The 1,146,544-nt window shown below is 42.4% G+C and overlaps 2 protein-coding genes and 1 long non-coding RNA gene across 17 annotated transcripts; 2 read left to right on the top strand and 1 right to left on the bottom strand.

The window, feature by feature from the left end:
- Positions 1-205,025: 205,025 nt before the first annotated feature.
- Positions 205,026-208,875, top strand: LOC123479497 (uncharacterized). Its single transcript, XR_006655137.2, has 3 exons — positions 205,026-205,324; positions 205,564-205,624; positions 208,826-208,875. It is a non-coding gene; the product is annotated as an uncharacterized lncRNA (long non-coding RNA).
- Positions 208,876-229,235: 20,360 nt separating this feature from the next.
- On the bottom strand, positions 229,236-668,352 carry SUPT3H (SPT3 homolog, SAGA and STAGA complex component). 9 transcript variants are annotated; one of them, XM_045192985.3, is made up of 14 exons: positions 668,075-668,352; positions 666,107-666,222; positions 665,928-666,000; positions 652,766-652,866; positions 462,633-462,717; positions 378,720-378,806; positions 375,505-375,595; positions 368,482-368,621; positions 331,268-331,343; positions 325,995-326,107; positions 325,093-325,200; positions 321,030-321,197; positions 311,904-312,014; positions 229,237-232,081 (listed from the first exon to the last, which is right to left on the bottom strand). In XM_045192985.3, exons 4-14 carry the CDS (start codon positions 652,864-652,866, stop codon positions 232,040-232,042), a joined length of 1,122 nt encoding a protein of 373 aa, XP_045048920.1. In that variant the 5' UTR covers positions 665,928-666,000; positions 666,107-666,222; positions 668,075-668,352; the 3' UTR covers positions 229,237-232,039. The 9 variants fall into 9 exon arrangements, with proteins under 9 accessions (XP_045048918.1, XP_045048920.1, XP_045048919.1 ...); XM_045192984.3 differs by lacking the exon at positions 665,928-666,000; XM_045192987.3 differs by lacking the exons at positions 665,928-666,000; positions 668,075-668,352 and adding an exon at positions 667,907-667,922.
- Positions 619,944-935,297, top strand: RUNX2 (RUNX family transcription factor 2). Of its 7 annotated transcripts, XM_053913595.2 has the most exons (9): positions 619,944-620,074; positions 620,276-620,398; positions 707,545-707,882; positions 716,780-716,936; positions 722,730-722,834; positions 774,810-774,983; positions 793,800-793,961; positions 823,589-823,654; positions 825,244-829,529. In XM_053913595.2, exons 2-9 carry the CDS (start codon positions 620,341-620,343, stop codon positions 825,720-825,722), a joined length of 1,539 nt encoding a protein of 512 aa, XP_053769570.1. In that variant the 5' UTR covers positions 619,944-620,074; positions 620,276-620,340; the 3' UTR covers positions 825,723-829,529. The 7 variants fall into 7 exon arrangements, with proteins under 7 accessions (XP_053769570.1, XP_071075769.1, XP_053769572.1 ...); XM_071219668.1 differs by lacking the exon at positions 823,589-823,654; XM_053913597.1 differs by lacking the exons at positions 823,589-823,654; positions 825,244-829,529 and adding an exon at positions 934,109-935,297 and having other exon boundaries at positions 619,986-620,074.
- The last annotated feature ends 211,247 nt before the right edge of the window (positions 935,298-1,146,544 follow it).

Here is a 1,146,544-nt window from a genome sequence, read left to right on the forward strand (position 1 = left end):
TATGGCTTGCTTTTTTCATTTAATAATTTATTTTCAACGTTTCCCCCGAATTCCTGTTTTTTGTTGAGTACACTTAACAGCTGGGGAATTCCTTCGGTCTCCTGCTCATGTGGGTATCTCCTTCAAAGCTCGGTCACACTGCAAAGCCAGACCATTTGTAACTCGCTGGTAGAAGTAACCAGAGCTCTAACAGACGATGCTCTTTCTAAAGCTTCCCTGGGGCATGCGCTGTCCCTCTGCCAGCCTCTGCTCTCTCCAGGTAAGGGGAAGCTGTTCGAGTTAAAGACACACAGGGCAAGCAACAGCACGTCCCCAGACACTGTCACATCCCACTACGTGTTAGGCGCTTGCTGGGGAAATGTGTTACCTTTCCTTGTGTTTTTGTCTTCTTACCCTCTCTGCTGCTTTTGCCTCACCCACATCTCAAACACGGCCCTGAATGAAAGTCGTGGCAGGTATAACCTCACAACCTACTTCAAAAATTCACATGTGTTTGGAAGCATACATCGTTAATTTTTTCCTGGTTATAAAAATTATTTATGTTCCCAGGAGATAACTTAGGAAATACAGAGAAATAAAATTCACCTATTTTTCCACCAGCCAGAACCAGACTGCTGCTTATGGGTTAGTCTTTGGAAGAAAAGTTCTCATTTTAACGGTCCCTCTGCCTGAAGGCGAAGTGTTCACACCAAAACTCTTCTACTTGTTCAGTTTCTCCCGTACGCCTGCGCGTCCACGGCCCAGATAAAATTAACACCAGTGCCGTAAGGCCCACCGCTTTTCATCCATGCGGTAGCTGTAACAAGAAGTCTTCCCAGTCATCATTAAGATATGATTTAATACGTCGTCAAGTGTATAAAAGGCTCCTCCACGCAGAATAGCAAACAGCTGTTCGCCATCTCCGGCGAGCCCGGAGCCAGCGGAAGGAGACTAAGTGGTGGGAACTCTGGGTGACTTCTGGTCGTACCTGGGGCAGACAGGCAGTTCCTGGACGGTTCTGGCCGAAGCCCACTCCCTGCGTCACCTGGACTGTCCACTTACCCGAGGTGTGGATAATTGGGCTTGAAACCATAGAATAATTTCTCTGTCTCTCGCTCTCTCTCTGTCTCTGACTTTTCAGGACAGCACAGTGGGAGGGCCGGGGGTTGTCTGGTTCTTTGTTGGTCTTTAAAAGTACCCTGTGTTCTCATCTGAAGTGTGGTGGTATTAAGTGGGATGGATTTTGTGACCTGTGGGGGTTCTGTCTACACAGATCTGACGTCGCCATTTCTGCCGTCACCTTTCTTCCCCGTCTTGCCCAATAGCCCCCTCCAGCTCTCTGGGAGGAGGGCGGGGTCTCTTGCTCCACCCGCTGGAGGAGGGGACAGAGTCTCTGGCATGGAGCAGTGTGCGTTTGTGTAGCCCACTAGCCTTCGGGAATGTCTGCCACGTGCCCTACTGGCTCCAGGGGCTTGGGATGGTGGTGTGCAACATAGAAGTCACAGAGCGGGGACTCTGAGGCCGGCATAGCAACCTGCTGGTATTATAGATGAAGACGGCAAGGCTACAGAGGGCGGGCACATCACTAGCCCAAAGTCACAGTGAAAGAGACACGGACAAAAAGTTGCGGCCCTAAAGGATTCTCTCATCTGCGTGTGTATCACGCGTATCTCAGTAGGTCAGTCACATACTCAGCTGGAGCTGAAAGATTCTAGAAGACTCGGAGGAAATATAGGTAGGAACTGCATGGAAACAGGCCCAGAGCCACCCCAACCCAAGCTAAAATAACTGTGATGAGAAGGAATTCCATGTAAGGGGTATACACATGCCACTAGTGCCCCATCCGTGCCCTTTGGTTCTCACTTCTGTGTGTGCCAAGAGCATTCCACTGCTTTCCGCGACAAGCACCTACCACTCAGGTCCCGAAGGCTCTTTCTTAGCCTGCTGGAGCAGCCGATTGGGAATTCCTAGAAGTTCCCTGGCTCAGGAGCATCCCCCAGCCAAAGATCGTCACCTTCTGGTACGCGACTAAGGTGTTCTACAGTCTCCCCAAATCCCGCTGTGGGACTGAGCCCCCAGTTGTCCAGCTGCCCCCTGGGTAACATGCATATCCACACTCCCTTCATGGGCTTCCTTCCCTGCCCTGCCCTTGTTTACTAGGACCACCTCCCAAATAAACTCTGCATGCTTGGCTCCTCCCTGCAGGTCAGCCCCTGAGGGGATCCGAACTCACTCAGCAGGTCTCATCACTCACTTGTTCCATCGAGTGTTTGCCCGAGACTGTGCCACCGCGGGAGAAGTGGTTGCTAATCACACAGGACTCAACGTGAGAACCTCCTGAAATGGTTTTGGTGTCTTCTCTGAGCCAAAACTCCCCCCAAAAAACAAAAACAAAAAAACAAACTAAAAACAAAAACAAAAATAACACATCTTGATTAAGTGCACACTCTTCTGTGTGTACATGGCCTCATCCAGCGGTCCTTGCCAAGGGGCATGAGGGGGTGGGTGAGGAAACACCCACTGAGCACCCACTCTCTACCAGGCCGTGTTAAGCAAGCACCTGTGAGGTAGATACGCATTGCCAACTCCATTTAACAGATGGGAGAAGTGAGGCTAAGCTCCTTGCCGAACACTGTCAGAAACTTACAGGACTCAGATGCGAATCCAGCGCTATGTCGCCCCACTCTGGTGCGCTTTCACCCTCTCCTGCTGCAGCCGGGGCCGACAAAAGTGCCTACCAACCGTGACCCTGGACTGGGGGTGCCTGCTGCTGGCCGTGGTGTTCTCTTTCAAAATTTTATTGTTCAATCACACTGTACATTCTATATTATTTTGTATCAGTTTCAGGTCTATAGCACAGTGGCTAGATAATAATATACTTTACAAAGTGTCCCCCCGATATTTTCAGTGCCCACCTGGCACCATGCATAGTAATTACAATATTATTGACGATGTTCCTTATGCTGTGCTCTACATCCCTGTGACTATTTTGTTCCTCCCAATTTGTACTTAATCCCTTCACCTTTCTCACCCAGTCCCCGAACCCTCTCCCTCAGGCAACCCTCAGTCTGTTCTCTGTATCTATGAGTCTGTTTCTGTTTCGTTTGTTCGTGTATTTTGTTCTTTAGATTCCACAGCTGAGTGAAATCATGGGGTATTGGTCTTTCTCTGACTGGCTTATTTCACTTAGCGTAGTACCCTCTAGGTCCATCCATGCCTTTGCAAACGCCAGTGGCATTCTTAACCATAAACACTCTTTCCCACCCCTTTCCAACACAAGCCCCCTCAGCAGTGACCCTGCACTTTCTCTTCCACACGCATGTGCCCCAGGCTGCCCTTTGGGGGCTTATTTTCCTCCTTGTTTCACTTAAGCCTCAAGGATCGTGTGTGTAAATATCCCACAGCAGGAAATGAGGAGCGGTGGAGGCGAGAGCTCCCAAGCTCTCCTCGGGGGCGCCCTGGTCGTTACCCAGCCTTCGGTCACCTCCATGCATGCCTGTGATGTGGCTGTGTGTGCAGGGGGTCTGTCTTGGCCATGCTGCTTGGGGCACGGGGTCAGTGGCTGCTCCTGGGCTGACCCAGCTCTTCACACACCTCCTTTGCAGTCACGTCTGTCTTGCTTTGTGGCACTGTCACTTGAGTCTCATTTCCCCTCGATTTTCTTGAGGACAGGGCCTGGGTCTACTCACCATAGAATCAGGAACATTTCCTTAGCGACAATAGACATCTCCTGAAAAGAATGATGTGCCTGTTTTTCTAGAATCAAGCTTCATGAGCATGTGCCTTTTTTTAAAAAATAAGCTCTAGAGTGCTGTTAAAATTTTGACTGTTTTTTATAAAAATGCTCAAACTCACCGAAAAGTATAACAGACAATTTGAATATAATGAAGAGGGTAATGAATGCCCTTACACCCACTGCCTGGATTTAACAAATAGCATTTGCCATGTTTGATGTGGCTCCCAGAACATAGGCTTCTTACCCGCCGTGATTGCAGTAATGGTCGTGTCTTGCACAGGGACGTCTTGTCCAGCCTGTCACAGAGGTTGCATATGCAGGAGCCAGGCCTCAGCACCTCCAAAGTTGACTATTCACCCAATTCCGCACAACTTACCACTGGCGCATTACGTATCGGGCCATGTGGAGGGCACCCAGTGACCCCATCTTTTTATGAGGAAGTCATGGTCCCCCTCCCTGAGACCTCCTCCTCCAGCCGAGAGTGGGGCCAGACGTGCGAATAGACGATGGCGTTAGGACGTGTTAAAGCCAGTGCTCCGGGCTACAGATTGACAAACCGAGAACCTGACAGGCCCACAGTCTCATCCCCAGCGAGCATCACTAGCTCAAAGTCTGGAAACTCTGGCCAGGACCTGGGCCCTGACTTCCAGCTTTGTTGTGACTTAACTGTGTGGCACTCAATAAGTCCCTATCCAACTCCAGACCGCAGTTTTCTCATCTGTAAATTAAGGGGTCAGGTTGGAATATTTCAAAGGTCCCCTTCAGCTTCGAGTTTCTGGAGCTTTTCACGGTAAAGTATGTACCCAGCCTCCTTCCCCGCTCTTATGTCTCCTGTCCCCTGAGCTAGGGCCTGTAGGAACTTCCAGCTCAGCCAGGATTCCATGATGGGTTCTAATTCCACTCCCCAGTTACCCGTGCCAGGGATAATTCTCTCGGTCGGGAATTCCTCTCGTGGAGCTAATTTGTGTGCCTATTGCTGCAGTTTCCATTAATTTCCTTTGACCTGTCCTTGGGGGAAGCTCATGATTACTGATAATTCTAGTTAATCCTTTAACTAGAAAGAGGAAACTAACCATCTAATAGGCAGAATGAGGGAACGACTTGGCACACCATCTGCCAAACACAAACCTAAAATATCCCAGAGTGTTCTCTGGGAGGCCACAGCCATTAACACCCGATTGCTCGCTACTGCGAGGCCTTGTCTCCTAGCGGTGGGCATACCTCTCAGCTGAGCCAGCCAAGGGCACAGGCGTCGGCAGCCCCCGCTCTCTCCCCTCTGTGCGTGTCTGTGGCATAATCATTTTCCTCGCTAAGGCAGAACAAGTCCAACCCTGTAAAGGGCTTCCTGACATCTCTCTGAGCAGCTGGCCTTCCCCCATTTCAGAAGATGTCATGGTTTATTAATTCTTTGCAGAAGCAATAAGAACTGGGTATTGGCTTAATTTGGGGGCAATTTACTGTTATGGTAGAAAAATTGGCTCTGTCTCCTTTTATTCAATACAAGGGTCTATGGTTCTTAACCCCTCCTGTGCGGGCTCTTCCCCTGCCACTGTTAACTCTGTGACCTTGGGCCAATTGCCTAACCTTTCTGTGCCTCAATTTTCTCAGTATAAAATCAGGGGAACCATAGTATATATTTCATAGGATTCTTTCAGGTGAATATTAAGTTATTGGGATTTTTTAGGATCTCTATCTACCAAAGGCTTTACATTCATACACTATTTTTAATAACCGTAAATTTCACATAAAATTACAGATTTTCTGCTTCTCATGTAGTAGGCCCCTCTACAAACAACTGGTGACTTATAGCGCCTCTCTGCCCCTCTCAGGGCCTCAGGCTCTTCTCTGACACGTTGGGGAGGCCCCTGAACCCCCAATCCTCCCAGCAGCAATCTCCAAGGCCCTTCCGAGCCTGACTGCTGGGTTGAACAGGACAGAACCCTGAAGCTGAGGCTGGCTCTGGTGGCACAGCTTCCCGAAGCCGTGTCACCCTGTGCCCACTTTCTCTGCAGAAGAACTGTCTGGAGCCGAGTACAGATGACTCCTTTAAAAACGATGTCCTGTACCTGCCCAGGTCTCGGGGCCACCCTGTCCCATCATGCGTGGGACTGGGGCCTTTTTTCATGTCCTGTCTGGCCCTGAGCGCTTGAGTCTGTGGTCTGGCTTCCTCAGGCTGGGTTGCAAATTAACATGAATCTAGTTATATAGATTCATATAATCAAGTTCTGTTCAACCTGAAAGCTGCTGAGAGGTGTAGTGTGAGTGTCCCCCTGCCCAGAGGGCCTACAGAGCAGTCGCTCTCATCCCAGAGTGACTTGCCCTCCCTGTCCCCCCGCCCCCTGGGCACATTTGGCGATGCCTGGAGACATTTTTGTTGTCACAGCTGGGTTTGGGTTTGGGGGGCGTGTTATGGCCCCTCAACAAAGAATCATCAGTACAAAATTTCAGTAGTGCTGAGGCTGAGAAAGCCTTCCCTAAAGCCAACTCAAGGTTTAGAGTCTGATTCTAAGATGGATTTGAGGGTCAGCAGGAGCCCTGGAATATTGTCTGTACTCGTCTTGTCATGTCTGAGCCCCGAGGCCCCCACGAAATGTGGACGTTATCTGGAGCAGGATTGATGAGCAAACAGAGAAAGTCACTCTTGGGAGGGGCTTATTAAAGAGCATCTGAGCAAACCCCTCAGTGGTACCGATGAGGAAACTGAGGCCGGAGGAGAAAGTGTCTTGCTAACATTACGGTTAGCTCTGCTCACCAGCTAACAGGGCTGAGACCTTACTTCAGAGGGACTGGAGCGCAGGCAGTCAGACACGATCCAGGCAAGGTGCGGGCATCATTCCATGGCCGTTCAGGGCACAGTGTCCCCTCTACTGGCTCTCAGCTTCTCCGCCTGTAGCAGGAAGCGGAGGAAGGACAGGCCTGGGGAATTTCTAGGTCAGCCTGAACACCTTCCAGGGCAGAGGTTCCTACTCTCCAGCAGGTATCAACATCCCCCAGGGGGGCTGGTTAAAACGCGGATTGCTGGCCACGCCCCTGCAGGCCCAGTCTGGTGGGCCTGAGTGGCGCCTGAGGCCCTGCCTGTCTAACAGGTTCCCTGGGGATGCTGACGCTGCTGACTGGGGACTGCACTTTGAGAGCCGCTGCTCTGGAGGACGGGTAAATTTGAGAGATCCCCATCACCGGGAAGAGTATGAAACTTTGCCTCAGATCAGGCAGCTGCAAATTAGACGGGGGATGTCAGGAGACCCTAACCCTACAGGACTCCACATCTTGGCCTGGAGGGGGTCTGTGCCCCTAAGCCTGGTGTAGTGAGATCCCAACTTTGTTCTCGGGAAGGCCACTCTGTCTCATGGGTAGAGTCACCGTATATTTATCTTCCAAACAGGTCACACTTGAGCATGAAAGGGGGCAATGCTAAAACTATGTGGGGGACAAAAGGCATATTCTGGGCCTGTCTATGGAAAACTGAGCCATGGGAGGTCAGCCGGGCAGCTGGGCCTCTGGGAAAATGGCTAGGCCCCCGTCGAGTCTTAACTCTCCCTCAAAAGCCTTTTGATGTGGCCACATTGTTTCCACTGGAATCGTAGGAAGGGAGGGGGCAATGTTGTCCACCCCAAAGGTTTTCGGGAGGCTTCCAAAATACGCTGAGGAGAAGCCAGCAGAGCCTTGACCATGAGTGCAACCCAGTGGCGGGCTGCTTAGCACCTGGGAGGCCAGCTGGGGCCACGGACGGCTATTGTGTTGGCTGTTGTCATTTTTTGTATTTGACAGTCTAAGGGAAGAGAGGGAAGAAAGGTCAGTGCCCCTGACTAAATAGTTAGGTAGTGCGTGTTTGAAAAGTTCTTGCGGCGCACCGGTTAAAAATCGCTGCCTTACTCCTCTCCGTGTCACCACGAGATGGCGCGATGCCTGCCACATGCTAGGTGGGCAGTTCGCGTTTGCCAATCAGCCACGTGGCCGCAATGCTTCCAAAAGCATCTGAACAAACTGTTCATAGTTCACTATCCCTTGTAATGCACTAGGGAATGGGGGTCTGTGTGCCCTAAATGCAAATCTTCCAAAACCATTTTATTATTTCATGTATTATATAAGTAATGAATATTTATTGCATAAAAAACCAAATAAGCCCCAAAAGTTAACGTTTCAATAATGATGTGATGGAACCGCGGACACAGGCAGAGCGTGCTCTGTGCTGGGACATCCGGGACTCTCAGGGCTCTCCTGTGGTGCCCGGCCTTGCGTCTGTGTTCTGATCCCTCATTCTCTGGGTCCTGGGCATTAGTGTCTCTGAAGGAAGGAGCCCCCTGACCAAACCTGGCCCCGCATTTAATCTTGTTTCTGCAACAAGTACAGCTCAAGGTAAGACTGCGGCGTGACAGTTGTTGAGCTCAAATGCACGTTCCCATTTTCTGGACGATGAGATGAATACGTCATGGGAGACTACTCCACGCTTGGCATGCTCACAGACATCGCCTAATCTGATCCCCTGAGCACTCTCCACCGAGTAGCATCTGGGGCTACTCGGAACCTAGCAGGTCAGCTGGGAGTGGAGAGCGCACCCAAAGCCTGCCAGACACTGGCAGTCGCTGCCCGGGGTCCGTCCTATGTCAAGGGCATTGCAGCCACAGAAGTCGGAGCAGCTTGCATGCATTTGTCACATTGATGAGCAACACTGACATGGGGGACAAGACATCAGCCAGCCCCTGTAAGGGATGCTGGCTGGGCCAGCGTGATGAGAGCCTGGCACAAGTGGGTCCAAGGGCTCTATTTTCCAAAATCTGGCGGTGTCCAGGTCGCATGACAGGCCCCTTTCCCTTTCCCAGCTGAGTTCCCCTCTGCGACACGGGGCAGTAACTTGGCCTTACCTGTCTGTTCTCTGGACGTGGTGGGAACCAAGACCGTGGGAGTCGAAGGGGCTATGGAATGCCACCTAAGAGGGTGTCCTTTCCATGTGAGCAAAAAGCTGCCTTAGCTCGTGTTGTTTCAGGACAGACTGCTTTTTCTTTCCTTTCTTGCCCCTTGGGTCTTGCTTGGTTTCTCCCCACAGTGCTGGCATCGCTGGCTCTTTAGGAGCTCCCCCCACGGCTCCCCAAGTGCTAACGTTCACTTCTGTGGAAAATGATAAGTGACAAGTTGCTCCCTGAGATACCCACCATCAGATAAGCCAGGAGGGAAAGCGGGTTTTTGGGGAAGAGGAACAGACTGTACTTTGGAAATCAAATATTCCTCAGAGGAGAGCAGGAAACTTAAGAACGCAGCCATGGGTTTCCGACGAAGGCTCACCCGAGTGGGCGCGCCATTCCCGGGGTGAGGGCTGCGAGGGTGGAGGCTTTGCTCCTGACATCTGCAACTGTCATCTGGGGTCTGGGCTGCGGGGCCAAGTCCCCTCCCTCTGTGGGCACCCCACCCCCTTCCCCTCACCAAACACAGAGTGCCTGGCGCTTTCCTGCTTAAGAGTCTTGGTGTTTACTGCAAGCAGGGATGTGAGAGGCACATTACTGCCAGTCCCACTGTGGGGAAACTGAGGCACAAAAGAGTGAGCGGTTGTGTGATGCCACTCTGAACAGAGCTCCAAATGCGCCCTTTTTTCGTGCGCACTCACACTCACCCCTCCAACACACACACGCTGAGTTTTACAGCTCTCTAAAATTTATGAGGAAAGTTGAGTACCCTAGATCTCTTAATTAAGCGGCCTTCCCCTAGGAGAAAGGAAATGGGCTTCCACCGTCTTAGCACCGACATCGGATTGCATGATTTACTACCCAAGGCCTCCGTTTCTCCCCAAATCAACTCCTCTACAGTACAAACATCTATCACTTTGAAGGCTGTTCAAACCCCACCTTCCCCTCCTCCTCCCCCTTTCCCGGTCGGTGCCCTCCAGGCCTCAGCATTTCCTCTGGTCTGCCCCCTTACCCCAGAGGTTCAGGGTCAGGCCAGAGCTTCGGACATACACCGCACTGTAGCTGGGCTGGCACCAAGGGGCTGCCCTCACTCGTGTGGGAACAGGGGGGCCGCTGCCCGGTCCTTCCTCACAGCCCACTGTGGCTGCTGATGGCTGCCATGAAGATATATGAGTTTAATCAGACCCCTGACAGGTAAAGACCCTAACAACGAGGACAGTTTGTTCTCCCAAACTGTTGAGTATCTAAGCCCCATGTTTACTTTGGAATTGAATGAATAACATTGTTCTGGGAAAGGAAATTTAAAAAAGCAGCCTTGTAATTTACAGTAGAGAGAACAGATCTGGAGGTCTTGTCACCCTCCTCCCCCAGGCCCAGGCCCCCTCCTGCAAACCCTCGCTCTGTCTTTTTGCTGTTTTAAACTTCTAAACACACCACGACCAACCAGCTCATCTTCTTAGCCCTGCCAGGAAAGGCCTCAACATTGCCAGGCTCCCCGAGCTGCCAAGAGAAATCATTGCTTCGAGGCGAAGGTTTTTTTTTTCCCCTCCTTTTAAAAATCAAAACCAAATGCCACTGAATTTCCAAATGCTGTGCGACCCATTCAAAACGTGGAGTGAAGGGAGGTGGTGGGCGTGGGCCGGGGGTTCGCCTGCCCCAACCACCATCAGGTCAGGAGTGACTTCTTATCAGAAATAAGGTGTTGGTGGGGGGAGCCCTGCAAGCCAAACCTCAAACCCCACTTCTGGGGTTGAGGAATCCCTCCACTAAGGGAGGTTGATTTATTTTTAAATTCTCAGGGTGGGAGCAAGGGATAGTTCCTTTCTACCCCCACATCTAGAAAACTCCCAGAGACTCTCTTGAAGAGAGGCCAGTGCAGGCAACTCTTGCCTTTGCTGAGGCCGGAGTGGTGGTCGTCAGCAGTGGGCGTCCGGGTCAGCCAGGGGGTGCTCGAGACCAGCCTGTTTCCAACCAACAGAAGTCTCGTTTCCAAAGGCAGCCCTCCTCTTCAGTCCCGATCATAGCCCCAAGAATTCCAAAAGCTCCTCACTCACCTCCTGCTCTGGAGGTACCCTCAAATGTAAGTCAGGAGGAATGGGCTTGTGAATACAGAGTGCTAGCTGGGGCAGGGGCTCTGGCCACTCTGGGTCTGGCCATAGGCTGGAGCAGAGAACCTCAAAATCCCAGCCTGGCCCTGGGCAGGGACACCGGCCTCTCCTGTCCTCCTCCAGAAGCCAGACCTTGCTGTCTGCCTGCCCACCGACCTACCTCAGCCCCCTCGGATTAACTAATTGGTGGTGGTGGTGGTAGTGGTGGTGGGGTGGGGGGGAGGGGAGACCACTTTGAACACTTCAAGGCCTGGTCAGAGGCCAAGTCTCATTACTTAGCTTCAAAGTCAGAAACTTCATAAAAAGTTCATTGGTGGGGCTGATTGTTCCAGATTGTCCCAGCGGAACTGAACCCACCAGGCACCCCCGGCCTCGCGTTTTAATGTGGGGCGAGGACGCGTGTGTGGCGCTGAGCCGCGGGCGGGGCAGGAGCCCCAGCGCGGTTTGCGTTTTCTTTTCTCTCACCAACCACTTAAAAATTACAAAAGAACTATAACCCCACTATGCAAAATTTGGAAAACAGAGAAGAGTAAAAGAAAATATTCCAAGAGCCCATACTTTAACACAACGGTATTTCTTTCTAAGCATTTTCCTTATATACAATTTTTATATACTGCTAGCCAGTGTATGTGTACAAAAATAGCCATTTTGGCCTTTTTTATCCCTCTAAGCATTAAATTATAAGCATTTCCCCACCTCTTCAAAACTAGCATTTTAAGTAGCTATGTGATGTTCTACCCTGGTAATGTAGAATAATTGTTATTCTACATTAAGGGTGCTTATGCATTTAGGTTTTTATAAATAGCATGAGCATATCTATATTCCCCCATAATTGGTTCTTGAATTTTCTTTTTAAAAGAAGTAACATTTTTCTGATTATAAAAGTTACTCCTATATATATTTTAAAAAGTGTGGAAAATCTGGGAAAGTATGAAAAAGTTAATAAAAATCACCCATAATTGTTCTGTCCAGAGAGAATCGCTGTTAACCCGCAGGCATAGTTCCTCCATGTATATATGTTTATATATGAAACAGGACCACGCTGCACAGAAGTTTTGTAGGTCCCTGGGGCAGGAGAATAAAATTGACAGAGGAAATATTATTTCCAGGAGAGATTCAACATGTGATATGTGTGGATTTGGAATTGGATGACATTTTCATTTAGGACGCTCATGCTGCCGCAGACCTGTGTCCAGCCCTGAGGGCGGCCAACAGGGAGGCTGTGCCCGGCACCGTGGCCTCGCTCAGCTGTGGGGTCAACGGCAAGGCCACGGCGGGCGTGAGCAAATGCACTTTCCTCGTTTCTTCTGACAAGCGCCGTGGAGCCCCTGATTTATGGCCACACTGCATGGGACACTAGTAAATGTCCCATAGTATGTTTTGTAAGAGTAATGAAGTCTCAGTAACCCCAGCCCTCCTGACAACCTCTGCTAATAAATTTCTCTCTGGCAGAGGGGTGAGCCTGCCAGGCGCTTGGCAAGAGCGCCTGGGCTGTGGAGCAGCAGAGGGGCACCAGGGCTCCCCAGGGCTGCCACTCTCCAATCTTTCAGGGAGGAAGAGGAGGGCTTGGCTGTGCCCCCCCCCACCTCCAGGCACCCCTAGGATGCAGGCCTGTTTTGCTCAATGCCGAACTCTCAAAAGGCAGGAGAAAGATGAAAAGTGAGTCAAGAAGCTGGAAGAGGAGGGGGGAGAAACCCCAAACCATAATTGCCCCTTTCCTTCTGCAGCTCAGATTACTGGCCGGGGGCTGAGGGGCAGGGAGGACTGTTTCTGTTTTGACTACTGTTTCCCTTGAGTTTGAAGATGAACTGTGGGATGAGAGAAGATGTCGGGGCGTTTGTGTTGGGCTGAGTTGGGGGTGGGGGTGTGCAGGGCCACCACAGACCAGGACTCACGGGGACCAACTTTTCCTCAGGTTTCAGAGTGGGGTTGGGGTGGGGGTGAGAGGGGCTGGGGACATTACATTCCACTGCCACCCTATGCCAACATAGGCACTTCAAAAGGCTGGGGACAGGGAATATATCTGCCACTTCAAAGAACAGCTGCCCCCACGAACCTCCCTTTCCAGGCATTTGGTTCAGAGCTATACCTTTTTTATTTTTCTCATCATTCTACTTCAACCCACTTTTTCTGCCAGCACCTGCCAGGTCCCACACCAGGTGCCAAGGGTACAAAGACGAGTGAAGACACAGCCCTGTGGGCGTGACCGAAGTGCGAGCCGACGCTCAGTGAGTGCTTACCTCGGGCCACATCATTCTAAGCATTGTGTGTGTGTGTTAATTCATGTACTCCTGCCCAAACCCAAGGAACTAGGCATTTGATTACCACCAGTTTCTTGTTACTCAGGCAGCAAGAGGTTAAGTGGCTCGGCCAAGGTCTCTCTTGTTCCTCAGCCCAGGACCTCAGAGCCGCTGCAGTCTTAGACACCCTGGGCAGGAAAGCCACCGAGACTTCAACTCCAACGAGCAGGTGACTCTGCAAACTAGGAAATTGGGGTCCAGAGAGGAGAAGTAACCTGCCCAGTTTGTCCAGCGCTCTTCCCACGACTGCCCAGCTGCCCTTCAGCTGCCCGGAGCCCCCTCGCACGCACTCTAAGAATACTGTGATGTGAGAACCCTTTTCTGACCTCGGGAAACTTCCTGTGTGTGATGAACTACTCCAAGGACCCACCCCACAGACCTAGAAGGAAGCATGGGGAGGATTGTGGAAAGAAAAGGAACCCCAAACCAGCCAGTGTCATTCTAGTATCAGTGGGTGGGCATGAGTTTCTCCAAGGTAAAGATGTTTTGGTAACTAGAAATTTCCCGTGGACATCATGTGGAACTTACCACTTCTCCCACCTGGGAACAGCCCGGAACAGGGCACCCCAGAGGAGTGTCCGGGACAAGCAGACGCTCTGGCGCGTGTGTGAGAATAGCCTGAGAGCCATTGGCTGGGTGTCAGAGCCCAGAGTGCTGGGCACACATGAGGACTCAGCCATGAGGTTTCTCTGGGGCCCCAGCAGGAATTCCCAAACCCTAAAAGTAATTGCAAATGCCTGGGACACACCACATGGAGGAGCAAACCTCACAGATAGAATCTGGGGTTTGAAAGTAAAATGCCAGCCTAATTCGACGGTGGTTGCTTTCCAAGTTGTCTGTGTGAGGGCAGTGGGGGGACACTGGGGCACCGGGGCATTGGGGCATGGGAGCTCTGCTTCTCACTAGAATTGCCCTGTGCTCTCACACAGGGAAACCCACTCACTGCAAGCTGGTCCCACGGCAGCACAGGGGAAGGGCCCTCAGCTGGTAGTCGGAGACTTCTGTGTCACCAAGTAGCAGTGGCACGTCATACCTCTGTGATTTGGCTGCAGAATAAGGGCAAGGAGATGTCTCGCAGCCTGGAAGTGGAGGTGGGTGTTGTAAGACCCTGATGTCACGGGTCCTCACAGTAGCCCTGGGCAGCAGGTGAGGTGATGGCCATTTACAAACGAGGAGAAAGAGACATCGAGGGTTAGGAGAGTCACAGAGCTTGGAGGGCGGTGTGAAATGACTCGCAGATAGGAAAGTGCAGAGGAATGTGGTTATAAACCATCCTTAATAAATGACCTAGCACATTGCTGGCATAACCTGTGTTAGTTCCTCTCTTAGGGCAGGGGACACATGAAGGGTCTGTGTGGTGTGGTGATGGAGCACTGGATTCTGAATATTTGGGGACCTGGGGTCCAGCCTTGACTCTAGCATTAGCTGGGTGACAGAGACCAACTCCTTTTCCTCTCGGGGCCTCATTTCTTCATCTGGGAAATGAGAGGTCTCCCGAATGCCTCCAGACCCACAGGTAGAAGTCATTTAACCTTTATGAGCCAGCTTCCTTGTGTGTTGAGTGTGGTGCCCTGCTCACGGTATCCGCCAATGAGTATTGCTGAGTTAAGCTGGACTCCTGCCGGGCTCACGGAGATAGTACAAGGATCACATAAAACGAGGAGGATGGAAGTCATTCCCTAATTCAGCTGGAGGACTCTGCCACCTCTGCAAGGGGACTGTGAGGAAAGGAAACCCCATCTCGCCCTTCCTGCAAGGGCATGTGGGAGTGGGGAGCGTGTCCCCAGCAGAAGCAGACACAGATGTGGGATTTCTCAGCCTTTCACGCTTGGACCCTGTCATCACGAGCATTAAAAAACCTTGTGCTCACTCTTGGCGTTTTTTGAAATTTCAAAATAAATGAAATAGTGATTTCAAAAAAAAAAATCAACGGTCAATTTAGATCATGCTTTTTCCAACCTTCTCACATGCCTGGGAGAGTCTGATAAACACGAGGCAGGCACTGAAAAGATGCTATTTTTCATTCAAGGCAGGTGTACAAATTGAGTCTGTGGGGCATTGCTTGGGCCCTAGGAAAGACAGAAGGTTCCTCTCCTCGTGACGCCCTCACAGTGAGCTCCGGGGCTGGGCCAGTGGGTAAGCGTGGCCATGACCTGCCCGGACCAGCGGTCCCCGGCCGGGAGGAGAGGCTCTGTGACAGAACAGTGTGCCCTGAAACCTGTGTCTCTTGCTACTGTCACTAACATGACTGTAATTACTTATGGCTGTGCTTTTCCACTAGACCACACTGCTTTTTAATTTTGGCTTTGACCTCTCAGCAGGAGGGAGTGTAGGCAACTGCAGTAGTGTCTCTTCGCTCATCATTCGTTCTCTTCATTGTTTGGGCCGTCCTTTCCCCCTCTGTTCACCATATTTGAGTCAGCACTTCCTGGGTGTCCGTGCCGCAGAGGATCTCAGAAATGGTCTGCGGGGAAGGAATTTAGGATTGCCGCAAGGAAAACAGATGGAGACCAATCATAGGTAAATGATTAGGTGCCATTATATGGTTGAGTGCCTTAAAATGAGGGCTCTCTGTCCAAGGTAATTATTTTTTCAACTTTCTCTTCCATTCTCTACGGCCAGAACAAATCTGGCTTAATGACCAACACGGGCACTGCATGCAACCTCTTTGAGCATCAGCTGACTTGGAACCAAGGTTGGGTGAGATGGTGTTTAAAGGGTGAGGGTCTGGGGGATGCCTGTCAGCACAGGAGTGGGGCCTACCACCCCTGAGGTCTGAAGGTCCTTGTCCCCAAAGTCCTCTACCTGCACCCTGTCTGGCTTCTCCCAAAGGCACCTCCCTGCTTACTACCTGGCTCCTTTGCTTTTCCAGCTCCTCGTCTTTTTTTCCTTCTGTCTTTAGGGAAAAAGTGAAAAGAGAGGACCTGGCATTTCTAGGACATTGCGGGTGGCCTGTAAGGGGGGTAATGAGGCAGAGGGCTGGGGGGAGGGGCACACTTGACTCACCAAATCATTCCACATCGCCACAGCCCTGCCCACTGCCAAAAGACGATCACCATATTTGCCACGCACTCATTGCCAGCTGGCTGGGTCCAGCGCCCCACAGGAGGCCTCCCAGAGAGAGTGGCAGGAGGGTGGGTGACTCTGAGGAGGCTGCAGAGGCTCTTCATTGGGTAGATGATGAAGAGCTCTGTGGGGCTGGAGCTCTTATTAGGTCCAGGCAACTAGCCCAGAAAGCCCTCCTTTCTCCAGTTCCATTTCCCCCGGCCCCGCAGACTGAGAAGCCCCCTGGGCCATGCCCTGGCACATACTAGGCACACAGAGTAAATAGCTGCTACTTAGCGAGGCGCCTGGCCACATGGTTGGTAGGTGGCCAGCGAAGGTCAACTTAATGAATGACTGTGTCAAACCCACAACACATTAAGCTAAAATAGTTATTAAATGAATAGCAATCAACAAAGCACTTTTTTACATGTCATTCATTTTCTTATTAAGATTTATATATTTTTTCCTGTCCAGCACTCATTGTTTCAAAGGCCCAAGGATGATGAGGTACACTTGAACTGGGACCAAGAAAGCCCGGAACAAGTCCCTCCACCTCCCCGTGTCTCCATCACTCGACGGCGCAGGCAGTGATGAGAACAGCACCTGCAGCCTGGCTGGGGATCAAGCCCACGGCGGAGGGGAAGGGGCAATTAAAGCGGCTGTGACAGGGGGTGAGGGGTCATTGCTGAGATGGTCCACCTGGGCAGTGACCTCCAGGACAGTGTTCCCCATTCTCTCTGGTTGTCCTTTAGTCTGGCATCAACCAGCCAAGATTTTGTCCCACCTAATGCTGCTAATTCTGCTGCAGATGATGGATTCCAAAGGGAGGAGGCCAGTCTCCCTGAGCTATCCAAGGCAGCATGTTCCACGGTTTGTTTTTAGGAGCCCAGCTCAAATGCCTCCTCACCAGGAAGCCTTTTCTGAAAAGACTAAGGGGCAAACAGCATGTCTGCAGGAAGAGTATTCCAGACAGAAGGTTAGCAAGGGATATTTGGCTGGGGCTGAGTGAGCCGGGAGAATGGGCAGATGGCTCAGTGAGTGGCTGGAGGCTGGTCGCTCAGGGCCTCACGGACCACAGGAGGACTTTGGATTTTACTCTAAGTGCAGGTGGAAGTCACTGGTGAGTTCTGAGCAGGGAAGTGGTGTGGTCTGGCTGATGTGTGGAGAGCAGTCCTTGGGGAGGAGGAGGGGAGAAGACAGAATATCCTGCTGGATTGAGTGTGAGGATGGGAGAAAAGGAGAGATCAATGACAAGTTCAAGGCTCTTGGCCTGAGTAAGCAGATGAATGGTCAGTCTGGACTCTTGGAAACCAAGTCCTGCCAACGGAACCTTGCAGATCTCTCATTCATTCCTTTGGGCTCCCTCTGCTGCTGCCTTGTTCAGACCCCCATCACTCCCCACTGGGCTTCCTGCAGAGAGAGGCCCTCACTGCCAATCAACTCAACTGTTAAAGGGTAGGCTCAGTTGTTTCACTTTCCAGTTGGAAAACTCTGAGGGCCACCTGTGCTGGTTATCTGCTGCTGTGTAACAAATTGCCCAGCAGCTTAAATGACAAGTATTCATTGTTTCACGGTTTCTGTAGATCAGACATCTGGGTAAACTTAGCTGGGCTCTCCCTCTCAGGGTCACAGAAGGCCGCAGTCAAGGTGGCAGCCAGGCTGTGGTCTCATCTGAAGGCTCAGTGGGAGAAGGACCCACTTCCAAGCTCCCTCCTGTGATTGTGGGCAGGATTCAGCTCCTCACAGGCTGTTGGACTGAGGGCCTCAGGTCCTCGCTGGCTATCGGCCAGAGACATCAGTTCCTCACCACGCAGGTCTCTCCATAGAGCAGAGTGAGACAGAGAGACAGCAAGAGCGAGCACCCAAAAACGAAGTCATAGTCTTTTTTGCAGCCTAATCTTGGCAGTGACATCTCGTCACTTTTGCTGTGTTCTACAGGTTAGAAGTGAGTTACTAGGACCAGTCCACATTCAGGGAGGGGGGATTACACAAAAGCAAAATAGCAGGAGGCAGAAGTCACTGGGCACCACCTTCAAGGCTACTTACCATGCCTGCCCCTTTGCGGCATCTTCCACACCTACTCCTCACTCTGCTCCCGTCACTTGACTTGCTGGTGCTAGAAGAGCTATTTTCTTTCCCTATTTTCTGTCTATTGTTTGTCTGGCTATTGTGAACCTTCTGCCTTGAACTCTTGGAGGTTTCTTCTGCTCAACACTTCAGGCCTGGAAGCAAAGTTGTGGCCATAACCCTCCCTCCCACTTGCTTATGTCTGCATTCTCAGTCCACGTGTTTGTTCTCCCCCCGGCTCAAATTTGTGCTCTGTGACAGTCAGGACTGTGTGCTATTCATTTGTGGGTTCCCATTGCCAAATACACTGTATGGCACCCAGCAGGCTCTTACTGGCTCTTGGTTCAGTGTGAATGAGCGAGTTTTAGTTAAAGCAAAAGAAAAATTCAGGAAGGTAAACCCACTCACAGGTTGGATTTTAAGGGCGAACGAAGTATTAAGATGCTTTGTTTTGGATCATCTGTGTCTAGCTTCCCTTCTGGGAACTCCCACCACTGGGAATTCCTCGAGGAACCTTGCAGCTGCTCCTGCAATGTACGACATGCCCCACTTTGGGCCTCTCACAGACCCTTCCTGAAGCAGGAAGGGCAGCGATCATTGTACCCATTTTACAGATGCAGACTGAGGCCCAGGGAGGTGACGTGTGATGACCGCAGCCAGTATCCGGCTAGTATCCGGTGGAACCAGGCTTAGCTTAGTGCATTTCAGGACGTATTTACCAATACTTTTTATGTTTCAGAGCCCTAGTTTTCAGACAGAAAAGTAAGACACAGTCCCTGCCCTTGGGGGGCTCACTGTCTCATAGTGGAGACTGGTACTTGAACAAAGATCATTGAATCTCGGGGGAGAGCTGCTGATACACCTCCCTACTACACGAGCTGCCTCTCAAATGATCCAGGCAGTGAGAACATAACAGTGTAAGGCCAGAGCAGTGGACCCCAAATCTGATGGGTCTTTGAAACAATCTGGAGAGCTTTAAAAACACAGGTTCTGATGTATGGGTCCAGAGGGGGGCCAGGAAGCTGTATTATTAAAAACCATGTAATACTGATGGGAAACCAGGTTTGAGATGCTCTGGTCTAGTGGGCTTGGTCTTAGGAGAACAATGACCAGCCCTGGAAGTATTCCAAGTGGGAAGCAGGGAGATTTCCCACAGGTTCAGCTTGCTATACCTTCCTAGGTATTTCTCTTCCCTGATCTGCTCCAGCCTTGAATGGGCCTCTGCCACGCTATTTCCTCTGGATGTCCCTACTCTGCCCTCCTGAGCCCTCGTTGTACCCTGTCCTGTATTTCGGGTCACACTGCAGCTCAATGCCACCTGTCTTAGGCACCTCACCCAAGTTTCAAGCAGTGAAGTGGAAAGATTCCAAGGGTGGAGAGCTCTCCTCCTTGGGTTACAGCGGGTTCTAATAGTTTTCTCCTCTGAATTCCCCCCACTCTCAGTCTGGTATCGCACGAGGCATCTGCTGTTCCCGGTCTATGAACAGGTCCGCTCTCCCTAAGAGCTGGTAAACTCCTGGAAGGCAGATAAGCCTAGGGTTTAGATTTTGACCCTTCACCTCCTTCAAATCTTGATTCAAATGCTACCTTCTCAGTGAGATCTTCCCTGACCACCCATGTAAACCTCACTCCTGCCTCCTATACACCCAATCTCCCTGACTCTTTTCAACGTCCCCCATGGCACTTATTACCTTCTACGCACACAATCACTCGTTTATTCTGTTTCTCATCTCTCTCTTGACAATAGAGTATAAGCTCCCGAAGGGCAGGGCTTTTGGTTTCCTCTATCCATGGAGTATCCCCAGCACCTAGCACAGTGCCTGACACACAGTAGGTGCTGCGGAAAGATGTGTTGAATGAATGAATGTTGAGTAATGCCCTTGCATTCAGTGGTGCTCTCTTAATGCTGTTTGTTTGGTTGGTTGGTTAATCGATAAAGCCTGCCAAATTAGAGCAAACCCATCTCCTTCTCTTCTAGAAGAGTCTCTGAGTAGACAGCTGAGGCTTGGAAACTCTGGTTTCTTAAGAGCGAGGCTTGTTGAGATTGTCACAGCCTTCCTAGCCGGGCTGAAAAGTGCCTTTGGAATCAGATGTCGGGAGGGGATGGGCCAGCTCCAAGACTTCCCAAGGAGCCGGAGTCAGGGCTGGCTCCACATCCCGTTCATCAGCTCCAGCATGCAGAGTGGAGGCCTTCGGCTGCCAAAGACTTTGTTTTATTGTCACTGCAGTTGGCTTCCCTCTGGGTGGAGCTGCCAGGGCAGCAGCCCTCAAGCCCTGGACATCAAGCTGGGGTAATAATAGCAATTCCATAATTCTCACCGGAGCCACACTGAAAGGAGGAACTGCTGGAGGTGGCTGAGAGAACAGGAGCCCAGCAGCAGCAGCCACAGGGGGAGGAGGAGCGGGCTCTGGCTGTTCTCTCTCACTTCCTCACAGACCTGGCCTTGGGACGTGGCTCATGGACCTTCTTCCAGCCCAGTCTCAGTCCAGTTTTTCCAAAGCTTGTCACAGAAAAGAGAACCAGGATGCTATTTGTAAGTCTTGGGGACTAGCAGAGGACTCTCGGGTAGGAAATTCTGATACCATTTTGTAGATCCTGCCGCAGGCAACCTGCATCACAGGTGAGAGGGACTGCTGCTTAGGGTGATTTGAACTGCTGCTTCCGTTATATGTGCCTCTGGTCACTAGAAGTAGGTGTCACCAGATTGAGAAATCACCCCAGAACTGTTCTCACTGCCCCTGGGCTGTGAGGCCCCCACAGGTATGGGACAGTGAACCTTTGCACCTACCTGTACTGAGAGCCCTGGCTTCTGGCCCTGGAGTGGGCAGGCCTGTTACACTGCATGGTAGTCTGGGAATTGCTGAGCCATGGCAGTCACTCCTGTTCCTCATTCTGGAAGAGGAAACAACTGGTGTCTTAAAATCGGCCTTGTCAAAGAGCCTTCCTGTGGCACCGGAGGGTAAAGCCAGAATTGAGAGCCCAGAAGATTCTCCACCCCAAGTATCCATCCCAGGCACTGGGCAGGGAGGCAAAGGTGAATGAACACAAGTTCCCAGAGAACAAAGCCGGTAGCTCATGTGCACATTAGATATTTGATTGCACACACTCCTTTCCTCCAGGCCCATATTTAAGGCTAAGTAGCATTCCAGCCCCTGACTCTGGCATCAGCCAGACCACCTTTCCCAGAAAACCATTCTCTGGCACATGAGGTCTGCAAGATGCTTCATGAAAAAGGGGTCTTAGACCAAAATACGTGGGAAACACCGCCCATCTTCTTGAGATTGACAACACATATTAACCGATTCAATACTCTGTGTTCTGCAATGAACTAATCTGTTTCATTCTACTTAATCCAATGTTTCCCACACTTAAACTCTTTCCCTTTATCACTTTTTGATATTTCTTAGTACTGGGGTTCCTCATATATGTAGCTTACTGGGAAACATAGGTTTTGAGAATGAGCTTCTAGAAATGCTAAAGGTTGGTTGGACCTACTTGGCACCATTCACTAGAAGGCCCTTGTGATTTTCATTCATGGCTATGCAGCTTCCCAGCGAAGCCCACTGGTCTGGGTGAAGAGCACCAGCTGGCTCCAGTGTACTGTGAGGCCCAGCAGCACAGATGTGGTGTCTGGAAAATTGATCCTCTCTCCTAGCTGTTTTCACCATCCACTCAGTCACACAGACCCTAGCAAAGTTGAAATGTAGATGGGTTTGGCTTTAGGAAACCTCTATCCCTTCCCTTTTCAGCACTTTCTCTGGCCCTGCTCTCTGGTCCCGCCATCTGTTTACCTTACCAAGGCAAATCCACGGCCCAAATTATGGGCTCTGTTTCCCCTTTGTCCATCAAAATGTCTCCTGAATCTGAAAGGCAACAAATTGTCAAATCATCCAGTCTTAATGATATGACATTTTCCCCTTAGTGTTCTAATCCTATAGTTCAATAAAGACAACAAATAACTACAATAATTCACATTTGTGATCTTACCTTAATCCTTGCAGACTCCCTGAGTTACCTGAACAGCCCTCATGCATTGATGCTGCCTTTGGAGGTAATGAGTCACTGACAGGGTAGTGCCAGGGCTGCTTCTGAGAGAAGAGATGTTTGTACAAGGGAGAGGGAAGTAAAATCATAGCCTCTCTACCCTAGGACAGGCTTGAATGTAGCCTGTTGGGCACGAAGGTACTGTGTTAACACTTGTGACACAGAAGGGAATAACTCTAAGATCTCAGAGGAAGGACTGATAGAAATCATCACAGATCTGAAACTCCAGTCTCACCATTTGCTGAATCCATCTGACTGTATGTTCATTCATACGTGCCTTGGGCAGAGAACACTAGGTCCTATTTAGGAGGTGACCAGAGGATGTCTGCTAGCTTAGGCAGCATCTTCTCTTCATGGAATTGTTGTCCTTTCTCCTTGAAAAAATTTCATTTTTCAGATATTTACTAAGACCTCACCTTCTTTCCAATGGTGTGTTTCAGTCTTCAGGGGTCAGATGTTCAGGGGTCATACTCTGGATTTGGTCTTATCTGTTGTCTCTAGGTTTTCTGTTGCCTGTAGATTTTCAGACATCTGATGATTGAAGTTCAGGACAGGCTAGTGTTTTAGGTTACTGCTTGTTTCAGCTGTTTTGGGTAACACACACACACACACACAGAGGCATTCATCCCCCAAAAGCTTTTAAGACAGGCAGTTAGTTCAGTGTGGCAATCATGAGAGGCCTCTGGAATGCAAAAACTATTCAATGGAGAAGGAATAGTCTTTTCAACAAATGGTGCTGGGACACCGACTATCCACGTACAAAAAAAATAAAGGTAGACTTCTACCCCACACCATATCAAGACCTAAATATAAAACTTAAAACTTTAAAACTCATAGTATAAAACATAGGAGCAAATTTTCATGAACTTGAGTGGGGAAAGCCTTCCTAAATATGATACCAAAGGCACAAGGAACAAAAGGGAACAACAGATAGATAAATTGGACCTCATGAAAATTAAAAATTTGTGCTTCAAAGCACATCATCGAGAAAGTGAAAAGGTAACCCACGTAATGGGAGAAAATATTTGCAAATTACTTATGTGATAAGAGAATTGTATCCAGAATATATAAAGAAATCTTACAACTCAACAATAAAGAGACAAGTGACCATACTTATAGGTAAAACATTTGAACAGACATTTCTCCAAAGAAAACCGTATGTATAAAAATGGCCAAAAAGATACCCAACATCATTAATCACTAGGGAAATGCATATCAAAACCACACTGAGACACCACTTCACAGCCACTATGATGACTTATCAAAACTGTGAAAAATAATGTGTTGCTGAAGATACAGAGAAGTTTGACCTCAAACATAGCAGGTAAGAATGTAAAATGGTATACTGTTTTCCAAATGGAACTTTGGAAAACAGCTTTGCAGCTCATCAAAAAGTTCAACATATAAACTTCCGGCCCAAATGGAAGTGTAGGTAGATACACTTTGCCTCATTACACAAATAAAAGAAGAAAAACAACAAGTTAAAAAAACTAAAAATAATCAGAACTGCCAGAAAATCGAACTGTATGGAAGTCTGATGACCAAGGAGTTAAAGAAGAAACATTCATCCAGACCAGTAGGAGGGTCAGACACAGGCAGTCGGGGCAGAGAGGACACACTGCAAGGTGCCAGCTTGCAGAGTGGGCAGCCGAGGAGGCAGCTGGTGGACTGGGCATTGCCACATTTGTGTGCAGATAAACCAGGAGGAAAAACTGGAGAGCGAGACAGACCACACAACCCAGGGTCTAATGTGGGGAAATACAGCCTCAAAACCTCTGACTGAAAAAACCTGTGAGGGTTGCAGTGGTAGGAGAAACTGTTAGCCTCAAAGGGGAGCTCGTTGGAGAGACCCACAGGGTCCTAGAACATACATAGACCCACCCACCTGAAAATCAGCACGAGAAGGACCCAATTTACTTGTGGGTAGTGGAGGAAATGACTGAAAGCCAGCTGAGAGCCCCAAAAGCATTATTGTTCCCTTTCTGACTCCTCCCCCACATACAGTGCCACAACACAGCCAGGTGGGTTGCCACACCCTGGTGAATACCTGAGATTCCACTCCTTACAACATACCAGGCATGCAGAGACAAAAAAATATGGCCCAAATGAAAGAACGGATCAAAGCTCCAAAAATACAAATAATCAATGAAGAGATAGCCAACCTATCAGATGCAGAGTTCAAAACACTGGTAATCAGGATGCTCACAGAAATGGTTGAGTATGGTCACAAAATACAAGAAAAAGTGAAGGCTGTGCAAAGTGAAATAAAGGAAAATGTACAGGGAACCAACAGTGAAGAGAAGGAAACCAGGACTCAAATCAAAGGTTTGGACCAGAAGGGAGAAATAAACATTCATCCAGAACAGAATGAAGAAACAAGAATTCAAAAAAAGGAGGAGAGGCGTAGGAACCTCCAGGACAACTTTAAATGTTCCAACATCTGAATCATAGGGGTGCCAGAAGGAGGGGAAGAGGAAGAGCAAGAAATTGAAAACTTACTTGAAAAATAATGAAGGAGAACTTCCCCAATCTGGCAAAGGAAATAGACTTCCAGGAAGTCCAGCAAGCTCAAAGAGTCCTAAAGAACTTGGACTCAAGGAAGCACATGCCAAGGCACATCATAATTACATTACCCAAGATTAAAGAGAAGGAGAGAATCTTAAAAGCAGCAAGAAACAAGGAGACAGTTACCTACAAAGGAGTTCCCATAAGACTATCAGCTGATCTCTCAAAAGAAACCTTGCTGGCAAGAAGGGGCTGGAAAGAAGTATTCAAAGTCATGAAAGGCAAGGACCTACATCCAAGATTACTCAATCCAGCAAAGCTCTCATTTAGAATGGAAGGGCAGATAAAGTGCTTCCCAGATAAGGTCAAGTTGAAGGAGTTCATCATCACCAAGCCCTTACTATATGAAATGTTAAAGAGACTTATCTAAGAAAAAGAAGAAGAAAAAGAAGAAAAGTATAAACAGTAAAATGACAACAACATCACAACTGTAACAACCGAACCTAAAACAACAAAAACAAACTAAGCAAACAACTAGAACAGGTACAGAATCATACAAATGGAGATCACATGGAGGGTTATCAGTGGGGAGTGGGATGGGGAGAGAGGGGGAAAAGGTACAGGGAATAAGAAGCATAATTGGTAGGTACAAAATAGACAGGGGGAGGTTAAGAATAGTATAGGAAATGGAGAAGCCAAAGAACTTATTCGTACGACCCATGGACATGAACTAAGGGGGGGAAATGCTGGTTCCAGGGGGGTGCAGTGTGGAGGGGGATAATGGGGAGAAAAAAATGGGACAACTGTAATAGTATAATCAATAAAACATACTTGAAAAAAAGTTCAACATGTTAACTAACATGTGACTCAGCAATTTCATTCCTGGGAGTATAGAAAATATAGACCCATACAAAAACCTGTACACAAATGGTCATAGCAACACTGTTCATAATAGCTCCAAAGTGGAAACAATCCAATGTCCATCAACTGTCAACTGATGAAGGAATCAACACAAGTGGGGCAGCTACACGATGGGATGTTATTCTTCACAAAAATAAATGATGTACTGATAGATGCTGCAACATGGATGAATCCTGAAAACAGTATGTTAGGTGAAAAATCCAGTCACAATAGGTCATGTATTACTTGCTTGCATTTAGAGGAAATGTTCAGAATAGGTGAATCTTGAAAGTAGACAGAAAGTAGATTAGTGACTGCCAGGGGCTGGAAGAATGGAGGAATTGGGAGTGTCTGCTAATGAATACAGGGTTTCTTTTGGGGGAGATAAAGATGTTCTGGGATTAGATAATGATGATAATTGCACAACTCCACGCATATTTGAAAAACTACTGAATTGCACTTCTTAAGGGGGTTGATTTAATGGTATGTAAATTATATTTATTTCTATAAAGCTGTTTAAAAAAGAGAAAGAAAGAGGTCTCTGGAGCCAGATTGCTTGGGTTCAAACTCCAGCTCTTTTAATAACTGTATAACTACATAACCTTGTGCTAGTCATTGGCCTACTCTACCTCAGTTTCCTCATGTGTAAAATGAAGATGATAGTACTATCTTCTTCGTAGAGCCATAAAGATCACATACATTAATGAAACTGTTCTGGTACAGAACACGCATTGCATAAGAATCAGCTGTTATTTTAATTATTAATAGACTTACATCATGAGGTACAAAGATACCAGTCATTTGTACATAAATCGAGGGCCAAAGACAACTTGCCAACAGGGAGGGCTTGGTCCAGGGTGATGTCCACCAGCCGGACCGTGTCTTGGAGGTCTGGGTAGCTCCCACGTTGAAAGAACCACTCATGAAACTTGTAGAGCACTTAGTACATCCAAACATACATAAATACAGAGCTTGGCTCAAGGTTTTTGGCTGGAGTCCACTGAGAGTTATGAATTCCTCTTTGAACAATGGCAGCTATTATTAAAATCTAGAGACTTTGAGTTGGATGCTTTCTCCAGCCCAGACACTGATTCAGAGCTGCAACTTTCTAAATAGCAAGGCTAGAAATTGATGCTGTTTTGGAGCTGATTTATTGAGAGGTTTCTTGATTTGGGTCAGGTTCCTGCAACATTTGGAAAGTGACGACTATAGCATCACTATTTCCCCCAAATGACCAAAATTATAGCCGGTAACTTGAGGCCAGTAAATTTCCCTGCAGCAGATGTTAAACTCTTTTAAAAAATGATTAACAATGGGAGACTTAGGCTCTATGGCAGAGCAACCAATCGGGTGGTGTTGCTCAAGTCAACGTGTGAGGTAAGGGGTACATCTAGGCCCCCAGAGCATGACGGGGAGCCCAGGCTGGGGACTGTAAGAACCCACAGGTTGTGGTATAAATCAAGTCTGTGGTCCTGGGTGGCTGGACATGAGGTACTGTGACAAGAGACCTAGACTGGGCGTTTGGAGACCGGGGCTTGAAGCTTGGTTCTGCCAGCAGCATGACCCAGGGCAAACTATTTCCCTTCTCTGGGATACAGTTTCCCCATTCTTTAAAATAAGAAGGGACCGCATTTGGTGGTCTCTAAGGTATTTTGTGAGTTTTAGACTGATTTGTTCTATTACTTAAGAAGAATGCAAATAAATCATTTGTTAACCTCCAAAGAATCTGAGATTCTTAGAGGAAGCGACCACAAAAGAACCAAGATGGGTTATACAATTATGGTGATGCTTGCTTCACAACACCCCTGCCAAAAAGTGTGGGAAAAGGCATGAAGATGGATCTAGAGAGGCCACTCCTGGGATACCCAAAGCAGATCTCTGAGTCCGAATGCAAACGTTTGCTGGTTGAAAATAAGGCTCCATCAAAATCCTCTTGAGAAATACTATGCAGTTTTTACTCATCGTTCCAGCAGTTAAGTTCTCCACCTATTCATTCCTTCTCCTCCTTCCTGAAGGTTTGCCATTCACTCATGAGATTTGTGGATCAGCTACTCAATGTGTATATTTATACATGTTCACACGCACACATGTGTGTACAATTGTTGGGTAGATTTGAATGGTGTTCTAATAAACTTCTCCAATGAGGGTGTCTTGGGATCCATTCTCCATCAGTTCCAACCTTTCAAACCTTGAGCTCCCAGCTCAAGGTCACCAGAGAGTATAAAGGAACCATTGAGATCCTTTAGAGAAGTCTTTGACTTTTGCATTCCTCCATCTCTTCCCTCAGCTCTAAGGGGAAATGGCCTAGAATGTGCACCTCATAACACTTCAGTTATGGGACTCTGGGAAGTAGAACTTGAGTTTTTCCAAACTCCTTCTGCCATGTTGTAAGACAACACAGCAAGTCCCTCTGAGGAACCATCCATCCATCCATTCAATAAATAGTCATTGAGCCCTTACTTACTAAGTGTCAAGTTTGGTGCTAGTCCTGGAGATGCAAAGCTGAGCCAATAGACTCAAAAGAGCTTGGGATGTACTGGGATATGAAAGAAGACCAATATGAGAAGTGCCCTAGTCCATTCGTTCAGGCTGTTATAACAAAATACCACAGATGGGGCGGCTTCTGAACAAGAAACACCATATTTTGCCGTGTATAATATGCACCCACATTTTTGTGCACATTATACATGGGATTATTATATCCATTATTATAGCCATAGTATGTAATCATTATACCCATGTATAATGCACATCCTTATTTTCCCCTCAAGGATTTGGGCAGGCCCTGGCTGGTGTGGCTCAGTGGATTGAGTGACAGCCTGTGAACCATAGGGTCACCAGTTCAATTCCCAGTCAGGGCACATGCCTGGGTTGCGGGCCAGGTCAGGCCCCTAGTAGGGGATGCTCAAGAGGCAACCACACATTGATGTTTCTCTCCCTCTGTTTCTCCTTCCCTTCCCCTCTCTCTTTAAATAATTTTAAAAAAATGTGGGCAAAATGTGTGCATTATATGGCACAATACAGTAATTCTCAGAGTTCTAGAGGTTGGAAGTCCAAGATCTGTGTGTGAGCATGGTCTGGTGAGGGCCATAGACTCCTTACTGTGTAACTTGCCTGGCGGAAGGGCAAAGGAGCTGTGTCTTTTTTTATAAGAGCACAGTCCCACTTTCTGAGGCTGCCACTCTCCTAAGCACCTCCCAAAGGCCCCACTTGCTAATACCATCCCATTGGGCATGAGGATTTGGGGATACACCAGCATTCAGACCACAGCCTGGAGCAAGGTAACTGTGTGTCGGGGCTGTAATATAGAGCAAGTCTGGAAAGGTAGGTATGGCTCAGGCCACACAGGGTTTAGGTGACCCGAGAGGTCAGTTTACACATCTACACTTGTGAGGGAAGTGAACATGGAGGAAAACAGCTGAGGAAACCACATGGCATTGGGGAAACCCATGGTCTTTCTTGGATCCAGTAGATTGAATTCTTAAGTCGTTTTAAACACAATAAAACTTACCTTTTTAATAAAGTGAGTTATCAAACTTATGTGAGAAATATCAAGCAGAAGACTGCATAAGCTTTATTAATTTATTTATTAAATATATTTTATTGATTATGCTATTACAGTTGTCTGATTTCCCCCCTTTATTCCCTCCTCCCTGCACCCCCTCCCACCCCGTTACCCCCCACCTTTAGTTCATGTCATGTCCAAGGGTCGTACATATAAATTCTTTGGCTTCTGCATTTCCTATATTATTCTTAACCACCCCCTGTCTATTTTGTACCATTTATGCTTCTTATTCCCTGTACTTTTCCCCAATCACTCCCCCACTGATAACCCTCCATGTGATCTCCATTTGTATGATTCTGTACCTGTTCTAGTTGTTTGCTTAGTTTGTTTTTGTTGTTTTAGGTTCGGTTGTTACAGTTGTGATGTTGTTGTCATTTTACTGTTTATACTTTTCTTCTTTTTCTTCTTCTTTTTCTTAGATAAGTTGCCTTAACATTTCATATAGTAAGGGCTTGGTGATGATGAACTCCTTTAACTTGACCTTATCTGGGAAGCACTTTATCTGCCCTTCCATTCTAAATGAGAGCTTTGCTGGATAGAGTAATCTTGGATGTAGGTCCTTGCCTTTCATGACTTTGAATACTTCTTTCCAGCCCCTTCTTGCCAGCAAGGTTTCTTTTGAGAGATCAGCTGATAGTCTTATGGGAACTCCTTTGTAGGTAACTGTCTCCTTGTTTCTTGCTGCTTTTAAGATTCTCTCCTTCTCTTTAATCTTGGGTAATGTAATTATGATGTGCCTTGGCATGTGCTTCCTTGAGTCCAAGTTCTTTAGGACTCTTTGAGCTTGCTGGACTTCCTGGAAGTCTATTTCCTTTGCCAGATTGGGGAAGTTCTCCTTCATTATTTTTCAAGTAAGTTTTCAATTTCTTGCTCTTCCTCTTCTCCTCCTTCTGGCACCCCTATGATTCAGATGTTGGAACATTTAAAGTTGTCCTGGAGGTTCCTAAGCCTCTCTTCCTTTTTTTGAATTCTTGTTTCTTCATTCTGTTCTGGATGAATGTTTATTTCTCCCTTCTGGTCCAAACCTTTGATTTGAGTCCTGGTTTCCTTTCCTTCACTGTTGGTTCCCTGTACATTTTTCTTTATTCCACTTTGCACAGCCTTCACTTTTTCTTGTATTTTGCGACCATACTCAACCATTTCTGTGAGCATCCTGATTACCAGTGTTTTGAACTCTGCATCTGATAGGTTGGCTATCTCTTCATTGATTATTTGTATTTTTGGATCTTTGATCTGTTCTTTCATTTGGGCTTTTTTTTTTTTGTCTCCACATGCCTGTTATGTTGTAAGGAGTGGAATCTTAGGTATTCACCAGGGTGGGGCAACCCACATGGCTGTGTTGTAGCACGTATGGGGGGGAGGAATCAGAGAGGGAACAATGCTGCTGTTTGGGCTCTCAGCTGGCTTTCAGTCACTTCCTCCACTACCTACAAGCAAATTGGGTCCTTCTGGTGCTGATTCCCAGGTGGGTGGGTCTGTGTATGTTCTAGGACCCTGTGGGTCTCTCCAGCCAACTCTCCTTTGAGGCTGGCAGTTTATCCTGCTGCTGCAACCCTCACAGGTTTTTTCAGTCAGAGGTTTTGAGGCTTTATTTCCCCTGCACTGGAACCCTGGGTTGTGTGGTCTGTCTCGCTCCCCAGGTGTTCCTCCTGGTTTATCCACACACAAATGTGGGACCACCTAGTCCGCCTGCTGCCGCCTGAAAGCCCAAGTCCTCCAGCTGCCACCGTGTGCACATCCTCTCCACCCTGGATGCCCATCTCCGCTCCTCTTACCATTCTGGATGAATGTTTCTTTAACTCCTCGGTTGTCAGACTTCCATACAGCTCATTTTTCTGGCAGTTCTGGTTCTTTGTTTTTAAATTTGTTGTTGTCCCTCTTTTGCAAGGAGGCACAGTGTATATACCTACACCTCCATCTTGGCAGTAAGTCCTGCATAAGCTTTAGATTCAGAGTTGAATTTGAATCTGAGCTCTTCCAATTGCTGGGTAACTTTGTGCAGGCTACCTAACTTCTCTGACCTGAGTTTCTGTCATCTGTACAGTGAAGGCAGCAATATGTATCTCATGGGCTTCTTGGGAGATGATACACACGGTTATATCTGCATTATCTATAGTTCTTGGCACGTAGTATCCCCTTTCCACCAAGCTCCATTCTATCACGTGGACAGCTACATATGACGGTTCTTGGTAGCAACAGAATCTACTTTGGCAAGTTTGAGCAGGAAAGGATTGTAATAAGAGATGGTGACTAACTGTCTTGTTGGAAGACTAGTGACTAACAGATGTTGGGAGAGCTGGAGAAACACACTCAGGACCGAGCTTTCAGGCCAGTCCCAGGACAATGCTGCAGAGCTGACCCTGAAAGCTGCTTCCCTCACAGATGACCTAGAATCACTCCACCTCTGCCATTACCCACGCCAGTCAGAATGTAAATCCCTGATCTACAGAAGTTTCTGGCCTTTACTGGTGACCCATTTATTCTAGACAACATTTTGTTCACCAAGTAATAAATGCCTAGAGGCCCCCTGCTATTTCTGGCCACACAAACTTGAGCTACCACTGTTGGCTCTTCTCAAGCTGGGTCATTTGATTCTCCACAAGCTTAGTTTGGGGTGGCACATTCTCTAACCCAAAATTTTATTTTTCTATACAATTTATTGATATCAGTATGTCTTAGAACTCCTAATAATCTTCTCACTTTTTCAAAGGTGAATTGTGCCATTTGGACTGTTTTTCAAGCAGCTGTTGCCTCCCCTCCCCTCCCCTCCCCTCCCCTCCTGTCTTCTCCTCTTCTGTTCACCTCCCTCCCCTGCCTCTCTCTCTCTTTCCCTACACACATACACACACATACACAACACATACCTTCCATCTCCCACTCTTTATTTTTCTTTACCCATCTTTATTGTTTTAAAACCAAACAAAATCATTGACTTTTTTCTTGAGAAACATTTGAGATCATGGAATCCAACTCTATCTAGCCCAGAGGGGGGCTGTGGCTTGTCTGAGATCACTCAGCAGGTTGAAGGCCCCTATGACCCACAGAGATGGAATCAGAGGCTCTGGATTCTTGTTTCAACCCAATCACAAGAATCTGAACCCTTGACAGGGCACTTCTATACTAGTCAGTACTCCAGGCTATAAGTGAAAGAAACCCAGCTGGAACTAACAGTGGCCGAAAGGGACTTTAATCACTCATGAACCCTGGAAAGGCAGGGGAGAGGCTGGGAAAGGTAGCTACCAGGGGCTTGGAGTCACCAGAAGTCTCCTGTGGCTTTGCTCTACTTTGTCCTGCCTCAGGTAAGATTTCTCCACCCACTGGGGCCATGGCTGCTGCCTGATCTTGCTGCACATTTCCCGGATTTATCAGTGAAAAGAAAAGGGCTTTCTTCAGTTCCAGGTTTAAAAGTTCCAGGAAGGGTCTTTGGTCATGTGATTGACCCTTTGGGCCCTCCTGGACTCCTCAGGTCCTCAAGTCAATTTTGTCTTATATTGAGTTTGCATTCCCAGCCTTCTTTTTTTAGTGTTTAACTGTTGTATGTTTTTCTGTCCTTTTATTTACTTTTTTAACCTTTGTGTCCTTATGTTTTGGGTTTGTCTTTTATAAGCAGCATATAGTTTATTTTTTAAAAATCTGATCATTCCAATCTGATAATTTCTGTCTTTCAAATGATGAGTTTAATCTTTTTACATTTAATGTTATTGCAGGCATATTTGGACTTGTTTCAGTCATTATACTTTGAACTTTCTATTTATCCTGCCTTTTCCTATGATTCTTTGTTCTCCCTTCTTTCTCCTCTTTTTGGATTAAGTTTGTTTTCTTATTCCATCCTGCCCTTCCCCCCATGGATTTGGTGGTTGTACATGTCTTCTATTATTTCACTGAAATTTTATAATGATATTAAATAATTCTAAGTTAATCAATATTTTAACCCCCTTCACAAATAACACAAAAACCTTATAAGTCATTGACTTTTCCTGTATTCCTTCCAGACTCACATGCTTTTAGGTCAGTATTCAGTTCTGTCTTTTTCTGAGCCTCCCAAATTGATAGTATTATAATTTCTGTATAGAAAATTTTGCTTGGATTCATGTACATGATTATTAATCTCATAGTCCATCAATCCTTCTTTCATCTTAGACCTTCTGTCTGGAATCATTTTTCTTCTTCCTAAAGTATGCTCTTTAGAGGTTTGTAAAAAACTAATGGCTTGTTGAGTTTGCTATTTCTATGTAAGAAAATATCTTTATTTCACCCCAGTTCTAAAAGATAACTTTTTCAAGTACACAAATTTAAGTAGATAATGATTTTCTCTAAGCATTTTGAAGATGATTTCCATATTTCCTCTTGAGAATTTCTCTAGTTTTTATGCCTTTCTTTTTTTGATAATCAGTCTTCTCTTTAGCTTCTATCTTTGTTGTTGATGTTCTGTGCTTCACTATTATATATCCAGGTGTGTGTTTGAATCCTGCTAGATATATTTTGTGCTTCTCGTATCTGTGGATTGAGACATTTTATCAGTTCTAGGAAAAGTAAGGCCATTATCATTGCCTCTTCTCCATCTTTTTTTTTTTCTTCTTCTTTCTAGAACTAATGAGACATGTTAGTCCTCTTCTTTCTTCCTTGTCCTTTCACTACTTCTGGTCCCTATTGGTCTCCCTTTGCTCTATATTCCTGCACAAGTTGTAATTTATGCTATGAAACTGAATACAGACATTACTTCCTCTGCCGTTCCCTGTTTTAGTCTTGTCTTCCTGACTAGACTGGAAGCCCCTTGGGGACAGTGTACGTGTCTTATGTGTCATTTGTATTGCCATGGCACTTGGCCCAGTGCTTGATATAGTAAGTGCTCAATAAATACTTTATCACTACATGCCCATTCATTCATGCTCCTAAATTGCACCCTGGCCTGAGTCTTACACATGTGAGCTCTCAGGAGCCAAAAGAGTGCATATACCTTTGGAGGGTATAGTGCTTTGCTCCACGGGCCTCAGCTGACTTTCTTGGATTGCTTCTTTTACCTTTGTGATCCTTCTAGCCTCTGTGTCATTGGAACTCACCCCTTGTCTTCTCTGCCTTGCCTTTTCAAGCTAGACCTGTTTGGCTGCCACCCACAGTCCAGAAATACAATTCCAAGGGCAGACCTTGGAACTATTTCAGAGTGAGCACTGCTTCTGAAGAGCAGTTTGAGTTTGAAGTCTGTCAGGGCTATGTGGCCTTGGGCTCCGAGCCTCAGTTTCTTTTTTGGAAAATGGGAATGATGTGGTGGTGAAAAATAATTGAAATAATGAATGTGAAAGTGCTTACCAAATGCTGGGTACAGTTATCGCCTGCAAAACGGCATTGAACGATAACTCTAACCATTAGACACAGGAACCACAGAAAAGAGTCTGTACATTAGCTTTGGGAAAAACTTAAATTATATTATTTAACCTGGTTTTTAAAAGATTACTTTAGGAAACTCTATCAATCCTACTTTAATCAAAAAGTGCTGAAAGGGTTGCAAAATAAAAATTAAAAAAAGAGAGAATTGAGTGGTTTATTTAAAACTCTGAGCCCCTTGAAACTATTTGAAATCCTGTGTCCCCTTTAAATCATGTTGCTCCTTAGTTAATAGGTAAGATTACAGTCAGGAAGAATAGGGTAACAGGAAATAAGGGAGAGGATTTAAAACATAAAAAGTGTCAGGCTTCAGAACCTTAAGAATGTTGAACGTCTGCTCAAGTCCCGGCATCCTGCCCCTTAAGCCTTTGGAGAGGCCACCCTGCATTTGCAAGGATCATCTTCTCTTCTGCAAACTATGAAATCAAAGCCACATGCAGGTCTCGCTGCTCCACTCTGGTGACCTCTCTCCAGTGCTGTGCACCAGTTCCTGCCCTCTTTGGGGTCTGATGACCCTGGAATCTTGAAGCCTTTGTAAGAAGCAGTTTCATCCTTGGACTCTCTCATGGCAGCAGAGAGAAAAAGCAGTGATGTCATTACCATGGGTGTTCCTTGTCTTTTTTGTTTTTTTTTAATAAATCATTGTTACAGTCATGGGGTCATTTCTTCTCGACCACCCAATGTTCTGTGAGGTAAAGAGGAGAGATTAAATTCCCATTTCACAGATGGGAAAGTGGAGACTTGCTCAAAGTCACGTGGCTTGCAAGTGGCTGTTACAATGGCAGTTCAGGTTTCCATCTCTGTTATTCTCCCAGGACTGTGCAGGGCTGGGGTAGTCATAGCAGCACCATCCATGAAAGCAACCTCAACATCATGGGCCTCCCGGACACTAAAAAAAATGCCTGTACGAGAAGCCAGCTGTAAGTCCTATTTCTTCAGCAAGAACACAGATGGAGGCCCAGGTGCTTACCCCAGACCTACCCACAGGGGTCATTTCCAAACCTGGGTTTTGTGACTCTTATTCTACATTCAAAATGAATTCAGTGTTGCAGATTCTGATTCTTTTGAAAAATACAACATGCAGATGATGTATTGTAGAATTTTATACCTGAAACATATAATTTTATTAACTAATGTCACCCCAATAAATTCAATAATTTTTTTTTAAAAAGCGGAAGTCCATATTTGGTGTTTCTGTTACGTAGAGGATTTAATTAGTAATGGAAACTATATGTTCAGTCACTGACCTGTCCCTATTCTACAAAGCATTTTCCATCCTTTGTCTTACTCGGTCCAGACAGCCCAGTGTGAAGTGTGCCGACCATCCCGGATGTCGCCACCTCGTGGAAGCTGGTGTTCCATGGGTGTTACTACAAGCACTCTCATTTCACAGATGGAGAAATCGAGTCATAGGAAGCAGCTTTCCTTAATAGTGTTGACCCGGAAGTAGAGTTTCTGTTTTCTCACTTCAAATCACTACCCATGTATTTGTGCGATTGCATTCTCCTGGGGGAAAAGAAACATAGCACAGGAAAAGACCCCTGCTTTGGGATCCAGGAGACGTGGGTTCAAGTCCTGCTGTTGATGCTTGCTGAGTGACTTTCCCTGCCTGAGCCAACTGCTGTTTTCATCTATACAAACTCTACCTGCTCAAAGAGTTCTTGAGAAAACATGTGATTGTGTTAACTTCAGTGCCTGTCATGGAGAGTGTGCTCGATAAACATTAGCTAAATTTGAATCTTTCTAGGGCTTAATTATCTTGTCAGTAAAAGAGGGATAGTAATTCCTCCCTGCCTTCTTCATACAGTTGTTAGTCACCTCAGATGAGATGGTGCATGTAGGAAAACTTTGAGAAATAATGCTAAAGTGCTTTGCAATTATGAGAGCTTTATTAGTTAAAACTGCGTGGAAGTTGCTGACATTCCTTTACAAGTGAGATCCTGGGCACATATTGGGTTTTGCTCATGTCCCTCTCAAACCAGAAGATGTAAGATTAGCCCCGTTTTGCAGACAGAGCCATTGAGGAGTGATTTGCTGGTATTGGCACAGAAGGTAGGCGGGGGACCTGCCCTGGAAGGCTGGCATCTTCCATAAGTGCCCACAGAGAGGCGGGAGGAGGAAAAGGTGTCCACATTCTTCCTGTCAGGGAGGGTTCGAAGAAGGGCAGTGTCTGTGTTGGGTCTTGACAGGTGGGTAAGACTGGGATACATGGACATAGTGGGGGGCAACTTTGGGCTCGGGAAGTGCTGCAGGCGTAGGCGAGGAGACAGGAAAGCACAGGGAACTCGGGAGAGACAGCAAGTCTTCTTATTGGGCTGGAGCAAAGGAATGCAGAAAGTAAAATGTATCAGTAAGTGACCAGCCCAAAAGTCTAGCCTCTAGACCATCAAGAGAATGTGCTAGAAGGTTCTGTGAATGCAATGGGAAGAAAGATTCTATTCACTCCCTAGTTGGTGCAGGGAGGGAGCCTAGCTTAAAGTTTTGATCTGAAAAGAATGTAATTTCAAAGCTGTAGGAAGCATCTTTATATCACTAAAGATGAAACCTGGGAGAAAGACCCTTTGGTTACTAAAACAGGCGGGTGCATTTTCCCTCCTGCAATTATTACTTTTAATGAAAAATTAGGTTGAGATAATAATTAGGTCCAATAATAGTTAAGTGCAATAATAATCACTGCAAACATTTATTGAACATTTTCTACATGGCAGGCACTGTTTGAGTAGCTGTACTAATTTTCTAGGGCTACTATAGCAACTGCCACAGACTAGATGGCTTAAAATGACAGAAATGTGTTCTCTCACGGTTCTGGAGGCCGGGAGTCCAAGCTCACAGAGCGTTAGCTCCAAGGAGAGAGTCCCTTCTTGCTTCTCCAGCTCCCGTGGCTTCGTGTGTCCCTTGGCTTGTAGGTGCATCACTCCAGTCTCTGCCTCTGTCTTCACATGACTTCTCTGTGTGTGTCTTACAAGGACACATGTCATTGGATTTGGGGTCCATTCATGTAATCCAGGATGAAATCATCTCAAGAGCCTTAACTTAACTTCATGGGCAGGGACCTGTTTTCCCAGTAAATTCATGTTCACAGATTCTAGGGATTTATATGCAGACATCTCTTTTGGGGAGCTAACATTCAGTGGTCTACATGTATTATATAATTTAATCCCCAAAGGGTGATTCTGCTACAAGGTAAGTAATATCATTACCCTGGTTTCATACATGAGGAGTCTGAGGCTCAGGGAGGTTAAATAACGTGCTGAATGTCAGTGGCAGAGCTGGGATACGGAGCCCAGTGGTCTGCTCTGTGTACTTCTGACCACCAGCTCATTCTGCCTCTTTGTGATGTTGAAGGGAGAAATCAGTCTGGGTGATAAAGAAACCAGGAATTTGGAACCTTTCCTTGGTGGATGGCGGGATGGTGGGTCCAGGAAAGGAGAGAAGATGTGACCGCGGCAACAGGGTTCTGACAAAGGCAAGAACAGATGCAGCCAGGCCTAAGGAGCAGGGCAGCCCACAAGAGACTGGCTGTGTGTGTCTGTGCATGTGTGTGCGTGTGTGCACATGTTGGGTGTCTGGGTGGCCATGGAGGCCCTCTGGAGCAGTGAGGGCTTGTGCTAGTTAATGTGTTAGCTCCCGGATACCCTCTTCCCTTTCTCCCATCACACACAGAGTGTGTGGATCGGTGGTACCTTGAGGTGACAAAGTTGCTGTCCCACATTCATAGGGGAGGAGACTGAAGCCACTCTGTGGGCGGTTAGAGGAAGGTCAGGGTGACCCAGGCTACAAGAGATCAGAGAGGGAGGATGCCCTGGGATGTGGGGAGAGGGTGTAGCCCCCCACATGGCTAACAGAAGGCCCCGCTCTCCCCGGAAGTGTGGTGGCAAGAACGTGCCCACAGGAGAGGAAGCAGCCCCTCACAGCTGGCCATCCTGGGGGCAGCGAGCAGCTGCAGGGAGCCTGGGGAGGCGAGGAAGACACCCATCTCCACCCATTTTTTTCCTCTTCCCCAAGGCTATTCTGAGACGGAGGGGTGGGGTGAGGACTGGAGCAGGGTGGGCGGACAGAATTTGCTTGGTTTTCTCCATTTCCCCCTACGTGGTGTTTGCCTGTTTTCCCCGCTCACTGCCATGGGGGCCTCCAAATGGAAAAGTGACCTTCCCCGAGAAAGGCAGGGCACCCTAAAGAAAGACTCTCTTCTCCCAAACCTCTCCTGGGTCCTCTGGCTGGTTTCTCACTGCAGGCTGCAGGAGACCACACCTAACGGGATGAGGTATGTGACAACCCCTCGTGGACCACACAGTCCTACACGAATGCCAAGTGTCAAGGTAACTCCAACAGCTGGATGCTGGAGGCAGTCACCCGGAAGCTAGGGTAGACTGTGGCCCCAGAAGTCAGAGGTCAAAGGGGATCAGCTGCTCCATCTCCCTCTGGTCCCCACAGTGTTGTCCCTGCTGATGTGGTTCTAGGTGCCCCACACCTGTCCACTTGGCCCTCTTCCCCAGCAGTGCCTTACCCCAGCCGGAGAAAACGAAGGGGCTCGCCCAGCGCCCACGCGAGAGCATGAGTCTTTGCTGCTGCCCCTCTGTCCCTGCCCCACTAAGGCTGCCCTGGCTTCTTCGTGGGGGGTGTGGATGGAAATTAGGTGATGAGTTGATGTCCTGAGGGTCAGCAAATGGGGCTAGGATGAGTGTTCTGTGGACTTTCCTTTTTTGTGTGTGTATGATCTATATTTATTATTATTTTTTATGGTTGTTCTATTACAGTTGTCCCAACTTTCCTCCATTGCTCTCCCCTGCCCTGTCCAATTAGCACTGTATTTTCTCATGACTGCTGGCTAGGACTCGGGAAGAAAAGTTAAGTAGGGGTTTGCTGGATGGCAAGGTACAAGGCCGAGGGGTGATAGGGTGAGGAGGTGGTGAAAGCCCAGGGCAGAGACAGAGCCCTCCAAATCCTCCACAGGCTCCCTCACATCCCCAGCCTCTGCTGTGGTGGAGCAGCATTCAGGGAACTAGGAGCAGAATGGGGGGTGTAGCTTCTGGGCTGAGGCAGGTGAAAGTCAGGCACTTTTACCACCCTTCTCTTCCTTGCTCGAGTGCCCTGAAGACCCCATGGTCCAGGTGGCCTAACTGCAAGATGGGCAAAGGCTGTGCAACCTGCAGGGGACTTTTCCCGAGTGAGAAATAAGCCTTTATTGTGCTAAGCCACCGAGATTTGGAGGCTGTTAGAACATTGCTTAATACAACCCCTTACGTCAACACAGCACCTTCAATTACATATTATCACTTACTCTGCATAACAACCCTAGGAAATACTTTTCACTCTTCTCATTTTACAGAAGAGCAAACTGTGGCGGTGACTTACCCAAGGTCACGCAGCTAGAAAATAAGCAGATGGGACTGTTGAAAGTTAAGGGGACATACAGAGGGGGCAGTACGTGTGAAAGAAGGAAGCGCTTCGAGGAGAATCTTGGCTCCTTCTCCCCTCCATGCCCTCAATGTCACGGCCTGTGCAGGACCCTTTCGAAGCAAGGGTGCTCTGTGTGAGGCCCCCAGCACCAGGGAGGTAGAAGCAGAGAAACATGACCTTGGGGCTCCTATGCCTGTTCTGAGTGTGCTCCAGGTAGCAGGGCAAGTGGCAATAAGACCATTGAGACTTTGCACAAAACCAGACATGGCAGAATAGCGATCCGAGGAAGGCTGTGCCGCAAGGCTGCCCGGCGTTCTAACCAGGCTTCTGTTCGGTGCGTGCCTGTTTGCTAGCCACACCTGTTACGGTTAGGCCGCTCAAGTGCTGGTTCTGTTTTTCTCTTTCTATGCTGTTTTCAATGTATTTTTGAATAGATAATTTATGTAGGTGTATGTGCAGACATTTAAAAATATTTACAGGTATGTAGTAAAAATGTGCTCTCCCACTGTTGTCTCCTTTTTGCTCAGCTCCCATTCCATCTGACAGGTAACCACGGGGCTGGTTCATTATATTGGTTCAGACTTTATTTTGTAAATTTGCAAGAAGACTGAGCTACACATTCTTTTTATCCTTGCTTTTCTCCTGAATAGTGTCACACTAGGCAACATCCTGCATTTTTTTTTTTGACTTAATACATCTTGGAAGTATTTCTACACAGTAATGATGAGTATAAAGATTGCTCTCTCTTTCTTTTCAAGAGATATACAGTATTCCGTGGTAAGAAAGTGCCCCCATTTATTGAACCAGTTCCCCATCGATAGACATTAGGTTGTTTCCAACCTTGCGCAACATCACATAATACGATGCAATGAATGTCTTTCACACACATGCCGTTTTGCGTATTTTCGAGTATACCTGCAGGGTAACTTTCTACCGGTGGAATTGCTGCGTCAAAGGGTGTATGCATTTACGCTTTGACAGGTACCAAATTGCCCTCTCCAGGGCTTTGATGTGACAATTTTATTCCTATCACAGTGTATGCCAGTGACATTTTCTGCACAGTTTTACCCACAGAACAATGTGTGTTCAAATCTTCAGACTTCATTATTCTCATAGGAGAAAAGTAGAATACTTTTAATTCACATTCTACTTACCATGGTGAGGTTGTACATATTTTTAAATGCTTATGGAAGATTTGTAGTTCTTTTTAAAAAGTTACTTGTTCCACTCATTTGCTGATGGGCACTTAGGTTGCTTCCAGTACTTGGCTATTATAAATTGTGCTGCTATGAACATTGGGGTGCATAGGTTCTTTTGGATTGGTGTTTCAGGGTTCTTAGGGTTCAGCTGGGGTGGGGTGGAGGGATGGGGAGAAAAGGCAGACAACTGTAATTGAATAACAATAAAAATTTTAAAAATATATTAAAAAAAGTTATTTGTTCCTCCCTTTGCCAATTTTTATACTGTCATTGGTCTATTAATTTATAGGAGCTCTTTGTTTATTGTATAGATCAGCTTATTTTCAATGAGATAAGTTGCAAATGTTTCTTCCCAGTTTGATATTTGAAGAAAGTCGTTGCCTAGGTTTGTTGTTGTCTTTGTTTGCTTTGTTTTGTTGCCATGCAGAATCTTGATTTTCATGTCATCAAAGCAGCCTTTCCTTTTGTGAGACGAATATTCTGTTGTAGTTAGAAAGTCCTTCTGTACTCTAAGGTTTTAAAAATAATTCTTCCAAGCCTTTTTCTAGCACTTTTATAATTTTATTATCTTTTATTTAAGTCTTTGATTAACTTTGAATTATCTAACATACACCTAATTTACTCTTGTCTACTTGCTAGTAAGATATTCCAATACCACTTATTGAACAGTCTATTTTCCCCCAATTATTTGAGACGCCCAAATTCGGTATTATTTGAACTCATTTCTGGTTTTCCTATTCAGTTCCATCAGCTTATCTATTCACATGCCAATATCACAGCTCTTTAAACTATTGTACGTGGTTTATATCTAGTAGAGTAGGGCCTTCTCATTTCTCTTCTTTTTCAGAGTTGTCAGGATTATTTTTGTTTGTTTATTTCTCCATGTGGAGCTTAGAATCAGATCATCTAGTTCAAAAAATGTTAGCCTTTTATTGGAATTCCATTACATTAAAATAGTGACTGAGGAAAGATTGACATTTTATTTTGACTTTGAGTCTTCCATTCAAGATTGTGGTGTCACTTGACATTGTCTGAGTCTTCTTTCTGCCTCTCCTTCCGTTCTAGTCCTGCTAATAACCAGAAAGCCTTTGGGAGATAGAAACATTTCCAAATCTGTGGGTGAGCTTTAGCTGTTCATAATGGCAGCAGTAACTAAGGGCCTGCTTGGTCTTCACTCACGTCCCTCTGGGCCGCAGCTACCGGCTTGTCCCGTATTTGGTGTTGGGTTGGAAGTTGGTGGTGGGGAGAGGGGAGAGTCTGTCACCAACAGATAGAAAGAGATAAGGGAGGGACTTGGATCTGTGGAGAGAGAGGCACCATCTGGATATCCAGAACTGAAAGTCAGCAATCTCGGACAAAGATAGAAAGAAAGAGGCAGGCGTGGAACACTGCGGGTTACCGGTGAGTTCTGCAGGAAGGTGGGGAGGAAGAGAAACCAGAAGGGCGAGCAAGAAGAGCAAATGTGGGTTTGGAGGAGGAGGGGGGAGAGGAGGAGGAAGGGAGGGAAACATCTTGGTAGAAGTACGTTCTAGCAAAACCCTAAAGAGACTGCAACCTCTTCAAGGGCTGGGGCAATGTCTTCTGTGTCCACACCTTTTATTTTTTTATGGAATACTTAACACACATAAAATGTATAAAATATATATGTGCTGCATACTAAGTGGTTGTGAAGTCAGCTCCCTTTCAGCCACCACCAGGCTAAGAAGGGAAAGGTTTCCAGCACCCTGGGAGCTCCCTCTCCTGTGTCTTCTAGAGATAACCATCGTCCTGATTTAACTATCAGGAGGCAATTGCTATTATAACAAAGAAAAAAAGGTGTTGAAAAATGCAAGACCAGGGCGGAAACGTGCTAGAAAAAGGATGGGAACCTAGGCCAAGAAAGGAGACCTGGAAGGCAAATAAGGAAACTGAGGCACATGTGTAGCCCTGCAGACAAGGCCGCCGGAACAGGGGTCCAGAAGCAAGCCACAGCTCCATGGGGATGCGGGCTCGTGGCGCCCCCTGAAGGATCTCCAACTGCCTGGCTTGGAGTATGCAGCCCAGGCCAGCTTGACAGCTGGGAGCAGCAGCCTGTGCACAAACATTCAGGGCCTGGGTGGGGCCACAGTGCAGGATTACCCTAGTTTCAAGGAGTAGAAAGAACCCCACTGAAACTAGCCCAAGTAAGGGCAGGTGGGCTTGGGTGCCTCTCAGCTCTGAGGCCAGCCAGTGAAGCCCAGCTGGTCCCAACACTCCAAGGGGGAAATCAAGAATGTGAATTTCTAGAACTGTCTGTGAGCTGTTGGTCTCCTATTTCTGTAGGCTTCGTTCCTCTCTTGCTTTCTTGGGGTACTTTGTCCTCTTGCCCGAGACTCAAGAGAACCCTTCTTTATATACCAAGACATTTTTCAGCTCCTGACCCCTAATGCCCTTTCCACCAGTCCCGCCCAGTGTAAGTGGGTTCTTTCTGTTCCTTGAAACTAAGATAATCTTGCACTGTGGCCCCACCCAGGCCCTGAATGTTTATGCACCAGGGAGTGGGACCCGATTCCTGGTGAGAGGAGCAGGAGTAGGACTTTTGGCAAATTATCCGTTGTGAGTGTGCAAGGAAGACGCCTCTGTGAGGTTGGCACCTTGGTGTCTGTGGACAGAGCCTCTGTGGTTTTGAAGTTTGATTCCTCCCCAGGCCAGTAACCAGGAGGTTTGCTGAGGCTGCAAATCTGCTGTGGGGTAACATGGGGGGAAAGGTGGTGTGAACAGCCAGCACCCCCTGCTCTTCCCCAGTGGGTGCATCTCAGGACTGTGTTTCTTGGTGAAAAGAGACTTTCAAAAGAGAAAGTGTTTCTGGTAGTCGAAAAGGTGACACCATGGAGTTGAAACATAGATTCAGAAAACTCATGATTCTTAATGCCTGGGGCCTGGAGTTTGAATATTTGTGAAGGTCAAGGGCATCTGTGCTTGACCAGCAGGAGTAAAAAAAGGCACGGCCCATGTTAGGCTCAGTCAGGGGGAGCATGAAGCCAGGAAGTGGTATCCGGGCAGGTCAGAACTCAAGGCAATGAAGGCTGAGGTTGCAGGGCAGGTAGTTCCAGAGCAAGAGTGTGCCTGGGGCGGGTGCAGCCTGCTCACGATTGGCTGGCTCCGTGGTGAGGCGTCCAGCCTCTGGGCCTAAAGAAACCACGAGGGTTTAGGTGAGGCCTGTGCTCTGCCACACAGGGTGTTTAGGAGGGAATTCTAGTTTATTTTTTACGAAATGTTAGGACAAAAGCCACTCGGTACCTTCATGTTTCCATGCGGCGAGGCACCACAGACAGACAGCGCCTATGTGGTAGTCTGTAAGGAGTCCCGCGAGCTGCTAAAAGCCCCTAGGTACCCTAGCATCTCTCCCATCACTCTTTTAACATCTGGAAATGCCCACCCAGCGTGAAGTCTGTGGCTTGAGAATGTCGCTAGAAAGCCTCTAATAAACAGTTCCCACACTCACAGCTGTATCTCAATGAGGTTCGCCCTGATCAACTGCAGTTCCACACCTGAAGTCTCCCGTCCCCTTATCCTGTCACATTTTACTTTTTATGGCACTTTTAACCTAACACACAATACCTTTTGCCTATTTTATTATTTTCTGTCACCTCCTACCAGGTTGGACAGCGGCCCCCCATCCACAGTCTCACTTTCCATGGTTTTAGTTACCTGCATCATCACAAGAAGAAGGGGGAGCACAGGACAATAAAATATTTTGAGAGACAGATAGGAGAGGCGAGAGAGAGAGAGAGAGAGAGACCAGATTCATATAACTTTGATTACTGCATATTATTATAATTATTCTATTTTATTATTAGTTATGTTGTTAATCTCTGCTGTGCCTAATTTGTACATTAGACTTTATCACAAGCAATGTGTGCATAGGAAAAAACATAGTGTGTACAGGGTTCAGTTTTATCTGTGGTTTCAGGCATCCACTGGGGGTCTTGGGATGTATTCCCCCACGGATAAGGGGGCTACTGTATGCCACAGGAGGACAGAGGTAGACAGACAGAGGGTCTGTCTGTCCATCACTTTCATCGCTACAGCTCTGTCACCTAGAAAAGGGTCTGGCATGTGGCGGGCACCCAGCAAACATCTGTTGAATGAAACGAAGGTCTATGAGCTGGGGATGCTGAGATTGGGACGGGGGCTACGGAACATTTCAATTCAGGATTCCCGTCCTTTTTCAGTAGGGAGGCCTCTTTAAAGCTAAAAACATTTCATAAATGTGTCTATGATAATAGTGCTTTTAAATGAATTTGTAGTCATTAGTCCACATACATTGAAAACAGCACGTGATACTCCCCATGCACACCCATCTGCGCATGGTAGCGGTGCTGCCTGACACTCGTGTGGATCCAAAGCTCTGAGGACACGAAGGGCCCGTAGCCCGCAGGTCAGACACCAGTTTAAAGCCGTAACTAAGGGCCAGCTTGGTCTCTGCCCATCTCCCTCTGGGCCAAGGCTCACTGGCCTCTCCCTCACATGGTGCTGAGTAGGGGTTTGGGGGGAGAGGGAGGGTCTGTCGCCCACATATAGGAAGGGTGGTAAGGGTGCCCGAGTGGGAGGTGTGGAGCTGTGGAGAGAGGCGCCATCTGGGTGTCCAGAACAGAAAGTCAGCAACCCCAGACAGAGAAAGAAAGGCGCAGGCATTTCAACCTTTTCAAACCATTAGCAACTGCGAATGATTGAGCACTTATTCGTTTATTGACTTTTTAGTTATCAGAGAGCTAGACTCAAAGGTTTCGGAAAGGCTGACAGTTAAGTTTTGACGGGGAGCAAGAAGGGAAGAAGGCACTTAAGGAGCGTAGGCTGTGGAACCACAGAGATTATTCCAAAGTTTTGCTCTGACAGGGCCCATCTAGGTGAGCAGAAAGTTACTTCTCTCTTTGCATTTGGGCCGTGGAGATGAAATGAGGTGGTGAGTGCTGGGTGCTTAGCAGAGCACCTGGGACACCTGGATGTTCAACCAAGGTTGCTTCTCCCTGCGTGGTCAGAGGAAGAGGCCGGTGTCCAGGAAGGTCCTGGGCATCTGGGGAACGGCCCTGACTCAGGAATGAGGAGGCGCTGACAGGCTGAGGCTGCCTTGTGCTGGGCGACACGGCGCTCTTCAATGGCTTGGGGAATTAGGAGACAGTTATTTCCTGGCCCCTGGAAGCATCACCTTTGGGCAGAGAGGTGGAGGCCCTGGACACATTTGCAATGGGTGAGGGACACTGCAGTCCCTGCAAGTGGTGACCATGTGTTCCAGTCGAGTGGCTGATGAGAGGCTGTCCCCTAATGAGAGCGCGAGAGAGTGCTGTCTGTAGCCCCAAACTGAGACTCTAATTCTAATCAGCATTTTAATTCCAGTACATTTGGCAAAATAAAACCATCTGTGAAGAGAGCCAGTGAGAAAGACAAGTGAGCCCTCACCCTTGACTTTCAACCCACAGCTTTTAGAGACACTTGGCCATTTCAGCTGCCATTCCTCTCCCCACTTTTCTTTCAGACTTGCCAGGGAGCATGATACCTGCCGACAGGCGAGTGCTCCCATCCTCTGACCCCCCTTCCCCCCACCAAAAAACCTCTCCAGGTTTCTGGTGGGGCCCATCCTCTTGCATTGCTGTGTACACGTGTCTGTCACTCCACATGGGCTCTGTGGCAGAACACTCACACGGACGTGAGCCCCAAGGATGATAGCAAGTCTATTTTTGAGACGCTGGGCTGCAAGCAAGTCACAAACAAAACCAAAGAACACAGCCCATTGCCCCAGATGCCACTTTCCAGCCACTGATGGGTTTGGCCTCAGTCCTTTCTTTGTGGGTCAGCTGGGAAGTGTCCACTTACACAGGATGTAATTTTAACGAGCTCTAAGATGTTCTGAAATAGAAATTCTCCTCCTAAGAGACATGCCTTTCAGGTCAAGAAGGCTCCTGTTGAAAAGAAATAGCTAACCAGAGAGGAGCAGCCTGATTTGCCCATTAGCAGACCTCAGTACCGAGTAGAGTTTTCTTTTGGAGGAGGGCGAAGGCCCATGGTAAATGGCTTGCACATAGGACAGGCACCTTTTGATCTGGGGGCAGGTACAGGAAAGTGTACGTGGCCAGGGGAGAAATTTTCTAGCAGGAGGAGCCGCGTGGGGGCCTGGCATCTGGAGGAGTTGTAGTGAGAAGGGCAGAGGCAAGAAGCCCTGGCTTCAGTGGCTTCACTGTCTTGGCCCACTGACTGTGGATTCAGGGCCATGCATTGGTCCAAAAGGTCATGGAGCTAATCACTCGTTTATGATTCTACCAGTGCTCTCCTATTTTCTGCTGTGTTCTACAAGGGCAGTAAAATCCTGTGTAGCTTCCCCATTCATCAGGAATGAGGCCTAACAATCCTGTAGCTAGGCTCCAAGTTGGAGAGCAGGGCCGTGACTTTGCTCCTTCGAACACCCCTGGGGGGCGGGGCTGAGTCGGATGCGTGCCCTTTTCTTAGATTCTGGTTGCTGAAGGTCCTTGCAATCTGCTTTTGCTCGGTCTACCAGGGAAACTAATTCAATCCAGAGAGCTGAGGAGGCTATTTCTTCTTTGTTGCTGTAAAGTGAGAGACTCTCAAAATGAAGAATGTTTCTGAACTTGGTTCAGTTGATAAGAGGGAAGCAAACCCCACAAGCAACAAAATACTTAATATTCTCAATATTTTTGATGTGCAAAGTTCTGTGCTGGGCACTGAGGAGGACAGAGCAGGGACGGAAGCTGAGGGATTGTACTCCAGGGCAGTTCGGGCTTGTCGTGGTGTAATTCTTATTCACTCCTCTCTCAACCTCAGGGGCACCCTCGACTGGACAAGGCATTGTATGTTTGTCCTTAGAATACAAACTCTGCTGGAGAGCTCACAATCTAGTTAGAAAAAATAACTAACTCATGTTTTGGAATGAGTGACGTGAGATAAAGCTGGACTGCAGTTAAGGAGTGGCTTCTTGGAATCCACGCATGTCCAGAGAGCGAGCTGACGTTTGGCTTTCATCTGCTGCTTGGGTGTCTGCAGTAGCATGGCCGTGGGACATCATGGGCACCGCGTTCCACATTGGAAACATCCTCCGGGGACATTCCTGAGGTCTACAGTGTGAAGGGTGCCCCCTAGAGTCATGCATCGCAGTACTCTGGGTCCTGGGGTTGGAAGGGGCTGACAGGTGATTGTCTTTTTCTCAGCTGGGTGCTTGCCCGCACCCTGAGGGCCATGGTTTCACCTTGTTTGTCTTCACACAAGTTGACACAATGGAACAATTCTCCAATACATATAGGCTGAACTGAGCCAGAGTTAACCATCAGCCCCCAGCACAAGCCCCTCAAAGACCTGCGTGAAGATGGTCTGACCCAGTGGTTCCCAACCATGGCTGGGGAGACATTAAGATGACTTGCGTGTCTGAGCGCCTCACAGGTGTATGGCATTGGCCTCTCGGCGGGGGGACCTGGAATGTGTGGGGTTCTGATGTGTGGGGTGGGATTGGATCCTCTGGTCTCTCCTCTCCTTGGCCTGTAGACTGTGATGATGGGAGGTCAGGACCTCCTACAGGGCCAGCTAGTTCCATGCTGGGTGGCTCTCACAGCCTGCGGTTTTATGGTGTCTGTTGGCTGGGTTCTCTTCAGAGGTGCTGATTTTGGTATCAAGAGTAAATCCAGGCCATGGGGCTTCTTCTGGAAGCAGATTACATTTCTGGGAACTGCTATGAGAGGGGAGGGGCCTCTGGTCAGAAGAAGAGGTAGTTGGGGGCACGACGGTTTGGGATGTGGCTATAGCATTCCCTTTGAGCCCTCACTAAAAGGCCACCATCATCTGATTAAAATGTCCCCATCATGGACCTCTGCAGCAGGGCTGAGGGCAGGCAAGAGAGAAGAGGTCAGGGAGTACACGTCCCCAGACTTGGCCTCACAACAGGCCTTCTGTGGGTTGGTTGCAGAGTGCCAACCTTGGGATTGGCCAGGGTCTTTAATCGGTTTAGAAAGAGAAGTGTGTAGCAGGAGGCAGGGTTGGTGGAAGAAGGGGAAACAGATACGAGAATATTCCACCCCAAGAAGGGTCATGGGTACACTACTGAATGGAGGCCCCTCATACAAGGACAAGTGGTATTTGATAAAGTGGCCCCACATCCCCAGCCTTCTGCCCAAGATGAGTCACAGGATGCATAGGGTGGGAGTGGAGCTGGACAGGGAACCCCAGAGGAGACGTGGGGCATCTCCTTAGACAGCGCAAAGGTGCTACGTGGTCGGCCCTGTGCCCTGCCAATGGCACAGCTGTGTCTAGGACGCCGGGGCTCTCCTCCGGCTGCTGGGAGCATGCGGCTCTCAGGGAGCCCCAGTGTGGGGCCAGAATGAGATTCTGGGAACCAGTTCTGATGTTTCTATCAGCTTTCGAAAAACGTACTGTTCTAATTCCCAAAGTGCTCTGGGAGTTCTTTCTGTTTGCTCTGTATCATTTTTCAGGTGAGGAGGCGAGAAATAGATGGTGAAAACAGATGAACTTGGACAGAGGGATTTCGGTTCCCCATAACCTGACTCCCAAAGTGGCCGTAAAATCTTGTGCCCTGGCTTCTGCTCTCGAGCCAGACAACTGGGGGTCGGATCCCAGCGCAGTCACTTTCTACCTGGAAGGCCCTGGCTACTCGTCCCTTTTCTCTGAGCCTTGCTCTTCTTGGTGATCACGTGGTGGGCCGTGCGAGAATCGAAGACAAGGGATGTGGCCTGGCTCTGTGCCAGCCGTGTTATCGTTGCTCAGGCAATGGTGGCTGTTAATGTTGGTTTGAGTAATGATAGGAAGCAGTCTCCCAGTGCTCCCAGGTGTCAGGAGTCCCACTAAGCAATTTTCACGAGACAGCCTGGCAATGCCCTTAGCCCATTTGGCAGATGAGGAAACTGACATACAGAGCGGCTCAACAGGGTACAGAGAAGTCCCATATCTTGCTAGTGCGTGGAGAGCTGGGATTTGAACCCAGGTAGGCAGGCTCCAGAGTTCACACTTGTCCTGCTGCCTCTGTCCACTGGCAGCTTATATCAAGGCTAGAAATGAACCCTACTCTTCCTGCCCTAATGAAACTTGTGGCATCAACACAATTTGCCACAGAACCCCCAGTCCTCTCTGCCTAGGCCGTCCCTTTCTTTTAGCGGTGGCCCAGGCATCTAGAACCCTTCAGCTTCTCGGTGTTTCTGCCCCTGGCTCCTGTGTGCCGCGTGCGGTCTGAGGCACTCTGACTGCCTCTTTTCATCACACCCTCCCCGCAGCTCTGGCAGGGTGATCCCGCTCCCCCAACTTGCAGATGGGAAGCAGCACTCTTTGGGTCACCTAAGATGGTCCCCCTTCCTCAAGGGTCCTGTTTCCTGGGGGAGACCATTCCAGCTAAGGGAACAACGAGGGAGGCAGCTCTGAGGCACCGTGGCCCTTTCGGGAACTTACAAGTGTCTATGCAGTTGGCACATGATGAGGGAAGGACTCGGAGAGATGAGGCCAGGACTGTCTTCTCTTTGCTGAGCCCAAGCACAGGGGTCTGTGGTGACCCTGTTGGCCTCCACACCGCCCTCTTAACAGAACCTCACACATCTGCCCTGGTAACAATGTCTTTTCATTTGCTTTCATGCCTGCATTTGGGGGGGGGAGGCGCTCAGGGCTCCCACGAGTGGGGGTGCGGGAAGTCTAGAACTTACTTTCCAGCTCCTCTACTAGCTATAGTGGATGTCACTTGATCGATCCCTAGTGACACTGTGTCCTCAGTTATAAAATAGCTATAGGTGTAAGGACGATGTCCCTCTTTGATGAGGAGGGCAGCTGAGATCATAGGAAGGGGCTCTTTGGAGAGAGGCGTTGTGTGTAGTAGCTTCTGGGAGGAGGCTGGGCTCCTTTGGGGTAACATGAAGGCAGCCCAGCATCATGAGGGGGCACCAGAGGACTTGTCTCTTAAGGGCAGGTGGGTGACACTGGCAGCGTCATCCCCTCTCCCTCTCACCCCTGCTTCTGGGATCACCAGGCTGAGTGAGTTGAAGCCAGCCAGTCCCCGCTAGCTGCTGTCTGTACTCACCTCTGCGGGCTTCCTTCTTGGCTTTGCAGCGAGAACCTGAGTGGGCATGGTGATGCTCTCCCTTCTAGTTTTCCGGGCATCTTAGCCTCAGTGAAGCAGAGCCACGCACATACTCCGGAGTTACGGTTCACAGACCAAATTTCCAGATTCCTGACTACCAGTCCTGCTCAGAGGCAGAAAGATCTAGAGGTTCCGTTATTTCCAAAATGTCCACAGCTACCTTCCATCTTCTCAGCCCTGAATGAACACAAGGGTCAGAGTCAGTGACCTTGGTCCTCGAGTCTTAGCTGGATGAAGCCTTCATTCCCAATTGAGAGGGACCTCAGGGTAGCAACTCCGTGTCCCAGAATTTCCAAGAAAGTCTTGATTTCAAGCAGCCTGCTGTGTTGGGAGACCATGTGTCAGGCCAGTGCCAGATGAATGTGTCCTGATTTTTGTTTCAGAAACTATGGTCAGCATAACTGGGGAGAAAGAAATTGGAAAGGACAGTAATTGGAGCCTTGTCCTGGGCACGAGGTGGAAACCGCAGAAAGGCTCCGTTTCAGTTTGCTTAAGCCACAGTAGCTATCACAGCCTATCAGGGTGGAGGCGCCCGTCAATGTCAAGGTCGTCTGGTTCAGCCTCAGTCTTTCCATAAACATATCTTGGTGGCTTTGAGCGCTGGCTCAAAGTCAGATATATATGTAGGTTTGAATCCTGGCTGTGCTGCTTCCTAATTGTGATCTTGGGCAAGATGCATAACTTTGGTCTCCACCGTGTATAAACCTGGAAGAATAATAGTACCTATGCTACAGCGTTGTGTTTAGGGTTAAACAGACAAATGAATGGAAAGTGATTAGCCCAGCCCCTGGCTCCATCGTTGTTACCATCCTCCTCTTCTTCCTCATCGTGTGCCCGGCACTGAGCCGGGTGTGGGGACACCAGAGTGAACAAGTGCTGGCCTGTGGTAGACACTGCGCCTTGCCTGCTCTTGACCCCTGCTGTCTGCCACCCTGCCCTCCTCTCTCTTTCCCCTCCCCCTTCCTTCCATGACGAACCCTGCTTTATTCAGAGTGGGACGGTATCCCTCCACAATCCACCCCATTCCATTTTTTTTCTGATGGAGGTGGTCGTGTGATATGGGTTGGGCCAACAAGATGTAGGTGGGAGAGATTGGGTGACATCTAGCAAGATATTTTAAAAGGAGATGATGGTAGAGGTGGAGTAGCCACCTCTGGCAATGATGGGACAAGCATAATGACAAAAGCCTCATGCTAAGGCAGAGCAGGAAGAGAGAGAAAGAGTTGAATCCTTCATGGCAGAGTCAGCCAAACAGGATGCACAGGCCAAACCCAGCCTGCTGTCTGTGTTTGGCAATAAAGCTTTATTGGAACACAGACACGTCCATTCCTTTATGTATTATCGGTGGCTGCTTCCACATTACAATGCAGAATGGAACAGTTGTGTCAGAGACTGAATTACTTATGATCTGGCCTTAGAGAAGAAAAGGAAAGAAAAGAAAAGAAAAGAAAATAAGTGAAAAGAAAAGAAAAGAGAAAAAGTTTGCCAACCCCTGCTTAATGGGATCGATGTGTCTTGTACCAGCTCTGTTTGCTCATCCTGAGTGCCTCAGTGAGGGCAATACAAACCCTTGCGTAAATCATTTCATTTAGTGGGTGTCATGCTTTCTGGCTCTCCGATGTAAGATTAGAACGTGGGCTGCCCTGCAACGGGATTGCTTCTGGTTCTGCCAAGATGTTGCAAGCTTCTGCTGGAAGACTCAGGGACGGTGCATCTGTGAGGGGTCATGGGCTACCAGCAACAGAAGCTATCCTCTGACTGATCCTAATGGAAAGGAAATTATCGGAATGACAAGGAAAGGTTTGAGAACTGGTATGAGAAAGGGCAGGCACTAGGCATTTTGAGGGGTAATAGGAATTGGTCTTTCCCTGAGGCTGGAGGTAGAATGAATGATGGAGCTCTTGGCTATGGGAGAGCGGCACCTCCATTAATAGTTCCTGGGAGAGAGGTCCATTCCTGAAAAGGAGACCAGGGTGCTATTGCAGTGCCAAAACCATGAGGGTCCGTCACAGAGAGGAGAATCCCTGGGTCCAAAATCACCAGTCGTCACTGCGCAGTGCCTGCTGGTTGCCCCCTCCCCCAGTACCAGTTTTCCCCTCCTCTCCCATAGTAATAGAACCTCCAATTTTTTAGCAGGTCACATAGCCACCCAGAATAAGGATGAATCTCCCAGTTTCCTTTGCTGCCAGGTAAGGGCCTATCCCTATGTTGTGATTGGACTAGAGCAAAAGTGATGTTCGTTCTGGGATGAGAACTTAAAGGCTATGCCTTTCCCCTTCCCATTTCCCAGAATGTGGGTGTGGTGTCCTCTGTCTTGGGCCATGGGGGCAGGAGCCTCAAGCCGGGGAGGCAGTGTGCCAAGGGAGAAGGAGCCTGGGACCATGACATCATAAAGGCATCAAACCAACCCTGGACTGCTCACCTCCAGAAGGCACTTACCATGAGAGAAGAGACGCTTCTCTCATTTAAACCATTGTTTGTTCTGGTCTCTGTTATTTCTAATTGATATAATCACCGACTTCCAGGAAGGAATTATTCACGCTGAGCTGAGTGCTGAGTTCCAGTAGCTTTTACCCAGTAGATTCCCCCCCTTGGGACTGTACGCGACACTTCTAAGTTCTCTTCCAAAAGACAGCCCTTCAGATATTTCCCAACAACCCCATCCAGTCCCCACACGGCAACGGCCTTTTCAGCTCCAGTTCTCCACTGTTGTCTGCGGGATGTGTCTCCTTTGAACTGCCCCGTCTTCCTTCTCCACGGGCCTCTCACCAGCGATGCTCAGGCCAAGCAGGGGGTGGGCAGAGGGGAACTATCACTTTCTCCCTTTTAGATTTTACACTTCACAGTTTTTCAATTAGCTTTTATGCATGATTGGTGAATTGATAAATTTTAACCTTTTTTTTTTGTTCCAATAACCTAGACAATATATTGTATTTGTTTTCTATGGATGTTGTAACAAATCACGATAAACACAGTGGCCTGAAACAACACAGATTATTTTTCAGCTCTGGAGGTCAGAAGTCTGAAATGGGTCTCACTGGGCTGAAGTCAGGGTGACAACAAGGGCTGGGTTTTTTTGTTGTTTTTTTTTTTCTGGAGACTCTAGGGGAAAATCTATTTCTTGCCCCATCCAGCTTGGCCACATTCCTTGCCACCCACATTCCTTGGCTCTTGGTCCTCTTCTTCCATTGTCAAAGCCAGCCATGCTGGGCCAAGTCTTTTCATCCTGCCATTTCTCTGGTTCTAAATCTTTTCCTTCCCTCTTCCACCTTGAAGGGCTCTTATGAGTATATAAAGAGCTGATTCATGATAATCTCCCTATTTTACAGCCAGCTGACCCCATCTACAGCCTTCAATCACTCTGCCATGTGGCATAAGATATTTACAGGTTCCAGGGATATCTGCAAGGGCCATTATTCTGCCTGTCACACACTATGACGTCCACATATGGAGGTTTCTGTGGGCCGTGTGCAGCAGCAGTGTCTTATTTAATCCCACAGCCCTGGGGCAGGCAGGCCCCCAAGAGTTCTGCCCCCTGGAATACACGTCCTACATAATCTCTTCCTCTTGAGTGCTGGCAGGACCTGTGGATATGATAGACCGCCACTCTCGTGCTTAGGTTATGCAATAAGGCAAAGACGATGGGATTGTTAACCCTGTGATTAGGTTATATAAAACGTCATCTTTTGCAGAGAGGGAGAGCTGCTGCTGTTGACCTTGAAGAAGTGAGCTGCCTTGCTGTGGACTGCCGATGGAGGGGGCCGCATGGCGAGGAGCTCAGGGCAGCCTCGGGAGCCAAGAGCAGTCCCATGCAGCAGCCAGCAAGCAAAGGGGGACCTCAATCGTATACAGCAAGGAGCTGCATTCTGCCAACCTCTGAATGAGCTTGGAAGCAGATTCTTTTCTAGAGTCTCCAGATGAGAATGCAGGCTGGCCAGCACCTCGATTTCAGCCTTGTGAATCCCTGGGCAGAGGGGACCCCCATCTGGATGCTGACCTATAGAAACTATGAGATGATGAATGGGTTTGTTTGTGGCAATTTGTTAGGCAGCAACAGAAAACAAATACTTTGCAATTTGAGAGAACTGAAGCTCAGAGAATCTGAGAAACCTGCCAAGGTTGGAGAGCTAACAAGCAGCAGAGCTGGTCTTCAAATGAAGGTCTATTTCCAAATCTGAATTTTTAACTACCACTGTTTCCCATCTGACAAGCATGAATCACAAATTTGGTGCCTAGCTGAAAAAAACTTTTTTTTTTTTTTTTGCTTTTGGAAATGAAATTGCATCTTTTATCTGCAATGAGACATTGTTCTGTATCATTTGGGCATTTCGGAGCTTCTGCTGGGCTTCGTGTTATAAAGTGATGTTCTGCTTTTGAACATAATGGCACCGACATTTAAATTCTGAAACGAGCTGGATGTGTGGCCAGATTTAAGGTGGAAACTTTCACCCTTTCAACTAAACTTCAGGTTGACATAAGCTACAGGGCAGTACCAGTGAGTTCACCAAATGAGTCCAAGCCAGCATTGTGATTTAGATTAGAGAAGTATCGATGCTGCACAGGCGTACTCGACACACACGAGTCCTATTGTGAGGAGCCGAATGCAAATCCATTGAAAAATGTCACTGAAGTTTTAGTGGATTTTTTTATCTTTAGGAATTTTCTGTACCACGGATGTGAGAACATAACTACTACCAACAACTTCTACATTAAAAAACAGACCCTCCTACTTGAAAGCTGGGGGCCTCTACTTCTCAGGGGGTCATACGAGCTCACGTCTGCCCTATAGCCCGTAGCTGTAGAGAAAAGTACCGATTTTCTGCTTTTCCTGGGTTCTTTGCTCTGTGGCATGTGCCTTTCTTCCTTGTAGAGTGATCCCATAAGCCCTTCTGATACCAACACAACCTCAGTTTTCCAGAAGAGATGCTCGAATGAAGTTATTGGGTTATACTGACTGATACGCAGCTTACTTGTTGAGCTGGTTAAGAGGCTAGCTGGGGGCAAAGCTCCTCAGCTGTTGGCTGTTAGGTTCTGTTGCTTAAATTAGTAGTTTCCCACTAATTCGCCTGGGCATGAAGAGAGTACGGCCTTTGGACCAGAGGCAGTTTAGGTGGGTCTTCTGTTCTCAGGGTATAGCAGGCAAAACACCACAGCTAAGGTCCCCTGCCTGCCAGGTAACCATTCCTTGATCAGATAATCCCAGAAGCCTTAGCAGAGAGATGGACTCGCAGCACCCCAGGCAGGGAGCTCCTTCCAGTGCTCTTAAATTCTTTGAGGAAGAAGGCAGGAAGGGTGGATCCTCATCCTGGCTTTGAGCAAGTCATTCTGCCTCATGAGCCCAGTTTTCTGGTGCACAATGTGGGTAATATCTTCCTCAAGACTCTGTAGGGAGGGTCTTGTAGAGCTAAACGGTTTAGTTTGCTATTACTGCGAAACAAATCACCACACTGGGCTTAGCCAAACAGATGCTTTATCCCAGTGTCTGTGGGTCAGGAGCCTGGGAGTGGCTTAGCTGGGTCCTCTGCATGCGGTCTCATGTGGTGGCAATCCAGCTGTCAGCCAGGGCTAGGAGGAAGCTCCTGGACGCTGTAGGACCGAAGGCCTCACTTCCATTGTGGCTCCCAGCTGGAGTCCACCCTCGGCGCCCAGTGGCTGCCCTCTGTTCCTCGCCCCAGTGGGCCTTCCCACAAAGGCAGCCCCAGCATGGCAGCTTGCTTCTTCAAAGCCAGTGAGGGAGAGAGCCCACTAGGACAGGTGTTGTAGTTTTATGTAATGTAAACCCGCCATCACATACCTGTAATCTCATACAACCTGTCATTGTCTACTGGGTAGAAGCAAGTCACAGGTCCCACAATAAGGGGTGGGGATCACACAAGGACGTGAACACCAGGAGGTCGGAATCATGTAAGCCACCTTAAGAGTCTGTCTGCCGCAACCCTGAAGTTTGCTCCAACACTGAACACCTTTCTTCCTGTTGCAATCAAAGCCTGACCCTTGGCATCATCGGGCCCTCTAGGGACACAGTCGATAGTTACCACAGGCCGTTCATTTGTTCATTCTCTCACTCAGCACCCAGCTGAGCTCTTACCATGTGCCAGGCAATGAGGTAAGGCACTGGCCTCAAGCCCCCGTTTTCCTACCTCCTTCTTCCTCAAGTAAATGTCAGTCAGAATTGAGGGGCCTTAGGCCCACAAATTTGGGGACGAGGTGAGAAAATGTATCTTTGAGAAATGTAAACTAGAATAACATATCCGTGACTGCCCATCTTGAGAATAACCTACCATGAGATGTAAATTGGGGATTGGGGCAACCTTAGAACATTGCAGGAGTACACAATCTAAAGTGTGATTAGTGTGAGATAAACTGTAATTGATCTCATATCAATCAAATAGACTCAAATGAAATGATGAATTTCTAGGAAATTATTAAAGACTACTATGGTAGATGATCTTACTGTTTCTGCTTATTTGCTCACCTATGAGAGGACCACACATCCCTGCCTGCTGCTAGGTGATTCACAGTGCCCCCTTTGGGAGGAGTGTACCTCCTGGTGCCCTTGTTGTTGGGTATGACTGTGTGACTCGCTTTGGCCAATGGAATGTGAGTAGGAAGTGGTGTACACCACATCTGATTGGAAGCTTTAAAGGCCATTGAGATTTTCCCTCTGCCACAAGAGTGGCACGTTCCAGGTAGGGACTGCTCCTTCAGCCTGGGCCCTGGAATAAAGACATGTGGAACAGAGCCACACCTGCAGGTACATGAAATGTGAGTGAGAAGTGAACCTTGTTGTTTGAAGCCACTGAGATGTGGGGCTGTTTAATACCACACATAACTTAGCGAAAAGTGGCAAAACACAATGCTGAACCAATCGTACCTTCCGTATACGTAAGAGGGGGCTAGATGTTGCCGTCCCTGTTGTCTTGGGTTTCTGCTGAGGCCCCAGAGCAGAGGGGAGGGAGGACAGAAGTCTGAATTGATAAGAGGTGGAAGTTTTAATTTAGATTGCACTGGACTTTATAATACTTGAAAATCATACTGTTACACTTTCTAAAGGGGACAAGAAAAGCTGTCATCCAGGGTTGGAGAAGTCAAACCAAAGAGACTGTGACTAAAGGCACTGGTGGTGACAGAAATGGAGCTTTTTCTTGATGGTGCCTTGCCACAGCTGGCTGGTCTTAGAGACCTGTAACTTTATACAGATCTCTCTCTCTCTTTACAGAGAAGTTTGAGGAGCTATTAAGGCAGCTGTGGTGCCCAATGAATAAGGTACCTGGTTCTAGAGAAAGGCACTGACTTTCTTAGAACAGGAATTTGGGGATGGGAAAGACTCTACAAGCCATTGAAATCTGATCCCTGTATTTTCCAGGTGAGAAAATCGGGATCCAGAGTAGAGGCCATTGATTTATTTTTCTTTACTCTCTGCTCGCTCAGAGGCTTGGGGTTTGATTTCCAGAGTGGACCTACCAGTTACTCCACCATATAAAGGGCACATTTGTTCCCTCACATCCTCCTGTGAGTTAGGGGGCCCATGTGCCCCTGAGTGAACTGAAAAATCAAGGTGTGAACCTGACTGTACACCTTGGGGTGAACCAGACCGAACTCGGGGCTCGCCTAGGAAGCAGCCTGCAGCACACCAGAGGGGATGGGTCATGAGCCTTCAGTCTATTTCCAAATTCCAAATCCATTTGGCTCCATGGTGTCTGACCTTCTAGCGTCATCTGTTTTACTTCCCTTGAATGCTTGGTGTGCCCCTCTCAGGACGCTGGGGTGGGAGCAGCACCGCTGACTCCCATGGCAGCCTCAGTGGGGCTTCTGGGGGTCAACTGGGGACCCCACCCAGTTGACTTCCTTTGACTTTTGGTTCCTCTGTTTAGAAATGTCACATTTGTGGCTTCAAATATATCCAGAAATTGAACCTGAAAGATAGGCCATTTGGCCAGGTTTCAAAACCACTTAAAACTCTGGCTCCAAATTTAGATGTGATCTGGCAACCTAAGTTTCAAGTTCCCCTTGACTTGGGCAAAGCCTGAATTTCAAGCTATTGCACGTTCTAATGTATCCGTTCTCATCTTGTTATACCCAAACTTCTCCTCCCTTTTCCAGACTCATTGCTCTGGTTGACACGGCTTTCATCTGGCCACGGCCCGCGCTTCTCTCACATTATTTTTTACCATCATACAGACCTCATGCGGTGCGTCTCCCTTAAATTTCGTTTCCTCTGCTAAACTGTGGTCTCCTTGTGGGTCAGTTCCCAGACCTTTCCTTCCCCATCAGTGAGGCTTGCCCAGGGTCCAGCACGCCATGGGTCACAGTTAAGGCTTGAAGGTCACTCAGTTGTAAAGCTGGAAACCGGGAAAAGATGCATTCCAACCCAATTTCCAGAGCTTTGGCTTTCTGATGTCGTTAATTATTTACCAAAAGTAAACGAACAAATAAGCAATACAGACATCTAGAGAACAGTGGTTTGAATTAAGAAAAAATTGACACAATTCAAGAAAAGTTTGATGAGAACCAAACCGTGATGCTGGGGAAAATTCGATCAGTTCAGAACAGCTTTCCCTCCCCGCTGCCGTGCGGGTCCTGCCTGCCTGTTCATCTCCACATTGTGGGAAGACCAAAGGAATAAAGGGTTAGACTTTAGCACACGGGGCAGAACTAGAGTTCACATCTCAAGCACCTTTTCTCACCTTCACTCTTCTTTTGGCGCAAGTAGCGGGGTATTAGTTTCCTAGGATTGCTTTAACAAAGTGCTACAAAGCAGGAGGCTTCAACTATAGAAATTTATTGTGTCAGTTCTGGAGGACAAAGTTCTGATCAAGGCGTTGGCAGGGTTGGTTCCTTCAGAGGCTGTAAGGGAAAGCCTGCTTCAGGCCTCTTGCCTACCTGCTGGGGGATTGCTGGTGATCTCTGGTGTTCCTTGGCTTCTAGAGCTCTGTCTTCATCTTCACATGGCACTCTCCTGGGGTGTGTCTGCACCCAAGTTTCCCCTTTTTATAAGAACAGCAGTCATCAATATGATAGTAGACAGAGTCCTACTCTGCTCTGGTATGACCTCATCTTAACTGGTCATGTCTGAAGTGACGCCATTTCCAAATAAGGTCACGTTTAGAGGTAGGGGTGGGGGTGGTGAGGCTAGGACTTCACATATGAATTTTTCTTGTTTGGGGGCAGAAGATTCAATTCAACTCATAACAGAACACATAGTCTTTTTGTTTGAATGTATTGTTCTTCAAATCAGGGAGGAAAATTTATGCATCAATTTGATTCAGTCTGTGCCATGACTATCAGTTTGAATGATAACCATCTGGAAGTACCTAAAGGTGGGTCTTCTTTCCCCCTCCACCCAGTAACCTAGCCATTCATCCATCCATCCATCCATCCGACTCTTGTTACACACACATGTGCACATGCATCCAAACACACATTTTATACAGCTGGGACTTTGGGAGTTCCTAATTGGAGGTCCCTCCTGCCTTGCCAGGGGCACCACATGGAGCCCTGTCTACATGTGTCCCATGAGCCACATCAGGGGGGTAATGTGGGGTTCAGAACCCAGTCTGTACTTACCGCCTTGGTGAACTCAATGACCTCTTCCTCTTGGAGCCTTGGTTTCTTCATTTGCAATGCAGCAAACATTAGAACAAAGCCGGGGGCCTAATAGGTGCTGGAAAAACCAGTGGCACTTATTAACATTATTACTGTTGAGTGAGGTGTGGAAAGACAGAGAGTGGAAGTGTGGCCCATGTGCCAGCTTCCAGGAGCTCAACACAATACATTCCTTTGGACAGCATTCCCAGCTCTCTCATAGACCTTGTTTGGTCCTACATCTTTACCATCCGTACAATCATCCTGGAGCTGTGGTTCTTAACTGTTCTGGGAACTGGACTCCTCTGAGAATCTATGCACTCTCTTTCCCAAACAGCACATGTGTGTGGCTGTTCACACAGATCTGTGTGTGATTTCAGAGGGCTCCTGGCTCCTCTTCAGCCTATCCGTGGAGGCTAAGCACCCTTCCTTGGGAAGTAGCAACCTCAGAAATTAATTTGTTCACTCAATAAGCATTTACTGTGTGGCTGTCACATGCTAGGTGCTGCGAGGAAGGCTGGGGAGTCAGAGAAGTCAGGCAGGAGACCTTTCCCCACGTTGCTCACAGGCATCAAGAATTATAATCAGAAGTACATTAAAAAAATAAATCTTTGCCTAAGAAATTAAGAGTTATTTGATTTGCCTTTTTAAAGATGTACCATACCCAGAAATCAAATCAAAAGATGTATTAAAAAAAAGAAACAAATTACAATGAATATGGAAGTGTGCATAGGTATAAAAGTGAGAAATCAGTATTTTTTGCTGGTCATTTTCTTCTTTTTTATCCTTGAAAATTAGAATTTCTTTTGTTGCAAGTGCAAAAATAAAACAATTAACAAATTAAAAAAAAAAGAAGTACAGATGATTCAGTCTTTCAGGAGAAGTACAGCTCCACTTCCGTAAGAGTTCAGAGGAGGGAACAGTTTCCGCCATGGGACTGTGCAGATAGTAGGTGGGTTTAGTGGAGGGGAGGGCATCTGAGTTGGAAAAGGAAAGATGAATGGGAGTTTGGCCTCAGACGACTTGTTGGCATTCCCAAGGACACTCTCCAACAGTTCGCACAAACGCACATGTCGATCTGCTGGCGTTTGCCTTCACCAGGATGGAACTAGTCGGAAGATTCCTAAAATGCTGATGAGAAGTCAGGTGTAATTTCATGTCGTGTTCTTCAGATACAGTCTTCCTAACTCAGCACACCTCTACAACACAAACCATAGAACCATTTCCACGAAACGCACGAGACGTGGAGGTCCTGCCTGTCTTCGATCTTCACCTTTGTCGCGAGGACTCCTGAGGTCGCTGGCCCTCGAGGGGCCATAGCTCAGCTTTCCGTTCTGCCCCTTAAACAGGAGTCTCAGACGCCCTAGGGCTTGGAACAGGAAGCCCACATTGTTGGTAGTTGACCTCTAACTTCTACTTTCTCTTTACCAGGAGTTTTATTTCTACCCCGACTCCCTCCCTTTATCCCCATCCCTTTAACAACCAAGAGCTGAAACTCCTCGGGGTCAGACAGCATCCTGACCTGACCAGTTCTGTTCTGCTTCGGCTGCATTGAAAGCGCATCCACTCAGTTCTGGTTCATCATGCTTCACTAGGAATTTTTCTGAGAGACTTTAATTTCTTTTGCGGTTCAGTGAAGATACAGCTGTTTGGGCTGAATGCAGGTTAGGGTTAGGCCAGGGGTGAGGCTTGTTCTGGTTTGGGTTTTACAGGGTGATCATTTGGAAGACCCTTATCTCAAGCCAGCCCAGGTGGCAAGGGCAGGGAGATGTGGCCTGGAAACGCACTTGACGAGAATTTTCAATAGCTGCGTTGAGAACACAGTGTCTCTCCTGCACAGCAACAGCTGCAGCCTTTGAAGGGGCACTGGGCCTCGTTCTCTGCAGTATAGCCTTAGGTTCCCCATGTCAAAATGCGTTTGATGCAGCAAGAAGTTGGGAAAGTGATTTCTGGTTCAGGCTTGGGCACAGACTTGCAGTGGGGCCCCAGGTAAATCAATTCCCCTCTCTGGGACTCGGTTTCCTTATGTGCAAAGCAAGGAAATTGGACTAGAAACTAGATGATGGTCAAGGTACCTTTCAGAGCTAAAATGTTATGACGTTATGAAAACAACTTTATTTTAAATTAACTACACCTCTAAGGAAAAGAAAGTCTCCTTTCCCCAGTTGGACACCCAGTTCCTCCTTCATCAAAATTTATCCCTCCCGTGTTTCACTCCCTTAACACTATGCTCATTAGAGAGCTAACTTAATAGCTTAAGCAGCCTTCCTGGTTACCATTTATATTTTAACAGAGACCTTGGTTGTCATTACCTGAGGCTCCCTCAGTCACTGGGGTGGTGTAATAAGAATTGTGGGCCCACAACTCACAGAAACTTCCTCCCTCCCTCCTTCCACTCTCCCCCTCCACCCCAGCCCTATTTTCCTTTCTTTTTCTTCTTGTTTTTTTAAAGTATATTTTATTGATTATGCTATTAAAGTTGTCCTATTTTTTTTCTCCCCTTTATCCTCATCTGCCCTGCACCCCCTCCCTCCAGCATTCCCCTCATCCCTGCCTTAGTTCATGTCTGGGTCGTACCTATAAGTTCTTTGGCTTCTCCATTTCCTATACTATTCTTAAACTCCTCCTGTCTATTTTGTGCCTACTAAATATGTTTCTTATTCCTTGTACCTTTTTTTCCCATCCTCTCCTCTTCCCCTCCCTGCTGATAACCCTCCATGTGATCTCCATTTCTGTGATTATCTTTCTGTTCTAGTTGTTTGCTTAGTTTGTTTTTGTTTTTTAGGTTTGGTAGTTGATAGTTGTGAGGTTGTTGTCATTTTACTGTTCATACTTTTGATCTTCTTTTTCTTAGATAAGTCCCTCTAACATTTCATATAGTAAGGGCTTGGTGATGATGAACTCCTTTAACTTGACCTTATCTGGGAAGCACTTTATCTGCCCTTCCATTCTAAATGAGAACTTTGCTGGATAGAGTAATCTTGGATGTAGGTCCTTGCCTTTCATGACTTTGAATACTTCTTTCCAGCCCCTTCTTGCCAGCAAGGTTTCTTTTGAGAGATCAGCTGATAGTCTTATGGGAACTCCTTTGTAGGTAACTGTCTCCTTGTTTCTTGCTGCTTTTAAGATTCTCTCCTTCTCTTTAATCTTGGGTAATGTAATTATGATGTGCCTTGGCATGTGCTTCCTTGAGTCCAAGTTCTTTAGGACTCTTTGAGCTTGCTGGACTTCCTGGAAGTCTATTTCCTTTGCCAGATTGGGGAAGTTCTCCTTCATTATTTGTTCAAGTAAGTTTTCAATTTCTTGCTCCTCCTCTTCTCCTTCTGGCACCCCTATGATTCAGATATTGGAAATTTAAAGTTGTCCTGGAGGTTCCTAAGCCTCTCCTCCTTTTTTGAATTCTTGTTTCTTCATTCTGTTCTGGGTGAATGTTTATTTTTTCCTTCTGGTACAAATCGTTGATTTGAGTCCTGGTTTCCTTCCCTTCACTGTTGATTCCCTGTATACATATTTTTTATTTCACTTAGCATAGCCTTCACTTCTTCCTCTATCTTTGGGGCCATACTTAACTATTTTTATGAGCATTCTGATTACCAGTGTTTTGAACTCTGCATCTGATAGGTTGGCTATCCCCTTGTTGTTTAGTTCTTTTTCTGTAGTTTTTATCTGTTCTTTCATTTGGGCCATATTTCTCTGTCTTGGCACACCTGTTACGTTGTAAGGGGTGGAACCTTAGGTATTTGCCAGGGCAGGGCAACCCACTTCCCTGTGTTGTGGTGCCATGTGTGGGGGAGGGGTCAGAAAGGGAACAATGTCACTTGCTTGGCTCTTGCCCAGCTTTCAGTCACTTCCCTCGCTTCCCACAAGTGGATTGTGCTCTTTCAGGTGCTGATTCCCAGACTTGTGTACATTCTAGGATCCTGTGGGTCCCTTGAATGACTCTCCCGTGGGACTGGGAGTTTCTCCCACCACCACAACCCTCACAGGTTTTTATAGTCAGAGGTTTTGAGGCTTTATTTCCCCGCACTGGAACCCTGGGTTGTGCAGTCTGTCTCGCTCCACAGTTGTTTCTCCCGGCTTATCTGCTCTCAGATATCCTGGTCCTCCAGTTGTGCCTTGTCGTGTGTTCTCGGCACCCCGGCTTCCCATCTCGTCCCTCCTACCAGCCTGGATGAATGTTTCTTTAACTCTTTGTTTGTCAGACTTCCATACAGTGTGATTTTCTGGCAGTTCTGGTTGTTTTTTTGTTTTTAAATTGGTTGTTGTCTTTCTTTTGGTTGTGCAAGGAAGCTAAGCATGTCCACCTATGCCTCCATCTTGGCCAGAAGCTCCCCTCTTCTTTCTTCATAATAAACCTTGTGTTGAGTGGTTTTTTTTTGCATATAGCTCTGTTTTAGGGCAATATTACTATGATCCATGAAGAAAGGAATGCACTGCTTCAAGGTGCTAGAAGATTCTCTAGCAGGAAAGGCAGAGCTCTACCCCAGTACTACAAGGTGTTTCACACCTGAATCTCCCCCTTTAAATAACAAAATAGTCTCATCCCTTTTAATATTTTAAATGGGAATATGTCTACTTTTGGGTTCTTGTCTCTCGTTTTAGCTGGATATCATGAACGGACTCGAACCTTCACCCTAAGAAATAGCAATTGTCATGCTTCAGGTTTTCATGGGTAAATTGAGGAAAAGCATACCTCCCTCACATGGGCCATTTGAAGTCTAGTGATTTTATAACTAAAGTACTTGCCTACGGAGATGTAAGTGCTTACTTAATAGTAATTATTGTTCTAATTGCCGGTTGATTATATAGTGATATATTCGAGGTGATTGATTTATGTAGAGCTATTTGCCCTTCTAGGAAGTGGCTCCTAGACTGTCAGGCATTTTGAATTTTTGAATGTGAACTAAAGAGTTTCTCTTCCTTTCCTTCACTGCCCGTTAACATGGCTTGCACCTGCCTAACCTAACCTCCCTTTTCTTTCTCTCTCCCTTCCTCTTTCTTGATTTCTCTTTTTAAAAGTTCATTGGGAGTTCTTCATTATAAAAATTCTACACACTCATTACAGAAAATTTGAAAACAGAAAAAACCACAGAAAAGTAGAAAAAAAAATCACCCTTGGCATCCACAGAAAACCACATCTTGGTATATTCCTACTTTATCTCTTTTTTCATAGTTTTGAGTTTTGTTTGCTTGTTTTACATGTTGAAGCCATACTGCAGATATAATTTTGCATCCTGATTGTTTTTAGTTATAATCATCATATAAGCATTTTCCTGTGTTAACTTGAATTCATCACTAACATCATCTATACTGACTGCAAGTACGGCTGGACCGATGCTGTGGTTCGACTTACACCTCCCTGAGAGGCTGATGTTAACTTCCTTCTCATCTGTTGTTTCTAATGGACTGTGGCTGGGAAACCACCCACCAAGCCTGTTAGAACTGCCTGTAAAATAAGAGTTAATCTGTTTTGGGGATCTTTTGGGAAGGCCTGAGGGGTTTTCCTTAGGAGTCTTTGGATTTGAATTTTGTGATACATTTTTTAGTCTCTCAAAGGCCCCCTTTACTTACATTTTCAGTTCTTGACTGAGGCCCAAATGGTTGAGACTATCAAATAATTGACTTTTAATAAGTGAAATACTACTGTACTAGTAAAAGTTATAAAAATCTGTTTTTTTTTCCCCATAACAGAAAATTTCTCATTGGAGAGATAGAATAATGCAATTGTCAGAGCTGTATGTGTTCAAATCCCAGCCCTCCCACATCCTGGCTGGGTAACCTCAGGCAAGTCTCAGCCTCTCTGTGCCTCAGTGGGATGATAATAGTGTTCTCCTCGTGGGCTGGTTGTGAGTAGTAAAGGAATTAATCTGTATAAGGTGCCTGGCACTTGGTGAACTCTAGTGAATGTTTGCTATTATTATGGCCTACCATATAGAGAGCATTTTAAAGTTTCTTTTAAAGATTATGACCTGCTCTTTAGGCTTTTTGTCTTTTAAAAAGGCTCAGGAATGAAGGAGGGCAAGGCCTGAAAAGAGGAGGAGAGGGAGGAGAGCAGGGCAGTGAGGGAGCCAGACAGAACCCTGGACACCTCCATCCTGCACCCTGGGCAGTGGGTACTGGTCTCGGGGCCCCTGACACTGTCCAAGCCGGGCAGGGAAGTAAGAGTTAAGGCCCAGCAAGGGGTGGGGGCCTGAACTATAAACTAGAACATGAAGGAGGAAGGGGCTGGGGTCCGCCCTCCCCCCAGGACCACAGCCTAGGCGGAGGGCAGTACAGGGTGTGCAAACAAAGCCTGGAGTTGGGGGCAGGGCAGGTGAGGGGAGTCTAACTATAGAATTTGCAGTTTTCCTTACACAAGGTATAGCACAGTTACATTCTGGTAACGGAAGTGAAATTAAAAATATGAGCAGGAAATAAAATTAATTTAAAAATATCTGAAAACATGTATTCTGTGGCTCGTCCAACTGGCCGAGCTTGGCTGGCTTGTTTTTCCTCAGACTGACAGAAATGAGGAGGTGTGAATTTATTTTGGACCTGGGTGGGGAGCCAGGGGGGTTGGCATTGGCTCACTTAGGCTAAATCTGTGTTTTAAAGTCGAGGAGGGGTGCCCACCCACTGGGTATCCTGAGGGGTGGGGGACTTGGAAGGGAAGCACTTGGGCCTGAACTCCTTCTCAGCAAGCTTCTAGAAGCAGTTTGTTTTCCTCTCCTTTGAAAATACAGTCAGGCAGGCCCAGAGGCAGCCCTGTGACTAGTGGACACCGGGGGCCTTTTCTTGGCCAGGCTGAGGACACAGAGCGGCCCCCGGAGGGCAGAGCCGGGCACATTTTCCAGCCTGAAATGCTCCCTGGGACGAGGTGGAGGACAAGCCAGGACTCAGGGAAATAAAATAAAATCCTACTGGGCTGTTTTCTTTTCAGAGCATGGAGAATCATTTAGCAGCATGAAAGGTGGTTAAGAAGCAATAAATAATCTTCAAATGCGGAAAGGCCTAGTTTCACTTTTTTTGCACTTATCTGTCCAATTTTCCCAATACTATTTATGAAAGAGACGGTCTTTATTCCATTGTATGTTTTTGCCTCCTTTGTCAAACACTACTTGACTGTAAAGGCATAGGTTTATTTCTTGGCCCTTTATTCTGTTCCATTGACTACATAACTGTTTTTATGCCAGTACCATGCTGTTTTGATTACTATGGCCTTACAGTATAATTTGATATCAGTTCCTCCAACTTCGTTCTTCTTTCTCAAGATTGCTGTGGGTTTTTGGGTCTTTTGTGGTTCCATATAAATTTTGGGAATATTTGTTCTAGTTCTGTGAAATATGCCAGTGGTCTCTTCATAAGAATTGTGTTGAATCTATAGATTGCTTTGGGCATTATGGACATTTTAATTATTTTAATTCTTCCTGTTCATGAACATGGTATACATTTCTACTTCTTTGTATCTTCTTCAATTTCTTTCTCGAGTGTCTTATAATTTTCTGAGTATAGGTCTTTTACATTCTTGGTTAAATTTATTCCTAGGGTTTTTTCTTTTTTATGCAATTGTAAGTGGGATTGTTTTCTTAGTTTTCCTTTCTGGAGTTCATTATTGGTGCGTAAAAATGCAACTGATTTCTTAATATTTATTTTGTATTCTGCTACTTTATTGAATTCATTTGTCAGTTCTAGTAAATTTTTGGTGGAATCTTTAGGGTTTTCTATAAACAGTATCATATCATCTGCAAATAATGACAGTTTTACTTCTTTCTTTCTAATTTGGATGCTTTTATTTCTTCTTCTCTGATTCCTGTGTATAGGACTTCCAATAGTGTGTTGAATACATGTGTGAAGGCAGAAATCTCTGTCTTGTTCTAGATCTCAAGGGAAACACCTTTAGTTTTTGCCCATTAGTATGATGTGGGCTGTGGGTTTGTCATATATGGTCTTTATTATGTTCAGGTATGTTCTCATTATTCCTACTTTGCTGAGACAAGCAATTCTACTCCTGGGAATATATCCAAAGAAACCTGAAACGCTGATTTGGAAGAATATACGCAACCCTATGTTCACTGTAGTGTTATTTACAATCGCCAAGATTTGGAAGCAGTCCAAGTGTCCATCAGTAGATGAGTGGATAAAAAAGCTGTGGTACGTTTATATATGGAATACTATGCAGCTGTAAAAAAGAAGGAAATCTTACCTTTTGTGACAGCATGGATGGACCTGGAGATTTTTATGCTAAGTGAAATAAACCAATCAGAGAAAGACAAGTACTATATGATTTCACTCATATGTGGAATCTAATGAACAAAATAAACTAACAAATAAAATAGAAACGGACTCATAGATACAGAGAACAAGCTAACAGCTGTCAGAAGGGAGTGGTTTAGGGGATGGGTGAAAAAAGTGAAGAGAGTAAGCCCTTGCTGGTGTGGCTCAGTGGATTGAATGCTGGCCTATGAACCAAAAGGTGGCTGGTTCAATTCCCAGTAGGGCACATGCCTGGGTTGTGGGCCAGGTCCCCAGTGGGGGATGTGTGAGAGGCAACCACACATTGATGTTTGTCTACCCCTCTTTCTCCCTCCCTTCCCCTCTGTCTAAAAATAAATAAATGAAATCTTTTTTAAAAACTGAAGGGATTAAGCAAAGAAAAAAAACTGATTGACACGGACAACAGAGTGGTGATTACCAGAGAGAAAGGAGGAGGTGGGGGGAGGTAGAAGAGGGTAAAGGGGATAAATGTTGACAGAAGGAGACTTAATTAGGGGTGGTGAGTACCCAATACAATATACAGGTGGTGTATTATAGAATTAATTGTACACCTGAAACCTATATAATTTTATTAACCAATGTCACCTCAATAAATTCAGTAAAAATTAAAAAATAAAAATTTAAAAAATGAAAGAAAATAAGTAGGGAAAGGCTGCTGTCTAGGAGGTAGAGAGAAGGCTGCAACGCAGAGCACTGTATCTGAGTTTAAACTCCAGAGACAGTCTGATTTTGCTGTGGTTCAAGATTCAGATAATTAAGAACAAAGACATCTTTAAGACAGGTCTAAGTCGGCCTCCCTGTCCTGCCCCTTCACACTGCAAATACCCAACATCCCACTCCCACCCTCCTCCTTTTCCCAGAAAAGGCTGGGAACACCCTCAGGAGTAAAATCATCCTAACGAGACAAGGCATGTTCTTGAAGAAATTTTGACTTATAGTTTACAGCTTTATAAGCATTTCAGTAGAAAGATGTTCCACACTCAGGCACTAAGTCAAGGGCACATAGTTTCAATGCTAGTGAGGTCTTCTGTGTGATTATTTTTACAACATTTACAATTAAATGCAGATTTTCTGTTGCCTGACTTTGACTGGACAAGGGACTCTGGTGCTCCTTGGCCTCTCCGCACGCACTCACACACACAGAGCCTCCCAAGGACACACACTCACAGCATGCACAAAAGCGGAACCCACCGAACACACACATGCCCTCAGGAAAGCTGCCTGTCCCCAAACCTTTTTCACCAGAAACAGATCTGCTCTGCTTCCCCGTTGCTTCATTTTGATGATTGAAATTTTTCTCAAGCAAAAGTGTAGGGACAATGACCTTTTTTTTAATATTCCAGAAATCTAGAAGAAAATATAATTAATAAGCTCTTATATTGTGGTCTCAAGAGGAACTCATTTTTGTGTGTGTGCACACGCAGGCGTACGTGTGGGCATGTGTCTCAGGAGGGTGGGGATCCTGAGAAGCAGAGGCCGAGGCAGATTCTGCAGAGATGAGGAGGAACACGGTGGGTCTGACAGGAGGCTTGAGGAAGTAGAGATTGCTACTCTAGAAGAGAAACGATGACAGGTGACGAAGTGTGGAAATCTGGCATACTCTAATGAGCCCCTGTAAACTTGAGGACTTAGTGGACTTATGTAAAGTTCCATGTTGTCTTTTCTTCTGGGATGGCCCAGGCTACACGGCATTGATTGGGAGCAACTTGCAGGAAGAGGGCAAGTTGATTTTAGGCCTGCAATTCCCAGCCCCTGCCTAATCCTGCATACTGGGGACTCCACCAGGGGAGTTGTTATTTGCTTCCCAAGGTCAGTTTAAGAGGCACTAAGAAAGGTCAGAACCCACCTCACCTAAGTAGGCAGGCAGAGTAGGTAGTAGAATAAGCCAGGCCTCAAGTGGCAGAAAGACCTAGAGTTGAATCCTGGTGGCCACTTCATTAGCAGTGTAACTTTGGGAAAATTCCTTGACTCTCTCAACCTCAGTTTTCTCATCCGTCAATTGGGGCCAATGAGCTCCATAACATGCACTTTTTGTGGGGCTGCAAGGAGATAGTGCAAACATAGTGGCTAGTACGGAGTGAGCACTCAAGGGATAGAGGCCCCATGCTCTCCTCTCCCACCAAGGCCTCTAGTCTGCTACTGGAAGTGGATTTGGCTGAAGGAGGCTTTATTCCCTTTTGGAAGGCTCCCACCCTCTTCCTACACCCTGGCCACCTCCCTGGGCTTACCCTCAGCCCTTGGAGCTGGAGTCTGCCACTCAGGTCCAGGAAAGATCTGGAGCATATTTCAGCAAGGGGAAGAGGAAGAGTGAAAGGCAGACACTAAGGCAGGAGGGGTGGGCCAGGCATGGGACACAGACTTCTGCCTGCTCCCCAGTTTTGTTTAGAGCTAGCCCTGGGTAAATGGGATTCACCCATCTCCAAAATAGCTAATTCACATACCTTTGGCCCTCACCACCCCCATGTGCAGACTCCCTCTTTCCTTTGGACCACCCTGAGCAGCCCCAACAGGAATTGTGACGCTGTCCCTTACCAGTCGGCATTTTTGGATGCCATCATTAGTTGTTCTGGGGACTACCTCTTTGCATCTCATCTGATTTCTCCGGCACCCCTGGGCATCTACAGCCATGCATGGCTGTGCTAGCCCTGCGAGAAGGAAGCCAGAAGTAAGGACCATTAGTCAGTGCCAAGGGCAGAAAGTCACCCTCAGGTGCTCAGGCAAGGTCTGTAGGGTGCATGGCACTGATTCAGAAGTTGAAAGCTGGACTTTTGGACATTGAAATTTAATCTATTGTCAAGTATTTTCAACCCAACTTTTTTTTTTTCACAGAAAAATAACTGGATGGCCCTGGCCAGGTGGCTCAGTCGGTTGGAACCTCGTCGCATACACCAAAACATTGTGGGTTCAGTTCCCAGTCAGGGCACATACCTAGGATACCTAGGTTGCAGGTTTGATCACTAGTAGGGGCATGTATGAGGGCAATCGATTGATGTTTCTCCCTCACATAATGTTTCTCCTTCTCTCTCTCTCTCTGCCTGTCTCTCTTGCTCTCTCTTTGTCTCTTTCTCCCTTCCTCTCTAAAATCAATAAACATATCCTTGGGTAAGGATAAAAATAATAATTGGATGGAAAACATCCTAACCACCCCTCACCCAGATTTCTCTGAAGTTGGGCTTTTGACATGGATTTTCCCAGCTCAGAATCAAGCACAGCATCACTGAAGATCATCAAACTGCTATTTAGACATTTTAAAGATGCAATTTGAGTCCCAGGCAGGGGAAAGGGGTGGATAAAAGAGATTATATGATAATGATATGGCTGTGGAAGCCCGTCAAATAAAGTGCCTTTTCTCTGGCGGGCAGGCTATTTCTGGAGCTGTGTATGGCTTGCCTCACTGAGGGATGTGTTTATCCTAATGGGAAGCAGGACTGAAGTAGGCCGCAGATCCCTGCACAGCTTTTAAAGCCTTAAGATACCACAGAGACATTTGTGGTGCCCAGAGACACATTTAGTACGCCCTGGCCCTCTCAATGTGCGCTGACTTGGCTCTGAGAGGGGGCCAGAGGAAGGAGAGGAGAAGCCTAACAGTGGAATTGGGGAAAGCATGTCCATCCAGAGGTGCCCACTAGGTTGCTTGTGGATACAAGGAAGCAAAAAGTCAATGCAAATTGACTTAAACAATAAAGAGTTTGCTATATGATCCAACAAGCAGACCAGAACCAGGCTTTCAGGTAAAGTATGATCAGGAAGCTAACTGTGTTTTCCTATAATTCTCCCTGCTCTGGCTTCTTCCAGTTCTGTTCCTTTGGCTGACTTCCCTCGTGGCTGCAATGTGGCCGCCTGTACCAACTCCGATACTTGCTCCTTTGGTCATGTCCAGGCAGACAGAGAGGAAACCTTTTCCCCTTCAGTCTAAACTGGTCAATTTAAGCCAATATCTAGATTAATAGCAATCACTAGGTTAACCTCCTCAGCTGATTGGCCTAAATTGGGGTTATGAACCAAACACAAGCAAAGAGATTTGAGTCACCCTAACTGCTGGGATTGATTTCCCCCCAGGACATAAGTATTACATGGGGGAGGGGAGGTTTTACTTGGCCCTTGTAAGGGAAGCAACGACAAAATGAGTTGGCAATGAAAGCTGCTAAGCAGCCAACAGTGTTCCCAGCCAGAAATGCAGAAACGGTGCTCTGGAAGAGCTATGTGATGGTCTGAGAGACTATCAGTCTGTCTTGCAGAGCTATTGGGCATCAAGAAAGATGACAGGAAAGTAAAAACGGGAAATGGATGTAATAGCATTACACATATATAGTAAATTATATGTACATAAATAATGTTAACACTGAAGCCACAAACTTCACAAAAGAACCTCATATCTTAGTTTTCCCTCCTGTAAAATGGTCACAGTAATACTGACTTATCATTCTTGGCAGAGGGTTATTAACTCCAGTGCTCCCGGAGACCTGCTAGGTACGAGAAAGGTGGGCTTTCCTACACAGTGAAATGGTGACACCTCCAGTCCCTTGATACTCTCTCCCTGCCACCCCATTCAACTGAACCCATGCTGGTTTTGGCAACATTCTCTGTGGCAAGTACGAAAATTGAACTTCCCCACAGTTGTCAGTCACTGCCCTACTCAACACACAGTGGGGCTCAGCCTTCTGGAGCTTAAACAACCTCGGCACAAGACTCAGGAGGAACCCACCTCTTCCCAGGAGCTCTAGAGTGGCAGATCAGAGACGGTCACAGAGATAACGCTTGGTTGTAAGCATGAAGTCATGGGCTGGTTCAGAGACAGAGCCTGCTGGCTAGGTTCCAGGACAAAGCAGCACTCCAGAATGGTGACAGAGAGAGGGAGATTAGTCTAGAGTGGTGACAGAGGGAGTGAGGGGGGTGGTCTAGAGTGGTGACAGAGGGAGTGTGGAGGGTCTTCTAGAGTGGTGACAGAGGCAGTGAGGGGGTGGTCTAGAATGGTGACAGAGGGAGTGTGGAAGGTAGTCTAGAGTGGTGACAGAGGGAGTGAGGAAGGTAGTCTAGAGTGGTGACAGAGGGAGTGAGGGGGGTGGTCTAGAGTGGTGACAGAGGGAGTGAGGGGGGTGGTCTAGAGTGGTGACAGAGGGAGCGAGGGGGTGGTCTAGAGTGGTGACAGAGGGAGTGAGGGGGGTCATCTAGAGTGGTGACAGAGGGAGTGTGGAGGGTAGTCTAGAGTGGTGACAGAGGAAGTGAGGGGGGTAGTCTAGAGTGGTGACAGAGGGAGTGAGGGGGGTGGTCTAGAGTGGTGACAGAGGGAGTGAGGGGGGTGGTCTAGAGTGGTGACAGTGGCAGTGAGAGCAGCAGAGTGTGCTGGACAGCCCAGAAGACACTGGTGGGCTTCTACATCCCCCTGTTGGACACTTGCTACTTTTGTCATAGGCAGCATAAATCCACCGAGAATTATAAGAAGGACTCTGAAGGCTGTGTCATCCAGGCCTGACCCAGTCTCTGAGAAGTGGACTTGAGTGTTTCCCAGGCCCAGTCTTGAGTTTCAGGAGAAGCAGCCAGTACTTGTTTCCCCAGATGCCGGTGGGCCAGGACCGCTCTGTACCTTCCCTCCTTCTCTCGGCCTTGAGTCTCCTCATATGGGATGGGACCATGAAATAGGCATATGCAGGAGCACGCACCCAGGCACAGGCGCACGCACACACAGGCACGCACACTTCCTCCACACCTTTTCCCAGGTCTGTCCCCCAGGTCTGGCCAGCAGACAGAGAGAGGCTGTATTCCATGTTTCGGCAGGAAGGGAAAGCACAGAAAAAGACACTTTCTTTTTCCTTACCTACTAAAAGGGACTGACTGTGGGGAATTCTGAAAGGAAGAGCAGCTGAGGTCCTTACCACCTCAGGCCTGTGCATGGCGCGGTCTCTCAGCAACCCCAACACGACGCTAAGTGCTTTGAGGGGAGAAGTGGCTCCTGCAGGTCTCTGGGTGCCCAGCGGCGCCTTGCACTGAACAGCGGTGGTACAAACAGCATGTAAGAGCTGGAAGGGACTTTAACAGGCTTGCAAAGCCAGAACAGGTTTACAGAGGAGGGGTGGGCCCAGAACAGAGTCCCCTCCAACCACACAGTTGGTCTCTGGGGGCGCCTGGTCCAGGTCCTGGTGTCAGAGGAGGTGTTGGGCAGCCAAAGCCCTAGGGAAGGGCTGCGTTTCCAGGAACATGTGTAGGTCCCTGGGGAGCTTGTTACTTGAGAAGAGCCTGGAGAAGTCAGGGAGATCTCTGAGGCCCACCTCTGCTCACCACAAGATGGCAACAGAGCTTTAGATGGTGTGAGCCCTGGCTGCGGGGGTGGGGGTGTCTAGTATTCTCTGGGGACTAGATCTCACGCACATCCCCAAACCTGATGGCCTAAGTATTCCTTCCATATCTCTAGGCCAGGCTGAGAGTTGATTTTATGTGGGCCTGGGTATGTCTCTCCATCCTGTTTTGTGCCTTGAACTCTATTATGACGTGCACCTTTAACTGGTTCTGATCACTGTCCCTTAGTTCTTCCATAAGCTCTGTGGCAGCGTGGGTGGCGGGAGGACACAGTTTTACTCACATGACTTTAATAGGCCCTTGGGAAGACAAGTGAAAGATTGAAAACCCATTAGACAATCGACAACTAGATATAATTTAGTACCATGTGCGGTGTGAATTTACATTTTCCATTTAGAAGAAGAGATTTAAAGTGGCTTTTCCAGCTGGAAGCAATATTGCTTAAAGTGTGCGCCTCTCTCCTACAGCCCCTGAGTGCCCCTTAGTTCTCCTTCCCATAGGGCCACATCCGGCTGTGGTGGGCCCACTGGGCGGCAGCTCTGGGAGGCAGTTAGGAAGCTGGAGTGGGAGGGTGGGGGGCTCACAACATCCGACCCAGGAACCCACTCAACTACTCCCTTCACTGCTAGGGGATTCTTGTGAGCTGGCCAGCCAGGGGTCCCTTGAGGAATTCATTCCCATCACGCTGGTCAAATAGTATTTATTATTCCGACTTGGCCCTGGGAGGCTGGGTGACAAGTGGGGAGAGGACAAAACAGAACAAGATACTTTGCCCAAGGTAAAGGTTTATGAAGTGGATGCAAGGAGCGCATGAATGCGCCAGCTGCATGAATGAAAGCCGTGAATAAATGAATGGTGTGAATAAATGAGTGAATGAGGAAAGAGAAGTGCTGGTGAGGAGAGACTACTTCCCCACCTGCCTCTGGCTGGCCCATCTCTGTGTATTACCAGTGTCCCCAGGCCTTGGAGGTGGCATAGGTCTTCACTGGTCCCCAAGAAGTGGCTGTTCATAGATACCCAAGAAGTCAGTCCTTCCACGACAGGAAACAGCCATGAAGAAGTTTGACACTTTCTCTGCTTTGAGTCATCTCTGCCTTATTGGGGGTCCCAGGGAAAGACTGGCTCCTTTATGTGAAAATGCACATCTCTGCCCATCAGAGGCGTGGTTAGAGACCCTCTGCGTGCTGCAGAAAAGAGCCTTTGGGGGCAGCCCTGTGGTCAAGGGCAAACATTAAACATATTTTTTATTGATTGTTTAAGTAGAAAAACAATGCTTGTGTGTATTTGATTCTCATTATTCACCAATTTCATATTTGCAAATTTGCCTACTAACTAAACTTGTTTGTAACCTGCAAATCAATCAATACACGTGGTGCTTCTGTGCCCGTCTGTGCACTGGGCAGAATGGCACCAAATCCACCCAATGGGCAGGTTCCCAGCTGCGGTCAGACAAGGCGACGCTTGTCTCAGCTTTCGTGCTCTACATGTCTATCAGTGTCCCAATCGACAGGGTCTGGAACAGGTAACACCCCCTTTTTATTACAAGCTCCTTTATTACAAAATCATAATCATGGAATTCTGTAACATAACAATACCACACTCAAGCATGCCATATGCCGTTTTAGGTGAAATGTTCAAATTGAAACTATAAATTATTACACCCATATCATTACCCTACCAACCACACTCAAGCAGATGTTACTTCTGCCGGACCCTGTGTGTGTATGTGTGTGTGTGTGTGTGTGTGTGTGTGTGTAGGTCACCTCACTGTGTTAATGGCTGCCCAGTATTCCATTGCGTGGATTTACCTCAATTTACATAAGCATTTCCTTGTTGATGACATGTGGATGTTAGAGAATGTCCCTGTACACACATCCTGTGGCATGTATCTGAGTACTTTAATGGAGTAGAAGTCTAGAACTGGACTTACTGGGTGAGAGGGTTGCAGGGTTTGACCCTGAACACTGATGCATTCAGAGAAGGCAAACGGATAAGGAGGACTTCTGGAGAAGGCTGGGGTTCTTTTTCTAGGTTTACCTTCCATTGAGTTGGGCTGCCAGGTGAGTGAGAAGTGGTCTTTGCCCTGCTCCAGAGTGGAGCATTAACACCTAAGATACCCTAAATAAGGCGCATGGAAGTCCCTCTCATGGTCTGCTCTGTGGACGCCCTATCACAGAAGTAGGCCAGTAGCACGGCCCACAGCATCAGTCCCATGGTGATGCGGAGTGAGAGGTGGCCTGGAAATGGGCCTGCTCTGCTGAGGTGAGGGTGGCCTTGGGGCTGAGCTCCTGGGGCCTACACTCAGGGTTGGGCAGCCCCCAGGAGCCTACTATGGGGCCACAGCAAACAGATCAGCCTCACATGGGGTGCATGTTACCCAAGGGCATGAGAGGACACAGGAAGACTGAGCACCAGAAATGCCTGGCCAGGCTCCAGGGTCAGGTGAGGCCCTAAAGGGAGACAGCAGAGGGAGAATCGGGTGTAAACTGGGAGGTCAGGACCAAGGCTGAGCCCCAAGGGAGGATAGGGAAGCCCCGTCCAACCCAAGCTCGAGGGCAGGGACTCTGATGAGCCGTTAAGAGAAGCACACAGTAAGCACACGGGCATCCCCGTGAGGATTAGCACAGATAGGCCCGTTACTATACAGGATATTAGAGCAAGAGCAGATTTCTTTTAACTTCTATCTAGGCTGAAGGGAATAAAGCACCAGAGATGAACAACCTAAACATTCAGAAGGGAGGGGAAGGTGTTGAATACATAGTAGTTAATCATAAACCCTGACTCATCCCAAAAACATTCCATTGCCGGGAGCCAAAATGTGCTTTGGGCTCCGGGGACACAGAAGTGACTCTGCCGTGACCCTCACTCTGTGTGCTCCTCGGGGAGGGAGGCAAAGAGGCCTGGAGCCTGGGTGGTTTCACACAGCACTGCCAAGTCTTCACAGATGAGCACAGGAGTGGGTGGAGGAACCAGACAAGAGCCGGGCCAGTTCTATCAGAGCGAGTGGGCAGATGTGTGGAGCAGGTGGTTTTGGGGTTTTTGGGGTTTTTTTAATCTTTTTTAAAAAATAGACTTCATTTTCAAGAGTACTTTTTGGTTCACAGTAAAATGGGGCAGAAGATACAGAGGTTTCCCATATACTCACTGCCTGCTCACACGCACAGCCTCCCCCATTATCAGCATCCCCCACCCCCCGCACTGGAGGGGCACATATGATATAATCGATGAACCTGCACTGACACATCATAATCACCCGAAGTCCACGTTCACACTGGGGTTCGCTCTCGGTGTTGTACATTCTGTGGCTGTGACAAATGATTGATGACATGTATCCACCAGTGTAGCACCACACAGGGTAGTTTCCTGCCCTAAAAATCTTCTATGCTGCCCCTACTCATCCCTCCCCGCAACCTCCAACGCTGATGGATCTCGCTGTCTCCATATTTTACCCTTTGCAGAATGCCACGTGGTTAGAATCATGCCGATGCAGCCTTTTCAGATTGGCTTCTTTCACTTAGTAATATACATTTACATTTCCTCCACGTCTTTTCACGGCTTGAGAGTTCATTTCTTTTTAGCGCTCAATAAAGTTCTGTTGTCTGGATGTACCAATTTATTGATTCCTTCACCTACTGAAGGCCATCTTTGGTTACTCCTGAGTTCTGGCAGCTACGAACAAAGCTGCCAGAACCACCTGTGTGTGGGTTTTTGGCGCACATGGGTTTTCAACTCCTTCGGGTAGAGAAAGGTCTGCTCAGGAGCTGCACCTGAACCAGGAGCACTGTGTGCGCTGGTCAGGGGGATGAGAGGGACGAAACGCCTTCTGGGCCGAGGGAACAGCATGAGCGAAGGTGCAGGTGGAGGGGCCGTGGGCACCTGTGGGGAGTGCACACAGGGAGTCCAGGGTGGGCAGGGTGCGGGAGAGCAGCGAGCTCTGCTCTGTGGCTGGAGGCTGGGGCTGCCGGGCGCAGGTGTGGAAAGCCTTGCTAAGGAATTTGGACTCTGTCTTTATCTGATGAGGAGCTGTTTCAGGGTTTAGGATGGCCCACCATCAGAAATCCCCTCCACCCTGGGCAGACTGGGATGGTTGGTCAACCTAGTCTTAAGTAGAAGAATGATGTGACCAGAGTTGCTTTTCTAAAATTTTTAAATAGCTTTTTGTTGTGAGAATAATTTTAGGTTCAGAGAAAAGTTGCAAAGATCCTATAGAGTTCAGTGTACCCTTCCCTCAGTTTTCTCTGTCCTTTGCATCTTACGTTCATATGGTACATTTTTTAACACCACGAGATTAGCATCGGCACATGACTATTAACAGACTCTACTTGGATTTCCCCAGTTTTTCTACTAATGCCTTTTCTGTGCCAGCATCCAAGCCAGGATCCCACATTTAGCAGGTTTGTTAGTAGAAAGATACATGAGGCTGTGGTGTGCAGAGTGGACGGGAGAGGCCTGTGTCTGAAGGCGGGGGGGACCCGAGAGGAAGCTCGGGTGGGAGCCTGGCGGGAGAGGTTCAGGGCAGGAATTCCAGTTGTTGCAAAAGAGAAGGGAGGAGGGGTGATGTGGACCTAGACTCCGTGGGACTCCTAGATCGACACTTGCTGATGCATCGGTCTGATAAAGTGCAGTCGAAATGTTCCCGTGCGTTGCGTGCTCCTCCATGTTACCCAGGAGGCTACGCAGCAGGTAATCATGGAGCACCTGCCAGGTGGCGGGCACTGGTGTTCTCCGGACACGCGGCTGTGTTTCCACCTGCCAGTCTCCCACATCTCCAGGTCTCTCCTGTTTCTTCCCTTTGCACAGCCCCCACTCACGGCCACTGCCTGTGAGCATGCTAAAACCAAACCCCACTCCTTAAAAGAAGTTCAACACTAAAAGAATTTTCTCAGCCTGTCCTTACTGCTGCCAAGAATATATATTACCAATTTCCAGTGGAAGCTCAAATGTCCCTTTGTAATAACCCGGCCTCGAGCGCTGAGTTGGAGGGGTCGCCACAAGTTGGGACTACACCTAGGGGACCGGCTGCCATGCTGCCCAGCGAGAGGTGTGGAGGCGGTGGCAGGCCTTACGTGGTGATGGGGCCTGAGACCCGCAGGGTCTGGATGCACACTCCCTTGGGTTGCGGCCCAGAGCTAAGAAAAAAATTCGGAGAAATCCTGGTTGGCAGGTTTCTAGCCCAGATGGAAGAGAAAAAGGACACTTTGATCAGTGGTTCCAAAACCAACACGGAGAAGAGCCTGCTGCCAGCCCATTCCAGGTATGTTGGCACGTGCCGCAGAAGAGAAACGTATTCACCCTGCTGGAAAGGGGAAGACGAGAAGACGGACGGCCGTTGAGAGAACACGGGGTGCTCCTTGCCAACTGCAGGACTGATGTGAGCCAGGAGGAAGGGGCTCAGACAGCCCGGCGACAAGCACCTTGAGATGAGGGGCTTGTGGCTTGTCAGCCTGACTCCCCGCCCCTGTGCCCTGAGCCACCCAGCCTTACTTTCTGCACCAGTTAGGGGAGGGGTAGTGTCCCCACATTCTTTCTTGCCCCTCCTTCACGCTGCTACCTTCTGATGGGGCTCCTCTTCCTCCATCCTCTGCCTATTCCCACTCTACCCATCTTTGGGGGGCATCTGTCGCCTCTCTGCATACTGTCCCTGCATTTTAGGTATCTCCTTCATTCCAAACACCACACGACGAGGGGAGAAGGTAGAAAACTCGCATCTCCGGACTCTTGTGCTGTGTACTGTGGGTGAGGTGTCCACATGAGATTTGGGTTGGAGGCGGTGTCCCCCTTGGGAACCCACAAAGAGGAGGACGCAGAGACACTTGGTTCCCGAAGATGTAGAATGATTGAGCTTCTGGTTTCCAGTGCAAAGGGTCCTGGGTGCTGAGGGCCTGTGGATTCTTCTCAAACCCCCCTTTGTGAGGTTGGGCACCTTATGGCTAATGGCTTCAGAGTTCGGCTCCCCTGGACATTTTGTGGTCTTGCTTATAGTCTTGATTACATTATCTTTTTTTTTTCTTAAATGAAGAAGAGTGGCTGCTGTTGTTTGCAAGTAAGAACTGTGACTATTACACTGTCTTAGTGATTTCGGGCTGCTATAACAAGACATCATAGACTGGGGGGCTTAAACAACAGACAGGTATTTCCTGAAGTTCTGGGAAGTCCCAAGTTGGGGTGCTGGTAGGTCCCTGCTGGGGAGGGCTATCTTCCTGATTTGCAAATGGCCGTCTTCTCCTTCTATCCTCACTCGGTGGAGAGAGATAACCTCGCATTTTATATGGGCACTAATCCCGTCCATGAGGGCTCCACCCTATGACCCAGTCACCCACCAGAGCCCCTACCTCCTAACACCAACGCCTTGGGGCTTAGCTTCAGCATATGCATTTTGGGTGGACACAAACAGTAAGGCCATAGCGCCATCCTTCAAGAGCAGCTGAAGAAGTGACTCTCCTACTACTGTCTGGGCCTTAGATTCTGGGGACGTGCATGTCTTCAAATGCGCCACCTCGTTTAACACCGAGTCGCCTGTTGTAGTCTAGTGTTTGCCGTGGTTGGCTCTGCCTCTTCACTGGGTTGGGAACATCTGGAGGCAGGGAGTCTGTCTCTTCTTTTTGTTTTGTTAGCAGCATCCCACATCTGGAAAGGGATCGGCAGCATGTTGGCCAATCCACTTGTTTTATAGGCAAGGTGGGGCTCAGAGCAGTGACTAGGGAGGTACCTGGCCAAGAGCTGGAAAGGGCAGGAGAAGCACAGCCAGGCCTTCCTCCCATTGCCTTCTGGGAGAGCGCTGAACCCACATAGGGTGTTAATGGGGAAGGTGTGTTGTGATAGTTCTTGAATTTAAACAGGGCCTTCTGCAGAATTCAAAGTGCTTTTATCAACCTGCAAGCTCCAGATTGTATAATTTATACACCTAGAAAGTACAAAAGAAGAGAAAAGCTCTTCTATTTATAGTAGGTAAGACTGAGGTCCCAAGGAACTGAAGTGATTCGCCCAAGATCTGTATCAAAGTTAGTAGTCTCTTGCTCTTTAGATTCCCATATCTGTTTAAGGAAAACCATAAGCTGTGGGTTCTAGTAATGGGAACTCTCCCCAAGATGCATTCAGGGTTGCCACCTGAGAGCGCCCTGAATAACGCTCAGTCTTCAGGTGATCCTTGGAGAACAGAGGATAGAAAGGCCCTGGATTAGGTATCTATTACTGCTTAACGTACTGCTCCAAAGCTTAGTGGCCTACACGGCACTGGTCATTTATTATATCTCAGATTCCGTGTGTCAGGACTTTGGCAGAGGCTGCCTGGGGGTCCGGATCTCAGTGCCTCCCATGCGGTTGCAGTGCAGGATGCCTGGGGCCGGGGTCGCCTCGAAGGCTCCTCACTACGAAGTCTGGTACCTGGCTGGGATGCTGGAACAGCCGGGGCCCCAGACATCTCTCCCTGTCTCTGCCTCTATGTGGTCTCTCCAGCAAGGTGGCTTCCAGGTGGCTCAGAGCTCCAAAGGTGTGTGTCTTGAGAAAGAGCACCAGGCCTCCCCTTGGACGTCATACAATGTCACCTCCATTGCACTTGTACTTCAATGCGTTAGAAGTGAATTATTTGAATTACTGTATCCATCGGGAGAGAAATTAGGCATCATCTCTTTATGGGAAGAGTGTAAAGAATTTGTGGACATGTTTTAAAACCACTGCCGGCCCCACATTTCGGAGTGAAGTGATTTTCCCCAAGCTCCATGGCGAACGGGTTAGCAGGACCACGGCTGGAACGGCAGACCCCGCAGCTCCTTGTCTGTTAATGACCAGCATTTAAACGTTGAGTCAGAGAGAGGGATCTGGTTTGGGCGGTTTTCTTCAGCAGTTACCGTACTTGGTTTTTAAGCTGTTGTAAATCCTTTGGGGAACAAGATACCTGCGGGTAGCTAAACACAAACCAACAAGCCTACAGACAAACGTGCCTTCAGGAATTGCTGCTACTACCAGCTGTAGCGCTGCCCTTTATGTTTGTCCAACACTGAGTCCAGACACACAGCGAAGGATAACCTACTACTTCATGAGAGTATTCTCATTCCCTCTTTCCCTGAAATAGCAGCTATGGTACCGTTATTGACTTCAGGGCCACTGGGCTGTGGCTGCTGTGGGGCCAGGCGAGGCTGCGTTCCATTGGGGGAACTGCAGGGAGCTCCCTGCTCTCACAGACTGGAAAGCAGGGTTGGGTAGGTCGCTGGGATATTGCTGACACCCTTTGATGTAAAATCTAGTGTGCCCTCTCCCTCTGCCACCTCGGATTCTTGTGTTCCTGAGGTGGAAAACAACCTGCTTTGATAAAATTGGCTTGAATTTAATCATCCATAAGATTGGTCCCTGCAGAGACCCCCCGAGGAGTGATTGCTATTGCTTTGGGTGACTTACCAAATACATCAGTCCATGGGCAACTATGGAGCACTCTCTGTTGACCTGGCATTGTACTTGATGTGGATGATACCGAGTGTAAAGTCCGGGTTCATACGCAGTTTATGGTGATGGTCCCAGGCGTCAAATCACTTTGCGAACCAACCCCCATGGAACATGCTATTAACCGAGTCTCGATCACATGCATGGCACAAAGTGGTCTAATTGTGCAGAAATCACACTTTAACCAGTACTTTCTAGGAAAAACAAATAATTAATAGTAGCGTGCTTTTATAAAAAAACACATGTACATGAGGGCAGTGAACTTAAGTGCTATCGGAAAATCTGAGATGTGTGGCAGCTTTTTGATTAAAAAGATTATTTCCTGCAAACTCACATGGAATATCCTCTCCCTGCTTCTATTTTTTTCCCCTATAAAACAAGCTTTCTGCAAGAAATGCAAAATTTATTATGAGAGGGAACATGCTAACTTTCCAAACATCGCAGCGGTCTGTCTGAGGGAAGGAGGCGATGAAGGCTGGGAAAACACCTCCCTTCGCGCACACAGCCATTCCCCCCGAGCCCGGGCGCCGCCCATCACCACTGCCTGCGTCCGCCCCGCAGCTGGGTCTGACCGCGGGGGCAGGCCAGGTGAATCAGAGCCCTGCAGATTCGAACCACCTAGTGGGTCTCCTGCTGCCCCCACCAGACTACTCCAATCTCCAGCTTTGTCTGTCGTAGATCCTCTGCGACTTTTCTCAGCCAGGGCTTAAATGACTCAAGTTCCACCATGTTCCCTGGAGGGCTTACACGGCAGCCAAACAGAGCAAACTCACCATTTGGAACTTTTTCCCTTGTATTGAATCTAGTGTTTCCTTTCCCACTGTCATGTTCTTGCTGGAGCCCTTCGGACCACCCACCGTGCCTGCCCATCAAATGTGTGGAACGGAATTTCCCAGTTTGGTCTATGACACGCTTTTGAATTGTTAGCCATTGTGGCTGTGGCACCGGGGTCCCAGCCCTTAGAGCCAGGGGCAGGCGAGGTCCAGCCATCTAGCCACACAGCTGACCCTCTAACACGCCCACATGAAAACACCACTGCTTTGTGCCCGGGTCCCATCATCTCTACTCTCAACCTCCCGAGCCAAGTTAGTGCAGTGGAGTAAGAAAGTGGCAAAACAGGAAGGATGTTTTTGAAACCCATAAAAAGGTTGGTCTGCCCAGCTGAGAATCACCATTGAAGGTGAATCTAAAGAGAGTAATTTATTGGTGATTGTACAAGGAGATAGACGGTGTCATTTAATCCTGACGGGCAGTGCGGAGCCCATTGTCTGGGTGCCAAAGCTGAGGCCGAGGGATGCTAAGTAGCTCGTGATGGTCAGGCCTGGAACGGGAGCTGAGATGAGCTGCAGAACGTAACCACGGTCGACTCTTTCTCCTGCTCTTTCAACGAAATCCTCTTGGAATGACCAAGGAGAAGGTACAGACGGAAACCAGACTGACCAAGGAGAAGGTACAGACGGAAACCAGCCGCACCCACGCCACTCCGCTCTGCTGAGCTTCTGCTTCCTCTCCCTGCACGCAGGACAACGTGTGTCAGACCCACTTTCAGTTCCCAGTGACAGCTGCTGGGCCCAGATTTACTCCCGGGCACGTCACTCACACAGACGCCACAGCACTGCGTTGGCCTGGTCTAAGTCATCGGGTGGACACGGTCACGGGCAATCAGGACTTGGCTTGTGAGGGGAGGCATCCGGACCCGTCCCGAGGAGAGCCTGAGGCTCAACAATGTCCTTTGGTGGTTTAGTTCTACTTTTGAAAGTCTCAGCAAGGCTCCGTCCATCACTGTGGCTGAGGCGCCATGCACAGTGAACCAGAGTACCTGCGTTAGTTACCTAGGGGTGCCTGCCCTGGGGAGCCCCAGAAAGTGTCCGGATCCCGGGGTGCCACTTACCCTCTTCGTAGAGCTCTGTTCTCTGTGCTTCAACCCCCTAATCCAGGCAGTGGTCACACTCCGTCTCTTCTCTCCCTTTCTCAGAAAGATGTTGCCTACAAGTGACGGAACAGAACCACCCTGCTGTTGGGTGCCATTTCACCAGGAGCAGGCCCTGTTTTCCCACTGATGGCCACCAGGGCGGAGGGGGGTGTGGCAGCTCCTGCTTCACATTCTCCTCAAAGCCTCCCCAAGGCTCCAACCTTCTGCCAGTTCACAGACGGCAAGTTCCCAGGGTACTGGCCCCACCAGCGTACTCTGAGGCCTCACTTCAGAGCATCCAAATTCCACGCTTTGTCTCTTTGCAGCTCAGCTCAAGTTCTGAATCCGTGGATGGGTGTCAGCCATGAGGTGTGGGGCATTCTCAGCTAGCATGCCTTCACATCACCTCATCTCCATTCCCCCCCCCCACCTTTTTTTTTTCACCCTTTGAAAAGCCAGTTAGATGGATCTCAAAACTTTTCATTCTGTCCTCTCTGGCTCATAATCTCTTACATTTTCTACCTCTTTATTTTTCTGAGCTGTATTCTGGATAATTCCTCCAGGTCTCAAAGTGTCTCTTCATGTGGTATGTGGTCTGCTATTAAATATATCCATTGAGTTTTTAATTTCTATTTTATATCCAGACTTTTATTTTCTAGAAGTTCTGTTTTATTCTTTCACAAATCTGCTTATACTCTGTTTGGTAATTTCAAAACCAGAAGTCGTTGCAGGTCCATTCTGATGTTTGCAACTCTGCTGGCTCTCGCTCTCGGTGCCTTGTTTCCTTATATTTGTGGTGATTTTTAGCTGTGAGCTTCCAGCGTAATTAGAAATCCCTGCAAATTCTTGAGGCCTAGGGAGAAGTAAATTCCTTCAGAAAAGATTTCTGTCTGCTTCTTTGGGTGTATGTTAATAGTTTAGTCTGAGATCTCTTTAATCTAAATTTTCTGCCTATTATTTTCAGATGACCCTTGTAGAGTGAATTCAGGCTACAATTTTATAAGAAGTCTGGCTTGTTCTTCTCAGGAAAGTTATTTCCACTTTCTACTCCAGTGCCAAGATTCCAGATAAGCAATTTTCCTTGCAGGTGTTACCTGCTCCCCCAAATCCAAAATGGAAATTGGGTTTATTTCTAGTTCTTTCTTACATGGAGGGTATGGCCCTTGGAGATTCTAATTTTATGAGACATCTTTTATTAGACTGTCCACCTCGGGCAGACCTGGGTTTGGTCTCCTGTCTGCAAAACCTGGTCAGACTCCAAACGTATTAATTCTCAAGTTTCCTAGATCCAGAAAATTCCTTCAATGCCAACTTCAGCGCTCTTCTCACCTTCCGCATTCTGCTTTCATTTATTTCTTTGGTCAGAGTATCCCATACTTTTTTGCTAATTCATGGAGGCATTTAATGATGAAAACACCTTTCCCTGCATTTTTAGTTGTTTTGAGTAGGAGAGCTAGTCTGCACACCTAGCCTATCACATTGCTAGTGGCAGAAATCTCAGTTAAATTCTGCCGTTTCTAGGAAGCATTCCACAACCAACCTCTTCATCTTATGGAGTTTCAGTTAGGAAAATGTAAGAGGCCTTCCCTAAAATCTTTCCAAGATAGTCGACATTTATTTATTTAAAAAAATTCATTGAGCATGCCAGGCACTGTGCTAGTCGGTGTCCAGTGGCAAACACAAGAGACCTGGCCTTTGCCCATCAGGGTGCGCAGTGTGTGTGCGTGAGGTGAGGGCTGGAACACGAGGCTGGACCAGGGTTAGCTGTGTGGACGAGGCATCAGCAAGACAGCAGGGAGCCAATGCTTTCTCCATCATACCTGTACCAGGCCCCACTTGCAGGGAGTGGGTATGGCCTGAACACGGGTACTCGTTAAAGGTCTCCAGATGATCCTAATGATGACCCAAAGTTGGAAACTGGTGATTTAGTCAACAACTTAAAACAGAATTTCCAAAAAGAGGTTCTGGGAATGAGTCCCAGAGTGTGCAAGCCTTGATCCATTCATCCCTCACTGCTGAGCCAGATGGGGGGCTTCCTGAGCCCCTGGGCACCACCTCCATGTGCATCTGTGTGCTGCCCTGGGCCGTACAGGTGTGATGCGCCCTGTGAGTGCCATGGAACGGGCGGTCCTGTGACTGAGTATCTGTCTGCAGGATTTGGTTGGCAGTGTGATTTAGTGAAAAAGTAAAGTATTTGGGGTCAGATAGGCTTAAGTTTATATCCCTTCTCAGCCACCAACTTACCGTGTGACCTTAAGCAAGTTTGAAAGCTTCTTTTGCCCTTAATTTCCACATCTGTAAAATGAGACCATCACTAACTTTGCATGGTTCTTGTAAGGATTAGGAATAATGCCTGCAAAGCAGTTAGCCCAGGAGCTGGTTTGCATAGACAGGTGCTTCACAGGTAGTAGCCATTATCACCGCCTCACATAGCGGTTACTGTTAGAGAACTTCCCGAACTTCCACCAGGGTCAGAGCCAAAAAAGTAAAACTGAAAGACAAAAACATAAAGTTGGGCAGGAGCTTGGGAAATGGTTGTCCTTGGACATCTCAAGCTATGGATTGTCCATGGAGCTCCTTGTAGGGCCTTTGTGGTTTCCAAGATGGGTGTGGCAACATCAAATTAAACCCACCGAGAAGTATTTGTGGGAACATTGCAGCCAAAGCGCGCTGCTCCTGGCTCCTCCTGGGGCCGCCAGGGCTTCCTGCACATTCCTGTTTGAAAGACACTGGAGGAATCTCAAAGGTCCTTCTCTTCTCTGGGCTGAGTCCTGGGGCTGTGGGTCTGTCCTGGAGTCACCTTGGGTCTTCCAAGCCAGGTGTCCTGGGGCCAGGAGGTGGTGGGTGAGAAGCTGGGCGGGAGCCGCAGAACCGATGCAGGGCCCGGTTCTCCTCCCTGGGGCAGGAGAGGAGAAGGAGACACAGCAGAACTCCAGCTCCATGCCTGCCACTGAGGCTGCGGGGTCTGTGAGGAGTGACAGCTCCGAGACTGCAGGCCTCCTGCCCAGACATGGACTGGAGGTGTCTTTAGGTGACGAGGGCCTGAAAAGTAGAAAAGTAGAGGTAACCTGCCCTAAGGCAGAAGGGACTATTGGGTGTGTCCCAAGCGAGTGATGGCTGCCTACCTGCAGAAGGAGTTGTTCATATTACAGCCAGATGTGTGTCAATGGGGAGCTGACCCTCTGCAGTCCATTTAGAAGCTCATTTGTGGCCTCGTCCTCTTTCCATTCCTCACGTCCCACCAATCTCTGAGAAGCTCGGTTATTCTCTGGACATGTCGTCTGTATCTCTCTTGGTCAGTTAATCTGTATCCTGAGGAAGATAATACTGACTCCACCTACAGACATGCTAACACTCCCCCTCCCCCATAAATGGCCCCTCTGAGGCTCCAATCCACACTGTTGGGCCCCACCCCACACCCCGCCCCAGCCTGTGCTATTTCCCAGACAAGACTAATCTCTTAAAGACGGCAGTCAACTCCTGCCCAGCAGGGACTGTGTCTTCCACATTCTGTGCAGCCCTGGTGTAAACTCCTGTCAGAAAGAGAATCAGCCGTGAGGATTCCCTGCGTCCCTGCTCATGCCGACCTGCCAGAGAGGACGGCCTGTAGTCTCTCTCACCTTCACAGGAACCTAAGGCTCCCCCTTGCTCTTCTCTCAATAAGGCTGCTAGGCAGAGGAAGCCCCTTTGGCTGGGGTTGGGCAGGTGGGGTTCCATCCCGTGGGGAACTGGTCAGGAGGGGCAGCCACACCTGGCCAAGCCAAGTGCTCAGGAGTGGCCTTCCATTTACATGTCACCATCTCAGTGGTTTCCGGGGGTTGATCTGTGGACACGGCATTTGCATCTCATCTCTTTCCCCTTCTGCTCCAATAGTCTGAGTCCCAGGATCCACATATGGTTCATTCTGGTGTTTAAAAAAAATTTCCTGGCCGGAGGGCTCAGCTTCCAGGAAGGCTCTCCCGTGGCACGTGGGAGTTGGACGGCGCCCTGGGGGGCCTTGCCTGTGGTCAGGCCGTCTGCTCTCCCTCCTTCTGGAGGCTGCTCTCTTTGACTCACCTCTTCTTCCAGTGAGTTATTCCTGCCTTGACCAGCCAAACCACATGGGAAGAAGTCTTAGAGAAGCCCTTGGCTCCCAGCTAGCTGGGAGGACTTTGGTGTGCCCTTGGCCAAGCCTCCCTCCATGCCAGACCTGTCCCCTCAGCTGCCCAAAGCCATGGTGGGACTAGGCCTGAGCTTCCATACTCTATTTGTAACCCACTTCACCTTCTGGTCAGTATGAAAATCATGGGGCTTCTCCTTCTGCCACCAAAGGATACTCTGAACAGCTTCAACTGAGAATAATTATTTGAGCCCTGGCTGGTGTGGCTCAGTGGATTGTGTGCCCGCCTGCAAACCAAAGGGTTGCCAGTGCGGTTCCCAGTCAGGGCACATGCCTGGGTTGTGGGCAGGTCCCCAGTAGGAAGCACGTGAGAGGCAACCACACATCAATGTTTGTCTCCCTCCTTTCCCCTCTCTAAAAATAAATAAGTAAAATCTTAAAAAATTATTTGACATACATTGACCCTGTAGATAGATTCTATCTAGGCATATGCCCACTAGCCAAGAAGATTTTGTACAACTGTCTTTTCTGTCCCTCAATTTGTGAAAACAACAGAGTCTTTCCCTCTTCCCACAAGGTGTCTAACAAGTGTTTGCAAAGAACAGGTGTTCTCTCCTCACCCTCTGCCCCATCTTCCTGGAGAAATACACTTATGGAGGCCAGGAAAACGGGGCACTGGGAGTTGCCCCTCTAGACAGAGAGGAAACCCAGAACATTATGCCCCTGGGGGCAGTACCAGGGGGGTGCCAGCTTGGCTGGGAGAGACCAGGCAGTCAAAGGAGGTCTCTTCCCAGGATCCAGACCCCGCTTGCCTCCTCTCACCTCCCCACCCCTGCTCTCAGACCAGTGAGCGGGGCCAGCATGAACAGAAAGCTTGAGACCCCACATGGGAGGCCAAGAGAAGGAGAGGCAGGATCCTGGGTGAAGGAGTAAAGGGCCAAAAGCTCCATGAAGCCACAGAGGGAGAAAAGAAGGCCTCCCACACCCTTGTGGACTCCTTACAGGACTGAAGATAAGACTCAGCCTTGAAGTCAGTACTTGTGGCTACATCTGGGGATTCCCTGTTCAAGCCTGGCTGACTTGATACCACCCCCAGGCCCCATTAACGTCAGAAGCTGTGACTACACATTTTTACACCACATTTTACTCTCCACCCTACACCCAGGGGATTTCAACATGTTTGCCTCTGCCTCCCCCTGAATAACCCAGAGCTCACAGCTCTGGGAGTCTTTCTTCTTTGGTCCTTGAGAAAGTCTTGGGTCGTCACAGTGTCACCTTCTCAACCTCATTATAACCTTGGTTTCCCAGGATTTTGCAGACCAGAAGCACCTTGAAATCACACGTCTAGATCACTTTGTCTACATCCTTCACCCTTGGAGCTCCTCCTTCTTCCCCCTTCAGGGCAGTGGCTTTGCCACAAATGACACAGACTCTGTTCTTTTTGCTTCCCGCTGGTCATGCCCTTCACAGAGACCAGCCCAAACCAAAGACCCCAAGCCGTGTCTATATCTCGTGATCCGTGTCCCTGTCGGAGCCCCCGATCCACAAATGAGTCCCCACCTCCTGATCCAGGGCCTCCCTACTGTGAAAATGAAGTGGGTAAAATAAATGACACACACTATTAGATCATGCGGCAAAGTTGCAAATAAATATCCACGTGTCTGTACTTGTGGAAATAAATGACTGAATAGGTAAATAAGTGGGGGAATAGAGACAAGTCTTCCTGTAGCAGAACTCCAAATACGTGTTCATACCCCCTCCTCTGGCAGGAGGGGCTTAATCTCTCCCCTCTTGGAATCTGAGCTGCATGTAGTGACTCGCTTCCAAAGAATAGAGTGTGGAAGGGGGTCACTTTATGTGGACCCTGGCAAACCCCACCTTGGCCAGGCGATCAAGGTTGACATCACCCGCAACGGGCCATTTTGACAGCACTGCCCCCTGTGAGAGGCACTGAAAGAGCACTTTACCGCTGTGGTTTTCTCCCACACTCATAGGCCCAGTCCAGTCGTGGGAAAACATCAGACAAGCCCAGGTGAAGGGGCTTTCTGCGGAATGCCTGCCCAGGGCTCTCTGACAGCGGGAAGGTCGTGACAAACACAGACAGACCGAGGAACTGCTACAGCCAGCAGGAGCCCAGGCAGACATGATGACTAAACGCAGCGTGGAGTCTTGGACGGGATTCTGGAAGAGAACAAGGACTTTAGTAGAAAGGAATCCAGTGAAATCCCAATGAAGTCTGGAGTTCAGTTAGTGCTAACGCGCTGGTGTTTCTTAGTGCTGACAATTGCACGACCAAAACGAAGAGTGGCCAGATTAGTGGAAACTGAACCTGGGCGGGAGGTGCGAGGGAACGTGCCATACTACTTTGCAATGTTTTAGGGTAAATCTAAAATTATTCCAAAATAATTTTGCATGTTATTATACAATTAATATGTATGTACGTGGTGTCCCATTATGCAGGTTTTCAGCAAATAGAAGTTTACAGAACAAAACCTGAAAGTCTCCCTTCTGACCTATATCCTGCCTTCCACTCACCTCCTCAGAGCGAATAATGTCAATTATGGCTCAAACCCGGGAACTGCTGACCACGTGCCAGGCTTTGCCAGAAATGCTTTATCTCTACGGGAGATAGAACTTAATCTTCAGAAACATCCATTGAGGTGGTCCTGTTTTTCAGAGGAACTGAGGCACATGGAGATCAGAGATGTGGGCCAGGGTAGGTAATGAGTGGAGGAGCTGGGGTCGGAGCCCAGTAACTGAATGCCAACACCCTCCTTTAACCACTTAGGAGGAGATACCACTTCCACTGTTTGCACACAACCCTCATAAACACACACACGCTTTTTTATTGGCGTGAACATCCATGTTGTTGGCAACGTACTTTTCATTCTTAACAACACGTGCCAGGGTACAGGCTTAGCGCCACTTTCCTTCATTGCTCTATGCCAGTGGTTTTCCACAGGGGTGCCTTTGTCCCCAGGGAACAGTGGGCAAAGTCTGGAGACATTTTTGGTTGTCACAGCTGGGGGTGGCTGATATTGGCATACGGTGGGTAGAGGCCAGGGATGTAGCTAAATATCCTACAATGCACAGGACAGCCCCCCAATTATTATTATTTTGGTGCTGAGATTGGAAAATCCTGTTGTGTGGTATTCTGTGGAAAAAAACAGAAGATTCCCCAGATCCTTCCAGCTCTAACAAGTCACACAGAGCCTGCTCTCTGAGATCTGGCACTTCCCATCTCTCCGCTGGGTCCTGTCCCATTCCTTCCTCCCTCAACCCTCCTCGAAGCCCACAGGCCCTTCTCAGAACCGCACTGTGCAGCCCCTGTTGCTGCGTGGCTCACCCTTTCCTCAACTGCATGGCAAGCTCTTGGGAGAGCCGGCATGGTGCCCATTTCTCTGTCCTCTGTGAGGCCTGGCATGCTGAGCCTGGTGCATGAGCCGAAAAACAATATCACGCCCAATGCTAACCAAGTCCATTTACGGTGCTGATGTTTTACGCCAGAAGACCCAGCGATGACTTCACAGAACAACCTGGGATAAGTAGATACAAGTATCAGAGCCCCTTCCCAGACACCCGCTGAATCACAGTCTCTTGGGTTGGTCCCGCACATTCACATTTTTAAAAGTTTCCCTGGGTGATTCTAATGCACAGCCAGGAAAGCTGCCCACTGGGCTAGGGAGTTACCACTGCAGAGTTATCACAAACATCTGAACCGAATTCTTGCAGTTCTTAAGATAATGCCTGGTGATAAATTTGTGTCAAATAAGGGGTCACGTCCAGTTTCTGTTCTCTAATCCAGGGCTTCTCAAATTGTAATGTGCGCATAAATCACCCGGGATCGTGTTAGCATGCAGTTTGGATTCAGTAGGTCGGAGTGGGGCCTGAGACCCTGCTTTTCTAGCCCGTTCTCAGGGGATGCTGGTGCTGCTGGTCCAGGGACCACATTTTGAGTAGCAAGCAAGGTTGCTCCCCAAACTTCGGCTCTAAATTGTTTGCTTGTTCCCTAGCCGAGCACCCAGGCACCTTCTTGGAAAACTCAGCTCAAGCACAGTTGAACTAAAACAAAAGCTCCAAGGAGATATGGCAAATGTTTTCTGGGAGTTAGAAAATAAAACCAAGGAATAAAGCAAGAAATGGACAACTTCTAAAGCTTCAGAAAACCCAAAGCAACCCAACCAGGAACTTCAGGGCTCCTTCCAGTTTTAACAATCTTGATTTGATGTCCATTAGAATGTCAGCTAAGATCCATCATGAGCGCAATTTCCTCCCGCGGATCGGGGACCTCGTCGGTGCAGCTCCAGCTGCACTCTGTTCTCCATCAGCGGGATTTACGCATATGGAACCAAGTGTGGAATTGGGCCCATTACATTTAACTTCCTTTATCTGACATATTTAATACCTCCTTTTCAAATAAATGAAATCCCTGTTTAGCGCCAGCCTGGAAAGGTGCAGTTGGTTAAGAGATTTTTTGCGGGCGGGTCTGTCAGATGCAGCAGCTTCACGAAGAGTCTCCTGAAAACCAGGGGACAAGGTTATAGAATAATGCAACAACTTTTATAACAAATGGGCAAGTGCATTTTTTCAAAGTCTCACTAAAAGAAGAGCTGCTTTGTGTCAGAATTACCATCACACTTAGGAATGTATGTGTCTCAGACTTGGAGTGGGGGATGCTTCCAGAAGGCGCTGAGTCTATGCGCTTCCTTCAGGAGGTGCCATCCAGAGGGATGGACCCACGGGTCTTGAGTTTGTTCAGTGGAGCAGCACAGTTACAAGTGGGTCCAGCTGTGGTTGATCCTCTGGGTCCTCACGAATGTTCTGTGCTGATCAGCAGGGATGGCTCGGGAGATCCGGGCTGGTAAGTGGGTGGCTGAGACGAGAGGTCCACACCCACGCACACTCCACTCCGGTGATACCAACCGGCTGTCTGGCCGGCAGGTGCTGAGGTGGATGCACCACTGGGTAGCGGGGCTGGGCGTCTGGGGAGAAGAATGAGGCAAGCCCCACCCTGTCCTCCACCCCACTGGCCCACCGGCAATAGCTCATTTGCATAGGGTCTCTTGGTTCAGGGCTGATAGGGAAGTGGTATGTGTGCAAGTGAAGGAGCATCTAGTAGGAAAGAAAAATAAAGACAATGGAGGGGATATTATGTGTTTCCTCGTCTTGATGGAGAGATGGGAGAGCTGAGAAGTTCTTTTTCAGACCTGCTCTGTGAGCTCCCACGGTGACAGGTTGGTAGGGGCCAGGGTCAGCCACTGTCCCCTTTCACTCACAAAACCCAGACCCTCCGCCACAGTTGTGGTCCTGCCATGGGAGGGGCTGTGTCACGACAAAGCCTCTCTTCAAACCCAGCCTCCGGGATTTGGGTTTGGGCCCTGGAATCGGCCAAGGGAAAGTGCGGTGAGGGTGAGGGCCGCCCGAGCGTGCAGGAGGAAAGATGTGTGAAGAATTTGGTTCTCTGCTTTATAAGTCTTCCCTTTTGACCACTCACCTCAGCTTAGCTGACCACGCACCAGAGCTCCTAAGAGCAAAATACTTGAGAAAAGTGAAAAAGAGAAGCTGGAGAAAAAGTCGTAATTGTGATGTTTTTGTTGCTGTAAATATCCTCAAATCCTCAGTTCAAGGTCAGGACTCAGCTCACCTGTCATCCAAGTTGGTTCTCTCTCCTTCCTGCAAGGCTCTGTCACTCTTTGACCCCCTGGACGTCAGTGTCTAGACCGGGGTGGGGGGGGGCGGGAAGTGGGGGGCCCTTCCTTGCTCCTTCTGCTGTTGGAGGTGCCCGAGCCACGTGAGCCGCTGGGGGCTGAGAGACGGGGGTGATGGAGAGACTGGACGGGCCCCTCTCCGCGCCCAGCCCCGCCCCCATCCCAGCCCCGACACAATAACAAACAGCCCTGTAAAAAGCACTTACATTTATGAACTGTTTATAAATTTACCGACATTGATTTATGACCCTTGGCTGGACTTGACATTAGACTCTTTAGGGGTATTTCGTTCTCGCTCTCTCTCTCTTTTTTTTTTTCTGGATTTTTTAAAAGTGTTAATGTTACGGTTCACATTCTTAATATAGCCACACGCCGGGAACTGCGCGGAAGACAGCTGGGAGCCCAACCAGTGACCCGTGGGCAGGCACCCAGACGTGATTTATGCCGGGGCTGGGCTGGTGGGGAAAGCTGCTTCTGGTTGCTTCAGGGACAGGCCCCTAAGAGGCTGGCTGGGCTCTGAAGGGCAGTGGGGAGAAGCGGGAGGGAGCAAACCGGATCTGGAGCTGCGTGGGCCTCGCTGTTTGCTAGATGCGTGCCTCTAGGCAAGGGATCCGATGGCCCTGCGCCCCGACTTCCTCATCTGTGTCAGAGGGACAGTAATACCGGCTCCCGATGGTTGTTGCGAGAGTAAAGGAGGTGGTATGTATAAAACACCCGACCGTGCCTCCCCTAGACAGGTGCTCCGTAGAAGGTGGCCGGCGTGATGAGGGGGAAGCCGGTCTGTGCCGAGCACACAGGCCTGGAGAACTTTTCCCACGGCCACCCGCCTTGTTACTCACTAACCAGTCCCAGTGTCAGGGTGGGACTGGAAGTGAGCCCTTAGCTTCTCCGACAGGGGGAGGTGTCGTGAAGGTGGCCACGTGGAGTCCAGACGCCCTTCCGGGACGTGCAAAGATGGGGGGCGCCCCACTGCTGTCGGTTTCCACGTGCTTCGCTTGTTTCGTTTGTCCATGTGTTACTTTCAGTTTTGTGATGGATCCTACTTGAAACCTATTTCATTTTATGAACCAATGTCACCCCCAGTACATTTAATTAAAATTAAAAAAAGACTCGGGAAGATGTCGGAAGGAAGGGAGAATGAAGCTCCCTGCACCCCCAGCTGCTCTGCCCACCCCTCCACGCACCAGGAGAAACAAGCATCACTTCCACGGTGTCACGAAGCCTTTGTCACTACCGCATTTTTAGTTATGTCTCCGGCGCCTGCTAAGAAAAGAAGAAAAGTCACATCTATTGAGAAAGAACAAGTTGTCAAGAACTTGGGAGAACTTCTCTCGTTTTAAATCTCACGAAGCCCTCTGAAGTGGGTATTGTTCTCCCAGTTTTACAGATGAAGCAAGCGCCGGCTCTGAGACAGTCGAATAATTTGCCCAAGATCACACACCTTGTAAGTGGCTGAGATAGGCAGAAGCGCAGCCGACGCCTGACCAATCCATTGGCCTGAAATCTCCTCTCTCTCTTTCTGCGTGGTAAAAACAAAACAAATCTCTAAAATACTGAGGGTCTCTGAAACACTAAGGGTCTCTGAGAGCTCCTTGTGAAACCGGGCCCAAACCACGGCAAGTCCTGTAAAGCAGGAAATGTCCCAAGTTAGCTTGTGCCTGCTCAGCTGCTGGAATCGAGACAGACCCCACCTCTCACCACGGAGCCTTTCTGGGCCTGAAAGAAGAGCAGGAAAAACAAAGACAAAAGCAAAAACCACTCACCCTCTTTCCCTTAGGCCAGAACCCACCAGCAGTGACCATCTTGGACACCAGGTGGCGCCCGAGTAAGGCCAAATGGGGAGTTTCGTGGCAAGCTGACTTCTGAAGGGAATCTGTGTTAAGGTGAGGGCCAGCGAAAGAGAGGGCTCCCGGCTCTCGCTGGGGGGCATTTTGGTGCGAGACTATGTGAGGGCACCCGATCTCAACACTGAGCCACCGTGGCTGTGTGACGGGGATTGGATTGGAAGGTCCTGCCAGGGGCGTGGCAGGGACAGACGATGGGAGGTATGAGGTGGGGAGGGCTCCTTATGTTTATCTCAGAGAACCGCCCTTGGCTCTGGGTGGCTCTGGGTGGCCCTAGATGGCGACTTGGGTGGACAGCCCCAGATGTATGTGGTTATACTGAGGAATCCTTAGACCCCCCATGTTCTGATGGCTGCGAGGGGAAGGAGAGGACTCTCTGACGTTGGAGCTGCCTCTTGGAGGCCAGGTCCTTTTATCCATGGCCGTGGACCCTCTCCCATTGTCCATGGAGCCTTCGGTCTTGATTTCAGTGTGGTACAACATTTCAGTGAAAACACGGGCGTCTGGGGAAGCTGCACAGGCCCCAAACCCTAGGGTCATGGCTCAAGTGGGGAAAGGGTAACGGGTGTTTCAGTACCCCAGTACCCCTGCCCCTACCTCCTCCTTACTGGCACTGTCTCAGTCTTTCAGGACGTGTCAACTTCAGACATCCCAGTTTTTCTCGCAAATCATTGAAAATAGTCTAGGAAGCCCAAGAGGCACAGAACTTTGTTGGAGGCGAGATGATCCAGGTTTGGTCTAGGTGATAAGGTACATCTTATCTCCCTAGGGCTGGGGGTTGTTGGGAAGGGCCGATGGCTCTCTCCTGCACGAGGACAGGCCCCCTGCCACCTGAGCTCTCAGCCTGGAGACCCTGGAGTCTGCTGTGGGTCCCAGACTGGAAGAGCCAGCCTCTTCCAGTCTTACAGACAGAGCTCAAGTTCATTGAGAGACTCCTTAATTACATGGCTAAGGGAAGGAACAGGGGGAAAAAAAACCTCATGAAAATGTTCATTTAAAGTTCATTGCTGCCCATACTCTTACTAATTGAAGTAGTTCAGTTGGTTTTCACTCATGTACCTGTGTGTTTAAATGGGATATTGCACAATATAAACTAAGCCACATCACAACCTAACGATCTGGAAAATCTCAGTTTAATAAACAAAGCTGGCTTTGAGTTGCTCGGGAGAAATGTGGAGACACACACACACACGCACACGCACGCATGCACACAGGGCCCCCCCCCCCCCGAAGCACCAGGCCTGTCTTTTCCTCCGCAGTTCAAATTAAACACAGTCTCAGCCTCTTGCTCTCTCTCTTCCTCTCTCTTTTCTTATTAAATTTATTTTTAACAGCACCTTAAAATAAATAAACACACCCCTCTGTGCCACTCCTATGCCAGGTGCAGCCAGGGGCAAATTTTTACAGCTGAATTACATGACCTGAAAAATACGAAGCACATAATGAGGACATTGAGAGTTACCCATCTATAGCGCCGGCCAACGGCTGGTGTAATAACATTCCTGGAGAGAGCAGTAGCCCGAGCAGCACCGGAGTCAGGCCTGGAGCCCTTACTCAGCATGAGGAATTATATATATCTTGGAACCCGTTCCCGAACCTAAACATTATTGCTAAGAAAAGGATAACAGTGTGAGCGGCCATCGCTCCCCAGCGGGGCTCACACAGTGCTGTGTATGTGAGTTTCCACACGAGGCCGAAGGGAAACCTGCCAGACGAGCTCTGCCCAGCACGGGGCCAGGACGAGCTGACGACCCGGGAAGTCTTCAGTGCTGGCAGCCCAGTGTCATCACCCAAGGACCCCTAGAAGGTGTCTTGGACTTCTCAAAAGTCTTGTGAGCCCATTCGGTGTACTAGCTGACTGGGCATCTTCCTGGGACCCCAGTTACCTGGAGCTTGGAGCCGAGCTTCCTTGACCTCAGCATCTGTGCCCGGAGCAAGAACCAGGAGGGAAGGCAAAGCTGTCAAGCTACAAGAACTACAGCAACAAAGACAGTGTTTTAAACGGTGGCCCATCCTACATAACATTTTTTTAGAGGTAAAATTCACATAGCATAAAATTAACCATTAACCATTTTAAAGTGAACAATTCAGGCATTTGGTACATCTACAATGTTGTGTAACTACCACCTCTGCTTAGTTCCAAGACATTTCATCACCCCAAAAGGAAACCTTCTATCCATTAAGCAGTCACTCCTCACCCTTCCTAACCCCTGGCAACTTTCAGTTTGCTGTCTGTCTCTTTGGATTTACCCAGTCTGGGTGTTTGATACATTGTGTAACTTTTAATGTCAGGTACAGATTTAAAGAATCTCTATTGATGTGCGATGTGCATAAAGTACACAGGTCCTAATCTTGCAGCTTGACAAATGTTCATGAACAAGCCACACCTAAGCAGCCCGCACCCAAATCAAGAAACAGATCCTTACCAGCCCCCAGAAGCCCCTCATACCACCTCCCAGCCCCCCCTCCCCCAGAGAGAGCCACCCTCTGGACTTCTGTGTCACAGGTCACACTTTTACCTGTTTTCATACTGTTGTGTGTGGTTTTGGCTTGCTCATCTTCATTGCTGTATAGTATTCCACTGTGTGACTATATCACAATTTATGTACCCATTCGGTGACTATATCACAATTTATGTACCCATTCGACTCATTTTGGTAGCTTCCAGTTTCTAAGCTATGTTATTTTAATTGACATTGAAGCCCAACAAAGCTGTTGAATGAGTCTCTCAGACAATAGCAGATAAAAGCGTCAGCATAGAAGGAACGGGACATGTTGGGGGCAGGGGTTGCATTAAAGGTCCCTGAGGTGTTCAATGGTTCAGACACACTATGATTTGGGGTACAGTGAGGGAAAGCAGAGCAGAAGGAAAGCACTTCTACGCATTCCCTCCCTGGATAAGCTGGAGGCCTTCATGGGTAAAAGGTCATGAAGTCAGAAAGACCAGACCAGCTTCCAAGGTTCAGAGTTACCTGTCTTCCAGCCCCTATTTTGGAAGCCAAATGGACAGCTCCTTCCTCTGCCCATAAGGGATACCTCAAGGCCCATCTGACCATCCGTCTGCAATCTGTGTCATGTAGAAGAAGTACAGAGAGCTGGGCATGCATCAGGGAGAAGGTCGAACTGGACAAAAATGGTCTGGGGGCTGCTGGAGGCAGTTTGCTCTGAGTCTGGGCTTGCCCAGGACTTGGTGAGTTCTGGCCTGCCTCCAAACCTGGCCACTGCCTTGAATCTGACCTGAGGCCAGACCCAGGAGAGAGACACAGGAGACCTCCAATACATCCCTGTACAGTTTGGCTGAGGCGCATTCCCAGACTATGCCTCTTTGGAAATCAGTAACAGATCAAAATATATTTCCCTTTGCACATATGTTGAATTGTGCTTTTTCCTGTTACATTGTCAGTCCTGCTAAGCAGAACTTTTTCACCTGCAGATTCTGCTCTGCTTCTGAAACGAAGGTTTGGGCAGCCTCTTTGACCACAGACAAAAGATTCAGGTAAAAGAAATGCAGCCTGCAGACGCCCAGACTTCGTCCTTCCTGTGTGTATGCAGTCAAAACCAGGGGACAGCCCGACCCTCTCATTTCCGTCCTCTGCTAAGCACGACCTATGCGGGGGAGTGGAGAAAATGCTCACCCACCAGTACGCTTCTTCCAGGTATTGCCTTTGTGGGGAGAAAAGATGCTTTTGAATGCAGATGTCTCAAGCTTAGTTTCTTTGCCCATCATGGATGCTGTTAGGAGAACTTACCGCCTAACAACCCCACGGACATTACATCACTGGGGAAATGGGCTAGGAATGGAGCTCTCTGCAAAGAAAACAGAGCTGAGGAGGAGAAGGGGCTTGCTTATCACTCCTGACGGCACAGTGAAGCCCAGAGCAGGGGCCCGATTTCTGGGTGACCTGGGCTCTTCTTGCTGTTTTGTCTACTCTGCTTATCGTTTGAGGTTCCACTTGAGTCTCCACTTCCTGGGAAACCTGTTCCAACTGCCCCCTGCCCCCGTCACCTCTGCCTGCGGCAGCCTGGCTGTCCGCACTGACTCCCCTGGCCCTTGCTGTTGAACGGTGGTTTGTCTTCCCTCCCTAATTTCCGCCTCCCTACCCAGATCACCACCCTTAAGCTGTGGGAGGAGGAGGTGGGCGGGCCGTGTATTCTGTTGGTATCTCAGCTCCCGTCACCACACTCAGGGAGCCTCAGTGTCCCCAGGACTTCTTGGTTGTTATGTCAGCGGTGTGAACTCACTGTCTGCTTGGCTTGACTTTGTCGAGGTATTCTTCATCGGGGCATTATGACTCAGAATCCTGGGGAATCAAAGGCCAGAAATGATAAATAGCTTTGAGGCAAGCATCAGTTCCCGCTGATGGGTCGTGGGTGCCCTGAGTTCTCTGCTGAGTACGCCCACCTGGCTGGACTCGGTGGCGAAAGGCGCTTCGATCAATTAGCAACGTCTGTCGTGGGCTCGGAGCACTCAGGGGTAGCACGCGTGGCACAGATTTGCCATGCTTGATCTCATCCAACTGCTTCATCTTACAGTAGAAAAGACTGAGGTTCAGAGAGGGGAAGTGACTTTATCCAAGGAAAATCAATTTCCTAAAAGGCCTTTGCGCTCCGGGCGATGAGCTCACGCGTTGGCACCACTCACACGCGGCCGTCGCGAGCTCGGCCTCCATTGGGCCATCTTCCGCTTCCCTTTGTGGTGGTGGATTTTGACACGGGGAGACATTTAGGAAAAGGCATGACTCAGATCTTCTGAAGCCGCTAAAGAGCATATTAAGCCATCAACAGCTTTTTCTGATTTTCGGTTTTCTTGCAGTAATTGAACTGATTTTTTCTTTTTAATGTAAACAGACTTTTCCCCTCTGTAGCCAGCCAAGTTCCCCTGGTGAATCTATTGGAGTATGGTGGCTTTTAGGACTTCACAACTCAAAGAGTTGAAAAAAGCAACCAATGTCATAAGAATTTGTGCTGCTTTTTCTGAGATCAATCCCCAAGGTTTTAGCTGGGACTTTGCTCTCTTAATTCCTCGAAATTGGCCAGGCCCGGTCGCACAGCTTCTACGTAGCATTGATTTCATTCTGAAATATTTCCACAACGGTCATTTAAACATCTCCAGCCCCAGTAGACAGTGAACTTCTCAAGGGCAGGGGCCGTGACTTATTTGTTACTATGTCTTTGCCGCAGCCCAGCAGACTACCTTGAACTCAGCCGGTTCACACGTAGTCCATTCACACTCAAACCCACACACAAACCATCAGTGGAGTGCCTGCCTTGCACCGCAAGCACTTGCTACGGGAAGAGCTGCTTGGGCAAGACAGGTCCTGCGGGTGCCACGGACTATTAAAATTCTCACGGGGCAAGGACCCAGCCGAGTGTGGCTTTTCGGTGCACAGCCTGGTGCCTTGCAGGGTGGTGAGCCCGTGGACAGCAGGTTCCACGGGGATCAGATTGCAGGGTGATTGGAAAAACTGGGGGCCAGGTGATGGTGGCTCTTTGAGGAGGAAAAATTTCCTCAGCTTCAGAATCCTGGCTACCATTTTCCCTTCTTTAACTCTTTTTTTAACTTTCCATATTTTTATGTGAACATTGTCACATGCCCCAAAGTGAAGAGGATAACGAACTCCAGGACCCCATCACGTGGCTGTTACCTTTAACCCGAGACCAGGGTTGTTTCACCTTTGTCCCACTCTCTGCTCCCAGCTCTGGATTGCTGTGAAGCAAGGCCCAGATGCCATGTCCTTTATGTTTCAATATACAATGCTAAATAAATGATTTTAAGAAGATAGGCAATGCCATTAACCATGTAAAAATCAGTAATTTCTTAGTTACATCAAATAGACAGTTCTGTGATTGTCTCATGAATGTTTCTTTTTATTTTTAAACAGTTAAATTTTTACTTGTTTGATTCAGTATCCAAATAAAGTCCATTGTGGCTGGTCGACATGCTCCTTAAGCCTCTTTTAATTTTCCGTGGCAGTTCTGAGCTAGGGGCAGCTCTGCTCCCAAGGGGCCCTTGGCAACACCTGGAGACACTTTTATTTGTTGCACCTGGGTTGGGGGGTGTGACTGGTGTCTAGTGGGTGGAGGCCAGGGGTGTCCCCAACATCCTACCTTGGCCGGGACGGCCACCATGACAAGGATTATCTGCCCCAGCATCAAGTGTTGTCACTGAGAGGCCCTGACCCAGAGGCTCCGCTTGGCTCTCTTCTTCTTTGTCGGGGAAACCAGAGTTTGAGGATGCCCTGATGCACTCCCTGCTCCGCACTGCGCTCCTCACACCTCTGTGGTGCCCTTCCAGTTTCCGAGTTTCCTGTAACCTGGTGGCTGCATCTCCACACACGTTCTCAAGGCAGATCCTGTGCCTGGCTTCTCTCGCACACGGCATTTTCCTCAGTGGGTGCACCCCCTGCCTTTAGCTGGGTCCCTCACAGGCGGGGCACGGCTGTGGGAAACGCTGCGTGAGACCTGCCGTCCCCGGGAGAGGCACTTTGCAAGGGCGCGGACTGTCTGGGGGGGGGGGGGCGTTGGCTCTCTGCGCATCCCTCTCTCAAGAGGGCCAGTCACCCTCCAGCTTAAGCAAAACATCTATCCTTTTGTGGTTTCGAATTTGACACCAAGAAACTTGACATTCACACAGATGCAAGCTCTCAAAGCAGGTTCCAGGAATTAAAGTTATTCTTAATCAAATTAGCCCTTGAAGCAATCCGGAAGCTCTGGCTTCTGCAGTTGGCACGCTGTCCGTCCACATTCCCCAGATCTGCGCGAGCTGAGGTATTGCACACGCTCCCACACAGCATCCCCACCACTTGTCCACAAGCCAGATGCCTGCCACCCCAAGGGCTGCAGACAAAGCAGAGGCAATGGTAGGGAACAAGACCCCTCCCTGCGTGGTGAGGAAGACGGCTCAAGGCCCTGCAGCTTAATCTTTAAAACAGGCAATGCCCTCACCCAATCATTGTGCAGAAAGTAAGACCTGACCCACTGTCAGCAGCCAGAGGCAAGAATCGACAGTGAAAAATGAACAGGACTGTTTAAAACCCCAGTGGTCTGGGCCTGTTTAGGATGGAGATAAAGAACTTTATCCAAGTAGCCCTCAGGTTGTAATTACCACCACCATACTCAGCCTTGAGGACACTGTCTAAGGCATAAGAGCAAGAAAGGAAGCAAGATGGACCCCAATTGGGCTGACTGTCCACCACCCACTCTGCCGGCACTGGGAGCACAGAGGGAGAGGACAGCCGGGCTCTTGAGTGATCCATGTGGGTGCACAGGCAGGCTTTTAGTGGGATGGGATGAAGTCCAGGAGTGAGGGAGCTCCATACAGGTGGGCCTAACATGGTCTGAGAAAGCTTCCAGGAGGAGCTTTCAAGAGGGGCCAAGTAGAAGGGGGTAAACAGACATGGATGCTCTGACCTTCAAGGAGCATGGTCTGGAGTGCAGTGCATGGGGATGGGGGGGCACAGAGGGGAGGGCGGAGGCTGGGCTAGCGTGCTCTGTGCAGCACACCAGGGGCACTAACAGTTCTCAGAGCTGTAGCGGTGTGTCTGACCCAGAGACTCATGGGAAGGTGAAAGGCCTTTGAGACAGGAGGATGGTGTGCGTAGCCTTCATGGGGAGTGCAGGCCCCGGACCTGCTGCTGAGAGCAGGGGGCTTGCCAGGCAAAAGTTGGCAATGGCAGAGTCGTGCCACCAACCAAGCGGCTCTCGCTGAAAAGTGTGGTGGTCTCCATGGCTGGAGGAGAATGGGGTATTTCAGTCTCTCTCCCTCTCTTCCCCTCCCTCCCTCCCTCCCTCTCTCTCTTTCTCTTCCCCTCCCTTTCCCCCTCCCTCTCTTCCCCTCCCTCACTCCCTCTCTCTCTCTTTCCCTTTCTCCTTCTCTCTCTCTTTCTCCCTCCCTCCCTCCCTCCCCTTCTCTCTCATAGACACACACAGTTTTTTAAAATGTAAAGAGCAAGGGGAAAAACGTCTATTTGCACCATCTGGCTTGTTCTTTAAATAGCTCATTCCAAGAAATATGTTCTCCTTGCCTTAATTTATGTTTCTCCCTTTTTCCTCCAACAGCCCTGTAGAAGGAAACGGGGGTGGGGTGGGAGCAGGTCTTCGCCTTGCAAGGATTCGGCAATGGCTTTGGTATGCTGCTGCCTACACAGCAGTATTTAACCCAATTACAGGATAATAAGGGCTCAGACAAATTATCTGCAAATAGATACGTCTATATGTAAACCCTCGTATTTGGAACATGCGTCTGGAGCCAAAGAAAAGTTAAGTGCTTAGCCAGAGAGGGACTGAGCTCACAGCCTTTTATGTCCCCAGCCCTGTGTGTGCGGAGGCTCCTGAGTACGACAAGTAAGAAATCCCAGGTACAGACTAGATGGTCCTGCCGTGACGCTGTGCAAACGAACGCTTTGGCTCCGGGGTCCTCTGCCTCTGAAGTCTGTGCCTGCCCAGTGACCCTGGGGGACTCTGAGGGGCTCTGCTGGGTTGGCCCAGCGTGGTCCTCCCTCAGACTGTGGGCCCTCGGGCCTGCGAGGCTGCCCGGCCCCCTCCCCCCAGCACTACCCTGAGCAGCAGGGACAGACCTCCCTAGAGAAGTGCCTTGGCCTGGCCCAGAGGGCATGGCTTCAAGCTCAATAAGCAAAGGCAGTGGGCAGGGCTGGGAGGGCAAGGGGGCAAAGGGGTAAATTGCAAAGGAACTGAAGTTTGCATTTTATGGTTCTAAACCATCAACCCATGCTATAAGTGCTAAAAATTTCACTTTCCAGCTGAGCAGGAAACTGAGGTCCAGGGAGAAGGGACTTGTGAGGCCACCCAGCTGGCTCGTGGGGAAGCCAAGACAGAACCGGGCAACGGCCCCAGCACGGGGTAAGGCCGGGGGCATGGAGGACAATTCGTCAACGTGACTCCTCTCTGAGAACAGCACAGTTTAAAAGAGAAAGTGGAATTCATTTTCCTTTTTTCCTTAATAACTGGAAAAATTTAAATACAATACGCAATATGTACAATAAAAGTATAGCTCGCATGAGGCAGAATTTCCTTGCTGCCATGTGGGCGTATATTGGCACACATGTGTGCACAGGAGCGTGATGGGGCCGGCTGTGTGTGTGGGTGTGTGTGTCTGTAGGCGGTGCCCCCCTTCAACCCAGCAGCCTGACATGCTAGCTGTCCTGTGGGCTCCACAGTTCACACGTGGGGCACTTTTCTCCATCTGCCCCGCTGCTGCTTGCCTGTCCACCGCGTTCTCCACTGGGAAGAGCACTGTTGCACCTTAAACACTGTTTGCGGCCCAGTCTGGGGGAGGCTGTAGGAGGTGATGGGGGTGAGGAGGAAGGAGGGGTTGGGAATAAGCCCCGAGGCCCAGACTCAAAAGTCCCCTGTCTCAACTCTTGCATGGTGTCCCCCATCTGTTCAGGCCCCCTCCTGCCTGCTTCTACCACCTGTGTTTGGTACCTGGGTTTTTCAGTTTGTAAAGATCTGGGAGGGGCAGCTGAGCAGGGAGCAGGGCCGGGAGCAGGGGAAGAGCGGGGTGTTGTTTTTGTAGCTGGGAGGCCTGCTTTTCCTCCGTGAGAGGAGGTACCCAGGTGTTTTAATGCAGCCCCCTGTGCGGGCCTGGCCCGTTGGAGTGGATTTTGAATCTCATCTGCCAAACTACACTTTCAAGAGGTGTCAGATATCGAAAACCTCTGCCCCAAGCCAAAGCAAGCATCTGGGGGAGGAAAGGTCCAGAAGGGGCTAGGGACGGTAGGAGAAGATGCTAGTTGAAAAAAGGAAAAAGCAGAAGCAAGAAGAAAAGTTCTTTCACATAGTGTTCCAAGTTGGCTGTTTCTTTTTAAAATAATTGGTTAAGCTGTGCTTAAAGCCAGGTAAGTCTGTTCTGCATTGCAAAGGAGGCTGGGCAGAGCTTCTTGGCACAGGTGCGAAACTGGGAACCAAGGCTTTGTAGGACAAGGGAAGGGGCTGTGTCCGGTGACCCAAGGTGACCTGTCCCTTCAGGGAAACCAGAGGGAGAGAAGTGGCAAGAAAAGGTGTGAGGGAAGTATTAGGGGGAAGGCAGGAAGAGATAGATGGAGGAGGAGGGGACAGGAAGGGAGGGGAGGGGAGGGGAAGGTAAAGGAGGAGGGAGTTGAAGGCAGGAGTGGGGGCAGGTCTCCTAAGTGCCTGGTGTCAGGCCCCTTGCTTGTGAGCTGGGGACAGGTGGCAGGACCCCCAGGGACCCCACTTGGGTGTTCTCCCACTTGGGTCTCCCTGCCTCAGTCCTTAAGTGTCAATAACTGTGCCGTCTGCCGCCCCTTCTGCAGGGTTCAGAATTCTTCTCTCTAATTACTCATGAAAGCATAAAATTAAGACATTCTGGGAAGCCAAAGGAATCTGGTTTAAAATGTGCATTTGGGGAATGGAAGGCATTAGAAGAATGCTCGTGTCTGGACCCTGTTGTTGTTTTCTTCCCGGTTTCTCTTCAAATTAATGAATGAGTCATGGTCCTCGCTGGGCCTGGAAAACGCTCCAGAACGGGGAATCGGGACGGCTGGGGGCCGGGGGCCTGACAACCTCATTTTCTCTGGCTTTTCGGATGGTTCAGACCTGTTGCTGGTTTTCTCTTCTTTTTTCTATCTGTCTCCAGAGAAAGTCTCCTTCCCATTAGTAAGCAACACAACTTGAGCACCTTTCTCTTCCCTCCTCCCGCTCCCGGGACAAGACTGCCAACCTTGAATAAAATCCAGTCACGCTGCAGGGATATGCCTGGGGTTCTCCCAGAATCTGGCAGGCCAGGCTGACCTCGTAGGAGCCTCAGCTTCTCACCATGAACCTCTGATTCCTCCCCAAGTGTCTGCCTTCTGTCAGCTCCCCAAAGCAAGGGCACCTCCTCAGGAGGAGTAGAACTAGTCCAACCATCAGAGGGTTAAAGAATAATCCTGTAGCTTCTAGAAAGCACAGAGGACCTCCATTTTGCCTCGAGCGCCTTCCCCGACTCCCTCCTGTACCTCGATGACCCAGCCCACCCAGGTCCCACGGTCCAGGGCCCTCTCCCCGGCGGCCAAGCCTGCCTCGCTGCCTTCAGGCATCACGTACCCATAGGACACTTCAGAAGTAGCCCATGTCCTATACTTACTTCTTGAGGGGGCCGCTTCTGTCCTCTATTCCAACAAAAACACCTCTTCCCTTAATGCCAGCATTAGGAATCACTCTGATAACAGAAGGAGGGGGAGGATGATGGTCTCGTATTTGAACAGCTTTATAGAGGACCCCTCACTGGAGTGTCCCCAAAGCCCCGGACAGTTGTTGCTGACATATGGAGAAAGGACGTCCTGGACATGTCTCCTTGTGCACTGCTTATGGGCTTCTGTGTCCTCTCAGCTTCCTTGAGCAGAGAGGAGAGAGGGGACCACAGGCTTATCTCATGGTGCACCTATTGTGCACCCAGAGTTCTACACTTACACCCCACAGAACCTGAGACTGAATGAAGGAGGCTAGACCTTCAGAGGTTAATAAGCAGCCGAAGGTCACGTGCCCAGCTCACAGCTAGACTCTCCAGTCTACAGGGCAGGAGCTGCTCATCTCCTGGGAGCTCCAGCGTCTTCCCAACTGCTGACTCTTTTTTTCTTCCAGGAGACAGAACCGGCAGCATCCATAGCCCCCTGTCCTCAGAGGCCCAGACCGCAGGCTCAGTGTTGGGAGTGCATCTTAGCTAAGGGCTGGGCTGCCCCCAGTGCCCAGATCAGACCTGGTGAGGAGCTAGTGAGAGGGAAGAGGGCCAGCGGGCCCCGCCCTCCCTTATTCCTCCCTCCTCCCCGTTCCAGCCGATGTCCAAAATGCTTGCAGTTGGTGTGACCAAATTAGGTGAAGAACATCTAAGCCTTATAAGCAAGCCACACGGCAGTGACCATGTCAGACACTAACTATGTATCAGAATGACTTCACTGTGCGTTTGACTCAATCGCAACACTAAAACTCTGCATTTCTGTATTCCGTTTGGTAGGTTCTTGCTTGTTGAGTACGGCCATTTGCTCAAAATAAATTGAGGGAATACTGTTTATATATGCCGGTTTCAGAGCCAGGAGAGCAAAGCTGATGTTTACGCAAGATGTGATTATAAAATAATGACTGTGTTTTCTCAGCAAACAGAGGAGGACTCCAAAGACATTCCGCTGGAAAGCTCCATCCTGTTCCGGAGAGGTTGCCATCGCTCGAGCCCTCGTGGCATCTCTTTTTGGAACTACCTTCGGAGTCCATTTGCTGTGGGCCATGTGGAAAAAAAAAAAATAAACCGCTCCACCCCACCTCGTTGTTGACCGAAAGATTCTATCACCCAGTTTGATTACTCACCTAATTCCCTGGGATTGGCCTCAAACGGCTTTCAATTATGTCTAAATATCAGATCAACCCTCAAATGATGAGAACGAGCAACTTTAGAAGGACATTCCCAAGAAATGCTGAGCAGGCTCTGGGAGCCTTTCCAAAAGAGTTGGGAGAGACCCAGGCAGGGTGGGAGGGTGAGGCTGGTGTTGAGCTGAGCCTCGAAGGACAGGAAAGCTCTGGGTACTGTTATGAACACTCTGCAATGTACCAAGTGCTTTACCCACTGATTCCTTCTTTGGAGTCTCACCCCAGGAGCGGGCACAGCGATGATCACCAGACTGTAAGTGTGGAATTTGAAGCCCAGAGGAAATCATGTGTCCTAGTCACACGGCAAGCAAATGAATCACAGGGTTGGGACTTGGAATCAAGGCTTTGTGGGCCTGAATGCACAGTGCCCACAGTTCCCCTCTGTCCCCACGGTATCTCAGGAGACAGAGACCAGTAGGCTGGGCTGCCTGGAGGAAAGGACTTCTGTAGAGAAGAGGTGAAAGGCAAGGTCCAAGGAGTAGGTTGGGCTTGCTTCTGGGAGGCCCTTGGAGCAGGTCAACAGTATGGCAGAGACTGAGGCTGTCGGGGACAGTGAGGGGCCCGCAGCATGGTCCCTCTCACCTGGACCTGGACGCCGACCCTGCAGGCTGGCTCACTGAACGTCTGCCCCAGCCAGCCCTCCCGAATTCGAGGGGCTGACCCCTCGTGGCCAGAGTGCTGCCGATGGCCCAGGTATTCCAAGTAGTGGTCCCACGTGAGGCATGGAGGCAGCAATGAGCAATGAGCAGTGGCTGCCGGTTGTGGGGACATCAGATCCTCTGGGGCCCCTAACGTCGCAGGTGTGGAGTTTCTGCTGAAGTTGTCCCACGGTGTGGTTGAGTGTTTCTCCAGTGTACGTGTTGCTAGCTTGGCTCTTCGGCCTTCCAAGAAATTTTACAAGTTCCCCAATACTCTCTAATAAATCCCCTGCATCGATATAGACTTTTCCTCAAACAATTTATTCAGCATCCACCATGGGTCAGAATGTGTGCTTTGAATGTGTGCATTTTTTTCATTTAATATGACAACGGCTGCTTAGAAGAATAAACCAAAGCTCAGAGAGGTTAAGAACCATAACTCAGGCCACATGGATAGATTTGGAGAAGACTTACAATTTGCCCACCACTGCATGACCTAAGGGTTTCAGGGTGGACGGAAGGGTGTAGGGATGAAAGCATGTGTGTCTTTTTTTTTTTTTTTTTTGAGAGAGAGAGATACATCAGTCGGTTGCCTCTCACATGTACCCCAATCAGGGACTGAACCCACAACCTAGGTATGAACCCTGACCAGGGATCGAACCCGCAATATTTTGGTGTCTGGGACAGCACTCCAACCAGCTGAGCCTCTGGCCAGGGCAAGAACATCTTTAAAGAGAGGTCCAGCATGCCAGCCTGCGGGCACTGTGCAGGCCCTGGCTGAACAACCTGGAGAAGGATTAGACCTGGGGTGCTACAGAAGGGACTGGAGAGAAGGCTAATGTATTGGGTCATTGTCCTGGGGAAGTCACGAGGTGTCCCTGCATTTGGGGGTGCCTTGCTTTCCAACAGTGATGGGTTCTGCAGAATGGGGACCAGCTTTCTGTACATTGAGACTTATTTTAAAAACATACGATTGGCTCACTATTCACAGGACTACTATAGAACCTGTTTTTGTCACAAGAAAAAGCCTTTTGTAATCATGCTGGATCTTCAGCTCTCCTTTGTCATCCAAGATTTTCATATATGGAATTTACAAACAATGGGGCCACTTCTGGCCTCTGGAGTCTTGCCCAAGCTCTTCCCCAGTGCTCTCTGGACAAGGGGCTGAGGCAAGAGAGGTGGGAGCATTTTAATTCCAAAACTTTCCCTCTCCTTGAAGCAGGAATTCTTATGTTTAGTGCTCTATAGCAAGGACCTTAAAACAGGATTTGCTTCCTCTAATTAAGTGATAAAGACCTGAAAACACAGAAGGCAAAGATTTGCATCAACAGGCTCCCAGTTCTCACTTCAGGTCTGACCCCCAGTCCCCCAGATAGGCGGCCCCCTCCTTCCCAGCAGGTGGGGGATTGGCCAGCAGCTAGAGGGGTGCTTCTGGCCGCTGGCTGTCCTGGGACAGTCCTGGGTTCCTTCTCATCTCTGAACAAATCACCATGGCAAGGAGGATGAGACTATGTCGATTGTCTTAAGAATCTGGGAACATGTTAATCCCCCCAAACAGGCATGCTGCCCCACTGTGAGAAGGGGCTGGGGTGGGACTGAAAGGCTGTCCTATCATCTGCCTCCCCTGGGAGCTGGTCTTTGGTCTTAGATACAATCTGAGCCCCAGAGCATCCTGGTAAGAACACGGCTTTTGGTCCTGCAGACCCAGTTTGGAGCTTAAAACATTGGAGCTCAAAAAATTTGGTCAGTCACTTTCAGGTTAAGGAACATTTCATATGTAACTTAACCTCACTGAGCCTGTTTTCCAGCTGTAAAGTGGGCATAATTCTGCCTGCCTTCCAGAGAAGTAATATATGCAGAAGCGTCTGGATGATGTCTGCACACCGTGGGCACCTGATAGGTGGTAGCGATAATTATGATGTGAGAAGTTTTAAATCCCTGAGTTCAGGAGCATGCTCTGTCTGTCCCCTGCCCACTCATCGCTTCCCCTTGTTGGGAGGAAGAAGCTGTTTTGGTTACATCTGAGCCAGAGGCCCATACAAAAGCCTCAGGTGGCCAAAGAGCCTCCTCTCTGTCCCTGGCCATCTGTGAGTCTGGACCCAAGGAGATGCACCTGGTCTCCTCACCCACTGACTGCCTCAGGGCACCCCGGAGAGGTTTTTCCAGGTGATGCACTCAGAACTGGCAGGCCCAAGGCTTTGAAAAACTTCTTTTCTGCTTCCAAAGTACCAAGCAAGATTCTGGGAAGGGATAAATGACAACCTTGGCCTTGGACATTGGTGTCAGGCCTTAGGGGATGAGATAGGGATCCTCCAAACAAGAGCAGCAATCCTCTTGCCCACGGGTGACAGCAAACCCAGCATTTGAATTCCCCAAAGGAAGGCGTCTGTATGAAAGCTGCCTGGGGCCCTGGGAAGATGAGTCAACCCTAGGCACCAGAAGTCTGGGTGGATTGAACCAGCCTCAGAGGTTTACCTGTTGGAAAGCCTATTATTAGACTTTCAAACTGCCTTAATCTAACCTGCAGAAGCACACCCTGCCTGTATGCAAGTCTCCTTCCCGCCCTTCAGATTGGAGCCATTAGTCACCCATGACTCCTGGCTCCTCAGGGTGGAGTTGGCACCTCGGGGGCAAGGGTTCCCCACACACTGACTGCTCCTCTTCTCCACCACAAGGTTTGACAACCAGCCAGACAGGCCACCTTCTCCTGGAGGATGACTGGGCCTCTGAGCACCTCTCTCCCCAAAGCGAGGCTGTGGAGACGCAGACCCAGCATGAGAGCCGGGCTCGGGGCTGAGGGACCTTCTGGATTCTAAGCAGCCCAGATGGATAATATTTTCACGATGGCTTGCACTCTGGCACCTCTGGGAAAAAGAGCTCCAACAAATCAGAATCGAGCTCTACCAACAGGTTCAATCTCTCAAAACAAATGGCAGAAAGAAGTAGGCTTTTCATTGAAAGATTGCAAAGCACTTGGCTTTTGTTGTGCGCTGTTTCTCCATTTGTTGGTTCATTCATTCATTCATTCATTCATAAAATGTGAACTGAGCATCAGATTCATACTGAGGAGGCCCAACTGCAGAGCCTGTCCCTGACCATGGTACCACACTTTACCTCTCGTGAGAGCTTCCTGGAGGGTAGCTGACACACTAGGGGCAACTACACCGGTGCATCCCTGTTACTTTCCTCGGCCAGGTTCCAGGACGAGAACCACAGTAGGGATTGTGTTTCTGAACAAGACCGAGGACCTGCCTATGTGCAGATACAATTAGGTAGGAGAGTAACTGGTTGAACAACTGCCTTCAAGGGGTGCAGGCCGGGCGGGTGTCGCTCCAGCGTCTAGAGGAGAACCACATTCTAGAATGCCGGAGCCAAACATTCGAACAAAGCTGCCTTCAGCTCTGTCCTGTGGAGCATTTTCACCGGTGACTTGGAGGAAAGGTGAGTGGCGGGGCCAGGAGGCTGCGGAGGCGGGATGGGGGGCCGGCGAGAGTGGGGAGAGCCTGCAGAGCTCTGTCTTTCCAGCTGGTGGTATTCCTGGGGGGGAGCGGTGACTCGAGGCTTTGATGAGACAGCTTCCGGGAGACAAAGCAATGACCACTCAGCATAAGGAGGCATTTACTGGCAGGTAGGCCCTGGCTGGATCCAGTGGGGATACTGGTTTTGTGGTCTCCTGTCCCAGTCCTAGACACCTTGGAGCCTTGGGTTCAAATCCCATAAGACCGAAGGTGACTCAGGCTGAAAGGGCTCCTCACTCAGCCTGCAGGCAATTTCCTGTGCCTGGATCCCTCAGAAGTGATGTCAGCAGTGAGATTTGTAAGCAGAATTGGAGTCAGCTCTGTTGGCTTGGCTTGCACTGTCCTCCCGACTCCTGTGAATGCCTGGACTGGACGTCTCCTATTCAAGCCACTCCACAGCCTCAGCCAGGAGACATCCACGTCACTGCCTTTTGCAGGTCAGCGGGAGTTAATGTCTTGGTTCCCAGGCCAGGGACCAGGAAGTGCAGCATGGAGGGCAGGCAGCATTTTTTTTCCTAGTGGGGAGGAATGAGGACCCAGCCAGGACATAGGCTGCCATCCAAGGGCCTGTGAGGGCAGGTGGGTGGATGTATCAGTTCCCACTGCTGCAGGAACAAGTCACCACAAACTTAATTTATTATCTCCAGTCCTATAGGTCAGAAGTCCAACATGGCGTGGCTCAGTCTAGCGTCTCACAAGGCCACACAAAGTGTCCACTCTTCTAGGCTCTTATCTGGATGCTCTGGAGGATGTTTGCCTCCAAGTCATTTGGGTTGTTGGCAGAACCCAGCTCCTTGCTGGGCATCAGGCAGGAGCCTTTCTCAGCTCCTTACAGGCACCCACGCTCCTCACCTCCATGTCCCTCCCCCTTTAACAGCAAGAGCAGGTGGAGTTCTTTTCCTGCTTCAGATGTCTCTGCCTTCCCTCCAAAGCCCCACCTGTGCCATAGCTGGCCCCTGGGCCTGCACTGCCGAGTGTCACAGTCCAGACCAGTGACATCATGTGTCACGAACACATGGTTCCCTTTTGTCAGTGGGAATTGTTCAAATAAATTGCCGTCTCCACTTCAAATAATATATAAGGTCTGTCCAGAAGGTATCCAGCCAAGTACTAAGAAAAGCAGAGACATTTACTGAAGAACATACAAGCAACATTGTACATAGGACAATGACGTCTCGGTTCCCTTCAAAGCTATGACCTTCTTGAGGAAGTCTGGTTCATCGGTAGCGGCTTGAGTCAAAGCCATCAGCCACTGCAGCACGATGTTCCATCCGTTCTGGTAGCAGGAGCTGCGGAACAAATTTTGCCACGACATGTGTGGTGCCAAGATCCTGCATCAAAATCTCGGACGCTAGTTTTTGGAATCCCCAGATCGGCCCCTGGTTCTCACACTGTCAGTCGCCGATCTTTGTTGATTGCAGCCCGTACACGTTCATCATTCTCAGGGGTTCTGCTGGTTGCAGGTCTTCCAGAACGTGGGTCACTTTCCACAGATTCTTGACCATCCTGGAAGTCTTTGTGCCACTTTCATTTGCACTGCACCCATTGCATCGTCCCCCAAATCCTTCTGAATCATCCAAATAGTTTCTGCAGAAGAATGTTCAAGCTTAATGCAAAATTTGATGCAGATTCATTGCTCTCCTTGCTCAGTCATTTTAAATGCAATGACCACACGGGACACATGATCACTCGATGGCGTCTATCGCCCCCGCTGACCAGGACAGTGAAGTCATCATTGTTCACACTTGTGCATTCCAGTCCGCTCTCCTTGGCTGCCAGGTTACATGATGCAAACCATTCTTGTTATATTAACAATGGCTGGACTTCTTCCAGACAGACCTCGTATGTGGCAGAGATACATTGACTCACCCACACACAGGTTAACACAAAGGACTGACTCCACCATTGGAAAATGTAAATGTCAGTGTGTTTTCATGTAATCAGTGGCAAGTGGGAGTATTGACGCTGCAGAAATTGGCGACTGCTACAAACCAGGGCTTCTTTCCCTGGAAAGCCAGGAACATTTGCCAGCATGCCATTGAGCAAAGGGGTGACTTCTGAGCATGTGCAAGGACCAGGTGCCCATAGTTATTATTTAAAATCATTTCTTCACAAGGTTCCACAGGCTTGTGCAGACGAGATACAGATCCTCTCCTGTCAGAGGCATCGCTGAACACAGATCTGAACCACTCCACATCAAGGGCCGTGGGGCTGAGAGCACTGAGGTCTGATGAGAAAGAGTGAGTGGGCACCCAATGCTGACTGGCGTAAAAACCCATCAGAGGACAGTCTTTAACCCACAGGGTGCTCTCCTGGTTGCCTCGAGACTCACAGCTTTCCTCCAAGTGCAACTGCCATCTCTCCAATCCTGTTCCTGGTTACTCTCTTCTGCAGATCATCTGCTCAAAGTAAAACAAAACAAATTCCTTCCTACTCAACCTCTCCCCTGGCCCCGCTCCCCAGACCCTTCCTTCTGTGATTACTTCACACTTTCTCAGAATGCAGGCTTCTTACGTCTCCAATAATTGGGTATATTATAGCTTCTAAAATTCCCTTTAAAACCCACCTCCCCCAGGAAGCCTTCCCTGATTGCAACTCCACCTTGCTGTTCTATTATTTGGTTTCCCTTAGCAGATATGCTTTTCATTTTTCATCCATGGGTTTGGTTGCTTTGTAACCAGCCTCAGGTTAATGCACAGGTGTGCGATCAGACTTTCCAATAGAGTATAAGCTCCTCCAGGTCAGAGAGTACATCTCAATATTACTATGATTGCTATTATCGGTAACTCCTAAAAAAAAAAAAAGACTAAAATGAGGCTGGGTGCTTGTAGACAAGTCCCAAATGCTTAGTCACTTATTGTCTAGGGGTAACAGAGAGCTCAGGAAGTAGACGAGAAGGCTGAAGAGGGGTGGTGTGAGCCTCCCTGTGCAAAGTGAGATGGGACGCTGAAGATGGACTTGCTAAACTAAGGTCAAGCCCGGGCCTGGCCTTCCAGCCCCTGCAGTGACCAGCTGTGTAAGCTTGGGCACGTTATTTTAATCTGTCTCTCTGTCTGAGCCTCTCATCTCTCATGCCCCAAATGAGGACAACAAACTCCCCTCAGCGGCAGGGGTGGCAGTTAAGTCAGAGAGTGCCTGTGAGTGGCACAGGGCAGGGTGCAGAGCACCACGGCATTGTGACTTTGGCCATGATGGACGGGTTGGAAGGGGTCTATTTCCTTGCACCCACAGGGCATTACGTTGTTTATTCCTGGACTTGGTCTGTTTTGCTCCTTGTTGTTCCCCCAGCATCTAGAGCCGGCCCTGCACATAGTAGGTGTTCACTATTTGTGGAATGGAGAGGCCAGTTGTGGTGTTCCCGGCCGTCAGAGAGCAGTTGTTTACTCTCACAGGAACGGGGAGGTTTTCTGGGAGCTTTCCCACCCCTCCCTCTGCCTGCAGCCGCGTATTCAGCTGGGTCCCATTACTCACTCTCTGCCTTCCACTCCCCAGGAGCTCCTGGCGCCCTCAGCCTCCATTTAAGCCCCGCCGCCTGCCCTGCCTGACTCCCCGCAAGCAATACTCTTTGTGACAGGCTGCTCTTTCAAGTACTACGCACATTCTGTGACCCATCTCGTTCCTGCTCTCCAATCCCAGCCCTGTGGTCACTGGGTCACCCTGTGGTTTGTGGAAGGTCAACCCTGGATGAGTCTAAATTTTCTTAATCAGAATCCAAGTGCTTCCAGCTGAGGGGGCTCTGACGAGTGCTGAGTGGTGGCTCCCCCATCCCAAGCTCTGACTCCTTCCTCCAACAGGGACCCACTGCCACCCACCCACATGTCTAGGAGGCACCCAGTGTGGAAGGGGTCCTCTCCTTTTATTTTTTTATGCTTCAGCTCAACTATGTGTCAGCCAAAGTTTTGACTTGGGAGAGGCATTCTAGGCCAGAAGACGTGGGTCCATTTCAGGCCCCCACGCTTTTCCAGGAAGAGTCCCAATGGGCCCAGTTCCCCAGAAGGGATAGGTAGGCCAGTAGAGCAGGCCCTTTGCTCACAAACTCCATGGCAACAGTCTTGGCTGTGCTGCCAGCTCATGTCCAGCTCTGCCCTGGAGACATGACTGCCAGAAGCTCATTGGCCAGAAGTCAGCGACCCCTGACCCACAGCCTCCGGATTCCCTGTGGACCTGGGCTGTCCTCTCCATGGGCCGTGGTCACTCCTCTATGCCCCTCAACAGCTGGCTTCAGGAATGGGAGCCGGGACAACCGTCCCAGGCTCCTGCGGGTCACTTCCTGAGTCTCTTGTGCTTTCCTGTCTTCCCCCACTCCTACTCCCTGGCTCTGTAAGTGGAAGAAGCTGAGGCTGCTCCCCAGCCAGCACTCAAAACTGTGACCAGATGACCTTGTAACTGAGGTGAACTCCACCTGTGACATCACCCTTGTTCTAAAAACGTCCATTTTGGCTCCTCTGATGCATTTACATCCACTTTAGGGTTTGGCTCCAAAGCTGCTGGCCGGTCTTCCTTTGTATTACCTAAAAGAGTTACTTATGCCCTGCAAGCCTCCCTGGACACTGAGGTCAACTGCAGCTCATAGAGACCATTCCAGTGTTCTGAGGGGAAGGACCGAGGCCCTGACGCTTTTGGCTCCTTGGAGTCCTTCTGCGGAAATCCTGGCAACCACCAGCTAACGATTCCTTAGATCCTATGTTCATGTTTTCAAAACACAGAAAGCAACAGTGAAGGGAAGCTGCTCGCGGGCCATGTTGGGGGAACAGAGGCAGAACCCATCCCTTACCACTTCTACCATCCCGTTTCTGCCGGGAGACTGGATCTCGTGGACTAGATCCTGGTTCGTGTAGTGCGTTTCATATGGTCAGGTCCTTGGATGGTGAGGTGTGATTTTTGTCTTTGGGGAGGGGACCCCGAAGGCCACAGAAATAGCAACAAAACAGCATTTCTGTAGCTCAGAACTGGGACAATCGCAGGCCTGCTGGCTACTCCCTGGCGTCTTCTTGGCGGTGTAGGTCTCCGGCTCCAAGGTCGCTGCTCCAGACGGAGCCTGGGGTGACTCAAGGGCTCTTTTTCTAAGGCCCCTTCTCCTCCTGACATTGGCCGGTGGCGCCCAGATCGCTGCAGAGAGTCCAATACGCTCTCAACCCTGCCTTGGAGCTCAGTGCCGCAGGCCTAAAGCAAGCGAACCATCCCCCACTCCCTCAGCAGCCCCTGGGTGATCAGCCTCGACCCCGTGGCTCAATCCTGTCTCTCTCTGCAGTCCAGGCTTTGGACTCTGGTGAGGTCCAGGTCACTTGCGGTGGAGGGCGCTGGGTGAAGGAGCACAGGGGAAGAGAGAGGACCTCAGTGGCACAGGTGCAGACTGTTTCAGAACTCCCGTCTCCTCTGGAAATGACCCCATTGTCCTTGCATCAAGCGGACACATTGGTCCCTCTCTTCCCTGAGAGAAGTGACTCTCAAAGGTGGCCCGCTAGTGGGAGCACCCAGGGGGACTCCAAGCCTCACACACACACAGCTCCTGGTGTCTCCGCTCTGCATGTGGGCAGCAATCAGGCCCCTACCCCCTCTGTAACGCAGGGGCTGGCTGCCTCTCACCTGCACTCCCTGGAATCGCCTACCCGCAGGCTTCTGACCCAGACTCCCTGGTGAGAGGAACTCCTGTGAGAACTGGAAGGCAGAAGGGAATCTCAGGCTATGTTTTTCCTCTGGCAGTGGGGGTCAGGCACACTGGTTTTGGCACATGTGGGGTTTTGCAGCCAATTCTGGTTCTTCTGCTGTGGGTCCCCTGCCTCACTGCTACAGGCAGTTCTAGCAGCTCGCAGCTCTGGAATTAGCAGTGGCAGCTGTGGGAGTAACTTCCCGATGTCCTCAAATCTGGCAGGGAACCTTCGAGCTAGCCCCAGCCTTCCCTCCTTCAGCCCTTTCAGCAGGCTGTGAGCATATGATTCCCTGTATCAACACCCTTTCTGCTTGAACTACATAAATTGGGTTTGTGTTTCTGACAGACACACATACTTTCTTCCTTATGAACAGAATCCTGATTTTAACAGGGCAGTCATTCACCCTGCTACAATGTCCATATGTGGTGGTTCTGACGGATAAAGCCCAGCAAAAGTCAACTGGGCATTTGGGGAAAATATTTTGCTTTTCTGAAACAGGTATTGCACCTTTTTTCTTTGCTCTTTATTCCTATTCTCTACTTCCTGGCTAGAATTTGGAGTCGGTGGCTGGAATTCAGCAGCCATACTGTGACCATGAGGAAAAGGCCAAGGACACTGCAGAGGTCTCAGGCTGGGAGTCCTAAACCCCTAACTAACACCAGGTGCTGCTGCTTCTGGACTTCTTGCTTTATGAGGGAAAAAATTCTTAATTCATGCTAGCTGCTGTTTAGCAGTGACTTCCGTTCCTTCTAGCCAAGGGTACTCCTAACTAACTTGGCAGAGGTGGCCCCCCCCTTCACCCCTGGGGTCCTTGTCACACTGGGCCACACTATTTCAGGTGTGCGGAGAGAGAGCACGGGTTGCAGACATCTTGTGTGTGCAGAACTCCTTCCAGAACTCCTTCCTTGCCCTCTCGTGCAAACACCGTGCTCTCGCGCTGCTTCAGTGGCCTCCTAACACGTCCAGGCCTGTCTGCGTCCACTGGGTACTGGAGACCAACCTCCTAGCATTAAAGCATATGTGGGGTTCATCCAGAATCTCTTAATCCAACAGACTCAACTCTAAAATATAACGTGTTTCTTTTGCCTTTGTGAGGCCTACTTAACAATCACAATGATTATTGTTACCTGTTCCATGTAAACCAGGGTCACAAATTCACACACACACACACACACACACACGCACACACAGAACCTTCCAGGTGTATCCGCAGAACAGAACCGTCTACTTTGGAAAAAGTTGTAATTAACACGGGTTATTGAGATTATACCACAAGTAATAGCGACAGAGAAGTACGGGTTTTTTCCAAGGTAGTGAGTGGTGTTTTCCTAATGAAGAGGACAAAGTACTTGTGTCCGAAGATAACGAGTTTGATTGTTCTGGAATGCGAAGAGCATGGTGAGAGATAAAACCTCTATGAATATAAGAAGAAATAGAACATTGCAAAAAGAGAATTTTATTTGCCTTAAATTATGATGCCTACAAATAATGAGTCTCAAAAAAGGCAATGAAATGTAAAGTGCAAAATTTTGCCAAAGCTGACTAAGGTTTTATGGGTTTATTAATAAGATTACTTTTTAAAAAGGAAACTTGTTGAACATTTATGCCAAATATTGTATTAATGCAAAAGTCAGAATTTTGTTTTCTCTTTACTAAAGTAACAAATTAGTTAGTCTGCCCTTAACAACTGGTAGTAAGGGACGTTCCTTTCCCCAGATAGCAGAGATTCCATACTTCAGAATGGCTTGCTGTGCTTTATGTTATTTTTTATGCTTTTGATTGTTATTATTTCATTAAAGTACAGCTGACATGCGACATTGTATTAGTTGCAGGTATACAACACAGTGAGTTGACATTTGTACCCCTGCGATGTGATCCCCCCAGTAGGTCTGGTCACCATCTGTCACCTACAGTGTTACTGACTCTGTCCCTCGGGCTGCAGGTCTCCTCCCCGTGACTCCCTGCTTGTGTAACGGGAAGTTAGCACAGCACACTGCAGTGCTTTCTTCCTTTTGAAAGAGCTGAGTTTCATTAAAAGATTTGTTTCAGGAGTCTCAAGAGCATCTTTAGGTTTGCTGATTCGCTAGAAGAATTCTCAATAATAGCAGGTTATACTCCTAGCTAAGGTTTATTACAGAAAAAGGATACAGAGCAAGCCAACAGGAAAAAGTCTACTTACTATTGCTATAGGGCATTTTATGGATCCCGAAAGGCAAGTGTTAACTTGTAGAAAACTGAGAATGATGTCAATGAATCTTGCCCAAATAGCAATGTATTTTGTTTAAAGGACTTGCAACTATTTTTGTCTGGTAGAAAAGATACTCTAAAGGTTACAGTGTTAGTAATTGTCCTGTGGAATAATAACCACTTATGTATCTGACTTAGCAAAGATATTCCAACATTCTTTCCTTCAGTCAGTATGGTCCGCTCACTCCACTTCCCTTTGAATCAATCTTAGCACCTTGATGGTTCCACTAATGGATGACCTGCTCACTTAAAAACAAACAAAACCCTGACCACTCAGAGTGAAGAAACATTAAAACTGAGATAAGTTTCTTAATGTCCCTTTTAATATCATAAATGTTAAATCTTTTGACTCTGCAGGGAAATAAAGAAGATAGGATGTTACTTGTCAGTGGTAGCCCAGAGCACCTCCCAGCACCAGGCAATACTCAAGCAGCGCGTCCGTGGTAGCGTAGAGGTACCGGCACCAAATAAACAAGAACAAGTCACATTTCCAGAATGAAAAACAACTCACAACTTGATTATTTCAACAAAAACGTAAATAGCTTCCTTTGCTAGTAATGGAAATGTGGGATGCAAATTATGGTCAAAATTACATCATTAAAAATTGAAAGTCCAACACGCTTAAATACATTATCAGAATGTCAGTGCTATTCCGGTGAAGCCCATGGTCCAAAATCACCAGTGAAGAAAAAACTACCATGAGTCAATTTTACATAAAATGGCATTTGAAATCATTAAACTTCCTGGAAAAAAGTTTGGCAATGACTGGCAATAAAGGAAGAACAAACATTTATAAAGTACGACTAAATTTTGTAACAATGTTAAGTGGTTAGTTAAAAATAACTGAGTATTTTCAGATACAAAATAGTTAATAAACTTCAAAAAATGATCATTTTAATATGGGCGTATCCTGGCAGTCTAGACTCAGGGCCCTGCTGGCTACAACAGCCGTGACCACTAAAGCAAGAGACCTGCTTTCCGGAAAACTCACACGTGTCACGGCGAGGAGATGCCAGCCGTCACTGCCAAAGCCTCCACTCCGTCACCCTGAAACCTTGCTCATAATGTACTTACACGTGAAATGTAAGGCTGTGACGCTACTGTAATAGATTTTACGTGTACAAATGGAAGTAGTAACTTTTAAGGTAATATATCTAAGTTTATCAACAGCGCTTGAGAAAAATAACTTTTCACTGAATTATATTTACATGAAAATCTCATGGGATTTTGTAGAGTACCAGGGTAATGTTAGGAAGAATGTCTGAGATTTCAACCACAATTTTACGTCATTTTTATTAAAAAAATACATACATTAAATATTTATTTACTTCTTAGAGAGGGGAAGGGAGGGAGAGAGAGAGGGAGAGAAACATCGATCATTTGCCTCTTGTATGCGCCCTGAATGGGGACCAGATTTGAAACCCAGACCTGTGCCCTGACGGGGAATCAAACCGGCAACACCCACCTTTGTGGGACGATGCCCAACCAACCTAGCCACACTGGTCAGGGCTCAATCAAAATTTTAGAAAACTTTCTAGATGTTTTAATTTGTGTAAGTCATTGTGATCAGTTGTCTTTGAAAGACGCAATGGAAGGTAAAATAAAGTAAATCTCTTTAAATGCCTCTTCCATAAACTTTATTGTATATTTGCCATCATTCTTCAAATAAAACATTGTTAGGAGTTGAACCATGCATTTGAATAACTTAGAGTTTAAGTGATAAAAACTGGAAAAATATTGAGACCTCGAGAGGCAGCCCGCAGTGTAAAATTACAAAAGCAGTTTGGAAATTCTGTCGATGTTTGGATATTTGTTTTAACAGAAATTATGAATAGCAATAGTTGGACATTTTGAAAATACTTTTCATAGGTGCAACTTTAATAAATGATATCCTAACAAAAATATCAATTCTTTTCTGAGCTTCATAAGAAAAAAACATTTTCTGTGATGGTGAACTGGGGGGCCATGAAGCCAGAAGTGGGAGATGTCCCAGAGACACACAACAGGACGCCTCGTCCATCCGCCCTCTCTCCTGCCACACAGGACCCTCTCTCCTGCCCTGTGTGCCCTGCTCCCCGTGCTGTCCAGGTGGCCAGGATGGGCTTGGCAAACTGGAGGATTGGCAGGCGGTCTGAGAAAGGAAGGAGTCGGAGGCAGCGTGATGATAGCCAGGCTTGCTCCCTAACTGCATTCTAACCAATGGCCCCAGGCTGCCTTTTGCCCGGTCCTCCCTCTGAAATTGGGAGTGGCTCACTCCAGCCATGCCTGGGCTGAGCAAGGACTCCCTGCTGCTGCTAGCCCTTGGGGGCTGCACTGTCCCTGGCCACCCTTACTGAGAGTCCCTTGCTCAAACTCTCCTCAAATTACCCAATTTGACTGATTTATACCCCATTTGAGAGAACAAAAAAAAGAGTATCCATTCCATGAAAAAAAACTATTGTATTAATTTTTTTTATTGATTGTAGAGAGAAAGGAAAGTAGGGAGAAAGGGAGAAAGAAACATCAACGTGCAAGAGAAACATTGATCGGTTGCCTCTCGCATGCCCCCAACTGGAGACCTGGCCCACAACCCAGGCATCTGCCAGGACAGGGAATCGAACCAGCGACCTTCTGGTTTGCAGGATGATGCTCAACCAACTAAGCCACACCAGTCAGGGCTAGATGTTTTTTTAAAAAGAAAAATATTTATTGTTTGACAACAAAAAATAAAAAATATAACAAATGTTTATGTTTCTTTCAATTTATTGACTCCTAAAGTATGACTAAATGAAATGTGGGTTAAATATAAACAAAATTAATAAAGTTAGGCCAATCAATTAAATATGACATTCCAATAAATGATTTGTATGATTCCTTCAATAATGGAGGCATGGAACATATGAAAGTCGGTATTTTAATTTATGGTGTACAGTGAGTGGTTTATGTTTTCAATAGTGGCCCTGCCATCTGTCATAACGGAGAGCGCTCCTGATATAAATAATGAACAATAGATGGTAGAAACCAGTTTAAGTAAGGGAGAACTTCAAATAATACAATCCAGGCCTTGTTTGTTTATTTTTAACAAAGCAATATTCCGATTTGTTTTGGTCATTGGCTGGGGTTGAATCATAACCAAGGTTTTTGCATAAAAGTTAGAAAATAGTCACGGGAACAGGTCCATCATTTTTTCCCAGCTGTCGCCTTCCCTGGCCATAATTCAGAGGAGAGAGAAGGAGATTCCACACCTTAGCTGGGACATGGGGACAGACCCCTGACCTCAGGCCCAGAGTGCCGGGCACAGTTGTAAGGACAGCAGGCGTCACAGAATGGCAGAGAGGACCCCAGAAGAGCACCCGTAGCCTGCTCTGGGTCTCTGAGAAAGACAAACCAGTGATAATCCTCGTCACCACCTCATTCCTCCTGAGAGACCCAGGCCACACATCTGGGAGGGTGCAGGCTCTTCCTGAGGAGTTCCTCCGCCAGTGACGTGGTGTCATCCAGCCATGGGGATGTGCCCTGCTCTCCTCAGACAGGAGTCTCCCTCCAGCTTCAGAGCTCTTGTTGGCAGCCCCGCCAGACTCACAGAGGGGCCCCACCATCCTGGAGTGAGACCGATACTGATGCGACCCCCACAAACCCTCCTGGAGACAGCACCTACCCAGGGGCTCACTGGCAGGACTGCACGAGGCTCAGCCAGACCTGCCAGGTCTGAGGGAGTTCCTGCATGGGAGAGGGCCTCCGCCACAGAGAAGCTTCCCACACACCTCCAGCGAGGGAGGCATGGGCTGTGGAGAGGGAATGGGCAGGACGGGTGGCATCCGAGGTATGCGTGGACAGGACGGGAGGCGGGCACACTGCTGCCTGCATGGCCCAGCTGTGCTGGCCTTCGGGCCGGGCGTGCCTGTGAGGCTGACCTCCAGATGTGCCTTTCCCAATGGCCCCTCTTGGACCATGGGATTCCCTTCATGCTGGGGGTTGGGGGCAGGGGATTTTGAGAAAGAAAAAGCCTACCATGGCCAGGCCCAAGAAGTGGACAGTACGACTAAGGAGATTTCATTCATTGCTTCAACCTTTCTTCCCACCTCCTGAAAATCCGCCCCAGGAGGCAGGACAGATATATTAGCTATATTCTGTCTGTCTGTCTGTCTGTCTGTCTCTCTCTCTCTCACACACACACACACACTTTCATACACACACATCAGTCATGCTCCAGCTTGGAAAATGTCACTTATGAATGTTTTTAATGTGGCTGCGATGATGACATCCTTACGCACTAGAAAGCACTCCCTGGGGGCAGCGGCAGCTGGGGGGGTAAGAGGATGGGGCGGATGGTTATAATCCCCCGTGACTCTCCGGAGCGCACAGAGGAATCTGTCAGCCGTGGAGGAACCACAGTGTCGGGCTGTGGCTGCCCCAAGAGGAGGCTCAGAGACAGTTCACACCACAGCGGCTGAAGCCGCGGTTTGGAGACGTGTCTCAGCTAAGCCGGCTGTCGGCGCCCAGCCCTGTGTGTCAAACCGCCTGGAAGGTGGGTCAGGGCTACTTGGGTTCTTCTTCTCAGGTTGCTAATTCCTACGTCAGGGAAGAAAGACAGGCGCGCAGGGCCCGAGCAGGGTGGCAAGAGTAGCGGGTTCCTGGGTGGGGCTCTGCTGGGCTGGCTGTGACATGTCTCTCTCAGGGGAGGGAGGCTGAGAGGGAGACAAGGCGGGCAGCTGCCTCCACTTTGGGTGATGACCATGCATGTGGATATGGGTGCCTTGCCCAGTGGGCATACAACACAGGCCTGGAGCAGAGAAACACAGCTGCCTTCCCTCCCCACGTCCCCCCCGGCTAGGAAGAATGGCCTTCTTCTCGGTGGCTGTGGTATGTCACCCCTGTGTTCTTCCCCAGGACCACAGTAATCTTTTGCAGTCTAAGCCGCCACAGTAGTGATGACCACAGTTTCCATCCACGGCACAATGGGCCACCCGTTCACATTTCTCTCCTCTGCCTGGTCTAATTTCATTCTGCCCATTCACTTACTCAACGTGTTTACTGAGCATCAACTACATACCAGGCCCAGTGCTAAGCTGAGGAAGCTCATGCATGAATTCAGACAGACCTAGGTCCAGATTCCAGTTTAGCCACTTACATGACTTAACCTTCCTGAGCCTCAGATTTTGTAAATGGGGGGTCAACTCATATGCCCTTAAAACGTAGTTGTAAGAAATTAAATGGCATAATATTTGTAAAGAGCTTAGCATAATAGGCAACAACTCTAACACTTCCTTCTAATTCTCTTTAACTTTGAAGATGGTAGTGGCCTGGCTTTGTGCTTCCCCCAGGCTCCAGCATCTCCTAGCACTCAAGGAGCACCCCACAAAGACTGGGGGGAGACTCCAGACCTTGCCTGGTGACAAGCTGGCTCACAGGTTTCACCCATGTGCCTTGTGCTGGGGGACCTCACTTGTGTCTTGCTATCCCGGCTCCACTCTTACAGCTGCAGATCCCTTGCAGACACTGTCACTGTTTCATTTTGTTTTATTTTTTCTCTTTTGTTAGCAAATGAGCAAACCAAGAGCTGAGGAGTGGCACCTTGCCAGGAGGGAAGCCGAGCTGAAGAGTGGGGAGCACGCTGGATGGACCAGGAGATCTGGTTCAAATCACGGATACGTCATGAAACACATGTGTGCTGGCGCTGAGGCTTTGAGGCACTCAGCATCCAATGCGGCCATGAGGCTCATCCTCGCCCCCTCTGCTCCGTGAGCTGGCTGGCAAGGACTGGGGCCGCACATCGGCAGGACTGGAATGACACAGTTAACAGAGCTCTGGCCATAGGGGCTGGAACTGTTAACGTTATTGCTCGTTAAACCACATGCACCTTTGCACTAAGCAAGGTCACTGTCGTGTTGCAAAGAACAGGGGCAGGGGGTGGGATATTGGAGTCTCCAGTTCAAATTTGGACACAGCTAGTAAGATATTGTGTGACCTTGGGCACCTCCTTGCCCACTCTGCAAACCCAGAGTCTGTGCTAGGTAATTTGTCACACTCCTCCGGGATTCGAAGGTTAAAGACTGTGAACAGACACTAATGACTTTGAAACGCAGCAAGCTCGCTCCAGCTCTGGATGCTTTGGAGAGTGACAATCTGTTGACAAAGCTCTGGTTGGCTGCGTTAGGCCAGGCGCTCTTGACAGTTACCCTGGGGGTGCCTGGAAGGACTGGGGGACTGCCCGAGACATCGCTGCAGCCCACGTGCAAGGCAGCTGTGGCTCTGCAAGCACATATTTGAGAGGGAAAATCATTTTCCTTCAACAATAAATCTGGCAGCTGCAGGAGATGTGGATCCCTGGCCCTGGGGTTTTCCAAGCCCTGTCAGACTTCTGGCTCCAACCCAGGGTGCTTTTGTGCCAGAGACACAGGAGCGGAAACCTGATTCACCCGCTCCCAGGCCTGATGGGTCTCGACTGGGACTCCCCACACACTGCCACGCCACGCGCATCTTTTGGAGCGCTCCCTGCTGTGTTATGCGGTTTCTCCTCCCAGCGGTCCTGCGTTGGGTCCCAACCCCACGAGGAGTCACAGAGAATCGGGGAGCTACAGAACCTCTGCACTGGAAGAGCTGGAGAAACTTGATTCCACTGGTCTTCCAATCTTTCCAGTTTTATTAAAAGAAAATGAAATCACCAAAAATGGTAACGTTAAAAATTCAACTTTACAACATTGGCTTATTGTAGAGCCAATAAGAGAACAGAGTCATGTGGTATAGATAGACCTTAAAATGGGAAATCCAAGGCCAGGGGTGAGAATTAGAATCACATTAACATCGGCATTCGATTTATTTCTGCATGTGTTGTTGCTGCAGACCATGAAGAAGATAAGTAGCTGACAATGGTAATAGTTTTTAATTAGCTTGTAATCTTAGGATACCCTTCAATTAAACAGAGGTGGCTAAGAAGCATCATTTGAAGTCTGTTTAAAAACAAGTTCACCTGTCTCTCTCTGGGAGTCAGGGTGGATTGGCGGGCTCAGAAAGCACAGGTGAAGTTACTCAGAGTCCCGGAACGTGCTTTCCACATCTGTGTATCTCAGCGCTCCGTGCTAGCACAGCACCTGGCTCATAACAGGGACTTGATAAATGTTTGTTGACTGAATGAATCAATGGGCAGTTTACTTGATGTTTTAATCTTGAGTCTATCTCCCTGCCAAACTTTCCACCATATTCTCAGTGAAGACAGATGGATGGATGGATGGATGGATGGATAGACAGACAGGGATCTAGGAGTGTCTCCGAGTCATCATTCAAAGAATGAATTCTCATTGCATACTGCTCTAAATGGAATGCCCACATTTATATATATATTTTTAATTTTATGTATTTATTTTTAGAGAGACGGCAATGGAAGGAGAAAGAGAGGAAGAGAAACATCGATGTATGAGAGAAACATCAATCAGTTGCTTCTTGTATGCGCCCCAACCTGGGACCAGGCCTGCAACCCAGGCATGTGCCCTGACTGGGAACTGAACCAGTGACCTTCCAGTTTATGGGGTGATGCTCCAACTGAGCCACACCGGTCAGGGCCCACATTTATATTCCCACACACAACCTTAACTCCTTGGTGGCAGACATTCACCTTGCTGGAACTACATTGCCTCGTCTCCCTAGCAGCTGTGTTTGGCTATTTAACTAAGTTCTCATGGGTGGAACAGGAGCAGAACCGAGGTATGTAACTTCTGCATCACTCGCTTATGGGAAAATGTGTCGCCCTCCATTCTTGCTCTACCTCACTCCCTCTGAGCAGGATGCAGACATGGTGGTGACGCAGCTCTGACCACGAGGTTAAGGACAGCTCAGCAACAAGACAGAAGAAGCCTGGGTGCCGAGTGACCGTGTGGAGCACAGCTTCCCTGCCTGCCTGGGCCATCCACCTCCAGCCAGTCACGCGACAGAGAAATATCCTTCAGTCTGATTAGGGTCTCTGTCCTAACTACCACGTCAGTCCAGGGTTTACCCACAATTACACTCACGTTTTGCAGAGGGTGATTTTACTAAAACTATAAAAGGTCAGGGTAAGGTATATGGTATGTGGAAACCTAAAGAGGGAGATGAGAACCCTGTCCTCCAGCACCCAACCACACAGGCACACAGGTAGAAAGGGCCAGCATGGGGAGACACTGGCAGAAGAGGGACCAGTTAGCAGTGATGTTGAGGAAAGACACCCAGGGGTCTCACAGGCCTTCCGTGATCCAGAGCTCTGCCCACCTGCCTCGGTCCCAAGTTCTGACCTCAGAAGGGCAGGAACAGCCATTCAAAGAAGCAGTGGCTTTAGGTCCTCATTGCCCCAGGACTCCCCTCTGACCCAGATTTCCAAGTCTTCCTTCTTCATGAAGATTGTGCCTGTATGTGTGCATGTACGTGCACACATACATGTCTGTGCATGTGTGTATGTGTGGGTACATGGATGCATGTGTGTGTGGTGCCGTGAGGGCCAGACAGAGGGGCAGAGGCTTCGAATTCAAACAAGGCCCAGTCCGGAAGGCACGCTCTGACTCCCATCCTGTCCGCGGTGCTGATCACCCGGCCATGGTGGACCGTGGCTGTCACACCAGACTTGGCTTTCCCCGCAGACCTCAGAACGCAGCTGTCACTGGGGTGTGCCCCCAGGGTGCAGGGGCCCCTGCTCAGCCTAAGCCTTCCATCTCAGACTCCAACACAGAGCCCGCAGAGCCGGCATCCCTGCTCGCTCGCCGTTTCTTATGTGGCTGCTCACTTCCACGGGGCTCGTCTCTCTCCCTTTTGATCTTTCTGAAGCTGGCACAAACCCCAGCGGGACTTTGATCCGAGTAATAGAATCAGGCAGAGGGAGGCAGTAACACATGCTGAAAACCCCTTTCGGCTGGCTTTGGGCTTGGATGTTTAATGAGGGCAACTTCTGGAAAACCCTGGAAATAAAAACTGAAAGATGTGAATGGGGAGAGATTATCACTGACTTCTTCTAAGCGCCTTACAAGCCCCTGTGGAGGGGCAGACAGTGACTAAGAAGGGACGCTGCTGTGGGTGACGGTTACGGCTTGGCAGGCAGAGGTGTGGTTTATACTTGTTCCTGAATGAAGCTAAATGTTCCAATCTGGTTATTTTCTATCATTGGTTCTGTCCATTTCCCGCCTCCTGCCCCCACCCTGCAGGGCTTGTTAGGTATGAGTCAGGGAGAGGATGCTGGTTCCCGAGGATCTAGGGGAGTGGGCTGCTGCCGTCCCAGTTAGCGGATGCCTACTTGAAAGGGGGCTGGCTCGGTCCCAGCTCTGCCTTAACCAGTCCCATGAAAGGACCAAGCTTTCCTTCCTTCCACTTCTGCAGGCCTCTGTCTCCTCATGGGAAATGTGTTTCCATTCAGCTCTCGCCATCTCTGAGGGCTTGTCCCTCCCTTTACCTGGGTGCGTGCCTCCTGTGCTGGACCTCGGCGGTGGGGCCCAGGGAAGGGCGACCTCAGGAGACCAGGGGTCCAGCGGAGGCAGTGGGGCTGAAAGTTGCAGGGGCCCACTCAGACAGAGAATGGCAAATACTGCATGGTATTACTTGTCTATGGAATTAAAAAAAAAATCAAGCTTGTAGGAATGGAGAGGCGGAAAGTGGTTACCAGGGGCTGGGGGTGGGGCAAACAGGGAGAGGTTGGAAAAAAGCGCACGCTTTCAGCTACAAGAGGAATGAAGCCTGAGGGTCTAACGCAAAACTTGGTGGCTGCAGTCGATGGCACGGTGTTGTGTGACTGAAGGTAGCTAAGGAAGTAGGACGTAAATGTCATCCAGCTTATGTGCGTATCATTTTATTTGCATCAAATCATCATGAGGGACACTTTAAATAACTTACAATTCTATTTGTCAGTTATACCTCAATAAAGCTGAAAATGGGAGGTGGGAAGATTACATAAAATGTTCCATGTAAAATGCTTGACACAAGTGAGCACTAAGTCCGTATTTATTACTCCTATTGTTTTCCGACTGCCTCTCCCGCCAAGCTGCCCTGCCTCAAACTAGCCCTGGCCTCTGGATTCTTCAGCGTCTCCTCGGCCTCTGACTCTGAAGTTCAACCTTGATCTTGGTGGCGATGGTGAGACTCGCCATCCACGGTGAAGGAAGCATGTCTTTAAAAGACTTCCCTTCAGTCGGCAGCTACCAGGAGCTGCAATAGCCATTTTGCATACTTAGTTCCGATTCTCTTGGCACTCCTACAGGAAAGGCATTCTTTTCTTCATTTGACAGAAAAGGAGGCTGAGTCTCAGTGAATGTAAGAATTGACCCAGCCCACACACCCAGAAAGTTCTGGAGCCAGAATTTGTACCAGCTGGGTCTGGCGCCAAAGCCCATAGAATACAACGCTCCCGTGGGCATCAGTTGGGCCCTTCCAACCTCACCTCACCCTCCGAGACTGAGTGCACAGTGGCTGGCTTGGGCCACGTGCACAGGACCAGGCCTGTGGGTGTGACTGGGCGTGGCAGCCCAAACACCTGGTTCTAGCCACAGGGCATGATGCTCCAGGCAATGGCGTCCTCCTGGGAACACTTGCGGAAGAAGTAAAGACCAATGGGAAACATCCAGCCATAGACTCATGAGAAGGTGGAATTTTGAATTTGGACAGTGGCTGAAAATGAGTTGTCTTAGAGCTATTTAGAAAGAATGAACTTGCCAAGCAAATTAATAATGTAAAGAGGATTTTCCAGAATTGTTAATCCATACAACCTGTTCAGTTCAATCAACCTTTCATAAGGGTGCCAGCAATATGGAACTGAACGAATCAGTCCTTTCAAAGGAGCTCACAGGCTGGCCCTGAAGCAAGCATCTAAGTGTTCATACACACACACAATGAATTTTTAAAATTTAATTAAAAAAAATGAAGTTCTGCATGAGCCCCATGACAAGAGGCACGAACAGAGTTTGGTGAGGTCCAAGAAGACTAAGACTCAACCAATGATTTCAGAAACCCATTCTGTCCAGAAGTACTTTTAATATGAAATGGTCACTTAGTGATTAAAATTGTTCTCATCAAGTTATTACCGCAGGATATCAAAGGGCTGATACCACCTCAACAGCGGTAAGCCTAGTGGAGCAAACAGTTACAGGAGCTCTAAAACACTGAGATGTCGCCCTTTCTAGAGACATTGTATTGCAGAATTTAGATGTACGTTTAGTTCAGATGCACGTTCCTCTCCGTCCAAGTCAGTCCGGCTTCTCCGCAGGCCATATGTTGCAGATTCCACGTTCCACTTCTCAGGGGGGTCCCAGAGCATTTTGCAATGACCTTCGCCATGAAACTGTGGAGAATATGGTACAGAGGGCTGGGGGGTTAGGGGGAAATGAAGAGTATATGGGCTGATACCAAAGGGAGGGAAGCCCGGTCCATGCACTGGGCATTTAACCAGATGTCCTGGAGAGATGGGAGAGGAGGAACCTGGGGTGGAGATGTTAGTCAAAGAATGGCAACATTCAAAGGCAGAACTGACAAAAGGCAAAAATAAAATAAAATAAAATAAAAGATGGAGCAAGAAGAGGCTTTGGCCTGGAAGGCTCTACATTGGAAGGTGGCTGGGAGGCCAGGAACCCACCGTGACAGAGGGTTGGGGCCATGGGAGGTCAGCAACAACCAGTGGGCACTAGGCGGTTACCTCCCTGGGCTGTAGAGCCTGAGCTGGCTTGTTCCATATGCCCCCCTCTCTCAAAAACCAACATCCCTCCTTGCAAGCTCACCCAATCCCAGCTACACTGACTCAGGAGGCCCGGGAAGCACCAAGAAACACTTTGGGGGAAATCCAAAGCCCAGATCTTCTTATTCTGAGAACCTCCCACCACCGGAAGGAAGACAAGATCATGAAAGTCAGCACTTTCCAGCTCACCATCCTCTCTACCGTGGTGGTGCCAGCCAGGGCTTGGTGGCTCTGTAGCTATTTTTACCCTTAGATTTCCGGAATTGCCGACCAATCTTGGTTACAGGACACCACAGTTAACTCAGCTCTGTCCGCAGCAATCACAAGGAGGCTAAGCCACAATGCGCAGCTGTGCACGGCCACACTCATCCTTACCCCGGACACACGAGCCCCAACTGCAGAGTCAACCTCCAGCGCCCACACTGGAGAAGCGAGGAGGCGGCTCCCTCGCGCCGCCCCAGGGATCCTGGTGATGCGCTGCAGCCAGCGGCTCTGCCTGTCGGAGGAGGACGCCGAAGGTTCCTGTTTGCATCCTCCAAGGAGCCTCTAAGCTGAGTGTTCCCGTGGTTTGTGGCGGGACCAGTCCAGAAGAGTTCTTCACGGCCACAAAGAGCGACGTTGTCCGGAGCTGTCTTGCTCCAACCCTATTTTAAGGGTTCAGCACCTCAACCAGAGTTTCCTTCCTCCCCGTCTAGCCTCTCACCTGTGAGCCTCCTGGCAGACTTGCCTTCTGTCTCCCACGTGTCTTCCACGTGTTTTCCATCTCCCACGTGTCTTCCACGTGTTTTCCATCTCCCACGTGTCTTTCGGTCTACAGACTTCTCTCGGAGGTTCCAGATGCTGCTATATTTTGAGAAGGAGACACTTCTTCATAATGTGGATAGATAAGCAATGTTAATGCCAGACAGGGATTTTAAACCTAGGTGGGATGTGTCCCCGGCCTAAGAATATATGTGGAAGTCCCACCCACGTGAGGAGAGTGTTGAAGGATAATGAAATGGTCCTCACGGTCTCTTCTCCGAAGACAGCCAAGGGCTTTGGGTTTCTCTGGGGTGATAGCTAGAAAACAGGGGGAGAATGATGCGTGATCATTGTTGTTAATAGTGGCAGTTAGTAGTGTTGTGGCCGGGAGAATCCTGCCTGCAGGCCGCAGGCCGGCCCGCTGCGCTCTCAGACCTCTCCCGGGAAGAGGGCCTGGCACAGAGCGTTTCTAACTCCTGGTGATTGAAATGTTGTCAACTGAAAGCGGCGGAATACCCAAACTACCATTTTCTCCTTCTGTTATGGGCCCATGTTTTTACGCCTCAAAACACCGCTAAATTAGGAGGCCTTTCCCCATCAGATTTCCTTCAGAAAATTAACTTGGATCAAGAAGGATTCAGTGTGGGTCGGACTCTAAATCTGCCCAGCTCAGGGAGCTCAAGTGTCGGCCAACAGCCCCTCCTTCGCAGGTCCGCTTCCGGCGACCATTCATCAGGGGATTTGCGGCAGCAGTATTTTCCATTTCAGTCTCTGAGCTGTGACTCACCGGCTGCAGAGCCACCCGCCCACCGGCAAGGGCACCCCAGGGTTTAGAAGGCCGGGCTGAGGGTGGGAGAGGGGTGAGCTGAGGTGCGAGAGAAAAGAAAGTTACAAAAATAACAGACTCGATAGGCCCACTATTTCATCATGCAGGATTCAAATATTAGACCCGGGCCCAAAATAGCTGCTCACTCACTGCCTTTTCCCTTTGTGTTCGATCCAAGAACCACGAAGCGAGAGGGAGCTGAACAAAATGCCTCATTCATGAGAATCTGGTGGATGCAAGCGAGTTCACGACTGGATAATCCCGGACTGCCCTCCTTAGATCAGGGAGCGGCAGGTGTGAAGGCCACTGGGAGTGGGGGCTGTAACCCGGCCAGAGGCCGGGGGCTCTGTCAGTGGAGGGACCTTGTCAGGACAGGGCAGCTTTTCGAGTTGACAGGGGAATGGTGCCAATTCAGCATGAACGCTGAGGCAGAGGTCTCTGTTCATGGCAAAAACTCAGAGACTGTACTTTAATTTCATGTGCATGTATAAATGCTTCATTTCTTAGAAAAAACTGAGCTCCAGGTACCCCAACACTGGCAAAAGGGGGGAAATCTCTGTCTTGTCTCTCATCCCTCAAAGCTTACCTTCCTCCTGGGGATCAATCCTAACACCTGACAGCTGTTCCCTGCAGACCAACTTCAGCAGCTGGAGCAGACCGACCCAGATCCACCCCGCCCCTCCCCAACCCCAGTGCCACGGTGCAACCGGTTCCGGTTTGGCCACGGAGGCAGCGGGCTGTCCCCGGAGAGCCCTCCCTCCTCATCATCTCAGAGTTTTATTAGGGGAGTGAGTGCACCTCAGGGCATGTCTGACTGACAAAGGAACAGGTTTATGTCCAGAGCAGGATTAGCTGCCACATTGTAGTGTGATTTTAGGAGTGCCTTTAGGAAAGTTTGAGGTCCAAAAAATTTCTCCCATATTGCCTTTTTGGTCTCTGATCCCCGAAATCCCTCCGCTGAGGATCTTGTTCATTTTGGCGAACATCTCATTCAATTGCAAGTACGCAGGAGCGTCACCACGCACTCTGCTGTTTCTAATGTCACAGGCCCAAGAGAGGACGCTGAGCAGTGAAAGGACCCACGTCTTGCTGCCAGTGACCCCGCCCCCAAACTCTGGATTGGCTAGGCCCAGTCACAGAGGAGAACCGACCTACACGGGCAGCTTTGGGGATGATGATAACAACAGCAGCACCTAACACCGGAGGATTGTTAAGAAATCTGTGTGAGCACAACATAATTATAAAAATAGTCAAATGGAAACTTCCAAAATGTAGCATTTGCCAGAAGGTGGGATCCAGGGAAGTGCAACTCCGTTAGAGGCTTCCAGGCGGTTTTGGTTATTGACCCAGGAGAGGACTCGCTCCCCAGGATGGAGACCACGGTAGGCGCCCCAAGCTTTGGCTCCTTGGGAGTCTCAGAGTCAATGCCACCGAGGAAGTGCTGGCCGCTGGGTCTCTTGGTGCACAAGTTGTCTGGCATCTATGGGAACATCTGTTTTCAACTTCAATATACACGTTTCCACCTATACTTGGTGAGAATACCTATTACTAATTGACTCATTCCCCTGGTCACCTAGATAGCAACCAGTATTTGAGGAATCAGGAACAAAAACACAGAAGTCATTCAAAACCATCCAAGCCATTGAAATTCAACCACCGTGTCAACACACTTCACAAGCAGAGGAGAAAAATGTAAAACTGAAGCTATTTCAATGGCTTCAGCTAAACAAAATAAACCTAGAGGGGAAAATAAAATTATTTCTTCCAACTGGAGTTTTTATAAGGGGAGAAAAATCAAACGCTTTCCTTAAACTCTACAAAGCAAACACGACCTTTCAGAAGTCCATGAGAAATGGTAGGTATTTGGGTGATTAAGTTTGAGGGGACATGCAAGAACTGCTTCTGGAAAACGGCGGGGCGACCGGCTGAGACGGCACTCGTCAGAATCATCCCGACTTGACAGCCCTGGAAACTGAATCCATTTCTGACGCCCCGCTCCCCCCACTCCCCAGCAGAATAAAACCCTAATGTCTTCAGAAAACTGTAGTTTGAGAAATCACAGGTGGAATATTTGAAATCGTTAACATTTACTGGGCCTTCCTTCTCTGTTTTTTTTTTTTTTTTTCTTCTCTGTTTTTCTAATTGACCTTTCTTTGTGCTTTGCTTGGGCCGCCATAACAACACCACAGGCTGGGTGGCTTAAACAATAGGAACTTATTTTCCCGCAGTCCTGGAGGCTGAAATCCAAGGTCAAGGTGCTGGCAGGTCTGCTTTCTTTGTGTATCCAAATCTCCTCCTCTTCTAACGACACCAGTCAGCTCTGCCCGGGCAGCTCGGTTGGTCAGAGTGCCGTCCCCATGGGCCAAGGTCGTGGCTTTGATCCCCGCTCAGGGCTCATACTGGAAGAAACCAGTGAGTGCATGAATGAGTGGAACAACAAACCGATGTTTCCCTCTATCCCTTCTTCTCTTTTTCTCTCACGTCAATAAATAAAAATTAAAACAATATAATGACAGCTTGGGTTAGGGTCCACCCTAACTCATTTTAACTTAATTACTTCTTTAAAGGCCCTAGCTTCCAATACAGTCAGATTCTGAGGTACTGGGGGTTCGGACTTGAACATATGGATGTTGGAGGGGCCACAATTCAGCCTGTAGCACTCTGTTCTTACTCTCTCCACATCTTCGCACTGGCACAATTCTGCTTCTAGCTCTCTTGTGTGTTGTCTAGCCGGCCTGTCTTTTCTTCTATCCTTATATCTCTTTCCTTCCTGATTCTCTCTCCTAGCCTCGGTTCCTCTGTGAGTGTGCTTCTTTGTCCAACTCCCACCCTCGCCCCTCGTCCTCTCACCTACCTCATTCTATTAGTCTGTATTCAAGTATCTGAAAGGAATTCCTATGTGCCTGTTATGATTGACAGCAACAGAAAAAATGCTGTCTCTGCTCTCAAGGAATTTTTATTCTGGAGCTTGAGAGGGTATTCAGCCTCAAATAACCATAACGTAAAAGTGGCCTGTGATGAGCACCATAAGAGACTAGAGCAGAGGTTGACAAACTACAGCCATAAAGTTTTTATAAAGTTACTTGAAGCACATCCATGCCCATTTATTTCCGGTTTATTTACGGCTGTTTTTGCAGAGTTGTATGATTGTGACAAAGACTGTATGGCCCCCAAAGCCAAAGATATTTACTAGCTGGCCCTTTGTAGAAAAAAACTTCTGACCCCTGGACTAAAGACAAATTACATCGGAAGAAACCCATCCGACTCTTGTCTTCTGGGGTATGTCACTGAGAACAGGTGATTTAAGTGGGGCTTTTAGGGATGAATAGGAGTTCAAGAGCAACATGAGGTGCCAATGGGGTTCTAAGCAACATCCATATTGTGAGCAAGTGAGTGAGGTGGTAGCAATTCAAGGCACGGTTGGGCTCTGAGTGAAGACCCTCAGACAGGGAGCCAGGAGCCTGGACCTCCACCAGAGGTCCAGGAGCATTTGGAGGCTCAGGACGGCGGGGGTTGACACAGTTAGCAGATTCCGTCTGAGAGGCCTGCAGGGGATGCATGGGTGAATTACACCCAATTCCTGCCGCCAAGCAGCTTCTGACTCTGCTAAAGGGAATAAGACAAGTACCCAAACAATTACAGCACAGGGCAGAATAATGCTTCCATGAGGGAGACCTAAACCAGGAAAGTGATCAAAGAGGAGTTCGACCAAAGTCCAAGTCGATGACCAGGTGGAGGATGGATTGCTGATAATAACAGTGATCATTCAGATTCACTCAGCCCATGATGAGTCTCTACTGCTAAGTGCTGTACTCACACCTCTCATTTAAGCTCGGAACACTCCTATGAGCAAATGTTCATTCCCAATTACCTAGTGAGGAAATGGTAGCATGTTTGAGTAGGGATTCAAACCTAAGCTAGATTCCCAAGTTACCAAAACAGTATCTTAGATTCTCTGATATTCCAAGCATCCAAGTTAGATTGTCCTGTTGCAGATGGGGACAGAGACCCAAATCAGGAGGCCTCCCTTCCCGCCTCGGTTCTTGTCTCACTCGCAAGAGAATAGTTTAATGAGAGACAAACACGTGTGGCGGAAATGAGATAGCAAGTCCGTTTGCGAAGCACATGCAAGCACAAAGCTGCCAGTAGGCCCCCAGCTGGTCTGAATGCCCTGCACACAGAGGAAAGAGAGTTGTAGTAACTTTGTTAGCAAGTTTGTTCTATGCACTTGAGCCGAGGCTACAAGTGGGTACTTAGTGACTCTAAGTATGCCAATTGTTGGGGTTCAGGGATTCTATACCTCAGTCAGCTTCTAGGTTCCCCCTCCTTCTCTCTTGGGAATAATGTAAGCTACAAAGACTTTCTTTCTCATTTAGTAAAGTCTCTTTGTCTTAGAGAAGTTGGTACAGAGGCCCCTTTCCCAGCACAGACTCTCAAACACTGTCCGTCCCTCCTTCCTGCACGATTCCTGCGTGTGACGTTCAGAACACCCTGCAGTCTTAATAAGGTCGTTACAGAGGCCCCCTTCTCAGTACAGTCTCAAGGACTCGCCCCTGCTCCTGTGCTGTTTTGTTTGTTAAGACTCAGGACACCAGCCATCTTATCAAACTGAGCTCAGGACTGCTGAGTCAGTGGGTGAGACGTGTCTTTCTCCTGCTTCTAGGCTCCTGTGTTAAGTTCTTGTTGGATTGGAATGGTGCGGGCCCTGCCTTTATTTCCCCTCTGGCCGCTCATTCCTAGCCGCTACCTGACACTCCTGTCCGTGGTCTCTGCCAGTATGGTGACAGGTGAGGCCGAGAGGCCTAGAAAAAGGGTTTTGGAGCCCTGGCCAGCGTGGTTCAGTTTGTGGGGGCATCATCCTGCGAAGCGAAAGGTCGCCGTTTCGATTCCTGGTCAGGGCACACATCTAGGTGGCTGCTTCAGGCCAGAGGCAACCCAGCAAAGTTCCGCTCTCACATCGATGTTTCTCTCCCTCTCTTTCTCCCTCCCACCACCCGCCCCTCAAAAACAAAACAAAACAAAACAAAACAGAAACTTTTGCAAAAGTCTGTCATTTGGAGAGAAGCGAACGACAGGATTTAAGATTCATAGTTTACCGTTAGTATTTGAGTAGGTTCCAACTTTTGAAAACAATGTCAAAGTGCAGAAGAATGACTGATATGCCTCAGTACATGTACTTGGCTCTGATGTGTGGCTTACGAAGGACCAGATTCCCTGCAGCTCCTGAGTGCGATGTGTGCCCCAACCCACGGCCCGCAGGCCCCAGTGCGCCCCTGAGGGTCGGGGCGGGAGGCAGTTTGTCCTTCCAGGAGGGGATCTAGAGAGGTGCTGTTGTCAATGCCAGGCCAGTAGGGTGTGCTTACGCCATAGCATGTTTTGCTTACATTCAAATGCACCATAAAAATACTCAAAGAAGTCCCTCTGACACCCCCCCGCCCGCCATCCTCCCAGGGGGTCACGCCGGGTGTTGCAACAGCGCTGACATGGCTCCCAGAGACGCCCCGAGAGGCCGGTGCCACCAGAACCAGGACAGAGCAGGGGCCCAGTGCATCCGCAGGAGATATCCTCTGGGCAGCGACTCCAACCGGTGGTAAATAGATGCCCTGTGCATCAGCAGGAAGACAGAAGTCTTCTTGCCTACACGGGGGTCCTAGGGAGAAACATTGGGAGCTACCCTGGGGTCCGAGGAAACACAGGATGGATTCAGCTCGGGAACTCAGTAGCTCTTGGGTGCCAATGCCCGCCCCGCCCCCACCGCCGCCTCCTGGGTTCCCCGCATACCACTGGGCCCTAAATGACAAGCTGCAATTACAGTAAAGTGCTAAAGTTACAAGTTGTTCTAAACACCCTTCGACAAAGGATATTCAGTGAAAAGGAACCCCAGGCGGTTACAAAACCTTTTGCTGTGTAGAAACCATAAGGTTTGCATCCAAGAATGTGTTGTCTGTTTGAGCCTGGCCTTTATTCTCTTTCAGTCGGGTGCCAGTGGCATGCATTTCAAATGAGCAGTTGTCTGTGGCCCCAGAGTCTGTGGCTGAGGCATATCTAATCAGGTTAAGCAGCCGTTCATCCCGGCTGTCAGCTTGCTGGAAATCAGAACATTATCCACAGCCACACGCAATTCCGATAGAAGGTTGGTGTTCTGAGCCCTGAGTCTCCAGCTCCCTCCTGACCTTACTGTGGTGGCCCCTGGTTTTTTCTCTTCCTATGCGACTGCATACAGTGACTGCATACAACAGTAGCGAAGCTATTTCAGGGATTAGAGCAGTTAATTGCAGATTTCCATCATGGCCAGCCACTCAGAACACAGGTTTGGAGAGCACGTTGGTGGTCTTCGACTGCGGGGAGGGTTTTGGCTTGTTTGCCCCACGTAGTCGTTTGTCCACACCCCGGACCCACAAAGCTGTTGTTTGGAGGCTCTTCCATGTGGGCCACTTGGTTCTGGGTGTGAGGCATTTGGTGGAATTAATAACATGCAATGTTTTCTTGGCCCTAAAAGCGTGGCTAGAAGGGCCTTTAAAAGTCATCTCTGTCTGCTTACTGGACAGATGAAGAAACTGTGTTTCAGGAAGCCTAATAGCCAGCTGGGGGTGGAGATGGGGTGAGACTCTGGGTTTCCAGACTTGCCTTCTGGTGCTGTCTTTTCTGAGACGTCTGGACAACTCCATCATGTTGTCGAAAAGCTTCAAGGAGGCAGTAAAACAGGCTTACAGCCAGGTTCAAATCCAGACTCCACCACACACAGAGTTATGACCTTGGGTGAGTTTTTTTTTGTGTGTTTTTTTAAAAAATATATTTATTGATTATGCTGTTACGGTTGTCCCATTCCCCCCCTTCACTCCACTCCATCCTGCCTACCCCTTCCCTTCCACATTCCCCCCCTGTAGTTCATGTCCATGGGTCATACATATAAGTTCTTTGGCTTCTACATTTCCTATACTATTCTTACCCTCCCCCTGTCTCTTTTCTACCTATTGGGTGAGTTTTTTAACCTTGCTGAGCTATATAGTTGCACTGTCTATAAAATGGGGATCATCAGGCCTGCCTATCAGGTTGTTAGGGCAAGGGTTTCAAGGTCTGGGCCATTCTTACTAAACACTATTCTTGCTAAACGTTAAAATGTAGCACAGTATTTTGCATACCAGCTGTAAGCAGGATAAGCTTGACAGAGACTCCACTGGATAAATGTAGCCACCTGCAAAGAAGACATCAACATGTAACTGACCAAATAGTGTATATAAACACTAGCTAAGCCCAAGATCAGGGAGATAGAACTTTGGATATGAATCCCGTCTCCTTTACTTGCTACAAGCAAATAAAAATACCTTGCCTTTTTTGAACAGAGCATCCCAAGTGGTGAACCCCTTGATTTGGGTAACAAGGTCAGTGAGTTAATTAAATGAGATCATGCCTTGATCACAACAGGGAGGTGACTGTCTTGCAGCGGCCCCTCCAGCTTCCTAAGCGCTTCCTGTCATTTCTAAGAAACCTGTTTGTGGACAATTGCAATTTCTTGACAATCTTGCCATATCTTTGAGGAAGATTTAAAAAAATGAAGCATTCACCCTGGCCGGGTGGCTCTGTTGTTGGAGATTCGTCTTATGCACCAAACGGCTATGGTTTCCATCCCCGGTCAGGGTGCATGCCTAGGTGGCGGGTTCAATCCCTGGTCGGGGCACGTGAGGGCACATGGAACCAACCAATCGATGTTTCCCTCTCTTTCTCTCTCTGTCCCTCTTCCTTCTTCTCTCTCTAAAATCAATAAAAAAAATCCTCAGGTGAGGATTAAAAATAATTTTTAATGAATCTCTAAATGAAAAAAAAGGAAGTTTCCTAGAAAACCATGAGACTGATTATTTAAAGTCATAGTTGGAAAAAGAAAATGCGATGACTTCAGAGATTAGCGGGGAAGAAATAGCTGTCCTTCCCTGCAAATAGGAAAAAAAAATAGAAATCAGCAAAGTCACAAGACTGGCAGGGATATATAGCAAGTTTGCTAGATATACATTTAACTTACACAAAACCTCCACTAACAGCATTTTTTCCTAGACTGGCAATAAACAACTAAAAATATAAAATAAAATACTATTGTTAATAACAAAAAAACTGAAGTACCCAGAATTTATTCTAAAAGGCTACCCCATGGAAGAAAGTTAAAATTCTTCTAAGGGATACAAAAGAAAATCTAAATAAGGTACTGGGAAAGATACTCCACACACTTCGATGGGATGGCATAAATTATAAAGTTGAAATATCCCCAAATAATCTACAAATTCAGTACAATCCTAATATAGAAATCCATTGCATTTTTTGAGAAACTCGGTAGGTTTATTCTAAAATATTTATGGAGGGGACTAAATGGTAATGGAAAAAATACAATAAAAAATAAAATAAAATATTTATGGAAACATAGAAGTCTACATATAATTATGTCAATAAAATAGGAGCAAAAAGGAACAATTTACAGAAAAGGGAGACCCATCTAGCTAAAGAAGCCTGTGGAGAGATGCCAGATTCATGAGAAATGAGAGAAATTCAAAGTGAACCAACGATTATGCATCTCTTGACACATAGCGGGATGCCAAATTGACAAGTCGGATAGAGCCAAGGTTGCCTGGGTCTGCAGAAACAGGAAATTAGCGTACTTCCGGTAGAAGTAGGCTGGGGCACTCGCACTGAAAAGCCACCTGGTCACACTCGAGTCAGCAAAGTGTTTGTCTCCCGTCTCCAAAGTGCCTCTCCTGTGTGTGTAGCTCCATGAATTCATCCTCCAGATTTAAAAGGGAATGTGTATGAGCACGTTGACCACAGATTTTTGTTTTTGGTGGAAATGGGAGGTGGAGGAAACCTTGGTGTGGCTAAGCACAATGGGGTGAACGCATGCTGTGAAGCAGAGAAGCATAGTACAACATGCATGTATCCTAAGAATATGGTGTGTAGTGGGGGGGGGGACTAAGAAACAGAATGAGGCTGGTAGGACCATATCATTTATACAAAGTAAATATTTGCACACTTAATTACCATACTAAGTACTCAGAAGTATGTATACAATTTCAAGGAAACATACGAAACGCATTAGAGTGGTAGCCTATGGGGAGAGAGGAATGAGTGCAAGAAATGGGAAATCAACAGAACAGGGGCTAGACCTTGCAGACTGACAGGTGCTATGAGCTGAGTGTGATGCTCTGCACCTGCGGTCCATATAAAGGTAAGAGGGGAAGAGAAATTCATGGTGTGCAAAAGAAAGTTCCGTGGGTGGCATTTATTTTGAGATTACACAAAAGCCAATTTGGAGTGATTTATCTTCTAAAAGATTTTGGTGCGTCTAGTGGGATTTTAGATCTGAGGGATCTATGATGAACTATGCCTTAGGTGTCTTACCCATTTTCGTTATGTCTTAGAAAGCTGGGGCCTAAGGTAGTTTTAGAGTTGGTAGTTGGAAAACAATGCTGCTAAGCGTGATTTTTTAGCAAGAGTGGTCATTTTGAGCGATTTTGGTACCAAACAGGTAAATTGGAGAAACTTGAAGGCCTCACTTTAAAGACTGCTAAAAAAGGTCAGAGAGAGAAAAGAACAACAACAACAACAACAAAAAGAAATACAATTTAAGATTGATGGAAATCTGTATTTTTAAAGTTTTATTCATGTTAAAATCCTGCCCTGGAGAAATATTATCTGAACGTTTCTCTCTAAGTCCTGTTAAAGTCCTTTTCTGTGAAATGAATGATCCAAACACTGATTGGTTTCATTTTCTAACAAACTTTCAGTGAGATGAGGAAACTTCACGAGGCTCTGACAGGATGAGTTACTTTCCCCAGACCAGGAGAGCAGGAGGTGGGGGGGATTTTACTCAGATATGCCCAGCTAGCTCCAAAGCACCTGCTCTTTCTTTTGCTATACACTAAAAAGTATTTCAGCTTAATTATGCTTGTAAAGAGGCCTATCTTTGACATTATTATGCAGTAGGCAGTGCAGAAAGACAGAAACCACGCTGTATTTTAAGTGGGGTGACTTTTCATACCATGAAGTAGTTGCTTATAAAATCATTGGGAAGGTTGGAGGGGCAGGTTCCCAGTGGAGCTACCATAAGACACAGAAATGCCCAGCCAGGCAGGAGGGTGGGGAAGGTAGGAGATCAGGGAGAGATCGGGAGATCGGGAACCACCTCAGTAACTAAACCAGGAATCAGGAAACCAGACCAAGAAGCTGTCATCCTGACCAATATTGCCCCCAAGCCCCCAAGAAGCTGGTGACTGGACGCTGGAAAGCTGTGTTCAACTGGCACAGTGCTGTATGCTTTTCCAAAGCCGTGGAGATGGAATGGACCCCGTGTCTTCATGACCTGGCTTGCTCGCAGGAGAAAAAGCCAAAAGCTTCTGGAAAGAAGGAGATTTCTGACTCATTTCCGCACCCACCCGGCAAAACTTAACTGCCATCTAGAACTCTGGGAAGTGTAGTTTTTAGCCTCCCAGACTGTGTAGTGTGGGGACGCACACTAGAAAGGTATGGTTATGGTCAGTGAGTCTCCAGGTGTAAGTTTATTTGAAACTCTGAGGTCATACCACTAAATGTAAAAGAGTCAGTGAACTAACCTCTTAAACTGAAGAATATCACAGTCCCTGCCTGAATCCTGCATGACGATTATCATCTATTACTACCTGCTAGCAACATATCAAAATACAAGGACTGTCTGGAAAAAGTCCAGCCATTATTAATATAATGAGAACGGTTTGCATGGCATGGATGTAACCTGGCAGCCAAGGAGAGTTGGCTGGAATGCACATGTGTGAACAATGACGACTTCACTGTACTGGTCAGCAGGGGCGGTAGATGCCATTGAGTAAGCGTGTGTACTGTGTGGCCATTGCATTCAAAATGACTGAGCAAGCAGAGCAATGAACCTGCATCAAATTTTGCATTAAGCTTGAACATTCCTCCACGGAAACTATTCAAATGATTCAGAAGGCTGCAGCTATGGGCAGCTGGCGATTGGCAGCTTTTCCATGACAGCACGCCTGATCATGCATCATGTCTGGTGCAGAGTTTTTTGGCAAAGCATCAGGTGACTCAGCCCCTCTACAGCCCATATTTGGTGCCCTGCATCTTCTGGCTTTTCCCAAAACTAAAATCACCTTTGAAAGGGAAGAAATTTCAGAGCATCGATGAGATTCAGAAAAATACACTGGGGCAGCTGATGGTGAATAGGAGAATTGTGAGATCCCAAACCACCTAATTTGAAGGGGACTGAGGTGTCATTGTCCTATGTACAGTGTTTCTTGTATCTTATATCTTCTTCAATAAATGTCTCTATTTTTCATATTACATGGCCACACACTTTCTGGACAGACCTTGTATAAGACAGTCACTAAGGAAAAAAATCACCTTCAGTGTTGATCCAAGTGAAACTTCTAGAAATAAAATAAACATTAAAAACAAATCCAAAAACCTCAGCTGGCAGGTAAAATGGTAGATTAGATACAGTTGAAGAGAGAATTGGTGAACTGGAAACTCAGATTGAGGCAGAGAGACACCAGGAGACGGCAAATAGGAAAAGGAATGAAGAGTCTTGGGAGATAGAGGCCATATGTATAATAGGAGCTGCAGAGACAATTAACTCAGAGAATGGAAGAAAATATTTAGGGGGGATGGTTAAAGCATAATATTTCTAGAAGTTATTAAAGACATTCTTATTCAGACTTCCAAGCAGGCTAGATAAAAATAAATCCACCCATCAGAACACCAAAGACAAAGAAAATTTAATAAAAATGAAAAGAAGGAAACATAGGTCGCCTGTAAAGAAGCAACAGACTGGTGGGAGACTCACCAGCAACAATGGAGGCCATGAAATAAGTAGTAGCGTCCTCAGCGCGCTTAGGGTAACTACTCCACCTAAAAGTCTATGCATGAACTATCATTCAAGGAAGTAAAATATAGACTTTTCCAGTAATGCAGAGACCAAGAGAATGTATGACTCGCAGGCCCTCACTCAAAGATCTAAAAGACAAATGCCAGGAAACAGGAATTTGAATCTATAAAGAAAGAAGGAGATGCAAGGAAAAATGGTGAGCAAAGAAACTGGTAAATATTGACTAATTCTAAATAATAATAGATTCTTTAAAGTAATAATAACAATTAATTTTAAGCCAGGGGAATTAAAAACAAAAACGTACTAGAAAATAATAACAGAGAAGATGAGGGTCATTGTCAGAGTTAAAGCCTTTCAAGGCCCTTGTTTCATCTGGAAGGAGGGAAGGGATACTGATTAGACCTTGTTTGGTCAGGATGTGCTCATTGCGTGTTTAGAGTAGCTATTCAAAGGCTAGAAATAGAATGTATAACAGGAAAGCTAAGGGCTCCTCCCCATTTGCCTCCAAGAGAAGAGGAAGGGTTCTAGCTGCAGTGTACATTTCAGCGTGGAGGACAAGTAGTACAGTTTAAAAACACTTTCCTCTTTCAGTCCCACATAAATAGGAGACACAAGGAAAAAAAATGGATGTATTTCCTTGCTGGAGATTTGCTAACTCAGCCTTTGCTCGATGTCACCCAGAAACTGGAAAGAATCACATAGCAAGGGGGGCTTGGAACCCTGCCCTCAGCCTGGCCTTCTCCTTCGCTGGGCCCTGGCTGCTAGCTCACCTATAGCTCCTGTCCATCCCCTGGGCTGAGACTGTGTCTCCCACACCCCCCGCCCAGCTTCATCCCAGCTTGGCACCTGACTTGTTCTTTCCAAGCCCTTCGTTAGTCCCAGAACTCGGAGCTCATCCCTGCCTCTTGCTCAGCATCAAATGCAAGGCCTGCCCCTGCCTGTCACATGCTGCCTGCCATGTCCAGACAACAGTTTTGCATGGTAAGAGGTGCCACCTAACTGAGTGTTTGTGAGCCATCCTCATGCCAGGCACCTTCAGGCAAGCTCCTGAGCCCCTCAGACCTCCGTGTTCTCAGCTGTAAGTGGGGACAAGGAGAGCGCCTACCTCATAGTGCTGAGTCTCTGTATGTAGAGCATGTTGGATGGCACCTGCTTTCAGTAAGTACAGGGTGTGCATTGTTCTTTCAGCCCCATGTTACCGGGGAAGAAACCGAGGCCTGGAGAAGCTCAGTAACTTGTTTGTGCCCAAACGCTGTCATGCTCGCAGAGGCCAAAGCCAACTCCAGTACCCGTAAATGGAGCAGTGGCCCCTACAGGTAGCTTTGTCCCAGCCCAGAAGTGGGTCTTGTTCCAGGCCCTCAGCTATGTATCATGTCCCTGTAACTGACCAGACCATGCTTGGCCTTGGGAACAAGTGTGGGACGAGCCATCGTAAGGCAGTGGGCTCAAAACTGGAGAGACGTGCGCAGGTCAGACTAGAATGCTCTCTCTGTTTGAGCGATAGGAAGATGAAACTTAAAATTCAGCAGCAAGTGATGAGCCAGGTGACCAGCAGCAGCCAGCCTAGCAATGCGGCCATGGGTTTGGCTGGAGTTGCGGAGACCCAGAGAGGGGGTCGTGCCCACCACCCTGAGTGGCCCCAGGGCATGGAGGCACCTCTGTGGATCTCCTTCAGACCGTGGGGCACACGGCTCATTCCACTGGAGCTCAATTACTGCCAAAGGGAGCTTGACAAAATGAGCAAAGTAGTTGTAAAGTCACAGCTAAGACTCGGCATGCTGGGTGGGTGCAAGGACGAAGCTTCCGTGAGGGAATTGAGAACTAGGGCCATGGGAGCCCCTCATTTAAATTGCCCTGTGCAGAAGAGTCCTCTGACAAGACCCTTTGGTACCTTTGGAATTGGACCCTGGGCCTCTTGGGTGCTGCTTAGGGTTGGTCATCCTCAGTCTTCAATAATCTGGGTGAGACATTTTTCATCCACACCTCCCTATTGGGCATGGTGGTTGGAATGTTCACTCGGGCTTGCTGCTCACATTCAAGTCCTGGGCCCACCCCTTCCCGGGAGCCACCCTCAAGGGCATCGTGAATGCAAAGGGCAAAGGGCCCTCAGCCACATAAGCCACGTAGAAAGGCGCAAGTGCTCAGGAAATGCTTGCACGTGTTCCTGGGAGGAGGGCAGGGAAGACAGCGGTGGTTAGGAGCACTTGCTTTAGAATCAGCGAATCTGGGTTTGAATCCCAGGGTTTAATTCTCAGAAACCAATCTAGTCTCCCCAGCCTCAGTTTCTTCATTTGTAAAATAGGGATAAACACGCCCACCCCTTGAGTCGTTACAAGGAGAACGAGTGAGGTAAGGTGAGTTGAGAGCTGCGTGCGGGGACAGCCTCCAAACGCACAAGGTACCATGGTAACGATGATGATGATGTTCCTTAAGGCAGCTGGAGCTTTGGGAGGTAAAGTGTCCTGTCCACGGTCGCCCAGCTGGTAAGGCAGGACTGGGTCCCAAACCAGGTGTGCTGAATCTCTCCTGGAGCTCTTGTGCCAGCTCTTGGTACCTGCCCCGGAAGCCACTGTGTCCCTCACTCCCCAGCGTCCTGGAGTTCTGGTTTTGTGATGGAGTAAATGCAGGACCTGTTTTGAGCCCTGAAAACCCTATGCTTTCACTTTTCCAGCTCAGGAGGCAGTGTTTTGAGCTGATTTCAGAAGCGTACATTTCCAGTCCAGGGCAAGGCAGGAGGGAGAAGCGGGTCTTTTTTTTTTTTTTGGTGGGGGGGCTATTCTTTAGGAAAGAAATTTGACTAGACACTGAAAGAGAAGGCCGTGTGAGGGGGAAAGAAACCAAGCCGGCCTTTGGGCAAGGGGCTTGACTAGGGAGCCCAGGGGTGGGGGTAAGCTGCATTGCAGAAGAGGCCCCTGGGCCTGGGGCGGGGGCTGGGAGGGGCTGGCCAGGCCCCCCTCGCAGAGGTTGTCTCCTTGCTCTGGGAAGCCGGTGAAAGCTCTACCTGGTTTGTGCTCCTTGAATTTTTTCCAATCGCCATGTGGAGCTGCCAACATTTTCCACATTAAGAACAAATCAAAAGAGATTTTTCACTAAGCATGAGTTAGTGCAAGGGAATGAGAGCAAATCAAATTCATGCAAAAATAGAGGAAATTAATTTTTAAAAAGTCCAACTGAACACCCTGTAATTTTCAGTGATTTCCTTTCAGGGAAACTGACCACTGTCACTATAAACAAAGAAGAGAATAAATAAATAAAAAGGGAAAGAAGCTTGTGTTTTTTTTCTCCTTGCCTCCCTGATGGATGGTTTATAGAGGCCTCGGGATAAAAGTCAGCCTCTAATTGTTCCCAGATGGTGCCCGCCTCTGCCCGTGCTTTGGTGTTTCCCCATGCCTCAGCCCGGCCTGCCAGACAGGCTGGTGGTGACGGGCACTGGACACTCCTCCCCTTGGCTCTGGCTGCAGCCAGATGGAGAGGGGCGGCAGAAGGTCAGGGCCCTTGGTGGGAGGGCAGATGGCCATGGAAACCCCATCGCCACCATGGAAATGACAATTGGCCTGAGCCAGCACCAACACCCACCCCCTTCCCTTCAGCGCGGCTGGGCTCCTGCATCTGGTCCACCGAGGGGCTCCTGTGTCTCCTTTCTCTCGGGGTCACCTTCCTCAACTTGCTCACTCCATCTTCTTGGGGCCCACCGAAATCCTGTCACTAAGAAGGGGTCCCAGCTGGGCAAAGATCCTCTCCTAACTCAGGAGGACTTTGCCCTTCCGGTGCACGGCCAGTATCCTGGCACCTGGACGGGTTATTTCTCATGAGCAGCCTCAACCCATTTCTGGAAGGAGGCAGGTGTTCTTGTGGGTTTGGGGTAAGGGTCTCTATGGACTGCCCCCAGGTGGCCTCACCGTCCCATCCGCTAGTCCCCTCACCTCATGTTGCCGTCCCCATCGCCTCTGCTGGGTCTCTGCTCCCTTCGGCGTGGGACTCCTGGTTGACCGCATGGGAAGTGCCTGCTGTCTTCTTGTCCCTCCCCCACCCTGCCTCCCAGAAGTGAAGCCTGAAATGCCATCTGGACGGTCCCGTCCTGGCTCCTCCGCACCTGGGATTAGGTGGGGAGGGCGGACATGCAGCCAGACCCAGAGCCTCTGTTCTCCCCTCCTTGGCTTCTCTGTTGACTGTGTTTCAGAGACTCTCATGCTTTTCTGGGACCAGACATTCTCTTTGTACATGAGAAGACAGAAGGCTTTCTCTGTGAAGAACTTGGAAATGACTTTTGGTTGTTGAGTATGTCTTACAAAACAAATATCATGATGAGTTGGGGTAAATGAATCAGAAACAGATGGATAAAATTTATCTGAAACACAGAATTTCAACCCAGAGGGAGGGCTGGGAGAAGCGCTCAGGGTTTCCATGAGCCCAACATACGAGGAAGGGGCTGGGGTCCCTTGCCCGATTCCAACCAGCTAGTCTGGGAGCACCCAGCATCAGCATCAGCCCACGGAGGCCAGTTATCAGGAACACAGCCGCTATCAAGTTTCTGAAACGTGGCTTCTGAAAACGAGCTGTTCTAATTTACAGCGTACCTTCTAACTACTCCCCTGGAGCACAGGCTCCCTGGAAGATGGAAATTATTTTGGAGATAACCAGTTGCTGGGTTTGGCTTCCATTCTGCAACAGTTACATGTGTGGAAAGAGGCCCTGATTGGTGGGGTGGGAGTGTGCTGGGAGGGGGGGGCGCGGGGGGCAGACACATCAGTGGTTTCAACAAGAATGCGAAAATACTGTATTTTGTGACAAAGTTGCTCCAGGGCAGGCAGATTACTCACAAATCGGTTACAGATTTCCTTGAAATATGCAGGGACTTCCATGCAGAAGAAAGGGAGTTTGGGGCCCAAATGCATTTGGAGTTGTGCTGACCTCCGAAACTGGGAACAGAGTTGGAGAAGATGACCGGCCGCAGCAGAGGCTCCTGGGCAAGTCCTCGCCCTTCCCACGCGTGTGGCCGCAGGGCGGCTCTGCAGGAGTCTCAAGACAACTTGCTACCCGCTCGGCTCTCCAGTCTGCTTGTTTTGGTGTCAGTCTCTCCAAAACTGACCCGAGCCTGCCATTCTTACTACCACGCAGCGATCTTCCTTCAGAGAAGGGGAAGTCTTGCTTTCCAGTTGGGGACAACGTGATGTTTGACACCAAAATGAAAAGCAGTTGGGGATCTGTTCCGAATTTAATGTTCTACTGAAAAATTCATACACTCCATCACACGCGCGGCTGTGGCCCTTCCTAGGAAACCCAAAGCATTGGTGAATGTTAGCTCACACTTGCATCTACGGTGGGATGCTTTGTGCCTGCTCCCCTCTAGATGCTCCTACTTCATCCGGGGCAATGGCATCTGCACAAGCTGGAAATCTCAGGGTCACCCTTGAGCATTCCCTCCTGTTCACCCTCAGATCCAGTCTGTTGGCCAGCCCTGGACGTGTCCTCCTGAGCCCAAGATGTTCTTGAATCCACACAATGCCACTGTTCCCCTCAAGGCCACCAGCATCTTCGGCCTGGACAACCTCGATCACTGTTCCTCTAGCCTTTCTGCCAGTGCATCCCCCACACGGCTGCTGCAGGAGCTGTTTCTCTTCTCAAAGCGTAATTCAGATCATGATGCAGTTTATACATTTCTCTGCAGAAGCTGCGCTGTGGCTTCTTGTTGTGGTTAGATTAAATCCAACCTTCTCACAGAGACCTTGAAGGCCTTGCATGATCCAACCCCCGCTTCCTTCAGCTCCGTCTTATTTTCCACTCTGCCCTGCACACCGCCTTCCCTGGAACCCAGCTACCCCTGCCCCACCCAGACCCCACACCCACCTGAAGCCCTTCACAGACACGTGTCACTAGTTCCTTCTCCTGCTTCTAGTCTCCGCTTAAGTGTCTTCTCCAGTTTGTCCGTAGACAACACTATAATGATCCAAAGCTCCAAGACCTTAAAGCAAGTCAGCCACTGATTAGAATAGAAAATGGAAAAGTTTCCTGGCTGCAGATCTTAATTTCTGTTTAGTTTTTGACACTCGTTAGCATAAAAACATACTTTTGCACGTGTGTATGCATGCGTTAACACGAAACATTAGCACAGAACACACACATCATCACTGAGAAGAGGGCCGAGAAGAGCAGTGCTGGGGCTCGTGAGCAATCCTCGCGATGAAAAAACCACCGTAACCGTGGGCCCTGCCGGTCCAGGGAGCCCTGCGCAGGTGGTTCTGAGAGCAAGGGCATTCCTTATGGTTCCTGGCCGCGGAGGAGGACACCTGCTGGGTCCGGGTGAGTGAGCGGGGTAAGCGGGAGCACTCCACTGCCCCTGGGGAGACAGGCAGAGGGCGGGAAGGGGAGAAAGGAAGTGCAGGAGGAAGGTCTGGTTTAGGACAGACAAGGTAAGGGAGGGTCTTAGGGCACTTGATTCTATTTGATTCTCTCTTCTCTAATTACACCCGTTACAAAACAACGCCTACTCTCTTGGAAACTATTAAACACTACGCAATATCAAGATCTAGGGGGAACAAGTCTCCTAACGCTCCCTTATCCAAAGACAAATATTGCTATTATTCTGATGCATTTATTCCTGCCTTTTCCTGCGCAGGTATTTTTTCACTCTGGTTGTTTTTTATTTATTTTTTTATGTTATTCAGCAGTCATTGTACTGTACATACGACTCTCTGCCCTCCTTTTTCTATTAACCTAAGTGGTTTTTTATTTGGATTATTACTTACTCGCTGAGAATTTCATTTTTAAAGGGATAAATACACCCAAGGTTCAGTTTATCTTTTCCTTATGAATGAGAATTTATCTATAGTAGTCAGTTTTACACATAAAGCAGGGATCAACAATTTTTGCATGAAAAATTTAGAATGACTTTCTCAGGATAGATTAGATGGATTCTTTAAGTCATTTTAACCTGTAACTTCAGATTTATTTGGTGCCTTGAGGTCAGTAGACATTTTCAAACCTCTTTCTCTTTCGATCTCCTTTTGTTTTCCCTTAGATTCCTTACAAAGTAACTTCGAAATGGGTGCGGCAGGCCACACCCAGCCATGGGTGAGATGGCTCATCAGCAAAGCCCCTCTGCCCTTCTCCCTGGGCACACAGCTAGATGCACTTCCAGCTTCTCTCGCTGGGAAGATGTGTCACAAGGTTGAGTTTATCTGATGGAACGCAAGAAGAAGTGAGCCGTCTAGCTTCTCTGCCTTGTCCAAAAGTCTCCCGCGTGGGATCCAGCCGCAGTGTCGTTCTTCCATCGACTGGGTGCACAACGCCCAGCAGAGTGCCAGGGCCGTGAGGTAAACAGAAGGAGCCCGGTCCCCGAGTGATGTGGAAGAGAATCACCGTGCCTTTCTGAACAGTTGTCCAGAGCGATCTCTGTGAGCACCTTGGATCCTGTTGAGATGGTACAGTTTGGTCCGTTTGTTACAACAGTTTAGCCTACACTCATAAATATAGGGTGCAGATAAAGCCCCACCAACATTAATATCCAACTTTTGATGGCTTTGGGTCCCTACTAGCATGCAGGCAGCACTTCCTCCCCTCCCCCAGGCGTTTGTGGAGGTTCTGGATTTCTGGGCACACGGGAAGAGTTTGTTTACCCTCATCCCTCTGACTCACCAAGCAATCCCCTCTCCTTCCCCAGGTGAATACAGCGCAGCTGCTGTCCACCCCCCAGAGGAGTGGCCTTGGAGTCCACCGAGTCAGGGGCATGCTTTGGGTTCTTCAAGGATAGGGACTACATGAGGCTCCACCTGGCCAAAGGGTTTAGGCCCCTCCCCTGAGCTGTCCCGTGGGAGGGGCTCCATGGGTCCCGGTAGAACACATAGGCTGCTGGATGGAATTGGGGGAAGTTCTGAATGGCACTGCCCAAGGCAAAGGCAAAGGCAAGGATAACCAAGGTTGGGGGAGGCAGCGGGCAGCCGGCGACAGATGCAGCGGGAGCAGGCTGGAGCAGAGGAGCACCCCGCCCTGGAGGTTCCTGGGAGCTCCAGAGCAGGGCCTGTGGCCTTGCTCACGGGAGCTGAGGGGTCTTCCAAGGTGCCAAATCTGTTTAAGCATGTGGCACAAAATTATAAGGCGCTATTTCCTGAGCTGCCTAATTTAAAAGCCCACATCAATGACTCAGAAATAAAAATATTTCATATTCCACATACGATGAAAGCTTCCTCAGTGCCAGGGTTTCCACTAAGGAGCCTCTTGCTCTTGAGATGGTCCCCCTTGCACAGTTTCAGAGTCCACTCTGTCACAAGGAGGGGTACAGTGAAGTTGTCAAGTCCCAGCCCCAACGGCTCAGCCAGTCAAGGGCAAGTTCCTCACCGCCCTGTGCCTGGTTTCCTCGTCTGTAAGCTAGGGACAGAAGTGGAACCTGTCTCACAGGTATTGGGTCACACAACTGTCCAGAAGGCAGTGATTATTATGAGAAACAGGCTTTCTCTGGCTGCATGCTCCAGCTTAGCACAGAGTCTGACCTCTCATCTACCGGACACCTGAACTGAGTAAAATAACTCTCCAGTTTGCAGAGCACGTTCATGCTTTTTTTTAAAATTTCAATTCAGGTCTTTATTTTCATTTTTAAAAACTTATACAGGTCTAATTATTTTTTTGGACTAGGTTTGCCGGGCTTTTGGAAAAATCTCTGTCTTGGTTAGCGGCAAACTTTAAACACTAGCATTTGGGTTTAGTTTGGCCTTCATTGAAGAGAGCTGCTTGAACTGGCGTGGGGGGCACCGTTTGGCTCAGCTCCAAGTCTGACCAGGGGATTTTGATCGTCTCTCTTTGTCGCTCTCCGGGGCATGCACAAATAGAGGCAGTCGTGCCACAGAGGTCAGTGTGTCTGCACACTCTGCAAGGTGCTGGGCTGTAGGCACTTCATTAAAAAATTTCTTGAAAAGAGTGGTTCTTGAGCATCTTGAAACATGGCTGTTGAGAGGTCTCAGAACCACACCGATCACATTGCGGGACTATGGTGGAGACAGGTGTTTTTGTTTTAAAGATTTTATTTATTTATTTTTAGAGAGAGAAGGAGGGAGGGAGAAAGAGAGGGAGAGAAACATCAATACATGGTTGTCTCTTGCCATGCCCCCTACTGGGGACCTGGCCCACAACGCAACCCAGGCATGTGTCCTGACTGAGAATCGAACTGGCGACCCTTTGGTTCGCAGGCCAGCACTCAATCCACTGAGCCATACCAGCCAGGGTGTTTTTGCTTTTTAATACGTGGCATAACAGCCTTACCTAAAAGCCCACAGGCACTTGGAAGAGACTATAGCAGAACCAAGTCTTCCTAGAATGAAAGTTCAGTAGGTTTTTGCACTAAGTTCATGTCCACTGGTGAATTTTAACTTCCAGCCTCACACTCCTTGAGAACCACTAAATTTGTAGGAAATGCGGGAGTTATCACTGGAAAATTGCTTTTGGGTACGTTCCCCAACTACATTGAGCCAGAAAGGTGAAGTGAGTTTCCAAGTCACTGCCAGCACATGAGGGTATGAGGGACACCAGTGGGGCCTGATGTCTGATGTCCGCTCCGACCCCTGGAACTTCCTTGTCTTCAGAAGGCAGGTCCATGTCTTAATGGGATCCCTGAGTTCACTGGTTAGTCCGTGGTGACCCATCACTCAAGTGAAGTTTGTTTTCTCACTTTCCTTTTGGGTATCTCAAAACCTGAACAGAGACTTAGGTCCACGACACAGAACAACAATTACCAAATGAATATGCCGTGACTTTATTTGCATAGCTTTTCCAGGGATAATCATTCCCCCTGGGATCCCAGTAGCCCCAGGCGGTAAGCCTATTAACAACAAGAACCCATGTCTGGATGGCCCTCACTGCTCACGGAGGAGTATTTCTGGGGTCATCCCCATAGACACAGCTCGTGGTCAGTGGGGAAGCAGCCCCTCTTGTTTGGGACAGTCACAGGCTGTCCCCTCTTCCAGATCTTGTTAGTGCAACAGCCTGTTTGCCTTCAGCCTTCTGTCTTCTTAGGTCTCAGAACTGAATCCACGTGCATTTTAGAGAAGACAAACCAGAGCTCAGATTTCAAGCTCAAACTCTCTCCAGAATCATGGCTTCCCTCTGTCCCTGATGGGTGATGGGTGTTTTGTTAACTTGGTCAAGTGGGTCTCATGTGGTTGCCTCATCTCCTGGGCTCTGTTCTGCCAGGTGTTGCTTGTTCTTTTGGTCGCACCTGCTTCTAGTGGTCTGCCCATGAGCTTCCCAGACACACCCAGAGAGTCCAGTTTCCAACAGAGACCTTCTCTGCTTGTCTTGGGATAAATAGCAGCTGTGGGTAAATGAAAATATCCTGGACTTAGAGTTTGAGCTATCAGTTTATGAGATGGATTTAAATCGGCCACATTAAATAAGTAATGGGGAAGCATATTGTAAACTCTAAGTGCTCTGCAGATAACACACTGATTTGCCAAAACCCTGCTTGCTGGTGTTTCCCATTTCCCTGCAGTCCTCCCTTGGAAGCGGTGGGCCGATCCGTGGCCCACTCCTGCCTTTGATCAGGCTGAATTACCTACTAACCAAAATCGTGTTTCTATTAACTACTTAAAATGTTGACAGTAATTCACACTGCATGAAATGGTTTCCACGGCCTTTGAGGGTTTTTTCTCGTTTTCAGTTCTCGTTTTGCTGAGGCTTTCTAAGGCCTTGTGGGAGAGGGGCTGAGCATGTCCTGGAGAGAGGTTGCAGGGGTCCCGTCTTTCAGACCAACAGTGGTGCCCTCACTGCACCCACTGCCCCACAGTTGCCCCTGTGTCCTTCCCTCAGAAACACGTGGGAGCACGCCCGCGACGCCTCCCCTCACACCATCACAGAAACTGCCCGTTCACAGTGCAATGGCCATTTCTGGAAAATTGTCCAGGGGTGAGACTTATTCCAACTGAGGAAGACTGTCTGCAAATACAACCAGTAGCCATTCTTCCCTTCCCTTCCAGGCAGTGCAAGGCGGGCAGGGTGCACTCCCTCTCCCCTTGAATCTGCGCTGACCTTGCAGAAGCAACATTCTGAAATGCCTGAGCCCAGGCTGTAAGAGGCCCGACAGCTTCTGCAGCCCGAACACTCTGAGCTGCTCCGCGTGAGCCAGACCACCCTCTGGAGACAAAGGTTCCACCCGCTCTGGGCGGTTCCAGCCACAGCAGCTGAGGGACCAGGCCCGTGAGTGCAGCCTCAAGACTGCAGTATCGTGAGCAGATCAGTGGTGGTTGTTTTAGGCCATTAACTGATGGGGTGCTTGTTACCTAGCAAAAGATAACTGACCCGCCATCTGCAGCAAGCTGATCACTCTGCAAGCTCGCTTATAACTGATGTGAGACTTATTGGGAAGATTTGAGCAGGTTTGCATAGGGAACTCGGGCCTTCTGGGAGAAACCAGCATGAAACCTCTGTCTATCCTCCTAGAGATTTCAAGTTGTGAGCATGAGTCAGGACGAACTTAAAGCCTGAACTAAAAACCCGAAATAAAACTGGTGGAATGGCAGTGGTCAGGGCTCAGGACCCTCATTAACAGCCACGGTGTTCCCCATACTAAGGCAGCAGCCGCAGGCGGAGGGGCGCTCTCGTCCCCTGCGTGGCTGGGTTCCACTGAGGACAGCTGACATATTGGAGGCTCTTTAAGAAGGGGAGGTGAAGGGAAGGGGGCGATGGAAGGAGGGTGTGAGGGGGAGACGGAGACTCAACACTGGAGCCTCAAGCGCTGCCCTTTGAGACAATATTGGAGGATTATATTTTCGCTCCCAAACAGTAAAGTCATAGACCCCAGGTATATTACTATTATACTTTTCAGCCTAATTTTCCATCTTGAGGAAGGAAAAAATCGTTGAAAAAAACCCCTAGTAACAGAAGTTGTAAAGAAATGTCCTCCTGTTCACGAGAAGTGTGACTCTTTCCTCTCAAATACATGCTGTGTGTAGCAGAACACAAAGAAATAATTTTTAGCATATGAAGAAAATTGTTCATAACATTCCCACAACCTCGCATTTGAAAATAGCTCTTACTCTCACTGAATATATGAATGGTTAAAATATTGATTTTTTTAAACAAAGGCTCCAAAAGATGACTGATCTGTTTTTTTTTTTCTATTCTTTCCCCCTCAAATCAACAAATCAGAACACACCTCCACCTCACTGAACTTGAACTCCAAATGTGTGCTTAAGAGAGACAGGGCTGACAGCCCAGGGACTTGGGGGTCCCATTAGCAGTCATCCACACCCATTACCCTGTCTCTCTGGATTTCCTTTCACGCCATGGTTCCAACACTCTTTGCAAAGGGAACCGGCAGACAGATTATGAAATTTGCATGCAGATCCTTCTTGATAGTAAAAATGCTTCAAGATGTGGCTGTGAGGGCTGGGTGGTTGACTTGTGGGGCTTTGAAAGGCCCTCCTGGTTTCAGCCTCGTGGACAGAGGCGCCCTCTGGACAGAGCAACGCCTCGCCTCCTCTCTGTGACCCGGAGGGGGACGTTCTCATTCTGCAGAGCGCTCGGGGGTCAGGTGCAGAGTGGTGGGGACGGCGGCCAGGGGCTGTAGAGGGCAGAGTGTGCGCGCAGTGGGCTTACGCACCCTGCTCAGTGACTCTCGGCTCACTTGAGTTCCTACAGTGGCCGTGGGTAAAGGGGAGGGCGTTTACCCGCCAGTCACTCCACACGTCACCACGGTGGTTGGAAGGGGAGCCCAGCAATCTATCAGGTCCTGTCCTTTAGCTTTAAGCTGTCAGGTCTAGGATCCCCCTCCCCCACCCAGGGGTGTTTCTCTAACATGAGTTTTCTTAACCTGTGGTTAGGATTGGAAGGGGTCCGCCGATTTGGAAGAGAAAAGTACATTTTTATTTTTACTCACTTCAATTTGAAGTTCAGCACTCCTTTTTTAAAACAAGGAGATATAATAGACATTCAGCATTATATTAGTTACAGGTGTACCACATAATGACTGGATATTTGTACATAGAGCAAAATGATCACAATAAGACTAGTGAACAGCCGTCACCAGTTAAAATAGGTTCCTTATGATAACAACTTCTAAGATCTGCTCTTTTAGCAACTGTCAGATACGCAGTACAGTGTTTCTGTCCAGAGTCGCCACGCTGGACGCGACCTCCCCAGGACTCACCATCTCCTAACCGGAAGTCTGTGCCCTTTGACCCCCTTCCCTTACGGTTCTTTCTACACGCAGGCTTGGTCGGCAAAACCCACGGGGACCTTTATATTGCAGCTGTGCGTGTCGGGAAGCAGATTTGCGCCCGGCGCTACTTCAGCATTACGGCAGTCATTAGACCCACCAGTGAAGCTTGCTATTTAAGGGTAATGAGAGAGCTTGAACAAAATTCTGTGTCACATGCCTCACGCCTGTTAGGATGGCTACTGTCAAACCACTGCCCATGGACACAGCACGGGTTCCTGGACCAATGAGGACGGCCCCTGGGGAATCAATTCCATTCAAGTGTTACATGTGTATTTAAGAGGGAATGCGATGTGCTATGGGGCAGAAGGCACACCTACAGGAATTTCGGGGGTAGCACATGAAATGCTAAATGCATTTTGTGGGCGGCTGGTTGTTTGGATGCACCTGCACACCTTCAGAGGCTCGCAATCAGTCTCCTCCCCCGTGTGAGGGGCAGATGTGTGCCTTGAAATTCTGAGATGTGCTGACCCAATTTGGAGATGACCCTGCTCCACCCTGAACAAGCCAGCTAAGCACTGCTATGGAGGAAGGCCTCAGGTCTCTCCTTAGCTCACGGCCCTTTAAATTAGGGAGGCTGTACAGAGTGGTGGAAAGAGCAAATGTTTTTGCAGGAGAGGAACCCGGGTCCAACTCGGAGCTCGGCCAGGTCCCAGCTGTGTGGCTGTGGGCAGCTGACTTGCCCACCAGGTTTCCCCATCTGTAAATAGAGACAGCAGCGTCTTCCTCCTCGGGACGCGAAACACCTGGTCCCGCAGTGGGGCTCAATACATTCGGGTTTCAAAAAGGCAAGACCAAGTTCTTTGCTGTCTGTGGACCCACTTTTCTCGGGATTTCATGGCCTGGGTGCCAATTTTCATCTTACCTGCTGCACCCAACCCCAGTCCCAGGGACAGATCCAGGATGGCGGTTCTGGTGAAGGAGCCCGAATTGTGTTTCCATCTCCCTCAGTCTGCACTTGGGGTCCTCACTTTTTTCTGGCTGCCTGCTCTCAAGTGCTTCCAACTGGATCACAAAACTGTAGGGCTGTTGGAGACTAGCAGTGTGGAGCCATGGGAAGGTGGCAGAGCTTAGGCACGGCCACCCCATCGGTGAGAGACCCACGAGCCTGTGGCTTTTATCTGGACACAATGTCAGCACCGTAAATGCGTCAGCCGTGGCAATGAGGCCTTAACCAAGGCCAGAGAAGTGGCCTCCAGACAAGCATAAAGCACCTTGCTCAAGAGGCAGCAGGTGCCCCACCCTGCTCTTCCCCACCACCCCCTCCCTGCAGGTGGCAGCCCCAGGGCGGCCAGGGGCCCAGGGGAGCCCAGGGAGGAAGATCAGGGTGGGGAGCAGGGAGGGTGAGTGGAAGGGAAACCAGCAGCCTGGGCTGGGTCTTGAGCCAGCTGCATGCCTGGGGCAATGAGCAAATTAAACAGGGAGTCTCCCTTTTTCCCTTTGGGCTCTCAAGCCCTGCACTATCTAGTCCCAGCTTGCCTCTTCAGCCTCGTTTCTCTCTGTCCCTGTCCCGCTCTCAGCTCTAGTCATCTCCCCTGCACTGGGGACAGCTCCTCTTCGGTAAATGTTCGTGAGACTGAATGTCCCAAGCCTGGCCCTGCCCTCTGGAAGGGTGAAGCCACCTTGACCAACTGCTAGCAGCTGTCAGGCCACCCGGCAGCATCCACTGGGACTCCCACTTTACTGTCAGCTGCGACCCGCAGTCATGGCAATAGTCCAGCATTTTCCGGGTGAAGCTTTGTGCTTCAGGGCAGAGAAATCACCGGACAGGGCGTCAGGCCTGGGTTGTCTCCTGGCTTTGCATCTTTCTTGGGGGGAGGGGTCATACATCATTTAACAGCTCAGTTTCCTTCCCAGTAAAATGGGTCCAATTTTTTTATCTGCCTGCCTCCCTTCAAGACTGTTGTGAAAACTGAAAGAGGAAATAGAATCAAAAGCCTTGTACCCTGCAAAGTTGTATAAAAGCCATTGTCATTGTTTGGTGTTCGGTTACCAGCTTCCCCTTCTGTTGGCAGCCCACCCAGGTCCCACAGGTGGGGGGCCTCCCCCACCCAGGCACGCACCCCTGCGCAGGAGTGGAGCACACAGCAGGCCGGACCGTGGGGGGCTTGGCTCTTTCCCCTGAGGCCAAACGACGCACTGCTGTCAGCACGCTGGATGTTTTCTCAGATGGCTGAGAATACTGCAAAATAAAAGAGTACTAACACCTTAAATTTGTTTATTTTAATTTTTCAATTACAGTTGACATTCAGTATTATTTTAGAATAGTTTCAGGTGTACAGCATAGTTGCTAGACATTTATACAATGTACGAAGTGATCCCCCTGATAGGTCCGGTACCCGCCTGGCACCATCCAAAGTCATTATAATGTTACTGACTTGACATTCCTGAGACTATCTTGTAACTGCCAGTTTGTACTTCTCAGTCCCTTCACCTTTCTCACCCAGCCCCCAACCCTCCTCCTAGCGAGCAGCCATCAGTCTGCTCTGTGTCTATGAGTCCGTTTCTGCTTTGTTTGTTCATGTTGTTTGTTAGGTTCCACATTTGTCTTTCTCTGTCTGACTTATTTCACTTAGCATAACACCCTCTAGGTCCATCCATGCTGTCGCAGATGGTAAGTTTTCACTCTTTTTATGGCCGAGTAATGTTCCATAGTGTATATGTGCACATCTCCTTTATCCATTCGTCTCTCGGAGGGCACTTACGCTACTTCCAGATCGTGGCTGTCGTAAATAGCTCTGTGATGGACATAGGGGTGCAACGGCCCACACTGGTGCTTTCAATTAGAAAAGGCTTTTGTCAATAATATTATACAATTTAATTCTCACAGCAATCTTATAAGGCTAGTAGTATCCCTATAATATTATTTCTATTTATCGATGAGGAAAGTGAAGCACAGAATTGCTAAGCCACTTGCTCGGGTCATGGGATCTTTTATTTATTTATTTATTTATTTTCAGTTCAGGTTCCTGATTCTAAGAGCCTCTGTGGTCAGACTGTGTGTGAGGGTTAAAGAACAGTCACTGAAAATATCCCACGCAGATACTGTCTGGTCCAAAGGGGAGGGTGTTGGGTTTCTCCTGAAAGCATCCCATACAAGAGAAGGCCACTGCCGAGCCCTCAGGGATGCCACCAGCCTGGCGTACAAATGGTCCCACAGCTAAATGAGATCTGAGATGGAGGGGCTGGTGGCCCAGGACCGCATGTCAGACGAAGCTGGGAGGTGGGGGCTGGTCAGGGGACGTCCTCGGTGATCCAACCCAGGTGCCACCACGTCTGCTGCAGCATGCCAGAGTGACGTCCTGGCAATCCTATGGGTCCTTACCCTGTGATGCCCAGGCAGGGTGTCTCAGCCTCTTGCCTTCAGACGGCACAGAGGAGATTCCAACTCAGTCATTCTGAGCAGGGTGGTGCCACCAGCTGAGGGCCACAGCGGTGTTTAGGAGGGGGGCAAAGCATGCCTGACACCCTGCCATTCCTGAGACTGTCCTGTGCCATGAATTACTCCAGAGCCTGCACAGCTGGTGGTGTCCAGCTTGGACAGTCGTTCCTGGAGGAGAAAAGCCTGCTTTTCTCATCTTATACCGGCGCCCGATGAAACCATTTTCGCATGGAGGTACAGTGCCCTGAACTGTCCCAGGAATGCATGGGGGGCCACTCTCGGGGGCAGCTGCGCCTTGTCAGGGCTTCCAGAGTTTATCATCATAGCCTTCTTCCCACTAGTCATGATGCTGACCTTTTACAATTTTGGGTACAGATACATCTCAGCTTTTCCTTCCATTTCAGGATGATAAAGGAGCATTATGAAATATTTGTAATAGAAAAGAGGCATCGCATTTGAGAAGATTGAGAATTCCTGCTCTGAGCAAATGTCAGTTTCCTTCTTTTCCTAAAACCATGGAATTTCGGGTTTGGGAGAGACTTTTAAGATCACCCTCACCTCCATCCAGTGCGCAAACTGTGCAGCTGGAGTGAGGACTAAGGGACTTCACACCCCCACCCCCGCTCCCTTCCTCCTATGATGTGACCCTGTGACGTCTCAGGACAAGGCAGAACAGGAGCTGGGCTTCATGGGTCTAGACTGGAGGTGTTGTGGGTGCCGGGGGCCTGAGAGCCACTTAGGTTGTCCAATTAAAGCTCTGGGCACCAGCTCAGTGGGAAAACCTGGACCTGCATTCCAAGTAGGAGGAGTCTCCTCTCAAAGGCTCAGTCCATATCATGGACCCCAGAAATGCCAGGCTGGTGGGTGAGCACATCACGTCTCAGAACACTTGCTGGTGCCGAGTCATCTGATTCTCGTGAAGCACAGGCTCCTTGGAAACGAGTGAGGTGATGGCTGAGATCAGCACAGAACTAGAGAGCAGTATGGCAAAGGTAAAGGTGTCCGCTCTTGGTCGGTTATTCCGGAGTCAAGCATCTATGACTCCGTATTTCTAGGGTAAAGGACTGTGTTGGAGGTGGGCTTCAGCCAGGGCCAGCCCCAGGGTTTCTGCTGACCGCTTGTGCCTCAAGCTGCTTCAACAGGAGAAAGACCCAAAGAGTGGAGTGCTGGGATAAACCGACGCCTTCGGCGTCCTGACTGAGTCGCTGTGCCGCACACTGCCCCCACACTCCATCCTGCCCCTGATCCTTCCCTCTACCCCACGGGGTTGCAACCTGTACACTGGGGGGCTGGACAGCCTTACTCCGCCTACTGCCGCTGCCCCTTTGGGCTGACACAGAGCCTCTGTCTCCCTGTGGAATGCAGTAGCAGCTCTGAGCGTGGTGTTGGACCGGGAGCCCGGCTCCCCTATAAACTTTTTATAGCTTAGGAAAACAAGCATGCGGTTTAAGGTCTTTGCATAGGCAGTGCTTCCCGAGTTTGGGCTTGCTTTACAGATCTACGAAAGAAAATATTCGGAGAGCTAATAAATTTCCGAGCCAGCCAAGGGACAGTAGTCCAGAATCTCAGGGAGGGTTTGATGGTGCCGGAGATAGAGAGGAGTTACTGCACAGCTGTCCCTTCACGCCCCTCCCACTCAGAGTCTGCATGTCTGAGTTACTTGGCCAGGCGCCTGAGTTCCCTGAGGCAGGGAACCAGCGAAGGGATGGGGGAATCGCAGCGTTCCTGTACTGTGAGGGCCCTTGGAGATGACTTTACAGGTGAGGACGCAGGGTCCAGCCAGAGAAAGTGGAGGAAGTGACCTGCGGGGTCACACAGCTCATTAGAGCTGGAACCAGCGTACCTTTCACTCAGGCATGTGCTGTGTGCTGATGGGGAAGGGGGTGCAGGGAGCCCACTCAGGGCGTGTGTGCATGGGCAGGGGGAGGGCTTCAAGGGCCACTTCCAGGTTTACTTTCTGGGTTTGTGAAGGAGCAGAGAGCCTGGGAGGAGAGAGAATGACTAAGGGGTTTCCCATTGGAGCACTGGGTAGTAACAATAAAAAATAATAATAAACATCACTCTTGTTCCCATTTATTAAGCATTTACTCCATGCTATGGTCCGAAGCCACCTCATTGAATCCTCATAGCCCCAAGAGGCCAGGACTGCAACCCCCAGTCTGCAGGTGGGAAAACTGCAAGTCACTTGTCCACAGTCACCCGGCTGGAAAGTGGCAGAGCCAGGAGTCAAACCCAGGCTGCCCGACTCCCAAAGCCCGCACACCTGCTCCCACAGCTGGCAGGAGCAGGTGCCGGGAAAAGCAAGGAGTTGATTCAGGCCAGATGAGTGGGAGGACCTGGTGGGACAGTCGGGCAGACACCCAGGCCCAGGTCAGAGATGGACTTCAGAGAGGGGCAAGTGGCTTTGGGGTCACCAGCTGGAGAGTCAATATCGAAGCCAGGGGTGTCCCGTGTGTAGAGAGGGGTGCTGGAGGGTCAGGTGGAGACCTGAGCACACCAGTGGTCGTGGGCAGACGGGAGGCTCCTGGGCCCTGAGGGTGGCTCCGGCCAGCTCGCTGCCACCGGGAGGCCACAGCACAGCAGGATGCCTCTGCTCAGGGCATCATGGCCCTAGAGGCTGGCATTATTGCTCTCCAGTGAGACAAAGGCGAAGCCCGTGGCCAACAAAGACACAGAAGGACATGCACGTGTTCCTCGGCTGCGGTGCCTTCCAGGGAGGGCCGCTCGTTCTTCCCAGGCCAGTCCAGCAGGGTGTGAACCCAACCAGCCCTAAGCAGGACATGCCCTTTGGACCCAGCGCCTCCTCCTCTAGGAATTTATTCTGAGGACGTAATCAGGGACAGATATGAGGATATTGATCACAGCATGGTTTACATTTCATGTCTCCCAATAAGTGATTGGTCAGACAATGGAATACAAGCAGCCAGCAAGATCAAATTGTAGAATATTATTTATGGCCAATGTTTCTGACATATTGTTAGGTTTTAATTGACAGGCTACAAACAGTAGGCGTAGCTTGAGACAACTTTTTGTGTAAAGGCAAGAATGGCTGTGTGTGCACACTCATGTTTCAGCACACACGCCGTGCAATTGGCAGACTTTTCTTTGAATGGTGGGACTGTGGGGGTGAATTCTCTCTTCTTCGCTTTTCCATACATCACAAGGTTGGTTTGTTTCTTTCTACACTGAATAGACAGAGTGGGCAAAAGGAGGTTCCCAGTTGTTACATGGAAAGACATGCAGTTGATGATTATTACAGTAGCTTTATTAGCTGTGTTTTGCATACTCAAACTGTAAACCTACTTTTGCCCCCCCCAGAGGTCATTTTTTAAAATTGGAACAAAGCACTTTCTGGAAGGATTAATCGTGAATATTAGCAAATACTTGCCTGGTGCTTATTTCATGCCAGGCATTTGAGAATTGAATCCTCAAGAGAACTTAGACGAGGGAACCCTGCCTCGGGAAGGTCAGGCAGGTTGCCCCAGTTCACAGAGCTTGTGTGAGGCGGAACCGGAACCTGAAGCCCAGCCCTCTGCCAGCAGGGTCCACGCTCTGAACCACTGCATGACACGATTGCCCCCAGAGAGAGAAAGGTGGTCCCTCTGGTCCACAAGGGTGCAGGATGGCACACATGTGCTCCCGTTGGTAGCCAGGGTTGCCTGGACACACCTTGACCTGCTGAGTGTCCCAAAACGGCAGTGCTCAGGCACTGAGCTCAGAGAAGGAAAGAAGGAAGGAAGGAAGGAAGGGAGGGAGGAAGGAAGAAAGGAAGGAAAGAAGGAAGGAAGGAAGGAAGGAAGGAAGGAAGGAAGGAAGGAAGGGAGGAAGGGAGGAAGGAAGGAAAGTGATAGCCACCACTCATACCCCAGCAAGGAGGAGGATGGCTCAGGGTAGAATGGCTCTGTCTCCAGCAGGAGAGATTCACCAGCTGTGGCGGATTATGGCATTGGTAGCCTTCCAGTGGAGCCTGTCTTCCAGAATTCACATTTTTGTGTGGTCTCATCCACACTGACTCTGTGGTTGGTCATGTGGTTTGCTTTGGCCAATGGGACAGTAGCAAGTTGGAGGCAAGCAAAGGCTTGATACAGTGCTCCTATGGTGGGCTTGTCTTCTCAGAATGGTCCCTCTTGGAGCCCAGCCACCATGCTGTCAGGAAGTCCTGGTTAGACCACTGAGTAAGGCGAGGCCATGGAGGGAGGCTCTGTGGAGTTAGAGGCCGTCTTGGACATTCCAGGTGCAACCAGGTGCTACCCAGTGAGCACAGCTGCTGAGGGAGCCCTGCTAAACCATCCAGGTAAGCCCATGAGAAAAAATAAATCATTATTGTTTTAAGCCACTACATTGTGGGTGGTTTGTATTGTAGCCACAGGTAAGTGAAATACTGGTCTTCCTTTCCTGGACAGCCCTTGGAAAGAAATTCAGACACATGTATTAAGCACCTACTCTGCACCCAGCACTATGCGTGAGTAAGAAAGGGCTCTGATTAAGACAGCTGATTTCCCCAGCACTTCCCCACACAGCAAAGCTGTTGTAGTTGGTATATTTGGTGAACAGTGATGAAATTCTTAGATGCATTGACCTTTTACTTCATTACAGCCATAGTCTTATTGCCAGTCCTGGATCCCTACTTTGCTAAATGACTTCAGATGGCTGGACAGTTGCTCCCTCAAGCACTTAGAAGGGGCCCACAGAACACAGAGGAGAGATGACATGGGGAACTTAGAGGTCTGCTCAGCTGTGTGTGGACCACGGCACCGTCATTGCTGTATAGCGGGTGGGAAGGGGACTCGCTTGTGCTTCTTCTCTGGCTGGGACTGGCCTGCCTGGAGCTTCATGAATATGCAGCTGCTCCATGAAGCCACATAACCCAGAACGTCGAAGCTGGGGAGACTCAGAGACCACCCGGTCTGAGGTCCTCGTTGTAGACAGGAGGAAACTGAGGCTCAGAGATGAGGGCACACAGGGTTTCTTCTCTTCTACCACCAGCCTTCCTGCTAGCCAGAGCTCAGCCACAGCCCACGGGCCTCTTGGGCCTCCGCTCCCAGGCTCTCTTTCCTCCTGACCCACCTGCCTCCTGCTCAGGGTTTGCTTTGGTTGCCAAGCCAAGCTGGGTGGCAGGGGACAGTTTCAAACAAGGACCGAGAAAGTCCGTCTACTAAGCAAAGCTGTGAACGTTAGCCTCCACTGCAGGCAATACACGAGAAACGGCACAAGTGTGTGGGGCCAGAGTCCCACTTGCAACACAGCAAGAGAGGGCTTCGAGGGGAGTCCTTTTAGAAAACTGCCAGCCAGCCCATCGTTTTGCTCTCCCTCTTTGTTGGACTTTTAATCTGGGTGTTGCTTCCAGGGAGCCATGTTCCGCAGTGCACATCTGAGGGCATGCTGGTTGTGCCTGGAATCCTGCGTTCCCAGCACCCTCGTTTCCTGCCTGGCCCGGCCTAGAACGGCAGGGACAGCGGGACACCTGGCATCAGGAAACTCGCTGCAGATGTTGGACCCACACATTCTGCCTGTAGGGCCTCACCGAGCTGGTCACTTCTTTTCTGTTTCCCAATTTCCTGCCCAGGGACCGAGTGAGGAGAGCCGGGACTGCGGGGAAATTCTGTGAATCAAACATACATCTGGAATGAGCCCGAGAGCCTGGGAGGCTAGTCAAGCCAAGGCGTCGTTATTTCGCAAACCTGGGAAGTGCAGGCGTGGAGGGGCAAGGGCCTTCTCAAGGCCTGGGGCTGGCGGGCTTGGTGCCAGGAGGAGACAGGGGGGTGACGCTCCCGGGCTGAGGACAGGATGAGTCAGGCCCCGAGGTGTTTTCCTCACATGGTTTCAGTTCTCAGGTCGGGATCTTGGCACCCATGGGGAAAGCCTGGTCCAGGCCTCGGGGAAGTCCTGAGCGGCTGCAGCATCACGCTGGGATCAGGCGTGGCTGGGAGGCGAGCGGGCTGCCAATAAGTGATTTACAGCATGTTTCCTCATGCTTTACATTCTCATCATGTCCTGCGGCAGCCCGATCTCCAGCAATGGGATCTGCAGAGGGGTCCTCGCCCAGACTGCTGCCCTCAGGAGGAGCTGAGCCGGGAAGACCGCCCAGTCTCGGGCACTTGGCCTTCATTGTCTCTGTGTCTCTGTCACGTCTCAGAGCTCTGTGTCTCAGAACCTTTATGAGGACCACCTTCGTAGCGCCCCATCCCCCCTCATTTTTCAGACCTGAGACTCTGAGGGCCTTCTCTGAGTCCACACTGTTCTGGGTGCTGGGAACTTGAGTTCCGGGGAACACCAGGTAGGAGCCCCCAACTAGCGTAGCCTCCCCCACAAAACATGAAACCCGCAGATGACCCCTCTACCACTTGCTGTCTGTCCGAGGAGTCTCAGAACCTTTCCACCTGTAGGAATGTAAATGACGCAGCCCCCGTGGGAAACAGGCAGTTCCTCAAAAAGTCAAGCATAGAATTATTATATGACCCAGTAACTCCACTCTTGGGTATATAAGAATTGAAAGCAGGGACTCAAACAAATGCTTGCAAATGCATGTTCATAGTAGCATTATTCACAATAGGCAAAGGCGGAAAAATATGTCCCGCACCAGATGAATGGATAAATGAAACGTGGTACGTGCCTACAACCGAATATTACTCAGCCGTAGGAAGGCAGTACTGATGCAGGCTAAACCATGGGCGACCCTCGAGAGCATTGCTAAGCCAAGTGAAAGAAGCCAGACACTGAAAGTCACCTGTGGTATGACTCTGGAACAATGAATAAAGGATACGTCGTTGAAAGTGGAGTCGGGAGCACTGCAGGGGGAGCTCACACTACCGCTTACTGTGCCCTGAAGACTCCGCTAGGAAAAAGCCTCTACAGGACTCCAGCAGGGGACAAGAAGACTTTTTACTTGTGTAGCAACAGACTCAGCCAATGAGAAAAAGGCCATGACTCAGCCAATGGGAAGCCTCTACACTTTGAACTCTGGTTGCCTCCAATGGACATTAGTTTATAACAGCCCCGCCCAACTCTCCTTTTTCTCCATAAAGTGATGGTTCCTCTTCTTTGTTCTCTGACTCGCCTTTGACCTGCCACCCTTTGCGTGTCTCACACTGCAATTCCTGTTCAATTCCTCTGCCATTCCCGAATACAGCCGTTTTGCTGGTAAAATAACTGGCTATTTTATTTTTAAGTTTCACAACTACACTTAAATGAAATGTCCAGAATTGGTACATCCACAGAGACAGAAACAGATTGGTAATTGCCAGGGGCTAGGGGAGGGAATGAGGACTGACTGCTTACTGGCTGTGGGTTTGCTTTTGGGGTGATAAAAGTGTTTGGAAATAGATGGAAGGACGAGAACAACACTGTCAGCATGCTAAGTGCCACTGAATTGTACACTTAAAATGGTTAATTTTATGTTAGGTAAATTGCGCCTTTGAATTTTTTTAAATATATATATATATATTTTTAGTAAAACATTTTCCCACGGTGTACAAACCACACAGGACCCTGGCATACATGTACGTCATTCATACCTCCAGCTGCTCACCCAGACCTCCAGGTCCCTGGAGTGAGCCGGTTGGTGAGCTTGTCAGGGCAGGAGTTTGCACCTGGCCTGTACTGGGGCCGGGGGTGGGGGGCCACAGGACTGCTCTTGGCCAGTGGGTGCCCCAGAGGCTGGCCCAGGGCAGACACTGCCCTTTCGGCTTCTCTTCTCCTTGTGCCCAGGCACACTGTAACTACATCTTGAGGTAGGAGGTAACATGTGTAATGGTGGCTGAAAATTCGGGGAACAGAGAAAGCCTAACGACACATATTTTCAGCTAACTGGGACCATTGTGAGGCCCAGATCTTTGTCTTGGGCTCCTGAGCTCAAATGCTGGCCCCATGACTCCCTAACATCACCGCTGCTCCTCCTGGAGGAGAACACGCTACCCCTCTGCTTGTCACTCTCTCGAACTCTCTGGGACAGTGACTACGTCCACACCCATACCCCTACGCTCCCCGCTGCAGGCCCTTTCCTCTGCTCTCCTATAGCCCAGGACCGCATCTTCCTCAGACAACCCCAACTCCAAGCTCCAGGGCCCTTCCCTCCTCTGAACTCCTGAAGTAACCGGCCCTCTTCCTTGGAGTTCACTCTGTCCAGGTGTGGATGTAGGTTCGTCACATGAGACTGGTGTTTGGTAGTTCAAAAAATCCAGTGTCAACCACACTTTTGCATTCGCTCTTTGAGAAAGTAACTGCATCTTCTGCATTTATTTTATCTTTTGCACTTGGTCAGTTTTCCGTAAATAGTAGTTGCTGTTTCAATGCAGACCTGCTGCATGTGGCTCCTTCAAATTTGACACCAAGGGCTTGTCAAAGGGGCGAATCAACCCCGGCTTGTCCCTGCACTGATGGAGGAAAGCATTTGCCTGCAGGGCCGGGAAGACAAGCAAGGCAGAGAAAGAAGCTCTGTGGGGTTCGGGAGGTGGACAAGGGCGGATGCCAGAGGCACCCCAATCCTACCCCAGGGTCAGCCCTTCTGGGCGGGGCTCCCAGTCTTCCCAGACCAGCTCCCAAAAGAAGCACCCCCGCTCCCCCCTCCGCCCCCCCAGTACTGTCTTCCAGGAGGCTGAGAGCTAAGGGCCCTGTCCTGGCATCTCCCAAGCATCTATAAAAGGCCCCCATGGTTCTCTCTTTATATTTCTACTTGTGCTTCCCGTAGCTTTAGGCTTTGAGTTTGGAGAAATAAGGTCTCAGTGTGAAAATGAACAGAAATGCAGATGGGGCCTGCAGAAGGTGGTACATCCAGAGCATCCAGAGCGTTGGAATGGGTATTTTCTCTCTTGCAGTGGTTTTGAAATTGCTTTTCCATTTAAAAGGAAAGCCCTTTGGCTCCATTTGAAAACAATGCTGAGGGTTCATCTTTTTAGGAGAAGGGTTAAGATAGGGAACTCTGTCCCTCTTTGGCTCCAATGTTGGGGGGTGGCAGGTCTGGGCCTGGGGAGGAGATAACAGGCAGGCAGAAGGGACAGAGCATGTCTACCCAGATATGTCAGCTGTCACTGAGGTGAGGGGTTACCTACCCCTGGAGGAGAAGATCCTAGGGGTGCAGAGCCCAAGGAGGTGGGTTGGCTCAAGGGGAGGGACAGAGAACAAAGAAAGTGAATACCCACTTGGAGAGAAAAGGGAAAAGGAGGGGGGGTGGAGAACACAGAGGGGGCCTCCCCTTTCCCCTCCCCTGCCCCTCCAGACACTGTCGTTTTCTGGGCTTCCCGCTCACATATGGGCCTAATTCAGGTAGAGTGAAATCTCGCATTGCTCTGGTTAAAAATTATTGCTTCGGATAATGAAATCTTTGTCATTGGAAACTCCAAAAGAAAAAAAGATCCTTCAAGCCGTGACTTATGGGCAGTGTGGTGATGGAAATGAATTCATCATCCCATTTTCCTGCATCGTAACAGGAGGACAAGCTTGATTCATAACTGGGCCATGTGCAGAGGGCCCCTGTGGGCAGGGTGGTGGCTGGGCCTGTGGAGGAGCCAGCGGGGGAAGCTCCTGGGATGCCCGAGGGGGGTGTGGGAAGTGAGTGATAAGCATCTCATTGGCACGCTCTGGCCTCAGGTTTTCCTGAGGATTTGCCTGAGCTGTCAAAACATTTCAGGTCTGTGCCGAGACTGGGCCTCTACAGGGAAAACCCCATTAAACAGCTCCGTGAAATGAGCTGTGTTTTTTTTTCTTCAAACTCTAACTTCACACCCACATAAAAATCTCCCAGACAAAGCAGTTTATGGCCATGAATCTCTCTCCGACTCTGGCACTTTTCATCTGAGAAGCACAATGTGCTTCCGATTCCATATTTCATGGATTCCCGGCCTCCCTGCGAGGCAGTTAAAGGGAACAAGTGACCGCATCTGTTTGGTAGAAGGAGCATGTAACAGTGGCCCAGGGGTGGCAAATGTGTTGCACTCAGAACCGGGAGCCTCAGGGCCCAGGTCCGGGTCTGGACCTCCTCCTCAGGCCTCCGAGTGGTGGCTCTGACCCTAGGCCCTGCATCCCCTTCCCTGTCATAGCAAGGGGCTGGCCACCTGGAACCAGGTTCCTGGCGCTGTTACGGATCAGAGCTATTTTTGTTTCCCTGAAGCCTCAAGGTGAGTGAGCGGAGGAAGAGATGGCAGGGCTGGCAGGGGTTCTGGGCAGAGCTGGTGGGAAGGGCTTCACAGGGTGGGGTCAGAACCTGGTCAGCCAGGTGGAGGACACCAGGGAGGACTTGGGTTCCTGCTGGGTGACTTCTGGTTAAGTTGTGATTTCTCCCACAGCTATTTTTCATGGGGAAACAGGGCAGAAAAGTGTTCACTGAGGTGGTTGTGGCCACAGAGGGAGGGATGTTGGGATGGACAAAGGCGGCCTTGGCTGGCGCTCAGCGTCTGCCCCCTTCATTCAGTCCTTCATTCAGTCCTTCCCTGGATGTTTGGTGAGTGCCTGTCGCGCCAGCCATGACCCAGGTGCTGAGGATTCTGGGAGAGCAGCCCACTCTCTCATGCTGGGGGAGGGGCAGGCAATAAAGAATAAAAGAATGGAGAAGTGTCAGGCCAGTGCCTTGAAGAAAATATGGTTGGTTGAGGAGGTCGAGAGGGTGGGGAAGCTTCTTTGGATTGGGAGGTCGGGACTATCCTAGGAAGACCCACCGACCCAAGTGGAGCCCCAGAAACGAGATGGGGGCTGCCATGTGGGAATCCGGGGAGGAGTCTTCCAGAATGGGGCAGAGTCCCTGAGGCTAGAATGGACAGACCCAATTTTCCAACCACCTCTGGCAGCTGAATTTTCCCAGAACCAGCGTGGCAGTCACCCACCCCAGGGGGGCGTCAGGTGTCAAGAGAAGACTTGGTCTCTCCCAGACCCAAGACCCGGGCCCGTGCTGAACTCAAGCCCCTCTCCTTGTTCGGCTCAGGCTGTGTGGACAAGAGGAACTGTGGTAGAACTTGGGGACGGACATGCCTGACGTGAGCCCAGGCTGGCTGCTCACTAGCCTGGCCTCTGAACAAATCACTCACCCACGGCAAACCTCAGTTTCCCTGTCTGTTAACTGGGGGGATAACTACCTCTCAGGCTTGCTGTGCGGATTAGCATGGCTCTGGGAGCCTGGGGATTGGCAGCTCCATTTCAGAGCTAAGGCCTTCCCCACTAACCCTCCCAGGCCTGCCAGCCTTTCTCCCTCCAGTTTCCCTGAATCCCGGTGCCTGGGGACCAAGGTCCTGCCTTCTGTGCCAGCCCCTCACCCTGCACCCTGGCCTGGTCTCAGCCTGGCTGTCTCCTGTAGGGGGGCTCTCGATCTCAGCATGGCCTGCTCTCTCGCGACTCCATGCTCCGCTGCCTCTGGAACTGTAAATAGTCCGTGGCACCTCTACTTCCTGCCTGGGTCATGCAGACCCTCTCTCAGAACCACCTGCTGCCCCTTCCGAAGGCCCCTCCTGCAGGCCCAGGCCTCGGCCAAGCCCACCCCCACGCCCACGGGTAGCCCAGGAGGAAATGCCCCTTTGAACGAAGACAGATCCAAGTGCCATCCCTGCCCTGGTTCTTACCTGCTGTGTGACCTTGACTAGGTTGCTTAGCCTGTCTGAGCCCGGGTGTCCTCATCCCTGAGGAATGGGACACTCAGAGCAGGAAAGGTGCTACTTCTCTACAACCTACTTCAGTGTCACTTAGAAAAGGAACGATCCCAGTTTAGGAAAAAGCACAGATAGTCACTTGCAGGGTAGAAGGAGGAATGGGAAAGCATCCCAGTCTGCAAAGAGACCAGGGGTTGGCAGTGGGCGTAGGGCTAGGGGACTAGGGGAGACAGGGCTGGAGCGACTGGACCTGCAGTGGAGGTGGGGGGAATAGCCCAGGACCTTCTTAAGGACTTCAAAGTCCACAGTTTATTTTCTCTGCAGCTTGGAGTAAGATGCGTTCTTCTTGCTGTTGCCCATGAAGCTTCAGACAAATCTCTACACTCATCTTCCACACCTGATTGTACACAGAGGGAAAAGGGTCATCCACGTCTGAGTCACCACTGGGGAGGAGTCCTAGGAACAGTGACAAAACCCAGAGAGGACAATTCAGCAGAAGTCCGGAACCAGAGCCAGAATAAAATCAACTCTCTGAGAAGTCCCAGAAGTCTGGGGACAGGCACCAAACATGCCATGGGAGGGGGTTCAAGGCTATCAGGTCTGCATCTTAAGGGGCAGGTGGCCCTAGGCACGCTGGGGTTATGCCACCTTGCAAATCTTGGGGGAGATTCAATGGCATCATAAAGATTTGTGTCTGAGGGCTCCCATACAGGATACCTTCACCACCATTGTCCCGCTGGCATTCTGGGGGCCAAGCCCTGTCCAGTTTCCCTCACCCGGCCGGCCCGGTGGTAGGGCTCCAGGGATTGCTGTGAAGAAGAACTGGGTGGGCAGATCCCCCAGAGCTGGGGATGCTTGATGCTGTCTGACATCCCAGAGCCCCTGCTGCCAGCTGCGGGAGCCAGACTCAGAAAACAGTGCACGCTGGAGTGATTTCTGCCTGTTCCTGCTCTGAGCCCGGGTGGACTGGCTACCCGCCTGAGTGAGCCAGACCTGCCGAGGACTTCCCTCCCTTCTGAGTGCTGTGAGGTGGGGCCCCTGGGGGTGGAGATGCCCCCAGCCCCTGAGAGAACTTGAGTCCCCCAGCCCCTAACTGCCCTGAGGCTCCCCAGCTTCCTCAGTGACCACGGGGAGGGGAGGTTGGAGGGCCGCACCTCTTTGACACAAAAGTCCAGGTTTTAGGTGTGGGAGCCAGAGGCCCAGGCCTATCCTTGGGTGTCCTGGTGGCTGCCGAGCCATCAGGACGTCCCATTTGGTCTAATGTGGGCACGGGGTGGGGGACGGAGGGGAGGGAAGAGATAGGCAGACAGCTCTCAGCAGAGAAGAAACATCAAACTGCATTGTTTGCTTAAATTGAATTAAGTCCGACCTTGGATCCCCATTGCCACTTGGGGGCCCTGTCCTGGGACGGCCCAAGAATCAGGAAGTCGATGGGGCAGAAAACCGGGCAGGTCCACTTTCAGCTCCTGTTGGTCGTGGCTCAGAGCAGGGGATCTCACGCTGGGTCTGCTGGGACCTCTGCCCCACTAGCGTGACCAACCTGTCCTGCTTTGCTCAAGGCTTTCCCAGTGGTAGCACTGGGAGTCCTTTGTTTGGGGAACCCCTTCAGTTCTGGGCAACTGGGGTGGTAGGCACACCTCGCATCACTCAGGGACATCAGGTGGCCATTCCGGGGGGGGGGGGGTCCCATCACCTCCTTGGGGTGGGGCTGCAGGTCCCCCTGACTAGGGCACTCTACGGGCTCCTCTGTGTGGGTCCCCGCCCCCTCTCTCGTTGCCCTTTCACCCACTGCATGATCCACGTAAGCTTCTCCAGCTTCTGGAAGGCAAAGGGCTGGAGATGGATGGTCCCCAGGCATCCTTCACCTGGCCTCCACGCCTCCATGTGAATCACTCCCAATGGCCTAGACCAGGGGACTGCTGCAAGCTGGTGTTGCCACGAGCAGGCTTTTCCTGGGAGTTTGGGAGCACAGCTCCTGGGATCTAGGGCTTAGAGAAGGATCTTAGGCTGCAAGAATGAGACCCCAGGCGACCGCAGCCGCGTCCCTCAGCACCTTCATCTGCAGCTGGGCTGGCCCCTCCAGGAGTGCTTTCCCCATGGGAAGGCTTGCCTCCACGCGGACACAACGCTTTAAATTTGCTGAAAATCAAGACCGGGAGCTGCACACATCTGTGTTTGCTGCTGATTACAAAAGTGATGTACGATTTAAGACAGTTCTGGGCAAGGTACAAAAGCTGGAGAAAATGATGCTCATTAGCCGGGTGACAGCAGGGCTGCTGGGAGCCACGGGCAGGGGAGCGGGATAATGGGCCCTGGCCGGGCAGAGCCTGTCTGTCTCACTGGCTGCAGAAAGAAATGCAAAAAAAAAAAAAAAAAAAAAAAAGACAGAAGGGAGATGTTTAACTCACTTAAAGAGAACAAATAGCTTTTAAGCACTTTGGATGTGCGTTCACATGCAACCAATTGATGTGCTAAGTCCACTTCATTCCTCATTGTTGCACCAGAGGAAGCTCCCAGAAGCCCTTGCCAATAGCCCACGTCAGGCTATTTTCTGTCCCCAGAAGGAACAAACGGTATTTATTAAGACAGTGTTGGATTTCTGTAAGAACAGTCTGTAGTTGGGAGTGTTAACACGTTCTGTTAATCTCCAGTCAGCGCACGTGCATTCGGCTCAGAGGAACTGCCACCCAGGTGCCGCTCTGATTCCCGGTGCCAAGGGCAGGGTCAAGGGCACATGGCTGGGAGGTGAAGTGACCTCACCCTCGGAGGTTAGGGCCATTTCTAAACACCTATAGCTTCCTCACTCACAGGCCCTGTTAAATCAGCTGAGAAAGGCTGTGGGTCCTCTGTGAGTTCTTCAGCTGGAGAACACTCTGTGATTCCCCTTGGAGGAGATGGCCTTCAGTTCATCTTCCAGAACTCGTGGCTGCAGCCTCCTGTAGCAGAACCTCTCATGCGAGACTCTGTGGGGAGTGCGGGCATGTGCCAGGGACCCAGGCCCTGGGCCACTCTCCCTTCTCAGCCCTCTATCCTGTGGCCTGGGGCGCGGGCCCCCGGTTCAGGCTTCCTTTTTCTCTTCTCCCGCTTCCTCTTGCTTAAAGCTGCCCTTCTCCTCACTTTCTCTAAATTAACCAAATGTCATTTTTTTGGAGGGCTGGCCTGACTTCCAGAGCCAGTGAAACACACTCAACACAAATGTCACTCACCCAGATTTTCAATCCTCTGTCCATGCAGGATTATATTTCTCTGCCCCTTGGAGCCAGACCTGGCTATGTGACATGCTCTGGCCAAATCAACGTGAATGGAAGAGGCACACGTCACTGACTTCTGGGTAGATACATTAAGAGCCAGCGTGCGATTTTCCATTTCCTGAGCTTTCCTTCTGCCAGGGGGTGGTGGGGGGAATCGGGGGAATGGCCACGCTGCTGGAGAGTGGAGGCTCCAGGAAAGCCACTGAGCCCACACGGGGGCGTGGTCTCCAAAGCTCACTTCTGACTTGGTCTAAGAGGATAATGAAAACCAAAGAATATTCTGGAGGGTTGACCCAGAGGTCACAGAGAACAACAGACCATGCGAGCTTCTCCCAGAGAGTGAAATCGGGGCCTGACGAGGAAGCAATCCCACCCAAGGCAGGTGCCCCAAGGTGGGACTTCTTATCCACTTCAGTTCTCTTTGTTTCCCCATTCAGGATTGGAGCCATTCTGCCCCTGTGTCCCCTGTACCTTTGGGGTGTGGGACAGATAACTTGTCATGGGCCTCCAGATCAGGAAAAGCCACTAACAGACCTGGGGATGAGACGCTAGGTGTGCATCACTGGAGGCGCTAGACCTCCGCCGCCTGTCTGCAGGGGACCTTCCGGTTGTCTCCTCGGGGAGGAAGGGGCTTGGTTTTTTGTGGGATGAGGACAGTAAATAAAATCCACTGCGAGCAGTAGGGCAGACTGTGGTAGACAACAGTGTTACTCAACAATCAGTATTTCCCGTCTCTTTCTGAACACGCAGGTGAGGCAGTTGTTCTCTTCCTCCCTGGAGTGCAGCCTCGTGACCTGCTGCGGCCAATGGGGCGTGCCTGGAGGTGATGTGGGTACTCCTGGGCGGTCCATGCACACTAGCCGTGCTCCACCTCCCCCTCTGCCAGGCGCTCTCTCAGATGGTGGCTGCTGCCTCGGCCTGAGTCCAGCATGGTGACCACTCAGAGCTCCCAGTCAAGGGAAGGACATGTTTCATGAGCAAGAAATCAAGCTTTTGTTTGTTTTAAAGTCACTGAGATTTTGGGTTTACAATTATCATGGCATCATCTAACAAACACCCACACCCATTTTTTTATTGAACAAATGTTGACTTACTCTGTGTTATTCCTAAGCCCCAAGGATACAGAAATTAATAAAAGTCAGCCTTGACCAGGGGGCTCAATTAGCTGGGTATCATCCTGTGCACCAGAGGGTTGTGGGTTCAATCCCCAGTCAGGGCATGTATCTAGGTTGTGGATTTGATCCTCAGTCAGGACGTTTACGAGAGGCAACCGATTGATACATCTCTTTCACATCAATGTTTCTCTCTCTAAAATCAATAACTATCTTTGGGTGAGGATTTAAAAATAAATAAATAAAGCTCAGTTCACTGCTTTTGTGAGTTCATTGTTTAGTGAGGGAGGCACACAGGTCAACAGGAAGACATTTTCCATCCCCCCAGGCCTAACATATCTGTGTTGGATATTAGCACTCCTGGGCACTTTTCTGACCGTAGTCTAGTGGTCTCTGCCCATCCCACCTCCGCACGGACTCCAGACTCCCAGGGGACAGGGACTGGCTGGAGGGTGGACAGATAGGTGATGGATGGGTAGAGTGAGGGAGGGATGGGTAAGTGGAATCAGGCACGCCTGGTCTGGCTGAAGAGGCACTTTCTTAGGGCCCATCCCGTACCCTTCCTCTACAGCATATCCAGCTCCACAGCAATAGGGGCAGCGGCGTGGTCCTTCTCTGACTCTCAGGTGTTGGCAAGCTTTATATTATTGATTCTAGAAATTTACCTGAGTGATAGCACTACTTCCATCACTACTCATTTGACAAATCTCTATTAGGCATTGACTATAGGCACCTTGTCTCAAAGGTCCAGATATGATTCTTGAACAGATGGACCTCAGTTTTGGCCCCTGAACATCTCTTTGCCGGAACCCCCACCACCCAAACCCTGATACTCCACATTTCTCTTTTCCATTTCATGCTGATTTATTAGGAATTTGAGGCAATACCAGGAAGCCTTAAATCTGTCTTCTCCCCACAGTTGCTTGTAATAGGATATCAGTATGCATTCTTAAATGTTTTGTTTGCTTCTGAATGTAATTCGAGGGAGTTTCTGTAAGAGCATGCTCTGCAGTAGACGTTACAGTGAGAACAAAATGTTGAGAGCTCCTTGGGAGGCTGCTGGGATAATCTCAGGCAGGGCTGGTTCTAGGCTAAATTGTGGAGTCAAAATCATGGCCTTCGTCTCAGTTTTCAACATCCTTATCTCACTTACATCTCATGGTCTTCCCTGATCCAGACTGGCTATGGGAGAGAACGCTGGACCGGAAGTCTGGGTTCATCTAGGATCCACCAGTAACTGGCTGGGTTTGTCGTTGACCTTGGTCTCCTCCTCTGTAAGAACCCAGGGCCATAACTGATGCCCTCTAATACCCTTGCCAGGCCCAGAACTCTAAAGTTTTGTAACTCACATACAAGAATCACATTTCTTATTTCAAATGAAATGCTATTTATGATTGAGTAGATCACACAATCATGTGGTTCAAACCATAATAATATGAAACGATACACAATAAGAAGTCTCCTTCCACTCCATTCCCATATATCTCATCGCCCTCCTTTCCCACTGAGAACTGTGAGGGTTTAAGATTCTACCCTACTTGCAAGCTAACAAGTACGCCTGCTGCTTTCTCATGGATACCGCAGAAGACGTGTGACGATCGGGTAAGAGACAAAGGGCCTTGCTACTCCTGGCGCAGCAGGCAGCGCGAGCCGGGTGTTCGCGGTGGATCTCCATGCCTCTCGAGTCCACGTGGCACAGCCCTGCTGGGTGCTGCACACACGGTGGGTTTGCCTCCCAGCCGAGCAGTCCCCACATTGGGAACCCTGGTGCTTTATAATAACAGGGCTGAGGACAAACCCGCCCCAGCTTTGCCCTGAACAGAGACGTTATCTTAATGTTACTGGAGAGCAAACTTGTTTTCTGCTCTGGAGGGGCACGCGATCTCTGTCCTCTAAGGTGGATTCTACACAAACATCCTTGAAGAGGTCACTTACAACGAATGCCATCAGCCTCTGCTCCGAACAGGTGCAGAAATAGTCTCCCAGCACTGCCTCGAACCACCCAGGAACAGCGGCTCTTGCTAGTTGCTTGGGTGCCCTCCCAGAGTTCCTATCTGCAATTGGCTGCAAACGTAAATATATGTTCTTACCCTATCCTGTTTGTTGCATAAAAGCAGAACGCTACGTTCGTCATTATGCGCTTTTGTTTTTAAACTTAACAATGTAAGTTTTTCTCATTCATTTTCTCATGTGCAGAGTATCCACTACATGCGTATACGATTTTATCTAGCCAGTTCCTTACAGATGAACACTTTTTCTATTTCAAACAATGCTGCAATAGGTGGTCGTGAACACGTGCCATTTAGAATGATTGCTGGGCCGATTAGAAATGGACCTTGCAATTTAGTTTGATATTATTAAATTGCTGTACATCGTGGTGGTACCGTTTCGTGCTTTCACCAGCTTTACTAATTTTATCAGTCAAGGGCTAGAGAAATCCTCGCAAGAACAGTGCGTACACGGGAAGCAGACAGGAGGCAAAATCGGAAGGAGGGAGTTGGTAACTTCTCCCTCTTTCAACCCGCAGTCTCCTTCTAGCGCCCCCTAATGGCAAAGCCTCGGGGGGGGGGAAGGGGGGGCAAACAGAGAGGTGGTTTGTCAGTAAACCCAGCCAAAGCGTCACAAAGCAGTAGAGAGAAGAGTGAGTTTAGAGCTGAGAGTGAACAACATAACTGGAACAGCTCAAAGTGTGTTGTCAAATATTCGCAGTTTTGCCGATTTGATAGGGGAAAAGTGGAATCTCAATGGAGTTTAAACATGCATTTCTCTTATTCTGAGTGCTGTTGACCATTTCTTCATAAATTTGGGGTCTATTCATGTTATTTCTCTGTGAACTTGCTATTCATTCCCTTGGGCCATTTTCTTTTTCAGTTGAGTTGTTGATCTTTTCCAGCAACATCTTAGGGCGAGTGCGCACAGTCAGCGGGGTGATCCCCTACCCAGAGCGTGCTCATATTTAGAGAGGGAGAGGAACCCGGGGGGGTGAGGCTTTCTGGGGGAATTTTGGACATAGCGAAACCCAGCCTGGGTGACCATTAGGCCTCCCAGTGACCCCTCACAGCACACAATCTCAGCTCAAACTTGTCTTCCCTGTGTCTCTGAGACCCTGATCTTGGAAGCCACCTGTGACTGCCCCCCCCCACCCCCGCCCCCGGCGTGGTCCTCGGCCACCTTGCACAGTGACTTAAATGGTTGTTTGGACATCTGTGGCCTTCTGGGTGAGCCCTCAGCATGCTGGGTCCTCATCTGTGCCCGAAATACAGGTGGTCGCTGCCAACGCCACTTCCTCAACTGACTCATCCAAGGTGGGAAATTCTGTCACAGAGCAATTTCTTCAAAACCTGGAAAGTACTGGAGAGTTTTACTCCAATTCAGGGTATGTGACATTGGATAGGAAACACACTTCCCACAGGGGAACAGAAACCTGCATAAAATGGTTCAATCATGCCACCAGTCGGGAAGCCCCTCGGCTGCTCTCCTCTGAGAAACAAGAAGGAAGTAGAAAATCTGTGAGCCTCTGGGAGGCATGGGCTTCATCCCCCCAGTCTTGAGCCCCTCGGCCTCCTCGTGCAGCCTGCTCACCCTCCGCAGACAGGCAGAGTGGTCTGCACAGGAAAACGGGTTTGGCTTTGACTCATGATGGCTACTGTTTACCGAGGGGCTGGTATTAGTGGTATCTGCTTTGCGGGTTCTATTTCAAATGCCTGCAACAATGGGCAAGTCATGTGATTACCCCCATTTTACAGATGAGAAATGGAGGCCCAGAAAGATCAGGTAACTTACTGTTGGGCACACGTATGCTAAGCCTGGAGCCAGGTTTATAGGGATGAAGGCCGAGGAGTTGGAGAGTGTTCTAAGGGAGGGGTGGGGGTGCTTAGCCAGCTCAGCAGGGCTGGAAGGACACAGTGGGGGAAGAATCTGGAGTCTAAGGCAGCCTGAGGAGATGTCCCAGAGGTGGTGAGGCTTGAGCTGGGCCTGGAAGACTGAGGCAGATTAGGGCAGTGGGGAGAGATGAAGGACAGGGTCATTCCAGGGGGTGCGAGCTCACTGGGGTGAAGGAAGGTGAAGGTCCTGGCATGGTGGGCACCTTCTGGCTCAGGCTAGCACTTCCCATTGCTCCCTCTGCAGTGACAGATGCGTCCCCAGCCCACAGGTCCTCTGGTAGGAAGAGGTCCTGCGCTGTACCCACTATTGCTGTGTGGAAGGGACTGGGCCCCAGGCATTTACAGAATCAGAGAGGGAACTGAGGGGACGTGGTGTTTTGACCAAGTTACAGCTAGTGGCACCGTGTCCTTTGGGGTGTCTGTGTTTTCTGTTTGAAATGAATGGCGGTGACACCCAGATCCCTCCCAAGACCAGCAGGAGACCCTGAGGCACCCCCCCCCACCAAATCCCCCAAGGAAACTCTTCCCTAATTGACCCTAAGTGAAACCAGTGTTGCTTTCTCCTTCAGAGGATTCCCCCTCCTGCTGCCTTTAATATGAGATAAAGCATATTCACTGTTTGTTTTGAGGCTTAGTTACAAATTTCACTAGGTATATAAAACATCCATTACATATTTTCCTATAAAATAAGGGAAAGAAAAGAAAGAGTAAAAGGAAACCATTTCAGTCCCTGGAACTGTGCAGGGATTTTCAAGCAAGGACAAAGTGAATGGGGACCAGTTGGAAACAGGGTCCCTTCCTCCCCAGGGCAGCCACTTGGAATTGTCCTCCCTTCCCCACAAGCTGGAAAGAGACTTAGGAAGTGAGGGTGGAAATTGAGTCAGAGAAGGAAGGGAAGTCCAAGTTGTCCTTAAAGGAATCCAAGCTATAGAAAGTGCTGAACTCCGCCTCCCCCGGCAGTCCAGATGTGGACAGCTGCAGAAGTGACTGTCCCAGGGGCCCTGGCAGAATGTTTCAGCTCCTGTCCTTGGCATCTTCTAGGGCAAAGCCGGTTTGCATTACAGAGCTGGCCCTGGGGGTGAATTCCTAAAGTGGTGCCAACATCCTCCAGCTGGAAAGCAGGCAGCCTGGCGGCACTCGGGGGACAGGTTTCCCCTGACCTTCGCCTTCTCTCTGGGACGTTCGGTGCAGCTTTGGAAGCTTCTACGTCAGTACGATTCACATCCAGCACTGGATCCTGACCAGGTCCCAGGGTAGCGGGGCACAGGCAGCAAACACAGTGTCCCCGTGCATGTTAACGTAGGGGTGAATCCCCATCTGTGCCCCTTTCCTTGCTGCTGAACCAGCCATCTGGAAGCAACATAGGCATCTGCCAGCTGCTTTCAGTGAAGTATGTTGACAAGTGATTCCATCTAGTAATATTCCTGGCTCAGCGAACAATAGTGTACAGTAGTTAAGAGCCAGCTACATCACTTACTACCAGAGAGACTTTTGGCAAGTGACTTAAATGCTCCAATCTCGCTTTGCTCACTGGTAAAATATGGATGATAAAGAATCCTGAGTTAGACGGAGGGTGGCCATCTCTGCGAGTGGTGATTTCATGCCTCCACTTTACTTAGATCAAAACCTCGTTGATCTTCTTGACCCTGTTCTCACACTCCGTATTCAATCTGTCAGCAAATCTTATCAGCTTTGCCTGCAAGATATCAAAATACGAGGTCTGTCCAGGAAATATCCAGCCATGTGCTATAAAAAAATAGAGACATTTATTGAAGAATATACAAGATACAAGAAACATTGTACATAGGACAATGATGCCTCAGTCCCCTTCAGAGTTGGCTCCTTGGGACCTCACACAGTTCTCTCAATTGCTATCAGCTGCTCCATCATATTTTCCTAGATCTCATCGACGGTCTGAAATCTCTTCCCTTTCAAAGGTGATTTTAGTCTGGGAAAAATCAGAAGTCCCAGGGTACCAAATCTGGACTGTAGGGGGGCTGAGTCACCTGAGCAATTTGATGTTTCACCAAGAAATTCGCACAAGATGTGATGCATGAGCAGGCGTGTTGTTGTGATGAAGCTGCCAATCACCAGCTGCCCATAGCTGCAGTCTTCTGCATCATCCAAATAGTTTCTGTGGAGGAATGTTCAAGCTTAATGCAAAATTTGATGCATATTCGTTGGTCTACTCACTCAGTCATTTTGAACATGACGGCCACACAGGACACATGCTCACTCAATGGCATCTACCACTGACCAGTACAGTGAAGCTGCCGTTGTTCACACATGTGCATTCCAGTCCACAATCCTTGGCTGCCAGGTTACACTGATGTCATACAGACCATTCTCATTATATTAACAGTGGCCGTACTTTGTCCAGACAGACCTTGTATATCCAGGATCTGAGCATTCCTCACCTTCTCCACTGGTTCTTTTCTGGTCGAGGCCATCATCATCTTGCATATTTTTATTAGTGTCTTTATAAGTTCCCCACTTCTTCCCTTGGCACCCTGCAGTCTATGCCCCACAGCCAATGAGGAGAGCCATGGGGTGAGGAACTGAGGGCTCCTGCCAACACCTATGTGAGTGAGTCATCTTGGAAACTGGTCCTCCAGTCCCAGGAAAGCCCTCTAATGGCTTCAACTTCTGCTAATATTCTACATGAGAAGCCCTAAGCCAGAGCCCCTCAACTAAACTGTTCCCGAATTCTTGAACCCCAGAAACTGTGTGATTATAAATGTTTGGAGGTAATTTGTTCCACAGCGATCAATAACTAATACATGTTTTTGGTCCTTAGAAGAGGGGGGCTGCCATAACAAATACCTACAAAGCCAGCTGTGGCTTTGGAACCAGGAAGCAAGTAGAAGCTAGAATGGCATTGATGGGATTATCAATAAAAGCCTAAAGTGCCTTGAACAGTGTGGATGGGAAGGAGGCTGCTGGTGTGGGCTTAGAAGGAAATTAGGAAGATGTTATTAGAAACTGGATAAAGGGGAATCCCTGGAATGTAATGGCTGAAAGGCTAGCAACAGTGTCACCTGTAGCTATGTGGAAATAAAAAAGGCACCCAATAAAATGGGCGATCTGGCTAAGATATTTCCAACCAGAGTGTTAACAGTTTCCCTGGTTCTTTCTACTTGTACTGAAATGCAAGGAGGGAGTAAGCTAAAGGAAACACTACTAAACAAAAAGGAACCAAGACTTGCCGATTTAGAAGCTTTCCAGAAACTCCAGTGGCCAAATGATGTTAAAATTAAACATCTTTCAACTAAAGCTGGGATATGGCCGTAGAATCCTTTGCTAAGACACCAGAACGATTGAAGCAGGTACCTTAGAGAATCATTTAGCTGTTTAAAAAGGGTCCTAAAGTGTTTGCCAATACGTCTCACAGATTCTCTTAGACAATAGAGTTTCTAAGGAGCTTATGGGTAAGCTTAGCCATTGCAATGGAAGCCCAAAGTTGCGAAGGTCTCATCTCCATAAGATTTGTGTATGGCTTTTGTCTAATGGAGAAAACCCCAAGAACATTCATAAGAAACCCACACATTTTTAAAGATAATTAAATTCACAAAAAATATCTCCAGATTGGACTAAAAGGGACAGATGCAATACAAAGTAAATAGAGGTTTGGGCCTCCAAAATTCTGTTGGCAGGAAGAAGATGAAGGGGAAAAAAGAAGTAAAGGATGACTCAGAGGATGAAAACAAGAGACCCAGAGGGTAAAACTAAGAGTCCAGAAGGTAGAGTGAAAAGCCAGAAAATTATTTCCTGGTAGGAACAGGACTAAGTTTTTATCAAGGAACTTACACTTTCTCCACTGGATTTCAGAACTGCTATGGGCCGGTACCTCCTTTGTACCTCCCACTTCTCATTTTTTAACATAAATGCAGTCATCCTATCCATGCTCCAAGAGCATGTGTAGGAGGGGATAACTCGTCTGTCTTGTTTGAAGGTCTTAAAAAAAGGACCTTTGTGCAAGGAACTTACCTAAAGAACTACACTTGAGGAGTCTCATTTGCCCCTGATTTAAATGATGAGATTCTGGACTTACAGCTGATGCTATAATGGGGTGAGACTTTGGGTAGCCTTGGGGAGGGGTGTGTTTTGCATGTGGGGGGATGTAAATGGGGGAGGGCAGATGGAAGGCTGTGGTAGCCAGTCTCAAAGATGTGCCCCTGTTAGAAGCTACTTTGTTGGGAAATGCCGGGGAGTTTATATCCACCCCTGGGTATGACATGCAGCACTCCTGACTGATACTGGGGTACCTAAGGATGGTCTCTCTGCCTGCACGAGGCATAACTTTAGGTATCACCCATATTCCAGAGCTCCCACAGGATTTGAGAGAGGCCCGACTTCAGATGAACTCACGTCTTTGCCTAGCTTCTCCCACTGGCCTATCGTGCCTTCTTCTTAGTCCCTCAGTAAAACACTCAGAATCCTCATCTCGTGTTCTGCTTCTAGGAAACTCAATCTAAAACACCTAATAAATATAAAGTGGTGTTTATTCAAGATATGCCATTTTATAATGGGGGCGTTTTGTGAAGTTATCATGGATACCAGGAACAAGAAGCGTGAACAGCCTTGACCGTCAAACTCAGGGATTCCTCCTGGGGGACCACTGGCAGCGTTTGTTTGCTTTGCTTTCCCAGTTGGACTTCAGACGCAGACTAGAGATAATCATACGCACCAGTTCATAGAGCACTACCTCCAGCAGCCTGAGCAAGATCCTTCTCTCGCTCTGTTTTATTCCATTTCCCCTCCTCTCTGACTCACAGTCTCATAGATACCCACTCTAATGGGTTAGATGAATATCTTCAGTTTGTTCGTATCCTTGTAAAACAAGTAGTATTTTGTGTATATGTTTTTAATTTGCATAAGTAGAAATGCACTGTAAATCTCTTTTGTTCCATATTTTTCAGTTCAGTGCTTTGCTTTAAGAGTTACCCTTGCGTGCGCATCTAGTCCCTGACCCCTGCTGCCGTGTAATGTCAGCCCTGATTTTGACGCGGTGAGTTTGCCAGTGTCATCCTTCACAGTTTGCGCTCACACGTCTTGTTGAGAAACTCCTTTCCTATTCCGAGATCATAGAGATACTCTCCCTCATTATGTTCTAAAGGATGTAAACATTTGCTTTTCCTATGTTTTTGATCCATCTGAAATTTTTTTATTTTTGTGTAGGATGTGAGGTAAGGACCTACTTTCATTTTTGTCCCAAATAAACAACAGATTGTCTCAGTTACACTGAGGAGTCCACCATGCAATGCTTGTTTGGTCCCGGGCTCCTAATGGTCTCTTTCTCTCTTCTTGTGCCAATACCACATTATCTTAATTTTCATAGGTTTATTATTATACGTTTATATTTGGAAGAACAAGTCCCCCCACCTTCAGATTATTTTTGACCCTTATGTCCTACGTATGAGTTTTAGAGTCAGCTTGTTCAGTTCTCCCCCCGCCCCCTCCCACCAGTGCTACCACCTATGATGTGCACGCACCTAATGGAATTCTACTTGGAGCTGCTTTGACTCTGTGTATAAACTTGGAAGCAAATTAACATCTTTAGAATACCGGATATCTTCATATATAAATATATATATATATATATGCCTATAATGTAAGTCTTTGTATCTCAATACATATTTATATCTTTATCTATAAAGTACTTGCAAATGTTTGGAAGGTTTATTTCTGCATATTTTATTATTTTTTTTGTTGCTCTTGTAAATGCCGTTTTTATTACATCGTCTGTTGCTAGTATATCATAAGGAAATTATATATCACCTTAAAATCTATTTGATTAATTGTAACAGTGTAGCTCTAGATCAACTTTGGTTTTCTATATGGAAAGCCAAATAACCTGCAAACGATGATAATTCAGTCTTGGTCCGACCCTGGCCCTTTATGTGCTTCCTTGTTCTCCAGAGACGCTGTGGCCGGGCTGACCACACGGTGAGAGTGGGCAGCCTCATGGTTTCTGGTCTGAGAGGGAGGGCTGCTGGGGTTGCAGAGGCCGTCTGGGATTCTGCAGGTTCACCATAGATTTTTAAAAAATAACATTTAAAAAGAGTCCGCCTATTTCTAGTTTGCAAAGAGTTGTTTTCCCATTGTGAATTTTTAAATTTTACCTAATGCTTTATCAGGAATTCATTGTGGCCACAGGCATTGAGGTGACGAAGGGTTTTTCTCCTTTACTTTGGTAATATAATTATATAATTAATAGCTTCTAACTTGGTCAAGATACACTATGTTTTAAAATATATTTTTGGACTCGATCACAAATTAATTTTTCTTCAAGATCTGTGTTCAGGAGTGAGAATGTCTTGGAATTGCTCTTTCCAAGACATTTCCTATCTGGCTTTGCTCTCTGTCCTCTTAGTCTCCTCATTAAATTGGAGAAGAAAGAATAAATTCTTCTTCTTTCGTTCCCCAGTTTATATTGGAATTACTGATTTTTTTTATTCTCTTTTTGGAATTACTGATTTTTTAAGTGACTTGTAGGACTCACTGTAAAGCCTTCTGGACTGATGTTTTCTTCTTAAAATGATTTTAAACTAGTGATTTAATTTCATTAAATAGTCATAGGATTACCCAGATTCTTTATTTGCACTTAAGTCATGTGAAGTTGTATTTTTCTGAGAATTTATCTATTTCATTTAGATTTTTAAATTCACTGACATAAGGTCGTTCACAATACCCTCTTATCCGTTCGATCCCCACAGCTCCGCAGAGGCTGGCCTCCTCTGGTTCTCATTCCTAAACGGGACCAGTGGAGCCTCCAGGTGGCACCGAGCGCCTTCACACGCTTGTGACGCTGCCCCGGGGTGGGGGGGGCGCATCTCAGAGCACCCACCCCGACTGCCAGCCCCCGGCAAAGGCTGTGATGGGCAGAGGGCAAGCAGCTTGAGCGTGGCCAGTTTCCAAGTCTTGCATCTTTGTGGAGGGCCTGATGCCCGAGGGTGGAGAGGGCTCTGTCAGGGACAGAAAGGGAGCTCAGGCCCTGGCCAATTTTGTCTGATGCCACCTAGGACCTTGTTAGGGGCCACATCTTTCCCCTCAGGGTCTCCCTCACATGGCACGGACTCTAAACTCTCTCCTGTCTCACCCCCTCGCCCCGCCCCTCAGGTCCCTCCAACTCCGCCTATCACCCATGACTTCGCACAGGCCCCGATGCCCATGGTAGGGCGGCTGGAGGCCCAGCTCGAGCTGAGGAACCGGGAAGATGACGGGACTGCCCCAGGGGCAGCTTCCTGGAAGATGTTTTAAAGACAGAGCTTGACTCCCAGGCCCAGTCTCTTGTGATCCTAATTTGTGGCTTTGTCTGATGGGATTTGCTTCCCTCTGCAGAGTCCTCTGGCTGTTTATTTGGGTAAAGGATAGTCTTCTCCCTTTCATGTCTGGGCGGCTTCCTCCTGCGTTTGTTCCCTGTGAGGTCCTCTGTGAGCCTGGCCCGAGGGAGGGAGAGTGGGGCTTCTGCTGAGGAGGGGAGCCCTCGGTGGGGAGGCCAGACAGGGCTGTCCCTCGGGGCTGCCTGGTGGGGGGCCACCTCTGCCCTGTGGGCGATCCCTGCGGATGGGACTGCAGCTCTCGGCAGATTTCCTTGGACTCAGGGTAATAAGGTTTTTCCTTTAAAAGGAACTTTCCATTGTTTGTTTTAAAAGTGAAATGAGCATTTTTTCCAACCACGGAGGCGATGCTGAGGAGCCTGTAATTTCTAGGATCCAAGACTGGGACTTAAAGACAAGAAGAAGAAAAGGAAAATTGAAAAAAGCCTTCCAATTAAAACGGGTCTCTCGCTTCCCCCCTGAGGCATTCTCTCATCTCCCGCTCCACTCTGGGCATTGGTGGGGCTTTGACTTTCTCCTTCTACCCCAAACTCTGATGAGCCAATTCTTCCATTCTCTCTGCAACAATATGGAGGTACCGGCAGTGAGTTAGACACGAGGGGCTGGGTCCGATCTGACACCGAAATGTCAGTGCCTCCCAGCTCAATGTGCACCTACCAGTGCCATTGGGTCCCCAACGAGCACTTGCCCACAGCACGGGCCCTGCTCTCAGGGGACACACAGCCCAGTAGGGAAAACGCGACTATCTTTTTTTATTTGCTACAAAAACTGTATCCAATAACCGTGATATGGAGTGATGGGAACCACAGCTCATGATAGGAAGGAATGGAAGGACCACAAAAAAGGGCCTGATTAACTGGTATTTGGTGTTTTTGTCTTTCTTTTTCTTTTCCTTCCCGGAGCGAACCAGTGGGTGAAGGTACCAGGCTGAGGAAGACTTAATCTTGCTTTCAGGGGACCGCAGGCTTTGGGGACAATAGATGCCGGCTCACTAAGTACCAAGTACCATGACACAGTGACAAGTGCTGTCCACTGAGGCTGAGAGAGGGAGCCGTGAGTCTAGCCTGGGGGGGAGGAGGATTCAGAGGAGACGAGAAGACCCAGGAATCCTACATCCTTTGTAGGCAGTGCATTCCTTCCAGATGAACCCCCAGGGCAAGAGGGTGCCCTGCCTGGGGCAGCGCGGCGGCATCTGTGACATTGCTGAGGGCCGTCAGTGGGGCCCGGCGCTGTGGGGGAGGGCATGGGAGGGAGGCACGAGGTCCTTCCCCAGCAGTGAGGGGGCTGCTGCCAGTTGCTGTTCAAAAGAGCTCAGAGATGGCCTGGCCTGAGCACTCAAGTTCATTACCCGTCTGGATTCTACCTTCCAGAGTTTGCAGCATTTGGCTGGAAAGTTTATGAGAACTGGCTTATTCTCTGGTGTCTTGGCACTTTCCCTTCATGTCCTGATTGGAACCAGGGAGGCTGTAAGTGCAAACGTTTTTGTACCTTAGAGTAAATTATCTCTGCGTTCCTGGAGAAGGCCGTGGTGAAAGTGTCTCTTGTTTCCAGTGGCCCCATGCTCCCCCTCAGGAGACCTGAATTCCGAGCCGGCGCTACTATAAAGTTGATGAATGCGTGCCAGGCCCTAATCCAATATGCAATTGCCCTTCTTTTCTCCTCTCCTTTCTGCAGGGAAAGGAAGCTGGACTTTTTAATAAGGTAATAGCACCTCTTTTATATTTTCCTTTCATAAATTATAAGGAATTGAAAGCAGAATAAGGCAGCAGCTTGGCATAATGGAAAGAGTACTGAACTGGGTGGGAGTGTAAATTGGTACAACCACTTTTGGAGAGCAAATTGGCACTGCCTAGTAGCGCCGAGGCCGTGCCTGCCCCACGGCACAGCCCTTCCTCCTCGGTGATGTCCCTGGAGAAACTTGGGGCCACGGGTCTAGGAGATCTTGCAGCAGCATTGGGGATACGGCACACAGGGGAGAAAAGGGCGCTTCAACTGGAGAATGAAAAAATTGTGTCCCTAAAATGCTTATCGCACCGTTATTGGCAACAGCAAAAAGAAAAGAAAGAGCTTACCTGTCCATCAGTGAAAAGGTAAGTAAAGTATGGTATCTGAGAGGCTCACACGGATGAACCGCCTCCATTTATCATCCTGGTTAAGTCTCAAGAACACAATAGCAAGTTGCAGGACTTACCCAGTGAAGTGCTGTTTATATCAAGTTTAAAAATGTACAAAATGATCCTATGCCATGTTTATAGATATGTACAGGGTGGGGCAAAAGTAGTTGTGAGTACTCGAAACACAGAGTTTATCCTTGTAGTGTTAGTGATCAGGCGTTGTGCTGTTTTCTGCACAAACAACCGCAGGCGGACTCTGGCCCACCCCGTGCACACACGTGAGACTGACGGACGGGGAAGCAGGGCGGCCGCAGCCTCTGCGGGGAGGAGAGAAGAGTCCAACTGGGGTCAGCCTCCAGGGAACTGCAGCTCTGTCATGATGTTATTTAAAAACAAAAACTATTTTGCAAACTATGAAAACTGGACAGAGCTGGCATGTGGGTACATTATTCAGTGCACTTCACCATATGCAGAAGGCCTGGCTGTAGAGCCCGGCTCTGCCACTAGTTCCCCGGGTGTCTCCTCTGGGCCTCAGTTGCCTCATTTGTGGAGCGAAAGGTTTGGACCAGGTCCTTGAATGTCCCTGTTGTGGCTCACGGATCTGACAGGAAGTTTGGATAACGGAGCAATGAGATCCTGAGCGGGTGACCCCTGAGACTGAGGGAAGTCGGTGTGGAAGGCCTGTCGTGGCCCCTCCCTAAGCCTGCTTGTCCCCAAACTGGGGATCCACCGAGAGTCAGGGGCACCGCTCAGGTGCTTCCCTGCTCAGCTCTCCCAGGCGCCTGAGAGTAGGGCTGCGTGTAGAGCATGGTCACAAAGGAGCACTGAGTGGAGAGTCTGGAGGTTTGGGCCCCACACCTGACCCTACTCGTTGGCTGTGTGACCTTGGGAAACCATGCCACCCCGCCTGATCCCCTCACTGGTGAGAGAGAGACAGAGAGATGAGGGATTACTCTGCTATTTTTGTCATTTCTCCCAGATCCTCAGATTTGATTTTTCTTTTATAAACAGCCACCCAGACCAAAGACTCTCTCTGTGCTCTGCCCACCCTGGTTTTCTACTCACAAACCACGTTTTCTTTCAAAACAGAAAACGTGACCCCCAACTGCACATAAGTTTGTGGATTCATTATTTCAATGAGTAGTTATTGAATGCCTGGTATTGTGCAAGGTGCTGGGGACACGAGGCCCCTGCTATTGTAGAATTTATATTCCGGTGAGAGGAGGCAAAATAATCATGTGAATTAATAAGCTAATGTTGAATTACATAAAGAAAGTGAAATAATGTGGTTGGCAGAGATGGAGTGCATCAGTGAGGGGCAGCTACCTGAAGTCAGGGAGGGACTCCCTGAGGAGGTGACACTGAGCTGAGATATAAATGACAGGAGGGGCCAGCCATGCTCTCTCTTAGTGAGAAGAACCCAGGAGCTCAGTTCAGAAGTGATGGGGTCTTGGAAGAGGGTGGTTGCTACGGAGATGGTGAGGCGTGGATGAAGAATGGGACATAACTTGGCTTGATGTGTGGGACATGGGGTCTGGGGGAGAGAGGGTGATAGAGGAGGACTCCTTCACATTCTGAGTTCAAGCACCCGGTGGTGTTCGGGCCATTTACTGAACTTGGGAAGAACATGTGTCTGGCATACATTGGATAGCTTTGGTAAAGAGTTCTCTTTTGACCACGTGGAGTTTGAATTAGATGGGCAAATGAAGGTGCCGTGCAAGCAGCTGGGTGTATTCAGTTGGTGCTCATTGGAGAAGAGAGGGCTAGGGACCCACATGTGGCTGTCCCTGTTGAAGAGATGGTGTTCAAAGCTCGAGAATAGATGTGATTTTCAAGGGAGAGACTGTGGGTAGAAAAGACTGGGGCCACTCTGGGCATCTCAGCATTAAATATGTGATCAGAGGTGGAAGAGCCATCGAAGGAGACCAGGGAGGAACAGCAGCTGAGCTGGGCAGTGGGGACTAGATGACGATTGTGTCATCAACATCAAGATGCACGAGCAAGAGAAAGGAGGGACTGATCGACTGTGCCACAAACTCCTGAGAGGCTGAGAAAGAGGGTGAAGCGACACACTGGGCATGGCAGGGTCCCCGATGACCTCAGTGACGGGCCGGGGGACTTGGAGCAGAGCAGGGTTTGAAGCGGGCAGGAATCAGAGTGCGTGTCCCTGTGACCTTCAAGCAGAAGGCTGCAGACCATGTGACTCCAGCTGCTGGCCCCAGTGAGAGGCACAGCGGTGGACTCTTTACCCAGGTTGAGCCGATCTGATCCACTGATGCCCTGAGATGTGGGGCCTCCAGTTGATTGATCAGTGCCTCTGGGTCTGGAGTGGCTGTTTCTGTGCTAAGTGTAAGAGGGCAGCCTTTCACCATGGTCCTTGCTTAGCCACAGATCCTAGGCCATTCAGTCCCATGCAAAGAAAGGTGCAGGGAGGGGACCTTCACTTCCACAGCAGACCCTCTTCTGTGTGTGGCTTCTGTTTGGGGAGCTTACATGTGTCCCGTGCCACTACAGCCGATGCAGTTAGAATGGGACGTAGCAGTGTCTTTGGGGCACTGCATGTGCCGGAACAATCACCGGGCCGAGTGCAAGCCGCCACCGACGGGAGATACACGTTGACTCACAGTGAGACTCCCTACTGTGCTTCCGCGCTGGGTGGTGCAGGGCGCCCAGGAGCCTGCGCTGCCGACTTGGCCATCTCAGGCACCAGGGCTCCTATCCCCTCATCCTGGATGCTGCCAGTATCCCTTTGCCATGTTCCCTTTGCTTGTCCCACCCACTTCCCCGCTTGTGGAGCCGTGGGTCTCTGGGGTCTGGTGGTCTCTTTCCTCTCCTCCTCATTGAGCCCATCAATCTATGGCTTGTGGCATCCGAGCTCTCCGGGATTTTGCCTTCCACAATCTGGTCCTTAGAGCTCAACAGACTCTTCTGCTCCCACAACAGCCTGGCTCCTGCCAGTCAAAAGCCCTGGCTTTCAAAACGAATGATTTTGCTGTTAATGTCAGGAGTCTGTTTTTCGACAATGGGCATTGACGGTTTCTGTCTGCTTCCCTTCCTTTAGGTTAAGAGCCCCAGTACTCCCTGAGACAATGGGTGCCATGACTAAATAACATCAGTCCAACGAAAGCAAATTGTCAAGATGTTATCCCACCACGTAAGGGAGAGAGTGCTGGTGGCTGGAACTGGCAGAGGGAGACGTGCCCGGGTTTCTTGTCGTTGGCCAGGTTCCAGCTGCAGTCTCATTAGACCTGCCCTGTTTACCGAGCTCCCTCCTCACACCAAACCCCCTTTTCCTTCAGGCGGTTGAGAGCATGTTTACTGCCTGCCACCCCCACCCCCGCCCCCGGAGGAAGTGTGAAGGGCTCAGGGAGCTCATTTGGCTGGAATGTGTGCCAAGGAAGCCGGTGGCCGCACAAATACTCTTCATGGGGTTCGTGTGCGGCAAGTGCCGGAGGGACGCAGGTTATTCTCACCTTCAGACACAAGTCAGACCTCACTGTTCCGTCCACCACCAAAGAACTGTGTGGTTTCAATGACCAGGCGTTGCATTCTTCCATCTTCCCATTTTTCTTTCCTGTTGCTTTGGTAGAGGCCAAGCTCTCAGAGTACGAGGGCTGCATCCAGTGATCAATGAAATGCCATAACAGGTGCTCAAATAATGTCCAGGAGATGAATGACATACTATGTTTTTCCGGAAGGAGCCCTTTACTTTTGGTTCAGTCCACATAGGGAGCATTCAGCATCACACCGGTGACTGGGGGCCCCTCTCTAGTCCATAAAATGTGTCACTCTTGGTGGTCTTTGGCCCGAGCCCTCCAATCTCATGTTGCACCACAAAGCCACACTTCCACCCGGTCTCTCAAATCCTCTCCTTCTCCCCTTGCCCACTCTCCCCCCCGCTGTTATTTTTTTAAATCCTCACCTGAGGTTTTAGAGAGGGCGGGGGGAGAGAGAGAGAAAGAGAAACATGGACGTGAGAAGAAACAGGGAGCAGTTGTCTCCCGTTGGTGCCCCAAGCAGATATTGAAACCGCAACCTAGGCCTGTGTCCTGATTGGGGATCAAACCCACAACCTTTTGGTGTATGGGATGATGCTCCAACCAACTGAGCCACCCAGCCAGAGCCACCCCCAGTAATTTTTAAAAACCCCTTTACTGGGGAAAATTTCAAACATAAGAGTAGACAGAATAGTATAATGAATCTCAAAGTACCCATCTCCCAGTTTTCACATATTCCATCTATTCTCCACCACTTTTTTTCTAAAGCATTTCAAAACAGATCCCATATATTAGTTTTCTATAACCCCTGTAACAAATTACCAGAGCCTTAGTGACTTAAAAGAGTATGAATTGGTTATTTGAGGGGTGTTGGCAGGGCTGGGTTCCTTTCTGGAGGCTCTGAGGGAATGTCTGTTCCCTCGCCTTTTCCAGCCCCTAGAAGCGGCCCACATTCTCTGGGTCCTGGCCTCCTTCCTCCGTCACTTATGTGATTGGATTGGGCCCACCTGTACGGCCCAGGCTACCTTTCCACCTGGAGATCCTTAATTTAATCATAGCTGCGAAGTATCTTTTGCCAAGTAAACTAACATTTACAGGCTCCAGGGACTACGGTGTAGATATTTGGGGGGGGGGGCACTATTCTGTCCGTCACACAAGGGCCACATTTAATTTCACCTTAAATAATTCTTTAACTATTAACGAATATCTCCATGACATTATCATACCTTAAAAACTTAAAATTAATTCTTTCATATCAGTAATAGGCGGTTTGCATTCAAAGTTCCCTGATTTTGTTTTCCTGGTTTGTTACCATTGGTTCCTTCAAATGCAAGCAAGATCTACACGTTGCATTTGGTCGTTATCTCTTCCGAGTACTTTTTATTCTTTAAGACCTCCCCTACTCGCCACCCCCACCTTTTTATTTTTATTTTATTTGGTTTATTTTATAATTATGAGTGGGACTTCACTCATAATAATGTGAGCCTATTCCCATTGTAGATCTCTTTTTTATATCTCTATGAATCGTATTAATTTTGTTGTTCTGGAGAACTGTAATAATGCACATATGATATACCTGGGCACAGATTTTTGGTTTCTACCCCTCATTGTATTTGCCGAGCTTCTTGGATCTGTGGGTCGGTGCCATCGTTGATTTTTGCGAAGGTTTTGGCCGTTACTCAAACACTTGTCTGCTCTGTTCTCTCTTGAGTTTCTTTCTGTTCCAACACGTGCTTTACACCTTCGGACTCGCCCCGCCAAGCATTGATGTTCTCGTCGTCTCTTTGTTTTTCACTTTGTTTTTGTTTTAATTCAATTTGTTTAAATTGAAAGAAAAATAAGAACAGTTTACCCATTTCTCCCATCCTCTCTTCCTCCCTTGGGAAACGGCCAATCTTTTTTTTTTTTTTTTTTTTAATATATTTATTGATTATGCTATTACAGTTGTCCCATTTCCCCCCCCACTCCACTCCATCCTGCCCAACCCCCTCCCTCCCACATTCCCCCCCCATAGTTCATGTCCATGGGTCATACTTATAAGTTCTTTGGCTTCTACATTTCCTACACTATTTTTACCCTCCCCCTGTCTATTTTCCACCTATCATCTATGCTACTTATTCTCTGTACCTTTACCCCCCTCTCCCCCTCCCACTCCCTTATTGACAACCCTCATGTTCTAGTTGTTTGCCTAGTTTGCTCTCGTTTTTGTTTTATGTGTGGTCGTTAATAACTGTGAGTTTGCTGTCATTTTTACTGTTCCTATTTTTGATCTTTTTCTTAGGTAACTCCCTTTAACATTTCATATAATAAGGGCTTGGTGATGATGAGCCTCTTCAACTTGACCTTATCTGAGAAGCACTTTATCCTCCCTTCCATTCTAAATGATAGCTTTGCTGGATACAGTAATCTTGGACGTAGGTCCTTGCGTTTAATCTTGGGTAATGTAATTATGATGTGTCTTGTTGTGTTCCTCCTTGGGTCCAGCTTCTTTGGGACTCTCTGAGCTTCCTGGACTTCCCGGAAGTCTATTTCCTTTGCCAGATCGGGGAAGTTCTCCATTATTTGTTCAAATAAGTTTTCAATTTTTTGTTCTTCCTCTTCTCCTTCTGGCACCCCTATAATTCGGATGTTGGAACGTTTCAAGGTGTCCTGGAGGTTCCTAAGCCTCTCCTCATTTTTCCAAGTTCTTGTTTCTTCATTCTTTTCTGGTTGAATGTTTGTTTCTTCCTTCTGGTCCATACCATTGATTTGAGTCCCAGTTTCCTTCTCATCACTATTGGTTCCCTGTACATTTTCCTTTGTTTCTCTTAGCATAGGCTTCATTTTTTCATCTGTTTTTCGAATAGATTCAACTAAGTCTGTGAGCATATTGATAACCAGTGCTTTGAACTGTGCATCCGATAGGTTGGCTATCTCTTCGTCGCTTAGTTGTATTTTTTCTGGAGCTTTGAAGTGTTCTGTCATTTGGGCCATTTTTTTTGTTTGTCTTGGCGCGTCTGTTACTTTAAGGGGCGGAGCCTTAGGTGTTCACCAGGGCGGGGTAATGCTGGTCGCTGCGCTGTGATGCTGTACGTGGGGGCGGGGCCGAGAGGGAGCAATGGCGCCCGCTTCACTCTCCTCCGGATTTCAGTCTTTCACTCCGCTACCCACAATCAAACTGGGCCCCTCTGGTGCTGGTTCCCGAGTAAGTGGGCCTGTGCACACTCTAGGCCCCTGTGGGTCTCTCCAACAACCTCTCCTGTGAGGCTGGGAGTCTCTCCTGCCGCCCCAACCCCCAGGGGTGCTTTCAATCAGAGGTTTGAGGCTTTATTTCCCCGAGCTGGAGCCCTGGGTTGTGCAGCGGTCTGCTTCTCTGCCCGCTGTTCGTCCGGTTTATCTGTGGGCGAATGTGGTGCCGCAATGTGCTATCCGCCACTCTGCCTGCCCCGCTCTCCGCCACTCTGAGTCCGGCCCTCTGGGTTTATCTGTGCAAATGTGGGACCACAGGGTCTGCTAGTGCTCGGACTGCCTGCGCCATTTGTCCCACACTCCGCCAGTCTCAGTCCCGCCACAGCCACGCGAGTCCTCTCCACCCCAGTGCCGTCTCCGCCCCTCCTACCAGTCTGGATGAATGATTATTTTTTGTTTCCTTGGTGTTGGTCCCCCTTGCTGTTCGATTCTCTGTCAGTTCTGGTTGTGCGAGGAGGCGCAGTATGTCTACCTACGCCGCCATCTCAAACGGCCAATCTTATCTCTGTGTCCATGACCTTGGCTTGCTTTGTTTGTTTATTTATTTATTTCCACATGAAAAAGCATCTGTCTTTCTCTGACTTGTTTCACTTAGTATAACGTCCTCGAGGTCCATCCATGTGCTCACAAATGACAAGATTTTATTATTTTTACGGGCTAAATAGTATTCATATACTCATATATATGAATATATATTTATATATTCAGATTTATATATTCATATATAAATTATATTCATTTATATTCATATATACACACACATATGTGTATATATATATATATAGGACTGTGTGTATATATATCACAGTCTTTTTTACTCCTCATTTGAGGACATTTTTTCACTGCTTTTTTTTTAAAGGGGGGGCGAGAGAGAAAGAGAGAGAGAAACATCGATTGGCTGCCTTCTCATACGCGCCCTGACTGGGGATCGAACCCGAAACCTATGTATGTGCCCAGACTGGGAATGGAACCTGTGCCTTTGAAGTCTACAGGATGATGCTCCCACCAACTGAGCCACACTGGCCAGGGCTACCCCACAATTTTTTTATCCGTTCATCCGTTGGTGCACACTTAGAATGTTTCCCCTCTCCCCACCATTTTAGTGCCATTGATTTGGTGGAGAAATCAGACTATTTGACCTGCAGGATGTCCCACAGTTTTAACTTGACCAATTGCTCTCTCATGGTGCTTGGTTTCTTCCTCTGGTCCCTGGGCTCCCTGAACTTTGGTAGTTAGAAGCTATAGGCTCAGTGAGTATCAGATTCAAGTTTGTTTGACAATCCTTAGTAGGAGTACATCACATCGTGAAACCCAAGGCTTAGCTGTCCCACCTTTAGTGATGTGAAGAGTGCCTGGGGGCTCAGGCAGTGCCACCCTGGCCCTTCCGTGATAAAGTTCCCCATCGACCTTTCCCCTGGTGACTCGGGCAACCTTCGGTGATTGCTGCTACGTACACCATTTCATTAGGAGTGGCAAGTGGTGATTTTATACTGCTATAGTCTTCCTTGCATTTGTTGCCTAGAATTCTTCTACAAAGGAAAACTTTCCCCTAACAACGATTTGGCCATTCAAAAATACAGCTCATACAGCAAAGATGTTTAATTCCTCCCAATTTTTAAAATCAATTTTCAGAACAATGAATTGGTGGCTCAGTAACCTGCAAAAAAGGTAATGTGAATTTTTATTTTAGAATTGTTTTGAGCTCATGGGTATATATATATATGTATATGTATATGTATGTATATGAATATATATGATGTGTTTTGATCTTTCTGAGGTTCAAATTATCCTTAGGCCAACAGGAGCCCCTTCAACTAGTCTCTATGTCTTATGTCTATTGAGCAGACTCATTATAACTAGTATTTGATAGTTTCCTTGCTTTCTTGTACAAGATATCCAACACTCATCTTGTATACCTCTTGCCCTAGACCTGGAATCAACCTTTTCTTCATGCATTGTGGGTTCCTTTGATAGAAAATCACATTTAAAACCATGAAACTAGGAGTTTATTGCTACTAGGATGTCAGCTTCTGAGCTTTTTAAAATAAAGTATTTATTTATTTTTTAGAGGTATGGGAAGGGAGGGAGAATAAGAGGGAGAGAAACACCAATGTGAGAGAGAAACATTGACTAGTCGCCTCTCACATATGTCCCAACCAGGGACCGAACCTGCAGCCCACACATGTGCCCTGAATGGGAATCGGACCTGTGACCTGGTCCAGTGCCCAGTCAGATGAGCTACACCAGCCAGAGCTTGTCAGCTTCTAAGACTTCTCAATGGATAGAGCTAGGAAATGCCACTTTTTAAGAAAAAAAAGAATTATAAACTCTTAGTAACTTTCCAAGGAGAATTAAAAATTACAACGTCTGCTGAACGAAATGTAAGATTTCTTTGTTGTTCTTTTTCTCCAGGGAATACATCTTACTAGCAATGTATAATAAAAATACTGTGGTTTTAAAATGACCTGAAGTAATTCTTTTCTCTGTGTGGCTGTATTGCCAACTTTAGATACAATTAAAATTATTTTCTTTCAGTTTGAATGATTTTTTAAAACATTTTTCTGTTTGACCATGTTCCCCCACAGCAGTCATTGCCCTTGGGAACTTGTTCACTATCATATCGTTTATTATCGACCTTCCCCCGTTAGCGGGTGAGCTCCATGAGAAGGTAAGCTCCCCTTCTGTCTCATTCACAGCCCGGCCCTGGCATCTAGTACAATTCCCAGCATACACTACACCCTATACAGTGCCCGTAATGTGGAAGTGCAGATGTATGAGAATACGTTGTCCCAACAGTGAGCAGGCATTAACCCCAGTTAATAGATGAGGAGACTAGGCTTCAAACAGGACAATCACTCACCCAAGCCTTTACACGCAGAGACAAATGGAGACTTGAGTGAGGCTGGCTGGTAGAGAGATCCTGGACTTGGCGGTGATTCCCGATTTGGACCAATTCCACCACTCAGTACAGAAGCAGAGGCCCTAACTCTGTGTTCCTGAAAAAGGAAGTTGCAGCAAGAGCCAGCAAATGCAGGAAGCAAGACAGGCCTGGGTCACTCTGACCCCCCAGTCCCATGCCCTCCAGGGGTGTCCAACCTGCAGCCCCCGGCCGCATGCGGCCCAGGGTGGCTGTGAATGCAGCCCAGCACAAAATCACAAATTTACGTAAAATATTATGCGATTGTTTTGTGATTACGTGTCGAGATGTATTTAATGTGTGGCCCAAGACAACTCTTCTTCCAGTGTGGCCCAGACACGCCAAAAGGCAGGGCACTCCTGAGCCTAGACTGTAATGAAAAACCCTTGATATGCAACCAGAAAACAAGAGTTCTTCCAGAGCTGTTCCTGCTGGTGGAAGAGGCCTGCTTTGGAGAGCCAGCTCCACCTATCAGCTGTGCGCCCCAGGCAAACCACCCAACCTCTGTGAGCCTCGGCGTCCTCGTTTGTAAAGCGGGCTGCCCGCCTAGGCTCTGACCACGTCTCAGGGTCGCTGCGGAATGAACTCAGGCAGCGGGTGAGGAAGCACTCGTGTCTGTAAACGGCTTTCTAGAAGAAGCTGTATTACTACTGTTCCTCCCTCCACTCTTTCTGGTGGCATTTTAGTAGAAGTGTGCTCCTCTCTGCCAAAGGCTTTCAAAGGAGTTGGCCAGAAATATACTCATCCAGGAGACAGGCAAAATACTTTTCTGGAGGAAATCACCGGAGGAAAAACAAAAAACAGGGAGTAGATGGAACACTTGGCTTTTGGTGACTACTTAGGGTGGTAGGAGAAAAATCTTCAGAATAAACAAGAGAGTAAGAGATACGGTGCTGAAAGCCGAAGGTGCAACAATGGAGCCCATTCACGGACCGCGGGCTCCCTGCCGGTTGCATTTCTGGCACTACCTCAAATCCTGCCAGGTAGGAATTATCGCTTCCACTTTATGCATGAGGAAACTCAAGCCCAAAGAGGTCTAGTGACACATGTCCAAGAGCAGAGAGCTGACCGGCACCAGAACCAGAACTCCTTTAAAGACCAGGAGGGTCCCACTAGGTCGGGAGGTTCAGCAAGCTTCCCTGGTGGCAGCGGTGAGAGAATCACACAGTTGGTTGTGGATCCACACGAGGTCAAGCTCCGCCCTCCTCGACTGGGGAAGCATGAAGAAGCTGCCCCTCCCTGAGCTGCGGCTGCTGCGTGGCACCCTGAGGGCTCGAGGAAGGAAAGAAAAAGGCCATTTCAGAGGGTCTGGGATGCTCTGCAGGAAGACTGAGCGACGGCCACATTTGTGGACACTGGCAACAGGCGCAGGAGCAGTGCCGGGGCCAGCGGCATCACGGCTCCGGGACAGGGAGCGGTTCAGGGTTGCAAGGAAAGGGAAGAAGCCACACGGGAGGTACAGCGCCAGGGCCGCCAGTCGCTGCTCCGTCCCAGCACCAGGTGAAAGTGCTGGTGCTCCTCCCGGCTCCCTCACATCTGGCTTCACCACAGCTGGTGCCGCAGGAGGTGCCACAGGCCTGCTCGGGTTTGGTTTCGGCACAGACTTGTGCCACGTGCTCAGGCAGAGCTATGTTGCAAGGCCTCTGTTTTCTTGACTCTAACTGGACAGAGATGAAAGATCACCTCTGAGCCCGTCCTAACCCCCTCAGGGAAGGTCTAGAACCTTGGCCAGGTTCTATTATGTGCTGGCCTTTTGGCCATCTGAAAGTGGAGAGGTTTGCTGCTGTTACTGCGATTAACCTCCAGCTTTGCCTCCCTAACTGCTCTGAGCCCCCTTTCTGTCTAGAACCACCTGGGGATTTCCAGTTCACCCATGGTCCAGTCTGGGCACCCTTAAATGCCCTGCACCCAAAATTCTCATCTGTAAACCAGTCCCAGTTCCTACCTCATAGGACTGGCATAAAGATTAAATGAGGTAGAAATAAATAGATGTGTCTATGTGTGTGTATGTTAGATAGTATTATGTGTAATATTTTAAGTACTTTGAGACAGCCTTTTCTCTTTTCACTACAGAAAGTTCTGCCCCCGTCTCTGCTTTCCTCTCCCTCCCCACCGCGGGAACACAGATGACAGGACCCATGGAAGCTGGGGCCTTCCCTAATTCCGAAATCTTAACTTGCATCTGCAGCAGGGAGAAACGTTTTCCTCTGGGTTGAAAGAAAGTTGGGAAAGAATTATGACTGCAAGTTGCTGGAGTTTAATTCTTACATATTGTTATATATTTATCATATATAAATGCTTTTGTTACCTTTATTTTTCCCTAGGGGGGAATGAAAGACTTAATTCTCTTTCCATTCTTTTCCTGATTGGAATTTTTGCTCGTTGACTTCCCTGCCTGTTTCTCTCTTATAAAACATATCTCAGGTGATGAAACCTGGAGCAGAACGAACAACCTGAGGAAACCTGGGGCTTCTGCGGAGAGCAACACGTCGTTGCTAGGGAGGGCTAGGGAGAGTGTATTTGTTTAACATCCTTATTCCTGCCTTGTCGAGTCCAATGGCGTGTTATTTCCACTGGGTGGGAGCCAATGCTGAGTTCCTCCCTGTTGTGTCCAACCTTGAACATTTCTCCGCGATTATGTTTCATCCAGGGATTAGCAAAATGCAGAGGGGAAAAACCTGAGAAGGTGTTTGGCACGGGGGCTTGGTGCTGCGTTAGCACATCTGCGGGCATTCTCGGCTAATTGGAGAACGGCATCAAACAGAAGGGGCTCAGAAGCTGGCTGCGTCTGGGGTTACTGCAAATGGTTTATTTATTGAGTGTCGAGCTTTTTGTGTGTTTTTGTTTGTTTGTTTTTTATAGCCCCCAAGGACATTCCAAACACACAAGCAGTTCCCGCTCCCAGTGTCCCTGTCTGCTCTGTTACTGAGCTATCAGAAGATCTAAGAGTGGTGAGTGAGAATCTCAGAACTCTTTTTCAGACTTGCCCAGTGTTCTCATTCTTTTTATTTTGTTTTATTTTATTTTATTATTATTATATTTGCTTTTATTTTTTATTTATTTATTTTTATTCAGTTACAATTGTCTGCATTTTCTCCCCTTCCCTCCACCCCACTCCAGCCAGTCCCACTTCCCTCCCCCACCTCTACCCTCCCCTCTGATCTCCAACAGTCACTTTTCCTTTTATAAGGGAACACCACTCAGCTGTTAAAAGCAGAAGACGTCGCGATTCCCAAAGACACTCCTGAAAGGTAACGTTCTGCTCCCCCAAATCTGCTTTTGCACAAAAGAAGTGCAGAGCGGGCATTTCTGAGTCTGCGCGTGGCCAGCCCTTCGAATGTCCAGAGCGGGGCTGGGGGCTGGGTAGAGTGTGCGTGAGGTGTGCTCTGTTCTCCTGCCACCTCCACCCTCCCTCCGGACCTGGGCGCCCTTTGGTGCCGCTGCTGGTCATGAGTGAAGGAGGCAGCGGGAGCACAGACACATGACAGGGGAGGGGCAGGGGGGGAAGCAAGCTGGCTTGAGAACGGCAGGCAGTCCTCTCTGGGCCCAGGAGCCGGTGTGAAAAGCCTCTGTCCAAACACTCAGAACCCTAACCTTTTACAATCCTTCTGCGGGGCCAGGGGGAAGCAACACTTTAGCAGGTACTGAACTGCCACCAAGCTGCTACAGAACCAGAAGCTCCGGGTCAAGTTTCTTAATAAAACTCTGAGGCCGGTGGTTGCATTTAAATAGTTCGCAGCACAGCTGAGGACTGTGCAAGGTCACCAGCTGGTCCCATAAAACCTGGATGAGGGTTATAGTCCTGGGTGGGTGGGGGAAACCCCCCAACAACCCTGAGATGGGAAGAAGAAATCAAGAGGAGGAGGAAAACCTGTTTGAGGTGCAAGTGGCAGGTCGGAGGGGGGCTGTGCAGCCGGAATGGCAGTGTGGCCGTGGGGACTCACAGAAGTTCTAGGGCAGGGCTGGCTGGGACACCCAGATTTAACAAGAACTGAGAAAATTAAAGTGAGCAAGGGTCACGAAGTCACTTATTCCGGAGTGAAGTGTCAAACAGCACATGGCTGGGATCATTTGGCTCAGAGGGTCCCAACACTGTCCCGAGGAGAGACTGAGAGCACAGCCTGGGTCAGGGCCGTTCCACGTGGCCACAGATGCTCTCTCCTCTGGAGGAACCCTTTTTTAAACAAGCGCCATTAGGTGGAAGGGGACCGTCTCAGTGGAACACTGGAAATGACGCCGGTCGTGCTGTCGGAAGACCTGGCTTCTATTCCCGTGCAGCACTTAACTAGACCTCCGCACGCAACTTAACCCCTTAGAGCCTCTGGTTTGCTTAGCCAACGCAGTGTGTGCGATCATGCAGGACAGAGAGCTTCGACATTGGGAAGACACTGAGTTAGCCACTTAGATTTAGAGTGATGGAAGTAAAAGCTATTCACAGAGCCTTGGTAGATCGACTGCCCAGTGGCCACACATTGTCACTCTTCCCTGTCTGCAGCCTTCGTGGTGACGCTTTGCAGTTCCTCTCAGAAAGAGGCCGAGCCTACTTTCCCACCCCTCACGTCCGGGCAGGCCTTCTGATCTGTTTTGGCCAATAGAACGTGGCAGAAACGACACTGGCCAGGCCTGAGCCCTGGTGCGCTTCCTTGAACTCCCGGAGCCTCGCCGGCATGTCTCAGTGATTGACCTTGGGCTGGAGGGGGAGACCACGCAGAGAACAGCCCAGCTGTCTTAGCCATGGCCATTCTAAACCAGACACAGTCTCTTGTGCCCCAGTGTCCCACCAAAAACAGTGGAACGGTCTACCAACCCCCAGCAGGCTGTTGGTACTCTGGCAGAGACCGGAAGACCTCTGAACTCATCAGCAATAGCGAGCACTGATTGGTTTAAGGCACTAAGTTTTGGAGTGTTTATGGGGAAAGAGCTAACTGATTCAGAGCTTGTGGGGAAGTTTGCCAAAAATAAATTGGTCAGAACTAATCATCAAGGTTGAGGTACGCACCTCCGACAACGGCAGTGTGCTGGCAACGGGTCACAGAGAGGGGCAGTCGGCAGGGGCTGTCCCGGGCCATGCTCGTGGGCTGGAGCATGGAATGGCACGTCAGACGTTGTGTCGTTCAGGTCTAGGTGGGCTTGCGGTAGTACAAGAATAACGTAATATTGGTTGGTGAGAGGCAATCTCTGAAAGGGAAACCAATGTTTATTTGAGGCTTATAAAAATATTGTTGTACCAAGTGAATTCTTTCTGTGGAATCTGTTAAACTAATATGCAGCATTGTAAATATAATAGTTTGAAGTCAGAATCCCCATTCTTGATATACAGATTTACCAAATTAACATCCTTCTTGCAAAGACAAAGAAACTTCCGAGAGTGGGTTCAAATGTCACGTGTCACCGCCAGTGCAGCCTTGGCTGTGGGGCACCCGGGACCTCAGTGGGGGCTGACGCACAGAAAGAAGAAACCCACAAATGCGTGGTGTTGGAGTTAGCATCAGTACAGAGAGCACAGGGCTGTTCCCATGGAAGATGGGCACTGAAGTCACAGGGCTCCAAGGGGGTCCAGGGGGACACAGGGCTCTCGTCTGGGGTGTCTGCACACAGGTCCAAGCTGCTGAGCGGAACCTAGCAGGAGCCTCTGCAGAGGCCACGGTCAGGAAGCTGGCTCTGTGGGATGGGCCCTCCCCCACCACACTGAAGCTGTGTCTCAATCAGGGAGCAAAGGGGGAGGAAGCAAGCGAGAGCGGCCTGGAGGAAGTGGGAGGTAGGTGTGAAAGGCTGGGCCCTTATGTCATGCCAGTGGACTGAAAAGGACACCCAGGAAGCCAAGGCAGCAGGTGGAGTCCTTTAGCACTGATGGGGATGGGTGCCATGCCAGGCTTGGTGGGGCCTGGGCCAGGGCTGGGCGATGACCATAGGTTGGTGGCTCTGCGTGCCTTTAGAAGCCTGCGGTGACCATGGATGGTCAACAGAGAGGATTTGAGCCATCACATCCTTCCGTGCAAGTGGTGGATGTTGCCGTGGCCTTTCCAAAACATGGAGCACCAGGGGGTCAATGCCCAAGAACTGGAATCCCCTCCCCCAAAGACCTAGAGCACTGGGATGGTGGAGAATGTGTGTGGAGGGAGAAGCAGGCTCCTGTGGCTGAGAGGACACCGCCTCCGGGGCATCTTGGAAAGTGCTGATGGGCTCTTACTGTGTCTAAGGCTCCCTCCTGCTCTAAACTTCAGCGATCCTGTGATTTCATGACAGATTCAAAGAGACCAGTTAGGTCGCCCCTCATGTTCATTTTCCCCAGTACAGAACCAAACTGGCCCTTAATTTAAATGAAACACAGTTCTCTCTGAAGATACTGGTTCTGCAGGTTTTGGGCTGAAGTTATGGCTGATTCTGGAACTGAAAGGCTCCAGACTTGCCGTCCAGGGGAAGTAACTTGTCCTGCGGTGCTTTTTCCACAGGAGGGAGGACAGCGTTTGTACTCATTGCTGACTCAGCGGCACCGTTCCACCCCCTCGGCATGCCAGGCTCCGATTCCTCCAGGGATGCGGTGACTTTGTGCGAACCAGAGACAGGTAACCTCTCAGGGCAGAAGGATTACAAAGAAGTGCCTCCTCCAGGCAGAGAAGTGAGAAACAGTGCTCCCTCTGAGTGGACCTTGCTCTTGGCTGACACAGCACGCAGGCTTGGCGAGTGCAGCCCCGGCTGGAAGAAGGCCCCCACGTGTGTGCCCTGGCCCCGTGCCTGTGTGCAGGGGCAGGCTGTGCAGGTCACTAGAGCTAAACAGCCTGACACCTTGTTCCAAGGGGCCTGTGCCCACTTAGGACAGGACAGTAGGGGTCAGACTGGATGGCAAGGAGCTCTGAAGAGATTGGCAGTGGGGGGCAGGGGATGGAATGTGAAGACACCAGGAAAGGCCTCCTTCAAAGGCAGCCATTCTCCTGTCCTGCTGGACCTCTTTGAACTTCTTGCCCCTCGCTCATTAAGTGCCTGGGGGGACCCAGGTGAGCTGTAGGAAACCCTTGTCTTTTGCCACCAGCTGGACCAAGGTGGTTATTTTCTGTAGGACAATTGTGGGCAATGAACAGAAACAAGGCCAGTGGGCGAGTCAGGTTCTATAAAAACACATGTGAGCAGTGCACACTTCCATGACGCAGGCTCACGGAGGTGACAAACCAAGTGTGTGTGACGCGTCCCGTGCAGGCGTGTGTGCGTCCCTCCGAGACGTGGGGGCGGCGCGGGTCAGCACAGACTAGTCAAGACAAGTTTCGCTTCCCTCTGGCCTGTCTCCGGAGCCTGCTGGCGCGTGAGTGATTCTACTGTTTCTTGCTTCTCAGCAGCAGTGACATCACCACTTAATAAGTCAGGGAATCACAACCACATTTCAAAGAATCATTCAGTTTTCTCATTAAGATTCTATAGGAATTTTTCCCCCCACAGCATCGGCCTTGCCAAAACAATGTTAAAAATAGACCTGGTAATACTTTTCACATTTGTAGGCAGTCGTGAATGTTTAACGGCGTGTACGTCCGTCCAGCAGACGCACACAGCTTTCGAATTAGGCACTGAAATTCACAGAGTAACATAGAGGACATGTATTTGCCAGAAGGATTTTTTTTTTTTTTTAATGAAGCAAAAAACAATACTTCGGCACGATTTATTTAGGGGAAGCAAATCCTGTTTGCCCCTTCATTTTCTCATCGGAAAGTATTCAATGCATAGAATATTTGGGGGTAAAAATACGTGCATGAAAAAATTGAAAATTGGTTAAGTCTGGGTATTTCGACTCAGTCAGCTCCTATGGTGAATCTCCCCAACTCAAGGGCCTGAATTCTAAGTTTGGAGTTAACTCTGCCATGGGTGGCCGTCCCCACTTGCCTGGGCCTGCAGTGGTGGGCTCCGCAGGGAAGTGCTCGGGGGCACAAGCCTCTCTGCTGAGAAAATGCACTGGGTCTCACAGCCTGGCCTTTCTCAGGCAGCTCAGATAAGGCCTCCAGAGGCTGATACGCTACCTAAAAAGAGGTAAAACTTAATTATGGTGATTAAAAAACGTAAGTACCACACATTAGTAACTTTATTTGGGGAGTGTCTGTAGTGCATTCCAAATAAACCACTGGCTGCCAGCTAAAAATCCCTGCCCTGATCGGCCTGTGACGAGCCTTCTACTGTCAGGCCCAAGTGACACGTCGGACATGTAGAGAATGCGCCTTGTGCATTTGGAGGATGGCCGTGTGGCTGTGAACTAATCAATAGATGATAAAGAATTGATGGGTTCGTAAATTCAGTTCTTAAATGTAACTGTAACTTTCTAATTAGGCTTGGCTGGAACTTTTTAATCGCCAGAAATGCATCTACAAATGGAATTTTTCTTGCTCTTTTGGGCGCTCATGTAGGTGGAGATTAACCCTCTTCTTCCTCCCGGCCCTAAACATTATTTTGACCAAAATGTTTAAGTCAGGGGTTTCATGTAGACACAGCCTAAATGAGTCATTAAGAATTTTATTGGTTAAAGTAGGCATATTTTTTTCCTAGTAGACATAATGACATAACAGTAATAAAAATGTAATATTCAAGTAATTGCTGTAATGTAATTACAGTTTGGTCATAAAGTAAGATTAGAGGTCTGGGATGGCTGTTTTGTGGGTGTGTATTTTAACGTCTGAATGGAGTCTCTGAGGTGCCTGTCCTGTCTCCCCGGCTGCTGGTGCTGTTCGTCCCTCACGTACACAGGTGGCCAGGAGCCCAGCTGAGCCAGCGATACCTAGGCGTCCTGTTTACCCCGTCTGCCCTCTCTGGACACTGGCGTCCTGCCTGCCTCAGATACCGCACCATCGCAGCAGTGAAAACAGCGGCTCTGCTCTTCCATAGACAACGAAAGGGGGAGTAAGGAAGGCCAGAATCCTCACTAGGGAAGAGACCAGATGGAGTTCGGGTGCCAGCGGGAGCAGCGACCTCTGCCCACAGGTGCTCGGAGCTCTGCCCCAGAGCACTGGCTGTGCCGCAGGGGTCTGGCTTTGGGAGGGGACAACAGTTTCCAGATTGAGTCTGAACGAAAATAGCTGGATTAGGCATTTCCCCAAAGTATATTTTATCAAAGGCTGTGTCACCCGTGGAAGTCTTTTTTGGACTATTATAAACGTCTATCTGCGTTTTAAAAGTGAATATGGAACTTAAGCAGAAGAAGTGCTTAAGCAGTTGTGAACCAAAACAACAAAAACATTTTAATTAACAATATTTACAGTGAATAATTCTAAGAGGACTTTTTCTGTTACTAGTTTTCCTTTGTAATTAATAAGTAATTTGTGGGGATATAATTTGAGAGTAAATATCCACTCCTTATCAGTCTTTCTCCTGTTGGTGACCTTTTAATACCACGATTTGTTACCATCCATATTTATTAGCTGTCATTCTATGGCAAAGAAGAACTATCACTTTCTCCTCTGTTTATTCCCTTATTCATGTTGTGTGGACTGAAGGATGTGTGTTTCATTCTGTGGGTGAAATGAAATACATTACCCATTACCATCATGATTTATACTCACACTGCCCCGTTGGGATCTGGCCCGTTGGGAGCCTCTTCGGCCTTCCATTTTTGATATGTCCCCATGATTCTTTGATCAATTTCTTATTTCCTGGTGAAATAAGATGTTCCAGGCTCATTTTTCCAGGCGTTTTTCCCTGCCCCAGTCCTAGAACCAGCCATTTATCCAAGGAGCCCGAATGCCAGTGGAAAATGCTTAGAAGCTGAGATCTGGGTACTAGGTTTGAAAGAGCATCAGTGTTTCAATGTGTAAAATTTGTTTCCAGAGTGACTGGTCAGTTTTGGAAGAATTCAGAGGGTCTTAGCAAGAGCTGGGCATGTGCCAGAGGTGAAGGATTCCGAAAGAGGTGGAAATTTAAGAAGCTGGCCCCCTCGCTTTCAATAACACACATCTGTCTCACGGTTTCAGCTCATTGAGAAGACCCTTAGGCTTTTCTCTCTCTAAGCAAATACTGTTCTCGAAGCCCCTGATAGCTCTTGATGTCTGCTAACCCATGAATCAATCACACATCAACAATGTAAACTGTTCCACAAACTTAACTTCTTGCAAATACCTGTGACTTTAAATATCCATGGTCTCTGAATGCCCTTCGTAGGCGTGTAAGTCACACACCTACAAAGGCCAGTTATGAACACAAGTAGCCACCTGCAGCGTGCCTGTGCCTCATCGTTCCTTCTTGCACGCACCTCTGCAGACAGTGTGCAGAGTCTCATTCCAGACCTCGAGTCTGTGGTCTTGTTTTCCACAAGGGTGACAGCTGAGCCGAGGCCTCAGGGAGCTGGGAGAACCAACTACACTGAGCCAGAGGTGGCAGCAGCGGCCAGAGCCAAGGCCAGTCGGGTAGCATTTCTTCTTTTCCTTCACTCCTGAGTGAAGTCAAGGGAAAGCAAAGCTCGGGATTTGACAGATTCAGGAAAGTTGTCGGCTTTTACTTGGCATCTGCATTCCTACTGCTTGAGAAATGTTATTTTCCCCCCCCCTAAACTTCTTTCTCATTAATCTTGTGTTAAGAGTGGTCTAACCCTGTTAGTTGGGTAGGCTGCTTCTGTTCCAATTAGCATATATTTCCATAAGTGTTGAGTGGAGAAGGGGATGGAAGAGGCAGAATTTCTAAACTATTGACCTGGCGGGACTTGTAGGAAGGTGTGCCTGACATGAGTGTAATACAACAACTGAGAAAGCTCTAGTAGACAGTAAGTTATGGCTGGCTCTGATGATTTACGCCAAGCAGAATAGACTCTGATGGAAACATAAAATATTTCTAAGCTTACACTTTAGTCACTCAATACACATAAAGCTCAATTTTCTTCCTTAAAAATAGATTTTTAGAGCACTGAGAATCTCCCAAGGAAACCAGGCTATTTCCTTTGTGTTCACCCACGCTACACATTTCAAGTTGAAGAGTTGAACATGCAATGGTATTCTCAAGTGAAAGGTCCTGTGTGATGCCCCATTTAAATATAAATCCTGGCCCTGGCTGGGTAGCTCAGTTGGTTAGTGCATCATCCCCAAGGTTGCAGGTTTGATCCTCGGGGCACTTTTAAGGAATCAACCAATGAATGCTTAAATTAGTGGAACCACAAATCGATTTCTCTCTCCCTCACATCAATAAATATAAAAAATTAAGTTTTGGAAGCAGACATCACAGTGAATATAAATCCTACTATTATATTATTAAGTGACTTTCCACCAACAAGTTATAGGGGGAAGGTCAGAACAAGGCATCAATAGCCAAATTGTTTCATTGTTCAAGTATTGGCAAGCTGGCTGCCTAACCAGAAAATGCAGGATTAAACCAAGGAAGCTTATTCCGAGAGCAGGTCTGACCCATCTATGATATGTATGACCAGGAGGTAAACAGGAAGTGCTGAGTTGGCTTGGTTTACTCCTACAGGCGCAGAGAGAAATAAAATCAGTGTTTACCAAATGGAAAAGCACAAGGTTGGTACAGAGAGGAACCTATTTTCATGCTTCTAAAAAGGTATTACAAATAATAAAGTTTCAAACCTATAATTAAAAACTATTTTAAAAATGCTTTGATTAGGTTCCCTTAAAAAAAATAGACACTCTAGGCTGAAATAAATTTCTTAAAGGTCTGACTTCCACTTCCACTTGTTTCTCTAATCCATACCCTACAAATGCCCCTCTTAAATAAGACTTCAAAGGTAAACAGTGTGCCTTAGGGTCACTTAGCAGAAGTGCAACGTAATAGGTGGGGAATCCAAGGCCCCAAAGTTAAAGCAATTTCTCGAATGCCACACAGCCAGTTGGGGCGGGAGAATTCATGACCCAAGTTACTCATGAGGCCGAAGTTACAGACAGACTGAATTCTTAGCGCCAGACCTAAGGACACGAACCTTGTTGTGAGGGGGTTAAATGCATGATTGGGCTAGTTTTGATCAGAAGCCAATATACTGGTCCTATGGGCCCGAAGTGAGTAGACTTGTCCCCTTGAGAAAGGCCAAGACCCTTTGCTCTTTTGATGTCAATTGAACTTAAACGTGGGGTGATCTGCAGTTCTACTATTGTGAACCTGAGAAAGGAAAGGACTGAAAATGGTGATATGATCTAGGGAAGTAAGGAATAAATGAATAGAAATGAGGATAGATTGTTTTGGGCAAGAGTAATTCATAATATTTAAACCTAGTAGGGTTGTCTGAGGTCAATTAAACTTTAATAACCTAGATTTCAGACCAACATCAACACTCCAACCAGGAATAGCCCAAGAGAATGGGCAGAGTACAAGATCAGGTGACTCAAAAAGAACAGCTACACGAGGCCAATAAACACACGAACTCTGCTTAGCATCAGTGGTATCCAAAAATGCAAATGAACGCGATAGTCAGGCTTTTCTTTAAACTGGAAAAAACAAAAAGGGGTGGTGTTACCCAGTGCCGGGGAAGGCAGAGGACCTGGCGTTCAAACACCGCTGACGAGCATGCAGAACAGCGGAGCCTGAGCAGAGGGCCATCGGATGTGTGTCAGGTTTTTAAAATGAGAAATGACTTCGATGCAGCAATTCCAATTCTAGGAATTTACACTAAAGGAAATAAACGGAGATTCCGTGACCAGTTTGGTGGTTTACAAATGGGCACAAATTCTCTGCTGCTCCTCTTATCAAGGAGTAGAGCCCACTTCCCTCCCCTCTGAATCTGGACGGCCTTGTGGCTGTCTTGGCTGCGTGGTAGAGCAGAGACGGTGCTGTGGGGCTCTGGGCCTGGCCTTGAGAGAATCGGCAGTTTCTGTTTCATCCCTGGTGGAAGTCAGGTGCCTTTTAGGTTCAACTACTCTGAAACCACTATGCTGGGAGGAAGCCAAAGCTTGTCACAAGCAAAAGCAGAGGTGCAGAGCACCGAGGCTCCAAATCTCCAACTTGATGAGCAGAGCCTGTGGATCCTTCCGGTCCAGCTCAGATGTGGTTGAGTAACTACCGGGTGTTGCCCGGTGGAGTCCAGTTCTGCTGAAATCCCTGACCCCAGAACCACAAGAAGTTACACATCATTGTTTTAAGCCGCTAAGTTTTGGGATGGTTTGTTCTACAGCAAACGAAATGGCAGACTCACCCCATCAGGAAAGGGACCACACCAGCCAAGCTGTTTACTGGGTGCAAAGGGAATATGGAATGGCGAGTGGCAGATGACATTGTAAATGCCAGCCACGCCAGTTGCAGAAGTGACAACAGAAGTGGTTATGAGTATTTTTTCCCTTACGTTAATGTACAGCACATTTATTTAGATAGTAAACAATTCCTTATTTCTCCCCTCCTCCATTCTCCTGTTATCTAACATACAAGGTATTAACAGCGGCTAGCCATGCATCTCAGTATATAAGTTACAGGGTACCAAAGGGGGAGTACAACTCAGAGAAAAGAACAAACACCCCACCGAAATGGATAATATCATACTTTATATCTTCAGTTTTACACTTATAGAAAACTCAAAAATAAGGCAAAGTTCCCATATACCCTACCCAGTTTCTCCTATTAATAATTTACATTAGCATGCAAATTACTACATTAGAATGTAAATAATTTACACTAGTATGAGGTACTGGCATTAGTATGGTACATTTGTCACAATGAATGAACCAATTTTAATACATTATTATTCACTGAAGTCCATACTTTATTCAGATTTCCTTAGTTTTTACCCGATGTCCTTCTTCTGTTCCCGAACCCCATCGAGGACCCACATTACACTTATGTCACATCTCCGCGGGCTCCTCTGGGCTGTGATGGTCCCTCAGACTCCCCTTCCCAAGGTTTTTCATGACCTTGGCAGTTTTGAGGAGACCTGCTCAGGTAGTTTGTAGAATGTCTCATGACTGAGATCTGTTTGATGCCTTTCTCATGGGTGACCTCACCCATGGGAAATGGGTGTTGGTGAGGAAGACCACAAAGACATTTATCTCCTCTCTGGAGGGTAGGGTTAGCGTGCCTCAAGTGAGGTGGGAGCATTTTGCTGTTGTCTTCCTTTGGAGGCATCTTAAATGCAGTTAAAAGAGGATGCATGGGTGCCAAGCTGACAAAGGGCAGGCAGACTGTGATTGCGGGTGCTTTGTCAACTGGTGAAATGGAAATTGCCCCTCCAGCATCCCCTTCCCTATACGGTTGGGCAAGAGAAGAATATATGCCAGATTTGGAAGATGGGAGTGAAGCAGCTACTGGTTCATCGTGGTTGGGTGTCGTTACACGCACAGGTGTGCTGGCAGTTCTAGCTCGTCCTCACTTTCTGCTACGTCTTCCTGGCTGAAGACCCTGCTCACCAACAGTGGCTCCAGCTGACCACCAGATGCGTAGTAAGAGACTACAGAGGTGGTGGTTGTGGCACAGAGCATGGCTTCCCTCCCCTGCAGCCTCTCTTGGCAGGTGGTCGTGCTTGGCTTCTCAAATTGATGGGTTGATGACTTTTTCTTGGATTCTTCAACCTTCCCAGCCCCTCCCATAACTAGGTAAGGTCTGACTCCTATAATAAAATCTTTATCCCACGAAGTACAGTGGTTCTGACTCTGTGATTGAACTCTGACTGATACATCAAACTGTGAGAGACTAATCTTTGACCCGAGAACAGCTATGACAGCTGGAGGAGATACGAAACCATTGTGGAACAGTCTATTGTACTGCTGTAACAAGTCACACAGATTCAGCAGCTTACACAACGCAAACACATCATCTTGCAGTGCTGATCGCCGGAGCCTGGTGTGGGTCTCACAGACTAAGGGCAAGGTGCTGGCCGGCTGTCTTCTTTTCCCAAGGTTGTAGGAGAGAACTGGTCTCCTGCTCGTTCAGATGGCGAGGAGTGTTCAGTTCCTTGTGGCTGTACAACCAAGGTCCCTGTTTTCTTGCTGGCTCTGAACTAAGAGCCATTTCAGAGGCCACCAAATTCCTTGGCTCATGGCCCCCTTACCCCATCTGCAAAACCAACAATGTCAACTCCTTGCCAGGTCACATCTCTTGCCCACTTTTCTGCTTCCGTTTTCTGTTTTTAAAAGCTCGTGTGATTAGAAGGGGGCCTACCTGAATAATCGAGGGTAACCTCCCTATTTCACAGTCAGTTGATTAGTGACCTAAATCCATCTGCAACTTTAATCCCCTGTTGTTATATAACGGAACATGGTCAGAGGCCCTCAGGATTTGGAGGTGGACATCTTTGGGAGGCACGTTGAATCTGAGGCATCAGAAAAAAAGCCAGCGTGGTCAGGAGTTGAGAGACCAAGAAATTGAAGAGAAGAAATTCATTCCCCACCCTCAGGGAATTTGCCAATAAGTTGTGAGAGGAAGAGAAGCCCGGCGGAAAACAGTGCTCTGCAGCTCACGCTGTCAGACTGGGCTGGGGCAGTGGAGGCTGGAGCTCGGGGCGCCCTGGGCAGCCGAGGGACCAGCGCTCAGAGCAGAGTGAACTGCGGGGCAGCGAGCCTGTAATTCTGCATGCAGTCTCATTCCCCCTCGAGTATATGTCAGCTCCAAAGCTGCACACGTGTGGGGTGAGAGCGGCATCCGGGAGGTTAAAGAGGGAGAAGAAATTTCATCAATCTCGAGTGGGTAGGGGAGTCGGAGGCTAGATTTCAGGGATCACTGAGATGAAAGGGGTTTGGTAAGCACCATGGGATCTCAGCTAAAACCCTAAGGATACTTTCTAGGAATAAGGGCAAAGCAGAAATAAATATATCAACCTTTATCTGACTATACGCCCCTCTGTCTGTCAGAAAATTAAATCCTCTTTGGAAATCATCATCCAGAGCTTCTATATTTTTTCATAAACAATGTCTGGCATTCAATCAAAAACTCCCAGGCATGGCAAAATACAGAACTAAGTGACTGAAAACCGAGGGGACAAAACCCCCAGGTAATAGCAACAGATCCGCAAGCAACCCAGACATTAGGGACAGAATGGGACTTGAACTGGATTTTTAAAAAATAGCTGTGATTGTACAGCTGCAAAAAAACCCTGAAATGAAGAATTCAATAGACAGGCTTAATACAGTTTTAGATGCAGCAAAAGAAATAAAGACAAAATGACAAAATGAATAAAGACAAAATGAATCAGTAGAAAATATCCAGATTGAAGCAGAGAAAAAAAAATAGATAGGAAATATAGAGAAAAGCCCAGGAGACATAGTTCATGTGGTGAAAAAAGACAGAAGTCTGACATACATGTAATTAAACTCCTAGAAGACGAGAAGGAAGATTTCAAGAAAGTGGCTGAGAATGCTGGAAAATTGTTGAAAGTAATCAAGCCACAGATGCAAGTTCTGCAAACTCCAAGAAAGGTAAATCCGAAGAAAAATGCATGTTGGCATATCATACTACAACCGCTGAAAAAAAGAAAAGAGCTTCTCCAAAGCAGCCAGAGAAAAGCGGACACTTTACTTTCATGGGGAGCAGCAATAATGCTGAGCCAAAAGACAGAGAAAATAATCTGGCATATACAGAAAATAATCTATATTGTATCCAATAATAGAGTACAATTAATTTCCTGCATTTTGTAAGGCCAGCATTATCTGATCTGAAAAACAGAAAAAAAAGACATCACAACAAAACTCTAGATTAATATCTTTCATGAACACAGATGCAAAAATACTTAACAAATATTAACAAATCAGGTCCAGCAAGGTATAATGAGATTAATACATCATGGCCAAGTGGCATTTATCCCATTAATGGAAGGTTGGTTCAACATTCAAAACTCAATGTAGTGTACTATGGAAAAAAGAAAAACTACATGATTATCTGCAAGGATACAGAAAAACCATCAGATGAAATTCAACATCCATTTATTATAAAAACACCCAGCAAACTAAGAAGAGAAAGGAACCTCCCTCAACGTGGTAAAGAGCGTCTAAAAAAATCTTACAGCTAATTTAATGGTGAAAGACTAAACACTTACCCATAAAATCAGGAAAAAGGAAAGGGAACTGCCAAAACTTTTCCCAAAGTGGCTAATATCATATTCAATGATGAAAGACAATATTTTCCCCATAAAATCAGGGAAAAGGCAAGGATATCTGTTCTCACCACTCCTATTAAACAGTGCTATACAGTGAATCTCACTTAACCTCATCCGCAAGTTCTGTGACTTTGAGCAAAACAACGTATACCAAAACCAGTTTCACCATAGGCTACCTGATAACAACCAAGATTTAAGTTCCTACAGCATCTCACCAACACTACAACAAAATAATGCTGAACAAAATGACCTTATCTGAGGACACACTTCACTGGAAACCCTAGTCACTGCACTGGAGCAAGAAGAAATAAAAAGCACATAAGTTAGAAAGACAGACATTACACTGTCTTCATTAGCAAGTAACACGATCACCTCTGCAGAAAAGCCCAAAGAATATACAAAACACAGCAACAAAACAGGCCATTAAAGCTGGTAAGTGAGACTGGCAAGATTGCAGGATAAAAGTTTTCTGTACAAATATCATTTTTTCTATATCTTAGCAATGAATTGGAAATTGAAAAAAAAAAATTCAAATTGTTATAGCATCAAACATAAGATATCCGTGGATAAATCCAACAAAATATGTACTAGATTTATATTCTGAAAACTGTAACATTGATGAGGGAGATTAGAAAAGACTTAAATAAAGAACTATACCGTATCACACTTCTGGCCAAGATGGAGGCATAGGTAGACACACTGTGCCTCCTCGCACAACCAAAAGGAGGACAACAACAATTTAAAAATAAAAAAACAACCAGAACTGACAGAAAATCAAACTTTCCGACAACCAAGGAAATAAAGAAGAAACATTCATCCAGACCGGTAGGAGGGGCAGAGATGGGTAGCCAGGGAGGAGAGGACTCGCAGCAAGGTGGTGGCTGGTGGACCCAGAGAAATGGCAGATTGTTGAACGAACAGGGGCAGGCAGTGCGACAGCTGGCAGACCCCAAGGCCCCACATTCACGCATAGATAAACCGGGAGGAACCGTGGGGGAGTGAAACAGACGGAGCAACCCAGGGCTCCAGCTCCAGGAAATAAAGGCCCAAACCTCTGATTGAAAACACCTGTGGGAGTTGAGGCAGCAGCGGGAGAAACTCCCAGCCTCACAGGAGAGTTCTGTGGAGAGACCCACAGGGGCCTAGAGTGTGCATGAGCCCACCCACTTGGGAATCAGCACCAGAAAGGCCCACTTCACTAGTGGGTAGTGGGGGAAGTGACTGAAAACTGGCAGAGTGGAGAAAGCACCATTGCTCCCTCTGGGCCCCTCCCCCACGTACAGCGTCACAGCACAGTGTCGAGTGTTACCCCGCCCCTGTGAATACCTAAGGCTCCGCCCCTTTATGTAACAGGTGTGCCAAGACAAAAAAAAAAAAAATGGCCCAAAAGAAAGAACAGATCAAAGCTCCAGAAAAAACACAACTAAGCGACAAAGAGATAGCCAACTTATCAGATGCACAGTTCAAAACACTGGTAATCAGGAAGCTCACAGAAGCTCACAGACTTTGGTCTCAAATTAGATGAAAAAATGAAGGCTATGCTAAGTGAAATAAAGGAAAATGCCCAGGGAACCAATAGTGATGGGAAGGAAACTGGGACTCAAATCAATGGTGTGGACCAGAAGGAAGAAAGAAACATCCAACCAGAAAAGAATGAAGCAACAAGAATTCAAAAAAATGAGGAGAGGCTTAGGGACCTCCAGGACATCTTTAAATGTCCCAACATCCGAATCATAGGGGTGCCAGAAAGAGAAGAGGAAGAGCAAGAAATGGAAAATTTATTTGAACAAATAATGAAGGAGAACTCCCCCAGTCTGGCAAAGGAAATAGACTTTCAGGAAGTCCAGGAAGCCCAGACAGTCCAAAGAAGCTGGACCCAAGGAGGAACACACCAAGACACATCATAATTACATTACCCAAGATTAAAAAAATAAAGAGAGAATCTTAGAAACAGCAAGAGAAAAGGAGACAATTACCTACAAAGGAGTGCACATAAGACTGTCAGCTGATTTTTCAAAAGGTACCTTATAGGCAAGAAGGGGCTGGAAAGTATTCCAAGTTATGAAAGGCAAGGACCTCCATCCAAGATTACTGTATCCAGCAAAGCTATCATTTAGAATGGAAAGGCACATAAAGTGCTTCCCAGAAAAGGTCAAGTTAAAGGAGTTCATCATCACCAAGCCCTTATTATATGAAATGTTAAAGGGATTTATCTAAGAAAAAGAGGATAAAAAATATGAACAGTAAAATGACAGCAAACTCACAATTATTAACAACCACGCCTAAAACAAAAACAAAAGCAAACTAAGCAAACAACTAGAACAGGAACAGAATCACAGAAATGGAGATCACATGGAGGGTTATCAACAGGGGAGTGGGAGGAGGAGAGGGGGAAAAGGTACAGAGAATAAGTAGCATAAATGGTAGGTACAAAATAGACAGGGGAAGGGTAAGAATAGTATAGGAAATGTAGAAGCCAGAGACTTATATGTATGACCCATGGACATGAACTAAAAGGGGGGAATGTGGGTGGGAGGGGGTATGCAGGGCGGAGGGGAGTGAAGGGGGGAAAAAGGAACAACTGTAATAGCATAATCAATAAGATATATATTAAAAAAAAGAACTATACCATATCATTGATTAGAAGGCTTACTATAGCTAAGGTGTCAATTCTCCCCAAATTGAGCCATAGATTCAAAACATTTCACATTGAAATCCCAGCAAGTGACTTTCAGCAATATAGAGAAGGAAAGAATCCAGTATAAAAAATAATTTTGAAAAAGAAAAGTTGAAGGATTCATTAGACTGATTTCATGATTTAGTAATGAAGACAGTGAGGTGCTGGCAAAAGGATAAACATATACGTCAGTGGAACAAAACAGAATCCAAAACAGACCTGCAAAAATATGGTTGATTAGTGATTTGAGACTAAGGTGTCCAAGTGATTCAATGAAGAGAGAAGACAGTCTTTTCAACAAGTAATGTTGGAACACTCAGACAACCCATATGCAGAAGAACAAAAAAAGCCTCTGCTCTTACTTTGTACCATATAAAAGAGATAAACGCAGAATAAATCAAAGACTTAAAAGTTAACATTTAAAATAGCAAGAAAAAAACATTGGAGAAAACCTTTGGGAGCTTGGGTTAGATCAAGATTTCTTAGATAAGATGCAAAAAGTATGAGCCATGAAAGAATAAAAATGGATAAATTGGACTTCTTCAAAATCAAAAACTTCAGCTCTTCCAAAGCCACTTTAAGAAAGGTCAAACCTCAGACTTAAAGAAAATATGTGAAAAACACATTTCTGTCTCTAGAAAATATATATAGAACTCTTATATTGTAATAAAAACAAACAACCAATTAAAAAAATGGACAAAAGAATCAAACACACACTTCAACAAAGAAAAGATACAGATAGCAAATGAGCACATGAGAAATGCTTAATGTCATTAGTCATCAGTGGAAAGCAGAGCACACCACAGTGAGATGCCACTACCCACCTACTGGCATCACTAAAATCAAAACAAAACCATCCAACCGACTGACCAAACCAACAGCCGGGTCATACAAGTTGCTGGCAAAGATATGGAACAACTAGAAATCTCATATTTCTGGTGGGTACCAAATGGTACAGTCACTTGGGCAAACACTTTGGCCGTTTCTTATGAAATTAAATATTCACTTACCATATGACCCAGTAATCCCACACTTAGACACTTACCCAATACTAAGGAACATGTAAGCCCACAGAAAGCTCTGTCCATCCATGTACGTAGCAGCTTTACTCTTTACAGCCAGTACATCCAATGGGAAGGTCCGTTCAGAAGTGAATGGAAAGGCAAACGGTGGGGCATCCGTACCAGGGAATACTCAGCAATGAGAGGGAAGGAACTGCTGATACACACAACTTGGACGGATCTCAAAAGCATCATGCTACGTGAAAGAGGTCAGACACAAAAAAGCTTGAAATACAAATTCACGTACAATTATTCCATTTCATAAGCTATTCTGGAAAAGGTGCAATTAATTAAAGAGAAGGAAACCCAACCGGCGGTTGCCAGGAATGAGTGACGCCATGGTGGGGGATCCGTGACTAAGGAACAGGAGACACCTTTTCGGTGTCCATGTAGCTTGATTGTGGCAGTGGTCAGTCAAATGTGTTTATTTGTCAGAAGTCAATGAACTGTACTGTACGTCTTATTATTGTATATAAACTACTATACCACATTAAACTATCTAAAAAGAGAGAGATATTCTGTGTGTCCTGTCTAAAAACACTACCGCAATATATGAATTCATAAATATATGCACTAAAAACTATTAACATGAAGTTGTGGTAAAAGGAACATTTGCATAAGTAGTGAAATAGATATATTGCCAAATTTGCCATATGACTGATAAAAACGTCACTAAATCCTAACTCTTGCTTGTGGTGGCCAAATTCCCTATTCCGTTGAAGATGCATTGTGATTTAGGAAGCACTAAAGTGTAAAAACGCTTAAACATAGACTTATGTCCAGGAACACAGTTGGAGTTCAGAGGAACTCGGAAGGTCAAGGGGAAGCTTACAGTTGAGCTGTGGAATAAAATGACAAGCCAGGACAGAAGGGAGAGGAGACAAAAGACCGGGCGGGGGTGGGGGGGGGGCGGGGAAGGGGGAGCCAGAGGGCACAGTGACAGGGCGAAAGTGTTGCAAAACGCTGCAGGATGGAGTAAGAACTGACCAGCCATTCATTTAGGAAAACATTGACTGGAGACGCGCTATGTGTCAGGCACTGTTCTAGGTGTGGAGATGCCGCAGCAGACAAAATACAGCATCATCCTTGATTTCAGACGGTCTAAATTCTAGGAGGAGACAATAAGCAAAATAAGTAGGTCTATGAAATAGTACGTGTTCAAGTGAACAAAAATAAAAGCAGGGAAGGGGGACCACGGTGTGCTAGGGCAGAGGCCGGGTTTCAGTATTTAAAAGGTGGCTAGAGAAGGCCTCGCTGAAAAGGCGTGGAGAGGGAGGGAGCCCTGAGGACAGGTATCCCAAGGTGGGCGCCTTCCAACAGTCGGCAATCATGGCGTCGTCGCTAGCCTCTTCTATGTTGTTGGGACTCATTTTGCTTCCATAACAATCTCATAAAAAGATACCATTTAATGCAGTAACTGGCTATGACAGTTTATAAAAATGATTTATAGAATAAATATAATCTTCATTTCAACTGAACAAGAAACATTTGAAATCCAACTGAAAGGAAACCACACACCTCAATTTATTTTTAACTACTACTAACCCTCCTCTCTCTAACCTGCCCACTTTCAATTTTCATTATACATGGTTCCGGAAAAGCTGAATGGCACAGTTTAATATTAATAAATTTTTGACCATTATTAGTTGGGAAAGGGGTTTAGAAAAAAACAGAAGGAAATAACCTATCCATATGAAAACAATAATCACATAATATTTATTGTCTGGGATTGAAATGTTTCAAATACGCAAAGCAATAAAATGTCAGGAAAAGCAAAACTTCCTAACGTTAAAAAGATCATAAATTTCTCCTAAACTAAGATGTATGAAAAAGGTTCAGGTGATACGTTGTGTCGAAGGGAAAAAACCCTTCATTCTAAGCTGAAGCCGCCCAAACCCTCAGAAGGCGCAATCCACTCACGCTGAGGAACTGGGGAGACCACGGCACTTACCACGGAGCACGGAAAGCAATGGCTGTCTCTTCCTCTGAGCTTGAGAATCACTTTTCAACATAAACAATATTCACTGACTCATGCACTCTGTACCTTGTATTCTGGCTACCTCTCGAATGAAAAAAATATGTAATATCAAAAAGCTACCAGGATTCTATTATACTTTTAAACGAATTTATATTTTATAAATCACAATGGTGCATATATTTAATACATATTATATATTTATTATAAATATTTAAAAGAGTGGCACTTATGTGGGAAAAAACATGTTTAGTTAATCTAAGTGGCCTCATGGGCCCCTTTGAAAAAGCCCACAGTGCCCACACAGGCTGTTTTTTTTTAAAGTAATTTATTTTTTAAGAGAGAGTTAGGGAGGGAGACAGAGAGGGAGAGAAACGTGATGTGAGAGAGAACCATGGATTGGTTGCCTGCTGTGTGCACCCAGACCGTGGCCTGAACCAGCAACTCGGGCATGCGCCCTCACCGGGAATTGAAAGGCGACCTTTTAGTCCCACGGATGACGCCCAATCACCTGAGCCGCACTGGCCTGGCACCACACACCCCTGACTCGCTGTTTGGGAATTTGTAGACTCCGTGGGGATTGCTTGGCTTTCATAGGTGCTAAATTTTTTTTTTAATGACATAGATAAGAAAGTAGACATTTTCATTGCATCCTATTCTTAGGCGATAAACTGTTGCTTCCAGTTCACAAAAATCTCATTATTTTCAGCCTAAATAAATCATTGTTAAAATTGGTGGGCATGTTATTTCCAGTACCTTTAAGAAAATTTCATCCTAAAGGGGTTCGTTGTCTTTCCAGTACACAATGGGAGAACAATAGGTTTTTGGATTGTACTATATACAAAAGGAGCGAGTGAGACTAAAGTTTTTTACGTTAGTACAGATTCAGGTGGGACACAGCTTCTTAGGTCTGTATCGGGACAAAGGAGATCGGGTAGCTCTCTTTAAAGCCCTCCAACAGGCGGAAGCCACAGTGGCTGGCTCAGAACAGCCAGGAAACCTGACACATGGGGAGCTCTGAATGGGTTTGTCTGAGACATTGCATCTGTGTTTAAGAAAAAGATTGTGATCACCTGCAGCTTATGAGAATGGCAACCAAATAAGTGAAATAAGCATCAGTAAGAGATTACAGAGATTTAACAACAACGAAAAGATTCTGTGTTTCTGCTTAAATGAATTTTTCTATTAACCAACTTAGCAGATGTTTATTGAATTCCGAGTGTGTCTGTGATACAAAGATGTACTCGTCCAAGACTTGCCCTCAAGAGAGACTTAACCTGGTGCACATGGAGAGTTGATTAGGGACATTTGATTGGAAGGATGGAGACCAACAGGGACACAAAGTGTTCAGGGGAAGCAGAAGGTGCTCAGCACTGAGGCAGTTGGGAAGGTGAGAGGGAAGGAGCTGGGGAAGGAGGCCACCATGGAAGCCTAAGAAAGCGGCAGTAGATTGGTTTTTCATGCTGTTAACAGGAGCACATGACCCCACATGTTTGGGGAGAGGCACCCCAGTGACTTTGCCTATCTCCACAGAGGCCACGGAGGTTGGGTGGCATGGCTGGCTGTGATCACCGCAGGGATGTGGTGTGACAGCGAGTCTTGGGAGGAGCTGCCACAAGGTCGTTTCCCACCTGCATCCCGGTTCTGGTGAGGCATGGAACTCTCCCTCTCCTTCTCCTTTGGGGATGGAGGCAAGCTGAAGCACCACTTGGCTGTAGTTCGGAGCTGGAGCCTCCCTGGCTCATGCCTTCAGTCATGGGCCCCTGGGGTTTGGTACCTTCCTGGGGGACCAGGAACACCGGATGTGGACTCCGTGCTGCTCTTGCTTCTGCTGCTGTGTAGTGATGAACCGCCCACACCTGTGGGCTCGTGGCCTCTCCACGACCCCAACCTACGAAGTGCCACTGTTGCTTAGGGTCTGCCAGATTGGCTGGCACGCAGAGGTCCAGGGGAGAGATGCGAAGTGGCCAGCGCACTGTTGGTGCATTAACTCCTCCCGAGGAAGGGGCTGGATGGAGTCCATCAGCGGCCATCAGAAATGCACGCAGCACCACAGGCTGGTCTTAAAGGCCGTGAATCAGAAAACGACCTGTCCCAAGTCGGGACGGGCCCAGGCTTGAATGAAAAAGGAAGGGAGAACGACCATTGCTAACCCAAATACACCCAGCAGCTTCCTTCACCTCTGCTCTCCACTCCCCCCAGGCATGCCCACAAACGCCCTGGGCTTGGAGAACTGAGGACCAGGTCGGAGTCAAGGAGCACACACCTAAAAGGGGCGTCTGCACAGAGTTCCAAGACTTGCCGGATGCATTTCTGTATCTGCCACGGCAAAGACACATAATCAAGATGGAGGTTATTTTATAATATGAGATGAACACCTTGCATGAAAGTATAAAATAGTGGCCTAATTAGAGCTTTCTAGAGAAATCTCGTCTTCACAAAGGAGAGGTTTGTACACATGATCTCTGAGGAAGTTTTTCTCATAATTTGTATAATGATTCTTAGTATGTGCATTGATCATATTTATTTATGTTAAGGCTTAAGACATAGAGGACTTGGCATTTTTCTATATAATTATATTCTATTACACATGATATGATATTCTATCACATACACAATACTTGGCCTCAGAGAAGGAATGTGAGGTTAAGATGAAATTTTCTTGTAATCAAGTGTTTGGTACTGAGAAGGGCTCCTAGGTTCAGGGAAGCAGTTCTCTGTAACACTAACATGTTCCTAGAAGTCTTTCCCCGCGAGTGCCCCGCGCTGTGGAGCGGCGGTCCGGAGCGTGGGCTCTGGGGTGGGTCGGGGTGCCGGGCGCAGAGGCGGGCCCCACAGGGACCTCTGCACCAGGCGCTGCGTCCTGGTTCCCCCACTGCCCCGCCAACGAGACAGCCCGCCCAGGGCGCCCAGCACACAGGGCGACCGTGGGGGGCTGGGGTGACGACGTCAAACTTTCTGTGTAAGCACTGGCACAGTGGGTCCGCACTTGTAACAAGGAGTAAAGCGCTACTGGGCCTAAGTAAAATTATGTGGGTGACCCTCTTGAGTCTTTAGTTTTCCTGTATCTTTTTCTATTTTTATTTTCCTTTGAAAAAATGAGAACAGTGACTAATGGGTGGCGATGAACGGAAAAGGGAAAATGAATATAATGCTCTAAACAGAATTACCGTGGTTTCCAACAATATAATGCTGTATGTGGGTTTCTGTGACTTGGTAGGAATTGTTTTAAAATCCGCTTCAATTGCCAAGATTCCCATGACTTATGACAGCTCGAATATTTGCTATTTGTTTCCAAAAAACAAATGTAAGCCTCTTTGTTCCTTTTTTTAAGTGCTATGGTATCACTGTCCTACTCACAACATTACAGACCTGCTTTAAGAGATATGACTTTTTAATATCTGAGTGTTCAGCGGCATCTGGCCCTTGTTTAACCATCACATTCACATCCAACCCCTGCAGGCCCGGTTTTGTGTCTGAGCTTGGCTCCTCGCCCTCTGCGCAGAGCCTCGCTCGGAGGAACACTGCTCCACCACCGCGGCCAGAGCCCCGCCCCCGGCCGCTGCACAATAGGAGCACACAGTGTCCTCCTGGCTTTCAAAGAAGATGGAAATAAGAAAATAAATTGCTGGACAGTCAGCGTTATGTGGGGGCCCCTGCGAGGACATATTCCACTTGATGCCCTTATATTATTTGCAGAAGTGTTTATGTTCTATGAAATGTTCAGCCAGAGCATACAGGAAACTGTAAAGTGTTTTATGAGATGTGTACATGGGTGATGGTAAAATTTTAAATGCAACCTGGGAAGGTTCTATCTAAATTCCAGGAGGGCAGATGAGGGAACACTTTCCCCGCAGTGATTCAGTTTTGCACAAGGGGTTACATGAACTGGAAAGAAATATCTGATTTGGGAACTATATAAATTGTTTTTCATAAAATTAAACTTTGTCATTTCTAGACAAGTAAATATATATTTTCTTACAGACCAAGAATCACCAGTTATGTTTATTTGTTTTCTACATGGTAAAAGCATTAAATATAGATTGTTTATTATTTTATGGAAACAAAGAACAAACAGGAATAAATAAAGAATTCCTCCCAGATAGAGAAATTATACACACCATTTAAAAAAATATTTGTGCTTCAAGTAAAAACTCTTGGTTCTAAAACTGGAACATTATTTTTGCATTGCAACTATTGCAACATGTAAAGACAGGAAGGTTAAAGGCAGACCCTTAAAATGGCATGTCCAGAAAGTCACATTTCCAAATTTAGGTGATGGGAGAAATATTTCTATTTCCTTTCCTCTCAGATCTATGAGGCAGTGTCAATTTCCCATGAGAGAAGCTGTTTATTTACTTGTTGGTTTTATTTATTTTTCAAATTCGGCCTCCAAAACAAGCCTACAAAAACAGAAACTATACTGCATATTCATATTTTAGAGCATCATTTTTGTGTTTTTTTAATAGCATCTGCCTCATAAAGTCACTCTGAAGATACATAAAATAGCAGAAGTATACCCCTGACACAAAGTAGGTGCTCCAGGTGTGTTATTCCCCGCTCCCCTGCGTGCAGGCCTCTTTTGAAAACATTGATATGTAACAGAGATTATGTAATTACTATCAGTCCCTTTGAAGAGAAATTTAAAAGAACACGTGCTTTAGGCTGTGTCCATAACTGGTGTCATTGCTGACACATTCGGGTTCCTGTCTCGGGTAAACATGCCGCAGCACCAGGCATGTCTTGGCAACGTCCGACGCAAACCCAGCATGAAGTACACAACCAGACCGAGAACCGGGGACTGAGGATCTCACAGCCGTGAGTGAGTGGTCTTGGGAAAGTCAGTTTCCCACTCTAGGCCATGTGCTTTTATCTGTAACTGAGTGGTTGTTGTCAATGGTCTTTAAGACCATCTTCTGCTCTAACATTTTATGATTCTATATAACACTTTAATCTTCAGAGAGAAATTTACTGAAGTCACATTTTCTGAAACTTTCCTTTGTTTTTTCTATATTCACTGCTTAAGGAAATTTTATTTCACTTCCAATTTAGTGTTGTGGAAAGAGTCAGAGAAAGAACCTAAGGGTAGAAAAGAAAAAAGGAATTAAAAATATTAATATTGAGCAATTATGGGGACATCTAGGCTGGTGGTTCAGGAGACATAAATGACCTTGTTTTATTCTAAATTCAGCTCATTGGCTTATGATGAAAAGTGAAAGGTTATTATATGGACTTACTGGGCAAAACCAGATTTTATAAATAATTACCTGTCAGACTGTTCAAGATAGACAAACATACGCCAGACCAACAAAAACACAGACCTGTCATATTTCTGAGAGAAATGTACACTGAGTCTTCCTTCTCTGGGACTATAAGGAGATCAGGTAGAATGAAGTGAAGGGAAAAAAACCTAAATCCTATATTTTCTGCCTTGTGCGTACTTTCAAATGTATAATGTGGGAGAGAAGGAATTTTGATGTGAAAAATAGCCCCTGAAAATTTTATACATCAATAAGGCTGGCAGATCAAAACCAAATACAATAAATGCTGTCCTTTTAAAAGTTGGTATGTTTACTGCAAGCTTATAATTTTCCATGATCAGGGACCCCAAGAAAAATAAGAATGATGATAAAAGAAAAGTTTAATCATACATTTCAATAAGCACAGATGGAACATCAAAACCCTTTGGCAATTTTTTGATATTATATATCTGCATTTTTTGTTCTTGACATAAAGATTTTTTCCAGAAGGAGTAACAGAACAGGTAAATGATAGTTAACAAATGTGAATAATATGGCCCAATCATATCAGCTGGGCTTCACAATGATTTTGGCCAGCAGACGAAAATCTTTCATGCTTCTCATTTCTGTTTTTATTAATTCTTTACAAAGGCTGTTACAGTGTGAGTAAAAATCATGATAAAAGTAAAATTACACAAAACTCCTATAAAATTAAAAGAATAACTTCTTGTTTTTTTTTTTTGTTTTGTTTTTTTTTTGCAATGCAAGTTTAATCAGGAACTGCACAATTACAATTACATCTGCTATATTTTGACTTGTTCCCGAGGGTTACAGTTCCTCACTCACTGGAGAAAGCACAGATGCCAGAAGGGCAGCTCGGGGCCACCGGCCAGAAACTCCCCGGGCCGCAGTCGCAGTCCCAGTGTGGCGGCAGGTAGGCACTGGAGGGAGAAAGCGCGTCGCTCGCCTCCCCTCCTGTGGGTCTCATTACCGTGCTTCCAAATGGGTGCAGTGTGTGTGAGGGCTCTTGGCCTGCGGCCTGGAGGGCAGGGAGAGGAGAGAACCGGAGCGGGGAAGAGGGTCTGGAGGAGGAAGGGCACCGAGGCAGGCGGGCGTGCAGGAAGCTGGGCGGGAGGCGTGGAAAGGACAGACATCCCGTGAGTGGGTGAAGGGAAGAGGAGATGGGACCAGACAGTTCCTCAGGTCAACTGGTTTTCGATCAGTGTGAGTTTATAAAGTAAGTATTTGTTTCTAAACACATGTAGATGTGGTCAACAAACGTTGAAAAGTAAAGTTGGTGGGACAATGTGAGGAGAAAGCTGACTGTCCTTTTAATTTTGTTTCCTTTGCCCCAAACTTGGATTACAAAATGCATCATGTAAAACATAGACTAAACACTGAAAAAAAGGCACTGCTTTTAAGATATGTGAGCTGAGGGCAGCGAATCATTCCAAATTAGAATTTCAAAACTGTGTGATCTGCATTCTTGTCCACCTACACACTATCCCCAACATCCTGCCATTAATTAGCTAAGCGGCCCATCCAGTAAACAGGCCTGAGCGCTGAGGGGGCTGGAGAGGAGCTGCAGCCAGCCAGTTGAGAGTCACCACAAACCAACCCACTCCCGAGGACACAGAGAAGGTGAGCTTGTGTTTTACTTTGTCCAAAGAGGGGCACAGAAATCACCTACTCTAACCCCGTCTTTCCTGTTGTCGCGGTCGCGGTCCCGGTCCCGTCAGCAGGCCAGAAAAGCCATTCCAGTGCGGCGGTAGGCACTCTGTCGGAGAAAGAGAAACCTGCAATGAATTATCACAAGTCGAACGAGGAAAGGAGGCCAAAAGCGAGGAGAGCTCTCTTCCTGTTCTGTGGACTGCTGGCTACAGCCTAACGGGGCGCTTCACCCGAGCATCTCCGGTGGGGAAACTATAGCAACCGCCTCGTCTATTAAAAAGGCGATGTGGTTAACAAGTGGTTAGCAATTCTATTTGGGGCGAGTGGGAGACATGCAGAACGAGACATCCCGGCTTGTTAATTGACTGGGCTCGGTCAGGCCGAAGACATGTCGTGTTGAGGATGTTTGTCCTTTACAAACATGTGTTCTCTATCGGACATGCTCAAGCATCACTTCTAACTAAGTATCTTAATAGTCTATAAATTACTGACTCATTACAGCCTTCCCGGGCCTAATTTATAGTCTCGGAGAGAAGCTCTGGGAACAGACACTGACAGAGGCTTTCCCTCCCCCCTAAAATATGGTGGTCTCCAAGGAGTTCTGTACATTATAGACATGATAGAAAACGCAAATCTCACACAACTTTATACACATACACATACATACAGATGCACATATGGGAACCCATGGTGGGATTAGAATAGTCCCATGAAAGAAAATGGGAAAGTGGATACTAATTACAATAGTATAATACATTCCAGTAAAAAAAGGAAAACTGCGTGGTTTTTCCCCACAGGAGACGCACGCTGCAGGTCAGGGCCGGGAGAGCCGGGCCGCATGGAGCCCTGTGCCTGGTCCAGAGTCTCGTAATGAGCCCCAGCGTGAAGCAGAACTGAAGTCCATGACTCCAGAATCAAATTACCCCTCTCACCACCCTCATTTTCATTATTCAAACTATGAAGTCACATTCAGAGGATTTATAACCCTCAATTAGATGAAATGTTTCTATAGTTTTCAGAAAAATGGAAAAAATGACAAAATCTTATATCAGGGATTTTTTTTCCCTTTAAGTTAATAACTTGGGTTATTCAAGAGTCTATAACTTTCAGTCCAATAAATTTACCTTCAACAGCCATATTACAGGAAATATGGAATCGACTTTTCTGATTAAGATAATGCTATGGACGTACCATAGAGTTGAAGTCTAAAAAAAACCCCCCAAAACTGAAACACATTTTTAATTCACTGAAAAAAAGGGAAGTGATCCCCAAACTTTTAAAAAAGACTTCTACCAACATGAGGTGTATCAAAAATGCTTTTTTCCCCCCAATAACTTTCGGTTAATCATAAAATGCAGCGAACTTCGGAAGCACCCCTTGCCAATACCCTGCTTCCACAGGGTTCGCTACTGGCTGCCAGGCTTCGGAGCCCTGGCTGAGACTCCAGCGGCGGCCAGGCTGCTGCACTGCACCGCAGAACAGGTCAAGGCGGGGAAAACAGTGGCTCGTTCCCGGTTTCCTTCCTCAGGCTCTCTCTGTGAGCTCACGCCTCACATCAGCCTTTCTGTGCTCTGGATTGAAGCAGACAGCCTGACAAGAACTAGAAAATTCCAGCTCTGCCTCCCGAGCTCGTGCCCTGCAGGAGAGTGTCGAGTGGGTTCCTCAGGGAGCCACAAATAACTCGCAGCAGAGGATGGAGCGTCTTCCCACGACCGCAGGCAGGGCCGCCTCGGGCCCTGAAACGGCCCTGCCACCAACGCTGCCTCAGAGAAGCTCCTGCCAGAGGAGTACTTTGTTTCTTGACCTGGGTATTTTAAACTTTACAACCACAGTGACGACCTTTAACATAACACAGTATTTAAAACACAGGGACGGTTTACGTGGAGATACATGGACCTGGGAGTAAAGCGGGATTTGTCTCGCAGGGAAATGGCTGAAGGAGGCCCTGCTTGCAAAGGAAGTTTTGGCTCGGGAGGGGAGTCTTGGCTGAACCCACCTAGGGATTCCCCAGTTTAATTTTTCCGGGGTGGGCGATATGAAATGGTTCTCCCTAGCACTGAAAAGGTCACTTTTAAAATATCAACTCAGCTTTGCAAACAGTTAAAAGATTACATCCAGGCTTATTTAATAACAGATCCTCAAGTAGCCGAGTTTAATGAGGACCACCAAATTTTAGAACTGACCCAGATTTCCGGCGTAAGTGTGTGGAATAAGGTCCACAAGCTTCCCATTCTAACCCTAAAATAAAGACGGAACAAAGACGCACATGTAGTTAGTGAAGAGCAACCTCAGCACACCAGTCCCAGCCCTTCGCCTCGCGCCCCGCTTTTCCCCTGACGGACAAAGGGGGTGTGCTGTCTGCGAGGGCGGCTGTGGGAACGTCGCACGTTCGGCGACTTTTCCAGAGTAAGCAGCTTTAAAGGAAGATGGATGGAGACAACTCATCTTTGTGTCAACTGTGAATTTCTCTTTATTTGCATTGCGAATGTTGAAACTAAATTTCAACATGGCTTGGTGTGAGGGCCTTCCAGAGGCCACATTCTCAGGAAACACTTTGTATCCCACTTACTGTCTACGGTCAGATCCCACGAATGATGCCCAGTTCTGTGTCTTCACAGCCACTCTCTGGGCCTTGACCAGAACCAGGGCCGCACCCCACTACTGAAAAGTACAAACTGATCAACAACACAGCCAGACTTCTCCAATAAACCAGCTTCTTCCTATGTACCACTCAAGATTTACTGTTGACTTAATAATAGCGCTAGGTGAATTTGTTGAATAGCTCAGACATTTTAGCATCTCTCAGCTCCCAGCAGAGATAATATTTAGGTTGTTTTAAAGGACCCATCAAAGTTCCTGGGCCTTTTTATTTTTTTGAATTGGGGATCAAGCCAGCTCCCAATTTCTGTCTCATGTATTCATTCAGCCCCAAATTATGACTTGTTACCAAAACCTCAATATACTTGGATAAGCAGATGCAGATTCTATGTACTGCAAAGGCATTGGTGGGGAAATGATATCGTAACCGTGCACTTTCAAAATATGTTTTTTTTTTGTTTATTTTAATATGGATAAGCTGGAGAAAACATTTAAATTCCAAATTGGTTTACTTCTGCCTTTTTTAATGGGTCATCATAAATTGTATGTTTTAAAGAATGCAAACTACTAATACAAAGCAAAAGAAGATAAATATTCTACAAAATATATCCTGTTGTTCCAAGTTGAATATGCTTATGTGTACGTGGGTTATTTATGTCGTAGCCTAATTAATAAAGTTTAAACTTTAGATAAAACCTGTCTTCCACCCAGTTCAGACTTACATTATATTCTCACTACTACCTTTCCTGATTCTTTTCTGCCTTTACAAACTTGAAATAAACCAAAAATTGTATTGTAGGGACTGACATCAGCAAGATGGCAGGCCAGAAGGTCCCAAAGCTCATCTCCCCACAGAAAGTAAATAAACCACTACAAACATGCAAAAACAGTTCTGGGAAAGCTCTGAGCTGCAACAAAGAAGCAGAACGCGGTGGAGCTCAGAACACAAGCATGGCCACCCAGAAGTGTGGGGAGCGTTTCACCTGCATCCTCACCCCCGGCTCAGAGCAGCTCAGGGCAGAGGGAGTCCTTCGGGTGCATTTTACCCCATGGGAAGAGAAGAGCAGGAGAGCCTCAGAAAAGTCTCATCATTGCCATGGTCATTTGTAGCCTTCGCCACTGAGGACCCCCCCAGTCTTCACCACAGTGACCCCAGCTATGGAGCTGCAGGGAATCCCCACTGCTGCGTCTCCTTGTGGGAGCTGGGGCCTGTTGCTGCTGTGAGGCCTGCCCCTGGGGGCCCCAATGGATGCGTGCCCACTCTCTGGGCCTGGCCTCTGGGATTCTAAGTCGCAGCTTTGATCCACCGTCACGGGGCTGTGCTGCTGCCGCTGCCGCTATCTGGCCTGCCCTGTGAGTCCTAAGTGGTGGCACTGACTTGCCGTCACTGGGCAGTGCTGGTGCAGCTCCATGTCCCATCCGTTGGGTCCAGCGTCACGGAGCCTGAGCTGCTGCTGCTCTGGCCACTGCCCCCTGGGGCCAGAGTCAGGACTTTGACCCACCATCCCCAGGGCCTGCTGCTGTTGCACCCTAGCCCCTGCTGCACCTTGTCATTCCACGGCCAGTGCCACTGCTGGGTCACCCTCCACCCCTGCCGCCAGGATGCGAACAGTCTGGCAAGTCCCAGAGGTATGCACATGCCTGCATGTTAAGACACCAGCACTACCATTGCAGCAAGTGCGCCTGTGCCCCAGGACCCAGGTGCTGTGGTCATCTCCCACGTGTACCTGACCCCAGGACCCAGCTTTACTGCTGCCCTGAGTGCCAGTGCACCAGAGCTGGAGCCAGGAGGGGTACCCTGGTCTAGAACTTCCTTCCACAGGTGGAAGAGGAGAACAGGGAAATCCCAGTGTCCTCTGCCACCGAGGACCCTCAAGAGCCCTAGGCACTACTGCTACTTGCAGAACATCCACAGTCTTGGTCAGCAAAGACCGTGCAATCTTTGCCAATGCTGACCTCAGCTGATGGAGATGTGCAGAAACTACACCACTGTGCCCGCCCTCCCTGGAATTAGAGATGCTGAAGCCACCCAGCCAAACTCACAGTCACCTTCAGGAAAACGTCTTTCCCAACCAAAGTCAGTATAAAAAACCCAGAAGAGCTAGCTGCTCCCTCAGATGCACAGACATCAACGTAAAGCCATGAGAAACATGAAAATGCAAGAAAACACGATGAGACCAAAGACGCTCAACAGTGCTCTGGCATCCCCCCCCCCCCCCACCAAGACACAGATATGTGAGTCACCTGAAGGCTCCGGATTGCCCCCCGCCCTGCTCCCCGCCAAAGAAACACATCTGTGAGTCACCTGCAGGAGGTATAAAAATAATTATTTTAGCGTTGTGCAGTAAGATTCAAGAGACCACAGACAACTCGATGAACTCAGGAAAACAATGCATGAACAAAACGAGAAGTTCAACAGAGACAGAAATCATAATAAAGAACCAAACAGAAATTCTGGAGCTGAAAGATACAATAAGTAGAATTTAAAAATGCAATAGAGAGCTTCAAAAATAGGCTTAATGAAGTAGAAGAATGAATCTGAGAACATGAAGAGAGATCTCCAGATTATCCATTCAGAGAAGGAGAACAATAAGAATGAAAAGGAGTGAAAAAAGTCTGTGTGAATTGTGGGGCAACATTATGCATTATGGGAGTCCTAGAAGAGAGAGAGAGAGTCTGAAAACTTGTTTAAAAAAAAATAATGGCTGAAAACTTGCAAAATCTGGGGAGAGAAAAGGCCATTCAGATACTCAAAGGTCAAAGGGCCACAAACAGATTTAATCCAGAGAAATCTTCACTGAGACAGATTATAATCAACCTCTTAAAAATTAAAGATAGAATTTTGAAAGAATCAAGAGTTTTGCCCTGGCTGGTATAGCTCAGTGGATTGAGCATGGGGTGCAAACCAAAGGGTCTCCGGTTTGATTTCCAGTCAGGGCACATGCCTGGGTTGCAGGCCAGGTCCCCAGTGGAGGCCACGTGAGAGTCAACCACACACTGATGTTTCTCTTCCTCTCTTTTTCCCTCCCTTCCCCAATCTCTAAATAAATAAATTAATTAAAAAAACCAAAAAAAAAGTTTAAAGAGTCATCACATAGAAGCAAACCAAGGTAACATTCTCAGCAGGTTTTTCAGAAGAAACCCTGTAGGCCAGGAGGGAGTGGGATGACATATTCCAAGAGCTCAAGACAAAACCCCGCCAATCTAGAATACTTTCTCTAGGAAAGTAGTTCCTAGGTAGACAGACACACAGACCTTCCCGACAAACAAAACCTGAGGGAATTTATCACCGCTGGGTCTGTCTTAGAAGAAATGTGAAAGGGAGTTCTTCATGATGTAACAAGGAATGCTCATTAATAACATGCAAACATGAAAAGTATAAAATCCACTGATAAAGTAAATATAAAAATTCTAATTAATACTGCAATGATGGTATGTAAATCACTGGACTCTAGTGTATAGGTTGAAAGACGAAAGTGTTAAAAATAACTAAAGCTAAAATATTTTGTTAGTGGTGACATTAACAATACAAAGCGTGTGTGTGGGAGCAAGTAAATGTGTAGGGCTCTTTATGCAACTGAAGTTGTTATTAGCTTAACATACAGTGATATAAGATGCCTTATAAAAGCCTCATTGTAAACACAAATTAAAAACCTATTGTTAGGTACACAAATCATAAGAAAAAAGAATCAAAGCATACCCAAACCAAAATATACCATCAATTCTCAAAGAAAAACAGCAACAGAAGAAGAAAGGAATGAGAAAGTACAAAAACAATCAGAAAACATTCACAAAATGACAACAGTAAGTCCTGACACATCATAACCACTCTAAATATAAATGTTTTTTAAAATTTCCAATTTAAAGACATAGAGTGCCTGGATGGGTAGAAGAAGAGAAAAAGACCCGAGTATATGCTGCCTCCAAGAGACTCACTTAAGCTTTCAAGACACCCGGAGGCTGAAAGTGATGGTACAGGAAAAGACAGTCCATGTTAATGGGAAAGAAAAGGGAAGATAGGGAGCTATACTTATATCAGAAAATGCAGACTTTAACACTCAAAAACCATAATGAGGTAAAGAAGGCATTATATAACATAAAGAAGTCAATTTACCAAGAGGCCATTACAATGATAAATATACGCACCCAATACCAGAGCACCTAAATGTAGCAACAATTAATACATCTGGAAGCAGATATAGACACTGATGTAATAATACTAGGGGACCTCAATACTTCACTTTTAACAATTGATAGATCATTCAGACAGAATATCAATATGGAAATAACGGACTTGACCTACACTTTATACCAAATGGCACTAACAGCAAATCCAGAACCTTCCATCCAACCAACAGCAGAGTACACGTTCTTCTTAAGTGCACATAAAACATTCTCCGGAATAGATCATATGTTAAGCCATTAAAAAAACACTAACAAATTTTAAAAGATCGAAATCTTATCAAGCATCTTTTCTGAACATGGTATGAAACTAGAAATCAGGAGGAAAGCTGGAAAATTCACAAATATGTAGAAATTAAGTAACGCACTTCTGAACCACAAATGGGTCAAAGAAGAAATCAAGAGGGAAACAAAAATATATCTCGAGGTAACAAAACTATGGGATGTAAGTAGTTCTAAGATAATAGCAGTTCTAAGAGGGAAGCTTATTGTGATAAACACCCACATTAGAAAAAAAGAAATATTTCAAATAAACAACCTAAACTGATACCTCAAGGAACTGGAGAAAAAGAACGAATTAACCCAAAGTTAGCAGAAAGAAAAAAAAAAAAGAATTTAGAGCAAAAATAAATTTAATAGAACTTAGAAAGACCATAGAAAAGATTAAGAAAACTAAGAGCTGGTTTTCTGAAAGATAAAATTGACAAACCTTGAGCTAGACTAAGAGAAAAAGGGAGGTGACTCAAATAAAATTGTAGATGAAAGAAGAGATATTACAACTGGTTCCAAAGAAATACAAAGGATTGTAAGAGACGACAATGAACAACTGCATGCCAACCAATCAGATGACTTAGAAAATATAGACAAGTTCCTAGAAACGTGTAACTTACCAAAACTGAACCAGAAAGTAATAGAAAGTCTTAACAGACCAACAACAGACCAAATCAAATCAGTAATCAAAAATCTTCCAACAAATGCAAGCCGAGGAAAGATGGCTTCACTGGGGAATTTTAACAAATATTTAAAGAGACTTAATACCAATCATACTCAAACTCTCCCCCAAAATTGAAGAGGTGGGAACACATCCAACGTCATTTTATGAGATCAACATTACCCTGATAGAAAAGCCAAACAAAGACACTACAAGAACAAAAAATTATAGACTGAGGTGTTCTCCCCCCACTGCAGCCACGAGCAATTTTTGCACACCAGCTGGACATCCTATAATTCAACTCAATTCTGACCTTATCTACCCGGAGAGAGCATTAGATCCCACAGTTTAAGGGCTCAGCCCAACAAGACTGTCCCCTGGCCATCCCCTACCCCTCCCACACTCCAGATGCCAATCACAAGTTTAGTATCATCTGTGCTTCTGACTGACCAACTATAGCTGGTGAAGGCACCAATGATCCCCTCTTTGGGGTCAATTAACTTGTTAAAGCTACTCATAAAACTCAGAAACATGTTACTTACTAGATCACTGGCTTGTTACAAAAGGACATAACACAGGAAGGGCCAGATGGAAGAGACGCACAGGGCAAGGTATGAGAGGGCAGAGCTTCCGTGCCTCTCCCCATGTGCCACTCTCCTGAATCTCTGGGTGTTTGCCAACCCAGAAGCTCTCTAAACCCTGTCCTTTTGGGTTTTTACGGTGGCTTCATTACATAGACACAATTGGTTAAATCACTGGCCACTGGTGAGTGAACTCAATCTTCAGCCCTCTTGCGTCCCAGGACGGCAGTTCCAACCTTCTAATCACATGGTCAGCTCCACTGGCAACTACCTTCCACCCTTAAGTGCATCCAGCAATCACCTCAACAAGAGACACCTTTATAGCTCTCATCCCAAGAAGTTCCAGGGATTTTAGGAACTCTGTAGAACAGAGGGACAGAGGCCAAATACAGGGATGGGCCAAAGTAGGTTTACAGTTGTGAGTTTATTCTTGTATTACTTATTATTTTATTACCTATTTGTATGATTTCCATACAAACAACTGTAAACCTACTTTTGCCCACTTCTGTATGTACTTTTTATTATAAATCACAGTATCACACAAGCCGATATTCCTAATGAAATTAGATACAAAAATCCTCGGCAAACCAAATTCAACAGCGTATTAAAAGAATCAGACAACATGATGAAGTAGGATTTATCTCTGAGATGCAAGGATGATTCAACATAAGCAAATCAATAAATGCAGTATATCACATTAACAGAATGAAAGATAAAAACCATATGACCATTTCAATAGATGCAAAAAAAAGCATCTGACAAAAGTCAACAAATTCTGAGGTACAGAAGGAATGTACCTCAGCATAGTAAATGCCAGGGGTCGCCAACCCCCAGGCTGCGGATTAGTACCAGGCCACAGCCTGTCAGGAACCAGGCTGCAAGCAAAACCTGCCTGAGCTCTGCCTCCTGTCTCCTTCCTGCCCCTTCCACAGCAGGTGAGCCAGCGAAGCTCACCTGAGCTCTGCCTTGCCTCCTGTTGCCCCCACTCCCATCCCACCCCTGCCTTCCACAGTGGGTTAGAGTGAGCAAAGCTGAGCCCTAAGCTCTGCCTCCTGTGTCATCCCCCAACTTGCCCCCCCAACTCTGCCCCATCTTCCATGAAACCAGTCCCTGATGCCAAAAAGGCTGGGGACTGCTGCCACATATGACAATCCCATAGCTAACATAATACTTAATGGTGAAAAGTTACACGTCTTTCCTCTAAGATCAGGAACAAGACAAGGATGTCCACTCTTTCCACTTCTATTCTACATAGTATTAGAGATCCTAGCCACAACAATTAGGCAAGAAAAAGAAATAAAAGGCATCCAAATCAGAAAGGAACAGTAAAATTATCTCTGCTTGCAGATGACATGACCTCATACATAGAAAGCCCTACATACTCTATCAAAACGCTATGAGAACTAGACTTCCAGTCAAGATGGAGGCACAGGCAAGTGCGACTTGTCTCCTCCCACGACCACAGCAAAATTACAGCTAAACTACAGGACAGATAGCACTCAGAACCATCAGAAAGTGGAGCTGTATGGAACTTTGACAACTAAGAAAGTAAAGGAACCACGCTCATTGAGACGGGTAGGAAGGATGGAGGGGTGGAGAGGTGGAATGAGCTGGTCCCAAACCCAAGTGTGGTGGATATAAAATGGAGGGATTATCTTGGGAGTGAGGGATCCTAGCCTCACACCAGAACACCCAGCCCAGGGTTTCAGGGCCAAGAAGATAAGTCCCCATAACTTCTGGTTACAAAAACCAGTGGGGGTTGGGTTGGTGGAAGAAACGGATTCTCAGGACTCTCCTCTTAAAGGGCCTTGCATTGCACACAGACTTACTCAGACTCACTCCCTCTGGGCTCCAGCACAGGGGCAGTAGCTTGAAGGGCACCAGCGGCATACGGGGAGGAACTGCAGTGTCTGGTATCAGGGCAAGAGCAGGGGACAGCTTCCTCCCAGACAGAACTGCAGATAGCGGCCACTGTACCTTTTCTGAGTCCTCCCAAACACAGAGTCACAGTGCTGCGGCTCCACTGTCTGAGTCTCCATCAACCTGGCTCACACGGGGAGCCCCACGCGGGTGATTACCTAAGAGTCCGCCCCAGCCCTCCTTGGTGGACACAAAGAGAAGTAACACAGTCCCTGCATCAGTAAACTTCTGATTTAGTGTTGCTGGTTTAACTACCCCAAGTGAGATGCGGTGAGAGGTCATTCTCAAGGGTGGGAGGAGGCAGAAAACAAGGCCGCCCTTTTGTTCACTTTTAATCAAAATGTTTAACTTAGAATAACATTTAAAAGGGCATGAGATCTGTAGATTTCTGAAAGCAAAGAGGGGCACAGATTAAAAAAATGTTACATGGTTTTATGGTTTATAAGTACTTTCATGCCCGTATCTAATTTAGCCTTAGCACAATTAGTAAAAAGGGCCTTATTATTCTCCTTTTTAAAGTGACACGTCCAGGGAATGGTAGAGTTAGTATGAAAATGCAGGGCCTGCCCTGACCAGTGTGGCTTAGTTGGCTGGCCACTGTCCTGTGGGTTCAGTCCCCACTTGGGGTGTCTATGAGAGGCAGCCGGTCCATGTCTCTCTCTCTCACACTGATGTTTCTCTAATTCTCCCTCCCTTTCCCTCTCTCTAAAAATAAATAAATAAAATCTTTAAAAAAACCCAGGGCCTGTATTCTTTTAATTATACCACACTGTCTCACATTAAACAAACAAAAAACCTCTGAAATCTGGCTAATTTATTCCACAGGATTACTCAAAACACACATATTCTCCTACTCCTGACAAACTCAATTCTTGCTAACTCAACGTCACGTAAAGGCCAAATCAAAATTTTACTTCAAATTTAAACTGAATCAGCCTGGTACAACACTTCGGAGTGCAGAGGTGGGACTTGAATCTAAATCATCTTTGGCTTGAAGGCATCTTAACTAGTGCTTATTTCCCAGACTAATTTTTAAAAAAGATTTTCTTTATTTTTTAGAGAGAGGGGAAGGGAGGGAGAAAGGAAGGGAGAGAAACACTGATGATGTGTGAGAAACAATGATCAGCTGCCTCTTGCACGCACCCAACTGGGGAACTGGACTGCAACTCAGGCATGTGCCCTGACTGGGAATTGAACCGGCGACCTTTCAGTCAGCAGGCCCACTGAGCCACACCAGCCAAGGCCAGACTAATTTTAAGAATGGTATATAGCATATAGTAAAAAGCACTGTGCGACCAAACCTCTTAGGGAGCTTTGACAAGTAACAGATACTCTGGCCCTACTTGTTCGTTCAGGCTTTGGAATGTTTCCAAAGCCGTGCACGTGACTGGGTGCACGGTGACGGTGGAGGATGGTGGCAGAGAGGACGAGTATGGCACTAATGGGACCGAAGGATGGTTTTGTCAGTAAAGGGGGCCATTTCAGAATCTCACAATTATACACTAAGCAACATTTCTTAACGGAAATCTTAATATTGGCATTTAATTTAATACACAAGAAATAAAAATTAAGGTTTTCACATCATGCCTTCTACCCAGACAGGAGTGGGTTCCCTGTGTCTCTCCCATGTCTCACCTCAAGCCCACCTGTAGGGCAGTCCTTGGTTTCCCCCCCCAGACCCTGGATGCCATTCTCTGGAGCAGTCCTCCAGACTGCCATACCACAGGTAATTCCGTAGGAGGAAGGAATTTGGAAAGTGAGCCTGTTAAACCAAGCTGAGCAAACCCTTTGCATATATATAGAATCAATGAACAACAAACTTTTGGAATCGGCAAGTATCTTTGAGAGCTCCTCTAGTCCAATTCCAAATTTAGCGGAGAAAACTAATGCCCAGAGAGAGGGATCTGTCCGCGGGCACGTGGGGAGAGCCCGGATTCCTGCCTCCGTCCAGGGCTCCTTATGGATAGTTCTCATTCTCTCCGAAGCTATGTGCTTAGCTTCTCTGGCCTTAATGGGGAAAGCAGATGCAGGGAAGAAATTGTTTTTCCGGATTAAGAGCCCTTGGGAGCAGAACAAAAGTGAAGTGGCTGGGGAAGGAAGAGGCTTAATGACGTCCGAAACGGCACAGCTGAGGAGTTAGAACAAGGCAGGCCATTATGAGCTTTTAGTTCTACTCCGGGCTCTTCTGCTGTATGATTAGCTCTTCCTTGGAGAATCACTAATTTCCCCAAGTGCCCAAAATAATAATTTTGATAAATGGACGAAATATCAAAATAATTAAGATAAACCTGGTGGAAAGTTCCATGGCAAAAGTACACATCTTTAGGACCTCTGCGGGGGTGACACGCCATGTGTTCCCCTCCGCGTCTCGCTGAGGCTGTGCTCAGTGTCTGATTTAGGGCTGAACAAATAATGTGGCCTGCCTGGATGTGTGTGGAGTTGGCCATCTGGGTTAAATCCAGTTAAAAAAAAAAAAAGGGACAATAAAAAGATTTGGAGCTTTCCCAAACTACCCTTAACTCCCAATTAACTAAGTGTAGGGCAGACTTTCTGCACAGGAGGACTTGTGGGCCACAGGGGCCACCCCAGTCCCCAAGGGCCTGGTGGTTTCCCAGACGGTCTCCGCTCCATGGGGGCATGGAGGACAGAGGCCTTGCACAGACACGGGCCTGGCTTTGCTGGGAGAAAAGGCAGGAAGGTCGCAGAGTAAGCCGAATGCAACTGACTTTCACTAGTCCTTACTGATTAAGTTAATCACAGTGTTTGATTTATTGTAATGCTCAGTTGAGTTGGGGTTGGGAAGGTAAACACATCCTCAAATTTCATGTCCAAATGCTGTTTCACAAGGCAGCTACGTTGGTGCTCTTTGCCCCATCTCACTCCAAAGTTCTATAGTAAAAGCCAGTTGTTCTTATATCTGGTCATCTTCTCCTTCTCTTCTGGCAACCACACTGAGACTACATCGAGTTGTCCTGAAACTCCACTGCCCCCGTTTGCCCCAAAGGCAGCCCTGCCCTCCATGGAGCGACTGGATTCAGAGTCCAAGCTCAGAGTCCAAGCTCTCTCCTGGTCCCTTCCTTTGCTTAGGGAGGTATCCATGTCCTGAGAGACATACTGCTTTGCTTTAACACTACAAACCTTAGAAGCTCTGGATCTTCGTATCAAAGCTATGTTACAGCTTTTTAAAAGATAAAATATGCTCCCCTCCTTTGCTGCCCTTGTGTCTGCGTGTGGGCAAGAGATTTAATTATAATGAGTGAAGCTGAATGGTGGTCTAAGACTCTTAGAATCAAAGTGGGAATCATGGCTGAATTTCATTAGCAAACATAAGTACAAATAGGCACATCTTGTTTGTACCAAAGCCATGTGACTTCCCCTTGTGATAATTTTATTCTGACTCGGATATTTCAGAGGATCTAAATTGAACCATATGATGTATCCAGCAACAGGCAAAGCTCTTCCTTAAACATTTTCCTTTTTGTCTACTTCCCAATGTTATAAACATCCCGGGAAAATCATGGGGGGCGCTTGGTCAGACAGCAGATCCTTGATTTAAGAAGAGTGGAGGGAACTCTGCTCTTGAACAGAGGTCTTCCATGGCCGGAGGAATAGGAAAAAAATACATGGCATTAACTCTCATTCTATCCCAAGTAACTGGGAGCCTATAAATCTTGAGGAACTTGTCATTTTATGCACGTTTTTCTGTATGTCTGAGTCATATTCTGATCACCAAGTTATTTTAGCATTCTGAATACAAAAATCTCTAACTTCGAAATTAGTTATTAAAAATGGCCATTTCTAATTGTCCAAGTCATCTTAATCAAATTATATGAGATATGTTAATTTTGTTAAACAAAATAATTAGGTGGCTGATAAAAACAACATTGTTCTTTATTAAAAAAGGGTTTTTGTGAATGTTATTTTTAGCAATTTTATACGAGACTACAAGTATATACCATTTCTATGTATAAATTATTCTTTCCATGATATTGAACATACTTAAATACGACTATAGTTAATAATTTAATGCCAGTTAAACTTTTCTTCAGTTACCTTATATTATGAACAATCAAAACACAGATGTTTGAAATTATTCCAAGCTGCAAATACAAGTAAGTATATGTGTAAATAATGCCAAATTGGCAGAGTTATTAACTGAAACCTCCATTTTTGAGGGGGGCCCGGGTCCAAGTACAGTTAATTCTCATTTCTCTTGATTGACCTATCACCTTTCACAGGCAGGGAACTTGCTATTTTATCTGTGTACATCCAGAGTATAACCCAGTGCGCAGCAAAGGAGTAGGTGCTCAATAAACAGTCATCTAGTGAACGAATGGATTTGATTAGTGGATAGTGAGCAAATGGATTTGAACTCAGGTCTCTGCTGACCTGTGTTCACTGGAGAACAGGAGCTGGTCTTGCGCTCCTCGTAATTAGGCTCAGACTGCACACTTACCATTCACAAGACAACCGTCAGCAGCAGTGGTTAAAAATAAATTAGTGACCTTAATTCAACCGTAAACAATGCTCAAAACAAGTTCCTCTGCTGTTAATTCTCAGTTCCCACTGGGAACATTTCTGGGCTTCTCCTTATTGTTATCTGCCAGGAGCAAAAAAATTGGCTCTCAACTGTCCTGTCTGCCAGAAAAAGAGAATCCAAGTTATCTACAACAACACTGTTAACTTATTTGTTGAATCTAAACATTTTAAGTTCAGATATACTGCTACTGAAAATTATAATTAATAGCGAGTGTATAAAATATTTTTTTTTACAATCTTGGTTGTGTGGCAATGTTACTCAATTGTAATTTCAGTCTTCGACAATGACACAAGATACAAATAAAAAGAATATTGCCTGTGCCACGTCAGAAATACACCAAAAATAAGAACATGGATAGCAACACCTGTCTGCCCACGGTCAACACACCAATTTAGGATAGTAAATGAATTATGATTAAACTTCTTAAGAATTCTTTTAAGATAAAAAATGTGAAAAATCATGGTACAGGACAGTCAGGACGTAGTAGTTAACAACTACTATGGGAGCACTGGAGAAGGTATATTTCGGTGTGAATTTACTGTCATTCACTCAACAATACAGAATACAAGGCACAGTGGATACAGCAGTGATCACAGCTGCGGTTCCTGCCCTTCGTTTTGAATAGTCTCATGGAGCAGGCAGATGAAGAAGAAATGACGAAAGGGACACAAGGTAAAAAAAATCTAGCATATTATGGGACCACATAAGAGGGCAGTAGAGGTGGATGTTGGTGATCGAGAACATCCTTCTTGAAGGAAAAGGCACTCACCTGAGACCTGAGTAGGGGATGAGAGAAAAATGGTTAGCAGGACAGAAGAGTGTTTTAGGAAGGGCCCCGGGGAGGCAGAGCTTGACTGAGCTCATTTCTAATTGCAGTCTGCAGGTGAGGCTATGCTTGTCACCATACACATTAAACCTAAGACACCAATCCACACTGCCTACCGCTGGAGGGTTTATCAAAATTCGGGTAAGAAATGCTTGTGTAATAGAAGCATTCAACTAGTTCTTTTGAATCACTGCTTTCGGGGATGATATAAACTCTTTACATTACATCTGAATAACCTGAGGGCTTCTGGTCTGGCATGTAAGCAGTGTAGCAGCTGCCACTGTTCTAACAAAAATTAAAAAGCTGACCAAACTGAAAAATCAGCAACTCTTCATAGATCCAAAAAGATGTGAGGTCACAGGGCAAACCACTGCCCCTAAAATCGGAGAGGCAGATGAATAAAGACAGTCACAATGTACTGGGGCATAATCCACAAGCAGGCACCGGTGCCGGGGTAGGGGAGCCTGAACTGTAACTCACAGATTGCTACAAGCTCAGTGCGGACAAATCTGAGAGAGAAAACTTCAGGGGGACTCTGTCATGGGGGGCAGTTCGGGGAGTCTGTACTTTTGTGAGTTTTACCTCCTGGAGCTCTACCAGGTTCTCACAGTGAAAAAGTAGATCATCTTCTTTTGTTCCAGGAAGATAGAGAGAAAACCATGATGAAATACTCCAGAGCATTCTGTTCTTAACAGGGTCTGTCCTCAGGAGAAACTGTTTAGCCAGAGCTTAACCTGCTGGGGTTTCATCAGAGCCCGACGGACTGGAAAAAGGGAAATACTCAACTTCAGCCAACTGCAGCCATGTCTTCCCAGCTTTCAGGGGGTGGTCGTGGAGAGCAGGGGGCACTAAGAAGCACTTTGTGAAGTTCCCAGTCTAGAGGCACGGGCTCACTAAAAGTCTGAGGCTTAATCACACGACTGTAAAATGCCCCCACCCACCTTACCACAACATTAATACACTCCTATTTATAGCAGTTCCAATCACCCAGTATGTTGTGTCTGGTTATCGAGACAAAATGACAAAGCATGCTAAAAGGTAAAAAAAAAAAAAAAAAAGTCTGAAGATACAGAACAAGCATTAGAATCAGACACAATTAATGACAGGGATGTTGGAAATAAGACTGGAAATTTAAGACAACTATGGATTAAGATGCTAAGGGCTCTCTATTGGATGAAGTAGACAGTATGCAAGAACAGATGGGCAATATAAGCAAAATTAGGGAAATTCTAAGAAAAAATAAAAAAGGAATGCTACGGATAAAAATCACAGTAGCAGAAATGAAGAAAGTCTTTGATGGGCTTATTAGCAGACTGGTATAGCTGAAGAGAGAAACTGAGCTGGAGGACGTCTCAGTTGAAACCTCCCAAACGGCAAACCAAAGAGTAAAGACTGGAAAACAAACAGAACAGAATATCCGAGAACTGCGGGATAGCCACAAGTGTTGTAACATACGCATAATGGGCATACCAGCAGGAGAGAGAAAAAGAGAAAGGAACAGAACAAATAAGGATCAGAAAAGGAACAGAAAAAAGAATGACTCAGAATTTCCCCAAATTAATGTCAGACACCAAATCACAAACCCAGGAAGCTCAGAGAATTCCAAGCGGGATAAATGCAGAAAACCTAAAACAAATCAACAACAACCACCTACACATAGGTATATCATAATAAAAATACAGAAAGTCAAAGATAAAATTTGAAAGATGATCCTGTAGAAATAAGAACAAAGGTAAGAATTATATCTGAGTTCTCCTCAGAAACCATGTAAGCAAGAAAAGAGTGGAGAGAAACATTTAAAGTGTTGAGAGAAAAATCCCATCAACCTATAATTCTGAACCCAGTGATATAATCCTTTCAGAGTGAAGAAATACTTTCTCACACAAACAAAAATTGAGGTATTCCACCCCTCTCTTCTCCGTAGCCCTGCCTTGTGGAAAATGTTAAAAAACATTAAGAGAGAAGGAAAATAATGAATTTAAGAAATGTGGATCTATGTAAAGAACTGAAGAGAGTTTTCTGGTTGTTTTACAATTTTTTATTGAATATATTGGGGTGACACTGGTTAAAAAAGAACTTTGAAGAATAAGTGATGGTAAAATTAAAAATTACTTTTATTCTTAATTGATCTAACTAGCAGATAACACTTTGTTCAAATGATAGTAACGATGTATTCAATCATGTTGCATACATACTACCTATGTGTTATGTATGCTTACGTACACATGAAACGAATGACAGCAAAGATACAAGGGACAGGAGAGAGAACTTAGGCTTATTTGGTTCTTAAGGTACTCACACTGTCTGTGGGGGTGGTGTTATTGGACAGTGGACTTGGATTGGCTGTGAATGTATGAAGGCATATCTCAGACATATTGCAGGTTCAGTTCCAGACCACTGCAATAAAGCTAATATTGAATTAAAGCAAGTTGCACATTTTTTTGGTTCCTCAGCGCATATAAAAGTTATGTTTACATCATACTGTAGCCTGCTACAATAGCTATATGTCTAAAAAATGTACATACCTTAATTAAAAATACTGTATTGCTAAAAAATGCTACCCTCTGAGCCTCCAGCAAGTCATCATCTATTTGCTGGTGGAGTGTCTTGCCTCGATGTTGAGGGCTGCTGCTGGATCAGGGTGGTGGCTACCGAAAGTTAAGGTGGCTGTGGCAATTTCTGAAAATAAGACAGTGATGAAGTTTGCTGTGTCAATGAATGCAGTGAATTTTCAGAAATGAATTCTCTGTCAGCCACGTGAGAGCACTTTACACACAGAACTCCTTTCAAAACTGGAGTTGATCTTCTTCAACCCTCATGCTGCTTTATCAAAAAAGTTTATGTAATATTCTAAATTCTTTTTTGGGGGCATTTCTATAACCTTCACAGCATCTTCACCAGGAATAGATTCCATGTGAAGAAACCATTTTCTTTGCTCGTCCATTAGAAGCAACTCCTCATCTGTTGAAGTGTTATCATGAGATTTCGGTAGTTTACTCATATCTTCAGGCTCCACTTGTAATTCTAGTTCTGTTACTCTTTCTGCCACATCTAGTTACTTCCTCCAATGAAGTCCTGAACTCTTCAAAGTCACCCATGAGTGTTGGAATCATCTTCCAAACTCCTGTTACTGTTGATAGTTTGATAGCTTCCCACTAATCAAAGTGTTCTTAATGGCATCTGAAGTGAATCCTTTCCAGAAGGTTTTCAATTTACTTTGTCCATCCAGATCAAGGTTTTCAATTTACTTTGTCCATATCCAACAGAGGAATCACTATCTATGGCAGCTATAGCCTTATAAAATGTACTTTTTAAATAATAAGACTTGAAATTTGAAATTACTCCTTGATCCATGGGCTGCAGAATGGATGTTAGCAGGCATGAGAACATTAATCTCATGTACATCTCCATCAGAGCTTTTGAGTCACCAGGTTCATTGTTAATAAGCAGTATATATTTTTAAGAAAGAAATTTTTTTTTTTACTGACCAGTGAGCTTAAAATATTCAGTAAACCATGTGCTCTTATCCAGGCTTTGTTGTTCCATTTATAGAGCACAGACTATTTTAGCATCATTCTTAAGGGTCCTAGGATTTTCAGAATGGCAAATGAACACTGGCTTCAACTTAAAGTGACCAGCTGCATTAGCCCCAAGCAAGTGAGTCAGCCTGTCCTTGAAGCTTTAAAGCCAGACACTGACTTCTCCTCTAGCTATGAAAGCCCTAGATGGCATCTTCTTCTAATACAAAGCTGTTTCATCTACATTGCAAATACAGTGTTTCGTGTAACCACCTTCATTAATTATCTTAGCTAGATCTTCTGGCAAACTTGCTGCAGCTTCTACACCAGCACCTGGTGCTTCACCTTGTACTTCGATGTTATAGAGATGGCTTCTTTCCTTAAGCCTCATGAACCAATCTCTGCTAGCTCCAGATTTTTCTTCTTTAGCTTCTTTACTTCTTTCAGCCTTCATAGAATTGGAGATATTAGGGCCTTGCTCTGGATTAGGCTTAGGCTTAGGCTTAGGCTTTGGTTTAAGGGAATGTTGTAGCTGGTTTGATCTTCTCTCCAGACCACTAAAACTTTCTCCATATCAGCAATAAAGGCTATTTTGCTTTTTTATCATTTGTGTGTTCACTGGAGTAGCACTTTTAATTTCCTTCAAGAACTTTTCCTTTACATTCACAACTTGGCTAACTGGCACAGGGCCCAGCTTTTGTCCTAGCTCAGCTTTCGACATACCTTCCTCATTAATCTTAATAATGTTTACCTTTTAATATAAAGTGAGAGACATGTGACTCTTCCTTTCACTTGAACACTTAGAGTGCATGGCAGAGTTGTTAATTGGCCTAATTTAAATATGGTGTTTCAGGGAACAGGGAGGCCCGAGGAGCAGGAGACAGGGGAACAACTGGTTGGCAAAGCATTCAGAACACACACAACATTTACCGACTAAGTTCACTATCGTGTATGGGTTTTGCTTGCCGTGACCCAAATGATAACACCAAAGATTACTGATCACAGATCAATAAAACAAATATAGCAATAATAAAAAAGGTTTGAAATTTTGTGAGACTTTATCAAAATGTGACACAGACACAAAGTGAGCAAATGCTTGTGGGGAAATGGTGCTGAAGACTTGCTCAATGCAGGGTTGCCACAAGTCTTCGATGTGTGAGAGATGCAGCATCTGCAAAGTGCAACACAATAAAGCGCAGTAAAGCCCGGCAGGCCTGTATTGCAAACTCTAGGGCACCCACTAGAAAAAGAAAGGACTATAATCAATATGTTAAAAAAAGAAGAGAAGATGGAATCATACAAAATGTACAATTAAAACCACAAGAGGCAGGAAAAGAGTTCAAGACAAAAATGGGAACAAAGAACAAGGGCAACAGGATATGCTTTGCCTCCTTGCACAAACAAAAAAAGGACAACAACCAATTTAAAAACAAAGAACAATTAGAACTGCCAGAAAATTGAACCGTATGGCAGTCTGACAACCAAGGAGTTAAAGAAGAAACATTCATCTAGTCTGGTAGGAGGGGCAGAGATGGGCAGCCGGGGTGGAGAGGATGCACGGCAAGGCGGCAGGCTGGGTGAGCAAGGTGGCGGATGGTAGAGCAGGAGGTACCACATTTGCGTGGGGACAAACCAGGAAGAACAACTGGGGAGCGAGACAGACCTCGCAACCCAGGGTTCTGGCGCAAGGAAATAAAGCCTCAAAACCTCTGGCTGTAAAAACCTGTGGGGATTGAAGCAGTGAGAGAAACTTCCAACCTCACAGGAGAGTTCGTTGGAGAGACCCACAGGGTCCTAGAATGTACACAAACCAACCCACCTGGGAATCAACCCTTCTGGGAGCACCATAAGGGCCCCATTTGCTGTGGGTAGCAAGAGAAGTGACAGAAAGTGGGGCAAGAGCTGAGCAAGTGGCATTGTTCCCTCTCTGACGCCTCCCCCACATACAGCACCACAACACAATGAAGCAGGTTGCCCTGCCCTGATCAACATTTGAGGCTCCACCTCTTACACCATAACAAGTGTGCTGAGACAAAGAAATGTGGCCCAAATGAAAGAACAGATCAAAGCTCCAGAAAAAGAACTAAATGACATGGAGACAGCCAACCTATCAGATGCAGAGTTCAAAACATTGGTAATCACAATGCTCACAGAAATGGTTGAGTATGGATGCAAAATAGAGGAAGAAGTGAAGGCTGTGCAAAGTGAAATAAAGCAAAATATAAAGGGAAGCAACAGTGAAGGGAAGGAAACTGGAACTCAAATCAATGATTGGAACAGAAGGAAGAAATAAACACTCAACAAGAATAGAATGAAGAAACAAGAATTCAAAAAAATGAGGAGAGGCTTAGGAATCTCCTGGACAACTTCAAATGTTCCAACATTTGAATCATAGGGGTGCCAGAAGGAGAAGACGAAGAGCAAGAAATGGAAAACTTATTTGAAAAAATAATGAAGGAGAACTTCCCCAAACTGGTGAAGGAAATAGACTTCCAGGAAGTCCAGGAAGCCCAGAGAGTCCCAAAGAAGTTGGACCCAAGGAGGAACACACCAAGACACATCATCATTATATTACCCAAGATTAAAGATAAGGAGAGAATCTTAAAAGTAGTAAGAGAAAAAGACACAGTTACCTACAAAGGAATTCCCATAAGACTATCAGCTGATTTCTCAAAAAGGGACCTTATAGGCAAGAAGGGGCTGGAAAGCAGTATTCCAAGTCATGAAAGGCAAGGACCTACAACCAAGATTACCCTATCCAGCAAAGCTATCATTAAGAATGGAAGGGCAGATAAAGTGTTTCCCAGATAAGGAAAAGCTAAAGGAATTCATCATCACCAAGGCCTTATTATATGAAATGTTAAAGGGACTTACCTAAGAAAAAGAAGATCAAAACTATGAACAGTAAAATGACAACAAACTCACAACTATCAATAACTAAATCTAAAAAGTAAAAACAAAACCAAAAACTAAGCAAACAAACAACAGGGACAGAATAGTAGGTATGGGGATCATTTGGAGGGTTATCAGCTGGGAGGGGAAGGGTAGAAAGGGGGAAATGCTGCAGGGATTAAGAAGCATAATTGATAGAACAAAATAGACAGGCAGATGCTAAGAACAGTAGAGGAAAGGAAGAAGCCAAAGAACTTACACGCACGACCCATGGACGTGAACTAAGGGCGGGGTATTGCTTGAGAGAAGTGGGGTACTGGGCAGAGGGGCAAAGGGAAGAAAATTGGGACAATTGCAATAGCATAATCAATAAAATATACTTAAATAAAGAACAAGGGCAACAAATAGAAAACAGTAACAAATATGGTAGATATTAATCCAACTATATCAATAATCACTTTCAATGTCAATGGTCTAAATGCAGCAATCAAAATACAGAGATTATCAGCGTGGATCAAAAAACAAGACCTAATTGTATGTTGTCTACAAGAAACTCATTTTAAATATAAATATTATATATAGATATATAATTTATACATCTAGATCAAAGATACATATCTTTATGTAAATATATAAAGTATCTTTATATATCTAATTATCTAAAGTATCTTCACCTATATATCTAAATATAAAGATACATATAGATTAAAATGGATGAAGAAAGATATAGCATAGTAACATTACTCCAAAGAAAGTAGTAGCTATTTCAGCAGAGCAAACTTTACAGAAAGAAAGTTATTAGGGATAAAGAGAGACTTTACAGAATAGTAAACAACCAGTTTCCCAAGAAGACATAACAATCCTTGGCAGATATATGTCTAACAACAAAGCTTCAAAATACATGAGGCAAAACCTCCAAGGAGAAATAGATAAATCCACTATCATAGTTGGAGACTTCAACACCCCTCTATTAGAGATGAACAGATACAGAAGACAGAAAAGTAGTAAGGATATAGGGGAATTCAACACCACCACCAATCAACTGGACGTAATGGATACCTATAGACTATTTCACCCAATAAGATTACAGGAGATTACACACTAACCGAGATAGAACACATCAGGGGCCTTAAAATGCAGCCTGACAGACTTAAAAGAAATCATACAATGTCTGCTCTCAGACCACACTGGAATTAAATTAGAAATCAGCATCAAAAGAATAACTGGAAAATTCCAAACTTCTTATAAATTAAACAACATTTCCAAATAACACATGGGTCAAAGAGGAAATCTCAAGAGAAATGTACAATATTTTGAATTAAATAAAAACAAAACTTGTCAAAATTCGTGAAATACAAAGAAAGCAGTGCTTAGAGGGAAATTTATAGCATTGAGAACATATATTAAAAATTAAGAAATATCCAAAATCATTCATCTAAGTTTCCACATTAGGAAACTAGAAGAAGAGCAAATTAAATTGAAAGTAAGCCAGATGAATAAATAACAATTAGAGCAGAAATCAATATACTGAAAATAGGTAATTAATAGGAAAATCAACAACCCAAAACTTGTTTTTTTGATAAGATCAAAAAATTATAATCCTCTAGCCAGACTATGAGAATAAAGGACATAAATTATTAATATCAGAAGTGAAAGAGAAGTCGTCAAGATTCAATGGGGGTTAAAAATATAATAAAGAAATACTTTGAAAAACTTAAATAACCTAGATGAAATGGACCAAATTCCTTGAAAGACACAATCTGGCATAATTCACACAAGAAGACATAGACAATCTGAGTAAGGCCTCCCTATATCTATTAAAGAAGTTGAATCAATAATTAATACCCTTCTAAAATAGAAAGCACCAGGCCCAGATGGGTTCACTAGTAAATTCTACCAAACATTTAAGAAGAAATTACACCAATTCTTTACATTCTCTTTCACTTATTTATTCATTCATTGTTTGTTTCTTGTATGTGCCCTACCCAGGGATCAAACCCACAACACCTTGGTGTATCGGGATGATGCTCTAACCAACTGAGCTACTTGGCCAGGGCTCTATAATTTCAAAAGATAGAAGCAGAGGGAATATGTCTTAACTCATTCTGTGAGGTCAGCATTATCCTAATACCAAAATGATATAAACATACTACAAGAAAACAATAGACCAGTATCTCTCATAAACATAGATGCAAAAATCCTCAGCAAAAATTTAGCAAAGTGAATCCAAGTGAGATTGATTCCAAGTATGCAAGCTGGTCCAACATTTGAAAATCAATTATGTAACCCATTACATCAACAGACTAAGGAAGAAAAGCCACATGATCATATCAACAGATGAAGAAATACCATTTGAAAAACTCCACCATTCATTTGTGATAAAACCCTCAGTAAACCGGGAATAGAGGGAGTTTCCTCCACTTGATAACGAATATCTACAGAAACCCTAGAGTTAACATCACAATTAATGATAAAAAAGTAAAAGATTCCCCACTAAAATAAAAAACAATGCAAGGATGTTCCCTCTTACCACTGCTTTTCAACATTGTGCTGGTAGTCCTAGCTAATGCAATAGGACAAGAAAAGGAAATAAAAAGGTATATAGATTGGGAAGGAAGAAATAAAACTGTTTTTGTTTGCAGATGACATGGTCATTATATATAGAATATCTAAAAAAATGACAAATGCATTCCTGGAACTAAGTGAATGCAGCAAGGTTGCAGGATGCAAGGGAAATACACAAAGCAAATCATTTTCCTATATGCCAGCAATGAAGAAGTGAAATTTGAAATTAAAACACATTGCCATTTGCATTAGCAGCTCCCAAAATAAAATACGTAGGTATAAAGTTAACAAAATACCTATAAGATATATATGAGGAGAACTAAAACCCTCTGATGAAAGAAATCAAAGAACTAAATAAATGGAGACATAATCCATGGTCATGGATAGGAAGATTTAATATTGTCAAGATACCAGTTTTTTCTAACTGGATCTATAGAGTCAATGCAATTCCAATCAAAATCCTAGCAAGTTATTTTGTGGATATTGACAAAATGATTCTAAAGTTTAAACGGAAGGACAAAAGACCCAGGATAGCTAATATAATATTAGAAGGACAAAGTCAGAGCATCAACACCACCCAACTCCAAGACTTATTATAATCAAGACAGTGTGGTGCTGGCAAAAAATAGGCAATAGATCAGTGGGACAGAATAGAGAGTCCAGAAATAGACTCACACAAAGGCAGTGCCCTGATCTTTGACAAAGAGCAAAGGGAATAAAATGCAGCAAAGATTTTCTCGTCAAGGCATGGTGCTGGGACCACTGGACATGCACATGCAAAAATGAATCTAGTCACAGACGTTAAACCCTTCACACAACATAATCCGAAAATGGATCAGAGGCCTAAATGTAAAATGAAAAACCATGAAACTCCTGAAAGATAACAGGAGCTAAGCTAGGTAGCCGAGGGCTTGGTGATGACTTCTCAGATACAAACACTAATGTCACAATCCATGAAAGAAAAACTTGCTAAGCTGGACTTCACTAAAATTTATGCTCTGTGATAGACACTGTCAAGAGTATGGAAAAGACAAGATACAGACCGGGAGAACATATTTGTAAAACATTAGGATGATTAAACAAAATGAACAAAAAACTCTTTAAAACTCAACAGTAAAACAATCTGATTAAAAAATGAGCCAAAGACCTTAACAGGCACCTCACCAAAGAAGGTACAAAGATGACAAATAAGTATGATCCACCTCATATGTCACTGGGAAAATGCAAATTAAAATGAGATATCATACCTATCAGAATGGCTGAAATACAGAAAACCGACAGCACCAAATGCTAACGACGATGTGGAACAGTACGAACTCTCATTCACTGCTGGTGGGGATGCAAAATGGTGCAGCCACTGTGGAAGGCAGTTTGACAGTTGCTCATAAAACCAAACATGCTGTTACCATATGATCCAACATTTGCACTGCCTGGTATTTACCTAAAGGAGCTGAAAATTTATGTCCACATGAATACCTGCATATGGATATTTATAGCAGCTTTATTCATACTTGTCAAAACTTGGAAGCGACCGAGATGTCCTTCAGTTAGTGAGTGGATAAATAAACTATGGTAACATTCAGACAGTGGATTATTCAGGGCTAAGAAGAAACGAGAGATTAAGCCATGCAAAGACATGGAGGAAACTTAAATGCTTATTATTCAGTGAAATAAGGCAATCTGAGGAGGGTACATAACGAAGGTCTCCAAGTACATGCCAACCTGGAAAAGGCAAAACTGTGAAGACAGTAAAGATCAGTGGTTTCGAGTGTAGGGGTGAGGAGGGATGAACAGGCTGAACAGAAGATTTTTAGGGCAGTAAAACTTCTCTGTGATACAATAGTGGTGAATTCATACCATCGTGTATTTTTCCAAATCCATAGAACATTCAACGCCAAGAGCGAACCCTAATGTAAACTATGGACTTTGGGTGATGCCGGTGTGCCATTGTAGGTTCACCAATTGTAACAAAAGCATGATTCTGATGGGTGATGCAAATAGCAGGGGAGGCATATACGCGTGGGGTGCATGGGCAATATCTGTACCTTCCACTCAATTTTGCCGTGAACCTGAAACTATTTTAAAAATGAAGTGGTATTTAAAGTCTGCAACACTCTCTCGCGGCATTTATTTTGAGATTGAGCTGCTACGTACTGACAACGACAGGGGCGCCTCTTCATGCTTTGGGTCTCCTTCCCTAATAAGGTGTTCCCGGGGTGATACAAACATATTCCTTCACCTTGTACGCATTACACGCCTGTATTTCTGTAACAGAGTTGTGTCGACGGAATTTGCCACAGACCTTTACCATCTGCCTTAACCATTTAGAAAATCTACTTCCGCAAGAGAATACCAAAAAGTGTGTTCTCCAGTGTGAAAGATTGACTTGAACAGAATTATCGTATTAAAAGACGAAATCTCCTGAGTTATTGAACTATGTGAAGTCAGATATATTATTTATATAGCAGTGACACCGCTCATTTTATTGGGTATTATTCTAACTAATGCTAACAGGCGGGCTGTTTGGGCCGCAGTAACAAGGACACTGAAGTGGCCCTGATCATCCCACCACTCTGCCGTTCAAGTCCACTGCTTCCTGGTCATATTGTCCCTCAAAAACAGTGAGGTTTAGGCTGAGCACATTACAAAGAAGTGTTCTTTATTTCACTTCTAACAGAAGTTATTACTATTCAAAATACTTAAAAAATATTTTATTATTCACCAACCAAATTTAAAAGATAGATCTTTAGAAGGCCTACGAAATGTTTAGCACCAATTCTAGACTGAAGAGTTACAAAAGAAGGTGGCTATTGTATTTCAGTAACTCTTATCACGATTTTCTGAGAAAGGGCTGAATGAATTCTGCCTTTATGTATTCTATTCATGTAGCGCTCAAATGTAAGTAGGCATTCTAGCCTCAGGATGTACAATCTCTGTGCTGAAATTAATTCTGTGAATCATTTCAACTAGCTTTGAAGAGAGGGGAAGGAAAGCTATTTTGCAAATAAAACTTTCTCTGCCTGCCCAGTCCGTGGGGTGGTGGTGGCGGGCGAGGAGGCTGGTCCCATCGCTCTCAGGGGCCAGGGGCCCTGTGCCTGCAGCCAGTCTCTGTTCAGCCCCAGCCCTGGGAGGGGAGACAGAAGGTAAGCTAATGCACGAGTAGCTGCCAGGAGAAAAGATGGCAGGAAAAAAGCTAAAGAAATATACTATTTCAATCAAAGTCAGAAATTTGTAGAAGTGGTTTTGGTCTCCATATAGTAAAAATATTTATCCAAGAAACTCCTACTCGGGTGTGAACATCCTACTTCTAGTGGGATTTTGTTTGGCAAAGGGCTGTGAAAGAGTGGAAGCTAATACAGAACATGTCTATAAACAAATTTATTTAGTTAGTACAGATTGACACATTCGCTAGAGGATTTCAGCAATTACATGTGTAAAACTATTTCCTACAGTGGTTTCCTTTTGTGATTTTGCTAATTCATTCAATCTAGCCATTTTCATGCCCGGACTGCTCCAGGCCATTCGGCCACCCGGCTGAAATGAACACATGGAGGCTCCATGCCTTCTTCCCAGTTCTTCACGTAAACATACTGATATGGGGCCATTAAAGAGCCAAACTTTTAGTGAAAGAAAGTCAAGTAAGTTGAACACCTTAAGACATGATGGTGTAATCTAACTTTGGAGAAAGGGGATTTGGGGATGTTGGCTGTGTTAATATAATAATGTACATGAAAGTATTTGGTAAAAAATGCAAAGCCCTATATAAGTGTAAGGTGTTTATGTTTGAATTCACTATGTATTTGTAACAACACACACTCAGGTCAAATGTGTGGAGAATTTGAACTTTTACCAAATGTATGTTCATTGAAACGCATATTCTAAACCCTGAAAACACTCTGATTATAATTCTCTAGTAACATACTTCTATTTGTAAATGTTAGTATAATTCATTATATTAATAACTGCTACCTCTTCAACTTTATTTAAGCCATTATTATAGCTCCTATAAATGCCTTACTTTTAGATGCTCAATAAATATTTGATACATGGGTAAAGACCAATTCAAGTTTGGATAGTCTGCATGTAAAGAAAACCAATATATATGAACACATACTTTCAAAATAATATCGAACTACGTGAAGCGTGATATTTCGTCAATTGAGCATTTTTATTTCTGAGAGCATGTCCTATTTTCAACTATAGTAGTGATTAGTAAAAATGAAAGGCAGAGCAGCTTTGCTCAGACAAAGGCTCGTCTAACTGCTGTCCCGAGGGAGGGGGGACAGGCATCCGGAGAAGTGCTTCTGTGGAATGGAGCCCTCATCCGCAGAACCGCCGGGAATCACTGGCCTTGCCCCAGAGCATGGTGGGTGGACCATCCAGGCAGGGTGTGGCAGGGAACGGCAGGGTCCTGGCATTCAACGGCAGAGGGCACTTGAAAGAGCTGGTCCCTCGAGGAGGCTGAGTGACAAGCTTGTAGAATCTCCCACATGGAGTCTCCGATCACTAGGCCACTGAGAGCCTTCTATGCTGGGTGCAGGGAAATAAAATGAGCAGGTGTCGAAGACCAACCTCTACTGTGACGGAGAAAGTGGAGGGAAGGTATCCCATCCCTTCATTGTCCTAGAGTTAGGTAGTGATTATGTTCTCTAAAAATGTTGAAAGTCCTTATCAATAATGGAGAGGCAGTAATGGCACGTTTGCTTACCCCTCACTTTGATGTGTCCTACTGAATTTCTTTTCTTTTTCTTTTTTGGTTACTTGTTTCACCTGAAATCAGCAGGTCCATTTCTATGGGGCTTTTGCTGGGGCTCACTTCATTTACAGTTACCATCTTGATACAATAATAAGATGGTGTTGTTGGTTAGACTGTGTCCTCCAAAGAGACAAGTTGAAGTCCTAACTCCCTGAAGAGGTGACTGTGCCTGACTTGGAAGCAGGGTCTTTGCAGATGGGATCAGGTTAAGGGGAGGGTGTTAGGTGGAGATAAGCAACGCGCAGAAGCAGAGACTGGAGTGATGCGTCTACACACGGAGAATGGCCAGTCTCCGTCAAAAGCTAGGACAGACGTAAAACAGGCAGGTGCTCCCTGGACCCTCACAAGGACCAGCCCTGCTGACACCTTAATTTCAAACTTCTGGCCTCTAGACCTGTGAGACTAGAAGTTTCTGTTTCAAGCTCCCCAGTTGGTAGCACTTTGTTAACAGCAGCCTTAGCTTTCGAAAGCGACACGGGTGGTAACAGACCTATTTTGGCGTACGGATCTGCTTTAACCACATCGTCTGGAAACTGAGGCCACTGCTGAAGTCTCCTGAAACCTCGGTCCATCTGTGAGGTAGACGCAGCTGACCTTGTGATGGTGCAGCCGCTGATTTTCTGCGCTGAGAGTGTCGAATGAGACCGGTTCTGTTCCCACGGGCACAGGAAATTTTCCCTCTACGCTCTTCCAGTAGGTACAGGGGTGCCACGGTCGCTTGAAACAAAGACTGCCCCCCAAAGGTACTGTGACATAAGGCTTTCCTAAATGATAACTCTAGAGGGGAAAAAACTAAAGCATACTCTCAAGACTGTGGCCTTTTCATCTCGAATACTGTGCGAAAGTGTAAGAAAAAATCAAGTACAGTCAGCTTTCCATGTCCACAGATTACGCATCTGCGGAATGAACCAACTGCAAATAGAAAACACACACAAAAGTTATGTAATTGCTAACATGTACTATGTAGTTAGGCCTAAGATGGTTGTGTCTGTACCGAACATTTACAAAGTTTTTTTGGTTGTTATTCCCTAAACTGTTTACAGAGCATTTTACATGGTATTAGGTATTATAAGTAATCTAGAGATGATTTAAAGTAAATGAGGATATGCATGGGCCATGTGCAAATACTCCGTGTCATTCTGTAAGAGACTTGAGCATCCTCGGATCTCGGCATCCCTGAGGGCTCTGGAACCGATGCCCCAGCAGATGCCAAGGGAAGACTGCATCGGCCTTCTCAGGAAGGAGTCTGAGCTACTTTAAAAGCTAAGTTCTTGATAATACCTATTACACCAAAGGCAAACCTAAGTAACTGAGATTAAGTTACTTTATATTTGCTCTGGTAAACCCTAAAATCAGTAATTTCCATCTTTATAACATATAAGGGGCTCTTGAAGATATACATTATGGTGGAAAAAATGGAGTATGAGGAAATATTGAAGTAATTTGAAAACACGTGGGAGGGACCTGTACTTCTGGAGGGCACTGAGGAAATATGTAACGACCAAAAATCCTTCAATGCTGTGTCTAAATGAATTTTATTAATCACAACAGCATCTACATAAAGTTGAAATGTATCAAGACATATCAGTTATCTTCCCTACAGACAACGCTTGATGCGTCTTTGGTTCTGGGCATGACCCACGGTAACCAGAAGGCTCTCGGGGAGCTCAGGTTCGCAGGTTTGGAAACGGCCCCCTGCCTTGCATTTGTTATTCACTCACACGCAAGTGTTTCCACAAGTGCCCGCGATGCACGGTTGGAAGTGTGGGGATGCATCGTGAATGCATTGAATCTGACTTCTTGGTGAGGTGGCCACAGACACACAGCAGCGTGGTGACGGCTGGAGGGAATGGACAAGTAGCTGGGTGGAGGCGGGCAGAGGAGGGGGAAAGTGGGGACATCAGTAATAGTGTCAACAATAAAAATAAAGAAAAAGAAAAGAAAAGAAATCATCATTAAGTGGAAGAGAACTGTTACCTGAGAACATTGAGACCACCTAGACGACAAGATGGATAAAATAAGAAAGTACCCAAAATTGCTAGAAATTTTAGAAATATTAAAAAATAAAAGTTTAGTTGCAGGACAGATAAACTCTGGCGTGCTAACAAAAGACCTTGGTGGTAGAAATTATTATAGGTTGTTTTATATTAGCACCCTAGTGATACAGATGAAAAGCATTCGAAATTCAAAAATGAGGCAGAAAAAGGCAGACTAAAACCAATGGTGTTCCTCAATCTGATAAAGGACATCGATGAGAAGCCCACAGCTAACGGTAACCGTGAAAGTCTGCACACTGTCCCCATAAGATCAGAAATAACGTGAGATGCCCACACTCACCATTCCTATACACCACCGACGCCAGTGAAATGAGTCAAGAAAACAGAAATAAGAGGCCTACAAACTGCAAATGCGGACAGAAAGCTGCTTCTAGTCCCAGGAAACACAGCTATCTACATAGAACACAACAAAGAATCTAAAAACATTTCTAAAACTGAATTTAGCAAGGTGTCCACATATGAAGTCAACATAAAAATGAATTTTACTTAAATATTCTAACAATGAACAAGCAGAAATTACAAAAACATGCAAAATATAATATACTTAGGAAAAATTTTTAACAAAATATGTGTAAGGAAAATTACCAAATACTGATGAGAAAAATTTAAAAGGTCTTAAGGAGGGATACAGTGTGTTCATGGATTAGAAGACAATATTGTTAAGATATTCTCCACAAACTTATCTATAGATTCAGTGCAATTACTTCTAAATCCCACCAGGCTTTTCTGTAGAAAGAGCCAAAAAGAAAATGCAAAGGACCTTGAAGAGCCAAGAAACGGAAAAGGAATGAAGTTGGAGGAACACACTCCCTGACTTCAAAACCTAGTACAAAGCTGAAGTCATCAAGTCGGTGTGGTTACAGCGCACAGGGAGAGATGCAGATCAGCGCAGCAGAGGCGAGGTCCCCCAAAGAGACCCACACGTTTGTGGTGTATTCATTTTCGGCAAAGGTGCCAAGATCATTCAGTGGAGGAAAGAACGGTCTTGACGGTCTTCTCAACAGATGAAGCTGGAACAACTGAACCTCCATACGCGGAAAGGAAAGAAAAAGAACCTTCATCCTTATCGCACGCCGTACACTAACATTAACTAGAAATGAGTGATGGACCTAAGCATTAGAAACTACAAAACTTCCAGAACAAATAGGAGACAATCTTTGTGACCTTGTGATAAACAAAGATGCTTAGCTAACACATTTACACACACAAAAATGAACTGACAGATGGAACTTTTTCAAAATCACAAACTAAAGAGAAATGAAAACATGCCTGTATAAAGATTTACATGTGAATGTTTATATATTCTACTTTAATGTAAGCTTAATTCATAATTGCTCCAAACTGGAAGTGACGTAAAATGTGTATTAACACAGATAAGGACTGAGCTATTGACACGGCATGGATAAATTTCAAATGCATTATGCTAAGTGAAGGAGGTTAGACTGAGAAGGGTACATAGGTATGATTTCCGCTTACATGACATTGTACAGGCAAAACTATAAGGTCAGAAAATAGGCCAGTGGTTCACAGGGTTGGGAATGGAAGAAAAAGATTGATTATAAAGGGACAAGAGATTTTTCCGCAGCAATGGAAATGCCATATTTTAATGGTGATGCTAATTACATGACCATATACATCTGTCAAAATACATAAAACTATATATTTTAAAAGAGTAAACTTTATTGTATGTAAATTATAGTTCAGCAGATCAAAACAAAAAACAATTATGTTTTTCTGGGGATCGTTGGGATTTGTACATCACAGGCAGGAAGAGTATTTGGAATTGAACAGTGCTAGGAAATAAAAAACAACGCTTAGCAAATTTCCAAAGTGTTGGCTTTCAACATAGCAGAAAGTCCCAGTTGAATAAAAATATTATGGCTAGGATTATTTTGTTAAAACCAAAGTTAAAAGTGCACATGTTTATAAAATCATTTTAATTTGGCAAACATTTGTTGAATGCCTTCTACGTATCAGGCACTAGGCTAGGCACCATGTGGGAGGGAAGCAGATACGTGAGACATAAAAGTGTGTTCAGGGACCCGCAGTGCGGTAGGTCTGGGCCATCCACGCATTCCCTATCGCTCGTGATCAGCAATCAGTCAACAGCTTTAAAGTCTCTTTGCTCTGTGGAGTGCCTGACACCGAACTCGGGGGCGCTGTCCTGTGATAAGGGCGTATGAAGTAGCAGGCTTTGAAAAACTGTTCTGAGACCATCTCTGACCCTTGCTTGGTGCCTTTCATCACTTCGCTCCTTTTCTGCCCTGTAACTTCAGACTCAACAATCGCGAACTTCCCTCCAAGTCGCTGCAAAAGGCGAGTTAAGGATCTAAGCAGTTGGGTTCACTGATCTCTTCAAGAGCTAACCCTCTAACTACCCCAGCAAGCTAACCATGGAGAGTGACCGGAGGTTCTCAAGACTAGTACAGACCCCAGAAAGCCTTGGGGAGGAACTGCAGAGCCCTTCAACAGACCATGTGGAACAGGCGACAAAAAAAGGGCGCTTTTAGAGGGGCGGAGTGGGGAAAGGAGGCAAGGCTGAGGCAGACGTGTATATTGAAGGGAAACTGAGAAGGGTCTTTGGAGCGAACATGGAGGTCTGACCTTTCTGAACATTTTTGTCTTTTCCAAATTGAAAATAATTTTTGAAGAGTAAAGAATAACTTTCCACATGAGGAATGAAGTTTTTAGCATTACAGTGTCTTCAACTTTCTCGGCTTTTTCTGTGTTTAAAAACAACACTTGAAAACGCACGCACGGGACTTTTTCTTGGGATCTGACTCTCCGACCGGGTGGAGCCCGTGGGCAGATCCCAGGACGGGCCTGTGCGCCGCAGCGGGGCCGTGCTAACTACTGCATACTTCCCAACTGCTGATACCGCTATTTTGCTAAGCAGAAAATGCCACTGTTTTTCTCGCAGGAAGGTTTTTTTGGCATTTGTGTAAATGACCTGAGACTACGAGCCTGGTCACAATCAAAGTGTCTGCACATTGAAGGGAACCAGCCATGATTAGTTGCAACAACTCAGATTAGCCGTTATATAAATATTTACCACAGGGAACACGAATTGTGAAAATAACACTTAATGCTCATGTTTATGTATACCTATTGCCACTCGACTCGCTCTGTAGCTCTCACATTACTGGTTGGAAACTTCTTTTCAAATGGAAACTTTAACAATTATGGAAAGATTTTTGTAACTCTGTCTTTTGTGCTGTGTTTCACCTGGTGAGATGTCAGCCTAGGCTACTATACATGGGACTGTCACTGGAGGCCCATGGGTCCCACTGATATCCCCCATCATTCATCAGACACCCATGTTCTTCGACTGTTGACCGTTATCTCTCTGGCCTTAAATTCTGTCGTTACAACCAGACTTCTGGAGGTCCTTCTGTGGTCTCTCTAGCAGAGTGATTTTTCTCTACACCGGCTGACTGTACACTAGAACCACCTGGGAAGCTTAAAATACCTTGTGGGCCCGACAGCGCCCCCAGACCAATTTATTTCTGGAAGTAGAGCTCAGGCATGAATTCCAACATTCAGTCAGGGTGGAGAGACACTCGTAGAGGAAAAAAAAGAAAATTGAACCTTCATTTGTCTTTCAGGTTCATTCTGAGTTTTAATTCCCTGCTGCCTCCACCCCTGTGGTAGAGAAGCATTACAGTTATATTCTGTGCACATACGTTGTGTGGATCTTTGTGGTTGGCCCTTCCTAATCAGGGGTTCTCCTGTCATCTCATTTCTAAGCGAATCTTTTCTGTTAGAGACTGATGGATATTGAAGAAGTCGAAACTGTTTGCTTGAGACATTTTCCTGGATTTGTCTTCCTCATTCAGTTTCAGATGGCGTCAGTAACAATACATTTCATGTGCGTGTTTGCACACTGGTTTAGGTTGCCAAGAGAATGCAGGTGAGTGGAAGGCGGCTTTCTTGGTACTTTGTAACTAATTTCAATTCAGGTGTGATAGTAGAGGCTAACTTAGAGCTGAAGCACTGGGCACCATATATGGACTCAGTTCAACACAATTTAATGAGGTGCCTGGATTACAGTATATGATCAACAAATGTTTGTTGAATGAATAAATGTACAAAATCCTACTTATTTGTGGCAACATATGTGACCTTTCCATAGAGAATAATATATAGATAAGCACTGCAAATGAATCCCAATTTTTATCCTGGTTTGATCTGCCTATAGTCATAATGACCTGGAGGAAGAGTCCAAAGCAGTAATTCAGCTTTCAGGCTGAATTAGTCTTGGAGGGAGACAGAGGCAGACTGACGGACAGTAAGACTCACAAACACAGTCCTCTATTCTTTCTGTCTGGAAGAACAAGCTCAGGAAGTAACTAAATATGTGCAGGAGAAAATATTAACTGACAACAGCTTATTAAGACCCACATATTAAATGAACATCACTCTGCAGGAAGAAGCAAGCTTAGCTCTTCCAGTAGATCAGCCAGATGTCTGACCTGAAGTACAACTATGAGGCTGCGTACTTACCCATTTACAAAAGCTAATTCATAGTGTTGGTGATGTATTTAGCTGGGGGAAGACAGTTATTATGTACTTGTAATAACGCCCCCAACCCACCTGGCCCGAGGACCACCGCTGGCTGACATTCGGATTAATGCATAGACACCACTTCCTCCGTAGCTGTTCAAGTCTGAGAGTTGCAAAGTGGATCCAAGAATTGGCCAGAGATGACGACCAAAATCTTAGAGAGAAAATGCTAGTAAATGTGAGGACAACTTCCAAGAAACAGAATCAGCAATTCTTAAAAATCACTGAAGTAGGAATGTATTAATAATGTGCAGATTAGATTTTGACAAAACAAAACAAAAAGAAAGGCTTAAAGAGGCCTAAGGGATAATCTCATTACTGAAAAATACAAACTTAAATAAAATAAACAGAAAATTGTTTGACTCATAGTCTCCTCACTTCGGCTTCCTTTTTTCTTGCTTCTGCTCAGTCTCTCAGAAAGTCCCTGGTGGGGCCTTGAAGGGACACACACTTCTTGACATATATTAAGCAGGTCAAATCCAGATGTATGTTTTTTGAATTAAGATGGCTTATTTAGAGCAATAAGAAGCTGCCACAGAATAGCCAAAATTATAGATATTAAGAATGGAAAAGACCTATTAGATCATCAAGTCTGTCCCTCAGGGCCAGTGCTGGAGAAGCGATTGAAAAAAAAAAAATGGTCTACTCCCTCCAACTGTTCTCTGTGGTTAGCAAGACAAAACACTCACACAGAAATGAGCCTTGGAAATTTATGACTAAAATGCTGAACTCTCTTTTTTTTCAATTACTTTGCTCTTTGTCAGAGTGTGGGGAAGCGGGGTTTATGGTGTTACTGTTTTTACATACTTTCTTCCTGTTGATATTTACCTATCCGTTCATCTAAATGTAGCTGCATTTGTGTGTGTGTGCAAATCACACACATGTGCTGTGCAGCCACCACTTAATGTTTTTCAGTTGCTTCTCGCGCAGCCACATTCACCTTCGTAACACTGTACACCAGATACAGCCGGAGGTCTAGGTTCGGACTGTATTCCAGATCTGCTGGTGTAGGAACCGCATGCACAGATCACGCCTTCCCTTTCCCGGGAGTTCAGGATCTCCCGACAAGTCCGTGAGCGCGGACGGATGGCGAACTGAGTCCATGAGACAGAAAGAAGGGAATAATAGCTTTTCGCTTTCCTCATGGGAATGGTGTCAATAATTTAAAATAACACCTTCCATGAGACTTTTTAGATAGATTTTTGAAGCATTTGCATATAAAATTTCCCGTAGTGCAAGAGTAGAATAAAGCCACATCTACGTCTAAGAAATAAGAAAGGGAAGCCCAAACTGGCCGGGGCGAGTAGGATGCAGAGATACAAGAGGTCCTCCTCCTTCCCAGGTGAACAGGCAGTCTCGGAGGTGCACAGGCGTGACCACGGCAACCAGCCTGCTTGTGCTTGGTGTCCCCCTCAGTGGGGGTTGGCGGCACAGACCGACCGAGAAGGCAGTTAAGAGCAAATGAATCCAAACACAAATTGGTCAACCCAAATCCTCATTCTCTAAAACGTGTGCTGGCTCTTAGTGAAATTAGCAAGGAGAAAGTGTGTGATTTCTTCAACAAAGAGTCATCATTGAGTGGCTGTGTGTTTTCTCAAAGAAACTTGTTAAAGTGTTCCCCAAACAGCCTTTTAAATTTCTATACTAATGTAGACACGTTGTCACCTTCTAGTTTCCTTAAAAATGTGATAGAAATTTTTTAAAAAAGACTCCGTACGGTTTACTACGACCTGTATTAAAAACACACACAAGTCTCACGCCGGGAAACACGGGAGAACCTTCTTTAATTGATTCAGTTGATGAAATCTTGGTGTCTGGAGTTCTTTCTATAAAAAGCTGGGCATCAAGCCCTTGGTCAGGAACATAAACTCCTGCTGAAGACTGTTTCTATGGGAAAACCGAACACTGACTCACACCATTTTGTCAGCCTTTTCCAGGAACCTGACCTGCCAAAGGGACGAAGATTGACTCCTTGTTTAGAGAAGAGGGGCCCCCAAGGCAAAGCCTATAAATTTGGGTGCCAAAGGAAATGGAAAATCCATCATCCCCAGACATTTGAAGATCAATTCACGGTAATGATACCAATATCTTCTGTTTTCCAGCCTTGGGGAAACTTAGAAGACTTTGTTTCTGATTTTTACTGTATTCTAGTGAGGAAGGAAGAGAGAGGCTTAGAATCAACGATTTTAAAAGTATTTAAGCCAGAATTAGGAAAATGGGCACCTGAGGGAAAGTAATTATAGGTGACACCAGACAAACTCCCCACTGTAGTTACCTTTTCCGTTTGGCTTTCTTTACCTCTCAACTCACTCCACTCTTCCACTTTTCCCCCAATTATGCGCTGTGCTTGCCTGTGACGTGCTTGGACCTCGCTCAGCTGCATTAACGACACCGAAAGCTACACTGGGGAGCTGTGGACATATTAACATGGCATCCACCTCAAGATGGTTCGAGAGGTCAGATTTCCACAGGCTTCAGTTTTACATTCTTACTTCACTTCTGATTGTAAGGCTATCGAAGGACTTACTCCTTTGAAAAGCTGGAAGGAGAAGGAGCTCTCTCTTCTCCCGTGCCTCTGCTTCCTCTCCCTGCCCTCCTTTCAACCTCCCGCCCCCAACAAGAAACGGTGCTCATGAACATTAGGAGAAAGTGAAAACATTAAACATACTTCTGTTATCTCTATCCACTCTTAATTTGGAGGACAGATTATTTTACAGAAGAACAACTATGGTAAATTCTCGATATTTTTTGCCTTTTAGTGTTTTACTAATCAAGCAGACCATTAGCTCACACACAGTCTTGTTGTCTCACAAAACTAGTAGTTAATTTGCATAAAATGAATGCTAGTTCTTACTTGTCCTTCTAAGCTAACCTTGGGCAAGGCAGAAGGAAGGTGTGTTCAGGCATAATCTCACTAGGCAACAATTTGATTTCACATGTTGTCTTGGGAGGTTTCATTCCCCTACCTAGTTCAAAACAATTCTGAACTAAAAGTTTTAAATCCACACCTTAACATTTCTAAATAATGTCCCAGTGCCTGTAGAAAGTATTGTATCTAATGGCTGACTTTCTTTTCTGGGGATTAAAGAGAAATAGGCCTTTGTTTTCTTTATGACAGTTACAAAGGCTAACATACTGTGACTACACTGTGCCAGGCACTGTTCTGCGCACTACACATGTGTTAATACATCCACAGTTCTGTGAGGCGGGTGCTAGCAGGAGGTCACAACTCTACTCAGTGGTGGAGTCATGATGTGAGCCCAGGCAGTGGCTCCAGAGCCCATGTTCTCAAACTCTACTTGGAATCACCGACACCCTCGGGAAGTTCTGAGTCATCCCAGGAAACGTGCACTCAACAAATGGATGTGCGTGATAAATACATGCTGCGTGCCTACTCTTACTTCCTCTACACCCAACCTCGCGCTGTGCACCGGAGGGAGAACACTGAACAAGACACAGACATCACTGGTGTGGCATGCAGTCATTTAAACAAATGAACAGTTATACTGCGCTCAGGGCTCAGAAACGCACAGAGAGCAAATTACACAAGTGAAAACAGAGGTGGCCCCCAAACCGGGGGATAAAAAGGAATTCAGGAATGGTGATAACAGGCAAAAAAGAACTGGCTGAAATCAACTTTCCCGAAGCAAAATACTCTGCACCAGCATTTCTCAGTGACCTCTGGTAATAACCACCTCCCTGGTCTCCCCGCTCCTCTTCCTGCCTATTGGACACTCTCTTCCCAGCAGTCAGAGTGGGGCCTTTACCAGCCTCTTTGAAAAGAAGCCAAATCTAATCCCAAAAGGTAGATACCGTGAGTCATTCTGCTCCTCTGTTGAGCTCGGTTCTCAAGTGGGTAGGTCAGCGGGGTCAATGTCACGGAACAGCCTCCCTCTGTGGAGGTTCCCCTCCCTGACTTCCTTTGCTACCTCCCCTGCCAGTCCTCTTTTCTTTGCTTAAACCTCTTGTAGACCCAGCTCCGATCAGCTTCCACCAGCCTCTTTCTGCGTGATCTTCCAGTTGCTGCTCATCACCAAAACCAAACTGCAGTGAAATGCAAACGTTTAATATATCTTTAATGTGATTTAAAAATATTATTCATATAAAAATAAACAGAAACTTATTTACCATTCAGATAATTCTTTTTTCTTTTAAAGATTTTCTAACAGGATCTGGAAACATAATAGCTGAAAATACCTGAAGGTCTATCTTACGAAATAGGATTAGCTCTACCCAGTAAGTTCCAAGAAAAACCCCAGAGATAAAACACAGTATTTCCTTATCTAAAAGATAAAAATGAAAAGGAGGAAGCACAAAATATATTCTCGATGAGGTACAAGTTAAAATGAAAACAACCACTGAGCTCACTTTCTTCCCATTCAGTTCTGCAACTTGAAGTTCCTGGGTTATCAAAGAACACTCAGATCTGAACGAGGAACTTATGTTTTCTGATTTTAAAGCTTGGACTTTTCCCATCACAAGGAATTGTATGTAAACATGTTGCAGTGTCTAAAGAGGATCATGTAACACAGTGTCCTTAACTTCGCCCTGCTCTGCCTGGGTCTCTTTGCCATGGAGGAGGGAGGTGCTAATGGGCCGGAGCTCCGTTTTTGGGGCTGGCCAGCTTTGATTGGCAGATGCTTCTCCTGAGGCAGCAGTTTTTCATCTCCCAGGCTTTATGGCCCACACTGTAACAGATAAGGGGTAGCAGACATCCTGTCTCTGGTGCACTCAGAAACAAATGCAAACTAATGCAAACCAGAATCAGAAGGCACAGTTTTTCTTATTTTGTTCTCCTAATGAAACTGTCATCTTTACTTGTAGAATGGTGTCTTCATATCGATTGTTCCACTCTTCCTGCTGTGCCGCCGCAGGTACTGACCTGAGATGTGCTGTATTTGGCCCCTGGTCAGTGCCAGTTTCTCAAATATTATAGGGAATCAAAAGTTAATATACAGCAGAAACTACTCGGACAGATGATACGAGCATGTGCGTACAATGCAGACAAACATCAGATATGTTCTTGCACTATACACACCCATTACATGTGTGTTCACATCTTTTCCGCCTCTTTTGGTTCAAGGACCAAAGCCTGTAGGTTTTCCCTCCGCTTCCTCCGACCAGGAACATTTTCTGTCTAAAAGGCAGCCAAGCAGTCACACTCTCATTACTCTTATTTAATAACAAGCCTCATAACTGCCTGCCACTATGCCTATGCAAGCTGATTGTCTTTTAATAGTTTCAATGAAAGTTGTGCAAGAAAGTAATATTCTACAATTCTGGGTCTCCCGGGACTATGGTCATTCGCAGAGGTGAGCGAGCCTTTGCTGAATCCGCTACTTTATGAGTAAAACAGGAAGGTCAGTACTCTTTTACTGTACCTTTCTCATTTTTGAGAAGCTGCCCAAATAGTTCTAAGTAGAGTTAAAGCAAAGTTATTAATGTCAAGAAGCCAAGATCTTTCTCCATGGTTTGCTGAATGAGGAAGGAAGAAAACTGTTTGTACTCAGCTGTCCTTTGCTTCTTTTACTTGAGCCAAAGAAGCAGGAAGGAGAGGGAATGAATAAGTGAAAAGAGATGTGTTTATCTTTTGACAATATCGCAATGTTCGGCCTGCACTCGGCTCCGGGGGCCTAAGGTGGCCATTGCGTCCTCAAGACAGTCTCTTCTCTGGGACGACACACTAATTGCAGTGCTTCTGCCAGGGGGAACTCACACATGCAAAACGTTATGTAAAATATACTTTCTTGTTCTTAAGAACATTCAAGATCATTAGACATGGGTTCTTCACGGCTACAAAGTCAGCCCCAAAGTGGAAACGAACGGCTTCAAGTATTCGCGATGTAGGTCCTGCATCCGTTCATGAAAATGCAGCAAAAAGCGCCCTAAAATGTGGCGTGACGTTTCATGCTGCGCTGTTTTCCTGTTTTTCCAACTCTCTAGCATGTGTCCTCTTGCCCTATATCACTTTAGTTTCACTGTATTTCACATAGTCACACAGCAATAGCCACAGCTATTACTGAAGAGTTGGGCTTTGAGGGAGCTAATGAATAACAGGAAGCAGCCCAGGAGCTTGTTGTAAATTAAACAAACTCCTTATAAATTAAACATGGTAACATATGAACGCAAATGTAGGGCATGACAACATGATATAACTTTTAAAAACAGCAATTAAATGTATGGCACTGCTCTCCCTAACGATGTGCTGTGCTAATTTAAGGCTAAGGTGATGATTCCGTTGATTTAACAGTTTAACATGGAACTCATAAATGAGAATAAAGTCTGTAATAAAGAAATCATGGGTTCTTTAGCATTTATGAGTAGAGAATTATGTATGTTATTAGATGGGAGAAAGATACACATTTCAATTCAATCAATTTTCTAGATCATAAACTAACCCAAACATTTAGGCTGAAGAGTAAGCAGTCTTTGTAGGTTCACAGAAATACATCCCTTTATTAAATATTCAGGTTCTCAATGGAACATTAACCGGTAAACTATCGTTTTAATTTTTGTCTACGTTTTGCTTCTTTCACACTGTTTACCATTTTAATCTGATTTTTTGCAGATAATTTGAAAATATAACAGAATGTGTGGCACCACTTACAGCACCCCCATCGAACATAGAGCACCAGAATGGGCCCGTGAGCTCCGTTACTGAGCAAAGGTGGAAGACACACGTCTCCTCTGGCCGCATCTGTCTGATGAAGGAAAGCGATGTTCTGTTTGGGGAACAGCTTTGCTGGAAGGGATCTGACTGCTGTAATCGGTTGCCCTCACTGACTTCCTCTGCTTTAGAGAAAAAAATCCAGATCAACAGGTCGATTTTTAATATCCATGCTTGGCTCAATGTTCACTGGCTTTATTATTTTTAAACTGCACGCTTTTCAGATAAATAGGTAATCTAGCTCCTACAATCACATTACTATTGCTATTATGTGGTACTATGAACAGATTTGTCTAAAAATACTTTTTTACTCTAGAGGCCACATTGTTTTAGTCCATTTTCCCTATCGAGGGGCTTGGATATACAACAAGGCCTATATAAGACAGCCGCTTCCACACAGACAAAAATATTATTGTTAGGATCCCTTGGTAAGCAACTCTCAAGCTATTCAAAGTGGCAACTGGCAATACGGTCTTCATCGCATTGGTAGAGTGATCAAGTACATTTCTGTGTTAGTGGCAACAGGTGAATTGCTGATGTACGGTGTTAGCAAGTGCAAATCGGGAGGAAAGTGGGGACTTCACTTTTTGTCCCCTGCGCCTGTCACACTGAACTGAATGCAGATCTTGGAACAGTCAAATCATGCTCTCTTCCCCAGGCTCTACCCTTAATACTCAGGCTGACGAGACTGACCTTTCCGGTTCATTTGCTTAACTGACTTCCACCAGTCCTTCAGGCGTCAGTGAAGCAATACTTCCTGCAAGGAGCCTTCCTGATTGTTACGCCAAAGTTGGGCTTTACGTACGGGTGTCCACAGCGCCTGCTGACCTTACTGCAGCACTCACTACGTCACAGTTGCCATATACTTGCTTGCACGCTCCTTAGGGCAGGGAATTCAGCCTGTTTGGAAATTTGGTCCCCGAGCCTGACACTTTGCCTACCGTGCAGTCAGATGCCAATAAACGTTTGTTGAAGAAACTACGACGCTCACAGTAATAACAACGCCAACAACGGCTACATTTACCGAGAGTGTATTATGTGCGGTGTACTATGCTAAGCCCTTTACATTTAATCTTCACAATAATCCTACGAGGCAGTACCATTCCCACCCTATTTTATAGGCGGAGAAACTGAGACACAGGGGACTTCTGTTTCTTTTTGAGTCGATTTGTTTTAGGAATGGCTTGATAGGTGAATTTAGTTTATGCTGGGAGCAAAGGTGAACTGAAGGGTAATTGCTAATTGGTAACAGATTAAAATAATTATTAGGTTGAATCACATGAAATTATTGACATTCAATTGGTTTTGACTTACAGATATGGCAACTTCATATGGTTCAACCTCGTATATTGAGTTCAGATATAGCTTAGTCTTAGTCTTTAAGCACGTCCCACCCCATTCACCCACAGCTGGGAAAAACACCACACTCCTACATGTTATTGTGCTACAGAGTGGTAGGTACGTGCACAGGGACCAGAGAAAGCATTTATGCACAAAGTTCTTCCTAACTATGTCAACGGAGCCTCGTTTCTATGGTTTTCTGAGGCTGAATGATCTCTTTGCCACATGTAACTTTTTGTGAACAGTGACACTGGAAGTAAGGTATTCTGCTCATGTAGAGCAAGTCAAGGGTCCCAAAGAGGTAAAATCAGTAATAACATATTTTTCCATAGTTTTAACTCATACACGATGACATAATGCCAAAGGTAAAAGAAGAGAAGAATCTGGAGTTGAAACTGACTTAAACGTGCCGGTCCCCAGCACTTTGGGAACGCTGCCGGCTCACCTCGATTGGGCTGTTCGGAGTCCGTGGTGCTCCGGCCTGATGCAGGCTAACGAACGGACTTGATATACAGAGGCAAAAAAGCACGCCTAACTCAACACATGACAGTCTGTTCTCCAGGTGCCCTGCACCAGAATGTTTTATTTGTCTCACTCCAGAAGAGTGTGACACTGTGTCTCTTAGTGAAAGGCATTTGTGATGAAAATAACTTATAGGCTAATCCAAAGCTATGTAAGGCAAATGCTCACAGGAGGGAATAGGGCTTGTTTTCAAGGTGGAAACATTTTTAGAGTTCGCCGCACATTTTTATTTCGAAATCTCCAAATTCAACAATTCTTCAGCCTCTGTAAACTTTCAAATGGAAAGCTCCAATGTTTAGAGTAAATAATGTCTCAGCTTCCCCTTCATAGCAAGTTTTCTTTTTCTCCCCTGTCATAGGAGTGTTATATCCTGGCAAGTGAAATACAGAACCCCTTTGTAGTAAAGCTATCACACTCTACCAGTCAGAACGTGTTGCTAATGAGGTTATTGCTTAAGAGAACCATAGACGACACTGCAAAAGAAAATACCCTGACAAATGTGTTGACCAAAGGGTGCCAACAACTCTCCCAGGGTCCTGTCCGAAATTCAGGGATTTTCAAAAAAAGTAAAAATGAACTTTAGTGTATGTGAAAAATCATAACATTGAAACATAAGTCCATTTATCTTTTAACTATTTTTCTAGTTCTCTTCCAAAATTTTCCTGGTTATTAAAACACTGCTGTGTAAATAAAAATGTTCTGCTTTATAACTTACCCCCTATTTCTTGTCCTTACAGTATAATAATGTCATTGTTTTTTATATCACACTTATTCTCAGAGTAATAGGGCTTGGTGTGAAGGACTTTAAATAGCACACTGAGGAAGGCCTTCTGCAGAGGAATGAGATTAGGGAATCAAATATAGAATGGGGAGTTCAGAAAAGGACTCTGAAGGACTTCCACAGTTCTCAGAGCCCTTAAAGAGCTCAGAGGGCACGATTTTCACGGAGAGAAGCAGAGCCCTTCATAAACACCCCCCTGTCTGCTAAGTGGGCTGTCCAAGGCTGAGCCGTCACGGATAAGGTCACGGAGAGCGTATCTCCAGAACTGCAGTGAAGCCATTCAAATGCCCAGGTTGGGAATATAGTTGCCAAAAAAAAAAAAATAAAATAACATGTTCCTTTAGCATATATCCTTTGCCCTGATGTGTCACACATAAGTGACTACTTCTCTTTTGAGATATTCACGATTAATGTCCCCAACTCTCTTGGGTCATCAGGACCACCAAAAACGAGAGTTTATGACGGTCCATAAAACGGCGACACTTCCAAAGATAAAACACAGCAGATGCTGGAATTAGAATCACAGACTGGGGAGCTGGAATGGGCATTTGAGGTTATTTAGTTTAACCTTTGCATTGTACAGCTGAGCCTGAGAGACTTTTCCAAATGTTATTCAGCCAGCTAATGGCTGGACTGGGAGTAGAACCGGGTCTCCTGACTCTTATTCTACTGCTTTTGCCATTTTAGCAGGATTTGGCCACGATATGCTACTTAGACAGTATCAGTAAACCCGGGCACTATCAAGACTTAATGGGGAGGTATGCCATGACCAAGAGACCTTAACAGAAAACTCTAATTACTAAGAATTTAAGTTGAGAGAGAACTTTGTACTCTCTCAGCACGAAAAGGAGAAGGGACTGTATGAACTAGGACACAATTCTAAAAGAATCTAGTGTGTTTAAAAAAAATACATAAAGATTAAAAAACATGCACTAAAAGTAGAACATTTACTCTAACTTGGACAATTTTTTTTCTTTGTCTCATACGTTGTGCCTGCAAGGAACAAGAAATTTCTGTTATATGAAAGAGTAAATTTGTCTTCAATGATAGCATTTTATACTTAAAAAAGTACTAGACTGGGAATCAAGAGGCCTGGTTCTATTCTGGACTCTTCATCAGTTCACTGAGATACTCTAACTTTCTGAGTCACAGCTTTCTAGCTTGAATTGAAAGGGCTGCTGTGTGACTTCAAGTGTGCTCGGAGAGGCCGGGAGGTTCTGCAAAGGGTCCCAGAGCTGACACGGGGCTGGGAGCAGAGTGCGGGGAGGCCAAGCTCGGAGTGCTGAGTTCCCCACCCCAACCTCAGCTGGGCAGGCCCGCTTTGATCTAATTTTGATATTCAGCTAATATGTAAGAGTTTGTTTGAAGAACAAGTTATGTGGTAAAGTTTCAAAACCACCAAGAACTTGAAAGCACTACAATATTCCCTCTAATTCAGATGTTTGCTTTCCAGCTTTAAGGCCCTCCAATGACACCCATCAAGGACGAAGGCCAAGCTCCTAAATACGGCATCTGCGTGCCTGAGCCCCACCTCTCCTTTCCCGCTCATCGCCAGCCCCTCCCCACCAAGTACTCCATGCTTTAGTGATTTCAGGTTCTCGGCAATTTTCTGGCCATGCCACGCTGCTTCACGCCTCCCCGGAACTCTACTTTTCTCATGCTCCCTCCGCGTCTCCTCCTTCTCTGCTTGGCTAAACTCTTCTTATCCTTCAAAATTCAGCTCAGGCAACCCTTCCTCTAGGAAGTCTTCTTCGAACCCTAGGACGAGGTGAAGTACCCTCCTTTTGCTCCCATTTCATCCTGTGAAGGATTATCAAAGTAATTAGGTATTATAATAAAACAATACTACACTGTGTCTTTCAACTGGGCTGTAAATGTCTAATAGGCAAGGCCGTTCTCTCTTACATTTGTATGTTAAATTATTGGTGCCTAAAAGTTCTCTGAAGACTTAGTGAAAGAGGGAATTAAATAGGAAAGAAAACCTTGAACTTGATCAAAAAATTTAATCAAAAAAATCCTGAAGAAGCCCTGACACATAGCTTATCTCTATGAAGGCTTATTCTCTTATTGTGAAAGTTAATTCCAAGCTAAATGAAGAAAGGAGCGTCAACAAGGATTTGACTGCATGTGATGTGAAATGTGTTTGCTACGAAGCAATAAGGTAGAGCCAGAGAGAGCAGCACTCAATTTAAAACTTTTAACAACTTCCCTCAAAGCAAACCATTAATTAAAAACAAACAAACAAGTAAACCAGAGAAAGGGTATGTATGTATAGGATATTTATATATACCTAGGGTATATCTTCCTTGCCACCATTCGTTAGTCATTTACCGAGTACCCACTACTTTTAACAGTCACTCTTACAGGTGCTGAGGATGCACTGTGAGCAAAACAGGCAAAGCCCATACCCTCAGGCAACATATTATCGTGGGAGAAAGAGACAACAGACAGACAAATAAACAGGGGCGACAAGTGCTGAGGGAAAAGGTACACTGGGAAAGAGCAATGGGGACCCATCAGAGGCCATGAAGCTAGGATTGGCCCGGGAGCTGAGGAAACACTTGATCAGAGACTGAGGGGCAACGAGGGGCTGGCCGCGCAGACAGATGACAACAGGGTGAGCTAGGTGCTGAGAACCCCAGGTGGCAGGGCTCTGAGCTGAGAGCCCAAGGGGGTATTTGAGACACAGGAGAGGGGCCAGTGTGGCTGCAGCAGAATGAGCAACAGGGTGCGGGGTGGGAGATGTGTTTGGAGAGACTGCCAGGGGCAAGGTCATGCAGGGCATCGGAGGTAAAGACTTGGAGTGCACCACATGCATGGGGTCGAATGTTCTCCAACCTTCTAAGGAATTCTGTTGTGAAAGGGCAGGGATAGTAAGAGAGAACTGAACTGTCAAGGACAGGACTCAAGATGGGGGCCTGAATCTGCTCAGACAGAGAGGAGGAAGAGAGCGCAGGGAGGGAACTTGGGCTGAAGAAGAACAGGTCCGGCAACCCGCTCGACAAAGCTGTGAGTACTCCTTCCTCAGAAACAGGCCCAAGGCAGAAAAAAGGAGCGAGGAAAATAATTCAGAAAGCCTTCCCTGGACTTGGATTTTTTTTTTTCTTAGCAAAGCAGATTGCTGCCTGAGCCCTGGGGGCGAAAGTGGGGCCGGGGGCTGAGGGAAGCATTTTGGGACCATTCCTGTGCGGGTGCTAACCGACAGACCCCTCCCGTTTCCTTGCCCCACCCGACTTGGTGAGGAGTCGGCACCCCAGGTCTACCTGAACCGCGCTTTGCTGTCTGACTGGGCGACTGGGAAGAGAGAAAAGATGCAAAGGATGAAATCAGAAGGCTCTAGCGGGAGTCAAATAAGGTTGAGTCTTTTTCTGCACGGGCTGTGGGGTGACTGGTCCAGGGGCAGGCAGCACAACAAGATCTGAAACCGCTGTTCGACTTCGGGAGAAAGTTCTGGCTACACATCTTCATCACTCCCCACAGCCTCAAAGGCTGCCTGAGTGGAGGTTCTAAGACATTCTCCAGCTGATGAAACATCGGCTCACAGTAGGGCAAGTAGGAAGGGACGGCTGAAATCAGCACCAACACAAATCACTACCAGGGGCTCTGCTTAAGTCAGAGCACATGTACTTAATGGCTATTCCTCAGTACTAAAGAATATCCAAACTCTAGGTATTCCTAGATGTTATGGAGAGGAAAGTGAAAGGAAGTATCACTTCTGTGCTTGATTTAATTTTTAGTTTTTTAATATTAATTTTTTTTACTTTATTGTTTAATTAAATTTATCGGGGTGACTGATAATAAGATTATATAGGTTTCAAGTGCACAGTTCTATGATACATTATCTGTCTACTGCATTGTGTGCCCGCCACCCAAAGTGAAATCATCTTCCATCACCATATATTTGACCACCTTTACCCTTCATGGTCCTTACACCCCCGTTCCCGCTGGTTAACCACCACACTGCTGCCTGTGTCTCTGAGTTTCAGTTTTATATCCCACATATTAGTGACATCATATGGTCACCACCGAACTTGAACTGCAATTGTTAAAATGGTAACAACTGGAATAAAGTATTCTATTTCTCAAACAAAAGGATTTAAAGCAGTCACTGTAATTACTAAAATTTGGGCCATACATAATGAAATCTTCAAATAACTTTTTAGACAGTTACTTACAAAGGAAGACGCAACTTTTATTTTTAATGTAATTCATGTCACAATAAAGGGCTACTAGTCAATCTTCAATTCACAATAGTTTAAATTATGTATCTCCTCCTACAGGATGATCCACTAACATCTAAGGAAGATTCAGCTAGCCAGAATTCCAGCTTCCCTTGCTGTTTCTTCTAGCAAGTTCCTGGTTGTTTTATTTTTTGTTTGTTTTTAAAAAGCAGTAATAAGCGATCCCATCCTCAATGCTTATTTACAATCACAGCCTGTAATGTTCAAGCCCATAGCAAACGTGTATGACACATGGTAGAATCTCATTGGTTCACACCCCTGCAAAAACCACAACCCCCCCAACTTTCAATAAAGCAAAGGCCTCTTTACCTAAGTGCACATTAGCTGCTGGCTCAGGCAGGCTGCGTGACATGGCTGCTTCCCCAGCGGACAGGCGCCCCACAGCAAGGCACTCATTAAGCTATTGAGTTTCATTCCAGTAACCGTTCAAATTCATTCTGCATTGTACCAGAAAGTATGTTTGTTTGATGCTGGAACTTTGATTTCCCCCCTCCAACTCTCCCTTCATGCCCCTCACCCCTGTTTTGGTATTTGTTCCCATGCTGACATGCTCACAAATACTCGGTAATTCTCAATGGGTCTCTTGGTCATTAGTGCAAATTAGTGAGGTTTTACTGAATATGGTCAGATTTGATTTGCCAAGTTCTTTTCCCGTTAAGGTTTTAAACCCATGTGTATTTCAAGGGAAATCTAATTTGCAGGTTTCGGATTCATTTACACTCAACTCACAAACGTGGTTCTGTGAGTGCCCCCATAGCTGGCGTACAAGCAGCCACAGGAGCTGGTTTCCCTTCCTCTTAACAAGTTCTTGTTAGAATGTTTGCTTTGAAGTAGGCATTTGGACCGTGCTGGAAGCAAATAGAACTTAAACCCCAGGAAAATGTAAAGTAAAATTTAAAAACCAAGTTCAGAGCAGTTTTTCTTGCTCCAATGATTATGCTTTCTAAAGAAAAAACTCTAAACATGGGACCATCCGCTTCAGCCTTTAAGGGTGATGTCACCACCGGCCTGCCTAGATGTGGCTGTGCCTCGCACTGCTTCTGCCTCATGAAGTGACAAGAAAATCGCCTGAGAGTAGGTGGCTCTCTCTGCTTACACCCTGCCCTGCCCACTTGTCATTTCACTGACTCGGTTAGCTGCCCTCCGACCCCCATGCCCACTTGGATGCTGTTGCTGGGATTCCTTCAGGGGTCGTTTCTGCCCATGCGGGTTCCCATCCCTGCTGACGCCTGCCGTCCCACCTTCTTTGGCGCTCCTTGCTGCCTGTGCTCCTGCACCCCACCACAGCAACCGCTTCCTACATTTCCTGATGTTTGCCCCGACCTCCTGACCGGATGGACTGATTCCCTGTCAGGAGTCGCAGATTCCCAGTGCTACTTTGTGGCTGAGGTCCCCAACTGCAGTGACTATTGCAGTGCAATCCATGACCCTTAAGCTTTTGCCTCCAGGCTGGGCTTCTTGTGATAATGACTTATTTGGTATCTATCCTGCCCCAGGTGGTAGACCTGCTGCTGATCCTGGGTCCTCTTTGTCACTCCGGATTGCTCTGAATAAATGGGCCAACTCTCAGTGCCGTGTCTACTGCCCATTTCCGCAGGGAGAGACCATCGGCAGCAGTATGGGAGTGGAGACCTCGTGTCCTTGTGGGCAGCATGAGCAGGGCTTAAAAAGACAGGCCGCCTGTAGCAGTGTCAGCTCTTGTCCAAGTATCGAAAGTAAGTAATTTTCGATCTGGAGAATATGTTGGTTTGCCTTTCTTTTTTCCTTTAAGAGGACCTGCCTGGAAAGACAAACAGCGTATCACAGCCCAAGGACTGTGGCAATACCGAAAAAGCCCTTGTCACCTGCACAAACAACCCCTTCCAGTGCCAGGGAGTTCATTTCAAGTGACGCTGGAGAAAAACGGCCACGGATGCTGCTAAACGCTGGGATAACTCATCAAGACAGTGGTGAACTCTGAATGGTGAACAAAGAAAGGGCTGAGATGTAAACCACAAAGAGCAATCAGACTCCCGTGGATTCAGACAGACTTTAAATTGCAACTGTTCTGAGAAATGTGCAACATATTCAGGGACTAGCAAAAGAAGGTTGTTGACAAATATTCCTAAGATGCTCAGACAAAGTCAGTGTGTTTGTAGATGTAAATACAAGCCTACACGTAACTATAGTTGTACATTATTATACATGCAAGTGCAAATAAATCTAAATCAATTTTGCATTCCTGTGAGCCCCTTTCTAACCTGACTGGAATCCCCTCCTCTAACAACCTGGAGAGCGCAGCGCACCGTCCTTTATGGATCTACCATAACTGTCTCCTAACCACCAGTTACGGAGCCCGTAGAGAGGACCCTCTGACCTCCAGGATGGTCAGGTCATTCATTTTAACTCATTCACTAGCTCACCTAGCAGTCTTCAACAAGGTAACAACCATGTGTCAGGAGCCAGCAGAGAGGAGAAGCATGTTTTTGCCTATTTCTCTGACCTCAAATTTACAAAGCAAAGCAAACGCAGAAAGCAAATTTCTCACACACACATACAGCACATGAATCATGAATGCCTACAAACGGACTTCTCCTACTCACCTGTGAAACTCCTGTTTTTTAAAAAGAGTTTTGACATTTTTCTTCATGCTCCCACTTCTGAGCTCTGTCCCTTTTAGTGACTTAAATGGTGGTGCTTTCAACAACTTGCATACAGTATGAACAGCTTCTACCCATCTGGAACAGTATCTCTTTTTCTCACAACAAAACTCTCTCAGTTAGCATGCATTAGAACCCAGCAAGATTGAAAATGATGATCTAAAAGGATTTCATCAGAATAACACACTTAACATTTGTGCATTTCATTGTATGAAAATTTTATCTTAAAAGAAAAAAATGAACTGTAGTTAATATGCATGCTAAGTATTGGTGTCTGCAACTTACTTTGAAATAGATTTAAAAAATATGGATGGATGGAGTAGATTGTGACAAGAAGAAAATAATACTTGTGGATACAGGTGGTGGTATGTGGGTGTGCACTGTGAACTTCTATCAACTTTCCTGTAAACCTGTGTGTTTTATGTGACAAAGTTTCCAAAATAAAATGCTGAAGAAAAATTTCACCAAAATGCCATTTCCACTTCTATTTCTTTTACACATGTGTTGATAGTATATTTATCATTTCTCTAATTTTGGAAGCTCATAATATTTTAGATCTTTTGTTCTTATCTTAAAAAGGAGGAGACTGAATACGAACCACGTGGAATAAAGAGAGGGCCGAGAGTGAAATACCAAGGGGGAACTGCTATGGTTTAGACTTTGTCCCCCAAAGTTCTTACATTGAAGCCCGAATGTCAATGTGGCTGTATTTGGACACAGACCTTTAAGGAGGCAATTAAAGTTAAATGAGGCCATAAGGGTGGGTCCTAATCTGACAGGACTGGTGGCTTTAGGAAAGGAAGAGAAAGATCTTCCTCTCTATGCTCTCCCACTGAAGAAAGACCAAGATAGGAGACAGCAAGAAAGTGGACGTTTGTAGCCAGAAAGAGAGTGCTCACCAGAAACCAAGTTGGCCAGCACCTTGACCTTGGACTCCCAGCCTCCAGAACTGTGAAAAAATAAAGGTCTGTTGTTTAAGCCACCCAGTTCATGGTGTTTTGTTATGGAGCCTGAGCTGACTAACATAAATTCTCAAAGTTAAACATTTGTGGATATTCAGGTAGTCAGCATGCAAATAATACAGAGGAAAAAGATCTGAATCCGTACATTCGGAATTGAAATGACGGCTGGAAGGGGTTTTAGCAACCAAATCATTCAAAGTCTCATTTTATGGGTAAGGAAACAGAAGCTCACAGAGGTCACGTGATTTGTCTGCAGCCCTTCAGAGAGATGGGGGCAGAGCCAAGGATTTTTAAGCCCGAGCCTCCTGACTTTTGCCCTGTTCACCGCACCACACGGCTGCACTGAGACAAACCCCTGAGCCAAGTGTTGGCAGCCAAAAGTCTAGTTCCTTTCCTTCTATTGCTATCTCTTTTAAGAATTCAGCTCCATTTTTCTGACTTTGAGCCCTTCTCTCTACTAATACTACCACTACTATTATTATTATTAGTCACAAATCAACGTACGCACACAGGATAACAGCCAAAGAGAAATCTTCCTGGACAAATACAAATGCGCAGAAGTATATGAAAGGAAAGTCCAAACACAAAAGCCAGCACCTCCTCTCGGACAGATGCGGGCTCAATCACACATTCACAGCAGAGGCCTGCTGCCCGAAGACAGCACATGCGCGTGGGAAGGCATCTCACTTCCTAACAGGCGCCTATTACAGCACACACAGGCATTCTAGAGAAATAATAAAAATGCATTTGTTTTCCACATTATAATTTATAGTCTAATTTAGCACAGCTTTACATCTTTATAACATTGAAAATATCCATTTTGATAAAACATTCTTATAAATAGACCACGAAAATGAAGTTAATAAGCTTGTGTGTTTTATGGGGCAATAAAATAATGCATTTTTATAACATTTAAAAATAATATAAAATATAAAAATTGAACAATATAATAATTGAACATTATTTTGTTTAAAAAGTTCTTGCAGAACTTTTTATTTAACTTTTCCACTAGGTAAACTTAGAGTATATGACGATAAATACTCGTAATGAAAATTCACAATGAAATTCACAATGAAAATGTGTCAATGACATCCAGAAATGATTATTTATTATTACCAGTCAATACTTAAATTTTTTCTTTAACATTTCTTTAACTTTCTGCATTAATTTAATTTCATTATACTTAGCCACTGAATTGAACCACAAGACACATTCCATAATTTTTCTTTTTATATTTATGTCAGCAGTAGTTTGAATCTACAACTATCTGGTGTGTTAATAAAATAATGTGATTGATTTGTCACCATTTAGTCTTCAAAAGAATGTGTTGCAAGTTCTGAAGATAATTTCTAGAGAGTAAGTTCAAAAATATTTTCAGTAAAGGAAGCACTATTTGGAATTGTAGAGATATTCAAGGACATTTTGTTTTCAAAGACACCTCTGAGCAATAATAGTCTGGTTATATTTGAAAAGAAAACAGACAACAAGAACAAAAAAACCGGTCAAATTTTCTTCTAGTTCCACCTATCTTTTTAAAATGGCATCTGCATGGTCTGGGGCCAGGGCCCACCCTGAGGCAGTAACTGCACTGGAGACGGTGAGACTGACTTTTTGTGCATTTGCCCAAGGCAGACTCACGATTAGTGGGAAAGACGCAAGAATTGGTGAGCAAAAAGTCTATTTTAAAGTCCAAGCATTCCTTACTGATACACAGTGTGAAATAAAATTCATTATCCTTATCCACAGAGGTGAGAACCGCGGAGATACAGCTAAGGCTGGGTGAACGAACAGTCACTTTACAGGCAGCGTCAGCAGAACGGAGACGGCCACCGATTGCCCTAGGGAACCAAGCAGAATTCCCTTTCACCTTCTTAGGTGGTGGTGACCTGGTGGGATTTCTTAGTTTTGAAGGAAGCACTGCAGTTCTTTAGAACTTCTAAAGGTAAAAAAAATTCTCATTTTTTACCTTTATCTGTAAAACAACCTTGGCAGAGGGTGACTGATGGTCTAGCCATTTCAACGTTGTGTTGATCAATCACATATTTCAAAAACAGATAAACAAGTTTTGAAAAATATATGTGCAAATAATATGTCTTAACAGAGGACCAAAATTCAAGTTCTAGCTCTACTACTGTGTGAGCTCAGAAAACAGAATTCACTTTCAGGCATCATGGCTTCTTCGTCTGAAAAATCGTCACCACCATGGTCACTGCTAACACAGCATGCTCACTATGTTCCAGGCAGGCAGTGTTCTAAGGGGCTTGCATATTTTAACTCATGAAATCCGTAAGAAGCCCATGAGAAGGCACTCTTATTAGTCACATTTTCTACAGGAGGAAACGAAGTCACAGAGAGGTTAAAAAACTGGCCCAAAGATAACACTCCATTGGGTTGTGAGGAAAATACAGAATGATTAGTTATAGAAGGAATCTTTGAGGTCACCAAGCCTTTCTTTAAAAAATTGATTTAAGAGAGAGAGAGAGACAGAGAAACATCGATTTTTTGTTTCCCTTATTTATGCATTCACTGCTTGATTCTTGTCTGTGCCCTGACCCGGGACCGAACCGGCAATCTTGGCGTATCAGGACGATGTTCTAACACACTGAGCCACCTGGCCAGGGCTAAGATCATCTAGTCTTCGAACGTAAATGTGAGGCATCTGAAGTTCACAGAAGAGCTGGTTCCTGAAGACTTTGACTCTCTTCTAGATCTTACTCTGTGAGTGGCCTTTTAAAAGCACTTCTTTCCCATTTTGCTTTTTTCTAAGTAATTTCCACATTTTATCCTACTTATAAAATTCCTCTAGGTTAGAAAAGTGGGAATAAATTGTCTTTCTCATTTTTTTAAAAACAGTTTAGAAAACTCAGGATACTTCAAGGTTAGTGTGTAGTACAGCTGGGCAGAAGGTCAAGGTCAACCGCACAATATTGATGATGGCGGCACGGTTAGGCTGGCTGTGATGCCACCTCGTTTACTGCTCCTGATTCTCTTTAGGGCACTGTGCCAAAGCATCTTACACACATTATCTCATCTAATGTCAGATCCACCTCTGTGTATATAACTTAAAATGTGTTAGTTTTAAAGTCAGGGAATAGCTAAGCCTGAGGTTTAAAAAAATGCAGACTCTCTGTGGAGTCCAGATTCCAAATCCCAGTTGTGTTGACATAAACCGAGGTCCTACTAAGCAGCCAAACTGAAGGCCAGGCAGATGAGTTAGTCAGGTTTGGGCTGGACATGGAGAATGGAGGCCTTCTCTCCACAGAGAGGACACACATAGGCCCCTCAGTACTTTTTGGTAGAGCAGGGGGTAGCCTCAACTCTTTCAGCAGAATCTCAGGTTTATTTGCCAAATGGATTTTTAAAAACAATGGCTGAATTGCCCTATGGTCCATTAGTCATCCTACAGAAATCTAATGTTAGAAAAATGTTCACTTAAGAGTTAGTGGGGGGAAAAAATCTGAAGTATGCAAAGCAGTTCTTGACTGTGGTCCTTTATTCAATAGAAATTTCCTCCTTTAAATTCCCCAGTTATTGGCTGTAATATAACCTAATCTTTAGCATTTCTACTTATGGAGAAGAGATGAAGCTCTTGACTCTGCATTTTTTTTTTTAAATTGAGCCCAAATTGCTCTTTTCCTAAAGACTAGATCCTGCTTGGCTGCTGCAGTAGCCAGCTCCCAAGATGGTCCCCACCGATCCTTGCCTCCTGGCACCCTCAACCTTGTGTGGTTCCCTCCCACGCTGACTTGGGGTTGGTGACAGCAGCACGTGACCTTTGGGGCTACGTCACTGAGGGCCCCACCTTGGTCTGCTGCATTGCTTGCTCTGGAAGAAAGCCAGCTGCCCTGCACGATGAACACTTAAGCAGTCCCACGGAGAACTGAGGTCCCCAGGCAATTGCCAGTGCTAATCCTTTTAGTCATGCAATGAGACACTTCAGAAGTGTATCATCTAGCCAAAGCCAAAACCTGCCTGACTTTTGACTCTAACCGTGTGGGAAACTATATAGCCAGAACTTCTCTACTACGCTCCTCCCAAATTCCTATCCTATAGATATCATGATTACTGTTGATCATAGGACTTACTGGTTTAAGACACGAAGTTTTGGGGTTATTTGTTACAGACATAGCAGATATGAGACAATGATAATGAATGCTGCTGCTAACACAGAGCACGCGAAAGCGTACTGTGGTTCTCTTGTAGTTCACAAACCACTACCAGCCACCAGCTGCTAGACTGGGCTATTATTAGTGACCATAGTGGGCCGAATGTCAGCAGTTAGGTTGTATTCTGATTTGTATTTGGTTGGTATGGGCATTATTGTTTTGGGAGATGATTTTTTAAAGATAATCATATACTATATGGCTGTTCCCACTGTGTGCGATGCTGGCTTCACAGGCTTGGAAAATTACTGATTTGATAAAATTATTGGTAAGATATGTTTATATTTTCTTCAATGTTATGTTTGTCAGAGAGAAAACTTGCTTAGTTTACTTTGTGAAGATAAGTTTTGATGTCGTGTCTTGGGCTGTGATGGAATGAGGAACTGCGGAGGCTCAAAACAAGGCGAGTGTGAAAGAGCAAGCGAGAAACAAATCTCTCTGCTGAAAGCCACTGCAATGACTTTCCAAGAAAAGAAATTTTAACGACTCTTCAGTGTCCAACGGGATTCATTTCAACCAGTGCAAAAATGTAGCAAGATTTCAGAAAGAAATTTTAAAAAGCTAGGCACTGGGCATTGGATCTCAATTCTAAACAGAAAAGAAACGCTACCCATGAACTCATGAAACTTGCCTGGCTGCCAAAAGTTTGACATCTCACGCTGGTACCACAGGGAAAGTGTTCAGAGGGCTGCCAACCATGCAGTCCTGCGTCCTAAATTAGACCCATTCCATAGTAAAGGAAAGCTACCTTCGCACTCCAGAAAGCCTGCTCTGTACCCGGGACTATGCAAAGAATTGCAGAAAGGTAGGTTTATGCAACTCCTGATATATCAGATACTGAAACACTACGTTACTCGTGTGAACAGTTAAAAAAAAATCCCTGACATACTTGGTTTGTAGAACTTCCTCCTGGCTCTGCCTTACCCTCAGCTAATATTTTCTTTAAACTATTTAAAAATAGGCTATTTGAAACTGGTTAAGAGCTCCAAAGTATAGCAAAGGTAATGTTAAATAGCAAGCTTTTCTCTCATCTCTGAACACAACAATCAACAATCACTCTTCTCAGTTTCATGTGTCCTTCCAGAAAGTTCTATGCATATGCAAGCACATACATAAATGTATGTTTAGACACAGACTCTAGACAGGTATTTTCCCCAATTACCCTCTCAATATAAATAACACAAAATGCCTTTCTTTTGTTCTATGTGTGTGTGGGTTTTGTTTTTTTTTTTTTGGTTACCAACATATTTTAGAGACTACTTGTCATATGTTCAATTCACCATCCATATACGGGTATATTTCTGGTCTTTCTTGGCTGTTCAGTTAATCTACTTGTGCATCAACATGAGACTTTGCATTATTAGACAATTGTAATATGTTTTAATATTTGACTGGCTAATTAATATTCCCTCCCCTGATTATACTTTTTGACAATTTTCCTATCAGTTCTTATATATTTGATTTTCTATATGGATTTTAGGATTTTTTTCCATCTTCCACCTCAAATTTCAATTTTTAAAACCTGGAGTCAGAAGTGATGTGTCTTCATTTAAGTCTCACGCAGTCCTATGAAGTAGGTACTCAGATTATGTCTTAGTCTCTGCTATACTAATATAACATACCAATTATCTTAAACTTTACATTTCTCTGGAATTTTACTACTTATGAATGTTCATTTTTGGCATCTCCTTTAATCTTAAGCTCTTTGGGACTAAGCAGGCATACATGATGACTACACCGCAGATGGAGAGAAGCTCACGGGCTTGTCCTTACCACTGGGAGGCTCCTCCCCCCACACCAAAGGTGCAGAGCACTGTGAGCCTCTAAGAAACATTAAAAAAAAAAATTATTGTTGTTCAAGTACAGTTTTCTGCCTTTTCCCCTCTCCCCAGCCCAACTCCCAACCCTCCCCACCTCCCTCCCGTTTCCAACCCCCCGTCCCCCGTTATTGTCCATGTGTCCTTTATAATTGTTCCTACAAACCCTTCACCCTTAAACATTTTAAAAGCAGAGATGGTTTTAGTTTTATTGCAATGCTGTATTTTAGAAATGTTGGCACACTATCAAATTATTAAACTTTTAATGAAGTTTAAAACTTACAATAATACTGGCATAAACAGTGAAATTTGAGCTTTCACGCTGGTGGAAGCGTAAACTGGCACAGCCCTTTTGGAAAGCGTTTGGGCAAAACACACCCCCCAAAGGGTATCAGAGGAAGAAGAAAGGTGCTACCGGGATTTCCGGGTGCAGCCCACAGTTACTTTCCTGCATTGCTCCAGTGTTTCCGCACTGTCTCCGGAGTGCCTCTGAACAGGCTCACCTCTCTGCCCGCCTGCATGACGCCCCGCCCCCTCTGTGCTCTTTCTGTCCCCTGTCCCCTAGACCCTGAGTCTCAGGGCTGATGAGGCCACACTGCAGCCCTACCTCTCCTGTTTCTCAGCTTTTCCCGTTAGCTTCTAACTCTCACTCCTCCCTTCCCAGTCTGATCTGTTCTCCCAAAGTTGCACTGCGCAGCAAGTCCTGATGGGGACAACTGTTTACTTCCCATAGCTGACAATTTCACAACTAATAAATGTTGTTCTCATTTTCCAAATTAAAATTAAATGATAAAAGGTAACCTTTTTCAAACAATGCATATCCCCTCACTCACCCCATAAAGTTTAAGTAACTTTTCCAGAAATATCAACAAAACAAAGAAAAGAGATTCATTGAAATGTTTTTCTTAGAATAATACACCTTGATCAGAAAATATTCTCTAAAGAAATTAGTTGTAAGATTATTTGTTTGTGAAATTTCTCCTTCAATGTTTTCATTTCCTTGTCTGAATTTTTGTTTCATTTAGAAAAACCTTTTTCCCTTAAATTAAACGATGGTTCTTTCTTTTATAAATGAAATAACAAAACTTAGATATAATTTTTTGTAAGCTTTTGCTAACATTACTTGTAACAAGCAATAGTTTATATCAAATAGTTGGGTAGCACAATTTAACACTGATTTCATTTTCCTTCACAGACTCTAGTTTATTCTTTATTTGAGAAATTTCTGTGGTTCTCTTTTTTTGTTCATCTTGTACCTTCTCAAAGTTCAATGTAATAACTTCAACAGTTTTCAGTCAGTAGCACTTCCACCCCATGTTTCAGAATTGCTGCAAGGTCAAATCTGATCTCTATTTATCAAGGTGCTCTTTCTTTGGGCGGGTCCAGAAAATATCATAAATAACCTCCAAATTATTTCAAAGAATGTCATTGTCATTGGAAGAGCTGTGACCACAACTTCTAGTAACAAATTCAAAAGACGCACAAATGCAAAAGATGCATTGCTCAAAGCCCAAAAAATACTTCTGGAAGTTTTGCCAAAATTCTAGATTGTGTACCTTTTCCTGTGCCAGCTGCGCTAATGCCATCGTGATGGTCTTGCCCTTCAGATGCTTCATAATTATTAAATAAAGCTAAAATATTTATTTTAATTTTTTGAAAATTTAATGGATTGTTAAACATTTATCCAAAATATAATTGCAATTCTAATCTTTAATGCCCACCTAGCTGTCACTGTAACGAGTGACTGTTAAACTTCACGCACCTCACATCTGGACCTGCGTATACACACATTCCAGAGAAATACGAGAGTCGTTGCTGTTTGTCAGCCCCCATGTGCGACTGCCGATACTGTGTTAATTTAGAAGTACACATGGGTCCTTGATTTAAAAGCTTCTGCAGCCCAGATCCTCCCCTTACTCTTACGTCAGCAGTGTCCACTTACGACTTTGGCGGCAGACCTTCACAGGATTTGGCAGTGGCTGCCTTTTGTGGGGGGGTGGGGAGAGTGTAAAATATATATAGCATAAAATTTGCCTTTTAGCCATTTTTAAACGTACAACTCAATGGCATTAAGTACAGTCACAATATTGAGCAACTACCAGTATCTATTTCCAAACATTTTTCATGACTCCAAACAGAAACTCTGTACCCATTAAGCAGTAATTCCACCTTTCCTCCCACCTCCGGAAACTTCTCATCTGCTTTCTGTCTCTATGGATTTACCTAGTCCAGACATGCCACATCAAGGATTCCTAAAGCACGTGCAATCAGTGAAGTAAAGCACAGCGTTTATCTACGGAGTGAGTTCCTGCTGCCCTCACCACAGTGAACCTTCGTGCTCCCTTTTCTGTTCCCAGGTGTTGGTGCTGGTAGTTCATGGAGATGCAGAGGAACTCTGGTTCTCCAGTGTTCATCACAGATGAATCACAGATGAATCGCTGTGGCAGGCAGTGGAGCCCAGGAGATGCTCACTGTTCTCTTCTCTCCTCCAGGGTCTAACATGGTACCAATCACACATCAAAAATTCAAAACTATTGCCGACTGATTGGAAATGAATTCTTCCTTACAAAATATGACCTTTATTCTTCCTTGCCCATCAGGGGAGCTGAGTTCCCTGGTCAGTCAGTAAGGAGAAGCAAACCAATCATAATCTCAGGCAAGGGATAGAGGCCTCAGAGAACTGGGTCTCCTAATTATACATGGGAGAGGTGATTTCTTCTCCTTTCCTTCCCAAGTCTTGTCTCCATGTGCCTACGGAGCAGAATCTCCATCCTTCCAGCTGACAGTGTACATCAGGAGACCCTCCCCTTTGTCTCCTTTGTTACAGTCCTGAGAATTCTTCTATTCTTCCCAAGGACAGTGGAATCACAGCATCCCTGTACATGTCTGCTTTTCTTTGGCATAAAAAGAAAGATGAGTTCTCCTACAGCAAGGAGACATATGAAGCTGTCTAGTGATTTTATTTAGTTATATAACACAAAATATTACATGCTGGGAATTTTTCTCGGTTGGGCAAGAGAAAAGCTCCTCATTATGAGTACAGACAACTACAGTCTGTGTGGGAACCTGACATATTTCATGGCAGCACGTGGGTTGTTATCCAGAAAAAAAGCAGTTCTTCCAAATTTGAAAACAAGATGTCTAGACTCTTTTCCTAATTGATGGCCGTGCATAAAAATGTATCATAAGAATGTGGCTGAAACTCTGCAGAACCACGGCCTTAACAAAGACACTTTTATTATACAAATCTGGTTGTGTCTATGAGAATACATAATCATCTAACAAAGAGATGTGTCTTCATAGCCAAATAATTGTTATTTTGGGTTTTTAAAATCTTGTTTTTCCAGTGGTTGTTTCTGGTGTCTAAAATTTTACAGACAAAAGCTTCCTGAATGGACACTAATGATTCAGTGCTATCTCTAGGCTCAGACTTATAATTATTGTCATTTCAAAAACAACTGGTTATTAACTATCAACTTTAGGCCTCATTAAATGTTTTCAGTTTAATAGCTAATAAAATAGCCATCCTCATATGAGTAAAATCACATTTGACTTCATTAAGTACCATTACAGAGGATCATTTTCTATAACAAGGCTAGTTCCAGAGCACGATGCTTGGACATTGCTCTCTTGGATATAATTAATATAATAAATATAATATAATATAATATAATATAATATAATATAATGTAAATATAACTTGCCATCAAGAGCAATAATGTAAACAAGATTGGTTTCTGTAATAAAATAACTGTAAGGATTGGATGTTTTATACGCATTATCTAACTTGCTAAATAGCATTCTGCAAAACAATTGAAGAATAATGTTAAAAGATGATCCCTGAAGCCTTACAACTGCTAGCAAAGTTCCTTCTTATTGGCTGAGTATATGAACCTTTGCTCCTCAGTGCTGACTGAGATGCTGAGTACAAAGGTCAACCAATTAGGCAGATACATGTCAGCTCCAATTGTGGTTCCAGCATGATGCTAAGAGCTGAACTTCCTACTTTTCCCAATATGCTAAGGATACTTCAATATGTTTGGTAGACAACTACCTAGTGAAAACATTCATTTTAAAACAGACAGTGCTCATGAGGTAACTTGGGCATTATTTTGCCTTAGATTCCAGAGGAATCAGTGATTAATGCTGGATAGTAAAAATGAAACAACCACATTCTTTTTGCTGTCCTGCAGTGGTATATAAACTAGCCATAGGTAGTGGAGAGTCCATTTGTATAGGGCATACCAAGTTCAGGGGGCCTAAAACTGATCAAGGAGATTGGGCTGTGTCCACTGGAAGGTTGTTCTCTCTGCAGACCATCATTCTGTCCATCTGTCCATCCGTTCATCCATCATTTATGTTGGGCTCCAAATAAGCAAAAAACGTTGTATTTTGCTGAGGGGAGATACCAGATGATTAAAGCATGGTCCCTTGGTATACTTAAGGCCACATCCTCTTAAGGTTTGGATCAGACCAGGAAATACAGAGTACCTTGGTGGAAGTGGGTCCAAGTTTAGGACTTCACTCAAAGGGAGAAAAAGATTGAGAGGAAGTTAAGGAAATAAGAAAGAGATGGGATCCTCCATCACCAGGAACTCCCAGGGCCTGGATCTAGCTGAGCCTGAAAAGGATTCTTTCTCTAGGCCCCGACCACTAACAGAAGTATTGGTGCTCAGAAGCTGTCTTGAGGTTAAAGTGGAGACGTGACAAAATTCTCCTGAGTAGGTATCTGAGAACTACTGTAACCAAATTTAGGAAGAACCTCAGAGGGTTTGTTCATATAACATTATAGTATTTTTCTTTCCACTGAGGAGAAATAAAGTCAAAATTTCAATTTAGGTTGGAAGAAAAGTGTATAACTATTGGATGCTGAGAACTTGGGAGTAGAGATTTCACAGTTAAATCCTTAGGAGATTTTTGGAAACACTATAAATTCTCATTTGTCTTGAGTAACTTCAGTAAAATCTTGCTGAAATGGACCAAAGATCGTACTAATCACCAACGTAGAGTATCATCACCAAACAATTTTGTGGAATTATGGGCCCTCTCATTTCGATATTGAAACACTGAATTCCCACATACGTACTACAGAATATACTTTAGGAGAGGACGATGACTCTCTCTCCACTAGTAGAAGTTTAGGAATCAGTGAGAGCAGGAGTAGGGAACTTTCCTGAGTAAGGGTCCCGCCCTGATCCTCAAGTTTGAAACTTTTAATTAAAGCCAGTTTGCAATGGAATACATGTTTCATTCTTTCCTTTTAATCTAAAGCTTCCAACTTCTCTAAGCTCTCATTCCTGGAAAAGCTTTTGGCAGTCAGTTGTTGCAACCCACAATTTCTGTAGCTTTTCATCATACTCTTTCTGCATCTAAGCCTCGCTTCCCATGTGTGGTCAGTAACGCCACCACCGCCGGAAGTAAAATGGTCCTCAGCCTGGGCCGGTTTGCCCACACCAGGGCAGAAGTGTGGGGCAGGAAAGGAGTTCGGTGTCCGTGGATCTTAAGATATGCCGAAACTAACAGGAACAAATTCTTGCTCATTTCATACATGTGAAAATGGACACAGAAACATTAGGAAATTCTCTGAAGGTACAAAGAAAGCCAATCGGTGGGCCTGGGCCTCCCTCCCACACGCACACGGCATGCTGGGCCTCCCTTTCAGTCATCAGAGGGGGCTGCTGGCCGACTAGCACTGTGCTCTCTACTTCTGAATTCTATTAGGGTGATAATGATTTTAAAATAAAGCATTCCACTTGCATTTTTTGGAGCATGTTTCATATTTTAGGCACTCTGCTAGAAGCTTCCAAGTGATATTACTAAATGTTTACTAAAAATTGCTAATTTTTACAAGTAATTAAACTGAGGCTTAGGCCAGTCAGCTGACTCAGGAGGCGTCAACGGCCAACTAGCCTTATCATCTCTGCCTGTGAATTCTATTAGGGCGATAATGGTTACATGAAACAGCACCGGTGACATTTCGGGTTCGTGTAAGACAAGCTCCCTCCCTCTCTCCTCCCTCCCTCCTTTCCTGGTACTCATTATCATATTACTTTCTAGGTTGTTGTAAATCATACTTTTAAAACCCTGAGCAGACAATCTTTTTAAATGAGACTATACACACAAACACACACACACTTATGCTTATCTGAAAGATTATATATATATTATTATTTTAAAACTGAAAGTGGCACATCAATGGAAATACAGTGCTCACATCTCTGCTGATTTTTAACAGCAGCAGCCCTAGCATGACGCTTGTCTGGCAGGCATGCCAGTACCATGACTGACCGCGCCACGTGAATATGACTGGCACACTCCTCAGACATATTTCATCTCGGCAGAACACAGGGAGTTGCACAGAAAAGCTTTAGAAGCCTGCCCTGAGTGGGTGGGGCCCTGTCCCGCAACCCTAAAGGACACTGGTTCGATTCTGGGTCAGGGCACAGGCCTGGGTGGCAGGCCAGGTCCCCAGTTGGGGGTGTGCGAGAGGCAACCCATCAGTGTTTTTCTCCCTCTCTTTCTTCCTCATTTTTCCTCTCTCTAAAAGTAAATAAGTAAATAAAATCTTTTTAAAAAGTAAAATAAAATTTTTAGAAGTATAAGCGAAGCCTTCTGAGTCTTCTGGAGTAAATACCTCCAGGCTTAGTGGGACCACAGCCAAGCAGCCTAGTTGTATCCTTTGCTTACAATAGTTTGTGAACTATGATACTGAGACTGTGTAACCCAAGTATTTTAAATGCTTCCACACCATTTCAAGTACAATCATAAAATTTAACAATCCTCCTCTACCATGATACAGAACAGAAAAACAGCAGTTCTTTGCAAAGGTTGTTTAAGTGAGATAATTGAGTATCTAAAAGCTACTTTTAAAATCACATCATTAATGCCATGATCCAGCAGCGCAACACTGGCTCCCTCGTTAGCCAATTCACGTTCAGTATTAAGGTTACCGCAGTGGTGAGAGCTGGTGACCTGCAACACCGCGTGAACTGGCGTGCTCGGGGACCACCGAACTCCTGGAAAACCAGTTAAGCTGATGCATCACTGTGTCAGACACTTTTAAGAATTAGGTCTTTAGGATCTCTCTTTAGAAGTATGAAACCCCTAGAAACCACTACCACAAATAGCCGACATTTTAAACAACTGCTGAGCCACCTGCTTTTCTCTAGGAAACATCAGAAAATTGTCGTCAGTGAAGCCACATAAAGCCTCCAAAGTCTCTATCTCTCTGATGAAGCTCACTTATTTTGTTTGAGATAATTTATTTCCCTTTTCTGAGAAATATAAAGTCCCCACATCAGATTCAGTTCGAGGAACATACTTAATTGCAAAAGAAGATCTCGTAACAGAAGTGGGTGCCAGCGAACATTTCTCTGTCGCTTTAGTCTCGGCTTGGCATAGCACTTCAAATGGTGTTCATTTGGAACAAGGAGACTGATGACATAACATGTCCAACCCTCCTAAGTGGCTTTGCTGGAAGTGGGTGAGGGCAGGAAAACACATATTCATCTGTCTATAGGCAACCGAAACCATACCAGCTCATCTTGGAGTGATTTACCCAGTAAGATGATTTAGAGGACAGTTCAGTGGCACCATTTTTGGAAGGTAAAAGCTTAGCAGAAGGAACATAAATCAAAGGTGACTGGCAGGTAAAGGATATATGCAGCAATCAGCCAGACCATGTGCACACTGGCACAGATTCAATGAGATCATTTATAAAATTTTTAAGGCAGGAGTACACAAAAGGGGGTCTGGTGCTAACTAAATCCACAGATAGCTTACATGCCACTGAAATAAACACTTCCAGATGCGGGTGCACAAAAACCGTTCACAGAAAGAAATGTTTTCTTTCATAAACCTGAAGGAGGAACTCTTAGCAGGGAAGGGTGAAAAGTCTGGAACCGAGACGGAGTTTCGCACGGGCTTGTTCAGACGGAGTGATTGTGTGGGCGGCGATGAGCTGACTGCCGCCTCCACGGGCAGCATCGCTGCAGTCAGGGAGACTGGGTTTCTGTTAAGGCAAGGAAGGCGTACTGACCACACATCGGCAGGTCAGTCCTCTCAACTCTGCTGTCTGGGTCCCTGCTGCTCTCGGCAGTTTCCTCCGAGTTTCTCTCCCTGGGGAGGTATGTGTGGTGCTGGAGATAGCAGATTCACACAGAGATGAAAACCTCTAATCAAAGCTTAGAAAAACGATGCTTTGGAACTTACACTAGGACAAAGCTATTGCAGGCGTGGCTTTTATGATGAAACAATTTTTCGAAATCTGGTTAGGTTATAAGTCATCTTTCAGGAATGCATGGCCAAATTCATTAATGGCTTAGAAAGTAAATTTTTTCATCAACACGGACTAAGAATATGTGGGACTTTCTGGTCATATATATAAACACTCCCAGAAGTTCAAACAGAAAGCTAGAATGTCTTTTTTTTAAGTTCAGGTGATCTATGCACTGAGCTTCCCCCACCCCCTGCCCCCCTGGAAATCCCCTTGAAATTAGTTTCCTTGTTGAATCTTTAAGTTTTGTGCAAATTCTTTGTAAACATTTGAACACTAAATTTAGTTTTGAGAATATTTTTAAGTGTTCTTTTAGACATTGACCCAAATCATAAAGTGGTCATCTTTTATTCTTCTTTCATTCCGAGTCTTATTCTATGTATTCGTCATGCCAAATGCCTCTTGAGTACATTCCGTCTTCTGTTCTCAGCGTTGTTGCCTCGGCAGAGCCCTTCCTGGTCTCGTGCCTGCAGCATTTGTGGCGGCCACACAATGGGTCTCTCTGCTTGTTACGTCCCCTAACTGCAGTTCCTCCTCTACACCATCATCTGAGTTAATTTCCTACAACACAGATTTGTTCGTGTCAACCCCATGCTTAAAAACTCTGAAACAGCTCCATGATGACCGCATCAGTTGCCCAAAAAGAAATTTTCCGAATGATTTGGAAAATTATGTCTAACTGAAAACCCAGTATATATCGGAGATAAAAATTTATCTGTATTATTTAGAGAAAACCCTTTATTATTTGCAGAATACCTATAAAGCACTTGGGGGCTTCTGCAGAACAGCTAGACAAGCACGGGTCTGCACCATAAAGTCTAGGTAAACTGGCTTGCAATCAAACCTTTTCAAAATGTCAGCTCCCTACCTTCGATGCTTCTTCCTTCATCTCCCCGCAGTGCAGTCTGGGTTCAGTTCCTCACCCTGGCCTGACAGCCACACCGCTTTCATATATTTATCCCCCGCCCCATCTTATTCTTGCTCTTCTTTCTGCCTGACTTATCTTCTAGAGTTCTTCCTCAGTTCCCTCACCTCTCATCAACTCAGTCCAAATGTTAATGACCTTACAAAGCGTCCTTGGCTTCCTCAGCAAACTGTGCCCTTCTTCTCAGTACCCGACGCACTGTCCAGCCTCAGTTACGACACCTGTCACAGGGCACTGCTTACAGGCGCGTCTCCTTTGTTATACCGGACCATCCAGCTGCTCGTCTCCATATACCACACCTCCACTTCAACACATTCCTGGCACAATGTTTGGCAAACGTATCCTGAACTAGTAAATGCAGGTATCAGAGCTGTAAGGATCACAGGACACGTTAGGGATGTTATCACTGGCCCCACCACTTATGAATCATTTGTAATTCAATTGTACGGATACGGATTCTGCCGCACGGATGGTTATTACCTAGTCCGAACTCAGAAAGCCAGTGCGGTCCTTTGCACGTGAAGTGTGCTTCATCCTACCAGGAAGGCACGGCCTTCGAATGGTTTCGCCAGCAGTGGTGGGCGACAGAATGACTTGCAGCAGGACACAGTCCTGCCTGGCCTTCTTCATTTTGTATTTTAACCATTTGTGAGCTGATTGTGTGGGTGAGATGCTGCTTGCCCCTTAAAGCTGAAGGGAAGTTAGTTTTACCCACACAAGGGTCAATCCCTGAGAGTGTCATCTTTCGAAAGCAGAAGACAAGCACAGTGCAGAGCCCAGGCTGGTTTTCTCTCTCTTCTCCCCACTCCTCTCTGCTCTCTCTTTGAAAAACACCAACAGCTTGCTTGGATGAGGAATGCTTATCAACTCTAACTTACTTATTAGGCTCTTACCTAATTAGTCTAGAATCTGGGAATGGGTGTTTTAGGTTAGATCAGGAATGTAGAATTAAATCGGAGCCAGAAATGTCGTCTCTAAGTTCCCTACTGGAAACTATAAAATCTGCACAAGTGTTTAGATTGGAACTGACAGGAACTTGCAGGCCAGGCTGCGAACTTCTGGGGCCAGAGAGTCAACTCAAATCCTCTGTCCCTGGTATTTCCACCAGGGGTACAGCGGCCCAACTGTCACCTTGAGTGCACCTGGGCACGTTCAGAGCCTGACACTGAGCTCAGCCCTCATGACCTCTGCCACCTGATCAACCAAAATATATCCAGATCTAGAGAGCCTACTTCACTGTTTGGGTACCTGCCCAGAATGGCAAGTGAACCCCATTCAGGTGGGAGAGCTGGTCCAGGTGCCAGGGCAAGCATTAACATCTGACTGACATCTGGGCTATGAATTCTTTCTTCTCACAGCTTGAGGTCATACACAGGCAGTGTGTAGGGGCGGAATATTCGATCTGTGCACACACAGGCAGGGGTTTTTGGTTTAAATCAAATCTAACTAAAACACCAGTCAGAAAAACAATGCATAATTATTTTTTTTCCTGCATATTTTTTCTACCTTGGATATAGCCTAAAATACACACTGGGCACAGTAAGAGTAAGGTATCAGTTTCATTTTTGGAAGGTGTAAATTTTCCCCTTAAAACAATCCACTTATTATATTGTGGGATTAACTCTGCAACTATATCTGTAAATTAAATGACAACTGAATAATTATATTTGTGTGAGTATATAACCCTATTTAAGAAATTATCAAAAAGTAAATCATCACCAGTTTAACAGGCTCGCATCATGGCTGTTTGGAGGGGATTTTTCTGGTCACACTATCAGTAAAACAGTACACAGATGTTTCACTTAAATAAACCCCGTTGCCCTGGCCAGGTGGCTGAACTGGTTATAGTGCTGTCCTGACAGGCCAAGGTTGCAGGTTTGATCCTGAGTCAGGACACATACAAAAACCAACCAGTGAGGGCCCAAGTAAGTGGAACAACAAATCGATGTTTCTCTCTCTCTGTCTCTTTCCCTTGCTCTCTCTTTCTCTTAAAAAAAAAAACCCACAAAACCCTGACAAATGTTCACTTAAATAAAAAATCCACGCATACAAATGCTAGATGTTCCTGGCAATGGTAAATAAAAAATTTATTTCAATAAAACTAATTAATTCTTTTCTAATATTCTTAATTGAAACATTTAAATCGTATTTTTGCTAGGTGAACCTGAGCAATTTAATATACTGACTAATGTCTAATTCAGCAATTTTCTTTCTTTTTAAATTTTTTTTTAGGATTTGTGTTTTTTTTAAAAAACGATTTTATTTACTTATTTTTAGAGAAAGGGAGGGAGAGAAACATCAATGTGTGGTTGCAACAGGGGACCTGGCCTGCAAACCCAGGCATGTGCCCTGGCTGGGAACTGAACTGGCAATCCTTTGGTTCGCAGCTGGTAGAATTTGTTTACTGATTTTTAGAGAGAGAGGAAGTGGGAAAAGAGTGAAAGACAGCAGTGAAAGAAAGGGAGAGAGAGAAATGTCGATTTGTTGTTCCACTTAGTCTATGCGCTCATTTGTTGATTTTTTTATGCGCCCTGGCCCAGGATCAAACCCGAAACCGCAGAGCATCAGGACGACACTTCAACCAGCTGAGCCGCCTGGCCAGGGCTCAGCAATTTTTGACCGCTTGCATCTCCCGGCACACATAAACTAGTTACTAAGGTCCTGTGGCACGCCCAAAAATACATTTTTTGCTGATCTGACAAAAAATAGCTATAATTTTGATTCATTCACACTGGATGGATGGCTATTGTTATGTTGGCTGTTGTCATTTTTTTAAATTTGGCAATCTAAAGGAAAAGAGGCCCCTGACTAAGTAGTCAGGTATTGAATGTTTTAAAAATTCTGTGGCACACTGGTTGAAAACCGCTGGTCTAATTCAATACTTAACATCTTCTTGTTTATTCAAACTTAAAAAAGTTTGTTGACATTTTTTTTAGAAACTAATACTTAAATTTCCAGATACCTCAGCTTAGTTTAGTTTCTCCCAACTAAATTCTTTTGCTACTTTCATGAATTTATGAGTTAAAAGAATTCTGTGATTTTTTTTTCGAAGAAAAAATAATTTCATTTTAGGAGTCACACAAAATATTTTTTCCATTCTGTCCCTATTCCTTCAGAAGATTGCCAAAACCTAGAAACTAAAATAATACATTCAAATCTCAAGATTTAGCCCTTTTAGAGTATTCTGCCCCAAAAGTTCCTCTTTGTTGTCAATTAATTTTTTTTTGCTTGCTCTCATGTTCAAATTCTTCCTCTGTGCTACAAGATACAGCCTGCCTTTTACAATGAATGGTGATTCACTAACTTCTTTACTTCAAATTAAAGAAGTCTTTTAATGATACAAGCTTAGAGAAATTACACAGGGCTGATAAGGGCTATCAGCTTTTATTTCTATTCTGACCATCTTCCTGTTAGAAAAGAGTGCTTTTCTCCTTTTCAAAAAAGAACCTGAAAATTCTAGGATTCCTTGCAAGACTTCTAGGGGCCTAACAGATCTTTGATTTGAAAGTTCATCTATAATTTTTGTGCTACTCAAAATAAAAGCTCTGTCATATCATGTTTTATATTTAAATTTCTTATAAATGTGTAGATGATTAGGAAGTTATGTCTTAGAACTTTGGTTTATTAGTTTTTTGGGGTTTTTTTTTTTTTGATAATTAAAGCTGTCCAAATAAAAGCTCTACATAAAACTGTGCAAGTGAGTACATCACCTTTGTATGTAACACCCATGGTGAAGTAAATGTGAGGCGTTGACTGCTGATATAAAAATGAAGGCAGAAGAAAGCACAATGTGTTTGCATAGTTACTGTCTACTCTAGAAACAAACCAGATAATGTACTGGAATTTTTCAAAATGGAACTTGATAATTCCTTATACATAAATAACTGGCTATGAATTTAAGATACTGCTGCAGAGTTTTCAAATGAGAGACGATCTCTCTTCACTTCTCCCCCAATTTTGCCTGATAATTAAAAACAGTTTTACAATGAACATGGGGGTGTATGTATCTTTTCAAATCAGTGTTTTCATTTTCCTTGAATACCCAGAGCGAGACTGCTGAGTCATAGGGTGTATCTATTGTTAGAGTAATCTCCACCCTGATTTCCACGGGGCTGCCTCAGTCTGCAGTCTCACCAACAACGCACAAGGGTCCCCCTTTCCTCCCATCCTCGCCAACACGCCACTGGTCTACTTTATGATAACGGCCGTTCTGAGCGGTGCGAGGTGGCATCTCATGGTTTCGCTTTGCAGCAACCCAGGTTCCATCGACAGATAAGTGGATAAGTAAGATATGTGTATGTGAACGAAATATTATGCAGCAATAAAAAAGAATGCGATCTTGTCATTTGCGACAACATGGATGAATTTAGAGGGTATGATGCTAAGTGAAATAAGTCAGGGGGAGAAAGAAAAACGCTATATGGTTTTACTTACATGTGAATTCTAAAAAAAACCGAAACCAAACAAAACTAGACTCATAGAAACAGAGACTAAAGTGATTTTTACCAGAAGGGGAAGGGTAGGGGAATGGATAAAAAGGAGAAGAGAATACAATCAATATTACCACAGTAAACTTATACGGTGACAGATGATTACTGGAATTAGTGGGGTGATCACACTGTGAGGAATAAAAATACTGAATCACTATACTGTATACCTGAACTAAGGAGATTGTATAGCAGCTATATGTAAATAAAATAAAAAAAAACCCCAAAAAGTTTTAACTATAATACGATTGTGCCACCTCTATTTGGCAATATAGATTCACGATGCTCTGCTTACAACCGCGGTGCCAGTGTGCTGTTTAACAAATCTGAATTCAATAAAGAAAGCAAAGGAAGTTTGGCTATGAAACTTAGAGCAAGTATTTGTCAGAGAAGGCTTTGCAGGTGACTGAGATTTTCTTCATGACATCTTTGAGTAGCTTACAGTATTTTAAGATACCTTAAAAATATTTTCCAGAAAACCATGGAGAGTTATTCTGGATAAGCAATCCACACATTGATTCCCGGTAAGTAGTACCACTTTGAAATTGTGTTTGTTAGATACTTTTAGTGAAACAACTTTTAAACAAAAATTTCTGTTTTGAGCCACAATTGCAGCTTGTGTAGAATGTTATTAAGTACTGCTATATTTGTGAGTCAAACTTCTCGATGCTGTGTAAATAAAATAAGACAGAAATGAGGTGGACACTGTGATGGTTACAGTGTTACAACCATCACCCACAACTTTGTGAGACACTTTCACTTTCCTACTGAGTGAGATTTTAAGAGTGGACCTTGTGGATATAATATACAGATAGTCTGAAATATTTGATAAAAAAACACTTTTCTTGTGGAACATCTTTTTTTTTTTTTTAAATTCTCACCCAAGGATGTATTTATTGATTGTAGAGAGAGAGGAAGGGGCAGAGGGAGAGAGGAGTAGGGAGGAGGGAGGAAGACAGAGAGATCAGTATGTTAGTTCCCATTTGTGCCCCAGCCTGGGACTGAACCCGCAACCTTCTGGTGTATGGGATGATGCTCCAGCCAATGGACCCACCCAGCCAGGGCATGGAAGATCTTTTAATCCATCCTAAAACACTTGTCTTCTGTACAATGTAGTTTAGAAAATGCTACCTCACATCTTCAGGAAAAGAACACTTAAAGAGTTAAAAACAGAGGTCAGTCTGCAAAGAGGAAGTTTAATGAGTAGGATTAGTGAGAGTTTATTGGAGCTCACGGTCCAAGTGAACCAGAGTATTTAGCTCCTGTCCATTGAGCTCTGGTACTCACTATGCAACCTTAAACTGGTTACTTAATTTTTCTGTCAATCTTAGTTTTCTCATCTATAAGTGGTGATGATACTCATCTTGCTCTGGTGGGAGAATAACTAATATAATTATGGGGAAAGCTTTCTGTTAGAGTATTATATTGTTATTATTTTATCAACCAACACTTATCTCAGATTCTTATGATTTTCTTTCCCAAGCGCTTCCAACTTCTTTATTTCCACATTTCAAACATTCTCTCCCTAACTGGTCCTAAGTCGAACGCTGTGCTAAGTTGAAGCATGTAAAACTTCTGACATTCAACTGTTTTGACCTACAGAAACTGCAATTTCATATAATCTGACATAGTGAATTTTATAACCACACCCCACCCTATTTGAAAATTAAAAACAGCTAAAATTTTCACATTTTTTCCTACAGAACACTCACTTTTAGGTTGTTCTTATAAATATGCCATATGTTAACTATTTTTCCTGAGAATCAGTAGCCTACAACTATAAAAAGGTACTTGGGTTCAATCTATAATGGTAGATTCAGTACTTCCAAAAAATTTATTGAGAAAATTTTTACATTCAGTAAAAATACAAATATTTAAGAATCCCTACCCTATTTCCACTTGGCATTTACATTTGAAATGTATTATAATGTTTTGTGATATTACATTTTCCAGGTTGAACACATAAGACACACACAAATCTAGTATGCCCATGACATAAGAATTATTCACTAATGTGAAATTTTAAATCAAAATATCCAAAGCAATCTGCTATGCCACTTTTGTTTTTAAACGTTTCATGTGAGAAATTCTTAAATGAAATTTCATGGTTTTGACCCTACCTGTCCATTGTGAACAGCTGAGGAAGGAATGATGCGTGAGCATCCTGTGTAACAGCCAGGTACCCCTCAGGGGGAACGGCCTCAGAGGAAGAGCAGTGACTGAGAGTCGGGGGCTGGATCCCAGGACAGCGCTGTCATCCCTCTGCAGTGTGCCTTCGGGTGCACTGCAAAGCTGCTCTGAACCCAACTAACTGGCTTTCTTAAGCCTTCACCAGCTTAAAATACTATGATTCCGCCTCAGAATTTAAGATAGCTTAGTGGACACTGAAGCGACTTACTTCTAGGGATGCGCTTAAGGATGCTTTAGGTTAATGACCACGCTCCCAGGAGCAATTTTATTGTCTCACTACCCTGGTCCAATCGAAAGCCACCTGATAACGTGTAAGCTCGGGGGTTAACATATTTTTCTACTCTGAGTATCATTCAGGAGAAACTGAAATAGACGTAGGCATTACACAAGGGATTATGTCGTCTCGCTCAGTGAACCTGGTTTCCTTTCTCTGGCTTTTGGATCAGCTACTCACAGCACTTCCCATTGAGAGCTGGGATGCAGCGTCAGAGGAGGTACCATGGGCAGGCAGCACCCACTGCTCGTAAACTGCAAGGATCTGGATAAAACACACGTCTCACCACCTTCTGTGTGACCAACAACCAATAGGCTGGGTTACTCTTTGGGGCATTTTCTCTGAGAGAGAAGACAAAATGCTCTAACTATAAAACTCCACTTCCTTCACAAAATTTTCAAATGTCTTTTCCGCTAAACGTGCGCAAGTAAACTCTAAGAAGATAATTTTTTAAAAACAATTACCAAAAGATTTGAAGTTCTAGGTTGCGAAAGAGAATACTCTTCAAACAAACTGATTTTCACGGACAACAGCACAGTGATTGCGGGGAGGGGAGGGGAGGTGGAGGTGGAAGAGGAAATGAGGAGGACAGACGGTAGAGGAAAAAATACAATAAAAAATGAACAAATATTAATTTTCTAACGGGGCAATCCATTTAAAGCTTTGGCTACACCTTGTTCAGTGAGTCCTGATGCACTTGTTACTGTAAGTTTTCTTCCTTTACTTTTCCATATTTTCTCAATTTTCTAACATACTAACACTACTTTCATAAACAATAAAATGAAGAAATTTTAAAAACTGAGGAAATAGAGGCTAGCAGTAATTTGTTTTAAAAAGTTATCACCAACTCTGATAAAGTCATCAGTCCCTGAAAACTTCTTAAATTACACAAATTATAAACTCATAAAAACTGAACTTGATGAAGCTTTATAAATCTGAGGCCATGACATTTGCTCTTTAGATGTCTGTTGTGTAAGGGCTAGTGTACAAACTCCAGCTAGTAGGCAAACACCTATTGGTAACTGTGCATTCAGTTACCGAGACCTTAGTTTTTAAGGTGATAATGATGATTAAGAAAAATTAACTTCCTTCAACCATTATTAATCCCCAAAGTAAAAACGAGTATCTATTTATTCTCAGGAACAATAATCTTTAAATGGTACTTAACTTTTAATGGTATAAAGTTTATACCTATTAGTCTGTTTATAGACTAATAGCCTATATACTATTAGTCTGTAAAAAAAATTGTATTATTCAGATTGTAGTTTCTTCTGTGATTGCAAAGTGAGGCCTGTGTGTGTGTGGGTGATTGAATGGTGTAAGAAACGGCTTCTACTTTAACCTGCATACTTATACATTTTAGAAACTATACTACAGCTACTACTGCTACTTCTACTATTATTAATACAATTTATTAAGAGCTTACCACGTTATCAAGTTCATAGTACTCCATCCCCATTCAGCCAACAGTAACAGTGCAGGCACGCCCCATTTTACTGGCCTTCGCTTTGTTGCACGTCACAGATGTTGTCCTTTTTGCATATTGAAGGCGAGACCCTCCACCAGCACGAGCATTGATTACATCCGGCTGTTTGTGACACTCTCTACTGTGGTGGTCCGGGGCCAAACCCACAACACCCCAAGGCCTGCCTGCACTGTTTTGGCACATTGGCTTTAATTGGTGAGTTCTTCCTTTTCTACATTCTCAATCCTTTGCAGAAGATCTGAGAAAGTATCATACCCAGAAGGTTTAAGTAATTTTTCTGAGGCCAAGCTATGGATCAGACTAAGTGATGGAACCAAGGCTAAAATTCAGGGCTTCCAACTCCCAGCTCCAAACTCCTTCTCCTAAAACACACATGTTTGCAGCTGTCCGCCCTCACCCGCATGTGCCCGATCTTCTGTAAACACATGCTAGAGAACATTTAAAGAAACTCATTTTATTTTGTTTATCTTTTATTTTGGTGAATAATCCTGAAAATCACTTCAGAGTCTGTGATTTGTAGTAGTTATGTTAGAGTACTTATGCAACCTAGAATGTCCTAAGTGATTTTGATGCCCGGCATCTTGTATTGTCCTTTTACTTGTAGTAATTGATATTCTGTGAGGTTATATTGTGTGGTGATTGACTTGATCCTAGAACCAAATGACCAGGATTCAGGTCCTAGCTCTGCCACCACGCAGCCTTAAGAAAGTTCTTAACCTCTCTACGGCTCAGTTTCCTCATCTGTACAGCAGATATAATAATAGAACGTGCCTCACGATAGAATTTACAGGTGTCTCCACGACACTCACACACGGCACAGGTAAGTGATATTTACACTGTAACCCCTTTCCTTTCTTACGCCAGCAGCTCCGCAGAGCAAAGCGTTGTTTGTACTTTTTCCCGTCCTCCAAACAACAGGGTTTTAATCATTCATTTCTTCTATTATTTCAACTAGTTTCCGAGGTGAAGAACTCACAGTTCTCTATACAGTGAATTGTATTCTCAAAACTCATAATGTTGTGATTTCGTACAAACTATTTCAAAAGTGATATAGTACAAGTCAGAATGATGCCTCACTAAAAGCATTTTATGAGTTTATTGACTGATGTTGGAATTCAGTTTCTCATCAAATCACCCAGGTGACTCAGCCCCCTAAATCTCAGATTTGGCACCCTGCAACTTCTGGCTTTTCCCAAAACTAAAATCACCTTTGAAAGAGAAGAGATTTCAGACCAGTGATGAGATTCAGGAAAAATACGATGGAGCAGCTGGTGGCGATTGGGAGAACTGTGTGAGGTCCCAAGGTGCCTACTTTGAAGGGGACTGAGGTGTCATTGTCCTATGTACAAAAGTTGCTGTGTAATCTTTTGGTTATTTTACCTCTTCAAATGAATTTCAAATTATTGGCTACATATGAATCAAGTTATAGATGCTATACACTAGACATCTTATTTAAAAATACATCAGACAAGCATCCTAGATTCAGAATGACATGTTGCAAAGACAAGATCTCTATGTTCCATAAATATAAACTATTTCCTCATGGGCATTTTAGTTTACAAAGGAAACTTTACATTGGAGGTTACTCCAGCCTTTCTGTATGAAAATTTAGGTCTCAATCTATGGTAACTATAGAGGTAGCCCCTGTGCCTCCTTTCCTCCTAGGAGCTACAGCTCAAAGCTTAGGAGCAAAGTGTCCCTAAGGCCACATAAAGCATCATCTCAGGGAGCGGGCATCAGGGAACTGAGCATCAGCACCCCCCAACATCAGGAGCACCTCCATTTAGCAGTTGAAGGTATACAAAAGCCAGGGCAGGGTGGCCACATTGTTAGCACAAACAGGCTGCAAATCCACCCCACTTTAAAGAGCATTTTCAACTTAGGTAGGCAGGTACATGTGCATAGACATTCACACACACACACACACACACACACACACACACAGAAACTCTGTCTTCCCGATCCCATTACTCGTGATATAAAATGCAATATGCGTATTTAGTCTTGGAGGCTGGGAAAATTCTTATAGCTCTAGGAAATGAAGCAAGACTTTCAAGGTGGGCCCCTCTAGGAGTGATACAAACTGGGGTGCCCCTCTGTGGGGGAGTTCGTTACCATTTACTGTTGATTTTGCCATCCGCTCTGGCAGTGGCTAAGTGACCCTTCTAGGTCATGGCTTATTTGTTCTATCTTCCAGATCTACTTAAATTAAGCATTTTAAAATTGCATCATTCATTTCAAAGGCATATTGGTTGTATATTTATTAGATAAATATTAAAGTATACAGGGCGGGGCAAAAGTAGGTTTACAGTTGTTCATATAGAAAAAATACCGTAACTATTAAATAATAATAAAGCAAGAATGAACTGTTCCGTGTACTCACAACGGTAAACCTACTCATGCCCCACCCTGTATATGTTTTACTGATGTGTGTGTATAATGTTTGACAGAGACGTTCTGCTTCAGTGTATGAAAGCAGAAGTAAATAAAAAAAGAGAAACAAATGGGAAATTCTCTGTCCCTCAGTCACAAATCAAACCTCACTTTCTGAAAACCCAATCAATTCCTTATAAACAGAGAAGGACTTGGAGGTAGTTCAATTAACATGAATAAAGTACTTTTTAAAAAGGGCCACAAGATGAGCATTTAATTAACACGTACACATACACTTTCTTCAAGCTATTGAAATATAGTCTTTAATTCTCTATTTTTTTAAAAAAACAACAACAAACCCTGATTATAAGCTTTAAAAGCATTTGAAGATGGGAAAGACCGTCTGCGTCTCAGCCTACTTCAAAGCCAGTAAAGAAATCATTTCTTCTCCGTCCAAGTCGGAGCGTGTTCGGAAGCAGGGCATCTGATAGGGCGGCACTGCCAATCTGACCAATTTTAAAATATAAAGTGCTTCCAGCAATATTTGGACACATATAATTTGACAAAAAAGTTTTATAAACCTAAGCTTTGAAAAATAGAAAATATAAGCTCCAACAAGAAAGCATAATTTGTAATTGAAAGAAAATAATATTTTGTAGAAAAAAACTGTCCTTCCAAAAAGAGACAAAAATGACTAACTTTTATTTCCCAAGAGCATTATGCCACTTTTATACAACAAAATTACAGTCACCACAAACTGCTTTCAACAATTCCACTGCTTCTTCATTTGACCACTTGAAAATCAAAATTCCTTCAGGTTATAAATATAACTTTTTATAACTCTGTTATTACGCACTGTGAATGGGGAAAGGGGGCCGATCCTGTGGCCGTAGCGTCGGATGGCCTCTCTGATGTGGCAGGGCTGGATGGCATCACTGTGAGCTTCCACACCACAGGCCGCAGTGCTCTGCGACAGAAAAACACATAAACTGTTACTAAATCAAAAACACGCAACAGCACTGCAGGGTACAAAATATGGAAATAAACTTGCATAAATGGACGGTTTTTCCTTTAGGGTGCACAGCGCTGCTGCCGTAAATGCTACATCTGAAAAGAAGTCCACTGACAAGTCCAAGGCGACTTTTACGTGACTCCTTCCTAGCAGACCTACCCAAAGCAATTTTTATCTCACGGTACTTCACCGAGGCTCACGTCGCGGTGCAGGAGAATATAGCAGCTTGCATGCGCTTGAGGTGTCGGGGGCTTGCTGGAAGAACCACAGGAGTTATTTTTAAACAATCTAACATTTATTATTATAAATGTTTCTTTGGAGCTTGTTGGACATATTTCTGACATAACTCAAGGGTCATCCATTTTAAAATGAAAAATGTAAAATTGCTATACATTTATTTATAATAGGGGGGATGGTCATAAAAGATCATTTTGATGTAGTGCTAGTTTCTGGGTGTCCTCAGGACAAAACTGAAATAAAATAAAACCTTTCTTTGTTAATCTGCTTCATTTGTGAAAGGTAGGTTTTAGAGGACAGAAAGATATAAGAAAGAGAAAAATTACTTGTAATGAGAGTAGGGGTACTAACTTAAGAAATGCATGTAACATGATTCGGCAGTTTTTTAAAAGCACCACAGGAGCGCCGTAGACCCCCGGCTCAGGTGCAGGCTCTAGCTCCCCAACTACCGGGGTCCGTGTCCTGTCAGTTGCCCACTCTTTCAAGTCATACAGTACTTCTGCACTTCGGTTTCCTCACCTGTGAAACTGAGGTAATAGCTATAATTGCAGGGATACCAGATGTCAGAACGACAACGTTAAAGAATCAAGAGAAAGGAATAGGAGCTTTTACATTCCTGTAACTGTGGTCCAGAAGTCATTCATAGTCACGAAATGAAGATTATCTGTTTTTCCGATAATTACGACAGTTACCACTCTCGTAATTCCTTGTAGGGGTATAATTAGTACAACCTCAATGGATAGCAATTTGGCAAAATCTTATCAAAATGAGAAAGCACAATCATTTTTGATCCAGTAATTACACAGATAAGAATTTATCCTACAGGTATGTTACACAGGTATAAAATAATATACATATAAGGATAGTCACTGGATTGGTGAACTAAATCTTCTTAACGAGGGAACAATGAAGTAAGTTATAACACATCTATTCAATGTAACGGAAACCACCAAAAGGGATGACGCAGTTGCATGCACACTCCTACTGAGCTCTATATACCCTGTCTCTCACTTGCACACCGTGTGAAATAACACAAGGATACAACAGGGTGGCCCTCTGTTGCCACTTGTTTAAAAAAGGGGGCACTGACTGTTACATACTCGTCTGAACATCAGAGTATTTCTGCAAGGGCACACCAAACCTCAGGGACAGGGCTTAACTCCTGGGGTATAAATAGGTGGCTGGAGGACAGGGGCTTAGAAGAGACATTTTTCACTGTATATTCTGCACTTTTAAAATATACTTTTTTTCCCATTTTGTGCACACTTTTCCTATTGCAAACTAGTAAAATAATTTAAAAATTCTTACAAAACGAGAGCATCTTCTAATTATCCAAGCTGAACCTAAAATAAGATTTAAAATTTCAAACAAAATAGACCTTATTTTTACTATTTTAACAAGATTGAAATAAGCCAAATAGGAATGTACTCTAGGGTATCTTTCTCAATTTCATTCCAACAACACCCTAAATAACATATCTGCTATGCCCACAATAACACGGATTAAGTTATGTAACAACACAGGTCAAACCCGCACTTTGGCACTGATATGAAAGCCCACAGGGTTTTTTTCTTGATTCTTATTCCACGTTCTTTGTTTCAGTTGGAATACCCTAGAACAAATGCAATTATCTGGTGCCTGACTAAGGTGAAGACACTTCTGTGAGTCCGTGTGGCTCCAAAATGTGAACATGACTAATGTATCTACATACATTCGACTCATCAACCCGCTAAGTGTAACAAATGCTGATGAAGGAAGTCGAGGCATTCCATCCACGTGCAGAAATGAACGTAAATAATTAGCTACATCTGGAATCTAAAGTAACTTTTCTAGTGGAAACTCAAGTGGAAACAAAAAGAGAGAGGCATGGAGAGGGTCAGTGCCCTGCACACTAAGCGGGGCGGGAATCCCATCTGGTGCGTTCCTCTAGGGCATCTCCGTTCTCCTGGCACAGTGAATTTATGTTTCATTTTTCTTCATGGCCAGTGCAGGTTCTCCTCTTCCTCCTCCACTTTCCCAGATAAATCTGGTTTTGCTACAGAGCATCTGGTGAAAACCTTAGAACCTCTGCGTGGCAATTGGATGGGATCGAGGAAACTGAAGCAGGAAGCAGGAGTTAGAAACTGCCTGTGATTGCTCTTTGTGCGACATCAGGACAAGGACGCCAGCCTGGCTGAATCACGTATCCTGTGCCCAAAAGATGAGTTAACTTGTATAAAAGGAAACATACTCAATTTTGTGGAAACGTCTTTAGATTTGCCACTGTGCTCTGCGTGAATGACGGCAAACGTCAGCGTGAAGTCGCCGCGGGCACTTCTGCGCTTGCTGGTTTGCCCACGGGGCCCTTCGGAAGGGCGCCTTTGAATCTAAAACGTGTTCCCGGTGCTGTGTCCATCCCAACAAATATCTTCACGTTTCTGTCCACATCCCGTCCCTCACAAAAGTACTTGTAATCTGTTCAAATTCACAGTTCATACCAAGTTTAAAACTTTTAATTTAGCAGTGACCTTAACATTTTTGTAATATTCTTTATAATTGTCTCGAAGAATTGGCATTAAATTTATATATTTGTTACCTAATATTAAAAGTAATATATTTGCTATAGACACATGTGAAAGGTATTCAATTTATGCATCAAATCAACTTTCCTATCCTGACTGTGTCCACATTTTAGGACATTCTTTACATTTCCCAAACTGTAGTCCATATATTTGACAAAATACTGATTCCTGTTGGCTATAGTTGCCGAAATCTCTGTGGGGACTGAACTCTTTATTTACTTCAGTAAAATACAAGCTACGTGGTAAAGTTCTTAGTAAGTCAGGTCCCCTTCCTCTTGGCTGCATTCATACTCCATTCTTGTCTCCGTCCATTCTATCTTTATTTACGCCTCTTCATCCAGAAGTCGGTGCTGGGTACTGGAAGCCGAAGTCCTACGTGTTTCCTGGATTTGAGTATGGCCCCTGTACTTGTCCTTGCTGGCTTGCACCGAAGAGAAGCTCCTGCAGTTCGAACTCTCACCCATGGTACAGTAAGTTACACTGACATTTCTGTTGCCCCTGGATCTTCACAAACGTGTATGGCCTGACTCTTTTCTTTCCCACTTAGAAGTTGTTGGCGAGGTAAAATCATCCTATTCTTGCTCAGCCTTTCCCTTGCCAGCTAATCCGATGTTTAAGAAGGATGTGAAATCTCAGATGATCGCCTCTTTTTCTTTCCCCATCCATATGGTAGACTACATCTTTTGTTACTCTTGAAATATTAAGTCTTACAAAGGAGCAACACGTATCTCAGTTTCGAGCGAATGGAAGGCTAGTACTACTGTTACTAATACTCCTGTCACTCGCTGACCACCAAGGTTGGTACATAATCCGACTGACCAGGCAAGCGTCTTTCTTCTCCTTGTTTTATATATTGCGCTCCCAGATCTTTGCAATTAGAGAGGATTTCTTTTCAGATGAAAGCGGGCCATTCTTTGGCCAAAGGGTACAGTATATAATGCGATTAATTTTTTCAGCTTAAAGCTTAATTGAGATGTTAATGATTAAAATTGCAGTTCTATATAACTAGGAAAAATTTTCCTTTAAAGAAAGTAAAAGTAGAAATAGTATTTAAAGATTAGACAAAAGAGAATCACTGAACTTTCAAGGATTCATACATTCTTAATTCTGGAAGGAACACAACATATCACCTATTCCAACCTTCCCCTATCCTACCCCCTCTTATAGATGAGGGAGTAAAGCCAAGGGACGTGCTCAAGGTCGCCATGATAGAGTCAGAACACGCTGCACATCCAATCTCCTGGCTCTTCGCACACACAGCTGGTATGTACTACAGGTTGTATTATTTTACGTAGAATGAATTGTACCATGTTACCATCACAGATGAAGTTCCCAGTAAGAATAAAAATACAGCAAAACTACAAATGTAGAAAGATGTGTATGCGTAAATAGAGAAATAAAGAATACTTTTGAAGTGAGACATTATTAATTTTGATGCCAGTAACTTCGATTTCTGGGAAATTCAGATACGCACGGTGCTAACACTTCCCTGTCTCAGGAAACCTCCGCTGCAAAATGACTCTGATTTAATAGCTGCAACAAGATCAGGACAGAACTGTTTAAACATTTACGAGAAAGAAATGTCAAGAATATCCAAACTCATAAAGAATTATTTTATGTAGGTACAAGTACCAAGTTAATTACAATTTCTTACATACTTTGTAAAGCAAGTCCAATGGAGAAGTTTTTCAGGTAACGTTTTGTTACCTTATTTGTAGTTACTGAATGAGTTAGCACCGCAGCTGAACTTCTCTGCAACTACTTTATAACACAGAAATTCCTTACAGTTGGGATTTTCCCTTCATAAATAAGCAGCAAGCTGTGTCATTTTGTAAATGAAGGGGGAAACCAGATGAAGCCGAAAATTAAATCTGCTCACTCTCCATGATGAAATTACATCTTGGCCTGGTTCCACCGTTTGCAATGGCGAATGGTTCTTATTGTACCAACTCAGTTGTAGATGAAGGTGTAAACTTTAGACAAATTGTAAAAAAATGGGTACCTGAAAGCAAGAGCGACTGATCAAAACTAGGTGGAAACTGGAAGTGGTGTGTGAAAGAAGAGTGTGAAGGCAACGAGGTCAGTTTCCTGTTTTCGCTATTTTAACCTAAGGGCAGGCAGGCTCTGGTCACTACAGGGGCACACAAACACAGAGGCTTGGAGACCTGCATAAAACGAGGAAGGAAATCCCACAAAGGACAGCATCAAGAATCAGTGCATAAATCACCCAAGTCTTTGACTAACTCCTGAACCATTCCTGTGTGATGCCGAATCCAAGAAAACACTTCGGGGCTAAATGAAGCAAAGGGAGAGTCTAGCGGCTGCCACCGACGAGGAGTCTGAAGTTCATATGTGAGCCCAGAAAACTAAGCTGCTTGTTTAGCACACACATACACGCCACTACCAATTCTCTCTTTATAGGAATAAGAATTCTCTCTTTATAGGAACATAACAGGATCTGAAATCTTCACAATCTACTACTCACAATGTCCAGAATACAATTCAAAATTACTAGGCATGCAACAACCTGAGAGAGGGTGACTTATACTCGCTGGAGACTAAAGTAATTCAGATATTTAACCTATCATACAAGATTTTTAAAGCAGCTATTATAACTTTGCTTAAGGACATAAAAGAAAATAAGCTTGTAATAAATGACAAGTAAAAAACAATGGTAGATAGAAACGGTGAAGAGAATTCACATGGAAAATACAAAACTATTAGAAATAAAGCATTACTGGATCGATATAACAGTAAATTGGCACTGACAGAAGAGTCAGGAACATAGCGAGAGAGCAATAGAATTGGCCCAACCTGATGAAAATAGAGAAAAGATTAAAAGAGAAATTAAACAGAGCCTCAGGTACCGGTGGCACAATATCAAAGTAACACATATGTACTTAGAGTTTCAAAAGTGGACAACAGAAAGAATGATGCAGAAAAAATATCTGAAGAAATAAATGCTGAAAATTCCCCCAAATTCATTAAACACATTAACCAATATTCAAGAAGTGAAGTGAACTCTAAGCAGAATAAATACAAAGCAAACCATACATATGTATATCATGGTCAAACTGCTGAAAATAAAACTTAAAAAAAATATCCTGAAAGCATCCAGAGAAAAATAACACGTTATCCACACAGAAACAATAGTATGACATCTATAGACATATGGTTAAACATAACAAATGCCAGAAAATAGTGGAATGATGTCATTAAAGTACTGAAAATAAAACCGTCAATCCAGGCTTCTATATCCAGTGAAAACATCTTCCAGGAATAAGGGGGAAGTAAAGATATTTTCAGAAATATGAAAACTAAGAGAAACCATCACCAGCCAACCTGGATTATTACAAATGCTAAATAAAGTCCAGCAGAACAAAAAAGAAAAACGATACCAGAATTCTGATAAACCAAAAGAAATGAAAAACACTGGAAATGGTAGATGTTAGCGTCTATTTTTTCCTCTTAGTTTCACTAAAATACATGTGATTGTTTAAGGCAAAGAACAGTGTTATGGGTTATAACATATGTAGATGTAGATTGCTGGACAATTACATCATGAAGAGCAGAAGTGGAGTGGAGGGAGTAAACAAATACAATAGTCTTATGTTTAATGTGAGTGAAGCTGCACAATAACAACTCTAAGTATACTAAAAATTTAAGGATGCATATTGTAATTCTTAGCATAACCAATGGAAAAAAATGATGAGAAGAGATAGCACTAAGACACCAGTAGATAAAGCAGATTTCTAAAAGAGCACATAATTAACCCAAAAGAAGGCAGGAAAAAAAGAGAGGAACAAAAATAGAACAAGCAGAAAACAGAGCAAAAGAGCTGACTTATATCCAACCATTTGAATGAATAACATTAAATATCAGGGACTTAAAGACTGCAATTAAAAGGTACACACAGAAAGAAAGGGAAAAGATGCAAGACCCAATTGTTTGTTGTCTACAAGAGACGTATTTTACATATTAAAGATACAGATATAATGAAAGAAAATAGAAAAATGTGTATCATATAAACGGCACAAGGAGGCTGCAATGGCTATATCAGTCACATAAAATACAGTTTCGGATACACAGTATTCCCAGTGATAAACAGAGAGATTTTATAAATATAAATAAGTGGAGAGATACGCCATGTTCGTGGATTGTAATACTTGGTAATGTTAAGACATCCATACCCCAAACTGACATAAGCATTCAATCGAATCCCTTTCAAAATCCCACTAGGCTTTTCTTTCTTCTTCCCTTTGCTGCCTTCCTCTCTCTCTCACTCTCCCCTGCCTCATTCTTTTTTGATAGAAACTAACAAGTTGATTCGCAGTTTACATACATGCAAAGGACACAGCAAATCCGTCTTAAACCTGAAAAATGAAGTTTGAGGACTTACCTGACTTTAAAACTTAATATAAAGCTACAATAATAAAGAAAGATATACTGATAAAAGGACTGACAAATAGTCAATGAAACAAAACTGAAATTCCAGAAGTAAATCAACACAGACAGGTTGTCATTTGATTATAAGAGAGCCACCAAAGCAATCCAGTGGGAGGTAAGTCTCCGACAAATGGTTCTGCAAGAACTAGAGGTACAGATGTGAAGAAGTGCACTTGGCCTCAATTCATGTAATACACAGAAGTTGATCTGACTTTGATTACCAGAACTATATATAGAAGTTAAGCTTCCAGAAGACAACGTAGGAGAACATCATCATGACTTAATAGGAAATCATTATAGTTTGAGTCTGCATTGCCCTGGTGACTAATGATGTTGAGCATTTTTTTTTTTTTCATGTGCTGATGGCTATTCGTATATCTTCCTCAGGGAAGAGTCTTCTCAAATCCTTTACACAGTATTTCTGAGGATGGGTTAGATGTCTTTCCTTCGTAACTTGTAGGAGTTCTTTATGTACCCTGTGTAACAATCCTATGTCAGATGAATGTTTTGTACATACTTTCTCCCACTCTCTGGCTTAACGGTGTGTTTGATGAGCACAAGTTTTGAATCTCTGAAGTCCGATTTATCCAATTTTTTCTTTTGTCTATTGCTTTCTGTGTCCTAAGGAGTCTTTGTATGGTGTAAAAACAATGACGACACCAAATGTCGATGAGCACATGGAGCTCCTGAAACTCTCCTATGTTGCTGGTGGAGGTAAATGTGATAGAACCATTTTGGGAAAAAAATTCTTGCAGTTTCTTTAAAAACCAAACATCTATCTACTCTATGACCCAGTCATTTCATTCTAAGCTCCTTACCTAAGACAAGCAAAAGCATTTTCCCGTGAAGACTTGCACAATAATGGTCATAATAGGTTTATTCATAATACCTCAAAAACTGGCAACAGCTCAGGTGTCCACCAAAATGAGAAGGAATAAACTGATATATTCACACAAGGGATCAATACTTGGCAATAAAAAGAAATACATTACCTTTCTACTAAAAACATAAATTTCAAAAATATCCCAAATGAAGTTCTAGAACAGAACAAACTAATCTATGATGGAAAGAAATCAGAACACCTTCCTAAGAAAGGTGGCAAAAATTGACTGGGAGGCGGCATGAAGAAACTTTCTGAGCTGAGAGGGGTTTAGAAAACAACAGGTTTATATATTTGTCGAAATTCATCAAGTGGTATACTTAAGAATTCAATGGTTCACTGTGCAGTATAAATTTCACCTTCAAAAACCCCCCATAAACAAATTACACATAATGAAGCATTTAGGCCTGAAGTACACTGGTGTCTGCAGCTTTCCTTGCGATGCATCAGAACCCCCTGAACGGACGGATGGAGAAACAACATGACGCACAGAGAGAGTAAATGTAAACACACAGTTACACGGTGCATACAGGACAATGTTAACTGCAGAACCTACAAGTCTTTCAGCTTTCGTGTGTTTGAAAATTAAAAATAAAATGTTAAAAAATTCAATATCTTCCTGTATCCATTAGAAAGCTGTTAAAGTTTGAGAAGTCATTAAGTATGGTTAAGTAAAAATTGGCTGCTTCCAAAAATTTGAATTATGAGAAAAACAGAGTACATTTCCCCTATCTCTAAAAGAACACAATACTTTCTTTACTCTGAGAGAGAGAGAGAGAGAGAGAGAGAGAGAGAGAGAGAGAGAGAGCGCGCGCGAGGGAGAGAGAGAAGGGAAAAATCACTGACCTTTTTTCTTTTCCTTTGCTTGGTTTTTGCTGAGTCTTGCCCGGCATTCCCATTCCCTAGGGAGGCGGAGGTGGCTTTCCCGGAGTGCTGTGACCCAGATGACGGAGCCGTCGGTGTGGGAGGAGGGGTATTCTCAGGAGAGTCTGGGTAAGACCTCATGCAAGACCCCTGCTCAAAGAGACGTGGCTTTGAAATCAGGTGACCAGAACTTCTACTAACATTTGACTCTATTTAGTATCTCATGAACTTAATACTATTTCAAGCTTTCAAATATAAAAACAATTCATTATTGTCCCATTGACAGAAATGATGCCCCCACCTTGCCTCTAAGGGTCTAAATATATTAATTTTTATTTTATCTTTTGAACGATTTTTATTTATTTATTTTTTAGAGAGGGGGAAGGGAAGGAGAAAGAGAGGGAGATAAACATCAACGTGAGGCTGCCTCTTCAGCATCCTAATGGGGACCTGGTCTGCAACCCAGGTATGTGCCCTGACTGGGAATCGAACTTGCAACCCTTTGGTTTGCAGGCCAGCACTCAATCCACTGAACCACACCAGCAAGGGCTAAATATGTTAACTTTTAATCCGTCTAATCATTTAGATATAATCAGGAATCCTCAGATACAGCTTCCAAAATTTCTGTAGATTTTGTCAGGTACAGACATTTCTACTTAGAAGTTTTATTGGCATTTCAAACTTACATGTTTCAAAAAGAACCTCTAAATTGCACCCCTAGACTGGACGCCTCCAGGTATTTTTATATCCATGATGACCAGCCTTCTCCTGGTAACAAAAAACCTATGTCTTAGGGTCCCTGTAGATGCCGCTAGCTCCCCCCACATTTAATTCCCTCCTTCCTTCATCAAATCCCTCACAACTATCTGGTTTCTTTGGCTATGACTATAAGTCTATTCTCTTTTCATTGCAGAAGCACTTCAAATGTTTGAGGATTGTCGTATTCACACCTTTTCTACAAGTCAAACCCCTCAGTTCCTTGAGCCACTGATACATGTTTTCAGACTCCTTCCCCCCTGTTCACTCCCCTTCACACATCCTCCACTGCATCAACCTCCATCCTGTAAGAGCGTGCCTCGCCACTACAACGACGAAGTTTCCTTATTGTAACATCACGATATCAGCGCCTAGGAAATTGACAGGCAGATAAAAGTCTTTTTCACAGAACGATACTAATAATCTGTGTCATCCCATCACATCCTAACCATACTATCTATGTACTTGCCTACGCTTCTCTGTAATTTTTTAAAAACGATTATGCCAAACTTTGTAAAATGTTTTGCTGAAATTCAGATACTGCTTTCAGGAGTATTTCTTTGATCTACTTGCAAAGAAACATTATCAAACAGGAAGGAAACAGCTAATCTGGCACGAGTTGTTCTTAGGAAAAACAAGAGAGCTCCTAAAGATCATTCCTTTCTGTGCATAAATCACGTTAGAAAAAAAATCTAGAACGTTAACTTGAATTAATATTAAACTTGCTAACTTAATATGAGAACCCAAGCTGAACTAGCTCAGTTCTTTACATACTTAACACTTAGAAATGATAATCATTAAAACAGAATGCATGTTGTATTAACTCCATGCCTTATGTTTCCAATTCCAATCCATTGACCACAGCACCTCCACTTGGATCTTAAAAACACTTTTGAACTCATTGCCCTTTAGCCATGAAAGCTTCCACACTTCCTTAGTAACTAAGTGCCCAAGGCCTTAATTTTCTAATGTAACTTTCTACTAGCTGTCCTCAGTGCATCCTTTGCTTGAATATTTTAATCAGAGTTTTTTTTTTTCCTTGTACAGTTATACTGATGGTGCCTCTGATGTCTAGAGCATTCTCCTCACTTTTACTGTCTCATCCAAGTCCTACCTCTCCTTCGACACCCTGCTTCCTCTTTGAAGTCTTCTTTGATTGTAATTAGGAAGTGTTTTTTACCTTTGCATTCCGTTCATGCCACTCATTTGGAAATTAGTAAATGCTATTTTGAACTGTTTGCTTGCTTGCTTGCTCCTGTACTTCCTTGTTTGTTTTGCCTCCCTGAAGAGAGCTCTTATCCGCCTCCAGAGTTCCCCTTTGCACCCAAGTTGGTAAAGTTCTTAAAGAAGGCCCTTGATGCTGGTTGATTACCATTACCTTGATTGGTAATGGTGACGAGTAAGACTCCTACTTTAGAATGGCCATTCCCCTCGTGTTTAGCAGGTAATAAAGGGCAGGAACACTTCCAGTCCCTCGGAAAGTTCATTTTGACCACCAGTCACATAGGAGGAGTGGTGCCTGGCAGCCAAGGAATAGCCTGAGGCTTGCACTAACATATCTAGTCAGGGTGCTTTCTGACACTCGTGCTCCCACCTCCCAGAGGGCCCAGGAAACCCAGCACACATAGACAGACCATTTTTCTTAACTGCTGGGTAGCTGGGAGCAGCGGCTGTGGTCGCTGAGCAGTTGCCCAGGGCAGCTTGGCCACCTTGGGAGCCAAGAAAGGGGGGAGGGAAATAAGGAGTCTTCCTAGCCATGCAAGCAATGCCTTGAATGTTAAGAGAAAACTAGGCTTGTTATGTTTACTTACATTTCTTCAATTAGAAATGTTACAACAAATTTGTCTGATGTCAATGAAAAGCATACTCATATACACATTCATAAAGTGAACATGTGCCAAAGACATTTTAAAGGGTGTTCTTTGACATCATAATTGGGGTTCGTAACATAAACAAATAGTGTTTAATAACTGAGTAATCTTTAGGGACTTATAAAGTATGCTGACTGATAATGATGTATGACCTTTTCCAAGAAAAAATGGATTTTTAATAGGCATAAACATATTAATTTCTACTTGGATTCCAAACCAATCTGATTCTTTAAGGGGCATAAAAAGATGTCAGATTTTTGGCTTGTAATAACTTGCTACCCAGGCATGTATCTTTATAGAGTTACTGAGTGTCCCAGAGTAGGGTCACTTAAACCTGGAGTTCCTGGGGTTCCCAGGTCCCTTAGATCCCCAGAATGATCCAGAGGGTCTTTGAACACCCTGAAATTGTGTGCAAATCTGCAAATGTGTTTATGGGGAAAGGGTTTATAGTTTTCATCAAATTTTCAAAGGGCCTTGTCCATTTTTAGGTCATACGATTCACCCAACTTGATCTATAGCTCACTTCACAATTTTACATGTAGATATTAACCTCAGCTCCCTGCTGCCTTCTCTACGATATCAGGCTGAATTATGTGAAACTGTTTGTTAGTAAAAAAGGTCTAATACTGGCAAACTAATTCAATAGATGATATCACATTTCTGGTTTTTCGGCACATGTGGTTTCCAGAGAATATTTTTTATACTGAAATTATGTAAGGCCTTAAGGTTAGCGAGAAGATTCTGCAGTCCCCACAGAGGGGGTCTCAGCAACACGAACGGGGTCAGGAGAGGGGTGATCTTGGATGGCAGGGCCGAGGCACACAAAGGACGAATGGGGCCGCGCTTCTCCAAATCATGTTTAGAGATGGATCAGTAACTAAAGTGTAAATTTATCCATAAATATCAGGAATTATTACATGAACAACAATCCTCTCATCTTTGAGGGGCAAGGAAATAAATAACTTTTCTCATTGTTATTCAATGACCCAAACCAGTTGTTCATCTCCCATGGAAATGAGAAGTGCCCTTTTCACTGAAAGACTAGAAAAGCTAAATAAGGCAAACAAAAGATGAAAAAAAAAGTCATTTTATTGAGTGGACAGTTAGGGCCCGGCACATAGTAGGTTCTCAATAAATATACGAATGTTGACTGCAGTAAGATTTTTTTGGCCAAAGGCCACCCCGTATTTTGCCGTGTGTAATGCGCACCCACGCTTCCGTGTGCGTTATACACAGGGTTATCATACCCATTATAATGCACATCCTTGTTTTTCCCTCAGAAATTTGGGTAAAAAAGTATGCGTTATACATGGCGAAAATACGGTAAATTCCTACATAATCTTTTCCAAAGCAGCGTGAATGTAAATACTGGACATGAGAAAAAAATCCACAGATGGGCCAGACCTTTTGCTACTTACCTCAGCAGAGCTGTGGTACTGGATGAAGGCTGCCGAAATGGCGTGGCTGAATGGGTCTCCTGCCTTGGTTGCCATGTCCTGCCTCACAAGAAGAGCCAGATCCACTAACTAGGAGAGGAGAGCAATGAAAATAAAGTCACATAGCTGGAAACGATCATCGATGCCACTGAAGTGGCAAAACTAAAAGCAATACATTCCGAAAGTCATTGATAATGCTGTCTGCCTAAAAATCTGAATTGTGGACAGGGGCGTATGCTTTCATTGACCGGGAAACAGACCGACCCAAGAGGAGAAATGATATATTACGACCTTCCAGCAGAGGGATTCTCAAACCTTATTTCAAAACCACTAAAGAATCATTTTAAAATACAGATTTCTGGCCTCCAAGCCCTAATATCCTAATTCAGTACATCTGCTCTGGAATGTACTCCAGGAATTTACATTTTAAACAAGAACCAAGGGGATGCTGATGCTTGTGGCCTAAGGACCATGCTTTGAGAAACTGTTGGAGGGCATGTATTCTAGACTCGGATTTCTGTGTCCACTGAAGTAGGCTGAACATCTCTGGAAAAGCATTATGAGAAGATCAAAAATCTCTAAACAAGGCAGATAGACGTATACCTAGAATTCAAAGTTGAGAAAAAATATGTAGGGTTTCATTTCTGGTTAGAATAAAGTTGCAAAAACCAGTCACTTTTACCCTAAAACCCACCAGAGCTGAGGATGCAAAGAAACATAACTGAATTAAATCTCAGAAAACTGCAAGACTGTCTTGGGGGAGAAGTGATGGCTGCTCTCAGTCCTGGGAGCGAGGCAGGTGGTGTGAGGACTGGTCGTGGATGGAGAGCGTGTAAGCAGAGAACAGCCACGTATGGACTGACGTGACAGATCTGAACTCTTACCTGTGCCACAGTTTCAGACGCTAAATACGCTAAAATTTCCATAGCAACAACATTGGGTTTTATCTCCATACTGCTGCAGTCCAACCAGTCTCGAAATTTGGAGGCTTTTTTTGCTAGTCATTAAAAAGAACAGGTACAGAAAATTTAATCTTTGAAGTATTTTGATAACACAAATTACTATCACAAAAGAAAAGTATGTCTGTTAAAAACTGCAAATGAAAGATAATGCATACAAAAGGCAATGTTTTTGAAGTTTTATTAGTCTAGGTATTCTAGCCCCAAGAAATCCCTTACGCATTTGCGTCCTTTATTTTGTGTCCATGCTACATGACGAAGTATACTAAGCCACTTAATGATTAGTACTTTTCCCACTGTGTCAGAATAAGTTTTAAATAAACACTGACTATAGCTTATGTTATAACAATAGCCAGAAGAATTACTTGCTTGCCATAACTTTAATTTATTCTTGTGGGAAAAAAAAACCCCTGCAAGATAAAAACCTGTGATGAAAAAAGGAACATACAGAAATTATACTTGTAATACCTTACGAAATGTGTCTCTTGGTGGAATAGGTTCAAGGTTGAGAATTTAGAGTTAAATAGAATAAACTGATATCTGGCCCGCTCTAATACTGTGGTGACATCTTCCTTGTTACAAAGATGTCCAAATTCTTAAGCCTGACTCTCAAAACCATCCAGACTAATTCCAACCTGCCTTTCTATTACTCCCTATTAAAATGTCACCTGGTTTTATGTATCATCCTCTCTGTGTTCACCCCTGTTCTTCTCCCTCTGTGGAACGCACCTGCCCCCTGCCCCCCGCCCACCGCCCATCACTCTTCATTCATATGAATTCTGCTCATATGGGCCAAAGCTATACTTCCCTACTCTAGACATTCACTGAACACCTGCATCATCAGCTATCCTTTCAGGTTTGCTTACAACCTCTCAAATCATATTGTAAGCTCTCCGTGGGCAAACATCACGCATCATGTCTCTGTGTACCTAACAAGTACACAGGGAAGCTTCAGAGTCGAACTAGCTATAGGGCCTTCATTGGAGATCACTAATGTAAGTGGTAACCTAGAGGGAAAAGATTGGCAGTGAAGATTTTATCATGTCTAGAACATGATCATCTTTAAAAAAACCCCACTGATTATTCTTTTGATTAATCTGGTCCCGCAGGTCTATAAAACACTTAACAGTAACTCAAAGCATGATGTTTTGATCCTCATAGATAGAGTCTTCATGGATTCCACATACAGAAGAGTTTCCTTCTAAATAAATCACAGAGGACCTTAAGTCCTGCTATTGAAGCACACATCCAAAGTTGTCAACTATGGCAGAATTATGATGATTCCCCTGAAAGCCATCTCCCTAAAGTAACCAGTCTTCCAAATACTCTCTGACATGCAACATTCCATCTAACTAGTAAGCTGCAGTCGCTCACAAACACTTGTTTAACATCTGTGGAATACTTCTGAAGTTCAAGTTAACAGGCAGCAATTTGGCAAGATCAATAAAACGTACCTTACTCATTTCTCCCTTTGACAGATTGTTAGGAACACAGAAACAGATACTTTGTGACTATGCTCTAAACAATTTATTTTAAAAGTGAGAGCAAGGCTGGCTCTTAGTACCCCATCAGACCTGCTCACTTAAGCAACTGTCTCAGTAGATTTCAAGCACTGAGGACACAGGGACAAGACTCCTGTGTCCACCACTGTATCCCCACCACTGGGAACAGTGCCTGGCATTAGCAGACTCGCAACAAATATTTCTGGAAGAAATGAATGACAGAATGAACAAACAAACAAATGAAAGAGATTTCTTTAATAGAAGGGTAGGCTCCAAACTTTTTTATGCATCAAGAAGAGGCACAGAGGTCCCATTAACCTGCCTGGGCTACTGCTATTCCAGCACCAGGCGAAGACTGCCCGAGCTAAAGTCCCTCCCTGCCACCGGCAGCAGGACTGCTTCAGAGGTGGAACCTTCCAGGGTACTGTTGGTTCTAGAGAAGGAGGCACAGATACCCTGAGTCGTGGTAGTTTGTCCATCAAGAAGTGAGGGGGCATCAGGATGAAGGAGTTCCTTCTCCTTCACCCCCTTCTCAAAACAACAGGAGAGAAGGTAAGCGCGGACACTGATCAACAATTTAAACAGAATGCTGAAGAGAGGTCAAAGTTCTTAGGATTAGCAGCTTTCTCATACTACCCAGGTTTTCAGCCCATGGTGGAATTAAAACAACTTGACATAATAATTTCACATAAAAATTTCAAGTCCGTTAATTCTCATACATTTTTAAATCTTTCTCATCAACAATCACTAGCAGAATTCAAGTTTCTCCCAATTTTCCATTCTGCCCTCCCTGAATAATACCCTATTACTCTAGCTCACCCCCTTCTCATCAGCCTTTCCATTCCTGATCCTTCCCTCAGAGCCGCTGTAGTGCTTAGTCCACTCTGGGGAAGTTCTTGTGCGACTTCAACCTCTTCAAAATCATTGCTCTTCGAGTTATGTGAGAACAGCCTTCCTTGGAAGGCACGGTTTTCCCTGGGGCCTCTCATAGCAGAGGTTTGTTCTCCCCTTCTATACCTATCCTTTGACCAGCTACTGATCGCCAGCCTGTTCATTTCCCCATTCACCAGAGGGCCTGGAGGCCATATATATTCATTCTCTGAGTTCTTCCCACAGGGGAAATATAGAACAAGTAGATAGCAGAACTCTTACCAACAACAGAGCCTAAAAGACAATGGAATCATGTTTTAACAAATAACTAGTAGTCAGTAATTCAGTACCCAAATAAACTAACATTTAAATATGAGGGCAAAATAAAGGCATTTTTAAGACCCCAAAAATGAATGCTTTAACTACTACAGAACTTTGGGAAAAACACAATTAGGCTGAGAAGAAGGCAAGTTTACATACTTATCAACTTAAAAAATCTAAGTCAGGGATGTATATTAAAACATTATGGATAGCAACCACAATAATAGAAATAGAATACATAATACACAAACTGGTTGAGGAAAAGGGAATGAAGAAGATCAATCCAATAGAAAAGGAAGAAGAGCAAACAAAAAAGCGCAGTAAATTTAGAACACAAAATAAGACAGTGTATATAAACCCAGATACATAATTAAATACATATAAAGTAAAATCATCAATTAAATATAAAGAGACTTTCAGGTTGACTAAAAAGAAAACTTAGACATTTGTTTACGAAGTTCACATGTTAAAGAAAAGGTTGAAAGGAAAGGACTGGAAAAAGATTTACCAAATTATAACTAAATTACATGTTTGCAGTTAATACTATTATCAGATTTTAAAAGACTTTCAGGGAAACGACTATCGGACACATAAATATAAAAACAAAAGCCTGGCGAGTCTGACCAGTGTCTGGATTCTACAACTTACCCTCAGCCTATCAGGCTGTAGACCTGGTGTTTTACACGCACCAGTAATCCCAGCGTGTGAGTGCTGTGGTCAACTGTTTAAGAAGGCGTGTCTGTCACAGTTGCTGCGTGCGGGTAGTTTATGGAAGGGGAGGAACGAGGAGCCTACCGCTCTGCCCAGGGCAGGTGTCAGTCCTGAGTGTGCTCACCCACTGGAACCCAGCATTCCCACCCACAGCATTTGGCAGATAAGCAAATTCCCCCACTGCGGCTTTATAATGGAGCACCCATGGGTGCCATACAAAGAAATATTTTTAAACGCCCTACTGACTCTTCTTTAAACAAAAAAAATTAAGCATAGCCTACTATTCATACCACTATTATTTTATAAAAAGGGGGAAATATTAATTTTTAATCTGCTATAGTTTATTACTGAGTTACAAACAAATGGAGTTATTAAAAATCTGACTTTCAAACAAAAGGTGTATTAGAACACTTCAATGACTGTGAAAGAGCGCTTCTGTTCCTTTAAGTGAATTAAATTCAAAATATGATTTTAAAAAATAGTTCAATAACACTAAATGTTACCTTATAAACTGGAGATTTTTCCTTATAAAAGACCTGAATGCCATTTTTAAACCTAAAATTTACAATACAAAAACCTCTCATTTGCTGAAATTGCCATGATCTGAAGTGTCATTTACTTAATGCTTCACAGATGTACGATGCCAAATTGTTAGTCAGACTGCAAAGTATATTTAGTTAGGAAAAAATCTTCCAAAACATGTTTTCCTATATTTTACTGACATTTACATGTGGCGCTATTTGAAATGTGTCATTTATTTGCACTTTATGATCTCTAAATGAAGCTCTCATTTTCTTTTTCCAAATCAAATACATTGTTGTTGCGACCACATAACAGCTTTTCGTTTAAAGACACCATTGTGTGCACAATCCCTCAGACGGGGTCATGTGCCGCTCTGTCAGGTCTTTAACTGGGCTTTTCCTCACACTCACTCTTTGACCTTTCCCCCGAGAGCCTTAGTCATCAGCGAACTGGTGCTGGGAGAGTGTTTCGCTACACAATCGGGCCCACTATTTATCGTGAGCCCTACTGTACTTTTAGCAAGCCCGCGATGCCACGGCGGGGCAGCACGAATTTCACCACTGGTGTTCCAGGAGCACGCGCTAGTGAGTTTGGCTAACAGGCAGAGAACAAAGACGGAAGAGATTCTTCGTATGTATCTCTGCGGTAATGCCAGCATGCACAAATAAAAGAAAAATTTGGTACTTATTACGAATACGTACTAGGGGCTTTTCAATGTCATGACTATACCGAGAGAGTCCATTCCAGGTCAAGTACAATCTGCAACACTAGTGTAAATATGACTAAGCAACTAGAAATTAAAATGGGAGTATTAAGGAAAATGGGATTTTTCTAACTAAAAGTTATGTGATTAATTAACGTGGCTGTCTGTGTATTACTTAACATCCTTTAAAACCCTCACTACTATGAAGTGCAAAACAGGAGAGTGGGGGAAAATCTTTTACAGGCTCCCCAACAAGGCAGAGACTGTTTCTGTAGCAGTTCTAACTACGCATATATTAAACTCACCTAAAGTACTAAACTCACTTAAAGTACAGTAGGGCTCACGATAAATAGTGGGCCCAATTGTGTAGCGAAACACCCTCCCAGCACCAGTTCGCTGATGACTAAGGCTCTCGGGGGAAAGGTCAAAGAGTGAGTGTGAGGAAAAGCCCAGTTAAAGACCTGACAGAGCGGTCTTAAATTTCTAAGGAACAGCGATGTGTCATACTTCACTATTCTGTACACATAATCTCCTAAACACACAACGGGGCAAGTAGAATGCTTACTTACAGAAACTTAATTGTCGGCTTTCACAGAATTCTGCATACTGAGCTGAATCCATAATTCGAGTCTGTCTTTCGGCTCTCTAATAGATAAAAATAAAAAGGCACAAAAATATTTTTAAGGCAAGTAGACTATTACATGTTTTCACAGCCAAAACTGACAATTGAAGTTCCATTCTCCTTTCCTTACTCCAGGTGAACCGACTGGTACTACCCAAAGTACCATGATATATAAAGTTGGAAGTAACTGTAGTTTTGGAGGTTGTTGCTTTTGGAAATAAAGTTTAAAACACCATTTCCACTCCTCTATTACTGTCATTATCGCAGAACAACTAAGGGGTCTCACTTCCCAGATTGCGCACTCCGACGTTTTCTTAACTGTACCATCCTTTTTTTAAAAAAAGAAAACTGTGAGGAGACAATAACAAATTAAACAGAAAAATTGCTACTAACAATTACTGTCCATCTGCCCCAAAGCTGGGATTTTAAAATATTAAACAGGAGTCAACAAATGTGTTCCATACATTTCCCTTCAGTTAGAACATGGAGCCAGAGCTAACAAATCCATATTTTAAATTGCAAAGAAAATAAAGGCAAAGGTAAACACAACACAAATCCTTTAATCTGGGTCCAGGTATGATTCACAGTTTGGTATAGCTTCATTCGTGGGCTTTGGATTCCGTATAGCAGATGTTTGCTGCTTCATTGTCCCACACGAGGTAGGGTAATTATAATTCACCCACAGTTTGGTGGGAAAGAGTGCAACCGCTTCCGCTTCCTTGGCAAGGGAAGCATTTTGAAATGAGACAGGCTGGTACTTCTTGGAATGAGTTTCTGGCCAGTAAAGGAAAAAATTCCCTGAGATGTTAAATTTTTTTCTGCTTGGGAAGAACTTTCAGCAAATTTTCTTTATCACAGTTGTTGGAGGACATAAGTACCACTTATAACATCTGTGGATATTTTTTAAACTAAAATTACTGTTTTTCATTTTGTTTGATTTGGGGGAGTGATCAACTTAATTCCAATGAGTAATGGTACACTAGTTTCAGCTCAATACAGAAAAGTTGTAGAAGGGGTAGTGGGAGGTAAGTTAAAATTTACAAACTACTGTGGTTCCTTCTAAGACCACTGAGTATTTTTCCCTTCTTTCTCTTCCTTGTCTCCCCGCCTCTCTCCCTTCTTTCCCTCCTGATCTCCCCCCTACACTCACAAACACATACATGCACTGACACAACCCTGAAATTCTGTTCGTTTACCCCACGGTTCAGGTATCCTTTTTGAGCATATACGAGTAAATGTTACACACACGTGTACGTTATGTGTGTATATATAGCCTCTTGCGTGTAGATAAGAAACATCATGGTCCTTAAGGATACATTACTGGGTGGATTTTCACGCATTTGGAAGTATTTTCTGATATGTGATTGCATAATGTAGTTCTGTCCTTTTTAAATGTATCCAACACACCCTTTTCTTTTTTTTTGGTTAATAGAAAACATGAAGGATGGGAGAATTTAGTGTTTTGAACATAACAAATTAGTTACTAATATGTTTATTAAAACTTCTTATACTGATAACACTCTGTGATGTATAATTTGTCTGTCTGTCTGAGTTTGACTATAGCAGGAACCTCTCAGGCTTGAATTTCCAGCTTCCAGAAAGTGTCTGACATGGGTAAATAAATAATAAAGCACTCACGAACGAAGAGACGCTCCCATTTTAGTCTACAGTCGGGGCAAACGACTGTCACCATAATGCAGCCAGCCCTCGGTTACCCAGCATCACCGCTGGCCGTCTTTACTGCTCTCCAGCTAGGCGACCTCACCCACCCAACGCGTACCAGACAGAAAGGGCGTAGACAACTACCACAAAGGACAGGAAGTTCCTAACGGGATTCTTAGGACTAACTTTTCCTCTACCAAGTTGAATAATCAAGATTTGACTTATATATATATATGCTTAGATAGTTGATGTTCCCGCACCAAGTATTTCTAGAAATGCAAGTTCGAATCACTTACCCTAAGGTGTTAAGGTTGTGAAGTTGCCAACTTTAACCGAGGTGTGCAGCTACTTGGAAGATTCCGAACTGCAAAGCCTGCCATCTGAGTACATTTAAAAGACACTGAAGGCCTTTAACTTATTACAGCTCGCTTCATTCCTTTCAGACATTCTCTTCAGTGTCTATTCTCTTTTCTTTATCAAGCATCTTGTTTGATTTCAATTCCTCTATCACCTAAGCAGTAACTTTAGACCTCAGAGCTCCATGGAGCTGGCCCTAGGGTGTGCAGGAACCCATTTACTAAGTGCCTCGCACACGGCAAACAGTGCAAAGCAGGTCACACAACAGCAAAGACTGACAGGCGGTACAAAATGATAGCGCACTAGAGCTAGAGGGGAGCTTAAAGTTCTTCATCTTGCTCCAGCCCTCATTTTGAAGGTAAGGAAATAGAAGTTCAGAGAGAACTGATTTTCCAAACACGAGCAAGTCAGAAGTTGAGGACTACTAATTCCTGAGCCAGCCTATTTTCATTATAAAAAGCTGTTTCCAACCTGTAGTACCTTTTACCTCCGATAATTTTCTTTGGAATGCCGCAAACTCCATATATTCTCTTAGTAAAACAAATCATGTAGGCCCTCTAATTAACGTGGTCAAACTGGTCACGAAAGGAAAATGGGGGGGCCTGCTTCGGCAAATCAGGCACAACCTGGGGTTGGTGCTGCGCGGTCTGCGGGTCGCAGCGCATCGGACAGTGCACCGGTGTGCCACAGACAAATCGCAGGCGTGGAGCCCCTTGCTTCTCAACTTCCTGGATGCCACCCAAGGTGGGGTGCAGAACCCTGGGGGCTGGTATCTGGCTACGCGTTGCCTTGTCCATTTACCTTGCGGTGGCATAAAAATATTATCATTTCCTACGTGAGCCACAACCTGAAAAAGCATCCACACTCCTCAGAGTGCGGTCAAGGAAGCTCAGCGTGAAATCAGAGACACAGCCTGGCATGTGAGGATGAGGATGATGCCTCTCTCCCCCCCATGAATTGTTTCACATAACCAAAAGAAAGAGACAAATTCGACCTTATAAAAGGATCAAAATCGTTCAGTATCTGATTGTGTCCTTACACTGTCACCTTAAATCCTGGGAAAGGGAGCAAATACCTAACCTACTAATCTAAAAGCACTAGTCTGATTCGAGATCGGAGCGGTGATCTTGAATGCTGAACAAACGTAGAAACCACACCCCCAACTCACTGTAAATGAGGAAACTGAGGCCCAGGAAGGTGAAAGGGTTTACTTAGGTTGTTGCAGAGGCCACCTGGTAGCCAGGTGGGCACTTGTTTTGCTGGCTGGGACAGTTTGTAATTTAGAGGTTCCCCTACACAAGAGTCAGGTGAGCCTCCCTCCCAACATCCAGCAGACTTTCCCTGACTTTGGACCATTGCACAGCTGTGTTCTTTAGAAACAGTAACTATGTTTTGCTTCTATAATCTCAGTACTGGCCAATGTTTACCTTGGATTTACCTGGGCCTCAGGAAATGTTTGCTGGCTAGCTGAGTGACTGAGCAGATGGACTGATGGATTGAGGCAAAAGAAATGCATATAAATTCTTGTTGTCTGATCTAAAATCAGAAACTGTAATGTCTTCAATCATATCGTATGAATTCCAGAGAGTGTAGGCAGTGTTTTTAAGTCAAAGACCCATAAAAACCAAGACACTGGCCAACTATTAAATAAATTTGGCTTTTATTTCTGTGTTGCCCTAATACCACTTTCCCTTCTGCTCTATTTCAGATGACCCATTCCAATCCACACGAAAATGCACATTGGTTGTCTTTCCTATTCCCGCTACAGTAAAAAAAAGGATCTCTGGAAAGAGATGCCAGGGGTAAAAATCATAACCCTAGTAAGACAGCATAATCGGAACAACAATGCCTACTCTTTACATACAGCAACATTATAAACTTTAAGACAAAGTTTCTAAAACCATAAAAGAATTCTGAGAGCATACAGTTCATAATGTAGAACTTGAGCCCTAAAGATCTAGTCTGAGGTGTGTCACTGAATAATCAAATGACAGCAGGTTCCTCACAGCTTTTATTCACACCGAACACTCAAATCACAAATGTTCCTCTGACCTCAGACAGCCACATGAATAATGTAAGGGTCATCTCGGGATGAGTCACGCTCTTGTATCTGCAGGTCCAGTTCGTCTTCTGCTTCCTCTGCCAGCCCTACCGACCCCTTGGCTTCCTCGGCTATCAGCAGTGCCTGTGAGCACTCACAAAAGCATGCCACGTACTCAGAGGCTTTTCTGAAACGGAATCTCACTATGTTACCACACAGCAAAGTATTACTACCATATAGGGGCATGTGTGGAAAAATTACTTTTGAAAGAATTAGTCCTAAAACTTACCAAACACTCAACAATATTTTAAAAATTAATTGGAATGGCTCTTAAAAATGTAAAGGAGAATAGTAATACTTAAATGTCACTCATCTCACTACCAAGAAGTTACAGCTTTTTCTAGTTACTATGGAACAAACGTAGAAGGCAGAATTCCATGCCAGATGAACTCATCTTTGGGCTTTATGTAAATGAAAACAGGGAAGCAAGTATCTCTACAGATGCAGTACCTGGTATAATTTGCGTGTTTGTTTAATCTTGAACACAGCAGACTCTCAGTATGTATTTGTTAATTTAAATTTTCAGTGAAAAGTTTTGATTTCAATTAATGTGAAGTTGGTTGTGTCTTTGAAAAATAACCTCAGCAGTGACAGTGCCCACTTGCCCCTACATACCCCAGCTTGCGGTGAGAGGCCGGGTCACTTAGGCAGTGTGAGGCTTCGCTCATGCTCCCCACATGCTCTCACTGAAGCAGGTGTAAAGGTTACAGAAGCTAAGTGCTGGCATGTCTCTTGGCAGCTTCTCGAGACATATGACATTTTTCTTCAGCAATACAGAATCACAAAACTTTTAAACCAAGATGAAAGTTTATCTTCTCTCACTTCCACCTCCAATTTTTTTTAAAATCTTATTTTGATTACTCTTAGAAGTCTTACCTTTGAAATGCGAAGTCCTTTCTGCATGGACAAGGCAAAATGGCAATGGTAACCTCCCAACTTTCATGTTAGACAGAAACTGGTTTCTGACCTTGAAAACTCCAGATGGAGTGGTGGGCAGCAGCACCCAGCAACCGGCAGCACGTGAACTGTGGGATGGCATGCGTGTTCGTGTATGCTGTGGTCCCCTGGCAGAAGGGTACTAACAGATCGGCGATCTTGAATGCTGAACGAACTTAGAACACTCAATGTAAATGAGGAAACTGAGGCCCAGAAAGGTGAAAGGGTTTACTTAGGTTGTTGCAGAGGCCACCTGGTAGCCAGGTGGGCACTTGTTTTGCTGGCTGGGTCAGTGTGTAATTTAGAGGTTGCCCTACGCAAGAGTCAGGTGAGCCTCCCTCCCAACATCCAGCAGCCTTTCCCTGACTTTGTGACCACTGCACAGCTCCCCGTTTTGAGGCCTGGGGTACTGCAACAGGTTCCTAGCTGGCTTTTCCCAAATTTGTAACTCTCCCTACCCATCTGGGTACAACTTCAAATAAAAACAGAGAAAAGGCCTTGGCACACAGCAAGGCCCTCTTCCGTCCCCACGCCACTCTACTCTCTGCATCATAAACTGACGTGAATGGCTCTCAGCTAATCACTGCATCAACCTCCAGCTCCACTGCCTGGTTTGCAAATGCAGACACCAGCTGGCCCATTCTGTGTAGGCAGACATTATTCTCACTAAAATGTGACATATTCTTGCTGTCTTCATGTCCTCCTTTGTCACATCCCTCATTGCTGCCCGCTGCCCCACCTTCATTAGTGAGCTGGCCATTCCCTCCCCCATCCGCAGGGCAATCTACGGGATTCCCTTTCAGGGTAAGTGCCACATCCTCTAGAAAGTTCTCCCTGAAGATCCCATGGGTGCCATTATTTCTCCTGTCTGGAACATATTTGTCCTTCTGGACAGTATTACTCTCCTGCACGTTTCTGCGTGTGCTACTTTTGTCTCTCCTAAAAAAATGACAGCTGTGAGAACTATAAACCGAAAAAGAAATGTGTGAATTAGAATGTATGTACTTCGATCCCATTTCTGTTTAAACAGACACACCACACGTGAATGTGCAAACGTCGAGAAGCACATACATTGTACTTTTAACAGTATTCATCTCTGGGGGTAGCACTCTAGGAAACTTACTTTTGCAGAACAAATCAAGAGGCAGAAAATCACCAGAAAAGCATAGGCTTGGGTAGATGTTCACAGAGAGAAAAAATATAAATAATGATTATGTTACCGCAATATTTAGGGAGTCCGCTCAGAGTCTTGATTGATGTGATCTTCAAACCAAAAGTTTAAGTTTGATCCAGAATTTTCTCTGAATTATTTAATTGAATAAAAATACAGTATATTGTCTATTTTGTAGCCTAAACAGTAAAGGTTCTCATTAGTGCTAATTTGTTCTCCCAGAGTGATTTTCATGATACACCGATTTTATGTGTCTAAGGCACTGAGAATGCGTTAGAGTGGTCGGTCACTGTGTGTCTAAGGCACTGAGCATGCATTAGAGTGGTCGGTCACTGTGTGTCTAAGGCACTGAGAATGCGTTAGAGTGGTCGGTCACTGTGTGTCTAAGGCACTGAGCATGCATTAGAGTGGTCGGTCACTGTGTGTCTAAGGCACTGAGAATGCATTAGAGTGGTCGTCACTGTGTGTCTAAGGCACTGAGCATGCATTAGAGTGGTCGGTCACTGTATGTCTAAGGCACTGAGCATGCATTAGAGTGGTCGGTCACTGTGTGTCCAAGGTACTGAGAATGCATTAGAGTGGTCGGTCATTGTGTGTCTAAGGCACTGAGAATGCATTAGAGTGGTCGGTCACTGTGTGTCTAAGGCACTGAGAATGCATTAGAGTGGTCGGTCACTGTGTGTCCAAGGTACTGAGAATGCATTAGAGTGGTCGGTCACTGTGTGTCTAAGGCACTGAGCATGCATTAGAGTGGTCGTCACTGTGTGTCTAAGGCACTGAGCATGCATTAGAGTGGTCGTCACTGTGTGTCTAAGGCACTGAGCATGCATTAGAGTGGTCGTCACTGTGTGTCTAAGGCACTGAGCATGCATTAGAGTGGTCGTCACTGTGTGTCTAAGGCACTGAGCATGCATTAGAGTGGTCGTCACTGTGTGTCTAAGGCACTGAGCATGCATTAGAGTGGTCGTCACTGTGTGTCTAAGGCACTGAGAATGCATTAGAGTGGTCGGCCACTGTGTGTCTAAGGTACTGAGAATGCATTAGAGTGGTCGGTCACATGAAGTTTCCTAAAGAAACAGCTGTAGAGTCTAGGAGAACATTCAAGGGATTTAAAAGGTATTTTGTGCTAAAAATAAGTGAGTAATTCTCAGCAAGTACAAAGCATCAGTGATTAAGAAATACACAAAAGGGTATCTGTGAAATTAGTTCATAACAGAGGTGTTTCAAACTATTGGATTTTTTGGTCTATATTAATCAAATGTGACTATGGAAGTTTTTGTCTTTTAAATTATCAAGAATGAGCATAAATTGGTTGTGTAGGGAAAACAGTAGTGATTAAAATAAAAATAGTACATTTAAAATTGGATTAATATCTGTTTAAAATTTAAAATATGAATTTACTAAGCTAGCAGTGGGGAAAACTACATGCAATAAGATGTTTCCTGTCCTGGGATAAAATGTGTGCTCAGAAAAGTATCATTGTTTTCAATGACCTGGTGTCATACCATCTAATGCAATGTTCAGTCATAAACCCTCAGGTGGCGTCAGCACTAATTTTTATTAACACTTACCTGACACTGTAAACATGCTCCGCAATAATCAAGCAGGTAAATAATATAAAAAGCAACGTAAGTTTCTGCCCAAACTAGTTCTTTAATGCAACAGAAGGCTGACATCTTTTTTATTTTCCTAATTGAGGATGCTGTAACCCTTTTTTTGTGGTTTTGATTTGGCTGTATATCTGAAAGTGAACATCTTAGGTCAGTATGTGTAAGCTCTTTAGGTATTTGAATAACATTCCTAAAAATTCTCCTAAGGTTATGTAATACCCAGATGAGCTCAGATGGCTTGAGAGTCTAGCAAATAATCAAAGGGTACAGTTAAATTAGGGTAAAACTTCACAACACTGCCTGAAACATATGTATATAAAGCCACTATTACACAAAATTCACTTTATACTTCCTTTTTACTTTTGAATTAGACCTGCAGACCTTTCCATTTTGTTTTAGCCAAGACCAAATTCCATATCCAATGGAGGCTGGCTTCACTTAGATAGTGGGAAGGTCCGGCACCTTTAAAACAGAATTCTGTAAAAGGGGGGCCTGTGGGTGCAGCCTGGACGGCCCGGACCACCCTCTTGAAGGATGTGTGGCCTCTGCACAGGACAAGGCAGGGCCCCACCTGGAATCCCTCTGTGTTGCTACCATGTGGTCCATCAGGATTTTTTCAATACGGATTTTTTTCCTTTGAAAATACATTTTTTATCTTAGATTACTTCAGCAATTAATTCCCTTAAGCCAGTTCCATCAGCTCTACTTCTAAAATACATCTGGAATAAGCCACTTTCGGCACCTTCCCCCTCCACTGCTACCACTCTGGTCCGAGCCATCATTACCACCACTGCCCTGGACTTCTGAAATGACCTCCTAGGGGTCTTCCTGCCCCCGCTCTTCCTCTTCTGCTACCCGACTCCTGCCAGTCTGTTCACCACACTCCGGCTACCACGTCTTTTAAAAGATGAAGATTGAATCATAGCATTCAGGATCAAAACTTCCAATAGTGTCTCCTCACATGTATGACAAAGCCCCCAATCCTCAGAATGGCCCACGAAGCCCCACGTAATCTATGATCTGGTGCCCAGTTATCAATCTGAGCTCATCTTTCTCCCCCTCTCTCACTCACTCCACTCCAGCTGCACTGGTCTATCCTTACGTTTCTTGAAAATGTCGAATGCTTTCCTACCCCAGGGCCTTTGCATTTGCCATACCTCTGTCCAGAATATCTTGATCCCACATCACTGTCTGGCTTGTTCCCCCACTTCCTTCAGGGCTCTGTTCAAAGGTCACTTTTTCAGAGGAGCTTTTTATGATTACTTTATATAAAATAGCAACTCCCCCCAAATCACTCTCCATCCATGCCCTGCTTCATTTTTCTTCACAGCTCTACTATCTGCCACAATAACATTATGTGTTTATCCGTTCATTGTCTATTTCTGTCCGAGTCGAATCTGGGCTCCTCGAAGGCAGAGACTATGTCCACGCTACTTACTGCTAAGTCCCCAAAGCCTTTACAGAGCTTCTCACACAGCGTGCATTTCGTAAGTACTGGTGGCACGAGCCCACTGACTTTCCCTACATCCTATCCACAGAAAAGTGAACGCCTCTAAGGCGGGGTTCCGAAATCCTGACAGCACTGACGTTCTGGGCTGAAGGATTCTTGTGGTGGGACTGTCCTGAGCACTGCGCTGAAATGCGGAGCAGCACAGCATCCCTGAGCTCTACCCATGGGATGCCGACGGCCTCTGCCCACTAGTCCCTGTGTTGTGAAAACCAAAAATGTCTCCAATGTCCCCTGGCGGGGGTGCATGGGGTGTAAAATCATGCCCAAAGGAGAACCATGAATCTAAGGGGAAGGGGACCCACACTGGGTGGCTCCATGCTATGTGCCAGGTGCCGTGCCTTGTCCTTCACATTCTCTCTTTTAATTCTTCCAGATAAGATCCAGTTGAAGGAAAATAATGCAGATATGATTTCTGTTTTTAAAATGAAGCAGCTATGGCTCAGATATATTAGGTAACTTGTCTCAGGCTGCTAACAAGTAAGGTGTGCTGTGACATGACACCAGGCATGTCTGGCTGCAAAGTCTATGCTCTTTTTACTCTGAACCCTCATAAATGAAAGTGTCAAAAGCAGAGACAATTAGATAGAGGCCAGGGAAGGGGACTCAGAGCCCCTCAACTTTACTTCTCCTTTGAAAGGTATTTCTCAATGAAACACCAAAAAACTCCAGGACAAACTTGGAAAACCACGGGGCTATCCATGCTGCCTGCCCTTGAAGGACAAGCACTGTGCCTCTCTTTCCATCTGGTTTCCAAACAGAGGCCATTTCACAGGAGACTCACAGTATAACCGCGATACTGAAGGAACAACTAATCCCCACACATTAGTCAGAGTGACCTTTAAAAATGCAATCACGGCGTGCCATTTCTATCAAATCCTCCCTTGGTTCCGATAGCACGGTCTGTTGCAAAAAATGACAGGCTTATCTGTGGAGCACGTATGAAAGAGTGCTCCTGACTCGTGGCCCGCAACAGATGCTGCTACTTCCAACCCTCCTGAGCCAGTATCATAAAACTTGCCCTCACCTCTCATCGGAACCCTACCCCCATCTGAAAGCTGTGCCATTGCTGCCAGAAATGCTTAGGGTGTAGAGATAACTGGCTCCAGGGTGGATCAGAATGACCAGTTTACAGCCTTCATTACCTATAATTTATGTTGATGGTTTCAACCTCTCAGTTTATAAAATATTAAAAAAATTGGCTTTTCATATATTGAACCTTAAGTATTCTAAGAAGGTATCCTAGTAAGATGGCTATATTATTCATTTAGAAATGTTCAACTGAAGGAAAATACAGCTGTATACAAACTCTGAAAAAGATGGGGATGTCAAAAAAATGTTTAACAGTAAATCTGAATCACACATGCTTTAAAAATCTCAAAGGAAGAAAGACGAAATTATGAAAAGATGAACAATGAAGACTATTACATTACGCACCGCTGAAGAAATGAAGTCACCAGTCTAGAAAAAATTCTCAAGGGAATATATTAGAAAGGAAAAAATAGGCTTTTACAACTGGACACCATCTGAGTTAAGATTAGAAACAAAACAAACCAAATTAAATTGTTTATTCCCCTAAAGAGAATGTTCTTAATCATTTTAAAGCTGACGTTTCTTTTCTCATAATTGGCTGAGTTGTTTTCATGAGTCAGAAATGAGCAAGTTCATCAATAGAAATCTGCACAGAGACTGATCTGGCTGGAAGCACGAGTTAGCACAAAACAAAAGGAAGAAAAGCACTTTCTGAGCATGCCAGCATTTAATCACTGGGGAAAAATCCCCAGAAACAGATCTGACCAAATATGACCATGGTGAGAATACAATAGAGAATAATGAGACACAATTGCTACTCTAATTGCTTTGTTTCAAATATAATAAACACCAATTCCTGCTTAACAGAGGAAAGCCGAAATGTCTGCACATTCAGAAATTCAATGTCTATTTTCAGTTCTTATCTGTAAAAGTCTACCTAATTTAAAGATAAACAAAAACAGAAATCATCTTTAAAATAACTGTGGGTTCAGAATCTTTGCAAGATAAAGACCTGCAGAAACTTATCTCCTAAAGAACCCTGGCTCTACTTAAATTTAGTATTTCAAAGTAGCCTGAATACTGTGGACAGCCTCTTGGGCTTCAAAGAATGTGGAATAGTGAAATCCCCTGGAATCATAAATGCAAAACCTATAATTATGGTTATTTAACAAAATGGTTTCTGTTAAGATATTTGATGATGAAACTCCCATCCTCAGATGTCAGTGCCCAAATTTTAATCGGCCTTTACACATGAGTAAATGCATTATAACTGTTATTTGATTAAATGTCAGTGGCCATTAGGCCCAGTTCTTAAGAAAGAAGGCTTAATGAAGGCATGCCACAGAGGGTGTGGAATGGATTACAAAGAAAGATGAAGAGAAGAGAACTGTTTTAATAACGTGGTGATGTGAGGCAGTGTTTCACCTCAAGCACAGTGACCACAAAAACTTTAAAGAAGCAAAGAACAACTTTGGCAGCAGGAAGAAGGGAAGATCAGAGGTGGTAAAATGGGTGAAGTCAGGTAAGGAGCAATCATAGGCTAGGACGGCGGCATTTTTGAGTTTTAGGTATATTGCCTTGTTGTTCTTCTCGACAACTCTGTATGATCGGAAGATCAGCTATTATCGTCATCTCCATTTAACAGATGAAGACACTGGAGCTCACTGACTCTCTGTGGTTTTTAAAGAAATCTTATTTGAAGATAATTTAGATTTATAGAAAATGTGCAAAAATAGCACAGAGAGTTCCTATATACTGTTCCCCCAGCCTCAGCACCTCAAACGCTCCTTATCCCTTCTGATCTCAGGAGCCAAGCAGGTCAGGCGTGTTTAGTACTGTCCTTGGATGAGACTTTCTGCGGCTTTTCTTCAAGGTAAGACATACTGCTAGAAAGATTTAAGATTGTTACTCCAAAACCAATGCCCTTTCTACTATTTCACTGACTCCTGTAACAAAACTCCTTACTCAAATACAAACTTCTCTATGTGGATATAGCTAGAATAACCCAAGTAAACTTTATCTGAGAAAAATTAACCAGAGTGCACCTAGACATTACTGATTTGTGCTACAACTCCAGAGACCTCGGAGTCTTGCTGTACTCTAACAAAGTTCTATCTGAAATGAGTTTCAGTGGCTCTGAGAAGAAATAGGCTTCCTCTTTAAAGAACTCAAAGCTCTAAGAATTGAGCTATATGTAGTTTTAATAAGATCTAGAAATGCATCCTAACACGATTAAGTTATTTAATAAGACATAAGTGGACACATGTTACAGAATCATCCTACATAGTGCCTTCTGAAGATACACACCACATTTTCTGAGTTTTTTAAAAAAACTGGGGATAGCAGTCAATGTTAGATATTTCCTAACTTGATCTCTCATATATGCTGTCGTTTCTTTGACTGGTTCTGATTGTAATCATTACGATAGGATTGAATCTAAATTAAATTCCGTTTGTATGTATATCTATAGGAATTTGGTCATGCTGTACATTTTATAAAGAATAGTTTTTCAAGGATAGCTACTATTTTTTTTGAAGATTTTATTTATTTATTTTTAGAGAGGGGAAGGGAGGGAGAAAGAGAGGGAGAGAAACATCAATGTGTGGTTGCCTCTCACGTGGCCGCCACTGAGGACTTGGCCTGCAACCCAGGCATGTACCCTGACTGGGAATCGAACCAGCGACCTTTTGGTTCGCAGGCCAGCACTCAATCCACTGAGCCACACCAGCCAGGGCAGATAGCTACTATTTCTTAAAGACACATGTGCTGGTCATGGAGCTAGGCACATTACATGCCATCACAAATCCTTCCCAACAGTTCTAAGTTCTAAGGTACTGGTCCATGAAGCATTGTGAGATTCAAAAATGTCAAGTAACTTGTCTAAGGTAACAAGGATGCCGTGGACAAGATAAGGGATCGAACTGTGATTTACTGTCTGCCTGTCTGATCCCAAAGCTGATGCTCTGTCATAATATCGTGCAGACTAAAGAGAATATCAGAAAGAAGACAGGCATACCCCAGTTTGGTAGCAGATTTAAGAAAAAAGGTCTTTCTATAATGAAGACTTTATAATCTTTTGTGATGACTGACATCCATGATTAGAAAAATGATGCCAAGGGAACATATGTTGTTCATTGGCTAAACACTCGGAGAATACGGACAATGTGCATGTTGTTAGTGTGTAGCTTTTAAATGACAGCACATTATTGTGACAAGCATGGTCTCATATATCTGAGCAGGTCATCCCCTTCCAAAGAAGGCCCCACTGGAGAGGAGCAGGGCGAGGGGGCAAGTGGGAACAGCTGAGGCTAGCTGGCCAGTCGGACCAGTCCAGGACCACTGATGATCACTGGGCAACAGGCTTTGAAACCAGACTGCCCAAAAGTTGCTGGTGCACTAAGCAATTCTAAGATGAATGATGAAAACCTACATAATGAAAATATGACCTTGTCAAAATAATGAATTAAGATTCTTTATAGCACCGAAGCAATCCTCTTAGAATTCTTTATGTTGATGCTTTACTGGTACATTTACACTATAATGAAATAAACTACAATTTGATTATACAACTTTTAAGACTACTCCTACTGTACCACATCAGGTATTCCATAAGCAGAGTTAAATGAAGCATGTCCTATTACTTTGCATACCCTCCTTTGCATGGTGTTCTTTAGCGGGCATAGGAAAAACACACTACCCAGATGGTACTTATTTGCTATAGCACAGCATTTTAATTTCTTAAGCAGCAGGGTTGATATTTTGATTAAAAAAAATCTCAAATCTCAAATCAAATCCTTTCTCTTATTTTCCTCTGGAATTTAAGGGACAGGAAACATACTCATAGATGCTGAATGATTTCTTCAACCTTTTGATGTTTATTAAGTTTTGATAAACAAAACTCTTTAAATAATGAGACTTAGGCTGAAACATATTAAGACGTTAAGGCTCGTCCTGTGGCTATGATAGTCCTTTGAAAATCATAGGCTGCATGACAAAATACTCCTTCAATATTAAAAAACAAAGCCTTAACTTATCAACTACCTGACAAAGAATTAACAAGGGAGACGTACCAGTGTGCTCCATTAAAGGGCTTAGCCTCGTGAACACGGGGCTTTGGAACTGGCAGTGAGGATCCACACAGAAGCTTGTGCTGGGGGCTGGCACGAGCCATCTCTACAGCTTCCTTGACATACTAAACACGATGAGTTCACACGACGGATAATAATCATCTACTCATGATGTGGCACAAAGAAAGTTTGTTTCACAACTTATGAGTTCATTTTACTGGCATAAACTAAAGACAGGCTTATGAGAGAACCTAGATTCTACCAGCACCGGGCAAAGCAGAATCCAATCCCTGCCGAGTAGAGTGGAGCTACCAAACGCCTTCCACTCGTGACTGCTGACTGAAACAACTTTTATATCAGACCAGACTACTCTAAGGCACTAATTACTTTCCAGAAGTACATTATTCTCAATTTTATCAACCTAGGGGGCTCATTTACAGACTTTACTAGTTAAAATATTTTGGCTGCATACAACATTACCCCAGATTATAGTTGCTTGGGCAAGATATGTTTATCTTTCCCTCATACAAATGAATTCTGGAGACAAGTAAGTCAGGCTTGCCATAACTGCGTGACGAAGCCAGGCAGCCTCAGTCTCCTCCAGCTTCTACTCTGGTATCTAAGCTGTTGCTACCCTCCCATTCAAAAAAGTTGGTTACTTCCTATCACACCCCCTCGTTTGATTGAGATATATTGACATATAAAGTTGTGTAGGCTTTGCCTTTGACCTCATGATTCCGAATGGCTTCTAGACCTCCAGATATCACAGCTAAAGAAAGCAATCAAATATAAGAAAATAGATGTACCCTTTTATTTAATAAAAGTAATAGGAAGTCCAACTGAATATCTATGCTTACATTTCTTTGGCCACAACTCAGTCATATGACCAAACCGAGCTGCAAGGTAAGAAGAGGAATGTGGCATTTTGTCTGGATGGCAAATTATGCAGCTAAACGTCAGAGTTTCATCACTAAGGAGGAAGAAGAGGATGGATGTTGGGTGGGAAGTAGCTGTTTCTGTCGTGTTGGTGTGTGGATGAAGTCATTATATTTATGTGATCCATCATACTGACTTCCAGACCTGATTTTCATCTGTCACGGGAGCCTCAAATGAGCTCAAGAGAACACCCTGCCATCACACTCAACAACGTTTTAAAAAATGCAATTTATTTTATATGTCTTTTAACTTCATGGCATGCTTTCAGGGCATAAGGAGACGACAACATCAAGTCAAACACATAACTAATAATATTATCTTAACTCCAGAAAGATTGAGACGCCCTAGTCTAGGAAGAAATAGGTTTAGTTGCATTCGATTTACTGACATTAGGTAAGAGTATCAGGTTAGAATAACCACACCTCAACAAAGGTGAGTGACATGAAAAGGGCTTGACAAATGATTCTCTCCAACGTGTGCTTAAACGCTTTGCCATCTTAAATCTACACATTTTGCAAAAACGCTGCCTGGCCGGATGGCGACATTGCTTTTGACCTGTTTTAACCCTTTCCTGGAATCCTAGATATAGCCAATGTAAAGCCATCGATCTCAAACTTCACTACAGACAAAAAAGATGACTGAAGCAGAGTTGGCGTGGTGAGGGCTGAAGTACTCCTGAGAACAATGAACTTGAAAGTAATGCACAGTATCTTCCAGGCTGGATACAAATACGTGCAGCATGAATTTGAATGAAGAGGCACGCCATAATGTGTGAAAAACATAGCTTCAGTTTTTTTAAAATATTGCAAAATATGTAAACATTGCGTACTTCTCAAGAGGTCCTGATTTATGCTCTGTTTTATTTTGATGAGAAAGATACAAACAAAAAGCAAATGATGGTATTCAAGATACTTTTGAAAAGGAATAGATGTGGTACATTACAGGGTTAATACCATTTCAACCAACTGCCATGTATTCTAAGTCAACAGGGCTGGACAGTAATGACCGAGTTTTAACCACAATCCAGAGCTCTGCAGTATTCTTACAGCATACTGAGACACGTGCTATTCCACCGGCAGAAGAATGGAGTGGTTAGAGAAGCGAGTGCCGATCTGGAATCAGAAGACCTGCACTTTAGGGCTTGTCTTGCCTCTAACATCAGGTGGGAATCTCTAGAGGTTAAGTTGCTCATCTCATGGTGACTGAGCCCTCTCTTCTTTAATACAACTCTTATGTTCTGTGGTTCTGTGTGTATCCTGATCTTCAGGAAGTCCTGAAATCTTCAGAAATGTTTCAGAGTCGTGGGTCATAAGGTTTAAGAGATCAGACAATCTATTCAATTTCACACTGGAATACACTCTTAGTCTATTTGCAATGATTCTTATACAGAAGAAATATCACTGGGAGAAGCCATCGGTTCCTAAATTCTGGGAAACAGATATTTCAAGACTGTAAAAGTGTGTGTGAACCACTTCCCTTGTAGCGATGGTACAGCTATTCAACCTACTGCATCAACTTTCCTCGTGCCTCCCACGCCTCACACAGAAGGGCACTGGATTTAGGAAGTCAGGAGGCCTTGCGATACTGATAGTGAAAGAGAGACTGTGGCAATTATAAGAATCTGCACTTTTGTAATAGATGGAGAAAGGAAAGAGAATTCTAGGTATTATCTTTCAGGCCAGTTAAAGGTGAGGAAGAGCACCACCACTGTGGCTTCAGTAAATCAAATCTGGTGCAGGAAGCCCACGAAGAGGTACTACTGACCTTCACAAAAAGAACCAACTACTATGCAATTCATGCAAATGCTAAATATGAAATCTGTCTTTTAAAAATGAATAATATACACTGTAAAAGGCACTAGCAAGCAGTTTTTTTAGAAAAGTACATCTAAGAGGCTGTAATAGTCAAAGGCATGTAAATGTTCTTTGAAAACGCAGACAAAAATGTTTGGGTCACACAAACATACATGAGCAGAAGATAAGGGAAACCTCATAAACAAATAGTACCAGTTATTGGTAAATCACCGTAGCTAGTACTTTTTCATCGTCCTAGTCTACACAGAGTCACTTGTCAGGTAAAACTAGATACTCTACAGTACAAGGAAAGTCTTGGTATTTTGATTATAAGGAAATAACAGTGAGGCTTAAACAGCGTAGGTACATTTAGCACACACGTTTCAAACCTCCTTTAGGAATGATAGTATGTGTTTTCCAACAGCTAACAAAGGTAGCCGCCGCTGTCAGCAGGTGGGGATTGTAGATGCGCCTTTACATATTCCTGAAGAGAAGCCTGCTACCCTATACCACTAACAGAAGAAAGAAAGAAAGAAAGAAAGAAAGAAAGCCCCTAGCATGTCCCCAATGCAAAGAAACCAGATTTGGTATGCCTGTGATACTTCAAAGGATGCATTATGTGGAAAAACAAAATAAACATTTAACCTGGCAAATGCAAGTGGATTTGGAGCTTCAACCTATTTGGCAGACAGGCAGAGTTAAATTCAAGTAAAGTATGCAGAGAGACTAATATAGCATTTAAATATTTGCTTAAGTGATACAGTATTTAAAATAACATATTTGAAGAAATGTTTTTGTTGAAATGTTTTACGGTTTTAGTAGGATAGTTTTAACAGAAAAGGCTTAACTAATGAGCATTTTACTTTCTTGTCATTCTGTGAACTTTAGTGTGTTTTTTTTTAATATTTACCCTTTCAATAGCCATTCTCCTTTAAGTCAAAGGTAACTGCATAGTAGCCTCTGTATCTTGTGGAAGGAAATTACTTTTAGATTATGAAAATCACTTTTGAAGTAGAATGTTTTGAAGCAGAGAGTCTCAAAATCAACTCTAGTGGGCATGTGTGCGTGCTATAAATGATGGCTGCCTGGATGCCTGTCTGAGGGAGCAGGCAGCTACGGCACTGCCTGCCTTCGCCCACTCTCCCTGCAGAGTCACCCCACAACCTCCTCCCTGGAGTGGCACAGCACAGCCCTGCCTTCCAGCCACACTACCAGGCCCAGCCCTGGATACCCGCTACAAGCCGGGTCAGAGGCCCTGTTCTGAGATTTAAGGTTGGTAATGCAGGGAGTGGAGTCTGCCTCTCTCCAGGTGATGAGGCTAAATTTGGGAGCACCTGCGGATGGCATGTTCTCCACCAAGTAAAAAACATAGCTCAACAGGGAGAGAAAAATGAGCCCACGTAGAGAGAGAAGCACAGATCAGAAACAGTGATCAAATCATTGAGTTCACTGGTGTCTGAGCTGCAGTTTCAGAGGCCGAGCTGAAGCTCCGTTCTTGGGCTGCTTGGCAGATACACGTACTTACATGAGAAATTTGTCTGTGAGTAAAGTATCTTTCAAACAATGTATCAAATAGATTATAAGTGAATTTATAAATTTAGCTTATCAGTCATCCCTAGTCTCTGAATGAATCCACGATTTTCATGCAGTCTGTGTACCAATCACAGAAAGAACAGTGGTAACTCCTATTGAAGTGTAACTCCTGTGACAACTTTGTATCATCATCCTAGGGGGCTGGGCTGACCTCTTTCCTATATGTAAGCAACACTTTTATTTAATGGCACATTGAGTTAACATATATCTTTAATTTACCACCAGGATATTGCCAATAGCTGGACATAAATTATATAAAAGCCTGAACACGATAATCATTAAGTCCGTTACTCAGTAGGAAACATGACCATCCTAAATAACCATATTAGAAATCAGGCAGAGATGCCAAATTTTTATTAATACTAGTCTCTAATACCAGTTCTTTGCTTCCAGAGAAAATAAGCTTGATAAAAGAGTTTCTAGAGGTGACAAGCAGTTCTGCCTCACTGAAAATTTGTTGATGTATAAAAAGTCACATTTAAAACTAAAATATAGCCCTGGCTGGTTGGCTCGGTGGACTGAGTGCTGGCCTGAGAACCAAAGGGTCACAGGTTCGATTCCCAGTCAGGGCACATGCCTGGCTTATGGGCCAGGCCCCCAGAAGAGGGTGTGTGAGAGGCAACCACACATTGATGTTTCTCTGCCCCTCTTTCTCCTTCCCTTCCCCTTTCTCTAAAAGTAAATAAATACAATCTTTTTTAAAAAATAAAAATTTAAAAAATAAAACTAAAATATAGAATCCTCCAACTTATAAATATACTATATTTTAAAAGCCTGTCTTAAATTCAGAATGCATCTTTTCATAGAAATACTATCTTAAGTGTTGGTTAGGGTCCCAAGTATTCTATAAAAACCTCTTTAAGCCATATGCAGCTGGACTATGCTCAGTTTATTTGGACGTTAGAAAGGGTGTAATTAATTAAGAGAATTTTATGCTCTTTCCACATGGACCAGTATTATGTAAAATTACAAAAACACAAAGTTGGTGTTGGACATCTTCTCACGGAAGTCTCAGCTTCCTAGTACCTCTCTGTTGAATTTTCTTTCCCACGAGCACACAATAGAACACAGCACTTAATGTAGTCTACTCTTCAAATTTCTCTAAGGTTTAAAACCATTCTTCTTCTACTCCTTGCTGGTCAAAATTCTTAAACAAAGTTCCTTTTGCCTAATGACTAAAAGGTAAGCAATCTGTAAATAACTGAGTGTCCTTGGCCCTTCAAGTGTTTTGTAAAAATTTTGAAAGACACAGTAATCTCTTATCGACTATGGTTTTGAAAACTGTGGATTTACAATCACGAGATTTCACATTTGTAAAACAAATACGATAAAGCTGTTATCTTTTTAAATGTGTGATTCAGTTCACAAATGACCTGAAATGGCCAAAGAAAGCAAAAATAAGGCAAAATGTCTCCATCAGCCTTGAAATAAGGGAGGCTCATAACCATATACAAGAAAACTCATGAAATTTCTTCAAGATAAAGGCCAGATTGAAAGAAATATGAAGCGTTCCCACTGCTTTCCTTTTCAAGAGAGTGCTGGGTCCCAGGAGCTTTCTTCCCAGTACTCTCCCAGTACAAAAACCGGTGGCCCTCGGCAAGTCACCTACTCTCTGCGACTCAGGGTCCTTGTCTGCAAAGGAGGGACCCATCCCCACGGTGGACTGTAACAGGAGTTAATACTGATGTCAGGGTTTGATTATTATTTTTTTATTATTATTTGGCTTTTTGTTCATATTTTCAACGTTAGGGTGTAGAACAGTGTCTGGCATGTAGTAAGTCAGCCTGGACTCTGCTGTATTACCATTATATCTATTTCTCTGGTGCATTGCGATCTCTGGGGAGGAGGCAACTACCGCGAGCACTCCTCCATACCCCCGGGCTGTTACTGAAGCTGGCCTCCAGTGTGTGCTCAAAGCACCTTCACCGAATAGAAAAAACAATACTAACGCATTTCTAAAGTTGACAAATCGAAGTAAAATAAAGTGGACAAATTGAGACACAGAGTAATTTAAGTTTCCTAAGAATTTGAAAATAAACACTGAAAGATTTAAATTCAGGTAGACACTGAAATCACAAATAAAAGAAAATGGGCAGGGAAGCATAAACAACAGAAGAATAAGTAAGATAAAAATATATCTGCTATGTATGTCAATAAAGGTAAATAGGGTAATCTAATCAATTGAAAGAAATGAAAGAAAAAATCTTAAAATTTGGGGCAAAACACAAACTTCCACTATATGCGCTTTTAACCGGCTAAGAAAGATTAAAGGTAAAGGCAGATAATGCTGGGTGTTGGCAAGCCTGGCCACTGATTGGAACAAGGGAGTCCGTGTCTACTGAGGAAGGGTCCATCAGTGATGCGAAAACTTGCCGACTTCTCCTTCCTAATGCAGGGCGGCTCGGTTGTGTACAGGAGGTATTTCCAGTAGCATCGCAGCACTGGAAGACTTCCTTTTAACGTACCTCTTGGTTTCCATTTGATTAAGTAGGAAAAAATGGGGGGTGTCCTACATGACCTATTAGGCTATAAAATAGTGAAACACCTATTTATAATTATTTTAATTTAAAAATCCATACATTTTCAGGGACTGACCCTGGTACCCCAATCAGCCCGGACGTCCCACAACCGTGCGTGGTGAGTGAGAAGCGGGGCGGCAGAGCAGTCCTCCCACGGACAGTGGGCTGGCCGAGATGAAGTCGCGTGTTTGTTCAGTTTGGGGGTGTTGCAACTGCTTTCACCTGACTTGGAATAGGAGGGTGTCTTCTTTGTGCCAGTGTATAAAAAAAGACCACCAATAGTAGCATCTTTGCAGAACTTTAAATAGAGATGTAAAATGAGCATAAAAACCCTTTATACTGCCCGAAGATTCATAGGTTATCTCCAAGCAAAGTAATTAAAAGTGATATAGTCCTTAAAGACAAATGAATGGTTTCCTTGCTTGAAAATCCAGTGTTATAAATTTGCTGAACTTTTCTGTGATGATCACTGGATGTTGCTAATAGAGACTTTTAAAAAAATAAGCACAATTTATGTACCCCTTTACAGGTAAAAGTAGTAAGAAAATAAGTGCTTTCCAAATGATGAAGCATCTATGGTTTCCCGATGTTCGGGAACATTTTCCATATTGTGAAGCTGTTTGTTTACATAACACACACTTATTGGGCACCTGCAATGTAGCTACACCCTGTTCTGGGTACTGCAGACACCGCAGTACACGACACAAAGCTCTCGCCCTCCTGAAGCTTACATTCCAGTGGAAGAAGACAGGCCGTAGACAAACATAAAAGACTGAAACGTTAATGCTATGAACGAAAGACAGTGGAGTAACAAACAGAGGAGGGGTGGGTAGGAGAGGTACCCCTTTTGTCGCAGTCTGTTCAGGCTGCCCTAACAAGATACCACAGACGGGGTCGTTTAACAAACAATAGAAATTTATTTCTCACAGTCCTCGAGGCTGTAACTAGCAAGGTCAGGTTCTGGTAAGGGCTCTCTTCCTGGGTTGCGGACAGCTGGCTGCCTTCTCATTTGTAAGAGGCTCTGGCATTTCTTCCTCTTCTTACAAAGCTAATTCCATCATGACAGCCTCACCCTTATGAACTCATCTAAACCTAAGTATCTCCCAAAGGCCCCAACCCCCAAATACCAATACATCAGAGGTTAGGGCTTCAACTTAGGTGTTTGCGAGGGGACATGATTCAGTCCATAGCACCCTTGTATTACATGCTTGGGGCCGGCCTCTCTGATGATGTGGAATCTGAGCAGAGATTGGAGGGAAATCAGAGGGCTGGAGAACAGCACTTGAAGAAGTCTGCAAGTGGCAAGGTGCCTGTCCAGTCAGAGCTATTACTGAGAGCAGGTATCTGCGGAAAGATGGAAAACTGACCGATGCACAGTTGGGCAAAAGTAGGTTTACAGTTACTCATATGGAAAATAATATAATTATTAATAACTAATAATGAGAATAAACTCTGTTGCATGTACTCACCGCTGTAAACTTGCTTTTGCCCCAGCATCTATTTGCAACAATAAAGGTTACTAGTGCCCTTAACAAGAGCAATTTCTGCAGGGTGACGGGGATGAAAAAGTGCTTCACGTGGGTTCGATATGATGGGAGGAGAGCAAACACAATCTTTTTCAAGAAGCTCTACTCTGAAGGCCAGTAGCGGCAAGTGTTTGTTTCAAGGCGGGGAAATTGTGTAGGGGATCCCAGCAAGTATCAGGCGCTGTGGTAGGGACTTGAGGAAGTGCTCTTTGGACGGCTTCTCTTTTCTCAGAGCCACAGGAAGCAAGGTGTCGGCAGAGCAAGCGTCAGAGAAGTGCAGGAGATCTGATGAGAACGGAGGTTTAAATGACTGTCAAGGTCAGGGGGACAATCAACGCACTAGGGTTGTTCTCAAACTGCTGGGCAGCCCTAAGGGCTACTTGAGGTCCTTAAGTTATAAAGCTGAAGGGAGACGAGCCAGCTCGACTGTGTTTTTGTCTAGTCATGTTCCACTACCCGGGTGTAGATATAATGTAGTTATGAAATAAGCAACAAATTGGATTCAGTCAGAATTGGGATTTTGCTAGGGCAGCTGTATAAGTGTGAGCTCCCAAATTTTTTACTGATAAGGGTCTGTAATAAAAAAAAAACTATAGAAAGTGAATAATATTAATAATGATGAGTTAAAGTATATATAAAAATCTCCCTACCTTGTCCATGAATCATTTATAAAAAGTCACCAAATATTAGGACACTAAGTAAATTCTAATAAATCCCTAACACTAGAAACAATATCTAACAATATGATTACTATGCAATAAAGCAACTAAAACATATGATAGCGGCAGAAACAAAGAAAACATCCAGACACTTGGAAAATATATATCTCCCTATTTTAAATATTCTCCTATATAAATCAGGCCAAAGGGAAACTCAAAATTGCAATTAAACAATAGTTAAAAAATAGAATTGTTACATATTTTTCAAACTTTGGGCTATATCCAACCCTAGCAAAGAAGAAACTCTAAAACTTGAATATTCCCATTGTTAAAGAAAACTTTTGCTATTAAAAATGAATACATTGAGTTCTGGCCAAGATAAAGGCATAGGTAGAAACCTTTAGCTTCCTTGCACAACCAAAAGGAGGGTAACAACCAATCTAAAATCAATAAACAACCAAAAGTGCCAGAAAATCAAACTGCATGGAACTTTGATGACCAAGGAATTAAAGAAAAATCAACCAGAACAGCCAGACCTATAAGGCAGCAGATGCACGGGGCCAACTCAGAAAAATCTCAGCGAGGTGGTGGCATGGGGGCAGGGCTGGCTGCCGAGCTTGGCGGGCTGCGAGGTAGGGTCTAAGTTAAGGGGAAAACTGAGACTCAGAGGTGGCTGTGGGCTATGGTGGTTGAGGAGGTAGGAGAAACTCCCAGTCTCACACGGGAGTCTGCTGGAAAGTGAGCTAGAGAAGACCAGGAGAGCTGCAATGTTCCCTCTCTGGCCCCTCCCCAAAGGCAACGCCACAGCACAGCAAAGAGGGCTGCTCTGCCCTAGTGAATACCTAAGGCCCCGCCCCCTTATAACCTGTCAGCTGTGCCAAGACAAAGAAATATGGACCAAATGAAAGAACAGAGCAAAACCTTAGAACTAAGTGATGAGGAGATTGCCAACCTATCTGATGGAGAATTTAAAGCCCTGGTAATGAAAATGCTCACAGAACTGATTGAGCTGGGTCAGAAAATGAAAAAAAACAAATGAAAGATACCCAAAGTGAAATAAAGCAGAAAGTTCAGGGAGACAACAGTGACAGGAAGGAAACCATGACTCAAAGCAACGATTTGCAATGAAAGGAAAAAATAAACATCCAACAGAAACAAAATGAAGAAACAAGAATTCAAAAAAGTGAAGAGACTCTTACAAACCTCTGGGACAGCCTGAAACGTTCCAACATCCGAATCCTAGGGGTGCCAGAAGGAGAAGGGGAAGAGCAAGAAATTGAAAACTTATTTGAACAAATAATGAAGGAAAACTTCCCCAATCTGGCAAAGGAAATAGACTGCCAGGAAGTCCAGGAAGCTCACTGAGTCCCAAAGAAGCTGGACCCAAGGAGGAATACACCAAGGCACATCATCATTAAGTTACCCAAGATTAAATATAAAGAAAGAATCCCAAAAGAAGCAAGAGGAAAGAAAAGAGTTACCTACAAAGGAGTGCCCATAAGACTGTCAGCTGATTTCTCAAAAGAAACCTTGCAGGCAAGACGGGGCTGGAAAGAAGTATTTGAAGTCATGAAAGGCAAGGACCTACATCCGAGATTACTCTATCCAGCTAAGCTATCATTTAGAATGGAAGGCCAGATAAAGTGCTTCCCAGATAAGGTCCAGTTAAAGGAGTTCATCATCACCAAGCCATCATCATATGAAATATTAATATCCTCTGCAGTAAACCATTGAATAATAGGAACTTCACACAGAGCTTTTGTCTAGGATAAAGGGTTTCAATCTTACTCTTTCTTTTTCCCTTTCCTCTCCCTCTTCTTCCCCCCTCTACCTTTCTCCCTTCCAGTCTCTCCCTCACTTGGAAAATATCTCCACAGTCAGTAAAGAAATACAGTAGTATATTTGGAGATATTTGTGTATGTACCAAATTTTGGTAAATAAAGACTAATTTTAAATTATTTAAAAGCTCTGGCAGAACTTTTATATAATAAAGTATTTGTATTTTTCCCAAAGGTGGTCATTCTTGAGAGCAGGACTATAAACTCATTATTAACGACTGTCTTGTATTTGAGGTGCAGAATAACTACAAGAAATGGCAAAGCATTATCCTTTGTATATGCATATAAGAGCCACAGTAGTGACTGAAACGATCAATGATTAATGTAATTTACCTCTCAATATTAATTCAATTCCAGAGGTTATCAAATATAGTATAAGGGGCAGATAAATACAAAAGTAACTTTTGTGAATCTGGTGAATCATTCCTTAGTGTTACAAGGACTGAGTGAAACAACAGTTTGCTACTGTATCAAGTAGAATGAGTAGGATGCAAAATTTCCATGCCAGAAAAAATTCTATAGTAACTTAAGGCACATGCAAAGTCCAACTATTTTCAAAGTATAAATCAGCCACTAATGATAAGAATCATCCAGAAGAGGTGTTTAATGGATCTGAGAGTTGAATAAGTATGTTATTTGAAGATGCTAAATTATAAAACCTTATAATAGCAAAAAATGAGAAAAAGTAGGTAATATTTATTGTCAAATGTTCTGAATTGGCAACTAAATAGAATGAACCAGTGGTCACAGATGGTATTGGTCCACTTGAAAAAAAAATCTTCTATTTGAAACTGGAATTGATGCTTAGTATCGTCTTGCAGACAAATTTGGAACACTGCCAGTCAATACTGAAGCAGTGTGGTTAGAAGAACTTCTATAGCTAGAACTGTGGAAAAGCCACAGCTATAATTTGAACAGGAAGTTATTCAAGCAATGAAAACCATTAGCAAGTGGCAAACACCTATACAAGATTAGCTGAGGAACTCCTGATACAAAAGCTCAGAAAGGTACATAACTAATTACGCTATCCTTTTCACGTTTCTACGTGAGTCAGAAGAAATGACTGATCTTATATACTACCTGGAAACTGCACTCTTTAAGCAAAAGAGAAAAAATTTCAAATCATCTAAAGGGTAGATTAATAATATTTGCACATATCAGCTATAAAATTATACCTATTCTATTCACCTTATTTGGACAAATATTTGATGAGAGTTTATGATTTCAAGCAACTGTGCTAGGTTCAGAAGATATGAAAGTAAAGAAATAAGTCCATGATACCAGGAGCTTATTTAGTAAGTTAAACTAAGCAAACACATCCAGTTATAACTTATCACACACTAAAATATTTCAACTGTGATGCTGCCAAACAGAGAAGGCTCGGAAGAGTGAATGCCCATTTCGGAAACCACAAGCACCAGAGGGCTCCTTAGGCAGGGTGTGCATGTGTATGCATGTAAGCACGCGTGTGCGTGCGTGTTTTTGAGGATGGGGAGCAGGAATGGCAGAAGATGGGGATAAAAAGTCTGGCTGGGGTCGGATTACAAAAGCTGTATTAATGCCACGCTAAGGAGGTGAGACTCTTGTGTAGCAAAGGGGAGCGTCATGAAAAGCAGAAGCTGGGACTGATGCTTTATGAAAAAGAGTCCCCAACAGAGATCCAAACGCAATGGATTACACCAATCACTACATGTTAGAGCTTAACCTAGAATTCTTGTTTCTGCATGAAAAATACAATGATTGAGGAATAAGTCTAAGTGGATTAAACAGCTTGCTTTTCATGAATTACCATTAAGTGGTAGCAACAAGAAGAAATGAACTGAAGGTACCTCCTTAGCATGGATGAAAACAAAGGAATAGAGGGAAATTATCTATACCAAACAAGCAATGATGTATTAATTCCACTAAGTAAACGAGAGCATTACAAAGACAAAAATCTTGCCACAGAATACATTTATTTTCGTATTTAGAAGCACTAACTTATTGAGATTAAACCAATAAAAGATAAATAAAAGCCAGACTATGTAACAACAATCTGCCCACCTACTGGGGGGAATGTGGGTGAAGGAGAAAGAATAGAGAAATATAATCCACAAAATATTTAAGGCAAAAATATTTTCGTTATTACAACAACCACAATTTGAGAACTATAAACATTAAATGTAAATTAGTGGTAAATCTTGTGGTGTCCTTAAATTCAATGGCATTTTAAAACTCTTCCCTGCCAAGGTGTTTTATAAACAAGTTTGGTATACTGGTCTCTAAGAAAAACCTTGAAATGTATCTGTTAAAAGAGAAAGACTTCATTTTAAAAAGAACAAATTGAAATTATTTGAGAAAGAAGCTACTGATTCTATAACAAACTTAATTGAACAGTGTAATCAGATGTGTTAGTGAAATACCCACTCGTGCAAGACTAGACGCAGCGGCCCAGGAAGGCCTGCACCCGGGTGTCACCACGGCTAGGCCCAGATGTTTAGTCTGTAGTGCCTGTTCGTGTCGCGAAATGATTACCCCACGACATGCTTCTCTGCTTTACTAAGGTGGAAACTCCTTGATGTGAGGAAGGCGGAAATAAACGGCAATCATTGCTCCTGTATTTTCTGACCAGGTCCTGATTTAAAATATTCTGCCCCCATCACACTGAAAGTCCTGCTTTGGGTGAGGGGAAATATGACTGGTGTGACCACTGCTTCAAAGCTGTCACCATGTATTTTGCTCCCCAGGAGACCAGTGTCGGGGCAGGAAAAGGAAATCACTTAAATCTCACCCGGAGACTGAAAGGAAGACATTCTAAATAGAGTTGAGGCTGGAAGACAGACTGGGAGTGATGCAAAGTTTATCATAAAGATGGCAGTCATTGGACTTATCTTGCTCTGAAATTTTTCTATAGCAAAGCATAACCCAAGAGATTAAACGCTGTATAATGTTAGAGAATGATTAAGCCAAAAACCCCAACCACTTCTAGTTTCACAACTGGTAAGTGAGCAGTTCTAGTTAAAGCAGAAGTTTGCCTCTACCCTCATGGTTATGAAAAGTCTAAAAGAATCCCTTAAGAGCCACCTGTCAAATATGTTATATTAAGCTACAGAATGATAGGGACCTGAGTAAGAATTACTGAATGTTCTATTTTTGTAAGATCTGCAACTTCTTTTTATGAAAAAATGTCTTTTCTGGGACAATTTTCCTAAGTTTAGTAACCCTAAGTAAACCCTACATAATTACATTACCCAAGATTAAAAATAAGGGGAGAATCTTAGAAGCAGCAAGAGAAAAGGGCACAGATACCTACAAAGGAGTTCCCATAAGACTGTGAGCTGATTCTCACAAGAGACCTTACAGGCAAGAAGGGGCTACAAAGAAGTATTCCAAGTCATGAAAGGCAAGGACCTACATCCGAGATTGCTCTATCCAGCAAAGCTATCATTTAGAATGGAAGGGCAGATAAAGTGCTTCTCAGATAAAGTCAAGTTAAAGGAGTTCATCATCACCAAGACCTTATTATATGAAATGTTAAAGGGATTCATCTATGAAAAAGAAGATAAAAAATATGAACAGTAAAAATGACAGCAAACTCCCAGTTATTAACAACCACACCTAAAACAAAAACAAAAGCAAACTAAGCAAACAACTAGAACAGGAACAGAATCACAGAAATGGAGATCACATGGAGGGTTATCAACAGGGGAGGGGGAGGGAATGGGGAAGGTACAGAGAATAAGGAGCATAAATGGTAGGTAGAAAATAGACAGGGAGAGGGTAAGAATAGTATAGGAAATGTAGAAGCCAAAGAACTTATATGTATGACCCATGGACATGAACTATAGAGGGGGAATGTGGGAGGGAGGGGGTGTGCAGGATGGAGTGGTGTGAAGGGAGGGAAATGGGACAACTGTAATAGCATAATCAATAAAATATATTAAAAAAATAAAAATAAAAATTCAAGTTAATAAATAAGACAAACTAAAAACTTGAACAAAGGAAATCCATTGAGGATGAAGAGAAACATAAATATGCAAAATCAAAACATAAATTTACATATGCTATTCACTTGTAATCTCATCATCTAGTGACAAGCACTGTTATTTAACATGTTGGTGTATTTGCTTCCAGTCTGAATTTCTGTGTGGGGGGAACATAAACACTGCCTTACCTTTGGGTGACTAGGGTTCTCGTGTTCCATTTCCACTATTATAAAGAACACTGTGATGGGCAGCCTCGTGCATATGAAAGTGCATAAGAACAAAATTTCTGATTATATTTTTAAAGAAAAATGACCACATACAGGTTTAGTTGGTTGAAATACATGATTGCTTTTAATGCTTTTAATTTGATATTTTAAAATAGTTTCTGCTTTTCATTAATCTTTATCTCCCCTAAAAGTTGAAGTGGACCCAATCATACCCTACTCCTGACCATTCTATAAACAAAAATGGTTCTGGTTCATTACAGGTAAGCAGGTATTTTGTAGTTTATTTTTATTTCTTCTGTGATTTGTTCATTCATATCTTTTCCCAATTTTTCTCCTGAAATGTTATATTATTATTTCTACATGAGGAAACATGTAGAAAAGTTCTACATGAGGAAACATAGTATGTCATATTTTTACATTTTTTTGCCTTTTAATTGTCCTTTTCTTATTGACATACAAAAACTATGTGTTTTTTACGTGATCAAATTTGTCTTTCCTTTTTGATTCTCCCTGCCCTCCATACAAAACTGGGCTCTGAGTGTTCTTCCAGAAAATTTTAATAGATTTGATTTCCTCTTTTGAAAAATTCACAATATTTACATGCAAAAACCTCTGAAAAGTCCTAAAATGATCCTCTTAAGTTTCTTAATTCAGGATTTCACACGTCTATTTGAAAACAGGTCACTGACCTGCACCCCTGGCCCACGGTGCACCTGTTAACCTCTTGAGCAGGAGTTTTAGAAAGGCTTGCTTAGAAAAGACCAGAAATGCCTTCCAAGTCCCCAGATAGATTATTTACTTGTGTTAATTTCTGTTTCTGGAAATGGTATTAGTTTATACCTAATTATTTAATTCATCAGGAATCTATTTTTGTGCAAGTATAAGGTTAGGAGCAGTCTTTATTTTTTTCTTTCCAAATAGTTACCCAACTATTTCACCTTTCTCCCACTGATCTGTAATTCTACCTCTACTGTTACTAAATTCTTGTCTGTAATTAATGATGTCATTTACTCTATTCATTAAGATGCTTGTTGGATTTTATACCAGTCCCAGACTATTTTTATATTAGTAGTTTTATGGAATGTTATACATGGTAGCTAAATTAAACTCTGTCCTCCACTCTTAGTTAATAAAAATTTCTTGGTTATCCTTATCATTTTATAATTTCACATAAATTCTAACATCATTTTATAGTTTTTTAAATCCTGAGATTTTAGTTAAAATTATATTAAACTAATAAATGATTTTGGGAACTGAGACATTTACAATATTTAATCTCTATATCCAGGAATATAATGTTTCTTTATTTATACACCCCTCTCAGTACATTATTAAATATTATTTCTGTATATCTCTTACAATTCTTGTTAATACAAAGTTTACCTCCAAATAAATTTTTCTTGGATTTATTTGATTGAATTGTCTTTCTCCTTATTTTTGTTTACTATTACTGAAATATGAGGGACACTACTGCTTTTTAAGTATCTATATGACTTAATGAACTTTAATTGGTTCTAATAGTTTATAGATTGATTCTCAATAATTATCTAATAAAAAGTATATTATCTGTACATAATAATTTTCATTTCTTACGTATAGTTATCTATGTCTGTTATTTTACTGGCTAGTGTAACTTGAACTCTGGCAAATAACAGTGGTAACAGTGAATATTCTAGAATTTAATGAAACTCTTAATATTATTATTTTTTGCTTAAAGAAAATCCTCACCTGAGGATATGTTTATTGATTTTAGAGAGAGATGAAGGGGAAAGAGAGAGGAAAGGAAGCGGGGAGGGAGGGGTAAATAGAGATAGAGACAAATAGACAGGCGGAGAGAGAGACAGCGACAGGGAGACAGATAGATGGAAGAGAGGGGAGGAGACGGGAGGGGAAGGAAGGAAAGGGAAGCATTGATGTGAGACAAATACTGACTGGCTGCCTCCCATTAAGTGCCCTGACTGGGAACAGAACGTGCAACCTAGATATGTGCCGGAACTAGGGATCAAACCCAAAACTTTTTGGGGTACAGGATGATGGTCCAACCAATGGAGTACCCGGCCAGGGCAACTCTATTAATATTTTTAAACTATAATGATGTATGTTCATTTGAGTGAGATATTCTTTATCACAATGTGGAGCAACTTTTCTATTTCTAGTTTATTGAAAATTTCTAAAAATAGGAAGTGAATTTTGTCAAATGTCTTTTAATCATCTACTAAAAAAATCACAGATTTTGACCTAGTTATTTGGTATATAACAATAATGTATTTTCTAATATTGAAGCACACTTGAACTCATGAAAAAAAAATCTTACCAGTTTGTGGTATATCACTCATATATATGGCCAAATTAAAATTGCTAATATTTTAAGATTTCTGAATCTATATTCACAAGCAAGATTGTATTGTTACTTTGTAAAATTTAATGAGTTTCCCTTTTCTTCTATGTTCTGAGATGGTTTATATAGCATATTTGATTGTTTTACGAAGGTTTATTTATTTATTTATTTATTTATTTAATTTTTATTTTACGAAGGTTTAAAAGAGCTCTTCCATAAACTGCTTTGGATTCAGAAACTTCTGAAGATATAATAATACTTTAAAAACATTTAGCATTTCTTCCCAGGCTGCTGATGTTTCCAGATTTTCTAGCTCCCATTGAGTAAAACTAATCATTTGTATTTTCTTAGGAAAAAACCCCATTCTATTAAGATTTACACTATATTATGAAATAATTATATGAGAATTGATTTCTCATATAGTCTACGGCTGCATCCTTACTCATTGCTAATTTTTAGAAGCTATTCTTTCTTGTTTTTCTTATTTAGACTTGTCATAAATTCATTCCACCTTTGTTGTTATTTTCACAAAGAATTTCTTAAACTGGTAAATTCGATGATTTGTTTTTAACTTAATTTATGTGTTTTTCTTTTTTTCTGTTTATTTGGATATAAAATTTCTAATTTTAGTTGAATGCTTATTTTATTTTCATTTTCTAAATTTAATAATGAAATGCTTAAAAGCTAAAAAGTTGCCTCTTTTAAATAACACTTTGTCCATACATACTTATTAAATTTTATATATACTAGTCTCATTACTGTTATTACCTAAATAGTTTGTGGTAGTAATTTTTAATTTATTTGTTATTGGTCCATTAGCTGTTTTTATGCTTTTTAAATTTTCAATTAATTAGGATTTTGTTTGTTTAATCTCTGTCATTCCTTTTCAGGTTTTATTTTTTCGATCTGATAAGGTAATATGCTTAGAAATTTATGCATTTTTGGAATCTGTTTGTGTGAGGAAGACTTACCATGGGCAGTTAAATCATTGGGTTTTGCAATGCACTTCAATTGAGAAAATAATGAAACCCTTTCTTTACTGATGATATACAAATCTGTTATGTAAAACCGAAGTTCTTCTGGCTAAAGAAGATGTGCATGTGTGTGTGGGGGAGTCGGGGGGTGGGGGGGGTAGAGAGGCTTGTACCCCACCAAGCCTCTCCTCACCTTCCCCAAAGAGCACCATGTAATCTTTGGAGTTACCTGGGTAAGATTTTAAAACTACTGCTCATTGCTAAAGTGTTTTATATGCATCTATTAAACTTAAATTGTTATTATTAAAACATTTTCCCCCAAATCAATCTGTTAAATATTGAGAATGGTATGGTCAGTCTCTACAGCAAATGCATTTCTCTGACCTCTTCTGGCACTAATAGAAGCTTTTGCTTGGAATGTTTCGATTCTCTGGAGTTTGATGATTAAGGCAGCATTTTTTAGTAACATAAATTACTGACTTTGTTTCATTTTAAAGATTTCCCCTTGAATTCTCTTTTCTCTGAACCAATATTGCTACCATTGGTATTTGAGTTTGATATCTTCTGATTGTTCTTTTACTCTTACATTTAAAAAATCTAATAAAATTATATTTCTGTTCTTACAGATGTAGGATAAATACACATATATGGACATAGCATATGTATATAAATATATGCATATTTTTGTATATAATGTGTATAATTAACTATAGCTTTGTAGTATTTAAATTCTGTATTTTTTTAACCTTACAAACATTTAAATAAAAAACTTTTCCAGGTTTAAGTTTTTATAGCTCAAGCTTTCAATTTTTTTGGTATTTGTAAACACATCTTACTGGGATTAGCCTTTTTTTTCTTTTATGATAAATCTAAGATAATATTTTTGAACTCTCAGTCTTAAGGGCATTTCATTTTACTTTATTTTATAATTTTATAAAATCATGAAAGGTAGAAAAAAGGAACAGCAAAAAGAACACACACTTTAAGAGAACTTCTACGGCCATCTACCTCCCTGGCTTTTTCAACAAGTTTTCTGTCTCCTGAACTCTGAAAGCTGTAACACTGGGATTCCAAACCGCCCAGGATCACAGCCTCATCCTACTTGGGGCATAACAGTGGTATGCCTGATTTCTCTGGCCATTCAACCTGTATGAGAAAAATCTGTGTTTTTAAATCTGTGGTCAGCCAGCCACTTCAGGTTAAATTCAGGTGGCCACCTGGGATCTTATTCAATTTTAAGCCAATTAAAAAAAATTGCCCTAAATTTTATGTTTTCCATTTTGCTTTTTCTCTAGATTCCAGTATTAGGCTTCTGACTTAAAAACACAAGATAAACAGTCACTTGGGATTTTTGGCAACAAAATCTGTTCAAAGGCTGCACTCTGGTGAGTTCCAGTCTTTGCTCTCTCATTTACTTGCTTTGCTTACTTTTATTGATTTGAGGATCAGTCACAGGTAGAGTTCACCCAATTTTTTTAAGCACTTATTTTTATATCTCCTTCACAAACCAAATGGCTTATTAGATCAGATACTTTACTTGATTAATGATAAATGTGAGCTTCTCAGGTTCTTTCACAGCAGAACAGCCAGGTCTTAAGCAAGGCTCTTCTGTGAGTGACCCCAGTTCCTCTGTTACGAAAATCCAAATAAATCTTTTAGTGACGTTTCCTAGCCTTTGGTTGGCACTGCCACACTTAGTTGATGAGACCTCACAAATTTACAATGTAACAAACAGAACAACACACCTGTGTTATTCCGACGTGGGGTTAGGGGGGGATGAGAGGTATTGTAGGGGGATGAGAGGTATTGTAGGGGACTTGTACGTATCTGAATTATGATGTTTACTGTTTTCCTGCTCCTCCTTCCCAGTCTCTCAAATACACTAAAGCAAGTCTGAATATTATTGAATCTTTATTGGATTATTTAGAAGGGTATTCAGAGATCGTGGCTCATAGCTCTCTACCATACATAGATACCTAAGTATTAAAAATTTATTGCTGGAGGAAAAAAAATAAGATTTAGCTATCATGAGGATGGACTAGCAAAGAGAAAGGGATATACAAGTTTAGACATTTTTATATTTAAAAATCACATAATCCTTAAGATTAATAATTAAATTATGAGTGGAATACAAAGCCAGGCACACAGAAAAATCAGCTGAAAAAAAATAGGAAAAAAATCTCAGTGGTTTTTTTTTTTTTTATGGATCCTCAATGTTTTGAGAAAAAGTTAGGGTCCCAAGTGAGTTTTTATGTCTATAAATTGTTTTCTCTTCCAAATTACACTTAAGTGAAAAAAGAAGAAGAAGGAAAGCAACAATAAGCTTTGCTGGTAGGTCTTTTCCATTTTCATAAATTCTAGGAGAGAAGGTAGTAAACAAAGTTTCTGCAACTGTGCGTGATGCTTAGAGGAAAATTAAATCATTGCGTGATGCCAGGACTGATTATTCTACTGCACTCTAAAAGCAAGAGATTGCAGCCTGTGAGTCCAAAGTGGTTTCATATGGACTGCCCCAGTTGTGGTTTACGCTTGAAACTATAACCTGTCAAATTAGAAGCAGGCAAGGCCTATCTCTTAACGGTTCCACTTTCTACTGTCTGCAGTTATGTCTACAAGGTCAGCACTTTTTATTCAGTTCAACTATGTTATTTGAAGGGGTAGAATCTCAAAACTACTTTTTTAAAATCTTACTTAGAGAAGATTTTAATTATGATATAAAAACTTAGATAAACCTCCAATCTAATTTTTATTGTATATTTGCAGCTGACTTTCATTGCAACTATTTTTATCAACCATTGATATTTTATTATCCCAGTTACCACTAAGTAATATATAATATAACTACAGCGAAGAGGTATATACACTGCTTAAGTTCCCAGGAAATGCATCTCTACCCTGCATTTCCAGGTATTTTATTGCCTTTAACTCGTACCTTACTGACTCATCATTCTTCCAGGCTTACAGTAGCCTGCTATTATGAGCTTAGTGTTACAACACACCCCACTTCTCTTCTCCTTGATTGCGGAATGCCCTTCTGGGCAAATGTTTTCTCATCAAAATTGACGAGCTATGTGTTCAATTTTACTAATGTTTTATGTGGAGTCCTTCCTTAATGAATCGTTCTTCATGCCCATTTGTATAATATAAAGATGTTTTCAAAATAAAGCATAAACAATATTTGCTCTTTGTCATAAGTGAAACCATGCCACTAAACAATCATATCCTGTTTAGGCCATGATGACATCAGAAATATATGTTTATCAACTGCATTGGACAACTTAGCATGTTTTTGGCCCAAGGCAAAGTTGAACTAAAATCATTTGCAGTTGCCCCAAACCAAGATAACTGCGCATTTCTACGGTAACTGATACCTAAGAAGCACATTGCCTCCAGATCGCAGTTCACCATCTAAGCGTACTAATTCTTTAAAGAAGGCTGTTATTAAAGCTTATAAACCATGTATGCCTACTGGGCTTCTTCCAAAATTTAACATGAAATAATTACATTCTTAGCATGTGTATAGAGACTAAGATAAAGGAGGTACTTAGCATGATCTTTCAGAGTTCTGAATTGACCTCTCTTGCCTAATTAAAAAAAAAAGGGAAAAGAGAGATTTTTCTTTTCCATATAGAAGTATAATAATAAGAAGAATGATAATAATAATACCTTGTATTTTGGAAGGCACTCAAATAAAATCAATCATTACTTTTATTTTTCCAAAGTATTTAAGGAAACAATTTTATGAATAGAGAAGCTAAGGTAAATAGAAGGCATACGATTTTCATATTCATTGTTAAAATATATCCAGGAAATCCAAACACATGTCACTAACTTTGTATTGCAGTGATATAAAGCATGTAATTGCCCTAGATCCTACCTCAGCTAGTGAGTACAACCACAGCCTGCAACTACAGACTGAAAAACTACACTTCTTCATGCTATATGCCAACACAAGTGCAGTTAGAATTACCTTTGCCCACAAAGCTAACTGGATCAGTTGGAACAAAACATAAAGAAATATTTACTCATGAATTAGCTTTAAGGAATAAAACAGTATCAGTAAAAGTACGATGTAGGAAAGAAGAAGGAAGCAGAGGGAAGTCTACTGATACTCAAAGGAGGAAGGAGAGCAACAGAAAACCAAAGTCATCTCTCCACGTCAACTCTGAAGGCAGAATTTAACACCCTCTCCTGGCTGCTCCAATGTACAATGCTGCCTCCCGACAGGAAACCACTGGTTTGGGCATTTCAAGCAACATTTCAAGAACATATTAATAGAACCAAATGATACAGGCACTGCAAACTGCTATGGTTATTCTTTTCCTATAAAAAGGGAAGAATGAACTATACCTCCATTCTTTCTTGTTTAACTTCATCAATTTCATCATCTTCAAACATTGCCAAGAGTTCTCCCGTCTGGTCAATAGAGTTGAGAAAGTCTTGAGCAATTTTTTGTCTTTTGTTTGCATTATTACTGCCACTCAATTTGTCTTCATGGAGATAAAGGAAAGACAAAAGAAATTTATTAATAAGGTTACATCAGCACCAATCATTTCATGCATTAAATAGTATGAAATTCATAAATAGAATTCTCTCAAAATAATTTTTAAGAGGAGAATCTTTGCATCTAAAATAAAAGTGTAACTAACTGGGTAGCTCAGTTGGTTAGAGTGTTGTCCTGATACAACACGGTTATGGGTTTGATCCCTGGTCAGGGCACCTATAATAATCAACCAATGAATGCATAAGTAAGTGGAACAACAAATTGATGTGTGTCTCTCTCCTTTCCTCTTTCTTTTTTATAAATCAATTCAAAAACACAAAAGGTTCTAAGTCTTTCAGAATTAAATCAGTTATTCATTTCATAAGATTGTGAGAGTAAAACTAAATTATCAATTACCACAGTAAGCGTGAATGGTCTGATTAAAATTCTTTACTAAAAAAACAGAGGAAAGGCTCTTAGATTTGAAAAAAGAATCTCGCCATGGCAGGCCTAATTAGGAAAATACACACAAAGACATAAAAAAATCAGAATTGTGACATGAAATTAAAAGGAGGGAACACTATGTGCACTGTGGTGGCACTGCCTTTGAACTCGAAAGGGATGAGATCTTATCCCTTTTCTTTTAAGAGATAAAACGATCACACTTATTTAAAGGCAAAACCTAATTATGAGAAAGTTGTTGCAAAAGATCAGAAAGGACTGTCACATTGCAATAGGTAATTAATATAGTTTAATGTGTGAAAGTATCAGTGAGAAAGAACTAGATTATTTTTTAATGTCATAAAGATCTTTCTATCAAATAAAGAGAACCCAGACATCTTAGAGTGAAAGCATACGTTTTTTCACCCTTAAGTATGATGTCAGCTGTGAGTTTTTCATACATGGCTGTCGTGGTCGGTTTGGGCTGCAACAATAAATATACCATAGCCTGGATGGCTGAAAAAAACAAATACTTATTTCTCATAGTTCTAGAGGCTGGGAAGGCCAAGATCAGGTGCTGGTAGACCTGGTGTCTGATGAGGGTCTGGTTCCTGCTTTGCAGGTGGCAGTCTTCTCATAGCCTCACATGGCAGAGACCAGAGGGTGAATCAAGCAAGCTCTTGTGTGTCTCTTCTTAGAAGGGCGCTAATCACATTTATGCAGGCTCCTCCCTCATGACTTAATTAATGAAAGCCAAGTTTTTCATGAGAGGAACACTGAACAAATTAGGCAGAGAAGGAAACTTTCTCAACCTGAATGAGTGTCCCCCTTTATAACTCATATGTTGAAACCAAATCCCCAGTGTGATAGTATTGTGAAGTAAAGACTATGGAAGGTAATTAAGTCATGAGGGAGGAGCCTTCATGAATGGAATTAGTGCTCTTCTAAAAAGAGACACAAGAGAGCTTTGAAAAAGGTGAAGGGATTGAGAAATACAGACGGGCAGTTACAGTCATGTGGACGTAAAGTACAGCATATGGAATATGTGTGGAGCCAGCTGGGCACTGGGAATGTCAGGGGGAACCCTTGGCAAAGTATGTGGTTATCTAACCACTGTGCTGTACACCTGAGACTAATACAAATAATACTGAATGTAAACCGTAATTGAAAAAATTGGAAAAAAATTTTAAAATTAAAGAAACAAAAACAAAAGACTTTCATATTTTTCTCAAATAATTTTTCTATGCTTAGTGAGATGATCGTGTGGTTTTTGCTCTTAATGCTACTAATATGATGAATTACACTAATTGTTTTATAAGTTTAAACCAATCTTCCACTTCTAGGATAAATCCCACTTGGTCATGGTGTATAATACTTTTTAGATGTTGCTGGATTTCATTTACTAGTATTCTGTTGAGAATTCTTGCATCTATAGTCAAAAAGGCATTGGTCATTGTTTTTTTTTCTTATGACGTCTTTGCTTGATTTCCTATCAGGGTAACACTGCCCTTGTACAGTTTGGAAAGTATTAGTATTAATTGTTCTTTAAACATTTGGTAAAATTCATCAGTGAAATCATCTGGGCATGAGTTTTTCTTTGGGGGAAAGTATTTTTTAAAAGATTTTATTTATTTATTTTTAGAGAGAGGGGAAGGCAGGGAGAGAGGGAGAGAAACATCGATGTGAGAGAGAAACATGTATGGGTTGCTTCTTGCGTGTGCCCCGACTGGGGACCAAACCCTCGACCCAGGCATGTGCCTGGACAGGGAGTCAAACCGGCTGCCTTTCCCTTTGCAGGATGACACCCAGCCAACCGCGCCACACTGGTCAGGGTTCTTTGGGGAAAGTTTTTAAGTTACTAATTTAAACTCTTTACTTATCATAGGTCCACATAGATTTGCTATTTCTTCTGCATGCAGTTTCAGCCTTTATAGGACAGAAAGTAAAAACAGAATTGGTTATATTAACCATCTTATTTACCAATTCTGTTTCTTCCCTTGTTTTGCCACTCTTTACTCCAATACGGCTTTGTCACCACCCCCTTCGCTTACGCTGTTAGTGTCAAATACATGGCCTAGCTACATGTTATAGACCCGACACTACAAACGCAGACATTGTGTTATACCATTGTTTTTAAATCAGTTAAGAGAAGAAAAATAAATAGGGAATTATGTTGTCTCGTATAGACCTACATAATTACTTTTACAGGTGCTCTTTTCTCGTGTGTGGAGGTGTGGATTCAAATCGTTATCTGGTGCGACTTGCTTTCAGCTCAAAGAACTTCCTTCAGCAGTTTTTATATGAGTGCCAGCAAGACACTATCTCAATTTTTGTGTATCTGAAAATATCCTTATTGCTTCATTGTTCAGAGATAATTTTGCTGAATATGTTTCTTGGCTGACATTTTTTCTTTCAGTACTTTCAATATGTAATCCTACTACTATCTGGTCTACATTGTCAATGAGAAGTCAGCTGTTAAAGTACTGTCACGGTTCCATCTTTTGGATTCGGATAATTAAGTTGTATGTGATGAGTTGCTTTTCTCTTGCGGTTTTCGTGGTTTTCTCATTGTTTTTCAACATTTCTACTAGAATGTGCCTGATTGTGGGTATCTATATCTTTGGACCTTATTCAACTGTTTGGATGCATTAACAGTTTTCATCAAATTTGGGAAGTTTCCAATCATTACTTCTTTGTATATTTTTTTCTGCTCTTTCTTCTCTTTTCTTACCTGCCCGTAGCCCCATTATGCCTGTATTGGCTCACTCAGGGCGTCTCATATTTCTCAGAGGCTCTTTTAGTTTTCTTCCATTCTGTTTTCTTTTTCCTTCAGATTGTACAATCTTTAGCAATCTAATGTCAAGTTCACTGATTTTTTTCTTCTGTTAAAGTTACCATTGAGTCCCTCTATTGAATTTTTCATTTCAGTTATTGTACTTTTCAACGCCAGAATTTCCATTACTTTCTTTTTACAATTTCTATCTTTTAACAGATATTCTGTACTTTGTGATACACTGTAATTATACCTCCTTCTGTTCTTTAAACATGGTCTCCTTTACTTTGAACATATTTATAATAGGTATTTTGAAATTTTTGTGGCCTAAGCCCAACAGTGGGGGCATTTGTGTTACCTGCCCCCCACTCCCTGCCCCCGCTCAGGGATCACGCATACCTGTGTCTTTGCACATGTAGTATTCTGTTGTTGCTGCTGTTGAAAAGGGACATTTTAGATAGCATACTGCAGCAACTTAGATAATAATTCTGCCCCTTCCTGGGGCTTGTTGTCATTGTCCGTGTATTTATTTGTTTAGTGACTTGGCGGGACTAGTTCACTGAAATCTCTTTCCCTCACAGCGTGGAGCCTCAGCAGTTGCTCTTCAGAGGGCACAGCCTTGAGTGTGCAAACGTCTTCTCAGTTGCAGGGATGACGGATGTCAGTCAGTTTTTCTTCGGCTTTTACTTTTCCTGATCTCTCTCATTCAGTTCCTCCTGGCTGGCCTGACTCCATTATCACATACAACTGTTGTCTTCCACCAATTCTTGGTTGACTTCTCACTCTATCTCTTTTGTTAATGCTCCTGAGCAAAAACTGCTCCACAGAATGATCCGAACAACATTGGGCCTGTTTGCAGAGTCATGGTGACGCCAGCTTTTAAGTTTTGCTCTGACCCCAGGAGGACTCCTGTCCCTTTCCTTTGTTTCCCCTGTCGGACTTTTAGCCTGTGCACTGATTTTGCTTGTTGTAGCTAGTATCACAAAGCTCCCAGCTCCCTTTTTCACATGCTCTGTTCCAAACAGTCAGTCCCCTTAGGGAAGGCTGCAGAGCCATCTTAAGCCCTGCCTTTCCCTCTGGGCTGAACCTTCGGTCAAGGTACTGAAGCTCAGGGTGGAAACAGCAATCAGCTCCTCCTGGAAAGACTCTCCTGGATCCAAGAGGTGAGTTAGTCAAGGATGTCATCCCTTTGTCTTTTAGGCTTGTCCCTTCAGCTGTGGGCCTTTACTCCCTGTGAGAAAGCTAGGGTGGGAGCGACTGGGTGCAGTATTCTCAGCCGGCTGTGTCCGGGGTAGAACTTTCCAATGAAAAGAGGATGAGAGAAAGCTCCAGTGCGTTCAGTTATGCCTGCCTACAATGGAGCTTCTGCAACGTGGAGCCAGAGAAGATGAGACATGCTGACCTCCTGCCCCTCCTGGGGTGAAACTGCTGCCCCAGACTGGGAGCTGGAAAAGTAGGAGCCCAGTGTTCTCGGTCACACTTGCCTGGAGTAAAGCTCCTTTCATATATTCAGATGGGGGGGGTGGTGTGGGAGGGGAGGGGAGGGATGATGGGAGAAGGTCATGTCTCAAAAGCAAGAGACTCTCATTGTTCTTAACGAGATTTAGTAGATTTCCTTGAATATGTGTTTCTCCATTTGCTGTATGCCCTTAGGACAATGTCCTAAAACTTAAGCTATTATTTGAAAAATTTTCACCAGGTAAACGTGTTTCTCATGGGGAAGTGTCTGCCACACTCCCCACATGGCCACTCCACATGTTGCACTTCAATGATAGATGTGTTTTACTTGAGTAAGTAGTTTATCTTACAAATTCTATCAACTATTCAAAAATTGTATAGAAGACACATAAAATTAGAAAATTTAGATGAGATAAAGAGGAGAAATTTGAAATAAGGAAGAGAGGACAGCAAACTGGTCTAATGATGTTAGTGCAACTGAATACCATCCTCACCACTCTGAGCCTCTCGATGTTCAAAACACGGTGTCAGTGACTACCGTTTATTCAGGGGCAGGAATGTGTCAGGCGCTTTCCATAAATGATGTCGAAATCTCGTAATAATTCCACGTGGGAAGTGGTGTAATTTCTGACTTATAAGCGAGAAAACTGACCCTTGATTGTAGTTCAAGTCTATTTTCTAAGTCTGTATTCTTTGTGCTCTCCGTAAAGAAGAGCATTTACATTCATTGGAAGAACTATTTTCCGGAAATTAAATTCTATGAGAATTTCAGGAATAGGAAATAGGTCACAATGATTAAACATTTGATCAGAATTTTTTTTTTGGCATGGCTATATTATACTTGCTGATTTGTTGAGGGTGAATGAAAGTAGTTCTCTTTCAAAGTCTATTAACTCTTCAGGTGGTTTTAAGTAGTTTTCTGGAATTCTTCTTAATCCAGAAGAGGTTGTTTAGCTATTTTATCTATATTTATATGTATACATATATACACACATGCACATATGTATATCAGCAATAAATAACACTATGCAGTGACTGTGTCCAATCTATAGTATATGAGTTATTTCTAAAACACAACATACATTGACCCATGAACAATGGAAGGGAGAGGAGTGCCAAACATGATTCAGTCAAAAATCAACATGTGACTTTTAATTCCCCCAAAACTTAACTTCTTAAAATTTTTTATTCTTGTTTATTCTGTTACAGTTGGCCCCATATTTCCCCCTTTGCCCTCCTCTGCCCAGCCCAGCCACCCGCCCCCGCTCCCACAGTCCATCCTCACTGCACTGTCCATGTCCATGGGTCATTCATACATGTTCTTTGACTGGTCCCTTCCCCTTCTTTCCAAAACTTAACTATTAATAGCCTTACTATTAACTGGAAGCCTCACTGATAACATAGTTAGTTAACACATATTTTGTATATCATATGTATTATATACTGTATTCTTACAATAGAGTAAGCCAGAGAAAGAAAATGTTAAGAAAAATCCTAAGTAAAAAAAAAACCCCATTTATAGTATTTATTGAAAAAATCTGCATGTATGTGGACTTGCAATTCAAATCTATGGTGTTCAAGGGTCAACTGTATTTATTTTGATTCAATAAGCATTGTTTAGTAATTATCTATTTTCAGCTTAGTACTGTTAGATTCTGCAACATTAATATTTTTTTCTAAATATTCCAGAATGGGGAACTGACCTGGAAAATCAGGTAAGGACACTTTTCTATTCTGTGTTAGGCTTCTTGTTAGATTTCAAACAGCACAGACACACACATCAAAATGAGGTGACTTTGTATCATAAAACCTTTTTATGTCATAGTTTTTATACCATAGAAAGTATAATAAATTAACAAGACCCCATATGTACCCATTTCAAAGACATAACAGTTCTGGTTCTCTACATCCACAAAAGAAAAATTATGCTGGCTGAAATAATGCTTTCAATCAACACAGTTTCCTTAGTTTCATGATCTTCTGAAGCAAAGCAGGTTGTATTGTTAAAAGAAAGAGTTGAAATAAAAAGCAGATTACTATTAAGTCACATAAGCAGAAAATCATAAGATTTAGCTGCCAGCTAAATAAACGTTTGGTTACCTTCTAAACTACATTATTTAACAGAAGTACATGTACCCTACTCTGAACAGAGCATCCACACTGACATGTCATAAGTGTCAGGTCCGGCATCCACGCGTCGTGGTTTTGATTAGATTACCTTCGAGAAGATCATCCTCGTCTATGCCTTTGACGATCTTTGATTTGTAGTCTCGGAAAAACATGTATTTTAGCAGTCTTCTAAGTTTTTTCTATTAAAAACATAAAATCATTCAATAAGAAACGTTGTACATATCCTTGTACATATATTCACTTTACTGAGTAAAGACTACGATACCTAAATTTAATAATAGAGTACCCCAGAATGACTGGAGAAAACAGACCCATTTCAGCATGCTACTATTTAATAAAAAATTTATTCATCATATTAAACATAAAAACTGAAGCACATGCATTTTTAAAAGCACTTTTCACTTACAAGTATCCAGATGCTACATCATCACAATAATTACCTTTCTATTTGTGCCTTATAAAAAGTTTAAAATTCTTTCTGAAGTGTGACATCCTAAGTTATTTTATTTTTTAAAATGATTTATAGACAGAGAGTAGGTTGATAGTTCTGGGGGATGGGACTGGGAAAGATGGAAGGATCGAGCAAAAAAGAAAAAAAGAGAAAGGACTCATGGACATGGACAGCAGTGTGGTGATTGTGTGGGGGAGGGGGATGGAGGTGGAGGAGGGTATAGTGGGATAAATGGTAATGGAAAAATACAGTGAAAAATCATGTAAAAATGATTTATAAACAATCTTAACAAGGAGTTTATAACAACCACTTTAAAAGATGCATTCTCCTTTTTATTCTTTTTTATTCTCTGAGAATCATGTATTTTATTTGGAAAAGCTGGTTTATGGTTTATATTTCTGGAAAATATTCAGTAATAGAGAAACATTTTTATGAAACTCAAAGCTGATTAATGATAGTTGGGTCTTAATGATGGCTCCCCTTAGGTTTACTAGAATACCATAATATTGCTTGACTATGAAAGTAACTGCTAATACTTTGTAATTTGTCGTGTACTTACACTTAAAATGTATTATTACTGCTCCTTGACCTTTAGGTTTAAGATTCCTAGTAACAGCTGAAACTTACTGCACTTTACAAAGCTCTTTTACATGCATTTTATTTGATGTTTTCAATAGCCCTGAGATATAAACAACTATTATCATCTCCTTTATATACACAGGAAAACTGAAGTTAATATTAGTCTTACACTTATAGCTTAGCAAGGTCAGAGGTAGAATATAACCTTTGAACCTCAGTTTCTTTATTTACAAAGTAAGTAAAGTACCTACCTTACAGGACTATTATGAGGAATAAATAAGCTGCCTAGTGTAATATGTAAAACACAGCAGGCAGTCAACAAATATTGCTCTAATATAAATTGAAATTATTAAGAGAAAAAATAGGTCTTTTGCTATCCTCCTTTTCTCTTTGCTAAATTCATTCTGAACTTTAGATCTTATTTTGTCTTACATTACAGCCGTGTAAACTACTGTAAATTCTGTTTGGTACACATCATTGTAAAAATAAAACTATCACTTTGAGGAGAAAGACGAGAACAACGGCAACTGTCATAGTGCAGCTGTGATCTCAGGTGCCAGGAAGATTCCGGTTGAGAGCCCTTCTGGACAGTAAAGGACACTGGCAATTGGCCTGTGCTCCAGAAATTTCAACGTGACTTTAAATTTTACCTTCCCCAAAATGAAGTGTCAGTGTGGGATAGTTTTTTGTGCTAGCCTCTGTGTATCTGTCAATGAAAAAGAAAAATTGACAGACCTGTTCTGCTTACTCCATTGTAGTGCCGGTGACTTCATAAAGAATCTTGGCTCAAACCCTCATTTCTGCCAACAGCACCTTTTCGGCTCCTTCCTCACACCACTACTACGCAGTAGCTACTTCTCCTTAGTCCTCCAAGTTTAGTGAAGTCACCAAATCCTTCATACTTTTACTCTTCACTATCTCTCTGAGGTCTTCCTTCTTATCCACTTCCACAGCCATCACAGGAACCCTATTTCGTCTTGATTACTCAACCAGCATCCCGGTCAGTTCTTTTGCATTTGGTCCATTCTCTATGTAACTGCATGAGTCTTACCTCAGGTAGAAACCCCCGCTTCGAAAAATCCTACAGCCTCTACATCTAACCACACAATCTTACAATTCTGTGAGTCTTAAAATGCTTCTTTCAACTAAATCATACAGGTTTTGTAAACTAGATTATAGCTTCTTGAAAGTGAAGACATTTTTTTCTTTTCCTTTATAGTTCTTACACTTCCTAAGAGTTAATGATAGAAAAGGTTATCCAAAAAGTCAAATGGGAAGCCTTTTGATAGAAAACAGAGCCACAAGCATATAAAAACGGTGGAGAGGAATGGGTAAGTGTACTTAAAAAGCCAGGAAAAACCAGTGGAGAAATGGAAGCTGGAACATTAGGAACTAGGTTTTGCTTGCTCACTTGTGATAGTATCTGTCATAACACACCGTGATTTTTCAGTTAGTTTAAAAAAAAAGATTTAATTTATTTATTTTTAGAGAGAGGGGAAGGGAGAGAAAAAGAAAGGGAGGAAAACATCAGTGTGTGGTTGCCTTTTGTGCGCCCCCTACTGGGGACCTGGCCAGCAACCCAGGCATGTGTCCTGGCTGGGAATCCAACTGGTGACCCTTTTTTCAGTTAGTTTTTTACATGTAACTTTTAGATAAAACTTACTAAAACATGTAATATTTTATAAAATATTTTCAACTTGCTACTCATGGAAGACAAAAATTAGCCATGTTAGTGATAGCTTAGATATTTTAATAATACCATTGTTAGAAGAATAAGAATAAGAAAGGTATAAAAAAACCCTAGACATTATGGTATATGTTTATGCTACTAGAATATACATCTTGATTGATTTTCTATTCCCTATAAACTAGGGTCATAATAAACTTTATATTCCAAGTTTAAAAATTACTCTCTGAAAGCCTGTAATACTGTATGAAATTAGATAAAAATAAATGTCACTCAGCTATATCTCTCTTATCAGAACAGTGAATATTTAATGAATATTATGTAGCAATGAACATGCCTGAATAGCTATGTTTGGATAAGTAAGAATTAGTTATCAGCATAGTTTTACATATGTGCCCTTGCCCATGTTAAAAAGAAATTGTTTTTCTTAAATCATTTTGTCACGTAAGTTATGAAGATTAAAACATCAGTTCAATAGTTATGGTTCCAATTTGAAAACTATAAACAAGGATATTTAGTTTCCTTACCTACGTGTACTTAAGCACCAAACATGGCATTTTAATTCAGTAAACAATTTTTATATTACCTTATCTTTGCGCATCAAAAACAGAAGATCTTCAGCAGATATCACCCTTGCTCCCCGAAGCTGAGAAACTTCAGCAGCTTGCTGTAACTAGCAACAAAAAAATTAGGAATTTTTCTCAGTGATCTAAATTCAATATATGACAGTTATGATGGGAAGACACAAATATACTAAGAGTTAATAATTTGGGGGGGACAATCCAGCAATCACATTACTCTTCTTAAAAGTAAAATGTCTTATGTTTTAAGGTATAAAAAATGCAATTAAATTAACTTATAAGCCCACCTGTAACTGATACAATAAACACAAATCCTTGATTTCTTTCGTGCAGAAGAAAAATCATGTGCAGCTTCCAGAAATGCATTAATGCACCTGAAAATAATTTTATGAAATTGTATCCTCATATCCTTGTGAGCAATGGTTTCACTCAGTATCACTAGTTGAATAAGTATATTATTAATCTGAGCTCCCATGCTGGTATGATTTGAAATAGGCCCATTCAGACCTTTAAAAGATCAACAAAAACAGTAGCTGTTTCTAATATCCAAAGGAAAAAAAATAGTTTTAGTTTTGGCAAGTCTTCAGTGGGCAAAGGATTCAGTCCATAAATCATAATACGGGACTGCATTAATTTCTTTCCACACTAATCACATGCACACAAAAAGTTAACTGTACCTGGAACGCACAACACAAAACATACTGCATGAAAAGTTAGATTCCCCCTGAAATGTTCCTGTGGGCCCTTATATCTACAAAGTTGAGAGTTCTCTGGAATTTAGAAGTCCTAGAAACACAATCTTACTTGAAAATGACCTGGAAAATAAAAGAATGTGAAAAATGATAGTTCTAGTTTTTGGCACAGGCAAAATCAGTTTCTTATTTTGATTAGTTGGAAGGAACACAAAATACATCCAGCTGAAAAAAATAAAGATGCTGGAGAAAACACTACAAAAAAGTGCTTGTAACAACTTTCAAACTTGATCAAACCACGGTGATTGCACCAAACCATTTCTACCCAATATTATAAAAATATTTACATATAAAAGCTGTTCTGAATGTATCATTCTTTGAAAGGAATAAATCTAACACATATTACTGAGAACTAATCTTTAAAAAGTGACACACTGTTATCTTAACAATTATAAGAAATCAAATATTGCATTTGTACTAAAGAAATTCTGCTTGAATGTTTAAGCGACTTTGCTAAGTAAGCTTCAAACCTTGTCCAAATACACAGACTACAAAATAGACTATAAACTCCCTATGTGTCAGCCTTACCACTGAATTTCCTGGATACTGGTGGTTGGTATATAAACATAATTCTACCTAAATATAGAAATTTAAATTTAACTGTGAACCATTCAAAAAGAAATCTTGGGGGAAAGGTTTTTCAAAAAGATGATGTATCTACCCAGAAAGAAACTAGAAGTTTTCAGCAGGAAAATTTTAAACATATTTTTCTAAAAACTGGAAGAGTACCAGGGAAATATGTATACACAGCTTCCCCCCCCCCCCAATAAAACATTTCTATCACAGTCTAAAATATTGAGCTGGTCAAAAAAATTTTTTTTTCCTGTAAGATGGCTCTAGTATCACTTAGTTGTCTTTCACTTTATTCCAAACAATTTTGTTAGATTGTATTGTGACAGCTGTCATATCAGTGTGTATTTAAAAAAAACTTATCAAAATTGGTGAATTTTTATGTAACCATTTTAAAATTGAAGATGGAAAAAATAAGCAACATTTTTGACATATTATGCCTTATTATTTCAAGAAAGGTAAAAATGCAACTGAAACACAAAAGAAGATTTGTGCAGTGTATGGAGAAGGTGCTGTGACTGATCAAACGTGTCAAAAGTGGTTTCCGAAGTTTTGTGCTGGCGATTTCTCACTGGACAATGCTCCACGGGTGGGAACTCCAGTTGAAGTTGGTAGTGATGAAATAGAGACATTAACTGAGAACAATCAACATTATACCACGCATGCAGGAGATAGCTGACATACTCAAAATATCCAAATCAATGAAGTTATTGCTGAAAATGAATAACGTGTCTTTTATTTTACGGAAAAAACGAAACGGACTTTTTGGCCAACCCGACACACGTAGTCATGGTGGAGAAGAATGTGAGCTCAATCCCCACGTGCCTGCACACCCAGAGAACCAGGAGGCAGCACTGTCAAAGTGCTGTGCGAGTATCAGAGATTTTACTCATGCTCATGAAGGGTCAGGATGAGTGTATGTCCCTAACAGCTTTCCCCATTAGTCAACTGTTCAGCCACACTAATCTAAGCAATCTGTATTTACAAGTCTCAAACATGTCAGTTTACAAACACATTAACTAGGGAAAAAGAGAAAATGAAAAATAAAGACATAGAAGAGTTAAACATTTTAAAACACCTTTTCAAAAACAATACACAACTATGGCATGCATCTGGAATTTATATTGTGGCTGTGTTGTCATAATTAGGAGGAAATCTTTATTTTTGGTTTTCGTCAACCTGATCTGCTCATCTCCATACTGGTAAGTAGTGTCCTCGTTAGCTCTCGCACTGCTAGCCCTCGCTAAATCGCCTTGGACTCCGGGCAGTGAGTCCTCGGGACCGAGAGCTGTCCTTGTGTTACCTCACTGAGCCTACCTGGCCCCCACGCATCCCATGTTCCAAATTTACCTCTCCCTAACTCGGACCTACTCCTATTTACTGAGCCAAAGAGCAATTTAATTAGCCAATTACAGTGATCACACTAAAGTGGGTATTCACTATTAGCTTACTTCTAGAATTATTTCCACATCTGCAAGAAAGAGTGACGAAACCTCTCTTTAACAACATGAGCTTCAAAAACAGGTGAGCAGCTTGGCAGTCCAGTGACACAGGATGCTGAGCTCAGGATTGGTGCGTTTAATGTGAAAAAATACTAGAACCAGGAAACTCAAATAAAATAAAAATTACTAATACCTTCAGGGCTTAAAAAAAGTTGATTCTTTATTCTTAAAAAAAATTCCTCAATTTCTTAATCCTTGAAAATAAATGAAAGTTACACTTCATTTTTCACTGTAGCAAGTCATAATTAAAATAACATGAAACTGTACATTTTATAATTTTTCATTACAAAACAATATACATTTGATTGCATAATAAAATATGCAAGAAATGATAGAATAGAGAAATACTCTAAGACCAATTGCTAGCTAAAGGAGTGTACAAAGTTAGTTTTCTTATCTATGTGAATAAAGGCCTGGTAGCACCAGTTTCCCTCGGCATCACCGCAAACATGGAATGTGCTATGCTGTGATGTCAGAATGTCACTAAGTGACACTAATTTTTCAGTTTCATTATAATCTACGCGGCCACGGTCATTGACGGTTGGTCATGGGCCAAAAAAATGTCATTATGTGTTGTTACATGACTACAGAACAAAAAGCTAAGTAGAAGGGAACTCCTTCTGCCTGTTTTGAACTGGGACACTGTTATCTATTTTCCAGCTTCTGACTTGGAATAAAACATCGAGTTCTCAGGCCTTTGGACTGGATTTGGCACTACACCTCACCTCTCCAGCTTGGCCTCTACAGAAGTTGGGCCCTCACCATCCCTATGATCATATAAGTGAACTCCTTCATCCACCCACCCACCCACCCACCCACCCATCCACCCATCCATCCATCCATCCATCCATCCATCCATCCATCCATCCATCCACATACATATACTGGCTTTTTTTTTCCTGGAGGACCCGTAATAACAGAGTACTTTACTTAAATTATGAGAAATTCTTGATTCTTTGTTAAGATGCACTTTCTTCTTTAAAATATAGGCTTCACTTACGGTCAAGATGGAGGTGAAGGTAAACATGGCTCATCTCCTTGCACAACCACATCAAAATTCAACTAAACTACACAACCACCATCACGCAGAATCATCAGAAATTGAGTTGAATGGAAGTCTGAATGCTACGGAATTAAAGAAACCACATCCATGTGTGGTGGATAAAAACTCGGCAGGGATGTCTCAGGAGTCAGGGGTCCCAGCCCCACACCAGGCCCTTCAACCCACGGTTCCAGTGCCAGGAATATAAGCCCCCATGACTTCTGGCTGTACAAACCAGCAGGGTTTGAGTTTCTAAAAGGAGCTACTGAATTCCCAAGAGGTGCCCCTTAAAGGGCCTGCACACAGACTTAGATTCACTCCCTCTTAGCTCCAGCTCAGGGTAGCAGCTTGAAAGGCACCAGTGGCATACCAGGAGGAACTGAAGTATCTGGCATCAGGGCAAGAACTGGGGGACAGTGTTCTCTCAGACAGAAAGGCAGGCAGAGGCTATTTCTCCTTTTCTGAACCCTTCCCCCACAGAGCCACAGAGCTAGCAGGTGAGGGCCATATCTGAGACTCCATCAACCTGGCTCATGTGGCTTGCTCCACCCTGGGGAATCCCTGAGGTTCTGTTCCACCCTGGGGAATCCCTGAGGTTTTGCCCTACCTAACTTACAGCCCACCAAAGCTGTTAAGCGTGGCTTTTCCATATGAATGGCTGGTCTCAGCCAAGGTTTCACATCTTCCTTAATCCTCTCAAGCAGCAACAACCTAGCCCCTATACCTCTGGCTAAGCCGCCCCAGGCCCAGTACTACCAGCAGCCAGCTTTGGATGACAGTTTGGGTTTGCCTGGGAACCTCCAAGCACTGCAAAGTAGCAGTCATCTGCAGATTGCTTTGTAGCTCATGCTGGGCGGCCCCAGGTGAACACAGGTGGTGGCTGACCCTTGCCCACACCAGCCAGGAAACCCCAGAGCCTGTGTACCCAGTAGACAGCTATAGTCCACACTGGACCACCACTACCCTGCCCCTGCACAACTGATCCTCCCTGGAGGGCAGAAGTTGACAGTCAGTGGTCACAACCAGTCTTTGCAGCTGACTGGCCTGTGTAAAATCCCTCCCATTGATCTGCCAGCAGCAATCAAGGCTTGACTACAAGAGGAGGGTGCACCCACACGAAGGGTGCACCTCAAGTAGCAGCTTGGGTGGTAGGGAGGCTGTGCCAATGGACCCTATAGGACACCTACTATATTAGGCCATGCCACCAAGACAGGGAGTCATAGCAGCTCTACCTAATATTTCATAGAAACAAACATAGGAAGGCTGCCAAAATGAGGAGACAAAGAAACACGGCCCAAATGACAGAACAGATTAAAACTCCAGAAAAAGAGCTAAACAAAATGGAGATAAGCAATCTATTAGATGCAGAGTTCAAAACACTGGACGTAAGGATGCTCGAGGAATTTAGCACCTCAACAGCATAAAAAAGATCCAGTCAGAAACAAAGGATACACTAGTTAAAATAAAGAACAATTTACAGGGAAAGAATAGTGGAGTGGATGAAGCCAAGGATCAAATCAATGGTTTGGAACATAAGTGAGCAAAAAACAACCAATCACAAAAACAAGAAGAGAAGAGATTAAAAAAAAAAAAAAAAAAAGAGGATAATATAAGCAGCCTCTGGGACAACTTTAAGTGTTCCAACATTCGCATCATAGGGGTACCAGAAGGAGAAGAGAAAAAGAAATTGGAAATCTATTTGAAAATATAATGAAAGAAAAATTCCCTAATTTGGTGAAGGAAATAGACATGTAAGTCCAGGAAGCACAGAAAGTCCCAAACAAGAAGGATGCAAGGAGGCCCACTCCAAAATGATTAAAATGCAAAAGGTTAAAGATAAAGAGAATCTGAAAAGCAGCAAGAAAAAAATCTGTTACCTATAGGGGAGTTCCCATAAGACTGTCAGCTGATTTCTCAAAAAAATTTTTTTTGCAGGCTAGAAGGGATTGGCAGGAAATATTCAAAGTCATGAAAAGCAGGGATCTACAGCCAAGATTGCTTTACCCAGCAAAGCTATCATTTAGAATCAAAGGACAGATAAAGAGCTTCCCAGACAAAAAAAAACTAAAGGAGTTCATATCACCAAACCATTACAGAAAAATGCTAAAGGGGCTTATTTAAGAAAAAGAAGATCAAAACTATGAACAATAAAATGGCAATAAACACATGCCAATCAACAATATTATCTAAAAAACAAAATGAGCAAACAAGAAGAACAGAGATGGCTGCCAGATGGGAGGGATGTTTGGGAGAACGGGTGAAGAGGTGAGGGGATTAAGAAGTACGAACAGGTAGTTGCAGAACAGCCATGGGGATGTATAGTACAGTACGGGAAATGGAGTAGCCACAGAACTCATGTGCATGACCCATGGACATGAACAGAGGGGTGGTGGTTGACTGAGGGACTGGGCGGTGCTGGGCTGGGGGTGCACAAAGAGGAAAAATTGGGACAACTATAATAGCATAATAAATAAAACAATTAAAAAATAAAATATAACTTCAAAATAATTTTCTCAAAGAAAAAATATCTATAATTATCTTCAGATACTGTAATGTTTATTTCCTAACCTAGGCATGGAAATTATATGCTCAGTTCATAATATCTTAATTGTATTGTCAAGCATTTTTTTTCTGTATCTTCTTCAACCAGTAACCCAACATTCTCACCTCCCAACTTCCTTTTGAATAACATCTGAAGGTCCAAGACCACCACTCCCAATAGGTAGTTTATAAACCTTAAATGCTGACTTTCTATTTCCTCTCAATGATTTTCAGTTTTACCACCTCTAATAAAAATGAATTGGGCTAAATGAAGTCAATAACCCATGCATTTGGCCTTGTCCCACATAAATTCAGCAGAAAGATTTCTCTAAAGTTCCAAAGGTTTTAAAAGTACAGCAAGATTAATTTGATGATTTCGTAATCATTAACATCCTGAAAGTATTCCCTTTAAAACCCTCACGTTGCACTTCTCTCCTTTGGTTCGTGGCTAACTCCTTGGATCTTTAATTTTGGATGATAAAATTATTAAGTACATGCGTACATACATACATGCATACTAAGGGGCAGGAGTTGTTGAAAGCTATGTGATGAAGAGGCAAAATCTAGGGTAGGTAGTCACACTGTTTACAAGGTCAGATTCAAGTTTCTTTTCCATTTGAAATGGATAAAAATGTTTTCATTGACTGGTATAAGAGTTAATAACCTTAGTAGTAATAGCTACCATTTACTGAGACCTAATTGGTACCAGGCACTTTCCCATTGTGTTATAAATACTTAATTCTAATTTTTAAATTTTTTCTTTAAGTTAAAAGGTATGTAACATTGAAAGTCAAGTAATACTCTCAATTTTATAATGCTAGACAGCAATACCTGCCACACTATTTTCCAATCTACAATTCTGCTTCCAGAGGCAAGTGCTTTCAATTTTTTTCTTCTTCTTCTGTTCTTTATATCCATACCTGGAATATGCTTATAATACTTATTTTATTTATATTTCAGCTTTTAATACTATCAATAGACTTCTTACTATAGAAGATGAAAATTTAGTGTTCTCATATACCTAATATTTAACCATCTTCCTTCTCCCCTTTTGATCTTCTTAAATTTTAAATTGTTAAATTAATATCCATAATAATATTACATTATTATGACTGGTATAGCTTGGTCACTATAATCAAATTTCTTTTTACAAATAAAAACTTAGGTAGTAATTTCTCTGGTTTGATTTTTGCTCTATTTTTTGTGAACATTATTTCATTCCAAATTCTCTGAAAGATTTGAAATATAAGACTTCCTTCCAGTTTCACTGTTTTTGTTTTTCTCAGAGACATGTCTACTGGTGCTCTCCAGGCTCTCTTTAGCAATTCCATTTGAGTATTTTTTTTATCTCATTGCTTGTTCTTTCTCAATTAACTTCCTAATTTTGGTAAACCACATTCCCAAGTTTCATTTTTCACTCTTATACATAGGTATAATAACTGCTTCAAAAATTCCTGTCTGCTAATTTCAACATCTGGGTCATCTTGTTGTAACTTCCATTTTGCCTTTTCTCTTGGGAATGGGTCATATTTTTCTGTTACTTCGCATTTTAAGGAACCTGGGATTTTTATCTGAGATATGATGAATGATACAATAAGGAGTCTGGATTCTGTTATGTTCCTCTAAAGAATACTGATTATTTTTTAAACACACTGTTTACTAGACTGTATTTGCTTCCTCCAGTGGTAGCTTGCAGCTAAAAAAACACCTATGATAGTTTTTTGAGAAAAGATGAATGGGAAATAAAAATTTTTAGCTTCTGTATGTCTGACAATTTATTTATACTACCCCTCTACTCAAGAGATAATCTGGTTGGGTATAGAATCTGAAATTAAGTCATTTTGCCTCCAAATTTTAAAACATTGCTCCATTGCCCTGTAGCCTATTTTTTTTTGGTGGGGCGGCGGGGGGAGGTGAATTACTAAGCCTTAATGAGATTTATTTCCCCTCTAAGGAACTTTTACTATTGTTCTCTTTGAACTTGAAATTAAGAAATTTCATGGTGCTATGCCTTGCTGAGGGTTTTTCTTAATATATTTGACTGATACTGTAATGTATATACTCTTGTCCTCTACACCAGGGAAATTTTCCTAGATCACTCTGAAAATTTCTCGTATTTTCTGGGTTCTTCCTAAAATGTCTATTAACTGAATGTTGATGATCGTTGTGCCTGGGACTTTTCACACCACAGTCCTTTTCACTCAGTCTTTCCAGAGAATAAACCTACACAATTTTGTCAGAATGACAACGGGGTAGTCGATACCTATGTGGTTTTGACAGGGCTCTGGGATGAACCTGCTCCTTCACTTTCTACCAATCCTGTTTCTCATCTACCCAAGACGTCCTCCTTCTTTCAATCCTGATGTTTGCCAGGTTCCAAGGTTTCATTGCTCTCAGATCTGGTAAACCTTTAGCATTTCTATCCACTTTTAAACTTCGATAATTTTTTGAAATTGCTCATCTGGTATTTTATGCTCTCCCATTTTTGTCGTTGTAGGTTTATGCCATTTAAACTGGTTATGTTGGCATTTAGTGGGGATTTGAGGAAGTCTGAGCATACGGACTTGTATCACCCATGTTTACACAGAAGCTGATATTCCTTTTATGCGAACATTTACTGAATGTACTATCCGTTCCTTCTATATGTTACATCATCTAACCTTCACAGCAAATCTATGAGCGATGTCTAGGTACAGAACACTGGAACTAAATTATAACGCCTATAATCAAGTCATTTGTCTTTCTCTGAGAGGTTTCTCATTCAGAATACAGAAAAGTACGATCACTAAATTGAGTCTTACAGCGCACAGAATAGTCTAACCCTGAAACATTTATTTGCCTTTTTCATTGTTGGCAAATAAATGGTTGCCAAAAAGAAGGTTTGGATCAAAACACCCAAGCCAACTGCTTCATGCAGACACAGCTTAAGGATTGAGAACTAAACGTGTGTTTGAAAGAAAACAAATTTGTAACTAAATGTAATTAACATTTAGAATACTGTCTAATTTTTCATATGATAATCTGATTTGATTTAATCTAAATATAGATATTTGACTTAGTATTTTCCTATCATATGATCTCCTTATTCTTTATTGGTGACTGGTCTTCTACTGTCTTAGACATTTGAAACATAAACAAGTATATAAATTGATAAAAGATGTGCCTAACTTTTTAGAATTTCATCTTAATTCTTAACACAGTTAAGTCAAGTTTAAAAAATATGTATAAGGTATTATCAGTATCTCATAGCTCAAAAAAATATATATATGAATTACCAACCCATAATCAATATAAGCCTGCACAGCTTAAAAACTTCCCATATACAATGACTGTATTTATTGTATTAGAACAGCAACTTTGACAAGGAGCTAATTCTTTGCTTACTCTTATTTAAATGTAAAATTAAGAGAATAGCAACCATTTGAAAGTTTTAAACTATTCTACATATAAATTATTCATAAGCAACTTTCAAGTCTAAATACACCAAGTTGTGAAAGCAAGCAAAAGGATATTTTGTAAATTTTTAAAAGTTGAAATTAAAGTGATAGATGAGATTATAGTTAAAATATTTTCTATCTTAAATTCTATACCATACTAAACTATATTACAGTTTAAATACATTCTATTAACTAATAGTAATATTATTAAACTTTATTACTTAACTATTAAAATTAAAATACCATTTAACTATTTTAGCTGAAATAGAATTAAAACTGTAGAAGGTGGCAGCATATCTTGAATTTGTTCAACATTATACACAGCTACCCTTCTGTTACTCAATAACTGAAGACTGATACATTTTAAAAGTCCAAAGATGTATATTTCAGTTGCATTTCTTAAAATTTTAGAGTATAAAAATGTTTAATAGACTATAAAATGCATACTTTCCTTGTCTACATTCAATAATATCTTTTTTCCTTTTCTTATTTCTTGGCATCTTTGTGCCTCCCTCCACATTCCCTTCTGTTCACATTTCTAAAAGGCTTCTACCAAGAGGTGCAGCCCCACTATTTATTGGGTTGGCCAAAAAGTTCCATTTAGTTTTTTCTGTACAATGGCTCTAGTAGTGCTTAGTTGTCTTTAAGTTCATTTGAAACAATTTTGTTAGATTGTATTGTGACATCTGTTGTATCAGCATGCATTTAAAAAGACTTATCAAAATTGGTGCATTTTTGTGCAGCCATTTTAATATTGAAGATGAAAGAAAATAAGCAATGTTTTTGGAATATTATGCTTTATTATTTTAAGAAAGGTAAAACAACTGAAACGCAAAAAAGGATTTATACAGTGTATTGAGAAGGTGCTGTGACAGACTGAATGTGTCGAAGTGGTTTGCAAAGTTTCTTGGTACTATTGACACTTTGGCCCAATAACTCTTTGCTGTGGGGCTATCTTACGCATTGCAAGATGCCAATAGCGGGAGATAGCCAACATACTCAAAATATCCAGATCAATAAAGCCATTGGTGAAAATGAAAGATGTGTTTTTTTATTTTATGGAAAAAAACTAAACGGACTTTTTGGCCAACGAAAGGAATAAAATCTAACACGTAAAAGACTGCGTTAATTACTGTTCTCTGGAACTCTTGTCTAACTTTTCATAAGGTAATCTCATTTCAATTCATCCTAAAACGTTTAGGAATGAATAGGTCTTGTACTGAATCTTCATGGTCAGACAGGACATCACAAGCACTGAATTATAGCAGACCACACACAGACCAATGTAATGATTTAAAAAGTTATCAAATGGAAAGAATAAAGTAATGCTAAGGAACAATCACGAGGAACAAGGAAAACTGATTTCTAATTTTATCTCTATTACCATCATCCTTGTTTTGGCAAAAGCAATTTTATAAACGTCTTGTTGAGAAAATACAAGGAGAAAGTACCAACTTTAGAATTTTAGAATTGCAGCCTCTGACTCGGGCCTTCAGAACCTGGTCTGTGCACAAAGAGGCAAAGGCTCTGCTACGATATTCAGCTCAGGTGCATTTGCTTTGGTCAATACTGTGTATCCTGCAGACTGTTCCAGGGCATTTAGATTATTACGTCCACTTACGGTCTAACTCTGCAGATTACCTCCACATACAGCGCTGTACAAATTGATTTCACAAGTAGTTTAACCAAGAAACTTTAAAAAATCATTACTTTAATGTTCACAAAGAACAAAGGCTATTATTGAACTATTACTTACCACTAATCACTTATTTCACCATAAGAAATTTAGGATATAAATAATTTGCCTGGATGTATACACACAAATGTGTATCTGCGTCTATATATACACTCATACACTTGTGTATGTATCACTACAATCACTTCCTTACAAGTTTGAAGAAAGTAACTCTCATCTAAAGTTAAAGGGAAACACTACATGAGCTACTTTTGATAAAGAACTAATAGCTTCTCTGACAGTTTCTCATGTGGAATCACCTCAACATGAAATACAATGCATGTATTAGTGTGAATATATTTTTTTAGACATAGATTTGAACAGAACAGTATAGCTGATTTTTCTGGTCCTCGGTTTCTTCAAGTGGGAACTGAAGAGGTAGGGCATCAAATGAGCTCCAAAGATCCTTTTGGTGTTTACATTATGATTCCACTACTTAACCCTAGGTATAACTTATTTTTGGCTCCATAATTAATCACTTACATCATTGAGAGAAGAAATAGGAAAGTAGAGTCACAAGAAGAAATAGTACAACTTAGTAAGGTGCAGATGGGAGTCAATTTTCAAAGGAAAATCCACTCAGTTATAGCACTGAAAACAGCAACCAATCCAATTTAGCATTAATAAGTTATTTTACCATGTTTGCCATGGTACACAAATCAGCAGGTGATATAGTTAATTATTCCAGTATCCTACCAAATAGTTCCAATTAAATTTGAAAGCCAAAGATGCTTGCAAAATGGGATTAAAGCAATGCAATCACTAATGCACAAAAGAGATAGGTGCCTATCCGTTTCCAGTTTGCCCTTTGCTTTTATCATGTGATGAACAGAGATAATTTGTATATCCTTCCCCCTCAGTTGTCAGAGAAAGTTGCCCTTATTCAAATTTTGTATCCAAATCAAGGTTGTATATAGTATTTGTCAAATTAGATGTAGTGTATGTAAAGTCAAATGAAAAGTCAGGTTTCCGAGGCTCAGATGTCAGTCCTATGTGGCACTCAAGAACTCAAAAGGTTAGGAAAAGGGGTTCAAAAGATGATAACGCAGAAACCTTGCCACGCTGGCAGGCCACTGCCCAGATCAGACGAGACAATGCCGTGCAGGCAGTCGGGGAGCCATGGAACCCTGTAAGAGCACACAGTATCACCTAGGGAAGACTTGTTCTTGGTCAGGAACAAGGTGAGATGGCAATCTATGTAAGAGAAGGGTAAAGAGCCCACTGATACTTGGGTGAACAGAGAAAATGTTTTAGACTTGTCACTAACACCAAAACCAGGACATTCTTGATTCATTCACATCCGGATAAAAAGGCACAACCATGCAACCACACTGACAGTCCCGTTCTGAGCAAGTGGACGGCAGGAAGACAGAACCTACGTCCTCCTAACGCGGGAGGCACCACAGCCTCTCTGGGGTCTCCTCTAACTTCAGCACTGACCCAATATCGCCTGCTTTCTGTTGTGCTTCCTGGGACTTCATGTAACTTCAGCCAGTTTACCATCACCACCCTGTTTTGTAAAGACATCTTTATAGTACGGCTTCCCGTCCAGAATGCAAACTCGCCATTATGTGTGTTAGAATGAAGTGAAATGGTAGTTAAGCCATTTGGCAGAAGCCGTGTAAGACAAGAAGCTGTGTGACTGGGTTATGGAAATCGGCACAGGACTAGAAGAAGAAGGCGGAGGACTGTCGGATCCCAGCAGAGGCTCTGTGTGACTGTGGCCAGGAACTAAGCATCACTGAGACTGTGCTAACTAAAGCAAGTAAAGAAATAGAGGAATTATAGCAGTTATCACGCAGGGACATTAAAAAAACAACTGAGGAAGAAAAAAATAAACATAGAAAAGGTCATGCCCAAAACATAGTATCTGCCCAAGAAATACTGGTTTTTTATTTCTTTGTGTGGACTCTCAGGGAAGTGATATTACTGAAGGAGAGACCGCAAAAGGGCAAGTCTTCAAACTATAGCCTTGTAGAGGAGGCGAACATGAGATAAGCAAGCATGGAGGCTAAAAATTCACTATTTTTAATTGAACGCTGGACCCTGGTCTGTTCAGTATTTATTTATTGAACACCCGGCAGAGGCCAATCACTGGCTCAGACTGGAAATTATGCTAATCAGAAGCACGGCAAAGCAGGCAAGCAAACAAGAGGGGAAAAAGATCAAAACATAATTCCTAATCTCACAGACTTTATAGACTGTGCTTATTTTTTAGTTAGGATGTGCAATAAATGACAGTAGATGTTATGATTATTATAAAAATTTTATTTTAAACAAGTTAAACAAGTTTATGCTAGAAATCAAAATGGGACATAAGTCGTTAAGTATTTATAAGTACGTAACTTATAAACTATGTTGAAGAATATATTAAGCTAACACCTTCGCAAATGTTCCACAAGGAAGCCACAGACTACATTACAGTTACTGATCTGAACAGAGTCTCAAAGACGTTGCTAGATTATCTAAAATGTCTAGAGAAAATACGCTGGCTCACCTGGTGACAGTATAACTACATTTAGCCGTGATGAATTTCCAGCATAAAGGCAAATCAAATTGTGCCTCCTGGTCTCGAATCAGGATTTGGAAAAAGCCCTCAAGTTTTAGAATTTATCTGGTTGAACCTCAGCTGATACATGGTATCTGGGGCATCGTTGGGCATGACCCATGTGGGATCGTTGATATTTATTTGAATATATGTTTACCAGTCAGGGGCTTGGAAGGAAAAAAAATAGCATAGTTAAATTAGGTAACTGAAGAAGAGTTTAACCATAAACTATTCACAAAGATTTGAGGAGGGTTCAGGGAAACTACAAGGGATAATGTGGTATCCTCCCTGATCTCACAACAACCAGCTTAGGGCAGCGGTTCTCAACCGCTGCGCCACAGGAATTGTTAAAACACGCACTACCTGACCATTTTAGTCAGGGGCACTGGTCTCTTTCCCCTTAGACTGTCAAATAAAAAAGTGACAATGGCCAACACAACAACAGTTGTCCAATGTGAATGCCCTGTCTTACACCATAAATATACAGGTCATGTAACAGAGTTGCTTCTTGCTGATCACACTCATAATGAGGTTGTGTCTGTCTGGTTAATTCTTGGTACCAGAAACCCTTATTATATTACATAAGTATAGGCACCTGACTTTTTAGAGAGTCACTTGTAGCAAAAAGGGTAGGTAATTACTATTATATTTGTAAATTAATCGAAATTCTATCTATTTTTTGTCAGATCGGCAAAAATGATATTTTTTTGGTGTGCCACAGAATTTTAGTAATTGGTTTACATGTGCCACAGATGAAAAAGGTTGAAAATCACTGGCTTAGAGAGTTAAGTGGAAGGCAGTTGTCACCTAACCCGGAAAGCCGTAGAAGTCCACCTGACGGGGATACAACCATCTTTGGCCTTATATTCATCCCACTGGCAGCTCTGCTGCAGGTGCCTCCCAGAGGCCAAATGCACCAGAAGTCAGAGGGCAAGGGAGAGATCTAAGAAGATGAGCCTCCCAGGCTACAGAAAAAGAGGAAGGGTGAGAAGTGAATCTGAAGGTACAAACACTGAATATCCATTATCACAGGATTCTTCAAACTTATCAAGGATCCCCTTACTGGGGCCACTTGCCCCCTGAACGCCTACAGTAGAGTGTTCTTCGTCCCTTTTAAAAAATATTCTCGTTCAGATAATTTAAAATAGAAATGGGTGGAAGGTGTCCTTCTCCAAGTAAACAACGTGATCCAGTCATGGAAATTTTAACTCTAGATGCCAAGACTTAATTTAAGAAAGGGTAACAGCAATAATAAGAGTAACAAGAACATAAACTAGCATTTACTGAATATAGTACACGGTGTCTGAAATATTTTACATGTTTAAGAAATTGTTAGTTCTTCTAATCTTTGCAATACTCCTGTGGATTAAATTATATTAGTATTTTATAGATGGTTAGTAGATAGGAAAACAGGAGTTCAGAGCATTTAAATGAGCGGGGCGGGCCCAGAACGGGTCTGTCAGACAGTACCTCCCGTTTCCACGGTGTCCCATGACCAGTGCACTGCTAACTTTGACATTTTCCTCATGTAAACTAGTATTTTACAGTTTCCCCACATAAACTAATATTTAAGTTTGTAAAGTTCAGTAGCCTGGCCAATAAACATTTAGCAGTTTACAGGACTTAAACAGAATTAGCCGTTTAATGCAGTTTTATGTAGTTTTAACAATCTGATAAATTTCTGTTTATATCCTTATGTAAGCAAGTTTTGTTCTTCGGAGTAGGGGAGGGATTTTTCATGTGGTCCGTAACAGATCTACTCTTAGACACAGAGCAATTATTTTAGTGTCTTAACATGCTATGAAGACTTCAATTAAAATCAAAGTTATCAGTTGACGTCTCAGATCTGACGCAGGCTGTGTGAACTTGTGCTAAGGAATTAATGTGTCTCACCGTCAATCCACTTTTAACAGAGATATGACGGCACTTGTATTTCAGGGTTGTGAAAGGACCATATTGGATTGTATATACAAAGTGTCTGGCATATCAGATTCTCAAGAAAAATGCATTCCTGTTGTGCCCTTCTCATTTTCTGTCCAAAAGGACGCAGGTAGGCGCTAACGTGGAAGGCATTAGCCTGGAGCCCAAGAAGCCCCTGCTCTCTGCCTCCTTACAGGTGACAGTGGAAGCAGAAAGGGGAATTCTCACCACCGAGCTGGATTCAGATGTCACATATCTATAGATTCTGGTGTTTCCCCTGCCCTCGTAAATATTTACACCATGTATTTATTTAAGTAATTTGTTTAGCTATGTATCACCATAGGCATAGCTACGAATTAGAACTGAAAAACTACCAAAAGCGATTTACTTTTGTGGCACTGCCAAGCTGTAAATAAATGTAAACAATTGCTACAGATTCACAACAACCTACAGGTAGAGAATTTACCTCGCATTTTTTACTTCCCCAAACCACTTAAACTTAGCATATAGCATAAGTAATTAACTGAGACAAGAAATAAAAAATAAAAAGGGATAAGTTGGAGAATTGATCCAGCTTTAACATCACAAAATACAACTTCTGGAAAAGAAAAAGGAGGCAAGAAGTTATTAAAAAAAATAATTCAAGAAAATTTCCCAGAACTGAAGACCACAAGATACAAAACTGAACCATGGATGAAAAAGGGCATATTGAGTCACACTCACTTGTTTATTCACAAATATTTATTGAGAGCCAGGCACCATTCTCAATGACCGGGATACGACACCAAACAAAATAAGCAAAGTCCATGATGCCATGGGGCTTAAACGTCAAGGGTCAGGGGACAAACAGTAGACAAATCAGTATATTGTAATTATCCCTACGCCAAAATACAAAGAGTGCGCAGGATGAGGCGTGCGACTGGGTGGTTGTACGTACAGGGCGATCAGGGAAGCGCTCGTCATTAAGTTATCATTTGAGCAGGAGCCAGAAGTAAAAGGGGGCAATGGGTACCCCGGAGAACGGGAAGAGGGAGCACAAAGGCTCGGAGCAAGACCGCACTGAGGGAGATGGAGCAAAGGAAAGGAGGCTCACCTGCTGTAGGAGGCAGCATGGTTAGTGGTAAGATCAGAACAACAGCCAAGGTGGGGTAGTGTCACTTAGAAACATCCTAGATGTAACACTGTAAAACCTCAGAATGCTGGGGACAGAATAATGAAAATAATAATAATAATGCCATCTCAGCAATAACTTTTAACACCAGAAAGTAATTGCGAAATAACTTCAAAATCCTGAGGTAAAAGAGTTTCTAACCTAAACATTTTAACACATAGGTGAAGTTGTCAAAAATCTGTGAAGGCAGAATAGGGTAATTTAAGACATGCAAATGATACAAAACTTCACCTCCCATGGACTCTTTCTGAGAAGGCTAAATGGACAATGTGTTTCAGCAAAAAAAAATGGAATAAACCAAAAAAAGAGGGAGACTTTTTGTTGGTTTACTCCCTTGTAGGAAGCAATGTAAGACACAGAGACCCCATAGAGAATGAAGGAAGTCCCCAAAATGTGAAGGTAGATCTCCCCAGGATGCTGGATGTGCAGAAAGCCTAAAGAGAAGCAAGTGAACAGAGAAATCTGGGAGAGGTATCCCCCCAAAAGATGACATTATGAGAAATACCCTTATATTGAGAGAAGACTGGCACTTGTGAGAGCTGGGTATGAATTACTGGTAGATACATATAAAGTTGTTCAAAGGAAAACGAAATAAAAATTGCAAGTAAGAAAGTGCAAACATGGTATATTGCAGAACTCAGTCATAAATTCTGGGTGATCTCAGAGTCAAAACAATGTAAATAATGACTTAAAAAACTAACTGAAAATTATGATACAAACTGTAGTAGGAGGCTGGAGCAGGGGTGGCTTCAGTGAAAGAGGAGTGTGGATGGAGAGAGAAAAGGAAGAATAAAGGAATAGAGAGGAAGGAAGAGATTGCATATGAAAGTTGATGACTAGAATGAGAAATAGATGAGAATTTAAGATATTTTTCAGTGGGGAAGCAGAATCGTTCACTCAACGGTTTGACAGTTAACTACCTAAAGAGAAAAATGTAGGATTTAATCTTATACTACGTGTCGAAATAAATTCCAGATGAATTCAAAACTTACAATGTAAAAGACAAAATGATAAAAAGCCACGAAAGAAGATACAAGGAACTATCTCTACAATTCCAGGGCGGGAAGACATTTTTATACGTGGCTACGAGCCCACAAAGAAAATGCAGACATTGTGGTACTAGCCTCCAAAGAGTCCCCCAAGAAACAGCACCTCCCTTAGGCAGTTCTCTCCCACACTGAACCCGGCCAGGCCTTGACAGGTTCTAACCAACAGAATGTGGGGGAGGTGAAGTTCCAAGAATTACCTGCCCAGACAATAAAAACCTGCTGCAGCTTCTACTTTTGTGCTTTTGGGAGTTCAGTGCCATCATGTAAGACTCTGCTGGCCAGACCATTATTAAGAGACCGAATGGAAAGGAGGGGCCCAGCCGTCCTAAGAATCCAGGTCAAGACTCTAGATGGCTGAGCTCCAGGGGTCATCTGACTACATCCATGTCACTGAGCCACAAGAAATAATAATAAAATGACTTTTGATTTTTAATCCCACTATAATCTAGGACACAGTGTATATAATTCTAAGTATTGGAGAGATGTCCTTATTAAAAGTCGGAAGTTCAAAAAAGGAATGTAAACTCTAATACGATTCTATAAAATTTTAAAATGTTTTCATGACATATTTGAAAAATTATGCAATGCAAATTTAAATGATGTAATATCTATAAAAAACAAATGTGTTTAGAAATTTCAAAGAAAACAATACAATGAAAATGGACAAAGAAGAGAAGCAGACAATTCAAAGAGGAGCAAACCCAAATGTTAACCCGCATAAAGATGCTCAAAGTTACTAGCAGTTGGGTCAGAAGTTAGAGAGTGAGGTATTTCTTCACAGCTGATATTTGGGCAAAAGTTAAAAGGAACTACAACTTCTCTTGCTATCAGGAAGATGAAAAAATATTTGACAAAACACATTAAGATTAATCCAATAAACATGCTTTTACGAACAGAATGCTTACTGGTAGAGGGAAGGTAAGTAAACTACGGCGCACTTGTACCACGGTATATTCTGCAGCCGTTAAAACCAGTGAAGAGTTTCAGTACTTGACTTAGAGAAATTTCTCTGAAGTGCTTTTTATCAAGATTCAGAGAGGTATGGATAACATAATCCCATTTTTATAAAACAAGTAAAAATGAGAGAAACACTATATATGTTGATGTTTCTATATATGTATACATATATGTGTATATAAATATTAAAACAGAAAAACATGGAAGGATAACAAAATGATTAAAATCAGTTAAAATTATTTATAAATATGTGTGGATATAGAGACATAAAGTTAAATCTTTTTTCATTCTATATATCCAAATCAATTACAACTGTACATTTTAAAATATAATAATATAGTTTAAGTTAACACATGTGAATATTAATCTGTTCTTAAGAAGAACTTTCTAATCACAAAAGCATTAGTACTGAAGGAGGAGAATCAGTAAATTCGATTATATTTATGACAAAAACATCTGGCATAAAGAATGCACCTAATTAAATGGTATACACCGAAAAAACATTTCTGAAGTAGTGCATAAAATGTTACTATCCTAGATACAAAAAGAGTTCATGGACATTGAAGAGAGAAATATTCAAACCCTTAAGAAAAAAAAAGGGCAAATAATATGAATAAAAAGTTCACATAAGAATATAAGTGGCCTGCCCTGGCTGGTGTGGCTCAGTGGACTGAACACCGGACTGAACCAAGGAGTTGCTGGTTTGATTCCCAGTCAGGGCACAGGCCAGGTCCCCCGATGGGGGGTGCTCAAGAGGCAACCACACACTGATGTTTCTCTTCCTCTCTTTCTCCCTCCCTTCCCCTCTCTAAAAATAAATAAATAAAATCTTAAAAAAAACACACTGTAAGTGGCTAATGTGATCATAAGTAAAAATTTAAAAAACTGTAAATTATCACTTTACACCTCTTAAATTAACAGATTTTAAAATGCTACTAATACTCCTGGCAAGGTGGAATTCAAATAGCAGTAATTCATTACTAGAGAGACATAAAACTTGGAGGGAGATTTCAAATTATGCACTAAAATGTCCTCTGACCCCTTAATTCTATTTCTAGGCACCTTAGAAAATCAGATATTAATGATAATTTATGAACATGGATGCTATTTTGTACATTATTTGAAACAGTAAAATACTGGAAAGGCATTAACTTCCACTGATTGAGAGATGACTCATTCACAGTGGAACTTGCATTGCCTTTAAGGAACATGTTTTCAAAGCTATTCCAAATCAAGCATTTTAATGATGGAATGTTAGATTTAAACAGCTGAATACAAATTGAATGTACAGTAACAAGGAAAATATCACAGTAAAATTTTATCTATAGAAAAAGACAGTAAGAAAATACACAACACTGAGTAGTTTTATCTAGATGGTAAAATCATAGGTGATTTTCATTTTATTTTCTATATTTTTCTATAGCTTTTCAAAATCTCTACAATTAACTTTCATCACTTATAAACTAACATAGTTACTGTTTTTAAACCATCTCTTAAAATTGAAAAAATAAGTGACTGTTTAATAACAAAATATTTCTCCACTGAGGAAATTTACCCTGGAGCTCATATTTGTGAATTTAATGAGATTGTAATGTAAAATGCTGTGTGGAGGGAAGGAAAGCCCCAGTAATTCCATTAGATTCTCAGAGATATCCATGACCAACCACTGACAAATAAAATTTAAAAATATACACACGTACATATATTTTCATTAAAAAAATGCAAGTTATTTCACAAAAACTACTCAAGTTTTACTTATAATGTGAACAGTCCAAAATCTGACTTCCTGGGCTTGACAGAGAAACTGTTAGTTGTCTTGTTCAGAAGGTTCTCTAATTACTCAAGTCACCCTCCTCCCAATCTAAGTACTTCCTTCTTTGTACAGGTTTTACTAGCATTAAAAACCATATGATAAGTTGTAAAACCAAGCGAAAGAGCTGTAAGCATAATGCTCACCAATACATCATACATAGATGGATATGGGAACTGTTAGTGAAAATAAAATGCCCAGTGATTAGAGTAGCTATTTATATTATGAGACTGCATTTTATTTTTACATAATTTTTCATAATAATAATTCATAATAATCAGAATTGAAATATTTCACCAGAATAAAAAAGTCAAAATCTATTAATTCCTACTTCATTACTTAGAAAATCACTGAATAAAATTGGTTGGGAAAGTGCCTGGGTTTACTTTTGGCTTTAAAATACACGGAAATAGCTATCACATTCTACACAAATATAGAAGAATCCCCTGGTGGTTGTTCTGTCTGAGGCATCGGGACTTCTTTATTCTAAATCTGCAATTACTTCTTATGATGCGAAGAGAAAATTATTTCTCAAGATGAACAAGGTAAGTACATATGGCATATAAGATATACAAATACAATCTGAAGAGAAAGCATGATTTTTAAAAGGTTTAAACATTTCTCATGGTACAAAAACCAAAACTTAATCTGATGAGGACTAAATTGTCAACTAGTTAAATTCCACTTCCCTGTATGTATATATATGTTATAGCGCTGATTTCTTTCTTTTTAGGTGATTGAATAGCTATAAAAAAACAAACCTTAGTATATTTTCAAAGTAACATCTAATTTAGATTTAACCATCAGATATTTCCAGGGAAAAGTTATGTTTCTGTTCTTTAAAATATATTTTTAATTAACATTTATTTCCCAAGAACATTGATTTGAAAGGGCTATTTCACTTCCCTTAGTGCAGAAAGGATCTCATTTAAACTTTAGAAGGGCCTGGAAAAAAATAAACAAGTCGGCTGAACATAATTTCCCCTTCATTCCTTATGAAAAGTTATGAAATAAAATCTATTATTTAATTACATTGGATCAAGAAACAGGAAGAAAGAGATGCATTTAAGTCACAATACCACTAAAGGGACAAATTGTGTACTTCCTCTGAAAAGAAGTGTTTTAATATGTGGATGGGCATTATCTAAACATTTCAAATCTACTTGTCTAAAGGTGTGAAAGGCTTGAAACAAAAATCAACATTACAACACCAAATGTCAAAATTGAGGGCAGAAATAAAAAAGCTACTTCTAGGATATTTTTATGAGTATTTCTGTAATATTAAAACACTGAGTTTCTGCTCCAAAATGTTTTCATCAGTTAAAAAAACAAAAACACCAAAACTCTGATATGCATAGCTAAGAAAATTTTATTAGACAAGCAGGATTTATCTTTCCTATGCTTGAATAAAATTTACGAGATGTTCCAAATTTCGTACAATGGTTATGGCAATAAAAATAAAGGCTTTCAGCGTTTTTGACCTGCGGTAGGATTTTGGGTGGGTAAGATTCCGTCAGGGCACCAAGAGGATGAACGGTGATAAGCGGATCAGGCACAGTCACTAACTCTTACAGTCTGCATCAGAGGTCCGCAAACTTTTTGTGTAAAGAGCTAAATAGTACACATTTCAGCTTTGAAGGCTATACACCCTCTGTAGCATCTACTCAGCTCTGTCACTGTAGCATGAAAGTAGCTATATGCAACATGTAAGTGAATGAGCATGGCTGTGTTCCAGTAAAACTCCAATTACAATAATAGGCAAAGGGCCAAATTTGGCCCGTGGGCCCATTTGCTGGCCCCTGGCCTACAGTATCATGGGGAAAATATGACTATATTGTGTCAGGAAAATGTGCTATGCTATAAAGTAAAACAAAACAAAACAAAAAGCAGCCTCAAAACTCAACATAAATTTGAGAGTTTAAATATGGAATCCATAAATATGCAGATAAAAATATTTGGAAAATACATTGTTAGTTATATTAACTATTCAAGTTTTGATATGACTTTATCAACTTTTATTCAAACAGCATTCAGAACTTTGACAGTTATTTGCGAAGTATATACTTGCAAAGTCCTATTTTCTTCAAATGCTTTTTATCCTTACAGACACAGACTAGAAGCTCCTAAAAAATTCTTGAATAGAAATTTATACCCTTGAGTAAACACACTAACACTGTATTTTTAGTATGTTCGCACGTGCTCTCAAATAATGGACTAGCTGACAGGGAATCCCAACCATCCTGCTGAATGGCAGAGAAGCCCCCCAACTTGGAGATGTGTGAATAATTAAGTGTGCTGATAGTGATAAGGAAGTCCAGAATACAAATTCACAATAAGCTACAAACTTTGAGTTTGTTATGTTTACGTTAAGTATTCTCCCTCTCCTCTCCTGAGATTTTCCCCTACTTTATAGGCGTGGTCAAAAAATTGGGTGTAAAATTCTTCATATGCAATTCAATTTTTCCATTTCAAAAGAGGGTTAGCATTGATTTTAGCAAAGAAATCTCAACAGAGAACAGGTAGCTATTTTGATTCTTGTCCTACATTAGCAAGGCTAAAGCAAGCTTTGGTTTTCAATTTGTCTTCATTCATTCATTTATTCAATAAATATTCCCTGAGTGCCTACTATATGAAGGGGGAGCACCCCCCCAAAAAACCCCCCAGAATTATCTTGTGGAGGGCAGGCTACAAGCAGTACAGGGTTCCCCTGCTAGGTGAGTGTCCTAAGAACCCATCTGCATTAGTGTATCAGCTGGCATTGTTGTGAGAGGTTGCATTCTGCTTCAGTGAATTCTTTTTGAAGACTCAACGCATTTGCCCATTTCACAATGAGTGATTTACAAGTGCACCTGCCCACACTGCACTGAGTGTTCAGCAGTTTTTGAGCAAAAATGGCATGACCCCCACGCCCAACCTCCCTATTCACCTGATCTCACCCTGAGTGACTTTTTTTGTTTCCTTAGATGGAAAAAGTCCTCAAAGGGAAACCTTTTGCCAATGTAGAAGAGGTGGAAAAACAAAACAAAACAAAACAAACCCAAACAACGGCAGAAATATTAAAAGGCATCAAAATTGATAAGTTCAAAAACTGCTCTGAGCAGAGGAAAAAATGTCTCAATATGTGCATCAAATGCAGAGTTTGCTGAAGATGACTGAAGTTTAAATACACAATTTTTTATAAATAAATTCTGGGTTTTTTGTGTGCCCCCCCCTACACTATGCACTGTGCTAGGAGCTAATTATCATATTGAAAAATAAAAAAGCCATGGTCTCTGCCTTCAAGGAACTTCCTTTATAATAGAGAATAAAAAATCAATAAATAAAAAATTTACAAGTCAAAATAAATGACAGAAAGAAAAAAGTGGGGATTCAGAAGATGGCAGCCAGGTAGGTGGAAGCTGAGCCCACGTGCTTGTGCCTCCGCACGGACTATGGGCTGATCTTTCGACAAGTGACCTGAACAATCAACAGAATCTTAACTGATATGAATTTTTGAAGCCAAGGAGTACAGAGGGTGCTTCGCACCATCCAGTAGGAGATTTTATAAGTTGAGGAGAGAATACCCTGGGCAAGGTGCCTGTAGAAAGGAGAACAGAGAGAAAATGCTGCTTAGTGGCTCCCTCCCCTTCTGGAGCGGGACCCTGGTCCCACACAGGGAAACCACCAACCGTAAACAGGAGAGACTTGGAAGGATATAAGAAGTCTGAGAGGCTCAGGCTGCACACAGAGTGAGCACGTATGTCCAAAGCTGCAGCACCAACTGGGAGAGTTCAAGAGAGAAACTCTACCTTCTAAAACTGTTGCGGGCACCAGCAGGCTGTGGACAGACCTGACTGAGAGAGACTTTGTGCTTTTTGGAGAGGGAGAATGTGCAGAGGACTGGCCCAGGGCTCAGTGCTACAATGTGAGGGTTGCATAGAGACTCTTTTAAAAGAGGAGCTAAGGTGAGACTCATCAGGGACTCTGAGCCTATGCGTGCGTACACATGCAGCAGCTCAGCCAACAAAGAAAGCAGAGTGAAAGCACAGTTTGATCCCACTGAGTCCAGATGCACAGGAAGAACAGAAAGGGTCATGCTGAAGGGACTGTGGGACCAGACCCAGCATGGCTGACGAGCAGGGGACACTGCAGAGCGAAGAGTTCAAGCCAGAGTCTCCTGTGACAGCAGCAGGCTAGGGACTGGATGGCCAGAAGCTAACTACCTGAGAATTGTTGTAGCCAGGCAGGTCCCCTCACAAGGAGGCTTGCCCAAACCCCACCTGTGGAATTGCAGGCTCTGCAGATCAGTGAGGCCAAGCTCAGGAGCTCCCTGCTCGGTGCATATCCGCAGGGGAAAGAAGAAGAAAGAAAGAATTTACTATGGACAACTATATGCCAAGAAATTGGACAACCTGAATGAAATGGATAAATTTCTAGGAACATACAATCTTCCAAATCTGAATCAAGAAGTAGAAAGCCTGATTAGACCGACAACAACCAGTGAAAGTGAAGCAGTAATCACAAAACTCCAGGCACACAAAAGCCCTGGACCAGATGGCTTCACAAGTGAATTTTACCAAATATTTAAAAGAGAACTAACTTCTATCCTTCTCAAACTATTCCAGAAAATTTAAGACCCAAAAAGACTCCCAAACTCTTTTTATGAGACCAGTATCATCCTAATCCTAAAACCAGGTAAAAAAAACAAAGAAAGAAATCTATAGGCCAATATCACTGATGTGCATGGATACTAAAATCCTCAATAAAATACTGGCAATCCAGATCCAGCAATATGTTAAAAAGATCACATACCATGATCAAGTGGGATTCATCCCAGGGATACAAGGACCATACAATAACAGCAAATCAGTAAATGTAATAAACCACATAAACAAAATGAAAAACAAAAATCACATGACCATATCAATAGATGCTTAAAAAGTATTTGATAAAATTCAGCACTCATTTACAATAAAAGCACTCAGCAAAGTGGGAATGGAGGGAGTATACCTCAATATAATGAAGGCCATATATGAAAAACTTACAGCCAACATCACACTCAACAGAAAAAAACTTTCTCCTGAAGATCAAGAACAAAACAAGGGTGTACTTGAAGTTCTAGCCACAGTATTCAGACAACAAAAAGAAATAAAAAGAGGAAGTGAAACTGCCATTATTCGCAGAGTAATGGCATGCGAATGACATGACAGTGTACATAGAAAACCCTCTAGTATCTACCAAAACACTACTCAACATAATGATTGAATTTGGCAAAATAGCAGGATAAAAGGCAATATTCAGAAATCAAGGGCACTTCTATACACCAACAATGAAATACCAGAAACTAGGGGGAAAAAATCCCATTTACTATAGCAACAAGAAAAATAAAGTACCTAGGAATAAATTTAACCAAGGGGGTAAAAGACCTGTACTCAGAAAACTATAGCACATTGAGGAAAGAAATTGAGGAAGATACAAATAAATGGAAGCATATACCATGCTCATGGATTGGAAGAATTAAATCAAAGCAATCTATATATTCAATGCAATTACTATCAAGATTCCAAAGGCATATTCCACAGATCTACAACGAGCATTTCAAAAATTTATATGAAACCAAAAACAGACCCCAAATAGCCTCAGCAGTCCTGAGAAGAACAAAGTAACAGTAATCACAATACCTGATATCAAACCATACTAAAAGGCCACTCTAATGAAAACAGTCTGGTACTGGCATAAGAACAGACATATAGATCAGTGGAATAGAATAGAGAGCCCAGAAATAAACCCAAGTCTCTATGGTCAATTAATATTTGACAAATGGGGCATGATTATTGAAGAGTTGGGAGAACTGGATGGTACATGCAAAAAAATGAAATTAAGACCACCAACTTACACTATACACCAGAATAAACTCAAAATGGATAAAAGACTTAAATATAAGTTGTGACATCATAAAAGTCCTAGAGGAAAACATAGGCAATAAAATCTCAGATATACCACATAGCAATATTTTTGCTTATATATCTCCTAGGGCAAGGGACATAAAGAAAAAATAAACAAATGGGACTGCATCAAATTAAAAAGTTCTGTATGGCCAAAGAAACCATCATAAAATGAAGAGGGAACTGACCACATGAGAGAACATATCTGCCAACGATACATCGAACAAGGGGTTTGATCCCCAAAATATACAAAGAACTCATCTGACTCAACAACAGGGAAACAAATGATCCAATTAAAAACAGGTAAAGGGCCTGAATAGACACTTCTCCAAGGAGGACAATACACATAGACATATGAAAAGATGCTCAGCATCACTAGCCATCAGAGAGATGCAAATTAAAACCACAATGAGATACCACCTCACACTGGTCAGGATGGCCATCATTAATAAATCAACGAACATCAAGTGTTGGAGAGGATGTGGAGAAAAGGGAACCCTAGTGCACTGTTGGTGGGAATGCAGACTGGTGCAGCCACTGTGGAAAACAGTGTGGAATTTCCTCAAAAAACTAAAAATGGAACTGCCTTTTTACCTGGCAATTCCACTGCCGGGAATATACGCTAAGAATCCCAAAACACCAATTCAAAAGAACCTATGCACCCCTAAGTTCATAGCAGCATTATTTACAATAGGCAAGATTTGGAAACAGTCTAAGTGCCCATCGATAATGAGTGGATGAAAAACTGTGGTACATTTACACAGTGGAATGCTACACAACAGGAAGAAAGAAGGAACTCCTTCCTTTTAAGACAGCATGGATGGAACTGGAGAATATCATGCTAAGTGAAACCAGCCAGTTGGTGAAATACAAATACCACATGATCTCACCTATAAGAGGAGTCTAATGAACAAGATAAACTAATGAGAAAAACAGAACAGGCACGGAAACATGAAACAGACTGAGAGCAACCAGAGGGGGAGGGGAGAGGAATAATGGCTGAAGGAAGAGGAAGGGACTAGTCAAAGAACATGTATGACTGACCCATGGGCATGGACAACAGTGTGGGGATTGCCTGTGGAAGCAAGGGGTGGGCTAGGTGGAGGAGGGAAAAGGGGGAAGAATTGGGAAAACTGTAATATGATAACAATAAAAGAAATTTTCAAAATGGGTTGCTCAAATAAAGTCTAGGATGAGAGAGGCATCTACATTTGACATGGGTGCCGAGAAACGCCTCTCTTACGTGGTGACATTTTAGTTGAGAGTTGGGACTTCAAGAATTACAGGGCTCCAGCCCCTCAAACACACACACTGATTGGGAAACAGTGGTGGAAGGATGGATATGTGCAAAGACCCTTACATAGCACAGAACTTGACCTGACCTGAATTATTGTCATTAGATGGCAATAATGTGTTAATGAAAAATAAGAACGAACAAATGAGTACAGAGAAAATGGCAGAAGTCGACTCGTGTGGCGCAGAACTGGCCATTGTAAGAAGTTTGAGTTTACTCCATACGCAAGGAAACTACTCAAGTTTTCCAGCTGGCTGCCCACGTGATTGATCCGCAGTAGGACTTTTCTTGTGAGTGTGAAAGAGGCACTATTAATAATTACACCTGGATAACTTGTTTAAACCAGACCGTCCTGGGTAAACAGAGACCTAATCAAAAAAGTGAAGAGGTCCAACTGCACTTTAAAAACTCTTTTGCTTGAGGACAATAAACTGAAATAGGGTGAGAGTGGAGGCAGAAGTCCAGAAAGGGGTAGTGCTTGATGACTCTGGTGACTTAGTGCTTGAGAAGCTACAAATGTATTTGAGATATACTTCGGAAGCAGACTCAACAGAAAGAACTTCGTGATATTTGGTCAGTAAGTTTATTCAAGGATAAAAGTGGTAATACGGAAAGTAAAGTACTATTAATGGGGATGAAGTATATGGGGTATACTGATTTAGTGTATACCATTTTAGAACTTCTTAAGATATTATCACTTGTATAATCAACAGATAGGTTTTAACAGAGTTGGAATATTCCATTAATTTACAAGTCTATAAATTCAAAGTTTAAGAGGCATTTCTTTTAAACCTTCAAAATTAATGAATAGTAAATGTTAAATTTTCAAAGGCAGAAAAAGTTGCTTATAAAGTGGAAGTTTCCAAGAGCACAAAATGCAAAGAGAAAATACGTCCTTATTCTTATCCCGCATCTCTTTTAAAAACTAAACATTTCTTCCTTACTAGTCACAGATCCAGAAATCAGGTAAAATTATGTTGTGCCAATACGACATTACAAAGATATTGGTATATTCTCAGGACTCAGTTACTTTCTTTTTGGGACCCAGTTTCCTGTTTAAAATGTGAGATAATAATAACTTCTTCTCCTTAGGGTTATTGTAAGATTATTATAGGGTTCTCCTACAAGGGTAAAACAATACCGCAGTATGCAGACCTATTCATTAGGGTATGAAAAGCTAAAGAATAAATGTGCAGCACATCTTCCAGAAATGCTGATTGTATTTGATAGAAAGTAGTTTGTATTTGTATTAAAATATCCAAGATACATGCCCTGGCTGGTAGCTCAGTGGATTGAGTGTGGGCTGCAAACCAAAGGGTCGCAGGTTCGATTCCCAGTCAGGACACATGCCTGGGTTGTAGGCCAGGTTCCTAGTAGGGGGCCAAGTGAGAGGCAACCACACACTGATGTTTCTCTCCCTCTCTTTCTCCCTCCCTTCCCCTCTCTCTAAAAATAAGTAAATAAAATCTTTAAAAAAATATACAAGATACATTATGGTATAGAATACAAAATTTGAATTAAATTTTCTTAAGAGACTTTTTAAAAAGTCAAACTTACTCAAAAAACCATTTGGCTAATCCCTCCTATTGCAAATGCATGCAAAGTGTGTAGAACGCGGAGCAGCTGCTTGTGTAAGTCTGAACAGGGCAGGCACCGCACACACGGCGTTACACGGGAAAACCAGCTTAGTGTGTGAGAAACTACCAATACCACGTTCTGGATATACCATTATTTTTACTAAAGAATTATCTCTTTCTCAACATTCTGCTCAAATAAGGAATTTATGCCCTGGCTGGTGTGGCTCAGTGGATTGAGCATCAGACTGCAAAGTGAAGGGTTGCTGGTTTGATTCCCAGACAGGGCACATGCCTGTGTTGCAGGCCAGGTCCCCAGCAGGGGGGCATATGAGAGGCAACCATACACAGATGTTTCTCTCCCTCTCTTTCTCCCTCCCTTCCCCTCTCTTTAAAAATAAATAAATAAACCTTTTTAAAAAAAGGACTTTACCAAATTGTCATTGTCATTTTTTCTAAATATTTAAAACAGTGTGGTATACAGCCCATGTAAAAATAATCTTTCTTGTCTCACTGGTTATTTGGATTGTCTCATTGAATGCACACTCTTCTGTGAGCCTTAAATTTAAAAATAAACACACACACACACAATCAAAGGCAGGTTACAAAGAGAATGCAGAATCTCAGACTGTCCAGGCTCTTAAATAAATGGCACCAAACCAGAAGGTTTCTTTTCCTATCCTCACCACTTAAGTGCAAAATTACTTGAAGTCAGAAATCACATCTTATCCTATTATGTATCCAAAGCACCCAGCGTGAGAGTAGACACTCGAAATATTTTTTGTTGAATGTTCAATGAATGAATGTGTCAGGCAGTGTTCTAGGAATTTAAATGTGATATATGAGTACTTGAACATTTTACCGATTAGTTTCCAAGATGGGAAATAACTTAATCAAGGTCTCACAGTTTCTAGTGAGTCAGGTGACGAAGTCAGGAATAGATCCAGTCCTGTCGGGCTTCAGGCCAGGTGACCCTATGCTGTCAACTGAAAAAGTGTTATCTTAGAGGTTCTTAGGTCTCAGGTTCTTGAACATAATCTCTTTCATTATAAAAACAGAACTAGTCACCACCCTTTGGCCAAATAAAGAGTCACTTTAAAGCATGCAAACTGAGGTTTCGAATTAAAAGAAATAATTTAGTGTTTCAAACTACCAGTGAAAGAATTCTCAAAACTTTAATAATCATATAAACAGTTGATATCTTTCTTTAAGGTAAGAGTTTTCAATTTCATATTGTGGATTATTGTATGAGAGGAGAAAAGAATGAGTGACCACCAACTCCACCTATACCTACTAGCCACTGAAAAGCAACTGCATCATCACTCATGGAAAGAATGGCCCATGAGAAAATACTTTAGACATGTCATTAAATTATTAATCCATGTCATAAACAGACTACAGGCAGCGTCACATTATAATAAACCTTAGAAGAAAAGAGCTAGCAGACCACCCAGCGATGCCTAGGAGCTGTCAGTGGCTGGTGGGGACCACACTTTGAGAACTGCTGTTATAAGAAATGAAACTGCTTCCTCCTCAGTAATTCAGGACTCATTTTTGTTGTTATTGTCATCGAGGGAACGCATTGTCCTTGTAAGCCAAAAACATCAAGTGTAAAGACATCTAAATTCTTCTAAATTACCATCATAACTCCACACTATCTTACAGGATGTAGAAATGCAGTTGTACTTAATAAGGTGGTGAACTTCTAACATGTGTATATATATATGTAATAGTATATATACACAGAGCTCACACTTATCTTCTTTTTCCTTCTTTTGAACAATAAAACTATCAGTTGTTTGGAGGAAAAAAACTTGCTGCATTCCTTCTTTAAGATTTTACTTTAAATAAATGAATTCAGAGATACCTAGTATCAGCCTCTAAACTAAACCAAACCAAACCAAACCAAACCACTACGGCTTTTCAAACTGGCTGGCTGGATGGCTAAATTCTCACAGCTATCATGCTATCATCGCTGAGAGCGATTTGTAACTGCCTTCTCAATCAGGTCACGAGCCACAGAAGAGAGTAGTCTTGATACTTTGCAGTAAGAACCCAGATATCTATTGGTCACGGGTTATGTGCCAGGAAGCATTAGATGAACTGAGGATACAGCAGTGGAAGAGAAGAAAAGTGTTAACTATGTAAAATTGTCTTTATCACCTTAGAACTTATATTCCAGTTAGGAGGAGATAAACAAATAAAAGACAGGTGATCAAAGAAGTGCCGATAGGAAGGAGGAGGGACACCGATACTTTATTGATAGAAAATTCATTGAGAAGGTGATCTGTAGGAAGAGAGCGGGCAAGACAAGTGGCTGTCTGGGAAAGAATATTTTAGGCAAACACAAAAGCCCGGAGGTAAAAGCTTCCCAGAGTGTTCAAGGAACCTCAGGGAGGCCCACAAGCAGGAAGAGTCAGCATGATAACAGATAAGGTGGAAATGTGCCGGGAGACTAGACCCTGTAGGGCCTAACAGGTGACTGCGAGGATTCTGGCTTTTACAGGGATGTGAGAAAACACTGGAGGGTTTTGAGCAGAGGAGGGACATTATCTGCCTTCTATCTAAAAGGATCATTCTGTCTGTTCTGTTGAGATTAAACTCTAGTGAGGACACGGGAGAAGCAGAGACACTAGTTATCAAAGGCTACTGTAAATTGATTGTAAGTGTAGGCAGGCTAGAGATATAAATTTGGGACTTATCAGCATATATGTAGAATTTAAAGCCAGAGCCTAGCAAAGAACACCCAGGAGGAAGTAGGGAAAAAGCAAAAGAGCACTAGGGACTAATATCTGGGGAACTCCAGACAGAGAACGGCCAGCAAAGGAGGCTGAAGAAAGTGAGGCCAAGGGAAATACACTGTGGCGCCCCAGAAACCATTTGAAAAAAGCATTTCACCAAAAAGAGGATGGATAACTGTATCGAATACTACTGATAAGCAAACTGAGGTGAAGCACCACCTCTTGCTGCATCCATAAGGACAGTCGCTGAGGAGTGGAGAGCGTGAAATCTGACCGAAATGGTCCAATGAAAATTGGGTTCAAACAACAGAATCATTTAAAATAAAGTAGCACAAATACATAAAGTTAAAAGGCAAAAATCAACAGCTTTTCAATTCACAAACAATAACTGAAAAGATAATGGAAGAAAATACCCCTTTTCAATGAAATAAAGAAAATACTTTAGGAATAAATACCACAAAAATTTATAAAACTTACATATGAAAAAAACTTCAAAAAACTCTTGGAAACGATTATGGATTTGAATATGTGAAAAAGACATCCTTTATTCTTTTTTTTTCAATTGCAGTTTACATTCAGTATTATTTTACATTAGTTTCAGGTGCAGAGTACAGAGTTTAGACAATCATACACGTTACAAAGTGGCCCCGGCAACCATCAGTCTGTTCTATTTATCTACGTCTGTTTCAGTTTTGTTTGTTCGTTTATATTGTTCATCAGATTCCCCATATAAATGAAACTTTCTTGTGTCTGTCTTTCTCTGTCTGACTTATCTTACTCACCATAATGCCCTCTGTGTCCATCCATACTGTTGCATATGGTAAGATTTTGTTCTTTTTTTCTGGCTGTGTATTTATATATGTACTGCTGCTTTTTTTATGCATTCTATTAATGGGCACTTGGGTTGCTTCCATATCCTGGCTATTGCAAATGATGCTGAACTGAATATGGGGGTGCATATATTATTTAAGATTAGTTTTTTGAAATTCTTCAAATATATACCCAGAGGTGGAATCACTGGGTCATATGATAGTTCTATTTTTAGTTTTTTGAGGACCTCCATACTGTTTTCCATGGTGGCTGTACCAGTCTGCATCCCCATCAATAGTGCATGAGGGTCCCCTTTCTCCACATCCTCACCAATACTTGTTTGTTGATTTAATGATGACAGCCATTCTGACAGGTATGAGGTGGTATCTCATTGTGGTTTTAATTTGCATCTCTCTGATGATTAGTGACATTGGGCATCTTTTCCTAAAACATCCTTATCTTAAATGGGAAGACACAATAGCATAAAGATGCCAATTTACTTCACATAATTTATCAAATCAAGGAGATCCCGATAAAAACACCAACATATTTTATCTGGAGCCAGACGAGTTTATTCTTACCTCATGCAAAAAAAAAAATAAACATGCAAAAATAGCAACAAAAATTCTGAAAGAGAGGAACAATGGAAGTGGCTAGCCCTACCTAGATTATTACACTATAAAGTCTCTACAACTAAGAGTGCGGTACTAGCATATGAAGAGCCAAAAGGCACAACAACATAGAAAAGTCCAGAAATGGATCCAAACATGTATAGAAATTCAGTGTTATTTTTCAAATGAAATTTCAAATCACGAGGAGAAAGGTGGAAATTATTAAATTCTATTTAATAAATGGAATTGGGACAGACAGACAGCCATTTGGAGAAAGTTAAACTGGATTAGTATTTCACATCACACACAAGAATAAATCCCAAATGGATCAGGGATTTCAGTGTACAAAAAATAAAACCATGCAATACTGAAGAAAATGTAGTGAATTTTTTACAATGTGGATATGGAGAAATGCTTCCAAACTGTGATTTTAAAATAAGGTGCAATTAAGGAAAAGACACATTTAACTATAAAGGAAAAAAAATCTTTTGCATGGAAAAATTACTGTAAGCAATAGTAAAAGGCAAATGGCAAACTGGGAAAGATATCTGTAACAGGTAATACAAAAATGTGTCTAATTTATAAAGAACTATTAAAAATTAAGGGAAAAAACAAAGAAACTACTGGAAAAACAGGCAGAGGACACTGACAGTTAAAAAAATACACAAAAACGCATTAAACATTGATCTTGATATTACTTGAAGTCAGAGAAAAACAAATTAAAACTACACTTGCTACCTGTAAGATAAACAAAAATTCAAAAGCTTAGCTTTATTATTCATGACAGGGAAACAGGCACGGGGACATGCTGGTAGGACAGTGTACTGCCACAAGCCCTGCGGGGGGAAACTTGGAGACACCCAACGAGACTAACCCACTGGTGTAGCCAGCAAACCCGCTTTGAAAACTGACTTTGAAGATACAACTCCAAGAATATGCAAAAAGCTTAGGCCCAAAGTTATTCACTGTAGCTTATTTTATATACAAAATATTGCAGATACCAAAATAATGTAAATGACCTAATGCCTGTCCAGTAGAGACTGGCTGAATAAACTACGGTGGTGCTCTGTGGGAAAAAGAACAAAGAATATGTCTATGAAACGGATAAGGAGTCATTTGCAGGACATGTAAGTATAAAAAAGAGAGGCAAAAGAGTATATGAAGAATACTATCTCTATGAAGATACCCAGATCATTTACATAATATACGTGTGTGCATGTATTCATAAATATGAAAAAAGATGGGCCTTTCCTGAAAAAACTCTGTAATATATTTTTGACTTCTGAGTCATTTTAATGTTTTCTATATTTAAAAATATCTTATTGACTCAATGAGAATATGTGTGGTTGGGTGATGGACGGAAATGAACTGAACTAGATATTCAATGATATGAATGTTCAGAAGGAAAAAAACCACCCAAACACTTTTTGAAAAATACCGATTTTACTAAGGCATAATTTACATATAATGAAATGCCCCCGTTTAAGTGTAAAACCTGATGAGCGTGGACAAACGTACAGGACCTGCCCTTGCACTCAGCACCACAAACAGGATCTAGGACATTTCCATAACCCCCAAGCCCCATATGCCCTTTGTAGTCAATCAGTTCCACACCCTGTGTCTTCTGTTACTATAGGGATCAGGTTTCTCTGGTGTACAGATTCCTATGAATGAACTTAAACACTGTGTATTCTTGAATGAAGTCTTTCATTCAGCATGTTCATCAAGATTTATCCATGTTATTTGTGGTACTTTTATTTTTTTATCCTTTAGTAATATTCCATTGTATAAATAATCCACAACTTGTTTATTCATTCCACTTTTGATAAATATCTGAGTTGTTTCTAATTTGAGGCAATTATGAATCAAGCTGTTTGGAAACATCATGTTAAAGTAATTCTGTAGGCATTTTCTTTTCTCTTGGCTTTCCATTTCCCTTGGGTAAATTTATAACAGACTCACAGGGTCCTATGGTAACAATATATTTATCAGAAAATTCAAAGCCGATTTCCAAACCGTTTGTACCATTTTACATTCCTATCAGCACTTCATCCTCAACAGCAATAGGCATCTTCACCTTTATTTCTTGCCACTGTAAGAGACAGCAGACTGACACTTGTAGCTTCAATTTGCACTTCCCCACTGACTAACGATTCTGGGCATTCTTGCCTGTGCTTACTGGCCATTCGCTGAAGTTCTTTTGTGAAAAAAGTGTATGATTTTTTGGTCCATTTTTCATTGGACTGTTACATTATTACTGATTGATATGAATACCTTACATATTTTAAATATGAATTCTTTGTCAGATATCTATCTATATCTAACAAGTATTTTTGTAACTTGCTTTTTCATTTTCTTAATGGTATCTTTCAAAGAGTAGTGTTTAATGTTGGCGAAGATCAATTTATCATTTTTTCTCTTACTGTTCTTGCTTTATGTGTTCTACCTAAGAAATTTCTGTCTACCATGAGGTTATGAAGATTTTCTGATAGTGTTTTCTAGGATTTTTATATTAGATTGTATGTTTATACAAGGCATAAAAGATAGGTTGACATTCGTTTTTATACATGGGTATCTGCTTGTTTCAGCACAGTATGTTGAAAACACTGTCCTTTCCACATTAGACTACCTGCCCCGTGTACTTGATGAAACCCAATGGAACATATACGTGGTTCCGTATCTGCGTTTCTTATTCTGTTCCATTGATTTATGTCTATCCTCAAGCTAAGACCACACTGTTTTGATTATTAATTCTTGAAACAAAGTAAATCACCTAACTTGTTCCTCTTTTTCAAAGGCGTTATGGCTATTCTAAGTCTCCCCCATTTCCATATAAATTTCACAATCAGCTGGGCAATCTCTAAAAGCCTGCCGGGTTTTTGACTGGGGTTGCAACAAATCTGTAGCTCAATGGGGAGAAATGATGCCTGACAATTTGATTCTTGCTACACACAAACAATTACCTCTCTAAATGTACCTAGGTCTTCTTTAACTTGGCAAAATGTTTTGTAGTTTTGGGTATTCAGGTCTTTAATTTACCCATAGGTACTCTATGTTTTTGATGCTATTTTAAAAGTGTTTTTAAAATTCTAATTTAATTGTCATTATATAAAAAATATGACTGATTTTTATAAGTTGACATTGTGTCCTTGAGGTTGCTAAATTCACTTAATTCTAGAAACTCTCAAAAATAAATGCTTTAGAACTTTTTTATGTACATAATTATGTTGTCTGCAAATAAAGATAGCTTGACGTTTTTCTTTTTATCTGCTATGTCTTTTATTTTTTGTCTTACTTTATTGCATTGGCTAAGGCATCCAAAACATCATAGCTAAGATACATGGTGGAAGAAGTACCTTGGTCCCATTCTTAAGGACAGAGCATTCAGTCTTGAATGCTACTCAGCGGGTTTTTGGTAGAGTTACTGGTATAGCAAATCTGCAACCATTTTTCTTTTAATGTATTCGAGGACTGAACAAATAAGTAACTACATTGAGGTTGTTGGTAAACCAGTTCTTACTATGAAAGAAAGGAGAATAAAATGTGAAATAAAAGAGTAAGAACTGGACTGTTAGAAAGAGAACCAGGATGCAGGAACTGGAGATGGCCTATAGAAATAACTCTCCTCAGCAGTTTGCTACTAAGGAAAGCAGTTAGAGACGGGGTAAGAAAAAGGGGGAGTTTTCAGAGAGGAGAAATAAGAACATGTTTTTCTGCTGACCTGCATAAACCATAAGATTATAATCCACAAAATAAGAGTGAGAAAGTGATGGTGCAGAAGAAAGAAGGGCTGGTGATCTTGTGTGTGTGTGTGAGGGGGGGGGCACTGAAATGTAACGCCCCAGTGCTGAGGTTGCCTTTAGACTAGAGAATAGCTAATTTAGCCATAGAACAGGACAGAAGCCATATGTGGATAACGTGCAGGGAAAAGTGCAGATGTGGCAGAAGAATGGCTCTGATCTATTTACTTCAACTTTCTCAAAAAAGGAGGCAACATGCTGTAAGTTATGAGTAAGGAATGGAAAGAAGTTGTTAGAGATTTGAAGAAAAAGAAAAATGTATCATATGTCATCCAGGAGCCTGGGAGGGTGAGCGAAATAGGAAAAAGTACATATAATAATAATGTGAGACCAACTGGCACAGTTGCACATTTTTCTCCAGTGATATTGAGCTGCATGGGTCCAGACTCGTTGCTGGTGAAAAGCATTGCGTTTGTCAGGTGAACAAGACGAAGGGGAAAAGGCTAAGGGAAATAAGCATGTAAGCAAGGGAATAATTATAATTATTGACCATGAAATATGAAATTCTTACGGATAAGCGGAGGTGGTGACTAGAGGGAATACTTTCATTTGAAGTTGTGGAGGGGTGGCAGTTATTGCCAACCAGGTCTTGGATAATACCCTGGGAATTAATGGACGAAACTGGAAGATGGGATCACTGGAGGGCAGAAAGAGAAGACAATGAAAGACCAAGGCATTGGGAGGCTCATGTATGTAACTATTGAAATGACCAAGAATGGTAACAAGAGTCTGATGAACAAAAGAAAAATGAACCAGATGATAAGATCTTTTGATAAATTAGACAAAGTGACCTAGCCATTGTCTGATGGAACAATGTTTGTAGTTATCATAGGGAAGAGAACAAACAGCTCTTTTGAAATGAATTTATTGATAGAAGATTTGAAATGTATCTTCTGAAATGGGATCATTAATAGGGTGGGAGGATTATGACATTAGGGAGTTGTGAGTTTGAAAAAAGCATACTTAAAATAAGATTGCTATGATTTGATTTGTCATATTTAATTCAATCTGAAATTTAATATTTAAAAAGATCATGAGATTTTTGTTTATCAGAGGTGACAGGAGCTAACACTCCTAACAAGTTTCACTGAAAGGCTCTCTAGGAATGTGCTGAATATAATTTCCAAATTACGGCATGGATAACTTTCAGAAACTTTGCAAAAAACCCATTTATACCAATGGCAGAATTTTGTACAGACTGCATTTCTCAGTAGATGACGATGTCAATATAATTAAACACTTTTGGTGCAGACACTCTAACCAAATTTAAATAGCAAAAAACAAAACAAAACAAAACAAAAACCAAACCAAACCAAACCAAAACAACCCCCCCCCCAAACCACTACATAAATATAGGTCTTAGAAAATGCCCATTATTATTACAAACAGACATTACCTTAGTTCTACGGTCAGGAGAGACAAATCCACAGACTTATGCCTCACCTCAAACTCCTGAGAGAGCGTCCAGAGTCCGAACACCTCACCAGAGTCTGGGAGTACGAAGATGACTAAAATGTGGTCCTCACCCTCAAGCAGGTCATATTTAATAGGCAACTCAGGCTAGGAAAGGAGCGGGGAGAAGAGTATGAAAGAGGAAATGAACATTCTAGGCAGAAGAAAGCGTAAGAAAGACAGAAGACTTGAAAACTGTATGTGTGCATGAGAGTGAGTGAGAGAGGTGAGGGCAGAGAAATTGGGGGAGAGGGAGAGAGAGGGAGAGAAATTGAGAAGTTAGGATGACTTCATGGTTTTTAGTTTTAACTGGGTAGAAGGCACTATCCCCAACGTGAAAAATAAAGCATTTGCAGTCAAAGAGGAATTTGAGCGTTAAGCTAAGGAGTTTGGTGTCAGAGGCACATCTTAAGTGCCCAAGACTAACGAGACAAACTAAGACCCATCATGATACAGACGGTATTAAAAACATGGGCAAGGTGTGCAAAATGGCATCACTTGCTTCAAATCCAGCCTCTGAATATGCTTTAAGACTTGAATAGAATTGTTGAAATTTTTATTTTGCAACCTTTAAAAAAATCAAAAGATTTCACAGAAAAATCCAGACTTCCAATTTCTCTTGAGGAAAAAAAAAGATAATCCTGGATCTACATGGCAGAATCCACGGCAGTTCAGTAGCAGTAGCAGGGTTTGCCACAATCCCTACCACTGAATCTTTTAACACTCTGCTGCTGCATACTTACTTAGGTTACCTGGTTAGATTGTATGTGCTTCTGAGTTTACAAGAGGGCTTAATTTGCTTGAATGTACAGAGATTAGTATGTAAAAACATGCAGTCTGAAGCCAGTCTGCCTAGGCTGTTTAAATCTCAAATCTACCATTCCCAATGTTATCTTGGACAAATTATTAAATACATCTTTCCTTCAGTTTCTTCATCTATAAAATGGGGTCGTATCTATGTAAGGATTATGCTGAGGACTGGACTAAATGAATTAAACACAGGATGCCTAGAATACTCGCACATATTAAGCACTCAAAAATATGGTAGTTGCTCTACTGGAATGTAAGCTCCACAAAGGCAAGAATTCCTGGGATTTCAAAGCAATACCCTATGCACCTGAGACAGGGTGCTCAGTAAATATTTGGTGAATGGATGGGTGAGTAAGTAAATGAATAATATTGTTATTACTGATATTAAAATAATCGACCTTTCTGCCCTGACCAGCATGGCTCAGTGAGTTGGGCGTCGTCCCTCAAGGCTAAAGGTCACTGGTTCAATTCCCAGTCAGGGCACATGCCTGGGTTGCGGGGTCAGTTCTGATCTGGACATGAGCACAGGCAACTGATCGGTTACTCTCTCACATCTATGTTTTCCTCCTTCTCGTTCTCCCTTCCTTCCCGTCTCTCTAAAAATAAATAAATAAATCTTAAAAAGTAATAATAATCAGCTTTCCTTACATTCTTCTTTGGATACCAAGAGATAATTATACAGCTTAGGCTCTCAAATATTTAGGTATGCATTATTTAATATTTTAGAGATCAAATATTTCATTCTTTGAAAAAATTGCTTATATATTTAAATTACAGATAAATTTTAGATGCAGTTTATCCCTTTATATATATATATTTTAGTATATTTTATTGATTATGCTATTACAATTGTCCCATGTCCCCTGTTTATTCCCCTCTGCCCTACACACCCCCTTCCACTCACATTCCCCCCTTTAGTTCATATCCATGGGTCATACATATAAATTCTTTGGCTTCTACATCTCCTATACTATTCTTAACGTCCCTCTGTTTTCTACCTACCATTAATTCTACTTATTCTCTGTACCTTTTCCCCCTCTCTGCCCCTTCCTCCCACCCCTACCCCCGCTGATAACCCTCCATGTGATCTCCATTTCTGTGATTCTGTTCCTGTTTTAGCTGTTTGCTTAGTTCATTTTTGCTTTTGTTTTAGGGGTGGTTGTTAATAACTGTGAGTTTGTTGTCATTTTACTGTTCATATTTTTTCTTTTTTTTAGATAAGTCCCTTTAATATTTCATATAATAAGGGCTTGGTGATGATGAACTCCTTTACCTTGACTTTATATGGGAAACACTTTATCTGCCCTTCCATTCTAAATGAAAGCTTTGCTGGATAAAATAATCTTGGATGTAGGTCCTTGCCTTTCATGACTTGGAATACTTCTTTCCAGCCCCTTCTTGCCTGCAAGGTTTCTTTTGAGAAACCAGCTGACAGTCTTATGGGAACTCCATTGTAGGTAACCGTGTCCTTTTCTATTGCTGCTCGTAAGATTCTCTCCTTCTGTTTAATCGTAGGTAATGTAATTATGATGTGCCTTGGTGTATTCCTCCTTGGGTCCAGCTTCTTTGGGACTCTCTGAGCTTCCTGGACTTCCTGGAAGTCTATTTCCTTTGCCAGATTAGGGAAGTTCTCCTTCATTATTTGTTCAAATAAGTTTTCCATTTCTTGCTCTTCCTCTTCTCCTTCTGGCACCCCTATAATTTGGATGTTGGAACGTTTAAAGATGTCCTGGAGGTTCCTAAGCCTCTCCTCCTTTTTTTGAATTCTTGTTTCTTCATTCTGTTCTGGTTGAATGTTTCTTTCTTCCTTCTGCTCTGCACCATTGATTTGAGTCCTGGTTTCCTTCCCGTCACTGTTGATTCCCTGTACATTTTCCTTTATTTTACTTAGCATAGCCTTCATTTTTTCATCCAATTTGTGACCATATTCAACCAATTCTGTGAGCATCCTGATTACCAGTGTTTTGAACTATGCATCTGATAGGTTGGCTATCTCCTCATTGCTTAGTTGTATTTTTTTCTGGAGCTTTGAACGTTCTTTCATTTAGGCCATTTTTTGGTCTCCATGCACCTGTTATGTAGTAAGGGGTGGAGCCTTAGGTGTTCACCAGGGCGGGGTAACCCTCATTGCTGTGTTGTGACACTGTATGTGGGGAGTGGTCAGAGAAGGAACAATGTCACTTGCTCCCCTCTCTGTCAGTTTTCAGTCACTTCCTCTGCTACTCACAATCAAATAGGGCCCTTCTGGTGCAGATTCCCGGGTGGGTGGGTTTGTGTATGTTCTAGGATGCTGTGGGTCTCTCCAATGAACTCTCCTGTGAGGCTGGGAGTTTCTCCCACCAACTCAACCCCCACTGGTGTTTCCAATCAGAGGTTTGAGACTTGATTTCCCTGCACCAAAACTTTGGGTTGCCAGGTCTGTCTCGCTCCCCAGTTGTTCCTCTAGGTTTATCTGCACATGAATGTGGGACCGCCCAGTCCGCAGTCCGCTGACTCGCCTGGTCCTCCAGCCACAGCCTTGCTGAGAATCCTCTCTGCCCAGCTGTCCATCTCCACCCCTCCTACAGGTCTGGATGAATGTTTCTTCTTTAACTCCTTGGTTGTTGGACTTCCATAGAGTTTGAGTTTCTGTGAGTTCTGGTTGTTTTTTGTTTTTAAATTTGTTGTTGTCCTTCTTTTGGTTGTGCAAGGAGGCACAGTGTGTCTACCTATGCCTCCATCTTGGCCAGAAGTCTGATCACTTTATACATTTCTTGAGATGACAGCGGAAAATATTTCTGAACAATTTTCTTATAATCAGGATGCAACAGTCAACTGTATTAGTTATTCCTCTTTAGAACATAATGTTATTCTTGATAAGAGTCTCATAAAAACAAAAAAAATCCCATGAAGAAGTCTGCCGTTCTCCCACAACTACCTCTTATTGCAATTTTTGTGAGAATTTTGACTGTAAATTAACTTTCTTATGCATATTTTACCCATGAAGGTTTTTTTTTTTAAATTAGCCTTTATAATATGAAGTGAAACTAGGGGGATAAAGCTATACAACACTCTTTTACAATGTCATTCTAAAGTACCTTAACGTTTCGTAATATTATGAACGATGAACAGCTGTAACAGTGTCAACAATAAAAACATGAACAGAACCCGAAAAACTTGGATACACACTCTCTCTTAAATAAACAAATATAGACAACAAATTGAAGAAATTTATCTAAGGAAGATGACTGAACTGTTCCAAGAACAGCCAGATGGGTGGCGAATCAATCTGAGGGGCAACCACCCGTCCCAAGGCCTGGTGCAGCAGCCTTCTGCTGCTGGGGTAGACCATCCATCCGACTTGGGGCTCCACGGAAAAGCCTCCTCACAGGGTGCTGTCAAAAGCAACAGCAACTGGTGGCAAATGATCAGGAATATCAGCACCTGAGCTGTTGAAGGTTTCAAAGGTGCCAAGCAAAAAACAACCAAAAATTTAAAATGGCAATCTGCAGAACAAGACAGACACAGGGAGTTTTAAAAAGCATCAACATATTCCTTGGGGGGTCTGGAAAACTTACACCTGCACAGGATTACTGCCCTCTCTGAAAGCCCAGGAAGGACCCCAACATCTACTCATCCACAGCACACAACGAGGCCCTGTGGATGTGGAGATGTCTGTGAGGAAACAAAAGCAAAACCAGATTTACAAAGTGTCTGACCTTTTAATGCATGCATCACTACACACAGATCCCTCAACAAAGGTAGAAGCCTGTTGGTTCATTCCTTTTAAAGAAAAATGTCCAATCGCTCGCTGACCATTAAGAATAAAGTGTAGTCATCACATAGTAAAAAGAGCCACCAATAGAAAATGTTCTTGAGGGAGCTCAGGTGTTGGACTTAGCAGAGAAGGAAATAACAGTGTTATAAAGCTATTAAACATAGAACTGAATAATGCATATTATACATGTTCATATATAAGTGTATATATGAACATCATATATACGTATGCATTAACTTTCTTCTGAGGTTCTAACCCTTCCTAATGTCATCGAGAAACTGTTCTGTAGTGTGACTCCAACGCCCTGTTCAGTGTCATTACCTTTCCCTGCCCCCCGCCCCATCATTCTTAGCTCTAGCTAAACTCATTATTCCCTACTTACTAGTTTGTGAAGTTGCCCAAATGCATATGTTCACACTTATGTTCCTCCTGCTCTGGAATAACTGTCCTCTTCACTTGGCCAGCTTTCCACTTGAAATCCTATTTATCCTTCAAGACTCACCCCCAAATTCCACATGCTTTATGAAGCTGGGTTTGATTTTTCAAGTAGATCTGAAATCTCCCTTGGTCGACTCTCTGAGCACCTGGTATTTTTTAATAGCACTTATATTTATGATGTGTCACAGATATGAGACAGGAAGCTCCAGGAGGGTAGGGTCTGCACTTTGCTCATCCTTGCTTTGCTTTCTGTCAGCATTTCACGTGGTGCTTTTTACGTGGCACAGAACCAACTTTTGGTATACTGCACTGGAACACCGCGTATTCAGCAATTAGAAATGGTGTATGCTTTTAAAACTAGAATTTATTATAACATACATTCATAATTTTTATCATTTTAAGCTTCTGCCATGTTATATATGTATAGCAGTATTAAAAATCCATTATATATGGGTATGTAAACCAATATTAGACCAATATTTTAAATGATATTCATCTCTAAAGAATTCCAGCCATGCTATCTTTGAAAAAGGTATCCATTGTTCTGAGTTGTTAAATTCAGGGTTATATTCCAAAATTGACTGTGGTACTTAGCCTTTTATCTATGGGTGATTTTTTTTTTTTTTTTTTGGCAAGGACACATTCAAATCGAAGGAGATTCAAATGGGTGATAATGTGTTATATGAACATCTACACACTGTTACAATGAAAGTGTTATTCCAAATCAAAACTGGACAACTTGGACAGTACCTGGAGTCAATCTCTCCCAAATACAAAGTAAGCCAAATTTTATATGAATATTCACCTTACCCAGTATTTATACTGATGTCATATACGGAAAAGGATGCAGATAACTCTTTTCAGGTAATCATGCTATCTAGCCCATGATAAACTCAAAGTTCTTAGAGCACTTTGTGAAAAGTTAAACCACTTATATTACAAACTAATTACAAAGAAAAATAACATACACCATTTTATCTTGTAACACAAACCATTTATCTTGCAAATTAATTACAGAGAAAAGTAACATTGCAAACATAAATAATAAAAAGTATAAATTTATACTGTAACAAATTCTATTTTAAAAAGCACATGCCAGAACTTGATATTATAAAACTGCAAATCTGAGATAATTTCATCAGCAATATGAGATACCAGCCAACAGTATAGCCAACAAATATTAAATTGAGCGTCAAAGCAGTTCAAGCTTCTCAGGAGGACTATTTTACTGCACTCATCTGTGACTTCTCAATTTAAGGGTCTAGAACATAGTACAGAGTCAATAAATATAGAATATATAGATATATCCTCTAGAAACTGGGAGATAAAGAAAAATATGGTTTTCCTAACCAAAAACCAAATAAAGGTAGTAAAACAAGGTACCAAATTATGAATTTGGTACTATTCATAGGTACTATTACCACAGTAATAGTACCAACGAAAAGCATTAGGAGCACCAATAATGGAGGTGTTAAATAAAATTCCAGGATTCTGAGCAGGGGGTGGGTGACATGGTAACAGTTGTGTTTAGGAATTAATGGCGTTGTTACAAAAGGAGGAGGCAAGAGGAAGCAGCACTGAAACTCAGGTATCACCACGTGACCCAATTTTAGAGATGTAGAAAGAAAGGGAAGAATAAGAGTGGATCCGTGGTCCTAATACTACTCAGGTTTATAGGCTCCTAAAACCTGACACGGCACATTGGGCTTGGGTTAGAAAGTTCTGGAGGGAAAAATGTAAATATGATTCGTATAAATGTATCTAAACTAATGGAAGGAAATAGTTTACTTGTAGCTGTCTCCAGATTTCCTACAAAGTTCCTCTTAAGAGTTTTAAAGATTCATAGCTTCAGCATTATATCAACAGAATTTGAGATATATGAGCAGAGTGGAAGGAAACCATCAAAAAATCCACAATCTAACAAAATTACATTTTGAAAAAACCCCTGATTTAAAAAAAAAAGTCATTGAAGTAGTTTCATACTTGGAAAATATTTGAATGGCAACACCGAGCTACTTCCTCCTTCCCAGGCTTTAGGTAATTTCACTGACAAAGAGGGGAAACACATCACCTCCATTCCATGGTCTAAATATTCCTGGAGAGGAGAGGAGAGGAGCGACTGGGAGCAGCGCCGGTAACTGCTGGGAGAGGGAACCGGCGCTGCTAATTCAGCAAAGGTGTGCAAACAAAGTGTCCAGCCATTAGATTAGTGCCTTTTATACATGTGTCGTGGTCGTTTCCCAAAAAGGGCTTCTCATGGAGCCTGTTTTGAAGCTTCCCAATGGACAGAAGAAAATGTGTTCATTTCCAATGGCTATGAATCTCAGATAGCGTATCAATCATTATTTACTTAATAAAATCTGAAAATTTAAAGGGGAAAAAGACCATTACTATCCAATAAACCCATGTTACCCAAAGAACATTTACTGGCCAGTCTGGAGTTAAAACATACTGTAATTTACGAGAACATAAAGCTTTCAGGTCAAAAAGTAGATCTCTGATCTTTACGATCTACTCCAAAGCCAGTCTGTAAACTATGGGATCCAGTCTATTCTTATTTAGTACCCAGGGATACAAGTTTCTGCTGAAGGAGTTGTAAACATGGCCAACAACTAGTAAAATGAAGTCCTTTCACTGCAAAATGGAAGCAATTTCTTTTTACAAACTGGAGTGGTGACAGGAAGCAACTGTCCCTACCAATGGTACAGCAAGCAGCCCGTATCACTGATGTAGTCACAAAAGATAAGGCAGGTGTAGAGGCAACAAACACCTCAGCCACAAAGCAAATTTCCTGTTCCTTGGAAGTCTTCTCCTGTCATTCATTCTAACCACAGTCACCATGTTAACTGTATTTAACACCTGTTGTCTCCATGTCTTGGCCACCATGAGTAACGCTGCAGTAAACACAGAGTATATATATCTTTGCAAATAAGTGTTTTCAAGTTTTTTGGGTACGTTCGTATACATAGAAGAGGGGTTGTAGCTCATATGGTAACTCTGTTCTTAATTTTTTGAGAAACCTCCATACTGTTTTCCATAGTGGCTGTACCAATTTACATTCCCATCAGCAGTGAATGAGGGTTCCTTTTCTCCCCACAACCTCTCCAACACTTCTTATCTCGTGGCTTGTCGACAATAGTGTTCTAATAGGCGAGAGGTTATCTCATTAGAGTATTGATTGATATTTCCCCAATAGCTAGTCAAGTTGAGCACTTGCTCACGTGTCCGTTGGCCATTTGTATGTTTTCTTGGGAGAAGTGTCTGTTCAGGTCCTTTTCCCACTTTTAAGTGGATTGTTTGGGGTTTTTTTGGTGTTGAGTTGTGTGAGTTCTTATATATTAACCACTTGCTGGAACTGTTGTTCGTAAACATATTCTCCCATTTGGTTAGTTGCCTCTTTGTTTCTTTGAGTGGTGAGCACACAATGCAGTCAATGGACAGATGATGTGCTATCGAATCGTACACTTGAAATCTGTATAATTTTATCAACCAAAGCCACCCCCCAAATTTTTATAAAAACTATTAGAAGAGAGCTAACTATTTGACATGGTCTTTCTTCCTTGAAAGCATCTCAATGCCACTCTTTAAAAAGGATATAATCATATAAATAAAGGCATTGTGCTTCTAAAAAAGTCTGAAGAAGAAAAATAAACTAGACTGAAAAAGAATTTTCTCATATTTTGTCTCAACCTATCCTTTTGAAAATGTACAATGAAGAAAAATGAATATAATAGTAGAAAGATACGTATCTTCACTTGAGGCTCTGTTTGGCCAGACTTTGGAATTTATTGAGAGATAGAAACAATGAAGTGATGGTTAAGAGATACAGAAAACCCAAATCTGTATTCATCCCATAGGACAGGGAACTGAGGATTCCCTAGGCCAACATCAAGAAGATTTAATTTACATTTTAAAACTTTGTCGGAAGCATCTTGTAAAAGCTGTGAACATCACTGACGAGAAACCTACCCAATCAAATAACTTCAAAACTTCATTATTTCCCTGTGTTTGTCTTGCCCCACTGTATCCATTAAAAGTTATTAACCTCCAAAGTCAGTCCTTCCTAGACATGGAACCAATGAGCCACTGAAAATGAGTCAATAGTCAGAAAGGGCAAAAAAGAATCTGTGGTCTTAGCCTGATTATCCAATGTACCTGATATCCAATAGAAGTTCTTATACATTCACATGTCAACTAAGACACAGCCTGCCCAGGACTCTGTCATGTAACACGGTATCTTCTGACTGGGCACCTGGTCCTGGTTACTTACACTCCAGTTTTCTTTGGGGACTGGAGTTCTGTCTTGAAAACCGGTCAAAACTGAGTCCTGATGACCTAGCTTAGCTTTTATCTCCCTTTCCCTGAAAAGGCAGACTCTGATTTTGTAGCAATTGATTACACTAAGATTTACTTCAACCCATACAGACTTTCCTCTTTCAGTGTGACAGAGATTCCCGATGACCAGACCTACCAAAAGAAATACAGAGGTAGTCAGTATTCCCGGAGTTAAACCTGAGTTTACTGGCCCTCGAGAGCCAGCTCTACAAGGAGAGGTAATCTCTTGTGACCTTCTCCAACCTGACCAGGTAAGCTAACCACCTCTGTACAGTGGCCTGTCATTGAATTCCTAGGATGAAAATTCTGTGTGAGAATGACAATATGCCTTAGTACTTATGACAGTGCTACTATGCTGTGCCAAGCAATTTCCATGACTTTTCTCATTTAATCATCACAGCAATGCTATGAAGTAGGGACTAATATAGTCCCCATTTTCCAACAAGGAGACTGAGGATTGGAAAGGATACAAGATTTGCCCCAAAGTTAACAAGTCAGCCTGACTCTAGAAAGTCTTCTTGTAGAGAAATTCAGCAACATGCCAAGTATTTCATCAAACCTCCTACACCATTGAGTGTTAGGAGCACCATCACTTTAGCACTAAGAGAAAAACAACACACTGCCAATTAAACTGAGCAAACTTTCTTATCAGCGCCACTTAGAAGTGGCCCCTGACCAGGGCCAGACCATACACTGTTATCAGTCTACAACACGATAAGAAAAGAAAATGGGACTGTTTAGAAACTTTTACAACATTTTGATTTGCCATGGCATTTTCTATCTTACTTTATAAAAGTGGTGAAGTAAAAAAAAAACAAACCAAAAACAATGAACAAAAGTGGATCTTCAAATATTTTGAGAAGCAGGAACTTAAAATTTTGACCCTTTTTGACACAGTCATTGGTACTCAAGTTCCTCTATGCACCAAGGTCGCTCCATGACCAGCTCTTGGGTTTAGTCCCAGATGTGGACAAACACTCTTCAAACTTGGATACTGCCCCTCTCTATTTTACCAGAGGGACTCAGGCAATAACAGCTGTATCACAGTACACATTGAAACATTAGAAAATAAAAAAGTTGAACAAAAATCATTTTAGAGTTGATAAAACAACGGTATTATTTGTCTCCATGTCATTTCTAAAATTCCTTGATGCTCTCTACTGTTTATTTGCCCAAGTTCAAATTTGAAAAAAAATTACTTTTTTCCCACTTGCTTTTGTCCCTTATCTGTCTATGCTCATAAACACCACTCTGGCTGACACACTGGCAGACAGCTTCCATTATTTACCCAGAAGACGTGTGGGCAGCGCACAGAGCAGTATTACTGAAATACACAGCTCTATACAGCCAAAACCCATCGACTAAAGGCATTCTAAAGTCACTTTTCTCCACATTCTATTTACATTAACCTGAAAATTCATTTACTCAAAATGCCCTATATCTAAATAGGCCCTGTTAGTTAATTAAGCATCGCTGAAAGTTTAGGGAACATATTTTGACATTGTTAATGGGTATTCTCTCTCTCCTGCTTATAAAAACAACATATGTTTATCACAGAAAACTTGGAAAATATCAAGAATTTTAACAAAGATAAAAACCACCCACATTCCAGAGCTCAAATTAATAAATAGGCCTTCTAGTTTATAAGTGAGTCTAAGATGAAAATAGACTACTCAGCAGAATAGATTATTGAATTAAAAAAAATACAAGTCAATCTTTTGATGAACTCATTGATGGGAATCACCCACCAACACGTATACCTAAGATGAACACAACGCTACGCGGAAGGGCCACTAGGCTTCAACCACGGCATTACATCACCACGCCTATCCCATATCAGGGGCATTGTGTTCTAAAAACTCGGCTAAATAGTTTTAGAAAATACTTAAGATATTATGTCTTATTTTTTAAAGTACTATCATTCATGTCTTTACATTCAGCTTTGAGAAGAGCAAGAAACAAATAAAGTGAGACTGTACACCGAGATGTAAGAGAGAAATTAGATACAAATTCACCAGAGGTCACTCCATGTTGACAAAGAGAAGTAACTGGTCCATGCTCATACCCATGGCAAGGAAAGGAAGGCTAGAAGGCGTGCTGACCTGAGCCTACTGGAATGCCGGGGCAGGCGTATCTCAGCGGGTTCACTAGTGCGGAAACCTTTAGCTGGTGTGCTGTGGACACACCAGGTACATTCATTGGAGCTATGAAAATAAAAATGTCGATGAGCTGTACAAATCAATCAGAAGTTGCACGGTTTTTTATCCAGTCCTGTAAATATTGCTGGAACACAGGTAAAAAAAGTTGCTGTAACAACTGAATGAAGAAAAGAAGCTCCAATATTTACCTCATTCCATAGATAAAAATTAATTTGATGTGGATCATCGACTTTAAGCATAAAAATAACAGTAACAATAAAAATAACAGAAAAAAAAGACCTGAGAGAGAATCTTCATGACTTTGGGGTACACACGAGAATTTATTAGAAGAAACATAGAAAATACCAATGACCCAATAAAAGCAGACAAAAAATTAAAGATACATCAAAAGATGTACAAATAGCCACTAAGAATGCCCGAGTGCATGCATACACACCCACACCCACACACTGTAGGTGCTGAATTTCATCCATCATTAAAGAAATAGAAATACAACTCACAGTACGATAACACTACACACCCACTAGTATATATTAAATAAAAAGACGAACAAATCCAAGGAAGCTGAGCACAAAAGAGTACACTCAATATGATTCTATTATAAATGCAATGAAACCCACTAACAGACAAGCTAACCTCTGGTGACAGAAACGACCTGGGGCAGTGGGAAGGTTGTGACTGCAGAGGAGAATTCTGTAAAGTAATGGAAATGCTATTTCTTGTTCAGAGTAGCGGTTACATGGGAGTATAGAATTGTCAAAGCTCCATGAAATAATATCTGTGGGGATTTTTTTTTGCTAATTTTATATATACCATATGCCTATTTACATATATTACATATGTGTACATGTATGTATTTTGTATATATAGTCAAAGAAAAAGTGTTAAATTTAACTGACTTCTTTGTATAATGAGTAATTTAATATACATATATTGAGGTTTTAGCATGTGCTATGTGCTCTAAATTATTTGTTTTTGTGTTAAAAATGAACATACCTTAAACTGACCTAAATGTTCCACTCCAAGTATTACGATTAAAGGAGAACACTCTCTAGGTCCTGGTTGGGTAGCTCAGTTGGTCAGAGAGTCGTCCTGACAGGCCAAGGTCGTGGGTTCGATCCCCGGTCAGGGCACATGCAAAAAGCAACCAATGAAGGCATAAACGAGTAGAATAACAAATTGATGTTTTTCTCTCTCTCCAAAAATCAATAAATAAAAGAAAAAAAGTAAAACATTCTCTAAATCTCTCTCCTAAGGAATGAAAACTTGTCATTTCTTAGATGTTAACATGGTTCAGTTCCTTTTCGGGATACAACTAACATATCCCATAATCATTTTAAAATAGTATATGCGCACCCCAATGTTCATAGCAGCACAATTTACAATAGCCAAGTGCTGGAAGCAACCTAAGTGCCCATCAGCAAATGAGTGGATCAAAAAATTATGGTACATTTACACAATGGAATTCTACACAGCAGAGAGAAAGAAGGAGCTTATACCCTTTGCAATGGCATGGATGGAACTGGAGAGCATTATGCTAAGTAAAATAAGCCAGGCGGTGAGGGACAAATACCATATGATCTCACCTTTAACTGGAACATTACCAACAAAAGAAAAAAAGCAAACAAAATATAACCAGAGACATTGAAATTAAGAACACTGTAACAATAGCCAGAGGGGAGTGGGGAGGGGACAGCGGGGAGAAGGGTCTATAGGAGCTACTATAAAGGACACAAGGATAATCAAGGGGGAGGGTAGAGGTGGGGGAGGTAGGTGGGACTGGCTGGGGTGAGGTGGAGGGATGGAGAGAAAATGCAGACAATTGTAACTGAATAAAAATAAATAAATAAATTTAAAAAAAGAAAGAAAAAAATAGTATATGCCACTATTTACAGACATGAAAACTACAATATTTTAAAAATTAATTAATTTTGCCATCAATTACTGTCCATTTGTGAGCTTGTATATTTTAGAATATGCTCCTAAAGCTTGACAGTTAACCAAGGCCGGAGAAAAGTTGGCACTGGCATCAGATATGGTCACACTTGCTATTATCCTGCACGTAGTCAGAACTGTCCTTGGCTTCTCCGCCTACATGGTTCTTGTGAGCAATCCTTAGGTTTCTCCTGACTAGAACATTTCCAACAAAACAGTGCTAATCACTTGCAAAACAACCACTGAATTGCAAAACATTTCTTTGGGAGAAATGCTTACTGTCTTCTGCCTAGATTGTTGTGCCTGAGTCATTACATTATCTGTTGCATTTTCTTGTTGCAACATTCCATCCCATGAGAGCAGATCCTCAATATTGTTGTTATAGGTCTTTCAAAAGTACATGCTGTTATAAATTCATGTACTTCTTTCTGTGACTTCAAAATTGCTATTTATAGAAAAACTGCAAGTTCCAGGCAGAGGAAACTATTATTATTTAACATACACAATGTCCCAATAATAAGCAGAACAGTGCCCAAAATGTTCACGATTCTTACAACCTCCATAGTTCTTCAAAATTCAATTAAGGGAAGAAAAAAAGTCTTCTTGATTTAAAATTCTCTGAGTCATTTCTTATCATAAATAATAATGATCTAAAATTACTATGTTTGCATGTACCTCGGATTATAATAAATGCCATGTGCCAAAGGGGTATTACTAGAGTAATTTTCAATATCTATATAATTAGTTCACATAATATATTTAATGGCCTGTTACATGTTTAGCTGGCAAGTTTCTACATTTACTAACCCCATAATTTTAAATTAGAAAATTATATTTCAACCTACTGTTTTTATTTTGACTGCATCCAAAATATATTAATTGTGGAACATATAGTCAATAATCAAGCCATTATTTTCCCAAGGTGTGTAAAATACATACATAGTGATGCCAATTGCATTAAATTTTCCTGCCAAACAGGGAAACAATTAAAGTTGTGTGAACTGTAAAATCAGGATTACATTCATTTTAATAAAAGGAAAAGGTTTACCTTATTATGTTTTTCAACTTCAGACACACAGTCATGTGCACGGTAACCTAATGCTGACTGTATAAAATATGAACTATGCAAAGGTTTTACAGCTGGTTTTGATCAGCTGCCTTTGTTTAACATTAAAAGTTAACTTCCAGAAGACACATACAAGCTACAGGTAATGACTACCAGATGGAGATGTTCTTCCTGTTACTCTGTCTGATATCATAAAAAACACACTGTAAGAAGGGAAAAGCCACGTGGGCAGAGATTCTGATGTCTCCTGTGATAAAGAGTATAGGCTCTGCCCAAATTACACAGTCTGCAAAATCAAATACTCTTTGGTATCAAAATGCTTTTGTACTTTTGTAATAAAGTGAGATAAGGTTATAGTAGGTATACATGGACAAGCATTTCTAAATTTCAATCAACACAATTATTAACTCCTTCTTCCTGTAAAAACGATTAAGTTGCAGCCTACTGAATGACACTAATGACTTGTAACTCATGGTCAGCACAGAGTAGAGGCTTTCTCCCCATGCCATATGCTACCTTCCCACTTTATGTCCAACCACCATCCGGCCTCTTAACAAGCCAGGGAGTCTAGATGCCCAGTCTCGTAGCAGGGCCCCTGACAATAGTCTCCCTGCCCCAAACTATTCCATCAACCAACATAAGGTTATCATCTAAAAATAGCAACTGAAAAACAAACTCACAACTTTAAAAGGCTCTCGATTTCTATTAAATGTGGTCTGGTAGTTTTAAAAGTTTTTATTTCTCTTTGCTCCTCTTCATGTATATTGCATTCCCCTGAAAATGAACTGTTGGTTTCTCTCGAACTGTTCTCTTACCTGTATCTTCCACTGTCTAATCCTACAATGATTTCCAGTCTCTGCAGGAGCAGAATCACTACTTCCTAGCACAGCATAAAAATTATTCCCTTCATGAGACTTCCACGGGTTCTTAGAGGAAGGACCAACCTCTCCCCAATGGAACCGCTGTCATTTCCCACACAATACTACATCTTCATCAGTAGTGCAGTTGACCTTTGAACAATGTGGGGTTAGGGCTGCAGACCCCGCACAGTCAAAAATCTGCATGTAACTTTTGACTCCCTGAGAACTTAACTGCAGTACCTCAGTATCCATGGGGGTTCCAGGACCTCACGTGAATACCACAATCTGTCGGCGCTCAAGTCGTGAAAACTTAAAGTGGTGAGAACGATGCACGCGTGGATTCCCAACCACAGATCAAAAATACTGTTTTCGATCTAGTTTCTTAAATCTGTGGATGCAAAACCCAGGAATACGAAGTGCTGACTGTATGTTTATTGCAAAATTTCACAGGTAAGTGGGCTGTGCAGTGTCAGCCCTTCATATCCATTTCAGTATTTATCACGTCCACTCCCGACTACTACCTTTGGTGAGGTAGAAGTTATCCTAGTTAGTGCCTAGGGCAGCATTTTGCTTATGGTAGATACATAAGAAATGTTCATAGATTAAATAAACTCCTGGTGGTACGGAAGATGCTAACAACAAAACTAACCTTCCCCTCCCCCCCAAAAAGAAACCATTTTCACTTATTTAATTAAATGTCATATTATCAGTAAAAATACAAAATGCAATGAACACGTAAAGAAAGAGATTGAAGTCAAAAATATCTATGCTTCAACTTTTCTTCTTATCTACAATTTCATGAAATTTTTAAAATGTGTATTTTGAGAGGGAAAAACATCAAAAAACAACATTGAAAAATAAGTAATGGCATAGAGGGCATCAATTTCAAAGAAATTCCTAAAAGATAAAAATTCAACAGAAGTAGATGGGTGAAAGATTGTTGAGAAACACCAATAACCAAATATAAGAAACAGGTGGCAGAAATTCCTGGCAGGCTCCAAACTCAAAGAAAAAAAAGCAAGTGATTAATGGAGGGACAATGGAGACTTCATCAAGCAAAAAATAGTCAGGATTTTCATCGGCAGAGCTAAGATGAATTCGTGGGGGGTAGAGTCCACGGAACAGGGGGTAGAATCACTTAGGGCTTCTGTCGTGCACCCGAGAACCTAACAATCCCCTACAACTTCTAAGACACGAGCAGACTCCGCACACGGTATATCTTCTTACGGTCGGACCACTCCGTGAGTGAGCGCGTGCACCGCCCCCCTTGTGTGCAGCTGGAGGTGAGGAGCTGGAGGGCCCACACAAGTGCACGACAGACCCTCCGCCATGGAGCTAGAGTTCAGGAAGAGTAGGGAGATGGACTTGAAACTCCCACCATGTTCCAGTAGGAGACTCTGTGAAGTCAGATATTTCTAAATTTGAACCTGCCAGTCCATACTGTTAGAAAGACATTTGTGAAAATAGGGATGGAACACACTTCATGTAACAACTGGTTAGACTTGTAACTTTTAGCTCTTCAGACATGTGGCACATGACGACAGACACAGATTCATTTTCAAAACCACAACTCTACTCTTCGCAGAGTAATGGAACATATTTACAACATACAAAGTATGCAAATGTATTTTACACATTACCCTAACTGAGTGATAAACTTGGAAATAAGCTTTAGTAAGTAACAAATTATGTAGAGCGGAGACACATCTGAACTGAAATCGAAAAAGAGAAAATAGGGCAAAAAAGCTTTGCTAGAATTAATTAAATATGATGAGATCTAACTAGGTGTTTTTGAGAAGACTAAAGTTCTTGAAATAGAAGAAACATACTGCCAATAATACTATGGATTTTCAAATACTTAACTCAATAAAATGTAGGATTGGGGAAAAAAGGAGAAAAAATATCAACGACACAAAAAGCTGGTTCTGTGAAAAGATCAATAAAAACAACAGTATGCTAACCAGGATTACGGAGAAAAAAAGACGGAGAACGCAAATTACAAACACCGGAAATGAAATTGCCACAGAAGTAGAAACAGAGAACGGCTGTGAAAGCGCTCACGCTTGGCACACTCCCCATAAAGCAAGGAAGAGATCAAACCTCTGGCTGAAAGTTACACGGCGAGCAAAAGAAAACAGGAAGCTATGGGTCAAAGTTAAAACTGTAATTAGGAGAAAATTAATAGCCATAAACCTATTTGCTGTTAAAGATTAAAAAATAGTGAAGCTACTCCTAATCTTAAATTAGGGAACACAGAACAATAAACCAGAAAGAGGGACAATATAAAAGAATATGTTAATAAAGAGAACACAGAAAAAAAAACAGTGCAGAACCAATACAGCGATCCATATTGCTATACTGTGCTGATTCTTGTAGACCACTAAAATTGATCATCTCCCTTGCAGATTTATCAAGGTATAAAAGAAAGAGAATAAATATAGACAATATAAGGAAGGACTATTCCATAGGTGTGAAATAAAGGAAAACAATTATTTCTTTAAACTTTCGTAATCCAAATGAAGAAGTGAAATCAATTAGGATAAACTTTCTGATAAATCCCTCACCATCAGAAGAAACTCAGAACAAGCAGATTCTGATAGCAGGGTATCCTTAGCCATCAGAACTTCCTGTGTGACTACGAATCTGAATTCAGGAACTGAATAGATTTGGGTAACAAAAGAACATTCTTATACTAAATGCAAACTTATGGCCACTGTATTCTTCAGGATGACGGTTCATCTGCTCATTGAGGAACACACCAAAATGAAGCATTTTATATAAAATGGAAGCTTATTTTCCTCTCCTGCAAAGAACAGGATCCCAAAGCAGGTAGTCTAGTGTTGCTCTGGTAGCTCTCCAATGCCATCTACAACCTGGCCTCTGCTCCGGCCTCCTGGTGCATGCTTTCACCCTCAGATTATGTAAAAAAAATTTCACTGCATATTCCTCCATTACCATTTAGTCCTCTTACACCACCCTCACCCCCGCAATCACCACACTGCTGTCCATGTCCATGAGACCTTGTTCCTTTTTGCTCACTCCCTCCTCAGATCATTTTTAAAACACGGTGGCTGCTGGAGCTCCAGCCACCACTTCTGAGTTTCAGACCAAAATAGAGGAGGAAAGATATCTCCTTTTAATAAGCAGGCTTCCCCCAATCTCAAAGATTTGTCATACAGTAACACCCGACTATACGGGTGCCTAGAAAATGCAGACTTCAGTTTCAGGCAGCACTGTGCAACAACCAGGAGTTCTGTAGTAGGGACAGAGATGAGAATGGGTGTATGATTAAGCAACTATTAATTGCTGCCACTGCAACAAATTTGAAAACCTAAAGAAAAGTTTTCTAGCAAAACACAAATTATTAAATTTAACCTTAACAGTGAACATTAGGACCAGACCAATTACCTTAGAAGAGCCTGAGAAATTTTTAAAGGATCAATCATTTTAAAAGACCCCGATATCAAAAAAAGCTTTCACATTATTTCAAACTAACCTTTAAGGAACAAATTATTCAGTTTTAATTAAAGTATTCCAAGGACATATGGCTCATTTTATGAAATCAGGATAATGTTAAAAATTAATATACAGATAGTAACTAGGAAAAATATTGTAAAAATACTAATAAAAGAGAATAACAAATAGAATCCAGGAATATAATGAAAGGATTATATACTATAATCAAGCAGTTCCAAGAATACAAGGAAATTTCAATTTTCAAAATTCTAATTTCAAAATTTCAACTTTAAAATTTCAAGAAAATTTCAAAAAAAAATCTAACACTCTGAAACATAAAATGCTTAGACTAGAGAAAAGAATCATATGTATAGAAAATGAAGTAGAATTTGATAGAACTCAGGAGTGCTTCTTAGAACCTCAAGTTATATCAAAATAATAAAAAACTACTTAAAAAGAATAAAGAATGGTTAGTAAGAACTACAACAAACACCATTCTAAATACGAAGATGGCAATGTACTTTCCAAATAAGCCATAATAATTCAAATGGATAACAAAAATACAAAAACCATCTGCTAGAAAAATGGATGAGGGCTACACATAGGCTATTCACAGAACAACAAGTTCAAGTGGCTGAAGATGGGTGGGAAGCTTTTTGCTGCACAGGCAGTAGTTAAGAAAACGCAAACCCATGGAGCAGTGAGACATCACTAAAAATCATCAGGTAGGCAAATTACAGGGTGGTCACAACGCCTAAGGCAAAAACACGGGTGCAGTATCTGTGAAGAGGTAAAATATCTAGTAGTATCTACTAAGACACGTTTTGTTCAACAATTCCAACCTGGAGAAGCTGGCACAACAAAGATACGTGTTACAAGAATAACTGCTGCAGCCAAGTTTGTTTGAAGCAGCAAAAAATCAGAACAGACATGAATGTCCATCAATAATGTAACAGTTGAGTAAAATATGGTGTAATTTCATTCCTTGGAATGTCATAACACAACGAAAAAAATGAGGGACTGACAAGAGATGAAGTGTGAAAAGTAGCAGAAAACTATGTAAGTAGTATGATCTCAATTGTGCAAAACAATGACAAAAGACCACTAGAACAGTTATAACTCTTCTCTATGTATTTCTGGAGGACGGAAAGCTATATAGCAGGTTGCTATCAGTAGGTACTGAGGAGGGACGAATGGGAGAGTAAGTAAAAAAAAGTGGCCACAAGCTGCACAAACAATTCATGTCTTTGAAAGTCTAAGTTTTCACACGTGCACATTACTGAAGCAGAGGGCAAAAGGATGGGCATCAAAATGTTGACAATGATTATCTCGAAATGGGTGGCAGTTCGAATTCAGAGGACTTTTACCATCGTCCTCTCTCCTGCATACGCTGCAGTGAGCACACGTAGAGAACAAAATGAAGGTGGGTGCCGGAGGAGTTCGGAGGGTGGAGACAGCGCTGTTTAGTAATTTCAGTGACAGAGGAAAAGTCACTGAACATTTAAGTTCAAAACTTGACTGGTTATCATATCTAAATAAAAGTTAAATGTTTTGACGTCAAATTTTCAATAGAATGATTTTTTCCTAACACATATATTTTAAGTTCTAGCTCATGCAGTAAAAAAAGACCAAGTTATTGACTCTGGCTAGATGAAGTTATAGACCAAAAGAAATATAGAACTAAACAGCTTTTAGCTTTTCCTAGGTCAGTCCTTATTATTAACTTTCACAACTTTGTTTTCAGGAAAAAAAAAAAGAAAAAAGAAAAAGAAAACATCAGGAGCATTCCAAAATTTAATACAAATAATTAAAATACAAATGATTTTTGAATTGTCTGCCATTTTGGATTAGCTTTATTTCTTGCGAATGAGAACTGTTATCAAATTTTAGATATAAAATAAACTCAGCACCTTAGAAATAGTACTGTATTGATATTAAAAAAAGTGAAAGAATAGAGTACTTTATATATGACACAGAGAGAGATAATTAAGTTGTGCCAATTTCTGCCATTTCCCCTTCTCCTTTATACGTCAATCAAGATTTTATAAAAAGTCAGTCTACTTTGACATAAACTTTATGTCAAAGGGGGAAATAAGAGGTCACTTAAAAAAAAAGATACGGCGTATAATTATCTCTAAGGCAAGAAACAGCTGTTTTCTGCTGCACTTATTTGAGCAGATGAGAAGGGAAACCAAGTCACAGACGAGTGTAGGTCGAAGACATCTACGGTCTTGTTCAATACAGGGCCAGGGAAATCATTTATAACACATGTTGTGAGGTAAACTGCCCCTCACATTGCAGTATCAGGTCTAAGTCCTGCAACGCTGGCAAAAGAAAGTCTCTGGTTAAAGAGGCTCGTGAGATATGTCAAGAGCTGTAATTCTGGATCTCTGAAACCCATCCGCCATTGTTAATCCTGGAGGAGTCAGATGTGGATTCATAAAGAAAAATCACACAGTCTACTACATATGAACACACGGACATGTGTGTGAAAGACATGGACATTTATGTTTCATTCATGCTCATAGTTGACATGAAAAGTTTCTCTCCTGTAAATAATTCTCAATTCCCTCAGTAAACTACAAATTCCATTTTGATACAGTTGTTATTTTGGCTGAGAGACATCAGATCGGAGTGTGATGGAGAAGGACAATACCTCCAACGGCCTCTGAGCCGGTGATATGCAATACGCAGAGCAGTGCAAAAAGATGTAACTTTGATTCGTATTTGCATTTAGAAAATTAAGCTATAGTGAAATTACTGGTTTAACCACATAAGTAGATTCTTAAAATGACCAACACCTCAAGCTGTCCTAAATATTACATTAGTACTGAGTTTAAGTCCCATGCTCTTGAAGGTTTAATTAATTGAAGCAAATTATAAGTTAAAGTGACTTAAACAAAGTCTTGATAAAACATTCCATAGCAATTTGTTCAGCAGTACTTATACTTAAAGGATTATTAGTATCTCAAAGGCTTTTACAAATGAGTGAAACAAACTACCCTGTCTCCCTGTAGCTATCACACTTTTTAACAAGCATTGAAAAGCAGAGTTTAGAAAGAATAATTTGAGTAACAGACATGTAGTCTAACACAATGGCCCACTTTTTTTAGCACAAATGTCTCTTACTACATAAGTGATATTCACTATTACAATGACCATAATACAAATTAGACTCTATTATAGGATGTGAACACTTGGAAGATTTTAGCTATCACTGTAACCCCAATGTCCAATATAAGACATTCAGTAGACCTTAAAACACTTGAGTCAAATGAACAACTTAGAATCAGGTTTGGTTTGGTTTTATGAGAATGTCTAAATTATCTGATAAAATAGCTTAATCCTTCTGTATGAAACTAACATACCTTACGTTGAAAGAGTATTAGGAAAGCAAACCCTACTGTATTCAATAATGCTAATGGAGAGTTAACTAATACTAATACACTGAATTGACACTTAAAAAGGTTAAGAAGGTAAATTTTATGTCACAAGTAGTTTACCCCACACACACTGGAATAGACGTGCCCACCAGAAACGCTGAAAGGAAAAAGAAAGCCATACCAAGTGATAGCAAGGATGTGGCGTAAATACAAGTCCCACACACTACTGACAGGGGCACACACTGACGTAAGCACGCCGGAAAACTGTCTGTCAGCACTTGTTAAAGTTGAAATTTTCGTACTATATAAAACACTTCCCCAAAGTATATCCCCCCAAATGTGTGCCTACATTCATAAAGACACCTGTACAAGAATACTCCCAGGAACATTATTAATAATAGCTCTGAATTGGAATGACCCAAATGTACATGAAAAGTGAAATGGGCATAACTGTGGTGAATTTGCAGAGTGAAATAAACCACCGTCACACATGACAACATGATGATTCTCACAAACACGAAGTTGAGTAAATGGAGCTAGACCCAGAAAAATACACACGTAAGACTTCATTTACATAACGTTGAAACACGAGCAAGATTAGATTTACGGTGTTAGAAGTCATAATATGCTGTTAACAGAACAAAAATATAAGACATATACTGGGATAAAATACTAGTAGATTATATATTCCACAAAGAACTTGTATTCAGAACAAATAAAGAACTCTCTAAACTCAGTAGTAAGAAAACAAACATTCCAATTAAAAACGGGCCAAGGCCCTGAACAGTTTATCAAAGTGGACACACCTACGGTAACCAAGGAACAAAACCAGTTTTAACATCATAGCTACTCAGGAAGTGCAGATTAAAACCAGGAAGAGGCGCCACTACACACGGGTAAGAATGACTAAAATAAAAAATACTCGCAATATCAAATGCTGGTGAGGGTAGGGAAAAACTATATCTTTCACACTTTGCTGATGAGAATGCAAAGCACAGCCACTTTGGGAAATGGTTTGGCAGTTTCTTTGAAAATTTTCAGGAGGATATTTAACTCTTGAATCTAAAATGTACTTCCCATCCAACGCAGCAACCACAAATCCATGGCATTTATCCTTGAGAAATGAAAACTATGTCCACACAAAGACTCATATGCAAAATGTTCATAGCAGCTTTATTTGTAACAGCTCAAAAGTGGAAACCATTCAAATGTCCTCCAACAGGTGAAGAAATAAACAAAGGGTAGTGCATCCACGAAGAGGAATACACTCATATGTAAAAAGAACACTCTACTGACACCCGGCAACCTGGGTGGCTCTCAGGACCTTCGACACTGAACTTAACAGGGCAATCTCAGAAGATTACATACTGCGTGCTTCCATTTCAAATCTTACAGAAATGAAGAGCTTTGTGGTTGCCAGGCTACAGGGAAGCAGGGTGGGTGGGGAGGAGCTATGCAGATACAGAGGAGTGACGGGAGGGGGTTTCTGTATCTTGATTGGCGGCAGCAGTTACACAAACCTCCACACGTGGGGAAATGTCACAGACGTGCACACACTCCTGCACAGGAGCACGCAGCCAGTGGAGACAGTGCCGTCCAACGTCAGTTTCCTCGTGTGGACCGTGTACTCTAGTCGTGTGAGATGTTCTCAGGGGAGAAGCTGGACGAAGGTTCATGGGAATTCTCTACACTCTTTTGCAACATTTTGTGAGTCTATAATTAATTCAAGTTAAAAAGTAAACAACAACAACAAAGTCATAAAGTGATTACCCGTGGAAAGGCTATTAGTACCCAGAAGGAGGCATGGGGGGCTCCTGTGCGCTGCTCACGCTCTGTGTACTGGTTACATGTGTGCGCTCCCTTTGTGAAAATTCATCAAGCTGCAAATGACTCGGGCACTCCTCGGTGTTCATGTTTCACTAAAGAAGTTTACTGAACAAGAAAAAAATAAGTATGATCTTCATTAACCTATGGATTTCCTAGAAAATTTGTAGTTAAAATGTACATTTGGAAGAGTACTTGTGAAAATCATGTTCAAAAATAGTAAATACCTAACAAAAGTATCTTAACTTGGGTACAGTTGCTTTGTTCTTTTAGAATTCTTCACATTCCTGTAATTTAAAGTTTACAGAACAACAACTATGTTACTAGATTCATAGTAACACCACTTCCTAGGTTCAATAAAATCCACCTAGGATACCACATCTTCTCTCCGATCCTTGACAGTAAAAACAGTGTTGATGATAACTATGCTGGGATGATGGGCACAAACCAGGTTTTCCTGAGCAATAATAACATGGGTTCACACTACCTTTAGAACAAAAATTCCTTAAAACACTATCATGTCTGCCTTCCATTTCTCATCTCCAAGAATATTGGTCATTAACTCTAAAAAGACATGTCCACAGCACTGAAATAGAAGTACTCTTGCTAAATCTTACTAACTGCAATAATCAACGCTCCGCCCTCATTTTACTCAGCCTCTCAACAGCAGGTGCAACGCCCTCTCGTTTGGCTGCCGCGCACTCCTCCTGGCACCCGCCTCCTTGCCTGTGTCTTTTCTTCAACCTGTGAGGACTGGAATCCCTCCAGTCTTCTGTCTTTTCCTTTCTCTCCCCCAGTGATCTCATCCTGTACCTTATGACTTTACCCCATTTATACCCCATTTATCCCATTTATATACCAATAACCCCAACATTCTTATCCTTACCACAACCTGTCTCATGAACTCACGTCATACACATGACAACTTCTCTACTTAGATGTCTGATGGGCTTTTCAACTGTAACACAGTATCGAATGCGAAATGTTGCTGCAAAGCATTATTCATCTAGCCCCTCCAAAAAGACAGGTCACCCTTGATCTCTTCCATACCTTCAAATTTATATCCACTCTGTCAGGAAGCCCCATTGGTGCCACCGTGAGAGCAGACTGGGCCACTCTTCCCCTCACCCCACCACCACCGTGGTGGCATGTGCCACCTCAGAGCACCGCAGAAGCCTTTCGGCTGGTCCTCCGGCTCCCACTCCAAAACTCCTCCAGCCTACCTGCTGCAAAGTAGGTGGGGTGATCTTTTAAAAACCTGAAACCCCGCAGAGGGTTCTGGAGATCCGTCACACAACAATATACATGTGGGTGAAAATACTGTACTGTACAATTAGAAATTATTGGCATTGTGAAAAAAAGAATTAGTGAATCTACTTCTCGTTAACAGAGACAACATTGAAACTGATGTGCTTTTGCTTGGCTGTCCAATAAATTCTAAAAATGAGAAAAATTAAAAAAAAATCCTAAATCATAGCAAAATCACTCCCCTATTTAAAAATTTTAGTGGTTTCCTATGACTTGGAATGAAATTCAACTACTTAACATGATTTATCTATCAATGTAAATCAAACCGTTTAAAAACACCCGTCCTATACAGAGTCAAACAGAGTGAAAGTGACAGAGAGAAACACAGTGCCTAGGTAATCTGGTCCCCTCTACCTTTCACACGTCATCTCTTACCACTGGATCCATCACTCCCTCCACGCCAAACACCGATATTCCTCACTGTTTCTGAAGTATATTACAGTCTCAGCGGCCCTTACATTTCCTGTTCCCTTACTCTGTTCTTCCGCTAGAGCTACGCTTGGTATCTATCTAGATATTATTTATTTTTTTGCTCAAATATAATACCCTCTGATGTAATCTAATTTTATTTCTCCCTGTACTCGTCCTGCATTATTTTTTTCATAGCAGGTAACATTACCTATTCTTATTTATTTATTGTTCTTGAACACAGAAATATAAGCTCCGTGAGGGCAGAGACTTCATGTTACCATTGTATTCCAAATGCCTAAGAAAGGGATCGGAACACTTATCAATAAACCTTTGGTGAATGAATGATGCTGGAGCCCCTGTGCGGCCAACAACCCCAGATTAACTCCACCACTTACAGATCCAGTATAACTGAGGAGACAGGATTTTACTTAATTACGTACTATTTTTAACAGGATTCTACAGTAAGAGTAACAATGTAAAATTTCAGTAGTTGCAAAATATTTTACTCTTGGGACTGATAGAACATTAAACCTGAAACTATTCCAAAATAACTGCCTATTCCAGCGCTTTCGGCTGATTTTTACACCTGGAACAAAGGAAAAGAACCAGGTGAACTTCCACTGAGGTATATGTAAGTGTAATGCCTTCTTTAACTTTATTTGGGTTTTTAAATGAAATAAGCCATTTGAATAAAATAAAAGCCAATGAACTGGTAAATTAAAAAAAAAGTGTAACATCTTTGCCTTTTCACTAAGTGCCTGGAAAAATATATGATTTGAAATTTTACTCTGTCGTGTGTTATAACAGGCAGATTTAAGTATCTGACTAAATATTCTATAGTATCCATAAACATAGTCAAATTTTTTATGAACATTATTTAGTGCTGCTCCAATTTTAACTGGACATAAATAAATACATGTGCTGATATTCCGAATTACAAGTTTCAACCCATTTGAGCCAATGAAAACTATGTGCCTCACAACTGATACCTGCATAATTACCCAGTTTTGTTATGTCTGACAAGCTCCTTCAGACTTTTTATGTCACACAGGCTGGAGTGTAATTAAAGAGCCTGGGCACCTCTTTTCCAGGAATTTGGTCGATTAATGGGTAAAACTGCAAATCCTGAAAACATTCACTCAGATACATATGAAAATCCAAACCAAAAAAAAAGCTCATGTAAGAAACTAGAATGATTAAAAATGAAGAAATGGTAATCAAAATTCTTTCACTTGTTTTCCGCATTTCTCTGTTCTTACCTTTTCTGTTGATGAAAACAGTATGAAGACCTCATTAGAAACCTATCTCCAACTAAAAGTGTCCATCAAATAACAGATTATAACTAGTAAGTGGACGAAAGACAGAAGGATACAATTTTTTCTCACTTGGGAAAAGATATTACATGAACTATAAAACAACAGCTTTATGAGATATTTCCCCCTTTGGAGTTCTTAGATCAACTAAAAACATCATAACTAGTATTAAAAATAAACCTAATTCAATTATGATATATTTGCTATATTCAAAATGTTTGATTTTTAGGTATGAGAAAATCATACTCCAGTGAAAGATACATTTGAATAATCAAATATTCTGAAGTTTTACAGCAATTCTAACAGAAATGACTTGAAATTTAGTCTTTCTCACTGACTTTGTAAATACGTAATTGTTCAATATTAGTTAAAAATAAATGTTGAGTCAATATATTGCACACCTGAAACAGATATAATACTGTATACCAACTATTCTTAAATAAAAATAATTAAAAAAATTTCACCTTACTGAGAAAGTCAGTTTCCACTATAATTAAAGACATCAAAAATGAGATAAATAAATTCCATTATGTGCAATGGCACCTGGATTTTTGATTCAACAATAGCTTCCTGCATAAATAAATTTTTTTGAACTTATATATACACATTCACTTAACTGCTGAAATCTGATCCTAATGTAGATCTTTAAACATTGTAACTAGAAAAACTGGACCACTTAAATCACCCTCAGGAATTCACAACAAAATGGTAAACACATAACATTCACGAGGTCACCCATGTCAGAAATTATAAACAACTTAATCTTGCTCTGGTCCCGGGCAAGTAGCGCTACCACCCTCCCAGTGCTCACAGGAATGGGCTCTGCTACCTGTACCGCCAGGAACCAGGCTGATACAAAGAAAACCGTGCGTTTGACTCGCGACTTGAAGAAACTGTGGATATGACAAAACACTGAGGTTTGAAGAGTATAGTTTTAAAAACTCCCTCCAGTTCCTTCTACTTCTAAAAGTCTACGATTCTCTGAGTTCTGCTGTATTCAAAACAGTCTCAGCAATAGTCTAACAATGGTGTCATCTACGGAGCCATAAAACCGTGTCACACTAGCGTGGGAAACAGGAGTTACTTATCGGTTAACAGGTGCAATGTTAAAAAATGTTTAATGTAATTCTCATGCCGTAGCTATTAATAATTAAATTCAATACTTAAAATATCAGGAATAGTGAACACTAGGTGTCAGTGTAAGAAGTGGAAAAATATATTTAAAAACTTGTTTCCAATCAGGTGTGTAACAAAGAAATCAAAAGCAGCTGTGGCCACATTTACTTATAATTGCATAATTCAGTTAACAAGCCAATCTTTCTTTCAAACAAAAATCCCAGTTCCAAAACCATCAAGAGTTTAAAATCAGATTAAGCTGATTATTAAAAGTTACAAATCTTTTGTAACTTCAGCTGCATAATGCACAAAAAATAATTTTACTTTTAAGAATACATATTTTGAAATATGCTGTTAAATGCAGGTCTAGGTCTGAAAGTATTATGTTGCATTATTCTAGCTGGTGAAAAGAATTTTTTTAAATAATAATGTTGGATAATTAACAAAGGACACTGAATTTAAAATTTTGCCCAGAAGTCTCCTTCATAAATTTCAAGGCATGAGAAGTTAAAATGCTTAAGGGGTCAGTTCACACAAAAAAAGAACACATGACCTCAGGAAGAATAACTGACTCTCCCAAATTCTAGTAGCTAGAGGTTCAAAAAAAATAATACTGCCTCATATCTTACAAAGTGCATTCATAAGAAATACCTAATTTAGGCCCAATAATAACAACAATACACTTATATTCATTTTAGTCCAGTGTTCATGTGGGGTCTTGAGCTCTCTCGTATCTACCGACCTTCTTTCACCTACCCACTTATCCGTTTCTCTGTTCCATCCCTCAAATTCCACACCATCATCTGCTTATTAAATCCTTCCATGTATTTTTCCAGCATGTTGGGCAACTTTTTCATATAATATTCTCAAAATCATTCATTTCTGGGAAGCAAACAAAGCTAAATATAGTAGTCATCACTAAAATACAAAATGATGGAAACAAAGAAATCATTTAGGAGAATACTCAAGGATTGACTGGGAAAAAAATGCTTTTAGTCAACACTGTGCTCTTGTTTCACTGACAGTTAAGTTATATTCAAATTATAGTCATACAGTGAGAAAGCATGAAGTTTATGGAAAAGCTTTCAATATCCAGGATTGAAAGAAATTAAGGCAGGCAATTAAGACTGCTCTGTGTCTGCAGGTTTCTTCTCAGGGACATAAAGTCAGGTGGGAACAGACAAGGAGGGAACGGGGAACTTCACATATAATAAATGGTCTAACATAAGATCTCTAATCATATCAAAAATGAGAAATATTAGGAGAAACAGAGATATGGTGGGACAGTCAAATGCAGAAAAGCGGTCTCAGAAATACAGACAGCACATAGCATTTTTTTAGGGGTTTCATTTTCTGCATCTATGCATTTTTTGAAATATTTAGTTTCAAATACAGTTGACATACAATATTATATTAATTTCAGGTGTACAAACACAGTGCTTAGACATTTATATACATAATGAAGTGATTACCCTGGTAAGTACAGTAACTATCTAGCACCATACACAGTTATTACAACGTGACTGACTATATTCCCTATGCTGTACTTTACATCCCCATGACTATTTTTATAACTGCCAATTTGTACTTCTTAATCCCTTTCACCTTTTCACCCACTCCCCCCACACCCCTCCCATATGGCAAACATAAAGAAGCCAGAGAAAGACAAATACCATATGATTTTACTTATATGTGGATTCTAAAAAACAAAACAGACAAAACAGAATCAACTCAAGATACAGAGAGCTATGACTATTTAAACTATTTCTAGTGCCTCTGCCTTTGATACTGTGTTGTTCATACATTTATGATTAAAATCTGGGGCCATTATTAACTGAACCATGCTTTCATTGAGAGACAGTGTAGGTTGGTGTTACGTCATCTACATATGTTCATTTATACAATGCCTGTGAGGCATTAAATTTCTACAGATGAGTAAACTAAGACTCACTGAGATTAAGAAATGTGCTTAAAGTTGTATAAATTGGCAAGTTAGGAAGCCAAGATACAAACTCAGGGATGTTTGTTTCTAAAAACCTTCCATTTTACTAGCATTTCCCAACTGATGGTTCACAGGGTCTTGTGGTTTTGTAGCACAAACAGGAATGCCGCACGTAGTGCGCTGATTACACAGCGAGGAAATGTCAAGTTGGTACAGGTAATGTGCTACCTCAGTGCTTCTTCCATCAGTTTTCCACACAGACAGACACTGGGAGCTGCCGTGGTAGATTTGATTGTGGTATCATTGTGAACTCACTTATTCTTGCTGATTCAGGATTTATACCCACAACAGTCTATTTTACAGATATTAAAATATCATTCGGAACCTGTCATCATCCGACTAAGAGCTGGTACTATCCCTTACCCAAACATTTCACCATCTTTCCTCTAAACAGACCTCTCCAGAACTGGCATTGTGAGTCTTTCAGTGTTCTATAAAAAACAGCCAGGTTATTCTATCCCCTTTCCTAACAACGCCACTTTCTAAAACTTTCAATGCCCCCAGCAGCCTGCAGCATTACATATAAATTCCTCAGTTTCAAATTCACTGACCTTGGGAAAAAAAAAAAGAAATTCATTGACCTTGAAAATACAGTCCCAAGCTTCTTTTTTATGCCTTTCTCTCATGCATATTTAAGAAACATTGTTGATACCCCCAACTGAAAATCCACACGGCATGATCAGAGGTGATTTCATATAAACCAATACCTAAACATGGATTCTTGGCATTAACGCAATCTCTGTGCAATTTATCTGACATTTAAAAATAGGAATTTTATTCCTGACCTCATTCAAATCTATTCTGAAATCCAAACATAGTTTTAGTAATTAATGGTTACCATGTAGCTTATCCAAGCATAAAGACAACAAATAAACAACTGGTTTTAAAACTTAAGTGTAAATTTAAAAAATGTATTAATTATCATTCCCACTTTTGGAGAGAAGACATTTGGTCTTTAATAATGACATAAATAATTTCTTCCTTCCAAGGAACGTTCATTTCCTGACTAGCATAAAAAGAAGAATAAACTGGATGTGTTAGAGAAAAAACCTGAATTCTAGTATTTTCATCATTTCCACAAGTGGGACATTTGAAAATAGTAACTATATCACTGCCTGATATCTAATTTATATGAAAATTCACTGGCTTTATTTTATACCCAACATGATAGAAAATACCAAAGATTTTTAGGAGAAAAAAAAGAGTTAACACTTTTGCTTTAAAAAAAAAACTTAAAAATACTGAGTTTCTAGTAAACATAAGGCACTTATAACAACCTTATTCTTAGCTTCTGGATTTAGGAAAAATAACAATAATATTTTAAAGCAACCATGGACAACATGATTGCACAGAATAAAAAGCTGAGACTTCTACGATGGAGGCAAAAGATAGTATGAGAAGACACAGCAGGAACTAGTCTTCTCATTGTATGTGGACCCTGCAAAATTTGTTAGGAGAGTACTCTCAGGCCATCAAGTCTTCCTGAAGTCTGGTGACCTTGACACACGGTCTCCAAGTGGGAACTAGCAAGGAGCAGCCTCAGCCCCGAGGAAAAAGGCTTTACTAGAACTTTTCTTTTTGAAGCAAGCAGAAATTTGGTAATTTTCAGGAAAAAGTTCACAATATTTTAAATATCGTTTCCAATTATGTTTAAATCTATTCTTTCTTATACATTCAACTACTTTTGTTAAGATGTCTGTTAATTGATGCCCACTTCAATGTTATCAAATGATCCACTATGCCTAAGATGTTTTGCTGGCTAATGCCATTCCTCGTGTAGAAGAATATTACTTTTCCTCTTTATAAACTTCAAGTACAGTAAATCTCTATCAGAGACTTGAAACTGAACTTCTTTTTTCCCCACCAAAAGAAGATTCTCTTACCCTTTCTTGGGATTTCTCTTTTCAATCACTTCTATTTTTTCCCACTATTCTTCACAAGCCCATGGTAAAATATAAATCCTATTTCGAAAACAATACCCTTTATTTCAGATAACCTCAGAATACAAAAACTTAGAAGGAATCTTACAGATATATACAGTACACTCGGTCAGAAAAGTACTCATTTGTACCTATACAAGAATCAGCATATTTCATTCTAAAAATTCTTCTAATCCCTAAAGAAGCAATGACTTGAATTACACATCTACTAGTTATAAGCTGTGTGACTTTGGGCAAGTTGCTTAATTTTTCTGTCCTTCAGTTTCCAAATCTATAAACCGAAGATAATGCCTTCTAACTATCGAGGTTTACTGTAAATATTAAGTAAAATGTTACAAGAGACGCCATTCTGTCAAAGTGTACCCAGATGGAAAGTTTAAAAAAATATTTTTATTTTCTTAAGTTCATTTGCTAAATCGAGACATGTTTACATAAATCTTTTGGGGGAAAAGGTTTTGGTCTTTTAAGAAATAAAACTTAGTTAATAATAATTGACTGAAAATAATACAGTGTTAATTTGGTTAACACTGTCTGTTAACCAAATCTTCCAAATTAAGAAAAACAAACTTTATTACTGTGCAGCATCTTTCTGAGTGTGTCACACACCACCTGTAGTTTCTAAAGAATATCCCAAACGCACCAACTTTCTCTAACTGTTTAAAGCCTTCACTGTCGATAACAATCATCATACTTTGCTTATGAATGATGGTCTCTAAAATCAAAAAAACTGTATTATGCAGCTTTAGATACTACCATGTACACTTTCGGGGACATACTTTTAAATTTTGATCCTAGACCGCCTAGATATCTATAATTTTGTGTATTTGTGGGTTTTGTCAATTATTTTCTCTTGACTCCTATACTCTCACTTCTTGCTGTTTCTTATCAATACCTGACTTAGTAACTAATTGCCTTGGTCCTCACTGTTCTGCTGCTTCTATTCTACTGCAAAGAAGGAAAACAGACCAAACACACTTTGACTAAAGAGCAGGATATTAATAGTGTCTACTGACTTTCATTGCTTACTGTCAACTCTCATCTGGATTAGAGTGCAAATTCAGTATGATCTTACGGATAATAAATATCAGCTTCAAAATTAGTCTCAAAACATTCCTAAAATTTTTTTCTTAAGCCTTTTCTAATTGACACATTTATTTAATAGACCTTACATCTCCTTCCATTAACTTAAAAAATTTGAAGGCAATTTTATATAATGCTTCATATTGAAATAATACCTTATGAATTTCAGATTATATACATTACTTAGAATTTCAGAACAATTTACTCTAGGGAAGTATGTAAGCATAGTTAATATATTTTGGGAACCTAAGAATATTATTTATGCATTCATCAAGAGACATAAAATTATACCCCTAATAAAACATCAGGATGGATGCAAATACAATATATAAAGGGATAAAAAAACATTTAAAAAATACTTTATTGTTTACGCTATTACAGTCATCCCAATTTCCTCCCCTTTGCCCCCCTACCACACAGCCCACCCCCACTCCTATAGTCAATCCCCACACTGTTGTCCACGTCCATTGGTCATTCATATATGTTCTTTGACTAGTCCCTTCCCCTTCTTTCAATTAGTCCCACCTTCCCTCTGGTTCTATTTTGCTCATTAGTTTATTTTGTTCATTAGATTCCGCTTATAGGTGAGATCATATGGTATTTATCTTTCACGGACTGGCTTACTTCACTTAATATAATCTTCTCCAGTTCCATCCATGCTGTTGCAAAAGGTAAGAATTCTTTCTATTTTACTGCTGTGTAGTATTCCATTGTGTAAATGTACCAGTTTTTTGATCCATTCATCTGCTGATGGGTACTTAGGCTGTTTCCAAATCTTGGCTATTCTAAATAGTGTGGCTATGAACATGGGGATACATAAAGTCTTCTGAATTGGTGTTTCAGGATTCTTAGGGTATATTTCCAACAGTGAAATTGCTGAATAAAAAGTCCCATTTTTGATGTTTTTGAGAAAATTCCATACTGTTTTCCACAGTGACTGCACCAGTCTGCATTCCCACCAACAGTGGACTAGGGTTCTCTTTTATCCACATCCTCACCAGCACTTGTTGTTTGTTGATTTGTTTACGATGGCCATTCTCACCGGTGTGAGGTGCTATCACATTCTGGTTTTAATCTGCATCTCGCTGATGGCTAGTGATGCTGAGTATTTTTTCATATGTCTATGAGTCATGTGTATGGAAGCATATACCATGTTCACGGATTGGAAGAATTAACATTAAAATGTTCATACTACCCAAAGCGATCCACGGACTCAATGCAATTCCTACTAAAATACCAATGGCATATTTCACAGATCTAGAACAAATATTCCACAAATTTATCTGGAACCAAGAAAAGACCCCAAATAGTCTCAGTAGTCTTGAGAAAGAAGAACAAAAGGAGGGATCACAGCACCTGATACCAAACTGCACTACAAGCCCGCTGTAATCAAAACAGCCTGGTACTGGCATCAGAACAGACACACAGATCAGTGGAACAAACAGAGAGCCCAGAAATAAGCCCATGTCTCTGTGGTCAATTAATATTTGACGGAGGAAGCAAGCACAAACAATGGGCTAAAGATAGTCTGTTCAGTAAATGGTGTTGGGAGAACTAGATTGGTACATGCCAAAAAATGAAACTAGACCACCAGCTTACACCATAAACTAGAATAAACTCAAAATGGACAAAGCACTCCAATGTAAGTCTCCACACTATAAAAGTCCTACAGGAAAACACAGGCAATAAAGTTTCAAGTATCTCACGTAGCAATATTTTTGCTGATATATCTCCTAGTGCAAGGGAAATAAAGGAAAAAAATAAATGGGACTACATCAAATTAAAAAGGTCCTGAACAGCTAAAGAAACCATCATCAAAATGAAAATGGAACCGAGTGTATGGGAAAATGTATTTGCCAACAATACATCACACAAGGGTTTAACCTCCAAAATATAGACAGAACTTACACAAATCAACACCAGAAAGACAAACATTCCAATTGTAAAATGGGCAAGTGACCTGAATAGACACTTCTCCAAAAAACACGTATTTTTAAAAAGAATTATATATTGTTCAAGTATAGAATACTACATATATAATACTGAGATCTGAGAAATGAAAGCTTTTAATTATATCTATATAATAAATAAGGCAATGTTAATTGGTTAAAATTTTGTAACTTAAAATGTTATAAATAGAAATATTTTAAACCTGAAAAATGCTATATATGTACAATAATATATAATATGTAATGTAATTATATATAATATTATATATGTTTTATTGTAGATATATAATTTTAGCAGGCATCCTGGCATATAGTAGACATTTACTTTTATTTTCTTATTTTCTGCATAATCTCTACATTAACTGAGAGTAACAGCAACACAAAGAAAGAATATAAAAAGTCATAGATAAAAAAGAGACATTCGGAGATCTTGGAAAGACAGTGAAGAACAGGAGTTTAAAAACAATTTCTGGGTTCACATACAGAGGAGAACACAGAGTGTGGTGAGTGAGGGCAGAGTACTGGGGAGACACTTGCCAACTGAAAAGGCATTAGAAGTAAGAACAACGAGAGGGAGAGAAGGAAAACTGAGCGCCTGCCAACCCAGATGGGGGATTAGACAGCCATTCTTCACACATATGAGTTTATTCTTTATTAATTTTCATAATTAAACATTATTTGGAATAACTTTGAAAATCAATTTATACATGAAAACATAACTGAACAGACTGGATGGCTGACTACAGAAGGTCCTAACTTATGATGGTTCGACTTACAATTTTTTGACTCTTCGATGGTGCAAAACCAAATGTGTTCAATAGAAACCAAACTTCCAGTTTTGAATTCTGGCCTTCTTCTGGGCTAGCGATGCGTGGCATGGAACACTCACACGATGGGCAGTGCCGGAGAGCCCCAGCCCCTGGTGATCGTGTGATCATGCGGGTAAAGGCTGGTATTCTACAGTGTAGGTGCTGCCAGCAAGGTTTGGTATTTTGTGTTTTTGCACCCCCAACATGTCTACAAATGCCAATCTGCATCTCTTGCTTTTAGTGCAAAGAAGACTAGAAAGGCAATTACTCTTGAGATAAAACTCAAGGTAACTGTCCAGGATGAGGCAGCAAGCCATAATCACCTAAATTACATGAAATATTCAAACTGTATTATAAAATAGGGTTTATGTTGGTGATTTTGCCCAACTATAGGATAAATGTATTGCCCTGAGCACGTTTAAGGTAGGCTAGGGGAAGCTATGATGTTTGGGGGGTCAGATATACTAAGTGCACTTTCAAATGGGGATATTTCAACTTATAATGGGTTTATCATGATGTAAGCCCATCATAAGTTGAGGAGCATCTGTAGTTGGCTGATAGATTCATATAGTGAAAACCCAACATGATTTTTAAATTAAATGGTAGATAATTATACTCTGTGCATAAAACAAAGAGATTTTTCTCATAGTTAACTTTGAGATGAACAGAGAAATAAAAGTAGCTATAAAGCCATCAGAATCATGATAATTTTTTAACTTCACTGAAGCTGGATATTAACAAAAGGATATTATTCTCAGCATTGTAATATTAATTCAGCCACATAATTTCTAGTTGGAACAAATCTCTACCTACTTTCAGAAAGTAATACAACTCAATCTGGAAAGTAAGAATTTTATGAAAGGTCTGCATCTCTTTGGCAAATCTGAAATTCTTGGAAACTATGCAGTAGGCATTTATAAGACGTTTCAGTCAGAACTGAAACTTTCAACACAGGTGAGAAGTCCAAGCATGACACAGGAGCCAAGCAGCTGATGCAGTTTAGCTTGGGTCATGACAGGACCCTAGTAGACCAGCAGGAAAAGAAATGAAGAACTCTAAAGGAAAAGGTTTAGCACATGAAGAAAAATGAGAAGATACTGTTTTTATACCTATGCTAAAAAAACCAAGTAACCTAGACGCTACATTTAACTTACTGAAACTATGAACAATTTGTCCTCTGAGATTCTCTCACTTGAAGAGTTGAATAGATGACTGTTAGTGAGATATACTGCAGCAGGCAAAGAGACAGAGTGAGACAGAGACAGAGACAGAGAGAGATGCTAACAGTGGGAAAAGAGTTAGAAACTCCTTCCTGGGTGGTCCTCTAGGTTACGCTGTAGCAAACTACCGCTGGAAATTCAGAGAAAATGTAGCTAAAGAGGCTGTCTACTTAAAATATGACCAGACGGTGCCACAGATTAAAAGCCAAATACTCGTTAACAGCAATACAAATTTATTTTTTCAAAAAAGAGGAGACACAATAGTATTTCTTGAGGCATGAGATGGTAATTAATATATGAGAGAAAGTATGACTAATTAAATAGAAAACTTTAAGAGCAACCAGAAATAAATGCTGTCCCAAAACAGTGAGAATATTCCCACAGCACAGTCATAGGAAAAGAAAGTTATAAGCCCACATGCATAAAAGCAATCAGTTTTTAGTGACAGTGCTCTGTATTTTGAACCACTCAGTACCTGGACATGTGCGAGCGTTTGTTTTCCAAAAAGTGGGTGTGTTTTCAGTCTCTTTATGCTAAATATGTGGTGCTTTGTTTACCCGACGGTAGGACCAGAAAAAACAGGCCAAGAATTTTTCCCCCAGATGGCATTTGTGAACTCCTGTATCCCATTCCCGTAAACAGAGTGTGTTCCGGTTTGGTGCAACTTAGTACAAAGTCTGAATGTTTAGTTAGCTAGGAGACTGTTTCCATTCCGTGATTCATGAGGTCCCCATCGTATCTCCACTTCCTTTATTTTATGCAATCACAAATTATATTAGTTTGTCCAATTTTGATAACACTTATAATTGAAGTTCTGCACAGGAAACTCTATTACTATTTTAAAATATGCACGTAAACCATTACTGAGGTGGCATAAGTGACGTCTCACAGAAGTGGTGATTAGGTTGAACAGTGCCTTGCATGAGCTCCTTCTACCAGGAGAATAACTGCCAAATTAAAAAGCATTAGAAGTAAGAGGGGGACTTAAGAGCGGGGTGATAAGGGGGATATAGACAACTCAGCGTATGCTGATCCAGATGGGCGATTTAAGCAACTGCTCTTCACACATATCAATTTGTTACTAATTTACATAATTAAAGATTAGTAGCATAAGCCTGAAAAATTGGTTCTGATATGAAAACAGTATAAGAAATTGAATAGTTTACTAGTTATCTGGTAGATTAATATAGTGTAGATCAAATATAATTTTGAAATGAAATGGTAATTATATTCTATGCATAAAATGAAGAGATTCTCCTACACTTGACTTAAAATGAATAAAAAACGAAAGCATCCATACAGTCATTGGAAATCATGATGGTCTGGGAACTTGAAAGGATATTATTATCGCCAGCATTGGAAGAGCACTGCATTCACTGATGCGGAGATGCTGACTGTAGTCCCAGGGAGGAGCTTGGTGGTCCCACAGTCCCAGGCGTGCTGCCTCCATACAGGCTCAATGCAAAACAATGCAAAACACTATTTTCTTTTTTTGTCTTTTTGCAAAAATGAAAATCCTCTTCAGATTTCCTTCAGTTAGTGAAAACAGGTACTAAGGTAGGTCTTTTGTAAAACTTAAGTGGCATTAGGACAAATTTTTGAAAAGCAGGGGATGCTTACTTGTATTTGTATTTTCACTATTCAACATATTCTTAATCTTCATGTAGAACCAGTGAAGGAGAGTTAACTGGGGCCTGAGCCAGTCAACACCTAACAAGCGGAAGACAGCAGAGTTAGATGAAATCATGCAGAATAGGAGGTAGGCCTGGCTGAAGTGCTGAGCAAGAACCAGGGAATGAATGTGAGGGCAAAGGCCTCAGATAGGAATAATAGAGGTCAAAGAAACAAGAGACAGAAGAAAAAATTTAAGGAAAAACACATTTTGCTTATTGTCAGTCTTACTGTAGTATTTCCCAAATGATATAACATGCAGCTCCTGCCAAAATGATCCTCCAAATGTCCACCCCTTTTAGCCATGATCCAGATACCATGACGGTAAGGTCACTGAACTCGGTCCATCCATAGATTCTGAACGGGCCCTGTGGCTGGGCTTCCGTCCCTCCTAGCTGCAGTATGAGTGTAGTCCCGCTAGCACAGGAATCAGGCGAGAAACACGGCCATATCAGATCGAAATCACAGCAAGCATTTTTTCTGACCCCAAAGATACGGAACTAGAACTCAGTAACAGAAGGACAACTGGAAAATTCACATTGTGGAAATTCAACAACACCCTTCCAAATAACCCATGGGTCAAAGATGAAATCAAAAGGGAGGACAGGAAGTACATTCAGACAAAACCAAAATCACAACATAACAAAACTTCTGGGATGCAGCAAAAGTAGATCTATGAGGAAAATTTATAGCAACAAATACCTATATTAGGAAAAAGGATCTCAAATTAACAGCCTAACTTTACACCATAAGAAATGAGAAGAACGAACTAAATGAAACTATGGCAGAAGGAAGAAATAATAAAGATTAGAACAAAAGTAAATAAAAGAGACTAAGAAAAGCAATAGAAAAAAATAAAACTAAGATTTTTTTTCAAAAGGTAAACAAATAGGCAAAACAACCAATGAAATTATGAAAGTAGGATACAAAGCATATTAAGAGGCTACCAGGAACGGTAACATAAAAACAAATGGAATAACCTAGATGCAATGAATGAATTACTAGAAACACACAACCTTCCAATGTAGAATAATGGAGAAATAGAAAATCTGAACAGACCATAATGACTAACAAGTTGAAGTAGTAACCAAAAACTCCCCGCCCCCCAAAAAAAAGAAAAACCTAGCATCAGACAATTTCACTAGTGGATTCTACCAAACGTTTAAAGAAGAATTAATGGCACGCTTTCTCAAATTCTTCCAAAATGTTGAAGAGGAGGGAATACTACCAAATTCAATTTACAAGGCCAGCCTTATAATGATACCAAAGTCAGATAAGGAGACTATAAGAAAAGAAAATTATAGGCCAATATATCTGACGAATACAGATTCAAAGATTCTCAACAAAATACTAGCAAACCAAATTCAATGGCACACTAAAAAAATCATACACTATGATCAATTTGAATTTATTCTTGGGATGTGTGGATAGTTCAACATATGCAACTCAATAGGTGTGGTATACTGCATAAATAGAAGGATAAAATTATATGACCATCATAACAGATGAAGAAAAAAGTATTTCACAAGATTTAAGAATCTTTAATGATAAAAGCTCTCAACAAACTATGTATAGAAGGAATATACCACAATATAATGAAAGCCATGTATGACAAACCAATAGCTAATATGACACTTAAGAGTAAAAGAGTGAAAGCTTTCCCTTTTTCTCTAAGATCAAGAACACAGCAAGGGTGTGCTCTTTTTCATCACTTGTTACTCAACATACTACTGGCAGTCCTGCCCCCCAAAAATTAGGCAAGAAAAAGAAATAAAAAGGATCCAGACTGGACAGGAGAATATAAAATTGTCTCTGTTTGAAGATGAGTTTATGTTATGTATAGAAACCTAATGACTCCACCAAAAACTGTTAGAAGTAAAAATAAATTCAGTAAAGTTGATGAATACAAAGTCAACATACAAAATCAGCTGCATTTTTTTTTTTACAATAGGAATGAACTCTCTGAAAGAGAAATAAAGAAAACAATCACATGTAAAGTAGCATCAAAAAAACCAGGAATAATTTAACCAAGGAAGTGAAATATCAGTACATTGAAAACTACTGTATATAAGACGTTAATGAAAAGAATTGAAGACAACACAGATAAATGGAAAAACATCCCGTGTCCACAGATTGAAAGAATTAATATTGTTAAAATGTCCATACTGCACAAAGCCATCTACAGAGTCAATGTAATTAATCCCTCCTAACATTCCAATGCATTTTTCACAGAAACAGAACAGTCTTTAAAATCACAGAATTCACATGGAATCACAAAAGATCCTGAATAGCCAAAGCAAACTTGAGAAAGAACAAAGCTGGACAACATCACACTTCTTTGTTTCAAACTCTACTACAAAGTTACAGTAGTCAAAACAGTACAGTATTGGCACAAAGACAGACACACAGACCAGTGAAACAGAACCAAACCCGCAGAAATACACCCGTGTATATATATGGTCAACCAGTACTTCACAATGGTGACAGAAACTCAGTGGGGAAGGACAATCCCATCAAACGGTGTGGGAAAAGTGAGTATTTGCATGCAACAGAATGAGCCTCGTCGTACACCACTCACAAAAATTAGCCCAAAATGCTTAAAGACTTAAACATAAAACCAGAACTGTAAAATTCCTAGAAGAAAACAGGCGAAAAGCTCCTTGACGTTGGTCTTGGCAATGATTTTTTTGGATATGACACTAAAAGCACAAGTAACAAAAGCAAAAAATAAACAACTGAAACTTTATCCAATTAAAAGGCTACTGCAAGCAAGTAAGTAACAATCAATAAAATGAAAGGGCAACCTATGAAATGGGAGAAAATATTAGTAAGCCATATATCTGATAAGAGGTTAATATCTAAAATCTACAGGGACCTCATATAACATTATAGGAAAATAATGATAATTATTATTATTTTTAAAATTACAAAGGATGGGAGTCAGGAAGCCTCAATTCTGGTTTCATTCCCACCACTTAACAAGCTTGTAATTTTCGGCCAATTATCTTTCTTCATTTGGCCATTCAAATTAGGAATAATAATATCCACTCTGTTTTCCTCACTGAGATTTAATGATAATCAAATAAAACACATACATAAAAGTGTTGCCAAACTTAAGAAATGGGAAAGGATCTGAATTGATATTTTTCCTAAGAAGATATACAAATGGCAACAGGTACAGGAAAAGGTGCTCCACATCACCTATTATCAGAGAAACGCAAATCAAAAAGCACACAGAGGTATCACCCTACACCTGTTAGAATGGCTATTATCAAATGGATAATGAGATAGCAAATGTTAGGGAGGATGTGGAGAAGAGGGAAGCCTTGTGTGCTGTTAGTAGTAACAAAATTGGTACAGCCACTGTGGAAAACAGTATGGCGGTTCTTCAAAATGCTAAAAACAGAACTACCGTTTCCTTTTAGTCCCCATGTTTTCTAACCAAAATTCTGTTGTTGTTTCAAATCACTGTTCCCCTACGGTAAAACAAAACCTGGCTGTTTTCAGATATATTATGACTTTAGTATTCAGTAATTTGAACATGCATTTCTTCAGGTTTACCCTGTTGAGAGTGTGCTCAGATTCCTGAATCTGTAGACTTAAAAAAGTTTTGTAAGTTTCAAAAAGAATCTGTAAGTTTTGGAAGTGTTCAGCTATGATGGTAATTATAGAGAAAGCCCACTGGCAATACCAACAAAGAACATTACACTTAGGAACAAATCTAACAAGAAATATACAAAGTCTATAGAAGAAAAATGTTAAAACACTCCTGAAAGACACAAGTAGTCTTGAAAAAGTGTAAAGACATCACCTATTCTTAAAATGACTCAACATTCTAAAGATGTAGTTCTCACTAAATTTATAAATTCATATAATATCAATAAAAATACCAATAAGTTATCTTATGAATATATAAAATTTAATACTAACATTCACAGGGAAAAATAAACACACAAGAATAGCCAAGAACACACTGAGAAGGAAAAATTACAAAGGGATACTAACTGTAACAATCTTTAAAATATTACTATAAAACCTGTATAATTAAAAATGTCATATTAGCACATGTAGAGACAAATTAACCAATGGTATAGAATACAAAATCAGAAATATACCCTAATGCATATGCGACTTCAGTATATGATAAAGGAGGTATCTCAAATCATTAGGGAAAGAATAGACTTTTTAATAAAGGGATTTTTATAATTGGGTAGTCATTTGAGAAAAGACTATATCCATAGATTACACAGTAACAAGAATAATCTACAGGTGGATTAGGGATCTAAATGCCACAAATAAAACCCACAGAAGTATTAGAAGGCAAGACTGAATGATTTCTCCTTTGAATTCGGTATAAGAGTCTTTCTAACTATGATTCAAAATCCAAAGGCAGTAAGTGATTAATGCATTTGACTATGTTAAAAATAACAAACAGGTCAAAAGATAACTAAAACACTGCAAGAATATATTATTAACATATACCACAAACAAAGGACTAATATCCCTAATAGATACTGAACATAAGATAAAAAACCTGATTTAAAAAATGGGGAAAGAACATGACAGAGTTCCTATCACTGGTACAACATGCGTAATAAAAATAATTATATTACTTCAAAGGATCCTAAAAATGAAATTTAAATATACATTAGTATACACACACACACACACACTAAAAATTGAATAAATAAATGATGATAAAGGATAGCTATTCCTTTCAGCATAATTGGAATTAAAAAATAGAAAAGTAAAAAAGGAAATAGAAAACCACTATTAGGCAACTACATAGGAATAATTGTCTCTAACAAAACATACCGATTAAGGTTAAAATTTATGGGCAAAAATTTTCAAAGAAAAGTATCTGCATAGTCACAAAATATCTCTCATAAGGTGCTTATTAACAACAAAATTAAAAAAGTAACTTCATTATAGTGAAAAAAATTCAGCATATATCACCTTAACCAAGTTATCAAGGTTAATATCACAAATAAGACATCTATCAACAACACAAACCTCTTCATACAACACACTTAGAAAGATCCGTAACTTCTGTGGTATTGTTCCCCTAAAAGCAGAGCCACATTCTAACCATAAGAAAACATCAGACCAATTGCAAAAGAAGAGCACTCGACAATATGACTGCCTGGTACTTTTCAGAAGTGTCAAGGTCATGAAAGACAAGGAAAGACTGAGGAACTGTAACAGATCAGAGAAGGCGACGAAGGCGTGGTGACTACCCACTGTGTTTTATTCTGGACTGACTCCTGGAGCAGGAAGGACATTAATGGGACGACGGATGAAATTCAAATATGGTTGGTAACTTTAACAGTAGTGTACCCACATTATTTCCTGGTTGTGATCATTGTGCTACAGTTGTGTCAGATGTTGACAGAGCAAGTTGAAGAGTATCTAAGAATCCTCTCTACTATTTGTGCAGCATTTTGATGTCTAAAATTCGTAATGAAAAAGTTTTAAAAAGAGTTCTAGAAAAACTATGCTTATGTAGTGATAGAACACAGATTATAAAACCTTTTACTGGGGGCTCGAGAGTGAGTGAAAAAGCTAATTCACACAGGCAGCACATGGGAACGTTCTGTGATGAAGGAAGGGCCTACACGTGGACTGTGCTGGGAGTCCCACGACAATAAGTTGTCAAAACTCATTGAACTATGCACTGAAACTGGTTAAATTTTGTTATATGTAAACTATACCTCAATAAGATGACAAAAAAAATCCAAATGTAAATATAATCTTTAAAGAAAACAGGGTTGGGGTGCGAACCCAACACGCACAGAACGCAGAGGACAGTATCACGTAACGTTATCTATGTTCTTACCAGATTGACCAACTGGGTGTGCACCACAGCTTCTACCAAAACCGCTGTTTCATGGAGAGGCCTCCTGGCGTCGCCTAAAGAAAACCTACGGAAGAAAACCACAAAGAATTAATCACACCAATTACGAGCTGTAAGACTAAGAAGAGGTGAAAAATATTTATTATAATCATCTGTTTAATAAAGTACAAACTGTTCTCTCAAGTGACAGAGTGGAGGTACGATTTTTTGTGGACAAAGAACTGCATTTCTCCTACACAAGCTGAAAGTTAGAAAAATGCAGTGTTACCTATGAATTTATCTAGAATGTATTGGAGCGACACTGGTTAACAAAGTACACGGGTTTCAGGTGCACAATTTTATAACACATCTTCTGCACACCGTACTGTGTGTTCACCCCAAATCTAACAGCAGCTGTGAAAAGTTTGCTTGTTTTAAATGGAAGGGAAAAGTTACTTCAGTCATTGACATGAGGAAACTTTTTTCTCTGATATATGTATACATATATGTGTGTGTATGTGTGTATATACACATACACACACATACAATTTTGGCACATGATTCTTAGCATTACCAACTGTTCCAGTTTGCCTGGGACTAGAGGATTTTCCAAATAATTCTCTACCAAATAAATCAGCTTAATTAATACTAGAAGGTCATGATTTACTTTACACAAGAAGACGAAGCCAGAAAAGTTTCTGTTAAGAGAAAGAATGAATAAAACTTGAATGTTCACACAATTACCCTTAGTATCTCAGTTCTTGGGTCCCAAAATAGAGAAGCAAATAGCTCATGGGGAATTCATCCATTCATTTGTAGATAATTCTGTGAAGGTGAAGATGGAGTTTACGACGGTCAGTGGAGGAGGAGAAGCTACCGGCTGAATCTCTCTATAGTCACGTCCTCTACTTGAGAAGCAACAACACCCAGCTCAGTAAGGTGCCTGAGATGTGAGCCCAGAAAAACAGACACAGTTCAACGGCCATGGTCCACTAAGAAGACTATAACAGGCAGCTAGAGAGTCCCAACTACATCCTGGCCATGAGCTCCAAAAGGGGACTCAGAAATTAGACTAGAAATTAGATAACATGGTCCTAGTTCCCACTCTGCTGCTAAGTAGTACTGTAACCTTGGATAACTAACTTTTCTGGGTACCTCGGTTCCTCAGAAATGGAAGGAGAGTATTGGATTAGATGACTTTAAAGTTACCTTTTCAATTGCAAAGCTATAGTAATCAAAACAGGATGGTATTGGCATTAAAAAAAAAAAGACATGTCAATCAATGAAACACTATGAAGAACCCAGAAATAAAGCCACATATATATGGTCAATTATTTACAACAAAAAAGACAAGAATATACAATGAAAAAACGACAGTCTCCTTGATAAATGATGTTGGGGAAACCGGATTTAGCCTTATGCAAAAAAAATGAATCCAGACTACTATCACACACCATACACAAAAATTAATTCAAAATGGATAAAAGACCTGAAACCATAAACTCCTAGAAGAAAACACAGGCATAAAACCTCCTTGAAACTGGTCTTGGCAACGACTGTTTTGGTTCTGACACCAAGAGCAAAGGCAAAAATAAAGAAGTGGGACTACACCAACAAAAAGGCTTCTGCAGAGCAAAGGAAAACATCTATAAAATGAAAAGGCAACCTGAGGAGTGAGAGAAAATATTTGCAAATCGTGTATCTGATAAAGGGTTAATATACAAAATAAACAAACTCATACAACTCAACAGCAAAAACAACCAAACAATCCAGTTAAAAATGGGCAGAGGCTCTGAATAGACATTTTTCCAAAGAAGACGTAGAGATGGCTAACAGGTGCATGAAAAGATGCTCAACATCATGAGTCATAAGGGAAATGGAAGTCAAAAGCAAAATGAGATTATCACGTCACACCTGTTAGAAAGAATATTACCAAAAAGATAAGAAATGAATGCTGGTGTGGATGTGGCGGAAAGGTAACCCTTGTGGATAGTTGGTTGAGAAGTAAATCGGTGCAGCCACTTTGGAAAAGAATATGGAGGTTCCTCAGAAAATTAAAAATAGTACCACTACATGATCCAGCAATCCCACCTCCGGGTATTTATCTGAACAAAATGAAAACACCACTTCAAAAATATAAATGTACCGCCAAGTTCGCTGCAGTATTATTTACAATAGCTAAGATATGAACACAACCTAAGTGTCCACCTGTGGCTAAATGGATAAAGATGTTATTTATTTACAACACATACACACAATGAAATACTATTCTGCCATTAAAAATGAAATCTTATAATGTGCAACAAAATGTACAGACCCTGAAGGCATTATGCTAAGTGAAAGAAGTCAGGAGGAGAAAGACACATACCGTATGACCTCATGTTTGGGAACAAAAAACAAGTTTACAGATACAGAAAACATATCTGTGTTTGGGGGTGTGTGTGTGTAAAATGGATGGAGGGACCGAAAAGGTACAAACTTCCAGCTATAGAATAAATAAGTCATGAGGATGTAACGTACAGCATGTTGACTATTGTTAACAATACTGCATTCTTACTTGAAACTTGCTGACAGTAGATTTTAAAAGTCCTTATCACAAGAAAAAAAACTTTGTAACTGTATGTGGTGACAGATAAGTAGACTTGATACGATGATCATTTCTCAGAGAACATAAAAATTGAAGCATTGTTTTGTACACATGAAACTAATAATGTTATATGTCGATTTTACTTCAATTTCAACAAAAAAGGCGCCTTTTCACATATTTGATTTTGGCCTATGAAAGCAGCTGTAATTCTTAAATCCTAAAAATTTGTGTTTTTAATAAGAAAATTGTATTTTAAGAGAATCATTTTTATAAGAAAATTCTTATAAGAAAATTAAATTGTATTAAATTGAGAAACTGAGTAACAATCATGAAATTAAAAAGAAAACACAGATTTTTAATGCATAACAGAATGACAAAGCAAATAAAAACAAGGAGAGGAAGGGCAATAAGGTCACAATTTATTTTTGGTCCTGTACGTGAAAACATTCCATTGCCATTAAAGAATTTTTTCAGAAAATCCTAAAAAGTGGTGTTTGTACTTGGGGTTATTTTCACAGGATTTTCTATTATTCTTTTTCAGTGTATTTAACAGGGCCCACTTTTGGGTTAAAGTACCTCATCTGTGATACAGAACCTGCTAGGCCGGTCAAAAAGACCACGAGGCGGGCCAGCAGATCTGCTCTTACAGCCTTCCGGACAGAACACAAAAGAAAAGACGCCGAGACGTTCCTTCACTGCCACGGGTGCGTCTGCTTGGGTGCTGAGCTGCTTCTGTAACTAACCAATGGACAGAGAGTCTAATGGGGTTTAATTTTTCTGGATGCTATGGGTTAGGTAATTGCTGTGGTACTGGCAGTTAGGTTTTTTTGTTTTGTTTTGTTACTTCTGGTTTTTGGACACTTTTCTACCTCAGGTAATTGACATTACCTTGGAATGGAGACCGTGTGACTACTGCTTGATATAAGAAGACCCTAGGTGACTTTCTGTCCCCAAAAGAAAGTTTCCTTTTTCCCTTCAAGCTACTTATTTGATTACACTTTCACAGGCTAGGTATCACTATAATACCTAGAAATTTCTGCTAACCAGAATTAGAGCAAATAGCAGACTAGAGCCCTCACGAAACCTCAGTCAGCTAAGCTGGCAGTGGACAGCTCACGCAAACACAGACGTCACACTGTCTATGCCACCCTTAACTGGTGTTTGTCGAGGATGACGTGCCCATGCGCACAGCGGGAAAAGGTGCGTAAGTTTGACTACGATCAGTCATTTAAGGCAATCAGACGGTTATAAACACATGCAAATTATCCTTACTCTTCCATTTTTATAACCTCTAACTTTCACATAGCTCTATGATTTCATCTGTTTTTCAAAGGAAGAAAGGAATTCAATTAACATTGGCTCCAAAAAGGCCAATGTGATAAGTAAATTAAAATACCAATACCTAGGACAAAAGTTTTTCTAGCAGGGATCACTTTTCTCATTGCTTGCTTGATTTTTCAACACCCATTCGCTCCACATCTTTTCTATAGTGTATATTCATGTATAATTTAAGTGAACTTTGAGAATTCTTTCAGAATTTTATAACATGCCATAAAATAAGTATAAATATCTGAAAGTATAAGATTATAAAATTATCCTTCATGTTATATAAAATTTATAATACCAATGTGAAAAAATACAAATCTATATGTTTGTTTAAAGTAAAATAAAAGTTAAGACAGGGTAAACTTAAAAAGCAAACCCTTCATATCACCTATGCATATTAATTACTCAACCATCAATTCCAACAATTGAGTACCTAGTATGTTTCAGGAACTGTTGTAGTTGCTGAGGGTCATTAATGAACAAAACTTATTAATTTTTAATGTGTAAGAGAAATAGCTTTTAACAAATGGGAAGGAGAAATAAATAAATTAGATGATTTTTTAAAAACCAAAGACTTCCCTAGGAAAGCTCACCTAGAATTATCACAGCACAAAGCATGAAATGTGCATCTGAGGAGGTTTGCAGAAATGATATATGTATATTAATTTATTCTAACAACTCATAGAACAATCTTTCTCATGTATCTTATAGTCCTAACAAGCAAATATCCCCATATTCAAACTGAAATAAAGAGCAGCATAAAGCAAATGATTCTAAGCACTCCTCACTAGAGGAACAGAAAAGATAATGGATGAGAGGTACACCAATTACTGAATGTTAGGTCAGGTAAGACCAAAGATTTCATCTATTCATCTTATTTTAAAAAGAAGAAAAATGAAGGTCAGAGAAGTTAAATGACCATCTCAAGGTCACCAATCCAGTCAGAGGCAAAGGTAAGCCTTTCATTTTGTCTAGAAATCATTTTCTACAATACCATGTTAAATGAGCAAAAAATTATAACAAATTAGACAAATTCATTTTAAATGCTCATTTACCAAAGATTAAGATTAACAAAACAATATAAAGAAAGCCTGGCTAAATTGGTTTGCATAACTAATTTTTAAGCTTTTTAGTTTGACATAGTAGTATTTGTTTATTTTTGCTTTTGTTGTCTTTGGCCCAGAAGACATATCACAAAAGAATTGTTAAGAACAATGTCAAAGAATTTATTGTCTGTGTTTTTTCTAGATATTTTATGGTTTCAGATCTTACATTTAAGTCTCTAATTCATGAGTTTATTTACATATATATATATATGATGCAAGACAGTGGTATATTTCCATACTTTTGCATGGATCTGTCTAGTTTTTCTGACACCATTTATTATAGAGACTGTGTTTTCCCCACTGTATATTCTCCCCTCCTTTTCATGTATTAATTGACCATATAGATGTGGCTTTACTTCTGGGCATTCTATTCTACTCTATCGACCTATGTATCTGTTTTTATGCCAGTACCATGCTGTTTTGATTAATATAGCCTTGTAGTATCGTTTGATACCACGTAGCATACCTCCCAACTTTATTCTATGTTCTCTATATTTTTAATAAAATTTTTATTTTATTATACTTTTTCCATTATCATTTATCCCCCCATACCCTCTTCTACCTCAGAGAGGAAGGGGGGGGAGAGAGAGAGAGAGAGAGAGAGAAAGAGAGAGAAAGAAACAGTGATTTGTTGTTCCACTTATTTATGCATTCATTGGTTGATTATTGTATGTGCCCTGACCAGGTGTTGAACCCCATACTCTAACGAACTGAGATACCCAGATAGGGCCTTCTTTCTCAATACTGCCTCGGCTATTCTGGGTCTTTTGTGATTTTATATAAATTTTTGGATTATTTGTTCTAATTCTGTGAAAAATACAAGGAAGCCATCAACAAAACAAAAAGGAAACATACTAAATAAGAACATATTTGCAAATGATACATCCAGTAAGGGATTAATATCCAAACTATATAAAGAACTCAAAAAAACAACCAACCAACCAACCAATTAAAAGGTGGGCAGAGAATATGAAGAGACACTGCTCCAAAGAGGAATATAGATGGACAACAGACACACACAAAAATGCTCAATGTCACTAATAATCAAGGAGATGCAAATCAGAGCCACAATGAGCTACAACCTCACACCTGTAAAAGTAGCTATTATCAATAAATCAACAAACAACAGTGTTGGAGCAGGTGTGGCAAAAAGAGAACCCTCATGCACTGTCGGTTGGGCTGTACACTGGGGCAGCCATTATGGAAAACAACATAGAGGTTCCTCAAAAAACAGAAAACAGAACTACAACATAACCCAGCAATTCCACTTCTGGGCATTCACCTGAAGGAATCCCAAACACTAATTCAAAGAGATGTGTGCATTCCTGTATTCACGGCAGCACTACTTACAACAGCCAAGATATGCAAACAGCCTAAGTGTCCACTGAGACACATGTATAAATAAAACGTGGTACATATATACAGTGGAATATTACCCAGCCATTAACAAAGAATAAAATCTTGCCATTTGTGAGAGTATGGAGGGACCTAGAAGGGATTATGCAAAGTGAAATAAGTCAGATATAGAAAAGACCAAAACCATATTATTTCATGTATATGTGGAATCTAAAAAACAAAATAAATGAGCAAACAAAACAGAATCACAGATACAGAGAACAAAATGAAGGTTAAAGATAGGAGGAGGTTGGGAAAAGGAATGGAAAAAGGTGAATGGGATTAAGAAGTACAAACTACCAATTAAAACTGTCACAGCAATATAAAATACAGCATAGGGATATAGTCAATAATATTAGAATAACTATTCATGGTGCTAGATTATTAGGATGAGCACTTCAGGTAAGGTATATAAATGTCTAATCACTATTTTGTACACCTACAACTACAAGGATTTAACTATCTCATTGTTGCTGAAATTTAACAGTCAGAAATAACTTCTATAACATTGGATATAGACACACTATAATCACAAATTTCACCCAAATTTTCAAGCATATTTCATGGACTGGTAACCAAAGGATCAATAAAGTAAGAGATTTGCCCATGGTGATAGCAAATGGAAGCTTCAGAATTACATGCTGTGAGAAAGCCACTTAAAGATAGAAGAATTTTGCAATCTACAGATATTCAGAAAATTAGTAAATGAATAAATAAGGCATACTGTACAGAAAAACTGATCTCCATAAAAAATATTCTGTAGTTAAATGAGATTAGGAAATGCCTCATATTTTATTCTTTTCTAGATTTGCAATGCGTGTTGCCATATTAGACACTCAAAGAAGTTAAGAAAGAAAGAAACTTTCTGTTTTCACTGTATTTAACGTGTATGTAATCATTTTTCTAAGCTCACTTGGTTACAGAACATTGAAAATCAATTTAGGCAGTACTGACCTAAGGAAAGGGACTCTAATATGTGATAAGGTTTGAAATAAGCTGCAGCCTAAGGTGTTACAACTTCAAAGTTCTTCAGTTTTAAACAATGAGATGATGACGGTGGTAATAACAGCAAACGTTTTTTTTAAAACTTACTACTCATTGGACAACTGTTTATTGGGCCTGTTTAGTGGGCCTCCTTGTCAGGCACTGAATTTTGCACTCGGTGCCTGAGCCAGCACTGAAGCCGGTCAGTGGAGCAGCTAACAGTGGCAGCTCCTCACTTCTGAAAATCAGTGAGCAACAGAGTCCTTACTCCCATACACTTGCCTCTGAGTGCAACAGTCTCATCCGCGCAACCTCTCTTCTAGGTGACGTCCACTTCCAGAACAACACTTAGCCCCTAAACTCACGCTCCCCGAAAACTACGTTAGATGAGCATTCCTCCCTGCTAAGAGATTGTGCACGACCAGCACAAATCTTTCCTTTATGACAAGAAACAATGAATCCAGTTTTCTCTACTTCAGATACTGAATGATGGTTTGTTTCATAACATTTGAGGAAAACTGCTCTCACAACCCTGTCAACCTAACCACGACTCTTCTCCTCTTGCAATTTTGAAAGATTTCAAATCAACAGAAAAAATGATAATATGACAATACAGCAAATGTACATCCTTCACATAGAATCACCAATTGCGATCACTTCGGCACACTTGCCTTTTCTTTCAGAATCACACACACACACATTTATATACATGCAAACACATTACACACATGCATACGTACATACTTGTACTTTATCTCTCTTTTTCTTTGAAAAGCAAACATTTGAGTGCTTTACATGTGCCTGGCATACTTAGATAAATTGTCATTTAAACCTCTTAAAGACCCCATAATGCAGTGTCACCATGCCTCTCTCCCCCCTTCTGAGAGATATCCCTTAACAGGAAGTAAAATTACGTCTTTTTGTTAACTTTCACACACTGGGATTAGTTTTGTCATGCAGAACTAGATGAAATAGAAAATCTCTTTTACCTGTGATGGATCTCCAAAAATACGGAAAAAAGCTGCTTAAATACTTTTCAGCTAAATAATGTCTTTTTAAAACAGTTTCATTGAGATATCGCTTATATACCATTAAATCGCATGCTTACCACAATCCAGTTCTAGAACATTTCCATCGTTCCAAACAATGCCTTCTGCCTGCCCATTTACAGTTAATGCACATCCCCATCCCCAGCTCAAGGCCATGACTAATCTACTTGAAGGAATCACGAATCCTCTCTAGTCTCCAACGTTAAAGACTCCTCCCTTCTCACCCTTTGAGTCTACTTAGATGGCATGTCCTTGGGAAGACCTTTTCCACCCATCACCATTTCCAATCCTCACTTGTATCAGAGAAGCTCAGCACTTATTTGGTTTATATATTGAGGACCTGCCCAACGTAACATTTGAAGATAAAGGTTCCAAAATTTTCAAAGAAAATGAATGAAAACCTCTAATCTCAGTGTTGAACAAATCACCAGCCCGTAAGACCTGTGGCTAAGAGATATCTGTGGGCTGGGAATCGTCGCACCAACTCTCAGGCTGTTTGTCTTCACTATAATTCTCTGTGTCGTCCCCAAGAGCATCTTGTTGAAAGCTTGTACTATACGCCATGAAATTACCCTATCGCAAAGGGAAATTATTTTACTCTGATAGGAACCAACTCATGCAATTTCCTAATAGTTAAAAATGCCAGAATTTTTGTCGAGGTTGACGTGACATTCACCAGAGTGTACGGAAAGTGTAAAGACTAGAATATCCCTTCCCCTGACACTTTTAAATAAAGCAAACTTATGCCAAAATTATAACTTAATTACATTTCCTTAAATACCCTTCTAAAAAACCACCTGGTAATAATTAATAGCACTGTTGTAAATATGTTCTCTCCTAATGTACTTGTATTTCTAAGATCTAATTTTTTACCCAAAAACAATAGTATCAGTCTCATATACTATAATACTGACTAAATGAACCTGTAAACTTAAAAATATGGAAAACAGTGCAAAGTTGTTATATTACCAATTAAGAAACTTGGAAATTAATTTTGCAAGTATTAATGACTGCCAACAGGAAAATACATAATATATTCCAGTTGTAGTACATAATACATTCCATTTGCTCCTTCACAAAGGGCTTCAGTTTCCATCAGAAAGTGTACAAGACAACTGTCTTTCTAGAACATGTAGACTAGACAATGATCAGTCACTTTTGTTCTGAGAAAATTAAGAAAAAGTTTATCTCTACTCTATACACAATTTTCTTCAAATCAAAATGAAATTTAGGATGCCCAGAAGAAATGCATTTTATGTCTATTCTCCAGAACATGGATAAAGGAGTGATAACATGAGAAAGATGTTAAGACTTAATTACGGTTGACCAAAAAGTTTGTTTGGTTTTTTTCCATAAGATGGTTCTAATAGTGCTTAGTTGTCTTTAACTTCATTTGAAACAATTTTGTTACATTGTATTGTGACAGCTGTCATATCAGCATGCATTTAAAAGAAACTTACCAAAACTGGATAATTTTTGTGGAGCCATTTTAATATTGAAGGTAGAATAAAATAAGCAACATTTTCGGCATATCATGCTTTATTATTTTAGGAAAGGTAAAAATGCAACTGAAACACCAAAAAAAGTTTTGTGCAGTATATGGAGAAGGTGCTATGACTGATCGAATGTGTCAAAAACAGTTTGTGAAGTTTTGTGCTGGAGATTTCGCTGGACAATGCTCCATGGTCAGACAGACCAGTTTAAGTTGATAGCAATCAAATCAAGATATTAATTGAAGACAATCAATGTTATACCATGCAGGAGACAGTCGACATACTCAAAATATCCAAATCAATAAAGTTATTGGTGAAAATGAAAAATGTGTCTTTTATTTTATGGAAAAAACATATGGACTTTTTGGCCAACACAATATATGTAAAAATTCTACTAAGAATAACATATTGGATATAATAAATGATCTTTTGGTTTTACTCTGTATGATATTCTACAACTTTAAATTTGGGTTATGTAGTATGAATCTTTTATAGATGTTTGTATACACTATCATGTAACTGGAATATTAATCTCTAAGTTACACTAAGAAAAGTTTAGTCTATATTTCTAGAAGCTTAAAAAAATAACGTGCAGGTTTTTAAATGTACTAAAAATATTCATAAAACATGTACTTTCCAACTACCAGCCTGTATTTTATTAAATATGTGCATAAGGACTAGCTCTGTGGTAGCAAATACAAATATTGATAATAACTAATATCAATAAAATAGTAATTAACAACTAGGCTTAGAACCGTCACAAAATCCTTTCAAACTCCTTTGCTTACCATATAAAAAGTCTTTGAAATCTGGCTTCTGTCTTTGGTTCTGGCCTCCTTTTTAGCCATGCATCCTTTCTCCATGCCTTACCTGTCAAATACCTGTAGATAGCTGACCACACAATGAGTTTCACATCTCTGGGCCTTTGTATGTGAAGTGCTCTCTGCCAAATATGTCTTTGTTTCTCCTTTCATTCAAATAATTCCTTCAAAATATAGTTCGAGGGGTACCACCCTTGGAAAATTTTACCTAATCCCCAGTTTAATTTAGCTGCTCCTCTATGGTATACTAAAATGATAGCCCTAATTCTTTAACACACATTCTATCAATGCCCATTGTCAAGTAACTTTAAATGCCTTCACACTGTAATTTTGAGCTTAATCATGTTAATACTTTGGCTAGTAAGATGCTCGCAGATATCAGCAAACACAGGTTAAGAAGAATTTACGTTTCGACTTGTGCTCTTGCACTCCGCCATTGCCATGAAAATGTGCCAAGCTAATCCCCTGGAAAACTAGACACATGGAGCAGAGCTAAGTGAGTCACCCAGTTAGTTCTCCAACTGCGTGCTCCTAGATCAGCTGAATAGGCTGACAGTCTGCTGACATGCAGATGACAGACCCAGGCAAGACTGGTAGAGCTGCCTAATCTACCATCCTAGACACATAAACATTAATTCTGAGGTTTTACTACTAAGGCTTTATGACTTTTTGTTATACAGCATTATTTTGGCAACCGATGACATACCCACCCTCCTGGATGCTTCTATAGTCTTATCACAGACGAAGGGAGAGAGGAAGGGCGGGATCAAAAGGAGAGCGAGCCTTATTGAAGAAAAAAAAAATACTCTTTTGAAAAACATACAGGTGATGAAGAAAAACAGCTATTTAGATGGATCCACCTCCTACTGATTTCACTGGGATTTCAGATTGCAGGGACTTATCCCTATGGTGTGCAACGTAAGGGGGCACACACACACCAAATGCTGGCAGAGCAGATTAAAACCTTAAGGCATATAGGTAAGATGTCTGTTAGAGGAAAAAAAATACCTACGTTTCATGTGACTTGTGGATGCAACGTTAGCAGGAAAGAACCAGTAACTGCAGGACTTTGGCTGACAACAGCATGCAGTTATGCGAAAAATACCAGGGCAGAGAATCAAAGGATGTAAAAATCTTAACATTCTCATAATAAGAGGTAATTGGCAGAACTTCAAAGATTCAAAAGAGCCCTGCCTGGTGTGACTCAGTTTATTGGAGTACCATCCCGCAACCTAAGGGTTGTGGGTTCAGTTCCGAGTTGGGGCGCACACCTGTGTTGCGGGTTCAGTCTCTGGTTGTGCAGGAGGCAACCAATCAATGTTTCTCTCTCACACTGTGGTTCTTTCTGTCCCTTCCTCTCTCTTTCTCTCTCTCTCAAATCAATAAAAATATGTCCTTGGGTGAGGATAAAAAAACATTTTTTTAAATATGTGCAAGGAAAAGGGCCCCCATTTCTTCTTTCTTCTGTAATCTCATATATATTTCCCATACCTCACTGCTTCTGCATCCTGTCTCTACCTAGAAGGCTTTGCTGTAGCCCTCAACCTGCTACAACCTTTCACATCCTGTTTAATACGATCATATCCTTTAAGGTCTTAATCAAATATTTCCCCTTCCATGAAATCGTTTCTAAAACCTATCACAAGAAGAATTAATTATACAACCTTGGACATGTGTACATGCATATTTATAGCATAAGGATACCTCATTAGTGGTCATTGGGTGAGGGTATAGAACCGATCTTTTTCATCTTTAAGAAATGAAACAGCACAAAGAGGGAACCCAATAAATGCTTACTAAATGAAACAACAGCATAAGGAAAAAAATATTCAAAATTTTATCATAGTTGGTATGCTTTTGTGGACAGGTAAAAATTATTCAAAAAGGTTATCAAAGTAATGATACTTTGATATTTTTAACAGCAGCAAATATAAAAAAGAAAGGAAAACATATGAATCTGAAAGCATCTAAGACTTAGAATCAATAATAATAATAACAGTGATGAGGAAAATGGCAGTCAATAGATGGTATTTACATACTGAGGATCTACTATTTGCTACTGAACTGATTTATAAAAACAAAGCTATGAGGTAGGTACTATTATTATTCCCATTTTTGGGTGTGAACAGGTTAACTAGGTTACCCAAAGTCACATGTTTAATGGGTGGAAGAAATAGAATTCCAGATCTCAGAAGTCTAACTGTAAACTCTAAAAATCAAAACCCTGACTATTCTATAATATTGTCTTTCATAGCAACTGAATATAATTTATTTAAACGTCCACCACAGTTAGAACACGTCAATCGACTATGGTGGGGGGGGTAGCAGAGGAGAACAAGGAGGTAAAAACTGGGACAACTGTAATTCAACAACAATAAAAGAAATTGCCCAAAAAAGAAAGAAAGAAAAAAGAAAATGCCAAATTATTCTGTTTACCCTCACTATTTTTTACACAGTTATATCTTTATTACTCTGCTACAATGCAATAGCCCACCACCAGCTATTGCAGACGTGGGGTGGAGAATTGGTGAGGGTGTAGAAGACTAACAGGTTGTCTGTAGCACGTGTTATAAAAATAACACATAACAGAAAAGGCTTGGTTCCATTCATTCAGTATAACTACCTCATTTTCTTAAAATCACACATACTTAATAGTTAGAACATATATATATATATATACTCTCTCTAAAAAACTTATGAACATTTGGCAACATCTTTGGAATAAGAAAAATATTAAAAAGGTATTTATATTTTTAAAAAATTATGAAGCATGGATATTTAAACTGTCTCTTAATTCGATTTGCTAAGAAAACAAAACAATGGATTTTGAAAGGGTACCAAGCCATCATTATTAATTTTATTTTGGTAACTAACTTTATCCCTATGTCTTGATAACAAAGTTTAGCTTTAAGCTTAAATCATCAGATAGATAATTAAAACAGCAGAAAGATAAACAACTTTACCCAGCAAGGCCATCATTCAGAATGGAGGAGAAATAAAGAGCTTCTCAGACAAGAGAAGGGCTAAGGAACTTGTTACCCCCAAACCATTATTGCAACAAATGTTAAAGGGCTTACTTTAAGAAGAAGAATTAAGAAATAGAGAAAAATAGTTTAAAAATAACATGGCAGCAAATACATATCTCTCAATAATCACTTTAAATGTATAAAGCTTAAATTCTACAATCAAAAGACATGGGGTAGCTGAATGAATGAGAAAACAAGACCCATACATATATGTTGTCTCCAAAACCACCTCAGAACAAAAGATACACACAGACTAAAAGTGAAGAGATGGAAAAAAATATTTCACGCAAATGGAAAGGAAAATAGGGTGGGGTAGCAATAGTTATATCCAACACAATAGACTTTAAAACCAAGGATATAATAAGAGAAAAAGAAGGACATCACATAATGAAAAAGGGAAAATTCCAACAAGAGGATATAACCCTAGTAAATATTTATGCACCCAACATAGGAGCACCTAAACATCTAAAGCAAATCATGATGTGCGTAAAAGGAGGGATTGACAAAACACAGTCATAGTAGGAGATATTAACACCATGTTGACTTCAATGGATAATTTTCCAGACAGAAATCAACAAGGACACAATGGCCTTAAATGACACACTAAACCAAATACATTTATTTGATATCTAGAAAGCATTTCAATACAAGCAGAAGATATATGTTCTACTCAAGGGCACATGGAACATTTTCTAGGATAGACCACATGTTAGAACACAAAACAAGTCTCAATAATTAAAGAAGATTGAAATCATATCAAGCATTTTCTCTGACCATAATGCTATGAAACCAGAAATCAATCACAAGAAAACTAAAACATACACAAAGACATGGAATCTACATAAGGGCGTACCTCAAGTACTCAGTTCAAGTACTAGGGTGATAGGGGAGGCTGTGCCACTGTACCCTACAGAATACCTACTATTTTAGGCCACACTACCAAGATACTGAGTCAGAGTAACCAACCTAACACACAGAAACAAACACAGGGAGGCTGCCAAAATGAGGAGACAAAGAAACACGGCCCAAAGGAAAGAACAGATGAAAACTCCAGAAAAAGAGGTAAACGAAATGGAGATAAGCAATCTATCAGAGACAGAGTTCAAAACACTGGTTATTAGGATGCTCAAGGAACTTAGTGAGGGGCCTCAGCAGCATAAAAAAGACCCAGTCAGATATGAAGGACACACTAGTTGAAAAAAAGAACAATTTACAGGGAAACAACAGTAGAGTAGATGAAGCCAAGAATCAAATCATTGATTTGGAACTTAAAGAAGCAAAAAAGCAATCAATCAGAACAGGAAAAAAAAAAAGAATCCAAACAAATGTGGATAGTATAAGCAGCCTCTATGACAACTTTAAGAGGTCCAACATTTGCATCATAGGGGTACCAGAAGGGGAAGAGAAAGAGCAAGAGATTGAAAATCCATTTGAAAAAATAATGAAAGAAATCCCTAATTTGGTGAAGGAAATAGACATGCAAGTTCAGGAAGTACAGAGAGTCCCAAACAAGATGGATGCAAAGAGCCCCACTCCAAGACACATCATAATTAAAATGCCAAAGGTTACAGATAAAGAGAGAATCTTAAAAGCAGTAAGACAAAAGCAGTTAGTTACCTACAGGGGCATCCCCATAAGACTGTCAGCTGATTTCTCAAAAGAAACTTTGCAGGCTAGAAGGGATTAGCAAGAAATATTCAAAATCATGAAAAGCAGAGACCTACAGTCAAAATAGTTCTACCCAGCAAAACTATCATTTAGAATCAAAGGGCAGATAAAGAGTTTCCCAGACAATAAAAAACTAAAGGAGTTCATCATCACCAAACCATTATTATATGAAATGTTAAAGGGACTTATTTAAGGAAAAGAAGATCAAAACTATGAACAATAAAATGGCAATAAATACATATCTATCAAAAATTGAATCTAAAAAACAAACTAAGTAAACAAGAAGAACAGAGGCAGAATCATGGATATGGAGAGCGTTTTGATGGTTGCCAGAGTGCAGAGGGTGTGGGGAACGGGTGAAGAGGTGAAGGGATTAAGAAGTACAAATATGTAGTTACAAAATAGCCATCGGGATGTGAAGTACAGTATAGGAAATGGAGTAGCCAAAGTACTAATATGCATGACCCATGGACATGAACAATGGTGGGGGGATTGCCTGAGGGAGTGGGGGTGCTGGGAAAATTGGACAGATATGTGCAAAAAAATGAAACTAGACCACCGCCTTAAACCACACACAAGAATAAACTCATAATGGAGTGAAGACTTAAATGTTAGGCTCAAAACCGTAACACTTTCAGAAGAAAACACAGGCAGTTAAGTCTTGGACATTTCTTGTAGCAACATTTTTTTCTGATATATCTCCTCAGGCAAGGGAAACAAAAAGAAAAATAAACAAACGGGACTACATCAAATTATAAAGTTTTTGCACTGCACAGGAAACCATCAACTAACTTAAAAGACAACTCACTGATGCAAGAATGTAAGAATATATTGTTTCCCTGATACATCTGACAAGGGGTCAATATCCAAAATTTATGAAAAACTTATAAAACTCAAGAACAAAAATACCCCAAACAATCCAATTAAAAATGGGCAAAGAACCTGAACAAACACTTCTCCAAAGAGGACACATGGATGATTAGTAGACATATGAAAAGATGCTCAATGTCACTAATCATCAGAGAAATGCAAATTAAAACCACAATGAGATGCCCCCTCACACCAGTCAGAATTACTGTCATCAATAAATCAATAAACAACAAGTGCTGGTGAGGATGTGGAGAAAGGGGACCCCTTTGCACTGTTGGTGGGAATGCAGACTGGTGCAGCCACTGTGGAAAGCAGTATGAAGTTACCTCAAAAAATTAAAAATGGATTTGCCTATGACCCTGAGATTCTACTTGTGGGAATTTATCTGAAGAACCTGCAACACTAATTTGAAAGAATATAAGCACTCCTATGTTCATTGCAGTAGTATTACAATTGCCAAGATTCAGAAGCAGCCCAAGTGGTCATCAGTAGATGAGTGGATAAAACAACCATGGGACATTTACACAGTGGAATACTATTCAGCTATAAAAAAGAAGTTTTACCCTTTGAGATGGCATGGATGACCTGGAGGACATAGTGCTGAGTGAAATAAGTCAGTCAGAGAAAGACAAATACCATATGATTTCACTCATATGTGGAATCTAATGAACAAACTGAACTAACAAGCAAAACAAAGACAGACTCATAGATAAAGAACAGGCTGACAGCTCTTGCGGGGGGGGGGCAGTTAGTGGGTGGAGGGATCAAGCAAAATGGAAAAAGGAGTCATGGACATGGACAACAGTGTGGTGATTGAGGAAGAGGGTGGTATATGGGGGATAAATGATAAAAGAAAAAATATAATAAAAATAAATTTTAAAAATAAATTAATGGAATTGATTTTCTTTGCATGATATGGCTACCAAGCAAGTCATTCTTTACCTTCTTCCCTCAACATCTCAAACCAGATGTTCTTGGGCTGGACAGACAGCTAACAGACAGAAGGAAAGACAGAATCATACTAATTTATCTTGCTATCTCTTGGTGTCAGACAAAAATCTCTAAATGAAGCACAGGAGTAATAAATTCATTTGTTGCAATTAGGGATCCTGCTCTCCTCAATGTCCATATGGTATATCTCTTCTCATTAAGACTAGTGTGCTCCTGCCCTGGTTGGTGTGGTTCAGTGGATTGAGTGCTGGCCTGTGAACTGAAAGGTTACTGGTTTGATTCCCAGTCAGGGCACATGCCTGGGTTGCAGGCCAGGTCCCCATTTGGGGGCATGCAGGAGACAATCAATTGATGTATTTCTTGCATGTTGATGTTTCTCTCCCTCTCTATCTCCCTCCCTTCTCCTCTCCCTAAAAGTAGAGAAATAAAATCTTTTAAAATTAGAAGGAAAAAAAAAGCCCTAGATGGCGTAGGTCAATAGGTTGAGTGCCGGTCTGCGAACCAAAGGGTCATGGGTTCAATTCCCAGTCAGGGCACATGCCTGGGTTGCAGACCAGGTCCCCAGTAAGGGACATGTGAGAGGCAACCACACATTGATGTTTCTCTCCTCTTTCTCCTTCCCTTTCCCTCTCTCTAAAAATAAATAAAATAAAATCTTTAAAAAAAAAACACAACACTTGTGTGCTCTTGAGTAATCCAAGAAATGACCACAAGACCTTCCAAATGGAGGTAACAAGCAACCAGGAAATTCATTTGGATCCATGTCAATTTTTTTCTCTTTCAAGATGGAGCTTCACATTAAAGAATAAAAGAAACCATATTTTTCTTAAAGCTAATAAAAGTGTGCCTACCTTACTCAAGAGCTCTTTCTTACAGTTGTTATGCTTTAACATTTTCATTAAATGGTATGTTAATTATTTAAATGTGAGCACAGCCTCACTTCTTTAGGGGGAAAAAAGAGTAATTGGGGCATTGTCTTGGATCAAGGCCACTCAGGAAAAATAAAGCAGGTCAGCAACATTAAGGCTACCAAGGAGCTGTTAGATTGCCTTGTTGTGTTATTTCATGAATATACATAGATCATTTAGTTAACTTTGATTTATACACTGTAGGATATTCTATGAGTATTAAGAAGAACGCACATTATAAGATATCAATCGTTATCTTCATTTTGTTTTGCTAGGACATCTCTGAAAATATGAGTTTACCAGGAATGTTAAAGAAAACTTACCCTTAAATTGAGGTTCTTTACATCTGCCTGGAGGAAGCTGATTGATCTAGGCCGTATTTAGCTGTTACAAGTCCTTATTTTGTTTTCCCTTCTAAGGCTTCCAATTTATACAAGTACTTATCTAGAATCTTTTCTAATCTTTCTTCCCAAGGTACTATTTTCTATAATGTGTAGAAGTAAAACAAGGTGGTAGGTTCTAATTCAAACCATTAACCATAGTCCCAAGATTATAATGACCTATAATATACTAATATACTAAGATAAAAACTTGTTCGGGCAAAAATTAGATAGGAGTTAGGAAAATGTATTAAAAGACTCCTTTGGTAGTAAATTAGTAGAGGCGTACTGGGTACAAATTTAGAGACAAAGATTCATTCCATTTAGATTTAAAGTAGAAGTCGAGATTTCTACATTCAGTAAGTTAAACTTATACCTGGGTTTAACAATATGACCTTAAAATGTGGTAAGAGGGAACTCCACCCTGAGCCTGAATGTCACAGACACAGTATCAACATTCATCACTGGCACATAACTCAGATCATAGGGCCCAGGGGAAAATACTTCCCCACACTTCTCAAGACAAAAGGCTACTGGTCAGAACGCCATGAAGGTGGGTGGGATGTGCTGCTACTGATGGCAAATGCACACTGCTCTGGGGAGTTGGGAGGAGTTAAGTGATAGCAATGCAGAGGTTCTCCAATCGTCTTCTCAGACAGCATGCATGCGAAGGACTCTTGCATTGCAAAGCACCATTTTCAAATAGTGCCAAGGATCCATTTTCTTCCTTCTCTGCCTGTTCTGGTTTGCGATTTTAGGGATATTTATATATTTATGACGACATGTGGTGCATGGGCCTTCATTTAAATTCTTCTTTTTTGCTCTGCAAATTTGGGGGGAGGACTTGAGCAAAACCTGGATCAGACACACTATGGTTCATATAAAAGATAATTAATTTCTAACTCATTTCTAGAACAGAATTATTTTTTGATAACAGTAAAGAATAATGTGTTTGGAAATTCTGGTTAAGAATATTGAGAACTATTGACCCTAACCTATTCCAAAAAAAAGTGGACATCTTTCCTGTTTTTAAAGATTTCCAGTAAAAAAAAAAAAAAGTCCAAAGCTGTATTATTATTTATGTTAAAGTTTCCGTTTTCAGCTTATTTGTATTTTTATCCATTACAAACATACTTTAAAAAAGGAGGTTCGCACAGAATGTTGGCCAAATTTTTAGAGACCCAAACATGATCTCTCAAAATATGAACTTAAAATTTCTTCATGTCTCTGAGCTCAGAGCTGTGCACTTCAACGTTACCTAGGGGCCCAAATTTAAATTTCAGGGCTGCTTATCAAGCATAGTAACTGAACACTTGAGCTAAACTCACAAGTGTGCAAAGAAGTAAATATCCATTGGAAAAAAAGAAGAAAAAAACCCTGATTTACAGGGTGGCCCATTTAAAACAGTTCCCATTTAATAATGTGGCTGTGTACAGGGCCTCTTTTAAATGGGCCACCCTGTATGAAGCTTAAGTCCAAGATAAAAAATGTCCTCCCTTGAGAATTTTTAAAAACCAGAAACACTGTAGGTTTAGTGGTTATTTTTAAGGTTTTAGATGGTTTCTTTGGACTCCTTTAGAACTGAAAAAAGATGGATACACATTTTAAAAATGAAATGTTACAACCACACATCTGTAATGAGAACCAGTGCCAGTGGATATTTTTAAAGCAAATTAAAACGGTCAACTTTTTTTTTTTTTAACTAGGCAAACAGCTGCTATACACACTGTGCACAGTAACTACTTTTCAGCAAAAGTTCAGAAGGAATTTCCTAATGAAGATTTATAGGATGTTCTGGGATTGATAATTAAAGGTTCCTCTAAAATGATATGAATGACAGCATCAAAGATGTGTGGGTGGAAGGCACTAAGCAAGCCTGTGCTCTAAGGTAGGAGCCTGAAATTTAGAATAAAAAATACCCAAAGTAGTTACCACAAGAGGAAATCAGGATGAAACTGACATGGAGCAAACCTTTATTGTATATCTTATCTCTCCTGACTTTAAAGTGTTTTGTAGGATTCCATAGTGACTTCTAAGGTTTAAATACTTCTGTTATTTTGTTTCCCCTTTTAAAAAGAAGAGTGAGGGGAGAAAACAGGGAAAGGGATTGCCTGAAAGAAAAGTTACATTGATAAAAGCGATTACAGGCTCTGAAGATTCTGCCTTCCATTCTGTATGTGAGTTGAATAATGCTGTTTCCCCTCTGAAACCACCACCACCACCAACTATGAGCCCACACATCATCCTTTGTGCCAAGTACTCTTCCATGGAACTTGACATGATTAAATTCTTTGATTTCCGCAACAATATTATGAGGTTGATACCATTATCTCCAATTACAGGTAAAGAAAGTGAAACAGTAAAAGATTAATTAATTTGCTCAAGGTCACAAACATAGTTAAAATGGCCTATTGTAATTCAAGATATGCCCAGGTTCCAAAGTCAGTGCTCTTAAATATCAGGCTATTCTAGATCTTCAAAAAGAACAAGAAACTGCATAATTCCCTAGAAGTATCATTCACTAAGGTCATATTCTGAAGATGGTGTCATCCCCTGTCACAAATGTAGCAGCCACATTCAACTTCATCCTCAGCAGTAACTCATTCATTCAACAAATAATTTACTGAACATCTTAGTGGGACAAGTATTGGTCTGCACACTGGGGACAAAGCAACGAATGAAACAGGCCTTTACCTTACAGGAGTCATACCTAACAGGGACGAACCTGTTAATCTAAAGGCATATTATTTATTGACAAGCCAGCAGATAATGACGTAAACTGACAACAGTTTTGCTCTATAATACAATACAACAGATTATATTTATCTTATTAGAAAACTGACAAAATCAACAGGAAGTAGGCAAGACAGGAGTAAGGAAACACAAGAGGAAAGCAGTAAGCTCAAGCAATGGAGCAACGTAAGCCCGAGTAGTCAAAAACCACACAGTAAGAAAGGAAGGACAGCAAAAGGACAGAGAACAGCAAGAGAAAGTAAAAACAAATGCAGGGAGAACCAGAGAGATCAGAATCTCGAGAATAGTGAACTGTTATTAGGTGTGTATCATGATATCGCATTATAGTTTTAACTTAAAGTTTCCTGAAGATTAATGATATTCAGTACTTGTCATATGCTAATTTGCATTTTATATGCTTTTCTTTGTAAAATGCCAAGTATTTTGCCTTAAAAAAAAGATTTTATTTATTTATTTTTAGAGAGAGGGGAAGGGAAGGAGAAAGAGAGGGAGAGAAACATCAGTGTGGTTGCCTTTCCCACACCCCCTACTGGGGACCTGGCCTGCAACCCAGGCATAGGCCCTGACTGGGAATCGAACCAGTAACTTTTTGGTTTGCAGGCCAGTGCTCAATCCACTGAGCTGCACCATTCAGGGCCTGCCTTTTTTTATTGGGTTGCTTAACTTTCTATTACTTATGTGTAAGAGTAATAGACATATTTTGGGCACAAGTCCTTTGTCACACATGGTAGGGTACTGCCAACATTCTCTCCCAATCTGTGGCCAGCCTGTTCATTTTCTTCAATATAAATTTTCACAAGAGCCAGCACATTTATTAAGAGTGTCCTTTCATCGTTAAATTACCCTGGCATCCTTGTAGGAAGTGGACTGGCCGTCTGTGTGGGTCTATTTCTAAACTCTCTGCCACCCCGTTGCTGCAGTGGCCGTCCCTGCCATTGGCACGCTGCCGTGGTTACTGGCACAGCACACTCTTTAACAAGACAGTGCAGTCCGACGGTGCACAGCCTCCGACTTTTCTCTTTTTGAAAACTGCCCCGGCTATCTTCTGTCCTCATATAAATTTTAGAAGGGGCATATCCATTTCTGATTTTATAAGAGTCTGAAGGGGCCCTGGTCAGGTAGCTCAGTTGGTTAAAGCATCGTCCCAATACACCAAGGTTGCAGGTTCGATCCTGGTCAGGGCACATATAAGAATCAACCAATGAACAAATGTATAAACATGTGACAAGATACCGATATCCCGCCCCCCCCCCCCCGCCTTGCTCCCTAACTCCATCTCTCTCTCTCTAAGATCAATAAATAATTTTTTTAAAGGTATAAAAAATAGATTGGAATTACATTGAACTATAATGTAAAAGCCCAGTAAAAGATGGCTTCACTGGTGAATTTTACCAACTATTTAATTAGGAAGCATTCATGCAAATTCTTCAAATTTTTCCCCCCAAATTCAAAGAAGAACGAATAAGACCAGACTTATATTATGATGTCAGTCTTACATGATGCCAAAGCACAAAAGGACCCTACCCCTACCAGAAGAGGAAACTCAGGCCAGTATCCCCGATTCTCATGAAAATATGAGCGAGCTAAACTCGGTAGCACACTAACAGGATCATTCACCCTGATCAGGTAAAGTTTATGCCAGCAACGCAAGGATGGCTCAACATACACAAATCAATCAGTATGATACACCACAAAAACAAAATTAGACAAAAAGCCATGTAATCTCAAAAAATGCAGACAAAGTATTTCACAAACTACAACATCTAATTATTATAAAAGCTGTTAACAAATTAGGCATAAAAAACATACTTCAAATAATAAAGGTCATAATTGAAAAGCCCACAGCTAACACATACTCAACGGTGAAAGACTGCAAGCTTTTCCTCTAAGGTCAGGAAAAAGATAACAGTAGCACTCTCACCACTCCTGTTAAACATAGTACTAGAAGTCCTATCCAGAGCAATCAAGCAAGAAAAGAAAAGTATCAAAATTGGAAAAGAAGTAAAATTGTTCCTATTTGCAAGGGATATGGTTTTATATATTAAAAATCCTACAGATTACATTAAAAAAACTTTAATCAACAGATTCTTTTTTCTTTGTTTTTTAAGTATATCTTATTGATTGTGCTATTACAATTGTCCCATTTTTCCTCCCCTTTATGCCCCTCTGCCCTGTACCTCGCTTCCCACCAGCATTCTCCCCCTTTAGTTCATGTCCATGGGTCATACATATAAGTTCTTTGGCTTCTCCATTTCCTATACTACTCTTAACTTCCACCTGTCTATTTTGTACCTACCGATTATGCTTCTTATTCCCTGTATGTTTTCCCCCATTCTGTTCCCTCCTCCTCCCCACTGATAACCCTCCATGTGATCTCTATTTCTGTGATTCTCTTCCTGTCCTAGTTGTTTGCATAGTTTATTTTTGCTTTTTTTTTTTTAGGTTCAGTTGTTGATAGTTGTAAGTTTGTTAAAATTTAACTGTTCATAGTTGTGATCTTCTTTATCTTAGATAAGTCCCTTTAACATTTCATACAATAAGGCAGGGTGTCAAACTCATTTTCACTGGGGGCCACATCAGCCTCGCAGTTCCCTTCAAAGGGTTGAATGTAATTTTAGGACTGTATAAATGTAACTACCCCTTAACAGTTAAGTGAGAGCTCGGCACTGCTGCCAGGTGGAAACAAGGTGCTGGGCCGGATAAAACAGGTGGAGGGCCGGATTCGGCCCTGGGGCTTTATGTTTGCCACCTGTACAATAAGGGCTTGGTGACACTGAACTCCTTTAACTTGACCTTATCTGGGAAGCACTTTATCTGCCTTTCTATTAGAAATGATAGTTTTGCTGGATAGAGTAATCTTGGATGTAAGTCCTTGCCTTTCATAACTTGGAATACTTCTTCCCAGCCCCTTCTTGCCTGCAAGGTTTCTTTTAAGAAATCAGCTGATAATCTTATGGGCACTCCTTTGTAGGTAACTGTCTCCTTTTCTCTTGCTGCGTTTAAGATTCTTTCCTTCTCTTTAATCTTGAGTAATGTAATTATGATGTGCCTTGGTGCACGCTTCCTTGGGTCCAACTTCTTTGGGACTCTCTGAGCTTCCTGGACTTCCTGGAAGTCTATTTCCTTTGCCAGATTTTGGAGAAGTTCTCCATTATTTTTTCAACTAAGTTTTCAAAATCTTGCTCTTTTTCTTCTCCTTCTAGTACCCCTAATATGAGTCAGAAAAAACTATCCTAAAATTTTCATGGAATAATAGACCATGAATAGCCAAAGCAATCCTGGGAAAGAAGAACAAAGTGAGGCACCACTCTTCCTGATTTCAAGCTCTACTATAAAACTACAGTAGTAAAAACAGTATGGTACTATCATAGAAACAGATACGCAGACAAATGGAATAGAACTGAAAACCCAGTCCTACGTCCATGTATATACAGTCAACTAATTCTTGACAATGTAGTCAAGAATACTCGACTGAGAAAAGGAAGTCTCTTCTGTAAGTGGTGGTGGGAAAACTGGATATTTATAAATTAAAGCATGAAACTGGACCCCTATCTTACACCACTCACCAAAATTAACTTGAAATTGACTAAAGATTTTAATTTACATCGGAAACCATAAAACTCCTAGAAGAAAACACAGGACAAAAGTTTCATGACACATCTTGGCAATGATTTTTTTTGGACCTGATATCTAAAGCAAAGCAACAGGGTCAAAATACAAATCAGTGAGACTACATAAAACCAAAAAAGTTTCTGCAAAGCTGAAGAAACCACCAACGAAATGCAAAACAACCCACTAATTGGGAAAAAATATTTTCAAACCACATATTAGGTAAGGAGTTAATACCCAAAATCTATAAAAACTTATACAACTCAAAAGGAAAAAAATATCCAAATGGGCAAAAGACCCGATAGACATTTTATCAAAGAAGGTCTATGAATGGTGCATAGGTACATGAAAAAGTGCTCAACCTCACTAATCATCAGGGAAATACAATCAAAATCACAATGAGATTATCACCTAATGTCTATTACAATTGTTATCACTGAAAACGTAGAAGAGAACAAATGCTGGTAAAGATGGGAAGAGAGCGGAACCATTGTGCACTGTTAGTGGGATAGTGAATGAGTACAATTACCATGAAAACAGCAGGTACAGTATGCAGGCTCCTCAAAATATTAAAAGTAGAACTACCATATGATCTAAAAACTGAAATCTGGAAATATGTCTGAAGGAAACAAAAACACTACGTTGAAGAGGTATTTGCGCCCCCATGTTCACAGCAGCATTATTTACAGCAGCGAATGTACAGGGACAACCTAAGTGTCCATCGACAAGTAAGTGGGTAAAGAAATTGTGATGTATATTCCCAATGGAATAATATTGAGCTACAAAAAAAGGAACAAATCCTTTCATTTGTAACATGAATGGACCTTGAATGCAATTCAAGGCAAGACAACACCGTATGATCTCACATGTGGAATCTATTAAAAAAGGAACTCACAGAAAAAAGACCAGATCTGTGGTAACTAGGGGTGAGGGGTGGGGCAAAGAGAAATCAATGAACGTGGTCAAAAAGCACAAATTTCCTGTTACAAAATAAGTAAGTACTAGGGATGTAACATAAAATCGGATGACTATAGCTAACACTTCTGTATGGTACACTTGAAAGGTGTTCAGAGTGCAGATCCTAAGAGTTCTCATCACAAGAAAAATCTTTGTTTTCTTTTTTTGTATGTATATGATTTGTGGGTACTAACTAAACTTACTATGGTGATCATTTCCCAGTATATCTAAGTCAAATTGTTACGCTGTATGCATCTCAAAATTCAACGTTGTATGTCAAGCCCATCTCCATAAAACTGGGCGAAATCCTCTGCCCCAAGATTCTCTGACCTAGCATTCAGCGAAACAAAGCCCTTCAAATTCATTCTCTTTGCATTACTACGAAAACTTCTACGTAAAAGACAACATATTTACCTGCTACTGCAGCATGTTTTAAACAAACTTTTTGGTAGATAAAGTAGTTTTAATTTGACAATCTGCAACTGGAGCTCCATAAAACTTTTTTTAGAAGACTTAATACGACATATTGATTATCTGGAATCTAGTCCTTGTCACCAACTTCCTAATCATGTGACCTTGCCCTTTAAATTCTGGCTTTTCTTGTACATATATTTAGCAATACTATCTTTAAAATTAGGAGAACTCCAACACTAAAGGCCACTTATTGAAAAGTTACATGCTGAACCAGGGAGGACCAAATGTCCATGCTGACTACCACTTTCACAAGCTGTACTGGTTTTGTTTTTTGGTTTTTTGTCCTAGTTAGGCTGCCATTTATTACTTTCTCTAAGTCAGTATGTACTTCTACTTTAATAAATTAATTTAAAAAGAAATTTTCTATCATGAACATTGATCATGGGAAAATCAGTTTTATTTGCCAGAAAGAGAAAGTATCTACCAGTGATGGAAGTTAATAAATCAATGAGATCATCCCTTTTGGGGAAATTCTGAATGGTGAAGTCAGGAAGGGATGCAGAGGAGAGTGGAAGGAAAATGAGAAAGAAACAAGGATAAAGGAGTCGAGTCACAAAAATAGCAGTGTTTAAAAATGGAGTAATGAGTAATGTGATGTGCCACAGACAACTAGGTCATCCGAGTATACCAAAAACTATTTTTAACAGCTGTATTAAGATATAAATAACATTGCTATAAAATTTACCCATTTAAAGTGTACAGTTAAGTAATTTTTAGTGTACTCACAAAGTTGTGAAATCATACCAAATTCTAATTTAAAAGCATTTTCATCACCCAAAACAGAAATCCCTTACCCATTAAGAGCCATTTCCCATTTCTTTTCCCCATCCTATCAATTCCCCTACCCCTTGGTTATGCCTCATCAACTTGCTGTCTCTACAGATTTCCTGTTCCGTACATTTAATAATGTAATTATATAGTACATAGTCTTTTGTGCCTGATACCTCACACTTAGCATAATGTGTCAAGGTCCATTCACGTTGTAGTATATTATCAGTAAGTCATTCCCTGTTGTGGCAAAATAATAGTCCTTTGTACAAATATACCAAATTTAATATTTATTTATTCATTTATTTACCCATCCATCCATCCTCACTTGAGGACATTACTTCATTGCTTTTAGAGAGAGAAGAAAAGAGAGGGAAAGGGAGAAAGAGAAACATCAATGCAAGAAAGAATCATTGATCAGGTATCTCCCTTTTGTACCCTGACCAGGGATCAGGCCTGCAACCCAGGTATGTGCCCTAAGGAATCGAAACTGCAACCTTTTGGTCCCAGGACCACGCTCCAACCAACGGAGCCACAGTGACCAGGGCCACATTTTATTGACAGTAAAATTCGGACATTAGAAATTTCCCCACATGTTGGCTACTATAAACAATGTGGTTATGAATGCTTGTGTACAGGTGTACTGTTGTCCACTTGAAGACCTGGCTTTGTAGTTGCTGGGATAGTAGGCCTGTATGTCTGTACGTCCTACTCCATTTTACTATGAACCCACATCATCTGCGGTAATCTGAGGGTACCCCTTCTCCTTTCAACGTGGAAAGCTCACTAGTGTGAATGTCCATCAAGTGAGTAAGAGAGAGTTTAAAAAAGGATGAAAGTAGCATGAAAATGCAGTGGACTAAGAATCAAGAGTCTGATTATGTTTTCAATGCCACGTTATCAGCCCCATGGTCCTCATCACATTACTGTCACTGTAAGGATCTCAGTTTCCTCATCTGTGACTGAGGGATCCTGGACCAACTAGTAACAAAAGTTGCATTATGTTCTAAAGTATTAGGATATAAAGTTAAAGGTTTCATTCTAGCAGATACAGTGAACTAAAATGACAAAAAAAATTTTTTGCAATTTGTTTTCCCTTCAGTGTTCTGCCCAACGGCACAATGGCACAATGTCTATAATAAAATAGAAATCTATTCTTTACCTAATAATATATCCATAAAGCATAACTTAATATATTTTCAGCCTTTATGTAACCACTACACCTCAAGTGTACATGGGTTTTTAATAACATGGTCAAAATAAAAACACACATATTAATATCCTACACATCAGTTCTGATAAAAGAAGCCATTAAAGACAAATTGTTACATATAAGCCAAAACCACAAGTGGTTCTATTAAATTTCAGCCTTTGTTTTTTCAAAAAGTTATCCTGGAAAGTGAGAAACTAGACAATCAAGTCATAAAACGAAAGCAGAACAAATGACTATGGTACTAAAATCACCACCATGTACTGGTCACATGAATTAGTTTAACACAATTTTTTAAGTGGTTCTTTTTTAATGATTACACTAAATTTCAACTGAACTGAAATTTAAAATCTTATTTCCTAAGCACATAGTTTGATGGCATTTCTGCTTATTATAATCCTAAAGTAGTTAAGCAACACATATTTCCATCATTTCTTAAATATTTCTCTTACCTCATCATCCTATTGATGCTACATTTTCTTGTTAGTAAATATTTTATGTTAGAAAGTATTAACACTTAAAAAGCAGCTTTGGTCAGTTTATTTTTCTCAATAAACTTGAAGAGAGGGAGAAGTTACATATTTTCTTTTTACTTTTGCGATGAAGTCATTGATGCTCAGAAAAGAAAGAGTGACGCTGAGACTGTAACTAAACTACTCCATGGTATTGCCACCTTGGCACCTGTGCAGTTTGGCCAAAAGGCCTGCGAGGACTTGAAACTGACGCCAGCGCCACACGCAAGCTCATGCCCTAGACAGCAGCAGCGGAGACAAGAGCAAATGTCACGTCCTGGTGCCGCCCTTGCGACCAAGTCTTCTTCCTCCCACACCTACCTGCACACCTATGCACCCCTTAGATGAGACCCCTGTGAGGCTGCCCAAACCAGATTCTGTTGGTTTAAAATGACCCATGCAGCTGTAGGTAGCACAGAAACCCCAGAGCACTTCACACATAGACACTAACAAAGGCATGTGGCCAGGCCCTGCCCCTCTCTCGGTATGCACTCGGTCTGTGCCTCCCGTATAGGTCCCTCAGGGTGTACTGTGTACTTGCATCATGATCTGTGAGTGATAATGCTCTCTCTTTCAACTTCCCTTGTGGTTGGCTGTTAAACAATGGCTTATGACCTGGAAACCTGTGCTCCACTTAAATGTTCATTTCACAAAGTCATAACAAGTGACTTGACTAAGATAATTTGCCTAATAAGAACCCAAACAAAAATACTGGCCTTTCAATTACTATTTCCAGGTGCTTCCCCTTAATAAAGGAATAAAAATACTCATTTAACCCCCAGTTTCTCTTTTAAAAAAAAAATCTGCCCTGCCTATCTTATAGGACTGATATAAAGTTCAAACTGCTGCCTGGCTGGTGTGGCTCAGTGGCTTGAGTGCCAGCCTGTGAACTGATAAGTCACTGGTTTGACTCCCAGTGAGGGTACATGCTGGGGGCAGGAGGGGGTGGGAATGATGTGAGAAACCAGTCAATGTTTCTCTTGCACGGCACTTCTCTCCCTCTCCTTCTCCTTCCCCTGTCTCTCTAAATAAATAAATAAATAAATAAATAAAATCTTCAAAGTTCAAATGGCTTTGTAACCTTCAGAGGGCTCTCTAAAACATAAACTTCTATCATCACAATGATGCATCCACTGTTTGAGGATAAACAATACTGAAATGAAATGATATCATTATCAAAATAAAGCTTATTTCACAAAATATTGTTTTAAAGAATATTTAAGTCCATTTATCTTCCCACCTAAAATAGTTGGCATAGTTGGTACATATGTTAACTTACTGTTACAATATTCATTCCTCTGAAAAAACATTCTAGTACTTACACTTAAGACAACTACATTGAAAGAGAATATTGAGCCAACCTTCAAGCCTTGAATAGCATGTACTATACAGATTACCTTCTGGTGGACATACCAAAGACTTTAAAGCAACTGCCTTAAAGTTGCTCAAGCAAGTAGAAGAAAATGTGGAGAAAGGCAAGACAATGATGTGTGAATGTAATGGAAATATCAGTAAACATAGGGGGGAAAAAACCCAAAAAGATAATCTGCAGCTTTAAAGTACAATTAAAATGGTAACCTCAACAGAAGGATTTAAAAGCAGAAATAAACAGAAGAAAAATGTCAGCAAAACTGCAAAAAAGAAAAATAGAAATCATCAAGTTTAATAAAGAGAATGAAAAAAAGGCTGAGAAAAAGCAAACAGAGCCTCAGTGACCTGTGGGACACCATCAAGCAGATTAATATGAACATTTGAGAGTCTGAGAAAGAGAACAGTGAGAGAAAGGATAAGAGAAAATGTTTTGAAGAGATAATGGCTAAAAAATTTCCAAATTTGATGAAAGACATGAATATAATCATCTAATAAATTCAATGAACTCCTAGTAAGATGACTTCAAAGAAATCCACACCAAGACACATTATAATCACATTATCAAAGACAGAGAATCTTGAAAACAGCAATATAGAGATAAATATTTAAGGAATCCTCAATATGACTATCAGCAGATTTCTCATCAGAAGCTTTGGAGGTCATAACAGAGAGGGACAATATATTCAAAATGCTAAAAGAAAAAGAGTCAACCATGAAACCATTATCATGCAAAACTACCCTTCAAAAGTGAGGAAACATCAAGACATTTCCAGATAAACAAAAGCTGAAGGAATTCATGACCACTAGACCAGCCCTGCAATAAATGTGTAAGGGAGTCTTGAAAGACAAAATGAAAGGACACTAGGGAGGAACCCAAAGCCATGTGGTGATATGAAGATTTCAGTAAAAATAAATGCATGAGCAATTATAAAACCTAGCATTATTGAAACAGTGGTATGTAACTATACTTTTTCTTGATTTACATAATGTAAGAAATGAATACATTTAAAGAAAAAAATAATTAGTGTATACTCTATTATTATTGTTACTTTGGTTGCTAACTCAACATCTTCTACTGATAGTCAATTTAAGAGATTAATGCATTTAAGAGAATTATTGGCTTACATTTCAGGGCAAACAGAGTATATAAAAATAACTTTGTGAGATCAACAACCAAAAGTGGTGAGACTAGAACTGTAAAGGAGCAGAATTTTTGTATGTTATTAAAATTAAACTGTTATAAATTCAATTGAGAGAGTTATGACTTTAGGGTGTTAAATATAATCATGGCAACCACAAAGAACATAGCTACAGAAAACATAAAAGAAAGGAAATAAAAACAGAATCTAAACATTTCACTGCAAAATGCCAAACAGAAGATACAATATGATGCACAAAATAAGGGGAAAACAGTTATGGAACATTTAGAAAACACAATGACAGAAATAAGCCCCTCCTTATTTTAAATATAAACTGACTAGTCTCCAATCAAAACAAAAGATTGTTAGAACAGAGAAAAACACAGGATCCAACTATATGCCAAACAGACTTTTACATGAGATACACAGAGACAAACAAGTTGAAATTGAAAGACTAAGGAAAGATATTCTGGGCAATTCGTAACTAAAGCAAAGCAGGGATAGGTATGCTAATATCATACAAAATAGAATTTTAAATTAATAGAGTTTAAAAGAGACAAAAACAATATATATTAATAAAATGTTGAAGATGGAGGGTATCAACAATTGCAGACATCAACAAACCTAATGACAGCCCATCAAAATACATGAAGCAAAATAGTAAGAATTGAATGGTGATGGCATTACAAAGTACTAATTGGTAGTTTCAAAACAGGCATGGGGATATAAAATAAAGCGTAAGGAATACAGTTAACAATATTGGAATAACCGTCTATGGTACCAGGTGGACACTCGATTTATTGGAGAGAACATTTTATAACCGTCATGAACGTCTATCCACTGTGCTGTGCACCTGAAACCGATACAAAATAGCGATGAATGGAAACTGTAATCTAAAAATAAAATATAACAATTGAATGGAAAAACAAACAGTTCTGTAACAAGAGTGTAGACTTCAGTATCCTTCTCACAACAATGTTTCAAACAACCAGACATAAGATAAGTAAGCAAACAGCAAACTTACACCACACAATAAAGGAAATAGATCTAACAGACAGTTACTGAACACTGTGCCCCAAACTACAGAAATATCTTGCTCTCAGGAGCACTAGGGACATTTTTTCAGGATAGACCATACGTTAGGCAACAAGTTAAGTCTCAATAGATTTAAGAAGATAGATATGCAGAGTATCTCTCTAACCAAAAGATGAAGTTAGATATCGATGACAAAAAAATCACTGGAAAATTCACAAAATTGTGCAAATTAAACAACACAATATTGAACAACCAACGGAGAAAAGAAATCACAAAGAACATTGGCAAATGATTTAAAAGTACTGAAAACAAAAATTCAGCATACCAACACTGATGCAGTGCAGCAAAAGCAATGTTTAGAGGGACATTTACAGCTATACAGTTTACATTACAAACCAGCAAGATTCCAAATGAATAACTTCCCTTCACAGCTTAAGGAACTAGCCCTGGCTGTTATATCCAGTGGATTGAGAATGGGCCTGCGAACCAAAGGGTCACTGGTTTGATTCCCAGTCAGGGCATATGCCTGTGTTCCAGGCCAGGTCCCTGGTAGGGGGTGTGTGAGAGGCAACCAATCAAACAATTTAAGGAACTACAAAAAGAATAAACTAAACACAAAGTTTGCAGAAGGAAGGACATAATAATAATTAAAGCAGAAACAAATGAAACAGAAAACAAAAAGCATAGAGAAAAACCAATGAAACCAGAAGTTGTTTAATTGAAAAAAATCAAGAAAATTGAAATATCATTAGGTAGATGCACTCATAAAAAAGTGAGAGAAGACAAATTACTAAAATCAGAAATTAAAGTGGGGACACTGCTACAAATTCTACAGAAATAGAGATTTTAAGAGAGTAGGGTGAATAAAGAGTATGCCAACAAATTTGATAACCGAGATGAAATGGAGAGATTCCTAGAAACAGAAAATCTACCAAGACTAAATCATGAAGGAAAAAATCCAACTGGACCCACGACGTGTAAGGACACTGAGTCAATAACTAAAACATCCCAACAACTCAAAGCCCCAGAACTGGTAACTTCCCCGATGAAGTCTACCAAGCATGTAAAGAACAAGTAATACAATCCTTCTGAAACTTTTTCAAAAAAATCGAAGAGGAGGAAACAGTTCCTGAATTGTTCTATGAGGCCAGCATCACCCTAATGGCAAAGACAACATGAAAAAAGAAACTACAGCACAATATCCCTTACAAGTTTTGTTCCAAAAATTCTCAACGAACAGTAGCAAACAGAATTCAGCAGGATATAGACGGATTATACATCATGACCAAGTGGGATTTATTAGTGGAATACAAGGATAGCTCAACATATGAAAATCAACCAATTTTATATGCTGCTACCAAACAGCCTTCATGCTGCTCCGAGAACATACCACACACGCTCCCACCAAATGGCTTATAAATGCACTATTCCCTCAGACGGTAACTGCTCTTTCCCAGACGTCGTCATGACTGCATTCATTAATGTCTCTGCTCAAACGTCACTTCACCTTTCAGATTGGCCTCGCATGGCCACCATATTGAAAATATCAGCTTTCATCATGTTCTGTTCCTCTACGCTGGCTTATTTGTCTTCCTAGAACTTATCTCTATAAGACATATCGTGTATCTATTAGTTGTTGACCTCTCCCATTAGCATGTAAGCTTCAGGAAGACAAAGCCCCTCTTGTTCACTAATACACCCATGGCTGGAACAATGCCTCAAGCGTGGTAGGCACACAATAAAATTAGTTGAAAGAACTGACTCTGAATAGGGACACAATAGTGAAAAGAGGAATTAGTCACTAAATATAAACAAAAGATAGACATTAGGCTACATTTCTCATATGCATTAAAATAACTTTTAATAATAAAGTAAAATGAGTAATGGAACAATGAAAAGATGATGACTAAACCTGCACAGAGACTATAACACATTAACTGCATATTTGTGTTACCAGAAACAGGTCAAAAGTTATTGCTAGACATTCACAAAGGACTATATTATTTGTGTTGCCAGGTTCATAGTTACATAATTAAAATAGATTTTCAAAGTTCACATATTCCATTAGGTTTAGCTTTTTCTTATTAATGTAAAACAGGAATCTTTCTATAACCCCATCCTAACTATGTATTTCCATGAATCACCCTCCATCATACAAAATGTACTCATGCAATTACTTGTAAGCACAAAAACCTTTTATATAATTCATGTATTTGTGCTTTGTTGGCATAAAAGTATATCTATCATATGATTTAAATTTCTAGAAAATTCAATTTAGTTTCATCTTCATATTTAGACTATCTCAGAATAAAAGAATTTTATTTTGTAAAATAATGAAGAAAGGAAAAAAAGAAGAGACTTCAATGAATATTTAGCCCTGTGATTTAAAACTACTTTTCTTTTTTGTAAGCAGCTGAAATCTTGTCCTTAAATGAAATTTGCATTAAAGTCCAATAGTAAAACTTAAATGAGTCTGTTTTACAAATGGGGGCAGAGGGAAGAGGGTGGGTCTAGAAAGAAGAGGGACAATGAAATCTTGACTCTTATGTTTATTAGTCTAGAAAGTAATACCCACCTTGTTTACTTTGAGTATCTACAGGAAACTCCAAAGAGGAAAATGCGGGTTGTAGTCAAATTGCTAGTTTACAGACAAAGAAATAAGGTTCAAAAATGACCGACAGCAGGAGATAATTGTATTTAGTCAGCTAACAGGGGAAATGAAATTTATATAGTAATCTATTTTACATAGGCATTGTGTGTATTTTATAAAGCAAATCCTCTTTCCTGAACTAAATCATTTACTGATCTGAGAAGTAATCTTTGGATCCTTATTTATAGAAAAATTAAAAGTGACTTTATTTAGCATTGCTAGAACAAAATTCCAGATATAATATATCCCAGTTTCTCTATGTACATTTGTACTTGCCAAATATGTCCTGATTTTGGTTTGTAAAATTGACTTCTTTATCTATAATATGTTTTAAAATAATACATAATGTGGCATTCCAGCCAAGATGGAGGCGTAGGTAGAAATGCTTCACTTCCTTACACAACCAGAAGAAGGATAACAACCAACTTAAAAACAATAAACCACCAGAAATTTCAGAAAATCAAACTGCAAGGAACTCTGACAACCAAAGAATTAAAGAAACATTCATTCAGACTGGTAGGAGGGGCAGAGACAGGCAGCCTGGGTGGAGAGAACCCGCAGCAAGGCAGAGGACCCCATGGGCCAGGTGGGGACTGGCTGACTGGGAAACTAATGACTCAGAACCTCTGGCTGTAAAATGCTGTGGGGGCTGCGATGGCAGGAGAAACTCCCAGTCTCACAGGACAGTTCCTCGTAGAGGCCCACAGGATCCCAGAAGGTACACAAACCCACCCACCCGGGAATCAGGACCTGAAAGGGCACAAGCCACTTGTGGGAAGTGAGGGAAGTGAGGGAAAGTAGATAAAAGGGAGAAAAAAATTGGACAACTGTACTAGCATAATCAATAAAGTATACTTAAAAAGAGTAAAGGGATGAAGAAGCAAAACTTGGTAGTTACAAAATAGTCATGGAGATATAAAAGTACAGCATAGGGAATATAATTAATAACAACTCTTCATGGCGCAAGGTAAGTACCAGACTTATCAGGGGGATCATTCTGTAAAGTATATTACTTTACAAAAGTATACAGCATACTAACCACTATGCTGTATAACTACAACTAATACAAGATATATTAAATGTCAACTGTAATTGAAAAATAAAACTTAAAAAAATGTGTCATCCTCTTCTATGCCTAAATAATAGTCTTAGTCTTAAATAATCATAATGGCAGTAACTCAATTAACCTCATAGCCAGGTTTGCTGGTCATATTTTACTATATGTGAGATCCCTACATGATAAGCCTCTCTGCCCAAACACAAAGCAAAGTGAAATACAAAAGTGCAGTTAAAATGCAAAAAATTATAGATTATACTCAACGTCTTTATCAAGTACTGACTTAAATTTAAATGAGCTGTAAGATATTTAAAAAGGAGGAGAAAATGTCTCAAATAATCACAAATATCTTCATTGCTTAGCAAATAATTTTGCATTAGCCAAAATTGGTTTTTAGATGCATGTCTAATATTCTCCTTTCATTTAACATTTTTTGGCACAAATAACTTTAGGATCTTTACCTCAATTTAGCTTTAAAGCAAAGACTTTGGCTGAAGTTTACCATCAAATGGCTTCAAATCTGCAGGAGTGCTGTAAGGGTTTTTCAGTGTGATTAAGCACAAAATGTGTTCTAGGGTGTCTATTTAGTAATTCAAAAGCAAATCTAAAAGAAAAAGTCTCAAAGTACTTTTAAAATTCTTGCTCATCAGTGCTTACAATTACTGGAATAGCTACTGTATCATGAGAATAATATTGTTGACAGTCATTGTCTTTTCTATGATGCAAACAACATGGAAATGATTGCTAAAACGAAAGAACCACGGTCCATTCCAAATCGTGAGAGAGATGAGTCTACCATAAGGAAGCAATTCCTTTCCTAACGCAGAACTATTTCAGATGAAGAAAGTAGTTAAAACTTTTTGTCTTAACCCCTTGGTTCCAATCACTGTTATCTTGATATCTATATGGTTCATTCATTCAGAGATTATTTAACCACACCTACTATACGCAGCAAAGAATCCAAAAGTGTTTAGAAATCTAGCAAACAACACAGTCTCTGGCTCCAAAAGATAATAATGAGCTCACAGTAAAAATGATTTTTAATTTCTTTTTCTCTGCTTTTGGGCACATTTCAACTGGCCATTTGCAAATACACAACTGATGTCCAAAGTTATGAGTACTATAAAGATGACCTTTTCGCTATAGGCAAAATTTCATTTTAAGTATGTGACTATTTAACAGATACATGAAGGAAACTCTATTATTACAAAAATAAATAAATAAAAAATTTTAAAGTTATTATTTTTTAAAAGACTGGAAGTTGATGCTTAGTTAACTTCTGTTCACTAAAGGAATAAGTAACCAAAGGAAAAAAATTTTTAATAAAAGTTACAAGACCATCATCAGGGTAAAAAAGATAACAGGCTAAAGTGCATGGTATGTGGACACTGAATATATGACTTCTCTGCATAAGGAAGTTTTGATGTACAATTTGGAGAGTGTAACTCTGATTACCTTGGAAGGAAGAAAGGTTGGTCTGCAAAGGATAGCACACTAAAATTATGTGAAACAAGTAAAAATAAAAAAAAGAAACTCACGTAGCTGATTAGAATCTCAGGTTGGTTCCTTCTAACTCCCAATTAATATATACAGGTTGAACCATAAATATTCTCATAAATAGAAGATGTTACATTATTAAAAAGTGATTGAAATGTTTTTAATAAATAAAGTAGAAAAAACGGAAGACTAAGTGGTAAACTGACATTCTAGGGTCATTATGTTGGAAAAAAATAACCCAGGGAATATTGCAATTGAATAACCAGAGGCTAGTATGAGCCAACTTCCCTTGTGTAGCCCTTCTACAAGCACCATGGAACAGCAGAGGGAGCCGCAAGCTGTGGATCACTGACAGCTCCAAACAGGTTGCCCAGGGCCAGTCACAGGCAGCATCTGACATATGTCTAAACCAGAGTCTCTGCAGATATACCCAGTAAATAGAAAAAACAAAAACCAAAAACACAGCCAGCCAAAATGGGGAGAAAAAGAAACAATCTACAAATGAAAGACCAAAAGAATTCTCCAGAAGAAGAACTAAATGAAATGAAGGCAAGCAATTTATCAGGTACACACTTCAAAGTACTACTAATAATTATACGGATGATCAACAGCATGAAAAACAACATAAAAATAATAAACAAGGACCAGTCAGAAATAAAGAATGTGATACCTGCAATACATAATACATTAAAAGGAATAAATAGTAGGTTAGATAAAGTGGAGGATCAAATCAGGAATTTGGCAGACAAGATAGAAAAAAAACACCTAATCAAAGCAACTAAAAGAAAAAAGAATTTTAAAAAATGAGGAGAGTTTAAGAAACCTTTGGAACAACATGAGGCATAACAACATCCACATCATAGGAGTAACAAAAGGAGAAGAGAGAAAGCAAGGGCTCAAGAATGTTTATGAAGAAATAACAACCAAAAACATCCCTAACCTGGTGAAGGAAAAAGACACACAAGTCCGTGAAGCACAGAGTCCCAAACGAGGACTCAAAGAGGCCCACACCAATCATAACTGAAATGGCAAAGCTTAAAGACAAGAAGAGAATCTTAAAAGTCACAAGGGAAAGGCAGTTAGTTACCTACAAGGGAGCTCCCATAAGACTGTCATCTGATTTCTCAACAGAATCATTTCAGGCCAGAAGACATAGGCATGAAATATTCAAAGTGATAAAAAGCAAGGACCTACAAACAAGGATACTTTTCCAAGCAAGGCTATCATTTAAAACTGAAAAAGAAATAAAGAGTGTTCCAGACAAGACAAAGCCAAAGGAGTTTGTTACCACCAAACCAATATTTAAAACAAATGTTAATGGACTTGCTTTAAGAGAAGAAAAAAAAGGAGAAAAATAGTTAAAGAATAAAATAGCAATAAATAATATCTCTCAATAATCACTTTAAATGTAAATGGTTTAAATGCTCAGGTCAAAAGACATAGGGTAGCTGAATGGATAAGAAAACAAACCCATATATATGCTGTTTTCAAGATACCCACATCAAAATGAAAGATACACAGACTAAAAGGAGAAGAAAAAAGATATTTCATGGAAATGGAAAGGAAAATAAACTGTAGTTGCAATACTTACATCCAACAAAATAGACTTTAAAACCAAGTCTATATTAAGAGACAAAGAAGGATACCATCTAATATGCAGGGTACAATCCAGCAAGAGGATATAATCCTAGTACACATTCATTTATGCACCCAACATAGAAGCACCTAAATATGTAAAGAAAATCAGGATGGACATAAGAGGAGAGACTGACAGAAATACAATCACTGAATCTATAAATCATTTTGGGTAGTATGGCCATTTTGATGATGTTAATTCTTCCAATCCATGAGCATGGTACATGCTTCCATTTGTTTGTGTCTTCCTTAATTTCTTTCTTCAGTGTTGTGTAGTTTTCTGAGTACAGGTCTTTTACCTCCTTAGTTAGGTTTATTCCTAGGTACTTTATTTTTCTTGTTGCTATATCAAATGGGATTTTTTTTCCTGATTTCTGTTTCTGATGTTTCATTGTTGGTGTACAAGAATGCCTTGATTTCTGAGTATTGACTTTGTATCCAGCTGTTTTGCCAAATTCATTTATTAGGTCGAATAGGTTTTTGGTGGAGTCTATAGGATTTTCCATGTAAACTATCATGTCCAAAATATATAAAGAACTCATACAACTCCACTCTAGAAAGACAAACAACCCAATTAAAAAATGGACAAAGGATTTGAACAGACACTTCTCCAAGGAAGACATACAGAGGGCCCAAAGACATATGAAAAGATGCTCAGCCATCAGATCACTAGCCAAAAGATCACTAGCCATCAGAGAGATGCAAATTAAAATGACAATGAGGTACCATCTCACACCGGTCAGAGTGGCCAACATAAACAAATCAACAAACAAATGTTGGAGAGGACACGGAGAAAAGGGAACCCTAGTACATTGTTGGTGGGAATGCAGACTGGTGAGGCCACTGTGGAAAACAGTATGGAATTTCCACAGAAAACTAAAAATGGAACTGCCCTTTGACTCAGAAATTCCACTGCTGAGATTATACCCTAAAAACAGTGAAACACCAATCCAAAAGAACCTATGCACCCCAATGTTCACAGCAGCACAATTTACAATAGCCAAGTACTGGAAGCAACCGAAGTGCCCATCAGCAAATGACTAGATCAAAAAACTATGGTACATTTACACAATGGAATTCTACGCAGCAGAGAGAAAGAGGGAGCTTCTCTCCTTTGCAACAGCATGGATGGAACTGGAGAGCATTATGCTAAGTGAAATAAGCCAGTCAGAAAAAGACAATTACCATATGTTTTCACTAATATGTGGGCTCTAATGAACAAACTGAACTAACAAGAAAAATAGACACAGTCTCTTAAATAGAGAGCAGGATGACAGCTCCTGGAGTGACTGGGGAAATGATAGGACCGAGCAAAGAAAATAAAAGGGAAAAAGCTCATGGACACAGACAACAGTGTGGTGATTGTCAGGTGGAAGCGGGTGGGTGGAGGTGGAAGAGGGTATGGGGGATAAATGGTAATGGAAAAAATACAATTAAAAAATTTCCTTATGTATACATCATAGGTTACTCCATTCACAAATGGACAGGTTTTTTTTATTGAAACATATATGAAATCAAATAATTCATCTAACATTCAAATACAGTAAGGATACAGCCAAAACCATTACTTCTATCTTATAGAAAACAGTGCATTTGTAAATCCTCAGCATGATGCATCTACACTAGGTAATAAAACAAAACAGAAAATAGCTTGTCACAAAACGACCCACAAAACAGATACTGTGGCCAATAATTACACTATCAAGCTACGTGGAACTTAAAAAGTAGCTCGTTTTGCATACATAACTTGTTTTCCTCAATATCTGAGACAAACAGAATAAAAGAAACCCACATCCTAAACCACAGAATACAGTCACCTGGTCTTGTTCTTATCACAGGATGACAAAATAATTTCTGCAGACATCCTCAACATTTGTATGATTTCTTTTTTAACTAACGAAACTGGTGCATCCTTCCTGAGTTTTAGAATGGTCAAAGGTTCAATGCAAACATCTCTTCAGGTAACTTTTGCTACCGTATTTAAAGTTATAGGGTTCAGTGACTGTAATAAATTTCAAAATGTATCTCACTTTTCTTTCCCTTTTCTGTTCTGAAATCATAGCTTCTAGAAATGATTAAATGGATGCCACCTTTCCAGCACTCATCTATCCATCAAAAAAACTTAACAATTTTATGAGCATGACAAGAAACAACTGCCCAGATATCAATATTTTTAAACACCTTTTTAGGTAATTCTAGTATTCAATCAAGTATAAAAATCACTGATAGGCTTTGACTTCTGGCTAAGATGGAGGCATAGGTAGATATACTTTGCCTCCTTGCATAACCATAAGAAAGAGCACAGCAAATTTAAAAACAAAAAACAACCACAACTGCCAGAAAATCAGACTGAATGGAAGTCGAACAAACAAGGAGTTAAAGAAGAAATATTCATCCAACCTGGTAGGAGGGGTGGAGATGGGCAGCCAGGCAAAGAAGGCTGGCAGCAAGGCGGTGGCTGGAGGACTAGGTTGTTGAGGCAGTGGCTGGCGGAGTGGCCGGTCCCACATTCAAGTGCAGACAAACCGGGAGGAACAACTGGGGAGTGAGACAGACCGTACAACCCAGGTTTCCAGCACATGGAAATAAAGCCTCAAATCCTCTGGCTGCAAGAACTTGTAGGGGTAGTGGCAGCAGGAGAAACTCCCAGCCTCACAGGAGAGTTCCTTGGAGAGACCCACAGGGTCCTAGAACATACATAAAACCACATACCTGGGAATCAGCATCAGAAGGGCCCAATTCACTTTGGGGAAGTGGAGGAAGGGACTACAGGCTGACCAAGAGCCAAGAAAGCAGCATTGTTCCCTCTCAGACCCCTCCCCCACATACAGTGCCACAACACAGTGACATGGGTTGCCCTGCGCTGGTGAATAATTAAGGCTCCACCTGTTAGAAAGTAACAGGTGTGCAGAGACAAAAATATATGGCCCAAATGAAAGAACTGATAAAAGCTCCAAAAGTAGAACTAAGTGATGAAGAGACAGCCAACCCATCAGATGCAGAGTTCAAAACACTGGTAATCAGGATGCTCACAGAAATGGTTGAGTATGGTCGCAAAATATAGGAAAAAGTGAAGGCTATGCAAAGTGAAATAAAGAAAAATATACAGGGAACCAACAGTGAAGAGAAGGAAACCGGGACTCAAATCAACAGTTTGGAGCAGAAGGAAGAAATAAACATTCAACCAGAACAGAATGAAGAAACAAGAATTAAAAAAAATGAGGACAGGCTTAGCAATCTCTGGGTAACTTTAAATACTCCAACATTCCAATCATAGGGGTACCAGAAGGAGAATAGGAAGAGCAACAAATTGAAAACTTATTTGAAAAAAATAATGAAGGAGAAGTTCCCCCATCTGGCAAATGAGAAAGACTTCCAGGAATTCCAGGAAGCTCAGAGAGTCCCAAAGAAGTTAGACCCAAGGAAGCACACACCAAGGCACATCATAATTACATTAGCCAAGACTAAAGGTAAGGAGAGAATCTTAAAAGCAGCAAGAGGAAGGAGACAGTTACCTACAAAGGAGTGACCATAAGACTATCAGCTGATTTCTCCAAAGAAATCTTACAGGCAAGAAGGGGTTGGAAAGAAGTATTCCAAAAGTCATGAAAGGCAAGGACCTACATCCAGGATTACTCTGTCATACAGAATGGAAGGGCAGATAAAGTGCTTCCCAGATAAGGTAAAGGTAAAGGAGTTTGTCGTCACCAAGCCCTTATTATATGAAATGTTAAAGGGACTTATCCAAGAAAAAGATCAAAACTATGAGCAGTAAAGTGACAACAAACTCACAACTATCAACAACTGGGCCTAAAAAAAAAAACCTAAAACTAAGCAAATGACTAGAACAGGAACAGAATCACAGAAATGGAGATCACCTGGAGGGTTATCAAAAGAGAGGGGGAGGAGGAAGAATGGGGAAAAAGGTACAGGGAATAGGAAGCATAATTGATAGGTACAAAATAGACAGGGGGAGGTTAAGAATAGTAGAGGAAATGGAGAAGCCAAAGAACTTACATGTACGACCCACGGACATGAACTAAGGAGCGGGGAATGCTGGTAGGGGATGGGGTACAGGGCACAGGGGAATAAAGGGGAGGGAAAAAAACAAAACAAAACAAAAATCCCTGCCCAAGATCATGATCAGCATTCTACAAATCATATAGCTAAACTTACAATTTTTGAAAACTAATCATTATTTTCAAATCTTAACACACTTTTTTCCAAACACTGATCTACAATCTTCATTTTTAACTTCTACATTTTTCATTCTTTATCAAATGATTAGTAAATAAGAAATCATCCAACATCCTGTCTCAATTACTTTATACAGTGTACACATAAATGTGTATATACAGTATACACATACACATATGTGTATATGTGTACACTTACATAGGTGGTTTCACAACTTTTACCTAAAATACTTTTTAAAGTCATTTAAGTCATAACACCATTAAAGCTTTCCTCATTAAGAATTCTAATCCTAACCTTTATGGAACAGTTTCAAAAGGGCTTTGCACAGAAATCAGCTCCTCCATAACTACATACCAATAAAGTTCAAGCCTCAATAAAATGAAAGGTGTTTAATGTTTCATTAGAAAACAAAACAAAACCAAGCCTTGATTTGAATCCACAGGTGGTTGGTTCTGCTGCTGAGAATATCACATCGTCCTTGCAGTTTAAAAATAACTTTGTGATGTCAAGATGCAATATGTGTGTGTGACCACTGAGAACAGCTTTAAAGATGATCAGATAAAAGCCAAATATCTAAAGTTAAAAAAAAAGTGCTAACAGTTTTTTAAATAGCATCTCACCTGATTTGCAAAAGGGCCATTATACATGTAATAGGTAAGAAGTGGTCACACTGCACTGGGATGGCCCCAAATCCAATAGGACCAGTATCGTAACAAAAGATGACCATGTGGAGACACAGAGACACGGGGAAAATGCCTTTGGAAGACAAAACCGTTATTAGTAAATAAGACCGTATGAAGACAGAGACACAGGGAGAACATTCTGTGAAGATGGAGGGCTCTAAAATCCAGCCAATCCCAGCAATTGCAAGCAATCACCAGCAGCTGAGAGAGAAGCAAGGAACAGATTCTCCCTGAGAGCCCTCGGCAGGAACCAAGCCTGCTGACACCTTGATTTAGGACCTTAATCTCTCGAACTGTGAGACAAAAAAAGTTCTCGTTTTAAACCAACTTTGCTGCCATCAGGCCTAGGAAACACAGCATAATTAGTTTATGAAACACAGTACCATAAAAAGTGTTTCATTATTTACAAAAGAAGAAAAAGACTATTTTTTACTTAAAAACAAAGTCAAATGACACGGGTCTTGGTCCAAGGTCCAAGATTTATTTGCTGATTCTATTTATGCAGCTATAAATAGGCTTCTCTCAGGGTAGCTCAGATAGCTGTGAGGAGAGCGAGATTCTCACACACAATACACAGTTATGAGATATTAATTATATTTGTTTACCTTCCAAATACAAACCTTAAAGCATTTCATGTGAGTCTATTTGATTACCCCAATAAAACTTATGAACTCCCTAGAGGAAGGAATTATATTTGTAATAGTACAGAACCCAATTTAAAGGCTGAGTAAAGATTAAACATACTTCATTTAAATTAAAAATCAATTCAAAGCTTTTACACATAGCTTACTTAGCAATTAATATATGTAAATAATAGAAAGGAGATCACTATTTCACAATGCTATATTGATAAACTCATATTGTTTTGTCTATTTTTGTTTTCTGGATCCCATAACAATTTTCAAGTTTATCTTACACACAGTTTTGACAAACACAAGTGGAAGTTAATTAAGCTTGAGGTCTCCTCATGTGTTTGCCCCTTTCCATGGCCCAGGAGAGATCTAAGGTACATGGTGACATTGTTTTATAATAAATCATCAAAAATATTTTCATTACAGTGAAGAAAGCTTTTTCCATACTGAGTTCCACCGATTTCCCTCTCGTTGGGTGACTTCGGAATAACAAGAAGGCAGTTCTGGAACACTGTTAAGAAAAGGATGCACCGGGGCTACCTTTATCGTTGAGTCAGTGAGATAAATTTAGTGGCCAACTGTTACTTCCTTACATGGTGACTGATAGTCGTCAGGGTAGAGAAGCAGCTCCCATAAATATTCCGATTTTGCACTATACTGACTCACCAACTTACATTACAAAGGTGCAAAGTCGGAGGTCTTATCCTGATATAAAAACACCATATAACTGCTGCCACTAAGAATATGTAGATAATGGGAAACAGCAACAAATTCCACCCCCCCCCCACCACCAGTCACCCTGTCCTGTTGTCTCACTGGGGAAAGTGGTTGACTAATCAAAGCAGCAAGAGAGCAAAGGGGCTCAAATCCAAATAATAAGGCATATGCCTCTCAATTCAACTTACTGTCCTTCTCTACTGTTGTGTTCCACAATCTAGAATGGACTATGTCAAAAATGTACGCAATTGTGTTGGGGTCCTGCTTGCACAGTCCTATTCTTCCAGTGCCAGTGAAGGGAATGACCGAACTGTCCAGTTCTCCAGTCATCTTTACAGGTGGCCAAGCCTCTACCATTCGAGGACAATATGCCATAAAATATGACCTGCCATATTTGATCAAAGTCCACTTGTTGACAATGCAACAGTCCCATTTTCCTGTGATGTAGAGCAATACTAAATTCAGTGACGTCGAATCTACCTTCGCAGAGGTGAAAGATTATCGGGCATGTTTGAATGCGCCTGCTGACTTTTCATGAAGTCACAATTCCAAATTATTTAATCAGCTGCCTAATTAGGCATCCAACTAAGGCTCCAAAAATCAACAAAATCCATCAAATATCTGAAGTGTCGATCTATTTTTCAACAGGTCATTTTTTTAAATTGTTCATTTTTATTGAATTTTCCATTACCATTTATCCCCCCTATACCCTCTCCGCCTCCACCCGACCCCTCCCCACCACAATCACCACCCTCTTGTCCATGCACATGAGTTCTTTTGTTTTGCTCAATCCCTCCCCCTGAGCCCCCACTCCAGGTGTCAGCCTGCTCTCTATCTATGAGTCTGTCTTTAGGCAAGTTATCATCATCAGATATGCTGCTATAATTAGCCTCACCCAATATGTAAATATTGAACTTTCTCCAGAGACAAGGGTCATGGAGACTAGCTAGAATGATGCAGATTCTTCCATAATCCTCAATTCATCTACATAGCTTCTGAATATTCAGGGATTCCACATTTCAAGCAGACAGTAAGTTTTTAGTTTCTATACAACTCTATCATAAATTGGTAATTTTTAAATTGAAGTATTTAAGTTATATTTTTGTGTTGCTATTACCACTGAGATCCATAACCAGAGACAATGAAATAACGAACAAATTGATGGTTACCAGAGAAGAGGGGGGAGAGGGATAATAGGGGAAGGGCCATCAAGGAGCATGTATAAAGGACACATGGACAAAGCGAGAGGGGAGTAGGTTCAAGGGTAGGAGGCGGGGATGGGTGGGGCAGGGGGGGGAGTGGTGGGGGAAACTGGAGACAACTGTACTTGAACAACAATAAAAAAAATAGAGACTTTCCTTATTATATTTTATTGTTTGTTGGTTTAGCTTGCTTTTAAATCATTTTATTTTGCTTCTTTCAGAAATATAAGATCGAAATATTAATATATCAGTTAAGTGAGGTAGGAATTTTTCAAAAACAATTATTAGTTTCAGCTGTTTTTTGACAGCAGATACCAGGAGCCACAGTTGAAACACACACACAAAATGAGAGGTGGTCCGACATCCAAAACTTAGTTCTAGAGATAACAGTAGAAATTGAGGTCCCAAAAATTAATTTATGTTGTAGTCATCAGATAAATGAAGCAGAACTTTAAGATATTACTGGAAATGTAGGTACCATAAGGTCTATTACAAAGCATGGCATGCACTTCTCCAAAAGTTGAAACCGAGATCATTAACAAGTACACCAATGTGCTTCTCTTACACAGCCATTTGGTAGGCTGAGATGTGACTCATTTATGTTCCTGTCAAAACACAAACTCACTATATTGCTTATTTTGAAGAATTGTTAGAAAAAGGCAAGTCTCTTAAAAAGGCAGTTAAAACTTTCTAGTATATTAAAAGGGAGTTTACAAAAAGATCTGTGGCAAATATTCACAGGAATAGCACGACAGTAGGGCTTCGAAGCAGAAAAACGTTTTCAATGTGTGACCAATGTTTTCTTGAAAATTACTCTAAAATTAGGCAACCAAAAATATAAGTATTATGTCTACAGCCTAGAGATGTAAAGATTTTCCATAAAAATGAATGAGCACAACACACATAGATTCTGCAAGCATAGCAAAATCTGAAACTAAAAATATTGTTTTAGCTGGTAAAAACATTTTTTTATATGTAAGTGAATTATGGTGAGTTTCCTAACTGCCTGAAATGAATACTGAATTGAAACAAAAAAAAACCCTGTAAAACCTGTATGTTAAAATGAGAAGACTAGGATAAGTACAAAGGAAAAAAAATAAATGAACACAGTAAACCACCCAAAGAAACGAAGTATAATTTGCAGGAGATATAATGCTTTTGTTATACAAGGAAAAATCTAGAGACCCAAAGGTTCTATTCTAGGTCTTGATAAGAAGCTCTGTCTATAAAATTCTTTAACCAATCCATAAATTTTACTGCCTCTGAAATAGGGTACTGTCTTAACTTATAAATCACGGTGTCCAGAAGGAAGCATTACCTGGGCTTGGTTATAAAAGTGACTCTTCAGCTACAGAACAAGGAACACTAGTTCACAGCCACATTGTTAATTCTGGGGTTCACTCCACCCACTCCAGGAGACCTGACTTCTATTGCTGGGCAATACTTTTCCAGAACAGAAGTCTCTAAAGGTACAGGCAGAAGAGAAATCTCTCCACTGTATAAACTCCTACTGCATCCTCACATTCTACATTTTGGAAGCACCATGCCTGCCAAAATCCAGGATGCTTGATTAACAAGAACTCCATGAAGGCAGGAAGTGTGTCTGGTTTGACTTAACCCTTCCTCTCCATCCCGAGGCTGCTAACTGTCAACACACACCAAGCCTGTCTTGATAACCTGATCACAAATGGCAATTAATAAACACTACATTAGTAAAGACCTAGTGCACTACTACACGCTTGGTGATTCTTTTTACCCAACATCATCCAGGTACACACTTTATTTTATATGATTTAATTTAAGCAAAAATTCTGTACTATTTAACTCGAGTGTCTTTATCACTCAACAAGTTTGTAAACCCAGGAAGGTTAAGCATTATGAAGGTTAAGGAAAAAATAGAAGTCTTTGCTTCTATTTTTTTTAATATGGACAAAACTCCTCACTTTTTATTTGAAGAATTGTTCTGAAAATGGCTTTTGTTTCTTTTGTATCTCAGAGAGTCCCTTAAACACAGCATATACTGAATAAAGATTTAATAACATCCAAAGTATCCCACGAAGATATATAGGAATGAGTGTAACTCTTCAGATCTCGTTTAACCCCCCCCCGCCCCCCAAAAAACTCCACGGGACTGACAAAGGTAACACCACAGTTTGCTTTTAAAGGGCATGGATATTTTTTATTTTCCCAAACCTACAAATAAAGGCAGGATCTTTATTCCACATATTTACAAATGATCACACACAATTTTCCAAAATACCTTCATATTATGTGACTTGACTATAAATTGAGACCCTCTTAAAAATATTATATTCAAATTAAAGAGAATTCGATGTAACAAATGGGTATGAAACTACCTACTGAAGGCCCTGGGCTAGAGGTTGAGTAAGATGTGTTCCCGCCCTTTCGGTTCACAGTCTGTCTGAAGACTTGCCTGGGTAGTTCAAGGGACAAATCCAGCAGCAGCCCCTAAGTCCCTGGTGCTCACTCAGGAGACTTTTCATGGTGATAAATGCTACAGAAATGATTTTTATGACAAGAATAGTGAACTGCCTGAAATAAATAATCAAATAAGGGGAAACTGTGGGCAGAAGAGGTCTCACTCTCTAATAGAACCACCCCTATTAGGGAGGTTGGCAAAGCAAATACAGTTGACCCTCAGGATTCATGAATTCTGTGCTTGCGAATTCACCTTCTCACTAAAGTTTATCTGTCATTCCCAAACTACTGTGTTTTCCTGACCATGTGTAAATTGCTATTTATTTCTGGCAGATATTCTATTACATTGGTGTACCCAGAGTTATTTCTTCATTACCAGTTGATGGACATGGGGATTGCTTCCAGTTTTGATTTACTAGGAATGAAGCTGTTACAAACATACAATCCCTCTGCCCTTAATACACGCACATGCCCCACTCCCTCCGTCTCTTCAGAACTCTGTTTCATTGTCGTCTATTCGGAAATGCCCTGTCACTCTTGTCCGCCTGAAATGACACTTCCTGTCACTCTCTAGTCCCCTGGCTCATTTTATTTCTTCAAACCTCTTAGCATTACCATCATTTATATTATATGAGAGAGAGAAATATTTACTGAACTTTTGACGGAAATGGCAATAGTCTGACTTGGGTTTTGATCCTGACATTGGCAAAGCTGAAGTTCACTTCTCAAATCATATAAAACTGCACCCTGAGCACAGTGTACATAAACAATGTACACTGGCTTTCGTGTGTAATTAGATCATTGCTAAATCACAAATCCTAAATCCTAGTAATCCTAAAGAAATGATGGCTTCCGGGACTTCCCCAATTTATGTGAGGAAGCCCTTCTTCACAGCTGAAATTGTTCATAAATTAACTATCATAATGACCACCATTCACCACCTATGAGAATTTTCTTAGCCCCATGATTCTCAAACGAGAGCAGAGGTACCTCTATCACTAAGGACAATAGAAAGTCACAAGATAGAAACTAAGGCATATCTTCAATGGGTGTCAGGTTTACTTGTATTATTTACAAAGGATTTTTAAAAGCCAGATTTAGTGAGCTATAATTTTCATACAGTAAAATTCAGCCTTGTTGCATGTATAGCTTGAGTTTTGACAAAATGAGTAAATAACAGATGTGTAAATACCACCACAATCAAGATTGAGAATATTTCGATCACTCCCCGAAGTTTCTATGTGCCCTTTAGAGAAAATCCTCCTCTGCCCTGTCTCTGCTGAGCACTGATCTGTTCTGTTACTACGGCTTTGACTTTTCTAGAACGTCGTAACAATGGAATCATACAATGTGTGTATTACAGCTGGATTTTTTCATGTAGCATAAAGCTTTTCAGAGACGGCCATGCTGCTTCGTATATCAGTAATTTGTTGCTATTTATTTCTGGCAGATATTCTATTACATTGGTGTACCCAGAGTTATTTCTTCATTACCAGTTGATGGACATGGGGATTGCTTCCAGTTTTGATTTACTAGGAATGAAGCTGTTACAAACATACAATCCCTCTGCCCTTAATACACGCACATGCCCCACTCCCTCCGTCTCTTCAGAACTCTGTTTCACTGTCGTCTATTCGGAAATGCCCTGTCACTCTTGTCCGCCTGAAATGACACTTCCTGTCACTCTCTAGTCCCCTGGCTCATTTTATTTCTTCAAACCTCTTAGCATTACCATCATTTATATTATATATTATATTAGAAATAAAGACATAGAGAGAGATTGCATTAGTCAATGATCTCCAGAGAATGCGTCAATAGGATATATCTTTATATGTACATAAGCAACAGAGCCAATGTGGTATATTAAAAATTTTAGAGCTGAAATCTAGCCCAATTCAGTTATTTACGTATGAAGAAAAATAAGTCCAAGGTAATGATATAATTTGGTCTCACATTAAGTCCATTGCTCTTTTTACTACTCGAATACAGTCTTATTTTCAGAAGCTACTGTGCTATTATACCTAAAGCAAAAGAAAAATTGTTATGAAAAAATAAAAAGCATTCTCAATTATAAAAATTGTTTTCAATCACCCAGAAATTACATGGAAAATGGAATTTATACCTGAAGTACAAAGGCTTCCTGAAGATTAACTTTTACTCAGTAAACACTGTTGAACACTGGTGTGTGTAGCATCGATCTACATTATTCCACGATAGAATTACCCATTAAATAAATACTTATTGAGTGCTTATAACAAAGTGTGCAAAACGTTGCTTGGAGGTGTGAAAAATTACCATGTTCAGTCCCTACGTTACTTACAACATACTGGAGTTAGAATCTTTAAGCATTTCACATGACCACAATCTCATGAGTCTGAAACAAGTCAGAAAAGAGTGTTTTCCAGTATTCGTGTAAACATGCAAATCAGGAGGAAGCTTTGAATGATGTGGAAAAACCCTGGGACCGAGGCGGAGGACCTGAGTCTCTTCGGGGCTATGCAGTCAGCAGTCTCTGGGCAAACCAGCTCCCACCTCTGGGCCTCACTAGCAACAGTAAGATGTTGGGCTGAAATAGTTCTTCACTGTGAATGTAGATCCGAATCATTAGCTCAGAAGCTATGACGTGACAATATGCCACGCCCAGAAGCTGCCTCAAAACTATCCAATCAAGCGACCTGGAGAAACGCGTTAGGAAGTTCATCAGATTACTCTGCTACGGCTCCCTGTAGTCTCGGGGATCCAGGGTTCTTTCTAACAGGCTCACTCTGTGAAATTATTTTTAATGTTTTCTAGCCAGAACAAAAATTTATTTAGAATCCTTTCACTTCTTTTACAGTAATTAAGTCTCAGTCTAATATTTCAAGAACTGCAAAGTACACGAAAACTGGCAAGAAATACTTAAGAAGGATAAACTGCCTGTAATGTAGCTTATTTTTTATTTCCGATATTAAGCCTTAAGCCAGTATAACCAAAAACATGCTAAATAAAATTACTGACTTTGAGTCTAGCAGGGGGCAGGGGTGGTTAAAAGGAAATCAAACCCCTGCAGCCTGCTTTAATGCTTCCCACCCCTAGCTTGCTTTCTTTTTTTAAAATTGTTGTTCAAGTACAGTTGTCTGCATTTCCCCCCTACCCCATATATCCCCACCTCTCACCCTCGATCCTACTCCCTTTGGCTTTGTCCATGTGTCCTTTATATAGGTTCCTTGACAACCCTTCCCTGCTCCCCTTCCATATCCCCTCCCACCTCCCCTCTGGCTACTGTCAGTTTGTTCTTAATTTCAATGTCTCTGGTAATATTTTACTTGTTTGTTTTGTTGATTAGGTTCCACTTATAGGTGAGATCACATGGTATTTGTCTTTCACTGCCTGGCTTACTTCACTTAGCATAATGCTCTCCAGTTCCATCCATGCTGTCACAAAGGGTAGGAGAGCTCCTTCTTTCCTTCTGCTGCTTAGCATTCCATTGTGTAAATGAACCACAGTTTTCTGATCCACTCATTTACTGATGGTCACTTAGGTTGCTTTCAGCACTTGGCTATTGTAAATTGTGCTGCTATGAACATTGGGATGCACAGGTGCTTTTGGATTGAAGTTTTAGGGTTCTTAGGGTATAATCCCAGCAGTGGAATTGCTGGGTCCAAAGGCAGTTCCATTTTTAGTTTTCTGAGTAAATTCCATACTGTTTTCCACAGTTCCGACTGCTATCTTTCAACACAGTTGGCTCACTTTGATTTAGAAAAGGCTACGATTTAAAAACACCTCTTAGTAGACCTCTAGGTAGGAAATTTACCTTTTCAAAGGGCATGCTGACATTACTGCTCTTTGTTACAGAGATGTGATTATTATAAGGCTAGAAACAGTCATTTTTGAACAGTTTTGTAGAAGTAGCTCTACACTGGGTGCAGATGTGAGCCTTGTCGAGTTAAAAGCAATGTAGGCCTGCCGGGAGTACTTGGTGTTTCCTTAATTTTTTTCTGATTAGGTGAAAATCAGAGCATATGAAATTTTCCTTATCCACCATGTGTAGAACATTTCCCCTCTGTTTTCTACAGAAAAACCTTTCTGCCATCACCACCAAATGAAATGTTTATGTCCACAAATACCTGGTAGGTGAAATTTCCCATATATGGTAGGTGAGTTCAGGGGACTTGGAAGTAGCCCAAGTACCATCAGTAGATGAGTGGATAAAAAAGCTGGGGTATACTTACACAATGAAATACTATTTGGCTATAAAAAAGAAGGAAATCTTACCCTTTGCAATAGCATGGATGGACCTAGAGAGCATTATGCTAAGTGAAATAAGCCAGTCAGAGAAAGACCCTCCTATGTGAAATCTAATGAGGAAAATAAACTAACAAAATAGAAAGAGACTGACAGCTGTCAGAAGGGAGGATGTTTTGGGGGGCTGGATGAAAAACGTGAAAGGGTTAAGCAAAAAAAAAACAAAAACAAAAACAAAACCCTCACAGACACAGCCAACAGCATGGTGATTACCAGACGGAACACAGGGTAGAGGGAGAACGAAGAGGGCAAAGGGGGATAAATGGTGATGGAAGGAGACTTGATATACAGATGATGTATTCCAGAACTGTACACCCGAAACTTACATAATTTTATTAACCAATGCCAGCCCAATACATTCAGTGAAACAGTAAAAGAAAAACTCTGTTTAAGGGAGCTGAAGTACATCTATGCCATTTATCATAAACTTTAAAAGGTATACTAATACATCACCATTACCTCTCAAAGGTGTATTAGTACAGCATCACTACAAAGAAAAACTTGTGCTTGGGTTAGTTTTTCCTCTTGTTTTTATTTTATTGTCCTTTAAAATTTGAACCTGGAATTCTCACTTAGTTCCTTGTTCAGAATGTGAAGATAATTTTCTTTTACTTAACTCAGATGCTACAATCACTTTCATTTCTATAGGGCCTAATGTTTCCCCAGTACCTCTATAGCTGTCGTTTCTGACTAGTACCATAAAAATGCTGGCTTAAACTCTCTCCGTTAATTTTTTCCAAAATGAATGGAAGATAATATGAAATAATTCTAAGATATCATGAGTCCAGTGTTCATTAAGATTAATTTTAACATCAAGACATTTCCTTGGGCAGTGCAGAAAAGGGCATGGACTACAGAGTGCAACGTCTTGGTGGAGTCACGGTGTGCTATGAATATGGGCAAGTCATTCAAGCTCTCTAAGGTAACAACACCCCTTCAAGAAACTGGCGGCAGGATCGAGGACACACTGTACATGCAAAGCTCTATAAATAGTAAAGTATTACATACATGCTAGCTTCTGGCGTTTTTATAAGTTGTACTTCAAAGCAATGTAAGTTTTAAAAAATTGTCTTTGACCAATGAAAACTATCAATAATAGGCTTTTATGGATTTGCTTCGATCTCAGATACCCTAATAAGCCCACTCCTGTCACATCTGAATGGACTGATTATAAATCTTGAATACTGAGGTCTCCAACAGAATAGTTCATGTGTATAGTAACTTTAAATTTCTAAGAAGTATTCACTTTTGTACCTATTTTAGTTTTAAGCATCAGCTTTAAGATGATGAAAACAGCAACAACCTGGGTGGGTAGCTGAGTTGGTTAGAGCGCCGTCTGGATAAGCCATGGTTGCCAGTTCAACCCCAGTCAGGGCACATACAGGAACCAACCGATGGGTGCATTAGCAAGTGGAACAACGTCAATGTCTGCCGCTCTCTCTCTCTCTCTCTCTCTCTCAAATCAATAAAAAAAAGTTTTAATTAATCTTAGGGCTCTAATTTATCAGAAGTACAGAAAGAGGCAAAAAAAGGGCAACTTTTCTAATGTTACTTTCTAAAATGAATTCCTTATTTAACATGTTATAAAATGTTTATAAATTTACACCTTTATTTTTGCTTTTTCTATTTTATAACACAAACAAGACAAAAATACACTTAAGAAATATTTGCTGCAAATAAAAGCAATACCAACATTGAATAAATGTAAACAAAAATGGTAAGCACACCTACACAAAAATCAGCACACTCTATTTTTAATCAAAACCCCAAACCACCAAGGCATTTTTACAGCTTATAACTGAAGAGGACCTTTCAAACCAGTCCCCCTAACTGGAAAAATGAGTCACTTCAAGGCTGATAAAAGTAAGATCACAATCTAATGTATGAGTAACACCTAGCTGTTACAAAATCTAGACTGCACTTTGGAATTAACCCCTCCTGCCAGTAACGCATTCACAAACATTTCAATTGCTTTTTTGATGGAAAAAAAGCACTCAGTGGATTGAGTGCTAGCCTGCCAACTGAAAAGTTGCTGATTCGATTTCCAGTCAGGGCACATACCTGGGTTACAGGCCAGGTCCCCAGTTGGGGGCGTAAGAGAGGCAACCACACATTGTTTCTCTCTCTCTCTCTCTCCCTCCCCTCTCTCTCTAAAAAAAAATAAGTAAAATATTTTTTAAAATTAAAAAAAAAACAGAAATGGATGTGCCACATGTTCCAAAATAGAAAAAAAAATCTGAAGACATTAAAAAAATTAGTAGTTGAGCAAATTGTACTGGCAACCCTTCAACACTGATTAAAGAAGCAATCTAAAATTACTAATCAAAGAAGTTTCTTAATCAAACGCTTCCTGGTCCGAAGACAAAACGAGGAAGTACACGAAGCTTACAGGTTTCCAGGTATTAGGGAAGGTACGCATAAACAATCGAACACCCTGACGCCACACAATGAAGAGCTCTACGGGTAAATTCTTTGTGCTTTCCTTAGAAAAGTGCTATTTAATATCTACTTATCAAAATAGGACTGTTCTTACTTTTCATTTCTTCACATGTGTTTAAATTTATAGTTATATTCAATAACTAGAAATATTGTTATAAGTCTACCTAAACTTAAAAAAAAACCCATTTTCCCAGCTATTTTAAGCATAGATTTAGCACAGTAGCATGTACTGACATTATATTTTCATAACTACAAACACAGTTAAGGCTCATTTTTAACAAAAGCATTTCAGGCAATATCCAGTATATGCTAGGCACTGTGCTGTGAGTTTTATAAGCATCACCTCATTTGTTCTATGAGACTGTACAGTCCCTGTTTTACAGATGTTATCTCCTTTAGCTGTGGTCACAAAACTTGCAGGAACCAGATTTTAATTAAATTATGTCTGATAATTCCACATCTGAGCTCCTACCACCACAAACTAAGCTTTTTTCAATTAAATGTCACTATGGACATCTCTTTACCTGTAGAGCATACAGAAGTTTGATTTTTTTTGAAGGTTATAAACCAACAACTACAAAATGTATTTTTTCAATTGCTGCTTGGAATCTTAGGAGGATGGGGAGGACTGTTGTCGGCATGCAAAAAAGATAACTTCAAAAGCCCTAGACATGGATACTTGAAACATTAACACCCCTTTAATGATGTCAGTAACAAAACTGAGCTCAGATGTCTCTTGTGTGGGGGAAGATACCCCAGATATATACCTATGTACCAGAAAGTAGTTCTGTCACAGCATTAGTCACATTGTACTGTCACTACCTACTGTTCTACTAACTCCCCTGCCTTTTGCCTATTTATCTTTGTTCCCCCTGAACCTGCACCGTTCACTACCAAATACAGTATCTGTCAATTATAACACCAATGGTTAGGCTGGGGATCTGACCAAATAATTCCTGTATTCAGGGATAAACTGGGTCTACTGGATTCTGATCCTTCAATCTAGATCACTTCAGCAAGTCTACTTTCAATATCAAAAGGTGAAGAAATCCATACAAAGAGCATGAATATGTTGGCTGAAGTGGTTAAGAGTGCCCAGTTTTAATCTGGGTTCTGACATGAACTTCCTGAGTAATAGGGGGCAAGATCAACCATTTCTTTAAAACTGAGGTTTGTCAATAGGCAAATATACAAAGACTTATTATAGTCACAAAGTAAGAGTCTAATACATGTTCAATTTTGCTCTTCTCTAAACAAATACAATAAGAAATTGACCTATTACATATGTGGGGTTAGGTTCCTCCTTTATAACACAAGGGTATTTAAGTATGTGATCTCAAAGATTCTGACACCTTTCTCGCTAACCTATAATATATGCTACAATTTTAAGAAGATATTCACCATGAGGCATTGTAAGAACCACCGACCATAAAAAGTGTGGTGAATAGGCGGAAAACCGAGCAAAATGAACATCAACTGCCATAACAGCGCATAATTCTAACGGCTTGAATTGGCTTTCGCTTTTATGAGCTATAAATCAAAATAGCACCTTTGCAAAATACTCTAAAAGAACGTATGAATGGTTTGTAATAATAGGCTCCATTTTAAAAGAACTATTATAAAAACAGTTTATACATTATATTTCACCTCACCGTTTTTAAACAATTATATTCTCCAAATGTTCTGATGAACTGACTCTGAAAAAAAGACAGGCATTTCATGATACTAAATTACAGTAAAAAGACAAGTGGTTGCTAGGAGCTGCGGGAAGGCAGACGGCAGGGATCAGTAGGTGGAGCACAGGGCCCTGCAGCACAGGGAGGCGACTTGTATGGCACTGTCACGGTGCACACATGTTCTGTGCTTGTCAAACCCACACAATACTGTACATATGGCTCATCAATTGTAACAGATGCACCACACGAGAACAACACGCTAGTAACAGAGGGAAAAGGATCAGGACGAGAGCACACAGAAACTTTCTATACTTTCTACTATTCATTTTTCTGTAAACCTAAAACTGTCCAGAAAAATAAAGAATATTAACAAACAAAAAGCTTTGGAAATAAGGATGATCATTACACAGTATTGTGAATGCAGTTAGTGCTACTTAAGTGTTTAACACTTAACAATGGTTAAAATGGTAAATTTTATGTTAGATATCTCATGATATAATATCCATGGTGTAATAAAAAATTACTGCCATACCAAGAATCAAAGGAAAAAACAACCAACAAATGTCAAAACCAAAATGAATCAGATGGTAGAATTATCTGACAAAGATTTTAAAGCAGCCATTGCTTCAACATGCCTCCACAAACTATTAAAATTCTCTAAAAATAAATAAATTTTTAAAAATAAATAAATAAAAATGTAGAACTGAACAATATACTAACCAAAATGAACACACTGGCTGAATTCAGCACTAAAGTGGAGATAACAGGGAAAATCTTCAGGTCCAGATAGTTTCACAGGTGGATTCTACCAAACGTTTAAAGGAAAATTAACATTAATTTTACACAATTTGTTCCAGAAAGTTAAAGAGGTAAAACTTGCCAAAAGATTTTATGAGTACTATTACTGTAATATGAAAACCAAAACTTACTTTGCAGAGGAAGCAAAGTAAGTACAAGGAAACCAAAGCACAACAACACATGTACGTATACATGTATATATAAATATACACACACATATATATACACACACACGACTTAATATTTAAGTTTTTCTTCCATCTTGAGGTTATTTTTGTGTCTGGCATAAGTTGGTGGCCAAGTTTCATGTTTTTGCATGTAGCTGTCCAGATCTCCCAACACCATTTGTTGAGGAGGCTATTTTGACTCCATGTTATGCGCCTGCCTGTTTTGGCAAATACTAATTGACCACAGAGACTTGTTGCGGGGCTCTATGGTTCCAGTGATCCATGCGTCTGTTCTTATGCCAGTACCAGGCTGTTTCAATTACAGTGGCCTTGTAATATACTTTGATATCAGGTATTATGATCCCTCCTTTGTTCTTCTTTCTCAAAATTGCTGCAGCTATTTGGGGTCATTTATGGTTCCATATAAATTTTTGAAATGCTTGTTCTATATTTGTGAAATATGTCATTGGTATTTTTAACAGGGATTGCGTTGAATCTATAAATTGCTTTGGGTAGTATGGCCATTTTGATGATGTTAATTCTTCCGATCCATGAACATGGTATATACTTCATTTATGTGTGTCTTCCCCCATTTCTTCAGTGTTGTGTAGTTTCCTGCTTACAGGTCTTTCACCTCCTTGGTTATGTTCATTCCTAGGTACTTTACATTTCTGGTGGCTATAGCAAACGAAACTTTTTTTCCTAATTTCTGTTTCTGATATTTCATTGTATACAAAAGTGCCTCTGATATCTGAATACTTACTTTGTATCCTGCTGTTTGGGTCACCAAAGAACATGTATAAAGGACCCATGGACAAAGACAAAGGAGGGGGGTAGGATTGAGGGTGGGTGGTGGAGTTAGGGGGGCGGGAGAAAGATGTAGGGGTAAAATGGGGACAACTGTAGTTAAAGAACAATAAAAACAAATTAAAAATAACTTAAAAATAATTTTTTTTAAAATACACTGCCCTAGGATAGTTAATTGCTGTTACTCCTTAAATCTGAGACAACTCTGACTCCAAGAAACCACTGATTAATAAAAGCTTAGGAAAAAATTGTTACTGTAAATGTATTTATCAATTTAAAACACACCCTACTTTTGGGAAGTTAAAACACAAACCTTAGAATCAAAAATATCTCTTATCACAAAATCCTGCAATTCTAAAGTTCAAAAACACTACAGTGATCTCTATTCAAGCCAAAAGGGAACCTGAGTCTTAGGTTAAATCACCATAAGGCCCCGCCCCCTTACAAGTTACAACTTAACAGGGGCCCTGAATAAAGAAACAAGGCCAAAATGAAAGAACAGAGCAAACTTCAGAAAGACAGCTAAGCGAGGAGGAGACAGCCAACCTATCAGATGGAGAATTTAAAGCCCTGGTAATCAAAATGCTCACAGAACTGACTGAGCTTGGTCAAAAAATGAAAGATAACCAAAATGAAACAAAGCAAAACATTTAGGGAACCAACAGTGACAGGAAGGAAACCAGGACTCAAAGCCACCAACGATTTGGAACAAAAGGAAGAAATAAACATCCAACTGGAACAGAATGCATATTGGCAATTTATACATCTTTGAAAAAATACTGTTCCTCTGCCCATTTTTTTAACTTTTTCTCTTTTGCTACTGAGTTGCATGAGTTCTTTATATACTCTGGCTATTTTAACCCTTACCAGACACGTGATTTAGAAACGTTTTCCCCCATTAGGTAGGCTCCATTTTCACTTTGTTGATTTCCTTTGCTATGTAAAATCTGTTTAGATTGACATAGTGCCACCTGTTTCTTTTTGCTTTTTGATACCTTTTCTTTTGCTGTCAAGTGCAAAATATCATCACAAAGACTGATATCAAGGAACTTAATGTCTATGTTTTCTTCTAGAAGTTGTATGGTTTCAAGCTTTACATCAATGCTTTGAACCATTTTGAGTTTGTTTTTGTGTACAGTGGAACCTCTGATCTCTTTGGGAAGCAATTTGTTCAAAAACCAAATCTCCTTTGTCACCTGAGAGATGTGTGACATGAAATCATACAGGTACAGGTAACAGTATGAAAGGATTATAAGGTCAAGAACAGAAATTTTGTTTGACAACCAAGACATTTTTTCCATGAACAACCTGGTCGAGAACCGAACTATTCCAGATGGGAGATATTTGAGAACCGAGGTTTGACAGTATGGTGTAAGACAGTGATCCACTTTCATTCTATTGCTTGTGCCTATCCAGTTTCCCTAATTCCATTTATTGAAAAAATTATCCTTTCCCCACTGTATGTTTTTTGGCCCCTTTGTCATAAATTTGTTCCAATTAAGTCCCATTGACCTATGTGTCTTTTTTAATGCCAATTCCATAATGTTTTGATTACCCTAATACTGTAACATAGTTAGAAATCAGAAAGTGTTATGCTTCCAATTTTTTCTTTCTTAAGACTGCTTTGGCTATTTGGAATCTTTCATAATTCCATATAAATATTTTGCTTTTCAATTCTGTGAAAAATACCACTGGAATCTTGACACATTGCATTGAGTCTAGATAAATTTGGGCAGCATAAACATTTTAACAAAATTAGTTCTTCCACTCCTTGACCACAGAGTATTTTTCCATTTATTTGTGTCTTCTGCAGTAGCTTTCATCCATGTCTTATACTTCTGGGTGTAGAGGTATTTCACCTCCTTGGTTAACTTTGTTCCTAAGTAGTTTTTGTGATACTATTGTAAAAGAGATTGTCTTCATTTCTCTTGATGACATTTGTCAGTATAGAAACAGAACTTATTTTTACATATTGATTTTGTATCCTGCAACTCACTATATTTAACTGTTTATTAGAGTTTTTTGGTTGTGTCTTTAAGGTTTTCCATATAACGTCATCTGCAGTTAGAGACAATTTTACTTCTTCATCTCTGATATGGATGCCTTTTCTTTCTTTTTCCTCCATAATCGCTCTGGTTAGGACTGTCACCACTATTTTAAGTAAAAGTAGCAAGGTTGAGCATCCTTGTCTTCTTCCTAAACTTAGATTAAAAGCTTCCATCTTTTCAACATGGAGTATGTAATGTTTACTGTAGGCTTGTCACATATGATAGTGTATTAAGCTAAGGTCATTCTATATCCACCTTGTTGAGGTTTTATCATGAAATAATGCTGAATTTTGTTACATGAGTTTTTGCACATATATTGAGATTATAGAATTTATACTTTGTTAATGTGTTGCATCACATTGGTTTGCAGGGGCTGGACCATCCCTGCATCTCTGGAATAAATTCCAATTGATCATAGTATATGATTCTTTTAATGTACTGTTCAATTTGGTTTGCTATTACTTGGTTAAGAATTTTTACATCTATGTTCATCAGGGATAGTCATCTATAATTTTCTTCTCTTATAGTGTCCTTCTCTGGTTAAGGTATCAGGGTAATGCTGGTCTCCAAAAATAAGTTTGGAAGTGTTCCCTTCTCATGAACTTTTTGATATAGTTCGAGGACAACTAATAATTCTTCTTTAGATATTTGGTAGGAATCACCAGTAAAGCCATTTGATCCTGTAATATTCTTTGCTAGATGTTTTTTCAATACCAATTCAATCTCCTTACTTGATGTTGGTTTATTCATACATTCTATTTCTTCTCCAGTTTTGGGAGACTGAATGCTTTTAAAATGTTACCCCTTTCTTCTAGACTGTGCAATTTGTGGGGATATAACTGATCATAGAAATCTCTTATGATCCTTTGTATTTTTATCCGTTTTAATGATTCCACTTGGTTTTAATTTTATACTTCTGTCCTCTTATTTTTCTTGATTAGTCTAACCCAAAGGTTTGTCTGCTTTCAACCTAGGTCTTGGTTGGATTGCCCTTTTTATTGTTTTTAATCATTCTTCCATTTGTTATTTCCTTTCATCCACTAACTTTGTGCTTAGTTTGTTCTTTTTCTGTTTCCTTGAGGTGTGAAGTTAGGTTTATTTGAGATCTTGCTTGTTTTTTAATGTAGGCATTTACTGCTATAAACTCTCTCGGAACTATTTTTGTTGCATCCAGTTAGTTGTTATGTTGTTTCCATTTTCCTTTGTCTCAAGACATTTTCTTATTTGTATATATATTTCTTCTTTGACTCATTGGTTGTTAAAGACAATGTTACTCAATTTCCACATATTTTCTTCTCGTAACTGAATTTTAGTTTCATACCATTGTGGTTATTAGAAAAGCTAATTGGTAAGATTTCATTCTTCCTAAATTTACTAAGATGTGTTTTGTAGCCTAATATATGATCTATCTTGGAGAATATTTCATGTGTGCTTGAGAATATGTATCCTGCCACTGTTGAGTGGAATACTCTGTGAAGATCCATTAAACCATATGGGATAAGATGTAGTTTAAAATGTTTCCTAACACATTTTCTATCTGGACAATCTATTGCTGAAAGTGGGTACTGCAGATTCCTATAATAATTGTATTACTGTCTATTTCTCCCTACAGATCTGTTAATACTTTCTTTATATATTTAAGTGCTCCTGTGTTGACTGCATCAACCAATATCAGGTTGGCCAAAAAGTACTTATGGTTTTTTCCATAAAATAAAACACACTTTTATTTTCACCAATAACTTTATTTAGATATTTTCGGTATGTCAGCTATCTCCCACATGCAATGACACTGATTTTACTCAATTAATGTCTCACTAACTCATTATCAATCTCATTAATTGATCACTAACAAGTTCAACTGGTCTACCCGACTGGGGAGCATCGTGCACTGAGAAATCTCCAGCACAAAACTTTGCAAACCACTTTTGACAAGTTCCATCGATCAAACACCTTCTCCATACAATGCACAGATCTTTTTTTTGGCACCTCAGTTGCATTTTTACCTTTCTTGAAATAAAAAAGCATAATATGCCAAAATTACTGCATATTTTCAGTATTAAAATGGCTACAAAAGGATTCACCACTGTTGATGGTATTTTTAAAATTCATGCTGATATGACAGCTGTCACAATAAAATATAACAAAATTGTTTTGAATAAAGTTAGACAACTAAGCACTACTACAGCCATCTTACTGGAAAGAAACCAAATGAACTTTTTGGTCACCCAATATTATACCTTTGAGGAGCTGATCCCTTTGTCATTATAAAGTGACCTCCATCTCTTTTACAGTCTTTTGTGTTAAGTCCATTTTGTCTTGAATAACTACCTGCTTACTTTTTATTTGTTTGCACAGAATATCTTCTTGCATCCCTTCATTTACAACCTGTGTGTGTCCATAAAAGTAAAGTAAGTGCGGGCAACATATAATTGGGTCTTGTGTTTTTCTTTCTTTCGGAGAAGGAAACATGGATGTGTGACAGGTACATAGATCGGTTGCCTCTCGCAAACCCCCAAATGGGGACCTGGCCTACAACCCAGACATGTGCCCTGACTGGGAATCAAACCCGTGACCTTTCCTTTCACAGGCCAGCACTCAATTCACTAAGCCACACCAGCCAGGGCTCTTTTTCTTTTTTTAAATTCATTCAGCCAATCTATGTCTCTTAAATGGAGAATTTAACCCATTTACATTTAAGTAATTATTCATAATTATAAATTTACCCTTGCCATTTTGCTGTTTTCTGGTTATTTTATAATTCCTTTGTTTCTTTCTTCCTTGTTTCCTTTTTGATCTGATGATTTTTCTGAACTGGAATGCTTAGATCCCCTTTTCTTTATCTTTTCTGTATCTACTATAGGTTCTTGTTTGGGGTTACAACGAGGCTTATGTAAAACATAATAGTCTTTTTTAAGCTGATACCCTAACATCAAATGCATACAGAAGCTCTACAATTTTACACTTCTTGCATATTTCATGCTTTTATGTCACAGTTCACAAGTCTTTACCATTATATCCATTGACAAGTTATTATAATCATTTTCATACAACCTTCATACTGGATCTAAGTGCCTTATTAACCACCATCACATTAGAATATTCTGAATTTAACCTCACACACACACACACACACACCCCTTTATCAGTGATATTTATACTTTCAAATGTTTTCCTGTACTACTTAGCATTCCTTCATGTCAGATCAAAGAACCCCCTTTAACATTTCTTGTAAGGAAAATACAGTGGTGATAAAATCCTTCAGATTTTGCTTGTCTGGAAAACTCTTTACCTCTCCTTTAATTCTGAGTGACAACCTACCAGAGAGGGTGAGTACCCTTGGCTGGAATTTTGGCTCTTTTTCCCAGCACTTTAAATACTACGTATTGTACCGCTCCACTCCATCCTGCGAGCTTTCTGCTGGAAATATTTGTGGATAGTCTTACGGGCCTTCCCTTATACAAAACAAGTTTTTTGCCCCCTGCTGAATTTAAGTCGCTCCTTGTCTTAACTTTTGATAATTTATATCCTCTTAATGTGTCTTTCTTTAGAGTCCCCTTTCTGATATTCTTCGTGATTCCTGGATTTGGGTGCCTTACTTCCCTAGGCTAGGAAAGCTTTCAGCCATCATCTCTTTGAAAAAGCTTCCTGCCCCTTTCACTCACTCGTCTCCTACTGGGATCCCTATAATGTACGTATGGGTCTGCTTACTGGTGTCCCGTAAGCAATCTTTTTTTCGTTTTCACTTTCTACTCCTCTGATTAGATAAATTCCACTGTCCTATCTCCAAGTTCACTGATTCTTTATTCCACTTGATCTAGTGTAATACTGAAGCCTTCTATTATTTTTCAGTTCACATATTATATTCTTCTGTGATTTTCTTGGTACTTTTTAATATTTTCTATCTCTGTTGAAATCATCACTTTGTTCAAAGTTGTCTCATTCACCTCAGTGACCATCTATCTGTAGGATCATTATTTTGAACTATCGGGTTCACTTATCTCCATTTCATTAAGACCTATTTCTGTAGTCTTATTTTGTTCTTTTGTTTCAACAATATTCTTCAGTTTATGCATTTTCCTCAATTCTCTGTGTTGGTTTCTGCACGAGAGATAACAGCCACCTCTCCCATGTACCTCACGAAGCTCAGCCCTAACTCTTGCTTGACTCTTAAATTTGTGTGATGTCAAAGCTGCATTCTCTGTTCATATTTAATGCCAATAGTTGAAGATATGTCAACACTCATCAGTGTCCCAGAGGATAATATTGCAATCAGCACCTAGATACAATATGGATGAAAACTGAACTTTAAGGCAGCAGCTGGTTAGTAGTTATGTAGTTAGAATCCTTCCAAGGGGAAACTGGGAAGGGGAAATTTTTGCCTGCTACATCTTCAATGGGTCTGTGTATATTGTCATGAAGAATGGGGGTTCGTGGGAGTGGAGGTCCTTAGTCTGTTGAGAACTTCTTCGTTTGATGCTGTACTCTGACATTCCTTCATATACACCCCTTGACTATCAGCTCCAGGTGATCCGGAGGCCTGCCCCTCTAGCAGCAGTTGCAAAAGCTAAGGCACCAGATATGTCTCCAACCAGGGAGATACTGGTGATATTTAGTAGGCTGGAAGGAAAGAGCACAGAAGGTGTCAGCCAGCTTCCCTCATCTCTGGAAAGGATGAATACCATTTTGAGTGGGTATTCCCTCATTCGCCCAATGCGTAAGAGTCACTCAGCTAGTTTCTGGATTTCTTTCAAAAGGATTTGTTCAGTGAGTAGCTATACATTAGGTATGTCCGAGAGAAGAAGTTTCAATAGACATGTCACCATCTTTGTAGCCAATTTCCTGATTTTTCCTCTCAGGTGGAAGATCTAGGAATTGCAAAAGAATAGGAACCTAAAATGCTACGCTACTTAAAGTGGACCAAAACTCACACTTAGGTCCAGGGAGAAATGTGAATACATTTGCTCGTCACAAAGAGTCTTCTCTACCTCCTCAATCATAACTGGGAAGCCTTGACATCATAAAGGACCAAGTAGGGAAATGGGGAAGGTAACATCAGATTGGCCACCAACTCATCTAGCAGCTGTCTGAGCACCTGCGATCTTTGAAAAGTTCCTCCTGAGCCTTCTACCACAAACGCCGCCAACCTCCTATGCTGAGTTTTAAAAATATGACCTTCAGCTTTTATTCATAAACCAACAGCAATTCACACATGAGCAAAGAAAAAACAAATCTCTGTAAAACCACTATTAAGTAAATACATTTAAAAAATAATAAAAATAATAAAACATACACTTATACAGAAACTGTATTTACTGATTTCCATTTGCCAGCTTCCTCAATACAATAAATGAAATGGTAACTTGATATAAAACATAAAACCAAAAGAAGCAGGACAGAACCCTAAAATGCTGGAAATTATGTACTTCTACCCATTTATTTTACAAGTAATAAAATTAAGATCCAGCAGTTATGACTTTCACAGTCACCAACCCATTATGACAAATCTAAAAAAAAATTACCTAGATATCTTATATAAGACTCCTGCTTTCAGTTACACTAAGCTCTTCAGAGTAAGTAGGAAAATGTAACGTCTACCTAAAACCCATTACCCACTACCAGGAAGTCAGATCCATCTGTATAGACTTACAGAGATATTCTGTGAATAGCAGGATAACTGAACCTATCTTTTCAAAACATCGTTTGAATTGTAATTTTGTATCAAGAAGGCAAGCAGGGAATAACTTCTAAATTAGAAAAAATGTTATTCAAATACAAAATCCCTAAACAAAGGACAAGTATTAACGTGTTTTGAGAATCTGTTATGTACCAATCATTGAATTCAATTCTTGATAAATATTATCTCCTTTATATTAATATCAGAAGCCTGTAATGGAAGTATTAAATCTTGATTACAGTCTAGTTTAGCCATTTTACTAGCTGTTATCTTGCACGAGTTATTTAACCTCTTAGTATGTCCACTTCCACATCTGTAAAATGAAATGTGGTATCTTATACCTCTGGGATTATGATGAAAATTAAATGAATATAAAGTACATAGAATAGTTATCTGCTCACTTGGAAATATTTAGTTAAGTCTCAATACAATGATGACAACCAAGGTATTTTCTCAAATTTATAGAGGGACAAACTAACTTTCAAGAAAAGCTACTTGTCCATAACCATATAACTAATGAGGAACCAGATTTGAACCTAGGTGTGCCGGACACCGAAGTTATTAAGAAAAACACAGGTGTGTGTGTGTCTGTGTGTATATTTACGGGTTTATGTCAAATATACTTTACTGTAATTCTTTGAATATTAGATATTCTATATACGGTAAGTCTTTGTTAACCAGAATATTTAATCTCTTGATCGTACCAGATAGTGGGAACCAAAAGAAACAAAATACGTACACAATATGCAAGGCTGCATAGTGGATGCCCAAACAAGTAAGACACACTAGAGAACACTACAGTGTATTAGAGCAAAAGACGTACATCTAACCACAATACAATAAATCACTGCTTTAGTGCCATAAAAATAAGTTACCCACCTAGTATATAGGAAAGAACAAAAGATGTCATACATGAAATGGAAGGGAACAGAGGAATCTGGTCACATATTTTAGAGATAAGAAAGCTTCAGCCTTAGAAGGTATACGATTTATCAAAACTCATTAATTACTCAAAAAGTTTTACATACTAGGTAACCTTCTGGCACTGAACTCTTAGCTTACATTCTAACAGAGAGAACAAAAGAAGCAAAAAACAAATTAATTTACAATATAATGACAGGTAGGAAAAGGTGCAATGAAGTAAAGGCAGAGTAAAGACAAGACCAGAGAATGATAAGTATTATTTTAGATAAGGTGGTGGCCAGGCTAATAATTTCAGACAGGGTAATATCAGGAGAGACCTGAGTAAAATAGTGTAAATAATAGGAGTGGTGGGCTAGGGAGGGGATCTGGGAAGAAAATGTAGCCAGTGTACAGGGTCCTTTGGGGCGTTACGCTAGACGTATTTGAGGATCTAATAACCAGCTTTCTCGCATCAGGGTCACATTTATTTGCACTGTAGCACACCCCATGCCTTAATGATTACCACCATTAAACCACGCTGTTTATTCTTACAAGTAATTTGAATTACTTCCTAGTAATCTATCCTTTTATATAAGTAGAGAAATTACTCACTGTATAATAAATCCTCTTTGAAGTGACTAATATCACTGGCACTTTCTTAGGAAGAACTTAAAAAAAAATGTCAGAAATAATTTGTCTTATTTCCCAAACAAGTAAAATTAAATTGGGCAAAAGCAAACTTTGTATGTTTAAAACACTGAGGAAAAAAAAGTCTTTAGATAATTACTGTATCCTCAGAACTCTTGCATAATAATTATAACACCCATTCTTAGTTATAAAATAGATTGAAATAGTTTTCTCCATTTCCTCCTTTAATTTTAAGAAATAATGTTTTCAGAAAGCCCGTTACATACCATCCTTAACTGTACACTGAAAAATTTTATGCAGCAAAATTGAAAATATTCAAAGAAAGAAGCATATGACAAAATGTACAGAACACTAGGTAGAAATTTAATCTGTAAGTTTCAAAAGCAAAAAAAAAAAAAACCCTTTAAAAATAATTCAAAGCCAAAAGGAAGATATTCTTTTTCTCTCCTTGCCATGTTCATTAATCATATCTTGGCATTAAAATTCAGAGTCTTAAATCAGAAACAAAAACTTTGAAATATCAGTCTCATAATAAAAGATATTTTTAATGTGGATACACTTCAGGTTCATTTCATTCAACTAATAAAAAAAAATGTTAAGGTTCTCATCAGTCCGAGATTTCAGAGAAACATAGTTCCCTTTTGAGAAATAAGCTTCAGAGAAGTTCCTGTGCCAGTCTATTCATTTGGCCGGATCTACAGAGGAAACCATAAGAAAGGATTTGAATAAGAGAACTGCAGTGGTTATTTATCAGAAAAGGTAAATTAAGATTTTTCAAGTCAATCCCCAGGCTAAAAGACCACCCAAAGACATTTGCACTGGTCAAATCATACCAAATCACAGAGGAAGTCCTCCTCACCACCAAAGAAAACAATATTCTTTCCAGGAAAATTTATTTGAGAGACAAATCAAACCCCTAGGTTTGAGACCCCCTTTTTTAACACAAGAATAGCAAAATAATTTTATTTTGATTGGAAAGCCATTAAGTAGTAACCTCATGTTACCTGTGGTCACAACTATATGTAACACAATTGGTCACTTTTAATAAGTGTAGGATTTGAAACACTTTTTGAAAAGTCACCACAGAAAAATCCCTTTATACTCATAGTAAAAATTAAACATTGTAACTTTTCACCTTCCCTTCGGCCCTAGGATAAGGGAATCCCCCACTGCGTGCAGCTTCAGGGCATCATCTTCCTCACTACTGCTCTGCAGGGCGGCGTTCTGAAAGCTGTCACAGATGTTCCAAAAGAAAAGGTGCCACCAGCAAAGTCTTTTGAAACCATTGCACTGAACATATAAAATAGGTTTCTTTACTGTAAAAACTTGAAAAGATGAAATGCTGCCACCATTTTCGACAACAATGATGGATCTTGAGAATATCATGCTAGCAAAGTTAGAAAAGTTAAGAAAATGTGATTTCTCTTATGTGTGGGACATAAAACTGAAAGCAACAAATGAATAAGAAAAATAAACACACACTCATAGATACAGACAACAGTGTGGTGTTTTCCGGAAAGAAGGGGGTGGGGGTTGGGAAAGGGTAAAAGGGGTCGCATCTATGGTGACAAGATTTGACCTTGGGTCAAATGCACACAATGCACCGCACACACGATGTACCCTAGAATTGTGCACGGGAAACCTGCATCACCTAATTAAGCACTGTCGCGCCAATAAATGTTTATGAACTTATTTTTAAAGCATTAATATGTATTGCACAACGCCAACTGATGGCATGTGGTATGAAATATTTCCAAATATCTGTGACTAAGAAATAAAACTTGGTGGGTAAAAAAAATTTGTATGCATCTTGAACATTTTTCAAATTCCATGTAACATGGTTTGAGAAATGCTATTATTGGAAGGTTAAATTAAGGTGGATGAGAAATTGTAATCAGCCCACAGAAGTCAGTAGGTTCAAAGCAAAGCCTCCCTCTGCAGGACAGAACACAGGTCCTGTGGTTTCGAACCCGACATTAAACTTTTATGAATGTGTTTGCTTATTTAAATTCCTTAACCATAGCAATTTCTGTACTGAAACTGTGTGAAAAAATACTTGGCTATTTAATTAAGTACTAGAAGACTTAGCAGACATAATAATGTATCAATATTGGCTCATCACTTGTCATAGAAACAGGAGGGAGAGCAGCAGTGGTAGAAAGAGCATGTGGGAACCCTCTTTCAGCTCAATTGTTCCTAAACCTAGTACTGCTCTTAAAAATACAAAGACTACAAAATTTAAAGTAACAAAATATAAAAGTAGGCATTTTAAGACAGAAAAACTCACAAACTTTCTAAAAATTTTTTTTACCGAATCACAAATTCCACAGTAAGACCAATTTGAAAATATCTGTGTCCTCTATTTTAGCAGAAGAGGATATTGTATCAGAACTGCCAGTGTCCACGGCTTAAAACAATTCAGGTCTTGCGAGTAAAAAATATTAATACACCTATTCCTTTAATCGATGGCATCACACTCTATACCTGCTACGTGTCTGACATTTCACTTCAGGCCCCTCACGTTCCGTGCACTCGTTGACTTCAGTACGCAGAGGTTGGAGAAACTGCTGTCCAAGAGGCAACGTCAGCCCGCAGGAACGCATACAAGGAAATCAGTGCCCTCACTCCAGGACTCCCATTCTCCAAACCACTCTAATTCAGATTTCTTAGAAAGTGCTATTACCAGGACATTTCTAATTACGTTTTGGAGGCAGTCAGCTGAACCCTTAGTCAATTTAAATTCACAGCCTTGTGGTAAAAGTCGTCAAGGTTCTAATTCTGGTATCACAGATCCTGAGAGTCTGTTTAAAATAAGCGTATACACACACACACACACACCCGGGTTTAGGAAAAAACAAGACAGTAATAATAAAAACATTCCCATTAGCATAGCACTACAACAAAATTGTCTGAAATGCAAAAATATGACAAAATGTAAGAATTATATGCTTTCAAATGAGAATGGAGAACTGAAATCATGTGAACCTCGGTTACTTCAAAGAATACTGGTAAATTTGTTTTCTTCCTTTAATTTCATTTTTTTAACAGGGGGCATATTTAACTATATCTCAAATCATTGTACAAGGGCAAATAATTGGGCAATTTTTTGTTTCTCATTTAGATAGTTTATTAATAAACTAACACTACTTAAATGAGGGTTCTCGGGTCTCAGGAAAGGAATACTTTGCACATTTTATAAGCTTTTATCACACAAGAAAGCAAAACTCATTCAGTATTTTTGACAATACTTCTAATCAGAGCCAAACGTTTAGCCATGAGAATTTAAGGTATAGTGAACATGATGGCTTGACTACGACCCATCACATCACGTTAAGTTAGACACCCACTAAAGACATTTTAGCAACTATGTATGTTCTAAGTGTGAAACACAAAATTCCGTTAGGGCTTAAGACAAACACAAAATTGTTAAAAAGTCCTCTTACTTCTATTGTCCTAGAGTACAGGTGGCAAACACAAGGCCTGTGGGCCGAATCCGGCCGTCAACCTTGTTTTATCCGTCCCAGCACTTCGTTTCTACCCGGCGGCAGCAGGGAGCTCCTTGCCCCTAGTTAAGGGTAGTTACATTTACACAGTCCTAAAGTTACATTCGGCCCTTTGAAGGCAACTGCGAGGCCGATGTGGCCCCCGGTGAAAATGAGTGTATCATCCCTGTGATCCCGAGTACAGGCACGTAGGAGAAATGTAAAGTTTTAAGAAAATGTACGCTACTCTTTCACTCTTTACACCACAGCAGGAGGTGGTGTTGTGACCCACTCTATTAGTTTACACTTGATGAGGGGTATCTACAGTAGAGACCATGGCAAAACCAGAAACAAAATGAATAGGGTTCCAAAGAACATTCCCTGACAGTGTTTTCAAACACTGCAGATTAGGGGATTATGACCAACACTTTTTAAAAAAATGAAATATTAAAATGTGTGGATTTCTGTAGTAAGGAATAAGTGTTGCGCTCTGACACACACAACAAAAAAAATACATTTGTGTATAAATATAGGTTCCAAAGTTTTTAAAAAGCTGTTGTTTCTAAATAGGCCATGATAAGAAAGGATTGAAATCCTAAACAAAATGTTTCAAAATGCAGTTCCAAATTATAAAATAAATTATTTTAATTAAGAATATTTGGTATTCTTATCAAAGATATTTTAGTATTTCAAGATATATCATGAAAAACAAGAGCTATAATATCAAATACAATATTGAGACACTGTATCAAATATTCGCAAGGCTCGCCAAAGAGTAAAAGTTCAATGAAAAACTTTTTTGTTAAGTAAAATTTAATAATGTAAGTATTCCTATTAGCTTTCATATCAACAAGTCACAGACGGCCATAACCTATAGTAGGACTTCAATCCAAAAATTATTCTATAGAATTCTTACATAAAGTAAGCCCTCATATATACTAAAACTTTGACAACCATTAATATTAACTTTAGCTCTGTGAGCTAACATACAGCTTTTGAAATTTTAATTATTTTGTCTATATATGTATTTTATACTTTATATGTGTATTGTTTTACTTGTGTATGTGTTATGTATACAGATAAAAAATATCTGTTCCACACTCAAAATTTAAAACATCAATATGCCACCCTTCACCAGCTCACTCATGCATCGGAACTGAAGACAGAGTCCGGCGGTCATTTGTAGATCTTCCCGCAGCCTGTGTGGGTGTTTCACAGGTCACATGACTTGATGGTCAGAGATTCTATCGTACTTTACATTTTGTATTTGTACTACATATACAATATACACAGTTATTCCGTCTTCTCAATAAACCACGTTCTGAAATTAACTATATTTTGCACAGTACGTATGAACCCCTCTCTCCAGGAGAATCATGTTATATGACTTTGGTTGACAAGAATAAAAATCAACTCTGAATGGTATTTAAAAATCTTGTCAGTGATGCAGGGGGGGTAAAGCCTCTATTATTTACTCATCTATGTATAAAAATGTACTTGTTTTACTGAACCAATTGTTTACTTAAAATAAAATCCAAAAATCTAAGTCTAAAGTGGTTATGGTATTGGTGATAATGGTTTTCCACCAAAAAGATCCAAGTCAAATTGTCATTCAAACCTCTATAACAAAATTGTTCAAATAAAGTTGGTTTATTTTATGTCCTTTTTTATTTAATGCCTTTTAATTACTGCAGCAAAACATTTTAGTTACATATACATTACATATACATATACAGTCAAAAGCAGTTCTCCAAACTGGCATCAAACCTACTATGAACACATATTTGGTCCTAGAGAAAATATACCATGGTTGTATGCAATAAAAAGAAATTCAGTTGCAATTGAAAGTGAAACTGAATTTATGATACATTTCTTATTATAGTGAATTAAATCAACCCAATTTTAACCCAATCTTATCCTGAGAAGTATTCATCTAATCTCATACTGCTTAAAACTATTAACTCCAAAAGAGACTGACTATTCATTTAGCAAATTTATGCAAGTTTTCAGTAATATTTTTCACATGATTAAATTTTGGTGTCAAAAAACAATGAACTGGCAGCCAAAGCCTCTTTAATTGTGACAGGATGATGAGGAGTCAGGGAGGAGGGAACGTGGAGTGATGCCAACTTTCTATAACAATAATGGCTAAACAATGCCAGAATATACTATACGTGATTTACCAACTAGAACAGACAGAAGTCACAGGAAATTGAGCTGATCACACACACACACAAAAAGGGCAATGATCAGAGCTTTCCAACCACGTCCCATGAAAAAAGGCACCAACTGGGTACAGGTGCAGACTTCAATGCCCTCAGCCTGTGGGGGGACAGGATGGGAGCCAGAGGTAGTCTGGACCTCCCTGGCCTAGTGTCTTCTGTGAAGCTACCTTGTGCTTTTACAGCCTGTGGCCCTATGAATACCTTCATTTTTGCTGGTGCCATGATATGAAAAAAGATTGCAGAAACCACTGGAAAGACGTTAACAAACTCTTATGTCACAGCAGTCACACTGAGGAAGGGAGTCAAAAGTCTGTCACGTTAAGTTAACAACTAATTTGATCGTTACTGGTATTAGGAATTTGTTTTTAATTTCTAAATGCTTTGATTTTAGTTTTCCTTAGATTTAAATGCAATCAAAAGTTGCTATCTAGGTTTTTACGTTTTTACATATTTCAGTAACATTAACATAAAACTGCTTTAAGTTAAAACGGGTCTACAAGAATTGTTTCCCCTTTCAACTGGATCCGTGCAAAACACAAGGCTCAAAATCACTGAGATGGATGGGTCTGGAATTAGAGGACTCACTTGAAGCCCAGGTCTACCACTCGGAAACTGTGATCTTGGGCAAGCTACTTGCCTTCTCTTGAAGCCTGTTTGCTCATTTGGAAGGTAAGGATAACAACAGCTCTTGTCCATAAAGGGGTCTTTGTGAGGATTCAAGTCCATCAAGTGATTAAGCTCAGTACAGTAATAAACATTTGCAGGTTAACAAAAAGAGCCAATTCTAGGATGCTAAAACTATGTTCATATCTAACAAAGGCATGCTTCTCCTTTCATTTATTTAATCACTCATAATAAGAGACAATGGAAACCTGACTTTATAAATGTGACCATATTCCATCTTTAAAGAAGGTGGGAGACAATTCTATTACTTTAGAAAGAGGACTCCTACCATTCTAAAAATACTGTCCTGCAGCTGCTTAAAATTTATTTTTTTAGACCATAGCACCACTGTTTGGTTGTTTCCAATTTCTAAAACCACAAATAGTAAAAGTGTACTCAGTCTACTGCAAACATAAATAGCAAATGCACGCTTCAGCACTTTTTAAAGGATATGGAAATTGGCAACAAAAATGCAGTTCATGTTGAAAATTTATGACAGCCTTGCCATATTTCTTCAGAAATACAATCAGGTAAAAATTAGGAAGATCTCTACCAGCTGGGTGGTATTTTTATGTGTTTTTACTTATATTTTCACTAACTGAAAGACTTTCATTATGCAACTTCTGGCACTTGATAAAATAGAGCAATAGTACCTTTGCTAAAACCACAGTTTTTTTGGTTATGTTTAGCATTACACAAACATCTTTCACCTTAGATATCCTTTTGCATTAGTGTTTAATTTTAAATTGACTAAAGGGAATTTATTTTTCAGAATATTATGCTTTCTGGATATCATTAAGCAGAGGAATTGTATTTTCCTAACTTCTCAAAAGATTGTGTGTGGTGTGCTATAATTATTAGGCATTGGGTTCCATAAAAATATTGTGAAAGCTACTGCTTAAAAATGAGAAATATGAAAGTGATTCAGGAGAACATTGAGAAGATTGATTTACTGTGATTCTATAAATCAAAATCTTTAAAAACCCTGTTTTGTAAAATATGTAAAAAGGAACAAAATGGATTTAGTGTGCCTTCCCGGATGTAGTTTACCCAAAAGAACACAACCTCATCTTCGGGGGAGGACAAAGAAAAGGACAACATCCTGGGACAAAAGGTAGAAATAAATATTTACTATTAAACCTAATGGAGGAGAAAGATTTGTCGTTAGGAATAATTCTTCGATACTTTGTCACTACAGTGTTAAAATTTCTACTGCTACACATTTAAGCTGGGTTTTAAGAACCAGTACTAGGACTATTGAAAGATTATTTGTTAATCTTCGATGTAATCAATTGAAAAGTTGTTGAATTAATACTGAGTAAACAACTGATTAAATAAATGGGGGAGCAAACAGCACTTGGTCAATTCAGATTTTTACTTTTAATGACATTTTTTAAATGAATGATTCAGGGGTTGATGAGCAATTAGTCCATACTATCTTCTGAATACTAAAATGGTGTGAAGCCCAAATAAAACTGCCACGGGACTTTTTCATAGGTCCTGTTTTCCATGGTGGTTCCCCTTCACATGCATTTTTACCAAGCATGCTTAAATAATAAACATTTTCACTAAATAGATCCTTATTGATTTGGATGAAAATTTTGCATATACCTTACATGTGTCTACAAACTAATAAAAATAATATAGAAAAATCCATATTAAAATATGCAATGTGACAAAATTAAGGTAAACTGAATGACAAAAGTTCTGGGGTACTTGCAGAAAAATAAACTGGATGTTATTTTTTTAGTTTACTGAAAAGACTAAGTGAGTCAAGACTATAAAACTATTACGCTTTGTAGTTTTAAGCCCCTGTATGTGTTATATAAAATGCGGCTTTTCCCCGTGTCTTTTAACAGGCATCTGCTTTTTGCAAGATAACTGCTTTGCTTTGAATTTACAAACTGAAAAGTAAACCTGCTAAACAAAGTCTAAAAAAACACTCAAAATACCTCATAAATTAAGAAATATAAAGATATACTTGTCTCACCTACAATTAACATCTATTCAGAATGTGAACTTGTAAAAGCATTTGGACTTACATTTTTCCGACTTCGAAGGTTGTTTCAATAATAAAACTTGATGACATTGCACCATTGCATTTCTACAAATTATCTAAAAACTTCTCAAAGTTCTGAATTTATCTTTTATCTTGTCTGCTGCCCAAGATCTCATCTGAAAGCTTAGCTGCTTTGAATTGCCCATTATTACTTTAAAATGTTCATCACATTTTCCTAAAATAAGAGATGATTTAATCAATATAAAAGCTAGAAACAAAGTATTTTTAAACTAGCTTTTAAAAATAGGAATATATGTTCTAGTGATACAGTTTTCTGATTTGAAATAGGATCCCTTTTACAAAAATTGAGTGTCATTTTGTATTCAGCAACAGCAGAATAAAAGTGTAAATGTCTGCTTCATTTGCTATAATCACACGTTCTGAGATGGGAAGAGGTTAAAAATGAAACATTAGGAAGCTTTTGAAGCATACAAACCCTGCATTTTAAAACTAGAAAGTTTTCTTCTGGTACTTTATAATAGGTTTTAGTTAATATACAGTTTTAAAAAATTAACCATAAGAAAATGGAGAGGAAAAAGAATCAGTGTCTAATATATTACAATAATTTACTGAAAATTTCACTTGTGAAAAAGAAACCAAGCTTCAGAATTTGGGAATAATCACATACAATGAATAAATATGCCATCCACAATAACGCTGACATACTTAAAAGAACTCATCTTTTTCTAAGTTGCAAAATGAGTAATATTTTGAAGAAAATTAGTTTGATCCTAACTTAACTATTAATAGCTGACATGAATGGTTTTTGACTAAGCTATAGCTTTTGAATTCTACATACACAGCCTGTGAGTTCTGACTTACGCCATACTACTGTTGTTGAAACAGTTACCTATTGTGTTTGAGTAGACACATTAACTTCAAATCATATCTGTTATTTTAAGCTCTGAATAACATAAAACTAAATCATGTGATTGAGGGTATAGAAAATTGTAATAAAATAGCTACAAAAGACCGATTATAACACTTTAGTTCCTGTACTATTACTTCCTTTGCAAGTATTTGTTATTTTATACCATTTTAAAATCTTAAGAAAGAAATAATCATACTTTCTATTAGTGTTTATAAAGGCTGTTGTCATCTTCAGGGACAGATTCTCCTTAAATTAATAATGCACACAATTTTATGTTTCAAAATTTATTAACCCAAAGATAATAACATGCACTGATTTTTTTGAAAAACTTTTAAAATACTGTTATATTGGATAAATTTATGTACCTAGTTAATGAATACCTCTAATATAGACTTAAGTCTATTTTTCTTGCCAGAAAACAAAATCAGCTTAATTTAAAACTATTTTATCACACCATTATCATCTTAAATTACGTACAATTAATATAACCTGAGACCTACTCTGGTCACCTGAGAAATTACCAGTTAAAGTAGGAATCTCCAGAGCTCAGCAGCACTTTAAATAATTTGATGAAAAAAAGTTATTTTTGCACATTTATTCCTTAACCACATCAAAATCACTTCCTGGGCTTCGTACAGTGAAAAACTCACTTGTTTTGGAGCAAAGTATACACCAAAAATACTTGGTGATCCAGTAGACTATTTTTCCTGCATTATGGTCAGGCAACACACCCTGCGCAACACCGAAGATTGACATTTGTAGGTAATTCAATAGCAGGATGATGAGTCTTCAGTAGTTCCACAGTAGCATAATTTTTCACATTACTTGAAACCACTGTTAAACCTGTAACACATTTTCTGTTTCGCTATGGGTGTTTTTCTCTATCTTTAACCCTAAAAGAAATATCTTTTATCTACTTGCAGTACAAAAAGCATTCATAATCCAGTATGTTTTCCTTTTTTTGCAATGCATGACTTTGAACTTTTGAATTTTCAAAGATCAGTTAAACATTATGTTTAAGACCAGAGCCTTACTTATGTGAATCTGCAGCTTAACTGACAAGAATTTTTCTGTTCCAGGGAAAGTGAGTCAGTTTATATCTCAAGCACCACAATGTAGCTTCAGTCCATACAGACATCTACAAGGACAGGCACTCAGCCATATTATATCCCCCATCACAGACTTTAAGAATCATTTCTCTATGTGACAAGAGAAAAATGAAAAGTAAAAAAAATGGGAGGAAATAAAACATTCATAACTTAAAATATTAATGCAACAACACATTTCTACATTTATGTAATAATTATACAACATGTTGCTCAATTCCACAAATACTTAATAAAACCCTAATATGTGAACACAGTGAGTACCATGTTTGATCGGATGCCAGGGGCCTCCATATGATAAGCATCTAGAAATTTGTTCTCCAATTGTATTACTGTATGAAGTACTGTGCACATAATTGTCACGTAATTTTACTATATATTCCTAAAAAGTTACCAATATTATCAAACTTCCTAACATTAAATGAAAATAAGTATAAATTACTAAATTAATAAAAATGAATGCACAATCAAAATGTCCAGTAAAACAGTTAAAGCAGAAAACTTTTTGACTTATAATTTTTAATTAACAAACTTTCAAGATTTTAAAATCACATATTTAAGTGTAGCTAGTATAAAAATCTCACGTATATGCTAATTAGCACTCACTACATGCAGGGTACTCTTGGTAAGCACTTCACATTTTTTAACTTAATGCTGAAAATTCCCTTCACTTTACAGATGATGAAAATAAATGCTCAGAGGGGTTAAGGAACTTCCCAGAAGTCATGGTTATTAATTGGCAGACATTCCAAAGTCCATACACTTAAGGTCTACCCTTACAAGCATCAGAATAAAATATGACTTTTTAAAATTTGGGGGCAAAAACAGTGTGACATTTACTGACATAATGCCTGGATGAAATATGTAAAAGATTGTTGTTTAAGCACACATAAATACCGTAAGCCTTAGATAAAATTATTGTTCTTCTAACAAATAGTTATTCTATATTTTATTTGTACTGTACTTTCAAGAAACAAAATTAAATTAATATTTACATATTCTAAAATTTGAATACTATTGATTTGAATTCAATAGTCATAAGCACATATATACTACCCTTCCTTACAGGAACAATACGAGGAGTTCAACATAAGAAAACTCATTCGTATCAGCATAAAAATATTTTCTGGTGCTTAATAAACTATATAATAAAATAACTATATACATTAAACTGAATTTTATGTCCTGAAATTTTAATATTTAAGTTTAAATAAATAATAATATATCATTTATTTTACTTTTAATATGAACAAAAAGCTACCCCTTTAAACTGGTTGAATTATCTCTCATTTTTAAAAAACTGGAGGCCATTTTAGAATTTAATATAGAAACTGGTTAAATGCAAATAATCTCATTCAACAACTTCCCTTTTAAAATGCAAGAATGTTTTCTGATTGCTTTGTTTATTGTTCACTCAGGTTAGTTTCTTAGTTCTCTTTCAGTGAATAATGTTTTGTGTTTGGTTAAATATAGGAAGTTATACCATGAATAGAATGTAATTATCTATCACGAGAGTAAGTTATTCCATATTCCCATTTTTAAAAATAAATTAATATATCAACACACTATAACTTTTATATAAACTTTAACACAGTAGCCAGCTGAAAGTGAAAAGAACATAATCAGGATAATTTCATGCCACGCATGATCATTCCTCACAGAATTTCTATTATGCAGTATGGAATGGATTACAGTAAATGTATTTCACACATGCTATTTCTTATTTAAAAGGAAATACAGAATAGGATATAGAAAAGTTCCAGCCAAATTTTCATTCAAATGCAACATTCATGGACGCCACTGTGACTGAAAGACATTTCCAAACAGATAGCTGGGGACCTCGTTTTCCTTTAAAATAGTATGTCTTTCACATCTGTTCCAACTAAAACATTCATGTTCTCAAACTTTACCAAACTGCCTTACGCTTAAAGTTTTTAAAATATTGTAGTTTTATTTTGCTTTACTTTAACTTACAACTAGTTAAGCTCATAAAATATAGTTCAAATTTTCAAATTATGTTAACATGTTAAAAATAGTACAGTATGCATACCTAATCATAATTTTATATCAGTTATTTCCAAAGTTTCAGAAACTTGACTTGTTTTTAACTGACCTCATGCAACTTCCTAAAATGGAATTTTATATTTTGTCATCTTAAGATTAATGTTAATTCACTTTTAATTTCATTTTTAATATATTTTCTAAAGTAGTCAAAGTTCTCAAACTCAGACATCATAATTAATACTATTAAACTTTCAATATTTCACTTTTCTTTTGACCTACTCAGTAATTATAAATTAAAAATAAACATACACTATTAAAATATGACATAAGGATCTTCAAATTAACAATGATATTCCATGGAACAGCTATAAAATTATAACACTTCAGGTAATTTTGAAATGAGTTTAAAAGAAGTTTCAGATCCAGGATGTATTAAGAACAAAATAATTATTAAAAAATGAATAGAGAGGAAAAAGAGAAGAAAGGAAAATAGTAAATCCTTATGTGTTTCTTACTGAAACATTTAAAAAGCAAAAATCTACAGTAACAAAAATTTAGATTACTATACATCTAACAATAAATTCAAAGCATTTACAAAGTTAATGGAAACTTAATCAGATGCTTTTAAACAATGATCTTTTGCATAAAGTAGTCAAATGTCCAGTTTAAAAAAACTAAATAATTTTATTCATAAGCCTTTCTTAATGGCTAACTTTTAAAAATCTTGTACACTTATCACCACTCCTCCCATCAAAAATTCCTATTTTAAAATATCTTTGCTATTCAACTTAAAGTATTTACCTAGAACAGGCAATCAATGTTTCTCATCAACAGAAATGCAACATTTTTAGTAATGTAAAATTCTATCAGATGTACTGAAGAATGAATTAACAGAGGGGTACTCATACTCTTTACTCTGATTTTCAGGTGCAAAGATTCATAATGTACAAGGAAATTAAACCACAAATTGGGAACATCATATAAATGTAAGAACACGCACACAAAAAATAGCTACAAAATAATACAAAGCAACATCAAATAAAAGTATGGTACAGACTACACACAAATAGTGATAAACTATAAAGATAACAAAATCAAGTACAACATTATTGATGGGAGACTCCAAGGAGGAAGTTTTCAACTTGAATTAAAACAGAGAAAGAAGCAGTCATTTTAAAGATGTAGAGAGAACATGAAGGCATGGAGAAGATGGTGATCAAAAAGGCAATGAAGGGACAGAAGGAACAGAAAGTGACACGTGAAGGCAACGTGAACAACTATAATAAAGACGATATAAACCACAACATGAATAAATGGCATTAACATTTATCCAACCATTCAGAGCAAAATCTTAGGTGTCATCAGTCACACTCTCTCTCCTTTATCCTTTGGAGCTAAATAATCATCAACTGCTGTTAACTCTACCTCCTAAATATATCTTGAATCAACTTCATCTCTAGTTCCCCAGTAGTATCACCCATTGTTCATACCATCTCTCATCCCAACTACTTCTCTGGTCTCCTGGGTAGTCTCCCTGTATCCTCCTTTCCCCATCACCACCTCGCCCTTACTCGAAACCTACTACCTGCCTGAGTGGTCCCTCTAAAATGTAAATGAGGTCTTTACCTGCTTACTAAAAAGCCTTTCAGTGGTTTACCAACGATCTCAGAATGAAGCCCAGAATCTTTAACATGGCATGCACCGATTTGGTCCTTGCCTGTATTTCCTGTTCCACCTTGCCTAGTGTGGAAGCCTTCTCCCCTGGCCATGAAGAACCCTGCTCTTCTCTCTTCAGTTCCAGGCTATCTCAATTTTGACTTTCCCAAGGAAGGCCTCTTTGAATCTTTCTCCAACCCCTCAGAATAGGCACTTTATGGATTACACTTATAAGTATTTGATGATTTTTAATTATCTTTTAAATGATGGCTCTCTAAAATGGCCTGTAAGTTCCACTGGGCAGGGGTGTCCAACCCGCAGCCCAGAATGGCTATGAATGTTGCCCAACACAAAATCGTAATTTACTAAAAGCCTATTTTTTAGTTCATCAGTTTTCATTAGTGTTTGTGTATTTAATGTGTGGCCCAGAGATGCCAAAGGGTCGGACACCCCTGGATATTTTTGTTCTACCCTTCCTCATAGCCCAGACAAGACTCTGAGACAATAAATAACTGCTAAGCCAAGAAGACCGTTCAATGTTGCCACCCAGAAGAGTCACAGGATATGAGGAACCCTCGTGTCACCAAATAGTTAACCCGGGAGAACGAAGATGATCTGCTTCAGTGGTTTCTGACTATACTCACCAGAGTCCTCAGATTCAAAGTGCCTCAGAAAATAGAAGAACCAGCCAGAGAGAGATGTCGGTACCATCTGCCACACAAATCTGCCCTTGCTCCAAGCACATAAGCATCATCTTTTTTTAAGTGGACACTTCTAGGATACACAGTAATAATATTGCATCACACACTCACCACCCAAAGTCAAATCATCTTCCGTCACCATGTATTTGGCACCCTTTATCCTTCACTACCACCCCCTTCCCTCTGGTAACCACCATACTGTTGTTTGTGTCCCTGAGTTTCAGGTTTATATCCCACGTATGAGTGAAATCGTACGGTTCTTCACTTTTTCTAACGGATTTATTTCACTTAGCATGATATTCTCAAGGTCCCAAAGTGTCCTTCAATTGATGACTGGGTAAAGAAGATGTGGTACATACACAAATAAACTAATGGAAAGCTATCCAGCCATAAGAAAAGATGAAAAACTGCCATTTGTAAAACATGGCTGGACTTTGAGAATAAGCTTCATTTTTATGTTTTTACATATAGGATCCTCACATAACATTTCATTTGAAGGGAAAAAAACCGTTTGAAAACCTCTATGCTGAGAAATTTCCGAATCCTGACTTGCACTCCATCCATTCATATAAGACCCTTTCCTCCAGCTATCTCTCCTAGCAGACTGATAGAAACCCCCCTACTAACCCTGGCTAAGACCCCAAATGACCTTACTTCTCCGATTCCTTGGTTTATCCCTTCTAACTTCTATGTTTCTCCCCCACTTCCACCGCTGTCAGGATAAAACAGATTCAGATCCTTTTTGTTCCTAAAATTACTACAGCAGCTTTTTCACATGGCTTTCTTAACTCCAATCTCCCCTCTTTAAAACATTCAATTTGAATTCATCTTTTTCAAATAGTACTTTCATTTTTTCCATAATAAAAATCTTTGGTAAATTCCAGTTTAATCTCATAAAATCACTGGCTTTTAAAATCCTCCTCCACAAGCGCCTAAACCAAACCACCATTCAACCTATTAGACCTCCTTCTTCTTTGATCAGTTTTCTCAAAAATAGATCATATTCACTCAAGCAGGATGCGCTCCACGTCTCTCCTCTTGGCCTATCTGAACCGAAGATCCAAAGTTGGACGGCCTAAGTTACATCCAACACGGTAGAGTAGAACTCCATGTTCCCATCTGGCAAGTTTAAACTGTAAGAACCACCTTTACTTCTCCTGCATACTCTGCGCTTCTCCGGTCTATGAAGTCTCGGCATAAGATCTCACAATTACACAGCGTAAAATTACTGAGCTTATAAAGACCTTGGATAACAGGTAGTCTCCAATCTATCGCATTTTATATTAGATGAGAAAATGAAACAAAAAAGCAAGCAACGTGTTCAAGGTGACACAGATAAATTAATGGTAGGCCGGAAACTAGACTGTTAATGTAGGTCAGTTTACCCCTTTTTCTTATAGTCAACCTCTATTCCAGCTATCTTCCCAGGAGGTCTTCTAGTATAAAAATTATGAGACAAGACCGTAGATCAGACTGCTGGAATTTGAGTACAGGTCACGAGGCTTACTTAAAAAAAAACTGGTTATCTATTACATTAATTTTTACCCATCTGTCTATTTTTGCAGAATGTTAAGACTCATTCATTTAGCAACTATTTATTGAGCACCTATCATATTCTAGGGATGCGGTGTGGAACAAAAATAAACCACCACCTGTGTGAAGAATATACTTTAATAGGTGAAAGTTACAATGTCTGAATAAATAAATACATTAAATATTTACGGTGTCAGAGAGTGAGAAAGCCTTTGGAGAAGAACAAGGTAGGGAAACGTCCTCTCCATTCTTCAGAGACCCAGGAGATGAGAAGCAACCAGCCTCTTAGAAATGAGTGGAAGGAACTAATGAGGTAAAAGAAAAAAACAGAATGAGGTCTGGAAGGCACGTGAATGAAAATCTTTTAAGAAAGAGGTGACAAACTGTGTGAAATGTCACTGACACGTCAAGAAAGACGGGCATTGAAAAATGACCTATACATTTAGCAATATAAAGCTCACTGGTGACCCTGAGAAGAGTGACTTGGCAGAGTGATAGAAGCAAAAATCTGAATGAAGTGAATTCAAGACACAAGGGGAAGATAACTGGAGAAAGTGAGAAGAGGCAACTCTTTTGAGTGTTCTGCTAAAAAGGGAGCAGTGTAATGGGACGGTAAATGAAGAGTGATGGAAAACCAAGACGTGCTTGTTGCTGCTGCTTGTTGTTTAAGATGGAAAAAATTTATCCAACTCTGTATGCTATTGATCAAGTAGAAATAGAAAACACAAGGAAATTCTGGAGTGATGTTCTTAAGGAGGTGATATAAAATGGAATCAAATGCTTATGTACAGGGATAAGTACAGGTATTTCATCCATAGTGACAGTCAGGAATTAAGCATAGATTGACACAGATGAGAATGTACATTTAGGCATGGAAACGTATGTAAATTTTCTGTGACTAGTCATATCCTCTCAATGAAAAGGGAGCAAAGTCAGCAACTGAGAATGAGGATATGGAAGAAGGTGCCAAAGGTTTGAGGAGAAAGGAAAACGTATGAAACGATGGTCTAAAATAGTGAAAGAAGGAGCTTATACCCTTTGCAACAGCATGGATGAAACTGGAGAGCATTATGCTAAGTGAAATAAGCCAGGCGGTGAGGGACAAATACCATATGATCTCACCTTTAACTGGAACATAATCAACAAAAGAAAAAAGCAAACAAAATATAACCAGAGACATTGAAGTTAAGAACAATCTAACAATAGCCAGAGCGGGGGGCGGGGACAGTGGGAAGAGGGGATTACAGGAACTACTATAAAGGACACATGGACAAAACCAAGGGGGAGGGTGGAGGTGGGGGAGGGAGGTGGGTTCAGCTGGGGTGGGGTGGAGGGATGAGGAGAAAAGGCACACAACTGTAATTGAATAACAATAAAAATTAAAAAAAAATAGTGAAAGAGGAAAGAGACTGAGAGAACGAAAGTCTGCAATGAAGTACAATACAAGTAGAAGGTAGTGGCCATAATTTCAGTCAGAAGTCAGTACAGCGTGTTTTCTTCAGACACGCTGACTTGTGCCGATGCAAGCACAAAGTAGGCAACCACAGACTGTAGGTGGGGAAGTGGGGAAAATAACAATTCTATAATTACGAAAAAAAGTGGTCAAATCAATGTATTCCTTGGAATAGTAGAGAAGTTCGCTATGAAGAGAAATTGTGGGGGATCAAAAAGAGTGGAAGTCATAAAATTGAGATTATAAAATGTCTGCTGGTATTGATAACAAGATTAAAAATAAAACGAGAATTAGTTAAGGTAAGGTGCAGAACAAGATGTTTAAATGCAGAAAATATCCCTTCCCCCTGAGAACACCATCTATGGCTATGGCTTCAACCATTATTAACCTCATGATTCTAAAACATCTACAGTCCCAAAATCTTCTTGACCCATATTTGACTGACAACTGGATTATCAAATCTGAAGGTCTAAAATATATCACATTTCACTTGTCTCAAACAGAACACACCAATTCATGGCCTAAATCTGCAACTATTTTTACGCTCCTTGTTTAACTAATAGAATCACTGTCTCCCAAGCCCAAAATTCATTCTAAACTGAGCTCACATGCACTCTTGTCCCACGAATTCTACTTCTTTAGTATGTTTCAAAATTTTTTGTCCTTTTCTTCAATACAAGTGATGCCAACTTAGTACGAGCCCTTGGCATGTCTCACCTAGACTTTTGGGTAGAGGCTCGTGATTGGTCTTCCTGCCTCAAATGCTGTTCCAATGCTTCCCAACCTTTATGGCTTTCCTATTTATTTCATTAACGGCTGATGTGATCAGGACCGTGGCACCAGTTTCTCTTTCACATGCTCTGGGATGGTTGGGAATATTGATTAGGAAGATCAGACCTACAAATAAAGTCCAAATTCTATGAAGTTATTCCACATTTGGCTTCTGTTTACTGTACTAGACTTATTTCTCTCTGCCTCACAATCCAGCCTCTATCCAACAGTATGCCTTTATAAAATGCATTTCCCCACGTCGGAACACCCTTCCTCACACCGTCTACAGAGTAAACACGGCACACCTGTTTTGTCACTGCGCATCACGTTTTGAGTATATCTTCCCTATGTAATGACGAGCTTCTTAAGGGAAGGACCACGTTTCATTCTCCATAACACAGGAAGATTTTCATTAATAACGGATAAATAAAAATTAGAATGAAATTCCTGCTTCCTGTATATTATTCGATTTAATCACAACACCAAAAAGCAGTAATGCAAAATACTAAGATTGAAAACAGGAACATAATTATACACATGGAAAATGAAAACATATCTATTTATATATTACTCAACCTCCTAAGACTTTAAAACCCAAAAGGGAACAATAATTATCTTATTGGTGGAATAAAGTAACATTGAGGGGAGTTAGGTAATTTGATAAGGTCACACATGTGAGTAAGTGGGTAACATAACAACCTCATTCTGCAATTGAAATGCGATTAATTTTGAAACAAATAAAATGTACCCTAATAACTCAAATGTTGGGAAATTTAAAATATAATGCCAAATAAATGTCTCAAAGAAGAAACTATGATGTATTAGAAAATATTTGGAATTGGATAACAATGAAAGCTGACGTAACAAATGTAATATTGTGAATTATAAGAAATATATATTTGATCTTAATCCCAGTTCCTGGCTGACAGCTACTAAAACTCTTAAATTCCCTAAGCAATTACGGTGACAGAGCTGTCTTTTGTCATATTAATGAGGTGAATTTTGGAAAGCCCCTAGGTTACCTAAGGACAGGAGCTGAGCTGTCAGTGTAACTAACTAACCATTTGACAAGAGAGTATCTTTCCACCTCTCTGGGGACAGTAGAGGTCCTGAAAACTGAGTTCAATCACCAATGGTTAATGATTTCATTACCTATGGAATAAAGCCTCAAAAAAGAAAAAAACCTTATAAGGACCAGGTTCAGAGAGCATCCTAGTTGGTGACCACATGGAGATTCAGGGAGAGAGGCCCACTCAGAGAACATGGAAACTTGCGCTCCCCAGTACTTTGCCTTGTGCCCGTGACTATCCCTAAGTCACACCATTTTATAAAAAACAGGTAATCTAGTAAGTAAAATGTTTCTCTGAGTTCTGTGAGCCGCCCTAGTAACGGAATCCAGGGAGGGGGAATTACAGGAGCCACGTGTAACCGGTCAGTCAGAAGCACAGGTAATGTGGACTTACCATTGGCATATGAAGTGGAAGAGGGGGCCAGTCTTACAGGACTAAGCCATTAAACTATGGGGATCTGGCTTGGGGGTGTGGAGTGGGAGGGTGGGGGGAAACACATGGAAGTTGGTGTTGGAATCACACCAAAACATGTGGCATACCGCAAAAGCTACAGGGGAAAGAAAAGCATAATTTAGATGACGAAATATCAATGTTTGTTGTTTAGCTCAGATGTTGCAGAGGCAGAGAGTGAGCCCAAAGAAAGGGAACGATGAAAAAACAATAAAATAATAGGATAAACAAATGTAAAAGCTACTTCTTTACACAGTTTACAAAAGCATGTTCAAAGAAAAGAAATAATACAATATTAGGGATGAAAAGGGCAACATAACCACAGACGCAGAAAATACTAGGAATACTTTATTGAGATAAATTTGAAAATGAGATTATAGGGACAATTTCATAACATAATAAAATGAATCAAAAAAATAGTAAGCCTAAATAGACCATGGTTGTTAAAGAAATTCAATCTGTAGTTTAAAAAAACCCCTCATTTCACTAAAAACACATGCATGCACACCTGCACACACGCACACACACACTTTCCTACCCAGCTAGATGGTTTTGCAGGTGAATTAAATAAAACCATCTACAAACAGATAAACCACTGTCCTAAGATCAACGGTTCTAGAGGACAGATAAAGGTGGAAATTCTTCTTATCAGCTAGGAATTACAAATAGTTGCTTGTAACAGACCCAACAAGGAAGACAAATACTTAAACATTTTGGTTGGTTTGTTTTCTTATAATGAAAAGTCCAGATATAGGTGATTGTTGATACTGATTTAATGACTCTTAGTTTCCTATCGCTACTGAAAAAAGTTACCACAAACTGGGAAGCTTAAAGCAACACAACTGTATTATCTTACAGTTTTAGACATCAGAAGTCTGAAATGGGTTGCACTGGGCTGCCATCAAGGTGCGCACAGGCCTGCATTTGTTCTAGACGTCCAAGTCACCCTTACAGATTACTCTAAAACTGCCTGCGGTACAATGAATACTGTTGGACACACATGGCAGTCCCCCCAAAAATTAAAAACAGGATCATAGCTAAGATGGCGACACGGGCAGACATGGCTCACCTCCTCACACACCCGCATCAAAATTACAACTAAAATATAGAACCACCATCACTCAGAACCCTCAGAAATCGATTTGAATGGAAATCTGAGAATTATGGAATTGAGTAGGAGGGGCAAAGACACGGAAGGGGCTGGGCCCACACCCACATGGATTAAAATTCGAGAGGGATATCTCAGGACCAGGAGTCCCAGACCCACACCAGGCCCCCCCAGCTCAGGATTCCAGTGCCAGGAAGATAAGTCCCCACAATTCCTGGTTGCAAAACCAGTGGGGACTGAGTCAGTAGAAGAGGCTGCTGGAGCCCTAAACAGTTTCTCTTGGGGAACCCACACAAGGACTCACCTACTCAGACTCACTCCCTCTGGGCTCCAATACTTGGGTGGCAGCATGAAGGGTACTAGTTGTATACAGGGAGACATTGAAGTGTCTGGCATTGGGGTGAGCAGAGGCCATTGTCCCTTTGCTGAACCCTCCCCCCAACAGAGCTGGCAGGCTGGTGCCATATCTGAGACTCCATCAACCTGGCTAACACTGTGTGCCCCACCTGGGAGTTCCACAGAAGCTCTACCCCCTCCAACTTATAGGCACACACAAGCTGCTTTTCCATAAATCCTATCAAAGAAGCAACAGTTGGCTTCAGTGAGCCACAGTGGCAGCCAGATTAGAGTCACAGCTGGGCTCCAGCTGGGAATCTCCAAGCCCAGCACAAGCAGCAGCCATCTCAGATTGCTTTACAGCTCAGGAAGGGTGTCCTGGGAGAAACACCAGGGGGGGCTGACCTTGGCTTGCACCACCTGGCAAACCCCAGGGCCAACATACCCTGTAGAAAGTGAAGTACCACCACCCTGCCCCTGCACCGCTGATCCTCCACACATGGTGGAGGTTGGTGGTCTTCGGTCACAGCCAGGCTTTGCAGCTGACTGGCCTGGGCAAATCCCTCCCAATGATCTACCAACATCAATCAAGGATCAACTACAAGAGAAGGGTGTACTAAGCCCACATGGAGGGCGCACCTCAAGTACCCAGCTTGGGTGAGAGGGGAAGCTGTGCACCTGGACCCTACAGGACACCTACTACAATAGGCCATGCTAAAAAGACAGGGAGTCATAGCAGCTCTACCTAATACATAGAAACAAACACAGGGAGGCTGCCAGAATGAGGAGACAAAGAAACATGGCCCAATGAAAGAACAGATTGAAACTCCAGAAAAAGAGCTAAGCAAAATGGAGATAAGCAATCTATCAGATACAGAGTTCAAAACACTGTTTATAGGATGCTCAAGGAATTTAATAAGGACCTCAGCAGCATAAAAAAGACTGAGACTGAAAAGAAGGATACACTAATTGAATAAAGAACAATTTACAGGGAAATAACAGTAGAATGGATGAAGCCAAGAATCAAATCAATGATTTGAAATATAAGGAAGCAAAAAACCACCATGTAGAATAACAGGAAGAAAAAAGAATCCAAAAAAAGAGGATAGTATAACAGCCTCTGGGACAACTTTAAAAGGTCCAACATTTCCCTCATAGGGGAGCCAGAAGAAGAGGAGACAGAGCAAAAAATTGGAAATCTATCTCGAAAAATAGTGAAAGAAAACTTCCCTAATTTGTTGAAGGAAACAGACACGCAAGTCCAGGAAGTGCAGAGAGTCCCAATTATGATGGATGCAAAGAGGCCCACTCCAAGACACATCATTATTAAAAGACCAAAAAGATAGAGACTCTTAAAAGCAAGAGAAAAGAAGTTAGTTACTGGAAGGTCGCCAGATGGAAGCTGGAGGGGGTGAAGAGGTGAGAAGACTGAGAAATACAAATAGGTAGTTACAGAAAAGCCATGGGGATGTAAAGTACAGCACAGGAAATGGAGTCACCAAAGAACTTATATGCATGACCCATGGACATGAACAATGGTGGGGGGACTACCTGAGGGAGTGGGGTGCTGGGTAAATGGGGGCAAAGAGGGAAAAATTGGGACAACTGTAATAGTATAATCAATAAATTATAACTTTTTAAAAATTAAAAATAAACTTATCAGGTGATACAGCAATTTCACTTCTGGGTATGTACCTAAAAGGACTGAGAGCAGGATTGTAAAATGCCAAATAGATATTTTACAGCCATGTTCATAAAAGCTAAAATGTGGAAGCAATCCAAGTATCTATCTGAGGCTAAATGGAAAAGCAAAATGTGAAATATACATACAATGAAATATTATTTAGCCTTAAAAAGATAGAAATTCTGACCTATGCTATAACATGTATAAACTTTGAGGCCATTATGCTAAATGAAATAAACCAGTCACAAAATGATAAATACTTTCTGACTCTACTTACATGAAGTCCTTAGAGAGTTAAAATCCATAGAGACAGAAAATTAAATGGTGATTGTCAAGTGCCGGGAGAAGGGGGGAACTGGAAATTACCTTTTCTATGGGTCTAGAGTTTCAGTTTTACAAGATGAAAACGATTATGTAGATGGATGGCAGTGATAGTTACACAACTTTATGAATGTATTTAATAACACTGAACTGAACACTTAAAAATTAAGATAGTAAATTTTACGCTATGTATATTTTACCACCAAAAAAATCTGGGAAAACATTTAAAATATAGGTACCAGTGGAGCTACATAAGTGTTACTCTCTCTCATTTTACAAAAGTCAGAAACAAAACACAATTCTGCTTGCCGCGCAACTCAGTTCGCACAGGCCCTGAAAAGAGAAAGGAACATACCTACTTGCTCCAGCATGACTCGGTTCTCTCGTGTTTCACTCACCGTGGGCATCTCACCACACTTAACGTGTCTAGAGACTTTGGGTGTCATTGTTCAAACAATACAGCCCCTAAACATGAGCATTCAGGTGCTCAATTTAATCTAGAGCAAACTGCTGGATGAAGAATATAACAAATATTTATTACAAAATGAGTTAATGTCTGAAACATATAAAAAGCCATTTAAATTCAATATGAAAAAGATCAATTCCTCAAAAACAGAATGAACAGAAAAACAAATGCAAATGGCCAAAACATTAGAAAAAAATGTTCAAGTTCACTAAGTGTAAATTAAGTAAGTGATCATTCTGCACGGGTAATAATAAAAGAGGCAAGTACTAGTGTTGGTACAGCTGCTGGACAAACACACTCACAACCACTTTTATAGTAAGAGTGTCAGTGCACACATAAGACAACTTGGTGTTGCTCGTAACTGTAAGTGACCAATCCTGTTGGAACAGTGGTTTCACTTCTAGGTAGGAATCCTAACAATACACTGAACAAATCACTAGAAATAAGTAAGTCCATTCAGTGTTGGCTAAATATTTAAATGCTAGAAACAATCTAAATGTCTACCAATAGCAATTGCCAAAATAAACAGTAGAAGGTAGATATAAACAACAGGGACATAGAAAAATATCCACAACACAGCACATGGTTAAAAACAATTTTGTCTTTCTTTCCAAATAAAAAAAGTTTGATTCATCTTTCTGAATATAAAGATAATTCTGAAATGACATCAAATATGTGTTTAACACAGAAAAGCTAATAAGAAAAACCATCCTGAATCCTTTTAGCAAAAAATTTTCCTAAGTCACCAGAAAGATTTTAGGCTAATTAATACAAATATTACTCCAAATTCACAATTAAAAAATAGTTTTTAGTACTTTTATCATTTTAACCTAATCTATTAAATTCCTATACAAGAATAAATATACTAGAGAACACTGAAGCTGTAACTAAAGAAGATTTATTTCAAAGTTTCTAAAACTCATTTAAATTTACATGATTTACCACTCAAAGGTAGACAACCAAGTAAATAATGTAAACAATCATGTCAACGCAACAGCATTAAAAAAACCTGACATTGTGGGGGGGAAGTCAATAGATTATAAGTATTCAATCCCAGGAAGAAATATTAAACAATAAAGCAATATATAAATGAGTAAGCACAGCTCACAGTACACTGTGTCAAATGATTCAGTGACCACCCAGGTACCTAACAGCTCAAAAGGAAGAAATGGGCTTTCAACAACACCTTATGAAAAAAATTTAAATATCTGACCACACACATTCTGAATCCATGCAGTTATAGAGGAGCAAAAATAACAGGAAAAATGACATAAAAATGAAGAAAAAGTAAAAAGTATGCCAAATAAAAAAGAGATTTGATTGACAGCATTGAAAAAAACTGATGATAGTAAAAGCTAGTGAAAGGAAATCAGCATTATAAGAAAGAAACACAAAAACGTTGGTCTAATGAATAATTTACTTTATTAATTTAAAACTATTATACATAAACCTTTAAATTTGCACCATAAAGAACAGACTAGTTTAAAATGAAGACTAAATATTATTTCCACTGCAAACATTTATGAACATGCATAAAAAAACACACTCGTGAGAATATTAAGAGTAGTCAATAGTATCTAGAGTTTACAAACTGAAAAGAAATCCAATGCTTTTGAGACAGGACAGTAAGAAGCTAGGAAATTCCTTGGCAAGTGGAACAGAAAAACTGAGACAGATGGCTGATTCAAACTGGTCCAATCCAGCATCCTGACTCACCTGCCCCCTTCTGTCTTGCAAGACCACTCCCTTAAGCATTAAGCCCTCAGCGCAGAGAGGTTCTGATCAGCACAAAATAATCCTAGGAACAAATGCTCAGATCTAATGACCACAGACACAGTGTTTTGGTAAAACTAGAGATAACATCTAGGCCTCAGTTGTTTCAACTCCAGGCCCAGGGGAAAAAAAAAAAGAAAGAAAGAAACAGACAAAGCAATACCATGACTGACCTCAGGACCAGATGCAATGACTGATGATACCCTCCCCTAGGAGGCCAATCAGTAAAGACCAGAACCCTGAAAGACACACCTGGAAAGGTGATGAATATTCTAAGGAGATCCTCCCCTGAGATCTCCCCTAAAATTCCCACCTTTAGAAAGCAGATAAAAACCCTTAAGGCGACCCTTAAGGCAGCTTGTCTTTTCTCTCTCTCTCTCTGCATGCCATGCCATCCTGCCCCTCTTCTTTCCTAAAATATGTCTCTTGGCTTTCTCTGAGGACCCTGCTTTTGCCTCGGTAACTTGTTTCCTGAGTCCACGCACCCCAGCTGGCTCACTTCTTCCGCCTCTGTGACTTTCTGTCTGAAGGACCAAGGCAGCCACGCCTAGACCCCAACCTCTAGGCCTAACTCTTCCTCAAGTTTCCAAAGGACCAAAGCAGCTCCACCTAGGCACATTCCTGTTGCTATCATCTTGCCCCTTCTATCTCAACTTTGTTTCACTGTCCCCTGCTTTAATAAGTGGAGTCTCAATTCCGGCCAAGATGGAGGTATATAGACAGATACACTTTGACTTCCCACATAAACAAAAGGACAACTTTAAAAACAAAAAACAATCACAACTGACAGAAAATCAACTGTATGGAAGTCCAACAACCAAGGAGTTAAAGAAGAAACATTCATCCGGACCAGTAAGAGGGGTGGAGATGGGCAGTGGGTAAGTTGGTGGCTAACAGACTGAGCAAGGTGGCGGCTGGCAGACCAGGCAGACCCACATTCATGTGCAGACAAACTGGGAGGAACAACTGGGGAGTGAGATAGACCATGCAACCCAGGGTGCCAGCACAGGGAAATAAAGTCTCAAACCTCTGACTGAAAACACCTTGTGGGGGTTGAGAGGGCAGTGGCAGAAACTCCCAGCCTCACAGGAGAGTTCCTTGGAGAGACCCACAAGGTCCTAGCATGTACATAAGCCCACCCACTCAGGAATCAGCACCAGAAGGGCCCACTTTGCTTGCGGGTAGCAGGGGAAGTGACTGAAATCCGGCAGAGAGGGGAGCAAGAGGCATTGTTCCCTCTAAGACCCCTCTCCCACATACAGCATCACAAAGCAGAAACCTGGTTTGCCCTGCCTTGGTGAACACCTAAGACCCCGCCCCTTACTACATAATGGGCATGCTGAGATAAAAAGAAAAAAAACGGCCCAAATGAAAGAACAGATCAAAGCTCCAGAAAAAATGCACTATCAGATGCACAGTTCAAAACACTGGGAATCAGGAAGCTCACAGAATTGGTTGAGTATGGTTGCAAATTAGAGGAAAAAATGAAGGCTATGGAAAGTGAAATGAAGGAAAACATACAGGAAACCAAGAGTAACAGAAAGGAAACTGGGACTCAAATCAACAGTGTGGACCAGAAGGAAGAAAGAAACATTCAACCAGAACAGAATGAAGAAACAAGAATTCAAAAAAATGAGGAGAGGCTTAGGAACCTCCAGGACTTCTTTAAACATTCCAACATCTGAATCATAGGGGTGCCAGAAGGAGAAGAGGAAGAGCAAGAAATGGAGGACTTATTTGAACAAATAATGAAGGAGAACTTCCTCAATCTGGCAAAGGAAAGTCCAGGAAGCTCAGAGAATCCCAAAGAAGTTGGACCCAAGGAGGAACACACCAAGGCACATCATAATTACATTACCCAAGATTAAAGAAAAGGAGAGAATCTTTTTTTTTTCAATTTTTAAATTATTTTATTGTTGTTCAATTATAGTTGTCTGCATTTTCTCCCCACTTCTCTACCCCACCCCAACCAAACCCACCTCCCTCCCCTGCTTCCACCCTCCCCCTTAGTTTTGTCCATGTGTCCTTTACAGTAGTTCCTGAAAACCTGAAAAGGAGAGAATCTTAAAAGCAGCAAGAGAAAAGGAGTTACCTACAAAGGAGTTCCCATTAGACTATCTGCTGACTTCTCAAAAGACACCTTATTATAGGCAAGAAGGGGCTGGAAAGAAGTATTCAAAGTCATGAAAGTTAAGGACCTACATCCAAGATTACTCTATCCAGCAAAGCTATCATTTAGAATGGAAGGGCAGATAAAGTGCTTCCCAGATAAGGTTGAGTTAAAGGAGTACATCATCACCTGGCCCTTATATGAAATATTAAAGGGACTTACTTAAGAAAAAGGTAAAAAATATGAACAGTAAAATGACGACAAACTCACAACTATTAAGAACCCAACCTAAAACAAACTAAGCAAACAACTAGAACAGAACAGAATCACAGAAATGGAGATCATACGGAGGTTGTTCAGTGGGGGACGGGGAGGGGGAGAGAGGGTGAAATGGTACAGAGAATAAGTAGCATAAATGGTAGATAGAAAATAGACCGGGGGAGGTTAAGAACAGTATAGGAAATGTAGAAGCCAAAGAATTTATATGTACAACCCATGGACATGAACTAAAGGGGGGGAATGCAGGTAGGAGGGGGTATGCAGGGCAAAGGAGAATAAAGGAGGGAAAATGGGACAACTGTAATAGCATAATCAATAAAATATATTTAAAAAAATTGTTGTATAACAATGAAAAATTTGAATGCATAATTTAACTGTCCTCCTTACTGCCCCCCTCAAATAAAAAACACCAGGCTTAACTGGATTTAGTGCAGAATTCAAGCAAACATGTGAGAAAGGAGTAACATCAATTTTCACAATCTGTTCAAGAAAAAAGAAGAGAAAATGATTCTCATTTTATAAAATTAATATTATCCTGATACTAAAACCAGACAAATACCAAAAAAAAGATAGCTACAGATCATTTTCTCTAATGAACATTAAAAAATCAACAAAATATTATTAAATCCATTCCAACTGTATATATAAACAATTACACATCATGATAAATGAGATTCATTCCAACTATGTAAGGGTGGCTCAAAATTTAAAAAATAAAAAAATCAGTGCAATCCATCATGTCAAAGGCTACAGAAAAATATATCAATTGAGGCAGAAAAAATTCTAATAAAATCCTACATTATTTTATGACTAAAGTCACAGCAAGTTAGGAATAGAGAGAAACTTCTTTAACATGATAGAGTTATCTACAAAAAACTTGGAGCTAACAATGTAGCTAATGGCGAAAGAATAAAAGCTTTCTACCTAAAATCAGGAACAAGACAAAGATGTGCACCCTCATCACTCTCTATTCAATACACTATTGGCCGTTCTAGCTATTGCAATAAGGCAAGGAAAACAAGGCATGTAGATTGGAAAGGAAGAACTGTCCCTACTTGCAAACCTTATTACGTTCTACAAGGAAAATCCCAAGAAATCTACCCCCCCCCCCAAAAAAAATCCTAGAATAAATGAATTAAGAAAGGTTAGAGAATACAATGTAAATACACAAAAATCAAGCTATTAAATACTAAAAATAAACATGTGGAGACAGAAATTAAAATACTACAAATTATAACCCCCAAAATGAAATATTTAAACTTAATAGAACATAAACAGCAGCCGTACCCTGGAAAGTATAAAATGTTCATGAAGAAAACCAAGGAGAACCTACATAATAGAGACATATACTGTGTTCATGGATTGAAACACTCAACATAATAAAGGTGTCAATTATCCCCAAACTGATTTATATGTTTCACATAACAGCTACTGAAATTTCAGCAAGGTTGTTTGTAGACATAAGGAATCTCATTACATATTGTAGCACTACAATGGATAAAGCCATCTTTAAAAAGATTTAAAATTGTGGAAAGACTCTACATAATATTAAGAGGTATATATAGCTATAGTAAACAAGACAGTATTGTATTGGTAGATGGATAGATTCATCAATCAGTTACCCCAGACATAGACACAAATAAACATGGCCTACTGATTTTTGACATAATTACAAATGCAATTCAATACACTGAAAAAAGTACATATATAGCCTTTTCAAGAACTGGTAATAAAGCATTTGGACATGCTAGGCAAAAAAACCATAACTCCACCTAAACCTCAAACCTTATACAAAATTAAACTAAAATGGATGATAGGATCAAATGTAAAACATCGACTTTAGAGGGGAAAAGTGAGAGAAGAAAACCTTCAGGATCTAGGAGTAGGCTTGATACCAAAAGCACAATCCACAGAAGGCAACACTGATAAACTGTACCTCATGAAGATTAAACCGTTTGCTCTGTAAAAGACCCTGTGCTGAGAGGATGAAAAGACAAGCTACAAAAAATTGGGAGAAAAGTATTTGTGAACCACGTATCTGACAAAGGACTAATCTCGTACATCTAGAAGAACTCTCAAAGCTCAACAGTAAAACAACAAATAATCAATTAAAAATAGCATAAGGCATGGACACTTCACAAAAGAAGCTAAACAAATGGACAATCAGCACATGGAAAGATGTTCAGTACTTTACCCATTAGGGAAACAAAAGAAAACCTCCACTTTTTCACTACGCACCTATCAGAATGGCTCTAAAGTACAGTGGCAATACCAAAAGCTGACAAGGACACAGAGAAAACAGGTCACTCATACGCCGCCAGTGGAAATGTAAAATAGCACAGATACTCTGAAAATGGTTTAGCAATTCATTAAAAAACTAAATACGCAGTTCCGTATCACCTAGCAATTACACTCTTGTGTTTCGTTCCAGATAAATTGCAACTAATGTTCACAAAGAATCCTGTATATAGATATTCACAGAAGTTTTATTTGCAATAGCCAAAAACTGTAAAAAAAACACGTATGTCCTTCAATGGCTGAATATTAAACTGTCCACAGCCACACCATGGAATTGTGAATTATGTATCAATTATGAATTATTGATACACGCAACAACTGGAGTGAATCTCCAAGGCATCATGATGCATGAAAAAGCCAATTCCCTAAGATTACATACTGCACAAATCTACTTAACGTTCTTAGAATGGCAAAACTGTAGAAATAAGAGATCTGTAGCTGCCAGAGGCTAAGGATGGGGGTGGAAGACATGAAAGGCGGCTATAAAAGGCAACACAAGAAATCATGTGGTAAAAGAACTGGTCTGTATGTTTTTTAATTTAAATCAATTTTTTATTTTTCAATTACAGTTGATATACAATATTACACTAGTTTCAGGTGTGCACCTCAGTGACTAGACACTATATAACCTACTAAGTGATGATCCCAATGAATCTCACCCCGTCTGACACCATATATTGCTATCAGAACATTATTGACTATATTCCCTATGTCGTAATTTGTATCTTAACTGTAGTAACGGATACATGAATTACATGTAATGAAAATGTACACACAAGTAAACTACATGTGATAAAAATAAATACACAGGAACACAAATGAGTACAAGTAAAACTGTAGAAAACAGTGAAGAATCAATTCATTGATTCTTACTCTGAATAAGGATCAATGAATTTTATCAGTCAATATCTTACTCATGAGAGTATACTACACTTTTTAATATACTATAGTTTCGCAAGATACAGCCACTGGGGGAAAATGGGTAAAGTATAACTAGCAAAACTCTGTATTATTTTTTACAACTACAACTATTACTATTTGAACCAGAAATTACCTCAAAATAAAAAGTTTAATTAAAATAACAATAAACTAGAGAGGATACGATATACTATTACTAAAACCTAATAAGGTTGATTCACTAAATTCATATATGTCTAGCAAATCTGATCAAAATATCAGAATCACATAATTAGAACACCTTAGTTGTAGAACTTAAAATTTTTCTTAGTTACATAAACCATGCCATATAAAACTCCTATAATTTACATTAAATATTTATAATTAAACATTTTCTAAATTTGATATCATAGTTCTTCAATTTATCTTACCCTTGTAACAGACAATTAAAGCTAAATATCAGCTACATCAAAATTAGCAGATTCTGAATAAATGGAGTCTAAAATTAACAAATATTTTAAACTTAACTTTGATGATGCTTTTACTGTAACTATCACACAAATATATTAATATTGAAAATATAATAAAATTTAGAATTCTATTGAAGAACTTACTATGAAGCTCAAAATTTCAAGTTTACTTTAAATTTCTTAATCAAAAGCATTCCTATAGCTCTGGCCCGTGTAGCTCAGTGGATTAAGCGCCTGCCTGCGAACCAGAGGGTCACCAGATCGATTCCCAGTCAGGGCACATGCCTGGGTTGCAGGCCAGGTCCCCAGTAGGGGCATGTGAAAGGCAACTACACATTAATGGTTCTCTCTTTTCTCCCTTCCCTCCCTTCTCCTCTGTCTAAAAATAAATAAATAAAATCTTAAAATTTTTTTTAAAAATTCCTGTAACTTTAATTATATTAAATTACTGGTTACAATCCATAAAATATGAAATACCAACATTATGAATAAATCATAATAAATTACATCTAAGTCTCTGAGTTGAAATACGTATTATCTATACATATTACATTTAGGATATATAGCTGATAATCTACTAAAAACATTTTTTGAACCAAGTTTCACAAAGAATCAAAGACAGTATCTTTTTAGTTAGAATTCATTTATAGGATTCAAAGTCAAACAATATATTGTCATATAAAGTATAAATATGCCATTTTAGATTGATCAACATCACCCTTTCTCGTTTTCACTGCACACTCAGAACTGACCCGTATGCAAATATGCCCCCAAAAGTGGCATCGCATTCTTTCAGCAGGGTTACTGAAAGCTCGTCAGTACTCATGGTGTGAACAGAACAAATGACGACATGCTGAAAGCACGCTTCTCCCCGTGTAGCTCTGCCCCACCCACATACAGAGATACTGTTAAAGAAAAAGTAGTACTGACACTTCCTCCCATCACACTGCACCGCGTCTTAGAGCTTACATCTGTTACCATTACTTGATAAAAGGACAAACGGGGATGCAACAGTTTATTTAAAACTGTAACAAATAGATTTACAGAGTATTAATAAAAGCAGCAAGTTCTTAATTATTATAATGTCTACCATTAGTATTACAAAAAACTTGAATGAGAAAACAGCAAATTATTAGTTAAAATTATGTATCATTTTGAATATATACAGCTTCCCATCTAATTAGTTTATTATTAAAGTTTTTTGGTATCTACTATAAAGGACACATGGACAAAATCAAGGGGGAGGTGGAGATGGAGGAGGGAGGGGGGTTTGGCTGGGGTGGGGTGGAGGGATGGGGAGAAAAGGCAGACAACTGTAATTGAATAACAATAACATTTTTTAAAGGTTTTTTTAACAATCCACATCAGAAAGGAATGTTTATATTCTGTACTAACAAGGCCAAAAGATCACTTAGGCAAAAAGCTACACCATTTTATCAGCATTTCATGGAATTTCTTATATACCTTAAATTTTCAGGGTTCAGGTCCAACCAACACCAAGGTATACAGATGGCTATCCTATCATATTGCCAATATTATTCCCGGCTGTGATCTCGGCTAAATTTGTTAGCACTTATCAAAATTAAAACTTAGAAACGTTTCTATCCATTTCACGTAGGAAGAGAGAGTAGCCGGTTGGGATTTCCTGCTTCCTTCCTTCCTCTATTTTCTTCTTCCTTATCACTAAAATAGGTGGTTATCCAGTGTATTTTCTTTCAACTGTGAAAATATCTTGAAAGTTTGTCTCAGGCCCTTCATTAAAAATGTGAAATAAAAATCCACTTTTTCATTTAAAATGCTCTTAAAATGTGCTGAAATGAATACTAACATTTTTTTTAAATCACATGTAAAATCAAAATTATGGCCTTCTGTTTCATAAAAGTTGTGAATTTTAAAGAGTAAGTTATTTTAAATGTTACTGGTTTCAGTTTTTATATTTTTATTTTTCACTTCTTTATTTTTACTTATTATTACTGCAATAATCATTTTCACTGAAGCAACTTTTTTAAATGAACTTCTTGGGACTGTGTATCGCAGTGGGATAAAAGCCTTTAAACTTACTTTTTCTCCTAGAACTATACACTGAGCTTACACCGAGAGAAGGGTTTTCTGATTTAGCTGGATTTTTATTCTGAGAGGTGATACTGTCTGCTTAGTATGTAATACACGGAATGAAATATAAATATGAGCCATGAATTCTGCCACACCAAAACACCACCACGAAAGTAACAGCATTTGACACGTACTGAGTGCTCACTGTGTTCCAGACACAGATGGCATTCCGAATACTTGGCATGTATCATGCCACTTCATCTTCCCAAGCAGGCTCTTCTGTTGATAAACTCTCAGCCACGTTTTGAATATGAGAGAACTGAGGCTCACAATCTCAAGTATTCCATGAACACACAAACAAGTAAGTGGCTAACCCTCCATGCAAATCCAGATGGACTCGAAGCCCACACTCTTCACCACTGCACTATCCAACAGCTCCCCTAAAGGGAAATGGTTTACCTTCCAGCAGTAAATCTTTCAGAACCGTTTGACTCAATCTATAAATTACACTCAGAATAGCTGCTCTATTGTGATACTCAAACATATTACTAAAAAAATTATATGCACATAATCTCAAATTCTTACTATTCAAAAAAAAGGTTCAGCATTTCTTGAAAGATATTCACTATACTGTATATTAACCAAATTCTAAATTAGCTATGATGTTCTAACAATTATTCTTTTTTAAAGCTATAAAATCCCTAAACATTTTTTAAATGTTACCTATGTATATTCAACTGTTAGATAAACTACATTATTGATTAATAATGATGGTTTTGTTCCATTATTTAAAGTTCTTTAATCTTTCAGTTAGCTAGGATCAACTTTATTAAAAAGCAGGTATAAGACTTCAAGTTTCTAGTTCCTAATTGGCAAGAATAAATACTTATTTTCAAATTAAACAATGAATGAGACAGTTTAAATCTTTGGTGGGTATACATATATTTTATATTTTCTTTGTTTACCTAATTTAATCACTATCCCTGTAGCAAAGCAACTTAAAATTATTATACTTCAAGACTTTGAAAGTGTAAAGAAATGTAACTGGATATCAAGTTACTAACTTTATATCTAATTTATAATTCTCTTCATTTAAACAGCAATTTTCCAAGAAGATCTCTGCTTATTAAAGGCTCCTCTAGGGTACAATAGATTTGTATAAAGGTGCATAGTCTTATGTTCTTAAAACTCCTAGAAATAGTTCAATATGAGACAAAACCCTTCTTAATAAAATATGACCACTAAATAAACCAGACATTTTGCCAAATTCTGTCCTAATCTCCTTTGGGAATATATATATATTTTACACAGAAATTAGATTAGAAAGCATATAGGGGAAGCAATTAAAGTTCACCTTAGGAAGAAAACCCCTAACAGAGATCAACAAAGGCTTTATATAAAATTATGAGGAAAATGTTATAATTATTATTAAAGGGGAAAAATAATATATATAGTTCAAACAGGTTTTCTTGAGTCAATATAAAAATTTTACTGAGGTTACATTTTAAGCTTTACAAATAATTAAAAACTAAAAACTCCTCCTTAGATTTATAAATAGTTGTAATATCTTAAAAGTTTAAACTATTGGTAAATGATAAACTGCATCACATCCTCTATATAAATGTCTCCCTTTTTACCAAAAGTATCGAAATCCAGAATAAATTCTCTCCTAAACTCTGGAAGGTTCAGGTAGCATTACTGAGAAACAAGTTTGTAGTGAGGGTGGGGGATGGGGAGCTAAAGGGGGTAAAATGGGCACATCCACAATAGTGTAAACAATAAATTTAAAAAAAGACACATGTTTATAGATACTAATCCAAATATTACTAGGGGGAAAGAGTAGCCTCTTACAAACAGTAGGTTACCTGTAATGTTCGAGGAACCATCACAGGATCCCACAGCGACTGCTGTATCTTACATTCCTATCAGCACGGCACAAGCATTCCCATTTCTCCACCTCTCACCAAGGTTTCTTATTTTCTGATTTGTTTGGGGGTTTTCCCCAATAACAGACATTCTAATGGGTTTGAAACGGTAATTCATTGTGGTTTTGATTTGTATTTCTCTGATGATTAATGACATTGAGCATCTTTTCATATTTTTTTTTATTAAATTTATTGGGGTAACATCGGTTGATACATTATGTAAGTTTCAAGTGTATAATTCAGCATACATTATCTGTATATTGCACCATGTGTTTGCTACTAGTTTTCTTATTTTTTTATCTTTTATTTTATTTTTATTCAGTTACAATTGTCTGCATTTTCTCCCCATCCCTCCACCCCACCCCAGCCAGTCCCACCTCCCTCCCCCACCTCTACCTTCCCCCTTGGTTTTGTCCATGTGTCCTTTATAGTAGCTCCTGTATACCCCTCTCCCCACTATCCCCTCCCCACTCCCCTCTGGCTATTGTCACATTGTTCTTAATTTCAACGTCTCTGCTTACACTGGCCACCTGTATATCTTCTTGGGAGAAATGTTATACTCAAGCCCTTTGCCCATTATAAATTGGGTTGTTTCTTTGGTCAGTTATAGAAACTCTTGATATATTCTGGAGATTAACTCCTTATCATAATTATGACTTGCAAATATTTTCTTCCATTCAGTGGGTTTTCTTTTCACTTTCTTGACAGTGTCCCTTGGTGCATGAAAGCTTAATTCTGAAGAAGTCCAATTTACCTATTTTTTTCTTGTTCCCTGTGTTCTTATGGTCATATCCAAGAAATTGTTGCCAAATTCAATGTCATGAAGGTTCTTCCTTATATTAAATAGTTTTATAGTTTTAGCTCTTACATTTATCTTTGATTGATACAAGTAAAATTTGAAACATTACCATTCACAAGTAGGAAACTATCATTAACTTCCAAACTAATGATTAGTTTTTATATTAGCCTAAACTGTAAAGCTTTTCATGTTGAAACCCCCTTTGCTATAGAATATAGCATCTCATTGTGAGGTCAAGGCTGAAAATAAAACATATTAACCTTTTAGAAAACATTAAAGATAAGGTAATGACAAGGCAAGAATACAGATCATGAGAAAAATCTTCACTTCTCGTCAAGTGTCAATCTGTGTGGTTCAACGGCTCCAAATCACTGTCCTATATGGGAGGCCTGGAAGCACGGTATTCAAATTGTGACTTTTCTTGATCATGAGTATGACAACTAAGATCGGGTAAGACAGACCTTCAAGATGTAGCAATCAGCAAAAATATAAACTTTTCTGTTTAAGAAATTTCAAAAAAACTTCTTCTAAAAGAAAACTATTCCATCACCAAGCAATGAGCAATGATTGAAACTGGTAAGTTGACATGAAAATATTATCTAAATAAAATTTTCTTTATATATCTATATGTATATATAAATAATAGCACAACAGGAAATACAGTGCAATTTTGCAACTAAGTTGAAGTTACCAGACCCATGGTTAATTTTCTGTAAATTATGAAAGGCATTTACTGTGAAGAATAAGGAATATTTACTTTAACTCTTACTAGGATTTAAAAATAGAAAGTAGTGCAGATTTAAAATAAGAAAGCAAGATGCTACTATTTTCTATAAAACCCAAATGCTGTATTGGGGTCTCATCCTCCAGCACTGCCATCACCACATGGGTCAGGAAGGAGACGTGTTACAGTAAAAAGAACAGATGCTCATAGGCTGCCTGTTCCTTTCCTAACTCTGTCTTTACTCATTCTCTTCAGTTTAAAAGGAATAAAATGTGATGACCTCAAATGTCCCCACCAATTCTAATTACATATGATTATTTTAAACAGACAATGAATAAAACTTCAGATTTCCAAGACTGTACTGTTTAGGGAATAAATGTGGAAGATTGATTTTATTTTGTTTCATTCATCAGTTAACCATTAATAAGTATCTAATGAACTTCTACGATGTGGTAAGCACTGTTCTAAGCACTAGGGGTTACATCCTAGTGGAAAAGATATTAAGTGAACCAAAGAACAAAAAGCATGTCACTAAATTACCATTCTGTACAATGACAACCGTCGTGAAGGAAAATAAAAAAGATACGAGAACAGTGAGGTGTGAGGGAGGGGATGTTTTAGATGGTATGGGGTAGGTGCGCGACCGTCCCGTTGAAGAGCAGCACCCAAGTGTGGCTGGGGCAGAATGAGCGCGGGGGAGACGGATGAGCGCGAGATCTGAGAGCCAACGAGGACATGCGGTTAGAACTTCAAAGGATATTTTAAGAAGTCTGATTTTTACTGAGTGGAATAGAAGCCACTGAAATATTTTTGAGCACAGGGACGATAAAGAATGGTTTATATGTTTTTCAATAAAACATAACTTCTCCTTAGAAAACAGACTGAGGGAGATAAGCTTATTTTTAAACTAACAAATATGCAGCACTATTCTTAGAATATTATCAATATTAACTCTTTAATTCTAATGGCAACTCTATGAAGTGCGTACTACATCCATATTTTGAAGTACGGAGACTGAGACACACAGAGGTTAGGAAACATGCCAAAGTTCACGCAGCTACAATACTGTAAAGCTAGGGTTTTACCCTGAGTAGTTTGGCTTCCTCGTCTAGGGTTATAACCACCATCCTCTGCTGAATCTTAAAAAAGAAGTAAAAAGATTTATAAGTAGAAACTCCTTAAGCTAAAGAATAGCAGCCCAATTTAAGCACATCCTGAAGACACAGGTGAGAGGATCTGCAGATAAAGTAGATGCGGTGTATCAGAGAAAGAGAACAGTTAGGAGTTATGCTAAGTTTGACACCAAACTGAGGTGAAAAAAATGGAGGAAAAAAGAATGTTTGGTAGAGGGAACCAAAGATGTTATTTTAAACTATTAAACACCCAAATGAGGATGTCTAGTAGGCAGCTAAGTATAACAGTCTGGAAATCAGGAAAAAAGTGGGGACTAAAGATATAAATTTGTCATCAGTATATCTATGGTATTTAAAGCCATTTGAAAAGATGAGGTAATATAATGAAAGATTATAAATAATTTACTTTGTAGACAGCCTTGATAAAGGTTCTAGACAAAGTAAAACTCAGGGAAATTATTTCCCTATATAATTAGTGTACAAGCAGTGAGGTTTGCAGTTGAAAGTCTGAAGTTCCATTTTCAAAAAACAAAGGAGTATGTTTATTACAGTATATTTTTGTGATGTTTGTATATTCCCCCCAAAATTAATTCCATAAAACCATACAGAATATATGGGAGTACAGAAAGGGTACATGTATCAAGGCAGACACAGGCTCTGAGCTAGACCTAATATGGTTATTTTAATGGTAATGTAAAAGAAATTACAAATTACAGAGCACGAAGAGAAAAGAAAGTCACCAGTTTCATGCAACCTTTATTTACTACCAAACACCATACCCCCCAAATATCTAGATACTGTCCGTCGTCAGTGATCAGAACAGTCCTGAACCTGGGAACCAACAGTACTCTCTGAATTAGGGACCTAATCCAGTACTAAAAGGGGTTTTACCCAGAGTCTGAAACCAAGGCTCAGAATAGACAAGCTGGTAACTGCTCCCAGAGGAGCTTTCCGATTCTTTTTATTACTTTCCTGGGCACTGTGGTCCAGTGGTGCAATCCAATGACAACCACATATTAAAATAAAAATCTAGTAACAACCTCAATCCTAGTTAATCCCAAAACGTCTCTTTTTTTACTTCATTTATGGATACAAAAAGACAAGTTTCCTCCTAATCCATTTAAGAAGATGGAGGCATTAAAAAAGAAAGGCTTAACTCACCTTAACTGAAGTGACAGACAGAGAGACAGATTAAAAGTAAAAGGATGAAACAGACATAACATGCAAAGACTAAACAAAAGAAAGGAGTGACTAAATTAATATCATACATAGACTTCAAAACAAACAAAATTACAAGGAATGAAGAAGACTACTTGATCAAACACATAATTCTAAAAGTATATGCACCTACCAACAGAGCATCAAAACACATAAAGCAAATAGTTATTGAACTGATAGAAGAAATAGACAAATCTATATGTAGAGATGGACAATTCAACATACTTTTCTCACCTAATTAATAGAACAAATTCAGAGAAAACCAGCTAGTTGTGTGTGACCTAAACAATACCACTGAACGACCTGACCTAAAAGACATTTATAGAACCCTATACTAAACAGCAGAATATTTTTTTCAAGTGCACATAAAATTCAACCATACAGACCACATTCAAGGTCATACAACAAATCTTAAAAGATACAAAATTAAAATCTCACAGTGTGTTCTCTGATAAATTGAACCAGAAATCAATAAAAGAGAGGTAAATGGAAAATCTTCCCAAAAAACAAGACATTTTAAAATATACTTCTAAACAATGAAAAGGTCAAATAGGATGTCTTAAGAGAATTAAGAAATATTTTAATGAAATGAAAATGTAAATACAACAAACCAAAGTTTGTCTGATACACCTAAAACAGCATAAGAGGGAAATTTATGGCAGTGAATGCTTATATTATAAAGTCTTAAATCAATAAGCATTCCATTGTAAGAAATGAGAACTGAAAGGAAGCAAATAAAAAATGTAAGAAAGAGCAAAAATCAATGAAATTAAAAACAGAAAAGCAATAGAGAAAAATCAATGAAACCAAAAACTACTAGTTTGTAAAGATAAATAAAATTGATAACGCTGTAGCCAGTTCGAGCAAGTAGAAATGCAACAAGTATCCCAACAGACCGCACAGACGTTGAAAGGATGTTAAGGAAACATTACACACAAATCCATGAACAACTCTGACAAATGAGAAGAGATGAACCATTCCTTAAAACACATGAACTACCAAAACTCACTCAACAGGAACAGACAATTGTAACAGTCCTGTATTGTACAGAAAAGAGTTAACAAAGTTAACCTGAAGCTTCTGTCATTAAGAGGCCCTGACTGCGGAGCTGGCCTTTGTTAACATATCGGAATTTTGCTTTTGGCGTGAGACCCACAGAGCAAGGCTGCTTGCCTGCTTGGGGCACTGAGCCCTACTGTACCAGACTGTGTAAATTGTTTGTACAAATACTGGGATTTATGGTAAATACCTGCTTTCCTTTGTGGAGTCTGAAAATTGGGTAGCTGTGGCTAATCAGGCAGGCACAGGGTGTGCCTACATGACCAGCTCTCAATAAAAACTCTGGAATCTGAGTCTTAAACAGGCTTCTGTGGGTAGGAGCCCTACACACTCATCACTGTATTCACTGCTGGGAGAGCAGTTCCTTGTGCCTGCTGCCCTCAGTAGGGCAAACTCTGAAGCTTGAGTGTGGATGCTTCCGGATTGCCCTTGAATCATTTTCCCTTGCTGACCTGTAATAAATCAGAGCTGTTGGTACGACTGTATGCTGAGTGCTGTGAGTCCCAGTGAGTCACTGAATGTGCAGGTGGCCACTGAAACCCTGGAACATTAAATGTAGCTATTAAATGTATTACGTGTGTCCTTCAAAATCTTCACCCCAAAAAGAAAATTCCAGGCTTGTATGGTTTTACTGGTGAACTCTACCCAACATTTAAGGAAGGCATAACCCCAAATCTACACAATTTCTCCCTAACAAAAGAGGAAAACTTTCCAATTCATTTTTGGGCCAGCATTATTACCCTGATACCAAAACACAGATGAAAAATCCTCAACAAAATATCAGCAAATTTAATTCCACAATACACATAAAAAATAGTACATCACAACCAAGTGTGACTTACGCCAGGAATAAAAGGCGAGTTCAACATTTAAATATTAGTGAATATAATCTACCATGTGAACAACTACGGAAGAAATATCACATGATCTTTATCAGCTGACACAAACATTTTTTTACAAAATTCAATACTGTTTCATAGTAAAATCTCTCAACAGGAGTCAAAAGGAAATTCCTCAGGGAAGTAAAGCACGTCTACAAAAAAACCTATACCCAATCTCACATTTCATAATGAAAGACAATGCTTTCCATACAAAACTGGGAACAAGGCAAAGTATCTCTTCCTACCACTCATATCCAACACTGTACAAAAATCCTAGACACTGCACTAGGACTAAGGAGGAGTCGAGAGGACAGAAAGGAAGGCTACACAATTGAAAAATAATACAACTCTCTACAAAGGAAATCCCACGGTACCTATAAAAAAGCTCCTAAAATTAATGTGAGTTTACCGAAGTCACAGGATACATCTCACCATACAAATACCGACTAGATTTCTACATTATTAGCTTTGAGCATTTGGAAACGAAAACTCTTTAAACACCACCACCTACAATATCTCCACAAAAATACAATACATAGGAATATATCGAACAAAATATGTGAAAAATTGGCACACTGAGAACTATAATTCTGAAGGGCTTAAAAATGAACATAAAAAGAAATGAAGAGACCATGTTCATGGACTGGAAGACTCAATATAGCTATGATGTCAATTCTCCCAAATTGACTACAGATTTAAGTCAAATCAAAATCTCAGCAGGATTTTTTAATAGACACAGACAAGCCAATTGTAAATTTCATACAGAAAGGTAAGGAAACTAGAACAACCAAAACAATTTTGTCGAAGAACAAAGCTGGAGAAATTACCTTAAGAGATTTTCAGAATTATTATAAAGCTAAAGTAAACAAGACAGTATGGTAATGGGAAAAGGCTAGACTCAAAGATCAATGGAACAGAAAAAAGCATCCAGAAATAAATTCAAACAAGTATGGTCAATTGATTGTTCACAAAGGTGCAAAGTCAACTGGATGGAGAAATGACAGACGTGAACAAATAGTGTCAAAACAATTGGACACCCACATACAGAAAAAAAAAAAGTGAATCTTATCTGATACTTCACAACCTATTCACTCAAAATAGACTTAAATATAAAACATGGAAAGTATCAAACTCTCAGAACAAAAAAGATAAAGAACTTTGTGACTCAGATAGCCAGAGCTCTTAGATACAATACCATATGCATGACACGTAAGAGAGAAAAAAGTAATAAACTGAGCTTCATTAAAATTAAAAACTTGCTCTGCAAAAGTTGTTAAAGAATGGAAAGACAAGCTATATACTCAAAATATTTTCAAATAACACATCAGACAAAAGATTTGTGAAGGATTAGTAGCCAGAATATGTAATTAACCTCCAAAAATAAAAACAAAACAAATAATCCATTAAAAAATAGAAAAAAGCCTGAACACACATTACACTTATGAATGGCAAATGAGCATCTGAAGAGATGCTCAACATCATTAATCATTAGGGAAACACAAAGTAAAATCACAGTAAGATACCACACGCCTATTAGAATGGTAAAATGACAAAAACACATACCCACACTCTAGCATGCTGCGTACCACTGATGAGGGACAGGGACTACAGTTTCTCGTACACTGCTGATGGGAATGTAAAACACAGGACAGCTACTCTGTGAAACAATGTGGCGGTTTCTAATAAAACTAAGAATATACTTACCATTTGATCTGACAATTCTACTCTTAGGTATTTACCACTTAAAAACCATACAATATCCCTATAGCAATAAGAAAGGAGATGAACAATAGTAGATATTCTTCCCCAGTTATAGGAATATTTTATTTAAATAACTGGTTTCTTGACTAATATTCTAATGTTCTTCCCTCATTCTCTGATTTTGCTGACTCATTCTTTAGAGACACTGATCTTCGCCCATTATTATTTTTATTTTGCTTTTAATTTCTCCATATTTCATTTTTCTCTGTCATGAGAGAAAACTATATGCAAACATTACATGATCCACCTTAAAAAGTAATCAGCATGTCTACTTCAATATGACATTTATCTCTGGTCTATTGTGAAAACTAACACGGTAAAAAATGTCAGTCTTTGACTTTAGTAAAAATAAATGAACAAAGAAAAAGGGAAAGGAGATGACAGCTGACAAGAACGTTAATAATACGTTGGAAGCTGTAAAGGAGGCATAAAGAGGAGTCCAAAGCCATCCCAAGGACAAATCAATAAAAACCAAGCAGTTCTGTGCTACAGACCATGACAGAGATTGGGAATGAAAGCAGGAAAGCACAGAGGCACGGACAGCCAGAAGACGCTGCAGTTTCTGCACAGAGCCACTAGAACTCCAGATCCCTTTTCCGGCCTCATTCGAGTCATGCCACTCTCCACACACCCACTCTTGCCAAAGAATGAAGGTTTCATCGTTAGAGAAATTACAACAGAGAAATTCTGTGCTTCTGAACACCGAGCATGGGGGGTGGGGGAGTGGGCAAGGGGCTGTGGGGAATGTCAATGCATCCTTCTGAAAAAAGGAAGATTAATGAAAAGTCTACAGACTAAATTGCAAGACACACACACACTCATTCCAGGCTCTTCCTCCTGCTCAACTAACAAAATGCTCATCACCAGGTGTAAAAACTATAGGCAGAAGACTAAAAGGTTCCTCTGTGGAAAACTTCTCAGTCCAAGAGAACAGACATCTGAGTGATGCCGCCATAGAAATGGCCAGAACATCTGATCATCATCCAATAAAAATAAACCTGACATACATTCCGGTGCCTCAGTCTTAAACTAAAGAAGAAAAATCACCAGACAATAAGAAAAGCGTCTAAACATAAAAGATGGTAACCAAACCAAAGAGAATAAAAAGGAAATCTAATGAAGCAGAGAAAATAAAGGGAATAAAAAACCCAGCTTTATATAATCATAAATATTCTTGTGGAGATGAGTTATTTCATCCATAAAAAGACACAGGAGGACTTACTAAAAAATAAATAAGTAAAAGGAACATCCAGAAAACAAAAAGAAAAGCTTTTAGAAATTAAAATTATGATTAGAAAAGTAAAAAATTAGATGAAAAGTTTAAAAGGTAAGAATACTCTCCTAGGATTTAGACCAAAACCGTAAAAAATTAAAAATGGGATAGAAAGGTAACAAATTTAAAGGACCATTTCAAGGGGCCCAACCGCTGAACAGCAGCAATTTAAGCGAAAGTGAGAGCGAGCGCGAGAAAAAAGGAGGAAGAGACAAACAGAAACACAGGGAGAGACATGGAGAGGAAGAGAAACAAAGAAAAGGAGGAGAGAGAATGTAAGAAATTATCAATGAAGTAATCCAAGAAAATTTCAAGAACTGAAAGACAAAAGTACACAGCAAGATCCAAATCACAAAATATGCAAAATCAGAACAAAACATATAAAAGACCCTAAAAGTGTCAAGAGTAAGGGGCGGGGGGGGGGCGGGGAATGGTCACATATAAAGGCCCAGATATCAGAGTGGAATAGGATTTGTCAACAGCAACAATGGTAGCTAGAAAATGATTGGGGAAAGGCTTCTGAATTTTAAGAAAATGATTTGCAAACCAAAAATCTGTTGTCGAATCATATGGAATTAATACATAGATGATCTTAAGTATATGTGTATGTACTCCATTCACTGTGCTTGGCTGCAGAATTCTTTCAATAGTTCACATCTAAATTGTGTTTTTCTACAACCAATGAGGAAATCAATCTCTTCTTTAAGAGTCCTCTAAATGACTATGAAGTAAAGCTGCCAAGAAAAGGGCTCAACGCCAGCAGAAAGCGAGAATTAAACATTTGCTGTGCGTGAGCCTCATGTACTGTTCACTAAAAGACATTCATGCCTGTCGGTTTCAATAAGAACAAAAAGGTAGCAACAGAGTTTTCGAGTCCTGAAAGGTCCTCTTAAGAAAGAATAAACTAAAACTGAAAAATTAAAATGAAAAGACAGACATGATAGAAAAGATGAACTTTTTAAGCAGAAAAAGATATGCTTCAATAAAATGTCACTACTTGATATTTATAAAAATTATTTCTCTAAGGAGATCAAAGCACTTCCACATACTTCACACACTGATAGAATGAAGCCAGTTCTCGCTTCATTTTACCATCGACAAAAGTGAACTGAGTGAATTACTCTGATAAAAAAAACTTTGTTGCTTGCACTAGGCTATAGTTTCCAAAGGTTTAGTTATTAACTGTTCTTAAGTATAAAAGAACAGGGCCCCAAGATAATAAACGTTATCTAGAAGAGAACCTAAATCACACCATTATCTCAAATATTATATTTCTGAAATTACATTTAAATGAAAAAAAGATTATATACAGGAAGGGAGAGAATGAAAATGAGGGAACAACCAGTTAACAGGAAGATGAAGGGAATACGTAAATTTACTTTTTCTCCCAAATTTTAAAAAGACTGGATGACAATAACATGTAAATATTTAATGATTCTCAAATACGTCCCACTATATTACAGAGAATTCCTTTAATCCCATCAACAATGGGCATTAGTTCAATTTACACACAGGAAATTATGCTGAGAAAGGTGAAGTAATTTGGCCAAGATTACACTTAATACAGAAAAAGAAAGTACCTGATTTAATTCTACAGTTAATGTTGTTCTAGCCCCAAACTGATTTACATACAATTTTTAAATGGAATTTTAACTTTTGCTTGAATATATGATTGATGCCATAAAGTCCATGGCCCACAATATTTTTACCAAAATAATGAAACGACAGAGATTCAAGGAAAAATGGTATTTGCCAGTTGTCTCCATGCTGTCCTTCTGCTCAGTCTGCTTATTAGTACAGCTTAATATTCGCTCATCTCCTGCTCTATGACATGCACTGTCCTGGTGCCCATAGTTGTCTGCAGTAAAATTGCACACCCAGTAACAGATGAGTAGAAACCTACACATGGAAATTAGAAAGCACTGAAAGTTCTAAGATATAATAATTACCAACAGACACCCAAAAAAGAAAGGGGTGCTGTCAGAAAGGGTACACCGAAAAAGGTTTCTCCTACACAAACTCATGAAGTTTATTCATTCATTCAAATATATTTTCCATACTTTTATTACGTGTCAGTCATACTTAGAAGTAGGTAACAAGGTGGGCATTAATTAGTACTGTTGGGGTAGCAACGACAAGAAGAAATCAGGGGTAATATATTAGATAGAGCAAAGAAAACCAAGCCAAGACAGAAAACATTCTAAATCTTAAAGAGTATTCCTAGGAAAACAGGGTAAAAGGCCTAATAAGCATTAAAGGAGACCAAAAATGATGGTGTGAGCCTACCATCCTCAATGAGTTATTCATATCCGCTACAAGAGGGTGATTTAATACTAATCCTACTAAAAGTACCTACCAACCACGACACCAAAGCTAGAGAACCACAAATAAGACTGTTATGTATGATTTCCATACACTTTGAAACTTCTGAAACCCATGACTTCTGGACAAGGTGGAGTCGTAGGTAGACACACTGTGCCTCCTCGCACAACCAAAAGGAGGACAACAGCAAATTTAAAAACAAAAACCAACCAGAATCGACAGAAAATCCAACTGTAAGGAAGTCCAACAACCAAGGAGTTAAAGAAGAAACATTCGAGTGGGACCGGGCAGTCCCACATTCATGTGCAGATAAACCAGGAGGAATAACTGGAGAGCAAGACAGACCACGCAACCCAGGGTGCCAGCACAGGGCAATAAAACCTGAAACTTCGATTGAAAATACCTGTGGGGGTTGAGTCAGTGGGAGAAACTCCTGGCCTCACAGGAGAACTCACTGGAGAGACCAATAGGGTCCTAGCACATATACAAGCCCACCCACTCAGGAATCAGCACCAGAAGGGCCCACTTTGCTTGTGGGTAGCAGGCAAAGTGACTGAAAACCGGCAGAGAGGGGAGCAAGAGGCATTGTTCCCTCTAGGACCCCTCCCCCACAAGGCAGCAATGTGGGATGCCCTGCCCTGGTGAACACCTAAGGCTCCACCCCTTACTACGTAACAGGTGCACTGAGATAAAAAGAAAAAAACCGCCCAAATAAAAGAACAGATCAAAGCTCCAGAAAAAAATACAACTAAGCAATGAAGAGATAGACAATCTATCAGATGCACATTTCAAAACACTGGGAATCAGGATGTTCACAGAATTGATTGAGTATGGTTACAAATTAGAGGAAAAAATGAAGGCTATGAAAAATGAAATGAAGGAAAATGTACAGGGAACCAAGAGTGACAGAAAGGAAACTGGTACTCAAATCAACAGTGTGGACCAGAAGGAAGAAAGAAACATTCAACCAGAACAGAATGAAGAAACAAGAATTCAAAAAGATGAGGAGAGGCTTAGGAACCTCCAGGAACATTCTAATATCCAACATCCGAATCATAGGGGTGCCAGAAGGAGAAGAGGAAGAGCAAGAAATTGAAAACATATTTGAACAAATAATGAAGGAGAACTTCCTTAATATGGCAAAGGAAATAGACTTTCAGGAAGTCCAGGAAGCTCAGAGTCCCAAAGAAGTTGGACCCAAGGAGGAACACACCAAAGCAAATCATAATTACATTAGTCAAGATTAAAGAGAAGAAGAAAATCCTAAAAGCAGCAAGAGAAAAGGAGACAGTTTTACCTACAAACGAGTGCCCATAAGACTATCAGCTGATTTCTCGAAAGAAAACTTGCAGTCAAGAAGGGGCTGGAAAGAAGTATTTGAAGTCATGAAAAGCAAGGACCTACATCCAAGATTACTCTATCCAGCAAAGCTCTCATTTAGAATGGAAGGACAGATAAAGTGCTTCCTAGATAAGGTCAAGTTAAAGGAGTTCATCATCACCCAGCCCTTGTTATATGAAATGTTAAAGGGACTTATCTATGAAAAAGAAAATCAAAATTATGAACAGTAAAATGATGACAAACTCACAGCTATTAACAACCCAACCTAAAAAAAACAAAAACAAACTAAGCAAACAACTAGTACAGGAACAGAATCACAGAAATGGAGATCACAAGGAGGGTTACCAACAGGGAGGTGGAGAAGGGAGAATTTGGGAAAAGGTACAGGGAGTAAGTAGCATAAATAGTAGGTAGAAAATAGACAGGGGGAGATTAAGAATAGTATAGGAAATATAGAAGCCAAAGAACTTATATATATGACCCACGGACATGAACTAAAGGGGGAGGAAGGCAGGTGGGAGAGGGTGTGCAGGGTAGAGAGGAATAAAGGGGGGAAATGGGACAACTGTAATAGCATAATCAATAAAATATCTTTAAAAAAAATGAGGAGAGGCTTAGGAACCTCTGGGACAACTTTAAACATTCCAACATCTGAATCACAGGGGTGCCAGAAAAGAGAAGAGGAAGAGCAAGAAATGGAAAACTTACTTCAAAAAATAGGCTGCGGTTGGCAGAGAGTGGAGGAGTAAATGCAGACCACTATAACTGAACAACAAGAAAATAATTTTTTAAAAAAGAAAAAATAATGAAAGAAAACTTCCCCAATCTGGAAAATGAAGTAAGACTTCCAGGAAGTCCAAGAAGCTCAGAGAATCCCAAAGAAGTTGGACCCAAGGAAGCACACACCAAGGTACATCATAATTAGATCAGCCAAGATTAAAGACAAGGAGAGAATCTTAAAAGCAGCAAGAGAAAAGGAAACCATTGCCTACAAAGGAGTTCCCATAAGACTGTCAGCTGATTTCTCAAAAGAAACCTTGCAGGCAAGAAGGGGCTGGAAAGTGTTATTCAAAGTCATGAAAAGCAAGTACGTACATCCAAGATTACTCTATCCAGCAAAGCTCTCACTTAGAATTGAAGGGCAGATAAAGTGCTTCCCAGACAAGGTCAAGTTAAAGGAGTTCATCATTGCCAAGTCCCTATTATAGAAATGTTAAAGGGACTTATGTAACAAAAAGATGATCAAAAATATGAACAGTAAAATGACAACAAACTCACAACTATCAACAACTGAATCTAAAACAAAAACAAAAACAAACTAAACAAACAACTAGAACAGGAACAGAACCACAGAAATGGAGATCACATGGAGGGTTATCAACAGGGGAGTGGGAGGGGGAGAGAGGGGAAAAGGTACTTGGAATAAGAAGCATAATTGGTAGGTACAAAATAGACAGGGGGAAGTTAAGAATAGTATAGGAAATGGAGAAGCCAAAGAATTTATATGTACGACTCATGGACATGAACTAAAGGGGGGGGATGTGGGTGGGAGAGGGTGTGCAGGGTAGAGAGGAATAAAGGGGGGAAATGGGACAACTGTAATAGCATAATCAATGAAATAGTTTTAAAAATTAAAACATAGCCCACGCCTCAAAGAAGTTATAATCTAGTAATGACATACGAACTAAAAATAAACTTCAGATATTACTGTATAGGAAGGCCAAAGGTGGTAAAGCCTCGAAGTATAAAAGCTGTGGTGACAGCGTACACGCACTGAGAAAGATCAGATCACAGAAGGAGCTGCGTCAGTGAGCTGCTTTTCATCTGCAAGAGACAGTCTTGAATGACACAGCTCCTTTTCACATAAGCAGTCCCAATCAAGGTGGTCTGAGTCCTTTACTATTCTAGGACCTTGCTTCCTCTGCATATTGTCTGATTCCTGATCAGCTCTTCTCAGGGCTATAGTTAATTTTTAGCATACTTACCATTATTTGAGTGATTGCTATGAGCCAAGAACATTATACCCATTAACTTATTTAATTTTTACAGCAGCCTATAAGGTGGATACTGATATTGGCCCATTTTTTAAAACTTCATTTAAATACAACATAGAATATAATTCACTCATTTAAAGTGTGTAATTCAGTGGTTTACACTACAGTCACAGGCATGTGCAGCCATCACTACAATGTAGAACAGTTTTATCACCTGAAAAAGAAACCCAGTAAGAAACCTTGAACTGTCACTCCCCATCCCCCATCCTACTGCCACCCACAGCTCCAACCAACCACTAATCTATTTTCTGTCCCTATAAATCCTCCCTTTTCGAGATCTTCATATGATTGGAATACAGCACGTGGTCTTTTGTGACTGGCTTCTTCCACTTACCATGTTTTCAAGGTTCATCCATACTGTGGCATGTGTAAGTACTTCATTCCTTTTTGTGGACAGATAACACTCTGATGCATGCTATATTATATTTTGTTTACCTACCCATCCATTAATGGACATTCAATCTGTTTCTGCCTTTTGGCTATTAATAATAATGCTGCTATAAACATTTGTGTACAAGTTTCTGTGTTGACATTATGTTTTGACATGACAGTTCTCAGGTATATACCTAGGACAGGAACTGCTGGGTCACATGGTTAACCCTATGCTTAAACATTTGAAGAACCACCATACTATTTCCCAAAGCTGCGGGACCATTTTACATTCCCACCAGCAGTAGAATCTGATTCCAGTCATCCTAGTGGGGAAAATGTGGTATTCCTCCTTGTGGTTCTGATCTGCATTTCCCTAATTACTAATGATTCTTCTCTAATGACTAATGGTCCATGTGTGTATTAGCCCCATTTACAACAAGAAAACCGAGACACAGAGAGATGAAATAACCAGTAGCCACAAAGCTAGTAAGGAAAAAGCTAGGATGCTAACTCCAGCAACCTGGCTCCACAGCCCAGAAGCTTACATTGTAAGTAATGCTGTAGCAGTTTCTAGCATTTCATCCAGTCAAAGAGGGCCAGCCTTCTCCAGGTAATTTGTTTTATCAGTTAAGGAGCCTTCCTAGAGGCCATTTAGACTTCTCATATCTCTCTAAGTTTGGGTCATACCACTGACTCTTCCCAAACCAATTACAGATGAAAACAGAATCATCGTAACTGGCTTAGAAGACTCAGGATTTCTATGCAAAATCAGGCTCTCTCAGAAAGAAAGGAGCTAAGAATGGCTCTTAATCAGTCATATCAAACAAAACTTTGATTTTCGTGGTTACACCATCCTAGAAATGAGAGAAGTGACCATGTTTAAAAGAGTTACCATTCAGTTACTAAGTGCTACTGTTATTTGTATGAGTAAATGGATAATTCATTGACTGACTAACACTGTAATTACAATGTTAGTCAGTCAGTGACTTAGACAACAAAGCAACCATTTCTTTTTTTTCCCCCTTAGTGAAACTAGGTGAAAAGCTATTTTTTTTATTGTTGTTCAATTACAGTTGTCTGCATTTTCTCCCCACTTCTCTACCCCACCCCAGCCAAACCCACCTCCCTTCCCCACCCCAACCCTCCCCCTTGGTTTTGTCCATGAGTCCTTTATAGTAGTTCATGAAAACCCCTCTCCTCACTGTCCCCTCCCCACCCCCCTCTGGCTATTGTTAGATTGTTCTTAACTTCAATGTCTCTGGTTATATAGAAAGCAACCATTTCAATAAAACAAAGAAACCAAGACTTGCATTAGGCTGAAACCTGGGTATGAAATATTAAATAAGGAACATTTATTTGCACACTTTCAAACAGCCAAAATATAAATTAACTGCAGTTTAAAACTAAAAAAATGACAAATAATCATTAGTTGCAAAATAGCATTTTAAATTATAAGGCTTCAAAGTATCTCTTCCAATAAAATATCACTATAACAATTTTTCATTTACTTTAAAGCTTTGTGAGGCTTAGATAAGCTTTTACATTCTTTTCTTAAGAGTCTTCACAAAGTTTTGTTTTCATATACACCGGTAACATTCTTAAGAAAAGAATGTAAAGTTTGATTTAAAATAAATTTACATTACTTTAACAACTGTACTAGCAATCAGATTTCACAAACCGTATTTTAAGCAGTCATTCATAATGAATAGTTTTAATTTTCCACACTTTTAAAAATATATTACATATAGATTAGCATGTATGCTCCAAAAGTGATATAATACATATTAGCATTTGCTTGCTGGGGAGAGGTTAGAAAATAAAATGAATTTCCCAGCTTACTCAAGTGTGCAGTAGAAATACTCTCAAAGTATCTATGTCGAACCCTCATTTTAAAAAGAATTGGGGGGGGGGCATAAATAAATAATTACAAACAAGGCCTGTCTTTAGATACAGGGTTTATCATGTAATTATAATGCTGATCATTTAAAAGTATCCAAAATGTCTCCAGCATTTTAAAGAGCTAAGCAGAGTTATTTTTAAAATCAAACATATGTGCTTTTTCTGTTTATGTCTTTGGAAAGAACATTCTGTATAATGAAAAACATGGCCAAATTTTTCACAGTACATCACTATAAAACCCTGTAATTGACTTTTGGGGTTGGTTTACTCTATATCTATTTTTGACTATGTAGAAAACAGCAATGATGTGGTAAAAAGCCCAAAATGTAAGTCCCATTGCAGGATAAAACTCCATCCTGATTAGTATAGAAGTATATCATATTTATGCCGGGAAATGTGCCCATTTTAAAAGAGAAAATGTCCGTGCATAGGAGCCTGGCCTTTTTTAATCAAGCCGTGTAAAAATGAGTAACTCTGGTGCCCATTCCAGGCCGTGAGTGGGACCTGGATACGGGGCGTGCTGACCCCCTCCAGTCAAGGCAGCACATGCTGATGTTCTAACTAGTTGTTGGAAAGAGCAGGTTTATTTCTACCAGTTAATCAAAGGGAAGGTAACACTGGGTATTAAATTTAACATTGTAAATTAATCTTTAAAAATACAAGTTAACAATGGATATTACTTTTCTCATGTCTTAATATAGACTAAATTTAAAAAATTTAATCTCCCTCCGTTCAGTGACAAAACTAATTTGTCATCCCTAACAAAAGCACCGTTTTTCTTCATTGAAGTCAAAATATTTCTGAATGAGTCCTCCTGACGTCATTAATAAAATTTACATATTAGCAAGTAAAATAAACTAAAAGAGGGAGATGGCATGTGGTTTAAAAATCAGCCCTGTAACACCTACCACAGATGTATCTCCTGCAAGTTGACTCGACCATTCCTTCTTCTCAGTAAATAAACTAAATTCTATGCAAGGTCCTGCAGTAGAGTTTTGCAAGGGCCAAGTGAAGGAATATGTTTTAGATGGAACCTTCCAAATTGCCAGCCTGCCCACTTTTGGTAGGTATTAAAGGGTCCACAGCATTTTATGAACTAGTTGTGGTTCACCTAAAAGATTATGGTCAAAGTTGCCACAGTCACTGCACATTCAATTTACCCCTATCAGAAATCAATGTGCCTTTAAAAAATTTTAATGTATTTGAAAAAAGACAAGCTAAGTGACAGCTTTCTTATAGCATGTTGGAATGGCAATCATAATATATAATTTTAAAACCTACACGTACACTTGATACATCAATATTTTTGCTAATATTTAGGTCTTTCATAATGCAGATCATGATCTTTTACCCTATGTTTTAACTGATCCATTAAAACAATGAATTAATATCAACTGCCTAAGAATATTTAAGAGCTTTGACAGCGTCCTGAGGAGCCGTGCTACCAAACTGTTCACGGAATCTTCACTACGTTATGGAAAACAAAAAACTTCTGAAAGTCCTTATGTGACTTACCTATACAAAAGATCACCCGAACCAGGGAAGAAGTTCATACCAAGCTGACTGGACAAATAAAATACCACAATCAGATATCCGCTCTCACAGCAAGAAACACGTGAAAGCCTTAACTGAGCAACATTGGAAATCGGCAAGATGGAGTAGCAAAGGCTTGGCCTAGGTGTGCCACAGGTTTGGTACGACTTCTGACAATAAAGTCCTCATCCAAGCGGATGAAAATGTCCACAATGCATTACCTGCATCACTGAATGAGACAGATTTTATAAAAAGTCTATTAATACACCACATTTTTAAATTGTCATGGCAAAAGAAAACGAGAAGTTAACCAGCCATATTTTTTCTTTCACTGGGTACCTTTCTCAAGAAAATGACGCCTATGTTAAGCAAGGAAAGATGAATTACCTTCTCATTAAATGGCTTAAGAGCAATAAGTGAAGCTAGTTTCTTAAAAATCACTGCACTGATCCTTTTACTGGAGAAGTTTCCCAACTACATTAATGCTATGTTTGATAACTAAAATTTGAATATTAAACTCAAATTATAAAGACACTAGTAACTGTCAATTAGAGGCCTGGAAGTGTCTAAATTTCAAGTGGAAAAAATAAAATCTAACTGCTGCAAATCTGTAATGATACCAAGACATCTTCACTTTCTCCACTATTCTTCTCTAAGTTTAAAATACTCAACAGGTGTTAGAATAGACCAGCCCAGTCTGGTCTGGAAGTCCTCCCTGTCACCTCCAGTTAGCTGGACATTACTCTACAGTCCACTTACTGTCTTAGGTATAACACGAGAACGCCTCAGGCGCCCAGGCTCCGATGCTTACCAAATGTGAGACTTCGATTAAGTAACTCCATGCCACACTTGTTTCCTTATCTATAAACAGGGGGCCACGACATTAACCTCAGAGGAATGTACTGTAGTAAAGCTACACTTAAATAATACATTTCATTCAATAAATTTTTATTAAGGACCTACCACTTGCCAAGCTCTGAACTAGGGACTCAGGTCTAAAAGTCAAAAAGAACACCTCCAGCTTCAAAATCCCTACAAGAGGGCAAAGACGATGCCTATAATTAACTGATGAGCAGTATTGTAATTGGTAAAACAGAGCCGAGATTGAGAGGTGTGAGAAAACGTACTTGGGAAGAGATGAAGCTCGACTGAAGTTTTGAAAGTAAAGAAGAGGTTAATCCTTAAAAGAACAACATAATTTTGCCCTGCCAGGTGTGGCTCAGCTAGCTGGGCGTAGTCTCACAGGGCAAAAGGTCACCAGGTTGATCCCCAGTCAGGGCACAGGCCTGGGCTGCAGGTTCAGTCCCCAGTTGGAGTGTGTACAAGAAACAACCATTTGACGTTCCCCTTTCACATCGGTGTTTCCTTCCCTGACTTTCTCCCTCCCTTCCCCTCTCTCTAAAAATTAATAAATAAAATCATAAAAAAATAGTTTTGATAGCTGGAGCAAAGAATACATACTGGGGAGTAGATGATAAAGCCAAAGGGGGGGGGTATGTAGGAACAAAAATATTAACATCCTCTGCAAGCTGTAATAAAAATAACTTATTCAAATATAAGGTACTATTATAGTTCAAATAAACCATTACTCATGTCATATTATAATGATATGTTTCTATATCTGTTTCCTGAACTAAGACAGTGAGCTCAGAGGTAGAGGTGGTATTAAGGTGATCCATGAAGTATTTATCTTTGTAGCTCCTTACTGTCCTCAAATAAGTACTTTTTTTAATTAAAAAAAAATCTTAAAGTAAAACCTATCGGTAATTATTTTCACCACAAGGTAACTAGGAGGAAACCTACTTCTCAGTACATTTCACTTACTCTTTCATTCTTGCTTTTGAGATTGGGTCTAAACCACCATCTGCTCTCTCCTAAACTTGAACAACAGAAGACCTGAGCAAGGATTCGGGTCTGAATTCTTACTTAATAGCAAAAATACATGAAACAAAGTATTAAATCTCTATTGAACTTCAATTTTTTTATTCCATAAAATGCATTTATTACCACCTACTGTGTCTGTCTCGGGGTTTTGATAAGGTTCAAATTAAAAATCAAGTTAGACGTACATAAACAGTTCATAAACTATACAGGACCTTACCAACCAATATAAGATGTAATTCTCCAGAAGATGCCTCAGACGTTCCCCCTCTCCCACACTCCAGATTTAAAAAGATGAACTATTTCCCCTCTCCAAACTATCCCTAATCTCCCCGGTGAAATGAACACAGATACCAATGTGGCAACACAGGTAGGTGACCATCTGTGCTCCACTGGGAGCACAACGCTCAAAGTCTTTCACAACATCAAGGTAGACAAAATGACATCACTTCTCATTTCAGCTTCTCCAGGAGCTTCTAAAACGCACTGCCCTGCAGTTATCCCTAATGTGGTTCGGCCTCCATCTGCCTAAGTAGTTTTCTTCCAAAACCACAAAACTCAGTCACCTGCTTAAGATCCACGTTAGCTCACTGAAGTCTATGCTCCCCAAAGCTACCCACACCCCTTAATTACATAACCTCTACCTACTGCTCTGTTGACATCTTTTTACACCCTCCCACTTCCCACTCAACGCCACCCACAATAAAATCACTATTTCTTGGACATGGATACTGTCACAATTCTTTCCTTGTCTCCCTTTACCTCCCAGAAGATTTCTACGATTCTTTTGCCTAGCTCAAAGTCTCTCCCCGAGTGAAACATTTCTAGACTTCTGCAAGCAAAATTATGCCAAATTCATCCTTGAAAACATAACATTAGGCACACACCTCTAATACTGCACTTTCCACCTTATAATTACCTCTGACTACGTATATAAACTATATAAGGCCGTGTCTTATGTATCGTCCTTCCAGGTTTTGCTCTCTGAAGTGAAAAGCCATAATGCAGACAACTTATGCCCATTCATTCATTTAATAAGTAAGTAATGATTGCGTATTTTAGGAAAACACAGTTTTGACACTGGAAATATAAAAAACAATATAAACAAACTCTCTACGTTATTAAAAGCTTTTATTATTATGGGGTAGGCAGGCAATAAATAAACAAGTCAATATGTTATAAAGTGCTATAAAGAAATATTAAGTAGTGATATTTGGCATATGTGATGAAAAATGTTGTCTTAAAACTTATTAGGTGGTAAGGGAAGGCATCACTAACAAGGTCCCATTTCAGCAGAGGCTTAGGGCACTGAGGATGAGAGTTTATGTGAGTCCAAAGGAAAGGCAGGACTCCAGACAGAGCAGAAAGTGCAAGGGGCCTGGCACAGGAATACACCTGGCATTTTTCTGCAAGGAAACTACTACAGTAAGAACAGTTAAATGAGGAGACAAAAGGTCAAAAAGTAACAGAAGAGATCATGAAAGGCCGCAATGGCCCCTGTATGTGTTTTTGCTTTCTACTATGAGTGAGACATGAAGACACTGAGGACTTTAAGCAAAAACATCATCTTACTTGTGTTTTAAAACATTTAAACATTCAAAGCATTACTGCTACACGCAGAAGAGAATACAGGGACAGCAAGAGTGAAAACTGGAAGAGAGGTTAGAAACTGTGTAACAAGACTAGGCAAGAGATAACGAGACCAGAAATGTACATCAGACGTGAGAGTGAGGTCAATAAACCCTCCTATGAACTGGACAGAACTGTCGAACAACTACCTCAGCACTGTGGAAAGCAAGCAAAAGAATGTAACAAACTGAGCAGCATTTATTTGTTAAAAACATAGAACTTCAACGGAAAGTATCATGTCTGTGGTATTTTACCCAGGTATGCTCTCATTCCAAAGCCCTATCACCAGAGATATTAGAGCAGGGCAAAAGAGGCTCTAAAAACCACCAGCTTCTCTGCTGTTGCTCAAGTGGGTTCACACTGACTTCGGGTGGTGGGCACACAATGCAATATACAGATCATGTAGCACTGAAATGTGCACTATAAACCTATACAATCTTATTAACCAGAGTCGCCCCGATCAAACTTCATTAAGTAAAAATAAGAAATAAAGTGGGTTCACTGAATGTGGACATTGTCAGACAATGTGGCAATCCCAATGAGACCAGAACAGGAATGACCGGAAGCTTTGACACACCTCGGGCTGTGATCACGTTTAACACAAACAACAAAGAGAGGGACTAGTGAGGGGTGTAACAGAAAGTCCCAGGAGGTGAGACGGACAGATCAGGCTGACAAGCTCTTCACATGTCCTAGAGGTTGTCCAGAGGGTGTGTCCATGCACAAGAGACACCGAAGAAGGGAAAAGTTACCTACACATCCAGGACCTACGGGGCCTACATACATGCAAAGAAGAGACACGAAATATGACAGAAGCAAAAACAAGGCAGACTTAAAAACAGCCAGAACAGGAAATGCTTTCCAGCACAAACGGATTCATCAACAATGAGTAGAAGCCTTACTATGTCAAAATGTTTAATCATGACCTCTATTGGAATAGTGACTAAACGATAAGCAATGTAGATAAAGGGATGACACCTAGTCTTTTACTTAAAAACAAGAAAAAAATGAGAAGAGATATAAGCATTCCCACATTTTGAAGGAAACAGACTTCACAAACAATGAGAATGCAGACCTGTTATTTTAACTAAAATGTCTAGTATTCAGAAAAACTAGTAGTACTAGACATGTAAAGAATGAGAACAGATGACCAATACAAAAAGGGGGTGTGGGGTGCAGTCAACAGTAACTCCCTCTCAGTGTGCCAGATATTAGATTTAGTAGGCAAAGACTTCAAAGCAGCAATTATAAATACATCCGAGGAACTAAAAGAAACCACATTTTTAAAATTGAGAAAAGTATGCTAATAAAGAGGTAGAAATTATAAAAAGGGGAAAATGTAAATACTTGAGTTTAAAAGCACAATAACTAAAATGAAAAACTCACTAGTCAGTCACCTGACTTCACATTTGAGATGGCAGAATAAAGAATTACTGAACTGAATATAGTGAAAATAAAAATTACTCCGTCTGAAGAGAGGAAAAATCAGTAAGTGCAGCCCCAGAGGTTTGTGGGACAGAAACAAATGCACCAAGTGCATGTGACAAGGGTCTCAGAGAAGAAAAGGAGTAAGAAGAGAAAAGGGAAGGACAGATATTTGAAGAAATGGTTGAAACTTCTTAAGACAATAAATGAAGCAAAGGATATCAATGAATGCAGATGACCATTATTTAATATCTACTTATCCTTGTTTTGTAACCCTTACATGAAATTCTTAAAAGCACTGAGTGTAGTTTGGGGCTCTCCATTTTATCCCACCAATTTTGAATTAATTATCATTTTAAAGGTAACTTCTAATATCTCGCAGAAATAGTTTTCACTATTAGAGGTATCTTTATAAATTACATACACTGTTTTTATATTATTATATAACACTACATTAACTATCTTTCCTTCACAAAATGACACTTGAATTAAATAGTTATTAAGTATCTACAATTAGCCTTTCTGATATGTCTGGAATGCTAAGGCTAAAATAAATGTACAGGTTATATGGGATACAACTTAGAGGAAAAGATAATTTAGGCACCAGTAAAAATAGAAGTGATTGGGGTAGCTAGTCCTTATCTCTACTACCCATAAAGCTGCAATCACAGGCGAATGTGGAGGGCCAGAGAAGAGAAGAGAATACAGAGTGATAGAGTCTGCAACAGGAATTCAAGCAGGTAGAGACCACGCCGCCCTGCTTACACCATCAGCCTACAGGGCCCAGGGAGAACAGTCCTTGGTAGAATTCCTCGTCTGTGTGCTGAGATGTGCACACAGAATGGCACATGCTACTTGGCTCTCCCATTAGGAAACACAAATCAATGTTGTTTCAACTCTACAGAGGTCTTTTGCTAACAACGGTATAAAATACAATACTGACCATATTAAGTATCAACTGTTTCCTTTAAAAAGTTCCAATCACTATCTTATTTCATTATAGTATTAGCAACTATGAAAATAAGTGAGAGGAGTGTGTAGTTTGAAAATGTTTGGTCAAAGAAAAAGTCCACTATGACTAAAACAAGATGGTAAATGACTTCATCTTCTTTTGGAAAATGACCTCATCATGACAATTAGCTTGCCAAATAGCTTCCAAAGCCACTGACAGTAGCTTACAAAGTCACAGCTGTTACTTTTTCTAACTGAAAGTTAATTTCATTTTAAATGTCATTCCACAAGAACTGAATGATTTCTTCAAAGTACTACAACTTATGAGCAAGAATTACATTGAAGGGAGTACAATGATAAGTCTGTGGCGTGTTCAATAAAGATAATTATGAAGAATGGCAGAATAATCAGTTAAAGAACACTTGACTGTGGCATTCTTGGACAACAGCAGATATATTTAGAATTGTAAATCATTCATGAATAAAACGGTTACCATAAAGTGCTTATTTTGACCTTTAAGCAATATAAAAATCATTTCATTAATAGAGAAGGTATGATATAAATTTCTGATAACTAGTTTATTTCAAAAGAAAAACAAGTGAATATATTTGAATAACCTTTCTGCAAAAATATTCAAATAGTTAATGAAATTTAAAACTTTCAGATACCAAGTACAATGAAAAAAGTGTTACTAATTAAAATTCTTGTGGAATTCCTGTTCCTCAAGTTTATTACCACATCTTATTGAAAAGCCCTACACAATGAAACCCCTAATATGTCTTGAATCCCAATCCCTACTACATTATCCACCCCACCTATACTCACTTCATTTAAGCAAATGTAAATGAAGGTAGACGTTGGGGTTACTTTTGGCTGAAAAATATACCAAGGGAATTAATACACAGACTAGTACCCTAGCACCCTTAAAGCAGTGAATAATTTCAGAATAAGGTCTATATGGTGTTCGAAGTCTTTGATTACCTAAACCTTTCTAGCCTCAGTGCCTACCAGTCTTTCACATATACCAGGCAAGTGCCAACTATACAACCCACAGTTCCCTTAGGAGGGCTATGATGTCTCAAGCCTCTATAACATTGCCTATGATGTTCCATCTCCCTCAGCGCTCCACAATACCACAGCTTGTGCGGCAACCCTCTCCCCTACCCAACCCTGGGACTCCATGAGACCTGGATACAACGTAGCGAAATGGTTAAAAAGGATAGATTTTTGAGGTCAAACTGCCTGAATTTGAATCCGTAGTCAAATTGAACTAAATCCTGTATTATCTTGGCCTCAAAATCAATCCTTTCTCTCTGTGCCACAGTTTCTTTATCTGTAAACTGTGAAAATAATGGTAGCTACCATATAAGGTTGTTGAGGTCTAAATGAATTCATGTATATAAAGCCTTAAAAGAGTATGAGCCATGCAAGATGTACTTTAAGTGTCAGCGATAATTACTACCTTAAGATTCAGATTAAATGTCATATCTAATGTAACTGTTATCCCCTCAGGCTAAGTTAGGTGCCCCTCCTGTCAACCATATAATGTTTTGCTCATCCATTTATCAACTAATACACTTTAATATCCTTTATTCATTCTTTATCTCTATCGCTAAGGACAATCACTGCCGTGTATATTCAGAATACTAAATCAGTACAATGAACAAATGAAAAAAAATGATACAGAATGCAGTGATTCCAAGGCCCATGGTTTTAACTGTAGGAAATGCATAAACAATGGGAACTATCAAGCATGGTGAGAAAGTCTGTATCTGCACAAAAGTAACTGGGTGAGAGCGGGTAAAGCCTGAACTTCAGTCACGCACCCTGGTGTGAGGCAAAGGACACAGAAGAAGGGAGTATCATATTGGTTTTTGAATCAGAAAGTGCCATCTTCTCACCAGTCTGTAAAGTCAAGGGTTTATGGTCCAGAAGGGGAGTTTCTTCCTAGCTAATCTGCCCAGAAAGGGCACCTTTTCTAATTTACAGGCAGGATGAATGAATAAGCAAAATTGAGTACATATATGCAGTGGAACGAAGCCTTAAAAAGAAAGGAAAAGCCCTAGCTGGGGTGGCTCAGTGTATTGAGTGCTGGCCTGCAAACCAAAGGGTCACAGGTTCGATTCCCAGTCAGGGCACATGTCTAGGTTCCAGGCCAGGACCCCAGTAGGGGGTGCATAAGGGACAACCCCACACTGATGTTTCTCTCCCTCTTTCTCTCTCCCTTCTCCTCTCTCTAAAAATAAATAAATAAAATCTTAAAAAAAAAAAGAAGTACAAATTGGTATGTGAGAATAGACAGGGGGATGTTAAGAACAGTATAGGACATGGAGTAGCCAAAGAACATACATGCATGTCCCACAGACATGAAGTAAAGGGGGAGGATTGCTGGAGGAAATGGGGGCATCAGGAGGAAGGTGGCAAAGGGGAAAAATTGGGACAACTGTAATAGCATAATAAATAAAATATATTTAAAAAAGTAAGTGTACTATTAACTTTAATAAATTTGAATAGATTTTTTCTTAGTCCCCCCCCCAAAAAAAAACCCTGCTGCTACCCCCTCTCTGATTTTCCCTAATAATAATTACTTGTGGCAAGTTACCACAATTCCTTGGGAATCTTGCAGCTTTTTAAAATGTTAAACATTATTTTTGCATACTAAAATTAGCACCTTATTGAGTTAGACATGCTGTACTATTTTCCTAAAATTTTATCTTTTTTATGGCTGAGAATAGCAAAAAGTTACATCGGCTTTAAAAAGCTTCCAGATTAACAAGGCTATGACCATGCCTTTCTTCTACAAAAGCACGGGGCCTCAAGTACCATTTCCTACTAGACTTTATTTTCTGAAGAGAACCATGGTAATTCCTGAGCTCATCTCCCGTAGCTGGTGCCTCTAACTTTGGCTCCTCAACTTTCAAAATATGACATCAATCTATTTCAACTTTACCTTAAAGCATAAATCACTACTTAACCAGGAACCAGGAAGGGCTAAAATCTCTATACCTTTCCAGGGTTATCATGGAGAACTGAAAGTAATAGTTATTAAGAAGAGACTTAAGCATATGTAGTTTTTTGACTAAGTAATAGTGGTTTCCAATCATTTTATATCAAAATATTGATTTTTTTACATTAAAAACACATATTCAAGATGGAGTAATTAAACAAGCCTTGCCTCCATGCACTACTATAGCAAAAAAATACAGTTACACTACAAAACAAGTATCACCCAGAATTGTCAAAAAATCGCGCTGTGTGGAAGTCCAACATCCAAGGATTTAAAGAAGCCACATTCATCCAAACAGGTAGGAAAGGCCGAGAGGCAGAGAGAGGTGGAGACATGCAGTTTGCAGAGAGGTGCAGCGATGGAAACGGGCAGTCCCACGTTTCCATGTGGTGGGTAAAAAATGGGAGGGATACCTCGGAAGCAAGATCTTGGGAGCAAAGGATACTAGCCCAGTCCAGACCACCCAGCCTAGGGTCCCAGTGCCAAAATGATATGTCCCCATACATCTGGTTGTAAAAACCAGTAAGGGCTGGGGCAGCGGAAGAAACTGTATCCTCTTAAAGGGCCCACAATGGACTTAGGGCTCATGCAGACCTACCACCTCTGGGATTCAGCACCAGGGCAACAGCTGGAAGGGTACCAGTGGCATACGGGGAGAAAGTGAAGTGCGAGTGGGGAGACAGCTTCCTCCCAGAAAATACTCCAGAAGCCAGGCAGTGGCATTGCCCCCTCTGCGAGACCTCCCCAACACAGAGTAACAGAGTGGTGACATGGGTTGTCCCACCCTGGCGACCACCTCAGGCTCCGCCCTATACAACTTAACAGGTGTGCTAGGACAGGGAGCCAAAGCAGCTCTACCTGACACACAGAAACAAACACAGAGTGGCTGGCAAATTGAGGAGACAAAGAAACACGGCCCAAATGAAAGAACAGAACAAAATGCCAGAAAAAGAGCTAAATGAAATGGAGCTAAGCAATCTATCAGATGCAGAGTTCAAAACACTGGTTATCAGGATGCTCCAGAAACCCATCTGGTACTTCAACAGCATAAAAAAGACACAGGCAGAAATGAAGGCTGCATTAAGTGAAATAAAGGGTCCCAAACAAGATGGACCCAAAGAGGACCACACCAAGACACATCATAATTAAAATGCCAAGGTTAATGATAAAGAGAGAATTAAAAACAGGAAGAGAAAAGCAGATAATTTCCTACAAAGGAGTCCCCATAAGGCTTTCAGCTGATTTCTCAAAAGAAACTTTGCTGGCTAAATGGGACTGGCAAAAACTATTCAAAATGATGAAAAGCAAGGACCTACAAGGGCAGATAAAGTGCTTCCCAGACAAGGTAAAACTAAAGGAGTTCATCAGCACCAAGCCATTATTATATGACATGCTCAAGGAAATTACGTAAGAAAAAGAAGATCAAAACGATGAACATTAAAAAGGGCAATAAACTCACAACTATCGATTACTGAATCCAATTAAGAAACTAAGCCAACAAGCAGAACAGGAACAAAATCACAGATACGGAGATCATTTGGAGGGTTACCAGTTAGGAAGGGGGGAAATGGGAGGAAAGGTGCAGGGAATAAGAAGCACAAATAGGTAGGTAAAAAAAGACAGGGAAATGCCAAGAACAGTAAAGACAGTGGAGTAGCCAAAGAACTTACATGCACAACCCATGGACATGAAATAAGGGGGGATTGCTGGAGGGAATGGGGGTACTAAGTGGACGGTGGCAAAGGGGGAAAAACTGGGACAACTGTAATAGTATAATAAATAAAATATATTTAAAAAAACATTCAAATATACCATCATACTCTGATGAATATGTGACAAAAACTACCTTGCACTTACTAATCTTTTAAAATGTATTTCTATTTTATTAATCGCAATTATTTGCACATAAGACAGTTCAAGAGATTGTTTAATATAATTGAAATCCCTTTTGTACTATATTCCTTCATTCTCCTTCCCTTCTCAGAAATAACCACTATTCATAGTTGGTGGGCATCCTTCTCATCCACGTTTTGGAATACTACTCTTATGTAGTATGCTTTTGTTTTCAAAATCTGTATCAGCAAAGTCATTACTGTACATGTCCTACTGTAATTTGCTTTCAGCACTCAACTTTGATTTCAAAACGTATCCATTCACGTCAATACATATTGACTTAGTTCATTTAAACTGCCCAATAGCAACCATTCTATATATTTTTTTGACTTACTTAACCATTCCCATTTGATATTTGGATTGCTTTTTATTTTTGATATTAAAAGCAATTCTGCAATGAATGTTTTTTGTATATTTCTTTGAGCTCAGTTTCCTTGTCCTATGTGAGAGGTTCTCAGGTTTTTAATTATTTTAGGATGAAAGTGGGGGGTTAGAAGCTCACAACACAAATCACATCCAAGTTTAACAAGAATATGAAAGAGAACGATAAATTTCACATTCAAACCTGACTCCTGAACATCACCCTATTTTCCTACCTTTATATTCCACTTTACCTCATTTTACCACTCATTCTTTATTTTCTCTTGCAGTGCTGTTTCCACATTTTTTATTAGAGTTGACATACAGTATTTTATTAGTTTCAGATGTACAACAAAAGCGTTTCAACATTTACACAGCTCATAACGTGATCACCATGGTAAGTCCAGCAACCATCTGTCAGTATACAAAGTTACTGTAATATTACTGACTGTATTCCTGCTGCTTCCACCATTAAAATTCATTTTGAGTTCTTTTTGGAATGAGGGAGGGCAAAAATAATGCTGTTTTCATGAAAATACCAACTCCGATCTGAGATCCGGTCCTAGCTCTAAGACTTACACACACAATGGGATCTGAGTCACCCAACCCTGGCACCTTAGTGAGCCTCAAGAATCCCATAATATGGAGGGGAGGGCCATGTAACAATTTGCTCTCACAACTGCCATGCAAATTTTAAGAATGTAAACTATGAAATATTATATAATCATTAGTGGTACTTATATTTGAAAGATATCATCAATGATAACTTATTGAGAAAACAGATAATAAATTAACTTAGACTTTTAGAAAACATTTATGCATAATTACCTATTTTATCTTCATTTCCTGAAAGACAAAGATAGGAAACCATCCATCAATCACACCCGTATTATGTCATGTGTGGAAAGTCTCACAGCTGAGGATGGGACAGTTACTGAATATGCTTGCTGAAAGATTTTGAAGGAAAACCGTATTAGTCAGCTGTTAACACCAGTACAAAGACTGAGGTATAAATTATTTAATAGCAAAAGTTTTTATGCAAATATGAAAACATGATTTCTCCTTTGAACAAGTTCAATCTAAATCTTAAAACTATCTGTACAGTATCCTAGTTAACGACGACAGTAAAAACAGTATGGGCTCAAACCTTAGGTCCACTACTGATCAGCTGTGTGAACTTGGTCAGTTCTCTCAGCCTTTCTCTGTGCTTTTGTTTCCTCATTTCAAATGAAGATAAAAACATAATCTTCACAGCTGATGATTAAGTAAGATAATGCAATAATGTCACATCCACTATGAGCTAAGCATTAAGCTAGAGGGAATTAAAATGAATCTCATTTTAGCCTTACAATAGTCTGTCAAAATATACTATCATCACTTGTCATGATTTAGGATAGCTTCTCAAGAGGTTATGTGGTTTATCCAAAGTCACAGTTATGAAGTGATAAAAGAATTTTAATCATACCTTTCAAAATTTGAGGATAATGCATCTTTCCTCTTATGTCACCAAGGAGAATTAATTAATGGTATCACCAAGTAAAATAGAGTTCTCAAAAAATATTATTTGTTCTCTTAGAAGTTAATCTGAACTGCAATGAGATTATCAATTCACATGCTATTTTAGCAATCTAATAGCAATTCTAGACATATACTATTTCTCCAGATTCTCTGGACTCTTTATCATCAGCCAAGCTACTGATATGCATCAACCATAACAGCCAAGGAATACACTGTGATTCTCTCCCCTTGCCTGTGCAACAAAGACCTGCATTAAAAACAACATGGTCAAAACTTTGGTGAAACCAGAAAACACAAAGTTACACAGAACAGTGAGGGAAGCAGATGGCAGTAGCAGCTGATTTTGTTGTCATTACTTTTAACTGCACGAGTGCAGATAAGTGACTTAGCCTTCCTGTCTTTCCATTTCCTTACTGCTTAATGGAAAAGTAATAGTACCTACTACATAGTGTTATTTTGAGAACTTGCAACAGGAGGCAGCACTGTGCTAATTTGTTTACATACAGTATCTAAGCGGATCCTTACAGAGGTCCAAAGGGCAGGGGAGGAGGGAGTACACTCTTAACCCTATCTCATAGGTGAAGACACTGAGGTTCAGGTCTATTCAGAACCCACACCATCCTAAAGCTGCCCTAGGGCCAACAGATACAAAGATGTGTTCATAAACATTTTGTACACAGTCTCTTAAGTTGCAGTACTGTACCTAGGAGTAGGCCCTCCTGACACTCAAGCCTAGGGACTTTTGTTCCTATTATTAAAAATATAAAAGACATTCCCACTTTTTCTCACCTTCATCTTCCCCTCCCCAAAATTACTAATGGTTAGTAAAATTTTAAAACTTCAACATCTACATCCCTATGCAGCTCATCACCTAGAGAAAACCCAGGAGAGAGCAGACACTCAGTAGGTACTTACTGAATGAATGATTCAACACCAACTGCTCACAAGCTCCTTGTATTAGGTATCTTATAAACACTATCTGATTGAATGCTCACAATATCACAAAATGACTATTATGCCCATATTAGAGATGAAGAAGCAAAAAAAATCAGAGAGGTTAAATACTTTCGTTGGGTCACACGGTTGGTAATTTGCAGTCAGGGCTGGAACACAGCAAACTCCAAAGCTACTACCTTTCTACAACCGCGTGCTACTCTCACTCTGAAGTTAACTAAACTTTTTTATGGAAAGGTAGGACTTGCAGTAACTTGAAAGGATGATCAGGATGGCAAAAAGTAAAGACAAGGAAACCACTACAGACAAAGTATTGAACAGAAGCAAAGCACGAAGACAGAGAATGAGACGTTAGTTTGGAAGATAATATCTGGTATATTTACCTAAAACAAACATTTAACATAAGAGAAGTTATATAAGAATATGAGATTTGGAAAGATTAACATAGTAGCAAAAGTAAAGTAAAAAAAAGTATCGGAGTAGATAAACTTGGAGATAGATGCCAGGTCATAATTCTTAAGTGAAGAGGTAGTGCAGTTCAGTGTACAAGCCAAAATGGAAAAATGGAAGGGAAAGGAAAGATATAGGGAAAAAATAACTGACAAGAATCTACTAAAGGAGTCAAAAAAACCCCAAAACTGCAAATCTGATGAATGAAAAATGATGGGGTTATTAAGAATAATAGTGTCATCAAGAACTGTAAATTGGCGCAGCCACAACAGGAAAACAGCATGAAGGATCCTCAGAAAATTCAAATTAGAACTGTATATAATACACCAATTACACCAATTCTTCTTCTGGGTATTTATCCAAAAAAATCCAAAGCAGTAATTTGAAAAGACACATGCATCCCTATGTTCATCACAGCAGTATTTACAATAGTCAACAAATGGAAGCAACCTAAGTGTCCACTGATACACAATTGGGTAAAGGTGTTATATATACTAGGTCTGCCCAGAAAGTATCCAACCATGTACTGTGAAAAACAGAGACATTTATTGAAGAAGATACAAGAAACATTGTACATGGGACAATGACGCCTCAGTCCCCTTCAAAGTAGATACCTTGGGACCTCACACAGTTCTCCCAATCAGCAGCAGCTGCCCCATCGTATTTTCCTGAATCTCATCAATGGTCTGAAATCTCTTCCCTTTCAAAGGTGATCTTAGTTTGAGGAAAAGCCAGAAGTCACAGGGGCCAAATCTGAACTGTACGGGAGCTGGGTCACCTGGGTGATTTGATGTTGCACCAAAAAACTCTGCACGTGATGCATGAGTGGGTACATTGTCGTGATGAAGCTGCCAATCACCAGATGCCCATGGCTGCAGCCTTCTGAATCATCCAAATAGTTTCCACAGAAGAATGTTCAAGCTTAATGCAAAATTTGATGAGATTTGTTGCTCTACTCGTTCAGTCATTTTGAATGCAATGGCCACACAGTACACATGCTCACTCAATGGCATCTACTGCCCCCACTGACTAGTATAGTGAAGTTGTCATTGTTCACACATGTGCATTCCAGTCCACTCTCCTTGGCTGCCAGGTTACTTCAATGTTGCGCAAACCATTCACATTATGTTAACAATGGCTGGACTTTTTCTGGACAGACCTCATATATATACACAATGAAATATTACTCAGCCATTAAAAAAAAATGAAATCTTATCATTTGCAACAACATGGATGGACCTAGAGGGTATTATGGCAAGTGAAATAAGTCAGACAGAGAAAGACAAATACCATATAATCTCACTTACATGTGGGATCTAAAAACACAAATGAACAAATAAAACAAAAACTAACTCATAGAAACAGAGAACAAACTGGTGGCTGGCAGATGGCAGGGGGGTTGGGAAAGCTGGTGAAACAGATGAAGGGACTAAAAGGTACAACTTGGCAGTTACAAAATAGTCACGGGGATGTAAAGCACAACACAGAAGATATAATCAATAACACTGTAATAACTGTGTTGGTGTCAGACGGGTACCAATTAAATTTATTGGGATCACTCTGTAAGTCATATATATGTCTAACCATTATGCTATATCCTCGAAACTAGTATAATATTGAATACCAATTGTAATTTAAATTTTTAATAAACTCTTTAAATTAAAAATTAACTGTGCATGTGTAAGTTTTATAATTAGAAAAAAAATTTTAATTTAAATTTTAATTACTTAAATGAAAAAAACAGAAAATCAAGAGAAATGGATACATTTCACAGTTAATTCCCAGGTATCTGTGCCTTGATCCACCTGTAACATATCAAAAAAATCACTTATAAAAATCAGAAAAGACTCTTACAAGGTGTGTCTAACATATCTAAAGATTTATTAAAATGTTACCTAACTACTGATGACAACTCCAAAGTCCATAACGATACATCATAAACATAGACTCATTGAGCTACTAGGTCTGTTCAAATAAGAAAAATGACCGAAGATTACTAATATAATCATTACTTTATGAATTGAGTGATAAAATTTTAAAGTATCACGTATTGCAAACTAAAGAAATACTTCCCAAATATTTCCTCCAAGTACTAAAATATATCAAACTTTTTTTTAAAATCCCCACCAGAGGATATGTTTATTGCTTTTAGAGAGGAAGGGAGACAGAGAAACACTGATTGGTCACCTCCTGTATGTGCCCCAACCAAGGGTCAATCCTGCAACCTAGGCGTGCTCCCTGACTGGGAATCGAACCCACAACCTTTTGGTGTACAGGATGAGGCTCCAACCCACTGAGCCACCCAGTCAGGGGAATAGATCAAACTTTTCTGTAATTTCCAGTTTTATCTTTAAACTTCCTATTTCACTTTATCTCAATCTCACAATATAACCCTGTGTTGTAATTATAATTTAAAAATTACTTATCAGAGATTAAAACTGATGTTTCGAAAGTACGGGCCATTTTAATCTTGTGGCTTTTGATTATACCTGGCATAAAGCCATAAACCCACAGAAGTACAAAGTGTAAAAAGCATCAAAATAAATAAAAATGTTTTTATAGAAATATATAAAGCAATGATATTTAACTGATGACTATTTAAAAACAGAAGTAGTAACAGGCCCTAAAATAAGTAGCCTCTGAAACAAAAGAAATCTTAAATAATTAAAAGTCCCAAATACATAAAAGGCTTTTAGTGCACACACGATACACACACGTTACCAAAAACAGAGATAGTTAAGTTCAACCATATGAAAGTGCTATAACTAACCCGCTGGGAGGAATGCTACACAATAACTAAAAATGTTATGGAGACATATATTTAGAAAGCAGATATAATAATATTAATCAAAAAATTTAAATAACAAAATCATGTACATATGTACAAATATATACATCTCAAATACATAAAGACAAAAAGTACTGATTTAAAATTTTTGCCTCTAGGAAAAAGTTTTGAGTGTTTTTATGTTCTTTGTATTGTCCAACATTTTGTCATTTTTTAAATTAGTATGTGAACATAATTTTCAACAAAGCCTAACAATGGCGAGTTCCAGTGAAAGTGGCCCTTTCGCTGATAAACAGGTACTGTAAATGGAACACATCCCCAACTGTCTTTTCTTACACAGCAATTGTATCCAGAATCTATCTGTTAAATATAAAAGGGATAACCAAAAGCTTAATACTACAGATTTCAGTTACTCTTCAGTTACTCCTTGGTTTATCACAATTTTTATAAATCTCTTTCTTATGCAAGTCTTTTAAAAGCTAAAAACAGACCTATCATTTGAATCCTCCTCTTGCTCTTTCTACATACAGGTGATGAGTCAACTCCTAACAGTCCTTCACACTCAGCTACTTTTCACCACATCTGTGTAACTTTCACTGAACCCCTAATTCTGACTGAAATTACCCTTTTCTACCACTACCTAGTATCATGTTCATATATCTATGTACTATCTATTAAACAGTATTTTACTCATTGAGTTGTGTGCTCCAAATAGTTTCTTCAATATAAATTCATTAGACTTGTGAACTATGCCTTATTCAACTCTGCAGTCCAAGTACTAACACAGAGCCTAACAGATAATTATCATTTAATAAATGCTTATAGTATGAGTAAATGAGTGACTGATATTGAAACTTCTAAATTCCATGAATTAAGACACTGCTATAAATACAACTGTTGTAAAAAACGGTTCTGATTTCTGGTTTCAGTATCACGTATGAAGAATTTGGAAAGTGTCACTCCCTTACTCAAGACAAGAACAGAAAGCTAAACTGAACATCAGCGGCTCTCCTTAGATCCACCAGAGAATCGGGGCCACAGAGCAGACCACTGTAGTGAACAATGAAGGAGACAAAGAACACAGAGTAACAGCTTACCGGAAGCAGAACCCACCATGGTTGAAACATACTAGCAACACTTCAGAAGGTAAGTCACTCACTAACTGCGGGAGACCAAGCGTGGACTAGCAAGGCAGACCGAAGTTCAAGGCAGCTCAGCCTTAGGGTTCCCCCTCCACAGTCTGTGTTTTACCTTTCAGAGCCCCACCAGGCTCTCATGGTGAATATCAGGGAAAACCCTCTCCAGCACAGAGAGGTGAAAACAGGCATTTGGGAACCGCCCAAGAGTACTCTTCTGCTGAATAAAGAGCCCGTAGGGGATACTACGTACAGGGCTTAACCAACTTACATTACACCAAAGACTCACTGCCCAGGAGAAGGTGAAATACCCAACTTCAGCACCCCTTAGTCTTTGGCAAGGGAGAAGTAAAATATACCCAACTCCAGCCTCACCTAACCTCCCATATAAGGAAATACTCAACCTCTATGCCGTCCCCCTCACCCTTCCTAACTAACTCAATGTGAGGGGAGGGGAGAGGAGAAGCACTTATAAAAGTCATAGACAGGGACACAGGCTCACTAAAAGACTAAAAACTAATCACAGGATTATAGAACACTCTCCCTTCTCCCACCCCTACCACATCAATTAGCTTCTTCTATAAATAACAAATTACACCTGAAAGACCCACAAGCCTCAGGTCCTAGTAAGGAGTCTCAAAGGAAACCCAAAGACAACAGGAGAAGCAAAAACAAGGACACAGGAAATTCTAGTCTCTGATACCACGGATACAGTAACAGTAAACACAGCCTAATACATAGACAAATAAATATAAAAACCTCACACTGAAGGCCTATCTACCTGTTTCTTTTACCAGATACATCATATATGACTTTCAACAAAAAATTAAAAGGCATGCTAATTAGGAAAAACACCAGTCTGAAGAGATAAAGCAAGCATCAGAATCACATTCAGATACGGCAGAGATGTGGAAATTATCAGATTGGAATTTAAAATAACTATGACTAGTATGCTAAGGGCACTAATAAAACAAGTGAACAACATGTCAAAACAGGTGGGTAATGTCAGGAAAAAGATGAAAATGCTAAAAAACAATCAGAAGAAATGATAAAAAAGGAAATGCTAAAAAAAATCAAACCACTGTAAAAGAAATGAAGAATGTTTTCTCTGGGCTCATGTAGACTGAAAAGGTAGAGAAAAGTGTTACCAAGACTGAAGATACGTTAACTAACTTTCAGAATTAAAAAGTAAGGAAAGATTATGAAAAAGGCAAAAAAAAAACCAAAAACCCAAACCATTCAAGAACTGTGGAAAAATTACCTAAAAGTAACATCTGTGTAATGGTCATACCAAACAGGGAAGAAAGAAGGAAGAAAAAACAGGTTTAACTGAAGTAATAATGGCTGGGAATTTTCCAGAACTGACAAACACCAAACCACAGATCAAGAAAGGTCAGAGAACACCAGGCAGAGTAAGCACCAAAACACCTGCACCTACGTACAATTACCAAACTGCAGAAAATCAAAGGCAAACAGAAAATCTTGAAAGAAGCCAGGGGGGAAAAAACCCCTTGCCTATAAAGGTTAAGGAGTTACATTCAGAAACTGTGCAAGAAAATAGACAAATAAAATATTTAAAGTGTTTAAAGAGCCCTGGCTGCATATTTCGGTTGGTTAGAGCACTGTCTCTAACGCCAAGACCGCAGGTTCCATCTCCGGTCAGGGCGCATACAATAACCAACCGATGAATGCATAAATAAGTGGACATCTCTCTCTAAAGTCAATAAATAAAAAAACAAAGTATTAAAAGAAAAAAGTCCAACATACAATTGTGTCCAGGAAAACAATTCTTCAAAAGTGAAGAAGACTTTCTCATTTAAAAAAAAAACAAACCCTGAGGATACCCATTACCAGTAAACAGGCCTTGCAAGAAATGTTAGAAGAAATTCTTCAAAGAGAAGGAAGATTATATAAGTCAGAAATATAGACATATACAGGGTCCAGCGCAAATAATGTCTTTTTTATTACAAAACCTTTTATTACAAAATCATAAGCATGTAACTCTGTAACATAACAATATCACTCTCAAGCACACCATATGGCATTTTAGGTGAAATGTTCAAGTTAAAACTATAAATTATTACACCCATATCATTACCCTACCAACCACACTCAAGCAGGCCTTACTTCTGCTGGACCCTGTAAAGAAACAGCATTAGACAGGGAGTAAAGATAAAATAAAATTTTCTATTTTGGTTATTTTTAATTGATCTAACAGACAACAGTTTGCTCCAAATAATAACAGAAATGATGTATTCAGTGATTATAACTTAGAGATGAGGGAAATGAATGTCAGCAATGCTATAAGAAGGATGTACTCTTTTATAGGACACTTGCACTACCAGTGAAGCCATACAAGGATACTGTAAAGTGGACTTGAATGCGTTTTAAGTGCATATTCCAAATGCCATAATAACCACTTTTTTAAAAAGGAGAAAAAGTATAATTGACATGGAAAGGGGAAAAAAGAAAATGTTCAATTAAAACCAGAAAAGTCATAAAAACAATGGAAACTGAAAAAATGAAGAACAAGGACACTAAGAGACAAAAGTTAAAAATTGCAAATATTGTAGCTGTTGATAATGGAGAAAATAAAATGAAACAAGCATTGCTAAGAGCGTCACTTAAAATGGAGCCAGGAGAACACTGAAAAATTGGGGCCCATGCACACCTCATGTCCCAGTCTCAGATCAGCTATTGAGTTGCTGACCTGCTGCTAAACTCAGTTCAAGGCCAAACCATGAACACCTTGCATCAAGGACTCTACATGGACATATACGGCTTTACTTCCTCCCGACCATGGCAACCAGATCATGTTATTCCTGGCCTTGAAAGGAGACAAGCCCTGCAAACCTAGCCAGCATGCTTCATTTGCATAAAGAGAACCTAAATGAGAGCTGTACCTGTCTGTCTTTGCTTTTAGAAACCCTGCCTTTCTTTGTTCTCTCCTGAGTACAGTTTGGGTTGCTACCTGAATCTGTGTGTCCTGGATTACAATTCCCCGCCCCCCTTTTTCCTGCTCAAATAAATGGTTTTTATTTTTTATTACAACCTGAACCTTTTTTTAGCTACGGTTAACAATACTGATCCAACTATATCAAGCAACACATGGCTGAAAAAAAAATTTACAAGTTTAACAAAATTTCAAACTAAATGAAAGGAAAAATATAACTCATTAAAATTTGCATATGCAGAAAGTGTTTAGAGAGAGATTTATAGTATTATATGCATACATTAAAAAAGAATATCCAAAATCTATAACCTAAGGCTCCGCCTTAAGAAAATAGAAAAAGAACAAATTAAACCCAAAGTAAATAGAAGATATAAAATTTAGAACAGAAATCCAAGAAACAGAAAACAGGAAATCAATAGAAAAAGTTAATGAAACCAAAAGCTGTTTTTTTGAGAAAAATAAATTTATAAACCTCTAGACAGGTTATTTAAAAAAAACAAGGCAACACAAATTACTAATACGAAAAATAAGAATGAAACAGAAAAGGCAGCACTCATGCCGCCTGTCGGCACCACCAGAACCAGTGAGCAGAGACAAGGACGGAATCTGTCCGGGTGCTTTATTCAGACGCTGGCCATCTGAAAAGACAGCGGGTTATTTGCCCTCAAGAACTGTCTCAACAAGTCTTCTCCAGCCAACATTTTTACTGGGAGAAGGAGAGGGTAGGTCAGGGATTGGATACGAGTTGCAGCCCTCCAGGAATCCTAGTATATCTTTATCTGCCAATCAACAATTCTTTATCTGAGTCACAGACAATCCTTCCCTGGAACAAAAGGGTTTAGATACAAAGCTTGAATTGCTTGTCTAGGTGATGCATTCCAGTTCCTGGAATAACAGCTTTCCACATGCATTAATCACTTAAGCCTATGAGGTACAGAGTTAAAATCTTCAACTCTGGAATTCCCCTATCAAGAGGAAATCACTACTTACCTCTTGGGCATTTAAAAGGATAATAAAGGAGTATTATGAACCTAGATAAAATGAACCAATTCTCTGAAAGACACAAGCTACCAAAACTCACACAAGGAGAAATGGATAATCTTAATAGGCCCCTATCTATTTTTTTAAATTGAATAAGTAATTAATAACGTCTAAAACAGTAAGTGAAGCACTAGACCTGGATGGTTTCACTGGTGAATTCCAGAAACCATTTAAGGAGAAATTCTCTACAATCTCATCCAGAAGAAACACTTCCTAACTCATTCTATGGGACCAGCATTACCTAACACCAAAAGCAGACAAAAACATTGTAAGTTAAGACAAAATACAAAACAATGTCTTCCATGAACATAGATGCAAAAAATCCTCCACAGAGTATTAGCAAATCAAATCCAATAATGTATAAAAAGAATTATACACCACAACTAAGTGGGATTTAGTCCAGTTATACAAGTCTGGTTCTACACTGAAAATCAACTGATAAAAATCCATCATATCAAGAAGCTAAGAAGACCATGTGTTCCTATCAATAAAAAAAAAGCATCTAAAAAAAATCCAACATGCACTCATGATAAAAATTCTCAGCAAACTAGAAACAGAAAGGAACATCCTCAACTTGACATAGAACAATGGCAAAAACGTACAGCAAACGTCATACTCAATGGAGACAAACTATATGCTTCCTTTCCTAAAATCAGTAACAAGACGAGGATATTTTTTCTCACCACTCCTATGCAACATCATACTGGAAGTTCTGGCTGATGCAATAAATAACTCAAGCAAAGGAAATAAATGGTATAAAGACTAGAAAAGAAAAAATAAAACTGCATTTGTTCACAGATGACATGATTGTCTATGTTGAAAATTACAAAGGATCAACAAAAATACTCCTAAAAATAATAGGCAATTAATAGTAAGGTTCTATAATACAAGGTTACTATATGAAACTCAATTACCTTCCTTTATACCAACAACCAATAATTGGAATTTTTAATTTAAAAAATATTAACATTGGCACAATAAAAATGAACACAAGTATTAATCTATCAAAATATGTAGAAGATCTATATGATTTAAACTGCAAAACTGATGAAACAGATCAAAGAAGATGTAGATGAATAAAAAGATACTCTGTGTCCACTGATTGGAAGATTAATATTATTAAGCTGTCTATTTTTCCAAATGGAACTATAGACACAATGTAATCCCAATAAAAACCTCAGCAAGTTACTTTGTGAGTATCAACAAGCTGATATATTACTATTACATAATAAAGCTACAGTAATCAAGACAGTGTGATATTGGCAAAAGAATAGACATCTAAAGCAATGGAATAGAACAGAGCCCATAAACAGACACACACGAGACAGTCCACTGATTTTTGTCAAGGGAATGAGGCAGCAATCCAACGGATAAACAGCATTTATATATTTTACTTTCAACAAATGGTGCTGAAATAACTGGACATCTAAATGTAAAAGAAATGACTCTATACACTGACCTTACATCTTTCACAAAAATGAACTCAAAACGGATCATAAAGCTAAATATAAAATTCAAAATTCTGATATATCTAGAAGAGAATAGAGGAGTAAATCTAAATGACCTTGGGTTTCAAAAGAGTTTTTAGATAAAATACCAAAAGTATCATTCATGAGAGAAAAAACTGGTAAGTTGGACTTCATTAAAATTTAAAAACATCCACTGTGAGAAAGACACTATTAAGAGAATAAAAAGACAAATGACAGATTGGGAGAAAATATTTGCAAACAGAATTACTATCTGACCCAGCTATTCCACTGCTTGGTATATACTCAAAAGAATTGAAAACGGACTGGAACAGATACTTGTTTAACTACAGCTTTATTCACAGTAGCCAAAAGGCAGAAACAAACCGTGTCCATCAACGAAAGAATGTAGAAACAAAATGTGGTATCTTAAAATAAACAAAAAAAATCAATAATAGGGTGAAAGATCTGAACAAACACCTCCCAAAGAAAATATATAGATGAAAAATAAGCGTAAGAAAAGATGCTCAACAGCATTTATCATTAAGGACTTGCAAATTAAAACAAGGTGCCACTTAGACACCTATTATCGGCTGAAATCCAAAGCACTGAGAAAAACAAATGCTGGCAACCATGTGGAGCAACGAGAGTTCTCATTCATTACTGACATGAATGCAGAATGATGCAGCCACTCTGGACAATACTTGAGCAGTTTCTTACAAAGTTAAATGTAGTTTCACCAAATAATCTAGCCAGTGCTCCTAAGTATTTACTCAAATGAGTTGAAAAACTTAGGTCTGCACAAAAACCTGCACCCACATGTGTAACGGCTTTATTTAGAATTGCCTGAAACTAGAAGCAATTGAGATGTCCTTTAATAGGTGAACACGTAAACAAACTGTGGGATAGCCATATGATGGAATATTATTCAGCAGTAAAAAATAAATTAGCTATTAAACAGCTAAAAAAAGAGGAGAAGCCTTCAGTGAACACTGTTAAGTAAAGAATTCAGTCTGAAAAGGCTACATTTTATGATTCCAACCATATGACATTCTGAAAAATACAAGTCTATATACAGGGTAAAAAGACCAGTTGCTAAAACAGTTAAGATGCTAAATTTTATGTTATGTTTAAACAAAATTTTATGGGGATTTTTAGAAAAAACTATTTTGTATGAATCTACAATAGTAGATATATAAAATTATTCACTTAATACAACCTACAAACCACACAACATAAAGAATGATTCTCAATGTAAACTACTGACTTTAGTTAACAATAATGTATCACTATTAGATCACCAATTGTAATAAAGGTGGGACACCAACATAAGATGTTAGCAATAGGGAAACTGAGGGCTGGGGGTGTAATGGAACTCTCTGTACTTTCTGTTCAATTTCTCCATAACACTAAAACAAACTGCTCAAAAGATAAAGCCTGTTGATCTTTTAAAAACAGTTCTTTTAGACATTTTCAGTATTAAATTTTGTTATTTCATGCAGTAAAATATTACATAACACTTCTGATATATATCAACTATATAGATAATGTGTAAGTTTTCAGAAATATGCAATCTTTAGAATTCTTAATTTAAAAAAAAATGGACTGACACAAAGGACAATAGTCCTAGAGGGTGAAACAATACAAAGAGAGAGCAAAATATAATAGTCTGTATTTAACCATTAATTTTTGGGCCAGATTCTATTCCTCAAGGGTTATTTTTCCCACTAAATGAACATTATAATTTTAAATGCCAAAACTCTTTTAAACTTATTGATTTTGAATGAAAATCTTTCCTACATAAATATTAAATATTTCCTTATCTTTTTAAGCAAAGTATGTTTAACGGAGTAATCCTCCTGTTTTATGAATTAGTTTATGAACTAGTTTATGAATTGCTACAACACAGTTGGCACTTTTTAAAATCTATGAAGAGACAGGACAGGCTTAACTTACATTAAACGACACTGAATGACGCTTTTTGAGTTTCTATATACACTGGTACCTCAGTACTCATCATTAATTCGTTCCGGATCTCGTGAGGAGGACCGAAACGCAGGAGTACCAAACTGTTCACAAGCTAACATGACAATGATGCATCCACCTGTTTCATTGAGAGAGAGGGACACTAAGTACTGAACCATTTTTTTCTTGCCAAATGAGACAAGCACAGGGTTCCCCGAGTTCCAAAGCCGACAAGTACAGACATATGATTGTATTAGTTTTTTGTGTCTTGCCTTCCCAGGCAGGCTATCCTTCTCACTTACAATGATTTATGTGTCTGTTTATAACTAAATATTAAATAAAGAGGAGAGGTGTAAAAACAATCATGTTAGAACTTTCTCATAAATGAAGGCAAACAGGCAATGACCACAACTTCTAGGAGAGAAACAATGGAGAAAGACTGCTTTTTTGCAATGAAATTATGAGTTACATACAATAATTTTTCAACTATCTGGTCCTTAGCTATGTGCATAATAACTGGAATTGCTTAAAATGACCACAGATAAAATAAGGTGTTCAGTGATAGGAACTGTAAACTTTTGCTTAAAGCCATCTCATTTATATATAGTTTATTTAAAACCTTAAGTATTAACACAATACAGGTCTCAAATTCAGATCAGGATATGGGCTCATTTGCTGTAGATCAGGATATGGGCTCATTTACCACTAGAAAAAACGGGTAATTTCCTGCTCAGTTGATGAAACCACACCATCATCCAGTGAGCATTACATCTAACCCATGTAGGTGAGTCCAGTGGTGAGTGCAATGGATGTTCTGAAGATTAAGCGATACGAAAAATAACTAATTTATTTTCTATTCAAATTTAAATTCAAATATAAATGAAAAAGGGGGAAACAGTTCATCACAATCACTATTAAGTATTCTATGCTCAGGAATTAAACCTGGTCTATTCTGAAAAAGAAGATGTTTTTGAATAAAAGGTATAAGAATTCTTAGCATCTTTATTAATAATAAACAACTAGATAAATACTGAGATTTACAACAATTTGGAGAGATGCTATAATCAAGATTAGTTGTATTCCAACCTTATCCCTAAAAGGATTATAGGGTTGCTTATAAAACTATTCACAATATTTAATAATTACATGATCAAGATGAAATTGCACCATTCAACAGTTATGAAGCACCATAGATGTTATCTTTCACATAATAAAAAAGATTTTATAACTACTTTTAAAAAATTCCATTATAATATGTAATTAAAAGTTTGATCATTTTCCTAACGACTGTTGCCTTTTCTATAAAAGAAGATATCCACTAATTTCTATGAGGCACAGGTAGCAGGAGTGGGCACACTGCGGCAGGCCAGCTGCCTGTTCAGAAAGTTTTACTGGAACACAGCCACAGCCACTCACTCACTGTCTAATTTACTCACAGTCTGCTTCCAGACTGTGATGGCAGAACTGAGTAGTGAACAGAGGCCCTATTTCCCACAAAACCAAAAAAGATTTACCATTTGGCCCTCTACAGGAAAAATGTAGAGATCCCCACAGGATATTAACTAGTATAATACAAATACAGAATTAGTAATTTGCATGGAGAGATAATAGGCTTCTGTTCATTAAAACATTTCCTGAAAGATTACAATTGAACTGAATAGTATATAAACAATTTAGGAGCAGTAGTACAATTCAATAGTATGAATTTAATGTGAATAAACTTTTTAAGATACTTTTATATACACGATGAAGCAAAAGTAGGTTTAGTTTTGAGTATTCAAAAGTTTATTCTTTTATTATTTATTGATGATTGTATTATTTTCCATATGAACTGTAAACCTACTTTTGCCCCACCCTCTATTTTAAAAGCACCCAGTTAAGAAGAAACAAATGACAAGTAATAACATGACTGTTTTGATCCCCTAGAAGTAAGTCTCTAACCTCTTGGTCTAGACCTAAGTTACTGTAACAGAAGTGTAAAATTTTTAAAGTTGGGTTTTTTTCAAAAATCTTTTACTTTTCCAATTTGTATTTGCCATATATACATTTGTAAAAATTAGCTATTTTACAGTGAAAAGAACATAAATGTAAAAAAATAAAACTATAAGATAAAATCTAAAGTTGCTATTATGGTCCAGGCTGTTCATATTCACTTATTTTTTTTAAACTATACAAATAAATGAATTTTCTCCAATGGATTTCAATTTCAAATCAAATATCTATACACCTTTTCCATAAAATGCTTCACCTTTCAGAATTCACTGTTTAAGGTGAAAATCAGTAAAATAAATGTCTGTATACGCTTTGCCTGGATTCACCAATTGTTAATCTTTGCCGCACTTGTTTTATGTATGTTACCTGTTTAATCGTGGTACTAACTTCATGAAAATGATTCACCATGAACCTTTTTTAATACAGATATTTTTCTATTATATATATGTGTGTGTATATATATACATGCAGTAGTATTATCATACTTAGTAAATATGCCAGTATCACTTAGTATCAGGGATAGCCAGTTTCCTCAAATGTCCTAAAAGTGACTTAAAAACATTTTAAAAAATCTAGCATCCAATCAAGGTTCACATGCATGACCACTTTCTGAGAGGAAAGGGCCACATTTTTCTTTAAATAGTCTTCTTGCGTATACTATGTTCTCTCTTCTTTCCTCCACCTGTTCTCTGAAGAACTTTAGGAAGACAACTTCCCCAGCACTCTCCTGCCAGAACATTCAGCAATGGAAGAGCATTACGAGAATAGCGAAGGGGAAAACTGAATTTCCAATTATCTCAGTAGTTTCTCTTTTCCCTATGAAAATGTCTAGAATAAAATTATAATCTTATCTTAGCTGGTTATAATTTTTTATAAATATATAACTAACCAACATTCATTGAACATCAAGTGAAAAGTCTCATAACTAATTACCTGCCAGGGCTCAGGAAGTTAAGCTTTAATACTGTTATCACTAATAACTTAGGAATCCTAAATTATTATACAAATGTGTTTTATAAAAAGAAACATTTTATAAAAATCTAAAGATCTCTTTACTGGTCACACTGAAAAAGCCAGTTTTAGAAAACTAAACATACTTTTTTAAACATACAGTCAATTTTAGAGTTCAGTAAGTTGAATAAAGTTTTAATCATCCCATAAAAAGGCTAGATGGCTTGCAAATTATGATTATGCATTAAGAAATTGACTTCTCTGGCCATTTGTTCCAATGTTTTCAAGCTTTTGCTAAAGTGTAAAACTTACATTTTGAACAATACTTTATTATATCAATATTATAAAAAAGGTACTTCTGAATAACAAGAACCACAAATTTTTTACTATTAATGTAATTGAAGTAATATGAATATTTTAACATTTGCTCCTAATTTATTTGATCTTAAAGTTCAAATTGGAGCAATTTTTGACTACTAAACTGGCTGGGAAATTGAGATTTCCAAAGGGAATACTGTCAAATTTACAAAAACAAAGAGATCAGTATTCTAGTGATTCATTTTCAATATATTTTCTATATTGTTAATTATGTCTGAATTCAGAGTTTTTCCAGTGGAAATTATACACAAGGCTTTAACAAATAGAGACCTAAATCTGCAATCGCCCTTACTGAAACCAATGAAAAACCTACACACAGCAATGAAATTGGCATGCAAATAAAAGAACTGTCAAGACATGTATCCCTAAAAATAAGCCTACAATAACTATTTTAAAGGCTGTGTGTGTGGTCTCACCCATATATTTTGGCAAGATGCACTCTCCCCAACCACAGCAAGATTCATCTGAAAGCAGTGGCACTGGAGAGCCTCCGTCTCACCTGTCAAAGTTGAAGAACGTTGTTCCAAAGACCACCACGAGTCCATGGAGAAAAGCCACAGTGCTACAGCTGTTATTGATAAGCAGTCTCCAAAGAAAAAAATACTTCAATTAAGCAAATCATTTTTAGTAGAGATATAGACAGAAAGACAATACATGAATCTTTAAATGATGAGATGACAAATGCTATGCCAAGTCTGACACTGTGATAATTTATATAGTGGAATAGCAAGAGGGGATCTTGCATGAGTAGTATTAACAGTCTTCTCTACTCCTCCTCTGCTAAAATCTCTATACATTAGTTAGCAATTTAAACCTCCACTATGTTTCCTTACTTAAACCTTATAAACCTCCCTTCTGAAGCTTCATAATTCATCTAAAGTACTAAGATACTAATTTCATCAAAATTGCTATAGTCTGACAGCTAAGAGCACAGAAGATTAAGATTTAAAAACAGAAATCCTAAGTATATTAAAATCTGATTTTTTTTAGAATATACTAGATCTTTTTCAACCACATTATAAAAATAGTTTACATTTTTGCTTTAGACTAAACCTTCCTACAGTAAAACATATGGGTTGATCAGGTAAGCTATAGGTAGGTTAACATAAATAGGTTAACATAAATAAAAAGAACAAGAAAAACAATTACTTTGAAAAGAAATATGCCTCAGTGGGCAATTCAAGCCCCACCTCAAATCTGGCAATAAAAGACAACTTAAAAAAAAATGGAAAAAAATATACCTGGCTGGGTAAAAAGTTTAATCATGATGAATGTCTCATAATTTATTTTTCCTACCAGATGACAATGTTTTTAAGCCTATTTAATACTGCAATAATTCAATTAAAAAAGAAAGGTGGTATCATTTTGTGCCTTTTCCAAGAAAGTTAATATCCAAAAGGTCCTCATTTTAAGACAGTTTTACCTAAAACCAAGTCCCACAGCACAAAGTTACCACAGAGCTCCAATGTACTATGATGTCCCAGTTTCATTTACTACATACTCAAAATACATAGGTTCCAGAAAGATTAGTTTCACTTTTCCCTAGATATATTTAATACATTCACTAGTATGGTAGGGACATTATTTTTCTTTGGTTTTGTCAGTAGCTTGTTTGATATAAATTTTATTAAGTGGTAGTATGGGTAACATTGCATTGTGGGTAGAGTTTCCGGCTTCAGCGTGGCCACATCCTCAGCTGTCACACGAGCATGTTTCCCATATTTTCTGTGAGTTCTCGCCTCTTTTCCTTTTTAGAAAATGACAGCATTAGAAGACGAATTGTTCTAATAATTATGACAAACATGGACTGTTTATACAGCTACATTACACAAGTATGGATCACTCTGCACTTCGAAGGAGAGTGAAAGAAGGAAAAACAAATTCTCATAATTTAAGTGCTAATGTCATGTGAAACAAAATGTTGAAGTAAATAACATAGAGGAAAGAATTAAAAACTGTTCAAAGAAGAAAATCGCTGTAATCAGATGCCAATATCATCTAACAATTGAGGTGTACATGTAACAGTCTAAACATAACAGTGATTTGCCTTGAATGTTAGGTGCTTCAAACCTGCCAGGTATTCATTCATCAGAGAGAATTAATGTCAATATCCCCTACTAGAATCTTAAGAATCTACTTTGAGACACTACAGAAATATCAAAACAGAGAAAGAGAAACTGAAAATGCCTGGAGGAGAGGAGGAAAGGAGGGAAGAGAAAAAGGGGAAGAGAGAGGAGGTATGAGATGGAGAGAAGTTTACTATTTTTCTCCTTTAGCATCCCATTTCCACGTAATCTCACATTTAGACAGTTAGTTACTAATACTAACCAAATGATGCTATTCAAGCAATGATGGGCACGGTGGTGCTTTGGGGTTTTACATGAACAAACTACGGAGGAAAAACATAACAGAAAAAACACTCTCATCACGAAAAGTAACACAAAACAGCACCCTGCACTCACACAACCACAGCCATGTGCATGCAGTTGTGGACGTGTACCCCATTAAATAAGGAGATGGAACTAACCTAATCTCTCAGAATCATACTTTAAAATACTAAGAAAATCGTGTGTATTCAACTAATATAAAAAATTTCAAATTATCAATACAAGGCCCATCATATCCAAAAAAACTGTCATATACCAAGCTGAAACAATAAATTAAGAAAGTAGCTTCCTAAAATCTCATAATCAGTGAGAAAATTTTAAGCCAAATTAGAATTTCTATAATTTATAAAATTCCTACATCAAACCATTTGGCCCTGTTGTTTTCAATGAAAGAAGAACAGAACAGCAACAAACAGAACTTTCAAACTATCAAAAAACATCACAGAGACATGAGCACAATATTGATATTGATAAAACCTACTGCATCTAAATATGATCATTAGTTCAGAAAATAAAAAAACAATTCAAAAGGTAACAGTGAAGAAATGTGAAGCATTAAAAACACTATTATATTGTTATATTGTCTAACAGCATACAATATAAAATGTTTGAGCAATGTGGATAAATTCAGTAAATACAAGGTAATGGAGAGGCAAGACAGCATCTTTACTTTTTGAAATTGATTTCAAGTTCAAAGGTGTATTCCACTTCCATTGGCATTAAAGTACATAATTTATACAGCAGACCTAAACTTGTTATATCAACATAGGAAATACTAACATAATTCCCAAAAATGAAGTTTTGAGGGTCTTTGGAGAACAACAAAAAAACCCTACCCTGTAGTTTCCATTTCTGATTTTAAGCATCGTACAAATCATAATCAAGAGCTTTATTTGCAGTGACTTTTCTAAGTCAATCTCTCATCACATGTAAGCTATTTCTGATTAAACAAACTGTCAATGATCAAATATGTACCAGTTATCACTGTTGTTTTTAAATTTTTACCACAAAGTAATATTTGGTCCAAATTAGATATTTTTTCAATTAAAAAAAATGTGTGGATAATGAATATACAAACTTTAAAGTGCATGACTTCACTATCTTTCTCCAGCTAGATGAGTCTCACACAAAACAGGAAGGGCCCATTCAACAACATCTACTGAACTCTTACGCAATAAGAGTGATTATCCTGACCCGAAATTTATGTGCAGGAGGGTTACCTACAAAAAGAGAACAGGCAGTTAAAAGACACATAGATGTTTAAAATTATGCAAATGCATACAAAGTCAATTTGGAGGGCCAAAGTACACATAATTTTTTTTTTAATTTAAGGGAGAAAATATTTAGCTAATAGTGCAGGTTGTAAGACGTCAGGGAATCCTTACACAAACACTGAAAACTCACATAAAAGAAGAAAAGCTCTTATTTACCACACCACAGCGGCTACCTGAATTTTTTCCAGTGCCTGATATTGTATGTCCATGTGGAACTATGTTTGGAAGTTCCACAAATTATACAAAGCCCCCCTTTAGATATACACCATACCAATTACCTTGTATGTTAAAAAGAATAAATAACTGTTCTCTTTTGCATGAATAATTATATGTTAAATAAAAGCTGTTACATTGAAAAGTAAAATATGTTTACATATACAATGAGGCATGGTAAAGTCTATGTTTAAAATGAAACACTAAATACATTTCTGGTGTTTTATCACTATAAGTCCGTTATGGAAAAGTTCTGGACACTCGAATAATAAAAAATTAAAATCATTCCCATGTCTTCCTTTTGTATTTTGGGCAAATCAATTTTTTGTGAAAAAACTTGGACTTGTCTGTACATTTATCTTTATCTAATATAAACCAAAGGCAGATAACAAACTGTGCTGGGAAGTCCAAAGGCAGGGGTATTTTGGCTTTAACACTCTCCTTAGTGTTTCCTGGCTCCTACCCCATTATCTACCCCAAATAATGTCTTGTGATTCACTGTCTCTACTCACCCTCCCAGTCATTTACTTCACGCCACTCCTAGTTACTATCACACTGGGAAGAAGTCTAACATGCAAATTCAGAGTGGCTGGATAAATGGGAAAAAATGCCTAGAAAATTGGTCTGTTCTGCTTTATAATTTTTGTTGAAAAATACCCCATCGCTCCCATCTGATGAAAACAGGAAGCTCTATTCATAAATATAAAATTCTCTGCCTATGATATATAATCATCCTAATAAGAAAATGAGTTCTAGACATACATGTCCAAAGGGGCAAAAAAGGAGATAGTTTCCCAAAGATGTTTCCAATTTTCTTCTGAATCAGAATTAGCAAATCGAGACGACTAACATGCTCTGTCTGTGTGCATTATTCCTTGCTACACACAGCGTTTTGCAATTTATTTCAAAGCTTTCATTATAAACAAAAAAATACAGCTTCTGTTAACCCACTCTATTCTGAGCTTATAAAATCTAATATTGAACAACCTAAGTTACAACATAAGACTTCTACTTATACATGTATAAGATTTGCTATCAAAGGCTCTGTTACAGTTAAAATCCAAATAAACTATTTAAAGAATTATACAAAATGAATACAATTCCTTAAAAAATAAAAATCATTACAAGCATAAAGAGAACGTGTCATTCATTTTTATAAATCCTCAAACCAGTCATAAAATAAAGGTATAAATAGTATAAACTAGTCATAAAATAAAGGTTACTAATTACATTTAATCCTTACTGTAGGAGCCAAGCATCTAATATTGATCACACAGAAACGAGACAGACATGATTTAACATTTGTACACGGAGTCCCCAGACTAACACTTCTATGACAGCCAATTACAGTCAAGCCCAGCAAGCAGTTTGCAACCAGACCTTAAGAAAGGTAAACTTTTTTACAATGAGTTACAGATTCACAAGTTTAAGAAGACAGGAAAAAGAAAAACAGAAGGACTCCAATCACCCAGCAAATGTGAAGCAGACCCCAGAATGTGATACAATCCAAAGATGTAAATTACTGTAAATCATCACTGTTGTTCAGAATTTCACACAGCCTCTTGAGCCAATTTTGCTCACTTTTTCACAGACACAATAATGAACTAAATAAAAGGAGAAGGCAAAAAAAAAAAAAAGTGGGAGTTGGGGGATAGAAAGGAAAGTCCTTAACTGCAGAGTTCTGCTCTACAAATGCTTAACCTTACAGGAGTTTGGGCTCCTTCAGCATTTGTATTCTATCCAAATCCTCATGAGTCACAAAAATTAAACAGCTATATCCTTCTGGATGCCAGGAAGGGCCTTACCACAAGCCTTTTGTCAGAGAGAGAGAGAGAGAGAGAGAGAGAGAGAGAGAGAGAGAGAGAGAGAGCAAGAGCAAGGGGGGAAAGCCACAGTGGTAGGCAGTCCCACTTTACTTTGAGCACTGTGAGGTCACAAACCACATGATTCTGTCTCTCCAGTAATAGTGCTTGCAAAAAAAGGAGTTTTAAAGCTTTTGCTTTTTTGGATTGTGTGAATGCTTCATTCGCCTCACAAACAACCACAGAACCACAAGTGCGGTGCAAACTTTCTCCAGGAGGACAGCAAGAAGTCTCTGGTTTTTAAATGGTTAATCTCCGCAGGTCACTACCAGCCACCGAGACCAACAGAGTCAGTGAGTGCTCTCTAACCACAGTCTATGCAGTAATAGTAGGTCCTTCAAATATTTGCTCATTCTCTTTTTGTTTTGTTTCCTTGCTTTTCACATGTTACCAGCTACATAATTTCTTGACAGAAAAAAAATAAATATAAAGTCTATGTACTCCAGGCATACTGTAAAACTAAAACAAGGTTTGGGTATGGTTTGTGTTTTCAGTTTAAGGCTGCAAGCAGAATTTACAACAGAGGGTCCAAGTGCTATCTGAAAAAAAAGGAGGGACTATGGCATCAAACAGCCTCTTCAGCACAGTGACACCATGTCAGCAAAGCTTCTTCTGGGGTAAGTGTTACCATATTTTAAAATCCGATAAAAGATGAACCTGTTAAACATAAAGGTATGTTTCTTGGATAAACTAACTGCTAGCTTTTCCGGATAACATTATATGAAAGATCATGGTAATAATGCTATTTTGCTGCAGTAAAAATTGAAAAATGAAATTGTTATACATATTTGCATTTGGCATCTGTAACTTATCTACTTCTTGGAGTAATGACATGAAATAGAAAAAAGTAAGTTATCTCACATTAGTCAAAATGTTTTTTAGAGTTATAGAAATGAGGTAGTTAAAGCAATAAAAAAAGCTTGATATTCTCATTAACCCTCACTGAAATAAAATTAGACACTGAATTAATCAAAGTATTATGAAGTATTCACTCCGGCAGCTCCCAATATTTGAGCAAACTTCAAAAAGGAAGCAATTTTACAAAATAACAGACCACAGAATTATCTCGACATTATGCTCTACCACGTAAAACAGAGAAATAAACCTGCAGCACAGTTAGATTTTAACCAGTTCGACTACAAGAAATCTATTTACAATTTTAAACTGGACCATAAGGTATCTGTATAATTTTGTTTCTAAACAACTTTATATAATTGAAGTATATATTTAACTGAAATAAAATTATGTTAAGTATGTAAGTCATTTTTAAAAGATCTTTATAGTTAACCAGGATATCCAGGATATTAAAAAGTTTACAGAAGTCTTTAAAACCTTACATGCATTTGTATTTTTCTATACAATTTTAATTTTACACCTACACACTATTATCCATACGCAGAACTTGTTATAAAAATACAGCAAACATTGAGACAACGAGGATTCTTTTAATCATTCATTTTTGGAGCTACCAAAATGAATACCGTTTAGTCTCATGAAAAATAAAACTCTGTAAGGATACCCTGCATGATTTAAAAGAGCCATACGTACTAAATCATGCTGGACTTTAAAAGAAAACAGCCATAACATAGTCCCTTAATATTTAATTTCAAGTTAGTGTTGATATAAAAAAACTACTTCAACATTCATCAGCTGACATGGTATGATAGTAAAATATCTAAACACTTACAAGATTTTCTTTATGATGTCCAACATGTTCCAACTACAAGGCAGGTTTATAAAACTTTCTTTTATCCTTAAAAATAAATCCTTTTGCTGTGTATACCTATACTAACTTTGCTTTATAACTTAGAACTAACGATTGGAATTGCTTTTACTCCTCCTACTTCACACATTTTAACTGGCTATCAGAGGATCAGTCTTAGTTTAGGTCAAAGAGGAATAAACCTGAAGGAGAGAAAATGTTTCCTCTTAAAAAGGTGAAGAAATGTATTTTGTATTTTACCAAAAAAAAAAAGTAAAATTATTGTAATGACTCCTTCAATAGTTGTAAGCTGACCCCCTCAGATATAACACATATAACGTAATCATCATGGATTATTTTTTTAATTTAATGGTAGTGTTACTCTGAATTTTCCTGCACTAAGGAACTAGAACATAGACACAACTAGACTGCATTACAGCCCATATCATAATTACAGCTTATGCGTGGGAACTTTTGCTGTTTCTATTCAATACATGAAGGAAAAAATGGCTAAAACTATTGTTATATGGAGGGATAACTTAAAACAGGCATCGCAAGCAGTGAAGTTACTCTTTCACAATATTACTGTTTAAAAAAAAAATACGTTTTTCTAACCAGATCAGGAACACAAGTTTCAAGGACTGTTTCTTCATTACAAGTTATTCATACTGTCACAAAGAACATGTTAAAATGCTCTTTACTCTGTAAGAGTTCTTATATTTCTGTGACAACTTTAAATATTTTTAGAGTAAAATTTCTAAAATTTGACCAGTTTCTAAACAACAAGACATTACAGTGAACTAAATAAAGACCATCTTCTATCAAATGCCATACATTTTTAGACAACATAACCATGCTTCCTTTTCCAAAAGGTGGAATTTATCCTCTCCCCACCCCAAATCTCTATCTAGAGCTGGACAGAGACTCAGGGTGAAGCCACTACACCGAATTAATTATAGGTGAGTGGGGAGTGGGCGTTCTGCATAGGTTACCATCGCATTGCAAACATTCCACCAATCTCTAATCTCCTCGAAGTTGAAAACCTCACTTCGGACTTTCAATCTTTATATGGTGACTCTCAAAACCACCTAGTGAAATGTCAAAAGTATGTGCTCTAATTCTGTAAAGCAGTTTTTAAAAGTTTAGGCATTTCCTAGGTGAGGGGCAAAGCGCACGCCAACCAAAGGCCTCGGCTGCAAGGCGGCGAGTGGAAGGGCTGTGTGATAGAGACACGCAGAGAGGCGGCTCAGGGTCCCTGCTTCCACAGCACAGTGTTTATCTCGACCTGGACAGGATTTTCAGTCGGCACGACTCAAAATAAACCCATTATTTTAATTATCATAAAGTCTGTTGAAAGTGATAGCTGTGACTCACTGAGTGTATTACAATTAAGAAGGTATTTATGAAAATATATCAGTTGACAGATTAAAATTTCTACATAAACCTTTGTAACTGACCATAGTGACTGATTGAAAATGATGTGTGAACGCTAACTTGAAAAATAATCATTGTGGTCCATACCAATAATAATAATTTTAGTTTCAAGATCTGATAGTGACAAAGGGTCACAACTTGCTTCTAAAATAAGAGCCAAATTCCAAAATCCAGGGTGAGAATTTAAAAAGTCATCAACAAACACAGAAGACCACTCCAACACATATTAAAAGCTAAAAATACCTTCGTAATTCTCAAAGATTTGTATTACAAATTATTTTAAATTATTAAAAAATCCTAATTTTATATGAAAAATTGTTACATTTCACTTAAAAATTTTAAAACTGTATTAAAATGTGAAATATTTCAAAGAAATTGCATAAAGATATTTCGTTAGTCTATACGAACCCCCTATAGTCTCTAAATCACAAGGAAAGCATGAAATATACGTGATTACATTATGATATATTTTAGTTATTTTAAAAGAAAAAATTAATTGTTCAATTATACCCTTTGAACTAATCACTGATAGTTTGACTTGTTTAAATCAGTCATGCTAAAGTTAAATTCAGTAAGATAGAAATGTTCCAGTTTGTTAAAACAACACTGAAATATTTGATGGTTAAATAAACTGCAGAGGGGGGAAGCTAACTCATTGAAGGCAGTAAGATTTTATCAAACACACAGAATTAATCTTTATTGAATAGAACCATTCACAAATCAAAACTCACTGTACTTCAGTACTTTCAACCAGTGCTAATCAATTACAAACCTTTTCTAGTGCTTCAAAAATCATATGCTTTCAATTTTATACACTGGTGGTCCTCAAGTACTGTATTGGGGCTGAGTTAAGACATTTTGTATCACAACTGTTTTTTCCAACAAATATTCATCTAGAACACTTTTTTCCCCTCTCAAGAGCTGCTCACATGAAAACTGTGGTAATATTTTTATACTGTACTTCTTTGTTGAAGCAAAAGGTTAGGGGTTACCTAAATACCTCTACTGTATGTACAAAAAAAGGAAAAGGTAAGTATTCATATAAAAAAATCCAATCGGACTGAATTATTTATTTTTGCATTTCCTGTGATTAATGATACACCCGCGCATACTTGAACACTGATGGCAAAACAAGGTAGTATCTCAAACTCCTCTCCAAAGCATACAAATACCAGCCTTCCATGCTGTTCTATCCCTTGTCCCAGATACTAAAATGTGACAACTCTGAGTCAATAGTGAAGTCATACCATAGCTCGTTAAAAGCACTAAGAGTGCAAATGCTATTAGCTAAGAAAAGTCTTCAGAGATATTTTTTCATAAAGGTTTCACTGAATATTTACCTGTATAGTGTCCCTTGAAAAGTATTACCTGTATGGTCAAACAGACCATATGAAATGGTCTTCAATATGAAAAATCCTTCCTTTGAATAAAACGGTAAATGTGACAAAGCCTAATTTTTTTCTAGTTATTTGCATGTAATAAATAAGACCTTACTAACTGGGTTCTAGCAAAACCAATGCTAATTTAGTCAGAAGCTTCCCAATAGGGTTTCCTTAATGCACTATTTTCTTCTCCTAATAACTGAATTTCACCAGAGATAAAATTCTACCAAAAAAAAGTGTCACTAAACTCCCATAAGGATAACAATAGACTCCAATATTTAATATTTTCTAAGGAGTAAAATATTGTAAGATAACTGTAAAGTGTATGCAAAATCTTCATGAAACCTGCAATGTTTAATATTTTTAAAAAATCTTTAGAAAAGTCTGACATAATGAAAATATATACCTTAATCCAGCTACTGCCATTTCAAATATTATGAAATTCATTGGACATGTATTTTGATTAACGTGTTACAACTGAAAAAAAATAATGGGGAAATTCTATACCTTATTCAAAGGGAGTTTCCTTACAATTTTAACTACAGCTGACCACAAGCTTTTGTCCATTCAATAGCAAACACACATAAAACAGACCGTACATTCCCATGTAACTTTTCAAAGACCCATACAGCAACTGAGATTAAGTGTTTTTTTTACTGCAATAAATATAACATCCTTACCTAATGCTGAATTCTTAGAAATTTCTCCCCTTTCATACTATTCATTAAGGACACAGGGTTCAAGGTTTGGAGAAGTGCCAGATGGACAGAAGCAACATCATGTTAACCTTTCCACGTGTGGACTGTTATGTTATACAGGATATTAACTCTGAAGCGTATTTCTTTATAAATGTTTTCTTCTACTAATAAATAAAAAGCTCATCATTTACCATGATTTATATAACAAATTCCCAAATAAGATGAGCTGTAGAATTAAGTCCTATTTGTAACATAGTATCTAATACTTGCAGTAAAAAACACCCCTCATTATTCATCCACCTCCCATAAATACCCTATATTCTTGTTAACACTCATAAATTCAATGTTTAATATTGTAGCCTAGGACCAAAAATTATACCAAGTGTGATTCTGGCTATAATAAAAAGAACATAAATGTTATGTTTATCTTGAAAAATGATTTTCATTTTTTAAACTGACCACAAAACAAGGAATTCTTCACCATATAGACATAGTCAGTGAATGCAATTTTTTGGAATGTTTAAAATATTTTTAAATTATCATACTGATGTCATAAAATTTATGAAGGCACCAGTATTCTCAGACAGTATTTAAGATTATTGTGGTGACTAGGTTAAAGACTCTGTTATCTGCACTATTTCTATGCCATCCCTACGAAATTATACATAGGAGTTACAATACAGAAGTGACATTCCTAACAAGGCACATCTAAATATCCTGTGCAAGACAAATAATTTTTGTGACTAAATCAAATAAATTAATTTACTTTAATTTTCCATTAGACTGGCATTTTTTTTTTACATCAATGGTGGTCTACTGAAATCATTATATCATCAACTATAAAAATATATTTACAAAAAAGATTTTTAAAATTCAAAAATTTAAATACATGTTTAGGTTCCTCTAAAACTTTATGAACCATGAGTCTGTCAAACCATTGTTTACATATTCCTTATAATCAGATATTTAGAACTAATAAGGCCATTTTATGGTTCAGTAAAAGCAAAAAAAAAAAAAAAAAAAAAAAAGCAAATCAAGGAAAAGCGTAAAAATGTTAGCTAAATCACAATGACAAAGCATCAACTGGATCTAAAAAGATATATATGCAGTATTGCTTTGAAATAAATGAATAATGATGTGGTATTCCAAAGAACTTTATATGGACCTGGACATATTTTGATACAGAAAAAATATTTGCCATATAAACACAACTTTTAATTTCTTTCAACTGTCACTACAGCTAAAAATCTTAATACACAGTATATACATTTATATGCATATGAATGCATCCAAGTAAGTGACTACAGCACTTGGGATAATGATTGTAAGTCAGGGAAAAAATTGTGAATTATGAAACTGAGGTATTGTTTATAGCTCTTATGAAACATAATTACTTTTTATCTCTTATCTACATGTATACTAACAAAGAAATGTCAATCTGTAGAACTGATAACAGAGATCAGGCATCTACTGGGGAATTCAAAATACAAACAATCAAAAGCTATGTCTCGGGGTTAAAACCGAGGACTTAATTTTCCAGTTATAAACTTAATTAAAAACTGGCATCAGTTAAACAAAATTATTACAATTCATACAGGTATATTTTCTCTCTATGTACCCATATAATCTAGGTAAATAATTTAAATTAGACATGTGATTTTTAATTTGGTTATTTTGTTTCATTAGTAATAAAAATTAATGTTATTTTTAAATTTCTCTACTAAACTTCCAATTTAAATTTCAAACTTCCAGGATCAGTGAAAATGTATCATTATTTCTACCAAATGATTAAAAATTAATTAAATGAATCTAAACAAAAGGAATTCATCATGAGGCTGGAAAGAAAAAATAAAAGTCAACATTTTATAATTAATATTTTAAGCCACTGGTTTTTACTGCATTTGTGTAACTGGATCCTAGAAAATAGACCCATGAGTATCCAAAAGACACAGGGTGCGGATTCCCTTCAATCAATAATAATTTTATTGTAAGACTTTTTTGTAAATATAACTCAAAGAAAAACTATTTTTTGAAAAAAAAGTGAAAAAACTGAACTCTCACTTTATTTCATATATTTATACCCCATTACAGAAATCTGCAATATTATAGCACCACAGAAAGTAAACCTCTTTATGCTAATAATCTGCAGTACATCAATCCCTGAGTGTCCTATAAAATGGGTAACGATAAAGTATACAAGCATTTCATACTAAGAAACTTAACTCCCAATTCATAAACATTAAGATTTTATAAGAAGATACCTACAAGAAAACTTCCAGCAGGACTGTAGCATCCTAACTTTAGGTAAAATAACTGGTTACGAAAGGTAATCTAGTGAGATTAGTTTTTACCTGCCATGAAACTGGTAAAGCTTTTAGGTAATTCAGCTTTTGACAAAATGAGGAAAAAAACTGCTACTGCCCTTACAAATACAGAGTTCAAAACTAAAAATGAAAACATTTAAAAAGATAATCCACAATGCAGATGCTAACATAAAAGTCAGTGGTACCCAACCTTTGATCATTAACCCAACCTTCTCTCTATGGTAGAAACTCTTCTTTTTCATATCATAAAAACTTCAGTGTTCACACAGAATCCTTTACATTACCCCAGTTATTAACTAAACACACGGTATGTTCTCTCTCTCTCTCTCAGGCGAAAAAACTTGAAAACATTTTCCAAAGGTTATTATCTAAGCTAGATAGGAACAAGCAGTATTGTCAGAAGTAAATCATTCTTGATTTAGTAATAAGGATTTAACAATATAGTTCCCTTACAATATGCATAAGCATATTGCAGATTTCAGTACACCAATCAGACCAGAGGAAACACATGAAGAGATTTTTGTTTAAAGTTATCTATCATTCCAAGTATCTAGTAAGAAAATTTAGCCCTATGCTATTAGGCTCATCTTTTTTTATAATCTATCAAGACACACTTAAATAACTATTTTAAGACAGCAAAGTATTTGACTTAACTTGCTAAACTATTTAATTTGTAAATGGTTACACTACTCCTCATATGTGTTTATATAAGGAAAAAATTTTTACTCAGACATGTTCAAACCATTTTCTTATCTATGAAATAAAAATCTGTGCTCCAACAAATAACAAAATATTTTGAATAACGTGTTTACTTACAAAGTAGTTATATATTACATGTATAAAATGACAGGAAGAGATTTTCTATAATGAAACTAATTACTATATGTAACTCAAATTTTCCACTTTGATTTAAACCTTATTCAACCAAAGGCATTGTCAATTCACTGTGTTTCCACGATCTAAAAACATCTAATATCCTCAATGCTATTTTAAAGAAAACTTACAGAAAAATCATATTATTATAAGCTGACGGAAAGATATTTTTTGAAAAGTAGCTATGAACATGTGATCTGAAAACTTACATATGAACTTAAAACTTGCATACTCAAACATATGAAATGAACATGAAAACAGCAAACAAATGCATAAAGTAAAACTCTACCTAGCAACAATATCATACTAAGAACTTAACCCTGAGCACCAGAGAAATACATTATGTTTTTTAAAATAAATGCTCAAATTAAAGCTTGCCGTTTGAACTGCTCAAATGAATATATAACATACCAGTGACTATAGAATATTTTTCGAAACTGGCAAGACTAAAAAGAATCACATCTAATTCCTATTTCTGCAATTATAATGTGTGATACTTTCTTTACTCATAAGACTATCATTTATTCTAAACTGGCTGGAAAGGCTTGCCCACTGCATTTTTCCTGTACGTACCTCTTCCTTATCAATTATGGTTTATCTTCAGCATTCGGAGAAAAAGAAAGCTTCAAAACTTTAACTGAGTTTAAACATCACTAAATCAATACACACAGGGCTACTTTAAAAACATGCACTTCTAAAAGACCAGAAAATCTTACTTTTTTAAGCTGATGCGTCTACACATAGAAAGCAACTTTTAGTAAGTTCTTTGCTACGCCATAATGATCTGCTCCAGAAACTCAAGGGTACCTAAAACAACGGGCTACCTGTTCTAGCCATGCTTAGGAATGTGTCCAAATCATTTTTATTGATTTAACCTTTATAGGAATGCTGCATATCCTCAGAGCAAAACATTTTGAATGTATTTATAATATGATACACTTCTGAAGAACCATGAAAAAGAAAGCTAAAAACAAATCTACATACTTCTTCACCCTTGGTTGTTATGTGTTTATTTTTGTTTACTTTAAACACTATCAACAGAGCTAAATATTAAATAATTATATTTAGGAAAAGTTATTACTTTGGCACCAATGTAAGTAGAAATAAAAATTTATTTTGGAAAAAAAAGGTCCTTTAAATAAATTCTAAGAAATAAAATGCCTGATTTGACAATGATGTCACATCTGCAATTTTAATGGATTCTAAATCCTCCTTTTATATCATAGTTACACATTAATCAAGGAATCTACAAACATATGAAACTTAAACTTTAAAAATTTAGTCCTTATTGAATAAACTAAATCGTACTCTACTCTGAGAATTTACAGAGAAAGTTCTGTGCTGCCTATCTCTCTCGCTTTCTGCAAGTGGTAGTTTATTAATGGCTTCAGCAGCTAATGCCTGCATTAGTTATGTTTGCCAAATAACAACTCACAGTATCGTGCTTCCTCACATTGTGGCTCATCATCTGTTAACTTGAGCCTCACCTCTAAAGAAGTTATACTCTCACTGAACACTGTTCCTTTAAAAAGGCAAACAACTTTTGAGCATTTCCAGATGTAGTACTCAAAAAAAAAAAAAAGAAAAATCATAGGCAAATTCTCAAAGAACTCTAAAACTATTAATAAAAATGTAGTAAAACTGGAGCCACTACTATTACTTCAATAATCATCCATAATTTTAAGAGCTGAATGTACTATACACCAAATTAAGAAACTTGTAATAAAGAGCATTACTGATTTCAGGTAGCTGCCAATAGATAAAACACTCAAGCATATTTCAGTGAGACAAGAGGTTCTACTAAACTGAGATTTCTGAAGCTCTGCAAGGGTACATTCATGTTATCTTTTTCAGATACTTAACTAATTTCTTTCTGGGGAATACAAATTAGGGTTTGGCTACATTATTTTCATCTTGTCCTTAATTTTTTATAAAATATCCAAGCGTGCACAAGAATATGCTAAACTAAAATTAAAATAATTTATATGCAGCCTACTACTCCGGGGCAGGGGTGGGACTAGAGTGAGGCAAGCTGACCTCTAGCGCGCAACAGCTAAGGAGGCCCTGACTCCCGCACAACCATTCAAGTACCTACTTAAATGTTGCGCCCCACGCATTTTGCTGGCCTCGGCCTGGACCCAGGTCCTGACCTGCAGGCACACTGACCTGCAGGCATAGCATTTCATGGAGACGTATTCTAAGCAGGGTATCATAAAACAGAAATGTGGTAATGTAAAAATAATAAAATTAAAAATAAGAATTTTATATGTCTAATGTCCTACTTTTTATATTGTTGTTTAAAAAAGTGTACCCACTGGAACTTGAATGTAAATGAACATATAAAACACGGTCATTTTATATTCTAATGTGCAGTTAAAGGTCTAAGATGGCACAAATAGTTGACAAATTTTCTTTAAAGGAGATTTACATTTGCTATAAATATCTTCCAAAGTAAACTAAGTGGTTTTATTATTTGACCATAAGCCTTTATAAAAAAGTGAGTATGTTCCATTAAAGGATTCACAGGGCTGCATGTGACCTGGTATAGCCCAGTGGTGTCCAAATCTGGCTAATCCATGGAATCACCTAGGGACAAGTCTTGGGGAGGGGAAGGAAGAAAAGAAGGCCTTGAAAATGTTTTTGAACAAAGCTCTACAGGTAAATTAGCAAAGTCTGGGAACCAGTAGATAACCAACTTTTAATACACCCAGAAATTAATCTAAAGGTAAGATGTACATACAAAATATATAAATTTCCATAGTCTCCCCCGCTAAACATTTATAAAGATGATTCACAAAAAATAAAATATTAAAATTCTAGTTTACTTTCCTTCCCTTTCTTACAGCAGAGATGTTAGTCAATAGTGATTTGTCCAACAAGTTAATAAGGAAAATAAAGTCAGAAGCATAAACAATTCAGAAAGATGAATACAACCAAAAATATTAATATTGTACTTTTTAAGTTTAAATAGCTATTCTAAATATATACTCAATCTATTCTAACAAAACCTTAATATTTTAAACTTCAAATTCATTTAATGAAGCTCATATTAACCTTATAAGAAAATACAGGGTGAGGCAAAAGTCGGTTTGTGAGTATGCAAAACAGTTTATTCTTGTATTACTATTTATTAATTATTGTATTATTTTTCATAGGAACAACTGTAAACCTACCTTTGCTCCACCCTGTACATGTGCCTAACCAACAACACACCTCCATGATTTTCTGAACATACCATAATTGAAACTGTACTTTGTTTTTATGTTCGCTTTTCCTTGCTGACCATTTATTGTGCCAGGCACTGGGATAAACTCTTCATATCATAATTTCTCTAATTCTCACAAATGCCTCATATGATATGGGTATTACAATTATTTATGGATGAGAAAGCTGAAAATGAGGTAATAAAACCTGATCAAGGTCACACATTTGAAGAGCTGGGACTCAAACCCAAGTCTTCTCATTCTTAATTACTACCTTATAGTGTTATATATAACCTTAATGAAGTTACTTCCTAATCCTCAATTTCGTCTGTAAAGGTGTCAGTTCTCAGTAGTACTTAAAGTTATTAAATTGATAAAATACAAATACAGAGATAATCTTTGAGTCTCCAAATTCTCCCTAAGTATATCTTTAAGTAATATTGATCACTGAAAACCAAAGAGATTAAGAAAAAATAAAACTTAAGAGTATACCAAAATATTTAAGTCAAGTTTAATCAGAAAATAAAGTTCTGAGAAATTAAATACAATCAATAATCGCATTTAATGTCTACATCACACAATATATATTTCATAGGATATGAAAATACCATTTTAGGAGTTAAAAATTAAACTCTTAAACACAAGGAATTTATGATCTTCCTTATTTATAAAATGAAAACAATAATGGTGTCCATAATGAGCTTTGGTGTCAGTCAGATCTAAAGTCAAATTCTAGTTCCTATAATTATCTATAATATTCCCTTTACCTCTGTCTCGTTGTCCTACCTAAAACGGCCTACACATCCACATTTATGCTAAGTAACCAAGAGGACCTTAATTTCTAAATCTTAATTTCTATATTTCTTAAAGTCATATTCTCTTAAATTTTTGATGTTACCAAAGACCCATTGATAAGGGTACATTTTTCTTTGGCTACCAAAGAGATTAAGTACATGAATATAGAAAGTAAATTTCTGACATGCACTACTTCCATTTCATCCACAATCATTTCTACATTATTCAAAACAAAAACTCTTAGAGAAACCACAAAAGAGCTCTAGATCCTTTTTTGTCTGGCAGAGGGTAAAAATAAAGTTGAGATTGTATTTCTCAGTCTATATGGATCTACCAAGAAAAGATGCCCTGACCAAAAGCCATAGAATAAAGAACTGAGAAGTTGTTTGAGTATCTACAGATGTCAGCAGACTAAGCCAGTCATTTTGTGCCCATATTTTCATACATTGTTTCAATGATAAATCCAACAACTTTACAAAGCCTAAATGCAGTAGAATCGTTCACTACAATATATATGCAAGTATAAAATCTTAGATTTGACACATCAGAACAGGGAACATGCAAACTGGTACCCTATCTGGCAATGGAGTCAAGAAATTGGAATAAGATTTGGTTAAAAATACAAGCTGGTAGGGTAAGATACTTTACTGGCTTAAGTTTAAACTCCGTAAGTGTTAATACTTATTTCATGAGAAGTCACTAAAAAGATGTGAGAAAAGAAAGACTGAAGGTTTGTGTGTAACTGCCACAACAGTCAACCAATGAAGCAGAGAGTAACTTGAAGAATGACATGGTGATTTCGGAGTCATTAGTCTTGTAGGAAAAAACCAAGTTTGGATGTAAAAAATATGGACAAGTGGAAGAGATATTACAAAGAAACTAGCAGAAGAATTTGGCAGCCAGAATTGGGAGAGGCTAACAACAGAGAAAATAAGATTGCAGCTTAAGAGAGAACTGCAATCTTATTGGTGATGTTGCCAATGATTAATAAAAAATAGGAAAGGGCGAAATACAAAGAGTTCTATTTTCGTCATTATTAATAAAGTTGTACTTAATGGGAAAAATAAATAGTAGTTACATACAACACAATCTCAATTTTTTTTCATTAGGCAGGGGTGTGAATGTGTATCAGAGGAACTCAAAATTATAATCTTTATGTTTAGATAATAAAATTCTGAAAGACTTTGTTTTTTTAAGTTTGTCAATACTTCTTTATTTAAAAAGATGCATATTACATTTTTTTAAAAAATTAGTTCTAACAGTGTACTTTTCCTGAAACACAACTTGGTAAGGGAAACAAACAATTTTGGGGGTTTTCCCCCATGCTCAAGTCGTAAAAAACAGCAAATTCCTACAATTACAAACTATTTTTATGTGGGAAAATCAGTTTTACAAAATCTCATGGAAAAATAACAGAACTAGGAAGAGTTTGTGTTCTTTAAGTTTAAATCCAAATTATACGTATTATTATAAAACCCTGAGCAAGCTACGAAGCTCTGTCTTCATCTGTAAGTATATTACCACCTATAAAGGTATGACCACCTACCTTGACAGTTTCCTGTGAAAAGTAAATAAGATAACACATGTAAAGTCCCTCCACCCAATCTGAAAAAATCATTGCAGTTATTACATGTAATGTTAACTTTCCAATCCTAAATCCTCTTTTAAGAGTCTAAATTTGACTGCTCATTGTGTGGCCTGTAGACCAGTAACATCAGCATAACCTGAAAGTATATATATAAAAAATGGAGAACTTCAGGCCCCACCCCACACTCCTGGATTAGAATCTGCATTTCACAAGATCCCCAGGAAAAACAATATTAGAGAAAGTGTCTGGCTTGTTTTGTGTGTGTGTATTTTAAGATTTTATTTGTTTTTAGAGACAGGAAGGGTGGGAAAGGCGGGAAGAAAGACAGGGAGAGAAACATCAATGTTGGTTACCTGTCATGTGCCCCTCCACCAGGTACCTGGCCCACAACCCAGGCATGTGCCCTGACTGGAATCGAACCTGTGACCCTTTGGTTCGCAGGCCAGCACTCAATCCACTGAACCACACCAGCAAGGGCTTGACTTGTTGATACAGATCACCTGTTCCCTGAAGTTGTCCACTTCATCCCTGCTCCAGAGTTCCTTCTGATGCTGAGGGAGGAGGAGCACCTCATGGTTTACTCCTAATTCTTAATTCTCGGGGAATTGAATTAATTCTTAATTCAATTTTATGAAACTGACAAAAAGTCTAACCCACTTTCATTCACTCCGAGACAACTTTTCAAACCTAAAGAGAACTCCCACATCCCCCCTCAATTTATCCACTATGATTAAACAAGAAAGAGGCCTATGGTGCATACTTGTGTCTTGTAAAACAATGTCTTCAACAATTTGAGTCATTTTGTAAAACATTAAGCTGCACAACTGTATTAACTATTATAGCTACCAGTCTGTACGTACACATGTGGTCACTAATGTCTCACCACAAACTCGTCAAATGCCTTACCGGAGTTTAAAAACACTGCCCATCCCATGTTCCCCAGACAGCGATCTGGTAGCCCTGACTCGGCACAGACTTTGTGAGGCAGGGCTACAGGTGAGTGAAATCACGTGGCTTCTAGTGCTCGCCAGAAGCAGGTGCTCCCAAATCATGCTTTTAATAACCCGCTTTAGAGTCTTAGCCAGCAGAGGCCTCAAGCTGACAGGTCTTCAGACTTTTCATTTTGCAACTAATTCCTCCTGATATTTTATACTAATTGCTTACTGTTAAGTATTTTACAATTTCAAGTGCCTATTTTTGTGTGTTTTCCATCCCATGACTACTGACTGAATAAAACAGGAACTATAGAAGACATTGAATATATGAAAAGTTATCAAGCCAAATAATTCAAATTTCCTAAGGCAGAGAAATATAAGGTAGTATGAAATAGGTAAGACAAAGAAATGAACATGTGCTAGACTCAGAGGATCTAAGAGTCAGACAGACGACTACAGAGCTCCTAGAAGTTTCCTCTCCTCTGAAGGGATTTCTTGGACTGCTCTACGGAGAACTTTCAACTTTTCTTTCTTACACTGTTGAGAACTCCCTCATGTAGCCTAAATTTCCCCTTACCTATATTTTTGCTCTCTACCCTTCAAAAGGACGTGCCTTTAGTTGCCCACTCATGCACTGCTTTATTCTTTTCATTTTCCTATCTGAGCCTTCTTTCCATTCATGTCCATGAGAGCACTGCCTTAGATTCTAAACTTCCAGGGAAGAGCTCCTATCTATAGATTTCCATTTGAACTTCTTCTAGAATAGTAATATAATCAATGAGGCACCTAACTGCTTTATGATAAGCAATCCAATCATGATTAAGAGTCCACAGAAAGATCTGCTTACCACAAATTTAAAATCCATTAAATAGTACGAACAGAGAAAAAGCATGCCAACTTTTTGGATAAGGAAGTTGTATATGAACCAGCACTTTACTCCTGGGCTGGAAAAGCTTAGAGAAAAATCAAATCTGAATGTGAAAGGTAAATTGGCCTTTAAGACAAAAATAAAAAGATATATACTTGGTGGATAGAGGAAGAAAGACCATTTAAGAAATAGAGAATTTCTAAGCTAAACTAAGACTCAGAGCTGGGACAAGGAAGACAAGAGAAAGGACAATAAAGCAAGAGAAAGGAGAGTAGTTTATAAGCAGAGTAATTTAGTAGTTACCATATACTATTCTCTAAAACAGGCTTCATTCCTGTGAGTTCAAAAATGTCTCCATTGTATCTAGTTGAATCAAAATCAAACTGATTTATGTTAAAAGGAGTGTGTATTAAAATATTCCCATGAACAGTATCTACTTGCTACGAGCACCCAAATATCTAATAGTTGACCCCACAAAGCAAACAAACTTAAAAATAAAAAGTGCGATAGCCAGGAAGTCAAAAAGTCAAAGTCAAAAATTAATTCTAGTGACAGGACATAGTCTTAACTAAGCTGCAAGTCAGGGGAAATAAGATCCAGTTACACAGTTTTCATCAGATAAGAAATCAAAACACTTTTTCTGAGCTTCAGGTTCATCACTTATCAGTATTAAACTATATACATTCTAAGCCATTTCCAAATTCTATGTTTCTGCCATATTGATCATATTCTAGACAGAATATTATTTCCAATAGTATCTCCATAAGACCACCCATAGTAGCCACCACGGTACAAGGCCTTTTTTCCCACTGAGACTCTGCATAACCATAATTCTTCTGAACTCACAAACAACAGGAATTTTCTGCCAGGAAAGGGTTTGTACCATTCCATGTCTGAGGGTTTATATTTTCAGTCAAAGTTCAATTTCTTCTTCCTGGCTTTCATCTAACTATGTTTATTTCTTCTATAGAATCCTTCACATCTACCTTTTACTTTGGGTCTTTGCTTCTGCAGACTTTGATCCATGTTTTAAGGCACTAGCACGGTGTGATAAAGAGGTAAAAAAGTAAATTTTAAAAGGCAGATAAATGGAAGACCTTTCTGCATGGCTTCAGAAGAAAATAACTTCACCTCTTCTGCCTTCATTTCCTTATCTGTGAAAAATGGGAGGAAAAACCACATCTACATGCTGTGCCTCACACGGGTATTTTGAGATTTAAGTAAGATCGAATATGTCAAAGCACTAATAAAAACCTCAAATGTGTCAAATGTAAGCTATTACATTTTAGGACTATAAAAAGATGTTCAAACTTCTATTCACTCTACTGAAAGACCACACTTGTACCTTCAAATGACAATGCAGGACACGGGTTGGCCTTTTTTTTTTTTTTTTTTTTTAACCAGAGAATAAAACTTTCAAATCTCCAGCAAACAAAGTAGCTTTGAACGCTAAACTTTGTGAAATAATATTTATTACAAACTATCTCAAAGTTACTGTCTATGTATTTCTCTAGCTCATTGGGTCTCATCTTTTGGACAATGTAGCCCATCAGTAAAATACACAAGTAATGAGCAATGATGTGTATTTGTTTATGAATTATACACATCTCTTATCTTTCTAATATATTATTTTCCTTATAAATTATTCATAAAGAATAGAAATTTTAAGGTATCAAAAATACATAAATAGAAGTCTTAGTACTTTTCCCCTGAACTCTACTCTAGAGACCGCTGCTGTCAGTCAGCCGCTTCAAACCTTTTTAACCTATGGGGCTCTCTACTCAAACACCGAACTGTAAAGTGCAAGCCCAGGCTATCTGACAAATAAAGGCAGACCTGCTCTAATTAAAGTGGGAGTAAGAGATCAGGAAGCTCATGGTCTGTGATGGAATTCCTATGGTTCCAATAAGCACAATCAGAAACCACCAATCTTGAGGTCAGACTTGTCATTTATTTAATAGAGCTATTTCTTTAGCTTGAAGCCAAAGATAGTATAAGATTCACCTGAATACTTGATATGATATTTACTGTAGACATACAGTTAAGGATACTGGTGATTACACAATAAAGTGTCCCCACAGGCTTCCATGGAAAAAAGTCTTCTCAGGACTCAGCACCAAAAAACGTGTAGTTTGAGGCAGTATGGTATATACAATGCTATGCTTTCCCATTTGCTAGGAAGCTTGACAGGGAAACTTTTGCTCTGTCTCAGCAACCAAAGAGGGACTTTATTATATGCATCTCTGTGCACTTTTAGCCCCTGGATTAGTTCTGTATCTCTATTCCTTTTAGGCTTCACCTTCCTCTCCTGTTTTTCCTATCCTATTCTATTATAAACACTTATAATAAACTTGTCAAATCTTTTTGGAATCCCCTGAGATACAAATGATAAAGCTCAACGCTCAAACTTGCCACTCGTCACCATCAACTTCCATTCCTCCAGAAGAGAAAACCTGCGATCATTTTTGGTAACTAATTCACCAATTCCATCAATCACCAATACCTAATAATCCAGCCTTTGTATTCCCACTTAGATTTGTTTTGCATTCTTCATTCCCACTGCCATTACCTCTCACCTAGACAGCTATAGTAAGTCTTCCCCCGGTCAATCCAGTTTACATGCTGCTTACGATCAGTTCTCTTTAATCAATGTCAACATACATCCTACCTTTATATTTTCAAACATCTCTTAAAGGATTCCCAAACTTAGGGAAAAGACCTAACTCCTTAGTCTGGCATTCAGCGCTTGCCACATTCTGATACCAATCAGTAACTTTCTATTTCTTACAATCAAGTTTCTCTGTAGACATATTAACATATTTGCCCTATATGCCTCATCTTTGCCTCGAGGTCTTTAATCATTGTTTTTTCTCTTTTGTTTCCTTGTTTTTCCCTTACTTACAGTGTTCCCTACCTATCTTCACTACCACCCTCTCCTCAAATGTCTACAGTGCCAAATACTGTCTATCCTTGAATACAGACCTCAAATAGCATTGTTTTCACAATTTCTCATAAAACTGGAAATTCTCCTACCCTACCTCTGTGTTCCCACAGTGGTGCGTATGCAACTCCTTCCACCCATCATTCTCTCATTCATCTCCCACCATTCTGTCTCAGTTTCTAGCTGTGTAAAGACTGACTACTTATACATATACAAAACATACGTTAATTCAGCCAGCCAGTGATTCTGAAACTTTTTCCTTTTTAACTGCAAAATCTAATTTTTACATGAAATGCTATGAGAAAGTCCAACAAATAAAAGGAATTCTTAAAGGAGCCTCTGCAGCTCCAAGGGAGAAGGGGTGAGAAGACAGCGAGGACCTCACACCCTGTCCTGAGCAGCCCTGGAGCTATCTCCACAGAGCCCAGAGGTACAGTACACCAACTCCACACTCTACGGAGACAAGAAGTGTACCTCATTTACCCTTCTCTGCTGTAGGAAGGCAGCACTGTGAAAAATCAGGTATTACTAGAATCAAATCATAGCTTTGCTGCTTGCTTATAAACTATGTTATCCCTGCAAATCCTTAATCTCTCTAAACCTAAATCCCCATCTGTAAAATGGAAATGATAAAATCTACATGTGCTGATCACAAAAGAGACCAAAAGAAACATAAAAGTTATACTTTATAGTATTGATAGTGTAGGTGCAAAAGAGTTTCTACTCCCTCCTCTTCCATTACTTTCTTTCCACATAGTATGCTCAAATGCCTGGCATATAACAGGAATTCAATAAACGTTTTTTAATTATTATGTATTAGTTTCAGTGTGCAGTTCAGTGGTTAGACAATCACATACTTTACACAGCGTCCCCCTCAATATTTCCAGCACCCCAACTGACACCACACATAGTTATTACCATGTATCAATAAACATTTCTTGAGCCCTGGCAGGCGTGGCTCAGTTGGCTGGGCATTGGTTCATGAAATGAAAGGTCGCTGGTTCAAATCCCACCCAGCCAGGGCACAATGCTGAGTTGCAGGCTTGGTCCCCTGCAGCACATACAAAAGGCAAACAATTGATGTTTCTCTCTCACATCATTGTTTCTCTCCCTTTCTTTCTCCCTCCCTCCTCCTCTCACTCTAAAATCAAACCCAAAATTTTAAATATTAAAAAAATAAACATTTTTTCAATGAATTAATGAATGAGTAGATGGACATATGAACAATTGTGCAAACAAAAAATAAAAAGACTTAAAAAAGGGGATTTGGAGACTTCAAGTAACTTAAACAACAATAAAAAAAAGGAAAAAAGGGATTTGATAACAGATACTCAAAAAACATGCTAAAGAAATACTATGTAAGAAAAAGAAAAAATACTTTAAAAAGTAAGTTTTATGGCTGAAAAAGAATAAAGGTGGTACTTCGTTTATTTAAAAACTGGAGTTCAAGTAAAAATCCACTACCAAACAAAGAAGCTAAGATGAAAGGATTATTTATACACATCATTTTAAGGCTTATGTGTGAATAATATGATATCTGGCTAATATATAAACTCAATTTACTTCAACAGCTTAGAAATAAGTTATAGTAAATTAAATTATATCATGCTTTTTTAAATAAATTTTATTTCACTGATTTATGTATGACTATTATGAAATGGTATTCTGATTTTCTTTTTTTTAATGTGTTTCCTTGCTTCTCAAGTTACAAATGTAAAGTTCTGCAATTGTATTTAAAATCTTTTGGTGGTAGACATGCACAACAGAAATACCTCAACACAAATCACTATGACACGTAATGAACCCAAAGGGAAGAGGCATATATCATTAAAGGCAAGATGTTAAGTTTGACAAAAATAAAATCTGACCTTTAATATTTTTACAATTGGTTAATAAACATAAAATGCAGCAACACTTATGCCGTTTTTAAACTCTTCTGGCATTGTTAGGGCCTGTCTACAAAAGGAATATGTACATGGTAAAGACAAAATGTTTCAAATAGAAGAAACGTAATCCTGTGTGACCGTCCTTTAAATAGAGGGCTGAAATCCAAATGGTTTATTTTTCTGTACTTACAAAACAACCTGACTTTATGAAATGGATGAAAACCAGTAAATGAAAAGTAGTACTATAAAAAAATTAGTGACATTATCAACACAATATATTTTGAAGTAAGGTCAAACTACAGGTCAAAGTTAGGTCCTATTCTTTAAAGTCATTTATAGTCCTTAAAAATGAGGAGAAAAACAGAACAGAAATTAAGATTACAAATACCTCTTATAAAACCATCACTCCATCAGAGCAATAAGGTTAAAGAAAGATTTGCCAAACCTGACTCCTAATGACTGTAACAAAATGCTTTTCATGTGACTTTGTGAAACATGTGAAACCTCATATTTTATGAAATGAAATTATTAAAAAATTATTAGCATTCCAAAAAGCAGATGTATACTTCATTTGAATACTGTAGGTCTCACTGTAAATAACTTTGTATACATGACATAACTACAATGTTTAAAAAATAATAAATGCCAAAATAATGAAATCTAATGTCAACACGGTTATCTCTGGATATTATTTCCTTCATTTGTTCTTCTGGAGATTGCAAAAATTTGTCAAACATGTTACTTTTACAACCAGAAAAAGTTATGTTATACAAATGTAAATATGTATATATGCAGATATGTGCACGTATGTATTTGCGTGTGTGTATGGTCCTAAATGGCCTGCTTACCTCTAGTTGACAGAAACAAAAACCAGGGCCTCGGTATAAAAATAAGAAAAAGTAAAACAAGAAGGTAACTTAGGTTATTTAATAATTAAGAAAATATTCTCAAATTTCCTTTTGTAACATACTCATTAAAAATTTGGCTGTGAAGTCAGAAAGATAAAATCCTGATAAAATCCTGCTCCACCATTTAATAGCTTGGAAAAGTTATTTAATTTCTTTAATCCTCAGTTTCTTCATCTAAAATTTGGGAATATTAACCAACTAACAGGACCATTAAATGAAGTAATACATGGAAAGGTGTTAGTGCACAATGCCTGTTTAGTGATGGCAGTCCTATTTCCTCTTCCTGCAACTCTATGTAGCCAAAAGTCCTCCTTCCTTAGAAAGGCCTTCCCTAAATTAAGTTCCCACATTCCACTATCTCCTCCTCGTACCCTGTGCATTTTCTTTCATAGTCCTTACCACAATTTACAACTATTTATTTATGTGAATGTATCCACAGTCTACCGCACACCACATTACTTTTATGAATAAAGGTGTTTGTATTTATAATCTCTCCACTGATACAAAATTTTGTTTCTACTACTGGGCTGCATCATAATTGTGTTATTGATTGTAATATGAATGGAGTATTTAAATTCAAACTTAGTACTTCTGGGGACAACTGTACTACAGGGAAAAGAGAGTATCACTAGTATTTCAGTCTCCTCTACACATTTAAAATCACAATAACAGAATCACAGTAATATTCTACATTGTGTCCCTCAATTTTCTATTAATGAGTCTACTAAAAATAAGGATAAAGGAAAATGTTAAGTCTCCCCATGGCTAGTGTGGCTCAGTGGTTTTAGTGCTGGCCTGCAAACCGAAAGGCCGCTTGGTTGGATTCCCAGTCAGAGCACAAGCCTGGGTTGTAGGCCATGTCCCTCGCTGGGGGCATGCAAGAGACAATAAATGAATGTATCTCTCACACATCGATGTTTCTCTCCTTCTCCCTCCTTTCCCCTCTCTGTAAAAATAAATAAAATCTTTAAAAAAAAAAGAAAGAAAGAAAAATGTTAAGTTTTTCTTAACATTTCTTGGCTTTTAGTTTACCTGCCAAATTTTCTTTTAATCACCATCTGCAACAAATATGATTAAATCAGCTGTTTGTTGATAAATCACACGGGCACTGCTACATAACATCACTGCACTGGTTTTCAAAGTATGACCCTTAGACCACCCGCATCACCTGGGAATTTAATAGAAATGCAAATGATTGAGCTCATCCTAGATTTACTATTCACAGCGCCTGGTGATGAAGCCCAGCAGCCTTATCATTCAGCAAGGCTCTAAGGTGATTCTAATGTACCCTAAATTTAAAAACCACCACAGTAGAGGATTTATTCTTTATAAAGCATAGGTTGTTTCATTGGTTTTCATCAATTTAATTTGCCAAAATACTTCATCATTAAAATTCCAATATTGCAGTATAACCTCTAAAATACTCTAAAGTCTGATAGCAGGTCATCTGTCAGTAATATAAGACAGGCAACCAAAGAATAACTACTTAATACATTGTTCTATCCACATACGCTGTATAACCAATTCATGTTGTCACTGTTTTCTTTAATTAGAAATTAACTTCTACATGTCCTAAATAAAAAGGTCCTTACTTCAAAAAGACTTATTTCAAGTAAAACTATAATGTGGCTCAAAAATACAATTACTGTCTTCAAAGGTTTTATAAGTCACAGGAAAAAAAAAATGACCTAAGCCAAAGTGTAATTAGAAGTAGCATTATCGTTATATGAAAGATATACACAATTAAGTCAAAGAGTCAAGTAGATTCTAGATTAAACTCTATTTTTAGAGATATATTCATTAACAAAAAGATAATAAACTGCCCTAACAAGAATAGAAACAGGTGTTAATGATGGGAAATTTGTTAACATAATATAACACATTAGTAGGTCCAATATAAAGGAAGCATACTATCAGCTCAAAGATTACCATTTTGGCAGTCAATAAAATTCAACTCCCTTTCATTTTCTCTCTCTTTTTTAAAAATTTTCTTTTTTTTCCTTTTGCCTTTTAAATCCAGAATATTAAATTACTTCCTCAAAGTGATTTATACTATTTTAAACAGAAGACAATATCATACTAATGACTATCAAAAGCATTCCCATTAAAATCAAGGTCTATGATCCTCACTCAGTTATTAAAGTTCTGGAAGTTCTGATTTTAAAAAGAAATAAAACCACCATTTGTGGACAGCACACTTCTCTAACTAGAGAGCTCAGTAGAATCAACTAAAAAATTAAATTAAAAAGTATTTTTAAATTTTTTTTAAAAGTAGTATTACCACTATAAAGCCATCCATAATGAGGCCAAAGGTTCAAGTGCACAAGACCATAAACTGCAAAAATATAGTTTACTACAAAAATAACAGAACTTCTGAGAAATAAAATAATGGTATTTCTGCTAGAACTAGGTCTGCAAGCTCCATGAGATGAGGAGGGTCTTGGGTTTTTTAAAACTTTATTTTTAGAGAGGGGAAGTGAGGGAGAAAGAGAGGGAGAGAAACATCAATGTGTGGTTGCCTCTCACATGCCCCCTACTGGGGACCTGGCCTGAAATCCAGGCATGTGCCCTGACTGGGAATCGAACTGGCGACCCTTAGGTTCACAGGCCAGCAACTCAATCCACTAAGCCACACCAGCCAGGGCAGGAGGCTTTTTTTTTGTTTGTTTTATTCACTGCAACACCCCCAGAGCCTAGAAGAGCGCCTAGCACATAGTAGGCACTCAACAGGCAATTGTTGAATGAATAAATGAAAAGTATTAGCATACAACAATCCTTTAGATTAAGCGTGGTCTGCCAACAGATGACAGTCTAAAAACTGTTTATTACGTACTCACGATGAGATAAGGAGTTTACACCAGAACGTGCATCACTATGCACACTATTTAATTCAACTTTTATCATAGGAAAACTCTCTCAACGAAGGAAGCAGGGAGACCAGCCACAAAGAGTTCACATACTGGCTACGCTGGGTGGCACTGTGTTAGACTAAACGTTGGGAGTTAAAAATGAGAGGAAAAAAACGAGTTCAAAGAATAATTTATAAAAAATATGTCTGGCTGCTGAGAAGTTGTCAAAATTAAGTTACTGTGTCTTTTAAATGAAGCTTATGAAACAAAACAACAAAAATTTTTTTAAATAAGCCGTTTTGTCAGCTAAATGTCAGGTTCTAATCAGGAAATTTAGACATCCCAGTAGTTGTCTAAATAAATGAAGTCTATACTTTCAAAGGAGTCTATAATGGATGATCACACACTAGCCCTGGCCGCATAGCTCAGCTTGTTAAAGCACCATCGAAATACACCACAAGCAACCAATGAATGCATAAGCAGAACAACAAATCAATAAATCAGTCTCTCAATCTCTCTCTTTCTCTCTCTCTCAAATCAATAAATTTTTTAAAGTTATGCTGTAAACCAGGGGTGTTAAACTCATTTTCACCAGGGGCCACATCAGCCTAGCAGTTCCCCTCAAAAGGCCAAATGTAATTTTAGGACTGTAAAAATGTAACTACTCCTTAACAGTTAAGTGAGAGCTCAGCGCTGCCACTGGGTAGAAACAAGGTGCCATGCGGATAAAACAAGGTAGAGGGGCTGGATTCGGCCCACGTGCCTTGTGTTTGCCACCCGTGACTTAGGCAAAGCTAAGCATATTCCTACGTTACCTTCTCTCCCTAACTCCACTGCTGCCGTTACCAAGTCTTGACCACTCTCAAGTTTCCCTACCTCCCATCCTTGCCAACCTCAGCCAGTGGCCTTGCCTACTTCTTCAAAATGGTATAAATGATAATTAGGCAGAACTAAAAATATTACTTCAAACTTTTTTATGAGAAAAAAGTTTTTTGTGTGTACTGAACCCAGCAAGTGAACTAAAATTCCTAACACTATTTTGTTGAGAAAACAGATTAAGTCCAAAACAAAGGACTTATAAATAAACTTTGACCTGCTACCTGAAAATTTCAGTTATTAAAAATACAGGCCAAAACCAGAACTAAGCAGTGAACTCAACTCTCAAAACTGATACTAAGTTTATGCCCCAAAGAGCAAGTGATTTTTCTAAGACTTGAGAAAGTGTGCCAGGCTTTCCCTAGCTTATGAAGTCTCGTTTTAGATACAAACCTAGTAACTTTGATTACTAGTCTAGTAATCACTGGAAGCAGCATTAAAGAAGTGGAGAGGTGACAGCGACAAAATTAGCAGCTGCAAAGGACACAGAAAACATAAAAATACTACAAAAAATATATAAATTCTGAGAGTATAGCAAAGTAGGGCTATTTATCACAGGAATAAAGTCTAACACTATACTTCATGTCTCTATGGTGCGCGAGGGCATCCCATAGTACAACTGGATCGCAACACCTGTTATCTACAATTAAGCTTCAATTAAAAAAAGATTACTTTGTACCTACATAGTCATAATTGCGTATAATCTACTATAGAAATATTTTCATCAAAATGGTCATAATAAGATCCATTTGATCAGTAAGATTAGCTCAGATACCTATAAAATAAAGAATATGTTAAATATGTATTCTTTATGATTTATATTTGCATAGACATCCTTGTATACAATTCCATTCATCAGAATAAAGTTTAACATACCTATAAAATTAAACTTGTCTTTTGTTTCCAACATGCTCCCCATTCAAACACAAAACAATAACTGCATGATTTAAAGTTGAGGGGACAGTTTGGCTGATTTTTACATACTGCAGATACAGCACAATTCTACATTTATGCAAGAAAAACAAGTATTACAAAAACTGAGTGTTGTTCAGAGTCTCTAATCATACACTAGTTAACCAACTTACTCATTAGTCGGTATCTATCCAGTGTCATTTCAAATAAACTTTCTAAATGTAAAAGTATTTCATTAATCAACTTTAAAAGTAAAATGAGTTGCACAGATCAATGTCTGAAATCTGAGTATAGAGCAAGAAGCAGAAAAAGAAAAATAAAACTGCTTAAAATTTGCACTTAGAATTTGTTTTGGAGCTTGATAAAATGATTCCTAAAAATTCATCTGGAAGAATAAAAATAGGAAAAAGAAAAGAAATATTTTAAAAAGAAAAGTTATGCAGATGACCTTGAACTAAAATACCAAATATTAAAACATATTAAGAAGCTATAATAACTAAAGTAATGCAGCACTGGCAAAGGAATAGACAATTCAATGGAACAAAGCAGAAAGTCAAAAATAACTTATTTCCTAAAGGCAGCATTTCAATTATGAGGGAAAAGGAAGGCTTATATAATTGTGGTGGTAACACCACTGGCAAACCAATTTAAGGCAAAATTGTTTTACCTTAGAACCCTGCCTGCCTGGCACCATACAACAAAATAATGGATTAAATATTAAACCGCAGAAACTAAAAGCCTGCAATGTAAGTACACAATGATATGCACAGAACTGAAGGTAGGTCTTTCTGTCAAAAGTAGATGCAATAACGAAGTTTAAGACTGACTTAGCTACATTAAAAATGAAAACTCACATATTAAAAAGAAATCACTATAAACAAACCTTAAGGAAACCAAAAGACCTCCCTGCAGAGGGAGGGGGTTAGGAGGACTGCCAAATATGATCCACAGAAGATCAATGTCTTGAATATATTAAAAGTCTCTAACAATAGGAAAAAACAAGAACTCAGCAAAACTGTGCTAATAATATGAGCAAAACCAACAAATGAAGAAATACAAATATTTTCCAACTCAGTAGTCAAAGACAAGCTGTAACATAACACCATGTTTCTACCATTAAACATCAGAGATGAGGGGCACGCTCTTAAGTCTCGACAGAAATACGTATCAGGCCAACTTTCCTGGAGGAAAAATTAAAAAGTTACTATCAAAAAAGCTTTTAGACTCAAAAATTCTTCTTCTAAGACTTTAATATAAGGTAATAGGTATCAATTTTCATTAGATAATTTTTTTAATAATAGTGGAAAAACTGGAAGTAACAGTATGGTTCAGTAACAGGGGATCAATAACATAATAGATATCCATCCAATAAAATAATTTTCTAATAATATAGAAAGTTTTTCACAATATATCAAATGGGAAAAAAAGAGAGTACAAGAAAAAGCACAACAATGGCTAAAAATTACTAAGAACTTAAAAAGACTGTCAGACACATGGATACCCAACCCAAAGTAGAAGATTCCCTCAGAAAGGGGTGAGAGGTAGTTTTTATTTTCTTCTTTTTGCTTCTCTGCATGAGGACCTCATTGCCTCTCCTGGCTTAAGTAACTCATATACAAGGTGCCTCAGCTTCCTTGAATAATAAGGGCTCCCTTGTGCTTATATAGGCTCCAAAGTTCACCAAAAAGTAGCTCAACTACAAAATGCTACAAAGGCTTTAAACTAAACACAAACACATGTTTTGCTTTCTCCTTCTGCCTATATAAGTTTATTTATGTATAAATAATATGTTATATATATATCACATTACTCAATATTGGTAGTTGGGATTATCGCTCATTAAAGCCTTTATGGAAGGTCATCAAAAACCTTAAAGAAATTTGTCCTAATGCTCAAAGAAGAAAAGGGGGAGGGACGAGAGAGGAAACGGGGAGAGAAAGAGATAGATTTATATCTAAATATCTTAAGAGTTCATTGTCATCATATAAGTAACACTAAAAGTTAGAAATATACACCTAATATACAGCTTTTACATACATCTTCTCACTGTCAGCAAAGACCGTGACCAAAGTATTATTTTAATTTGAAAACCCTTGTTACATTTATAAACCAGTGTACTATCTTAAAATATTCCAAACAGATGCATTTCACAGAAAGTACAAGTTTATGCACATATTTAATGTAATCTAAATGTAAAGAATTAAAATATTTAATAATGATAAAATATAAAAGATAAACATTTAAGTATTCACCAACAGTGTGGTCATGTTTATATCCAAAATTATGAAATATTACAAATATGAGCAACCAATAGAGAGTACATTGAGTACATCATTTCTATGAAAATTATACTTTCTCTTCATTACTGATATGGCCTTGTTTAAGAACATTTGGTGATTAGGTTTAGGAAATTGAAATAAATACTATGATAATATGAAAATAATTTAATCCAATACTTCTTATAAAAATTAGACCTCATTACTAATAACAGTAATTAATTGAACAGTTATTTACCTTTCACATTATTACTTTATACATTAGTCATACCTAAACTGGTAAAAGTTCACTTGTTCACTAAGTTGTGTAGATCAAAAGTTTAATTGACTGAAATGTAACATAGCATAATTTGTCAGAAGCATGGACTCTGTAGTTATACACGTCCTGGATCGAATCCAGGTTTTACCAATTAATGTAATGGCAACTTTTGGTGTGTCACTAACCTTTATATCTCCAGTATCTCATCCACTAAAGGGGAGTAACAGCATCTACCTCATAGGGTTGTATGAGGATTAAACATCATATATGGAAATACTCAGGAGAGAGCCTGGTACACATTATGCTCTATACAAGCATTCACTATTACCAACAATATTATGAAAGCATCTCTGGAATTGTAATATATTAATGTTAACATTTATTACCTTTAATAATTTTTCCTTCCTCCAGTTTTCTGAAAAGCTTAAAAGAACTGCTGAAACGTAATATTTTAAGGAACCTTGAATCAGTTTAATAACCGTCTCCTACTAACTTGTATATTTAAAATAATTTTACATGTACATCGATTTTAGATATATTAGGTCTCTTTAAAGTCAGGTTGAGGTAAGGATAGCAGTGGTAACATTCTTACACAACTCGTAACTTCGAAGTGCTAAAAAGTCAAATGATACCATTTCACATATGCAAGTATGCCCTAGTCCAGTGCACAGTGAATGGTTGCTGCTAAATGTCCCAAAAATTCTCAAGAGGAGCAAACCTTATTAAGCAAATTATTAGTTCAGTTCGGAACGTCCTAAGTTTCAGGTGTTCACAGAATACTTCGAGGACGTCCCAGGAAGCAATCAGAAGTACAGACCTGAAGTCAGGAAGCCTCCCCTCAGAAGTTCATCACTTCCTCCTTTGTACTACTACGGAACTTGGAGCATCCTACCACAAGACAATTATTTGTCTCCACAACCTTCTGTACTGTTAGACTTAAAGGCATTTAGGTCCCGTCACGTATTGGGCTCAATAAATGTTCATTTTTAAAAATGCAAAACTTGCAGAACTTGTGTAATTAAATTTTAAAAAGTTATTTTTCAATCTGTGGATTTTAAATAAGGCTAAAATTTTCATTTGCAAGAATTCTTACAAAATATAAGTAACATGTAAATAAAATCCTTCTTTTTTAAAAAATTTAATCACATGACAATTACTAAATGTTACCTAGAAGTGAAACTCTGGCATCATCACCAGATCTACAAACCTGAAAAAGAGTAATACAAGTCCAGAAGTATATAAATAAGAAAGACAGAGTCCAATGAAGACTTCTTGAAGTACACTTAAATCAATAAAAATTCTCAAGAAGTTTGTTAAAATAGCTGCAATGTGAACTGAAAAGATGCCACTTTCTCATTTACAGGCCACCTGAGTTCAGTAACTTAAAAATGAAAAGCCTCAGGACCCTCCCAGCACACATTATTCAAAGAGCTGTGATAGGTAGCATATGGCAAATGTGCTCAGTTGTAAGCACTAGGTAAAGGAAAGAGGCTGTCATCCCCCAACCCACTAGCTTTTGTTTGACTGCTAATCCTTTCATTTAAAATCTGTAGAAGCACTTCCTAAAGAATGCTTCACTGGCAGTAGTTACCATCCAAACTTAAAATATGGTCAATTCTTTCAAGGCTCTAAGAGCAGAACAGACTGGCTGCCAGTTCTATATTTAATAGCAGATCATGACAATTTCAATTGTGCTTGACAACTACACACCTGAAACCATTCCCTGGAAATGATGCTACAATATTGTTACTTATTAGAGGGCTGGGACCCAAGAGAAAAACAGGGAAGACAGTAGCAGTAGAGGATTAAAAATACAGCAGTTCAATACAATACAGTTTTAGAACTGTGAAACTTCAGGAAAACAAAAAGAAGGAAGGTAGTGTAGTCACACAATGAAATTTCTACATAGAATAAACACAGGCCCTAAACTTTCTCATTTGAAATCACATAAGCAAGGATCAAATGTCTACTGATTCTAATTTTATGTAACAAAAGCCTGCAAACTTTATACCAATAGAAAATATTGGTAAATTAAAAAGTATTCCTCCAATTTCGGCCCTACTTTTTTGCTCTGTGAAGCAATTCATAAGGGGAAAAAAATAACTTCAGACTATAAATGATGAATGTAACTATGAGGAGTGGCCTCTCTATGAGGTCTGAAATAGAAGGAAAATGTATATTTCTTCCAAAACTGTAGCCAACAATAACTTTTGCATTCTGAATCCAGCTTAAGCACATTAGTTGGGAAGATGTTTGCAAAAGTATTTAATAAGAAAGTGCTGAATTTAGATTTTTTTTTCTCAGTTTTCTTAAGTGGCCTGCAGTCTATCAAATGCACTAAGTAGAACCTCTCCTAAGTATAAATGACAAAAGAAAATATAGCTTTCTTCTTATAGACAGTTCTTTCTAGAGATCAGGGGTCATCACACTTCTTCCATAAAGGGCCATAGAGTAAATACTTTCAGCTTCACAGGCCATGTGGTCTCTGTCACAAATACTCAACTCCACCATGTAGCATAAAAGCAGAGATAGATAATTGATAAATGAATAAAACCTTATTTTCAAAAACAGGCAGCCAGTCTATGGGCCCATGGCCATAGTTTGCTGACCACTGCTGTAGAGCATACTTTTTACCTAACAACAAATACATTGTTTTAATAAATACAACCAAATATAAAATACAATGTCTGGGATACGCTGTAAAATATTGCATTAAGAAAATGTGGAGAGTGGGGTGTAAAGGTAACTAAGACTGGCAAAACTCAGTTATTGTTAAAGCCAGATGATGGATGCATGGGGTTCATTAAACTGTTCTCTATAATATATATTATATATAATATGTTTTAAAACACAAAGTATATCAGTAAACTGATTCTACAGGAAAATGAATTTCCTCACTTTAAACCATCTAAAACACGTTTAATGTTTTTAAACATTATTAACATAATACAATATAAAAGGTTCCCAAAATAAAGCTACTAAACCATAACGAAAAAATGTAAAAACTTAAACCAAAAAACTGTATATATTATAAGTATACATAAGCATTAACCCTTAAAATTTTTCCATAATTTAAAACACAGTCTCACCTCATACGATTCCTAAATGAATACATTTATTTTATTCTTATCTAACAAAATGTGTTTCCAATTTTTGTTTTAGAATATAATTACTTTATAGGGCAAATATTATGTTAACACATAATAGGTTTATTTCTTCAAATGAGTTAAATAATTTTTTCTCAGTTTTCAACTCGAGGCAATAAATATTAACAGACACAACCCACATAAACAAATGCTATTCAAGGTCTTCAATAACTGAGAGTGTAAAGGGAGTCTGAGACCAAAAAATTTGAGAACCTATGATCTAAATGCCTTCGATGTTGTTCAAAGTATGTTCACAAGCAAATATGAGATATATGCGCAAACGTATTTGTTCTCACAACAATAAATATCACACAGGTGTCAATCCATTCTGAAGGCTATCAATACACACGAACAAAAGGAAGACACTCAAACCTTCAAAAGAAACCTTCTTTTAAAATCGCCGCATATGTCAAGAATAGGAAAAGATCTCTACTGTGCTGTCCCCTTATGTAGATAATTATCTCCTGAATCAATAGTAAAGAAAAACAAATATGTGCCAGCAGACATTTCCAATAAATATGCCTCCTCCCGTGAAATCCAGATACGCAGTCCCAATGCAAGAAATGTCAAGAAGCCAGAAATTGAGCTGAAAGGGCCTTAGGAAAGAGATCTCAGTGACTGTCCAACTTTTCGGAAACTGAATGTGTTTTTTAAATGTTCTAAGTTATTTCTCAATGTTCTGAAATACACTAATTTCAAATATTACCAAAACTAAAAGCTAATGTACATTAGGCTAATAGAATTACTGTGACATTTGAGAAAAATTGAGAACTCTGAAAACATTTCAACCATCCCAGAATACAATCTGTAACAAAATTTTCTAAATCTAAAATCAAAATAGTAATGAACAATTCATCACACTGATAATAATTAGGGCAAAAAACATTTACATAATTATTCATTCTTCTATAAAGATAAAGCAATATATACTTTTCTAATACAGTACCATTGTAGCATTGTTAACTAATGTTGTCCCTTTTGTTTGCATGTGGCTATTTAAAATGTTACCAATTTCATTTTTACTTAAGTGCAAGTTTCCCACTTAAGTTTTATAAATTTTGTTATTTTTATTGTCTTTTATCAACATGAATAAGTTTAATGTATTAGTAAGATGCAGAGACATACTTACATCATACTCTGCAATTCTGAGGCAAAGCTTGTAGACTTCCCTGTATTTCTTCCACTACTTGAAGTGGCAGTAGACATTGGGCTGGCTGCAGTATTATTCATCTAAGTAGAAAAGAAAAATAACACAAAATATAAATAAATGCAAGGAAAATAAAAGCAATTATAAATTATTTCAAAAAGTATAGAAAAATTTTTTTATTTTAAATTTTTTTTAAAGATTTTATTTACTTTTTAGAGAGGGGAAGGGAAGGACAAATTGAGGGAGAGAAAGAGTAATGTGTGGTTGCCTCTCATGAGCACCCCCACTGGGAACCTGACCCACAACCCAAGCATGTGCCCTGACTGGGAATCGAACCTGCAGCCTTTTGGTTTGCAGGCCTGTCTGTGCTCAATCCACTGAGCTACAGAAACCAGGGCAGAAAATTTAAAATTTCTAATTGTGTGTAAATCTAATTTGTTTATACTTAACATTCTTTATTAAAATGAAATAATAAAGTGGGACAAAACTGCTTAGTCATGCATGGTATCAAAAAATTACACACTTGAGTGATGTAACATTCTGATATACATTTGTAGTAAGTAATGGGAGAAATATACTCATTAAATATTTTAATAGAGCTCAGTGGTTTTCAAAATGTGTTCCAGGGGGCCCAAAGATTATCTCCTAGTGGCCCCCACGCATTAAGTGTATACCTAGTCAACTGCATCCAGAACACCAGAACTCCTCTGATTTTACACACAGTGAGATTCATTTAAAAAAAGTTGCACAACCATAAGATACAAAATCAAAAAACCGCAGCACAATCCAATTCCTACAGGAACCAAAGGCTAAAATGCAAATAATGTAAAGTCAATCAGTAGATCAGAAGTAAGCATTGTTATACTTTATACTCTTTAACAGTTATGTAATCCATCAACTTTAATTTGTGACTTTTTTTCTTCTAAGTATATTTTATTGATTGTTATTACAGTTGTCCTAATTTTTCTCCATTTGTCACCCTCTGCCTGGTACACCCTGTCCTTCCAGCAATCCCCCCCCCCCAACCCTTAGTTCATGTCCATGGGTCATGCATGTAAGTTCTTTGGCTTCTCCATTTCTTATACCATTCTTAACATACCCCTGTCTATTTTGTACCTACCATTTATGCTTCTTAGTCCCTGTACCTTTTCCCCCATTCTGTCCCCTCTCCCCACCCACAGATAGCCCTCCCAATGATCTCCATTTCTGTAAATCTGTTCCCGTTCTGGTTGTTTGTTTGTTTGTTTGTTTTAGATTCAATTGTTCATAGTTGTGAATTTGTTGCCTTTTTAATGTTCATAGTTTTGATTTTCTTTTTCTTAAATAAGTCCCTTTAACATTTCATATAATAAGGGCTTGGTGATGATGGACTCCTTTAACTTGACCTTATCTAGGAAGCACTTTATCTGCCCTTGCATTCTAAATGATAGCTTTGTTGCACAGAGTAATCTTGGTTGTAGATCCGTGCTTTTCATCACTTTGAATACTTCTTTCCAGCCCCTTCTTACCTGCAAAGTTTCTTTTGAGAAATCAGCTGACAGTCTTATGGGAACTCCTTTGTAGGTAACTTGTCTCCTTTTCTCTTGCTGCTTTTAAGATTCTTTATCTTTAACCTTTGGCATTTTAATTAATGATGTATCTTGGTGTGGCCCTCTTCGGGTCCAACTTGTTTGGGACTCTCTGTGTTTCCTGAACTTGTATCTCTATTTCCTTTGCCAAATTAGGGAAGTTTTCTTTCATTATTTTTTCAAGTAAGTTTTCAATTTCTTGCTTTTCCTCATCTCCTTCTGACATCCCTATCATTTGGATGTTGACACATTTGGAGATGTCCCAGAATCTTCTTATACTATCCTTGTTTTGTTTTTTTTTTTAATTCTTTTTTCTTCTTGCTGTTTTTCTTCTTGAATGTTTTTTTCTTCCTTATATTCTAAATCGTTGATTTGAACCCTGGCTTCCTTCCTTTCACTGTTGGTTCCCTGTAGATTTTTCTTTATTTTACTTAGTGTAGCCTTTTCTTCTTCCTATACGTTGTTGCCATACTCAATTAATTCTTTGAGCATCCTGATCACCAGTGTTTTGAACTCTGCATCTGATAGGTTGGCTATCTCTGTTTCATTTAGTTCTTTTTCTGGGATTTGTTCTGTTCTTTCATTTGAGCCATATTTCTTTGTCTCCTCAATTTGGCAGCCTCCCTATGTTTGTTTCTATTAGGTAGAGCTGCTTTGACTCCCTGTTATAAGCACCTGTACATTCTGTGGGGCAGAGCCTTAGTTAATCACCAGGGCGGGGCAACCCACTTCACTGATTTTTGGCTTTGTGTATGGGGAGGCCTCAGAGAGGAGACTGTGCCACTGCCTGGCTTTTGTGGCTTGCCCAGCACTCACCCCGCTTCCAGGCACTTCACCCACTCCCAGTATATGGGACTGGCGCCCTGCCTGCTGTTTCCCTGGTGTTGAATCCCAGAGTGGGTGGCTTGGCATACAATTTAAGAGTGTGAAGGCCCTTTAAGCGAAGTTTCCTGAAAATCCTACAGTTTCTTCTGCCCCAACCCCACTGATTTTTACAGCCAGAAGTTATAGGGATTTATCTTCCCAGCACTGGAACCCTGGGCTGCAGGGTCTGGCCTAGGGCTGGGATCACTTGCTTCTAAGATATCCCTCCCTATTTTTAGCCACTACACATGAATGTGGGACCGCCTGTGCCCGTTCCACCTACACCACCGCCTCTCCATGCCACACTGCATCTCCACCCCTCCGACTCATCTGGATGACTGTAGTTTCTTTAAATCCTTGTTTGTTGGACTTCCATACCGTTCGATCTTCTGACAGTCCTGGATGTTATTTGTTTTGAGATTTAGCCGTAAATCTTTTATTCTTTTTGTGGTTGTGCGAGGAGGCAAAGTGTGTCTACCCACACCCACATCTTCTAAATTGTGTGACATTTTTCCCATTAAAATTAAGCTGAGGCATAATGGGAGAACTAGATGAATATCTTAGTATATCCCATTTTATTTAATGCATGTGGCAGTCCCATAAACAAGAATTTGTAAAAATAACATTAAAATACTGAAAGTAGATAAAAACCTCAATTATTACACAGTAAGTGCTCAATAAATGTTAGCTATTAATTCATGGTCATATAAACTTTGCAATACTATAACTTTAAAATAAAAATACTTTGCAGGGTCTAAAAAAGAATTAAATTTAGAACAAGTAATAAAATAAAGCAGTACTAAGAACTTTAAGTAGAGTAAACTGGGAAGAGTCTGGAGACAGACCGCCTAGATTTGAATTCCAGCTCTGCTACTACAATAGTACTTTGGGCCAATTACATAACTTCTCTGTGCTTTAGTTTCCTCATCTGTAAAATGGGAATAATTATTTCACCCTCTCAGTGTTGTCATGATTAAATGAACTAATGTGTTCAGAACAGTTCTGAGCACAAGTTAGTTATTATTATAAACAGAAAGATCTTAAGTATTCTCTCTTGATTTGCTAAATTTTTATATGATAAACTTAGATTACCCTCATTTCATAATCACAAAAATTTAAGAAACTTGAATATTTTCACTGAAAATCCTTAATGCAATTCAACAAATATTAAGTATAATAGTTTCCTTATAAAATAAGTTCTGTTTTCACTACTGGCATCACTACTGCTACTGGTCACCCTGTCTCAAAATCCTCAGTCGTTATCTTTGACTCCTTCTCCAGCACCCTATAATCTATACGAAGCTAAAGGAATTCTACTTTGTAAATGTTCTTACATCTTCCCCATCTTCCCCCGCTTTTTGTACCCTATGACTCTCTATGAGCTCTACTTATAGCTTCTTTCTTTCCATCTCAGTTCATTCTCCACATTGCTGCCAAATTTATCTCTTGATACATCCTCTAATTTGACCACTCCTATGGGCAATGCTGGCTAAAATTGATAAAGGAAACCTGAACCAGGACCATTCAGCAAGAGCTGGGATGGAAGGGCTGGGCCCCATACAAGGCAGCTAGGAAAAAAAAAAAAAAAAACCCCTAATACAAACCAGTGCCTAGAGAGGCCAAATTTAAAGCTTCTGAGAAGGTAACAGGACAGAGATTTAAAACAAGGGCACACTAGCTTGGTGGCTAGATAGGAACTATCTCAATATCCTTCTGTGGCAGGACCTGGCAGGACGTTAACTTCCAACATAAGCCCTAGGCTAGTCTGAGGGCCCTAAGGGCCAGGCCAAAACCAGCACATAGAAAATACAAGAGCAGAGAAAGAGAAGATAAAAGTTTCACTCAAACTGAGCCTGAAAACCAAAATTCTATAACTCATAAAGAAGCTAATGCTATGGCAGACCATCGCTTTTTTTAAGCCTAAATTTTTTTCACAAAGCCTTTTGGAGTAAGTATTTTTCTACAAAAAACAGAGAGAGAAAAAAAGGATCACCACCTGAAGCTCAGTTTGAAGAAATATCACATCCTCAATTCAAGATTGGGGGAATATAGACAGGAAACCAAGAACTTCCAGAATCAGGACAAAGTGCTAAAAAGGAAACCTGACTTTCTCAAGGACCTTAGAAAATGTTTCCCTTATTGTTCCAACAAAAGATTGACAGAGCTATTTGATATCCTGAAGAAAATGTTACACCCAAAGATTCTGTATTAACCCCAGCTTCCAAAAACAGTTATGATTTAGTTCACTCCTCTAAGATTTGAAGACATGCCGTTCTGTGGGATTATCCTGTGGCCAAATGTCCCGAGACATTGTTGAAGCAATCTGCCCCTTTGTCATGTTGCAAACCCGGTCACCCTGTTCTAAGGCTCTCTAAGGAGAAGACAATTCACAAGTAAATTCATATTAAAACCATAGCTTTCTTCGGCTGTCCTCCTACTGCAAATGTTTCACATCAAGAGTATTTATCGGTGAGAGGTAAAAGGTCCCAATCCTACTTTATTACAACCATGGTCATCCTTCCACAGTCAAGTTATTTAATTTTTAAATCAAACAGGTGAATAACATTTTTCTTGACATGATAAGTTGATAGCTCATTAGAATCTTTAAAATAATTATTTCCTGTACCTATTTTGTTTGATGATTTAGATAATTAACTTCTTTCGACATTAAGTTCTTTACACATCAAAGTTCTATCATTCCAGTGCTTTATTTCCTTTCTCCCAGACATTAAAAAAAAAAGTCGGTTAAAAGCAGAAGCACTCAAGTCAATTTTCTCTAATAAATACAGTTAACGTGGAACTGAAAACCTACTGTAATCTTCTCAATGGGTTAATGTCCTACAGTTGTTTTAGCTTTCAATTGAAATGCAGCTGTTTGCCATATTTTACAAAATGAATTCAGATGTGCAGATGGAGACCTAGATTATTTCAACATGCCACAGTTTAAATGTGAACCCAAGGAATAAGTTCATCTCTGATTAACACTTATATTTAAACCTGATCATTAAGCCAACAGCCAATATTACGTCACATGTGTAAAATCCTGTTCCAGAGTAGAAAAATTGACATCTTTTAATTTAACATAATGAGATTTAAGGATGTACTGCTTTCTTCAGAAAATACTGCAAAAATAGAATGTTTTAACTATGGTAAATTTGTAAATCACAAAGGTGAATTAAATGAAAATGCAATGAATGTCACTGGGTTTCTATTTATAGCTCATATTTTTGATGACTAAATGACCAATACATCAGAGTTGAAAAATGTATTACAGCACCCTCAAAACAACCAAAATCTGAGCTATGAGGTCCTAACTGGGTAGCTCAGTTGATTAGAGCATCATCCCAATATGCCAAAGTTACAGGTTCAATTCCTGATAAGGGCATGTACAAGAATCAACCAATGAATGCATAAGTAAGTGGGAAAACAAATCATTGTTTTTACCTCTCTTTCTCTAAACTCAATAAATTCTTTTAAAATCTGAATTGTGAAATCCATCAGTCTACCCATTTATTGAAAATAGTGGAACTTTTTTTTTATCATTTCTACTATTTCACTGCTGAGAAAAATGAATTCAGCAGACCTATGTAATGACTCTGAGCATGAGTCTCAATTCCAATCATTCAGAACCTGAACATTTCACATAATATAAATAGAAAACCATTATACTCAGAACATTTTCATTTTCATAGAACTCCAAAGGCAGGAAGCAATTATGGCTAGGCCAACATTATTATACACTGCATTTTAGTTTTGTATAAAAAGAAAACCCTCAAGTTACACTATGATCTAAATTTCTCCTGCTGTTAAAAAAAAAAAAAAGTGATCACTCAATCACATCACTGAGAATGCAAAAAATAAATAAAATGTACAAATTAAAAAACTTCTATACCTTGTGCTTGGGACAACACTATGGTAATTCCAATATATTTATAATGCCCCATTTCAAGTGAACTTGGAAGGTACAAAACTCAAGTGCCCATTCAATTATCTGCTAAAAGAGAAGTGACAGTGACATGAATAATCCAATGCACAAACCAAAGAACAGATGATTCACCAATATTTTGAAAATAACAGCAATTTTTCTGAACAGCTTCTAGTTGTATTTTCATAACTAACTGAAAAATCATCTACCATACCAAAGAACAAACAGCTCAGACCCTGAAATTAGATACAATCTATCATAGCGCTTCTTACACTATAGTGTTACTGCTCCCTCATCTTCAAACTGTCCACTGCTTAAAAACAGGGACACTGTTTGATCTGTAATTTCAACACCTAATATACTGTCTGATATGGCTGATGTTCAGTAAACGGTAGGTAAATGAAAAAGTGACTAAATGGTATAACAATGAATACAAAGATGAGCAAAACATACCCCTGCCATTTACTAGCTTATAGCCTACTGAAGTTCACAGACACACCCAGTGGAATGAGCTTAAAGATAATGCAAAAGATAGGATGAGAGAAGAGGAGGAACATCAGGCCCACTCAATTATTACAGGATAATATTTTTTTAAATCTTTGTTGTATTTTTTCCTATCACCATTTAGTCCCCTTATACCCCCCTCCCCCCCAGCAATCATCACACTGTTGTCCATGTCCATGGGTCCTTACTCCTTTTTGCTCAATCCCTCCACCCCCTAGCCTCCCCCCAACCCACTAGCTGTCATCTGCTCTCCATCTATGAGTCTGTCTCTGTTTTGCTTGTTAGTTCAATTTGGAAACCACAATTTTAATACAATTACCAAAGACTTCAGAGACAGAAAAACTCCTCTCCGTAATATATGACACTACTTCCTGGTATATTTTCCCCATCACACCTGCTTCCACGTCCAGCAGTCCTATAGGAGCAACACTGTTCTTCAGTCACGTAAGGTCAAAAACTCCAAGGCATGTGCATGTTAGATTGCCCAGCTCCTTCCCTGCCTGCATCCAGGAACTACAGGCCTGATGTTTTTGTTTTCTCATAAATCAAACCCTTCTAATTTCACCTTAATACCTTTACTGCATTATCTTTTAAACCTATCTCCCATCTTTCCAATTAATTCTGCATATTACCTCCAGAGTACTCATTGTAAATATGTTACTCCTCTTCTCAGAAGCCTCCAATGGCTCCCCTTTGCCTGGAAGACAAAACTTGTCTCACTGGACCTCTCCAGCATCCTTTCCTAGGGCAGTCAGATCAAACATTCATTATCTCCTGAATCACTGCAGGTTCTTTTGAACCATTACAGTTCTTCCTGCTTGCAATACCTTGTTCCCTCTACACCTATCTGTATCCAAGTGGTCTAGAAAAGCGTGACCTAAACTCAGAATCACCGAGAAACCTTCCCAGTGGCACAACCATCAGGAATTTTCCCTTCTCTGACATCTAATTGTTTTAGTTTACTAATTCTTTTGGTTTAACATTAAATATTTTAGTGCATATTAATTTAGTTTATTAATAAACCTCTGCCCCATAATCTCTCCAACCACTGGCAAATGATAATACCGCCTACTTCACAGAGAAATAATAAGCTTTTATTCAGTAACTCCCTCCACTCTTCTCTACTTAACGTATTTTCTATTGATTCCCTCCTCTTACAATAAAGGCACCCCTTTATTTAAAGCCAAAGCACCACCTGTGCTCTGGCTTATACATTCATAACTATTTATTGAACACCTGCTACAGGCCAAACACTGTTGTTAAGAGCTAGGGATATGGCAGCAACTAAGCTAGACAAAATAGATACAATATAATATAAGGAGAAAAGCACATAAATGTAATTTGAGGTCATGACAAATGCTATGAAAACTAAATAAGTTGATTTCAACCAGAAGGTGACATTTAATATACAATCTGAACAAAGCCAAAAGCGACTTGAAATGTTCTAGGTTTTAAAAAGGTTAACTCCACTGCTGTGAGAATACACTATAAGGAAGCAATGGTACCGCCAAGGAGACCAGTTAGAAAGTTACTGAAGTTGTGAAGACAAGAGAGAACAGTGGCCTGAATTAGTGAAACAAGTAAAGATGGTGAGAAGTGGTCAGATTTCTGGAATCTGTTTTGAAGGCAGAGTTGACTTGCTGATGGATTAGACATGGGGTGTGAGAGAAAAGTAGTCAAGGATGACTCTGAAGTTGGGACCTGAGCAACTGGTTGAACAGTGGTACCATTTCCTGAGATCCGGAAGATTGGAGAGGAGAAAGAAATTCAGTTTGGGCCATATTAAGTATGAGACAACTATGGACATTCAAGTGGACATGAAATCCTACAGAAGCTCTGTGACAGATGTCGTAAGGCAGAAAAGTGAAAATAAAGGTCATGGTCACAGGGTTTTTGTTAAGAAGAATAATTAAGCAATATAGAAGAACCAAGTGATAAGGATCTTTCAGGTTCAGTTTCTCCATCTGTCAAGAATTTGTGCCTGTCTCACAAGGGTGTTATAAAGAAGACAGTGGCTATCACATAATGGGCACTCAAAAACTGTATCTGAATTGAAAAAAATTCCACCTGTTAACTATAAAATTCCCAATCCACAGCCAAACATATAAACTGTGTTTACATATCCTAGTTGGCTACATGAGCAATTATTTTTTAAACCTGCAGAGATAGGATCCCAGAGACAGTACACTCAGAGACACAGGAAGTTATATTTTTCTTCTGTAGTCTCACATTAAGGTAGGTTTATATTCTATATGCTTTTATATCCAGTACTCTCTTATGAAAATATTGAGTTTAAAAAATCTTTTACTCTTTGCAAAATAGTTCTTAAAGTGCACTGCAAATGTGCCGACCAGATCACCCTAAAATACATAAGAGCCAAACCCAGACAAAATGGCAAGCTTACTTTTCCAATATTGAAATACTGCTATTTTCACATAAAATATTACAAAATTGAATGACTCAATGGCTAACTTTTCAGATCTATGCAAAACTTTGGAGTCAATTATACTTCTAAAAGTAAAAGGTAAGTGTATTTGACAAGGAAAATTAAACATCAAAATCTTAAACATCAAAATTCTCTTCCAAACTAGAGTCACATTTTAGAAATATTAAATCTTATGCAAAATCTCTATTAAATATAAACAATTCAATAAAATATTTGATGTGGTTAAAAACATAGTTCATATGACTAAAAAAAAGGGAGATTTATTCCCATGTAGGCATATAAAAATAGATGAATTTGTATAAGCATTTCAGAATTTATAAATGGTCTTCCACCTGTATTAGCTCATGTTTCTTCACAATCACTCTACCAACCAAGTACCTCCCCCCACCAACAAGAAAGCTAAAAGGACAAACACCGGGTGAAGGTCACAAATCTAACAAAAGAAAACAGGCTTTGATTCAGGTAGCTGATAACCTGAAATATTCAGCCCATATACATACATATTTTAACAAAAAATTCACCAATGTTTTCCCATTTTGGTGCGTTTCTTCCATTTGTAAAAGGTACCTACCTCCTTTAACACACTAAATGTGAAATTACTGAGAAGCTGTACATGTAATAGTCAGGGGACTTGTCATTAAGTTATCTCAGAAGCTGATGACTTTAAAAGTTCAGAATTCTTTCCTTAAAAGTAAATCTTAGGCAGGTGGATAAACAGCTGTAACAGACAAAAGCATAACCATGCAAATTGGCGGGAGGGGGACCAAAGACATCTGAGGTTCAGAACTACAGTTGAAAATCACTAATTTCATCCAAATCCCTCATTTTTCAGGTGAGGAAACTGAAGTCCAGAGGGGTTTCTTGAACTGCCCAAGGACACATCACTATTTAGTGATTCAGCTGGGACTAAACGGAGGTCCCCTGACTCCTGGTCCAGAGTTCTTTCTACTCTCCCACGAGGAACATACAAATAAAACTTGATCATAATTAACTCACAAGACCTCCACAATGTGTTTGTCATAGTGAACTGTGTTGTGAAGTACCTGCCTATGCCGACTCAGTTAGGCAGTAAAGAGCTGAGCTCTGGAGTTCAAATACAGACTCTAACACTTACCACGTGACCTTGGGCAAGTCACATCCCTGCCTCAGTTCCCTCATCTTTAAAGTGGAAATTAAAAATACTCTTCTCATAGGTTACATGAAATAATATTTACAAAGCACTTAGGACTGTGCCTGGTATATGAAAACTCTCAATTCACGATGATGATGATGATGATAACAGTAATGATGAAGTAGAAGAATCATCATCCAAGCAAAAGTATAGCTTCTCAAAAATACAGCCCAAAGTATTATCGTTAAACATGTACATTCTCAAAGAAAGAATGGTATGACTAGTAGTAGTCTTTTTTTTAATCCTCACCCGAGGACATGCTCATTGATTTTAGAGAGTGAGGAAGGGGAAGAAAGGAAGAAAGAGAGAGAGAGAGAGAGAGAGAGAGAGAGAGAGAGAGAGAGAGAGAGAGAGAAACGTCCATGGATTGCTTCCCATAGGTGCCTAAATAGGGACCAAATCACCGCACCTTAGGTACGAGTCCCGGCTGGGAATCAAACCCAAGACCCTTCAGTCTACAGGACGACAACACTATAACCAACCGAGCTACACCAGCCGGGGCAGCAGTCATCTTGTAAAGATTCAAAAACAAGTATGAAAAAGTGAAATATACAGAACTCAGTCATAAAACCTCTACAGCATTTTAAATAGCAAAAGTACACTTCAAGATTTTAAAATAATGTATAAAGTGCATTTACATATTATTTCAACTTACTGTCCTATCAATGTAACAAACACAGCATTTTTTCAACTACTGTATATTATATGCCAGATAGCATGCAATTTACATAATCATTACCTTATTTAACATTCAATATCCATTAACTACCAAATAGCTGTTATTGAAGGCAGTAGTATAATGCAAAAAATAAAAATAAAAAAATCCTGACCATCAGTTCCAGAAAAGGCATTAGTATCACCTCTTAAGTGGGAATGACATATTTGAATGAATAAATGAGATGTAGCACTTAGCACAATTAAGTGCCCATGAAAATGTTGGTTCTCTCTTAGCAGTAGTACGGAGTTGTTTAGCACCATTACTGTGGCTTACAGTACTATTTGTTAAAGAAAACATTTTGGGTAATGATGCCTATTATATTCTATATGCTGTTTCGCAAATTAAAACATACAATTTTTGCAGATTTAGGTTCAGTCTTTAGTGGAGGTAGTAGGTAGACAAGTTGAAATAAACTAAATATAAATTATTTGTAAAACAAGACAACAATTTATGTAATTCTCATTTGAAGCCTCCAACTATCCTGTGAGGAGGTGGAATGAGGTTAGGTACTAATTCCATTTTACTCATGAGGAAATTGGGACTCAGGAAAGTACACTGCAATCACAAGGAGAGAATATAGCAAAAAAGGACCAAACCTAGGTTTTCAAAAATAGTATTAAGTGCTCTTTGCACCCATCCACAATGCGTCTCAGAACATTAATATCTCTTCCAGACGCATTAATTAATAACCTTAAAACTAGAGCAGGCGATACTTACTGAATAGTTGCTTCTTTTGTGCTTCGCTGCACCAACACTCCACGTGACTGACCTCATTTAACCATCAGAAAAGCGAGGACTCAAACTAAGTGTGTCTCTCAATAAAATATTTTCTTCACTGTAGTATAAATTCAATTAGTATAATAATGCATTTGGCTGAATTATTTTTCTTTACTCTTTTTTTTTAAGAGTTTATGTATTTCTTTTGAGAGAGAAGGGAAGGGAAGGAGAGAGAGGGAGAGAAACATCAGTGTGTGGTTGCCTCTCAAGGGCCCCGTACTAGGGACCTGGCCTACAACCCGGGCATGCGCCCTAGCTGGGAATTGAAACAGTGACCCTTTGGTTCACAGGCCCGCACTCAGTCCACTGAGCCACACCAGCCAGGGCTTTTCACTACTCTTTAAGTAAACTATAAGCCAAATCTTCCTTTAACATTCTAATATATACCAAGCAGATTTCTGACTGATTTCACTATTCAACCTCATCATAAAATAAAATGGGCATTTATTGTCAACAAGAATACTCAATCTTCTGATTTAATTGAATGGCCTCTTTTCGATCTCCCATACCAAAAATTATTTTTTTAGAGAGAACCAAAAGTCAAGCTGCCCAAGATTTGTATCCAATTATAAGGGAAAAAGCAAAATTTTTAAATTTCCAGTGGCTTAAAGAACAAGTCACTTGCTGGTCTTATTCCAGATATCTCATCTATTACTTAAGCTCAAAGGCAATAACTGTCACTACTTAAAAGCAAGTACATTTCTAGGATTGCAATATGGTTAATCCTCCTAAAATTACATATTTCAAAAAACCTAAAAATAGGGTGGCCATGTTATTATGTGGTTCCAACTGGGGCACTTTTGACAGTGAACAGGGCTCTTTAATAATTATACTGAGACAAACAGACTCTAATAATGAGTGTCCCAGAAGAAGTGGGGGATAAGTCACCCTACATAAGAGCAACCATTTTGATTTGCATGTAATGGCTTATTCTCTGCATATGCTTAATTCATGAGCTTTAAATTCTGTTTCAGATCTAGTGATTTTCTTCAGCCTTGAAACCAAGGTCATCATCTTACAGACATCACGCCAGAGTTAAGGGTGCTATCTCTAAAGTTGTTTTTTAAGCTTTACTTTCAAACTTAACTTTATAAACATTTGCTTGAAAATGAAACACCTACATATTTCACAAAAAATAATCTTGTAAAATATCACCAAATTTCAGACTTACCTCTTCAAAAATTTTGAACACTAATAACCTGATAACCACAAAACTGCTTCTAAGATGGCCCAGTACTCAGAAGCTGAAAACAAAAAAACGAAAACAAAAACAAAAAAACCACCATCTTTCAAATAAGAAAAAAAACCTTCAAGAATAAAAGGGTTGAAAAGCTTTCACTGAAAACTAACCGAAGTGATAAAAGACAGAGGAACCCATGGTCACAACACACTGTAGTGGTAATTAAAGGGAACTCCAGTTAGTATTGTTATGGCTCTGCAAATGGATCCAGCATTAGCTGTACAACCTAGGAAACAAAAGAATGCTCTGCTTTAATTTGTAAAGCTGTAAATAACTACTAACAGACCCATGCTTTGAACTACAGTACTTTAATGAAAGGCATTATTTGAATATAATTATGATTCCCCAAGGCAGCGATTTTCAACCTTTTTCATCTCATGGCACACATAAACTAATCACTAAAATTCTACAGCACACCAAAAAACACATTATATTTTTTGCCAGCCTGATAAAAAAAAAATAGGTATGATTTTGATTCATTCACCCGGGACGGCTATTGTTATGTTGGCGGTTGTCAGTTTCTTATTTGACAGTCTGAGGAAAAAAGAGGTTAGTGCTCCTGACTACATAGTCAGGTAGTGCATGCTTTCAATATGCTTGTGGCACACAGGTGTGCCTGCTGAGGCACACCAGTTGAAAAATTGCTGCCCTAAGGCAATAAATGTTCCAAGAGTTGGCTTTTTTGACTTAAAACTCAGCCAAAGCAAGAAGTGGAAGGAGTTTCAAAGTCTAAATTCTTGACCTTATGTTGTGCAACAGGGCAGTCACTAGCCACATGTCACAATTTATATTTTAATTAATATAAAATTAAAAATTAACTTCCTCAGCACACCAGCCACATTTCTAATGCTTAAGAGCCACTTATGTCTTAGTGGACACCATATTAGGACAGCACAGATTATTACAGAATATTTTCAAGACAGAAAGTTCTATTGGGCAGTGATGCTCTAGACCTATGCTGCTCTAGATCCTGAATATTTCTAGAGGCAAGAAACTTGCAATAAAGTGCCTTCTGTTTTTGCAAAGTACTGTCAGGAAACCTTCCTCACACTCAGTCAAATCCAGCCTCTCTGTAATTTACACTAGAAATTCCCAAAGTTCCGTCCACAATTTGGTCTGCAAGTAAATCTTCACAGAGCTAACTTAATTCCACCTACAAAGTTCTGCCCCTTGTGTATGCCATATTTAGATCCTAGGTCTTATTCATCCACATAAATATTCACCTTCCAAAGAAACAGTTCAAAGTTTCTATTAGCCGCCTGGAGTTATGCTAATTAACCCACGTGTCCAGGATCGGTTCTGAGCGTCACTATTACATTCCACTGTCCCTGTAAATCCACTCTCGTTTGTCAGACCAAATGTTTTGATTGACTTTTAATTTAAAAAACAAGCTCACAGTCATTCTGAATTTCTTAAAACATGGAGATCGAAATTAATTACTATTACCATGTAGCCGATCAGTGCCTGGCGCTGTTCTAAGCATTTAACGTGTTATTACTTCGTATCATCCTCACGATTCTAAGCTAAACTACTACTATCCCTATTTTACAGACCAAAACACCCAGCCAAAGACATGCTACATGATTTCCCTGGGAGTCACGGCTGTGGGCTCGCCCCATAGAGAAGAGTCGATCTTTTCCTTTTTCTAAATGCTACCCTTCTAACTCTACCTAATTCGTCTTCCACCCTGCCCATAGACCAATTTCTTTTAAGGATTTTTCCAAAACAACACTACCCAAATGACACGCAGAAGGTGTTTCTTACACCCCCGCAGCTCCCGCTCGCCTGCCCCACTCCCTCGCCCCATGCCCACCCTCCCGTGGGGAGGAGTCAAGAGCCAACTCCACACCCCGCGGGACAACCCGGGCGCCGCGTCGGGCCAGCGCCTCTCCCGACCGTCTTCCCTTTACCCCTCCAGTGCCATCGCCAATTTTACTCCCCCGCGGCCGCCCTAGGGCAGAGGCCAGGGTGGGGCCGGCGCCGGGGCCCTGAGTAGCTGGGCTCGCCGCGCAGCATCCCTCCCAGTTCCCATCCCCTGCCCCGCCCGCCCCCGCACCGCCCCCAACGCCACCAACAACCTCTGCTTTAAGAACACTTGTAGGCACTGCTGCGCGTCCCGCGTGGAGAATGTGGGGGTGGAGATGGTGCGGTTTCTGCTGCTGCGGCCCGGGACACGCTTGGATAGGGGCGGGGTGGGAGTGGGCTGAGAGTGTAGAAAGGGAAAAAGTGTTTCGGCTGGAGCGGGGTTCGCGGGGGTGGGGGAAAGATGGCGTGAGCCCGACTCGCACTGTAGGGCGTGGGTTGCGGAGACCGAGGAAGGAGTGCTACGAACGCCCCCACACCGGCGGCCCTGGCGCTGGCGCATGCGCGTTCGGCCAGGTGGCGCGCGGTCTTATTTCCTAAGCAAGCCACTTCCGCCACGCTCGTTGGGGGCGGAGCATCGTGGAGCGCTGGGGTGGCCGCTTTCACCGCGGGCACTGGGCGTGGCCCGCAGGCCCTCAAGACTGGTGACCCTGAGCTTGGCTAGGGCCTTAGAGCAGGGCTACTGGAAGAGGAGTGGGGATGAGCTGAGAGAATCAAAAGGTGTTCAGGGGCCAGTCTTGCATTCTTTAACAATGGAGCTGAAGAGGGAATCAGTGACCGACAACTGGGACTTTGTTTCCAAGTTCAGGTCAGAGACTGACCCGTGTAAATTTATCTTCAGGAATTAGGGTGAACCTGGAAAGGAGCCCGATAGTGTTTTTAGCATGGTGAAGGGAAATGGAGAGATAAGAAAAGACCCGCTGCCCCAAAGGACTGCAGTGCCAGGAGAGGACATGGAACACTAGCTCCCACGCATCACCACTGCCCACTCTACCGCCTGTACAGAGTCATTAGGTGTTGGGCAAGGTGGCCTGCAGTGAAGTTTTTCTCTCTACTCGTTTTACCAAGCTCGGGCATTTAATGACCTACGTTTGAAACATTCTTTTCAGCTGCTTAAGGAGGGCTGGATTAATCATGCTTATGTCCACTATTACACTGTCAAATATACTAACGTACTTCACAGACATTCAACTACTAACCTTCAGGTCTTTTTAATCATTACTGCTTCAGTTATTTTCTTGCCTGTAAATATCTGTGTTTTGAAATAACCCCTTCCTTTCTACTATTTGCTTACAATGTTTAAAATAGCAACTTACTTTTCTCTGTGATTGTAGTTGTGTGTATAGTTGTGTGATTGTAATTGTGTCATTGTAGTTGTCTTCTGTTTTGTGTTTATTTCACGTTAATCTCCCCAACAATTCAGTATTTGCTAAATACTTAAAGTTCCAAAGGAATCAATATATTTAGGTTGTAGAAGCTCACCATAATATGTAAATCAGGACTCAATTCAATGCTGGGCAAAGTGTAGAAGATAAGGGAAAGTAAAAGAGAAAATTGTCATAATTTCTTACAAAGGAAGATTGCCTTATACAATAATTGAAAAGCCCTTTGAAGTACATTACCAAGAAACTAGGAGAAAATTAATAGAAAAATTATTACATCTAAGGAAAAATAACCTGAAGCAGATTGTCTCAATTAAAATTATGTTCAGCCTTGGCCAATGTGGCTCAGTGGATTGAGTGCAGGCCTGCAAACCAAAGGGTGACCAGTTCAATTCCCAGTCTAGGGCACAGGCCTGGAGGGCCAACCAGGTCCCCAGGGGGAGGTGCAAGAGAGGCCACCAAGCATAAATGTTTCTCTCCCTTTCTTCCTCCCTCCCTTCTCTCTAAAAGATAAATTAAATCTCTTAAAAAATAAAAATAAAAAACTAAAATTATATTCAATTAATGTGGCCATAGTAGTTCTTTTCTTGGACAGAAGCTCTATCTGCATCACATGGAGGCCAGATTTGACCTAGTCTTTCCGAATATAACCCAGATCTTCTTACTCTCGGGCTTCTGGTGTCTAGCCAATATATAATCACACAAAACAGGAGTTAAAGTGAGCCATGGAGAAAGGAAACAGTTAAACAAGGCTCTAGTCAAGGGAGCTAAAAAATTCACTCTTAGGAAATTGTAAATTGTGCTGTTGGAAGAAATCTTAGCTTTGAATTAGGATAACTCAATGTTCCTACCTCCTGGAATCTATTAAAATCCATTTCTTTAATTTTGCTTTAGCCACAATTTTGTTTGTAGTTTGAGAACACTGATGTACACAAAAGATCAAAATATTATCCTTTAGATTAATAGCAAATATCCTAAACTATCAATGCTACTAAGATATTTTAATTATAGCAAAGCTAAAACAACCTGTGGCTGAAATTAGGACATTAAGGACTATCACCTTAAGAAAAATATGTAATTTTCAAAGCATGTGGAGAAAACACACCAGGACATCAAGTGAATTGGTAACACCACAAGAATTCTCCATCCCTTGAACAAAGGTGTTAATGGCGAATAAAGCACTGTTACTGTGGACTTTTACATTTCTCTGGCATCACAGCCTTCATATAGACACACTGGTGCGAAGAGAAAGTGAACATACCTAAAGAAAAATGCCTCTTGGCAGCTTTTAAAAAATGGCTAGATCAGGTAATAAAAGAAGCCCTAATTCTCCAAATAGCAGAGGCCACGCCTACTATGGAACCATCCTGTGATAAATGGTTTTTTCCCATCATGTAAACATCATGGGGACGGTTCACTTCAAGTGACCTGCAGATTCTTTGTTCTTTTGTGATCCATGACTCTTGCTTGTGGGAAGCGTTTTCTTTCCTATAGATCAATGATTTTATCCTTTTCTAATGCTTGTATAGTAACCATGGATAGAACTACACATTGTTTAGAATTGCATATTGCATTGTTGTATATTCAGTTAACTTCCTGATATTAACTATTTTTCCATCGCAATCTTAAAGGTAACTTGCTTTAGTTTTAGAACAAGTCAGTCTGACCAAAAGGATTACTGAGTTCTCTGGTACCTGCGCAAGTCACATAGTATCGTTGGCCTTCAGTTTTCCTATCTGTAAAATGAGGTGATCAAGCCAAATAACTAAAACCTTGTAGTCATAAAAGTCTATGTTCCTTTAAAATAGGAACCAAAGGGTGGGTCTTAAAGTTGTAAAGAGTAATTTCAGAATTCATATTCGTGCTACCAAAAATTACATGAATATACATAGGGCTCCTGCTGGAGGCTGACTTGGATATTCAACTGATAATACACATATCAAAGGACCCTATAAAAAATATATACTAATCAAATACAGGGCCTGGCACAAATCATGCCCCTCTTTTATTACAAAATATTTTATTACAAAATCATAAGCATGTAATTCCGTAACATAACAATATCACGCTCAAGCAGGCCTTACTTCTGCCAGACCCTGTATATTGATACATGGGGGAGGGCACTATACAATTATTCAGGATTTAATCAAATTAGTTTCCCATACCTTCCAATTACTTTATATATTTCAAAGTAGAAAGAGCAGCACGTGATGAGAAGAAATGTTATGAATTGTACCGAGCAGCTTGTAGAACTGTTACTATGATCCATCCTTTCGGAACCTGTCATTGTAGGTTTAACCTTCCAGGATATTTTAAATTAATGCTTAGCTCCTGAGAAAATGACCATGTTTTAGAGATTCAGAGTGGGAAGGGAGTCATAGAATATCAGCGTTTCAAAGGGCCCCTGAACTCTCTAGACACATGGAAATGTAATCGCTCCCATTTCCGTGGAATCCAATACATAATACCTTTTGTGCTACAAACAAACAACCTCCACTTCCCCCTTCCATGAAGATAAAGTCTATTCACTGAGTGTGAGTGATGAGTGTAATTATTTCATTCATTCAACAAATATTTGGTGTGGGTCTACCACATGCCTGACATTATTCTAGGAGTTGCAGATGCAGCAGAGAACCAAACAAAAATCCATGTCATCGTCAATCTCACATACCAGTAGGAGGATTGGGACAAAATAACAAAGTAAATACTTAAATTATATAACGTGGGCAGAAGGCAATGAGTGTTACGGGGCTTGGGGGGAGATATACAACAAGGAAGGGATATGGAATGAGACGAAGCACAGGAGGAATGAGAGGATTGTGATTTTAAATCTGGAAAGCAAGATGGGCCTCACCGAGAAGGTGGCAGTTAAATAACGATTTAAAGAAGGTGAAGGAGACAACTGCAGATATCTAAAGAAAGGGCATTCCATACAATGAAAATAACCAATGCCAAAGCCCCGAAATGGGAACAGGCCTCGTAAGTTACAGTAATGGCCAAGGGTTATTTTAGCTGAAGAAGAGTGACCGAGAAAGAAAATAGTGTAATGTAAGGTTACAGAGGTACAAGGGGGTCAGGTGGCAGAAGGCCTGTGTGCCTGGGACTAGGAGGCTATTAGCAGAGGATTGACATGATGTGACTTAGCCTTTAAAATAGTCTGTAAAGTTACAGATCTTTTTGCAGTAAACCAGACAAGAGATGATGGTAGCTTGTACTCAGGTTGTTAAAATAGACACCATAAGGCATGGCTGGATTCTGGATATATTTTGAAAATCAGTACAATTTACTGACAGATCAGAATTGGGGTTCTTTTTTTTCCACATTACTTTATTATTGTCCAAGTGCACTGTCTCCATTTTCTCTCCACCACTCCCCCCTACCCCAGAGAATTGGGGTTCTTGCGAAAGAGAGGAAGCAAGGAAGGCTCTAAGTGTTCTGAGAAACTAGAAAAATGCATTTGCCATTGACTAAGATGGCAAAGACTGGGGACGGAGTGGGTTGGGTGGGTATAAGAGATCAAGAAACCAGTTTTAGGTATCAGTAAGTAATTAAGGCCTGGCCAGTGTGGCTTGGTCGGTTGGAGCAATTCTCCCATGCGCTGAAGGGCCACAGGTTCCATTTCCGGTCGGGGCACATGCCTAGGTTAAGGGTTCAGGACCCACTTGGGATGCATGTGGGAGGCAACCAATTGATGTTTCCCTCACGTGGAGGTCTGTCTGTCTGTCTCTCTCATCAATAAATATATTTTTAAAGAATCACTTTATAAAATATAAGTAATTAAGTACAGTGTTTGTACTACCTGTAATGTTTTTGTCATCATGAGTAGGTTCTTATGGAAATGAAGGAAAATTTGTATGTGTAACTTTTTATAATAATAATTTATTTTCTAATCCTGCTCCCATAACAGAGGTCCATCTAGGTCTGTATAACATACGACAAGGAATATTTTACTTTTGTGTAAAGAAGACGTGAGGAAAGCTGGACATCCCCTGCCCGAAAATAAATCAATAACTAACTATTTGGTGGGGGAGTCAGTCTGTCAATCTGTAACAGAAAAGTGGAGACAAATATAGAGAAACATCCAGTTCCCCCAAGTATTTTCATTGAAATATTTGATGTAAGCCAGGATATTTTCAATGAATTACTTGAATAACTGCCTCCACTTTATTGCATATACATTTTTTTATTGCACATGGAAACAGGGCCAAAAATTAATCAATGCCACAGGTGAAATAAACCACAGTATGGCTAACGCAACCTGTGATTCCTAGTTCACACTCTGAAGCTGCATGCAATGAACCTATTCTGTTAAGGAGTGCTCAGATCAACTGTTAAATAGTGACCAGAGAACTATATCAACATATTTGACCAAGTTCTTTTTACTTATGCAGCATAAACTATGTTTTCTCTTTGCAGAATATATTTAAAACAACCTTATTCAGTGAGGTATAGTGCAGAAAGTATGGGGTTTGGTGCCATTGACTAGCCACATTACCCTGGACAAGTTACTCAACCTGTCAGAAAATATGTAACTATTACACTGTAAAGAACATCTATGTGGTAGGGTTATTATCAGGATTTAAATGAATAGCTCCTGACATATTGAAAATATTCAGGAATGTGTAGTTACTATTTTCCAGTTTTTAATTAGCTATTGAATAATTTCATGATGTTTGTATTTTTGATGCATTAGACATCAAAATGAATTAAATACAAGAATCCCATCTTAAGTTTTAGGGTTTTATGTTTTCTGAATTCAATAAATATGTATCAATATGACAATTATTCTTTTAACAAATATTTATTGAGGACCCATTTAAGCACATCAGTCATTGTTAGGCCTTGGAGAAATAATGATAACACTGAGTTCCTGCCCTTAAAAAGTAGATAAATTTAGGAGTGACAAAAGTACATAAACAAGAGCAAAGCTGCTATAATAATATGGGGTGGCAAAAATAGGTATACAGTTGTTCGTATGGAAAATAATACAATAGTTAGCCCTGCCTGGTGTGGCTCAGTGGATTGAGAGCCGGCCTGTAAACCCAAAGGTCCCCAATTTAATCCCCAGTCAGGGCACATGCCTGGGGAGAGGTAAAAGCTAGAATATCGTCTGGCATTCAACAGAGTAGATTGGGGAACCAGCAGCATATACCATACAACACACAGCATTCCACACACATCGCTTATATGTGGGATTTAGCCCTGTTCCTAGATTTGCCCTAAAAGTGTTCTCACAAGGATCTGTGTGGTCACAGCTGAAGCCAATAGGAGACAGTGAAATGACCGAGACAGCATGTATTGAACAAAGAGAAGTGAGTCAAAGACTGGATTTTGGACACCCACATTCTTTGGGAGAGGGTAAGGAAGAGGCTTACAAAGAACACTGAGAAGGTGGTAGTGTCACAGAAACCAGGAGAACAGAGAGTTCTGGAGGGAGATTAATGGTTCTTAGTAAGAATTAGAGTGAATTGAATTTAGCCAGTTCCAAATAACCTTTGGCAAAGCAGCATCAATAGAGAAATTAGAAACTTCGTTGTAGAGACTTGAAAAGAGAAAAGTAAATAAGAGAATTGAGATATAAAGTGAGTTATTCTTTCCAAGAAAGTGGCCTGTGAAAATAAAGAGAGTGGGGAGAGAAATACTCAGGACCACAGGATAGATTTTCAAGATCAAGGACTTGAGCATATTTACAAGCTATGGAGAAGAAACTGGTAAAGAGGGGAGGATTGAACACTCGAGACAGAAGACAGCCAATGACAGAAGCTCTACAATGCATAGATGGAATTAGGTCCTGGAAGACTTGGGAAGATTTTTGATCAAGAGTCCAGGAAGCAAGAGCAGCCTTAAAATGGAAAGGGGATAGACTGGGGAAAGGAATGAGAACTTGAGGTGGTTCATACCTAATGACTCCAATTTTCCCTGTAGGAAAGCTGGGATGCTGAAAAAGTAGCGATGATATAGTGAAAGGGGTACAAGGTGATGAAGTTTTGTAGGCCCATTGGAGAATGGGGAAGAGCTAACCAAGAGCTTACTTACTAAATTGAAGACAGCTCGGGGAACAGAACAGTGGTTTTTAAAGTATGGTTGCAACATCTATATCTCCTTAGTGAAAATTTGGGTCCACCTCATAACTACAAGCTCAGAAACTGAAGGCTGAGCTCAGAAATATGCTTTAACAGCCCTTCAGGTGACTTGAGATTCACTAATGTCTGAGAATGACGTTTACAGAACATGGGACTTGCCCCTACTAGCGAGGAAGTGATAACGCACGGACTACGCCACTTCATCACATTCTCATCACTTTTTAGTAAAAAGCATTTGTTCAGGACAATATCTCTAAGGATTTTTAAAACCCTGCTAGTTTGTTTCTGGAAATAGATGTCATATAAGGTTTAAAAATTTGAACAAAAATAATCCTTTCTTCCACGCTTTACAAAGCAGACGTGTACTATAAAACATTTTTGCCTTTCTCCTCAATTTGTACATTTATAATAGAGAAAAAATTGTTCACTGCATCAAAAGCATTCAGTAACTCACTGTAAGCAGTAGTTCTCAAATTATGCTCCTGGGCTAGTATCATCCCGCTGTAATTAAATAAGAGTGGGCCCTGACTGGTGTGGTTCAGTGGACTGAGCATGGGCTGCAGACCAAAGGGTGGCCTGTTCGATTCCCAGTCAGGGTACATGCCTGGGTTGCAGGCCAGGTCCCCAGTAGGGGGTGCTCGAGAGGCAACCACACACTGATATTTCTCTCCCTCTCTTTCTCCTTCTTTTCCCCTCTCTCTTTAAAAAAGAAAAAAAAAAGAATAAAGAATAGTGGTCATTTCTCAATTCATGGGAGAAAGTTTATGAATTTTCTCAATTTTAAGTTCTTCCATAATATTTTTTTTAACTCTTGGCCGTTGCAACTGATTACCTTGCAGCAAATGCTAATAGATTACGAAATAACTGAAAAAATAGTAAGTGAATGTTAATGAAATGTGAAGTTAGCCAGTCAAGGCTAGTGTAATAGTTTCTCTACAGTTGAACACATGTTCATGGCTGTGGTTTTTATATTACATACCAGTAATACAGTCATTGTCTACTGCCATCGTTCCCACAATGTTGCCTTTGCAGAAATATTTGCAACTTGGAACTGCTTTCAGGATCTGAGGGAAGTTCTTTTGAATACCCTAAACAATGGACAAGCTAACAGTCATGGCCTAGAAGGATCTTAAAGGCTTATTTGACAGTCAGATATGTAGGTGGGTGATTAAGAAGAGGGGTTAGTTAGTCACAAAGCCTAGCAAAAGGAGAATTAGAATAAGTTGCCATGACATGTTCACTTACTGTAGAGATGAGTGGGAAAAGATAAATGGGTTAGGCTGTCAGAGCCCTAAAATAATTCAATGGTCCCTAACTCCCCTTATCTTGATTCCTTTGTGACCAGTAATGTTTAGATATTTTGGCTTCTAGGAAGCTTCCCGAATGAATGATGTGTGATCAGGCTGATAGGAAGGCTCATTTGACCCAATAGTTATGTTTCTTCCTGCCAATCAGTGACTCAGCATTTTGGGTTTTATGCTGGACCTCTTAGGAGGCAGAGTGAGCCAGCTCTGGAACAGTGATAATGGTGCCTGGTGACAACTGGGGAGTCAAACCCCAAACTCCAACTCTACTGTGAGCAGCTCAGGCAGCCCTCTTAGGGGGCAGCACCCCGACCTGGAAACCTGCTTTTCTTCTGAACAACTACAGGGAACAGATAAATTAGCATATGCTTATTCACCTCATAAAAGTGTCATTTACTTTATGCATAGTTCTTAAAACACCAGGAACTTAAAGTGGATAAGAAACTGAGAAATGACTTCTGAGTTCAGGCAGAAATTCTTCATACCTTGCTGATGTGTTGGGTTGTAAATGTGAATGTATTAAGGAATCACACATTTGAGTTTAGCAGTCAAAGGAAGGAAGGAAACAAGGTGGAAGATGGAAAGGGTAGTTGGGTAAATGGAAAGAGGTTTGGTTGTTTTGTTTTGGGGTTCTTCCCAAGCCCCCCACCATGAAAGGGACACAGGATCAGGAAAAAAAGAGAAAGAGCCAATGGAAACAGAGATATGAAAGTCATTTGGTAGATGAGTGATGAGTGGGCATCCAGGCTCCGTAAGAAGAATGGGATTGTGGGGTGAAAAAGCACATTTCTTTTTCTAGAGAAAACTCCTTCAAAATTACTCTGAAATATAATATTTAGGAAACAAAACTGACAAAACTGAGTCGGCCTTATGTTGGGCACACCATGAGAAAGCAGGCTGCTTTGGGGGGGAAAGATAAATATTAACAATGCTGGGAAAAATAGAAGACAGCAGGAAAGAGGAAGACCGCATACGAGCTGGGTTGACTCCCTAAGAGAAGCCATAAGCAGGAGTCTATAGGAGCCAAGCACGGCTGTTGAGGACAGAACAGGGCACTCACCACTCACTCACAGGGTGTCAGGAGTCACAGCCGACTGGACAGCACATTAACGCACGCTTTCAAATGCATAACTTTATTATTATACAATGCCTTTACACTCTCTTCTGTCTGTTCAAGTATCTCTCAACTTTTTATATACCAAACATGGATTGCCTTTGAAATTATAGAAGGAAAACAGATGTAACCCCTGTCCTAGAGGAGCTTATCATCTAACAGGAGAAATAGACTTATAAACAAATCACAGCAGGCTTTATATGTGCACAACATACTATGGGATCATACTGAGTACAAGTTTTACTCTTAAAATATTTCAACCAATACTTCAAAACTATTTAATTCATTTGACTGGTTCCTTATCTCTTCACCAGCTTCCAGTCCTAACCTGCAGATTCCAGTATTGTTAGGTTTTTACACTTTCTTCTAAATCAGTTACAGCCACACGCATTTCGTTTGCTTGTCCAATATAAACAGTAGTAGATATTTTAGGGAATTCAGAATTATATAATACGTAATCCCTGCCTGCAAGAAATTTGCAGTCCCTTTGGGGAGATAAAGCTTATAGAACACTTTGGTTTTGCTATTTATATTTTAATATATTTTTGTTATTAATGGGATAAATAATTAGGTTGTATATCCCCCTGTAACAATTCTACCGTATTTCCCAGACAGGAGAGAGTTCAGGTTGGGAGGGTCCGAAGAGAAAGGAGACCAAGAAGTTATCAAATCAATTTGAAAACAAAACAAAACAAAAAACCCTGTATACTGGATGAATGCTCCAATCTCTCTGATTTTCAGTAGCTCGAATAATGTGTGCGTAGCTGTAGATTTTTCATTGTTGATATTTCTTCTGCTTTTTGTTCTCTGAGCTTCCTGGTCTGTGGTTTGGTGTCTGTCATTAACGTTGGAAAATTCTCAGCCATTACTCAAATATTTATTTTGTGCCTTTCTTCCTTCTCCGTCTGGTATTCCAATTACAATTACGTTACATCTTTTCTAATCATCCCACAGTTCTGGATGTGCTGTTCTGATTTTTGCATTCTTTTTCCCCTTTGCTTTTCAGTTCGGGAAGGATATACCTAATACACTTCCTATACCTCTATCAGGTATACCTAATATATCATGTGAGACAGAAATATACCTGACTGAGGTAAATAGGCCTTCAATGTGAGCTTTTGTTTTTATCTCTCCAGGAGTTAAGCTGTGTTTACTGTTGCTGTAGCCATAGTATCAGAGGCTAAATTTCCTCTAGTATCCTTGCTTTTGTTTCCCTTAGAGATTTCTTCATAAGTCAGGTCTGAGGAATTGCAGTGTTCTTTTGGGGTTTTTTTTGTTTGTTTGTTTTTGTTTGTTTGTCTTTAGCTGTAATCCTTTGTTATTATGCAGGAACCTGATTGATGTGGTGGTAAATTATGGGGCAGGAAAGTGTTCTATAATCCTATGATTAAGTTTTAGGTTTTTAGTGAGCCTGTGTCCCTAGGCTGTGACCTTCACAAGTACGTCTCATTTGTTCTCTACCCAACCCCCACCTGCCTCACCCACTCCCCGCCCCCAGTCTGGAGGGCGGGCAGAAGCAGAGCAGAATTAAGCTGAACAAAGTGCCCCGGGTGTATTTCAAAATGTCTGCTTTTCCCATCCTTCTGTGGGAAGTTCCAGGGTATTTTTCTCTGATGCTCACCCTGAGAACCCAAAGGGCCTCCTGTAGGTAAAACTCACGAATGTAGGGGGTCCTCCCAAGGGTGGGTCCCCAGGAGTTTTTATTTCTCAGGTTAGTCCCTAAGCTTAGTCTCCAGCAATTACAATTACCCTTTAAGTGCTCCTACCAGGTTCCACCCATGGTTTCTGCTCCTGGAGAGCTACGGTTGTACTTGTCTGTCCCTCCAGTGTTTCGGGCACTGGTTTGCCCTATGACCTCAATTCTCTGATGGCTCTAAGAAGAATTGTTGGTTTTCAGTTCATTTGGCTTTCTTGTTGTGAGGATGGGAGGGACAACTTCTACGCTGTTGGCCTGGAAACTGGAAATCGACTTCAATTTCATATATAAAAATAATCTATGAATATTAGAATCCTAATGCCTATTAGGTGAAGCCACTGTAGTATTCGGTGGTAGAATGACACACTGTTTAATGCTCAGATATAATTGTTGAACTCCCTGGGTGCAAGGTTTTTTTAGCTGAATCACCCAATCCATCTGAGCTCATATTTACTCATTTGTAAAATAAGAATAATATCCATTCTTCCTAAATCATAGACATACTGGGAGGGTAAAATAGGAATATATGACAAAACATTTGGACAAAAATTCAATGAAAAACACAGCAATTTCTATGGTTCTTTTCTTTATACCATAGTCTATAAAAGTAAACATTCAAATGAGTAGTACACTCTTTAACCCAAGACCTTTTTAAACTACTATATTAATTACAAGGATATTCTTTGCATTTTGAATGCATATTATTTATTTATTTATTTATTTATTTTTGGTCAGAAGGGAAGGGAGGAAGAGAGGGAGAGAAACATCAATGTGTGGTTGCCTCTCACATGTCCCGCACTGAGGACCTGGCCTGCAACCAAGGCATATGCTCTGCCTGGGAATCGAACTTGTGACCCTTTGGTTCACAGGCTGGTGCTCAATCCACTGAGCCACATCAGCCAGGGCTTGAATATATTTCTTAATTGACTAACTGTTTTAAAATTATGGTAGATAATAAATCTGAATAGGTATGATCTAATGACAGGCAATTATAAAACTTTAGTATAGAAAACTAATATTATACTATTGAATGCATTTGTTAAAATAAATATTATATAAAACAGAAATAGATTCTGTATTAATAATAAAAATATCTGAGATTTTTAGTCACATAATTGTCTAGGATTTTTTAAGGTTTTTAAAAAAAGTAATTATTTTTATTGTTGTTCAAGTACAGTTTTAAAGCTTTATTGAGGTGTAATTTACACATCATAGCATCCACTTATTTTTATTGTATGGTTTTTGTAAGTTTACTAAGTGGTACAGCTATGACCATAATCCAGTTTTAGAACATTTCCATCACCCTTATAGACTTCTTTGTGCCCATTTACAGTTAATCCCTGCTCCCATTCCCAGCCCTGGATGACCACTAATTTACTTTCTGTCTCTGTAGATTTGCTTATTCCGGACATTTCACATAAATAGAATGGTATAATATGTGGCTGTTTTTGTCTGGCTTCTTTCATTTGGCATAGTCGTCTTCCAGCCTATACCAGTATTTCATTCCCTTTTATTGCTGAATAACAGTATTATTGAATGGACTTAACACATTTTATTTTTTGTATCTATCAGTTGGTGGACAATTGGGTCATGTCCACTTTTTGGCTATTGTAAATAATACTTCTATGAATAATACTTATGCATACTTGAATACAATTTTTGTGTAGATATGTGCTTTTATTTCTCTTGGGATAAACCTAAGAGTGGAATTGCTGGGTCATATGGTAATTTTATGTTTAACATTTTAAGAAATGGTCAAACTGTGGCTGTGCCATTTAACATTCCTACCAGCAATGTCTGAGGATTCTGATTGCTCCACATTCTTATTAACATTTGTTATTTTTTGTTTAATTATAGACATTTTAGGAGGTGTGAAATAATTTCTCATAGTGGATTTAATTTGCATTTTCCTAGTGATTAGTGATGCAAGACTTGTGATACTCATTAATATTTTAGGAAAGGCATATAAGGCTACTTGTATACCTTCTCTGGTGAAATGTGTATTCAAAACTTTTTCTAGTCATATGATAAAACCAAAATTAAAGAATTATAGATACATTATTTGGATTCAGTTTGATTTTTTATTCAAGCATTGCACATACACATTAGATACGGTCATGGTACACTTAATTATCTTCAAACTTATGAAATAAGAACAACACTACAGAATATCAATATTGACCTGCTGAAGTCTTCAGCGGCAACAATCTTATCTCATCTTGGTATTCCCTGCACCTAACACTGAACCTAGCATCGTGCCTAAAACATTTTGTGAGTTTAATGGATGTTTTTTTAAAGTATATTTTATTGATTATGCTATTATAGTTTTCCCAATTTTTCCCCCTTATCCCCCCTCCATCCTGCACCCCCCAACCCTCCTGCTTCCCCCCTGCTTAGTTCATGTCCATGGGTTGTACATATAAGTTCTTTGAGTTCTCTGTTTCCTATACCATTTTTTACCTCTCCCATCTATTTAATGCCTACCAATTATACTTCTTCTTCCCTGTACATTTCCCCTCTATTCCTCCCTTCCCCCCCACTGAAAACCCTCCATGTGATGTCCACTTCTCTGATTCTGTTACTGTTCTAGTTGTTTGCTTACGTTGTAAGGGGGTGGGGCCTTAGGTATTCACCAGGGCAGGGCAACCCTCTTTGCTAGGCTGCAGTGCTGCCTGTTGGGGAAGGGCCAGAAAGGGAGCAATGCAGCTTGTCTGCTCCTCTCTAGAGCACTTTGCAACAAACTCTCATGTGAGACTGGGAGTTTCTCCCACTCTGGCAACCACCGTAGCCCACAGCCCACTCTGAGTCTCAGTTTCCCCTTAAGTCAGCCTTGCCTACTCAGTCTGCCACCTTACCGGTCTGGTTGTTCTGGTTGATTTTTTCTTTAATTCTTTGGTTGTTGGAGTTCCATGCAGTTTGATTTTCTGGGGCTTTTGATTGCTTATTGATTTTAGATTGGTTGTTATCCTCCTTTTGGTCGTGCGAGGAAGCGAAGGGTTTCTACCTACTCCTCCATCTTGGCCAGAACTCCTAATGGATGTTTATTAAATAGTTTACACTCACATTTTAAAATCCAGACCACATGAAGTTAGCTTTCTTTTTGGAACTTTGCCAGGGGTTCCAGTGAGCTGCCTTCTTGGCTTTGGGAGGCACGGCAATATAAGGCAGTAGTTACGGGTACAAGCTGTAGGGTCAGGTTGCCTGGTTTCACTGCTTTCTGTGTGCACTTTGGAAGGCTACTTGGCCTCTTTTATTAGGCCCCAGGTTCCTTACCTAGTAACTATACGTGCCACATAGAGTTATAATGAGGAGTAGATGGGAACGTTCACGTAAAGCTCTCAGCACAGTGCCTGGTCACAATTAGTGCTAATAAACATTAGTCATTATCACTGCAGTTGTTAGAGTCTGAACAGCCGGACTTCCGCTAAAGGTTCAACAGAGAGGTAGATTAGCTGTCTTCCCCTCCTCAATTTCCCCCTAAAATATGTTTATATGTGTATACTTTCTTTGGAAACCAATAAACATAATAACATTACAAATAGTAAAAAGATGGCCGATGCTATGTGAAGAGTAAGGTTTTAAAAAGATTGGTGACTAGTAAGGGTGTTGTCTTTATTGCTAACCCTAAAGTATTAACAACTGTTACTTCACTACTTTCTAGCATCATCCCCAGGCTTATATAAAACACTTTTTTCCTAATTCATCTTAAAGTTTTATCATGAAATTAGGCAGTCCCTTGAAAGAGTTCCTCTAAGTTTCACAGCAGTTTTCATCTAGAGTTCCAACTTAGGTCTTTTCCTTCTTGTATCACAAATAGTTATCTTTTATTGAGTGCTTGTTATGTGGTATGTGCTCTAATGCATCTTACCTTTAATCCTTACAACAACCTAGAAAAGTAGGTGTTATTGGCCCAGTTTTAGACACAAGGAAATCGAGACTCAGGTGGTTGTATAATTTTCTCAAATCACACAACAGGTAAATCAAGAGCTTATATTTAATCCAATGTTTGTGTGACTCTCATGGGCTCTCTGTCTTGCAAAAGAGGTGTTTAAAGCTTTTGTTTACAAAAACTCTAAATAAATTTCTAATTAGGCATAAGAAGTCAGTGAGATGCCTGGGACTGTGAGACTGAGTTTCGGGGACTGAATTTGGGATTATGTGCAAATGAATGATGCTTAGAAAAATTAGTGATGCACTTCACATGAGTTTTTCCTCCTCTTCCATTTTTTCTGCTACCCCTCCCCCCCTCTAGTTTCCTCCGCTGTTTATCTTTATCTGTGCTAATAAATGGTCTAAAGTAGGAACAGAAATTGAGCAGGATTAGCATTGGAGGCAGAGAGAAGTGCCCAGGCCCTAAAGTGACTTCCTTTTTCTCTCCTCCTTTTCCCTTTCTCTTCTTCCTATTTCTCCTTTTTCTCTCTCCCTGTTTCTCTCTTTTTTTAATCCTCCAAAGGAAGGAAGAAGTGAGCAAAGGAGAGAAGGAAGGAGAGAGAGAGACAAGAAGAGAGGAAGAAAAGAAAGAAGGAAGGAAGAAAGGAAATTATGGAGTTAGGGGAGATGGAAAAAATGGGTAGATCTGTTGGCAGTGGCTAGGTGTTAGGGTACAAGTCAGAGTTTTCTTTCCTCCTTCTTTGCTGCTACCTTCCCATCTCTGGTTATGTCTCCAGCGATAGAACACCTCTAGTTCCAGTAAATGGTGACCAAAGAAGAGTGTGCACTCTACTTGTCAACTGATGTTTGTTCGGCCATTGAAGGATCTATATAAGATGGGTTCAAATCCCTATGCCCACTTGGATCATACCTGATGCTCTTCCCAAGGCTTCTCCAAATTCCAGGGACTTTATAGTCTTGTGGTTACTTCCAGTTCTAACTTCCTGATTCCACTAAATTTGACTTTTCCCCTTGGTCTTAAATATTCTTTCACCTCAATTTCTGCATCTATTTACACCTGGAACTCAGCCCATTTCCTTGATTTCTATTATTTTAGAAACCATTCTCACAAGGCCTCTTTGTGTGTAGTGAGCTTTTCTGAAGATAAGGAGAAATGAAGAATTATAGTGCAGCGCAAACAAAGTTGAGTACAATACATCCCTGTTTTTAAAATGCCTGCAGCTGTACTAATGTCTGCAACTTTCTTTGAAATTCATTTTTATTAGAAAGATAAATTTCTGGAGAGATAAGAGGATGATAGATGTACATATGTGTGATAAAGCAAGTGTAATAAAATATTAATGTAGAATCTAGGTGATAAGTAAATGGGTGTTCACTGTAAAAATTATTTCAACTTTGCTGCTTGTTTGAAATTTTTCATAATAAATTATTGGGAAAAACACATAAAAATCCCTTCAGTCTCTTTGCCAAGTCATTCAGTCATCTGTCGAACACTCTCTCTGTCTTTAATTCTGGATTTTCTCCACAATAGGGAAACCCTGCCAAAATTTCTATTCATTTCTAGTGGAAAGCAGTTTAGCTTTCTTTGTTGCATTACCTCTTACTCATCATACTGTTGTTATCTTCTCACCCAAACTGCTTAATGTCCTCTCTTAAACAAAGGCTTCCTTAAGAGTTCTTTAAGAGGAAGAACTATCTCATATATATGATATATAAGAATATATATCATATATGTGATATATTAAAATATATATCATATATTTATAATATCTAAAATATATATTATATATTTATGATATCTAAAATATATATCATGTTTATGATACATATAAAATGTAGATATACTCTTTAATGCATTTATAGTGCCTTGTTTCTAAGAGATACTGAATATATATAAGAGGGCATATGAAGCCTGAAAAAGCTGGTTTAAGTCCTGGATCTCTCTCTCACTGTGTGGCTTTGGATTCATTATATAACTTCTCTGAGTCCATTTCCAAGTTTTCTAATCTGAAAAAAGACACGATTTTTTAAAAAATGCCTACTCTACAGGATTGTCACGAGAAAGAAATTGGATAATGTGGGCTCTTTAAGGTTATAACCAGTAATTGATCAATTGGATAATGAAAAGAGGGCACAACTGCTTATGTGACTGACTGTTGGGGGTCTCTGCCTTTCTGGCTAGTGAGTAATAGGCATTCAAAAACCAGTACATTTTCCCAATATGGAAGCTAAGCTTCTTCCAAAGGCCTTCCTTTTCCATTCATGGTTTCAGCCCTACAGGTAATCCTCTTAAATGAGCTACTGTCCAGATGTTCTCAGTTCTGCTACTTTCCGTCGTGTCCCTGTGGCACAGACAAAACTTGGGTACCCTTGTCGGTCCAAACAATAGTAATGTGGGTACTCAGCTTCTCTTTGTTCCGATTGGGGTCCTAGTACCTTGGGTTCTAGTAGTTACCTCGGTAACCTCAAGAAATGTCCAATTCAACATCTGCTACATTTTGAGAAATAAATCAATTAATGTAAAGGGAGGTGGTTAATTATGTATTAATAATTACATAGAGCATGCAATACTATTTCACTGTGAATTTTCATCTCCCTCTCTACAAATTTGCTCTACCCATTTAAAAGTTTCTTTACCATGTTACTTTCTTGAAAATAATTTAAGCGTTCCTTATCCTCTTTTAACTTCTCTACTTTGTTAGCTGAAGGTAATATAAATGGAAATTCTTAAATAATTCTTTTTATTAGCAACTGGCAGATTTTGCAAATTGCCTTTTACTGAGCTTGGAATTGCAAAAATCATATACCAAAGCTGAATTTTGAAAGATCACTCAATATCAGATGTCTTCCAGAGCAAGCCATTTGAAAGCAGTATTTAAACAGAAGAATACAAATGATTTTAAAGACCCCTGAAAATAGTTTCACCTAAATTGGGTAAATAATTATTAATATTTTATTATTTTTCAGTGAATATTTTAGGAATTTTTCTAGAGATTCTTATAAAACGCCAAAAGATAATAATTAATTACATAAGGTATACTTTAGAAATTTGGAGTAGAGCAATCAGTACTTAAATATCTATTTAATAGTCCTCTTTTAGAAAGGCAAAAATGTAGATTAAAAAAAAAACCTTTTACCACAATGTCTGCAAAACATTTTGGCAGACTTCTGCAGCTTTAAAAAGTAAACCACATTCATAGGATATTTTTCTTCTTGTAACTATACAACACAAGGGTATAATCACAATAACCTTATAGTAAGGATCCAAGTTTATTGCATTAACTGTGTCATTAACAGAAAAATAGGATTTAAGGGTTTCTTTTGTTTGTTTTTTTTTTTTGGTGGTTGGCAGTGGGCTTGTCTTCTACACTTCATCAATTTGATTTTCCTTATAATCAATAGAAGTGTGTTTAACCTAGGTTACCAGTGTTGAAGACGTAGTCTACTCAAGGAACTAGAAATCTCTGCTGCGTTTGATCACCCATTCTTCGTTTATCTGTGTTCAAACTACTATTTAGTGAGTGCCTACGGCAAGGCACTCACGTACTGTATATTTGAGTTAGGGCAAGAGGGAAGACAGACTATAAGTGGATAAAAAAGGTAAATGTGAATTATTAGAGAAATGGAGAATAATAAAGCAGAGGATGGGACATAAGGAAGCCAGATGAGGCTCTTTGATGGAGAATTGCTATTTCATATACTCTGCCTGGGAAGACCTCATTGAGAAGGTAACATTTGAAAGGATAAGCAAGTAGATATTCCAGAGAAAAGTGTTCCAGGTGTTCCAGGTACAGGGACCTGGAAGTATACAAAGGACCCATGTCCTTGAAGTTCTCTCCTACTCTTAAATGTCCCTATCCACAACACCTGCCTCTCCATTCCTTCCTCCTCCGTGCCCTTCACTGGTGTTTCTCCTCCTTCTCCCTGGTGTGGAAACTGCTCTCTGTTCCTCTCCCTCTGATAGCTCATCCATTCTTTTTGATAGTGTTGTCAATTGGCATTTATTAATTTATTCTTTAAAATACTCATGCAACTGAACGGAATTTACAGTTCTTAGGATGTCTGACATCAACATAACAGATTGACTTGACTGATAGCTTGCAGTTTAACAACAATAAAAAAAGGATGTGAAATTCCTATTTTAGCTAGAGGAAGATTTGTAGCATTCCAGAACCAGAATATCTCATTTTGAAAGATTAGATTTCAAAATGCTCCCTTTGTTAATGTATTTCTGGAAAGGCGGCAGTAGACATAAGATCAGTAAGGCTAATGAGTTGTAAGTACTAGTAAACTTGGAAAAAAATTCAAACGAATCTGGTTCATCCTCCTGTCTCTTGTCAGATCAGTGTTGAAACTGATCCGGGTCACTGGAAAAATTTCCATTGAGGGAGGTTCTACAATTTTTCTTTATAGTCTGTTTAGTGAACTGACTTCAGAGAAAATTAATTCACTTACAAACACTTTTTGTTCATGTTCTTACTCCCTGTTTAGAATGCTTTCGTCTCCACCCATGCAAACTCTGCAATGACTTACTAACTTGTTAATGTTCCATAAACCCTTACTCATCCATATAAGCCACCACTATTTTCCACCTCTAAGCTAATATCTATAACATTTATTTGGAAATTAAATGTGAATTATCATTTCTCTTATATAGGTACATGTATATGTTTTATTCAATATTTCATGACTATAAATATTGTCTCTCCATTTATACCATCACTACCTTAAGAACAAGAACTGGAGCTTAAACTTTTTTTTTTTTTGCTTTAATATAGTACTTCTTATATAAAATGCCCACTGGTAAATTTTTGTTTAGTTTTGCACTAGAGCTGGCTCATTTCAGTTTGTTAGAACCAATTGTGCGTATCTGTTTTATTTTTTAAGTATATTTTATTGATTATGCTATTACAGTTGTCCCATTTTTTTCTCACCTTTATCCCCCTTTGCCTGGTACCTCCCTTCCTTCCAGCATCCCTCACCCCCTCATCCCCACTTACTTTATGGCCATGGGTCATACATATAATTTCTTTGGCTTCTCCATTTCCTACACTATTCTTAACCTCCCCTTGTCTATTTTGTACCTACCATTTATGCTTCTTATTTCCCTACACCTTTTCCCCCATTCCCCCCCGGACTAATAACCCTCCATGTGATCTCCATTTCTGTGATTCTCTTTCTGTTCTAGGTGTTTGCTTAGTTTGTTTTTGGTTTTTTTTTTTAGGTTCAGTTGTTGATAGTTGTGTGTTTCTTGTCACTTTACTGTTCATAGATTTGATCTTCTTTTCCTTACAGAAGTCCTTTTAACATTTCATGTAATAAAGTCTTGGTCAAGATGAACTTCTATAATTTTAGCTTATCTGGGAAGCACTTTATCTGCCCTTCCATTCTAAATGATAGCTTTGCTGGGTAGAGTAATCTTGGATGTAGGTCCTTGCCTTTCATGACTTGGAATACTTCTTTCCAGACCTTTCTTGCTTGCAAAGTTTCTTTTGAGAAATCAGCTGATAGTCTTATGGGAACTCCTTTGTAGGTAACTGTCTCCTTTTCTCTTGCTGCTTTTAAGATTCTCTCCTTATCTTTCACCTTGGGCAATTTAATTCTAATGAGTCTTTGGTGTGTTCCTCTTTGAGTCTAACTTCTTTGGGACTCTCTGAGCTTCCTGGACTTGTATGTCTATTTCCTTCATCAGATTGTGAAGTTTTCTTTCATTCTTTGTTCAAATAAGTTTTCAATTTCTTGCTCTTCTCTTCTCCTTCTGGCACCCCTATGATTCAGATGTTGGAACATTTAAAGTTACCTAAGAGGTTCTTAAGACTCTCCTCATTTTTTTTGGATTCTTGTTTCTTCATTCTGTTCTGGTTGAATGTTTATTTCTTCCTTCTACTCCAAATCGTTGGTTCAAGTCCCAGTTTCCTTCCCTTCACTGTTGGTTCCCTGTATATTTTTCTTTGTTTCACTTTGTATAGCCTTCACTTCTTCCTTTATTTTGTGGCTGTATGCAATCATTTCTGTGAGCATCCCAATTACCAGTGTTTTGAACTCTGCATCTGATAGGTTGGCTATCTCCTCGTTGCTTAGTTCTTTCTCTGAGGTTTTGATCTCTTCTTTCATTTGGGGCATATTTCTTTGTCTCGGTGCACCTGTTATGTTGTAAGAAGCAAAGCTTTGAGTATTCGCCAGGGCAGGGCAACCCATTTCTCTGTATTGTGGTGCTGTATGGGGGTTGGTTAGAGAGGGAACAATGCCCCTTGTTCAGCTCTCACACCACTTTCAGTCACTTCCCCAACTACCCACAATCAAATTGCACCCTTCTGGTGCTGATTCCAGGGTTGGTGGGCTTGTATACATTGTAGGACCCTGTGGACCCCTCCAACAAACTCTCCTGTGAGACTGGTAGTTTCTCCTGGAGCTACAACACCCACAGATTTTTATAGCCAGAGGTTTTGAAACTTTGTTTTTCCGGCGCTGGAACCCTGAGTTGCACAGCCTGTCTTGCTCCCCAGTTGTTCCTACCGGTTTATCCCCACACGAATGTGGGACCACCTTGCCATGTGTTCTTTCCACCCAGGCTGCCCATCTCTGCCCCTGCTATCAGTCTGGATGAATGTTTCTTCTTTAACTGCTTGGTTGTCAGAGTTCCATACAGTTTGATTTTCTGGCAGTTCTGGTTGCTTTTTTGTTTTTAAATTGGTTGTTGTCCTTCTTTTGGTTGTGTGAGGAAGTGAAGAGTATCTATTAACGTCTCCGTCTTGGCCAGAAGAGCCAACTGTGCATTATCTCTTTTAAAGCCAGTGTTTGATGACATCATGTTGGTAGCTTGAGATCAACTGTAAAGGGAGTATTTATAGCATAGACATTGGCAGATGCTACATAGTAGTAGCCTGGGTTCCCATCTGGCATTACCATTTGGTGACATACTACTCTGCCTCTTAGTTTCACCTGAAAATGAGGATATTAAATTGCCTACTTCATAAAGTTGTCAGAAGGAGTTTATGAATGCAAATGACTTAGAAAAATCCTTAATACACAGTAAATATTCAATAAGTGATAGATTAATTTGTATAATTATCCCTCTATCTCACAATGTGACCATGCTCTATTTATACAATATCTCTGACAACTGCTCTGCTGTACAGAGGAGCACACATCCTCTGCGGCCTCAGTGGATTCATCTTCACCTACCCTTGCGATAAGAGAACCTGACTGCGGGATGGAGATCTATCCCTCTAGATACTACAGTAGAAGGACCACTGACTGAGAGGCTAGGGCTAAATTAGTAGCTAGCATGTTCTGGCATCCTGACTTCTCAGGTAGAAGTTGTTCCTCATTTTACACAAAATCATGGAAGAACATAAGACTCTTAGTATTATGTTTGATTATATTATAGGTTAAATAGATTTTCCTGGACCAGATAGGAATTTGGTCAATATTTATAATATTGTTTTGTGGGAAAAAGTATCCCTCCAACAAATCCTTTTGCAAACAAAATTTGGGAATACCAATTCAAAATTCTTCTGAATTGGTAACTGTTTATACTTGGAAACTGAGTAGTAGATGGATTTTTCTTTAATAACTGGTTCACGTAGGATTTAACTAGAAACTTGGCTTTTCTAATATCTTGACTCCATGAAGATAATAATTAATAGAATTTAAAGATACTAAAAATAATGACAGAGGTTTTCTAAACCAATCTCCACCCCTATCCAACACTAGGAAACACATGTGCTTTAAGTTATAGACTTGAGTATTTTTAAAAATACCTTTTATTAACTATTGAGTAGGATCAAAAAATATTTGTAAAATATTGTTGAGTATAAAGGATAAGAATACAACAAATACTTGTATACCTACCACCCCACATATGAAATAAACATTGTTGATACCTGTGAAATCCTGATCTGGCTTCTGATCCACTTTAGAGGTAACTACAAGCTTGAATTTGGGGTTTATCATTCCCTTTATTTTTTTAAAGTATATTTTATTGATTATGCTATTACAGTTTTCCCAATTTTTCCCCTTTGCCCCCTTTTGCCCAGTACTTCCCTTCCTTACAGCTATCCCTCTTCTTAGTTCATGTCCATGGGTCATACATATAAGTTCTCTGGCTTCTCAATTACCTATACTATTCTTAACACTCCCCTGTCAATTTTGTACCTACAAATTGTGCTTCTTAATTCTTGTACCTTTTCCCTCATTCTCCTCCTTCCCCCTCCCCACCGGTAACCCTCCATGTGATCTCCATTTTTATGATTCTGTTCTCGTTCTTGTTGATTGCTTAGTTTGTTTTTGTTTTTGTTTGTTTTAGATTCAGTTGTTGATGGTTGTGAGTTTGTTGTCACTTTACTGTTCATAGTATTGATCTTCTGTCCCTTTAACATTTCCTATAGTAAGGGCTTCGTGATGATGAACTCTTTTAGCTTTACCTTGTCTGTGAAGCACTTTATCTGCCCTTCAATTCTAAAAGATAGCTTTGATGGATAGAGTAATCTCAGTTGTGGATCCTTGTTTTTCAACACTGTGAATACTTCTTGCCAGTCCCTTCTAGCCTGCAAAGTTTCTTTTGAGAAATTAGCTGATAGTCTGATGAGTATTCCTTTGTAGGTAACTCTCTGCTTTTCTGTTTTTGCTTTTAAGATTCTTTCTTTATCTTTAACCTTTGGCATTTTAATTATGATGTGTCTTGGTGTGTTCCTCTTTGGGCCCAACTTGTTTGGGACTCTCTGAGCTTCCTGGACTTGTATGGCTATTTCCTTTGCCATATTAGGGAATATTTCTTTCATTATTTTTTCAAATAACTGTCTTTATATTCAAGTGATTTGTTATTTTAGCTCAGTATTAGGTTCTTGAGACTCACCCCTGATGTTGTATATACTATTGTCCATTCATTTTCACTGCTCATTGTATGCCACAATATATGTGTATTTATCCTTTTACTGCTGATGTTTCCCTAGAGTCCCTATGTGCAGGTTTCTCTAGGGAATAACTTTCCAATTGAAATGCTATAGGTCCTTTCACCCAACAGAGTTCTGGAAAAACAGTGGACCTACACATTCATTTTTTTAAAATGTAATTTAATTTTTAAAAATTGAGATATAATTTCCATACCATAAAATTCAGTCTTTTATTTATTTTTTTAAATAATAATTTATATTTGCCCCCCTCAATTGGCATGTTCTTTTTTTTCTACTTTATTTTTTTCTTGTTTCTTCTATTACAGTTGCCCCAATTTTCCCCTTTTTCTCCCCTCCATCCAGCCCACCCCTCTCTCCCATAGTCAATCCCCTCTCCATTGTTTATGTCCATGAGTCATTCACACATGTTCTTTGACTGATTCCTTCCCCTTCCATTCCCTACTCCTCCCCTCCTACAGCTATCTGTTCCAATTCAGTCTTTTAAATTGTACTGTTCAGTGGGTTTTTTAAAGTATGTTCATAAGGTTGTGCAATGATCACCACTAACTCCAGAACATTTTCATCATCCTATAATGAAATCCCATACTCATTAGCAGTCATTCCTCTTTACTTCCTCCCACCAGTTCCAAGAACTGTTAATCCACTTTATGTATGTATTCTGGACATTTCACATAAATAGAAACATACAATATATATGTAGTCTTTTTGCTCTGGCTTCTTTCACTTAGCATAATGTTTTCAATTTTTATCTATGTTGCAGCATGTATCAGTACTTCTTTCCTTTTTATGACTGAATAATGTTTCATTGAATGGATACCCACACTTATTTATACATTCGCCAGTCAATAGAAGTTGGAATGGTTTCTACATTTTGGATGTTATGAATAATGCTGCTATGAATATCTGTGTACAAGTTTTTACGTGAACATCTGTTTTCTTTTCCCTTGGGTATGATTGCTATCTTTTATGGTAATATTCTACTCAAATTTTTAAAGAAACCCAAACTGTTTTCCACAGTGGCTATACCATTTTATATTCCCACAGTAATGTTCCATTCTCTACATCTTCTTCAACACTTGTTATTGTCCACCCTTTTTATTATAGCCATCCTACTGAGATAAAGTAGTATTTCATTGCAGTTTTGATTGGCATTTCACTAACAAGTAATGATGTTAAGCATCTTTTCATGTGCTTATTGGCCATTTGCATTTCTTCTTTGGAGAAGTGTTTATTAGGATCCTTTGCTTATTTTTAATATTGGGTTGTTTGCCTTTATTTGTTTATTTTTTCATATTGGTGAGTTATAAAAGTTTTTTGTATAACTTTGGAATTAAGATCCTTATCAGATGGATTTAGAAATATTTGCTCCCATTTTTTGAGTTGTCTTTTTATTTTTTTAAAAAAATATTCTTTGAAGCACAGAAGTTTTTAATTTTTATGAAGTCCATTTCATCTAGTTTTTCTTTGGTTGCATGTATTTTAGGTATCATATCTAAGAAATTACTGCCTGAAAAACCACTCTAATCCACAGTCACAAAGATTTATACCTGTATTTTCTTCTAAGAGACTTACAGTTCTATCTTTTACATTTAGAACTCTGATCAGTTTGAGTTACTTTTTGTATAGTGTGTGGTAGAGATCTCACTTTATTCTTTTGCTTACTGAGTTTTAGGTTCACATCTCTGCTGGTCACTTGTCTGTCTTCCCTTATGAATATTCTGTTCTGCTGTGTATTTCAGGGAATTACTTTTCTCAGGCTTCCTTACCAACTGGCTGTCAGGTAGTATCAGCCAATGAAAGCACTGGTAGAGATTAAGGGATGGATGGAGGAGGAAGCCTGAGAATTTCTTTCCATCTCACTCAGCCTCCGATCGTGACTCCAGCAGTAGCTGTATTGCCTCTGTGGCTCCATATTACACTCAATAACTCTTCCCTCTGTGGTTCCCAGATCCTCGGTGTGGGACCACTATGCTTCTGGCTTTTAGGTGGTCTTCCCTGCTTTCCGAAGTATGGTAAGAAAACCTATTGTTTCTATGGTTCTGAATTGAAAGCAAATCCAGGTTGTTGATTTCTTAGCTCCTGTATAGCCTATAAGTACCCTCTGTTAAAAGAACAATACCTAGAAATGTTCCTGTTTTCCTCATTGGACTTGACTGACAGAATAACAGTTTTCATTATATGTTAAAATACTTGCCAAAGATGCTATTTCCAGTGTATTGTAATTATTGACTTTAAAAAATAAGACATACACAGGGTATTTCATATACATCACTCTTTTCCGATGTATTCAGTTCAAGATAACAACTAAAGTGATAGGAGACCATCTTCACCTATTTTAAAAAATGCATGATCAAGATCCTCATCAGCAAAAAGTTTTACATTACTTTTTAAAATCCTACTTCTATTCCTTGTCCCCCACAGAAAATCTCTTAATATAATGTAGTTTTATGCTTTGAAGTCTTCAATTAGTCATGCTAGACTATTTCACAGCAGCAAAAATAAGTATATAAATTAAGATTAAAAACTGTTGAATTTTCTAGGTCCATAAGTTTCTGTTGAAATACTTCTTCTGGTTTGAGTAATTACACTATTAGTATTGCCATAGTATATAATTTATGAAATCAATATGACACATTATAATCTTTATAATTAATTATGGAATATGAAAGTTAAGCGTTTTTTGGAAACATATCACTACGGAGTTGAGCAAAGTGGTGCTGTTGGTGTCTTGATTAATGGAGGCTCTGTGGGGCAGCCAGGAGATTTTTTTTATGAACTGGAGTGATCAACAATAGGGGGAAAAGGTGGCCAGGGGAGGTATCCTCTCTTTTGGGAAGTGGGAAAAGGGAAACATAAAAGACAGAAAATGAGCAGCACAGGCAAGTTCCCAGGCAGTCACTTTTAGAAAGTTATATATATATATGACTTTGAGGATTTGGAAATTAATTCTTAAAAGAATCTGTGCTCCTGAAAGTCTTCATGTCCTGTTAGGGGTACATGTCATCCAGCATTCTGTGGAAAATGATCTTGATGCAATGGTAGCCTCTTAGAACACTAAGACAAGCTATTTGTGGCTGAACAAAAGGCTTACAGACCACATTAAGATTCTCCATAGGGCAATTGATTGAGCTAATTGAAAACAGAGGGAGAAGCAAGGGGATATACATGGTGTAGATTAATATACTTAGGATAGGGTGTAAGCAGAGTGGAAGGATTACACTGCCTAAATTGTAAATTATGCAAAGTACATAGGTTTCATCTCTTTCTCTGACGCATCAACCTTCCCCCAATGGTGTGGTTATAAGCCCAAGCTGAGGTTTGTGAAAGAGCTCTGCAGAAGACAGATGTCTAGAACCAATACTTACTTGTTTATGGGACACCAGGACACAGTGGTAGCTTGCAAATTAGATTGATGAACAGCTACGTAATTTGTTGCTCAGAAGATACATGGACCAGAATGTCATCAATGAGATGCCAATTTAAGATCTTAGTAACGCCGAGTCCCTGAGGCATACATAGTATATTGTGAATATCTGATGCTCTTGGTCCTTCTGTCCCTTCCATTGATGTTAAGCACACATACGCTCTACTTCCTTTAGGTCAAACATGTCTCACAAGCTATTTGCTTCTATATTTAGTTTCATTTATCCCCCTTATTTGTTTCTGCTACTGTATAAAGCTAAATGAATATTCACAAATAGCACAGGAAACTGCATTGCACTGGGTTTGCAGACCACTAGTATAGCACAAGTGTTGAGATATTAACCCTGAGCACTCAGGACACGGTCTGGACCGAGGTGGCTGGAAATGTGTCCCTTGCTTATAAGTGTAAGCCTCTCATTTCTTTATTCCAGTATGACATACAAAATATTGTCGTTCTCCATGTGTTTCGTAAGTAGTGTAGTCACTTAGGTGCAGAATCGCTAAGTCACAGAGCACGTGCAGCTTCAGCTTTACTAGATAATGCCAAACTGTTATCCCAAGTCTGTTCCCCCAGTTCGCATTTTCAGGAAAATACAAGAAAGTTCCTATGGCCCCACATACTCATCAGTATTCAATAATTTCAGACAGAACCGTAATATTTAATAACAAAAATTCTATTTTAAAGGAAAGAAAATGCAGGTCTAAATAAAATTTTAAGTAAGTTCATTTATTCATTGACTCATTTTTAACAAATATTTGTAAGCACTAATCATGTTACTATTATGCTTAAGTACTGAGGATAAAATAAATAAATAAAACCAATCACTACCCTCAACAAACTTATACTTTATTTGAGAGGCATTTAAGTGAACAGAAAGTTCAGGTGATGAGTGTAATAATCGAAGTAAATGCAAATTGCAAAGGATATCAGGACACGTGTGGGTTGGGGTTTTTCATGAGATATGTTTGTTTTCAAAGTTTGGGTTCAGCTTTCAAACCTTGAATTTGTGGTTCTGTGATGATCACTTGAGAAAACTGGATCATGAAACATTTATCCTGTGTGATAGATGATATGGAGTCACTGGAGAGTTTTAAGCAATGCGATAACGTGATTGAAATTATATTCTGAAGTGAGAACTCTGATGGCAATGTGGAGGATGGATTGGGCTTGAGATGGGTGTGAATCGAGGCAGGCAGAGAAGTTACGAGTCTATTGCAATGGAGAGTCAAAATAGAGGCCTGAACTAAGGCAGTGATAATGGAGATGGAAAAATAAAACATATGAATAATATTCAAGAAGTATCATTAATAGCCCTGGCTGGTGTAGGTCAGTGGATTGAGCTCAGGCCTTGAACCAAAGGGTTGCAGATTCCATTCCCAGTCAGGGCACATGCCTGGGTTGCAGGCCAGGCCCCCGGTAGGGGGCATGCTAGAGGCAACCACACATTGCTCTTTCTCTCCCTCTGTTCCTCCCTCCTTTCCCCTCTCTCTAAAAATAAATAAATAATTTTTTTTAAAGAAGTATCATTAGTGGAATTAGGTGGCAGACTAAAAGTGAAAAATGATGGAGAAGATTAATTATCATGATACTCAAGTTTCTACTTAAGGGGGAATATTCAGTCATTCAATCAACTAATATATTGGGTTGGCCAAAAAGTGTGTATGTTTTTTTCCATAAAATAAATGATACACTTTTTATTTTCACCAATAGCTTTATTGATTTGGATATTTTGAATATGTCAGCTATCTTTTGCTATTGGCTTCTAGTGGGTAGAGGCCAGGGGTGCTGCTAAATGTCTTCCAATGCATAAGACAGCCCCACAGCAAAGAATTATTTGGCTAAAATGTCAGTAGTACCAAGAAACTTAGGAAACCACATTTGACACATTTGATCAGTCACAGCACCTTCCCCATACACTCCACAAATCTATTTTTTTTTTGCATTTCAGTTGCATTTTTACCTTTCTTGAAATAATAAAGCGTAATACACCAAAAATATTGTATATTTTCTTCCATCTTCTATATTAAAAATGACTGCCCCAAGTTCCCCAATTTTGATACTTTTTTTAATGCAATCTAACAAAATTGTTTTGAATGAAGTTAAAGACAACTAAGTGCTACTAGGGCCACCGTATGGAAAACACCCAAAGAACTTTTCGGCCATCCCCGTACATCAATCACATTCTCTATGCTAGACCTTATGCTAGCTGTGGGGGCTGTCTAGGGCTGCCATGTGACACCACTCTAGGTGACACTATTCATACTGTGTGCACATGGGGTATACAAGGGATGGTATTTCTTGGACTTCTTTAGTGGTGTGGTTTTGGATTATTTGTAAACCAGACAAACGTAATTCTTATCATAATGGAACTCACAATCCTGTATGAAATGGTACCATTAACCAGGATGGAGAAAAAAAATAAGGATTGTGACAATATATAATAAATCATAACACAAATCTTGAAAGGAGTTTGATTTTAAGGCATGTAAGAAATCACTGTTTTAGAACACCTAAGAATCAATATGTCATGATTAATTTTCAAACTTGGTCATCAAAAACTATGGAAAGTTAGAGGATTTACTTACACAATAGAAATAAATGTATTCTTTGGACAAAGATGTGAATTAACAGAAAAAGAATGAATAGCATTGACAAAGGAAAGAACACTGTCCAAGTAAAAGCTTTTTAAATCTTTTTTTCCCACTCTGGTATAAGTTTATTTTTACATTGGCACCAGTAAGGATAGTCTCTTATAAAACTCTAGTAAAGGTTTATTAATGGAATCCATGTATTTATTTAAAAATCTAATTAATTTAACACCAAAGATATACTTACAGAAATGAAAAATAACAGGCTCTAAATATATTGTTTGCAATATATTTTATTTAAATAAAATAACAGTGAAGGCACATCCTTGCCTTTTTAAAATTACATAATAAGAAGCAGACGATCTGTATTTTTGTTGCCAAAGAGTGATCACCAGGTACCCACACGCACACTTCCCCTCACACATGATTGAGGGCCAAACTCTTCTGTTATAGCTTCTGTTGAAACCTCAGGTAGGTACTGAAAGTTTTGTGCTCTTTTGTGGAAGAATATGAAATTCTTGCAATTTGTGTTTACATTTAGTAATATATTTTTTAAAAAGAAAGACGGTAACGAAGCAGGGAGGTCAGGAATCACTCGGTAAGTGCTGTATACTTACAACACTAGGGCTGGGCCAGGATTAGGATGGAATGAATTGAGGTACTGGACTTGGGTGCACAATGTCAAGGAGGTTCCAGGAAGCCTATTATTTTAAGATGATATTTTAATGCAATATTCTTCAAAATTAAATTTTATATCAAAACACCCGTGATGACCAAAGTATGAAAACTTTAAATAAAGATAGATTCTGACCCTGCACTTATTTGATTCTTTTGCACTCACCCTTCCACTGGCTCTGCCCAGAGAAGCTTCTGTTCAGCAATCCTGTTCATACCATCAAGAGTAATGGGCTGGAACAGTGGGCCAAGGCCCAAGAACATGGCTTCTAGGAGCAGCCTGAACATTCTCCCTCTTGGAAGCATGTACAAAGGCAGTAATCATGGTACCAGGGTCCTCTGTGACCTAGTGATAAGCAGCCTAGCCAACTGTATTTCCCCACTACATTAAAATATTCCCTTCCAGACACGATGGTCCCTTTAAAGTTCCAACATTTTTTCCTATGTTCATAGCTCAGTATTTTCCAAAAATACCTCAAAGACTTTTAAGTCTGTTCATAAGCAATACTTAAATAAAATTAGGAGACAGTGTATTCTAGGTTCTCCTTATGCAGATTCAAGATACATACAGCATATTAAAAGCTGGGAGAAAAATTAGCAATGCTAAGTCTATTTATTTTGTTTAAGCCAATGTCTTTCTGGTTTATTTTACTGTGGAGTCATAGCATTGCCTGGTCTCTGACCGTGAGAACGACAAGGCACTGTCATCTAACTCTGCTCTAACCCTCCTTTCCTTGGTGGGGGTAGCACTTTGCTTTCCTGAACCTGCGAGATACCTGTGCACTCCCCTGACTCTGGATTAGTATCAGATCTAGGCATGGAGAAGCTCTTAAATTCTTGTGTGTGATTTAACTTATATGTATTTTAATAGACTGTGGACCATGAATTTCCATGGAGGACATCAAAAGGACTCTGGGTGGGGGGATATTGACCAATTTTATCTCTACTCTCTGTCCACACCTGCTTATCTTAAGAATATATGTCTTCTAAGTATATGTGTATCATACCTATCACATAGAGATAAATCATTTAATAGATGTGATGTAGTGTTGGAAATACTTGTCTTATAATGACTCAAATAAAGTTACTCAGCATGGAAACCAATATGCATAAGAACATTTTAGCTGCCAGATAATTGAAACCCTAGCATTATCAGCCTGGGAACAATGAGGAAAAAGAGACCACACGGTTATTTGAACAAGGAAAGTTAGTATAAAGAATAGTTGACTATAACAAGGGTTTGAAGTAAGAAAGAGTTGGGTAGGAAGAAGTAAAGAGAACTCTGAAGAACTATAGGAATAAGAGCATCCACCACCTGCAAGAATGAAATAGAGCAACGTGAGGCTGAGAACCAGAGCTTGCTGGGAGGGCACGGCCTTGGCTCTCAATGGCAGAGAATTTGCATTGGTGGAAGTTGCTGGATACCTGCCCTCTAGGGTGCTGGGGAAAGCTGTTCACAAGCAGGTGTCTTACCAGAGAGGCACACTGCTACAAAATGGCCAAGGGTGGGTGGGGGTCCTGGGGGAAGCTGTGCATTGCAGGAGCCTGGCACTGGTGAAGCCCCCTTGCTGCAGAGCTGACTCTGGAGAAGCTGCCTGTGCTGGGCTGTAGAAACCTGCTGTTTGGGTACAAGGGAAAGAGGAAGCAAAACTCTTTCCTCCTGCAATGTTTCTTCCATGTCCCTTACTGACGAAAGGTCAATGCCAGTTGGCAAAGAGAAATATTTCAGATTCAGGGCCCAGATTCATTTTCACAGAGTAGGTAAATGAGATGAATTTGGATCTGAGAGGCAGTAAGTTGGTAAACTGGCACTCCTCGGGTAGAAAAATGATCTGGAAGAAAAATAGTGACTTATAGGATTATGACTGAGGAACAGATACCGCTCAACAAAAAGATAATTCCTTTGAAGTCAAGGAAGAGAAAAGAATCATTGCTTATAGAACTTGATCATGGCTAGATGGGAAGAACAAAGTGCTTTCTCTGAGAAAAACTCAGTTCAGGAAAGCCCCGTGGGGGGTGGGGCAGGGGGTTGGCAGAAGAATTTCTGAGTATGAAATGCAAAGGAGGTTAACACTTAGGATGGTTCCCTGGAAGTACATCCCCTAGGATTGTAGCTACTAGGACTTGGCTGGACTCTTAGTATTTTATTTTTCTCTTTTCTGTTTTCTACTTTTCTAGTTTGTAATTCAAAATTCTCATGCTGTGCAAATACTGACTTTTGTATTTTGTTAGATGCACTGAGAGTATTATGATTTACATTTCTCACCCTGATGGCAGAGTGTGGACTGGTGATGAATGGTTCAGGTCACCATCCCAACGTCTAAAGTGAAGCTTTAGAACTCTGAGTAGTGGGATTAAAATTGGAGAAAATTATTAAGCCCTTTCCTTGGTGCCTTAAACATAATATGCAAGCACATCCATAAAAAATGGTTAAATTACTACAGGAAACGTATAATTTTAGGATGTTCTTAAATGTTTCATCAAAATAGGTTAACTTTTACATTTCATATTCCACTACTTCTCAAAGATTAGTGCTACCACCATAGGACAATTGCTAACACCAAAATACTAAAAGGTTGACTTGGGAAACTTAGTTTTATTTCTCTGACCCTGGGCAATAAGTTAGACCCTTTTAAGAAACTGCATTGATCTCTTCGGGTAAATAGGATGTCATTAAGTAAGTTGCTCTTTTAGTCAGACACAATGCCACTTTAGTCAGTGTTGTTCCTGAAGACCAATTTGACAGGTGCTCCATAAATGTGGTTCTGAAAGATCCTACGTCGAGTGTCAGCCTTTTTATGACGATGCCATGCTCTCTTATAAACGTCTGAAACTGGCCCACGGGAATGCTAACCAGAACAACAAGGAAAGGTTTATAACGCTAAGCCCTCCGATATAAACATTTCATCTCTTGCAAATTATTATAGGTCCATTGACAAGGGGAAAAATTTATTGAGCTCAAAACAAATCAGGCAGTATTTAACCGTGTAAAAAATTAAAATGGAAAACATCTCAGAAAGCTTTGGGATCACTTAAGTTATCAAGCTGTCTTAAAAGTATGTATCTAGGACTCGTGAAAATATTGTGTACCAGAAAATTCTTGGTAAGCTTGTTTACGTTTCTTGTGTAATCACCTGTAAAACAGATGGAATAAATTTATTAAAACCTTGCCTGTTTTTTTTCACGTTCAGACCTCATCAAAGTTTTTTTTTAGTCTTTTTCTCGACCGTGTGGTTAATGTGCTCACACTACGAAGGACGATGGAAATGCTGCTATGTAGAGACGGATAAGACAACTGTTCTTCAGGAGACCAGGAAACAGCACTCACTCCTCATTCTTTTCTGTCTGTTTTGGCACATCCAAAATTATTTAGTGAAAAATACTAGTCTAAATGATTAACATTTTATATGGAAAATAATACATTAAATGATGCATGTTTCACTTTTTAAAAAACTAATCTGGACCGCATACACAGTCCCCCCCAACATCTTCTTTTAATATCTATTCCTTTCTGCTGTCCCATTCTGCCAGGGTCCGGCATCCCTATCACTTTAGGGCAGGGACTGGCAAATTTTCCTGTTAAAAACCAGATACGAACTCTTTTAGGCTTTACAGGCCATACAGTCTTCGAAATAACCACACAATTATGCTGTGTTAGGCAAAGTCAGCTACAGACAATACATAAACACATGAATATAGCTGTGTTCCAATAAAACTTTATTTGTGAACACTGAAATTTGAATTTGACATCATTTCTATGTGACATGAATATTATTCTTATTTTGAAATTTCCTAAGTATTAACAAGTACAAAAAACCATTCTTAGCTTTGGGTCATACAGAAATAGGCATCAGGCCAGATTTGGCCCGTGGGCTGTAGGCAGTATGGCAAGGCCTGTTCTTTTGGCAGAACTACTTCTTCAAGGGCTACGCACCCTTAACCCGGCACCATCCCAGGGAAAGCTCTGTCAAGTTGGTTCTGTTTAGAAAGTTTTCCATAGGACACCCCAAAACTTTAGGGCTCATCAATATGTCCATGACTTTCCATCGCACATCCGAAAGGTTATTCGACATTATTAGCTGGCCCATTGAAAACGATTTGAAGATTTTCCGGTGACCTTTTCACATTTCATCCAGAAAACGTATGTATAAAACAATGTATAGGGGTTAGAAGATGAAATCCGAATGAAAGAAGCAGGGGTTTTGTTCCCAGTTTAGGGATTCAATTCTTTGATTTGCTATAAATAGCTTGATCACTTCAGATTTCATTCACCAGGTGTTGTTACTGAGCAGTTATATTAAGTGTTAAAGGACATGAATGGGGAAATTTGTGCTTGTATCTTCTGGAGTAGCCACATTTTCAGAAAAAAATTGTGTGTTCTTTTTTTATGCCATAACGCACAACAGAAAAGGTAAACAGTTCTGAACAGGAATCTAGTGGTTAATTTGTTCCAAATACTTTGGAGTGAAGAAAATCTGAACCTGAGTGAGATCATGCAAACGATAGCACAAAATACACAGATGTGAAATTTCAGGGCTTTTATATGTGCCTCCTATTACCAGGAGAGGTTTGGTTTAGGGGTCTGTAAAAATGTTTTCTTCCTTTAAGTATAATGCTTTGAGCCAAGACATCATCAGTTCCAGGCTCAGTGAGTTCCAGTTGAAAGTGTGAATGTTCAGCAAAAGGGTATTTTTAAAGGAGACTGAAAATTTCTGTGCCAGATACCTGAAATGTTGTTAGGGTATTCGGTGGAAAATTTCATTTCCACATTATAAATAACTCTAGGATATTTTAAGGGATCCAAGACTAGTAACTTCCAAGAGCTGCTTATATTAGTTCCACTGAAATGTGAAATGGAGGGACGATGCCCAAGGAAGCCCTTAAAACTGAATTACCAGATATGATTAATTCAAATAAATAATTCACCATTGATTAAATTGCCCTTAAAATCCCCAGCCAAGGTACTCCCATTGAGGCCTGCATATTTTGCTATCCACCAAGTAAAACAAAGAAAAGGGAATAAAGCAATTGAGGAATAATGAGGTAAAGCCCCCTAGGTGATTACTGAAATTAATAATACCCTCAAATATCTCATTCAAAAAAGCCTCGTCTGGTCGCCCATATTTGAAATATTGACTACTACTTGGCGTCTTCAAATTGTCTGGGAGTTCCCTGTTTTGTGGACTTCCTGGGATGATAAGGAGAACCCCAGATATACTGGCATATAACCTACTTTGGTAGTTACTGAATTTCTATCTCCCTTTGACCACAGAAATAATTCACTTCCTGTAAGTTCTCCCTTCCTTTGCAGCCGCCACACCTTTAAAAAACAAAACAGAACAAGTCAGAGATCTTTGTTAGTGTATACCGTGTGCCCAAAACAAAGTGCCCAGCTAAAAGGAAGAAAAAAAATCCACGTACATGTGTTGTGTATGTGTATATGTATATTTAAGAGTGTCGATGTGTGGATGTTCGAGAGTGTGTGTCTGAGTGCTTGTGAGTGGGTGTAAGGCAGGAGAGTAAAGGATGCCGTCTTATCTCTATTATTGTGTCTGAGGGGTAAGCCTGGCTCTCCTTCACAGGTCCGCAGCCTGCGGCTGGGGAAGACTGCCCTGGTGCGCTCGGGAGGCGCATCGGTGCCCGGGGTTAGAGCTCTCCCCTGCGACGGAAAAGATAATTAAAAATCGCACGCGCAGCAGACAACTGCGTTCCTCGCTGCGCGTCCGGTTCGTCTGCACAAGTGTGTACTCACACGCCCGCGGCGGCCAGGCCGGGAGGCCAGTAGTCCGGGATCGAGGAGTAGGGTGGGGCTGGGGGTGCCCTAGTGGCTGGTGCACAAGGTTTCTCCAAGCCAACAAGGGGGGAAGGCGGCCGTGGGAGAGCCGAGGAGGCTGGAGAGTCTAGGCGACCAGACTCGCGTCTGTGGGGGACTTTGGGGGTGAGGCGGGAACGTGGAGAAAAAAGTGGGAAAGTGGAAGACGGATGAGTTGTGAATGGAGAAAGGGGATGTCCAAATAAATCCCCAAAGAGGAAGGACGGGGCAATGTCTCCCGAACCCCATCCTTACCCCTCGCGAGGGTGCGCGCCTGGCTACCCTCCTCCTTTCCATCGCTGCCGCAGTCGAAAGCCCCTCTATGGCGGGCGCACATCGTTCTAGAGGGCAATCCTGGTCTCCAAATCCCTCAACTAAATACCGCCCTTCAAGTTCATCTTGCGCTTGAAATGGGCTCCAGAACCCGTGACTGGCACCAGGTCCCCTCTTCTGTGTTCCACCCCCACCCCAACGCACACTCTCGAAGCTCTTCCACACCCGCTCAAAGGCGAAGACCCCAGCGCTGGCTCAGAGGTGGGCTCAGTGCTCTAACTAACCACGGAGAGGGAGGAGGGTCGGGCAGGTCGCTGCTCGGGTGAGAGCGGCGTTTGCGCCGGGCAATAAAAACGCCAATTAATGGGCCCGTCCACTGTTTTAAATGAGATGGGGAGAGATCAGTGATGTCTCAACTACCTTCCTTCCTTCACGCTCCGAGGTGGAGGCATTCTAATTTTTCACTTATTTATAAAATCACTTATTACTGTGTCAGCTACTCTATTAGGGATCTCGGAAACTTTGACAACCGCTGATTCTTTTTGCAAACACGTTTTCAAGCTTTGGAAGGCTCGAAGGAGTTTGACAGTAAGCAAGGAACGTAGCAGTACACGGCGCGGAGGGAACCGGCCCGGTGCCCCCTTCTTAGGGGTGCAATAGCCTCAAGCGGATTTCCCGGCTTCTGCGGGCGCCGCACGTTGTTTTATTTGTTTTGAAGGCTCAGAGTCTGAGGCCGGTGGGAGACACCCACGTGCTTCTGACTCTCATCAGCGTAATGGTCGCCGCAGCCAGAGTCGTGTCTATATAAACCACAAAAACCTAATCATTAGAAATCCCAGCCTCCAAAAACCACATTTTAGGTAAAACTGCCGCTTTTTTTCCGCGCTCCTTCATCCTCTCGACCACAACTTTTTGGGGGATCCAAAATCGCTTTTTAAACCCACATTGGGAAATAAATACATAAATAAATAGCCATTGAAACATTTTGAATATTTTATTTTGTATTTTTACTTTTTTTCCCCGGGAATGGTGGGGAAGTTACGGGTTTAGGACGTAGTTTTAGATGCACAACAGACTTAATAAAAATATTTAAATTGATAGAAAATTGCTGCAGTTTCTCTCCAGCAAGGGTTTTTGCAATTTATTTTAATCACCAAGATGACAGTTTTCCAGTCCTTAAAACAACTCAACTTGTTCTCTAGGAACAACAAGTTTGAATATAGGGGGGAAAAAAAAAGAAAAACAACAACTGTCCAGTCACCCACTTGAGTTTCTAAAAACTATTTTGACGCGTGACTCCCTCCCCATTTTTCGTGTCACTTAAGACAAAAAAAAAGACATCCAAACCCTGCAAAATCTGGCCCCCCCCCCGCCCCCCGCCGGGAGCCGCTACGGCAGAGGTGGGGGGCGGGGTGGGGGAAGGGTGAGGAGTGCCGAGAAGTCAGCACAGACGCTCAAGAATTTTCCTGCCTCCTCTCCTGAAGTTACAGCGAAAAATACCGACAGCCAGATCAGCCGGCGGCTCTCTGGCGTCTCCGCTTCAACCTCGTCGGACCTAGAGGGGGTTCCTTGCCCTGGCGGGGGGGGAGGCGGGGAGAAGCGAGAGGACGGGACCAGGCTAGATCCCCTTAGACCAGGGCCGCCTCTCTCGGCTTCCGAAGCTGCGCACGGCGGCCAGGGGGCTCCTTCTCCCGGCCTGCGGGCGGCGGCAGCGGCTGCGATTCGAATGCTCAAGATCCGTTGCCCCGAAATCCGCTGCCTGAGACTTACCTCCTGGCACCTCGAAGCGCGAGGGTCAGGGGAGCTTTGCAAATAGCAGGAGGGAGTGGATGCAAGGAGGTGGCGGTGAGAGGGGGAGAAGAGAAGGGAGAGGAAGGAGCCGCGCCGGGGAGCCGGGCTGGCAGCCGCCGCGGGAGGAATCTGAGCGCGCAGCCGGCGCGGGGGGAGCGGCGGCCGAGCGGAGGAGGCGGCGGTAGCAGCCCGAGCCGGCGGGCGGTGGCGCGGACGCCTGCCGCTGAGCAGCTGCGCGCGGGGCGGCGCGGCGGTGGCGGGCTGCGCGCGGCTCTGCCGGCCGCGGGGCAGGACTAAACGCACTCGCCTCCACCGCCGGACTTGAACTGGGAGGGGGCGCCAGCGCACCCAGGACGCGGTGCCCCAAGGGAGCCCACTCTAAGCTGCAAACTGAAGCCACCCCCGCCTCCCCGGGCCAAACACATCCCTGCACCCGTTCGCAGCTGCCACCCCGAGTGTTCCAAAGGCTCCTGCAAAGATCCGCGCCTCCCGGGTGTCCCCACCCGCCAACCCGACCTCTCCGAGTCACCACCGCTGTCCCCCTTCAGACTCCGCCTGGCAGTCGGCTTCATCGAACTTGATTTCTCACCTCCTCAGTCCCATCACCTCCATCCCCTCTCCCCCGTCTCGCCTCCACCCCCCCCCAGTTTCCTCCTCCTCGCCCCTCATTTCCACCCTCCTCCCCCTCCCCCGGCCACTTCGCTAACTTGTGGCTGTTGTGATGCGTATTCCCGTAGATCCGAGCACCAGCCGGCGCTTCAGCCCCCCCTCCAGCAGCCTGCAGCCCGGCAAGATGAGCGACGTGAGCCCGGTGGTGGCTGCGCAGCAGCAGCAGCAGCAGCAGCAACAGCAGCAGCAACAGCAGCAGCAGCAGCAGGAGGCAGCGGCAGCGGCGGCGGCGGCGGCAGCAGCGGCTGCGGTGCCCCGGTTGCGGCCGCCGCACGACAACCGCACCATGGTGGAGATCATAGCTGACCACCCGGCCGAGCTGGTCCGTACTGACAGCCCCAACTTCCTGTGCTCCGTGCTGCCCTCGCACTGGCGTTGCAACAAGACCCTGCCCGTGGCCTTCAAGGTAAGAAGCTGCAGCCGCCCCCCGCCCCCGGCCGGGCGCCTCGGGACTTGCCCGCCGGCGTCTCCTTGCCCGCGGGGGCCGGGGCCGGACGACGTCCCAGGCCTCCGGTACACCTTGGGGGCTCTGACCCGAGGGACCCCAGGATGGCCCTCTTTTTCCGGATTTCCCAGCGGGCTTGGGCGCGGTGACCCCCGCGCAGATCCCTCTTTCTCCCACCTGTGCCCGCAGCCACCACGCCAGTCCTTGTCCCCTCTGCCCGTTCATCACCCCTCCAGCCGCCCGGCCAAAGTTCTAACCCACTCCTCCGAGCTGTCTCCCCTCCCCCCAGAGCCTCCAGGTGTCCACTCTTTGCATCGTCCCCCCGCCCCCCACCCGGGGTGTGAGGATCCCCGGCGTTTCCCCCTTGACTCCCGCGTCCTCCTCCCAGGGCGTGCCAGCCGGTCCCGCACTGCGGGGTGCCCGCGCGGGCCCTCCCCAGGATTCCCGGCGCCCCTGCCCACTCCCCTCCCGGCCGATCGCCCCTCCGCCCGTCTCGGTGCCCCCAGCTCTGACCCGCTTGAGCCTCAGGGGCCCCGGCCTATCCCGGGTTCGGGTACCCGTGTTCTTGAGGTGACGCGCCAGGAGTTCGCGCCCGGGGCAGGGCGCCGGCTGCGGCGCGTGGGCCGCAACGCCCGTGCCCGAGAGGGTCGCAGGCAAACCCCGGGACTCGGGGAGCGTGTGAGGGGGACAGAAAGGACAGGGGTATTTGCTCGGCTCCCAGGCTCCCAGACTCGCTGCAGTTCCCGTTACCGGGAGGAAGGCGGGGCCGCCGGGGTCTTCGAGCGCCGGGAGGCGGGGGAGCCGGGGCACCGCGGGCGCAGACCCTCGAGTGCGGGAGGCGCGGGCCCGGAGGGGGCGGGGGCTCGTTTCTGCTTCGTCCTGGGGGGACCGAGCTCCCCGCCTCTCCCAGCCTGGCGGGCTCGAGGGGAAATCTGTGAAATGCCTTCGGTTCGCCAGCCTTGAAATCCAAGGTGAAATTCTGCGGATTTGCCTTATTATTACTTCTAAAGGACTTGGTTCCCAAAGGTCCCTCGCGTCTCTACAAGGTCGTAGGAGGCTGTGGCCGGTGGCCTGGGTGCGGAGGGAGTGACTCCGGGGCTTGGGAGCGCCCTCCGCGGCCTCCTCCGCCCGCCGGGCCCGTTAGTTTGAGGGCGGGTGTCCGCAGCGGGAGTCCCCGGTAGCGGCTCCGCAGGTTGAGGGTGCAGGGTCCCCGGCCTCTAGCATAGCCCGGTGGGTGTCATTATGTGACCCAGATTGCCCCGGCAGCCCTCGCCAGGGGGAGACGCGGAAACCCCCATGGCCGAGCTGGGTGCAAGGGTAGCGGGTTCCCGGGCCGTCCTCTCTCCGGGGACTAGACGCCGGGATGGAGGGGGCGGTGAACCAGACGCGGAGAAGAGACTCCAAAGCCGCTTCCGGCCCAGTCTGGCCCAGGACCCCTGGGTTCTGGGATCTATGGAGAGCAGGGTGGCAAGGCCATAGGGTAAGGGAGGAAAAGGAGGAATCGTGCCAGGTTCTCCACTGGGGCCCTGGGGCCAAACTCCCACGGGCCACTGGCAGTTCCCAGTAGTGGATCCCTCACCTCTCCCGGCCCCATCCCCCGCCAGGCTTCAATTCAGATTCCGTGGGTAGGTGGGGTGGGAAGAAAGAGGAGTCCAGGTCCGTTAGAGCTGGTTATCTCGCTAGGTTTTATATCAGAACAGAAATCGGATTAAATTGTTGTGGAAAGAGGATGATGCATTCTGGGGCAAGTTTCATTTTGCACTTGGCTTAAGAAATGTATGTCTCCTTTTATGAACTACCCACTTTGTAGGTTATTTTCTTCTTGAAATATGAAAAGCTCAGAATATTGTAGAAATTTAAATTTCTGTACAAGAGGTATCTTCTACAGTGTTCATCGTCCAAGGGCCCAGAATTTCCTGATTAGCCTTATTGTAAGAGTGGACACTTATTTCCACCCCACCCCCAAATCCCAAACACAAACAAAAAACCTGGATGAAAACAGCATATACAAATAAGTAGCTATTTTGTTTACACAATGCCATCGGTCAGGATATGTGAAAATTTAAGGAAAAGTGCCTACATTTTTAAAGATACCATTTACATGTTTGATGGTCTGGATTCCGTTTGTTCTGCTAAACATGCTTAAGGTAGAACTGTTTTGAACTATTCTTTTACATTTATGGTGCTGAACTGATTTGGAGCATTAGTATTTTAGATAGAAAGGATGTTTTGGCATACAGGTAGAATGCAATTGAGTCTGACCTATTATCGGATTTTGGTTGTCTTCAGGTTTTTGCACTACCCTTATAAAGTCATTTTGAAAAGAAATTGCTTTCTTTGCTATTAATCATATTTATTGTCAGTTACAGACTAATTTTACTTGTAACCAGCAAACAAAGCCATAGTTAACACATGGCCATACTGAAGTAAATATTTGATTTATATTAATTGAAAAACGAATTAGCCTAAAACGTGGACTCTCAATGTTTTCCCACCCCCATACCTGTGTTTAACAAAATGCAAATAGCAGGTGATAGCTGAGATCCTCTGAATATACAAGTTTTGTCTCTGCTGAAAAAGATGTGTAAATATTGGGAACATCCAGGCATAGACAACAATTTATGTTTTCATCTGAATGTTATTAACAACAAACTCTCTTTACCTTTCTTTTGGGGCAAGAGCCTGAGAACAGTAAGGCTTTCTACCATTGCAACATAGTCAAATAAATCTATAAGAAATAATAGGAAGAGGTCTCAGTTTTAAAAGTGGTGAGAACAATTTGGCTATGATAGTTAGAGCCATGTACAAAGTAAATTACAGTGTTACAGTGTTATAGGTACACACAGACAAGTAAATATATTTTAAAAACAAACAGAACTAAATTGTTGAGAAATCTGATATTCAAATCAATACAATGTTTATTGAGCCTATATTTTACGTCTGTGATACTGAACTCGCCACGTAGAGAATCAAATGGATTCAATGGACTGTGTTTTGATAGGTTGAAGTAGTGCTTCAAAATGATATTGACAATTGTATTAAGTTGTAAGTAATGTGTTGTTCATCTGATCTTGTTTGGGGATTATACAAGAATACTTAATTTGTTTATACTCGGCTCTTAAAAATGCAGCAACAACCAGTATAGTTTAAAATATGTAAAGTTGTTTATTAGCATTGTATTTTTAACAAAGTACTGCAGTTTTGAAATGTTCCGTCCTCCCAGGTGTCAAGGAAATGGAAATAAATATTTTTAACATTTCTTTCAGGTGTATTTCACTGAAAGCTTAAAATAGTGAAGGTATACTATTAGAGGATCCCCAGGCCTTTCTGTCCTTGAAATTCTAGTGACAAAAAAGCAATTTGCAAATCCTTCTCATTAGTTAAAGGTCAGATAGAAGCAGCGAGAGAGTATGTCAACGATGCATTCAGGAGCACCCTTGTAATTAGGGGTCTGTCAGCATTGCCGCCATGGAGCCTGCTGTTCAGGGTTCATAGCTCAGTTGCTTTAAATACCTTCAAGCTGAAACACTGTGCAGAAATGTTAAGTCCAGATATATATCCAAAAAGTACTGCGAGGCTATTGTGCTGTTTTAAGTTAGAGGACACTGGGCCATATACTTACCAGTATCATATGTTTTTCTGGCAATGTTGAAGACAACACATTTTTAGATGTATGATCTATTACTCACAGTTAATTCTGTGTGTTTAATGATAGCTTTCAGGATTTGTCATAAGTAGGGTTTCAAAATGATGGAGCAATTTCTATCTGAGGATAATTTTTTCAACATCATTAGCCCATTTTCAGAAAAGTATGCAACTAACAAATACTTGACACTAGTGAGTTGTATTTTCCTTACATATTTAATGATCAGATTTTATGTTTGTGTCTTTTTAATGTAATTACATTTAAACAAAGAAAAACAGATTATTAAACCTGCTCAAACCTTTTAAAGCCTACTATGAATTGTTATGCAAAATTATGTAAAACAATAAATTTCAAGTTGTGTTAAGACACACATTTTTGTGTTATGCCTTTAAATACAATAAAGTTAAAAATGTTAAGATTGAATATATAAAACTTATTGGTAAGGTAATTGAAATAAAACTTTTAGATGGAAAACAAATATTTAAAAAAAATTTAGAAAACTTACCTTCGAAAACAAGCATAAGATATTTTTCATTATTTTTGTCCTTTATCATTGCTGTTTGTATCCTTTCAAAAAATTTCAGAGTGTCTAAATGAGCTTGAAACATGGCGCATAAATTTTTGGCTTAAACTGAAATACTTCCCATCAATTTTCTCTTTGACATATATTTTAGAAAGTATGAAGTGATACTTTATATTGTATCTACTTTTTTTCCTCTACAATTTAATTGGGTGTTCCTAAACTCTAGGTTAAATTTGAAAAAGTAATTGTGATATTTGTGAAAATTTTTGACAGCTTACTTAAAGTTATCTTTAATTACTATAGGATTAACATTTTTTCTTATTGCGATAACTTCCTTACCTGTCTTTGTATTCCCCAAAAAGATTTGATCAGATTCTATCTTGGAAAAGAATTATATTTAAGTTTTGCTGCAAGTACAATGTGCCAAATGATATTGGTCTGTAAGAGTAATTGATTAGTTAAGACTAGCCTTCTCTTCATGGAAATGTAATGGGCAATTTTTATTTCCGTATAATAAGACCACAAAAACAGTTTTAAGGGTCTGAGTTAATTCTTCATTGCTTCTCTATCTGAGTAATTCACAGATTTAATCATAAGGAGTCTCATACAAAATTTCAGTAGCGTTGCTAGAGTTAAATATTTCTTATTTTGTACAAGCTTCATGTGATTTACATGCTAGTCGTAGTGAGGTGCGCTAAATAAAGGAACTTCTTTCTCAAGTCTAAAATATAAGGGCATAAAACTACTTCTCTCTTTCCTATGAAGTTTCTTGAAGTTATAGATTTTATGTTTTAAAAACATCTAGAAATGTAGTTGCTAAGATTTCATCACAGATTATTTGCAGAGCAGAACTTTTGTATTGGGTACTATGGAAATACGTTTTAATGTGTGCCTACTCCTAACTAGTTAAAGAGTGATTTTTGACTGCTCTCTCTTTCTGCCCCTTAGAATGTTTTCCATTGTTTGTGTTTTGTATAGATGAAATGTGTAAACATTTCTTCATTCTTTTGGTTTTCTTTTTATTTTTTATTGATTTTTTTAGAGAAAGAGAAACATCTATTTGTTATTCCCCTTATTTATGCATTCATTGGTTGATGCTTTAAATTTTTTTTTTAATTTTCATTTATTGATTTGAGGGAGAGAGAGAAACATCGATCTGTTGCTCACCCATCCATGCGTTCACTGGCTGCTTCTTGTTTGCACCCTCACCAAGGATTAAACCCGCAATGTTGGTGCTTCTTCGGGACAACTGTCTCACCAACTGAGATACGTGGCCAGGGCCATTGGCTGATTCTTGAAATTGCCCTGACCAGGGGTGGAACTGGCAACCTTGGCCTGTACAGATGATGCTCTAACCAACTGAGCTTCCCGACCAGGGCCTCTTGGTTTTCTTTTAGATAAACACAGTTAAGAATCTCCAAGGGAAACTTTTTAGCTTCAGAGGTCTACTTTAAAAAAAAAAAAATTCAACCATATAATTATGTTTCTAATTGATATAAAGTTAAAAACAGTACACCCTCCCCCCAGTTTTCCCTCAGAAAATCATTAGGCAATGTGATTTGGTAGAACACAGAGCAGGTAAAAAATATATTTAGCCATTAAAATAGAGTTCAGCCATAACAGGGAAAGTTGTCACTAAATCTTTTTAGTTAGCTTTTTTTTTAAAGGCCAAGTTCTAAGCCTTGTAGAAGACTCACTATTTGTGATTGTCTATTTGTTTTGTTATTAAATGTAACACATAAGACATAACTAGTATTTAATGTGGTCGTTATTATGCAGCCTAAACAAAGTAAAATGGATTTATGTATTTCACTCTTAGGGATCTTTTCTTTCATATTTTCCCATATTGAATCAATTTTCCTTTCTTCTAACTAAAAAAACCCCATTATGTTAAAAATATGCAGTAAAATAATAATGTCCCAGAGCTCTTGAAAATCTTCATATTGGGGCAGATTTCTTTACTTTTTTTCTGAAATTTAGCCAGACTGGAGTAAAAGCCATCAGCAGTCATCCTTTATCTTTCAACAACAGAAAACGTCTCAGGACATGAAGTGAAGAATTCCATATTCAGTTGCATCCTTTAAGGATGCTCGTAAATAAAAGCCTGTGTTTACCAAATAGCAGACTTGGAACAGAAGTTAGCCTCCTCGTCTTTCAAAAAGGACATCATTATAATTACACTCTATACTTATATAGTATCTTCTACATTTTACAGACTTTAAAATAATTATTTCCAATTTATATTGGAAAACTGTAGTTCCTGGAGATGAAGTTACTTGTATGAGATCATAGTAGAGGTGGGAAAAAAGGGGAGCCTCTTGAATGTTGATGCATTTATTCTCTTCTAAACAGTACAATTTTCTGCCTTTGTTCATACACTTTACTGGTTCCATATTTAGAAAGCCACACAGCAGGTGTTAAAACCCAATATGCTGAGTGTAAAAAATGTCAAACATTCAGATGAATCCTGGCAAACATAGTCAATTATTTCAGTATTTTCAAATGTTCACATTTTTGGCATTGTGAAGTCGAGAAACTGTAAAGCACACTGCCTCCGTCAGTGGTACAGCATTGCCTCTGTAGTCAGCCGCCACTTGAGGCACTAGATCAGGTACGCAGGGAGGAAGTCATGTTCTCAAGGGATTTACCCTTGACCTGGAAATCTTCTCAGATTGAGTGGAGTAACCAAATACTATGAGTAAATGATAGTTGGCACGATTCCCTCCCTGGGATGGAAGAAGCTGTCAGAAAACTAGTTGGGAGCAAGGGCATATTGCTGCTAGCGAGGGATGCTGACTCAACCTTTAATTGGTTCTCTCTCTTAGAGTTTTTTATCTGGTAGTCTCACAACTGAAGGCTGTGGGACTTGATGCTCTTTTGGAAGCTCTTTCACTTATGTGTTTCAAAGATATTTATCAAACGCTTAGTCTGTACCGGGCACTGTTTGTGGGAGTTTGGTATTTAGTGCTGAACCAGACAGATAAAGTCCCTTCCCTCTTGTAGTTTCCAATTTAATATAATCTGTACTCCTAGGAGTGAGTCTCACAGTTTTGGGCAAGTATATCAAAAGGAGTAGATAAATTATTAATATATGCACATTGAAATGAGGATCACCTGAGTACAGTGTGGTGGTGTGGAAGTGGGCTCTGTATTTTAAGGAAAGCTTTAGGATTTTAAACTGAATACCAAAGTGCTAAAGAAGGAACGAAATTGAAAACCAGATAATGAGAAAATGAAGGGTGAAAATTATATCGACAAGTTTTTTTTTCCTGGCTGGAGCAGAAGGTGTAGTAGAGGAGGGTCAGGCTAGGGTTCACGGGTAAGGGAAATTAAGCCCTAAAATATGGTTATAGTGTTTGTTTTCTCACGGTCTGAGAAATCTCCGTTGATGAGTGCATGTACAAATTGTATTGGGAGCATGGAGTTAGCGCTTAGGTTTGCCTGGTGGAGGGGGCAGCACTACGAGTAGGAGAAAGCGGAGTGGGATATTTGCCAGATAGGCAAGCACGTGTGGGCGTTAATGTCAGAGAGTGGGGCACTCTAGCTGGAGGCATTGCTCAGTCATCACGAGGGCATCTGGAAGCTGAATGAGGAAGAGATGGAAATAATCTGAATATATGATCCTGGCAGTTAGTTGAGAGAAAAGGCATTATCCAGGGGCAGGGTCTTGGTCATGGGTTAAGAGTGTTGTGTTTTACCTGTGACCGCAAAGGCTCTGCACCAGCATTTTTTTACCAGGCTCCGTGCTAATCAGAGCCACCCATTTGCAAGTTAGCTGACCCTGGTTAAAAAAAAAAAAAAAAAAAGTGTGATCCTTAGCCTGGGAGCAGTGAAAATATTTGTTAGCCTCAAAGACTGATTATTCTGGTCCTTCCTTACTTGACTGAGTTAATCTGCCAAAGGTTAACTCTTGAAGCTTAAGGAAGCAAATGTGTCATTCTAACATGGCAGATGGGACAAAGACAGAATAGGAGTTTGGCCTAGAGTGTATTTTCTGTATGTACCATTCATTTGTCAGTGATTATTATCAGCCTGTTATTTGTCTTTATTCTACACCTAGACTTTAAGCTTCTTGATGGTTTTGTATACTCCACTGGGTCCTACTGCAGAATGGACATGTAGTAATTATTTGCAGTATGATTAAAAGCTGAACATCTAGCCCAAAGTAAGGATATGAAATGTAGTCCTGGATACCCATGTTTAGGCTTCCATACAGGGAGGAATTCCAAGGTTTCACCTAAATGTCTTCTCCCATATAGCTGACTAGGCTTTCTTTGCCAGCCTGTGATTGGGAAGAGACCACACCTCGGGGTGCTGCAGGCTGCAGACAGGCAGTGCCTGAATATGTACAGTGCAATCTGCAGATGAAGCATCAGCCTTCCTTCTGTGGCATAATTCCTATGGACAACCTAACATGGGGATTTAATAAAAAATGTACATGTATTTGGTGAAGAATGCAACAACAAATGAAGGAAACTTTTGCCTGCCTTTGAAATGGGTGGGCCCTGAAACGTTGGTCTGTTTGAAGTGGCATCTTAACTCATATGCAGATGCTTCATTCCTGTCTGCCATTACTGCAGCAGAGCACCAAGTCCTGATAAGGAACAATATTTGCAATGAGAATATATTCTTAGTTTTTAAGCTTTTCTGATGAGCCGTTATTGCTGCTGTGTTTCCTGTTGTACGTAGGTGGTAGCCCTTGGAGAGGTACCAGATGGGACTGTGGTTACTGTCATGGCGGGTAATGATGAAAATTATTCTGCTGAGCTCCGAAATGCCTCTGCTGTTATGAAAAACCAAGTCGCAAGGTTCAACGATCTGAGATTTGTGGGCCGGAGTGGACGAGGTAGGTCTCTGATTTTTAATATTGGTAATGGAATAAACACATTAGGGCCCTCTGATGACATGTAGGCTAGTCTGTATACAAGTCAGCACCCTCTTCTACTGAAGGTCTTATTTAAACATGTCCAGATGAAGCTGAGTGTTTTTCTGAATACTCAGGCCTTTTTCATTTGTTTTATGATATTGAATATTCAAACAATGTTTTCAGAGCTCATTCCTACTTTCATTGGGTGTGAACATATAAGGTGGAGGGAGGAACAGTTGGAGGCTCAAGTCATGAATTATGAGGAACCAAATAACTGAGTAAATTGACTGGCAAAGGAAAAAGAAAAAAGAGTGCATTGGATCAATTTCCTGATAATATCGCTTTTGCTCTAAGTGGTAGCACATTCGACTAGCATACTGCAGTTCACTTATCACATGTGTTACCTTTGTGTGAATTAATTTATTCTTATAATAAAAAATCTGTTTAAAAATCATTTACCTTTTTTTATGAAGGTTTTTCATTTGAATAAGTGACTAATGTGTTAGTTATGTTAGAATGATTGTATAGAGTTGCCTAGACAGATGAAGGATCAGGACTTGAAATATTTCCACATTATTTAAAGGTTTTTACCATCTGAATTCATATTCAAATGTTAGGAATCCTTAAAAAAGATTATAAAATAGAAAATAATCCCATTTAGGGTTTTCATAACTATTTTATAAATGGGCTTAATGTTTTTAAAAAAGTCTTTAAGGAAACTAATTTTGGGGTTTATTTACTTATTCTATAGACTGACTTTTAATAGTCATTCATTAGAAGTATTATGTTCATTTATTTATTTATTGAATCTAATATTTCTATTTTAAGTATTTCAGTAATAAGAGAGAAAATAGACCACTTTAGCGCTGAGGTGAAATAAAGACCTATGGAATTACTCCGACCCAGGTTTGAATTAGGAAATGAGAAGCATCAATTTTTAAGCCATGTTCAGTAATTGCTCTTTAGTTTGGATCAGATGTCAAATTATTACCATTGTAAAAACTTGATAAGGGAAATTCAAGCAAGGCTGTTTCCGATGAGTAGTTTTAGTTTACTTTCTAGGAACAGGGCCAAGAAGTTGTACTTTTTAACTTAAAAAAAATGATGCATGCTAATGAGATACTGTCACTGAAAGGTTGTTTGAAATAAAATGAGGCTCAGGCCTCTGGAAGAATCAAAAGTAAAGGGGTTATCTCTGCATCAGGGTTGGTTTGCTTTCATTAAAAAAAAAAAGACACATCCTCTCTCACTGTTGACTGATTAGGTGTGAAGTGTGTATGTGTGTGTATTCATTTTTTTCAGGTATTGGTGCAAATTCATAGCACAATTAAAATTTCTCTTTCTAGGAAGAATCAAGAAAAATTTGAACGTGACGATTTACCTGTGTGCTCTGAATTACATCACTCTTCCTATGTAATATTACTTTGTTTTAAATTAGAGTAATGAATTTTAGTATTTAAAAGATTGGGTGCTATATTTTACTTTACAGATTCAAGCTGGTGTTTTCATTTATCTTGCTTTTTGTATTATATAGATGCTGCATAACTTCTCTCTGATGAATTTGAGTAGAAACTATGGCAAAGTGATAGTGTACTTTGTAAACCCTCAACATATTTATTTAAGAAACTTCAAAGAGAAACAAAGGGTGTGCACTGTTTTACTATATTGGCTTTCTGAGTTTTGGCTGGTTTCCCAAATAGCAATTTTTATATTTAAAAAAAAAAAGACAGACTTAACTGCTTGCAGACTTTTCACGCATGGAAGATGAAGAAAGCTTCTTTTGATGAAGTGTAATTATGTCCAAACAGAGCTGACCCCCTCCCCCTATATTTCTTATGATCTTAACTGAAGAAAGTAGGATTTTTCCTTTGAAGCAGCCGGGACTTGGTGGAGGATCTGAAATACTACAGTTTGCTGCCAGAGGCAGGATGGAGAAATTGGTCCAGACTTGTCTTCGAGACTTAGATTAGGGGTGGGGGTAGCGGGGAGAGAGAGAAAGAAAAATTGATTTATCACTAATAATAAATTTTTATATCACTACATTAACATTATTTGAAAGGCGAGAGTCATATCAGGCTGAAACGAAGAGTAAAAAAGGACAGAGAACACCGATAAGAAATATCAGTCTTTGAAAAAAAAATAGGTCAGTTTTTCAGTGGCAGGAAACCCTTTAACCTGCTTGTGTACCTGACCTGCTTTCAAACAGACTCTTTCTAGCTTCCCCTTTGACTTTCACACTTTTACAGTCCTCTTAAGTTATTAAGTCTGGACCGACATGCTGCTACCGCTGTATTTTCCCCCAATCTTTCCATGTTCTATTTGCAGCAGCATTTAAAAAATAACACCAAGTTCCTCTAATTATTACAGTTTTTCTTTTCACTGGTAGAAATTTAGACTCTCGGAAATTGAAAACCAGTTTTGGGTTTATCAAGAGGCACATCACTACTTACTTGGGCGCTATCGGATGTCTGATGGCCACGGCTTTTGGAAGTGCTTTGGAATAAAAATAGAGCATCAGCGAAACTTGCATGAAGTTAGGAGTGGCTTATGTATTTTAATTGTCTTTTCCTTTTTCAGCCTTCGTATTTTAAACAGAAGAATTTAAAATGACTTTGGTCCTTAAGTTTCCTTGGTATGTTTCCTCCCTTTTGACATCTAGCATGCTGCTTTTAATTTACAAGCATCGTTAAGCGCCTACAGTATAAAGAACATGGGACCTTGTCTCTGCTTACAGTCTTAGCCCTCCTGGCTGTCCCGCCAGCCCCTCTGTTAGGTTGGAATTGTCTTTTAATGGCAGTTCCTGTATTTATCTTAGAAAATATATATCTTGAGGATATATATTTTCAAGATATATATATATATATATATATATATATATCTTGACACGTGCACTACTAGTTCCTCGCTGAAACTATGGATGATACAGTTACCTGACGAATGAGTGCTAGCTTCCTCACTAAGAGCCTGCATCTTTAAGTAGGAGTCTGAATTTTTATCATTTATGAAAAGGGATAAAAATGGGACTTGGAAAAAGTTTGGTTTTTTTTAGTTTAAGGAAATCATAAATACTCACACAAGCATTTGACTTAGGAAATGTGTTGTTATTTATAAGGTGAAGAACCAATTACCTCGTTGGGTGGTAGTTTCTGGAACGTTACACCCATGTTCCTTCTGAAGGGGCAGTAACAAGTGGAAAGAACCGCCTTGATTTTTGTTTTATTTGTTATAGTACATTTGATCCTTCAGATTTGATTTTAGAAGACTGTAGTTACAATTAAATACTTATTCCCCCCGCTCCAACATTTGCTTCTTTTAAAAAGAAGTCTTTCTTTATAGAAAACTGGTTCCACTTTGAACATTCAGATGCTTTATACTTACAGGGTGAGTTCTGTACTTGGCTTTTGTCCCTACATGAGGTGTTTATCTGAATTTGGGATAAGCATCAATGACTTCTAGTATCTTAAGAAAGTTACAAAAGTCTTAAGTAGAACTCGTCTCAGGACCAGTGTGGACAGTAGCTCTAGCAGGTTATTTACAAAAATTAAAGACAATTGGAATATCTACATCCTTGATTTATGAAGATGAGCCGTGGATGACAGCTGCCTTCCAAGCACGGCCCTCTAAGCCACGTTAGAAATGCAGTCCTGACTCGCCACCATTGATCCAACCCAGAATGGCATCTTTTTATGGTTTCATGTAAAGTAACTTGCATCCTGGGGATTCAGCCTGGTGACTCCTCCAGACAGATCTTTCCATTGCTTTGAGGTCCTGACCTGGATCCAGTGACTTCCTATTCCACTTTCTAAGCTCCATCTCTGTGACTTGAAGTTTGCTATATGACTAGCTTAGACTCCTGGCTGACTTATTCTTCTAGTTAGTTGTAATGTATATAATAAATCCTGTTCTCTAATGAGATAATTAAACTACTCACCTCCGTGTAACATCCAGTATACGATGATGAACTGTGATATGTTAATGACACTTTAAGAATAGATGCTTTTATCATCCTGGCCAAGATACTATGTCAGTGGATTTATATTTACTGTTTCTCGGTCTTATAGAGCCTATTGGACACATGTAGAAATAAATTGCCCATTAATTTTTTTTAATGTTCTTTGGAAAAGCTGAAAAGAAGAGCATTCATCTGCGGGTCTGGGAGAATTGGGTTTAGATCCTGATTTTTTTCACTTATTAGCTGTATGGGTAAGTTACTAAGCCTGTCTGGGCTTCAGCTTCTTCATATGTGAAATGGAGGTGATAAACTTAACCGAACAGGATCAAATGAGGCAGTGTGTATGAGGAGGCTGGCACTTAATAGGTTTCTATTCAATATTCATCTCCCCCCTCCCTTGCATTCCTGTGTTTTCTTTCCTTCTTTTTTTCTCCTCTTGGGCACAGAAAATAGAGCCAAAGAGACTTAAAACTATATATACTGAGTAACAAATGATGTGTGTCTTAAACATATTTTAGTAACTTACACGGTCTGGGTTGAAAAGAAACCCATTCACTAGACTTGACAGTGGAAGACCTGTTCTACATTAAGCCTCGTATGTAACCTGTTCCATATTAAGCTTTGAAAAGATTGCATTAAACTTTGCGTCGATACATATTGTTTAAGATTTGTATTTTGATTTAATACCCTTCGCTTTCAGTAAAGGGAAAAACAGTCTCTGACCAAAAAACAAAGCAAAACAAAATGAGCTTTTTAAAGGCAGGCTAAATGAGTACTCTGGCCTGAGATTGCTGAATGTTTTATTGAGTCACTGTTTCACGCCCACCTTTTCCTGTCTTGTAACAGTTTGCAGTCTTGACTATCTGACACGACTAACCGTTGCAAATCTAACTGATTCCAACTGTCAGTGAGTCTGCGTAACACAGGCTGGTATCTTCTTCTGGAGAAAGAAACCCTAATCTGCTACCAACCTGTTCCCTGCCCTCCCCCCATTCATCACTTTTAGCTCATTAATTAGAAACATCAGATGTAATATTTCCATGAAGCATACCCTCTGCTAAGAGCAAAAATTCACATTCATATTGGGAGATGTCCTGTACGTTTAGCAAAAAAATAAGTCATTGTCAGGGAGTTATTTCAAGATTTAGCGGCAAGGAAGTATGTTAGGGAAGGGGTGGGCAGGGAGGAGAAAATCTTTGTTCCAGTAATGATGAAATCATCATACCACAGGCACATTACGGCCAGGACAGGAGACACTGGCTCCTGTTAAAATGATTCCCATAAGAACCTTCCTCTTTCATCTTCTTATTGCAGTGCAGTTAAGCAAATGAAATGCTAAGGCCATGCGAAGTAAATAACATAATCAACAGCGATTTACTATTGTTCTCTCAGGAGGTCATGACCTAACCCTAAATAAAGATTCTAAAATTGTCTGTGTTTGGATGTGTTCCTGATGTTGGAGAAAACTGAAAGGCAGAGAACCCTCTTCATGTGGACCGGGGCTTTTGCTTTCATGACAGCTATTGCTACTGAGCAGCTTTTTGGGTTTTTTTTCTTGTTTTTTTGTTTTTGAATTGGAGCCACCTTTTACAGTGCTGCAATGAAGAGGATGATCTTAACACTCAAAGAGTTTAGTAACTTCCTAAAGTGGCCATGAGAGGGATTCTGCTTTAGATGAAGGAGTCCTGACTCTTAATCTTGCCTTGGCTTCATTACCTCCTCAGAGCGACTCACATGACGTTGGGACATCGCTGCTGTTATGTCGTCATCGATACTACCTGTTTATATTTACTATACGTTTTCCTCTTTTACATCTGCAGGCAAGAGTTTCACCTTGACCATAACTGTCTTCACAAATCCTCCCCAAGTAGCCACCTATCACAGAGCTATTAAAGTTACAGTGGATGGACCCCGGGAACCCAGAAGTAAGTACTTGCCTTCCTGTTGGAAATGGTAATAGAGTTTCCAAAGACCCTAGGAGGAGTTTATCCCCAATGAGTTAGTGCTGTTTCATGTAAATAGTTTCTTTGCAAAGTTTGCTCTCTGCCTATATTTTTAGTGAGGGGCAGTTAAAGTGACTTCACAGTTAGTAGAAAATAAAATGACATGTTTAACCTTTGCCACAAAATCGGCAAGGCCTATATAACTTTGGGAAATGCGTGAACAATTATTCAGTCCCTCTGACTATTTTCCAAGAAGTTCTGCCCATCCACCGCACACAGTAGACAGTGCGGGGTAAACCCACGAGGACTGAGGAAGAAAACAATAAACTGAAAGCTCTTGAGGTTAGTCAGAAAGCATCTGTGTGTTTCCCAGGGTCTAAGAATGTGTTTTAACTTTTTACCTCGCCCACTCAATTCCCTTTATAAAGAGCACACTGCTTAATTACAAAGAATTTATTTGCAAATGATAACCTGCTTGATTGTTACAACACTGTTGTTTGGTCATGTTCTAGTAATTGTTATAGGTAGTGTCCTTTAACCTAGAGAGTCAAACCAGGTTTAAATGCACCTTGGTATATTGTCTGTCTGGACATCCCGAAGGTTTAGCCAGCATCAGTTCAAGGAAGTGTACGTAATCCGTGTGGGCTAATACAGTTTCCTCCTAAATCTAAATTGATACAGGTTTGGTTCCCTCCCCTCTGCCCCCCAAATGACTTGAACAGACTTGTCATAGCAGTATTTAAATGTATGTAGAGATTAAAGGTTATCTGATAGATACAACATTAAAAATTCTGTGCCAATGGACACATCATATAGAACTCTGCCTTTGGTGAGTGAATACACTGGAGACCTAGCCATTGGGTGTAGGGTTAAACTTGGTTTGGGGTAGGGGTACAGCTGGCAGTTACAGCTGTGCTATGTAACGATACACCTGCCTAGACAGTGAGAGTGGCATATCTTTTCTTCCCCTAAAACTGAGAGAAAGGAGCTGGTGAAGTTTTGCCTCTCCCAAGTGGCATGTCTTTTCGCAGTGGGAACACACGGGGCCTTCCGTTCCTCTTGCGGCTGTCTCTTCTCACAAAGGCTGCCTGCTTGCCTGAACTAGGGAGGTTTCCTGCCTAGAAGCCAGTCTTTGAGGTTTTTCTTCTTTCCTTTCATGTGAATGGCTTTCTTCCAGCCTCACAATGTTGGGTCAGCGCTGGCCCTGTCTGTTCAGTTTGGGAATGTCGTCTTAGGTGGTAGCTGTACACATGTCTCTGGTTGTGACAGTTCTCCATTCCTAAGGGCCGGTGGTGACACAGTGCAGGTGAAGAGAGTAGAGCTGGGGCTGTCTTGCCTGGTTTGGGGCTTTCCCTGACTTTTCTGGATTGCCATAAATCAGGGATGATGCCTTATGATGGAAAACATCTTCTAACATTTTATCTAATTAGTCCTTGAGTTCCTGAAAAGGCAGGGACGTTCATTTTAGTATTGCATAGAGCAGGATAGTAGTCTTTTAACATTTAGCCCTACTAATACTTATCTTTTAAAGATGTTTCCTGCTGATCTCAGCTGCTTTTCTCAGTTCTTGGAAAAACCATTAGTGTGTGTGTGTATCTGTGAGTGTGTGCTCATACACTCAAGAGTTGATGCTTCAAAGCTGACGACTGGGGGGAGAGGAAGCGGGGAAGGGTAGGTGCGACCCCATTCTGAAAGACGTGACAAAAGGTAGCTTTGCAAGAGTCACTTCTCTTTCAAGGGAGGATAGTATTACTTTGTTCCAAAGAGGGTGTTGGCAGAGGTAATTAGTTGGTAGGCTCAGTGCCTTGTAAAGGCACAGAAGCCCTCTGAAAGCAGTGAGAGTTAGGGGCAGCAGGGGGAGATGGTACCTGTGTGACCCGAGTTCAAGCTGTGGGTGCTGCTGAGGGTGCTGAGGGTGTTAGGGGGAAGCAGATACAGATCTCGAGTGGCAGACCACTGCCCTAGATCAGCCTGAGTAACATTTCTCGAGAACCAAAAATATCTGTGAACCTGTAATGTCATTCCTCTGACATCATGAGGTGTCTAAGGGTCTGGATATCAGGATGGGTCGGGTATCGGTAACATCTTACTCCTGCCAGCTGTACTCTCTGCGTTGGATCATTTCCTTCTGCCCTGCTCTTGGCCGTCCTGGGCACTGAGTGTTTGTAGTGTTGCGTGCTTCCCAATATTGTCCTTTAATGTGGAGCCTCCTTGGTGTGGAAAATGCTCAGGATTTTCATTTTTTTTCAACTGTGAGTATAGCAGGATTTTGATTGATTGGTGTGTGTATATAATGTCCTCTAATGTGTGATAAATCCTCTAGAAAGTGGCTTGGCAAGCTTTTTCTATGAAGTTCCAGATAGTAAATAATTTCAGCTCTGAGGCCCATATGATTTCTGACACAAGTACTCACCTCTGCCATTGTAGTCCAAAAGCAGCTTCAGCTACTACGTAAACGAATGGTGGTGGCTGTGTTTCAATTCAGCTTTACTCCCAAACCAGGTGGCGGGTCACATTGGACACACGGGTTGTTGTCTGCCAGCTCTTCCTCTGTCTCAGTGATTTTTGACTGGCGTGTTGCATGAATTTTTAAAACGTGCAATACCTGACTATTTAGTCAGGGGCATGGGCCTCTTTTCCCTTGGATTGTCACATAAAAAGAAAAGACAAACAGCTAGCGCAACAATAGCCATCTAGTGTGAATGAATCAAAATTATACCTATTTTCTGTCAGATCAGCAAAAATATATAATACACATTTTTAGTGTGCTGCAGAATTTTCGTAATTAGAGTATGTGTGCCATGAGATGAAAAAGGTTGGAAATCACTGCCCTAGATTTCAAAAAGGCTTATTTTGTCAACTGTTAACAGAGAAGGGCTTTAGAAGGCTTTCCTGAGCAGAGAGGGGGAAAAAAAAAAGGACAGTTAATGCAATTAACTGCCGATTGTGTTAGCCTCCTCTCCCACAAAATCGTAATTCTCCAAGTAGTGATTGTCATAGAAATAGTGTACATCTGTTTATTACTGCAATGGTTTGAAGTTGAGGATTTTGTTCTGTTGATTCCTGTTAAGGAATTTCATTCCTTTTCCTGAAGGTCAGAGTATATATTGAGAAGATTGCTTCCGGTAGACCAGCCGTTTTGGACAAGGACAAGTACTGGGGTGACTGCCTGGGTCTTTACTCAGTATAGCATAGTGATTAAGGGTGTGGGCTTTGGTGTCAGTCTGTCTGTGTTTAAATCCCAACTCCACTTACTAGCTGGTAGGCAAGTTACCTACTTCTCTTTGCCTCAGTTTGCTCATCTGTTAAAATGGGAATAATAGCATCTTCTTCATCTGTTGCCGCAAAGATGTTACATTTTGTAACGTATGTGGAACGCATAGCTCAGTGAGGGTCATGTAGTAGGTGCTCACTAGGTGTTAGCTTTTATTATAGCAATTTCCTTCAGTGTCAGAACTTGGTTGTAAGTTTTGCTTGTAGCATGCTTCCAGGAAACGGATACCATCTCGATTCTGTTCTCTAGTGGATTCTATTTTTCCTTGCAGATGGCTTTACTAATTTCTGCTCATTAGTAAATGACACTAATAAATGTTATAAACCGTGTCTTGAGCAGGTATTCATGCTGCCTGGAGACAGCTGTGCGGAACTGGTGATAAACACACTTGGTTTGCAGCAAAGTCCAAGAGAGGATGCTGTGGCCTTAGTGCCCCCCGCCCCCAGGCCCTGCTTATCAACACATCTGCCAAAACTTGCTTTTCACTCAAAAGTCAGAAAGGTTTTATCCTTCTATGTTTTCTGTCTCTGGCAGCTGAACCGGTGCTGTCACATCACAAACAACTTCTCTACTTAATATACACATCTGGCGTTGGCAGTTGGACTAACTTCATAAGAACACATGATCATCACTCATTACAAGATTAAAAAGTACCCTATGGCATCATTGATGTTTTTTAACTTTGATCTTTTTCAGTTGTGATTCATCTCAGTTATAAAACTTCCCTTTAAAGGAACATAGCCGATGACTTATTAGAACCTTCATCTTAAGTAGCGTAAACATGAAAACGGGGCACATCTTTACAAAATGCCATTTATTTTCTTTGCCAGCTTATCATTTTAAGACATGACATCATACTTAAGATCCCAAATTTGTAAGTCTTGTATTTAGGCAGGGTGTTTTGACCTTCTGTTGGCAAGTTAGCTCTAGGAGCAACTGCCTGTGTTCGCCAGCCGGAGAAGTAGCAGCAGCAGCAACAGTAATGCATTTGGATCCCTAACTCTTTTAAACATCAGTTTCTATTAGGATCCTTTGTTCCACGTACACAGTTGGTTCCAACGGCAGTCTGGTTTAAAGAATTTCTCCAAGAAGGTGAGCGCTTGGTTAGCAAATGTCATATTCTGTGCTAGTGGTCCCGGCTTAGGGAAGGACTGACGGTCAAGGGTTTGTTGTATGTGCAGAGGATGGAAGAAGTAAGCTGCCTTACATTGCCAGAACCCTTTTGTCTTGCCATTGTTCCAGTTACTTATTGCAAAGTAACAAACCATCCCAAGACATAATGGCTTAAGACAGCACTCAGTTTATTATATCTATCGATTCTGTGGGTTGACCGGAGTTCATCTGATGGGTGTTCTGTGGTCTTGCTTGGGGTCTTTCATGTGGCTGCAGTAAGTTGATGCCTGATGCTGGAACATTCATGATGGCTTCATTCATATGCCTGGTGTCTTGGCGGGGTGACTGCAAGGCTTAGGCCGGAATGGTGGCACAGCGGGGCCCTTCGCTTTTTCCATGTGGGCCTAGAGCCTTTCCCTCTCCTCATGGCCTCTTCATGTGGTCTCTCCATGAGGTCTCTCCAGTAGCATCTGACTCCTACACGGCAGCTCTGGGCTCCATAAGGTGCAAACGTGGGAGCTCTCAGGCCTTCCCAAGCCTTCTTATGGCTCAGAACTGTGATGGAGTTACTTCCTTCATGTGCTGTTAAAGCAAGATACAGGTGTAGCCTAGATTCAAGGGGAAGAAATCCCACAGAGATAGGAATGATGGGGGTAGTGGTTCATTGGACCCCACCATCAGCGATTTCTGTAAGTGCTTAGATGGCAAATGTTATTGTTGAAACAGGTGAAATGGTTATTTTTTAAGGTGCCATTCTCTGAAAGGCCTCTTGACTTTTTAATCTGGGGGACACTTCTTGAACAAGTTTGGTAATTATCAGACGAATTAGGCTGGCTGTCACATTGTGGTGCTTGGTGTTAGCAGATCGATATCAAGCTGAGCCGGATCAATACTCATAGGAGAGGAGAACATTAGACGTTTGAACATAGAGAGGTTATTGACTTTGTCTGGCAACGTGGAAAGCCTGTAGTAGAAGTATCTTAAGAATCCTCGAATGGACAAGCCTGAGGTTTTGCACCTTATATCACTCAGCTTTGAAAATTCTCAGTTGCCGGCGCACCTGCAAACTGGACGCCTAACACACGCGAGGGGGGTTCTAAGAGCTTTTGTGTGTCAGGCCCCAGGGAAGTAAATCACAGTGACTCAGAAGGGGAGACCAAAGCCAACATCTCTCTACTCACTGCTGGGTCACTACCGTTCATCATTGACCAGCTATCCATTCGGACCTGTTGGGAGAAAGGAGGAGCTCCACCTTTCTTTCCCAGTGACCTGGCTTCTTTGCTGCAGGGCTGCAATGCTACTCTGCTTGGCTCTGTGTGTGACTTCAGGAGGGGCTGGCGCTTAGGTGAATGAGAGGTTATCGGGAACTTCATGGTCACGTTTGTGCATCCAGGATGGCCTTAGCACCCTGGTTTACTCAGCTTGCTGGGCTTCAGGTCCTGCAGCCACACACTGTTTTCTTTTCCTGTTTGCTTCTCCCCGCCTGTGCCCAATTCATCAACAGATGTTTTAAAATTCTTTATAGGACATTTTATTCTTCCATATTCTTGTGGCACTTCCAATGGCAGAAATTTTACCTTATAAACTTAAGGTCGCAGACGTAAGCCAAACAGGGTGGTGTGGACACGGCACCACCTCAGTTTTCTCTCGTGCTGTTCCACCCAGTTCTGAGACTGTTTTCCCGCCCAGTGAAGGGTGGGGAGAACGGAGGGCCAGGCATTTGCTCTTCCTCATTCCAGATGACGTCAGCGACAGTCACTCTCATCTTCCACTACCGTTCATCCAGTTGAGTGAAGGGTAGGCTTTTTATGGTGGCTGGCCCCATGTCCTCTGTTTATTTATCCATGGTGGATGCTTATTTAGAGGTTGGTCACATGTAAAAGGAGGTAGGGAACATGTAGAATGTGTTGGATGGGGGGATAGCACAAGAATATTATTAAGGTTATTTGATACCTCTGGACACAGTTCTTGTGTTCACATTCTTGCTGTCTGTGAAGGTAATTTGAGAAAACCTTGATAGGCCCTGTACCATACTCCTGATGCTACAGGCCTGAATTTTAGTTCTTTGAGCAAAGCACTGGAAAAGCCTTGACTCCTAGACTTGCAGACGTTACTCTGACCTTTACTGTCTCTGTGCCCAAGGGATGGACGCTGTGTCGATACTGATATAAATGCCGTGTTTTGATATTTATAAATCAGCAAATATAAGCAGCAGCGTGGTTGTTTTAAATGTTAATCATTTGGTCACTAGTGTATAAAACATTGTTGAAACTCTTTGACTAAAGAGGATAAGAACAGTTAAAAAAAAACTGTTCCCCTTTTCCCTTTCTTTAAGGAGAGTGGAGAAGGGGGGCAGAAGCTCTGGTGGAGGTTATGTCTGGTGGTTGGTGGAATGTGCTCTTGAGAAGAGCAGTTTTAAATCTCAGTGCTTTTTTTTTTGTTGACTGACTGTCAGGAGCTGGGAAGATGGCCAAGAAGGAAATGACACATCGAGAGGCATTTGTGTTGTGCAACAGTCTGTGGATCTGATGCAAGGACGTATGGCCTGTTTACACATTCCTTCGCGAGCAGACTGCATGGCAGTAATTTAATTCAGCAGCACATGGCATGCTGCAGCAAGGAGCTGTGGCCTTCACATCCTTTCATGGCAAATTATCACAGCCGTTAAAACATGCTCGTGTCCCTCCTTTGCACTCTTCCCTGGCTTCCCAGCTCTGAGTGTGCTTTCTCATTGTATTGGACTCGTGTTAAGGAGCGGTGGCTTTTCCAATAGGAGCACAGTTTCCACACGCACGTGTTCCGGTTGATATAGTTGCTTCTAACCTAAATATAGCACGGCAGGTTTTCAGGCGCTGTGTGCTCTCTGAAAACACACGTATCCTTGATCCAAATGGGTCATTAGTTTGTGTCTTTGTGTAGTCAGAGACCATTCATTCTTAAAACAGCGTTAGGGACTTGAGAGCTTTATTCATTTATTTATTTATTTATTTAGACATTTCCCTTCACAAAAGAGAGAATCCTGGTAGACCTCTGAATTACTTTTCTTCTGTTTTGCTTGTACTGTAGCAATTTCTCCAAGGAGGGCTGGACCGGAGGAGAGTAGGGTGCACTTAAAAACGACAGAGGAAAAGGACTCGCTGTGTTGCTCTTCGTGCGTACTTGTTCCTACTCAGCATATTTTTAGGACATATTATGAGTCAACTAAGGCGCATCTGCGGCCTTCACATAGAATCTCAAAAATTTTTATTTAGGCAAGTATAGGAAATAAGTGCTCGTGTTTTTCAAGTAACCTTTGGAAATTAAGAGAGTGCAGAAAAGCCATTTGGGTAGACAATACTAATTTAAGGTCACATGCGACAGTTCAAGTAGGAGACCGCCTGTGAGATGTGGTGCTAACGTCGCAAAGGAAGTACCTCCTCCCCAAGTTTCTCTGCTCCTGTGCATGGTGGCTAAGATCTGTTTGCTAGTACACAGAAGCACTTCATTAAAATTTAGGGTTAAGGCTTAAATCCAAATACCTCTGAAAAAGCTAATTCAGACGTAAATTTGTATGAAGGTAAAAATAAGTGACCTAGAATCCTTTATTGGGGGCAGGTTTGGGGAGATTAAAGGAGAGTGACAGTGAGGTCCTGGGTGCCAGAAAGTGAACTGTCAGTGAGGGGTGTGGGCGGGGCTGTCGCTGGCCCTGAAGGCAGCCCTTGCCAAAGGCGTCACAACTGCGCTGCAGGTCAGCTGTAGCAGTGTGGACTCCTGATGCTTTTCAGGTGTGGTGTACTGTTAGGAGCACAGGATGTTATAATTTGAAGGTGTGAGCTTTTGGTTTTTATACCTCTGGATTTCCCACTCTTTGCAGATATCTCCTTTGGACAGAGTATTTCTTATCCAGTTGCTCTAGATACACGCCAGCTTCCCTCCTCTACTGGTTTGAAAATTTTTATCTTAATAAAATTAATCATGATCTCTGTCTACCTCTTGAATAATATAAGAACTTTAATGTTCTTTAAACCACAGCCAACCCCTCTCTTCTAATGTTCTTATTCGATATTTTTATCCTTGTTTTACAGTGTCTGGGTTAGGCACGATCACTGTTTAAACAGTTCATTTGGTATTTATCTATATGGTTATGGATTTCTTTGCTTGCTGTTCCTTCGGCACTTCAGTTCTTCCTTCATATTCATTTTCCCTTGTCTTTTCTTTAATTCTCACCTGAGGATAAGAGAGAGGAGGGAGGAGGGAGAGACGTGGATGTGAGAGGGAAACATTGATCGGTTGGTCGCCCCCTGCATGCGCCCTAACCAGGGACCGAAACTGCCTGCTTTTGTGGTACAGGACGATGCTCTAACCAACTGAGCCACACCGGCCAGGGCAGCTTCCTTTTTCTTTATGTAGATACTTCACTCAGTAGTGCTTCAGGGAGAGCCTGTTAGTGGTCAGTGGAGTTTGGGGGCCTGAAAGCGTCAGCTTTGTGTAGACTGGCTGGCAACATCATGTGAGTTGAGAGACACATGCTGAAAGTCGTTCTGCTCCAAGTGCCGGGGAACCACGCCACTGGTCATTCATTTGCGCTAAGATTTTTCAGGCCGTTATTACCGGATTAGCTGGAATATTTAAGGGAATGGAACCAGGACAGATATATTTTCATGGAAGATAGATGAAGGGAAATGTATACCTTTCACCATGGGGAGCTCCGAAGTGTCCAGGGCCAACTGGTGTGGAGGTGGGAGAGAATGTTCCTGCAGAGGGGAGGGAGGCCAAGAAAGGAGCATATAGGGAGGACATCAGCAAGCCCTAAGGTGCTTTGGAACTTTCTATCCAAATTTATGTTCAAGAACTCCATCGTTACATTTGATTCTCAGAGGTCTTGTGGCTGTTGCTCATTGAACAACCAGAGCAGCATTTCTTAGATATTGATATCGACACATTTTCTGTCATTTTAGTGAAAATACAAGACTCATGAACAAAAGACACTTCTTTCGTATGGTAAGCGAATCACTGAGTGAAGAAAATAGACATGTGGCTAGAGGAGCGTGGGTTAGAGAGCTGGAGGTCAGGACGTGGCATTGAGGATGGGGTGGCTCCAGTGCTGGCTCTGTGGCCCTGTCATGGGAGCTGTGCAGGCAGGGGCTGGTGGGCAAGAGGTCAGCAGACACTAAAGCAAGCTGGCACTTCCTGTCTTTCATTTCACCCTCAGGCTGCACGTGTACCTCTGCAATGTGCATCTTTTTCTCTACCTTCTTGGCAGTAATTTCCATGAGCTGCAACTTGGATAAAAATGCTAGCATGTACTTTGGTGGTTTAACCTGGACTCTATGCCTCCTTAGCGTTGGCTCTGGAAATCAGTAGAAAAACATGACCCCTTCAAGGAGATTATGAAGATACCAAAACACAGGCTGTTACAGCAAAAGTGAGAACTATGGATGTGTAAAAGAGCAGGGTGATTGTGAAGACCGGGTTACAAATTTTAGAGCTTTGGTTTCTGTTTCACCTCTGCATTCATTCTATCTTACAAGAACAAGTTACAATGTGTCTTGTGCCATGAAATATCACAGTAGTTTAACAGGAAATTTATCTATATGAGTAGCTTGTATTTAAGATGTGTGTTCAAATTATGGTTAAGGGAATGGGAGGACTGGAAATTTCTTTTTTGAGCCTCAGTGCTGTCTTAGTGATCTTAAATCACTAAGCTTCTCTCCAGGACAATTTCTTCATCCTTTAAATGGAAATAGACATGAAGACAACTTCAGAGTAGCTGGGAGTAACTCCTAAGGAATGATCATAAAGTACTTGGCACACATGAAGGGCAACTTAAATACCAAATAGTAATTATGTAGCGCCTTTCTGCCAAGGAGTTCCAAACATTTAGACATTACCTCACTGATTCTCTTTACATCCCTTTGAGGGATGCATTATGCATTTTACAGGTGGGTAAACCGAGGCATGGATATTTGAAAACTCATTTGCTCTGTCACTCTGCAAGTCAGCAGATGATTTATGGAAGTGGGCAAGGAGCCCAGGTCTCTTCATGTTCAGTTATTCACTACTAAAGCTCCCTGATGCTTTGTCATTAAAGTTGTGGAGGCTCCTGGGGTTGGGCCCAGGGTATTCTTGGTGGATGTTACGAAGTAGAGTTACCTAGGAAGTAAGCCTGGTGATGTAGTAGTTTTACTGTATATAGTAAATAAGTTGCAAGGTATAAGGCCTCACACAGAAAGCATATATGTAGTTTGTATTTGTGTGTGTGTTTGTGTGTTAAATGAGTCTTGAATTCATTCAGGTGAAAGTTTAACAGAACTAAAAATATTGTGTTTTGTGAGATGAAAATAAGTTGTGTAAGTTAATCCTCAGTAGAATCTCAGCTTTGAATACCAGTGAAAGAAAGTTAGTACTTGAACAAAAGTTTACTTTAAAAACATCACACAAGTAGAAAAGGTAGACAAGTATGTGATAGAAAAATTAGAAAATAAAAATTAATCAAAAGAAGAAAATAAAGAGTCCATAATCACAGCTCCAAAGATTACCACTGCTAATATTTTCATACATAATCTCCTGAATGTTCTTTTATGGTAATGCTAGTAATTTTGTGAAGATAACAGCAGTGAAGAAATAGCATCAGGAAAATGATGGAATGCTACACGTGCCATGGTTATGTTGAAGCTGAAAGGAGGGAGAATAACTGGAAATGGTATTAATTGCTGTAAAGAGCAGGAGCAGGACAGCGGGACTCACAACAGTTTCCAGTTAATGTCTTGGAGGAGGCTGATGCTGTGTCTGAGGTGGGGAGGCCAGCCTTGCCTGAATGACTAAGGCCGAATGCATCGAGGAGACCCCTTCCTCCCACTGTCCCGTCCCTCCACCGAAACCACCACCCTTTACTATAGTTCACAGAGGCTTTTTTAATGACAAGTAGAGATATGCTTTAAAATACAAATATTTCTGGCAGTGGGGACATCTACCCACGCCAACACTATTTTTGAGTGTGCACTGTTAGCCAGGTGCCAGGCATACAAAGCAGAACAGACTTGATCCCCGCCTTTGAGGAGCCTACGTTCTGTGGGGAAGCCAGACAAGAAACGAGTAAATGAACATTTATCTGTAATTGCATCTAATTGCGAATTGTGGTAAGTGCTAGAAAGGGCACTGATGTATTAATAAAGAATAATGGGGCATCAGGGGACAGATAAGAACCTATTCCAAACGTGCAGGGAAAGGCCTCTTTGAGGAGGTGATGTTAGAACAGATAAAAAGCCGGCTCTAGGAAGAGCAGGGAAGAAGTTTTGAGGCAGACGGCACGTATCATGTGCAAAGAAAGCCCTGACTATGATCGGTGTCAGGACCAACATCTAATTTGGATAGAAGAGAAGGCATTAGAAATGCCTAAATGGTTAAGAGAAGGTTGCAAAATGAGCTGACTAGGATCACACACCCAAACATTGCCTGTTTTATAATTCTAGCCAAGCCTGGGGGGACATAATTGGGGGAGCGCAGGAGGATTCTCCACATCCATCCCCGCAGGCCCCAAACCTTTCTCGTTTGTTATTTACCAAGGGGCCTGAGATCCTTCTCGGAGTTCAGGCTTTGAGGACAGGGCCTTCATAGCTGTTCTGCAGAGGATGAAGCATTTTAAGGCATTTTGGTTAACAACTTGGTGTAAATGAGTGGACCAGATGAAACTACCTAGACACTCATTTTACATCAGACCGTGTAGGAAAAGTGGGTTGGGAAAGACCGGGAAGAGCTCTGGCGAGGGAGACTGCGCGGGCCTAAGGGGAGGGGGCACGGCACCTCCAATACTCAGCAAGAATACCGGGTCCTGGAGAACGTGGTTTTCTTAGAGAAGGAGCCGCAGAAGCAGGTTTGTATTAAGAATGACCCAAACAAAGCAGTAGGTTACCTGTTTGAGCAGCTTCTCTGGATTGTGTGTAATGCAGCAAAGTCTGGGGCTTTTATGGACAAGGAGCAATTGCAAAGGTGAGCAGTGTTTCCAAACGTAAGAGCAACACGGAAAACTTAAGAATATTTAGCAAAGAGCATTGATGTTGATTAAAGGGTTGTAAAATTGAACCTATAAGGATAAGTTGAAAGACTTGGGATTATTTAGCTTCAAGAAGAGCAGACTGAAAAATGACTTAATAACAGACTTCAGAATTATGAGGAGTTATTAAGCTGTGTATGGTGACCAGCTGTTTCTGGCACAGGCGAAGGAAGAATAGGTTTTTAACTGAAGCATGCTAGATTTAGGCTAGATTTTAGGAAGAACTCCTTGACTATAAGAATTGTTAATAAAACAGGTCACCGAAGGCTCAGGGTTTGACTGGAGGGCTTTTCATTCAAATCCCTTCCATCTTAGTGATTCTGTGTGTGTTTATGAAGTGCAACAAAGCTCCACCTTTCTGCTTTTAAAATCAAAGGCCTGATTTCTGTTTCCCATTATAATTCTGAAGCTCAGAGTCACAGAGGTTTGTAGACATAAATGATGAGGGTAATTTGTCTTACTTCAATGGCCATTAGAATCTTTAATTGAGAAAAATATGACCAGAAAGAGGAGCAGATCTGCCCCATGATCAAAAAATTTTTATTGATAATCAGAATAGATGCATTATTAAGAATTTGGGGCTGAGTGAGGGTGAGACCATTTTATTGTTAGAAAAGCTCAGGTTTATTTGACTTGTATATGCCAGATACAAAAGGTGGGGTTTTATGAAGTGGGTTCATTTCTCTCTGTTCCTTTCTACTGGGAAAAAATTAAAAACATTTCCAGGTGACACCAGAGTTCATATAACCTGGGGCTCGAGAGATGCAATCCAAAAATCACCCTCAAGGGATTTATCAGCACAGAGAAGAAGGAGAGGAAGTAGGCAGGATTTATTTTTGAAAACAAACCCTTACGCATTTAAAAGCTGGCAGAGCAGTGAAGCTGAGCAGAGGAGATCTGAGAAAGGCTGGCTGAATATGCCAATCCTTTCGGGGAAGCAAAGAGCCCTGCTTCCTGGGTTAGCCTTTCTCAGTGAAGCTGAGCGTCAGTTTTTGTTTTTAAACATGTCCTTTAATCTTCCCTTTTGCTTATTAAATACCTGTCTGAGCAACTTTTGTCATAATCAATTAGTGCACGTGCAGATGGTTTGCTTTAAGCCCAGAGGTCTCGGATGAAACTGGAAAACAAAGTACACACACACGAAGTGTTCTCAGATGAGTTCTTTGTTTTGAACTCAGTGGGTATAATTTTCTCTAGAGGGAAAAAATAAAGAGACTGAAGGAGCGGACTTTGAAACAGGTGACTCGACTGGGAGGAAGGCTACATGGGTGTGGTGCGAAGCTAGGGAAAGGAAAAATACTCAGGAAACATGTTTTTCTTTCCTCCCAAAATAACCTGTGCTCCTTGGTTCATTACGCGCAGTTGGACCCTTGTGCAGCTACACTTTGCCTTCCCACAGCACCGTCACTATTGGAGAGTCACCCAATAGGGATGGCTGGGTCAGCAGGCACAGCCCACTCCCTTTTACTGGCTTCCTTTCTTCCTTGTCTGTGAGATTTTCTTGGTGGTCTTGGCACTTTTGGACTTTATTTAGTTCTTTTCATGGTTTCTACACTTGGGTCTCTCTCACCGCTCACCCCAGATAATTTATTTTCAAAACCCGTTCTAAGGAGTCTTAAAAACTATAGCTACCTTTTCCATAGGAAAAGACGACTTAGGGATTTGTGGCCTTTCTTTTCTGCTCTTGAGGCCAAAAGATTAACACTGGGAAGAAAAACACCCGAACAGAGGTATAATATAAAGAGGAGCCCTCTTCTGAAAACTTAGTTATGGGAAAAGTCTCTTCATTACACACGATGGGCGCGGTGGAAGGGCATTTGTTCCTTATTTTCTGTGATACCTTTGAAATACTGTGAACTCAGGCTGGCTGTATGTCCCTGAGGAGTAAGCTGGGAACCTGATAATATTGGTTTATCTGCAGCAACAGAAGACCCATTGGTGGGCCTGCAAAAACTATTTGGTTGTGTGCTCTTCCCTGAGTTCCTTCTTCCTTGAAGACTTAAGACTTATGAAGCAGCTGTCCTTTCCTTTAGAGAAACTGTGATGGAGACGGATTGCGAACTTTCTGTGGTCAGGGCCATAATAATGTATAAAGTGTAATCCAGAAGGACAGAGGTTTGTTGTAAAGGTCCTAAGACTTAAAGAGAGCGAGCGTGGATGATGAGGGTTGCGTGCCAGTGAAAGGTCCTGTGCTTGGAGCACGTCTCAGGGGATTCCCACATGGGCTCTCCGTGGGCATTTGTAGAACTCTCCATTGGCGGCACAGACCAGACACAGCAAGGAAATTTGCTGGGGCCAGGAATGCAGGAGCTTTTGGATTCTATGATGAGGAAAGCGTGGATGGACAACGTGTAGGATATATGCCCATTTTATTATTTGCAGAGCATATATTTGCCCCTTTTTAATAAGTTATGTATTGGTTCTATGTATTATGAGACTTGAGGCAAGGTGGAGCCAAGTAGCTGGAGTAACCCAAGAAGGAGAGGTGAGTTCTCTTTACTCTCTTCCAGGTCGTCTAGGATCTGTGCTGAGAATGCGGTTTGATTGTAGTTAATTTGTCACTTACTAGTCCAGTGGTGGCCTATGAACAGACGTTGGTTGTAGGGAGGGGCCTTACAAGATATAACAGCACCAAGCAGCCCTTTTTTGCAGGGGGTCGACCTTCCATCATCAGTGACAGCTGGGAGAGAGAAGTCCTCATTCCGTGTGGAGTCACCACTTCATTCTTTCTCGTTAGGAGAACTGAACTATAAGTAAATAAAAATTTGCAACTGAATTGGAAGAACTCTGACACTGAAGATGAAATGTAGCTTTTGCAGCATGAGATTTGTGGCACAAACTGACCAGAGGAAGGAAATCTGATGATCTAGATAGATGCCTCTGGTTATTACCACTTTTGCTGTGTGCCTCTGTGCTAGGAACTCAACAGGATGAGTCAGACGTAGCTGTAAATAAAAACTTTTATGGGGAAGGGAGAGATCCTTGTGTTTGAAGGAGTAGGTGCTGTTTCTGGCTAATTTATAAATGCCTCCTTTCATTCTTTTCAAAATTGGAATACGTTACATCAAAACGTCTATTGGAAGAAAACCATATTTTTTTCTTTTCTTTTTCTAATACTGTAAAGAGCTCCTAAAGTGGGCCACGTCTGAATTCTCTTCCTAGTTCTACCCCTGGTACTGTTTGGCGTGTTTGTAGAACGGATTTTGATAGTTTTTACACCAGGACAATGTTGTCATACTGGTCTCTTCTGCATTTAGCCAGGCTACTGGAAGACTCATAGCTTTGTACACAATTGAAAATAACTGCTTGAAAAATATTCTTATTTGTACATTAGGATCTTAAATTTTAAGAACTCTACACATTTACAAAGTCCCTATGGCAATTACTGAAATTCTGATGTTGATACACGGACCCTTTTATTTTCGGTGACTTTGGTAATTGAAATACGCTAACCTCAGGAGAAAAGTCAATTTTAATAAAATAAATAATTTTAAGAAATGTATTCATTTCTACACTGATTGAGCGAATGTTTTTAGCAAGCCCGCTCTGTGTCAGCAGCTCTGAATGCTAGGTGTGGATGAGATAACTTGGATTGTCTAACTTGAAAGAGCCAGAGCAAAATCGGGACTAAAGCCCAGAGGGCAGAGGTATAAACCCAGTCTTATGTTGAACATGTCAGGAGATAAATGGCTTATCTTATAGGGAAAATGTGCAGGGTTCCAGCTTTTACTTTCGTACCTTACTGAGGTTTATGGCAAGTAAATTGTACGTGTCAGTTGTCTGTTTTCTGGTGAAAACCATGTCCACTTACGGTGTTTTTCAGTCCCCTTGTCCCCACCACTGGGGCTGTCTGCTCCCATTGAGAAGTCCATCCTGCAACCTCCCACTTTATCTCAGTTAATGGTGCATTTCCATTCTCTTCACTTCTTTGTCGATCACTAGGCCTGTTTTCCTTACCAACACCTTTAAGCTGTCTTTCTGTACCGCTCCCTCCCAATGGACCAGGTGAGCGCTTCTCTGCCTTATAAAATGGGCTTCCGAGTACGTTTGGACTTTCAGAAAGGGTTCCAAAGCTAGAGTGTAACAAAACTCATCCAACTCAAAGTGTGTATTGTGGAGGTGTTAGGGGGTGCTGGAGCATAAAAACTAATATTCATCAGTGTATGAAGCTCCGCGCTGAGTGCTTTATATGTGTACCCATTAACTTCTCTTGCACAAACGAGCACACTGAGGCCTCAGGAGGTTGGATTACTGACCCAAGTCCTTCACAGTAGCAGAGTCAACTCTCTCTTGTGACTTCAGGTCAGGGCTTTTTCTGCTGCTTGGTAACAAAGGCTTTGAATATCTGTGAGTGATTTTTAGGGGAAAACTTCATAGAACCGTTATGTCAGAGGTTTAGACAAATCTAAACTTAGAGCCTCAGACATTACTGTAGTCTTTTAATTTGTCCTTGGTACCGTGTGAAGCATGAGGGACTGGGGTGCAAGGTGAGGGACCAGGGTGAAGAGGGTCTCACGTGACAATCAGCTGTATAACTTCAGAATCCTCTGAGCCTTGTTTATCTTTACCTACGCCATCTTTTCCTCTTAGAGAAATTAGGATTATTATTAGTCACAAAAAATGAATATTCTCACCTACTGTACAGGATTTGTTTTTTGCACTTTAATGCCACCGTGGGTAAATGCTCTGCCCTTGTAGGGCAGTAGTAATAATTTTAGTGTCAGTAGTTTTTGTGGAAATACACTGGTTCGGTGAAAATATACTTGTGGGACTGGTAACAAAAGCATATGTGAGGTTCAGTGCTGCCCCGTTATTCTTCTTATATTTTAAATAACGTTTATTTTTCAGATGTAATATTTTAAGAACATTTCCTAGCAAAATTGAGAAGAAGGTACAGAGATTCCCTGTATACCCCTTGCTTGCCTCTCTTTCCCCACCCCCACCCTTGCACATCCTCTCCATGATCACATGCCCCTCCAGGGTGGTCCATTTGCTACAGCTGATATACCTGCATTGACTAACACATGGTTACCCCCCAAAGTCTGTGTTTTACATTAGGGTTCACCCTAGGTGGTGTGCATGCCGTTGGTTTGGACGAGTGTATGATGACGTGTATCTGTCACCATAGTATCCTACTGGGTAGTTTCACTGCCCTAAAAGTCCTCTGTGCTCAGCCTGTTCAGCCCCCACGCCCTGGAAACCCCTGATATTTTTACTGTCTCCATAGTTCTGCCTTTTCCAGAATGTCATCATCGGGTTGGACTCATACAGTATGTGGCCTTTTCAGATCGGCTTCTTTCACTGAGTAGATACGCAGTTTGCATTTGCGTTTCCTGCCTGTCCTTTCGTGGCTTCGTAGTGTGGTTTTTTGCGGGTTCATAACAAGATGTTTACTGATACTTCACGTGTTTACAGTAACTGGCTTTTCACTGGTACCGGTTAGTCTCATATAACAAGCACTTCTTTGGCTAAATTTCACACTATGATTTTATAGAATTTATTTGTTGGACACATAGTGCATTGCTCTTTAACCCTGAGTAATGTTCCGTTGTTCGGATGTGCCACAGTTGTTTACCCACGCACAGTGACATGTTTTCATTTAACTACCACACAGGAGACACCTTGGTTGCAAAAATTTCAGAAGATTTAGACACAATAAAGAAGAGAGTAAGAGTCACTTGAAACTCAATACCACAGATAACCTCAATTAATATTTGCATGTATTTTCTTTTAATATTTTTCCTAAGTGCATGTTTGTGTTTATGCATATATAGTCATACATAGTTTTTATTTGATCAATTTTTGTTCATATCTTCTAAACTGATTTTATGTTTTAATTATTCAGAGGAATTGGGGCTATACCCTGATCCTTAATCTCAAAATGGTAAATCTTTTGCTTGGTAAAGATACACATTTTGAAAATTAGTTTGCAAAAACAATTTTTTTAGGTATAAAATTTCCTATGTTAGTTTCTTTTGAAATACTGTAGCTTACAGGATTATTTATTTTCTCATATCAGAATATAACTTAGATTAATTGTACATTCTTCTTGCTTTTCGTGTTTCTTTTTTCTTGCATCTTTATCCTGTTTTGTAAGTGTTCATGTGATGTCAGGTATGCTGAGTGACCGAGTGACCGAGTGACCAAGTGTCCACTGCGCTGGGTGCTGGGTGCCACACTCATGTGTTGAGGGTCTTGTGGGCCTTTCCTTCAGACCTCCACGAGGCCCCAGCTCTGTGTGTTCTCCTTTGGAGTGTTTCTCTGGGCCTTAGCTTAGAATTCTCAGACCTGCCTTTGAGAAAATACCATATTCTATATTTATGTGGTTTATACAATTTATGTTAACTCTGTTGACTTCACAGTAACCCTGGAAAATGGGCAGAAAAGGTGTCATTTTGCAAGTGAGGAAGAAGTTTTGATAAGGGACTTGCCCAGGGTTACACATCTCTATTGAACATTTCATATGTAAAAATAGTTTAGTGTGACTCAAACCAAATTCAAGAAGAGCAAAGGCTCCAGCTGAGGATTTAAGAAAAGTGAGGAAAATATTACTAGAGCCAAAATAATTTTAGGTTGCTCTAACTAGAAAAGTTAACCAATTTTTCTATACTTTTATTTTTCAAAAGTTAGTAGGAATCAAGTACAAGTGAAGAATAAATTTAAATCAATTAATGTGGAAAAAATATATGTAAGAAAAAAGATTGCCTCTTCACTGTAGCTCCTCCCTCATCACCAGGAATGGAAGGGAGAGAGTTTTTTCCCCAACAGAAAGAGGCTTTGGACCAGGGACAGCTCAATCAGTGGGTAGAGGAGTTGCTCTCTCTGGCCCGTCTCCATAGCAGACAGAGTGTCTTCTGCAGGACAAGGAGAAAGAAGACCCAAAGTCAGACAGTGGTTTTGCCTGTTTCTGGACTTTCAGAAACATGAAAAATGACAGAATGTAGATTCAAGATTCTTAAAGAAGACTGAAATCTAAATACCCTGAGTTCATAAGGATGTCTGGAAAATGAGAAGCATCCTGTTCAGCAGATACCTTGTTTTCCAAGCAACTTAGTCTACTTGGACATGTAATATGAATTACTATTATATTTGTTCTAAGTTTGTGAAAATGAAAGTAGCTTTTTATGTCTGACTTCTAAGTCAGGAGTGGGGTGGGGTGGGGGGCTAAGTGAAGTAGGGAAAAAGAAGCAGCGACTGTGGGGAGTCTGCCCCACAGAGCAAGGCAGAAGAAATCAACCAGGGTAATGGTGACTTGGCTGAGAGGCTCTGTGATTGTGAGGAAAAATTAGAGGCTCATTCAACCATTGTGATCAAATTCTCTGTGAAGAGTTTTGAAGTGATTCTAAGGTGCGTTCTTCCCTGTTGGTGGGATGAGAGGCTCATGAGCATCGAATAGGACACATGGAGATGCTCTGATCACATGGGAGCTGAACAAATGCAATGATGTGTCATGGGGTGGGAAGTTAAAAACAGCTTATAGGCAACGCAGAGTATTTGTTAAGCATCCTAAAGCCTTGATGAAACTCGAGTTCATAGTTTACTTTTGTAACATTGAAAAAATCCCAAAGAAATACTGGGTCACTAAGGAACCAACGATGATAATTTAAACAAATTACATGTTTATTCAATACCACAATGTGTTAACTGGCAAATACAGTGTGAGCTTCTTCAGTTTCTAATCCTTCTTGCCCTGTAAGTAAATGAAGTCAACAAAAAATAATTTCTTGATTTTCTTCTTTTGCTCTCTGCTATACAAATTCCACTAAAGTATATGAATAACAGACTGCTAACAGCATCTTCCAGTAGCTCAGTGAGCCTGTCATGTTTCACATATTCGTTTTATAAATAAAACTTATTGCTGGAAATCTGTGACAGGAGGGTGATTTTAAGAATGATTTGGAAATATTACAGGACCTTCCAACACCCTGCAGTTCCAGAGCTGTGCTATGTGTTAATGTTCTTGATCTGAGGTGTGGGTGCGAGTGATGCGGAGTCTCAAGGTCCCTATTCCATCCTCTCGGCACACGCTTGTCCACAGAGGCGAGCTGCTGTCTTCCTTGTGTCTAAAGCTTGACAGAAACCTCTGTCTCTGAACAACTCACCTTCTTCTTTCCTCTCCTGACTAATTCTCCTTTTGCCTTTTGTATGGAATTTTATTCAGTTCTTAATTCTATCTTCATTTCTTAAGTTAAAATCTCGTATCGCCTCTTTATTCTCAACCTTTGCTCTTCTATCTCTTAGCTGAATTTATTCCAGCTTGGGTTCATGCCATAAGGGCCCGACATGTTTTTATTTGTTTGTGTACCTTTTTATGTCTACACATATGATTTTCCATGTTCAATATCATAAAACTGTATTACAACAGGGCAGGGACTAGAGAAGTTCATTTTGTTGGTAAAAGTCTGCACACATAGCCACCAAGCCACAACAGCCAGGACACACATAGAATAACCTAGAAATAACTACTTATTGAATGTCCTTGAAATTCTGATCCTGCTTTTCTCTGCATTGCTCAAATCACTCAATCAGGCATTTATAGTCTTTATTGAGCATCTGCTATACATCCATAACTCTGTCGACTACATACAGATGTGGAATATAAGGCACAAAGTTCTATCCTTAAGGAATTAAATTTGGTTCAGGAGATAACACTGTAATTTCCGAACAATTAAATGGTCCTTATTTATTCAGTTGTCTGATGCTATCGCTTGTTTATTCCTTCAACAGTATTTATTGAGTCCTGCTATATGCCAGACATTCTTCTAGGTGTTAGGGATATAGCTTTTAATAAAACACAGTTTTCCCCTCATGGAGCTTGCATTCTATTGGGAGATGCAGATAATAAGGAAGCAAATAAATATGTAATATTCAGATACGCAGGTAGTGGTAAGTGCTTGAAAGAAGGGGATAGAGATCATGGAGGGGAGGTAGATGCTGTTTTAGGGACATTAGGTTGTGCTGAGGAGCAGATATTTGAGCAGAGACCTGAATTAAATTAGGGAGTGAGCCACCTATACCTGTCTGGGGAAGGATCCAGGCAATGGAATGTCAAGGGCAAAGGCATTGAGGCTATGCTCTTCAGCATGTGTAAGGCATAGCAAGGGTGGTCATAGCAGAGCGAGTGATGGGGCAAGTAGTAGGTGAGGAGGCCACAGAGGTAGCTGGGGCATAGAGTGGTGCTGGGAGACATGGGCCGTGTAGGATCTAGGATGTGAGTCTCGATCTCTTCAGGCTACAGATCAAGTCTGGAGTGGTAAGTTAAAGCTTTGGGGCTGAAAGAAATAATTTTAGATAGAGAAGCGAAGAGAAGAGGGCCAAGGCCAAAGTCCTGGGGTAATTCCCAACATTTGAAAATGGGAATTAAGAGGAGGAACCAGTGAGGGAAACTGAGCAGGTGTAGTCAGTGAGTAGGTGGAGCCCAGAAAACATGGTACACAGGAAGCAAAAGTAGGTTTACAGTTGTGAGTATGCGAAATACAGAATTCGTTCTTGTATTATTATTGATTAATTGTTGCATTTTATTATTTTCCACACAAACAACTGTAAACCTACTTTTGCCTCACGCTGTATAAGAAGAGTTTATTGTATGTAAGCTGCAACATAAACATACAAGTCTCATCATCTTTAGTGTGTCGTAGGAATTTTAAAAGAAAGACATTAGTTGGAGAACCTGAGTCCTGAAGAAAATGGGTATGAATCGTTGGGTGAACTGAAGACATTCATTAAAGGCACAGGGAAGGGGAAGATCATGGAGTGTGAAGAGAAAGTAATGGGAAAGGCCAGATCGGGACAGAGGATGAATGCTGGGGAGAAGGGGAAATCAAGTTCGATAGGTAGAATCGGGCTAGTGATGCAGGGTGGTAAAGGGCATTGAGGGGAGTCTGAGTTCATGGGGCAGGCATGGGGTGGCCCCGTGGGCTCTCCAGTGGGATAGCTGGAAGTGGAGGGCTTTGGGTTTCTACATGAGGTGGAATTGCAGGGACTGGAGGAAATTCTCCCTCTGTCTACAGAAGACCTGCAGGGTTGTGGTACACCTGGGATATTTTAGTTTGGTGGAAGAAACCGGAGAAAGATGAGGAAGAAACAGAAGGGTAAGGAACATATGGAGACAAGGAAGCCAACTGGAAAGGGATTTCCACAACCCAAATGTGATGAGAGTCAGGGTTGAACCTCATTGTCAAGGAGTGTAGGTGCCATTAAAGTAAGCGTTCACATCACAGAGAGGGAAAGCGCAAAAGGAAGGAGTGTCTCAGGAGGGGGAAACATTGATACAATGTATCAAGAGGGGGAAACATTGATGAAATGAGTCCCAAGTCAGGCAGTTACCAAGTATTTACTAAGTACCCACTATGTGCCACCGCACCCCTCTGGGCACCCTTCAGAGCTCTGTTCTAACCATGGGCTACAACTCTCTTAATGGCAGGAAATGCGTGGGAGGAAGCTAAACTGTGACAAAATGAGGTTTATGTTTCTCTTTCTCTCTGTTTTGTGAAGGATTCTATCTTACTGGATTTTGTGTATTCCTCTGTGCCTATCACATGTTTTGCTAAATGAATTTGTAATATTTATTAAATGAGTTAGCAATGCTAATCTGTGGCTGCAATTTTTATGAAAGTGTGATTTGTTTATACATATTACTAGCCTTAAAAGCGTTCTCCCGATACAGTTGTGGTTAGAACGCGTGACCAGATTTGGCTGGCCCCACTGCAAAAGCATACTGTCAAGTTCAGCTCTCCCCCCACCTCCAGCCATTCATGTGACACTCATAAAAATGAATCATCAAAATAGAAGATATTAATTAACACAAAGCAAAGCCCTGACTAAAAATAAGGGGGGAAAGGGTACCATTTCTGATCATCTGTCTTAAGGGAATTGGGTAAGTGCACGAAAGGATTTACTGTGAAGGACACACTGCAAAGTTATTTGTATCACTGAAGTAGCCCATTTTCTGTGTCTAATCCTGTGATAAGTGCTGGTCCACCCTCATTTGTTCAGCGTTAATAAGCTAATGGTGTGTGGCAGTTCTGCCATTGTTTTTTTTTTCTGGGTGCTGGTGTTCTCGTAAATTTGATGTGTATTTGGGTGAGAAGACCACATAGCAATGCAGCTGGAGATTTAGGTGAGAAGAGATGGAAACAGGAATAAATGAGCTCTTGACTTGGCTAAGAACTAACTTGAAGCATGGGACACTGAGTGCTCACTAATTTAGGAACTGTGGTTTTGAGTAATTCATCAGGACTAAGGCTCTGGTTTTAATGGTTTGTGTGGTGACGATATGACACTATTCACAATAGAATTTTAAAAACAGTGTATTCGTAATTGATGCCATTAAAACGATGGACTTGGGTTTAGGCTTTAAAGCAGATGTTCCGTGGTTAAGATTAATTTCTATCCATGGTTTTGGAGGTTGAAACCAGAGTATGTACCAAAGTAAACATTTCCCTCTCAGAGCAAATAATTTGATATCGAATGAAATGTAAGCAAGTAGGCATCAACTCCATGTTAATTTTGACATAGACGTCTGAAAAGCATCACCAGTTAGCATACTCTTTATGAGCCACAGTGTAACATTGTCTTCCTGTGCTCATGTAAGAAAAGAAACAAGTTACTTGTCTAAGCCCAGACTTGCACTGGCTGGCCAGAACCCGAGGCTGGAGTCATCCTGGAGTCAGCCGCATCTGGACCTGCGTGGAGGATGCGTGCACTGGCACGGGCAGCTTCGCAGAGCAGCAGCCGCTTGTGTATCTGGCCTGAAACAGGAGCATGCCACGGCCAATTTCTTTTTTCCACCAAGTACTGATGAGTGACTTTTAAAGGGAAAGAGTCTACCACATGTTTTGGTTCCTGGGTCACTTCTTTGTCTTCTCCTCTGGTCTTCTGAGCACAGGAAATAAAATACATGCTAATACTTTCTAATGGAAATAAAGTGCATACCATTGCTTTCCAGTAGAAATAAAATTTTTTCCATAAAGAAGCCAGAAGAAAAGCCTGTACAAGGAAGCGCTTATATCCTCCTCAGGCATGTTACAAAGTGAGTGAGCTGAGTAATAATAGTCAAGTAATGCTATAAGGTGGGCTTTATGCTAAAGAGGCTAACATTAAGGCATTTTAAGTTCCTTTATTATCCCAAAAGGATGGAGATATTTCCTTCCTAGCTGGGGAGAAAAAAAAAGTCCTTCTCATATTAATCTTTACATCATTTGGTGTATGTTGGGTTTTTCCTTTTGTCCTGCCAACAGAGTTAAAAGTGATGAATTCCCTCAGCATAAGTGTCATACAGTAGTAAACCAAAGAAATTTATACAGTGATGCTCACATTTATTTAAGTGCTTTTTAAAAAAAAAAACAAAACCTAGTTCTCCCTCCTTTTATTTTCATTCCTTTTTTTCTTTTACTTTAGTTTCCCCTGGCGAGCATAGGGTAGCTCAGTTTATTTGTTACTCTTCTTTAGCTGGATCATATTGCTTTGAGACAATGCAGTGAAATATTTGTATCCAGATCTTCAGTTTATCCTCGAAATAAATACATGAATGGGAGTGTTTTTATCTGTCTTAATTCATAGGGTAAGTCCAATTAGACAACGAGTTGAACTCATGGATTGTTTTCAAAATTAGAAAAAATGTCCTCAGCACTGGGGACGGTCAGGCTTCTAAATGAGTGTTCGGGTTCCAGGAAGGACTGTCTCTTCACCCCGCGCACAGGCACCTGGGTCAGTGCCTGTCAGGTGGTAGTTAACAGCAGAGCCCTAGAATGAGTACAGGAACTGTTAAGTGGTTGTTAATCCCCCAAAGTGCCCTGAGTAAACATAAACATGTTTTCAGTGGACTGGGATGAGGGCATGAGAATAATGTAAAATGAGACACAAATCCTTTATTTCATTTTGAGACGTGTCAGCATTCTAAAGCCGCATCTACTCTACGGTGGCCCTTGGGTGGCACGAGCTGCCTGAAACCAGATTATTATGTCCTTTGTTTTGTTCTCTACAGAGCTGGAAAAACCAGCCGAGACCAGTGTTGTACGTAGCGTGTATCCAACATTACTTTCTTACAGGAAATGGAGGAATTTCCTCCTTCAGAATCTGTATGTGACTGAGCAGATACATAGTCTGTTCATTCCCTTTTCTCATTTTACCCTAATGAATATCCTCATGTTGTTAGTTACATCGAAAGTTGTCATTTTGGTAGCAATAAGCACCTGTGTCTTGGTTGTATTCACGGTGTTTTTAAGTTGTCTGGAGAAAGCCCCCGGGTGTGAATCACAATACCTCGTATTGCACAACTAGATGTGGCAGCTCCTTCACTGTCTGGAACACGCATCTATCACGTGGCCACATCCCTGCTGGGACCACGAGAGAGCTCTGAGGGAAGTGACACTGGCGGGTCGCTCCCCAAGTGGGTGTACAAGGTTTGCCATCTTTTGTGCCGTGTAAGATAAATGTTTATAAACTGGGAACATGGTTTAGAATGTACGTGTGGCTCTCTTTTGTCTCCACTTCTCTACTGCAGTTCCTTATAATTCACGCAGTGGCTCTGGGGAGAGTAGCATGTTTCTGAAATAAGGTGACCCGTGTTGTGACATATTTGTAAGCCTTGGCCAAACCATGTCTTGTGAGCATGCCATAGATACTCTGAAAACTCCAGGCTTCTCTTGTGATTGTGGGGCATCTTCCAGGGACATTGCTCGGTAAAGTATTTCAGCTCTGAGGAAAACACTGGCCAAGTGTCTGCCACACCTTCAGGTGGTCCCAGTGCCAGCCAGTTGGGCTTCTCCCTGGTACCACATCCTGGGTGCCCTTCTTTGCCCACACCCTGTGTTTGCCTGGTGGGTAAGGTGGGTAAGGCTTCTGAGACCAAAAGAGGCAGTGGAATGGAAATATGACAGCTTTTAATTCATTTTTGGAAATGTTAGTGTTTCATGGTTAATTATATAATATTTGGGGGTCTGCATGATTTATGTAGCAGCAGATAAATATGATTGGTCACAAGAGCCTCATTCCTAAAGGACTCTAATTTTAGTTCCACAGTTACATTGTATAAGGAATATTGCTACTTAATTCATCAGAGCTGGCACACATATTCAGTTAATAAAGAAGCAGCCTGGTCTGGTTGATTGGTCACTATGTCATGAGCTTAGAAATTTGCTTTCCGTTCTGTATCTGCAGCAACTAAGAAGCCGCTTCATCTTCCCATGCTCAGGTCCATGCCTATCAAGCTTCAGCAGTTAACTCTAATCTTGAGATACTAAGAATACCATTAATAACAGCTTACATTATATAATGTTCATGCCAAACCTGTGACATGGGTGCTGGTGCGATCTCAATTTAAATGTGAAAAAAAAAGGCTTGGAGAAGTTAAGTAATGTGCCTAAGCCTCAAACTCCATGGGTTGCAAAGCCAGCATTGGAACTGATGTCAGTCTGCGGCGCGTGTCTCAGGTGGTTATGTAGACGTCTTTCAGGTTGGCCAGCCAGTCTGGAACCCCTTCATGGGTGGACTTGGTGGGCCCTTCAAGTGTCATAATGCTTGGTAGTTTAGAATAGGAGCCTTGTAGAAATGGGCAGTTTATTTCTCTCCCGCTTTAAATCTCATGAAGAGACCCTGTTTCCATGAAACATATTTTTGTTGGAATGCTTGATTTCTCAACCAATATAATTTGTGCATCCGAACAGCTCATTGTAGACGCTTAGAGTTGTAACAAAGGCCACTGCAACTCAGCTCATTTGTTTGACAGACTAGGAAACTGACAAACATTCCCTGTGACATTTTGTTGTTTATTTGATGAGTTTACCTTTCAAAAAGGTCCCTTTTCTTTGCTACTGTTTTGCACGAACACTTTATTTCTCTTCTTTCTAACCACCAAACTTCTCGAGTCACTTAGACTTGTCACCTCCACTTCCTCACGCCCACTCACTCCAACCTCCTGCAGTCCGGCTTCCGCTCGGGCTTGATGATTGCTAGCAGCAGCCCACACCTCCTCCGGGCAGCCTTTCTCGCAGTCCTCAGCCTTGACCCCTCTGCGCACCGTACCCCCCGTTGATTGCCTCCTCTGCCTCTGTCTTTGGCTCCTGTCATGCCGTGGTCTGATTTCCTCCTGCCTGTGTGATTGCTTCTCTTTCTCTTTGGCTTTGTCTTTTAAACTCCCCCTTACCTCTTGCAAGTGGACATCACCGAAAGTGGTGATCTTAGCTTTCCTCTCTCCGTTTCCTTGCTCGCTTTGTAAAGGCAACGTCACATGAGCAATCACCCTGATTTTATGAATAACTCCCAAATCTTTATTTTTACATCTTTACTATCTTCAATTTCCCTTAGTCCTCAAGCTAGTGCCACGAAACTCTTCTGACCTCTGATCTTTAATGTATCTCTGTCAAAATGATTCCTTCCTTAGCTTCATATAGGGCGCTGTGGTGACAAGCCAGGATTGCTAGCTGTTCTTCTAGCCACCAGTATCTTTCCCCTTAGAGTTCTCTTTACCCAGAGCTGCAGCTCAGCCTCCAGAGGCTCGGCTTTGGTCTTGTTAACAGGAGGGCTTTCCTTGTGGAACCCCCAGTGGTACCCTAAGTGCTGCCCAATCAACTACAGGCTTCTCAGAAGCTTCTCTTGGCCCACCATCACTTGGCCCTATCTTATTGTTCCATCTCCAGTTGCGTACACACATTCTAGCCCAGTGGTTCTTTAATGTATTGGAGCTGACCCCCCTTTTTATAACAAATAAGAGTGTCCCTTTGCTACTCGGAAATGGAATCATAGGTTTTCTATGTCTAGCCACACAGTTTCTAAAAGATTAATATGCCATGATTGTAGCATAAAGGAAAAATAAAGAACGTTTAAAACAAAGTGTGATCGATATAGTTTAGTATCTAAATATTTGGAGAAGAGTATGTTAGAAAGCATACTAAGCTACCCAGGTGCTTGGCCATGTGCACAATCCTCGTGATTGGGACAGCTACAAATGGAGATTGATGCAGGTGTGTATCAGTGGCTCAGATACCAAAAGTGACGTTAGTGTAGGTGAAGATTTTCTGAAATGCTAAACACTCCTGGTGAAACTCCTAACCACACAAAGTATTCTCTTCTCTTGATTTCTAGGCAATCTTATTCCTAGAAAATCCACTGTGTTAAAACGGTAGAAAGAATACTTTGTATTTAAGTAGAGTTTAGGTTCTAAGAGGCTCAGGTAATTATAACCAGATTTTTCACCTACTTGGATGCCTGATGGATTTACCAAACGTCGTGAGGGATGTGGGAGAGCTTCACTGTGTAGGACTCCCCCGTGTATCACAGGACAGCTAGCATTATTAGCCTCTGCCCACCAAATTGCCCTCCTGTACCTCCAATCATATGACCATCAAAACCATCTCCACAAATGTCTGAAACTCTCCCAGGGGTCGGTACGATCTGTGCTGAGAACCACTGTTGTAGCCAAACTTCTCATGGTTCCCTGAATGTGCCTTGCCCTCCACCGATGGCATATCTCTCTTCACACTCTGCTTTTGCTTTGAATATGCTTCTTCCATTTCTGTCTTTTGAAGCCTTACCTACCTCTGTAGTTCAAATGGTATATACTCCATGACGCTTTCCTTCAGGAGGGAGGTCTACCAGTCTAAAATCTTGCAGCACCCACCCTGCAACACTTTACAATTCTTAAACTATATTGCTTCGTGTTAGTTAGATCCTTGATGGTATAGATCATATATTATGGGAGGTGATATTTCCCAGTGTTCCTAGCAAAATGCCTTGCACATAGTAAATGCCCAGTGAATGTTTATTGGGCACACGGATGGATAGTTTTCAAAGAATATTTGCAGAGAGAGAGAAAAAAGGAAAGATTGGTTCTGATTTTAGCACTTAAACCTTACTTTTAAAGTGATAAACACACTTTATCTTCATGTCATAAACTTCTGATAATACCAATTAATGTCAGGAAAGTATTCAGTGTATAAAAATTTATGGGTCCATATTTTTATATATGTGTTTGTTGTAAATATTATTAAGACGAGACCTCATTCTCTCCCCATAGCAGAAGTTTTGGGCAAAACTAAGCCAGCGTTCAAACGTAGAGAAAGTGTGATAAATGTGGCTACAGCGCCTCTTGCCATTCAGTTCTGAAATGTACAGATAAAACCAACTTTTGAAGTCAGTCAGGATGCCTGTGCAATTTCCCTGTTTTCCCCCTTTATTCAAAAACCTCAAAACCACTATGGGTAATTCCCTCAAGATCTACTTCTAACACGTACTGTCTAAAGAGTAAGCAAGATTTCCAAGAACTGAAAGCTTTTAACTTTTACTCTTTATATTCCACTCTTGAGCATCTCTCTCCAATGACATGAGTGAGGAAAGCCCAGTGCTCACCCCACCCACCTTTCATCTCTAACTAGAGGAGCACGAAGCATTTGTGCAGTCTTTCCTGCCATGGCTTCACTTTCTGTCATCTTAACTCCATCACCAAGCCTCAGCCTCCTAACAATATCCGTATGAAAGAAATCAGACCCGTTCGACAATGAAAAACACATTTAAGCTACTGCATACCGCCATCGCCACTGGAAAAGTAGATATTATTTTTTCTGTCAATCTGAATGCAGCACTCTGGCAGCGAGTAGTTTTGATGATAGTGTTTTCATGTATTAAATAATTAGGTAAGCCATAGGTGCTAATCAACAGAAGTATTGTTATTGTGAGAAACTTAACAGATCTTTTGTTTATGTATATTTTCGAAGTAGGAAGGATTTGCCTTTGAATGTAGAGACCGTGTAAAGCGATCCAAGAAAATGATATGGCCAAATGACATGATTAATTTTCATTACTTTTTTTCCATCTCTTGCCTCAAATGCATTTGAGCTTTGCCCAGATCCAGTTTGATTGAAAAAAGCCTAGACTTTGGACAAATCAGCTCTTCTTGTAGTTTGAGAGACCTAATGGAGTATAAAGATGTGCTTGGCCTTCAGAGATTTTTACCCTGAGATGGGAAGTTGAGGAATACCTGACAGAGAAGATTACAGAGAAACATATGGTAAATGGCAGATGAGCAACACAGATGAGAGTCCCACAAAGTTCTGGGACAAGATCGGTGTGGACCCCGGTACTCAGAAAAAGCATCCTGGCCTCCTTTGGACCCCAAGATTGTCTTTTGGTCAGATTGTCCTTCTTTGGCCCCACCATACGTGTCTCAGTCAGTAGGAGTTTCCCTTGGGCTCAGAGACTGTTCCTGCTGTAGCAGAGAGGTAGGGCGTTAATATACTTCACTTCCCTTTGTTCTCTTTCATTACAATGTCTCCTCTTTCCCTTTGTAATGCACTTTTTTTTTTGTAACACACCTCTTTGAAACATGCCCCAAACTCTGTAGTTCTTAAATTTGTGAGCTCAGGATTCTGGCAGGTACCGTGGCTTCTGGGAAGGCAAAAGTTTCCATGGAAATTAAATGGATTTATTCTAACTTACTCGTTCACTATCCTGTGCTAGGGAAATTTTTGTAGCCTTTGTGAATTCAAGTCCCAAAACTTGAGATTTGACAAAACGTACATAATAATGTTATTGTGATAATTAAAACAGGATAGCTGTTCAATTTTACTAGTGAAAGCCAAGGACAATAGAAACCCAACCCAGGACCCATATTAAGCAGGGACACTGAGGGGTTTAGAGCGGGAGATCACCACGCCTTCCCGTTCTTCTTAGCAGATGTGCCTCCACTTTTTAAAAAATATTTCACTTATTCATTTTTAGAGAGAGGGGAAAGGAAGGAGAAAGATGGGGAGAGAAACGATGATGTAATAGAGAGGCATCAATTGGTTGCCTCTCATATGCACCCTTGAGTGGCGAACAAACCCACAACCCCGGCATGTGCCCTGACTAGGAATCGAACTCATGACCCTTTGCTTTACAGGATGACACCCAACCAACCGAGCCACACCAGTCAGGGTTGTGCCTCCACTTTTAATAAAGTTGGTAGAATGATTCTCACTCATTGGCTTTACCAGATCTGTGCCATCAAAATGTAGGTCCAGTCCAGAGTAATTCCTAACTGTAAGGAGTGTGTGTGGCTTTTATATAGAGTGCCAGTGTTTGAGTGATGTTTATGGATATAAATCAGAGAAATGGTCAATTTTTAAATTGCTAAAAAGCAGGGTGTGTGTTTTGTGCATGGTTTTCTCCTTCTGGAAAACGCAAGCAGTACCTGTGTTCCTCACCCCAGGTGTAAATATTCTCTATTAACATCTAATTATCCAGCTTACTCTCCTTTTCTCGATTCAGTTCTGATTTTTTACTTGGACGAACACACAGTAGAGGCTGGTTTTCTCTATTTACTAGACGTCTGTTCTTTTTTATTGTTTTAGCCAGTATACTTTCAAAGTAAAGCTTCGGTACTGCCAGTGTTTTAAGGAAATAAATCTGATAAATGACAGCATGTAGAATTTTATTTTTATTCAAGAAAATTCAGCCGAAACCTGTTTAGCAACATAGTTCTCATGCACGGCTATGGCAAAGCCATTTCCAGTTGTCTCTGTTTTTAAGACATTTCAAGATTTTCAGTTTTTTTTTTTTTTACATTGAAACATTCCCCTGAATTATTAGAACAAAAATGCCTTAGTGTTGACTGTTGCAAAAATGAGATGGAAAAGTTTGGAAGTGAAAGTGAGCAGAGAGATTTCTCTGCCCAATCAGTAAGTAGACATCAGGAATACATACAGAAATGAGAAACAAAATTTAAATCTGGAGTGTCAGCAACAAAGGATTTCAGCAAAATTTTGATCAGTGGTGTGTGATGTTAGAATTATATTCCGCTCTCCCCCTCGAAAGAACATCCTTAGGTTTTCTGCCAAATATTCCTTCTCAAACTTTTGATATGTTCTACAGGCCACACACACAGGAGCAGGCCTGTCTGTCAGAGAACCCAGATGCCCAGCTGTGGAAGATATTCTTTCAGCAGCATCCGTCTGTTTCTTGGCAAGACTGTGAGGCAGTCTAAAGAAAACAGTCCTGGGCAGAACTTCGGGCCTGCCTGTGGTTAATGCTGTGCCGGCTCGTATCTGGTTCCTGCTCCGGCCCTGTGGGCCTGGACACACTGCGTGCTCGCTCGCTCTTTCTCTCTCCCCCACCTCCTCCCTTTCCCCCTGCCCCCAAACAGTATTTGCGATTTCGGTTTGATTTTGTGAAATTCCTGTGGATGTCTAGAGAAATTGTACTTTTTTTGGGGGGGTGTTGTTTCTCTACTGATGTGAAGAGAGGTGGGTCAGTCCTGGAAGGCAAAGATCTTAAGGGAGGAAAAGAGGATCTTTCTGCAATGCGCCAAGTATGCTGGCAAAGTAAAAAGTAGCTTTCATGGGTTCATTTTCAGACTCAGTGCTCTTTAATAGTCTGAAAGGGAGAACTAGTTCATTTCATAGCCAACGACTATAATGTCATTCAGATTCAGGGGCAACCTGGCGTGGGTCAGTGTATTCTGTTCTTAAGGGAATAGTCTTAGGCTTAAAGGGTGGTCTTCTTTGAAAGCACTGTTTAATAGTTGTATTCTTTGGTTTAAATCTTTATTTTTACAGCGTTTGTGTTGCTCGGTTTTTGCACCGAAAGGATTTTATTTTCCTATTCTCTTGATTATTTTAAGGTTAGCAGTTTAATGTTGCTGAAATTTACACAAAGGAGTGGCTCCCCACCCCCTAGCTCTAACCTCCCCTAGTCCTCCTACCTGCCAATTGTGTCTGAAGTAATTTCCCAGCAGCGCTGTTGACTTTGGGAGATGCCGTATTTCTGGTTCTTGGGGGGTGTGTGTGTATGTTTGTGCCTGTGTGTTTGCCCTGATAGCTGACTGATAATTAGTTGTTACTCCACTTGGAAGTTCTGTTCATCTTCCTCCTCTTTCTTGACCCACTCAGAGAACTAACATGTGGTAGTCAAAGTGCGGGGTGCCTTATGCATGCCGACAGGTGCTAATCTTCAAGGAAATTTACCTTGCATTCCACCCATTAAGGGTATGGTACATAAAAATGGCTTAATGTCTCTTTGAAGGTGTCAGCAGGCATGTGTGGACCACACAGAATCGGTTGCGCTGAAAGTAATAGAGTGAAATTGTCTGCATAATTATTTTCCTTGGATTGAGAATCAGCAGCCCTCTTTGGGTTCAGGAAATAAACCTCTGTTAAAACCATATGGCACTATTCTCAGAAGAGATGTTATTACAGGGCCACTTCCCTCTGAATTTTCGAGTCAGGAATTCTCGAAAGGAGTCACATATGTCTGAGAAAGCATGTCAAGTTTTCTGTCTCCAGTGTACTTGTGAAAGTCAGATGTTTTCTTGCCTTTTTCATAAATGCCACCATGGCCAGCAGGTAGAGGGTCCTTGGGAAGAGGCCAGCGAACAGCAGCACAGCCATCTCAGGTGTACATGTGTTGAATTATTATCTGGGCCAAGGGATTTTGTTCTTAAGAGAAAATAAAAATTTCCCTTAATCCAGCGAACCATGTGATTTGTCAGCACTGAACACACCTCCTAAGGTCAGCATAATTACATTCTGTCTGCCTGAGCCATTAATGCAGGTTTAGCTGGCTTTGTTATGTTTTTTTCTCTTGCCCAGCCATAAATTTTCCTCTGACCTACGGGTCCCAGAGATAGCTGGCCTGGCGTGGAACGTGAGGGGAAGTGAGGAAGTTCGCATGATCACTCGGGAATATTTGGGGTACAACTGAGTTAGGGAAACACATGAAATAATACCCACGATATTTTATATGCTACATGTATTTTATGTGATACATATTTTTACGTAACATATAGATATATATTTTAATGTGCCAAATATATATATTTAAGTACACAAGACAGTATGTACTTTGTGATGAATCATTATGCATTTTAATTTGGGGGGGGCGGGTAATGATTTTTCTGTTTAGCGTTTTCTGTGGAAGGAATATAAACAAAAGTTGATATTTGTTCACTTCTGTTAATGAGCCTGGGAAAGTGTCAGAATCTGTAGAGCTTAGTCTGGCTGTCGGTAACGTTGAGAGATTAAAATGTCTCCTGAGTGTCAGAGTCGCAGTGAATGCTTAGTAGATAAGAAGTCCGACTTTCCATTCCCGATTCTAGAGCAGTGATTTTCAACTGGTGCGCCTCAGGCATTGTGAAAACCTGCAATACTGACCATGTAGTCGGGGGCACTGACCTCTTTTCCCTGAGATAGTTAACGCAACAATAGCTGTCCAGTGTGAATGAATCAAATGTATACCTATCTTTTTTGTCAGATTGGCAAAAAACATATTTTTTTGGTGGGCCACAGAATTTGAGTAATTAGTTTGCATGTGCCATGAGATGAACAAGGCTGAAAATCGCTGTGCTGGAGGAAGAAGGTATGATACCTACAACTGGATAGTCAGAAGGCTTTTCTAACAACGCCTTAGGTATTTTTGTAGCGAGAACTGTTTTTCACTAGGCAAGCAAGGTTGCTAGGATTTGGATTCCTTCAGTCAGTGACACACGTTCTGGATTCATTCGTTTATTTATTCAACAAACACTTATGGAGTATTTACCATATTCACTTTAGAAAGGACTGTAAGAATTCAGAGATGATGTGGTTGTATATGGCCCAGAAAGCAGCTCAGTCTAAGAAGGAGACAAAGCATGGATATGAATGACTGTGTGATAGAAGTGATGGGGAAGGGCTTGAAAGTGGCAGGTGAAGTGACGTGGACATTCAGAAGCAGTTTTACTTCTGTCTCGGGGTAAGGGAAGGTTGTGTTGAGGTGGAGGCATTTGAACTGAATCTTGAATATCAGTAATTAAAGTTACTGGCAGAAATCCTTGAATGTTAAATTCTTGTTAGATAGATGGTAGGTTTCAGAAAACTAACAGAAGATCTCTTATTTTTATGATACACCTCCCCAAACCCTTCATCTCATCCCTGGCTCCCTTGGCGGATGTACTGATGGAAATTACTTGGCTCAGTGCTTGGGCTCAGATGGTTCCTTTGACCTCAGCCGTCTTCTGCTCTCTTCTCCATTCATCTGGGGCCTCCTCAGCTTTTGAGGCTGAGGCAAAATGCTGCTTTCTCTAATACTCTAACAATTCTCTCTTTTTTTATTTCTGTATGTGCTGACCTCCTCGACTAGAGCTGTGCCAGTACCACTATGAAATGTTTAGCACATTGTAGGTACTCAGTTGAATGTAATTCAGTTGAATGAAGTAGATCAAGTAATTGAATTAACTTTTAAACTACAGGTTGAAGTTTGTTTTCAATTAGAATCAAGGAATAGAAATTTATACTGTGACCTGGTACATAAAATTATAGACCAGCCTAGGGCCTAATTTTGAGTTAATACAAAATAACCTTAATACAAAATCAGAGGTGATAATTTTTTTTTCAAGGGACATTCTCTTAATTGCTCTAGAATTTAGCAGCCTCTGGAGTTCCGTTGTCAGTACAGGGAAGAAGAAAATGTCTAACCGTCTTCAGGCCAACTTGGTGGCTCAGACTTCCTTTCCAAAGTGCTTTTATTAGTTAAATTGTGTTTCTATAAATGATATCACTCATACTGTATGCCCTATCTCCATCCATAGCAGATGGATTCTTTTCTTTCATTCCATATCCATTCTCCAGGGTTTGTTATTTTCTGATGAACAACGGGAGTGAGAATACAGAAACGGGGAGGCCCTAGAGGAAGAATTTAGTTTATTTTATTCTGTTTCTATATTTTTCTTAAGCTTGTTGGATTGCAAATGACCAGATAAGAAGTGGTCAAATACTCTTTTCCATGGGATTCAGGAAGGAACTTTTCTCCTTCCTGAAAGGTGGTTGATTTTAGAGATTTTCAGCTGTTGTTTTGTGTTTTCTTTTGCTCTCTCATCTTTGATGCTGACTCTGATCTTGGCATTCCCAGTGTAATATTTAGACTGGAAACGGTTTGCTCACCCTCTGACCTGTGTAAGTGGTATGTACAGTCTGACTGTGATGTGGCCCAGAAAGGGTTGATTGCCACGCAGTTGGGAGGGCTTTTAGGCCTGGAACTGTCCCATTCCTTGCAGGGGTGTCCAACCTTTTGGTGTCTCCGCCACACTGGAAGAAGAAGAATTGTCTTCTTCTTCCAAAGGTGGGCCACATTGCAACACATAATCACAACAAATCTTATGTTTTAAATAAATTTACAATTCTGTGTTGGGCCGCATTCACAGCCATCCTGGGCTGCCTGTGGCCCACAGGCCGCAGGTTGAACACCCCTGCTAACATGACCAAGATTGAAGTCAGAAGATACTATGGATGCTTATAATCACGATTCAAAGTGTTCTTATTCAAAAGATGCCAGGAAGCGGTGGGTAATAGGAGTCTGAAGTTCAAGAGAGGCTGCAGATGAACTTCTGATAGGCATGGGTGCTTGAAGCCATTGGTGTCAGTGAGGTTGCTCAGAGAACGGGTCCAGAATGAAAGGAGGAGAGTTATCCTTCATGCCTTTGTGGTGATTTAACGTTGTGCCCTGGGCCCCAGAGTAGAAGGAGAGGTTACCCTCCTCCAGCCTCCCAGGCCCTACAGCAGAGGAGCAGCAGCGGAACTGCTTCAGTGGCCCCCATGCCTGTGCCCTCCAGGACTGCTGCCTGCTCCAGGGTCCCCGTGACACCACGGGCTCCTCCTCCTCCTCCTCCTCCTCCTCCTCCTCCCTACATTTCGCTCCTGCTGCCTTTTCCTTGCCTACCCGTTATGTTTGTGTTTCTTAGGTTCCTTTTTAGATACTTCCCTTCACTCATTCTATACCCATTCTCTGAGTGACCATGTCTTTTCCACCAATGGCTTCAAGTTTTCTTGACTCTTGAGAATGCATCTCCAGCCTCTTCTGAAATTCAGACTCATTTTTCTAGTTTGCTTCCCAGGCATCATCACCTGAGTACACCCCATGGGCACTTCAAATTGAAGTCCCCCACAATAATCGTATTTCCCACCTCCAGTTCATCCAAACTTCTCTACCCTAATATGAACCCTTTCCAGTTTTACCCATTTTGAGTCCCCCACAGTTCTTCCATTTGAGCAAATCAGAAACCTGAGACTCGCCCTCTTTGCCTTACTTCTTACATCTAATTATTCTGTTTTGTTCTATGTCTCCAATGCGTTTCTTCATACCCACGAATACTGCTTTTGCTTAGCTCACACTCTCAGTGTTTGTCTCCTGGCTTGTCATGTAAAAATACTTTTCTAACTGGTTCCATGCCCCTAACTGCACCTCCTTCTAGATTATTTTCCACCCAAACGTAGAGTGGTCCTCCTAACTGTACATCAGCTCATAGCACACACTTGCTTAGAATACCTCAGGGGTCCCTTTTACAGATGATGTTCAGCCTTTGTGGAATGGTGGAGAAGGCCCTTCAGCACCTGACCTGCTCAGCTACCTCTCTCCCGCACCCCTGTGCCTGAACTCTAGCACATGGCAAATTGCTTCCTACTCCAGACTTTTTAAATCTCTGTGTCTTTGCGCCTGCTGTTCCTTCTGCTTGGAATGTCTCTTTCTTATGAATTTGCTTGACTGAATTCTACTCATCTTTTAAGTGTACTCATCTCCTCTATGAGCCCTTCCTGACTGCTCTTGGAAGTTAAGCATTTGTTCTTTGGCTCCCTTTTGCTTGTTCAGACCTCAGTAATGCTGTCTGTGACGTGGCTGTAATTACCTGTTTATATGATGCCTCACCGAGTATACTCTGAGCCTCCTCGTTTAGCATATTTCATGCTGCACAGTAAGGACTTAGGAAATTTTAATTGATAAGTGAATATTACGTTTGCATAGTGGTTTGATCTGTGCAGGACACGTTCACCTCTATCACATTTCATCCTGGTGACATCCCTGTGATGCAGATACTATGATCCGCATTTGATGAGGCAGCTGTGTCACAGGAGGAGGTTGAGTCACAGAGATGATCGGGTTTTTTTGCCTACAGTTCTACAACCAAGTTAGCAGCAAAACTAGGAACAGACTCCAGAATTTTTTGTTCCTTATATAGTCAGGCCCACATTTAGATAGAGGATTCTCTCTTTTAGTCAGACAACTGGCTTGGTCTTTTAACTATTCTGTGAAGTTCAATAATTATGCGTGTGTGTGTGTGTGTGAGAAAGACCCATAGTGACAGGCGATGTGTCTGTAGCATCACTGATTTTTAGAATTGGATGTTAGGTAGTCTGTTATTTTGCAGATAAGACAATTCTGTACCTGAGAGGTTCACAACTTATCCCTAGTGGCAAAACCCACATCTCCTGACTTAAAGCAACACATTATCTTTCTTACTATATTTTGGGCAGTCATCAGTTCTATTGGACCGAGTTTTACTGTTGAATCTCAAGGGCTGTTAGTATGATTTACTGAGCCATTAGACCAGCTAACTCTTGGGAAGAGATGTCCCTTGTAGCAGAAAGAGTATCATTTCTGTGAACAGTCTCAGAGAAGGTCCATGAAAGAGATAGGACCTAGAGGAGAAAAAAATCAAATGATGTTCTTTCATTGGTTACCCCACTCTTCTAGGTTGTATATTTCTTTTCCCGCGAGCTTCGTAGATTCTTCAGCATGTGCCATTTCAAAATAAGAAATAAAGATATCTAATTAGGCTGACAGATAAGAATTTCATATGGCAAGAAAAGGAGTGTCCAGTAGCAAGAGGGGCTGTGGTATCGTGGTGTGAATAGAGGGTACCTGTGCTGCGCCTTGAGAGAACAGTGTCTTGAGGTACCTGGAAAAGGAGGTGGAATTTGGATTAGTAGTATCACTGTTCCTTTGACTGGACTCTCCCTGTCTGTACGAATATATGCATACATATAATAGAGATAATATAAGTTTATAACCATATACGTGTATGTGTAGAAAAGCCAGTACTTTAAACATTTTATATGGACAAAAGAAAAAAAATTTCACCCAACTGTCATTATTGATTAAATAAATCAGCATGAAGCAAGCAGATAAAAATCTTTCAAACTTTACAGTTGCTTTTGAAAAACAAATTTAAAAAAAATTATAATCACCTGAAGGTTTTTTGGCAATATTTTTAAAGAAGGTATTGAGCTGTCAATAGTGTTCTTTAACGGAGGTAGATGGTGATGATGAACTCTGAAAAATGAGTGTCAACCCATTTCCGTAGGTTGGAAAAGAATGCACTTTTCGCCCTGGCCAGGTGGCTCAGTTGGTTGGAGCATCGTCCTCTGAGCCAAAAAAAAAAAAAAAAAAAGTCGTCAGGGCTCAGAGTTTCTCTCTTACATCAATGTTTCTCTCTCTCTCTCTCTCTCTCTCTCTCTCTCTCTCTCTCTCATTCCTTCCCCCTTCCTCTCTCTCTAAAAATCGATGAAATATATCCTCGGGTGAGGATTTAAAAAAATGCACTTTTCTAACTTGCTGTGCCTTGGAAAAAAAGGGTAAAATTTATCTTCTAACTCCATTAAACACTACTTTAGATTCCTTTTACATAACAATAACTTGATCCTACTCAAAATACTTGGCACCTTTAGTGACAGAGTGGAATGCAGGAACACTTCAGCAGATCCGAATGTGAGCAAACCCCAGTGGCTTTGGAATGAAGAGGTGGAGCTTCCAGTTCCTTATTCAGAGTTCACAGAAGATAAGACTACCGGGATTAACACAATAGACTCCCTTTATTACACATCGCTGAATAAAGCAATTATCTGTCTATCAAGACTATAGTAAATTGTGCAACAGCATTAGGAAGCGTAGATGGGTAGGCGGATAAATGCTATCCCATCAGAAAAGGGTGCTGATATATGAGGGAATCCTTTGAGTTTAACTTGTAAACTGTTTTATTTTGGAGTTTATATCACGTTACCGTTGCAACTTAGAGAAATGATCTTTCTTAAAAAAAATATATACTGTTGACGACATTTTTCAGTTACTTACCCATCTGAATTTTATTAAGAGGGTTATTTCAAAGACATCTCCTGTTTAATCATGTTTAAGCAATCTGTTTAAGACCTGTTGTGTAGATGTAAACACAATAGTCCTTTAATGTAGTAAAACGGACTTCTGACAGACAGCACGTAACAGGCATCCATCCATTATTACTTAAGCTGCTGTTTCTTCCATGCCTGACCTGAAAGGGTAACCACGGCTCAGCTGACGGTGTTCGCTGGGTAGGCACACTGACATGCGCCATAGCCCTGTCTAGCAAGCAGAGAATTGCAGAGAGGCAGACAATTGGAGGGGCCTTAGACGAGATTAGAACTAAGCACCTTAAATCAGTTTTAATGTCTGTGTTTACGTTTCCTTCTTCTTCATTCCTTTAAGAAAGTAATCAGGTTTCGCAAGCGTTAAGAAAACCACCTCTTCTTGCCAGCTGGACGAGGTCCAGTTTAAGCAAGAAATTTTCCCCCCTTTTCCCTGTCTTTTTTCTTTTTTCTTTCTATATGATCTTCACTGCCATTCAGCACAGCAAGACCAGGCGGTGGGAGCTGGCTGACTTTTTCCTTGGTTATTACTTTTTAACATTTACTTCCTGTTACAGAAACAGGAAAATTGAAAATGATGTTCTGCTGCTGTAGCAGCAAATGTCAAGAGAGGAGCCTTTTGCACATTTTAATTACCTCTATGGAGTGCTTCATGTTTTGTTTTGTTTTGTTGTGCTTAAAACGCGCACACACACACAGTCACATAACATGCACAAAGCCATAACAATGAAAGAGAAACAGAGAAGATCACATGCTAAGGAAATTCAGCCAGGACCCAGGAACTGCGTGGCAGTCTGTAGGCTGATGGTCACTGACTCTTTGAAGAATAATGCCATCCATTTCTAGCTGGGTTATTGGCAAATAAACAGTCATGCTTTTTGCTCAACTATGGAAACTGCCATTTCTATTGCTCAAAACGTTACTATTAAAGAATCTTTACGTCTCTCAGTGGGGTCTCCATAAACCCAGCAACACAAAACTGTGGTGTGTGTGAATATATTGTAGTAAAAGAGGGCAAAGGAAATGTTTTCAAAACTCAAACACTCACGTTTTACTAAGTTTTGGGAGTAACGTGTAGACGTAGAGAAAGAGGTCTTTGTGCATTTCCCAGAAACTGAAGGGAGAGATGCAGCGGATGGCTCAGGATGCTGTGGATGTTGGGCTGTAGGTGGTAGGAGAACAAGATGTGTGTGATAAAATGGAGTCAGACATAGGAGATGTAATGCAATAAAATCTCTGACTCAGCCTCTCTGCTTTTTCCTATTCTGTTCTTTCTAGATCTCTTTTCCTCAACCTTTTTTCTTCTTTCCTGGTGTGGTAGCCTGGTACACGAAAAAAGAGGGCTGAGGCTTCCGAAGTCTCTGCCTACTTCCATGACTTCAAACTCATCTTTTTCCAGGCATCAGTTAACTTTTCTAAAACGAAGAACATGGTCTGGTGCGATCCATGTTCTCTTCCAACTTTGAAAAATTCAGATTCATATAATTTTACTTTGAATGGGCTAAAGAGGGAAAGAAGTGTGGAAACAATAGGCAGAAAAAGTCAAGGGGAGCTGAATTGGAACTGGGAAGAAAGTGCCAGGGAATTGGAAGGTAAAGAGGCAGAGTGCAGTAGAGCTGTACTGGGACATGGGAGGGAGCCTGCGGTGAAGTCAGCCAGCTTCCCTGTTAGCTCTTGCCTCCCCTGCCTGCAAAAAGTATTACATCTCCTCTTGTATATTTCCACTCTGCTTTCATCTTTCTTTAAAAAATTTTTAATCCTGTTTTTCTTTGTACCTTCCATGAGTTTTTTTTTTTAAGACGTCTCAAGCTTTTAAAGTCCACTATTTCAAGAAGGAAGAATTATATTCTAAGCAAATGTTTATTAGAAGCTCCCCCTGACGTGTGACGGATACTGGCACGGTGCAAGGGCCCTGTCCTTTCTTCCAGCTGCTTTACTGTTTGATCGCTGTGATTGGCCACAGCCTAAAAACTAAGTTATAAAGGAGCTCGCATTATATACATGCAAATTAAAATCCCCCAAGTTTTTAATTTGTATATTCATGGAAAGATCTTGAATTCTTTAACCTTTAGAAGCCTACATTTTGAAAGAGGCTGTCCTTGAACAATTTCTCTCACACATATTTGTATTTTAAAAATGACTGCATATGAGTTTGGGAGAGTGCACTTTTTACTCTGATCTAAACTGATCTAAACGGGTGCCTTTTATTATTAAAAGAAAGCAAATTCAGCTTTTACATTTTTTTTATGAACTGGAGTTCTTAGAATATTTCTATGGAGTCTATGGCTTAACTATGTAATTATGTCTCTTGAGTAGATTATGTTTTTCTTCCCATAATTATGTTTTTACCCAGGAGACTGGAAGGCTTCAGACCTCTCTTGGGTGAAATTGTTCTTCCTCTCTTCTTCCTTGTTTAACTCTGAGTTCTACATGCCTGACTGTGTACAAGGGCTGAAAGAGGGCTCTTGAAGATTCGTGGTAATGGCCATGATTTTTTTTCCTTTAGAAATTAGTTTATATATGAAGAAGAGCCTTAAGAGAGAGGTTCTGTTCATTTTGCAATGCCATCAGCGAAGAATCTCCTGGAGGAGATTTGTTTATGATCTGTGGTCCTCTGTCTGAAGCCACACACACTCAGTGCTCTGGGCTGTCTTCTTTTCACAGGCTGTCATGTGAGCTCTGGAGCCCCTGAACAGATCACAGTGCTGGGCTGCTCATTTCCAGTGGCTCCGAGGAGTCAGAGGCCTTAAACATGAAGATGGTTTCTTAGTCCAGTTCATTATTTTAGTCCAGAAATAGTTTTGACCTGAACCAGACAGCATACTCTTAGGAAAAAAGATGACTCAGCAGCCTTTCCCAGCAAAGATTATAGACTCATCAATTTTACTGTGGGAAATGTTTCCCAATAGCCAGCCTTTCTTTCCCTTCCTCTCTGCCTTTTACTGGACAAAAGGAGAGATAATTCTAAATTTAACAGTGTTCTTATGTATTAATCCAACAGGCATTTGTTATCTGCCTTCCCTTTGCCTAGGCTCCAAGTTAGACTGAAGAAGTGACACCCATCCCCAAGGGGTTCATAGTCAAGTCCAGGAGAACCTAAGATAATAGGGTTTGAAATTTTATATACATATTTTATATCAATTCATAGTAGCTTAATGCTTACTGAATGCTTACTACACTTAAGTATAACCATGTGTAGTAGACAAAAAACAGTTGTAGCTGCTCTCAGCTTGCTAAGATAGAAACCAGAAGGATTACTGAGACCCGGAGACGGAAAAGACCAGAACAATGCAATAACTCAGTTGAGACTGGGAAGGGATGTGGCCAAATGGAGATGATAGGCAGAGGGTATTCTTTGTAGAGGAGACAGCTCGGGCAACCACAGGGACTCCGAAGAACTGTGGATAGTCCGATGTGAGTAGAACGTTGGCCAGGAGCAGTGGAGTTGTAGCCGTTGGAAATGAGAGCGACACATTACAACGAGACCCTATTTTCCAGGTCCTTGTTTGCTGGGGGGCAGGGGGCTGTTTAATTCAATAGACAGTGCAACACAAAACTGATAGATTTTGAGAAGGTAAGTGACATGAATGGTAGGATTTAGGGACTGAAAGGATTTTAAAAATTATGGAAACTAACTTCATTTTTGTTAGTTCCAGAGAATTCCATTAAATCCCTTCCTGTGATTATACAACTAGTTGGTGCCCTTTCAAAAATGCCAGGCTGCTGCTGGCATTAGCCACACCAGACTTAGGTTAGGAGTGGTTCTGGTGGGAAAGGAAAGCAGGGGCCCATCCTCGTGGAAACTGTAGGAATGGGCTTCACTGGAAAGGCTACACCTAAGCTGGATTTTGAGCCTGGGAGACTAGAAAGTGGTGATATTAATGGAAATAAGGAAATTAGAGGGAAAGCTGGTTGGGACTGTTTGTAGTGGAGAGTATGGGGTGTGTCAGGGAGAGGCAAAGGGCTTAACTAAACATTACAGGATTACGAGAGTAGAGGTCTTTGATTTTGAGACGTTTACAAACCACCAGTGAAATGTAGTCATTTGAAGGTAGACGGAGAAGAGTTTCACTTTTGTCAATAGTATTTCCATCTTCACATCTATTTAAAAACGCAGAAAATCAAGGTTTTTAATCTAGAGCCTCAGTGGTTATAAATTATTAGGACCCGAGCTTTGCACGGCTTCCCTAAGAACTCACTCGAGTCTGTGATCTTCCCTGTTGTATTGCTTTTGCTGGAAACCATTGAAACCGAAGTCTCTTAAGATATACTAAGGCTCCTCCTTTGTAGTGTAATTCCAAATGGGATTGAATTATGACTTTAAGATTAGTCAGCATATTCGCTAATCCCTCCCTGCAAATGCACCTCAATGTTCAGGGTAGAGACATTGGAACTGAAGGCATCATTCCCCTCCCCCCAACTCCTGTGGAAGAAGCAGCTCTGTTTCTGTCTAACTAATTTACTCAGAAACGTGGTAATCCTGATGCAAGTCCTTTTCTCTCTTCCTTTTTACTCGGAGGATTACTGTCACAACATTCTTAAATGGTTATATCCTGTGGCTTTAGCCCTAGAGTGTTGGACCAGATTTCATTGTGTCACCTACTTGCTGACAGCAAAATTAGTTAACATCTCCCTGGTCCCCCCTCTCCTCCAGGGGAGCCTGACAGCACAGCAGAGGACACTCATGGTTGCCAAAGTACCATGTTATTGGTCTGGGAATAAAAAGGTCTCTCTTAAAAGGGCAGTTCCCACACATACTGGGTAATATAAAAGAATTAATGTGCAGTTGTAAAACTAGAAGTGTCAACTGATTGGAAGAATCTGTTGAGATTAATTAGTAAATATGCTGCCACTATGGGAAACAGTATGGAGATTCCTCACAAAATTAAAAATAGAGCTGCCTTGCGATACAGCATTTCTGCTTCTGGGTGTTGATCCAAAGAAGCCACAAAGTAATTTGAGAAGATGTATCCACGTCTATGTTCATTGCAGCATTATTTACAATAGCCAAGGTGTGGAAGCAGCCTAGATGTTCATCAATAGGTGAGTGGTAAAGAAGATGCAAGATATGTGTAATGGAATATTATTCAGCAATAAAAAAGAATAACATCTCGCCATTTGTAACAACATGGATGGACCTAGAAAGTATTATGCTAAGTGAAATAAGTCAGACAGAGAAAGACAAATACCATATGACCTCACATGGGGAATCTAAAAAAAAAAATCAGGGAATAAGCAAAATAAGATAAAAAGAATAGTGTACCTCTGTTTAATTTCACATATGTGTTCAGCACCATCTTGACTCACAAGATATTAATTATCATGCTTCTGTCATTTGCCCTGAAGCTAGCTTTCCTCCTTCCTTCTTTTCTTATCAAAATTCTACTCAAGCCCTGACTGGTGTGGCTCAGTTGGTTGGGCATCATCCTGAAAAAAGCGAAAAGTCACCAGTTTGAGTTTTGGTCAAAGTACATGCCTGGGTTGCAGGTCTGGTCCGTGGTTGGGGCGTGTGTGAGAGGACCCGATCGATGTTTCTGTCACACACTGATGTTTCTCTCCCTCTCTCCCTCCCTCCCCCTCTCTCTAAAAATAAATAAGGTCTTTAAAAAAAATACCACTCAAGCTTCAAGGGCATTGTGATCTCATTAGTGAAGATCTCCTGTTTTAAGTCACTATCACTTGCTCCTCTCTTCTTCCTTTAGATAACACTTTATTATTTTTTAAAGCTTTTTGTGATGAAAAAGTTTAAACATACATTGAGAGATTATACTTAAGAAAACCCTATATGCTCACCTTATTTTATAATTAATAACATTTTCCTGTATTTGCTTTCACTGTTACTTTGCTGAAATATTTTAAAGCAAATACTGGACATCATGACACTTAACCCCTAAATACATCAGTTAACCCTTCTCAAAGATAAGGGCATATATTGACATAATCACACAAGCACCCATCCTTAATATTTTGAAATAGTCCTTGTTCATATTTACTCAACCGACTCCCAAACCATAACATTTTAGTGTTTGCACTCACCATAGTCTTTTTCTGTTATACTGAGTTGCTTGCCTTCCTTCCCTACTAGACTGTGAACTGCTTGAGGGTAAGGATATCATCTTACACATTTCCTCTCCCGTCCCCTTTATAATGCCTGGTGAGACTTGCATGTAGCAGGTGCCTGGCACACTAGCTGGACTGGCTGACCTGAATGTGGACATGGTACTGATTTCTGATTGATTGATGCTCTATTACACATCTACCTTTTAACTTCATTTATTTTATTTAAAGATGTGTCTTCGTGATTCCCAGGATACAAGTAGGGACCTAGTAAAAAAAGCGAGTGCCCAAATGGGTTAAAACACTGCTATACAAAGATGCCTAGTGGTCAGCAAAATGACCCTGCTGGGCCACATTAGGGGGACCGGCCATGGCATGCTACCCCGCTGAGGCAGCGGGTCTTTCAGATCTTTGTAAAAGGTGCCTTGTTTTTGAAAGGTGCACTACTCTTTTGTATGTGTATTTGGGCATCCTTCACGCTAAGTGTGAAGTTCTGGCTGGGGACCATCATAGGTCCCCAAACTTGTGAAGCTGCTCTCAGTCAACTTGCACAGAAATGGGCAAGACGAGTCCCACTGCAGCGGCCAGTTCATTTTCATAGTTCACATACCACAGTCTTCACGTGCCAGTTTCAGATGTATGAGTGTTTTAGGCGGAAGTTCTCATGGCAGCATTGCTAACTTGCATTGTGAGGTAGTTGCTCTTGGACTAAGAGAGCTGGGTGGGGAAGAACGGGACAATTAGACGGACTGTTGCTTCATGGCTTAGCAGTTCCTCCCGGGCCTTCGCTCTAAGGATGTGTGAATGCCGTGACCTTTGGAGCGTGCTTTCTTCTTGTGCCCCTGAGTTTATTGCAACAAAAGCCATATTCAGCCACACACACTCAACTTTTTGAGGAAAAATCTGGTCTGAAAACTTTTTGTTTCCATTTCAAACTTACTTTCGATGGTGATTTCCACTGAATGGCTGATACCGCACTGGTATAATCTAAAACAAGCTCGTTGGCAATGGGAGGGAAAAGAGTCGAGGACCACCGTCAGCAAACCTGAGTTCTCATCTTGCCACTAACTATGTGACTTTGCATGAGTCACTTCCCCTCTTGGGGACTCAGGTTCTCAGGGTCCTCGTCTATGAAAGAAGTACATTGCTCTAAGATTTAGAGGCTAAATCATTTCTGTTGTCGTGTTTACCTCTGTGATTCAAAATGACTTGCAGTAGTGCTTAAGAGAGATAGTGAGAGCACACGGGACTTTTCCAGAAAGAAAGCATACTTTCCCTCGAACGCCCTTCAGGAAAGTTCCTTAGGAAGTACTGGTAAGGGCTGATCTCTACAAAAAGGCTTTGCCCACTGGGTTCACTAGATTGCCAAATAAGAAAAGAAGAGTTTCTGGGGAAAAGATAGTGTTGTAATCTGATATTCTGGGCCAGGAAAATTTCTCTCCACCAAGACTTTCATCTAAAAGAGAAAAATACTGACTTGTTCATTTATTACATAAATATTTGTTGAGCACCTACTGATGTGCAGACAATGAACTAGATTGTGAGGAAACAGCTGTAAAGTAAACAGGGCGCTCATTCTCCTGGACTTAGAGTCTCGCATGTGAGAAAAATCGATACACAAGCTAATTGCAGATGGTGGTAGCAGCCATACAGGAAATAAAGAGAGGGTGTGCTTGAGAGGGAGGAAACCCACTCTGGGCGTAGTAGGCAGGCAAGGTCTCTCATAGGAGGTGGGGTTCACCCTGAGGCCTAAGGGATGAGAAGGAAGCTGGCTGTACAGATTATCGGGGGAGAGCATTTCAGGAATATGGAAAGGTCTTGGGATAAGAAACTAAAAGGAGACAGCGCCCGATGGCCAGAGAGAGAGAAAGGGTTCCTGGACTAGGGTTGTACTGCTGGAAATGAGAGAACTGAATAGATTTGAGATATGCATTCAAGATGGAAATGATAAGACTTAGTAATGGGTTGGATGTGGGGAATGATGGGTAAGGGGAAATTGAGGAAATGTCTAGGTATTTGTCTTAAGCAATTGAGTGGCTAGTACCATTTACTGAGATGAGAGACTCATAGGGAGGAGTGGCGTTTTGTTTTTTGGATAGAAGAATAAAGAATTTTGTCTTAACTATACTGCATTTAAGAAAGCTTTGAGACATCCCAGGGGAGAATCAAGTAGGCAGTGAGATACACAAACCTGGAGCTCAGGGCAGAGGTCAGGGCCCACCCCAGAAATGGGGCAGTCATTGGTGCGAACAGGTGGCATTAAGAGCATGGGACTGAGACACCCGTGGGCACTGGTTCCCCACCTCAGCTGTCCACTGGACCCACTCCCACATATTCTGATTTAATTGAACCGAGGTGGGGTCTGGACACTCAAATTTTTCAAAGTTCCCTAGAGAGCTTTTTTTTTTTTTTTTTTTTTTTTTTTTTAATCCAGCTAAGGTGGAAGAGCCACTGCTCAAAGGAGAAAGTGCACCTCTAGAAGAGCATCCAGGACCAAGCTTTTACATAGTCTTAATGTAACACGAGAGGTTTCCACTCTTTTACTAATGCTCTTATCCTGCCAGGAAGACCCAGGCCTCGGCTCTTCCGTTGAGGTTTAGTTCTCCCTGCACCCTGGGGGCAGTACCCTGTCTCCGGTTTAAGTCAGCGTGCCCTGTGTCCTCCGTGGTCTTGATTTCTGAGGGGATTGCTTGGGTGCTGAGGATTTAAGTACATCTTCTTTCAGCCAATCATTCAGGTGTTACCCTGATGTGGTTTAGTGGTAGTGGGTAGTTGTCACTCTTGAAAGACAAAGGACCTGTTCAGCTTTTGTTGTTCCTCGTGCTGTATGAATTTTGTTGTGGTCGTGGTGGTGGCTGTGCGGGGGCAAACGTCTACAAGGAAACACGCGTGTTCTTTGTGTCTGTGCAACCACAGATAGGTGTCTGCTGAATTGCTCTCGGGTGTGTGGAGGTCCTTGGTAGCTCCTCTTTGAAGGTAATTTCCAAAAGGTCGTTGAGGCTTTTAAAATTTCATCTGCTCTTAAATTTTTCACACTCATCAGCGCTTCTCAAGTCCTTTATTTTTGCCTCTACCTCCTGTTACTCCTCTGAAGCATGGGGCTAAGAGAAAATAAAAGTGTACTCACACATCCATATGCTGAGCTCAAATCTCATACGGTCTCCATGAAAACCTAATGAAAAGGCTGTAGAAAGCAGAGGCAAAGCTTATTAAATTTTCTTGTGACCCATGGCCCACATAAAGTCCCACTGAATAAAGGAACCATGCAAGATCATGTAGCCCTCCCCTTAGCCCTCAGGGAATCTGCCATTCCAAAAATATGGCCTATTAAAAAAAATAACTTCCAGGGACAATTCCATAAGCTTTCTTGTTAATGTTTACAGCTGTATCAACATCACACCAATACTTTTTTTGTATGCGTGTGAGGAACAGAATCCCCAGATTTAACTGTGACAAGTCCTATATAATTCCCTAATCGTGAAACTAGTTAGACACAGCGAGATGTATTGATGGAAGTTTGTTTAGGGTAATGGGTGAGCTATTAACTTTGTAATTGAATCCTTGCTGCTGCTTCTACTTGCTTTGAAAACCAGCTTTGACACTTCACAGGGCTTAGTTCTTAGGTATCCCACTTTGTCGATCCGGGTGTTTTTCAGTCTTCCATAGCAGCCGGGAGAGGAAGGGGAGAGAAAGCTAGAATGCCAACATTGATGGAACCACACGATGAGTGGACAGCTTAGTCAACCAAGACAAGAACCGTATCGCAGTCCAGGATGAGCTAGTCATAGCTGAGGACCATGGGGTTGTTTTACCTCTATTGGGCTCAGTTGCTTCATCTGTGAATACCTTACTTGCCAGGGTCTAGGAGCTGTTTGGGGTATTCTCTAAAGGTTCTCAAGAGTTCTAAACTCTGTTTGTAATCTAGATAAAAGTCCTAAGTGGTGGAAAACACAGCCATCAACAAACAATGAATTACCCTATTTTTTTCTGGTCATTTTCCTCCTGATCCTAGTCCCTCTGTTTTAGCAGGATGCCCCAAACTTGTACTGGCAGGAAATAGGGTGGTGGGTGCATTTCAGTTAATGGGTCTAGTTGGAACATGTTTGGCTGTGGAGACAGCTACACTCATATTACCAAGCCTTGGCTTCCTGTCTGTTTTCTTTGGGCTGGGTAGGCAATGAAAAAGGAGACAGGAAAATACATTTTGGGGCAAATAAAATAAGGAATTTGTCTTATGAAGACAGCTTATAGTTGGGAAATTCTAATATTCAATTTAACCCTCTCCTGATATTCCTCTTGTCCTATATACTAAGTGGGAGATGTTCTTGCTGCCCATAAAATATACCTTCCCGTTCTTGAAGGTTCTTAACAATCCTCCTTCAATGTTAGTTTTTTCTTTTACGGATATTAATCCCCATTCACTTAATCACAAGGCAAATTCTTATTCCAGTCTTCTTAGTGGCTCTTTAAAGCAGCTCCAGTCACTTAACATTTTACTAAAATGTTGGGGAAACGTACTAGGACGTCAGCGGTGTGTGGAAGAAGGAGTAAGGAGGTGGAAGAAGGGCCCGCAGTGCATTTCCGTGTATGTGTTAGTCATCGTGTGCTGGCTCACTGCGTCACAACTGTACAGATTCACACTCGGTTCATGTAGCACCAACACAATATTGTAGTGTTTATTAAGTATGATTTGAGGATTTTTAAGAAGTCTTAGTACCTTGGTTATATTTTAATTTGTATATTGCCTTTTAACATCGAGAATTCCTTGGATTTTAGACTTGAATAAACTAAAAGAGAGACAAAGTTTTGTTCTGTTTTTTTTAAACAATGGATTCTCACATTCACATGGTAACCCAAAGGGTATTTTTCAGTTTCTTTTACAAAACCACAGTGCTAGATTTTAAATAAAAATGCATTCTTTGTGATTTAATATAGTTTATTATATGTCCTCTGGCTTTGGGATATCACAAAATTCCTCTTGAGAATTTGAGTTTCTGGGCCTATATTCCTGTTTTTTTCCTTTTAAAGGGGTTCTAGGATTGAGTTTTAATTTTTCAGAAGAGAGTCTCAGTAAGGTATTCATTGTAACATAAAAAAGAAAAAGTCACTATCGTCATCACGGAAATTTCTCTTTGACAAACGTGTCTCTGTTTCTGCCCCAAGGTGGGGAGAGTAGGTGTCACATGCACAGACTCCGAACTTTCAGGGAGGCTTTGTCCTTCATGCATCAAGAGAACACACCCCGGTACCCAGTCACCTTTCCCTTCCTCTCTGAAGAGGGGAGAAGAGGCACCCAGAGAGTTCCTCTTGAGCTCCAGCATCCTGGCCTTGCTACTGGTGCTGGACTCTGAGTCACCCTCTGGGACCCTCAGCTCCCCGTTTATAGACTAGAACCAGGAATGCTTGCCTCTAGATGATGCTTATAAAGCAATTTGAAATGGAAGGCTTTATGTAGACACTTCATTATGAATACCAGTTTTGATAATTCCTTGGCTTAAACCCCCGGTTTGTATGTTCACATATCTATTTAGCATGGTCAATTGTTCAGCTAATTAATATGCTTTTATTTTATGATTTGCTGTTTCCAGGGCACAGACAGAAGCTTGATGACTCTAAACCTAGTTTGTTCTCTGACCGCCTCAGTGATTTAGGGCGCATTCCTCATCCCAGTATGAGAGTAGGTGTCCCGCCTCAGAACCCACGGCCCTCCCTGAACTCTGCACCAAGTCCTTTTAATCCACAAGGACAGAGTCAGATTACAGGTAAGACAGACTCCTAGGGTTCACTTGCACAGAATCTGGCAGGCTGGGGGTGAGGGGCTACCAGATGAGACGTGTTCACTTCAAAACTCCTGGACCAATGAAGTGGCTGATTATTAAAGAATCAAGACTTGAAGACACTGGCCTTCTTATTTATAAAAAAAAATTCCAGTATTCAGTAACTGTGGGATGGAGTGTGGGTGAAGTTCCTACTGATGCTGGATTCGGTAGCCACGTCAGTCTGCATACGGGTGGAACGGTAATGACTATGTTCTCGGGGATAATGTTTGTTACAAGTTTCTGTGCTGTGTCCAGGTGGTGCCGGGGAAACATCACACCCTCACTATTAGAAAATTAGAGTCACCGTCTCAGATTTGGGCTTAAATTTCTTTTATGTATAACTATTTCATTAAGTTTTCTTGAAAATTGCCCAGGGCAAACAGGAAGCCTTGATTGGTGGTTACAAGGCAAGGTCAATGAGCGGCTCATCGGGCAGCCCCAATTTACTTCTGATTTCACATTTAACTCTGTTTCCTCAAGCGACATTTCTCTTTATACATTCCAGTAAGCTGCTTACTTTACCTTTATTCTTAAAAATTAACATCGGCATTGGATTACAGACTAATTCACATTTGGTGCATTAAAGACGCCCAGCTTTTTCTTTTTTTCCCAATCCCACTTGTACAAAAACAGATCTTATTTTAGCACTCGTCTGCTTGCTTTTAGGTCATGCTAACAAGAGAGTGTGTTAATCATCGGAGAGCTTTAATTTGCAGATCACAAGTATTGGGAGCCGAAAGACACTCTGCAGTCATCTGGCTGCTATTGTTGGCAGAGGTGGACTAGAATAGAGGGGAAAATAAACCAAAATGTACAGTAAACTCTCACAGTGGATATTTTTTAATGGTTAGGTTTTTATCTATAGTGGTTAGGTTTAAGTGGCCTCAGTGGTTTATAAACATAATTGTTTATAAATTCAATGACCTCCCTTTCCTTCTCTCCTGCCCACATTAGTCATATGTCTTCTCGGATATTTACTTAGTGTAGGTTTCTATGGATATGTGAATATGAGTCTGAATATACCAGTATGCCTGAGTATCTGTTTTAAAAATAATAGAGAGCTATAAAAATAAAATATCTGAACACTGGAGAGAACCAGATATCTGTATCAGGGAAGAACCTTAGTAGTGCTCTGTGGAGGGTAGCTGCACCTTCGCCTGAATAAATCTCTAAGTGTTCGTATGTAGGAATCAAACAGTTAATGTATTTACTAGACATGTGTTCTTGATAAAAATGCAAACATGAAATTCACACTAATGTGAATTCGAAGCTTTACAGTTACAGGTGCCACTGCATTTAAGGTAGTGAACTTGGATCACTGATTAAAGCTCATAGTACCCGTCCTTCTGTCCTTACAGTAATCCTCGGACGGGGTGGGGTGTGTATGTGGAAGTCCATGTGCCCACATATAAAAGTGTTCATATATGATTTGTAAGGGGCTTATGATGGCTAGTTACAGATACTGATATATTCTAGTTCTTAATCGTTTGCTAATTATATTTTGCTAATGACTAAGGCTTTCAAAATGGTATTTGGAACCTGTGTGTTGCTAAACTCACTTAAGAAGATGCTTTTCTCAAGATTTTATCCTCAGACCTAAAGATGGCATCGTAAAATAGAATGAACCAAAAAGTTGTGAAGAAGAGCCACATTTTACCGGTGATGCCCCCTTCCCCCACCAGTGTGAGTGCAGAGAGGGTGGGGCAGGTTGATGCCAGAAGAGCATCTGAGCAGATTGGGGGTGTGGCCCCCTCCACAGACTGAGCTCTCTCCAGCTGTCAGCCTCTCTCCACCCTCCTCCATTTGGAAGCTCAGGAAGGTTCAGCTCCTTGCCTGCAGTTTTGCAGCCAGTGAGTGGCAGAACAGAATTCGATCTCGTGACTCCTAATGCAGTATGGGTTTTTCTTTTACAATACCATGCTGCAGCTCCGTCACGATCATTTAAAAATAATGTTTAAGTATTTGCTGGCTGTATTTCTAAACATGAAAATAGAAAACAAGTCTATTTCTAGGTACCGAGAGCTTTTTGGAATTCTATTACAAGGGTATTAGCTCTGTATTTTGGGATTACACTATAATAGAATTGATTTACAGATCAATCTTCTCACTTTTTTTTAACGCCCACAAGGCATTGGGCCCAACAGCTTTCTCAAACTTTCCAAATTTGCAGGTGCACACACACATGGGTGCCACTCCTCCCCTACTTCTGGCCACAGGCACTTTCTTTAACTGCTCCCCTGTTGTTAGTGGGGTAACACAAGCATGTGCCCATAACCAGGGATTTCTACCATGCACACTTCTACCATGACCCAAATTATGAGGAAAACCCCAGAACACCTGTAACAGCAGCACCTTCAAAGTAAATTGAATAGATTTTATTTTTTCTCTCTAGATTGATTTTCTTATTTATTAAGTATGATTTAGAGCCTGCCACATATAGAGAATTGGGTCTTGGGTAATATGGGGAGAGAAGAAAAGGTCTCTCCTTGAGTTAAAGTCTAATTGAAGAGATGGTTACCTCTCTGTGTCCCAGACTATGATGCTGCCGTCCCTGGAGTGCACATTCTTCTCTCTGTGCCCCCTGCTTATCTCTTCTGCCTACAGTGGCCTCTGCCTACTGATCGGATCCACCCATCTTCTAGGTCACGGTTACCTTCTTCAGGAAAGCGTCCTGGAACCTTCATCTAGAAGGCTGCCTGTCCATCTTCTAAGCTGCAGTTGAGAGTGCCTTATTTTACAGCTTCTGTGAATTTGCTTTTTTCTACCGTGCTAGATTGTAAATTCTTTGAGGGATTTATTACAGGGACCAATTTTCTTTTATACCTCCTAGCATCGTGGTAGCATCTCATTAAATGTTGAATAAGTAAAAGTTTAGATGAGAAGCTGTCAGTGCAAGAAGGGCTGGCGTATCATGCCTGGTTAGCATTACCTGTTCTTTCTAATTTCCTATCCCAGGGTGTCACTGTTCCCTGGTGGTGAACAAGAACGGCAGAAATGACATTTCAATGTAGCACTTACATAGTTAAACCATTTGGTATCATTCTAGTTTTGGAACTACATAATTGCATGATTAGATTGAAATTCTACTGAAGAGCCTGTCTATAATGGATTTTGTGACTTTGTAATGTGCCACGTCTGTATTTCCAGTTCATGGAATCCTTTGGATGAAGACCTGTGTGACAAAAGAGGGCCCGATTAGCTCTCACTGGCTTGGCTTCTTTGATATCAAGCTCTTACCCCCAAACTGGAGCTAATGATCATGGCTGTATAGTCACTACTAGTTCTCGCACTTGCCAACATGAAAGGCAAGCCAAACTCCCAGAAGAGCAAAATGAAATTAGAAGTCATAAATTGAGGAAGTCCTAAGCACTTAGTGTTTCATATGATTGCTCTCCGGTGTCTCTCGCCATTCCTAGGGCCAGGGCTTCCAGCCATTCAGCAGGCTGGCTTCTTGGCAGTGCCGGTCTGACGGTGTCACTGTGTTGTGGGGCTTTAGTGACTGATGTTCTGTCTGAGGGCCCAGGGCCTCCTAACGGCTTCCTGAGGAAGTAGCTTCCTCTGTACCTTTTCTTATCTTTCAGGCACCTGGTGTCTGTCTCTGGGTGGTAGGAAACACCTACTGTGTTGCAAATGTCTCCTTTGGACGTAGAATGTGGCGACAGCTGTACAGTAGGGATAGTGTGTTAGGAGATGTCGCCCAGGGTAATCACTGTTTAAAACTCAGTGCTCTCCGGATGGACGAATGGCACCTTAAAAAAAGCTCACTCAGGCTGTTGGATGTGGTGGATCGGGACATTCATGTGACCTTTGGGGCAGGCATTGTGCTGTTCTGTTTCTCAAGTGAGTCCGATAGATGCAGTTTCTGCTCACAAGGAGCTTCCACTTTAGTGATAGATGATGTCAGTACATGGGTAATAAGCACACAGTAAGACAATTGTAGATTATAGTACATGTTTTTGAGAAAATAAAGTAGGGTAATGTGATAGCAATTTAGGAGGGGAAGAAGCGAACTTTGATTAGAGAGTTTGGAAAGGGTTCTTTGAAGAGCTTTGGAGGTCTGTGAGCAAGGGCATTTCAGCCAGCGAGAAGCTCACGCAGAGGCTCTCAGGAAGCAGTGCAGGTGGTGTTTACGGGACAGGAAGGTCAGTGCAGGTGGAACGCAGTGAACGAGGGGAATGGTACAGAAAGGCAGGCGGGGCTGGATTATAGTTCTCGAAGCTCTCACAGGGAGCGTGGTTGGGATTTGTTCTGAGTACAGTGGGGTGCTATTGCAGGGCGTGAAGCAAGAGAATATTATATGTTCTTAAAAAATCACTTTGGATGCTGTGTGAAACATAGATTATAAGGGGGCAATGGTAGAAGCAGGGTCATCATTTCGGAAGCTCCTGTGGTAGCCCAGGAGAGAGTTGAGGATGGGAGCACTTTTCTTTCTTCACAACTCAGATCCCATGCTGGTACCTCTGCCTGGTCTCTTCCCCCCTGAGCTGAGTCTGATGACAGTTGTTTGTTTACATGTCTTTCTCCTCCATCAGATTTTCAACTTTCAAAGTCTAGGGCCCGTGTTTGTTTATCTCTGTGCCCTCCTTGTCTTATATAGTGCATTCTGCTTGGTGACTTGGGTTTGGTGATGAATGAATGAACGGGTCATTAACTTCTTCGGGAAGTGTGCCCTGTTATTATTCTAGCCCTAATATTTTTCTAGTACCCATTTGATTGAATTACTATTAGCTGCACATTCACCGAATGTGCATCGTGTGCCAGGGACTGTTCTCCTGGGGTTTAACGCACACACTCCTCACCCGAGCTCTGTGAAATAGGTGGCTTTGTCATGAAAACTGAGGCTGAGAAGCGAGAACACTTGCCCAGGGTTCCACTTAACTTTAGTAAGTGGTAAATATAGGAATTAAATCCAGATATATCTATTCGAGGTAACATTTTTAGGAATATCTTGAAAAACAACTTGCCAGACATCATGCAGAATAACAATAATCTTATCAGCAGCCACCTTGACTGACATGAAGTTGCTTCTGACCAGTTTTGGTCTAGTTCTGTATTCCCTTGGAAAACAGTGCTCCTTGAAATATTAAGAGGATCTCAGCCAGTCCAGCCAGTTGGGCCTGGGCTGTGTCTATGCCTGGCTGTCCCAGGCCTGAAACATATACTAGTGTAACCCTTTTGAAAAATCGGAAGGTACAACTAAGAAGTGTGTGTCTCAGATTACTGTGTTATTCAGGCGCCAAGTGACCGCACGATTCTTTAATGTGAGACCATTTGGGAGGTGCCGTGGGCAGGGGTAGGGTGGTGGTGGCTGTGAGTGCGAGGGAGAAGGAACCCGTGAGAGGCTCAGGGGCTGAGCAGGAAGAAAGATTGCAGGCGTCACCAGTGTGAGAAGAGCTGTAGGACTGGGACAGTGGGAGTTAAGGGAGGTCTCACGCTTCATGGCCACTGTGGCCCTACTCACCTGCAGCCATCTTGTGTCTTAAGGAACTGAAATGACCACAGTCAAAGACAGGTTGTTGGAAGTACTGCTTTTATTTTGGTGGTGCCATGTTTTAACTTCTGAAATTACTGGAAAGTCTTGTCCTGTCTTCCTCCTTTCAAAGCTCCAGTAAATTTGCTGCTTCCATGCACGTGGGTGAACAGGAATTATTCTTAGAGGGTATTGCTGGTTCTAGTCTTTATGAAAAAATGCCACGGGTCCTGTGCGCACACGCTCTTTGACATCTGGCAGCCCCTTTCGAGGGAGAGCAGAGTTCATGTCCTGTCTGTGCTGGCTTTGAAGGATAAAACTCAGCGCGGCCCTGGGAAGGGCTGGTGGTCAGCACAGCATGCTGCTGCTTTACCTGTTAGCAGCATCCACAGATGACTTTCGTACAGGTCTCTGGACTTCTGTCAGTTGCAATGTCCTTACGAACTGAAGCTTTGGCTTTATTATGCTTCCAGAAAAACAGAGAGGGGTAATGTTCCAAGGAAAATTAATTTTTTGAGTTCCAAAATCTTGTTTTTATATAACTTCCCCCTATCTGGAATAGAAAATGCATAGTTAATATCTAATTGTGTTAAGAAGACTTCATTTCCTACATAATGTCTCACTTAATGTCTCCATTTCTAGCCTGTCTTTAGGTCTCTGCCCAGCGGAAATCTTTTCTTTCTCTAATTCTTTTTCAAAGCATTATCTTTCTCTTTTTAGTTTTTTATTTAGTTACAGCTTTACAGACATATATGTGTAAATGTTACATAGATGTATGCATATATTTTTCCTCTATTAGTTGCCTAAGGATCTCTGTTGCCCCCTTTCACCTTTTGCAATGGACTCCGGGCACACACAATGATCAGAATAGCAGGCTGACTTTGAAATATTCAATGTACAAGGCTAACCCAGGGATGCTCTTGTGGTGTATTTTGATGTTTAAACATAGACGGGCACCCGGAGCTTCAAACATAGAGTTGGTGTATATTGTTCTATGCAGTATTGCAAGCAACAACAATATTTTACATATATTATCAGTTTAAAAAGTATTTTCATTCCATTTTTTCCTTTCTATATACACAGAAGTATTTCAGGAATATAATTTTATGGTGCTACTCCCTAGGGCTTTGTTTATTTTGCTAAGGACTTGTTTTTTAGCTGTTTAAAAACCATTGGAAAAGACAGGTTTCACAGAAGAGTCAGTATCGTGAACGCTATTTAGTGAATAAGGAAACTTCGGCACCAGGAGATTTCTGAAACTCTCAGAGCTGAAACTAGAAATCAGGGACCAAGGAAGGTGAAACCTGACATGCTGGTTTAGGTGGTGAGTGGTTGAGGATGTAGGAAAAGGGCTATGAAGAATAATAAATGTTTGGAGCTGTCACTGGGGTGAATGGTGTGAAATGAAAATGACTTGGGTTGAGCATCTTGAGGACCCAGCTAAGGAGAGAGATTACTGGAAGAGCCAGCCAGCCCAGTGGCCACATTATCTCCTACAGGGGTTACAGTGTGTGAACACGAGTGGGCTCTGGTGTGGGGTGGATCTTCCATGAGAATGACACTTTGTCCTAGACACAGTACAAGTCAGGGAAACAAGGAAGATGTTGGGCCAGCTACCAACATGAGGGAATGTTCTGGAGGTTAGTAGGTTAAAGTAAACATGGCAGAACTTCTGAAGAGAAGTTGGCTCATCTTGTGGCCTTGGAGAAAGCAAAGGTTAGGAGGCAGGGTCTGGGCCCATCCAAGGTGGGAAGTAGGAGTGTCTGATGGAAAGGTTGAGGGTGGATGGGAGCCCCTGGCTATGCTTCAGCCATTTCTCCTATGAGAGATGGAGATCCCGCATCTTGCTCTGTCTTCGGCAAAGCTTCAGTTTGACACTGCCTCAAGAAGACAGCCCTCCAGCTCTGTCTGACCAGGGCAGGAGGGGTCTGTTTGTACTCTGTTAATACATCCCAAGATTGCATTAACTTTTTGCCATCCCCTCACCCCATTGCTTGCTGTCCAAGAAAGCTCCTCCTAGGGTAGGCTTCCTCCGTCCTGCCTTGGAGCTGACCAAATTCGGCTCTGTGCATTCGCTCCAGTTCAGTTGCACTGTGGCACTTTCACCCCCTCTCTCTACCTTGTCAGGGTTATTCTGTAGTTCCGGTTCTTCATCCAGTGTGCTGGCTAGCCCTTAAAACTTTGTCTCATCTCGAAACTTAAAAAGTGTGCTTCTAATTCTTCAAGACTTTGATGAAGATGTTGGATGCAATGTACCTCTCTCAAAGCTGACCTTGATCCATTTCAACAACCAGTATCAACTAGGGATAAATCAGGTTGGCCTTTGAACTAGCTATCAGTCACATTAGAGATAAGGCATATATCTTGCTTGGGTCAAGATACACAATAGGTAGATGAGCTTTCCTTTAATCTATTGTACTAGTAATCCTAAGAAACAAGTTTTAATGAACCCATTCTGCTTTCTTTTTTTTTTTGAAAGATTTTATTTATTTATTTTTAGACAGAGGGGAAGGGTGGAAGAAAGAGGAGAGAAACATCAATGTGTGGTTGCCTCTCACATGCCCCCTACTGGGGACCTGGCCTGCAACCCAGGCATGTGCCCTGACTGGGAATTGAACCGGCGACCCTTAGATTTACAGGCCAGCAACTCAATCCACTAAGCCACATCAGCCAGGGCCCATTCTGCTTTCTGATGGTCACTGTGGTGATCAAGGTGAAAAGTTCACAGTCTATTGCACACAGACCATTGAAAGTAACTTAAGGATTTTGGGACTTGTTGGAATTGCAAGTCACTTTAGTAACTTACTGGACTGCAAGCAAGTCAATAACAACAATGGCTCAAAAAAAAAAAACCCAAACAAAACCCTAACAAAAAACAATGGCAGATGGTCCCCAACTTATGATTGTTCTGCTTACAATTTTTCAACTTCATCATCGTGCAAAAGCAATACCTATGCAGTAGAAACCGTCTAGGCCATGATGCTCAATAAGTTAGGTATATTAAATGAATTTTTGATTTAGGATATTTGCAATTTATGATGGGTTTATCAAGACATAACCCCATCAGAAGTCCAGGAGCAGCTGTAGTTGAAACTTAGATTTTGCCAATAGCTGTGCCATTTTTCAGAATAAGGTAAATGGGGTGAAAGAATGTCAAACTACTAAATATTGTAGAGTAAACCTTAAAGGCATTATTTTCAAATAATTTAATAATTGTCACGTGGAGAAGTAATCCCAGAGAGCAAAGCTAAGCTCAGTAGTGAGTGGGGTTACAAGGAGACATATTTTACTTAATACACAGAAGAACTTTGTAGATCACGCTCTGTTAACTAGAAGCCCTTTGCCTACCAGTTGCCACGAATTCTTGCAACCTTGTGGGTATAATTCATCTTGGAGGAGAAACTTTAATGCGTTTAAAGCAGCAAATTGCTTTCCCTTATCTCCTTACCTCTCTCAGGCCTTAATTTCCTCTAAGCATGTTTGTTCTGCTCCTTCTATTTGAAAAAACATTCTTGATAGGGAAGATTAAATCAAAATAGTGTTGGGTAATTTTCTTTTATAACTGTCATCAGTAAAAATTATGGCCGTTGTTCTCAAACGTTGTTGTACATTAGCATCATCTGGGGAGCTCATTAAATGTACAGACGCCCCGACTTTACCTCTGAACCAGAATGCACCAGGTGGAGCCTGCCTAATTCACCGCTGCAGGCCCAAGGCCAGTTACCCGAGGCTTACCTTGCTCACCCAGAGCCAAGCCTGATCCAGCCAGGGGCGTCTCAGAAAGGCTCATTTTCATGGTCAGATGATGTGTGGGGGCAGCTAAGTGCCCTAGGCTCTTCCCAGTTGCCCGAGTGCAGCTCCTGGACTCCACCCCTGTGCCCATTTCAGCTTCTGTTTTCTCTCCACACCCTTCCCTGTGTGCCCAGTCCTGGACTGGCTTCCCCCTTGTTTCTGTTACGGTGCTGCCGGAGGGAGGTCTTAAACATGCACATCTGACTGTGTCACGCCGTACTTATAAACACCTCCGTGACCTTCCATTGCCCCTCCAGTGTGGCCCGGCAGGTTCTGCTTGGCCCAGCTCCTCCCTGCCTGCTCTCCAGGCCCACGTCACACTCTTTTGAACCTTTTGTCAGTAATCCAACCAAACTGGCTTTCTCAACTTCTCCCCAACACTATACGGCCTCAGTCCCAGGAACTTAATACATGCTGTTCGCTTTTCCAGAAGTTCTCCTATCCCCGCCTACGAGCTCCTAGATTTCTGTTTGTCATTCCGTTCTTGGCTTAGTCGCCACATCATTAGGGAAACCTTCCCTGACCCCCAGGCGTGGTTGGAGTCCCACTGTACATTCTTAGGATGTCAAGGGCATCTCATTTTTGCACTTCCCACAGTTGTACCATAGTTGATTATCAGTCTCACCTGCCAAACTGAACACTATGAGGGCAGAGGTTAGTTAGGTCCGTCTTTGCCATAACATCCCCAGTGCACCGGGCCAGAGTAAGCATCCAATAAATATTTTTTGAATGACGGATGAGTGACTGGAAGACAATTCTTAGAACCGTGGATACTGTCAGCTATCAGATAGCCAGAACCACCATGCCTGGGCCCTTCTATAACACACTGGATGTTGATACCAAGCTTATTTGAACCTGACTTTATTGTGCCCACTTCAAAACTGTGATTGGAACTGAGGGTCACATCCGTTGGCCAGGACCACCTCCCAGTCATATCTCAAGTTCTGGTCCTACCTGTTTGTAGTTTCTTCCCCTCTCCTTGCTGACTTTACTTTCAAGATCCAGGATGTGCCAAGGCTGAGGCCAGGTCAAGTGTGTGTGACAGGTGGTAGAACCTCTTGTTTCTTCCGTTAGGTTTCTTTTCTTTTCTTTTTTTAAATAAGGAAGTCCCCTCATTTGAGTTCCATTTAGCCAAAAATTGATGATAACTTAAAAGGCACTTCTCACTACTTTGTCCTAATAATTCAACTTCCTTCTGGATTTTCTTTTAACACTTTTCTTACAGGATATGATGTCTTAAGCTATACATACCATTTCTTATTCTCTTCCCTGTTGTTGTCTCCTGAGATTTACTAAGTTCCTCTTCTCCTATTGTAACATAACCTGTTGTCATGCCTGGCAGGCCCTACATAGCATCCAGTTTTATCCAGTTTGCTGCTTTTTTTTTTTTTCTTTCTTTCTCAAACTTCAGTCTAAAGCTCTATGACTCAGTTGTGTTGGTTTTCTGCTAAGTGATTCTGGTAGCCACCTTGGTCGGTTTGAGAAATCCCCTGTCAGGTGAGAAGAGGGGATCAAAGTCCTGCTCTTGGTGTCTTCTCTGCTGACGTGAGCCCCAGTCCTCCTTGTGGGGAGATCCATGACGTCAGCCGCTGTCAGCTACGTTTCACAGCCACCCAAGTCAGCCCAAGTCAGCATGGTTTTAGTAATTTCTTTTAAACAAAGGTATTAAATCGATCGAGGTGGCATTGGTGAAGCTTTAGTAGTTTCTGTTGCAACTGCTATCTCCTGAGTGGTTAGATTATAGCATTTCATAGCTAGAAAACATCTTAGAAATAACCCATTAATTCTCATCGTACAGGGGGAAAAAGTAGGACTCAGAGAAGGTAAATTACTGGTGCACAACTGCACAGTTTGTGCCAAAGCCCCCAGTCCAGGGCTCTTCCTGTGCTCAGAGGAACCTGCTTGTTTTAGGACTGTGTTTTCTGTTGGTCAAGACCACCAGAAGTAAGTGGGAAAGTTTATTCAGAAATTCAGTCCAGCTAAAGGGTTATTAGAGATGACATGGATTTAACATGTAGTGTGTAGTATAAATTGCTTTAAAATGGGACTTCATATACTATGAATATATTATCTATACCATGAATGTTAGTTTATCTTTATTATGAATGATAGCAATATGACAGAAATAGTAGAGAATAGGAAATTATAAATCTGCCTCTTTCTGTTAGTAGTATTGACTTCACTTGACCCTCATAGCAATTGAGAGGCATAATCTTAGACCTGTAGATTGTATTATACAGTTCATTTTAAATCACCCAGTTTCCTCGAGAAAGATTTGAGGTCTGCACAGCCTGATTTGAGTACTGATGAAAGAAAAAGTGAGTGGAGGGTAAGGGGGAGAGAGATGTGGGTCTGTGTGATTGCACCCCGCTCCCCAAACGCAGCAGGCGCTCCCTGTGGACACACTGAGCTTTGGCAGAAGTCGCTGGCCGGTGTCATGTCACATCACACAGGAGCCTGCTGGCAGCACAAACAGGAAGAAGCCTTTTGGGTGCCGGTTCAGGTTTTGCCCCTGTTGACTTGTTTCCTCCCATCTCTGCATGAAGCTCGGCACCACGTCCACGGCGTGCCTTCTCGTGAGTGGCCTCAGGGGAGCAGGCCCTCTTTGCGCCCACACGTGTTTAACCACGGCGTTTACAGAAGGAGGCCTGCTGAGAGCGGCTGCCGACTGTCCTCGCTTACCTTTCGCTGGGCTTCACGAAGCTCTCTGACCGCTCTGCTCTCCCCCAAACTTTATTAACAAGAGACTTTCCCGTGTCTTCCCGGAGTCAGTTCATTTTCCTAGGGTGCCTTTTTTCTAACCATCTGCCCTCTTCCTTCCTCTCTTCTCATGGCCCTAAGTGTTTAGAGTTAATTATGAAGACATGAAATTTAGCTTTTCAGTCATTTGAAAGTAGGACAACTCTTAGAGGCCATGACTCTTACATGTCATTTCAGGAAACACACAGCCACTCGTCCTTTTCCCCATTCCAGTTACAAAGTTCCGAAGCTGCGGTCCCACTCCCAGACGAGAGCTTGCTTTTCTCACACCACAGAATTACGTAAATGGTTGTCTCCATTTTTTGCCTGATGCAAAGACAGCTTGAGACGCGGGAACCCTCCTTCCCCACCCCACATTTATGAGCAACCCCTGGTTATGGTGCCTTCTGTTCTTTGATGTTCTGGAGGTTTACGGAATGGAAAGCAGAAGTATCCGATCTCCAAGGAGCTTAAGCTGAAGGAAGGCCACCATAGAGGGAGAAATTATAAAGTCCACTCCGACATTGGTGTTCTGTGGTTTATCTCTATCTGCACAGCTTATTTTAAAGGCACAAGTACATGCTTTGAACTGTTTTGAATTCTTTTACATCTCCTAGTCTTACTTCCCCAACTCCCGGTAGTTGTGTAAGCTTTTTTCAGGCGAGAAATGCCTTCTGTTGCTTATCTGTCTCTTAGACCATCACACTGCCGTGTTGGCAAACAGGAGCTGTTTATCGCAGTAAAAATGGATAATTTGCTGATTCACCAGAACTACATAAAAAGTTTTCCCCCTCAGAAGTCCCGTGAGTGTGGCAGTTATGACCATTTGTACTCTGTTGATGAGAAAGGAATAGCTAAGGAAGAGCCTTGCCCTGGACTGAGTGAGCTGGAGGGAAGCTGCCGAGGGCGTGCGGGCTCCGGATGCCTGGTGTCCTTTTCCCTGCTGGCTGTGTGGAGGGACACAGTGCAGTGTGGCAGGAGCTGTGCGAGAGGGTCGGTGCCTCGCTTGGAACAGATGCTGACAGGACTCCTCCTGTCAAAGGACAGGTTCCTTTCCCTTGAACCTGAGCTCTCAGTGGCTAGACTTGGTCTACTCTTGCAAACGAGATCTCAGTTTCTTCTGGAAGGCAGGTCTGAGGTGTCCAATAAATTGCCTGACCTTCTACACTCGGGGGTGGTCCTCAGCATGCTTTCGCAGTTAGAGCTGGGGACTGTTTTCTCATTGGTTTCGTCTCCGGGGGTGGTGTGGGGGGTGGTGCCCTGCTCTGCCCTCCTTCTGCTTCTTTCTCGTCTTTCCCATTTAGTCATTTTGATTAGTCACATCCTGCCTGTGAGTACAACAGGCCCATAATATAGGAAAGATCTGATTTTCTCTCTCAAGTTTGTTACAGGTCAAATTCGATTAGACTTCCCTTTACAACCCCCTTTTGGGGTGCTAGGAGAGAAGTTTGGGAGAAATAGGGGTGGCGTCTTATTTAAATTGCAAATTTCCCAAAGGACTAGAGGATATGCCCATAAAAATCCCACCACCCGGGGTTTTATTTTTAAATTGTCTCATCTATATAAAAACATGTCATGGTTTTGAATTTCTATAATATAGTAATAAAAGTAATATGGACACTATTTCTGAAGACTGCCATGAAAACCATGGATTATAGTTTTTAAAACACCATAAAATATTTAAAATTTAACAGTAGTTTTCATCTCTTTTGAAAATTTCTGTGAAATAGACTTCAGTTTTTCTCGCAAAATTTGTGGGTGCCCATAGGTGATTACGGGCCACCCAGGATATAACATCAAAACTGTGATTGGCTCCTGTATTCTCTGAGACACAAAAATCAAGGGTATTCTTATTTATGTTAGAGTGGGAAGACATGGTACTTCCCTCCATGTTTCTGCCGACTCAAAAAGACCAACGGTTCGGTGTAACTCTGGATGGGGTAGAGTGAAGGAATGGATTACTCTAGCCCTGTGGGGCCGGAGGCTGAGATAAAGACAGTTTCTTGTTTGTTAGTGGTTAATTAGCAGGTTTGTCTCAGAGCTGGGCCCTGTGCTTCCCTATCAGTAGTAACCTTAGGTTTGACGGGCGATACCTGAAAAACATTTGTCACCTGCTCTGACTCATTCAAGTTAAGAGTGAATCTCAGAAGTCTCAGGTTTCTTCAGGAAGTTGAGTTCAGAAATCTTTTATGAGATCAGGTTAAGGTGACTTTTTTCTACTGTAAACTTTAGTAATTGTCCACAACAAAGCAAATAGGCTCTAATCATACATTTATGATAGGGTTATGGGTTTTTTTTTTTTTTGTGATTGGGCATTTAGGAAGTCAAGATATTTTATAGCCATTTTCTCCACTAGAATTTTGAAAAAAGTTGAAGTGTACAGTATTAGAAAACACACCAAAATAGATTAGCATTTCTCGGTCTGGGAGGAAGCGAGACTAAGAAGGAAGTGATTGAGATTGAATGAATGATCGTACTGGGCATTGACAGGGCCGACACAGGTACTGGCTCCCACTGGTGGGCTTCGGAACTGTAGGAAGCTTTGTAAGCGTCCTCTGTGCAGTAAGAGTCTATGGGCTGGAAACATACGCACAGAATGAAGGTTCTGTAAAGGCATAGGTTTTAACAGTGCTGCATATTTACTGGGTTCTTTTCTGTGCTAAATTTGTTACTATGTTATCTCACTTAATCTTCGTAACAGCTTAAGTAGGGAGGTCTGTTTATCCCCATGACACAGATTAGCAAACTCGAAGCTCAGCTAGGTTATATAATTTGTCTGAGATCACCCAGGCCAGAAACGGTGGAGCTGGGATTGAGGATGGCTCCTTCACAGGGCACTGGGGAAGGCCCTGGGTGCCTGGAGACCACCGTTTGTTTTTAACATTGCTGCCCCACAGAAGGAGCACAGTCAGTAATATTGTAGGAACTGGGTATCATGTCAGATGGGTACCAGACTTACTGGAGTGATCACTTCATAAATTACATAAATGTTGAATCGCTATGTTGTACCCTCAAATTAATATAATATTTTATGTCAACCGTAATTGAATAAAAAGGTTTAAAAATATTGCTGTCCCTTTTTAAAATTACTTTTACTAAAATCTAGGGATCCTCACATGGCAGTTCTCGTGTTTTATTTTCTTTAGTAACTCTGTCTTCTTAAGTAGGTCATTATCAGAGAGCGTTAGGGTGGCAGCCTTGAAAGAGAATGGCTGGACTGCAGCTTACCCTCTGAGAGATTAAAAACAAAACAAAATAAAACAAAAACCCACCACGAGAGATCTTCTCACTTGGTTAGGGATAGTGAGAAGTTATTTTTTGCTAATCTTGGATATCTTCAGGGAGGCCCTCCACTGAAAGTTAAAACTGTCCTTGAATAGTATATATTCTGGCAGTCAGGAAGTTTACATAAAAGTTGAAACCTCACTGATGTAACTTCTTTTATAGGGGAAGTTAGAAAATGACTAATTACTACTAATGTAAAATTCCATTGTTCACTCAAGCCACCCTGGAAAGTTCGTTCAGTGGTTGTTTATCAAGCACCTACTGTGTGCCAGGCACGATGCTGAATTGTGCTGAATGGGATCTTGGAAATCGTCAAGGATAACACTAGGCTATCTAGCTACCTTGGATGGTTTAGAGTTGGAGTTTTAATTTTTTTGGGTAATAATGGTAATTTGCACTCTATGTTATTTAATGCTCACACAACTCTCTGAGATAGTGTTATCATACCCGTTTTCCAGGTGAGGAAATTAAAGCTCAGCAATATTAAGAAACACCCCATATCACACAGCAGAGCCTTGAAGACGTGAGCTCCTCCAGAGAATGTTTTAATACAGTACTTTACAGTTATCCAAATGCTTGCTCTTCCATTATCTCATCTAATTTTACAAACAAAAATAATAGTAGTTACTATTATATTCATTTTGCAGATAGCAATAATCTCTTCTATTTATTATATACTTAATATTGCCAAGAGTGCCAGATAACTTATAGGATCTAGTTCATGTAATATTCACAATAACTCCAATAAGCATCATTATCCCCATTTTGCAGATGAGCTGTTAAGGCCCCAAAAGTTGAAGTCACTTGGTTAGCACAGCGGGGAGCTGCGTGATTCAAGCCTAGGCTTGTCTGCCTGGCCGAGTACACGTAACCACTTTGCTGTATTCACTCTCCCGTGTTGTGCTGTCTCATTTCCCTTGTGGGAAACTAAGGCACAGAGAGCATGCTAACACAGCCGAGGCCTTACAGCTTGTAAAGAGCAGAGCTGGACTCGTTTGCTCAGCACTAAGGTGCCTTTCTCCACAAGCAGATCTGAAAGAGTGTATCAGTTCCCTGGTTCCTTTGCGATACGTTTAACTTTAGTAACTGTAGTTATTCTTTACATTTCTTTCTGTTTTCCCCATTTGGGGGCAGGGAGCCCCCCATACTACTGGTAACAATGTGTTACAGTAGACAACTGAGCATACAGGCTCAGGAAGTCATCTGGGGAAGTTAGATTAGAACTCAAATCCAAATGTGACTCTGCGCTCAACTCGGTCCGCTCTGTAGGTCTTGAAATTTTTGTCTGTTGAAAATGTTGCTTGAAAGGAGGCCTTGCCTTTATTAGATTGCTTCTGGTGCTGTGAGGAATGCATTTTTTTTCCATCTGAAGATCATTTACCATTTCTCTGAATAATGAATTACATTTATGGTTAAAGCAAGGAAGTCAGTATCAGATATGTAACAAGGACCACTCACTCAGATTTGAAGTGTTGCCAATCTATACAATCTCAGCCTTGAACATTTTAAAGTACAAAAGTTCATTATTTTAACGATCAAGTAGCCTTTAGATTTCTAAAGGAAAAGTTTATGGTAACCATTTACAGTAGTACTGTACTTCTATTCAAATTGCAAACTCAGGTAAATGTCTCTTAAAATTGAACTGGATGAAATTTTTCTATATATTTGTTGATAGAGTAAATATCAGATAAATACCCAGATGTGTTTAATTATTTTGACTCAAGAAAAGTTCGTCCTATTTAGAAAGTCTTTAAATAAATTGTTTCTGAATTGAACAAATAAACAAGACATAGCTGAACCTGAATGGCTTGGACTATATAAAAAACTGAAAAGCTTTAAAAGAGGAATCATCTTAGAAAAACCAGTGTCTTGTTATTTTTATTTTTAGAGCTAAACCCGAATTGACTACTCACATATATTAATAGTTGTTGAAAATTAAGCTTTTCAGAGTCAGAGGCTGATGGGCGATGTGGGAATAATTTAACCCTATTACAGATGTATGAACTCCAGGGTCAATGTGTTTTAACCATGGAACCAACCCCGTGTCGCCAAGAGGTGTTTTTTAAAGAGAAGAATCAACACTTACTGAGTGGCTCCTACGCCAGTCCTCTCTGCATTGTTTTCTCACGTGATTTTCACATCCCTGTGATTGAGATATTGTTACTCCCCCATCCCCTCTTATAGATAAGGAAACTGAGGCTCAGAGCCACTGAGTACTTAGCCCAAATCACACAGCTCGAAACTAGAAGTCTCAGACCTTGAACGTAATTCGGAACATCCCAAAGTCCATGGATATTCTCATACATGTAGCTGTTCCTGTGAATGGCCTGGTATATTAGAATGTTAAAAATTAACAAAAATGTTTAAATTTAGCAAAAGAAATGCTAAGAGAAATTGGCTTATGACTCTATTTGATTAGCTTTCAAGTAAGAACAAAACAGTTTGAAATAATACACCTTTTTCGCCCTGGAAACGAATAGCAAATTTACCTTTTTTTCTTATGTAGACTGATTGTTCTGATAAATCTTCTTGGCCCTGAATTGAGTTTGTCCTTCCAAGAAACTCCATAGAGATACATCAAAAAATATTGTTAATGCTCAACAGTTAACCCTAACAAGTTGGCTGCCCACTATTTTTATTACAGTGACTGTAGGTAACACTAGGTCACATTCCAAACACGTGACATCTTTTTAAACAGATTCCAATAGGATTAGAGACATCTCCCTGGATTCTCCTGTTTTGGGTCATTTTCTTACTGTCTGGATGGTAATGCAGCTTTTCAGTTCTTAACAGTAGTTGACTTTGAAATTAAGTTTTGTCTTTTCGTAAAGGTTATTTTCTGGAGTAACTTTACCCTGAGAATGATATAACCAGCTCCCCTGCGTTCTGTCCTTCTCACCTGCTGCCTCCTCTGTTCTCATCTTTACCCGCAACCTCTTAACCCCACGCCAGAAGTGCCATTCCATTGACCTGCCTGGAGAGAAAGGGGACTGTGCTAAAATTATGGAATCACGCATGTGAAAACCAAAACGCATGTCTGGAAGAGAGTAGCTGGATATGCAGCTATAAGAAGCAGCAGTCTACCTGTTCTTTAACCACGTTAATTGTCCAACACGGTTTGTCACTTAAAAAAGAAAAAGGAATACATGTTCACTGGAGTAAATTAGAAAATACAGAAAATAAATAAAGTGGGATTCAGCTTTGTAAAGATAACCAAAGCAGATTGTTCTCTGATGACCACTAGGCTTCCCAGACAGAAATATTTATGTGAGAGACAAATAGCCCTTGTGTGTGATCCGTTTTATTACTCCCATAGTCTACCAAGCTCTGTGCTGTGCAGGGCCTGAGAGGATGGGGCTGTAGGGAATAGAGAGACCTTATGTATTCCCTTTTTTTTTTTGGTTCTGCTTTCTTCTTTCTAACTTTGGTTTCACAGCAGCTGGTATACTAAAGATTTGTCTTTTTTCTCCCAGACCCCAGGCAGGCACAGTCTTCCCCACCGTGGTCCTATGACCAGTCTTATCCCTCCTACCTGAGCCAGATGACGTCCCCGTCCATTCACTCCACCACCCCGCTGTCTTCCACACGGGGCACTGGGCTTCCTGCCATCACCGACGTGCCCAGGCGCATTTCAGGTAAAGACCGCACTTTCACTGCAAACCCACTCCCAGGCAGGGGTGGGCTGGGGTTGCAGGAAGGGCCAAGTCTATCTTACCTATGCTCACAGTACCTCTCTATTACACGCATGTGGGCAAGTGTTTGACACCCGGCAGACTGGGTCTTCTGAATTACGGGGTTATCCAATATGTTAACGTTTTAAGTCAAGAGACTGAAAATCCTCCAGAGGTGGCATAATTCTCTTAAGATGATATTTAATGCCACCCAGTCTGAGTCCCGATGCACGGGAGCCCCGTTGGTGGGCACTTGTCCTATAACGAGGGCCTTCTCCTGAGGGTCTCAGGCCAGGCCTTCCTCTGCTTGTGTTCCTTTCTTTTCCTAACATCTGCCTGGAAACGCAATGACAGTTAGGGCACGGCCCTCCTTTCTAAAGGCTTTCAAATCCCAAGAGTCCAAGCTAACCAGTTTCAAGAGAGAGCACCTGCAAACTTAAGATCCTTATCTAGTTATTTCAAGTGCAGTGAGGCCTGGAAGAGTCTTAAAAGGCAATTTGTGGCTTCCGAGCAGCCAGCTCAAGACCGAGGCAGCCTTTCTGTGAATCGCACAGCACACTGCCCTCGCTCTCAGGGTGGCGGCCCCCGCACGTACACGTCCACTGTTCCAAAGGCACCACGAACACCTGTGGCTAATGGTGGAAGCGCGGGGGGTAAACAACCAGGCCACTTCTCCATCACGGAGAACTCATCACAGAGAGCCAGAACGTGTCCAGGAAAACTTCAGACTGATGAGTCGCCTTAAAGGCCCTTGGCCAACCGTAGGAGTCCTGTGAATGAAAACTAAATCTCTCAGGACACCCCCAGTGGACACACTGCAGCAGTGCCCCCCCCCTAAAGAAAGAGGTGGGCCCACAGAGGCTCACACAGTTGGACCCTGATTTGGCAGACGCTCGTCTCAGCGCTCGGGCTCCCTGCACCTGTTTGACTCCTGGCCAGGTTAATGCCTCTCTTTCTTTCTCTTTGTGTTTCTGTCTCTGTTTCTCTCTCTCTCTTATTTTCTGCAAAGCTCGAAGCCGTTACTCACTCCGCTGAGTTGCATCACTGACAAGCTGAAGCTCCACCAGCAGGCTTGCAGGTTTTGATTAGTTCAGACTCCTTTATTTCTTTCAACTTGGGAGGAGGGAAGGCTTTGTTTCTCAAGCAAATAGCAGGAAAGGGCTCTCTGGTCCTAGTGCCTTCACATTTTCTGCAGCAGATGGACTCCCGTAGGGGTGAGTAGGGAAAGGAGAGGGGTGGAGGGAGAACCGCAAGATTCTTTGGAAAACCTTGTCACCACTTTTCCTGAGGACTGCTGTTTCGTGAATCACATGCCCTTTACTGGGGAATTGTGCAGTGTATAGAATTTCAGTTATCATTTCCCTGCCTGGAATGACCGTTTCCTTTAGACACAGGAAAGGATGAGAAGGGCACAGGGGGAGATGGAGGGCCGATGTGGAGTCAGAGACACAGTGTTGGGTGGTGTTGAGTCAGTTCTGGTCATTCCTTTTGTGTCTTATACCAAGTCTGCTTTGTTTCACATATTGGCCACCGTGACACTCACTCGTCAGGGCAGGTTTGGGCCATCTTGCTTCTGTTGAAGGTCCTCTGGGGCTCTCAGCTGCCTACCTGGGTGTGGCTGCCGCAGCTCCGCTATTTGTCCTCTGGCAGGACCCAGAAGGAAAGCTTCTGGGGGTGCTGGTAGCTTTAGAGACACTCACCCACAGCACTTTCTCACTGAGGTCTGTTGACATGTGAATTCAATGGGAAAGACATGGAAAATACCTGAAAAAAATGCTGCCCCTAGTGCAGTCACTACTGTTTGTCATCTGCATGTGTAACAGAGGACAGCCAGGTTATACTGAGTCTATTCACCGGCCATCGCTGAAAACACTCCATAAACAGAGGAGGTGGTAGGAGCGAAAACTGGTTCATTGATCTGAGGCCAAAGGTAGGAAGGAGCCTCTGCTTTAAACTAGTTTAAAACTGAGTTTAGTCCAGTTTTTTCCTCCCGCCCCAAACATTTCTATGAGTTGTTGCTGGCAGAGTTACATGGTGCTGGGGTGGGAGGTTCTGTATAAACACGCAAGTAAGAGAACAGAAAATCCCTTCGGTCAGCATGGGAGAACGGGAGGAGGGAACTGGGCGTGGGCTGCCAGGGAACAGAACGAATGCTGATGAGCTTGCTCTCCTGTGTGGGGCTGTGCCCACACCCCACAGGGCTACCTGGTGGACTGAGGGACCGAGTTACCTGGAATGAGCACCTTTTTCACTTCCCTGGCGACCAGTCCTTGGAGACGGGCCTATCTCTCAGGTTCCACGGTGCCAAGTTGCGTAGTTTCTGTTTCGGTATTATTCCTCTCAACATCGATAGCCATCCCTAAGGTCCAGAACCCCATTTCTCTGTCACACTGGCAGCGGAAACATCAGCCTTCATCTCCATCTCTAAGCAGTCCTGCATTCACCTCTGTTAGTGCTTTCCAGAATAGTCCATGTGTTTGTGTGGAGTGTTTGTGTTCTCACCTCCCCATGTGAGGGATGCACAAAAAACCCTGACACCGTCATGGGTGAGAAAGAAGAAAATTCCTCACTTACGTACAGTAAGACAAGAGGGTCAGACTCAGGTTTGAATCCTAGCTCATACACGTACAGGACAAGTTTCTTCATTCTCTGAAACTTAGTTCTATTGTTTTTAAAATAGGGATATATTTCTCTCTTAGGGTCACTGTGAGGATTCAATAAGATGCTTTATGTAACATGCTTAGGACAGGCCTGCCACACACCGCAGACTACAGCTGACCTTAGGAAGCTAAAACTGGTTTGTAAAAATTGTATGTCTCTATGTAATTTGCGGGCAAGCCCTGGCTGAAATATATTAACTAGATTAAAATCTAAATTTTTTGTGCAGTATTGCTTGCTTTATGAGATGGAGCGCCACAGAGCATATTTAAAATAAAACCCTTTGCAGTGAGTTAATGTCCACAGGCATTCGTGAAGCACTTATTGCCGTACCTGGCACAGGCAAGCATCAGTCCATGTCTGCCGTTGTCATCATTACCATTCCGTAGATTTATCCCGGATACTTACAGAGCTAAAAAGGATGGGGAGCCGTTCACACACCATGTCAATAAAACCCCGAAAGAAAACAACTAATCAGTTATAACGTTGGACAATAGAAAATGTTAAGTGACACTTACACGTAAGAGAACATAGGAATAAAAGCAACCAGAAAGACCTTTCAGAAGGATGTGCTCCTACAGAAATTCTACTTCATCCTGAAGGACCATGCCAAAGAAAGACCCTGATCTAATCGACTGAAAGACTTTCAGAGATCCAGTTCTACAGCTTCCTTTTTTGGGTAGCTTGCCTTCTGAGTAATTTTTCAAGCGTGGCTACAAATGCTGGAACTTAATGAATTACAGTAATGGCAATGATATTACGGTATATAGTTCCTATAGTCTCCCTCAATTCTGTAGGGAAGCAAGGTGTAAATAAAAGAATATTCCTAATGGTATGTCACCCACCATCTCTACTGCAACAAAAGATGCAAAACCAGATGTCTTCAAGTTCATAGCTGCAATACAAAGTTCAGGAGATATTTTCTTAAGCTTGGACAGCCTTAGATATTATAACAAGAACAATAGCAGCCAGTAGAGGTTAATGACTGATCAGTAAATTATTGCTGTGTAACTGACTGATAGGGTCCACCTCGTTAGAAGGAGGCGTGACAGTGCGGAAACAGCCCTGTAGGGACCTGTCCCCCTTCCACACCATCCTCTCTGTGGGAGCTGTGGCCTCAGCACATAGTAATCTGTATTTAAGTAGCAGCCCCGATCCTGGGTGATCTTACACATTATCTCATTTTATCATATATGGTCCTAAAAGAATATTCACTATACAGAGGTAGCCAAGTTACAGAGCAAGGTGTGGCAAGGTGAGGACCAGTAAACCCGACCACAACCCAACCACAGCGTGTCTTTATCATCGTAATGCTATCGCCCATGGAGGTTTTGATGTTCAAAGCACTCGTGAGGTTTGCCGTAAAGATTATAATTACTTTTCTGGAGCTCACTACAAAATACTGTGTAAATAAGTAATTACTGACTTTCAAGATGCATTTTATGTAATTATCCTACTATGAAAAGAAGCACAACTGTTTATTGAGCCTGATTATTTGACGTATGGGTCAGATTAGGAGCTATTGTTGGCCTGCTCAAGGAGAGCACACTTAGGTTGTGAATAACCCCTCCCCTGTCCCACCCATCTGTGGGAAGTGGCTCAGGCTAACCTAAGTCACTCTGGCATCCATGAGGTAGAAGGGATTTACACAGGCATTTTTTTCTGTGGTTTTTGTCATTGTACCCATGGATCCCTCTGATGCTTTCTGGGGGTCTCTGGGAGACGTGGGATACAGGAGTTAGGGATGCAAGGGAAGGGTTCTATTCGTTTTCTGCCTCAGTTACTCTTGGAGAGGCCAGTACATGTATGGGTGATTTTTCTCTGTGTGTGTAGGTCTTTCCTACATGAGACAGTTCAGAACTGTAATCGTCTTGAAGAATGTTTTTTTTTTTTTCCATTTAAGCAAATAGTCTTGAATTTCTTTCAAAATATTTGAATATCAAAAAAAATCCACTTAATCAGCTACACAGGACATTTGAGATGTCTCCGTTTTTATGACTCTTAGTCACTAAACTATAATATTTTCAAAGGTCAGAATAGGCATTAGTGTAATAAATAAAATTACTAACATTATTTTATTACCACCACCACATCTAGAAATTGCCAGTGGAAAAAAACCCCATTTGATCATTAAAGGTATATATGGAGGATGGTTTCATGTAATTTAAAAATTGGTGGCATTTATAAAGTTCATTGTTCAATGGCCCTTGTAACTGAGTTTCTACCACGTCCTCTGAGTCAAGGTTTGCAAGCAGCAGCTGCAGTTACGTGGTGCATTGCTGCGGACGGTTTTCCAGCAGGGCCACACTTCATTCCTAGGCGGCAGTGACACCTGAAGAGAGGTTAAAAGGAAAACTCCAGCAATTTGTACTAATAAACCAGAAGGTTGAAGCCAGTACAATCGAACAGTAGAACATCTACTTTTTAGTACAGAACCATCCCTTTGTTAAGAGCCACCTGTTTGGCAGACGCACCTCTACCACGGCAGCCACAGGCGAGTGATTCAGTTGAACAGGAGCCACTTTTAGTTTGAAGACGTTCTATGTTTGAGGCCACAGAAGGGGAAGATATTACATTTAATGGACCCTAAAGAAAGGCGAGCCCTGTGTTACCAGTTGAATGTTCAATATTCTCCTGTGTTATATCAACAACTGTGATGATTTGTTGGGTTATTTTTGCATTCTGTAAGTTGAACTTCATCTTGCTTTCTCGAACAATAGGCTATCTTCTGACATGAGCAGAGGGTGTTTTTATTTTATTGCAGTGGGTCCAGGCTCAGGGCATACCTGGACCTTGGTTTGCTGTAACCTTTGAGTTACTGGTGCTGAGGACCCAAGAAGTGGTCTCCATTCCTGCTAGGTCAGTAGGGGACAGTGTGCCCAGCTCACAAAGTGGACTAAATTTGGCTGTACGACTAGTTCCTGTTATTTGTAGTTAGACTGAGGTACCAAAGCTCAGAATGAAATTTGTGTACATGGCTTGCCTTTGATTTTGTCCATAGCTCTTGTCAGATGTTTCTGTGAGGATTTATTTTTGATGCGTGTATAATCACGCACACATGGAGAAAAGATTTAGTAGTGGAAGGACCTGTGGTTATGCAGGGATGGCAAAGACATGGTTATAAATTTTATTGAAAGATTTGCTGCGATCCCTTTCTTTTCTTAAAAGAAAACCTGGGAGCTTGCAGCTCACTTCACCAAAAGTACTGAAGTTAAATTTGTAATGACACAGTGGCTTCTGTGGTCCCCTGGGATCCGAGAAAAGGGGGGAGGCATTCTAGCTGAAGGAACCCGAGTTTTAGTTTCATTTTGTCACTAAAGATTCTAGGCACTGTTCTCAGCTATGTCAGCGAACTTACTGTGCCTCAGTGGCCTCTGTGAGTGAGTTACTCAAAAGTGCCCATCCACCTGTCTCAGAGGCTCTGCCAGGAGGAGGGTGGTGTCTGGCCAGGGATTTGTTGTTCTTAGGACTTTTAGGAAAGAAAGCTTGCCTTCCTGAATAAATGCTTGTAAAAAACTAAGTTATGTCATTAGCGTCAAAAGAGTAGAAACATACCACTATATAAATTTATTTTTAAATTAATACGTTATTTTTTTTAGAGCAGTCTTAGGTTTACAGGAAAATCGAGTGCTATGTTCACCCCCCTCCCACCTTCAGTTATTATTAACATCTTGCATTTGTTACAATTGATAAACCAATGTTGGCACATTATCGTTAACCACAGTTTACATGGAGATTCACTCTCAGTGTTGTGCACTCCTATGGGCTTTGCCAAAAGCGCTAAATGCCGTGTATGTGTCATTACAGAGTCATACAGAACAGTTGCATCGCTCTACAAAGGCCGTGTGCTCGCCTGCTCGTCCCTCCCCATCTGCCCCCACAGCACTGATCTTGTCCCTGCCTCTACATTATTACCTTTTCCAGGTTGTCATGTAATTGGAATCACATAGCATGTAGAGTTTTCAGACTGGTTTCTTTCTCTAAGCAATGTGCTATTAAAGCTTCCTCTTTGTCTTTTCATAGCGTGATAGCTCATTTCCTTTTACCACTGAAAATTCCATTATAGGGATGTTCTGATATTTTTAAAAACATCAAAACCGTTCTCACTGAACTTAGGAATACCACCACACCATTTCCCTTCGTCGCTGACTTTGTCAGTGGTATTTCCTTTTAGAAAGTATTTCGTGCATTCCTTCCTGGACAAACACTTCTCTGCCACAGCAGTTGTCACCAAATGGTCCAGACAATGGCTCTCCGTATCTTTGGTCCATTTTTAAATTCAATTGTTTCTTTAGTTTTGCCCGTAGACGAATTGCTAAACATTTACCATTAGGTGGTCATTCATGCCAATTCAAGAACAGAACAGACCCAGCTAAAAATCAACAATCCATTTATGTGGCTACTTAGCTGCCTTCTCAAATATTCAACTCTCCTAGGCAAAGGATGTTCCCTTTCTCTTAGGGATGCCTGGAGCTCCTTCAGTATGCCGTGCTGTCTCCCACTTCCATGCCGGTCCACTTGTCTGCATCGTGGGGCACGGCCCTGATGGTCCTTCTCCAACATCCCTTTCCCACCTGCCACTGTCCTCCACTTTCCTCATATTACTCTTTCCTCTACATGCATCCATTTCTCATCTGCACATTGGGCACACCTCTAATGTGTACATATCTTCCTTTATCATAATTTGATTATATGCCTTTCCACTTTTATAGGGGGTAAGCTTCTCAAGGACCGTGACTGTGTCTTACATATTCGAATTTTTGTTTATTTTTTAGAGAGGGGAGGAGAGGGAGAAAGAGAGAGACAGAAACATCAATGTGTGGTTGCCTCTCATACACCCCCCACCAGGAACCTGGTCCAAGACCCAGGCATGTGCCCTGACTGGGAATTGAACCAGCGACCCTCTAGTTCACAGGCTGGCACTCAATCTACTGAGCCACACCAGCCAGGGCATGTGTCTTACCTATTACTGAATCCTTACAACCTAGCACAGTTTTTAGCACATAGTAGGTGCTCAATAAATGGTTATTGAAACAAATATTAGAAAGAAGGTGGAAAAAAGGGAAGATAAGCATGTAGAAGAAAAAGGGAAGGAAAAAGGGAAAAAGAAGAAAGAAGATTTTGTTCACCTGGAACAACAAAGACAGGGCAAAACGAGAGAAACTTTTGTTGGTGATAAGACAGGAAATAGCACAGTAAGAGTGCGCATAAGCAGTATGTATTTTTATCTCCAAGTCTTTTTGCAATGTGTTTCATATTTAGAGCACATATCAAGACTACATCTGTTTCCAGAACTTGCTGCTAACAGTTAGTAATAATGCCAAAACATACTTTAGGTCCAGCTTGAAACCAAATGATCAAATAGAACTTTTTATTTCTAATTTAGAGTCTGACATTAATTATAGCCATCATGTAATAAAGTGTCAAAGTCTTTTCGGAGAAAATGATAGAAATTACCTTAACTAGGCTGTAAACCGAAGCAAAACTATTCCCCTAAAACAAAGCAAAAGATCTGGTTTTGACAATTGTCATTTCTCAGAAAGGCTTACCTTCTTCAGGCTGAATTTTTCCTAGATTCCCCATTCATCTCCCCTTCCCACTCAGCGGTCCCTGGGCATGCCGCAGTGTGTCAGCGCCCTTGTTAGCGCCAGAACCCAGAACGGAGCTCCTTTGTTCTTGGCCTCCGTTGATGCAGGCGGGAGTGGCCTCGGTTCCTTGGTAACCATGTTTTAGTTTTTTCCAGTTAGCCACCTCTGTCCAGCTGCATTTCTTCCGTCTTTTACTTGTACGGATTTTTTTTAGTTCCAAGTGTGATAATTTATAGTTATTCCTGTTAACTTTATCTTATTTAATTCAGGTAAGAGTCTCTGCCTCTCAGGAACTTTTTGGATGTTTATAATGTCACCCAATATATCAGAGGCCTCTTTCATTCCTTCCTACCTGGAAGGAATTCATTTCAATCATTTCAAGTCAGTTCAACAAACACTTGGTATATACTTAAAATGAGCTTAGGTAGGCAATGAATAAAAGTGAATAGAGGACATTGTCTCTGCCCTCAGGAAACTTTTAGTCTCCCTTAGGAGATGACATACTCCAAATATGACACAGTCAGTCACAGTCACACTCTGGTAACAGCCTGTCTAGGTGCCAGAATATGCAAATCACGCTCAGGATTTTAGTGAAACGAGATCTCTTTTGCTCCTCGGCATAACCGACGTAAAGCCTTCTCCTTTAGGAAATTAAAAACAAAAATCGGTTCCATTCTGCTCAGATTATACTTCAGTCTGAGTTGCTTCAAAAGTTACATGTTTCAACTGAAGGAAAATTATACTTGTTGACATGTGTGGTTTCATAATGTTTCGTAAGATAGGACAAAAATATATAAGGTCTTATCTTGCCCCAGCAAGCTGGAAAGCTCCTTTAGGCGAAGGGCCTGGACTTGTAATCCTCCACTATCTCTCGGTGTAACTCCTCCTTTCATGCTCTGCCTGTAGATGCTCATGGGGAGAACTCAGCATGGGGAGCTGAGCAAGGGCTACCCAACCTCAGTGCGGCGGGCTCCAGGATTCCTTATGCCCGGACGGTCGTTAGGAAGGGGCTCCTAGGTCCAGAAGTGGGACTGCATAGGAGACAAATGACAATTGCCATCCACCTGAATTTCATATTCCACTCCACAATTACATTCCTAGCAAGTTATTATATCATAAAATTCCTGACTCTCTTTAGAGGAAGCAACACTGTCAGCTCTATGCTGTAACACACCTGTGCACATGTGCACGTACTCGCCTCGTCATCACATGAGCATGAATATACTCGCACAGATAAAGAGTCCTGGCAGGCCCGTTATTTGGGATCTTAATAAATATCAGCTAAGGTACCACTTGCTTTTTCAAGAAAAACAGGACCGTTGAAACCCCCAAGTCTTAGTACCATTTTGGGTTTTCGCTGAGCACTGATTTCTGAGGGAACGGTGATTGGTCCCTGCCGGTGGGAAAAGAAGTGAGAAGCTGCATGATTGTTTGCAGTTGGTGTTTAGGTTTGTTAATGCACCGAAATGGTTCTAAAGGGAAACCTAGGAAGACATATTGGAAAGAGGTGACTGAACATGTAAAAAGCTTCTCTTATAATTCAAATCCTATATGAGAAAATGCAAATGATAGCACTTTAATTTTAATTGTTCCAAGTATTTTTTTGGAGTATTTCAAAGTCATTTTCAGACTCCTTTTATTTTTGGTTTGTTTTCTTAAAACACCAACAGGAAGGCACGTTATTGAACTGAGTTAGAATTTAATGACTTGTTCTGGGGCAGGTCTAGGAACCCATTTGACTGTACTGTCTCGATGATCATTTCTGACGTGATTCTTAAGAACTGTATAAATCTCTAAATCCATGATAGTAATGTAAATTGAAATAAAATACTGCTCAGGCAGCATTTCCCTGAATATCTCAAAGGATGTCTTCAGCAGGAAGGCGCCCTATATTTGCCAGAGAGATCCTGGCCTGAAGTGACCAACTTAGCAACGTGGCAACCAAGCATGGCAGACTAGAATAAGACCAGTGCTTCTGAACCCAAGGTTCACCGCTCTTTCCGCAACCAAAGCAGTCACCGTTCTAGCTCCCCGTGGTAATTAGTAATACCGCGGTGGTTAATGGAATAATAACAACAAATATCATGATGGTTATGAACTTTCTGCCCTGTGCCAAGGAGGGCAGTGATTCATGATAAATCAATAAGAAGCCCATTGATGTGGCCACAATAAACTCATGCATAATTAAGAAGAACCTTCTCTAAATAAAAACTACAAAGGAAATAAAAACAGACTTGGAAAAGAAAAAGCATCTGAATAGTGTCGTGGCACTCATCATTAAAAAAACAAACCTTGTAAGCTCCCACACCGCGCCAGAGGAAAACAGTGCATTCTCAGTGTTGTTTAAAAGTGCAGTGGAATATTGACCAAAAGGTTCCAAAAAGGAAAGAGTTTGACCCTCAGACGGTTAACAGGGAAAGTTAAAGTTCTTTCTGACTTTAAAGGTTGGTAGGAGTCACAGGTACTGCACCTTGGAAGCAGCAGTTGGGTCTTGGCTTTTCATTCCCTCTGACGCCCTCCGTCTTTCAATCAGTACATTCAGACCATTGACATTGAAAATGATTATTGATAGAGTTGGATTAATATCTACCATATTTCTTACTGTTTTCTCTTAATTGCCCATGTTCTTTATCCTACTTTTTCTTTTACTCTTTTTCTTTTGTGGTTTTAATTGAGGGTTTTATATGATTCCATTTTCTCTCCTTTGTTAGCACATCAGTTATACTTCTTTTTTAACCCTGTTTTAGTGGTTGCCTCAGAGTTTGCAATGTATATTTGCTACTCCAAGTCTATATTCAGTAACACCATACCATATCACAGGTAGTATGAATGCCTTATAAACATCCGTGTGTAGGTTTTGTGTGGACAGAAGTTTTCACCTCCTTGGGGTAAATGCCAAGGAGTGCACCCACTGGATTACATAGTAAAAGTATATTTAGTTTGGTAAAAAACTGTCTCCCAAAGTGGCTGTACCATTCTGCATTCCCACCAGCAATTAGTGAGCTTTCTTATTGCTCTGCATTATCTTTGTGTCTTTATTTAAAGTGGTTTTCTTGTAGACAACATACAGTTGGGTCTTCTTTTGTGGTGTGGTGAGGAAGAAACATTCAGGCTGAGATCTAACAATCTGTGTCTCAATTAGTGCATTAAGCTATTGACATCCAAAGTGATTATTGATATAGTTGGATTAATATCCCTTTAAGGGTTAGTCAAGCCTCAGATAATCTCTCTAATCCAGCAAATGATTGGAGCTTTTAAATTGTGACATGCATCTCAAAATGAACCCAACACTGATTAAATAGCAGTTGCTCGATACAATTGTGTTACCTAATTTTGTTTATCAGAAAACATTTCTTCCAAATCTCAGGCGTGTGGCACAGTGACTAAACACTCCGAATTGTTGGCATTGTGTTGGAAATAGTACTTGGTTGGGAACTGAGAAACCTGTCATCTACTTTTGACATTCTGAGCAGCTCACGTAACTTCTATGTGTCTTAGTTTCCTCATTTGTAAAATGAGTTATTGGTCCAGATATTCTCTAAAGTACGTCATAAAGCTTTGAACTTCTGTGAATCTAAAATAAGGCCTGAAAGGATGAGTTTTATCATAGAAAGCTTCAGTAATCAACACATCAGAAAACCAGATACTTATTCTGAATAAATTCTCATTTATAATAAGATAAAGGCTATTATGGTATTTGACTTATGAACTAAATTAATAGGAACATCTACTATAGATGTCAAGAAAAGCTAGTCTTGTACTTCAGTTGATTCTGAAGAGAAGCAACCTAAGATCGGGTTAATTAATGCCAAAGAACTATGCATTTAAACCTTGACCACAACTGAACTTCTGTTCAAGGTGAAGCCTTGTGTGTGTGTGTGTGTGTGTGTGAGAGAGAGGATGCAGACAGGTTTAAGAACCCCAGCTTTAGTTTAATATCAGGGAATTTTATTTTATTGGCATTTTACATGCCCTTGTGTGGTTTTATGTAACTGACCTGTTACACCATTTTTACCTGGGAAGGGTTATAATGAAGTGTAATTCATCTAACTGGAGAAACGAGAATCTTACAAGCTAAAGGTTACTAAAACAAAAGAACCGGTGAACTCTGTTAATAATAGAGTAAATGGGGTCAGAGGACCAGATTTGCTATGGTAGATAATGTAGACATAGTTCGAGAAAATATGATTAGAATGACCACGATTCTGTTAGTGGAACATTGCTATCAAAATATCATTGGTATTTTATGACCACATGGTAAAAATCTTCATGAGTACCAATTATTACCAAATAATACAAATTATTAATACAAATTATTAATATGAAATTACCTCATTTAATTGCGACTGTTCTAGCCACTGGAGATAGAGCAAGGACACGGAAAGGCTCAGGGAGCTTTTTCTACTGGCCATGGTGTCGTGGCGAGACACAGTCTTTGCAGCCAGACTCCCTGTCTTCAAATCCAGGCTTCTGCACTCACTAGCTTTGTGGGCTTGGGTATGTTACTTCGCTTGTCTGCACCACAATTTCTTCACCTGTAAAATGGGCTAATAATAATAATACTGCCAACCTGTTATGAAGACTAAAGGGTAGTTAATATATGTAAAGCCCGTAGAATAATGCCTGGTACTCAATACATGTCAGCTGTTACTGGGGAGGGATAGGCATTTGAAGATAAGAAAGTATGATCCAGGGTAGGGGTACATACTGTAAAAAAGGTAAAATTGTGTGATGTGATGAGAAAGAAACATTTAAGCTGAGGACTAAGTAGCAAGAAGGAGGTAGTCCTATGAAGATCATTCTAGGCAGTGGGGAAGGCCAGTGCAAGGGCCCTGCGGTGGGGAGAACAGTGCTGGGTAGCTGGGTTGAAGCAGAGAGATAGCCTGCTCCAGGTCACACAGGGCCTCTGCTGGTCAGGATTAGATGTTTGGATTTGCTGGCATATGCAGTGAAACCACTGGCAGATTTTAGGCTGGGCCATGATATAAATGGATTTCTATTTTCAAAAGATCACTCTGGCTATTCGAGAGAGAATTGTGCAAGAGGATGAGGGAGGCGGCAGGAGTGTGACCAGGCAGCTGTGGCAGGCACCTGGGTGAGACAGTGGCGCCTTGTGCCTGCCTGCAGGTGGTGGGGCTGGAGACTATTGGAGAGGGTATTTGGTCTGTATCATCCCAATGTTTTAGTAATGCTTTCTCTCAATTGTTAGTTTACTTTAAAAGGAATAATGTTGCACCGTATAAATTTTTAGTTAATGTTTAGACATTGTTCATATACCCCATAATGAAGTGGTAATTCAGGAATTGCTTGATTTATTAAGTGAATACAGAACCACCAGTCTGGAAAATTCAGGCCAGAAATCCATTTTGAGAGCTTAACTGTTTGGGTTGGTTGTTTTTTTCATTGACACATTAATCTGATTATTTCCAGTAGCTCCCCTTCCTTGACATTGTGCAAACCCACACTCCAGTGCAGTGAGGTGCAATGATGAGATTATTTTGGGTGGTTAACCAGCATTATATGTTTCTGTCATCCTCCTAAAATGTAGGTAGTTTGTTTTTATATCATTGATAGCCTTCATACACACCAATTCATTTTCCTGCTTTTAGGATGGAAAGAAATGAAAATCACTAGCTTGGTGTGACCGAGCTGGCTCTACAGGCACTCGTTAGATGGTCACTCCGGGAAGTATGTGGCAATAACCTTGAAGTGAGCAGACTCCCGGGCCAGGGGCTAGTGGTTAGTTACAACAGTCCTGCAAACTAACGTCCTGCATTTAAGAAGAGCAAAGCCAGGCGAGATACCAGCACTTACTCTCCCTGAATGGAGACAACACCCAGGACAGCTTCTTCCCAGAGGACTGAGAAACTGGGGCATGTCTTAAATTAGAAGGAACTTGATAAGGGATGAGGAACATGTTCTAAACAGAATCTCATAAATACAAACTGAGGTTAAAGGAGAAAACTTTAAATAGCTGAAACTATTAGTGTAACTGTTGTAGTCAGCTGTCATTCCTTTCTTAGATCCTTTGGCTGCACCTTCAAAAGATATTCTTTCCCCCTCCCCCACACCTTCAATTCGTGGCTCTAGAAACTATGAGCAATTCTTGTATTTCCTGTTTGAAAAGTTAACTAAAGTCTTGTTCTCCATGGACACAAGCTGCTCCTTTTTTCTGGGATCCCAAGGTGCAGAGGTCTATGTACAGAAAACAGTTACAAACGTTTGTTTTAAATCTGGGTCTGGGAAGCACATTTCAGTGATCATCTCCTTACTTTGTTTGACAGATTTATTCTGAGTTCGGAATTCCAAAGGACTCACAATAAGATGCCATTCAAAGGTATCAGCATCTCATAGGATGGAAAATCTAGAATAATTCCAAGGGCTTTGACAACTTGGTGGACTGGAGCTCTGGATAATGGGCTGCTTGTTTCTTTGGTTGTCACACCTGGTTTTAACCTTTCTCTCCGGCTTTGTCACGTAGAATAGAACAGTGAAGGAGAACGGAAGTTACAGGCTTCAGTGCAAGGAGGCCGAAAACAGGAGGGAGAAACAGCAGATGACAATCCACTGCAACCCCCCCCAAACCCCCCCAAAAAACTCACTTTTGAAAGAAATAAAATTTAAAGATAGTGTGCTCTGCTAGAAAAGGGGGTATTTTCTCCCCAGGAGCCAAGAGGTCCGACCCCTGAGGGTACAGATGTGTGCAATTCATTTTCGTCCCCTTTGGATGAAGGGGTGACCTGAATCTTCATGGTCGCCTCCAGTCTTATTAGGCTTTGTCACTGTTCTTTTTCACAACGCTGCAGCCCGATGCTGGAAATCACCACTGGAGCGAGTGAGGAAATAGATGGCTAGGCCTATATTTAAGAACCTTAGGACCAGAAAACTGGAGAGGTGGCTCTGTTTCAGCCCGTTCGCAGACTTTCCAAACTCGTGTTTGAGAGGTTGGCTCTGGGCGTGTAGAGCAGCTTCACGCCAGGGGTCCCCGCAGTGGCTGAGCCACATGGCTCTGCTCTTCTTTGCCGTGTTTCCTGGTGACTGGAAGAGAAACACCGTTTCACCAAAGTGAACCCCACCCTGCCAACATTTCAATAAAAAGGTAAAATTTCAAACTGCAAACTACAGAACTTCTAGAACTTTACAAAAATCAAGTAAGCCAGTACCACTTTTATGTTAGGGAGACAGCAAATTGGGGGCATTCACATTGAGGTAAAACGCCTCAGTTAAGGAAAATAGGTGCAAGGAACTAAGCTCGAACAAGTATAACAAACAGGCTAGCGTGGAGGGCAAAGAGGAGGAGTAAAGAGATGCGCACAGCTACAGTCTGAGTGAGGACGCGGCGGGGCTCCCCACAGCCTCGCACGTGGTGGGAGGAGGTGCCTGGCCCAGGGCAGCGGGGGCTGGCGGAGGCCTGCGGCGGGTCAGACTTCTGTCTCGGAGGACGCTGCCCTGTAGGCTGGGTTGGCCGAGAGACGTGGAGACTGGCAGGTGCAAGAGAACATAGGAAGAAACCTGAAGACACCACTAAGGAGGAGGAGGGGTGGGGCGCGCAGAAGCACCTTCCACTCTTCTACTGCTGTAGTTCAGAGAGCGAGGAAATTGGAAAGACCCAGGATACTCATCTGTAGTAGTGGCCTTAATCACTTAAAGCTTCCAGATAAAGAACACCTCGTTAGAACTTAAGACAAATTAGGCGCTGAGGAAAATGGGAAGAATTATAGCAACTAAGTCCAAAGAAACTAGTAAAAATAAGCATAGCAAAACTTGGTATTAGTAATTATATATTATATTTAATTATATAATTATTATTTAACTATATTTAGTGTTTTAAATATAACTGAAGATACTTTCACAAACATCTCATTTTATCATTACAACAGCTCACTGGAGTGTAGATATTATGACGGTCCCTATTTTATCGGTAGGAAATTAGGGCTCAGCACATTCAGAGACTTGTTCTAGATCACATAGTGGAAGAGTGGGGAGTAAAGACTCAACCCCAGTCTTTCAGCTCCCACCATGATTTGTCATAGAAGTCTCTGTGTCAGAACCAGGCTTTCCCACAAAAGTCTGTGGGTGTCATCCTCAGAGGGACTTTATCACACTGATCTTTTCGGGCCACACTCAGGGGACATAACACCAATCATCCTTACTAAGTAGCCAACTACCGGAAATAACAGTAGCAATAATCCACCTCCCAACTTTGTAAATCTAAATTTTATTCTAGAGGGTAAAAGTACACATATTAATGAAATCTTAAAACCTCAGATTGTATGTTTTTATATATGGGGCATGGAAACTTAAGCTACTTAAGTTATGCATAACAATATAGCCTAGACTGCAAGAGTTGGACAGGATGATATAAAATATTATTAATTTTAACTTAACATAGGGTAGTTCAAGTCAGAACAATTTGGTTTAAAGAATCTGCAACAAATAGATCACATCATGTCTCTCATTGAATGTGAGGCTCAAGCTAGTTTATCCCCCTTTACTGCTAAATTTAGTGATGAAAAACTTTCTCTTTTCTTCTTTTTAATCCTCTCCCAAGGACATGTTTAGTGATTTTAGAGAGAGGGGAAGGGAGGGAGGAAGGGAAGGAGAGAAAGAGAGAAGTATAGACTTGAGAGAGAGACATTGATTCGTTGCCTTTTGTAGAGAGACACATCGATTGGTTGCCTTTCCTACATGCATCAACCGGGGACTGAATCTGCAGCCTAGGCATGTGCCCTGACTGGGAATCAAACCTGTGACCTTTCCATTTGCAGGATGGTGCCCAACTAACTGATCCACACTGGCCTGGGCAAGAAAAACTTCTTAAAAAGCTAATAGTATTCCCATTTTCTTTTGGCCTCTGTTAAAACTGTTGTTAACAATTTATTTTTTTTCTAATTCTGTGGAAAAGATTATCTAAATTGTTTAATTGGCATTTTGTCTTTAGAGAGAAAATCTGGGTGTATTTTGCAAAGTGGATATACCTCATTTTCAAAAATTATAATTCTGTATTTTAATGAATGGGCACCTTCCTTAAGAGAAACAGTATTTCCAGTAGAATTTTTTAATGTATTTTTGGAATTCTCAAGGTAGTATGTATGTATCAGAATTTTAGATATGGAAACCCACAGAGATGATTTAGTCAAATTCCATCATTTTACTGATGAGCAGTGTGTGGGTCAGAGAGTGGAAGGGATCCCAGCAAGATCACCCTGCTTAATGGGGGCAGCAGTGTGACCAGAACCCACAGCCCAGACTGCTAGTCCAATGCTCTAGAATCATTTCCTCTTGTATAGTTCTAATAGGCTGCTGGCCTTTTTCTTTTTGTTTTCTTCTCTCTTTTTCTTTCTTTCCTTTTTTTTTTGGTTATTACTAAACATGCCATTGTAACCTGAAGAAGGAAAAGCTACCCCCAAATGATCTCCTTCATTCTTTTCCTCTTTTTACCCTAAAATCAAATCATTATGAGGAAACTGAACAGATTTTGCCCTGGATCTGTGACTGCACCATCTCTCTTGACCAGTCATCAGCAGTTTGGGTCCACATCTAGAGTGGACGCAGGGGACAGCATTCTCAGGCTAGGAAAAATGGCGCTTGGGTTTTGTCTGTGGCAGACAGAGAACTTGCACTACTGGGTATGTATCCCACAGTCTTTTCTTTCTTCTTCTTTTTTTTTTTTTGTCATCATAACAAGTAGCTCTTCTCAGACACCTTAATACACAATTAGGTTTGTCTGTTTACACTTGGGAGACAGAGGGCTTCGTGTCCCAAAGACATACAAGGAGTCTGGGAGCAGCCACAAACAGATGTTGAAAATGTCTATTTGCGGCAAGTTTATTACTATAGCACCAGGAATAAACATTGAGGATACAACCCCTCTAAAGGGGTGGGTGTATGTATTGAGAGGGGAATGGTACTGAGCAGACTAGAAAGTGAAAGAAGGTCCTTTTTTTTTTTCATTTGCTCTAGTATTTGTTTATCTCCCTCAACAAGGAAAATCTCACTATTTGGCTTTGGCTGTTTGAAGGCTTTTGCCAAATGCTTAACAATCTGTAGGGTTTGATTTCTCTCAAAAAAATCACTTTGAGAACAAGGCTCTATGTAACTAAGATGTGTTTGTTTTTGTTTAAATTACTCAGAAAAGAAATCATCTCTTGTCCATTGTTAAGAGAGGTTTCAATCAAAGGAAAATTCTACATATTCTAAAATATACAAACAGTTCTTTGAAACTGATGCCAAATCAAACTCAAAAAGGGACATTTTTCTTGCAGAAGTTTTGAGTTAATTCTGGATGCAAGGCTTGAGTGGAAAAACTCTGAGACTGTCAGAGGAACGAGTCGCTATGACACTACGTTTGGATCCGGAAGTTACATAAGCAGAATTGTCACAGGATAGTACGAAGACTCTTGTGCATGGTTTTAGGCTAAATTCTAGCAAGACAGAAAAAGAAATTATTTTCAAAGTGAGTCATTTTTTCAGTTCAGTGAAAGGTAGTAAGTAGATTGGTTTCTGATGTTATTGGATCTAAACCTCTGATGTGAGAAGGCATGCCCGTCATCACTGTCTTAAAAATTCGATGGAAATGTCCCCCGTTGTTAAAGAAGTAACATCGTTTCCCCTGTCTGAATTTCTCTAAGGGTGAAAAGCAGATGTTAAGGAGGCAAGTGTAGAGGGGAAAAGTGACACAAATCAGGAAAACCAACAGTTGACTTTCAGCTTTGCCGCTAATCGGCCGTGTACTTGAGACAGTCATTCTTTCTTTGCCTGGCTTCATCGTGGCCTGGTGGCTGTCATGCCTACCTCACAGGCTTTTTGTGAAGGCAAAACCAGATGTATGCAAAAACAGCGGCAGCTTAAGAAACAATATATAAATATGAGACTTTTAAAATTCAGTTACTATTTTTCAGAGCCACTGTCAGTGTTGGCACAGAATGGTTTGCTCGGTCTTGAAAAAGCTAGAAAAAAGTTTCATTCTTATCATTATGGAATAAACCAAAGAAGAGGTTAGAATAAGAGATGTTCCCCAAAACTGGTGTTCAGAGCAGAGCTGTGGATCTGGAACTAACTTAAGCTCTGTAGGTCAAGGTAAACACAGGTGTGGTAGGTCGGGAAAAGCAGTTAGCTAAAGAAAGATGGACAGGAAGAAATCAGAGACCAGAGTTCGGTCAAACCTGGTATACCATCCCTTTTTCCTCACACAATCACTGAAGTACTTCCTGTATGTCAGTCCGAGAGAGGCTACAAAGCACTCAAAGGGAAGTAGGACGGAGTTCCTGTTCTCAAGGAATTTATAGGTTAGTAGAAGTGGTAAGGTGATTGTCGCTCCTCTGCGTGTGCGTGTCTATGAGAGATACAGATGAAGAATTAAGTGCAGAGAAGGAGAGGTTACTATGGACTAAAGCAAGAACATGAGAAGACTCTCTACAGCAGAGTGAGGTAGATTTTTAAAGGCTGCTTAGAATTTCAAGGGAGTGAGAAAAGGTGGGGTGGGAGTGCCAAGAGCTGCGAGCATACAAACCACCAAGGCATGAAGGTGGGAAGTGGAGGGGAGCATAGAAAACGGAAAAGCGTACCGTTTGACTGGACTGTAGAGTTCAAGAATGGATAGAGTGAGAGACAAGACTGGAAAGATAAGTTGGGACAGGATTGTTACTCCAGCACACATGTGTTGAGTGCCCGATAAGAGATCTAGAAATGGGCACATACCTGGAAAAGATGGGATATGAAGTCATAGAACAGGTAGGCAGCCATGAACAAGGAAATTCTGGGGAACCAGAAAGTGGGACAGGAGAAGGGTTCAGGAACCCTGATGAGCCATCTGGGCAGAAGATGCTTCACAGACAAAAGCGGACCGTGATTCTACGGCAGCCTTCTGTCAAAATCAAGAAGCCTCTTGTATTTTCCTCTTGGGACAGAAACCACTCCTGGGCATGATGAGCCCAGGCCTGCACTGGGGAGCAGGTAAGTGGGTGCATCTGACTGTAGAGGGAGAGGGGGCAAAGACAAGGATAGGTGCTGGCAGGGTACAGAAGGAAGCTGAAGCCTGTGGCTTTGATCCTAGATTAATGTGCATTGTGTTAGGACTGTGATAGCCATACCTCTCTGAGCTGACTCGGAGAGACAGCAGCATTTTGGTGATATGGTTCAAGTTCTGGGTCTTGGGTTGTTTGAGTCACGTGCTGTAAGGTCCAGGATGGCCTCAGGGCTGTTGGACCACACCAGGGAATGAAAACCTTTGAGGGGGAATTCTTGGGTTGGCCAAAAAGTCCATTACATTTTTTCCATATGAAGGCTTTAGTATGCTTAGTTGTCTTTAACTTTATTCGAAACAGTTTTGTTAGATTGTATTGTGACAGCTGTCATATCAGTGTACATTTATAAAAAAACATCAAAATTGGTGAATTTTTGTGCAGTCACTTTAATATTGGAGATGGAAGATATACAACATTTTTGGCATATTATGCTTTATTATTTCCAGAAAGGGAACAATGCTACTGAAATGCAAAAAAAGATTTGTGCAGTGTATGGAGAAGGTGCTGTGACTGATTGAACATGTCAAAAATGGTTTGCAAAGTTTCTTCGTACTATTGACATTTTGGCCAAATAATTCTTTGCTGTCTTACTCACTGGAAGATGTTTAGCAGCACCCCTGGCCTCTACCCACTAGAAGCCAATAGCGGGAGAAAGCTGACATACTCAAACTATCCAAACCAATAAAGTCATTGGTGAAAATGAAAAATGTGTCTTTTATTTTACAGAAAAAAAATAGTGGACTTTTGGCCAACCCAGTATATTTGAAAACCTGTCCCCAGAGCTTGTCAGGCTTTGAGTGATAGAGGAGGCAGCTGCTGCCTGGAGCCAACGCTTCCTGTTCCTGGGCCTCTCAGGACCCATGCTCGATGCAGTTACAGGGGTGATAGTGTGAGGCTGGACTGGTGCTGGGTTTGAAGGAGCAGACCTGTTCCTGCTTTAAGGAGTGGCGGATTGAAGCTTCCATCTGAAAACACCAGTGTGGGCATTCAGAGGCTGGCGGAATGTGGTCTTGTCTGTGATGATTATTTCCTTCTTTTCCCACTGCAACAGGCATATTTTATAGAAGAGTTTGATGGGGCCTGGAGCTGGATGTGTGGAATTAATCAGGAATTTCAGGATTCTGATTCTCCTGTCATTTCTAGCTTGGACCCGATCTTTTCAGTTTCCTTCTTCTCTGGCTCTACTAGTTCAAGTAGTAACAGTAGTAACAAGGAATGCCCTTTCAAAATGGGGATGCACTTTTGCCAGGTCACTTTCAACATTTGCTTGAGATCACTCAGCACATCAGTGGTAGATGGACGGTATGAGAATTCCAGGGCTGAGTCAGGCGTGCAGAGAAGGGGCACCTGTCAGCCTCCCTATTCCCCATCCCATCCCCATCTCCATCCCTAGGGCTGTCCTTGAAAATTGATCAGAGCCCTTCCATCATTGCCCTCCAGGTAGCCATGGCCAGTCTATTGGAATTTGCAGGAAAATGCCACTGAATCTGACATCCTGGAGGAAACTGGCAGTTGAGCCCTCTAGGTCTGGGGCCCATCCAGGGCCACCATTTACTTGTCTGCAACCTTGAGGAAATCACTGCACTTCTTTGAGTCTGTCACCTATAATGCTGGGTCAGTGACATTGTCTACCTCACAAGCCTGTGGTGAGGATTTAATGCCATCATGCGTAAGCGTTTCAATGGCCCACTGCAGACCGAAGCCATCGCATCTCAGTCGTTTGGTCAGCCACTTGCCCCTTAGTGAAACCTGCCACACGGGCGGGCGGGATACTGTGGGTGCTAACGCACTTTCAGGAGTCCTGTGGTTGGAGCAGAGAGGCTGGGCTGCTAGGCACTAGCCAGCGCTGGTTCCCAGCCCATCATCAAGCAGCCTCAAGTCAGAGCATTCCTAAACAATGGGTTTAGGCTTGCTCCCAAGCTTGAAAGAAACACTGCTCAGATTTTTCCACTGAAGAACCCCAAAGGGCAGAGGAAACTCCACAGCCCCATCGCTGCTCCCTCTCTCCCAGTCTGTTGACATAACCCCAAAGAACCCCAGCTCCTGCAAGGTGAGCATTTTCAAGTGTTAAGTTTTATCTTAAAATTCATGTGAATTTTACCCCATTATATGCCAGTTTTTTGTTTTTAATATAAAAACAATGTTTTAACTTAGTAATACCATTTAAACGTCCCTGTTTAAAACCCTTCCCCATTTACCCCCTTTCTGTATTTCATGCCCTCCCATCACCTAGGTTTCGCTAATATTAATGTATATGACATCTCAACCAGTTCATAAACTTCTGCTTTTAATATAATCTGAGTTACCACTAGAACAGGCCACAGGAAAATACCAGGCTGTCTCCTCTGCATTCGAGCTTTTTTGAAAGATTTACTTAAGAACAATTTATCATTTAGTTGCAATTTTTAAAATAATCTTAATTGGCCACATATGTTATCAAATAAGAGCTAGCCTCCGCCTCCCTCCGCATAGCGCCACCCCCACAATGGGCGCATGCGCAGAAAATTCATCCACTGGAGGCAGATACCATCACAGGATAGCCTCCTCCTGATTGAAGATAAGATTACTGCTATTAAGTCTGCTGTTTTTAGGAGAGATACACTATTGCTTTTAAACCTCTTTCCCTCTTTTCCCTAGTTCCTCCTCTCTCAATCGTGGCTCCATGTTTTGGTAGCCATAAGTCATTAGTGGTTTTTAATTTCTCTGAAACTGAAATAAGGTCTGAAAGGGTGGATTTGTCCCTTTTTTCCTCCTTTTTTCCTTTTTTTTTTTCCCCTGGCTAATCGGAGGAACGCAACCACATCTGAAGCCACTTGGCTCATTATGAATTTCATGGAAACTGATTCTCTGAAAGTGTTTCCATATGTGTGTTCCCAATATATCCCATCCTCTCTAAATGGGAGCACAGACGTGTGCATGGCTGGAAATGGCTTCAGGATGTGACAGTGTGGTCATATGACCGCCACGGCACTGTGGGTGGCCTCTTCTGAAAGACACGGTGTCCTGGGTGCTGGCCTCCTTCCTGCAGCGGATCTGGTTTCAAAGACTATCCACCCTTCCTAGCCTTTAAAAAGTTCTTAATCAAGGCCTAGCAAGATCTCTCTCATTTTTCTCCGTTTCTCCCCCCACCCCCAACCCCGTGCTCGGTTCCTGCCGTCTCTCTCACTCTCCTTCCCTGCATGCCGTACACAGATACACTCACACCACTTGTACCGCCTGCCTCCTTGCCCTTCACAAGGAGGAAATATATCATTCCAACAATATCCTCAAAATTTGGGTGAGTTTAAGGAATGGTTGAAGTTTCTGAAAATTGCCAGGTTGTTGGGTTTTTTTCCCTCTCTCTTTCCTTCAGCGTAGCATACTTCCTTAGCCGTAGGATCAGCTGGTCTTCCAGAATTTGTGAGCATGCAGTGGAAAAGTACAATTCATTACAACACGGAAAATAAATATTTATACTGGATAGTTGAGGCACTTTTCCTCTCTTTTGCAAAACTACGGAGTTTGTTAGTCTGACCTTTCATTATCTTAAAAAATTAATTTCGGATTCTCATTTTGTTGGTTTCTTCTCCATGACCATGACCCCATTACATTTCTCTTATATAGCTCTATTTTTCCAGTTATTATCTAATGACATTAAAAGTAAAACCAATTTAGTGATAGGTACCTGACCATTTTAGTGTGAGGAGACAAATTCAGGGATATGAAGAAAATTAATGTAAAATCCCTTAAAACCGCAATGTAGAAAATGCCAACTAATGGTCTGCATATAATCTAAGATTGATTTGGGGTAATGTTTACATAGCATTTCTGCTTCTGCCTGTTGCCCGCGTTGAGACTGTGCTAGTGATTTATTCACTTGGCACAGTTTTTGGAAGCACCTGTCTTTTCTCAGCACCATGCTAGGTACTAGGAAGGATCAAAAGGGACAGACCCAAGGCTTTTATTATTAATTTGCTTTCCCTTTAGCTAGAAAATGAAAACACTTATCTAAAGCCAATGACAAGTTCTTAAAATGCACTGAGAGGTAAGATGCACATCATAAATATTCAAGGCGTATATAGTAAAGAAAAGATGCTAAGAACTTGAGTGCCTGAGGAGTCCTTGTGCGTGTTGAGCTCCTCCTACAGTGCTCGCTCACCTTGGTCTGGGAAGAGAGGGGGCCGTGAGTCTGGGGAGATCATGAACAAAGCCGTGGGGTGGTGCTGAGCATATGTCCTGCCATGAAGAGGGGGGTTCACACCAAGGAGTTGTGGGACACGATCTTGGTAAAGTAGAACAGAGGACTTGAATATGCCAATAGCTTCCTCCTAATTTGTTGCCACCGTACTGCAGAGCTGCTCAGGCATGCCTTATGAAAGGTGGCTGGCCTGTGCCGGTCGGAGATGACACCCTCCAGTTTTAGGGCTCTGCCTCCTGTGTGGCCTGCAAAGGTAGTATGTAAGAAGATTTTCCTCTTCCAGGTGTGTTTTCACAGAATGCACATCTAAGGAAACTCAAGGCACATGCCCCACCTTTTCCCACCGCCACACTCGGTCAGAGCAGCAGAAGTAGAGTAGAAAGAACACTTGGACTTGGGGTAGAACCACGTTTTAATCTTGTAATGTCACTCAGATCTACTGTGTCTCCAGGCCTCCATTTCTTCATGGACAAAGGTCATCTGTGGTTCTTGATGACTGACATGCTGGCTCTATACTCTAGTCTAGAAATTCAGACAGCGTGTGAGCTTTACTATCCGTTATCTTTACTGCCTGCTCCAGAGGTTAAATAACAGGACCTTAATGGCAGCAGTTACCCTGGGAGCCTGAGGACAAGCGTGCTAACTAACCTGCCTGTAGGCCATGCATTTCTGGCCCGGCCGCCTTTCCCTTCTTTTCTTCTCCCATGGCTTCCCTGTGTAGACTTACACACACACACTGGCTCTAAGCGGTAAAACAGTGGTGCCTGTCTGCTCACTAGTGTCCCTGGCCATTTGCGGGCCCCTGTGGGGAACATGAGGTCAAGTGATGTAACGATCCTTGGGAAGAATTGTGAACACTCTGTGAAGAGAAGTTTACGGAATTTTGTAGGTCTGGAATGGTATTTGAATTACGTTTCAGGTTTGAGGTCCACATTGCCTAGTGTTTATTATACTTATTTTTTTAATGTGCCAAAATGTACCAGTTATACAGAATTCCCAATCCTTAATTTGTGGTCCTTATTCATTCATTTATCCCTCCATCCATTCACCTATATTAAAAAAAAATTTAAGCTCTTAGGATATAGACGGCTCTGAGGGATATGAGAGGAAAATAAATCGTGACCTTTACCGTCCGAAGCTTACCTTACTATTGGAGAGAATGGGCTAAGAAACAGCTAATAATTCAGTAAAGTGTTGACAAAGAGCCCCAAAGAGTGCTATGGGAAATCAATGTTATTGGGACAGGAGAGATTGGAAATTACATGGTAGAGCAGTCATGGAGGGGCAGCCCGTGCTGTTGGAGGGGAAGGAGATTCTTACAGGAGAGTGGCTCTGCAGAGATCTTGTGTATTGTACGTTCCAGTAGAAAGAATGCCGTGAAGGGGTTAATAAAAAGCACTTGGACTTCACTGGAGATTTGTTGGAGCAATAACTCCTACCATTTAAAAGGCCCCAAAGAAGCTTTGAAGTTCACACCTCATTGCCAAGAAGAATGATGGCTTTTCATGATGTACACTGATGCCCTGGCATTAAAAATAGTAGGACAGAGGACTCTGAATATGCCCATGTATGTCCCACCTGGATTGAGGCCTCTTTCCCTTTTCTCTGCCCGACCTTCCTCCTCAGCTGGGGTTTGTAAATTCCACTGCTTCCAGAGGAAGAGACATGGGTACAGTGTTTTCTAGCCGACAGGCTGAAACGGCAAGTACCCGGTCTGTTATTTTTAAGTAACTACTATTTCCTTTCATTCTAGAGATCTCCTTGCTCATTTCCAAGTAACCATTACTTGTTGAGGGCCTACTAAATGAGAAAATGTATGTTTAAGTACTAGGTAAAGGTCTGGAAACATCAAGTATTGTTATTAAGCGCTGAAGGAGAGACCAACAAGGATTAGACAGCTCTCTGCCCTCCACCGCTTGCTTTTTAGTTCAGAGCTAAGCGTGATCCCAGACCACTAGCATTAGAAAGCGGTGTGTGCAGGATGCTGAGTGGGGGATTGCAGGCCATGAGAATCAAAGGTCAGAGGTTCTCTTCTACTTTAACTATCTTGGTTTCAGTTCTTTCTACCACATTTTCTTGCTCTGAGGACCCAAGAGTGTGTAAAGAAAGGCTATTTTTCTTCTTCCCCGTAGACCTGGGTGGGAGGGACAAGATTTTTTTTCTTTTAATATTGATTTTCTTTTTATTTGTGTTTCACGGGCATTTTGTTAATCTATTCTTCCCCATGTATGAGAGGTTATGAAAGGCTGGTGCTGTGTTAATGAGCAAGGTTTTTGCACCTGCGTTTGTGACCGCCATATTCATTTGCAGGCTGTCTGACTATGGCCAGGGGTGCAGATAGCAGGTCTGGAATGAAGTGCATCTGTAGGAAACCAGCAGGTCCTAAGGGACTCAAACCCTTGACCTTGGTCTCATTTACATTGTGTCACGAATAACTGAACTAACTGCTCCCTATTTAGTAGGTTAGATCAACAACAAGACCTCAAAGAGTTCTTAATAGTATCCCAAAGACAGTAACTCTCACTGGGCAACACGTAGGCCCCAGAAGAGCCTACTGAAATATTTTTAGGCAAATTTACATCAGCAAATAGACTTTTAAGGCAGGAGACACACATACACATACACACACACAACCTGTGATTGTCAACCAAATTCCTTCAAGGTAACTAAGATTGAGAAGAGGTCAGAAGGTCAGAAGTCAAAGAGGCCTGTCTAGTTTGTGGCTCCACCTCTCTTAAGCTGCCTGATTTTGTAGAGTAGATGGCACCGCTTCCCTGGAACCCAGCTTTCCTATTTATTAACAGGTTAGATTAGGATTATCTAAACAGTAAATGAAGGGTTTGTATTTTTCCAGCAGAGCACCCCAACCAGCAGAGGAAGGTAAGTGGGTGCCTTAGGGGATCTGGAGGCATAGCCCAAAGCTTCCCAAGTGTAAAATTTTGTTAATGTCATTCTTTGTCTAAAAATTCACCCAAGTGTTGAATTTACTCTATATCACATCCATGTCTGTAGTACCGTGTGCCCCGCCTCCACGTTGAGTAAAACCAGCCCGTCGGGAAGATACACCGTGGTTATCATGGGCTTCGAGGAACTTCCGGCAGCACTGGGTTTGTTTCCTCAGTGGGTTAGAGGCAAGCGTTTCAATCGGTCTCTGGGGAGCTTGGCGGCTCCAAGGCACATCACTGGGGCAGTTGCTTAGCTTTGGTTTTACATTTATAAAATTAGATCGGGGTAGTAGTACTTTTCAAACCGTCCAGGCTTTCCTCTCGACCCTTTTAATAAGTAGATACTACATTTTCTGTACTTTAGTTGATACAATATCTAGGTCTGTTTTTTAATTTGTAGTTGTGATGTGACTAGTGACCCAGGAAAGAATAACTTAGGATACAATGTCAAAATAACCCAAGAAGGCAGTCTGAAAGAAAACCTGAGTTGTGCAAAACAGAAATTAGAAGTAGTAGATACAACCCTATTCAATAAAATTTAATCATATCATTTGTGTCTGCAACAGTTAATATAAATAAATTGAAACTGAGGAACGGGTTTATGTTCTTTCCATTTCCCTCTCAGAGACTGTTATGTAAAACAGGGACTTTTCACCTTCCTCATCTCATGGCACGCATAAACTGATTACTAAAATTCTGCAGCACACCACCCCCCAAAAGTTGTATTTTTTTGCCGATCTGACCAAAAAATAGGTATAATTTGGACTCATGCACACCAGACAGCTGTTGCCTTTTTTTTTAAATTTTTTATTTTGACAATCTAAAGGAAGAGAGGTCAGTGCCTCAACTAGATAGTCAGGCGTTGCCGGTTTTCAAAGTTCCTGCAGCGCACCGGAGTGCCTGCCATGGCACACCTGTTGAAAGTCGCTGGTGTAAGGGATCTCGTGGGGTCCTGTAGCACGTTGTTAGTATTCTTCATTCGGAACACATTGCGGTATGTTTCAGAAACATTTCCTGTTCACCCAACATGACTAAGCAAATTCCAGAAAATTCTCTATTTTGTAAGTTATAAAAATCACTGTGTAAGTTCTTTAATGTTTGCATTAGCTAGCTCTCTTTGCCCAGACGGAGTTACTCCTCAAGATGTTACAGTCTCAGATGACCAAAAATGATTGGTCAAAATTCTGTAAACCTCACGGAATGGTTGCATTGTTTTCTATAAACCACAACCAGAGCTCATTAATTGAAAAATGAATGTCAATTTGCATTAGCTGACATCTATAAACTAAAAAGCTACAGTGGTCCCGGCATGTTATGGATAATAAAAACATTAACAAAATGTATCAGGTAAAACAGAGAAGGTGGAGGGATCAGTTCAAAACCATAGTGGAGTTTACTGGCAGGGCCCCACATAAAGGGTTTTAATGAGGCTTCTGCCTGAAAATAAGGGAAACCACATGGAATTTTAATTATGACTACAGTATACTTTAAGTACAAATACCCACGAGAAGCATTTTTTGCATTGGCAAGCCGGTCTGAGTAAGCTCTTGGCTCCTGTGGGGGCACACATTGCTGTTTTAAGTGTGACTTCTTTCTGCTTGAAATTGCTCACATTATTCTGGTTTCTTTCACATGGTCTGAGCATTGAACTTAATGTGTGCAGAAGTGGCCCGCCTCTAACTATTAGCTCTGCCAACTCAAGTTCACCTAGATGCGCGGCAGTGCAAAGTCTGGCCGAGGAACATCTGTGGCCTCCACACTGTGCCTGTACCCGTAAGGCAATTCACACGCACGGGGCGGGGAGACGTTAAATTTCATCTGTTCCCATTTGCCATTCTGTCATAATCACTACCTCTAGATTTTTAAACTTGAACTTGTCAGTTTTGTATTTGGGAGGGGTTAGATAGAGGCCAGTTGAGGATGGAAGAATTTGTAAAAAGCAGAGAGTAACTGCCCAGACTGTGTTAGTTTTGGTTTGTCATCTTGAAAGTGTTTGCTTCTGGTAGTCGAAGCTGCTCGCTAGCTTTTTACCCTCTGTTTCTGGGCCTGTGGATTCCGGGAAAGGACTAAGGAGGGGGTGGGAACTTCTCTGCCTTGCCCTCCCCTAAGGCTGTTGCTTCTCCTTCTGCCTTGGAATTCACGGTGATAGAACTTAGAGCTGGAAGGGAACTTAGAGCTCATCCCCCTCATTTTACAGATGATGACACTGCCACCTCTGACTTCTGCCTCTGGCCTTCCACTCTCAGTAAGAAGAGCCAGGCAGGTGAGACTTTTAACCATTGCTGGGCCGGGCTGGGTGGGGCTGTCTGATTGCTACTGTCCGATGTGGGGGAACAACTTTTGTTAACTACACACTGCTTTTAAACAGTCACTTTTTATTCCAAATGCGCATCCTGGCACTTAGCCCTGACTTTTTATGAAGATTACAGGTGGTGTGCATTTTAACAAAAATTAACAGTTCTCAGTCAGCACCTTTACAGAAGAGCAGTAGGGCTATGCCTCCAGTAAGCATCGTGGAATCCAAGAACAAGTGTGAAATAAAAGTGGGACTGGAGGAGCACCTGCTCCCCAAGGTCTTCAAGAATTACCAAGTCCTTCCCCTTATAGACAATAGCTATCTGTAAAGCAAGTATGTGATAAGATCCAAAGAGCTGGAAGATTTTTAGATGCAGCCAAAATCTGAAGAACACTGGTATTCCAAAAGGGCTTGTCACAATTTCGTTAATTTTAGAAAATCATAACCCCGTCTTTGAAAACTTAATTTCCACATGAAGTGGTTTATAACTGTGGTTTCATAAACTAAGAATTATCACCAGAAATATCTATCTAGAAAGCATGCTGTTGGCTTTAGAAGCTAAAGGACTTCACATTTCAGGGGAAAACCATCTTTGCCTCCATGTTACCTGTTTGGCCTGAAGCAAATGCTGTAGGATGGGGTATAGGGGCCTGGTAAACGGAAGGTGAGGTGCCCCTCTCATATCTGCACTACACAGAGAGCCTTTCATAAAAGCTACTGTTAGCACTGGGCCTAAATCAGGTCCTATGTCTACTATCCAGGCTTGAAATGCAGTGATTTCTAGGTACTAAGTGCCCCCCACCCCACCCAGTGCTTTTAAAGCCTACCTATTTCATTTAGGACCCTCAGGAGAGTTTTCTAAGGGCATGATTCTCCTGATATGCCCCCAGATAAGTAGTACAGATAAGTAATCTTTGTCTTCAATCTGGTTTGATTTTTTTTTTTAATTTGAAATCTGTTACCAAGATGAAGAATAAAACAGGGTTTTAAATTATGTCAGGAGTTGAAAAGAAGTGATTGGAACAAGCTAGGAGTATCTTTTTAATGTTCCTTCATTGATTAAGGGGGGGCCTGCCAAGAGCACCAATAACAAAACTGATCATTTTGAAATTTCTTCATATTCGGCTGAGAAAATGAAATAGTCCACCGTAGTAAAAATGTCACATTCAAAAATATCGGAGGTTCAATGAGAATCAAAAAGAGAGAAAAAACAATCAGTGAGGATTCAGTCTTAAGCTCTGGTGAGTGAATCTATATGATAAGAGTGTTGGGTTGGTTTACATGTGTGACCTAGCACACATTTGGGTTTTTAAAAAGCCCTTTGGGATTCTCTGGTGGGGGAAAATCTTAAGGATAAATGCCGCTAAGACTGTGAAATGGGGAAAGAAAACAAACAAAAAAAGACTGTATAGTGACCGGTGCATTTGAAGATCTGTTTGTGGCTTGCTATTCCTTTTTGGGAAGCTAAAGTTTTCTTTTTTTCTTGTAAAAATTCTATCATTATTTTAATTGATATTTACAGATTTTTCCCCCCATCTTCTGTTATAATTTTTTAGGTGCTTCAGAACTGGGCCCTTTTTCAGACCCCAGGCAGTTCCCCAGCATTTCATCCCTCACTGAGAGCCGCTTCTCCAACCCACGAATGCACTATCCAGCCACCTTTACTTACACCCCGCCAGTCACCTCAGGCATGTCCCTCGGTATGTCCGCCACCACTCACTACCACACCTACCTGCCACCACCCTACCCCGGCTCTTCCCAAAGCCAGAGTGGACCCTTCCAGACCAGCAGCACTCCATATCTCTACTATGGCACTTCGTCAGGATCCTATCAGTTCCCCATGGTGCCGGGGGGAGACCGGTCTCCTTCCAGAATGCTTCCGCCATGCACCACCACCTCGAATGGCAGCACGCTATTAAACCCCAATTTGCCTAACCAGAATGATGGTGTTGACGCTGATGGAAGCCACAGCAGTTCCCCAACCGTTTTGAATTCTAGTGGCAGAATGGATGAATCTGTTTGGCGACCTTACTGAAAGTCCTCAGCAGTGGCCCAGCGGTACCTGGGAGCCACGTCCCCAATGTGTCAATATATACATATATAGAGAGAGTGCGTATATATGTATATCAATTAGCTATCTACCAAGTGCCTATTTCTTAGAAGATTTTTCACTCACTCATTCAGTCATGCTCTTGCAACCATAAGAGGGTAGACACCGAGAAGCAGAAGGCCCGAGAGAGAATCGTAATCAGGTTTCAGATTGTTTTCTATCTATTTTTCTTTAAATAGAAAAAGAAGTGTACTTTTACAGACAAAGGAAAAAGGTATTTTTGTCGCTGATGTTTTGGTCTGTTATAAATAACCTGTTCATATGCCAATTCAGAAAGGTGGACTCCAGGTTCAGGAGGAAGAAGAGCAAAGCCGCTTCCTCTCTGTGCCCTGAGGCCACCCGTCCTCACGGTCGCAGCTGGGTGTGGACCGTGCGCCCTGCGGACCAGCTTACAAAGCCGGCCGAGGTGCACGTAAAGGGGAAAGGAGAGAGTGGACGCTCCCACTGCAGTGTGACTGTCCCAAACTTGGCTTCCACACCTGCTGCCAGGACTCATTTGAACTGTTTGGTTCAGTTTTTTTTTTCCTACTTTAAGAAAGTGACTTCAAATATACTGATCAGGAAAGGTTATTTTATTTTCCTTTTTTATACTCCCCACCCCTTTCCCATTTAACCAAAAAGAAATACCATCCTGAGACCCCTCTCCTCCTTTTATGCAAAACTGAAAATGGCAACACCTTCTTATAGCCATAACGGTATAGATAGTGTTTGTGTTTGCTCGTGTGTTATTGTTTTCTTTTTTTTTAAATTATGAATATGTGTAAAATCTGAGGTAACTTTGCTAAGTGAATGGTCATATAACTTTAAAGATATATTTATAATTATTTAATGACATTTGGACCCTTGAAACATTTCTTAGTGTATCGATATGTTGACTTCGGTCTCTAAAAGTGCTCTTTATGAAATAACAAATTTCTTCAGTGGGCTAGAGCCATACCTGGAATATTGCTAAGCAATTTCAGTTCATCCAGGCACAATGTGATTTTTAAAAGTACTTCCATCTCCAAATATTTTAGATGTAGCTTGTTTTTGTGACGTATGAAGGAAATGTTATGTTAGTTCTTTCAGACCTTCGATTGCCTCTAACACAGCTTTGCCTTTAAAAGCAATAATTAGGGATTTGAAAAACAACTCTTAGCCCTTTGTCACTTATGTTGCCCTTAACCAGCATGAAATGCTGGAGTGATGTGGTTTTCTTACTTCTTCCAAATAACGATGACTCTTGTCATATTAAAAAGACAAGCACAAGAGAATCATTGAACTGCAGAAAAATGCTCTGTGGTTTCGTAGTTCAAGCAGAACTCTACGTCACCAGGCTTCAGAGTGAAGACGTAGTGGGCCTGAAGCCACACGCGTGGCCAGAGGACCAGCAGTGGCGTACACAGTGCAGGAAAGCGAAATTGCACCAGAGACTCTTACCCAGCCGCCTTAGCAAACATAGATCCGGGGAACCCAGATCTGCCCAAGGCCCCATAGGCAGCTCTCCACAGAATTTGCATTTAAAGGAGCAGATTTAAGTCTCCGTCTTATGGGGGCAGGGTCATCTGAAGTAGCCAGCCAGTTCCAGCAGGTAGCTAACTGATCTGAGAGACCATACAACCTGTGGGGTCCCATATACAATCTTAGACATTTGTAGTTCTCCCAGTGGAAGGCAAAGGGAAGGCAAAGCTCAGTGGAGTTTGGTGTCTACTACTGTCTATGACTTTGAGCTAAAGCCCTCCTGTAGGATGCACTTTGACCACTCCTGGCAGCCACATGGCAAATTCTCAAGTGTGAATCCTTAATCCAAGCCAGGATCACTTAATGACACCACCAGGCAAATCCCTGCCCTCCCCCCACTCCACCCCCACAGGTCAGGGTCCCTCTGTTTGAATTCTGTGCCCCTGCTAGTAGAGATTTGCTTCCAGCCCCCAGAGGCCCCTTGCTCTCTCTAGTGACTCTCAGGCCCGCCTTTCTAAGCTGCCAGTGTTGCAGGACAGCTTGCCGGGCTGTTGGGACCTGTCTTCTTCCCTGGAAGTCCCCCTTGGAGTCCATCTTGACTCCTCCTACCAAAAAGTGAGGGGAAGCCAAACCAAAACAGAACACGTTGCCTTCTAAAGGTGGTGTACCAAGTATGCTGAGATAAAGAAGCCACTTTTCTGTTCCTTAAGTAAGATGGAAGTAGTAGTGGATACTATTTATTGTCTGTGTGTGGTAGCTTGAAGCATGCCACTGTCCATTTATTTGTAAGTGTGAAATGTGTGTGTTTGTTTCAGCAGCACTTAAAGAAGCCAGTGTCTGGTTACACATTTCATTTTTAATTAATTGACATAAAAATGTTACCGCCAGTGCCAGCTGTGCCCTATTTAATAAAAAAAAAAGGTACTATATTTGTACATTATTTTCTAATGTTAAAAGGGCTTTTTTAAGTTTACAGTACACATACTAAGTGACCTTAGGGATGCTTTTGTGTTGAAATGTTATTATAGTGGCTGCAGGCAGCAACCCAGAAACACTTAAAAAAGTTTTTTTTCTTGGGAAAAATTCAAGCACTTCATCCTTCCACCCTCGTCCAACCACTCCAGTGGGGTAATTCACATTTTTAGATGAAATTCTGCCCTTTTTTGGCCTGGGGGTTAAATTTTTCCTTTTTTTTTTTTTTTTTAACTGAACCCTTAATTTGCACTGGGTCATGTGTATGATTTGAGATTTCAAGACCAAAGCCAAGTTTTACTTCTGCTCTGGAACCCCAAACCAGCCACCACTCCACTCCCCTCAGGTTGAGGAGCCAGGTTGTGTTTGTAGCATAAGCATCACTGGAGTTTACAGTGTGACCAAGTCACTTTTTTTAAAAATCTGTTTCAGTTGTCTCCTAAGCTTTAACCTATGTCAGAGTTCCAGAACAGGCACCACAGCTTTGGCTTTAGATTAGTGAAATGACATCCAGCCTGGAACTGGGAGACTCAACAGGTTGGCTATTGTTTGCCCGTTAGACTGTCTTTACCCCACCGGAGCCTTTCAAAAGTGAGCAGAGAAGTCCACGTGATTAGTGACCACACGTTGCAAATTCAGAGGGGAGAAGATTTGCCTGCTGGCTTGAAGAGCTCCCTCCGTTCCCAGGAAAGGGACAGACTCCATGCAGAGTCTCGGTTAATACATAGAAACACAAAGCATTGGCAAAAACAATAATTCTATCTTTGATATCCGAAAGAATGATAATAAATGAAATAAAAATAAAAGACAGCTCTTCTAAACATTGAATTTGTTATCCTTAAAAAGATAATTCATTTAAAAAATACTTTCTATGTGAGAATTTCTTAGATGTTTGTTTACTTCATGTTTACAAATAACTGTTTGCTTTTTACTGCAGTACTTTGAAATATATCAGCCAAAACCATAACTTACAGTAATTTCTTAGGTATTCTGAATAAAATTCCATTTTCTGGATATGCTTTACCATTCTTAGATTTCTGTGGAACAAAAATATTTGTAGCATTTTGTGTAAATACAAGCTTTTCATTTTTATTTTTTCCAATCGCTGTTGCCCAAGATTTGCTTTCCATGCACATATTGTACAAATTCTGCTTTGTGCCACAGGTCATGATTGTGGATGAGTTTACTCTTAACTTCAAAGGGACTATTTGTATTGTATGTTGCAACTGTAAATTGAATTATTTGGCATTTTTCTCATGATTGTAATATTAATTTGAAGTTTGAATTTAATTTTCAATAAAATGGCTTTTTTGGTTTTGTTATGTGTGTACATTGGGTCTTTTCTCCTTCGCGGTTTCTTCTCTAATCTGACGCCCACTGCTGCCTCCACCTGGGCACTTACTGGCCATAGGACTTGCCAGGGCCAAGTGAGAGCAGAGATCCTATATAACTGGTGAGAGGGAAGAAGTCTTGGTAAGCCCTGGGTTCTCGTTTTGTCCTGCTCCTAGAGAGGATGGGCAAAGAATCTAGCAGTGAGCCCCTTCCTCATCGGCCTGTGTCTGAAGGCAGGGATGCTCACCCCGCCCCCAGGTAAAGCCGCTTTTCCCGCCATGGGACTGGTCAGGATGTAAAGACCTCAGCCTCGGACAGTTCCCCGATTCTCCTCTCTGGGCCCACGAGCGAGGTCTGACAAGTAAGCCCCTGGCTGTCGTCAGAAAGCCTCAGGCGGCCCAGCCATAACAGCTACTCTATGTTCCTTCCCACATCTCTTTTGGGTTCTTCAAAAGAAAGTCAACCAAGCCAAGGATGAGTAAAAATGGATTTTGGCCTGGAGAGCTCTAGCCTTGGGAAAATGCTACTAGTGAGCATAAGTATCGTTTTCTGATTTTTTTTCTGGGCCATTGCTTGTTTTTGGTAAGTCCCTCCCCTGTGACGAGGTTGAGGGCCTGGAAAGAGCGGCGGCTTTCTCTCTGTCCTGTGCTGTCTGTAGGCCTTGGCTCCCCACATCTCTGAAGGAGGGACCAGGAAGCTCAGCAACCTGCCAGCGGCCCACATCACACTCGGGTTAGAGGTCTCCTTCAACCAGATCCACTCATTCTGACCCCTCTGGCACTGTGTCCTGAGAAATCCTTGGACGCAGCTCATTTCTGAGACTAAGAGACATCCTGAAAGCACCCGAGTGAACCAAGGCCAGGCAATTTGTTTGTAACTCTTGGAGGGTGTATACCTGTTTATCCACTGAGATTAAACATCTGTGCGACTTTAAAAGGCATCACCTAGGAGGTGGGCACAGTGACGTTCTTTCCCACTCCAGCTCTGTCCAGCAGCATGGCTTAGGGTGAATCACTTTACCCCTCTGGGTCTCAGTTTCTTGGTTTAGGAAAGGCATTGGGCTAGACCTTGGCACTGTTGACGTGTTCAGGCTGGATGATGCTTCGGTGCGGTGTAGGGAGGCCTGTGCTGGGCCCTGCAGGGTTTAGTAGCATCCCTGGCCTTTACCCACTAGATGCCAACAGTGCGGCCCCAGTCCTGACAAAGAAAAGTGTCTCTGGGCCTTGCCAAATGTCCCCTGGGAGGAAACGCTCCCCACAGCCCCCCAATTGAGAACCCGTGGGCTAGAGGCTCTAAATTCTTAGGCCAGGCTTTATGGACAGATCTGGTGTGCGGAAACACCGCTCATTAAAACATCGTAGCCAGAGAGAAGCGGAGGGGCTTCCCAGGGATGGGTGTACATCGTCAGCCTTTCCCTCCCATCACCTGACGGCGCCCTAAGGTTCGGCTGGTCCATGAGGGAGGCTCCTGGGTTTGCCCTCTGCACATCTTCCCTCCTCCTGTGCGGCCGGTGAACAGCACAGCTGTGGGCTTGTCGGGCCTGGGCTGCTTGGCCACGTGTTTCATGGCGCTGCTGTTTCTTACTGGAAACGACAGGCGGAAGAAGAAAGCAGTTTCTGCTGTGTTTTTGACCCCTTGTGTCCCCTGTCCCCCAAATATTTAATCATCAGACTTTTCTTCCAGAGTGGGTGTTTCCTGTTAACTCAGTCCCAGCCGAGGCTGGCCCAATAAACACCTCCGCTCTCTGTCACAGAGTTTATTTGGCTGGGAAATGGGTATTGCCATGTAAACAGGAAGCCCCCTGAAGTTATTATCCACAGATGCGGCTGAAGAGCCACGTGTTTATATTTATGGGATTTGAAAACAGTCTGAGAAGGCAAGGGGGGAGGTGGGGGAGCCCTCGTTCACGGTCAGTGAGAGCAGGGCCTACGGAGCTTCAGGGGTTTACGTTTCATTCCCTGCGCAAACGGGTGGTTAACAATAATGGCACAATGAAGACTCGCGGCAGGAATACGGTACTGGTGTCTGATTTAAGCCAACAACCCTACATAGATTGTTAGGGAAACATGCCATCCTGTCAACTGTTCTCTCTGTCCCAACTATTTGAAAATCATTTTGGAGAGCAGTCCTAGGAAGCAATGGTTTGGGGGCATCTAAAAAGGTAGGAGGCTTATGATAACACTCACAGTCACTGCGTTTTTCTGGGAACAACTCAACTGATGGCCACCGTTTTAGCAAGCATGGGCCAGCTCACCTGTGAGATCCCAGGCAAACTCATGCATGTGCTCCTAGAGGTGGAACTAAGGGCCTGGGAAGGGCGCCTTCAGTGGGGGCTGTCCCGGGTTGGTGGAGAGAATGTGCAGGTGTTGACACAGCCGGCGGCCTGCACACTAGGACTAGGTCCACCGGCTCCTCCGATCTGTTTTCCACCCACCTCTGCTCTTCCTTCATTGGCTCTCTTCTTGGGCCTGGAGAAAGTGCTTAAGGAAGGCCAGTACGTGGATAGCTGATGTTCTCTGTTTAAATGATGAGCCCTGAGCAAAAGCATGGGGACCTCCCTCCTCCTTGCCACTATTCCTGTGCACTCGTGACTTCCCAGCAGTTTTCCATCCATAGCTATTCAATCAGGAGGCCTTGGAAATGAAGTTTTAAGAAAAAGTTATGAATCAAAATTTAGCAAAGAAAAGGATCTACTGCAGGTGCTAAGGGTCATACACACCAAGGAAAGTGTCTCTGTGTGTGTGCGCGTGTGTGAGTGTGTGCACGCCTTAAGGGAGGCAGGAGGGTGGGGGATGGAGAGGCGCCCAAGCAGACATTCAGGGACAGATGGGGCTCGCCGTGCACGCACATGCAGCATTTGTTTGCCTCAGGTGTTTGTTATTCCTGCAAATTCTGCAAACAAACAAAACAACAAAGGACACACACACAAAACCAAAAGCAGACAAACAGAAGAACCCCACCTCACCCCACGAGTGGTGCAGAAGCAATTACTCTGCTTCAAATAGACTCTTTAGAGGGGACCAGGGCACTGGCCACTCCGGGGATGTCAGCGGCGCAGTGAAGCTGACATTTACAAAGGGGTTATTATTAATTTTTGTAAAGCTTTTATTCAAAAGCTTTCTGTGACTCAACCAGCCTTGCTGTTCAGACATGCTCAACCAGTTGGAAAGCAGAAGGATCAAGTTTCTGGAAACCCACTTAACCTTTACTAAAACTTACTCTAATTCGTTGTCTTATTATCCTGTTGCAATAATGTCTGGGGTCTTCTGGAAAACCTGCTTTATGTTTTAGCATTGCAGATGTAACGCCTTGACCACTATCTTCATCCCAGGTCATTCTGCCCCCCTCCATAGCCAACACAGAAAGGAAATAATCCGCCCCCCCCCCCCCCCGCCAGGCACCTGTCATTCTTAAGAAGAAGACAAGACCTTATAGCAAAATGCTGAAGTTGTTCCACATAAGTAGTCTTGTCTCCGCAACATTAAATGAGACAGGACACAAAATTGGTATCATGTGGCCCTCCACTACACCTTAGGCCTGAGGCCGTTTCCCTTAAGAACCCAAAGGACTAGAATTCGCCGAGATGTAGAAAGTGAGGTGCAGTGTAGGCTTAGGGGGAAGTTTCAGAGACAGGGGTACCAGGAACTCCCAAAACCCAACTGGATGATGAATTGATGTTACTGTGCAAATTTACAATTTAAAAACAGCAAAAAGCAAACAACAAAACCACATGACATGCATAATGGTGTAGGATTTAATAACAATGATCTAAATCTCCTTTGACATCCTTTCCTTTTTAAATTAGGTCATTTATTTTTTATAACTCCATCCATCTCTGACCGTTCAACAACGCTGACCGGTTTCACTTTCTGTTTTTCTGTGAGTTTCTCTGTATTCTTCTACTCCCAAATGAGAGGAGCCTTCTGTGGCATCGTTACCTCTTCTAGGAAGGCCTCAGCTCGATTCTGTCTTCTCGAACAGTCACTTCATATTTAAATCTTGAAAGTCACAGTGCCCTTTCTCCTGTTTAGCAGTGTGTTTAAAAAGTCTTTCTGTGTGTGGATTTGGGGGCGTAGAAAATCTGACTCCTTATTGAGATCTCTTACTCGTGGTTTCACAGATGAGAAATGCAGAGAACGTTACTGAACACAGTTCTCAGCCGCAACTTCTGGAGCACACACTGTGAACTCAGGTTGTGTAGGGGAAGGCTGGCGGACCAACTTTCATTCCTCGTGGGCATGAGAGGAAGAAAAGGATACAAGGAGGAAGCAAGTGTGAAACCCTAGCAAGGAATTAAGTGGTTAATAGGAACTGAGATTTTTTTATTGGCTAATAAAACCTCTCGGTGTTTTTCATATTATATGGTTCCTTCAGGCTCCTAGTCCAAGGCTTAAAAAAGAAAAAGACGAAAACAACAACAAAAAGCTGGAGCCTACATACCGATGCAGTCCCAGTCTTGTTTACTTTTTCATTTCCGCAGTTGTAAAATTTTTTTAAAAAAAATTCCTCTGGTAGTTCAACTTTATCACACTGCGGGAGCGGGCCAGTGTTTGAACAACTATAGTGATTCCAGCTTCCCAGTGAAAGGCAAAAACACGCTCTGTTTCAGAAAAAGGAGACCACGATGCAAATGATGGAAGCATCAGGAAATGTTAAAATGAACGCCATGGGGGGAGGAGGGCAAGCAGATATTGACTCGAAACACATCTCTGGAATCCTGGATGCAAATGATCTCGGTCCTTTTATTGCTAGTGGTGCTGTTCTCCCAACAGAGCAGGATGTTCTTGTTTTTAATAATAGCCAGACCAGATGCTGAATTCTCCCCGGCAACATGCTGTATAAGTGAGAAGGCAAACAGCTGATTCCTGTTAAGACAGACACCAGGAGAATAAGCCAGAAAGTATGAGAATTCTCTGGAGGTTTTTGCTTTGTAAACCCCTGTTTGGCAGGAAGATCACAGAATCCGAGCTGAAAACACAGTGTGTGCTGCGGCACCCGTTCCTCATCCGAGCTGCTGGCTGGAGGCCTGTGAGCCTCCGGCCTTCGCCAGGGAGCCCTTTCCCACCTTACCCGCAGGCCTGGCTCACCGGTTCCCTGAGAGGGAAAGTCGGAAGCCCCGCACCCCTTTGGCTTTCAATGACCAGAAAAATACCCATCAGTAGGAGGAATTTTTTTTCTCCATCCTTGCCATAGAAAATAGTGAAATCTTGAACATGAGCCAATAATTTTAAAATGGCATCTTTGTTCCATCTTTTTCACTCCCTTCTTCCCCCTGTCAGAGTCCATCAGATCTCCCAGCCGTTATTGTGTTGTGGGGCATGCCGCACATGCGAGGTGCTGCTTTCTTCTTTCCCCGGGAGCTGCCCGAGCTGCCCGGGGGCTCCGGGGGGCCGGGCTGATCAGAGCAGAGAGTGGCCAGAGCTGTGGGCTCCTGCCAACTCAAAACACCATCCAGAAGTTGCTTCCCAGAGAGCAGGGGTGCCCTGCGAGAGGGGTGCACACAGACCGAGCTCTCTGACAGTGACCCCCTGGGTCTTTGCTTCTCAGGCCTGCAGGAGAGTGAGACAGAAGGAACGGGCGCTGGCCACAGGTAGAGAGGCTCCCCAAAGTCCCCCGTGTTACCTTTCCGCTTCACATTACCCCCCTAAGCCCTTATGATTCCTTTCCCAATTGTTGTTCCTCCACGGCAAGGCAACGGGCATGCTAGTAGCTACCCTTTCCTCATTCTTTTCTGCCTCCATAGCTGTCCTTGAAGTTCGCTTGGACTTGACATCACCAGACTGAACTTCCCGGGGAAACAGGGATGGGGACCAAAGATGATTTTCCTCTTTGCCCTCTTAGGAAGGCTCTGAAGGCCATTTTAATTTCCTTTTGGGGAAAAGTTATATATGGTACTGCTAGCATGATCAAATAATAATATTTATTTTTTAAAAAAGATTTTATTATTTATTTCTAGAGAGAGGAGAAGGGAGGGAGAATGAGAGGGAGAGAAACATCAATGTGTGGTTGCCTCTCGTATGCCCCCAACTGGGGACCTGCCCCACAACCCGGGCATGTGCCCTGATTAGGAATCAAACTGGCAACCCTTTGGTTCCCATGCCGGTGCTCAATCCACTGAGCCACACCAGCCAGGGCCAAATAATAATATTTCATAACAGTTAACTTTTATTGCACACTTGACTTTGCACCTGACTCCTTGCTTAATATTTCACGTGTCTTATCTCAATCTTCCCAGCAATCTATGAAGAAGTTAGTGCTAGTTTTATCCCCATTTTACTGATAAGGAAACTGAGGTTCAGTCTTGCCCAAGGTTACCCAGCTATTGAAACTCAAGCTTAGATCTGCCTGATTCCAAACACCATGTTCCTAAGCTAAAGACTTAGACACAGTCTCCTGTATTATCTCTATAATGGAGGTTACGAGAAGTAAATGAGTTAATGAGGTAGGAATATGCCTAACAAGTGTCTAGTACATAACAGGTATAAAATAGATTGCATTTATTATTACTCAAAATAATTAAGATGGTCATTGCTAAAAGCATAGAGCTGGAGCCCCAAATAGAATGGTTTTTCAAAAAGTACTATTTTAACATTTTAAAAAGCATTGCTCTTTGAAAGTAATATTTTTCTATATGTTTTATAAACTATTCTTCTACTCGACATCAAGGCTAAGTTTGGCATTTGGCTTATCACAGGCTTCTTCCCTGAAGGAATCAGAGCTATCACATCACATACGCCGTAAATACAAAGCATACTGACACATTCAGATGTTGACCTTGCCCCGACTTCAGTCCCAAATTCACGATGGCTTCTGAGCTTTGCCATTTTAGTGTGTTGCGCTTGGTGTCAGCGTGGCTACTGGAAAACGTGCTGTTGAACCTAATTTGGTGGCATGGGGCTCATCTAACAAGAGAAAGAGCCAAGCCAAGAAGTGTGTGTCGGCTTCGACTCGTGCCTTTGCAGGAGTGGTTCTGGGGTCCTTCTCGCCCCTGACAGAGGGGCAGCTCCCAGATCCTCCGTTACTGCACTGGCCTTTCTAAGAGACAGAACTATACAGTGGAGAGAACTGACCTGGGATCCCCAAGGCCTGGGGAAACCTGGAGTGTGCAAGGCTTTGCTCACTTGAGCACGGGTCTGGAGAAACCCAGGAATGGGCATCAGTGTTCCCTGACCTAAATCACTTAACTCTCTCTAACCAAACAGGCAGGCTTCTCCTCGAGCATCTTAAAGCACTTTATAGACATTCTTAAAGACACTGTCCTGTATGAGATTAACACTCCATTTTGCTGAAATCTCAGAGAACCGAAATGACCACTCTCTCTCCCACCCTGTCTATCTTCCTTTCTTTCTTCCTCTGAAATATTTATTGAACCGTTGCTATAGGCAGAGAAATGTGCTAGAAGGCTGGCCACCATTAAAAAACATACTGGAACGCTTCTCTGTTCAACGTAATCCATCCCAATAAGAGATCTCCGTCATGTCATTCTTCATTTAAGCAAATTCATGAATGCTTCAGATTGCCAAAAACAGAGGTTAAAAAGTTAGAAATTCATTTCTAGAGAGAATTAAGATGCACTTTTGATTTCTGCTTATAGCCCATTTCACTTCCCATTTCTCGTTCCTCAGTCACTGAGTATTTGTTGGCAGTCTGTGTCTAGTCCTACAGGCCTTTCATTTCACCTCAGTGTTTGGGACGCTTGGTGTTTAAAAAGTGGGTGATTCCCATACAGTCAAGGGGGGAGCAGCTGCTCTTCCATGTTGTCGCAGCCACGCAGCCAGCTCTGCATTCGGGACGTGGAGGGGTGAGCGGTGCATTGAAAGGGGGAAGCGGAAAGGGGCAAAAAATTCCGGGTTCCAGATCCTTAAGCCCTAGTAACTATATGTGTGACCTCTAACAAGACGCTTACCCTCTCTTGGCGTTCTCCTCAAATGTGGACAACAATACAGTACCTTCCAGATGGTGTGTTAAGGGTCCAGGCGGTGACTTCTACCTATAGATTTGGAGTAGCTTTTAGAATGGAGAAATTGTAGGAAGTTGTGGTTTTTTTTTTAATTGATTTGAGAGAGAAAGAGAAACATTCATTTGTTGTTCACTGTTTATATCTTCACTGATTGATTCTTGTATGTGTCCTGACAGGGGATTGAACCCACAACCTACACATATTGGGATGATGTTCTAACCAACTGAGCTACCTGACCAGAGCAAATTATGGGGAGTTTTAAGAGGTGCAGCTAGAGCCTGCCTAGCATTAAGAGGGAGAATGAGGTCCATTGTTTCTCACAGCAATTGGCGAAAACACCGGTTTTTAGAGGATGAGGAAATGCAGTTGCAGAGAGCCTCAGGTGGGGTTGCCCTGTAGGTAGGTGAAGGGAAGGCAGGCAAGGCTTGGACATCTATTTCCAACTGTTCCCACACTCACTCATTTGGAAAACACATTTCCTTCCTTTGTAATAGCTCTGCATTATCTTTTCTCTTAAGCACTTACACTTCTTTACTTTGCTAGTTTTTTTTATGAGCCTATTATTATTTGTTACAAACCTAGGCAAACTGATCCTGTAACCAATTTCTTATAGTCGTGAAAATTAATTGCCAACATACCGACTCCATACCGTGCCCCAGCTAACTTCATGGGAAAAGTCCTGCTGTACGTCAAGTACTTCGTGAAAAACACAGTTGTGCACCAGGCCTGACCGTGGGCAGCCGTGAGTCTAAGAGCATCAGTGCCGTTTCTTCCCGGGGGAAGACGACCTATCTGCAGGCACCATGTTTCAAGTTGATTGTCCATCGGTGGACAAGAGACTCCCTTGCCCTCAATGCTAAGGTCCAAAGGTCTTTCTATCTGCTATTTCATCCTTGGCTACAGAGAGGAGGCCACACTCGTGACTTCATTTACATGCTATCCTAGCCACCTAAGCGAGTGAAAACGTGACGGCTAATCTTGAACAAAGATAGACTTTTCATCTTAATTTCACCTTTCATAGGCTTATTATCTGAGTTTCCCGTAACCAATTTCACTTCAACCTAAAAAATGCAGGAGGAAAGCCACGTTAATGGGGCAACGAAGGGACACACAGGTATTTGGTGACAGTGCAAGTAGACAGCACCTGACTGACCCCTGTTTAATGATAGGCACGATCTTATCGGGCCAGGTGACTGTCAGACACAAGCACTAAGCCATTTACAGGGCAGACAGAGGTGGAGGGCTGAGGGAGGGAGGACCTGTAGCTTCACCCTATCCATTGCTTGAGAGAACGGTTGTCATTTCTTTGCTTCACAGTCCCCAACTCTCATCTGATCCTAAGGGATCGCCTGCAGTTTTACTCACTCAATAAATACTGATCGAATACTTACTAGAAATGATGGAAATGAAAATGAATGAGACTTACCCCTACCCTCCAGAAGCTCACCATCTGCTCAGAGTCCGAAAAATTAACTTGTAGGTGACAACACAGTGCAGCAGGTGCCATAACAGAGAAGTGACCCAAGGGTAGAGGAGCCCCAAGGCGGGAGCACCTCCTGGTCTAGGTGGGCAGATGGCACTGAGCTGGATCTGCAAGGACGAGCAATCCCTTTCCATTCTGGGTCTGTGACCGAGCCAGTGGCCGTCCCACACCCACCCTGCAGTGCAGGACCTGGAAGTAGACAAATCTCTCACCGGGACGATCGCATGTACAGCTCTCCAGAAAGAAACTGAGAACGAGATACCACTTCCAGACCGTGGCATTCCTTAGTGCCCCAAATCACCCTCCCACTGAGAAGCTGAGCAGGAGGGATTCTCCACGGGGTTGGAGTGGCCAGGGTGGGGGTGAGCGGAATCAGAATCCCGGTGGGGTATAGGTCTTCCTTCAGAAAACTATACCCAATGTTAGAATAAGTGAAAACAGAAAGAAATACCTATGCTATCAAAACATACAGCACAAAGGAAAAATGTGAGACCTCCGTGTTTAACGAGAGAGGACGTCGATATAAACAATGTTGCGAGATGACAGCATGGAATACCAAATTTCAGTGCAGGGCTAGCTCCGTTTGGTCCAGTTGCTTGCCTCACGCCTACTGCCAAGTGCACTGGGCCCCACTGAGGAGACAGTGAGGGACTGTTTGGCACAAAGGGTCTTGCCGCATTCAATAGGGAAGGGTGATGAGTATAAATGGTTGGGAGTCGTTAATGCTCTGGATGTTTACACGTACAAAGAACTTAACGACAGCTATGCCTGTGACTGATCCTAAGTAAAACTTCAAAGCAGGATCTTGGGGTCTTCTCCATGCACACCTCCAGATCTCTCCTTTGGAGGCCCACCGTGCCCCTAAAGGACCATACATGGACTCTACCTCTCTCCCCAAGCCCAGACCAGCCGACCCTGTACTGTGAACCTCTCCTTTTATACAGTGAACCTGTCTTGACCCTCACCTTTGAGGAGTCCATGTTATCTTCACTCCAATGGAGATTTTTCTGAAACCACTAATACCTCATTTCCAAAGTCACATACGCTGCTTAGAGGCCAGGACCTTCCTTGCGATGCTTTGTGATGTCCCTCATGTCCCCTCCTGAGGCTGCTGCTTCCTTGCAGGCCACTCTTCCCTGTTCAGCTGAAAGCCAGTCCTCAAGCTTCTCTCTCTCTGTCTCTCTCTCTCCCCCCCAAGCACCCCACCTGGATCTGGTGAGGTAGCCGGGGATCCGTACCCTTCGCCACTGTGGGTTAGAGTGAAAACGAGGGTGAGTTCTCATTCAACCTGAAGCTCACTTCAGGGACCTTGCATTTATTTCTGTCTCTGCAAGAGGCAGCTTATTGATTAATGGAACCTTTATTGGAGTTATTAGAACAAATAAAACACATGCACACGGACATAAATCCACCTCTCCCCCTCCTCCCAAACCACTGGCTGGTGAAGCGAGTTCTATTTCCAGCCCTGACATCGTGCCAGTTTGTCATTCTCCTTCCTGGCCACATCAAGTTCCATCGGGTTTGAGTTTATTGGCTACACAGTGAAGTTTATGTTGTCATAGAAATTAGCCTTGATGGACAGGGATATGGCCAGGAGATCCGGAGAGCTCGGCAGGCTCGCGGTGTTGGCATGGCTGAGATGTTAGGGTGCCTGGAGCCCTCTCCAAGAAAAATCAAAGCTGGCTCTTTGCAGCAGCAAGCGAGTGCAACGAGACACTCCTGAGGGACGGGAGCTTGGACGTGACTGTGAGCCGTCCAGTTCCCATTCCACCCCTCCGCCCTCCCCCTTCCTGCCCCAGCCTCCCCAGTGCCCCCAGTGCCAGAAACCCTTCCCCAGGCGAGGCAGGCAGGGCCGGGAGGCCCGAGGTTAAGCCACTCTCCTCGCCAGTTCGTGGTTAGCTTTCGTAGGCTCTTGGCTGTTTGTCAAAGTTGGATAATAATTCAATATTTCTTACTGAAATACTTGACCTTATTGTTAGTTTTTGTGACAAGGGGAATTTAAAGGAGCTGCAAAAATGCAAGCAAGTGTGGCTGAAAAAGGCCAGGGTATGCCACTGAGTACTGAACGGTTTCTTTTTCTGACATCTATAAAATTTAGGTGAAAACAGGCCAACATTGATGTTGGCAAACGAGAAGTCCAGTTCTATTGTTAGCAAATGAACTTCAGATATAAATGCAAGTCTGGTTCATTCAAAACCACGTTTGGTTTTAGACACCAGTGATGTGCTTTCTACTAAAAAAAAAAAAGGTGTGTTTATATAGACACACAAAATAAAAATATTCTTTGGCCAAAAGGATCATTTTCTAAGTATCAAATCAACTTGTTGAAGTACAAGATGGGACCTGTATCATTTTCTTTTTAAATTTGTAGGGTACAATTCTCCCAGAATCCTCTCTTCTATTTTGAATTGGTAAGGGTGGTCAAAGAACTAAAATTACATGTTGAGAAAAGTAATGCGTTGCCTGATGTAGGGACTTACTGGAGACTGCTAGCTGATGGGCAAGAAGCAGTTATAGGATTCAAATATACAGCTCCCCAGATTTGGCCTGAGTCTTATAATCATTTTTATGGGTTCTTCTCCGGAGTCTCTTAAGACACGTTTGAAGTCACAGGAGGAACAGAAGAGGAGTTCACTCACTTGCCAAGTCCAGATCGTGGAGGGACAGTTAATTTTAGCCTAGTGGGCAGCTTGCTGATCTTCTTTTCCCTCTGTCCTGGGGTCATCTGAAGTCCTCGCCCTGCTGGGAACAGGAGCAGGCACAGAACGCCGGAGCTGCTTCTTGCCCATGGCCTCCCATGCGCGAGGGGCGACTGAGGCCCAGAGTCGAACTTGTGCTGGTTGGTAGGACTTGAGAAGGGTCACTCTTTCTGGGGACAGCCTTTTTTTTTTCTTTTTTTAAAAATTGAGGTGAAATTCACATAACATAAAATTAACTGTTCAGTAGACTCTGAGCTCAGTTCAAGTACATTTGCGTCTCCCCACAGAGAAACCTGTGTGCACCCACTAAGCCGTTGCTTCCTATTCCCACCTCTAGATTCATGTTTGCTACAAGTTGATTAGCTTGGTTTTCACGGTGTTGCTTCACAATTTTGAATAAAGCACAGCCCTCTTTCCAGATAGCACTGAGAGGGGAGTTTTTTGGGGGGCAGCAGAGGCCCTGGGCTGGGATTGGGGCCATGGAGAGACCACGATGGGAATCTCGGAGAAACCCAGAACCAGAGACTTTCTGAGCTGAAGGGGACCATCTGCTGGGGTAGCTGCTCTCTCCAGGCTGATTTTTGGTCTCCTGCTGAGGTGATGATCCCTTTAAAATTCTCAGCATTCTCACTCTCCCGTGTCCCGCCTCCCGCCTAAGAGGCATTTTATTCCTTTAATTTGTGTTGGTCAGATTCCAAGTCTGGCACCAGGCAGTCCTCCCTCTAGGAGCTGGGAGGTGGTGGAGGCTCACCCAGGTCCAGGAAGGGAGCCCTCCCCGGGATGCTAACTGCAGCCTGTCTCCTTTAATACACATCACCCTGCCACATAATCATTTTCAAATGGCAAACAATAATAAAAGCTTTCCTCTATTTTGCTTCCAAGTGTCAACGTATCTACCCAGGACGTAGATGTGTGTGTGTTTGAATTGTCTGTCTATCTAAGAAAAAAAAACAAGTTTAGGGAGCATTCAAGTGTGTCGGGGTAGGTGGGTATGGTCTTAGGTTGCTTTCCGGACCCTCTGTGGGAGGCTGACCGGGAGTGTACGTGGTCAGAGAGGAAGAACTAGACTGTCAGGTGACTTTGGTCTTTAAGCTGAATCTGGAGTGCTCTCTTGAGTCGGGTGCCTTGTGAATCTAGGGGTAGCTTAAAGCTGGGAATGAGATAGGAGAGGACAGCCCACAGCCCAGATTTGCCTGCTGGAGATGCGTGACTACATTCTGACAGAAAAGTCCCAGGTCTTGACCTCGGAGGAAGGCAAGGCTGACTCCTTCAGGGTGCCCATGAGTTCTGGGCCTGCTAGAGCCTCAACTCTATGATCCCTCTACCTGAAGTCTCTATTTTCCTTGCTGAGGCTGGGGTAGGGTGAAGCTAGGTAGTTAACGAGTAGGCTATTTCAACCACTTTTTTATATCAGAATACAAATGAATGAACTATGGAATGCAATGAAAAATTCATAGGAGTTGTAAAGAGGGAATGGGACTTTGGAGGAATCGTCTCAGTTACTTTGGGCCACACTCGGACCGACACCCCAGAAGTAAGGGTTTGCTCTCGGCAGTGAGGTGGCTGTAGTAGAAATTATTGCATTCACGGCATTTCCCCAGAGGCCTGGGAACAGTCAGATCTTGTAGCATCGCTCCCCCTCACACCCTGTCCTTTCGCTCATGCAGCTTCATCCCCTCCTGTAAACCGTCAGGTCCCCCTCCTCCACAAAGCCCGCCTCCCAAATTTGACCCCACTGCTCAGGCACAACATGTGTCTTCTGCCCTGTGGCCTTGGTGCCCTCATCCTCTTACACTCTTTCAGTTCCCCGTTTCTGCTTCACAAGTTACTCCACGACGCAGTGATTTAGAATCACAGCCATTTGCTTGCTCCTGACTCCATGGGTCAGGAAGGTAGGCAGGGCTCAGTGGGGCATCCTGCAGGGCTGCTGGGCTTCCTCAAGCAGGGTGGTTCCGGGGTTCTTTCAGAGTCACTAAAGTGGACACTGCACATGTTTTAAGGTCCACCTTGGGAGAGGAGGTGGCCAGGGTCACTTCACTGTGTTCCTTTGGTCAAAGCCAGTCATAAGGGCCAGCCCAGAGTCAAGAGTCCCTCTCTTTGTAGGGGGAGAGGCAAAGGATCTACAGTTATTTGAAAATTACCCAATGGAGTAGTTTGTCTTTGAGGCCTCTGAGCTGAACCAGGCTTTCAGTCTTTCCTCTTAGATATCAGTTCTCAGTGATCTTTCTCTGTGCCGATGGCAGTGGGCCATGGTCACAATGTCGCTATCTGATGATCATTTCAGGATTCAGGCGTCGGCAGCCTGTGTGTGAGACGGGACGTCGGGCAGGAAGATGCCTCCACAGGCAGGCCACTCTTCCTCAGGGCACGAGGGCGAACTGGGCAGGGCGAGAGGAGTCCCAACTATGTTGTGGAAGGGGTCCTTAGATGCTTCCTTGAGCCCTGTAAGGGCCGAGTACATGTCAAACCACCTAGAGCTGAGGAACTCTGTGAAGGGAGAAATAGAAGCTCACACCACTTAGCAGTTTTGACCTGCAGGGAACAGCTGGGTGGCAGGATTCCTCCAGACTTGCCCAGGGCACCTGGGGCAGTTGGTCTGGAAGGGCTGCCCTGATTGTCACTCAGAGAGACTCAGCGGGGTCCAAGAGCCACCCTGCCAAGAAAACGGAGAAAGAGGCTATTGTTTCTTGCCACTTTAAGTAGCTGATGACAGTACAAAGGAATGTAGTGAGGACCCTCCCTCCTAGCTATGGAGGATTACAGAGTGGAGAACCAGGAGCCTCTGGGCACCGGCTGTGGGAAACACCGGCGCTGGTGGAAGGGCAGAGAGGAGAGGGAGCGCTCCCTGGGGCGGCCACGAGGATTCTGGAATTCCTCTCGTGCCACTCCCAGCTGCTGAAGCCTCCATCTCACTGGGCCAAGGTTTCCTCAAATGGGAACTGCTGGTTCTCAGGATTTTTTTCTTTTTGAGGGTTAAATAAAATAATCCAAAGAGAAGGCCTAACTTCTTTCTCTCCAAAATGTTAGAAAAAGGACCCTAGGAATCCTCGAGTCCAATGTGCAAATGCCGGGCTGAGGCCTGGTAGTGCTGAAATGATTTGCCCAAGTTCAAGCAGTGTGTTGGTGAGTGCCTGTCTGCCTGTCTGTCTGCTCTCTCGGCCCAGAGCTCTTCCTTCTGTCTCGCTGGTGGTTAAGCTCCCCTGCAGACGTGGACTTTTCATTGCAGCCACCCTGCAACTCAGAATGTCCCTGAGGAGCATGGGTGACTGGAGGAGAAAATGCTAGCAAAACGTTAAAACAAGACGTGATAAAAAAAAGGAAAAGAAGCACTTAAAACTCCAGCATATTTCAACATTAAAATCTTTGCTTCAAGGCATCCGCTGAAATCACTTTAGTGAGTCCTTGCTCCTCTATCCATTTCTCCCTTATTTTAAAAAAATCAAAGATTGGAGTTCTGAGTGATACTAAAGTAAAAAAATAAAATGCCCCTTCCTGCCTGTCTCCCCTCCCCCACCAACTCTTCTCCAGGCCACCGAGATGCCTGTCCGACTCAGCCTCCTGTTTATCGGCAAATGGGAATCACAGAGGCCCAGCAACAGGGAACTTCAGTCCGTGGAAGTTGGTTTTGTGGCCTTGGGTGGGAAGACTGGGAGGTAGGGGTGTCTTCACTCGCATGCCGGGTGCCTGGTCTGGGCTGGATGAAGGGTGGTCTTAGCTAGGACTGCCTCCCGGGGGGCCTCAGGGGGGTTAGGCTTCTTGCCTGGTTGTCTGGGCTCTGAGGACCAGAGTCCTAGCCAACCTGGTCGGAGCTGCATGGCTCAACAACAGGGCCTCAGAAGTCACACGGTGTTACTGTCGCCATACTCCGTTGGTCGAACCAGACACAAGACCACCCAGATTCAAGGACAGGGGACCCTAGCGTTCAAGGGAGGAGTGTCAAAGAATTGGCCAACTCTGTTGTTAAACTGTCACTATGGCGATCACACTGTGTGAACGCTGACAGCTGCTCTAGGGGAGGAGGCCAGGGAGGAGGCTGGGCCAGGCCATTTGATCTCAGGGGCATTTCGAAGGTTTATGGAGACAGATCATCAAAAAGGGGACTAATCTCGGATAATCCCAGGGGAAGTGTGGTTTTTAAGCAGCTTTCTTAAAATGTACTTGCCCCATTTGAGAAGTGAGACCACCACCACCCACCTACCTGTTTTGCAGCTGGGGTGGGGGTGCCCCAGCGGACCCGAGGCCTTCACCCAGGAGCCTGTGTGGGGATGGAGGAGACCCTGAGTTTTTCCACCAACAGGAGGAAGTGGCAACACAGGGCTATCGTCCTGAGAGCTGAGCAGAGGGAGTTCTGGCCTCATTTTGAAAGGTGGTGGGGCTCCAACCTCAGCCTCCCCCTCCACCTGTGTACATACCCGGAAGGAACATCGTTTGTGTTGAATCCAAACAGGAGTCTTTGAAGCCCTAGAGATTGTTCAGAGCAAAGCTCGCAGTGAGGGCAGGGCATTCAGGAGCCTGAATGGAGGGAGGGAGGCGGCTGTGCGCCAGCCTTGATGACTTTGAGCCCGAATACTACTTTGAGTGCGGTCCCGCCCAGGACTCAGCAGCCCAGCGGCAGAGTGGCTGGGGGCAGGACCCTGAAAAACCGTGCTGACGGGAGCTCCCCTGCTCCAGGAGTGAAGGGAGAACGCGAGAGCCTCACAATAATCCTCTGAAGTAGGCGTTATGATTCCCAGTTTATAGTTAAAAAACCGAGGCCCAGAGACGTTAAATACCTTTTCTAAGGTCACAGAGCCAGTAAGAAGGGACCTTAGAATTCCAAAGGGGCAGGTTCTGTTTGCTTTTTCAAAATTAGCATGGCCTGGCCACAGGGCAAGGAAGCCAGCCTCTCTTTTCCTTTTCTCCCAGTCTTCACCCCGTTCTACCCTTTTTTCTTTACTCTAACCCACAAGATTTCTATCGCCAGTCTTCTGGATGCTTGCAAAACCAAATCCCTCCAGGTTAGGGCTGAGGAGGAGTTATCTGCAAAACGTTTTGGAAGAAAGGATGCCTTAGAGCTTGCTATCCAATACAGTAGCCATATAGCACTGTCCAAATCTAAATAAAACTAAATAATATTAATAAGTTTAAATAAATTTACAATGCAGTCTGCCAGCCACACTAACCACATTTCACGTGCTCAAGAGCCACACATGGCCGATGGCTACTGTGTTCAATGGCACAGGAATAGGGTATTTGCATTATTGTGGGAAGTTCTATTGGACGCTGTGCCTTTAGAGAATAAATATATAAGAATCTCACTTTTTAAAATAGATCTTATTTATTTACTTTTAGAGAAAGGGGAAGGGAGGGAGAAAGTGAGGGAGAGAAACATCCATGTGCAAGAGACACCTCGATCAGTTGCTTCTCGTGCAGCCCCCACTGGGGACCTGGCCCTCAACCCAGGCCTGAGCCCTGACCAGGAATCGAACTGGTGACCTTTCGGTTTGCAGGCCAGCACGCAATCTACTGAGCCACGCCAGCCAGGGCAAGAATCTCATTTTTTTTATAACTAGTACTATTGCTAGTTTTATTAATCCTTTTAATGGTAATTGAGATACTTATTTTCTCCAAATCTTTCTCAGAGGTAAAATAATAGACCATATATTTACAGTACTTAGTGGTTTACAAACTGCATTCACATACTTGATCTTATTTAATGCAAGAGCCTTGCAAAGCATGGTAGGTGATGATGTTAGAGGTAAAGTAATACAGGTTCAGAAAGGTTAAGCAACTTGGCCAAGGTTCTATAAACAGTAACTGGAAGAGCCAGGATTTCAACACAGGTTCTCTCATTGTGCACTTTCTGCAGGAGAATTTGTGTATACAAAGCCTGGAATTATCCCGAGGCAAAATTATTAAGTCAAAAGTGATTCGCCAGCGTTCTTGGGGGGACTGTGCCTGTCAGGGTTTCTTGTTTAGGCCGTCAGGCTTCCCATTAGGTCTCGCCACTAACAGATACTTTGTTTTCTTTCCAAAGTTGTCGGGGGCTTTTGTAATTATTTTATTATTAAGAATACAGTTTATGTAGGTATATATTTATTAATTGGAAAATTACCTTTTCGAATTAGTTTATAATGAGAACGATTATGTTTATTGTCACTTAGACAAGTGGTAAATAAAAAGATCAATGAAGAAAAGTAACTTTTCAGAACTAGGTGTGATGTAGGGTACATGTACACCGAAAGGTAGCCAATGATACCTAGTCAGGCATGACGTATGAAGAGCAATTCCCTGGCTCACTCATTTATTTATCTAATATAAAATACTACCATCCACTGTTTTCTAGACTCTGGAGATAGTAACAAAGGCAGATAAACAGCAAACCTATAATAAAATAAATAACATAATATCAGGTTGTGATGGTGCTTTGTAAAAACAAAAAGCGAAGAGGAGAGATAGATGGTGATGGAGTAGGTGGGGATACTGTTTTAGATAGGGTTGCTAAGAAAGACCTTTTTGAAGACACTCACTTGAATGGAAACCTGAAGAACGGAGTAAACAAGCCAAGGCCCTGGGGGAAACTGCTCTGCTGACAGAGCCAGACAGCACAGGCCCTGAGGAAGCCACGTGCTCTGTTCTTCTTTTCTCACTAACGCAAACTGATCTGATATTTTCTACTGGATGCTGCTTTTTTTGTCCATTTTCCTACTTACAATGCCTATGCTTTGCTCTAGGGACAATGCGGAGGCTCTTGTGGTTGGCCTGTAGTGAGAGAGCTGGGGAGAGGTGGGAGATGGAGCCAGGACCAGGTGACGGGCCACTGGTCAGTAGTCGGCTGTGGAGGCCTTCAGATTCGATGCTGACGTGATGGGGGAAGCCCTAGGTGGTGCTGCGTGGAGCACATGAGCTACCTTAGGCTTTATTTGTTATTTTTTGGGTAAAAATCTGATTATTCAAGTTAATTACCATCAAGGATTATGCAATGATGCTATAGTTTTCTTACCAAACAGAAACAGACTGTGTGTAACAGTGAACTCCGCAAAACTGGAGCCAAAGCCTTTTCAGATCTTCAGAAAAATTAACAGAATTTTGCAATAAATATTGTTTATCTGGATTATCTTCATCTGGAAGTTAACTTTTCACCGCATCTACTCCATTTTTTTAAACCATTTTAAAGTAACTTGCAGACCTCACGACCCTTCACACCTAAAAACTTCATCAGCTGTATCCAAATACCATGCCCATACCCAGGAAACTTTGATTAAATAATATTATGCATAATTATTTCAGTATCAAAATATTACTATATGAATTGCATGGTAAATATACTAAATAGTAATATATTAAATTTATTAATTTTTTCCAGTAATGGTCTTTACAGCTACTCAGAAATAATTCCAGGATTCAGTCAAGGGCCACATATTGCACTAGCTGCCATCAGCTTGAATATGGGGGAAGTCAGAGGACCCTTTTGGGAAGAACTTAGGGGAGAAGCAGGAGAGGGTTTGAGAAGGGAGATTGGAGCCAGATAAGGGGGACTTTAGGTGCAGAGCTAGTGATTTGGGGCCACAGAAAGCCAGTGAAAGCTTTTAACGGTGGCCCATTAAAGGCAGTGTTTTAGGCTGGTCTGTCTGGCTGCTGAGTGCACAGGGGACTCAGCTGGGGATGCCTTTGGCATAGAAATGCACAGAATGGTTACACCAGCTTCCATTCTCATCCTTTCCGGGCCCCACCCACTCCTTCCTCATTCTGGTTTCCAAAGCAAAGGTGCCATTTCTGATTCTTCTCCTCTGCTTCTGACTTTGCCTCTACCCTTTGTTTCTCTTCTTGCTTCTTTCCCTCTGACTTCCCTCTGCTGCGCTTCCCTTCAGATCTTTCGCCTGCACTGTGGAGTTGAGTGAGAGGGAAGTTGAGGGTCCTCGTCAGGAAGGAGGAGGCTCTGCAGTGGGGTGGAGGACACCGGGCGGGGTTTGCTCCAGTTAGAGCAGTTCTTTCCCAGAACCTGGAGGGGAAAAAGCAAAATTGCTGAACCCAGGAAGTTTGCAGTTCACAGTTTTAACCCAGCTTCCCGCCTCTGCAAAGTTCTTCCTTACTTTCCCCCTTGTTCCTGTAGGCTCCCTTCCACAGCTAGGACTCTGGAGAGTAAGAAAGCTCCAGACTTTTTCGTCCTCACTGTTGAACTGTGGTTTCCCCGTGTCCTTGCCAGGCCTGTCAGGGCCTCCAAGTGACAGTTACCTTATGGGGTAAAGGGATAATGGCTATTGCTTTTAAGGGCAGGGTAGGAAACTCTGGTCAACAGGTGGGGTCTTAGGTGGGCATAGTAGCCATAACCTTCTGGGAGAGGCTTTGCCTCTGTGGTTTGGTCTGAGAAGTGGCCCAGGCTGGAAATATAGCCCTGGCTGGTGGAGGAACAACATGGCAAGCAAGCCTTGAGCAGGAGAAATTTGTGGGAACCTCTCAAGGTAAACTGGCTACTTGGCTGCTTCTTATTGTGATACCTGTTCTTGCAAATGCTGGTAAATGTTAACAACTGGCTTGGAAGGAAGGAAGGAAGGAAGGAAGGGAGGAAGGAAGGAAGGAAGGCAGGCCCTTATTTGTAGTTTGCCAATTTCTGTGGTGAAAATACTCCCACCAGGGCCAAGTTCAAGCTACCAATAAAACATCACCAAAGCCAGAGCAGAGTTCAGAAGTGATGGGCACAGTTGGCTCCCAAACCATGAGAACCGGCTCCAGCGCTCCTTTTCTTCCTGCCTCTGCAAGTGCCTGCCAACCTTCTTCAGGGGCCGCCTGGAGATCCTAGAGCCCCTTCGTCACCTCTGAGCCCGAGTAGAAATCACAACTGCATTTTTTTTTTAGATTACACTTGGGAACAGCTGTCCTTCGGGGGTCTGTTGCTGAAGTCGGAAGGGTTGCGGTTTCAGGCTTGGTAATTCCATCACAAGCTGTAACTGTTCATTGAAATATGTGTGCTGGTCGCCATTATAAATGGTCCACGGGTCTTCAGTCCTGAAGGGAGAGCCCCGATTGTAAGCTTTGGCAACACAATGGAAAAGAATTAGCTAAATACAAAGGTAAAGGAGAAAACCTGGCTTATGATGAAGGTTCTCGTGCTTGGTAAGGGCCCCCTGCAGACATCATTTCACTGAGAAATACGAGGTGGAATATGGATAGTGCAAGCCTTTGAAATTAGGTGGATGTGATTTGAATCGTTCGTTGACTGTGGACAATTATTAACCTGTTTGAACTTGGTTCTCATATTTCTGTGTGAGATCATGGTGAAGATTACCTGAGATAATGTAAATAATGTATACAACGTGTGAAAACACATACACAGTGCCAGCATAGTGTCTGGCTCAGAATAGGTGGTTTATTCTAGATACCTCCCCTGTGAAGAGCAACGACCTTGGGTGTGTAAGGAAGTCACCCTTAAGCAGCTATCCTTCATCAAGAGAACCTGAGAGGAACTAACTGGAAAAGGTAGATGGAGGAAGACCCAGCCTGACGGAAGGACTTGGAAGGCCTGAGCACGAGCCAGAACAGTAAGCAAGTCCCGCAGCTGAGAGTCCATAACAGCCGTGAAACCGGGGCCTTATTAGTCACCTCTGCTCCAGCTGGTGGCTTGGGCTGCCTTTGCAATCAAATGTATTGGTCAGAGCACCAGATGGTTGATTTCTGAGGGGAAATTGAGGAGGAAAATCCCCATAAGTTTGCCAAGCACAATACAAATAAAGAACTCTGCATATAGCGTGGGTAATTAGCTATAGATCCATTAAAGGGAATTTCCTACAATCTTAGAGTCTGTAGAAACTAATCACGGTCAGGCCATCCCTTTGATATTCTGTGACTGAGACTGAAGGGATACAGGAGCAGCATGTTGGCTTAGAATGAAATATGACATTTCATAAGCCAAGCAAAACAGGAAGAACAGATGAAGAACTAGAGAAAAGCCAAAAAGGGTAAGCAGGAAAACACCCCTGGAACCACGAGCCAGTGAGGGTTAGGTCTGAAATGACAGAAGATCTGAGCTCCAGAGCGTCCAAGTGTTACTGCAGGAGCCCATTAGCAACACAAGCATCGAGCCTGCGGACCTGGTGAGGGATATTCATGAATAACGGAAGCAGGTGGCCTAGAAACAGAAACGCCTTCCCTCCCAGGGTACTCCTGGGCAGTCTAGTGTGTCTGGGATCAGGACAAACTTGAAGCCACCAGGACACGTCTCACAGTGCACCCCTTGGGCACGCCAGCCCGACCTTGGGCACGCACCTCCCTGCGGAGTGACAGCACCCTGCGGGTGTGTACCACCTCCAAGTGCTCCTTGTACTAAGTGCTGCTCATGGAGCTTTGCTCCCTCACAGTGAAGGATATGGACCTGAGGGTGGGCGGGGCTTGGAGAAACCACGTGTGGAGAAAAAATACCATCTACTTAACTCAGGTAGATTGGGGGGTTCCTGAGCACCAGCTGCAGACCCATAATGAGGGAGAACCAATGGGTGAAGAAGGGAGAGAAACAGGCAGGGTGAGTTAGAAACCTGCTGGTTCCATCTGGGAAACTGAGTGAAGAGCACATTCTCCATCAGGATCCTGGGTTCTCGGCACTGCCCCACCCTGGCTCACCTTGCTAACGAGGGCAAGGCCCTTCACGGTCTTGAGGCTTTAGCTTGCATACTAGCAGAACGGTGATGGTGCTAGCCCCAACAGCTTCCAAGTTCCTGTCTAGTCCCCTAGTTCTTGTATTTTATCACGGCCAGTGCCAAGGCTGACTTCTGAGGAGGGCATGGGTGGGCTGGGGTCCAATTGCTAATGTGGATGGGATGCACCAGCATCATCGCCCCATCACCCAGCATTTGCCATTCTGTCGTTAGACCCAGCAGAGAATGGCTCTAGTCTGGGACACCACACCATACAGCAAAGGCACATGTTGCTGAATAATCCTTGGTTTCCCATTGAATCTGGGTTAGGTGTCAGGACGCTCAACGGCATTGCAGGCAGCATTGAGATGAGCAGTGTGCCCAGGCATTTGGCCGAGCTCTTCTGTTTGGACTGGGCAAAGGGGACCAGGGAAGAGTGTAGCTTGGGAGTGACTCCTGCTGTTCAGAGAGCATCTGGGACCCTCACAGATGGCTTGTCATGAGACACTTACACGCTTATCCACTGCCTCCTTGCTCATGGGGCTGGTCAGTCCTGAAACAATGTTGCTTCCCTTGTAACAGGAAAATAATAATATTTGCCCTGCCTTCATTTCAGGATTCCAGGGAAGTGCCTGGAAAAATACCAAGTGCCATGCAACTATAAAGCTATTAATAATGTTGCTATTATACATTTTGATTGATGAGACTTTGATAAAGGGAAAAGCTACTCCCCTCCTTCCTCCACAAGACCTGTTCCCAAAAGTACCTCTCAGTCCACACTCCAAAGACATTTCTTGCAACCACATCTTAGTGCGGTTCACCCAATAAAAAGCTCCTTTGGCTCCAAGTGGGCATGAAAGTTCATCACAACATTTGCCATCAATAAAAAACCAATTCCTTCCATATGAAAAGCATTACAGCTGTCGAATGGTTATTGAGTGATGATACCTGAATAATGGGGATACAGGAACAGGGAAATGTACAAAGGGAAACTTCACAGGGACGCCAACTTGTAAAGACAGAAATGCTGCTATCAGAGGGAATTAGTTAAGTAGAGTGGAGCACTTTGGCCTTCACCAGGCAGGAAAGACGAGGGAGCAGGAGAGCTGGGAGGTGGAGAAAAGCAACAGGTAGCAACGAGAGGATCAGCGCTACTTGGTCAATGAGTCACAGATGAGGGTGATGGCAGGTAACCGTTACAGCCCACACAGACCATGGCTGCATTATGGCCAGCCCCCTCAGTCCAGGAACTTGTCAACAATTATTTTTTGGAAAATTCTGTCCCAACAGTCTCTGCATTTATAATTAGAGCTCTCCTGGCCATACAGGATCCCTGGAGCTCATTTGAGCCACATCCATGCAGGAGAGGTGGGAAGCAGGGCCAGAACACCAGAGCAGCTATCTTTGAGGCCCCCTTAGAGAAGGTAAGCCTTTCTCAGAAAACCGAGAGCCTTCCTGGCCCAGGGCATCCTGTGTGCTCCTCAGTGCAGCTCTTCCCTCTGCCACTCATCCACCTTCTGGTCTGCCACACATGCTCACATCTACTGCTCACCCTGTGGCCATTCCTGGCTGGCCAACAGGAATGTGGCCCCGGTGGTGGATGAAGAACAATGCTCTGTGGAAGAGCTGGGGTTGAGCATGCCTTTATCCACTGCCTGGCGGGCTTGGGGCAAGTCGCTTAGCTTTTCCGCCTCAGTTACTTCATCATCTAAGTAGAAAGGATCCCTCCCTCATGATTCAGGGTGAGGAGCAGAGGGGATCAAGTGGCGACTGTTCCGTGTAAATTGCTATACACTCTTGAGTTAGCGTGACTCCTGGTGTGATGGGACAGTCCCTGTTTAGAACTGTCGTCCTGATGAAACCATTAATGTGGCCCCCTTTTATTCTCAGAAGTGTCCTGGTTTAGGCAATAAACCGCGTCACCCTGGGCATTGTACTTATTGGCAGATGGAAATCTGGAGAGATGAAATGAAGCTGGGAACTCTCTCTCTGAAGACCCCCAAATCCTCAGAATCCTTGTCCCTTCCTCCGCTGTTGCAGAGCAGAAATTCATCTGACTCGCTTTCAAAATAAAAATTATTCAGTTAGTCCATTAAAAGAAATAACAGCCCTGTTTTAATTTCAGCAACGGCCTTGGGATGAAAAGACTACTAATTACTCTAACCAACCAAGCACATTAAGTGCACATGTTTAAACGAATATTAAAATACCATCAATCTTGGTCCTGAAGTTCTCGAGATGCTGGAATGCATAAACATTTGGTGGAAGAGATTGTGACTTCAGAGAAAACACAAACCAAGCTGCCTGTTTGTTTGTGTGGCTGCCGACTTGTGCAGAAACAACCAAGAGACATGGAAAGACATGAGGCTGGCTCCCTAGTTCATGTTTCCAATTATTGCCCAGAAGACACAGAACAAAGAAGCTCCTATTTATAGCCAAGTCAAAAGAAGGAAGGGGGTGAAGAAGCTTAGACATGAGAAAACACAATCCGCTACTGGCATTAATGAAATAAAATAAAACTGTAGTTTATCATAAGAACAAACAATGTTCAGGGAAAATGACTTCTTGCACGTCCTGATTCCATGTACAAGGTTCTCTACAAACACTTCGCTACCGGTGATGAGAGCTGGGTGGAGCAGATGGGCTGTGATGGAAGCTAGGTCTTCAGCAGGGTGGGCATCGAAGCTTTGGGGCTGGGACGTGCCTCTGGACCTGTAACTGGGAAGCCATAAAAGTCACATTTCTTTGTTTCATTGAGCGCACACTAACCCTGGGTCATTTCTCAGGGCTCAGACTTCAGGGAGCAGGGGATGATGCTCAAGGACAAAGTTAGCCACTCAGAAAGGATTCTGGTTAATAATGTACAAGTGGTCTCCAGGCTCAGAACCCCGTCTCATTTTGGAATAGAGAAAATGTTGGTGAGGGCAGCCTCGGGGCACCGTCCTCGGCATCTGAGAGCTGCTGTGTCTGTCGCCTTAGGAGAGGGCGCCTGCCCTGTCTTATGGGTTGACCTCCCTCCTTCCCGTGTCTCTTCCCCTCCTCCTCTGCCCATCTACTCTTTCACTTATTTATTATTTAGTTTTTTGAGAACTAAAATAATTTTTGACTTGTGCTCCATGCTGCGGTGAAGAAGCACAGTTTCTTGCCTGGGAGATCTTACAGTCTTGTGCAGAGACAAAACTCCCCTCCTGACATTTTTTTCTGATCGCTGTAACGTAATTGCCATAGTAGCCCAGGCGTATCCTTTCTGAATTTGTGAAGATTTTACTTTTCCTCTATTTTTTTGATCTTTTCTTCTCATTACATTTCCACTAGTGCATCTCCAGAAATAGAAGCCTCTCTTTATTGTCTCTTACTAAAAAATAACTTTAAAAATAATTATTAAGTTAGTACACTGGCCAAGCCCTGTGCTAAATAATTTCCATGGCATCATTCCATCTAACCTTCATGCTAAACCTTTATAAGTCTGTGGTTGCCACCCCATTTTACAGATGAGGAAACTAGAGCTCAGAGAGATTAAGTGGCTTACTTGCTCAGGTCCCACAAATGGCATCCTCGAGGGTCTGGGAAATGGCCAGTGTGATACCATCCTGGTAGTGCCAGAAATGATGATAAAGGTGCTTCCATTTGCAGGTAATTGGCTCCTTGCCTTCTGGAGCTTAGGATCTCATATCTTAGGATAGTGTGGCTCCAGGAAGAACCTGCCCTAGGGCACAGAGGCTGTGCCTGCCAGCCCCATGCCATGGCCTGTGGCATAATTAGGGTACTGCCCTCTCACTTCAAACAATTTATCTGGAATTCTAAGGTCATCCAGATCGTCTAATATTGTGGACTGGGTTTAGGGAAGGTCCTTGGAGAATATGCAAATGAGGTGTTTTTTTTCCATTCCAATCAAATTGGCTTGTGTTCTGGGGACTCTAAAGGCTATCGAGGTGCTTCATTCCCTGCTATGTCACATTCTCAAAGAAAGATATCAAGGAGGGAGTTACTGTTATTTGTAACACTCCAGGATGTCCAATAAGTGAGTCTTTTGCTGTCCAGATAGAGATTCTCTGGAGTTGGCTCAGGCTAGGAATGAATCCTGGAGGAGCAGACTAGAACAGGTGTTATCATCGCCATTCATTAGGTGGTTTTTGCCTCTTGCTTCAAATTTAAGAACTCAATTGCTCTTATTAACCTTGACCTGTAGGAACAAGAACAGTCAACAAATCCTATCATTTCTTTCCTTTTAGACTTATCCATTTATTCTCTCCCACCTTATCACGCTGATAAAGAAAAAGTCTCCTGATCTCTCAATTCATCTTGCAGTCTACCCCCAAATATTATTTTATTCCCAACGCCTTCCCTACTCAAGAATATACAGCACCCCACTGCCAAGTTTTAAGCATTTTCAGTCACAAAAATAACACTTAACTAATGTCTCAGATTTAAACAATACTGAAGTGTATAGAGGAAAATCTCAGATCGATCCATCTAGCTAGCTAGCTATTTATCTTCAAGGCAGAGGATTTTTCTTTATTTTGAGAATTCTTTATTTTCTTTTTTAATGTTTAAAATGTTTACTAATATAAGTCATGCACATGCTAAATAAAAATTCATTCATATAGTAATACAAGTCTTATAATAACAAACAATAGTTTTCTGACCCATGATTCCCACTAGAGAAGCCCATTGAACCAGTGAATGCCTCAGCTCAGCTGTTAAAACCTGTGTGCCATGGTGCTGCTTGGGTTACCTTCCGAGCCTCATTTTTACTCCTCCTCAACCTGGACCGACTACTCCATCCAGACCAGCATCTAGTCTGATAGTCTTTGTCTTTCACTTGGAGAGTTTAGTCCATTTACATTATTTGTAATAAAGAACTATTTGGATTCATTTCTATGATCTTATTTTGTACTTTTTAGTAATTACCTTTTTTCCTGTTTCATTTTCTTTTTTTTTCTCTTTTGCTTCCTTGTTTTGAATGTATTGATTCTATTTCCCCAACTTACAATTCCAGTTTCTCCCTTATATGCCAGTTCTTTTGGTGGTCATCCTAGAAACTTTAATATGCATAATTAATATAATGTAATTGAAAGTTAATCAATATATTTAAGGTTTTTCTGAACAATAAAAGAAGCAGAGAACACTTAAGTGCAAATTACTCACTTCCAAATTTTACGTGGAGTTATTTTTTTATTCTCTCTTGATTTTTAAAAAGCCATAAATTAGATACTATTGATGTTTTATACCATCAATTTTAAATTTAGATTTAACCACATGTTTAACTTAATCTTTGCTCACCGACCCTCTTGCATTTCAGTCTTGCCTTCCAGGATCCTTTCCTTCTTTCTAAAGTGCATGTCTGACTACAATGAGAGTGTTTTGGTAGGAAATTCTCTCAGTTTGGCATAATCTGAAACACAATGGTACCTAGGTACTCGTCAGCTTCAGAACTCGTCAAACCTGGTACTCGTCACATTTTGATAAGAAAAAGTGTTCCAGCACTCAGCACTTGCTGGCCACAGGTTGTTCTTGCCATAACTTGTGTGAGTCACTATGCCACTCTGCACGAGAAAATGCTTCATCAACTGCTGCTTGCTTGTCACTTGTGGGAACGAATTACTGATGAGTTCCAAGGTACCACTGTAGATTTTTGGCCCTCCCCCTTTGAAAGACAGCTTTTCTTGTTTAGAATGCAAAATTGTTAGTTATTTGATACTAGTTGGTTGATATGAATGTATCTGGTTTTCCTTGCTGTTCTTGAGAATTCAGCTGTCAGCTTGTCTTTTTTTTCTAGATAATCTGTTTGTTCTCTCTGATTGCTTTTAAGTTCTCTTTGTGTTTTTCACTTTGATATATCTAGGAATAGACTTATTTTTATATATCTTGCTTGGGATTCTCTGGGCTTTCTTAATCTATGCACTGGTGTCTTTCATTAATTCTGGAGAATTTCATCCACTATCTCTTTCAATATTACTTCTTCTCATTCTCTTTATTGTTTCTATTGTTTCCTATAGAATATTCTCATCCTATTCTCCAAGCTTCTTAAACATGTTCATATTCCCCATTGCTTCTTTCCCCTTTTACTAGAGTCACTGTAATCTCTTCAATATTCCACTTCATCTCTTTTCTCTTTTAGCCTAATCATGAAAATTTCAATTTTATTTATTATGTTTTTATTTCTAGAATTTCTATTTGGTCATTTTTCAAATCTGTCCAGTTATAATAGGTTTTTTGTTATACTTTTGCTCTCCTCTTATATTTTTTGAACATATTAATCATACTAATTTTATAATCTATGTTTGATTAGTCCCAGTATTTGTGGTCTCTGAAGATCTGATTCCAGTTTCTTGTTTCAGCTGACTCTCACCCAGGGTGGCTTATTTCCCTGTGTGTTTAATGATTAAAAAAAAAAAAAAGAGTTTATTTTCCTTGTAACTTAATGTTCAGGAATTCATTGAGACCCCATTTTGAAGTATTTTTTTCCAGAGAAGATTGGAATTTGCTATTGTCAGGTGCCTGAGGATATCACCAAGTTGGAACCAATTTAAACTAAAAATTCACATTTTCTTTGAGCCACAATAGTCGTGTATACTCAAGCCCCAGACTCAATGAAGTTGAGATCTGTTATTGGAAATAAGGAGGGGGAATTTTTTCTTTTCTCTTTCTGAGCCCCTCAGAGCAGAGGCCAAGCTGGCCACATGTCTCCACCTCCTAGTTCTGTGGGGTAGGCATCTTTCCAGTTCACTCACTGAGAGGGTTGCCCTTCAGTATTCTCAGCTTTGTTTGTGGGTGTCTATCCTGACCTTTTACTCATCTTGGGCTTTAGGTTTTGTCCCTAGTGCGTGGGAAATGCTGACGTGATGGCTCCTTTGGATTTGGGCTTCCTGGTCAGGGCTGAGCTCCAAGGAACTACTTCACTTTCTAGCCAAATCTGTTGCATGTTAAAAATAAATGTCTTTATCTTTTACCCAGTGCTCTTAGGAATTCTTGAGAATCTAGTCCACCTTTTGTTAAAAAGAGAAGACTTTACTGTTTTGCATTTGGGCAAGTTCTCTGAGCTTTAGTTTGTTTCATGACTAATGTGGACGAATAACTATATCATTATGATTTTGTGAGGATTAAATAAGATAATGGATATAAATGCCTTCTATGTAGAAGTTTAAAACATGATGGTGATTACTATTACTACTGCTACTGTTTTGTTTGCTATTAGTACTACTACTACCACTAGAAAAGAGCCTGCTATTCATGGAAAATCAAAGAGTTAGACGGTTAAAAGAAAGATAGTTAATGTTAAAAGCAGTTAAAATTTTAGCTTTTTAAACATATTCATCATGTATATTATGTGTGAGGGGTTTTGTTGAACACCACCCTGAAGTAGCGAATAACACTTCTCCCTGTAGGACTTGAGCCCTGTCCCCGAGCTGTACCTTTGATAGGGGTCTGTGTGTGGGCTGGAAGCGAGGCTCCAGTTAGTAACCAATGTCAGAGTCCACAGTGGAAACACTTCCGCTCTGTGCAGCATGGGTGGGCAAGCTGAAAGAACACCATTTATTGCAAGAAAGGTGCTACACATATACAACGAGGTGTTATATTTATTATTATTTCTATTTTAAATTATCCATTGAAGAAAGACGACATGGCAAGAATTTTTAATGAGGCCCAGGGTCAAATTGGGTTCAGAAGCCCAAAGGGAAACGTGGTCGTGTTCTGACTGCGATGCACGTGACCTTGGGCAGGTCAAGTTACCTCGCGGCCTCTTTCCCCTCGTGTGTGAAGCAGCAGAGTGGGGCTGTGTAGTTGTAGGGAACTTCTATATCTCAACTCCTGTGACTCTCATCTCTTCCCATGCCATATCCCCTGGGCTCCCTAGTTCACTGACTTCTAAGACCACCACCACAGCTGTGCTAAAGAACATTGTTTATCCAACAATGTCTGCCTGCCCGGAGTCCCCTGTTCTCTGTGTGAGCAACAGAATCAGAGCCACGGTAGAAATAGAATCCCTCGTGTGGTTTGGCTTCTCCTGATTCACGAGATGCTCGTCTGTCTCGGATGTGTGGTTGGAACACAAAGAGCTACAGCAAGGTGCCACAGCTGCCATCTAAGGAAGGTGCTAGGTGGAACTAAAAGCCTGTGAGTGAGGTTAGCCATGTGCAAAAGTCAGCCACACCTAGAGACAGTTAGTAGTTGTGTTTCTAAGAAGACTCAGAAAACAGATCAATCCTGCCCAGGATGCCTGGGCTGTGTCCCTAAGCCTGGGGGGCAACTCCAGGGAGTGACACTACAGTGATGGTGGGCGACCTGTTAGACCAAGGGGATGGCTGAAGTGCAGCGGTCTCCTTGGAGTCTGAAAAATGGGTGTCTGGATAACAAAGACCTATTTCTGTTGATAGCACATCCTGAGAAAGGGCAGAGGTGTTGGAGGGAAGTAAAACCAGGTTCAAAGCTGGGCTGTATTGCTCTAAAGCTCTGGAAGCCTCGTCTCTAACTAGGGTCTAGAAACTCTGACATGGGACTAACCTGCAACTGTTTCCCAAACGTCAGTCATTTGAAGGCCACAGTCAAGCTGCTTGCTATACTGTCCTACTACCTGCTACCTGTCCTACTATTCCCTCAATATTTGCATTTAAGTGGATTTTTTATGGAGATATGTTTATTTTAAGAGGAAGCTTTCTGTTACTATCAGAAATGAAAAACCAGGATCACTGGCCACAATTAGAAGTTCTGGTAGTCTCTCTAGTTCTCTCTCTCTCTGTCACATACATGCACCATCACCACCACTGTGAAAACAAAGCAATGTTGTTAATTCCTAGCTGGGTACTATTGCCTGTGAGATTCTCTGTGCCTGAGGCTTGCTCTGTTTTTGTTTAAGGGCTGATTAGCAAGTATTAGACTTATCAGCACATCCAAGTGAGACTTCTTCCTTGCTGTAATAAAGAATATTGACAGAAGCCTTGGCTGGTGTGGCTCAGTGGGTCGGGTGTTGTCCTGTAAACCGAAAGGTTGCCCATTTGAATCCCAGCCAGGGCATATGCCTTGGTTGTGGGCCGAGGCTTCCTGCCGCCCTTCCCCCCGTTTTGGGGCATGCAAGAGGAAGCCGATCATTGTTTCTCTCGCACATCAATCTTTCTCTCCCTCTCTTTCTCCCTCCCTTCCCCTCTCTATAAAAATAAATAATTAAAATATTTAAAAAGAATATTGACAGAGGATAAGAGTCATGGGCAAAATTTGTTGAGTCCCTCATTTACATATATTCCCACCCCTGCCTCCACAATCATGAGACAGGCACTCCTATTCTTTCCATCTCTTTTCCGGCTGAAGGCACCAAGAATAAATCACCTGGTCAAAGCACACAGCTAGTTAGAGACATAGACAGAGTGCGAACCAAGGGAACCTGGTTCCAGACCCGGAGTTTGCCACTGCAGGGCTCTTTTTTCTCTCTCACGGTGAGTCAATGTTATTTCATGTTACGACTCCATGATGCCTGAGAGCATCTCAGGCCCTGCCTAAAAGCATTTCCTGCATCGTGAGTTGTAGACAGGCACCATCTGGGGGACATTGCCCTGCGGGAAGACCAGGAATGTTGTGCCAGAGACCTAGAAAGTGCCACTCAATAAGGCTGGGTCCCTTCACTCCCCATTTGTCCTGTCCATGGGGCAGACCATCCTGAGTCCTGGTTCCAGTACTCAGAGATGCTTGAAGGGAAGTAACTACTTTAAGCTGCCACAACTTACAAACGCTTATCATAATTCTTTGATGATTCCAAAACTTCCAGGCAGACTTCCAGTAGTGACATGCTTCGCATAGCTGACTTTCCAACTGGGGAAAGAAGGAACCGATCAGCTGATAGCAGTGTGCTATCTTGGGTTCACCCATGTACTTCAGTGACTGGGACAGGCCCTCTGTAAATGTTCACCAAATGAGTGAGCCAATGGTTGGTGGTTAAATTTCTAATAATAATGAAATGCCCACATTATGGAGCTCTTATGCTATGTCTAACCCTGCAGTGACAGTTTCTCCTGTCATCTCATTTCCTCAACAACCCTATGAAGTAGGTACTGTTGTTCTATTGTACAGATGAGGAGGAAATAGAAGCCTGGATGGAGAAATCATGGACTCCAAGCCTGTGGGGCTCCTAACTCTATTTACACTTTTCCCACCAAAATCACCTGCCCAAGAAGCTCTGAGTTCTGGCGAACTTGGTGGGTGACTGTCAGGCCCTTTGAACACCAACTTTGACTTCCCAGACAACCTGGCTCTCTCGCCTGCAAAGCTCTCTGCATGGTGCGGTGGTTGTAAGCCCTGGCGTTGGTCTCAGACAGGCCTGACTCTAAACTGTTTTCTGCCTTCTCCTGGCCATTTGACTGAGGCAAGCTGCCTAATTTCCCTAGGCCCCGATTCCTTCGTCGCGGAACAGAATATTACAGAAGAGAGCACATGAGAAAGCACTCAGGCAATGCACTTAGTACTCACCAGCTTTCACTAAAAGCTATTTATTATTATGCAGAGGGAGCCCAGAGGACTTGGGCTGGGAAAGGGAGGTCATTTTAAGAGGAAAATGGAAATGGAAGCAAAATTATTTCTGTTTCTTCATAACTTTGATGAAAATGTCAGATGAGGCCTTGGAGTGCCGATTTCTTCCTTCCTCAGAAACACTCTGGTGAGCAAATATCCCACCCCATGCGCCCCCCCTGGGAAGGAGTGCTCAGCACCTCTAGTTGTTGGATACACATCCTCCTGAGCCACGTGCCCATCCTGTTGCTCGTTCCCAAACCGGGCTGCTGAGGCCCTGGCGTTTTAGGAAATTAATTCCCTCCTAAGGCAGCCAGAGCTGGTGGAACACCCAAGAAGCCCAGGCGGCGGCAGCAGCGATGATGAAGTGAGTGTGAGCCGGGCACGGGGAAGAAAGGGAAGTGTCGCCTGGAGTCAGTGGAGGCTCAGCCCTCTCCAGTCCGGGCACTGGCAGGCACGGGCCTTCTCCACGTACAGTGTGGTAGAGTGTGGGCTCTGAACTTGAGGAAGACTCTGTGTGTAAAATATGGCCTCTCTTCCTCCTAACCCCCTTCTTTCCAATCACTGAATCAACCCTCACTTGCGTGTTTACTTGGTTTTGTGGTTTTAACTTAGATGTGGTTAGAGAGGTAGGGTCAGAGGACACGCTCTCCACCCCACCCCTCCACCTCTCCCTGCCAGACAAATATCCTGCTTGGTCTTAGAGACCAAACATGATACTCTTGACATAGCAGCTGAGGAAATTCTGACTTGGTTTCTGTGGGGTGGGGCCTAGGTATTGGTGTTCGTTAAAAGCTCCCAGGTGGTCGAGTGATTGAAAGAACCAGGATGACTAACTGTGTTTAGAAGGCAAGTTACTGGGGAAAAATTAGCCCCAGCCATAGTACCAGTTAGCATTGCTTAGTCCTGCATAAATATTAGCAAAAGATGCTTTGATTACCTAGCGTCTTTTGACAAGTCCCTCAGAAGCTCGTTCCCAGTATTTCACGGGTGTGGACCGAGGGTACCAGCTCATTTTAGTCCCATTGAAATGGCACACTCAGCAAACCTCTAAAAGAAGTAGGAAGTTATGACCCTGGTGAAATGGTTTGGCCCAGGTGGTGGTGGTAAGAGGAACCAGCCAAGACCTGAAACCTCTGGTGCTCAGGTCATTCCAGATTTCTCCAGAGGTTATTGAACCCATCGATGAGCCTTAGGATAATGCGCTCCACCCGGTATGATCTGCTGGAAGCCATCATGGAGGGTACACATGTAACATCAAGGCAAGAGGGCGCTGCCAGGGCTGCTGCTTGCCAATGGATTTATACTCGAGATTATGGGTTTAGAGCTCTAGAGAGGCTCTGTTGGGGATTTTAAAGGAAAGAATGGGCTACTTGTGGGTGAGCTGGGTAGTCCGTGTGGGAGTGGTGTGGGCTCAGGAAAGGTCAGGTGCATGCGTAGCCGACCTGCAGGGGTCTCGGTAGTGAAGAGCATGAAACACAGTGATCAGTGGCAGATAGAGAAGGCCTCCCCCTCCCCCACTCTGTTCAGAGCCTTTTGACCTCAGGTGCAGGCTCAGACTCCACAGCTTGTGGCTCAGTATTCTGTAGGAGGCTCCTCGGCCACCTACTGGCTTTTCCCCTCCCCAGCAAGGCTGCCATAGTCAAGACTCATTCTGCACCAGCAATAACCAACTAGAAAAGGCGATAGAAAAGGAGATCCCATTCACAGCAGCTGCTAAACCCACAACACCAAACCTGGGAATTAACCCAACAGAAGATTGCCCAAAAGCTCTTTGGGAAAATTTTAATATAAAAATTAAAGAATGATATTGTATCAGAATAACTTTAATGTAGACCAAAACACACACTCGATATTTGAAAGGATATAGACATGCTCAGGGATTTATGGGACACTCCTTGGGGGGAGGGAATAAAAGAGGGGAACACGGGCATAGACACACACCCACCGTCAACAACGCTGAAAAACGAGTCCTCAGCAAGTCGTGTTTGCTGCCTGGAATGTGCGACCAAAATAGGCAAACTCTGCATATTACCATCATCATTATATGTGTCCATTAAAAAAAACTACCAGATTTTAGGTTTTCTTGAGGTCCAGGATTATTTTTATACATCTTTATATTTCCCATGGTGCTTAACACAGTGCCTTGCACATAAAAGGTGCTCCATACATATTTTTGTCAGTCCCATTACAAATAGCATTTATACATCATGGGATGCACAGTATAGGAAACCTAGAACAGGTAAATTCTAGAGGAAACATAGAAAATGTATATTATTAAAATTTAGAAAATGCAGATAATCAAAATATATTGAACTCATCCTATGGATATCACTACCTATGGATAACCAATATATTCCTTTAGTATTCTCATTTTCAATTGCAATACTTTTAAAAATATTTTATTTATTTATTTATTTTAGAGAGGGGAGGGAGAAAGAGAGGGAGAGAAACATCAATGTGTGGTTGCAGGGACCTGGCCTGCCACCCAGGCATGTGCCCTGACTGGGAATTGAACTGGCTTTGGTTCACAGGCCGGCGCTCAATCCACTGAGCCACACCAGCCAGGGCTGCAGTATATATATATTTTAGATTGTTTGATGGCTTTCTAATTTTTTAATTTAATAGTTTGGCCATTTTGTATTTTGAATGAAATTCATGTAGCAGTGAAATCAGTATAAAATATATTTGCTCTGCAAGGAGAGGTCCAGGATGTACATGACAGGTGGCCTGAGGGGAGTCCGCAGGAAGACCCAGAGGGAGAGGAGCCTAGGCTCAGGGTGGCTGTTTGGGGCTGCTGAAGGGAACTTGTGCAGAGGTCAGCAAACGTCTCCTGCAAAGAGCCAGCTGGCCGATATTTGCAGGTCACCCTATCTCTGTCACAACTGCTCAGCTGTGCTGTCACGCTGTGAGAGCAGCCTAGACAAAATGTAAGTGAGTGAGCATGGCTGTGTCCCAACAAAATTTCATTCATGACATGCAAGTCTGAATTTCATATAATTTTCACAGTTTTCACAGGGAAAAGACCAGAGGCAAGAGAAAACTTAGCCAACTGAAAGAACTAACCGAAGGTTGTTATAAGTCACTGAGTGGGAGCAGGAGGTCAGGGATGCGGCTCAGAGGCTCCAGCCACTGACAGCTTGGCTCCATGTGCCACCGAAGGGTGTCAAGTAGTGGGGCCAGATCTGCTGGAAGGAGCTTGAGAAGTGGATGCATTCCGGCTTTGCACCGAGGTTAGAACCATTGCTCAAAGTGCTTTAGGCCAGAAAGTCTGCTTTCAGATTCTGCTGCACCCCCTCGAGAAGAAAAAGCAACGCCCAGGAAAACAGTGCCCCACCATGGGAACACCCAACATTTAATGCAACTAACCAACTTGGGGCTGGTGGGAGGCATGGACATAAATCACTACACGAGCAGGGCAGATAATCTGTGGGATCCTTGCAGAGTCAGCCCAGGGTACGTCTTGCCTCACTCTTAGTATGACACTCCTTGGTACATGACTGTCATTTCTACTTCCTGGGTCCATTGCTGCTGTTTTCCCATCAGCGCCACCTACCTGGTGCCCAACTCTCCTGGTTGTAAAATCAGATCGCGTTGTCTGCATGGTCTGTTACCTTCTTGATCAGTCTCATCCTGATTTAAACGCTACTTTGAAGCCTCCATTAATACAGGATCATTATCTTTAGTTATTTCTTCCTTTCCCACACCTCCTTGCCACCCCAGGCTGCAAGGATATACAGTGACCCGGACTAGGTGGAAGAAAGCTTGCGTTTATTTCCATTTCATTGCATTTTTGCTGAAATTTAACGTGTACCTCAGTGGAACACGATGCATCACAAAAATCTAAGCAGGTTGTTTTTATGCGCTGAGCTCCTGATCTCGGTTCCTTGAGACTTTTCCCAGGTTTCTGGGATGTGGTGTCTTGATGTAATACCGGCCTCCTTTAACTCCACAGTTCTTCCAACTACAAGAAGGCTGTCAGCGTTTGGAGTTTGAGATTTGATTACTCAGCGAGGGGAGACATTAAGAAGTGATCTCACAGGCGTGATTTGCACCTTGCAAACTTGCTTAGAATTTTAAGCAGGGGGTTTTCCAAGTGAACTTGCCTCACTGTCCTGGTTTGCAGGCCTAAATTATGAAGCAATTAATATACAGCACATAAAACTGTCCAGTCTGTTTGTTCTTGCTGTCATACCATCAGTAATGATGGCAGGAACTGACTAATGAACCAGCCCAAGTATCTGTGTACACGGAGAAAGAGAGAGGAAGAAAGGGGGGCAAGCGGGAGAGAGCACGCTTAACAAATATAACTCATATTTCTCCAAGAGCGCGACTCTTCCATTTCCTAATGCTTTTCTCATGAACAGTCCAGGTCTTTCAAAAAAAAAAAAAAAAAAACTTTATGAAATTTAAGCCCCGTTTCTCATTTCATTGAAAAACCTTTAAGAAAAGCCATTTTTCATACTTAAGACTTTTTCAAATCTCTCCTAACCAGTTACACTCTGTATTGTATCTTTTGTAGCTGGCCGCCGTCCAGCGACAATCCTTAAAAATCCCTTTACAGTTTTAAAGGAAAATACAAGCTCTCATTTACCACTGGATGGAGTCAGAAAATAAAAGCTTAATGCCTTGACAGGCCTGGGTATTTTTTTGAGGCCTAAGTCTGATTTATGGCAGTAGCCGGCAAACCAGGCTGGTGAAATATTTGCTGCTGCTCCCAGGGATATGGAAAAATGAAGTGTGAGGTTCTGGGGAGAGCAGGCCACAGCCTTCCAGTCACTAAACACTCCCACCAAGTTGGCAGGGGAACAGAGCCCTGGGCTGCAAGATGAACCTCAAAGGAATAGGGGAGGAGAAAGGGACTGTGCACCGTGTCAAAATACTGCCAGGGCTGAACGCTCGCCATACATTTTGTGACATGGGGTGGGACGTTTATGAGGGGGGTTTAGGGAGGGAAGAGAAGAGAGACATTTTCTTCCTTCTTTCCTTCTTTTATTTTCTTTATGGCGTCCCTGTAGGGGTTTCACTCCAAGTAGAAGAAATTAAGAGCAACAACGGGAATGTAGGAAGTTGTTTAAGCCCCCACCATAAAATCATTCAGATCGAAAAATATGATCTGGTTAGAGAGAAAGCGCTGGCCTGCCCCAGGCCCCAGGGCGTGCAGCTTGGAGGCAGGAAGGCAGACCCACTTCCCACACCTCGGTCCCCAGGTCTGAGAGCGTGGGAGCCGGATTTTCATTCCCATGGAAAGGGAATTTCCTAGAGGTAAATGTTGGGTGGGTTTTTTCCCCAGAATTTTCTTGAAGTGAGTCATCATAAACACACAGGCCAGGTGACACTTGCTGGTTTTTTTCTCTCCTTTATTTAGAAGTGAACATAAAATAAGTTAGTTAACATCCACTCTTTGGATTTGTTTTTGAGTTCAAGTTTCTGAAGTAGAGGTTGGATTCCCAGGCTTATCTCAAGGGCTTCATCCGCACCTGGCATTGCTCACAGGGGAGATGGGTGGAGCCCCTGGGGAGGCAGGGGTTAATCCTCATTGTTTTCTCAACTGAAAAAGCTCTCTTCTAGGTGACATTTTCAACAAACAAAGGCCAGAGTAAGCACAAGGAGAGAACATGCAACTCATTTTCTCCCCATGCAAACTTATCTTTGGAAGATCAGTGTCAAAATCCAATTCATTTGAGAACTAAAATGTGCCTTTTTGTTACCATTTAAAAGCATTTAATAACAACATCTCTATCTGCCAGATGGAGACTGATGTTTCTGTGAAGACTCTGGGTCAGTTACAGTGGGCTCAGTCATTACAGAAACGTTTTCACCCGTGTGCAGGCAGCTCCTCTCTAAATCACTAACAAACACACCCACTCTCACTCAGACAGACTCTCCCAGACTCACTTTAACACCCCCACAAAAACGGCCTCGCTCATTTACTCCCTTATCATAAAGTTAAACTCAGATAATTCAACTCAATAAACATTCATTGGTGCCTACCACGTATAAGGTGCTGTTGGGCAACGGAGCGGGGCCAGAGGAGCCCGCGGTGGAATAAGGAAAACAAGACTCTGGTCCTAGACCTTAAGACGTTTGCAATTAATGGAGGGAGAAACTGGTCTTTGATCTATATGCCTTACGGTAAAATGTGCACTTAAAAAAATGTGCTCCCCTCCCACACTGGCAGAAGAAGAGAAAACAGAGACCTAGAGAAACGGAGTGATTTACTTGCCCAATGCCACCAACAGCAATCGCAAATATGATTGAGCTTGTGGTACGTGCTGGGTGTTAGGCCTCGCGCTGCCTGTGCCTGAGCTTCTTGAACCTTTGACAACCTGCGGAGAGGCTCCTCATTCAACAGATGAGAAAACCGAGGTAGAGACCGGTTGAGTAACCTATCGCAGATCACATAGCAAGGAAGTGTGGGGCAGAAATCACAGCTTTTCTGGAGCCCCCTTGGTCCCTCCGCAGAGCTGAGACTAAAATTTGGTCTCCTGCCTGCTGGTCCACTGCTTTGCCCACCTGTCTCAAGCCCCCAATCCCGTGACGATGAGGTGGAGTTTAAAAGAAAAACTATGCAACACTACCCTTTTGTTTATTCGGAAAGGGCTACAGGTAAAGAGTCGGCGGAGTGCTTTGCAAACCATTTTTGTTTATTTGGAAGCACCTAGATTTCAGCGTTGTGGAGGTTTGTAAATACTTGAAGACAATTTGAATATGGTCGTTTGTACAGCACATCGCTCGAAAACACTCTTTTTGGGAAACTGAGGCATCCAGGGCGTGCACAAGGTGAGCGGACCTCCAGGGTGGGGGGTGGGGCGGCCCTGGTGTGGCTCAGCGACCTGCTGAAGAAGATCACCGAACACTGACTCTGCTCGGTGGTGACTACCACACACGCGCAGACCTTAAAACACACACTCGTAGTCATAGTTCACATATTTTAGCGAGTGCCCTGGCTTTCCTCCACCACTAAAATGAAAGCGAAGGTGAAATCATCTGGGGGCCGCTAGAGTAGAATTCTCACCCTTGATAGCTGCCCATAGATTTAAATGTCTCACAGGAGACCCAATTAAACATTAGTGAGCTCCCAATTCACTGCAGGATCATATTTTCTGGCCATTTTCATCACTCACACTTCCCAGCAATTTAACAATGAGTTTAGGATATGACCTCTTCCCTCAGGCACCCCTCCCACCTCTTTTATTTAGGGTCTGGAATCTAGATGGCTCAAGTGTCTGGGAACACCGTAGGCAGATTTTTTTCAACCAAATAACCAGTTGCTCTGTCCACACGCCCTGGTTGTTAGGATATGAAGTTGTCACCAATGAGGGCTGACGGGAGTCTCGGTATTTTGTTGACAATGCTCATTCAAGATGATCCCTGGGATGCGAATGAGGGGAGCACACATAGCACTGTGGTTCACACAGAGACGTCGGCGTGAATAAATGAATGAATGGATGAAGAGGTGACACTCTGGCTCATGACGGCTAGGGGAATGGAGGCAGATGGCGAAACAGCCGATTCTTCTCTCTGCTTGCCCCGGAGGGACCTCATTCTGTGTGCTTGATCAGGAACTGCTACTTTGCACTGGGGCATGCCTTCTTCTGGGCGCACCCAATGATTTTCTAGGGCTGGTGCTGATGCAGACGGCTCGGACAGCATTGATTTTTGGATTCCCATCCACTGCACTCTTTTCTCAAACTCACCAGGCAGGGAGAAAACACACCTCTGGGTTTCCTTGTATCCCTTTTCAATTGCCCTTCTCACACCTTTTAAATAAAAGGCATCTTCTCATCCATCCCAATCGCACTATATCCTCTGGGATATAGCGAATCCAATGAGTGGAAATACCCTCTGGATTTCAAAGTAATGAGATAACTTGAAAAGGCATTTCTCTCAAAGGAGAATCCCAAGGGAACAAAGCACAGAGAGCTTTGGAGGGAAATACTGAAAGGGGACCGAGCTTTATTTTCTTCCATGACAAATTCATGGCAAGTCTCCATGTATGTATGTATATATGTGCGTGTGTATGTGTGTATGTATCTGCCATAGCTGTCTATCTACTCCATTCACCCATCTGTCTGTTGGAATGACACTTCAGAAGTGACTCAGGGGTGTATTGTTGGAATTGAAAACTGAAGTTAAATTTCTCTGTGAGATAGTCTGATTTGGCTACTTGGAATAGCAGCAAGAACTGCTCTGTTATTCAGGTCATATATGGTAGACTTTTCCCATAAACAGAATAAACCTAAATCTATGGCAACAATGTTTTGATGAAGTAGAGCTAACGCACAGGTAGCGCACATAAATTGCCAGGTGATGCATTCTTTACAACTATCTAAGCGTGTGATGATGAAATTTAGATGTCGTCTTAAAAATGCAGCTTAAATATTCTTTTGAGGTTACACACAAAAAAATCACTTGAAGACCCCTGGTTTGGGAAATGTTTGGGGAAATAGGAAAGGAGGAAACTCATTAGTAGGCAGAAAGAAACCTTTGGAATGAGAAGAATGCTCTCAAAATTGCAGGAATCCGAAAAGAGGTGGAAAAGGGTGAAAAAACTCTGGGAGAGAAGATACTACTGTACTTGCGAACGGCTTTGACATTGCGTGATCTTGATGAGCTGTGCTTTCTAGACTCAGAATACTCATGCCATTCAGGTTTATTTGTTTTAACTATCAGAACAATCTGGAAGTTAACTTCCTTCATACCAAATTTTACTTTAAGAGAATCAGGTAATCAGAACATATGTACAAAAATCTTGAGCTTGTTAGTAGTTTCAGTTGTTGTTGTTTTTAGCTAGTTAGTGAGAGTATTTCCAAGTCCTACTAAGAAGTGGCTGTTATATATACATTTGGCTGTTCACCTGATAACAAGCCACAACAATATATTATGTGTATTACCTAGGGGATTCTGAAGTACTTGGGGCAACGGAGTGCTGAATACTGGTAGGCTACACTCCCCACAAAAGTATCTATGCTGAGATACCTTAAAAAGAAAACACCTCATACAACAGACACACTTTTAGAAGCTGTGAAAGATGTGCGATTTAGTGCCGATGCTAGGCCAGAGATAGCTGCGTTTAGCTACCTAATTTACTGCTCTCTGGCCTCTGCTGCACCCCCATTAATCTGTCAGCCGAATGAGCTCTAATTATGCCTCTTGTAAGCTGGTGCACTGTGGCACATTCTGTTTGAGTGGAGATAGATCTTCCAGATTTACTGCATGCGTGCTGATAATCTCCAAGCGAGGGGGTGGGAGCTCTGCCTCCTCCCAGCCACTGAGGAGGCCGGGAGAGGCAGGGAGAAGCAGATGGGCATGGCAGAAGCAGCTGAAGTTTCGGCTAGTGAGTCACTGTGCTCTCAGCCTCACAAAATGCAAAACACATTGTAGCAGGGTGCTTTCATGTAGATGGGCAACACATAGCCCAACATGTATAGTATATGCAATCAGTTCATTTGAGAGGTTGTTGGAAGCTCACTCCTTCCGCTGCCAACCTGGCTGCCTCAAATGCTCGGCTGGCTTCTGTGGCTGGTCCACTTTCTGGATGGATATGGCAGTGAAGAGGGGGAATGGAAGGGTTTAAGAGGGAATTGCCTTCTGTTATGGATCTGTTTTTATTACGTAGGTCATCTCCCTCAGTTCTCATCAAAATCCTTTAAAGTGTACACTGTAATCCCTATTTCAGAAATGAAGAAAACAGAGTCACAGGGAGGCTCGGACTGTGTGTGTGTGTGTTTTGGGGAGGCATGCAATCCCATGGCCCCCAACTCCTGGGGAAAGCGGAACGCCTCTTATTTCTTTTTTCCCTGGCTTGCTCTCTCTTAAGCAGGTCACTGATACTTGTTATTCCTAAAATGGGCTTTGTGGATTTCCGACTGATGTTTCAATCCACACTGCGGGCCTCCTCTCCTTTCCCGCCCATCTACCAGAAGTTTGGGGGGATAAGTGAGATAATGCCCGTAAAAGTCTTTAACCCTTAGAGAAAGCTGTCTACACATAAACACCGCAAACCATAAAAATTCCATGTGTGTTCGTAGCCGCACCCATCCTCAGGGAGCCAGAGACAGTCCCTGATGCGGGAGAGCCCTCTCCGGCCACGGCTGTGTCTGCGCCGCTTCAGGCAGACAGTCGTAGTGAGGGACTGCACTGCTACATCGCCCCAAGTACGCTGTGGGGAGAGAGAGGAAATTTGTTTCACAAATGCTGTGACCCCATTTTCATATTTTTTCTTGTCATTTATCCCTAATTTAACCACTGTCGTAGCAGATGTTGTGAGTTTGACTTTCAGGGAAGGCCACGTGCAGGCTTATTTTGAATTTTAATATTAAATCTCATTTGCTTCCAGTCTAATTTCTTTTAGGCTTATCTTGGCGTTGCTGGCATAGAAAGCAAAAGAGTTTACTTCATTGCAATTCCATGGACTAAATAAAAAAAATTAAGACCCCAGAGTCTGGTTGAGGCTCTGGACTGGCCCCCAACCACTGCTGGAAAGGAATTTTTAAGTGACCCCAAACATACAGGACCTTGGGTTTCATGGGCTACCCACAAATTCTCTGCAAGCAGCCCCTGAGCTCCTTTTGACCACATCGGAAACCAAATTCTCTAAACAGAAAATGTAACCAGGGTAAGTTGTGCCGCTTCGGTGATATATCTCTCAGAATATTACAAACCGGGTAGCTGAATTTTTCATTGCCTTAGAGATGTCCACAGCCGGAGATCTAAGGAGAGAAAGTTCATGTCTCTCTCCATTAAGAAATTTAATTCACATTTTACTCGGCCTTGGCCTTTGATTAATACCCTGGACACATCATGAAGCAGTCCTTAGGGTTATGAAAAGTGATTGGTCTAATCTGTGTGCCGGTCTCCTTTGGGGTCTACGTAGGAAAAAAGAAACAGAAAACCGACACTCCGTAGCTATTGATTTCATAGCATTTGCTCAGCGTTTGCCTTGACATTCCGGCCTAGTCGAGCGGATAGAGAGCAACTTGATCCATGGAGTGTGGCGAGAGTGTTGTCACCGTCTACAGAACCAATTCATCTGGGGGATTTCATGTCGCACATATCAACACTGGAAGTGGGTTTTAATGAATCTCGAGCAAAATGAAATTAATATAAAAGTGAATGTAAAAACATATGCTTATGGTTCCAGCTGGCTGGGGGAGGGGCAGTCAAGGTCCCCACTTCAACTCTTGGCCCCGAGGAATAAATTGTGGATTACCCGAGTCAACGCGGGGCCGGAGGACAATGGTGAAAGGCAAAAGTGCGTGCCCGGCCTACACCAACATCCTCCGAATGTGAACCGGCCCTCCCCTCTCCTCGGTGTGTCCTTTCTCAGTACCCCTGACTCACTTCCCCACCAACAGAAAATCTCAGCCTCTCCACCTTTTTGCCCGCAAACAGAACTTCCCCCGATCTCAGTTGGTATTCTCTCCCACTCCTTCCAAGGCCAGCCTGATGTGCACAGCTTTGTAAGCAGATAGATGTGCCCAACCTGACGCATGAATGCTAGTAACACTGTGGAGATTAGACAAGGGCCTCGAAGTGTTAGATCAAGTCGGGGAATTTCGTGGCAGTTGGTCAGGGAGATGTGCTGGAGGAAGTGGGGCTTTTACACACCTCTCTGTTAGAACTCACGTGGCAGTGATCTGTTTCTTCTATTTAGGGATTGGGCCCTTCCCGGAAGGGGTGCATCACGCAAGAGGCTTGCTTTAATTACTTATGTGAGCCAGAGAGGGATTTAGAAGCACCAGAGATGAGTGGTAAATGGAGCTCAGGAGCTGGCCGGATTAGATGGGGGGCCTGTCATTCTAATTCGGGAAGTGCAGGCAAGGCTGGAAGAGTCTTGGGAAGTCACCCCTTGCTTGTAAGGAGACGTGAAAGGTCATTAGTTCCTGTAGAGCGAGATTGCATAACCATTTGGGCAACAAACTTTTTAACATCTTATGAATCCTTGGGAGAAGCAGGATTTTCCTGATGAAATAGAAATACATTTCCTATTGTTTTGTTTTGCTTTTTCTCCTCCAGTGGAAATAATAATCTAGTGCTTACTAGCAAACTTGATATCACTTTGTGCATTAAATATTGTTATTTTGGGCTCTTTTCTAGACTAAATACTACCAAATATTAAAGTTTTCTGTCTTGATTTATATTTTTAAATCTTTCATTGTGCTTCTCCATTTTCTCAGGGCTCTTTCTATGTTCCCCACTTTATTTTAGCTAGATGATATCCCCATTGAACTATGCCTGACACTAAGCCTTAGAGTTTGAAGTTTGGGTTTGCATCCCTCCTCCACCACTTACAAAGGGAGATGTTTTTGAGCTTCAGCTTTTACATCTCAGAATGGACATGGCTGAGCCTCCCTCCCTCCGATCATTGCTGTGAGGACTAGATTTGAAATATGGTAGCACATCATTTAGTAGCTGGAACATGGGTAATACATAATAAAAAAAATTTGTATCTGTAGCATGACCAAAAGAGACAATGGTACCTGAACTATCAAGACAATAGTGTTGACTCCTAATCTTATTTGTCAAGATGTACAAGGTTTTTCAAGATGACATTTCTGTAAGAGTGTCTTTGACGAGTTAGAAAAGATTCAGATGTGGAGCCCTCAAAACACCGCGCCTCCTTCAGGAAATGGGAGTCATGACTTTCAACGAATAATTTAACTTCTCTGAAACCCTGTTGCGTCATCAGGAAACTGGAAATAATAATAAATAATACTATTACTTCATTGTATTGTGAAGATTAAATGAGATATAGTATGAAGACTTAGGGAACTTTTGGAAAGGTGGAATGAGGAAGCTTGTCAAACAATTTCCCCAAATATGATGGTAAGACTGGAAAAAATATTACAAAAACAACCATTTTAGGACTCTGAAAAATCAACTAAAGACATACAACAAATTGAGAAGAATTTATTCAATACAAAGTACTGAGACCTGGCTAAGAATGAAGTGAATCTTTGGCCTTTTAGGCTGGGGCTGCTCCCACCCTCCGCTCCCCACCCCAGTTCCATCAGTACAGTAGTAGTTCCATCAGTAGTTCTACGGGGCAGGGCAGGCCATTAAAAACCAGCAGGGCTGGCGGGAGGGAAGAGGCTGAGTTATTTTGGAGTGGAGCGCAGAAAAACCATATGAAAACTTTAATCATCTTGCTGGGAAGTGAATAAGGAAGACCACCATTGCAGCTATCCTGACGTAGCAATCCTGGCAGAGGCAAGCAACAAACAGACAGACTTGCCAAAAATTAACAGGGAGATTCAAGAAGTGAGGTAGTCATGGTGGACATTGGCAGCATCCTTGGAGGTCTGGAAGGCTGCACACAGATGCAAGGCTGTGCAAATACCCAGGGGTGACCATCCATACAGCTCTGGCTGAAATGATGTGTAGGAAGCCAGACTTTACCACCACCCCCTCAATAAAAAGGAGAAAAAAACCCCAAACACCCGAATAGATACATTAGTGGCTACTTATTTCAGGAAGATGTACTTTATAGATTAGTCCAAAGAAGCCACTAACTAAGCGAGAGAGCAAGCAAGCAAGTGAACAAACAAAATAGCCCTCTCTTTCTCTCTCTCAAGATGATCAAGAAAAGAAGGAACAATTTTCTTGCCAAAAAGGGCCATGGTGCACCAACTGCGCCTGAGTGTGCCCAAGGACAAGGCCGTTAAGAAGTATGTCATTCAAAATCCAGCAAAGGCTGCAGCTGTGTCTTTGACACCTATGTGCTTCCCAAGCTGCATGTGAAACCACAACTGTGTGAGCTGTGCAGTCACAGCAAGGTGGTCAGGAATTTTTCTGTGAAGCCCAGGCAGACTGAACATCACCCTCCCTCCGCCCTCTGCCTGCCCCCCACCGCCAACCACACACAAACACCAGTTTAGACCTGCTGGTGCTGCCCCATGGCCGCCACCAAAGCCCATGGAAGGAGCTAAGACCTTCAGAACTAAAGAAAATTTCTCTGGAAAAAAATAAAATGGAAATTATATTAAAAGGAAAAGAAATAAAGCCGCAGCAACCACCCTTAGGGAGAGGAAATCAGAATTCAGAGTTGTTATAACACAGGCAATGAAATGTTCAGTTTTTAATAACAAAATTACAAGACATGCAAAGAAACAGGAAAGCATGACTCCTACACAGAGAAAAAAATAACAAAGCAGCCAAAACAAGCTGTCTTTGAGGAAACACAGGCTTTGGACTTAGCAGACAACGACTTCAAAGCAGATATTATAAATATGATCAAAGAAGTGAAGGAAACTATGTTGAAATAATTAAAAGGAGAGTATGATGATGACACATCAAATTGAGAATATTAACAAAGAGATAAATTATAGAAGGGAACCAACTGAAATTCTGAAGGTGGGCAGAAAACACATGAAATGAAAACTTCATTAGAGTCCCTCAAAAGCAGATTAGAGATGATAGTAGAAAGAATCAGCAAACGTGAAGAAAGATCAACAAAAATAATCTAATCTGAAGAATGGAAAGAGAACAGCACGGCACAAAATGAAGAGCCTTGGAGATCTGTGGGGAATCATTACACACACCAACATATGTGTAACGTGAGTCTTACGCATTACTCACATTACTCTCAGGAGAAGCAAGAGAGAAGATGCAGAAAAAACATTTGAAGAAATAATGGCTTAAAGTCTGAAGATTTGATTTAAAAGATTAATTTAAAAATCCAAGAAGCTCAACAAACTTGTCTTACAAGAAAAAAGAGAGGCACATCTAGGCACGTTGTGGTCTAACTCTTCAAAGGCAAAGACAAGGAGCAACTTGAACGCAGTGAGAGGAAACGATGCATCATGGACATATAAACAACAATATGACCGAAGTTGACATCTGTCAGAAACTTGAAGGAAGGTGATGGATGACATAGTCAAGACACTGAAGGGAAAGAAGAGGACAGCCAAGAAGACTAGATGCAGCAAAACTGTCCTTCAAAAGTGAATTAAATATCTTCCAGGTAGACACATATTGGAGGGTTCATTGCTAAGAGACCTTCCTTACAAGGAATATTAAAGGAAGTTTTTTGGGCTGAAAGAAAATGACACCGGAGAGTAATTTGCATCCACATGAAGACATAAAGAACATTGGCAAAGGTAATTATGTAGGTAAATATAAAAGACTGTATTGTATATTTTTCTATTCTTCTCATATTGATTTAAAACAATTGCATAAAAGAACATTTATAAAACTGCATTTTGGGGGCTATAACATATAAACGTGTAATATATATATAACAAGAATAGCAAACCTGAGGGGGATGTAATAGGGCTATATTGGAGTAAACTTTCAGTACTATACTGGAATGAAGTTAGTATTATCCAAAGAGGATTTTGATAAATTAAGATATAAACTACAGTCCCTAGAAAAACCACTAAGAAATTAATTTAAAAATCCAACCAAGAAATTGAAAGTGCACACTAGAAAATATCTATTTGACATAGAAGGTTGTAAAGGAGAAACAGATAAACTAAAAAGAGCATGAGACGTATAGAAAACAAAAAAAATTTTGGCAGACACAAGTCCAAGAATGTCAGTAATTGCATTAAAAATAAATGAATTAAACACTCCAGTCAAAAGGCACAGATTGTTGTATTGAATAAAAAAAACAAGACTTGGTTTCAGGGTGGAGGGGAGTATAGTGCGGATAAATGGTAAAGGAAAAAAATACAAGCAAAAAAAGATTTAACTATGTGCTATCTACAAGGGATGCACTTTAGATTCAAAGACACAAACAGGTTGCAAATAAAAGGATGGAGAAAGATAAAATACAGAAACAATAACCATAAGGGAGCTGTGTTAATATCAGACAAAATAGATTTTAAGACAAAAAAATGTTAGAGACACGGAGAGATACTTTATCATGATAACAAGACCAATTTACCAGGAAGATATAAAAATTATAAACTTATGTACACCTAAGAACAGAGCCTCAGATATATGAAGAAAAATGACAGAATTGAATAGATCATTCAACAAAAATAGTTGGAGGCTATTGATAGATAACTGGAGAGAAAATTGGCAAGGATCTAAGGCAACTTGAATAACATTACCAGCCCACCTGACCTAACTGACATCTATAAACACACCTCTCAACATCAGCAGAATGCACATTCTTTTCAAACACACATGGAATATTCTCCAGGACGGACTGTGTGCCGGGTCACAAAGAAAAGTATCAATAAATTTAAAAGCATTTAAATAACATTGTGCAAAGCATTTTTCTGAACACAGTGGAGTTACATTAGCAATTAACAATAGAAATAAATATGGGTAACCTCCAGATATTTGGAAATTAAACAACACATGTCTCAATAACCCATAGGTCAAACCAGAAATCACAAGGGAAATTAGAAATTTTTTAACCGAATGAAAACAAAAACACATCATCAAAATTTATATGATGTAGCCAAAGTGCTTAGAAGAAAATGTTTAAATTGAGATATATTTCATATACCATAAAATTTACCCCTTTAAAGTATACTAATATTCAGTGTTTTTTAAGTGTATTTACAGCTTTTTACAACTCTCACTAAGTTCAGAACATTTCATCATTCTAGAGAGAAACCCCACACCCATTCCCAGTTACTCGATATTGTCCACTTCCCTCATGCCTTGCAGACACTGGTACAATTTCTGATTCTGTGGACTAACAGTTTTGGACATTTCAGATAAAGATATGTAGTCCTTTGCATCTGTCTTCTTTCATTATGCACATTTTCAAGATTCATCCATGTTGTGGCATGTATCAGTATTTCATTCCTTTTTGTGGCTGAATAATGCATTGGAGGGATATACCACATTTTTAAAAGTATATTTTATTGACTATGCTATTACAGTCATCCCATTTCCCCCCCTTTATTCTCCTCTGCCCTTCACACCCACTGCCACCCACATCCCCTCTGCCTCCTTAGTTCATGTCCATGGGTCATACATATAATTTCTTTGGCTTCTATATTTCCTATACTGTTTGTAACCTCCCCTGTCTATTTTCTACCTACCACTTATGCTACTTATTACCTGTTCCCCATTTTTCCCCATTCTCCCCTCCTTCCCCTCCCCACTGATAACCCTCCATGTGATCTCCATTTCTGTGATTCTGTTCCTGTTCTAGTTGTTTGCTCAGTTCATTTTTGTTTTTGTTTTTAGGTTCGGTTGTCGATAGTTGTGAGTTTGTTGTCATTTTATTGTTCATATTTTTATCTTCTTTTTCTTTAGATAAGTCCCTTAATATTTCATATAATAAGGGCTTGGTGGTGATGAACTCCTTTAACTTGACCTTATCTGGGAGGCACTTTATCTGTCCTTTCATTCCAAATGATATTTTTGCTGGATACAGTAATCTTGGATGTAGGTCCTTGCTTTTCATGACTTCGAATACTTCTTTCCAGCTCCTTCTTGCCTGTAAAGTTTGTTTTGAGAAATCAGCTAATTGTCTTATGGGAACTCCTTTGTAGGTAACTGTATCCTTTTCTCTTGCTGCTTTTAAGATTCTCTCCTAATCTTTATTCTTGGCCTTAAGATGTGCCTTTTTGTGTACTTCCTTGGGTCCAACTTCTTTGGGACTTTCTGAGTTTCCTGGACTTCCTGGAAGTCTATTTCCTTCACCAGATTAGGTGTTCTCCTAATCTGGTTCTCCTTCGTTATTTGTTCAAATAAGTTTTCAACTTCTTGCTCTTCCTCTTTTCCTTCTGGCACCCCTATGATTCCGATGTTGGGATGTTTGAAGTTGTCCCAGAGGTTCCTAAGCCTGTCCTCATTTTTTTGAATTCTTATTTCTTCATTCTGTTCTGTTGAATGTTTATTTTTTCCTTCTGGTCCAAACCATTGATTTAAGTCCCAGTTTCCTTCCTGTCACTCTTGGTTTCCTGTATATTTTCCTTTATTTCACTTTTGATAGCCTTCACTTTTCCCCTCTATTTTGCGACCATACTCAACCAATTCTGTGAGCATCCTGATTACCAGTGTTTTGCACTGTGCATCTGATAGGTTGGCTATCTCTTCATTGCTTAGTTGTATTTTTTCTGGAGCTTTGATCTGTTCTTTCATTTGGGCCTTTTTTTTTTTTTGTCTCACTGTGCCAATTATGTAGTAAGGGGTGGAGCCTTAGGTGTTCACCAGGGCGGGGCAACCCTCTTCGCTATGTTGTGATGCTCTATGTGGGGGAGGGGTCTGAGAGGGAACAATGCCACTTGTTCCGCTCTCTGCCAGTTTTCAGTCACTTCCCCCGCTACCCACAAGCAAATTGGGCCCTTCTGGTGCTGATTCCTGGGTGTGGGGGTTTGCGTATGTTCCAGGACCCTGTGGGTCTGTCCAACGAACTCTCCTGTGAGGCTGGAAGTTTCTCCTGCTGCCGCCTCAACCCCCACAGGTTTTTTCAGTCAGAGGCTTTGAGACTTTATGTCCTGGTACTGGAACTCTGGGTTGCAAGGTCTGTCTTGCTCCCCAGTTGTTCCCCCCAGTTTATCTGCACATGAATGTGAGACTGCCCGGTCCACCAGCCACAGCCTTGCCACAAGACCTTTCCACCTAGCTGCCCACCTCACCCCTCCTACCAGTCTGGATGAATGTTTCTTCTTTAAGTCCTTGGTTGTCAGACTTCCACACAGTTCGATTTTCTGTCAGTTCTGGTGGGTTTTTGTTTTTAAATTTGTTGTTGTCCTTTTGTTTGTGCAAGGAGGCACAATGTATCTGCCTACACCTCCATCTTGGCCTGAAGTCCCACATTTTCTTTATCCATTCATCAGTTGGTGGACATTTGGGATGCTTTTACTTTTTGGCTATTATGAATAATGCTGTATGACCATCTTCATATAGATTGTTGTGTGGACACATGCTTTCAATTATTTTGGGTAACTACCTAAGAGTGGAATTTCTGGGTTATATAGTAACTCTATGTTCAGCTTTTTGAGGAACTTCCAAACAGTTTCCCAAAACAGCTTCACCGTTTTACATTCACACCAGTGATAAAGGGCACCGTGGAAGACCTAGAGCTCAAGAAACCCTTAATGGTGAAAGACTGAAAGCTTTACCCTTTAGTTAGGAACAAGACAAGGAAAAAGAAAAGGCAACCAAGTTGGAAAGGAAGAAATAAAATAACCTCTATTTGCAGATGACTTGTTTTTGTATATAGAAAATTCTAGGGGACCCACAGAAAACTTAGAGCTAATAAACCAGTCCAGCAAGTTTGGAAGATACAATAGCAATATACAAAAATCAACTTTATTTCTTTTTTATTGAAAAGAAAAATCTGTGGCAAAAGTAAGTTAGAAAGAATAAATTATGAAAAAGGGACATAATTATAAATATAGGACTATGTGAATAATTTCATGCCATAAATTTGGAAATTTAAATGGACACTTTCCTATTAAAGTATATTACCAAAACAATTCAGATTAATTACAAAAATGAATAGTTCTATAACCATCGAAGACATTTTTTAAAAATTAGTGGTTTGGCCTGGCTCATAAGGAGGTGTCTTCCAACCCTGGTGGTCTTTAAGCATCTCCCTCCCTCCCTCCCTCTCTTCCTCCACCTCTCTCTCGGCCTCTCTGTCTTTCTCCATCTTTCCCTACTGCATCCCTCCGTCTTTCTCTCTCTCTCCATTTCCCTCTCCCTTTTTTTCTCCCTTTCTCTTTGCATGAATGTTTTGAATGTGCAGAATCAACGCTAGAACTCTTTCCGCTCGGTGTTACCACTTCTGAGTGGGTGGGCAAATTAGAAATGTGTGTCCAAAGGGAAGTCATTTGTCTAACGCCCTCTGAAGGGCGGGCTTGGGAGCATATTTCTCTTTTAAAATCGGTGCTCTAGCAGGATGTGTGTGTAGGAGGCATGGCCACACTAGGTTTTCATGTGAGGGGGTAAGGGTCCAGTTAGTTTCTAACTCCTGAAATGCAGAGGAGAGAGGAGGAGTGGGGAGGGGCTTTGGGGACATTGTCCCATGAGTGTTTCTCTATGGTGTGCACACAGAAGGCTCCTGAGCCCTCCCCAGGGGTTGGGAACAGTCTGAAACCCCTCAGCCTCTACCCCACACTGCAGGCACGGCAAGGATGGCTGCATTCTGCACCTGGCCTTACACTATGTGCCCGTGGGCTCTTCCCAGGTCTTTCTGTAGAAAGGCATTCTCAGGGGAATTTTGTTTTGGGTAGGATGCCACCATGGGACCAAGTGGCCGTGGGGCAGGGCTAGTCCTTCAGAGACTTTCTGTTCTGTGCAGGAATGAAGGGGTGGGTGGAAGGGAATCCCTTGATGTGCTTAAGTGCAGACTCTCAAGGAGTTACAGAGAATAGTGTGCCCATCTCCTCCTTCTCTCCTCCCCCTTCTCTAGGAGATTGTTGGTGCCTGAAATGCTGAAATCAATACTTCCAAAGTTTTATGCCTTATTTTTAGGAAGAGCCATTTTTTTCTGAGAACATATTTTATAGGAAAGAGAAATGTAATTACCCAGGTGTTGGGCAACTTGAGTGAGGGCGGCACCAGCTGGGGGGACAGCCCGAGAGGGATGTGGGTGCGTGTGGCAAGGAGCGCTTCCTCACTTGGGGGAGGGCTGGCTGGGAGAGAGTTCTCTGCACTGAACTGCACGCAGAAAGGCACTGGCTGAAAATGGATCGCAGACAATGTTCTCATCCAACTGTTGTTTTTCAGGTTGGGCCAGGTAGATTTCATTGGATTGCTTCTTGCATTTTCTTTTTATCTTAGATAAAGGGTGTGCCTGGTTTCTCTGCTGTGAACAATGGCCCGATTGTTAGAAACCTTGCTTACATGTATATATGCGTGTGTGTTTTGCCATGACTCCTGTGTTTTGGAAGTCTTTGGGGACAGATGATATTTATGAATGATGTCCCAAGGGTATAATTAGCATGATTCATTCTTGGAACCAGTTCTATCCGTTAGAGATGCCAACTGCACCCAGTTCACAACTGAACATACTTGAGATATCTCCCCGCACTAACCTGCTCCTGGTTTGGGGTCAGAGGGGCCTGTTTTCAGGGCCTCGATGCTTTTCCAAGGATTTAATTTCCCATGACGGAGTCCTAAGACTTCTGTTAAGTGTTTTGACAAGATGTAGTTTATTACACAGTTGAGAATAAATTGTTTCAGAATTTCAAAAAACATACCACCACGGCAGGTTTATGAATTTCATCACAGTAGGGGTAACAAACTTTCCCACTCATTTTCTGTCATTCTTGATGGGATTGAGAGGCGTTTCCTGGTGTTGCCATCTCTACAGTTACAGGGGGTCAGTAAGGCAGGCACCAGGGAGATGGTCCTTCGTCTCTCTTACTCTGCCTCTTCCCCTCCCAGCAGTCACCACCAAAATGGGGGAACGGACGTGCAGGTTGGTCACGTAACACTCAGAAGCCCCTCCAGTGAGGCAGGGTCAGAACTGGAGACCATAATCTTGGGGTCTAGGTTAGTAAGCTTTCATTATAAGTTCCACTCAAATCTTTGATGGCATCTGAGACCTAATTCCAGTTATTGAGGCGTGGCCCACACCTCAAACCCGCCCTGGCCTTCACGGAGGGCTGGCCTTCCAGTCTGATTGGCGTCACCTCATCCTGAAGGCATTTTCAGTTCTTGAGGACTTACTCCCTGCTATCGGTGCTTTCCTGACCTGTTCCACAGACAGTGGTCCTGGAGCCCCTGGATCAGCCAATCGTGGTTTCCATCCCCCCTGCCATGTTTTCTGGGGTCTTCATGACCACAGATTAATTTACCCTGGGGAACTTCCCTGTTTTCATTCTTCCCACCCACGTGACCATATCAGACATGCCACCAGCATAAGCACTAGGTAGGCTCCCCCCTCCTTTTTCTTGACTCATCTTTGAAATAGCTGTCTGATCTCGTCTCTCGGAGAGTAGACATGCGGAGCACCGAAACACACTTCGACCCGCACATCTGGCAGGCGGGGGGGCGGTGGAAAAGAGTGGAATTCCTGGATCTGTTCCTTGGTTTGTGGTCTCTGGGGATTGCTTGTTGAATAACTCCACATCACATCACTTCACAGATAAGGAAGATGTCATCCCCACGGCATCTCTGATTTCGGCACAAGCTTCAGAAAACTCCAAGCAGCTAATCTAGAACATGATGTTTTAAGCCACTATAATCACCAGCCAACTTTGAACATGTGCCATGCACATGACGGGCTTCTTTTCTTAACGGCAACTCTCTCTCTCTCTCACGGGAATACCTTAGTGCGCTCTCCCTGGGCGCTATAGGAGGTGCTAGAGCTGGGCGCTGAGGGAGCACGAGCCCGGGGCCTGCATGATGCCTGCACAGTGGAGTTCTAGGAGTTCTTCCGAAGGCACTGGCTGTGACGCCAGGGCCTTCTGAGTGGAGGTCAAGAGCCCTTGGCTTCTTCCTTCCCCTGGAACCAACGACTGTTGGGATCTCAACCAAGTCCCCTCTCTGGGAGGAACTTTCCTTGTCTGCCAAATGGAAACCTGTCTGTCTTACATGGGGTTGAGAGGGATCTTGACTATTTTGGGGAACTGAGCCAAGATCCAACTGAGGCAGTCTGCAACAGTGGCTCAAACGAACTAACAAGATAAAATTTAATGGAAGAGATTTAACATCCCAGAGATGGATGTGAACACAACTGCACCAGTCTGGGGTGGGGAAGAGCTGCATACGCAGAAGCACCTGGGGATAAATGTTGAATGTTTTAGTTCACTGCAAGGGAGAAATGAGGATTCAAAAAAGGGAAGCATAAACATAGGCTGCATTAGTAGAAATATGGTTCTCAGAACAAGGGAGGTGCAATCACATTGGCCAGACCAGTGCTGGAGAGCAAAGTTCTGTTTGGGGCCCCAACCTAGAGAAGACAGTGATGTCCCGGACTGACCCTGGGGAAGACTGCCGGCATGGTGAAGGATATGAGACCCAGGACATCCGGGGATCAGCAGGGAGAAGTATCCATTTAGCAGGACCATTTAGCAGTTCCCCAAAGAACCAAACATGACAGAAAAGCAAAAAAGTTTCAGGGAAGCAGGGGTTTTTTTGTTCAGCATAAAGAACTCTCATGTCTCCTTTTTCTTTTTTCTTGTTTTTTCAAATTGGCTCTGCAGCTTCTAAACATGCCTCCTCACAGCAGCTGGAGAAAATGTTAGTTAATATATAATACACTTACATGGTTCAAAAACTAACCAGCCAATTAAGGAAGTAAGTAACCAACCAACCAAACTGACGGAAAGTATGCCAACCAGAACAAATGCAGGAAAAAGCCCCCTCACATCCTGCACTGTGGAAGGGGAGTCTCGGCCTGGGTCTTAGGAGCACAGTCTCTGAGCCTCGCTGTCCCAGTCCCACTGATTACTAGCTGCAAGGTACTCCACCTCTCCGAACCGCAGCTTCCTCGTCTGAAAGGTGAAAATGATACGGAGTTCTTGTGAGCACTAAATGAGTTCACCCATGTACTGAGAGTAGTTCTTGACGTGCAGTAAATTTCACATACAGGCTAGCTCTCTTTACTCTCTGCTTCATTCTGCCCTTTCTACTGTACATAACTAATACTGGGTGTAACCAATACATAACTGGTACAAAAGTAAGTTCACAGTTGTTCGTATGGAAAGTAATACAATAATAAATAACAAACTCTGTCTCACATGCTCACAACTGTAAACATACTTTTGCCCTACCCTGTATGTTGAAAAGTTTCTTGTGTATTCTTTCAGAGTTCCTTAATGCCTATAAGCAGATAGGATTATCAATTCTTATTTTTCTCCTTTTTAAAAATCCCAAACTAGTTAGTATATTGTACACATTGTTCGGCACCTTTTTTTTTTTTTTTTACTTAGTATATCTTGGAGATTTTTCTACATCAGTACAAAGAGAATTTCCTCATTCTTTTTCACAGCTGCACATATAAGGAAGAACTTTCTAACAATTAGAGCTTGTTTGAAAATAAAACTCTGTCACTGGAAGCATTCAGGTGGAGACGAGACAGTGATTTCTCAGGGACGGTGGGGTGGAGATTTATGTCAGCAGAGTAGTCAGGCTAGAATACTTCCACTGTTCCTCCAACTGAAATTTCCTGATCTTATGTTAAGTTTTCCACAAAATTTAAAACACAGTGAAAACAACTCTAGAAATAGCATTGTTGTTTGTCTCTGACTGGGTTCTGACTTGGGGCTCAGCCAGAGCTGTGTGAGTCACACTGCAGAGAGGCTGGCTCTCCGGGCTCACCTGTGCCACGTCCAAGTGCAGGGGGCTCTGAGGCATGGCCCTGGCTTGTTCTAGAGCTCACCGGGCCCACTCACCACCACCTCGAGGGAAGAAGGACTCCACTCCAGGGAGCTTCCAAGCCAGCCTGGGGCAGGCACAGTCTCACTGGAATGTGTTCTTTATAAGATACTGGGTTTGTTCACCATTTCTCAGCCTGGAACTCACGATCTGTAGGGGTGGCCAGCGTGACTGGGTTTCCAAAAGACAGCAAAGGGACTTCCTACTACCTGCTCTTTACTGAGGTTCAACTTGAAGGGAGGTAAGAGACAGCTCAGCTTCCCTCTACCAAGAGGCCAATAATCAGAGAGTAAAGGCCTCTTGACTTCAGTTGCAAGAGGCAACAGGTGATTGTAGATGATTGTTCATGCGGTGGACAGGCCCCACAAATTCCTGGTGGAGTCTTTAATGTCCTCTCCAGAAGTGAATCTTTTTGAGTCTTTTTCCTCTGCAGAACTGTAAAAGTTCAGGTCCTGGTGAGGACAACACAAGCGTTTTCCAGGCACGAATTCCTCAGTGAGAGTAGCTGAGAACAGAGCTCCTCCCAGGGCACACAAACAAGGTAGCAGGAGGGCGTGCAGAGGGCACAGGGCAGGAGAAGGTGCTGGAGAAAGGTGGGAAGGCTGCTGGGGGCTGGCCCTGAGCATGGGCCAGATGGGACCAGATGCTAAAGGGAATCAGTCTTGTCCACTCATTAGGATTCTCAGCAGACTGATCTGCAGCAGCAGCCGAGCGGGAGGCACAGGGGGACGAACCTCCCTCCCATAATCTCCATGAGTGCCCCAAAGCACCCAAATAAACCCCAGCAATTCTCTATACAAACTCAGCTCCAAAATAAGTTAATGAAGTATGGGCACCATTTTCACCCACTGATGTCTTCCTTAAGCCCCTGTTCTATAGAAACTCTGGAACCATCATCCATTCATTGGTTTACAGGGAAATCCAAGTGAATCTTAACTATACAATTCCTATTGCAAGCTCCTCAAGGGCAGAGAGAGTGCCTTCTACTGCTGCTGCTACCACCATCACCACCACCACCATCTCTCTTTCTCTTTCCTCTTCTCCTTTTCTTCCTTTTAAGGTATAATTGACAATAAAATGCACATTTTTATTGTGTATAGTTTGATAAGTTTTTCTTTATCATCACTGGAGGATTTTTTTCCCACTGCTTTTAGAGAGAGAGGGAGGGAGAGAGAGAAAGAGAGAGAGAGAGAGAAACATTGATTGGTTGCCTTCTCGTATGTGCCCTGACTGGGGATTGAACCCTCAACCTGGGTATGTGCCCTGACTGGGAATCAAACCTGTGGCCTTTTGGTTTACAGGACAAGGCTCCAACAAACTGAGCCACACTGGCCAGGGTCAATTTGATAAGGTTTGACATATGTTTACACCTGTGAAACCATCACCACAATCAAGCTAATGAGTGTATTCATAACTCCAAAAGGTCTCCTTGTGGCCCTTTGTTATTCCTCCCTCCTCTCCCCTATGACTATTACACATTACATTTGAATGGTACAAACACGATATGATACTGTGCTCCTGAGCATCTGTTTCCAACTCTGGATCTTAGATTGAAATTGGTAGGAGTATTTACACCACAGAAAATGGCAAATGCTGCAAGTCGGGGATGAACCCACAAATTTGCCAGTTGTTAAGACTTGATCACCACACTCTAGAAGAACTCAGCTCAATGAGATGAAAGACGCCTGGCACATCGTACATGTTGAAGAAACGGGAGCCATGATTGTAATGACTGGAAGTCTGAATAATTTAGTTCAAAAGGACTTCCTGGCCTTTCATCCCTCCCCGACTCTCCCAACACGGGGATTATGTTTTTGTTTGAAATAGTTTGTTTCTTTTCTGTAAGTTTTTCCTGCTCACCCCTACTCTTGGCTTTTCAATGAGGTTAAGAGCTAGCAGTTATGGCTGACTCTCAGTGGGGCCTTGGTTGTAAAGCCATCCTCTGATTATCCCCTTTCCCCTTGCTCTGGACAACCAAGAGTGGGCAGGAGGTCTTTACATCTTACATACTAGATATTCATAGAGATCGTCTCCAAGAGGTGGGATTTGTTTTTCTTTTGCTTACCTGCATTTTCTAATTTTTATACAATGACACTCCCAGTTTTAAATAAGTTAATTTAAAAAACAGTGCATAAGAATTAAAACATGTGTTCAAAGGCCGATTTAGGCACCACTAGCTGGTGCTAAGAGTGGGAAGACAGGTGTTAAGCATAAAAGGGTTTCAGCTGGAGTGGTGAGTCTCCCTGGCTGCCCAGCATTTGGGGATGAATCAATTAAAGGAGGCGAAGCAGGAAGGCAGCAGACAGGTCTTTGTAAACCATGCCGTTTCCCCATCGAAGTCCCCTTCCTGCCACGTGAGAGCCCCCATTCATCCTCGCAGATGACATATGGGATGTCTATAATGAATATGGATTTGATGTGATTTCATCTCTCTGCCAAACTAACTCACAGAACCCATTCCACGGTAGACTATGGTAAATGAGGTTTTAAAAAGTGTATTAGAGGATAACTTTTGAAGTCTCTAAGCAAGATCAAGAGGTGCATTTGGGAGAAAGCTTTGGGGACAACTCTTTCCCCATGCCCACAATGGAGCCACATTTGGATGACTTTGATTTATAAGGGTGAGAGACCGTGGGGATCTATCTTGAGTGGGCTTTGACTTTTAAGGGATTCAACTAGTTGAAACCTTATGTGCATCTGGAAATGAAGTTCTTTTATATCATAGAGACTAAAAGCTGGAAGGTGGGATGAGAAGTCGATATTCTAAACCTAAGTTGGATACCTGAATCCCCTCCTCTATGTCCCAGAGTCCAGCTTTGCTTGACACACCTCCACGGCAGGCCAGTCCTTTTCATGGGAGTCCCTAGGGAGCTCGGCTCACGCTGGACCTGAGACTCACCTTCCTGTGATGTATGCTATTGTTCCCAGGTCTGGAAGATGGGGGCAGGGCCACACGTGGACACATGCTAGTGAGATTTGTATAAGGAAGAAAGGTCGTTTTTGTAGTAACTTAATGCAACATGACCAACATTTCCTGAGCCATCCGCTATGTGCAAGGCCCTGACCTAGGCGCTAGGGGAGATACAAAAATAAATAAAATAGAGGCTCTACCTTCAAGAAGATCTGGAGCCACAGTTTAATGTGTGCAAACAACAGTCTCTAATACAAGGTAGAAGACGACCTGATGAAGAAAATGGAACCAGTATTTGTTGAGTAACTTCCATGTGCCCAGCTGAGCGTCCCTTGTCATGGGTCTCACGCAGTCCTCTGGGAATGTGCACTCAACTCCCTGAACCTCATTGTCCTTCTGTGTGAAATTTGACGTTGGACTAGTTGCCCTCTGAAGTCCCTTCCAGCCCTTGTATCCCATGATTCATCCCTCCTTTCCCGGTGGCCCCCGGGCTTCACTCTCCTGGGTTGGGCTGGCTAGGGGAATGGATGGGCAAGAGACATTCTCGTTGTTGTTCTTTTTCCCCTCCCTGTGGGATGTATTGTTGACTTAAAACCAGTTTGAACAAAGCACTTAAGAATAAACCACAGAGAACCATCTGGAATTGGCAGAGGATAACCCTCTGACCCCACAGGCCTTTTCCAGCTCTGATTTTTATGATTCACTAATTTGCCGCACCACACTCGACTCTGTCCGGGAATTCAGAGTTCAAAAAAGATGCGATGTAAATTGCTGGAGGTAATGAGAAGGCTGTAGGCAGAGCGGGGCCAGAAGCTGGTTTTCAGTGAAATTAAATACAGGGGGATATTTAAAGAAGCTAGAGATTTTTTTTGTTTTTTGTTTTTTTCTCCTGAGAGACTCCCATTTTAAGGGTAAATTTCAGGTTTTCTTTTTTTCAGTGGTATGACTAGGTTTTTGTTATATTATGACTCCACTAGAGCCGCTTATCTTTTTTATATAACCTCCCCAAAAGCTATTGGATGCAGACGTGGTTGTTTAGCAATAAGTTCTGCTGCAATTTAAAAAATCACTTTTGAAGTGGGAGATGCTGGAGGAAGACCAGTGTTCTATAAATATGTATGGCTTTTCTGAGGGAATTGTGGAGAACAAGGACCGGTCACATGGTACTGATAAGTCTCATGGATTTCTAGTGCTGTCTACATTTCCCCAGCTTTGGGGAATCTTTATGCCCCTTGATGGCTTCTTTGCAACTTTGCATTGAAATTATGTAATGCAGATAAGACACAAGCAGGATAATTGTTCCAGAACTGCAGCAATGCCGGAAGATAAGTAAGCATTTGGTGCCTTGGGAGCTCAGCGAGGGTTGGTTCAATGCGGGAATGGAAGGAAAGGGCTGGCAAGCCAAGTGCATACCTGTGTGGGAGGCTAATGACGAGTCAGCAGTGTAGTCGCCTCCCACCCAGGTCCTGGTTCTGATGTCAGCTGTGAGGTGTACACCAGGCCTACTTAAAGTTGGTGGTGAAAATCCCATAAAAAGGCCCCGTGTTGGCGGCTGGCATGCATTCAGGTGATTTCCCTCTGTGTTGGATCATATTGCTGTTTGTTGGTTAAGTACCTGATGAAGAAGTGGGCTTGGGTTTAGACACCGTGCTCTATGAAACATTTGTCTTTAAATGTTGGTCTCGCGTGCTGGAGATGCACTCAGCAGAGGCGCCCGAGGCCAGAGGCCATGAAAGAAACAGCAGATTCATATCCTTCATCTCATATGCCCTCTGTGGCAAACGCCTATAATTACCAGCACTATTTAAATAATTAATTACCAACACTACTTAAGTAGTTATTTTTTGTTATTATTATCTTTCTTTCATTTTCTTTCCACCCCCCCAAATATGGAAAGTTCAATTTGCAAGATAAATGGGTACATGATGTAAACCAAACTGTATCAAGATTGATGTGTATTATCTCCTTTGCTTTTCAAAAGAACCCTACATAGTAAGTGGCATTATCCCCATTTTGCAGATGTGAAAACTGAAGGCAGTTCCATGACTAGCCTAAGTTTTCTCACCTAATGAGTAGTTGTGGTATTGGAGCTGAGCCTCCAAAGTCTGTGCTCACTTTTTTAATGCCTTACAGATTGAATATTTTTTAAAAGGAGGGTGAGGAAATAGACGGCCCAAGAAGGAAGGAAGGGATAGTGAAAGGCACGCAAGCAAGAAACAGACTTTTATTCAGTGTCTACTATGTAACATTCATTGTCTAGGCATTCTTGTGTTCTGGTCTGTGTTAGTTTCTTATGGCTGCTGTAGTGAATTGCCATAAGTTTAGTGGCTTAAACAGCAGAAATGTATTCGTCATTGTTCTGAAGACCAGATGCCTGAACTCAGTATTCCTGGGCAGAAGTGAAAGTGTTAGCAGGACCATGTCCTCGGTGGAGGCTCTTGCAGAGGAGCTGTCCCTTGCCTCCTCCAGCTTCTGGTGGCTGCCAGCATCCCTTGGCTTTAACCACATCACTGCAGCCTCTGCCTCTCTTCTCTGTGTTTCAAATCTCCTTCAGCCCCTCTCTTTGTGAAGACACTTGTTTTTATGTTTAGGACCCACTCAGGTAATCAGGATAATCTCCCCATCTCAAGAATATTTGACATCTGCAAATTCATTATTTTTCCCATATAAGGTAACATTCACAGGTTTTGGAAGCCAGGACATGGTGATGTTTGTGTAGATGGATTGTTATTCAGCTTTCCATGCAGCCCGATCGTAAACACGATGCAATGGCCGAGCTAACAGCTGAGCCATTTATATATTTTGTTATTGTTTTGCTGTTTATTTTCCTGACTCCAGATCCCACAGCCTTAATCACTGGCTGTATGCCTCACCTCTGCCTCACCTCTGAAGGTTACCTGTGCTGAGGTAGGAGAGGAGTCATCCCCCAGCTTGTTACTTCATACGAATGTTGGTGCAGTGGTTTTTTACAAATGTGTTTATGCCATGTTGTTGACTCTTCATGGATGTATCAGCCTTAATTTTTGCTTGTGGCATGAGGTTGACTTCCAGTTGAGAGGCTTAACATGAAAACATGCTTGGCCAGCATTTTTTCAGAAGGCTTTATCTTCTGAGAGTGCTGAGCTCACTCTGTAGCAAGAGAAATTGGGGTGAGATATGCAGAAGAGTTGGTTATGGAGGCAAGTGGAAGCTTCCATGAATGCTTCTCAACCTGATGGGGGATGGAGGTTTGAGAGGCCCTTAGAGACTGAAGCTGCAGAAGAGGAATAGACTCTGCTACTTGAGCTGAGGATCCAAAGTCTGTGCTCTTTTTTTTAAAAAATGCCTTACAGATTGAATATTTTTTTAAAGGAGGATGAGCAAATAGAAGGCCCAAGGAAGGGATAGAGAAAGGCGTGCAAGCAGGAAACAGACATTTAGTCAGTGTCTACTATGTAACATTCTTTGTGTGTCATTGTGTTGAATGTGTAACATTCAATAGCATCTTCATTGGCCTCTGAGTGGAGGGAAGGGGTAAGGAGGTGTGCACTTGGGAAAGGCCAACAGCCCCTCACAATCCAAATGTGTCAACAGGACATTGGTCCCATCACAGGACAAGTGCACTGTTCACAAGCTCCAGTTATCCCGTCTAGGGGTTGAGAATTGTCCTTTGCACAGGAGGGCGGGTGCTGGTTCTGATCCAAAGATGTGCCAGCCTAAATCCCAGCGATCTCTACCAAAGGTTTGTAGTTCTCTTTTGACTTGAAGTTAAGTCACTTGGGTAACCCTCCATCTCTTTGAATTCTGGTTTTTCCTGCTCCCCTGCACGAACTGCTTCGCTGTGCTTATGCACCCGTTTTGGACATTCATACAAACATTTTCTCAGCCACTCAGGACTGAAGCCTTCGTGTCAGGACCGACTCCTCATTCCCTTAGCTGGCCACCTCCCTCAGTCCCGAGGAGAAGAGGCAGGCAGCCTAGTTGTAGGACCATCCACCTGCAGCACACGGAGAAACCAAGAACACAAACTGGGTTGGAAGCAGGCTCTTCGACTTATTTGTTGTGGGACTTCAGTACAGTCTTTGAAGAGTCAGGACAACACAATAAGCACTTAGTAGGGCTATTGTGAGGATTACATGAGATAACAACCATAGTCGTTATTGTCATTGTCCTTTCGCTCACAGCTTCCACTTCAGTTCAGGACTTGGTCATGAAAATCAGGACTGTATTAGATTCTTCTAACTCAGTAAATTGCAACACTTACCATAGTGACACACAGTGAAAAATTTATTTTATGTTGTGATAATTATACATACATTGTGATAAAAATAAGATTTTATATTGTGATATTGTAAATATACCCACAAAAATGAAAATAAAAGTATTATGAAATGCCCTATTTTCTATTCTTTTTTATTGCATAAAAATTTTGTTGTAATCTATCAAGTTGATTTCATAACCCACTAGTGAGTGAAGAGCCATAGTTGTAAAAAACACTCTTCTAGAGACAGTCCTGAGTGGAGGTCCCTACTTTACTCCCATTTACCGAATATCGGTGTTTCGAAAGAAAGCCAGTTTCTGTGTTTTGCCATATAACATCAGTGCTTGCCACTTGATTTACATCTCACTTTCCAGTTCCAAGAACTTCTGTGTGTAGGTAGCATCTGCCTCAGTTCTCACCACCCACTGCCCTTTGAAGATGTTACCTCCAGCTCTACTTTGCAACGAGAAATTCAGATTCGGGGATGTCATGAGTGTTGTCCAAGATTATGTACCTGGACGTGACCAAATCAGGAGTACGTTCCAGTCTCTGCATCCTGATCCAGGCCTCTTCTAAAATGAGTTGAAAGAGGAATTCAAATTTTTAGGGCAAACAAAAAATATAACGACTTACAATTATGGCTGATTCTTCTATTTTACACTCTTTCATAACACAAAACTCATAGGATGGCAATCATGAGGTGCTCTGTAGGGTGGTATGAATGCATCTCCATTCATTCATTCATTCTTTCATTCATTCATTGATCCACTCAACCAATTCATTCATACATTCATTCAAGAATGGTTATCGAGTGCCTACCATATGCCAGGCACTGCGTGTTGATACTATGGTAAGCAGAAGAAAATGTTATAAATCCCCACTCTCAAACCAATGTGTAAGGTGGTGCTAAGTGCTATGAATAAAAACAGAGCAGAGTACGGGGAAGAGATGTGAGCAGTGCTGTTGTAAATGGCAGGGCCAGGGACAGCTCGCAGCTAAGGTAACATTTAGACTGAGACCTAAATGAGGTGATGGAGCCTATGTGAGAAGAATTTCCTAAAGACAGGAGACAGCCAGTTAAAGAGGGAGTGAGCTTGGTGCTGACTGAGGAGCAGCCGGGACAAGAGTGTCAGGAGAGGAGGGCGGAGAAGGGCTCGATCACATGAACTCTGTAGCCATTGTCAGGACTTGGGATTTTATTTAATTAGTCCTTCAGGAAAGATTTCTATAGAATATTTCAAAAACCCTTTGCTAGATAATTTCCTTCGACACTCAAGCTTCCTTATGCCCTGGTAGCTCACTAAGTTGCTCCAGCTGTGAGTTCACAGCATCATCATTGGTGGTAGAAGTCCCCAGCTGTGGTTTGGGAAGACAGTATCCACATCCAAGCCGCCCGGATTCCCTCTGAGCAGGCTGGTAGCCCCAGGCCTCAGCAGACCTTATCTCTAGCTGACAACTTAACTTGCGCAGAGCTTTAGTCTGTCTGTCCATTCTTAGCTAACAATAACTCATCGGTCAAGAACCATCAACTTTCAGAATGCAGCGGCATAGAGATCACATCGCACATGGGAGGTGAGTCCCATCTACAAGTCGGACATGACCTCTAGCAGGCGATGCACCCAGAGCGCTGGTAGCTTGGTGCCTGCAGATTACTTGGGGGTTACACTAGGTCTCACGTGGGTGCTTAACGTAGTTCACTGAGCCGAGCTCCTTTTCCCATTTTACATGGTGCCCCTCAAGAGGCCTTGGCAGCCCTCACCACCCTTGTCCTCTTATTTAAAAAATATGTCCTCTTCTAGGTGCCTGGCCTGGAGTTCAGGCCACCTGTGTTCCTCCCTGATACTAACAACAGCCTGCCTGTAGAGAGTCTTTAGCGAGGAAGGCTTAGCCTGTAGTACCAGGGCAGAGCTTAACTTCCATTAGTTCTTTTGGTCCTCAAAACAACCCACTGAGGTAGGTCTCAATGTTCACCTCCTTTTATGGGGGGCAGGGAAGTCAAGGCACAGCAAGGCTAAATAACTTCTCTCAAATGAGAGGTAGAGGCTGGATTCAAATCCGGAGGTCCTATCAGCTTGATTCACTGCTGGGTCACATGCCCTGGGGTATTTTTAACTGGGTTATGAGAAAGGAAAGAGTGGTTGAGAAAAACTGTGAAGGAGGCTCATTTTACCCTCAGCATCACTATCTTTGCTTTCCTTTCTGCCTTTTTTCTCTTTTCTTGACGGCATGTTTCTGTGTTGCTCTCTCCCTTTCTCTTATTTTCTCCCTCTCTCTCCCCCCACTAAATAAAAACTCAATATTGGGAAACGATCTGATGAGTGTACAAGTATAAGTGTGCATAAGGTCTTTACTTGGGTATCCCTCCATGTCTTTGAATTCTGGTTTTTCCTGCTCCCCTGCACAAACTGCTTCGCTGTGCTTATGCACCCTTTTTGGACATTCATACAAACATTCTCTCAGCCACTCAGGACTGAAGCCTTCGTGTCAGGACCGACTCCTCATTCCCTTAGCTGGCCACCTCCCTCAGTCCCTATGTTGCTCTCTCCCTTTCTCTCCTGCAGGATCATCTAAGGCAGGAACACATCGGTTCATCAATATTTAGAGAGCGCCCCCTACAGGCATTTGGCGGGCTGTGTTGCTTTACTGAATCAGTAAGTTGCCATCATTGCCTGGGACCTGTGGACTAGTGGTGAAGTGACTGCCTGGGGTCACATAACCAGGGAATGATAGAGCCAGGAGGGAGATAGAAGTCCCTGATTCTCAGAGATATGTTCTGCCCACTATATTAAGCTGCCTGTTTAGTTTGCTTTTTAACATACAATGTGGTGAACCTCTAAGTGGCCTTGACTCAGAGGTGGAGAGTTATTGGGGTGAGGGAGGCAAGCAGCTTGCACTTTTAAATTCCCATCACGTAGGAAGTGGCCTTCTCTAGTTATTTTTTTAAGGGTTGTCCTGGAAAACACATTAACAGGGATTATCATCATTTCCTATAATCAACACAGAGACACAAGCCAGGCAGGTTTTGATGGGTCAGAAAAGTAAGGCGTGAAAGTCTGAAAATACCGCCCTATTGGCAAAGATGTCGCCTTGAGAATCCCTGGCCTCTCAGACACACAGAGGGACAGAGGACCTAGGGGGAGAGGAAGGCCTTAGAACAAGAGGTGGAGGAGCGCCCACTACACAGTAGCCCACACCACATCAGTGTTAACTGACCCTTCCATTAATTGGTCATCCTGAGAATCTTCCATGATGATAGGTCCCAAAGCTGCAGGGCTGACCTAGCTGACCCCTCAGATCCCCATGTATCCTCTCTGCCCCTGCCCCCAACTACCCAAGTACTTTTAACTCTCCAGGCAAAATTCACTTTGCTCCTGGGCTGAAGCACACTGGGCACATTCTTGAACCGAGTTCAAACTAACAAGATTTCCCTAAAACAAGCTACTCCCTGGATGCCCTAGGAAGCACTGTGACTACTGGGGGGGATTAACAGAGCCAGAGCAACGTGGCTCTGGTCCAGAAAGAAAATGTATGTGCTTAAAAAAAAAAAAGCTGGCTCAGAGTCTTGGGAACCCCATAATCAGAAGCATACTCATTCTGACAGTTTCAAAAGACCCAACACCCACCTCAGTGCGACCTGGCGAGGGTTCAGAGAAATCCACCCCCTCTTTTGTCTTTTGGATGGAATGCAAGAGCCATATAAGACTTCCTGCCTAGAAGGCAAAGAGAGGGCAAGCCTTTGCCACCCTGTCTCAGCAATGTGAGAGGACAGTTGGAAGCCATCCTTTAGCTTGTCTTTGGGTGCTGCGATTTCATCTTATGGGAAAAGATATTCTGCATGAATTCTGCATGGTGCCCAAGTCATTGCAAACCTGCTATATAATCTTCAGCCAGGGTTTTTATTGGTTTATGTTTTGCTTTGTGTTTTTTTTTTTTTCCCTGGGAGAGAGTTACTCACAGCCTGGGGTGTGGGTGGCTTTTGTCAAGGGCTGGACATGCAGAGATGGATGGAACACAAATTGAGAGTAAGGGTCTGCAGGCCAGGAGTGATCAACTTTATGCTCTCAGAGGTCAAGGGCAAGCCTGAAGCCCAGCCAGTGGACTGGTCATGGCAGGACAGGACAAATGTGCCTTGAAGGTCAAGGCAAGCAGGGTCAGGAACACAGACGGTTGAGTACCTCAGCACGACAGCACTGGCTGGTAGAAAAGTCATCCTGGTTCTAAAGTAGGAGCTGAGTCACTTCTGGCTTCCTGAGTGTTTCTCGTAGGCTGGGCACAAGTCTGGGTCTCAGGGGAGTCTGCTGTCTATCTTTAATGAGCTAGAGGTCAAGGTCTGAGGTCTGAGAAAAGGGAGAGTCTTATGGCTATTAACAGACACCTTCCTGTCGTCTCTAACTTACACACCGCCCAGGGCTTGTCTATAGGTGTTGGGTACGCAGGCCACTTTGGCAAAGGAAAATGAAGGAACTGTCTTCCTGTAGTCTGTTGTGATCCACATTGATGCTACCGGAAATGCCAGGTGGATCCATACTGAGCCACCTGCATGGGGCACTCTGGGAAATGAATGCTTCAAACATTTTCTTAGAAATTGTGATTTTCTAGAATTAGCTGAATCTTAGGGCAAAACTAGTTTTACAGGTCTGGTGACTGCAGCCAGCCAGCCTCTGCACACCCTGGCCCTGGTCTGTGCCCAGGAACGGGGTTTCAGCGTTACTCCTTGTAAGCCTTATTTCTGGCTTACAACTCCCATGGCAATCAAGAGTGGATGTGCTCTGCATTTAAAGTAACATTCCCAAACCAGTACTCTGTGATAGCTCAGGAACACATCAGTGGCCCCTCACACCATACTAATCACTCGTGCATCCACACAACCATTCAGTCAACAAGCAGCCACTTACTGAAGGCCTTCGATTCGTCAGAACCTACTAGGTGCTGAGGAAAAATACAAAGCTGATTAAGATAGAAGAGGTGGAGCCATGATCTGAAGGGAAATGAGGAGTAACAGGGTCAGTGTCTGGCTTAGGGACAGAGAACGAGAGAAGAGAAGGTGTTTTGAACACACAGGAGAAGGCCATCCTTAAATGTTTAGTAGATGAGACAGAGAGATGGTCAGAACACAGAGCACAGCAGAACGAATGGCCAGAGTGTCTAAGTCTGGGAGAGGATGGGTTCTGGACTTTGAGAGGGAGAATACAGTCTCCTCCCGAGGGGCGCATGTCACTGCCCTCCCTATCTGAATGCCCTTAGTGATGGGCGATGCTGGGAGGATGAACTAGAGGGGCCCTGCCTTTATGTTCATGAGCATCTCTACCCAAGTGATCTCAGCCATTGTATTTTATGATGAGTTTATCTGGCTGGTCTGCCTGGAGCAGGCCATTCTAAGCCAGTACCACAGATTCATTCCAGAGGGTCCAGTTCATGTCCCTTTATTCTAATGTCAAGGACAGAACCTAGAAGAGGATCGCATGGTCACCCTGGACTGCGAGCCTGGAAGTCCCTTGATGTCAGGAGCATTTTCATTCATCGTATATTTTCGGGGTCTAGCAGATCATATGCTGGTGAAATTTGGGCAAGACAGTGTGGAAACCCATTACTGTGAGTAGAAACTGATCGCTATCACTTGAGAAACTTCTCTAGAATGTGTCTCTTCTTGCTGGGTTAGTAGAAAGACTTGAATTAATACTGTACCCCACCACCTCCAAAGGCTAAGTGCAGAGTTATTGTTTAAATTTCTGCTTCCACAACACTCTGTGTATTATTGTCTATAAGTAATTTAAAAAAATGACGCTAGCCCAGGGAGCTTAGAAATCTTGGAAGGAAGTTGGTTTTGGCAAATTCTAATCTCTAGGGTTGAAAGTATCTGTTATCAGCCAAGGTCTCTTGAGAAAAAACAAAACCCATATGGGGTAATTTAATAAAAGAAATTTAATATGGGAAATGAGTTACAAAGGTAAGAGCAACCATGAAAGGCCAGGCAACCCCAGGATTAGCAATTGCAGAAAGCCATTACTCCCCCTAGGGCTGGAGGAACAGAGGTGTTAGCTGGTGTCCAAGAGCCTGAGATACCTATTGGAATCTGGTTCTAGGGAGAGTTCAGTTGGCCTTGTGTTGGCTAGAGAAGACTTGGCCCCCAAGTATGGGATGGGGTGGCGGGGAGCACATACCTTCTCCTTCCCACCCATTCTCTAATCTCCTGCCTGTGTTTCTCATTGGCCAAAGCAAGCAAGAAGCACTGAGCAAGGAGCCTTGGTAGTTTTCTGAGATCATCCCTTTTGAATACAGAGAGGAACAGGAAATGGTAGGAACTGGATCAGAGGGCAAATGGGCAAATGCCCAGCATAGCATCCAGACATCCACCCCCAGAGACCCCAACGCCCTGATGGCGTGGATCTGAGGGAATTAGGCTGCACTTGCCTTGGATAAGCGGTGGCCCCTTGGGAGGGTTGTGCTGACCCATTTCTCTCCTTTTTCCATATTTAGCCTTTCTTGGGCAATATCTAAACTGCTTAGTGAAGCCACTCTATACCCAAACTAGCCTCACACTTGAAACTGAAATTTACGTGGGTGGAGCACATTTTAGACAGCTGTGCATTAAATAAACACTGGACCTGTGAACAGGGGCTAGTGCACTGTGTTGCCCGTTCTCCGTATCTTCATCCGCCCCCCCCCTCAGTGGGATGGGAGTGAGTAGAAGGGAGAAGACAGGACTGGAAACGTGCTCTTGGGTTAGACCCCAGACTCACAGGTCTTTGGAGTCCTGGTTCACAGGGAATGAGGCCAAGCAAACCTTCAAGAGAGAAGTGGGGAAAATTGGGAGGTCCAATCCTAGTTGTGGAAACCATTTTACTTCCCTGTAGGCTTCCAGGGGATGGGAGTCCTCCATGGGGCCCATTTTATTTGGAGGCTCTGTGATCACATACGTAGGCAAATACTCTGTCAGTTAGGGTTTGATCAAGGAAGCCACACCCCCATGAGCGATATGGCAAATAACAGATTTTCCATAGAGATTATTATGCCTCATGTGTTTGTGGGAGCTGGTGCAGAAAGTTATGGAAGGCTGGTGCCTCCGTATCTGGTGGTGGGCCCGAAGTCACTGCAGGTCAATGTTGCCAATTGGGAAGAAGAGCCGAGATGTGAAGTGAGGGAGGGAACACACCTTCTAGAAGCCCGTGAAAACCCACTGGAACCTGTGTGTGTCATTCATCTCTTCTAACCTTAATGTGGATGACTTGCAGAAGCAAATACTCGTCTTCATGGAATTGCACGAGTATCTGGCCCAGGGCTCAGAGAAGCTGAAGGAGTCGATCCTGCAGGATCTCCTAGAGCTTTAGGTCCAGCTCTGCTCTCCTCTGGCAAGGTGTAAGCCTCAGAGGTGCTTGGAGCCCTCCACCGCCTTTCCAAGTCCCACTCCAAGTTCTCCTGTGGTCAGCCCTAAGCTGGAACCATGGAGGGAAGGGAATTCTGGGAATCCCAGTTAGCGCTCGGCTAAGATGACTCTGGACAAGGCCAGCACATGTTCCTGAAATGAGCTTTTATCACCCATGAGAAAGGAACTGGGTCTTTCAGTTCTTGGGGAGTGGCAGCCGTAAGCTGGTGCCCTCCTCTCTGGGTGGTTCCCTTGCCCAGGGGAGCCCACTTAATCTGCAGTCTTTGAAGTGCTGGGAGAGCCTTAGCTGACTGGAGTCGGCCAAGGATACAACAAGGAAACAGAAGGTCTCTTTCTCAGGCCTAGGGAAAGGGAAGCCTTCTTTGGGCCACCCCAGCCCCTCTCTCCAAGACAGATAGAGTCACACCTTCCCGGCAGGGTATTGTGAGGGTTCATTAGTTAATGCTGGGGAAAGGGCTTTGACGGTGAAGAGTGCATTGTAAATGCCGTTGTAATTGCACACAGATGCCTGAATCCAGACTTACAGGCCTTTGCTGACTAAGAGTAGAATTTGCTGGAGTTGGCGGTGACCTTTTCTCCCCATCACATTTCTAAATATTTTGGTTGTCAGTTGTAAACAAGCCTATTCCTAAACAAAAATCAGACTCTATTGGTGCTTTTAAAGTTGTCCTTGTTCCATCAAGCCTTTCCAGTTCCCGTCTTCCTCTCTCATTTCTCCTCCGTTAAGGATGGCCAGACGAGGCTGACTCACTTCTGCTTCCCCCTGGGGAAGAGCCTGGTGATGAGGCTGGAACACGCTCATCTCAACCAGGGAAGCTTCACACCCTGTCAAAGCTTTTGGTCAATTTTGTCAGTATGGCACACACATTAGTCAAACGTTTGGATTCTTTTTTTAACGATGAGAAAATAATTAGTCTTTTCTACCAAACTTTTGTTGACATCATGTGAGCAGCGCTGCTGTTTGCATTTCTGTCTCTTGGACCTTCATCCCTTTTGATTTTGTCCCACTTGCTTTTATGTAACAAGGACGACAGACTCTAACAATCCTCACGTCCTCTCTCTCCCCCTATCTGTTGGAGGAAGGCTTTCAATTCTCTGGAATCTCTCCCAGTGGGCAGGATGAGATGAGGAAAGAAAAAGACAAATGGCTAGAGCAGCCAGCCAGGCAGGCCCAACAGATACACATCAAACAGCCACAGAGGGGGCAGGAAGAGAGAAATGAAAGTAGGCGTGAAGTAAGCATGGGGGAGAGTTCGAGGGCCATAGAGAGAGGAGTGAACAGGGTTTTTTCTTGGGTGGGGAGCCACTGATAAGCGTAAGGGCGGGAATACGTGTGAAAGATATCTAAAGAAGGGTGTATTAGTTTGCTAGTGCTGCCATAACAAAATGCCACTGACTGGGCGGCTTTAAAAAAAACTGCACTGTAGTTTCTCACATTTCTGGAGACTGGAAGTCCAAGCTCAAAGCATTGGCAGGTTGGGTTTCTTCTGAGGCCTCTCTCCTTGGCTTATAGATGGCTGTCTTCTCACTGTGTCCTCAGATGGCCTTTCCTGTGTGCGTACGCGTCCCTGGTGTCTCGTCTCTTCTTATAAGGACACCAGCCGCATTGGACTAGGGCCCAACCTATGACCTTATTTAAACTTAATTACTTTGTAAAGGCCCAATCTCCAAATATAGGCATACCTCAGAGATATTGTGGGTTCTGTTCCAAACCACCACAATAAAGTGAATATCACAGTAAAGAGAGTCACACAAATTTTCTGGTTTCTCAGTGCATATTAAAGTTACGTTTACACTCTATTATAGTCTATTAAGTGTGCAAAAGCATTATGTCTGAAAAAATACACACCTTAATTAAAAAATATTTTATTGCTATAAAAAGTGCTCACCATCGCCTGAGCCTTCAGTGAGTTGTAATCTTTTTTTGCTGGTGGAGGGTCTTGCCTTCAGTTTGTAAAAAATGCAATATTTGCAAAGCATCATAAAGAAAAGTACAGTAAAACAGACCGGCCTGTACAGTTGCACTGGGGGTTAGGGCTTCAACAGATGAATTTTGGACGGACATGATTCAGTTCATAACAAGGTTTTGAAGTTGTTTTGGCATATTGAACATGGGTCCCCTCTGCCCCAGTTTGTTGTTTTCTAAAAAGAACAAAAGATAGATTTAAATTACTTTCAATTATATTTATTATTTTTCTGTTGAATTGCTTTTACTGTACCATCACTGCACTAAGCCTGGGTTACAGGGACCCTTAGTTTATTAGGGTTATGATGTATAGATTTAAAAAAATCCTAAACCAAGGATGTTTTTTCAAAATTGATTTTAGAGAGAGAGGAAGCAGGGAGAGAGAGAGAGAGAGAGAGATCAGTGTGAGAGAGAAACATTGATTGGTTGCCTCCCGTACGTGCCTTGACTGGGCATTGAACCCATAACCTAGGTATGTGCTTAGGATTCCCGGCATGTAACTGGGAATCAAACCTGCAACGTTTTGGCATACAGGAGAACGCTCCAACCGACTGAGCCACTAGGGTTATATATAGACTTAGGTAACTTTCTGTTACCTGATTTTTCAAAGAGTTAGAATGTAATAAAATAGACTCGATAAGAATGAGAGGAGACATAACTTAGTCTCTCATTTGTAATTCGTCAGCCCACATAGGAGCGAATGGATCCCCCAAAGCGAAAATTGCATCTGTGAAGAAAATCTAGATATAGTTATGTTATTGAAAAAAAGAATGCCATATAACACTTTTAGTTTTTGTAGATATAAATATTTATAACCACATGTAGGCCCATAGCATTATAATGCAGATTTTCTTTGGTTATTAAGAAAAAGAATTATAGCCTCAACTCTGCTAGTTTCATTTTTGATAATCATCTAAACGAAACCTGTCATTTAGCGACTGCCATTTGGAAGTATCAATAACTGTTTGAAAAGAAGCAAACCGCAATCTGGATGGAAAAAAAGGAAGCCAGTCCTCCAGTACCGCGTTCTGCTTCTCTGATTACTGCTGGGAGCGGCCCGATTCGCATAATGGCCCCTCATCCAGCCTTGGGTGCAGCGGCTGTGAAATCTGGAGTGAATTTTGCCGAGGCTGCAGACACATGTTGGATGTCAGACACACGGTGCTTGTCGAGGTGCAGCTCTGTGGGACTGGTGGCCTCATGTCTGCGATGAGATGTGTGTCCAGAGCATGCAGTGGTGGGACAGTCACTTTCCGTGGGGAGGGAGAACACATCTGTTTGTAGTCATTGGACATCACTGAGCTACTGTACCACCTTGAGATGGTTATTTGCTGAGTCGAACTTTAGATCATTCCCCTGAGGCATGCCGCAGAGCAAATATGTCAGAGGTGGGGCTGGAGGGGTGAGGGTAGGAGAAGAGGGGTGGGGGGATGGGGAAGGAGGAAGTGGGGAGAGAGAGAGAAAGAGAGAAAGAGGAGGAAAAAGGGGGAGAGAAAGAGACCTGAGTCCTGTGCTGGGAGAAGACACGGATCTCTCGCTTATCCAGGAGCACTTTGCAGGCCAATCGAATCAACACTGTAATAAGGCCAATCTTGCACCTACTTATACAGTAGGGTGGCAGTGAGATGTGGGTCCAATTTGATGAATACATAAAAGTCCGTTAACATTTCTCTGGTATAGGTCTAGTTTTTTAAAGTCATTATTATTTATAATTCATTTATATATGGAAGATGACGGTTCTTTATGGTTCGGATGATTTAAATCGGGGCCTTTAAAGCTATGCATGATTTATTTGCACTAGGAAATCATGTTTTCTTTGGAGGTTTTCAATGGAGGCATAATTACAGTGTTGCAAATACAGTGCTCTATTTAAGGGCCTGTCAGCATTTCCATAATAAACCTCTATTTTCAGGAGTCCAGAATATTGCCAGAGACAGAGAGAGACACACACACAGAGGGGCAGAGAAAGAAACCCTGCTAAAATAAAAGCTTGGTGGGTCCATCTGATTTTTAATTCAAATCTGTATGTGTATCTGCAGCCACACATTCTTCTTGATTGGTGGGGTGGTGCCAGTAATGTGCCAGGCACCCCTGGACCCTGCCCGGTGGGGCTTCAGCTTTCAAGCAGAATCTTCCCGGGAAGCAGCAGCGTGTTGGGTGGCTAGCTGGCTCCCTTTCCAGATCTCAGCCAACTGCCAAGCTGCATCTCAGCTTTAAGAAAAGAAAAACATTTTTTGTCTTGACTCCTGGTTCATTTGTTTGTGTGTTTTAGTTAACTTAGGCATATGCCAACTTGGACCTTGGACCATCATCATCATCATCATCATCATATTCTGAATAATATTAAGTACAACTTCCATGCCCAGTATGTGCCTGGCACTTTACAAATATTTAATTTTTCAAAGTCATAACAATTCTACGAAGTAGAAATTATTATCCCTGATTTTCAGAGGATGGAAACAAGCTGAGGGGAGGTGACGTGCCTGGCAGACAATCGGAGGGCAGAGTTCAGGATAACTGAGGTTGTAGCTGAGATGGCCCGGTGCTGGGCTCCGCAGTTCCAACGCATCAGAAGCCATCTCTCAAATTGGAACAGCCTAGTTTAGAGAACGAGGCTCGGAGAGTCCGGGGGACTTGGGAACAACACAGGCAGGTCCAGAGAGGGCTGGGGGAACTAGCCAATCGGGAGGGAAAGCACCGAAGGTCATTTAGCAACTCCTGGATTATGTTTAAAGGCTAAGTGTGAATCTGGTTGTGCCTAGATAAAAAGTATCTGAGTTTTTTGAGGCTTACTATGTGGCCAGCTTGTACTTTACATGAGTTATCTCACTGATTTCCAAATTTTAGCAATGCAGTGAGTGAGTTTTATGGAGATTGGATAAAATGCCAGGATTATATAACCGGGAAGTGGCAGAGTTCCCAGCTCTGGAGTCCTGGTTCTTGGACCGCTTGTGCTTTACGGCCCCAAGGGAACGGGTCTCCCTCGGTTTGGAAGGTACACTGTGAATGGAGACAGGAAGCTGACACTCAGGACCCTCCTGCCTTCTGCGGGAGATCCTGTCTTCGCACTGCTGATGGACCTTTTCCAGGAGTCTGTGTGTTGGCATTTAACAGAAGGAAAAGGTAATATACACCCTTCGCACAGGGAAGACGAGGGACAAGCGGTGGAAAGAGAGACCACCCTCCACTTCGTGTTTGCAGCCAGCCACGGGGAAACTATTTTGTAAACTCCTGATTCCTGTGGGTGGTGTGATTTAATTCTTTTTCCTTCTCTTTTCTGGGGCTGCTTTTGGGTTGCTAGTTCCGCTGAGACTAGAAATGGTAACACACAGCCCAGGGAGAGGCAAGAAAAGGAAGAAGGTTTTTCACTAAGAACATTTTTTTTTCTTCTTCTTGAAGCAAAGTCAGGAAACTGTAGTGGGGGTGGGGGTGGGGATATTGCGTTCTGAGGTGTTCTGCTCTCAAAGCTGGGTTTGAGGCTCGAAGTTCAGAAGAAAGGATTCAAATTGCCTTTAGAACACAGAATGCATTTATCTTATTAGAAACAGCTCTCAATTCTTGGAGGCTGCAAATTCTATTCAAAAGATATTTTTTGAAGATCCTCTAATAGTCCTGTGTTGGGGTTTATTGTCCATAAGGGAGATGGCTTTATTTGCATGGAAAATTCGACTCAAGTTAGTGTTGGAATTAAAATGGTAGAGAGGGCATGCCATGTTGTCAGAACCTAAACACTAATTTGAGTGATCAGCTTCTTATTGCTACTGGGAGTAAGAAGCAAGGTAACCAGCTCCATTCAGAACAAGAGCTATTCATTTAACCAGCCAGTATTTACTGGGCATCTACTATGTGCTGGACACTGAGCTAGGAGCCGGGATTCAACGGTGAACCAGAAAGATGCAGTTTGTGCCCTCATAGGCTTAAAGTCTATTGGGGATAGGGACATTAAACAGATAATTACACTAATAATTAAATTATTTTAAAAGTAATTATAACTGTGATAGGTTCAGTAGAGGAAACTGCAAGGTCCTACGAGAACAGTGATTTACACAAATAGGAGTTTTTGCTCCATAACAGGAAGTCCAAAAGCAGGTTAGCATTGGCTCAGTGATGTCATCAAGGATCTAGGCCCTTTCTATGCCTCTTCCCTGCTGTCCTTAACATAAGGAACTTTTCACTCCTGGGCTTACAGTCTCATGATTACGGAATGGCCGCCGTGGCTCTGTGTTCAAAGACGGGAATCACGGGGAAGGAGCATGTACCAGAAAGCTCTTCTCTCTAACACAAATGTATTTCATCAGCAGCAAAATTCCTTTCCCAGAAACCTTTCAGCAGACTTTCCGTGAATTCATTAGCCAGAAATGGATTTATTAGTGAATATTGTAGAAAAGACAAAAGAGTCAGCAATTATATGTGAATATAAGTAACATTTGTGGAATGCCTTGCAGACCACATTCATGGGTATGAAGTCGTCTGCCTCTCATGTCAGTTCTGTGAGAGAGACAGCAATTTCTCAGAGGAGGACATTGAAGTTTGAGTCAGGGACTTGCCCAAGAACACATGGTCAGTCCTCTTTCGGCCAGGGGTCCTCAGCTCATTCCTGGGAGCTTGCACTGCTATGCCTTCTGAGTTTCAGAGAGGGGGGCAATCCTGAGCCCTAAATGCAGTGCATCCCAAAGGGATATGCAAGCATGTGAGGGTTAGCAAAAGGGTGAGGGCTTGCTTTCTGGGGTGTTTGCTTAGAGACCCAAAATTTAGGTTGTCCCTCAGATTTATTTTTTTAGTGGGTCCTAAGTCACACAGCAGGAAGACAGACCAACTGGGAAGAAGGAAGGCTCGTGATAACAAAGTCAGAATCTCATAGTGGAGCTTTTGGGGTCCTCCCTGGCCAAAGATATAAAAAAGAAAGACATAGAAACTTTCGTCTGCTCATGGGCCCGTGACCTCATTTCCAGATGACTTAGGAAATGTTGATTTTAAATGTTTATGACTGGTGCTTCCCAACCCCTGGCCCCCAAGCAGGCAATAGGAGGTGTTTAACATCTAGCATAAATGAATGAATATTCCAACCACAGGTTCTCATGGTATTTTAAAAACACCCCCAAAAACCCAGTCTGCCAGGCACACGTAGCACCCTAGCCTGTGCCCCTCCCCCAGGCTCCCTGCACTCAGTGTGTGCCTGTCACAGCGGGAGGGATGTCCTTGGCAAACTCCACTCTCCCCACCCTTGCCTCTTGGATCTGGGCTCTAAGGTTGTCTGTTGTCTGTTGCTGGGCTGGTGGAAGGTGGAGACAGACCTTTTGGCGTGAGACCATCCCATGAAAATTAGGACGGGCAGGGTGCCCGGAGGCGCACCGGCATCCTTGAGTTACACCAATGGAAACAAGAGTCATGTACCCGGAGCTGGAGAACGTGTAAAACTGACACCGTTTACCAGATGTTCCCGGGTTTTATGAGCTTTACAAGGCCTTCTGTTAAGTAACACTTTGAAAAAGTAATGCTTGCCGGCTCTGAGTGGAAAGTTTTTGTTTTTGGGTTTTTTAAAAAATCTTTTGGGTGAACTCTGCAGCACCTGTTTTCACAGCAGAGCTCTGGCCTGCCAGGGGCCACTTCCAGTGAGTGACAGGCGGGAGAGAGGTATGTGGCAGGCAACCTGGTCCTGATTTAAAAGGCCAGAGACCAGAGGCCCAGGCTTATGGATGCAGACACACACATACACACAGGAACCCAGATGCGCTCCCCTCACTTTAATGCAATAAATATGCTCCTGAAATGGTGAGTACGAATCACCAATTTTTGTTAACACCAAATAGGATATTCCTTTTTATGCAATAAATTGTTTTTTAAAACAAGTAATTACCATCTCATTCACTTTTAGTGTACAACTGAATTTTCAAAAAAGAAAGACCTGCTGGAGAGTGCAGGCAGCACATTATAAAGTGGTTATTTATCATATCTGGTGCCTTAAAGATGCTGTGCAAGATGATGACAAGTGGCATGTATGGGCAGGCATGAGCAGTTCAGTGCAGAACATGGAGAACACATTCAAGCGAAGGGCAGGAGAACCGAGATCTTAAACAATGGGATTCAAAAAAGGAGGAGGCTGCTCTGTAGGAGCAGAGAGGAATTCCCTTCAGAAGGGTGGAGCTCCTTCCAACTGGAGAGATGTGTATGGATGGGATGAGTGGAGCCATCGAGAAAGCTGGAAATGACCTGGTTGGGTAGTGTCCTGCTCAAATTACTGCCACCCACAGAGAACCAACTGGAAGTACCACCTAAAGGAGCAACGAGTGTGTAGAAATCCATACAGAACCCTTCACCTTATCCAACTTAGTTCTGAGAGGAGGGGGAGGGGGAGAAGGATGCTCTCAGGCTGCCCCATTTGTCCTGCCAGTATATTTAGAGCAGAACTTGGTTATGGCGCATCAACCGACTCTGACAATCTTTAAAATTATAGCAGCACATCCAGCACCTATGGGTTAGAGGTCTTCTGACTTCCAATCAGCGGTTCCTTAATTGCATGTGTAGACCTGTGTCTTTTTCTTTGTCTGTCCCCAGGGTCCATTGTCTGAATGTAGGTCTTCCACAGGACAAGAGCTTTTGCCGTGCTCCACCGCTGCACAGAGAAAGCAGGATGGAAATCAGCATGGAAGGAGGCACGTTAGGGTGTGTGGGCTCCATGCAGGTGGCATGCTGAAGAGGGGGAGGTTGGAGATAAGACAAAAAGACTATAGTGCAAACTCTATAAAAACACAGGTATACATGGCCTCCCAGTTATACAGAAAGTAGAAAGTGTATATATGTTCACATATAGAAATGGAAACATAAATCACCAAAATGCTAATGGTGATTAGCAGGTTAGTGGATTTCAGGTTAGTTTTAGTTTCCTTCTTATATATTTTCTGGAGCTTGAATGTTTTACAGTATTTATTATTTTTACTTTTTAATTTAATTTTTTTTAATCCTTTCCTGAGGACATTTTTCCATTGTTTTGAGAGAGAGAGAGAGAGAGAGAGAGAGAGGCGAGAGCACAAATGAGAAACATCAGTTGGTTGCCTCCCATGTGTGCTGTGACTGGGGACAGAACCCACACAACCTTTCGGTCTATGGGATGATGCTTCAACCAACTGAGCCACACTGGCTAGGGCACTATTTATTATTTTTAAATCAGAGAACAATAAAGCTATTTTCAATGTAAAAACCAGCAACAATATGACAATGACAACTCATGCATTTCAGAGGTCAGGGTGTCTCTATCCTCTTCTCTCCTCATGGGACCCTGACTGCATACAGGCAATGTGGCCTCCAGGAGAAGTGGGAAGAAGGTATGGGACTTGGGTCATTCACCCCATGGTTTGGGCCTGTGATCTCTCTCTCTTGGAAACTGGTGTTGATGACAACGTGGATGTCTCACAGACCATCAGTATCGTCTTTGATGGAAGCTGGGTGTGCAGAGGCTCCTGTGTTTAGAAGAAAGACTTAGCCTCACCTATTACACCCCACATCGTTTTTTTCCATCAGATGATAATCATCAAGAATGCTTGTGTCATCATATAAAGTCAGGTTTATTAGCTCACCACAGCAAAGGAGAACACACCCCCAAGAGCCATGGGCATCTCAGGAGGGAGGAAGGAGGACCAGGGAAAATGGAAATCTCTGATTTCATGTCAACATGAAGTGGGGGCTGTAACTAGGTACTCAGCAATCTCTGAGGCAGGAGGAAGAAGCAGAGCTGGGGAGGTCATCGGCAAGCCCCTCACTAAGAGAACAGAGGGTTCTTAGTCACTTTGCGGCATAGGGTGGCCTTCAGAGAAACATTGGTTTTTGTTGGCTTTGTCACAGGGTCTTGTTTGAGTCATTTTGTAGTGTCTCTGTCTGATGACAAGCAGCACTGGTTTTCAAGTTTTCACACTTTGGGGCCCAGGGCAAGCTGCCATTGCTGGTTAGGGGTACTTGGGGGTAGGGTCTGTGCTTTGTCCATAGGCCTGGCTCAGAGGGCTGAGGGTGGAACACATGGTACTTTATCCTCTGTCCGGGACTTCATCCTTTGTGGTGTTGTCCAGGCATTGAAAGTTTGAGGGCTTGAGACTTCCAGTCAAGATGGCAGCACAGGTAAACACAGCTTGCTTCCTCGCACAAACATTAAAATTACAACTAAAATATAGAACAAATATCACTCAGAACCATCAGAAATCTAGTTGAATGGAAGTCTCACAACTACAGAATTAAGGAAACCACATCCACCCAGACTAGTAGGAGGGGTGAAGACATGGAATGGGCTGGCCCCACATCCACATGTGGTGGATAAAAATTTGGGAGGGATATTTTGGAAGTGAGGAGTCCCAGCCCCACACCAGATCCCCCAGTCCAGGGATCCAGTGCCAGGAACATAAGTCCCCATAACTTTTGACTGTAAAAACCACCAGGGATTGAGTTGGTGGAAGAAACCACTGGAGTCCCAAGCAGTCCCTCTTAAAAAAACCCACACATGGACTTACTCAGATTCACTCTCTGAGCTCTAGCACCGGAGTTGCAGCTTGAAAGACACAAGTGGGGGAACTGAAGGGTTGTCATCAAGGTAAGAGCTGGGGGACAGTTTTCTCTCAGACAGAAAGGCAGGCAGAGGCCATTGCCCCTTTCTAAGCCCCCGCCCCCCCGACACAAAGCTGTCAGGCCAGTGCCATATCTGAAACTCCATCAACCTGGCTAACACTGTTGGCTCCATCCTGGAGATCCCCTAAGACTCCATCCCACCCAACTTAGGAGCCTACCCCAGTTGTTAACTGTGACTTTTCCATATGAATGGCTGGTCTTGGCTCCTGCTTCACAACTTCCTAAATCCTATCAAACAAGCAACAGCTGGCTTCAGTGAGTCTGCAGCCCCATACCTTTTACTAAGTGGCCCCAGACCTGGCACAAGCAGCAGCCAGTTTAGACTCACAGTTTAGCTTTGCTTGAGAATCTCCAAGCACAGCACAAGTAGCAGCCATCTCAGATTGCTTTATAGCTGAAGCAGGGTGGCACTGGGCAAAACACAGGTTGGGGATGACCTTGGCCTGTACCACTTGGGAAACCCCAGGGCCAGCACATCCAGTGGACAGCTACAGACCAGGTCAGAGCACCACCACCCTGCCCCTGAACAGCTGATTCTCCACGGAGGTTGGAGGTTGGTGACCCATGGTTGCAGCCAGTCCTTGCAGCTTACTGGCCTGGATAAATCCCTCCCACTGACCTGCCAACAGCAACCAAGGCTCAACTATAAGCTTCATGTGTACTCAGCTCACATGAAGGGCACACCTCGAGCACCTGGATTGGGTTATAGGGGAGGCTGTGCCACTGGACCCTATAGGACACCTATTACATTAGGCCACACTACCAAGTCAGGGAGCAATAGCTGCTCTACATAGAAACAAACACAGGGAGGCTGCCAAATGAGGAGACAAAGAAACATGGCCCAAATGAAAGAATAGATCAAAACTCCAGAAAAAGAACTAAACAAAATGGAGATAAGCAATCTATCAGACACAGAATTCAAAACACTGATTATAGGGATGCTCAAGGAACTTAGTGAGGACCTCAAGAGCATAAAAAAGACCCAGTCAGAAATGAAGGATTCGCTAATTGGAATAAAGAACAATTTACAGGGAGACAACAGTAGAGTGGATAATGCTGAGAATCAAATCAATGATTTGGAACATAAGGAAGCAAAAAGCAACCAATCAGAATAACAAGAAGAAAAAAGAATCCAAAAAAAACTAGGATAGTGTAAGCAGCCTGTGGGACAACTTTAAGCATTCCAATGTTTGCATGATAGGGGTGTCAGGAGGAGAAGAGAAAGAGCAAGAAATTGGAAAGCTGTTTGAAAAAACAATGAAATAAAACTTCCCTAATTTGGTGAAGGAAATAGACATGCAAGTCCAGGAAACACAGAGAGTCCCAAACAAGATGGATGCAAAGAGTCCCACCCCAAGACATGTCATAATTAAAATGCCAAAAGTTAAAGATAAAGAGAGAATCTTAAAAGCAGCAAGATTAACACAGTTAGTTACCTACAGGGGCATCCCAATAAGACTGTCAGCTGACTTCTCAAGAGAAACTTTTCAGGCTAGAAGGGATTGGCAAGAAATATTCAAAGTCATGAAAAGCAGGGACCTACAGCCAGAATTGCTCTACCCAGCAACACTCTCCTTTAGAATCAAAGGACAAATAAATTGCTTCCCAGACAAGAAAAAAACTAAAGAGGTTCATCATCACCAAACTACTATTTTATGAAATGTTAAAGGGACTTATTTAAGAAAAAGAAGATGATCGAAACTCTGAATAGTAAAATGGCAATAAATACATATCTATCAACAATTGAATCTAAGAAACAAACTAAGCAAATAAGAAGAACAGAGACAGAATCATGGGTACAAAGAGTGTTTTGATGGTTGCTGGATGGGAAGGGAGTGGGGCAGAATGGGTGAAGAGGTGAGGGGATTAAGAAGTACAATTGGGTAGCTACAGAATAGCCATGGGGATGTAAAGTACAGCATAGGAAATGGAACACATGACCCATGGACATGAACAATGGTGTGGGGATTGTCTGAGGGAGTGGGAGGTGCTTGGTGGAGGGGGGAAAACTGGGAAGACTTGGGACAACTGTAATAGCAAAAGCAATAAAGAAATTTTTTTAAAAAAAAGAAAGTTTGAGGGCTTGTGAAGGAAACTGCTCAAGTTCCATGGGTTCAGTCCTGAACCCCTGACACTAAGGTTTTTGGAGACAGGTGCTTAGCAAGCGAGTGCAGATTCCTTCAGACCTCCTGAAAGGCCCTCTGGAGTCCAGTCTCAGGAATCCTGACTGGATTCCTCCCAATCCACTTTTTTCTTTCTGTACATCCATTTTCTCTTCTGGGAAGACAAAATTATACCAACTTCTCTAAGTAAGGCCAGGATGGCTTTGAGTGGAACCCACACTGTATTCTCCAAGAACTTTTAACTTCAGAGAGAAAGATTATGCAGATATGTGTCAACATCTTAACATGGGGTGAAATTTTGTTCTGTGGCCAGAAACAAACAGTGGCCTCACTGACGATGGTGCTTACCTGCCTGACATCCCAGGGCACCTTGAGGTGTTATGACTGTGGCTGCCGCCTGCTTCCCTTCCTTTGTCTTGCTCACCCTGCATGGCCCCTCTTCAGGCACACCCTGTGAGCCTTAGCTTCCATCCTGTCTCAGACATTCCCCTTCTTCCCCTCCCTCTTCTACAGGCTGGAAGGTGGGGGACCTGAGGCAGAAGGGCTTGAGGGGAAGATCTCTGAGCCTTGGTCTGCTGATTTGGGCCACGAGACTACCTCACGGCTGCCCAAAATGGCAGGCCTGGCCTGTGTCCTGGTGGCTGGCCTGGACTCACTTTGTCTGTGGAGGGTCAGGACAGGCCCTGTAGTCTGTTCATGGGACCTGGCTGTCACCCATGGGCAATTCATCCTGACCGCGTCTGCGGCTGTGTGCATGGAAAACAACAGTAGCAAAAGCACCAGCCGCGCACACAAATGGAGACCTTCGCTTTACTCACAGATGGTGGTAGGCAGACGGGAGGGAGGACGTATTTTCCTGTGATATTAGAATAGGATGAGCAGTGGTTATTTTGGGCCAGGCTCCAGCAAACACTTGGAGAGCTCCTCAAACTGCAGATGAAGCCCCAGGTTGATTTTATTGGGTGATTTCAGTACTGCCAAATACTTGTAGTGTAAAGAAATCATAAAACGTGCTGGTGGTCCAGAAGCTGGATGGGGTATACCCTGAACATATTTGAGACGACTTTGTGATTTGGTGACAGGCCCGTTTGAACCCCTCACCTAGAAATCAGTTAGCATCTGCCGGAGAAATAAATTAAATGTAGATGGACCTGAATCCATTTCTCCTGCTGGTCTCTTTGCCCCTTTATCTGAGGAGAGGAAGAATTTCGTTGGCCCCAGGCACGATATGCATTTAATTATCACAGTTCAGATTTTCTCTGCTGCACTGGAAGCCTCAACCAGCTTCCTCTTCACCCTCTGCTCTGGAATAACATCGCTCTCTGCTAGTGATTATCTGCAACGTTTGGGTAGTCTGCAGCATATGCAGTGCCAGGCTGATCAGTCTGCTTTAATTAAGCTTCAAAGAAGAGCCTGAGTATCCATCTTATCTCCAGTTTGCTCCTTAATTCCTTTTCCACGGTCCCCGCTGTACGATGGAGGGGGTCCCTCCTGGTCTGAGCCAGTCTTGCCCAATGAATGAGTTTCTCTGAACCTCCTCCAAGGGCCTCCTCTCCACTTTCCCCATTTCCACAGGGAGCTAATTGCCAAAGATCTTTTATAAAAAACCCCCTTGGGTGTTTCCCACCGCTACAAACCCAGAAGGAAGGAAAAGGGGGAGTGCTAGCAGGAAGAAGGGGGAGCTGTGGCGGGCTGCTGCTGACCCCACCACCTGAGAGCTACTAGCAGCAGGCCTGTTCTCAGCAGACCCTATGGAAAGCCACATGGCCCTAAATGAGGGGCGCCTGCTGAAAGTGGACCCCCCGTACTTTTGTAGAATTTTCCTTCTAAAACTAACACAGGGGCCCGCAGAGGCAGCTTTTTGTCCCAGGTAATCACCGGATGGAATTTTTTTTTTTTTTTAAACGTCCAGCCACCAGCTTCTGTGGGCCTCAGAAAGAACATTTGTAACCATGCATTCTTTATGTGGTCTTCGATTAATAAACAGGAACCTACCTTTCTAGACGGACAGGGAAACAATTTTTTTCTGTTTGCTGCTCCTGTGTGTAGGGTCCATGAATGGGGGCTTTGAGAACTTGCTCTTTCATGGCCAGATATCAAAGTGCTGCTCACACACACGGATCACCCACCTCAAGGCGCAGCTCGGAGCCGCCGCCCGTGTGGCCGCCCACCGTGGTTCCACACTGGCCGCCCGGTCTGGCCGCAGGGCCAGACCTGTGATGGCCCAGTTTTCCTCCCTGGGATGAACGCCGACCCACCAGGAAGAAGGGGGAGACCACCAGCGTCCATTCTCCATGGAGTCCTAAAATAACCATATTTATATTTACTCATACATGCTCCCTTTGGTGGCATTCCTTCCCCAGTCACATCCCACTGTTTGGGAAGAGAAAGTTCATTTTTAAAGGTTTCCTGGCCTAAATTCCGCTCTTCCTGTTTTCTTTTCTTTTTTGTTTCTTCCTTTCTTTCTCTTTCTTTTCTTTCTCTCCTCTCTCCTCCCCTTTCCTCTCTTTTCCTTCCCTTTTCTATAACTGTCTCTTATCCTCAGATAGTGTGCCCTAACATTACGGGTTGGGGTTCTCTTGGAGTCTCCCCTGTGCTGGGACTTCAGGGAAGGGGAACAAGCATTTCCAGGCCAAGGAAGAAGACCACAGTCAGGTCCCTGCAGACAGAGAGGGTGTGTGAAGGGCTGGGACTGTGTCTGCACATCCTAAAGTCTGAGACTGGGATGATGAAGGCTTTGTGATTTACAATCCAGAGGATAAAGGGCCCACAGCCCAGTAACAGGAAGTCCTTGGTGCTGAGTGTGTTGTCAACACCTGGGTGCCCTGGAGCTTCTAATCTTGGGCTTCCATTTGAGTTACGCTGGGCAAAATCCTGGGAACTGGCTTCTGAGTGTCTGGAAGTGGAAGCAGTGTCCTGAGGTTGGGTCGAGAAAGTAGGGAAGAGGCAGGAAGGAGCCTACCCTGTTCTCCCTTCCACCCTGCCTTCTCCTCCTGCCCCCACCCCAGCCCTGCCGTCTCACTCCTCGTGCACCAGTTCAGGAGATGGGGGTATGGTCACCTTGAGTTAAATCTCGATAGGGTCAAAGTAACATTTGCTCTGAAGCTTCTCAGGCAAGGGCTTGGCAGAGGTGACAAGACACCCAGGCATCGTTAGAGTGAAGGAAGTGGTAAGGGAAGGGGGTCGGAGGCTGTCTTTCCTATGACACAGTCTGTCCCAGGTGAGGCAGCTCAGGGGACTCTCACCATGTAATTCTGGAACTGGAATCTGAGGAGGTGGAATTTTGGGTCTCCTTCCCCTCCTGTGTTGGCACAGAGGGAGTCTGGATTGGACCTGCCTGGGGAAGAGAGGCTGAGTAGCAGGAATGGAAAGCTTTGGGGAAATGGAGGAGAGGCTAGTCCTTGGATCTCTCAGGCCCCTCTCCCCACCATGAATGTCAGAAAGCCCCTGTGCCACAAGCCAGGAGGGGACCATTGTGCTCATGTTGCAGACAAACTCACTGAGGTTCCAAGCTGCAAAGTGACTGCACCGTCACATGGAGTGTTGGTGGCTATGAGCTGTCCCATGGGGTAGGTCCTCATGCCTGTGGAGAGGAAGAAGAAACACGAGTTGACCTGCAGACGCTTGTGATTCTCAGCAACACTGATGGTTGTCCAGAGGATTCTGTCTGCCTGATTCTTGCATAATTCCCACCCCTTTGGTAGGGACAATGCCAGAGGGAAATGGGGAGGAAATGATGGGAGTTAGTGCTCCATCCACAGCAATGCTGCTGTAAATAGCAGTGGGCATGCAAATCCTCTGCCAAGTTCATCCCGTTCTGCAAGGCTCCCATGCTGATGGTGCCCTGTGGGACCTGCCTGGCCTCTCTAAACACCTGGCCCTGTCCTTGGCTTGGCCCTGGCTGTGCCCCTACAGCCCAACTCCCTATTCCCAGGGGGCTAGAAGACCACTTCTCTCTTCCTCCTGCTTTGAAGGAAGGAAATTGACCATTGGACATGTGTCCAGGCTGGACAAGGGCACAGATCCCAGATCCTTGTCACATGGACCACCAAAGTGAGGCCCCAGGGAGCCCGGAGTTGATTAATGAGGGATTCAGAAGTCAGACAGGGTCCAAGAAGGTGGGCAGTGGGAGGGTAAGAGCTGTAATTAAAAGACCCATCATAGCCCGGTGCTGGATCTAGGTTTTCTAGGTTCTTGTTGCCAGGCGCTGGTGTTGCTGGTGGTGAACTCAGGGATGTGGTCTTTCATGACGGGCCTTAGAGTGGGATTTGGGGGACCTTTTGTTATACCAGCCAAAAAACACCCCAGAGCAAAGAGTTGAGCTCTTCCTACTGGGACGTCACAGGCTCTGGAAGATGCGGCCAGTTCTGTTCTTCTGGCTTGAAGTACGGTGAGGTGTTGGTCTTTATGAAGTGTCAGCCTACCTACCATCCTCTGCTGGTCACTGTCCATAGTTCAAAAGAGGAGCCTATGTCTCCTGCTCCATTGGCCAAAGGGATAGAAGTCCCTCAAAATATTCCTCCAAAAAGGGGGTTTTGAGGTTAAGTAAGTTTGGAAATCCCTCTCCTGGATGACTACCATGCCCTTTATTGCGTTAAGGTCCCGAGGAGTGTTGTAGTGAGGAAACCATTGGACTCTGTTCAGCTCGGACTATACCAGCATTACTTGATCATGGAACTAAGTTTTCACGGAACTGCACTTAACAGCCTGTGGGAAATGTGAAGTAAAACACAGTAAAATAAAGTAAAATACGGGGAACAAAGTAAAGTAAACTACAGGTAAGAAAGACATAAGTAAGTAAGTTTCTTCCCAAAACACAAGGGAGTGGAATAGGAGTTTTATACACTCACGCACAGGATTTAACACGTGATGTTTATCTGATCTGGTTTACATTTCTGCAGAGATGAGTAAGCCACTGTGGCGGGGGGTGGGGGGGTCCCTTCTCTCGTCTTGCTGAATAGGCAATTCACACACATGCACGCAGACTCCACATTAACAACTGTCCCTGAGAGGAGGGCAGGCTGCGGTGGGAATAGATAGCAGCAGGGGAGGAGGAAAGGAAATGTCGCTGAGCTGGGAGGAGCTGGTGATGCCCAGTAAGGCAGGAAGGAGGTCACAGGGGCTCAGGGGTAGGAGGGAGGAGCCTGGTTCCATCCTGTCCCCAGGCTCAGGCCCACTTTAGCTCCCCCTCACTGGTTCTTCCAGTATGTGGGAGCAGAGCAGTTGGGCCCTGACAGAATTCTTGGGTGAGGCTGGTGTGGGAGTTTGGTGCCCTGTGCAGAGCCAGCCAGTGAAGGGTCAGCCACGCCCTTATCTGGGAGACCAGGGAGGTGCGGGTCAGCTGAGGAACTGCTCTAATTGTCCAATTAGTCACATGCTGAGGCTTGAGGGTGGAGGAAATGTGGTCCTGGGTGCTTTTTGTCACCTGTGGACTGTCTCGTACTCACATCTCTGTGGCCTCAGGACTAGCGGGGAGGGAGGATGGGGGAGAGAGCCCCGCATGTGTCCCTGATCTGGGGTGTGTTTTTGTGTGCCCCGAGGAGGATATGACACATGGGTGCGCGGCCAGCAGCCTGGCAGCACCTGCTGAGGGACACAGCTGTGCCTGGGCAAGGGGCATTCTTGGCCGCTGTCTCACAGCCGCCCCAGCAGCTGCCTGGGTGTTTTCCCACACTCCACATGTGGTGCCTCTGTCGGGAAGTCCTGAATGGGGAAGAGCCTCCCGGGTCAGCAGGGCTCTGAGCCGTCCCCACGACAGTGACCCGCACCCTGAGGTGGCACTGATTTGGTTCCAGCAAGTGGATCGGTACCTCTCACCAGGCTGAGAGGTAGAAGCAACCTTATGGCCAAGCACTCAAGGTCAAATTTGTTTTAAGTTAGTAAAAATGCCTGGCATATTAAAAGCAGGGGTTGTGGGTGGGGAGCAAAGGCAAAGGAGAGGCAGAGAGAAAACACGGAGATGGGAAAGGGTCTGCCTCCAGTCAACTGGCCCCTCTTCTGATAAGACCCATTATGAGGGAAAGGTTTTGGCTGCATACAGAAGCAAAAAAAGCAGAAGTAGAGGAAGAGTTTTTTCAAAGGTAAAACAAAGCAGGCCAAGAATTACTTAGAGGCTTTCTGAAGACCTCATCACCCCGGGTACTTGTTCCAAGTCATGGAGGACACAGGGCGGGCAGTCACAGGAAGCATGACAACTGAGCGGAATTCCACTCTAGAATAATATTTTTTTTCTGGTATACTACTTTAATCCAGGGACCTTGAAACACTTCACACATTTGCAATAATTGAACCTCATCACATACCTGTGGGAAGGAAGAGTGTTGTTTTGCTCATTTTATATGGAGGTGAACGGCAGCACAGAGGGTTTGAGAGAAAATGTTTCCAGACCCCGGGGGTGAGAGAGGAGCCCCAGGCTGCCCCAGTGGCTCTCTTCTCCATGGGCAGGTCCACTGGGAAAAGGAAAGGTTCTGTTAATCTTACAATAAATTTAAAAATGTAAATTTATCTTAAAACTATAATAAAATAATTTTAAATAATAAATATATAATAAAATACAAAATATGTATTTTTTTTAATTTTTAAAAATCACTAAGATTTGATTTCTTGTTACCCAATGCCTTCATTTTATGTTCTTGTTTCTCCTTCACAAGTGAAGAGGCCACAATTCAGGAAAACGGGTTTTTTCCCAGAACAAGAAGGAAACTGAAGGGTTGTCTTTCAAAAGTGGTGAGATGAGGAGAAGGGAGGAAGGTGGGGCAAGAGGGGAAGAAAGGGAGATGGAGAAGAGGAAAATTACCTTTCTCATCTTGGCTGAAAGAGCCCCACAATATATTTATCTTCTGTTTACCTCAGAAGGGCAGAAGGTGTTAAGAACTCTGGGACCTTTCACTTCAAAGTGGGATTTTCCTTCCCAAACTAGGCTTTCTGCAGCTGAGGTCCCTGCTCTCCCTCAGGGCCCTGGGCTAGAGGGCGGTGAGGGGGGCTGAGTGGGCAGAGGGGCTGTGACTGTAGGGACCAGGTGTCTCCTGTTCATCCATGCCTATGCAACCACTTGGTGTCCACCCTCCATTGCCTGCATTTGAAAGAGAAGAAGTAGGATGTAGGCACCTAAACTCACAAGGACTTAGGCATTTCACATGTATATATGCGAGGCTTTCGTCTTCTCTGGTCCCGGCCTGGTGTGCTAGTGCACCCCACGATGGTCATATCCAAGGGTCCTGCTGTCCCGTAGCCGCTGACAGTTTGCAAAATGCTCCCGCAGAAGCTCCCAGCAGCCCCGCGTGAGGCCAGGCTCCACAGACATTTAGCTGTCCCATTTTAACCCTCCCTTCGTTTTCACTCCTGGGTCTTTTGAAGGACATTATTGATCCAGGCACTTCCCTCCAAACGCTCAGGCTCAGAGAGGCCCTGGCGGACCTCCCCTGGCAAGTGACAGTCAGTCCTGGTGCTCAGCCAGTTTGCAAGTGAAATTGTAATTAATCCACTTTGTTTGACTATTTCGGGTTAGTTGTCAACACGGATAAAATCGAACCGATGATTCTACCCACCTACCCGGTGCAGTTCACTTGGACCTTTCAGGGGACGTTCTAGGTTCCCAAGCTGTCAGGACATTGTAGACCTGAGCAGGGTGTCTCCTCTCTTTTCCACTCTCCTCCTCCCACCGCCCATTCTCTGAATACCCAAAACACAGAGGTCCACGGAATCATGCAAGAGAGCTCAATTGTGAAAGAAAACAAGCTGTGTAGAGAGATGGTCATGTACTTGTAGAGAATATTACTATCCTGATCAAATCAAGCTTAATAGATAAGTATATAAAAATACAATATAAAATAGAATATTAATAGATATTCATACGTTATAGAACACATCAGAATAATAAATATGTAATATAAATATGTATAATTACAGAACTATAGATTAAATGGTGTAAATGTGGTTCCCTTATCTCCTCCAATTCCAGGACAGTGTGGAGGGAGAGGCGGTGGGGGTGGCAGACTCTTAGGGATTTTCACCCTCAGTTACTCAGCAGGGAGAAGCTTTCCCAGCTGTCTGAGAGGGGCGGGGGAGCCACTGCAAGTTATACCCTGGGTCACAGCGCAACCCATTGACTCGCGGCCACATCTTGAGAGAAATTCCCGGCAAGTGCTCTCATTGCACCCTCTGCTGACCCTGCAGGCGGAGCATAGGTGGGGTCAGGCTGGAGGGCATTTCTGAAAAGGAAAAATCAAAGCGCTTCTGTTGGCTCCGCAGGCCTGTGGCAGGGCAGAGTCCTAGCAGGCCTGGCTGAAGCTGCAACACAGGCCTCACGCCCCGGTGACCTGGGGCAGCCTGCACCGTCCTGTTCCTGCATTCTAGACTTTTATTTTTGTAAAAGTTTTCTTGTTATTTTTTTTTCCCCCTCCTTGGCTTTGTTTCCCCTTCTGAGCAAAGCAAGATGGCCCAGACCTCTCTCTCCTTCCAATGGACAGGGCCAAATTTAGAGCTGGGGTTGCTCATTTAAGCTTTGTGTATAATTGAGCCTGGCACAAAGGGTTATCATTAGGAGGAATGGCATGAAATGAGGAAAAGGGAAAGCGTGGACCCCGAGTAGAAAAGGTATCCTGAGGAGAGGCACAGTGGCGTGGCTTGGAGGTCCAGTCTCTGAGGGATCCTTAGGAGGAAGGACTGGGTATTCAAGTGTGGGGCAATGAGGGAAGCTGCCAGGGCTCTGCCGCCTCCTAGGATTATTTGCTTCTAAGTCCAGGGGTGGAAGGATTGCAGCAATAGGTGGCAACAGGCACCAGAAGCATCAGCTGTGAAGGGCCAGGGTCTGCTCCCTGGGCTGCGGGCTGGCTGATAGAAACAGGGTAATCCACTCCCTGTATGTGTACCACAAGTGTCCGGAGCTGGGCATCGTCCCTCAGTCCCTATGACAGTGGAGGAGCCCTTTTCTGTGCCCTGCCACTGCCTGGGGACCCCCTTTGCCCAGACCGTTGCTGTTGGTTGCCTTGGGAAATGGGGATCACCCCCCCACCCAGGGTACCCACTGCTCTCTTGTTCAGTGTGGGTTGGCAGCTTGGCAAAGAGGCATTCTGGAACAAACCAAGGAGGCTTCTTCTCTAAGGTGTTCTCCCAGCTGAGCTGGGGAGTGGACATGTGAGTGTCCACCTGCCACGCCCCAGAGGTCCTGGAGTCTTGTCATGTGAAGCCCTGAGTGGCTGGGCACAGCGCCCTTCCTGCCTCGGGTCTGCCCGCCCGCTCCAGGCCTGTTGACTCACCTCGGAGGAGCTGGCAGCACGGGGCTCCAGTTGTTCTCCCAGCCCACCGCCAGACTGTCTCTCCTCCCCACATTCCTGGTGGCGGCCCAGCTCCCTGTGACCCCAGGTTCTAATATTCTTGGGTTTGTTCAGACTCCCCAGCTGGCTCCGTTCTGGGCTTCCTGGCCTTGTTAAAGCCAAAATGCCGACTTTTACAACCCTGCTCTTTCCACAAGTCCATCAAGCAGCCCTCTTTTTACAGGCGAGATGGCCCCTTCGGTGCACTCTGTCCTTGGAGGGGGAGGGGCAGGGAGCGCGGGCTTCGGTAGGGTCTGGTCTGCGCTACGTTATTACTTTTTTAACGATAGTCTTAAAAACATGAAGTTCAGTGGTGAGTGACCCTCCAGGAGGAAGTATTACATGGGTTGATTTGGAAACTGTTCAACCCTGGAGGCATGGCTAAGAGGCATAATCTATTTTGACTTTTTCTTCATGAGCCCAAGTTGATTATGGTGTGGGAATAGCTTTTTCATTCTTTCTCATCTTTTCTCCATCCTACAGAAGTATGCATGCCATGGAATGTGCAGGTTGTATAAACACCTCTTCAAAAAGTCCCATAAAGGTGTTATACGTAATCACACGTCTCCTTCCAAACGGGTGTGTTCCTGGAGACACATAGAGATATCCTTCACACCCTATATGTAAAAAACAGCCAAGTTAGAAATTGGCAGAGCAGGCCTGCCTAAGCGAGTAGAAAAGCTTGGCTCGCGGCTTAACAAACAATCCCATAAAACCTACGCTTGCTTTTACTGAACGGCGATGCATGAGAGGCCCAGGGTGGCCAACCCGAACCAGGGCAGGAGCCAAGGTCCATAAAGGGTGGCAGGAAAGTTTCTTTTTGCTGAAATTTGATCTGTTCCTAGAAAAAAAAAATGCTCCATATACTGGTTGTCTGGACTCCACTCTTGTGCTTTCTTCTGCTGTAATATCATTTTGGCTCCTTTAACATCCAAGATGTTACTCTCACATTTGGTCTTCTCACCTCCAGCCTTACCCCCTGCTGCTCAGCCTCCACACTGCTGGCTGCCGGGGTAATCTTTTCAAACTGCAGATCAAATCTATCATATTCTTCTATTTAAGACCCCTCAGCGGCTCCCCATTGCCTGCTAAAGTTGGAATTGCTTAGTTTCGCAGACGAGCTCCTCAGCTGTCTGTCCTTGTTATCTTTTAAGTCATTTCATGCAAGTCCCCCAGACCTATGAGCCAACCCCCCCACCCCCAGCCATTTCAAACTGTCTTTCAGGCCACAGCCCCCCAAGCCTCGTGCATTTATTTGCACAGCAGGACAGCATGGGCTGCACTGTGCAAGGACACCTGGAAGCTGATGTGGTGATTGGGGTAGGGGTGGCACTGTCAACGAGGGTACGTAGAAACGCTCCCTTGAGCAGGTGACTTTGAGCAAAGGCTGAAGGATGTGAGGGGGTGAGCCATGCAGATATCCGAGGGAGAAGCATTGTGGGTAGTAGAACAGCAAGTACAATGTGCCCAGTACCTTCAGGGATAATTGGAGCAAACGAGCAAGGGATGGGCGGCTAGCACCCTGCCTGAGGACCATGGGGCTCTGGAACTGAAACAATTCCCACCTTTTCCTGTGGCTGGTGGTGCTGATGACAATATGTGACCTCAGGGGACTAGCGGCTGGGCTGCGAAATGCTTGAAGGGTTAAAATCACTCTGCTGATGAAAGCAGAATAGGTTCTAAAAGCGGATCTAAAAGTATCAGGCTCTGGACTTTACTTTCTTCCAAACTATGTTCACACAGCATCGACAAAGCTATTTTAGAAAATTTCACCCTGGTAATAGAAACAGGAAACATTTTGGAGGATGCAGTAACGCTTCGGTCCAGGACTGGGTAAGTAATCCTCATCCTTAGGGCCTCTTTGGGGTGTTCAACCTATAATGTTCTCAACAACAATTTGTTTTATTAGTTCTTCCCTCTTCCTCTTTTACATAAGTCCAGAAATGTCATATATAGACCTTTCAAGAGTTTGGATAAAATTGTGAATTAAGTCATCATACCTCCCCCCACCCGTTTTATTATCATGGTGAATTGTATACAATGTAACAATGATCATTCTAACCATTTTTAAGTGTACGGCTCTGTGGCATTAAGCACCTTCTCCCTGTTGGGTAAGCATCACCCTCATCCATCTCCAGAGGTCCTCAGCCTCCCCACCTGGAGCTCTGTAGTCACCAAACACATCCTCTCCCCTCCCCTCCCTGGGCGCCTCGCAACCACCATTCTCTTTTCTGTCTCCGTGAATTCGACCACCCCGGGGAGCTCACACAAGAGGAATCACACATTATTTTCTGTACCAGCTTTTGTGACTAGCTCATTTTACTGTGTCTTCAAGGTTCATCCCATGTGGCACGCATCAATTTCCTTTCTTTTTAAGGCTGAATGATATTCCATTATATACATGTATATATACTCCTCTCTCTCTCTCTCTCTCATATATATATCACATTTTGTCTACCCATTCATTCACCCACGGACGCCTGGGCTGCTTCCAGCCTTTGGCTACTGTGGACGATGTTGCTATGCACATGGCCACACAGATACCTGCTTTCCCTTCTTCTTCTCTCCTTCTTTAAAGGAACTCTGGGCAGGAGCACCTTCTGACTGTCTGAATCTGTTTCTATGGCTGCCCTTCTCCCTTTGCAGTTACTTTGCTCTATTAACTCGATTGATGATTATTCCTCATTAGTTCAACCTTCAGCCACTAGGAAATGGGAGGCTGGATAATCCACGGTGAAATACAGGGATGATGACTTTTCCTGTGTCACGCCTTGGGATGTCACTAATGCTGCAAGAAACAGAGACCAAGGGTTCCCCAGGGCTGGGCCTTCTGATCCTTGGAGGGAGGCCCCTCAGAGGCTGGGGACTGCAGTGGATTGATGGGGTTCCTCCTGGGGCAGGGGAGGGCACGTTCTGGCCAGAGCTACGGGGCATCTCTCTGGAGGGCCTGGTTGGTCGGTTGGCTGTGGCAGAGCCTGGATGAAGCCACGGCCATGGTTCCAGTGGCCCCTGGGCCAGCCCACCCCACTCAGTGGCTATCGACTGTGCTGTTACTCTCAGGCAGCTGGCCTAAACAGTATTTGAACTTGAACAAAAACAGGTACAAATTTCCAAATACATTTACATTTAAAAAGTCCACACACTTTCAAAAGAGAGGAGGCCCAGATAGGAGAGAGAATGGGTCCACGTGGACGAGCACGGGTGTGGGAGTTGGCCAGGGACTTCAGGATCTGGGTCTTGTCAGTGTGGGCTTCATCCATACTATCCTAACTCTGAGAGCTGCCATTTCTCCATTTGCAAATGGGTAGAGGGTCATTGCTGAGTAACCCCAGCTGGGTATTAGTGTATTATAATCACTTGGATGCTTTTGAAACACAGGATGCCTGGGCACCATCCCTGGACATACTGATTTGATTGGTTGGGGGCATCAATAGTGTTTTGAAATCTCCCCAGGTTTTAATATCCAGTCGAGGTGGCAGACTGCAGGCCTAGGGCGCAGCAGACCCTCTGCAAATGGTGGCCCTCCTTCTCAGCCCTCCTTCCACGCCTGCAAACATTCCATAAAGCACACTCCCTCCTTCACACTGAATAAGGCTCTGGCATCAGCTGTGTTGGTTCATACCCCAGTTCTCTGAGTGTGAGCAGGGTTCTTGACATAGTAGGGCCTCAGTTTCCCAACAGTAAAATGGGATTAAGAACAGAATCCACTTCATAGTTTTCCATGCAAATTAGAAGAGAGAGTGTAACACATAGCTGGGAGGCCGTGAACACTCAGTAACTGTTGGCTCTTATTGTGAGAATGTCAGTGTCCAGTCAGGAATCCCCTTGCCTGCACTCCAGCCAGCCCTTCTCACCCCCTCCTGAGAGACCAGCGCTCCTCTCCCCTGTAGGGGCTGTCCAGCTCCAGCTCTCCTGCTGAGCTGCGCTCCTGGGAGATGCCTGGTGAGAACTTGGGATCAAATTGAGTCAGACGTATTTGTAGACTTGACTCACCAGGTCTTAAAACCAGAAGATTGCCCTGTGGTTCTCATGACGTTCCTGGAAAATAAAAGAAGTGAATATTATTGGGCTGAGTTCATCAGACACTCAACCCTCCCTTTTGTGAGTCCGGCGCTTGAAAGGAGCAGGCAGCAGCCCAGCCAAGTCTGAACCATCAAAGGCAGGGGCCCGGCTGCAGTGCTGAGAGATGTTGCTTCTCCCGCAGACAGGTCTGGTCCTCTTCCCACAGACTTATGCCTCTCTGGTTCCCCAAGGCTGTTCAGTTTCTCCTCCCTCCAGGCTCCTGGGAAAATGTTCCCAAGGGCTGCTTCTGGTGAGGTGTGTCAGAGCTGAGCTGTGCTGGAGGGCTGGGTGTGGACTGGGAAGGGGCCACCCAGACTCCAGAGAACAAGAAAGGAAAAGTTCCCTTTTTAGAGCCAGAATTTCTGGGATCTTGCATTGAAACAGCAGTCTGGTATCATTTCTCTGACACCTGCTTTCTCCATCCTCTGTGTCCCTGCCCATAGTAAGTCTTACCATTTCCACGTCCCAGCTGACTGTCGAATCCACTGCTCTGCATCCCCAGAGCTACAGCTGTAGCAAAAGCCATGGTCATTTTGTAATTTCTCACCCGCACCTGGAACCTCCTAACTGGTCTCCTGGCTGCTGTTTTGTCTACCTCCTGTCAATGCAGCCAGGTGAACTTCTGAATACAAAACTGATCATGTCACACACCCTAATGCTTAACACTTTTGCAAAGCTTTCCATTGCTCTTAGGACAATGGCAAAACTCCTTAACAAGTTCAACAAGGCCATGCATATCAGGATTTAGTTTGGCTATAACAGAAAACTCAATTGAATAGGGGTTTGGATAGATAAGATTTTATTTTCTCATATGAAGAGCCTGCAGTTGAGTGAGCTAGGATTGGTAGAGTAGTTCCTCAAAGTTATCAGGGACTCAGTTCTCTGCTCTATAGTCCTTAGTATATGGTTTTGACCTCATGGTCCAAGAGGGCTGCTTCAGCACTAGCCACTGCAACCAAATCCCAGGCACAGGAAGGAGAAGTTGCACACAGCACTTCTACTTGCGTCCTTCCACCCAGAATTTAGTGACGTGGCTACAGGTAGTTTGAAGAGAGGCTGGAAAATGTAATCTTTACTCTAAGTGGTCATGGACCAACTAAAAAGGAGGCAGAAGAGGAGAATGGAGATTGGGTGATGACTGAAAGTGTATATCATACGCTACTTCTTCAGACTCCTTCTCTCCTTTTGATCTTCACCTTACTTCATGCCTCCTTCCCTTCGCTCTCTCTGTTCCTGTCACACTTGCATTCTCTAAGAGGCTCCCATATTTGCAATACTCCTTCCTGCCACAGGCCCTTTCTTAGGCTTTAGGAAATCTTCCTTCCATAGGTCAACCCCCTTATAGCGTGTGGATTGTGTCATTGTTGCAATTACACATTTGTTTGTGCAATTATGTAATGATTTTCTGCCCCCACAATGAGGTCAGGCTTTAAGTCTGGTTTTGCACAAAATGGAGCATTCTGCTGGACATACTCTAGGTGCTCAATAAATATTTGTTGCATGAATCAATGAATAAAGTTAGCTATTCTCTAATACACATAAAAAAGCAAGACTATGACTCAGCAAATGATTTCCCCTGACAAATGGTGGAGGGCTGGGGAGGTGCGGTCCAGTCGGGAAGAGTTCTCAGTGATTCGTTCAGGTAGGTGGACTCTTGGGTGTGGTGGAGGAAACACTGAACCAGAACTCAGGAGACCTATTTTCTGGTCTCAGCTCAGTTCCCAGCAGCAGGCCACGGCCTGAGGCTGTGAGAAGTGGTCAGGTGCTGTATGTAGCGAAGGCAGAGCCTACAACCGTTGCTGGCGGATGGGGGGTGGGGCGGTGAGCGAAAGAGCGGGGTCGGGATTAGTCCTGGGGGTTTGGCTGAACAAACAGAAAGTCATTTACTGAGAAGGGGAAGACAGAGAGAGAAGCAGGTTTTAGGGAGGTGCTCCATCAAAAGGGCTTATTTGCACATGAATGGCAGGTTCCCATAGCCCGTTGGCCCTATGGCCTACGTTTAACCCTTCCACAGGTGCCCCCCAGAGAAAGCCAAAGCCTCAGGCTGGTGGGTGTGCCAAGTGGGTGTAAAAAAGATTAAAAAAAAAGTCAGCCTATCAAAGTGCCTGGTTGCCAGCCAAGAAATGATTCAGCCTGACTCAGCATGACGATTGAATAAAAATGCCCTGACGACTTGGTAGGAAGTGGCCACGTTCTGCTAAAGATCAGTGAGGAGGGAAGGTATATCCATTCGTGGTCACTGCCGAAGTCTTTGAAAATTCAGAAAAGTATTTCTCCATCTCTCGATCTTTATTTTACACCGGTTTCTGTAGGCCGTTGAACTCACCCACATACATAATTTGGCAATTTCCTTTTCCCATGTAGAGACACACTGGAGCATGTGTCTCTAAACTGCTTTCTGGAGAGGATGTGCTGATCTATTCCACTATAAATAACATATTAGAATGCCTTTCCCCTGACAAGCTGGTCAGCAGTGAGGACTGGCATGAGAAGACTTTGACTACTTTCTAAGTGAAAAATAGCAACTCATTATTCATAATTATTTCAATTGATAAGCATTATTATTTTAATTTTCAACTCTTATTTCTAGAATGAACACTTCTCAAATGCTTATTATAATCGTTTTAATATATATATTTCAATATACATTTCTTTATATTTATGTTTTCAATATATATTTCAATTCATAATTCATTATTACTTTAATTTGCAGTTAAATATATTTAATGTATTTAACATATATGATATATGTGTATACACATTGAATATGTATATAATATATATTTGAATACATATTATGCACCTTCGAAACGGACTTTTGTGAAGGTATTTGCAGGATGGTAACAGGAACCAAAATCGCTGAAATTTAGTAGAACATCTTCCCTATCTCAGGAAGTAGCATCACCCCAAAGTGGCTGGTTGCATGTGCGAGGGAGATGGGACAGCAGTGGGGGAGAAAGGAGTGCCAGGCTGGAAAGTTTGGATCCAGCTGTGGGTGACCCCGGTTCACGTGCCAGCCTCTATCCACCTGAGTGAGGGCGGGGCTCCAAGCTTCACTAGCAAACCCGTGCGAATTGATAGCTGGTGGACATCTGCTGTGCAGCTCTTTGGCATTTCTGCCCCAGCCTGACCCAGCAGATGGGTGTTGGTATCCACTGAGAGGCAACCCGATGCTCCTTCGGGGTAGCGATGCTGTCTGGTTCGGCTGTGTTTCCCAAGCCTGGTGCAGCATCTGGCACACAGTAGGCCCTCAACTCAGTACCTGTTTGTTCTGTGAGGGAATGATAGATGATTAGGACAGAGGAGACTGTTCTCTGTTCTGTTCTCAGCTGTGTCATGAAACAGCAAGTCTTTCTCTCACTGGCCCCCGTCTCCACATCTTAAGTAGTTGGTCCAGTCATAGCAAAGATTCTTCTAACTCTGCAGTTCTGTGAAAACACCAAACCCATCTTTGCTTTAGTTTCCTCTTCTATGAAACAGGATGAAAATATCGACTTCCCATAAGGTTGCCAGATAAAATATGGGACACCCAGTAAAATTAGGATGTCGGATAAACAAGGAATAAGTTCTTTAGTATAAGCATTTCCTCAATACTGCATAGACTCCATAAATAATCGAAGCACCGAATGATTACACAACACACAGCTGGATCGGTTGATTGCATTTGGAGTTGCATTTCTGGACCGATGATGATTATATGGCATTCATTCAACAAGTATTTATTGAGCAGCTACTCTGTGCCAGACACAGTTCAGGCCCCAGTGACACAGCAGAGAATGAAATAAGCCGTGTCTCTCATTTCATAGGGCTGACATGCTAGTTAACAAAAAACTACGTAAAATGTCAGGTGCTCATAATTCTCAGAAGACTAATAAGGCAGGATAAGGGTCAGAGACCATGTGAGGGGGTGAAGGAAGGAATTAAGGAGTCTGATTAATTGACCCTCTGCACCTGAGAACCCCCAGCCTCCCCAAAGAGCCATGTCTATAACAGCAAGACCCTGATCTTATTTTGTAGCAATCACTGAAGCTGCATAAAAATTATGTCATTGATTCAAAAGCTTATGTCACAAATCAGGGATAAAGTGATCAGTTGTGGATGGAAGGGACCTACAAATCATTTCGCCCAGATTTTAGCTGAGCTGCGGCTGCAGCCGAGTTTCCTGACAGCCAGGTGAAAGTTCCGGGAGGTGATGTACTTGTTAAAAAGGTGCTTCTGTTTTTCAATTCTGTTTGCCAGTCCAGTTGGGGTGAGTCCTGACAACTTGATGATTTTTAAAGTTTTAGCTGGAACAACAGTGAAAGGCTTTCTTCTTTAAGAAATCCCCACAACCCCTTTCCCCCCAGGCCAGTTTCACCGTTCAAGGTCACCGTTCAAGGCTTTGCTGGAGGTTTTTAAGCTAATGGCAGGAGAGGCCACTTCTCTTATTCCCCTGGCAGCTGAGAGAGATCATCAGCATCAACACTATTACTATTTTCCTGATATTAGATTCACAGGTTGCTCCTCTACACCTGGTTAGTCTAATTTCTGCAGTCATAAATCCTATGCTTTATATGCCAAGCTTGTCTGTGTGGCCTACACCTTTGCTACCCCGAGTGTGGTCCCCAGACCAGCAGCATCCTTATCCCCTGGGAACTGGCTAGAAATGCAGGGCCTCAGGCCTCACCACTGACCTGCTGATTCACAACCTGCCCTTTTACAATGTGCCCGGGGAATGGCATGCGCAGTAAAGTTTGAGGAACACTGCCCTAGAACATTTCGTGTGCTTGCCTCTATTTCTTTTTACCCATGAGACTTCCATTTGGTTTAATAAATATAAAGGGCTCTTGTCTGCTACAAAAGTTGGGTGTGTGAAGTTCATTAACATTTTTCTCAAGGAAAACCGGATCAAACAGTTTGGAGAGTTTCCCCTTTATCATTTTCAGCTCACAGGAGTTATGTGCTTAGAAGTGTCTGTGATTCTTGGTTTACAAAATAAGATGATCACAGAAACCTGAGAGAATTATGACTGGTGAAGGACAGGCAGTTCTGTGGAAGCCAACAGCAGAAATTACCTGTGACATTTCTACCAGAGCAGTTTGCAGGCACATGGGTGGCTTCTTCTCCGAGGTTGGCCCTCCAAGACATAATTCCCACCCACACAAGTTAGATATCCTAACATCGGGGGGCCCGGGAGGACGTTGTTGGGCGCTGAACTCAGGACGGATGAGGGGACAAGCTCTCACCAGACGATTAGGGCTTCTCTGAGGCTCAGCAGATGCGGACTAAGGAACAGCTCACCGGAGATGAGTGGTGAGAGCGCACATGTCCACGTGCAATGGGGGTGCGTGTGCTCACACTCACGTACTGGCCCTTTCCTCATGCCACTCTCCCCAATATAATACAGGCAATGGTGCAAGCTCTGCCTTTGAAAGGCGTGGAACCCCTGGAGGGCAGGGCATACAGGCCGACACCCAGAAATACAATGAATGCCGAAAGCCAAGAGCAGACCCTGTAGCTGCAATTGGGAGGGAGGCCCTGAGACTGGGTTCTGGTAAAACCCAGAACTGCTTCCAGAGTGGGCCCGGACATCTGTCTACCCAAAGGTGGTGAGCAGGGGGGCTGACACAGCCCAGTTGAGGTTGTTGGCCTTGATGAGGAGCCTGTGACCTGAGGCTGGTAAACTTTGCTGCCATACCCAGTCACCAAGGGCTGCCACCCACTTTCTGCCTGGAGATGCAGGGGATTGGGAGAGAAGCAGCAAAAAAGGAGGCCTGTCAAGTGCTTCTAGGCCTTGCGCGCTGCGTGCTGTGGACTGAGACCAAGGTTTCAAGGTGAAGACCTTTGAGGGCAGATTGGTCAGTCCTGGGAGGGTCCTCAGAGGTCACTTGTCCCAACCTTTTTGCACAGATGGGGAAATGAAACCAAGTCCCCAAGGGGGGATGGGACTGGCCCAAGGTGCCTGGGCATTTTCTGGCAGACTGAGCATCAGCGCTGTCTCCTGGCTCTCCGCCAGCTTGGATTTGCTGGGACAGTGTGGGACAGTGGAGGGGCCTGTTTGTTTCACACACTTCTGCTTCTGGGAAGAGTGGGGAAGGCCCTTCCTTTCACAGTCTGCACCTACTGTCCTTGGCAAGGCTGCCTCCAGACAGGCCCCTGCCAGGAACTCCCTCCCTGTCTACACAGAGGTGCCACCTCTCTAGACCCGAGTGGGGAGTCTCATCCGCGAGGAGGCAACGACGGTCCGCGATTCTCCTGCCTCCAGATCCCAGCGCTGGGCTCCAGACCTTTCCCACTTTGTTCTTTGATGCATTCGCTGCTCACATGACCCTCTCTTCCTTAGGAGATTTCAATGTGGGCGTAGGAAATAAACCCTCATTTCTCGTTCAGTTCCTTCCTCAGTCCCTCACTACCTAGAGTGGAGCTGGGCAGACAGTCCACGATAAATGCCTGAGTGATCCTTTCTCGTTTCTTCCCTGGCAGATTCAGAGCCCAGTACCTTGGACTCCCAGTCTTCCACCACCTTGTTCCTCTCTTCGGAGGAGCCCGGCCCCTCCACCGCCGCCCTGCCTTCCCCCTCCTCCTCCTGCGAGCCCCAGACGTTTTCTCCCGGCCCCTCCGTGTTGCCCCCGCTGCTGCCCCCACCGTTTCCCGCAGCCCCTGCACCTCTTGGCTCCTGCGCCCCTCGGCGCACCGGCCTCTACTCTGTGGTCGCCTCCTCTCCAGAGGCTGCCCCGCGCCTCCTTGACTGGCTGCCGGGCTGCCCCTCGGCCACCCCTCCTGGCATCCGGGGGGATGAGCAGGAGCGGCCGGCGCCAGCCCCGGGCTCTGAAAGGGGCCGCGCCCCGCGCCCGGGCACAGCGGGCAGGGAGGAGGGCGCAGAGGACAAGGGCGTCTCCCCGCCGCCCTGCGCCCAGCCCGCCGCCCCTGCGAGCTTGGAAGCCAATGTCGGGGACATCCTGGTGGAGTTGCGGACGATGAACGGCCACCTGGACGTCATAGCGAGGGCCCTCACCAAACTGGCCTCGTCCCTGGGACCCCAGCCCCAGCCCTCGCCGGATGCCGCGGATGCCAACTAATGCAGCTGGCACGGACTGTGCATCCGGGCCGCGCTCGGTAACGGGGTCCCTGAGGCCACCAGGCATCCCCGCCGGTCCGTCACCCGCGAGCCGCGCAAACCCCGCAGAAGAGGGGATTACTGTAATCCACCACCTCGGCCGAAAGGACCTGCGCTCGCGTTCCAGTCTGAAGGGACGGCGCTTCGCACACTCTCCCATGCGAGGCTTTCTCAGCGCTCTCACGTCTGCCTGCCCCACTCCACTCCTGGCCCTTCAAATGTCCTTCTCTTGTTCTGGAAAAGGCCTTGAGCCCCAAGACTGTGGTGGGGTGGGATCGTGGGAAAAATGCTCAGAGAACCAGCCTTTCACATCCCCCACCTGTGACTTCGGGGTAACGTGGAGGGAAGGCAAGTGCAAAGCGTGTTACAAAAACAATAGTTCAAGGGCAGCTCCAGTCTTCCTCTCTCGAGTTGTTGACGGTGTGTCTGATCTCTGGTGACTTTTACATGTTTCTTTAAAAAAAAATGGTTGGGGAAAAATTTACTTTTTCTTATTATAACCACATTTCAAGACGTTTGGAAAATAGAGAAGTGAAAAAAATCTGATGTATTTGGAGAAGGGTGGGGTATTTAAGTCTTTCTTATGAATTAGAAAGTATTTTGTGTAATAAACAAACATTTTATATCCACTCTCTGGACTTGGCCTCTTTCTGCCACGTTTCTTCCCTTGCAGGCGCCCCGCTCTTTCTGTTTCTTGTCCCAACCCTCATTTGTCCTTGAGTCTTGTCTCAACTTTTCTTATGCTTGTGAAGAACAAGCGTCTAAAGGTTCTCCTGATTCTTTTCTAAAACTCCCAGCTCTCTCTGATTTGGTAAATCCACCCCTTTTCTCTGGGTTGGAGTGGAAACCGCCAGAGTGACTGGCAATGTGGAGGGAGCCCAACCCCCTGGCCTCTCCTTGCTGAATACGAGGAAGCCCCCCCCCCCCCACCCCCGCCCCAACACATACTGTGATGGCCAAAAAATGTCTCCAGATTTTGCCAGTGTTCCCTGGTTGAGGCCAACTGGAATTGCAGAAATCTGGAAGAACCTGTGGCCTCCAGGATCTGATTTCCTATACGAGGCAGGGTTCTTCTCACCTTCCTATTTGAATTAGAATTTTAATAAAATGTGATCATTTGCCAGAAGCAAATATACTGCTCTTTTTTCCAGAAACAAACCAGGGGTCGGAAAGCAGATTGCAAAGAGTACAATCCCACCCGGGAACATTTGCAGGAACATTTGCAGGGCTCACAGCTGGTGCGCTCGCTTGTGGTTGTCTGGTCTCTGTGGGCAGGAACCACCTGGAGAGCTGGTTATGATGCGCATTCTGCTTCAGCAGCTCTGGGACCTGGGACTCAGCATTCCCAACCAGCTCCAGGGGGATGCTGGCCCAAGACACACGAGTAGCAAGCCAGGAGTAGGGGAGGAGATGTCCGCTGTGGGACTCCTGCTGGTTCGAGATGCCACTGTTCCCCAGGAACGCTGCTGTCTTTGTACCCCACAGTGGCCTGGATTTCTCAGCCTCTTACTAAAATTTTCACTGCATCTCCTTGGGGGAGTATTTTTTTTAAAAGGAGGTTGTATTAGGTGTGGTCCCCCATTCTAAAGAAGTGTCAACAAATGTTAATTGAATGTCTACAACACTGGTGACCCTAGGGACACAAAAATGAGTAGAATAAGGGTCCTTTCCTGCAGGAGCTCCAGCCTAGTTAGTGTCTCACACAGAGAGGGATTATCAGGTTCCAGTGTATCAACAATTTGAAGCTGGTGAAGCAGCAGAGGGTGGTGACAATGGCAGTCACATGGAGGCCAGGCTTTTGGAGTTTGACTCTGGGAGAGTTATTTAACCCTTCTGTGCCTCAGTCTCTTAACCTTTGTCAAATGAGCATGAGAGCGTCAGCTCCGCCTGGGTCTGTCAGAATCAGGCCTGGAGGTGATGGGGCTTTGCACGCCAGAGAGAGCCCTTCAAATGCCCTTGTATGGTTAGTGGGCATAGTTACTTCCTCTCTCCTGGGCCTGGGTCAGGAGGCCTGTGGTCGAGTGAGAGTCACACACTCAGGTCTGAGCTGCCCTTCCGTCTCTGAGGGACAAAGCCCCCCCCACCCCCGTGCCTTTTTTTTTTTTTTCCAGGAAGAGAATCCACGGCCCACCATTCACTGTCCCGTGTTCTGCTCTCTAGCTGGAGAGACGGTTAAACTGGTGTCCAACTGCAGCGACTGGGAGCACCGGCACCAGCTTTTCAGTCACTGGCTCATTCGAACAGTCTTTTCTTTTAATTTTTAACTGATTTCTTTTGTACTAGATTAAAAAATAAAAATGCCAAAACTAAATTTTTCAGGAACAAAGAGGGGCTGGCATATAAGCCTTACATTCAGACACAGTGACTGAATTCCCCTTTGGTCGGATCCCTGTGTGTGTGTGTGTGTGTGTGTGTGTGTGTGTGTGTGAGATTCAGATTGAGGAAACCCAAGGAAGGAGTTGACATAACACTCATTCCGTCCAGGGAGAGCAGGGAAAACTGAGCTCCTGTCCTGGGTGAGTAGGGCCTTAGGCACTGGGCCTGGTCTAGGGTTTTGGGGAAGGGGCTGGAGGAGGACGGAGAAGCAGGACTGGCCTTCACACCTTGCAGAAGGTAGAGTTGGGAGAAACCTACCAGTGTCCAGGAGGTTAAGGGGGGAATAGAACTGAGTTTAAAACAAAAAATCAAAATTTGAAGGGGCTCAGCAGAAAAAAGGAAAACTAGTTTTGCAGATTTTAGATCTAAACTTCCCTCTGAATGACACTAAACTGTGCTGATCCTGGTTTTCCCCAAGGCGTATGGTGCTGTTAGGGTTCGCACGGCAGAAGATGAGCGCCTGGTGGCTCAAGGTGGCAAGCTGAAAGTCAGCTAAGTCCTATGGCAGAGAATAGCAGGCTTAAGCCAAGGAAGAATTGAGTGGCAGTTACAGCAGCTCATCTTTGTGAGGTAATGAGGGGCCTGCGTCTGAAGGCATTTAAGCAGAGACCAGATGGAGAGCTACTGACACTGCAGCAGAAGGGGGTCTACCCCAGATGGGGCAGTGATTTAAGGGCCCTTTCCCTCTAATTTTGAGGCAATCCTTGGCTCTTCTGTGTCTCTCATGCCCACACCGATCCAACAGCAAATCATGTGGTTTCTACCTTTTAAAGACTTCCACTATCCAACTACTTCTCACTACCTTCATTGCTACCATCTGGTCCAAGCCACTATCCTCTTACCTGAGTTACTGCGATAGCCTCCCAACTGGTCTCCCTGCTCCCTCCCTATTGTCACAGAGCAGCCAAGGTGGTCTTCTACAATATTTCTGACCAGGTTACTTCTCTGCACAAGGCCTTCCCGTGGCTTCTATCTCACTCAGAGTAAGAGCCAAAGTTTTACATAATCTAGTCTCCTATTATCTGCCTGACAACATCTCTTAACACTTGTCCCCACTCCAGTCACGCAAGCCTCCTACTTGCTTCTCCCATGCACCGCAGGGCCTTTGCACTGGCTATTTCTGCAGCCTAGACTACTCTTCCCTTAGATCTATCACATGGCTGGCTCCCTTGCCTCCTTCAGGTTCTTGCTCAAACATCACCATCCTTTCAAAAGAGGTAACCCTTTCCCTAACCCTAACCTTTCATTCCCCAGGTGAATTTCGTACTCTTCTTTCTCATTTTTTTAACCTCACACTAATCGCCACCCCACACACTACGTGTCTTACTTTATTTTTTGTCACTAGAGTGAATGTCAGCTCTATGAGGGAAGGGATTTTTGTCTGTGTTGTTCACTGCTGTTATCCCAGCATACTGCCTTTAAACATAAAACGGTATTTTGTAAAAGGGACATGCCAATTGTAACAATTCAAACAATACAGAGGAGAACAAAGAAGAATATAAAACCCACCCAAAATTCCACCCCCAAGAGATATTTTGGCAATTACTATTTGAAACATCTGTGTCTCCATACAAATGCATCCATGTGTGTGCAGTTCTGCTTAACTGTGATCATACTATTCCTGCTGTTCTGCAGCCTGTTTTGTTTTAAAACTTGATAATAGATGGTAAAAATAGACGTTATATGTGAAGCAAAATTAACATAAACAATATCCTATTTATGCTTCCCATTTTTCATGGTTAAAAGCAGGACTGTAAAGACTGTACCTGGGCCGTGCATGTTTTTGCTTTTCTGTAACTTTTCTTAAGGTAAATTCCTAGAGGTGTGATTGCTGGGCCAAAGGGCATACTTCTCCTTTTAGATTGCTGCTGTGGCTTTATCAGGTTCAAAAAGGGGAAGTGAGTAAACAGTAGGAGGAATGCAGGGGCCTTGGGTGGTTCCATTGAAGAACCTGGAAAAAGCGGAAATAAAAACAAGGCAGCCTTCTGAAGCTGACACTTTGAAATCAGCACACAGTAGGCCAGATCAGAGATGTGAATCTTGGATGATCACTCAAATGGTACATTAGTCCGGGTTTGGCCAGGAAACAGAACCATCTAGGTTTTTCACACCGAGGGGATATCACTGAGGAATCAGAGAGGCATGTCATTGTTGGGAAGAATGGGGAGAGGTATGGAACCCAAAGATGAGCCACTGCAGCAAAGCGCTACCCGCCCTGGGCTGGAGGGGCCGAGGGGACACAGGACCAGTGCGATTCCAAAGCCCTGGCTTAGATGTGAGTTGCTTCAGCAGGAACCCAGGACCAACGCTGCCAGGCCAGGGCTCCTGCCACTGCAGCCACTTCCGTATCGCCCTCAGACGTCACCAATGCTACCACTGCTGCCTGGGACCCCTATCAGAGATCAGAAGGGAGGCCCTGCCAGTGTCTCCCCTTCCCAGAACCTCGCAGGGAGGCTGCTGGAGAGAGTCTAGGAAATGCAGTTCATGGGGCCTTAGCCCCTATGACAGCGAACTGAGCAGAGAAGGATGGGAACGCAGCTGACAGCAGATAGGCAAATGACAAGCACCAGCAGTGACTTAATTCAAAGCAGTGGTCTAGCTAAAGATAGCAGCTGCCTGTCAGAGAGCAGGCTTGGTCAGCCGTGAGCGCGCCGAACACCAGGCACCGTGGGCAGTCCTCAGGGCTGCACGAGAGGGCTTGCCAACCCTCTGGACCCAGCCATGGGTGGACACAGGCACCTGGCTCTCTCACTGATGTAGCTCGACAATTGAGAGTGAATGTGGCAGTGGGGGACTGTCCCTGAAGGCTGTCTCTGCTGCAGAGTGCCCACGGGTTGGGTTTCTGAGCCTTTTTCGTAGGCTGTTAGGCCTTGGATAATAACAGGTTAATGGGTGGTCACCCTGGGAGACAGGAAGCCAGCTCTGGGGCTTGCCCTCAGCCATGTTCTGTTATCTGAAGGACATCTGTACTAACATTTGTCTGGCTCCTATCATGTCTGACCCTATGCCGGCTGCTCTATATTCAATATCCCATCTGTTTCTCACAGTAACCCTGTAGGCACAGTTGGGCACAAGGGCTGGTAAGTCCATCTCACTGACCAGGAAATTGGGGCCCAAAGATATCATGTGACTTGCTCATGGTCACACAGCTGGCAACTGACAGGGCCTGGATTTGTCTGCCTCCAAGGCCCTGGCTGTGCCACCACCTGGGGCTGCTCCTCACAGAGACCTTCTCCTTCTCGGACGTAGGTCAGAGATCTGGGACTGCCAAACTGGCTGTGGCGACGAGCCCCTGGGGTGGCACCAGTGTTGCTCTCTGGAAGTAATAGGTCCCTCAGAAATAAGAAAATGGGACTTCCAGCCAAGATGGAGGAGTAGGTAGACACACTGTGCCTCCTCACACAACCAAAAGGAGGACAACAACACATTTAAAAACAAAAAATAACCAGAACTGCCCGAAAATCACACTGTATGGAGGTCCGACAACCAAGGAGTTAAAGAAAAAATATTCATTCAGACAGGTAGGCAGGACAGAGATGGACAGCTGGGGCTGAGAGGACATGAGGCAAGGTGGTGGCTGGAGGACCTGGAGGGCAAGGTGTGACTGGCAGACTGGGCGGTCCCACATTCATGTGTAGATAAGCTGGGAGGAACAACTGGGAAGCAAGACAGACCTCACAACCCAGGGTTCCAGTGAGGGAAAAGAAAGCCTCAAGACCTCTGACTTTAAAAACCTATGGCGTTTACGGTGGTGTGAGAAATGCCCAGCCTCATAGGAGAGTTTGCTGGTCAGACCCACAGGGTCCTAGAATGTACACAAACTCACCCACCCAGGACTCAGCACCAGAAGGGCCCAATTTGCTTGTTGGTAGGAGGGGATGTGACTGAAAACCCGCAGAGAGCAGAGCAAGCAGCATTGTTCCCTCCCAGAACCCTCCCCCACATACAGCATCACAATGCAGCAACGTGGGATGCCCTGCCCTGGTGAACACCTAAGGCTCTGCCCCTTACAATGTAACAGGCATGCAGAGACAAAAAATATACAGCCCAAATGAAAGAACAGATCAAAGCACCAGAAAAAATACAACTAAGCAACGAAGAGATAGCCAACCTATCAGATGCAGAGTTCAAAACACTGGTAATCAGGATGCTCACAGAAATGGTTGAGTATGGTCACAAAATAGAAGAAGTGAAGGGTATGCTAAGTGAAATAAGAAAAATATATAGGGAACCAGACATGAAAGGAAGGAAAGTGGGACTCAAATTAATGATTTGGAGCAGAAGGAAGAAATAAACATTCAGCCAGAATAGAATGACGAAACAAGAATTCAAAAAAATGAGGACAGGCTTAGGAACTTCTGGGACAACTTTAAATATTCCAACATCTGAATCATAGAGGCGCCAGAAGGAGAAGAGGAAAAACAAGAAATTGAAAACTTATTTGAAAAAATAATGAAGGAGAACTTCCCAAATATGTTAAATGAAATAGACTTCCAGGAAGTCCAGGACTGTCAGAGAGTCCCAAAGAAGTTGGACCCGAGGAAGCACACACCAAGACACATCATAATTACATTACCCAAGATTAAAGATTAGGAGAGAATCTTAAAAGCCGCAAGAGAAAAGGAGACAATTACCTGCAAAGGAGTTCCCATAAGACTGTCAGCTGATTTCTCAAAAGAAACTTTACAAGTGAGAAGGAACTGGAAAGAAGTATTCAAAGTTATGAAAGGCAAGGACCAAATCCAAGATGACTCTGATCCAGCAAAGCTCTCATTTAGAATGGAAGGGCAGATAAAGTGCTTCCCAGATTAGGTCAAGTTAAAGGAGTTCATCATCACCAAGACCTTATTTTATGAAATGTTAAAGGGACTTATGTAAGAAAAAGAAGATAATCAAAAATATGAATAGTAAAATGACTACAAACAATTATCAAAATTGAACCTAAAAAAAACCCAAACCCAAACCCAAAACAAACTGTAGGGTAAGTGGAGGCAGTCTGGCTTCTTCACCCAGGTGTCTGGGTAACCAAGGAGAGCAGTGTTCCCATAGCCTTGGAGAGGCCTGATAACCAGTGTTCTCACAGCCTTGGGACTGGGTCCGATAATCTGTTCCTGTAACACGAAGTGGGCTCGCATGCACAGAATTATGTTATGTTATATAATTTCTGGCATCTTGCTGGCTTTGTTCCCCTCCAGTACTTAAACAGGTAGGGACTCCCTGCTGGGGGCGATGATGATGAGACACACACAAGGGGGGCCGGTGCCATGATGGGTGCCATGCTGGGGAGCAAGGGCCACAACATGTGACATGCAGGGAGACATGCAGCTCGCAGAGTGTGTGGCTCACCCACCCATGAATAAAGTCACGCCAGACATCCCAATGGCTCTGTGAATATTATTCCATCTGTGTGAATACCATGGACCTGCCTGGCCTTGAAGAGTCAACACACAAACTAAGCCAACAACTAGAACAGGAAGAGAATCACAGAAATGGAGATCACGTGGAGGGTCATCAGCGGGGAGGGGAAGAATAAGGGGTGATGGTACAGGGAATAAGAAGCATAAATGGTAGGTACAAAATAGACAGGGGGAGGTTAAGAATAATGTAGGAAATGGAGAAGCCAAAGAACTTATATGTACGACCCATGGACATGAACTAAGGTGGCAGAATGCTGGTAGGAGGGGTGGTACAGGGTAGAGGGGAATAGATGGGAGGAAAAAGTGGGACAACTGTAATAGCATAATCAATAAAATGTATTTTAAGAACATAAGAAAATGCCATCAAACTAGAACCACAAACCAGAAAACTGGGACCTTCCCCAATGCCTTCCTTCTCCTCCCGCACTGGGCTGCAGCACTTATGAAGTTGTACCTATGGGGGGCGCGGAGCAGAAGAGGAAGAGACAAGGAGACCATGAAGGAAAGACAAGGTACAGTAAAGAGTGGACAGGAGAAAGGCCAGGAGGGTTGTGGCGACTTGGTGGCTCCAAAGTATGATACCAATAACCTTCAGGGCCTTTAAGGTCAATGTCATTAACCACATGACGTGTACAAGGTGACTTGGCCGTAATTGTACTTTTTCTCCTCTTACTCCTGATTGCCTCAGACTACCTGACTTAAACAACCAACTCTGTTAGTGAACCAGAAAATGCAAGAATTTCTGCAGTTTCTGTGGTGCTTCCATTAGAATCCTGAGTCCCTGGGGTATATGCTACACCTTCTGCAGAGCAAGGGCCCCAGCAAGCAGAGAGCAGGCTGACTCTGACCTTGGCTTTCATGGATGAGGCTGGTTGGCCACCCAGTGGGCTCAGGCCATTTCCACAAAGCAAATTTGCAAAGCATCTGATGAGAGGCCACCAGGAGCATCTTCCAAAGCTCTCGGCTCCAGCTTTTCTCTCCAAAATGCACCGAGCGCTGTTTCTATTGCCCACGTGCTCCCTGGCCCAGGCACCCCATCTGGAGGAGCAGAAGGCTGTTTACCCTGTCCCCGCTATGCCAACACCACTCAGGCATGGAGCTGGTGCTGAGTAAATGTTGATAGGGTCCAGCCTGGCAGCGGTGGGCTCCACCTCTTGCTTCCTGAGGGCTGCCTGGGCTGCCTGGATGGAGATGAAGACCTGTCCGACTACCAGTCTGGTGCTGGCCCAGGAGGGAAGGTCATGACCTGCCTCCACTGCAGCTTCCAGGCTTCGCCTTTGCTTGTTTTCTGGGAGCCTCGCTGTCTGCCCACAATGGCATGGCTCGCTCAGCTGCCCGGATTCTTGGCATGGCGCCGGCTGCATCCCTTGTTTCTTCGGTGAGAATGGCAGGGATGGCTGGCGCAGAGCATACCTCCTGTGTCTCCTCAAGAGGGCCTCCGTCGAGAGACATCAGTGTGAGGGTGGTCAGCTCAAACTTGGCTGTGCTTTGAGCTGGAATGAACAGATCTAACAGATTTCATCCATGCCTCCCTTTTATATTCCACTTTGCTACAAAAAGCCTCTGAGATGGCTAAGTGGAATATCACCCTTAGCAGGGTGCCTGGACAGCATCTGGCTTGACGCTCTTCACTGTGCCATCGGAAGGGAAGGTCACCTAGGTTGAGGGACTTGCTCAGGGGCACCGAGCAGATGTGGAGTTGAGCTGGTTTGGGAGCTCATGTCTCCTGAGTTCTGTGCTCTTTCCACCACAGCATGTCTGGCATCCTCTGAGTGAACTTTCCAGTGGGGGACACGACTGCCTGGAGCTGTCCGCCCACCTCCTCCGGTGCCCCAGATGGGGGACACACACACTCAACACACGCATGTGCATACGGAGGGGGGATCAAAACTTTTTAATGAAACAAAACTTTTTTTAGTTTCCTAAACCAAGGGCCTGTAACCTGTTCTAATTCAGTTTGCGGACTAAGAATGACTTTTACATTTTTAAGTCGCTGTGAGAAAAGAATGCGAGACGGAGACCGTATGTGATCTGGAAGCCCCAAATATTTACTATCTGACCCTTTGCAGGAGAAGTTTGCCTGTCCCTGGTCTCGATGGTCCTTTGCTTGTGCATCCAACGACAGTCAATAATCTTCCCAGGTACTGGAGACTCCTCTTTCTAGGGAGACCCAGTCATTTCTACAGGGTTCTGACTCAGAAATTCAGAATTTGGAGCTTTCTTCCTTCACCCATCAGATGCTTGTGACTTTTCTGAGTGGTGTCTTGCTGTTGCTAGATTTTTCTCTTCTCTGGAGAAATCAAGTGGTGAGGAGACTTCCAAAGGTGAACAGGGGTCCAGGCTGCCAGTGGACACTCACTGCTGGGACCCACAAGGAGCAGGGCGGCAGGGCACCGCTGCCCAGAGCACCTTGCAATGACTTGGCCGGGGCTGACTGGAGGTGGGGCCTGAGAAGAGACAGCTGCCCAAAGAGGGACAAGAAAACTTTCTTTACCATCAAAGAAAAACACAAAGACGCTTGTGATCTGACTACCTGTGTTTCCTCCCCATCATGCAGGCCTCTCGACTAGTTCCTGTCTATCTAGGCTGCTCACTTCTTTATAGCTACTGAACCAGAATAACCACAAATAGAGCCGGAAGCACACGATAACCCACTGAACTCTGCATAGCCTTGCCCGGGCTTCTCCCAGGGCACATTCGAACACCGCCTTGGCCTCTGCAGCTGCGAAGGAGCCAGCAAGCACCCAGCAGTGCCTGAAGCTCCAGCCTCAGGCTGGCTACTCTACAATCCAAAGAAAAGGGTGGTGGGGTGGGGGAGTGACAGGGAGAGGGAACCAGGAACATTCAAAACTGTTGGAGCCCTTCACAGCTGGTCAAGATTTATGGGCAGGCAGCTTGGAGTTTAAATACAAGATGACACCAGAAGCCTTTAATGTACAGCGGAGCTTTAAGCAGGATCTGGGAGCAGAAAACGGTCTATGAACTCGCCTCGCTGAGATCTTAGAAGTTCTGTTCCATTGTCTCAGGCAGGGCAGCAGCCCCAGTGCACTTCATGGGCTCATAAATATAACATTATTGGACCAAAAAAACCAGCCCTTCTCCAACTGATTAGGCCCAGATTGGTTAACCCATAAATCAATGCTGAATAAAAACTATAAAGTTGTGAATCAATGTGCCTGTCTCAGATCACCAAATTGGAATGAAAAAGCTGGAATTAAGTAGCTGGAGTCCTTCCAAGATCCCTCTTTTCATCCCCTCCTCCCACCAGCTCCACATCCTAGTACGCTAATTTTAAAAGCTCCCCCTCCCCCGCCTTTTTTGTTCCTGCGCCCAACTGTAGACAGCATTTCAGGGCAGGAAATTTGTTCTACAAGTGAAGCTGGAGAAACAAGAGGCCTCCCTGTTGCATTTCCGGTCAGGGTGGATCCTGCCTCTGTCGTGTCTCCCTGGCTGGAGTCTCCACCTGTGACACAGAAGTGATGGTGTTTGTCATCCATGCCACAAAGACAGGAAGGGAAGAAGCTAACTCACGTGTGACTGGCATATAGAGGATGATCAGGTCGTATTAAGTCAATGAATGGATGTTTAGACCCAATTTATTTAAGGGTTCTTTCTGAAACCCTACATTGAATTACTGAATATAATAATCCCTTCTCTTAGAACTGCACATCAAGTTCAAAAATGCCATGTGGCTGTCGCTGTTAGACGTGGTCACCCGTTTTTGATCTGGGAACTGAGGTCATCTCCTGTGAATGCTTCTCACCCATGCTCAGAGAGCATTCTGTGTCTCAGTTCCTCTGGAGTCTGGAAGCAGTTTGGTTTTTGAATCCCCCTTCTCTAAAACATACCCTCATGAAGCTCTTTCCCCCTCTCTCTGATGGCCCATTTCGGGGACGCCCCATGCTCACTCCTCCGCCCTTCCCAAAGGCTTATGGTCAGGGGCCCACTCTCCTGGGCTAGGAGCTCTTACTATTCCCCAGTCGTCCCAACACCCAATCATCTGGTCCTCTTCTCCCCTTTGGAATGGGGATACACATGTAGCCCCATACAAATTCCTAGAGCTGGTGACCTCCTGGTTTTCTGCAAACAGACTCCAAGGCCTGGAAGGGATTTCAGTTCCCCCAAGCCCCAGTTCCACCTGCTTGTTTGGGGAAACTGAGGCCCAGAGAGAGGTACCCATTTATCTAAAGTAGAACTCAGGACTCTTGCAACCTATTTTTCTTCCTCCTAGGGTGAGCCTTCTACTGACTGTGTTCTTGTTTGTCTCCCCCATAGAGAAGGAAGGTCCTCTTCAGGTTCCCTTAAGCTGGTCTTTAAGCACCGTTTCTGCACAGTTGACTGTTTCCTTTGGACACATATTTCTCTTGTGTTTTCTTCTCCCCTTGCTGTGACCTATATGACCATGAACCCCAGGAGGAGCCCGAGACCCCAGAAGAAAAATTCTCCCCTCCAGTGTGTGCCTCTAGGAGGAAGGGGGTTGAGTGCAGTGCTGTTTGACAAATGAGCTCCATCTTGGTGTTTTACCACCAGTGGTCATAGAAACCACGCAGGATGTGCCCGGGGAAATGGATTTGTGGGGTTAGCTACATCTGTGCCACCCACCACACAATAGCAGCACTGTGCGGAAAAGGCGGCTTTGAAACGGGTTTAATTTTATGTTAGTTCCAAGTTTAGGTGAAGAGCCAAGTTCAGGTGAAGGGCCATTTCTGCAGCTGAAAGATTCGTATTCCTCCTCCTCACCCTGATGCAGCCTTTGTCTTCCTGGCTCGTTTACTTCTTAAAAATTCTGACATTATCTCTCTACTTTTTGGGGAAGACCTGTAACTCCCCAGATAAGAAATAATAAGATGGTGCCGCTTGGACAGGATAGCAGACCTGTGAGTGTGTGTGAGTGAGGAACCCTATTGCCCAGAGAATATTTTAGCCCCTTAATGCTTCTTTGAGTCCGTAGATCTGAGGGTCCATGGAGAGGGAATGATAAAATTGTAAAAATGACCCTAGTTCTTCATCCCTCCTGTATCCACACCCTTTGCCATGTAACTTTGTGTTGTCACCTCTTTGTCTGTCTCTGGGCTTAGTCTTGAACTTGTTTTGGCCAACAGGATAAAGTGGAGATATGTGTATCTATTCTAAAGCTAGACCTCAAGAGGCTTTTCATGTTCCCTCTTTCTCTCTGGTGCACTCATCATTGCATGACAACATGCTCCAGCTAGCCTGTTGGAGCCACAGACACTGAGGAGCAGAGCTGAGTCACCCCAGTTTTCTAGCCAAAGCCAGTCTAGATCAGCTAAAGGCTAGACATGCAAGTAAGCGTAGCCAAGCTTAGTAGAGCCACGTAGCTGGCCCCCAGCTGACCTTAGGTGTTAATTGTTTGTGTCACTGAGGTTTCACAATGGTAAGGCAGCATTCTTATGGGACTAGATGACTGATATGGGAAATTACCCCGTACACATTTCATCACTCCTTTATTCCTGTCTCAATCAATTGGTCACATACATTGTCTGGTCTACACTCCTAGTTGCCTACCCAATATCCATTCTTCCCTTCTTGCTACTAACAGAACCATGTGCCCAGCCGAAAACCTACATTTCCCGGGTTCCCTTGCAGACAAGAGTTGTCATGTGATACTCCTGTGGCCAATGAGAAGCAAATGCACTAATAAGTGAAGTTTCCTGAAGAGGGGTGGGGGACTCCCTTTTCCCTTCTTCTTCCTGCCTGGAATGAGACTGCAATGCTTGAGGGCATCACTCTGAGGTGACAGCAGGAGCTAGAATAGCTGAAAGACAGAGAGAGCTTGGGCCTCTGGTAGTGTGGCCACAGCAGTAGCACTGTGCCAATCCTAGAAAACCTTCCTCATGGGCTTCTACTTACAGGAGAAAAAAAAAATCAGACTTCTGAATTACTTGTGCTACTGTTTATCAGGATTACTTGCTTGTAACAGTGTAATTCTTAGTAGCAAACTCCAGCACCCACTTTATCCTCATTTGAAGAAAGTGCTTAGAACAAATAAGGTACATTCTAAAGCTATCTCACAAACACTATGACTGCTAACGCTGTAGGGGTTCATCAATTATGCACATAAAATGACAGCGACCTCTTTGCATTTGTATTCGTTAATTTTCAGAGTCCATGATGTTTTTCTTTACCCTCCTTAATATACCTGTGATTAGTATACCATGTCCATCTTATGCTAGGGGAAACTGAGGCATGGAGAGGTGAGTGAGTTCTCCAAAATAAAACACCTGTTAGTAAAAGAGCTGGAGACTTGAAAACAGTTCGCAGGCTTTCTGGAGGAAGGATCTGATGTGCATCTCAGTTGGACCAAACTAGAATGATAAACTTATGCATCTTGACCTTCGATGGGTCTCCATTCAGGGAGGTCAAAGGCACTGAATCCTATTAACTCTGTATGGACCATCCAAGACCAAAAGTAACTACAGTCTGAGACAGGCCCATTTATAGGAAGAGAGAAGGAAGAAAGGGCCACTTGTTACCTCTTGTCTATAAAATTTATGTTCACCCTCTTCTCTGCTCTACAGTGGGGATCTGTCTTCCCAGGGCTTCCTGGTGAGCTCCACAAGAGTAGGACTAGGTGTTCTTTACTTATGTTCTCTGGCAGGGCTGCTGGGTGGAGTTGTGCAGGCTGGTCACTGCACAGGGATGCCTGGCTGAGGGGTGAATATAATCCACACTCATCAGGCAGCAGGCCCCATGGGATTACCATACCCTGAGAAGAAGTACTTTTTTCTAATTTGCATGCAGGTGTTCAATGGCAGGGGTCCCCAACCCCCAGGCCATGGAGGTGAGCAGCGGGCCAGTGAGCAAAGCTTTGCTCCCATTACTACCTGAGCCCTGCCTCCTTTCCCTTCCCCTCTGCGGACCGCTGTTGGATGGAATAGTGAGAGCCCTGGTTTTGGCGCCTGCCTGGAACATAGTATAAGATGCTTTTTTGGTAAATGAAAGTCCCCCTAGTCAATTGATTTTTTCTGAAGGTTATTTTGATCAGTATTACTAGCAATAAAGTATTTCAAGGGTGGAAGTTAGCAAGCGTAACAGATGCTTCACATTTTTCCTTCTCAGGTTGCCATAAATACAGAAGTAGAGCAGCAGTTTCAAGGTTCAGAGACTCCAGTAAAAACAAAAGAAACATCCACAATTTACAAAACATGTCTTATGTGTCAGACGCAAAGTACTTCACATGCGTTGCCCCATGTATCCTTGCAACAAAACTATGAGGTAGGTTCTATTAACGCTCCCATTTTAAAGATGAGGAAGCTGGGGTTCTGAAAAGTTAAGCGAACTATTCATACAGCGAGTAAGCAACATAACTTGGTTTTGCCTCCAGGCTTGTCTGCTTTCGAGATCTCTGTACTCTGTCTTGCATTTTCCTAAATATGTGAATTCTTTGTCATTAGCACAGGTGTAGCAAAGACAGTGGTATTCACCAATTAGTGCACAGACTCCCCTCACTTTCCCACGCTCACGGACAATCGGTTGGGCCACATGGTTGGGTTCTTCCCATGGGAGGGAGGCAGAAGTGATACACAACTAACTACAGGCATGACCTTTAATGGCATCCTGGGTAACAGATGTACTTCACATGCCATCCCTCTCCCCCTCTGTCACAGTGACCCTGGAAGCCACACTGGACCTATCTGCATCTCAAGATAGGGGGAGCCTGGGTCCTGGAATCACTGCATGGAGGAGAATTCCTTCTAGAGCCGCCCAACCCACATTCAACTTCGTGTAAACCAGGAATGGTTTCCGTTGTGTTCTTGGAGCATAGTGTCACCAAAGCTAACCAATATTGCTGAAATAGGAATGATTTTATGTATTTATTTTATATAATGGTTTATACTGCACAAAATATTTTCTTGATCTTCATAATAACTTTGAGAGGTCAGCAGGGATCATAAGCCCCATTTTATAGGCCAGGAAACTGAGGCTTAGAGGAGTGAAATGATTTGCTCAAGACCACACAGTTGGTAGGTGGTCAAACCAAGGTTAGGCCCTTGGTATTTTCCCCATACTCTGCAATTTTATAACTTCCTTGCTTGATGTTATAAAAGCAAGCAATAACCTCAGAGGGAATGAGGGTCCCACTGTATAGAGTTCTGCAGATTAAATTAAACACCTTGAAGGACTAAAAGGCTAGGTAGCCAGTACAGACAGGTGTAGTACATTCCAATGGCTCATATTCTTAAGTCAACAAGCTGCAGGCGTCCTGTGGCTGCTCAGACTCCTGGGTGGTCCTGGAGGGGAGTCCTGAGCCTAGCTCTTAAGCAGTGCAGTATGCATATCTCCAATCTGAATTGCAGGCTTGAATTAGAGACAAAAATTTACACGCCGTAGGTGAAAATCCTCAGTATCTACAGAAAAACATGGTCGTGCGTCTCTGTGTGTGTGACAGAGAGAGAGGGACAGAGAGAGATTGAGAGAGGGAGAGAATGTGAAACTCCGAAAGGTTGATCTATTCTAAGATAACAGTAGGGTTCTACCTCTGAGGATAAAATCTGACATTTATTGAACACATACTATATGTGTTATCTCAGCCCTCCAAAGCTGTTATTACTGTGCCTGTTCTACAGTGAGGAATCTGAAATGAGAGTTTACAAACTTGTTCTAGGGCCTCAGCTGAGAAGTCTCCTAGGGAAGCCCGTGGAGGAGTTCTCAGTGAGAGCAAAGAAGGGCAAGGATGAAGGGTAAAAGCATTCAATCACCCCGTCCTGTATAAGAGCTGTGCCACAAACACCCACGTGACTCCTAGTTTATTAGCCACAGGCAATTTAACACTTTTTACAAGCTACTGTGGTCTTTGATCTTACCTCCTCTCGATGGAAGAGGATCCATAGTCTACACGGTCCCTTCCACAGGAAGTAGAGTTTCCACTTAGTTGACCTCTAGTAACCTCTTTATACTAAGGAGAGGGCTTGAACCTCCTTGTTAGGTGTCCTCTTAATGACCTCGTAAACATTGATCTTGTCCAGTTCAGTCTCTTTTGCTTACTGAAGTCTCCAACCCTTTCCTTTTCTCTAGGTCAAGCTCCTGGGATTTTTTTCTCCCAGGTGAGCTGTCTATAGCTTGAATGTGATGAGGACCCAAGTCCCCCCTGCTGTGGCCATTTGGCATCCTCTGCTCCTTGCTGTGTTTGAGTCCTCATTTAGCACTTGCCTGCGAAGCTCAGGCTGCTGAGACAGAGGTCCATCCTCAAATTGAGAGTTCCCCTGCTGGGCCCCGAGCTGCCCAACTCTAGGGCAGCTCACTCTGTGCTCACTGCTCACTCTGTGCTCTGTGCAAATGTCTCCTTAGAGTTGGGCATTGGGGCAAGACCCTGGACCAGTTCTTGAATGATTGATTGATTGATTCATTCATTCATCCATTCATAGATACTACTAAGCACTAGCTATATATTAGAAACTCTATTGGTCTCAGAGGATGGAGAGGTGAATAAATCAGATCTGTTCTAGTTGATGGGGACATACCATCGGCACACAAGCCACATTGGAAACCCAGGAGTCACTGTTGACTCTTCCTTCCCTGAGCCCCCACATTGCAATCAAGTATCAAGTCTTCCCGATTTTGCCTTTGAAATAACATCATACTCATCTCTACTTCTGGACCCCAGCCACCACTCCTGTACTTTAGGTCTTTCATATCTCTTTGTGGATTATTGCAGTTCCCTTAGAACTAACTAGTCTGTCTGACCTGGTCTCATCCTCCTTAACCAGTCTCCCACACCATAGCACGAGTGATCTGCCTAAAATGCACACCTGACGAAGTAACTCACTCTCTCACCCTTTCAAGTGGCTCCCTTCTGCCTCCTGAACATGGAGGACAGAGTCCTTGGTGCTCTGGCTTGTCCCTACCTTGCCAGCTCTGCCCCTTCATGGGCGCTCCTATCCCCAGATGGATTATTCAGCCCCTCCATGTGGTCTGGCCCCCAGTCTTCCTGGTGGGCAGGTGTTGGTTCTCCCTCTGCATATCTCACCCCCCACCCTGCTGCCTCTCTGCCATTGCTTCCTGCTCCCTTCTCCCTGCCTTCTTTGCAACTCCTGCACCTGGATAACTCCTGTTCATTCCTCAAGGCTTGTTTTTGGGCCCAACTCACCCCCTCCAAAAAAAAAAAAAAAACCTTTGTTACCCCAGCCCACTCCATGGCAAGCACATTTCCTTAGCAGGCCCAGGCTGACCCTTGCACATCTCCATCATTACTCCTAACACTTAGGCTGAGGGTTGTCTTCAGTGTCTTTTTGCTTCACTAGATGCTGGACTCTATAAGGGGAAGGGCCAGGGTACTTAACACACAGTAGGCCCCGAGAAACTTGTTGCGTGAATAAACAAACCATTTCAATGCAATGGAAAACGTGGGGTCTCGAGGGAGTGACTGACTCCTGCTGGGGAATTTGGAAGTGGGTTTAAACATAGGGCATGGAGCTGCGTGTTGAAGGAAGCATTAGAGCTTATGGGAGGAGGGTGAAGAGAAGGATACACCCTCAGTGACCCACTAGCAAAATTTTTGCTTCCTGTTCCTGTGACTTTATGCTCTGCTGGCCTAGAGGTCTTAGTTCCAGAGGGAGGAATGCTTCCACTAAGAATACAATAATGATTCCATTGAACAGAAAGTTAAGACTGCCACGCGGCCCCTTTGGGCTTCTCATGCCGCTGAATCATCAGGCAAAGAAGGGAGTTACTGTGCTGGCTGGGGTGAGGGATGCTGACTACCCGGGGGAATTGGACTGGTACTCCACAGTGGAGGGAAGGAAGAGAGCGTCTGGGGTACAGGAGGTCCATCTGGCATCTCTTAGTATCACAATAACAACAATCCAATCCAGGCAGGCTTCCTAATGGTCCTTCAGGAATGAAGATCTGAGTCACTCCACCAGGTGAAGAACCACAACCAGCAGAGGTGCTTGCTGAAGGCACGGGGAACACAACACAGAGAGTGGACGAAGGCCATTAAAAATATCAGCTACCACCTCGGGACCAGGTACAGAAGCAAGTGAGGAGCTCGTGACGACTCCTCCTCATTTTGTTATGTACATGTTTTGTGCGTGACTCATGAAATTAACTGTGACTGCCCTTTAATGTTCGTCTTCCTGAGAAGGACATGTCCTTCCCTGAATACAGCAGGCCCCGGCCCCCAGCCAGTCTTCCCTGAGGTCACCTGATTTCTGTCTCACTGGTGCTGGGCAGGAGCTGAGTGATTTCAAAGCCTTCAAGAAAAGTGTATTGAGAATTTGCCAGAGTGAGAAGCTATGTAGAATGGTGAGTCAGCTACAGGCTTGACCCTCAAGTGGTTTCACAGTCTAGTAGCAAAGCAGATACAGGTGTTTTTTGTTTTGTAATTTTTTTTTGGTTGGTGTTTGCTGTCTGACAGTTACATTTGTCTGTCAGTACAATGTTCACCCATGGGTCCAGTGGGTGCAGAGGCGCTTAACACGCTCCTGTTTTGTGGTCTGAGGGCCCTGCTCGTCAATGCCCGTTACTGTCCATGGCCGAGAGCTGCTTTAGGGAAAGCTCCTTTGCCAGCTGTGCACGATCCAGGGAAACAGATCCCTCCCAGGGCCTGGAGCTCCTAGGAGTGAACCAGGCCTCCGATGACCCCACAGCTGCCCTCACTGGCCCCTCTTTTCCTGTGTTTCTTCTTGGTTATTTTCAGTTTTTCCTGGTAATCCATGACAGATCGGAGGCTGTGAACTCAGGAGGCAGAATGGTGCACACAGAACAAATGGAATTCTAATCTTAGACTTTCAGGGTTGGTCATCTCCAAATCACTGGGCTTTGGTGACAAAGAAACTCAAGCAACTCCCCCAGACAATCTGATAGCGTGCATCAAGAGTGTTTAAAATGTGCGCGCATTTCTATCCGTCGGGGGGAATACCGCTTCGCAGCAAAAGGGAACGGGCAACCGATGCATGTGATGATGTGAATGAATCTCAAAACAATTACGCAGAGTCAAAGAAGCCGGGGAAAAGAGTGCACACTGTATGGACCCTCTCATACAAATCCCTGGAAAATGCTAGCTAATCCATGGGGATAGAAAGCAGCACAGTGGTTGGTTGGGAGGAGGGGAGTGCAGAGGGGAGATTACAAAGGGGCGCAGAAACTGACCGGGGTGGCAGAGCTCACTGTCCCGAGTGTGGCGGTGGCCCCACGGGTGAGCACCTACGTCAGAAGTTCGGAAATTGGGCAGGTGCCTTCAGTCTGTGCAATTTGCTGCATGTCAATTATACCTTCATAAGGCTGTTGACATTTTTTAAAAATCTGTGTACATTTTTACGCAATAATTCCATTCCATTCTGGTCACCCTCCTCAGGAAATGATTGAAGTGCTCAATTTATGTTCAATATCTTCAGCACATTGTTTAGAATAGTGGAAAAGTTCAACAAGAGGGTATAGTTACAAAATTAATGCTTAAATAAATTCCACATGATGACGGAATACATTGTGTATGCTTTCAAAAATAACACAAGTTTATTTATTGTGGTGAATAAAATGTTCACCAAGTAGTGCTTGGTGGAAAACCCGTTTACAAAACAGTATGAATGTGATGAGATGAATATGTTACAAAGTAAGGACGTGTGTAGAAGGATGACTAGAAAATTGATACAAAATGTCCAAAATAGTCATTTCTAGGTAATGGTGGGGTCACAGGTAATTTTAATTTTCTTCTTAGTGCTTTTAACGTATTATTCAAATTTTCTACTTTTGAAATGTATCACTTTTTAAAGTAGAGAACAACCTAAAGCAACAAAAGATTGTGTGTGCGTGTGTGTGTGTGAAGGTGACCCAGCCACTCCATTCTCTGCAGAGGCTGCAGGGGAAGGGCCTGTGCCTCTGTTGCCTGTTCTCCCATTGCTAAACAGGTGCCATCCCTTGACCACCATGAGCTCCAGAGAGCTCAGGAACACCCATGGCTTGGGGACCTCCAGCCCTGCTGGGGGTCCTGACACTCCTCCACTGCGTGGTGAGCTTGCCCAAGAGGCTGCTTGCTCCCTGCGCTGTAAGTGGCAATGACCGAGCAGAGCATGGTTGTGGCCAGGCCATGGGAGATCCTAAGCATTGGGGAAAGAGGCAAAACTTGACCTTCCTAGCTCTTTCCCAGCTTCGCTTCCTCTGAGTAAATGCAGCTTTCAGAAGCACTCAGGGAGCAAAGCAGTAGCCACTGTAGACTTGCCCAAGCCAGAGGTCTATTACCTTCCAGCAAAAACTGTAGCCACAGGGTGGGGAGGCTGTGGCCTCCTTCTTCACTTTTCTTCTGCCAGCAGCAAGAGCTGAGGAGGACTGAAAGCTTTCTACGTGAGAACAGGCTGGCTTCCTTTGGTCTGGTGTGCTGCTCTCTGGGTTGCGAGCTGGCCCTGATCTGAAGCAACAGTTGAAATCCAGAAGTTTAATACAAAAGGCCTGAGGCACTTTGAAAATATAGCTGCTTGTTCTCCAAAGATGGCAGGTTTGGAAAGGCTGAGGTGCTATGTCTCAGGCAGCTGCAACTGAGAGATTGCTGCTGAATGACCAGTGGGATGAACCAAGACCAGGAGGGTCTGTGACCCGAAAACCAGGTTTGTTTAACTGGGTGGAGAGGCTTGTGGGGGCAAACCCAGGGGTATGCCATAGGCAACCTTGAATATGTGGAAGAATAGTAACATGATGGATGAACTGCCTAATCTCTGTGAGGCTCAGTTTGCTCATCTGTAAAATGGGACATGAATATACATCTTGTAGGATTCATTTATTCATCCATTTATTCTCTAAACATTGATTGAGCACCTACTATGTGCCAGGCACTGTGCCAGAGCTGGATATACAACAAATTAACTAGACATGGCTCTTAGTCCCTTATGGCTCTTTCCTGTTAGCTGTTGAGAGGCCTGGGTATTATGTATACCTGTGACCATGCTGACTGACAGAGTAGATGCTCAAGAAAGGCTACTGTTGTCACCAAGGCAAGGTCTCCTGCAAGGGAACAAGGCCTGGGCCCTGCGACTGGACCTGTAGCCACAAGGCAGAAGCTTGGACACTGGTCTGGTGCACTGGCCAGTGCTAAAGAGCCTTCAGGAGTGACTAAGGGGTTTAGCTATAGTAAAAAAATGTGTTGGATCTAGGCTGTCACTGGAGAAAGGTTTTAATTGGCTGCTGGAAGCAGTTCTTCTGAGTGTGCATGTATACGTGCTATTCATGTGAACGGATGTTCATTTTGTATATCGTTCACTTATTTAAAAAAAGCATCCATTTATTCAAAAAGCATTTATTCAGTTCGAGACACTGTGCTTAGTGCTGAGGAAGAGACTAAGGAATCCTGGCACAGGGCACTGCAGGGTCCTTGCAGCCTGGTGGGAAGAAAAGGAAGTGCACAGAAACAAGGCCAGTGTCACCCGAGGGCCAGGACGGGTGACATGGGTCAACGCCATGGAGCTCCGAATGGCTGAGGCTGGCTTGGTTTGGAGCTGGAAAACATCTTAGAGCGGATGCATGGCTGTGGGGCCTTAGCTGGACTCCGTGTCTCGGGGATGCTTGTGGGAGAGTGAGCAGACAGGCCCTGGCGAGTGGAGGGTGCGGTTGGGGACATTCATTCATTCGCTCACCCATTCATTCAACAGGTCTTTACTGAGCCCTATTGCCAGGCACTCTTCTCAACCCTGGGGACTCTCAGCAGTGAACAAGCCAGAAAACACCCCCTACCTTATCGTAGTTTGCATTCTAAAAGAGGAAGACAAAAATAATAAGTTATGTATAGCCATAGTTCTCAAACGTTTTGGTTTCGGAACCCGTTTATATTCTCAAAAATGGCTGAGGGTCTCAAAGACCTTTGCTTATGCACTTTAAAGCCATTGACATTTATAATACTAGAAATTAAGCTAAGAAATTAAAACTACTTATATATGAAAATTTAAAAATAACAGTATACTCATAACATTTTCGTATAAATAACATATATGGGTATTTAGTGGAAAATTACCATTTTTTCCTAAACAAACAACAATTCAGAGAGGGGCGGCATTTTTTGTACATTTTTTGCAGGTCTCTTTAATTTCTACCTGGAGCAGAAAACAGCTGGATTCTCATATCTGCTTCCACATTCAATCTGTGCTAAACTATTGTTTTGGCTGAAGTGTATGAAGAAAATCTGGCCTCACAGAGATACAGAGTTGGAAAAAGAAGGGGTATTTTAACAATGTTTTCATTGAATTGTGAATGTTCTTTGATGCTACACCAGAATTTAACTAGCATTTCCTAAAAGGTTAACTGTCATGTTGAATCTGAAACTACGTCAGTACTCTTATTTCATTAAAATGTAGAGGGACAGAGTGAAAACAAAGAAGAGAAAAAAGCTCAGGGACGTGGACAACAATGTGGTAATTGCCGTGTCGGGGGAGAGGGAGGGAGAGGAGGGCACGGGGGTGGGGGGGGATGAATGGAGATGCACAGGGACTTGACTTGTGGCGTGGACAGGCAATGCCGGGCACAGGAGGTGTGTGCAGGACTGTGCGCCTGAAGCCGTGTATTTTTGTTAAGCAGTGTCGCCCCATAAGTTCAGGAAAAAGGAGGAAAGCGTACTGGTCTATCTTACATGTTGAATGCGTCCTTCATTTTCGTGCACCGTGAATCGATCACCGGGAAAGCATGAGTTCACCCAGTTTTGTAGATCTTCCGCCTGTTAACACACTTCCATATCCCACAGCAAAAATCACTGTTCCCACTATCAACACCAATCTCATTAGAAGAGTCTTCTAAATACTGGAAGTGGTAGATATAAGTTACCCAAATTTTTAATTTTCACTGGGAAGCCTGTATTTTCTCTTTGGCAGCAAATACCATCAGTTATTTTACAGAAAATATTAGTCAAATACCTCAGTTTGAATGTGTGTGACTTGTCAGTGGGTCACTCTTTCAAGGAAAAATGGTTCTCTCAAAAAAGCTGCTCGTTCGGCTTGTAACTCAAACAACCTCACAGCCATTTTTCCTTGAGACAACGGTCATTCCTTGGTTGGTGACAGGGGGGCTTATGAATGCACCTCAGGATATTAAAAAGACATGCATGCAAGGGTCAAAAGGTAAAGAAATTAATAATTTACACAGTTTTCTTTGGGACATTCTCCAGTGGAACCGGCAGCTTTTGCAGTGTGGGTGTGTGGCAGGCAGGGGTGTGATGGCCACTGACCTGCTTCACAGGGAGGTGCCACCAGGGTCACCCCCCATTGCCTTTGCATCATCAGCACCAATGCCAACACAGTGAAAGGGGCAAATCACATCTCAGTATGATCACGACATAGGGTGGATGTGTCTCGGGGACCTTCAGGGGCTTGTGCACCACACTCTGAGAACTGCTGGGGTAGACGATCATATTTTACATGGGTGGTGAGGGCAACAGAGAATTCTAGCAGGGAAGAGGTTCAGGAGAGCAACGGGGGAGGGCTACAATTCAAACGGGTGGTCCAGGCAGGCTTCTGAGAGGAGGCGAGGTGACACTTGAGCAAAGGCTTGAAGGAGGGGAGGGAGTGAGCCCTGTGCTGTCTGGGGAGAAGCAGTCGAGGGAGAGAGAACAGCGAGTGCAAGGGCTCTAAGGCAGCTGCACACGTGGCGTTTTCAAGGCACAGTGAGGAGGCCAAGGGGCTGGAGGAGTGGGCAACAGGGGGGACAGGAGAACGAGGTCACAGAGGAAACAAGACTCTGTGGGGCCCTCCAGGCTGTGACAAAGGACGTGGGCTTCAATTTTGAGTTAGCTGGAGCAGCACTGAAGGGTTCTCAGTAGAAGAATTGTTTCTGTAGCAGAAGGGGGAAAGCTGAGAGGTAAGGCATGCTCAGATTCTATATTTGTAAGATATTCTATATTTGTGCTTTTACCTGCACTTCGTAGGTGTTTAAAGGAAGTGTGTTAGGATGGAAAGACTGCCGACCTTCCTGGGCCTATCAAGGGACCAGGCTGTGCTAGCCAGCTTGTGCTACAGTAACAGACGCCCTCAAGAACTCAGTGGTGTAAAACAACACTGAACACTTATTTCTTGCTTATATTACTTATATTTCTTGCCTATATTTCATATACTTGGTGGCAGCTCTGGTGGAGAGGGGAGGGGAGAATGAGTATTTGGGGACAATAACACAATTTATAAAGGCCCCTCTGAGGGTGAAGTGTGGCCATGACTAGTCGAATTAATGATGCATTTGACTATCTCTTTTGCTTAAGGGGCCCAGCAAAGGCCATCTTACAAGAATGCTGCTGCCAGAATTGAGTCATTGGCTTCTGTACTCAAAGGACAATGCACAGTCGTCTTTCTGTGATTCATTCCAGAAGAAGGGCCAAGAAACTGTGGCCTTTTCACCCAAGGAACACAGAGCTTATCTGGGGGGGTGGTGCTCAACCCTGACTGCAAGGTTCTGTTTGGGGCCCATGAACGGGGCCAGGCTTGGTGCTCCGGGAGAGGGTCTCAGTCATGATAGGTCCTTCAGCCGCCAATGTTGGAATCATTGGGAGAGGGGTTTGTTAACATCACAAGCTCCCTGGCCCCTTTAGGAATCTTTGGTGACTGGGCCCGGGACTTTCTCCAGGCCTCTCTTTTGTACTGCAACTGTAGGGGCATCTTAACAACTCAAAACTGGAAAATGTGCTCTGTCGAGAACCTGCTCCTGCTCCGGGCTGCCCTGCCATGCCTTCGTGCTCATCACTGGGAGCACCTCTGGACCAGACCCTGGGGTGGGTCCATTGCACCGGACCATGCAGCAAGCTCCAGGGCACCTTCTCACACTGAAGGGACACCCATTACCCGGCCAGGTTGCCAGTCACTCTGGCCACCCTCTCAACTTTATGCCTTTCTCATCTGGATTTAGCCGACTGCTTGTCCAATATTAAAAGCAAGCCTCTCACAGGTGTCTGAATATTGCCCTTCCCTGACTCGGGTCCTTTAGCCTTGAGCTGTAGCCTCTGGGTCTCGACGCATACTACTTTTGAGAAATGCCTCCTTACAAATTTCTCAGCTACCAGACACCACATGTGGCAGGTTCATTTTTGTTGGGTGATTTTGGGGGACCAGGGCCACAGCCTGTTGACCATTTCAGGTGACTGAAAGTGGCCAGCTGTCCGGCTCCCCCTCCTCCTGACATCAGTGGACGTCTCTTCTTCGCAGGTCTCACCAAGTTCAGCCAGCTGAGGGACACCTCCATGAGGCCCTGTTTGTGATCTGGAGGGATGTACGGCAACACTAAAACCTCTCAGAACAGACAAATTAATATTCAGATGCCCTTTCAGTGCCTCCCTTGAGAACGAGGTTTTGACTTGGGGCCAACATGTGGGAGGCGAGAAGTTTCCCTCCAACTCCATTGGGTGGCAGCCCCTGGGGTCGGACCCAGCTTGGCCTGGAGGCCTGTGCACTCCCAAACCGGTCTCTGCTTTCGACTCGGTTATTGTCTCTTTCTGTCTCAGTTTTGGTTCGTGTGAATTCATTGTTCCTGAGCTGCAGGAACACCACCGGCACACGGTTTGGGGCAGGGCGAGGTCAGAGCTGTGAGTGTGTGAGCATCCTGCGCTTGAGGCTGCGTTTGAGGTGGACTCACTTTGCTCTTTGGAGAGCAACGCCATTCCTCTGGCGGAAGTGCTGCTGCTAACATTCCAGTTATGCCCTCGAGGTTTATGATGAGAACCTCTCCCTGTCGTTCAGTCAGGAGAACATAAGACTCTGGGGTTCTGGCAGAGGAAACTGTAGACGGGCTCAGCGAGGAAAATACTGAGAAAAAGAGTAAAACTCCACATAGGGAAGGGCTAACTTTCAAGGATCATGTAAGGTAAAGGCAGGGCTTTTAATCAATGGGGCCTCAATTCCCATATCTTGCTATGGGGTGATCAGAAAATAACTTTTAAAGTAAATACTTCAAAAAAGATCTAGGTAACGAACTGATCACTGGCAGGGTTAGGAAGAAGCCTGTTATCTGCAGTTTTAACAGCAACAGATAAAAAGAAGGTTTACAAGACATCGTCCAAACCGTTCCCTCCTGGAGGTCCTGTTCAGAAGCAGTGATTATCCAGCCACCACTGGATGACCGTGAGAAGTCCACATGCCCAAGCTCAATGCAGGGTATTCTGACTTGGTAAATCTGGGGTGGGTCTTAGGAATCTGGGTTTTAAATAAACGCCCAGGTAATCCTGCTGTTAGGGGTCTTGTGCTTGGAAACTGGAACACGAAGAAGGTCAAGATGATCTGTTTGTGAACTTGGCTCTGCTAGTCCACCCTGAACCTTGCCTCTCCATCTTCACGACACTGGACTCAGAAATTCCTCTTCTGCCCTAACTGCCGTGTGTGTGTGTGGCGGGGGGGGGGGAGGGGGGGGCAAGCCTTTGCACACACTTATTTGCTATTATAATTTAGAAAAAGGGCAATACTAGAAAGCAAATATCTTTCAAGAGGGGGGTGATGATTAAGTGAACATGGTAACTCCTCTCAACAGAATACTCTGTGGATATTCCAAACGGTGTTTGTTAAACTGCTGTATTATAAGGGAAATGCTCAGTGGTATACCCAAAAGCAAGATGTTGATTATAAAATGTTTACAACTAGGTGAAGGGGGAAATCTCTGGCTTGGAGAAATGGCAGGTGAGACATACAACATATGTTAACAGAGGCTGTCTTTGGATGAAGGCCTTTGGATGCTGTTGTTTACACATTTCCTTTTGCATTTTCTTTAATGATTAGTTATTGCTTTTACATTATATTACATATACACATGAGTCTATATCTGTGTGTAGATACAGGTATAGCTTTATCCTAAAGACAAAAGAATCGTGCAGCTTTGATTATGAACTAGGACCTGGTGCCACAGTGTGGGTGGCCAAGGCCAGCCCCTCCCTTTTACTAGGAGTGCGCGGGTGCACAAGTCGGCGCTGAGTGTCTGCAGGTTACACATAAGCAGTGTTGTCCTTGGCCAGGAAAGAGGTATGTTGGTATCAGCATTTGGTGATGAGGCTCTCTCCCTGCATAGAGATAGGTGGGTGCTATTTCTGAACACAATTGACCTTGAGTTTGGTGTGGGATCCTTGAGATCTAAGTTGTTGAGGTTGTTCTAGCTCAAAGGACTACTTTGGACAAAGGTGCAACGGGTGGACTCCTTTTAACAAGCAGAGTCATTTCTGTCCCACTCAGAAAGCCACCAAGTCACCCTCCAGGGCACAGACACCCCCTAAGAGCTCCAAACATAGTCAGATAATAAACCTGGATGCTTCCCAGCTAAATTAGAATGATCCTTTCCTCTTGGGATAAAAACAGAGAAAAGCTTTTAGGCCAATTCTGGTTGTTTGAAGCCCTGTGTTGGAAAAAATTGTGAGCAAGTCTGGAGATTGAAAAAAACCAACCACCAACAACCAAAAAACCCCGCATCAGTACACTGTCATTGTTCAGGCTGGCGCCAGGTGTGTGCCCTGTGCTCGTGGGGACTCTTCGCTGAGCTGGTCTAGGTATGTCGGGAGGTTCTGCCTGCCCTGCTCCCAGCCCTGACAAGTCCCACTTTCCTCTCCAGGCCTACCGGGCCTCCGCAGTGTCCCCGACGAGCTCTCCTGCTCTCACTGGCAGTGCCCTGCCCTTCTTCACATTGTCACTAAGGCTGCCCTGTCCTCCGTGAGCCAGATCACTGTCCAATGCCACTCCTCCGCTGAGGTCTGCAGGGGAGCCTTAGGCTGGCTTCCCTATTCATTCGGAACAAGGTGGCATAAAGTTAAAAATAAATAAATACATAAAGCCACTGAGTTTCTGAAATACCTGTCCCCAGCCTTCAGACAAGTCCTTATTGACTTATTTAGAAACTTGTTCAAAACCTGTGCTGTCTAGAGCATTGGCCACCAGCCACACGAGACTATTTAAATTAATGACAATGAAATACAATGTAAACATTTAGTTCCTTAGCTGAAGTAGCCATACTTCAAGTACGTAACAGTGGTAGGTAGACACTGCACAGAGAAATTTCCATCACTGCAGAGATTTCTGAAGGTTTTGTTGTCACATCACAATTTCCTTTATCCATCTAGATCTACGCATATGTACCTGTACCTGTGTTTCAGGTTCCCAACCCACAGCAGATTGGAAATAGCAAATTAGGGGCAAAGGGAATGAAGACAAGAAATGACCTGCTATCAAAGGAGGAGACGGAAGGATTAGAAAGCAAGACAGTCATTCATTTATTCAATCATTAAACAAATGTTTGTTGAGTGACCACACATGGCAGGCACTAGGCTAGGTTCTTAAGCTACATTATTGAACAAGAGTCAAAAATCTCTGCTCTTAACCTGTAACACACACCACTTTTGAGGATATTTAGTGTAGAGACCAACAGCCTCCTTTTCTTCAACGTTCTCCAAATTGTTCCATTAGTTAATCCTAATCATTAACTGATGTTTATCTTGAATCATCAAGAATAATGAAAATAGTTTCAGGAGGCAACAAGTATATACATTTTAGAAAGGTTACTGTTCAAGTAGTCAAGGAGCTAGTTTCAATTACTTGAACCCCCGCCCCCCCTGCTCTTTCTTTTTCTTGGTTTGGATAACTGTCATTTTATGTGTAAAGGGTCAAAAACCCACACCTGTTATTTTATTAGCTCTTTTTTGCAGATGAGTTTATAGTGACCTTTCTTTCTATGCCTTTTCATGCTGATATAATTTGCTTTCCAGTTCTGTCCCTTGATACTATGTGACTCTGGATTAGTCATTTGAACTTTTCTATGCCTCAGTCAGAAGGAGAAAAAGAAACAGAACTAGCACAGACATAACCGTGGGTGGCGTAAATTTTATCAACAAAGTGCTTGAGAATTAGTACAAAGGTTCTGAGAGCGCTTTCTGAAGCAAGCAAAGACCACGCGGGATTCGATAAAACCATATGCTCTCTCATTTTTCCTCGCTCTCTTTCCTGTCCTCCACTCAATACCCATAATGAATTCTCTCCTTACCTTTCACAACTGGTGAAAAAACAGAAGCCAAGCCATAATGAGCTTAAATATTTCCTTAGAGAAAAAATTCAATTCTGGTAATAAAAAAAATTGTGCCAAAACAGGTGAGGAAGAAATTAAGGTCTTTGTGGAACCCTCCAGGGCTTGGAATGCATAATTCTTCCAGGTGATAGAGAGTGTTCTGTGAAGGAAAGGGAAACATATATCTAAATTGCTTTTTAAAAGTATAGGTCAGAATCGGGGCAGAAACCTCTGATTTTAAAATGATGTCAAAGACAGAGTCCAAGGTCACTGATGGATGTGAGACAGGATGATGTAGTGGAGCAGAGAAATCTCCAGCATTTGGAGCCAGACAACCTTGGTCAAATTCCAGCTCCAACACTTATTAGCTGTGACACCCTGGTCTAAGTAACTTAACCCCTCTGTGTCTTAGTTTACTCCTTTGGGAAATGAGTAAATGACAGCCAGTGCTTACCATGCTGGGCTATGACAAGCGTTCAGTGAAGTGAGTTGTGTGAATCACCTCGCACACAGTAGGGACTTGTATTAGTTAAAGTATAATAGTTAAATGTTGATTTCCAGTGATTTAATACAATTAAAGTTTATATCTTGCCCATGTAATAGACTGAATGGGGAAAGCAGAAGGCTTTCATCCATGTGGTCATTCAGGGATTCAGGCTTTCATCCACAGCTCCCCCACCTGCTGGGGCCCCCAAACACCTCTGCTTCCAGGGGGCCAAGGGAAACAACAGAGTGGAGAAGCCCTCTGTGTTTCTTAGAAGCCCTGGTCTTAGAGGCGAGACTCGTCTGCTTCCATTCACGTTACTCTGATGAGAACTAGTCACGTGGCCTCACCTGGGTTCGAGGACAGCTGGGATGTGTAGACCCAGCTTAGGTGCTGCCTCTTAGCAATGACTCCCCACTCTGGAAGGAATGCCAACAACTAAGCCATTTTACCACAATGTTCAATAATGGTAGCCTCTCTTACATTATTGGGTATAAAACACACAGTCGAATGGCAAGCGACTTTGCTGGATAAGATATCTAAGTATGCTGTAAAATGCTGAAGGATAAGGGAGAAAATTCAAAACCCAGGTGATAAAACTAGAGAGTAAACTAAAGGTTCAATAGTATTTTGGACCGTGTTCTATTTGGTTGTATTTGAAACCAAACAGTGTAATGTTTTTATTAATCCATCAAACAAATATTTATTATACTGATTATGCAAGACACAGGGCTAGGCATTGGGTGTGGGCTGGCAAGGGGTACAAAGATGAACAAGACTTGGACTTGCCTCCAAAGAGTTTACTTGTGGTAGGGGAGGGGAATCTGTGTATCCTTGAAGAACTGCAAAGACAGGTGGTGTGGGCCATGCCCTGAGAAGTACCAAGTGCTATGGGATTTGAGAGAGGGTGGGATGGTTTCCATCCAGCATGACTCAGCAGCACAAGAACATCCTAGACACTCAGAGTGTGTCTGTCCTTGTGCACTTGCCCCTGGACACCATCTCTATGTGCTCCGCAAGAGCTCTCGGCTTCACTTGCACATACCCTATCTGCTCCGTCCCTGCTCTCCACAGCTCAGAGTCCCACTTGCTCTGGGTCCTTGATTTGTTCCTCATCCCTGGGGGGGTGGGGGACCCCAGTACCTGCATCGGGTCTTTTCTCATGGAAGCTCTCCAGAGCTCTGCTCCAGGGGCTGTATCTCCTAGCTATGGCCTGGTGTGCAAGATGCCACCAAACATCCTTGGCTCTTTCCTATCTTGAAGTTAGGGAGACAAGATTGCATTTGAATTAGGCCTTGAAGGATGCACAGAATTTTGTTACGTAGAGACGAGGAGGTTTTCATCTCTGTAACGCTTGACTTAACAACAACAACAAAAAAACCCCATTGTTACTACTTTCTCAGGGTAATTGCAATCTTTTCAGTTCCATCAATGTTTTTTGAAAGGCTACTGTACATCATGCATTGTGTTGATTGCCAAGGACACTGAGAAAAATGAGAAACTCCTGTGATGTAGGTAGGGCAGTTGGTATCACACCCACTTTATGGATAAGGCAGACTGAGGCTTGGAGAGGTCATGCTACTTTCCTATGGTTAATCGTGCAATAAGCAGAGTAGATGGAATTCCTCTCCACTCTTCTTCTGCCTTAGTTCAATGCTCTTTTACCCCATCCGAAAATACCATGGGGGTTCAAATAAAGGAATGGAATTTTATCAGACTGAAGCCCATGCAGTGGACATAATACCTTGTAAGGCTATTTGCAATGCAATAAGGCACTCTTGAAGATTAGGTTGCAAACCTTCAGCCGTCAAAGGAATAAGCCTATCCGTACTATTTGCTGCACAAAGAACTGCATCCATGAATTAATGGTGCGTGGAGCCTGATGGTTCCTCTGATGGGGGTGTGCAGGCCAGGCCACACCCCGTCTGTCTATTCAGGACCCCGACAATCTGGGCTCTAAGTGCGGGGACAGAAAGTCCTCGCTTCCTGCTTCTGTGGCCCTCCTGGGCCTCTGGAAGCAAGATCTGAGACACCTGGTGAAAGTGTGCCTTGCTCAGATTAGCTGAAACTGACATTTGATTTCAGTTCTAATATTACTCCTTCCTCTGCAGATTTAGGGTGGGGTGGCAGGAGGGAGGGGCCTCCTTGTAAGACTGAAGCAGAAGGTTTCACTGATGAGTGAAGAGGGATTTCAGAGGGAGACGGGTTTGAAAGCAGAGTGGCTGGGTGGAGCAGAAGACAGCGCTGTGGCCCAAGTCCACAGGCAACTTTGGAAGCAACGGAGCTGTGAAGCTAGTAGAGATGGAGACATAGGTCCCGGGCAGGAAGTGCACATGGAAGAGAAAGCATGTTTTGGGTGTTTATGAGGAGCTTTATTACAAGGCCTTCAGCATAAGCAAAATGTTTGGAGGAACTAATAGCAACATATGGTAGTCATGGGTTAGGGAAGGAATTCAGAGAGATGGCATCTGAAGTGTGAAAATGACCAAGCTCACGGCTATCCCAGGGCCCAGAACCTGTCCAATGTGCAGGAACATGGCCCTGCCTGGCTAAAAAAAAAAAAAAAGAAAGAAAAAAAAAAGCTGTGTTTTTCTGTTTGGGACCAGGCTGTACCCCTTTTGCCTTGGGGGTTTTGACCAGTGGGAATGAAGGAACCTTTCTCAGTTCTAGTTGAAAACTGCTTTTCTCAAATGCCCAGTATTTTGAAAGGTTACAAAATCTGTATTTGAGATTAGAAAAATAAATGAGCAGGAAAATAGTTCAACAGAAAGAAGCCAAGGTGGCCTCTGGGGATGGCCTTCTAACTCTGAACTCCCTGAGGCGGGGTGTTCCCTGCTCACCTCTTGGCCTTCATCTTACCTGGGCTGGCCAAGGGAGCTTGCTGTTTGGCCGACTGAGGAAGTGGGGAACTGAAACAGGGCACCCGTTTCAGAGCAGGCTTTGTGGGCAGTGGTGTGAACCCAGGATGCCCAGAGACCTCAGTTTCCTTGGTCTCTTCTCTTGCACCTGACCAGGGGTGCAGGGGTAGCCTTGGCAGAAACGGGTGGCGAGAAAGATGTTTGGGAGTTGTGTGTATCCCTCAGGATTAACATAAGGATGAAACGAGAATGCTGACTTGGGGAGAGACCATTTGTTAATTTCCTGGTAAGGGCCAGGCAGTGGGGCCCAACCTGAACAAATAAGCAGAAATGCCTGTCCTCCTCATGCTTCCTATTTCAACGGGTAGAGGCAGACAATAAATACATAGCTAAGTGACAGTGGTGGGTAGGATGTTAGGCAGTGGTCCCTGACGGACAGAAATGCAGCAAGAAAGCGGCGGAGGGAGTGCTGCATAGTGGTCAGGGAAGGCGACCTTCATTTATTATTCTATTCTATTCTATTCTATTCTATTCTATTCTATTCTATTCTATTCTATTCTACTGTAATTTTTTAGGGAAGGTGACATTTAAAGCAGATGCCAGAGCGAGCGCTGTGGATATCTGGGGAAAGGTGGGCCCATGCAGAGGGAACTGCTAAAGAACAGGCCTAGAGAGGTTGAGTGCCAGAGTGTTCTGGAAGGTGTAAGGAGACCCGTGTGGGTGGAGCTGAGTGAGAGGGTGGAGAGTGGTAGGAGATGAAGTCAGAGAGGAGGCGATCCGGGCCTCCCAGGCCAAGCCTGGAACTGGGGCTTTTACTACAATTGAGATGGGTCCCCTGGAGGCGAACAGAACTGAGCAGGGGCGGGATCTGAATTAAGTAAAATGGAATGCATGCTACGTGGACTTAGGGTGCGTGAAAATCTCGTACCACGCTGGAGAGAACAGTTAGCTGTTGCTACCAGTGAGCCTGTGCAAATGTGGTGGGCAGAGGGGACCTCAGAGTGGTAAATGTTTCCTGTAACCTGTGTGCTGCACATTCGCTCCACCAGCTCCTCACCCGCCGGTTCTGATAAAACTCAGAAGTCAGCTAGTGCCTGTGATGGGGGACTCCGAGGCCTTGGGTCTGAGAGCAGATCAGCAAGTGCAGGACTCTGCAATTGCCTCCTGGGCGGACAAGCGTGTTTTGAGCTCTCCCACATGCTGAAGCAGACTCTGGGGATGCAGTCAGGTGCAAGACTGATGGGTTCCTGCCTCACAGGTGTCATTCAACCCAAATGTCCTCCTCTGGGCAGGGCGTGAGATGACATTAAACACAATGATGCCAATAACGACCCCATTTTAACTGTGATAAGTGGAAAAAAGATGATGCGAGGGGCTCTGGAACAGAGCACCGAGGGGCCACCTCACCATCACAGGGGGCTTCTCTGAGGGAGGGACATGTAATCTGAGACAGACAAGGGGGGAGGAAGGTGGCCTGGTGGAGAGCAAGGTGGGCTAGAGCCCTCCGGGAAAGCAGACAACGCAAGCAAAGGCCCTGTGGCAGGAAGGCGGAAGTGCGTGCCCTGTGCCTGAAGAGCAGACAGCAGGGGTGGAAGGGTGAGATGAGCCTAAAGAAGTTGGCAGGGTGGCCAGGTGAGACCTTCCGGCCTGTGGGGACTGGGGTGTTTCCTTCCGAGTGCAATGGGTGGTGCTAAAGGGCCGTTAACAAGGGAGTGGCCTCATCAGACTTGCATTCAATCACCCTGGCTGAGCCTGAAGGGGCACCAGAGTGGGCTCATAACCTGTTGGGAGGCCCCTGAAGCACCCAGCTGGTCAAATTGCTACACAGTGACAATTCAGATGCAACAGGAGGTTTCCCCAAATACCACCCCATCCCTCATTTGGCTTTTAGCCTGTTGAGGTCCCCATTTCATTCGTCCCCATCTGTACCAATGCTGTTGGACTCAGCATTGCCGTCGGGGTCCCAGTCCTGCCCCTTCCTGTCTGTGGCTGGGACAAGTCTCTCTGACCCAAATTTCTTACTCCTAAAATGGGCAAAACTATACTTGGAAGGGTTAAATGAGATAACAACAATGAAGGCTAGTTTCAGGCTATCCAAATGAATCATCTCCTAATGAGAAACTGGTCTCTTGAAATCTTTCTATTCCACAAAAGCATTTGCGAGAGAGTGAAAAACACGATGGTATGAGATTCGGGAGACCGTGACCTTCAGTTTGGGCCTCGACTGGCGCTCTGAGAATGGAAACATGAACTGTAAGAAGGGATCTGCATGAAAGGTGCTGACCAAATGTGAGCTATAACCATTGGAAGATTCAAATAGTTCCTCTTCCTGTACAACTTCACTTCCAAGGTTAGTTACACACATATTTAAAAAGAAACACATACCATCAAAATCTTAGAGAAACGGCCCTCAAGTATGGTAAGACTGGGTATGCTGGGGTGTTTGCTCATGTGTCCTTACCATTCATTCAGCAAACAGTGACCGATGTCACTTCTGTTGCTGACACGGTGCTGGGTGCGCTCTCTCAGTGACGAGAGCTGGCCCCTGTGTCTGTTTCTTCCACAAGAGACTGCGGGCACTCTGCCTTGGTTCTTCATTTAGAAACCAAAGGGAAAAACTCTGGTTTTCAGTTTCACTAGGTGTTCTAATTGTTCCTTTAAAGTGTCAAGATTTTATTGTGTACCATCCACTCTTGATTTATATTATCTTGAAAGCTTCTACGCAAACTCCTACCATTTCAACAATAAAATTTGAAAACATTTAAAAGATGAGGAATCTCAAGTGATTCATCTCATGAAGTCACAGGGGATGAATGTGTGGCTCACTGACGGCAAAGAAACCGACAGAAATCACACACACACGGACGGATACACCATCACTTGTACGGGGCTCCCGATCCACTGAGATCTGTGGCCACCTGCATCGCTGGCTTCTGACCCTGAACGTGAGACAGGAGGAGGGGGCAGTGTGTGGCCCACCGCCCCCTTATAACACGCCCCTTGTGCCGAATGGTCTGCATGGATGCTTCATGGCCCCTGAAAGACATGCAATTGTCAGAATCCTGATGATACAGTAAATTCACCAAGCAAATGTGAAGTATGAGTCATGGTTCTATTTCTTCTGCAATTTTGAAAACAGCAAAATTTTTATCAAGATAGAAACTGAAAACTCTGAGTGTCACCTCCTGGGGAGCCCTGGCACTCTCACGTCAGACTTGTTCTCACCCACCCTCGCATCTCTAGTCACGCTATGCCTCAGCCAGGGAGTTACCCTGCTGGTTAGCGCGCGGCACCCAGAAAATGGCCCTTCAAACGGCCTCGCAAGCACCTTGCAGGAGCCTGGTCTCCGGCTCCCATGCCAGGCAGGGAGTTTGGTGTCCTGAAGGTGTCATCTCCCCCATCACTGATGCTTCCCTCCTACTATTCAGATCCGGAGTCCAGCCCTCCCTTTGCCGAGGTCCAGCCTCCCTGCCCTGCGTCTGGGGTCTTACCTGTTCTAAGTCTCATTCTGTTAAGAACCTGGTTTTTGAAAACTGATTCCTACTACTGCACTAATTCGTTACTCCTTCCTGGAAGGGTTATCTTGCAGTGACCCTTAGTAGACAGTATCTTAACCCCGTGACTTTAGAACTCTGCTTCATGGAATTCTAAGCTTCCGTAAATGCGCCTGAGGTCCATCCTATGCAGTGTGGGAACCCTTGCCTTCTGGCTGGGCTCCAACCGGGGCATGCTGCATTTACATGCCTTCTACATTGAGGGCCCCCAGTGCCTGGCCCCTCAGTAAGAGGACAGGCTGTGGAGCTAGACTGCCCAGGTTTGATCTGCCAGCTGTGTGATGTTGGGCAGCCACTTAACCTCTCTGTGCTTCAGTTTTGTCACCTGTAAAATATTAACAATAACAGCACACTGTATCTTACGGGGCTGTTGTTGGACTAAATGAGTTAAAACACTATTGAGGAATTTGATGGTACGATTTATATGGGGTAATCTGCAAGATGCCACTTGGAAGAAGCTTTCTACTGCTTAAAAAAAAAAAAAAAAAGTAAAACCAACCAACAAAACCCCAAACTCCCACTACCTTCACTCCAAATATGGATAACTCATTGGAATCCCGCCACCGAGGGCAGGTTTTGGGGCGCCTCTCAAATCCTACCTAAGTGTGGGGCTGAGCCGGTGTCGGGTCTGCCGGTGGATCAGATCGACCAGCTCACAGGCAGCGTTGACATTCGTGGTTGCTGACTTAGGGGGAGGGGTTTAGTGCGATGTCTGGGGCACCGCATTCATTGCATTGTTCTGTGGATTTTTTAAAGTCATTATTAAGCTAATAATACTATCACGCTCTTTATGATATATGCCAAGTAAGAGGCCATTGGCTCTCAGCGTGACAGTGTCCATGGGAAGAAACATTGCCTTATTTTCTAGACAAGAGGTTGGCCACTGTCACCAGAGATTGCCATGGCGTGTACTTCATTGGGGAACTTTGGAAACTGTCACATGACCTTCAGTGTTTGAGGGTCAAGGAGATAAATGTCACAGGACACCTGCAGGTTTTTTCCACTTCCAGAATCAGCATCTAACATTTGTTCTTTCAAATTCATCACGAATGATGCTACGACTGTGTGCATGGTGAATCTGGATGCCGCTGTCACCCAGAGAAACTGTGTGTGTGTGTGCAGGGGTGGGGAATGTTGGGTGTGGAATTAGGCTCCCCACCCACTGGCTGCCACACCCTCTCAGAGACTCCCACTTTGGTGTCTTTGCACCCAATCCCTCTGACCTTCGCTGGCCTCGGATGTTCTGACCCGAGCCTGCCTCCAACTCCTGGTCCCCAGGAGCCCTGTGCCCCAGGCCAGGCTGACTGTCCCATCTCAGGACCTTGGCAGGTCCTGTTTCTAAACAGAATTGTCCATCACTAACCATCTGGGGTTTGTCTTCCTCCTGTGGGGTCCACAGTGCCCTGGCTTACCCTGCACTGCACTGGTCACCCTGTTGTCAGTTTCCCTGTCATCTTGTGAGGTCTTTAAAGGCTGGACCTGTGTCCAGTCCATTCTTGATTCTCCAGGGCCTGGCACAGGGCCTGGCATGTCGTCGGTGCTCAATAAAAGTTTGAGAAATGAGTGAATAAATCAGCCTACTGTTCAGGTAGGGGTGGCAAGCGTTATCGATCGCTTGAGACACTTGTCATAAGTAATTTCTAACCAACCGTGAGAGTTTTAAACTTGAAAACAATGCTCTTTCCCTGTTCCTTTCACATTTTTAATTTGTGTGGACTCAAGGTTCTTATCACGTGATAATGTAACTGTCACTTGCAGGAGCAGCCGGGCTGGGATTAGAACCCTCCAGAACTGTGCCATCAGGTGGCCAGGGAGCACCCCTGGGGCACGGCCGAGGGGCAAGGGTGAGGACGGAGCACACTCCACTTAACACCCCAGGGTCACACCCTGGCCAGTGAGGGATTGTTGGCACAGTGCCCCATAATACAGTATCCCAGACTCCACTGTGCTGCTCCATCCAAGTGGGGCCCAGAATATTCCATAGCATGAAATGTAGGGTCATTGTATTATCGTGAGGGTTAGAAAGAGGTCGGACCCAATTTTTCCTCATCTGATCTCAACTTATGAGGTGGAGGTGGGGTCTTTTCACAGGGTCTTATGTCCTAGGATCTGAGAAATATTTGTGTTTTGGTTGATTAATAAATACTTTGCCATTTACACTGCCCATGCAGCTTCCTTTGCAGAATTCCAAACACACAGGCTGTTGGGTAGAACAGGAAGCAAGTTTTAGGAAGCATGCTTCAAAATCCCCTATGACATTTCTTTGTGGCTCAGTCTGACATCACTTAGGCCTCAGAATGTCAATCCTAAAGAAATTCCCATAGCTTGTGGGAAGAGAATGTTCTCATACATCTCTGTCTCTAAACTCAGAAGAATACTGTGATGTTATTTTATTCAAAAAATAAAGATAGCAGCTAACATCGAGTGAATGCTTACTAAATGCCAGGCAGAGTGCTGACTGCTTTTACACGGATTATATTGCTGATTCCTTGCAATAACAAATCCATAAAAGAAGAGAAAATGAAAGTTTAGTGGTTCTAGGACACTTGTTTAAGGTTATCAAGTAGAAGGTGGTGGGGCTGGGATTTGAACCCATATCTGGCCCCAAAGCCCAGACACTCCTTCCTCTCACACACAGGCCCTGCTAGTGAGCACGGGCATTCACTTCTGTGTATACTGCAGCTGCATTCCCCAGACGTTTCAGAGCTTTAGAAAATATTGTGCAACTTTTCACTCAGGTGGACCAACAAATGCACTTTATTTAGCTTGGGAATTTCTCCGTTTCTTGCTCCTTTCTCTAATCAGCTTGGAGACCAACCTCAGGGAGTGAAATTTCCCTCTGCCCATAACACACATTCTCTGTCCTGGATCAGTTGAAGGCAGGTGCTAAGCTGCCTGCACAGCTTCAGGTACCATGACAGGTGCCTCTGGTTCACACAGAAGGTGTCACTGCAGAGGTCGCTGACTTCCGAATCCCTCCCCTCTGTGCTCCCCGCCCACCCCTAGCTGGACAGCCTGGGGCATTGAAGATGCTGGTGAGATTGGATCCAGGGACCTTCTTGAACCTTAACCCTTAAATAGGACATTTACAGGAAAAGAGGCTTTCTGTGAAAATCTCCTTGGGAAGGTGCAAAGTACGGGTGCCCTGCTGGCCCCCTCCCTCCCTCCCTCCTGCTGTGGGAGCTCACAGTCAGGGGCTTTCTTGATATTCTTCACTCTCATCTTTACGTCTGAAGAACTGAAGGGAGAAATCATAGGAACTGGAAATTCCGACAAACCTTTTGCTTTCAGTTGTGCGGAGGCCGGAGGCTGGGTGAGTCTTGTTCTGAGAAGATGGTGAGAGATTGTGAACGGTCTGCCAATCAACCTTTATCTGAGGAGGAGGGTTTGAGTCCTGTTGTTAAAGTAGGAGGGAAAAGGAGGCTGTTAGGAAAAAGTGAATGGTGAATGCAGTTTAATTTCCTTAAAAGCATTCTTTACCAAAAGAGGCACACTGGCAGTGCTCAGGCAGCCTCGGTGGACCAGGGACATTTGCTCCAAGGAAGGAGCGGAGGGCAGAGAAGGGGAAAACCCACCTGGGACATTAGTGAATTTTGAGCTTTAAAACCTTGTTGATCTTGCCATGTTCCAACTTTTGACAGCTGCTAAATAAGGCACCTGAGAAAATTAGCTTCAATTTTATAACTTGGAAACGGGAAGGAAAAATTCATCAGGGCCAACGGCACAGAAAGAACACAGGGGCTTTCCTGGGCCTGCTTGGAGCCTTCTAGCTGTGACTCATTAAGTCTTGGTGTGTGGAGAGGAGATCTGGGGTCCTGTGAGGACGAAACAGACACGTTTCCTGCCCTCCAAATCCGGGCACTCGCAGCCTCGAGCTGCAGCAAAGCCTGTTAGAAACGGCCTCTGTACAATGTCCCCCTCTACTGGATTCTTGCATGGAAAACATAGCCCAGAGGCCCTCTGATGCCTTAGAAAATCTCTTCAGGGGCTTTTCTTGACATTAGAACATATTTTGGTGTTGGCCAAGGCGATCGCCCCGCCCTCTCCACCACTCCCTTGATTAAGGTGAAAAATTCTCTAAACGCACACACACCCAAGGAAGATAAGACATGTGCCCAAGAGAGGCGAATGAAATAAATGATGACGGGCAGCATGGGATTTTAAGACTTCAGAGGACAGACTTGTCTCCCTAGTGGGGGATGGAGGAGCAGAGAGGGGGAGCTACTTGCTGAAGACACACAGCTGGTACCAGGCGCTGCAGGGCTGAAACTTCCTTCTCCTGACTCCCACACTTTAGTGCTCCTTCTCCGGTGACAGAGTGGCTTGTACATAATCAGCGTGGCTGAATTTTGAGAGAGACTTCTGGCCATGGAAACCACAGGGCTGGTCTTGGAAGGAAGTGGTCAAGTGGTCCTTTAGACCGTTTCTTAGGATCCCCAGGCCCTTGGGGACCCACAGACCATAAGTCTGGGCAGAGCCTGGGTGACATGCGGGGCCCCTCCCTCCGTGCCCTGCCCGACCGCAGGGTCCGGACACTTCCGCACTTAGTCACTGCTTCCAGGGTAGTGCTGCCCACTAGAACTTTCTGCAGTGACGGCAATGGTGTGTGTCTGTGCTGCCCAATGAGGCAGCCACTAGCCACACGTGACTACTTAGCACTTGAAGCGTGGCTAGTATGACGGAGGAACTGAATTGTAAATTTTATTTAATTTTAATTATTTTTAAATTAGATATCCACATGTATCTTACCTAAGGGGCAGCACAATTCTAGAAGGACCTGTTGACATCACTTAGCCAAGAACGTAGTTTTCTTATTAGGTGTCACCTGGAAATTAGAAGGGCTGCGTGGAGAGGAAGGGACCCAGGATGTGACAGAGCAGCTTGGGCAAACGGCGCTGAAAGCAAAACACTGGGTTGTGACTTGTAATCTTGCTTCTGTCTGATTTGGGTTTGGGGGAGACCTAGCTCCTAGGACTCTATTTCTTTGCCTGTGATGTGGGAGAGGTTGATGGGTTTTGTCCGTGTGGCCACTAAGGAGCCCTTTTACATTTTTACCCCCATGGACTCCTTGTTCAGGAAAAAAGGTTTGTCTATGCTACAAACAGCTCTCATTAAGTCATAATTGTAGACATTTTAAATTGAGGACCAATAGCCAGAACCTTTGTCAGCACCAGCTAACCAGAGTGATCACATTGAATTGATAGGATTGCGTCCAACAAAGACCCGAGACGTGATTAGCCTGACCAGTGGCCCATGAGGCAGGAGTGTTCTGTGAATGGCTTTTTACATATTGGGAGTATCTCCAGTGCCCCCACTATTGCTTGCCAGGACACTTAGGGAGCTTAGGAATCAGGTGAGGATCCAGATGAAGTGATGCCCACGTCCCATCTGGGTCTCACAGCTCTGAGTCCAAGGAGGCTGTGACAAGGGGCCCTGGTCAGAGGCAGGGGGGACATGCTGGTGCAGAATTTCCTGGGAGGATCTGAGCCTTACTGGGGGGAGAGTGCTGAATTGCGGCAGGGAAACCATGCAGGCAGGGTTTGCCTGCTTCCCGCTTTTGCTTCGCTCACTGTCTGGGGGCTGCTGGGAGATGTGAGAGCCATCTGTCCAGACCTGCAGCCATCTACCGCATCAGGCCATCCGGCCTCCCCTCGGGCGCTGCCTCCAGCAGCGAACAGAGCATGTGGCAAAGGGCCATTTGCTTCCCTGTATGAGTCTCCAAGGCTCTGGAAGTGCCCCAGGGAGGGTGGTGGGAGAAACTCAGAGCAGTGAGGCAGAGCTTGCGACACATTGACTCAGGAAGCTGTGAGGAAGCTCCTTCTCCCCTCTGAGGGTTCAGAGAGCGGGCTGCTTTCTTTGAAGGACGTACTTTCAGGTTGAGCTAACATCTGTGCAGCGCCTCTGTGTGCTCTGGCCTTGCCTCCCTCACTGGGTCCTTGCAGCGGTCCTCTGTGAGGGAGAAGACAGGAGCCCACCCTTACACAGCAGGCAAAGGGCCCGGCAAGCCGAGGGACCAGCTCCGGGCTGTTTAGCTGGTAGACAGCAGCTCTGGGATTCATCCCCAGCACAGCCAAGGCTCCGCACCCGGGAGACATGACAGAGCCCTCCAATGAACAAACACAGCCTGTGACAGTCTGATCATTTTACGCCTCTTACCTAGTACCACCTTGGCAAGGAACTCCTCTGCAGCTCAGTACCAAGAACCATCTCTCCTGGGTTCTCATGTCATTTATCCTTCACCTCCTGCTGGGGGTTTGTAAGGGTCTGTTCTCCAGACAAATTGTCAGGCTGTTAATTTTGTTCTCCCAAGAATCCGGGCAGGTAGATGGAACCACCCTCTCTGTTCCCGTTTTCCATCTGCGTAAACTGAGTCCCAGGGAATGACGTGGTGTTGCCACTGATTGCAGGGTTGGATTGGCCAAATAGAAGGGGACTTGTGTGGCTGCCAGGTTTGCCTTTTTGACCTTCTATGGGGCCAAAGTATCCACCCTTCAAGGTCAGTATCCTCCTGACACTTTTTCGTTGGTGGTGGTGATAAATAAGAGGTTTTATTCACTCCAGTTTTGATAAAGCCTCACGCTCCCAATCGCAGCAATTTTTGTAGTGCGGACAGGGAGTCCAAAATCTTTAGATGGTTCTAAAATCTTGTGAAGATGGAATTTTCTCAGTGCTCGTGTGTGTCTGTGTTAATCCGCTCTCTGAGGAACCTCGGGGAGGCCAGGTGCAAGCTTCCGTAGGCTGTGGTAGTCAAACCAGCTAATAAGCACGAAGGTGCTTTGGAAAAGCCCTGCACCCCGGGTCTGCGTGGGGACTTGGGTAACAAGGACCCGTCTTGTCTGCGCCGGCCGGGCTTGGCCAGGCATGCTCCACAAGGCTGTTTGCATGCGTGTACATATATTTTTTTAAATAAACATTAACTGAGCATCTACTATTTGCCAAACATTGTCTTACGCCCTTGCACAGCCATCATCCCTTTTAACAAGGCTCATGCTTAATTTGGGTTTCGTTTGGGGAGAGTACTTGAGCATCTGGAATAGGATTAAAATAATCACAGCCCTCTCTTTTCCCTCCTTAACTTTTCAGATTTTATTTCCCAGGAGATGGTGTTCAGTTGTTTGATTTTACGATTTATGATTATGGAGGATTTTTTTTTTTTACATGAAATGCTTGCCAAGGAGGTGTGTTCTACCGAGCGTATACATCAGACTGGAATGAGAGTCTGCGGTGAGGGCAGCTTAGCCACGGGGAGGGGACAGCAACATTAATAAACTGAGATCACAGAGTAACGGGGGTGGGGAGCCCAGGGCCTTTGTTGGAAAGATATTAATAGGGATCATGCTTACATTTTTAGCTGAAGAAACTATTTGATCTCCTGAGCATAACTCTGATGTCTCTTATGATATGTATTAAACGTAAAACCCCTTTCCACTCGGAAAGCCATTTGTCAAATCAAGTGGTTAGAACTTTCTACAAAGTCTTGGAGTCTTAGAAAGCAAGACAGGCACGGCTGGTCCCTCAGTGCCGGGATGAGAGCGTGTGCTGTCAGTGGGCGGGGCGGGCGCGGGAGCACGAGGCCCCTCACGGCCAGTGCACAGTGCTGGCTGGCATGTGGTCAGCTGGAGGTCTGGGCTTTATGATTTTGGTGGGGAAACACGAGGGATGGGAAAAACAATTAATGTGACGTTAATAAAGTGCCCATTATGTGCCAGGCACAGAGTGAGACACACTTTTAAATCTTTTTTCCTCATCTCATGTAGACAGTGGCCTCATCAGCCATGGGCCATGACTCCTCACTGCCCTTGGGGTCCTCTCTAACCCACAGCCAAAGAGAGAAAATGGGCCATTATCCACTGTCATTTTTTTTTTGTGAGGAGAGGAGCTTCTAAAAGATATTCTGGTCAACACTATCCCCCCAATTGGACTGAAATTCCAAACAACTGAGCTACTAGTGAATCAGTTTGAATTATGAGCCATGGACTCCAGGAGCCTCCTGTTAAAATATCCCTAAAATTCCCTGCAAGTAAAGGAAAGTCCTCCTGGCATCAGCATGTGGCTATTTCTCACGTTAAATGAAAACTTGGGTGTTGGTTTCATGGCAAGGGATGGAGACCCTACGTTTTATATAGATCTCACCTCTCTTCCTCAGCATCCAGACATCCGCATACACCAGCTTTCCCACCTGGAGCCTCTTAGAGTTTTGTGTTGCTCTCTGGAGGTGAGGTCCAGCCAGTAGTTGGCGCTGTACGTCAGCAACGAAGGAAGCGGGGTATTTTATAGAACGTTGGTCTGACCAGGGCTGTTGCCTGTGTCTGGGATGGCCTGGCAGCCAAAGGAGAAAGGAGAAGGGAGGAAAACGAAGGAGAAAACCATTGCTCACTTACCTGACTCTCTCAACCAACTGGGCAGCCAAGTTCCTCAAAGGGAATTTTAGGAAAACCAAACAAGATTCAGAAGTAAGCAACAATATCATTTGGAGCCTGAAAGTTGGCGGTTCTTCCAGGGAAAAGCAAAAGGTAAGCAGTCATCTAACGAATGTGATCATGCACATGGGTTGAGGTTAACAATCTTGGCCAAGATTTCTCGAGTTTCTTAGGCATTGTGTGAAGTGCTTTATCTGAAATACCTGCTTTCTCCCTCAAGACTGCCCTAAGAAGATACAATTAGCACCCACATTTTACAATTGAGCAAACTGGGTTCAGAGGATCTTCTAGCCCAGACAATGAAGCACGAAATATGAGCAGCTGTACATTCACTTTGACCTTACGATCTGAACAACCCAGTAGGAGAAACATAAATGTGCCTGGTACTGAAAACAGAGAAAAATGTCTCCTGTGAAACATGTGGATGATCCACTAGCATAAGGTAACACAAGTTTGAAATCACATTGTTGCTGGATCTCTGCATCCAGATGAGTGCTGGGCTGTTGAGACACCCACCCCCCCACTCCTCATGTTACTGGCGGTACCTGGAGCTCCAACAAGGAGGGGCTCCCACTTCCACGAAAGGGAGTGCGGGAGTGTAAATGAAAACCTGTCCTCCCTGGACACTGCAGCTGACTTTTCCGGTGACATAGCCACAGCAGGAGACTTGAGTATCCTCAGTGGTGGCTGATTGTCATCCTGGGAAAAAAGGGGTTGCAGTTTTTTGGAAGATGAGTCAGGTCCACTGAATAAAGTAAGTGTTTAAATTGATCTTCGAAAGAGTAACGACAAGGCCAGGTTTCTGGTATGATCCATAAATCAATCCAAACCCTAGAAAGGAATTCCAAGAATATTTGGCAGCAACTTTGGGATAAATGTATATGGCTTCCCGAGATGACAGCTTTGGGGATAGAGTTCGTTTGTAGGAATAAGTTCTGATTTAAGGTTACTGATTTATCAGTAAATGATCAGGTGTATTATTTGTATGTCTTGATTTCCTAATTAAAAAGTAAGATCCCAAAAGCTGGGGGCCAGAGCAGAAACAGAGCTGAACTGTGTCGGTGGAAGTGTTACTTGATTTCATCCTTCCCACTCCCTCTCGTTTCTCTCCCTCTCCTTCAGCAAACAGCTCCACTCTCCAAAGCTCTGAACGAAACCCATGGAATCACCCTCTCTTCTCTTCCTGTCACCCTCCACGTCCAGTCTGTGAGGAAATCGTATTAGCTCTACCTTTAAAATGTGCCTCCAGTAAGACCGTTTCTCACAACCTCCACTCTTCCTGCGCACTTCCCTCTCCCCTCGCACCTGGGTAGTTATGGTAACTCCCTCCTTGGTCCTCCTGCCTCCACCCTCCACGCCCACGGTCTGGTCTCTACCCAGCAGCTACTTAGAAAGCAGGTCACTCCTCTACTCAGAGCACTCCACTAATTTTGGTGGTTGGCAGACTAATGGCCCCCAAGATGTCCATGGCCTAATGCCTAAATCCCATGAATATGTCACCTCATTGGCTAAAGGGACTTTGTAGATGTGATTAAGGGTGTGGACCTTGACATGGGAAAACTTCCCTGGATTTTCCAGTTGGGCCCAACCTAATCACATGAGTCCCTAAGAGTAGAGAACCTTGCCGCACTGAGGTCAGAGCCGGAGAGTCGTGGGGATTGAAGCATGGCCAGAGTGATGTCACATGAGAAGGACCTGACCCTCTCTTGCTGGCTTTGAAAGCTGGAGAAAGGGGGCCACAGCCAGACTGAAGTCAGATTCTGGAAGCTAAAAAATATGAGGAAAGGGATTCTCCCCTGGGAGCTCCAGAAGGTAACCCAGCCTCACTGACACCCAGTGCGACCCATGCCAGGCTTGCCACCTCCAGGACTGCAAGATACTGAATTTGGGTTGTATTAACCCCCTAAATTTGTTTGCTTGCAGTAATTTGTTAGAGCAGCAACAGGACTTCATAAAGTTTCTCAGTCCACTTAGGTTAAACCCTAAAGATTTACCACGGCTTGCAAAGATCCTGTGTGATCTCTCTGAGTTCATCTGTTTCTCTTCCCCTCACCTGCTTACCCTGCTCACACAGGACTCCTTGCTCTCTCAACACCACGAGGGCTCTTACGTCAGACCGTTACACTTGCTGTGTCCTCAGCTGGAAGTGCTTCTCCCCACAACCACAGGGCCTCCTGTCTCACCATTCAGGCTCTGCTGGAAGCTCAGAACGCCCTTCTTATAAACAGTGCCCCCTGTTGGCTGTTACTTTCCGTTATCTCTGTCGCCCTGCTTTGCTCTTGTACACAGACACACAGACACTGACATTTCTGTGTGTTTGTTGTTTTTGTTTGTTGTCTGTCGTAACCTGCTAGAAAGTAGGGTCCATGAAGGCAGGGATTTTTGCCTGTTTCCCCCGCTCTGGTATATCCCAGGGGCCTAGAATACAACACATAGGAACTGCTCAATAAATATTTATTGAATGAATAAAGGAAAAGTGAGTAACAAAGTATTAATTGCCATGTACTATAAACAAGCCCCTTGCTATAACATACTGATTGTTGTTAGTTTTGGCTAGACATAAAATAAGCCCTCTCAACAATAAATTCCCCAAATGAGTAATTCATTTTGGGCACTTTTATTTTTTATTTATTTATTTTTTTAAGACTATGATGAGACTAGCTGTTTGCATCCAAAGCCCAGGCGTGGAATACTAGCACCACCCCTCCCTACAGAGTGCCTGGATGGTGACTTCTGCCTACAACGCAGGACCCAGGGTTCCAGCACAGCTGCCCCTCACTGGCTTGGTGACCTCGGGCAAAGCACTCTCTCCGCTGGGCCATCATTTCCTCCTGTGTTAAGGGGGACTGGGTGACGATTCCTTGGACCTCTTCCACCACAAGGTCTTCAGCGCCCACTGATTCTGCATCTGTTGGGCTAGTTCAGGATGGTGAGCTGAAGAGAGGTTGGGCACCACTTCTCTGGGTGCTTTTGAGAGACAAATGCTCCTTTGTGCTCTCCCCTGGAAGCACTCCAGATTCCCAGAATGCAGGTGGGGTGTGGGTGTGTGTCAGCCAGTGTCATCCCTGGGAAGGTGGGGGGAATGGGGAGGTAGGCGGAAACAAACAAGGCAGGTGGCTGAGGGAGGGGGCAGGAAAGAGAAACAGGTTAGGACACATAAACGATTCTTAAAGTTTTGGAGAGAAAAAATTTTGAATCTGACTAAAAGAGGTTAATGGCATGTGTCTTGAAGGAGGCAGGTGGCCGAGTTAGGAAGCCAGTCAGGAGCGTGGGTTCTGAACTGACTTCTTTAGACGACAGCTTGGCAATACACTCATCCTCTGGTATGAGCAGAGGCTTGGTTCCAAACCCCTGTGGATATCGAAATCTGAGGATGCTCGAGGGCCTTATGTAAAATGGCACGGTATTTGCAGGTAAGCATATGCTTATTATCCCATGTACTTTAAGTCATCTCCAGATTCCTTATACTATGTAACACAATGTAAATGCTATATGAACCATTGTTGCACTGTAATGTTTGAGGATAAGCTTTCTGGAATGTTTTTGTTCAAATATTTTTTGATGTGTAGCAGGTTGAATCTGCAAATACAGAACCTGCAGGTACAGAGGACCGACTGTGTCTAGTAATGTTGAAGGTATGAGTAAACTATGACCCAGCAATTCCATTCTTCTGTGGATGGAATTGTGCCCCCTGCCCCGCCCCCCACCCACCACCAGTTCATCTGTTGAAACCCCAACCCCAGTGTGATAGTGTCTGGAGATGAGGCCTCTGAGAGATAATCAGGTTTAGATGAGGCCGTGCAGGTGAGGCCCTCATAATGGGTTTCCTATCCTTCTAAGAGAGCTTGCTGTTTCTCTCTCTCTGCCACGTGAAAACACAGTGAGAAGGTGGCCTTCTGCAAGCCAGGAAGAGAGCCCTCACCAGGTACCGACCATGCTGGCACCTTGATTTGGACTTTCAGCCTCCAGAACCGTGAGAAATAAAACTCTGTTGTTTCAGCCACCCAGTCGGTGGTGTTTTCTCTGATAGGCCAAGCTGACTAGGACATACTCCTAGTATTTATGCTCTAGAGAAACTTTGGCATATGTACACCAAAAATAAAAATATTTATAGCACCAGTGTTATAGAGAAAAGTGGCAACAAACTGTATGTCCACTGATAGTAGGAGAAGGAAAAAAGTGGTGATGTAATCACATAGTGGAATGCTACATAGCAGTGAAAATGAAATGCTTTCCTCCAGTCATATATCTGTACAGATGAATGTCCCAAATTGCAGAAGAATGCACGGAGCATGAACCTATTTAAATAAAGTTCAGAATGATGCACAACTCAATAATGTATCATTACACATACTTGCGTATATGGGTATACATTCATAGTAAGACTATTGAGAAAAGAGCAAGGTGAAACCCATGCTGATAAAATTCAGGTAAGTAGTTACCCTGGAGAAGGGGGGAAAGGAAATGAGAACAGAGTGGCACCTAGGAGGGTTCAAAAGCTTTCAGAATGTACTATGTTTGAGTCTGTGTGGTGGGGACGTGGATTTTGTTTTGTTTTTCTTTACACCTTCTATACAGTGTTAAAGATATTATTATGTATGTATATGAAATATTTCCTCATTAGGAAAACAATTTAGGCAATGAAACAAAACATAATAAAATCATAGGTTTTGGAGAGAACCCAACCTGGGCTCCTTCCCAGGCTCTGCCATTTCATTAACTTGGGATCTGAGCAAGCTCTTCCTTTTCTGACTAACGGCACCTCTTCAAGGGCACCTGAGGGGAAAACCAGTAAACATGAGAGGAGCTTGCACCCAGTAGGTGTTCAGCCGTGGGAGTGATGATGATGAAGATGAGAAGAAGGCATATAATACCTCTTAAAAGTGCTTCTCAAGTTGATGATAGGCGTAAAAATTTTTGATCGTTGTAATGAAGCCGCACATGAAGCTTTGCAGCTTGCAAGCCCTGTTTTCCTTGGAACTGACAGCTCTTGCAAGCAAGAGAGAGCAGGTAAGTTTGTGGAGAATCAGTGGACTAGAAGGAGAGACTTTGACTCCCTGTCACTGTGGCAGGAGATGTTAACTCAAGGCCAAGTCCGACCACGAGTTAGTATAGCTGCAGGGGATTCGAACAGCTTGCTGAACAAGGTCGATTTGGCAGACATAGGGAGCCCTGCACCACCTGGTTGAGGCTATGTGTTTTTTCCTGTGTAAATACATATAGAAATTGGCCACACATTAGGCAACAAGGAAAGGTTACCAAATTTCGAGAAAATCAGGAACATGTAGATCAGGTTTTCTCACTAAAACACAGCAATTAAGTTGAAAAGTAGTAACAAAAAGATAACACACATTTGGAAATTTGAACATACTTTTAAAAAATTATTTATTTATTTTTAGACAGAGGGGAAGGGAGGGAGGAAGAGAGAGAGAGAAACATCAATTGGTTGCCTCTGTTTCACGTCCCCACCTGGGGATCCGACATGCAACCCAGGCCCGTGCCCTGATTGGGAACTGAACCCACAAAACCCTTTGGTTCACAGGCTGGCACTCAATCCACTGAGCCACACAAGCCAGGGCTGAACAACATACTTTTAAATAACTTGGGGATCAAAATAAAATTATGTAAACTCTCTCTGAGAGGTTTTATTTTTAAAATTGATTTATTTTATTTTTTAGTGTGTTTCTTCTTTTTTTAATTTTAATTTTTAAAATTTTTTTACTTACAGTTTACATTCAGTAATGTTCTGTATCGGCTTCATGCAAGGGGGTTAAGAAGGTTTGAAAAGCTGTAAGTGGCTAGCACTCTTTGCTAGGCGTGGGCTTGCCGGGAGAATGTGACCAGGAAGGTGATGCCCGTCCTGAGTTCTCACCTTGTAGGATTCTTCTCCTTCATCCAGCCTTCAAGGGGCTGCCTCTGGTCCTCAGACCAATCTACAGCGTATTCACTGCTTTTACCCCACTCCTCCCCATCACTCTTTTTCCCAAATAAAAATCTCCCAGCTGGCTGTCCGGGGTGGAAGAGAACACAGATTTGTTGAAGGCTGGCTGTGAACTAGGTACCGGGATTTGGGGCACACAGATGAATTAAACTCAGTCCTTGCCCACAGAGCTCACAGTGGAAAGGGAGAAAGGAATACTATTATATCATTGTATTCATGTATTATGTATATGTGGAAGAATATAATATTCATTTATATTCACACACAACTATGGGACCATGTCATGTCTTTGTAGAGATCTCCAGAAAGAATATTTGGGATGAAGAGAACGTCAGGACCCAGTGCATAGAGGGAGTGGGATGCATGTGGAATCACCCAGCATAATCAAGAGAAAATTTCAGGTGGATCTCAAAGGGGGGGGTGGAGTTCTTCAGGAGGAGGGGCTGAGGAGGACCAATGGGAAAAGATCAGTGTGAACAAGCTGGTTCCTTGTGTGGGCCAGGGAGGTGACGGGCTGCTGTCTCCATGCAGGGGCTAAGACATGAGGGCTTTGAATTCGAGGGGCTGGAGCTGTAGTCTGTAGGAGAAGGGGAATTAACAAAGGTTTTGAGGCAGGAAAGTGACAGGGACTGAATTTTTCTTTTTTTAAATAAAGAAGCAATCCCTGGCTGAAGAGGAGAAGATGAATGGGAGGGAGGGAGGAGGGAACGGCGGCAGGGCAGCCAGCGAGGGGGCTGCGGCGACGGTCGGGCCGAGGGTGATGAAAACATGATGAATGAATTCTAGGATGCTGGAGACTGATCCTCAATGTGTTACCCTTCCCAGGAATTTTTGTATTTTGACAGGGGACACTACCTTAACCCAAAGGAATGAAACTTTAAAGATGCTAATTCCTTGGATCGTGATGAGCCAGCAGGAGAGAGGTTTTGGGGTGAGAGGTTTAACAAGGGCCCTTTGGGGTTCTTTAAATAAGTACCATTGAGGGGGGTCACTGCATGGTCTTCTACGAGGTTCTTGTTTGTGGTCAACATGAATCTTCGTCCATGTTGCATTGTGAGTGTTATGAAAATGGTGACAGCTGAAACTGTATGAAAAGACGTAATTCAACCTGATTTGAAAAGGAAAGCTGTTTCTCCACCTAGACCATCCAAGACTCAGGCTGAACCCGAGCCAACGGATCCTCAGAGCTTTCACTTCCCGCGGTGGTCAGTGCAGCGACGGGATGGGTGGAAACCTGGACCAGGACCAGCCTGGGGCAGCAGGTTCTCCTGCAAATCAGTTCTATCACTGAAATCGCTGCAGGGCTGCCACCTCGGGAGCCATAGGACCAGAGGGGAGAGGCCGGAGTGGGAGCTCTGGGTGGGGAGGGGTGCCTCGTACTCAGGGAAAAACCCTATTTGTCTTTAGGTTTGGGACCAGGACTCTGACTGAAGCTGTTCCTTCGACACTGAGCAATTATTTACCACCCTGGCCACCACTTGAACGGACAGAGAAGGTCTTCAGGAGGGTCCTAGCAGCTACCCACAGTGGTGGAGCTGCTAAGAAGAATGGTCCTTTCCTCATTTAGAGATGAAGCTAGTCTATCTCCATCTCCAGGGTCGGGTTGGGTTCTTTCTGTGGTAGCAGAACGAGTTTCCCTGAGCCATACACACTCTAACCTGTCTTCCTTGTTGTCTACACATAGGCATTATTCAGACAGTTGGCTCAGGTTGCAGGTAGGGAGAAGGTATGTCTATGGCTCAGGGCTATGACCTACCTGAGCCACCCACTGTTCCCGCACTTGGCCTTGTGAGCATGGTGTCTTATACATACTTGGCACAGTTTTTCAGCTTCCTTCCCAGACTAACCTGGGGCATCTTTTCCCCATTCTCACATGCCTGTCTGAAGGCACACACGTGACTAGGACGGGGACACCCACAGTCAGCACAGCTCCGAGAAGAAGGAAGCTCACATTTCCCTGGGGCCTAATGTCGTTGGAGGCCAGCTGAGCTCTGGTGTCAGCGTCATGGATGCCCAACCACAGTCTAGTCATTGCCAGGACCAGAGTGAACTGCTAGCCCAGGTGGTGATCCACAAGCAATTCAGCTTCTTCATTCAGCTGTCTTGGCTGTGGCCTTAACCTATCTTTGCAAAAATGGGCCTGCAGTCAATCAGATAAGCAGATGTGACAGGAGACGGATGCTCTGGGGAGGAGTACGGAGGCTTGGGGCCTGGCTGCTGCTCAGTCTCTGCCGTTTGCATCACATTTGTGACGAAGACCAGGAGGCCCCTCAGCAGTCTGGCCAGTGAAAGTATTGGTGGCTGGCACCTGGTTCTCCAGATGGCTAGAATTTGGTATGAGGGATGTAGACTCCACCCAGAATCCTCTGTGTGCTTGGCTCAAGTGGGAGAGAAGATAGACACTAGGTGGAAGATGTGTTCTGAGATTTGTAGCATGTACTCTGGAAGCAAAAGATGGCAACATTTCCCCTGCTAAATGTTTGAGGGGGTGTTTCAGCTTCGGCTGATGGCTTGAGAACTTCCATGAAGATTCTGGAGTGTTCTGGAATAGTGATAGTGTTTTGGGCTCCGGAATTTAGCTTCTGTTACAAAAGGTCTAACAGAAAACATTCAGCTTCTAAAATCTGCTATGCCCCTCCCCCAACTCCAGTGTCTCCACTCCCTTCAGATGCCTCCTCCTGTCCCATGGTGGCCTGGGACCAGAGGCAGCTAAGGAAACGTGTGAGGGAACAAACCCTGTGGCAATACTGGTTCCCCAGTACTCAGGCTGGGAGGGGTAGGGCTGGGAGGGGTAAGATGCTCTGCTATTCCTGCTGGCCTTGCCCAAGTGAGACTTGGAATCTTGTAGCCAGAAGGACCCTGAGGAAACCCCCAAGTCTAAAGTTTTCAACTTTAATAACTTTAAAACCCTTGCCCTCTACCGGTAAGTGTGACAATTTTATGCTGACATCATCCTGACCTCTGTCTGCTATGGACAGAGCTGGGCCTTCTATTTGCCTCCCTACTGGCCAAGGTTTAGTGGAGCTTTATATCTTGTGGTGTGTATTATGAAAATAAATTTTAAAATATCAATTTCTGAATTTAAAATAAAATTATAATAATAGACATACTTGCACTCAGGTTCACAGGCATGGAGCTCTGAGGGGTTTGCTCTCGATCCCGAAGGCAGTGGAGAATTGTTTGTGTAGCTCCGACTATGGGCCAGGTTCAGGGCTCGAGATGTGCCCGTGTTAATCCCCTCACCCACGCTGCGGAGACAGATGTTGACAGTCCACTTGGCAGAGAAGGGAATGGAGGCTTGGGAGCTTCAGCTACTTGCTCCGGGGAGGTACCATTGCTCAGAAGGCCAGAGGCAGGATTAGAATCCATGCCTGTTTGGCTTTAAAACCCCCATGTTTTCCAAGATTCCAGGAGGCCTGGGGAGCTGGCACACCTCGCTGGCGCCTCTGGTCTCTGTCTCACCATTAGCAGGCTAGTGCACTGTCCCTTAGTCCTTTTTCAAATATTAACAGTTGGTTCAGGTTTTTTAAAAATTGAGATATAATGACATGTCATGTTGTGCTACTTTCAGGTGGACAACACAAAGATTCCCTATTTTTATATGTGGTCAAGTGATGGCCGCAATGGCGTACAGTTAACTTCCATCACCACGCATGCTTACAAATGTTTTCTTGTGATGAGAACTTTTAAGACCCGCTTTCTTAGCAACTTTCAAATGTGCGCTGGGGTATTATTGACTACAGTCACCACGCTGTGCACGATGTTCCCAGGACTTATTTCATAACGGCGAGTCTGCACCTTTTGACCCCTTCACCCGTTTCACCCGCTCCTACCCAGCCCCGGCCTCTGGCAACCACCAATCTGTTTCTCTCCATCTATGAGCTCGTTTTTGTTGCTGTTGTTTTTGTTTTTAAATTCCACATACAGTGAGATCATATGTATTTGTCTCTCTGTTACTTCACTGAGCATAATGCCCATAATTCAACATAATCTATGTTGTCACAAACGGCAAGATTTGCATTCCTTTTTTAAAGCTAAATAATGTTGCATTGTAATTTCATATATGTATATACACACACATAAATATGTATGTCACATCTCCTGTTGCTGGGCACTTAGATGGCTTCTGTGCCTTGGCTGTTATAAATAATGTTGCTATAAACATGGGGTGCACATATCTTTTCAAGTTAATGTTTTTGTTTCCTTCAGATGAGTACCCACAAGCGGAATTGCTGGATCATATGGTAATTCTATTTTTAATTTTTGGAGGAACCTCCATACTGTTTTCCATAGTGGCTGTGCTCATTTCTATTTCCACAAACAGTGCAGGAGGGTTCTTGGTAGGGCATCCCCCTCTATACCAGATCAGGCCTGTCAAAATCCTACCCATCTATTTGACTGAGCTCATGTGGCCCCTCCACCACGGGGTCCTCTCCAGATCACCTCTGTCCTTTCTGCAAATGCTGGCTCCATCCATCGTGACCTTCTATTGTGGTCCACTATATCAATAGCTGTGCCCAAGGGCCCCTGTACTGTGTGGACTTGACTTGGACTAGGCAACTTTCAACTTAGAGGCCTATCCTCCAGGTTTCCCCCCCCCTCAGGAAGTAGAAAGGGGTGGGGCTTGGAGGGTGAAGTGAGGAGAGGGGAGGCATGTGGAGAGGAGAACAATGCCCCCAGGGTGGAACCAGATTTGACCAAGAAGTGGTTTCATCCACTGGGTTTGGGGTGTGGGACAAACGAATCTTTATCTCCAAGATTAAAAGAGAAGGAAATCCCAGGTGCAAAAAAGGGTCACTGGATGGGAGTTGAGGTGATGGTAAAAGGTGAGTCAGAGGTAAAAGAATGGAGTAAGCATTATTTCTGCTGGGAGTGAGGAAGGAGGCCATATGCATAAGAAGGAAGCTGTTTGGGCAATTGCATGGTGGCCACACTTTCTTCCTAGTGGGATTGCAGGTAGGACTGGACCTCGGAGCGAGCGCTATAAAAAGCTGGTATCTGGCCTACCCTTTTTAAAATTCTTTAATGCATGAATTCATTTAATCCTCATGACCCTACAAGTAGGAATATGAGGAAAGAGATGCACAGAGAGGTCAAGTAATCTGCCCAAGATCACCCACCTGGCCCATGGCATCGGTAAGGAAGGTGATGGCTCCTGCCAGCATCTGGCTGTGCATGCAAACTGAGCATGGGTCATCCTACACGTACCCCAGGACGTAAGGAGATGACAAGACCAGTAGCTTTTCTGCTGCTTACTGACCGACAGAATGTATGTGAAAGAATTCTAACCTGCAAAGCAATATTCAAACAGGAGGCATTACAAAGCTGGCTTGGATAAAATATACCATTGTCAAGCAACCTGGACTTTAGAAGATTTTCCAACATCCTCCGCATTGAACTAACCCCTTCCTCTCCCTCCTTGATAAGCAATAGGGAACAGATGAACCCCACTGATTTCCATTTTACTCCCTGTAGCCCATCATTCAATGTCCTCAGGCGGGCCAGTCATCTTGTCCCAACAAGCACAGATGAGATGCAGCAAACTTACCACCCTTTGGCACTTGTACTATTGGAAATAAACACACAGAGGAAATCTCTCGTTAAAATGCATGCAATGTTCCTTTAAAATACACAGGCGCTTTCTAAGACGGCCATTTCACTTGGCAGTTGGGCGCTCAAGGCTCCAAATTAAACAAGAGAGTTAGTGAATTGAGCCAATTCATCTGCTTCGTCCCAATGTAAATGTATACACCAGTATGGCCATGGGTGTCTGTGTGCAGCCAGAGAGTGTTTACATGGTGAGAATAGAGCTTGGACAGTGAGGATTTGACCCCTCCCTCCCACTTTGTCTCTGGTGCTCGGCAGATTCCACCCTTCCCTGTTCAGAGGTGGAAATTCTCCGCAGGAGATGAGTTCACAGCCTGGGCTTCTGGCTCCCAGCCCAGGAAACAATGTCCATTTTGTGATGTCCTTTTCCTGTGGCATGTTGGGCCATAGCAGCAGGTGTGGACACCAGACCCCTATGAACCGGAGGAAGAACAGGCTTAAATGTTCCTCTGAACCAAGCACAGGACTGTTCTTTAGAAAGGTGCCATCCTCAAGTGGAGAGATTTGAAAGTGAAACTTTCAGTACGTGAGCAGAATGTTGTAGAGAATTATTACACTTTCACTACCCTTCTTATTACAACCCCATTTGACAGATGAGGAAGATGAGGCACAGAGAGTTTAAACCACTTTCCTAGAGTTGCCCAAGTTGCAGTGGTAGACCTGGGATTCACACTCAGGAGCTCTGACTCCAGGGTCCAAGTTTGAAACCGCTAGGCTTCCTCTGAGTTGTTTAGCTTTCGGAGATGGCGCAGTCAGGATTTCAGCTTTTGAGGTGTCTGCTCTAAAGCAGGTATGAACTTGGCCAAGTTACTTCATGTGTCCGGGTCTCAGTTTCTTCCTCTGTAAACTAGGGTAATGTTAGCCATTAACATTGGGTAATGTTAGCCCAATATCCTATTGGGTTGTAATGAGGAAGAAACGATGTAGAATACGTATGGAAGAGGTAGAGATTATGAAGGGCAGTTAGAAAATATGCATGTTTTTAGCACTTTTTTGATTTATAATGTGTTTTACTCATGCTACTTAAACTTCATGCCAACTCTTTGATGCAAGTCTTATTAATTCCAACTCAAATATGAGTAAATTGATAGTCGAGAAGTGACTGTTGGTGGTGAGAATGAAAATTGCACCAGGTGTTAGGGGGACTTAGACTGGACCCTGATTCAGCAACCTTGGTACTTGAGTTCTGGCTAGGAAAGAATTCAGAGGAAGAATCAAACTCTATGAGAAAGTTTATTTGGAAAGTCACAGAGGTAGAAGAAGTGAGCAGTAGAAGAAATGGACTCTGGAAGCAAGTTACAGAGGCAAATGAAGGGCCCTCGGAGCTTCGGAGAGCTCAGGGTAAACGTAACTTGCCTGGGGGGAAGAGATGGGGGATGGGAAAATGTGAGCCTGCTCCAGAGGGGGGGCTCACACTGAGTTCTCCATCCTAAGGTCTTTTAAGGGTGGGGATTTTAGGCGAGGTCCCGGGGAGGATCTCAACAGCGGTTTTCCAGGTATGTTCTTCCAGAGTCCTAGTCTCCACTGCTTGGTCTGCACCACGGCAGGAGGTCATTAGTCAACGCAGCTGGTCCTGATGTCAGCCATGGCATCGCTTGTGTGGTTTTGCTGCTTTTCTGGGCCTGGAGCTGAAATATAACTGAGGCCTAGATGTTATCCCTAGGGGTTAATGCCTAAGGGAGTGTTTGTGCAAGGGCCCACAGGGGAGTTGTATGAGGCCACTCTTCGGCCCCTTGTTCCTACTCCAAGGGGGTCCACCACATGACTAGTGACATGCCAGAGGAAGACAGGTCAGGGGAGGGTCCGAACCGCAGGACCAGCAATATGGTAGGGGAGGAAAGGTTACCCGGGGTGTGAGGTCCTTGTTTTCCCAGTTTTGCCCATTGCTAGGCACAAGAGGCTTTTCACCCGGGTGACCTTCCAAATCTGGCCCATTGTCCTTGCTCTGCTCATGTCTAACTTAAACCAAGGTCTTCTGAACTCAGGCCTACGACTCTTCTATGTGACCCTTTTATGCTAAGAGTTTACAGATTTGGGGAGGGACATAAACAATGTCATGGTCTTTATTTATTTTATTTTATTTTATTTTTAAGTCTTCCTGATCATTAGCATAGCGACCAGAACATGTACATGATTTAGTTTGTTCTTGACTGAATGAAATATGATTGGATAGTGAAGAAACTTGATTAATCAAAAACTTGGGGAAATGCAAGTTCTGACTGAGTTTCTGAAATCAAGAGTCATTCTTGAACAAAGGCTTTGATAAAATATCTAAAGGTTCCATTTCACTTTCTCTTTGTCTCAGGAAGGATTCCCACATAAGTGAATCTTCATTGGTTGACTAAGGATCTTACAACATCTCCTAGTCATGCAGTTATGGTACTTTTAGATCTAGAATGCATCTCAGAAATCACCTGATCCAACTCTCTTCTCAGTGGATGGAACCTCAGTTAGTGGCCGAAGATGCAGGGTAACTCTTCCTTCTCTTCACTATTCAGAATTGAACTCAGGTAATTTGGATTCAACTATCAGACTATAAGGAACGTAACCTTAAGCAAGTTCTTTAACTACTTTATGCCTCAGTTTCCTGATTTGTAAAAACACATTTTGACATCTTGATTTTTTTTTTCCTTAACTACATACCTGGGAGTTAGTTCCACCCAAACGCAATGAAGGCTGGGAAATGTAGTCATTAATCTGACAGCCAGGAGCCCCATAAAAATCACGGATCTAAGTTCTGTGGAAGAAGAAGGCACTGGGGGACAATCAGTGATCACTGCTACAGGGAGTTTGTGGGGTTTGGGAAAGGCAGTCCTGCAACCTTTGCTTTGGTGATAGGGAGTCTTTTGGTCCAGGCTAAGAGTGTTTGGGTCCATGCCTTAAGGATTTTCATTACAACGACCTCCTTCCCCTCAAACCGTTGCCTGTCTGAGTTGCGTCTAGCAGGGTAGAGACTCCGCGTCCCCATGGTGGATGTGGGGGTGTCTGTTTTGGTTGCCTAGCCCTTGGATGACTTTGCAGCAGTCTGAGGCATGCCTATAAAGAGCTGTCTATCCTGCGTGGCTTGTGGAATCAGCTCATGTGGCTTACATTGTCAGAGGTCCACCGACTCAGCACTGAGACCAGGTCAGAACTTGGAAGTTTAAGCTGCTTTTTTCCCCTAGAGAGACAACCATCTCCAATAGGATCTCTCTCAGGCTCTTCCTCTCACCATGTAATGGTTACTCGTCGATTAAAGCACATTCACACTGATTGTGATTCTGTATTCATTAGAGTTCCTCCTCTCATTCTGGATGGAAACCCTTTCTTATTCCAGTAAGTGATCACTATCTAAAGTAGTTCCACCTGCAGCAGGAATTTGGTCAGGATGCATGCTAATTCATCTCTGGAAATCAAAGCAATCTTGAAAGCAGTTTTTCTCCCCCTATGGAGAATTATCTCTCGATTTCTCCTATGTCTGTCTCTTTCCCTCATTCTTCCCGTTTGGAAATGTCACGTGATGTGGGGCAGGGGCTTGGGCTGTGCTGTGACCTATTTCCTCAGGCAGAGACCCCAGAGATGACAGGATGTAATCTGGAGTGGAAGATGGCCTTCGCCAGGCACAGGATTCAGAGCGACCACTGCTGTCACAGTGTCCAGCGAGGGGCCTTTTGTTTTTCAAAGAAGCTAAGCATTAGTGTGAATGTGTCTGCTACCTGTGGCCCAATTGTGGAATAGGTGGGGCTGGTTTTCCCACCCTCCAGCTCCACTTTATAGACCTGCTTCTCCCTCCTCAGCTCCCCAAACTCAAGGTTCTGGTTCCTTCATACTCTGCCTCTCTTTGTCTTTCTCAAGTCTCTAGCAGTTTCCCATTCTCCTAAATGTTTCTTAACCACACCATTACTAACTTCTCTGAAAACCACTTGGCACGTTTAGGGGACTGAGCTAATGATAGATAAACGAGTACTAAATGTGTTGACTGACTCACCAAAGTTGGAGCAACAATATGATTTGGGGATAGTAAGACAAATGTTAGGAATTTTTAAAAATCATTAATGTTTGCATCAAGAGTTTGGACTTTGGTTGGTAGTAAGTGGTGGAGGTGGGTCCAAACCCAGTTTTTTATTGATTACTGATCCTGGCCCCAAGGGAGATTTTGGAAAGGTCAATAGGATGACATTTGGGAGCAGATGCATCTTTTGGGGAGACCTTGCCCTTTCCTTACAGACTGACTGTGCTCTCCCAGGCTGGGCCTGGGCTCAGGGAATGGGCCTCCAGGATGAGCTAGACACACATGGAAATTTGGGTCACAATTTAACTTGCATCTAGGTGGGAGGAAAGTTAACCAGGAATCAGAACTCTAGAGGTGAGTCAGGGGCAAGTTTTTGTAGGAGAAATTGGAATGAGGCTGAGGCAACCTTTCCACCTCTTTCTTCTCCTCCACTCAACCTGAAAGTGCGTCAAATAATGTGGTTTCAGCTCCATTTAGCTTCTTTCAACCTGAAAGTCAGAATTTCTCTCTAAAGGAGGGAAACTGCATGAACTGAAACCGAAGTAAGTGGATTCAAAGCCTGTGAACTGAAACTGTCGAATTTCACACAGCTCCAGGTCACTTTTCCCCTCTCCCATCCAACCCCGCACCCCAGATATATTCATTCAGGGAGCGACTCAGAGTTCGATGTCTCTCCAAATGTCAGGCTCAGAAAACCGTCTACACACCCAACGTGTATTCTGTAGCCATAATGACTGGAAGTGACAATTGCGCTTGGTTTATCTACCACCAGGTTTGACACGTTGGGCTAATCAAAAGGATTATTCCATCGACGGTAGAAAGCTCCCCACACAGAGAAATACTCAGGATACTCGACTATTGGAAAGGCTTCAAGGAATGCAAGAAGATGTCTGCTTTCCTTCCTGCCCTCTCTGAATAGTCTCTTCCCTTCTGCGAACAGACTGAAACATCAGATTGACTCAAAGATGGCTCCTCAGAGGGCCCAACCCTGATGCAATAGAAGCGGGGGGGGGGGGGTGCTGCTAGAAGTGGGGCTCATCTAACACTGGAAAAGCCAGGGGTGACTGTGGGAAGTGACTTGGAGGTTTTCACGCAGGGGTTGCCTCCAAATTGCCTCTCTCAGAGCCCCCGAAGACCACCATTGAGGCCTCAAGGGTGGTCTGCTGACCACATGAGCACCCTTGCTCTCCGCTGGGCTGCTCAGATAGAAAAGGATAGTTCCAGTGGATGGAAAAATGTGCCAAGTAGCAATTCCTTTGTCATTTGGGTGGGTGTCTTAACCACTTTGTGCTTTACTGAAGTCCTCTGTCAACTCCAGAAGGCCTGAGCGATGAAGGGAACCAAGTGGGATGAAAATGAGTATTCAGTTGTGTCTGTTTTGTGAAGACACTTTCGTATGTGTCATTTCAATTCCTCTTCCCAGTGCATGTTTACCAAGTGCCATTCTGAAACTCAGAGACAAGCTCAAGGTCAACTATCCAGGAAATGGTTGAGCTGGAATTCAAACTCCCATCTCTCTGACTCTTTCCATAAGGTCAATGCTTTCTTCCTAAAGGAAGAGATTTCCAAGATCACTGAGGACGATCTGCCCATTTTCTGGAAGTGCAAGTTGAGGTCAGAGGGGTAAACTACTGACCTAAAATCATACAGCTGACTGGTGTCCGAGCAGAAAGACCATGGTTCTTGATTCCTGGACCACGATGCTTTCAACCATACCACACAACTGCATCTATTAAAACTATCAGTGTGAGTGTGGGGTGGAGAGGAGAATGACTTATATTTTAGACATTAGCAGGGGGATATTAGCTAGGAGCCTTCTTGCCACGATTTTTCATTATGATAAGCAGAGTATTTCTTACTGTGGCAAAGTGAACCTAGCTTACGGCCGCTGCACTGCTGTGCGAATAGGTTCTCTGCAGGTACAGCTTAACAACACCACGGTCCAGGGCATTCTGATGTGTAGCCAGAAACAGGAACCACTGTGAAAACTCACAGTCCTTTTATCAAATTCTTTGCCTTTACACTCACCTTAAACAAAATGAAGTTGCTTTTGAATGAACTTAACTATCATCATCTAGGCTGTGCGTTAAGATCGTGGCTTTGTCAGGTGCCATCTGCAGAATTTCAGTAGCCTGGCAAGACGCAGAGGGGTAGGCATTTCTCCCTGGCTGGAACCCCTGTTACCCTTAGTTCAGGCAAAACTCAGAATACTTTTCAGTGAGAAGGAATTCTACTCTAAGTGCCCTTTTGCCCCTGAGATTCTATGATTTAATGTGTGCGTGTGTGTATTATATAGCACACCCACGTATATTTATAAAGTATAGATATTTGCATATGCCCTAACAGAAAAGGTTATAGGTTTTCCTTTTTCTCTTTTTTTCAGAGTCCATGATTTCAAAGAAATGTGACATGACTTCAGGGGGGAGATTTCTTGCCTCTTGCCCTGCCCAGGTGAAAATCTCGCTGGGAACAATACGCCTTCTGTGAAACGCTCTCCCCAGAAAGTCGTGGGAATAAATCTTCCCTCTCACCACTTGAGCTGAAGTCAAACCGAGTAGAGAACAGAGGCTTTGGGAGGATTGGCACTCAAAGGAAGAGGGAAAAGCGCCCCGAAAATGAAGTAGGTTGGGGGAGGGCCTGGCCTAGAATCCCCTTCTGGCGGCTGATCTGTGGCTCCAGGAGGGCGTGAGTTAAGGCACAGAAGCATATGGAGCCTCCCCTTAATAAATCTCTGGCTCTCCCCTGTCATGCCCCTTTACTTGTCTTTGCCCTCTGTGGCGTGGGTGAGGGAAACCCACAGGCGAACTGGAGCCAGCATATCCCGTGGCTCCAACTCCTTGAGCCAGGTGGAGTTCCAGGCCTGGTGAGCTGCTGCAGGAGCAGGATCTTAATGCGGGTGGGGGTCTCTGAGACACCCCACACTATCAGGCTGCTCACGTTCATTCCGGTGAAGCTCCTTGGGATCAACTGTTAGGACTAGAAATCGGGTGGAAGAGACAGCTGGGTTGACAGATGTCCTTTGTGAATTAAGACAAGATCGCAAATAACATTTATTTTATTTAATTTTAAATCCACCTACTCCATGGGACCTGCCCTTATCACCTTATGAGAACGTGCCTGGTCCCCCTTTCCAGGCTTTTGTTCCCTTGTTATCATAGCTTCTGTCACCATAACACACAGACATTCATTTGCTTATTTATTTGGTTAAGTCCTTAGTGGATCTTCAGTGGGGGTCTCTGACACCACCCCCCATAGGGAAGCTCTCCTGGCCAGGATCTTTGTTTTGTTCGCAGATGCCCCTGAGCCCCCAGTACAGAGGGTGCACAGTAGGTGCTCAGCCAATATTTGTGGATGAGAGAATGAATCAAAGCCCTCACTGTGTGACAGGCACTGTGTGCACAGCCCTCTCCTGGTGAATCCGTGGAATCCTGAAAACACCCCCTCAAGGCAGATTCTATTAAGCTCCGCTTCACACAGGAGGAGACCAAAAAAACAAGGCTTAACAAATTTAACTGATCGCCAGAAGCTGTCTGAGCAGCTTGGTGGGTTAGCCCCCCAAAGGTCACAGGCAAAGACACACCAGGCAGGCGGTTGCCTCTTGCTCCCACTCCTGCCCCCTCTGTGGTGAAGGCCTGGGCTTCCAGAAATTTCTCTGAGAGAGCAGCCTTGTCCTCTGCGGTTCTTGAGGCACTTTCTGGCCTTGCTGTGGGTTCCTACTACCTGACGTTCCAAACAGAGGCATTTGCTAATTTCCTGAAGAAAGCTCCAGGAAGTCTTGTTCTCCGGTAAAAGCTGTTCACAGTAGGTGAGAAAAAGGGAAGTTTTCAGACCACCACACACTGGAAGGTTTCGTTTTCAATGTTGTGTGGAGCTGACAAATAAACCTATCTGCGCTGGCCCCCCTTCTCCTCCCGCCCTGCCCCCTGCCCCTCCTGTGTTCCAGATTCTTGAGAATGTTTTGGTTAACTTTATCCCCTCCCGTGTTATTGTTGTTGTGCCACATATAAATGTTCTGCTTCTGTAGCCCAGAGGAGCACGGCTGAGTTACAGTAACGAGCTACAAGCCGAAGGAGAGAGCGGCAGTGTTTGGCTGGTCTGGTCCCAGATACACACCCGCACATCTGGACAAGAGATCATGTGACACTTTGAAAAAACCAGAAACATATCCTGGATACCATAAAAAGTGGATTCTGTTAAATTAAAAAGGCTTTAAATACTGGCTCAGCTGGTCTGGGGGTCTTTATCTCTCTCTCTCTCTGTGTTTTCATTGTTCTGGAATGTGATGTAAGATGTGTGATTGCCGAAGACTTAATTTAATATTGTGAACCCAGCATACTGTGAATTTGTTTGCAAGTTTCTCTTAGGTTTAGCCAGCCCTTCTCCACTTTCATAACTTCGGCCATGGCTTGTCGATTTTGGGATCAGGACTTGGTATCTTGGAAAATACTAACAACAACAAAAACCGCTCTAGAATTCAAAACAAAATAAAACGCTCCCTTTTTCCACTTGTCAACCCCCACCTCCTACCCCACCGAGAAAACTATCAAAACCCCTGGCCAAAGTCTGCCTCCTTTGACAATCTTTTCAGAAACATCCTGTAGGCTAGTAAGCTTTAAAATACTATTGGTGAGGAGAAATGTCATAGTTCTCTTTGGATAGAATCCAGAACAAATTGGAAATAGAAAGTTTCTTGAGATGAAGGGATGTTAAACACCAAAGTATGGTTAAAACTCTATTCCTGCCACTCAGAAAAAAACATATATCTATTTTCTTTTTCTTACGCAAATAAAACATTCTTGTGTTGCCCACTGGACAGATCTTTCTCCCTGATTTACCGAGATTGCAGAAACCAGGATTAAACAAGGCACCCATCCCAAAACCAAAAATCTGTTTTCTCAAACTATCAAAGAGAGAATGACTTTGGAAGTGAGCATGTGATAAAAAGACAAGGCAGGAAAATTGTGGTCCATTTCTTTTTTAAGAATAAACAGCCAATTAAGCTGAGTGTTCACTTTCTCTCGGCATTTTATTATGTGCTTCTGATGGGCCATCTCTTAATTTAGGAAAAAGTAATTGAAACACTTCTGGTAAAATACCACTAGCTTCGGGTTTTCTAAAATATGTGAAATTATCTTATTTTAGCCTATTAATTCACTGCTCCTCTCCCTACTACTAGACGGTCAGCTTCCTGTGAGCGAGGGCCTGGCTGTCTTCCTCGCTGCTGAGTCCCCAGTGTTTAGAGCAAGGTCTCACCAGCGCTGCTGTCTCCTTTAGGGCTGGGAGTCGCTGTCTGCCCCTCCAGGAGCACTCCGGACCCTCCCCCACCTGCTCTTCGCCCCAGAGCTGATTTGTTTGAACTGCGTCAATGGGCTCAGTGATGGTTAAGTTTATGTGACTGTGCCAACGTGACTGGGCCAAGGGGTGCCCAGATAACTGGTCAAGCGTTATTTCTGGAGGTGTCATTTGACTTGACAAACTGAGCAATGTGGGAGGGCATCGTCCAATCCACTGGGGACCCAAATGGAACAAAAAGGCCGAGGAAGAGTGAGTTCTCTCTCTCTCTTCTTGAGCTGGGATATCCATCTCTTTCTGCCTTTACACATCAGACCTCCTGGTTCTTGTGCCTTTGGATTCCAGGATTTCTGCCAGTGGTCCCTGATTCTCGGGCCTGATACCACCAGCTCCCCTGGTTCTCCAGCTTGCAGATGGCAGACTGTGGGGCTTCGAGACCTCCATAACTGCACAGTCATATATACCTATATATATGGTTTTTCTGGAGAACGCTGACTGACACAGGCATGCTGACCCTCCGGCTTCCCTCTGGATACTGCTGATGGGGGCAGCAGGGTACATCAGTATATAGCCTGGCTGAGTCCCTAAAGTGTAGCCACAGTCCCCGTGAGGCCCAGCTGTGATAACGACTCCCCTCCTTCTATTCCCAGGGTCCTGCTCTAACCCTTGTAACAGTCTCTTTATTAAAGTCAGAATAAAATGACTCCATGTGACGTTCTCTGTTTTCTCCATGGTGTACATTCTTCTGGAGCCTTAACTGATGAAATTCAGATTTACTGAATGAACAAATGAATGAGACTTCACCGTAGTGAGCCGTGCTCCTGGATAATTGCAACGGACTTGCCCCAGAGCCATTCCCTCCCATATTCAGTCCTTCCCAGACGTAGTCGTCAGTTGTCACTATTAGTGTAAGGCTCCAAGGATGTGGTGGGGTTTTCTTCAGTCAGAACCCACAGCCTGCCCAACCCCACTCTACTTGGTTTCTCTTACGATCAATGATAAGGACAAACAAAGCCATTTGCTGCATTTTGAAATGTTCATTATTGAATCTGTTCATCCATTTATTAATGCACTTACTTATCACCCAAAATAAAGTTAATAGGCACCTACTATGTGCCATGCATCTAGAGATGGCAATTTTATCTCATTTTGCAGGCCACCTAGTAAGTTCATGGAGCCTGGCATTGCAGAGACTTCTGAAGCAGGCTGAGATCAGTGGGGAAAACGTCAAAATCAATTCGTGATGTCTGCCATGGATAGAGGAGTTGATCACATATTATCAGGATGTACATGACCAGTATTTGCTAACCCTGTGTTAGATGCCACTGAGTGAGCAAAAAGTAAAATAAAATTTAAAAAATCCATAGTAAGAAGATTATTTTTGCCAGCAGCTTTGCCGCGTTATGTTAAAACCGCATGCTAGCTTAAGAGTTTCTGATGTACCACCTGCCACGCCTCAGACACACTCAAACGGTGTCATTGATCTGACCAATTTTATTGGTCGTTATTTTCATTATTTCATTATTTACATTCTAGGTTGTATTTTCTGGGTTACAAGACACAAACTAAAAGGACAGTTTTACACAGCCGCCGAGATAGCTCAGTTGGGAGAGCATTGGACTGAAGATCTAAAAGGACAGTTTTTTCCACTCTACTTTCCTGAAATGGAAATCATGGACTGCAATGTCTAGACCGTCCCCAACCTTAGCTAAGATGAAGATTTGCTACCTGGTTTTTTAATCACTTTTGGGTAACTTATCACAACCGTCACCTAGCAGTCAAAGGCATCCTTTCTGAAAAACTTTTCTCTTCAGACCTTTCTTTCTGGATTTTCTTAATTAGGGAACAGTCATGAGGCAAATTACTGTTCTTAACTCCTTCTCCTTCTTCTTCATTTTTAAGTCCTCACCTGAGGATATGTGTATTGATTTGAGAGAGAGGGAGAGAGAGGAAGAGTGAGGGTAACATCAATGTGCCAGAGAAACATCAATCGATTGCCTCCTGCATGTGCCCCAACGGGGGATCGAACCTGCAACCCAGGTATGTGCCCTGACCAGGGGCCCAGCTTGCAACTCTTTGGTGCAGGGGATGATGCTCCAACCACCTGAACCATCTGGCCAGGTTCAGATCTTTGTCCTGATTACAGTCACTCTTGGTTCTGTCCAGCTCAACTCATAAGACACTGGACTTAACATGCTTATTTCCTTGATTGAACTTCCTGTGTTTGGGGTACACATTCCTCCGGGGGCAGGTTCCCTGACAGCCCTGTCTGGCACCTAATCCTCCTTCCTGAACCCTATTTCTTTTCTATTACTTAGCTCAGAAGCCCTGAGCAAGTTACTTACCCTCTCTGGGCCTTCGTCTGCCAGGAGGGGATTACATAATAGCATCTAATATTTACTCAACACTTACTTTGTGCCAAGCTGTGTAATGTATACACATTTTAATACATGTGTAATAATGCTTTTCATCAGCAATCAGCAAATGCTATAAAGGGCCGTATAGCAACTATTTTCAGCTTTGCAGGCCATACACTCTGTACTGCAGTCAGTCAGTTCTACCACTGTGGAGTGAGAACAACCCTAGATAACTTGTAAGCCAATGGATGTGGCTGTGTTCCAGTACAACCTTAGTTATGAAAATAAGTGGTGGGGTCAGTTTTGCCCCACTTAATTTGTGTAACGATCCCATGAAGTAGGTGCTAATTTAACTAGATTAAGTCACTTTACTGAGGTCACCAAAATAGGAAGACCCAAAACTCAAATCCGGTCTAGTGAGCCCATTTTTAACCTACCCTTCTGAGTTTCTAAAATCCCCAAATATTGACTCACTTCTCCCTGCACAGGGGCCTCCTGGGCCTCCCAGTGTCCCAGCCTGAGTCCTACCAACGCTCTCTTCTCCCCCTTTCCTTCTCTCAAAAAGGTGACCCTTCTTGGGCATTCATTATCTCTGAACTCACTGGTCTCAGCATTGACATCAACCTAGCAAGTCCCAGATTCTCTTACATTCTGCCAGACTGGGGTTTCTCCCAGTCTACAATCAGGTGGAATGAAATCACCAGATGAAACCAAAGAGCTCACATGTGAAAATGCCCCTTCAATAAATATGTTGACTATCTCGTGGTTTTGAGTTTGAACTTTTAGTTCCATTGTTCATTTGTCATGTGACCCTAGGCACATCCAAATATCTTGGTTTCAAGTCTATTAGTGATGATTTTTTAAAGAAGAAACAACTGTAAGTTTGCTGTGAGGACTTGCCAATAAAAGCATTAGGCAGCCATCGAGCTATGGAGTGCAGGGGGGCCAGGCCAGACCTGGTTCCCTTTCCTTTTTTATTTCCTAGTTTTGAAGGATGGCTGTGCAAATATTCGCTCATGGCCAGTTAGTGGGGTGTGCTTATCTCTGGTGGCCCTCTGTCCCCAGTAGGTGAGTAAAAAGCCACAGAGACACAATCTTACAGTGTAAGTACAGAACTCTGCCCAGGGTGAATTGTAGAAGCACCCTTTTTGAGCTTCAGCCCTTGTCATCTGTGCTGGGTAAAACTCCTGCACAGAGGGGACCCACAGATCCACCTACTCACTGGGCCAATATTGATTGTGTGCTGGCTCTGTGCCGGACACGATACTGGGCCTGGGGAATGTGGTGGGGAATGACACAGAAGAGGTCTCCTGTATTCTGGTTAGACCCACAGACCCTCAAGCACTCCTCACCCAGGGTTGTAATGACCTGAGTGGTAAGTACTGTGAAGCAGACACAAACTGCAGGAGCTTATGACAGAAAAAGACCCTAAATGGAGGTGAGGAGAGTTGAGGAAATTTTGTCTAGAAGAACGTGTCTTCGCTCTCCTCCATATACCAGCCCTGGCTGTGTAAAGGACAGGTCCCGAGGGCAGAAAGACCTGGGTGTTCTGAGGAAATGAGCCCAGAGTGCTAGGGGTCTTAGAGGTGGGAGCTGAGGCCAGAGAGGTAGGCAGAGGCCAGAGCAGCTGGTGTCTTGGTGGTAATGGGAGGGAGTATTGATTTCATCCCCAAGATAAGAGGAAACTTTTAGAAGGTGATAAATGGGGAGTAACATGATTGTGGATGGGCTTAGAACATATGGGTTCCAAACAATATTGATGGATCTGAAAGCTTTTGAAGTAAAAATTTCTTATTCTTCTCTCCCTGTATTTCTTAATATTCTCCAACCTTTCTCTCTAACAGATGGGTCTTCTCCATGTCCCTTGAACCCCCATACAACTGCCACACCTTGGGAGACGCTGCTCCCCATGGTTAGGTTCTCTCTGCTCTTTGGTACTGATTTGAGTCCCGCCCTTCTTCTCAACTATATCCTGTCTCGCCTCATCCATGAAGCCTTCTTTGGTGGCCCCTCATCAATTTACAAGATGTAGCCAGCCAAACAGGCTCAAAAAAAAGGGGGAAAGTTCAAGGTCCTCCCAGTATCTCCCTTCAGTCTTTTCCCCTAAAGTCCTTTCCAAAAGTTCCAGCTCTAGGCTTCCTCTCCAAATCAACTTATATTTTCTCTCACCAAGAAATTTTCTGCAGGAATTAAAAACATTTTTTGCTTGTCCAGATCCTAGATGGACCTCAGAATTCTCAAAGAAACCCTCCCTGATCACTCCTGTGGGAGTAGACTTTGATCCACCCCTTCTCTCCAGTCCCACCCACTAATTGATTATTCTAAGTTAATAAGAAAAAATAAAACAGAACAAACAAACCTTTGTGTGTGTGTCCATCATGCTTCCTACCTTGATATATAGTTTTTTAAGGGTGGGGACCATACTTTGTGACTCTTCCTGTAATCCTCTTCACTGACACAATCTCCTGTAGGTGTTCAATAAGCACGTTTCTTGTTATTTCTTGGCCTGAGGTGGCACACTCATTTGTATTCCTGGCTTTGTGGAGAATGAGAGGCTTCCAACCTTTTCCTTCTCTTACCCTTTGTCAGAACGACCATCCCAAAACTTACTTCTATGTCATGTGCCTTCTCTGAGCCATTACCTTGGCTCCTCATTGGCCGAATAATAAAATCTGAACTCCTAAGATCAGCCTTCCCCATATCTCTAGCTGTGTTTTAGCTTCCTACTGCTGTGTAACAAATTACCATGAACTTGGTTGCTTGAAATGACTCCCATTTACCTCACAGTGTCTGTGTGTTGGGGAGTCTGAGCATGACTTAGCTTGGTTTTCTGCTGCAGAGTCTCAACCAAGCTGCAGTCAAGGTATCGGCTGTGGCTGTGGCTATGGTCTCATCAGACGCTCAACTGGGGATGAATTCATTTCTAATTTCACTCCGACAGAATGTATTTCCTTATGGTTGCAGGACTCCCTTGGCTACTAGAAGCTTCCTACAGTTTCTTGACATTGAGCTTCCACTTAATTCGTGGCAACTTGCTTTCCCACAGCCTGCAAGGGAAGGAGAGATTCCAGGGAAAGTCTTCTAGGAGTCTTATCTAATGGAATCTTACGAAATGACACCTATTTTATTGGTTAGCAGTGAGTCACAGGTCCTTTTCCTTCCCCAAGGGTGAGGATTAGACAGGGTAGGAACACCACAGGCTCTATCTCCACTGCTTCTGAAAAGTGGACTCCAGCAAAACCAGAGTGTGTACCTCTGTGGACAACCAGGTCCTTTTATACCTCTAGGAATTTACGTATGCATTTACAACTGACTAAAGTGTCCTCTCCTGCTTCATCTCCTCCAGCAATTCTTCCCCAGTGCCCTCTGTCATAGAGAAATTTAACCATCCCCTGCTCTGTGGCGCTTCTGTTCTCCAGAGCTCTATCTCTGGTCATGCTCGTCAGGCAGTGGGGCACCTTACTCGTATATCTGTTATACTAGACTGAAATTTCTTTGAAATTAGGGAGTATGTGTTCTTTGTTTCTCTATCTCTAGTGCTCACATCTAACCTTTGACTAATAAACCTAGAAAATGTCGGAAAGGTGGCTTATTTAATGGGAAGTTGTCCATTGATCTAGAATGGAGGTCTGTAACCTTTTTGCTCTCATACTCCCTCAATAAATATTGCAAAGTTATTTACCCTTTCAGATGTTTTTGAGTTATCTATCATTAGTCACTTTTTATCAGACTATGTTGCTATAACAACATACCCCAAGCCTTATGGCTTACACGAAGAAAGTCTTATTTCTCGCTTACCTGATACTTTGGCTTCCGGTGTTTTATGGCTCTGTTCCACATGCCTTCTTTCCAGGATGCAGGCTGATGTGGCACCTGTTGTTTGGGACATGGAATTGTTGGAGCAGGGGAAAACAGAGCTCTGGCAGAACCATACATGACTTTTAAAGCTACTGTGCACCTACGACACACATCGCTTCTGCTCACATTCTAGGGGCTGAAGGAAGTCATGTGGCCAAGACTGACCCAAGTGTATTCCACTTGTAAGAGTGGGGCAGCAAATAGTTCTAAAATACAATCTATGACAACATCTGAATGTTTTTAATCATAAGTTTAGTAGTTGTAAATGTTATAATTTCTAGGCATATTGTGTACATGCCTTAAACATATTTTTTCCCATAACCTTAGAACTCATCTTGTTTTTGAAAATGTGTACTTCTATGAAACCTCCTTGGCAAAGGTGGTCACATATGCAAATACATCAGTCAGATTAGCCTTGTTTTTGTCAGGAAATAAAATCTGACTTAAAATTTCAACTCAAATACACTTCTTGATATGTCTCTATGGAAATTATTCATTTCTAATTCATACCCAGGTAGATAGTTGCCTAGTTAAAGCCACAGAACTCTGCCATCAACTGGTTTCCTTGAAGAAATAAGATTCTTCCCCTTTAATGATTCTCTTTAAAGTCTTCAGTGCTGTGCTGTCAAGGAGGTCCTTTTGGAACAATGCATTATTGAATTGTCCCCTTGCTTGGTGCCCAGAGATTTTTAGTCATCAAAGTAATGCCCCAAAGGAAGATTTGGATGGGCGAGAACTATACCATATTTTGTCACGTAAGAAAATGGTGAGTGTGAAAGAGGAAGTGAAAAGCAGACACAGGCAACTGGAATGCTGATTTAAGAAGCATTTATGAATGTTGAGGATGTGAAAAATATTCTCTTAAGTTATTCTTGCCTGTGTACCCCGCCTCCAGAAAGTCTTGGGCCCTGTAGGGTACATACACCCAGTTGGGAGAATGAGTGTTTCTGTAAGATATGGGATGAAGGCGAAGGTGAAGATAAATGGAAGGACCTCCGTGAAATAAAGAGCCAGAAAGAAGAAAGTGGAATGAAAGGCTCAAAAGTCTCACGGCACACAGGAAGAGTGTGAAAGTTGAGTAAAAGCTCTCCCCAGCTAACGCTGGCTAAGGAGATGACACAATTCTTCCCCTTCCAGGAGAGAAGGAGAGAGCGGTGGTGGGTGGGAGAAGGAATGAGAACTCGGGAGTGCATCCCGGGAGTGAGGGGTAAGCACAAGAGGAAGGAGTCCTGGACACCAGCCCACGAAGGATGAATATGTTGGTGCCAGTTTGAGAAAACATCACGTACGTGGTCTCTCCAGTTGATTCCAGAGGAAGTTTCAGGAATCATTGATTTCATCTGCTCGTCACCAGCATGATTAATACATGTTTCAGGATACACACACACACTTTCTTATTAATGAAGCCCGTATGCCTTACACAAGGAACGCATCACAAAGCTCTGGAAATACTTTTCTAGGACATTTCCTGTCCCTGCCCCCACCACCTCCATAACCCACCACCTACCACTTCTTTGCCTTCTTTTCTTCACCTTTTCTTCTTTCTTCTTCTTTCTTGTTTTCTGCCCTTTTCGTATTCCCATACTCATTCCCAAATGCTTTATCCTGCCTCGATTTTTCAGTCAGCAATTGACACTGATTTAGAAATAAAGAACATACTCTGCAGCTCACCTCACGGAAGCTCAGGGGGATTTTTAGCTTAGAAAAACCATCTCGTTGGGAAAATGAACGAGGAAGGTAATAAGGTGTAGTTGAAAGCCTCTCACCAGGTACGATGTGGCACAGCACCAACAGGCTTACTTAGGATCCTTAATTGAATCTCTGTTTACTACTAAAACACACACATGTTTGTATACAATTGTAGGATATGAGAAGGGAAAGACACATAGAGATCACCTAATTCAAAATGTTCTATTACAAAAGAGGGGACTGAGGCAGAAGAGGGGAAAAGATTGGTCCAAAATTATAGGACCGGTGATTCTCCACCATTTGGTCCATTATACGTGGGGGAAGTGAGGACTCATGCATCAAAAGTCCAGAAGAAACTTATTAACATTAACACAATCAAGCTGATGCACACACACACACATACAACTACTGTTAGAGCAAGTATAATAGACCTAGTGGGCACACTCTTCCTTATCTCCTTTTTGTTGGGTTTTTGATGGAACATAATCAGCTTTTGTTGTCTAAGAGCAGGATACCTTTGGTCATGCAGTAATTCATTTGCCCATTTGTAACCATGCGGTTTTAGGCCAAGCCGGAAGGGAACCAGGCCTGCACACAGTGATATACCTGAGCAGACTTTAAGCTCTGAGGCATCCATCTCTCTGATGGAAGTCTGACACAAAATATGCCTGATACTAGGGTTATCCAACACGATGTATTCTAGGAAATGGTGGGCCGGGAATTAGGAGAAGTGGGTTCTAACCCAGCTCTGCCACTGGGTTTTCTCTGAATGGCCTTGGGAAAGTCCCGTTCTCTCTCTGAGACTTCATTTCGGCATCTTTAAGGTACAAATAATACCTTATAGCTTCGTGAGAAACGAATAAAAGGTCAATGGAGAGCATGTGATAAGGGGTTAAGTGCAACAATAATGGAAGGGGCTTTAATTTTTGTCACCACCTTCCATGGCCATGGAGAATGGGAGTTTTTGTTTTGTTTTGTTTTGTAGGCGAGAGATGTCCTCACGCACGTCTCTCATTGCACTGCAGTCTGTGCCAAGTGTCTCCCTTCGGAGGAACTTTTCTGACCAGCCCCTTGCCATCTGGGGTGATACCCAACCCCTATAACCAGTTCCCCCTCCATCCTCTGGACCAGTTCCGTTTTTCTCTTTGGCACTTATCACCCGTGCCATAAGACGATGTATTTGTTTTCTTTCTACCTGATCTGACTGCGAGATCCATGAGGGTAGGGACTTCAGAAGTTTGCTTACTGCCTTATTCCCAGGCCCTAAAACAAACAGGGCCTGGCATAGTACGTGCTCAATAAACATTTGCTGACCAGTGAATGAACAAGAGACCTGTTGAGGGCATTTGACTGCAGGCAGATATAACAGGAAATGAAGCAGCAATAGGAAGCAAAGGGGGGTGTTTCAGGGGTGGTAATGATGGGTGGTCCACAAATTTAGATTTTGTGGCCTGAATGGTTGGTTTGAATGCCTAGAGATATTTGAGCATTTTTATGAGAATTTTGAAATTTCAGTGATATAAAAAGACCAGGAGAGGTAGGCGTTAGCAACTCACCAGAGTAAGGTGTGCTTCCTCGGATACCCATCTAGAGATGCAGGCAGAGCTGGGCCACAGGGGGAAATAGCTCCCTCCTAAAACACTGGAGAGGTGAGGTGGTGAGAAGGGGTTGAGAAAGGGAGACAGATGGGCCCGGGACACTTAACGCTCCAATTCTTCTGCCAACTTCAAGGGTGAGCCGGCTTCCCCTAGATGCCAGTTGTGATCTGAGACCAACTGTTTGCCTGACCTTGGGAGCCTGTCAGTGATGGCCTGCACAAGGTCTGGTTTCCTGAGTGCAAGAACCCACCCACAAAGAATGTTTGGGACACTGAAGGGAAGTGCGCCTGGTGCTTCCTTTGTGGGCAGGGGTCGGGGCAGAGACTCTAAGGGGCTGGTTTTCAAAGTACTGGGCTGACAAAACGAGCTGTTGCCAGAAAGTCGGTTTCAAGGATCTTGACCCTGTGCTGGCCCACGAGGAGATGTGACATCGTATTGTATTATATATATGTTCTGCTTTGTAGGTCACACAGTATTGGATGTGTATACACGCATGCACACGCAGACATTCTCTGTGTGTGTGTTTGTGTAAGAAAAAGGTGGCAGACAGAAAGAGGCAGGGAGAGAGGAAGGCGAGGCTGCCCCACATATCACAATGAGCAGTGTTGACCATGGGCAAGGAGCCCGCGGTCTTCCTGTCTTTATTCTGAATTTACGGCACACTGAGAGTCTCTGCAGTCCTACGTGAGGTCCCGAATGAAAAGGTCTGAGCAGAACTTATAAGAAGTGAAAGAAAACAGTTAAATGTAGCTCATCCTCACTGCCATCCCCGGTGGCCTGGCTGTGGAATGCCAGCCACCCAGAAACGTGCGCTGGTAGCTGCCATGGCTTGTGTTCGCATAGTTCCCCGCGTGTGCAGTTACAGACACGGGGCTGCCTGTCAGCAGTTCTGAGGCACTTTGTTTCCTGTTCTGACTTTGTGGCCGGGCCCCCTGAGACACCAGGCACATCCATCCAGAGTCTGCCCTGGTGGTGCAGCTCAGGGGTGGGGAGCTATCTGTGGGGTCAGCTGGGTTTTGCCTGGGCCTGTTCTCTCCTGAGGGAACAAGTGACTCTTCTGAGGGTGACTCAGTGTGGCAGGTAGGGGAGGGGGAGACAGGGAGCCCGGGTCCCTGCTGCTGTCTGGGGAAGAGCGCGTGGAAGAGCCACCTTCCGTCCCCAGCTCTCCCTCCCACAGCTCCTGTTTCCTTGGGTCAACAGCTGGTTTGAAGAGGCTCCTTTGGTGTGGCCATGGGATCCCTGATCTCCACACAGTCATTCTGCCTCAGAGCTGCAGGGTTCATATTGGGATCTTTAAGTTCTCCGTGAAGATCTGGGCAAGCTGCTCTTCTCCTCGGGAAGCTTTGTCTCACCAGCCAAGTCATGTTCCGCTGAGGTCATGGGAGATGGATTATTTTACACAGGCGTTTGCAAATGACAGCTCAGACTTGAATCTACAAGTAGGTGTTGATGGCAGAAACTCCCCGGCATCTGTTTCCATCTCTTCGACACCCCCACCCCCAGCATCTGCTCCACACCTTTTGAGCTCGCAGAAAATTTTTGGTCTCCTTCTAGTTTCTGTTTTCCCTGACATACAGTAGGAACTACGACATGTCGAACCCAGAGTGGGGTTGCCTGGGAGTCTCAGGGTGCTGAGGGGTTATGTGCCCGGGACAGGGGGTTAAAGGATCAGGGCTGAGTAGCATTTGAAGCAGCCTGTGGTACCCAAACTCACCCAGCAATTTGCCAACGTCTGTGAGGAGGACCACACACCACTGTTTTCTTTTGTAATACACTCCCTTCTTGCCCTGCACCTCACGTTAGACTCAATGTTGTGCTATAGCCAGCAGAGTTTTTCTTGGCACAATCATGGATTTGTCTCTCTTTTTAACTTAAGTCACAGAACAATTGTTCTCAAAGACAGTAAAAGGAAAATGGAGTACTCAGGCCCGAATCCCCTCTTCTACCCGCTCCTTCATTTCCTGCCTCTTTGTTTGTTTTATTTTTTACTGATGTTCGAGAACAGTTGTTTCCATTGCCCCTCCCAAAACTTCCCCCTGCCTCTCCCATCCCGCCTCCCACCCTCCATCCTACCCCCTTTGGCTTTGCCCATGTGTGCTTTATACATGTTCCCTGATGACCCTTCCCTTATTTTCCCCCATTATCCTTCTCCCTCCTCCCCTCTGGTTACTGCCAGTTTGTTCTGTATTTCAATGTCTCTGGTTATATTTTGCTTGCTTGTTTGTTTTGTTGAGTAGGTTCCACTTATAGGTGAGATCATATAGTATTTGTCTTTCACCACCTGGCTTATTTCACTTAGCATGATGCTCTCCAGTTCCATCCATGCTGTGGTGAAGGGTGGGAGCTCCTTCTTTCTTTCTGCTGTGTAGTATCCCATTGTGTAAATGTACCATAGTTTTTCGATCCACTCATTTACTGATGGCCATTTCCTGCCTCTTTGAAGAACTGTAGATAGTAGCATGGCTTCTCCTCCCCTCCCCTCAGCCTCCTAGCCTGCTCTTCCTTTCCTGAACTCCTTCAGACATTGTGTTATTAAGGAGAAATTTAGAATGGCCCACAATAAAGTTGAGATAACTATTTCAGTCTAAGATAGTCCCCCCACCCCCCCAGTCAGCTTAGGAAAACTGTTAAACTTGAACCAAGGTTCCTTAAACTCCAAGGGTACAAAGAACGTGAAGAGCCAGGGCTTAAAAGCACCATAGCTTCTCTCCTTCTTCACACCCAAATTGGTGGCCAGTAACTGCTGACTGCTTCTAAAACTCTTCCAAGGTGAGTGCACTGCCCTCAACAACATATATGAAAAGCAGAGCCTCGCAGCTACCTGCAGGATGAAACCCAAAGAGTTAGCCAAGTGGCTAAGTACAGTTGTTTAGGTTGTACAGCCGTGCAACCTAGAGGTGCATCACACCCTGTGCGACCATACTAAGACCTGGTGATAAGCCAAGCATGCAATCCTCTTCACAGTACATTTTCAAGTAACTTTTCTAACCTTACATTCCCTAAACCTAGAGGTGTACCTTTAACTTTAGCCAGTCTGGACTCCCTGCCTTTCAACACACCTCTCTGGGCACAGACCCTTCCCTCAGCACGAGGAGCACGGCTAGCTCGTCGCCATCTGGAAAGTTGAGTCTTTCCAGCCCTTCAAGACCAACCTTAAGTTTTACCTTTTCTGTGACATTTTCCCTCACTCACCACCTGGAAGCCGTCGCTATTTCCTATGACCTTCTGCAGTACTTGTGTATAATAGAGCCCTGGAGACCCACTATGTGCAGATGAAATTTTAGTTCTCTGTGTCTCCAACTAGACTATGAACATTTGAAGACAGAGCCCGTGTTTAGCACTTCCCGACTGTCCCGCGGCACCAGAGCCCATGCCTGGCACACAAAGTGAGCTCGGGACGTTGTTGATCTACTGGCTGGTTGGTCCAAGTGGCTCTGTGAAGAGCCCACTCACCCTCTCTCCCACCCTGTTGTTATTTTATTCTAGTTCCTGGAATTTCATAATAACAGAGATGGTTCCAGAAAGCTGATACAGACCGTTTCTTCCAAATAAACCCATGTTTTCACATGACAGGCTGTGGAGCTTTTTATAAAAGAAAACCTCTGTTTGTGTTCCATCAAACACATGCCAAATAATAATGATAATGAAACAATATCCATTTATTTAGTGCTTACTGACTTTATGGACTAAATACTTTACATACATTATCTTATTTAATCCTCAGCAAACCATGAGATAGATATTTATTTTTTTCCAGCTTTACCGATGATTAAATGAAGACTTAAATAGGTAAAGCCATTTGTCTTAATTCATAGAGCTACTCAGTGATGGCCCCAGGATTTGAACCCAGTCCTTCTGAATCTCAAGGGTCTTAACCAGTGTGCAGATAAAGGAGGTTATCCAGGTGTGGTCTACGACACTTTTGAAAGGCATCCTGGTGTGAAGGCGCACTGTGGCCCAGTCCTCACAGAGGGCCTGCCAGAAACCAGTTAACAGGCCTTATCTTTAAAATGAAGCAATTGGACTAAGTCCCTTCCTGTTCTAAGAATTTCTGAAGCTACAAAAAAGAAAAGACACGGCCCTTGCCTTCAGGAATTTACTATCTCGTTGGGGAGGGACAATGTAGACCTGACTAGAGCAAATGCTAGCTGGGGGAGAGTGTGTCCCAGCCGGGGGAGTGGTAGAGATCAGCGGGGGTGAAACACAGCAGAGGGTCTGAGAAGCCCGCGCTTTTTCTCTGCAAGCAGAGTGCCCTGGGGTCTGCCCTCAGAGGGATGCCTCTCCCTGAAGGACAATGAACTTGACCTTCACAACAGGGGCCCGGGGAGGAGTGCCAGAGGAGCAGCATGTCACAAGCCCAGGATGTTTATCAGCCAGGCCATTTTGACCCTTCGACAAGATGTTCCTTGAGCAAATTTTTTTGGAATTTTGGTGGGCTCTGACCTGCAGTTTTCACTTCCAAAATAACTTGACTTTTCTAAAGTGGTAATTTCATTTTCATGATAATACTAAACTGAAGCCACATGATCTCTAATTGGAAGCAGGTCTTGGGCCACAGAGTTGCCAAGAAGCAGTAAGAAACATGCTTATTCTACTACTTTGCTTGAGGCACTCAGCGTTTTTGAATGCCTGGGCAGAAATATAGTTTTTTAAATAAAGCCAATTCCTGAGAGAGGAGGGGGCGAGGGGAGGGGAAAACCAGGCAGGGGTTAGGGGTGGTTAGAAATAGGAGAAGGATTATTATTATTACTTTTTTAATGCCGAGAAAGGCAAATAATACTTTTATTTTTGCATTTCAATTTCCCCGTCTGTCGCTGCCATCTTTTGGTATTAGTGAAATCGGGGTGTGTCCCACGTGTTTTGCGGGGGGAGGAGTGGAGTGTCGTTGATGTTCTTTGAAGTTTGCTCTTGATTTCCTTCCGCCCTGCACAACGTAGGGCCCACTTCATGCGGGGCGCTGGGAAGCAGTTCTTTCTGTTTTCTTTCCCACATCACTTCACTTGTTGTATTAATCGTATCCTGACGCGGTAACTCCTCCTCCAGTGGCAGTTGGAAGACGGCTTTAATGAGTCTCTCCGGAGGGAGAGGAGGAAGCAGCCAGCTTTCCTCTGCCCGCTACAGAGCAGCAGAGAGTCCCGGACAGGGCTCCAGAAAACACCGACCCGAAGGAAATCTTGGAACGACGTTTTTGGGATTTTTTTTTTTTTTTTTTAAAGAAACACAACACACCCCCTCTCGGAAAACAAACATTATATAACGGATTAAATGCATATCTGAACTTTCTGACGGAAGCCAAAGCTGTTTTCTAAATACAGTCAGGAGCTTAGTAATCACATGGTGTTTTTGGAGACGCTTCCCTTCCTGCTGCCCTCAGTTAACTGCAAGGCACCGTTTTAGACCGGTTTGCTGGAGGGGACTCCAGGGCCTGTGGTTCTGTCCCATCCTGCCGGCTAATATCCCCGAGCGCCGCGCCTGGCCCGCCGCCCCGCGGGCTGGGCCTCCTGGCAGCCAGTCCCGGCCCTCCCCGCGTCCCTCTGTCCCTCCCGCTGTCCCGTCTGCTCTGGCCCTGCGTCTTCCTGCCAGGGCCGCCCATCTCGCGGGCTGTGCACCGCAGCAAAGGAAAACTAGAAAAAAGGAAGAATGGAGAAGGGAGCCAGAAAGGGGCGAAGTGACGGGGTGGCAGAAGGAGACGGTTCTAGATTTCAACTTCGACTGTTGCCCAGGCAACAATGACTGCACCCCGGGTTGGGAAAGGGTGGCCCAGAACTTGGGTTGAAAGAGAAAGTCTCGAGGCGGAGAGTATTTAGAAATGCAACCACAATGCCTCAAGATAGATGTGACTCAGTGACTTCCCAAAACATGGATTTCAGATAACTATCACATTACGTCCTCCTTGTACTTTTCACTTGATTTTTCTAAGGCGCTCGTTGACGGTGTTTAATATCAAGCCGGCTGTTATACGCCCACTTCAGTTTCCAGGGGGGGCATGCAGGTGGTAAAGGTCCAGTGGGGACATTTGCTTTCTCCTGATGCCCCTGAGGACCCCTAGACCCCGAAGCCCCGAGGAGCAGAAACATCTGGTCCATTTCAGCAGTTTATTCACGAGTTCAGCCAGTCATCTGGATGTTTTGTCTATGCAGTGCCAAACATCTGGGTTGAAAGTTTTTTAACCAGACTTATTAGATGTTTTGGCATTGTGTAGACAGGAATTCAATTTATTAATAGTTATTTCCTCATTCATCTGAGATTCTTAGGAACTGGTGCTCTTGTACAGTGAAAAAGGGAAACATAAGAAAAGATAAGAAAAGCTTTTTTTTTTTTTTTTTAATCTGATTGCTTTGATTTTTGGAGGTACCTACACCATTCTAAATTAGTGGTTTGGCTGCACTGCTTTTTCACTGGTTGACAAAATTGACCAAAATAAGATGGTTGAGTTGATCTTAATAAAACACAACCTTAGTTGTTCCAAATTCATTTAAAAAGAATTAGAATCTTAATGTTTTTAGAAAAAGCTTAAAGACAGATAATTAAGTGACTCTTCAAAATTATTTATGAGAATTAGGTTGTCTCTGGATTTTTATACTTATTCTTTCAAGTAAGACCTACCACACAGGGCAGATGCGATTCTTAAAAATGCTATATCATTTCATTTGTTGCAGTTTTCTTTAAAAGGTGGAATTTAATCTTTATTTACGAGGCACTGCAAGATACGAAGTTACACATAGAAATTTCACAAGAAACCCACTGAGAGGAGAAGCTTCATACAGTGTGTACACTTTAGAACTGTCCAAGTATAGCTTCCTTGTAAAAAGGGCCACAATAACAAACCACATTTAAAAAGAGTTTGTAGTAGAGAAACAGTAAGGCAATCTTACAACAAACATAGTACACAACAAACGACTTTAGGCCTCAGCTGTACAAGTTCAAAGTTAAAGGTCCCAGGGGCACCATCCTGAACTTGAAACGTATGGTCTTCAGAGGTAGTTTCTGGCACACCATTTTGATCTTCCTCTTCCTCCACAGAGAAATACTTCTCAACCAAGTTTAAGGAATCTTTTTAAAAAATTAAATTAAATTTATTTAATTTTTTCTGCTCACAAAAATTTTATTTATTTTATTGTTGTTCAAGTACAGTTGTCTCCATTTTCCTCCCACCACTTCCCCCCTGCCCTACCCACACCAACTCCCACCCTCAATCCTTCCCTTCTTTTGGCTTTGTCCATGGGTCTTTTATACATGTTCCTTGACAACCCTTCCCTTTCTTTCCCCCATTATCCCCCTTCCCCCTCCACTCTGGTTACTGTCTGTCAGTTTGTTCTTTATTTCAAGGGAGCTTTGTACACACACTCATTTTCATGGTTTTCTAGAGCTTCAGTTTTAATTGGCCCCAGTTTTTGTTGAGGGTGGTGGTGGTGGCAACGGTGATTAGAGGGGCAGATGGAATGTGAGTTTCAAGTTTTTTCATTTACTTAGTTATTTTATGCTGTTTATCTTTCCCTTGTGTGTTCTAGGCTGTTAGTAAATAAATATGTGACATTTGAACTTGAAAACTCCTGGTATGTAAAATACTAGTGAACCAGAGAGGCATTTCTTCCTCCCCCAAACAGTAGGAGAAGTCGATAACTTGCTAATTTGTGTGTGTGCTCTAAATTGCTTTAATCTTGACGGTGGGAAGAACTAGATGTCTGGAGAAAGCTTTGCCCTGATTCTGGATACATCTTTACCAAGAGCTCTCTCCGTAGGCCCAGGGCTATTTCCGTCTCAGTGCACAAACCCTGGTGGAGGCAGGGGAGGCAGAGAATGTTGGTCTGACTGGGAGGTCTGTGAAGTCAGGGCTCTTATCCTATGGTGAGATTTTTCACAATGGTGTCTAGTCTATGGAGAGTTGATAGTTGGGCTTCTTGGGAAGAGGACTGAGTCTGTAATGTCCTGTACCACTAGCCTGATAACTCTGTTACTGTTGTCTTTTCAGAGTCCTCAGGAAGTTATTATACCTGCCAGACCTGTCCTTCAGAAATGAAGGAGAGATAAAAAATGTTCCCAAGCAAACAAAAAACAGAGAGAGTTTATCACCAGTAGACGTGCCTTATATGAAACACTAAAGAGCATTCCACAAGCGGAAGTGAAAGAAGGCCATTCCATCATAAAAATGAATGAATGTATACAACTCGTCGCCAAAGGTAGCAGAGAGTCAAAGTTAGAGTCTCTACTATTGTGTTAGTGTTACATAAATCACAATTCCAGTTTAAATTGTAAAATAAGAAAAATAGCTGTAACTGCAATAATTTATTTTAGATACACAGTATAAAAAAGATGTAAGTTGGAACAATTAAAAACCTAAAATACAGGGGTAACAAAAAAATATAAAGTTTCTAATATGCTTTGAAAGTTATCAACTTGAAATAGGATGTTGTATTTCATGGAATCCTCATGGGAACCACAGGGCAAAACCGGTAGTAGATACACTGAAGATTAGGATATATGAGCAATCATATACCAACAAATGGGGACAACCTAGAAAAAGGATAAATTCCTACTAAGTTTGAATCATGAAGAATAGAAAATCTGAACAGACCAATTACAAGTAAGGAGATTGAGTCAGTAATCAAAAACCTCCCAAAAACCAGAAATCTAGGACCAGGTGGATTCACTGATGACTTCTGCCAATCATTTAAAGAAGTAATTCCAACACTTTTCAAAATCATCCAAGAAAGTAAAAGAGGAAGGGATATATTCAAGTATATTTTATGAGGCCAACATTACCCTGATAACAAATCAGACAAGAACACTACAGGAAAAGAAAATTACAGACCAATGACCCTGATTGACCCCGATAGATGTAGGTGCAAAAATTCTCAACAAAATACTAGCATCTAAGTTCAACAGAGCATCACAGGGACTATATATCATCGACAAGTGAGATTTGCTCCTGGGATGAAAGGATGCTCCAACATCCACAAGCCAGTCAATGTGATACATTCATTGCATTAACAAAATAAAAGATAAAAATCTTATAACCATTGTGATAGATGCAGAAAAGCATTTGAAAAAGATTCAACATCATTCGTGTTAAATCTCTCCACAAAGTGAGTAGAGGGGAAATGTAGCTCAATATGATAAAGGCCGTACATGACAAGCCCACAGCTAACATCATACTCAATGGTGAAAATCTGAAAGCTTTTCCTCTAAGGTACAAAAACAAAGATGCCTATCTTGCCACTTTTATTCAACATAGTACTGAAAGTCCCAGCCAGTGCAGTCAGGCAAGAAAAATTCTAAAAACATCCAAATGAGAATGGAAGAAGTAAAACTATTTCAATTTTCAGATGATATGACGTTATATATAAAAAACTCTAAAGGCTCCACCAAAAAACATTTAGAATCAATGAATGCAGTCAAGTTGCAGGATACAAAGTCAATAGATAAAAATCTATACACTAATAATGAAATTTCTGAAAAAAATACAATCTCATTTATAATAACATAAAAATAATAACATACTTAGGATTAAATTTAATCAAGGAGGTGAAACATCTCTATACCACAAACTACAAGGCATTGAATAAAAGAAATTAAAGAAGACAAATACATGGAAAGATGTCCTATGTTCATGAATCACTTAGTGTTGAATTAACTAATAGTGTTGAAATGTCCTTACTACTCAAAGCCATCTGCAGATTTGACGCAATCCCCAGCAAATGTCCAATGACATTTTTGTCTTACAGAAATAGGAAAAACAATCTTAAAATTTGTATTGAACCACAACAGATCTTAAACAGGCCAACAAGTTGACGATTTAAATGATATGTTGTTTTACTAAGTAAAACAGTATGGTATTGGCATAAAAATAGACACATAGATCAGTGTAACAGAGAGCCCAGAAATAAACCCATGCACCATATTTTGCCCTGTATAAAGCACACATTTTGCCCAAATTTTTAAGAGGAAAATGAGGATGCGCATTAAACATGGGTATAATAATCCATGTATAATGGCACAAAAACGTGGGTGAGCATTGTGCACGCAAAATACAGTATATATGTCATTGGGAAAATGAAAATCAAAACCATCTTGTTCTGCATCGAAGTGGCTCTTTGCTCTAGAAATAGTGAGCAACAATTTGAAAAGATCCTTGATTCTCTGAAGTGTGACCTTCACTTCCTTGCCTAATGTCCTGCAGGATCTTCAATCAGCTGAACTTTTCCATCGGCTTGTACCACACATCACAAATGCACCCTTGTGCCCAAGGCAACCAGCAGGGAGAAGAGAGAAGAGCTAGAGAATTCTCTACCTCGGGCTAGGGAGATAAATCCAGCCAATCCTGTGAATCAAATAGGGCAAAAATAAACTCATTAATGTCCGTTATCTCCCACGATATCTTCAGTCTACAGTGGCTTGGACTGGTGAATCTCAGTCAATGTGTTGAATTAAACACTTGCAGTTAAACTCAGTTGAGTAACTTAAAAGGACAGCAGGACTATGCTAATTCACAGAGTTCCCATGCTGAGAATGTTCTTTTTATGAGTCCTAGAATAAGTAGAATTAACTTGAAGATGTAAGGGAATTCCTTTTTTTTTCTTCCAAAATGTTATATCTAACAAAAGTGAGAATTAACTTAATAAATGATTAAGTCTTTTAGGGAAGCAGTTTGAGTTCACCCACAGACACCCGAGCCACAGAATCCTAGAATTTAGGGAGAGGCAGGAGACTGTCTAGCCTGACCCTTCCCTCACGCTCCGGGCTGTGCGGTGACTCGCGCAGACACCCTCAGAAGCCTCTCCATCCTTCACTCTGTCTTTCTTGTAGGCCACAGGCTTTCGTCTGTCACTGTGCCTCCTAAATGACTTAAAGTCCCAGAAAGTCAGCTTGTCTGGATAACTAATGTGGCTGAGGCTTTGAAATCCATTCCATTCAGAGGCTTAGTAACAAAATTGGGGAAAAACACGCTCAGGGAGAAACAGGCCGTCCTACTCCAAACCACACTCACCTGAGTTCAGTAGCCAGGGCCGCGTGAATGCCAGCTATACAAGAAAGTTAAAAATATAATTAATTTTAGGGGACATCATGCTTTTGTAAGGAATGTCTGAAGCCTATGATTTTAGAAAGAGGGATCCAATTATCCTTGTTAGGGATAACTAGTATCCAAGTTTTAAAATCTGGCTCTTGTAAGTGTGGTCTTCTGGCAAAGCCAGCGGAATGGGTGGGTACCACCCAGCTCTGTTCTTACACTGGTCAGACATAGGCTGTGTGACGTCGATTCTCTGTGGCATCAGCTCTTTTTTAATTTGTTCTTATGTTGACACTGTTACCGTTGTCCCCTTCCCCCACCCTCTTCCTTTGCCTGCCTCTTATCCATTTCTGAGGCCTATTCCTTGTTTAGGTATGCTATAGACACCATGAACGTAAAAAATGCCCCAATACTATTTGAGTCATTTCATTTTAAGTCATTTACCTTTCTAAGTTTCCTGTTTTTCCACAAGAAAGTTTACAAGGTTTGTCTTGTAATCAAAAGCCAGTTTGAGATTTCAATCAAAAATAAAAGAAGAAAAATAAAACCAGTCAAAAGGGAGAATAGCAATGCCTTGAAACTTAAAAGTCAAATAGAAGATTGGCTAGATTTCATGTTTTAACCACTCAGTGGAATCATATGTAGCCATTTAAAATTATTCAGATATGTGTCAGTTGACATGAAAATTTTTTCATGCTATGCAACTAAGTAAAAAAAGTTTACAAAACAGAACAGTGTTCTTTGCATGTTTTTATGATTGATGGCAAGGTATAGACACCGAAGGAAGGCGTTCTAGTAAATAAGATCATTTTAATTCAATTAAATAAGGTAATTATTTTAGCAAAAAGAAATATGCAAGTCTAGGAACAGAAACTGCAGGACAGCAAAACATGCTGGGGACAGGCAAGTGGACCTGGACTTGGGGACATGGGAACTGCAAAACTCTCAGGGTTACTTTAAGTGTTTTCCTTCCAAGACTTTCAGCCACTTAGTTTTTCTTTGCAGAAAATTTTCACGGTATAGATTTCAATTAAAACCACAGTTTAAAACCTGTAAAAGAGAATGTGAAAGAAAACCATAGCTCAAAGTCAGAAAGCTAATTAATGCCTAGATATAAGGATGTTTTTTTAACATGCTCATAATTTATACTTGTTTTTTAGGTTTCATTTTGAGTGTCTTAAATAAAGCATTGTAATCACCTGAAGATCATTTTGCAATGATTACATATCTTTAAAACTATAATATTATTTGTTGAACAGGTGCTATGTGCCTAGCAGTGCATAAGTGATTATTCTCTCTTTTATCAATTATCCAATTAACAAATAATTATTAAGCACCATCTCTGTGCTTCTTTTCTGGGCTACAAATGTAGAACGTTGAACAATACTGTGTCTGCTTTGTGGGGCTTACAGTCTACTTTGGAAGATAAAATAAGATGTAGTATGTTAGAAAGTCATGGCTCCTGTGAAGAAAACTCAAGTTGTCAGGTGATGGAAAATGATGAGAGTAGACAGGGACTATTTTAGCTAGGATAATCAGGGAAGGCTTCTCTGAGGAGGTGACATCTGAGCTGAGGCCTAAAATGGGGAAGCAGCAGCATAGGGGGAGTAACTTCCAGGCAGAGCATATCAGTGGCCAAGTCCCTGAGTCAGAAGTGGGTCTGACAAGTTGAGGAAATGACAGAATGTCCAGGGAGGCTACCACGGCATGATTTAAGGTGGTAAGTTGGGAATGGTAGCCAAGCATCTTTGATGAGTAATAAAAAGTTTGGATGTTATCTGATTGTTGTGATGAACCATTGGTTAGTATATAGTAGGTGTATATTTCAAAAGGTTCATGCTGACTGTTCTGAAATGAACTTAGGGTGTGCTATGGTCTAAATATTTGGGTCCCCCCCAAATTCATATGTTGAAACTTAACCCCGAAGGTGATGGCATTAAAGGGCGAGGCCTTTGGGAGATGATTAGGAGGTGGGGCCTTTGGCTCCACCACAGGCATGGGATATGTGCCCTTATAAAACCAACCAGAGAAAGCTCCCGAGTCCCTTCTATCATGTGAAGTTGCAGGAAGAAGTTGGCCATCTGCAGCCTGGGAGGGGGCCTGCACCAGAGTCTGACCATGCTGGCATCCTGATCTTGGACTTCCAGCTTCCAGAACAGGGAGAACTAAATTTATTTTGTGTATAAACTACCCAGTCTGGGATACTTTGTTATAGCAGTCTGAACAGACTGAGACAGGGTACAAGAGAGGCCGGTAGAGAAGCTTTTACCGTGGTTCCAGTGAGATTGGTGGTGGCTTGGAATCCACATTTTGAAAGTGGATTGGACATGGTGGTGGTGGTGAGGGGTGGGGGTGGGGACTAAGAGAAAGAGAAGCAAATTCATGTCTTCCCTCTTCCTTACCTTCTTTGCTTTTCATTCATTTACCCAACAAAATATTTACTAAGCAACTCCTACCTGTCAGGCACTGAGTAGGTACTATTGAGATAAATTAGTGAGCAAAATCCAGACATGATCCTTGACCTCCTGGCATGTAGAGGGCAATGAGGAACAGAGAGGTTAATCAAGTAATAAAAAATATAATGTGAAAAATTCCCACTGTGTTGTTACAAAGGAGAGATGCTACAAGACCCTCTAAGGGAGAGATTTGTTCCAATTAGAGAGATGAGAGGAGAGTTCTTTAAAGAAGTGATGCTTGGGCTACAGAGGGAGTAGGAGTTGTCTGAATGAGGAAGAGAAGCCACCCAGGGAACAGTAGGAAATGTATGGGAGGCTCTGATGGCAGGAGAAAGCGAGGGACTGCAGAAGTCCAGGGTGCATGCAGTGGAGACCACGAGCACCTTATTACAGATCGTAGGTGAGAATTATGGGTCTTTCTTAACAAGATGGGAAGTCATTAAAGGAGTTAAGTAATAACAGATAAGATGTTGTGTAGAGAATGGTTTGGAAAGGAGCCAGTGAGCATGCAGGTGGGCCCTGGGCAGGTAACAAAGAGATAACAATGCCTTTCACTGGCTGGGCAATGGTGTGGACGCCTGTGTCCTTCACTGAGATGGAGAGCCTCGGAGGAGGAGCGCTGCCCCGGCGTGTTGATCTGTCTGATCACATGTCCCCCTCCACCGAATGCCTGTACGAAAATATTCGTAGTAGCTGTGTTCGTGATAGCCTCGAAGTGAAAACAACCCAAATGTCTATTAGCAGGTGAATGGGTAACTGCAGCATATTCGTATATTGCAATATTACTCAGAAATAAAAAGGGGTGATCTATTGACACACGTGACAGCTTGGGCAATCTCACAAATACTATGTCAAGAAAGTCCATATCACAAAAGGGCAGCTGCTCTATGATTTCATTTACATAGAATCTTTGTACAAGCAAAGCAAATCCATTGCCAAAGAAATCAGGACAGTGGCTACTTGTGGTATTGCAGTGGGAAGGGGTGTTGACTGGGAGGGAACTTTCTGGAGTAATGGAAGCATGCTACGTCTTGATATGGACCTGTGTTACATGGATGTATGTATTTGTCAGAATCAATCACAGTTACACCTAAGAGTCACAATATGTAAATTATAGCTTCATTAAAAGCCTAAGTAAATAAAAATATAAATAATAAAAAGTTACCTGAGAATTGACACAAAGTCAAATCTGTGTAATTGTTGTGCTCCCAGTTTTGCCTGCAGAAGTAGGCACAGGTGCTCTGGGGCCGACAGGCTGGCTGGCCCCACCCAGCCCGGCCTGGCCCTCAGCTTCTCCAGCTCCTGGGCCAGGTGTGAGAGCAGCTCCTAGGGGAGGGGTCCCGTCATCACCACTGGAGGTGATGAGAGCTGCATACTGCCCTTCCTGTGTGCTTTGGCCTCTCCCACTTCACCTCCTCTTTCTCTCCCAACTGCCCACCCAACCATCAGGCAGAAGACTTCTAGGAGCCACATAACCCCCTTCCACGACGCTAAGTCCTGCCTGCAGAACCTGTGCCACCTTCCATGTCACTCGGAGGCTGTGCTTCTCTGACTGAACTTGGCACATTGGTACAGGTGCCGTGCTGAGTTATATGAACCATGAGGAGTCTCCCCAATGGTGGGAATCTCTTCTAGGAAGAGACTGCAGCATTATGAGGAACACCCCCTTTCCTTTCTGTGAGAGCTTGGCCATGTCGCCTAACCCAGGTGAGCCTGCAACACATGAGCCACCATCCCTCTTCTCATGACCCTGCTCACCTCCCAAGGGTGATGCCAACTGTCACTTGTGATTGCGATTGTTTCCTTCCTCTCCTCCAGGAGTGCGGTCGTACTTCACCCGGGGCCAGGAAGTGGGTGGCTAGGCCTTTCCTGGTCTGTTTTCAGATCCTTTCCAGACCTTTAAGTGAAAGGGAGGAAAAGTTAAAATAGGGGCTAAATGGAAAAATGAGGACCTCAAGGAAACAGGAAACTTGATGTGCGGTGGGATTTCATTTCTCATGTGCAAAGCACATTTTCTCCAACCTATCATTTCTGAAATAAATGATCCACAATCATTTAATGTGAATGCATCCCAGACCTGGGTTGGGTCCCTGTAATTTGGAATCAAAAATGACTGACGGGTTGACAGAAAAGTTCTGCCAATAAATTACATACATCCTCTTAGTGCAGTCTCATGCCTAAAAATACCTTCAGAGACTAAAGAGGAGCTGGCAATGGTTATGGATTGACTGAAAAAAAAATCAACCATAAAAACGAGGCAAAACTATATCCACACTCCCCAAGCCGTAGTTAAAATTAACTTGCTTTTAGACCAAAGAAAGTCAAATATGCCGGTGCAACGTACCGTTCACTGAATTCATTCAGTAAAATGTTACTTCAGACTAGATTTTTAGTGTTGTGTAGGTTCAGCAATTAGGATTTATGTTTTCTCCTTAACAGCATGGCAGGACATTACCCTTCTGTAGATGTAAACTGCATGTAACTCCACAAAGTGTTTATTTGAGGAAGAAGAGGTGAGTGACAGCAATAAAGATAATAGGATTCTACTTCTGGGCAACCCCATTTGCTTACTGGCTTCAGTTTTTCTATCCAAAAAGCATGGCCTTTAATTCCTATAATACCACTTGCCGCCTTGTAGTTGGAAGTCTCTTCTACACAATTGGACAAGGTACATTTTGCCCGCAGAAAGCAATCTGGGGCTTTAGACCTTCTTGGATGGCGCTCAGGAGTCGCCTGCCACCTTCCTGATGGAAGACCAGTGTCTGGTTGCTAGGGAACTCAAGGTGAGCATAATCTGGGCTGAAATTGGGAAGGCGATTCCTCAGCTACTGCTCCCCATTGCTGTTGCCAGCTCAGGTCAGAAAAGCTAAATAATTTGTTTAACCCGATCCCCTTTCCCTACCTTGAGGGAAAACTCCTATAAGCTCACTGTAAACACAATTATGCCATGTGGGGCTTTCATTAATCTAGTACAAACCACAGCCTGACATACACTGGGCAAGATTTACTTTATGTTTTTTCTTCGCTCATTTTCAGCACGAGCTTATCCTCACACTTCCTTCCCAGAGGTTGTTCTTTGTACGTACGGTATGAATTTGGGGGAAGAGAAAAGTCACCAGACCCAGTCTCTGCCATTGCAGAAGCACGTTCCAGAATCCAGATATGGTCAATGGATACTTAGGGTAGAGTTTGAGGGGACTCAAAGTTCATCAAGAAGTGCTGAAAACTCATTTTATAAATGAGGATCCTGAGTCCCAGAAGTCATCCAGCCCATGAGTGATTTTCATTCATTTACCAAATATTTGTTAGACACCCACTTAATGCAGGTACTGGGCGGGGCACGCGGATTCAGAGGTGAATAAGTCAGATATGGTGTCTACCTCCAGAATCTCTCTTTGTCTTACACAACCCTGTAGGCTCAGGTATTAGCTACAGACAGCCATAGCTTTGAGCTGGTGGATAACAGTGTTTAGTAAATTCTTTTGACCAAACCCCACAATAACAAAGGCACAACATTTCATGTCAGTGCGTGAACAATATTTATGTGCATAACTAAAAAAAGTATTAGTATATAAAAAGAAAATTTCCAGGAACAACATTTGTGTTTATTACCTATGATGAGCTCTAGTATTTTCCGTTTCGTTTTTTTTTAGAAATGCTGACTGGGATCCCCTGATTTAGAAGGTGAAGGGTTGGTTTGCAGCTGAGCATTCCCTGAAGCTTAAGGGTGTGGTGACATTGGTGGAATTGTGATTTAATGAAGGCTTTTGAGGATTTGAAGGATTAAGGTGTGGAGGATGAGGAACCAGCTGCTTTTGCTCGCTCGAGACCCTGGGGACGGAGCTGGAGGAAGTGGACTTAAATAGTAATGGCTGCGATTTAGAATTGACAGAGAGACTAGTGGCAAAGGCTGCCTGTGAGGCCTTGAGAAGGCTCCTTCCTGGGGGAAAATGCCATCTGATGGAAATGGAAGCAGGGAGGGTGACAAGTCCCAGGGAACCTTTAGAGTGGGAGTTTGGGGATCAGACTCATTGGAAAGTGGCCATGTAGCCTTGGCTGCAGCAGGGAAAGAACCCACCCCCCCACCCCCGGCAGGGTACCATAATACATATCTAAAAGTTCAGAGATTCATGGCTCCAGCCTCTGAGAGACCCCCTCCCCCAAATCTATAATCCAGCCCCTTTACACAACCCATCTTTCTCAGTGAATTAAAAAAGACACAAGGGAATCCAGAATTATTCATAATAGTGGGTTGGCTCCTCTAAGCTCTAGGAAGGAACTGGAGATGTTCATTTAGAGAGGAAAGGATTAAGTCCCGATGAATATCTCCAAATATTCAAAAAATGGTGACACGGAACAATGAGTAGATTTTTTTTTTTTATGACAGAACTAGAACTAACTCAAAGTAAGAAAAACTTTCTAAGGAGTAAATGTTGCCTATTGCAGCAAGTGTGATCGAAATGACCAAGGTTAAGAGATGGTTGGATTCATTTGCTCACTCACCAACCTGTACTGACTTTCTCTTCCATGCAGTGTACTAGGCTGACCCTGGGAATACTTTGCTCTTTGGGGTCTTGTGGAAAAAAAATTCTGCATTGATTGAGAAATAGAATTTGGTAAATTAGATTTCTTCCAATTCTAGGACCTTCTTCAAGGTTGCAAGAGCACCTATAACTTAGGAAGAATAGCTGACAAGCCCCATGAAATGAGGGCACCTCTGAATAGTGTTACAATGGCTAGGAGCAAGGACTATCACACAGAGAAATGATTAGACTCACTTAGGGACTTTTGGATGACCAAGAACCTATATTACATTGTTTATCTTTAAAGATTCCCTACTACTCATAGGACACAGTCTGAGTTGCTTAGCCTAGCCCACTGGTCTACCCAATCATTGCAACATCATATCTTGCTGCCCCCGAATGTGATTCTTCAGGCTAGCCTGTCTGAACTACTCATTCTCCTTTGATATTGGTGCCTATACTCACTCTTCCAGGTTTTTGGAAGTCTCTACTTTCCTCTGTACTGCCTTCCTCATGCCCACTATTCAAAGCCTGCTTTGTGAAACCTTCCTCGACCTGCTCAGTCATACTCTATCTTCTTGCCTATTGCACATCCCACTTGTGTTAGTCATTTGGTATTTCTCACATTGTCTGGTGGCATCTCTTGGGTTTAATTTTGGGCACATGTCTAATTTATCTCACCAATTGGATTGAGATTTTCTTGTGGGCAGAGGCCACACATTCTACTTTGTTATATTCTCTTTGGCCACAGGACAAAGCATGCGTTCAATTCATATAAAGTTGGCTGCAAGTGAACAAGACCTTTCATTATCCATTCTTGTTGCAACACAGTCACAGCTCAGGCCTATTGCTCGTATGAATGGAGAAAGTCTTGTAGATAACAATGCTGAAAACATTTCAATATGTCTGTGGTTGGTTTATATTTCACAGGAGTTTTGAACAACAAGGGTTTTGTTTTTATTTTATATATTTACAAGAACTCTTATAGCATTTACACATGGGCAAAGTGCTAGCCATTCTGGCCCATGAGCCTTTAAAGAGCATGCCACTTCTTGTTCTCATTTTCTTGGCCAATTGGTATGGCACTGTGTGGTATGCCATTCACTGATTTAAATTCTGTGTGGCTGGTAAAAAAAAAAAAAAGAACTGGAATTCTGGAAGAGTTGTAGAACCTTTTGGAGCAAGCTTCTGTCTTCCTTGGTGTTTGCAGTTGTCTAGAATGAACCACACCTCTCTGAATTCTGTAACAAGACTTCTGGTGTTTTCCTGCAGCCCACTTCTTTTTACAGCTCTGATGGTCCCATTCATTTCACACAGGTCTCTACTTGTCTACATCTTGAGCCATTTGAGGACCGTGGCTTAAGGTCTATATGCTCTGGGAGTTTTTCATTCAAGAGTGGAGTAGAGGATGGGCTGTAAGAATATTCTCAGGAGGAATGTTTCTCCTTGGAGATCTGTCTCATTGACAAATATAAACATGAAAATGTGGTGTGAAGTGTGGTCACATCACAGAGAAAATGAGTTCTCTCCTGAAGTCAGGAGGGTTCAAAAGGAGTTTACTATTCAACTTTGCCTTGTACAACCCTCATCACTTTCCTCACGCCTTACACACCCACAAACATGCATGAATGCATGCACAGAGAGTCTTTTTCTGGGCTTCCAAATATCTTAGGGAACAGTAAGTTAGAGATTTATCATCTCAAATATAGAAATGAAAACCTCATTGTCTGGAAACATAGTATTTTTCTTAACTAATAGATTTAGGAGAATAGAATTCTGGGATTTGGGTGTTGTGACCTTACTCAGTAACCTCTGCAACTTGCAGATGAAGAAACTGAGGCCCAGAGAGGCTCAATCAGCCACCGGAGGCCACACAGTGCTTTCCTGATAGAACTGGACTTAGACTATCTAACTCCTGTGTCCTGGTTGGCTGCTCCTCAAAGAGAATGATGACAAATCCTGATAGCTTATGAATATTCCTTTTCCTTCACAGGCTCAGCCCCAACGGTCATGCTCTAAAGAAAATTATTGGTTGACTGCTGTTATATTTGGATGTCCTAATGCTGGGATTTGTTTTGACATTGATTGGCATTGTTTCCCATATCACAATAGGCTAAGGCTGAGTTTATTCTGCTGTTATTCAAATTGCGTACTTTTCTAAAATGCTTATTAGATGAAAAGCTTGGGAAACCAAATAGACTGAATCTTCCCATGAATTTTTAAAAACACAAAAGAATGTTTTCTAGGTGACGAGAAATGTAGTGATTATTAAGGATTGAGCTTATAGATCCAAAGGGAACATTGAAAGTACCAAGAGAGCTTATAGAGAGACCACACTTACCAGACCTCACAGTGAATCAGCACCATTCAGTGTGTTTCATCAAGCATTAACGACTGCTGCATATGTACAGGCGGTGTGCTGGACAGGGGCTTTAGGTGGATATGACGGATTGTAAGGCCTGGTCCTTTCCCCCGGGCACGAACAACCTAATGGGGAATGAGAGTGAAAGCATCTGAGCGACCTCCAGAATCACGCTCCTGGTTGAAGAAGAAAACTTGCCCTATAAGAAACCGACTGTTGGGTCAAATGTCTATGAAGAGCTGCATTCTCCTAAAATCAAGTCCTCACATTGCCTATAAATTTTTATAATATTTTTTGAATTATTTATAACATCTGTTGAATTCTTCTGATGGAATAGCAAGATCCAAGCATTTCCCATGGATAAATGTAAACACTAAACCTGTGAGATAGCCTTTAAATAGATGTTGCTTTACTGGATAGAGTATGCTTTTTGTTCGTCCCCATACTGCTTTCTCTAAGCTCCTGAGCGGGAGGAAGGAAGGAAGCCATAAGGGAAAGACCAAGGTCACCTTGTTTTCTCCTTTGTAATCGTGTAGATATTTTGCAGATATTGGTAACATCCCTTCCACGTGTTCCCTGTTGAAAAACCCTCTCTCTCTCAGTGCTCCTCTTTGAAATACTTCAGCCTGTCCTTCATTTCTGCCTTTCTCACTCTCTTCCTTTGGTTTCTTTTGCTTATTTACTCTGTTTGTGTTGTGAGTTGTCTTGTGTAGCTGATTATGTCTTTCTGAAGTGGGAGAATGAGAATGATGCAAATTACCCTAGTTGTATTGCACCATGCTTTAAATCAGGAGTTGGATAAAGTATTTATACATTTTTTTTTAAAACAATCATACTGATGATGTGCCTGGAATTTTATGGGTCTTTTTGGCCCTGGCTACACATTGGGAAGGTGTCTTCAGGGAATAGTCTATAGAGTCTTCTGCATTCCTTTCTTGTAACCAGTTGCTTGTGGGGACTCCAGTTGGGTTATGAATGGACTGGATGCCAAGTGTTTCTTTTTGTTGTTGTTCGGCTTCCAGCATTCATGCAGAAATGCTTATATACTTTGGCTTATTTTCCATCTACTTCCCACACCTGTTGGTTGTCTGATTAGGTGTGCAAACAAATTGTCTCAATTTCCCCTTATGTGAATGGATTCTCTCCAAATCTTTCCACTAAGACTCCTGAATCCAAGGCTTACATTCTCCTCATTGCAATTCCATTCTGTTAGAGTGGAAGGCACCCCGGGATCTAATCTTGTGTTAGCAATTACTTTTCTTTATAACTTAAGGAGTCTTTCCATGAACCAAAATTTAAATCTTAAATGGGAACTTATTACAGTAGCATTAGTTTATGCATTCATTTAAACTGTGTGTGCATGAGAGAGAGAGAGAGAGAGAGAGAGAGAGAGAATTCTGCCACTTGGTTCAATGATGGCACAGTCCAGAGCATGTGTGAGGTGGGAAAGGTGACTCTGCTGTTCTTTAGTTGGTTTTGGTTCACAGTCTATATTTCACAGTACATATTTAGGTGATTTAAGGGTTTTTTAAAAAGTAATTTTGGCTTTATGAAATTCTCCTAGATGAGCCAATTTTAGGACATTAGAGGTATAGCTACTTGGATTGTACTAGGGATGAAGATTCGTATCCCTTCTCATCCTTATCTCTTTCCTCTTCTCTCTCAGGTTCCAAGGAGCATGGTTTGTAAATCAGTGAAGTAGTCTAATTCCATTCTACGTGCAAGGAAAGCCAGACTGATAGATAGCTTTGACTTGCTCAAGGTCACACAGCTGGCTAGTAAAAGCTAGCAATGGAATTTCTGCTCCCTGTGACTCAGGTCACCATTGCTTTGGAAAGATCATATGGGTTTCCCCCTCCTTTTTTGATTTAAGATCTCTACCACCTTGTAAATATTTATTGTCCATGATCTGGTGCCGCTTTAGTTCAAGCTGAGATCACATTTCCTATTGATCTGTTGCCAAAGATCTCCCCTTAAACTCTATTCACTTCTAGTGTTCAGGACATCACTCCCCACCCACAGCTTTTCATCATCTCATGCAAGGCAGCTTAAGATTATTCTTTGCCAACCACTTCTCCGGGCCCCGCTCATGATGTGAACAATTATTTTAGAACACCTTGCACAGGACAGACCACCTAGTGTCGTGGCACTTGTTGACTATCACCTTGCCACCGGTAGATTTGGGGAGATATTAACAAGGGGCCTGGCCCTGTGTTAGGCACATTACAAAAATTATTAGTCAACTCCTACAACAACTTCTGAGGTAGGCAGGTACTGGTTTCTATTTTCCAGTTGAGGAAATGAGGTTCAGAGAGACCGCACAGCAAGCCGCAGCACTGGAATCTGAGCCCAGGTTAGTCTGACTCGAAAGCCTGTGCTTTAGACCTCCAGGCTCCTTTAGAGCCAGGACTTCCTTCCACCATCAGTGGCCACGTTTATTGTCTAAGTAACTGTAGTGATTAAGGGAAAGATATGGGGCAGGCTGCTGCTTTATGAAGCAGCCTAACATGATTTAAAATCCAGTTTATAAAGCAAAGGCTATGGATGAACTTGGTCATCAAATTCTGAAATATGAAGGCAAACAGGCAGTTTGGAAGCTTGAGGTAAGTTTAGGGCAAACAAGGAAATAATACTTCTCCTAGCACGTAATAAAGTTATGGAACTCATTACCCTGAGAGGCGGTACAGACAGGAAATGTAAATGGATTAAAAAAGAGTTTGGACAAATTTATGAATGACAGAGTCATAAAAGGCTTCTAACAGAAGCTGGAATATACGAGGTGTGACTATAAAGCAATGAAAATCTATTTTTTTTAACAAACACCAGGACTTGTATATCCAAATAAATATATTTTTCCTTCAAAGCCATTGCCTTGGGAGAAGACATGCCTATTCTAATACTGCTTGCTTGCCCAGAACATATTTGGAACTCATAGAAATATAAAGGTTTAAGTTCACTCACCCCTCTCCTTTTACAGATGAGAAAACTGAAACCTAAAGTAATTAAATCACTTGCCCAAGGTCACACAGAAGCAGTTCTGGGGCTAGAACGCCAGTTGCCTGACTTTTGGTTTATTATCGCCCCTTTCAGGGCTGCATGAGGTCTCCTGCTATAGATTTCTCCAGCCTCTGCAACTAATTCTTTAGGATATCCTAATGGTGGTAAATCTTTATCCTTCGTAAATGGGTTTCTGGAATAGTCAAAACTAATTTAGATTTAAGGTTGATGATTAAGATGTATGTTCAAGCTGTGAATTAATATTATTCGTTCTAAACCTGAGAAGTTTGGGGGGGGGGGGGTTTGCCCTAAAGAAACAGGCAATAAAACCATCATTTGCTACCTGTAAACTGGCTTCCTGCTGGCCACCTTCAGCTGGCCCTGAGGAATGTGTAATGTACCTTCACTTCTAGGTCACTTTTCACTAGCCACATCCTCTAACTGGACTGCTAGGGCACCTCCTATTCCACGACAGGTAATGAGAGGACAGCCAAGGGAAATTGATCTCTCAAGGGTGAAAGGAAGTGAGCAGGGAAGCAGCCCCTTTGGGGCAGGAAGAGATGGCTTTGGAGTGTTCAGTATTCCTGGGAGGAATGCTGTAGGAATCCCTCAAACTTCCCTCAAACTGATCAAAGATATTCTGGACAATGAAGGAGGAGAGAGGAGATTTGACAAAGCAGGGTTAAAACCTGGGCATTGACCTCTGTTGTCATTGAAGAGATTAAAAAAAGAATTGCAGAGCTCAGGTGAAAAATAGGAGAGACGTGGCTGTGATCCCTCCAAACTCATCAAGAGCCGACCAAAGACAGGGGTCGCTGGGGGCTCACTGGTTTGTGCTCATTCATGCTCTGCCAGTGAGATTCGCTTTGATCACCAAATGTCCCTTTCGTTTGGATTTCTAAGAAAAACAAAGGGGCGGGGGAAGGGAAAGTGATGGAAGGAGGAGGCAGGCACAGAGAAACCCCAGAGTCCACGAAGCTTGAGAGACTTTTGCTTACAATTGGAAACGTTGCTTCTCGAAATGGATTCACGGCCTTGAACCAAAGCTAACAAAGAAAAGACAAACATGTCACTGAAAGTAACATGTTGACATGTGTTGATGTCTCAGCCAGAATTTATAACATAACCCAGAGGAGCATTTGAGATGCCTGGCCGTGCCTCCTGGTTGATGGTGTGTGATGGAATTCTGGTAGGAGACATCCCCGAAGGGTCAAGGCCAGCAAGGAAAGCTGGAGTTATTAAAAAAATTAAACTTTGTTTTATGATGCTTGAAGCAGACACAACAATATACCTGGTTTGGATAGAAATGGAAAAGAATGGGTACCGGATTTGGTGAAATCTTTGGAAGAGAATCAGTAAGAAGAGAAAAGAGATATATCTCTATTTGTTTGCCTGCACAGGCCATGAACGCGGCGCGGGGGTTAAGGCCATGACCACACAGTTCTTGTGTGTGGGTGTGCATCCACATGCACGGCCCACTGCACACATGTGCACACACCACACACTATCTCACACAACAGAATTATTATACATTCTTCTTAGCTAAGAAAAGGAGGAGGAAAAGTTGAACCTTAGCTGTAGACAGGGAGTTGCTAATAGTAGGAAACTGCTAATTGGGAAAACGTCTACAATTCTACTTAAGCCCACTTCAGCTTCATCCCAGCCCCATAGAGCCTTGCAGATTTAATAAAGATACAGAGGTTTAAAAAAACCAAACAGCTCCAGAATGCTATTTGGGAAGAGACCTCATTTTGGGGATCTGCCTCTGGGACCCTGCAATGAGGTGACAACACTGTCTCAGCCTTGTGAAGAGGCTGCTACCCAAAGCAGAACTGCTTTGGGGGGCCACTGTTTTGTGGGGGAGGGCTTGACTTACTCTGAAGTGTGGGGAAAATGTAGATATGACTGTGAATATTTATTGCCTTTATTTAGGAATGGAGCTATTTCCTGGCTTAAATTTTTTTTTTTTTGCTTTGTTTTCTGTTTATGCCCATCTCTGTCTGGCTGATCAGGCTGATCACTGGGCTGGATGAGAACTTCCAAGGGGGATTTCAACCAGTCAGTTTCCACCCATTTCCATCCAAACCTCTGGGTACTGTGTCTTAGCCTGGACTGTAATAGACCTCTTTAAACGGTGGTAAGTGTTATTTCTTTAAAGAAAACCCATTCATTTTCAAATTAGGGTATATTTTTCAAATTGATAAAAACGTTTTTGACAGACACTGAGAAATGAGAGACCACGAATGCTTGTGAGACTTGAAGAGGCACAGAGTGAACTAGAACAATTTGGCCCACAAGTAACCTCAGGGCCAGAAGAGGAGATACCTACCTGTTCTGTTCAGTCTCCTGTGTGTTTATGAAATGGCCAAATGTGGCAGAAACTAACTGCGGAAGCTTGTTGTCCTTTGACAAAGTAAAATAAATTTCTTGCCACCTTCCCCTGCCCGCATTTCTAAAAAGTTGAGCAGAGAAAGTTAATTTCCGGTTCACTGTGGCCCTCTTCTTGGGTTTAGATGGAAGGATCTGCTGCTTCGTGTGTTCAGGTTTCAGATGAAAATGTTGTCAATAAAGAGCAATGAAAATAAACATTAGGGCTTCAGCAGGAATCCCAGAGTTTCACAAGCCCGAGTGAGAACTCTGCGGCCGGAGAATGTCCTTGAAGGCCAGCTCGGGCTCTTCTCAGAGACTCTCCTCTCTACATCTTCTTGCTACCCTTGTCTCAAATGTTTCTCCCACCTCCTAAACAACTGACTGTTATCTAAATAATTTAAAAGGAAATGGAAAACAGAAACTGGTATTATGGATCCATTTACCTGTTCCTTGTGTTATGCTAAAAAAAAAAAAAAAAAAAAAAACCGGCAACATCTGGCCCACTTAAAATCCATGTGGGTTTGAGAAAGATGACACCTATCTGGAAAGAAAGCCTTTTCTTTTAGCATCTGTTTGGACTTCATTTTTCTCTCCAGACATTCTTCAGACTAATTCCACACAATAAGCTACTGGGACATTAGCAGGGACATTAAGGGACATGAGGTGTTAAAGGACGTGTTCAAGCTGATTCATGAGCCTGGACACTGGAAGAGGATCTGAGCTCTGTCCTCCGTGTGGGGTCGGGGAGTGGCTGAGTGGATGACCTCTGGGCTGTGCCGAGCAATTGCTATGCAGAAATGGGAGGCAGTGGTGGCAGCGGGGAGGGAAAGTGAAAAGCCAAGTGTTCATACCAACCAACGCACACAGCTTTGGAGCCCTGGCTCCACCACTGACCGGCTCTGTACACATGGACCAGTTATTTAATCTCACTGCACTGCCTTCTGCTGAATGGGGGTAATAGTGGGCGATATGACCGTTTGACTTGGCATCTTGGTAGCCATGATAGAGATTTTAGCATTCACACTAAATTTATGACACTAAAACGAAAACCATCAAAATGTCAACCTTGAAAAATTAGCAAATAACTTACGAGAAAGGCACATTTCTGCCTCCCACACCACACATCCCTGAGCCTCATCTTAGGGATGAAAGGGTGTCTGAGGATGGGATATCCTCAGGGACGGGTCTGGGGGTCAGAGATGGGTTGAGAGTTACAGACAAATGGAACATTTAATCATATGACTTCTGAGCTTTATCAAGAGGGCTTTCTTTGAAATGCTCTTCTTTGGGTGATAAATCCCACAGGTTTGAGGGAGGTGTAAATGAGCCAATGTCAGTAAAGATCACATTGCACAAGGCAGGTTAGCACTCCTTCCCGTACCCACTCCTTCCCTAAGCCCACCCTTCCGCTCTCCTTCCCTCCCTGCCTCCTCCCTCTGGCTGGTTTCAGAACTGATGCGCTCATCCAAGCAACAGTAGCCCCTCCTTATGTGCTCTTTCACTTTCAGGGGTTTTAGTTACCCACGGTCAACTGAGGCCTGAAAATATTAAATGGAAAGTTCTAGAAACAAACAATTCATAAGTTTTAAATTGTGCGTCATTCTGAGTAGTGTGAGGAAATCCCACACTGTCCCACTCTGTCCTGCCTGAGACGTGAATCATGCCCTCTGCCAGCATCTCCACGCTCTGTGCGCTCCCTGCCTCCCTGTCACTTAGTAGCCGTCTTGGTTAGCAGCTCAGCTGTCAAGGTATCACAGTGCTTGGGTTCACTTATTTCACTTATAATTCCACATAACTTTCATTACAGTGTACTGTTATCATTGTTCTATTTTATTATTAGATATTATTGTTCATCTCTTACTGTGTGCACCTAATTTATGCATTAAATTGTATTGCGGGTGTGTGTGTACAGGAAAAAACGTAGTACATGCAGGGTGTGGTACTATCGTGGTTTGGGCTTCCACGGAGGGTCTTGGAACACATTGCCCTCAGATAAGGGGGGACTACTGGATACTGCCTCCTAAACTTATGCAAACACTGAGCCCTGCGTTGGCACAGAGGGACTGGTCCTAATTTTCTCGATATCCAAAACACATGCAGCCATAGTCCTCTGTGAATTAAAAGATTGTGTTTGTTGAGTCCCTCCATCACTTCAAGCACCCTCTTTTCAAGAATCCCTTAGGTCTGTTGATCTGCCCCCTTTCTGGGCCATTGGCTAATCATTTACTGTCCCCAGTTACATGAAAGGGGAGTGTAAGACGCTGACCAGCGTTGCAGGAGTCCACCGTGGAGAGGAGCTGGGCTCACAAGGAAGAGCCAGCAACCAGTAGGGGCTGAAGGGTCACATTGTGCAGGGGGCCCACGAAAGCAGGGGGAGGAAGCTGAGCTGACTGAGAACCCCACATCAGCTTTGCTCACTGAACCGCCCCTTGGGCTCTGAACCACACTGCTCTGGGTCCGACCCCATGCCCAGGAACGGGGTGTTAGGAGAAGGTCATATCCTGTGATTATTTTAAGTTCCCCAAGGACAGCAGGAATTTTCTTCCTCCCCATAGCCTACTTTCTTGTGAGACCTACGAGGCGAGAGATCTTTGATGAAGACCTCCAAAAGAGACTTGTGCATGTGTGTGTGTGTGTGTGTGTGAAAGCACTTACCAAAGTCACACCAAGTGAGGAGGTCAACATGGGTGACAGAGAGCTTTGCTGGGGTTGTGGATGCCCTTTTCTGGGGATCACAGGGGTCTACAGCCTCCTCAGCCACGCAGGCATCTCAGAGTTCTCTCTGCAGATGGGACCGGGCTGGGCAAGCTGAGGGCTGGGCCGTGGGGGAGCTCGGCAGCTGTGTGCCACACTGACTGTGACATCGTGTGACAGCTGTTTTCTTATCCACTAATTTCGATCACCTTCCTACATGCAAAAATAAACTTCTCCAACATCTTCTTAAGGCTTGCGGTAGATTCCCCGAGATGAAGGCACCTTTTTAATTTTTTAACTTTATTTTTCACTTCATAGCTTGTTTTTCTAAGTCGCTTGCAAGGGAGTCCTTAGTGATCTGGGGGAAACATCCCCCCAGGGAGAAGCAGAGGCTGACTGGGCTGATGTTGGGTGCCCGAGCCCCCGCTCCTCACAGCGGGCTGGGTCCCAGGCCCCAATGTGTGCAGCCACGCTACACATGCGGCATTTCAGCCAACACACACAATTATACTATCCCTTAATTAGAACCCTCTCTTTATACTGGGAAAGCCTCAGCTGCTTGTCAACGAAAACATATTTGTACCGTGGACTTAAAAATACACACACATAAATTGCCAATTATTCCCCATTCATAGACTCTGGCAAGACACAGGCGAGGGCTGTTTGCTCTCCCTTAGGCCAAATTAAGACTTGCCTTTCATGGCAACTTATTTGCAGGAGTAATTTTCCACATCATTTAATTAGACTAATTGATTCAGCAGTTTTATCAAGCAGTAACGCAGGCTGGGTGCTTGGGGCCAATTACTCTGTGCTCTTTGGACTCACTTTGAGCAAAGATCTGATTAACTTTACTGCTTTCAAACCCAGGTCGGGCTGGACCTGGTGTGTCTGCCTTTGCGGCGCATGTAAGTACATGTGCGGAGCCACTAATTTATTAAGCGCTTTGAAGAGAACTGGGTGCTTAATCCAGGCGGGTGAGTCTGTCCAAGGGACAATTAGGCCACTGAAGCATGAAAGTGAGTTGTGACGACTGGTTCCAGGGACAGAGTGAATTGAGCTTCCAGTGCAATGAAGTGTCATTCTCATCAACTGCTAGTTTGCACGTTGCAGGAGCCCCACGGTGTACATGGCTTTGTTCTACTTCACCCAGTGGATGGGTTGTTATGAATGATTTTTAGGAAAAACAGCTAAGGGGTAGGTACTCAGACCTTGCTAAATTACAAACGGGTTTATACCCTGTTTCCCATCTCCTCCTTCTTCCTCCTTTTCTGGTAAATGTGTTTTTCATGAAATATTGGGTATAGAGGAACGGCTACAGAATGAAAAGGAACTGCTTAGAAGCCAGTGTTCATAGAGGCAACACTATGGCCAGACACTGTCCTTGAGTCTTTCCATGTATTCCTTCATTTAATCCTCATTACAACCTTGCGAGTAGGTACGTACTTATGAGGAGGCACGAGAGGTGAAGGGGCCAGCCCAGAGTTATGCAGCCGGCAGGACTCAAGCTCTCTGCTCCCTATCACCATTCTAGAAAATGCTCGCGGGACAGTAAAACAGTATATGTTTGTAAGCTATGCAGGCAGGCCTTGTGTTCTACTTTTGTAGTGATATATAAATGTCCTCCTGTTAAATTAGTGAGGAAGATGAGACTGTGTCAATGTTGGTATAAAACAGTAGTCAGCAAAATTTTCCTATAAAGAGCCAGATAGTAAATATTCTAGGTTTTGTGGGTTATGTATGGTATCTGTTGCAACTATTCAACTCTCTGCCTTGTAGCACAAAAGCAGCCACAGATAGTGTGTAAACAAGTGAGTGTGGCTGTGTTCCAATAAAACTTTATTTACAAAATCAGGTGGCTGGCCAGATTTGGCCCCTCAGGCCATAGTTTGCCAACCTGTTGTCTGAAAAATGGTATTGTATGTGTTTAAGCGTCAAGCCATCGGAAAACGTTCTGAAACCTCAGAAACAAATCAAAACCTATAACCTTTCTATTTTCTTTTTTTTCTGTTTTCTTTAAATATAAATGAATCCGTGTTTTCCTGTGGAAACTGATTTCTTGAGGATCATTCTCTCTTTGTTTTCTTCTTACAGGCAACAATTTAGTGAACTGCATAAACTGGCCTTGAACTTGCTGTTCTCCCAACCTACAAGCAAGGGTGGTCAGGCCACCCAGGCTAATAGTGAGCGGTGGGTGAGGGGCAGAGCCCCTCTCCATAAACACCCTGACTGTTTACTGGGCTTTTGAGGCAACTAGGCCTCAGGGAAATTCCGAGAGCCTGGGGTTGGCAGCGACACACCTCGGTGAGGCATACCTTGTTGTCAGTGTCCAATGGCAAACGTGCCTTCGTCCTGTACGCCATCAAGAACACCTCTGTAATAACTTTTCTGTCTTAAGTTTGAGTTTGCACGAAGACTCTCTAAAGCCAAGTTAAATGCTCTGAGGCTTGATGTCTGTGACTCAGGCAGCTGCCAGCCACCCAGAGAGGAGAACCGCCTCTCATCAGAGCCACTCCCACAGAACAAGATGGGAGGGGGGGCACTCTCCTCCCAGAGAAATTGACTGAACAAAGCCAGTGTTTTAATTAAAATAATACAGTCTTAAGAAAAAAGAAAGATAAAACAACTTGACCATTCATAAGTACAAGAATCAGCAGCGAAATGTAATATCTAGCCTGGCTGGCTGGCTGAGCTGGTTGGAGCATTGCTCCATGCAGCAGAAGGTTGCAGGTTTGATTCCTGGTCAGGGCTTATGTCTAGGTTGCAGGTTCGATCCCCGGTCAGGACATGTACAGGAGGCACTGATCGATGTTTCTCTCTCTCCCTGTCTCTCCCTTCCTCTGTCTCTAAAATAAATCAACATATCCTCAGGTGAGGATTAAATATATACATATACACACACACACATACACACACCAACATATATATACACATATATACCATATATACATATATAATGTATATATGTGTGTATATATATATTATCTATGACAACTTAAATAAAAATGTAACTTCAAAGTATGAAAGGGGGGATGGGGAGGAGAAGATCTTTGTATATCTTTTCATTTTGTTATATAAATCATATCCTGTTTTTGTAGAAAACATCAAAAAAACTCATAAAACAAAATAATAAATAGTAAATAATACAATAATTGTCTCACCCTCTAAAATAAGAAAGGAAAAGGTCCTCTGACAGTCTTCAGTTTTTATTTTTGTTATTGTCTCTGGAGTCAGAGGTGCCTTTCAGAGCAGAGCTGGAGGCTGGGGGCTGTATTGCCAGAGTTATAAGAAGGACAACACACTGATAATGGATGGAGGAGAGGTGGGCAGCCCAACTTGATGTGTGCGCCCCTGTTGGCTTCAGACAGGTATGTGGAAATGGCTTCAGATGCCTGAGAAAGACTTGATTCGGAGATGAACTGGAAGTCCCTGAGAAGGAGGGTATCAGGGAGTTGATTGGTTTTCACAGGCACCAGGAGGTACCACTCTTCTGAGATGATGTCCAGAGATTGTCCTTAGTTATTACATGGCAGTAGCTTTGCTCCTGTCATTGGCTAGCTTCTTGCCCCTTACGCTCTTTCTTCCTCTGTTCTGTATTCCTTCTTCCCACCACCTCAACATACTCCCTCTCCCTGCTCTGTTTCACCCTGTAGCTGAGGGTATCCGCCATGAAGGAGGGAGACTGCAATTTCTGTTTAAGTTCCTAACAAAGAATTGCCAACCTAACCCTGTGGATAATGGCTGAAGTTCTGAATAGAAATTCGAGAATCACCAACGTTGCAAAGGAGAGACTCTCATTAGAAATAAAACAGGCTGCTTTGGTGTAGGTATGTTTTGGGTGATTATAGGAAGTGCACTGTCCCAAGTCCAAGTTCTCAATGCATAATGTAGGCAACTTGATCAACAAAATTATAAAACTATCTCTCAGGAAATGACTGAGCATTTTCCCTTTTATAGGAAAAAAGTTTCCAAAATTAACTACATTTTTCAACAACATATTGGAGCTTCTTAAATTTTTGTTCATTCAACAAGTATTTACTAGGTCTCTCCTTTTTTACAAACATGTAGACTCAAAAATATAAAAGTATACATAAGACACATTTCCTTCCCTCAAGGAGATTCTCAACTAAGTTTTGTTCTACTACATCAGAAATGTACCTGGTACACCTGTCTAGTCACTCTTCCTTTTTGCAAGTTCCTCTGGGTAGGGTGAGTACACACCCTGGTTTGGTCAGGACAATCCCAATTTATGCCTCTTGTCTCTGGGCATTATTGGTAACTCCACCTTTTGCTCTCCAATATGCCTAAGTTTGGGTGATAATAATGATACAGTAATCCTAACCATAGGCCCTGATACATGAGAATGCCTAGGAAGACATGTTTTTACCTGGTGACCTGCTCTTTTGTTCACACCTGGTTGAACCTGAATCAACACCTGTCCAAAGAAGAGCCAGATTCCATGTCTTGAAAATTTGCACTGAGACCCATGGTGGAGACACATGGAACTGACTGACCAATTGAGTTGAGGTCAGGAGGAGTGGTGGCCAGATCTGTTACCGTAACAACCCAAAGCCATATTTGCAAGCTATTATTTTGGTGGAAAAGGAACCAAGAGCCTTAGAAAGAAGCTATGTAGTGGTGGTGGTGTATGTGAGGGATGTGAGATTCTGTTTTTAGTCATTAAGGAGTCAAACACCACCGATGAGCTTGCAAGGAAGCATGGCTTCTGCTCCCCTCCAGCCCCTCTCCCAGTGAACACCAGAGGGCATCTGGCAGTGGAGCGAGACTCCCTGCTGCAGTAAGTGCCATGAGTGCCTCAACCCACCCCCCTTCCTTTCCCAGGGCTCGTCTACTCTCTGAAGTCAATGGAGGGAGGCCTCAGGGGAATCACTCATAACTTCACATGTAGACTCTTGAAAGTCCAGCAATTAGAAGAAGTTGGACATTTTATCCCCTGGTTATGACATCAAGTCAGCAAGCTTGAGAACCTGTACAAGCATTTCCAGAGAGGCAGGAAGAACCCTGTGGAGGTGGCACAGTGTGCTACCAGGCAGAGATAATGACTTCCCTGTATGATTCCTGAGATCATGGAAGGTAGATCCTGAACATGCCATGGACCCCAGATTTGGGATTAGGAAGGACAATTGGGATTTGTGCTGATAGCCTTGCCAGAGGCCACAGAAATTTTGGAACATCAGAACACGTGGATGAATCTATTGGCTACAGGACAGGTAAAAGAGGTAGCCTGTGCCTCAGGGAATGTCTTTAACCTGAGCCCTTTATCAGGGTTCCTGGATAATGAGCCAAGTCAGCAGTTATGACCAACCAAGGTGAAGCCCGGAAACGTCTGAAAGCCCTGTGTGAGTGGCCACATAAGAAGATACATACCTTCCATCCATCTGCTCTCCACCCCAATGTGAGAGTGGAGATGAGTAAGAAGGCATGTGATAGCAGACTGTATGTCACTAACCCCTGGCCAAGACACGTGAGCTCACAGTGTAGCCTACCCTGAGGCTGGGAAGGTGGAAAGAGAAGAGCTTCCCTGGAATATGGAACTGAAGGCATATGATTGATAGCACTGAGTCTTACAGAATGAAATTGAGAGTGCTTTGATAATAAATGTGATAGGAAACCTATGTTGTCCTCTCAGTTTTGGTTAGGAGTGCTGCTCTCTGGGACAAAGAGCAGTTCAGCAGAGCCTTGTTGGTGGCAGACACTCGATAAAGGAACCTCTTCCGTGTTTATTTCCCAATGAGTTGAGACTCCTCATTAAACCAGTTTGTGGACAGAAACTCTTAGAACCTCTCTCAAATTCAGCAGCTATATTCCCTGGAAAACCTTGGTAGCCCAGCATGATCAGTAAGTACCCCAGAGTGATCAGATGCCTCAGTAAGACCAGATGCCCCAGCATGATCAGTACCCCAGTATGATCATTACCCCAGCATGATCAGTACCCCAGTATGGTCAGATATCCCAGCATGATCAGCTGCCACCATGCAGATTCAGTTTCCCTAATACCAGAAGTCAGTTATGGCTGTCCAAGTCCAATGGAAAGGCATCAAAGAAACCTCTAATGTGAGTGAATCAAATGCCTAACTTTATTAACACAATGCCAATAGTTGCACCCAGATAAAAGAAAATAATTGTCGTTGCAATGGTGAGGACGGGATATGGAAGCAACCTCAAATGATGTTTTAGGATTTTTTCTGCTTTTGTGAAGAATGTAGACACTCATTTATCCAGGAGATGCATTATTAACAGGGGCAATATTGCTTCCAAGGGGACAAAAATTAGATATTATAATGGTTTATGGCCCTCCGAAGCTCAATTTACCCCTCAACATAAACAGTATACAATATATCTGTGGTATCCAAATTTCATAAGGGCAGGGAGATAATTTGGAAAAAATGTCTAAAAAGTTTCCTTAGGGGGAAATATAATGAAGAATGTTTGAGAAATAATGATCTAGGAAGGAGAAAAGGGCAGAAACTGGAATCCTTTCCATTTAAAATGCTGGACAATGTTTTCTACTTTTACTAGACATAAATAAATTCCTCTCTGGATGACTCATGTAGGACAAATAGGTTTATGGATGGCCACTGCTTCTTAGTTGACATTTGCCTCACTTCTGGCTTCCCTGGGGGTCTTAGGCACCCTGGAGAGAGAGCTTCTCCAGTCACCAAATCTTGTGCCCCCTTTTTTCCAGGCATCTTACATATTATATGAACTTTGGGCTAGAAAAAATAATTTCTAAGTTTCATCTCTCTGAGATGCATTATCCTAGCCTATGAGCAATGTTTGAGGTCTATGGGTATTTTTATGACTTAGCACTAGATTAATGTGCCAAAGTCTGGAATTTTTTGAGACCAATTTATTCCATACAAATAAAAATGTAGAATGAATTCTTAAGAGTGTCGCAAAGCAAAGTACACTGCTGCAGGTTTCTGTGTATGAGTACTACATTCCAATAATAGCGGGATGCATTCTTCCATTATATTTTGCATGTTTATGGGCAAAGTTAATGGGAGTTAATCGGCCACACTGTTCTCAAGTAGGCAACTGAAGCTGGTACCTCACTGGGGCCTGCAGGCAGCAAGGTTGGCATGGTGTACACATCTCCTCACTTCTCTTCCCCTCGACCTGATGTACCCACAGTGCTCTCTTTGGCATGCTGGCTGCCCTGTGATACTTGCCAGCACCATGGTCTGGTGATCTTTGCCTGGATTGGTGCCCACCAGCCTTGGTAACCTTTCCAGCAGGGGAGGGAGTATGATGGGGCTCAGAGAAAAGATGGTTTGCGTGAGGCTCATAGATACTACAACCAATTTCTATTAATAATTCTCGTCATTTGTGACTTCCAGGTGTGCAAAGCTATTTCAATATTTAGATATTAATCAATGTGTTTTAACATATAAGTAGGCTAAAGAAAAAAATCATATGATCATAGCAACTGGTTCAGAAAGAGCGTTTGACAAAATTCAACATCCATTCATGATAAAAAATGCTCAGAAAGGGAGAAATAGAGAAAACTTCCTTAAATTAATAAAGACCATCTTCAAAAAAAAACTATAGTTGACATTATACTTAATGGTTAAAGAATAAGTGTTTTCCCCATTGACAACAAGGCAAGAATGTCCATTCTTACCACTCTTATTCTACATGGTGTTAGAAGTGCAAGCCAGTGCAATAAGGCAAGAAAATAAAATTAAATCAGGTAGATAGGAAAGGAAATAATAAAACTCTCCTTATTTTCTGATGGCATGATTGTCTAACCATAACTACATATACACCAAAATGAAAAATATAATATCATTTATAATCATGTTAATTAAGTGAAATACTTAGATGTAAACCTAACAAAATATGTTCAGGACTTGAATGCTGACAACTATAAAATACTAATTAAAGAAGTCAAAGATGATTGAAATAAATGGAAAAAAACACGTTCATGCATTAGACAATACATAATGAACATGTCAATTTTTTCAAAATTGATATGCAGGTTTAATTCAACCCTTATAAAAATTATAGGAAAGTATTTTGTAGATATAGACAAGATTATTCTAAAATTTATATGGAATCACTTCTCTGCCTTTTGGCTAAGATTAAGTGTAAAATTTATATTGAAAGGCAAGACTAGAATAGCTAAAGCACTTTTCAAAGATAAAAAGAGGAGAAATCAGTATACTTGATTTAAAGATTTATCTTATAAGTTTAGCTTTTGAGACTGTTATTATTGGTGGAATAATAGACACAAACATCAATGGAAGATAATAAGGAAACCAGAAAGATACCCACACAAATATACCCATCTGATATTAGACAAAAGCAATTCAATAGAGGAGGAGTAATTTTTAAATAAATGGTGCTGGAACAACTTGACATCCATAGCCTCAAACTAAACCTTACACATCACACACACACAAAATATCTCAAATGAGTAGTGCACTTAATTATAAAACATAAAATCACAAACTTTTAGGACAAGATGTAGAAGTAAACCTGCGGGACTAAGACTGTAGTTTTTTCAAATTGTTATCACTGGGGGAAACTGGATGAAGGGTATGAGGGATGTCACTGTACTATTTACTGCAATTGTTTGTGAATGAACAATTGTCTCAAAATACATTGTTCAATTATTGTGAAATGCGAGTATATGGTGAAAAGTAAATGTTTCATCTACCATTGTTTCTTAGGTATCCACTTCCTCCCTCCAGAGGCAGTTTTTTTATTTATCTGTCCAGCATATTCTATGAATATACAAGCTCAAATAAGAATATATATGGTATTTCACCATAATTTTGTATTAATCTTATTATGAATTAAATATTTTTTCATATGAGTGATTGTAGTCTTTTTCTTGTGAATTGTTTTTATCTTTAGCCTATTTTCCTATTTGAGTCAAGTTTTAAAAAAATTTTTTGATAATAATTTGTAAGGATTTCATTGTATTGGTTTGGCCAAAAATTTCATTTGTTTTTTTCCTTAAGATGGCTATACTAGCGCTAAGTTGTTTTCAACTTCATTCAAAATTTTTTTGTTAGATTGTATCGTGGCAGCTGTCATATCAGCATGATTTTATTTTTTGATGTTTTTATTTTAATATTTTTCATGTTTTTATAAAAACATCAAAATTGGTGAACTTTTGTATAACCATTTTAATATTAAAGATAGAAGAAAACAAGCAACATTTTCAGCATATTATGCTTTATTATTCCAAGAAAGGTAAAAATGCAACTGAAATGCCAAAAAAGATTTGTGCAGTGTATGGAGAAGGTGCTGTGACTGATTGAATGTGTTAGAAGTGGTTTGTGAAGTTTTGTGCTGGAGATTTTTCACTGGACGATGCTCCACGGTCAGGTAGACCAGTTGAAGTTGATAGCTATAAAATCGAGACATTAATTGAGAACAATCAATGTTATACCACATGGGAGATAGCTGACATACTCAGAATATCCAAATCAATAAAGTTATTGGTGAAAACAGAAAATGTCTTTTATTTTATGGAAAAATCCTTATGGAGTTTTTGACCGACCCAATAAATTGAGGAAATTAGCTTTTGATGATATGAGTTACAATTACTTTTTTTCTCACAGTTTGCCTTTAATTATTTGACTTTTTGTGAGGTTATTTTTCCCATGCAGAAAATTTTTAAATTTTAATTTGTCAAAGTCATTAATCTTCCTTTTTGTGGCTTTTGCATTTTGTGTCACACTTAAAATGGCCCTTTCTCCTCAAATTATTTTTAAAAATCACTCCACATTTCCTTGAATACTTCCATGGTTTTATTTTTATATCACGGATCCAGGCTCTTTTCACTTTCTCTATCAGCATCCTCAGTTTGCAGGCTTTGGTCCTTTGGGTCACAAGATGGTTGTGAGCCCCCAGGTATCAAGTCTACATCCTGAGAAGCAGGCAGCAGACAGGGTGAAGGGACAAAAGGATGAAGAATTCAGGCTGTTGAGTCTGTTCCTTTGAAAAAGCTATCCAGGAAGTTCCGATGAGAACATCTGCTTTCACTGATTGGCTAGAACTGAATCACATGGCCACTCTTAGCTTCACGGGCATCTAGTGCTGTGAATTACTTAAGCTGAATGTATTTGTATCCCCCTCCCCAAGAACCCGGGGTTCTGTTGCAAAGAAAATGGTGATAGTAACATCAGGTAAGAAGCTAGCAGTGTCTTCCCCCAGTGACTTGCATGCACACAGGATCATTTTCTGGGTCCCTGCGTGGCTCCAAATGTGTATGTTTGCACTCTTAAATGACTTCTAGCATCTGCTGCAACCAACGAGGAGTCTGATGTCATTTAAAAAGCCTCTTATGAACTTCTTTATTTTTTTAAAACTCTGAAATCTATCCTACCCTTAGGTGGGATCTTCTTAGGCATTCTGAGATTTTATGGACCCCTTCCAATCTGAAGACTGGTGCCATTCCTCAGCCCAGGACACATTTATCCCTCCTTTCTTTGACTGTTTCTCCTCTCCCTTGTCTCTCTTCTCTCCTAAAACTCTCATTGGATGTATACTAAGGTTAGATCCACACCCCCCCCCCCACCATGTCTCTTAACTTTCCCATCTCACTCTCCATGCCTTTGTCTTCCTGCTCTGCAGTGATCAGATGTGGCACAGTTATAGATCCCAGGCAACCACCTTCGTCTTCGGCCTTCTTTGTCCTGTTACTGACATGACGGTTTCACTTGAAAACTATTGTTTTTAAATTTCCAGGTTATCTTTCTCATTCTTTGAATGCTGCTGCTTTTTTTTTTTTTTAATGGCAGCCCATTCTTGATTTCTCAATTCATTACCTCCTTAAAACTGTCTGTGAACACTAATTCTAATTTTTTTAAATGTCACTTTTGTTCTCTAAATTATAATTGATCTCTTTATTCACCTGATTCTTCTGTTTTATGGAATCAGCTTTTCGTTAGTGTTGGATGGCCCTTGGCAGCAGGGCTCCCCTTTTGCACAGGGTTGTTTGCCTAGCAGGCCTCTGCCATAAACAGGAGGCCAGACTGCCTACTGTTTACACAGGATGGGCGCTGGTTTCCAGGTAGGTTGCCTGTGCAGGCAACAGGCTGGAGAGCCCAGGGAGGGGCAAAATAAACAGAGCTTTGGTTTAGGGCTGTTGCCCGTCAGGGTATTTTACTCATGGGCGGAGCTGACTTTTTGTTTCTCTAAGAATTTAATGGGAATGATGGCGAGAGCTTCCAGAACGACTGATTTTAATATGGTCGGAGTAACCCCACACCTGGATCCTTCCCACGCAGAGCACCTACTGTCTTCAGAGATCCGCTCTTAGGTTTTATTCTGGGGGCCAGAGCCGCCACCAGATGTAAGGTGTTGGAGGAAGGAGAGGGGTCTCACTGCCTCGGCTGTTTAGAATGCAGTTTAAAAATAATAAACAGTCTGATGATTGCCAAGTGATCCTCCGCGGGATCTGAGGGCCCGGGAACGTGACTGATGCTCTTGATTAGAACCATCACGACTCACTGTTTACAGTTCATATTATGTGGAGAATTTCTGTTTAAGAAGTTAGAGCAGTGTGTATTTTCTTTTAGAAAGTTTTGTGATCCCAATTAAAATATGTAACTTTAAATGGTTGAGCTTTATTTATTTGGGAAATGTACTAACAATAATGTCAGATAAGTGAGGCATTAATCTGACTACAGATGTGGGTGTGTTGTGTGTGTACGTGAAAGAAATACATACCAAGTCTTAACTTGGCGTAACTTAACTTTGTCAATAGTCAGACCTATTCTTCAATTACCTGTGAGGGGCTTAGCTCTGAACTAAGTGTTGTGAGCAGCTCCCAAGAAATAGACGAGGCGAGTGCAGAGGCCCTGGGACATTATGCTTTTTATAATCTAGTTGCATGCTTATTATTCAGAGTTCTGTTTATATTTCTATTATGCATTTAGCTTGAGTAAGATTCTTTGTCTTAATAAGATATTCAAGATATTCACATGCACTTTAGAACAATAATATAATTTGTTTTAAACTGTGAAATCATTACCATCTCAAATATATGATTTTCATTATCAATAGAAAAGTATGCATGAGCCTAATTAATCAAATGTCCATGTTCCTTAACACAATTAGCATAAAGAAAACTTGTTATAACATGAGATATATAGTGTAAATCACCGTATTTCTCATTGCGTGTTTGTGTATGCATATATGTAAGCATATACATATATATAATCTTTTACAGAGAAGGTCAACAGTGCCCTGATTATGTAAATTATAGATCATAAGGAATATACAGCTATACGAATTCATGAGAGTTTATTGATAGATTTCAATGCAAGCTTTTATCCCATTTTAAGAACTCATATTTCCCTAATATTTTTATCATGAATTTTTGCTCTATTTATCTTACCCAATCTATATTTGTCAATATTAGTAAAACACAAAAAAATTTGCCTCATTAAAAAAGTTTTGTTTAATATTTCTCTTTGGGTTTCTTGAGGAATAATCAACTTATACCACTGTATAAGTTTAAGGTGTACCGCGTAATGCCTTGAGTGACATATATTGTGAAATGAGTACCGCGGTAAGTTTAGTTAACATCCATCATATCATATGGGTACAATAAATAAAGGTTTTTTGCTTGTGATGCGAACTTTTAGGATCTACTCTCAAACATATATATAACAGTGTTAACTGTAATCATCACATTGAACCGCACACTTCCAGTACTTGTTTACCTTATAACTTATAACTAGCAGTTACCTTATAACGAGACGTAGGCCCACCTTGATCACCTTTATCCAGCATCCCCGCCCTGTGTCTACCACCTGGGGTAAGCACAGATCTGATCTCTTTGTCTCCGAGTCTGGTAAGGTTTTGTTGTTGTTGTTGTTAGTTTTCAGATTCCACAGGTAAGTGAGATAATAAAATATTCGTTTTTCTCTGACTCACTGCACTTAACATAATGCCCTCACAGTCTGCCCGTGTTGTTGCAAATGGCGGGATTTCCTTCTTTTTATGGCTAATTACTAGTCCAGTGTGTGCATGAGCACGCATGTGCATGGGCCTGTCTCACAGTGTGTTTATCCAGTCAGCCACTGATGAACACGTCAGTTGTTTCCGAGTCTGGGTCATTGTAAGCAACGCTGCTATGAACGTGGGGTGCTGTTATCTCTTCGACATACTGACTTTGTTTCCTTTGGATATACTCCCGGAATTGGAATTGCTGGGTCACATGGTAGCTCTATTTTAAATTTTTTTGGGGGGGAGGGGGACCTCTACACTGTTTTCTAGAGCAGCTGCACCTCTACTTTCCCATTAACAGTGCACCAGGGTTCCCTTTTTTTCCAGGTCCTCATCACCTCTTAATCTTGTCTTTTTGATGATAGCCATTCTACTAGGTATAAGATGATACCTTATTGTGGTTTTGATTTGCATTTCTCTGATGATTAGTGATGTTGAACATCGTTTTATGTACCTGCTCACCATTTGTATGTTTTCTTTGGAAAAATGTCTGAGTTCTTCTGCCCATATTTTAATTGGATTGTTTGTGTTTCTGCTATTGAATTGTATGAGTTCTTCATATATTTTGGATATTAACCCCATACCAGATATAAGATTTGCAAATGTTCTCTTCCATTCTGTAGGCTGACTTTTTACTTTGTCAATCATTTCTTTTGCTATGAAGAAGCATTTTAGTTTGATGTAGTCCCACTTATTGATGTTTTTATTTTGTTGCTTGTGCGTTAGTCATCACATCCAAAAAATTCTTGCCAAGATGTACGTCAAGGAGCTTTTTCCCTATGTTTTCTTCTGTGGGTTTTATGGTTTCAGGTCTTACACTTAAGTATTTAACCGATTTATAACCACTGGTTTCTAAAGCAATGAAAGCACATCAGCTTTTTTTTCTTCGTCACCAGCTTTCAAGGATAAAGTCTGAAAACATATTTTCAGTCTTTCACTATATAAGGTCTCTGTAGGGACAGATGGTGCCCTCTAATTAAGATCATTGTACGAGTGTGTTTTCAAGGCCTAATTACAGAGGTGTTGGGGGCATGTAAAGGAACCACCAGGAGAGTGAAGAAACAAATACTAGAAGCAGCAGAGCCCTTTCCACCTCTGGGCCTGGAGAGGGAGAGGGAGGGTATAAGGGAGGTTATCATCATCAGGAGGAAGGAGAAGTCTGAGGGGAACATGACAGCAACCCCATGGGCAGGGAACTGACGGGATTAATTTCTAAGATACCTGAAGCAAATAGACATAACAATACCCAGAACCCACTATCCTCTCTTGTCCCCTGGCAGGGCTCCCCACTGACCCAGCAGGCAGTAGAAGGCCCAGGAGTCTGTTGGTTGGGTCTCTGAATGTAGAGAGTAGGGTGGGGTGGACGTGCAGGGGACAGACCAGATAACTAGCACATTTTGTGTGTGTGCATGCAAAAGGGGGTGTGTACATGGGGGGAGTGGGGTGCACACTTGTATGAGGACCAGAGTTGATCTTCCAAAGACTGAGGCTCAGCTTGTCATAAAATTCAAAGGAGATAAACAATACCTACTCTATTTGATCAATAAAGATCTCAAAGATAACAAATATCTTAAGAATAAGAAGTACAGTGAGGAATCTTTTAATGTTAGAGGTGAACAGAATCTTACAAATCTTATTAGTCTTCCATTTCTCAGGTGGTTCTAAGGCCCAGAATGGTGAAGTGGCTTCTGTGAGTCTGTGCCAAGCAGAGGCCACTCTAGACTAGGACCCAGGCCTTCTGGCTTCCCAGCCTTCCTTCTTTCTATGTGAGGCAACTGCCATTCTTCTCTAAACTCTGTTGACTACCCAAAGCACTGAATTCCATAGAGTCAATATAGTCAGCCTTTTAATACACACAGTCCAATGCTCCTGTTCTCCCGGAGAAGCTGCTGGTTTCATTTTTCTGCCAACCTTGAACCAGGTATAGCACTTTGCCATACAGCCCTGCCAAGTGATCCACTCCACAGAGCATCCCTGAAGATGTAATTTGACTAGAAATTAGAGGGGAAACTAGTACAATCCTCATTAAACCTCTTTGATCTGCCCCAAAGTTACTCTTACACAATAGGCCCTCCCCATCTCCTGACCCTCCCCAGACTTATATCTATGTCTCTTTCTTTCAACTCTTTTTCTTTCTCTCTGTGTCTCTCTCTCTTTCTAACACACACGCCCCCACACACACACCTCTGCCCAAATCCACTGAGTTTTGTTGATATAGATTAATTCAACACATGTATATGTGGACATTTATTGTGTCCTAATTACTGCTGCCAGACTACACAGTTTGCTTCTCCACCAGAGGGAACTCATCAACTCATCTAACCAGTGTACCATGCATCCAATGGCCCATGTCTGGAAGCTGCCCAAAGAGAAACAAACATGGCGGATGATCAGTCTCTATGCCTGCAAGGGCTGCTAAAGATTTGTCTTCATTCCAAATAGCAGGAATAAAATCCATCTGGGGGGGGTATATTAGGAAGCTATGATAAAATAGAAGTAGTCTATTCACATAGATTTTTATGGGATTTTAGAACAAAACTATGAATGAGTGTTTATTTTTAATTCCCCCTACAAGGGTCATTTTAATTAAAGTCTTAAGTTAAAGGGAGTTGGTGAATTTATCAGCCTAACATCTGACCTAATGTATCTTCTGTTTCTTTGCAGGGCCATGAAATTCTTCATTCCCTGGGAGTTTTGTTTTCCTGAACCCTTTGACACAGAGCTTCCATTGAGAAGGGGAAATGAAGAAAGAAGTGGTGGTTCCAAGTACCACGAATAGCCCCACCCTGGGGGGAGCAGCGTGTGAGCCTGAAAATCGCCCTGGGTGAGTTAAGGAGCCTGGGGTGAGTAAAGGAGCTGCCATTTAGCTGACAAGAGGCTTACTGTAAACCAAGGAGGTAAAGGGAATTTCAAGGGAGGGGAAATGAATTGACAGAAAAACGTCTTTTCTGAATGCATCCAATTTCCCCGTCCAAGTTGTCTCCAGTGTGATCCTGGACCAGCAGACCTGCCTAGCCCAAGCATTTTCACCCTGTCCATCACTGAAACAAGAGTTGAAAAATCACCTCGGGGAGAAAGGTTATTAGGAATAATGAGAGAGCATCTGGCCAAATTTGATCCAAACTTCACAATTTCTTAGTTTCAAGTTGAATTCAAACCTTTTGGGGGCTCAACTTTTTTTTTTTCTCTTGGCAAACCACAACATCCTATTTCTAAGAAAGGAGCTTTAAGGAAGACTTCTTGGCCATCAAATAACTGTTAGAAAACAATATTTTGATGAGTTAAGTGTAAATGAATCAGGAACATGTGGATTAGATTTACCTCAAAGTCCGTGTGGGTTTGAAGGGAAAGGAGGAAAAGGCTTAAGCAGAATCACACTTGGGATTTTGCTGATCCTTGTATGAGAGGAAAATAGGTTTGAGGGGTCATCAACTGCCAACACCAGGAGGATGTGGTCGGTCCTATGTGCATTGTTGTCATTGGTGTTGTTATTAGTGTTATTGATTGCATACAAGGGCATTTAGATATTTTATACTGCTCCCTTTCCTTTCTTAGGTTTGTTGCTCAGACCATCTCTCTGCAGTGAACTGCCTGGCATGAGGAAGGGTCAGTGGCAGGAATGGGCTTAGGACACAGAATTTATGATTGCTTTGTCACTGAATGATGCTTTGTCTCTCCAAACATAGGAGAAGAGAATGTGAAAAAGTCCTTATGTTGCTTAATATGGGATTTGCATTCAATATTACGGGAGGCTTTCCAACATAAAAACCACCTACCTTCTATGTGACTCCTCAAAGTAGTATGGAAGTAAAGGAAATTTCAAGGGAGAAGGGATAGATTGATGGAAAGCTTAAGTAATGTGCTAGTGGTTATACTACATGGTTTTTAATATTCCTCTCACTCTCGCGCTCCTCCATTGATGAAACCTTCCTGCTTCCTGCACCTGTGCTTTTTCTCCTTTCTATCTTTCAATGGAGAAAGTGCTCTTCGCTACATCAAAGGCCAATCTCTCTGCTTGTGCTCCAGACCTGAGTGTCCATTCTGCTCGCCACCAGGCACGTGAGGCTACTGAGTGCTCGAAATGCATCTAGTCTGAACTGATGTGTGCTGTAAGCATAAAATACTTCATATAAAAAGGACTATAAAATATCTTAATAATTATTTATATTGATGGCACGCTGAAATGATACTGTGTCTGCATCATGTGAATTGAAATGTATTATTGAAATTCATTTTACTTTTTTTTTTAACTTTTCTACTGTGTTACCAGGAAATTTAAAATTATGTATGTCGCTTGCATTATGCTGTAGAGTCCCAGGGGTGTCCAACCTTTTGGCGTGTCTGGGTGACACTGGAAGAAGAAAAGTTGTCTTGGGCCACACATTAAATACATTGTGACACGTAATCACAAAAAATACTCATTATGTTTTAAGTAAATTTACGATTTTGTGTTGAGCCTCATTCATAGCCATCCTGGGCTGCAGGCGGCTATGACACCCTTGCTAGAACAAACATTCCCCAGGGTCTCAAGGATATCCTAATAATCTTATTTCTCTACTATATCTTCAACCTTTCCCTCTTATCTGGATAATTCTGTAATCTACCCACTTGAGAAAATGGCTCCCCAAACAAAAAAATATCCCTAAAATCCTCCTTTGATACCATCACGCTTACTAGTTTTCACCCTGTTCCACTTATCATCAGAGCCAAACTTCTGAACACACTGCTTACACAGTCTGCCTGCACTTCCCCGTAGGCCAAGCTGAGTCTGTATTGTCCCATCACTAGGCCAAATCGGCTCTTGCTAGAGCCACAAATGGCCTTTATGGTGCAAAATCCAAAGGGCACATCTCTCCCAACCACCTCTGCAGCATTTGACATAATTGATCACTCTCTGCTTCTCAAAACTCTTCTCTTGAGACCCTTTCCTAGGATTCCTGGATTCCCTATTCTCTCTGCCCATTCATGCCCTGTCTTTTTGTTGGGCTTAGGTTTTTCGTATTATCTCTCAGTGCTGGAGTGCCTCCAGCTTTTATCCTGGTCCTTTTCTCACTGTATATTCTTTCCCTAGATAGCATCTTCCATTTTCATGATTTTAAATATCATGGATGCTGACAACTCTCAATCTCAAGTCACCTGTTACACACCTGGATATACACAGACCTCTCTTCTGCACTCCAACCCTACCTCTAAGTGCCTTCTGGACTCTTCCTTTACACATCTCTCAGGCATTCCCAACTTATCATGTCCAAAAGTGAACATTTAGGCTTCTCCTCCAAACTTTGTTTTTTACCATCTCAGTAAAGCGCATTAGTCTCCACTCCAGTGGATAGTCAGAAACATCAGAGTTAGCCTCAATCCCTTCCACTCTCTTCTATGTACAAATATCAGAAAAAGTTCTCAATCATACCTCAGAATTCTTTCTCAAATGCATCTTTTCCCCTAGACTACCACAATTGTCTCCTCACTGCTTTCAGCAGGTAGTGTCAGAGCCGGAACTCAAACCTAAGGCCATGTCAGTGTTCCACTGTGCTCACGCTTCTGCCTCCTGCTTGCACCGTTTATCATTTTTATTTAGTTAGTTACTTTAATGCTAGGAAGTGGAGGAGATAACAGTTTGAACTTAAGTCTCTTTGGTTTTTTAGATTAGAAGAGGAGTGGTGGCCTCTCTGCAGAGGTGACACTTAGGAAGGAACCAGGTGTAGAAGATGAGAAGAAAGAGAATTCCAGGCAGAAATAATAGCAAGTGCAAAGACCCTGGGGTGGAAATGAGCTTGGCATATTTGAGGAACGGAAAGCAAGCAAGTAAGGATGGAGTGGATGGAGAGAAAGGCTGAGCCTGTCTTGGGGGGTCACTGCTACTGGGTGACACCTGGATGGAAAGGGAGCCCAGGCGGAAGCTTCGACACCTGTTGGGAACTTCTTGTGCTAAGTTGGTGAGTTGAGCTAGGTTATGCCAATGGAGATTAAGAGATGAAGTGGATTTATTTAAGATGTGCTTTGGAGGTAGAATCAACAGGACTGGTCAGTGGATTGGAGAGGTAAGAGAGGACTGGGACTCATTTTCTGAGATGGTGAGTACCCAAGAACTTAGATTGGGGCCAGATAAGCTATGAATGTGCTAGTGTGAAGTTCAGAAAAGAAGTCAAAAGCTAGAGAGGCACACTTTTTTTTTATCATCACCCAAGGGCATTTTCATTTGCTTATTTAGAAAGAGAGAGGGAGGGAGAGAGAGAAACACCAGTGCAAGAGAAGCATCAGTTGGTTGCCTTCATATATACCCAGACTGGGGAGGGAGGGAGGGACTGGGGATGGGCCTGCAACCTTGTAGAATAACACTCCAGCCACTGAGCCACACCAGCCAGGGCTAAAGATGCACACTTTAGAGTCATCAGTGTGTAGATGGCATTTAAAGTCACCTAGATAGATGAGAATTTGTAGGGAAGGAAGAGAGAAGTGAGAAAAGGACCCAAGGAAGAACCTGACGTTGGTAGGTAAGTAGAAGTGGAACCAGCAAAGGGACACGGCAAGGAATGGCCAGAGAGGTAGGAGAACAACCAGAGGAGTGTGGGTTTCCTGGGACCCAGGAGAGAGCAGTGTTTCTGGAAGGAGAGAACAGTCCCCTGTATCAAATGCCACTGCAAAGTGATGAAGATGAATCCCCAAAAGTGTCTATTGGATCTGGCTCCATGGGAAGTTGTTGGTGACTGATATGAGAAATTTGAGCAGAGCGGGAGGGGAGTGTAGGTAATACTGTTAAGAAATAACAAAGTAACAGGGGCCAAGAGGGGCACTTTTTATAAATGGGAGCTAGTAAAGCCTGTTTGCTTGCTGGTGGAAATGGTCTAGAAGGGATAGAGATAAGACAAGGCAGGAGAGTAAGACCCAAATCTGACCCATCTCTAAAATCAGTGCTTTTAATATTTATTTGCAGAATGACAGTCCCCATGGTCTTGCCTACTCTTCCTTCATCTTGGAATCAGCTTGGAGAGTGTGCATCGGTTCCTTCAGGTCCAATGAGTCTCTGTGTTTCTCCCTGTCTGCACACCCACGTGACCTTTACTGACAAGCATCTGCTGGAGTTACCCAGGCCTGAGCAGATACACTTAGGTCTGAAAAAACAGCCTCCAAAAACGGGCTCACGATCTGCAACTTTCCCTTTGAACACAATACAAATGCTACTGTGGACCTCAGAGGTTAATCCATTACAACGAAGCAATTAAATTTAGGGACTGTTCGGAAGATAAAAAGCAGCGAGCAATAACGAGTTCAGAAAACTCAGCCGTGATGGATTTCTATAATTTCCTCTGACTTCACGGAGCCGTGTCTGGTGACCTGAGGCAGGATGGTGTGACTGCCCGGTGGTGTCAGAAATGAGAGGGGCAGATTATTTTTATTAAACAAGTTGCTTCTGAAGCCTCAGCCTCTCTTGTTTCCCCTTTCTCTCTCAAGAAGGTCATTTGCCAACTGGTAATGCATTTAACCCTTGCGCATACAGTCAACCTCACTTGAGCCAGAAGGATCATTTTATAAAGGGAAGTGATCTCAACTGCTTTTTCTCCTAGCTAGGATTCTTGGTTATGAATTTGAACTCTTTCCCCTCTGTTGTAAACCTGCTTTGGTTTAATTGTTTAATTTGCCTACCCTCCTCTGGTAGATTTTATGTAGATTATTGAGAATAAGATGCTCAGCTTGTTTTCTTTGTCATTAGAGCACTTGACCCAGGAGAAAGAAGAGTGAAATGCTCCGTCTGTCCAGGCTGGAGCCGGGATGAAAACCCTCAGACCCGTATTCACTGTTAGCCAGTTCTGCACTCTGTACCTCCTTCTGTCCTGCAAAGCATGCAGCCATCCTGTCCTGACCACCCCAGACATTCCTGGGCCCCCGCTCTGCCTGTGACACTCTGCTAGGCACCCAGGAGCATGGAAGTGTTTCACCGTGTGACCCTGCCCTCTGGGAACTGGGCCCCGCTCTGTTTCCCGGGGAAGTGTGATGAGGTTGCTGACACAGTCATTTTGGAAGATTGTTTCTCTACGCCAAATTGCCCTGTCTCATTAACGACAGGCTCAATTTCCATCGGGTTCCTTGATGGAACTTGCAAGATGTCCAAGAGGGAGCTTCCTCCCGGCCCAGAATTGAAATTCCCTACAGATACGTGCTGGCACTCACTGACTCAGGCACATAATGAAGCTACGTGAGAGGAAAAGCAAACACAAATGTAACGGTGATCAGGGAGGCAGCCACAACTGCCCGAGCCATTTCTTCAACGGTCACATTAGCTCTTTAGGTGATTTCCACTACCCCCTTTTCCACAAAGGATTTAAGGACACAATGGTCTAGTTCAGAGGTCTGTGGTTTCTGACCTGCAATCAGGGACTGAGTTTGAGTCCCAGCTCTGATTCGTTGAGCTCTGCCTCTGCCCAGCCCTAGGACCCAGGTGTCACTAAACCACAGGTCCTCTGTACTTCACAGGGCTGGAGTGAAAATGAAATGAGACGGCAATATTTATGAAAGGACTTTGTTAATGAATAAAGCACTATGCACATGTTAGCTATTATTCCAGAAACCAAAGCTGAGATATAAAAATCTTAATCTGGGAGGAATTTTCCTTCAGAGCTAGTTGGCAGATCATTTCTTTTTCTCATTTCTTCTGTGTTTGCACCTCAGAGAATTAGCAGCCAGATAGGAAGGAAATGCCATTATTAGAATTAGTCCATCTGGGTGTGGTTTCCAAGATGATGATTTGCATACCTGTAACTGTCTAGCCCACTGAAGACAAAAATACACACAACTGCTACATCTATATATGGCGTTTTGGTTTACGAGGGTGTCTTCGGTTTTTACCTTGAGGCTGGTATGACTCTAAACAGCTGGTTGAGAACAGTGCTCAGCACGACGGTCTCTAGAGAGTCTAGACATCAGAGGACCAAGGCTGACCTTTGCCACCACTAGCTGCATTGTCCTCCCTGAGGGACATTGCCCTGCATCTGATGGAAACTGGCAACTGGCTCATTAGGCTGTTTTTTTTTTCTCCTTCTCCTCCTTCGTCTCCTTCTCCTCCTCCGTCTTCTCCTCCTCCTCCTTCTTCTTCTCCTCCTTCTTCTTTGATCCACCTTAGAAATTTCTCGTTTGAAAATTAAAATATGTGCATGTGCATACACACACATTTTTTTTCTTTTTTGAATCTTGGATCTTTTTGTTTGTTTGCTCAGTCACCAGTTGCTGGTATTGACCAATAGATTGCTTGCTGATTGGTTGTTTAGCAAAGTGCTTTCAAAGAGTGGACTGTTAACGGTCCACCTTTATGAGAATGACTTGGAGTGTCTATTGATACCGCAAACCCCCCGCCTCTGAGACCGATCCAATAAGACTCTCTAAAGACACGGTCCTGGAACCTGCATCTTTCACAAGTTTCCCAGAAGGACATCAAGCACACTCAAAGGTTTGAGAACTCTTCTGCCCACGGGTTTGGGTAGTTTCTGCTGCCATTCCTGTCAGGTTGAAAGTTTCTGGGCTAGCACGCTTGATTTCATTTAGAGCAGCTGGACCGGCTCTTATTAGCTCTACATCCATCTTGAGCTTTGATAGACCCTTAAGCAATTTTGATTTTATTCTTCTTGGCCTGAAGATCATTCTTCTTTCCAGACAGAACAAAAGAAAAATCAGGAGTTGGAGAGCTCTGATTTCATTATCTCATCCTTCAAATATACAGCACTGAAGCCAGCCCCCAGACCTCTCTCTGACTGTAGAGCGAGTTCATGCCTACCATAAAAAATCTCTTTTGATTCTTGCATTGTCACTGGCCTCACTACTCACTGTGGATCAGGGAGAACAACTGATCTGGTTTATTGAGAACTCACCCAGTTTTAGCCCTGAAAGTGCCATGTCCTGGGAGTCCCCTCAGTCCCAGGCAAACTGGAATGGCTGGTCACCCTATCAGGGCATTGATTGGCCTCCTTGACACTCCTCTTCCAGTTAAGCCACGCTCACTTATATACTCATGTTTGATTTGATGTTCATCTTTTGCCTTATTAAACACTCTTCTGAGAGCTCCTGTGCAAGAATACTGGGTTATTTCAATTGCATTACCTTTTTTTTTTTTTTTAAACCAGGTGGAGATGTCATTTGACTTCTGTTGAATGAAAGGATACCTGGGACTTCCTACTTAAGCACCACGGATGTGGAATGAGAGTAGCTCCAGGGTTTGGCTATGCTCTCCTGCATTGAGTGAAATATCAGCTGGCTCACTTTCCTTATCTATTAAGTAGGGTTGTCCTCTTAGTGTCCTAGAATACTTTGTGCCATTCTCTAAGTCAAAAGTAGGGTCTATATGCTTTAGGGTTCACCCGTAAATAGGAAGAATGCCTACGTGTCAAGCCAACATGTACTTAAAGTGGAGCTTAACAAGCCATCAAGCACTCACAAGGATACCCAAATAGCTCCAAGTTGGTCCCATGTTTCCTGGTAATTTCTACCTCCCTGTACCTATTGCTTCCACACTCTGATGTGGAGATGCTACTGTTATTTTGGGAAGGGTCCGAAACCACAAGAAGACTGTGTTGTATTAAGCTGAGGGAGGGGATTATTTGAGATCTGTATTTGTCTTAGTCGGAATGCACACATCTGCAACAGACTTTGGACACTACACCGTCTCCTCTGTGATTGTTTGGCTTCAAAAGGATAATAACATTCTCAAAAATTACATTGAGCCAGACCAACTTTTAATTTTCTTTAAAGTGACACCAGGTCCCCTACTATTGAAAAGAGGTACAGGAATCACTATCACGGGCTACAAATAAATTAAAAAGCCAAAAGAACCTTCGGCCTACTGGAAGCATTTTCCTCTTTCCTTTCACTTGCAGATCGACAGGTAATTTTCCATTTCAGCAATAACTCCCCCCCCCCTTTTTAAGATCTTCCCAACCCCCAAGAGACATGTTCCCTTCCTGAGCCGTGAGGCTGAGGAATAAAGCCTTCAAATTCTAACGTTTGCCGGACTCTCTGCTCTTGGCATTTGCCGAGATCATCTGCATTTGGGTGACGTCACCCATGCCCTCCAGCCCACGGCTACTTTTCAGGAGCAGGTTTGTGAATTTAACATCAATGCCGATCTCCCTGACTTTGCCTACTCAGCCTCCCTTTCCAAGAAATAGTTCTTTTCTCTTGAATTCCAGTTTTGAGACCCATCCCTCTAAGATGAGGGAACACCTAAGAGAACTAGTCTGTAATGTCATCCTAACTTCTCTTCATTTATTCACCAAACAAAATACTATCTTACTTTGGAAGTGAGGTCTTTTCTTTTTCCTCCAGATACAAGGACACCTTTGAACTCCACCTGGAAATGTTTAAGAAAACTTATCCCACAGTGATTGGAATAAGTCCTAGGATTAACTTATCGCGGTGGAAACAAAGAGAAAAAGGCACTGCTTTTCAAACTTATAATCATGCCATCTCCTAGAAGGAAGGCAGACCACCTATCCTGTAGGGAGCTGCTCATTTTTAAGAAAACACTTTAATGAGCCTTTAATTATATATCATGTTTTATTTATGTGGATCCATTTGAGTTCAAGAATTGCCTAAAATGGCTTTGCATAATTTTTATGGAAACTTCAGGCAGGGGTCCTTTGGGTGAGCCTAAGGGCTCACCATCGGGAAAAGGGATGTAGTGGCAGGAAGAGGCTTGGAGACCAATGTGATGGAAGGGGAACTCTCATTTATGAAGGGTCTGGAGCCATGTGGCAGCCATCCAAGCTCTCATAAAGGGTTTTGATGACCAACTTTATTAACATTAGTATCTGATATCGGATTTTAAGTTTTTTTCTGACCCTCTGTTGTAATCCCACTGTGTTATCCCAAACCTTCAAAGTCTGTTCGACACAAGGCAAGTGCTGGTTCTTCCTTGGGGAATAAAAGGAGGATCTCTGCACTTGAGGGCAGCAAGGTGGGTGAGAAGAGCACAGACTGAAATCAGAGATGATTGGGGGAAAACAGGAATGAGGGTCTAGGGCTGATGGGTGTAGGCAAGCTCCAAAAGACTTCAAATAACTTACAGAAATCCTGAGAAATATTGGAGAGTTCCTGGATTCCTCATAGTTATAGAGGACAGAGGCTTGAGTTCTTTTATATGAATATTACACAGAAGATAACACCCAAAGTTGTCGACCTTGGGTCACTTGGGTTGTATTACTTATGAGAACGCTTTTCTTTCTTGATAGCAGACAATCTAAAATCTTCAAGGAAGATATCAAGTCTCTCAACAGGCTTTCATAAACACTATTGTATGAATCCCAGTCCTCTGAGAATTTAATTTGCATAATAATTTTCTCATGTTTTGCTACTTTCCTATGAAACAATCACAGATATGTAGCAGTGTTCAGAGACAATTCCACTTCTGGACCTACATCAAACGCTTCTATCATCATGTCTGCAAGGCGGTCTGAAACTTCCAAGACAGGACAACAGAAGAGGAGGGTGTGTCAGCATGTGTAAAGCTGACTGTAGGAATGGCCCTCCAGGGGGATTCTGAGTGTATATCATAATGTCAAGGCCTGAACTTGGGTGGAATGTGTGTTGATGAAAACATCCTAGGGTGTCAATATGGTGGGTGGGGCTCAGCAGTAAGAGAATTTGGACAGGGACACTACTCTTTGTATGGAGGGTGGGTGCCTTGAGCATCCAGGAACTTTCATTTGTTAAAAGCAGTGGGGAAGAGGATGGTGTCTAGGCTTCTGAACCTAGGGAAAGAGGCCTGGCCAGAACTGTGTGTTTATTAGAGTGATTTGTTCAAGGTTATTTAACTCTAATATTTGACCAGCTGCTTATCGTTGCCACAGGCTCCTGAGGGAGAGGGGTAAAGGGAACATGCTTTATTTTGAACTCAGACTTTAGCCCCATATTCTTATCCGCTGTCATCCATGAGGCACTGGGCTGGGTTATATGGGAATGGAAAGGACCCTATTTTCTCCTCTAATCCAAGACCTAAAATCATTTCTCTTTGGCCTCTTCCCCCTGGTTCTATATATGGTTTTACCCTCACCACTCTGATAGTAAGGATGCACACACAAAGAAGAACCAAAAGAGAGGGAGCATTGGCCCCATTCATGCCTGTCTCATCCCCTCCCATCTGCAGCTTCACTGCCTGGGACCGAGATCCCACTCTGTTCTGAGACTCCTTGATTTCATTACTCTTCCTGTTGGAAGTGGCAGAGGGATGATGGGATTGGAGAAGCCACCTGTGGAGGAAGCACAGCCTTAAGCTACTTCTAAAGGTGAGAAGGGGTCCCTAATTCTGTGTTAGGGTAGAGACTCACCTCAGTGGGCTGGTTCAAAGGAGGGCATTTGTCCTTGAGGACATAATGGGATGTGGAGGAACCGTGACTGAGAGGATGAGGTGAATGCTAGAGGTTTGGTCAACACAGAATATTAACCTCATCATTCCCATGAGCCATCAGTTTGTAAGATGAATTCCAAACAAAATCTAAACATGCCCTTTGATCAGTATGGGGCTCCTAATTTGCTGCCTGGTTTCGTTAAGGCTTGCTTGGGGCCAGAATGGGTTTGGGGTTGGTAATAGAAAGTGTTCAAGTCCTGTAGGACGTGAGGCCGAGGTAGGAGGGAGAGATAAAGTGGTCACTGGTAAGGTCCTGCAAGCTCAGTCTTTCTCCCTCAGCGAGACAGACACACATCAGTTTTCTTTAGCTTTCCCGCTCAGGCAGGACTGGGAACAGAAATGTTAATCTGTAATGATTCTGCAGTGATATCTCCGATATACCTGGGAGAGGATCGTATTCTCATACAGTAGTGGGAAATCCTCGGATGAACTGCCCATGGCAGACTTACGACCATGCCTTTGGCTGGGTATCACCCAGTTATTCCAATATGTCGTCTGAACATATTAGTTTCTTGGCTAGATTTATTGCATTTAATGTATTTCCAATGTGTAACAGTCAATCTGACACTGGCTCAAACGGCTAGAAAGAATGTCACGATCAGTTGCATGGGTGCCATATCCAATCAGAATGGATGCCATGGCCAATCAGAATGGAAGCTAACCAAAAGCAACTGGTAACACCACACAGTGTAGACCAGCCAAGGAGCCTCCGAGCTCCAATGAGTGCTTGGGGTAATTAACTTCAATAGGAGCCTTCTCCTAGTGAGAATTTGGAAAGTATGGTGGGCTTGTTGAGTCTGTGGTTCTTTAAATCCTTGCATGAGCTGCCTTGAGGTGAGGCTGGTCTTAGTACTTCGCGTGGCATGGGCGATGAAACATCTTCCCGAGGGTAAGCGGCAGCCAGAGTCTGGCCCCTGGCCACCGCTCTTCTGCTGAGAACTTTCAGGCAAATGTGTGTGCAGGGTGGAGGCGGAAAGATACATGCCAAAATTTAGTTTGAGTTCCCTTGAGACGGCTTAGAGGCTGATATGCACACTCACGCACATGTGCTGACACTCACACGTATGTGCTCACAAGGCGCTCTGTGCTGGTTAGAGCTGTCGGGGTTCAGGGGAGCTGGGCGCAGGCAGAGCCAGCAGCTGGCAAAGGCATTGTTCATTGTACTGTGAGTGACATGAAATCCACCGTTTGACAGCCAGCCCACATAGCTGTGGTGATTCGAGAGACTCAATTTAGATCACGCATTCCACTGCTGTGCACGGATTAATATGACTTTGAAAGGGCTTTTCTTTCTTTCTTTCTTTCTTTCAAATTTAATATGAGAGTATATGAGGAAGAACATGGTAGCAATTAGCTGCTGCCATGAATTTTATGAGCAGTTTGCTAGAAACCACATTAATGATTCCACGGGTAGTACTGAGATCAGTTTTTCTATGTTATTTTTTCTCACTCTCCCCCTTTCCTTCTGAAAAGGCCAGTCTGAAGCTCCAGGACAGTATCGGGGGGGTGGCCCTAGTGGTCCAGGTTCTCTTTCCCGAGACAGGTGGCCCAGCGCATCCCTACCTTGGACCCTGTCCTGAGCCTGCCGGGTGGGTCCAGCCTTATTCCAGAGCCCAGAACAGCTGTAAGCATGGAACATGGTCTGGCCTCAGTTCTGACACATGGACAGAAATCTTTGCAAGCTCTGTCCACAATGAAGTGGCTCCCAAGGAGAAAAATAAACTCTGCACATTTATCAATTTTAGCAAGGGGAGCCTGAATAAAATGGGAGCATTCACTAGGAAAAAAATTGAAAGTGAATAATCTTTATAAATTCTCAGGCAACATGGAGATGATTTAAAAACATTCTACCTGAAGCCAAGAGGAGGGGTTGGTATTGGATCAAGTGACAATACAGGAAGCCAACTCTTCACAGATTCTTGGGAACATGTGATGAAGCCAGGTGAGGTCTGCGTTCAAAAAAGATTTCAAGGGTTTGGATCTGGAATCTTGAAAGAAACAAAACTACCTTTGTTACCAAGTCACAAAGCTTGATGAAACCATGAGAGGGGGACCTGTAAATATAAAACTAATTAGAAGCCCAGCCACAACAGTGAATCAGCTGGCATAGAGGTAAATTAAAAAAAAAACAAAACACACCCAAACTAGAAGAAAACGACAACTAAAAAAAAGCAAGAAATGCCTCAGTCCACTTGAGGATGAACAGATATGAGGATGGTGAGTGCACAGCTGTTACTTCTGATTCTTTTCTCCAACGTGAGCATTAGTAGTGGAGAGGTCTGGAAGAAGCAGGGTGGAGAGGGCAAACAGTCTCCTTCTGTGATTAGGGACAGGTGGTCTGTGGATGAGAGAGTCCTATCTGCCCCTTGAGAACAAGCCCTGTGCATCCTTTTGATTCTGCTGAACTGGAAGTTGTGGCTTCATAATGTCCAGGAAGCCTTTGAGCTTTTCACACAAGCAAAGATTCCGGCTGACTCTAAATAAAGAGTCAAGGATCAACGATTAAGTAATACCTCATTAACATATTTTTATTCCTAGAATATTCATGTTTGTTAATGTTGCTTAATCCCAATGTTTTTAAGAAGCAGCATGTCTTGGACTGATGAGAATTAGAAAACCCACGATAATAAGCCTACGGGGACTTGAGTCTTTAAGTCACTCGAATGCTAGGCGCATCTGTTTCTTGGCAGTCTGTTTGGAGGATGGAAGCAACGCCATTAGATATCATCTGATAGAACCATGATTATTAAGTGGCCTGTTCCCTGACATTTCCTGATGAAAAGCTGTATGCCCAGAGGTGAATATTTCAATAATAGAGAACTAGACTGTTAGTAAACTTGGCTCATTGAAAACATTCCTTTCTTAAAGATTTTTTGATTTGGGTTCAGCTTTTTTACAATGAACCATCTTATAAAACTTTTGATGCCTCCACTAAATGTTGTCAGGTTTGAAAGAAGCTATAACTAACACGTGTGTAAGAGTTTAAACAACGTCATTGGTTTAAAATGCAGTCCGTGTGATTTAAATGTAAATGTAATTTAAAATGTAATCAGTGGGGAAATGACCCTCTGCCTTCTCTGAAATAAAGCAAAATAAAACACAAGGTCGGTGTTAATAAAAAAAATAACTTATGCTGGGTGCGTGAGTTCTCATTTTATTTTGTTTTTTAAACTGTCTGCATGTTATATAAACTCTTCTTGATATTTTTTACAATGGAAAAGTTTAAAATATGAACTTGTCAGAACTGTGAGCTACACTTTCCTGCTACACATGTGCATGAGTGCGCACACACACATTTAGTTGGTGTCTGTCAAATCTTCATAAAATTTCTAGTCTGGGTCTCAGCAATTTGAGTGACACGGGCAGCCATGAAAATGGGAGTGAGAAGTCAGCAAGGAGCAGGGAAAGCTGAAGGCACCGGCATCATTTAACCTGGAGAAGACAAGAACCCGGTTACTTTAATAATGGTCTCCCAGTTTATGGAGGGTTATTATGCAGAAGATGGCGTCCAGCTGTTTTTCATTTCTAGTGAAGACAGAAAAAAAACCAAGAGGCTGAAATTGCATCAGGGGAGATTAGGGTTAGAGACGAAGAAGCAGGGCCTGGGTGAAGGGCTGAGATGTTGGAATGAACACCAAGCAAGATTATGAGATCCTCATCTTTGGGATTCTTAAATTAACGGGACCTGCGTGGATTGATGTGGTGGAATGGTTTAGTTATCTGCCTGCTAGCAGGCGAGGGGTGGGGGGTGGCTGAGAGAGGATTTCCACGTGCCAAGTGGCCCCGGTGCGCCATGGCTCTCTCGGTGTGGAGAGTATTGGCTGTGGCGGGAGCCCAGGGTACCGAGCCAGAAGCCTGCTGCCTTGTGGCAAAGCTCTTCGTCTGTGCGCTGGGGTAAGCTGACACTCCACGTTCCTCTCGTCTCAAATGGCTCCAGAGTCGTTCGGGATCTTCCGGACTGCCGACTGCCACCTTGAAATAGGAAAAGTATTTTAAACAAACCCTCCAGGACACGCAGGCCGAGGGTGCATTTGCAGCGCTCGGGATACACGGTCACCGGACACCTCTTAGGCGTAACTGAAGTAGCACAGCGGGAAACCCCACGGAAAGGACATGTGGGGAGTGGACAGATTTGGACATTACACATTATCTCCTCTCTCTTTTTAAAAACATTTTTTTGGACACAGAAGCTAAATTTCCTTGATGACCAGATTTCTCTCTCTCTCTCTCTCTCTCTCATTTTTCTTTTTCTCTTGAATTCTTTCAAGCCTTTTTTTTTTTTACTTAAAAACAAAATAAAGTATGACAATTAGGTCTTATGGATGCTGAGAGGCAAACCGAAAGGATTTGAAGGAGACAATTAAATATTTTTGTTAAAAAAATAAAAGCCTGGAGTTTTGCTTTACTTATAAAAAGATACTCTTACTTGTGTCTGTTTTAAATATACTTGTTAAGGTGATGAAACATCTCAGGGAACAGAGCTGTATGCAAAGAGATTTGTGTGAAAAGGAGGATTTAAAAAACTTTTTTTTTTTATCTTCCCAAAACAGCCCAACCTCGTACTTCAAAGGAGCTGAACAGAACTTGTACCTAAGGGAGGCTTTGCCTCCCCCAGTGGGCTCCGTTTCCATACCACGGTTTTTCTGGAAATGTCCTCTTTCCATATGCTACCTCTGAGTCACGCCTCATTGCGAGTGTTGATTATGACCTCCTCTGGACGTTTGGATGCTGCTGAGAATCAGGAGGATATTTTGAGCCCTGGAATTCGGACTCTGCCACATGTTTGGATTAACAACCAGTTAAACCTTGCTAAAGCAATATATTTCTATGCAGTTAGTTTTTATACCAAACAAGGTTTGTAGTAATTGGATGTCCTACTTGAGCAAAACTGTTTACCAGAGAATAAATCACTCCTGGCACTGAGGAAACACAAGCCCAGGGATTCGCCAGCACAGCATCATCCGTTCAGTTCTCATAAACCTAGCCCCAAACATGTGCATTCTCATCCACAATGACTTATGCTTTGAGTTGTGGTCTTTTTATTTCCATGCCCATTACAATGCTTACCTAAACATTTCCCTCTGTTTAGCTGCGGTGCTTCTGCTAATGACTTCTACTTGGCTTCTGGGAAGCATTTGCCAGCCTTTAGCAAGCACAGTGGAAGAGAGAAAGAGAGAAAGAGTGGACGGGAATGAAGGAGGGAGAACGGAAGAAAAGAGGCATACTTTTATCATAACTGGCCATAGAATTATGGGGAATAAAAACTTCAAGTAACTTCAGGATGAGCTGAGGTAGCCCCTGAGATTTGTAGATAAGGAGTATGCCTGCCGCCTGGTACAGTAGGAGGCAGAAAACTGGGATGTGAACTCAAGTCCTCTGACCCCTGTTGACCTTTGCCCTCCAGTGGTCTTCTTTGTCTCTGGAGATCTTGGATAAGTAAAGAAAAGGTTAACAAAACAAGATATGTCAGGCTAGCTTCTCACAGGAAGACAAAATGGACCTAAGCTGGAGTTGCAGGTTTTTCCATCATGACGACCAAGAGAGACAGTGGGATCCAGGGAATGGGACCACGCAATACTGATTCGTGGTGGCAGTCACTTAACACCAGTCAAAGCCACACTGGAAAAAGCTATTAGTAATGCAAATGTCAGGGCAAAACAGGGAAATGATCAAAACAGGTTTTCAGACTTTGAGAATTTTGTTGAAGTTGTTATAGAAAATGGAAGAACAGCTTCCCCTTGAGTAATAATTTATTTATGCTACTTACCCCAAGTCAGAACTAGTAGCCCTAATCGTTTGGAATGAATCGAATTGGTTTTCTACCAATGGGAAGGCCTGATCCATGTCTTCTGTGCATAAACCATAAATGCTATGAAAGAGAAAAAGCACCCCCAAAACAATCCAAGGGATTTAGAATTAGCCTCCCTCATTGCTTCAATCTGACTGCGGCATATTGGAATATTTCTGAAGCATTTGCAGCTAATGTGTATTTTTGGCAATAAGGGCAAACACGTGGTTTTGAGAATCCAAAAATAAGTTGATGAGTGTGAGAAGATTTAGTCATTAATGAAGATTTAGTCATTAATAACATATTTTGTTCTTCCAGGTAGACTTTTTTCCTTCCCTATAGCTGAGTACTGTCATTTGTCAGAGAGACTAGGGACAGGACTGTGGCTTCAAGGGATTTCCCCTGGCTCACTCATTTCAATGATGAAGCCATTCACATGGAACCACGTTGCGCTTGGATTCTAGTGTTGAAACCACATTTTGAAGCCTGATTTGCATAGGCTAGAAATATCTTGATAGCTGGAATAAAGTTATTGAACCAACCACATTATCTAGCTTAATTTTTTTTAAATACGAGGTAATAAATACACTTTGGGTGAAGAAATCCATGAATAAATGAAGGTCCAAATGAATCATTTCACTGTAAAATATGATTTTGATGTCCCTAGTCACATAGACATTCAGCAGTGATGATTGGGTCCTTACAGCGTGAGAGGCTCACAGTGAAACACACAGATGTGTGTAATGGCAGCTGGATGGATTTTGCCCTCAAGGAGCTTACACACTATACAGGGGAAAGCCGTGATACTCAGCCTTTCCTCTTGGTGACATTATGTATCAAATCAGCTGTAGGGTCACCATCCCCCCAGTGGCCACCCACCAGTCATTTAGAAGCCAGGATTCCTTTATATTCTCCCTTGGAGCCTTAACCCCACCCCCTTCTCTCCGCCTTTGTATCCACTTCCTTTATCACAGTACCTGGTGGAAGCACCAGGGCTGACAGGTGTGATTCTTCATCTGTTGACAGTTACTGAATATTATTAGGGGAAAACTATATGGAATTACAGTTTCTATGAGTCAGAAGCAGTCAGCTATGAACAATTTCATATGATTCAAATTTCGGCACATTTGTACAAAATGTATAATCCACAAGCTTTTGAAAGTGTTTTAGATTTTCCCAAGAAGTTCGTTTTCTATGACTCTCCCTCAGCCAGACAGGCCCAGTGTCAAAGGCTGGTGGTTTTTGCTGACTGTGCTTCTGGAAGGTGAGAGCTGAGGTTTTGTTAGTTCCAGATGACGTACCCTGAACTGGAGGGATCCTTTTGGTATGAAAAATATTTTTAAAACTCCTGTTTGTTTGCCAAAACAATCTGATTTGGATGAGTATATCATAAAAGTTTCAAAGTAAGTACAACTATATGAAAAGGCCTAATAGCTCAACAAGACATGAGGTGGTGAGGCTCTGTTTTTACTATAATCTCTCTTGTTTAAACTCATGTTTCCTAGTGCTGGCTTGGAAACCTACTGCCTGATTTCATTTGGATTGAAAAACATCCAGTTTTTTTCTTATTAACTCAGGTAATACATGATCACATTGATATTAAAACAAAAAAAGAAGGAAAAGAAGGAAGAGGAGGAAGAAGAGAAGAGAGAGGAGGAAGGGGAGGAGGGAAAAGGAGGAGAGAAACGGAAAAAAGAAGAAAAAAAAATTAAACCTTTACCACTACAATATAGAGAGCTTCTTTTAATATTGTGGTGAAGATGTAATACTTTGAAAATGCAAGTATTTGGGGGAGTTTGAAGGGAAACTATTAAACACTCAATTTATAGGGGATTAATTTATATCAAATGCTTTCAGAACTGGAATCGGAGTAAATATTTTAGGCCAATCCTCAAACAGAGGTGATTTTACCCCCAGAGGACACTTGGTGATGTCTAGGATCGTGTTTGGTTGTCATAGCTTACGGATGTTCCTGACATCTGAGGGGTAGAGGCCGGGGATCCTGCAATGCGCAGGGCCGCCCCACAACAAAGAGCAATCAGTCCCGAATGCCAGCGGTTTCAGGAGGATGAGAAAACCTGCTGCAGACCAATCCCTTTGTTTTTGGAGTAAGGGGTCCAGAGGTGGGAGATGATTTGGACAGGCACTCAGCCAGCTGGTGGCAGGACAGGGATGAGAACACTTGAGTCTGCTTCCAATCCAGGGCTCTTCTTCACTGCACCAGAATAAAGGCTTTTCTCCCGATATCTTGTTGAGACCAGCAGGGTGAACTGAGAAAATATACATTTTGACAGCCAAAGGGGGACTCAGGAAAATGTGAGGGGATCATTTTAAACAGAAGTCTGGGAGGAAGGATAGATGCCATCAGCAGGAGGTGAGAGCCTGCAAACAGAGGAGGGAAGTAACCAGACAGCATATGGGGCACTGGTGACCAGTTCTAGAAGAGGTAGAAAGGAGCAGTGGGGATATGTCTTCCCAAACTATTGTTTGCTGGGTCATGTTATATGGAAATCTTTAGGGTGGCCAACTCATCCCAGTTTGCCTGGGACTGTCCTGGTTTTAGAGCTGAAATTCCCACATTCCAGGAGGCCCCTCTGCTCTGAGTGAACCAGGACAGGGGGTCACCCAATTCCCCATTTCCTCACATAAACAAACTCAATGAAAGATATTCTGCACAACTGAAAACTAATTTAGTGAAATGGAGAAATTCGGTGAAGGGTAGAGAGGACCCATCTGAACATTTTTGCCACTTCCTGTGAATATATAATTTGTTTAAAATAAAAATTTTTAAAAAGTTGTCTGAATGTGATCTGAATGAATAACCAAGTTTCTCTCACCTGAGACTTCAGGGTGCTGTCTTGGAGCCGATGGGACAGGCAGGGGAGAAGGTTTTTTATAAAGGTATCGCATGTGCCACACTAGTGTGGGCAGCAATTCCATGGGGCACATGAAGAGGGCAGTGAGGGTACCACTTGGTCACAGTGCAAAGTGGCATGCATAGCTGACCTTGAAGTCATCCAAGTCTTCTTGTGGTGGCATATAGTGCAGTTTTTGGAATAAGGAAGGGAGAGTGGTTTACATCACAGAAAAATTACAGAAGAAGCCTCCATAGAGGGAGTTCATTCATTCATTCATTCATTCATTCACTCCTTCATTCATAATGGTGCCAAACACTCTACTAATTAATAGAGGAAACATTGAATAGGAGCTCTTTCTTCCCCTGGGGGAGTTTGGTTTGGGGGCTGAAATAAAGACATTGAGGAAAATTTCCCCATTGTAATGTTAGCAATGTGAAATATACTTCTTTTATAAGAAGGAGAAGGAAACTAGTTGAATAGCTGCTGTGTTGAGGTCACTGTAGATGCAGAACAGACTGCTTAGTACCTGTGTCTTCAGACAGAACAACTGGACTTATCAGAGGCACCTGTGTTTTTCCGTGCATGGACATCTTTAAAAAGATATTATAATTTAATGGAATTCCCAATTTTTTAAGAGGAGCATCCACCCATTGGAACACATCACATAAAAAGTGTCCCTGATGGGCCAGGGAGCCTGAACATGGGTGAAAGTTTTTGACTGGACGACTTCTCAATGATTCCAAATTCCTTAGGTTTTTAGGTTAAAGCCTGGAGAAATTGTGTCTTAGTTTCCACGGGGTGTCAAGGCCACATGCCTCTTCTATATCGACAGGGCAGGTACTCTCCTGTAGGGTTTGATTTCTGACTGGCTCCTTACTCTTGGACGTGTCCCAACGTATTTGCTGAGGCCTGTCATTGCTTTCTAAGGGGACATACGGTCTTTTATTTTACTATTATAGATCATCCTTCCTGAGAACAGGAACTCTTGAGATGAATTATCTTTTAGCTACAAATAAATGCTACTTTATGTTTTACCAAGAAAAGTAGAGCAGGCACTGGCCAGAGCAAATTGGTCAGGAGGAAAAGGGAGTCAAAAAAGAGATAGTCAGGGAAAAGAACGAAGGGAAACATAAATACACTAAAATAGGAACTGGAAGTAGTGGAGACTAACTCTGTCCTCTTCTTTTTTGTATTGAGAATTGCCTGTGGTCGGAAAGTCAGGGCTGCCATCTTGTTTTTAGATGCGTCCCTTCCTGGAGTTCTGTCTGTAGTTTTTAGCAAAGAAGACAAAGCTGGAAGAATCTCTAAGGGGATATTTTTAAAAATACCTATCCCCATGCCCAACTTCTAGTGATTCTGAGGCAGTTGTTCCTGGGTAGGACTCAAGTGTCAGTATAGGCTTGAAGCTCCCCATTTGAGACCAGTAGTTGAGAACCACTCTTTAGCATAACCCCGAATGTTTACAGATGAGGAAATCAAGTTTCAGAGACATTAGGTACCTGACAAAGGTTCACACAACCAGACCCAGAGGTGGATCTAACACCCAGGTCTTCTGCTCCCTGTGTAATAAATTTTCCAATAATGCATTTCGAACTTTCCATGTGTAGAGTACAGACCAAGCATGCTGCAGATGCTAGAGAAGTACCACTTCTTCTAATGGACTTCTTCTTTAAAAAAACAAAAAACAAAACCAAAACACCGAACATGGCACCTGGCACACAGCAGCACTTAGTAAATATCTGCTGAATGATGGAGCATGGCACGTGCTTGATTTTCCTCCTCTACCTCACCAGAAACATTAAAATAACATGTTCTAAGGCGCTAAAGTGAAACGGAATGACTATCGTATTCAGTCCCTTTCTTAGCATTTGTTACCTTTGTGTGACTCAACCTATGAGCCTATGATTGAGTAGATTACAGAATTCAAGGGGATTTCCATTAAAGTAGTGAAGTAGCAGTTGGCTTTTCAGCTTCAAATTCTTTCCCTTGTTAGAGAAAGTGAAACATTATCTTGAGTAGGGTTGGCTATTTAAGCCCCGCTGAATGGTTTTTCAATAGAAGTGATTGAAAAAACCCATTTTTAAATTTTTTTAGAGGAATTTGTTCCATTCTGTCTTGTGTTTCTTTATAAACAGGTTTTTTTTTTAAGAAAAATTATCCTTTGTGCCATAAAAGTGTGGTGAATGCCTCCCAACCATATTTCCACACAGACCACAGGTCGTTGCCAATTTTTTGAATGTAGAGGCCGCACTGGTGATGGCTCAGAACTGAAACCCGATCTAATGCTACTAAATGCCGGGATTGAGACGGCTCTTAAAATCATCTTTGGCAATTTAGACAGAACTTAACCCAGTGCCTCTGGTTTCTCTCCTTCACCAGGGATTGTTGGTGATGCAAGACGAAGTTGCTGATGGCCAACTTCATATTGGACTGTAAGCTTTTGAGGACAGGGATTGGGTATGTTTTCCCTTATTTTAATATCTTTCACACTGATGTGCTCTAAACCATACATTCTCAACAGAAGTCACAACACCCTCAGGGTGCACAACTGGTTCTTGGGGGAGGGGCATGGGAAAGAATCTTAGAAACAGTCTATGGCCCTTCAAAGGGCCACATTGCATAAATACACATACTGTATGTCTCTGGCATTAAATTTTCACGGGGAGATTGGGTGGAAAATGTCTTAAAATTCCCTCAGGAGAGTCATAATGAAAAAAGTTTGAGAAATACCGCTCTAAACATATTTATTGACTGAAGCAATGGAATATTCCTGGACAAGTGATGAGATATGGCGTTTCTTAAAATTCTTTGGGAACAAGAAAAATATCATGTAGTTCTTTGTTCTCACTCGTTGTGCAATTTTGAGGAACTTATGCAACTTCTTTAAGTCTCAGTTTATATGTGTATAAAATGGAGGTAATAATAACCACTTTGTCCATTTTTAGAACAATCAGATACAGGATAGGAGAAATGGCTAGCTCAGTCCCTGGCATATAGTAGGTGCTCCATAAATACTAACTTTCATGAATATCATTGTTGTTCGTGTTACTGTTGTTCTCGCCACTACCTAGTACAGTGTTGGTCCCGTAGACCGACTGTTTAATCCACAGCAATAAGGTTGTTCAATGTCTTGTACTGTTCTTCATTGGTCTGACTGATTCCGGATGCTTAGTTCAGGGTACAAGAAACCTGCTAAGAGAGAAACAAGAAGACCCCATAGAAATGCCATATGCAAGCACCGTGGCTGGAGCCAAGCAGAGATGAAAACTTTCCCACTGAGTTTCCTGAACTGGCCTGAGGTGTAGCCCCCATACCTTAGCTCAGACTACGTGAGGAGTGTGATAAACCAGGACTCTGAATAGTGGCTTTCATAAAGTGGCTCAGATAAAAATCTTACCATTCAATTTCTTTATTTACAACTTAGAAATTCTAGATTGGTTGACATTGGCTCAATACTTTAAACCAACTGATGGGAAGAAAAATCTGTCATTGATTTACTGCACTTCTTTTTTTTCCCCCTCTTTCCTCTGAGCACTGCCTAAAACTTTTCCAAAGCAAGTATTGGGGGCCTCAGGGAACTGAGGGGGGGTAGGAGGGTAGGAAGCTAGGCATTTACATGTCATCGCTGGCTTCTAGGGTAGTGTCCCTTCCCTAAACATTCACTCTCTGGCAAACTGCTATTCTTTCCCACCCCAAGGGAAGCCTTTGTCCAACAGAGGTTCCTATAAACAGGACTCAGCAAATTTGGGTTTTGTTCTGGCTGGGATCCCTCCACAGCCCCTCCCACCAACTCTACACGTCTCTCACCTTTGCGATCCCGTCTCTAGAAGGGAGGGTCGAGAGGTGGAGCATTCCAATCAAGTAGATAAGTCACGGGAAGAAAGGCTTTAATCCAGCCACATAGGGAGCCCCATATCCTGTTAGGGCTACAACTGATAGAGGGAACAAGAAAATGATAATTGAATGAGTCATAACTGAGTGTCAGACACAGTGCTAGGTACTCAATGTGTATTATCTTACTTATTTTGCATAATGATCCTGGATAGTGGAACTTATTATCCTCAATAAATTAGGCTCAGAGAGCCTAAGCAACTTGCCCAATACCATATAGTTGGTGAATAGGGGATTAGAGCAACTCATTTCCCTGTGCTTCATCATCTCTTTTGCGAAGGTGTTTCTCAGGCTCCCTGGCCTGGCTGGGACTTACAGATCACAACAGAGAACTGTACTCAGGAAAGTTGATGGGTGGACACTGGCCAGAGCCCGAGTTCTGTGCATGCGCTGTGCTTTCCTCTCCTTTTAAAGGACTGCTTGTCCTTTAAAAGTCTGGTCACTCCCATCCTATCTTATTTGATAAGTCCTTGCAGGACCAACAAGATTCAAGGGGAGGGGACTTGAACTCCACCTCTCAATGGGGAACGTGACGACGAATGTGTGGTCATGTTTAATCCACCACATCAGGTCTCCAGAACACCATGTTCCCCAAGGGGTCTGGAGGGCTGATTTTTAATACTGTATTTCATTTTCATGTTGTATTTTGTGCTTTCCAAAACACCTCAGGCCATATTATTTCATTGGATTCTCTTTTCTAAACACAACAACAGCTGGAGATTCTTTTACAACTCAAGTCAGATTATGTCACTCCTCTGGGGGAGTTCTCTAGAGGCTCCCATTTCACTCAGAGTCAAAGTCAAAGGCCTTACAAGGCCCTACCTTGCTTCTCTGGGACTTTCTCCCAGTGGCTGTACTGCAGCCCCATCACCCTCCTGGCCTCACAGGTCTGGGAAGGTGCTGGCTCACTCTTGCTCAGAGCCTCCCCACCAGCTGGAATGCTCTCCCAACAAACGTTCTCTGGTCTCTAGTCTTTACCCTCTCTGGGTCTAAGTTCAAACAGTACACTCTGAAAGACACCCTGACCGATCACGACCCAGCTCTCCCCATTCTCCTTTCCTGCTTTACTTTTCACCAACGTACTTACCTCCATTAAAAATCCTGTATTTTGTTCACTTATTTATCTGCTTCCCCCAGTGAAGGTCCAGGGACAGAGAGAGACTTTTGCCTCTTTTGTGTATGAGTGCCCCTAGCCCCCCTCCCCTAGGTACACAATAGTACCTGATGTTTAGTGATGATCCATAAATATTTAGAATGAAATGTTTGAATACAGGCATGAGGTCTCATAGCAATGGTATTTATTAGTCAAGGTAAGTATTGTGTTCTCAGCTTTACAGATGAAGAAACAAATGTCCAGGAGGTTCTGTGACTGGTCTGAGGTCATGCCTGAGTGGTAGCTTTAGGACACAGGGGTCATGGCCTGCAGGCTTAGGTCTGTTGAGCAACAACTTGCCTAGTTCCCATGTGGCTATTCTCAGGCAGAGAGCAAATGGCTCTGATATGGGTTCAGAACAAGCCCCATACGCAGACATTCAGGCTTTCACCGCAGTGAGAAGAGAGTGCCGTGCTACTGTCATTTGCTGGGCAGAGAAATATGCATCTCTGCCTGCTGGGTTCAGAGCAGTAGTAATTACGAGAGTCTGGAGGGAAGTGAGAAAAAGCATCAGGGACATTTAACAACCTTCACTGACCTGCAAATTAGTATTTACAGTAACACAGAGCATTTCCTCTGTGGAGGCAAAGACAGAGGACATATTATACTTTTTTTTTTTTTAATATGCCTGATCCTCATAGTGCTGTGCGGAAGCAGACAGGGAACGGAAAGAGGGATTGGGCAGGTCAGACAGACTTGCCTTTAAGAGATGAAAGGGGTGAACCCTCACTGTTCTTTATTAAATTCCTCCCAGAAACTCTAGGAAGATGATATTAGACTATTCGAGAATCATATAATAAACCCTCGAGAGGCTGGGTTGGGCCTCAGTCATCATGCACCTCCCGCGGGTTCAGCACCCCGCTTTTCAACAGCAGACCTGGAGAAGTGTGCTGGAATTGACTGCCAGGGCTGGGAGAGACCGATTCTTGTCTCTTCCAACCTCGTCTCCAGGACACAGACCATCCTGGCGTGTGAATCCCCAGGCTGTAACACCTGCACTGACGGGGAGCTCATTACCTACCGGAGCAGCCCTTCTTTTCTTTAAAGATTTTATGTATTTATTTTTTAGAGAATGGAAGGGAGAGAGAAAGACAGAGAGAAACTTCAATGTGTAGTTGCCTCTTGAGGTTCCCCTGCTGGGGACCTGGCTCGCAACCCAGGCCTGTGCTCTGACTGGGAATCAAATTGGTGACCCTTTGGTTTGCAGCCCAGCACTCAATCCACTGAGTCACACCAGCCAGAGCAAGCAGCCCTTTTTTTCCTTATCGTCCTGCTTGGGTTGAGCTACTGTCTGCCTCCTGCAAGTTGCACCTTCAGTTCCGGTTCTGTGCTCTCAAGTGACAGGGAGTAAACCTGCTATGTTAGCACCAGATAAGAACTCTTATACACAGCAAACAAGTTCTCATTGTTTCACTGACTCTAAAAGGCAGAAGTTGGCAGCTAGAAGTTCGTGTGTGTGTGCGTGTGTGTGTTACGGGGTGGGGACTGTGTTTCCTGTGTGATGGTACAGAACATGACATTAAAGTCAAGCTTCCTGGGCTCCTCCTGGTTCTGTCACACAGCTGTGTAACTTGGGTGTGACATTTTGCTTCTCTGTGCCTCAGTTGCTCCATCTGTAAAATGGAAATAGTAATAGTAACCCCCTCGTGGGGTTGCTGTGAGATTAAATGAGCTGATGCAGGTAAACACATTAGCATAGTGCCTCCCTAGCATGTAGCTGGTCCTTGATCCTGTGGGCTCTTCTGTGCTATTTATCCAGAGTCCTTCAGGAGGAAGTGTTGCTTCTCCCTGGTTATAAGAGGCACAAGAAACCTGGGGGCTTGTGATTGTCCTTAGTGCCTCTCCCTTCAATGTGTCTCTGCTTCTTTCCTTCTTTCTTCTCCATCTGTTCCCAGGTGCCTCCCTAGTGCTCTTAATCCCGAGAGATTGCACTCTCAGCTGGTTAGTGAGAAAGGGATATTGAGGGTGGGGAAAGGGTAAAAGCGTTATTAGTAGCCTCTCCCATAGCATGCCCACAAACTCACCTACTTGGCACACTGGTTGGGTGTGTCAGTGGAATCACATCTTTCTGCCAAATGTTTTAAACTTGACATTCTCTACCTCCCTAAGCCATGACAAGCCCTTTGATATAGATAGCCAACGCTGCCCATTAGAACCAGCTTAATTTAGTTAGAATTAGTGATAAATCACATAAAATGATAAGAAGAAAACATGACTGACAATGGTGTTATTGTTCCAAATGCTGGACCGGTTAAAAAAGAAATGTTGGACGTGTTAAAAAAGAAATATAAAAGAAAAAAAAGGAAGCTGACATTTTTGTGGCAGGCTGTGTCAGGGGATTAGCACGCACTTTCCCCACAGCCCTTGGGTGATGGTCAGTGACCCTATGTTTAGAAGTGAACAGTCAGCTGCCCGGAGTCCACTGCGGTGAATCAAGGGTTCCAACTCTAGTCCTTCTGTCTGTGAAAGCAGAAGGCGTGGGGAGGTGGGGGAATTTGGAGACAGTGGTTTGGAGACCTGGTTTCTATTCACAGGTCTGTGACTGAGGGCTGACTTCCATATCTTCAAGTGTGAAATGGGAATGAGAATATCTACCTTACATTTCTCCCAGGGGTTATAATGTTACTTTTTAATTGTTTTATTTATTTATAGTATTAATTTATGTATTTCTTTATATGCAGGCAAGCGAAAATATTCCCCTCCCCCAAGAAGTATCAAGGGCTATTAGAGAGCAAGTCTCTCCCGCAAGCTGAGATGATTACCTGTATATCTGTGTCCTGGATTTGTCCGAGTTAAACTTCATCCATTCTCCTTCTGCTATGACAGGGATTTTTGTACCTTTATACTGTTTCTCCTCTTCTGTGGAGTTTTGTACACAATATTAGTACCTCCAATAATCTTGTGGCTACTTTCAGAGTTTTAAATAATAGATTTACACCCTTGTTTTGTGATTCACCAACTTTTAGGTGGTATCTATTTACTTGAGACTAGAGTAGAAGCACCATAGAGGTGAGACTGTGTGTCACTCTGGTTTCTGATGCCCCTGGGGAACAGTCCTGACCCACGGTGCGCTCTTCCTTCCACCGTGTCACCGGGCGACTGGAAGACTCACCCGAGAGAGAGCATATCTGTGCTTCTTCTCCTCTCTTCTCTGAGCTTACAAACCTTTCCAAGGTGTATTTTAGATCTTCCAAGTTTTGTCTGTAGGTTGTTTTGAAAAACTGAATAGTAATATACAGGAGGTACAATACTGTGATTATGAAAATGCAGAACCAGGTAGTATCAAATCTGCACATCACGTAACAGGGGACCTGGGGGAATGTTCCAGAAAGCCAGACCCAAAGAAGTTTCATTTCTTTCACCCAGGCAAATGCCACTGCAGCCAGTTGCTGTCTGCCGAGGAGAATTGGTGGCTGTAAAATTCAGAAAGGCCTTTAATTAATGACCCCGCAGCCGCCCCTGTTCTTTGTAGCTGAGGCTCTGATTTTGGGACTCTTTCCAGGGCTCTCTGCTGGGAGGGGCGCCTCCACCTTCAGGCTAGTTCTCTCCCTGTGTGTGTTTTTAGGGTGTAGATTTTTTTCGCTCAGCTTTATTCGTCAATGTGATCCCATCTTCGTGTTCTAGACATTTGTGAAATGTTCTGGGTTGCTTCTGGGAGCCTTTTGTGTTTGTTAGCAGGGTTTTCTCTTTTTCATTTATATACTGTTATTTCCACGGGATTTGGGAGGGAGGAGAGGTAAAGTAGGCCCAATGCACCATTTTGAGCTTACGGGTTTATTTTGAAAAGTTTGAAATGAACAAATATTCCTTTGATGAACAAATATGAGACTTTATGCTTCAGATAAAGGTGGTCATTACTGCTGGGGTTTTGATGGGGTCAGACAGCTTGCACTTGTACCCTAAAGAACAATGCCATTTCTGTCCTTACAGATAAATGAATATTCTCACTTGAACTAACTTAGCAGGTTCATGGTCAATGAGATGAGAATTGAGAAGAAAGTGGAGGAATGAGTTACTGCAATGAGGGGAAGAATAGAAGAGGCATCTCATAATTTATTTGTAAGTACCAATACTTGCTATCTGGGGATTCATTTTGTAAGCAAAGAATCAAGACTCTTTGCGATAAACTAGTTGGGTTGGTAATAAACAAAAGGAAGTTTGAAATCTAGTGTTTTCTCTTACATGGTCTCTGAAGGGGGTACAGTAATATCTGCCTGGCACATAGTGATGAGAATTAAGCAAAGTAACGTGTGAAAAGGCCCCAGCACAGTGTGAGTGTGTGGGGACTCCTGACCGCTATCCCTGGAGACCAGAAGATGGGACCAGCACAGAGGAAAGATCAAAGGGCTGCTGAATTCACGGCAGTCAGTTTCACATCCTTTACTCTGTCTTTGTGTCTGTTTTTGTCTATTTACCTCCCTGTCTCTTTTTCTCTCCTACCCCAAACCTCAAGACTAGTAAAATCTTTAAGCACACTTTGAAAAAAAATTGCACAGTGTCAGCCACAGGAATGTGCTACCCTTTCCCGGCGGCCGTCCGCAGCTCTCTCCCAGGACCCCAGATGGAGAATCTCAGGGGGCCTGAGAGCCTTGCGGGGGTGTTTCCTGGATGCTCTTTCTGCCCCCTCAGCCATTTCCCTTTCCACAAAACAATCCCTTGGTCCAAGATCAACGCCATCCTTTCGTGGCCAGGGGCTGTGGCAGCATCTACCGAGCTCCTCATCACTGGACTTCTGTAAGTGTGGGCTGGGAAATTACTAGGTCGGGCTCCTATGGAGCCATCAGGACTTGGCAGAGGAGGATTTTAAAAGCACTTTGTTTTTCCTACAGCACCACCTTCAGACACACTTAGTCCAATTGTTCTTCACTGCCTTGGGGCCAGTGACGGTTCCCAGGTCCACATGACCTCCAGGAAAGTGGGTATATTCCTAGCCCCGCAAAGTCTCTGTGTGGCCCTCTTCTGCGCCCACCATCCTCTTGTCTCCAGACATTTTTTCCAGGGGTAAGGCAGATGCCATGGTGAGCTTTCCAAAGTCCCTGAGGTCAAGTCCTCTCTCTCACTGAGAGATTGGAAACGCCACACTCATTGGCTGTGTGACTTTAAGCAGGTCACCTAACCTCTTTGCACCCCCAGCTCCAAAGTGGAGGTACCAACCTCAGAGTGTTGGAATGGGAACTCAGTACGTTTATTCATACATGAAAAGCCCTTAGGACAGTGGTTCTCCGCTTTGGTGCAGTCCGGACCACCCGGAGGGCTTGTTTCAGTATCCTGCAGCCCCAATGATGCTGAATTTATGGACCAAAAAACAGGACAGGAGCCTAAGAGCCAGTTAAGGCCTGCCTTGTCTCTCTCTCCCCACGTAGTTGGGCTCCGTAGGGCAACAGGTGTTATGGGAAGTAACGACACAAATAATTAGACCTCGTCTTACATGATCTCAGTTAAGGAGCAAAGTACAACACACACCAAATAATAAGAAAATGTCACAGGCACTTAGGGTCAGACATGGAGCCACTACACACTGTGTAGGAGGTGACCTGTGGGTCACAATGCTGCAGGGGGTGCATCCTACTGCCCAGCGTCCAGAGCTTGCTCCTGGCCTTGGAGAAGATGCTCTGTGGCTGAGCCTTGGCTAACTCATTGAGAAGAGAAGGACAGACTCCTCCCAGGGGCCCTGTGATGATATGAAACACCACAGAGGGCAGAGGAGACTGGCTTATGAGAGGAGACCAATGGCTGATGTGGAGAGTCCTCCAGACCTGGAGGGATGGAAGGGATGAAGGAGATGAGGAAGGAGGATATTTTCGATGTGGCTGAGGGCATAAGGCAAGGCAGAGAAGCAAGAAGGAGCATGGCCTTGGGAGGTGAGAAGTCAGGAGGGCTAAGGTATGATGACTGCTGGCAGGAGGGGGAGTTCCAGGGTCTGTGCTTCCAACAAAAGGCATCCCTCCCCCTCCCCCTCTGACACTTGCATCCATATAAAAAAACAAGAGGCAAAGAGCCTGGGTCATAGTTCCTTCTCATTTCCCTTTGAAGAGATAAATCATTTTGACAAAGAGAATCAACCTAGGCATAAAGGAACATTCCTTAATGTTCTCAGATCATTTCTTAGTGTCTCAGGTCATTTTATGCATAAGAACATAACGTGGGCCCTGGGTGCTCATATCTAACTTACTCTGACATCTCAGATGCTAGCAAGATGGCCTCAAAACAAACTGCTCTTTTATCTTATGTAGTTCAAATGCTCCTTTATTCTCTAAAGCATAGATGTTTTAGGAGTGGCCTTGCTCTGGACACCTGTCTGGTGTCTTAGATATCCTTAGGCTGAACAATCAGAGGAGCCAGAAGCCCCTTGCAGGAGTCTCACTGTGCAAAGCTATCAGTGTGCCCAAGCCATGGAAGAGAAAGGAGACTAGACAGTGTGCAGAGAGAGGAGGAGGCACACCGTCAAGTGCCGATGGGGCAGCCCTTGGTACCTGAGTGGAGGTAACTTCGACATTTTCGGGTCACTGCCTGCACCCCATTCTCCACCTATGCCATCTACCTCCCACACTGCCATAGGAAACCTTTAATAAAATGCATGCCTGACTATTCTAGCTGCTTTTTACTGCTGGCTTATAAACCTCGCAGACTACGAGATTGAGTAGAGTTTGGCAGAAGGAGGCTTTTCACAATGTGGCTCCAATTTAACTTTCCAGCTGTGTTCCCTTCTATGTCTTCCCTCTTCACATACAGGACCGTGTTGGTTTCCCAAATTGGGGTCCTACCTAGAAAACTGCTATTTGCCCTTCAGGACCCAGTCAGTGCCTCCCCTCCCCTCAGGCCTGATAAGAGGAGGGCCGTTGTGTTGCAGCGCGCAGTTCCCCAGCATCCAGCTTGGGGGGAGGAACAGGATTCAGCAAAGCTCTCCAGCTTGGCCCCACCTGGGACTGTGGACAGTCCTCTCCACTCATCAGCCTTCCTTCAGATGCCCCCTCCTCCAGTTTCCCAGCGAGTCCCCAGAAGGTGTCATCTGAGTGCTCCTGTGTGCAGCTCTCATGTCCCTCACGGCCTTTGTCTGTGCCTTGTCTACTGCATGGGAGCAGGCCGCCAGGTCCCCACCATTGCTGTCAGTGTGCTCTGATGTAACAGGGGGGTCTCCTGCCGCTGCCCGCAGGAGGCTGTGCTTTCGTGTTCACGAGTCTGGCTCGCGGCCTGTGCTACAGTTCAGTTCCCGAGTGGGGACAATGAGAGAATAACAATAGGAACAGGCTATGAATAGCTCACACTCGCCACGCCTTTCCTGGTGCACCAGGAATGGGGCTCAACCCTTCTGTGGATTCTCAATTTTAATCCTCGCATTTGTCCTGGAGGCAAGTATTGGTAGTATTCCCATTTTACAAGCGGGAACCACAACACTCAGGGAGATTAAGCAGCGTGCAGACGTTCTCGCAGCTGGTAAAGGGTGGCTGTGGGTTTAAACCTGGTCAGTTTGGCTCCAGAGTCCAGAACCTTGACCTTTAGGTGGTGCCACCCCCTAGCCTTGTGATGCACACCAGCTCCCATGAGTTATTACTTACTCAGTGACTGCCAGTCCCATCGACAGCCAATCAGCTAGAACTCTCTGTTTTATCCCACAGCGGTGACTGGCACATAGTAGAAGCTCAATAAATACTTCACGAGTAAATGAATACATAAATAAGGAGATTCACATTCTAATCTGACCCTCTTACCTCTAACAAGGTCTGGGGAGGGTCTCCACATCCTTCCTCTACTGTCAAAATCAGATCAATAATATTTCTTAGGTGAGGTTTTCATAAACCAGGCGGAGATGCTAATGTCTGTGAGAGGGAACTCGAATCTCCCCAGGACTTAATGGCAATCACACAGATTCAGTCCTATCTGGTCATTTTGGGGGCCCTGGGAGGACGTGTCAGGTGCATTGGTGGTGGTCACCACGTGGCATCTCCCCCGCCGCTGCCCCTGCACCCCTGCACCCCTGCACCCCTGCACCCCTGCGGGAATGCTGTTGTCCACATTCGGGTCCATCTCCTCTGAGAGTGCTCAGCTGTCAAGGTAGCAAGCCATGCTGTGTGCTGTTAAGATGTGAATGGGCCACTGCCCTGCTCTGTGTCACACACTTGAGTCACCTCAGTCTTGATATGAGTCACAAGGGCCCCGTGACTTATCAAGCCCCTTAGAAACCCTCTTCTCCAGCTTCACACCGCAGCACCGGCCTGCACAGTGCCCAGACACACATTTGGAACTGGCTGGTGCTGTGTGTGTGTGTGACTCTGGGCCATCCCCCTCCCCCTCCTTGCTTCCCACACATATACACCAAACTGCTCCTTACTTTCCTTCCTCTGCAATGCTAATCGACCCATGAATACAGATGTTCGCTGGTCTCCGTTCCTCACACTTGTCTCCATTCCTCAGACAAATCCAGACACATATGGATTCATTTTAAGGGTGATCTGGGGCATCCCCCTATTCCTTGGCCACAGACCTCAGAAGATCAGCTCCTCAGCCCCATACCAGCCTACTGGGGGGAGTGAGCTTTATCAACAGGTCTGGCCTTTCCAGATTTAGGGCCTGGATTTACTATGAAGCTGATGAGGCTTAAGTTACAGAATCTCCCTCCCCCATCTCTCCCACTTGCATGGGAGAGGCCCTAGTGCTCACAGGTCTTCGTAAAATTTGCAAAAGTAAGCTATTGTAATGCAGTCAGTTAGGACACAGGTCTTTTCTCCCCCACCTTGCCTCCAACACCTCCCTTCCTGTCAGGTGACACTAGAGGGGCCGTGGGCCTGTGGGGGAACTGGAGAAAGGGCGATGGCATTCAGCTTTCTGGGGTGTATTAATGTGGCTTGTCCTCATTCCCATGTGTGGCTAGGTTGCTGCAGACCCTCCTGGTGTAGGAATGGTAGGGATATTCCAGCCGCCCACTGGGTAGACTCGCCCCACATCACGGCATGAAGGTGCAGCGTCAACATCATCTCTCACTTGGACTGTGTCCTAAGACACCGATGGTATGAGAGTGGTGGAGGAGACGCAGATATAAATGTGTGGAGCCAGAAGCTATGCTGTGAAAACTTCTCTCTATCATTAGGTATCTAAAATTATAAGTGGAAATGAGGGCATCTGACCAAAGCCTAAATAGAACTATTCCCCCAAAATAACAAAAAACATACTACAAAATACCAAAAACATACTGAATTGCCTTCCCCCCCATATAGAAAGAAATACTTAAAAATCATTACCTAAAGAAGTGATGCATCAAAAAGAATATACAGACAAAAATATAGAAAAAAATCCCAATAGTGTAAAGGTGTCTCAGAAAGTTAACTGATAAAAATATAAGTGTTTTTTAATTTTTTGATGTTTTAATTTGATGGCTTCCTTTTTTAAGTTTTGTAATTTTTTTTCTCATTCTAAGGAAAAACTCACGCTTGTTATGTAATTTGTAACAAAATTTATTGTTGGTAACATACCTTTGTATTTTTGTTTCTTAAAATAGAAACAAAATTTTTGTTCTAGGCCCTGGCCAGGCGGCTGAGTCGGTTGGAGCGTCGACCTGCACACCAAGAGGTTGAGGGTTTGTTTGATCCCCTGTCAGGGGGCATACGGGAGGCAGCAAATTGATATTTCTCTCTCACATCCTGTGTCTCTCCCTTTCTCTTTCTCTAAAGTGAATAAATATATCCCAGGTGAGGATTCAAAAAAATTCTTATTATTCTAGCTTCAGGCCCCTATAATCTGGATCTTCCCTGGGCATGGAGTTAGAGTATTTGAACCTTTGCCCCCTTATCTGCAACGTCTAAAGTGCTGAGTGAGGCTGGGAGAGAAGCCATTGCCCCAACTTCCCTCCCCTGCTCCATCTCCCATCATATTCAGCCATGGCAGCCATTGCAAGGCTCCAACTTCCTGCACCCAATTGTCTCTGGGTGTCTTTCTAGACTTTTTTCTCCTCTGATATGCTCACTGTTCACTCGTTCTCTTAGATGTGATGCCTCAGACCTTGCAGCCCAGCCCAGTCTCAGCTGAGACTCTGAAACCAGTTTCCACTCACCTTAGGCTACGCAGTGTCCCCTCCTGTACTCAGCCTGACTCCTGCAGCCCCACCCTCAGGGAGCTGTTGGATCTTTCCCTCCTTTACTCTCCGTTCTCTCTGCAGAGGGTCTCGAGATCTGCTCAGGCCAGATAAGCATCCATGACTGAACAAATATCTGGTTTGGCATTCTCATTTAAATGAATTCTGAACACAGAAACCCAGAAACATCGCCCATTGTTCAAGTCTACAGGGAGACGGTTTACAGGGATGAGGGAAAGGTGTCTCTGATACCTTTGGAGTTGGTGATATTTGCACTCAAGGTCTTGACACAGACACAAAAAGACATGAGAACATGACAGCTTTCTAGGTCATTTGTCACCTTCACTCGTACGAGGTGAAGAGATCATCCCATTTGGAGTTAGAAGATATGGTTTACATATTGGCTCTGCTACTCATGGATTTTACTTCAAGAGAAAAGCAAGTCACTTTTCTCTTGGCCTTCATTTCTCATTTATGAAATGAGGTGGTTGGATTGTATGATCACCACAGTCCCCCAGGTTATAAATTATCATGCTCTACAAATCACTGTGCTTACAAAATTCTAATTAAACAGAGCTCAACTACTCATAATCTTCACAGAACAAGAATTTATCTTGCCTCAGAAATCATAAGGAAACAGGTTCACATTAGGGAAAATGGGCAGGGGAAAAATATCCCAAGTTTTGTTACAATCTTTTATACCAACTATAGCTATAACTATAATTTTCTATGGTCATTATACATTTAATAATCTTTAAAGGGTTTAATTACTTTTAAGAGACTTCAGTGACTAAGGTAGGAAGTCAATTAAAGAAATTTAGAAAGATTAGCACCTGAAAAGTGAATTTGTTATTTTTGTTGTGGCTTTGATTGAAAAAAAAAAAAAGTTGACTCTCAGGCTGCTCAGTCCTCTCCACCACGCACCGTGGCCACCAGGTCGAGTAGTGTTAGCTCTGGATGTGTGCAGATTCTCCTCCTTCCTCGCTTCTCCCTCCCTTCTCTGCATGGTTAACGATAGCCCTACCCTTCACTTTGTCAAACTAAATGACCAAAGGAAAGGAGGAAATCCAGAATATCAAAAGATACGAAGGATATCTGGAAGGGGCTGAGGACTCGGGCTTTGGAGAGAAGCATATATGACTTCAAATACTGGCTCCACCACTCATAGGCTCCAGCAGACTCAGGAAAAAATGAAAACACAAGAGAAGCCAGCAACTTGGAACTATAGAAAGACACGAATTTGTAGGGATCATCCAGGCCTGTTCAGGGAAAGACACTTTGGCTGGTTGAAAGGTCCTTTAAGATCATCTTCCTGCCTTTGTTGAGTCAATGCTCTCTGGAGAGTTGCCTTCAGGTTCTTAAGATGGTTTCCCAGGTGTCTGGGGAAGAGCATCCCAGACAGGGACCAAAAGGGAGAGGGCAGGCCAGCTTCAGAAGAGAGCCAGCCCCATTGTTAGTCACCTAGAAGAGCTTCTGGTTTATACATCAGCCCCCTATGAGTTTGGTTATCAAACACCAGTCTGTAAGAAAATGACCTTTTATCTCTGGGTAGGTGTGGGCTAAATCTAACGGCTGGACCTCTGGGCTGAGGACCAGTGTGTGGACCATGGAGACTTCATCAACCTCCTGCTTCCCTGGGAGCTGGCCCGCCTGCCCTGATGATACCCTCCCTCTCACCAAGCTTCCTCTCGCCTGTAACAAATCACATGGCATTTTGCAAATAAGTTAAGTGCCATCACTGCAATTAGCCAGTATAAGCAGGTTTTTTTTTTTTCTTTTTACCGAATTTGGTAGTCTGATTTATCGCTCCCTCCTGCCTCTGGCAGTTGCAACATATGCTAGTGGTTTGTTGTGGAGTATTGGTTCTTTGGGGTTGATGATTTGTCGCTTGGGTCTATGTGGCAGAAGAGGTGGATTCCAAGAAACACATGTTTAAGAAATTCAGGAAGGAGCAAGGAAGTGGATATGATCATTGGCTAATTGGTTTGTTAGGCCAAAAATGCCTTTTGGTGCTCACCACAGCACCGTTGCCAATTCTTAAGTAGCAATGACCTCCCTTGAGGTCGTTGTGTGAATAACTATGACAAATGGCTGGTTTTGGAAGGTTAGAGACTTTTCTCTCTTTGCTTGTTTTGTTTTTTTTTCTTTCTTTGGTTGTTTGGGATCTTATTGAAAATCACAAACCAGAAAGAAAACAGTTGCCAAGATCAGTGGTGAACATTTCAGGAATCAGGTTACTGTGGCCTGTGGCTCTCAGCGCAACTTGAAGAAAATTCGGGTTGCTTTGGTGATCTCTCTCAGTACATTTCCTTAAAATACCCACTTACCCTTGGTTTACCAGTGAGCAGGAGCTGGGAATGGGCAGAAGGATTGGGCTAAATAATGTGGCAGGATAAATATATATATACATATTCCTGCTTCTCCTCCTCCACCCAATAAATGTGTCTAAATGGAGCTAACCCTGAGTCAGATGCCTTGGAATAAAAGCAAATCCTAGAGGCTAAGTACATGGTTTTGAGGGAAATTGAACAATTTTGTAGGCTGGCTCCAGTGTACCTTAAACAAGTGGTTCTGTGGCTTCTTGAGGTTACGGCGTTGGGTCAGCCTAAGAGCATTTATGGACGAGTGAGGTGGACCTGGGGTGAAGTTGGCTCCTTTCATAAAATAAAGACCAGGGAAGTGAGATAGCCTGAACCAAGAGTGAATCTTGCTGCACGGAGGAACCTCAGGCAAATTTGGGCCTTACTAGCCTCATAATCAGATGATTGGATCAATTCTTTGATGACAGGCTTTCCTTCTGTGTTTACCCAGACTCACCTCAAATATTCTTGCCACCACAAATGCTTTTATCATTACCCTGGGGTGAGTCACATAAAGCAAATTCACAGTGTAATCAAACACATCACATTTTCCAACACAGTATATTATATAGCAGCAATATTACTAATTTCTATTAAGTTGTAGCACCAGCACACCCAATGAGAAAAAAGCTACAACTGCAAAATGCTTAAAAAATAATTTTAATTGTAAATAGTGTCACAAATAACGGCTAAAAAATATTGTGCAAATGTCAGCCTTAGAGATGAACTTAGGATCTTTGTTATTTAGCAATTTTTTTAAGTGCAGATCTTTTTTAAATGCACTTAGAACAATGGCTTTTTAGGTGTATGTAGATACACTTCACTTCCTCACACAACCAAAAGAAGGACAACAGCCAATTTAAAAGCAAAAAACAACCAGAACTGCCAGAAAATCAAACTGTGTGGAAGCCCGACAACCAAGGAGTTAAAGAAGAAACATTGATACAGACTGGTAGGAGGGGCAGTGACATGCAGCAGGCAGAGAAGACACACAGCAAGGTGGCAGCTGGCAGACTGCACAGGTGAGGTGACAGCTGGCAGACTGAGAAGTCCCACATTAGCATGGGATAAACCAGGAGGATAAACCAGGAGGAACAACTGAGGAGCGAGAGAGACAGCACTACCCATGGTTTCAGTGTGGGGAAATAAAGCCTCAAAACCTCTGGCTGTAAAAATCTATGTGGGTAGTGGTGGTGGGAGAAACTCCCAGCCTCACAGGAGAGTTCATTGGAGAGACCCACAGGGTCCTAAACATACACAAAACCCTCCCAACCTGGAAATCAGCACCAGAAAGGCACAATTCACTTGTGGATATTGGGGGAAGTGACTGAAAGCAGGGCAAGAGCTGAGTAAGTGGCACGGTTCCCTCTCTGACCCCTCCCCCACGTATAGCACCACAATGCAGAGAAAAGTGTTGCCCTGTCCTGGCAAATACTGAAGGTTCTGCCCCTCACAGTGTAACAGGGGCACCAAGATGAAGAAATATGGCCCAAATGAAAGAATAGATCAAAACTCTATAGAAAGAACTAAGCAACAAGGAGATAGCCAACCTATCAGATGCAGAGTTCAAAACACTGGTAATCAGGATGCTCACAGGAATGGTTAAGTATGGTCACAAAATAAAGGAAGAAGTGAAGGCTATGCAAAGTGAAATAAAGAAAAAAATACAGTGAACCAACCATGAAGGGAAGCAAACCAGTACTCAAATCAATGATTTGGAGCAGAAGGAAGAAATAAACATTCAACCAGAACAGAATGAAGAAACAAGAATTCAAAAAAAAAAAAAAAAAAAAAAGAAGAGAGGCTTAGGAACATCTGGGACAACTTTAAATGTTCCAACATCTGAATCATAGGGGTGCTAGAAGGAGAAGAGGAAGAGCAAGAAATTGAAAACTTATTTGAACAAATAAAGAAGGAAAACTTCCTCAATATGGTGAAGGAACTAGACATGCAAGTCCAGGAAGCTCAGAGAGTCCCAAAGACGTTAGACTCAAGGAGGAAAACACCAAGGTACATCAAAGTTAAATTACCCATGATTATTGATAAGGAGAGAATCTTAAAAGCAGCAAGAGAAAAGGAGACAGATACCTACAAAGGCATTCTCATAAGATTATGAGCTGATTCCTCAAAAGAAACCTTGCAGGCAAGAAGGGGCTGGAAAGAAGCATTCAAAGTTATGAAAGGCAAGGACCTACATCCAGGATTACTCTGTCATATAGAATGGAAGGGCAGATAAAGTGCTTCCCAGAAAAGGTAAAGTTAAAGGAGTTCCTCATCATCAAGCCCTTATTATATGAAATGTTAAAGAGACTTATCTAAGAAAAAGAAGATCAAAACTATGAACAGTAAAATGACAACATACTCACAACTATCAACAACTGAACCTAAAAAAAAAAACCAAAAACAAACTAAGCGAACAACTAGAATAGGAACAGAATCACAGAAATGGAGGTCACATGGAAGGTTATCAGTGGGGAAGGGCAGGGGGAGAATAGGGGGAAAAGTACAGGGAATAAGAAGTATAATTGGTAAGTACAAAATAGACAGAGGCAAGTTAAGAGTATAGGAAATGGAGAAGCCAAAGAACTTATATGTACTACCCATGGTTATGAACTAAGGGGGGGGGGATGGGAAATAGTGGAAGAAGGAATGGTGCAGAGTAGAGGGGAATAAAGGAGAGAAAAAAATGGGACAACTGTAATAGCATAATGAATAAAATATACTTAAAAAATTCCTCATATGTCATTTATACCACTGATTTGCTTGGATTTGCCTCTGTAAGCTTAAGGTGAATAAATTCTAAATTAGTGAGGTGTTAGCCTCTTTACTCTTGGAAGGTGTTGACCTATTTAATACCTCTCGAATCACCCTAAACTAGAGAAGTAACTCTGATACGATCCGAGACTATGCTGAAGCAGGGATTACTTATCTAACGAATGCTAGAATACGCAGAGTTAAATTTAAACCAAAATGCTATTTCCTGAGGTCCCGAATGCTAATATGTGCCACATTAGCCTTGAGATGGGTAGAGTCCTTCATAACAAAATAGAATACTTGCCAAATCTGGTATCTTAAAACAGTAATGTAGACTTCAGCTTTCTGATTAAATTCTTTAGATATTAAAATTTTGTTTGACCTAGATTCAAAGTGACTAGATATTTTTTTCCCTGTAAGTTTCAGAGAACTCCATGCCGAGGCAGAGGGACTGCATCTAAATCTCTCTTTTAAAGACACTCATAAAAATGCAGTCAGTGCTAAAAGTTTCCACCCGAGGAAATGAACAAAACAAGTTGGATTCAAATGGCAACAACAGCAGAGAGAGAGTGAGCGAGAGAGAGAATTCTGTAATTATACATCAACATGGAAATATGTTCTAAATAATTAAAGCAATTGTGGTCGAATGGAGAACAGAAATGGCAAGGCTGTTCCATTTTTGCAGGAGCTAGTTTTCAGTTTCTTTCCCTGTGCTCATCAGCAATATAAAATGTTAGTTAGTGCTGGAGGGTCATTCTGTTCCAGGGCCGGTTTATGGAGGTTGAGGCCTGGAGAGGCAATGGAGTTGGCCTGTGTCAGGGGCCAAAAGTACTGGAATGGGGTCTAGAACTCAACTCTTTCTGAGTTACTGCCACATTCTAACAGGTGTTTACTAGATGTTTGTGGGACTGAATGACCTTACCCTTTGAGTTTTTATGGAGAACCAAATCAATCGAAAGTCATCCATTCTTTCTCATTTGTGTCTTTTTTCTAGACCCCCTTTTCCCATCTGATTTCCTGGATTCAAAAAAAGACTTACAGAGAATGGAGATGAGTTGGGGCCATGGAGAGGAGGTTTTTCCTCCACGCTGAGGTTTGGGCTGAAAGAAGAGGAGGAAAGATACAGAGAAAAAAATCATTCAAGTGATTATTAAACTCTGATTTTTCTGAAACAAATTCTTTCATGTTTTAATAGGAGTGGTAGCTAAGTCTACATTCTCATATGTTTAAGGGTGTTAAAAGCTGTCTTTGTTTAGAACAGAGTATTGTTGAGTGGAAGAATAAGTATGTGAAGGAAAGAGTGCTGTGTTTCATATACAGTAGCTCATCAAAATCTCCCCAGCTCTCCAGAATTTTCTATTATCCCTGCTCTTTGAAGGAAGAAACTGAGGCTCAAGGGAACATAATGGCTAACTCACAATGTTAAACAACTTCTTTCCATACTTTTTACTTTGCTCACCCTGATTCCTAATGAATGAGTTCCAGTCTTTCCATCGACTTCTTGGTTCTTTTATAATTTTTTTTTATGTGGGGGAAGAAAGGAAAGAGATGGGCCTCTGATGCATGGCTGAAACCACATCTGAATAGGAAAAATCAAAATGGCTTTGGGTTGGCAGATGCCAAAAATCGTAGAACAAAGAAAGTTGCTGCTCAGTTTGAAGTAGAGGAGGGTGAAAGTGAGCGACAACTCAAATGCTTTGAGATCTGAAATTGCCTTCCTTAATCCTGTTTCCAATTTAATACCCTCCCTGTCCATAGAGACCTACATTCAAAGAGACTCTGGTGTGTCAAGAATGAGGCTGGTTTTCAGTTCCTGGGTTCCCTTTCCTGAAGAACCCGGCATAATTCCATTGGCATGGTCTCTTCCAATTAAAGGAGAATAGCAACTTTTTTTATCCCCGTCCACCTAGCCTGGGACTCAGGGAATGACGTCACCTCTCATTGAGTACTCCAGCAAATGGGGGAGGTCAGGAAGATTGACCAGTCTCGTTCTTTCCTGAATTCCACCCCAGCTCCAAAATGAGATTTTTATGAGGTAAATGATTCACTTATTAGGTAAAGTAAACAGAGAAATAACGTCAAGTTAACAAGGAACAAGTTTCGATTCAGAGTGACATGGAGCAAATAGCCAGGCTGGACCTATCAGGCCCTCGTGGGACAAGGGTGTGCCTAGATGAGAATAATTCCAGTTAGCTTCAGTGGGAAAGGGTTTGCAATGTGATAAGTTTGCTCCGCTGAAGCCTGAACCTGGAGAGCAGAAAGGCTGGGATGGGGACCTGGGGAAGGCGTCTGATTGCAGCATGACTCACTTTCGGAAACACTGAAAAGTATAGACTCTGATGAACAGCTGAGACTCTCCAGGTGAATTCTGCCTTTCTAACCACAAGGAAACCAAAGCTCAGGGAAGTTTAGAGGCTTGGCCAAGGTCCCAGAATAATTAGCATCCGAGTCCAGTCTTATACCCAGGTTTCCTTATTATCATGAGTGGGGGGTGAATGTCTCTCCTCCAGGCATTCCAAGCAAAAATCACTCATGATTGCAAGAAACATGTCTGTCTTGTTCGCCAAAGTGCTGGGCACATAGCAGATACTCAAAAAGTATTTGAAGAATGAAAGAAAGAAATCCAGATCTGAATATTGATCCAGGTCCGAGATAGAACCAAACCAGAACTCCAGACTATACCCAGCTTGAGCCCTGAGCTGGTTCCCCACATGTAAGCTGAGAGTTCTATTCTGAGTCTGGACCGGGCATATATCACAGAGAATCTAGAATTAAAAGGTTGTGTCGATCAAGTGTAAAGGTCAGCCACTTATCTCCAGCTTACACATGTAGGACTATAGCAATTAAACAAATTCATAGCAAGTACCTAGTAGAGAGTAAGTGCTCAATAGTTGTTAGTGGTGATGATGATGATGGTGATGAACTTTGTGCCAGCCATGCTAGATCCAGGTCCTCAACACGAAGCTCCTTCCAATTTTTAAGAGCTTGTCTAACTCAACCACAGCTGTTTTCTTTTTTCATAACTAGAACTAGCACAGATATATGGTTCTTAACAATAAATGAAGAAAACAGCAAGAAAAACAAGATGTTCAGACTCCACTCCAGTCTTCCTTATTATAATTTGTGGTGAGTGTGGGTGAATAAGAAATGAGAAGATTCAGAAGATATTTTCCAACTCTGATGAAGTTAGAGCATATGACACGAGCAGTTTCCTCATTACACAAAGAACAACCAATCAGATGAAACTTCCTAAATATTGTGTGCATCATATCACTCCCCTGCTCAAAAACCTTCAATGGCTCCCATCACCTATACAGAAGAATACAAGAAGTACACAGTCATTAGCTTATAGATGTGTTCATTTTGACCTTGGCTGGTTCCCATGATTTGCATGGGATGTATACTGTAGCCTAGATCCACTTGCTATTGTCTGAAATCCTTGCAACTTCTGCCTTCACATTTGTCTTTACTCCTAAAATTCTCCCCATTCTTCAATTTCCAACTTGTCTCTAAAACCCTTTCTTCTGAACTTTGAGAGTGTTTTCTGTGCTTGGTAGGACCCTTACATGCTTCTGCCTTATTTTGTGATTGTTGAGGTTTCCACACCAAATTATAAACTCTTGAGCTTAGGGACTATTTCTTACCCATATTTTTATTCTCTTCAGTGATTTTCTATGGTTGATGGTTAAGATTTCCTTATTGAAGTAATGATAGAATGAATGGTGGATTGACAAGAAGCTCTAGCTTCTCACAGATGGGCGAGACTCCCAGCATGCTGTGTTAACAGCAAGGGTTCCAGATGTAGTTGCCCCACTTGAGTCTGGCAGAAGACTGGAACTCTGCTGGGGGCTATGCTAATGTGATGTTTTCTCCTAAGTCTGATGCACTAAGAAAGGTGGAAAGATCCATATCCCCAGGTGTAGTGCCATTGACAGAAAGAGGGCAATGCAAGGTATTTGGTGCCCTGTTCCAGCTCAGCCTGGTATTCCTAGATGGTGTGCTCCAGGCCCTGGAGCCCTCTGAGTATTTTCCTCAGCTGGCTTTAAAGACTGTAAAGTCCATCCCAGCAAGGCGTCCTTTCTATTCACTGTCAAATGACTGACCAAGCATTGTAATAGCTCTGTGTGTGTCTATGTTTGCGCAAGAAGGATTTGTGGAAGCTGTGATGTTTTAACCGAAACGTGGCTACATGATAAGAACTGAAAAATGGCATGAACATGGAGAAAGGATTGTACAGACATGTTCAGGCCCAGGGAGTAACCCAGTTTGACTGGAGTTTCAAATGGAAGAAGAATGGAAATCTAAAGTGAAAGAGTAAGGTCACATTAGAGACGATTGAGGTCCAAGGCTTTGAATTCCAAGGGAGGGAAGGCAGGGCACAGTGGCAGGAGAGTCTGACAAGGGATACCAAATGCGTTGTAACTCTTGTTCCAGAATTTAACCTCGATTTGTGATGGTTTCTTTATAAAGTGGGGATATACCACTTTCCTTATACAATTATCATGAAAATTAAATTATATTGTGTATGTAAAATTACTCTTTGTGAAATGAATGGTAAATGAATTTGGCAAATTATTGGTTCAATTTATTTATTTTTTTAAATAATTTTTATTGTATATTTTCATGATCATTTAGTCCCCTTACACCCCCACCCCCATAATCACCACACTGTTGTCCATGTCCATGAGTCCTTTTTCCTTTTTGCTCACTCCCTCCACCCTCTACCCTCCCCCCACCCCCTGCCACCGCTTAGCTGTCAATGAGTCTGTCTCTATTTTGCTTGTTAGTTTAGTTTGTTCATTAGATTCCACATATAAGTGAAATCATACGGTATTTGTCTTTCTCTGCCTGGCTTATTTCACTTAGCATAATACTTTCCAGGTCCATCCATACTATTGCAAAGGGTAAAATTTTCTTTGTTTTTATAGTGGAGTAGTATTCCACTGTGTAAAGGTCCCACAGTTGTTTAATCCACTCATCTACTGATGGACTCCTGGGCTGCTTCCATATCTAGGCAATTTTAAATAACACTGCAATGAACATGAGGTGCTCATGTTCTTTTGAATTAGTGTTTTGGGTTCCTTCAGATATATTCCCAGAAATGGGATCACTGACTCAAAAGGCAGATCCATTTTTAATTTTTTGAGGTATCTCCATACTGCTTTCCACAGTGGCTGCACCAGTCTGCATTCCCACCAACAGTGCAGAAGGGTTCCCCTTTCCACATCCTTGCAAGCACTTGCTTGTTTATTTACTGATGATAGCCATTCTGAGAGGTGTGAGATGGTATTTCATTGTGGTGTTAATTTGGATTCCTCTGGTGATTAGTGATGTAGAGCATTTTTTCGTATATCTATTGGCCATCTGTACGTCCTCATTGGAAAAACGTCTATTCAGGTTTTCTGCCCATTCTTTAATTAGTTATTTGTTCTTTTTTGGTGTTCAGTTTTGTTAAGTTCTTTAAAAATTTTGGATATTAACCCCTTATCAGATATATTGGTGAGTATGTCCTCCCATTCTGTAGGTTGTCTTTTTATTTTGTTGATTTTTCCTTTGCTGTGAAAATCTTTTTAGTTTGATGTAGTCCCATTTGTTTATTTTTTCTTTTGTTTCCCTTGCCTAGGAAGATATACCATATTTTTCAGACTATGATACACACCGGACCATGAGACGTACCTAGGTTTTAGAGGAGGAAAATAGGAAAAACCCCCCACTCCACTGCCACCCACCCCCACCCCCCCAGCAAGCCAGGTAAGCTACATTTGGACTATAAGATGCACCCCCATTTTCCTCCCAAATTTGGGGGGGAAAGTACATCTTATAGTCCGAAAAATATGGTATCTGATAAAATATTGCTATGAGCTATGTCTAAGATTTTACTGCCTATGTTTTCTTCCACAATTCTATAGTTTGGGGTCTAACATTTAAGTTTTTCATCCATTTTGAATTTATTATTGTGTGTGGTATAAGAAGTTGGTCCAGTTTTATTTTTCTGCATTTATCTGTCCAATTTTCCCACCACCATTTATTGAATAAACTATCTTTACTCAATTGTATGTACTTACTTCCTCTGTTAAATATTAATTGACTATAAAAGTATGGATTTATTTCTGGGCTCTCTGTTCTATTCCATTGATCTATGTGTCTGTTTTTATGCCAGCACCATGCTGTTTTGATTACTATGGCCTTACAATATAGTTTGATATTAGGTAGCTTGATTCCTCCAACTTTGTTCTTTTTCAGGATCATTGTTGCTATGTGGGGCCTTTTGTGGTTCCATATAAACTTTTAAAATATTTGTTCTAGTTCTGTGAAATACATCATTAGAATCTTGATAGAAATTGTATTGAATCTATAGATTACTTTGGGTAGAATGGACAATTTAAGGATGTTAATTCTTCCTATCCATGAACATGGTACATATTTCCACTTATCTGTATCTTCTTCAATTTCTGTCTCCAGAGTCTTATAATTTTCTGAGTAAAGGTCTTTTACATCCTTGGTTAGATTTATTCCAAGGTATTTTATTCTGTTTGAAGCAATTGTGAATGAGATTTGTTTTTTTAATTTCCCTTTCTGGTAGTTCATAATTGGCATATAAAAATGCAACTGATTTCTGGATATTAATTTTGTATCCTGCTACTTTGCTGAATTCACTTATAAGTTTTAGTAGTTTGTTGGTGGAATCTTTGGGATTCTGTATGTACAGTGTTGTGTCATCTGCAAATAGAGGGGTTTTTTTTGCAGTAAAAAAGAAAGTAAGAAAGTAAAAAAGAATGTTTTACTTCTTCCTTTCCAATTTGGATGCCTTTTATTTCTTCTTGTCTGACTGCTGTGGCTAGGACTTCCAGTACTATGTTGAGTAAGAGGTGAAAGTGGACATCCCTCTCTTGTTGCTGATCTTAAGAGAAATGCTTGTACTTTTTGCCTGCTGAGTATGATGCTGACAGTGGGTTTGTCATATATGGTGTCTATTATGTGTAGGTATGTTCCCTCTATTCCCACTTTGCTGAGAGTTTTTTTATCATGAGTGGATGCTGGATTTTATCAAATGTTTTTTCTGCATCTATTCATATGATTGTGTGGTATTTATCCTTCATTTTGTTTATGTGGTGAACCACATTTATTGATTTGCAAATGTTGTACAACCTTGCACTCCCAGAATAAATCCCACTTGATCACAGTGTGAGATCTATTTGATGTATCACCGTATCCAGTTTGCTAATATTTTGTTGAGGATTTTAACATCTATGTTCATCAATGATATTGGCCTATAGTTTTCTTTCCTTGTAGTGTCTTTAGTGGTTTGGAATTAGGATAATGCTGGCCCCATAACATAAGCTTGGGAGCCTTCCCCCATCTTGACTTTTTTGAAATAGTTTGAGAAGGGGAGGTGTTAGTTCTTTCCAGAATGTTTGGTAAGATTTACCTGTGAAGCCATTTGGTCCAGAGCTTTTATTTGTTGGGAGTTTTTTTTATTACTGTTGCAATTTCACTAGGTGTAATCTGTCTATTCAGATTCTCTGATTCTTCCTAATTTGGATGGTTGTATGTTTCTAGGAATTTATCCATTTTACCCAGGTTGTCCAGTTTGTTGGCATATAGTTGTTCATAATGTTTTATTATAGTCCTTTGTATTTCTCTGGTGTCCATTGTTATTTCTCCTCTTTCATTTCTGATTTTATTTATTTGGACCCTCTCTTTTTTTCTTGATAATCTGATTAAAGGTTTGTCAATCTTGTGTATTTTTTTAAAAGAACCAGCTCTTGGATTCATTGATCTTTTGTATCATTTTTTTAGACTCTATTTCATTTATTTCTGTTCTGATCTTTATTTTTCCTTTCTTCTCACTTTGGGCTTTTTTTTTTCTCAAGATATTTTAAGTGTAAAGTTAGATTGTTTATTTGAGCTTTTTCTTGTTTTTGAGATAAACTTGTAATGCTATAAATTTCCTTCTTTGGATTGCTTTCCCTGTGTTTCACAGATTTTGGATTGTTGTATCCTTGTATCCTCCTTTTCATTTCTTTTAAGGTATCTTTTGATTTCTTCTTTGACCTCATTGTTGACCCATTAATTGTTTAATAACATGTTGTTTAGCTTCCATGTATTTTTCAGTGTTTTTCTTGTGATTGACTTCTAGTTTCATCACATTGTAGTGAGAGGAGATGCTTGATAATGATGTCAGCCTTCTTAAATTTACTGAGACTTATTTTGTGTTCTAACATGTGATCTATCCTAGAAAACATTCCATGTGCACTTGGGAGGTATGTATATTCTGCTGCTTTGGGGTGAAATGCTCTGAAGATATCAATTAAATCCATTTGATATAGTGTTTCATTTAAGGCCACTGTCTCCTTATTGATTTTTTGTCTGGAAGACCTACCCATTGAAGTTGGTGGGTTGTTAAAATTCCTGACTATGACTGTATTCCTGTCAATCTCTCCCTTCATGTCCATCAAGATTTGTTTCACATATTTAGGTGCTCCTTTGTTGGGTGTGTAAATGTTTATTAGGTTATATCCACTTGTTGGGTTGTTTGCTTTATCATTATATAGTGTCCTTCTTTGTCTCTTATTACAGCCTTGGTTTTAAAGTCTATTTTGTGGGACATAAGTATCGCTACTCCAGCTTGTTTTTCCTTTCCATTTGCATAAAGTATTTTTCCCATTCCTTTATTTTTAGTCTGTGTGTATCTTTCAATCTGAGGTGTGTCTCTTAGAGGAAGAATATATATGTGTCTTATTTTCTTATCTGTTCAACTATCCTATGTCTTTTAGTTGGAGCATTTAAGCCATTTACATTTAAGGTGATTATTGATAGATACACATGTAGTGCCACTTTATTGTTAGGCTATTTTGCTCTGGTTCTTTTTTTTTCCCATTCTCTTTTTCTTCTTAAAGCAAACACTTTAAAATTTGTTGCAGTATTGGCCTGTTAAAAAACTCCTTTAGCTTTTTTTTGTCTGGGAAGCTTCTTATTTGTCTTTTGATTGTAATAATATCCTTGCTGGGTAAAGTAACTTTGATGGTAAGTCCTTGCATTTCATCACCTTAAATATTTCATGCCATGACCTTCTGGCCTGAAATGTTTCTGTTGAGAAATCAGATGATAAATTAATTGGTGCTCCCTTGTATGTAACTACCTGCTTTTCTCTTGTGGCTGTTAGGATTCTCTCCTTGTCTTTAAGACTTGACATTTTAATTATGATGTGTCCAGGTTTAGGCTTCTTCAGGTTCAACTTGTTGGGGACTCTCTAAGCTTCCTGGACTTGTGTGTCTTTTTCCTTCACCAGATTAAGGAAGTTCTCAGTCATTATTTCTTGAAACAGTTTCTTGATCCCTTGCTCATTCTCTTCTCCTTCTGGTGTTCCCATGACGCAGATGTTGTTATGCTTCATATTGTCCCAAATGTTTCTTACGCTTTTCTCATTTTTTTAAATTATTTTTTCTTTTTGATACTCTGCCTGGGTGGTTTTTTCTACCTTGTATTCCAAATCACTGATTTAATCCTCTGCTTCATCTAACCTACTGTTTATTCCTTCCAGTGTATTATTTATTTCAGATATTGCCTTCTTTATTTCTGACTCATCCTTTTAGGGTTTCTAAGTCTTTTTACATGCTGTTGAGTAGCCTTATAATCATTACTCTAAAATCTCTATCTGATAAATTGCTTGTCTCCATTTCATCTAGTTCTTCTTCTGGAGAATCTCTTATTCTTTCATTTGGGATCTGTTTCTTTGTCTTCCCATTTGGTATGCTTCTCTGTATTTGTTTCTATGTATCAGGTAGATCTGCAAGACTCTGGTGCATGCCTAAGTCAAACTCTACCTGTCACTGGCCCTGGGCAACCTGTCTGGACTTATCAGCAATCCACAGCATGTGACACCCTCTACCTGGCCTGGGTGTGTACAAAAAGAATCAGGCTGTGTACCAAGGCTGGATTTTACCCTCGCCAGGCCCAGGGGTGGGTCAGCTGAAGCCTCAGAATGCCTAGTAATCCACTTCTCACTGTAGGCTTTCTGTAGGGTTAAAGAGTGAAAGTCTTCCAGCTGTATTCCTCAGCTGCAGGACTTAAGCACCACAGGGTGGGGCAGAGTAATTACTGCAGGCAGGGCTATTGCTTCCCCTCAGGCTGATGCCACTTAGAGAGGAGTGCTCTGCCTGAGAGAGATGCCTCTGCAGTGTGGAGAATGACTCAGCACAGGGATCCTGGCAGCTGTTCTTTCAGCCTTCTTACCAGAGCCACCAACTCCAGACTCTCCTCAAGCATCTCTAACACTCTCTCCTCCCTCTGCTGGAGCTGAGGGTAAGTGGCTGCAAATGAAATATTGGGTGTTGGCCCTTTAAGAGGCTCTCTGAGGCTCCAGCTGCCTCTCCCCGGCAGACAGAAACCCTGTTGTTTTCACAGCCATATGTTATTTGGGTTCCTTTCTTGGTTCTGGTGCTGTAGGCTGGGGAGCCCAGCATGGGGTTTAGACACCATACTTCTCAGGGGGAACCCCCAGCTGCAGAAATATCCCTCCAGAACTTTAGCTGCTCCCCATGGGAGCCCAGTCAGCCCTCTTGCACCTCCTCTGCACTCCCTACCAAGCACATTGTGGTGATTTGGCTTCTTCTGTCTGTCCGTGCTTATAAGGCTTCTCTCCAACCAGTGTTCAGTCGGTTATGCAGGATGATCCTTCTATAATTTAGTTGTAATTCCAGTTTGGTCCTGGGAGGAGGTTGATGTACCTTCCACTTACTCTTCCACCATCTTGGATCTCCTCTCAAAAAAAAAAAGTCAGTTCTGTACTTTAGAAGGGTAAGAATATAGGTTCTACTAACTACAGAACAATCAATGTGATGGGGTTCTTGGATGAGATTCCAGATCAGGCTATTGGAACTTGGTTTGTGAGCATGAAATGAAGAATTTGTAATCTCCAGGAGCCAGTACGGGTGCCCTAGGAACCTTCCTGTGAGCACAATAGGATTCACTTTCTTGCGAGAGAAGTAGCGTGCCTGGATTTCAGTGAAGCAGCTTGCAAGATTCTTATTCTTAACAGGCTGATGAACTAGAAAGAATTGTGTAAGCGGGACAATACATTTGGCTGTCTTTAAAACACGACCCCAAGGTGGTACAATCAATCGAAGTGATGCCAATCTGCAGATGGTTTCTATGTGGCACATTCCCTACCTAGTTCAACACTGTAAGAAAAGAACTTAGAAGAATACACAGGAGGTCTGCTTATTGAATATTGAAATGGCAAAAAGCCTGGAAGGAAAATAAATGTGAAGGAATAAGACAAGGATTTTTAAAACTATTATTTAGAGATTGCTACAGTATTCAGTATTGACAATGAATACTGTTTATTTAATGATGAGTTTTCAGAACACTATTATCCATGCATCCAAATCACAAACACTCTCCTCTCTCTCTCTCTCTCTCTCTCAACTCCCTGAATGTCTGTGAGTATTCTGTTCCCCTGGCACTGAACCAGCACCATAGGAATGGAATAAGGACCAAGCCCTCCTTCTAAAAGACCAAGCTGTAAAATTAGCAAAGGAATAAAAAACAGCTGGCGAAATACGATAGCTGTTATTCTGAGCCCCTGAACCTGAAAAGATAGTTTATTTTAGAAGACAAACAAAATCGGCCTTCCGTTTGATCTGGGACAGCATCCACCGTCAGAAGCCGCCCGTTCGCATTTCGTTACTCTGGAGGTTTGGGACAAGCCGTACAGCTCTGTAAACAAAGAACAGAAAGGATCAGTTTCCATCTTAATTTGACAGTAAACAGTACTAATTTGACTCTGCAGCTGTTTATCGATACCCAGGGAAAAAAAAAAACAGTTGCAATTCAATAGAGAGAACAGTAGCCAGTGTGTTGGGGCAGAATTGTTGCTAAGATGGCAGGAGCCAGGCTGTCTTGAATCTCTCGATGTTAAAAGAACACAATGTAAATTGCCACATGGTGTGGTTTTCATCTGGCAGCAGGGCCAGCAATGGGAGCCTATAGTGTTCAGCCTTCAGAGAGGGCTCTCTGTAGTGGCTTCATCTTGACTTGTCTCAGAAACTGCCAATGGATTCCCTGCCAATCACTTAATATTTTACAGAAAACAGGTCTGGCCCAAGGCAAAATTCTTTATTCATTCACTCAGCCACTCATTTTACAAATGTGTGTTAGGTGCTTACTATATGGCAGATGCTGAGTTGTATATTGGAAATAAAAGATGAATGTTATTCACACCTGCTTGACCTTCACTTTCTAGCTGCAGAGAAATTTGCAAATAAATCATGATAATACATTAAGGTAAGCACGATCATAGAGGCACACCTGGGTAATGAAAGAATCTGGTTAGTTGAGTTCCTCTGTGTATCATCCATAAATTGATTGTGTAGAACAAGGTTATAATATTGGATTTAAAAGCTATTTCCTATATAACTTCATTCATTCATTCATTCATTCTAGTTTTGGTGATTCTGACAGGACTAATACGCCAGACACCTTGGCGAGTTGCTTTTCGTGCATTACCTCAGCCAGACCTCACAACCACATTATAAGGTAGGCACAACTGTCATCCATTTGGCCAATAAAGAGGCTGTGGGATAGAGGTTGCATTTCCTGCCTGTGAGCATTCAACTACTAAGTGGAGAGGCCAGGGACAGAATCCCAGTTGGGTGAACTCCCAGTTCCATGCTCTTTGTAATCATGCTTCCATGTAAGGTGCTTAAAGGTTGTGAATTCCAGTGCAGTGGCTTATCATGAATATCAATTATCATCGTCATATGTTTTTGAAAAAGCTGTAGGCTTTCCAATGAATACACAGTTATTCTAGTAATTTATTACAATTTACAACTCTCGCCTGTTCATATAATATTAAACTCCCACCTTTAGAGGCTATTCATGGTCTTCTGCTTGGAATGAACAGAGCGCTGTGTATCAGAGCTTTCAAATACATTTGTTGAGCATTTACTCTATGCCCGGAATGAACGTGGCTTTGTTGTTACTCAGTCGCAATTCGGATCAAGACATTCTCTCTGTGACGTTATCTTGATTCTTTACCAAAACAGTTGCCTGCCTTCTTAATATGGAATTTAAAACTAACATAATCCCACAGTATTTTAAATAATTTTGAAGGTATTTACCATGTGCAATCAAACCAGAAAGAATAATAAGAGTGAACAGCTATTAGAAGAAAAACAAAATTCTCTCATAGATTCAGTTTAGTAAGAACATGTAATTTTACCACTTATGTTTTAATTTGTCTTCCTCTCACATGCAATTGAATCTTGGTCATTAGGTTATATCTGGCCTGGCCAAATAAAGCTTTCTATTTAGAAAATAGAACAGTTGGTACAGCCAGCCTCTCTCCATTTCACTGACAAAAACCAGAAGCCAGACTTGGGACTTGCAGATTATCTCACGCAGTTGGTGTGTCTGTGTTCCTGTTACACATGGCGTGAGCCTTGGAGATCTGGATGGCAAAGGGAACACAAGTGGATTTGGTAAAGTGGAAGAATTTGCCCCTTTATTATATGCCATTCCTTTAGGACACTCAGCATTTGTCAAACATATGGAAAATAGGAGAGGCATGAGTCTGAATATCATTAAAGGAAAATACACCGTGAAGCTCAGTGAGGCTGTTTTGTACCAAGTTTCTACTGTGCCTCACTGACCTGTGCCTCATCACCGGAGGGCTACGCCCATTGGGGATTTTCTGGGTCATTTATTATTAGTTTCCCATTTACACAGAGAGTTTGGAGCATTCAATACAAATAATAGTTCCATATATACAAAAGACGGACTTTAGTGATGTACCACTGGAGGTAGGTCAGGGTGCTCTCAGTGACAAGTAGCACAGTACCCTGACTTCAGCAAATAATACATTTATTGTTTCCCATGACAACTTCAGAGACAGGGCATCTTAGGGCTGGCTAATTAAGGGGATCAGTGACATGATCAGAGACCCAGGTGCTCTCCAGCCCTCTGCCCTGCCATCCTCAGGGAGCAGGCATTATGCCCCTGCGCCCTGATGGCAGCAAGATACCTGCAGCTGCAGGACCAGCATCGCAGCATCACGTACAGACAGGGTCATGTCCAGGGGAAGAAGATACCATTTCTTCCTTATGCCTCTTTTTAAGATCAAGGAATCCTTCCCTTCAATGCCCCTACCCCCCACCAGAGGACCTAGCCTCATACCCTAGGGTTCAGAATTATGTTAAGTGCCCTGACTCCCAACAGTCACTGGTAGGGGAATGGAGCCCCCCTTATGTGCTTAGACCAGTCAGAACACATCCCCTAAAGGACATGACTGTGTGGAAGAGGTAGATCCCTGAACAAAGTTGGGGTTCTTTATCAAGAAGTTGGAGGGAGTGGCTATTAGGTAGGCAACCAATGTGGTCTTACCTGGCCTGTCTAACCTTCAAGCAACGTTGTGTAGACATCAAGTCAGATCTTGCACACTCCCAACGAGCAGAAGAGAAAACTGATCATTTTTGTTCTTTGCTCCAGGCCACCTGGGATTAATGGCAAAGTGAGGATTCCAACCAAATTCCTCAACCCCAAGTCCATCATTCCTTGCATCCCTTGTCTCCTTGGTCTTGGCATAGCCAGAGACTTTTCATCCTTCCAGGGCTTACTGTTATCCTTTGTGGTGCCTGAACTCAGCCAAGATTTGTCTTCCTGCGATGACAGGTGTGCAGCCAACATTCAGAGAGCGTGTACTAGGTCATGTACCCTGCTTAAACTTTACACAGTTAGCCCCACAAAACCTCACAGCTGGTGCGAGGAGTTGGGGATAACCATCACACGACTAGGGAGGGAGTCTCTCATCCGGGCTTCCGTAGGCTGGCGTGCGCTTAATTGAACATTGCATACGCCAAGGGCTTGTGGATGAAAACTGAGTTGGAAGAGTGGGTTATGTGTCCTCGGAGACCACTGTCACCTGGGGTGGTGGAAAAGCCTAACATCTAATGGAGATACCCCCACCCACAGGCTATTAGACTTTGAGGAAAAAATTCCCAGCTGAGCCTCAGTTTTCTTATCTGCAAAATGGGGATAAAAAGTAATACCTACTTCACAGCTTTTTTTCTTGCCAAGACTAAGAAAATATCTATGCAGAAATACTCTGTAAATTGCAAACCATTCTAATGATTATCAGTTATTAACATGTTTATTATTACTGGCATCACCTGCTTTCAAAGATCAGGGTGTTCCTGCTACCCTCTATTGGAGCCTCCCTCTCCACTTCCCATCCCCCACCCCAAGGATGCTGTCCTCACCTTTCTTGCTGTTCCCCACATGCCTCACTGCCTTCAAGGCTGTTTAATGTTCCTTTTTATCTTCTGGTTTTCTCTAGGTGGCAGAGAAGGGAAAACGACATTAACAACACCAGGGATTGCACATAAATCATAATGTAACAGGGCCTAGGCCCTGTCTGAGCTGCGTGCTCATTCAAGCTGATTTTATGTTTGCTGCAGCCGACACGAGCCAGAGCAGAGAGAGCCAGCCTCCCTGGAGCAGGACCTGCAGAATATTAGAGTTGGAAAAGACCCTGGTGATCACCTAAACCCTCAAGCTCCAGCTGTCATTGAACATGACTAAGAAGGAAGGGTCGATGCTCAAATGTGTTTCCCAAGCAGAGTTAAACACAGTTGAAAATGTCAGAATGGCTATCATCAAAAAATCAACAAACAACAAGTGCTGGCGAGGATGTGGAGAAAAGGGAGCCCTTTTGCACTGTTGGTGGGAATGCAGATTGGTGCAGCCACTGTGGAAAACAGTGTGGAGATAACTCAAAAAATTAAAAATGGAACTGCCTTATGACCCAGTGACTCCACGTCTTGGAATACTCTTATATCTGAAGAAACCTGAAACAGTAATTCAAAAGAATATATACACCGCTATGTTCATTGCAGTGTTATTTACAATAGCCAAGATTTGGAAGCAGCCCGAGTGTCCATCAGTAGATGAGTGGGTAAAAACACCACGGTACATTTACACAATAGAATACTACTCGGCCGTTAAAAAAAAAAAAAAAAAAAGGAAGTCTTACCTTTGGAACAGCATGGATGGACCTGAAGATTATTATGCTAAATGAAATAAACCAGTCAGAGAAGGACAAATGCCGTATGTGATCTTACTTATAGGTGGAATCGAATGAACAAAATAGACTGATTAACAAAATAGAAACAGGCACGTCTATGTGGAGCAGACTGACAGCTGTCAGAGGGGAGGGAGTCTGGGGAACTAGATAAAGGAAGGGGAAGGGTTAAGCAAAAAAACCCCCATATATGTATAACACAGACATGGACGACAGTGTGGCGATGGCCAGAGGGAAAGGGAAGGGGATCGGGGAGCAGGTGGAGGTGTGCAGAGAGGGGAAAATGGCGACAGAAAGAGACTTTGTTGGGGCGATGGGCGCACGCTGCAGTGTGCAGGTGCTGTTGAGTTGTACACTTGAAGCCTGTGTGGTTTCGTGAACCAATGTCACCCCAATAAATTCACTGTTTGAAAAAGCTTCTTTATTCACGGTTGGATTGTCGAAGTCTTTAGTATGGTTTCCAGGAAAGGATTCCCCAGAATGATTTGGCTATAAAATGATTTTCTTTTTTCACGGAGCATCTGAAGAAACCAGTTTTCCATCGGACACTGATTAAATCCCATTATATTATTTCATTTTGGGAGAAACCGAAGTTCACAGAAGTGAACCGAGTTGCTCAAGGTTTCCAGCTAGCCAGAGGAGGAGGGGGGTTCCCAGGCCACCATGCTCCTATAGCCGGTCCTCTATCTTGAGGTACCTCCACGTTCCCTGGAGGGCTTGTTGACACAGTGCTTTCTGGGTCCCACCTCTGGGTTTCTGATTCAGTAGGTCTCGGGAGAATTTGCACGTGTTGCCAGTGCTGCTGGCATAGTGGGGCTCGGACTTTGAGAACTGCTACCTTATACCACCTGACTCTCCCGTTCGTTGGGCGCTGTGTATCAAGTTTTGATCTGAGGAGCAGTGTGACCACCTGCACGCTGAGGCAGCTCTAGCCCTAGGTAGAGGAAGCAGTTGCCCTCAGGCTGTGACCGCAGGAGCTCTGGGAGACCAGCTCACCTTCCATGAAGGCCCCGCCCTTCCTGCAATCCTCCCTCCACTTTGCCACACTATCTAGAACCCCACCCATATAGATTCATCCTGGATTTTTGTTTATTTACACTGTAATTTGCTCTTTTACAATGCAAATGCTCCTGGGAGGGTTGAGAAAGATCGTCAGTTGCTCACACGTAAGATTTAATTAAATCAAATTCCCTTTGTACTTAGCTGAGAACATTGTCACAAGAGAAGGGGATTTGGGATCACGTTGGAGAAATTACAGGAAGAAGACCTATTTGGGGAAGATGAAGGGGAACTTTGAGATGGGCTGCTGGGCACCTGGTGAAGGCAGAGCTGGGAGGTGGGAGGCAGTGTGCCACTTGGGTTGAGCTGCTCCTTCTTGCTGTGCTCAGCATTGTCCTGAGTATCACTCCTTACTGAGTAGGGTGGGGCGAGGGAAAAGGGGGAATGAAGATTTTCCTTGTGGATGACAGAAGTTCTTCCTCATCCAAACATGGGAATCCACGGTGGTGGGGCAGACATGACTCTCTCCCAGGGCCCCTGCTGACTGAGAAAGCTTTTGGTGACAAAATGCCAGGATCTGGCACAGGAGTCAGAGTGCTGGGTGGTCGGTGCCCTGTGTTTGTGGGAAGAGCTGCTGGCTTCACTGAACTCCGTGCACTGGCAAGCCTTAGGTTTACTCCCCGGGACTGTAACAAAGACCACTTGGCCCCTGTCCCCAGCTTGTTCGCTCTGTCTCCAACTAGATCCCTTTCTCCCTCTTTCCTTCTTGTCAGCCTCTCCATTGCTCTCTGTTTCTAGTCTCAGTCTATCTCTCCATAAGATATAAAGAAACTCTTCTAGACATTTAAATGGTCAGCAACCAGACTGCAACTTTGCCCGTGTCCAGAAGGCACCATGTGCATAGAATTCCACCAAAGTGGCACTTTCTTGGAGTCACCATACTTTGGTGACTGTGGCCAGCACTTTCCATTGTCCCGCTCCTAACTAGTCAGGAAGAGCGAGGATGGTCTGGGAGTAGAGGGGGAACATGGAAGAAGATAGAACCCCTTCGGTAGGCCCAAGACCCGGGAAAATTGCACTCCCCTTTCACCTTGCCCTCTGCTCTCCAGGACAATGGGCAGCTGCCCTAGAAGCCAATGGGTGGTGGGATGTCAGACCCTGGGAACGCTAGTTGGGGAAATCTCTAGGTCAGAGACTTGGGGCTGCCCAGAGCTCTCAGAGTCCCTGTCTCACACTGTATCTAGCACAGTGCTCTCTGGGGGGCCGTTCATATCTGCCACCCCGGTAGTGAGTCTTCTGGATCCTTCAAAGGAGACCCTTAAAGCCATTTTCTCCCTGCATTCCTGTCTTTGTTCCTGAGACATGAGGCCATGCACAGCAAGGACCAACAGCCGAGGAGAAGTGTGGAAAGCATTTACTATAGCCTCCCAGAGGAATATGGAATTTTGGATCAAAGGTAGAATGGACCCGTCAGGCAGTATTTACCCTCCTCTTTCTGAGTTCTGATGACTGACATTGTTCTGTTTTTATTACTGGCCCTTGGAAGCAATTGTTTTAGAAAAATATTGTCTAGACCTGAAATTGAGTGAATGTGACATTAATTACAAGGGCTTTCCTCTGAGTGTCTGTGCCAGCTGTGTTCTGTGTGGGGGAGCCGCTGGGGGCTCCCAGAGAGATGAGAATGCGAGATCACGGAGCCGCCCGCACGAGGGCCTGCTGGGGCCAGGTTCTGGACTCCGCCTTTAACACAGCTTTCTTCGTTCCACCCTCAAAACAAGCCTGCGAAGCAAGCACCCCTTCCCCTGTCTGACGGGTAAAGAAGCCAAGGCTCGGGAAAGTTCAATGTTAGGTTCACACAGGGAACACACAGGGCCGAAAAGGTGAGGTCGGGCTCCAGATCCAGGTCCACTGAGCTCTGAAACTGACGCTCTTTCCATCCATTCAGACGATGGAAGCAAGGCAGCTTGGGATGTGACATGCTCCATTCAGTAATGGATTCACTGGAAATAATAATTGGTTTATATACAATACATTTTTAAGAAACTGGTTTGCAACTGTGAGTTCTACCTCATTACTAGGCATGACATCAACAATGGGTTATGATGACCAGCATTAAAAAAGAAAATTTGTAGGGTTTTGTTTTTTTTAGTTTTCTTTTGTCTTTTTTTTTTTCATTTTCACGAATAACTTTAATGATTTGGATATTTTGAGTATGTCAGCTATCTCCCGTGTGGTATAACATTGATCTTAATTTAATTTTTTTATTTTTATTTTTTATTGTTGTTCAAGTACAGTTGTCTCCATTTTCTCCCCTGCTCCACCCATCCCCCCACCCTCAAACCTACCCCCTTTGGCTTTGTCCATGTGTCCTTTATACAAGTTCCTTGATGGACCTTCTCCTATTTTTCCCCATTATCCCGCTCCCTCCTCCCCTCTGGTTACTGCCAGTTTGTTCTTTATTTCAGTGTCTCTGGTTATATTTGCTTGTTTGTTTTGTTGATTAGATTCCACTTATAAGTGAGATCATATGGTATTTGTAAAAGAACCTATGCACCCCAATGTTCATAGCAGCACAATTTACAATAGCCAAGTGCTGGAAGCAACCTAAGTGCCCATCAGTAAATGAGTGGATCAAAAAACTACGGTACATTTACACAATGGAATACTGCACAGCAGAAAGAAAGAGGAGCTCCTACCGTTCGTGATAGCATGGATGGAACTGGAGAGCATTATGCTAAGTGACGTAAGCCAGGTGATGAAAATTTGTGTTTTAATAACATACAAATGTGTACATGTATATAAGTAGATCAGGTTTTGTGAGTCTAAAGCTTACATGATTTGGAGGGCCTTACTAATGAAAAAGGATAGGTAAATTTTTTAGACTTAAAAAAAAAAACACACAAGAAATTACTCATTTTAAAAAACTGACCACACCCCACCACAAAAGCCCAGAACACAGTTTGATGTTTCTGTTAATGGTTTGACACACTCATTGGCTGCATACTCTTTGATGACTTTTTTTTCAGTCCTCACCTGAGGCTATTTTCATTGACTTTAGAGAGGAGGAACATTGATGTGAGGGAGAAACATTGATGCCGCCTCCCGTGCGCACCCTGACTAGGGACAGAACTACAACACTTTGGTACAGGATGACACTCCAGCCAACTGAGCCACCTGGCCAGGACTGATCGCCTTTTTATACAATTGCAAATGTTGTAATATCACTTCCTATAGAAAGAAATAGCAAGATCATTGGACCTTTTTTTAGGGCAGTAGATAAAAAATTTTATTATTGATGAAAATTTCCTTTTTTCAGCATCACAACTTGCAATCAATGGTGCCATTGAATATTTTAAGACTGTCATTAGAAAGTTATTAAGTCTCTTTCATATGTGAACTGTAAGGCTGGGTAGAATTTCCCATAGACTAGCTTCTAGCTTCACACAGTTTGAAACTTTTTCTCCCCCACGACCACACACTGCAATGATGTGTTCCATAGGACATGTCCACATAGAGCTAGGACAGCTCTGTCTGCACTTCTGGGTCACGGTGGTCATTGCAGTGGGCAGTAGAAGTGCTCCCGCAAGTCATGCCTATCTTGGGAAGACAGGCCATGACTTCATCGTAAAGTAAAGTGGCTATGAGATAGCTTCTCTCTGTCCATCTCTATGTCTCACTGACCCCAAATTAAATGTATCCCCAACTCTACTTCTATTTAATTGGATCCACAAAATTCTCACATTCTTCTATACTACCCAACCCATGGAGAAGATTGATGGAGGGAGAGCTGGAACACAAAGAGACGATGGTCTCCACATCTTATTTCTTCAAATGCCACAAAAAATATAACCATGTGAACACATCAAGAGCCGCGCACCCCCCTCCCCCACCACAAGGCCTTGATCCCAAAGCTTGAATTTCACTAGCTTCACGGAAAGTCCTTTTCTCACGTGTGTGTGTACAGGAGTGTCTCCACTACAGGAGTTAAGATGGTGTCACTGATGACAATGTGATTTTTCTTCCCTCAGGTGTGCTGGGGTTACAGAAGGGTTGGGGACCACAACTTTGGAGTTTATAAAATGCCAGTCTCGGTGCTCCATAGCTGGTGCCTTTCCAGCACAAGGGTTGGCAAACTTTGTCTGTAAAGAACCAGAGAGTAATTATTTTTACCCTTTGTGAGAAGTCTGCCATTGCAAGGAAAAAGCAGCCCTGGGCAATGTGCAAACAAATAACGGCTACATTCCGATATAACTTTGTTTAGAAAACAGGGGTAGTTTGCTGACCCCTGTCCTTACAGTTCTCCCCAGAGCTGGAAGTTGCCTGTATTGAGAAAGAGTGGCTTCCATGGCTGCTCTGTGAGGCAGAGGCATTAAAGGCTGCCAGCATCTTTTGGTGACTCGGGGAAGGAGGGATTTAAAGGAAGAAAGAGAGACGGAATTTTTTGAGGGACAAGATCAATGTCTTCTTAGGTACACAGGTTTTATTCTCTACTTCTTCCGCCCATTTTAAAGTCACACATTTTGACATACAGAAGCAGACATGGAGTTCTTTTAGTCTAACTTGGGTCACCTCACTGGATGTAACTGAAATAGTCAGTTGAATTGGTTTTTCCATAAGTTTTTGAGAACTCCAGTACGCCTTCTGGCTCTGACCCTTGCCATTCAGATCCGCCACCGTTGGTCCATGTCTATTTCTACAGCATATGTGCTAACATTACCAACATCTTAATTTTCCTTGGTTGAAATATTAGAATGATTAAGGTAAAGTTTCTCTATTATCTTCTTGAAAGAGGACTCACAAGGAAAACACAGAATTTTTTTTTGTTGTTTGGAAACTTCAAACTCTTTCACCAAATCACTGTGATTATTGTATACTTCAGAGTTAAAATTAGGAATAAATTTTAGTATTACTTTCCCTCTCTTCTCTTCCCACTCATTTTAACTGTGTTATAAGAAAGGACTTGATTAAATAAAGTGGAAGGCATCATGCTGCAATTTAAAGCATTTTGGAGTTCAGTTTTCCTCATATATACATTCTCTTTATTATATTATATTTCCACTCCCCCAATTAGATGTTTAACATCAGTAACAGATGCATATGTTACATCTAATGTACACTGATGGGATAATGTCCAATATTAGTCCAGGGAGCTCGCTAATGTTGAGCATAACTAGTATGAAAATATTTTATTTAACCCTTCAGGTATGAGCAATTCTATTTACCAGCCCCACCGAGACAAGTAAACGACATTGCAATTGCGTTTCGGTTATGGCAAAAAGAGCAAGTCTTGGCTACCGGCGAGTTCATTCATTACAGAAAGTTAGTGATTGTAATTCTTACAGTTACAAAGTGTTTCATTTTTGTTTTTTGTAATTGCTTCCCTGGAAATTATTTGAGAAGACTTTATATTTCTCCAGTGAATTGTACTGGATCTATGAGAAGGGGTGGGCCCAACGTTGCACTTTTGGTACGCAGTGAATTTGGGACAGTCTGCCTTCGGTATCCTGCCTGAAGGGCTTCCCCCGTGGAGTGTGAGCTAAGGTTCGGCGTGGCGATAGCACAGGGTAGTGAAGGGTAAACAGCAGAGCTTCTGAGTCACCCTAGACCGGCCTAGCATCCTGTCTTGCCACTCTGATGGTGTGAATTTGGACAGTAAATTAATCTCTAGAACTTCTGTTTTCCATTCATGATTGGGAACAATAATACTCAATTTTTAAAAAGTTAAATGAGCTTATTATGTAAGAGGATTTGATAAGCTGTAACTTACTTACTTAGGTTAGATATCTTCTCTCTACCTCATTTCTGTAAAATAGTGGTTATTGACTTTGGATATTATTAACACATTTGAATCACCTGGATAACTATTGATGCCCTGACAGGAGCCAGATTAATAAAATCAAATAAATAATTGAAAATCTGACTGCTTGTCTCCGAGATCGTTTAACTGCCCCCACACCGAGAGTGAGCACACTGAACTGGGAATCTTAACGACGTTTCATTTGCCTGTGGAAATACGATGGAAGGAAGGGAGGGGTCTGTAATTACAGATTATATTTTCACAGCTCTTTTATATTACATTTTCCAGAGCTCTTTAGATATGTTACTGATTTTATTCTCTTGGCAACTTTAATTTTTTTTTCAGTGTCCAAAAGATTACACTGCTTGCAAAAGTTCACAGAGTGTTTAAAGACAGAACCAAGACTCACTCCCATGTCTTCAAACTCCAACTCACCCCCAGTCGCAGACTTCTTATTAAACCACGAAGAAGACGCCCTGTTATCTGTTTTGTCAAGTGTTGCTTCCTCTAAGCAGACTGATGATGGCAGGAGGAGAGAGGCTGGCTTGTGTCTGACATGAAGTTACCTGCTCTGCGCCCTGGTGTCAAGCGCTGGTTTTCCAAACAGCTGGTAGATATGTCTCTCAGGGATGTCTTATCTGTAGCCTGAGAGCCCTGGGTAAGTGGTCCTTGGGTGGGTGACTTTCCACAGTAGAACAATATCCCTCAAAATCAGAGGACTAAGATGGGATTGCCCATGTTTTATTGTACTGAATGTGGATATAAAAAACATAAAAACAAAACAAAAAACTGGTCATTGGCTATGAAGGTCATCTCAGTGAAGACATTTAACACCACTTCCAAAAAAGGCAGAACATGCTTTCTGAAAAAGAAAGAGTCTTTTCATGAAATAAATCCAACTCTAAGAGATTTTCCACCCTCCCTGTCTCCCTCCCTCTCTCCCTCCCTTCCTCCCTTCCTCCCTCTCTTCCTTCCTCCTTTCCTTCCTTCTTTCTTTCCTTCCTTCCCCCCCTCTCTCCCTCCCTCTCTCTCTTTCTTTTTTCTTCCCAACTCAGTGAAGTTGAATCCATGAGCAGACCTTTGAGGACCAGAAATGAAGCTCTCCATTCACCCTGGAAACACACACCCCCTCATTTGGGTAGAGACCCCTGGGTAGGAGTAAATTAAACCTTTGTGTGTTTCTTAAGAGTCCCTGCGATCTGTATGTTTCCAAGAAATGTAAAGGATTAAAAATACTAGTGCACCATGATATAAGCCAGCCTGAAGAGGAGTTGGGCCAACCAAGTGTTGAAATGTGCCCACTGAAAACAAAAAGGACCCACTCTCCTCTTCCCAAAGGAGGGGCAAACAACCCAATTGTCATGGAAAACACGCAGTTCCAGAGAGGTTCACTGCACTTGACAGCCTGGGAGGGCTCCTCGGGGAGGAGTCTGGGTGGGTCCCATCAGGAGAGGGTGGGGCTGTGTTGCTTGGAGAGCAGTGCTTGGAGTTGGCTGTTTCCCTTTGCAATGGGGAGATTGGGTTTCCCTCTGATTGTATTTAATGCTAGTGCAATCCCAGTTCGGCATGGATCACTTCGTTTGCTTCATGTTGCCCCACCCTCCTACCCGCACCCCTTCTACACACTTAAACCTCTCCCAACAGTTCCCAGGAACTCCCCACCAAGCCCTGTAATCTTTAGTAGTCAGGACTATCTCTTGGGTCAGCTCCACCTTGCCTATGTGAGAGCAAGGGATAGGGAGGGGACACAGATTCCTTCAGTCTTTTGTGAAGACTGTTGGCATTCTGCAGAATCACTGAGTGCTACCCACGGACTGGCAGAGTTGGCTTTCCTTTCCTGGACGACTGCGAGACATGTTCCACTCTGAAACTACCGCATCAGAATGTGCTTTTTAACAAGACCCTCAGATCTTTTGTGTAGACTAGAGTCTGGGTGTTAAATGCCGCTGGTCTTGGCCTCTGCCCATAGCTGACATGTAGCTGATAGTTCTCAAAAAATTAAAACCATAATTCCCATGCAACTAGAGAGTGAGCATGATCAAAGATTTATTGAACACATCAGTCAGGAATTCTGCAAGATGCTAAGGCTAGTTTAAAAGAGAATAAGAGACGCAGCATATATAGTCAGTGAAAGAAATATTGCTGAAGTAAGATAGAAACTTCAGATATAAAATTAGTTAATGTCCTGCAGGACAATGCAGCCATAACCATTGAAGTTCTGTTTTCTATTAGGTAGACATACTTGCATCTCTGTCACATAAAAATTATATGCGGTTTATCTATCTCCCACAAATTAACATCTAACTTTACAAAAGTCTGGGCTCTTAATCAATATTAAACAGTAAGTCAAAAGGCTATATCATATTACTCTTAGGAAGGCTTATGAGATGACGCCTTAGTAAGACTCCAAAAGGGTGCTTAGTAATTTTTTGCGTTATTTCCAAATTTTAGATAATCTTTCTTAACATCGAGTGTGACCAGAAGGATGCTACCAGCTTCCCCCTGCCACAAAGCATCTTCTCCTCTCACCTCCCTGGGACACACAACCCATTCAGTTCCCCTCACTGGAGTTCCTTCGTGATCAGAAAATAAGATTGAGGCACTCCCTCTAGGAAGCAACCGTGAAGACGCCTGGGGCTTTTCTGGGTCAGAAACCAGAGGAATGGCAGTCTTGTTCATTTCCCTTCCTTTTACGTGGTGACGTGGATTTCTTTTACTGGCCGATTGCCATGTTAGATGTCAGACAGAGTCCAGCCCTCAGGAGAAAAATGCAAGATGAGCATCCACAAGGAGAAGGTGAATTAAAAAAAAAAAATCCAGCCCTGTCTGGTGTGACTTAGTTGGCTGGGTATCGTCCCCCAAACCAAAAGGTCGCCAGTCTGATTCCTGGTAAGGGCAAATTCTTTGGTTGTGGGCCAGGCCCCCCAACCTGTGTTTCTCTCTCACATCATTGTTTCTCTCCCTCTCTTTCTCCCTCTCTGTAAACATAAATAAATTAAATATTTTTAAAAATCCAATCCTCTGGGTAGTAAATTACTTTTGTAATGGTCAGAGTTATCCCAGATTTAATTATGTGGTATTTTAAAAAGTTTTTGCTAAATTTAGTGGGGAAACATTGGTTAATAAAATTAAATAGGTTTCAAGTGTGCATTTCCGCAATACATCATCTGTATATTGTATTGTGCGTCCACCACCCAAAGTCCCATCTCCCGTTGCCATATATTTGACCCCCTTCACTATTTCCCAACCCTCTTCCCTCTGGCAACCATCGTAATGTCGTCTGAGTCTGGTAGGTCTTGTTTATCTGTCTTGTTTGTTCATTTGTTGCTTTCCATTTTATATTCCATCTGTAAGTGAAATCAGTGGATCTTTTTCTGCCTGACTTATTTCTCTTAGCAGGATATTCTCAAGACCCATCCAGGTTGTCACAAATGGCAGTATTTCATCTTTTCTCATGGCTGAGTAGTATTCCATGGCGTCTTCTTTGTCCAATCATCTGTCAAAGGCACTTCGAGTGGTTCCATGTCTTGGCCTCTGTGAATAATGCTGCAGTGAACATGGGGGTGAATATTTAGAAGAACCTTTGGGTTATCGGGTTTACATTCTATAATATTGCTTTTTGTTCTAACCAGCAAGCAGTTTGCAAATTTCATATGGGAATACAAAAGAACTAGATTTGTGTGTATATCTCTCAACTAAAAAGTTTTGTTAATTGAAAAGGAAACAAAGAAAAGAACAAGGACCAGGGCAGGAACAGAAACCACAGTGAGCAGGTCTTATGAGAATCCGCCACACGAGCACCAGGATGCACGGGTAGCTGGAGTCTGCGGCCCATGGAGGGCAGACTGATGGAAGACTGGTGGGCGGGCAACCAATGAGGGGGACGCAGAATTGGTTTGCAGTCATTCAGACCTTGTTAACCAACCACTATGTTCCGGGCATTGAACTAGCAAGATGAATAAAAATCATCCTCTGACTCAGGGGTGGTTTAGTCAAGCTTTTTTTAACTGGGGCTTTTAGAAGAGGCTTCAGGGGGCACCTGAAATTACAAGCACAATTTTGTGTTTGTTTTCATTTTTCTGGGGAGAGGGTCCATGACCTTAGTCAGAATTCCAAGGTGTTTGAGTCCCCAAACAGAATCCAAAGGCTTAGTAGAAATAAAACTTTAAGAAGAGGGCTCACAAAATTTGCATCATTAGCACCAGAGGCCAACAAGTAGGCAGATTAGTCAAAATAGAATGTAAGACACGCCTATTTAGAAAGGTTTCTTACGGAAAGTCCCACAAGCCTCCCAGAGCTGACCCACAGGACAATGGACTTGCCTGAGCTGCTCTCACGGTTTACTGCTCCTTCTATCAGAAAGGTCCTCCTCTCTCCTCTCTGCTTTTCTGGGTTTCATCTATGGAGTCTTCCTAGAATTCTCCAGCCCTCGAAAGGTGCTTATTCCTCTGAACTCCTGTGCCCCCTGACCTGTCTGGCCTTAGGAATGGCTCACGTCTTTCTTTTCCGTGCACTGAAAGCACTTTTAGAGCAGCGGATGGAATACAGAGGGTATTCTTCCTTTGGGTCCCAACAGCATTTGGCTCAGTGCCACAAAATATAGCCTTTGAATGGTATGAGAATTTTATTTTTGGCTGACAGGCCCACTGTGTAGGTAAAGGGATTCTTCCTGGGATCCTACGGACAGAAACGGAAAATGGAGAAAGACGCAGAGAGAAACCAAAGGGAATGAAGCGGTAACAACTAGAAATCCCGCACTGTGATTACGGCCTCCATTGTGCTCCAGTCCTGACTCGAACCATTGCTTTTGCAAATTGTTTGGCATCAAACATTTTAATGCTGCTTCAGGGAGGTGGGATAGAAAGTAAGTTAAAGAAAAATGGAGTTTGAAGAAGCAGAAACTGCAGAAAAGAGTACAAACGACAGATTCCAGAGAAAGGCAAGAAGCTGTGCAAATAAACAAAGACAAGGAGAAAGTTCTCCAGACAACATGGGCTCATCATTGTGCATGCGTTGCCCACAGCTATGTTTGCGCAAATATATCAGGGGTATCAGGAATGTTATAATGATACTCCCTCACCCATGGTTCTCATTTTAACCACTGTAATAAGCAAACATACAGAGCACATTGCTGGCTTTAAAGACTATAATTTTCTCTGAGGAGAAATATTGCAAAAAGGGAAAAAAGAGAGAGAGAGAGAGAAGAAAACATGATATTTTGTTCTGTTCCTAAAAAAAGCATTTTTCCCCTTTTCTTTGCTGCTCTTTCCTTTCATTAAACTGTCCTTAAGTGCTTTTAGAGAAAACTAAGTAGGCCACAATTCTGGGCTGCTGACTGAATAATTATAAGTCTGGGAGGCTGTTGGGATGGCTAGAGAGAGGCCCGGGTCTCTTTCCTAAAATCCAGAGACCCGTGGGGACTGTGCCAGCTGTGGCTGGACGCCTCACGTTGAAACGATTTCTCATTTTGAAGGAAAATCAGGGACATTCTTATCCTTATTAGTCCTCCGAGAACTTGGGCCACTGCCAGATTTTATTGGAAAATTGCAACAAAAGAAATTAGAGATAGTGAGTTCTGCAAGGGTCTTATATTCAAAGGGTTACACTAGCAGCATATCGAAACCAGATTATTTCCAGATCAGCTCTGCTGTATGAACTCAAACATATTCTTTGCTTTTTAAATATTCACATCTCCTTCGACTGAGATTCTCATTGTTAACTATTGTGAGTTTCTGGGTAAGAAGTTGGTGTAAGATCACAATACGGAAAGTCACAAAAGAGAGATGATGGGTGGGTACTCTGCCACCTAGAGATTCAGTTCAACTGGACAAATATCTTTGTGTCTACTGGGGCCCAGGAGAGGGCTGGGCACAGGGCCAAGGTGGGGATACCAGAAAAGAGACCCAACCGGAGTCAGTACCTCCTACCCACTGGGGGACAGGATAGAGATTTATGTGCTCAAGTAGAAAGTGGTCATTGCAAGAGGCCTGAGAAGGACCGTGTTTGATGCTTGAATCTCGCTGTGGTGTGAACGTCGGGGCTTCTGGGGGTGGCCCAACATGGAGAAAAAATATGGCCTCAGAAGCCAGACACACCTGGCTGGCACTGTACCTTAGGTTTTGCTCCTTGTTCGTTGTTACCTACCCTTTCTTGGTTTCTGAAATGAATGGCCTATAGCAGAGGATTTCCAAGTCCCTTCTTATTCTAAAATTCAGAGATCCCTCATTTTCTAGTAAGTTTTCTGCAATTGTTACGGATTTGCCCCAGGTGCTAAGTGTAACTCCAAGGTGGGGGCAGGGGAGAGACTTGCGGCAGGTGTGTTTCCTCTCTGTGTTCCTCTCTCTCCCAGGACTCATGTGTCCCAGCATGCCACCCCGACAGTTCTTAATGTGGGGTCCTCCTGTGCCAGAAGGAAAACTACTGGGGGTGGGGGCATTACTGTTAGAAATGTGAAAGAAAACAAGTCATAGTATTATTTAAATTTAACAGGGTAAACTGTGACATGTGTTTTGTATGTCTTTGTTTTCTGACAGTGTAAAGATCACAAATATTAAAGTCAGGAAACTAAAAAGGAAAGGAAAGAAAAGACCATCTCAAGAAAAGACCCTCGGCTGAGTTAGACCGTGTCTCTCCCTCACCCCAGCCACCCCCCGCCCCCATTTTTGTTACTCAGCGTCTCTGTAACATGGTAGTATTCCTCCCAAGAGACACCTTATTCTGCCACTAATAGAGAAATACCTTCTCACTTCATTAGGCCCTGGATTTGCATTGTGATTAGAGTTTCAAGGTTTCTAAGTTCTGTTGAACTTTTAAATTCTTTCCTCTGGGCCCTTGGGGTTACATGTCCATTCTAGACCCAATTCTCATGAAGCCCTGAATGCCAGAGGTACAGCTGTGCTTCTTTAAGCATTTCCACCATGCTGGCCCCACAGCACGAAGTGAATGTCGAGAGTCCTTGACCACCAAGGAGAATGGCCCCGAGCTTGGGGGGCTGGTCCGGGTTAGAGACTGATTTGGAAACTTTTCATTTGCGTGAGGAATTTCCATAAGCTGTCACAAATTTGAACAACCAGTATACGCAAAGTTGAAAAATGATTGGATGTGGATATCTCGTAGTGTTAAAAAAAAAAAAAAGTGGTGCTTAAATAGAACAAGAATGAGGTTGCTCAGTGCAAAGGTTCTCTCCCCTCTTCCTCCTGCCGTGATCTTCGGAAAGCATAACGCGGCTGACTGTGCACAGGAGCCTCAGCTGAAGCCTTAACCCTAACCCTCCCTGGCCCAGAGCGAGCCTGAGGTCCTGTCCCTGGCCAGGCACAGGGAGACAAGCGTCATGCCTCCTGTCAAGTGGAGGGGGGGGTGTCCATCTCTACATCTCATTTTTTCCCATACCAATGAGAGGGCAGGGAACCCATTAAAATCTCCAAAGGGGCAGTCTCTTCAGCCTTGTTATCAAGTGCTGCCTCCACACTTCTCAGTCCCTCTCTTTCTGCTCTCTTTCCAAGAAGCACTTTTCACCCAAGACCCCCTCTTTATAAATGTCAGGCTGGCTTCTCTCATTGTTCTCGCACAAAGAGCTCCATGAAAGGGGGATTGGGGTCATATTTTATTCCGCTTGGCAGGGTTCCCATGCGAGCTGTGGAGTGATTCTCTCCATGTTTTACAAGGGGGCATGGAATTATCTTGCTGGGTCCCGCAGGTTGCACGGGAGAAAAGACAGAGCTCACATGCTTTGTACAGAGAAAGCATTTGATGAATGCTTATTGGATGCATAAACTCAATTAATGACCTTCCTTTTATACTTCCTTTTGCATTAATAATGTTCGGAGGTGAGAGGTAGTGGCAAAAGGAGTCCACATTTTACCAAGCACCTTTCTGTGCTTTTTGTTGGCTCAAACTTGAGTCTACCCCAGGCAGAATTGTTGCCAAACACTGTCCCTTTGGTACCACCTGCCTACACCTTCTAGCTCTTTCTGGCACAGCCCTCCCCAGTCAAGGAGAGCATTGCCCCCATCAGCCCGTCACCATGTCTGAGTTTCTGTTTCTACTTACACCTGTTCCATCAGTGTCAGTCCAACCTTGCTGAACTGTAATGTATCACCTGAGTTCTTCCTCCTGGAATAATACATTTGCATTTAATAGGAGATTTAGAAGATCCAGTGCTGTCACTCCCAGAGGTGGCTTCGGTATAAGGAATTTGGCAGTGGGAATTTAACAGCAGAGATAAATTATAATAATACATCTAGTAAAATATAGTATACCTCTAGTTGGTTATGAATAATATTTGAAGGGTAAATAAAGGGCAACTAGCTAATGTAATAAAGTAATTTGAGAGATAATATACGTGGATTAATATAATGCTGCCCATGTCATATATTTGCATCTTCCACAGTGCTCTTCAATGGTCTTGACCACTTTGGTTGAAGTAGAAAATTCTTAATACAGAGCTTCCCAAATCCCCATATCCCCAAGTTCCGGTACTCACAGCCTCATGCAATCCCCTTCCCTTGAGTAATTTGCTTCTAGCCAGTAGAATACTGCAATGTTGCTCAGGTTATGTGATTAGGTTAAAAAAGATTGTCACTTCCTTCTGGTTTTGATGAAGTGAGTGGTCATGTTGGAGAGGCCCAGATGGCCAGGAACTAAGAGCAGCCTTCGGCTAATAGCCAGTGAGGAACCCAGGTCCTTGGTTCAACAACTCTTAAGGAACTGAGGGCTGCCAACAAGCATGTAAGCTTGGAAGCAGCTCCTCCCCCCATCGGAACCTGAGATCAGACCTCAGCCCCAGATGACACTGTAACTGCAGCCTTGTGAGACATCCTGAGGCAGAGGGTCCAGCTGGCCTGTGCCCAGACTCCTGCCCCACGGGAGCTGCGAGATAATAAATGTGTGTTGTTTCAAGCTGCTAATTGTGGTCATCTGTTATGCAGCAACAGAAAACTAATCCAGGGGCCTTTTATCCCATTTGTCCTCCAAGTTGTCAGCCTTCCCCAACGACATTTTAAATGGAATTAGCTCTGGGAAAAATGCCCAAGACTGAGAGCTGAGTGATAGGCCAGGTCTTGGAGAGTTGTTCCTCCCCACCTTGTCTTCCTCCTCAACAAGAAACTTCATAGCACTTGCCAAACTTCTCAGTCTCTAAAACCTTATGGTTCTGACTGAATAACTGAACTGCAGCTGGGAAGTCCTTGCCCTGTGCCTCCCTGCCTGAGTCTACATTCATGTCCCCACAAAGGTCCACGTTGGTCCTTAGGGATATCCTTCTCCCCATCCACCTTAGCCTACGTCTGAAGGAAATGCCAGTCCCTCCAGCAGTGGGTGTCAACCTTTGGTTCGTAAATCACCTCATAGGTTTGTTCAAACAATAGATTTGAGCCTTAGCCCTAGAGAGCCTGATGCAGGGAATCTGAAAAGGGGTCCAGGAATCATAATTTTAACATGTCCCCAAAGGTTCTGTTGGTTATGGCGAAGTCCCAGGCTTGAGAAACCCTGACCTACAGTCCCAAAGACATTTCAGAAAGTTTCTCAAAGACCACCCTTGGAAAACATATTTGCCAATGATACCTCAGACAAGGGCCTGATCTCCAAAATATATAAAGAACTCACAGGACTCCACTCCAGGAAGACAAACAACCCAATTAAAAAATGGGCAAAGGACTTGAACAGACACTTCTCCAAGGAAGACATACAGAGGGCCCAGAGACATATGAAAAGATGCTCAGCATCACTAGCCATCAGAGAGATGCAAATTAAAACCACAATGAGGTACCATCTCACACCAGTCAGAGTGGCCAGCATAAACAAATCTACAAACAAATGTTGGAGAGGATGCGGAGAAAAGGGAACCCTAGTGCACTGTTGGTGGGAATGCAGACTGGTGAGGCCACTGTGGAAAACAGTATGGAATTTCCTCAGAAAACTAAAAATGGAACTGCCCTTTGACCCAGCAATTCCGCTGCTGGGATTATACCCTAAGAACCCTGAAACACCAATCCAAAAGAGCCTGTGCACCCCAATGTTCATAGCAGCACAATTTACAATAGCCAAGTACTGGAAGCAACCTAAGTGCCCATCAGCAAACGAGTGGATCCAAAAACTATGATATATTTACACAACGGAATTCTACGCAGCAGAGAGAAAGAAGGAGCTTATACCCTTTGCAACAGCATGGATGAAACTGGAGAGCATTATGCTAAGTGAAATAAGCCAGGCGGTGAGGGACAAATACCATATGATTTCACCTTTAACTAGAACATAAAAAGAAGAAAGCAAACAAAATACCACCAGAGACATTGAGGGGGGAACTGTCTAGCAGTGGCCAGGGGGGAGTGAGGTGGGGACAGTGGGAAGAGGGGATTGCAGGAACTATTATAAAGGACACATGGACAAATCCGGGGGGATGGTGGGGGTGGGGGAGGGAGGTGGGTTCAGCCGGGGTGGGGGGAGGGAAGGGGAGAAAAGGCATACAACTGTAATTGAATAACAATAAAAAAAAATTTAAAAAAAAAAGACCACCCTTGACATCAAAAGGTCTGTATTACAGTGACCTGCCAACAGTGTATAATTGTCCTTGTGACCTTGAGAACATTAACGTTAAACTCTCTGGACCTCAATTTTCATAAATGCCATATGACTCGACTGATCTAGGTATTCTCAATAATAAAATAAGAGTAAACAAATGGCATTTACTATGTGCCAGACACTCTGTTCTAACCCCTTTAGCTCTTACAACAGTCTTTTGAGGCAGGTGCCATTATTAATCTCATTTTACAGATGGGGAAACTGAGGCCAAGAAACACCGAGACTTGCCCACGATCACCCAGCTGGTAGGTATTATAGTGAGGAATCAAATACCTTTCAGGTGGCACTACAGTCCCTGCTTTCAACCACCATGCTAGACTACCTTTCTTTTAAATTGTAAATGTTCTCTAGTTTATAAAAAGATAATATTGGTGTAGACTGAAGTTATTGGGGATGACTATGAGTTATGATTGTTTCTTATTGTGGAGTAGAATCGTCATGGGCAAAACGTATGCAAGAAAGACATTGCAAGGAAAGAGACCCAGAGAAGACATGCCAAGGCCTGAGTGAGGTAGTGGGTCAGATAACGAGGAGACCAGCTGGCCAGAGCAGGCAGGGCCCAACAGAGAGCAGTGGGCTATGAGATGGGGACAGAATAGGGGCTTGGATATTATGTAGAAGAACTGTTGACTACCATGATCTGATGACTTTCCCTCTTCCCTCTTGCCAAGCAGAACTCCATATTTCTTCTTGCAGTCCTGGGGGATAAATATGATTGATCTAGTTCAATTATAACTACTCTCTTCCCCATTGCCAGTGACTCAATTCAGCCAATTAGATGAAGTAAAACTCTGCCAGGGGTCTCTATAAAAGGTTATTATCAATAATAATAATGATGGTGATGGGGATGTATGAGTTAAAAGGTCTTTCTGACCCCTCTTCGCCTTCCTCATTGAGATGCTGTGGTGTGAAGATGTGATGTTTGGGCCTTGGCAGCCATCTTGCAGCAATGAGGACAACACAAGAGAATCACAGAAATGCCAGCCCACCTCCTTGGTGTTCTGATTTCACAGAGCTACTGAATCTAGAACCACATCCCTCTTGCGTTTATGTGAAATAAATCAATGCCTTTATCACCTGGACCACTGATAGGCGAACCTCCTGCTGCGCATGGCCAAATGCATCCTAATTGATAGAGATTATACTAAGAAGCCAGGGTCTTTACTAATATGAGTTCTCAACAGTATTATGCTTCCACACACATTATTTCACTCATTTACAAGTGAAAGAGCATCAGCTTTGGATTTAGTGCCTGGGTATGAGTCCCAGCCCTGACTAGAGGACCTGGAAGAAGTCATCCTCCTGAGCCTCAGGTTTCTCATCTGTAAAATGTGAGGATTAAATGAAATAATATTTTATGGCCTCCAGCTCAGCCTCCAGCCCTAGCTACACCTAGAAGCTAGATGGACTGACAATGATAGTAAAAGCAAACAATTATTGAGCTCTTACTGCCTGCCCACTTCTGTGTCAAGAACTTTAGCATATTACTTTAATCCCTCCTAACCGCCTTAGAAACAGGTATTGTTAAACCTCCATTTTGATCCTATTCTGAACTGAGGAGGTGCTGTGAGTGGAAGTGGCTCCCTGGGGTTACACGGTGGCAGAGCTGGGTGTAGCTCGGGTTTGCTCAATCTAAGTCCCAAGTCTGAGCCATGGGAGTCAGTGACCTCTCCCCACTCTCTCTGTGTCTTGCGCCCAAGGATGACAACTTGGCTTGCTTTTGCTGGCCTTGCCTGCTAACAAATGGGGCAGCATCTGTGAGAGTTATTAACGATATCCACCACCCCACACTCTGAAGGAGGAGAAACTGCAGTGCCTTGCTTGTCTCAGGAGAGGCCTGTGGCTTCCACCTGATGTGTCCAGAGCATCCCTCGGAAGGCCTGGGCCGACCGGATTTAATGAGGTTGTTAGCCAGCTCCCGTCGTGGTTACAAGAGGCCTTGTTAGGCGAAGTTTCCCATCCCCATGAGTTCTTTGCAGGGTGATGGACCAAATTGTAGACAGTGGGAGGTCTGGAGAAAGATCTGGGGCTCTTCTTATGTGGAAAAATCCTCAGAGCAGGTACACAATCCTTTCCACTTCCCTGCAGGGACCACACACGTGCTGTGCGCACTGGAGTGGGGAGGGGAAGCGGCCATGTGTTTTTACTTAGGTGTGGGTCGCTCGATTGTGTAAGTGTCACTGCCTACATCGTTTCAGCCTCCTGAGGCCCTTGGATTCTGAACAGTGGCTCTGAGTTCTTCGCTCTGTTTTTGATCACACAAGTTGAAAAAGAATCACAGGAGTTCGAGGAGGACTGAGTCATGAGTGCACCTTCCTCACTGGCCAGAGGGTCAAGTGTGTTTTCCAAGTTCACACAGCTGGTCCATGGCACAGCCATGCCCAGGAGCCTGGCGCTGCTACAGATCAGAGCAGAAAGAGCTAGGAGTACCAAGAGTGCCCAGGGCTGGGTTTGGCTTTCTTAGAAAACAGATTATCAGAGCTGCCTACTAGTTCAGGAGTATACTCAGCATTGTTATTTGCATTATTTCCTCTGATCCTCATGTCACTCTGCAAGGCACATGCTACTGTTATATCCATTGCACAGACGGGCATGGCCTGAGGTCACAGAGCCAGTAGCAGCACAGTTCTTCCCATGCTGCTCATGGCTAGCTGGGTATTTGAACAAATCCAAAATGTCCCCGGCTGTCCCGGGCTCTCCTCTTCCCTTCTGGTAGTGGGGATGGCCATGGTGGGAATGCCGCTTCCCTAGTTTTCATTTCAGAGGCCCGTGGGACCCTGAAACAACATTGCACATGTCCCTGTTATCGCTCATTTTTGCCCGTGCCCTCTTCCCACACACACCTCACATCCGCTCTGTGGAAGCAGTTCTGCGTGGACATGAAGAGTGGACGACATGCAGTGCGGTGATCTGAAGGCTTCTGGAGACCTCCAGCCCCGACTCCCCTCCCCGGCATCTTGTGGCTGATAGCTAAAACTGGAAGCCCAGCTCTTGATTCTAGTCCCCTTTGAATGCAGGCCTTCCCAGCAGAGACAGTGTACCCCATAATTCTTGGCAGTTTAATTCTCCAATTTGTATCCGGAGTTTTTCTAGCTCCCAGCCTGGAAGACTAAAAATATGAGAACATTAAACCCTCAGGGGTGAGGGAGAAACTGGACTGTGGGGGGGCAAGAGCGGTACATGGGGAGCTGAAGGGCCCCTTTGGGCCACATCCGCTATGTTTGAATCTGAAGTCAGAGCTTCCCGGCATCCAGCCTGCCTGGGCCAAGGCAGGACTCTCGGCCATCAGGCAGAAGAGACAGAGAGGATCCAAGAGACCTGCTGTGCAGCGGGTGTTTGCAGAGGGCGCTGGGGCAGGTGCCGGTGGGTGGCGCTGGGGTCTGGCTCTGGTATCTCCATCCCTGTCTGATGAGGCCCAGCGAGCCCAGCCTTCCCAGGGTGACTCCGGCACAGCTCATTTGTGCATGTTTTACAATGGTGTTGATAAAATCCCCACGGAGCCCTGGAGCATGTGTGAGGAGTTCCCACCAGAAATCTAAACAACGCCCTGGCGTTGCTGACAGCTTAATAATGTGACAAAGTTCAGCTCGTTCAATGACAGGGACAGGAATGCAGCTGGGCTGGTCTGACCTAGAGCTCCAAAAATACCACCCCCCCTACCAGCTCCGACCGAGCATTTGACAAATAACCTTTTCTTAGCCTCCTTGAAGGCACCAGACAGGACCAAGTGCCACGCAGGGGCCACATGCCACCGTTAAAATGTTAAATGGAGTGGCAAGGGCCACCAGAGTCACTTGGGGCTGACATTTATCTTTATTATTATTATTATTAATAATGCATATATTGCTTTTTGGTGCATTCCAGGGTTTTTTGCACTCCTAAATCATGCGGCTGTATATCAGCAGGCCCGATAAATCACCCAATGAACCCAAATTCGATGCAGCTGTCAGGCCAGATCGGCGAGAGGCTGGGTTCGCTTAATTGAGCTGCAGCAGGGAACCGACAGGCGTCGCCCAGAAAATCAGAATAATAGCAATGTTGCTGGTGACATTTCAAGAGCTAGACGTGAACTGCTAGCTTCAGCTTTAATTTTACAAGAGGGGGATGGGTGCAGGGAGAAATTCAGACTTCAACAAATATTTAAACTCTTAGGATTTTTTTTCTGCCTCAAACCCAGTACAGACAATGAGTTCCACATTTAGAAATTTCAGTAGAAGGAATTCCATTTTTTCTTCTTTCTCTAGCTTCATCTCATTTCTCCTGCCCGCACCCTCCTCTGCTCCATGCCTCTTCCCAACAGAAAGAATGCCAAAAGTAAAGGAACAACAGGATTTGAGTTGGAGCCAATTTAACGGGCCAAGAGGTTACATATGGAGCCAACAAATCACAGGACCATGAAGGATATTACTGATTTAAAGTTATGTATGTTAGAGCCCAAATCTTAACAGCATTCATAAAGGTAAAGGTAACTAATGGAGAGGTTTAACCAACAGAAAATGGGCTTTCTCCCTGGCTGCCCTGCCTCCCTCTCCAAAATTGCAGGGCATGTCCGCCGGACAAGGGCTCCTGGCCACAGGTTCTCCCCTTATAGATGACGAGCGGAAGGCCTCAGCCTTACTCACCCAAGAAGGACAGGCTTGGCGGGGCCCCGCATTTATAGGGCGCCTCAGACACCGTCCCTTGGTTTATTTTTGTGTGCACAAGTGTGTGTTTCTTCTTCAGATGTTTGGGGGTTACTAGAAAAACCATTTCTTTTCTTCCCCCCATAATTTTGAAAACTGTGTAATTTCAGGGAAATTTGATCCATGTGTTTTAGATTCATTTGCACTTAATCATGAAAATCTCTCTGGAAAGAGCTATTTTCTCTCCCAGAAGACTTTGGTGCCCTTTTTTAATAAGCCCTGTAAATGCCCTTCAACCCAGGCCACCCTGTCCAAGTACAGAAGGTTGTGTTTGGCTGAAGGAAAACCAACCTGACCACTGAGGGCATGGGTCTGGTTTGAAACGTCAAACTCATGAATTTGGACCATGTTCTGGCAATGGGGAAATGATTTCCGCTGGCCCCAGTGTGTACATGGTCAGAGAAAGGAGCCTTCCAGACAATGAAAGAAAGAAAGAAAGAAAGAAAGAAAGAAAGAAAGAAAGAAAGAAAGAAAGAAAGAAAGAAGCGAAGGGAGGAAGAAAGAAGCGAAGGGAGGAAGGAAGGAAAGAAGGAAGGAAGGAAGGAAGGAAGGAAGGAAGGAAGGAAGGAAGGAAGGAAGGAAGGAAGGAAAAGGGGAAGGTGTACAGATCAACTCTAGAGCATTACTGTGTGGCCATTGGCATGTGAGTATCATCCTCTGGTTCACAGGTTCAAATGCTTCTTTGAAGTTCTTTGAGAAAATGATTTTACCCAGAGATTCCCAAGTATCCAAAACACCCAGGAACCCTCTTGGGTAGCTTCCAAGGGCCATAGCATGACTGTGTCCAGGATACGCATTTCCCCACCCTCCATCCACAACAATCCAACCACGGAACTGAAGCCACAATGGCATTCCTTCAATCCAAAACAAACATGTCATTACCAATCTCAGATTAATTGATGCCATTTGTGTGCCCTGCCTGTTGGGTTGCAACTGGAGCCTGCCCGACAGCAGTGACCACCGCCCTTGAAAACCTCAAGGCACTCACAACCTTGGCCCTTGGCAGAACGCTCTTAGCTGTTCTTCTTCACCCCCGTGACTCCAAGGCTTTCCTTCTTCCCACTCCCTTTCCACTCTGAGGCTTTGAGCAATTTTGAAATGAGTTTCCAGTAGAATGAGGTTATCTGTAGAACTGAGTTTTGCTTTGAATAAATGCCTTTACTGCATTTCATTAATTTTAAGATATACACTTGCTTTTGTTTTAATCCCCCTGAAATGAGGATATTCTTTACAACAAATGATGAGAAAGAATTGTGATTAGGTCATGGAAACCATTTCCCTCCTTAGTGATACATAAAGTAACATTGTATCTATTTTATTCCCCAGACAAATTTTTGGTGACTTCTCAAGACACTGTCATAAACTTTTATCTCTCTTGCTCACTCCTTCACCGTTCTTTCTTCAGTGATAGTATGCTGACCACATGCCCGGCTCTGTGCTCAGCGAGGAGGAAATTAGGAGAGTGTTGAAATGTACCCCCTTTCAGGGAGTTATAATTTAGTTCTAGACATAAGTGCATACATGACCAACCATGCAAAGTGCTAAATTAGTGGTGTGACCGGAAAGTGGCGGAGAAGATCAAGATGGAGCGACCAAGTGGGAGAGACTCTGAGTCGGGAGGCAGGCAGCCTCACTGCTGGTTGGCTCTGGGCTCCAGGGAAGTTGATTCTCACCTGCAGAATGAGGGGGGGTGTAGCAGAGCAGAGTACCCCAAGCTGCCTTCCACAGAACTGAGTCCACAGGAGTGCTTGAGAGAAAAGGGATCCACAATGGGGGTGGGTCCTGAGAAATGTCACAGTGTCCCTTTCTTAGAGATTCCCAACACATGCTAGCATATTAAGGGATCTGAGAAGTTCTTCACTGAGGAACTTTTTAAATTTTGTTCAACTCAGTGTTAGCAAAACAAAAATATATTTATTTTTAGAATCCTTTATTTCACTTAATAGTCATTGCTGTAAGAAAACTTAGCAAAGCTCTAAGGTCTCTTCCAACTCCAACAAGACACGGAGCTAGGACGTGCGGGGAGAAGAAGGCCTAGGAGAAGTGGCGTGAGCTGTGGTCAGTGTGATGGGCTCCTGGCAGGGGGTGGGGTATCATTGCTGGAAGGAAAGCCTTTTCCAGCTGATCCATCGAGACACCTTTATTAAATACCTACTGTGTGCTTAATAGAGTTTAATAATGTAGTATAATTTAAGATTAATAGCATAGATACAATAAGTATAGTATACTATGCTCGTTGCCAGGAACTCAGAAATAAGTAAAACACTATGCCTGACCTCAAGCGGCTGTGAATCAGGAAGACTGGATGTTACATAGTGACAGCGAGAGGTGTACCTGGCTTGTCACTGAGGCAGAAAGCAAGAACTGGAGGAGACCAAGCGTGCCTGGAGGAAAGCGGTGAAGGTTTCCCACAGGAGAAACCAGCACAGCCAGATCTAGAAGGAGGAATGTGAATACCTATGTGCCTGGAAAAGAAGCAGAAGGAGAGCATTCTGGGCGGGAAAAGAGGATCAATCAAGAGAACAAGCCACGAGAATGTCTAAGGAGCTTGTAGTGGCTGGAGGGCAAGACACGTTGTGATGAAGGGAGCAAACGGGCTGACTAGTTAGATTGGGACCCGACCTGAAGGGTCTACATCAGCAACAACAACAACAAAAAGAAGAGACGTAGTTATCTCCCATAATAAGGAGCCTGGAGATGCATAATGAGAGGGTTCAGGACTGGCTCAGGAGTTCAGCGATGCCTCTAGGGGCCTGGGCTCCTTCCGTCCCTCTGCTTGGCTCTTTGTCAGCATGCAGCTTTTCACCCTCATGCTCGTTACCTCATGTCAATGAACAGCTGCCATGGAAGCAGGCATACTACTCGTGGATGCTATGCCTTATCCTTAAACGGAGGCGTGTGGAGGCATCCTAGGCAATGGAAGTCAGGTGTTATTTTTTACAGAGAGAAGTGATGTGACTGGACATGTGTTTTAATTAGGGGACTGGTTGCACTGTAAAGGTAGGAGTGGAAGAAGAGAGTGGAAGCGGGAGACAGGAGTGGATTGGAATTTCTAGGTAAGAAGGTATTGCATGCTGACACTAGACCCCCAGCGGGATTTGGAAGAAGGAGGCGGTAGAAAAAAGTGCTTTCCTTTCATCATGGGAGACAACCTAGGCAGCCCCAAAGACTCCCCGTCCCTCTTGTTGGCTAGAACCTGGTCACATGGCCACGCCCCACACAAGGAAGGCTGAGTTGAGTCTGTGGCAAAGGAGAACGCAATAGCCATGAGATCACTCAGGATTCCATCCCTGTAGCTGGGCAGTGACCTGAATGAGAAATCAACTCTTTATTTTTATTCTGCCTAAGATATGGCAGTTACGGGTTACAGCAGTGAGACTACTTTTTCCCAACACCCAAGAACTAAGGAAGCCAGAAAGTGTCATGCATGAGGAATGGGACTTCGGGCTGAACTATGACAATCGCAGTTTGTGGGAGAGAAGGCATGGTAGGAATGATGTACCTCTCCTTCTCTCCAGAGCTTAATTATGATTTCCAACTGCCCAAAGTGTGAAAACTATCAAGAATACATGAAAAATTTTGTGTACTTCATGAAATAAGCTTTTAAAAGTCCCAACTTTTTCATTAAGAATTTTTTTAAAAAAAGGCAATTCAACTGAGGATCTAGTAGAGAGACTCCCCGTTCCTCCCTGCCTGCTACCTAACTCAAGGATCACCCTCCCCTAAATACATTAGTCATGCTGTGCCCATAAGGTCCATCATCTCCCTACCCCCCTCAAAACGGGTCTGGTTGAAAGATTGGGCGAGTGAGTAGCCTATCCCCCAAAGTGAAAGTGTGCAGAGGTGCTTCCCCACCGTGCGCACAGATCTGACGGAGGAAAGATGAAAAGCTGGGGAACTACAATTCTCTGGACATCCTCTGAACCTGATTCCAAACTAAAGTAAGGTCGATGGAAAGGAAGACAAAGAACCCCAAAGAGACAGCACCCCTTCATTCCAGAGCTCCTAAATGCTAAGGGAACAACACTGTGCTTTCTAAAGTTGTCTTCCGTAGACTTCAGGAAGATATATTCAAGAGGCTCAGAGACAAATAAAATATGGTGCCATGCCAACAAGTATCAAATGTAGAAAAGACCAAAGGGGGATGAGGGGCCCTCAAAATTCTGAAAACATGATGAAAACATGAGCTCTGTGAGGAAGTGTAAGTCCGCATCTAAAATAACCAATATGGCACAGAAATGACTCCAGCAAATTTCCACAGGATGAAAGTAGGAGAACATAACTGAAGATGGATGCTGGAGACTGGGATCAACCGGCTAGAACAGTATCTGAGAGATCCAATGCCAAATGAGCTATGCTTTCTAATATTCTAGGACTCCCGAAAGGGGCTCTTTTGCTTCTATTCAGAATGGGTCCTGAAATATGGTTGGTCTGTTGTCATGGATGGTACCATGTGGCATGAGGAAGCAGAATCCTCAACATCTGTCCAGGTACAGCCCTCAATCCTGCCACTGCCCTGGCTTCGGCCTCAGCATCTGGGTCAGTAACGAAAGGTGAACCACAGAGAAGACACTTCCAAACCTCTACTGTTGGGTGCAGCCTGAGCGGCCCCGCCCTGAACAAGTGTGTCCTGTCCACGTCTGCTCCAGTCACACCTGCACAGACCCCTTTCATCAGCCCAGCGTCAAGTGGCAATTTAAACCTTTTAAGGCCACCTGTTGAGCACCCACTTGGTAGATTTCCTTTTATCACCAGCTCAAGGGGAGTAACTGGAGAACATAATTATGGGGCAGTAGAACTGGGCGTTTTGATTTGTATTCTTTGAGGATTAGCCAAGTGTCCCACTGCCAAATCCGTGATCACCTAAAAGGAAATCTGAAGGAAGAACCTGCCAAATACGTCCTCCAGGTGCTCCTCAGGCAAGCAGCTTTGAAAGTGGGCATTTTCTGCCCTTTTCTCATCACTGCAGAGCTCAGAGGCATCTGGAGTGGACAAAGCTGGTAGGGGCCTCCTTGCATGACGAGGTGGAGGGAAGCAATGGAAGACATGTTTTCCCAGTGCCTGGAGCCAGGGCAGGACAGTCGGGAACCCCTTTGGATGTGGGATTAAATACAAAGCAATGATAGAGAGCCAGACCTCTGATCTCCTGAACATTCCTGGGACATGACTCGGGCTCCGTTTAGTGAAGTGTCTCTCCAGCGCTCCCAGGGGATGCCCGGGAGGTGACACGAGCAGGGCACTTGGTTTCAGGCTTCAGCAGGGGTCGTTGACACCCCACCTGTGGCTCAGCAGACAGCCCTACTCTGAAGATGCTTGAGTGACCTTCCATTTTGGCTGGGAATATGTGGAAATAGGACAGGGAGGGGCCACACACAGGACATAACTTAGAAATGAGCAAATACATGGTATATTAGTTTCTTAGGGTTTCATTAACGAAGCACCGCCATCCGGGTGGCTGAACACCACCGAAGTGCATCCTCTCACAGGTCTGGAATCAAAGTGCTGGCAGACCTGCACTTTCCCAAAGCCTCCGGGGCAAAGCCTTCCTCATCTCTCCCGGTTTCTGGTGGCTCCAGGTGTTCTTTGGCTGGTGGTGGCGTGACTCTAATCTCTCCCCCTGTCTTCACAAGGCCAAGTTTCCTCTGTGTGTTGAAATTTCCATCTTCTCTTAAGGATGCCAGTCCTATTGGATCTGGGCCCACCCTAATCCAGGATGGCGTCCTCTTAACCTGATTACATCCGCAAAGACTCCATTTCCAAATAGGTCCCATGCACAGGTACCAGGTGTTAGGAGTCCTACATACCTTTTAGGGACATATAAATCAACCCGTATCGCATGGATATGTGGAAGAGCAAAGGTGCCATTCATATGACTTATCCTATGAATACCTGGAGTGCTGCAGACTCTTAGGTCTATGGTCACCTCCACTTTGGGTTCACCCTCTACAACAGCCAATGGCTTTGAAATTTTTTGCTCTAATTCTAAAAAGAGATAACTTAGGCGATGCAATATGATGTGATATGGTGTACAATAGGTTCATGTGGAATAAAATTATAACACAAACATAGGAGGGGGCTGCTGGCCCGAGGGGTGGGGAAGCCGCTGGGCACCTAATGGTCACAGGGAGGGCTCTTAAGAGGAAGAGAGGGGGGAGAAACAATTGGAAGAAGGAAAAAAAAAATGTCTATGAAGCTTAATGGATAGAATGCCCCCAGTACCTCCTTCTGGTTGCAGCGTGGCTTGTCGAAGAGGGAGCATGCCTAAAGAAAAACCGACAGGATGGCACGGGAATTTAAGTTCCCGGGAGGTCCAGGCGGTGGGAGACTGCTGGGTGTGCACAGGACCAGTCCTTCAGAGAGGAGGACTGGAGCGAGGGCTGCCTCACGGGTTCAGCCTGAGGGGCCCTAGGGCCTGAGGCACAGAGCAGCGTGTGGTCTGATTTCACACATGGGCCCTTGAGTGGACTGTGCAAACCAAGGCTGCCCGGGGATTCTCCGTGGCCACACGTTTTCCCCTCACGTGCTGTTGGGTCTATGTATGTATGATACGCGGTGTTTTCTTTTCTTTTTTTTTTTTTTTTAAGATTTTCTTTATTTTTTAGAGAGGGGAGGGGAGAGGGAAAGAGAGGGAGAGACACAACAATGTGTGGTTGCCTCCCTTGCACAGTCCCCCACTGGGGACCTGGCCAGGAACCCAGGCATGTGCCCTAGACTGGGAATCGAACCGGAGACCCTTTGATTCGCAGGCCGGCGCTCAAATCACTGAGCCACACCAACCAGGGCATGTGGTACTTTCTATCGATCACATTCCTTGTTTAACTCTGTAGGGAGGGTCCGTTAACTGGGATTTCCAATGTCCCCAGGGTTTCAGGAAAAGGGATAATACTAGGAATATAAAGTTAACCACCCGGGCAAGAAAATGTACGAAATTGATGCTGATGGCTGTGCTAAAGCCAGAGCACCAAGGGATGAACTTGGAAGAGAAGCGTTCTGGTCATTTATGACTTTGCTTCAAGAGTCTTAAGATGTCCTGACCAGCCTATTCAAGAAAATAACCTCATCTGAACACGTCGTAAACAGAATTTGACTCATATCACACAATTTCAAATTAGGTGTGTGGCCCTGTAGCAGATTCACATGATTCGAATAATAAAGCATAAATAGACGTGCAGAGAAAAATCTTCTTCCCACCTTGTTCCTTTTCATTCCGTTCCCATCCTTCCCAGCAAAAAACCATTATTAGCTTTTTTTTCATCTTTCCAAGGAATTATTAAAAATTTGCTTTCCTTCATTTTTTCACAAATGGTAGCATGCTATATGCATTTTCATGTCTATCCCTATAAATGTAAAATAAGGTATGTATACCTTTATTCATTACAGCATTGTTTGCACTAGCAGATATTTAGAAATAGCTTCAGTGTCTATCAAAAGAGAGCTCATTAAGTTATGAAATATCTACACTATAAATTAGTATGAAGCTGTAAAAAAAGATGGGGATGAACCCTCTGCCCTCACATCTGTAAAGTACATTAAGGAAAAAATGTGAGATACAGAACAAGGTATGCAGTGGGTACTCCAGTGGTGAGAACAGAGGGGATAAAGTATATATTTTTATTTTTGTGAGTGAATAAAGAACAATCTGGAAGGGTTCACAAGAAACTAGTAGAATATTTACAGATGGTGAAGGAAGTATAATTATCAGGGATGAGGGTGTTGAGATATTTTCTAATATTTTTGTTACACTGTTTTAATTTTTGAACAATGCAAGTGCATTCGCTGTTTAAGATTAGAATAAAAACGAAAAATAATTAATTAAATGCACATTCCTGGAATCTGGTAATCACACCAGGAACTTATCCCACAAATATTTCCTCACACACATTCAGAACACCTGCAAGGAAGGTTCGCTGCAGCAACATTTCGATAGCGTTAGACTGGAAACGACCTAAATGTCTATTAAATGTAGACTGGTCGAGTGAATTAAGTTACACTGATAGAGTGAAACATCATTCAGATGTTACAAGGAGTGTGAATCATGTATTCGTATGGAAAGCTCTCCAAGATACATTCAGTAAAACATGCAAGATAAAGAACACTGCCGTCGCATTTTTTATACAATACATATGACACATGCATATCCACCCACACATCCTATATTCTTACTAAACCAGGGAATATATGTGCAGTGTGATGTGTGCATGTGGAAATTTGCTGGAAGTAAATACAAGACATTGTTACCATTGGTAGCTTTTGGGAAGCAGGTGAGAACGTTTGTAGTCGAAAGGCCACCGACTTTTCGTTGTAATGCTTGTTGAACCGCGTGAATTTTCTTCTTTTGTGTGCCTGTTTTTTTTTTTAATTAAAAGTAATTATATGTAAATAAATTAAATAAATGAAAACTATGCTACTATAAAATAAACAACCGAGGAAGCTTTTCATGTACTTACACAGAATAGTCTCCAAGATACATTATTAAGGAATTTGTATTTTTAATTTTAGCTGTTTAGGGTTTCTCATACTATGTGTTACCTGGTTCACACTTCTACCTGGCGATCAATTCACGCTTTTCATTACTTTGGGTTTGATCACATTACGGCTCTGCCTTTCAGATTAAAAATATATGTATATATATTTTGTTTTGGTCTGTCTGCCTCACCTTTAAGACTTGGTATCAGTCTTGGGGGTTGATATCCTGGCCCCTCCTGCCTTGTGAATGTGAGTGATTTCCTTAACTGCTGTGGGCCTCGGAGTCCCACTCTGTACATGAAAAACAGTGTACATTGTGGGGATATTGTAACAATTTGAGATAATGCCAATTTGCACTTCTTAATCCCTTCCCCTTTGATATAATATTGAATGTCAACTGTAATGGAAAATTTTTTTTAATTTAAGAAAAGAATTTGAGATAATGCAAATACAGTCCACTCAGCGCGAGAGGACCCCAGGGCAGGCATTCAGCACGGTGACTGCCACCACCATCCAACACAGAAGCCTTGGGCCCGTATCTCAGAGAAGCATCGCGCTGTGGGTGCAGCTGAGACTGTGTCCTTGCCCGAGCGGAGTTTTTTCCAGCCCCTCCCAGGGATGCTCCTTCCCACCTTTTAACCATGAGTTTTACCCAGTGGCTTTCCTCTCAGGACCCTCCTGTTGGCGTCTGCTGCCCTCAGTGCATTAAGCCTGGCTGTGTTTGAATCCATACGTATGACGGTGTTTTTCGAAAGAGGAAGTGAGGATGGCCGTGTCGTCTTTCTTCATTTTCACAGAGTTGAGCAGGAAAAGAACCGCCTCTTCACATTCTCTCCGTTTCATCTCCCAGTGTAGCTCTGGGTCAAGTGGCCTCACTGATTGTCTCCTTGGCTTTCTGCCCCGATGCATTTATAGGGTCTTTTATTATTGACTTTGGAGCTCTTGGCTAGGTACTCACAAGAAGCATTTTAAAATAGTCTCTAGTGGGCAATTTACATTTTAACTGCTCCTTTCATTGCCCCCCTCAACACCCTCATATAGTTCCCTTTTCTAGAATTAAATAACCACAGGATAGCTTTGGGGCTCCATGTCTCTTCTGGATGTTGAACTTGGCCCTGTCGTGGTCTTTATTACGCAGTGGTTCGGTGAGAGTCTCATGTTCTTTCACATTCATCACCTTTCTCCTGGCCTTTGCTTTCAGGTATATGGCATCCTGCTGCATTCAGGGCCAGAGAGTCAGTGCCATCTTGCTCTGATTTTGGAGAACCTCCTGAGAGTCACTGACCCGGTGATAAGAAATAGTAGTGCAGGAGCTGTGCGCTATGTAACAGGGTGGAGGGGTCAAAGGAAAAACTGAAGACCACCATTTCCCAGAAGTCCTTTGGGTCCGGGTGACTGTAAACTCTCCTCTCCCCATTGATTAAACTAGCATTTAATACGGAGAACTGCCCTGTCTCTTGGGCGTTATTTCAGAGGCCACAGTACTTCAGAGATCATCACCCTAGAAAGACAGATTTAGTATTTGGGGTTCTCTTGCTTGCACAAACCCCAGCACAAGGCCCGCCAGCGCACCATCTCTGCCCACACTTGGTGCACAGTTATCTTCCCGAAGGACGGCCAAACGCTCGGCAAATTCTGAGAGTTTCTGGTGGACAATTCTGGCGGAGAATAACTCTTCTGAGGTTTGGAAACTAGTGTTTCCAAAACTGTAAGTCAGAAAGTACTGCTACTCCACCACACATGATACACACCTTCTCATAACCTGTTCTGGATACTCTTGAGACTCTACTGGCAGGACACACTTTGGGTTTGATCTAAAATGGCCATTCTCACGTGGCCTAAAGTAAAGACTTTTGTCTTTTCAAATTTTCTCATGTTTTACTTAAAGAAGAAATTCTACATTCTTTTCTTCTACTTAGAAATATACCAAGAAGCCCAATGGGGAACAGCTGCCACAAGAACCAGCTTATAGTCGAGGCACTCCGTGACGCGGCAGCCTCACAGATACGCAGTAGCTAGGCTGCCCAGAAGGGAGCCAGCCCACTGCCCACTGAGAGAGACAGAATATCCACACAGTCTCGAAAGTGGTTGCACACTTAGGAGAGATCAACAAGCGGATAACCAGATAGCCATCAGATGTGTCTCACTTACCAAACTGAGAAGAACTAAAAAATAATAAAACCCAATGCAGGCAGTGATTTAATAAAGTTAACACTCATAGTCTTCTGGTAAGAGAAAGCTGGAATAATTTGGAGGCAAATTTAGCAATATATCTCAGGAGCCATAAAATGTACACGCCTTCTGATTTAGCAATTTGACCTCCAGAAATCTATTCTGAGGGGAGTCAGAGATAACGAAGAATCAAGCTTACTGGAACTTCATTATAGCATTGTTGTAAGGGTAAGATATTAGAAATATCCTAAAGACCAAATAATAGGAAACTGGTTAAGTGGATTATGATATGCGAGAATGACATTACAGATGAAAATGGGTCAGGGCCCTGGCCAGTGTGGCACAGTTGGTTGGAGCATTGTCCCATAACTGAAAGGTTGTAGGTTCGATTCCTGGTCAGGACCCTTAAGATCCCTGGTCTGGGATCTACTTGATACTTCTCTCTTGCATCAATGTTTCTCTCCCTTCCTCTCTATCTAAAAGTAGTGAAAAAAATGTCCTCAGATGAGAATAACAAAAAAAAAAAAAAAAAAAAAAAAAGGGGTAAAAAAATGTGTTCGTGATATATGAATGAAAATAAAAGACAGTATGTCGAATGTTAACTAACAATTTTTTAAAAACCTAGAAAAACTCAGTGATCAATAAAAGTGAATCTTGTCAGATTTATTTTGATAAAAAACACCTTCTTGACAAAGTCTTGGAAGCATTTCCAAAGGGCAAAATCGGGGAAGAATAGGTAAAGAGCTTCAGGGTCGGAGCTGAGTGATTGCAAGGTGGGCCTTACCGCATGGGGAACTGGTTGGGACTGGGCAATCGGGCGCATGTAGCTTTGGACCGGTGGGCACAGTAAGGGAAGGTCTTGAAGCAAATATTGTTAAGCGAGCTGTTGATCTTCACCAATCAGCAAGGATTTTCTGAAATAAGTAGCAAGTTATTTGTCTGGTCCTAGTAGTGTCTGGCACAGAAGCAGGAAAACATGATGGACACGTAATTGTTTATCATACAGGCGGGAAAGCACATTGGTGTCAGTTCTCAATCACAGCTCTTTTTGCTTAAAAATCCACATTTATATTTCTAACTAGGAAAACCTAGGAATATAATTATTTACAAATTAAGAGTGGTTATCTTTGGGTGTAAGGATTACAGGTATTCTCTAATTTCTTCTTTTTTGCTTCTCTGCATTTTCTACACTCTCTCTTAAGAACATACATTCAGGGGGAAAAAAGATAAATTTGTTTAACCCTCATTTAGGTGGATAATTGTAGGACTAGAGACGCCTTCACCTCAATGTTTCTAATCCATTTCTAAATAAAACACCCAATCTGGACAAAACGCGGTGGCCAACTCGGGAAGCTGGCTAAATGATTACATAATCACAACCATGCAATCCAATAAGCACTGGCAGCTTTTCATCCTTCCAGACGGACAGATAAATGCTGTATGGACTGTTTGAGAAGCATCCACTCTTCAGAAGTATATTAGAAACATATTTAACTACCACAAGTACCCGGTTTTCTCCTGACTCCCTGTTATCACTCCATTTTCAGAAACGAGGTGCAGTGGGTGTCAGGGACCTTAGGGAAATGAAGAGTGAGACCTGAGGTGAACCCAGAAATCTAGAATGCTGTCTCATGACCTCCCCAGCCAACCACTCATAAATATTTTCGAGCATCTAATATTTGCTGAGTGCTAGACAAGGTGAGACCTGGCCCAAAATTGGATAACCTACACTCCATCCCGTAAAGGAGCTTAGTTTTTAATTGGGCAGAGGGTGGTGAGGAGTGACTAACACAGAGGAACGATTCCAGATGGATGCGAAATGGCATGCAACCAAGCCCTGCTCCGCAGGAGGAGTAGTACTCGATTCCAGGCTGGTCTCCGTCACCGTATTTGTCTTATGTGCCTCGTGTAGCTTAGACTCCAAGTCCTGTGGAAACTCAGAGATAAGAAGGGTTGGGGCATTGAGATATTCTAGTTAAAGAAGGGTTAAACTCAAACTTGAAAAAAAAAGTTTCATACTTTTTATTGAAAATCTTTCCAAAATCTGAGCCTGCTTTACTTTCTACATCAATAATGGCAGGTTAATGAACCTCACTGCAGGACCTCAGGGTAACTTGCATTGCAGGGAGATGTAGATTTCATTGGCTGTAGGCTAGAAAGATAGGGGACTGACATGGGGGAGGGGTGAATTGACTCCAAGAGAGCCTGAAACTACTTTAAAAGAAAAAAAAAATCCCCCAAATTCTAATATCCTTGTATTTTTTGGTGATCATCTACATTCCATTAAAGAAGACCCACGTGGAATGGACTGAAATTCCAATTGGTTGAAAGGTACTTTCACTTGAATTAATCCTTTATTAACAATAAGTACTCTTCATCAGGAATCTCATCACCTCATAGGCAAAGGACCTCAGTAACCCCCTTAGGGACGGGGAAGCCCAGTAAGGGGCCTTATTCATGATCACATAGTACCTTCATAATGGACCTATGATTAGAATTCTGCTCTCTGTTTTCAATCCTGAGCTTCCCACCTCCCCAGTCTGATACCCCATGCCTTTTTCCACAAGGTAAAACTCACTGGGGCCTCTGAGGATTTTAGCTACTAGACACAAAAATAAGACAGACCCAGCTCACAACACTTTTGAGTATAATGAGATGCTTTCATTTACAAGTTCACTCAGTTCTCCTCAACGCGAGGCACAGTCGCTGCTACTTACATGTCCCCGGGTTTCATCACAGTACTGACACAGAGGGATGCAGTGTCCCGGGCTCCCAGCCTGTAGAGCAGGCTCTCTGCATTCAAACAATGGAAACACGGAACATCTCCCGAGGGACCTTAGGAGTGAGCAATACGGCGATCTAATAAGCTAGTGACAACAACAGGAAACTTAGCTAATATGCCACTTAGGATGCCGTTGGCCATTCATAATTATAATAAACAAACAACACATAACCACTTTTAAACCACCTGGGATGCACTATGTGGAATTAGAATCAGTTTCAGAGCTTGCCCATTCAGCAGGTCAGTGGTCCCATCACGACCCATCTCTCTCCATTCCTGCTGCCTTTTGCAGGCATTGCCTTTGCCCCAAGGCTCGCCTAGCATGGTGTCCAGAGGGTATAGCAGCTGCAGGCCTCGCACCCACATCCAGAGGCAGCGCCAAAGGCAGTGACTTGAGGAGTCACTTTCTTCAGAACAAGGAGGTCTTTCTCAGAAGTTCCTGAACAAATATTCCCTCACAATACTGGGTGGAACTTGGTCAAAAGCCCACTCAGAAACCAAACACAGCCAGGAGGATGGGCTCAAACCATTCATGACTCACCCCTGCTGTGGAGGTTGAAAACACTCTCACCTGAGTCACAGAAGAGTAGGGAGAGGGTGGGCAGGTGGGAATTGGGGGTAGGGGGAGCTCTGGGGAGGAGGACTCCTGACCCAATCAGAGCTGTGCTAGAGGCAGACAGGGGTGGTCAGGCTGGAGAGAGGACCACTGACAGAACCTCATACATCAGTGCTGAGGCTGCTGCGCCCACCAGGACTTGTCCTCTGAGTCCGATGCCTCATCCCGTCCAAGGTGATGAGAAGCTAGGTTCTGAGAGAGCACGGAGGGCACTGGGCGCTGCCAGGACCTTCGAACCTGCTAGCAATGTGAATGCTCACAGAGGTCCTTATCAGGTATTATGATGGCTTCAGGCAAAACTTACTGAGGACTCTGGACACCTTAACCCAGAATCAGTGATGTGGTGCTGAGGTTGGGAATCTCAGGCCAGAATGCTGAGCGGGGCTTGGCCACAGAGGACTAAGCTTTGGGTGCAGGGTCAACAGTATTTTAAGGTATTTCTTAAATCACCCCTGGACCGTCTCTGTTGGCCTGCCCCTAGGTCCTACAGTACACGTAGGAAATGGAAATTAGAAACATGAAAGAACATCAGAATACTTTTTGTCTTTTTTTACCAGACCATGTATTTAAGATACAATTTTAGCC

The sequence above is a fragment of the Desmodus rotundus genome, chromosome 11 (assembly GCF_022682495.2).
Source record: "Desmodus rotundus isolate HL8 chromosome 11, HLdesRot8A.1, whole genome shotgun sequence".
NCBI classification, from domain to species: Eukaryota; Metazoa; Chordata; class Mammalia; order Chiroptera; family Phyllostomidae; genus Desmodus; species Desmodus rotundus.

What these genes read in the sequence shown, in the direction of transcription:
- RUNX2 (XM_053913597.1), top strand. Translation starts at nt 620,341, where the DNA reads ATGGCATCAAACAGCCTCTTCAGCACAGTGACACCATGTCAGCAAAGC. An exon ending in TGGACCCCGGGAACCCAGAA is followed by an intron (nt 722,835 to 774,809) that starts GTAAGTACTTGC and finishes TGCTGTTTCCAG; the next exon opens with GGCACAGACAGAAGCTTGAT. An exon ending in AGGACAGAGTCAGATTACAG is followed by an intron (nt 774,984 to 793,799) that starts GTAAGACAGACT and finishes TTTTTCTCCCAG; the next exon opens with ACCCCAGGCAGGCACAGTCT.
- SUPT3H (XM_045192983.3), bottom strand. Translation starts at nt 664,753, where the DNA reads ATGAGGTCAGTCACGTGGAGTGTTGGTGCAGCGAAGCACAAAAGAAGC. An exon ending in AAGCCGACAATTAAGTTTCT is followed by an intron (nt 326,108 to 331,267) that starts GTAAGTAAGCAT and finishes TTTAATGACTAG; the next exon opens with CAAAAAAAGCCTCCAAATTT. An exon ending in AGCAAAGGAAAAGAAAAAAG is followed by an intron (nt 312,015 to 321,029) that starts GTCAGTGATTTT and finishes TTTCTGTCGCAG; the next exon opens with AGCACTGCGGCCTGTGGTGT.